This window comes from Homo sapiens, chromosome 6 (assembly GCF_000001405.40).
Source record: "Homo sapiens chromosome 6, GRCh38.p14 Primary Assembly".
Lineage (NCBI taxonomy): Eukaryota > Metazoa > Chordata > Mammalia > Primates > Hominidae > Homo > Homo sapiens.
The window spans coordinates 145,112,782-146,027,453 of NC_000006.12; the positions used below are offsets into that span (position 1 = coordinate 145,112,782).

Consider the following 914,672-nt stretch of genomic DNA (forward strand, 5'->3'; position numbering starts at 1 on the left):
TGGGAGGACTCTGAATATTTTCAGCATAATGCATGTATGCGTGGGTGAGCAAATCCCTGACCTCACTCCAGGGAGAAATCAAGTTAAATGTACCTGGCTATGAAAGCAAGCAGGTGCAAACAGACATTCATCAGTTATTGCATATAGTACCTCAGATAAGCATTGGGAAACCCAGCCATCTGTGAACTGCGTAAGCGTTGCTGGTCTCAGAAAACAATTTCTCAGTCTCTCCTATGAAGACAGTGGGCAGGACATCAGCCAGCCAACCCAAGTGGCGCTAATAACAGTGAATCATAAGTTCACATCCTTCTGTGAGCACTTACTCTACAGCCAGACACTCTTCTAAGTGCTTTGCGTTTGTTATCTGATTTAATGACCACAGCAGCCCCATGAGAAAGGTTCTGCTAGAGATGGAATGTTTGTATCCCTTCAAAATCTTTATGTTGAAACATAATCTCCAATGTGGTGGTATTAGGAGATGGGGCTTTGGGGAGGTGATTAGATCAAGAGGGTGGAGACCTCATGAATAGAATTTGTGCCCTTATAAAGGAGGCCTCAGAGACCTCTCTAATCCATTCTGCCATGTGAGGTTACAGCAAAAAGACAGCCACCTTATGAACCAGGAAGCAGGCTGCCCTCAGACTTTGAATCTGCTGGTGCCTTGATCTTGGACTTCCCAGCTTCCAGAACTGTGAGAAATAAGTTTCTGTTGTTTATAAACCACCCAGTCTATGGTATTTTGTTATAGCATCCCAAATGAAGTAAGAAAGGCTCTGAATTAAGATTAGGAAATTTAGTCACAAATGGGCTTTAAATAACCTTTCCCAAAGTCACAAAACTTAGTTGCATACCTGAGTTTTAATATTACATGCTGGCTCTTATTGAGGGCATTCTAAGATAGCCCACCTCTGTCCATGGCCTCACTTTATCCCTTCAAGTAAGAACACAGACCAGTAAAGAAGCTACCAACTTGCTGCCTGACACTCTGTGTATTTGGGGGAATTTCTGCTCTTTGGACTGGTTAAGAATGCAAAGGATGGGCAGCAGTAGGCACTAGCTTTCCTTTTTGATGCTACAAACAGTCTAGGACAGGAAAAGAAATGGGCGTTTGCATTGAGAAGACATGACAATCAGCAAATGAGGCTTCACAGCTGAAACCAACTCCACTGAGATTGGTAAGGACTTTTCCTGTTTTTGAAACCCTTTCACAGTTTACTTGTTGTCTACAATAGTCCCTGAAAACAAATAAGGCAGGAAACTAGCTGCCACCCACCTCCTCTCCCCTTACCAGTCCTAAATGTTTGAAGTGAAGGAAAAGATTCCGAGAGAATAAGTTATTAATCAAAGTCAGAAAGACATAAGATGTGAGAGCTTCAGGCTTGAGTTCCTCAATCTTCTTACCTGGATGCAGTGCTCTTCCAAATTGCATACAAAAACATATTTGATTATCTGTATATTCTGTAAAGTAAAATGTTGATAATTCAGTTATTTTTCTTAAGCAGCTTACCAGAATGTGGGATTGCTTTCTTTGACAAAAAAAACAAAACAAAACACCAGGCAAAGAAAAAGATACCAGACAACTCTCAGGCTGAGAAATGCAAATTGCTGCAAAAAAATATTGTAGGAACTATTTTAAGATACCTTGGACAAAAACATCAGCACCATAATTAATAATAAGGTTACAAAAAGAAAAAAACGCTCTGTAAAAAACCAAACCAACCAACCAAACAACCAAACAACAACAATAACAACAGCAACACCCCAAACAAAAAATTCTGTAGCAAATGGAAAGGACAGACATTCATTCTCTGATCTGAGCAGCCCTCTCTACAGAGCATGATGCCCACAGCATTGCCTTTGGATGTCAAGGGCAGTGATCTGACCTGGTGAGACAGGTTAGTCATACAAACCCAATTTTTCATGAATGTTTGTGAAAATTCTCATTCAATTTTGCTCAAGGCAATTTCTGAACTGACAGCAATGATAGACACAGCTTCCGGAGCTTTGTTTTTCTGAAGTCTAGACAAAACATATGTATTTTAAAAAATACCATGCACAATTAATCTTCCTGTTGCAAATGGCTGTACAGTTCACAGATTGAGAATCTGATTCTTTATGAGTAAAGCTCTGAAATTTGTTAATGTGAGCAATTCTCCTCAAGCCTTCATATTTCCTATCAGCTTGGTATTTGTTTCTTAATTCATTCACACTTTCACTCCTCTCTCACTTTAATTCACTAAACCATTTCATGAGTGCTTACTATGTACAGGGCTTAGGCTAGATTGGACAGGATTTCTGCCGTTGGGAAGTTTATAGCCTCATGGAGTATGAATGTTGTGGGTGGGTGAATTCTGCGGCCAATGTTGTTCATGTGGCAAGCCACTAAAATAAAACCTTCACTATCAGCTTGGGTTGTAAACAACATACAGAATATTTTGTTAAGTAAGTCAGTGTCAGCCCATCCTTAAAATCCAGCCTTCTCCTTTTTGCAGTTTTCTTTTTTTCAGTAATTCTCATTTCCTCTCCAATTATGAGAACAATTAGCTTGAAGTAGACATTTATCTATTGTAAGCAATTCCAAATAGATTTTGGTCTGATCTTTCATCTGCTGCTGACAAACCCTGCATTCAGGTGTAGATGGTTTTGATGTAGATTTTACAGTTTCATATTTCATATTTATTTATTTGAGTGAGGTAATAATTGTTCCAAAATATTCATTTTAGAAAAATAAGGGCTTCATTTACATCTTGCCTCTTTTGCTTTCTCAAGACTTTCAGACTAATTTTCTAACCTCATTGCTTGTTCTTAAAACCCATAAAGCAATATTCACTATTTGGAAGCTCTTTTTCAAAAAGAGGCAGGGTAGAGGTAATGGGAAATTTTTTTTTTTATCTTACTTATTATGACTGGAAAAGTAAGCAAGAAAACTTAGGTGATGATATTCTATGATTCTCTCCTAATTAGTGTCCATCTGACTTAGAGTTTTTTCTTTTGAATTTTAAAAGAGCAGTCAGTATTCAACTATTGTGACATCTATGTGGACTTTGGAAAAGCCACATAATTTTTTGGCTTATTTGAATTAACTCTGAGCCCAAAACCAACACTGTTTTATTCTTCCTGCAGTGTAACTGGTGCATGAGATAAAATTTTGAAGTTTACATGGCCTCTTTTATAATTTTATAATCCTGACTGGTTACCTACATCCATATCATCAGCATTTAGATCTTACCTACATAATTTAGGAGGTATAAAAAATATTCACAAACTTCATATTTAAGATCAAGGATTAATCCTTTTGTCTTAAAAATAAATAAATTGCCTGGAATCATTGTCATTATTTTGACCCAGAAAGGATACCCATTGCTGACCACTTCATCAAAATGGTATTTATCATTAGGATTATTGCTCATTTCATATTTGGGACATGAATGATAACTGAGAAGTATCATGTCTTTGAGGTTATATATTGTTGTGGTAGTTTGATGTTATGACTCTGTGGCCCCATTTACCCATGTTGCAGTCATAACACAGGACAGGACAGAGTTTGTCTTTCTGATATACTGGCTCACTTGACATGTTCAAGCAACCTCTCAATTTCAGCCTTATTAGATAAGCACAGAATTTTTGTTACACATTCAATTCCACTTTAAACCCCTTCTGCCATTGTTCCTTTCCCCTCCCCAGTAACAATTTGTCTTCACCTCCTCTATAAATGCTGCTGTGCGACCCTGCTCCAACTGTGAACTCTAAGGAAAAGTGGTGTCTACTGAAAAGCCCTGGGGTTAAAAAAAAAAAAAAAGAAACTTAGAACTAGTACATACAGGGATCCACTCTGTAAGTCAATCAAGTAAAATACCTTCACACAAGATAAATGAATTCAAATTTAGAACCTAGATAGAGGGGCCTGGCTTTTCATACCAGATGTGGATGTGGGAACCAGAGGCCCTGTATTATTTTACCTGGTAACAAGATAAGTGGGGTGTGAGTCACCTGGGCACTGGCCTTGTCCTCTCACAGACGAATGGCATCCACAAAGGTGCTGAAACACATTCGTCATATGTTGGTAGACACATCAACATTTAGGAATTGCTTTGAAGAACTTAGGGAAAAGTCCTCTTCTTTTTCTCAGAGCTGCAGGCTCTCAAATACACTTCAAGATTCATATCTAAATGCCACACGGAATATCTGTCAACAGTTACCAACAACATATATTATGATGCCAAGCAGAGCTGCAGGTCCCTTGGTAATTCTCTACTGTCATCTGTGACTACGTCAATCTCGCAAGGTTACATGGCGCCATATTTCCGAGAAGCAATGACGGATATGTGTTTGAGATCCTCTGAACCTGGTTTATCTTCTATTTTGTAGCATAAAGGTGACAAATTCTGCAAAATATTTTGAAACTGAGGTTTGTTTTTTGGGAGGAAATGTTTATTTGAAGCGTATGGTTATAACACACATTTTAGGTATACTCATGTGTAATATGTATAATGTTTTCCTAGGGAAAATATTCAACACAATTTTTTCTTATGTGCAGAAAATCAAATGAAGAGTTTTAGGGATGCAGAGAGGTCTGAGATAAAACCTCATAAAGAGAGAAGGAAATATAATTGTGTAGGAATATCTAGATAAATTAGCTGCTGATGAGTTTAGCTTCTCAGTAAAAAAAAAAAAAAAAAGTTTTCTTTGTTTTATCTCTTCCATCTTTTCCCCAAAAATCTTTCAATATGTATTTTTTAAAATGTTCCTCTGACAGTCTAGTTTGAAAAAAAATGTCAAACCTACAGAAAATTTGCAAAAATAGTACAATCAACACCCATATGTTATTTACTTAGATTTACCAATTGTTAACATTTTGCCACATTTGCTTTCTCTCTGTCTCTCTGACTACTTGATTATACCTTTTAATGTTAGTTGCAGATAATCATGAAACTTTAGCCCTTGATATTTCAATAAATATCCTCTAAGAACAATAACTTTCTCTTACAAAACTATAATACAATGATCGAGTTGATATATTTAACATGATCAATATTATTTAATTTATAGCCCACATTAACATTTACACATCAATCTCAATACTATTCTGTACAGTTTCTTTTTAATCCAAGATCCTATTAAAAATCATACATTGCATTTAGTTTTCCTGTTCAATATGCTAGCTAAGGCATTAGAGGAAATACCCTTAGGAAATACTTCTGATTGACAGTGCCTTTTAAAAAAACCTGCAAAGGAACCTCAATCCTTTCTAATAAAAAATGACCACCAGGTTTGCTTGCTCTCCACATGAACAGTGCCCTTTTGCTGCCTGTTCTGTCTAGACCTTTCTGGTAGCTCTCTATCGCATCGTCAACCTAATTAATCTTGCCATTAAGAAAAGGTACTTATCCTGTGTTTTATTTGTATAGGACTGTTATTTCCTCTGAGATGAGAAAGATCATATATAAATCTAGGCCAAATGTTGGCAAACATTTTCTATAAAGAACTAGATAGTAACTATTTTAGATTTTGTGGTCCGAAAATTTTCTCTGCCACAACTACTCAACTGTGCTCTTGTAGCATGAAAATAACCAGGAGCAATATGTAAGTGAATGGGAATGGTTGTTTGCCAATAAAACTTTATATACAAAAGTAGTCATTGGGCCAAGGCACGGTGACTCACCCCTGTAATCACAGCACTTTGGAAGGCCAAGGAGGGCAGATTATTTGAGGCCTGGAGTTCGAGAGCAGCCTGATGAACATGGCGAAACCCTGTCTCTACAAAAAATACAAAAATTAACTGGGCACAGTGATGCACATCTGTAATCCCAGTTACTCAGGAGGCTGAGGTGGAGAATTGCTTGAACGGAGTTTGCAGTGAACTGAGATGGCCCCACTGCACTCCATCCTGGGCGACAGAGCAAGACTCTGTCTCAAAAGAAAAAAAAAGCAGGCGTTGGCTAGGATTTGGTCCCTGGACAATAATTCGCTCACCCCTCCTCTTGGCTCACCTAAGCTAATAATAAGTGGTAATAATTAAGGAATTATCCTTCTTGGACAACTTAATTTTTTGTTTTTATGTTAGCTGCAGCATTCTGGAGATAGTCTTTATAGATAAAAAGTTTTGCCTGAAACTTGGAAACTATGTAGCTTGACTTCAATATATTCACAAACACAAGTTTAAGAAATTATTAAGAAAGTCTCTGCAAAAGAGAAACAGTCTTTATAATGACAGACTATTCAAAGATTTTTATCCACATACAAGAAACAACAAAGTTAGAAAATTCTACTGGAAACCTCAAACTCACATTTTAAAACTGCTATTTTGACCTACCGATATGTATTTCAGGGATTGTAGCAGGTTATTGGGAAGTAGGCTTTAACCAGGGTGGGCAGGGGGTTTTCAGGAAACTGTAATGGTGCCAAAATATGGCCACATACTCTGTCTACACTGGAGACTGGTCTAGCTGCCCTGCCTGGCTGCTGTCTCTCTACTTGCTCAAATACAAAATGTCGTAAAATGTGCAGACGGGGCTGGCAGGTAACCCAGGGTTATCTTCTGATAAAGAAGAGCTATTTCAGTGCTTTCAGTAGCTGAATGCCATTCTGCTTCTCTCATTCTTCTGTCCCAAACTTCTGCATTTGGTTGTGTGTACTCCTAAATAGAAAAATAGTATCACGTTATTTTTAAGTATAATTCTTTAAACTTGAAATTTAGCATCCATATAGAAAATGAGCATAAATCATAAGTTGCACTTACCTCAGTTAATTCTTCCTAAGTAAATATACCTGTGTAAGCACTACTCAGATCAATAGATAAAGAATTACAAACACCCAGTAGCTTAACTCATCATCCATCCCAGTCATCCCCTCCACCAAAGGAGACCACTATTGTGACTTCTTTTTTATAGATTACTTCTGCCTATTTTTGAACTTCCATAGTTGGATTTATGTAGTGTGTATTTTTTGGTGTCTGGCCTCTTTTCCTTGTGAGATTAAAACATTGTGTAGCAATAATTTATTCATGATTTCCATAGAATATTCTATTATATGCATATTTCACATTTCATTTATTCTCTGTTGATGGAAATGGAGTTGTTTCTAGATGTTGGCTTACACAGTTAATGCTGCTGTGAAGTGTTCATTCATGTCTGTTGGTCTTTCGGAGCACATAGTACACAGATGTGGAATTGCTGAGTTGTAGGTTCTACGTATACTCAGCTTTGACAGGTACTACCAGTTTTCCAAAGTAATTACACCAATTTATACCCCCAACAGGTGTATGAGAGTTCCGGTAGTCCTTTTGAAATTAGACTGTTTTTCTTATTGACCTCTAGAAAACTTGCATATTTTAGACACAAAAGATTTTTAGGGTGTATATATTGCAAATACTTTCTCCCATTCTATGACTTGCCATTTCATTCTCCTAATTGCATCTTTTGATGAGTAGATGACCTTGATTTCAATAGCATTTAATTTATCAGTCTTTTTCTTTGTAGTTAGTGTTTCTTGTGCTTTGTTAAGACAACTTTGCTTATTTCAAAATAAAGAAGATATTCTTCTGTGTTTGCTTTGGAATTTTTATCATTTTACCTTTCATATTTCATTCTTCAGTCTACTTGGAAATAATATTTTTGTGTGGAAATAATATTTTTGTGAAGTAGAGGTCAAGATTCTGATATTACAATATGGATATCCAATGGAATCCTTACTTTTTATTGAAAAGACCATTCTATCCCTATTACACTTCTCTGTCAACTTTCTTATAAATAAAAGATCATATATGGTTCTCTATTCTGTTAAACTTGTTTATTTGTCTATATTTTAGCAATTACCACAGTTTTAACTAATGAAGCTTTGTTATAAAAGTCTTGATGTCTGTTATGTAATTCTTCTAACTTTTCAACTTCAAAATTGTCTTGCCTTTTCTTGGCAATATACAAGACTATTTAGCTCGTTAACAATTTTTTTCAATCATGTTTTATAATTTTTTTGTGTAAAGTATTTGGATATCTTCCATTAGGTTTATGCATAATTATTTTATTTAAAAAAGTCATCTTATCAATGATATCATTTAAAAATTTTTAGTTTTGTTTTTTGCTAGAATGTAGAAATTGTAACCATGTATCTAATGTCCTTTCTTATTAAGTCTAGTAGCTTTACTTATTACTTCTAATAGCTTATTCCCACAAAGTATAACTACTATTCTGAATTCTATCACCATAGGTTGGTTTTGCCTAATACATTAACTTACTACTTTAATTTTTTTTGTTGTTTTCATAGGTTATTGGGGAACAGGTGGTGTTTGGTTACATGAGTAACTTATTATTTTTATCAGTAGATTTCCTTGAATTTTTTTACATATAGAATCATGTGTTCTACAAATGATGACCACTTAGTTTCTTTCTTTTCAGTCCTTATATATAAAATATTTTAAATATTGCCTTAATACTTTGGTTAGGATTTCTAGTACAATGTTTAAAGGAAATGGAGATGGGGCATCTTTGTCTCATTTCTGATCACTCAGGTAGAAAGATTTTAGTATTTCATCATTAACCATGATGTTTGGTGAGAATTTTTGTAAATGACCTTTATTGGGATAAAACAAAATTTCTTTTATTTCTAGTCTACTGAGAGTTATTTTATTTTAAAAATATGATCAATGTTAAATTTAAAAAGTTTATTTTAATAGTTTTTTTTGCTTATGTGGATAAATTATATAGTGAATTCTTAGATTTTAGGGCACTGGTCACCTGAATAGTGTACTTTGTACCTAAACTATGGTTTTTTCAATCCCTAGGCCCCTGTCATACCCCGCTTCTGAGTCTCTAAAATCCGTTATAGCATTTTGTATGCCTTTGCATACTTATAGCTTAGCTCTCACTTATAAGTGAGAACATACAGTTTTGGTTTTCCACTCCTGTGTTACTTCACTTAGAATAACTTATTAAATGTTTTTCCTGAAAGTACTGAGATGATCATATGGCCTTTCTGTTTTATTCAAATAAGTTAAGGAGTTAATTGATTTTTAAATGTTGAAGCAACGTTGTATTCTTGTAAAAACATGAATTTGATCATAATGTATTACGTATTTCATGTACCACTGGATCCAATTTGCTAATACTACATTTAGAAATTTTGCATCTATATTAATGAGAGAGACTGGCTTTACATTTTTATTTCTTGAAATGTCTTTACCAGCTTTTTGTATCAAGGTTACGCTGTCCTCATAAAATTAGCTTTGAAGTATTTTCTCTTTTGTTCTACTCTGCAAAGATTTCTTCCGTAAGATGGTGTGACTTCTCTCTTAAATGCATAAATAATTTACTTCTGATGTCATCTGAGTCTTGAATATTTTGTTGCAAGGTTTTTGTATTTGTTTGTTTGTTTTAGATGGAGTCTCGCTCTCTCGCCCAGGCTGAACTGCAGTGTCGCTATCTGGGTTCACTGCAAGCTCCGCCTCCCGGGTTCACCACTCTCCTGCCTCAGCCTCCTGAGTAGCTGGGACTACAGGGCAAGGTTTTAAATTAAGAATTTTATATGCATATCACACATATATGTATGTAAGTATATATTTCTTGTGTCAGTTTTAATATTTGTAGTTTTTAAGAAATTTTGTCTACATTTTCAAATGTATTGCCATAATATTTACAGTACAATCTCCTTATGTTTTTAATGTCCATAAGCTTTGTAGTTATGTACCACTTCTATTACTAGCGTTTATAATTTTTTCCTACTCTCTTATTTTTTTCTTTATCTATCCTATTAGGATTTACTAATTTTATTATTCTTTTCAGGGACTAACTTTAGGTTTTGTTAATTGTTTTCTATTATACATTTGTTTCTATTTCAGTTATTTCTACTCTTATCATCATTATTCTCTTCTACATTCTTCAGATTTAATTTACCATTCTTTTTTAATTGCTTGAGATAGATATTGATATAACTTTCAGATTTTTTGCTTTTATAACATATGCACTTAAGGTTATACATTTGCCTCTAAATATGGCCTTAGCTGCATCACAGGAACTATGTTGTGTCATGTTTTTCTTTATTATTTCGGTAAAATATCTAATTTCCATAGTTATCACCCGCAGCTCAAAAATAAGCTAATGTCTTGAGGGAAAATGTGGTGCAGAATGTGGGCTCACTTCTTTGAGGTTACATATTCTCTCTCTCTGTTCTTTTTTTTTTTCTTTGAGATGAAGTCTCACTGTGTCACCCAGGCTGGAGTGCAGTGGCATGATCTTGGCTCCCTGCAACCTCCACCTCCAGAGTTCAAGTGATTTTCCTGCCTCAGCCTCCCAAGTAGCTGGGATTACAGGCACACACCACCATGCCCAGCTAATTTCTGTATTTTTAGTAGAGATGGGGTTTCACCATGTTGGCCAGGCCAGTCTCGAACTCCTGACCTCAGGTGTTTCTTCCACCTCCAACTCCCAAAGGGAGTTGGGATTACAGGTGTGGGCCACCGTGCCTGGCCTGACATTATATTTTCTTAAGGATCTTGGCTGCTCAAGTACTGAATGCTTTTGTATACTTAAACTTTTGACTTCCAAAAGCTGAAACCACAAGTTTCTGCTCAGCTTCTGACTATTACACTACATATGAATCAACAAATACCCAGAAAGAAAAAATGGTGGGGCAAATGAAGCAACTCAGTGTGCCTCCCTTCTTTCCAGGATCTGTCACTCTCAAATGTTGGCTACCTTAGTTGCTCTCCCATTTTTTTAAAACTGCTATTTTTAAAACATTTTATTTAGTTTTTACATGTGTTCTCATTGGGAAGGCTGATCTGACTCAGATATTCTATCACACTAGAAGCACAAGTCACCACCTCAAATAACTTCTGAGCTGGGGAAAATAATTAGAGATTAAGTAGAAATCTCATAATTGGTCAAATGCTACAAATACTTAGTGACAGAGAGCTAGAATCTGTAATTCTTGATTCCTTATAAAGTAAAACATGTGTGGGAACGTGGTTCCAGGGTCATAGACATGGCAGCTGGGACTACTCATTCTTCTCCATAGTCTTGGCTTCGGGGCAATCATTTTCTAATCCTGTAACATCCCCCAAATGCTCCCACTATGTGAATCTAAATTACACTACTAGAAAAAATACATCCTCCAGCTGTACTCCTAAACTGTCAACCTACAGATATTTTATGAAGCATATGGCACATATTAGGAATTGTGCTAGTACTGCAGCGACAAAGATGAAAAGCACAGATTTTTTTTTCTCACACAGCTAACAGTAAAGAATGGGAAAGAGATAAGCCAACAAACAATAAGAAAATGACTTCTATGGGGATATAGAAAACATGCAATGAGTGCACTGCTGAAGGAGCAATGGAATGCCTGGGGAGTTGAGGAAGACTTTCCTAAAAGGCAGGAATGAAATAAGATTCCATCGTAAACAAATAGGAGAATGGAATTCCATGAAAAGGTAGCAGTATGTGCAAAGGAATAAAAATATGAAAGAGTGTGATATGTTTTGGGAAATCTATAAGGCTTTTTTCTTCTCCTTGTGCTGAACTTTGAAGTGCAAGGTTAGATAAAGAGGCTAGCAGGTAGACAGAGACAAGGTCATGATCAAATTGGTCAAATGATAGGAGACGAGTTGGAGAATGGGCCTCAGACCTGGCAGGGGGAGAGTTTGGTTCACTGTGTCAAATTCTCCTTTGGGGTCCAATGAGATAACTATAATGAGTTCTACTTGAAAGTTATTAATATCTTTAGCAAGGGAAATTGAGAAGAATTGGTTGATGCAAAAATCAAGTCTAAAGTCAGATTGCAATGGATTGAGACATAGATAGAAGGAGAAGACATAGAGATATTCAACGTAGTACTTTTTTTACTTGGCTGTTAAAAAAGGAGTAGCTTTTAAATAAAAATACAACTAAGAAGGTCAATGTGAAACTAATTTAAATTCCATAAATAATATGCATTCACATTCTACTCTGGATTTTCAAAACTTAATATTATGTGGAAATTGAAATAGGGCTAATGATCCCTAAAATAGCAAAAGTAACTTGCTAGAAATTGTTTGTATGCAAGGCAGGCTGTCTTAATGCTCTCTCCCTTAATTGCTCTCTCACCTCCTCATGTACTCCACATATACATTCATGAACAAGGAGGCTCTCTCTTCATTTCTTCAACATGATACAAGCATATGTTGAAGGTCAGGCCTCATGCCTGGTGCTGGGGATACAATGGGGGAAAAATAGACTCAGATCATGTCCTCCTCCTATTTCTTTCACAGAATCACAACAATAGAATTCTAAGGGCTGTGAGGAAAAGGTGCAGAATGCTATGGAGATAACAGGGAGAAGTAAATTTATCTGAGGGTTGAGGAAAGTGTGTAGGAAAGACATTCCCAAGGATATATAGAGTGTGATGATGATATGGTTTGGCTCTGTGTCTCCACCCAAATCTCATCTTGTAGCTCCCATGATTTTCACCTGTTGTGGGAGGGATCCGGAAGGAGATGATTGAATTATAGGGGCAGGTCTTTCCTGTGCTGTTCTCATGATAGTGAATGGGTCTCATGAGATCTGATGGTTTTAAAAATGGGAGTTGCCCTGCATAAGCTCTTTTTGCCTGCCATCATCCACATAAGATGTGATTTACTCCTCTTTGCCTTCCACCATGATTGTGAGGCCTTCCCAGCCATGTGGAATTGTAAGTCCAATAAACCTCTTTCTTTTGTAAATTGCTCAGTCTTGGGTATGTCTTTATCAGCAGCATGAAAACAGACTAATATAGTAAATTGATATCAGGAGTGGAGTGTTGCTGAAAAAATACCCGAAAATGTGGAAGCAACTTTGGAACTGGGTAACAGGCAGAGATTGGAACAGTTTGGAGGGCTCAGAAGAAGACAGGAAAATATGGGAAAATTTGAAACTTCCTAGAGACTTGTTGAATGGCTTTGACAAAAAAATGCTGATAATGATATCACCAATAAGGTCCAGGCTGAGGTGGTCTCAGATGGAGATGAGGAATTTGTTGGGAATTGGAGAAAAGGTGACTCTTGTTATGTTTTAGCAAAGAGACTGGCAGCATTTTGCCCCTGTCCCAGAGATTTGTGGAACTTTGAACTTGAGAGAGATGATTTAGGGTATCTGGTGGAAGAAATTTCTAAGCAGCAAAGCATTCAAGAAGTGACTTGGGTGTGGTTAAAGGCATTCAGTTTTAAAAGGGAAGCAGAGCATAAAAGTTCTAAAAATTTGCAGCCTGACTACGCAATCGAAAAGAAAATCCCATTTTCTGAGGAGAAACTCATGCTGGCTGCAGAAATTTGCATGAGTAATGAGGAGCTGAATGTTAATCCCCAAGACAATGGGGAAAATGTGTCCAGAGTATGTCAGAGGTCATTACAGCAGCCCCTCCCATTACAGGCCCAGAGGCCTAGGAGGAAAAGATGGTTTCATGGGCCAGGCTCAGGGCACCCCTGCTCTGTGTAGCCTAGGGACTTGGTACCCTGCATTCCAGCCACTCCAGCCATGGCTGAAAGCGGCCAAGGTACAGCTTGGGCTGTTGCTTCAGAGGATGGAAGCCACAAACCTTGGCAGCTTCCACGTGGTGTTGAGCCTGCAAGTGCATGGAAGTCAAAAATTGAGGTTTGGGAACCTCTGCCTAGATTTCAGAAGATGTATGGAAGTGCCTGGATGCCCAGGTCGAAGTTTACTACAGGGGCAGGGCCCTCATGGAGAACCTCTGCAATGGCAGTGCAGAAGGGAAATGTGGGGTTGGAGCCTCTACAAAGAGTCCCTACTGGGACACCGCCTAGTGGAGCTGTGAGAAGAGGGCCACCATCATCCAGACCCCAGAATGGTAGATCCACCAACAGCTTGCACCATGCACCTGGAAATCTGCAGACACTCAATGCCAGCCTATGAAAGCAACCAGGAGGGAGGCTATACCCTGCAAAGTCACAGAGGAAGAGCTACTCAAGACCATGGGAACCCACCTCTTGCATCAGTGTGACCTGGATGTGAGACATGGAGTCGAAGGAAACAATTTTGGAGCTTTAAGATTTGACTGCCCCCCTGGATTTTAGACTTGCATGGGGCCTGTAGCCCCTTTGTTTTGGTAAATTTCTCCCATTTGGAATGGTTGTATTTACTCAATGCCTGTATCCCCATTGTATCTAGGAAGTAACTAACTTGCTTTTGATTTTACAGACTCATAGGCAGAAGGGACTTGCCTTGTCTTAGATGAGACTTTGGACTGTGGACTTTTAAGTTAATGCAGAAATGAGTTGAGACATTGGAGGACTGTTGGGAAAGGATGATTGGTTTTGAAATGTGACGATATGAAATTTGAGAGAGGCCAGGGGCAGAATGATCTGGTTCGTCTCTGTCTCCCCACCCAAATCTCATCTTATAACTCCCATAATTCCCATGTTATGGAGGGATCTGGTGGGAGATGATTTAATTAGGGGGTGGGTCTTCCCTCTGCTGTTCTCATGATAGTGAATGGATCTTATGAGATCTGACAAAAAGACAAGCTCTTTTTGTCTTCTGCCATCCATGTAAGATGTGATTTGCTACTCCTTGCCCCTTGCTTTCCTCCATTATTGTGAGGCCTCCCCAGTGATTTGGAGCTATAAGTCCAGTAAATCTCTTTCTTTTGTAAATTGCCCAGTCTCGGGTATATCTTTATCGGCAGTGTGAACACAGACTAATACAGACATGAAATCCAAGAAATCCAAAGGAAGAGTAGGAGTTAAGAAGGCAAAAGGGGAAAGTGTATTTGGGGTTGGAGGGGAAAGCATTTTAGCATAGGGGGTGATCTGTGGTAGGAGTGTTGAAATTGACGAGTGAGTGACCCAGGCAGTAGTGAGATCAAGAGTCTTGTGGCTTGTTTTCATGGTTTTGAAAAACCATAGAAAGGGTTTCAGCAGAGGAATGATATAATCAGATTTTAACTTTAAAATATTCTTGCTGAAAGAAGAAGAGATTGGAGGTGTGTGGTGGTGATAGTGGAAGAAGAAAACAGTAAAGAAAATCTTAAAAATTGAGTGAAATCAACAGGATTTTGGTAGATTGGTGAAAAAAAGGTGTTAAGGATTGTGGTATATAATAAGCACAGAAGTCAGAAATGTTAGAAACATTCATGAGAAACAATAAAATGAACCACCAAAGATATATTTACTAAATTTGTAGAATTCTGTTTCCATCTATTCATATGTCATAGGATGATGATGTTAAATCTAGCATAGCTACCTGATTGTGTATTTGGCTCAAAGGCAACCCCACAAAGGTACTTGTGTAGGATTTGGGTAGAAAAGGGTGAGGTCACCTCTAGAAAACAACACTCTAGGCTCTCTGTCCTCAGCAGAATGGCTGGCCAGAATCAACAGGAGATGCTTCTTTTATGCCTTTCCCGCAAGTGAGCTGGGTGCTGCTTGCAGCTGAATTAGAGTAATATATTTAATCAGCCCGAGAATTTTAGGGCAGACAGATTTTTCCCCCCTCCTTGATTGTAAGTACTCATTCGCTAAGATTTTATTTGTAGACCAAGTTGGGAGCTTGTCTCCCTTATCATTTTAGATACGTATTTCAAACAAATGATCTGTTTCACTTGGTTGAATTGGGTACTATAGAGAAATCTATACCTGCAATGGCAAGATGTGTTAATTCTTATAGGCTAGTGTAGCACCAATTATCACATGTGAGTAGTTATTGGTCAATTCAGCTCCATTCAATCAACATTGATTGAGCATCTAATGTACCAGGCACTGGGTCATGCCCTAGAGATATATAAAGGTCCATAAGAAATAGTCATTGTCTTTGAGGAATTCATAGTATAGTGAGGAAAGAAATATAAATAGATAATTTTGTTCAAGTCACTTCTGTTTATAGAGGACCTGCTATATCTGCTGCTCTCATTACTATGATGGTACTCAATAAGCCACTGAATTATGAGCTTAGTCACACTAGAATGTGCATCTTCCTCTAGGATGCATAAACAAAATACAGATAAGATAACTGAGTTGATACTATGCAACTTTCTAATCAGGCCTGTGATGACAAAAGTTCCAAATAAAGTTATCTTGGCTGCCACTGAAAACATAGCCTTTTATTATTAGGCCTCGCCTCCAGTTTTTCCCCTATCTTTAACTTTTTTTATTTTTATAATATTTTATAAAAATATATAAAATATACAGTAGGTGTATATTTTATGAAATACATGAGATATTTTGGTACAGGCATGCAACAATCACATCATGGAAAATGGAGTATTCATCCCCTAAGATATTTATTCTGTGTGTTACAATCTAATTATATTCTTAATTATTTAAAATTGTACGGATTTCTCTTCACTAGACTGATTTCCTTTCTTTTGGGTATATACCCAGCAGCGAAATTGCTAGATGGTATGATAGTTGTAGTTTTAGTTTTTTGAGGAACCTCCAAGCTTTTCTCCATAGTGGTTGTACTAATTTACATCCACACCAACAGTATACAAGGCATCCCTTCTCTCCACATTCTTGCTAGCATTTGTTATTGCCTGTCTTTTGGATATAAGCCATTTTAACTGGGATGAGATGATGTCTCACTGTAGTTTTGATTTGCATTTCTCTAATGATCAATGATGCTGAGTACCTTTTCATATGTTTCTTTGCCATTTTTATGTCTTCTTTTGAGAAATGTCCATTCAAATCCTTTGCCCATTGTTAAGTCAGATTATCAGATTTTTTTCCTATAGAGTTGTCTGAGCTCCTTATATATTCTGGTCTTTAATCCCTTGTTATATGAATAGATTGCAGATATTTCCTCCCATTCTTTTGGTTGTCTCTTCACTTTATTGATTGTTTCCTTTTTGCTGTTCAGAAACTTTTTAACTTGATGTTATCCCATTTGTCTATTTTTACTTTGGTTGCCTATGCTTGTGGGGTATTACTCAAGAAATCTTTCCCCAAACCTATGTCCTGGAGAGTTTCCCCCGTGCTTTCTTGTAGTAGTTTCATAGTTTGCTGTCTCAGATTTAATTCTTCAATCCATTTTGATTTGATTTTTTATATGGTGAGAGATATGTGTCTCATTTCGTTCTTCTGCATATGGATATCCAGTTTTCCAATCACAATTTATTGAAGAGACTGTCTATTCCCAATTGTTTGTTCTTGGCAACTTCATTGAGAATAAGTTCGCTGCAGATGTATGGATTTGCTCCTAGGTTCTCTGTTCTGCTCCATTGGTCTATGTGTCTGTTTTTATGCCAGCACCATGCTGTTTTGGTTACTATAGCTCTGCAGTATAACTTGAAGTCAGGTAACATGATTCCTCCAGCCTTTTTTTTTCTTTAGTTAGAATAGCTTTGGCTATTCTGGATCTTTGGTGGTTTCATACAAATTTTGGAATAGTTTTTTTCTATTTCTATGAAAAATGTCATTGGTATTTTGATAGGGGTTATATTGAATGTGTAGATTGCTTTGGGTAGTATAGACATTTTAACAATATTGATACTTCCAATCCATAAACATGGAATATCTCTCCCTGTTTTTGGTGTCCTCAATTTCTTTCATCAGTGTTTTATAGTTTTCATTATAGAAATCTTTCATTTATTTGGTTAATTCCTAGGTATTTAATTTTATTTATGCTATTGTAAATGGGTTTAATTTTTTTATTTCTTTTTCAGATTGTTCACTCTTGGCATACAGAAATGCTACTGATTTTTGTATGATCATTTTGTATCCTACAACTTTACTGAACTGGTTTATCAGTTGTAATAGTTATTTTTGTGAAATGTTTAGGCTTTTCCAAATGTAAGATCATATTATCTGCAAACAAGGATAATTTGAGTTCTTCCTTTCCAATTTGGATGCCATATATTTCTTTCTCTTGACCAGTTGCTCTAGCTAAAACTTCCAGTTCTATTGAATAACAGTGGTGAAAGTGAGCATCCTTGTCATGTTCCAGATTTTAGGGGAAAGGATTTCAGATTTTCCCTGTTCAGTATGATACTCGCTGTGGGTCTGTCACATATATCTTTAATTGTGTTGAAGTATATTCCTTTTATAACCAGTTTTTTGAGGGTTTTTATCATGAAGGGATGTTGAATTTTATCAAATGCTTTTTCAGCATCAATTGAAATGGTCGTATGAATTTTGTCCTTCATTCTCTTGATATGATGTATCCTACCAATTTTTTTTGTGTATGTTAAACAGTCCTTGCATCCCAGGGATAAATCCCACTTGATTATGATGAATGATCTTTTTAATGTATTGTTGAATTCTGTTTGCTAATATTTTGTTGAGGATTTTTGCATCAATATTCATCAGGGGTATTGGCCTGTAGTTTTTTTTTGGGTGTGTCTTTGTGTGGTTTTGGTATCAGAGTGATACTGGCCTCGTAGAATGAGTTTGGAAGTATTTCCTTTTTCTCTATTTCTTGAAATTGTTTGAGTAGGATTGGTACTAATTCTTCTTCAAATATTTGGTAGAATTCAGCAGTGAAGCCGTCAGGTCCCAGGCTTTACTTTACTGGAAGGCTTTTTTTTATAGCTTCAATTTTGTTATTTGTTATTGATATGTTCAGGTTTTGGGTTTCTTCCTGGTTCAGTCTTGGTAGGTTTTATGTGTCTATGAATTTGTACATTTCTTCTAGATTTTCAAATTTGTTGGCCTCTAACTGCTCATAGTAGCCACTAATGATCCTTTGAATTTTTGTATTATCAGTTGTAATAGCTCCTTTTTCATCTCTGATTTTATATATTTGAATCTTTTGTGTATTTTTTCTTAGTCTGACTAAAGGTTTGCTCTCTTTGTTTAACTTTTAAAACAACCAGCTTTTTATTTCATTGGTGTTTTTATTATTTTATTTTATTTTCATTTATTTCTGCTCTTATCTTTATGTTTTTTTCTTCTACTAATTTTGAGTTTGGTTGGCTCTTACTTTTCTTATTCCTTTAGATGTGTTGTTAGGTTGTGTATTTGAAGGTTTTTTTTTTTTTTCCTTTTTTTTTTTGATGTAGGCACTTCCCTCTGTCCCATAGGCTTTTGGTATGTGTTTTTCTTGTCATTTGTTTCAAAAAAATTTTAAATTTTCTTCTTAATTTCTTCATTGGCTGACTAGTCATTCAGTAGCATATTGTTTAATTTCCATATATTTGTATAGTTTCAAAAATTACTCATTATTGATTTCTAGTTTTATTCCATTGGGTCAGAGAAGATGCATCATATTATTTAAATTTTTTGAGTGGTTTAAGAGTTGTTTTGTGACCTAACATATGGTCTATCCTTGAGAATAATCCATGTGCTTAGAAAAAGAATGAGTATTCTGCAGCCATTGGATGAAGTTTTCTGCAAATATTTATTAGATTCATTTGTTCTATAATGCAGATTGAGTCTGATGTTTCTTTGTTGATTTTCTGTCTAGAAGACCTGCCCAATGCTGAAAGTGGGATGTTGAAATCTCCAGCTATTATTGTATTGAAGTCTATCTCTCTCTTTAGCTCTAATAATATTTGCTTTATATATCTGGGTCCTCCAGTATTGTGTGCATATATATTTAAAATTGTTATATCCTCTTGCTGAATTGACTCCTTTATCATTATATAGTGACCTTCTTTGTCTCTTCTTATGGTTCTTGTCTTGAAATCTATTTTGTCTGATATAAGCATAGCTACTCCTGCTTTTTTTTGGTTTCCATTGGTGCGGAATATCTTTTTCCATCCTTTTATTTTCAGTCTATGTGTGTCTTTATAGGTGAAGAGTGTTTCTTGAAGGCAATAAATCAGTACTTTTTTTTTTTTTTTTTTTTGAGATGGAGTCTCACTCTGTTGCCCAGGCTGGAGTGCAGTGACAGGATCTCAACTCACTGCAACCTCCACCTCCCAGGTTCAAGTGATTCTCCTGCCTCAGCCTTCTGAGTAACTGGGATTACAGGTGCTTGCCACCATGCCCAGCTAATTTTTGTATTTTCAGTAGAGACAGGGTTTCCCCATGTTGGCCAGGCTGGTCTTGAACTCCTGACCTCAAGTGATCTGCCCACCTTGGCCTCCCAAAATGTTGGAATTACAGGTGTGAGCCACTGTGCCAGGCCCACTCTACATCTGTTGATTGGAGAGTTTAGTCCTTTGAAATTCAATGTTATTATTGACAAGTAAGGACTTACTCCTGCCATTATGTTTATTTATTTATTTATTTATTTATTTATTTTTCTGGTTGTTTTATGGTTTTGTCTTCCTTCTTTCTTTCATTCCTGTCTTCCTTTCAGTGAAGGTGATTTTCTCCGGAGATACGATTGTTTTTTGTATATGTATCTATTGCATGCTTTTTGTTTTGAGGTTACCATGAGGCTTGTAAATACTATCTTGTAACCCTTTATTTTAAGCTGATAACTGTAGGGAGACCCCCTGAAACTATTGTTATGGGGTAAAAGATGAAATGTTCCTAATTATTGTAAATACAAAGTTGCATGCAGGATTGTGTAAAGACAATGCCAGGTTGGACTGCCAGAATGAGCCAACAGTGAGCGACGTGCCTCCCCCTGCAGAGAGCCTATGAACAGACGTGTAGTCAGGGAGGTTTCACATCACCAAGATTCCTATCCCAGAAAAACAGATGTTCATAGCTCTGGGAATGGAATGTGACCCTTGTGGAGAGCTTATAAATGGACGAATGAGGGGGCACCTGTTCATATGGATAAGATAGGGCTATAAATGCCCTTATCTTGCCACGTCTCTTCTAGGCCTCTTTAGGGTTAAGGCATACTCCCTTCTGAGAATTTCTGGTCTAACTAGTTGTCTAGCTTCGCGTCCTGTTTCTATGGATTGTTTGTAACTAGCTTTTGCTGCAACTGTTACTGCTGATTAATATTTTGCTAATCATAGGTTATGGAAAGACTGCGTTTCTGTTTTAAGGCTCTGTTAGAAATTACTGATGCACACACTATATTGTAAATTCTTATCTCTGTATACTGTACTTCTACATATAGATGTTATGCGTTATGTTAAAGAATTACTTCAACCCCATGTGACCATCTCACCTCATAATCAAATGACCCTAAATCCCTCACTAACCTACCCCTTCCCTCACTAAACTTAATAATAAATGCTAGTATATCCAGTGCATTGGCGGCATCGTGGGACTAGAAGGCAGTGACCCCCCTGGACCCAGCTTTCACTATCTTGTGTGTGTCTATTATTTCTCGACCTGCCGATCCGCCTCGGAAGGAAGAGAAAGCCCTGTTGCATTGCGGGCTGCTGGCCAGATCCCGCAATAGATAACAATTTAAAACTCTTGGCACAAGCAAACAAACAAACAAGCAAAAAGAAAACTAATAAAGATTATACACCTTCACTTTATCCCCCTGCTTTTTAACTCTTTGTTTTTACTATTTATATCTTATTGTACTATGTTTTGAAAAGATGTTGTAGTTATTATTTTTGATTGGTTCATTGTTTAGTCTTTCCACTTAAGAGTAGTTTATACACCGCCATTACAGCATTATTATATTCTGTGTTTTTCTGTATACTTACTATTACCAGTGAGTTTTGTACCTTCAGGTGATTATTTATTGCTCATTAACATCCTTTTCTTTCTGATTGCAGTACTTCCTTTAGCATTTCTTATAGGACAGGTCTGGTATTGATGAAAATCCCTCAGCTTTTGATTGTCTGGGATAATCTTTATTTCTCCTTGATGTTTGAATGATAGTTTCACCAGATATACTATTTTAGGGTAAAAGTTTTTTTTTCCTTCAGAGCTTTAAATAGCCACTTCTTTCCTTGCCTGTAAGGTTTCCACTGAAAAGTCTGCTGCCAAACATATTGGAGATCCATTGTATGTTATTAGTTCCTTTTCTCTTGCTGCTTTTAGAATCCTTTCTTTATCCTTCACCTTTGGAAGTTTGATTATTAAATGCCTTGAGGTAGTTTTTTGGGGGTTAAGTTGGCTTGGTGTTCTATAACCTTCTTGTACTTAGATGTTAATATCTTCCTCAGGTTTGAAAAGTTGTTATTTTGTTATTTTTCCTTTGAATAATCAAATTTTCCTTTGAATAAACTTTGAATAAACTTTCTACCCCAATCTGTTTCTCTACCTCCTCTTAAAGTTCAATAACTCTTAGATTTTCCCTTTTGAGGCTATGTTCTAGATCCTTTAAGTGTGCTCCATTGTTTCTGATCCTTTTTTCTTTTATCTTCTCTGACTGTGTATTTTTAAATAGTCTTTTTTTAAGCTCACTAATTCTTTCTTCTCATTAATTAATTCTGCTATTAAAGAGTCTAATGCATTCTTCAGCATGCCAATTGCATTTTTCATCTCTAGAATTTCTATTTGATTCTTTTTAATTATTTCAATCTCTTTGTTAAATTTATCTAATAGAATTCTGATTTCCTTCTCTGTGTTATCTTGAATTTCTTTGTGTTTCCTCAAAACATCTATTTTGAATTCTCTATCTGAAAGTTCACATATCTGTTTCTCCAGGATTGGTCCATTGTGCCTTATGTAGTTCATTTGGCGAGGTAGTGTTTTCTTGGAACATCTTGATACTTGTAGTCATTCATCTATGTATGGGTATTGAAGAGTTAGGTATTTATTGTAGTCTTCACAGTCTGGGCTTGTTTGTACCCATCCTTCTTCAGAAGGGTTTACTGATATTTGAAAGGACTTGGGTCTTGTGATCTAAGCTGTATCTGCTTTAGTGGGGACCCCAAGCCTATTAACACTGTGGTTCTTACAGACTCATACAGGTACCACCTTGATGACCTGGGTAAGATTCAGAAGAATCTCTGGATTACCAGGCAGAGGTGCTTGTTCTTTTCCCTTCCTTTTTCCCAAATAAATGGAGTCTCTCTCTCTCTCTCTTCTGAACCACCTGGAACTGTGAGTGGAGTAACACAAGCAGCCCTGTGGCCACCACCCTAGGGGTCAGACGTGAGGCTAGCTCAGCATTGAGGTTTATTTGGGGCCCCAGAGCATTTAGCCTATGGTGATGAGACTTGTGGGAAATCAAGTTCTCGCTGCTGGGATTGGAAATTCTCTTCTGGTTAGGGCTTGTTTAAATGCTCACTCTATGGGCGGGCATCAGTTGAATTTGGTTTGGTTTTTCTTTCTGCTATAATGGGTCAGCATTGAGCTCAGTGCCTCATAATTGCTGTGCTCTCCCTCTCCCCACACGGAGAATTGCTCTCTGCACCATGACACTCGCTGCCGGATGTTGGGGGAGGGGTGACATTACTGATTCAAGTCTGTTTTTCCTACCTCTTCAGTGCCTTTCTCAGTGATATGAAGTTAAAACCAAGTACTATGAGTGCTCACCTGATTTTTGGTTCTTACGAAGTTGTTTTTTTGTGTAGATAGTTGTTAAGTCTGTGTCCTTGTAGTGGGGGACGGTCAGTAAAGCTTTCTATTCCGCCATCTTGCTCCACCCCTCTCCTGAGTCTATCTTTTACATGAAAAGTTTGGTCTACTCTATTTAAGTCTGGCAACAGGAAAAATACCTACAACCTCGTACTTTCTCATGGGATAGGAAAGAAAAGACTGTAGACTCCCAGAAGAATATCATAAACAAGGATATACGGGAAAGATAGCACTTAAGTTTCTGCCATTCCAATGACAAATGAAGGGAGGATCTTGCTTATGTTCATTGATACTTGCATGCTTTGATACCCATGTGCTCAAGACATCATTTGGGAATGAGTATTGGGTAAGTATAAGAGATTCCAGCACTCTGAATCTATCATGACACTTGCTGCTGCTCTCACACCCAAATACTTCTTCTGTTAGATTTTTCTGTAGCTTTCAGATACTCTTAGAAATGTGTGTTAGCTGAGATGTGCCACAATATAGTCATTTCTCATTAACATGGGACGTTTCTTTAAAAAATGGCAGCTGGTCATGTGTCTTGTATGGTTTTAAACTGCTGCTGGTTCACGATGATAAATTCCAAAATAATTTAGTCATTAATTATCTAGCTCTTGTTAACCTCACCAGCCTTACCTTCTGCCTTCAAGTTCCTGAAATTTTCTGAACTTTGAATCTCTGAACACATCAGGCCATGTCATATCTTTGTGCCTTTACACAGGTTTCTTTGTCTGCCAAAAGTACTTTTCCCCCAATTATTATTTGTCTATTTAAAATATGATCTCCTTTAGAAAGTGATTATGCTTCTTACCAATAGTTTTGATTCTTTTGCCTTTCCAGGCATATAAAAGACTGTACTTCTCTACTCCCTTAAACTTAGGTATGGCCATGTGACTTGGCCAATACGGTGTGAGAAGTTCACTGTTCCCTTCTGCTTGGAAACACATAAGAGCCCATGCATGACTCTATATATGTTCTTTTCCCTTGCAGTATCAATTGAAGAGGCCATGTGTTCAAGATGATGGAGCTACCGAGTGGCAAATCTTCCCTCAGCCGTGGACCAGTGTGTCACCATATAGAGAACAGTTACCCAGGTGGGTGACCAGACCACACTATAGTAGAATTTGTATAAGTGAGAGATAAATCTCTGCTCTGTTAAGGCCATAAGAGTTTGGACTGGTTTGTTGCCATAGCACAATCTACCCCATCTTGACTGATAACACATGCCTAACTCCTCCAGGAAGATTTACCTGCTAACTCAGTATTCACACAGCATTTTACTAAATAAACATAAGCATAAACATCTGTTTTGTGAATACCACATTATTATTAAATTTTTTATACATCAGTTTTCATCAGTAGACTGTGACTTCTTCAACAATGAGGGCCATGTTTTATTGAATTCCATGTCCCCCAAATTAAGCACAGTTTCTGGAATATAAATGCTCCATACATATTCATTGGGACTGAAGTTCTAACCATGGCGCTATTGAGAAATTCATTTGATATTTATGTGCTTTTAGCTCTCTCTTGTGAAAGTGTAGATGAGAATGACCAGACTGCCCCCTCAAGGTCAAATAAGTTAATAAGAGTGAGAACACTTTGAAAAGTAAAAGGGTAGAAAACAATACATTATCATTATGAGCTAGGACCAAATTGCTTGGGAAGGCAGCAGAACTGGAAGTTGTCTGCAGGACATATTGGGAGAATGCTTTTGCATTTCTCTTATTTACATGCAATTGTCAATAATTTTCTTTCTTTTTTGGGACACACTTTTTATAATAACTGTAGAAGACAGAGGACAAGAGGGTTGCAATTTTGCAGTCCCGTTGATCCTTTGATGGAATTCTTACTCTTCCTTTCCTGTGCTATCCAATCAGTGGCCTGCAGAAAATGATTCCCCAACCAGGAGTTGGACCCAGCCTATTGTGGAGATGCTACTGATGCCCAGCCCATCTCTCCCTAGTATTCACGTCTCTATGCACACACACAGCTTCTTACTGTGGCACCTCTAACTTTCTGCTTTCTGCTACAGGAGTGTACTCATCCTGTATGAAATTCGGGTCCAAATTTCCTTGGTACTAATATCCCTGGAAGCATCCCTCTGCCAATAATAACATAGATGTCGGTGGGTAAGTACCCCAACTTCCTTGACTTTTAGATAGAAGAACTCTAAGCCATGTTTTCCGAAGAGTCTTAGAGGAGTCAGAGCCCTGGCTGCCCATAGTGGTACCTGCTCATTAACCCATTCATATTGGTTTCTTCCCTATCCTAGTTTTCTTTTCTGACTCCTTTGCCAGTGATTCCTAGAATCACCCTGCAAATAAACTATTTCCACTCAAATCCTTGTCTCTGGCTCTGCCTATGGAGAACCCAATGTAAAATAATCCACTTTCCCCATTGCATTTCTTATATTTTAATATAAAAATATATTAACACATTTTGGGAGGCCAAGACAGGAGGATTTCTTAAGGCCAGGAGTTCAAGACCAGCCTGGCCAATACAGCAATACTTTTTCTCTATTAAAAAAAATAAATACATATATATTTGTTAATAACCATACAATAAATATAATAAACATATAATTCAAAACATTAAGCATAAAACAAATAAAATTAAATAATATAAAATTAAAATTTACTACTGATTGCTGCACAAATGGACATTCCTTGGGTTTATAAAGATTATTTAGTGCAATGTTTTATCAAAAGTACAAATGCTGTTCCAAGTACTATTCACCATAGGAAAATTTTTTCAAAAGCATTCTTCCCCTGCTTCCAATGAGGCCCTGCAGTCATTAGGGAAATCCTTGAGAGGGTGTGGGATGGTGGAGGTTCTGGCTCTGATCTGCAAGAGGGTGCCAATTCTTCACACTTAAGCATGAGATTTATCACAAATGACACAGGCCTTCATCCTGAGCACTGAAGCCTCAGTCTGACTCTTTGTTAGAGTTTCCTTTCAGTCACTGGGAAAGCAAAGTAGAGGACTAGGCCTTTGTCTTCTTCCTTCTTCTGACTTTAAAAGGGCTGATTATCAAGAGAGTCTGCCTTTTATCAGCATTCTGACAGCCGTGGCAGAATTGTTCTTCAAACCTTATTACCTTTTGATTTCTAGCTTCTTCCCCAATATTGTTTTCTACATTTCAGAGAATAAATTAGATACAATTTTCACTGTGGCTTGAATATACACTGTGGATGTCTGAGTTAAAGCTTGCCTGCTTATGAGTAAAGGAGGCCCAAGAGAAATAAGACATCACAGAAATAATTTAGCCCCAGAACCATGGCAAGGAGAGGAAAAAAATGCCACGGAGAGTATATTAGAAATTCAAAATATTGCACTTATTTTAGCAAGTGGAATAAATTTTTTCACATGAAATCTCTCAGATTGTAATAAAGACTAATTATTAATAACAAAGAAGCTTTGAGAGGCACGTTGAGAGGGAAAATATATGCAAATTTGGGCTGAGCATATGTGTGCGTGAGTCCCGGCCATTTCAGCCACTTTCGCAATCAGCACTGATGGCAGAGAGTAATTCACATTGATTGCTAAACAGCTGAAGTGATTGAGTCTCCTGCTGTGCAGCAGTCCAGGCATTTGGGGTGAGAGTGCACTTGCTGTGTACAATGAGCGTTGGCAGCCTTTCAGAAACTCTAGCTAAATTTGAAAATGGGTTTGGGAACAATATCAATTTATGCCAAGCCAATTCAATAATTGGTGGAAAAACTAGAAGGGAGCCTGTTTTGGAAATAGAACATTTCCAAATTAGAGGGTTCACTTTCTCATATCATCCTCATTCTGGGGTTCTTCACCATTTGTGAATTGTTTGTCTTAATGGATGATGCTGCACAATTAGTATAGTCATGGTAAATTGTTACCCAGGCATTTCACATTTCATGTGTCCATTCATTTATTCTGTAACTATTTAGTAAGGACTTACTGTGTTTAAAGGTACTATCTAAAATTTACCTAAATAACATTATTGAGGACATGGACTATCTCATACATAAGATTATGATCAGCAGTGGGCTGAATTGAATAAGCCTGGCAGGATCCATGAAGCTGGGTGTATACCACATGTGCTTGTGTGCTCTCTCTCTCCTTCATATACAAATATACATAAACATACATACACACACAGTTTCAGGATCCTGAGTGTTCAAGATCAACTTGAAAGTAGCAAAACTATAACAGTAGAAAAATACCTTTATGATTTCTGTAAGTTAAGAGACGTAGAGGGGCTAAGCTGATTCTGCCAGTGACATCAATCTGACTTTCAGCAAATAAATTCACCTATCTCCACCTCAATTTCCTAGGAAGGCAAGGGCTTTCTCTGTTAGTTTTACTACTTTATCCTCAGCTCCTAGAATACAGCCCAGCACTGGTAGAGCTCAATAAATATCTCTTGAAAGAAGAAATAAAATAGTTTGATCTCAAATGTCTAGGGTCTGGGCTAGGCCATAAACGAATGGCAAAGATGCGCTGATGGCCTTGGCCTCTGGCATACACTAAAAATAGCTTAGCGACATCCTTGGCCCTTCATCTTAGGCCCTAAAGTTAATCAGAGAGTTAAGCCTCTAGTCACTCCATGATGAGGACTGGTGAGCCCAAGGAAAAGAAGAGGTGGGAGGAGAATCTACCCTGATACTCAGCACAGAATTGGTCTGCATGTAGGGTACAGCAAAATGATTTTGGTGGTGGCAAGGATTATACAGATATGAGTCCGAGCTGTTTGTCAGGGTTTCAGAGAAAAAAAAGAAGTACTGAATCAAAAATCCAATAATATCTTTTCTAATTACTTTGGACAACCTGAAGCGTTAATTTCTCTGTGATTCCATTGCCTCTCGTACGTACCTCTTTTATTGCCAATGGTGTAGTTCATTGTCAGTATGTGCTCGCATATTCCTCACAAGGTTATATGTTCATGGGGACTAAGATGTTCAGCACACAGCAGATGCTCAATAAATGTTTGTTTGAAGGATACACTGCCTTTCCTGGGCATGAACATTCACAAATGCTAAGTTCCTGCTTCACTTCATGAACATTTGAGAAGTTTAGTTTTATATTTCATAACGTTTCTTGCCTATCAGGAAATATTTTAATGCAACTTACTCTACAAAGTGGTGGGAGGGAAGATACTTTCTCATAGCCCTCCTCTGAGGCATGTCTCAATTTCACACCTTCCACAGAAGTAATTAATCACTTCTCCTCTACCTTCTAACAATTGATTCTTTAGGTTATCCACAAAATGCACACCATGACCTTTTGAAAACCTTGATGTAAACTTGCCACAAGGACTCTTTTTCTTTCTTCCTAAAGGGAAATTGGATAGTGTTCTTTCCATTGTGACAATATGTCATTTGCAATAAATAAAATCAGGAGAAGGAAAGAAAACATTGTCTTCGTTACAGAGACCAATTCTGACATAGTCAGGAAGTAGTTATGATAATGGTTCATCAGAAAGTGTCATTGAACAAAATTTTTATGGGCAAGGAAACAAATTTGTAAAGCATTGTTACAACTGTCCATCTGCCAGTCATCACAGAAATAGCCTTTTTGTACAGTACTTAAATTCATTCTAGAATGAGCTTTATTTAAATACATTTAAATATGCTATTTGGCATTGTAAGTAGGGAATGGATCCCCAAGAACAGCCTGTTTGGTAATTTATTTTGCAGTGCACACTGTTGCTAGGTGATAATCAGCTCTAGTGTTACTGGAATATTTGATGCATTAGGTCAAAATTTGATTTTTTATACAGGGATTCTATTTGGTGTGGAAGCTTGGACCTAGGTGAAAAGGCAGAGGCTCTTTGCTTCCTTGCCAAAGGGATAGATCTCCTAACTCTGCCTGGTTTATTTCAGCTCACTGAGGATTCTCTAAATTAATTTTTTACCTAAGTTCTCTGAACTAGTTCAGTTGGGAAGCGCTGACTCCCCCAGTTTCACTGTTGGCATCACTAAAGGCAGCTCAGTAGGAATGCTGGCTTTAGTGGGCAATTACCTCTGCTGACAGAATACAGAGAGTCTTGAATCCTAGGGCTTTGAACTTGACTAAAATAACAATAAATGAATTTTCTTTCAGGCTGGACATGGCCAGGTGACCACTCCTTTACATTGATTAAGTGGAGTATTTTAGACCAAGCATGAATATCTTGTTTTACCTCTTTGTATGAATGGGATTCATCAATTTAGTGTAAACAGCCAAATGTAGAATTAGTCAGCTTAGCTATTTAGAAATCTGATGAGAGGCAGAAGTGAGTTTTCTTCCTCTTGTTTTTGGTTGTTTTTTTTTTTTTTTTTTTTTTTTTGTAAAATTAGTAAAGGGATAGTAATTAAAATATTGGTAAAACATTTGATTTTTTTCAACAAATTTGTATTGAAAGCCTAATATGAGCTAGATTCTGTTCTGGGCTCTTTAAATGCAAAGACCCTGCCCTGGGAGAACTCACGATCTATTGGAGGAAATATCAGCCGAAAAGAAAATATAGTACAGAGTAAGAATTCATTTAGTAGAGTAGGATGGGAGCATGAGACGGGACCAACTCACTGTCACCTGAGTTTCTAATCTGTGTCATGCTTTCTTGGATAGTTTGCATATATCATCTCATTGCTGAAAGACCCTAACATAACCAAGAAATCATTGAGGATAACAATAACTATTTTTAAAATAATTAACACCTAATAAAGACATTTTCTTGCACTTACAAGAAATATGCATAAATAATTTAGTAATGGGTGACTCAAATAAGAACGCAGACTTGTTTTTTTATCTAAATGGGTAAAGAATAACCAAACAAGATGGTGAGTAGAGTGATACAGAAAGCTAGAGGCAAAGAACTCGAGAAAGGGGATACTAAAAACTCAGATCAATGTAAGAGTAACAGCATTTCTATTTATTCATTTGTTCACAGGCCATGCATGTGTGGAACCCCCATATAATATCATTCATTTAAAAAGGAAGAGACTAAGCCAAGAGGAGACTGGTGAAGAATTGTTTATTTTAGATAACCATTTGGGAAGTTAGAATGAAGGAACTAGGTAAACTTGGTAGAACAACCTGTTTCGATGTTTACTGCCACAGTCTACCATTTATTGGGCACCATGTCTGTGAGAGACACTACAGCTAGATGTGGCAGTACACTAACTTGATTCCACAACACCCCTCCCAGCTAGGCACTGTTAATTGTTCTTACAAATAAGGGTGCTGGGCCTCCCAACATCAAATGATTTGTTTAGATTGACCTTTGGTGGCAGAGTTGGAATATAAACCCAGGTCTGTCTGATTCCTCTAGCTGTATGTTCCCCCTAATTTAGCACTTGACAGTGGGTATACAAGAATTTTCTAAAGCCAGGATTATATGGGGCTAACACTTAAAGATGCCCTGGAACAAATTAGTACAAAAACATACTCAACTGCCTAAGGGATGAGCTGGACAGTCATGCCCAAGTTGCTCATTTCTGCCAGTTTGCCTTTGCCTGCTTATTTCTGGGTACAGTCAATGGTGGGTTCTGCATCTGCAGATTCGACAAAATTTAGATGGGAAATATTCGAAAAAATTGCGTTGGCACTGAACATATACAGATTTTTTTTCTTATTTTTATTCCCTAAACAATACTGTGTAACAACTACTTCATAGGCTTTATATCATATTAGTTATTATTAGTAATGTAAAGATGATTTAAAGTATATGGGAGAGTGTGTGCAGGTTATATGCAAAAACTATTCATGTATACATATATATATTTACATCAGAGAATTGAGCATCTGTGGATTGTGGTATCCACAGGAGGTCTCAAAGTCCCCCAGAGGTACTGAAGGATGATTATATATATCCGATAATATAAAAACTGCTCATACTATAATACAGAGTTAATGAGAATGAAATTGCAAAGTCTATAAACAATTAGATAGGTTTTGTTTTAACAATAGCATGTGAAAACACATAACAAATAAAACAAACTGGCAGATTTTTTTGTTTGTTTGTTTTTGAGATGGAGTCTCACTCTGTCACCCAGGCTGGACTGCACTGGCGCGATCTCGGCTCACTGCAACCTCCACCTCCTGGGTTCATGCAAAGTGGCAGATGTTTTAAACTAAGTTTTTTACAATAAGCAAAAGAAATGTATTTAATGTTCTACTGAAAATAGCCAATGTGTCCTTTATGAATAATTGTGTATATTTTTACAAACACCATTTTTTCCTTCCCTTTCTCATCTTACATTGATTTTATAATCTCTTGAATTGTTAGTTTGTGTAATTGGCTGGTGAAATAATTAGTAAACTTAGGCACACAGTGAAACTCTTTAAAATTAGGAACTCTTGTCTCTTAGCAATGATGCTATGCAGTTCAGTCTTACAAATTTTTCAAAATTGTTGGAATAGTAATAGTGTTTGTTTTGTAATTTTTGTCAATAAAAGAGTCATTGGCTAAATTTTTTTTGAAATATTTGATGTCCTTCAAGCCTTCTCTAAGACCAATTATTTTCTCAGTGGGTTATTTGTGAGATCCCTTCATGATGTATGATTTTTGCTTTCTGTTGTATATTCTTCCATTTTTCCATTTGAAATGTAATTTTCTTACAATCAAAAGTCTTGATCTTCAAGGTTGTAATATAACTTAAAGGATGGTCTGACTAACTGTGATGATGCCATTTCTGAAGAGAAAAACATAAGAATAGAGATTTAGCTTCCTGTTTCAGGACTTTTCAAACCTCAAGAAAATCATTTTACTAGTTTGCTGGAATAGAGAACCGGGCTTATTTTTCAGTTATCCTTGCCTTCAGATAATATGAATTACAAAAAGACTTCTAGGATGGGGTCTTGCTGCCTAAATCAAACTACTTTCTCCCTTTCTGGTTGGATTTATTTCAAAATGTCTTTCTCTCAGGATTCACTTTGCTAGATGCGTACCATGGAGAGAATGCCTGGCATTCAGCTTAAATTGGGATAGGCTTTGTGCTATGACTACTCTCTGGAAGGCTTAGAAAATAATGTCAATGGCCATTTAATAAATAATATGGGGAGACTGAGGGAAAGCAAGACTTTCTTTCAACCTCTGAACAAAGTGGGTAGAGAGGTTGGGGAATGGAATGCCCAACATCACCCCACTCCTGGGGAAAAGGACACGGGCTGTGAAGTGGCAGTTGAGATACAGTGAATGACTGACCTCACCTATAGCCAGAAGAGCATTGCAGCCCCTACAAGGCCTTGTGATGTGGGCAAACAGTTGGCATACCTTGAGGTGAACTGCAAGGCCACAGAGGTGGTTGAATAGTGAATATTTGGGGAATCTTTCTGACATGAGCATTTCTTGAGCCATTAACTTATTGCAAGAGCATCAGATGCCACCCTTATGTTCAGGTAGATATTTTGTCTCCGAAAAGCACTCTGTGAGAATAGCTCATAGGACCGTACTGCTGTGTAAACTTCCAGGGACTCCAGTGGAGATGGTCATGGCATCCATGGCCACAGCTGTGAAGGAAACACCCAGGATGCATAGATCCTGCATTCAAGGATGGAAAGATAATTCATTAAGGAATTTGGAATTCTGTGGAAATTCAGAATTTTTATATGTATTAGGGATGAATTGAGACAGAAATTCACTCTTGAGATATTGGAACCTTTAAAAAAATTTCGAACCACTTGCTTTTATAATATAAAACATAGGAGCTCAGTAAAAAATAGTAGAGGATATGTCCCCAAAGCACCCAGCCTAAGATCAGTATCAAGAAGAGTAGTATATGCTAATGGAGGCCACACTTAGCTCTGATTCCCCTGAGAATCAGGGTACAGAGAAACTGTGGATGTCATAACTCTATGTCAACCACAAGAGTAGAGACAATATGAAAGGATGCATAACAGTTTATTAAACATGAGTATTTTTCCAATGCTTTAAAACACTTAATTCTGCAGTTGCATAGTAACATAAGCAGCTTTAATTTTCATGAATGGCCTTACAAGACATGAGAAAAATAATTTTTGAAATGCTCAAATTGGTGGAAACAGAGGGATTAAGAGTCATCTTATTGAAAGCTGGGGACAGGTGATATCCTTTATCTAATTTCTAGCCACTTGATTTTGCAATACTGATGATAAAAAACAATATATGTTTAATGGCATAGTGATAAAATGAATTGTGTTAATTAATCAAATAGTATGTCAATTATAGATTTTATATTTAACAAATCAGGGCTCATGATTTCTATATGAATATTTATCAATGAATCATATGGACTACACCAACACAAACTTTATTTCATATATTTGGAAAATAGACATGTGTGTGTGTGTGTGTGTGTGTATTTCTATGTATGTGTCTTTATTGATATGAATCTGGGCAGATGAATAAATGAGTTTTTCAAAAAGCAGGTAGGAATAGATAAAAAAAAAAAAAAGAAGTGATTGAATGGTATAGCACTGAGAACCACCCTACTTTAACTTCTGATGCTAGTAAATAAAATATATTTGAAATATCTGGGAAACCTGCCAGATGAGAAATATTGAATATATTTTCAAGTTTTTTTAAAGGTTAGATTGAGGCATATAACAAAACATCCTCAAAGAATGGGAAAAATCAGTCAATCATATGTATGTGGATACAGGATGCAAAGCATCTAGCTATGATTGAATGACTAATTTTCACACTTCCTCTCATCCTAGGCATTTTACCCAATATTTAGAATCATGCAGATAGAGTTGAACTAATAAGCTTTGTAGGATTTAAACATAAATAGGTGAAAGAAGAGATAATGTCTGTGAAAACATTTTGAGAATTGAAAATGACCACATAAAATATTGTTTTTAATTAATGACTCTGTTAACACCATTAACTATTAAGTCATAGGATAGAAGACAAATGGCAGTTTTCTTGGGAACTTTCTAATAGATTAGATTCCTTTGTTCTGTTCTTACGTGCTGGGACCATGCAAGTAGGGATGAGAAAGGATGCTGAAAACAAGATTCTGAAGCCATTTCTTTCTTTGTGGATCTCCGCATTTCAATTGTATTTTTGGCTAAAATATTTCCTTTGTGATAAGTTTATTGAATAGATTTGAACATAATGATTAAGAGCGTAAATCAAGAGAACAAAATTTGTTTTTTATCAGAAGTGAGATCTTGGGCAAGCTGTGTAATCCCTCTAAGCCTTATTTCCTCACCTGTAAAATGTGGGATAACAGTAATTGTTATTATTTATTTTCTGTAGGGTATATGCTAGTGCTTTCTTACATTAATGCTTACTCTTCAGGATTTATTTTAAGCAGTGTTCTATAACAGCCTTAGCATCTTGTCAGCACATAGAATCCCTTTATCCACATAATATTGATTGCATTAAAAATTAGAATCAATAATTCTATTCAGTATATTTGCTGTTCCTTAAAATATAGCAAGTCATGCAATATGTAATCAATATATTCTTGTTCTACTTTCACACTCATCTCTCCAATCTGTCAGATTGAACCACAGTATAGTAGAAGAAGGATGAAGTAAAGTGAGCAAAATCCTTATGTCTAGTCCCTGAAGAGTGCCCACATGCAAGACAGCAAGACCTCAGTGTCTGGGAACTGTCTATATCTGTCATTCTGACCACATGTCACCTCTGCTGGCTGTCCTTTCATTCTCCAGTGCTCAGCCTCTTCACTTACACTGTTTCCATCTGCTTTCTCACCTCCTGCAGACTAGCTGCAGCTTGAAAATCCCATCTCCCTCAACTATGCTTATTCTCTCTCTAAGGGGCCTTACATGACATCAGAAATACTTAATGATACAGTCTGAGTCATACACATTTGGATTACTGTACCCTCATTTTAGCTTGCCCAACAGTACTAAGTGAATATTCTTTTTGTAATTATAAGACTATGAGTGATTCTGGGCCCCTTCTAAAAAAAGAAGTCACACTCTAAGATAACTTGCCATCGTGAATCTGCATCTAAGCTTTGCCATCACTTTTAATGCAAGTGTTTCAAGAAGGATGACAGGTAGATAAGTAGGCAGACAGAGAGACAGCCATAGACCCAGATCTGGACCTGTGCAGGTGTAGATATATGGTATAGATCCTAAATATAGTCATGGTTAAAGACAGAGCTCTAGAGTATCTCCTGCCTCATCTGTCCCTGGCTAACTGGGGTGATGAAGGCTGCTGTATGAACCCAGGAAGGGTGGTGGGGGTGTTCCCTTTAACATAGCCCAGCAGTGGTAGTCTTCTGAACATAGGCACAGAAACATTTCCATCAGCTTACACAGTTCTTTAGACTCACAAGAAACTGAGTTTATTGTTAAGAATGCCAATTTATTACTCTAATTGTAGCTAAAGCTAGGAATGAGGATGGATCAGCCACATGCAGAGGGCATATGAGTGATCATATACAAGTTCATGGTAAGGAAAACACCCAGAGAATGTTTGCCATAAAAATACTTGCACCATATCGATATAGCCTGGGGTAATTTCCCTTTGTACTTTAAGGATATTTATATCTCAAGGGCATTTTGGTTCAACATGGGGCAACTCTGATGAGTCATTGTAGCTGCAGGGCACCCAGTGCGGTCAGACAAGGCTGTCATTGCACTTGCATCACAGCTCAAGATTTTCTTCTGCTCCACCTGGCTCTCATGTGAACAAGAGCTGGCCCTTGTGTATTACATTTGCATTTCCTGTATACCTATCTTGGCTGCTCTATTCACTACCTTTTTATACCTATCCATTCTTTTTCTCTTTTTTTCTAAAGTTTTGTTCCCTTTGAAGACTCTTGCTCTTAAAACAAGGAGTATCCAAATTCATCACTTAAAAGTCAATCTTCCTACAGGTTTCATCATGGAATTTTTGAATCTATTCTGATTGCACTAGTTATCCTTTAGTGAAACTATTTTTATTTCACAGACTTAGAGTCTCTCGAACTTGGTATGCAACTCTGGGCAAAAGCATTTGAATGTGTGTTTTTCATTTTGATTAAGAAATGAGAGCACTTTGAAGATACATCCATGATGCTGGCTACCCGTAAAGAAAATAAACTGAGTGTCAATGGAACAGACAGAGAATCAGAGAACAAAAGAAAGTCAAGAGATTTACCCAAGGTCAGTGAGCACATTTGTTATAGAGCTGAGAATAGATGTCACCTACCTCCTTGGCCAGTGTCCTGTACAACAGATCCTCTGGTCAATATTTCTTTTTGTGCCATGAAGGGCAGTAGACAAACCTCTTTAGTATAACAAATGTGAGTCCTGGTGCCTTGGCTTTTTACTTGAATTTACTTCTATCCTTAAAATCTTCTCTTCAGTGCATTCTCAGGAGTACTGTAGTTTTAAGTTTTTTTTTCTATTTAAACATATATATTTAAGTACTACATGTGTAAATATATAGTTTAAGAAAATTGAGACATATCATTTTACAGATTAGTTACATGTATTAATATGAAAATTCATGCAATTTCTATCCTATCTTCAAGGTACAGTTCAAATACTGAATAATTTTTGTTATTCTTACTCCAACATACCAAAATTAATTATTCTGTCTCCTATAATCCTATATTTATTATTATACTTATTTTAATTACCTGTGCCTTTATCTGGTTTCTTTAGATGCAGATAATTTTTCTTATCCCTATTGGGATCCCTCATCCTTAGTAGTTTCTGGCATGTAGTATGAATTTAATAAATGCTAAGAGAAAATATGTTTATATACACCTTCAATGATTTTTCCCCCTAGATTCCATTGTACTTTCAAGAAGCATCATAGTAGATATGATGCAGACCCAACAATGTAACCCATAATAAATACCACACTTAGGGCTTTCCAGTGCTTACTTTATACGGCATTTTGCTCTTGCAACTGTGCAGCAAGGAAAGAAAAATCTCCTGCCTCTGCCAGTGGTAGGGTAGGGAGAGGGGGGAGCTGGCAGAGTGGAAGGGAGAAGCCTCTATGTTTTGACTATTTCTTTAAACACATGGGTAGAATCATTGATTCATTTGCACTCCATTGTTTCTGCTAGGAATGCAAGAAATCTGGTAGGGCTCAGAGAACAATATGGGAATGAACAGAGTAGAAAGGGTTCAGGTGATTATTTAAACTTCAGGATTGACATTTTCTAGAAGGAACAGAATGTGTTTAGGTTACTTCCAAGATTTGCAAGGTAAATTCGAGCCGTGAGAACACCACCGAGGGGTTCCTGGTGCTTCTGTAGATCTGAGAGTGCTGCTATCTGAAGACAAATTGTGGCTCGTGTCTGACGAGGGAGCTGATCAATGGTCAGTGACTAGAATCCGATGTGAGGGCTGAGTGCAGGACTGAGAAAGGAAACAAATCAAGAAGTCAAAACCAGGTTGACAGCCCTGCTCATATAGAGGAGAATAATTTAGAACACAAGAGTATCAATGTGAACACAGTTGGCTACATAATGTGTGTTGATATGTGCATCTGTGTGGGTGGGGGGGCACTTCATCAGGCTTAACATACATTATGAGTGGATACGTTAGGAAGTTAACTACCGCAGGATTAGAAATTTGCACTCTGAAGGATGGCATTTTATGCATTTTGTGTTTTCTTTGTACATTTAATTTATCTGGGGCTCCTTTACTTTTTAAAATAAAATTCCTCTGGAAAAATTATTCTCTCAATTATGCTAAGGGGAACAAGGAAAATTTTGATTTGGTGATTTTCGAGCCAGTGTTATTGATTGACTGATCACTTGACATGTTGCTGGGCCCCACAACTTTAAAAAGGGAAACAGCAAAGTCTCATTAAAAATAAAAGGTTAGTCACTGTTGAGCTACTGAGAGGTGAGGTTGCAGAGGATTACATGTCTTCCCAAAGTGAGGAGATTTTATTCCAGTTTGACCAGCCTTCAGATTCCCCACCTTTTACTGAAAACACAGGCCGGTCCCCTTGTAGGGATGATACGTCAGTTTCATTGGTCTACTCTGCTCTGAATTCTTAAAAAGTTTTTGGAAAACTTCCAGGGTCATGGATTACAGCACATCTTCAGAGTGCTTGAACCCATCAGCCAACTATTGTCTAGTCTGTGTGTCCTGATAACTGGCTGAGTAAGTCAAGTAGTCCTGAATCACTAGTGTAGCACAGAGAGTCCGTGCTCTGAGGCCTCCTCTTTTCTCCCACTCTCACTCACAGTCCCCCACCTCAGGACACCCTATCAGAGTTTCATCCTTTAGGGGACATCAGTCTCAGTTGATGAGATACCCTTTCCTGCTCAGGGCTTCTTTCATATCTTTGGAATCTTCCCATTTGAAAAGAGGGTAGGTCAGCTAGGAGCAGGGTTTTAAAGGAGGGTGGTGTACTCTCCTAGGTCCTGGCTTGAGGGTGGAAGAGGAAATATCAAAGACACCCCTAGGGTGACTCGCTAGGAGCTTGCCCCTCTGCCGGAGATGTTCCTCCTATAGATCTTCTTCACTCGAACTTTAAAAGGTATTCTGTTTGTTTATTCGCTTGCTTTAACATGGAATGCTTTCCTCTCATAGAAGTCTATTTTATAGAAATTAAAAGGTACCTTAGATTAAAAACAATTACCTTTGACTTTACACTTTCATTAAAATTCACCGAATATTTAGCCATGTCTGGCTTGAAAATGATGATGAAGTTGGAATTTTCCCCTTCTTTTCTTGGAAATCACACAAATATTATAAGGAGGATATGAAACAAAAGCACAAATTCCAAATGAAACCTGACTACCAAGTAAGTAAAGGGACTGCCAAAACAAACAGAAATTGAGTAGGGAATGTGTGGGGAGGGAAACAGAGAGAGGACTCCTATATTCGAAAGTGCTGGCTCTTTACATCTCTCTGAGGGAAAGAATACAGAGCAAATCCCAGGTCTGCAACAGCAGGAACAGATAGCCTGTGGTGGGAGTTCCCGTAAGGAGAAGAGGTATTTGCATGAAGCAGAAGCCCAGTACCTGTGCAGAAGAGAGATGGAAACACAGTCCCACAGCGGGGTATCTTCATTAATTTCTGAACAAGTTTACCTACAAACCTTGGTCTTGAAGGGGTCTCCACAGATGTTACTAGACTTCATCCAGGCCACTCTCTTCTGTGCATCTCCTATTGATCCTTCCCTCCCAAATTTATCATACAGTTTATTTTTATTTCTTTTGGAGGCTCTTCTTCCTTTTACTGTCTTTAAATTTTTAAGCAGTGTTAGATAGGACGGTGTCTAGCCTCCCCTTTTGTTTACTTTTCTTTCCCTGTAGTCTCTTCTTTCAAAATTGTTCAATTGCTTCCAGGCTACCCATTGGTTTTGCTGTTACCTGTTGCCACTTACCTTAATCTAATATGGCTTTAATTTTTGCTCAACCATAGTAGTTTCTGGCTTTAAAAATCAGTCTTGCCAGGTGCAGCAGCTTAGGCCTGTAATCCCAGCACTTTGTTTGGCTGAAGTGGGCAGATTGCTTGAGTCTAGGAGTTTGAGACCAGCCTGAGCAACATGGGAAAACTCCGTCTCTACAAAAAATACAAAAATTAGCTGGTGTGGTGCCGCACACCTGTAGTCCCAGCTACTTAGGAGGCTGAGGTGGGAGGATTGATTGAGCCTAAAAGGGTCAAGGCTGCAGTGAGTTATGAAGGTGCCACTGCACTCCAGCCTGGGTGACAGAGTGAGACCCTGTCTCAAAAAAAAAAAAAAAAATCAGTCTTACCTCTAAACCAAAAACAGATCAATTCCTTAAAAAGCAATTCTCCAAAAAACAATTTGCTGAAGCATCCACTGGTTGAATGACAATTGTTTGAATATACAAAAATAACCTCATAAAACATTTTAAAAGAGAATAATTTTCTTAAATGTATGCAACGGATAGGAATATATCCTTATGAATGTGTTAATGAATGCATTTTTCTTGAATATATTCAATGAAAATATTATAGGAATACATTATAGTTAGCAAAATTTTAAGAGATTTTTAATTTGTTAAAATCTAAGGGTACTTTAGTCTTATTATGTATATATTCTTCCTTTAAATATATCCGTGAAACTATTTTTGAATACATTAAACATATTATTCTTAAGGAAACATCCCAAGTTTCAGCTTGGGATGTCAAACATTTCCAAGTCAAACATTTCAAATTTTGTTTTGAAGTTTTCAGTCTCAATCTCTTCTTTTTCACAATTCTTTTGAAATCACGTTTTGTCTTGTATTTTGACATTTTTAGGGTTCAGGTTTTGCTGTGTGTGTAATGACCAAATTTATCAAATTAATAAAAATAATCCTTTTAACTATTTAGAAAGTTTATAACAATTAGTATGACATGCAATATTTGTAACATTTTTCATGGATTTTGGTATTTTTATTGCATATTGAGGTATAACATGAACACAGCAAAATGCATAAATGCTAAGGGTATATTCAATGGATTTTAACATACATATATATATATATGCCTGTTGAACCAGATCAAGATCTAGAATATTTTCAGCATCTGAAGACCCTCTCCCTTTCCTTAACCATCTCAGACCTCTCTCTGACCTCTATCTCTCTAGATTAGTTTGGTCTGCTTCTAACAACTTTTAAAAGAATGTTCAATTTGCATCTGTTCGGACTCCCTGCTGCCTCAGTTATTGGAAGCTGGGCAAAGCGAAGGAACTTCCCGCTGGTGAAAAGATGAAGGCTGCCAGTCGCAGGAAAGGAGGAGCCCTAGGGTAGAGTAGGACTGAGACAGAGAGACAGTGTAAAGACTCCAAAACCCTGCAGCCATGGCTTCCCACAATTCTCCTAGACCCTGCCAGTCTAGTTGATATTAAATATTATAAGCAGTATAAAGAATTAAAATGGCCGGGCACAGTGGTTCATGCCTGGAATCCCAGAACTTTCAGAGGCCGAGGCAACTGGATCACCTAAGGTCAGGAGTTCCAGACCAGCCTGGCCAACATGACGAAACCCCATCTCTACTAAAACTGCAAAAAATTAGCTAGGCATGGTGGCGGATGCCTGTAATCCCAACTACTCAGGAGGCTGAGCCAGGAGAATCGCTTGAACACGGGAGGCGGAGGTTGCAGTGAGCCAAGATTGCACCACTGCACACTAGCCTGAGCAACAAAAGCAAAACTCAGTCTCAAAAAAAAAAAAAATATATATATATATATATATGTATATACACACACACACATATATATGTAAATATGGAAAATTGATTTTTTGAAGAATTGGTCTTTGAGTGCATTGCCGCTCAGTGAATTATTTATTAGATGCAGATTCGGGGTGAGACACTGTAGCCTCTCTTTCTTAAAACAACCAAACTATTATACTGACTGAAGCCCAGTTTCAGAACTGGGAAGGAAGGAATGAGTTAAACGCACAGGCTTGGAGGACTACAAGTCAGTAGAGTTCTCAGTTGAATTTCTTCATCCCTCCAGAGAGAATGGTAGCAGAAACAGACTCGGGGGCTTTATGGAGAGAGGAACATATTAACTCCTGACCTACAAGAAAGTTGGGCAGGACTTCCCTGACAGACTTCGTACTAAACAGCTGTCCCAAGACACTGAAGTGAGGATGGCCTCACATAACTCCAGGTAAAAAGTTACAGTTTGGCATCAGAACCCAGTTGTCACAACGATCCTAATTGTTGTCTTAGATCCTGTGTAGAATTGACCAGACCTAATCATAGGTTGCTTCTGTGTGAGTGAGGGTGGGAGGGTGGGAACCAAGGTGAGAGGGATTGAGGACAACACAGAGTTTTCAGGCTCCATTGACTGGGTGCAAGATAGTGTCATTTGCTAAGTAAAGATTTGTGGGCAAAATGGAGACCTCAGTTTTTATGAGGTCACATTTGATTTTCTTACAATGTGGCAAACTGGCAGTTGGATTTACACGCCTGTAGCTGAGAGGAGAGATAAATTTAGGAATCCTCAGCCTATAGACGTTGTTTAAAGTCACGAGAAAAACAGTGTTTTTAGAACTGTGAGTCACAATCCATTAGTGATATTACATCATTTTTGTGAGTTAAGACTAAAATTTTTTAAAAAGTGAGTAGAAGTGAATATAGTGTAGGGGAACAGAAAATATCAAAAATTATATAGACTCATAAACGATTATTGTGGGAAGCTGCTAATTTCAGTATATGTGTATACTGAAATTCACATATTCAGTGTGAAATTCACATATTCAGTATAAACACACATACTGAAATTAACAGCTTCACACAATAATAGTTTATGAGTCTGTGTAATTCTTTTTGATATTTTCTATTCCACTATATGTATGTATATATAATTTTGGTATATGTGTATGTGAAATATACACATATATTTTATATATTTCATGTATACATATACCAAAATTATATCTATATCTATAATCATACATATATATGTAAAATTTATATAGTGAAATTTCATTATATAGATAATGTAAGCTATGTGTGTCCAGGTATGCATATGTGTTTGTATTTATTCACATGTATACATATACATATACATCTGTCATATACATGTTGTCAGGGAGAGAGTGAATAAGAGAAGAGGGCCCAGGATGATGAAAGGAAAATAAAAACTTGGGATGCCAATTCACTATGCCAAAAGAAAAAAATTAAGCTGGAAGCTGAGTCATGCAAGAAGCTGCCTTCCTTTTGTTCGTAAGCAGATAGCTACAGATAAAAGGTGAAATATCTCCACAGATAGCTGCTCTATGTTCACCTTATCATATGTAAGTGCTGATTTACTGAGCATGAGAGGAATACATAATTGTCTATTCCCCTACCTGCCCCTTTTCTCTTTGAACATGTGGATTACCATTCCTTCCTTGTTTCCCCTCCAGCCTGCTTTTCTCTATTAAACACTGAAGCCCTCATAATCGTCTTTGGAGAAAGGCACATACTACAGACTGTTTCTGTGACTCTGCATTTATTATTTTTAGGTAGGTCCTTAACTTTGGCAAAATTAAATTTTAAAGTGATGGAGGCCTGTCTCAGATACTTTTTGGTTTACAGGACTAAGCCCTGAGTGACACTAACACCCATAAATGAGGAACTGGTAACTGAGATGGAGTAGCTGGAGTGATGTGATGACTAAATCTATGTGTCAACTTAACTGGGCCACAGGGTACCAAGATAGTTGGTTCAACATTATTTTGGGTGTGTCTGTGTGGGTGTTTCTGGATGAGATTAAATTTAAACCGGTATACTTAATAACACAGATTGCCATTCTCCAGTGTAGGTGGGCCTCATCCAATTTGTTGGAGCCCTGAATAGAACAAAAGGCTGAGCAAGAGACAAGTCATTCTCTCTCCTTGGCTGTCTTCAAGCTAACACATTTGTCTTCTCCTGCCTTTGAACTCAGACTGGAATTTACACCACTGTTTCCCCTGATTCTCAGGCTTTCAGAAGCAGACTAGAATTATACCATGGGCTCTCCTGGGTTTCCTGCTTGCAGATTTTGAGACTTCTCAGCCTCCACAATCATGTGAACCAATTTCTAATAATGAATCCCTGTGACTCTCAATTTATGTATATAAATCCTACTTGTTCTCTTTCTCTGTAGAACTCTGACTAATACACCTGGTGTAAGGGAAACTGGAAACAGATGTGTCATAGAAATCAAAAGAAACTGTTTCAAGTAGTAGAGAATGGTCAACTGTGTCTAGTAATGCAGGGAGGTCGGGGAGATGAGGCCAGAACTCTGTCTATTGGATTTGGTTCCCTGGAGATTATTGGTGGACCTTGCCAAAAATCCACTGAGTGGTTTAGTGGAGAAGAAGCTAGATTGGTGTGGGTTGATGAGAGAATGGGAGGGGACAAAGTGGAGACAGGGTGTATGTACGTAATTCTTACAGGAAGTTTGACTCTGGAGGGACTAAAACTGAAGGGGGCAAGATAGTGCAAGTTGGTTATAGTTTAAGTAGAATAATAATTTAAATAAAATTATTTTTATGAATGAGAGAATGTGGAATATATTTGTGCCTTTACTGCATTACTTGTAGCTCTGATGTTGGTTTCATGGCTTGGATCAAGGAGGGCAGCCTAGGTTGACTGAGATTGACTGCCTGGCTAGCTGTGCTGAGAAGGATCATGAGGCTGTTTGGCAGCAACACTGCTATCCTTACCTTAGATGGAGGCATTGGAAAACAGGTAAATGAAACAGTGATTTTAAAATGATATAATAGTGTTTAGTGGTTAGATTTCACCCAATTGACTTTTTAAAAGGAAAGTCTCATTTACTGAACAAAAATATGTTGAATAACTATATGTCTGGGAAAATAGTAGGCACTGTAAGAAGCAAAATAAAAGATGACATTATGTTGGGCTGGGTGCAGTGGCTCACACCTGTAATGCCAGCACTTTGGGAGGCTGAGGCAGGTGGACCACAAGGTCAGGAGATCGGGACCATCCTAGCTAACATGGTGAAACCCTGTCTCTACTAAAAATACAAAAAATTAGCCAGGCGTGGTGGTACTTGCCTGTGGTCCCAGCTACTCGGGAGGCTGAGACAGAAGAATTGCTTGAACCCGGAGGTGGAGGTTGCAGTGAGCCGAGATCATGCCACTGTACTCAAGCCTGGGCGACAGAGTGAGACTCCATCTCAAAATAAAAAAGAAAATAGAAAAAAAAAGATGATATTATGTTATCAAGAACTTATAATGAAGTTAGGGAGTTAAGGCATATACACACAACCAAATTATAATTTAATGCCTAAATAACTGGCATAGGATTGCTACACACTGAATATTTATGTCCCCTTCCAAATTCATTTGCCCAATGTGATGGTGTTCAGAGGTGAGGTCTTTGGGAAGTGATTAGGTCAGGAGGGTGGAGCTCTCATGAATGGAATTAGTGACTTTATAAAAGAAGCCCAAGGGAGCTTACTCACTCCTTCCACCTTGTGAGGATACAGTGAGAAGATGGCCATCTATGAACCATGAAGGGGGCCAACCCCACACCCAAAATCTACTATCACCTTGATCTTGGACTTCCCAGCCTCCAGAAAAATAAGAAATAAGTTTCTGTTGTTTTTAAGCTACCCAGTCTACAGTGTTCCATTACAGAAGTCCAAGTGGACTAAGATAAAGCAAATATGGAACATCGGTCATCACAGAAAGTATATTGGACAGATCTAAATAATGCTTCCTTGTGGAGAACTTTCTTTTGAGATACCAGCTAAGCATGCATGCCTTTCATACTCAGAGGTATTTTTAACTTTAAGTTTCATAAAAATTATTTTATGTTCACTAGAAAAGCCCATCTAATCTCAAATCATTCTCTCATTAGCCTATTACATTCTTACAATTAGTTTTCATTGCTTGGGCTTAAGCCCCTTATATAGCTAAATAAATTCCAAATACTCTAAAAGAGGAATGAGGAAACCATCCTATAGGTATTTTAAAAGTTATTTTTTTAAACATGTAAAAAATAAAGAAAGAGTATGGCTGTTTTTAGAGAAGTCTCTAATATGATTTGGCTGTGTCCCCATCCAAATCTCATCTTGAATTGTAGTTCCCATAATCCCCATGTGTCATCGGAGGGACCTGGAGGGAGGTAATTGAATCATCGGGGTGGTTACCTCTATGCTATTCTTGTGATAGTGAGTGAGTTTTCATGAGATCTGATGTTTTCATAAGGGGCTTTTCCCCCTTTTGCTCGTTGTTCTCCTTGCTGCTGCCATGTGAAGAAGGACATGTCTGTTTTCCCTCTCACCATGATTGTAAGTTTCCTAAGGCCTCCCCAGCCATGCTGAACTGTGAAACAATTAAACATCTCTCTTTTATAAATTACCAGTCTCAGCATGTCTTTATTAGCAGCATGAGAACAAACTAATATAGTAAATTGGTACCAGGAGTGGGGTGCTGCTGTAAAGATACCCAAAAATGTGGAGGTGAATTTGGAACTGGGTAATAGGCAGAGGTTAAAACAGTTTAGAAGGATCAGAAGAAGATAGGAAAATGTAGGACAGTTTGGAAATCCCTAGAGACTTGTTGAATGGCTTTGACAAAAATGCTCATAGTGATATGGACAATAAAGTCCAGGCTGAGGTGTTCTCAGATGGAGATGAGGAACCTGTTGGGAACTGGAGTAAAGGTCACTCTTGCTATGCAAAGAGACTGGCACCATTTTGGCCCTGCCCTAGAGATCTGTGGAACTTTGAACTTGAAAGAAATGATTTAGGGTATCTGGCGGAAAAAATTTCTAAGCGGCAAAGCATTTAAGAGGTGACAGAGCATAAAAGTTTGGAAAATTTGCAGCTTGACAATGCAGTAGAAAAGAAAACCCATTTTCTGAGAAAAAATTCAAGCTGGCTGCAGAAATTTTCATACGTAATGAGCAGCCAAGTGTTAATCTCCAAGGCAATGGGAAAAATGTCTCCAGGGCATATTAGAGACCTTCACAGCAGTTCCTCCCATGACAGGCCCAGAGGCCTAGGATGGATAAATGGTTTCATGGTCCAGTTCCAGGGTACCCCCTGCTGTGTGCAGCCTCAGGACCTGGTGCCCTGCATGTGAACCACTACAGCCATGGCTAAAAGGATCCGAGGTATAGCTAGGGACGTGGCTTCAAAGTGTGCAAGCTTCAAGCCTTGGCAGCTTCCATGTGGTGTTGGTTTTGCAGGTGCACAGAAGACAAGAATTAAGGTTTGGGAACCTCTGCCTAGATTTCAGAGGATGTATGAAAATGACTGGATGTCCAGGCATAGGTGTGCTGCAGGGACAGAGCCCTCATGGAGAACTTCTGCTAGGGAAGTGTTGAAGGGAAATGTGAAGTCAGAGTCCCCACACAGAGTCCCCACTGGGGAACTGCCTAGTGGAGCTGTGAGAAGAGGGCATTGTCCTCCAGACCCCAGAATGATAGCTCCACTGACAGCTTGCACCATGCTCCTGGAAAAGCCACATACATGCAATGCCAGCCAATGAAGGCAGCCAGGAGCAGGGCTGCACCCTGCAAAGCCACAGTGGCAGAGCTGTCTAAGGCCATATGAGCTCATCTATTGCATCAGCATGACCTGGATGGGAGACATGAAGTCAAAGTAGATCATTTTGGAGCTTTAAGGTTTGACTGCCCTGTTGGATTTCAGACATGCATGGGGCCTGTAGCCCCTTTGTTTTGGACAATTTATCCCATTTGGAACTAGTGTATTTACCCAGTGCTTATAACTCCATTGTATCTAGGAAGTAACCTAATGATCACCTAATGATTTTACAACCTCTTAGGCAGAAGGGACTTGCCTTGTCTCAGATGAGACTTTGGACTTGGACTTTTCTGTTAATGCTGGAATGAGTTAAGACTTTAGGGGACTGTTGGGAAGGCATGATTGTGTTTTGAAATGTGAGAACATGAAATTTGGGAGGAGCTGGGAGCTGAATGATATGATTTGGCTGTTTCCCCACCTAAATCTCATCTTGAATTATAGTTCCCATAATCCTCACAAGTCGTGGAAGGGACCTGGTGGGAGGTAATTGAATCATGGGGCCAGTTACCTCCATGCTGTTCTCATGACAGTGAGTGAGTTTTCATGAGATCTGATGGTTTTATAAGGGGCTTTTCCCCCTTTTGTTCATTCTTCTTGCTGCCACCATGTGAAGAAGGATGTGTTTGCTTCCCCTTCCACCATGACTGTAAGTTTCCCGAGGCCTCCCAGCCATTCTGAATTATGAGTCAATATAACCTCTTTCCCTTATAAATTATCCACTCTTGAGTATGTCTTTATTAGCAGTGTGAGAACAGACTAATACAGCCTTCTAAGAACTAACTTTTAAGCATCTATCAGAAGTAGGTAGAGTTAATAAAATATGAAATGTTAATTAGCAATTCTGTAGAAAGAAAATGGGATGACAAAAGAGTCAACATCTTGGAAGGAAAATGAGTGGTCCCAAAGCCTAAATTTCTGGTCAACAACTGGTTTAGAATAGAGGAACGTGGTTATATACATTCACTCATTTCATCCTGTGAGGTATTTTTTTCATTTTACAGCAGCAGAAAGGATGTATGAAGAGGTTCACTATAACTTGCTCAACATAATGTAGCTACATCTTTTGACTAATTGCAGTATGCTTCTCACGTGCTTTACCCAACTCTCTATGGAAACACAAGCATCTCAGGAATTTACTGGTTGAGTGATGGACTGGATCAATTAATTGAATTTTGATTCATAAGCTATTATGGTTTAAGGGTATTCTCTTTTTACCATGGTTTGAAGGTGGGTGGCACTCAAATTTTGGTGTATGATCAACATTTGAGCAAACTGGTAAAATTCAAGCATTTTACCCTATATTACCAAATTAGTCCTGTCTAAAATCTACTCTGGAACAGCAATCAGGTTGATTTTGTTATTATCATCTAATGAGATATATATTTAGGAATTTCCCCCATATTTGCAGCCTGACCTCTTCCTACCCTACGAAATACCTTCAATCTTAAACCACCAAACATACTTCAAAATATATAAAAACCACATCCTTGGGGCACCAGAAGCTTGGGCCTGTTGGTGGCGTATTAAAACACCCTCACACTGCATAGCGCCACAGGGAATATGAGCAAATCTGAGAACTAATGAAGCTGACCTGTATGCTAGCTTTTGGAAAAACTTTTTTTTAAGTTTTCAGGCAATGTGATTTAGGATTCTTAATGAGTTAGGTTGCTGCCAGCAAAATATTTGGCTTCATTTTATAAGGGAATACACTTCAGTTCATATGTAGATGATGTCATCTCACATGAGAGTTCTCTAATTATTAATACATATGTTCTCCCTATTTGTAAGCACTAATGGTGTGATAGTAAAAATCCTGCCAAAATTTTATTATGGCCATGAGTAACTTGCCTTCCCAGATGTATTATACATGGAAATATGTTGGGAATTAATATTTCTGGTAGGTTTCAGCAATAAGAAGCCTGGATTTCATTCCTGGGAGGTTGGGTAAAGAACATTGTATAACTGGAATGTGTTAGGTGTAATGCTGCCTGTCTATAAAAGAAACTGGATGAAGGAAGAAGGAGAAATTTTTTTTTCCTTTAAAAAAATATTTCCACAACCCTATGTCTCTAGTACCTATACCCAGGAGCTACCTAAAGTCAAAATCTTCCACTAATTGGAAAAGAAGACATTGAATTTTTTATATGGTTAGACTAAGAATTAGGGAGCATAATGGGTATTAGTTGTACATTTCACAGTAGAGTATAATGTGAAATGGTGTTTTCTCAGTGCAGGGTATTATATTCTCATCAAGATATTTTTAAACCATCAACCATTCCTCTTCTGGCAGATTTTGTAGTTTGTGTCTCTGCTTACCTGAGATAAAAACTCCATTAAGGGGATTTCTGTGTCAATGATATGGCTTTTCTTGTCATTTCAAATGAAACTAGCTTCTTCTCAATTTTTATACCCATGCTTCAGTGTCAGGGAAGCTGCTCATTTATTGCTTCCAGGCAGAGAAAAAAATGAAAATTGTTTTTGATGACTTAGAAGAATTCTTCCCTGGAACCTCCAGTCTTAGGAGATGCTTTTGATTCCTATTGTCTGAGAGATTTGAGATTCTCTAACTTGAGCTTTTTTTTTCCCCATTCTAGTCACCTTGAAATGCCCAGTTTTAACAGTGACAACCATTCTTTCTTTTCTCCTTCTCAAGTTAGGCTTGTTTCCTTTTCTCTAAGGGTCCATAATACACCTTCTTCCTGACTGGGTCTCTCTCACTCCTTAATTTCTCTAGGTCATTTTCTTCTAACAGACATTAATGCAGTATTCTCCTGCAGCTTTTTCTTTGACTCTCTTCTCTCTTTTCTCGCCCTCTTTAAGGATCTCTTATCTCTTGGTTTATCTCTTTACCTCACTCATGTGAAGGTGGCTTCCATAGGTATTGCTTTCATTCAAGATATTCTTCTACATTTCCTTAAATAAAACCTGCTTATAAGAAAATTTCATATGTATATAAAGAATAATACCATGAATCTCCACATTCCTGTCATCTAGCTTGTCAATATTTTGCCAGTTTGGTTTTACATATAGCAGATCCAAGTTCAATTATATTAGGAAGGAATATATCATACACAGATAGTGCTGTGTATTTTCTCATGAGTCACATAATTAGGCACATAATAACTTGTCTTATGTTATTAATGCTAATATTGATCGTTGGGTTCTGTTTACACCAATCTGATCTATTCATTGTCAAGTTCACCATCAACCTAGTGATTTTGGCACTCTTTGATAATCCTTATTTAAATCCACTATTTCATTAGGGGTTAAAAATCCTTATTATATTATTTTGTCTTCATTTACTTGGAATTTTATAAGAATTTTCCTTGATCAACTGTTTAGTTACCCTGAAATACAGTTCATACAAGAAAGACAGTATACATATTTGATTTGTTTGCTTTATTTATGAATTTTCAAAATAATTAGTTGATGCCTTGGCAAACTTCAATACTGATGAGCGAAATTTTTAATTTTGTTTTATTTTCTGAAGGGGTCCATGTCATTACATTCTCATAATTCTTAAAAAATATGTGATATCATTCATTTCTTTGTGGTCATTCTTTTTTTATTATTTTATTTTTTTATTTTTTTATTTTTTATTTTGACAGGGTCTTACTGTTGCCCAGGCTGGAGTATGGTGGCATGATCACCGCTCACTGCAGCAGCCTCTATCTCCTGAGTTCAAGTGATCTTCCCACATCAGTCTCCTGAGTAGCTGGGACTACAGGCATGCACCACTATGCCTGGGTAATTTTTGTATTTTTTGCAGAGAAGGGGTTTTTCCATGTTGCCCAGGCTGGTCTCGAACTCTTGATATCAAGGGATCCACTCACCTTGCCTCCCAAACTATTGAGATTACAGGTGTGAGCCACTGCAACCAGCCTTGCAGTCATTAATCTTTATGCTGCTCATATTATTGCAGATTAGGCTGTGGGATCCTCTCTTAAAATGGGCTTTTGTGCCCCTTTGACATGATCCCATATGTTTGTGCTAGCTTTCTAGCATGATGGTATATGCTGAACAAATCCAGTATATTTCCTGATCAGACCCGGAAGCAATTTTTATCAAGGAGTCCTGGTTTCCTTGAGAGAGAACTGGTATTTAGAGACCATAATGTGAGCTGTAGGAGTGTTTCTTTCTACTGCGTCATTACTTCTGCGTTTTCGATGGAAAGAACTAGAAAATACCCTCCTTCTTTTAGAGAGAATAAAATATGGGTTATACTGATATTTCCAATTTAAATATAAGATTACATGATTGCTACTCAAATTCTTGGATTTGATACTTGAATCTCTTCTCTTATTCTAAAAATCTTGAATTCTAATAAAATCAATATAATTAATTATTTTCTTTATCATGGAAAGCATCTATAATGATTTGAAAATAATTTCAAAATTTTGTTAACAAGTCTACAGAATCTTTCAAATTTTGTTGCAGTTATTTTGGATCTTGGAATATATTCCATTAGAGATTTGCTGTTAAGGTACTATGTTTTAAAAGCTCATGAAGTAATTTATTTCCCTGTTTGATTGTGCTGTTAAGGTCATATGCAGTAGGTTCATTTTCTGTGGTCTGGTTTTGATTTTTAAAAATCACTTTTAAATTATTATTTAAATTACGTAAATTAAAAATGTATATGGCTCCAGTCAAAATTATGTGCATAAATTCAGAAAAGTTTGCTTTCATTCCTGTCTTATCCTCCTTTCATTGGTAAACATATCTTAGCCTTATTCTTCCATTAAATCATTGTGAAAATATTAAAAACTACGTATGAAAATTTGATTCTCTCTTTTCTTATACAAAAGTTAGAAAACTATTAATATTGTTCTCCACTTGTATTTTTCACTTAACAATATATCCTAGAAATTACCAGCATATAGATGTCTTCCTTGTCCCATTTTACCATTGCATAGTACTCCCTTGAGTGAACATGAATAACATAGTTAATTTAACAAGATTGTTGTAAGACTGCTATTGCTGGACATTTGGCTCTTTCTTTTCTATGATGAACAACACTTTCATGCATAGCTTATATATATAAAATTTTCCCCCACTTAATCTTTGAGATAGAGTCCTAGAAGTGGGATTACTGGGTCAATGGAAAATAAATACACATGTAATTTGGTTATATTTTATCAAATTTTCCTTCATGTGTGTTATGTAATTTTGCATTTCTACCAACAATACATGGCAGTACTTGTTTATCCACAGTTTTATCAATGAGAAGTATGGATTTTTTGCTAATTTGATCAGTGGAAAGTAGTTTCTTAGTGAGTCAACATTTATATCTGTCTTATCATGAGTGAGGCTAAATATTGTTTTCTGTGTTTAAAGGCCAGTTGAATTAATTTTTCTGTAAACTGTCCATTTATATTTTTAATCATACTTCTTGTGTGAATTCTTTTTAAAAAGAAGTTCTCAATTTTTAAAAGTTCTGCATGTATTAAATGATATTAGTCTTATCTATAAGTTGCCAAAATATTATATTCAATCTTCTATTTGTCGTGAGACTTTGTTTATGGTGTCTCTTGTTATTCAAAACTCTTCATGATTAGATTTTCAGATTTCTTAATATTTTAAGTTGTTCCTGGATTTTTAATTAACTGTATGACTTACCAGTATTGGTTTCATTTTGTTTTACATGGAGATCTCTGATTCCTTTCATTTCTGCATTTCTAATTCAAAATCAATATGCCAAAAAAAAATTTCTCCTCTTCCCCTTCTCTCTAGACTCACTTTCTTCTGTTTACTTCCTTATTTCTATTAATAGTTCCACCTGGGCCAGGGGCAGTGGCTCACGCCTGTAGTCTCAGGACTCTGGGAGGCTGAGGCGGGCGGATCACGCAGTCAGGAGATCTAGACCATCCTGGCTAACATGGTGAAACCCTGTCTCTACTAAAAAATACAAAAAATTAGCTGGGCGCGGTGGCAGGCGCCTGTAGTCCCAGCTACTCGGGAGGCTGAGGCAGGAGAATGGCGTGAACCCGGGAGGCGGAGCTTGCAGTGAGTGGAAATCGTGCCACTGCACTCCAGCCTGTGCGACAGAGCCAGACTCCGCCTCAAAAAAAAAAAAAAAAAAAATAGTTTCACCTGATCTTGTCACTTGGGTCTAAAATCTCCAAGTCATTCTAGGTTTCTTACATGCCTTTTACATTCTCAAATAGATTTCTTAAAAATCTGTTTGTGATCTTCTCATCCAGTAGAGGAGAATTCCATTCAATATTGTTAAGATTATAGAAAAAAAGTTATAAAACGCAGACTGAATTGACATTAGATATTGAGCCTATTTTGGCTTAAAAGTACAATAAATCAAATATAGTACTTATTAGTCATTGAAACCAGTAATATATCCTGGAAGAATATTTTGATTTTTCTTAAGTTTTATAAATTAATTGAGCCAATAATTATTTTACTTCATTCTCTGAGTGAGTCTTAGAAAAAGATAAATCAATGAGAAATAACCCTCTTTTTAAAGAACCAGCTTTAGGTAAGATGGACAACTCATGACTGTGCCTGCTTCCAATAAGCAGTTAACTCAGAACAGGGCAACTGAGTAATTATATCTTCTTTGTGCTAAGGCCGAACATCCCTTAGAAAAATGGCTCAACAGTCACCAAATTATAGTTCAGAGAAGTCATCAGCATCAAACTGCTTAATAGATACATTGTTTTGCAGAAGAACACCAAAGGAACAAGATATCTTACACCAAGAATAAGTGAACAGAGGCTTGCTGATTGGTGCTGCTTCTGTATTTTTCTCTTTTTCTTATAGTGTCACTCAATAAATAGGCTTACTTAAAAAAAAGTGTTTGATATTTTGAAGTTAAGTGTGGGATGCCTGTGGCCAATTCATATATGCTATTGCTTAATTTCTAAAATAAATCCAGGTGTTCAATGTCATTTGGTAACTTTAATTTTCAAGGCAAAATAAAGCTTGCAGAGAGCAGATATTAGAATGTTGTTAGTGGTTCATGTAGATGATAAAATTTGTTGTCAACAAGACCAGAATTTCACTTTCATGAGTTTTCGAGGTAGTTCACACAGTTCTAGGGTTACTGATGCGCTAAAAATTATGAGCAGACTTACCAGTGGGTTATCAAGGAAGTGTGAATTTTTTTTTTCATTTTAAAAGAGCAACTGAAACAGAGTTTTAAATTTTAGTTTAGCATCTTTACATTTAAAAGAAAACTTTTAACTGTTGTCAGCAGTTGCTGAGAGTAAAGATGGGTTTAAAGAATGGAAAAAAAGAGAATAGTACTGATAAGACTAGATAGCAAACTGCTTAATCACTGATGTCTAGGCATAAAGTTAAAAAATCTTATACTAAAAAATTTGTAATTTAAAGTGGCCATTGTTCAGAAAACTTATAAAATAAAAAGTTTATTTGTGTAATTTCATAAATAATGTTAAAAAATAAATACCCAAAAGTACAAGGACATAATGTTAATAAAATTATATAGGCACACTATTGATAGCATTGCTAACTATAGCACTGCCTAGCATTGCCTGACTCTCAATTTCTGTCCATTATTCTACTCCAGATAATTTTGTGCCAGGCAGTGCTGTAGTAATTTGCACATAATTTGGGGCTGACAACAAGTTATGTGCATAGAATCAATGTTAGTCCTGGCACTACACTGTGATTGATGAGGAATCAGTGACGCAGTCTTCCCAATCGGCTAGACCAGATACAGGGCTTCTTTTCACTTTGTTTGTGTGTTATTATATATCAGACATCAGTTTATACACATTATGTAATACAAATAAAACCAGAGTAGGACATTCATGAGTTATATTATTCAAACTTGCATAACAGACCTTGTGTATGAAGGAAAACAGAGTCTAAAAATAGAACTAAAGCACTTTTGTTCCCAGAATTGTTTTTCCATCAATATAGCAAATTAGATACCTTGATGACTCTCCTGACTAAAACAGGTACAATTCTGGATAAAATATGTTTTGAAAAGCTTTTTAAGTACACTGATGAAAAGGAAGAAAGACGGAGAGGCAAAAACGAAGTTAAACAGAAATTTTGGGGGCCAAGCAAATGTTAATGCTGGCATTTGCTCTGGGGTTATCTACACTGAGACCTTGAACTTTCCTTTTGAAGGCTGTACAAGCAAAGGGGATGGATATGAAGCCTCAAGAGTATATACGATGGAGAATCTGACAGGAGACTCATTTGAAGCTGCGACTCCAGAGAATTACAGTCTTTACCTTAGTAGAGGAAAGCAAGAAGACTTAACTATTTTTACTCTGATGTGAGCTGGAGGAAAAAATAATCTCACCTGAGAATTTATAACTAAATTTATCCTTAAAAAAGATACATCATCTTGATTCATTCTATCTATGTGGTCTAAAAAACTTCAAGCAGCAAATTTAGTTTGGTCCATGTTTGAAAGTGACCCCAAGTTAGTGACACAAGCAAATATAAAACCCCTCTGGAGAAACTTAACTTCAACCCAGGCCTCAAAGTATTCTCACAGAAATAATTCTAAGGAAAATGAACAGGCTCGAGGTAGAAAATCCCAAAGCACACGAGGTCCTGTGAGAACAAGTGAGATGAAACATGAAAACAGACCTGCAAGTACTTCTGGTATTATCAGAAACTGAATTGTAAATGAAGTATGAAATATGGAACTATGGAATATGCCTAAATAAACTGAAAATCTACTTGCCCTTTGGGCAAACAAGAGATAACAAAAAGTAACCTAACACCTTGGAAACATAATCAAATAGAACTTCTAGAAATCAAAAATGTACAAACAAAATTTAAAATTTTATGGATGAATTAAATAGCAGATTGGATACACTGAAGAGGAACTCAGTGAACTGGAATATAGGTCTGAAAAAATTTGGTATACTGATCCAAAAAGGCAAGATGAAAGAAATGAAGGCAGATTAACTCCTACGCTTATGAAGGATAAGAGTGACTCATATATTCTATATATAAATCTATGTAAAAATCTATAAATCTATAATATCTCTATCTATCATCTATCTATCTATCTATCTATCTATCTATCTATCTATCTATCTATCTATCATCTATCTTCCAGAGGTAATTAAAAGAAATAAAATGGAGGAGGCCATGTGTAAGAAATAATGGAGGATAATTTACCAAAATTGTTGAAAAGTACAAAGGCACAATTCTTCAGATGTAGAGAACCCAATGAATTACTTACAGAAACAAAAAATCAACACACAGACACACCATCATGAAATAGCTGAATATCAACAAAAAATATATATATTTAAAGCAGACAGAGAAAACTACAGACCTCCTACAGAGGAACAAAAATCACACTGATTTCTGACTTCTCAAAGGCAACAATGGAAGCCGGAAGAAAGCAGAATAACATCTTCCACATTGCAAGAGAAAATCACTGCCAATTTAGTATTATATCCCCAGGAAAGCTTTCTTCATTAATGAGGATGAAATAAAGACTTTTCAGAGCTGAACAAAAGCTGGTGAATTTATCATCAGAGGATGCTAGAGGAATTCTAAAGGACGACTTCAACAAGAAGGAAGATATATCTAGGTTGAGTGTTTAAAATAAATGTATGAAAGATGAATAAATATATTAATGCATACATGGGTAAGTATAAACAAACATGAAATGTATAATAGTAATGATAATAGTGATATTTAATATGTAAAATACTGGACCCTAATAACATAAGTTCTTTATGTATCTAAAATTATTTCAAATAAAAAGCTTATTAAAAAACATAACTAAGAGAGATCTAGCAAGATGGCCAAATAGAACGCTTTGGGGATCATCCCCCACCCACAGGAACACCAAATTTAACAACTATCCACACAAGAAAGCATCTTCATAAGAACCAAAAATCAGGTGAGCAATCACAGTACCTGGTTTTAACCTGGTATCAGGAAAGAGGCACTGAAGAAGGTAGGAAACACAGTCTTGAATTGCTGACACCACCCCTCCCCCACCCCCTGGCAATGCTATGTGGCATAGAGAGAGAATCTGTGTGCTTGGGGAAGGGAAAGCAAAGTTGCTATGGGACTTTGCAGTGGAACTCAGTGCTGCTCTGTCACAGTGCAAAGCAACACAGGGCAGAATTTGGCTGGTGCCCATGGAGGGAGCATTTAGACCAGCCCTAGCCAGAGGAGAATCATCCCTCCCAGTGGTTGGAACTTAAGTTCTGGCTAGCCTCATCAATATGGACTAAAGCACTCTGAGGTCCTAAATAAATGCAGTGGCAGTCTACGCCACAAGGACTGCAATTCCCAAACAAGTCCTGGTGCTGTAATGTATTCAGAGCCAGTGGACTTGGGGTACATGCAACCCAGTGAGACACTAGCTGGGGTGGCCAAGGGAGTAGTACTTGCATCACCCCTCCCCACTCCAGAAAGCACAGCTCTAGGGGGAGAAGGAAGGGTAAAAACGGACTTTGTCTTGCAACTTAGATACCTGCTCAGCCATCATAAAATAAAGGACCAGGCAGAGTCTTGAAGCCCCCATTCCAGGCCAGAGCTCCCAGATGACATTTCTAGACCCACCATGGGCCAGACGGGAACCCACTGCACTGAAGGGAAGGACTTAGTCCTCACAGAATTCTCCAACTGCTGACTAAAGAGCACTTGGACCTTGAATAAACATCAGCAGAACCCAGGCAGCAGTTGCCACGGGCAACTGTGTAAGACCCAGTAGCATGCTGGCTTCAGCATGCTGACCTCAGCACATTCCCAGCTGCGATGGCCATGGGGAGACATGCCTTCTGCTTGAAGAAAGGAGAGGAAAAAGAAAAGAGGACTTTGTCTTGCAACCTGGATATCATCTTAGCCCCAGTAACATAAAGCACCAGGTAGATTCCTAAAGCACCCTGTGCCGGGCCCTAGCTCCTGGATGTCATTTCTAGACACACCCTGGACCAGAAGGCAACCTGCTTCACTGAAGGGAAAGACCCAGTCCTGGCAGGATTCATCACCTGCTGACTAAGGAGCCTTTGGGCCTTGAATTAACATCAGCAATAGCCAGGAAATAGTTGCCACAGGCCTTGGATGAGAACCAATACTGTGCTGGCTTCAGATGTAACCCAATACATTCCAGCAGTGGTGGCCATGGGAGTGCTTCTGTAACTCTCCACCAACTCCGGGCAGCTCAGCACAGAAAGAGAGATTCCAGCTGGGCACGGTGGCTCACGCCTGTAATCCCAGCACTTTGGGAGGCTGAGATGGGCGGATCACCAGAGCTTGGGAATTCGAGACCAGCCTGACCAACATGAAGAAGCACTGTGTCTACTAAAAATACAAAAGTTAGCCGGGCATGATGGCAGGCACCTGTAATCCCAGCTACTCAGAAGGCTGAGGCAGGAGAATCACTTGAACCTGGGAGGCGGAGGTTGTGGTGAGCCGAGATCACGCCATTGCACTCCAGCCTGGGCAGCAAGAGTGAAACTCCATCTCAAAAAAAAAAAGAAAAGAAAGAGAGATTCCATTTGACTGGGGGAATGTTAAGAAACAGAACAGAGACTCTGCCTGATAATCCAGGGAATTCCCCTAGATCTTACCCAAGACCACCAAGGCAGTACCTCTATGAATATGCAAGAGCCACAGTGTTATTAGGCTTGGGGTGACCCCTAATACAGATAAGGCTGCAGTGACCAAAAACTTAGATCACAACACCCGATTCCTTTTGAATACTTGGAAAGTCTTCTCAAGACGGGTGGGTACAAACAAACCCAGACTGCAAAGATTAGAATAAATAACTCTTTAATGCCCAGACATAGATGAGCATCCACATGCATCAGAATCATCCAAGAAAAAATGACTTCAAAGCACAAACTGAATAAGGCATCATGACCATCTCTGGAGTGACAGAGCTATGTGACCTTTCAGACAAAGAATTCAAAATAGCTATTTTGGGGAAATGCAACAAAATCCAAGATAACACAGAGAAGGACTTCAGAATCCTATGAGATAAATTTAACAAAGAGACTGAAATAATTTTTAAAAATCAAGCAGAAATTTGGGAGCTGAAAAATTTGATTGGCAAACTGAAGAATGAATGCAAAAGAATCTCTCAACAGCAGAACTGATCAAGCAGAAGAAGAACTAATGAGCTTCAAGACAGGTTGTTTAAAAATATACAGTCTGAAGAGTCAAAAGAAAAAAGAATAAAACAATAAAGAATACAAAATAATGAATCATGCCTACAGGATCCAGAAAATAGCCTCAAAGGGGCAAATCTAAGAGTTATTGGTCTCAAAGAGGAGGTAGAGAAAGACAGGGGAGTAGAAAGTTTATTCAAAGGGATAATAACAGAGAACTTTCCAAACCTAGAGGAAAATATCAATATTTAAGCACAAAAAAGTTATAGAACACCAAGCAGATTTAACCCAATAAAGGCTACCTCCAGACATGTAGTACCCAAACTCCTAAAGGTGGAGGATAAAGAAAGGATCCTAAAAGCAGCAAGAGAAAGCAAACACATAACATACAATGAAGCTCCAACAAAACTGGCAGCAAACTTCTCAGTGGAAACCTTACATGCCAGGGGAGAGTGACTTGACATACTTAAAGTGCTGAAGGGAAAAAAACTTTTACCCTAAAATAGCCATATCTGGTGAAAATACCTTTCAAACATGAAGGAGAAATAAAGACTTCCCAGACAAACAAAAGCTAAGGGTTGTCACCAACACCAGACTTCACCTTGTGAGATATACTAAAGGGAATCCATCAGTCTAAAATAAAAGATCCCAATGAGCAATAAGAAATTATCTGAAGGTACAAAATTCACTGGTATCAGTAAGTACACAGACAAAGACAGATGTAATAACACTGTAATTGTGGTGTGTAAACTACTCATATCTTGACTAGGAAGACTACAAGACAAACCTATCAAAAATAACAACTGCAACAACTTTTTAAGACATGGACCATATAATAAGATATAAATAGAAACAACAAAAAGATTAAAAGCAGGAGTGGAGATGATGTACATTGTGGAGTTTTTATTAGCTTTGTCTTTCCGTGTTTGTTTTGCAAACAGAATTAAGTAAGTTGTCATCAGTTTAAAAAATGAGTTATAAGACGTTATTTGCAAGCCTCATGATATCCTCTAATTAAAAAAACTATAACAGATACACAAAAAATATAAAACAAGAAATTAAAACATACCATCAGAGAAAATCCCTTTCAGAAAAAGGAAGACAGGAAGGCAGAAAAAAGAAAGGGAAGACCACAAACAACCAGAGAAAATAGATAACAAAATGGCAGGAGTTAAGTCCTTACTTATCAATAACAACATTGAATGCAAGTGAATTAAACTTTCTAATCAAAAGACAGTGGCTGCATGAATTTAAGAAACTGGACTCAATTATCTGATGCCTACAAAAAACACATTTCACTTATAAAAACACACATAGAATGAAAAATAAAGGGATGGAAAAAGACATTTTATGCAAATGGAAATAAAAAAGTGAGCAGCAGCAGCATATATATATATCAGATAGAACAGACTTTAAGACAAAAATAATAAAAAGAGACAAAGAATTTCATTACATAATGATAAAGTGATCAATTTAGCAGGAGGTTGTAACAATTTTAAATATATATGCACCAAACACTGGAACCCCCAGGCATATAAAGCAAATATTATTAGCACTAAAGAAAGAGATAAGACCCCAATACAATTATAAATGGAGATGTCAGCACCCCATTTTCAGTGCTGGACAGATTACCCAGAAAGAAAACCAACAAGAAATATTGGACCTAATATGTATTGTAGACGAAATGGACCTAATAAATATTTATAGAACATTTCATCCAATGGCTAGGAATACACATTCTTCTCTTCAACAGGAGAATAATGGATCATTCTCAAGGACAGACTATACATTAGGCCTTAAAAGAGATACTAAAAAGTTCAAAACAATTGAAATAATATATGGTATCTTCTCTGACCACAATGGAATAAAACTAGAAATCAATAAAAAGAAGAATTTTGAAAACTATACAAACACATGGAAATTAAACAATATGCTCCCGAATGAACAGTGGGCCAATGAATAAATTAAAAAGGAAATTTAAAAATTTACTGAAATAAATGAAAATAAATGAAAATACAACATGCCCAAACCTATGGGATTCAGCAAAAGCAGTTATAAGAGGAAAGTTTATACCAATAAGTGCCTACCTCAAAAACATAGAAAATGTCACCTAATGATACATTTTGAAGAACTAGAAAAACACCAGTGGGTCAATGAAGAAATTAAGAAGGAAACTGAAAAATTTCTTGAAACAAATGGTAATGCAAACACAACATACCAAAACCTACAGGATACAGCAAAAGCAGTGCTAAAAATTTCATAGCTATAAGTACCTACATCAAAAAAGAGAAAAAACTTTAAATAAACAATCTAAAGATGGTTTTTTCTTTTTTTAATTTTTCCTGAGAGACAGAGTTTTGCTCTTGTTGCCCAGGGTGGAGTGAAATGGTGCAATCTTGGCTCACTGCAACCTCCGCCTCCTGGGTTCAAGTGATTCTCCTGCCTCAGCCTTCCCAGTAGCTGGGATTACAGGCATGTACCACCACGCCCAGCTGATTTTGTATTTTTAGTAGAGATGGAATTTCTCCATGTAGGTCAGGCTGGTCTTAAATTCCTGACCTCAGGTGATCTGCCCACCTCAGCCTCCCAAAGTGCTGGGATTACAGGCGTGAACCACCATGCCCAGCCAGATGCTTCTTAAAAAACTAGAAAAGAGCAAACCAAATCCAACATTAGTAGAAGAAAATAAATAATAAAAATCACAGCAGAAATAAATGAATTTGAGATAAATAAAAACAATACAAAAGATAAATGAAACAAAACATTGGTTTTTTAAAAGGCTAAACAAATTTGACAAACCTTCAGCTAGACTAAGAAAAACAGAGAAAAGACCCAAATGGATACAATCAGAAATGAAAAATGAAACATTACAATTGATATTGCAGAAATTCAAAAGTTCATTAGTGGCTACTATGAGCAGCTACATACCAATAAATTGGCCTGGAATAAATTGACAATTTCTAAGACACATACAACCTACCAAGATTGAATCAGGAAGAAATCCAAACCCTGAACAGACCTGTAACAAATAATAAGATCAAAACTGTCAAAAAGGCTCCCAGTAAAGAAAAGCCCAAGACCCGATGTCTTTACTGCTGAATTCTACCAAACATTTAAAGAATTAATACCAATCCTACTCAAACTATTATGAAACACAGAGAAGGAAAGAATGCGTTGAAACTCATTTTATAAGGCCAATATTACCCTGATACCAAAACCAGACAAAGACACTTCAAAAAAAGAAAATTACAGGACAGTATCTCTGATGAATATGGATGCAAATATCCTGAACAAAACACTAGCAAAACAAATTTAGCAATACATTAAAGAGATCATTAATCATGACCAAGTGGGATTTATCCCTGGGATGCAAGGATGCTTCAACATATGCAAATCAATCAATGTGATACACTATATCAAGAGAAGGAAGGGCAAAAGCCATATGATCATTTCAATTGATGCTGAAAAATCATTTGATAAAATTCAAAATCCCTTCATAATAAAAACCAAAAAAAAAACTGAGTATAGAACGAATATGCCTCAACACAATAAAAGCTATATATGACAGACCCACAGCTAGTATCATACCGAACAGGGACAAACTGAAAGTCTTTCCCCTGAGATCTGGAACACGACAAGAATGCTGGCTTTCAACACTGTTACTCAACACAGTACTGAACGTCCTAGCTAGAATAACCAGACAAGAGAAAAAAATAAAGGGCATTCGAAGTGGAAAGTAAGAAACCAAATTATTCTTGTTTTCGGATGATATAATCTTCTATTTGGAAAAACCTAAAAACTCTACAAAAAAGCTATTATAACTGATAAACAAATTTAGTAAAGGTGCAGGATACAAAATGAACATACAAAAATCAGTAGCATTTCTATATGCCAACAGTGAGCAATCTGAGAAAGACATTTAAAGAGTAATCCCATTTGCAATAATCACACATAAAATAAAATACCTAGGAATTAACCAAAGAAGTGAAAGTTTCTATAATAAACATGATAAAACACCGATGAAAAACATTGAAGAGACACAAAAAAAAAATGAAAAAAAAATACTCCGTGTTCACAGATTGGAACAATCAATATTGTTATAATGTCTGTTCTACCTAGAGCAATCTACAGATTCAGTGCAAGGCCCTATAAAAATACCAATGACATTCTTCACAGAAATAGAAAAAAAATCCTAAAATTTATATGGAACCACAAAAGACAAAGAATATCCAGAGCTATCCTGAGGAAAAAGAACTAAACTGTAGAAATCACATTATCTGACCTCAAATTATACTACAGAGCTATAGTAAACAAAACAGTGTGGTACTAGCACAAAAACAGACACATAGACCAATGGAACAGAATAAAGAACCCAGAAACAAATCCACACACTTACAGTGAACTCATTTTCGATGAAAGTGCCAAGGACATACACTGAGGAAAAAATGGTCTCTTCAATAAACGATGCTGGGGAAATTGGATATCCACATACAGATGAATGAAAATAGACCCCTATCTCTCACCATATACAAAAATCAAATTAAAATTGATTAAAGACTTAAATCTAAGACCCTAAAGTATAAAACTACTACAAGAAAACATTGGGGAAATTCTCTAGGACATTGCCCTGGGCAAAAAATTTTTGAGTGATACCCCACAAGCACAGACAATCAAAGCCAAAACAGACAAATGGGATTACATCAAGTTAAAAAGCTTCTGAACAGCAAAGGAAACAGTTAACAAAGTGAAGAGACAACCCATGGAATGGGAGAAAATATTTGCAAACTACCCCTCTGACAAGGGATTAATAATCAGAATATGTAAGAAGCTCAAACAACTCTAAAGGAAGAAAATTAATAATCCAATCTAAAACTGGGCAAAAAATTTGAACAGGCATTTCTCAAAAGAAGACAGACAAATGATAAACAGTCATGTGAAAAGTGCTTGACATCTTCGATAATCAAAGAAATGCAAATCAAAGCTACAATGAAATATCATCTCACCCCAGTTAAAATGGCTCATATCCAAAGACAGGCAATAACAAATGCTGACAAGCATATGGAGAAAAGGGAACCCTCGTACACTGTTGGTGGGAATGTAAGTTAGTACAACCTCTGTAGAGAACAGTTTGGAGTTTCCTCAAAAAACTAAAATTAGAGCTACCATAAGATCCAGCATTTCACTGATGGGCATATATCCCAAAGAGTGAAAATCAGTATATCAAAAAGATATCTGCACTCCTATGTTTGTTGCATCACTGCTCGCAATAGTTAAGATTTGGAAGCACCCTAAGTGACCATCAACAGATGAATGGATAAAGAAAATGTGGTACATATATACAATGTACTACTATTCGGCCATGAAAAAGAATGAAATTCTGTCATTTGCAAAAACATAAATAGAACTAGAGATCATTATGTTAAGTGAAATAAGACAGGCACAGAAAAACAGACCACATATTCTCACTTATTTATGGGATCTAAAAATCAAAACAAGTGAACTTATGGATATAGAGAGCAGAAGGATGGAAACCAGAAGCTAAGTAGGGTAGTGGGGGTAGAGGGAGGTGGGGATAGTTAATGGGTGTGAAAAGGTACTTAGAGAGGGGTGGCTAGCAAGATGGCCAAATAGGAACAGCTCTGGTCTGCAGCTCCCAGCAAGATCAAAGCACAAGGCAGGTGATTTCTGCATTTCCAACTGAGATACCCAGCTCATCTCTTTTGGGTCTGGTTAGACAGTGGGTGCCGCCCACAGAGGGTGAGCTGAAACAGGGTGGTGCGTTGCCTCACCTGGGAAGCACAAGGGGTCAGGGTACTCCCTCCCTTAGGCAAGGGAAGCCATGAGGGACTGTGCCGTGAGGAACAGTGCATTCTGGCCCAGATACTATGCTTTTCCCATGGTCTTCACAACCCACAGACCAACAGATTCCCTTGGGTGCCTACACCACCAGGGCCCTGGGTTTCAAGTACAAAACTGGGCGGCTATTTGGGCAGACACTGAGCTAGCTGCAGGAGATTTTTTTTCATACCCCAATGGCAGCTGGAATGCCAGTGAGACAGAACCCTTCACTCCCCTGGAAAAGGGGCTGAAGCCAGGAATTCAAGTGGTCTAGCTCAGTGGATCCTATCCCCATGGAGCCCAGCAAGCTAAGATTGACAGGCTTGAAATTCTCGCTGCCAGCACAGCAGTCTGAAGTCGACCTGAGACACATGAGCTTGGTGGGAGGGGCACCTGCCATTACTGAGGCTTTTATAGGTGGTTTTCCCCTCGCAGCATAAAGAAAGCTGCCAGAAAGTTCGAACTGGGCGCAGCCCACCACAGCTCCACAAAGCTGCTGTAGCCAGACTGCCTCTCTAGATTTCTCCTCTCCAGGCAGGGTATCTCTGAAAGAAAGGCAATAGCCCCAGTCAGGGGCCTATAGATAAAACTCCCGTCTCCCTGGGACAGAGGACCTGAGGGAAGGGGCAGCTGTGGGCGCAGCTTCAGCAGACTTAAACATTCCTGCCTGCCAGCTCTGAAGAGAGCACTCCCAGCTCCCAGCGCAGCGCTTGAGCTCTGCTAAGGGACAGACTACCTCCTCAAGTGGGTCCCTGACCCCCCTGCCTCCTGAATGGGAGACACCTCCCAGCAGGGGTCGAGAGACACCTCATACAGAAGAGCACTGGCTGGCATCTGGTGGGTGCCCCTCTGGGGATGAAGCTTCCAGAGGAAGGAACAGGTAGCAATCTTTGCTGTTCTGCAGCTTCCACTGGTGATTCCCAGGCAAACAGCGTCTGGAGTGGACCTCCAATAAACTCCAGCAGACCTGCAGCAGAGGGGCCTGACTGTTAGAAGAAAAACTAACAAACAGAAAGAATAGCATCCACATCAACAAAAAGGATGTCCACACAGAAACCCCATCCAAAGTTGACCAACATCAAAGACCAAAGGTAGTTAAATCCACAGAGATGAGGAAAAACCAGTGCAAAAAGGCTGAAAATTCTAAAAACCAGAATGCCTCTTCTTCTCCAAAGGACCGCAACTCCTCGCCAGCAAGGGAACAAAACTGGACAGAGAATGAGTTTGACGAATTGACAGAAGTAGGCTTCAGAAGGTGGTAACAAACTCCTCTGAGCCAAAGGAGCATGTTCTAACCAAATGCAAGGAAGCTAAGAACCTTGAAAAAAGGTTAGAGGGATTGCTAACTAGAATAACCAGTTTAGAGTAGAATATAAATGACCTAATGGAGCTGAAAAGCACAGCATGAGAACTTTGTGAAGCACACACAAGTATCAATAGCCGAATCAAGCAACCAGAAGAAAGGATATCAGAGATTGAAGATCAACTTAATGAAATAAAGCATGTAGACAAGATTAGAGAAAAAAGAATGAAAAGAAATGAACAAAGCCTCCAAGAAATATGGGACTATGTGAAAAGACCAAACCTACGTCTGATTGGTGTACCTGAAAGTGATGGGGAGAATGGAACCAAGTTGGAAAACACTCCTCAGGATATTATCCAGGAGAACTTCCCTAAACTAGCAAGACAGGCCAACATTCAAATTCAGGAAATACAGAGAACACCACAAAGATACTCCTCGTGAAGAGCAACCCCAAGACACGTAATTGTCAGATTCACCAAGGTTAAAAATGAAGGAAAAAATGTTAAGGGCAGCCAGAGAGAAAGGTCAGGTTTCCCACAAAGGCAAGCCCATCAGACTAAAAGCAGATCTCTCTGCAGAAACCCTACAAGCCAGAAGAAAGTGGGGGCCAATATTCAACATTCTTAAATAAAAGAATTTTAAGCCTAGAATTTTATATCCAGCCAAACTAAGCTTCATAAGTGAAAGAAAAATAAAATCCTTTACAAACAAGCAAATGTTGAGATACTGTGTCACCACCAGGCCTGCCTTACAAGAACTTGTGAAGGAAGCACTAAATATGGAAAGGAAAAACCGGTATTAACCACTGGAAAAACATGTAGAGACCAGAGACACTATGAAGAAACTGCATTAAATAAAATTTCAGGCCAATATCCCTGATGAACACCAATGTGAAAATCCTCAATAAAATACTGGCAAACCGAATCCAGCAGCACTTATCCACCATGATGAAGTCAGCTTCATCCCTGGGATGCAAGGCTGGTTCAACATACACAAATCAATAAACGTAATCCATCACATAAACAGAACCAATAACAAAAACCACATGATTATCTCAATAGACACAGAAAAGGCCTTCAATAAATTCAACAACCCTTCATTCTAAAATCTCTCAATAAACTAGGTATTGATGGAATGTATCTCAAAATAATAAGAGCAATTAATGATGAACCCACAGCTAATATACTAAATGGGCAAAAGCTGGAAGCATTCCCTTTGAAAACCAGCACAAGACAAGGATGCCCTCTCTCACCACTCCTATTCAACATAGTATTGGAAGTTCTGGCCAGGGCAATCAGGCAAGAGAAAGAAATAAGGAGTATTCAAATAGGAAGAGGAGAAGTCACATTGTCTTTGTTTGCAGATGACATGATTATATATTTAGAAAACCCCATCGTCTCAGCCCAAAATCTCCTTAAGCTGGTAAGCAACTTCAGCAAAGTCTCAAGATACAAAACCAATGTGCAAAAATCACAAGCATTCCTACACACCAACAATAGACAGAGAGCCAAATCATGAGTGAACTTCCATTCACAACTGCTACAAAGAGAATAAAATATCTAGAAATAAAACTTACAAGGGTTGTGCAGGACCTCTTCAAGAAGAACTACAAACCACTGCTCGAGGAAATAAGTGAGGACATAAACAAATGGAAAAACATTCCATGCTAATGATAGGAAGAATCAATATCGCAAAAGTGGCCATACTGCCCAAAGTAATTTATAGATTCAATGCTATCCCCATCAAGCTACCATTGACTTTCTTCACAGAATTAGAAAAAAGTACTTTAAATTTCATATGGAACCAAAAAAGAGCTCATGTAGCCAAGACAATCCTAAGCAAAAAGAACAAAGCTGGAGGCATCACATTACCTGACTTCAAACTATACTATAAGGCTACATTAACCAAAACAGCACAGTACTGGTACCAAAATAGATATATAGACCAATGGAACAGAACAGAAGTCTCAGAAATAATGCCACATATCTATGTGATCTTTGACAAACCTGACAAAAACAAGCAATGGGAAAAGGATTCCCTATTTAATAAATGGTATTGAGAAAATTCGCCATATGGAAAAAACTGAAACTGGACCCCTTTCTTACACCTTATACAAAAATTAACTCGAGATGGATTAAAGACTTAAACATAAGACTTAAAACCATAAAAATCCTAGAAGAAAACCTAGGCAATACCATTCAGGATGTAAGCATGGGCAAAGACTTCATGACTAAAACACAAAAAGCAATGACAACAAAAGCCAAAATTGACAAATAAGATCTAATTAAACTAAGGAGCTTCTGCACAGCAAAAGAAACTATCATCAGAGTGAACAGGCAATCTACAGAATGGGAGAAAATTTTTGCAATCTATCCTTTTGACAAAGGGCTAATATCCAGAATCTATAAGGAACTTAAATAAATGTACAAAAAAAAAAACCAACGCCATTAAAAAGTGGGCAAAGGATATGAACAGACACTTCTCAAAAGAAGATATTTATGCAGCCAATAAACATATGAAAAAAAGCTCATCATCACTGGTCATTAGAGAAATGCAAATCAAAACCACAATGAGACACTATCTCATGCCAGTTAGAATGGTGATTGCTAAAAAGTCAGGGAACAGCAGATTCTGGAGAGGATGTGGAGAAATAGGAGCGCTTTTACACTCTTGGTGGGAGTGTAAATTAGTTCAACCATTGTGGAAGACAGTGTGGTGATTCCTCAGTGATCTAGAACCAGAAATACCTTTTGACCCAGCAATCCCATTACTGGGTATATGCCCTAGAGATTACAAATCATTCTACTATAAAGACACATGCACACGTATGTTTATTGCAGTACTATTCACAATAGCAAAGACTTGAAACCAACCCAAATGCCCATCAATGATAGACTGGATAAAGAAAATGTGGCATATATACACCATGGAATACTGTGCAGCCATAAAAAGGATAAGTTCATGTCCTTTGCTGGGACATGGATGAAGCAGGAAACCATCATTCTCAGCAAACTAACACAGGAATAGAAAACCAAACACCGCATATTCTCACTCATAAGTGGGAGTTGAACAATGAGACACATTGATACAGGGAGGGGAACATCACACACTGGGGTCGAGGTGGGTAGATCACAAGGTCAAGAAATTGAGACCATCCTGGCGAACATAGTGGAACCCTGTTGTGGGGCTAGGGGAGGGATAGCATTAGGAGAAGTACCTAATGTAGATGATGGTTTGATGGGTGCAGCAAACCACCATGGCACGGGTATACCTATGTAACAAACCTGCACATTCTGTACATGTATTCCAAAACTTAAAGTATAATAATAAAGAAAAAGAAAAAATAGTTGGAAAGAATGAACAAGACCTACTATTTGATAGCACAACTAGTCAATAATAACTTGATTGTATATTATAAAATAACTAAAAGAGTGTAATTGGATTGTTTGTAACATGAAGGATAAATGCTTAAGAGGATGGATACCTCATTCTCCATGATGTGATTATTTCACATAGCATGCCTGTATTAAAACATTTTGGATTGGTCCCATGGTGTAATGGTTAGCACTCTGGGCTTTGAATCCAGCAATCCGAGTTCGAATCTTGGTGGGACCTTTCAAAGGAGTACATTTTGGCCAGGCGCAGTGGCTCACGCCTGTAATCCCAGCACTTTGAGAGGCCGAAGCAGGTGGATCACCTGAGTTCAGGAGTTCGAGACCAGCCTGACCAACATGGAGAAACTTTGTCTCTACTAAAAATACAAAATTAGCCAGCTGTGACAGTGCATGCCTGTAATCCCAGCTAGTTGGGAGGCTGAGTCAGGAGAATCTCTTGAACCCAGGAGGTGGAGGTTGCAGTGAGCCAAGATCGTGCCATTGCACTCCAGCCTGGGCAACAAGAGTGAAACCCCATTAAAAAAAAAAATTTCGGGCCGGGTGCGGTGGCTCACACCTGTAATCCCAGCCCTTTTGGAGGCCAAGGCGGGTGGATCACGAGGTCAAAAGATCAAGACCATCCTGGCCAACATGGTGAAACCCTGTCTCTACTAAAAATAAAAAAATTAGCCTGGCATGGTGGTGGGCGCCTGTAGTCTCAGTTACTTGGGAGGCTGAGGCAGGAGAATCACTTGAACCCAGGAATCGGAGATTGCAGTGAGCCGAGATTGCACCACTGCACTCCAGCCTGGTGACAGAGTGAGACTCCATCTCAAAAAAATAATTAAAAAAAAGTTTCATGTACTCCATAAATGCATACACCTACTATATGCCCATAAAAATAAAAATAATAAAAAACTGGGAAAGTAAAACTGAACACAAATTTAGTAGAAGAAAAGAAATAATAAAGATAAGAGCATAAATACATGAAATTGAAATGAAAAAATACATAAAATATCAACAAAACAGAAGTTGGCTTTTTGAAAAGATAAACAAAATCCACAAACCTTCAGCCAGCCAGATTAAGAAAAAAGAAAGACATCCCAAGTAATAAAAATCACAGATGAAAAAGGAAACAACAACTGATATCACAGAAATTCAAGGAATCATTAGAGACTAACATGAGCAATATGCCAACAAATCGAAACACTTAGAAGAAATGGATATATCCTAGACACATACAACCTACAAAGATTGAACTACGGGAAAATCCAAAATCTGCATAGACCAATGACCGGTACTGAAATTGAAGCTGTAATAAAAATGCTTCCAGCAAACAAAAGCCTAAGACTCGATGGCTTTACTGTTGAATTCTATCAAACATTTAAAGAAGAACTAATACCAATCCAAATCAAACTATTCCAAAAAATAAAGGAGGGAATACTTCCAAACTCATTCTACAAGGCCAGAATTACCCTTATATTAAAACCAGACAAAAACACATAAACAAACAAACAAACAAACAAACTACAGGCCAAACATTGACGCAAAAACATTCAACAAAATACTAGCAAACTGAATTTAACTACACACTCAAAAAATCGTTCATCATGACCAAGTGGGATTCATCCCAGATATGCAAAGATAGTTCAACAAACACTAATCAATCCATGTGATACATCATATCAAGATAATTTAGGAGAAAAATCATATGATCATTTCAATTGATGCTGAAAATGCGTTTGGTAAAATTTGACATCCCTTCATGAAAAAACCTTAAAAAATGGGTATAGATGGAACATATCTCAACTCAATAAAAGCCATATGTGACAGACAGACAGTATCATACTGAACAGGGAAAAACTGAAAGCCTTTGTTTTAAGATGTAGAACAGGACAAGGATGCCCACTTTTACCACTGTTATTCAACATAGTACTGGAAATCCTAGCTAGAGCAACCAGACAAGTGAAAGATATAAAAGGCATCTAAATTGGAAAGGAGTAAGTCCAATTATTCTGTTTGCAGATGATATAATCTTATATTTAGAGAAACTTAAAGACTCCACCAAAAAACTATTTGAACTGATAAAACAATTCAGTAAAGTTGCAGGATATAAAATAAACATACAAAATAAGTAGCATTTCTGTATGCCAACAACAAACAATCTGAAAAAGAAACTAAAAAGTAATTCCATTTACAATAGCTACAAATAAAATTAAGTACCTAGGCAATAACTCAATAAAAGAAGTGAAAGATCTCTACAATTAAATTTATGAATCATTGATGAAAGATATTGCAGAGGACACAAAAAATGAAAAGATATTCCACATTCATGGACTGGAAATCAATATTGTTAAAATCTCTATTCTATCCAAAGCAATCTAAAGATTTAATGTAATTCCTATCAAAATACCAATGACATTATTCACATAAATAGAAAAAATTAATCTAAAATTTATGTGGAACCACAAAAGAATAAGAATATCCAAAACCACCCTGAGCAAAAACTGGAGTAATCACATTACTGGATTTCAAATTATACTACAGAGTTATAGTAACCAAAACAATATGGTCTTAGCATTAAAAACAGACACATAGAACAATGGAACAAAACACAGAATCCAGACATAAATTTATGCATCTACTGTGAACTAATTTTTGACAAAAGTATCAAGAACATGCATTGGGGGAAACGTTTCTTCAATGAATGGTGCTAGGAAAACTGGATATCCACATGCAGAAGAATGACACTAGACCTCCATCTCTCGTTATGTATAAAAATAAAATGAAAAGAGATGAAAGACTTAAATCTAATATCCCACACTATGAAACTACTAAAAGAAAACATTGGGAAAACTCTACAGGGCATTGGCCTGGTTGAATATTTCTGGAGTAATACCCTGACAGCACAATCAAAGCAAAAATGGACAAATGGGATCACCTCAAATTAAAAAGCTTCCAAGTAGCAGAGGAAACAATCAATAAAGTGAAGACAGCCCACAGAATAGGAGAAAATATTTGCAACCTATTCATCTCAGAAAAGATTAATAACCATAATACATAAGGAGCTCAAACAAGTCTATATGAAAAAAATCCAATAACCCGATTAAAAAATGGACAAAAGATTTGAATAGACATTTCTAAAAGAAGATATACAAATGGAAAATGGGCATATGAAAAGGTGCTTAACCTCATTGATCATGAGAGATATGCAAATCAAAACTGCAATAAGATATCATCTTACCCCAGTTACGATGTCTTTTATCCAAAAGCCGGGTAATAGAGAATGCTGGCAAAGATGTGGAGAAAGGGGAACACTCAAATGATGTTGGTAAAAATGTAAATTAGCACAGCCACTATGGACAACAGTATGGAGGTTCCTGAAAAAAAAATTAAAAATAGAACTGCCATATGATCCAGCAATCTCCTTACTGGGCATATACCCAAAAGAAAGGAAATCAGTATATCAAAGAAATATCTGCACTCTCATATTTATTGCAGCACTATTCACAATAGCCAAGATTTGGAAGCAACCTGAGTGTCCATCAGCAGATGAATGAATAGAAAAACAGTATTCCATTGTGCTACCTACACACAATAGAATACTGTTCAGCTCTTAAAGAATAAGATCCTGTCATTTGCAACAACATAGATGGAACTGGAGGACATTAGGTTAAGTTAAATAAGTCAGGCACAGAAAGACAAACTTTGCATGTTCTCACTTATTTGTGGAGCTAAAAATTAAAACAATTGAACTCATGGAAATTGAAAGTAGAATGATGGTTACCAGAGCGTTGGAGGGGTAGTTGCAGGGGAGGATATGGAAATGGAGATGGTTAATGCGTACAAAAATATAGTTAGATACAAAGAATAAGGTCTAATATTTGATAGTACAACAGGTTGACTACAGTTAGCAGTAATTTGTTGTACATTTTGGAATAACTGAAGTAGTAAAATTGGAATGTTTATAACACAAAGAAATAATAAATGCTTGAGGTGACTGAAACCCCGTTTACCCTGATATGATTATTATACAATGTATATCTATATAAAAATGTCATGTATCCTATAAATATATACACATACTGTGTGCTCATAAAATTAAAAATTATTTTTTAACTAAAAAATTTAAAAAACTAATGTATAACAAACAGCACAGCACATTCAAACAAATAGGAAAAAAGTAGAACGAGAAACACAAAAATAATCCATTGATCCAGAAGAAGGCACAAAACACACACACACATGCATGCATACATGCATGCACATACACACAGGAGAAAAAAACTTACTAATACTACAAAATTAAGATCTAGAAATAAATCCAAATATACTATAATCGCAATAAGTATAAATGGCCTTAATTATCTAGTTAAAGTGACAATATCAACTGGACATAAAAAATATACTCAACAGTATGAATTTAAAATATATTCATCTAATGCATTAGAAGACAGGAGGCTTGAGAATAAATGTTTATAGCAAGATATATTAAGCAGATATTAATCAAAGCAAGGTAGTACATCTATATTAATATCAGACAAAATAGACTTCAAGGCAAAAGTATTATAAAAGATAATCTAAAAATCTCAAAAGATTCAATATAGTACATAAAAATAATTTTTTATGGAAGAATGTAAGAATTCTATATTTTTTGTGGCTATCCTAGAAACTGAGAAAGGTAGGAAAATGGATTTTCCCAGAGAGCCTTCAAAAGGAATACCGGCCATGCTGACATCTTTATTCAAGCCTGTATTAATAGGAAAAAGCAGAAAGGCAAACTTTTTTCTCCAACTATACTCTCAACACAGAATACTGGTCATCAAAATCTGTGGGGTTTTCCATACCAAGCAATTCTTCAGCACCAACTGGGTGTTCTGTAATTTAATTCAATCCTGTCACTAACTGAAGTTAGTGCAGACCCTACAGGTTAAGGGCTGAGTCCCTGAAGATTGCCTCCTTCCCAACTTCAAATGCCAACCAATATGCTAGGTTGTTTTAACCTGTGCTTCTGATTGACTGACTATAAATCAGAGGTACCATGACCCCGTCTCAGGTTCAATTATTTGCCAGACTTGCTCAGAGAAGTCTGGGAAATACTTTACTTACATTTACCCTTGTATTATAGAAGCATACAAATAAACAGCTAGATGAAAGATGCAAGAGCAAGATAGGGAGGAAGGAGCCTGGGGCTTCCATGATGCCTCAGGGTGCTCCACCTTCCCAGCACCTTCAGGAGTTCAGCAACCTGGAAACTCCCTGAACCCTGTCCTTTATGGTTTTGTACAGAGGTTTTATTATGTAAACATGATTGACTACATCAGTGGCTATTGGTGATTAATTCAGCCTCCAGCTCCTCTTCTTTCCCCAGAGGTTGAAAAGTGAGGCTGAAAATTGCAAACCTTTCTTCACTAGGTTGGTTCCCCTGACAAGTCCTCATCAGGAGGCTATCCAGGATCACCCAGCTAGTGCCCCGGGATCTAATCAGCATACAAAAAGACACAAATCACTTTAGAGATTTCCAGGGTTTTAGGGGCTATGTGTAAAAAAAAAGGAGGGGTGTGTAGAGATCAAATATATTTTTCTTATTATATTGTATATCACATTTCTTTATTATATATTATAATATCACAAAGTTCCATAAGAATCATTTCAAACTTTTAGCCTCAAGAATTATAACAAATGTATGTTTTAAGCTATTATATTTGTGATAATTAGAGCACCAATAGGAAACTAAAACAAGCAGGTATTTTATTTAAGAAGAAATATTTATAGCTGATTAACATAACATGATGCTCAAGCTTATTAAGAGAAATTAAACTAAAATTATAATATGATAATATTTCATTACCATCAGATTAGGCAAAAATGAAAATTTAATAATGTCAGATTTATGGAGAAGAAATTGATTAATTAGAATTCTCACCCACTTTAGGTGGTATAAATTTTAGGAAAATAGGGGCCATGGGCAGTGGCTCATGTCTGTAATCCCAGCACTTTGGGAGGCTGAGGCGGGTGGATCACCTGAGGTCAGGAGTTCTAGACTAGCCTGACCAACATGGTGAAACCCCATATCTACTAAACACAAAAAATTAGCTGGGCATGGTGGTACATGCCTGTAATCCCAGCTGCTTGGGAGGCTGAGGCAAGAGAATCACTTGAACCTGGGAGGCGGAGGTTGCAGTGAGCTGAGATTTTGCCATTGCACTCCAGCCTGGGCAACAAGAGCGAAACTCCATCTCAATAAATAAATAAATAAATTTTAGGAAAATAGGCATTACCTAATATGTGAGTACACACATAACCTATGACCCAACTATTCCTAGGGATATAGCTGAAAAAAACACTATTTCTCTACACATACAACACTTCCGATAGCAAATGTGCTTTTTTTTTCCACATGAAGCAGTTTTATATCTCTCTGGATATCAGCTGCGTGTCTCACAATTTAATCCAATTCTGACACTATTTACCTAGAGTTAGCATCAGGTCACACAAGTTAAATGCTTCAGTCCCACAAGACTAACACCATTTTTGATGCTAACTGCAAATCTGGGTCTCATGTACTTTTGACTGACTGGCTATAAATCAGAGGCTTCTACCACCCTCTCCTTGAGTTTGATAATTTGCTAGAACAGCTCACAGAACTTGGGAAAACACTTTATTTACATTCCATAGTTTGTTGTAAAAGACACAACTCAGGAACAGCAATATGGGTATATGTTTCATAATAAAAAAGTTTTAAAAATGATTTTATTTCAATGAAGAATACATTTGAAAAAAGTTGTTTTCTGGTCAGACCATAAATTAAAATATTAATGTTTTAGTACTTTTAGTCAAAATATATTTTGTGGTTCTTAAATTTGCAATTTGGAAAATTATTAATCTTTAAAAAAATCAAAACTTTCTCATTCATTTATTCTTTAAATGGATATTTATTGATGCCTGTCCATCAAGTACTATAATTTTTCTATTTAGATTATTTGACTAAAAGATAGTCTTTGCTTTAGCTATACAAGATGCAATATTTTTAAAAGATTATATGAATATGCATCTCCACAGATGCCTACCTTTCTGCCACAGATGATCAGAGAAAGACCAATTTGTTTGCAAAACAGGTCTAGTCTCATTAAACTTGGCCTGATTATTTACATAAGTGTAGCAAGAACAGTGATCAACCATATAGGCCCTTTTAAGTCTGCTTTTAAAAAGGAATCTCTGATTAGACTTTTAAAAGTGTTCTCCCTGCTAGTAAGCCAAAGACTTGCCATCAGAATTTGCCTGTAATACCTATAAATTTAGGGAAATTCTTCTGTTTTTAAGAACCTCGAAATATTTTTGAGGTTCTTGGGCCTTCTTTCATGAGGGTTGGGAACCTTTAAAGCCAGATGTCAGGCCAATTATTTACAAGGGCCTTTATTGGCTCCACAGAGTCAACCTTAGTTTTTTAAAACTGTCTGATCATATCTGAGTCTATGTACATTCTCAACTGTAATGTTCCATTCAAAGCCCTGATAATACTGTATAACCAGAGTTTCCAGTTGTCTCCTGTTACAAGGCAAGCAGATTCCTATTGAACTTATGCAAATAATGATATTGCCATAAAGTAAGAATACTCACAGATAGCTTTTGAATTCTAGAGGGATCAGGTAAAAAGAAAAAGTAATTGTTTCATCTTTTTTCACAGAGGTATACTTTATCAAATTGCTGTAAGTTATAGATAGCTTAAGGGAAAAGCAAACTGTTTCCTTAAATCTGAAAAAGTAAAGCATTAAAGAGCCAGCAATGTTTCAAACAAAAAGGCCATAAAATTAATAATCTATTTGTTCAGTCCCGTGTAATTAATTCTTGTTCTGCTTGATGTTGGGTTAGCAGTTTTATGAACCAATCAGTTTCTTCATTAGAGTCCTGGAAATTATTTACCTAGTTCAATGGTGTGACCTTAAAGTTGGAAACCTGTATTTGTCAGTCTTTTTCCTGAATCTTCTTGAAGATGAAACATTTTAGGACTACAGATGCTTGCAAAAGCTTTCAGAGTAAAACAAGTAACCATCTATGGACAACAATGCTTACAATTGACATGGTTAAAGATCTGATGACAGAGTTCATTATAATAATGATGAAATTGACAAGGAAATTTGGATATTTCTATGGCATACAATATTTTAACACAATACCAAAATTATGCCTGATAAAGTGTCAGGACACACCAAATTTTTAGAAATTTTATGTAATTTCTGTGACATTCATAACATATCCATGTAAATATAATTCAAAGAAGGTTAAACAACATTTTTTATTTGACAATGCTTCCCATGCAAATTTAACATATCAAATAAGTCTAATTAGTGTGATACCTTTCCTTTTAAAAAGAGCGAGAAAAAATAATTTTTATATATTCCAGAAATCCCTAGAAATTCTCAAAGTTAGTTCAAGCTCAAAAATACTTAATTTAGAACTTAATTTTGTAAAGTTTATAAAAAATATCAAAGGTTTAAAACATTTGATTAAAAGACAATCACACGTCACTTTGAAACAATAGTCATTCATTTAACCAGAGTGATAATTAAAAGACTTCAAAGGCAATTGCAGAAAGTTACATAGTTTAAGGAAAAATATCCCTTTGCTGTTTGAATAAAGAGGACTCAGTTTTCTTAAGTATTTGAAGACCTAACAACATGAAGCACAGGAAATTATTTTAATAAAACACAGAATTTTCCTCCCAAGCGAGTTACTTAAAGGCAAAGAAAAAACTTTCACAATCAGTTTAAAAGAGAAGATCAAATTCTGGTTGTAGTTCAGTGGACTTTTGATATTAAGGTGATTTTTTTAAATAACTTATAAACAAATCCATTCAAATCTTAGCCACCTTGACCACAGATAAAATTCCTTTCCTAAGATTATTTAATTATTTTTCCACAAACCTACAACTTTCTTTTTTATTTTTATTTATTTATTTATTTTGAGACAGTCTCGCTCTGTCACCAGGCTGGAGCACAGTGGTGTGATCTCAGCTCACTGCAACTTCCGCCTCCCAGGTTCAAGCGATTGTCCTGCCTCAGCCTCCCGAGTAGCTGGGACTACAGGCACGCACCACCACACTCAGGTAATTTTTGTATTTTTAGTAGAGACGGGGTTTCACCATGTTGGCCAGGATGGTCTCGACCTCTTGACCTCATGATCCACCCGTCTTGGCCTCCCAAAGTGCTGGGATTACAGGCATGAGCCACCACCAGCCCAACTTTCTTATATCTATTCAGTTTTGCCTGTTCTCTTTCAGTGTGGCACAGTTCATGTTTACTTACAGACCCAGATATCTTTTTTTCTTCTGTAATAAGAAGCCAAGTGTAGAAAAACTTATGTTCCACAATTAATGTTTCAGTATCCGATTTGAAAAGTGATTTAGATATTCAATTTAATATTCATTATTTAATTTAACTGAGTAAAACTCCAAGGGAATAAGTTAACAAAGAGATTTCAAAAACTCTTTTCAAATAGACATAACATCAAACAAAGCTAGCCATCAGCAAGTTATTTCCCTATAGGTATTTTCACTGTATGCACATGTTAGGCAGCCATCATGAAAGCAAGAGTCCTAAAAAGTTAACTACACTGTTTTTTTTTTTGTTTGTGCTTGAAATATATTAGTAATGTACACTGCATGTCACTTGCACATTTTCTTTATAATATTAAATATCTAGTAGAGATAAATGTATCTGACTAGTAAACCCAGGTAAAATAAAAATATCAAGCTCATATTATACCTAAAACTGATAACTCAGAAGATGCAACTTTTTTTTTTTTTTTTTTTTTTGAGCCAGAGTCTCACTCTGTTGCCCAGGCTGGAGTGCAGTGGCGCAATCTTGCTCACTGCAATCTCCGCCTCCCTCCTGGGTTCAAGCGATTCTCCTGCCTCAGCCTCCCAAGTAGCTGGGATTACATGAGCCCACCACTACGCCGGGCTAATTTTTGTATTTTTCGTAGAGACAGGGTTTCACCATGTTGACCAGGCTGGTCTCAAACTCCTGACATCAGGCGATCAGCCTGCCTTGGCCTCCCAAAGTGTTGTGATTACAGGCGTGAGCCACTGCGCCTGACCACAGCTATTTTAATAAATGAACAATATTAAACTAACCTTATTTACCAAAGATGTACCAGTCATGAGAACTTGAAACACATTTTGGGTTACTTTCTATAATTCCAAGAGTTTAAGAAAAGTATTGATGTGCTGCAAAATGACATTTCAGTAAATGAGGGACTGTGTATAAAAAGTGGTCTCATAAGATTATAATGAGGTTGAAAAAGTACTGTTGCTTAATGGCTTTGTAGCATAGTTTTTAGTGCAATGCATTATTCACATGCTTATATGATACTCACATGTTTATGTGTTTTTTTAAACCAACTGAACTACCAGTCATGTAAATTATAGCACAAACAATTATGTGCAGTACATAATGCATGATACTGATCATAAATGGAAACTGACCCAATAGTTCCATAGTTTTTTTTTAAATAAAAATAGAAATCCACCCTTCTGGTCTTAAAGTTTAAAACTTATATTTGTTGTATCTGAGTTCCTTCCTCAGGAAACAACCTTCAGGCCTCTCACAAAGAGTATCAAATACCTGAAACTCACCAGATCACCACATTCAATGAGTTGGATTTCTTCCTTACCCCTCCCTAGTTCCTGCCTTCTTACACATTGTTACATTACTTCCCTGCTATACTGAACTGTACTTTTTATCATTATTTTAGACTATACTTCTTGTACTTATTTTTAAAAATTGCTGTAAAACAGCCTCAGGTATGTCTTGCAAGAGGTATTCCAGAAGAAGCCTTATCATCATAGGAGACAGCAGCTTCATGCATGTTATTAACCATGAAAAACTTCCAGTGGGACAAGATGTGGAGGTGGAAGACAGTGATCTTGATGATCCTTGCCCCGTGTAGGCCTAGGCTAACATATGTACTTTGTATTAGTTTTTAACAAAAGTTTAAAAAGTTAAAAAACATTTAAAAATAGAAAAAAGCTTACAGAATAAGATTTTAAAGATATATATTTTTGTACCATTGTGCAACATGTTTGTGTTTTAAGCTGTTACTATGAAAGTCTAAAAGTTAAAAAAAATTTTAAAGTTTATAAAGTAAAAAGAGTAAGCTAAGGTTAATTTATTATTGAAGAAAGTTTTTGTATAAATTTAGGGTAATCTAAGTGTACAGTGTTATAAGATCTACAGCAGTGCACAATGATGTCCTGGTTTTCACCTTCACTTACCACTCACTCATTGACTCAGTGCAATTTCCAATCCTGCAAGGTCCATTTATGATAAGTACTGTATGCAAAAGCTCCATTTAAAAAATCTTTTATAGCATATTTTTTCTATACACTTTGGTGTTACAATTGCTTACAGCATCCAGTACAATAACCTCCTATGTAGGCTTGTGGCTAGGAGCAATTGGCTACACAAGATAGCCTAGGTATATAACAGGCCATGCTGTCTAGATTTGTGTAAATACACTCTATGATGTTTGTGTAACCAAACTCACGTTTGGCTGCTTGCTGCTCGGAAAGCCAGACACTGGAAGTGAGGTTTGGTGGAAGGAAAGCAGGTTTATTCAAGTGGTAGCTGCTTGGGAGACAGCCATATTCTAGTCTCAAAAAGCCATCGCAAACTTTCAGGCTAACTAAAGGGGTTTTAAGGGGAAAGGTGGCATGGAAACTATGTGTATGAGTGGCGTAGGGTATAGATCTGCTTCTCATCCAATGGCTATCTTGAGTAATGGACTATCCAGGGGCCTGGTTGGTATCAAGTTATGGATCAACTGTGCAACTGCCATCTCTGCTTCCTGCCTGGATTGTTTTAAGATTAGCCTTTGGAGTTCTCCAGTGAACAGGTAGTTAGATATATGTGTAGCAAGAAACAAAGGGAGGGAAGGGTTACTTTTAGAGGAAGCTAGCAAACTGACTATACTGGTTACATGAAGGGAGGGAAGGGTTACTTTTAGAGAAAGCTAGCAAACTGACTATACTGGTTACATTTGCACAGTGACAAAATCATCTAATGGCTCGTTTCTCAGAACGTATTGTATCCTCGTTGGTAAGCAACACATGACTGTACTTAGTTTATATAACCTCTTTGTTTTCCTTAAGCCAATTAAATAATGAATTGGCTTATATTAAATAAAGCTCTTTTAAAAGTTAATTTTGTCAATACCATCTGGAGGTAGAAGAATATCACATATAGATTACATACATACATAGATGTGCATAAGCACATAGACAGAAGTAAATACATATCATATAAATTCTGTATTAGTCTGTTCTCACATTGGTATAAAGAACTACCTAAAACTAAGTAATTTATAAAGAAAAGAGGTTTGGCCAGATGTGGTGGCTCATGTCTGTAATCCCAGCACTTTGGGAGGCCAAGGCGGGTGGATCACTTGAGGTTAGGAGTTCGAGACCAGCCTGGCCAACAAGGTGAAACCCCATCTCTACTAAAAATACAAAAATTAGCCTGGCATGGTGGTGGATGCCTGTAATCCCAGCTGCTGGGGAGACTGAGGCAGAAGAATCACTTGAACCCAGGAGGCAGAGGTTGCAGTGAGCTGATGGATTGCACCACTGCAATCCAGGCTGGGCAACAGAGTGAGACTCCATCTGAAAAAAAAAAAGAGGTTTAATTGACTCACAGTTCTGCAGGCTGTCCAGGAAGCATGGCTGCAGAGGCCTCAGGAAACCTATAATCATCGTGGAAGACAAAGGAGAAACAGGTATATTCCACATGCCTGGAGCAGGAGGAAGAGAACAAAGGGGGAGGTGCCACACACTTTTAAACAACCAGATCCCATGAGAACTCACTCACTATCATAAGAACGTCAAGTGGGAAATCTGCCCCCATGATCCAATTACCTCCCTCAGGCCCTTCCTCCAACACTGGGGATTATTAGACATGAGATTTGGGTGGGGAAACAAATTCAAACCATATCAGCTTCTGTTTTAAAATTTATGTCATGTACCATGTACAATAATAAAAAACTCACTGGTAGTTTATAAAATAATACATGAATCAGAATTTTATTCTGGCCAATGAAATAAGACTTCCTTCATTGATAGCTAACACTTTCTACTACTATTTGTGAAGAGGTTTTAAGATTTTTTATTTGGCAGTTTCTAAATACAGTTGACCCTTGAACAACACAGGTTTGAATGGTGGAGGTCCACATATACACCAATATTTTTTCAACCAAATGCAGATAAAAAATACAGTATTCCTGGGATGCAAAACCCATACCTATGGAGGGCTGACTTTTTGTACATGTGGGTTCCAGGAATGGCTCTTAGGTAAGACAAGGCAAAAAAAATTACATCTCAAATGCAGAGTTTAAACCTGTGCTTTAATACCATCATTTTCAGAAACAAAGAATGGTGTAGGTAAAGGCCCAGTTAAAATAAGATGGCCAAAAAAAGCAACTTAAACAAAGGTAAGGTTTGTTCTATAGATTTAAGCTGAGACCTCTCCAGTCTAAGAGTTTCTAGTGATTTAGCCCTTTTTTCCTTTCTTGTGCAGAGAGAGATCCACACTTACAAATGGAGATTTTCTTTATAGATTGATTTTTTTTTCCTAACAAAAGGGTCTACAGTAACTGGCTGAAATAGTCCTTATGCCAGAAAGGCATATTTTGGAGACTAATTCAGCTACACAGGCTGCTTCTTCACCCAATCTGTGTTTCTTTAACTAGATTACTGAGTTCAGGGTGGAGCTCATTAATAAGTAGGGCAAACAGAGCATTTTCTATTCCTGGACTCAGCATGGATAGACCAGAATCTTTTATAAACAATACTTCTAACCTTTACTTACAGTCAGAAACACGTTAATCCTTTTTCTTTTTTTTTTTTTTGAGAGACTCAGTCTCGCTCTGTCGCCCAGCCCAGGCTGAAGTGCAGTGGTGCAGTCTCAGCTCACTGCAAGCTCCGCCTCCCGGGTTCACGCCATTCTTCTGACTCAGCCTCCCAAGTAGCTGGGGCTACAGGCGCCCGCCAACAAGCCCGGCTAATTTTTGTATTTTTAGTAGAGATGAGGTTTCTCCGTGTTAGCCAGGGTAGTCTCGATCTCCTGACCTTGTGATCCGCCCTCCTCAGCCTCCCAAAGTGCTGGGATTACAGGCGTGAGCCACCAAACCCGGCCCATCCTTTTTCTTTTCACAAGATTGAATGACCAGTTAGGGTTTGTTTAGTTTTTTAGGAAGTACTTTGGGTTTTAAGAGGTTGTTATTTTCTTAACCCTTTTCTTTGTCTATCTTGGAAGATTAAGTAATTGAATCTTTGATATATTTCTCAGTACCTTCCATTTGGCTTTAGCCATCTATTTTCAGGGTTTACCAGGTCCCAGTATCATGTAAATGTAAGTTGCCAAAGGTCATAGTCTTGGATCATATACTCCAGTGAGAATTCTAAACTTCTTGGCAATTTTATGGAGGTTTCCTTTGGGACAGGAAAACATTTCACTTTTTCTCTGTTCTCAAGATTTTGATCAACACGAGCAGGTGGTTAGAAAAGCACACCTGATTGTTCTGAAGGCCTAACTTTGTAAGGCACTTGTTTAATTTTCTTTTTATTTTTAGGGTGAGAAGGTAAGTAAGCTAAAAAGGTTGTAGATTCAGAGTAGGCAGAGAAGAATAGAGAGAAAGTGTAGTTGGAGATAAGTCAGTCGATATACTGTTACTTCTAATCAATTAATTGCTTACACTTTTCTTTTGCCTTTTGTAAGGATTTTAGAGAATATATATATTCTCATTTAGTCTTTTAGAGGCTCTGCATGCCAAACATACATTCTCCATTGTTTCTGAGGCATTTGTAATCCCTTTCTTTATTCTAGCGCACCTTGCAAGTGAACAGTTTTATCTAATTTAAGACTTTCATTCTCTGGTGGATGTGACTCTGAGTTACCTTTGGTAAGTTTCATCAATTTCTCTAGAAAAGCACATATTCTTGGTCTATAGTTCTTATAGATGAAATTGGCTAGAGTTCCACATGGAGGAGTTCTAGACTTCTTGGATCCAGATGAATCCATGACCCCTGTCTTCTTGTAATCTTACCTGCTGGAGACCTCCCTACTGCACCCAGTCCAGTTTCTGTCTGACACAGTATAACATCTCAAAAAAATAAATAAACTTCGAAACATAGGTTTTAACTGACATTTTTCCCTGAGTGTCCTAATCAGTAAGTGAGGAAGAAAGATACTGAGTTAAAACTCAGTATCTTTTTATTAGCAATTCTCCATTACATGGAAATATAATTTGTTCATCTATTGTCTGGATAGAAAAAGCAGAATGGAAACTAGAAGCAAACCGAAGCTCATACAAGGGAAGAAGTAAATAAATGCATAACAAAACAAGATCAGAGTATTTTGATGTCAGATTTTCTACTTCTGCCATTTGTAGAAACCAGGGTATTGCAGAAATTAATAAGGCAGTATTTTATGGATTGACTTGTTCTGGTAAGAAGAGACCCCCAACTCTTTCATTACAGAGAAGCAATGTAAACTAAGCACTGAACTCCGTATCACTACAAATAGCTATTCTAATCTGCATGTCGGAATAAAATTGACGCATTCATAGTATGTGGATATTTAAAAGAACATTTAAAAGATATGTTTGTAGGCACTTTCTCTGAATAAGGAACTCCTGTGTTTCAGCTGCCTTCTCTATACAGCTGAACTCATCTGTTAACAGGATTAATTTTAATAAGCCATTTCTAAGATCTAACAAAAATTAAAGTAGTCACTGTTTTTCACACTAAACCCAGTAGGAAAAGAATGTTCCCCCAATTTTATAGACAGAAAACTGTACAGAGAGAAATAACGTGTCCATCAATATTATCATAGATGAAGTTGCTAAGGCAAGATGCATAATCAGTTTGTCAGCTCTTGGTATCTTTATAGCAGTTTAGATCTGTTCTTGGTGTTTCCTCTGCCCATGTGGAATTCACCTAAATTTTAGAGGGTTACAGGCCATGGAGGGGAGGATTCAACAGAGAAGCTGTTGAAGAAAACAGGACTATCCACAGGCAGGTGTTCCCTGAGGAAATGAATTGGCTTCTAGGATCCACCCCTCTTTCCCAACTAGTAGAAACCATCCTTGAATATGGTGAACAGGTAAGGGACTTCTTCTAGGAAGTTACTTGCACTTGATGTTTCTTTTTTCTAGCCAAAGGGTCTCATAATAGCTGGCTAAAAATAGTCTTTATTCCAGAAAGGCATATTTTGGAGACTAATTCAGCTACACAAGCTGCTTCTCAACCCAGTCTGTGTTGAGAAGACTAGGTTTGTGTGTGTGTAAGCATCTACACACACAAACCATTTAACTTAAGGGCACTATGTTTTGTGTCCTCAGGATAAATGGTTTGTATGTGTCAATGATTAGCTTAAATCAGAAGTAGTCCTTGGATACAGAGAAACTTAAGGTATATAGAGGACAGATTCACACTTGTTTCCACAGCAACAGGATTTCCCCCCTGAGCTTAATCCCTAAATGTCAATTTGTTGTTTTCACTCTAAATTTTAAAATCATACCTTAGCTAAATCTAATACCATTTATAATATTTTGGAATTCTAACAGATATAGATAACCTCAGACCTCACTGTAGTGAAAAAATAAATAATTAGCACTTCCTAGTCCATTTTGGAAGATGTAATAAATGATAAAAATAGAGTTAAAAGACATTTTATTGTTGTTTTTCCTTTTAAATCTTCTTTATTTTTTCTCAGAGGTATAACAGGGCATTTAAATAAAAGTATGATAGGGTGCATCATGCCTGAAACAGTACAATAATGAAGACATTTCTCATGTGTTAGTAACTTACTAGTTCTTGATGACTTTGGATCCAGTCACATGCTTTCTTCGATGTGTGGTTTCTAGTAAAATCCCAACTCTAATTCTGTACTGTGTCAAAAACTCCCTAAAAATACAAGTGTTAAAATAATCCCCCTTATTTAAAATTCAAACTTTATACATTTTAAAATATTGAATTTTGGCCACACACTGTGCAGATAACAGTTTTTTATCATTTTCAGGGAATTTTACTGTCATCTATACTTGATATTCACACTTTTAAAATTTTCTTTTAAATTCTACAAGGTAATGGTAGTAAGGTGATACTATCCTTTACACTAATCTCCTCTTGAGTCTCCAGAGAAGAGCTGAAGAATCTTCAAAAGCAAAACAAAAAAGATATGCCCTCCTTAATTGTACAAATATAGTCATTAACAGCATAATGACATTTTGGCCAGTGATGGAATGCATATATGTCAGTGGCTTCCTAAGTCATAAGGTTGTATTTTTACTGTACCTGTTTTAGGTTTAAATAGGTTTTGACGGACAAATCTTTACCATTGTGTTTCAATTGCCTACACTATTCAGTACACAACATATTGCACAGATTTGCAGCTGAGCAGCAATAGGCTATGCCATATAGCCTAGTTGTGTAGAAGGCTATACCATCTAGGTTTGTGTAAGTTCACTCTATGAAGTACACTCTTCAAGTACACTTTATAATGTTTACACAATGATGAAATCACCCAATGATGCATTTCTCAGTATGCAACCCTGTCATTAAGCAACACATGACTGTACCAAACTGTCAAGGATGGGGCCATATACAGTCTATACCCCTCCATAGGAATTTCTGTAAACACTGGAAATGCTTGACTATTGAGGCCTGGAGCTGTGGAAACACGATGTAGCTAATGGCTCCATTCAAAAAAATTGTCACTTCTCTATTGTCCTTTTCATTAGTCACTGCCACTTTTCTGTTTTGCCAGTTTCATTTTTCCTCCAGACAAACATCCTGTAAGGCATTAAAAAGAAGGGCAGGAGACTAATTAGTGTGTCAAGGGGAACTAGAGGTATGGTGAGAAATTCAGAATCTCATTTTCCTTTCCCCCCTTAGAATTGATTTTGCTGTCAGCATTTAAAAAATAACAAATGGATGTGCTTCTATTATTTGATGGAGATAAAGTACTTTTTCCTCTCCAAGTATAATTTGCTGCAAATTCTATTAACCAAAAATATATTCCAGAATCAAAATTATTAAACATTTTGAATGTCTCAGTCTAATTATTTGTGACTATAAAATGGATTGATTTGTATTTGTTTATAAATGTAATTAGGATAAATCCAAATAGAAGTGAAATAAAAGATATATAATCAGATTAGAGTACTTGCCAGAAAAGCAATGATTTTTTTAAAAAGCTATGCAGCATGGGGAAAATTTTGCTATCTGTTATTATAAATATTATATTTATATAGTTTGTTTAGTTGCAGACTGAATGAGAGGTAAGATTTTGTTGTTACATTTTTCTTTTAAACCATCTCTAGACCTCTTTGCTTCTAGGTAGAAAGTCTTGTTTTGTAGTATGGTTCGTAAATGTTGTCCGGAAGGTGTCACAGGTTAACTCTTATTAATGCTTTTTTTTTTTTTTTGAGGAAAGGAGTGGACAGGCACCAATTCTGTCTATAAACTCCTTTTATTTCATACTGAGAATAGGCGAGATTTGATTGTTTCACATTGTTATCTTGTTTTGATTGATAGTCACATCCTTCCCATTTGGGCATTAGTGATATGGAAAAGTTAGACTCTTTTGCCAGGGGTGTCATTAATCTGAGTTGTTAGGTATCGATGACCTGAATGTTAACCCTACACGGCAGTTCCACTAATTTGTAAGCTTTTCTGGTTTCTGCTCTTTCCTCTTGTCCTGTTTCCCAAGTGATCAATTTCTGTTAGGCTTTCTGTTTGTTTCCAACTGGCTTGCTTTTTTATACAGTTTGATTCAAAGATATTGATTTATTCCCCCTGTCCTTCCTCTGGAATGGTACCCGGATCTTATTTTATTTTATTATTTTATATTTATTTATTTACTACAGTAATTTGGTGGCAAATAATTCATTTCTTCTGTGTTCCCCCCACCCCCCACTTTCCTGTTTTTAGTGATAAATTGTTCGTGCAAGTTATTTTAGTGATAATACACTGTGGTTGGTTAACAACAAACTTTCAGGGTACATGAAGCAGGTGTTCTAGTTTTCTTTGCATGGGGAAGGTAGCCCCTCCTTCCTTTCTTTTCCTTCCTTCCTTCTTTCCCTCTTTCTCCTTCCTTCTTCTTTCTTCTTTCCCAGCTTTGCTACAGGAAAGCATATTTCAGTTCTTATAATCGGGCCACAGAAGATACCAGAAGGTGGGAGAGCATTGAGGTTAGGACTCAGAGTGAATCCCCACACCCATAAACCTCAAAATAATCAGATAGGCATAAAGAAAATCAAGAAATTGTCCTTTAAGGAATGGATATAATTTTCTCTGACTCCTTTCAAGGTCTTGTTTTCATCATCATCTGTGGAAAGCTGGACAAACGAGTCATGTTCTTTTCACTGGGCTTTCAACAACTTGGTTAGAAACTAATGAACTTTTATCAATTAAAAAATAATCGCTTTCTCCTAGTGGAGAAGTTAAGGGCAGTTGTTAGTAGTTAGAAAATAGAAGAAAGATTGGGGAAGTAACAAGTGAGGAATGAGGGCAGGCTGAAAAGGAGAATCCATGTGGCTGAGTCCCGGTGGAGAAGCTCAGGGCTTTGCCCCTTGGTCAGCTTCATCTGTTGCCTCATCCTTGCTGTACTACTTGGAGCACATTTCCCAAACTTTCTGACCCCCCGTTTCTTTATTTGTGAATGAAAAAATTATATCTTTTTCCCAGAGTTATGGTGAGGATTGAAGAAGATAACATAACCTCTGAACTGTGTCTTCTTGAGGGCTAGGATTTTGTCATTTGCACCTTTCTATGCCTCAGAGTCTAATACAGTGCCTGGTACACGGTAGGTGCTCAGTAAACATCTGGTTGAAGGAAAGAGAGGGCAAGGAATTTAACAGAGTGGGATATTAAAGAAGTAGCTCAGAAAAATAAGCAGGAAAACAGGAAGAAAATGGAAAGAGGAAGCATGGAGAGCTATTTGGACCTCCAGGTTAAAACTGATGCAGCCTGGAGCCCTGGCCTCCCTTCTTATGTTTCCCAGGGAGAGCTCTGTTACTGTCTTTTTCTAAAGCCATCAAAGGGTAAATTGGAAACATAGGATAAAAGTAGGCAGTGACAGCACACTGAGGGGAATATTTCTTTTTAAATGGGTTTATAAGCCAGACCCCACTTCCTCACCTTGTCTAATGCTGATGGTAATTTGTTCAAGTATTCCCATTTCAACCCATAGATTCCTGAGAACTGCAAGGTCACTACCACTACTCACACTGATCCACTTGTGGCAACCTCTAAAATTGTCCAATATATCATTGTTTTATTTAGGCTAGCAAACACGGAGGAGTAGTGGTAAGTCTTGTTCCCTATTTTCTCAGTGATTTTTCTTAATCTTCATTTGACACTCTGAGAAATGCATGTGGGTTGTAGACGGCCAGTTCAGAAAGGTCATCTAATGTCAGCTCAGCCCATGGTGCATTGCAAATGAATCCTGACTACAGTGCAGTGGCATTTTGGTGCTTTATTTATCATAAGTCTTGAATAGTTATCTCACACTTCACCCCGACAAATTATATCATGTCATTGTGGATTTTGGAGACCACTCTTCTCTATTTACATCAAGATCAGAACTTGATGTTACCATGAAATTTTCTCTGAAAAATCTATTTTTGATGTTCATTAGCACCTCGAAACTCAAAATAATAAACCATGTTTACTGATAAGAAAAAGAAGGCATGGAGATGGCCATTTCATTAAATCATTAATACAAGAGATGGCACCAATTAAAACACAACTAAACAACGAAACAGCAAAATTCCCAAAACAAAATCCGGGTACAGGCTGGGCATGGTGGCTCATGCCTGTTCTCCCAGGACTTTAGGAGGCCAAGGAAGGAGGATCACTTGAGCCCAAGAGTTTGAGACCAGCCTAGGCAACATAGCGAGACCTCATCTCTACAAATTAAAAAATAAAATTAGCAGGGCATGGTGGTGCACATCTGTGGTCCCAGTTACTTCGAAGCTGAGGTGGGAGAATCGCTTGAGCCCCTGCAGTCAAAAGCTGCAGTGAGCCATGATCATGCCACTCCACTCCAGCCTGGGCAACAGAGTGAGCCCATGTCTGAAAATAAAAATAATAATCAAAGTGTACATATTTTTAAAGCCAATGTTTTGAACTAACTGAAAGACCTGTGCATTTGTGGAGAAGAGCATAGTTAACCAAGAAAAAGAAGCTTTACATCTCGCCCAGAGGCACTTGCTACTTCTATTTTGGGGTCATGACCACAGCAGGTTCCCAGTCCTCACAGAGTGCTGGATGGTCAAGAACTGTGACCTCAGAGCTTTGAGAAGTGAGGGAAGCTGCACTGTTTTCCCGGTTGTTCTTTCAGATCCATACAGTAGTTCTTCCATATAAGGTGGAAGCATCAGAGTGATGAAGTGCTCCAGTTTGCAGCTCTTCTTTCCATAACACAGTTCATTTCTAGGCTCAAATCTGTTAACTTCATGCCCTTTGTACTTATTATGTTCTCAGCTTTCTAGCATGTAATTTTTTTTTTTGAATGAGAAGCAAAATTTGATCCTTCAAAGTGGTTATTCAACACAAAAAAGTAGGCTAATAAGAGTGGAAGAAGACAGGTTTAGTATCAGTGAGTTTTAATTGAACACCTACTATGTTCCAGCACTGTCCTGGGCATTTAAAAACAGAACAGGGAAATGGTAGCTACAGAGGGTTGACATATAGCTCTGTATCCTGGTTATTGTCAAGGGGAGGGTGAATTATTAGTCTTACAGTAAATTATGTTGACATGGCATCTCAGACGTGGGGCCTTTCTTACTTGTTTTCTGTCTTGCACATTGTAGCCTCCTGGAAATGTCAGTGTGATGTTCTGTCTTGCAGAATAATTCACTTAGTCTATTAGAGTGATAAGTGATAGGCCTCTGCTAAAGCAGAGAGAGCACATGGTGCCATTGAAAATAAAACGTCCTTGGCTTCTGTCATTACTCATATACTTGTGACACTGTGTTTCTTTTTTCCTTATAAAATGGCCTTTCCTCATGCTGTTGTAAGGGCTGAAAGGTCACATAGCCTTTGGCTTATTGTTTAGAGCTCTCAGAGAAGAACTTATTGTTTTTTAATTGCATTTCCTCCCCACTACATTAGAAGCATATCAAATCGGAAAAATCAGGCTAGGACGGACTAAGGGCTTCCTTTACCTGTGATGGACACCACATTTTTTATACTAAAAATCTTGCAAAACTTGGTTTTTTACACTTCAGAGTAAATTTTTTACTCTGAATGTAAAACTCAATGTTTTACATTCAGAGTAAAAGACATTTACTCTGAAGGACATTGTGTTCTCAAATATCCTCCTATTTGTCTTCACAACAGCCCTGTGAGGTAGAAGAATGGAATAAATATTACTGTCATCATCATATAAATGTGGCAACTGAAGCTCAAAAAGAGTACATGTCTTGTTTAAGGTAATTTAAGGATATACTTGATAAGTCTGTAAATATTTGTTAGTCATAGGGTAATTGACAGAGGCAAAAATACAGCTTGAGTTTTTAGCTCTATGTCTTCCCACTACGTTAGTTTTCCACTAACATAAACAACCAGATTCAACATGTTTATTTATTACAATCATGACTGTGTGAGATCTCAAACACAAAAATGTATAAAGTGGAAGAGAACTGTCTCTGATTCAGAAGTTATCTTTCTAGACATTGCAAGCCTAAGCCAAGTAAGAGGTGGTCCCTTGCTTTGGAAATCCACTTCAAAAAATGTTTGCAATGAAAGCTATTACTTCTCACATATGGAAATTGACAATAAAATGATAATATATAACTGGATTATTTACAAACAACCTCTGTCTTACAACAAACCTTTGTTTTTTTTCCATTATTCTAGGTCTTTATCTCATAAATCTTAGAGAGATTTTCCTCTCAAGCTTTGTAGATGTCAGCTCATTACTTGTGACAGTGAGGGACTGGCTAGCTAATCTCAACCTTGGTTCAACAGCAAAGTGAACTTTCTCACCAAGGATGGCCATTCTTGAAAAGACATATCTGGGTCAGTGAGTGCAGGTAGGTGTGCTGTGTTCAATTAACGCAATGGCAGCGTACCAAACTGAGATCCTTCTCCTCCTCTCGTCTCTGATGCAAGCACCTGTTCATTAAATCTGCTCATTTCCCCTTACTTTTGGAAGTCAGCACAAGTGACTAGGAGCAGAATGACTGTATATGCATTTCAAAAACACTTCTGTTAGTGACCGTGTTTTCTTTAAGATTTCAACCATCTTGCTCTAGACCAGACATTATTTTGGTAACTATGATCCTTTTGGCACCCTAATAGATGCTTCTATCCTATGTGGACTGAGGAAGAGTGAGTAAAGGGAAAGGGAATTGGCCAGGAGAGAGGGAAGTAAAAGCAATTCAAGCACAGGAGACTTCAAGCCCTCTGTAAACATTTCTGTCGTCTTTTCAAATAAGTAGAAACTCATATTTGCATAGTTTATGAAAGAAATTCTCATTTAAGAAGGATATTATTATTCTAATATGATTCCCTTTTTATTGATGGGATAACTGAGACTTGTCAATAAGTAAATTGTCCTAATTCACTAAGCAGGAAAGTAGTGGATACAGCTTCCACCTAGTTCTCTTTTCACAGCCACACTTTCCTCCACTCTCCTTGCCCTTTCAATTACCATTGGAGGTCCTTCAGGGCAAGGGCTGCATCTTCAATATTGCGACTTTCCCTCCCGGCATATTTGACAGTCTTTGCACACAGTGGTAAATCAGTAAGTGCTGTCATCTGTCTGGTGGGTAATAGTCTTTTGTGAATTAGTGAAATGGTGTTTTTCCTTCTCAGTGTAGCATAGCTGAGTGACCTCATCTGCTATCTGCAAGGCTTGCTGTCATCACAGCACTAGCCCCTGGCTACAGGGCCAGTTTGTGTTCAGAGAGCCATCTTTCAGTCTCCCAGGTATGTGTGGTGGCTCTCAACAGAATTACTGACTTTCAAGCATTTTAGAGGAAGACAAGATTTCATGTCTACAAAAACAAGACAGCAAGAGCTCTGGCAAGCGGACGTCGTAATCTTGCTAAGTTTAGTCTTTATGATGAATCATCTAGAGGCTGTTACTTGCTCTGGGTCTTTGGCTGTTTTATTTTTAGAAAAATCTGAATTTCATTGAAATCCATTTGCTGGTACATAATCGGAGTGGATCTAGTCCAAATGAGGTAATTATGGGTCAGCTGGAGGTGATTATCTCCATCCACGAGATAGCCCCAAGCTAGGAAGCTCTATGCAGGACTTTTAAAGCAACATTTTCTTCCTTGTGACCAATTTTGTAGTTATGAAGCTTTTTAGGGGCTTTCCTTGCGTCATCTTAACTTGGTTTGTTGTCTTTCTGCCTTTTCTTGGAAAAAATAAATCTTATCACCAAAATTCTGTCTCAAACAGTGAGAAAAAAAGTATGTGGTTGTGCTGAACTGATACTCATAGGCATGTCTGCTGCAGTCAGTCCACCTTCATTTTGGGTGTCCTTTTCTGAGATTATTTTACAAAGTTTTCCAGGGCAGCTTCAACCCAACCTCCATGATCAGAGAAGAGATTTAACAGGGATACTCTTTCTCTTTAAATTTGGTAGCTCTTAAAGTTCCAAAGAAAGATTGGCAATGCACTTTGGTTTATAGCTATTAACAGGAGAAAGCAAATGCAACCATTTTAAATGGGTTACGTCTGCTGGGCTCGTTTTGTCTCTAATGGGTGGGAGGATGCTTGGTGTGGCAGTTAGAATTTCTTAGCTCCTAGCATGTGCTTTTCCCTATGTGTCAGTTGTTTTTCTATTGTTGAACAATCGGCACCTCCCTAATTTTGTCTCTTAATTGAGTTTCTGCTTCCCCTTCATCCTGCTTCACTGCCTTTTGATGGACTCCAAACAGGTACTAATAAGTGTGTCACTAACATCACATGCTTAGATCTTCTAGTTTTCACCACTCACTTGGGGTCTTAGCAGGAAAAAGCAGAAATGTCTATTATCTAGACTGTGTTGGAAATAAGTCCAACTTTTACCAGTAGGGATTGTATGGTATTTCAGAAAAAATTTTTTTGAAAACTCTTTTGATGACCAGTTTAAGTTCATCACTTTCCTCCCCGATCACTGGCTGCAAACAATTTCTGGCTTCATGTAACCTGGAAATACAACTTCCATGTCCCCTTCTTCTAGCTTTCACTCTTGCATCCAAATTTCAATAAATGTCATATGTTTGTTCCACTGAAAAGCATCATGCTGTTGTGAAAGAAGATGAATTTGTTAGGTTAGAAGAATATGGCTCAACAGGCTGGGCGCGGTGGCTCACGCCTGTAATCCCAGCACTTTGGGAGGCTGAGGCAGGTGGATCACAAGGTCAAGGGATCAAGACCAACCTGGCCCACATGGTGAAACCCCGTCTCTACTAAAAATACAAAAATTAGCTGGGCGTGGGGGCGCACGCCTGTAGTCCCAGCTACTTGGCAGGCTGAGGCAGGAGAATCGCTTGAACCCGGGAGGCAGAGGTTGCAGTGAGCCAAGATCATGCCGCTGCACTCTAGCCTGGTGATGGAGCGAGACTCCGTCTCAGAAAAACAAAACAACAACAATGAAAAAGAAGAATATGGCTCAACAAATAGAAGAGTTCTCCATTGATTAAGTAATCTGGGCATTTTAATTTAATCTCTCTCTGTCTCAGTTTCTTCATTTAGGTAATGGGATAATAATGTGTACTCCACAGGATCATGGAAATCATAAGATATGGCTTATAAACCAAGAAATATTCTCAAGTTAATAACTGTTAATCTACTATCAATTTATGCATTCGTATGGTCTATATATATGTGGCAAAATTTGGCATTTTATATTGGCATATGTCTTAGAGTTCCTAGGGTCTGTGAGCACAACATGTGTGACCATTTCCAATATTAGCAGAGTAAAAGCAGATAGCAATTTGATATATACCATCCAAGCATGGAGTGGATGAACTAATAACTGAGAAAAAGAAAACTAAATTAAAGAAAAGCAAACCCATGTATTTCTAGAGTCATATATCTGGAAAGAACCTTAAAGATGATGTAATGTTTATTGATTTGTGAAAAAGTAAGATCCAAGAACAAAATAGATATGGATAGGTAGAAAACATTTTGTTATCTGCTCAGTCTCCCAGGCTATTTAGTTACAGACCCGGGCCTGGTCCCAAGTCTCTTGACCTGATCCCTCAGCCCTCATCCTGTCCTGCACATTGCCATTATAACATGCTATTCTTAAGCTCTACGTGCAAGCACATGGAACAAATATGAAAAGGTTCCAATTGGAAGAGAGGAATAACCTAGAATCCAAGGTATTTTTGTCATATCAACAATATATAACAATGGAATTTATAGTGCCTGTCATTTCTGTCCTGCCCCTACCTCCCGCAGTGAGAGAGGCTGGTTTCGCTCATGTTGCTTCTGTAATCTCTGCCTCTGTCTTTCTGAGATTTCAGATATATTCTTGATTCTGTGAAATGGAAATAAATATTGTTTGTTTTTCCCATTCTGGTGGGAAATGTATAACATCCAGATTTATATTTCTGATATTTATTCTAAAGATCTTGAACTCTGGTTTTTAAAATATACCCACACTTGACTTAATAAGCTAGAGTGAACAGTCAGTAAACAGAGGGCCAAATCACCTTCAAGACTGAAGTCAAATGGTTGACTTATTTAGTAATAAGGATGAAGTCCATTCTGCTGTAACCAAATCTACTCTCCTTTAGAGAGACAGAACATTTCCCAAGGTCTAAACCAATCCCCAAAACTTATTTTGGAGAGAAAAACAGCTGCTGGCAAGTAAACAAATAGCAGTCCTTTGAGGCCTCAATTTCCTCAGAAAAACAGGGACAATAATCTATGAGCAGTGCTAAAGGGAGGAGAGCCGATGAGGTCATGCATTTAATATACATAGCACAGTGCCTGACACATGGGAAATACTTTATAAAAAAAACTGTTATTTTTGTTTTTAAAACTGGCAGAATTTGAAGACGGGAAAAAAATCTCACTTTGTAGTAAGACAAAGAGGGGCAATATTTGAAGGTTATATTTGATAGGGTGCAGGCATGAATGTATTAACTATTTTGATCAGAGGACACAGAGAATGGGCAGGGTTCAGCTCACCCGTCCATCTCAAACTTTATGGGGTATTAACTCTAGATGTCTGAGCTGTTCCACACAGGAAGCAAGCTGCTCATGTAGATCGTGTTTCATAGGTGGTGAATATTATTAAAAACCTTTTTGATTCATTCGTAATTCCTAAACTGATATTTAAATTCAGTTAATAGAGTCTGAATCCAAATGCCTCTACCTCCTGTTCCTTGAGTAGCTAAGGTTCTTGTTTCTGAATTAGTAGTACCTGATTTCTGGGATGGTCTAGCTCAGTGTGGTATTGGCATTGGACAATGGCAAAAAGAACAAATATAGAAAGTCTAGACAAATACTCCATTCCATTTATTAGCGTGTGTCCTAATCTTGTTCCAATTTTGACAGATAAGATACAGTGCTTCCATAAACACAACTGATTATATAGAATGGACATTTGAAAAGAACAAGTTGGAAATGATACACATTTTCATTATTTGTCAAATTTTTATAAACTGACTTTTCCAAATTCATTATTTTATTCACATCCATTTTATTTGACTTATTTTAAATTGGTAGGCTTATTATTTAAAAATAAAAACAAAAACCCAGACTCAAGGAATCTGAATTCACAGTCCTCTGAAAATAGTATGGAAATGAAAATATAATTTTAGTGTAAAAAGAGTTACAGACTTAACGTACCTCAAAAGATGTCCGTTCTTTTAAGGTTATTTTAATTTGACTAGAGAGGGAAGAGAGGTCATAACTTTGAACTTTTTAAATAGCCTGAAAAAATTAAGAAACTGATATCTCTCTCCTCTCTTCTTCCATACTTTGGCTCCTCTTTCTCTCGTGCAAGATCTCATTTTGCTGAAAATGCTCATTTCATGTTTTAAAATATTTCCCTTCAGTTTCAGTTCTATTAATAAACAGCTGAATTTTTCTCTTGGCTAATCATCTTTTCCAAGTATTTTATTCCTCATTTAAATTATAAATAATAGATAATCATCCATCTATTTACTCAAAAAAAGTATCAGGCTCTTGCTGTTTCCCTGTATTTTGAAGATATAAACTGGAGTGAGACTTATCTCTGCATTTAAGGAGCTCATTTACCTCTAATCATTTGTTCTCTTCCAAGTCATTGGACACATCCCCAGCACATTCAGAGTGTCCCAATAATCACAGTTTATAGCTTTGATAACTGTTGATATTCTTTTGTCTTCATCACTAGGATCCTTGACTCTTACTGGTGACATTTTGGTGCCTTCTTTCTATTTGCTTGGCTAAACATTAAATACTAAATAAGCCAGAGTTTTTAAAAACAAAGATTAGATCCACTCACTAAGCATATAACAGGCATTATTTATCCAGAGATAAGGCTCTGGACACCTAGCATTTTCTCTTTGTTCTGCTATTAATTCTTTGTATAACCCCATCAATTTATCCCACTGCAGTATTCTAAGTCTGTTGAGAGCTGTTTGTCAAAATTAAGATCAGCCATAAAATTTTCAGTTTTTGAACAAAGTAGCACAACTAGGTTTATTACAGTGGAGTGACTTCATTACCTTCAAATCACTGATAAAAAAACCCCAATTTGCGAAAATCGAATCAATCACTCATTCATTAGCAAATAAAATGCAAAAACATCTACTTTTTACATTATGGACTATCCTGATTTTTATGTATATATCTCCAGTTGCAAATCATTTATTTTCATTGTTATACACAGAGAATATGCTCCTAGAAGGATAGACACAATATGACAATGTTCCACCAACACATGAAATATGACGTGTTAATAAGCATTTAATTTTATTTGCTTTAAAAATAGACAATTTAAATGTTTTACCTTTTTTCAAGTACAAATGGTGTTCATGTAATTCTCCTATGATATCTTTTCAGTCAGGTAGTCAAATGGCTAAACGATTGAAATGAAATTTGCAGACTCATTTAGCATGGGGCATATGTTTAAATGGGATGCAGAATTCCCTCATCCTGGGGAGCCCTCGCTGACTCTCTCTGAATATTTAAGCAGTCAATCTGGTTATGCCATTGCTTCATTGACTAGACAACACTAATTCTATTAAAGCCACTGGAGATGTGATTTAATCAGTTCGCCCATAGCAAATGTTCTATAAAGAATGTGCAACTTCTTTAAAAATGATGAAACTTCTAGAATTAGATTATTTAGCTCAATCTTCTACAAGAATCCTTTTCAAGTTAACTTCGAAATATGGTCATCCAGCTACCGCTTGAGTATGTCAAGGAGTGGGTGACCACTACTAGTTTGTGGAACATTCCATTCCAATGTTGGATAGTGAAAAGTCTCTTACGAGACTGCTTCCTCTTTCTCAAGGCTGCCATTTAATATTGTGGCCTTAGATAAACTTTTTCAACTTTTCTAAACTTTAACTTCTTCATATACATAATGATCATTTTGATAATACTTTCCTCACAGTGTTTTTCTGAGGATACAATTTTTTTTTTTTTTTGAGATGGAGTTTCACTCTTGTTGCCCAGGTTGGATTGCAATGGCGCGATCTTGGCTCACTGCAACCTCCACCTCCTGGGTTCAAGCAATTCTCCTGCCTCAGCCTCCCGAGTAGCTGGGACTATAGGTGCGCGCCACCATGCCCAGCTAATTTTTGTAGAGATTTAGTAGAGATTTGAATTTTAGTAGAGATGGGGTTCCACCATGTTGGGCAGGCTGGTCTCAAACTTCTGATCTCAGGTGATCCACCTGTCTCGGCCTCCCAAAGTGCTGGGATTACAGGCGTGAGCCCCTGTGCCTGGCTGAGGATACAATTTTTAATGCCAAGGCTGGCAGATCACAAAGTCAGGCGTTTGAGACTAGCCTTACCAACATGGTGAAACCCCATCTCTACTAAAAAATACAAAAATTGGCTGGGTGTGGTGGCATGCGCTTGTAGTCCCAGCTACTCAGGAGGCTGAGGCAGGAAAATTGCTTGAACCCAGGAGGTGGAGGTTGCAGTGAGCCGAGATCGCACCCCTGTACTGCAGCCTGGGCGACAGAATGAGACTCAGTCTCAAAAAAAAAAAAAAAAAAAAACTATGTAAAGTGCTGTTGGTACATTTGGTACATACTAAGCTCTCACTCAATACCTGAGAGCTGTTGTTGTTAGTGTTTTTACAACTATGGCATAATTAATTAGATGAAGCAGAAGATAATAAGTTACTTACCATAACTTCAAAGTGCCTTTAGTTAAAAGCAAGGTAGGCCTGAAAGCCAGGTTCCTCCTTTTACAAAGGGTAACATGTGCAGCTTAAAATAGGATACAGTAAAAATGTTCCAGACCATTGACTCCTGGCTTTGTTTCCTTTACTTTAGAAGTTAGGCTTTGACTCTGGCAGTGTTACAGGTTTAACACAATTTGAAAAACTTCTGTATATTATGGGATGTGTGATGTGACAAAAACTAGAAAGTGTAGTTATGAATGTGTTTCAAGGATCCCATCTAAAGACTCTCTTTGCCAGATTCTAATTAGAGTTTTAAGACTGCTCAAGTTATTGTTCACTTGATTTCTTTCTACGGTACAAATGGTTACAAGCTTACCAACTCACCTGTTGCATGGTACAAATGGCAGTAAATACCATTGCTGGGAAATATCAGCTGAGAGAAAAGTCAGTCTTTCATTGGGAAGTCTGGGTAGCTGGGGCTCTGGAGGAGTTTTCTTCCACCAGAGCAGAGACAAACTTCTCTCTGAATTGATGGGCAGAGTTCTCTCTAGCCACATTTTAACTGAGGGTGTAGCTTTTCCAAGGGTCTGCTTTATGCAAGGAATCCTGTTCAAACTCCCTGGCTCTTTGGAGCCCAAGATCTTAAATTTCATGACCACCTCAATGTTAAAGCCATTGGCTGTCAGGGCCAATTTCTGGGTCTAACACTTCTATTCTCCAGCTTATCTCAACTTCACCTGAGGTTGCATTCTTTTCTTTTTCATTTGTGTCCCACGGAGATTTTTCTTTCTTCTTACAGGCCTATTTATATTTACTTTCTTTTTCAGTTATGTTTTATGTCAAGTTTCTGTTGTTTATAGTAGGAGGAGTGACTTGCTATCTCAATTCTTAATGTAAGAACTGACAGTGAAAGAACATCTGCTTTGTATTGAACTAACGTGGGCCTCTCAGTATAATTTCTCCTTGCTGGTCTTTCTGCTATATTCTGACATCACCGAAAATGTCCAGTAGAGATGGAGTGTGGTTGCCATTCTTTAGATGCTCTTCAGTTTTTCAATTACCTTAAAGTGATAGGCCCAAAGCCTAACATCCCAGGGTGTTTTAACCAATGTAAACTAAAGAACTGAACGATCCCCTCTTTTGCTCTGAATCCTATTATTCCAATGATGCAATGTGTGATTGTACAGGCACATTTTGACAGCTTTAGAAGCTATTGACCCAGAATAAGTTTAGTGAAATAAATTTGTATGTGCTGCTGTAATACAGGGTAGAATTGAAGTTTAATTTTGTCAACTGGTTTCAGTCAGTTCAAGTAGATTGAAGATGCGCATTAATTTTAATGGTTTTTGTTATCTATTTGAAGTGTTCTCGTTGGACTACGGAAAAGCGAAAATATCCACAAGTGAAATCTTTGAAACTAATTCAAAGACAACCTAATACTAAGTAAAGAAGGGCAAAACTTTACTAAAACATATTCAACATGTGGCTGACTTGGCCTTTTCACTTTTATTGGCTCAATTTATAGATTTTTTACAAAGGTCAGTGTTTTGTATTCTCTATTTCAGTTCTTCTTTTGATTTTTTTCTTCATAATTAGTCTTATGACTATACCCTTAATTTAACACACAAAATATCCAACCCACATTTTTTTTTCTCCAAATTTTTTCTTTTACCAGTGAAAATTTAACCCTACAAAATACTTAGTGATAAATTTGATATAATTCAGCAGGTTGTTGCCATTTTTTAAGAAATAGGTGGTGCATTTACTGCCACCTGGTGGAATATTTGAGACGAGAGAGAAATAGAAACTAGATTAGTAAAAAAAAAAAAAAAAACACATTAAAAATACCTAACGAGGTAAAATTTCTTCACTGAGTCAGTATACTGGTTTACCTGGAGCCATGTAAAATTAATCTGGGCCCATATGTAACTTAAATTAATCTGAACCAAAGAAAAACATGGGCTTCAATTGTATTTTCTTTGGCTAGTTATTAATTTATTGTCCCAATGTAGGAGGCAATGCTAATCTGATTATAATTCATATTTGATTGTTTAGACATGAAGGCAAATGTCAGAAAAACCTAAAAAACTAGAAAATTTTTTTCTTACGTGTTCTTTATCTTTGATTCTCTGTATTAATGTTTGTTTGTATCCCTTAGTGAATCAGCCTGATTTTGGCTTGATTCTTTCTCTCATCTGTGTTCTACAGTTTGGTCTATCTAACATCTCAACAAACCAAGACAAACCAGGTAAAATTTCCTTGCCGTTCCTCACTTCAGCTTCCGTTTCTCCCAAAGTATTCTACATTAGTTTCCTTTTTTTTTTTTTTTTATGAACAAATTGTGAAGAATCTGGTCGCAGTTTTGTGATCTTCCTGCTAAACATCTTGGGATAGCAACTTTACTTTTCATTCTCATATTACACATCTGTATAATTTCAGGGATTGACTTGTTTATGTTCAATGTTCTCTTACAATTCTGAGACTCTATGAAGTCGTGAATAAATTAATTTAAATTTAAATGAATTTGACCAGTTAAAACCCTCTACAACTGTTAATACTGTATTCAGGGCACTAAAAGCTGATAGAATTTCCCAGACTTGATATTAGATTGAACAATTAGCCTTTCCTTAAATGATGCCACAACTGTCTGGTTTATTACTTATAATTTATACCACACTTGTTTCTTTTATTTGTCTACATTTATTGAGTCTTTGTTAGCTCCTGGGGTTATAGTCATAAACAATAGGTCAGCAAACAACATTAGGAAGATAGAAATAAACAAATGATTACAGCATACCTTAGTGGTTCCTCAACTTGAATGTTTATAGAAATCACTGGCAATATTTGATAAATTTGTAGATTCCAGGGCTCTAATAGAGCCTGATTACTTGAAACAATTAAATTACTTCTGATTCAATAGGTCTAAAAGTAAAGCCATAAACCTGTATTTTTCAGAAGTATTTTAAGTAATCCTGATGCAAGTGGTAGGACATACAACACACAAGAAAACTTGATATGAAAAATGGATGTTATAAAAGTAGGTAAGCACAAGGTATAAGGGAACATAAAGAAAGTGTATTTAATTCAATTAGGAGTCAGAGAAGCTGATAAGGAGTAAACCAGGAGAAGGAATGCATTCAAAAAAGAGTCTATGATTTCAAGCAAAAGAATAAGAATTCCATGTGGGAGAGCTTGGCACTTTCAGGGGATGGCAACTAGGTCAGTATTTCTGAAAGGTACAATTTGAGGATGAAATTGACCATATATTCAGGTAAAAAGCAAGTGTCAATAAATTTAAAAGAACTAGTGTAATTGGACAAAACGTCCTGATCATAATGCAATTAATTTAGAAATCGCTAATTTATTTTACTGCTTTATATGAATGAAAATGTGAAACTCACCAGATATTTAAATAATTTTTAGGTCAAAGAAGAAATCATAAGAAAAGTATAAAAGTGACAAAACTTAACTCTAATGAAAATGCTACACATTGGGAGAAATAGGGCAAAGTTTTGAATAGTATTTAGAGGAAATATTAGAGCCTTAAAACATATATTGAAAAAGTAGGAACCTTAGAAATTAAAGAAAGTGGAACAAAATTAAAATATAAGCTACTGAAAGTAAAACCCAAATACAGCAGAACAAAACAGGATTATTGTATCAATTTACAATATTTTTAGGAATTAAAACACATGCACACACGTGTGTGTATGTATGTTGACTAACGTATTATTTAGTTGAGCGTTTTTAATAATTTGAGCTTTGAGTTGAACTTACGAACTGTTTAAACTTGCAAGTTTTAAACTTCCATACATATGAAGTTTAAAAATAAGGTTTGCGTTGTTGTTATTGATTTCTAAGTCAATACCTAGGTTGGTACGTCACTGTATTCCACCAGAATGTGATTCCAGCTGTATCCAAGAATATGTATATTCTTTTTCTAAATGAATTTTCATGGGATAAATTATCATACAAATTAGCACATCATTAGTTAAGTTACAGATCTCAGTGTGCTGCGTAAGATGACTCCTTACAATTTTCCCATCTTTAATCAGTAAGAGAGAGATATGTATTACTATCAGGGCTATGGACAAAGATCTAATCCTATAATGAATATATGTATTATATAAGTATCTTTCTTCATTGTATGTCAATAAGGTAAAGAAAAAACTTATTTCTGAAGTAGTGGTATTAACAAGTAAATAAATGAAGGTGTTATTTTGCCTAAATATTCAACCTCAGGTGATTAGCATAATACCATTTTTATTTCTTTTAATTGTTTATTTCCATAGGTTTTTGGGGAACAGGTGTTATTTGATTACATGAGTAAGTTCTTCAGTGGTGATTTGTTAGATTTTGGTGCACTCATCATCTGAGCAGTAAACATTTTTATTTCCAGTATCAATTATAAAAATAAACATGTTCTGATAGTTAATACAATTGAGATAGAAAGAGGCTGTCTAGCCAAAATATTATTCTTGAATACCAGTTATGATCTTATTTCAGTAGGCCTTATCTTGAAACCTTGCTCCTAACACAGTAATGCATTATACAATATATCTGCAGCAATTTATGGTTCATAAACACATTGTATTCATCTGGAATTATAATGAAAAAATAGTGACAATAATCCCAGACACTATACCTTTTCTCCCCTTTCATTGCCTTCTATTAGAAAGCCTGTTGGCATTGAAACCATTGGAAGTTTTGGAGACTTTTAAGCTAGGCAGGAAGCCTTGAAAAGTTGATTTAAAAGCTTGAAGAGGGAGACTATGTGAGAAAAGAATTAACATGGTAGACCTGACACTCCTTTTCTTGGAAAGTCCTGCCTGAAAGATTGAGCCTTGTCTGGTATCAGGGAACTTGACTGGCAAACAGCTTTCTACACTAATAAAACTTCCTTAAATGAAACAAGTGGCTCACTGTGCTTACTCCCTAAGTTATTTATACGAACAATACAATTTATTCTGAACACCTGCTTTCTTTAAGGAAATCTGGAATTCTGGTACATGCTAGGCAGAGAATGCCTTTATTACCAGATTACAATAAAAGCCTTGGACACTGAATCTTCAATGGGCTGCCTAGTACATACGTGTTGTCCCATTTCAAAAATGGGGAAATTAATGTGTCCTGTGTGACTCCAGTCTTGGAAGCTTGTGCTTGGTTTCATCTGGATTTTTCCAAGTGCCTTTTTGCTTTGCTGATTTTGCTTTGTATCATTTCACTGTAATAAGTCATAGCCATGAGCAGGATTATACGCTGTGTCCTGTTAGCCGCTCTAGCAAATCATCAAGTTAGATTGTGGTCTTGGGGACCACACTCAACATAGTGATATACAGGAAACATTGACCTGCCATGTAATGTTCCCTATCCATGCTGTTTGAAAGTGGAATAATACAAAGGAAAAAGAGTCATATATTTGACCAATTTGGAGTTATCTGGACTAATAAACACCCTCTAAAACTATAAAAGTGTCTTTTGAAAGTGCCAAGAGGTTCATCAGTTATATACTGAGCAATAATACTAACACCTAATATCATTACAGCATTTCTTACACTAGTCACAGTCCTAAATTCTTTAACTGGATGATGTTATTTAATCTATACAGTGTCTTATAACAGTACCTGTAATTAGTCCTACTTTACAAATAGAGAGACTGAGGTCAGAGTAACTAAGTGACTTGCCCTGGTCACACACCTTGTGAGAAGCAGAGGCGGGTTGTGAACGTAGGGAATCTGATTCCAGAGCCTACCCTCTTAACTACTGCCCTCCTGTATTTGGTCCAGACTTTTTCTAATCTATTATAGAAGGAAGAGGGATTTTGGTTGGAGGGAGAGGGATAGATAATTTTGGAATACAGAAACTTGATTCCTGGAAGGCTTAGATTGTTACTTCCCTTTACTCCATCATACTGTGATTACGGCTACATATTTTTTAAAATCATACACTGAGGACATAAGGGGAAAATACTGGAACTGTGTTGGCCTGAAGGCCTGAAAAGAAGAGGCTGGAAATGTAAGGGAAATTAGAAAATAAATTAGGAAAGTGACAACTATAAAATTAACATATTTAAACAAATATGGCTAGAGCCCAGTGATCTTATTGAAGGAAGAAGAAAGATTTTGGTGTTTGGAAATCCAAGGAAGCTAGCATTGCGAGGCAGAACAACACAACAGAGAGACAGACACTTCATATATCTCTATCTCTATTATCTCTTTCTCTCTCTATCTCTATCTCTATATTTAGATATATGATATCTATATTGATCTAGATCTATCTATCTATCTATCTATCATCTATCTATCCCTCTGTCATCTGTCTACCTATCTATTTGACATCGAGGTAGGTATCTTCAGAGGATACAAAGTGATCCTCTAAACTCTTTGGTGAAATAGTGATGTAGGCTTGCAGGTAAGAAAACTACCTGACTCAAGGGAAAGCATCACAGAATCACGGAAAGGAGCAGGCGGAACAATCCTAAATGCTCATTAATGGATCAGAAATAGTTATTATTTCCAGTGGTCAAAGTGGAGAAATATTTTTATATACAGGGCATTGGGTAGAGTTCTTAGGAAGCTATTGTCTCAGTATTGCAGCTAAGTTACTCCCAAATTACCCAAAGCAGAAAAAAAAAATGAAAAAACCACCACAAGGCACATCGTTGTAATATTGCTGATATCAGTGATGAAGAGAAAATGTTAAAATCACCCAGAGGATAGAAGACAAGTCAAGTACAGAGGAATGGCAGCAGATGTGACATCAGGAACCACCCAAGCAAGAAGAAATGATAAATATCTTTAAAGTGGTGAAAAGAAAAAGAAAACTAAATCTATATCCAGACAATATATTTTTCAAAAATAAAATCAAAATAAAGACTTTTTCAGATAAATAAAAGCTAAGAGAATGTATTACCATCAGATCTTTACTACAAAAAAGGTTAAAGTAAATATTTCATGAAAAAAGAAAATACCACCGGAAGTTTGAATTTACTACACAAAGAAATAAAAAGCATCAGAAAGAGTAAACTTATGGGCAAATTTAAAAGCTTATGAAAATATTTTTGAGAAATTTAATAGATAATAGACTTTTATAAGCAAAGAATATGTTTTGGCATTTCTAACATATGTAAAAGTAAAACTGTGACAAAATAGCACCAAGGCCAGAAGCAGAGAAATGGAACTACAACAAGCATACTGTTGTAAAGTTCTCATACTATAAATAAAGTTATGCAATATTACTTGAATGTACAAGTTAACAATATAGATTGTAAACCTTAAAGCTACCATCAAAAAAACCTACAAAGAGGCTAGGCTAATAAACCAACAATGGATGTAAAATGAAATATTAAAAAACACTCAATTAGTACCAAAATGTCAGGAAAAGGGGGAACAAACCCTCAAAATTAGATGGGACAATAAAAAATAACCAGATGTTAATTTAAGCCCTCCTTTATGAATAATTCTATTAAGATAAGGGATTAACAGTGTAACTAAAAGGCAGAGGTTGTCAGACTGATATAAAAGCAAGATCCAATTATATGGTGATATGGTTTGGCTCTGTGTCCCCACCCCAAATCTCATGTTGAATTGTAATCCTCAGTGTTGGGGGAGGGACATAGTGGGAGGCAACTGGATTGTAAGGGAGTGGATTTATCTCTTGTTATTCTTATGATAGAGAGTTCTTACAAGATCTAGTTATTTGAAGGTGTGTAGCACTTCACCTGTCCCTCTCTCTGTCTCCTGCCAACATGTGAAGATGTGCTTGCTTCCCCTTCACCCTTCCACCATGACTGTAAGTTTCCTGAGGCCTCCCCATCCATGCCTCCTGTACAGCCTGTGGAACTGTCAGTCAATTAAACCTCTTTTCTTTATAAATTACTCAGTCTCAGGTAGTTCTTTTTTTTTTTTTTTTTCTTCAGATGGAGTTTCACTTTTGTTGCCCAGGCTGGAGTGCAATGGTGTGATGTCGGCTCACTGCAACCTCAGCCTTCCGGGTTCAAGTGATTCTCCTGCCTCAGCTTCCCAAGTAGCTGGGATTACAGGTGCCTGCCACCATGCCTGGTTAATTTTTGTATTTTTAGTAGAGACAGTGTTTCACCATGTTGGCCAGGATGGTCTTGAACTCCTGACCTCAGGTGATCCACCTACCTTGGCCTCCCAAAGTGCTGGGATTATAGGTGTGAACCACCACACCTGGCCAGGTAGTTAGTTATAGCAGTGTGAGGGTGAACTAATACATATGGCCTTAAAAATTATTTTTTAAACCCCACCAAAAAGTGGACAAAGGACATGAACAGGCATTTTTCAAAAGAAGATATACATGTGGCCAAAAAGCATATTAACTAAATGCTCAACATTACTAATCAATAGAGAAAAGCAAATGAAAACCACAATGAGGTATCATCTCACACCAGTCAGAACGGCCATTATTAAGAAGTCAAAAATTAACTCATGCTGATAAGATTGCAGAGAAAAGGGAACACTTATACACTGCTGGTAGACATGTAAATTAGTTTAGCCGTTGTGGAAAGCAGGATAATGATTTCTCAAAGACCTTAAAACAGAATTACCATTCAACCCAGGAATCTCATTATTGGGTATATATCCAAAGGAATATAGTTTATTCTACCATAAAAACACATGCACATGTTTCTTTATTGAAACACTATTTGCAATAGCAAAGATGTGGAATCACCCTAAATGCCCTTCAACAGTAGACTGGAAAAAGAAAATATGGTACATATACATCATATAATACTATACAGCCATAAAAAAGAAGGAGATCATGTCTTTTGCAGCAACATGGATGGAGCTGAAGACCATTATCCTAAGCAAACTAATGCAGGAACAGAAAACCAAATAGCACATGTTCTCACTTACAGGTGGAAGCTAAACAACAAGAACACATGGACACAGAGAGGGGAACACCGGACACCAGGGCTTACTTGAGGGTGGAGGTGGGGAGGAGGGAGAGGATTTAAAAAATACTGTTGGGTACTATGCTTGTTACCTGGGTGACTAAATAATCTGTGCACCAAACCCCCATGACATACAGTTTACCTATGTAACAATGTTGCACATGTACACTTAAATGTAAAAATAAAAGTTAAAAAAATGCAGTTTAAATATAAGAAGCAGGTAGTTTAATAGAAAAAAAGATGAAAAATTATGTACCATAAAATATTAATCAATAGAAGACTATATAAAATTAAATACATTTCAAAGCAAGGAATATTACCAGGGATAACAAGGGGCATTTCTTATTAAAAAGGTGTTAAATTATCAAGATATAACAATCTCAAATGTGTATTCACTTAAAAGGAGAGCTTCAAAGTACTTGAAGCAAAAACAGACAGAACAAAAAAAAAGAGACAAATATACAATTATGTTTGGAAATTTTAATATGCCATTTCAATAACTAATAGAAGAGGAAGACACATACAAAAAAACCCAGTAAGAATGCATTAGACTTGGACTACACAATCAACCTATTTAATCTAATGGACATTTATGGAACACTTCACCCAAACAACAATGCACATTTTTGGGGGGCCCAAAACAAGATGGAAGAAGTTTGAAAGGATTGAAATCTCAAGAAGTATGTTCTCTCATCACAACAGAATTAAATGGAAAATAGACATCAGAAACATGCTTGGAAAATCTCCAGATATTTGCTAATTAAATAAAACATTTTTTAATAAAGCATGGGTCAAAGAAAAAATTTATATAGTAAAATGAAAAATGTTTTGAAGTAAATGAAAACACTACATAACAAAATTTGTGAGATGCAGCTGAAGCCATGGTTAGAGGAAAATTTATAGCAATAAATACTTTATTAATAAAGGCTTAATTCAATAGTAAAAGTGTCTACCTTAAGAAAAGAAGAACAAATTAATCCCCAAAACCAAAAGAAGGAATTAATAAATCTGAGGAATAATCAATGATGTAGAAAACAAAAAGAATATAGAATATCAATAAACCCAAAATTAGTTATTTGTAAGTTCAAAAACATTTATAAAGCTATAGGAAGACTGATGAAGATAAAAGAGATTTAGGCTACCAATAACAGGACTGATTAAAAGGACATCACAACAGATTGTGCAAACATTAGAAGGATGATAAGAAAATAAAATGAACAACTTTGTGGAAATATATTTGTTACTTATCTGAAATAGACAAGTTTCTTGTAAAATACAAATTACAAAAGCTTGCTCCAGGCCGGGAAAATGTCACTAGTTATTTCTAACAAACATTTAAGGGAGAAATAATATTAATTCTGCACTAACCCCTCCTGAAAATAGAAGACTCCAAATCACTCCATGAGGCCAGTATTACCCTGCTACCAAAACTGAAGACAATACAAAAAGAGAGAGAAATACTTATCAATATTTCTCATAAAGATAGATACAAAATTTTTTAAAAACTTTCACAAATCAAATACAACTATATACTAAAAGAAGGATGAATCAGAACCATGTGAAATTTACCAGCAATACAGGGTTGATTTAACACTGGAAAAATCAATCAATGCTATTTGCCATGTTAACAGTCTAAAATATAAAGCATTTCGATAGATGCAGTAAAACAGATGCTGACTTAATCAGTTCTGTTGCTGGATCTGATGTAAGTAAACAATTCTTATTTTAATCTGGGTTGTGGACATTTCCAGGGTAGCCATGATCAATATAGGAATCTCTGTGCTGCCAATAAATTAAGATTTCTATTCCTGTCATAAAATGACTTCACCATGAAGAAGCCATGTTATTTTTCAATATTCTTCTCCACAGGATAAATAAAGTTCCCATTCAAGAGAAAAATAGTTAAGTCCAAGGCATAAAACAGAAAATGCAATTTATTGTGATGTATCCAGCTAGAGCCTGTAAAGTTGTTTTTGTTTTTGTTCATCTTCTAGAATAACAAATGCATGAGATAGAAAGTTGAGAACTGGTGAAGTGGCCCCTTGATGTCCCAGAGCGCCTGGCTTTTTCTACCTTTCCACTCAGCTTGTGATTAGATTGTTCATAATCATATCTCCTCAAGGTTGAAAAATGGCTGCTCCATCTCTAGCATCACATCAGTGTTCCATGCAAGAGTAATGGAAAGAACAAAGGGCCAAAGGCATTTGTCATTCTGCTTTCAATTAACTTTCTGAGAAGTCACACTTCATGACTTCCACTTACATATCTTTAGCTACAAGGTTGTCACTGTCTATGCCCACCTGCAAGGTGGGCTGAGATTTTGGTTTTTAATCTGGAAACATTGATATTACAGCAACAATCGGGGTTCTGATTGTAAGCAATAAAGGAAAATGGGTATTTAGTAGGCAAGAGAGTGTCTGCCACATGCTCTCCTCCCTGCAATCAATGGAGGGCTTTTGCTGAGCAATCAATGGAGGGCTTTTGCTGATGGGCTGACTCCTATTGAAGACATCAGATCTGCATACAAAGTTTTAACCTAGTTAGGTTTTGGATCTTCACAGACCTTGAGAATAATCCTATAATTTCTACAGCAATCTCTGCTTTTTGTTGGTGTAAACTTCGAAGAAAGAGTGCAGCAGTGGTTGTCTGTGATAGAATGGCTGAGGCCTCTCTAGTGTGCAGACTGTATTTGCCCAGACTCACCTAATCTTGACCTAAGAAATATTAAAGAAGAGGGTTTCCTTGTTTTTGAGAAACATGTGGATTACCCCTACGAAGGCTTTAAAATACGAGTCTGAATTATGTCTAGTTAAAATGCTAATTCATCAAAAACTGCACAAACACCAATGATCTAATATTACTTTCTTTTTTTTTTACAAGCATGTGGGTACTGGTAAATGGCATCCTGGAATGTTCATCAATGAGGAAATTGTAATCTAACATAATTGGCCATTTTGTCTGAAAAAAAGAATAAATTTAATTTGTTAATTGTGAAGCAGTCTATTGACTTTAAAGATGATAAACATTTTCCAAAGATTTTTGAGAAAAAACTATAGATATACTTAGAAACAATTAGGAATACAGAAGCATTGCTGCTGAATTAATGAAGTGATGAAAAAAGAGGCCCAGCAGTTCTGGATCTTTTTCATTATTCATCTACTTTGATTTTCTAAGACTTGCAGAATTTTACTTTGATCGACTCTACATGATGTCAAAAACATCCAGATGCAAGTTTAAAAGGTTTTGATATGTTTTAGACATAGCTTTTATCCTTGTACTTCAGTTTTCTCTACACTAAAGGAAGGAATGCCTGTTTCTTACCCACTAGGAAGAGATTTCCTTTGAGATCAGCCTGACCAATATGGAGAAACCCCATCTCTACTAAAACTACAAAAATTAGCCAGGTGTGGTGGTGTGCACCTGTAGTCCCAGCTACACACGGGAGGCTGAGACAGAATTGCTTGAACCCAGGAGGTGGAGGTTGCAGTGAGCTGAGCCAAGCCGAGATGACACCACTGCACTCCAGCCTGGGCAACAGAGCTAGACTCCGTCTAAAAAAAATAACAATTTGCAATCATTAGCCAACTTGGTTCCATTGCATGAACAGCACATAACTTCAGCATGGGAAAAAGCACTTTATCACCGTCATTTTAGATCTCCCCCAAAAAACTTGCCAAATGAAATAAGTTTGGAGGCGTTGTAATTAGTAGAGGTTTAGCTTGGAATAGGTGAAAAGAAAAAAAAAATACTTACAATGGATGCTAGTGATATGCTGGGCCCTTTCATGTGTCTCATGTGGGTTATGCTGTGTTAGGGGTTAGAAGACCTGTTTTCTAGATCTAGTTCTGTTATTAAACAGGTTTGAGATGTTGGACAAAATACACACATTAATGCTTTCACTTCACATTTTTCAGTTACAAAATGAGTCGTTTTCAATTACAATTGATACTTAAATTATAAGACATAGGATCAGTTCATCTTTTACTAAGTTCTGTTCTCTCAAAAGGAAATGTGGATATGGCACTGAGTTAAAGCAATTCCCTTCGTGGTTTATTATATGCATGAAAGGAATTCATATTCCTCTGGAAGAATCTGACTGGGCTTCTCAATGCAAGGTACCATTTTGGGTTGGATACGCAGGCATAACTGAACTGAATTCCCTGACTGAAACATGGCATCTAAATCTTAGGAAAATTCAATGGACTTCTTGAGCAGTTTAACAGGCTTAAGTAAGGACTAGGCTTGAATAATTCACCCACCAGAGTCAATACTTTTGCCAGTTGACTAAACAATGATAAAATTTGCCATTTACTTAGCTTACACTTTTTACTAGGCACTGAAATTCATTTATATTATTTAGAATCTGCAGAACAAAACCTCGAAAGTGGGTATTAATGATCCTATTAGAGCAGATTAATTCTCATAGACATTCACTAATTGTCCATGGCCAAATAATTATTAAATACTAGAGATAAGATTCAAACCCAGGTCTGCTGAACCTTGAAGCCTACGCTCTTTCTTTCACACCTCCAAGCCTAAGTCCTAAGGTTGGAAGGGTGTTAGATTCCTAATAGATCATCCTCCCAGCATCATTTTCACAGGTGGCATATGAATTTTCTAGCATTTCCAAAGTGGTATGGAATGTTTGGATTGTTCTGGGACTGTAGTAAAATATACAAGAATATAAAGTTATTCTAAACACACACACACACACACACACACACACACACACGCAGAGCTCCCTCAAATAGGAATTTACAGGCAAAGATTTATAAACAAGTTTACATTTGACCTGCGCTTGGAGGAAAAGCAGGGTTTTGACTGATAGGATGATAGGATGAGAAATAGAGGGAACTGGGAAATGCTAGTTGTGTTCAGGAAACACTGAAATGTCCTTACACAGAGGAGTGTAGAGGGAGTTATTGCTGAGTTGGGCAATAATATTCAAGGAAAAGAAGGCAAAATGAGACTTAATGAGTACCAATTATGGACTCTATAGTTAATGTCTCAAGTAGGGGTAGGGTGGGGGTGTCAAGACAAAGAGTATGTGTTTAAATTATTTGACAATGATGATTCATTGATGTCTTTTAAACGGTGTGCAACCAGATTAGTGCTCAGTTTTAGAGAGATTACTCTGTCAGTTGCCTGCTAAATATATTATTCATATAGAGAAAAAGTTGAAGACAGACCTCTTAAAGCTAAATGGCACCCTAATCCATGAACTCATGTAAATATCTTGGATACACAAATGGTTTTCTCTACTCTACCTTACAAGGAGTAATTCACATTTTCTCACTTTTTATGTAATGAATGAATGAATAATTTTAATAAATATAGTATTTTCTGGACACTTAATTATGTATAGGAGGGTATTCTAAGTGCCTTTATATACATTTTCTTAATCATCACAGGGTTGAATAAGTCTGAGGTTTAGAATGAATTAAGGAATTAGGTGTAGACAGATCAAGGAACTAGGTTTAGACAGATTAAGGAATTTGCCCAAGACCACACAGTTGGTAAATGCTGGTGCTGGCATTTTCACTCATTTGTAAATCCAGAGATCGCAACCACTGGGACACTGAAGAACAGGCTGAGTAAAGAAACCCTTTGCCATTTTGGAAAAAATATCTCTTCTTTTTAGTGGAATTGACATACTGGCTTGGGATGCTAAATCAGCTAAAGCATAATGTCAGGAGCCAGGCTGCCAAAGGCCATTCTCAGGGTAGAAAACCAATAAAATGGGCCCACCAAAAAGGAAGAACATTTCAAAATTTTCTTTAATGAGCACCCAGCAATAATCACTTTGAAAATAGGAAACTGGGCATAAAATACCCACTGGGCTCCCAAAAATCAAGATCCAGCCAAAAAAATATGAGGAGAGTTATGGCGGTATCTCAGTGCTAACAGCTGGGTAGCGCTGCAATAAGGCAGGTTAAGATGAGAATGTGTTGGGAGGACTGACTCATTCAACTCATCCCGGTGCAGCTGTTCTGAGCTTAAAGATAAGGTTTGATCGTTAAACTCTATTTGCTGTTAAGGTGACTTGTCAAGAGCTGAGGATAATTGCAACTGGATCTCAAGTCTCAATGCTAAACAGTCTTATATGTGGCATCACCCCCAGTATCTGCGGTGACACCTGTGAAGGCCCAGCTGTTTCCTCGGTAGTTCCCATACTTGGGAAAGACCACAGGGTTGTTTCAGGTAGCCTTATGGAGAGGGCTGGCATTTTGGTGAATTCACCATTGGTCTAGTTTCTGGATCTGTAATACTGAGGACCAGCTTCTTATGAGGATAAATCTCAGTGGAATTTATTTATGTTATCCAAATGCACAGGAGGATTACTTATAATTTAGAATTCAGTTATTAATTTTTAAAGCCTCAAATTCTTTGTGGAATAGTTCAGAATATAAATAATGGAAGGCTGGGTGGCAATGTGGAGAGAACATATGGTCTAGATTTAGACAAAAGAGTTTCTGAGAACTTCATTTGGGTAGATAACCTTGAGCAACTTCTTAACAGCTCTAACCTGGAATTTTCCATGAGAAATGAAGATAATATTATGTCATCAGGTTAGTTTGACTCTAGAATACTCAGCTCAAGGGCAAGGGATACTGGCTGGGGAAAACATCACAGGCTGCTAAGGCTGACTCCAGCAATTATAGCTGCGTGCCCCAGGAAGCAGGGCCCCAGAGAAGTAGCTGTCTAGGTACTCATCAGGCTAGGGCATTACCAGGTGTCTCAATTTGGTGGTTGGATCATTGCAGTATCAGAAGGACTTTCATTGTAGAAAATCCTAGAATGTAGTTTCCTTTAACTCACAAAATGGAACTCTCAAGACATTAAACCATGGCTGTGATAAAATGGCGTTGGGTTCAGAGTCTGGTTCCAGTGACAGAGGAGGAGTGGCAACATGGAACGGAGGAGCCAGGGTACTTTCAGAAGGAGCTCTGTGCACTGAGCCATCCCTTATTAGGGAAGGGTAGTCCCTGGTGCTTCTGTTCCAAGTTCTGACATTGAATTCCAATTCCCGCTGTGTGATGGAAACAAAGTTGTTACCCTTCCTCCTCATCAATGTGGCTAACTTTGGGCAACTGTCAAAGATGAAGGCAGGGAGGCAAGGCAGGGTCTGTCAGCATCACGGCAAGAGACGGTAAAATAATAATAATGAGATTCTAGAAAAGTTTAGGAAAGTAACTGAACCTCACAAAGAGCATCTCTTCCTAAGGCCAGTGAGGTATCTGCTGGGGCCACCTGTATTTTGAGATCTAAATAACATTAGCCCAGGACCCTGTCACAGTTTCTCAGCCTATGGAAGTCACACCCCAAGATTTCTCTGAATTCCTTTCTCTCCTTTCCTCTTTCTCCTTTCCTCTCCTTTATTTTCCTTCTCCTTTTTTTATTTCCCTTTCCCTTTTCCCTTTTCCTTCTCCTCTCCCCTCCTCCCCTCCCCTCTCCCACCCTTCCCCTTTGCCTTCTTCTCCCTTCCTTTTACCTCCTCTCTCCTCTCAATTGCACTCCCAAATAACTTGACTAAATAAATTCCTCTTGTAAGCAACATTCAGATCACAGGGTATGAGTACTGTTATGTAAAGGCTGCCCTTGGTATCAAAGCGGAAGGTTAAAGAGCCATTTTCAGAAATTGAATCTAACAACAGCCAGATAAAATGAATGCTGGTCTCCTGTGGAGTTCTTTCTAGAAATAATCTTAATCTAATAGATACTTTATTTTAAATGTATTTCTTTCCTTTCCTTTCCTGTTTCCCTCCCTCCCTCCCTCTCTCCCTCCTTCCTTCTTTCTTTTCTTCCTCCCTCTTTCTTTCTTGTTCACATTGGCAACCTGGATTATGAACCACAATGACCAAGGTATGGAATTCATCCTCTTCTTCAAGTTTAGCACCCACCTACCCATACAAACACACACTCTCAAACAAAATGTTAATGCCCTGGTAGACTTTATTAATGATTTTTGGAAATGAGTGAGAGAAGAGGGTCACATAATAGCACTGGGAAAAACATGTGTAATGGAGATCTAGACCATTCCATCCCTGGAGATTTCGTTACTCCTCTCTTCATCCTCCCTTTCTCACTCTTCTTTACTTATCTTTCCCATTTGCTTTTGGGCACAAATACCACATATTACACTTCTTTTCTCAAGCAAATCAATTATAATGTCCTTTGCTGATATTCATGCCCTCTGCTGATATTCATGCCCTCTGCTAATGTCTCATTTCTCTGAAGGGAACATAAGGTGGTTGTTTTGAGGACCATTTCTTCCTAAGAGATATTCTTACGTTGTCAGAAAAGATAGTAAAAAAAGATGCTAGTGATCAGAATACTGGTGCTTCAACAATTCAGAATTTTCTTTTTTTTTTTTTTTTGGCTGATGTTCAGTAAATACTTACTAGTATTCACTTAACCAACTTAGTTCTTTTCAACATTCTAGCAAAAGAACCTATTACTCCAACTTTATCTAATGGCAGTCACGTATCAAATAGTTAAGCTTAGCTTTCTTTGTATTTATTGTATAAAAGTCTTAGCATATGGATTTTGGAAGACACCCTATTCTCATCAGCAATACTTTTAAAAGAAAATATCTATTAGAACAGGATCCTTTCTAGAAAGAATTCCACAGGAAACCAGCATCCATTTTATCATGCTGTTTGTTAGGTTCAGTTTCTGAGGATGACTCCTTAACCTTCTACTTTGATACTAAGGTCAGCCTTTACATAACAGTAGTCATACCCTGTGCTCTGAACATTGCTTACAAGAAGTATGGGGTCAAGTTCTTGGAAGTGCAATTGAGAGGGATTCAGAAATATCACTTCTGATTTTGTTGTGCAGAAAATAGTGATTAATTTAACCAGAACTTCTGCCAGAAATATTCTGTCATTGTGTAACAGGAAAGTTTACCCTATTATGATGATGGCCAGGTGTATTTTTTTAAAGAAAAAGTTATCTTATTTGACCACATTAGCAACAAAAATATTTTATACCTGAAATAGTATCCAGATATTGAAGCCTAGGAAAAAGAAGGTGAAGAATAAGTAAAATAGCCAGTAGTCTAGAATAAAAGTAAAATATAATGCATTGGATAGGCAGCTGAAATTTTATAGAAGCTTTGTAGAAGAATCTCATAGAAGAGTTTTGAATTGTAGTAGAGATATTTTTGGAGGTTTCAGATGTCTCAAATAATCTCCATGTAGTTTTACATTACTATACCTTGGAATTGGGAGACTTGTGTAGAGCAAGTTGATGTAACATCACAATAGGAAAGATTAATATTTTTATATTCTAAAAACTACTCAAGCATATGAGTGGCACATGAAATATCAAATATCATCCCTCAGTATGGCAATAATATTTCCAGGGCAAAAGCAATTCTTGTTGTCACTTTAGTTTGAATGAGTAATTTTCTGGCCAAAAACATTGCAGATTTTTTTTTTAAGATCTCAGCGCATTAAATAAAAGAAACTGTTAGCTCTTTGGAGGTACAAGATTTCATTGGTGGCTTTGCATGCTTAATCATGAACACTTTTCTTCAACTCCTAAAACAATAGAGAAATATCAGCATTAATAAAATACCTTCAAAACACATAGTTTAATTTAAACAATAATTTCCACATATAGAATAGATCCCTGTCATTTTTACTAATGGTGGACCCCCTGCTGTGCTATATTATGGGAGAACCTCTAGGGAAGAAACAAGCGAAACAGGACCAGACTGTGGGCTGAGGCAGAATGTTGGGTGGCAGGGTATGGATCTGATTAAGACAGCAAAGCTGCTTGCTTCCTTCCTCACTCATGGGAAGGGACCAGGAGTCCAAGTCTATGAATGTGTGGCAACCTGGAATTCCTACTCAGGTGTCACAGCCCTGGGAGTGAGGCTGTTGCATAGCTTCCACTCCCTTTGTGAAGAGTTCTTTTCAGGGTTAGTAGAGCCTGCCTTGTTCTTAACAATGAAAGATGGCGCAAGCCGATGCAGGGAACTGTGAGAAGTGTTCTCATAGAGATAAGCAGGAAGAAGAAAGGCCCAAGTGCCTCAGCCCCACAAGCCTGCTAACTGAGCCCTCGGGGCTGGTCTCCAATCCTGCGGAGAACTAGAATGTTGCAGAAAACCAAGGACCTTAATGGAAGACCACAGAGGCTGGTTCTGACTTTGAAGGTGGGGTAGATGGGGAGGTCTAGTTTGATGCCCATAGGATAACATTCCTTTTTGAATTCCCAGGAGTATCTCCAGAGTCATGTTGCTCACTTGGAAGGCCTCCTAATGTCCCAAGTACCTGCATTCTAGGGGCCCAGTCCTGAGTGACAGATGGTGATGCAGGCATCTAGGTCAGGATTGTAGCTACCAGAGAACAACTGTTTTGATACAGCTATTATGGAATGATTTGAATATATTAATTATATACTTCCTCATAAATATTACATGTAGAGAAAGTGAAATATGACTGTTAGCCTAAGTTAAAACAGCATCTTTATATTGGCTTTTTGTTCTTACTCCTTTTTTCCCTCAACTTTTATTTTAGGTTCGGGGGTAAATGGGCAGGTTCGTTCCGTAGGCAAATAGCATTTTGTCAGTGTTTGTTGTACAGATTATTTCATTACCTAGGTAACAAGCATCGTACTCGATGGGTAGTTTTTCCATCCTCTCCCTCCTCCCACCCTCTGCCCTCAAGTAGTTCTCCATGTCTGTTCTTCACTTCTTTGTGTCCATGTGTATTCAATGTTTAGCTCCTCATAAGAGAGAACATGCAGTATTTGGTTTTCTACTCCTGTGTTAATTCACTTAGGATAATGGCCTCTAGCTCTGTTCCTACTCCTTTTGATCCTAAAGAAAAGTAAAGTCCACATCCTCTCCCCATGTCCCTGGGGTGGGCTTAACACCCAGGCTTGCAGCGCATTAGTTAGGAGAGAATTTGTTCCTGCAGCCAATACTTCTTGCTTTACTAGGCTGGGATACCAAATAACTTCATATTCTCTTTTTTTGTTTACATCAGATGATGTTAAACTCCCATTCTACCTGTTGCTAGAGTATTTCTTTTCTCTGTCTGAGATCTTTTTCTTGTGATAATCACAGCAATTCCAGGGATGCTTTTTTAGCCCAAGATAGTCCAAGGATAAGGCCTGTTTACTGTTACGTTTGTCACTATATTGCTACCATATGGGATCACTAAAACTCAGCTAGTCCTGCCAACCTAACATCTATGTTGTCTATTGCAAAGTAGTCTGCCTTAAATGGAGCATGTACCTCAACACTGACCTGGTACTCCAGTAAAATGGTGCAATCCCTGGGTCCCTTTTAAGATGTATTCTCTGCTGACGCACTTCCAAAAATGGGAATGAAGTGTAACATGTACTTGGGTGTATTTGTTTCCCAAGGCTCCTGTAATTATCACAAATCAGATGGCTTAGAGCAATAGGAATTTATTGTCTCACAGTTCTGGGGGCTAGAAGCCTCAAGTCATGGTGTTGGCAGGGCTATGTTCTCCATGAAGGCTCTAGGCAAGGATCCTTCCTTGCCTCTTGATATTGTTTGGCTGTGTCCCCACCAAAATCTCATCTTGAATTGTAGCTCCCATAATTCCCACCTGTCGTGGGAGTGACCCAGTGGGAGATAATTGAATCATTGGGTTGGTTTCCCCCATACTGTTCTCATGGTAGTGAATAAGTCTCGCAAGATCTGATGGTTTTATAGGGGGAAACAACTTTCACTTTTTTTCTCATTCTCTCTCTTGCCTGCCTCCATGTAAGATGTGCCTTTCAGCTTCCACCATGATTGTGAGACCTCCCCAGATACGTGGAACTGTGAGTCCATTAAGCCTCTTTTTCTTTATAAATTATGCAGTCTCAGGTATGTCTTTATCAGCAGTGTAAAAATGAACTAATACACTTCTTCCTAGCTTCTTATGGTTGCTCACAATACTTGGTGCTTCTTAGCTTGTAAATGCACCACTCCAATCTCTGCCTTCATCATCCTACATGTTGTAAGAGTATTTCTTTTCTATGTCTGAGATCTTTCTCTTGTGATAACAACGGCAACCCTAGGGATGCTTTATTAGCTCAAGTTAGTCCAAGGGTCATGTCTGCTTATTCTCTTCTTTTTGGGGTCCTTTTGTGTGTGTGTGTGTCTATATCAAAATTTCTCTCCTTTTATAAGCATACCAGTCATTGGATTGGCACCCACTCAATTGACTTAGTCCATTCATGCTGCAAAACCAAAACACCAGAGGCTGGGTAGTTTATAAACAATAGAAATTTATTTCTCCCAGTTCTTGAGAACTGGGGAGTCCAAGAGCAAGGTGCCAGCAGATTAAGTGTCTGGTGAGGGCTCATTGCTGATTCATAGATGTGACTTCTTGCTGTGTTCTCACATGCTGGGAAGGGTGAATGAGTTATCTTAGGTCTATACTATAAGAGCACTAATCCTATTCATAAGGGCTCTGCCCTCATGACTTAAATCAGCTCTACGAAAACCCACCTCCTAATACCATTACTTAGAGATTAAGATTTCAACATACGAATTTTGAAGAGACACATAATTCAGACCAAAGCACTAATCCAGTATGACCTTATCTTCATTTGGTTATATCTTTAAAGACTCTGTTTCCAAATAAGGCCACACTCACAAGTACTGGGCTTAATTTTAGGAAACATCACAATTCAACACATAAACTCAACCAATAACAGTCTATCCTGTGACCTATGAGGTCACAAAAAGAAAAGGAAGGCTAAATAGGAAAGATGGAAATAGTTTCAAAATTACTCCTGGAAATAAAAATGCAAAACAATTGGATTAGCTTAGCAAATAATTGATTCCTGCCATCAAATTTGAGGAGAGTGGCGAAGAACTGCAGAGGAAAATACTGATAAAAATGTAGAAGTTGTCCAGAAAAATCAGAATAAAGCAAGATCTTTGGAGTCTACACAAAAATAGCTTTGGTGTGGGGGCATTACTGAGTGGATCACTCCAGGCCTCTTATGCTTAGAATGGTCCTACCTGAATTTGACCATTTCCTTTTCTTTTAAATCTTGGATGCTTCTCTTCTGTTTCATCGAGTATTCATAGAAACATATAGTAAAATGTCTGGCTATTTAAAAAAGCTTTTTAAAAAAGTTGTGAGTAGTTGAGAAGATTGAAATCTCTATTTGGAATTTGGGGAATTCAAGTTGATCTATATTTCTGAAAAACTCACAAGGACAAAAATTATTATTCTCTTAAAGAGTAAATACTTTTTTTTAAAATAGATGCCTCATCAACAAACCAATGGGAACTGTTAAAAAGAATTAATTGGGAGGTCATTAGGCTGAAATGGCTCCACTGCTTTGAATTCCTACATAAGCAAACGAAAGCCCAGCTCAATGTAAACAGTAAAACAGCACTTAAGCTCAGAAACCACCAAACTAACATCTAAGTAGCAACTTTCCACTTTAACCAATCCAATATATTTTCTTTGTTAATTAGCAACTTTCCACTTTAACAAACTCAATATATATTTCTGTTTCTTCTGGGAATACAGTATAAAAGTTTTTCCTCACAACCCCCTGAAGGAGCCCAACCACCTGCTGTCTGGAGCTGCCCAATTCATGAATCACTGCTCAAACAAACTTTAAAATTTTAATGTGGCTAAGTTTATTTTTTAACAAAGCCATAGAAACAGTCAATGAGATGACCTCTACTTTTATTTAACTCAGCATCCAAGGGCAAAATGCAACATCGCTGAGAAAAGAGCAATAGCACAATAGCCCTGAACCAATGCCATATATATATATATATATATATATATATATATATATATATATATGTATCTGTGTGTGTGTGTGTATGTATATGTATGTGTCTGCTGTATGGTCTCATTACAATAAACAATTGAGAGAGCTAGGGTTTTTTTCAGGTAAAAATTAGCATATTGAACACGGCAACTAGTGATTAGAAGAGTCTGTGAGGACAGGGTGGGAACAAACTAGAAGAGAGTTCAAATGCAAAGGTCCAGAAGGGCCATCTTTTCACAGATATTAGATTTTTTTTTTTTAATTGTACTTAGTTCAGTCTATTCTCAGCTTGGCATGACCATGACCCTTTGATCCAAGGAGTAGTTGACCTAGAAATTCTAGTGTCTATTTCAAAGGAAGATGGGGTCTGCTGACATGGTCTGGACTGTACAACTTGCCCTCATTTGTCAGTAATCACTACTCTCTGACAGTGAGCTCTAACTGTTATCTGTGAATCCTTCTGTGCTCCTTTGCCAGCATCTGCATTTTGCCTTTAACTTCCATTGTGATCTACATCCAACACTAACGATCTGTCCTCTGACTTGTTCCATGGTTTCAGCTTCAGAAAAAGACCACTGATCACCTGATTTCCTGCATCTTCCAGATCAACAGCCTGATTCAACTGGTCCTTCTTTGAACGACATCTTTCTATGTCTGCTCATGTAGCCTGATAAACTCCTTAATGGACACTGAATTAAACTCTGAAGTTGGACACTAGTCTAGCTATATGGTTGCAAGAGCATGCCTTTATTCTAAAGGAAGTGAAAAGTTAAAAAATACATTGAGGCCAAGTATGGCAGCTCACATCTGTAATCCCAGCACTTTGGGAGGCAGACAGGTGATTTGTTTGAGCTCAAGAGTTTGAGACCAGCTGGGCAACATGGTGAAACCATGCCTCTAAAAACAATACAAAAATTAGCTGAGCATGGTAGTGCATGCCTGTAGTCCCAGCTACTTGGGAGGCAGAGATGGGAGGATCAGTTGAGCCCTGGAGGCAGAGATTGTAGTGAGCCAAGGTAGCACCACTGTACTCCAGCCTGGCCATCAGAGTGAGACCCTGCCTCAAAAAACAAAAACAAAAAATCCAACAACTATGGAAAAGAATCTTAGCCCAGTTAAGACACTAATTAATTTCCTAATTTCTTTAATCATTTAGTGCAGCACTGTCCAATGTAACTTTTTTCAAAGATGGGGATGCTCTATTTCTGTACTGGCCAATTCAAAAGCCACTAGTCACATATGGTTATTGAGCACTTGAAATGTAGCTAGTGTGGCTGAGGAGCTGAATTTTTAACTTAATTTAATTTTATTTCACATACATTCAAATTTAAATAGCAACATGTGTCTGTGGCTACTGGTTCAGAAGCATGGATTTACTCTATTCCTTTATATTCTGTGACAGAACAATAACTAATTTATTAGAGGCAAATATCGAACTTAATTCATTTGTTATGATAAGATCTTTGTAGAATCTTAAGAAGAAAAGAAAAAAAAAGGCAATGAACTTTGAAATGGGGGTCTAACCATACAGCTCCAGGGCAATGAGTTAAGCTTACCATCATTTACGTGTCGTTGTAAAATGACATATCTATCTTTGTAGCTGCAAGCACACCTCAAGAACTATGGGAACTCTGACAAAGGTGAGAATGTTTGAAACATATTCAGTCACGTTTCCCAGAAGCTGGCTGAGATCCTGGACAGGGTTGAGGACCTAGCCTTTTCTGATGAAAACCTTGTCCCTTGATAAAATTGTTTGGCTCTCATTTTAAACTATTGCAGCAGTTAAGAGATAAAGGAATTATCTTGGCATTTTGAAATTGTTTCTTTTAATTTCTCGGAGTTCAATTTAGTGTTTTCTTAAAAAAAAAAAGCTTCATTAGCATTCATGTGCAAAATGTTATTCAAACTTTAAAAATAGAAGATGTTAAAGTTGAGGTAATGTATCTGATTGGGAAATTGAGGACTAAGCTCTGATTTTTTATCTTACCCAAATTCCTACCTAAGGGGTCTAGGGAGTCATGCCCTACAAACTATAAATTCTCATCAGATGGGTTTTATTTCGCCCTGTATATTGTGGCTTACTTTTCAGTCTGACTCTGGCATAACATTATGAGACAAGGAAAAAAAAAATTTAACTCCAAAATATATTTCCTTGCCATACTTTAAAATTGCCCTGCAACATCTCTTAGAAAAATCCACATTCTATAGAGAATCCCCTTCCCCCTTTGTTCTCCTTCCTCCCTTCCCAGATCCAGGAGATAATCAGCTAAAAGCCAGGCACCCTTTTAAGTCCGATGAAAAACAATTTACAACTTGCTCTCTCTAAAGCCTGTTACCTAAGAGCTTCCTCTGCACAATAAAACTTGGTGTCCACAAGCCTTTATCTTTAACCTGAATATTCCTTTCTATAGATCCCAGGTCTTCAGACAACCTCAACCAATTGTCAACCACAAAATGTTTAAATTGACCAATAGCCTGGAAGCCCCTGCTTTGAGTTGTCCTGCCTTTCTAAACCAAACTAATGTAATTCTTAAATGTATTTGACTGATGTCTCATGCCTTCCTAAAATACATAAAACCACGCTGTACCGCAACTACCGTGGGCACATGTTCTCACGACCCCCTGAGGGCTGTGTCACTAGCCGTGAGCACTCATATTTTGTTCAGAATAAATCTCTTCAAATGTTTTACAGAATTTGACTCTTTGTCAACAGGTTATTTTATTCCTGAACTGGAAATCCAAAGAAACAAAGAAAAAGGCCAGTTAAACAGAGAGACATATTACTGACTGCAGAGAGCACTTCCATTGTAAGGCCTGAGAGAAAATATTTTATTATAGTACCAAGATGAGAAACTTCATACAGAATCAGTTTGATCAACTTTAAGATATAGCGCTCTGGGTTCCACATGCTTCTGTGGCCATTAAGAGGCCCTTTTGCAGAAAAGTTTTAATTAAAGGTAGCTAAATCTGGAATTAGTGTCCTTTATCTTCCTTTTTAATGAGATGACTCTAGAGAAGATGTAGCTGTACAGAGAAGACAGGGGAAAGGAAAGAGGTGAGTTGAGAAATAATTAAAAACATGAAAACTTCTAATATTCAAATGTGATTAAAAATAAGGTGATATAGGCACCAAACCCCCAGTCTTCCTCCTTTCCAGATTCTCCTTCAAGGGCCCCAAAAATCTACAGCTTGTGTGGTTTTGAGTGTCCATAGAATGACTTTCCAGTTATTCCCCAGTTTTTTCAGGATATCCTTGTAATATCCTCATTTTTGTTAGACAGAAATCAGCTCCACTGCAACATGAATTTTGGGCAACTTGCTTTGTTCAACAGAATACTGAGTCTGTGTGTCTGTGCAGCAAAGGTGACAGGGTTCCTTCCTTCCTTCCTTCCTTCCTCCCTCCCTTCCTTCCTTCTTTCCTTCCCCCTCCCTCCCTTCTTTCCTTCCTTCCCTCCCTCCCTTCCTCCCTCCCTCTCTCCCTTTTTTGTTCCTTCCCTCCCTTCCTCCTTCCTTCCCTCCTTCCTTCCCTACCTCCCTCCTTCTTTTCTGTCATATTGCTTGCCTGATGTGGGTGGGAATTATAAGATTGACTCAGCAAAAATAATATTTTAATAATTTGGCTTTCAAAATATTTGTGAAACCCACTGTCTCTAAGCCAGGCTTGAATAGGAGCATTGCTGGATTTCCATAGTAAGCTGGGAATCACACAGTTATGAAACCCTCCTCCTCTGTTACCCATCCTCACCTGCATCTCTAAGAGACATAAAAGAATATTTGTCTTTTTATTTTCAATACTTCTTTTATTTATCTTATTAAGTCTGTATTTTTGCATAGAAATGAGGAGATGTTTTACTGTTTATATCACTGTCACTTGTCAGGCAATTGATTTATTCTGTGTGACACTAGAAAAAATAAAACACTAATTTATATTCATGAATTCTCATTTATGCTTTCTAAACAGATATAATACAATCTGTCTAACCTCTCCAAGAAGTTCTAGAGCCCTGTCATCTTGTGACATTTTCTCTCCAATATAAGTAAAAGGAAAACAGTATATGAAAGGTAAAAATATTATAAATAAAATTGAATAAACTATTTTTCAGATAAACAAAAATTAGAAGGAATTACTAAGTCTTATTTTACTTTCTAAACTTAATTTTATAATACTTCAGACGATGAACAGAAAACTTTGGACTGAAACTTGAGTATTACCACAATATGTCTTGCATGTATATATAAATATCTATATTGGCAAACAAGCAAATAAAAATCCAAAAGCAGTCATCGGTAATAACTGGACACATTTAGCTTTAGTAACCCATATAATCAGCCTCACCTGTCAATTTACAACATGGCAAATTTCTCTTTTTTCTCAGAGAGTCTGCAAATTTTTTATCATATCACATATCTTGACCAAACCAAACCAAACCAAAACAGCTAATGTTTACCTTTTAAAGGTTTTGTTCTTTTAGTTAATGTCATTAATATTCAACAGCTCCTTGTGGAGACAAATAGGGTGAAATAATTTTAAGTCTCAGTTAAAGATCACTTTCGTAGAACAAGATTCCCCAGCTTCCCAGTTTTGTCTAGGTTCCCCTGTTACGTGCTCTTTTTTTTTTTTTTTAATTTTACTTTAAGTTCTGGGATACATGTGCAGAATGTGCAGGTTTGTTACATGGGTATACATGTGCCATGATGGTTGGCTGCACCTGTCAATCCGTCATCTAGGTTTTAAGCCCCACATGCATTAGGTATTTGTCCTGATGCTCTCCCTCCCCTTGCCCCCAACCCCCCAACCCCGGTTTTTGATGTTCCCCTCCCTGTGTCCATGTGTTCTCATTGTTCAATTCCCACTTATGAGTGAGAACATGGGGCGTTTGGTTTTCTGTTCCTGTGTTTGTTTGCTGAGAATGGTGGTTTCCAGCTTCATCCACATCCCTGCAAAGGACATGAACTCATTCTTTTTTATGGCTGCGTCATATTCCATGGTGTATATGTGCCATATTTCTTTATCCTTTCTATCACTGATGGGCGTTTAGGTTGGTTCCAAGTCTTTGCTATTGTGAATAGTGCTGCAGTAAATATACGTGTGCATGTGTCTTTACAGTTGAATGATTTATGATCCTTTGGGTATATACCCAGTAATGGGATTGCTGGGTCAAAAGGTATTTCTGGTTCTAGATCCTTGAGGAATCACCACACTGTCTTCCACAATGTTCCCTGTGACATACTCTTGCAGTCCTCTGTATTTCCCCTCCACAGAACTTTGCACAATTGCAATGCAAGCAATTGTTTTTACAATGCTTGCTTCATGGCTGCTTATCATTAGACTGAGCTCCATGGTGAAGACACTATGTTGAGCTTGTTCCTCACTATTCCCCAAGGCTGAACCCAAGCCCTCTCTGGGATCTATATTGTACTTTTTCAAAAACACTTTGGACTAATGAGGTACAATTTTTACAAGAAACTTTAAAATAAAATATTTAAAGCATTTAACATTTGCATAAGAACTGCTGTGGGTTGGATTTCTCCCTTCAGAGGGATTTGGCTTTGGATAAACCTGCTAAGCTGGACTTGTGCATCACAACACTGGATTCTGCTAAGGGTCCAGAGATGAGCGTTCCTTTGTATTTGTGATTTACATTCTGGAAATGAAAACAGTGAGTAATGTGTGGCTGAAGTATCTGTGGGATGAGGCCAAAATTAGGTTTACTCTGTGACTAAGCAACTTTTTTCAGTAGAAGTTAAAGCTGAGGAAAATAAAAATGCTATCTAAAATGGAAATGAGAGCCATCATGGACCAGAAACGTGGGCAGGCGTAGGAAGCTTCAGAGTTGGAATCCAATTCGAAACAACTTCCCATCACGGCAGGAAAGAACCAAACGAATGGAAATAGAGGAAGAAACTTTGGTGAAATCGAGCTTGGAAAACAGCTTGTTGGTAAAAATATTAACTAAGTCGTTGATGGGTCTGGTGTGTTGGAGTTTTAATGCTGGTTCCTTGAACAATACCATTAAAATACCTGATGATAAGGCAAACCCAAGCTTATTGCTCGTAAAATCAAGGAGAAGAGAAGAAAAAGTCGGAGTATTTATGAGATTTGGGGGTATGGTATAAGGGTTAATATTGGGTGAAAATCATACTAATTAAAAATGGGTGGGTAGGATTTCCAAGAGTCTCGGAGAGTTAACAGTCATTTGATGCTATTTATTGAAAAGTTGGGCAGTCTGATAATAAATTAAGTGGGATTTTGGAGAAGTCTCTGAAATAAACAGTGAAGTTATCTGCAGCTTTTATCTTTGTGGGCCAGAGTTTCCTGGAATAGTAAAGCCCTGTTGATGAAGTCAAGGGAATAGTAAAGTCTTGCTAAAAGTCGACAGTAACTTGTTTGGGTGTGGGTGGTTTCCAATCTCTATACTCTTCTTCCTCTGCAACGTTTTTCTATTTTAGCATAAGACCACTTGGAGGAGCATTGGGGGAAATAATGGCTACCTTATAAAAATCAGCATTGAAAAAAAGTATGCTATCTTTCTTTCTTTCTTTCTTTCTTTTTTTTTTTTTTTTTTTTTTTTTTTGAGACGTAGTCTTGCTCTGTCTCCCAGGCTGGAGTGCGGTGGCGCAATCTCGGCTCACTGCAAGCTCCGCCTCCCGAGTTCACGCCATTCTCTTGCCTCAGCCTCCTGAGTAGCTGGGACTACAGGCGCCCACCACCACGCCCGGCTATTTTTTTCTATTTTTTAGTAGAGATTGGGTTTTTCACTGTGTTAGCCAGGATGGTCTCGATCTGCTGACCTCGTGATCCACCTGCCTTGGCCTCCCAAAGTGCTGAGATTACAGGCTTGAGCCACTGCTCCCGGCCGGAAAAAAGTATGATGTCTTTCAATCCACCTATTCTATCATGAGCAAGACATTTTTTAACCTCTACTTTGTGTGGCCACTGGAGCTCATGAATTTAAATCTTTTCACTCCCAGATTGCTAATGAAGTAACAATACAGCAATAAGCAAAGTCCTGGACCCAGAGAAGAAGGGAAAATAGCAGATGCTACATTTACCTGTTTAATTCATTTGCTTAGAGATTTCCAGAAATATTTGTTGGGGGGAAATTATTTGTAGTAAGAACAGATAGTGTAAATGTGTAAGGTTAGTTATTCATGCATTATACATAGTACAATAACAGTATAAGGCGTATAATATTTCTGATAGGTATGTGAGGACATGCTTTTAAGTGAACCAGCTATAATTTGTTTTGCCTGATTATATGCTTGGTTAAAAATGACCGTTCTCATAATCGAATGAATACCGAATCGAGTAAATGTTGTGATGCAATTTTAAGACATGAAAATGTCTGTAATAAAAGAATTATTTAATTTTTTTGAAAAAATATCGCAATGTGACAAAATGCATTAAAATGTTTGTCAAGAACTCTCAATGGACTGGAAAGCTAGCAAATCCTCCTGACCTAGATGAGGAGACAAGAAAAACACATTAAAACTCGAATGGTTACCAAACTGCATGAACATACACCTGACCAACAGGGAGCAGGAGCAGCAACAGCAGCACCAGCAGCCTTTTCACTGTTTTTTGTTTTTTGTTTTTTTGAGACGGAGTCTTGCTCTGTCACCAGGCTGGAGTGCAGTGGCGCTATCTCGGCTCACTGCAAGCTCCACCTCCGGGTTCAAGAAATTCTCCTGCCTTAGCCTCCCTAGCAGCTGGGACTACAGGTGCCTGCCACAACGCCTGGCTAATTTTTTGTATTTTTAGTAGAGGCGGGGTTTCACCGTGTTAGCCAGGATGGTCTTGATCTCCTGACCTCATGATCCACCTGCCTCAGCCTCCCAAAGTGCTGGATTACAGGCGTGAGCCACCACGCAGGGCCTTTTTTGTTGTTTTAAGTGAGTTAGCCAGAACTGTGGAGTGACTGGGATACTGGTGCTGTAGTCCCTTCTCTTGTTCCTTAGGGAATTCCAGGTCTTCCCTAAATGCTTGCCTCTGAGGCTATGTGGTAGTGAATCCATGTAAAGCAGAAGTCACAAAATCAAATACCTATAGAGAACAGCAACTTATCATAAACTGAGGAGATTATGCGAAGCACTAGGGGATGATGGCAACTGTGGTGAATTAAAAAAAGCAGCAACTTGTCAGATCTAGTTAATTGTTACCATGTAGTAATAGATGACCAATGTGGCCAGAGGTTTCATTCTTTCAAGAGATTCTGGCAATTCAGATTTTTATATAGTATTTACAGTTTTTTGTTTATAATGTTTTAATGGTTAAAAAAAAATCCCACATATATGCAGGCTGAATTTTGCCTGTGGCCTTCAACTTTTTTAATAGCTGAATTCTAAAAACATAATAGCCAATATGTAATCCACTTTTCTCCTTTCCCCTTTCATTTTGCTGAATAGGAAACCATTGATGCTGTTTATTTTGAAGGGGAGACCCTCACCCGAGTCTAGAATCATCCTGTGCTGCCTGTAGCAGGACCTGAATTTCCATCATTAGTGATTATTTTGGTTTTAGGACAGAGGGTCTTTTAGTTATCTGTCAAATATTAAAACATCCCTGGTTGTCACTTTGTTAAGGTAATAAAATAAATCTAATCAATTATAAACTTTTGCTGAAACTAATCAACTAATAGATGATGGAAAGAAAGCAAAGCACCAGGAAAATGATTCTACTGTGTAAAAGAATCATTTGTTCAAAATGCAGATTCCCTGGCTGTAATCCTAGAGATACAAATTCTCAGAATCTAGGGGAGAGACCAAACTGTGTGTTCAGGGAGCACTCCTGGGTGGGTCTCATGTAGCTAGTTATTTGGAAACAGAAAAACAAAAAAGAAAACAAAAGTCCAAGCAGTTGTTCTCAAACTTTAATGTGCCTCAGAATCACATGGAGGGCTTATTATAATATAAATTACTGGTCCACCCTCAGAGTTTCTGATTCAGTAGATCTGGGGTGGGGCTGAGAATTTACATTTCTAGCAAGATCCAAGATGATGTCGCTACTGGTCATGGGACTATACTTTGGGAACCACTACAAATAATTTCCCCCAACAAATATTTCTGGAAGTCTCTAAGCAAATGAATTAAACAAGTAAATGTAGCATCTGCCATTTTCCCTTCTTCTCTGGGTATAAAACCTTGTTTATTACTCTAAAAGAATGAAATACATGTTAGTTGTATCCAGAGTGAACCATGCAGGCCCTGGTAAGTGTATGCAGGAGCTGAAAGTGAGGACGGGAGAGTCTGGAATAGTGCCATCCATTTCATAATATTGCCTTGGGTCTGGCCCTGGAACCCAATACTTAATTGCATTGTAGACTTTGCTCTTGGTTCATTCGCTCATCAACTATTTATTGACACTAACCATGTGTCAGGCATTGTGCAAGAGTTAGGCCCATAAATTAATTAGCTTATTAAATCACCACATAATTAATTTGACAAATATTTATTAAGCATCTACCATTTTCCAAGTCATGGACTTAGTTGATAGTAAAAGACAAATCTCAGCTGCCATGAATCAGAAGCCGTGACTCTTGGCTTCTCTGCTGTCATTCATATTCAGAAGCAGGCTTGAAGAAAATCTTGGTTCTTTCTGTGTAAGCTAAACAGAGCACAGTAGAGCTGGTTGGTTGTGTTATCCCAGGGGAATGATCCTCTGCACAGATCCCTGAAGCTCTAAAGGAAGAAGCATTTCTGTCTGAACTGTGCTGTCAGCTGTGGACCTGCGTGCCAATGGGAACAGTGAGCACTTTCCTGTTATGAGCGAGCAGGCTTCCCATGGTCACCACTGTGCTTGGGAGCAGACCCCAGACACACTTTTTCTAGAAATGGTGCATTTCCAGTAAAGAAAGGAAATGCATGTAAGGCAGGCTGTGAGAATCTGTGCCAATGCAGCCCTCCTGCAACGTTTCATAGAAAAGATCCTTTATGCTCCACAGGAGGCCTGCCCTTTCTCTGTGTCTGCAGACAGTGGGTAATAGAGGGCATGGGGTCAGAAGCACAGGTTTTTCCCCAGTTATACAGGCTGCTCCAGATGACACCTGATGGAAAATAATTCATTTTTTCAAATGCAAAAGCTAGGGCTGGAGGAAAACTGGGAGTCTCCTAGTATCTCCACATTGCTTTCTTGGATTCAGACCTCTTTTTACAAGTATGATACAACAATACCGAAGACAGAAATCAAACCTTCATCCAGTCTGGCTTTTGTTTCCTTGGTTCTCTGAGTCATTCAGTTTTTAGAAAGAAAGCCTAAAACATAAATTATCTAGGAAACAAATATCAACAATTTTGAACGTGTTTCAATGGGATGGTTAATTTGGCTTCAATGCAGAGATCACTTCCTTGAGATATCATTGTAGCTTTTAAAATATTATATTAATTTTTAAAATCAGAATTGCTTAGTTTGGGATTCTTAAACTGAAAACTCCTTTAGACCTGGATCTGGCTCTTTCAGCTCTGTATCTCTCTAAGACTTGCATATGGTGAACATTCAATGTATGTTTCTTGAATCCTTGTGAGGTAGGAGTGGGGACTTGGACACCCAGTGGTGGAGTTCACCCATTGGACCAAATTGAGGACTAGCTAAAACAGGGACAGGGTGGAAGCAGCTTTTTATAAAACAAGCCCACCAGTGTGCCATATCAATTTACCATTGCCATGGCAGCACCTGGAAGTTACCACCCCTTTCCATGACAACTGCCTGAATACCTGGAAGTGACCACCCCTTTTCTAGAAATGTCTGCAAAATCTGCCCCTTAATTTGCATATAATTAAAAGTGGGTATAAATATGACTGTAGAACTGCCTCTGAGCTGCTACTCTGGGCCCAAGGCCTATGGCGTAGCCCTGCTCCCAAGGAGCAGTACCTCTGCTCTTGCTATACACTGCTGCGTCAATAAAAGTTGCTGTCTAGGCTGAGCACAGTGGCTCATGCCTGTAATCCCAGCACTTTGGGAGGCCGAGGCGGGCGGATCACAAGGTCAGGAGATCGAGACCATCCTGGCTAACATGGTGAAACCCCGTCTCTACTAAAAATACAAAAAATTAGCAGGGCGTGGTAGCGGGCGCCTGTAGTCCTAGCTACTTGGGAGGCTGAGGCAGGAGAATGGCGTGACACCGGCAGGTGGAGTTTGCAGTGAGCCGAGATCGCACCACTGCACTCTAGCCTGGGTGACAGAGCGAGACTCCGTCTCAAAAAAAAAAAAAAGTTGCTGTCTAACACCACCAGCTCGCCCTTGAATTCTTTCCTGGCAAAGCCAAGAATCCTCCTGGACTAAGCCCCAGTTTTGGGGCTCGCGTGCCCTTTAGTACTTACGTGACTAAATGAGGAAATGAATGAACATTAGAGTGTCTCATTCACTGCCTTCATTTCTGGATGAGGAAATAGTCTCCAAGGATTGTAGTAACGTCTTCAGGGTATCCTTGCTTGGAGGACATATAATTCACTTCTTGCCTTCCAGGGCCGCATTCACCCCACTGCATCTGCCGGAACCCCGCTGACTCTTACACTGATGTGTATAGTTGAGATTGGGAGTCCAAGGAAAAGTGAGCCAAATCCAGAGGAGTAAATATTTTAGTATAAAAAATTGAAACTAAAAATAACATTATCAGAATGTAGTTTTTTTTTTCTTTTATGGGACAAATATCAGAGGGAAAGTTGGTGAAAATTTCCATTTATAATCCTAGACCCAGGTAAAGATCTCCATAAAACTCCAATGGCCATTAAAACGGTTTCAGGAAAACATATGCACACCTTTTATGGATTGATAAATTGCATTTACCAGTAGGTGGTAAAATCTCTGTTAGGCTGGAAGGAAGAATATTTAATTTCCATATCTTCCCCAGAAACGACTTAAACTTATATTTCCTGTCCTTGCTGCTGGATAGTAAGGATTGACACAAGTGAATATAAAAACTTGTTTAGTTCAATAATTCTGTTTATCTCCTCCATGCTGCCTCTCAGTGAATAGAACACTCATATGTCAACCCCTCATGGCCTCATCTAGTTCCACCATTTATGCCTCTGAAATACTTCCAAACTGGCCCTCTTTTCCATTTCCTTTGAACAAATGTAGGTGCTCACCCCCTCCTTTCTTTCACACTGCTATCAGTTATTGTTTTGAAACATAAGACAGATGATGTCATTTCCTAAAACCCTTACAACAGCTCTCCACTGCCTAGAGAATGAAGTCCTATTGAGTAAGTTATATCACTTCTCTGAGTCTCAATGTCCTCGTCTTGTTAACTCCCTCATGGGATTAACAAGAGTTGAACTGGATACGTCTATAATGTGCTTGGAGCAAAGAATCCCACGAAGTGCTGAGAGCAGGTTAGTCATCAGCACCATTCATGCTGTTGCTCATGATCCCTTCCCAACCCCCAGGGTGATCACACGTGGCAAGGAATTGCTTACTTCCCACTTTGGAAACCGATAAAGTATTTTTCTGGATTCATGCAGTACTTTGTCCTTATTTGGTTGTGCCTTGAGTTGTTATTAGGGGTTATACATCTTCATATCCCCCTCAAGTTGATGAAAGCCTTGAGACTGGGAACCTTGTCTGACTCTTCTATCTGCATTGCCAGTGCAGTGCTTACTTAGCACCTGGCAAGTGCTCAATAAACATTTGGTGAAACAGAAGAGATTTATCTGTGAGTCATTCAAAGCACTTTATGTTTAAATGCACACATCTTAGAAAATAAATGTAATTTGAGATTACTATCCATTTACCCCTATGTAAAAACTAATTCTACTCGTTCCACAAATATGTATTGAGTATATATTATTGCCAGTCACTGTTCTAGGCACTGAGGATCCAACAACAACAACAAAAAAACCCAGATACATTTCCTGCCCTCATGGAGCTTCTATTCCAGATAATGAAAACAATTAACAGAGAAGATTAAGAACATGATAAGTGTTATGGGTAAAAAGGAAGCAAGGAAAAAGATCTGATGAAAGAGTACTATTTTATATGTGGGTAGTCCAGGCAGACTTCTTTGAGAGGGTAACATTTGAGCAAAAACCCAAGGGAAACTTGCAGCTACCCACAGAGAGCTCCCCAAGCAGCAGGAATGACCAGTGCCAAGGCTATAAGGTAGAGTTCTCCAGGGAGTAAGAGGACTGCATTGTGTGGCTCTAGAACTGTGACTCCGAGAGAGTGGTAGGAGTGAGGTCAGAGGTAATAAAACCTGGATCTTATAGAACCTATGGGTTCATGTCATTTGACTGTACAACTTCTCCCTCATCCTTGCCCCATCAAACGCTAGCCCCAGGATCAACCCCTTACTCTCCAGCAAAGAAAACTTTGCATCCTGGTTCACAGACTGCCCTTTTCTACCTTTTGTCAGTAGTTCTAGATGTTTGCAACATTCATGAAAACAAAGTGTCCGGCTGGGCACGGTGGCTCACGCCGGTAATCCCAGCACTTTGGGAAGCTGAGGCGGGCAGATCATGAGGTCAGGAGATCGAGATCATCCTGCTCCACATGATGAAACCCCGTCTGTACTAAAAATACACACACACACACAAATTAGCTGGGCATGGTGGCACGCGCCTGTAGTCCCAACTACTTGGGGGGTTGAGGTAGGAGAATCGCTTGAACCTGGGAAGCGGAGGTTGCAGTGAGCCGAGATCGTGCCACTGCACTCCAGCCTGGCAACAGAACAAGACTAACAGATCAAGATGCCGTCTCAAAAACAAACAAAACAAAGTGTCCACTGATGCAGTGTTTTTATGAATTTTGCAAACATCTAGAACACAACTCCTGATCTCCTTGCTCAGGTGACCTTTATCTCTTCTGCAATCAGCCACTCTCAACCCGCACCAGGTCATCACTTGGAAACTGCTTTATCAGACACTTTGCACTGCCCAATATATACCCTACCACCCTCATCCTCCACTGTGGCTGCTTTTGGTATCTTAGAGACCTCCAAGCTGTTGATACTGCAGTTTTGTCACATTTTATCAGTTCCTCTAAGGTGTCTTTCTGGTTTGCTTAGTCCAGACCCCAAACTTGATTATCTGGGCTGATCTCATATCTTTATTCTCAACTTAAACAACATCAAAATTCTGAAGGTAAAAAGAGGTGTAATGAAAAGTGAGTCTCCCTCTGGATCTCTCCCTTCAATAGACAGTTTTCAGTTTAGAAGATAATCACTGTTTTAAACTTCTTATCTATCCACCTAGAAATATGCTATAAAATATGAGCACATAGATTTGTGTATATGTGTCTATAAACAGTTTTTAAGCATTTATATGTGTGTGTATACACCATTTGATAGTACATTAGAGATACTGCCTGGCATCCTACTTTGCACGCTGTAATTTGAAGATTGTTCTGCATTAGTGAATAGGGATATGTTTCATTATTTTTGATGGTTGTATAATATTTCCTTGTCTGCTTACATCAACCTTTAACTTATCACTCCCAGGCTGATGGACTCTTGGCTGTCACAGACAGTTCTTTCATGAGAAAGTTTTCATATGTGTCATTTCTCATGAATACTAGCTGCCCACAAGATATTCCTACAAATGGAATTGTTGATTTGAAGTGTATGAACATTTAAAATTTATTTGGATAAATGTCACCAAATAACTTTCCACAAGAGTGTGCCAATTTAAACTCCTCCTAGTATTGAGGTGCCTGTTTATCTGCTAAATGAAAAATGGCATCTCACTAGTGTTATTTGTATTTCTCTGATTATGAGTAAGGTTAACTATCTTTTCATATGTTTATGAGCTATTTGTATTTATTTTTCTAAGAGCAATCTGTTCACATTAAAGTCTATTTTCAACTCTGCTTAATTGTCAAATGTTTGGAGTCAAAACTGTTCTAGTTAATATTTCTTCCCCATTATGTTCTCTGAGTAAACAATGTTACACTTCTGTCATCCTACTGGTTATCTACCAAACAGCTCTGTCTAAATATTTTGCCTAAATTTTTCCCTAGTGAATATTGGTGCTTGGCAGATGTGAGCTGGGGAGAGTGGGGACGGATGGCAGTGTTGTCCCAGGGCAGGTGGTTAGATTGAGCTCAGATCCTCACTTCCATAGCATGTGAAAGTCCACAGTTTAGCCCTCTCCTTCCAGTTGTCACTGTACCTGGGAGTTGCGGGGAATCCTACACTCATCTCATTTTCTGCCTCCTGGATCTTTGTGTGACATATTTGGTTTCTACACATCCTCCGGGTACAGGCAACAAACTCACACTCCCTACATCTCTCTCAAGTACTTCCACAGAACTGGAATATTTTTGAATTTAGTTGAATTTACCAAAGCTGTGAAGGTTATGAGACATCACACCTTTAAACACTCTTGCTGTTTTTTTTTTTTCAGACTCTTTTGTATTCTACATCTCTCCCCCGAACTCCTTCCCCTACTTATTTCTCAAGCATAAGTTCCTCTTTTTATGTATATTGTCTTTTGGTGAGCACATTTTTTGAATTCTGTGTGACCTTTCCTATGTACGAAATGGTATATACAAGTATTTCTTCAAAACAATGCGGTGCCCTTACTAAGATGAATTCCAGTGAATAAAATTTCTTCCATACATGTATATCTGGAAATCTATCTAATTTTCATATATGTCTCATCTGCTAATACTTGACATAGGGATAGACTCAAGGGCTATGATGTTGACTTAAATGCCACATAATGCTGGTAGTTCATGAGAAAGAATTTACAAGGTTCCTGCAATGAAAAACATTTTGAGTCAACTGCAAAGGTCTCATTGATAAGATGTAGGAAGGTGTTCTTCTTTTTCTTATCTAAATTTATGTGTACTGGTCAGTTATAGGTATTCATGCCCAACTTCCATACTGAAGATTTCTGACATTGATATAAAATTCTGCATTGTAGATCAACCCTCAGCTTCTAATAATCTTTGTTCAAAGGTCAGTGCTTTTTAGAATAGGTGTCCTGGCACTAGCAACCACTCCGTTTTTTTTTGTTGTTGTTGTTGTTGTTTATTTTTTTAAGATTTCTCACTGGACTATTATTCCCTGATATGTTTATGAGCCTTTTATTATATGATTTTTCTGCCCCATTCACAATGTAGAAGTCATTGGGCATAATGTTTATTATTCAACTTTCTGTCTCCATTAACAAATTTATCTACACACACACAGTCTTCCCTTATTTCCAACAGTCTTGGTGGATGGGCACTTCTTTTCCTTCCCAAGGTCAACCTGTCCCTTTCTACCCTTGACTCCATAAACCTTCTCAGATCTAGCTGATATCTCTCTCACTTACTAAAAAATACAAATATCTCCCCTAAACTCTTAACTTTGAATTCTATCTAGTAATTCCATTATTTCTTCTTTACTTATCAAAATTTTAGAAAGTGCCTCCATCTATCTGTTTTGATTTCTTTCCTCTCCATTCACTCATCTATCAACTGCAACTTGCCTTCTGTCCCTACCAATTTACTGATTTCACCCAGTCACCAATGATCACCTAATTCCCAAATGAATTAAGTTTTCAATTTTACCTAATTGGGCCACGCGTCTGCCTCTGTTGCTGTTGATCTCTCCCCAGTTCTTGAAAAATCTCTTTCTTCTTCTTTTCCATAGCACCACTCTCTTTTGATTCTCTGTATGCTTTTACGATGGACCCTTACCCGTGTGTTTTTCATGTGCTCCTCGTCCTTGGTACATCCTTAAAATGCCTCTTTCCAAAAGGTCTGTCATTGCCCATTGCCCACTGAATTCTTCTCCTGCTTCTACCTCCAAAATTCCTGTATTTTGTGTGCAAGATTCTATCTTTTCCACTCTCCTTGAGCTATCTCACCAAATTCCTTGGTGAGGTATCTACTACTAATATACTAAAGATCATGAAAGAACTACGCCCAGCTCAAAGCTGTCTATAAACTCCAAATATTGAAGGACAGCCACACATTGACTATTTCATTCCATTGTTCCACAGTCTGAAATTGAGTTCCTCTCTCTCCTGCTTGGTTAGCTTCTATTCCTGCTTTCTCTATCTCTACAGGGAATCGAGGGTGCCAACATTTATTTCCCCAACGTATTAAGCTAACACTCATTTATTTTTTATTTCTTTCTGTACCTTGTTTTTGTTGCAAATCAAAATTGCAAGTTTAATTTCCTAAATATTTCTCAACTCCTCTCCTTTCAATGTGTCTCTGCCATACTACCCTGATTAAGGCCCTTTTTTTTCTGTTGACTATCAAATTTCAGCAGCTTCCCAACAAACCTTCTTGCCTCTTTTGTGTTGTCTATCTCAAATTATTCAGTATATGCTGAAGTCATATCTCTATAATGTAAACATGACATTTCATTCATCTTTAAATCCTTGCTATCTCTCCATCTCATTTCTTATTGCTCCCTTCCTCATGACACCATTCCTCTTATCTGTCATGATGTTTCCTGTCCCAGGCCTGTGTTCAGACCCTCCTATATTAAATGTTCTCACATTCATCATTTTCCAATTAAGCTATTTGGTAAAAGCCCATAACTTTAGATTTGTCTGTTTATACAACTGTCTCTCCCACTGATTTGAATACCTGAGGACAGAACAATGGCAAGAGCAGTGCCTGTCACATAATATATGCTTAATAGTGTCATCAAATAGATGTATCAGGGAATGATTTCGATAAAAATCATGGATTGGGTATCTCAAGGTCAAACTGAACACTGGGCCAATATAATCATTTCACTTCTCTTGGTTTTATTCTCCTTATTGCAAAATGAGTATAATGAGATTAATCACCTTACAGGATTTTTACAAAGATTTAACAAGACAGTACTATGCAAAGCACTTGGCATGGTGCCCGATGTAGTAATTGCTCACTAAATATGACAATATAATACCAACAATGAACTTTTCTGCTTCTACTAGTAATACTGTTGGTTGGCGTTATCAGGAGGGTAATTCGCAAGTCTATTCTTTTCACTCATCACTATTATTAGCTTTAACAGTGAGGAAATTGGCCTTATGGAGGCTCATTTTCTCAATAAGTGAGCCCAAGCATCATGCTGGCTTTATTACTGTTTTTTAACTACAAAGATATTTTACTTTATTTTCCCAATTGGAAAACAGTGAATGGAAGGAGCATCTAAAAACTGCTCATAGCCCCACCATCCAACTGCAACCACTGTTGCCATACAGATTTTTCTCCTGAGGGCTCTTTTTCTACACACACAGTGCACACATTGAGGGTGGTTGCAGCTGTTAGTGCTGGTGACCCTGATGTTAATTCTGCTATTTAGTGCAAGGATCATAGGCACCGGGAAAGCATAGATTTAAAGAATCTGTAGGGAAAGGAGATAGGTTTAATCTGAGTCCAGAGCTGAACAAGAACTCAAAATTGAAGATCAGTTAGACCCTCTGTTAGCGTCAGATCCTTCACAGGGCAGAGAAACAAACATTTCTTTGTTTCAGAACTCCAGCGTTAAGAGTTATTGATGTCTGTAAATATTAATAACAATGGTAACTTACTACTTGCTCAGCTAATTAGGATTTCAGCCACATTTAACTTTCAAAACACCGTTTTCTTATATTACAATTTCTTAATGTGTCACAGTTATTGTTTTTACCAACAGCCATATGTTCTCATCCTCTGGGAGTGAATACCTGCCATTCTTAAATAGATATGTCACAAATTCAACATTTATTTAGCAACAGATATTAAACAATAGGAATGAACATTCTTTTCAATTTACTAAATTGTGCTAAAACTAAAACTGAAAAAAGGAATCATTCATTTATTATCACTTTAATTAATTCAACAATTATTTATTGCCTAACTGCTGTGTGCGAGCCATAGCTCTGGGCTCTGGTTAAACTGTGATTAACTTACAAGTTTAATGTCTTCAAGGTACTCCCATTAGCCAGGAAACCCATCATAAACACAACAGTCAAATAAATGTAAAGTTTAGGATTGTGATCAGCACATTGAATGAAAGAACATGCATTGTTACAATAAAATGATAAAGTTGGAGGGTATGAGATGGGGGGACCTGCCTTTCCATAGTTAGGGAAGATGCCTTTGAGGAGGCAATATTTCAGCTGAGACCTAATGGAATATAAAGGTCAGCCAGGCATCAGCTTGATAGACGAGCATTTTGGCTTGGTGACCAGAAGGGGTTTGCTTCCTGGGGGGACTGAAAGAAGCCCAGCATGGCTGGAGTTTGGAGGTGAGCAAAGCAGTGAGCAGCTCTGATGAGGATAGACAAGCCAGGCCTGATCACATGGGGCCTTGTAGGCCATGTTAAAGAATTTGAGTGTCTCCACATGTACTGTTTGCAAACTCATGGCCTCCCCTTTGATGCTCTGTTCTAGGTGATCGCTGCAATCATTATCTGTCAAACACACCTGTGCCTATGCATAATGTTAGCTTGGTGCTTTAGTGCACGCTCATATTCCTTCTGGCTGGAATGGAAATAGTATTAACTTGAATTGGAATGTGTGCTCAGAGACCTGCAAGCAATATAGTCCTGGGCAAGTTTGGAGCCCTACTGGGCCTCATATCTTGTGAAATTATGAAGAGATGAAACAGGATATTTCCCTGACCTTTTTGCAGGCAGGAACGGGAGTGCATGGATGCCAGCAGGGGTGAATTCCATGAATTCCACCCCTCATGGGAGGAGAAGTGCAGGTGAAAAGGTGCAGGAGCTGGGGCAAGCACCTTTGGGCACCATCAAGAGCAAACTCCATACTGGCCCCACGGCAGCATCTAGGGAAGGGTGCCTGAGATCCCAGAAGCCCCAGAAGAAGTGTTACAGTGCCCTATTAGCTTTTCTGTCTGTGGATGGCTTAAGTGTTAACAGCTCATTGGAGGGTCAGTGTCACAGCCTTTTGCACCGACACTCATGGCACCCGAGTTCTTGTCCGGCATCCAGGAGGAATGAGGTTGCTTGGATGAATTGAAGATGGTAAATGCAGAAGATTTTATTGCTGGTGAAAGTGGCTCTCAGTGGGAAGCAGAGCTGAAAAGAGGACCGTGTGGGAAGGTAATCTTCCCCTGGAGTCCGGCCAGGGACAGACTCTTCTCTGAAGCTGTTCCACCAAGCTGTCCATCTGAAGTCAAGCAGCTTCCCTCGGACATCAAACTGTAGTCCCAGATGTCCAGTTCCTTCTCCTCGCTCTGCCAGCTGAGCCTTGGGTTTTTATGGGCATAGGATGGGGGCAGGGCAGGCCATGGGTGGTTTTGGAAAAGGCAACATTGGAGTGGGAAAACAGAGATGTAGGTTCTCACTTTGAGTTGTGGTCCCAGGCTTTGCGGCTTGAGGGTGGGGCCCTCACTGGGGACCTGCCCTCTTCTGCCCAGAATTTCCCTGCCTGCTGTAACTATCAGAGATACATCTCAACATGTTGAGGTGAGAAATAAATAAAATAATACATGTGAACTCTCTAGCATGGGGCCTGATAAAAACCAGTTGTTACTAAATACTAGTTTCCCTTTATCTCTCCACTTATGGAGTTTTTATCTATTCCATTCCATTGTCCTTTTCTAAGCCACAAAAAAATTTTTGGTCATGTACCACTTATTTGCTCTTATCCAATAATTTACTGAGTTTTATTAGTTATCTGTCTGTCTTACTTGTCCCAGTAGATTAGGATGGCGATCATGCCCAAACCTCACAGTGACGAATAATAGCACTAGGCACAGAGGTGATGTTAAGTAAATCTGTTGTGTTTCATTTTATAATACACTAAAGCAAAGACAATCTTGACTGGCAAACTGTGCAGGATGCAGGTAACAAAAAGGAAAATGAAAATGGATTCCACAATTCCAGGGAAGTTAAGGAGAACCTGCTTAGGGAGCTTGGGGTGGAGAAGAGAGAATGGTATTACAGTAGGGAGAAAGGGCCCTTGATTCATGATGCCCAGTTTAGAGATACCTGTGGTTATGCCTGTGATCCCAAACTACATGGTGAATTAAAACAACTGATTATTTGCCCTCCCCATTAGTTCATTAATTCAACATTTATTTAATATTTTCCATTGATAATGTTATATCTTTAGCTATATCTTGGTAAAATATCTGAGCTGAGTAATTTAATTTTGGACAGACTAAATATTATGTGAATAATTTTAAAGCAGTGAGTTTTGGCATAGATTTCTTACATTGTATTTTTCTATATGAAATATTATAGGGTTTACACTAATGTAGGTTATCAAATATATTTGTTTCTTGTACACTAAATCAAGCAATAAGATTTTTAATTGTAAAACATGATAAGCTACATAATTTTATAGATAGAAAAACAATATTTTCAAATTTTTTATTTGAATATTACTTTTGTAGGTATAATTGCTGAGAACCTTGGTGAATTTTGATAGGGCAATATAAATATATAATCTATCAAGTATAAATAATTTGTTCCCATGTGCCTATGTAGAACAGAGATCAGCAGAGTTTGTGGGCCACATTATAGTTATTATTTTATGCTCCTATTTTTAAGATAATTTTTAAAGCATGTCTATCTTAATTATTCAGAGATTTTTTTCTATCCTTATGTTTAACTTTTCTTTCAAGTTGCTTCAAGATAAGCACTTTAAAAGCAGAGTGGTTTATAAAATGAAATAATTCCTTGAATATTTTTATTTTCTTTGTCTCTTTAGTATCCCAGATTGCTATGTCCTTTTAATTTTCAATAAGCAAATTTCTCAGAAGCATAATCATTTGATTTAGAGATTTACATGAATACATTTATCCTTCTAAATAGAATAAAAACCTTTATTATATTAGTCTGAGTATTTCTCCCAGGTATTAAATTTATCTTCAACCCAGTGGTCCAGGTTCCAAGGGATGCCTGTAATTAGATGTAATTACATGTCATATTCATCAACCAGTAGTATTTCAGGTCATGATTCTGCTACTCTACTCCCTAGACCTTTCCCACATTCTCTTCCCACCTCCCTTTTTAGAGCCTCCCTTATGATCCCTACCAAGGAAATGTCTCTAAATTACATCCTACTTCTAAAACTGTCTGGGAGCTACCTCCCATGAGAGCCTATAATCAAGAGTGATAACAGGGGGCATGGCACTGTTTTAATGTCCATTTTTCCCTGAGGAACATATCTTTAATTTCCAACTTTAAATCTCTGTCTAAAACCCCCTCTATGAAGGTAGCTGCAGTGGGCCTGGCAGTCTTGCTCTAAAGTAGCTTCCTCTGCTTTTGGACTTGAGTTATGTCTCAGTATGCATGATGTGATTCTTCTGGTTTATTTTTTCTTGCAGTTCCTTGGAGTGTAGCAGCCAAAATAAGAGAATGAGTTTTCCACAGATGTCCGAGGCACACTTGCTGGCCTCTTTTGCTTTTTTCAGGATTTTCTAAAAAATAAAAAGTACATGCTTTGGGCCCAGGCAGACTCTGGATGGAGTGTGAGGTCCACACAGGAGTCTATTGGAGATTTGTTTCCATTCTGCACTCAATGTCCTAGAATTCTTCAGAGGTCTCCTGCCAAGAAAGTAGGTGGGGGCAAGGACACTAGACAGCCTAGTTGTCATTTTCCTCCTCCTTTTCTTCCACAGATTTTGCTTTTCATTTCTGTTTTCCAACATTGCAAGTCTTCCCTTGTGGATTGTTTTGAGCTCCTCAAAGGAACCAGTAAATAAATAGTATAGATAGTGGTTTGTTTGTTTGTTAACGCAGTTAGCATCAGATTTACAATCCTCTTGCATTCCTCCCCCAAGTTTTCCTTGGCATTACTAGGCAGACCCAAATTGGTGACTTCCCAGTATTGCAGTGAAGGATGGGCAGATAGGCTGTTGCCATGGAAACAAGGTAATTGCTCAGAGGATTCATCCTGCATGGGTAATATTGAACTAACTGCTGTACAGTTTCCCATTTATTACAAAACATTTACAAGGAAAATGGGATGTGTTTCATGATGCTAAACTGTTTGCCTCTTTTCAAGAAGCTAAGCAAATGGTGGGGCATGGTGGTTCACACCAGCAATTTAGGAAGCTGAGGGGGGTGGATCACCTGAGGTCAGGAGTTCAAGAGCAGCTTGGCCAACAACAGTGAAACCCCGTCTCTACTAAAAATATAAAAAAATTAGCCAGGCGTGGTGGTGTGCATCTGTAATCCCAGCTACTAGGGAGGCTGAGCCACGAGAATCGCTTGAACCCAGGAGGCAGAGGTTGGAGTGAGTCAAAATCATGCCACTGCACTCCAGCCTGGGTGACCAACTGAGATGCTGTCTCAATAAATAAATAAATAAATAAATAAGCCAAGTAAAAATTACCAAGAGGTAACTGATACCAAAAAATCCATTGGTAGGCCACAGGCCTTGGCTGGGTAGAAGATGTCAGTTCTTCTCTCCTTCTGTCTCAGGTGTTTATTTCCAGTGAGTATTGCAGCGATCATCATCTGGCTTGCCTTGCATGGCAGTACATTGGGGAATATGTGTTCTTTTTTGTGCTGTTTGAACATCATTTGGTATTCCTTCCTTTTTGACTTCCTCCATTGCACAGAATGACCTGATTATCTTTTGCCATCATAACTTCCTTTTCCTTTGTCTAATTGTTCATATACTCACCTATAATAACTTCCTTTAAAATGGAAGGCAAATTTTTCCTCTCACTGTCGTTGGATGGAATGGATTTAACTATGTGTTTTAATTCCAATCTGTAAAATGCCTTCATGCATATAGTAGGAGCTCAATAAAGGTTCAGTGAAAATGCCTTCTGAAAAGATGTTTATTATTCTTTGGCTCCAGTCTTCTTATTTGTAAAACCAAAGCCTAGATCAGTGTTTCTCAGCTTCTTGACCTCAGCTCACAAGTGGCTTCCTAGAGAGCATGTCTTCTGGTTAGGGATAATTTTCTTCCCTGGCTCTAGTGCAATGTCATCCCTTTCTGTAGGTTGAGAAAGCCCATAAAATACTTTCTAAAAGTATGTGTATCTCCTCACACAGTTCTCACTCACACCTCGTTTGACAGTGAGACTCATGATACTAGATCTAGATGACCTTCAAATTCCCATTTGGTTTTGATACTCTGCAATTCAGTGGTACTATTCTCCAGTCACCTCCTTGAGGAAATCAGGTCTGAGCAAATTGGCTTGGCATATCTTTTAGGAGCTCCCAAATAGCACATGCTTACTGTTATTGTTACCTTGCCACATTTTACTGATTTTATTCATCTGTCCTCCTTCAGTAGACTTGCACTCTTTGAGGATGGGTCTGTTTCTAATGTAGAGTTGTTTGCATGTGGCCTAGCATGGGATAACAGCAAATCTTCAATAAGTGTTTGGTGAACATAACAGTTGATTATGTTGATGTAATATGCCGTCCAGATTATAGCTTTATTAGTGCATTTAAAGCCGATGCATGTAGGGAGCCCTTACAAACTCTTTACAAATGCGCATGTTATATCTCCTAAAACATATTTAAGTTTCATGAGGACCAAGAAGGGTGAAGAGACCAACTGGGATGTTGAGAGTGGGTATGCTAGAATAGCCTGATTTGGGAATTTGTTTGTTTTCTTATTTGTGTAACATCCTCTCCATGCCAAATGTGATTGCCTTGCTTAAGATGGTGTAATATTAACATCATTGCTTTACAAATGCTAAATCAATTGTTTATCTATGGTACTGTTAATGGGATGGCTACTTTATCCCTTTCTTTTAAAGGCCACAGAACGGAGCCAAATTCTGACACCTCCATTTCCTCCTGTGATGTTACAGAGCCTGATTTCAGTTTCATAAAAATAAATAAAAATAAAATATGTGCGCTAATATGAAATGTCAGCTAAAATCAATAGTAATCTATTTCTCTTGCAGCGTGAGCGGGACCCAAACAATCAATTAGCAGTAAGCTTGTCAAAATGCATGGGGCAGAGGTTGCTAGATGCTTCATCACAATTTTATTTGCCCAGAGCATTTGAATAAATGAAGTGAAATGTTTCCGCAAGTCTCTGAATCTTTGATAGATAATTTTTGGACCTCCTGCTGAAATACTGTTGGCTAATTTCCTGCAGTAAATTTTTTCAGTGATTGTCACAACCTGTAGTAATAAATGACATTTTCTCCAATATGTTACTATGCCTCAGTGCAGAGAGATGACACACAGGCTATGTGCATGTCTGTAAGAATGCAGCTGTGTGTGCATTTTTTTATGAAGAAAAATAGCTTCCTCTGGAGATTTTGCTGAAAATCCCATTCCTCCTCTCAAATAGCAGGCACTTAATAAATATTCATTGAGTTGCATTCTATTTTATGCTATCTCTTGGTATTCCCTGCCTCTGCAGGATTGGGGGAACAGAGTGGACGGGATGATGAATATAGGAAGAAATGCATATGCATTGCACCAATGTAGTCACAGAGGTCTGAATTGGCAATCAGACTCACAAGATGCAAGTAAGCTTTAATGTTGTGTTTCCGCAGCTTTATAGAAGGATACAGGGCAGGAACCTCAGCAGGCACATCATCATCCCATGGGGCTCACCACATACTTAAGTACACAGCCCTTCACAGAAGATTTTAAAACAGAAGTTTGTTCTCACTTGCCATCTTATTTCTCTTGTTGTTTATTACCTTAAATAGAGACTAATATAAATACAGCTATTTTTATGAAAAAAATCACTATTGGAAAATGTGTGAATCAAGCATAGTTCATGAGAAATAAGAAAATGAATGTAATATCCATATACATCAAAGTTTTAGGCACAAAAAAGAATGGATAAAAATGTTTAAAACATATCTCAGCATTATGCCCAAATTTATATTGTTTAAAAACATATCTCAGCATTATGCCCAAATTTATATTTTTTACAGTTTTATATACATTATATACAGAAGTCCCCAGTGGACTTCTATAAATGATATGATTACCTTTCAGTGGAAAGCTTAATTTGAGTACATTACTGACATAGGTCAAATTATTTGAAGTTGTGTATTCAGGTAAAAATTGCTGAAATATTATGGATAGCTGAAACATAAAATAAGAAGCATCAATTTGTATGATATTACTAAGTTTTTCTTATAGTGCAAAACTTAGCATGATTTCCTAAAAGTCCATGGTTAAAAACACATATAAAGTTAGATTATCATAATTTATATATGTCTACTTTTGCTTTATATATGTATAATGCCATTTATAGTACCTCTGTATCTAATGTTTTAATTCCCTATCATTCTATTTTTAAAAGTTTAATAATAATATCCCTATCATTTCTTCAATTTTCTCCATCTAGAGACATTATATAATTCATATCTAACTAATATCAACACAGGATCTTTAATTCTCCATTAAAAAAAACACAACATTTTCTTTCAATTGAATTATTCACTAAATATAGTTTGGCATCATTTTGTGTGTTTGTTTTATAATGAATTGAATGTTTAGTTTGGAACATATGACCAAATAAACCAGTTGTTATGACATCATGGATAAGTTCTTAAATTCCCCAAACTTGCTGCGAGTGACAAAATTACAGTGCAGTTCTGGGGTTTCAGGACGATACAGGAAGATCATGTCTTCAAACAGGATTATCTAGTCAAATTCTTGCCAAATCACCCTGACAAATTACCTCAATGGAGTTCCTTTCTAATGGAGACAAATGGACTCTTCTTCCAAATAGTTTCTGACCAATGTGCTTCAATACATACTTGATAACCCAAGATGCACTTTCTGCTTTAATACCCTGTCATCACTAGCAGAAAATGAATCAAGAAGTTCCCAATTAGTTCCAATTTTGGTTGACTTATAAGAGAGAGGTACATGCCAGCTATTACATCCCCATTCTTGACAGGAGAGATAGGTGTAAATGAAAAATATATCTCTCAAAATCCACTGGTTTCAAGCATACATTGTACATTAATAAGTGTTCTTTCCTTAATCAGCAAATTACAATTTATTATTAGTTCATATCTCCTGACTGATCTTTATCAGTTGAGGGGCTCTGACTCAGCAAGCTTTGAAGAGGAGAGATACACTTTAAGGTGCCAAGTGCTGTTGCAGCTAATTTGTTAATATTTATGGCCTCAATCCACAAGATGAGTTATGTGAGCACATTGCAATTTTCAGTAGACATTTATGAGAGTGTGAGATTTGGAGTAGGAAAAGATAGCTTTGGAAAAAAAAAAGAGAAATCACAGATAACAAAATTTTAAGGTAACTTTAAATGACCTTAAAGTAATATGGTCTTTTTTGCATAACAAATAAAAATTGGAAACACGCAAACACATTCATTTAACTTAGACACTCATAAACATTTATTGCCCTTTTAGATTGCTTTACTGCAGCACACTAAATTTCTAGAAACCTAATAACCGTGGCTTGATTCTATTTTTGTAATTAGAACACTAAAAAGAAAATAAAATGGTTTATTTCTATCCAATGTGCTCTTTAACTTGGCTTGCATAGCATCCAGGAAAATTGCTGTTGTTGTTTGATATGGATAGTCTGTACATCTCTAGCCATGACAGCATTATGGGCTGCCCCTGAGAGGCTGAAATAATGACAAAGTGTGATAATACATGTATTAAATACAAGCAGTGTTTTTATATGCATTTATAGTAAAACCATTAGAAATCACTTTCTGGGACTACAGTTTTGGGAATGCTGTGAGTTAAATCATATTTTTGTTATGATGAATACTGTTATGTTGCTAAATAAAACATGAAAAATGTAGAAAATGTGTGTAATCCTTACTCTGTGGCATTATTTTATAATAGCATATATGTCTATGGATAATTTGCTACATAGTTTCACATTTGGTCAAGGTTTAATAAAGGTAAATTTGTTGATTTTAGAAACTCTTGTGTTGTCAAAAAACCCAGAAAACGAGATCTGTCATTGACTCTATGTCCTTTAAGTCAGAAGATACTAGTATGCATATCAAGGCTATGACATTATCCATTATAAAATAAGGAACAAACCAAATATCAGCATTGTGGTATGCAGACACAGTATCAAAGGCTGAGAAGAGCTTCTCCTAAAAATAAATTTCTAACAACAACTTCAGTATAAACAAAAATGATTAAAGAGAAAAAATCATATTTTTTCTTAGAACAACCATATAAAATATATTTCATCATTAAATGAACAGCAGAAATCCATCTCCAAGACAATTTTGCAAATAAATTATATGCATTAACATTTTTCTTTAAGTCAATATAAATTTAAGATTGCATAGAGAAAATGTCTACTGTTCCCCCCATTTCATTGTCCTTGGGAGAGGCGATACTGCAGTCATCAACATTGCAAATGTTATGATTTTATAATCCACATTTAATTTTTTGGCCCTCTGCAGACTATGTCACTGGGAATGGCAGATCCACACAGGATGCAGGAAAGATAAGTTTTCATCATATGCACATAATTATTATATGGATTCCCCTCTGTCTTAATCTGATTAATGAATGTGATCGTCATACATATCCAAACACAAATAGTTCTTTCCATCTAATTTTGTTGATAAATTTGGAAAGATGATCACCAGATACAGAAGAAAAGCCACAGCACATTCATAATGCTTTGATGGCACTGAGCCTGACCTTGCAGAGAGAGGAGGTTGATGTGCGGAGCAGATTGAGAGCTGATTTCCCATGCCCGTCGACGAGTCTGGCTAGCCTCCTAGACTGTTTGTAGCAGGGAATTTCAGTGCAACCTCTGGCCTCTCTATCCAGCAAATTTGCATGCATCTGCTGGCTGAATTTTCACATTTCACTGAATTTCCATGAAAAATGCGTTTAGAGCAGTATTTCATACCTGAAACACTTTTACATTTAGAATCACTGAATTTTAGATCAGAAAGCTAAGAGAACATTTACTCCTATCCATCATTTAACAGATGATAGCAATGAAATTCAAAAGGTTAAGTGGCTTTTCTGAAGCCGTGAGATTTTTTTTGTGTGTGTGACAAAGCCTAGACATTCTCAATGTTGGTTCAGAGCTCTTTCATTTCCACTCTAGGATGATTCTTTATTAAATAGCTTATAGTATTAAAATCTGTTAAAATGCTGGTGTATCTAGACTTTTTAAAAAGTTAAAGTTAAGAGTTTTATTTCATTTATGTAAATTATGCAGTCAAATGTACAGTATAGATAAGTCGAAAAGAGCTTCGAATAGATTAACGCATTTGACATTTCAAAGCTTGAGTATTAGTAATCGATTATGTGCAACAAAAGAAAACATCTGTTTATGTATCTGAGAGGTTGTAAGCTCAAAGAAAGCAGAAACCACGTCTAATGAATTTCCACGTTCCTGGTGCATAACAATTTATCTAGTGCACAGTGAACACTTGATATATTTATTGAATGCCTAAAGAAAACATTATGTGGTGAAGAATTAAAAAGAATTAAAAACATGCTCTTAATGTATGTTTAAAATAGTTCTGTGACAAAACTGCAGTGATAGATTCCTGGAAGTCCATGTACCTTAGGGACATGTCATCAAAGGAACATTCAGGAAGGTGACAAAGCTGACAACTGGATCAAGAAAAGGGTTTATCATTTGGGAAAACTAGGAAGCTGTAGGTGTCATTGCAACCCAAAGGACTTGGGAAAAGAAGCAGATAATCCAATGTAGGAAGAAAAAAGGGATTAAAGAAAAGAAAGAGTGAAGAGGACTGGATACTCCCTAAGTGGAGATATGATGTTGGAGATACTTGGCTGCATCTTAATGAACTCTGGAAGACAGTCTGTCATTTTATTTTGCTTCCAAAGCTGAGCATCTGTAAAGAACAGAAAACAGACTCTTAGGAGAAATTCAAAACCAGTAAGGGTGATCAATTCTTCTATATGAAGACTTCTGTTGTGCAAAATTTTTATTTTAACTTTATTTCTTATGAAACAAAGCAAAATAGTTCTTTTCAATCACTTATAAAAACACATATTCTGGAAAATGTAACTGGACCCAACATGAAATAAAGAGTAATAAAGTGAAAAAGAACAATCTTTTTTTGAAGAAGTTTCATGCTAGAAATGAGATTAACTGTCCATCTGAAATGTAAGCATGGTACTTTTTTTTAATTAAAAAATTAAAACTGTATTATGTAGGTATGTATATTACAGTAAGGTGAGGGTGGTATAACAAATGTAAATAGTTTGGTGTTCTTGCAGCATGAAGAATGAAAGAGGATGTGGTGTCAGGACCTCACTCTTGATGAACCCTGACACTACTTGGAGGATAAATGGATTTCCAATGCCCTTACCATTGCTAGACTTAGTGTTAACAGAAGAAATAAATAAAAGCAAGTGGGAGAAGTTGCATTAGAAACCCACGAGAGTATGATGAAAGATGTTGGAGGTTTTGAGTCGGGTGCCTTGGGAAGCTCATCTCTGGAGCTCTGACTGAAACATGCAGCACCTTCAAAGGCAGTGAGCCTCATTTGTATGGTCAATGATTTAAGAGAGATTAAGGATTTTCTCACTTAGTGCATGTACTAAGATGGCTTCTAGAAATTAGATATACCCTACATTTTGCCTCAAGATATTTTCCTTGTCCAGGTAAGTGCTAATGTGCAAAACTTTCTGAAGAAGCACAAAGTCCAAGGGAACTATGCTAACACTACCCGAAGTCTATGAAGCCAACACTTTTTATTATGTTTAGGTGTGGAGTGAAAAAACTAAACTAAGTGGTTGAGGTATTCATGAAATGTAACCTCAGAAAGCTGTGAAATGCTCCAGAAGTGTTTGAGACCAACCATGAGATAAAATGCTAACAATGTATTGGAACTAAATTAAAAGGAAGGTCAGGACACAGCCATGTCTGAATGGGAGATATAAAACACAGTGAATTCAAATTGATAATGCTGAGGCGAGAGATCATTTATTGCTCTTCCATTTTTCTTTTAGGGAACAAGCAATAAAATTGAAATGAATGAGCCAATTTTAAACCTAATTTTCATACAGCATCATTTCTCCTGAAGGTCCACCAAAGATAGAAACCAAAGAGAAAAATAAAGAGAAAAACAACTTACTTCACCTTCAACTCATCTCATCGAAGGGGGAGGGCTTGATATCTTGCCTGAGAAATACTCTTTAAAATAGAAACTCTGAACTACAAATAGGTTTTTATTCTTACGTGCATACATTCTGAACTTGCATAATAGTGCATAGCTCAGTCTCCACACATACACATGAATACACACACATACACATATACACTCACACTTCCAAATATGCACTTTACTCTCTCTCTGTCACTCTGTCATCTATCCACAAATCTGTCTATTTATCTTCATTTCTAAGTCATCTAAAATATGGTTTTTGTTCTGCGTGTGATAGTGTTTTTACCCCCTTGTGCTTGTATCTGTTTTTCTCATTGACAATATGTCTGTTTTAATTATCATCTAGCAGATAAAAAGTTGTTGCTTTGAAGAGTTTATCAAGAGATTCTACGTGATTCTTTTTTTGGAAGTTGTCAAGATTGTGTCAAGAACCGTGAAAGGTCTGAAATTTTACCCTGTGTGCAAGCTAAAAGTGTAGCCTACCACAGCTTCGTGGATGCCAGCTGAAGAAATGAAACTCTTGGATCAGAGACAAAAGACTTTGTTATTCACAGCACAACAGGCCTTTTAGGCTTCATGTTCCCATCGATTCCCCTTCCCTCTAGTCCCAAGCCGGGCAGCACAGAGCAGCCCAGACTGCTGCACACACAGCAGGTCTGTGGCCCTGATGAACCAGGGCTGAGGAAACCCATGCATTTACAAAGGCTGTTAGCAAACATGCTCACACTTTGCCCCAGAGAGACATTATCTTTGTTATCCTGGACAGCAGGGGAAAAAAAATCTGCCCTTTGCTCCAGAGAGAGACACTCTATCTTCCAAAAATCTGTTTGCTCTGTAAACATGCTTGAAAAGACAGTCCAGAACAAAATATTGTCAGTGCATTTCAGCAGAAACATGAGAGAACTATTGAGCCTTGTCTCCCACTATGGACTTGCTTCTGTAGTTCTGAGCATATAAGGTTCTAAATGTTCATTTTTAACAGCCCAAAGGGTAAATATTTAGTTTGCCTGTCAGTTTCCACAAAGTTCTCTTGTCAAACAATAAGTACTGTTTTCTTTTCTTTTTCCTTTCTTTCTTTCTTTATTTAAAGAATCAATCCTGGTACAGAGGCACCAATCTCTCACTTCTGTGTTTTGACCTTAACAACCTCAATATTTTTTCAGACATGTGCCGTATTTGGGCCATCTCTTTTCTTCCATCATTCGTTCTTTCTTAGGCTGCAGTCCCATGCTATCTGGGTGAACATTCTAGCTCTAGGGTTTTTGTGTTGCCAACATCTACTGCAACTAATGAATCGGGTTGTCTGTGTGTTTGATAAGATCTCAGTAGGTGAGGATTCCAGCACCATTTGATTGTTTCATTCTTGGATTTTTACAGATTATGTAATGCTCCCCTCTTCTCCTTCAAGATTCCTCTAAGTACACCTATTCCTTCATTTCATATCAGTTTCACACCGGCAAAGGATCATACCACAGGAAAGCAGTGTTCTAAGTACTTCTGTAGAAACACAGGTTCATGTCCAGCTTCCTAAATCTGGGAAAGAAGAAGATTTTTATCTTTCTTTAATTGTATGCTATAAATAGTAAATGCTATTCTTAATGTAATGAAAATGATCACAAACATATCCTCACTTTTGCATTCAGAGAAGTTTGGGCCCCTTCAAAATAAACTTCTTGGAAGTCGTTGACTTATTTCACCCTTTTTTGCTTTTACACAAAATGTGTTTGGCATTGTCTTCAGAATCTAACATAAATTTTTAAAATTTTCTTTCCAAAGTAGCCAATCTTTATCCTTTCATACTGAATTCTACTTTTGGAAATCATTAAAAGTTATTTAGAGCCCAATACAAGAAGTAGATAAACAAATGGGTTTAAAAATATGTGAATACATGTAATGAAACAGATACCCTTGTGTGGTTGATAAATCGGCCCCAAAGACAGTTCTGGCAGAAAAGTTCCAAATGTTTCAGGTTTTCACAGCTTTAGAGGAAATTAAAAGTAGCTTGTCTTCTTCAGAGGATGGGGGATTCCTTCACTGAAAGTATAACTGATGAAAACTTGTTTAAAGTGTACTCTTTTCTATGATTTTTATTCATAAAAACAGGAATCATTTTTAAGATAAAGAGATTATATCAAAATGGAGGAATTTTGTCCACGGACATCATCTGTGCATTGCCAGATCCTATGAAATCACTTGAAGAGTTGCCTACATTGCCAGCAAAATGACTCTGTTAATTTCTCCTTCTTTTATAAACTCCCGTGCTCCTTTGTTTTATCTCGTTTTTGGAAGATATTGTGTTTGGTCAGAAACAATGGATATTTGTGAATAAATCCTATCATTCACATGGCATTGAGTTAAATTTAGGGAAATAACCAGTCAGCTTAAGTTTTACTCATATATAAAAATTGGGAATTTTTTTTTTTTTTTTTTCGAGACAGAGTCTCCCTCTGTCGCCCAGGCTGGAGTGCAGTAGTGCAGTCTCAGCTCATTGCAACCTCCGTCTCCCAGGTTCAAGCGATTCTCCTGCCTCAGCCTCCCGAGTAGCTGGGACAACAGGCAGTGTCACCACACCCAACTAACTTTTTGTATGTTTTAGTAGAGACGGGGTTTCACCATGTTAGCCTGGTGGTCTCGATCTCCTGAACTCGTGATCCGCCCACCTCAGCCTCCCAAAGTTCTGGGATTACAGGCATGAGCCACCGCACCTGGAATATTAATACCTGGTCTACAAGATGATTTTTAGATTAACGAGATAATATATTTGAAGGTAATGGCAAAATTGAAAGAGAATTGATGCTCAACAATTCTCTTTTCACCCTCCCTTTATCTTCCTGCTTGCCTTGCTCAGGATTGTATTTTACATGTCAATTTAATATTTCCTTTGGAACAGAGGAAATGGATGAAAGCCTCTAAGTTTATGGTGGCTGAGCTGCCCACTTGAAATGTATTCTCAAAGTGCATGCCTACTCACAACAAAGAGGCAGAAGAGATAAGGGGCCTCTTCCTGCTAGCTCCTTCCCTGTGTGGGATGCAGATGAATCTGTGTAACAAGATGGGAATAGAAACAGAATCCACCCCAAACTACTGAGGTGGGCTTCAACCCTATGACGTTAGCCAAGAAACTGTTTAAATACTATTTCATCCAATATGCAACCCTTTCAGTGGGGGGAACCCACTGAAAACATAAGACCCCTGTTCAATGACGTGAGAGCAGGTCAGCGTAGCAGTGGAGTCATCTACAGAAGGATAAAAGAGCTAAGTTCTCCTTCTCCAAACGCTTACTCAAGCTTCTCTACTAGGTGGCAACTGGGACCCTGTATCTGAGGGGAAGAGGGTCCTCTGCTCAGGAGAGTGTTTGGAACTTGGAGGGTGTGGAATGTGGGAGGGAGTAGAGCCCTGGGGAAAAGAGAGTTTTGAAGTTTTGAAGATTTTACTTTTCTATTAATATTTTTTTTTCAGGCTCTGAAAATACCTGGAGATTTTGTGGAGTAGCATTAGCATTGCACAGAGTCCTTTTGCCTGAGGTTTTCCCTGAATCCTATCTCCTGGGAACCTAGGAGACACTGTGGGAAAGAAGAGTCCACAGAGGCAAGAGAAATGGCATCCTAACAATCTAAAATCCCACATATAGTCTTTCCTTGGTGATTCTCAGTTTCTACTATTGAACTTCCCTGAGTTATTTCCAGCTATAGGGTGAGGAGGGGGAATTTAAATTCCTCTTTCTATATTGTTTTCTATTGAATCTCGAAACTGTCAGGAAAAGAAAGATAAATTGGATGCTGTTATGGTTAGTCTCTGCCACTGTTTTTTTTTGTTCATGCATTGGTATTCTGAGATTGGTCAGCAGTGCAGTTCTAGCCCTGTGGGAGAAACTATAAAAGTCTAAAAGGAAAAGAAAAAAACTGCATGCTAAATTGGGATGGGGGAAAAGAAAAAGGGAATCTCTGTAGATCAAGGAGGGGCCAGTAACCTACAGCTAGTCCCCACTATCAAATTTACCTTTTTTTTTTTTTTTTTCAAAAAGCCTAGTATTCTTGGACATCACATTTTAAAAGAAAGCCAAAAATGAAAATCTCCGTTCATTGAAATAATAAATAACCCTTTCTACTGGCAGAAGTGAGTACAACAAATGGGTCCCAGTACAATTCTGCTGATAAGGTTCCTGGGAGCTGCTGAACTGTCAAAACAAGAACACGTAACTACTGAAGCTCAGTGAAAAAAAAAAAAAAAAAGGTCAAGTGGATGCTACAAGAGAGCCTTACTTTTTAAAAAGATTTAAGGCAACAATGACAACAAAAAATTAGCAGGAGAAGCTGGAGTAAAGTTGAACAATTAGTCTCTAATTATTGTTATCATAAATATTTACTATTGTAAATATAGGTACACCTTTCAAGAAAAGCTTTGTGTTGCCTTTGCCTGTGAAAATTGGACTGCATTGAACTAATCAATTTGATAGTACATGTGGCCTTCTATCTTCAACATAGCAGAAATGTCACTCTCAGATAGAAGTGCATGGGTAGCATACAATTTTTGAGCCCTAATATTTTCTGTCCAGGGTTTCCTGCTGCCCTTTTATACTGGCCTCATGGTTAGACCTACGGTGTTTTGCACTGTGATTGCATGGGGGCTGCTTTATACCCTCTGTGTGCTCCTGGTGTTTATAGTGAAGGATCGTCCTAGTGGGAGAGCTTTAAAGAGTTCTTTATGTGTTATTCCCTCAGCCACGAAGGGCTGTAAATCATCTTTTCAGGCGTTGGCTTTCCTTGGCTTTCTGGCCTGCCTGGCTGATGGTATGAGGGGACAAAGTACAGAGAGGATGCAACTGTTTTGTAGCAAGTTTCTGAAACTCAGCACATCCTGGAGGCTTTCTTCCACCTTTACCATCTTAAAAGTAGCATTTTAAGGTGACTAGGATGCCATGAATAGCTCTTGATGTGTATTACTAAATAATGTGAAAAATCAATATCCATTTCAAGGAACTGCTTTATTTCACAAGGCTTTCTTGTGGTGCTCACAGTTCTGGCACAGACTTTATTTTCCATAAGGCTCAGAAAGACCAATAATACTTTGTTGCCATTTTTATTTTTATCAATAAAATTCCTTTGGCTGTCAAATCTTCTCTTAAGCAATGTTTAAGAGTTTGAGCAGCAAAAATGTTTGAGGCTATTCTAGAATTAGAGATTCAATTTTATTCCACCCAATGCAAATACTATTCATTGACATGTACCATGTGTTAAGTACCCACCCACAGAGGTGCACAAGACAGAAACCTAGAGACATAGACACCCGCCTACATCAAATCCACCCCCAGCTCTGTAAGTCAGTTCTTCGTATTATCAGTCTGGATTTTCCAGAGAACATATATATCCTATTGGTTCTCTTTTTTGGAGGGAGAATGAGAGAGAGAGACTGAGATTTATTTTAAGGTATTGACTCACATGATTATGGAGGCTGGTCAGTCTAAAATCCATAGGGTAGATTAGGAGGCTAGAAATTTAGGCAGGATTTATATGTTACAATCTTGAGGCAAAATTCTTTTTTCTCTAGGAAACCTCCGATTTTTGCTCTTAAGACCTTCCACTGACCATGTGAGTCCCATCTACATTATGCAGGGTAATTTGCTTGACTTCAGGCTAACTGATTATAGATGTGTAAATTACACATCCACAAATACCTTCACAGCAATACCTGTGCAAGTATTTGACCAAACAAATGAGCATGATAGCCTAGCCAAGTTGACACATAAAATTAATCATCACAATATGCAAACTATCTCAGGTTTCTCTACTCATCATTATCTTTACTGCTGCTATTCTTGTTTAAACAACCAGTTTCTTTCACCTGGACAAATGCAACAGTATTCTACCTGCTCTGTTATCAGTCAGCATACTTTGGCTTATGCTATGGTAACAAGCAAACCCTACTTCTCAGTGCCTTATTTTGGTAAGCTTTTGTTGTTTGCACACTTTACATGTTGGCTCTGGCTGTATTCTATGTTATATCTTTACTGAAGGACTTGGCTGAAGGAGCAGCTCCTGTTTGAGTTGCACTGCTCTCATGGCCAAGGGAGAAAGAATAATGGCAAGACACCATGATGGCTCTTTGCACTGCCACTCCCGTGTGACATCAGTTATTCTGCTTATATTTTATTGGCCAAGGTAGGTCAGAGGGCCACGATTGATGCTAATAGGTAGGAGGTGTATCTTTTTACAACAAAGGCCAAGAAGTATTTAAAAACAGTAATATACTTACCACAACCTCTCTCTATCACCTATTCTCCACAATGTAATCAGAGATGTTCTTAAAATAAAATTGAATTATGTAATTTTCTCCTTTAAAAAAACCTTCAAATGTTCAATGCTGTATTTGTCAGAGTTCTCCAGAGAAACAGAATCAAGGGATTCTGTTTGTGTATAAAGATAGATAGATAGATAGATAGATAGATAGATAGATAGATGATAGATAGATAGATAGATAGATAGATAGATAGATAGATAGATAGATTTCTTATAAGTAGTCAGCTCCCACAATTATGGAGGCTGTCAAGTCCTAAGATCTGCAGAGTGAATGAGAGGACTGGAGACCCAAGAGAGCCAATAGATTAGTTCTGAAAGTCTGAGAATCAGGACAGCTGGTTGTGTAGTTCTGTTAATAGTTTGAAGCTGAGCAGGCTCCAGACCCATGAAGAGCCAAGGTTTCAGTTCAAGTCTGAAAGCAGGAAAAAGCCAGTGTCCCAACTTAAATGCCATTAGGAAGAAAGAATCCTCTTTTACTTGGGGAAGGGTCAGGCTTTTCGCTCTATTCAGGGCTTCAACTGATTGGATGAGGCCCACCCACATTAGGGAGAGCAATCTGCTTAATTAGTCTACCAATTAAATGTTAATCTCATTCAAAAACACCCTCATAGAAACACTCTGAATAATGTTTACCAGATAGCTGGGCATCCTGTGGCCCAGTCAATTGACACACAAAATTAACCATTATAAATCCATTTTCAAATTCCCAAAACACTTGATTATAAATTCAAACTCTTACCCATGATCCATAAGGTCATGTTCCTCCAAGCCTCACCTCAGGCCATATTCCCACATGCTTGTTCTATCGTAATCACAGCACCGGTCTGACTGCTCCTGAAACTCATCAAAATCTTGGCCGCTGCAGTATTTTTATATTCACTGACCTCCTAGGCTGGAATCACTCTTTCTCTGCCCCCTAATGCTTCGCATGTCATGACAGGATCTTTCCCACTTTTCTAGCCTCAATTTAAATGCCTCCTCCTTGGAGATACCTCCCTTGACAATCCTATCTAAAGTACCAATGCTCCTTTAATTTCTACTTTCTTTCATTAACCCATTATCTCTGGTAAAGTACCTTGGTTATGTTTCAATAGCCATTTTTAATGATCCAAAATTATTTATTGTCTCTCTCCTCTACTCAATGTAAGTGTCAAGACAGTTATACTTATGTCTGTTTTTCTCACCAATGCCTGTCTAGCCCCAGTATAGCTCATGATACATCATAAGCATTACATAAACACATAGTAAATAAATGAAAAATCGAATGGGCTGTGAGAACTCAGAAATGAGTAAGGCAAATCTATTGGGTCTAAGTATGATTGCAGCTCAATCTAAATGAAAAATCTTTCCAAATAGAAAATAATTAACTACCTTTATAGTTCTCCATAAAAACACTTTTAAAAATGTCTAGTTGATGCCAGGAGTTCTTGAGGTTTATGTGACTATTTATTCTTTAGTGATTATGCAAGGCCAGAGAGGTTGAATGACTATTCTGTAATAATCCAAAGGTTTCTTTAATTCTGACTAATAAGTTTGTACAACAAGTAAAAATACTGACTTCACTTTGATAGGGGGCCCTAAATTCTGGATTTCCTATTTGATGGTTTGTTTTGCCTAGTGTTGGATTGGGTTGGAAATATTGCAAGACTCTTGGAGTCCTCTGAGTTTTATTCATCCAAAAAGCCATTGTCACATACAAAGATTGATCTCCAAGCCTCAGCTTCCTCAGATATACAATAACAATGACAATATCTCCTTTCCAATGTGGCTAGCACAGGTCTTAGCCCACAGAAAATCTCAGTGGGCTGAAGCTGTTCTTAGGGCATAGGTGGTACGATGAGAAGCCTTGGTAGGTCAGCCCAGAAATGAAGAATTAGCTGGGACTTGACTGGGAAACCTGGGATGCTCTGGTCATAGGACAGACAGAATTCAAGGGAGGCTGACCACACATTTCCAGGACCAAAGTTTTAAAGCCCATGAGGACTGGAGAGAGCAAGATAGTACAAATATTCAGAAGAAACTATGTTAGTGTTTAAAATATGAGGACATGGACTCAAGAAAGAGAAGAAACATCCAGAACTCAGATAACTAAGGATCCAGGGCACAGGAAAATCTATAAGTCTCATGCAAAGTTCCTGAAACCTTGTTTGATAAGTATCAGCTGGCCCAGACCAAGGGTCCTCAGTGTCTAGTTCTGCAAGTTTTGACAAACACAGTTTTGTAACTACCATATAGTAGTTACCCCCTTAAAAATTACCGCCTTCCTATTTGTAGTCAACCTCTCTCCTCCACCCTTAGACCCTGCCAATCACTGATTTCTTTCTTTCTTTTTTCTTTTATAGAGACGGGGTCTCACTATGTTGCTTAGCCTGGCCTTGAACTCCTGGCCGCAAACAGTCTTCCTGCCTCAGCCTCCGGAGTAGCTGGGACTATAGGTGCACACCACTGTACCTTGACCTCTTTTCTATTCTTCTGGTTTTGCCTTTTCTGAATGTATCGTAAATAAAGTCATGCAGTTTTGTTGTCGTTTTAATAGTAATATTTTAATACAGCATAATTAATGTGTAGATTTTCTGCAATACATTCTGTAATGATTAGATATTCTTGCCTGAAAGAGAAACCTGTCATCCTTAACCAGTAAGAATTTATTTTGAGAGCTACCTGCACTGTAAACAAACATACAGACCTGGGGGAGGTGAACTGCCTGGGAAGGCAGAATTTACCAATTAAAACCAAGTTCAGTGATAGAAATATTCCACACCAGTCACATAATTAAGCCTAAGGAAATAAAACACAAGACAGAGAAAATATTTTTTTAACTAACAAAAAATAAATGCTTACTTTTCTTGCTAGGAAAGCAATATATAGTAAAAAAATGTAGAAGCAAAGGCAAGTAAGTAGAAGGAACTGTCCTCCCACCACCAATTAAAAATTATAGATTTTATCCACAATTTAAAAATATTTCACGCATAGTAATACACACACATTTATGTAAATATATAGAAATATATATATTTTACTTACAAAATGGATGTTTTGCATGCTGTTTCATAAAATATCTTTCTCTCAAAGCTTTTTACTGAATTATGAATTATGAATAGTTTCTGCCAACAGTACATGGTAGTGGTTGAAAGTACAGGAGTTAAGAACATGGACTTTGAATCAGACAGACCTGACTATTATCCCAGCTCCTCTGCTTACCAGATCTGTGACCTTGAGCAAAATACTGAAATTCTGCAAGCTTCATTTGTCTCACTTGCAAAGTAAAGACAATTATACCTAATTTGTAAGTGTGTTGTATTAAGATAAAATAATACACATAAATCATTTAGCACATTGCCTGGAAAATAATAATTATTCTACCAAGTTAGTGAACAGGAAAAGCTCAGGAAACACTTGAAATCAACATTTTTTTTTTTTTTTTTTTTGGAGAAGGAGTTCTCCCATTTTCATTGCATAAAACATATTCATTCCCAGCCCCCAGCTGGAATTTTCACAGACCCCTGACTTTTCTATTCATTGCTAGGTAATTGAGTACTACCTAAATCACTTTAAGTTGTAAACATATTCTCATTCAGAAATTAGGTGGCCTATTACCAGATAATAACCAATATTCTCAATGTGATATAATTTCAAGTCTTCTCAAAGCCTCTGCTTTGGGGTAGAAGACTTCAGTGGAAAATGTAGTTGTGATAACTTTTCTGCTGCATCGTACTCTTCTTCCATTCCCTGGCTGACTACCCAATTTCTAACACTTCACGTGTTGCAGTTGGAGAGGGAGGAGCGATAACTATGCAGGGAAGGTCTTGCTGGAACTAATGTTATACATAGGTCTGTGCTGTTGGGGCCAGTGGACAGGTGACTCTCTTGGGGGCACTTTATTTGGCTCTTTAGAGGACTCTGCTGGGCCCTCTGTCCTGCAGCTCTCTTGACTCAAGTGAAAGCATCTCTATTTCTGAGAGGCCCTTAGGACTCTTTTTGTCCCCTGGGTTCTGGCTGCTTTTGTTTCTCTGCTCATTATGCAGTCATTTGGAATAGGCTCATGATGAATTCCTCTAACATGGAAAAGACTTTCTCTCCCTCTGGTCCATGAGAACCCTGGAGAATCCCTTGCCCCAACACAGTGGAAATGCAGGTCACCTCAACATGGAAACATTCTTCTGACTCCATGACTAAAGCTGTTAGGAATGAAGAAATAAAATGTGTGTTATCCCAGTAGTGGGAAAATTAATCCCAGGTTATTACTTGTTCATGACCCAAACAAGTGAAGAGCCAAATAAAATTTATTGAGTTTTCAACAAAACTGTTCTGATTTCAAAAACCTTTCCATCATATTTTTCCTGTAAATGTATAGTCAGCGCCCAGTAGATAAACTCTGAATCTGCATCTATGACCAGGAATATAGGAGCCCTGAGAAAAATAGGCAGGATCTATAAAATTGAGTAGCAAATGATTTTTCTCAAATATTTGAGAGAACAACTTACTGTTCAGCCAAATTGTAATTGCAATGATGACTTTTGAAAATTAACTTAGATTAGCCATGATAATTTTTTCTCTTCTTTTTTTTTGTATCAAACACCGAGCACTCATTAGCTATTATGGAGTAAATATTCTCACTAAATGAAATACCAGTGTTACATCCCAGCGACCTGACTCCTGATAATAAAGCACCACTCCTATCTTGAGAATAGTCCAGTTAAGTAAAATACAGGCTGCACTGATGCCACAGTGTTGGCTCAGATTTAATTTTGAACCACTCAGTCAATGTACCATGTTAATCACTGCTTATTTGAGTGATAGCATTTTTATTCTATGTCAAGCATTTTATTCTTGACTTGCTATTTGACCAGAACAGTTGGTCAGTGGTGGAATGGTTTAGAGGTCTTACTTTTTTCCGTTTTCTCACTAAAGCACTCCCTCGGAAAGGCATCTGAGAGAAAGATGTGGAGGTGGGCAGGGCCTTTCATTTGTCTTCCAGTTTTATTACTCTGCCCCTCTTAGGCCTGGCTGACATCCAGTGTCTCAGAGCCTCTGTCTGTCAAGAAGCCAACCTCCTGGCTGGAAAGATATCCAGATCAGGAGACATTAGACTCAGGAGCTGGAAATAAAGAGATCAACAATAAACATGGTACATTCAGTATTCTATTTCATGACCCTAAGTAATAAACATGAAAAAAACTGTATGTCCTCAGGGGCACAAGGCTATAAAGGACTCAGCTCATTGATGGCCTGGTAAAATCAGACTATTATTTCTCATCTTTCCCTTTAGAGGGTTAATTGTCAGAGATTCATCTAGCTGGTAAAGTGTTTGACAAATGCTTCAGCAAAACTTTTTAAAAAGTGCTTTCCAAATCTACTTAACAAATATCATAAATATAGAAAACCTTTCTAAATATAATGGCATCTTTCTACAAACTAGCTGGGATTCTTTTGTTGCAAGTAATAGAAACACAATAGGAACCAGCTGAAGCAAAAAGAGAAAGGACATCAGAAAGATATCCCGAAATGTATATAAACACCAAAGCGTGTAATAGAATCCAGAGGGTATAAAGTCCACTGGGCTTCAGAAATGGGCCACAAAAATGGAGCCCTTGTGGACACTTGGGAAAACTTCCTTTTATATCTTTTGTTTGGGCTTTTCCCTGTGAATGTAAATGTACTTTTTTCTTACCTTGTGCTGCCCCCAAGTCCACATAGTGGAGTATAACTTTTAAAAAGAATCTACATATTATATGTCATCATTGAAGAACCCAGGGAGAGTCCCAGTCCTCAAATTCTCAAAGCAAGGATCACATGGCTCAGTGTAAATCATGCACCCATCCCAGGAATAATCTGTGGCCCTAGTGACTGAGTCATGCTACAAAAGTGCTGCTGTAGTTTAAGATCCATGGATTGAGATCATGAGGCAATTCCCAGAAAATTTGAGATATTTTCCTTGAAACACTTTGTGAGGTAGGGGAGTTTGGGGCAAAATGAAATATTGGCATCCCGTGCTTTCAACTTTTCAGATAGTGAATGCTAACATGTTAAAGTTTTAAACAGAGCTATGAAGATAAAAGAGTGTATGAATGGATTCATGAGAAAATTAAATATGTATAGCATTGCACTACATTAAAATGCTGGCTGGACTTATTTGGAAAAGAGGCAACACAACAAAAAAGTTAAATGTTGACTCTGGAAATTTTTTGCCTAAATTTGAAATTGGGCTCCACTCTTTCCACAATTGGAAATTGGGAAATTTGCCTAGGAAGTTTTGCCTAAATTTGAAATTGGGCTCCACAGTTTCAATTGCCCATTGAAATTGGGCAATGCGTCTGCTGGGTGCCCAAATTTCCTCATCCATATAAAGAGAATAATAGAATTGCCCATCTCTATGGGTTATTATGTGATTAAAATGAATTAATATACATGTAAAGTGCTTTGAACAATGCCCGGTGCATAGGAACACTTTAATGTTAATTGCTGTCACTTTTATTTGGATATTCAATATGAGAAATCAGTTCAACTTTTATCTCACCCCACTGAGTTACTGTGAGATAATATAACACCTGATTATTGCTGCATTAGCTTGGACTCAGATTCTCACATGGGCAATACTGCCTTTGGTGGCCTTTAGTGGGGACTTATCAGACCACTCGAAGTCATTAAACTCTTCAATAAGGCAAATAGTGCAGAACTGAGTAATGTCCAACAGTCAAATAAGGTCTTGCATTCACTTTTAACTTCATGATTCTAGATGTATCTGTATGACATTGGGGCCCTTCTCTTTCACCCATCAAATATTGCCTCTCAAAATTATAGTCATTTTATGCACACATAAAATGAAGAGGCCTTTAGGTTAGGAAATAATACTATAGCATTGTTTTGAGCTTCATAAATATGCATATCTGCACATGAGTCTTCAAGTTTCATAGGCTCATGAATAAATGCAGGGACATGGATTTAGCACATATTTCTTATTTAGTGTTTATGTGCTTGTCCATCTGTTGCTTGATCATTGCATTATAGAAGAGCATTTATACAGCTAAAAGAAAGACTTATTTTACTTCCAAATCTGTTTTCACAAAACAATAGATCCATTTTCAAAGGCTCGTATATTATCATGGAAGGTTGTTTTGGGACAGGTAACATACAAGAAGCAAATTCACTTTCTTGTTCTTCCTTCACTTTTTATTTCATTCACATACCCCCTACAGACACACACACACACACACACACACACTTCACACATGGGTAATAAGAAGGTCCATGCTATTCCAGCTATTACTTAAAATTTAAGCAAAAAGCCACCTGCAGGTTGAAATTGTTATTAGGTTTAGCTGTGTCAACAAAACTTACATAGTTATGAGTGTCCTGAATTCATTCCAACAATCTTGGAGCCATATTTTAAAAAAGAACATTAACAAGACAGACTTTGGCCAGAGAGGGACAGCTGTGCTGTTAAAGGCTCTGAAAATTACATATTTGAGAAATAATGAAAAGAACCAGAAACGCCTTAGGCTCTTGTCACTCAATGCTGCTCAATGGTAAAACCTCTTCATGCCTTTAAAAATTACAAGCCACTAGTCGAAGCTTGCACAAATATGCTTCAAAAATCAATTGTATTTAAATGGTATATAATTGTTTACATTCTATAAAAATATATATTCAATTAAATAGACATTTATTGCATTATTTCACAAAGGATTATATTAGGTGCTGGGTGTTGTGAGTGAAGAGGATGGGCTTAGCTTTGGATATGAAGCATTTGAAGGGTTGTCAGGATGGTCATGTATAGCAGGCAATTAGACTGGCAATGATGGACTGGGTAAAGAAAATGTGGCACATATACACCATGGAATACTATGCAGCCATACAAAAGGATGAGTCTATGTCCTTTGCAGGGACATGGATGAAGTTGGAAACCATCTTTCTTGGCAAACTATCACAAGATCAGAAAACCAAACACCGTATGTTCTCACTCATAAGTGAGAGTTGAACAATGAGAACACATGGACACAGGGAGGGGAACATCACACATTGGGGCCTGTCGGGAGTTGAGAGGGCTAGAGGAGGGATAGCATTAGGAGAAATACCTAATGTAGGTGACGGGTTGATGGGTGCAGCAAACCACCATGGCACGTGTATACCTATGTAACAAACCTGCACCTTCTGCACATGTAACCCAGAACTTAAAGTATAATTTTAAAAAATATGAGATACACATTTTGCAACAAGAGCCAAGCTATTTAGGAGTAAAGGAATTGTAATATGAATTAAGTACAATACATGACATTTGATGATTTTTAAAGATTAATGTCTGTTGCAATTTTTAGGCATTCCATTTTAGCCTAGGTCATTACTGTCGTTTTACTTGTCATGGCAGTACCTGAAACCACATCATTGTTTCTATTATTAATCAGATTCCCTAAATTTTCCTTTTTCAAATTTATAATAATTCATATGTGCCCCATCCCTTAATTTGAAATGTTCTTTTTTTTTTTTTTTTTTTTTTTTTTGAGATAGAGTCTCACTCTGTTGTCCACGCTGGAGTTCAGTGGCACCATCTCGGCTCACTGCAACCTCTGCCTGCCAGGTTCAAGTGATTCTCCTGCCTCAGCCTCCAGAGTAGCTGGGATTACGGGTGCCCACCACCATGCCCAGCTAATTTTTGTTTTTTGTTTTTTGTTTTTTTTGAGACGGAGTCTCGCTCTTTTGCCCAGGCCAGAGTGCTGTGGTACGATCTTGGCTCACTGTGAGCTCCGCCTCCCGGGTTCACACCATTCTCCTGCCTCAGCCTCCAGAGTAGCTGGAACTACAGGCGCCCGCCACCATGCCCGGCTAATTTTTTGTATTTTTAGTAGAGACGGGGTTTCACCGTGCTAACCAGGGTGGTCTCGATCTCCTGACCTCGTGATCCGCCCACCTTGGCCTCCCAAAGTGCTGGGATTACAGGCTTGAGCCACCGTGCCAGGTGAATTTTTGTATTTTTAATAGAGACGGGGTTTCACCATCTTGACCTGGCTGGTCTCCAACTCCTGACCTCAGGTGATCCGTCCACATCCACCTCCCAAAGTGCTGGGATTACAGGCGTGAGCCACCGCACCCGGCCATTTGAAATGTTCTTAATCGATCTCTTGGATGTCTGCAAGGAAGCACGTGAAAATGTAGGATAAAATATAATCTTCTCACTGCATGAAGGCAAGAAGCCCATTGATGTTGAAGGCATGCATCTTGCAGACATCACCATGCAGTATACAGTACCCATTTGCATTAAGTCAACAAATCCTTTGGAAGTGTGATGCATGTCTTCTGGACAAAAGAAAGAGGATTCCATTTCAATGAGACCTAAAAATATTATGGAATAATAGTTGAATATATGGAGCTTATAATAATAACTGGCTTTCCCAATAAAATATCATGAATCTACAATGGTCTCACACCCTGGTATTTTAATAATGGCATTTGAGAGAAAGGTTTCTATATGTCACTCTTCGTCAATAAACAAATGGTCTTGAAATGCACTATTCTATGAGTTACAGGAACAAAACCTAAAGGGTCTTGGTGGAATAAACTTGAACAATAAAATGTGAAACTTCTATAAATATAAACACAATCCTTGAAGGCAGGAATATTTTCTCCCTCATTCATTTTTGCTTTTCCAGATAACAATTCAGCTCCGATTTTGTATCACATCATATACTTCATTCCAGCTAACAATTAACTTATTTCTGGGTAACAAATAACTTATTTCTGTGAAATGACAGCATGGAGCTGCTAACAATACCTCAGGAAGACATGGTAATGATTTCTCTCGGTGTTTGTCTAAAGAAAAAAGAATGTGGCAAGGAGGAAGTAAATCTGATGAGCATTAAATGGCAGTGTTGCTTTTTGAAAGAAATCACATGAATAATGAATCAAATACATCCGCGAATATATTTAGCTGTGCGTTGTGCAGGTGAATGCAGGGACACGTGCTCCTCTTGCAACACCGGAGCTCACAGCCACCAGCATCTGATCACTAGCCTTTCCAGGAGCTATTTTAAAACAGGTGTGGCATTTTTTTTTTTCTACCACAGAAACTAAGAAATATTTAAAAAGTTTTGTTGCCTGAATTTTCTGAGGCTCTCTATTCAAGGGCGGGGTGGAGAATATTCTTCAATAAAGGCATATGCCTTTATTTGAAGGCATTTTGCATTCTTAAACACTATTTGTTCTATGATGGATTGAATTGTGTTGTGGAATAACCTCCTCTGTGCTCTGCCGTTCTCCAGTGTCCCCTTTCAATAACTTGTTTCTGGCCTCTCTAGAGGTTCATTTGTTCAAGAAAGGGCAATAATAGTAAGGACTGAAAAGTACACTCCAGAGGCAAGCATGCCATTGCTATAATATCTGGGATACTGTTTTTTCACTCTAAATATGTGCTTCTCAATACCACAGCTGTCCGTTATGGGTTAAAGTGTGTATCCCAAAAAGATATGCTGAAGTCCTAAACCCAGGTACCTGTGAATGTGACCTGCTTTGGAAGTAAACTTTGCAAATGCACTCAAGTTAAGATAAGGTCATTAGGGTGGGACCTAATTCAGTATGACTAATGTCCTTATCAGAAGAGGAGAAAAGGCCTGGGCGTGGTGGCTCATGCCTGTAATCCTAGCACTTTGGGAGGCTGAGGCGGGCGGATCACCTGAGGTCGTGAGTTTGAGGCTAGCCTGGCCAACATGGTGAAACCCCATGTCTACTAAAAATACAAAACTTAGCCAGGCATGGTGGTGGGCGCTTGTAATCCCAGCTACTTGGGAGGCTGAGGCAGAAGAATCAGTTGAACCTGGGAGGCAGAGGTTGCAGTGAGCCACCATTGCACTCCAGCCTGGGTGACAAGAGTGAAACTCAGTCTCAAAAATAAATAAATAAATAAACAAACAAACAAATACATAATAAATAAGAGGAGGAAAGAGGCAGAAAGGGTCACTCAAGGAGAATACCACATGACAATAGAGGCAGAGATTGGCATGATGCTTTCTTAGCCATGAATACCAAGGATTTCTAGCAATACCAGAAGCTAAGAGAAAGGCAAGGAACAAGTTCTCCCCTACAGCCTTCAGGGAGAGAATGGCTCTGCTAATAGCTTGATTTCAGACATCTGGCCTCCAGAACTGGGAAAGAATACATTACTGCTGTTTAAAGCCACCTAATTTGTACAATAGTATTTTGTTACAGCATCTCTAGGAAACTAATACACTATCTAAATTTAAATCTCTGGAGTGAGGGGCAAGAAGCCAGTGAGCGTATGGAGACAAACTAGTAATGCATGATGTGGGTATTTGACCAATGGTGTCGAACATCTCCACACATTGGTTAATGAAAGGATATATTGCAATCATCACTAAATATGTGGGAGGTATAGATTGACAAGGTTTGCCTCAGTTTGTCCAGGGAGTGCTGGTTTCCACTTATTTCTGGGCATAATAACTACTAGGACTCTTTCATTTTCACAGTATCCCAGTTTGGATAATAAGTTATGGCCATTCTCCTTCCTTGTGCACTATTAAGCACTTAGTGAAAGAATACATCTTCATCACTAATCTTCTGTATTTTCGATTTAAAAAATTTCTAGTATCACAGGCAAAATCCCTCTGACACTGCAGTGAATTGAAGATTTAAGATTCCCAGACCCTGGGTCACTTTCAGGCTTAATTCATTCTGGGACCCACAAAATTACACCTCTCGTACTTGGGTCCTCAGGAAATAATGTTTCACTTTGTTTAAACAAGTTGGAATAAACAAAATCAGTCATACCTGAGGTGGGGGAGAATGGGGGCAATAACAACTAAATTCAAGTGCAACACAAGTACTCTGAACTATACAATGCCTTTCAGTTACTCTCCAGTGATCGAGATTAGCAATGTGGATCCTGAAAAAGAGTCAGAGATATGGCCCGTTTCTTGCTTTGTCATAAATTCTTCCTGACCTTGAATAAATGTGTCTTTTCCTTTGGTTTTCCCACTTGAGAAGTGAAAGCTGTAATAATTAGCTTTTTATTTTCTTGATATATGTCGCTTAATTAGAGAATGCTGGTGAAACGCCTTCAACAATTTGAGAAAAACACTTTGTATGTTCCATGCCTTGGTGATGGACCTATACAGAATTTACTCATCAGAGTTAGAAAGACAGATGAGTTCTCATTTCTTGTCAGTTGCATGCTTGTAGTACTACCATGGTGTAGTCCTGGTGAAGTGTATATGAAAAATGACTTTATGCAGTGTCTACCAATCTTTGTTTACTCTTTGTTTTCCTCTCCTATATATTACGTTACATTTAAAATAAAACAATTGACATTGTTTTCTCCTGGTGACTGCTTTTAGCCTCAACTCTGGCTTCTGAAGCTAAAATGAGGCTCCCTGTTTCTTTCTACACTTATGACTGCCAATCTAACACCTTAGGAAGGCAGTAGGGGATGTTGCTGACAGCAAAAAGCTGACTTGGAAGGTGGTATTGGGGCAGTAGGATGTTTCCCAGGTATTTGTAAATGTAGGTGTGGGCAGAGCAGTCTGGTGTAATTGTTAACATCAATACCCTGCACTGCTCCTCCTCAGACAGTGTTCATACAATGCCCTTTGAATAGCGGTACCATTGCAATGACAGTATTATATTATACTTTTCTGTTTGTAGGTTTGTTAGTTCCAAGAGATGGTGCATTGCTAAAGATTCAAGCTATATTTACTCACATTTTAACTTTTATTTCTAGTACTTTCCTAAATGCTAGAAAATAAGTAGAATTGAATGCACATTTAATAAATGAGTAGTAACCTTTTAAAGAACAAAAATTGGCTGGTTATTTAATCAGTGAACTAGTATGGAGACTTTGTAATGTGCCAACTTGGCTACACTGACCTGTGTTTACAACATTCCCTTTTTTTCTGAAATTTTTCTTTTCGTGTGATCCATGAGAAATATTCTGTATAAGCTTCAGAGGGCAGAGAGGAACTAGAAGCCATATTGCTTTTAAGCGCTCAAAAGTTTGAGCCAAGGTCATCAGATGCTTTCGTAGTTCACCAACATTGTTGCTAATCTGCTGTCGCACCTCCTTGACATGAGATGGCAGCCAGGACAGAAACTGCTTCACCTGTCCCCAGATCCGCTTTGAATTTCTCCAGCTTGTATGTCACTCCATCATGAAGGGTGCTGGTGTGCCCTGTGGAATACTCACATGTGCAAGTTGGGAAGCATTGAGAACTGAGGCTGGTTCCAGTGTGTCCTTGTGGGTCCCATCATCTGCTTGTGGGCTCTAGCTTGTCCCAATTTTCCCTCATTCTATAGCTATCTTTCCTCTGACAGTCTGTGCAGTAGACTTCAAGCTCCAGCATCAGATGCAAAGACAATAGCCTTACCAACACTGCTTAACTTTCACAATTGCACAAGGTCAAATTCCTGTAAGAAATCTTTTACATGCACACACACCCCTTATGTATGCATGTGAATATGTATGTATATATACCTCCTACTGGTTCTTCTTCTCCAGTTGAATCCTGATTGTTACAGCTGGTCTAAGAGACCCTGGAGATAAATTGCTGAAGAGTCCTCTCTCTCTCTCTCTCTCTCTCTCTCTCTCTCTCTCTCTCTCTCTCTCTCTCTCTCTCTGTGTGTGTGTGTGTGTGTGTGTGTGACTGAGACAAAGGCACTATAAGAGTAATGCTAGCTGTTGGAACAAACATCATTAAAACAAACCTCAGTAATTTAACAGGTTAAATTTTTCTTGCTCTACAGAAGTCTAATGCATTTCTCTTTGTTGGGGGAGAGGACACATTTTTTTTCTGTACTTAATTTAGAAACCCAGCCTGAGGAGACCTCTCTATCTCCAAGAAGGGGCTACTGAGGTCTCCCTGGGCAACAGCATTCAGCCAGAAGATGGGATAAGACACACAGTAGAATATGCCTACCTATATCCTAGCCACTTCAGGTTAGAAGTGGCACCTGCCATTCTGCTTATATTGCATTGGTGAGAACTAGTTCCATGACATCACTTTAAACAACTGGTGGAGCTACGTAGTCCCTTCTCAGCTACAATGGCATCATGGAAGGGGAACACAAATGTTTGGGGGAACAGCTAGCTATCATTTCCATACAGAAACTTATGTAAAAAATGTTGATAAAAAAAAAACTTGATCATCTTTGTTTATTCTTGAATTTCAGCTTGGTTCCAGACTTGCTTAGGGAAAAGAAAATACAGTGAAATTCAGTCCATAGGGAGAGCCAAAAAACAGATCTGGCCAACTTCAAGATGGCATGTTCCATTGTACCCTGAAGTGAATGGCAGGCAGCACAGCTTGCAGCCTCTTTAGAAGAAGTTCTGGCCCTTGGAGATCAAACTGAAATAGAAATATTCATTTAAAAATTTTGTGCTAACTGCCAAAACCATTAACATCCAAGTTCTATATGAATGTGTCTTGAGGTAGCTGGCCAATTCCTGGAGGCAGCCGTTCCACCTAGCTTTATTCCTTTGTTGCTTGGAGTTGGCTAGCTGCAAGTACGGACATCAATGGCCTAGAGTAAGCAGTTATGTACCCAATTTTGGTACATCTTTTGAATAAGTTGGCTGGCTGAGTTTGTAAGTGTTTCTCCTTCTTTCCCTCTCGATTTTGCAGCTTTTGTGCAAAAGTTGAAGTCAACTTCTACTTAAATCCCATTCTGTTTTCTTTAAATATCCTTTATTAAGTATTTTCAGTTTTCTATTTAAATAAATGATCATAGATGTGCGACTTAGAAAAAAATCAGCATCTAATTAAAGCTCACATATGTTTATGCTTTTTCTCCATTTACTCATTTGTATGCAAAATTGTTTTTCATTTTATTTTTTTTTCTGATTTGATTTTCTATTTTGGCATTTTCCCATGTTTGTTTCATAAGCTGAAATTTTGTGATTTAATAAAAATCAAGCAACTATTAAAGAGGTAAGTTTTACTAAGGATTGTGTTTAATCCAACAAGCTATATATTTGCTGAAAATCTCTCTCTGCTCAAAGAAGTCTGTCTGATAAATTCTTGATTTACTTTATTGATAGTTTTCTTTCTTTTGAAAAGATAAAACAATCTGAGCTATTCTTTTATACTTAATTCTAATCAACAAAGATATTTGGTGCTATCCGGGTAAGGCCAGATTCAGAAAGAAGAACCATTTTCATCTTAGAGTTTTCATATCCAAATAAGGGAATGCTGAGCCTTGACAGACAGGTGAACTAAAGCTTAGATAGGCATATATCTATATTCTCAGGAAAAAATAATCCAATGACCAGGCTTGGAGAGGGAAGTAGCCCAAGTCTGTGAAAATCTTTCAAAAAGAAAACTTTGCAATCTAATAAAAAAAGATTCATGGAGGAAAAAAGGAGGCATCTAATAATTTATAGCCATTATAAAAAAATTGTACTTTTAAAGGACACTTAAATAATAGAAGAGAGTGATGTAACCAGCAATGATTATACAAGAAGGGCATAGAGCATAATAACAGTATTAAGAAAGGCTAAAAACCCAGAATCAACAGAACCTTCAAAAAATTCAGTACATCTACCACATAAAAGGCACTATCCATTAGGTGTAAGGAGAATTGAGACTTGTTAGTCATGCTCTTTCATCTGAATAAATTTTCAGTGAGTTGCTAAGGGAATTAAAATGTGGCTTTAGACTTTTTTAAAAAAACAATAAAAACAAAAATGGAAGATTTATGGTTTTCTCAAGAAATTTAATAAAAATATGAAATAATAGACATAACTTTTTAATTATTATTTTGGTTCATTTTTCTTCACCATAAATAAGAATTATTTAAATTAACAAGATCTAATTTCAATATACAATTCTATGTAAAGAAATATACTACACTAGTAAGAACACTGCTCAGTAGTTGCTCATTTAAAAAAAAATCTAGTTTTACATACTGCTGATTCAATGTAAGAAGGCAGAGTAGAAGCTTTCAAACTAACTAATATACATTTAGATTTTACTAATAGGATAGAATTCCAATCACTGTAAATGAAGCTCACATTTCAGTTTGAACTGGTAACATCTAAAGTCTTAGATTTATAAATGAGTACATTGAGTTGCCTGTTTTAGTTGGCATAGCTTATTACAGACTAATCCTTTCAAAGAGAATAATTTACAAATGAACAGAACCACACCACACACACACACACACACACACACACACACACACACACACCCCTGTTTGAAAACATTGGAACACTCTTTAAGTAGTCATGATTTGAGTTACCACCAAGATTCAAGAAATAAGATAAATGAATTGTTATAGACCGGGAGTTCTGTGAAATCCTTCCCCCTGAGCCATTTTAACAAAAGTCTATAAAGCTGAGAATCTGTGAAGATGGGGGCTGAGATCTTGAGCAAATCTTTCAAAAGTCTCACCTAAGACTCTAAAGCAGGGCTACTAAGGCAATCAAGGATTAAACGAAGATCTTAGAAAAAGGAAAAACATATTGAGGTGAGCCAATAATCTGAACTGCTTTTCCGCTTGAGGCATTTTCCAATTCTTAAACTGCAGAACCAAAGGCTACAGGGCAGAGCAGAAATGTTTGGCTAAGAAGCTGGGAAACAACTGAGTTTCTAACAGTCTCACAAAGGTGATGGTACTAACTTGGAACCAAAGCCTGTCAGGGGAGGAGGGCCACCCTTCCAGTTAGAACTCCTGAATATCTGTACTCTGGGATTAAGTTTTACAAAGAAATTAACTGGTATATACAAAAGATTAAAACCTATCTTTAATCTAGCTATAGCCCAATGTGGATTAAGGTGACATGCCCCTATTGTGAATGTCTGCAAGAAAACAAAATTAAATTCTCTCTGGAAAAACATAAAATTAGATTCTGCCTTCAGTTATCTCCACATCTTTTTACACATAATTATTGGCCTACCATGAAGACTAGAAAACAGAAACAAATGACTGAAAACCAAGGAGAAAAAAGATAATTAAAAATAGAACCACAGACCACTCAGATAGTGTTAATAGAAGTGGACTTTAATATAACCGTGACCAATAAGTTAAAGAAAAGAGATGATTAGATGGAGCACTTTACCAGAGAATTGGAATCTATAGAAACATTAAATAGAAAATGTATCAACAGGCTGGTGGTTCACGCCTGTAATCCCAGCACTTTGGGAGGCCGAGACAGGTGGGTCACTTGAGGTCAGGAGTTTGAGGCCAGCCTGGCCAACATGATGAAACGGTGTCTCTACTAAAAATACAAAAAATTAGCTGGGTGTGGTGGCATATGCCTGTAATCCCAGCTACTCAGGAGGCTGAGGCAGGAGAATTGCTTGATCTTGGGACGCAGAGGTTGCAGTGAGCCGAGATTGCACCATTGTACTTCAGCAATTCAATCTTTAAGATTCCATCTCAAAAACAAAAAAAAAATGTAGCAACAAAAAAAACCTTGAAATTAAGTACACAATAAATTGTTTTAATGAAGATTAGATACACAGAAGAGAAGATTAGTGAAATAGAAAACAACTCAACAGAACATATTAAGACCCAACAAAGAGAAGCAAAAAAGCAAAAATATATAAGGAAATGCAAGAAACATATGTGGCACAAATAAAGTTACAAGTAATTGATTCCAGAATAAAAATAGACAAACTATAGTCTATAAATTGGCTGCCTATTTTTGTAAATACAATTTATTGAAATATGGCCATTTCTACTCATTTACACATTATTTAGGAAGTTTTCTGGATTACAATAGTGGAGTTGGCTAGTTGTACTAGAAACTGAATGAACTGCAAGTGTAAAATGTTAATTATCTTCCTTTTTAAGAAAAAGTGTGTCAAATCCTCCCTTGAAGACACAACTGACCTCCTCCAGTCAATATAGTTTTTGAATAGCCATACTTTCCAATGATGTTTTTTAAATTTACTCCTGTAGAAGAAGTAGAAAACAAAGAGCAAGATGGTAGGCTTAAATTAAAAACTATTAGTAATCCAATTGAATGTAATACTCAGACTGAATAAGAATTAAACATGCTAAGTACGTGGTGTTTACAAGAGACATACCTAAATATAATGACACAGAAATATACCATACAAACCTAAGTAAAACACATACACATACACATGCACATGCCCACACATATGCCAAAATGAATGCTGCACAGTTACTATCAATTAAAGTAGAATTTAAGGCAAGAAATATAATTAGCGACAAGAAGTGATGTTTCATTATAATAAAATGGTCAATCTACCAGGAAGATGTATCAACTCTAAATTGAGTGCAAATAATAATATGGCCTCAAAATATGTAAAACAAAAATGGATGGAACTAGTAAGAAAAAATATTCAAATTTCACAATTATTTTAAGTCACTTTAATGCATTTTTCTGAGTAACTGAAGGAACAGACAAAATCACTAAATATTACAAATATTTGAAAATACAATTAAGAAACTTGACCTAATCAGCATATATAAATAAGGCACACAACTTCAAGAAACACTTCCTTTAAAATTGCTTATTTTACATTTACTAAAGTTGGCTTTTCATGCAGTCAGTTTCAACATATTTTAACTAGAATTATTTAGCGTAGTTCTCTAGCAACAGTGGAATTAAGCAAAACAGATGCACACAAAAAAGGGAGGGATTCCTAAGTGCTTAAGACTACGTTTGTCGAGGGTCTCCAGGGCAATTTCCAGGTTCAGTGATCTGCTGTGAGGATTCACAGGACTCATCACATTGTCATACTCATGGCTATGATTTGTTACAAATCAAAGGCAAAATCAGCAAAGGGAAAAACTGATGGGGTGAAGTCTAGGGGAAAAAACAGGTCCGACCTTCCAGAATCTTCTCCCAGAGAGGTTCACACATTGTATTAGGGTTCTCCAGAGAAACAGAACTGATAGAATACATATAGACATATATAAGAAGAAACTTATCAGAATTGGCTCACATGATTATGGCCCAGAAGTCTCACATTATGCCATCTGAAGGTAGAGAACCAGGAATGCGGATGGTGTAGTCCAGTATCAGTCCAAAGGCCTACAAATTAGGCGAGCCACTGGTGATGTAACTCCCAATTCAAGGCTGAAGAATCGTGAACTGGAGAGCAGGGGGACACTGGAGTAAGTCCAGGAGTTCAAAGGCTCAATAACCAGGAGCTCCGATGTCCAAGTACAGGAGAAGCTGGATGCCCCCGCCAAAGGAAAGAGAGAATTCAGTCTTCCTCCACCTTTTTATTCCATTCTAGCCCTCTACAGTTTGGAAGATGCCTGCCTATATTGGTGAGATGGGATCTTCTTTACTCAGTCTACTGATTCAAATGCTAACCTCTTCTGGAAACTCTCACAAACACACCCAGAAATAGTATTTTACCAGCGATCTGAACATTACTTAGCCCAGTCAAGTTGGCACATAAAATTACCCATCACACACAGGATGCACTTATTTCTTCCAATGAGTTGTGACAACACATGTGAAATGTTGCCAACCAGGAAAACTCATTAAAGACTCAGTGCCCAGGGTTTATATTGGAGGCTGGTCACGTAGGCAGGTTCTGCCTGGCATGTGCCAAAATTTCAGACTCCTAGAAGGAAAGCAAGTATTCAGCATGCATCATATTCTTTGTACAGTTTATGCATAGTGAGCCACTCTTATCAGTTGTGGGAATGGGGGAAACTTTCCCCAAATCCAAGTTCTAGTAAATCTTCCAAGGGCCTACCTTGTATTTAGGACTTTCAAAAGATAGCATTCAAGCTTGCTGTGTTAACTCTTTTCTGCACACACTGGGTCAAAGAAGAAATTACAATGAGAATTAGAAAATATGTTAAATTAAATGATAATGAAAATATGATGTATCAACATCTGTGATGCCACAACAACCATGCTTGGAAATTTCTATCTCTAAATGCATATGTTAGAAAAAAAAAAGACTAAAAATCAAATCTCGAAGCACTCATATAAATAGATCAGAAGAATAATAGCAAACTAAATCCAAAATAATAAAAGCAAAAACCATGCAATAGAGAAAACCTAACTAAGCCAAAAATTGCTTCTTTGAAAAGTTTAATGATAATGAAAAACTCCCGGGAAGACTGATCAAAGAAAAAAAAGGTACATGATATAAATTACAAATACCAGGAATAAAAAAGGAGTCATTATAGATATTTTATATATCAAAAGAATAAAAATATATATTATTACTGACTTTATGCTAGTCAATTAAATATGTAAATGAAATGAAAAATTTCCTTGAAGAAAATACAGCTTATTAACAATGACAAGAAGCATAAAATCTTAATAATAGACATTAATCAAAAGAAATATGTAACTAAAAAACATTCAACAAAGTTCTTAGGTGGCTTTAGCAATGAATTCTACGAACTGTTCAGTAAGAAATAATACCAAATACATATAAACTTTTCTAGAGAATAGAAGAAATTTTTTTAATTCTATTTTTGAGTGCAGCATAACTTGATACTTAGATACTAAACTTTCAGAGACATTACAAGAAAGGAAAATTACAAATGCAAAAATCCTAAACAAAATATTAGCAAATCAAATTCAGGAATATGTAAAAAGGGTAATATATCATAAAAAGTTGGGTTTATTCCCAGATACAAGTTTGGCATAACATTCAAAACTCAGTTGACATAATTTAGCACAGTTATGAAATAAAAGAGGGAAGCATATCATCAGCTCCTTACATGTGAAAAAGTATTCGATAAAATTTAAACACCTTTTCCTTATGCACTATTACATAATCAGTGCAATCATAGTTTGGAAGATATTAAGACTGGCTAAATAGAGTGGTGCTATTGTAGACAGGGGATGTTGTAAGACATATTCTCTTGTGAATTTATCCACAGCAAATATTAACAGCTTTAGTGACATGTCTATTCTATGTCACTGGAACAGACAATTAATTAATCAGGTGGTGCTTCCTCTTTTCAGCTGCTCATCAGACAAGAAGCCTGATGTTTGCCCCCTTAGCAGTGCTCTTTGTGAGGTGTCTTCTTTTTCCCCCAGAAAACTACAAATTTCACTGCATGTGTGCTACTTACTATAGGAATGAAGCAACAGGTTCTTTATTCCATTGGTGCATGTTAGTTTATCTAACTGAATAGATAAGTCTCTAGAAATAGAAAATGGATCTTAAAAGAATGAGCCACAGGACAGGTATACATTTGCTATGAACTGAATGTTCATGTCTTTTCAAAATGTATGCATTTAAGCCTTAATCCCGAATATGATGGTATTGGGAACCTGAGGGAGGTGGAGAGAGGGGGAGCCCTCATGAATGGATTCGTGTCCTTATAAGATGGGAGATGGGAGAGATCATCTCTCTGCCTCATGAGGACGCAATAAGAAGATGGCCATCTGCAAACCAGGAAATGGGCCCTCATCAGAACCGGACCACACTGGTGCTCTGATCCCAGACTACTTAGCTTCTGGAACTGTGAGAAATAAATTTCTGTAGTTTAAACCAACCAGTCGGCCAGGCACGGTGGCTCACGCCTGTAATCCTAGCACTTTGGGAAGCTGAGGTGGGCAGATCACTTGAGGTCAGGAGTTCAAAACCAGCCTGGCCAACATGGTGAAACCCCATCTTTACTAAAAATACAAAAGATTAGCCAGGCGTGGTGGCAGGTGCCTGTAATCCCAGCTACTCGGGAGGCTGAGGCAGGAGAATCCAGGAAGCGGAGGTTGCAGTGAGCTGAGATCGCCCCACTGCATTCCAGCCTAGGCGACAGAGAGAGCCCGTCTCAACAAAAAAAATAAAATAAGGCCGGGCGCAGTGGCTCACGCCTATAATCCCAGCACTTTGGGTGGCTGAGGCGGGAGGATCACCTGAGGTCAGGAGTTCGAGACCAGCCTGGCTAACATGGAGAAACCTCGTCTCTACTAAAAATAGAAAAAATTACCCAGGCTTGGTGGTGGGTGCCTGTAATCCCAGCTACTCAGGAGGCTGAGACAGGAGAATTGCTTGAACTCGGGAGGCAGAGGTTGTAGTGAGCCGAGACTGCGCCATTGCACTCCAGCCTGGGCAACAAGAACAAAACTCCATCTCAAAATAAATAAATAAAATAAAATAAAATAAACCACGGAGTCTATGGTATTCTGTTATAGCAGCCTGAACGAGCTAAGACAACATTGAAGCAGAGCAAGAAGAGGTTCAGGAAGATTCAGAGTCCAGAGACTGGGCCTTTGTTTGGAGACGTCAAACTCGTCAGGGGTACCAGTTGGGGTTCATGGTCAGAAGTAGAGGAAACTTATTTTGCTAGGGAGGGAAGAGGAATGCAAAAATAGTGAAAGCGAATCGAAAAGAGAAACAAAGTTCACTTGGAAGAGACCTTGGAGAACATATTCACCTAACATGGGAAAATCAAACACCTTAGGGTTGAGCTGGCTTCATGAAGGTCACAGTTGCAAAAGGAAAATAAAACTCCAGTGCTTTGATGTCTGGCAGCATGCTCTCCCCACATTAAAACAAAATTATTACAGCTTCCTATATTCATGTTTTTCACACTAATTTGACAACTGTTCCTCCAGCCTGCAGATACAGATAAGAATATAATTTCTAACTTAAAAAGAAAATGAAGCACTCAAAATCGTGTTTATGTGCTTTTGGTTACTTTTGTTAAGAAATGAAAAAAAAACCCAATAGTTTGGGGACAGATACAAGAAATGGTAAATGAGTAGACATTTTGCAACATGTCTTTATCTTCCCTCTTTGACATCTTGCTCCTTGAGGAAAACATTTTGGCTGATTTTTATTTCTATTTCATTGTATTGCAGTGGTGGATGCATACAGTAGTTCTGTAATACACCTTATTAAATGAATAAAGGAAAAATATTTGCTTTAGAAGCCCCTAAAACTCTTTGTATTAGTCAAGGCTTTCCAGAAAAACAAAACCAACAGGAGATGTGTGTGTGTGTATATATATATATATATAGAGAGAGAGAGAGAGAGAGAGAGAGAGAGAAATTTATTTTAAGGAATTGGTTTATGTGATTGTGGAGGCTTAGTAAATCCAAAATTTGCGACATAGACTAGCAAGCTGGAGACCAAGGGAAAAGTTGCAGTTCAAGCCCACAGGCAGTTTGCTGGCTGAGTTCATTTTTGCTTGGGAGAGGTCGGTCTTTGTTCTAGTCAGGCCTTCACTGATTGGATGAATTCTCCACACATTATGGAGGGTAATCTGCTGTCCTCAAAATCCAACAATTTAAATGCTAATCTCATTCAAAAACACCTTCACAGAAACATTTAGTAGAAGGTTTGACCACAAATCTGAGCACTGTGGCCTAGTTAAATTGGCATATAAAATTAACCATTATACCTCTGTTATCACCACTGTCAGAATTCTCTGTTTCTATTTTCACCCAATAATAGAAGAGTGGAAAAATCCAGGCCAAGCAATACATTTGACATCACATAGATATCCTGTCCTCTTCCTCCTCTCACAGAGACTGTTACAGTCACCAAATGCCCATGTGCCCCTGTGTTGTAAATGGGGAAGGAAGTCCTCCTGTTGGGGTCTTTACAGATCACTCCAACATAGTCATAGAAATCACACTGGGAGAGGCATATGATATTTAAAAATATCATGCGTTTGTTATACTCACAGGACCCAGAGACAGGAGGCACGGCAAGGCTTGCCACACATGGAGCCAGCCATATGGGAGGAACTCCTGGTGAGCAAGCTCAACCAAGCAGATGAGGAGGAGAGAGAGAGAGAAAGAGAGAGATTGAGGACCTGCCGGCAAGTGCCTTTACTGGAGATCATGGTGGAGGACACAAGCAAAAGGTTTGAGGGGATTTCACTTGTATGTTTTAATGTCATTAGGTCACAGTCAGGCGAAGGCAAGAACGGGACAGCCTTATCACACTGTGTCAGGGACCAGCCTTATCACACTACTGTACCTGGTCACCTGGTTGAGGTGCTCACTGACTATTGATGGGGAATGTTGGGGAATTGGGAAAATATGGAGTTTAATAATTTATAATACAGCTCCTCTTCTAGATTTCTGAGCCTCTTTATAGTTGGTTGGGCCTCATGATTGGGTTCTGACCAGTGGAAAATGAACAAAGTGATGGCAGTCCTCTAAAACATCTTCTAGTTCCTCCAGTCCAGTTGGTCATATCCTGGTGGCCTTGGAGGTCATGTGTCCTGGGTAGTATAGCCTCATAATGAACTGGGATATGAAGCCTGTATTAGGTTCTGACTGACTGAAAAAAAAGATTCCTTATTGTATTATGGCTTTGTAATTTCAATTTGCCTGTTACATCGGCTAGTTTTAATGACTTATACCTGCCTTTCCCCTCAAATACTACAATGTTCTCTTAAAACTTGTTTGTGTTGAGTGCCTTGAAAATTGTATTCAGTAAGTGGCTTATCCAAACCACATTTTCTTGGAATTTTCTTATAGAAGGGCACTAGAACCAGTGCTGTGTATTAAGAGGGTGCGTACTCATTCTTAACAGTTTTACCTGATGCAATTGAAAATTTCTCTTCCTTACCTGTATATATGCTACAATCTCATTCCTGGGCTTCTATAGCTACTCTAAATAGTGGACGATGACCCTCATTTATTCATTAATGTTCTGAAGTGGCATAGAAATTTTTGTTTATGTTCAATGTTTTGAATATTTACAACAGATACCAAGTGAACTCCTACCATGTATATGAGGAGCTGACTGGGCAGTGACAGAGAGTTAAAGAAAATTCAAGGCCTTGTTCTTGTTCTCAAGAAATCTACCAGTTTGCCAGACCAATGGGAAATGCCATTTTATTTATTTTATTTTATTTTTATGATTATACTTTAAGTTCTAGGGTACATGTGCACAACGTGCAGGTTTGTTACATATGTATACATGTGCCATGTTGGTGTGCTGCACCCATTAACTCATCATTTACATTAGGTATATCTCCTAATGCTATCCCTCCCCGCTTCCCCCACCCCACGACAAGCCCCGGTGTGTGATGTTCCCTTTCCTGTGTCCAAGTGTTCTCATTGTTCAATTCCCACTTATGAGTGAGAACATGTGGTGTTTGGTTTTTTGTCCTTGCAATAGTTTGCTGAGAATGATGGTTTCCAGCTTCATCCATGTCCCTGCAAAGGACATGAACTCATCATTTTTTATGGCTGCATAGTATTCCATGGTGTATATGTGCCACATTTTCTTAATCCAGTCTATCATTGTTGGACATTTGGGTTGGTTCCAAGTCTTTGCTATTGTGAATAGTGCCACAATAAACATATGTGTGCATGTGTCTTTATAGCAGCATGATGTATAGTCCTTTGGGTATATACCCAGTAATGGGATGGCTGGGTCAAATGGTATTTCTAGTTCTAGATCCTTGAGGAATCACCACACTGTCTTCCACAATGGTTGAACTAGTTTACAGTCCCACCAGCAGTGTAAAAGTGTAAAATTTCTCCACATCCTCTTCAGCACCTGTTGTTTCCTGACTTTTTAATGATCACCATTCTAACTGGTGTGAGATGGTATCTCATTGTGGTTTTGATTTGCATTTCTCTGATGGCCAGTGATGATGAGGATTTTTTCATGTGTCTGTTGGCTGCATAAATGTCTTCTTTTGAGAAGTGTCTGTTCATATCCTTTGCCCACTTGTTGATGGGGTTGTTTGCTTTTTTCTTGTCAATTTGTTTGAGCTCTTTGTAGATTCTGGATATTAGCCCTTTGTCAGATGAGTAGATTGCAAAAATTTTCTCCCATTCTGTAGGTTGCCTGTTCACTCTGATGGTAGTTTCTTTTGCTGTGCAGAAGCTCTTTAGTTTAATTAGATCCCATTTGTCTATTTTGGCTTTTGTTGCCATTGCTTTTGGTGTTTGAGACATGAAGTCCTTGCCGACGCCTTTGTCCTGAATGGTATTGCCTAGGTTTTCTTCTAGGGTTTTTATGGTTTTAGGTCTAATGTTTAAGTCTTTAATCCATCTTGAATTAATTTTTGTATAAGGGGTAAGGAAAGGATTCAGTTTCAACTTTCTACATATGGCTAGCCAGTTTTCCCAGCACCATTTATTAAATAGGGAATCCTTTCCCCATTTCTTGTTTTTGTCTGGTTTGTCAAAGATCAGATGGTTGTAGATGTGTGGTATTATTTCTGAGGGCTCTCTTGTTTTCCATTGGTCTATATCTCTGTTTTGGTACCAGTACCTTGCTGTTTTGGTTACTGTAGCCTTGTAGTATAATTTGAAGTCAGGTGGCGTGATGCCTCCACCTTTGTTCTTTTGGCTTAGGATTGACTTGGCAATGCGGGCTCTTTTTTTGTTCCATATGAATTTTAAAGTAGTTTTTTCCAATTCTGTGAAGAAAGTCATTGGTAGCTTGATGTGGATGGCATGTAATCTATAAATTACCTTGGGCAGTGTGGCCATTTTCACGATATGGATTCTTCCTATCCATGAGCATGGAATGTTCTTCCATTTATCTGTGTCCTCTTTTATTTCATTGAGCAGTGGTTTGTAGTTCTCCTTGAAGAGGTTCTTCACATCTCTTGTAAGTTGGATTCCTAGGTATTTTATTCTCTTTGAAGCAATTGTGAATGGGAGTTCACTCATGATTTGGCTCTCTGTTTGTCTGTTATTGGTGTATAAGAATGCTTGTGATTTTTGCACATTGATTTTGTATCCTGAGACTTTGCTGAAGTTGCCTATCAGCTTAAGGAGATTTTGGGCTGAGACAATGGGGTTTTCTAAATATACAATTATGTCATCTGCAAATAGGGACAATTTGACTTCCTCTTTTCCTAATTGAATACCCTTTATTTCTTTCTCCTGCCTGATTGCCCTGGCCAGAACTTCCAACACTATGTTGAATAGGAGTGGTGAGAGAGGGCATCCCTGTCTTGTGCCAGTTTTCAAAGGGAATGCTTCCAGTTTTTGCCCATTCAGTATGATATTGCCTGTGGGTTTGTTATAAATAGCTCTTATTATTTTGAGATATGTCCCATCAATACCTAATTTATTGAGAGTTTTTAGCATGAAGCGGTGTTGAATTTTGTCAAAGGCCTTTTGTGCATCTATTGAGAAAACCATGTGGTTTTTTGTCTTTGGTTCTGTTTATGTGCTGGATTACGTTTATTGATTTGCATATGTTGAACTAGCCTTGCATCCCAGGGATGAAGCCCACCTGATCATGGTGGATAAGCTTTTTGATGTGCTGCTGGATTCGGTTTGCCAGTATTTTATTGAGGATTTTTGCATCAATGTTCATCAGGGATATTGGTCTAAAATTCTCTTTTTTTGTTGTGTCTCTGCCAGGCTTTGGTATCAGGATGATGCTGGTCTCATAAAATGAGTTAGGGAGGATTCCCTCTTTTTCTATTGATTGGAATAGTTTCAGAAGGAATGGTATCAACTCCTCCTTGTACCTCTGGTAGAATTCGGCTGTGAATCCGTCTGGTCCTGGAGTTTTTTTGGTTGGTAGGCCATTAATTATTGCCTCAATTTCAGAGCCTATTATTGGTCTATTCAGGGATTCAACTTCTTCCTGGTTTAGTCTTGGGAGGGTGTATGTGTCCATGAATTTATCCATTTCTTCTATGTTTATTTGCGTAGAGGTGTTTATAGTATTCTCTGATGGTAGTTTGTATTTCTGTGGGATTGGTGGTGATACCCCCTTTATCATTTTTTATTGCGTTTATTTGATTCTTCTCTCTTTTCTTCTTTATTAGTCTTGCTAGCAGTCTATCAATTTTGTTGATGTTTTCAAAAAACCAGCTCCTGGATTCATTGATTTTTTGAAGGGTTTTTTGTGTCTATTTCCTTCAGTTCTGCTCTGATCTTAGTTATTTCTTCCCTTGTGCTAGCCTTTGAATGTGTTTGCTCTTGCTTCTCTGGTTCTTTTAATTGTGATGTTAGGGTGTCAATTTTAGATCTTTCCTGCTTTCTGCTGTGGGCATTTAGTGCTATAAATTTCCCTCTACACACTGCTTTGAATGTGTCCCAGAGATTCTGGTATGTTGTGTCTTTGTTCTCGTTGGTTTCAAAGAACATCTTTATTTCTGCCTTCATTTCGTTGTGTACCCAGTAGTCACTCAGGAGCAGGTTGTTCAGTTGCCATGTAGTTGAGCGGTGTTTAGTGAGTTTCTTAATCCTGAGTTCTAGTTTGATTGCACTGTCGTCTGAGAGACAGTTTGTTAGAATTTCTGTTCTTTTACATTTGCTAAGGAGTGCTTTACTTCCAACTATGTGGTCAATTTTGGAATAAGTGCGATGTGGTGCTGAGAAGAATGTATATTCTGCGCATTTGGGGTGGAGAGTTCTGCAGATGTCTATTAGGTCTGCTTGGTGCAGAGCTGAGTTCAATTCCTGGATATCCTTGTTAACTTTCTGTCTCGTTGATCTGTCTAATGTTGACAGTGGGGTGTTAAAGTCTCCCATTATTATTGTGTGGGAGTCTAAGTCTCTTTGTAGGTCTCTAAGGACTTGCTTTATGAATCTGGGTGCTCCTGTATTGGATGCATATATATTTAGGATAGTTAGTTATTCTTTTTGAATTGATCCCTTTACCATTATGTAATGGCCTTCTTTGTCTCTTTTGATCTTTGTTGGTTTAAAGTCTGTTTTATCAGAGACTAGGATTGCAACCCCTGCCTTTTTTCATTTTCCATTTGCTTGGTAGATCTTCCTCCATCCCTTTATTTTGAGCCTATGTGTGTCTCTGCACGTGAGATGGGTCTTCTGAATACAGCACTCTGATGCGTCTTGACTCTTTATCCAATTTGCCAGTCTGTGTCTTTTAATTGGAGCATTTAGCCCATTTACATTTAAGGTTAATATTGTTATGTGTGAATTTGATCCTGTCTTTATGATGTTAGCTGGTTATTTTGCTCGTTAGTTGATGCTTTTTCTTCCTAGCATCGATGGTCTTTACAATTTGCATGTTTTTGCAGTGGCTGGTACCGGTTGTTCCTTTCCATGTTTAGTGCTTCCTTCAGGAGCTCTTTTAGGGCAGGCCTGGTGGTGACAAAATCTCTCAGCATTTGCTTGTCTGTAAAGTATTTTATTTCTCCTTCACTTATGAAGCTTAGTTTGGCTGGATATGAAATTCTGGTTTGAAAATTCTTTTCTTTAAGAATGTTGAATATTGGCCCCCACTCTCTTCTGGCTTGTAGAGTTTCTGCCAAGAGATCTGCTGTTAGTCTGATGGGCTTCCCTTTGTGGGTAACCCGACCTTTCTCTCTGGCTGCCCTTAACATTTTTTCCTTCATTTCAACTTCGATGAATCTGACAATTATGTGTCTTGGAGTTGCTCTTCTCAAGGAGTATCTTTGTGGCATTCTCTGTATTTCCTGAATTTGAATGTTGGCCTGCCTTGCTAGGTTGGGGAAGTTCTCCTGGTTAATATCCTGCAGTGTTTTCCAACTTGGTTCCATTCTCCCCGTCACTTTCAGGAACACCAATCAGACGTAGATTTGGTCTTTTCACATAGTCCCATATTTCTTGAAGGCTTTGTTCGTTTCTTTTTACTCTTTTTTATCTAAACTTCTCTTCTTGCTTCACTTCATTTATTTGATCTTCCATCACTGATACTCTTTCTTCCAGTTGATCAAATCGGCCATTTTAAAGGAGTTGATTTGCAACACTTGTTCATTTTTTACGAGAAAGCACACATTTTACAAGTATCAAATTGCCTTTTCTGTGTGTTATTCCATCTTAAAGTGTTTAACATTCTAGTTTGCCATCCAGTTAACTGTTGTAGGTTCTCAGCATTGTTTCAGGGGTGATAAAATATTAACATAATGTATACTATGGTGAGATAAGGATGCATGCATTTATCTCTAGGGTAGCCAAAACCAGGAAAATACAAGAATGTATACCAAAAGAATTAAAAAAAATAAAATGGAATAGAAATGATAAAGAATACCAAAAGAAGACAGGAAGAGAGGAGCAAAGGAACATAAAACAGGGAAAACAAGTAGAAAATAAACTAACATAATTGGTCTAAATCCCAAATACATCAGTAATTGTATTACATGTAAATACATTAATAACCCAAGGTAGGGGCAATTCCAGTGGTTGGGGGAGCAATCAGAGGTTTCAGAGAAGCAGCTCTTTACAAGTTAAGAATGTATTAGCCCAGATCTACCAGTTTATGCCGGGTGAATATCAGCCCTGCTTGGATACCATGCAGATAAGAAAATAAAGGTCATTGCTGTTAAGTTTCAAGCTCCCTGTCTATCTTTCTCAAGTCTTATCCCATTCTTTCCTCCCTAATTAGTAATGACTAATCTGAATTTTGTGTTTACCATTTCCTTGCTTTACTTTATAGACTAATCAAATAAGTCTATGTTTAAATAATATATTGTTTAGTTGTTCCTGCTTTCAAACCTTACATAAATCGAATCATACTATATATGTATCATCTTCAGCTTTGCTTTTTTATTCAATATTATGTCGCTAACATTTATCTATGTTTTTACAGGCATCTGAAATGCATTCATTTCCCCGTTATAAAGTAATCCATCATATGATTATTCCACATTTTTCCATTCTACTGTGGATAGATATTGTTATGTGTGTAAGTGTGTCTCTAGGGTGTACATTCAGGACTGAAATGTTTGAGTTGCATTGAGTGCACAAAAATCAACTTTATCTGATAAATTGTTTTCTGAAGTGATTACACAGTACCAGACAGTTTTAAGTGTACTATTTGCTCCATAACCTTGACAACATCTAATTTTTGCACATAAGGTAGGAAGAAAATGGTTTGTAGTTAACTTCCATGCAGTTCTTTGCTTACTAATGAGATTGAACATCTTTTCTCATGTTTATTTCTATACTACAGAGGCTTCTTCAACGCAATGCTTCTATAAGACTTTTGCCAATATTTTCCTGTCACTTTTTAATTAATTTTTAAGAGTTCTTTTCTTGGAGTTATTTTTAAATACTTCATTTTTAAAATATGATATAAATTCTACCCTTTTAATTAAATTGTATTTTTGAACAGTCTTTGCTCATGTGTTGAGTTTGAGTAGATTTTTTAAAGAATTTTTTGCATCCAGTAAACTTGTTAAATTTTAATTACATTTAATATTTTATGTGTACAAGTTTTATTATATCATTTGTTGATAAAAATGTTTTCTGCATTATCCTTGCAACTTTCACTTATTATTATTATTCTTTCACATTTCATTGTGCTTACTAAGGCCTTCAGCATAATGAATAGTAATGAGAGACAACACACTTGTCTTGCTCCAGATCTTAAAGGGTTTTCCACATTTCAAAAAAAAATGTATCATTTTGCTGTAGGACTTTTTTAGACCTTTAACATGTTAAGAAAGTTTCCTTTTGCTCTTAGTTTGTTAAGAATTTTAATTGGAGCTAGAAAGTAAATTTTGTTGGAAAACATTCTCTATCTCTTTAGATGATCATTTTTTCCCCTTTTACACTTTCACTATCATTATTGTAATCAAATTATGCCACCCTTGACATTCTGTGGTTAAACAAACATTTTAAGGATTAATGGCTTGTCTTAGTCTGTTCAATCTACTGTAACCAAATACCGTATACTTGGTAGCTTATAAACAACAGAAATTTATTTCTCATAGTTCTGGAGCCTGGGAAGTCCAGGATCAAGGCACTAGCATATTCATTCTGGTGAGGGCCCACTTTCTGGTTCATAGATAGTGCCTTTTCACTGTGTCCTCATGTGATAGAAGGAACAATGGGTCTCTCAGTCTCTTTTAAGAATACTAATCCCATTCGTCAGGGCTCCACTCTCATGACTCAATCACCTCTCAAAGTCTCCACCTCCTAATATTTTCACCTTGGGATTAAGATTTCAACATATGAGTTTTGGTGGCAACACAAACATTTAGAAAAATTTAGACCACAGCATGGCTTGATTCATCCTGCCATGGATTTATGTTTTCATCTCTAACATCATTTGATGTGCACAATCAAGATTTCAAGGAATAGGAAGTAAAACCCAAAGATATTTGGAATCTTTTATAATCTGTAGAACAATCTGCCAACAATGAAGACTCTTAGTTAACCTCGGTTGCAATTTCAGTATGTCACCTCTACCCATGTTGTCACTGTACTGTCCATTTCTCTTGTTTCTATTAGCTAAGGCCCAGAACTTGACCTGCTTCTTTAACTAAGGCATATATACTTTTCTGCTATATACTTTTATCATACACTATATTTGTCCTTTATCATATTTATTATAAATTTAATTAACTAACTTTACGTAGTTATTTGTAGATCATCTGTCTGCCCTTACAGACTATAAGCTCCATGAAAGCAGAGACTTTTTAATGTCCAGTTTTTGCTACATTTCTAGTCTTTAGCATAGTATCTTGCATATAATATGCTCTCAACAAATCTTTGTTGAATGACCATTGGTAGATAATGGCCAGGATATATCCTTACTACTAACCAGAAAGCATTCATTCAAACAATTCTAATCACATTATCTATGTATCTATCTATTCTCTCCCTACACACACACACACACACACACAGAGAGAGAGAGAGAGAGAGAGAGAGAAAGAAAGGAAAGGAAAGGAAAGGATAACCTTTTTCCATACCTTTAGGAGTACACATTTGCATTAGTTAGAGTTCTCTTAGAGGGACAGAACTAATAGGAGATATATATATATATATATATATATATATATATATATGTCACTGTCATGTTGCAGAACCTTCACTTCTTTGGTCATGAGGGTTGTGGCATCTGATATATATATATATATATATATATATATATGAGTTTATTAAGAAGTATTAATTACACAATCACAAGGTCCCACAATAGGCTGTCTGCAAGCTGAGGAACAAGGAGAGCCAGTCCGAGTCCCAAAACTGAAGAACATGGAGTCCGATATTCTAGGGCAGGAAGCATCCAGCACAGGAGAGAGATGTAGGCTGGAAAGCTAGGCCTATCTCTCCTTTTCATGTTTCTCTGCATGCTTTATAATTGCTGGCAGCTGACTAGATTGTGCCCACCATATTAAGGGTGGATCTGCCTTCCCCAGCCTACTGACTCAAATGTTAATCTCTTTTGGCAACACCCTCTGTTTGGTAATATCTACACAAGCTGAATATACATGTACCTTATGACCTAGCAATTATAAAATAGAAATGAATACAGATATTCACAAAAAGAGAGATACTGAAATGTTAACAGCAGTCCTATTCATACAGCCCCAAAGTAGAAGTCATCTGATGTTCATCAAGAACAGTAGCTAAAAATAAGATACATTTATCCAATGTAATACTATATAATCGTGAGAATGAACAAACTGCAAATATATGGATAAATGTCATAAACATGATATAGGGTGAAAAGAGCCAGATGTAAAAGTATGCATAATGTATGATCCCATTGATATAATATATTAAATTAAGGAACACTAATCTATGCTCTTAGAAGTTAGGATAGTGTATGTACTTTGGGTGGAGATCGTATAGTACTGGAGGATAGACTTAAAGGGCCTTCAGGGGTGCTGGGAGTGTGATGATGTTGAGTCTGGTTGGTGATGACATGGATTTGTTCAATTTGTATAAATTCATCTAGGTATACAGTATGATATTTGCAGTTTCCTCTGTGTATATTATACTTCAACAATGTGTATTTTTCTTTAAATGAGAGAAGCATCATGGACTAGGAAGCAGAAGACATTTATTTTAGCCCAAATCTTTTTCCTTAAAAGTTATATAACCTGTTTAATTAATAAGGCCTTTCTAGGTCTTGTTTATCTATAAAATAAAAGAGTAATTATACCTACTACATGGGTCGACAATAAGTAGTTAAAGCTGGTTTGTCCCCAGAGATTTCCTCTAGAGCGTTAAATTATAAATCAATGTGTAATGGACCAGGGAGAAATATAAAGGCTATCTTTAGAAGCTAGGATGAGTTCAGAGCTGCTAAGATCAACAGGAATTTGACTGGAAAATAATGTGTTCAGGAGAACAAGAGTCTGGTCAGCAAAGCCAGCAGAAGCTGGAGAGTTGCAGGACTAAATGTGGAAATGGCAGGCGGTCATCTCGGACACAGGCAGATCAGATGCCACAACCCTCGTGACCAAAGAAGTGAAGGTTCTGCAACATGACAGTGACATTTCCAAATGTAAAACTATGAAACTGACAAGATGGTTTTAGGTTTCAGAATCTCGTGACATTTTTTAACAAGATGAAGCATCTCCGAAGTGAATGCATGCATTCATTCATTATTTATTAAACACTTATTGACACTGAGGAGGCTCAGAATACACCACCCTAAAGCATGCCACCCTTGCATATTGATTACTTCCAGCTAAAAGACATTGAGAACCAGCCAACACAGGAAAAGCTTTTCACCTCCCACTCAACTGCCTAAAATAAAGTATGAAACCCCTTTTGTACAGAGAAACATATACTTATAAAGGAAATTTTCATTAGTAAAGGTATCTGGACCAGGAAGAGAGCTACTGTGAGAGAACTTTTATCAACTGAAAGGCTTATTTTTGTTTTATTTTATTTTTTTTAAGACAGGGTCTCGCTCTGTCACCCAGGCTAGAGTATAGTGGCACCATCATAGCTCGCTGCAGCTTCAAACTCTTGGGCTCAAGTGAGTCTTCCACCTCAACATTTCCAGTAGTTGGGACTACAGGCGCTTGCCACTGCACTTGGTCTACCTGAGAGACTTTTATCTGCATAATAAGGTAGTCTTAACTTATCATATATTTCCTCTCCTCACACTCTCATAATGTGTCTCTACTACCCACCAGAAGCCCCAAACTCCTATTCCTTTCTGTAGCTCAGAATGGTGTATAGCCTTCAATCATCTGGCCATTTCTTTGAGTCTCATTTTTCTGTGTGTGAGATTCCCATCTGTAAGTATGTAACTAACATAATACTTGTTATGTGTGAGTTAACGTACTACAAGTTACATACTTATATGTACATACTGGTAAATTGTTATTCTCCTGTTAATCTGTTTTATGTCCATTTAATTTGTAGACTAGCCAAAGGATCTAGGAAGGTAAAGGGAAGCAATTTTTCCCTTCTATACATCACCCTACTTACAGGAAGAGATAATGGGACAGCACCAGCCCTGCCTTCCTGATATCAATAATCTGATAAGGAAGACAGTCATGGATATTAACAGTATAGAGTTAAGCGCTTAGGCAGAGGTAAACACAGACTCCTGTGGGACCATTTAGAATGGGTACCTAGTCCATGTTTCCGAATTCAGATAAAGCCCTCTTGAGAAGAGATATTAATATACGAATGACATGTTAGTAACTGAATTTCTGAACCCTCAAGAATAAGGACTAGGCCTTTGACTGTGGCAAAGTTACTATTATAAAAGTCACCTTACGAGACTTCTTGGCTGCCCACCATCAGCCTGTCACAGTTGTGACACAACCTTTGCCTGGTGGCAGTGTGGTATGAAAGGGATGAAGTCAGAGTAAGGGAAAAGAGGCAAAGCAAAAGCTATTAATCTCTCAGGTGAGTTTGAGGATGAGCTTCTGTTATGCCTTCAACTGTGTTCATGGAGTTATGTGTGGATTAAATAAAGTATGTATCAAGATCCTTATAAATCCCCAAGTGGTTCATTTATTATTTGCTATTTTTATTTTCTCAGGGATGTTATGACTTTGTTCATTAAGGCTTATTCATAATATGTTTATTTCAATTGACTAAAAAATTTAATAAGCATTTCCTGAGGTGCCTAACACTGCTAGCCAGTAGGATGCTGCAATGAAAAAGCCTCTGCCCAAAGAGACGCAAATCCAGATACAGATGGAAGACGTAAAGAAACATGTGCAGTTTGTGGTGTGCCAAGGTGAGACGGAAGAGAAACTTCTCCTAGGGGCCTGCGGGCCCCCTCAAGCATGGAAAAAAAGAAAACTTTTTGTTCCTTCAAGGAAGATTCCAGGCACCTAGTTAGCCCTGAGAAATAAATAAATGACTTGATAAGTTAAAACAATAGCCAAGGAAGTTAGAATCACAGGATGTTCCCCTACAGAAACTAAAGATGATATCTTAACATATGTCTTTAAGTTGCTTTTCAGAAACCTGGATGTCCGCCAAATGGATTTGCTGTCACGTAGACCTCCGAAAAGGGGAAACTGAGGATTGAACTCTGACCACTGTTCTTTGTTCTAAATCTCTTCCTGAGGGACCTGGAAAAGGTCACACCCATGAGCCAGAGCTAACGTTCTTTTCTGCTGACCCCAAATTTTTAGACAAAGCTTCCCCTTCTTAACCAATTGCAAATCAGAAAACATTTGAATCTACCTATGACCTGTAAGCCACCCACTTCAAGATATCCTGCCCTTTTAGGTCAAACCAATGTGTAATCCCTATATATTGATTTATGGTTTTGCTTATAACTTCTGCTTTCCTGAAATTTACTCCTGCTTTTAAAAACCCTTACATGCAAGCCGTCAGGGCATTTGGGATTTAAACTAGAGCTGCCCGATTCTCCTTGCTTGGCACCCTGCAAACAAATGCTCTCCTTTCTTCTGCTGCAAACCTCAGTGTGGCTGTTTTGGCCTTACTGTGCCTGGCGAGCATATCCCAGTTCAGTTTGATAACAAAGGGTGGCTTAGAGGGCTTTAATAAGCCCTAGTGCAAAATCTCCAGCAGCATCTCTAAACCACCCAAACGATCACCCAGTTTAGATAAGTTAGGTAAGTCCATGTATTTGCCAAGCAACTACAACCTAAATGTAATTATCCTAGTTTCAAATACCCACTTCAAGCAAACTGTCTGCCAGATGCCTCCTCTCCCTCCGTCACAGGGTGATAGGTGCAATGATAGATTTAAAAGAGGGAAAGGAGTCTGAGAAAGATCCCAGTTGGGAATCATGTCTGAATTGGATTTGAGGATCCAAGGATGGAAGCGAATACTAGGTAGAAAGAACAGTCTATGCCTCAGTATAAAACAGAGATAGCAAGAGCCTTTGGTAGCAATGAGACTAGGAGACAGTTGTCATCCAGAGAGACAGAAAAATAAAAGTAATAAGGGTATCAGGTAGAATGCTAAAAAGCTTGAACTTCATCTGTACAGAGGAGGAAAATATCTAGGCGTTTTCATTGACTCAAATCTAAGAAAGAACATTTTGGTTATTTGGAGACTGTACTGGCCGGGAAGGCATTAAAGGAAGGGGGATTAATCAAGTCAAGCAAGTAAGAGACATGTTTACTTTGCTCATATTGAGTTTCTTAGTTCTCTAATTCACACTACCTTAAAACCTTCAAGGCATATCAAAAGCTAAGGCACATGATACAGACCATTTCACCTTGCCAGGTTCTTCTTCTCATACTAGCTAGCTTAGTACTGTTTGTGTCTCAGCAAAAGTAGTCGTTGGTGGTGTTTCATCTTAAAGCTATTTTGCAGAAATCCTAAAAATTTTTAGTCATCATCAATTTGGCATAAACAAGTTTTGAGGCCATCTTGCTGGATTTGTTTTTAAATCAGTGTGGTTTTCATAACAGGAAGTAATTCTTGTGCTTTTTTTATGATGCATCATAAAAACAACTACTCATTTAATAAGATAATGCAACAAGAGCCTTGGATGCTTCATTGGGTAATGAATATCACAGGATTCTTTCCAAATCAGCAACTCTGAGCAAGAGAAAAACAGCAGTGTTTAAACAGTGAAGAACTTGAATAAGGAATTAATGGGGTGGAGAATTGCTGCTTTTAAGCTGAAGGGATCCCATAACCACTCCTGCAATCAAACAATTTCTATTCAGAATGATTTTTCTGATTGAAGGAAGTGAGACATTCTTGCATGTAACTAGCCTATCCACATTTAACTAAGTGTACCCCCCACCCCCCGTACACACACACATACACACACACACAGGAGTCTCACGGAAGCCAATTTCCAGAGAATGAAGATATAGTGTGCTTTCTGGAATTATTGACCACAGTGAAACACCTCAAGCAATTTCTTGCATTTAATATTCATTTCTCAAGCATTGGCCCTAGACACAAAGCAATATTTCCTCCTTATGCAGTTTATTTCTTTCAAAACCTTGAAGAATGTTGTAAACAAGCCCCCCAGCCCTGTGGTTTTTGCTAAGTCAGAACATTAAACATTTCATCAATGATTGTTCTTAATAAATGTGTGTACATTGGAGACTTTTGTTTCCTAATTGTCCATAATTATAGCTCTTTCACACACTCTGAGAACTCAAAAGACAAAGTGAAAAGACAGCAGTAGTTTAAACCTAGACTGTGTATAAATCAAATACAAGAAAATAAAATAAATGGCAAGGCTTCTTAAAAACAGGTGTATGAAAGCTTTAGTTATTTAAACAACTCATGCTCCCCTCCCCTGCAAGAGTATCTTTTACTTCCAAATCACTTAATGGCACATAGTTCTCAAAACATAAAGTTTCATGTCACCTGACTCAATATTCAATTTGTTCAATTCAGTAATGCTTCTGTTACTCCTAACACTCAGATTCTTTTCTTAACAACATTTGAACCAAATTATTTTAATAATTTAACTACCAGCTATCTGGTAATGGTCATATTTCAGAAAAGTATTTTCATATATCAAAGTTGGGTATTACTTCCCAAATTATCTGCATCTGTCTCTCATCTATACTCTTTGCCTATGAAGACAAGTTCATACATTAGAGAGTTAATATTACCACATGCAAGTGTCCATCAACACTTGCGGTCATGTGGTTCTACACTGTGCAACTCTGGATACTGTTCATATAGAAGACAATGTGGCCAGTGCTCCCTGAAGCTTTCAGTAATACAGAAAAATGAAAGAATGGTCCTCAGCTATGTGAATGCCACTTTGTTGAAACTCAGTATGTGTGTGTGAGGTGTCAATAATGGAAGTCCACTGACGCCATGAGCAGGAGGGAGGCAGAAATGAAGGTTAAGAACTGATGATGCGGAGTGGCCACATTTGAGCCTAATTAATTCCACAAATAATAGTGTATTTGTCTCACGTTTAGCTTGTTCCTATAAACATATTAGAAACCTTTGTTTTTTCCTTTTAACTGTCTTTCATGGTTCAGTTTGGAAAACATTTTGTGAACCCAGCATGCTCTCCAATGGCCAATGATCTGGTTAAATTAAACTGATGCTTATTAATTGCTGAGTGAATACAAATGGGATTTACTTGGCAATAAAGCACTCTGTTTTAAGTTTCAAATATATGGCTCATTATTCATGGTGGTGCAGAGGAGAAAGTACAGGGAAGGTTTACAGAAACTAAGCTAGGGCCCCACAAGGTGAAATCTATCTTGGAGGTGTTTATCACATTCCAGAGCTGGTCCTCAATTTTGCAAGACCAGAAACCTTGATTTTTGTGAGTTCTTCTCTCTCGGGGATGTATTTACATTAGCAAATATATACCAGAATGCTTATTTATAATGACAACTGTGACTGACTGTCAGGTAGACAGGAATACTCACATTGACAGAGCCATACATCCCTGCCCAGTAGGCTGACAACACCGAGCGGCTTTATGCGAAGCCTGCTTGGCCTGCATGGGCTCAGAACAAGGAGGGTTAATATATGAGTTTGATGAAAATAGCACATCTTTGCAATAAATGTACTTTTCAGATGGACTGACACCTGAGCTTCCCTATCTGGGTATGCTTGGGGCATGCTCTTTCCTGGGCAGAATGAATAGGCTACCACTGGTATTAGGGATTTCCTCTTTCACACTCTAGGAATCCCTGTATTCACACAGCACAATACAATTAACCAGGCTTCCACTTTCTCAGTTACAATTCTGCCCTGATTTCCTAATGTACTGGATCAGCCATGGAAGGAGGTCCTCTAGTTATCATTAGAGGGCCTGCTGCACCCTCCTGAGATGCTCCTTACACATAGTGAATCATTTTTATACCACACATTCCTGCTACATTGGCTACAGCTAATTAGAACAAGAATTAATGGGCCTGTAACCCCCAGAGATTTCTGTGCTGGCCAGCAGCCTGTGAGGTAGCTTGATACGCGACTCCTGTCCAAGATGATGCGGGGCACCAGTGACTTTGCCAACCTGTTTAGATCCTGTCACGTGGCACGTTTGAAGGAGACGCACAGAGAAGGAGTCTGGCAATTGGGTCAACGGCAGCAAAAAGGAGGCAGTAGAAGGAATGGTGAGGAGCAGAAGCCGTGAGGCAGCAAAGCCTTAAATAAGAAGAAACTACCAGATAAATGGGAGAGTAAACTGAGTCTGTAGTGTTGCGAGTAAAAGAAGCAGGAATGGAGAATTGTAGATTCATCTCAGTAGCAATGCTTGGAGGATGGAGCCAAGGGTTTCCAATTCTGGAGAAAGAGATTCTGTTGGGTCACATCTCAGACAAAAGCCCCTGTTGAATCCCCAGCAGCTTTCTGGGCTCTCTAATCCCTGGTTATGAGGCTCCTGAGAATGTTTCCTGACTTCCTTCCCTGTGATTTCTTATGATAACTATTCACTATTGGAGATAACCTGAGTAGGTCTTTGCTTCTTACCATCTTCAAAGAGTCTGACTAATAATTCTGAAATTAGCACCAGATCACATTTTATTGAAGTGTCACAGTCACCTATTTTGTAATCTCTTAGTGTTTGCTCTCACACTTAATCAATACCACAAGTGGATTTAGCTTGTCAAATGATTGGAGGCAAATTTATTTCCGTACTCTCAGGTAGGATCTAACTGCTGCTGTGGTGTACTGACTCATGTAGAGACAGAAATCATGCAGATTCTATTTAACTCTTCATTTTGCCTACAAGCTGGGTTGCCAAATCTCAGAGTATTTCTGCCATCACCCTAATGAGTAGGACTGCAATCTTACTCTTTAAAATACAGTGGGAAAGCAGTTTTCTATTACTAGAAGCCATAACTTTAAGAAGTGACCTGCACTTGGAGTAATAAAACTTTGCTGTAATCATTAATCATTTGCAGCCAAATTAAGCAGAGACTGATTATGACTTCAGTCTTCCACCCAAGAGCTAGGAGGTTGTTTAAGTGCAGGGCCTCATTGGCTGATTATTCATGCATACAATTTTATGACAACAAAATAACACATGAGGATTATTCAACTCTTAACCATGTGGTTGGTATGAGAAAGTACCTGCAACCTGTCCTTTTCACACAATGTAATGGTCAAATCCCAGAATGGAAAACAAAATTGGTAATGATGGAGAATACAAGAGAACCATCAAATACTCTGTAATCGGATGGATAAATTAAAAAGAAGAGTCATAATTTTAGTTGGTCTAATATTTCATCATAAACAAAATAGAACCAAGATGGATTATGACCATCCTCTCTTTACAGTAGCTACCATTAGCACACACTCCTTTTCTGAGTCACACTTGCAATCAATCCACATATTGCCTACACCATGGCAACAGTTAGATGCCACCTGATAATATGGAAATAAATTTGCCTCCAATAGTTTGACAAGTAAAACCCACTTGTGGTATTGATGAACTCCCATCAATGTTGGGCCTACCAAAGTTTCAAGTTGAAGCCATGACCTGAGATTCAAGGGCTGCAATGATGCTAGTCAATGGAAATGCTTAAAATTTCAGCAGAAAGGGAGCAATTGTCCCAAGGGAGAAGGACAGAAAGATTTGAAGGTTTTAGGTAGAATTTGGGCAGAAGAGTATTTGACTATAATAGCTTGGAGCTGTAGAATATCTTTCTCAGAACTGCCTTTCTGGCCACAAATCTGGAATGTTCTTCCTGTTGCTCTGGATTACTTGGCATATGGAGGAAGTGTGGTTTCTCTACTGGTGGCAATCTTGAGGATTCCCAGGCTACAGGGCTCTGTCCAGGTAAGGGCTCCTTCTTCTCCCTTGCATCAGAGGAGGTAGCTCGGATGTGTGTCATCGCATGCAAGGCATGGTGTTGTGGCTGCACTGAAGAAAAAGGAAGAGGCGACCATCATTCCTGCCCAGTCATTCACCCTAATTCACTAAAGTTTAGAGAACACAGGCTTATTAGTCTGTTTTCATGCTGCTGATAAAGACATACCCAAGACTGGGAAGAAATAGAGGTTTAATTGGACTTACAGTTCCACATGGCTGGGGAGGTCTCATAATCATGGTGGAGAGTGAAAGGAACTTACATGATGGCAGCAAGACAGAATGAGGAAGAAGCAAACGCGGAAACCCCTGATAAACCCATCAGATCTAGTGACACTTATTCACTATCACAAGAATAGCATGGGAAAGGCTGGCCCCCATGATTTAATTACCTCCCCCTGGGTCCCTCCCACAACCTGTGGGAATTCTAGGAGATACAATTCAAGTTGAGATTTCAGTGGGGACACAGCCAAACCATATCAACAGCGGATAGTTCCCTTGTGATATTTTATTAAACAAAACACAGTTCTGTGTAAGCAGATTAATATATTTATTAATTAATAAGTGATTCAATGAATTAATGATTCCATTAAGAAAGAAATATTTGGTGATTTAGAAATATAGGAAAATGAAATCAGTTTTTGAAAGCATATATATATATGTGTGTGTGTGTGTGTGATAAATTTGATGTTAACCTCCTAATGTAAGCAATATTCCCAAACAAAAATAGAATCTAGCTGGGATGATTTGACTTCCATGAGTGGGAGAATACAGCTGAAAACCTGATATAAGGAGAGCATTGAAAGACATCCAGAGCTTATCCTTTTTTTGCTTCCTTTGTTCTTCTTGCTGTCATATATAATAATAAAATGTCTAAGAAGGATTTTTTATTTATCATGTATTTCAGAACAGCCTCTTTCCTGTAGGGAATTCTGCTTCTGTTTAGGTGTCTGAATGACAGTTAACATTTACTGTTGCAAACAATTTTTTTTCTAGAATTTTAAATCAAGTTTCTAGGCTGCTTTCTCCTCATACTCCAAACCTCTCTGGCGAGGGGATCAGAGTTCTTGCCAGTGATTATTTCCCATCATTGCCATCATTGTAGAAACAAATGATAATGCCAGCAATTCAAGGACTCTGACAAACATCCCAACAAATCTCAGCAGAGGGGGTCTATGTTACTAAATCACACTGAAGCTCAAGTTTCCCTCTGGTGTGTGTGTGTGTGTGTGTGTGTGTTTAAATTATGAGGTTTGTGAGCCACAAACTGTGACAACCAAAAATATGTGAATAGGATTTCATACTGAGAGGGAAGAAAATTCGTAACAAAGACAATCTCACACTTTAATAATTTATGTATGAACTGTGTAGTATTTTATTTTATGTAAAAATAAGCCAGTCCTATCAATGATAATACATCTTTTATGAATAGGTAAACTAAGCAATTTTGAGATAAACAAAAAGAAAGAAAAGAAGTCAGGGGCAGGAGAGATGTGAGTTATAGAGTCAGCAGAATTGGGAAAGGGGTCTGGGTGAACCCTCCCCTCATCCCTGCCAGAGGGAATTGCCTTTGCTTCACTTCCTTCTCCTCTGCAGCGCCCCACAGCATGGAGGTGCTGGATAAACTAGCCCAGTGCCCACAGTTACTGCCCAGTGCATATATCTTATATTTAGCAATGAGCAAAACTGTTTATTAAGAGCTCCCAGAGCACAGGCTGTTGGTACCCCCATTATATTCTTCAGAAAGGCAAAACAAAAAAAAACAAACCAACAGATGCCAGTTTTACGACTCATCAGCAGCTTAGATAGCAGGTGATGCCTCTCTATAGTAAATGAATCAGTAGAAGAAAAGCCTGTCTGCGGGAGGATTTTAATCTCCTTAATTGTTTTATGTGTCTTCTGAATGGTGGTATTGGGAGCCATCTGAAGAAGTGAGGCACCATCATGGCTCAGGTTTCAGCACCAAGTCATAATACTTGTTAAGTCCATTAAAGCTGGGACCCAGATGGTCCTATCTCAGAGCCCAAGAACCATGATATTTATATAAGTTAACAGAACTTCTTCGTGGGAGGTAACTGAATCATGGGGGCAGGTCTCTTCTTTGCTGTTCTTGTGATAATAAATAAGTCTTACAAGATCTGATGGTTTTATAAAGGGAAGTTCCCCTGCACACGCTCTCTTGCCTGCCACCATGTAAGACGTGACTTTGCTTTTCATTTGCCTTTTGCCATGATTGTGAGGCCTCTCCAGCCATGTAGAACTGTGAGTCCATTAAATCTCTTTCCTTTGTAAATTACCCAGTCTCACATATGTCTTTATTAGCAGTGTGAGAACAGACTAATACAGTGTATAAGTACCACATTTTCTTTATCCAGTCTACCATTGATGGGCATTTAGGTTGATTCCATGTCTTTGCTATTGAGACTAGTGCTACAATAAACATATGTGTGCATGTATCTGTATAATAGAATGATTTATATTCCTTTGGGTATATACCCAGTAATGGGATTGCTGGGTCAAATGGTAGTTCTGTTTTTAGTTATTTGATGAATTGCCACACTGCTTTTCACAATGGTTGAACTAATTTACACTCTCACTAACAGAGTATAAGTATTCCTTTTCCTCCACAACCTTGCCAACAACTGTTATTTTTTGACTTTTTAATAATAGCCATTCTGACCAGTGTGAGATGGTATCTTATTGTGGTTTTGATTTGCATTTCTCTAAAGATCAGTGATGTTGAGCTTTTTTTTGTATGCTTGTGGCTGCACATTTCTCTTGTTTTGAAAAGAGTCTGTGCATGTCTTTTGCCCACTTTTTAATGGGATTGTTTGTTTTGGCTTGTAAATTTGTTTAAATTCCTTATAGATTATGGATATTTGACCTTGTTGAATACATAGTTTGCAAAATTTTTCTCTCATTCTGTAGGTTATGTGTTTACTCTGTTGCTATAGTTTCTTTTGCTTTGCAGAAACTCTTAAGTTTAATTAGATCCCATTTGTCAATTTTTGCCTTTGTTGCAATTGCTTTTTGTGTCTTCATTATGAAATCTTTGCCCATTCCTATGTCCAGAATGCTTCCAGGCTTTTTATAGTTTTGGATTTTACATTCAAGTCTTTAGTTCATCTTGAGTTGGTTTTTGTATATGATGTAAGTAAGGGGTCAAATTTTAATTTTCTGCATATGGCTAGCCTGCTATCCCAGCCTTGTTTATTGAATAATGAGTCCTTTCCTTATTGCTTATTTTTTGCCAGTTTTGTCAAAGATCAAATGGCTGTAGGTGTGTGGTCTTATTTCTGGTCTCTCTATTTTGTTCCATTGGTCTATGTGTCTGTTTTTGTACCAGTACCATGCTGTTTCGGTTACTGTAGCTCTGTAGCATAGTTTGAAGTCTCATAGCATGATGCCTCCAGCTTTGTTCTTTTTGCTAAGGATTGCGTTGGTTATTCGGGCTTTTTGTTGGTTCCGTATGAATTTTAAAATAGTTTTTTCTAGTTCTGTGAAGAATGTCGATGGTAGTTTAATAGGAATAGTATTACATCTGTAAATTGCTTTGGGAAGTGTGGCCATTTTAATATTGATTCTTCCTATCCATGAGCATGGAATGTTTTTTTCCATTTGTTTTTCTCCTCTGTGATTTCTCTGAGCAGTGTTTTGTAGTTCTCCTTGTAGAGACCTTTCACCTTCCTAGTTAGCTGTATTCTTAGGTATTATATTTTATTTGTGCTGCAATTGTGAATGAGAGTTCACTCCTAATTTGCTGTTGGCTTGACTGTTGTTGGTGTATAGGAATGTTCGTGATTTCTGCACATGGTTTTTGTATCCTGAGACTTTGCTGAAGTAGTTTGTTAGCTTGAGGAGCTTTTGGATTGAGACTATGGGGTTTTCTAGATACAGGATCATGTTGTCTGCAAACAGGAATAGTTTGACTTTCTCTCTCTCTCTCTTTTTTTTTTTTGGGATGTCTTTTATTTCTTTCTCTTGCTTGATTGCATTAGCCAGGACTTCTAATACTGTGTTGCATAGGAGTGCACCAGTTACATTCAAAAAAACCTGAACTCCTCTCTACAGCTTCTTCCCTGTTTAGCTTGCTACTATCCTCCTCCTTGTCTCCTGATGTTGCGTCAGGAAAGCCTAAATTTAAACCCTGGGGAAAGACACCTTCATGGAGGAGGAGGGCCAAGGAGAAACTGAGTAAGGAAGGTATTTGGTTGTCACAGGTAAGAAAGCCCAAGAGTCATCATATATTATTCGCTTTGCAATTATGTTGTTTTACTAACACCAGCACTAATGAAATATAATCTTCTGGGGGAGCAAGAAAGGGAAAGAATAGGTAATTTTAGAAACACGTACAATGTACTGCAAAGTAATGAACTCATATAATCATACATCCTCATGGATTCACAATTCAAAAGTACAAAAATGAATTCTACAAAAAATCTCCTCCTCTCTCTGTCCCAAGCCACTCTTTTCCCCTGTCTGAAGGCAACCAATATTATCAGCTTCCAGTATCTCCCTGTATAGACATGTTATGCAGATACATGTGAACATATACTCTCTCCTGTCTTTCCACCTAGTGGTAGCATTCTTCACATACTGTTCTGCACCTTGCTGTTTTCTCCCAATGATTAAACTTGGAGGTGATCTCCTATTTGTACCAGGAGAGATATTTCTTATTTTTGTGGGTAAATATGATTCAAATGTGCATATTGGTATAAGAGAGGCAAAGTAAATGGTGCTGATGCTTTTCCCACCTGTGTTTTGCATTAACTGGGAGATTAGATAAGTGCAAAGAAGATGAAAATAAAAATCTTTGTTTTACTGTTAAAGCCTATACTGGAGAATGCAGCCCAAGTGCACAATGCAATGATTTCCTAACACTGAGCCCTCAAATTGGGCATATTTACCAACCCAGACATAGGCAGCTCAAACAGCCACAGGCCTCCCAGCACTATGCCTTCCCTAAAGGGCTCATGACCTGGTGGAGCAGATCTAAATGCGCTGCAGGCAGATCCTAAGCGAAAGCTGGACAAGGGGGCTCAGCTGTACTGGACACAGTTTCTCACTAAACTCACAAATTAGGCAACTCAGGTTAGTAAACAGTGGGCAAGAATATAAGAATGTTTAGGAAAAACCCTTCCTGATGGAAGCAAAAGAGAGTGGCAATAACATCCCCCCATAACCTCAACATTATAAATGTATCATAATTTGATTAGCTCGTCACTTATTGATAGACATTTAAGGTGCTTCCAATCTTTTGCTATTGCAAAAATGTAACAAACATGAATATTCAAAAATGAATAACTGTATACATACAAAATTTCATGAATATGAAATGATAAAATCCTGAATAACTTTGTACATATAAAGTTTCATGGATATGAAATGATAAAATCCTGGGGGTGAAATTGCTGGGCGAAAGAGTATGAGCATTTAAAATCTTGCTAGATGTTGCCAAATTGCCCTATCTATCAATCTCCTAAGAAATTTGTGAAAAGGCCAATTTCTCCACACACTTTCCAACATGAGGTATTAATAAGGTATTAACAAGAGCTTTCATCATCGCCAGTCTAATATACAGAATCTGGTATCATTATGATCCCATAATTTGTTTTCTGTTATTATGAGTAAGGTTAAATACTTATCTTAAATTTAAGATAAGTATTTTCATTTTTTAAAAAATGTGAACTGCCTTTTCATACCCACTGTCCATTTTTCTATTGAATTGCTGTGGGGTATTTTTATATTAATTTCTAGATTTTTTTATATTTTAGAAACATTTTAATTATCATATAAATACCAAATCTTTTTTTCTGAGTGGTTGTATTCTTTTCATATTGCTTATGTTGGTTTTGCCATGTTGAATTTATTTTTAAAGTAACCTCATTTATAATACTTTTCTAATATGTCTTCTGAATTTTGTGTCATTTCTAGAAAGGCCTTCTTTACTCGCAATTATTCAATATTTTTCCCATATTTCTTTAAGTACTTTTATGGTTTCATTTTTTGTTTATATTAAAATCTTTGAACTATTTGATTCCAATAAGTAAGAATTTGACTGACTGTTTTCCCTCCTGAATGACTATCCCATATCATTTATTAACAAATACATAATAATTTTTTCATTATTTTGAAATTCTAACAGTTATTGATCCCAGGTTAATGGAGTCAGGTAAGTGAATGCAGTTGAAACTTGCAGATAAAACCTTTCAAACTGGACATCATCTACCTGAAAATATTGTCCATATAGATTTTTTCTTTACACTTTTAAACGTAAAGAAATTTACCTGGATTCAAATTCTTACTCATCTTCTTATAGGTTATGCAACTCTCGGCAAGTAAATTTTTCTGAGAATATGGCTTTGGGTTTGTTGTGAGGGTTATATGAGACAATATGTAAAGTTTGGGAGAATATAGCAGTCATTTGTATTAATTTATTGTTTAATATTATAAAGATCTATTTTAGCTCATCCTGTTACCCTCCCCCTGCAATGACCTCTGATCATGGTAACAGTGCTATCAATTGTATTGCACTTAGCAAACCTTAAAGAAGGACCAAAATCTTTCAGAAATCTTTTCCATGGGCATACTGAAACAGAGATAGGTCTGCTCCAAATTTTGGGGGGGAATGCTTACATGAGTTACATGGCTGAGCTTAGATATAGCTTAGTAGAAACTGTGTTTAATATTCTTATTTAAGACACAGACTCAGCAGCAGAGACTTAACTTTTGTAGAAGTAAATAGTTAGAAAGGTGTGTTTGGTTACCTATTAAATATACCAAGATAGTTTGAAGGTAGGAAGTAGTGAAGTGATACTGGAAAATACAAAACAGAACTTGTGAAAAATATTGGTGTGCCCCCCAACCCCCTACCTCTCATTTCTCAAATAAAACAAGAAAGAAACATTAGGCACCACAAATATATCTCCCATATTCTGAAATGCATCTAGAACAATAGGTTTGCCAATTTTTCTTAGTATCAGATTCTAGAGAGGAACGATGGTGAAAACTCCTTTGGTAATCACAACCTTGCTTCCTGTTTAGATTTGTTTTCTCTCCTTTGTGTAAATGCAAAATAGCTGATCATAATCTGTGGCTTCATATTCCAGAAAATAATTACTAAGTGTATCTCAGTCTTTCCTCATAAAAATAACAGGTTTTTTTTGATGTTCCCCTCAAATATTTGTTGGAGATTATTCTGCTAGGGAAGAACGAGGGAATTAGAACAAATTATCATAATGAGACACAAGGTGAGTTAATCACAGCAAAACAAAAATGAATCATCATTAGTGTTTGGTGAGTGTACTTTGTAATGAATTCAATATTCAGAATTTTTAATTACTCCTCGACAGTGACTCTTGACAAAATATAGCACTTGTGGATAATACCAGTAGATGTTGCATTAATTATGTGATATAATTTGGTGAACTAAAGATTCAAAAGCTTTGAGATATATATTAATGATGAAAGGCAAAATGAATATTTTGCTATTTTGATGCTTAATATGTTTTCTGTTCAAAGAAATTCAGTGTTAATGGAAAAGTGACTGACGTAGAATTACAAAATCATAGAATTTCAATACTGGAATAGGCTTTATATATCATCCTGTTCTACCTGCCTAGCTTTACCCATTAGGGAGTCAAAACTCAGATTCAAAGAGGAATTTGCTCAGGTCGTCCAGTGTGTTAATGGTCATGATTAAAGTAGTATCTAGTCCTGAGTCTTAGTCTAGTGCTTATTTCATATCATATTGTGTACTTTTTAAAGCAAATGCTTATTTGAATGACAGTGGCGTAGTATATATTTTGCACTAATTTTTTGTCTTAACTCCTTTACTTATGATAACAGGTTTCAATAGCATTTTCTGACACGCAGTGTGGATATGCAAAGACCATATCATGCAGGTTTTTTAATTTGTTTTTTTAATTTTTAATTATTTATTTATTTTTTATTATACTTTAAGTTCTGGGGTACATGTGCACAATGTGTGGGTTTGTCACATACGTATACATGTACCATGTTGGTTTGCTGCACCCATTAACTCATCATTTACATTAAGTATTTCTCCTAATGCTATCCCTCCCACCTCCCTCACCCCACAACAGGCCCGGGTGTGTGATGTTCCCCATCCTGTGTCCAAGTGTTCTCATTGTTCATTTCCCACCTATGAGTGAGAACATGCAGTGTTTGGTTTTCTGTCCTTCAATAGTTTGCTCAGAATGATGGTTTCCAGCTTCACCCATGCCCCTACAAAGGACATGAACTCATCCTTTTTTATGGCTGCATAGTATTCTATGGTGTATATGTGCCACATTTTCTTAATCCAGTCTATCATTGATGGACATTTGGGTTGGTTCCAAGTCTTTGCTATTGTGAATAGTGCCACAATAAACATACGTGTGCATGTGCCTTTATCTTAGAATGATTTATAATCCTTTGGGTGTATACCCAGTAATGGGATCGGTGGGTCAAATGGTATTTCTAGTTCTAGATCCTTGAGGAATCACCACACTGACTTCCACAATGGTTGAACTAGTTTACAGCCCGACTAACAGTGTAAAATTTTTCCTATTTCTCTACATCCTCTCCAGCACCTGTTGTTTCCTGACTTAGGCAATACCATTCAGGACCTAGGCATGGGCAAGGACTTCATGACTAAAACACCAAAAGCAATGGCAACAAAAGCCAAAATAGACAAACGGGATCTAATTAAACTAAAGAGCTACTGCACAGCAAAAGAAACTACCATCAGAGTGAACAGGCAACCTACAGAACGGGAAAAAATGTTTGAACTCTATCCATCTGACAAAGGGCTAATATCCAGAATCTATAAAGAACTTAAACAAATTTACAAGAAAAAATCAAACAACCCCATCAAAAAGTAGGTGAAAGATATGAACAGACATTTCTCAAAAGAAGACATTTATGCAGCCAACAGACACATGAAAAAAGGCTCATCATCACTGGCCATCAGAGAAATGCAAATCAAAACCACAATGAGATACCATCTCACACCAGTTAGAATGGCGATCATGCAGGTTTTTTAAGACAGTTCGATTTTCAAATCCTCTGTTTTACTCAAGAGTCTAAGTAAAGCTTGGATACAAATTCATTTTTGCACTATCTTACATAGAGTAGACAATGCATAAACATCTCTTGACTGATGCAACCAACTTTCCCCACAATATGCCAGTCACAGAAGTAACCCAGACACATATTCAGTCTGGCATTTCTATAAATAACCAGATGCCCCATTTGGGAAATGTGCTCTATAAATAGCAAGCCTTGTTCTAAAAGGGTACTGGGAATCTTGATTCCTGAAACAGGTCTTTTAAACTCATCCCTCATGCCAAGTGGGGATTAACTTCTGACACTGGTTCCAGATTATTGTTCCAGAAAGGAGCTTTTGCTAAGAGCAGGGATGAGGTGATCAGTGGGAAGCAATTTTGCACACTGAAGCAATAGAGACAAACAGGGTGCTTCTCCTCCCAGGATTTCAGCAGAGCCTCATTGTTTACTTGTCTGAAGACTTCATTAGGTCTTTGCAGGCTTGATATGTGAGTTGAAGATGTCAAAGAAAATAATATATATATATTTGGCAAATAGGGTAGGAATCATCTGGTAGATTGGAGTAGCAGGTGTTGGTACTAATTAAAGACCTGTTCAAAGCAGTTCACTTGTACATGCTCCTGTCACTTCTCTGAAAGATACCTAGACTTTCTTTAAAGCAATCTTAGTGGTCTCACCAGAAGGGATCATCAGAGGAGAGTTATTGCTGTCTCCCAGTCCACAAACCACTGTCCTCGATGCCTGATGACTTCAGTAGTTTGGTTATAAAGGGTGTATGCTGTGTGGTGCTCCAAACTGGAAATGACTTATCAGAAATGTGTTCATCTCTATCACCTGCCTCAAAGGCAGGCTTGTGAAAGAGGGACCCGAGAGTCAGGAAGGGGCTGGCTTCCCTTGCAACCCACCACCCTCATTCAAATTATGCTTGGTTTGAGAAACTTGCCTTCTGTTGAGTACCTATGTACTAGAAAAATGTCATAATGCAAGGCCACTGTAACACTGCAGCATAGAAAATAAATAGGTATAATTTATATTCCTTTACAGGGGATTTGATTTGAGTCTGTGATTACAAGGTACCTGGCTCTAGGACCTGTCTGCCCTTGTCATGATGGTCCTGTTACTGTAAAAAGGACACTGGGAGTCATGTTCTTGCATTTCATGGTCAGATTGCTATTGCTAAAGACACAGAAGGTATATTTCTATCCCCAGAATGCAAACAGGAGACTTAGCCTTTCACCCTTATTTTTATTTCCCTTGTATTTTTTTAGCATATACACACACAGATAAGAAAGGCAATATATAATTTTACTGTTCTTGCCTGATACATAAAACAATAGGTATAAGTTTTCTTACTTTAATATAATTAATTTGTATAACATGTTATGCCTATAGATTCAAATTATATTTTTACAAATATTGTACATACATCTTTTCCTGAAAACTTGAGCCTATGAAATGGAATAATCATTTATGAAGGCATATAATCTGGAATTTGTAAGGTATCCAAGTCAGTATCTTCAAGAATCCAGGCAGCTTCTCATATGTAGGAAGAAATTTCATTTCTATCTATGTCCTTCCCTTTATCTACCCTAATGGGAGGAACTCAAGGTGTTCAGGTAGGTAATATTTTTGTGGTTGAATCATAGCATTTTATGTAGCATATGAAAAAAGGATTAACCTCCATTAACTTCACCTGAGTGCCCCTTGAAGACTTGCTTTGAGACTGATCTATTTATAAAATGCAAGGAAAGGGAGAAAATAAAAGAGAATTTTCTTCTGAAAAGAGAGAAAAGACTCAAACTGCAGCTTTGATAATTATTGTCATATAAGTAAAAATATTTTTGTTTAAAAATCCCAACATCCAGGCTGGCATGGGTGTAGTGGCTAGAGGAACATTCCTTTCATCAGTGAGCAGGAAGATCAATCTACCTCCCCCAAGTCTGGGTGGCTTAGGTAGCTGATTAAAAGCTAGCATCAGAAAATGCCCTAAATGATTTTTCAAAGAAATGGGTAAAATCCATCTTTTTGAGTGCAAACATTTCTTATTATAGGATGCCTCTGAATGGCCAGAAATGTGCAAATGACCTTTTAAGAAAGTGGTTGTTGTGTGATAAGTAGAAAGGTGTTGCCAGAAGTTTAATTGAGTAAAGAATGGCTGGAACATCCAGCTTCAGATAGTCTACCTGACTGCAGGATGGAATTACGCACAGCCCAGTAGGAAAGATGACCTTCCTCTTCCACGATGCCATGCACCAGTGTTTAAAACCCAGTGGGCCATTGCAGGTATACATTGTGGAAGGTATTGCTGGTAAATGTGTTCTGGCCAATGTGCACAGCCCTGCAAATGCCTCATGATCATACGCAAACAGACACAGCCCGTGTTGCAGCTGTAGCAGAAATATATTTAGATATATCATCCAAACACTGTGGGTTTGAGTTTTAGAAACTAAATAATCATGCATCTTCCTATGTACCCTTTCTCAATCAAGAAGATGAAACACAAGTGGAAAAGGTCTCTCTCCTGAGGCTACTTTGCAAGTAAGGAGGCTAGACGTGAGGCAAGAAGCAACAGAATTTTCCTTCCTTCCTGAGTGCTAATTATGTATCTCCCAACAACCCTTGTCTTCCATCTTCCTTACTGACTCCTGGGTCACTGATAGATGCAGGTGACATCTAGTTTTAAATTTCTGCTTTCAATTTCATTGTCTTTATTGGCATGACAAGGTGTCCAAGTGTTGCAAAAATTAATACATCATGACTATGTCATAGTACAAGTAGTGTTGGTGTCTGTTTCATATGATTTATTATTTTTGTGACAGTGACAATACTGACTTCTTGTAGGCTGTCCTAGTCTTTATTCTTTTAGCCAAGAATTGTGCAGATCTACAGTTATCACTTACTAACCCAAGTCAATGTACTAGTTTTGATAGTTGGTGGGAAAAGTAATCTCAAACTTTTGTTGGTCAGGGCAGATGAGGAGACCTGATTCCAGAAGCCAACAGTGCTGTGGCCAAGAACAGGGTCCTCCAGTGTTCAAGTCCAGACTCCACCGCTTCCTAGGAGGCAAGTTGCTTAACCTCTTTGAATCTCTGTTTTCCTGTCTGTGTACCTTTCGTACCTTATTTTTATTTTTTTATTCTTTTTTAAGACAGAGTTTCACTCTATCACCCAGGCTGGAGTGCAGTGGCATGATCTTGGCTCACTGCAACCTCCGCTGCCCAGGTTCAAGCAATTATCCTGCCTCAGCCTCCCAAGTAGCTGGTATCACAGGCATGAACTACCACATCCGGTTAATTTATTTTGTATTTTTAGTGGAGATGGGGTTTCACCATGTTGACCAGGCTGGTCTTGAACTGCTGCCCTTGAGTGTTCTGTCCGCCTCAGCCTCCCAAAGTGCTGGGATTACAGGTGTGAGCCACTCCTCCCAGCCTCATACTTTTAAAATTGTGTAATGTGAGCATATTTTACTTATTCAGAAAGAAATAAAAGTATTTAAAAAACAAATAATCCAAGCAGGTGTGATATGCAGGATGCACCAGAAAAGGAAACCTGGAGGAATTGTTTGGATGTTATCATAGTAATCAGGTCTGAGATGAAGAGCTCCTGCCCTTGGAATTGAGAGTAGACGGGATGGATCAGCAAACACAGCCCTGGCTTTGAGGACTGAATGAGGGCAGGAATGCGATTGGGCCATGCTGTGGCAGCAGGCAGGGAACCCTTTCAGGAAGAGGGTCCTTCCATCAGGGCTTTTTCCTCCCAGACTCTTCGGCTGTCATTATTGTTTTCCTACCCCCATTTCCGCCTCCTTTCTTTCTTTCCACCGTCATAGCTGTCCCAATGAATTCCAAATCGGAACTCCTCCTCTATCTTCCTTATTTTTACAGTTTCCACTCATTAGAGACTTTCTAATTTCTGTGTAAGATTTCCAATATATTTTAAGGATTTGTCTACCATAATTCCTCTCTTCTGTTTTAGTGGAGCCCAACCCTCTGTCAGTTTTGGCTTCAGGAACGTGGCAGATTATTTACACAGAGTGTGGTAATAACACCTCTCATCCCTGCATGTATTCTCCTGTGACTTACTGCTTCTCCCATCGAGAGTTGGAACTTATTTCCCCACACTTTGAGTCTGGGCTGGTCTTGTGACTGGCTTTGGCCAACAGAATGTGGCAGAAGTGACAGTGTAAGAATTTGGAAGCTTCTGCTCTCACCCTCTTGGAATGCTGCTCTGAGACAACCATGTCAAGGTACACTGTATGGCAATGTGGTAGAGAAGCCAGCTTCCCTGACTGCATCCTATGCAAATCACCAGAGATGTGAGAGGGGCCATAGTTGAACTTCCAGATGCCTACAATGGCATGAATGACTTGGCAATTGTTAAACCACAGAAGTACAAGAAAATCAATTGCATTATGTTAAGCAACTAAGTTCTGGATGGTGTGTTTTGCAGCAATAGAGAACTGAACCAAGGATTCTGATTAAATGTGGTTTTAGATCATTCCTTCTTGTTTGTCATTAGAAGTAGCTGTGAATTCACAAACTGGCCAGGTGGCAGTCACAGTTAAGGCAGAAAACAGCAGCTGAGCAGGTAGAAACCCTGGACCTGTCGCTCCTAAAGCCGTTCCTTCCCATAAATAGCAGCATAATTGGCACCAGCAGTTTTCCTGTAGAAGACACCATTCTTTTCACTTACTGTGCAAATATATACAGCAGAGGTCACAATTTCATTTCTATCTTTTATTGGTAGTTACTATCAAGACCAGTGTACATGCTCCTTCCAATGCTAGATTATTTTCAGTGAAACTTCAGGAATATAGGCATTGACAAGATTTTCTTGTCTGCAAAGAAATGCCTTCTTGAATTAGAAGTGAAGGTGGTTGAGTTGCTGTTGTAACTTCTAGAAGCAAATGATGTACAGAAGAGAAAGGAGACAGAGCAGGAGTGGATCCACAATGAGCCTGTGTCACATCAAATGACCCCTAAGTCTAGAACCAAATACAGCTCCCAGGAATTTGATTTGGAATATGATAGTGCAGGGCACAGAAACTTAACCATCCACAGGGATAAGAGTAGTCACATTAAAAGAGGCAGTCATTTGGGTGAACAATAAGTGGTGGAGACTGCTGTGCAGAGAGCACATGGAGTGTCCAAAGGGGTCAATTGCTGCTCTGGTCTATTGATTTTTTGGAATAAAAGCCCAATGTAGTCAGGACCTCCAATTTTTCAAGAGAAGCTAAAAATGAGATGAATCCATGGAAGTTTTAAATGCTACCTGATAATTTTGGAAGAATGTAAAACCCTGAGAAGGCCTCACAAATCATGCCTGAAGGATATCTGTTGGTGATGTCTGATAAATATAGTTAGAAACGGTATTCACTATATTTAAGCGCTGGTAGATTCATGATGTTTAGCAGCTGGAATGCCAACTATAGCCATAGTGCTGGGCCCTGCTTGACCAGGGCTTAAACTTTAGTTGCTGGATAATGAGGAGCTATGGAAGATATGGGGACAGGGGCTGGGGAACTGGGGCCATGGAGTGGCACTCAGGTGAGTCTGAGAGACAATGATTATTTCCCAACCAGTGTGGAATCATTCAGTATCTTAACAAGTGGTAGGGTCTACTCGTATGTACCAGATCCTTATGAGCCCTGTAGCAAAGAGAGTGAGTTCACAGTATCCAATGGTTTTTTTTTAGTCTTTTATTTTCATTTCCACTGTTGAAAGCAAAAAGATTAATGTAAAATTCTGCTGTTGACTATTATAGCTGTTCTTGCTGTTGTTCCCAAATGGCTCCTCTATTGCCCAGCAATTGTCTCCACGGCAACTACTTATGTTTTTGTAAATCTCAGATTGCAATGAAATGGGGAGGAAGCAAGAGTAAAGGCAAAATCTTTATAAGCCAAGATTTTCTTTTAAACACGGAAAATGTTTCTAATTAAAGTGCAAATCCTTTGCTTCCCAATTTATAGCCATACCTTGAGTGTCTGAGTACTGATTATAACCTAGACAAACGAAATGTCAGCTCGCTCAATCAAATCTTTATTAAATATCCACTGTGTATCTAGCACTTTGCTTGGTGAATCAGGAATACAAAAGAAAAACCAAGCTCTAAAAGATGTCAAAATTTGTTGGGAAAACAAAACAGATAAGAAAGAAATACCTGAATCAGAGTACAAAAAGAGAGTGGATTGATCTGAGTGGAGGTTCATATTGAAGAATGATGGCAGGCGAGCTGAGGAAAGCAGAAAAAAATTGGATTGTAAGCTGACAAAGCTTACCTTCTGGACCTAAGTACTCTGAGGTTTAACTTAAACCAGTCTCCTCTCTTTCCATAAGACACTGCCACAGCTATTCTCATCATGCCCTATAGTGATTGTTGGAAGCCCAGATTTCCCAGATAATTCTCCATCATCCCAGTACAGGTTGAACATCCCAAATTCAAAAATCTGAAATCTGAAGCACTCACAAATTTGAAACCTTTTGAGCACTGACATGATGCTCAAAGGAAATGCTCATTGGAGCATTCCCAATTTCAGATTTTCAGATTAGAGATGCTGAACTGGTAAGCATAATGCAAATATTCTAAAATCGAAAAAAAAAAATCCCGAGTCCAAGCACTTCTGATCCCAAGCATTTCAGATAAGGGATATTCAACCTGTATATATATTGTTGAGCATATCACCTAATGTGACCTGATCTATCTCCCTCCCATGCCATTTTCCCACATGCTTGGATTGTGCTCTCTGTAGAACATAGTAAGTCAACAATAACTGCCTCTAACAAACCTCAATCTCTCTTCTGAACATTACCTTCACTCATCATCTAGCTATAACTGAATTTGGCTGCTCCCTGGAGACATTGCCTTTCTTGAAATACTGCCAAATAAAGCCTCTTCCACCTGCCTTCACCTCTGAACCCATGTACCAGGATCAGCAGCAGAGTTTATGACCCTTTTGCTCTCTGTTTACTTTTTAAAATCTTTTATCTTCCTTATTTATTAAAACAAAACAAAACAAAAAGAACAAAGAAAGAAACCAGGCCTTTTGAAAATCAGACTGCCATATTGCCCCTCCTCCGTGCTATCAGTGGAGACTTCCAGGATATAGCCATTATATATTAACACTGGACCACTGTTGTCTTCTCCATTGTTATTTTTGCTATAATTCTGGGCAATTTCAAATTCCAGGTAGATAATTTATCTAACACATTGACCCATTAGTTTTGTGGCCTCTTCAACAGCAATGATCTTTTACTCCATATGAAACTATGCACTCCATGGATACATTACTACTTTTGTTACTGCCCTAAGTTTTGCATTTCTGAAACTCAATTTCAGGTATCCAACGTCTAAATTCCATCTCTTGCTGGTACCCCTACTACTCACACGTGCACAAAGCCTGAGAGTGACCGATTCTAACCCCTAGCTTCATTATAATACTAAAAATCACATCCAGGGATGGAGATTTAACATGCCAATGAGGCATGCAACACATGAAGAAGCATGTTATCCAACTGCACAGGCGCTGATAGATCCTGCCTCTGCATGCTAAAACATCTCTCCTTTCCTGCTATAGCCCCTCTTATACTGTCCTTCCAGCTCCCTTTGGGAAGCCAGCCAGATAATTTTTCCTCTTATGCTGACTCCCTTGTGCTCAAGCATAAGCCCCAATAAAGCCTTGTCTGGGAAACTTTTTGGCCTCATGTAAATTCAGAATCTATTGCTTGAGAGCCTAACAGCCCATGGTCGATAACATTTTTAGCTTACTTTTTCTGCTATTGCTAGCCGAAGAAACTTTCAAACATTTTGGGACATACAGCCTCTCAACTCTATCAAATTTACTTCCCTTTACTCCTCTCTTTGTTACCTCTCCTCACTCATAAAAAATGTTTACAGTAACAATATTTCAAACATAAAAGATGAAAAAAGATTAATGTGCTGAAAATCCATTTTTTCATTATCTGAACTAAAATATGAAACTCCTTTTTGATCTAATTTCTACCTCCATTGCCTCCAAAGTAACCACAATACTGAATATCTTTTCATGTTTAAATTATCTTTTTAAAATCATTTTTAAGTATACAGTTCTACTTTTACTACATATGTATGTTTCCCTAAAGATATATAAAATTGTTTAGCACGTTTTTAGATTTTATAAGAATTGTTTTATACTGTATATATTCTACGAAGTGTCTTTGTTGATCTAAGTTAAGTTTATGAAATTTACTTGTGTTGGTATGTGGACCTATTTCCAACCATTTCACCATTCTCATTTGTTGTACGTTATTCCATAGAATAAATATACCACATTTGATTCATTCATTCTTCTATTAACGGACCTTAGGTTGTTGTTATTGTGGAGGTTTTTTTTCTATTACAAACAATTTTGATCTTATGGATTCTCTCCTTTAATTTATTATCATGTCACACTATTTAAACTAATGTTTGCCTATTGAGAAAATAAAAATAGCTCACAGCAGTCTGAGCTATGTGAGGTATGCAAAATGTATCAGGCCCAGAGAAACATCAGTCTGGGACTTCAATCATTCCCTCCCTGACACACCCATGCCTGGGGCGGGTAGTTGAAAGGCATTTTGTTCCTTACTAGCTGCCTCCTGCGTTGGCTTTATGTCCTGGAATTTGTAATACAAAGAACAATGTATAGCCAATCAATAGTTTATGTTATTTTAATGTAAATTCTTGGTAAAAAAAAATTTAGAAACTGCCTCTTCTTTTCCTTTATAAATCCACTTACAACTCATGCTAATCAGAGTGTATATTCAGGGCAATTTGGATCTGTGTTCTGGGTTCGCAATCCTCAAGCTTGGGCCAAATCAACTCTCTATTTATATTAAGTTTGCCTCAGGTGTTTTTTTGTAGATCAATACTACTGGACTCTCAGAATAAACCCAATTAGGCTATACTGAATTTATTTTTAAAAACACTGTGTATTTAGTTTGATAAAATGTTTTCATCTATACTCATAAATGTGATGATATGTGATTTCCTTTCCTGTGCGTGTGCTCTTTAGGGAAGCTTCTATTAGAAAATCAGACTCACCAACTTCATATGAGTTACAGATTGTTCCTTCTGTTTCTATTCCCTGGAAGGGTTTGAATAGATTAAAATTATATATAACTTGAATATTCAGTAGGTATCACCAATAAAAGGCTTAGTATTATGTGTTTTTATGGGTAGATTTAAAATTGCTTATTCAAATCTTTAATGATTGTAAGCCTTTTTCAATTTTTATTTGGAATTAGCTTTAGAAAGTTATAGTTTTCTAGAAAATAATTTACTTCCTCTTAGTTTTCACAGCTATTATCCTGAACTTCTTTCAGCATTCTTTATTATCTTTCCAATTTCTCCTTCATGTGTAGTTACAGACCTCCTCATTTCAGATATGTATTTTCTTGCTTTTCCTTTTTCAGCCATGTCAAAGATTTAGTACTTTTTCAACCTTTTCAAAAAAACTGCTTTTGCTTTTTTTGATCTATTCTATGTATACTTGTTTTCAAATTCATTTATTTTATTTTATTGCTTTATTCATTCTATTTTCTCAGTGTTTAGTCAGCTTTTCTTCCTTGTAATAGCTTATAAATTTTCAAACAGTCCACTAAGTATTGCTGTATCTATTATTCCAAAAATGTTGCTAGATTGCATTTTTGTTTCTGAAGAGTTCTAAGTATTTTTACATTTCTCTTATGATTATTTTTTTGACCTATGACTTATTTAGAAGAACGTATTTAATTTCCAGATAGATAATATGTTTCAGTAATTTTGTAGCAGATGTCTACCTTAGTTGTATTGTGATTAAAGTTAATGGATTCTGTGATATTAATTTTATAAAATTTGTTTTATGCTGTACTCCATAATCATTTTTTTCTAAAACATTTTTTCTACTTTGGAGTCAGAAGCACCACATTTTCTTGTTTTTCTTTCTATCCCACTAGATTTCCCTTTTCAGTCTTTTTTTGCAGGTGCTTCTTTTTCTGTCAAACTTCTAAATTTGGGGCTGCCATAGGGACTGGTTCTTAACCCTCCCTTCCATCCCATCTTAAGTGATTACACTTGTGCCATTTCTTTATCTACTGTCTATATACCACACCTGAATTCATGTATGTAGTTCCTATTCTCTTCTTTCAAGTTCAAATGCGCATATTCAGTTCAATAACTCCCCCTGGATATTGAGGTACAGTGGAAAATGCCTCCTCCTACACTCACCCCCGAGAAAAGGATATCCAAGAATCTGTGGAAAAGGTTTCCAAGAATTTGGAAAAAGAGTCTGCAAATATGACTAAATTAATGATCTTGATAAAAGAAAATTATCCTGGATTATTGATGTGGATCCTAAATACAATCATATATGTCCCTGTAAGAGAGAGGCTGACAAAATTTCACAAGGACAGAAGAAAAGACACAAAGAAGAGGAGAAGGAAATGTGACCATGGAGCCAAAGAGAACTAACAGCCTCTGGAAGACAGAATTGGCAAGAAATGAATTCTGCCAGAGCTTCCAGAGGAAGTCTGTCTCTGCTAACACCTTGCATTTGGCCCAGTGAAATCGATTTTGTATTTCTGGCCTCCAGGACCATGAGAGAATAAAGTTCTGTTGTTTTAAGCCGTCAGGTTTGTGGGAATTTGTTACTGCAGCCCTAGGAAACTAATGTATATGTCCAATGGGCATCTTTAAATACATCTAATGTATATGTCCAATGGGCATCTTAGTTTCCTGCTTTAAAGCAGAGCTCTCGAGTTCCTCCCCAATCCTGTTCTCTTCTTAGTTGCCATTTTCATTTCCAATAAATAAGCTAGAAGTGATCCTTACTATTTCTTTTTTCCTCTCTCTACTCAACCAATTCAATAGCATATCTAGTTGACATTACCTTCAAAATCTAATCTAAACATTTTCCTATCTTCTCTGCTACCTCCAGTCCAAGCCGCTATTATCTCTCACCTGGATTACTATGATAGTCTTCTGTAAGAATGCTGCACTTCTAACTTTGCCACCAAACAGTCCATTCTCCACATATGTACCAAAGTTATCTGTCAAAAATGTAAATCAGAAGAAAGTCTCCCTTACTTCAAACACCCCAGTGAATTTCTTTGGCATTAAACTAAAATCCAAACTACTTATAAGAACTTGTATGACCTGCCCTTGACTGTCTCCTCTAAGTCTTCCCTGTCCTGTACTCTGTTCTGTCCTTCACCTACACTATGCTTGTTCTAGGTCTCAGCCTTTGCACTTGTTCCTGCCTCTCCCTGGAACTGTCTATCACAGTATTTTTCATGAGAAGATACTAATCTCCTCATTATTCAGACCAAATATCACCTCCTCAGAGAATCAGTCACTCTGTATGTCTATTTCTATATCTTTATATTTTTCTAGCTCTATCTTTGTCTCTACTACTATCCTATTTCTCTTTCAACCTATTATCTATCTATCATCTATCTATCTTCTATATCTATCTATCATCTATCTCTATTTAGCTATCTATCATCTATCTATATCTATCTATCTATTATCTATCTATCTATCTATCTATCTATCTATCTATCTATCTATCTATCTGTCTATCTATCTATCCATCCCTCCATCCATCTGCAGGATTGAGGGTGGGAATAAACAGTGTAGGCTTCTATTTGGCCATCTTGTTCCACCTTCCTATTCATCAATCTATCTTTCTATCTATCATATATCTTTCTTTCTATCAGTCATATCTGGATCTATAGCTATGCTAGCCAATAAACTTTCTGGGATAATAAAAGTGTTTTCCTGTGCTATCTAATACGGTGGCAGGAACTATATGTGGTGACTGCCCTTGAAATATTTAGTATGACTAAAAAATTGAATTTTTAAAATTTAACTTTAATCCATTTAAGTTTAAATAGCTACATGTGGCTAGTGGCTACCTTACTGATCACTACAGAGCTAAAGCAAACCCCAATCCAGTCCTTTCCCAAAGCAGTAATTATATATCTTATTGTCTTGTTTCATTTTATCCATAGAATTCCTTAGTATCTGAAATGATCTCATTTTTTCATTTGTTTACATATTTATTTTCAATTGTCTTCTTGCTATGAAGTAAGAGCTATGAGAGCAGGGAGCTCATCTGTTCTAGTCTCCACAGTTTGTCCAGGGCTTAATTTTGTAGTCATAATTATAGCTAAAGCCATGTCAGGAGGTTCCAGCAACTTTGATGTAAATGCCTGACTTTGCCATTATTTAACATGTGATCAGAGATGTTAATACTAGCTAACATTTAATGAATACTTTTACATCAGATTTTGAGTTAAGCAATTAACAATTGCTACCTGACTATACAATAATCCTATTGAGATGTTATTGTAATCTTCACTTTATAGATGAAGAAATTAAAGCTTAAAGAGACTCAGTAATTTAGAATTCAAGCCTAGGTCTATTTGAAACTTAAATTCTTACTTATTGCCACTCGGCAATATTGCTTCTGTTTCTCCAGGAAAAATCTAAAAATTGAGAAAGTTTAGTTTAGATGATGTTTTACTTTTTTTTAGCATTAATATTTCTGTAACTCTATGACTTAGAAAATAATATTTTTTTTACAGGGTCAACAACTATAGCCATAGGCCAAGTCCGGCTTGCTTCTTGTTTTTGTAAATAAAGTTTTATTAGAACACACGTATGCTCATGTGTTTCTATATTGTCTGTGACTGTGTCTATGCTACACAGGCTGAATAGTTGTGATAGAGAATTTATGGGTTGCAAAGCTTGAAATAATTATCATCTGGCCCTTTACAGAAAAAGTTTGCTGACCATTGTTATACGTGTTTAAAATAGTTGTTGCTATACATTTAAAAAATCGTTGATTCTCTATGTCTAAGTCTTGGTTAGTAATCAAACCCAAATTATAAAATTGTACTGTGGCCGGGCGCTGTGGCTCACGCCTGTAATCCCAGCACTTTGGGAGGCTGAGGCAGGCGGATCACCTGAGGTCCGGAGTTTGAGACCAGCCTGACCAACATGGAGAAACCCCATCTCTACTGAAAATACAAAATTAGCTGGGCATGGTGGCACATGTCATCTTATGGCAAGTTTCCATATAGTAATTAATTTTTTGTTGTTATTAATTGTCCTATGTATCTTCTATAATTTTTTAAGTAATATATATTATTTTTCAAATAATTTGCAAAGCAACACATACTTACTTTTGATTTTTAAGCAACATTAGTATTGTTTTAAATTCATTACCACTCTACCATTTAGAGGCAATTATTATTTTGTGTTGATACACTTTCTTTCAGACCTTTTATTTTTACATTTAACATTATACTGCTTCTGTGTGTGTGTGTTTTCATGGAACAATTTCGAGGTCATTCTCTGGATGAAAGTGGTGACTTCTTGTATAGATCATTTAATCCCTATTTTTGAGGGGTTTAACAAACTGTGACACACTTCACCTAAAACACAGGCACTCAGTATGATCTCATCATTGTTTTATCTCCTTCTAGAGATTCACATCAAAAATATATGAGAGAACAATAGGTAATAGTATCTGGAGCACCTGCGAGTTCAAGTGAAAATAGACGCTTTGGTGTTTCTGTATTTTATTTGATCCTGAAATCACAATGACCATACTGTTGTACTTATTATTGATGGAATGAAAAGCATGCAAAATAAAATGCTGCATTTCATATTTGGCAGTAACTTTTGCGAGAGGAAGCTATCTACTAAGAAGTTGTATCATGTATGAGTTTTCTACCAGAGAAATGTTAGTCTGCCATTTATTTCAGAGATATTTGAACCTAGTGTTAAAAGTAAAGGATGTGGGACAGGTTCAAATTCTCCGTCTGCTAGTCACTAGCGGTGTGACCTCAGGCACTTTCTAACCAGTGTGTGCCTCAGTTTCTTCATCTATTAAATGGCATAATTATTAAACTAAGTTCCTAGGGTTATTGTGAAGACTCAGTGATTTAAAATATATAGAAGAGTACCTGAAGCAGCAAATAAGCTTAGCTTAGCTATTCATTACTAAAATGAGATCACAGTTTTGGAGGGAGATTAAAAAAATAATTTTACTTTTCTTCCTGGTTTCCATTGAAACAGAGGCTTTTTATTTTATTTTATTTTATTTTATTTTCTTGACGAAAGGACTCGTCTAATCTACGGTAGCACTGGTTCATATGATACATGTAATGCATCCAATTTGAAGTAAGCTTTCAAATTCCAACACTATGCAATTGGGAGAAGCCTTGGATGATATTCATACTGTTTTCCTAAGGATTTTAATTAAATTGGCTCTTCTTTTTCATCCTTGCAGAATCTTCAGAAAAATATCTCCTTTTAGCAATCTAAGCACCTCTCTCTCCTTTCTCCCTATGGCTAATTTTCATTTTAATTGTGTCCTATAGGACATAACTAGAGAGACAGCATGGCCCAGGGCCACATTTCTGCCTTACTGACAAAGTGAGCAATGAAGCTTGAACCAGCTACTGAATCTTTCTGAGTATCAGTTTGCTCAGCTCTGAAATGAATATGCTAATAATTATTCTTTCTAGCTCACAGAGGTATTGTGATGATCAAATGAAATATGATGAAAGGTATAAATACAGTATTGTACCAATATATATTTATAGCAATATTGTCACAATCCCATTTTTTTCCACCCACATACATTTACAATTCTAGAAGGGCTACTGGTTTGTCAATATAGTCCCATGGGGCTGCAGTGACCAGTGGACAGCAGGTTGTTGAGCATGGTACATTTGCCCATGAACAGCTCTTCCAATTGACCGATGCCAAACTGACATTCACTGAGGCAACATGGCTCAACAGAGCAATAAGAATGCAGCTCCCTAGTGCAAATAATGGAAAAACATATATGGAAAGAATGGGTGTTTTTCTAGGTATATGAGGAACAACATCTGGAAAAATTGAGGCAAATGGGCTTTTCCCACTTGGCTTAAATTAATATTGTGATAACCCAGAACTGAATTTCCTTAATTATTTAAACACCTCTTTGGTGAGAGACAGTGGCAGAAAGGGCACGGAACATAGTACTTTCCAGAAAATTGTCCTCCTTATTGTTATCCTCCATGCAATGGGCTTTGCCAGCAAAGTAAGCTGGCTTGATTCAATCAGTAAGGCTATTAGATGGCACAGGCTTAGGAGACTGAAATTTGGTTTCTCTTGCTCAGGGTATAATTTCTCCCTGTCAAATTATAGTTTCATGTGGGTTTTGCAAACTGCTATTAGAATCTGGGATCCCTCTAAAATAGTTAAATGTTTTATTTATTTTATTCATTTATTGGCTGTGTACATATTGCCCACACACTGGATCAGACCCTGAGACAGGTACTGAAAACACAAAGCAACTTTCATGGGTTTACACTATGGGGTCCATAGTATTTTTATCCTGCTTATTCCCAAAAGGATTTTGAGTAGTATGTATGATTAACGCCAAAGTAAAAAGAAAGAAAGAGAAACAAAGAGAGAAAGAAAAGAATTAAAAATAAAAATGACAAACCATACAATAAAAACACATCTAGAGTTGTTTACCTGCCCCTCCAATGAGCTAATACAATCACTATTCTTTGGAAAGTGATATGACTTGTTTTATCTTGCCTCACTAAATAAAAAGAGGTTTAGTTATGTTTACATAGCAAATATTCCAATAAACTCTTCCTCAACACTGCCTTACAAATGTTTCTGGAAAGGCAAGGGTTTCTCTGAAACTAAACGTAGGGGAGTCATTGTAATCCTTGTTTTATTACAGAAACATTGTTCAAATAGGCAAATGTGGTATTGAACTTTTTAAAAGGCAAGGAGTATATGTGACTCTAACCCAGTCAAGTGGTTTTTGTTTGTTTTTTTGTAGAAGCCTGAAATAATTATGGCTCAGCTGTTTTTAGGGTCACCTTCTTTCATACAAGGATAAACTTAGACAAACTCATAAATAGATGCTGTATCCTTTGGACAGATTATCTTAAGAAATAATATTCACTGAGCAAATATATATAGTATTCTTGTAACTTAATCAAACCCTTTAATGGTCTCAGCATGCAGTATGTTTAAAAATCCTTAATGAGTGCTTTTGGATTCATAGGCTGAGTATGAATTGATGAGTGCTCCAAAAAAGAATCAAATATGGGGAAAAAATTACTAGGCAGATTAGAATTTGAAGGCAATAAAACTCTCTCATTTAAAAGATAGCGTAAAATAAAATTTATACTCTGAGGATGTCACTGCTCTAGACATTAATCAAATAAATAGTTTGACAAGTCCTGGAAGTCACCAATTAGGATGAATACTAAATTATTCAGGTGGCAAGAAGTCTTTTCATGGGTACTTTCATACTTTCATGATGTCAGAAAATTGATCACATATTTTAAAGCAACTACACAAGCTACACTTACTGAATGTCGACTGATGAAATACCCAGAATCCATGATCTATAGACTGTATAATTAATAAGGGTCGATAATATTTAATGTAGATTCACTAAGTGACAGAGATATTGCTAAGTGATCTACACAGATAATCTACTCTCTGTTGTTGTAGAAAATGTTGTCTCTTCCCATTCCAGGATCTTGTGTTCCAGAGATACAATTTTTCACCACTGTGCTTATAGGATGAATAAATAATAAATAATATATGATTAATAATAAAAGAATGTAGTCTTTCATTCCCAAAATATTAATTGGTATTTACTATTATGTCAGGCACTGCACTAGATGCTAAGCATTAAAGAGCCTCTGCTGTCATGCAACATAAACTTAAACACTTTCATCTAGAATATTCAGCACACCCACCCTTAACATCAGCAGGGCCTGGGGCAGGAGTACAAATGGAAGTCTACAAGCTGTTGTCTGAATATTTAAATGTTACATGTCAAGCTCACAATCTGTTGAGTAAAATATGTTCTATTCTCCTAGTTTGACAAATATACTTTCATAATGCCCTAGGACAGAATCTTATTTAGAATTCTTGAAATCCTTTGCTGGAACATAGAGGTGAGGACCTCTAGGTTCTCTATGGTGTCCCAGCACCCAGCCCCTAACTGGGGTAGGCTTTTCTTCTCACCCTTGGCTTTCTGTCACATCAAGAGGTGCCTGACATGCTTGCAAGCCCTGACTCTGCCATCATGCCTGCACACAGCCCCCCTTTGTTTATCTCCTAGGCACAAAGGCGATCCCATGAGTGGGTTTCCCATACTCAGAGGAATAGACCCTGGAAGAGACTCACAGGGCCCTGGAAACAGGCTTAGGACACTGGGTGAGAATGTTCAATTCTTGGGTATCCAAGCACAGTTTTGAATGAGGAGGGTCTGGGCTTTTGGTGACCATGCGGTGTTAGTTCCACAAACTCCTACTCTAGGGGGGCAGGAGAGGGGCTCCCAGTAATGTGGGTGTCAGGTGGAGGCAAGGGTGGGATGTCTATTTCCTAATTCTAAGAATGATAAACGCTGTGTGTAAATAAAAGCTAACCATCTGTATTAGTTTACTTTCATACTGCTATGAAGAAATACCTGAGACTGGATAACTTATAAAAAAAAAAAAGGGGGAGTTTAATGGACTCACAGTTCCACATGGCTGGGGAGGCCTCACAATCATGGTGAAAGGCGAAGGAGGAGCAAAGTCGCGTCTTACATGTTGGCAGGCAAGAGAGCCTTTGCACGGGAACTGCCCTTTACAAAACCATCAGATCTCATGAGACTTATTCACTATCATGAGAATAGAATGGGAAAAACCCACTCCCGTGATTTAACTACCTCCCATGTCCCTCCCGTGACACATGGGGATTATGGGAGCTACAGTTCAAGATGAGATCTGGATGGGGACACAGCCAAACTATATCACCATCCCAGTAATTTCCTTAGCATACTGTGTGGGCTACCTACCTGTAGCTCACCCCTTAGCTTTACCCATAATGACCTCTTGCAAGAACACCAAAAAACACTGGAACTTTCTGGAGTGTGCAAAAGGACTCCATTCACCATCCATCTCTCACTCTATTAACTCCTGCTCAAATGCTAGGCTTCCATTCTGCACAATCCAGCCCCAAAAGCCTAATAAGAAAAGGACCACCATTCAAACACCAGGAGAGTTACACCTTTGTTTCCCTCCGTGCTAACATTTCCTCTCCATGTGCCACTGTCTCCTGCTTTTATTTATAAATGTCCTCAATATTAATTTATAAATATTCACTGATAAATATTCTCAATACTAAAAGTCACGTGTTCTTGGCCGGGCGCAGTGGCTCACACCTGTAATCCCAGCGGCCGAGGTCAGGAGGTCAGGAGATGGAGACCATCCTGGCTAACACGGTGAAACCCTGTCTCTACTAAAAATACAATAAAATTAGCCGGGCGTGGTGGCGGGCACCTGTGGTCCCAGCTACTCAGGAAGCTGAGGCAGGAGAATGGCATGAACCCGGGAGGCTGAGCTTGCAGTGAGCCGAGATCGCGCCGCTGCACTCCAGCCTGGGTGACAGAGCGAGACTCCATCTCAAAAAAATAAATAAATAAGATAAAAGACATGTGTTCTTATATTTTGTAAGATAACTTCCTAATATTCTAAAAGAAGGTATCTCTTAGCTAATGTTCAAGAGGCTGATATTTAAGACATTCTCTGTCAAATTTTAGTCCTTAAAGTATTTTGGAGAATAGAGTCTCCCAAAGCCAAATGTGGTTGTTTTGCCATTCCTATGCACACACTTTCATTTTTTTTGTATCATAACAAATTTTGCAAACTAAGTTGGAATGATAGCATTCCCTGAACATAGTTTGATCATCATTAATAATTTTTATTTGGTGACTTTCTGTGAGAATATAAAATGGAATAATATATATACTATATAATAGAAAAATATATATGGAAATTTGCATTATATCTGTTAAATAATCAGCACTATTAAAGGATTACTATCACTATTTTTAATATTATTTTAATTCTTCTGTAAGAAGTAACAGGAAGCTCTAGTCAGATAAAAAAATTCAGGTCAATAAACCACAGACTTTCCAGCTTTAGTAGTAAATATTCTCTTGAACTCATTTTATAATTGACGTCAATTCAGAAATAATTTTATTCTTATATTATTCTTAGGCTGCTTAATTCTATTCTATTCAGCATCTAACCTTTGTTCTCATGATGCTCCATAAATTAATCCTTTTGGGTCATGAATTAGCAAGCCTCCAAAATAAAGTGACAGGTTAATTAAATTATGCAAGGAAAATGGCTTTCCTTTTTTGTTGTTGTTGTTTTTGTTTGTTGGTTGGTTTTGTTTTGTTTTTGAGACAGAGTTTTGCTCTTGTTGTCCAGGATGCAGTATGATGGCGCGATCTCGGCTCACTGCAACCTCCGCCTCCCGGGTTCAAGCGATTCTCCTGCCTCAGCCTCCTGAGTAGCTGGGATTACAGGAACCCACCACTATGCCCAGCTAATGTTTTGTATTTTCAGTACAGACGGGGTTTCACCAAGTTGGCCAGGCTGGTCTTGAACTCCTAACCTCAGGTGATCCACCCACCTCGGCCTCCCAAATTGCTGGAATTACAGGCGTGAGCCACCGCACCCAGCTCAGAAAACGGTTTTCAATTCTACATCCCAACAGAGAGGAGAGGGACATTGAAAATTTATGATTACATCAAGTCTACTAAGTGTTCTTCTCTGCATTTTCTATCATTGCCTCATAACAGTTCTAGGTCTAACGACAGAGCAATCACTCTAAATTTTAATGATATGAATATCATCAAATTTGGCCTGGTAAAGCCATATAAACTCCATCAATAAGAATTTTACAAGCAAAACCTTCTCAATGAAAATGCTAAGGTCAGGGAATATTTTCATAGGAGTTTATCTCATTAGAGATGTCATTTTCTTAATTTGCACCACACATCTTATGGGCAATCTGGCCAGGTGAATAATTATATATTCACACACACTTGAGACACTTTCTTTGGGAATAAAGTATATTTTTAAATAGTGATTTCTTACCATTTTTCTCTATTGGTTTGATTGTTGTTAAGAATATTATTGCCTCTGTGAGAAGAACTAGAGTAGTTTGGTCATAACAGCAGATATAATGAATAAATCATGCATCCCTCGTAGATTTTAGCATGCATTTTAGATTTCTGAGAGGATTATTTGAAAACCAAAACAAAAATAAGGAAGCAAGAATGCAGTTGTTCAAATACAGTGATCATGAAAATAACCACTGGTTCATGAGTCTCAGCCCCTAAGGAAACCTCTTCATCCTTAATGAGAATCCATGTGCCTCAGGTAGATTTAATGCACTTTGCCTTTTTCTTTCTCTTTTCATTTTTCATCAGCAAAGGATTTATATTTATAGATAATTAGGTGATGTCAGCCATAGGCAACTTTGTGAAGTTTTCTTTTCTGAGATATTTCCAAAATGTTTCCTGTCTATGATACTTTCTCTTCCCTAAGAAATTCTCTCTCTTTGTTTCTCTTTGCCCCAAGCACCCACACGCTAGCCCATTGCTTTTTGTTATTGGGGAAAGCAGTTAATCTTCCAGGCGTATTTGCAGACTCTGAAAAGACCTTGGGCAGGAAATGTCTTACATGACGGAAAGCATTAATAAATGTAGAAAGGCAGCCCTCCTGGATAAGCAAGCAGGAGGACATTTCTGGGGAAATAATGGCTATCAGGATGCTGGCTGAAGAAGTTACAGGGGAGGCAGCAGCCAGGTCTTGATGATGAAATCTGAAGCACCAGCCTGGGTCTGCTTTTACCTTGACGGACTCATTGATTCACACAACTCCTGCATGCTGAAAGCAAGGCTTGTGGTATGGGGAAATTACAAACTGTTCCCTTGTATGCATATTATCATTTAAAACAAAATTATTTTAAAAAACATTTCTTATTACTTGAACACTGTGAAATGCTTAATCATTAGCTGAATTTAGGGATTTGATGATTTTTTCTCCCTCTACCCAGAGGCTGTTGGTCTTGATAGAATAAAAGGAATGATGATTAGAAATTTAATTATGGTTCCAGTTTAAAGTTAATGTTTTAGGAGGTTGTGGTCCTGAAGTGAAGAACACAATCTAAGCTCCTTGGGATGACATAAAACGCCCATTGTGACCTGATCCTTGTTCATTTCTAACCCTATTTCTTGCTGTACTCACGTATAAATCATTTTCCAGCCACACTAAATCCCTTGTAGTTTTATAATACATGATGCTTTCTTTTACCTTTGCACAGAGTTTCCACTGATTCCCATGGTGTTCTTCACTTGAAGAATCTGATCTTTGTAACAAAGCATAAGTATATGGACTTCGGAGTGATTTCCCTGATCTTACTCTTATGAGTGTTAAGTATGTATATGTATGAGTGTATACAGTTCACATATATATGAAAAATCTTTACAGATACTGTTAGTTTGTGTTTCTGTCAAGTCAAGAAGTCAAATAAATTCTGTTTATATGGGAAACTTTTACCTAATAGTTTTGTTTTTTTTTTACCTAAAAAATGTCAGAAATTTTTAAAATTTCTGAAATAAAGTTTTCATAACTATTCAAATAGTTCAAATTAGTCTACTAGGCTGCCAGACACAAGTTGACATTTGCATTCCTATGCACATGAAAAAAAATCAGTTAACAGATTAATTTTGAGTGATTCTAATCATCCTACTTTGGATAAGGTCCAAATAGTCACTCATGACCCATGGAATGCAACATGTACAGAACATTCACTTATTAGTCTAACTAGGGAGAAGAGTCATCTCAATTATGAAAGTCAAACTTATCTAATATTTCAAATAAAGTGTTTTTTTTACCTTAGGGCATATAAATTAATTTAAATTGTGCTCACTGGAAATTGAATGCCCAAGACCCCATTTTTTAAATGTGTGAGAGTAATTAACTGGTGCATCAAATATTTGTATGTATATTGATGGACATGTCTGAATCACTGACAGTATTTATAAAGTTTACTTTCAATCTTGTGACAAACCAGACTACCTTCCATTTTATGCACCTATCTAATGCTTAGCCAGCTACATGCAATGTTGCTCCTATTTTTCCCATCTGGAGTTTATTTTCCCCATCCCGTATAATTCCTTGCCATCCAGCTTGAAGTCTCCATAGCCCTATGTCAATATTTTAGTTGTGTAGCATTCAAACAACTTTTTTATTTGGAAAGAATCCCTCTTGATATAAATCTTGATGAGAAACAATGTCCTGCTTTCTATTAAGACATCAACAAAGTCAGTCAACGGTTTGATTCTGTATCCAGAAACAGCTGGCCCTAGCAAAATGAGAGAAAGAAGGATTGCCACTTTTATTATGATGCCAGCTTGGAGACAATGTCATGAGAGATGGTGGTGCAGAACTGCTGGATGTGTTAGATGCTCTGAACCAGCAAAGTATGGAGTAGTCAGTTTCATGTCAGAATAAATGTGTTCAGAAAACAATGATCCACTCAAAATATTTACTTCCTATTCTTGCAACTTTGGATTTCTGGATTTTTGGAGTGTTAATATTCAAGGAAGAATTGTTTATCCCAGTGGATACAACAATTATTCCTTAGATTTGGAATGAAATGGTTTTGCAGGTGGGTTTCCCCAGGAAGCAGAATACGAGATGGGGCTTAGCATACAGGTTTATCTGGGAGTGTTCTGGAAAGCCACACCTGTGTAAGGGAAGGAACAGGAAGCAGGACCTGGCAGAGGGGAAAGTCACACTGTGTTGTAGCTTCAAAAGAAGCCTCAGCTGGCCCTATAGGTAGCTAAGCTCGGTTGATCCTTTAACATTGCCCTAAATTGGGTAAGAAGAGGGTCAGTCGTTTACACCTGTGAGGCAATCAGTTATTGGATGTGGACCACCCTGAAAGGGGTGTGAAGTCCAGTGAGAAGGCTCTCTTTAGTGGAGGCAATCCCCAAAGCAGCTAGATTTTTGGGTCTTTCATTCCAGAAGAGAGATTGGGACAGTCCATCAAAATGTCCAACACAGATGGCTGACAGTCATTACGAAGCTCATGCTATGGAAAAAAAAAGTGAACGATAAAATTTTAATCTTAAATAAAACAAGAATTAAACTTAACTATTAGGTGGCCAAAGATGACTGTTTCACCAAGGGGAATGGAGGGAGGATTTACGGAACTGAGAAAGCCTCTGGGGTACTAGTCCTACCGTGTTCAGTGGAAAAAGCTAACAGAAGACTACTAGTTACACAAAAATGGAACAACAAAGACGAAGATCCTTCCAGAATAAAACTTGGAATCACCCAGCGGGCTTCTTAAAATTCAGATGGCTAAGCCCTATGTGCAAAGGTTGCAATGCATTAGGGATGGGTTGTGGTTGGAGAATTTCCATTTCTAACCAGTTCCCAGATGATGATGATGCTGTTGGCCTAGGGAGACCTGGTGGCACAGAGTGGCTCTGTATTAGAGACTGTTGAAGTGAAGTTGGGACAGGTCTAGAGATGGAAGGGATTCTAGTCCTGGAGTTGGGTGGCTGTAATTTTTGACAATACAAATAATAGTTACATTAGACAAGAGCTTCTTATTTTAAAGTATTAGTATGGGGATAAAGGTGAAAATGCAGCTAGGAAGCCAACCATAGTAACATATTTTGGAATATTTGACATTTTTCCTACCCAAACTTCAATCCTCTTTCTTGTTTCAAGGGAACTCCCTTGTGCAAGTCTTAGTAGAATAGGGAGTTTCATTTCTCACTGTGGAAACCAAACGAAACCAGCCAGGCTTGCCCTCTCCCTCCCCCTTGAGACCTGGAAAATGAACTGTCTTTTAGCTTGGCTGTTCGGATATACCTGCCTGAGACTTTGAAGCTTGTGGGAGTGATCCAAAGTGCACAGGACTGTCAGAATTGGTCTGATTGATGTGAGACAGTCTATGAGTGACTCTGCCAGGCTGAGGTTCATTCATTCATGGAGGCAGTGTCCCCAGAAGCAATTATGGCTTAGAGAAAAGATGATCTGGTGGCTTCTTGGTCAGATTTTTGCTGCTGCATGGTCTTAGGAACCATCTTGTTTCCTGTCTGTCTTCCCAGACTTGCCATCCATTTTTTCCACCACTTCTGACAGCCCCTTTATGTTCCCTCAATAATTCCCCATTTCAGTTAAGCAAGCTTGAGTTGGACTCTGAAGTTTGCAACCAAGAGACTTGACTGACACACTCTCCTTTGTCCAGAGAGATGTTAACATAGAGCTAGCCAGTCATGCTTCCAATTCTCATAGAGATTAATTCCAGCTGGATTAATGTTGAAGAGTTATTTCTGAATGAGTTTATAGAACTGTATTAAATGCCTTTCATTTTGTTGTATTTTGTTTCTCCTCTTAGTTTGTGAGCTCCTTGCACATTAGAACTGTCATTTCGTCTTTTATTCTCTACAATCAACTAGCAAAACATTTGAATATGCATGAATTTGGAAGAAGGAGGGGTATCTGCTTGCCTCTGCATAAATGTCACCTCCTTAGAGACTCATTTCCTCACCATCTCTAGCCAGCCCAATGCTAGTCAACTGTCTTTCATTATCCAGGTGTTTCTTTCTTTGAAACTTTTATCGCTCTATTAAATTGTATTGTTTATATATTTGTTAATGTATTTATCTCTATCCTGTCTTAAATGTGTGCTCAATGAGAGCAGCATCCTTCACTGTAGATCAATCTGTCTGGACAAAAGATTTAAACAGCTCCCTGGTTTCAATAAAATTCTATCCACACAAAGTATTTTGAGTTTGGCTACAGTGACCAAACAGGGAGAGTCGTAAGAAATAATCACATTTTTTCAAAGCACAGCCATTTACCATGTCAATGGCTAAGTCTCTCCCTCTTTTTTTCTCCCTTTCCTCTTTTTTTCTTCCCAAGGAGGGTAACAAAGTCTTCTCTTTGCCTAATGCACAATATTTAGAAATCATCCTTTAAAGCCTGAGCAGACTGCAGGATCCTATTCTTTACCTTTAATTGTCTATCAAAGTGTTTCTTTCAAAATCGCTTTTCCTAGAAAAAAAGGGAAAACAATTTCTCTGGCTTGATACATTACTGTCTAAATTCTGTCTTTTCCTGTATTACTTTTGTCACAAATTCAAAATTAGTGGAATCAAAGTGTGTATGTTTATACCAAAGCCTGTGAGTGAACACTGAGGGAAAGATATTAGGTTGGTGCAAAACGATTGTGGTTTTACCATTATTTTGAATGGCAAAAACGGCAATTACTTTTGCACCAACTTAAATATTTTTAAGTTCTTGGTGACTCCCCATATAGACATTTCGCTGAGTACTTGAGTCTGATTCTGGCTGCATCACTGACCAGTAAACAAATCACCAGGAGTTTTTGACTTGCATTTTCTTGCTTATGAAACTAAATAGAGTGTATCAATGGCTCTTGCATCAAAATTGGCAAATACATAGATGGAAGTTGACAGATGGCTTTTATCCTTAATAAGAGGTGACTCATAGTTTAAAACTTTATTAGGTTTAGCTGTATGCAAATGAAAGAACTCATCATTGGATGTAAGCTTAGCTACTTGTGTTCAGATATGCCTACTTTTGATGGAAAACTGATTATCATCAACAAACCTGACAGAGATGATAACAGGAGGATTAGCACAGAGCTTGAGAAAAACAGCACAAATCCTAAAAGACTGCATTTCAACTGGGCTGATAAACTGCCATCTCACAGAGCACACAAGTGCTGCCTTCCTTTAGGCAAAGATAATCTGGGCCTGTGAGCTTGTTGTTAATTTAGCAAGCAGAGAGAGAAAAAAAATGAAGAAAGAGCTGTAGTTGAGTGGACTTTTAAAGTCTTTCCAGAGTAGAGCAATGCCAATATCTGCAAAAATAGAGTTTTTAAAAAGAAATTTTAAAAAGACTCTCATGGAAAGCATGACATCTGGCATCACCCTGCCTGGATTGGTCTTCCAAACCCAGCCTGGTGTCCGAGATGTAATCTCCACTCCCTCTTTCACTGTTTGTTTCAGTCAATCATAAACTCTTCCCATTAAACTTTGTTTACTTGTACCATTTCTAATAAATTCTACCCTCTCACCCCTCTGGTCTTTTTTCTTTAATAAATCCCCTCCTCCACCTCCACCTCAACCACCACACCCACACATTCACCTGAAAAAGCACAGACAGAAAAAATAAAACCTGTTTTATAGGCTATTGATTGATGCCTGTCTGAAGAGAAGCAGGATGGCTGTGAAAAACATAGGCAGTTGCACATCTATGTTTCACAGAGCACGGCTGCGCTAAGCCTCATGGTGAGTCTCCCACTTTGCCTTCTTCTGCTGGAAGTTATCTCTTCCTAATTAATTGGATTAGCCACCTTCTCCTGACTTGTTTTAATTTGTCTGTTTTAAAACATCTCTGTGATAAGTGTGGCTGTTCTAATGATGCTACTATTCTAGTGGCTGGTCACTTTCTTACAGAGATGAAATGCTAGGGAGAGGAAGAAGAACGTGCTCATTTGACTGTGAATCCAGCATTGCCCCTGAGGGATGTCAGTGTGCTTCTGCGTGACAGAACAAATGCAAATCCAATCAAAATAGCTATGCTTTTTATGAACAGGAAAAGTTTGAGGCAGAAATAGACACATTCAAGAAAGAGAGAGCAGTTACATAAAACCTAAACCAGCTTCAGAATGTAACTGCTCAAGAGGTGTAGCTATTTTTGGTTCTTTAACAGGTTTAAGCATGCTAACAAGTTCCACCATAAACAGGCACTAAAAAGGAAACCCCCCAGTTATAATGACATAATGTGCAGAAATAATTCACCAAGGCTCAGAAGTAAGCATGACAGAGAAGTGACCTTGCACAGCACCATTCAGAGGTCACAGATAAGGAGCTGGCGCTGTCTGGCTGGAGCTGGAAGAGGGATGAAGATGTGCAGGGACCTGCAAGGTAGGACTATGGGAATCAGGCAGCTAACGTACTGCTACTAACTGGTAAAACCAAAAAATTAAATTAGAAAAAGCTTGAAGTTCCTATTTTGTGACCCAGTCCCTAGATGGTGAGCAGTAATAATTATGTCTCTAATGCACCACAACTATCTTAGGTCACATGCTGCTGTTTTGTGAAAACTTTCCTTCTATTTCCCTCTAGACTCTCTTTGATGTTTACGTTTCCTGTATTTCACCTGCACAGAAATGTGAGCAATGATAAGAAGGGTCTTTGACTCTATTTTCTCGAAGCACCTTTTCACAATCTATTTTGTTTGTTAACTCCAATAAACAAATACATCCCTCCCCCAACCTAGATACACAAGATTTTGGATAAACAAGAAAAAATTCTGCCAACAGGCTATACAAAGAACTGTGAAGAGTCTGAGATTGTACTCAGCTTATAACCTAAGAAATTAGTCTGCTACCGTTTCATGAATGCTGGCAGAAGTGAGACTCCTGGGTCAGAGACAAAGAACATTATTATTCATGTCAAGGGGAGCAGCAGAAGGATCAACATATTTGCGTCAGTTCCCCTTGCCTTCAGACCCCATGGGGGCAATGTGGACAGGCCCAGATGACACCAGCATACTCAATGGGTTGTAATATAGGAGAAGAACCCTGAGCTGAAGGAACTCAAATCTTATGATGTATAGTCTCCAGAGGGAGACATTACCTTTGTTACAGAGGATGGTAAGAATGCCCGCCCTTTGCTCTGCAGAGAGACATCTCTGTCTTCCAAGGCTATTTGCTGTACAGGCTTCCTTGAAAAGATTCTCCAGAGTAAAAGACACTCTGTGCCTCTGCTTGCAAGATGTGCAGGACAACATGTTACCCCACGGAGAATTAACTCCCAACAGATTACCTGGCTCTGTTTCTCATTCCCTTCCCATGCCGTGCCCCTGCTTCTTCACTCTTTCCACTGTAAGATCCCACTGTGCCCTGAGCCCACCCACTGCCACACTATACTGTACTTGCTTACTTATAAGCCTCTCCAATTTGACTATAAGCTTCTTATGAGATGAGACTCTATAATTCTTCTTGGCATCACCAGTTCAGCCCAGTGTTTGACCCTCAGGACTCAATAAATGTTTTCTGAAATAATGAATGAGTCAACATCTAGAGAGTTGCTTGAGGGCAGAGGGTGTATTTTATACAACTTTGTATCACAAACTGTAGCTCCAAAAATGTTAATTTCATATAACAGAATTACTATTGTAATAAAATTAAATGATAAACATTTTCCAAACAGGCTAATGAAGTCCAAACCTCTAGACAAGGTTCTCAAGATGAAAAACAAAATTGCCCTCACACATCATAATTGCGTTTCACAGCAACATCACTTTGAAAAACAAAATATTTTAAATATTGTTCATTTTTTATTGTTTTTAAATAAGCATGTCTTCAACATATTTTTACAGTTTTTACCATAAATTATTTTTCAGGGTATCTTAGGTTTTTTCTTTGATCAAATTCTTTATATAAAACTAGGAATAGTCTTCATCTTTGCAAAAAGATATGTTCACAACAATTTTTCTTGAAACACACAGTCTTTGATTTCCCCACTTTGGATAAAGAAATGATGCTATGAATTATTTTACTGGCCTTTTAACTCTGCTAGAAGAAAAACAATAGTGTGTCAAAGTTACCAGCAATGAGTTTTGGCCTCAGTGCTTGCAATTTCACAAGAAGAGATAGAGACACAGGAAGCTCATACCCCCTGCAAGAGACAGTTGTTTTTCACTCCAGCTTATGGCTGCTAGGCAGACACGGGGGTCCAGGGCTGTTTGATCTCTTGACATTGCAAGAAGTGTTTAAAATTTAGATTTTTATTTGAAAGCTCCTGATTTTTACCTGTTGAGCATTTATTCATGGAAAAAAAATACATTGTACAAATCTCTCAGACCAGTCTCACCCCTGGGCCCCAGTTTTCTGTCTCTGAAAGTTTGTGGAACAGAGAATAAGACAATGTGGCATGTGGGCAACCCCACGGCAGCATCTAGGGTTGAGTGTTAACAGCTCCCGAAGCCCCAGTGGGCATGTGTTATAGTGCAGCATGCTCTTTCAGCTTAGCTGTCCTCAGGCCTCTTGTGTTAATCAGCTCAATTAGACCCTCTGCCTTATTGCAAGGACAGAGGGCTTTCTGTATCCCAGGGTTCTTGCCTTAGTGTACCGGAAAAATCGAATCACTCAGGGGCTTGGAGGATAGGTGCGAGGTTTTTATTGAGTGGTAATAGCTCCCAGGGAGGTGGATGAGGAAGACAGAAGCTGGATGGAGTGGGAAAGTGGTCTTCCCCTGGAGTCAGGCCACCCAGTAGTGGCGCTCTCCTCTGGCTGAACTTCACATGGCACCACTGTATATGACCTGCTGGTGTCTGCTGGTGTGTGCCGGTGTGTTCTGCTAGTGTGTTCTGCCCGTGTGTTCTTCTCGATGTCCAGCTGCTTGTGTCTGTGCCTGCTAGGGTCTCGGGGCTTTTATAGGCACAGGATTGGGGGCGTGGTGGGCCAGAGTGATCTTGGAAAATGCAATATTTGGGCATGAAAACAGGAGTGCCTGTCCTCACCTAGGTCTGTGGGCACAGGCCTGAGGGTGGAACCCTTGCCTGGGACCCCACCTTTCTTTACCGAGCACTTCCTTGCCCCCCTCCTGTATCATTATGATGCATAGAATATATGAGGAACATTCAACAATTAGACCCAGATCTTGCCCCGAAGAATCTTCTAGTCTATTAGCAATGTATCATATAAAAGCCAGGGTTGCATTTATACGCAAGGGTGTTTAATTTATTGAGTTATTTGCAGTCCTGTAATCTTTTTAAGTGCCCTTCCTGGAAGAACCTTCCGCCTGAGACTTTCTAAGTCTTTCAGAGAAAGTTTAATGACAAGGCATTGGCCTAATTTTATCCTATAAAGAACAGTCAAACAGCAGTTAAACAGGTACAAGCACAACAGTAACCCACACACATTCACATGCACAAGAGACAAAATAACCCTGGGAGGAGAAAACATAGGCCCTATGGGGAAAGATTCCCTAGGAACTCAACCAGAGTCAGACGAAAGCCAGCCCTGCCTCAGGACAAGCAGGGCTTTGCGGAGAACTACAGGTGGGACATTGGATGATGTTTCCCAGAATAGCTTTCCAGCTTCATCCATAGACATCAGGCAAAGATGAGAATGTGTATGGCTGATAAGGTTTGGCTGTATCCCCACCAAATCTCATCTTAAATTGTAGCTCCTATAGTTCCCGTGTGTTGTGGAAGAGACCCGGTAGGAGATAATTGAATCATGGAGGTGGTTTCCCCCATACTGTTCTCATGGTAGTCAATAAGTCTCATGAGATCTGATTGTTTTATAAGGGGTTTCTTCTTTTGCTTGGCTCTCATTCTGTCTTGTCTGCTACCATGTAAGACGTGCCTTTCACCTTCCATCATGATTGTGAGGCCTTTTCAGCCACATGGAACTATGAGTCCATTAAACCTCTTTTTCTTTATAAATTACCCAGTCTCTGGTATGTCTTTATCCAGCAGCGTGAGAATAGACTAACACAATGGCCTAGGGGTAAAGAAGTGAGCCTTTGAACTCAAACAAATCTGTTCCAAACTCTGTCTCTTTTACTTACAAGCTGAGTGGCTTAGGCCAAGTGACTTTATTTCCCTGAGCTTCAATTTCCTTGTCTATAAAATGGAAACAACAATAATAATAATAATAATTAATAATAACAAGAAGAACCACATGAAACTTTGTGAGGGTAAAATAAGACAGTACTTAAACTCGTGGAGTAGATTCCAGGGCAGAGACGGAATAGGGGATGTGTGGATAAGTTGTGGTTTGCAGTGAAGCAAGTTCTGCAGTCTGCAGAAGAGGGGCAGAAGAAGGACCAAAGAGCAGTGTGGTGCCTGAGGTGAAGCCCAGCTGAAACAAGCAGACAAAAAGGACTTGGTGGAATGACGGCTCACTGCATTGTTTGCAACCATTGCTTAGACCCTTGTGGTAAAGAAGAAATTTGAGTATATTTTTTCTTTTCACTCACCCATTCTCTTGGTTATGAAACTGGCAAAAAATCCCTTAGAAACATCCAGAAAAAATGCAGCCTGAAATTATCAAAATGAGTTTATAAAACCAGGGCTGTGATAGGAACCTTTAATGTTTTGGATGACAGCCTTTAGAATGTTTAGGCTTCTCTGGGTTGGTTATATTTTAAGAGGTTTTAGAAAACAAACTCTTGGGTAAAATTAAAGACAGCCTTAGGTTCTTAACCTGGCTTAACAACTAATTGCTTTGAATAGGACAATTGATCACTCCCCGCTTCATGTTTGCCTTGTGGAAAATCGTAATCAATAATATTTATATTTGCCATCTTTATGAAAATAATGAGTAGGTAAATATGATACAACAAGAATTTAGCATCTGGAATAAAATGGGTAATAGAAATTCTAGATTGCATATATACATAATTGCATATATAAAAAATCAATACTTGATTGATTTTACAGAAGATAAACCTTTAACTAAAATAGGGTACACATCACTTTCAAAAAGAAAGCAATGATACACTATTTTTTTGATAATGTTTAAGAAGATTGGCAAAAAGAATTGGAGTGAATCTTTTCTAAAACTTCTTACTCCTGTGGATATGGGCCAGTCCAGAAATGAAGCTCTGATTACAGTAATGTTAATGGTGGCAAATGCACCATTTCACTTAGATTTTCTAAAGCTATCAATACACCAAGTTGGTTTTTTCCTTTTGTTTTTCTTTGACTCTCAAGACCATGTTTCACTGCATACCTATGATACATCATCTCTTGGTCCAAAACATTAAAGGAGGAAGCATCAAATTACTCATGAATGATGCTAAATAATTTACTATAAGATATATATATGTATATATATATATTATGAGTAGTGTATATATATACATATACACAATGAATATATATTACTATGAATATATATATTCATAGTATATAAGATATACATGTGTATGTATATATTATGAGTAGTATATATACATATATACTATGAATATATATTACTATCAAATATATATTCATAGTAAATTAGCATCATTATATATAATTATATATATTCATATATACATAATTCAGGAAAAGAGCATGAAATTTAGAATATATAACTCTTGAACAAGGTAAATGCTTCAGAATGTTTCCAGCATTGAGGAACAAAACAGGAAGAATCAGAATCTAACTCCAGGATAGTGATTAAAGGAAGACAACACTTTTAATGTCTACAAATTATGCATTTATTATGAGTGTAGTTACAGACTTTCCATTTTAAAAATATCAAGTGTTTTGATGATGTTTTAAATAATTAAGAACCCTACATTATTTTAACAAATATAGTTATTTCAGACATGGAATTTATGATAGACAGTCTGAGCTAAATATTTTCAATTGACAGCACTCTGAAGGCCTCTCAATAAAATATAACTAACTAGATGCTGGATATAATAAACTTTGTATTATGTTGTGGTTTCTCAAGAAAAAAAGATAAATTTATATTTCCTCCCTCTCCCTGAAAAAAATAGTGGGCTGAATCCAGAGTTTGAAACAGTGAACACACAAAAAAACTGAAAATGTGGTACATATATACCACAGAATACTATGCAGCCATAAAAAGAATGAGATCATGTCCTTTGGAGGGACACAGATGGAGCTGGAAACCATTATTCTTAGCAAACTAACACAGGAACAGAAAACCAAATACCACATGTTCTCACTTATAAGTGGAAGCTAAATGATGAGAATATATGGACACACAGAGGGGAACAACACACACTGCAGCCTATTGGTGATGGTGGAGAGTGGGAGGACAGAGAGGATCAGGAAAAGTAAGTAATGAGTACTAGGCTTAATACCTGCATGATGAAATAATCTGTACAACAAACTCCCATGACACAAGTTTACCTGTGTGACAAACCTGCACATGTACCCCTGAACTTAACATAATTTTTTTTTTAATTGCAAAGACCTAGTTGTTCCGAGGCAAATGTTGAGAGTGTTACTGTGATTGAGAAATTCTAATGTACCCTAAGCAGGATGAAACAAAAGAAATCTGTGCCAAGATACATGATGTTGAAACTGTAGAACAATAAATTTCGATAAAGAGAAGAACTTAAAAGGCAGACAAAGTGGAAAGTGAAATAACCTAAAAAGGATATGACAACAAATTTATTGATGGAAATAAAAGGAGCTTGAAGACAATGGAACGATATTTTCACTTTCTTTGATCAGCTTGCTATCCCACAGGAGAGTTTGCTGGCCCAATACATAGATGATATCACACTGACTAAAACTTACTGACTAGATGTCCTAGTAAGACATTTGCCAAACCTTCAGCAGGCAAATCAGATCATCAAGGGTAGTTTCTGGGCCTTCCTGAGAAACATGTGCTGTGAGAAATCAACTGAGATTACACCTTCTGTGTGTAGGCAACTGAGAAAATTGGTGTTCATTTCTCTTTGGGATTTCTCCTAAGAATCACCCACTTTGGTGTTGCAGACAGCTGGAATCATTGATTGTGATATCGGCGCTTCCAGATTTTCTTAAGATAGCATGCTGACAGTGTCTTTTTCAATGGTTCCAGTGGGTGTGTAAACCTTTAATTCTCTCTAATTAAAATGCATGGAATGATTTTAATTTTTCTGCTCAAATCATGATTGAAACAGTCACTTTAAAAAAAGGAGGGATCCCAAATTGTTTCAAAAAGAAAACTCTGCTGCTTTTTATAGCAGATACTCATAAGATAAAGCTTTAGAAAAAATAAATAAAAATTTAAAGAATGTTAATAGCAGAAAAGGTGGAGTTTAGGCCAAAAAGCATTAAACTGCACAAAAAAGGACACATGACGATGTTAACATTCTGTTCAAAATGAAGACCTAATGCTTTTGAATATGTTTGCACCAAGTAACATAGCATCAAGATTCATAAATCAAAATTTCAGGAAACATAAGGAGGAAGAATTAGAAACAGACTAGTTGCCCCAACTTTAATTTATTTATCTTGGTTAATGATTAAAAAAGTGGAAAAAAATAACAAGCACAAAAGGTTTAATAACATATTTAATCAGTCATATCTGATTGATAAAAACTTAATTTTAAACTCAGAAAATTGAAAATACATACATTTTATTAAGTGACCATAGAACACTCATAAAATATGAACCTGTATCAGGGCACAAAGAAAATCTTGATGAATCTAAAAAGTAGGAATACACAGATGCTATTCTCTGTTTTCCATTAACTAAAATTAGCATTTAATTACAAAACTAAGAAACAAAAATATGAGTCCGGGTGGAACTAGAAAAACAAACAAAACAACAACAACAAAAACCTTTTAAGCAACCCTCATGTCAAAGAGGGAGCACAATTTAAAATGAAAGAATTTTAGGATGTGAATGTAGTTGGAAGCAATTATCTTCAGCAAACTAACACAGGAACAGAAAACCAGACACGGTATGTTCTCACTTATAAGTGGGAGCTGAATGATGAGAACACATGGACACATGAGGTGGGGAACAACACACACTGGGGCCTGTCAGAGGAGGGGTGCACAGGAAGGGGGAGCATCAGGAAGAATAGCTAATGGATGCTGGGCTTATTACCTAGATGATGGGATGATCTGTGCAGCAAACCACCATGGTACATGTTTACCTATGTAACAAATCTGCGCATCCTGCACATGTACCACTAAACTTAAAAATTGAAGGAAAAAAAAAAAGAGTAAAACTCCATAATATAAAAACCAATTGTACAAGAGAGAAAATTACCACAGCCAAAAAGTATTTTCTGAAAAGATGAATATAACCAATAAACTAGCAAAACTGATAAAGAAATAAAGAGAATGTCTCACACGTCCCTGTGAAGAGACCACCAAACAGGCTTTGCGTGAGCAACAAGGCTGTTTATTTCACCTGGGTGCAGGGGGGCTGAGTCTGAAAAGAGAGTCAGCAAAGGGTGGTGGATTATCATTAGTTCTTATAGGTTTTGGGATAGGCGGTGGAGTTAGGAGCAATGTTTTGCGAGCAGGGGGTGGATCTCACAAAGTACATTCTCAAGGGTGGGGAGAATTACAAAGAATCTTCTTAAGGGTGGGGGAGATTACAAAGTACATTGATCAGTTAGGGTGGGGCAGAAACAAATCACAATGGTGGAATGTCAACAGTTAAGGCTATTTTCACTTCTTTTGTGGATCTTCAGTTGCTTCAGGCCATCTGGATATATACGTGCAGGTCATAAGGGATATGATGGCTTAGCTTGGGCTCAGAGGCCTGACAGAGAACAAAATTACCAATCACCAATATGAGGAATGAAAAAGAAGACATCATTACAGATCCAAAAGACATTAAAATGTGGTAAGGATATCAGGAATAATCTTTTTTTCTTTTTTTGAGACTGAGTCTCACTCTGACACCCAGGCTGGAGCACAGTGGCGTGATCTGGGCTCACTGTAGCGTGATCTGGGCTCACTGTAACCTCTGCCTCCTGGGTTCAAGCAATTATCTGGCCTCAGCCTCCTGAGTAGCTGAAATTACAGGTGCATGCCACCACTCCTGGCTAATTTTTGTATTTTTGTAGAGACAGGGTTTCACCATGTTGACCAGGCTTGTCCTGAACTCCTGACCTCAGGTGATCCACCCCCCTCGGCCTCCCAAAGTGCTGAGATGACAAGCATGAGCCACCATGCCCGGCCAGGAATAATCTTTTTAAAAAGCAATTTGGCAATATTTATTAAAACTGTAATTACATATACCATTCAACTCAGAAATCCTACTCCTTGAACTCTGATGCATAGAAATAAAAACACCAACTGATAAACAAATCTCTCATGTATATGGAATATATCCAAAGATGTTTATTGCCGCAATGCTCATACTTGCAAAAAAAAAAAAAAAAAACCCATGAAAATAAAAATGAATGTCAACTAATTGGAGAATGGAATATTAGGCAGATATAGAAAAGAATAAGGCAAGTCTATGATGTATAATGACAAAAGGAAATACATTAGAAAGATTCTGAAATTTGTTTTTTATTTTAATTAATTTATTTTTTAATTTACATGTAAAAATCATGTATTTTTTTAAAAAAGAATTTTGTTGTAAGTTGAACACTAAGATCTGTACCCTGTTTATTGCAGTTAAAGAGATGCTCAAAGACAAATTAATCATTTTAAGTGTCTGCATCAATAAAAAATGAAATAAAATAATTAAATAATTATAAAAGAAAACTGAAATAAAGCAAATTTTAAAAATAAATGCATAAGTTAATTAGGAAAGAAACAAAGAGTAAATAAATTTGTCAACGAAAAGAGTCAAACTGTAAAATATTTGAAGAAATTTATTCTGAGCCAGATATGAGTGACCATGGCCCATGACACAGCCCCCAGGTGGTCCTGAGAACATGTGCCCAAGGTGGTCGGGGTGCAGCTGGGTTTTATACATTTTAGGGAAGCATGAGACACCAGTCAAATACATTGAAGATATACATTGGTTGGAAATGTAGTTCAGAAAGGCAGGACAACTCAAAGCGGTGGGGCAGGGTGCTTCTAGGCTATAGGTAAATTTAAACATTTTCTGGTTGACAATTGGTTGAGTTTGTCTAAATATCTGGGATGGAGAGAAAAGAAATGTTCAGGTTAAGATAAAAGACTGTGGAGACCAAGGTTCTTTTGAATTCTTATAGTGGTTGCTCTTAGAGACAATAGATGATGAGTATTTCCTATTCAGATTTTTAAAAGATGCTAGATTTTTGGTTAATCTCTTTAGAATTGGGAGGGCATGGAATAAAAAGATCTAACTATGTTAATAGAGATTCTTTACAGACGAAAATTTTCCCCCACAAAGAATAGCTTTGCAGGGCCATTTCAAGATATGGCAAAGAAACATGCTTTGGAGTAAAATATGATGATTTTCTTCCTTGTGTCGTAACGTTATGGCAGAGTCAGTTTGGAAAGTAAGTCACGATATATAGGGTTAAATAAAACTCATCTGATGAGAATTTATGGTTTGTAGGGCATGACCCCAGACACCTTAGGAATCTGGGCAAGATAAAAAAAAAAAAAAATCAGAATTTAGTCCTCAAATAGAAAGTCAAGTCTTTGACAAAACTGATAAAATAAATGATCCACAAACTAATCTAATCAATAAAAAAGGAGTGGAAGTGAAGAAAGCGCATATATACAAGATAAGAAAGTACATGAAAATGATACAGGAGTTAAGAAGAAATTACTTAGGCAGATAGGGAGGGTATGGAAGTCCTTGTTAAGGTTTACCTTTTAATGAAAAGCAGCCCAAATCACTTTCCTTTCAAAGTACAAAGAACAGCCCGTAAAATCGAGCTGCAGACATAGATGTTGGCAGTTGTGCCAATCGTTCAAAACGGCGGCTCTATCTTCCCTTCTCTGTCAGCCACCTGTACAGTAAGGAGCAGACAAGATGGCACTGGCCAAGGGGAAAGTTCATTTGCATAGAATTAGGGTGGGGCTGCCAGCCTTATCTGCAAGCTATGTGAACGTCAAACCTGATAGAACCAATCTGTGAGCACTATGTAAATCAGACACTGTCTCCTCAAGCCTGACTGTAAAATTCGAAGCATCTGCCCCTGGCCAGTTTTTGGCTCTCAAAAGTCCCCTTTCACTAGAGAGAGAGCTGTTTTCCTTTTTCTTTCTTTTGCTATTAAACTCCACACCTAAACTCCTCGTGTGTGTCCCTGTCCTAAACTTTCCTGGTGTGAAACGACGAACCCCTGGTATTTACCCCAGACAAGGCAGCTGCTTCAAAAAGAAGAACTATACACCAGCCGTGGTGGCGCATGCCTGTAATCCTAGCACTTTGGGAGGCCGAGGCTGGCATATCATGAGGTCAAGAGATCAAGACCATCCTGACCAACATGGTGAAACCCAGTCTCTACTAAAAATCAAAAATTAGCAGAGCATGGTGGGGTGTGCCTGTAATCCCAGTTACTCAGGAGGCTGAGGCAGGAGAATCGCTTGAACACAGGAGAATCGCTTGAACCCAGGCGGTGGAGGTTGCAGTGAGCCAAGCAGTGGCGGGCTCCAGCCTGGGTGACAGAACGAGATTCCATCTCAAAAAGAAAAAAAAAAAAGAACAACTACAGAATCAACGAATATGAAAACTATTTAAATATTTCTTTTCTCAATTTAATGCAAATCATTTTGAAAACCAGTATGTATAGACTTTTAAAAAATATAATTTAATAATAATAATGGTGAAAAAGGTTTGCAAATTTAAGTGGAATTATTTCCAGAGCATCAATTTAAAAAAAGAGTAAAATAACTATTTCCAGAAAATGAACCTAATGTAAATGATTTTACAGAAACAATTTAATATGGCTGGGTGCAGTGGTTCCTGACTGTAACCCCAGGACTTTGGGAGGCGAAGATGGGTGGATCACCTGAGGTCAGGAGTTTAAGACCAGCCTGGGTAATATGATGACACCCCGTCTTTACTAAAAATACAAAAATTAGTCAGGCATGGTGGTGAGTGTCTGTAATCCCAGCTACTTAAGAGGCTGAGAGAATTGCTTGAACCGGGGAAGTAGAGGTTGCAGTGAGCCAAGATTGTACCATTGCACTCCAGCCTGGGCAACAGCGAGAGACTCTGTCTCAAAATAAATAAATAGATAGATATTTAATATGTCCTATGCTTTTGAATTCTTTCTAAACATGTGGTAGTGGAGAAAATTTTCAAATGCTTTTTATAATGTGATTATAATAGTAATTTAAAACCTGAAAGTTTTTTCAATTAAAAATAGAAGTATATTGATGTAAAAACTATAAATAAAATATTAGCAAATATCCAGCAGAAAATTAAGAGAATATACATTTCATGTTTATTTTATTAAGGGAAGGGTGATTCAATATCAGTAAATCTATTAATATAAATTCATACTATTAATTCATCTAAGAAAAAGAATCTTGTGATTTCTTTCATAGATGCTGAAATGTTGACAAATTTATTCAATTTTTGATAAAGATATTTAATTAAAGAATAGATGGAGATTTTTCTCCACATGATAAAATATATCTATCTGACCCCCAAATCATCATCATGCTTAATTTGGAAATACAAGACCCACTAAAGTTACAAACAAAAAAGTATGCCTATGTTCACTATAATTATTTAGCATTCTATTGGTGGTACTGGCCAATGCAATTAGATGGAAGAATTTAAATGTATAGAAATTGGAAAAGGGGAGGTAAACATTATTTTATAATGTGTAGATGATGTAGTTTTGGCTAAAAATCCCAGGAAAATCCACTAGAGAAACACCTGTAAATAAAAAGAAAATTTAGTGAGTGGCATGGTACAACATAATGTATATAAATTAAGTTTTCCTATCCCCAACCCCCCCAAGAACATTGAAAAATACAATGAGAAAAATAACCCATTTATGATAGCAGTAACAAATTGAAGTTCCCAGGAATAAACTTCACAAGAATTATGTAATGCTCAAGAGTAAACTGAACATTACTGAGAGACACCAATAATGTCTTGAACAAAAGAAAACACTGTGTTCTCAGCTAGCAAGGCTGAACATCATAAATGTGTCAATTCTTCCCAAGTTATGAATGTAATATAATCTTCTCATATACAAAGAGAAGTGTGAGGACAGACTCCGAGAATACATAGGCTGACCCTAAATTTTATGTAGAAAAAAATCATATATACGTAGCCAGTAGATTCTAAAATTATTGAAGGGGCAGCTAGACCTACTATATATTAATACATATTATAATGCCTCAATAATTAAACAATGTGGTAATGAAACAGAGACAGAGCCATGGCATAGAATATAATGGCCAGAAACGGACCTAAATACATAGGATAATTTAGTATATGGTAAAAGTGGCATTTTAAAATAATGTTCAAATTATGGACCTGTTAACAAATATGTTGAAACAGCTATATAGGCTTCTAAAATTAATATAATGACATTTGACCCATATTTCACACTGTTCATCAGAAAAAAATTTAAATAGACCAAAGATTTACATACCAAAAGTGAGATAATAAATGTACTAGAAGTACTATAGAAACTATATGTTTCTTTATAAACTTAGAGTGAACTATAATTCATAATTTATAAATTATAAAAGAAAAGTGATATATTTGACCACATAAAATAAAAGAAAATTATATGGCAAAATAAAACATGTAGGTGAAGGCAAAATAAATAAAAAACTGGGAAAATTGTTTGCAACTCATAGACAAAGAGCTAATCTAACACAAAAAGTGCTTTTAGTGGGTATGAAAAAGACCAACATTGCTATTAAAAAAGCAGGTAAAAGATATGATCAAACAGTTAACAGAAAAGGACCTACAGATGCCCCTAAAACTCACTGAAGTGTTCTTAATGTCTTAATCATATTAAGATAAGTGAGATTTAAAACTACATTTTCACCTTTCAGGTTGATAAATATCTAAAAGTTTGATAATGCCTTCTCAATGACTTTGAACATTCTCATGTATTACTCTTTGGAGTTTAAATGGGTCCAATCTTTTATAGGGCAACTTGGCAAGACATTTAGAAATTCCAATTACATAGACATTTTGTCTCAGAAATTGCACTTCTGGAAACTTATCCTAGGGATGGATATTTTTTCACATGAAATAATATCCAAGGTAGGTCTTGGATAGAAAAATATTGGTAATAAGAATGTACATCAGTAGGACATTGATTCAGTAGGGATATGGTGCAGATAGTAAATAACAGTAAGAAGACACTGCTATAGAAAACTCTCCAGTGTACAGTGTTAAATGAAAAAAAGCAAGAAAAGAACTGTGTGTATGGTTTGAAGGCTGTTTTGTGTGTAAAAATGGAAAAACTTAATAAACTATATTTAAAATTTTACCTAAAATAGTTCTAGTAGGATATATGAAAAACAATAACAATTATGTACCTAGTAGTACATTTCTAAGACACATTTAATAATTAAGAACAAAGAAAGTTTGGACTACAAAATTGCTTGAACCCGGGAGGTGGAGGTTGCAGTGAGTCCAGATTGTGCCACTGCACTCCAGCCTGGCAACAGAGCAAGATTTTGCATTTTTTTAAAAAAAAAGAAATAATACATATCAATCATTTTTTATGCATGTGTGTATGTGTGTGTGTGTGTGTAGACATAAGGTAAATACCAGAGAGAGCATGAATAGCAGACAAAATAGACTTTAAGACAGAAAAATACCATTAGGGGCAGAGAGAATCATTATTGTATAAAGATAAAAATTTCACCTCATCAAAATATAAATATTCTAAACTTGTACACAAATGAATTATCCTCAGCATATATAAAAAGAGATTTGAAAAAATTCAGCAACATGGTGGAAGATTTAAGGATTTAAATTTGGACAAAACCATTAATAAGCCTGATTTAATGTAGATGTATAGGTCAGTATCCAATGAGAATAAATTACTTTCCTAACAAAAAAAAATGGAATGCTTTTAAAATGAGTAGATCAGTTTGTAGCCTTGGATTTACATCACTATTAATGGATCCACTAGTAGTATATCTACTATTCCACTAAATAAGTCTCAATAATTTGAATTTTTGTATAGAATGTATTTACTGTCTATAATGCAACTAAATTAGAAGTCAAAAGCAAAAAGAAATAAACATCTCCACGTGTACACAAATGAAACATAATTTGAAATAACCTGTAGGACATAGAAAAACTCAAAATGGAAAATACATAGAATTGAATGGACTTGTGTTTTGATTTTTACATTTTTTTTTAAATTTTAGATTCAGAGGGTACATGTGCTTGTTTGTTACATGGATATTACATGCATGCTATGGTAAGGATTGGGTTTCTAGTGTACACATCATCCAAATATTGAACATGGTAGCCCATAAGTAACTTTTCAACTGTAACTACCCTCCCACCTTCCCCACTTTTGGAGTTCCTGGTATCTGTGATCTCCATCTTTATGTCCAAATGTACATATTGTTTAGCTTCCACTTATAAGTGAAAACGTGATATTTGATCTTTTAATTTTTTTAATTGTGGCTTTTTGTATGTTTGCTTTGGTATTTTTTTCTCTTAATTTTGAATGCAATCGCAAATTATTTCAAGTAAAAAAGAACAGCAGAATTTCTACTTAGTACCTATAAAATAAAAGTTGTGTTATAATTTTAAATATTATAACGGAAATGATTGAACAATGATCAGTGCAGTTTAGGAAATGAGAAACATCTAAATAACTTGATTTTAGTAACATTTAAATTTATTTTAGAAAGTAGGCAAAAAGTGAAAGTCAAGTACTTCATGGAATACTTTGCAAGGAGATTTTAAAGATGAAATCTAACTCTGTTTTACAGATAAGGAAAATTAAAGCTGAGAGGAGGTGTCTTATACAATCTTCCACAGCTATCTGATGTCAAAGCCAGCATTCTAATCAAGACCTCTTGATATCAGTAGTCATGGGCTCAGACAGACATGGGTTCAAGTATCGTTTCCATAACTTACCTAGCCGAGAGCCCCAGTTTTCATATCTGGAAAAGGGGGTGGGGAGGAAGTTAATCATACTTATCTCCAAGGTTTTACAATTTGTAAAATTTTATGAAATATTACAGATGTGTAAAGAATGCTCATTTCTTTAACCAGATAATAACCTTTCCATGAAACAACACTGCCTTTGAGAAACTTGTTTCCATAATTGAAAAATAAAATGACACCATGCTCATCTATTTTTTAAATGGATTTGCGTACAAGTTATATTTTTATACAAATGCTTCTTCACAGATATGCTATACAATTTGAAATATCTATTTGTGGTTGAAAATAAGACCGTAAACAAATATTCTAGGACAGAGATTTATAAAGCATTAGTCATAATTATCTCTGGTTATCACTTGACATTAGGAAGTTTTTTTCTTGGCTATCTCCATTTCTAGTATTTTGCTTGAATCAACACCTTTATGCATGAGGTCAACCAAGAGCATTGAGCACACATAGCAGGTAATGTTTTTAAGGGGGTTCAGTTTGCCAGCAGCTAGTTCCACAGTTTATTTTCCCAAACTCAAGGGTTTTAGTTAGGGGAGCTCTTCCAGAGACGTGCTTTCCCTGTAAGACTCCCTCAGAGTTGAAGCTGAAGGATAATTTTTCTCTCATTCTGGGAAATATCAATAGAAACCACAAATTGGCAGGCAAGATCTCATTGCATTCTTAGGTCAACCCCATGAAAATGTCTCTGCCACTAACGCTTTTCCTCTGAACTTTCAGTCCCCGTCTAGATCATGTAATTACTGAAAAATGTATAAGCCTTGGGTTTACCCTGACCAACTGACTCCATGTTCCAGGTGGAAGTTTTAGGCCTTCATCTTTTGAAAGCTCAATTTAGACTCTGGTAGGAATCAACAATTAGGAATTAAGCCATAGGTTTTCTTTTTTTCTGAATCACAGCACTGATAATGTCATTTCTCTGCTCAAAATCCTTCAATGGCTCCCTTTTGCCTCAGGAAATAAGTACTAACTGCTGAGGTTGTCATTCGCCTTCCACAGATCATCTGCAATCTCTGTTTCCCTGTTCCATATCCCACAGCCTTGTGACATAAACCCACAGCTACAGACTGAACATGTTCTCATCTTGTCAAATGCCTGTCTGTCGATCAGCGGCGTTGGCATCACCTGGGCGCTTGTTAAAATGGTAGATCATGCTGCCACTGTCACCTTTCCTCAATTCAGAGGTTTAGAAATCTGCCTTTTTAAGAAGCAACTGTGCTGAGCCTCAAGAAGTTCTCTTGTTCCTCTTTATGCTGCTGTTTCCTCATCTGGCATGTCCTGCCCCGCCTGTCAGACTCAGAACAGCCCTGAAGGCTCAGCTCAGAGTCATCTCTTTCCTTCAACTATTTAATGACCCCTCTACTAAATAAGCTTCTTTTACACAAGGCCCCCCATATTCAGCATCTGTTGTCTTATATTGTGTCTTTTGTGTTGTCTCTGCTAATACATCCCTGAAGACAGAATCTGTCTCTGCTGTGCCTCCGTTGTGCCTAATGCAGTGACTTCTTTGAGGTACAGAATGAGTGCCTATCTTTGGGATTGAAATGAACACAAAAATGGGGTGGAACCCAGGTCAGGTAGAGAGCGTGACAGGGCTGAAATAGGGGTGGGGTGGGATGGGGAAGGGGCACCAAAGGTGTCAGACTCTCAGGGGGTGAGGAGGGACTGGGAACTTGGCAGGGCTAGGACTTCTCCCAGAGCTTTAGATTGGTAATCCAGGAAACTGGGATACATACACAGAATATAACTGTAGAGGAAATAACTTTAACTATGTACAGAATCTGCATAAAAGGAGACTAAACCTCCATAATTGTTTACTGTGGGACTATGGGTGCTTTTATCTTTCTAGCTATCACTTCATATATACATATATATGTGTATATATATGCATGTGTGTGTGTGTATATATATATATAATATAAAATTTTCCCCCTAAGTTTTTTCAATAAACAATTTATTTTTTTACCATCATATAAACAGTTGTTTTTTGAAAATTAATTATTGTATATATTTGAATTTTGCCCCAACGTTATTCTTTAATTAGGAAAGGATTCCTATGTCTGCATTATGTTAGTTCATTTTAACATTCAGTCAGCGAACGCTTACTAAACCATTTCAGTTGCCAGGAACTTTGTGAGAGCCCGAGAATAGCAGGATAGAAAACACATGGTCCCTGTTCTCACGGAACTGACAGGCTGGTGGAAGAGCAGACACATGTGCAGAGCAGTTCAACACAGTGTGATAAAGACAGGCACATGGGATGAGGAATCACCTGGCTATGCCACCTACTTCTGACCCCACTGGTGGAGGTCTGTTGGATGCAGAGAGACCTCAGTGGTTGAAAGGGCAATGAGAAGTTAATCAGCTGTAGGGGAAAAAAAAATGTATTTTTCTCTACCCATGCTAGGTTCATGGCTGAGGCCTCTACTGCAAAAATCAAATTAATAAGACAAAAGCATACAAATTTATTTAATATATGTTTCACATGACACTAGAGTCTTCATTAAAAAAAAAAGATTCAAGGAAATGGGTAAACTTGGCTATTTTTGTGCTAGCTTTAACGAAGAGTAGACAGTCCCAGAGAAAGATGACAGGCGAGAAAGTGAGATCCAATGGCGAGAAACTTGGGGGAAACTCAGCAAGGCCCATTCAGAGTCCTCTGTGTTCTTTCTTTGGAGGTAAGGATGTTCCCTTCTTCTGGGAATAGGGAGGGTGTCTCTCACATGAAAGTCTTATGACCTGCTTCAGAGAAAGGTCTGAAAATCCCTCTGGATTCTATGAACTGCATCAGGGAGGAAGGGCAAGGGAAGGCAGAGGGACCTTCCTGCTTCTGCGGTTTTCTCAATTCTTTCAGATTCAAATATTATGTGGTAGCATGTCCTGAACCCCATCACAGCCCTGGAAATAAAGGGATAGGAATTCCTGATAAAGGAAACAGCAGAAGGGAAAAGTCAGAAAGCAGCATTTGAGCTCTGGGAATGCTTCTATTCAACAGGGTCTGGAGCAGCAGCAGTGAGCAATGAGGTGGAAGCAAACAGGTGTCAGCTATGGAGACCCTTGTCAGTCATGGCATGAGGGTTGAACACAATGTTCTCTATTTTTGTTGCAAAATATCATTTTGCTGTTTATGGTGGTCTGATAGTTAAAGCACAGAATATTTATACCACAAAGCTCCTGTATAAAGTTGTGCTTCTGTAGTGAGTAATTGAGAAGGAAACTCTAAGTTGCTTCTGAACCTGGTTCCTCATCAGAATCACCTGTGAGTCCTTGAAAAATTACGCATTCCCTACCCCATCCCAGATAGGGTTTTAAACTGTTACTCAGATAATACAAATAAGTCCTGTTGGAAACTACTATTTTAGAGTCTCTGTTCTTAGCCCTTTCTGCCATTAGAATTGGCGGGAGAACTTCTAAGCCTGCAGATGTCCAGGCAAGCCCCATTCTCAACGGTTCCAGTTCATTCATCTGAGATAGTGCCCAGATATCTGCCTTATAAAAATTTCCAGGTGATATCAGTGTGCAGTCATGCCTAAGGACTACTAATGAGTTCAGACTCTACTGTTGCACCAAATAAGATGCAGTCGAAGCTAATGATCCATTAGAGAAGGAGGAGCCAAATAGGAAGAACGGAGAGGAGGAGAGAAGGGTGTACAGGAAGCCGACAGGTGGGTGTGCAGGATGCATGCTGGTTAAGAACACCAGCTTGGGGATTAGACACAAAGGGTCTGAACTCTGCTGGTTTTGATGCATTGATCAAGCTACTTAACCTTCCCAAGCCTCAATTTCCTCATCTGTAAATGAGATTGATGATATGGCTGTGGCATTAAAATGTAATATTCTTAGCACCATGCAGGTTAAATGTTATTTATTAATATTAAGAAAGTGTTTAAGCAGGAGGGAGTACTAAGTGTTTCCAAAAGGTTAAATGAGATTAGATCTAAGGTTTCCAAATAAATGAACCACATGAAAATCACACTCATCTCAGCAAGAGCAGGAGAGGTACAGTGGTAGGGATGAAATCCAGAATTGATTCTAAGCCTCATTTCTATATAAATTTGGAGATTCAGAAAACTACAGACTTGTACTACATAATTTTACTGTCTGGTAAAAACCCCTCATATAACTTTAATATTAAGTCCTCATTTGTATTAAGAACTAATAAATAAAATGACTCTATGAAGATTATGTTGACATTGTGTCCTTCATTTTCAAAAAGAACTAGTATTTAAAAACAATTATATGTGTAAGACCTGTGCACTTTTTGTGAAGCTGCTATTGAGGGCATCGCTACTAGGTTGTATAATGCCACTTAATTCTATTTTTCCTTAGAGATCAGAGCCTGGTTTTTCTCCCCATGGAAGAGCATACCACACTCAGGGCAGCTGTGCAGGCCAATGGCGGTATTGGCATTCTACCTCAACTCTGTACCCAGACCACTAAGCCTGATTCTGGTCTGGCCTCTTCCTTGTAGCAGATCTTCAGTTTAGGTTCCATTCCCTTTCTGTATTCCTTTCCTCAGATTTGGCATTTGGATTTTCTTCTGGCTTTCCAGGGCACTGAGGTAAAGCACAGGCTTCAATTTCAATTTGCTCCCTGCCCAAGTCTGGGCAGCTGAGACCCCCAACACCCTCTGCTGCCTCCCAGACTGCAATTGCAATCATGCCAAGAAGTGTGCCTAGAGGGTGCCATTTCCCAAGACACAATACATGACAATAGTGCAAATGACTAATAAGGCATGATTTTAAAAAACAAATAAAAACAAAAAGCAAAAACACTAGTTTTGACACACTAAAAAGACATTTAAAATGGCAAATATTTTGACATCTACAAAATACAAATATGAAGCAGTATTACATGAAAAATGTCTCAATTTAACATACAGTGATTATTAATATGTAGAATGGAGTTTACATACATTGACGAAATAGGAAGATAATTTAGAAAGACATAAAAAATTACAGTTAAATATTTGTCAGACTTTCTTGCTCTGCAAAAATGGCTTAATTGAAAAGAGATCAAGCTGGAAACTACTTGACCTGTTTTTGTTAAATCAGCCTTCCTAAGACCACTTTACTAATGGAAGCAATTTGTCCATCAAATCTTTCACCAAAAGACCAATTACTTTGTAGGGTATGCAATGAATTAGCATTGGCTTCATCTCTTAAATCACTTTTGCACTTCTAAATAAATGGCATTTTTGACTTCTGCTATTTGTTAATCAGAACCATAAAAATCAAATCTCAGCAGATCAGAAGTAAATTTTTATTTGGGAACTCAAAGAGAGGTACTCTATCTCAATGAAATGCAGAGTTGGCTGCCTATAAAATTAAGCATTGGACTTGGAAAATAAATTTTAAAGAAATTATAAACCACTCCGCATTTGTGATGTATATTTATACTAAATAAATGGGTAAATGCATGGATCCTAATTGTCATTTTCCATTTAACTAAAAATAAATACACTACTTGCCTTGAAAATTCAATAAAAAATTCAACCCAATTGTATTTTCTATACTTTTATATGATCGAAGCTTAAGATTCGACCATAATACTTCATCTCACTGGTGCGCATGACTATGGGCGTGACTGCTTATACCCTGCAAAAGAGGTCTTACTCCAGGCTTAGCACCCTATTCCCATTCCGGCACATGTTCACTCTGTCTTCTGAGCCTACCATACGCCTTTACCCAGGGACCTAGTTTGTGCTCTCTGACAGTGCCCTTTGAACTGAATGTAGCTTTGGGGCTGCCTCCTCGGCTCCCTACCTCTGATGTCAGCTCCAGCATCAGAAGATGAAGCCCCGCTGCTTGCTGAGTTGGGAAATTTGATATTTACTCCCCAACTGGGTGAGCAAAGGGGCTTTACACTGTTAAACATGCACGCATGCACATATACACACACACGCACACACACACGCACACACACGATAAAGGTATTAGAAAAATTACCCTAGGCATAACAAACTCTTGAAATACAACTTCCTTCCCAATATTTACCTTCCTCCCCTCGTCCTTTACACTTGACTTCTCCCTCTTTTCTCCTTTAAGGTCCTACTCTATCAATTAGCAGTTCTCTCTTCTCTCTTCAGTATTTTCTTCTTTACCACCTTTTAATTTTCTTACCACTACCTTATCACTGTCAATAGCACCACCTACACCACCCAAATTGTAATGTCAGCTTTACTTTCTCCCCTAATGGCTTACTTGCCACGACAATGTTGCTTCAATAACACTATGGAACGAAAACCACCTCTTTCCATTGACAGCCTGGAAGTCCTGAAGGGACTTTAAATTCAATTTTCTCAAAGTAATTAATTTTACCTTCAAATTACAAGTTCTAGACTATCCTTTCAGTTTATAGTTTTGCCTTAATCATCTGTGATTTAAAAACAACTTAGGAATCAGATTTGACTTCTCCATTACACTATTAGATACCAGTTGCTCATAGAGTTGAAATCTAAAATGTCATTTATACTTTTGCTTTCTTTTCCATTCCCACCTTATAGTTGTTAAAAAAAAAAAACCTTTAGACAAATTAAACATAACAGATATTAGTTGAGCAAACAACAATACATGAATCAGGCAGTGCTCTGAATCAGAAGAGGTTGAGATAACTCCCTCCCACAACATGGCCAAGCTGCATTTATAAACAGAAAATGAAAGTGAGGTACAGAAACAGCTTGACTGGTTACAACTTCGCCTTTGCTTTACTTGAATATGGTCTGATCAGCTGGCAGCCTGTGATTGACTGAAGTCTGGCTGCTGTGATTGGCTGAGACTCAGCTATTTATACAAAAGTAGACTCCCGGCTTTCAGTTTAAGCACTATTATAAGTTAGGTTGCAGTTCTTCACATAGGGACTCAAAGTACAGAGGCATCCTCAGGCCAAATTTAGTTTAGCTTAGCACACTTGTCATCACTTCGCTAGCACCACACTTGATAACCCTGGTGAGATCACAGCTGGCCATAGACAGTGACTGCCACAGGGAGCAAACACCACACTTTCCCATTCTGCTTCACTCCCACGTTTAGAGCCAGACCTTTCCTTTGTTCCTTGCTGCACAGCTGGAATAAGGCAGTGGCTTTTAGTGAGGCTTCAATGAGGGATCAGAATAATGGAAACAGTGTCTTTTCATCCACTGGACACTGGGAATAGCACCTAAGCTGCTTTCAGGTCCACCAGACATCTTTGAGATGTGAAAAACACAGTAGTGTCTGGCTCTATGGCTATTGCAAGACAATTTCATGGTATTTCCCAAAGTTTGGACTATTTTGATAAACAACAGAACAACAACCTTATGAACTGAGTGGGGAAAAAAATCCCATAACTTTGCAATACTGTGTAAAACCATATAATTCTAATTTACTTAGGCAGAGAAACTGGCATCCCATCTTCACATTTACAGAGCAATATTCTAAAAGGCAGAATGCTATGTTAACTCTTTGAAAGTTGGAAGCTGACCTACCTTTAAAGAGGTTTTAGATTTCGCTCTTTTGGCACCATTGAAAAGGCTTTAGGCATTTTCAAAGAGGGAGAAAATGCACTGACATCGTTATCATATCAATTAAAAAATACTCTGTCAAAGGAAAGCCTTTAAGCAATTCTCCTCCACTGATGCTCTTAACTGATTAAAAGGTTACCTTAAACTTTACTAATTTTGTGCCCTTAGGCCTACGAGAAGCACCTAAAAATTCAGTTCTGTCAGTATTCCTTCTGAGGCTCTTGTGCCCAGTTTATTGGGGGATAAGAAAGACTCAAGATATTGTTAGCATTGGAACAATCCAGGAACTTGGACTAATCTCTCCTGGAGTTGCCAGAAGCTTCCACACATTACTTAATAAAAACTGCCTTAAAGTGTGACCAACATGAACACCCTGAGGCAGTTTTTTCTTTTTTGACAAGTGCCAGAAGCTTCTATCATAATGGAGATTTAGCACAAACACAAGAGGTCAGGTGTCTACTGTAGGGGTTTCTCAGCAGAGCAGGCCATTTGAGCCATTTCTAAAGAGGAAAATAACAAGATCAGGAAAGGCCTAAGGGCAAATACTACTTGTCAAGCCTTATTATCACCATGGGAAGGAGTTGCATTTTTAGAACTTTCCTCTATAGTTGAAACCGTTGTCTTTCAACTGAAGATGAGACATTTCAAGCTATGATAATTATGCCAGTGAAACAGCCTTTTACCCTAGAATGACTCCCAATTTTTATCAAGTGCATTTACTACATGGTTTGATTTGGATATGGGGGATTGGGAAATTAGTATTTTAATACAGCTACATACATGGCAGCCCACTACCGACATTTTTCTTTTCTCTCTTTAAAAACTTTCATTATTTCATTAGTGTTTTATACATTCATTATAAAACACAAGAGAGTATAGAATTAAGCAAAAAGAAAATATCACTGTGAAAACACTACCTTGCTATCCTGGCCTAATATTTTAGTATATAGTATTTTTCTGTGTAATATTTTAGCACAAAACTTTCTAATTTTTGTCTATGCAAATATGTGCACATAAATTTGAATTAAATATCTTAAAAAGTACCATATTATCTATGTATCTACATATCTATATCTAAATAAGCATTTTTTTCAGTAATATAACCATCTCTTCATGTCAAAAATGTAATCTGACATTAAAATTAATGACTATACACTATTTCAAGTTATGTTGCATCATAAATCACTTAGCCAATTCTCTATTGCTTAATATTTTGTTTAGTTATCAGTTCATATAGGCTAGCTTATACTGTGTTAACAAATAACCACTTAATTGCAGTAGTTTTACACAACAAACTTTATTTCTTGTCCTGCTACATGTCCATTGTGGGTTGGCCAGAGGCTGAGAGTGCTCCATGTCGACTGCACTCCATGATACAGGCTGACACAACAGCTACCAACGGGTTTCTGCTTGTCAAGAGAGAGGCAAAGAGAGCTTTGTAGGGTGCTGCATGGGCAATGGAGGTTCTGCTCCTCACAACTGATTGACCAGGAGTTGTCACATGGCCTTAACCAGGCACAAGAAGGCAAGCAAGTACAATCCTACCATGTTTTCAAAACTGAGATTGAATTTCATTAAATTGTTGAAAAATAAATTACAGATGACTAAGGAACTACAATAAGAGTTGCAGCTTTTACAACAGGTACACTAAAAATGAGAAAACTCAAGTTCAGGAATGCTTTGAGCCTGGTCCAAAGACAATCAGCTCATCAGTGTGCAAAAGAAAATAAAATCTCAGGACCCCCAAACTTGCTATGCCAAGGGGAAAAGTTAAGCCTGGGAACTGAGTCATTCAACCCTTCCATTCTTCTTTCTCTAAACATATAGCTGTAACTTCACAACTCTGTTTCATAGCAGTATACATAAGCCAGTTTCCCACAACATCAAAGGACCTTATACCTATCCATGTGGACACCCTCACAAATTGCTCGCAAGGAAATTCCTTGCTGGCCCCTGGATCCTTTCAGGATACATAGCCTCTTATAAAGCAAACACATGCCAGTTGTAACCTTAAGTCTGCAGCCTGAGTTAAACTTCTCAAACTGAGTTCTGTTAGACTCACACTGACAGTGTCCATTAAGAGCTTATGTTGCCAGGTAGCAAACAAGGACAAGATGAGATCAATCACTCTTCCACCTACCCTGAGACAGCTGTATAATTGACTCTTTCCTCTGCTCTCTCTTTTCAGTGTTTACCTTGTCTTATGTAAAACGTAGATTTGTTGATCAAGAATTAGAGCCTCACAAGATTGTAACCATTTGCCTCACTGCCTACCCCCATCGTCCCTTCCTCCCAGCACTGGCACGCTCTCTCCCCTTAAATACTGAGTTCACAAAACCCTCTTTGGAAAACACAGGTCACAGGTGCTTCTGTGGCTTGTGTTTTTCCTGGGCACAGTCTCACACTTTGACCCAACAAACTTCTACTGATTGAGACACTTGCCTCAGTCATTCATTTTTTGGTTAAACAAGTGGTTGTGTCAAAATTCACATATGTAATGTGTCTGGGGATGAGAGCCGTAAATTCAGTCATATGCTATCTGGAGAAGAAAAATGAGATAAAGCCTCATCTACGTTTCCTTTTAAAATTCTTTTTCTCATACTTAAATTTTCTCATTGCTCCAATTCTTCTAGAAACCATTATCACCAGAGAAAATTACTTAATTTATAAATTTATAAATCATAGCCTGAGCCTTGTTTCATGAGTATTAAATCAGCCTTCAACCTCTGGGTACATAATTTCCAACTTTTTGATTACATCTAATTACAGCAATAAAAATACTCTTTCTTTAGGGTTTTAAATTTAGCATATCTTTCTTCCTCTTAAATTTTTTTTCAGAGGCAGATTAATTTTAAAAATTAATAACATTTATAAAAATGCCCCAAGTTCAGCTGTCCTAGCCTGAAAAAGGTTTATTTAAATAAACTTCTAACTTCAGGTATTGACCTGTATTTATATACATGCATATGTATTACATACATATTATTTATATATTCTGAGCATGTCAAAATTGCATTATATTTGTTGCGTTAAGACTTTTAGTTCTATCCTCTGTCCTCAGTAAATTTATTGGGTTTCTTTTGTTGTTCTATGAAATTTTTTTTATGTTTACTTTTAACTTTTTTACTATAACATTTTTCCATGTGGAGTTTTAGGCTTTTTTTCTCATATTTTGCTTTATTATCAATTCTCTAGTGCAGTGTTGAATATTTTACTAAAGCAAAATTAATGTGATTAAGTTCAAATTTGGACCTTAAACATCGTTCAGATGTTTAAATACATATATACTATGTACACACAAACATAATATATATATTATATATGTGTAATTTCCTTTTATCATTGTAAGAGACAGTTTGAAGCACTAAAACACTGTAAACAAAAAATATTATTCATGATGATATTACCAGAAAAATATTTAACTTCTGGCACACATTCTCCAGTACTTAAAGAAATTTTTAACATACTGGAGGACATATCATAAATTAAAATGTTACATCATTTACATTTTACTTATAGGCATTTTGTTGTATTATACTTTTATAAATATAATTTGAATGGAGGTCAAATATTCCATTATATGACTATGCCAACTTAGTTTCCCTCACATTAAGTATTTAGGATATTTTTAGGTTAAATTATGCAACAATTATGTTTTTTAAAATTAACTCCTCTGTGTACATATCTTTGGATATCTTTCCAACTATTTCCTGATAAAAGAGTCCTAAATGTGTGAAACAAAAGGTATCATATTTTTAAGTCTCCTGGTGCTTATGTTGCAGCTTTTTCACGCCTATTGTTCAGTGAGTTGGTGGGGAGTGTTACAACTCTTTTACCCCCACCACCAGTGAGCTCTGGGTTCTTGTCTCATGACCAGGAAGAATAAGGGACGTGGACACCAGAGAGTGAGTAAGGCAGAGTCAGATTATTAAGCAACAGAAAAGTTCTCAGCAAGCAGAGGAGACCCAAAAGAGGGTTGTTGGCTGCAGGGCTAAGTTCAGGGTTTTTATGGACTTTGAAGTGGGAGGAGTGCGTTGACTCCAAGGGACATCTTGGAGAAAGCACCACTCAGAAAGGGACACAGTACTGAAAAGAACCAATTGGAGGTAGAGGTGAAGTCTTGGCCTGCAACTAATCAGGGGCTGAAGTGACATTACACATTATGCAACTAAAGATTCGGCCAGCACCAATCACAGAAGGATAGGTATATGTAAAATACGTGAAAAGTAAGGAAAAATTGGGAGGAAGCACATGAAACGGACAAAGCCATGCCAAGGAGAGAGAAATGTGTGCAACAAAGGGGTGGAATATGTTCATCTGGGTTCATAGAGTAGGCGTCTCCATTCAAGGAGACAGGCTTTTTCTTACCTGGGGCCTGCAGCTTGATTTTCAGGCTGTTCTTGATCTGAAGGAGTTTCACCCAGGACCAACCCTAACCACCTGCATGATTGTTTTTTTTCCTTCCTACTCTCACACGTATTTATATGTTGTTTTCTAAAGAGATTGTACTAATAGAGATGAGTACCTATTTCACTCTTCCTGGACAACATTGAATAGGGTCTTTTTTTAAAGTATGCAAATAAGATTAATAACTAATAAAATAAATAATTTTAATTTCCAGTTCTTTGATTACTAGTGAAATAAGTCTATTGTCATGTTTTTAAGCTATTCCTATTTAGTCTTTCATGGCTTGCCTATTAGCAATGGAGACTAACATCCTAGTATTTTCCTTTTTGTCTGTGTGAGTGCTTTACATCTGAATAATGCTAACCAGGTGCATAATGGTGGCAAATCCATTTTTCTGGATAGTTGGTTGTTTTTAAGTTTGTTTTAAAACTGCATTCAGGCAACCACTTCCTCACAGAGGGCAGATGGCGGCACCTCTGCCCTCACAGTTGGGCCATGCAGTAGTGTCACATCCGGGCGGCTCACCAGCTTCTTCCAGCATGAAGATGACCATGGCCTGAGCTGAGTCCTGTTGGAGGCCTCAAGGGGTCTCCTGACTCCCCCACTCTTCAGATTGTGAGCAAGAACTGGAGGTGGCAGTCAGCCCCGGGAGGGCTGGCGTCTGGTCAGGCTTTTGTCTGTGGCCTGTTCCCACCCTTCTGATGGCTGTGAGCACTGGGGAGAGAGTGGCCAGTGTGGGGGAGGCTGAGGTCCTGCCTTGACGTTCTGAACAGGTGAAGCTCGATCATCCTGGGGAAAGACATAGACCAGCTGTGTGTGAACTTGGAGCCAGCAGAGGAGCAAGATGGAAGCTGATGGCCCCTCCTCCAAGATGAATGTGGTCAAAAACACTGGGATCAGAGCCAGTGAGATGCAGCAGGAGGCTATCAAGGAGACAAGGTGCATTTCCATGCTGCCGACCCTGAAGGCAACGAATGGAATGAGGATAAAGTGAAGATTTTCTAAAAATTGATGGGGTAACACAGAAAGTTCTCAGGAACCTCGGAGACCACTGGTATCAGGTGGAAACCAGTCCATTCCCACAGCACAACCATCTGTTCCACTTCCAGTGGCTGCTCTGGGTCCCACTGTGCTGTCCACCCCCATGGGCTGCCGGGCACCTCCTAGAACTTTTACCCCCTCCTGCAGCCCCTGATATCACATCCCTCTGCATCAGTACCTGGCTATGGGTAGGTTCCAGATGTATTAAAGATTTGCTCTAATAGGAAAAAAGAAAAATAGAAGAGATGGAGAGAGAGAGAGAAAGGATGGGGGGCAAAAAAGGATTCGATTTAAATATTTCCTATTGACATTTTGAGTTTACTAAAACTGACTTCTGCTGTGATCAGTCTGCTCTTACGCCCATTCAGTGAACTTGTTTTAGACAGTATTTTTTTCATTCTAGAATGTTCATTTAATTCTTTTAATAGTTTCCAATTCTTTGTTGGAATTTTTCATATTTTCATTCATTTTGACCATCACTTTCTCTATATTACTTAGCATATTTATAGCATATTGAAATTCTTATCTCCTATGTAAGATTACTTTGAAGTCCTTGGTTCAATAATTAATTAGTAAAACACAAAGAATCAGGGACATGTTAGAAGCTGTGAACACTGCAATCAACCAACATAACCTAATTTGCATTAACAGAACACTGCTCCTAACAACTAGAGAATTTTTTTTTCAAGGGCACATGAAACATTCATCAAAGTAGACCATACGATGAACTATGAAAATTCTCAATAAATGTAAAAGATTAAAATTAAAATCACATAGAGTATGTACTCCTACCACAATGTTAAATTAGGAACCAAGAAAAATAAAATAATTAGAAGAACAAGTAAAGTAGAAAAAAAGACAAAATACAAAATAGCAACAAAGTTAAAATTGGTTCTTTGAAACATTTAAGGATATTTTGAATAATACCGATAAAATTATTCACAAAAAGAGAAAAAACGTGAATTACTAATGAAAGAGTATTATTGCTATAGATCTTATGTATATTAAAAGGACACAAGGGGATATTACATAACTTATGAAAATACATTCAACAAATTAGATGAATCAGGCAAATTCCTTGAAAAACACAAATTATCAAGACAGATACAACAAGAAAGGGAAAATTCAAATAGGCCCAGATTGCTTTGAATTCAATCAAAGATTTAAGATAGGAATAATACCAATAGTACATAAATTTCAGAAAACAGGAGGAGGCAATGTTTTTCAACTTAATTTATGAGGCCAATATACCAAGACTATGATACCAAAACCTAAGAAATAACAAGAGAAGACAACTCATAAACATGGACTTAACAAACACCAGCTGTTTAAATATAGCAATACTTAAGTAGGCTAGAACACCATGACCAAGTGGGATTTTTCTAGGATTGCAAGGATTGTTTCACATTAGGAAATCAATAAATGCTTATTAGAATAAAGAAGGAAAGAAAACCCCACATGATCATAGATGCAAAAAACATGCTTTGGGCAAAAGCCAACATCCATTTTAATTCCCATTTCACGTAAAAAATTCTCAGATAAAAGGAAGTGAAAGAAGCTTCCCTAATCTGATAAAGGGCATCTATCAAAAAGCTACAGCTAACACCACACTTTAAGTCTTCTCCCCTAAGATTATAAACAAGACAGAAATGTCCACGTTTACACTTTTTTTCAACATTTACCAGAGATCCTATAATTGTAAGGTAGGACCCACCCCCTAAACTAATCCTTTACAAAAAATAAAATAAAAAATTGACTACACCAAATGTTGACAAGGATATTAAACAACTGAGACTCTCACACATTGCTGGTAGTCATGTAAAATAATGCAACTTATTTGGAGAATTGTGTGGCAGTGTCTTTAAAATTCCAACATACAACCACTCCATGATCCAACATTTTCATTCCCAGGTGCTTACCCAAGAGAAGCAAAACATGGGTCCACATAAAGACTCGCATGTAAATGTTCACAGCAGATGTATTTGCAATAGCCAAAAACAATGTAAATGTCCTTCAAGAGAAGATAGGATAAGCAAATTGTGGTATTTTTATGTAACAATACAACTTAACATTAAAAAGGAATGAACTGATGATACACACAGCAACATGGATGATTTTCAAAAACAATTTTCAACAAGAAAGGCAGGCACAAAAGAATACATATTGCATCCTTCCATTTACATAATGTCTAAGAAAAGGCAAAACTTATCTATGGATATGGAGGCCAGAAAGTGGATGGCTCTGTTGAGGCGGAATTGACTGCAAAGTGGATGAGGTAAATTCCTGAAACGATCATATTGTTCTGCATCCTGTTTTCATTTGCTGGTTACACGGGTATGTACAATTACCAAAACTCACTGAAGTGAACACTTGCGTTGTGTATTTTATTACATGTAAATTATAACCCAATAAGAAAATTAAAAGAGATCTCAAATCCATTATTCAAAAAGAAATTTTTCCATAAATACTAAATCCATCTACAAATATCTATATTTATCAGGCTTCCCTCACTACTTTCTGTACTACTATATCATGTTCATTGGAATTGTGCCTAAAGAAATAACACCCATCCATGGATGAAGAGCATGGCAATGATGAGTACATGTAGTTGGATGCCAAAATATTAAAAGACATTTTTCTTCATTTGAAAAATAGTTTCTATATATGCTAGCCAATTATTTACTGGTTTTCATATCATCTGGTGAAATTTCATCTATGTACATTATATCTGTTTTCTTCAGTCATAAAATATTTTCTTCTGGATAAGAACTCTTTTGTCAAATTGGATGAAAATACCGTACAGATATTTGGTCAGAAAAAAAACTCCAATTCCTGTAAAATAGTTCACCAGTATAATCTTTGTCTTAAAATTGTTTTATAATATATAAAATATAGTGTGATGATATTAAACATAATGAAATAGCTGTTATACATTACAAAAGATAGTTAACAAAGTAACTCAGTGATATCTTGCTTTGTGTCTGCCCTGGTGGTTACATATTTTGGAATGAGTTGCTCAAGTTTGAACCCAAGAGAGGGTGGAAACTCCAAGAAATACAATTTTCTTATTAGATTTTTTTGATCCAATTTAGCATAAATATATGACTAGAGCTTAAATTTAGAGACCGTCTGCCAAGAGGATTCATTTTCTTTGGAGAGGAGAGCATGTTCGGACTCCTTTCAGAGCAAAAACCATTGGGAAATAGATGTGCATATGTGAGTTTTATAATCATAGTTAAAAACAAAGCTTTCTCTAGACATTCCCACTTACAAAATATTTGTATAAGCCATTCGTTGATAATAATAGGGGAAAAGTTGAATGGGAGGTTGAAGAAAGAATAGGATGAAAAAAATGCAAGTACTGTTGGAATTGTTATCTTGCAAGTGATAAAGGAAATTGAAGTAAAATGAACCTTGAAACTTCATTTCTGATTCTTTCGTGTGGTTTAAAGCAGGAACAAATGAAGCCAGGTACAGAATGTCTTGCTTTATTCTGATGTACTCTGGCATAAAATCATAAATGAAAATACAGCAATATAACATCGAGTTCTGCTTCAGAAATAGAGTTACATGCATTTATCTTTATAAATGATAAATGAGAAGCTATAACTGAGAAAATCTCTCTTGGCTATCTCAAACAAAGCATGGCAAGTAAATGATATTGAAAATAAGTTATTTCTCTTAAAATGTTTGAATTGCTTTTTAAATGAAAAGTAAGATTTAGTGTAATTAATGCAACAATGCAAACATATATAAGTAATAATTCGTACATTCCTTATCCCTGAAGGTAACCAAGGCTAGCCTGGTGGCTTAGGTTGAATTCTTCCAGAAGCAAACCCTGAAACAATGTTTCAGAAGCAAATGATTTATTAAAGATTTACTCCCAGGAGCAAGCAGAGGGAATGGAGGAGAAAGGACAGAAATGGGGAAGGAGTCAGGCAAGCATGTAATTTCAAGTCCCTCAGAAAGCTCTGTAGTATATGTAATGCTTTGGGAACGTCTCTGCTTAGACGCTAGGGCTTTGTACTCAGTCCACTACAAAAGCCACAGCTCCCAGGTATTTCCAACTATCTTAAGAATGAGTTAGCTCCAGTATCCAAAGTAATCTTCCAGTGTCACAGGTGGATCTCAGCACAAAGCATGCTGGAGCTGGGATGGGTGCACAGAGCTACCAAAGGATCCGGGGCATCTAGGTGAGGAGCAAAATTGTCTGATACACCTGGGATATATCCTTCCATGCATTTCCACCCTTCTCTTTCATGTGTTGTATTTGTTCATTCTTGCCCCCCTATAAAGAAATATCTGAGACTGGGTAATTTATAAAGGAAAAAGTTTTAATTGTTTCACAGTTCCACAGACTACAGGAAGCATGGCCGCAGCTACTCAGCTTCCAGGGGGGCCTCAGGAAACTTTTGATCATGGTGGAAGCAAAGGGGAAGCAGATACATCTTACATGACCAGAGACAGAGGATGGGGAGGTGCCACACACTTTTAAACAACCAGATCTTGTGAGAACTCTATCACGAGAACAGCACCAAAGGGATGGTGCTAAAATATTTATGAAGGATCCACCCCAATGATTCAATCACTTCCCAGCAGGCCCTACCTCCAACGCTGGGGATTCCAATTCAACATGAGATTTGAGCAGAGACACAGATCCAGACAATATCATATGTCTTGTGACTACTTACGTATTGAGTCTATCATTTAAATAAAAACATAAGACACAAGATTTCAACTTTTGTCTAGTCAAAATATCTATTCTAGAACATAGAAACATATGAATACATTTCCTCTACTTACAGATTTCTGAAAATGCTTTTCAGCTACTATTGATAGCATCCACATATCTTTTTCTCCTTTAACATATAGATCTGTTAAATCATGTTGATAGATTCTTAATGTTGTCATTAAATAATGACAAGGTTACATTTTATTAATGCTGTCCATTCCTTGTAGTCATGACAGAAATTGAGGTTGCTGTTCATAATATCCATAGCATTGGTCCTTTCTGTATGTTTGTCTTTGTCCATTTTCTTCCTCCTCTTAGTATCTGGCCTGAAAAAAAAAAGTGAGAGGGGAGAGTCTTGAGATTATTTTACTTTGTATTTGTATGAGATCTTAGGTAAGTAGTCAAAAATGACTCCTAGCTATCAAGTTAATAAGGGAAAATTGCAAGTCCCTAGTTTTTCTTCTTTCAGTTAAACGTAGCTTACAAAAACGTAAACGATAACAACAAGGGACTATTAACAATATCAACAAAGGGACTGACTTTGCTTTAACAAGATGGCTGTTGTAAGTTGGATTTCTGGGAAAGCAGCCTCTGAGACACAGGGTTATTTTTTAGTGATAATCATGGGATCAACACCTGTGGGGGCATGGAAGGAAGAAGGATTGGCAAAGGGAAAATGTGGTCTAAGATTCGGTGTCAATAAAGGCATAAGCTAACTTCACAGTAGGCTCTAAACTGGATCAGCCTGCAGAGTTGTGGTCAGTTGGGGCAAGGAGGTTGGACTTTATAACCCCTCATTGATCTGGCATTGGCTGCAGGCTACCTCAGGGCAGGTGGGGAAAGCAACTCTCTTTAGGGGAGAGTAGTTCCTGGGGAGTGCTGCCAGCTGACACTAGTGGCACTCCCAGCAGCTGGGAGTAAGTCCTTCAGTCCTGAAACATGCATCCTGAAATATGCATCTGGATCCTGAATATGCATGTGGATATGCATCCAAGTACAGATCATCACTAACAGAGGTCAAAAAAGCAGTTCTATTTACCACTTTCTCTGTATTTCATAGAAGAAAGAGCATCATATTGGAAAGTCTAGAGTAAACTTTTTGAGGAAAATGTTTAAGAGATAAGTGAAGAGATAAGACAACGACTAGGCATCTATGAGGTCTCCATAAGAACATAAATCTTATCTGGAGAAATTGAGAATACAAAGAAAAAAATACTAAACTACTGTCAATAATCTTCTAAATATCAAGGAAATGTAAATAGCATCGCATGAATAAAGGTTTTTCAGATGTTTAGAATAAATAAAAGTACATTCAGAATTATACAAAATGATAAGAATTTTTCTCTTAAAGAACTTTAGAATGGACTAAAAATCACTTATACCCATTTAAAAAATAACGTGGAGACCTATGGGAGCTGGTGTACATCTTTGAGAACAAATAATGCCCTTTTTAAGGGAATTACAAAGGATGAAGAGATCCTTGCCTTCAATAGTTTTCTGTCTAATAAGATGATCTGCTTTTTGACTGAATAAACTAAAGCCACATATTTGGTTTGGAATTTTGTAATTTAGTTCTTCCTTAAATATAAAGCTCATCTCAACAATGGCTGGGTTGTTGAAAAAAATAAAAAATAAAAAAAGGTCATTTGTAAATGACCAAAGCTTTAGAGTATTCTGATGATATAAATTAAACTCCCAGTTTTTTACTGAGTTTTTGTTTCATAGATTCAAACAAAGTTACCAAATCTGGTTGTGATTGATTTGTTTTTATGTTACATAGCAAATACTGCCAAAGTCACAGAGGAATGCTTTTTATTTATCTGGGCATTTTTATATTTTTAAACTTTTTTTCCAGGCAAAAATTGGACATAATTTAAAAATACCAAGGTGACGGTGTTTCTGTACACAGACTTTCCAGTCTTAAAAAACCTTCATCGTATTTAAGACAATGAGTAGCTTGAATTTTCCCATTTCACACTCTTTACAAATGACCATTTATTTAATTACCCATTGCTTTCTATCTATAAATCTGTCTCCTTCTTTTTTCTACTTTTTTTTTGTTCCATGTCATGCAATGTTTGTTATCTATCAATTTTTCTTATTCAGTACTTTTTTGTATTCTCCTTCCAGTCCCCTTTTAGCCTGAAATCAAGAATTTAAAATTCCTTGTGTAGTTCAGACTCATGTAAACAAAACTATACTCCAGGGAGATTTCATTCAGATCTCAAATGCATTCCAGTTTCTACTATCTTACCAGGTACTGAAGTAATGAACAAAATTGCTAAAGAGCTGTACTTTAGTACTAAATTCAATAGAATATTCTTTAAAATAATAAAAAAAAGATTTTAGGGAAAGGTGTAATCAATAGTAAACTATATTCAGATACTACTTAGCATAAAATCCAAGGTAGTTGTAATTATTTTAATAGAAGCATAGTGCCTAGCTCAGCGTTTTGCTCAGATTGGACACTGGAAAGATATGTTAAACAAATAAGTCACTTCATTACAGTGGTGCCTGCTATACTACGTATGGACACTATTGATTTTTAGTCTGTGCTATTTTGTGAGAAAAACTATATTTAAAACGAGGGAAAAAAAGCTTTTGTATATCACCCGAGAGTTATCGAAATCATGTGAATTATCAAAGCTTTCCTACATGTAGGAAACTTAGGAATCATTTTAAATAGTTCCAAGAGCTTTGAAATTAAGAGTTTCAATCATATAATAGAGCCGTCACTAGATATTCCATTGGGAGTTTGACCTGTTAAAGCTATCTTTATATAAAAAGAAAAATTCAAAACTTTTTTTTAAAGTTCTTCACACTTAATAACTGTGTTTACAACACTAAATAAGTCTTAAACACAGCCACTTGTTTGTGCTAAATATTTGTCCTGAACAAGGAGGAAAATAAAAGGCCATATTCTGATGTGTGATATCAGTTTTCAGGCAGGTAGTTGCAGTTTAAGTAGGTTTAGAGAGAGATGAAAAAATGAAAATTAGAAACCAGGGATATGAGCCAGACATGGTGCAGATAATCTTAAACCAAATTTTGTCATCTCTCATAATCAGTGGGATTTTTCGTTCCTTTTCTTAGACTCTTTTGGGTGCCAGTAACAGAAATCTACTTAAAGTAGTCTGTTTTGTTTAAAAAGACTTTTTCAGAGTATTGACATACTTTAGGGGATCTAGGGGCAGATAATGTCTTTGAGCCTCACAGAGGACTAGAAGTGGCAATGGAAAAGTCATCAGATACCCACTTGTTTTGGGGCAAAATTTCTTGGCCAAACCCAAGGGAAATATTTCTTCTTAAACTAGATCTCCAATGAAGTAACTGTTTCCTTTTATAAAGTAGAAAATTTGTGATTGGGAACTATGAGAAACAGACAATTGTCCCTAAAGTTTTTCAACAGAGATAGCTTTGTTCTGTTTGCAGGATTATATTATATAGTAAATGATATTCTCAAGAAAACGCCTACACACTGAGACAAAGACCTTCCCTCCAACACCTTCTACATCTCAAACATTAATGATGAGGGTTCTGCATGCTAGGAATCACATCAAGCTTCTTCAGACATCCTCAACAGGGATTAAAGAGGCAGCCCACACATAGGGACCTAAAGCCACTTTTCTTCAGACTGTCCTGCCTCCACCAACATAGATCAAGGGGGAGTTCCAGATGCCATCTCTTCTTGTCTCCTGACACTCACTGTGTGTCTGTCTTCCTTGACAATCCCATGATCTGTTTATTCTAGTTTTGTCAGGCACCAGAGGGAGAACCCGATGTCTTGGTTCTTTGTCCTTGTCTCCTTTCTATCTATTCCCACTGTCTGGGGGCTGTCATCCAGCCAGGGATTACCACACCTGGTTCAAATAGAGGAAGACCTAAGAAAGACATTTGCTTTCATAGTAACAGCAGGGAAAAAAAGAAAAAATCAAAATTACAATTTTTATTAAGCTTTGAAAAAAATATGGACCCAAAATAAGTTTAAGAAAATAAATTCCAGAGGAGGATGAAATCACCGTAGATGAGATAAGAGTCACAAAAGTTGTGTTCCTGGAACCAAGTGCCAAGTTATGGTACAAGCAGGCAGAGGAGCAGGGGAGACTGTGATAGATGCGGGAAGGGTGGTTTTCTGTCAGGTTGAAGAGGTTGGACTGGAAATAAACAGAAGGGAAGCTATCAGGGGTGACAGAAATGTTGTTTGTATTCATTTGGGTGTTAACCACACAGGCATATATGTTTGTCCCACCTTATCCAACCGTGATCATAAGATCTGTGCATTTCACAATTAAACATACATTTTTTAAAAATGAAGTAAATAATATAGAGGGGAATAGCCTGAAACAAAGATGGCAGGAGGTTCATGGTTATTGAAGCTTGGTGGTGAATGCTTACAGATTTGATATACTGTTCTCTTTATTTCTCTTCTCTGTCTAAACCCTTCAAAGATTCTCCACTTCACTACTAGTAAAAGCTAAGTTCTCAAAACAACCTGTGAAGATCCACAGAGTTCTTTTAGAACGGCCCTCTCCTGTGATCTTTCTTGACCTCATCCCTTATTAATCTCTGCCCTCTTCACTCTACTATAACCATATACTACAGCCACTGCTAGCTGTTTCTTGAAGTTACCAGGCATGTGCACTAGTTACATCTTTGCATTGGTTGTTCTATCTCCATGTTGCCCCCTAACCCCAGATAAAACCCAGACCAATTTCTTTTTTTTTATTGTGAGATTGATGCATTTTAAAAAATTATTATTATACTTTAAGTTCTGGGATACATGTGCAGAACGTGCATGTTTGTTACACAGGTATACATGTGCCATGGTGGTTTGCTCCACCCATCAACCCATCATCTACATTAGGTATTTCTCCTAATGCTGTCCCTCCCCTTGCCCCTCAGCCCCTGACAGGCCCCAGTGTATGATGTTCCCTCCCTCTGCCCATATGTTCTCATTGTTCAACTCCCACTTATGAGTGAGAACATGCAGTGTTTGGTTTTCTGTTCCTGCGTTAGTTTGCTGAGAATGATGGTTTCCAGCTTCATCCATGTCCCTGCAAAGGACATGAATTCATCCTTTTTTATGGTCGCATGGTATTCCATGGTGTAGATGTGCCACATTTTCTTTATCCAGTCTGTCATTGATGGGCTTTTGGGTTGGTTCCAAGTCTTTGCTATTGTAAACAGTGCTGCAATAAACATATGTGTGCATGTGTCTTTATAGTAGAATGATTTAAAATCCTTTATATACTCAGTAATGAGATTGCTGGGTCAAATGGTATTTCTAGTTCTAGATCCTTGAGGAATCGCCACACTAATTTCTTACAAAATATTAGTTTCTCAATTGGGCCTACCTTCACATCTACATTTAAAAATGCAACCCCCTCTTCTCCTCCCTTTGACTTTTTTTCAAAGCATTCATCATCTTTTTTTCTTTTTTTTTTTTTAAGATGGATTCTTACTCTGTCACGAGTGCAGTGGCACATCGGCTCACTGCAATCTCCGTCTCCTGGGTTCAAGCAATTCTCCTGCCTCAGCCACCTAAGTAGTTGGGATTACAGGCACCCACCACCATGCTTGGCTAATTTTTTTATATTTTTAGTAGAGACGGGGTTTCACCATGTTGGCCAGGCTGGTCTTGAATTCCTGACATCGGGTGATCTGCCTGCTTTGGCCTCCCAAAGTGCTGGAATTACAAATGTGAGTCACCTCGCCTGGCCCATTCATCACCTTTTAACATACAAACACTTTCCATATTAATGTTAACTCTCTTTTGCCTCGTGAATGTAAGCTCCAAGGGGACAGTCTGGGAGAAATGTTTTATTTATTTTCATACTGCAAGTGCCTAGAAACAATGCCTAGCACATAATTGGTGTTCCATAAATATTTGGTGAATAAAGGAACAAATTATTTCTCAACCTTATTCTGTGAAGTTTCCTTGCTTGATAAGCAGTGAAGGTCTCCTACCTCCATTTTTCAGAGTACACGAAGAGTAATTTCTCCATCCTTGAGGTGTAGTCACAACCTGGACCCTCCTCCCCAAGAAGCCATTATTGTCAATGATGACGGCCAATTTACAATTTTTCTTTATCAACTGGGCACTGAAAGAACTTGTAGGAATATTAGAAAATATCAAACATGCAAATATTCTCATGATGGAACAAAATATAATTAAAAATGGTTAATTCTTGTGTTTTCTTATTTTGTGTATAGTCAGGGATTTCCTGATAGACAGAACCAACAGGAGTGAAACAGAAACAGACAGAGAGAGACACAGAGAGCAAGAAGGAGAGATAGATTTATCTTAAGAAACTGGCTCACGCTATTGTGGAAGCTTGGTAAGTGCAAAATCTGTAGACAGAACAACTGATTGGACACCTAAGGAAGAACTGCAGTTGCAGTTCGCTGGCTGAATTCCTTCTTTCTTTGGGGAGGGCAGTCTTTGTTCTATTAAGACCTTCAACTGACTGGATGAGGCCCAGCCACACAATGGAGACTAATCTGCTTTACTCAAAATTCACCAATTTAAATTTTAATCTCATCTTAAATTTAAATTAAAAAAAAAAAACACCTTCACAGAAACATCCGGAATAATGTTCGAACAAGTATCTGGGCACCTGGCCCAGCCAAGTGATGTAAGGTACCCTTCATGGCATAAACTTTCCAATTCCTAGGCTGTTTATTTTCTGCCAAACTTGTCTGGTGATAGTTCTGCAGGAAAATTTCTTTTCTTGGGTAAACAAAAGGTTCATTCTCTTCCCATCATTATTTATCCATGTTGTGCATGCACATTCTCTCTCTCTCTCTCTCTCTCTTTCTTTCTCTCGCTCCCGCTCATACTTCTGCACAGACTCATTCTCTATTTGTGTTTTGCTCTCTTATTCTCTGGCTTTTACTCTATTGCTCTCTTGGCTTTGCTCATATTTTTACATCATAGTTGATGTAAAAGATGTACATATGCATTTTTACATCATATTTTTTCTCCCTGAGGCCAGTTTCTCTGCTTGCTTGTCAATATACAAGGTTTATTATGACTGACCAGCCTCAAACTTAAATGTTCTCACTAGTCCAACACCTGCAGCAAACTTTTCACCTTCTTTCCATCTCAATATGCAATTCCTAGGAAAGAGATTCGTTCAACCTGGTCAAGTTGCCCAATTGAACTTGGTCAAATTGTTTGTCTTTGCCCAGAGGAGTTGGTGATGTGTGGCTTATACTTGCTGGTTGGGGGTTTGGAAACAGCCTGAGATGGAAATGAGGCAGTTTGAGAAATCAAAGTAAAATCCTAAGTCCCCCAGTGGACTGAACAGATCCTCTTTCAGCAAAGGGGACCCCAGAGAAACCTTAAAAACTGAGTGCCCAGCCACGATGACACAGGAAGTTGGACATACCTGTTATACCACTTTCTTGCTAACCACCATTAAGCTTTCTTTCCTAAGGGTTAAACAGAAATTAGCTTTTTTTGAAAGACATGTTCCATTGCTGATTTCAACCATCAGCCTGACACTGCCCCTCCCTTTTTGCAGTTTCAATACAGCAGCTGACAGACATTCCTTCCTGATAAGAGACCACCGACCATGGAATAATTGGTGCCAGTTTACAGAGGCTGTGCACTGAGTGCCTTTGTGTCCTCTACTTCACCTTTTAATGTATAGGGCCTAATTGCAATACACTTCAATGTTAAATCTTCACCCCAAAGTGAACATGAGACATGTAATGTACATGCTAGCTTAGACACATGTGCCTGCCCCCCCTTTGTAAATAAATATTCATGCTCCTCCTGTAATCTGTTAAATATGGGTACTCAGCCAACCCATTCAGCATAAATTATTGTCTCATCTTTTCCTCCCTCGAAGTGCCTGCTTTTCAGTGTCAGCTGGAAGTTCCCATACCCCCGCTTGAGAAATAAAGTTCTCCTTTCCAAATTTACAGATTTTGTGACAGATCCCTAGATTCCCCGTGATTGAAGATAATGCATGCATGAGCCCATTGACAGCTCAGTTGTCTTGCCAGCTGCACTGGGGAAGAGTAAGTCCCAAGATCTCCCACTTTTAGGCTGAAGATCTTGGAGACTTTATTTCTTCCTACCTCTCCCTTCCATCTGGACCTTGGAAGAGATATTTCTCTTGGCCCTGGGTCTTAGGTGGGGGGCAGGTGGTGGGGGGCATTTCAGCTTAACTCAGTGGGGTCCTCAAAGGGACACCTTTGGTAAATGCTGTTATGGGGAACCTGGGTTCTAAGGGAATAGCCTCTGGTCAGCCACCATCAGAAACCCTGGTGGCTTACATGTTTAAGAACCAGGGAAACATTCTTTTGAATATTTGAGATCCTGACTAAAGCTAACCAGGAGGATTTAAAGCTTTGTTGGTCACAATGGGGGAACTTTTGACATGCTTAAATTAGTTTGTTTATTGGCACAATTAGAACGGAGAGGGTTTGGACCTCTCAATAGCAGTGTGAGACCTTTTGTAATTAATTGGTATTATGAGAACTCTAAACATGTTCTGGAGTCTCCGATGGCCTCCTCAAAGGAGACAAATTCAAGGCTGAAGGAGTCTAATTTGAAACTTGACCAGTATATTTAAAAACTTGAGAGCTACCTTGAGTTAGATTCCAACCTTGAGACAGAGGAAGATGCTGTGTCTCCCCATTCTCCTTCTACTGCTCCTTTAATGCCAGCAACAGTGTATCCTTCTCTGCCATCTTTCACCCTTTCTGAGCTTCCTTTCTTCCCTTCCCCTTCTTCCCTAGAGTCAACCCCTCCTTTCCACACCCCTCCAACCCTTCTCCTTGCCCCCTTACAAGTTGCTCAAATTACAGGGGGCCACCAGGCAGTAGAGTCATTCTCCTCCCTCTGGTCTAAAACTGATCTTGTGACTATTATCAAGGACTTCCCTAACCCTAAAACAGACTCAGTTGAATTTGAACACCATTTTGGCTTCATTATAAATATATATCAACCAGGCCTTCTCAGTGGTTGTCAATTGCTCCAGATGTTAGCGGGACTATTTTAGCCAGGGAATAGATCAACCATGAGGGTTTGGCACATCCTAAAACTGATCTTGTACTTATGTGGGAAGCAGCCTTTAGGAGGGCTCAGGAGGTAATCACAGAATTAATTAAGGCCATCCTAGTAATTTTTCCATGTCAAATAGATTGGAAGGCTATTCAATGATATATCCAAAAAAGGGATGAGCCAGTCTTTGATTTTTTTTCAATCAATTAAAAAAACTTTCAGACAGAATTCAGGCATCAAAGATTTAAATGATGATAATGCCAAGCTTTCCAACTCATTTTTTCTTTCAGGTCTCAATGAGACCTTTAGTACTCTGGTCAAGCAGATTAACCAGTACTCCCGTTAAGCCATGATTCTGGCTGGACTCTAAAAGGCCTCATGAATTGGCTTTCGTGTTCAACTACCTCTCAAAAACAACAGAAAAGGAAAGATACTCGAGTAGCTAAGACACTCATTACCAGGAATAAACTGCAAAACTCATGGCCCTACACATTAAGCAGAATCAGGGGCTTTCCACTAAACAACAAGCCCCATCTAAGGAGCAAAAGACACAGCAGAGCCTGACATAAAAAAATCACAGATTGTTATTTTTACAGGGAAGTCTGTCACTTTAAACAGAATTGTGAGAAATAGAAAATGTGGCTCAAAAAAAAAAATCCTGATCATCATAAAGAAAACTAATTCTTTTCCCAAAGTAGACTGACGCCAGAACAGTTTTTTTCCCCATTATAAGAATAGGGGTACTACGACGAAGGGAAGAGAATTTTTCTTTTCCTTGTGGTAAATTCAGCTGCGAGAATTTGATCTTCAAATTAATAATCAAACGGTCTGAACTCAAATAGATACTGGGGCCACTCTCTTAGTGCTTAACCCCAACTCTTTATATGTCCACCACCCCAAAGCTGCCAGGGTTTTTGGTGGGGGCTGACCAGTGACTGTTCCTTAGAATCTAGGTTCCCCATAAGAGCATTTTATGCTACGGTTGTAACCAAACCATAAAAATGGTCAGGGTCACTAATCAACCTATGACTATTTTTTTTTCTTTTTTTTTTTTGAGACAGAGTCTCATTCTGTTGTCCAGGCTGGAGTGCAGTGGCGTGGTCTTGGCTCACTGCAACCTCTGCCTCCCCAGTTCAAGTGATTCTCCTGCCTCAGCCTCCCAAGCAGCTGGGACTACAGGTGTGTGCCACCATACCTGGCTAATTTTTTGTATCTTTAGTAGAGTCAGGGTTTCATCCTGTTAGCCAGGATGCTCTCGATCTCCTGACCTTGTGAACTGCCTGCCTCACCCTCCCAAAGTGCTGGGATTACAGGCATGAGCCATCATGCCCGGCCCAACTTATGACTATTTTTAAGGCAAAGCCAGGGCATCCTCATTCTTGTTTCCTCTGCTCCTCTCCGTATGATGGAGAGAGAGAGTTCCTTGAAAGGCATCAAGTTCATATTTCTTTTTCTCATGAGGGAGGGACCATTCCAGAGGTCTATCCTTTGGACATCTTGACCACTGACCTTACTCATGTCTTTCCCATGTCAGTCATTAGCTTCTCAGTTGCCACTGAGCACCAGGCTTTTAAAAAACTGCCTGATACACTCTGGGCCAATCTAACACTGATATCTGTCTGATTCACTCAGCACTGCCAATTACCATACAGATAGAGCCCAACAAACCTCTACCCAATATAAGACAATATCCCCTCAATCCTGAAGCTTTGGCCAGAATAGAGTCCAACCTTAATGATTTCCTCTCCAAGGGCCTCATAATCCCCTGCATTATCCCTTGTAACACACCCGTATTACCTGTCTGGAAACCAAACTGAAAGTGATGGAAGTTTGTTCAGGACTTTAAAGATATTACTAATATTGTTATGCCTTGACACCCTGTTGTGCCAGACCCACACACATGACTGTCTGGCATACCTTCTAACACTCAGTGTCTCTCAGCTATGGGTCTCTGTCGTGCCTTTTTCAGCACCCTGTCAATCCAGAAAGTCAATTTTTCTTTGCCTTCATGTGAAAGGGCCAATCGTTCACTAATATAGTCATTCTCTGGGAATATACAGAAAACTCCACTTACTTTTCTCAAATCTTATGAGTCGACTTATAGGATATAAGCTTCCCCAACAATCCTACCCTATTATAATACATTTATGCTCTCCCTCACAAGATGCTTGACTTACTGACACTCTTCACTTGCTCCACCAGCTGGCCCTTGAGGGACACAAGGTCTCTAAAGACAAGCTACAGTTTTGTCAGAATTCTATTAAGTTTCACAGACATCTATTAACCCCTTCAGGGCTAAACAACAACCCTTCTCACCTTTAAGGCATTTTTTCCTCCCCTCTCTCCACTATCAAGCAGCAGCTTGGAGGGCTTCTGGGACTTACTACAGAGCTTGCGTTTCCAACCTGTCTTTAATGGCACAACCTCTATATGCTTTACTTAAAGTTTTCTCCTCTGACCCCCTATTTGAACCTCACAAGGTAGAGAGGTTTCAAGGACCTAAAAGGTCAGTTGGCCTCACCCCCTACTCTGGGACACCCAAATTATGATCTCCCCTTTTCCCTTTTTGTCCCAAAACAAGAAGAAAATGCCTTGGGAATCCTAATTCAGCCCTATGGGGGTAACAATCAGCCCATTAAGATTAGAGTCAACAATTCAATTCTGTAGCTCTACCCTATCTTAGGACAGTCATGGCCATTTTCACCCTCATTAAAGCTTTAAATCTACTGAAAAAACAACGAGAGCCCCTCTCACTATACATGTTCCTTATTCAGTTGAGGCCCTTCTCACCCTGCACCACACTCAGCATCTTTCAACTAGTCCACTGACCTGCTATAAGACACTTTTCTCCTCCTCTCCTAACCTAGCCATAGCTCACTGTAACCTCCTTAACCCCGGCACCTTCTTTCCTTTACCAGAAGAGGTATCCTCCATGACTATACTGCTTTTATAGACATCCTTCTCTCACCACACACAGACTAAAGGAAACTCCCTTACTCAATCTGAATTTTATCTGGTACGCTGATGAGTCTTTTATCAGAGATTCTGCTGTGTCCTACTGGGCAGGCTACATGGTGGTTTCTCTGATACAAACCATTAAATCAAGCCCTCGGCCAGGTGCCTAATCTGCCCAACAGGTAGAACTGCATGCCCTCACTCAAGCCTGTCCACTAGCCACATATAAAGGGGGTAATATTTATACACACAGCAGACATGCCTTCAGAGTTGCCTGTGATTTCAGCAAGATCTAGAGCCAAAAAGGATTTCACACCTTTTCTGAAGAGCCTGTTAAGAACGAAGACTTTGTTCTGGTCCTCTTGGATACCATTCAGGCTCCTCAAGCAATAGTCATTATCAAAGTCCAGAGACATTTCTCTGACAAGACATAGGACAGCAAAGACAATTACCTAAGAAGTGTGGCAGCTCCAGCTCCTGCAGGGTGACTCCTTCCCCAGTTATGGCTGCTCAACCCACTACCCCTCCTTCTTCCCGGGCTCCTTCCTCTCCCTCATTCCCTTTCCCATCTGAAGATCTCTTCTCCAGACTCTCACTATTTCTAAAAACAGTTTCAGAGGCTGAAAGGAGGAATTAGATAAAACAAAATTGTTCTTTAAACCCCCAGACAAAATTATAGGAAAGTCCAAGTAGACATCCAATTGTACCCAGCACTCTTTAGAGACCGACTTTAACCTTCATACAGAATCTGACCTATTGCAATCCAGACAAATGATTCAATGGAGCAGACAATACTGTTGGAGACTTTCTCAGGTACATAAACTTTGCAATGTCTGCCTTCAGGTACATAAACTTTGCAATGTCTGCCCTCAGATACCTGGAGTGCTTCTCAGGTCCATAAACTTTGCAATGTCTGCCCTCAGTAAACCCCTAAACTCTCCTCCAAGTTAACTTTCACTTCCCTTCACTGTAATGGCAAGTTGATTTCATTCTGTTATTGCCACCCCATGGATGTAAATATGTTCTTGTAGTGGTGACGTTTATTCTCATTGAGTTGAGGCTTTCCTTTACAAACAAGTCACAGCTATGGTGGTGGCCAAATACTACTTGAGAAAACCATTTCTACCTGGGATTCCCTTTGAACATCACAGATAGGGGAGCTCATTTTACCAGTCAAGTACTGAAACAGGTGTTTAAAACCTGGCCAATCCCACAGCACTTTCACTGTGCCTATCATTCCAGTCCTCTGGGCTAGTTGAGCAGACTGATGAAATCATTAAAAACCATCTGGCAAAAATCACAAAAACATTTCATGTGTCCTGCCTAAAGCTCTTCTGCTGGTATTACTGATTTTGCAGTTCACTCCCGTGAGAAAACATTGACTTTCTCCTTTTGAAATTGTTACTGGCTCGGTTTGGTAGCTCAGGCCTGTAATCTCAGCACTTTGGGAGGTCAAGACAGGAGGATAGCTTGAGGATAGGCGTTCACTACCAGCCTGGGATAAATAGCGAGAACACGTCTCTACTAAAAGTGAAAAAAATTTAAAAAGTTAGCCAGGCATGGTGGCACATGCCTGTAGTCTCGGTTACTTGGGAGGTAGAGGCAGGAGAACTGCTTGAGCCCAGGAGTTTGAGGCTGCAGTGAGGTATGATGACGCCATTGCACTCCAGCTTGGGCAACAGAGCAAGAGCCTTAAAAAATAAAAAAGGGGCAACAGAAAAGAAAGGAAATTGTTATTGGTTGGTCTACGCCTTTAGAACAAGAAATGTTATCTCCTACCCAATTACAGGGGGAACTCCCAGCTTATTGCCAGAAGCTCTTCAAAGCTGTAGGCATCAACCACCACAAGGTGGGAAAATCTTTTTACAGCTTCCAGTGAGGCCATAATCTCCAGTCTCACCAACTCCAACCTGGTGGTTACATATACTGGAAAATACATCAGTTAAAAGACTCCATTTAGCCCCATTGAAAAGGCTCTTATCAAGTATTATTGACCAACCTGTGTGCTGTTAAGTTACAAAGAATTTACTATTAGGTACACATATCTCATCTGAAAAAGGCAGCAATCACTGCTGAGTCATGGACATTAATGTCTGTATCTGACACCAAACCCAAGTTGATCAAACCCTAGTACTTAGGCCCAAGGAAAGACAACCACAGTGAACTTCATAACACTCTGAACCAGGCCTGTACTGAGATGAATTTTTATACTCTCCTTGTATTGGTTATCACATTTAGTGTTTTAGGAATTTTCACAGTTATCATTTTCTTACATAAAGTATTGAGATACCCACCCCCACCTTGCTAAATGCACATCTATTTTCTAATTGTTTTAATTGTTATATCTGTAGAAATTTTATGTATTTTAGACATTTTGCACCATGTTGAGATAGGCCTGTGCATGCCAACAACTAGACACCTATAGATAATTAAAATACTTATGAGCTCCCTCTTCTGCAACAGTCAGAATCTGACAGGATTTATGGACTTTCTTTTAAGGGCATGGTTATTTGTTTTCTTTATTAGTAAGGTGCTCTGTTATCTCAAAGACAATCCCAAAAGCTTGCCTGATAGCTCTCCAGAGTTTGTATGAAACTTGTGATTTCTTCTTTGGTTTGAATTTTTAAATAGAATGTTTGTCTCTTTTTTTTTCTTTTATGGACTTAACAGCCTTTTCTCATCTCTTTGTAATTGTCCCTTTATGTCAAGGTATAAAATGACATGATAATTATTTAGTTAAATTGTCTCAAAGTGTTGCCGCTGGAGACAATTTAACAAATTATTAGATTTGTCAAGAGCTTCCTAAATCCATTAACAATAAACATTTGCCATTAATAATACCTGTCATCTCCCAAAGTGCTGGGACTACAGGCGTGAGCCACTGAGGCGGGCAGATCACTTGAAGTCAGGAGTTCAAGACCCGCCTCACCAACATGGCGAAACCCCATCTCTACCAAAAACACAAACATTAGCTGGCTGAGGTGGTATGTGCTTGTAGTCCCAGCTACTTGGGAGGCTGAGGCGGGAGAATCACTTTAACCCAGAAGGGAGAGGTTGCAGTGAGCTGAGATTGTGCCACTGCATTCCAGCCTGGGTGACAGAGTGAGACTCTGTCTCAAAAAAAAAAAAAAAACCATCAGAGACTTTCTCCAATGTTCCTGACATCACCACTTATCTGGACTAATTTCTTTTCTTGTCAACTTTCTGAGTCCAATTGCTTGCACACCCAAATATTACCACCCCCTTTTTAATCTATCCCATGTTATTAATGTTAGAAAATCACTGTATACCACAAGACTTCCTTGATCAATGAACTACTGGGTAGACAGATAACACATTCTAGATCAAATAAAGAAAATTTAAAATTTGTCCCTATTATGCCAACAATACTTACGTTTACAATGTCATGTAAATGGATTTTAAAAAGTTTGCGAGAGAGGTGACTCATGGTTTAATTTAGTCTCATTGGCACTTCCCATTATTTAGTTCATCAATAAACATAACTTTGGGACTATCACTTGCTCTCCCCTAGGTTATGTGTTTATATGTGACATAAGAGCTGATCCACTCATACTGGGGTGGGCACACCACTGCCTCAACAGCCTACACAAGAAGATTCTTGTTTGATGGGACATGTTGTAATCAAATAAAGAAAGTTTATTTTTCCATCATCTCCAACTATAAAAGTTTTCCTGCTTTCAACAGACTAAAAAGAGAATTACTGGGAGTTTCTCAAGAGACTTAGTGGCAGAAACTCTGTGTGTAGTAGTTCCTGGTTATGGGATTTATGCGAACAGAAAAAAAATCTATCAGCCACTTCAGGTCAAATTGCTGAAAAGAGTGCAAAAAGTATTGTGGAATAACAAAAGTCTCTAAATTATTTGACAATTTAGAGACTTCTTCTGGCCCAAGTGGTTTTAGACAATTGGGCTACATTAGATTTTCTCTTAGCCAAACAAGAAGGATTCTGTACAATGGCTCATACCTCCCTTTGTATTTATGTCAACCCTTCAGGTGAGGTAGAAACTCATATAGAAAATATTTCCAAATAAACCAAATGGTTACAAAAATTACGAACTACAGACGCCCTCAATAATCTTTTTGGCTATCTCCTGACTAGATTAGGAATCTGGCTTCAATCCATTTTACAAATCCTGCTATTATTATCCTTGCTATTTTGTTCCTTTTTTTCTGATAATCAAAATGTTTATGTTCTGTATAACTATTACAAATTTGTAACTGAAACCAAGATTTTTGTGGTTTTGATTTTTATGCTGCTTAAAAGGTTTTAAGGGTTGATGAGTGCCTGCCCACTCCCATTCCCATCTGGCCTAAAACATTTAATTGGTTGTAATTCTTTTGGCTCTAAGTCCCTTGGCCACAGGGGTCCCACAGATGGATTGGGTAATCCCAGGGAAAGTAGCCAGATCACCCAGACAATGATATGAGATGAAATGAAAGTTTGGGCATTGATGCTGACTGAGAAATCTTGGCCAAAGGCATAAATGAGAAATAAAAACACAATCCTAAGACACCCAACCAACTGAATTAATCCCCTCTTGTCCAAGGGGAACTTAGATAAACCTTAAAAACTGATGACACAGAAGGTCAGACAGAAAGTCACGTCTCATTATACTCCCTCCCTCACTAAAGCCCATTACCTCTTTCTTAAGAGTTAAACAGAAACCAGCCCATTCAAAAGATTTGTTCTACTGATGATTTCCATCAATTGCCTAATATTGACCCCCGCCCTTTTTTGTGGTTTCGGCACAACAGCTGGCCTTCCTTCTTGATAAGAGACCACTGACTATGGAGTGGTTCTGATCAGTTAACAGAGGTTGCTTACTGAGTGCCTTTGTGTCCTCTGCTTCAACCTTTGACATATAGGGACTAACTGTATTAATTTCAATGTTAAGTCTCCACCCCAAAGTGAACATGGAACATAGGCAACATCCATTTTTGCTTACTATGCATGTACATGACTTTCTATGTAAATATTCATAGCTCCTCCTATAACCTGTTAAATATATGTACTTAGCCAAACTGTTCACCATAAATTCTTGTCTCTTCTTTCCCTCCTTCAAAGCGCTTAATTTTTGGTTTCATCCGGGGCTCTGCTTCCCGCCTACAGGTTGTTACACCCCCATCTTTAGAAAGAAAGCCCTCCTTTCTAAACTTACAGATTTTGTGACTTTTTGGTTGACAAGCTTATCCATAAAACAATGTTCCTGCAGAATGAAAAAAATATTAGATTAAGAAATGTTTAATAAAGTACCTTTGACTTTACTAAAGGGTTTAATAATTGAATAAAGTTCTTAATACAATATTGTAATAATACATCAGCAAATTAATAGAACAAATATATTTCCATTATCATTATGTTTTATTTGTCTTTTTCACTACAATCAAGCCTATGAAAACGGGTAGGGGGAAAAAAACACCTAAAGCCCAATATGACAAAAAAAATTAATGTAATCAATTAAGGAGAAAATAAAAATATTTGTCATTTATGCAGCATTTGTCATATGCATATTTGTACCCATCTTTTTATATATCATATACACAAGTACTCTATTTTCACCTTAGCAAGATCTGTGATCTCTCTGTTAAGGTCTGGTGCCTAGAATGGCAAAGAGTGTTCCTTGAGTATGAATGTACATTAAGGATGGATAGTAATTCTTATTTTATTTCCAATTACTCTTCTTGTTGATGCTCAGAATGTATTTGAATTTTGGTTCAACCATGTGTCAGACACAATGTTAATTAAGCATGATCCTATTGCATTCTACCCCAAAGTCCCCCAAAACTGTGAACTAATATGAGGCTTAATGAAATTTAAGATGGGACTGACATTACACAGTGAGGAATGAGGTAAAATTAACCCCAAACCTCTGGATTTCATGGGCTGAATCTCCATCATTAGACTTGATTGCATCCCAAGTATTTCATTAATGGACATTGCTTTATCATGCCTAAGGGCTATCAATTTACATCTGAACATCTTTTTGTGACAGAAGGTAAGGCAGGGCTTAAAGAATGATCATGGCAAGTCAAAAGGATATGGGAGCCGCCTCAAGTGGCTAAATCTGGGATATTTTGAGCTCCAAATTAAATAATAAGCCATTGAGTAAAATAATAATTAGTGAGTCAATGCTAATATAAATAAATGAATAATAAAAGAGAGAGAAGGAAACACTCTTCCTAGATTAGAAAGCCATCTCGTACATAATTAGAAAAGCATGATTTGACAATCATCAGAAAAATAATGGGTTTAAGAAAGAATTATTAAATAGATATTAAAACTAGTGGGTGAGTGTGGGGAATAACGGCATATTTGCAAAATCTGAAATTACCTCTCCCAAAATACTTCTTAATTGCAAAGAGCTAGGTAGTAACTTGTAAATGGAAGAAAGCTGGCCAACATAATCTTATCCAAGTCATCAAAGTGAATGATGCTCTAGTGAGACAAATGGACATCATATGCCTGATAGATGAGCTGAGGACATAGCATGACTTCTGTGGAATTTCTGCCAGAAACATGTAAGTTGAATCTAATTATGAAGACACTTCAGCAGAACTCAAATGAAGGGAATTTCCACAAAATAACTGACTAGTACCCTTCAAAGGTGTGAAATGTCCTGAAAAAGAGAGAAATCTTCCAGATTAAAGGAGATAAAGACGCATGACATTACTGTGCAGTGTCTGAGATGGCACCTACTTATACTACACAGATTAAGATTGGACAATTGACAAAATTTGCATAGGTTAGTAGCTTAGATAGTGATGTAGTACCAATATTAATTTCCTGATTTTGGTAATTATAGTCTGATTAAGTGAGAAGATATTCTTGTTTTTAGGAAACTCCCTAATGTATCTAAAGGGTGAAGGAAAATCATGTTTTCAGTTTATTTTTAATTGGTTCAGAAAAATAATTTGGTGTAGACAGAGAAAGAGCAAAAGAGCACAGGCAAACGGATTAACATTTGGTCTACCTGGGTGAATTCTTTGTATTATTCTTGAAACTCCTCTGTAAGTTTGAACTTAGGTCAAAATATTAAAATGAAATGAAAAAGTTACATTTCTTAAAGAGTTAAATCTACTTTATATCTCTACATATGTCTGAGTTACTTTCTATGTAATAGCCTAGAAGTGAGACGTCTATTCTAAGGATATGTGCATTTGCAATTTTAATGCTAAATTACTCTCTTGAGCTGTCACTTCAAGTTACATTTCCAGTAGTGTAGAGAATTCTCAAACTTCTGTAACTTTCCTCAAACCTGATACTATTACACTTCAATGTTTGCCACCCTGGTAATTAAGAAATTGTATTTTGTTATTTTTAAAATATTTTAAAACTTTGTGGGTACATAGTAGGTATATATATTCACGGGGTACAGGAGATGTTTTGATATAGACGTGTAATGTGAAATGATCAAATAATCACATCATGGAGAATGGGGTATCCATCACCTCAAACATTTATCCTTTGAGTTACAAACAATCCAATTACTCTTTAAGTTATTTTTAAATGTACAATTAACTTAGTATTGACTATAGTCAACCTATTGTGCTATCAAATAGTAGGTCTTATTCATTCTTTCTAACTATTTTTTGTACCCACTATCCATCCTCCCACACCCCCTCCCCCCAACCACCACCCCCTGATGCCCCTGCTCTACACTACCCTTCCAAGCCTCTGGTAACCACCCTCTTACTCTCTATGTCCATGAGTTCAATTGTTTTGATTTTTAGATCCCACAAATAAATGAATCATGTGATGTCTTTCTGTCCTGGCTTATTTCACTTAACATAATGATCTTTAGTTCCGTCCATGTTGTTGTAAATGATTAGATCTCATTCTTTTTATGACTGAATGGTACTTCACTGTGTATGAGTACCACATTTTCTTTATCTGTTCATCTGTTGATGGGCATTTAGTGTGCTTCCAAATCTTAGCTATTATAAACAGTGTTGCAACAAACAGGAGTGCAGCTAGCTCTTTAATATAATGATTTCCTTTCTTTTGTATATATACCCAGCAGTGGGATTGCTGGATCATGTGGTAGCTCAATTTTTAGTTTTTTGAGGAACCTCCAAACTATATTCCCTAGTGGTTGTACTAATTTACATTCTCACCAACAGTGTACGAGGGTTCCCTTTTCTCCACATCCTTGTCAGCATTCATTATTGCCTGTCTTTTGGATATAAAACATCTTAACTGGGGTGAGACGATAGTGCATTCTAGTTTTGATTTGCATTTCTCTGATGACCAGTGATGCTGAGCACCTTTTCATATGCCTGTTTGCCATTTGTATGTCTTCTTGTGAGAAGTGCCTATTCAAATCTTTTGCCCATTTTTTTTATCAGATTATTAAACCTTTTCCTATAGAACTGCTTGAGCTCCTTATATATCCTGGTTATGAATCCCTTGTCAGATGGGTAGTTTGCAAATATTTTCTCCCATTCTGTGGATTGTCTCTTTGTTATTTTCATTTACACTTCTCTGATGACTTTTACATTTGAACATATTTTCATATGTTTTTAAACACCCAAGTTTTTTATCCCATGGATTGTCTGTTCATACCCTTTGTCCATTTTAAATGTTTTTATTTTTATATTTTTCTTATTGATATACAGGTCTTTATATACTCGTATTTATTTTGTATGTAAATTGTTTTTTTAAATGTGTATATGCGTTTGTCTAAAGCTTTTTTTACCTTTTGAGGGTCAGAATAAGGGCATATACCCTGAAAAATTCAAATTGAAGCTCGCCCTTCATTCAATCATGTGCTGAACTGATGCTTGCAGGAATCCTGAAGTATTGTCCTGATTACTTTGCACTTCGTTTCAATGGTAGCCCTCTTCAGTAAATTTCTTTTAAATTAACACCAAAGCTTCCTATTTTCTGATTCTTCATTATATGGTAAAATAGGCTCAACAACATTGTCAATCCTGAAAATCCAAAAGAGTAATTGAAGTCTAATTATATCCTTTGCCTTCTGGAAGACATGCAGTCACAATTTGCTTTGGGATTTTGTTTTAAAGTATAGGTCCTTTCTCCTCACACCTTCTTGAAAGATTGCTGCAGGAAGCTGGTTTAAATATAGTGGCTTGAATATTGCAGATTTAAAGGAATATAAATAACCTGGAAGTGTGATTTTGAAATATAAGCAAATTGATCTTTTTCTTTCCTAAAAGATGTAAATACAATTTATAAAACTTTGTGTCCACAAACTGCATGATGATTTTCACAGGAAAGTAATGAACATCTTGAACACTGTACTTCCAAATTAAATATGACATTAATGGGCACCATTTAATGCAGCTCAGCTCTGCACTGATGGCCATTTTAATTGGATTGCTGCTGTTGTGAATAGAAAAGTTGCTGACAATGTTAGAAAAACTAAGCTTACACAAAAGTACCACCTAAGAAGATGTTGGACTTGAATTTGCACGTTTAATCAATCAAGTTAGCTCATCTTATACCTCTTCCAGAAATGCAATTTTTATATACAAGTTGTTAGACAAACACACAGTGGCTCATTGTGAATTCTACGGCCTATGTTCTGATGACAACTAGTCTTCTTCCTGAACTGAATGTCTGCGTGTCTGCTGTGGCTGCCGGTTACGTCATATAATTACCAGACAGTCCTTTCATCCTAAGGCAAGACTTTCTCTTGGGGACTATAAGTACATGAATGACACCCTAGAGTTAAATATAAAATTTAAAAAGGATGAAATTCATGCCAGAAGCAGAAATGGCAGAGGTAATGTTCCCTGATAAAGCACTGTACCATGTAGACTGTTCTTTCTAAATAAGTTTTAAACTCTCCTTTTCTAAATTTTAAAAAATAAAGCAGCAGAAATATGCAAAATCATTTTTTAATTCCAAAAAGCAAGAATCAGGATTATTACTTTATTTAGGTTGCCTCTGAAATAAGTTGTTGAATTTGATGTCAACTTATAAACTTGGGCTATAACCACATTGGAGAACAACTAGAGTAAAGAAACTTCAGGTAAGAAATAGTCATTCTGGAAACTGTTGAATAGCTGTTTTCCAGGACATCACCATTGTTGGTAAATATCTTATTTTATTATAAGCTGTGCAAGTGTTTATACCCACTTTACAACTTTCTCTCAATCTTATTATTCCATCAAAATTGTTTGAACTTGACCATTCCTGAACATTAATTGCTTATGAAAATCTCTTAGAAGAACTATTTAATCATGGAGATACCTACACACACACACACACACACACACACACACACAACAGACAGACACACACACACACAGTATATTATTTAAACTCTGTCTTTATCTTTTTTACACCATGCAAATATACAAATAATTTGTTTAGGTTATTACCGCAGGCTCTGAAATAATATTCAATACTCAATAGTTAAAGGCTGCTGCCACCAAAGTCTGCTGCTTTTTGTATAACCAAAGTATTTCTTTTTAATCTGATTAGTTTTGAAATGAACTAAAATCACTCATTTTCATCTTCCACAACAGGAAGGTGGCCATGGCAAAGTGATCATGTAAGTTCCTAAAGTATCTAACAATATACAAGAAGCTTCAAATAACATTTTTCTTTTTACATACAAAAAATTAACATAATGCTAGATCTATAGTTCAGATGGCAGTGCTTCAGAATAATGGCACTGTTATTGAAACTGCATCATCCATTGTAATTTAATTTCCACTCTTAAGGCGGTAACAATTACGTGTGAAAGTGGTAGTAAGAATGATGTCTGATAAGGCACTCTGGTGGATGTATATACATACATTATAGTTGCTTTTCATCTGACTACAATTTCTTCCTCTAATGGTAGCTACCAAGTTGTCAGATAAACTGCAATAGCCCAGGCAGGTGGTGTGAACACAGTGTAAACAAAGACACTTGGTCAGAGACTGGATTTTCAGGAAAACCAAATGTCTTAAAAGTATGAATATAGCAATTATTTTTGACTGGTGTTACCTTCAGGCTAGAAAACTTCCCAGAGATAGGCGAAAGCAATGGTTCTCAAAGTATTGACCCCACCAACAACATCAACATCACCTGGGAAGTCATTAGAAATGCAAATCCTTAGGTCACATTTCAGACTTAGTGAATTAGAAACTCTGGGAGTAGACATGTTTTAATAAGCCCTTCAGGCTATTCTGCTGCTGCTCAAATTTGAGAACCACTTATCTAGAAGAAGCAAACATTTGCCAAAGGAAATAGTGGAGATTAGGCTGTAAGTTCTGTGGGGAAGGAGTTAGGGAAGTGGTGGGAAATGCAGGATCGTGCCTCGTGGTAATGCAAAGTGCACAGATGCTGACCGTGCGATCCCCAGCTAACCCAGGGTCTTATTTCACTAATCCCTGTCTTTGGCAGTAAAGTTTTCCAAATTTGAAAAAGAAAAGCCACTGTGATTGGTACAGATGATAAGGAACATTTGAGATCTCTTTCTGATGAAACCATGTCCATATATATGGCCATGATATATGTTGGGACAAAAGACATACACTAAGTATTTAAAACACTGGCTGTAATTTGAGCAATCTTAGGCATTTACACTAAATTTGGCATAGTACCTGTATTTGTCATAATATGAGCTCTGGACCTACAACTAAGAGACTCCTGTCAGGGCCTACTTAATTCTAGAAGAGCCTCTAAAATTAGCCATACAATTTAATAATATTTCAAAGGGTTATCTTGTCTCATTGACATAATGAGAGCAAATCAAAAAAAGGCTACAGCATAAATGTATATTTAGTGCAAGTTCTGCACACCTATGCAAAATGTAAGAAAATTACCAGCTTTCCTATAATTGTGAGGAGTTTTCACAATTTAAAATTCTAGATGTACTTCATGAACTAAACTAAAATGCCATTTAGCAGCTTTTTCAAAGTTATGAGTCTAAAAGTTATTTCCCTTTATAGCTTTAAATAAATTTTATGGTTCAAATAGAAAAGATGTTTTACAGTTTTGTTGGTTACTAGAATATGAACCTTTTATTCATATCAGACATAGGGAAAGGCTACTAAAATTATTCTTAAAAAATTGTCGTCAAGTCAGGAAGTTATAAATAGATACACAAATGATACTGTCAGTTTGACTGAAGCTTGTTTCTAAGATGATTTTTCAATATCCTCTGGGTAAGGTCACATGTTTATATAGCTAAATAGCTAAGTTTTATATAACCAGTTTAAAGGTCATTGACATAAGATAGTTATGCATTTAATATTCCCTTTGGAACTTAAAGCAATTTTTCATAATTAAAAACATGAAACTTACTTCCTCATCTTCATGCCATTTGAGGACATAATTCCTTATTTCTCCTTTTTGCCTTAAATTTGAAACTCTGCCTGTTATGAGCCTCAGTGTCTTGCTGTCCTTTGGAATATATCTCTTATTTCTGTGCCTACTGCACACCATTGGGGTTATTTGCTATTATACAAATAACACTGCATTTTGAGTGAGGCATTTTCTATTGTCCACCCTCAGTTAATTATCTGCTCTTCTTCATCCTGCTCTGTGTCCCAGGAGGATGACCAGTAACAGCTGTACTACCCAGCACCCTTTCTCTTTGGCTTTGATTTGCATTCAGCCATTATGGGCCATGTGTGGGAGAGAAAGATGTACAAGAAGGATGAAGTTCATGAATTGATTTTCTCTGGCCCCTCTACGCTAGGTTGAGACCAGTTGGTTGTGTTTTCCACCAAAAACCACATTGTCAGGGCTTCCACTACAATTACGTTACTCTCTCTGGGTTTCATAAATGGTTCTCTCCTCTTTCTGCACTTACTTTGCTTAGCCATGTTAAATTCTCCTCAATGACCCACTTAAGTGGGCCTTCTCATCCTACCTCATCCCAGTTAAGTCTGAGAACTTGATTTATACAGTTTTAAACAGATACCTGCTGGGCACACAACAGCAAATGGGACAATGTGGTACTGTCTTAGTCAGTTCAGGCTACTATATGAAAATGCCTTGGGTAATTTATAAACAGCAGCAATTTATTTCTCACAATTCTGGAGGCTGGGAAGTCCAAGATCAAGGCACCAGCATATTCAGCATCTGGTGAGGGCTCTCTGCTTCCTAGATGGCACTTTTTAGTTGAGTCCTCTTTTACAGGAGCACTAATGACATTCTTGAGAGCTCCACCCTCATGACCCAATCATCTCCCAAAGGTCTTCCCTTTTAATACCATTTCTTTGGGGTCTAGGTTTCAACAAAATAATCTTGGGGAACACAAGCTTTCAGACCACAGCAAGTACTAATACCAAAAAAATTATTTATTTTGCCCTTTAATGGATTTTCAGGAAATTAGAAGTGTTTATATCACAGTGCCATATCTAATTCTAGTCTTAAAATTTCTAAGCAAAAGAAAGATCAGAGCAGAAGTATTAATTATCCTTTAAAGAACTTGATAGGAAAATAAATTGATGCAAGCTGTAATGTCACATGTCTGTAGAGCAACTTATGGTTTATTAAGTCCTTTCACACACATCATCTCACTTAAAAAAACAAGTCTGGGAAGTGATCACAAAAAAAGAAAAAAATTGACTTCATTACTTTGCAGTTTGGGTACAATATTTTATTCTTTAGAGACTATCTATTTCTCCATATAGGTAGCCATTTTTATGTATATGAGGTTCATGTATATATAAAGCATCTTAGTAGAAGTCAATAAATATTGCTTCCTTTTTCTAATTCCACACTCAGTATCTAATTATGCTATGATGTTTAATAATATATAAATTATTGCCTGGATTTTAAAATTTCAAAGAAGTGTTCTATGCTTGAGGAGCTTGCAATGTAGATGGGGAGCAAATTATACACCACTATTTTTTCTATTAATTATTTAAAGCATCACCCTAAAGCTTAGTGGCTTAAAACAGTAATACTCACTTATTATTATCTTTCCCAGTTTCTGTGAATCAGGAGTGGGGAAGTGGATTGGCTGGGCTTTCATCTACTATATGAGCTAGGGGGACTCTGATGATTATTTACAGGGGATCTCATGTGGTTACTCCTCTTGGCTTGAACAGCACTAGAGAATCCACTTCACTGAGGTTTACTCATGTGGCTGGCAAATTAATGCTGGCTAATTGGTTCCTATCCATATTGACCTCTCCATAGGGCTGCCTGAATGTCCTGATGACATGTCTTCCAAGTGAGTGACCAAGGTGAGCATGTCTTCCAAGTGAGAGACCAAGGTGACAGTTACTATGCCTTTTATGAATGACCTGGTTTGAAACACATCATCATTTCTGCCACACTCTATTGGCCCCAAAGGTCAGCCTTGATTCAATATGGGAGAAGGGTATAGATGTCGGGAGCCTTCTTGGATGCTGGCTACCACATACACCTAGGAAATAAAACAATAACACAATCGGGTATCCAAATGAGGATTAATGAGAGACGGTGTTGCAAGAGCTAAATCAATGTTGCTCGAAATTGTAGAAAAGACCTAGAGGCTGAAGTGGCACTAGATTTGAAGAATGGTAAGATTTGCAAATGTGGGGATAGAAGAAGACATGGGGGAACATGAGTTTTCCTGGAAAATGTAACAAAGAAAGAATGACCAAGTAGAGTGTGTCTGAGAATTACTGAGAAGAATAATCCTAAAGAAGACTAATGAGAGGTTTGAGGGCAAATTGGAGCCCTATTGGGAATTAGAGTTTAATCCTTCGAGGCAATAGAAAAGCCTGTGACTGACATGATGAAATTAATACTGTAAGACAATTAAAATAAGGACATCTTTGGAGTTATTTAAATTTGAAGGGATAAAGACCTAAGTAAAGTTACTGCTGGAAGTTGTCAATGATAAAGAAATAGGTATGTATGTTGGAGACATTTTGAATGAAGAATTAACAAGGGCTAGTTATGGACAATGCCCGAGTAGAGCCAATATTGACTTTGTGTCTTCAAACTCAAGTAACCTGGAGAATGAGGGTGCTAATGGTGAGAAACAGAGAAGCTAGCTTTGGGGGATGAAAGCAGGTGGTAAGACAATATGCTTGCTGAGACAAGTTGAGTCTGAGGTGGGACAGCCAAGTTTATAAAGACATGTTAAAACAGTATCTTCATTTGCAGCCCCTGCTATTACTTAGGACTCTCCCCAGCCACATTTACAATTCTTAGAAAGCTGTGGGCCCATTAAAAATAATTCTTGTTATTGTTATGAATAGTATATTTCACACAGCTTTAGCAGATGACCTGACCAGTTTTCTCTAATAACATCACAGTTTCATCAGGCAACATGGGAACCCAGAAAACAAGAGATATGAGATAAAAGAAGCTAATGAGGGAGGATATGTGAATCTTTCATCTACTATATGAACTAGGGGGAGTCTGATGATTATTTATATTTCCTCTGTGAGAATGCCTGCCACAGAATAATAGAAGCAGATACTATCTATGCATTGTCAATTTTGAAACAGAGGTCAAAAGGACTACTTGACCAGAGTCACTTATGATCAGTAATCAAGTCTCATGATTATAAAAGATACCAGCTCTTTCTATGATGACAATATACATTCCCTAATAAGTTTATTTTTGAACTGATACATAAAAGGTGCAAATATGACATTTTCCTTGATACTGCTCCTGGCATAATGACTTGATTGATTTAAGAATGGAAACAATCATCATCAAGATATATTTGCTACATATCTAATTATACATTGAGCTGAGCCATAATCACTTGAAACAGTTCAAATGCACTCAGACAAAATGTGATCAATTTTACAATATTGGCACAGGTGGTCAGTGTGACAGCTCATGAAATCAATTAAGTTCAGAAGGGAAAAAATGAGGTTTGAGAATGGTAAAAAAAAAAATTAGAATGTAAAATTCTGCACATTCCAAGCATTTTAAAATTATTTTATTAGAACATTAGAAAATTTTCAAACATAAACAAAAGTACAATGATACCCATGGACCATTAACCAGCTACAAAAATCATCAACCCACACATGCCAAGCATTTTATATATGTTACTTTATACTAATACTCAAAGAGCGTAAGAACATCGCCTAAAACTATTCAGTTAGTATGGAGTAAAGTTGAGGTTTGAATTCATGTCTATGTGAAATCAGCCTCTCGGCCCTTTTTACAATAGTAGGTATAGAGCAAGGGGAAGGTGTGTCTTCCAAAAACACCTTTGCAGGTACAGACTTGACTTGATAAAGAATTTCATCTGACTGGGTGTGGTGGCTCAAGCCTGTAATCCCAGCAATTTGGGAGGCCGAGGGAGACGGATCACCAGGTCAGGAGTTCGAGGCCAGCCTGGCAAACATAGTGAAACCGTCTCTACTAAAAGTACAAAAAATTGGCCGGGTGCGGTGGCAGACACCTGTAATCCCAGCTACTCAGGAGGCTGAGGCAGGAGAATCTCTTGAACCTGGGAGGCAGGGGTTGCAGTGAGCCAAGATTGCGCCATTGCACTCTAGCCTGGGCGACACTGAGACTCTGTCTCAAAAAAAAAAAAAAAAAAATTCATCTTCATCTTGACAATGCTGGCATACATACACATTTAGATTACACATAGAATAAACATAATTTTAAATAACTACATAGTTGAATATCAAAGTACACATAATATACACACATTCCTCACAAATATCTTTAAATATCACAAGTATCTTTAATCTTTAATAGATGGGTCTGAAATGTCAATAGGCACCTTACAAAAGCTTACTGAATTAAGTGTAAGTACTCCATGGGGGACAAATAAGAGAGAAAATAAATTACATATCTGGTCATATCAACTGATTTTGTAGAATTAATTTTCCCTTTTACTGAATTCCTTTAGCTCTCAACATTGTTCTGGCCAAAAATCAATTATATACTCATGCTTAGATTATAATCTGCTAAAGTATGGGGATCTTTTCAGATTCACATTTTTCAAAATTTAGAATATATTTACTGAGGGATTGAACAAGTGGATTGAGGCTTTGGATGCTGTTCATTTCTCATCTATTCTATTGCCTAGCAGTAGAGAGAAAAGTATAACTTCTGTCAGAATTGTGCTAAATAAATGAACATCCTGTTGTGCTTGTCATAGTTGTATGGAACCAGAAAATGTGATTTTGCAAGAGGCCCTGAGATGGTAGGCTTTGTCCATGACAGTGGCTAAGGCAACAGAATGAGGGGAAGGCATCTGGGGTTCTCTGCTGGTTGGTTTCCCTGGTGTAATTTTTTGAGCCCTACCTCCAGTCCACCCCTTACTACCAGCTCAGAAGATGTGAAGGAGTCTATGGTAATTTAGATATGGTGACAAAAGGCAGGATTTGCTCTTTATGACATCAATTTTCTCTTTTACTAAGGGGGATGAAATCAATAGTGACTGTGAAAAAAGAATAGTATCAGCATAATGCACAGAATCAGGGAAAAACAATTTTCATTTTGAAGGTGACTACATTGAATCAGTTTAAGTAAAATGATGTTGTTAAATACAGAGAATGTCTACAGGGAGGTCTTGAAAGTCGTGGAGAAACTTCGTAAAAATGTAGTTGCCTGGTTATATTTCAGAGCATGATTCCCAATTAAGAGCAAAGAGCAAGCCAGATTATTTTCAAAAGCATTCACAAGGGCCATTAAAGGTTTATGACAACTTTATATGATGAAGACTTGAAGTTTTGTTGTGTAGTTTGAAATTATCACCATACCCTGTAAAGTGAAATCCAGCACTTGAAAGAAGGCAGGAATAGAGTTTTATGAATTGTGCTAATAGAATCTTAATAGTAGACAAATTAGAAAGACTTCAAAGATGTGGTCCATTTTCCAGCCCGTGGTTGAATCATCTCTACCATATCTCCACCAAGAGCCCCTTCAGCACTCAGGGTGACCGTGCAATCATTCTGGAAATGTTATGTTCTTACTGTGATGCTAAGAAACTCTTCATGAGATAAAATTCAGTGAGTTTTGATGTATATTTTGATATTCCTTTGAGAATGTCTTTTCTTATATTGAGTGAAAATATTAACCCTGTAACTTCTATCTCTTGGCCATAGTTACAAGGCTTTGGGGTCCTGACAAATAGCTTATTTTCACGTAAAAACTCCTCGCAAGTAGACGGAAGCATTTACACACTTTTTTCCTCCGTGGCTTGGAAGCCTACAGTGGATAAAGGGAGAGGAGTGGTAGGTTGCTTAGGCAGTCTCTTCCAATTTTCCCCTCCTTGTACTTGGCCTCTTCCCCCTCTCCTTCTCTAGATTGTCTTTCCCTTCTTTTTAGAGATGGATTGAGTGGGAGAGAGGGATGGTAAAGGCAGGGAAGTTTACTTGACTGGTACTGCCACAATATGGTGTGGGTGCTAGCTAAGCTTGACGCTGCTGGATTCCAGTACCCTGCACCTGAGGTGATCTTCCTCTTGGGCAGGATGGAAGTACTCCAGATCAACTCCTTCCACACTCAGTTCTGCCTTCAGCACAAGTACAGCCATTCCCAGTGCAGCCCTTTCTTTTTTGCTGTCCTGGATAGCTGGCCAGCCACCATCTTTTGCCTTTTGGCTTTGTTAGTGTGGATTTGATACCAGTCTCTCTACTTCATGAACTCTGAATTTCTAAATTAGCCTTCCCAAGTGGCTTTCTTGATGCCGGTTGGTCTCTGCTTGAAGTGGGGAATATGCACAGGCACACATCTCCCCTGCCCTGTGTTGGGGATGGGGTGGCAAAGATTATCATAGCAGTTGATTCGCTTCACTAAAGAAATTATCTTCAAAACTAATCTAGGCTCTTTGCAAATTCAACATCCTAAATATCTCTAGATTTTTCCCCGTCTTTATTTTCCTTTTAATTTCTCATAGAGGATCTATTATACTTTGAAATATTAAGAGGAATGCTTATCACCTCTCTTTTGTCCTCCTCCTTTGAGTCTTCAGGCAAAACTAAGGCAGAGAGTCCTGTGTTAACATCCTATTACTCTAACATCACCATTTACTCTCTGTCTCTTGTCTACCCTCTGACCTGCAAGTCCAATGTGGATAGCAAATTCTCCTGGACAGCACTTTCCTCCTCAACCCTGAATCCATTCTGTAATTTCTCCTCACTGGACTTCCTGCCTTTGATAATATGCTATCCTTCCCTCTGTCTACCCACTAGCTGCTGTCATAGCTCATTTCAGTTTATTATTTAGTGTCTTATTCTAGAAAGTTCTATTGTGGCTTCTACTTTCTAAAAAAGGTTATTTTTAAACCATTTTTCTTCAAAGACCTCTTTGGCTCACTTTTCCCCCCGTATCCTACTTTGTCTCCTGTTTCTTGTTCACTCTACCTGTGCACTCCACCTAGATTGCTTCCTTTGTCAAAACTGGATCATGCTCTGACCACGCTGTCACTTTAGTCATAATCACCAAGTACTCACTGAATAGCTACAGAGTATTGAGCACTATTCTGGGAAGCATGCAAGTTCAGGGAAAGTTAGGGTTTGCCTTCAGAGAATTGTGCTTTCATTGGCTAGAACAGAACACATCAAAAGAAATGGAGAACATTCAATATGTTAAAATGTGTGGCCTGACAATGTACGGTTTTCACCTGAGCCATACTGTTGGCTTTCATAAAATTTAAAGACATTCTGAAATCTCTCCTGATCTGTGAAGTCGTTCCACATTTCTCAGAAAAGGATTACCTGTTTTACTCTGATAATTTTCAACCTGATAGGTCCACAGATACTCTAGCCTTCCACTACTAACATAATTTTTCCCTGAACGTGCACATAGGATAGCCTTTGAATTTAGATTTTGCACATATTAGTTAAGTCGTTTTACTTCCAGTTATTTCTGTGCCTGACATTTTGCTTCTAAATTGTTGAGTGAAGAATCAGGTTCTTATCATTTCTTTTCATTCTTTTCCATCATATAGACTTATGAGGTGTTCAGGGCTATGTGATGATGATAATAATGTTAATAACAATAATGACACCTCCCATTTGTGTTACACTTTACAAAGTACTGTAATGTACATTATCTTATCTTATTCTAAAAATGTGCCTGTGATGATTACTTTGTTCCTCACTCTTCAGAAACTGTAATAGCTCCTCTGCCTCCCACCAGCTTTGTTGCTGACACTCCAGAGAGAACTGCATCCCCCGAGTTCTGTTGCTCAGGTAACTCCCCAGGCTCCTAAGCCCATTTGCTTATGCTTCTCTGACCCCAATTGCAAAGCCATTGATTTGGTTTCCATTCTTGCTCTCCATCCTCTTCTTTAGACTGGACACAGTCATATGCTTCTTGAGCCTGACTTACGCCAGAAGACTGGCTTTGGTTGTACTGTGCTCTGGGCCCTGCAGCTGAATGGCATCACCACCGACTCCCAGCTGCAGATCATGAAACCACTGTCTTGATCCTGCCCACTTAGGGATGGAGGTCATGGGTACACTTGTCAGCAAAAAGAGAAATATAAAACTCCCAGCTTAGAGCTCCTAAATGAGTTGTTACTTTCTTTCTAAATAGAAGCATGAGTTTAGGATACAATATTCCCAGTGAAGGCTATGCATCTTTTTCAAAACAGGCAGGCTTTTTTTTTTTTAATGCAGATTGTCATTAACACAACAATTTTCTAACGTTTGTGATTATCTTAAACACAGAACTATGTTAGTTGATGCCCAATCTCACAACTTGGAATTTTCTCAATGCTTTTCTTATGAAAATTTGACCACTATAATTATGGCTTTTGGTTTGTATAGGATTTTATATGGATATACATAGCTCCAGTTTTCATGAATTCTTCCTATTACCCAGAAGTAGGATATATTGAGCAACAAGGGTGTCAATGACTTGCAAGAATTAAAAACCAAGCAGATAAACAGAGGAATGGCAGAAAGCCTGAGGAATAAGGATAACGTAGGGAGATGGAGCACAGAGAGTTGAGTGTTGCCTCTATAGGAACAGTTTGCACATGGCAGCTTTTAGCCTAGATAAGGGTATTTATATTCCAGAATAAGTTGTCCCATATTTCCTGAGAGAAAACTGTTTTGACTGCTTTTACTTATAAGTTTAGAGCATTACACAATATACTTTTATTTTTATGTTATTAAAATATTGATGATTTGTTACACAATAGACAAACTGACAACATTTTGAGGGTGATTTATGTTTAGGGGGTCGTAGGAAATGTACACTGATTTCTTAATTTTTTTTTTTTACTGTCATTATATTCCCAGAGTAAATATATCTTGTGAAAAGAAAGTTAAAATAATTTTAAAAACTGTAAGAAGGGTTTCTACAGGATGTTTAGGGGAGAGAAAATTTTCCTCTGTTGAGGAATTGAATCTCTTCCCCTAATGGCTGAAATCTCCCTCATAGCTAAGCAGACCCAGCCTTGGCCAAGGTGATATTGAGACCTTGTTGGCGTTCCAGGGAAGCTTAGGAAGCTCGTTATGCTGGGTGTGCAGCTCAGCGATTAGATAAGATTCCTCAGAGGTTTTAGTTGCTCTTCGCTTATTTCAATTTGGTTTTCTCCTTAGCTGGCTCCTACTTAGCTTTCCTAGCCTGTGTGACTCTTTGGGTTTTCAGTAGTACCAAATCCTACAGAAGTCTGTAAAACTGTATTGCTGTTCTTCACGTAGGAAAAACACTTTTGCATTTTGTGCCGCAGAATACAGCTCTCAAAACTGCCCGTCTCATAGATGCCTTGACCCATTAGCATCTCAGGCAGTTGGTTTGTCACTTTTCTTCCATTTTATAGCTTTTAAAAATTAATGGATTGAGTTCGTCAGGCTCAGGGGCTAAAATTCTATTCAGTAAGTGTGTTTTCATGGCATAGTGCATTAATATATGCAGGCAGGAAAAATAACCCTCCCAGAAAAGAACTTTAAGATGAAATTTCTAGCTGAAGCTCCAATATAATTTGACTCTAGGTATAACTCAAGGCAATAACTTACCAATTTCATCACTCCATTTTACATTCATCTTTTTCTGGTATTTTCTTAAAATTGAGGGGGTGACTTTTTTCTGAATATAGACTTTTCTAGTATGCTACCAACTTTCAATCCACCTAACCTCAGCCACACAGTTGAGGCGGCTGCCCCCAGACTCCACAGCTGAATCGTGAATGCAGAAAGTCCTCCCCATGGTCACAACCTTCTAGGCTGTGTATGGCTATATTTCCACACACCTCGAGAGCAGCTCTTTGATATAACAGCTTCCAGCAGCTGAGCCACACTCCTTCAGCTCCTTCAGGTGCTCCCTTCCACCTGGACCCCATCACCAAGATGGAAACTACAATCTCACCACACCGCCCACTCCCTCCCTCACACCCCTGATAATTCACTGCTCCCACTTGATCCTTCACCACCAATTCCAGTCTCTGGTGACTTCATTCAGATTCATGAGAAGAAGAGCAGAGCCAGGGGAAAAGTCTGTAGTCACCTGGGCCAGCCATTGCACATTTCTGTTCTCCATCTGTATGTGATATGCTTCTCAGAGGCCTTTGCATCACCACTAATCTACTGCACACAAGCAACCACTTGTCTATACCTGCTCCTCAGGAAATGCTCTGAGAGATCGGAGACAAATGGATGCAAATTCCCACAAATTCTTCCGCTCAGTGCTAAGTGTGTCCTGCTCAGTTCTTGTTCACTCTTACTTTTTCTTTTCTGCAAAGCTTCTTTCCAGGAATATCTCCTCCATTGTGTGCTTCATCCCAACTGCTGGGTGCAGGTGAGGGGAAAGGATGCCTCAAGTGGGAGAGTGACAGGTGCTGGAAAAGAGAATCTCTGCTGTGACCACTGCCCAGCCATCCAGAAATGATGCCAGGACTGTTTGTCACAGAGGAAGCTTTGAAGACTCTATTGGAATGAGACTTCTCTCAGGAAGGGGGCTTTAGCAGACATGTGTTGCTGGGGCCACCCGCTACCAGTTCTTCCTTCCTTGGGTAACAACACCCTAATCATTCTTTGGGAAACTAATTCTTCCTCAGTCTTGATGGGACTTCTGATCAGGGTACTCCATTCCACTCCGGCCAAAGGATGGGCTCATGACCCCGCTTGACTGAATCTGATTTTTAAGCAGAATGACATATAGACTGTTGCTCTGATTCAGACTGCCAGTGAATGAATGTCTCTTCATTCCTGAAGGTGAGTGCCCAGAGCTGCTCTGAAACCTGGCTCTTCCACTTTTCTCCTCAATTCCATGAAGTATGCTATGTAGTTAAAAAATGTCTTTTTAAATTACGTTTACCAAAGTCTGTTTATATTCCTTGGAAAATCAAAGAAGTCTAACTGTTATGGAACTTGAATATGGTGTTGAGAAAAGGCATTTGACTGGCGAGTCAGAGGCCTTTGGTTCTATTTCCAGTTCCACTAAAGACAGCTACAATTATTTTGTTCCCACGTGACTTTACCTGCAGAATGAGGATTCTCAACAGGAAGAGGCACATCCAAATCTCTTGGGTGGCTTTTTAAAACTATAAACACCCATTGCCCAAGCAAATTCTGTTAAATGTCCCCCCCCCCCGCTCCTTTCCCCAGCAGCGCATGGCCTCACCATTGAACAGTACAGTACAGTGAGCCACAGTTTCTAACAGAAGCGTGTTATAGCCCTCAGATGTGTTGGATGGAAAAATATTCTACTGGGCTACAATATTTCCAAAAGTCCTTCCAGGTCTAATATCCTTTGAGTTGATGAGAACTTTTTCAAAAATACAACTATATCAGACAGGTTATGAAAAAATATTTAAAGCACAGGCAGATGGAAACCTAAGAATAGAAACAGAAATCAAATCTCAAAAATTGGAAGAATGGTTGCAAAAGATTTTGATGTGAATTGCCTTAAATATAATGATCAAACTTGTAGCAAATGTATTGGTTAGAAATCGTGAGACTCCTCATATTTTTATTCTCTAGCACAAGGGCCTTCAATTTTGTGAAAGACTACTACATTTGGAAAAGAAAAAACTTGTCTATCTTTGACACATTATGTGTTTAGAAATTTTCATTGCACTAAAGACTAAAATTATCAATGTGATCATGTAATAACTAACATTCAGTGTCTAACAGAAAAAATTTTGAGGAGTTTGACAGAAAACTACTAATCTAAAAGAACTTGGTAAAAAAACCATTCTGAATAATTTACTAATAATTAATGAAATAACTATTACAAATATGAATGATACAAATAATAGTTTAAATAAATCAAATATACGTTAGTGAGCTAAAATGAAACAAACATTGAATAGTTAATATTTTAAAGAAATATTGAAATCAAAATTTAAAATATATTTTATTAAGGGCTGTCATTTAGTTTTTTGCATTGCTGGCTTCTTTTGCTGGAAAATGTTAAGAATATTTAAATCAAAACCATGGTCTCAGCCAGTCAGCTTTGACAGGATCATCTTCTGAGAGCCAAATTAAATATTTATAATGAATATGCTTGATTTTAATTAAATCATCTCATTTTTTTGTGTTCTCTTTCTCTTATACACATTCATACACATGTAAATCACCACCACCACCACAGTATTCAAGCCAATAATATTTAATATTTACCTATTTTGCCACTTAAAAGAGCATATTCTTTGATATGATACTCTTTGCCCCTAAAGTTTCTTCAGATCATATGGAATATACCCATATGCTTATGATATTCTACAATTTCTGCAAATTGTTCACCATATGGTACTACTAGAACTTTTAAAATTATGTCTTATGCTGGCTGCATCAATAATTTCAGTGGTTTATGCATGCATATAATTATGGATGTAACTTCATCCTCTTCATTGCTTTTTGTATACCTTTTATAAGTTCTTTTTATAACAGATAAAAAACATTTGTTCAAATAAATGAGGTCATTGAAATTTAAAAGCTAATCATGAATCTAACTAGTTCCTTGCCCTGACCGTGAACATCCACTTAGAAAACTTCTAATTATTTCAACAATAATTACACTGGCAGGAGGACAATGGAGTATATAATTTATGGTACTAATTATACTATTTAAGTGTCTACATCTTACTGCCTTAGTTCATTTTGTGCTGCCATAACAGAATACCTGAGACTAGTTACTTTATAAAGCACAGAGATTTATTTCTTACAGTTCTAGAGAGAGCCCTCTTACTGTGTCATCCCATGGCAGAAGGTGAAAGGGTAAGACAGCATGAATGCAAGAGAAGAGAGATAGAAAGAGAGAGAGAGAGAGAGATCCTTTTATTAGAAACGCACTCCCAAGATAACTAACTCATTTCTACAATAATGGCACTAAATGGCATTAATCCATTTATGAGAGCAGAGCCTTTGGGACCTAATTACCTCTTAAAGATCCCACCTCTCAGCACTGTTGCACTGGAAATTAAGTTTCCAACACATGAACTTTTGGGGATACATTCAAGCCATAGAATTGACCTAAGCAAATTCTTTGAGAACCGAAGCTGGGGTAACACTGGATGACTGCACAGTGGTAACACTAACTGTTTTTGCAAGCTCTCTTTTTTTAAATTTTATTTTACTATTTCACCAACAGGTGATAAAATACAGTATATGATATGCTGTAAATAGACAGTGAAGGACTAAACAAGAAGAATGATACTTTGTGAGAAGATTATATTCCATAGTTTCATGTGAGGGGTACTTGAATTTTCAACCTTGCTTTCTGGCTACCTTTGAATAACAGACTTTTTTTCATGGTGTTGCATAGTATTTTGGAAGTAATGAAGGGAGTTTCCTACCATTATGTTTATGCATTTGTGTATCTTTGTAAAGGAACATTATGTTTATGTATTTGTATACCTTTGTAAAGGTGAAAATAGTATTACAGAATAATTTTAATTTCTGTGGATGTTTAATTTCTGTACAAAGATGTTTATAAAAATTTTAAGGACTACCACTAAAGAGAAGTTGTTTAAAAAAAATTTCACAGTTCAATAAGAGGTTAAAAAAAAGCAGGAGAAAAAAAGAGTAAACCGAAAACTTAAATAAGATGGTAGAAATAAGTTCAAATATGCCAGTTATAACAATAAATATAAACAGACTAGCTTTTAAAGAAAGATAATATGTGATTTGGATTTAAAATAAAACATATGTGTTATCTATAAGAGATATATTTTAAGTTAAAAAAACAGGCTTTCAACAAGATGATTGGTCAAACTACAGCTGAAAAATAGTAAACCAAATAACATTAAAATCAGCTAAAATAGAATTTAAGGAAAAAATTATAAAAAGAGACAAGTGAAGATACTAAACTATGATTTTTAAAAAGCCACATAACCATACCTTCAAAGTATATAAAGTGAAAACTGATGGATTTGTAAAGATTTTTTAAATCCACAGAAGTATAGATTTTAAATCACCTGTTAAAAATATTAGGTTAAATAGAATATATATGAGTGTATATATATATATATATATAGAGAGAGAGAGAGAGATAATATATATATACATATATAAATATATAATATAGTTATACACATCTCTATATATTAATATAAAATATATTTATATTATAAAATTTTTACATAAATATATAATTATAGAAGTATATAGATCTCATACAAATCTATATATTTGTATACATGATATATAAATATAACTATATATAATTATAGATTTGTATAATTATATTGTGTATATAAATATATATATTTTTGTGTGTATATACATATATAATTAGATAATTAGATATAATATGAAAGTCCCAGTTTTGTACTTTTCATAATTGGGATACACTATTTTTTCTTTATTTTCTTATTCTTTTCTTTATCAAAGAATTTCTCCTTACAGATATGTCATATACTTCCTGTAATCTTTTGTAAAAAAAAAATCTGAAATATCAGTTATCTTTGTGTCACTGGAAACCAGAAATGTTATTCAAACTGCACTCTAATCCACATAAATTAATCTCAAGTCAGTTCACCTTTCTCAAAAAAACTGACCTCACTGACCATCAGAAAAATTAATGACACTTAGGCAGGGCTCTAAAGGTTTTCAGCTACTACCCCAACTCTATTACCACCATTTTTATATGTGAAATTGATTTTTTTCTCAGTTTTATTGGCAGTACAATAAAACAGAATTTTGTTATTTTTATCCTACTATTCCCCTATTCCTTAGGTTGTTTTCCCTAAATTCCTCCTAAACTGAAATTATGAAGCCACAATTAATCAACAAGGTAGTATCAATCAATAAGGGTCCTGTTGTTTTTAATATTTAATCACTAAAAATTTTTTTTCTAAGCCATGACTCACTCACTTTTACCCTAAAATATTTAGCCTTGCTTATGTTTTATATGAATATATATTTGTCATATATTGTCAATATAATAAATGATCATTAATTTAATTAGGGCTCATTTTACTAAGCTTAAAGATGGATTTAGACAAGTAAAATATATACAAAATATATGGTCTTTTCTCATACTCTCTGCCTGCAGACCCTCAACACCTTTCCTTTTTCTTATTTGTTCTCTTTAAAATTTCTTCTCTACTTCTCCATATTAATAATATTCAATAGAGCATCATTTTTCAACCTTGATATAAACTTCCCCAATTTCTTCCAAAGATTGTATTGCTTCATCCCTCTGAAAGGGAGCATGTTTTACAGAGGAGGCAGTAATTTCTCAGCTTTGATTATCAAATTTTATGTTTTGTTTATATTGTCTTTTCCCCTAACATGGCTGTAGTTGTTTTACGCAGATTTTGACAAGAGGGAAAGGGCTTTCCACCCAGATGTGGTGGCCTTGACTGTCAAGTTTACTAAAATCAACCATGGAAAAACTATGAGATGGTACCTAAGATATGTCCTGTCATATGGAAGGGGGAAGCCTGTTCCCCCTGGCCACAGTGCTTGTGGAAGAGAAAAGAGAGTCAGAAATAGAGGAAGCAAGTATTCACACATTTGGTTGCAAACTTTCCCATATGCACAAAACTTCCAGGGAGTAAAGAAGGATAAGCTGAAGGGTTTTTACCCACTTCCTGTTTTGAACTTCAGGTGGAGATGCCCACTCCCGGTGACCTTGCCAATGTGGGATGGCAATAGACAGCATAGCTAGTGGTCAGATCTGAGTTGGGGGGTAATCTCAACACAGCTTCTACCACTGTTTGGCAAGGAAGAGCTCCGTAGTTCCTACATGTTCCCCCAGTCTCCCAAGTGGAGATTAAGAGGGCAACTGAATAAACAGCTAGGGAAATTTCCAGGAAGATTCAGGCATTAGTATTACTTAGGATAATTCCACAGCTAAGAACTGTAGAATATGTTATTGGGCTGGGGACAAAGTAGGAATCTCTGCCAGAAACCAGAGTGTCTCTGATATGAGATGAAGCCAATGGGGCCCATCAACAAGGTGAAATAGCTATGTTCCCCAGAGTACTGCCTAAACTAAGTGAACATAGCATGGGTTACACCACCCATGCTCTACAGTGGCAGACACCAGCAAGAAGCCCACAGATAGGACCAGCTCGACCAGTCCGACCACACTTGGTGAATACCAACCAGCTATCAGCTGTTCTACAAAAATCCTGGCACCCTTCAACAACCCTGCAGGACAATAAACTTTCTCTTCATTGGAAATACTGTCTCAGGCAGGAGGAGGAAAAATAGAGAAACAGCTGGATGAGGGATGTGACGTTAAGTTGACTAAATGTTTGAGAAAGCTTGTTTTAAACTGAAGGAGATTAAGCTGGAAGAGAAAGTAATAGCATTAATTGGAAATTTTAAAATTTATTTTGCCCTAATATCTAGCAAAATGTGGTATTCATAAAGATAAGTTATAGAGAAATAAGTAACGAAGCTTATAGAGGTGTAGAAGTGTAAATGATGAGTGTATTCTACTGTGTGAAGAAATAATTCACAGTGTATATCTGTGTAAAAGTGTCAATAATTATGTCTGATCTATTAGATATAGATCTAAATATAGATTGCTATGGTCTCAATGTTTATGTCCTCTCAACATTCATATTTGGAAATCTAATCCCCATTGGGATGGTATTAGGAGGTGGGGCCTTTGGGAGATGATTAGATCGTGGCAGAGGGGCCATCACGTGTGGAATTAGTTCACTTTTTTATAAAAGAGACCCCAGAAAGCTGCCTTGCTCCTTCCACCACGTGAGGATGCAGAGAAAAGGCATCATCTGTGCAACAGGAAATGGGCCTTCACCAGACACTGAATCTGCTGAAACCTTGATCATAGATTTCCTAGTAACCCCCTAGAACTATGAGAAATAAATTTCTGTTGCTTAAAAGCTACTCAGTGTGGTATTTTGTTATAGCAGCCCCAATGGACTAAGACTATATTAGATATATAGACATAGATCCATATCTATCTATTTATCTAATCTACGTACTGTATATAAAAGGCCACATATCTATATACAGTACAGTACCATATGCGATTGAGATTGTGTGTGTTTTCTCATACATAAAATTTCAATTAGTAGCTTTGGATGTAAGTCTCCCTTCCTTCCTTCCTTCCTTCCTTCCTTCCTTCCTTCCTTCCTTTCCTTCCGTCTCTCACTCTCTCTTTCTTTCTTTGACGTAGTCTTGCTCTGCCGCCCAGGCTGGAGTGCAGTGGCGTGATCTCGGCTCACTGCAACCTCTGCCTCCCAGGTTCAAGCGATTCTCCCACCTCGGCCTCCTGAGTAGCTGGGATTACAGGCATCCACCACCACAACCAGCTAATTTTTGTATTTTTTAGTAGATACAGGGTTTCGCCATGTTGGCCAGGCTGCTCTTGAACCCCTGACCTCAAGGGACCCACCTGCCTTTGCCTTCCAAAGTGCTGGGATTACAGGCCTGAGTCACCATGCCTGGCTATAAGTCATTTTCTGAATTTCATGTTATTTTCTGGAAATAAAATTACTAGGCCAGTGGAAATGAGTATTTTAAAGACTATTGGAATAGTTTGCCAAAGATAGCTTCTGTACCTAAATCAATCCATTCCTTTAAAATTGTCAGATATTTGAGAATGGCAAAAAAAAAAAAAAAAAGAAAAACTATATAAATCAAATATTGCATTTGTCATTTACACTTTCGTTATTGTGAAGGCCAGATTTCAGGCTGTGGTTTGATTCTTCTGAGGTACTTGCTCTTTATTGAAGACACGTAGCCACTGGCTGTAAGGTAGCACTGTGTGATTGCTTCATGTTGTCTTATTTCTGTCCAGCTGAAAGATATTCCTTTCCACTCACAAAGACTGCAGTGAACTTAGGTATTACTATTAGATACTTTCTCCACCAAGTCTCAATGTGATCAATCGCATGAGTTTCATGAAGATTATTGCTTGCTACTCAATCAAAATCCATTGTTAGATATTTTAAATTATCTATTTAAAAAGCCTCTGTAGGAATTAAAATCTTTATACAATTTTTAAAATTATGAATAAACTTTGTAAAAATATAGCAATATTTAAGTGCTATAAGTTATTTCCAAGCAGTTTCCATTGAACTCTTCTCTGGTTGATATTCTAGGCATCAAGCAGCAATCTTCACTCTCAGAAAAGAACCAATTCACTATTGGCTGATGTTCACAGCAGGCCAGGATAGGGACCCATCACTTTTTCCTCCTTATTACACGCTGTCCTTTCCATTAGAATCATGGCAGTCTTCACACTGCTCCCTTTGCATGTATAACTCATCCTATGAGTCAGGCCTTGAATTTATTTATTCCAGTAGGCTCCTAAAAACTTTCTCCTTTGGCAGTACAATCTCTCAAAACCAGATTCGCATCAAAATAATTTCCACCATCGATATTGTAGCACATATTATTCCACAATGATTTTTTAAATTAACAGTGTAGCATATGTTATTCCAAACATCTGAATGGATTAATTTTACTTCCAGAGATGGGATACTAAAGGGTTGAAAATATAGAAGAAAAATAATGTCAAAACATATAAAACTATGCATCCTTATAATCATGAGGAAGAGAAATATACATACCTGTATACAGAGATTTTTCTTGTTTTCTTTGCAATTACACTGTGTAAAAGTTTGAACATCAAGTTCTTTTACACTGGAGTTTCTTAAGCATAAAACTGTAAAACTCAGAGAGGCAAAGAACTGAAATGAAATTTAATTTTTAAAAATTATTAAAATATTTTACATGTGGCTTTTCCATTTTTAAGGTACACTTGTATTTCTTTGCTTTCATCTACATTCTTAATTGACTTCAAAGAGACTGTATTTTATTCAATATCTGTTTATATCTTCAAAAAATTCCTGAATCATCTTCAAAATGCAACTCAAATGATGACCTTACTGATGAAAGAGAATTATTTCTCTTCTTTTTAGTTTAGGTGCATAGATACATAGTTCATTCTGAATAATAAAAAGCTTTGAAAGGGGAAAGAACATTTTTCTTTATATTTGGTGGCAATTTTGACTTTGTATAGTCATTCATGGAGTTCAAAGAAATTTAAATGGACAGAGCACAGAAGTATTCCTGACACAGCATCATTCAACAAATTCCATCCTGTGCTCATTCTGGCAACCTTAGACAGCCAATATCAAGTCCACACCCCTTGTTTGCTCTCCTATAGCTAACATAATATTGTTTTTACAAAACCAATGACTGAGAGATATGGTAGGTGGAATTGGGCATGTGGAGTCTGTGGGGAGGGAAGATAGCCATTTTAAATAGGGTGGTAAATTCTGAAAGATGTAAAGGAGTAAGTCTTGTGGATTTCGGGGCAGAGTGTAACAGAGTAAAACGGCTGATGCAAGAGACACAGGTGAAAGGGTGAGAGTGGCATGTCTGAGAAACTGCAAGGAGGTCACTGGGCTAGAGCAGAGTGAGCCTGAGGGATGTGGTAAGAGATAAGATTATCAGAGAGGTAATAGGGGTGGAGGTGTCACAGTGCGTCTCCTAGAAACTTGAAAGTTCGCACTGAATGAATCTGAGAGCCAATAGAAGAGTAAATAAAGGAGTAGTGTTTTAAAATCTGATTTTGCTTTTCAAAATAGGATATACAGGGTCAAGAGTGAAAGAAGACAGTCTAGTTAGGAGACTATTCAATTAGCACAAGAAAAAAATGATGATGGCCCTTACTACTGTCTTCTCATCAGACTATACTTTTTCAATATGTAACATGTCTCTTTGTTCTCTTCTATTCAAAGCTTTTCATTTGAATATTGATTTTATTAAATATTCATGCCTACTTTCTTATTGTTAGTATTTGCCTGAAATTTCTTTTTCAATATTTTATTCTCAACTTTAAATCACATTTTACTTTAAGTGTGTCTCCTTAAGCCAGGAAGTACATCAGTATTTAGTTTACCCAATCTGAGTGTCTTCAAACAGGAAAATGTATCCCATTATCATTATTTAATAGTGGATATTTATAATTATTTGTGACATTTTATTTTATATTTTCTGTTTACTGTGTTTTCTTTTTTCCTATCTTTTTGTGTTGATAGTTTTTTTTTTTTTTTTTTGGCTGTTGTTGCTGCTGTTCAATTTTATTTACTTTAGAGTTTCAAAAATTATGCATCCTAATCTTATTATTTGAGTGGACAGCCCTCAAAATCATAAGACACATAATTTTGTATTTTCCTTACTATCTTAAATAAATTATTTGTATTTAATTATTATCTGTATCTTTTATAAGTTCTATATCACTGTTCCTTTAGTTTTCCAGTTATATTTTTGTGATTTTTGAATCTGTCTTTCTCTGCCTTCATATGCTCTGACATTTAACTTTTATTTGCTTCTGTCACTGCACTGAGCACTTTTTATCTACACCCACCTTCTTTGCATAGCTGAACCACTCCTTCCCAACGAGCGGTTAATCTATTGTTTTGAACAGCATTGAACATCCAGATGGAGCTCTCTCTCATTCAATAAGCACTAGCTACTCCTCATTGTAGGAGAATCATCATCATAATTTTTAGAAAAGGATACAATTATCCATATCACATTAAATTACATCATTTTCCTTCATCTAGAAACGGAGTTTATAATGCATACATACTCACACACACAGCTTATGTTTATGTGGGCTTTATTTGAGGAAAAGTGTTTTACTTTCTTTGCTGTGGCAGATGGTTACATGTCGTTTTGTAAACATGGTGAGGTAGAAAAGATACTGCAGAAGACCTTAACATCGACAGGCAACATACACCTTATCTTCTTCATCGCACAGTAAGAGCCTCAAGGACCATTTGGAAGCCTGCAGAGGCAGACACTGTATTTTCTTTGCTTTGGCACTTATCATTAACCCAGAGAGCTACCCAGCTGCTAGTGCTGAAAAGCTATCCTTAGGGAAGAATTTCTTTCAAACAGAGCACCGTTTCTTTAAAACCACGTTGCCATTTGTATTCAGTACAAGAGAGCTCATAACCAAAAGCGCCAACTGAGCTTTCCAAAGGCAAATGAGTCAGTCAATGAAGTATTTTTAGATAATCACTAGATTCTTAAATTATTCTCAAATATTGTAGACATGAATATTAATTTACTCTATTTTGATGATCAAATTTACAAAGAAAAAAAATACTCTCTTTATCCCCAGCTTTCTTATGGCAATACTGACCTCTCTCTGTTTCCATTTCCTAGAATACTGTTCACCTTAACCATCCAATCTAACCAAGTAATGTTTTCATATTATACTTATTTTAATTCTTAAACAAAAATCAACTATATTTTAATATATCTATCAATTAATTCATTTATTTGCTTATCTAATTCCTGTTTTCTTCTTAAAAGCAAGGTTCTTTTCTATATTATTTGCTTCCATATCTCCTGCATCTAGAACAAGACCTGGTGTATATAGCAGGTGATTAATCTATATTTCTCAAGTGATAAAGAATATTACAATGTTCTGAAATAATTAAAAAACTTTAATTTCATCATGATAAACCTTAGAAAAAAATAAAATTGTCAATCATGTCAAAATTCTGAATATTATAACATTTTATTTTAAAAACTTCCAGAACCTAGAGTTATTCATTCTTTGTAATCATCTTTAGGATTGCCAAAATAATGCAAATTTAATTTTTTAAAATGTAACAAGAAATACATGTACATTATTGTGAAAACATAAGGATCTCTTATAGAAATTGTTGATGACTTTTTTTAAAATTAGGAGAATTTTTTAACATTTTCTTACAAAATAGTTAATTGTGAGATTTGTTTTTGTAAGTAGAAAGCATATAGGATTGTGATATTTTAATGGCTCAGATGAAAATCAAATTCCCTTAAAAAGTTATCTTTGTGACTAGTAGAATTCTTCTATGCAGGTTAAAAAGATGTTTGAAGGAGGCCAGGCACAGTGGCACACACCTGTAATCCCAGCACTCTGAGAGGCTGAGGCGGGCAGATCACCTGAAGTCAGGAGTTCGAGACCAGCCTGGGCAACCTGGTGAAACCTCTACTACAGATACAAAAATTAGCCCAGCATGGTGGTGGGCGCCTGTAATCCCAGCTACTCGGAAGGCTGAGGCAGGAGAATCGCTTGAATTCAGGAGGCAGAGGTTGTGATGAGCCGAGATGGCACCATTGCACTCCAGCCTGGGCAACAAGAGTGAAACTCCGTCTCAAATAAATAAATAAAAATAAACGATGTTCAAAGGAAAACAAAAGAAATAAATAATCCCCAAAATGAGAAATGGCATTTGTTATCAACATATTTCATGTGGAAACAGGAGTTAAAAATGGATCATTGGCCCAGAGCGGTGGCTCACGGTTGTAACCCCAGCACTTTGGGAGGCCAAGGCGGCCGGATCACCTGAGGTCAGGAATTCGAGACCAGCCTGGCCAACATGGTGAAACCCCGTCTCTACTAAAAATACAAAAACTTAGCTGGGCGTGGTGGTGGGCGCCTGTATTTCCAGCTACTCGGGAGGCTGAAGCAGGAGAATCGCTTGAACCTGGAGGGCGGAGGTTGCAGTGAGCCGAGATGGCACCACTGCACTCCAGCCTGGGTGACAGAGCAAGACTCCATCTCAAGAAAAAAAAAAAAGAACCATTAATAGCATACGAGGCAAAAACCTAGCAATAAAATACAACAGAAGAGTAGTGGAATAAAATTTCTTGTTTATTTAATTCCATCTGTCTGATATCTGAGATTAGGTTTCTAAAAAGCAGTGAATTTGCTCCTCTTCAACTGAAGATGAATATGAGAAATGGAAAGACCAAAATTACTTTCAGATTAATTGATACTGAAGAACTAAATCTAGGTGCAAAAGAATGCTGAAAAAATATTCATAGTTTCAGCCTCAGAAAGATGTTTTTCAGCAAAATATAAAATTATAATATAAAACATGAATGCTAAACTATTAATTATAAAATCTGAAGATTTTTCCAGATATATCTCTTCTCCAATCTTCTTAACTTCAAACATCAGAGCTTAAAAAAATAGAGCTTCTGGTTTCCCTTGGGCTGATTGTGGCCACTTAATTTCAAATACTCCCCCAGAAAACATGTATGTCAACAAGAAGAACAAATAAAATCACCAATAGCCTATGACAACAGCAGAGAGATAGAAAATAATTGAAATGTTTAATTCACATGTAAGTAAACATTGCTGTTTTACAGACCAGGGTCAAGGGTCAAAGATTTTGCAAAAGAGAACAGAATACACTAGAGTCCTAATAGCAGAGAAATACAGTTATTATAATATTAAGAGTTACCATCAAGAAAGGAGGATTGCATCCTGAATGGATGAATACCAACAAAAGATCCAAAGCCTGGTACATCAGAAAACTGAATATAGGAAATAAAAAGAAAGCAGCTTACACAGTAAAAGAATATCTCAGAGATACTGTGAGTTAGGTTCCAAACTGCCATGGAAAGGCAAATATTGCAATAAAGTGAGCCACATAATTTTTTTGTTTTTCCCAGTATATATAAAAGTTATGTTTACACTATACTGTGGTCTATTAAGTATGCAATAGCATTATGTCTAAATAATGCACATACCTTATTTTAAAAGTACTTTATTGCTAAAGAATACTTATGATCATCTCAGGCTTCAGCGAGTAGTAATCTTTTTGCAGGAGGAAGGTTTTGCCTCAAGGTTGATGGCTGCTGACTGATCGAGTGCTGATTACTGAAGATGAGTGTGACTGCAGTAATTTCTTAAAATAAGACAACAATGAAGTTAGCCACACCGATGGACTCTTCCTTTCATAAATAATTTCTCTGGAGCACGCCCTGTTTTTTGACTTAATAGCATTTTACCCACAATAGAACTTCTTTTGAAACTGAAGTCAATCCTTTCCAACGCTGTCTTTGCCTAATCAACTAAGATTATGTAATATTCTAAATTCTTTGTTGTCATATAAATGATGCTCAGAGCATCTTCACCAGGAAGAGATACCATCTCAGAAAATCACATTTTTTATTCATCCATGAGAAGCAATCCCTTTTCTATTCAAGTTTTATCATGAGATTGCAGCAATTCAGTCACATCTTCAGGAGCCACTACTGACTCTAGTTCACTTGCTATTTCTACCACACCTACAGTTGCTTTCTCTTCTGAAGTCAAGTCTTGAACCTCCCAAAGTCATCCATCAGGGCTGGAATCAACTTCTTCCAAACTCCTGTTAGTGTTGATATTTTGACCTCCAATGAATCAGAAATGTTCTTAATGGCATCTAGAATGAACTCTTTCCAGAAGGTTTACAACTTACTTTGTCCAGATCTACTCACTATCTATGGCAGCTATCACCTTATAAATGTATTTCTTAAAGAATATAACTTGAAAGTCAAAGTTACTCCTTGATCTATGGGCTGCAGAATGGAGGTTGTATTAGCAGGCATGAAAACCACATTAATTTCCTTTTACATTTTCATCAGAGCTCTTGAGTGACCAGCTACATTGTAAATGATCAGTTTTTTGAGTCTTTTTTTTTTTTCTGAACAGTAGTCTCAGCAGTGGGCTTCAAATATTAAATAAACCATGCTGTAAAGAGATGTTCTGTCTTACAAGCTTTCTTGTTCCATTTATAGAGCACAGTTCAAGTAGGTTTAGTGTAACTCTTAAGAGCCCTAAAAGTTTTAGAATGGTAAATGAGTATTGTCTTCAACTTAAAGCCACCAGCCATGTTAGCTCCTCACAAGAGTCAACCTGTCCTTTGAAGCTTTAAAGCCAGGCATTTTTCCTCCAACATAAGGTGATTTCATCTACATTGAAAATATGTTTTCATATTTGTTTAGTATAGCCATGTTCATCAAACATCTTACCTTGATCTTCTGGAAACTTGCTGCAGCTTATAATCAGCAATTGCTTTTTTACCTTGTACTTTCATGTTACAGTGATGGCTTCTTTCTTTAAACCTGGTGAACCAACTTTTTCTAACTTCCAACTTTTCCTCTGCAGCTTCCTCACCTCTCTCAGACTTCATATAATAGAAGAAACTTAGGGCCTTGATCTGGATTAGGTGTCAGCTTAAGGGAATCTTGTGGCTAGTTTGACCTTCTATCCAGACCATTCAAACTTTGTCCATATCAGAAATAAGGTTGTCTCATTTTCTTATCATTTATGTGTTCACAGATGTAGCATTTTAATTTCCTTCAAGAACTTTTCCTTTGTATTTTTGCATTCTTGTCTTACATAACTTGGCTAACAGCTTGGTACAAGAGACCTAGCTTTTGGCCCATCTCAGATTTAGACATGCCTTCCTCACTAAACTTAATAATTTCTAGCTTTTTATTTAAAGTGAGAAAAGCTTTCACCGGGCTTAGTCTATTTATATATAATGTAATTGTGATGTTTGGGGATTTAAATCTGTCATTTAAAAAATTTGTCCCACATTTTATTTTCTTAGCTTTTCTTTTTATTCTGTATACTCCTTTCATACCTTCTTTTGGATTTATTTTTCTAATCATTCCATCTTCTTCCCACCTTCTTATTAGCTTTTTAGTTATAAATGTTTGTTATTTTAATGATTATCCTCATGTCTAGCTATATTTAAATGGACCTTTATACATTCTTTTTATAGTTTAAACCTCATAATACATTACAGTAAGCCTTCACTTAACATTGTCAACACGTTCTTGGAAACTGAGACTTCCAGTGAAACATTGTATAACAGATCCAATTTTTTCCCTCATTAACACTGTAAGAATACATTGAATAAAACAATATTATTTGAAAACCTGCTAAATTCAAAATTTTCAAAAACCTATTAATAACATTAAATGAGGACTTACTGTGGTTTTGTTGCTTTAAACAGTGAATGTATATGTACATTTAACAAAATATGTACCAGTGTTCTTTATTCTTTCTGTTTGTATGTAGTTCCAGCTGGGATCATGTCCCTTCTACTGGAAGGGCAGAAATTTGTTATTATTATTACTATTAGGATGATGATTATTAGTATTTGTTATTGCATCTCTTCTAGCAAAATATTATTTTTCTTTTTTTAAAAAAAATCTTTATTTTACCCTCTTTTTTTGTGACAGATATTTTCCTTGGGTATTGAATTCTAGATTGACAGTTTTTTTCCTTTGGACACTTCAAAGATGTCATTTCACCGGCTTCTGACTTCCATTATTTTTTGTTGAAAACTTGGTGTTAACTGTTGATCTTTTGAATAATGTATCCTTTTTCTCTGAATGATTTTCAATTTCTCTTTGTTTTCTTCTCTTTTTTTTATCTCTCTCTCTCTTTTTTTTTTTTTAGACAGGGTCTCCTTCTGTCACTCTGGGTAGAGTACACTGGCACAATCACAGCTGACTGCTGCAGCTTCAACCTCCTGGGCTCAGGTGATCCCCCTACCTTAGCCTCTACTCTGTCTAATCTGTTGATTAAACCCTATATCAAATTCTTAGACAATGAGTTCTTGTGAGATCTGGTTGTTTAAAAGTGTGTGGCACTTCCTCCTCTCTGCTTTTAAGTAATCATTTTTATTTCTGGGATTTCTATTTGATTTGTTAAAATAGAATCCAATTCTCTAGTCAAATCTCCATCTTTTCACCTATTGGCTTGAAAATATTAAGCATAGTTATTTTTTAGTTGAGATATAATTTACGTAACATAAAATTCACCATTTTAAAGATGACAAATCAGTGGTTGTTAGTATATTCACTATGTTGCCCAAACACCACCACTATCTAATGCCAGGGCGTTTCTATTACTCCCAAAGAAACTCCACAGTTACTAGCAGCCAATTCTCCCCTTTTCCTGTCCCCTGGCAACCACTGATACAGTTTGGGATTTTTCCCCTCTAAATCTCATGTTGAAATGTAATCCCTAATGTTGGAGGTGGGGCCTGGTGGGAGGTGATTAGCTTATGGGGCAGATCCCTCATGGCTTGGTGCTGTCCTCAAGATAATAAGTTCTTATGAGATCTGGTTGTTTAAAAGTGTGTGGCACCTCCTCCTCATTCCTTCTGCTCTTGCCATGTGATGTGCCTACTCTGGTCCCACCTTCCACCATAAGTAAAAGCTCCCTGAGGCCTCCTCAGAAGCCAGGCCGATACTGGCCCCATGCTTGTACAGCCTGCAGAAGCATGAGCCAATTAAACTTCTTTTTATTTACTTATTCATTTTTTAAAAAGATGTAACTAAAAATTTAGACATAGTCAATCATATATGGAAGAAGTGAGGGAAGCAATATGAAGTATAAGGTATAAATGAGTAAAAATCCTAACATACCCTATAGAAAGTAAATTGATTTATCAAGAGGAATATTATTTTCACATGAGAAGATAAATACCAGAACAAACAGTTAAAAACAAAGTGATTCTTCTAGCAAATGGCACAAATCAATGAAATGGGACAAATCAATGAGAGAAAAGAGTGAAGAATTTATATATATATATATATATATATGTTTTATAGAAGTATTTAACAATTATTTTCATGTAATACTTTCACCATAATTTTTTAAATTTTAATAATCAAGAAATAATGAAAAATAAAAATAGGTTATAAATTATAGGCAACTGCAGAGAATGTGGGAATTATTCTGATTTTTTTTAATTTATTTTTTTTAATTATACTTTAAGTTGTAGGGTACCTGTGCTTTTTAAATAAATTACCCAGTCTCAGGTATTTCTGTATAGCAATGCAAAAACAGACTGATACAACTACTAATATACTTCTATTTTAGATACTTAATATATGTGAATCACACAATTTTTTTTTGTATCTGGCTTCTTTCATATAGCATGATTTTTGTTGTTGTTGTTGTTAATTCATAAACTTTATTTTTAGAGCAGTTTTAGGTTCACAAAAAAGTTGTGCTAAAAATATAGAGAGTTTTTTATACCCCTGTGCACACACATACATAGCATCCCCCAAAAAGTGGTGTCTTTTTACGACTGATTACCAACATTGACACATCATTATCACCCAAAGTCCATAGTTTATGTTAGGGTTCCCTCTTGGTGTTGTACATTCAATGGGTTTTTACAAATGTAAAATGACAGGTATCCACCACTGAAATATGGTATAGAATAGTTTCTCAGCCCTAAAAATCCTCTATGTTCTGCCTATTCATCTCTCCTTCCCGCCAACCACTGGCAGCCACTGATCACCTTACCGGCTCATCCATGTTGCAGCATGTATCAGCCCTTCATTTATTTTTAAGGCCAAATATGTTGCATTGTACAGATATATCACATATTGTTTATTCAGTAATCAGTTAATGGATATTTGGGTTGCTACTGCTTCTTCACTATTATAATGTTGCCATAAAAGTTCATAGACAAGATTTTGTGTGAACGTATCTTTTCAATTCCCTTAGATATATATCTAGGAATGGAATTGCTGGGTTTTATCATAGTTTTATGCTAAACTTTTTGAGGAATAGCCAAGTTATTTTCAACAGTGTCTCTACCATTTACATTTCCACCAGCAATGCATTAGGGTTTCAATTTCTCCACCTCCTCACCCACATTTGCTATTGACTATCTTTTTTACTGTTAACATCCTAGGGGGTGTCGAGTGCCATCTCTTTGTAGTTTTTATTTGTTTTTACCTAATTATTAATGATGTTGAGCTTTTTTTTGTGTTTATTGGCTGTTGGTATATTTTCTATGGAGAACTGTCTTTTCAAATGAATTATCCATTTTTAAATTTGGTTATCTTCACTTGTTCAATTTTATTTCTTTTTTTCTATTCCTCAGACTGGGTAACTAATCTAAATTGACCTATTTTCAAGTTCACTGATGCTTTCTTCTGACCAAATCTCTTGTTGAGCCTCTCTAGTGAATTTTTTATTTTATTTGTTTTTTTTCCTACTATAAAGTTTCTATTTGTTTTTTCTTTAGAATTTCCATCTTTTTATTGATATTCTCTATTTGGTAAAACATGTCTCCCACATTTCTTTAATTCTTTAGGATTACTTTAATTATTCAGTTCCTTGGGTGTTTTCAGCTTTTCAGACATATTTAAAATAGCTTTTTTGCTGAAAAGACATTTATTTGATATGTGATATGGTTTGGCTTTATGTCCCCACCCAAATTTCATGTGGAATTGTCATCTCCACGTGTTGAAGGTAGGGCCTGGTGGGAGGTAACTGGATCATGGGGGCATATTTCCCCCATGCTATTCTCATGATAGTGAGTGAGTTCTCATGAGATCTGATGGTTTAAAAGTGTGTGGTACTTCCCCCACCGCCCCCCTCCTGCCTCCATGTGAAGAAGGTGCTTACTTCCCCTTCGCCTTCTCCCATGATTGTAAGTTTCCTAAGGCCTCCCATTCATGCTACCTGTTAAGCCTGCAGAACCATGAGTTGGTTAAACCTCTGTTCTTCATAAATTACCCAGTCTCATGGTCTCAGGTAGTTGTTTATAGCGGTGTAAGAACAGTCGAATACAGCATGTATTTTCCCCAAATAGTAAAATAAACTGACCAGTGGATCAAAATAATTTAACCTAACAAATGAAAAAAAGCTATTTGATTTCTCAATAAGAAAATACGCTGATCAAAATTTTCACCAAGAATCAGTTGAAAATGTTGCCACCTCATTGGCATTATTTTGGCTGCTCACCTAGGTGATTCCACTGACCTAAAAATAAAACATAAAAACAAATAAACAAACAGTCTCTTTCTCCATAAAACATTAAACCACCACCATCAAAAGCTGATTCTATTTATGTCTACATATGAGGGAGCCTAGACTCTTGAAATAGTATAATACCAAGAGAGACCACAGCAATTGCATGGTTGCTGAATCTAATTTGTCAAGTATCAGTTCAGTTCAATTCAGTCCAGATCTTGAAGGTGACATGCTTTGTACATCAGGCTCAGCTCTTACCTGTTTAGGTTACTTAATGGAATTTTAAGTAATTTTAAACCTACACTGAAAATGAAAAAAATTAATATGCTAGAAATCAGAATGCAAATTATACATTCATTTTAGGATAAAACACAAAACTGGTAAGACATTTCATGTTTGTGGCAGGTTTGCTTCATGAGGCAATCCATGGTATCCTGAGAGATACATTGTTAACTCTTACCTCTTTTCAGGTGGTGTATGTGTGTGTGCACACGTGTGTGTGTGGGTGGACAGGCAAGGTGCTCTGGCTTGGGTTTTCTGAAGTCAAATCTAAAGAACAATCAAGACCAAGACAAATGGTGTCATGGGACAAGGTCCCCAGTGGGAAGTGAGGCTTATGGACAAGAGAACGGAAATAGAATAACAAAAGAAGCTGATTTGGAGAAGCAGGGTGCAGGGCTGACAGTACAGGGAGGTATTCTCCCTGTCCTGCTAACTGTAATTGTGTGCTTATCTCTCCCCTGAGTTTTGGCTATTATATTCTGAGTCTGGGTCCATAGGTAAGGCTGCACACAAAGGTAGGTCTTGAGTTTCACACAAAGAGTTTAGGTATTCCCAGTGTAGATTCTCCTGAGAAGGGAATAATTTTTTTTTTTTTTTTTTTTTTTAGATGGAGTCTTGCTCTGTCACCCAGGCTGGAGTGCAGTGTCATCATCTTGGCTCCCTGCAACCTCTGCCTCTGGAGCTCAAGTGATTCTCCTGCCTCAGCCTCCTGAGTAGCCGGGATTACAGGCACACGCCACCACACCCAGCTAATTTTTGTATTTTTAGTAGAGACGGGGTTTCACCATGTTGGTCAGGCTGGTCTCAAACTCCTGACCTCGTGATCCACCCGCCTCAGCCTCCCAAAGTGCTGGGATTACAGGCGTGAGCCATTGCACTCGGCCAAGGATAATCTTTTTAAAACTATTTTAACTTTTATTTTAGGTTCAGGGGCACATTTGCAGATTTGTTATAGAGGTAAACTTGTGACTCAGGGATCGGGTGTACAGATTATTTTATCAAGCAGGTACTCAGCATAGTACCCAATAGTTTTTTTCTTCTTTTCTTCTTTTTCTTCTAAACCTCTCCCTTCTCCCATCCTCTGCTCTCATGTAGGCCCCTGTATCTGTTGTTCCCCTCTTTCTCTCCATGTGTTCTCATCATTTAGCTCCCACTTACAAGTGAGAATATGTAGCATTTGGTTTGCTGTTCCTGCATTAGTTTGCTAAGGATAATGGCTTCCAGTTCCATCCATGTTTCTGCAGAGAACACGATCTCTTTCTTTTTATGGCTGCATAGTATTCCATGGTGTATATATACTAAATTTTCCTTATCCAGTCTACTGTTGATGGGCTTTTAGGTTTATTCCATGTCTTTGATATTTTGAATAATGCTGCAATAACATACGTGTGCATGTGTCTTTATGGAAGAAGAATTTATATCCCTTTGGATATATACCCAGTAGTGAGATTGCTGGGTTGAATGGTAATTCTGCTTTTAGTTCTTTGAGGAATCACCACTCTGCTTTCCATAATGGTTGAACAAATTTACACTCCCACCAGCAATGTGTAAATGTTTCCTTTTCTCTGCAATCTCACCAGCATGTTATTATTATTTTTTTACTTTTTAGTAAAAGCCATTCTGACTGACGTGAGATGGTATCTCATCATGGTTTTGATTTGCATTTCTTTAACGATCAGTGATATTGGGCTTTTTTTCATATGCTTGTTGGCCGCATGTGGGTCTTACTTTGAAAAGTGTCTGTTCATGTCCTTTGCCCTCTTTTTAATGAGGTTGTTTGTTTTTTGCTTGTATGTTTGTTTAAGTTCCTTGAAGATTTTGGATATTAGATATATTGTCAGATGCATAGTTTGCAAATATATTTCCTCATTCTGTAGGTTGCCTGTTTACTCTGTTGATAGTTTCATATGCTGTGCAGAATCTCTTTAACTTATATAGGTCCCATTTGTCAATTTTTGCTTTTGTTGCAATTGCTTCTGGCATTTTTATCATGAAATCTTTGCCAGTTCCAATGTCCAAAATTGTATGTCCTACGTTATCTTTCAGAGTTTTTATAGATTTGTTTTACATTTAGGTCTTTAATCCACATTGAGTTGTTTTTGTATATGGTTTAAAGAATGGGTCCAGTTTCAGTCTTCTGCATATAGTTAGCAAGTTAGCCCAGAACCATTTATTGAATAGGGAGTTATATTAGCCCGTTTTCATGCTGCTAATGAAGACATACCTGAGACTGAAAAGAAAAATAGGTTTAATGTACTCAGCTCCACATGGCTGGGAAGCCTCACAATCATGGCAGAAGGTGTAAGGCACATCTCATATGGTGGCAGACAGGAGAAGAGAGAGAGCCAAGTGAAAGAGGTTTCCCCTTATAAAACCATCAGATCTTGTGAGACTTGTTCACTACCATGAGAACAGTATGGGGGAAACTGCCACCATGATTCAATTATCTTCCACTGAGTCCCTCTCACAACAAAACGGAATTATGGAAGCTGCAATTCAAGTTGAGATTTAGGTGGTGACACTGCCAAACCATATAATTGCACCCTGGCCCCTCCCAAATCTCATGTTCTCACATTTCAAAACCAGTCATGCCTTCCCAATAGTCCCCAAAGTCTTAACTCATTTCAGCATTAACTCAAAAGTCCACAGTCCAAAGTCTCATCTGAGACAAGGCAAGTCCCTTCTGCCTATGAGCCTGTAAAATCAAAAGCCAGTTAGTTACTTCCTAGATACAATGGGGTACAGGCATTGGTTAAATACAACCATTCCAAATGGGAGAAACTGGTCAAAACAAAGGGGCTAAAGACCCCATGCAAGTCCAAAATCCAGTGGGGCAGTCAAATCTTAAAGCTCCAAAATGATCTCCTTTGACTCCATGTCTCATATCCAGGTCATTTGATGTAACAGGTGGGCTCCCACAGAGTTGGGCAGCTCTGCCCTATGGCCTTGCAGGGGACAGCCCTTCTGGTTGCTTTCACGGGCTGGCATTGAATGTATGCAGCTTTTCCAGGTGCATGGTGCAAGCTGTCGGTGGATCTACCATTCTGGGGCCTGGAGGATTGTGCCCCTCTTCTCACAGCTCCACTAGGTGGTGCCCCAGTAGGGACTCTGTATGGTGACTCCAAACCCACATTTTCCCTCTGCACTGCCCTAGCAGAGGTTCTCCATGAGGGCCCAGCCCCTGCAGCAAATCTCTGCCTGGGCATCCAGGCATTTCCATACATCCCCTGAAATCTAGACGGAAGTTCCCAAATCACAATTCTTGACTTTCATGCACCCACAGGCTCAACACCACATGGAAGCTGCCAAGGCTTGGCGCTTGCACCCTCTGAAGCCATGGCCCAACTTGTACTTTGGCCCCTTTTTAGTCATGGCTACAGCAGCTGGGACACAGGGCACCAAGTCCCTAAACTGCACACAGAAGAAGGACCCTGGGCCCTAGCCCACTAAACCATTTTTTCCTCCTAGGCCTCAGGTCTGTGATGGCAGGGACTGCTGAGAAGACCTCTAACATGCTCTGGAGACATTTTCCCCATTGTCTTGGTGATTAACATTTGACTCCTCATTACTTATGCAAATTCCTGCAGCCTGCTTGAATTTCTCCTCAGAAAATGAGTTTTTCTTTCCTATTGCATTGTCAGGCTGCAAATTTTCTGAACTTTTATGCTCTGTTTCCCTTTTAAAACTGAATGCTGCCTGGGTGTGGTGGCTCATGCCTGTAATCCTAGCACCCTGGGAGGCTGAGGCAGGTGGATCACCTGAAGTCAGGAGTTCAAGACCAGCCTGGTCAACAGTAAAACCCTGTCTCTACTAAAAATGCAAAAATTAGCTGGGCATGGTGGTGCATGCCTGTAGTCCCAGCTACTTGGGAGGCTGAGGCAGGAGAATCACTTGAACATGGGAGGCAAAGATTGCAGTGAGCCGAGATTGCACCACTGCATTCCAGCCTGGGAGACAGAATGAGACTCCATCTCAAAAACAACAACAAAACAAAAACAAAAACAAAAACTGAATGCCTTTAACATCACCTAAGTCACCCCTCGAATGCTTTGCTGCTTATAAATTTCTTCTGTCAGATACCCTAAATCATCTTCCTCAAGTTTAAAGTTCCACAAATCTCTAGGGCAGGGGCAAAATGCCACCAGTCTCTGCTAAAACATAACAAGAGTCATCTTTGCTCTCGTTCCCAACAAGTTCCTCATCTCCATCTGAGACCACCTCAGCCTGGATTTCATTGTCCGTATCATTATCAGCATTTTGGTCAAAGCCATCAACAAGTCTCTAGGAAGTTCCAAACTTTCCCACATGTTCCTGTCTTCTTCTGAGCTCTCTAAACTGTTCCAACCTCTGTCTGTTACCCAGTTGCAAAGTTGCTTCTATATCTTCATATATCTTTTCAGCAGAACCCCACTCCCGGTACCAATTTATTGTATTAGTCCATTTTCACACCACTGATAAAGACATACCCAAGATTGGGAAGAAAAATAGGTTTAATGGATTCAGAGTTCCATGTGGCTGAGGAAGCCTCACAATCATGGTGGAAGGTGCAAAGCAGGTCTCACATGGTGCCAGACAAGACAAGAGAGAGAGCCAAGCAAAAGGGGTTTCTGCTTTAAAGAACCACCAGATCTTGTGAGACTTAATCACCACCATGAGAACAGTATGGGGGAAACTGTCCCCATGATTCAATTATCTCCCATTGGGTCCTTCCACAGCTCAAGGGAATTATGGGAGCTACAATTCAAGATGGGATTTGGTTGGGGACACAGACAAACCATATCAGTAGTCCTTTCCCCATTGCTTGTTTCTGTCAGCTTTGTCAAAGATCAGATGGTAGTAGGTGTGTGGCTTTATTTCTGGGCTCTCTATTCTGTTCCATTGGTCTATGTATCTGTTTTTGTATCATGCTGTTTGGGTTACTGTAGCCTTGTAGTACAGTTTGAAGTTTCACAAGGTTATTCTTTGTTCTTTCTTACTATTTTTTTTTTTTTGAGATGGTGTCTCGCTCTGTTGCGCAGGCTGGAGTGCAGTGGCACCATCTCTGCTCACTGCAAGCTGCGCCTCCTGGGTTTATGCCATTCTCCTGCCTCAGCCTTCTGAGTAGCTGGGACTACAGGCACCTGCCACCACGCCCGGCTAATTTTTGTGTGTGTGTGTGTGTTTTTAGTAGAGATGGGGTTTCACCATGTTAGACATGATGGTCTCGATCTCCTGACCTTGTGATCCACCTGCCTCGGCCTCCCAAAGTGCTGTAATTACAGGTGTGAGCCACCACACCCGGCCCCAGCTTTGTTATTTCTGTTTAGGATTTCTTTGGCTATTCAGTCTCTTTTCTGGTTCCATATGAACCTTAGAATACATTTTTCTAGTTCCGTGAAGAATGACATTGGTAGTTTGATAGGAATAGCATTGAATCCAGAAATTGCTTTGGGCAGTATAGCCATTTTAACAATATTGATTCTTCTTATCCAAGAGCAGGGAAGTTTCTTCCATTTGCTTCTGTCATCTCTGATTTCTTTGAGCAGTGTTTTTTAGTTCTCTTTATAGAGATCTTTCATCTCTCTCATTAACTGTATTCCTAGACATTTTATTCTTTTTGTGGCAATTGTGAATAGGATTGTGTTCTTGATTTGGCTCTCAGCTTGGGTGCTGTTACTGTATAGGAATGCTACTGACTTTCATACTTTGATTTTATATCCCAAAACTTTGCTGAAGTTGCTTATCATTTCAAGGACCTTTGGGGCCGAGACTATGGGGTTTTTTTAGATATAGAATCATGTCATCTGCAAACAGGGTGATATGGTTTGGCTCTGTGTCCCTACCCAAATCTCACCTTGTAGCTCCCATAACTCCCATGTGTTGTGGAAGGGACCTAGTGGGAGATGATTGAATCATGGGGGTGGGTATTTCCCATGGTGTCTCGTGATAGCAAATGGGTTTCATGAGATCTGATGGTTTTAAAAACAGGGGTTTCTCTGCACAAGCCTTACCTTTTTGCCTGCCTCCATTCATGTAAGAAGTGACTTTTCCTCCTTGCCTTATGCCATGATTGTGAGGCCTCCCCAGCCATGTGGAACTGTAAGGCCAATTAAACCTCTTTATTTTCTTTTGTAAATTGCCCAGTTTTGGATATGCCTTTATCAGCAGCGTAAAAATGGACTAATGCACAGGAATCGTTTGACTCCCTCTCTTCCTATTTAGATGTCTTTTATTATATTTCTTTAGCTTGCCTGACTGCTCTGGCCAGGACTTCCAATATTATGCATGAGTGGACATCTTTGACTTGTTCTGATTTTCAAGAGGAATGCTTCCAGCTTTTGCCCATTCAGTACGATGTTGGCTGTGGGTTTGGCATAAATGGCTGTCATTATTTTGAGGTATGTTCCTTTAATACCTAGTTTATTGAGGATTTTCAATGTAAAGGAACGTTGAATTTTATTGAAATCCTTTTCTGCATTGAGATAATCAGGTGGTTTTTGTCTTTAGTTCTGTCTATGTGATGAATCACATTTATCTATTTGCATAGGTCGAACCAACCTTGCATACTGGGGATAAAGCCTACTTGACCATGGTTGATGTGCTGCTGTACTCAGTTTGCTAATATTTTGTTGATGTTTGCATCAGTGTTCATCAAGGATATTGTCCTGAAGTTTTCTTGTTTTTGTTGTGTCTCTGTCAGTTTTTGGTATCAGGATGATCCTGGACCCATAGAATGAGTTGGGGATGAGTCCCTCTTCCTCAATTAAATAGCTTATTTATAGATTTTTTTCCAAAAAGTCCAATGTCTGAGCTTCCTCAATAACAGTTTCTGTTTATTGCTTTTGTTTCTTATGCATTAGCACGCTATCTTATTTCTTTGCATGTCTCATAACTTTTTGTTTAGAATTGGACATTTTGAATTATAAATACGGTAACTCTGGAAATAAGATACTCTCTTCTAACCTAGGTTTGTTGCCACTGCTGCTTATTAAAGCAGTTGTTGTTTGTTTGTTAAGTGACTTTTCTGAACTAATTCTCCAAAATATTTTTAGAAAATTTAGATTTTTTTTTTCATTCATGGCTACTAAAGTGTGTGTTCCATTAGTTTAGTGGTCAGGTAATGATTGGACTGAAATTTCCTTAAACACCTGGAACAAAAGAGTTTCCCAGTGTTTACTAAGGTGCTGTGTGTGTATATTAGGTCACACCTCAACACTCACTCAGGCAATTTATAAGTCTGCCTTAGCCTTCATTTTCTGTTTCTGTAGTGTGTCAAGAGTAGCCAGAGGTGAGAGCTTAGAACTTTCTCTAGTTTTTTTTTCTAAGTATGTACACAGCCCTAGGCATGTGTGGCCTTCTAGATTCCCAGAAATGATTAATCTTTATCACCTCAGACAGCAGCAACAAAACATTTGCCTATAAATTTTTCTTTGACAAATGACCCTTAGATAACAGCTTTAGCATTAGCACTGGTCCAGTTCCATCCAGGTGAAATAAAGACAGACATTTGAGCTTGTCTTCCAGGTAGTCATCATATACATCAAAACAAGTAAATATAATTGTTTATGAATAAGGTCTATTCTGTTTTATCCAGTATAGAGAATCTAGGCTATAATTTTCAGAAGAATAGATTACGACTGAGATGGGAAGGGGAAGTGTAGGACTGGGGTATTCTAAAATTCTACAGAGCTTACTGTGCTTACTAAGACTAAGCCATTTTTCTTGAATAAGCACTCCTCAGGGCTGCTAGCCTTTGGTTAATTTACAGAGTTCTAAAAAAGTTGATTATGACAGTTCTGACCTTTTGTTTGTTTGTTTTTTTGGAGAAGTGAGCTTTCAAAATTCCTTACTTCACCATTTTCACTGACATCATTATAATCATAGTTATAAAAAGTCTACTTTTGATATCTCCATGTAGCAGTTAAAAATGGCTATAAATTCTTTGGTGCTCCTCTCATTGAGAGGCGGGGTCTATGTCTTCTTCCCTTCAATCTGGTTTATGCTTAGTATAGCAAAAAAGCACATGTAAATGATGCTGTATACTTTTTTAGGTTATGTTATTGGTGGTCTTACACCTTCTGCCTGACTCTTTGGGGATGACTATAATGGGGCAAACCAGTTACCACATAAGTTTAACTATACTGAGAGAACAATGGTAGAGAGGCCATACAAAGTTGCTCTTGTTAACAGCCCAAGCTGAGCCACAAGCCAACAGTCAGCATCGGTTACCCAGCCATGTAAATAAGCCACCTTGGATGTACAGCCCAGTAAAGTCTGTGGGTGATGCAGCCCTAGCCAACATGTAACTGCAACCATATAAAAGACCCTAAGTGAAACACCAAAGTTGACCTCTTCCCAAATTCCTGACCCTTAAAATCATGAATATGTTCTATGCCACCAAGTTCTGGTATAATATGCTATGTAGCAAAAGTAACTGAAACACTATGATATCAAGTTCTGGTATAATATGCTATGTAGCAAAAGTAACTGAAACACTATGATAACTAGATCATCAGTGGGCCTGTTTCTATCATTTGTTTTTTCTCTTGGTTTTCAGTTTGGTCATGTTTGCAATATGCCATGTAATTTTTGTTGAAGGGCAGATATCATACATGAAAAGTTGTGGGAGCACTGTGTGATGCTATCTTCTTCCAAAAAGTATTTAATGTTGGTGGATTTCCTTGATCCAGCTGATGGCCATCAATTTCTTCTTTGCTCTTATTCATATGACCTAGCCCTGTGTTTTTCACCAGGGTCTCACCTCCTTGGCAGGATTACTTTTTTCTCTCTCTCTCTGGAAACCTTGATCCTGCCAAAAGCTCCTCTTGCCTTTTGAGCCTCTTATCACTTCTTCTGCTTGGTTGCTTGGAAAATCGTCCCACACATGCATAACTTTGGAGTCAACAAAATACTCAAAAGGATGCCTCAAGGTAGAAATTGTACACAGTATGTCAGGTTCACATCTGTATATGCTTTTCCTCTGAAATCTTTGTCCTGAAATTCTGATTATCTTGGATCTTCTTTGATGCTTTCATATAGTTGTCCTTTTTTGTTTTGTTGTATTTTAATCCAGCTTTAACAGGTGTTGTTGGTAGGAGAATTAATTAGATACAAGTTACTGTGTCATATTTTACATTATGCTGCAGTAGTTTTCTCTAGAGTATGTTAAGTACTCTGTATTTACTTTTCATTTATTATATGTCTCTTCAGTATGGTACTGAGAGCAAGAACTTAGTTTTGTTTACTCTCTAGTCCCAAAGCCTAGAAATTGGCTAGTGTAAAAAAGATACTCAATAAATATTTCTGAAGGAAGAAATAAAAGAAGGAAGGAAACCAATAGGCTTATTGCTTTTCTAATAATTCTTTCACCCAGGTACACACTTGGGAAACTTTGTTTAAAGACTTTTATTTATCCTCTTCAATCAATATATTTTAAGTTTATTCTACTTCCCTACTTTGCAATTCTTATGAGCCAATAAGTTCTAGTTATTCCATATTTTAAATATCTTTCCAATATTCCCTTCCCTATTTATCCTTGCTACCCTAGATTTGGAGTTTCATTATCTCTCACTTTTTTACTATATACATCTGCTAATTGGTGCCTTACCTCTAGTTTTCTTTACTTTCTTTCTATCTCTGTCTTATTTACAGTTTTCAGTATTTTTCCCAAACACAGATTTTATTTTTTTCAGGGGTTTAAAAATGCTTAAAAATGTTAATGGCTCAACATTGTCTACAAGAATATACACTGAACAATAGAAACACTGGATTTTGTTTGCATGGAATACAAGAAACTTCAAACATACCTTACTGTGAAAGACAAGAACTCTTTAATAAACTTTAAAATCATCATAAACTTCATTTTAAAGCACCTAAAACTCCAAGAACATAAGTATGCCACTGTGATTTTATGCATAACTCTTGATTGACAAAAAATACTCAGAGGAATAATTATTCAATGAATATAAGAATTCAGCTGAAGAAGAAAGTGGGATATAAACATAACAAATAAATGTATTATTTTGTTGGTTAATAAGTAAGGCTTGAATTCATATATTGTTTTTAAAAATTCTCAAAAGACATCAAACTGGTAGGACTTCTTATACTTGATAAACTATTGGAATCAAAAAGATAAAATTATATTATATTCTTGAATACTTACTATGTTTTCCGTGTCAATTACTGCCTAATTCTTCAGGACATAAGTATGTATAAGATACAATTTCTCTTTTTCTCTCAAAGGGCACAAGAGTAGTGATTTCACATAAGTGATTAATTGAAGTAAATACACTATTGTGATTATTTTCCATTCCATTTTTTAATTTAAAAAGTGCTTATTAAAAATGTGTAAAATGGTTAAGCCATCCAAATGAAGTATTCCTTCATTTGTCATTGGTTTTCATGCTCAATACTCGTGTCTTTAGCATTTTCTATCTCATTACCCAAACTTATAGGAAACCACAATGTAAATCAAATTTTCCATGGAGACTACACTGGGAAAAAGGCAAGAGAATTTAGGGAACCATTGCTTTAAAGGGCAGGGCAAAAGAAAGAGACCAGCAAAAGAGACATCAAAGGAGTCAGATTATTAAAGAAGAGAAAGGAAGGGATTTTTAAGCTTCCTTACCTACAAAATACAAACAATAACATCTAACTTGAGGAACAAAGAGTTAATGCAAGGGGAGAACTTTTAAAATAATGCTTGATGTTTAGTAAACATTTATAAATATTGCTGGCTTTGTTTGATTGAAAATAACAATAATTTGGTGCTCAATCAGCTACATCTACAGCTAGACCATAAGCCAACTTCTCTATCACTAACAGCAAGTACCTTACATACCTGGTCTTTGAACCATTGCTTATCTTATTTACTTAAATAGGAAAATGAAAGCACAGAGATGATACATAGACTAAACATTTGAAACTTAAAAGATAATTTGTACACTTATTTTTAAATAAAAAATAATCTAAACAAAGTCTCTTCCTCTTTTTCAAAACATTCTCTTAGTTGTTTAACTTATGAGTTACACCGATGCTGTCTACAAATAAGCAATATGAGATTGCAGTGTAAAACCATGGGCCTCAGCTAAATAAATAGTACAAAATGTAAGTAGCAAAGCTTTGAGGGCTAGGGATGTGCTTCATATCTATTTTCTTTGTGATATTTTGTTTTATGTGAGAAGCTTTGCGGGCTTCATGTTTCACCTAAGGAGTGATGCAGAATGTCTAATGATACCTGTTAACAATTTTGTCAGGGCTACTGTGATTTATAGACTATTTACGTTAACTGGTATTATGCTGTTGACATATTTAGACACCCATTAACATTTTTTTAAAACATTTAAATCAAGTGATTGGAGAAATGCCAAGTGCAAGGTTTCAGGTGGTGAAGGTATTTCAGGAATGACAGCACCAAAGAAAAAATAATTAGCAAACCCTTCCTCATGAGAGCTAATTTTTACTGGGCCATGTGCAGTCTATTTTTATACAACCAGATGCCCCCTTCAATGTAGTCTTATTTTTATTTACACAGAAAAGTTATTTATAAAGTTGACAGAGATCCGTCAACTTGTTCTAATTTTGTTGAGAAAAAATTTGCCAGAATCATGTGGTAGCATCTTTTACCCCGTTTATCTAAGTGTCTCACTTTGTGAGGTGAGTTGGTCTAACATAAAAGTTGGAAATAGCAAGCCCCCGCACAAGCCCATGGGGAAAGAGCTTTGCTACCCAGTTCCAGATGTTCACATCACCCACTGGCTAATTAGCACTTGAGCAGGTTTTTTCAGTTTGGTACAGAATTTCCAGCTAGTGCAATCAATGAACCTTTTCTATAGCTACTTATTTAATAGTATTTTTCTAAATTTCAGATTTTCAATGGACTCTTCCTAACATAGTCAAACAACTCTGACAAAGAATTTCCTTTAAGCTTTGATGTTTGCATATATTATTTCTAAGAGAGAAAAAGCCCTGTTAATTCACTATAATAGGAAATGGTTTTTATTACAAAGTTATTTTAATGATTAGTTATGCCATAATGGCTATATGAACAAAGACAATGGATATATAAAAAGGAACTCAATTCCATAGTAATAAAGAAAATGCAAATTAAAACCAAATGAAAGAATATTATATAGCTATTATAATAATTAAAATAAAAATAATAGACAACACAAGTCTTAAAGAGGATGTAGAAAAACTGAAACCAGGCCTGGTGTGGTGGCTCACACCTGTAATCCCAGCACTTTGGGAGGCCGAGGTGGGCAGATCATGAGGTCAGGAGATCAAGACCACCCTGGCTAACACAGTGAAACCCCGTCTCTACTAAAAATACAAAAAATTAGCTGGGCGTGGTGGCGGGTGCCTGTAGTTTCAGCTACTCGGGAGGCTGAGGCAGGAGAATGACATGAACCTGGGAGGCTGAGCTTGCAGTGAGCCGAGATCGCGCCACTGCACTCCAGCCTGGGAGACAGTGAGACTCCGTCTCAAAAAAAAAAAAAAAAAAAAAAGAAACTGAAACCATTGGTGGGGGTATAAATTGGCACAACCACTAACATAATGCAGACTCTATTAATCCAGAACTCCCCTCCTAAGCATTTACCCAGCAGAACTGTATATGTATTCTCACCAAAAGGCACATACAAGAATGATCACAGCACTATTACCTTTCATCCTTTTGGGTGATTCTTTCCCTGACTTTGGAAGTTTTCTCACATGCATACTCTGATCAGTAAGCAGTTAAATGTTCTTGGGGAAATTCTCTGCAAATCTCATTTTCCCTTTACAGTCCTCTTCTCTCCTGTGCTCTGTACTGGTAACTGCAGATGCTTTATTCTGCGTGAACTCTCAGCATCATCTCCCTACCCTGGGTAGTCCAGCAGCTCTGTCTTGTTTCCTCCTCTCTATACCATGACTCAGAAATTCTCTAGGGTAGTAAGCTGGAATAACTATAGATGAACATTATTTGTCTTCCATCTCTCAAGGACCATTTTCCAACACCTTGTAAACTGCTGTTTTATATACTTTGTCTTTTTTTTTTCTTTTTTTAGGCAGTTGGGTAAATCCATTCCTTGCAAGCTTAGGAACATCAATTTTACCTGAAAGAAAAACTGAAGGCCAATCTATGGTTCCTCTGGATTAGGTGTTTGCTTGGCAGACATTTTCTCTAAAATCAATAAAGTCAGCCTCTCACTTCAAGAAAAGCAACTGGTAGTACTTGTTGTCAATGATACGGTTTAAGCTTTTAAGTGAAATTTAGAATTTTAGAAAACATTTATGTGCCACCATTAACTTCACAGTTGTCCAATACATAAATACTTACCTGATGAAATCAGTGCTGATCTTACTGCACATGATTTTTGAACATTGCATAATGAAATGTGTCAACATGGGAAGGAAAGGTCTGTATTACTTGCTGCATCACTATTTTTCAAATGACCAAAGCATGATGTTACAAAATCATGCATTTGTTACCAAAAAATGCATTGGTAAAAAAATCCATTGTAGGTACAAGATAAAACAATGGATTTTACTGCAACATCTCACTGAAATTAAGTTTTAAAGAACTAACACTTCTTGAGTTTTGATGTAGCATCAAAGATGGGAATACATAGCTATTTGAAATAGCCATTATAATATTCTTCTCTTTTCCAAATACAGGTATATGTGTAGTCAGATTTTCTTTATATTCTTCAATTAAAACAATATGCTGCAAGAGACCGAATTTAGAAACTGATATGAGAATCTAGGTATAGTCTATAAAGCCGGACATTAAATAGAATTGTAAAATGTAAATCAATATCAATATTGTTGCTAAATATTTTTGGGTTTAGAAAGCATAGCATTTGTTAAGAAAAATAAGTTATTTGTGTTAACTAGTATTGGGTTTATTTTTTAATGAATTAAGAATTCTAAATTATTTTTTAATTTTAATTTGTATTACAGTAAATATGAATGTATATCAGCACATATGAAACATATAAAACACATATCAGCACAGTAAAAGCCTTTTGATCGCCATTGATTTTTAAGGAGTGTAAAAGGTTTCTGAGACCAAAAGCGTTGGGAGCTTCTGCTCTAGAAAACCACGGATAGAATGCTTCCTTTCAACTCCTCTTCATCATTGTTTTTTCTTTTGAAATTTTCTTGCTAGCATTCTCCTTCCCGTGTCAGTACAGCCCTTCGTTCTTCTTTGGTCTACCCCTCTCTTTTACACCCTGGCTCTCTTAACAGTTGCCTGCCAGGCGGTTCCTCAGGATTGAGAATTTACCTCCATATCCCATTCTCCAAATCCAGACATCAGCCTCTGATGCTAAAACTATATTCCTGCAATTGTGGGACTACCCAGATCTCTGTCCTTGCCCTTAACAAATACGTTTCCATCTCCACAAAATCACGCTCTTTTTCTTTACCTGCTGTGTGACCTGTGTTAACCTGAGCATCTCCAAGGGCCTTTTCAGTTCTGTATTTTTACCATCTGCAGCTAATATGTCTGCTTCTGTCTAAATTTCAGATGTTGTTTCTCTATCAGTAGAGAAACTGGGAGGCCGAGGCGGGCAGAGCACGAGGTCAGGAGATGGAGACCATCCTGGCTAACATGGTGAAACCCAGTCTCTACTAAAAATACAAAAAAAAAAAAAAAAAAAAAAAAAAAAAAAAAATAGCCGGGCGTTGTGGCGGGCGCCTGTAGTCCCAGCTACTCTGGAGGCTGAGGCAGGAGAATGGCGTGAACCCAGGAGACGGAGCTTGCAGGGAGGCGGAGCTTGCAGTGAGCCGAGATCACGCCACTGCACTCCCGCCTGGGCAACAGAGCAAGACTCTGTCTCAAAAAAAAAAAAAAAATCCAGATTTTGACAAATTAAAAATAAATGTATATTTTCAAGTAATGTTTGAACTTAAATATTTCTGCAGAAGTATTGCCTATTTTTGGTGAATCTCTAGGAGTAAAATACACTTACCAATAGGGCTGAATGTGTGCACACTGGGTATAGGAAGCTGCTTTGGGATATGGGGAATCTCCTGGTGCTTTGCAAATCAAACTTTGCAAATCAAACTACTTATGTGAAACTCCATTCTTTCTCTCTTAATTGCAATGACATAAGGCTTTTGTTGAACTTGTTGGTTTTAGGTAATGGGTGATCAGGACTTCCAAGCTTTTTGTATATTGTAACATGTAACTAAAGGACTGTAATCCTATATTTATTGTTAAAGTTGTTTTCCAAAGTCTCATACCTTTGAAGTATTGTTTCTAAAACTTCTGATGCTGTTTACTTGTCCAACAGGCCCACAATCTCTTCCTGTAATTTATCCCAGTGCTCACACATTATGCCCAGAACAGCGTAATGTCATCTTTAAGTATGATTATCTCTATGAAATTATTTTTAATCAAATTACTTTATTAAAAAATAGTACATGAGATTAATCCCTGAAGTTGGTTAAGAGAATGGAGGTGGGGGGAAAAAAGATTCTCATCATTTAAAGCTTTCCACTCAGATGATTCCCCATTCCCTGTTGTTTTGAAATTAAATTTTTAAAAAATTCTCAGAGGTTTTTGAGAGAGCCAGTGTCTGTTGTTGTTGTGTTTTTTTCTAATAGATACACTGTCATGTGGGTTTTTTTAAACCAAAAGAAAAAAAAACCAAACAAACAAAAAGATAACAAATAAAACCCTCTTGCTGTAACTTGACCCTGGTGTTCCTTAATTGTATTGCAGCTGTGCAAAGATTAGATTAAGGAGAGTAGAATTTCCTGAGGAAACTATTTCCTTTTTAATTCCCTCACTGTGTCTGCCTCCTCATTTCAGAGTCTGGCAACTTCAGGATAGCAGACCAAAAAGTACTTAATTCATGAGTGCTTTTTATTAGCATATGGCTTCATAATTATTACCTAAAGACCCAGATTAAAATACTGATAAACCAAGTTCACCCTCATGTGTCACTGTTGCTTATGCTCTTTTCCTATAAAAAGCTCTGAGAATTATTGCTTTGAGGGAGTATTGTGTTCTCTTAACTTAAAAGTATTTTAAAGTTATTTCATGGTGTTGTTTTCTTTAACAAATGTATTCTCATTTGAGTGTGTCTAACGCATATATTTAAAATAAGAAGAAAGGAGAAACTAAGCACATCCTATGAGTTTTTCATCTATTATTCCAGTTGAAGAGAATTACTCCCATCTGTTCTTGACACTTTTGTTGATTCCATTAGTATCTAATAATATGTCTGTAGTATTAAATCAAATTGGTCTTCTATGAAAGATTTCAAAATTCAGCATGTCACTTCCTTCTTAAGAAGATATTCAGGTGCTCCTGTTTTCAATAATATGGTAGATTAGTCACACAGAATAATCTTCCCAAGTGCCGGAAGTGGTGGAAGTAACTAAATTGCTGGAAAAAATATTTTAAAATGTGTATAACATCATTCCAAATGCATTCCTGAACTTTCATGAAATCAATAAATTTTAAAAGCCCCGCAATATTCTAATGATACCAGGAAACCAGATCAGCAAGCCCCAAAGCTGGTTTTTATCTTGTGGATGACTACCCATCTCTAGTTATCTCGAGCTTCCATGGTGGTATGAGGGGTATGGGAGAGGGGAGATAAAAGATAGCATATTCTCAAGATAGTGAACATAATAAAAGATGACCCCATAGACACTGGACTCACAGTAAAAGTGAGGATTAGAACTAAACACTCCCAATAAAAGTAAGAATTAGAACTAAACCTTGCTATGCAAAGGGGATACTGAAAAAATTTTCGTATTTCACATCAAGTGCCAAGTGGAGAGAAAAATTCTTCTTTGATTTTCTATAATCCCAAACTAGCCCTTGCAGTGGGCTTGAGATCTGAATTCACACTACCTGGGTGATTCACACAGACATATATGAAACTTTACACCCATCAATGGCAGAATCCTCTGTTTTTTCAGAACACATGGAACATTCATGAAAATTGATCCCATGCCATATCCATAAATTTAACTTCAACACATTGCAACGGATTGGTATATAACTCATCTCCTTTGACCTCGGTGAAATTAAATTGAATATTAATAACAAAGAATTACTAGAAAAACTAAATATGTTTGGAAATTGTACAATTGTGTGCAAAAATTGTATATATGTGTATGTGCATACATATATATGTGTGTGTACACATATATAAACATAGATATATGTGTGTGAATATATACACACATATACACTTATTTATATCAGTGGTTGAAGAGAATGTGGTAATAGAGATATTGACTCTAAATATGTGGGCATATGGAATTACTTAAAATTGTGTTGTGGTAACAAATGGAATTTGGAAAATATAGAGGTATAATTTAAGTGTATTCCCCTCAAAATCAATATATATTAAATTTTGATAGTAAATATATGTATATGAATTTATATATTCATAAGTGAATAAATAGTGCTTTCAAATGTAAAAATGAAAGAAAAAAACAACTACTTATATGATTTAGAATTTTCATTTTACAATATACAACTAAAAAAATTTTTTTCTTTTTTGAGACCGAGTCTCACTCTGTTGCCCAGGCTAGAGTACAGTGGCGGGATCTTGCCTCACTGCAATCTCCGCCTCCTGGGTTCAAGTGATTCTCTTGCCTCAGCCTCCTGAGCAGCTGGAATTACAGGTGCCCACCACCACACCCAGCTAATTTTTGTATGTTTAGTAGAGACAGGGTTTCACCATGTTGGCCAGGCTGGTCTCGAACTCCTGACCTCAGGTGATCCACCCGCCTCGGCATCCAAAGTGCTGGGATTACAGGTGTGAGCCACCGCATCCGGCAATAACTAAAAAATTTTCAGTATATAAAATCACTTTATTTTACAGTACTTGTTTCTCCAAATATTTTAATGTTAGTGAATAATTCGTTGATAACAAGATAGTCATTTGTTTCATATTCTGAAGGTTTACTGGTAAATTATTCATAAGAAATATAGGCTTTTACAAGTTTTCTGAAAAATTTTTACATTGAAACATTCAGACATGAGACTATAAATTTATAAATTCTATGAATGATTCCTTGGGACTGTTTGAATATTCAGTTTTAGAAAGCAAAATTCATGTCTCTACTAATCAGTGTAGAATGAATTTAAAATTTCCCAAGATACCCCTTGGAGAATAAGTCATAATGATTTTGATATTTTTTAGCAAATTACTGCGATTTTTTAATTAAAACCCTCTGTTGTGTTGTTCTTATTGTATGTAAATGTGCACACTGAAGTGAAGAAGAAGGGGGATGCATGGTGAGTTACCAGTTACCTGCATGGCTGTCAGAAAGTGATTTATGAGGTAGAAGACCTTGAGGTGAATTTACTGCTATGATAGTAATGACCTACTTATTGCAAATAAATGTAGAAAATAAAACAAAGTATAATAGAAATTACCAATTGCCAGCCCATGGTAGTTACCCTAACCTTAAAATATTATACTTGGTACCCCAGTACTTAGTAGGTGCCAAATAAAATTTTTTGGATGAATGAAAAGACGTTTGCATGCTTGCAAAAAGACTAATCTACAGTTGAAGCATTTGCACTCCTTAGAATCTTTAAGAAGGAAAGAGATGAACAGAGAGATTGAGAGAAAGAGAGACAGAGAGAAAGAAGGATAAAGAAGAACTTTCCAAATGAATAGAGTTTTCCATCTAATGAAAAATCCAGAGTGTGCTCCTCCTGCCACAAATCCTGGATTATTTCATTTGACCATTTCCATTCCATTTTTTTCTCTTAATGAATATGGACAATTTCTACAAACTTATTGGGGCTTACTATGTACTAAACAGAGGAAAAAATTAAGAGGAATTGGAGGTAGAGAATATGGGTGTAAAAATTGCAGGAATTTGGTTTTATTTACAAAAATGTGATACATACTTACATGAACAACAGAATGAAAAGAAAACAAGAGCAAATAAATATTTTTATTTTTCCACTAATTTTCATTCTACTGTCGGGTAGCATTATATGTTTGTTCATACATCTCTCCCAATATAGATCACCTTGAAATTTTCAATGTATATATTTTAGATATTTCTATCTTGAGCCACCTTACAGATGTTATAAAGGAAAAGTAAGACAACGGTATAAAATGGAAATATTAAAAATTCAAATAGACTATGAGAACACAAAAGTTTCAAAGTTTAAATGCTCATATTTGATTGTTTATTATGTGCTAAGTGAGGTTTATGAGTTTAACATATATTAGCTCGCTTCATGCTCACAACAACCTGATAGGTTAGATATAATAATTTTTCTTACTTTATAGATAAGAGAAGCACAAAATTAATTTGCCCAAAGTTTTTCTGCTAATAAGTCATCAGAGTTGAAACAAGATAATTCTGCCTTTGGCTGGGTGTGGCGGCTCACACCTATAATTTCGACACTTTGGGAGGCTGAGGTGGATGGATCACTTGAGGTTGGGAGCCAGGCCAACATGGTGAAACCCCTTCTGTACTGAAAAAACAAACATTAGCAGGGCATGGTGGTGGGTGCCTGTAGTCCCAGCTACTCGGGAGGCTGAGGCAGGAGAACTGCTTGAACCTGGGAGGCAGAGGTTGCAGTGAGCTGAGATCATGCCACTGCACCTCAGCCTGGGCACTAGAGTGACTCTGTCTCAAAAAAAAAAAAAAAAAGAAAAAGAAAAAAATATATAATTCTGCCTTTAATGTATCTTCTGAAAAACTGCTACCAGTGCATCTCTTTTGCATTCCCAACACCTAATTCACTCACTTAATTTTTATTGAATGTATAGAACAGTGATGATCATTCTAAGACATTCTAAGAGGCCAATCAGAACCCAGAGGCCAGAGAAATGAGATGACATACAGAGGCAGTCAGATGGGTAAATGGCAGGGACTGGAATTCCTTCTCCTGACTGCCAGATATGGGCTCATTTTTCTTCTGAGCAGCCAGTCTGATAAATGTTATGAAAATATGTGATTCACATGATAAAACCTTTGTATTTGTAATATGTGTCAAGATACAGTTGTCTGAATGTAGAGAATTATTAAGATCTATTCAAATACAAATGTAATACTGAGTAACATAAATAAAACAAGAAACTTATTAGACAATACTTATGAAATCTATGTAACTTGTATCAGCAATGCCTTTCATATAAAATGAAATATTCAAAATATTCCAGGCTTCTGAATCCAATTAGTATTATTAATATTAATACCCAAATACAGAGAGTTTCAGTGCTACACTCACCTATGTGGAAAGTCCAGACCTTTTAGGAGTTCTCATTCTTAGAGTATTTCAAGGAATTCCCAATGTTTTACTTAAGTATATGTCCCTGTGTTCGTCTATCATTAGTCACATGTTACTTGTGATCTGCCACCATTCCTCAGTGCCAATCCTTGCCAGTTCTCCCCATGCAATGATAAATGTTCCAGAAAAGTGAGGATAATGGCCATTCCCTCTGTGTTGAGCTCGGTTGGGAAGGCCGAACGCTATTTTGTCTCTCAGTATTTCTGTGCTTGAAGAAAAGCTCTATCTATTCTTATACACGGCCATTCTTCTCCCCAGGGGCTCACAGGCAGAGAACAACCATTTTGGTTCTATTCCTACGCTGGATTTAACAAGCAAGATGGCTTTTCCTCTTGTGATGAATTTATCTCTCGAGGCATTAGGATATCATGTATTAGATTTAGTCTTGCCTCCTATAAATCACGATGGCAGTTACAAAAGTCTCCCTGTAGCTGAACCCCTAGTTTATCAGAGCAGGGGATAGATACATTGTGAGAAAGTGGAGTTTGGGGGAGATAGGAAATGGGAGTCATCTAATTTCACAGGACAAATTTATCCATTGACCTGTCCAACCTAGTCAGAGCACCTGTTTACATGTATATGGAACCAAAAAATCCTGATGAAATAGATATCTCCCCGCCCCCCGCCCAGTTCTGTTGCTGTTGCCAGGCAATTTCTTCACTGATAGTTCTTTAAACACTAGCATAAATTTCCCTGCTTTAAACACATTAGCAAAAATGTGCCAAATATACATTTTTTTGGAGAGAACTCAAGGAACTACTAAGTTTTCTTGCAAAAACCATCAAAGTTCAATTTCTCCAGACAGACATTCTTCATAGTCTTGGAAGCAGTCACCTATGTACATTGTAGGTAAACAGGTAGGCCCTTTGGAAGTGGAAAGGACTTTGTTTTGAGTCTTCCACCTAAATTCATGTCACAGAAAAATTGCTCACCACTTATTAAAATGGTAAAGAAGGCTTTATTCAAGACTATTGCAATAGAGGAGACAGATGGAACACAACTCTGAATACAGTATGGACAAGTGGGGATATGTAGCCAATGGGCAAAGAGAGGGGGTCAGTGGATGGGAAATTACTAAGAGGTGATATCAAGTATAGGGAGATTCTTGTTAAAGGCAAGCCAAGGCTGAGGCCTAGTTGAGAAGAGGGCTCAGAAGAGTCAGACAAAAATCTGGATAAGGTGGGAATCTTTATCAATCCCTGAGAACAATGCTCAGAATGGATGCCACTAACCAGAGTTACATTCAGGCTTTGAGAATCATGCTCGAAAAGTTCAGAAATGTAGAGAGAGGTTGTTTGTTTATTACACTTCCATATTTATTCATCCAAATTGTTCAAGTGGTAACTTTCCAATCAACTCAATATCAAAATGTCTTAATTTATGACTGTTTAAAAAGGTCATAAAAGATTCTGAAATAGGAAATTATTTAAATAATATTCAAATAATTTGATAATAATGTCCCTGGATCCTCCCCAAATATTTATGCTCTTACCTATTTATTTTTTCAGTGATGGCTACCATCTTACTGCTATCTCCTCTTTTACTATACACTTCTTTTAGCATACTATACTATACTATACTATATGATAAGATACAATACGATACCTCTATACCCTATCTGCACATATAACTTTGCCAACTTATCACAGATTTATTAATTTAGAAAAATAATCTGGAAGAAAACCTTTTTCATCCTTTATAATCTACTTTAGGAAGTGGTTTCCATAATTCATAAAATCATGCAACAGCTGAAAAAGGCTTTAATGATCATCTTTTCCAACCCTCTCATTTAGCAATTTAGGAAACAGAGGTCCAGACCAGTTAGTATTTTAATTAAGTTTGGTAGTTAATACTGAGCTAAAAATAAACATAGAATTCCATAACTTAAGTTTAACATTTATTCTAGTAACAAAAATAGACTTAAGAATTTTTTTAAAGGCTTGGACTAAGCATAATAGAAAATACTAGTTCCTCCTGCTCCTCTCAGAGGAGATAGGTAAGGACTCGTTATCACCATCTTTAGCTATAAAGGAGTTGATATGGTGTCTGAATTAAGGAGTTTCTTGCACTTTGTACATCCTGAGATTTACACTGAATATGTTATTTACCAAGAGTTCTATTCAAATATCAATGGAAATTATAAGAAAAGCCTTAAACCAGAAGTAGAGAGATTTGTAGCTTTTCCCTGAGATTGTCACCAACAAACTGTATGATACTCCAAGTTTCTTAACCTTCCTGATCACAGTCTTCCCAACTATAAACTAAGAAGAAGATATAATTATTTAGGTTTCCTACAGTTTGAAAATGCTGGCTTTTAATCTTGCACTAAACTGGATGGAGGTGGGTAAGATAAGTATATATAAAGAAAACACCTCACACTGGGTTAGTGCACAGTATGTCCTCAATACAAAGTTTGGGAATTAAGGGAATTATTACCCTTTGTTTCCTGCCCTCCCTTCCTCCCTTACTTCCTTCCTTCCTGTACGAGAGGGAAGATGCAGAATGGGGAATGATGGGGAGCCTGGGTGGGCAGGTGAGCATCAGTGTTAGTGAGCAGACTGCGTTAGACTCTAGACCACTTACTTGATTAGAATGTTAGGATACACTACTTGGGTTCTAAGGGAAAACAGTATAAAATCAGCTAAAAATTTTAACTAAGAGAAGGAATATTCTCCTTAACAAATCCCCAATGTAATCAGTTTTATAGCTTTAATTTTCAAGATTCAAATCTAGACATATTCTCTTAAAAAAAATCCTAAACTTCATGTAGATCTGATATATCAAATATCTAACAGGAGCATATCGACATGAAGTATTAATGGAGAACTGGTAATTAGTGGTTTTTATTCCTCATTCAGTGGCCTTACTAATTAGCAATCAAATACTTTGACTGAATTATGGCCTGTTTTCTCACCAGTTCCCTCATTCATCAGCCTAAGTATTTAAATCCTTTTTGTATTCTCAACCTTTATCAACTATGATCTTTCTTTTACAGTGGGACCTAAGTATACTTAGAAGACTAAACAATATTTCTAGCCCAAAGCAATGTCCCTGTCTAATTTGAGCAGTTGAGCAAAAATCACAGGCAATAAGTCAGTTCTTGTGTAGAAGCCTTAGTCACTTGAACTTGATTGAAGTGTGTGATGGACTTTTCTTTGCTTGGAGTGCACCATAGTCAATACAGTCAGGATTGGAGAATGTATGTGCATAACAGGCAGTTGGGAGATTTTCACATTTGGGGAGCAGTTTTAAAATGCAATGCCACAGTTTGTGAAAGCCACAGAAAAGTTTTGAGTGAAACACAGATGATGAGATTGAAGGAGAGACACAACCTGTTCTTTTTCCACTCTGGAATGGGCTGCATTCATACATAATATCTCTGTAAGGTTTAATGACTAAGCAACAACCAGAAAACCCAATACCATATGTTGTGTACGGTCTCACAGGAAAAAGAGACTGTTAACTGTCTAAAGAGAAAAGGCCTCTTGAGGCATCTGAAAGTGACTTTCTGGAGGAGAGAAAGGAAAAATAAATAAAGTCTCTGAAAAGACCAACAGAAGAGATGGTGAGTGCAAGCAAAAATGAACTGGTTTCCCTAACTTCCAGCAAAGTATTTGGGTTGAGGCAATAGTGAGCCCCAGCTATGAGAAGGCACAGCAGGTTCTTGAGGTGCTGGGACAATAATTTCAGAGGGACTTTAAAAAGGGGAAAAATCTTCAAGGACAACCAGGAAGTTTAACCATGACAAAAAGAACTTTTGCCACCTTAAAGCCAGGATATGGGCGTGTAAAGGAATTGGGACATGGTACTTCCACATATCACAGTATGCAAAAGCGTAAGCTCAGGAGCCAGGCTGCTGGATTCGAATCCCAGTTCTGCTCCTTACCAGCTGTGGGACCATGGGCAAATTCCTAAACATCTCTTTTCTTCAGTTTCCTCTCAGAATAGTGCTTGGCACTGTGAGTACATATTCACTACCATTAAAATACCAACAAATCTGTATTGTTTTATATAAATTTATGTTTACTAACAAAATATAACTATGCTGCAAAAGTTCCTGTCTTGTACTTCAGATATTTCCAGGAGTGTCAGATAGAAGAAAGGAGACTATATTAAGCAGGGTATGGTACTTAAAAAGATCCAAGGAGATGCGTGTGTTTGCATGTTGCAGGGGAGTGGGGTGGGTAGGATCAACCCCGTGCAACAAATATATCATTCCCTTTTTGCATGAAGTCAAATGGGAAATTTACATAAAATACATTGTATACAAATTTATTACATAAGTATATTTTTCCACAGGGAATATCCTTTCATCAATTCTCAAAAGATTAGGTATTTCTAGCTTACTTATCCGTAAGCATTTTTATAAAGAATATTTTGTCACATACCTACCTTGAGCAACTAATTAAAAGCAATGAATCTTGCTCATAAATTAAAATATAGTTTGGTATTCAACTCAGCTATGACTCCCACAGATGTCAGTTGGAATTCTTATTGAGGTGGGAATGACAGTCAATCCAGCCAGAACCCAGTAAGTCTGTGTGTCCAAAAGGCAGTCTTCCTCTTACTTGCCACAAGCATGTACACTATGTCAACACATCTCTGAATCCCAGTGCAAGAGTTTTCTGGACCCATCAATCTATCACTACCAACAACTTGTTGAAGACTCTTATTTAAAGCCTCAATAAAGATGACTCCTTCCTGCTTTTGCTCCAAATGCAAATCAAGTAGATAAATGTACGTAGTATGGCAAATTGAGTTACACTATAGTTGATTTAATACCAAGATTTCTTTCCGAATATTAAAATGTCATATTCATTTGCTCACGCTTCTAGTTATTCTTTCTTTACATCTGTATTGGTTTAATTTTAGTTATATAAAAAACATTTTATTTAAAAAATTCAAGCACAGAAACATTACATTGTAAGAATAAATAGTCCAATTTCACTTTAGGTGAATCTCACTCCCCTCTTCACAGGTAATGAGGGTTAACAGTAAGTAGGCTGCAATTCATTTCAGGTAACTTTTCTTTTTTCTTTTATTTGCTTTTGTTTTATCTTCTTTTCTTTTTTTTTTGTTTTTACTTTTTAATTTCTTTTTGAGGGAGAGTGCAAACGAAATTCCTCACTACCACAAATTATGCCTTGGGTTTTCCACATTAGGGGAAGTCACAGGGGTCAGAACATCCAGAGTGCAATGGATAAGCCCACTCTGGGTAAACCACCTTTGTAATCACAATATCTCACCTGCCTAGTAAGTATCCCCAGATCACCTCCCATGCAATATGTAAGATATATACACATGCATATATTTATATATGTGTGTGTAAATTTATGCACATACATACATATAATTTTGTTTTTAAACACATTTTTTTACCAAATGTCATAATTCTATACCTAATATCACAATTTACTTTTTCCACTTTTCAATATGTGCTGGAGATCTTTCCATGCTGGCATATACATGACTGGTATATATATAAATCTATGTAATTATTCTACAGTACAAATATACTGCAGTTCAACTAACAATGGATGTGTAGGTTGAGTGTAGTTTTGTTAACTATCAAATCTTTGTATTTGCATCTTTAGGCAAGTGGGGCTTATTTCTCTAGAAAAGACATCTAGAGGTAGAATCACTGGCACTAGAAAGACTGCACGTTAAATTTTTGTTAGATTCTGAAATTTTTCTCTGCAAAAGGCTGAATCAACTTAATATGGTTTGGCTATGTCCCCACCCAAATCTCATCTCGAAGTGTAATACAAATTATAATCCCCACCTGGCAGGGGAAGGACCTGGTGGGAGGTGATTGGATCATGGGGGCTGTTTCCCCCATGCTGTTCTCATGATAGTGAGTTCTCATGAGGTCTGATGGTTTTATAAGTGGCAGTTTACCCTCTTTCTCTTTCTTTCTCTCTCTCACCTGCTGCCATGTAAGACATGCCTGCTTCACCTGTAATCCCAACATATCAAGGGAGGGAGGTAATTGAATTATGGGAGCAGATTCCCCCATGCTGTTCTCGTGATATTGAGTTCTCATGAGATCTGATGGTTTTATAAGGCAGTTTTCCCTGCTCTTGCTCACTGTCTCTCACTTGCCACCATGTAAGACATGCCTGCTTCCCCTTCTGCCATGATTGTAAGTTTTCTGAGGCCTCCCCAGCCATGCAGAGCTGTAAGTCAATTAAACCTCTTTCCTTTATAAATTACCCAGTCTCAGGGAAATTCTTTATAGCAGTGTGTAAATGGACTAATACACAACTTGTACACACACCTACAGAGTTATTCAGCACTTGTTTTACATCATCATTACCCACTGTGGAGATTATTAAGCTTTGTAATTTTTTCCTACCATGATGGGAAAAAAATGTATCATTTTCTTTTCATTTACATTTTCCTGCTTGCTAATGAAGTTAAGCATCTTTTAAAATGTTTTTCAGCTATTTTTAGTTATTTAGTTCATTGTATAATTTTTTATTTCATAATTTATGGTCCCTATGAATTGTGGTAAATAATCTTTTGACAGTTACATGTGTAACATATTTTCTCCCAGTCTGTCACTTTTCCTTTATTTATCATAATTTTATCATTTGAAAGTTTTAAATTGTTATATAGGTAGATATGACAACTCTCTCCTTTAAGAATTCTGAATTTAGGGTTTTCTTAGAAAACCCTTCAAAGCCCTAAATTATAAATAAATCTGCTGTAAGTCTGATGGGCTTCCCTTTGAGGGTAACCCAACCTTTCTCTCTGGCTGCCCTTAACATTTTTTCCTTCATTTCAACTTTGGTGAATCTGACAATTATGTGTCTTGGTGTTGCTCTTCCCGAGGAGTATCTTTGTGGCGTTCTCTGTATTTCCTGAATCTGAATGTTGGCCTGCCTTGCTAGATTGGGGAATTTCTCCTGGATAATATCCTGCAGAGTGTTTTCCAACTTGGTTCCATTCTCCCCGTCACTTTCAGGTACACCAATCAGACGTAGATTTGGTCTTTTCACATAGTCCCATATTTCTTGGAGGCTTTGCTCATTTCTTTTTATTCTTTTTTCTCTAAACTTCCCTTCTCGCTTCATTTCATTCATCTTCCATCGCTGATACCCTTTCTTCCAGTTGATCGCATCGGCTCCTGAGGCTTCTGCATTCTTCACGTAGTTCTCGAGCCTTGGTTTTCAGCTCCATCAGCTCCTTTAAGCACTTCTCTGTATTGGTTATTCTAGTTATACATTCTTCTAAATTTTTTTCAAAGTTTTCAACTTCTTTGCCTTTGGTTTGAATGTCCTCCTGTAGCTCGGTGTAATTTGATTGTCTGAAGCCTTCTTCTCTCAGCTCGTCAAAGTCATTCTCCATCCAGCTTTGTTCCGTTGCTGGTGAGGAACTGCGTTCCTTTGGAGAGGAGAGGCGCTCTGCTTTTTAGAGTTTCCAGTTTTTCTGCTCTGTTTTTTCCCCATCTTTGTGGTTTTATCTACTTTTGGTCTTTGATGATGGTGATGTACAGATGGGTTTTTGGTGTGGATGTCCTTTCTGTTTGTTAGTTTTCCTTCTAACAGACAGGACCCTCAGCTGCAGGTCTGTTGGAGTACCCGGCCGTGTGAGGTGTCAGTCAAGGCTACAGTAACCAAAACAGCATGGTACTGGTACCAAAACAGAGATATAGATCAATGGAACAGAACAGAGGCCTCAGAAATAACGCCGCATATCTACAACTATCTGATCTTTGACAAACCTGAGAAAAACAAGCAATGGGGAAAGGATTCCCTATTTAATAAATGGTGCTAGGAAAACTGGCTAGCCATATGTAGAAAGCTGAAACTGGATCCCTTCCTTACCCCTTATACAAAAATCAATTCAAAATGGATTAAAGACTTAAAGGTTAGACCTAAAACCATAAAAACCCTAGAAGAAAACCTAGGCATTACCATTCAGGACATAGACATGGGCAAGGACTTCATGTCTAAAACACCAAAAGCAATGGCAACAAAAGCCAAAATTGACAAATGGGATCTAATTAAACTCAAGAGCTTCTGCATAGCAAAAAAAAAAAACTACCATCAGAGTGAACAGGCAACCTACAAAATGGGAGAAAATTTTCGCAACCTACTCATCTGACAAAGGGCTAATATCCAGAATCTACAATGAACTCAAACAAATTTACAAGAAAAAAACAAACAACCCCATCAAAAAGTGGGCAAAGGACATGAACAGACACTTCTCAAAGGAAGACATTTATGCAGGCAAAAAACACATGAAAAAATGCTCATCATCACTGGCCATCAGAGAAATGCAAATCAAAACCAAAATGAGATACCATTTCACACCAGTTAGAATGGCAATCATTAAAAAGTCAGGAAACAACAGGTGCTGGAGAGGATGTGGAGAAATAGGAACACTTTTACACTGTTGGTGGGACTGTAAACTAGTTCAACCCTTGTGGAAGTCAGTGTGGCGATTCCTCACGGATCTAGAACTAGAAATACCATTTGACCCAGCCATCCCATTACTGGGTATATACCCAAAGGACTATAAATCATGCTGCTATAAAGACACATGCACAGGTATGTTTATTGCGGCATTATTCACAATAGCAAAGACTTGGAACCAACCCAAATGTCCAACAATGATAAACTGGATTAAGAAAATGTGGCATATATACACCATGGAATACTATGCAGCCATAAAAAATGATGAGTTCATGTCCTTTGTAGGGACATGGATGAAATTGGAAATCATCATTCTCAGTAAACTATCGCAAGAACAAAAAACCAAACACCACACATTCTCACTCATAGGTGGGAACTGAACAATGAGAACACATGGACACAGGAAGGGGAACATCACACTCTGGGGACTCTTGTGGGGCGGTGGGAGTGGAGAGGGATAGCACTGGGAGATATACCTAATGCTAGATGACGAGTTAGTGGGTGCAGCGCACCAGCATGGCACATGTATGCATATGTAACTAACCTGCACATTGTGCACATGTACCCTAAAACTTAAAGTATAATAATAATAAATAAATAAATAAAAATTATAAATAAATATTCTCTTTATTTTCTAAACATAATTTTATATTTCTGTACTTTATGTATAATTGTTTGGTCTATTTCAAAATAATTTTGTGAGGGTGCGAGGTAGGGCAAAACTTAATTTTATTTCCAAACTGTCAAAAAGTTGTCCCACTACTATTTATTAAATAGCCTATTTGTTCCCATTAATTTCACCACAGGGTAACATATCACATTGCCTTTGTCACATATTAAATTTTCCTATGTAGCTGGATCTGATCTTATACTCTTTTTCTGTGCAGTCAAGCTGCCTCTTCCTGAACACCTGTTTAAGTAGGGTAGGTTTAGCTGCTATACAGCTTTACACTATGTATTTTTTAATGAAATTGAGCAAATGCCACTTTTTGATATTTTCAAAATAGTCTTGGCTATTATTACATTTTTCTCTTTAATTGAACTTTAAATTAAACATGTCAAGGTTCACAAAGAGTTCTTTTAAGATTTTATATGGGATTGCATTAAATTTATAGATTAATTTGGGGAGAAATAACATCTTTACAATGTTAAATATTATCTTTCAGGAACATGCTATGCCTCTGCATTTATTTAGGCTGATTTATATATCCTTCAAAGAGTGTTACACTGTTTTTCGTAACAGTCTTTCAGATCTTTTGTTAGGTTTAATTCTCCCTGTTTTTTATTTCTGCTGCTATTCTGATTGGGATATTATTCCATGACATGTTCTAATTGATTATTACCCTATATGGAAATATTATTGTGCATTAAATTTTCCTTAGTTTTAATAGTTTTTTTCAGTTTATTTTCTTGGGTTTTCTAAGTAGGTAATCACATTTTATACAAAATATATGGTAGTTTAATCCATATATTTTGGATATATGCTAGTTTAATCCTTGCGTAACCAATGAATACATGTGTCTGTCCTGTTTATATTTGTCTTTATGAAATTTTGAATAGGAATATTGAGAGTAGATACTATCATATTCTTCCTGACTATATGATAGCCTTTCACAGATAAATAAGACATAATGTCCCAGGGTTTCGAATTTCCTGTTACCTGTTTTATTCAGAGGACAGTCATATTTCTATAGCTGAAAAATACTTACAAAAATATGATACTGTGCATGAATAGCAATACTTCAAATCACTTTAATCGCCGTACATTGTAAGTTCCTCATAAAAGCCACCAAAGCTAAAATACAGTGTGTTCAACAAACTTTTATTAGACTGCCAACTGAAATTATTATAATAATGTAATTCTGGCATAAACTTTGACTATATTTTATTCCATATTATATTTTATCTCATATAAATAGATACAAATGGATATATAACAAATATCTAAAATATAATCCCAATAGCAAAATAACCACCATGTAACCACATTCAAATTCAGAATGTCTGTGTTTTGATCCATATGCAGAAGAATAAAACTAGACCTCTATCTCTCATCATATACAAAAATCAAATCAAAAAGATTGAAGACTTAAATCTAAGGCCTCAAACTATGAAGCCACTAAAATAAAACATTGGGGAACCTCCCCCAGGACTTTGGACTGGGCAAAGATTTCTTGAGTAATACCCCATCACAAGCACAGGAAACTAATGCAAAAACTGGACATATTGGATCACATCAAGTTAAAAAAGCTTCTGCACTGAAAAAGAAACAATCAACAAAGTGAAGGAACAACCCACAGAATGGTAGAAAATATTTGCTAACTATCCATCTGACAAGAGATTAATAACCAGAATACATAAGGAGCTCAAACAACTATATAGAAAAATAAACTAATAATCTGATTTTAAAATGGGCAAAAGATCTTAATAGACATTTGTGTTAGTCCATTTTCATACAGCTATAAAGAACTGCCTGAGACTGAGTAATTTATAAAAGAAAGAGGTTTAATTGACTGACAGTTTCACATGGCTGGAGAAGCCTCAGGAAACTTACAATTATGGCAGAAGGCAAAGGGGAAGAAAGGCACCCTCTTTACAAGGCAGCAGGAAGGAGAAGTGAACACAGGAGGAACTATCAAACACTTATAAAACCATCAGATCTCATGAGAACTCACTCACTATCACAAAAATAGCATGAGGGAAACCACCCTCATGATTCAATTACCACCACCTGGTCTCTCCCTTGACATGTGAGCATTATGGGGATTACAATTTAAGATGAGATTTTGGGTGCAGACACAGCTAAACCATATCAACATTTCTCAAAAGAAGACATACAAATGGAAAACAATCATATAAAAATATGCTCAACATCATTGATAATCAGAAAAATGCAAACAAAATCTACAATGAGATATCATCTCACTCCAGTTAAAATGGCTTATATCCAAAAGACAGGGAATAACAAATGCTGGCAAAGATGTGAAAAAAAGGGAACTCTCACATACTTTTAGTGGGAATGTAATTAGTACAACTACTATAAAGAACAGTTTGGAGGTTCTTCAAAAAATTAAAAGTAGGGTCGTACAATCCAGGAATCCCACTCCTATGTATATACCCAAAAGAAAGCAAATCAGTATATTGAAGAGATGTGTTCATTCCTATGTTTACTGCAGCACTATTCACAATAACCAAGATTTTGAAGCAACCTAAGTGTCCATCAACAGATCAATGGATAAAGAAAATATTGTGTTTATACACAATGCAGTACTATTCAGCCATAAAGAAGAATGAGATTCTGTTATTTACAACATCATGGATGGAACTTGAGATCATTATGTTAAGTGATAAAGCCAGGCACAGAAAGAGAAACTTTGCATGTTCTCATGTATTTGTGGGAACTAAACATTAAAACAATTGAACTCGTGAAGACAGAGATTAGAACTATGATTCCCAGAGGCTGGGAAGGGTAGTGGTAGGGGTAGGGGGAATGGGGATGGTTAATGGGTACAAAAATATAGCTAAATAGAATGAATAAGATCTAATATTTGATAGAACAACAAAGTGACCATGGTCAACAATAATTTATTGTATATTTTAAAATAAAAGAGCATATTGGAATGTTTGTAACATCATAAAATAGTATATGTTTGAGGTGATGGATATCCCATTTTCCCTGATCTGATTATTATACATTGTATTTCTGTATCAAAATATTTTAATGTACCTCATAAATATATACACCAACTATGTACTCAATAAAAATTAAAAATTAAAATTTCTTTAAAAGAATATCTATGTTATGAGATTTATACAAATGAATTCATGCTGTATGTAGTCCAAAATATTTTGCCATTCTAGTATTATGTAGGTAAGAGTCATCTTTGTTGTTGCAAATCATTATAGTTCATTTATATGCACTGCTTTTTAATATTCCATTTAAAATTGACTAGTCAATAATTTATTTTTATATTTGCCATTTTAAAAACACTTTTGACTGTGTCTAGTTTTCTGCAATATTAAGAATAATGCTATTGAAGTAATTATACATGTTTTCTTGCATGTGTGTATGATTTGCTCTAGGACATTCCTTAGAAGTGAAATTTCTAGTGCAAAAAGATTTTGAATACACAAGTTTTATAATGCTTACTATAGATTTATTGGAAGATACACTTTATGCACAAAAGGAAGTTCTCTTTTAGTCCTAATTTACTAATAGTCTAGCATAGGTAGTTGTTGAATTTCATTAAATGCTTTAGCTACAGTGAATATCAGCTATTCATAAAATAATACTATATAATAAACCACCCCAAACTCAATGTCTTAAAGCAATAATTATTTCTACTCATTCATATATCTGTGGGTAGGCTGCAGTTAGCTCTTCTAGGCTGGGACCATATGTATTGACTCCAAGTTTTGGGTAGGATGTGGTCTGCTCCACACCGCTCTCTTCCTCCCTGAAGTAGCAGGCTAGCTGATAAAAGTTCATTTTGTGGCAATGGCAGAAACACAAGAGTCTTGTTTGGTATCAAAGTCATTGACCTCATAGACAGAACACATAATCATAACATTAAGTGGTAAGATAACTCAGCTGCAAAACTGTCAAGGCCTATTGTTTTCTTTGTTGAAAATGTTTGAATCTATTGATTGATCAATATATTTAATGATCGTAGGAGGATTTAGGCACTTTTTCTTGAGTCAGTTCTGGTAAATTATATTATTTATGGAATTTATTCATTTTATACATTTTCAAAATCATTGGCCTCAGTTGAGAGGTGGAGTAAGATGGTGGAATAGAAAGCTCCACCTATCATCCCCATCCCTGCATCCCTCACAAGGACACCAAGTTAACAACTATCTACACAGGAAAAACACAATCATGAGAATGAAAAATCAGGTGAGCATGCATAGAACCTGGCTTTCACTTCATATCTCTGAGAGAGGCACTGACGAGATAAAAAAGACAGTAAGACAGTTCTGAATTGCCAACACCACTCCTTCCCCACTCCCCACTCCAGGCAGCTGCAGCATGGTGTGAAGAGCCTCTATGGGCATTGGCGGAGAACACAGCAATTCTGAGGCACTGAACTGGACAAGAAAACCAGACAAAGTGAGCTGATGACCACCCATACAGGGAGAATTTAAATCAGCCCTAGTCAGCAGAGAATCATTTATTTCAGCATTCCAAACTTGAGTGCCCACAAACCTCACCACCTAGGGCCAAAATGTTCTGTTTCTAAGAAAACTTGAAAGTCAGTCTAAGCCAAAAGGACTGCAACTCATTGGTAAGTCCTAAGGCTGAACTAGGCCCAAAGACAGTAGACTAGGGAGGCATGTTACCTACTGAGACACCAGCTGGGGTGGCTCCAGGAGTGCTGGCAATGCTGGCATCATGCCTCCCCTAACTGCAGGCACAGCTCAGTTGGGTACTTTAAGAGATGCCTTCCTTCTGCTTGAGGAGAGGAGAGGGAAGGAGTGGGGAGGACTTTGTCTTGCATCTTAGATACCAGCTCAACTACAGCAGGGAAGGGCATCAGTCAGAGTCATGAGGCCCCCATTTCAGGTGCTACCTCACAGATGACATTTCTAGACATACCTTGGGCCAGAAGGGAACTTGCTTCCTTGAAGGAAAAGACCCAGTCCTGCCAGCATTCATCACTTACTAACTGAAGGACCCCTGGGCCCTGAGTAACCAGCAGTGATACCTGGGTCCTACATGGAGGGCCCTGGTGAGCCCCTGAGACTTGCTGGCTTCAGGTGAGACTCAGCAAATAATCAGCTGTGGTGGCTATGGGGCAAAACTCCTTCTCTCTGAGACAAGCAGAGGGAAAAGCAAAGCGGACTTTGTTTTGCACCTTAGGTACCATCATAGCCACGGGGGGTAGAGTACCAAGCAGGGTCATGGGGTCCCTAATTCCAGGACTTGACCTGTGGACAGCATTTCTGGAGCTGCCCTAAGCCAGAGGGGAGACCACTGCCCTGAAGAGTGAGTTCTGGGCCAAGCAGTATTCATGACAAGCTAACTTAAGAGACCATGGGCCTCAAGGGAACATCAGAGGAAGTCTGGCAGTACTCCTCATGGCCTAGGGTGGTGACGGCTATGGGGTGAGGCTCCCCTGCCTTTGAAAAGGGGAAGGAAGAATGACAAGAACTGTATCTTGTGTTTTGAATGCTAGCTCAGCCACAATACAATAGAATGCGAGATAGACTTCTATCTAATCTTGTCCAAGACAACAAAGGCGATACCTCTACAAGTCTGCAAGAACCACAGTGTTACTGGGTTTGGGATACTCCTTAAAGCAGAAACTGCTTAGATCACAACACTCAAGTTCTTTCAAATAATTTGTGAAAAGCCTTCCCAAAAGGACAGCTACAAATAAGCCCAGATGGTGAAAACTACAATAAATGCCTAACTCTTCAATTCCCAGACACTGAAGAACATCTAGTAGCATCAACACTATCCAGGAAAACATGACCCTACCAAATGAATGAACCAAATAAGCACAAGGGAACAATCCTGGAGAAACAGAGATATGTCACCTTTTAAACAGAGAATTCAAAGTAACTGTGTCGAGGAAACTCAAAGATGTTCAAGATAATGCAGCGAAGGAATTCAGAATTCTATCAGATAAATTTAACAAAGAGATTGAAGTAATGAAAAAAAATCACGTAGAAATTCTGGACCTGAAAAATGCCATTGGCATACTGAAGAATACATCAGAGTACTTTAGTAGCAGAATCAATCAAGCAGAAGAAAAAAAAAATAGTGAGCTTGAAGACAGACTATTTGAAAATATACAGAGAAGACAAAAGAAAAAAAGAATAAAAACAATGAAGCATGCCTACATGATCTAGAAAATAGCCTCAGAAGGCCAAATCTAAGAGTTATTGACCATATATAGAGGGGACAGAGAAAAAGATAGAGGTAGAAAGTTTACTCAAAGGGATAATAACAGAGAACTTCCCAAACTGAGAGAAAAATATCAATACCCAAGTACAAGAAGGTTATAGAACATGATGCAGATTTAATCCAAAGATGACTACCTCAAGGCATTTAATAGTCAAAACTCCTGAAAGTTAAGGTTAAAGAATTCTAAAAGCAAAAAGAGAAAAGAAACAAATAATATATAATGGAGCTCCAGTACATCAGGCAGTAGACTTTTCAGTGGAAACCTTACAGGCCAGAAGAGAGTAGCATGGCATATTGAAAATGCTGAAGGAAAAGAACTTTTACCCTAGAATAATATAACTGGTGAAAATATTCTTCAAACATGAAGGAGAAATAAAGACTTTCCCAGACAAACAAAAGCTGAAGGATTTTATCAATACCAGAGCTGTCCTCCAAGAAATGTTAAAGGGAGTACTTCAATTAGAAAGAAAAGGACATTAATGGGCAATAAATAATCATCTGAAGGTACAAAACTTAATGGTAGTAGTAAGTACACAGAAAAACAGAGAATATTATAACACTGTACCTGCAATGTGTAAATTACTCTTATCCGAAGTAGAAAGACTAAAGTGTGAATCAATAAAAAATCATAAGTACAACAATTTTTCAAGATATAGTTAGTACAATAAGATATAAATAGAAACAATAAAAAGTTAAAAAGTAGTGGGTATGGGACCAGCGTGGTGGCTCATGCCTGTAATCCCAGCACTTTGGGAAGCCAAGGTGGGTGGATCACCTGAGGTCAGGAGTTTGAGACGAGTCTAACCAAACTGGTGAAACCCCATCTCTACTAAAAATACAAAAATTAGCCAGGCATGGTGGTGGGTGCCTGTAATCCCAGCTACTCAGGAGGCTGAGGCAGGAGAATCACTTGAACCTGGGAGGCAGAAGTGGCAGTGAGCCAAGATTGAGCCATTGCACTCCAACCTGGGTGACAGAGAGAGACTCCATCTCAAAAAAACTAAAACTAAAATAAAAGACTTAAAAATGAGACCTAAAACCATAAAAACCCTAGAAGAAAATCTAGGCAATACCATTCAGGACATAGGCATGGGCAAAGACTTCATGACTAAAACACCAAAAGCAATGGCAACAAAAGCCATTGACAAATGGGATCTAATTAAACTAAAGAGCTTCTGCACAGCAAAAGAAACTATTATCAGATTGAACAGGCAACCTACAGAATGGGAGAAAAATTGTGCAATCTATCCATCTGACAAAGAGCTAATATCCAGAATCTACAAAGAACTTAAATAAATTTACAAAAGAAAAACAAACAACCTCATCAAAAAGTGGGCAAAGGATATGAACAGACACTTCTCAAAAGAAGACATTTATGCAGCCAACAAAATATGAAAAAAAGCTCATAATCCCTGGTCATTAGAGAAATGCAAATCAAAACCACAATGAGATACCATCTCACATCAGTTAGAATGGCAATCATTAAAAAGTCAGGAAACAACAGATGCTGGAGAGGATGTGCAGAAATGGGAATGCTTTTACACAGTTCATGGGAGTGTAAATTAGTTCAATCATTGTGGAAGACAGTGTGGCAATTCCTCAAGGATCTAGAACTAGAAATACAATTTGACCCAGCAATCCCATTACTGGGTATATACCCAAAGGATTATAAATCATTCTACTATAAAGACACATGCACACATATGTTTTTTGCAGCACTGTTCAAAATAGAGACTTGGAACCAATCCAAATGCCCATCAATGATAGACTAGATAAAGAAAATGTGGCACATATACACCATGGAATACTATGCAGTCATAAAAAAGGATGAGTTCATGTCCTTTGCAGGGACATGGGTGAAGCTGGAAACCATCATACTCAGCAAACAACAGGAACAGAAAACCGAACACTGCATGTTCTCACTCATAAGTTGGAGTTGAACAATGAGAACACATGGACACATGGAGGACAACATCACACACTGGGGCCTGTTGATGGGTGGGAGGCTAGGGGAGGGATAGCATTAGGAGAAATATCTAATGTAGATGATGGGTTGATCGGTGCAGCACACCACCATGGCACATGTATACCTATGTAACAAACCTGCACGTTCTGCACAAGTATCCCAGAACTTAAAGTATCATTAAAAAAAAAAATTTAAAAAGAAAGTAGTGGGGATGAAGTTATGGTGACTATTTATTAGTTTTCTTTCTGTTTGTTCATTTGTTTATGCAAATAGTGTTAAGTAGTTATCAGGTTAAAATAATAAGTTATAAGAGAGTATTTGAAAGCCTCATGGTAACCTCAAACCAAAAAACATACAATGGATACACACACACACAAAAAGGAAGAAACTAAATAATATCACCAGAGAAAATCATCTTTACTAGAAGAAGACAGAAATGAAAGAAAGAAGACCAGAAAACAAATAACAAAGTGGCAGCAATAAGTTCTTATTTATCAATAATAATATTAAATGTAAATGGACTAAACCCTTCAATCAAAAGACAGAGACTGGTGAAATGGATGAAAAAACAAGAGCCATTGATACAAGAAACATACTTCACATATAAAGACACACATAGACTGAAAATAAAGGGATGGAAAAACATATCCCATGCCAATTGAAACCAAAACAGAGCAGGATTTGCTATACTCATATAAGACAAAATAGATTTCAAGACAAAAACTACAAAGAAGTTGACTTGTAGACAAAGCAGTTGACTACATAGGATAAAAGGGTCGAGTCAGCAAGAAGATAAAACAATTTTAAATATATATGCACCCAACATGGGAGCACCCAGGTATATAAAGGAAATATCATTAGAGCTAAAGAGAGATATAGGCCCCAATACAATACAATATTAACTGGAGACTTCAATACCCCACTTTCAGCACTAGACAGACCTTCTAGGCAGAAAATCAAGAACAACAACAACAAAAAAAGAAAAACAGTCTTAATCTGTACTATAGACTAAATGGATCTAAATATATTTACAGAACATTTCATCTGAGAGCTTAAGAATACACATTCTTTTTCTTAGCACACATGGATCATTCTCAAGAACAGACCATATGTTAGATCACAAAACAAGTCTTAAAACATTTCAAAAAATTAAAATAGCATAAAGCATCTTCTCTCACCACAATGGAATAAAACTAGAAATTAATAGGAGGAATTTAGGGAACTATACAAATACATAAAAATTAAATATTATGCTCCTGAATGACCAGTGGGTCACTGAAGAAATTAAGAAGGAAACGGAAAAATGTCATGAAACAAATGGTAAGGAAGACACAACATATCAAAACCTGTGGGATACAGCCAAAGCAGTACTAACAGGGAAGTTTACAGCTATAAGTGCCTACATCAAAAAGAAGAAAAACTTCAAATAAACAATCTAATGATGTATATTAAAGAATTAGAAAAGCAAGAGCAAACCAAACCCAACATTAGAAGAAAAGAAATAGCATAGATCAGAGTAAAAATAAATAAAATTGAAATGGAAAAAAATACAAAACATCAATGCAACAAAAAATTGGTTTCTTGAAAACTTAAAGAAAATGGACAAACTTTCAGCCAGACTAAGAAAAAAAGAGACAAGGTCCAAGTAAATACAATCAGAAATGAAAAAGGAGACATTACAACTGATACTGCAGAAACTCAAAGGATCATTAGAGGCTACTATGAGCAACTATATGCTGATAATTGGAAAATGGACAAAGTCTCAGATATATGCAACCTACCAAGATTGAACCCAGAAGAAATCTAAAACCTGAACCCATCAATAACAAGAAACGAGATCAAAGATATAATAAAAAGTCTTCCAGTAAAGAAAAGCCCAGGACCTGATGGCTTCACTGTTGAATTCTACCAAACATTTAAAGAACTAATACCAATCCTACTCAAAATATTCCAAAAAATTGAGGAGTAAGGAATATTTTCAAAGTCATTCTATGAGTCCAGTATTACCCAGATAGCAAAACCAGAAAAAGATACATAAAAAAAGAAAGAAAGAAAACTACAGGCCATTATCTCTGATATTGATGCAAAAGTCCTCAACGAAATACTAGCAATCCAAATTCAGTAATACATTAGAGAAATCATTCATCATGACCAAGAGGGACTTACCTCTGGGATGCAAGCATAGTTTAACATATGCAAATCAATCAATGTGATATATAATATTAATCAAATGAGGGATAAAAACCATATGATCATTTCAATTGATGCTGGAAAAGCATTTGATAAAATTTACTATTGCTTCATGATGAAAACCATCAACAAACTGGGTATAGAAGGAACATACCTCAATATAATAAAATTCATATATGACAGGCCCACAGCTAATATTATACTGAATGGGGAGAAACTAAAAGCCTTTCCTTTAAGATCTGGAACACAACAAGGATGCCCACTGTCACCACTGTTATTTAACATAGTACTCTAAGTCCTATCTAGAGCAATCAAAAAAGAGAAAGATATAAAGGGCATCCAAATTGAAAGGAAGAAGTCAAATTATCCTTGTTTGCTGATGATGTAAACTTACATTTGGAAAAACCTAAAGATTCCACAAGAAAACTACTAGAACAGATAAACAAATAAGTAAAGTTGCAGGATACAAAATCAACATACAAAAATCAGTAGCATTTCTATATGCCAACAATGAAAAATGTGAGAAAGAAATCCAAAACAGTAATCCCATTTACAATAGCCACACATAAAATTAAATACCTTGGAATTAACCAAAGAAGTGAATGATCTCTATAATAAAAACTATAAAACCCTGATGAAGGAAGTTGAAGAGGACACCAAAAAAAATGGAAAAATATTCTATGTTCATAGATGGGAAGAATCAATATTGTTAAAATGTCCATGCTATCCAACACAATCTACAGATTCAATGCAATCTCTATCAAAATACCAATGACATTCTTCAAATAAATAGAAAAGAAAATTATAAAATGTATATGGAACCACGAAAGACCCAGAATAATCAAAGCTATCCTAAGCAAAAAGAACAACATTGGAGGAATCACATTATGTGACTTCAAATTATGTTACAGAACTATAGTAAACAAAACAACATGGTACTGGCATAAAAACAGACACATAGGCCAATGTAACAGAATTCTAACTTCTTAAGATGGATTCTGTTTCTCTTCTAACATAAGCATCTGTAGCTATACATTTCCCTTTAAGAAGCCTTTTCATTTCATCCCATATGTTTTATATGTAATATTTTTAGTTGTTATAGTTGTTATAAGTACTTATGATTTTCATTATGATTTCTATTTTCACCATAAATTATTTGAAACCGTGTATGTTTTCTTAATTTTATTTTTTACTTTTAACTTCATTGCATAAATACCAGATAATGTAGTCTGTATGATAATAATTTTACACAAGTTATTAAGATCTGCTTTTGGCTTGATTTGTGGTCAGTTTCTTTGTATGTTATACTATGTGCTTGTTTCACTATGTACTTTTCGCTTGATTTGTGGTTAGTTTCTATATATGTTCTACTCTGTTCTCTAATTTGTGAGGTGCTGTGTTTTAAAATATTTTTTAAAAGCTTGTTATCTGTGTCACTTAAGTTTTTGTCTTTACTGATTTTTGACCACTGGTTCTACCCATAATGAGAAACTATGTTTATCAATAGTGGAGAGAAGTAGATTGACGTCTTCCAGTAGTAAAGATCTGTCCTCTTCTTTCTGTATTATTATCCATTTTTGCCAAATTTTTTTATTTTAGTAAAATATATATATATAAAATAAAATTAGCCAATTAGCCATTTTAACTATATATATATATATGATTTAACTATATATATATACATATATATGTGTATATATATATATATGATTCAAGGGTATTAATTGCATTCACAATGTTGTGCAACTATCACCACTATCTTTTTACAAAACTTTTTTATCACCCCAAACAGAAACTCTATGACCATTAGCAACAACTATGTATTCCCATAACCTCTTATCTACTTTATGTCTGTACAAATTTGCCTATTCTAGTATTTCATACAAGTGGAATCATACAACATAGGTCCTTTTGTGATAGACTTATTTCACTTAGTACAATGTTTTCAAGTTTCATCCATGTTGTAGCATGTTTCAGAACTTTATTACTTTTTATGGCTCTATATGCCACATTTTGTTTACCTTTTCATAAGTTGATATACACCTGGTTTGTTTTCATCTTTTGGCTATTGTAAATAATGTTGCAATGAATATTGGCATACAAATATCTGTTTGAGTCCCTGTTTTCAATTCTTCTGGGTACCTACCTAGCAGTTGAGTTGATGAGTCATATGACAATCCCATGTTTAGCGTTTTGAAGGACCACCAACTATTTTCCATGGAGGCAGCACCATTTTACATTCTCACCAGCAACATACAAGGATTTCAATTCCTCCACATCCTTGCCAACACTTTTTATTTTCTTTTTTAAAGAAAATTATAGCCATGCCAGTAGTTGCAAAGTGGTATCTCATTGTAGTTTTGATTTTCAATTTCGTAATGATTAGTATTGCTCAGCATCTTTTCATGTGACTATAAGCCATTCATATATCTTCTTTCAAGAAATATACCATTAAATTGTTTGCCAGTTTTTAATTGGGTTGTCTGTCTCTTTGTTTTTCAGTAGTGTATTTGTTCACACTGCTATAAATAACTACCTAAGACTGGGTAATTTATTTAAAAAAAAAAGAGGTTTGACTCACAGTTCTACAAGCTGTACAGGAAACATGGCTGAGGAGGCCTTAGAAAACTTTCAGTCATGGTGGAAGAGGAAGCAGGCACATCTTACATGGCCAGAGCAGGAGGAAGAGAGGGAAGGGGGAAGTGCTACACACTTTTAAACAAGCAGATCTTGTGAGAATTAACTATCACAAGAACGATCCAATCATCTCCCACCAGGGCCCCCTTCCAACATTGAGGATTACAATTAGACATGAGATTTGGGTAGGAACACAAACCCAAATCTTAACAAGCTGTAAGAGATCTTTTTATATCTTGAATATTAATTCCCTATTAGAAATATGATTTGCAAATATTTTCTCCCATTCTGTAGGTTATCTTTTCGATTTCTTCACAATGTCCTGTGATGTACAAAAGTGTTTGACTTGTACAATCAAGTCCAATTTACCTTTTTCCTTACTATATCTTGAGGCTACTTAGAGACATACACATATCAAAATGATAGACCTTTTAATTAAATGAATCTTTTCAATTGTATCTGACAATATTTGATAGCTTATTGTCATTTGCTTATTTTTATGATTTCCTCCTATTTCTTTAAATATCTCTTTTACAACTATGGGTAATTCTAATCTTAAGTCTTTTGGGGTTTAAATGTATTAGCAATTATTTCTGGTAACTCTTCTTCATGGCAGCTTATTTCCTTGTTTATTTGGTGATCTTTAATAATGAGCTCATAATTGGATATTTTTATGTGGAAAACCTATGAGTCTAAACTGGAGTTGCATGGGCCAAAGAAAATTTGCATTTGCATCTTTTGAAAGTTAAGAGCATTTGTGAGCTGGGAACAATCTAGCCCCTTAAAGTTGTGTGGACTAATGAAGAATTTCCACTATCAGCATTTCCACCTTCAACTGTCACAGGATTTAATCTCCCAATGGATGGTAGCACCAGAAAAAAAACAACTGCCCTCAGGGCAACCTTGGGGCTTTCTGTGATTGCTTTTTGTTCACTAATCTTTTATATCCTTTGGATAGTGGAGAAGGATGCCCTCAAAGATTTCCTTTATTTTTTACTTTTAAACCAAAAATAAATTAAAAGGCATATTTGTTCCAAAATAAAAGTTTATTTTTCATTTGTTTGTTTTTTAAACTGGAGAATTTTCAGAAAATTTATTCTGCCATACTGCCAGAAGGGAAGGTCCAAAATGATCGGTTTCTAAATATCACACTATTTCAAGGATAAAATAGATTGTTGCTTCAGGGAAAGCATTACCGGTAGCTGCCCTTGATGAGCTTATTAAATGCTAGGTTTTGCTCATCAGGGATGCTAATTTAGTAGCCTAATTGTTATAGTTAACTATAAGGGGCCACCTTGATAATGGATCATCTGGCCCCAGTCAGGTCTTCAGATAACTGCAGCCCAGGCCAAGACCTGACTACAATCTCAGGAGAGACCCTGACCCAGAACCACTCAGCCAAGCCGCTCTCAAATTCATGACATGCTGAAACTGTAGGATATAAGTACTTGTTGTTATTTTAAGCCACTAAGTTTTGTGATAATTTATTATATAGAAATGATAACTAATACATACTGTCATTATTAAAATATTAAGATCCATTATTTTTCTAACAGAAAATGTGTACATATAGTCTCTAGGTTGAAATCAGTCTGATGCTGTAGTTTCTTTAAGGATAATTTAGTGAAACCATAAACAACATATTTGGATGAATACATAAATAAGGACCAAACCATGGTCATTCACTAAGTCAATCATACAAATGCTTAGAAGCAAATCTTATGCCTGACTCAACAGAAAAATCTACACTACCTGTAAAAAAAGGCATCATAAGAAACTGACAAACATGTTTCTTATTCTCTTTCTCTCAGGGGAACTACAAACATCCAACTAACAGAGTTCTTCTGTGTTTTGTGTGCACATTTACATTTTCTCCTGAAAAATAAAAGCAGTGCAGAATTTGCAAATGATAATTTCAGATTCACTGTGATTTCAGTAGCACTATTAGTTGTGGCAATGATAATAAATTATATCGTTAGTTAACAGAATGCCACTCAGCAATTTTTTCCAGCTTTAACACTAAGGCTTAAAAGAAATTATGCTGGAAAAATGCAATAGTTTGCAATGAAGTAAAAAATGTCTTCTACATAGTGAATATAATGGTCATTGTTAGTGCCTGGAATATATGATGATTTTTTAAATGGAGCTCTTTTTGCTTGATCTACTTTTTATTACAGCATGTAGGTGACAATAAAAGCTGTTAAAAGGTGGTATGTTTGATCACAGTCCATGGATACCAATAAAGAGCCTCTATTTATTTAAATAAAAGTAATTGCTGCTAGTGTAAAATGAAAAAGATACTCTATGTAATCTTTATTTGGACAAAATGAGGACTGGGCCATTAGTAAGCATAATGCATGAAAACCTCACATGCGCTTGGAGAGAAGCCTTTGTTCAGAAAAAAATGGCAACATTCAGCTACTTGAAGCAGAAATTTACTGAAGCCAGATGATAGAAAATACAACGAGAACCCATTTTGCTTTACGAATCTCTGTTTTAGATCAGCATTAACAACTACAGTCAACTTTTGGCTCTCTATTTGTCACTCAGCCATACTCTTTGTTTCATTGCATTGATTATTTATGTCTTAAATTATAGCTATTCTTTTTTTTTTTTCTGTGGCTTAAAGAACAGCTTCAAGGGCAAGCATGAAAGGAAATTCCTGAATTGAGTGAGTACTTGGCTGTGCATGCAGCTCCAAAAGAAATAAAACTGTTTGTTGTCTTGACACACACCTTAGGATCAATTATTCTCTCAGTTAACGTAGGCCTCATCAATTTATTTTCTGTACACTGGCACAGTATTGACACGATGTTAATGAGAAAAGCAAATGGGCGAATGTAAGCTCATCAAAGTTTCTTTCTTTTTTTTTATTTTTTAAAAATCAAAACAGTGTCTTTTAGCATGAAATAGCCCTTATTATTTAAACCTACCTCCTAAAGTTAAAAGTAGCTTTGACAAGCATTCAATTAAATCTTCTGTAGCACATAAGCCAAGTGTCTAGCTAGTCCATGTTTGAATTCCTCCAGCATTACTCAGCTTTCAACAAACACAGGTAGCTCACTTAATGTTTAGTCATCATAAATGGAAGAGTTTCTATACCTCTCTGAAACAAAGACAGCTAGCTTGGTTTTCTCCCTGCTTAAAACAAAGCTGGAAACTTACTCAGTTTTTTAGCCTCTTATATTTGAGGTTAGAATTTAAGGAGGTAAATCATCAATCTGCCATGTCCCTGAAGACTAAAATGTAACTGATGATATTATTTCATTTATTCTCTTACCTAAATGTAATGACTAGAACAACCTCATACTGTTGAGGAAGTGAATCATCCAGAGATAAAATGTGTTGCTATGCTTTAGGGTGACTTTGAATCAGAACTCAAGAGAAGAGAAAGCAATTTCATATTAGTCAAGAACAAGCTGTGGTGTTAAACAAGGATGCCCAAGCACATAATTCCACACAACAGTCTTGAAAACACTAGCTTCTCAATCACTTCTTTGTTTTGTACCCAATTTATCTGTCATGCTGTTTCAGCTAACACCATGATCAAGCCTTTCATCTCTAGTTTGTTGCCAAGGTATCTCACACATTCAGTAATGACTTCTGCTCACTGGAGGCTTGCCTCACGAACCCTAGCCCTACTTGGGTTTCTAAAAGTCTGTCTGAGATGGAGAAGAAGCATTAAGAAGTTAATACATCTAACAAATATATCTTTCTAATGAGCAGGCTATACCTTACAACACCATGCAAAAATTTAAAAAGATATGTCTATCTTGCTACATGACAGAATTCAGCTTTTAGATGAATAGGCTGGTTCTTTCAGAAACCACCAGAGTATCATGTCCCTGATCAGAAACAGCTGAAAATTCTATTTTAGTAATTCTGAATAGTAAGTAGATTTTCTGCTGTTCTTCTGTAATGATTTAGGATGCAGACAACTGTGTTTAGGTAGCAAGTTTTCAGTCCTGTAATACATTTAGTTATGCTTTGGTTTCAGGCCCCCTAAATATACTGACCCCTGTCAAACAAAGCCTTAGAAGGTATACTCATGATTTTCTGTTTTTTTTTCTAAAAGAGCACCCCAAATATTTTATGAGCTTTAGTCCCCATGAAACCTAGATCTGCCTGTGCACTTATTTGATGGACTAGGTATTCTGGAGAATTTTTTGAAGATCCATGTTCACCACCCCCAAAAAGATAACAATCCTGTTGAAGAAATAACATATATACATACCAAAGAATCATCTGTTAGTATGTGAAAGGTATAGTGTTTGGAGTCAAAGACATAATCTCCAAATCCCAGCTCTGCCATCTACATTCTGTATGTAATTATAGGACAAATATATTAACTGCTGGATCCCTTTAAATCATGCAAAAGACAGACATAAATCACTGGATTGTTCAGAGGATTAATAAAAACAAATATGCGAAAACAAAATGTCTTGCATTTACCATGTCCACATAAATGTTATTTGAATCATCGTATCTCAGGTTTTATGAGACTTTAAAGAAGATCTATTCAACATTCAATATTTGGACCCTCTCTATAATATCCCCAAGTCATGGCTGCCTATCTTCTGCTTGGCTATATCCAGTGATAAAGACTAAGGCAGTCCACTTCATATAATTAATTACTTAAATATATGGCATAAGAGTTTCTGGTTTTTATTTTTATTGTTTTTGTTTTATTTTGGTATTCAGGTATAGATGTCTGATTAATGACATTAAAATATATATATATATATTATATATATATACTAACATTGAGGAGTGAGGTATTGGCTAGAAATTCCCTTTCAGCTCTCTCCCACATGCTAAGGTACTATCACAAAACCAATGAAACAGTGGGTTCCCCAGCACACATTATAGCCTGAGAATGGAAAGTTGCCTGAGATCCAATTTTGGGCCAGTATATAAAATTGCAATAGAAAAATGTATAAAGCCTGAGAAGGAATGGTGAGAGTGAAGAGGGGCAACAAGGTGAGAGTAGTGTCATGGAAAATCAAGGAGAAGTTTCAAAAGAGGACATAGTAACATCAAATGCCACTGAGATATTATTCTACAACATGTTCTGATAACTATAAACCAGATTCGGGCTCCATGAGATCACTAGTGAAGTGGTGGGTAATTGAGTGGGAGTGAGTTTTGAAGCCAGAGCATGAAGACAAAAAGCAGAAACTCTTGGCCTTTACTGGCAGGGGGTGGGAGAGGATAGCATTCAGGCAGCACTTCAGAGAGAGAAGTGAATGAACTACAAACCGCAGGGAAGGAAGCAAACAGGGTTGAAAATACCTACAGAAGATTAAATGTCACATGGAGTGAGGTGTTGGTCCTGGGACAGAGGATAAGTGATGAAATTCAGAGCATGGAAGCCTGGGTTAACCTTAAAGCAAAAAAGGGATGTTCTGCCCTTGCAATGAGAGAAATAAAATATGTATTAGTCTGTTTTCATGATGCTGATAAAGACATACCCAAGACTGGGTAATTTATAGAGAAAAAGAGGTTTAATGGATTCACAGTTCCATGTGGCTGGGGAAGCCTCGCAATCATGATGCAAGGCAAAAGGCACGTCTCACGTGGCGGCAGACAAGACAGAATGAGAACCAAGTAAAGGGGGATTCCCCTTATAAAACCATCAGATCTTGTGAGACTTATTCATTACCATGAGAACAGTATGGGGGAAACTGCCCTCATGATTCGGTTATCTCCCACCAGGTCCCTCCCACCACATGTGGGAATTATGGAAGCTACAATTCAAGATGAGATTTGGGTGAGGATACAGCCAAACCAAAGCCAAGAAATTTCATGCTGTGAGCTGTGGGTTGGCTGAGAGTTTCTAGGCATCTACTAGTATGTAGACCAGGGCAGCAACTGCTGCCAATACTTAAGAGTTCCAAATAGAACCTTCCAGAGGGGTTGCCCCAAAAGGTAAAGCTAAAGCTGCCAGCTGTAGCAGGCTGCAGATGAAGGTCACCCCAGAAGGACTCTTCTCAGGTACTTGAGGTGGGAGGTGCTAAGGATACTCACCTCTAAACATTATCTTTTTATTTTTAAGTCAATGTTATTATGCATATTTAAGGGCTACAACATGATGTTATAACATACATTTATATAGTAAAATCATTACTAGAGTAGATCACATTAACATGTTCTTCTTTTCATATAGTTAGCTATTTTTCCTCTGCTATGACAAGAGCAGCTATAATCTACTCATTTGGCAAATATCCCTAATACAATACACTGTTTTTAACTAGAGTCATCATATTTTACATTAATCTCGGGACTTGTTCATCCTACATAGTTTCTACTTTGTATCCTTTGACCTACTTCTCCCTTTTTTCTCCCCCAAACCCGCTAACCACGGTTTTATTGTGGTTCAGTGTGCTATCTTTATATATTTGACCCTATTTTTTAAGATTGTACATATAAGTAAAATCATGCAGTATTTTTCTCTGTGTGTCTGATTTATTCTTCTAGATTCATCCATGTTCTGGCAAATGAAAGAATCCTCTCCTTTTTAAAGCTGAATAATATTCTATTATACTATTACACATTACATATGTATAAGAGTTTATTTTTTAACTTTTATTTTAAATTCAGGGGTACGTGTACAGGATGCGCAGGTTTGTTATATAGGTAAACATGTGTCATGGGATTTGTTTTACAGATTATTTCATCACCCTCTTATTAAGCCTAGTATCCATTAGTTGCTTTTTATCCTCTCCCTCCTCTCACCCTCCACCCTCCAATAGCCCCAGTGTGTGTTGTTCCCCTCTATGTGTCCATGTGTTCTCATCATTTAGCTCCCACTCAAAAGTGAGAACGTTGTACTTGATTTTCTGTTTCTGCATTAGTTTGCTAAGGATAATGGCCTCTAGCTGCATCCATGCCCTTGCAAAGGATATGATCTCATGCTTTTTTATGGCTGCATGGTATTCCATGGGTTATATGTACCACATTTTCTTTATCTAGTCTAACCTTGATGGGCATTTAGGTTGATTCCCTATCTTTGTTGTTGTGAATATTGCTACAATGAACATATGTGTGCATGTGTCTTTACAACATATGGATCATATGTTCCTTTGTATACATACCCAGTAATGGGATTGCTGAGTAGAATGGTATTTCTGTCTTTAGGTCTTTGAGGAATCGCCACACTGTCATCCACAATGGTTGAACTAACTTACACTCTCACCAACAGTGTATAAGCATTCCCTTTTCTCTGCAACATCGCCAGCATCTGTTATTTTTTCACTTTTTAATAATTGTCATTCTGACTGGTGTGAGATGGTATCACATGGTAGTTTTGATTTGCATTTCTCTGATGATCAATGATGTTGAGCTTCTTTTAATATGCTTCTTGGTCGCATGTATGTCTTCTTTTGAAAAGTGTCTGTTCATGTTCTTTTTGTTTCTTGTAAATTTATTTAAGTTCCTTATAGATGCTAGATATTAGACTTTTTTCAGATGCATAGTTTGCAAAAATTTTCTCCCATTCTGTAGGTTGTCTGTTGACTGTGTTGATAGTTTCTTTGGCTGTGCAGAAGCTCTCTAGTTTAGGTAGATTCCATTTGTCAATTTTTGCTTTCATTGCAATTGCTTTTGGTGTCTTCATCATAAAATCTTTGGACATGTGTATGTCCTAAATGGCATTGTCTAGGTTGTCTTCCAGGGTTTTTATAGTTTTGGGTTTTATATGTAAGTCTTTAATCCATCTTGAGTTAATTTTTGTATACAGTTTAAGGAAGGGGTCCAGTTTTACTTTTCTGCTTATGGCTAGCCAGTTATTGCAGCACCATTTATTGAATAGGGAATTCTTTCCCCATTGCTTGTTCTTGAAAGGTCTGTTAAATATCAGATAGTTGTAGGTCTGTGGTCTTATTTCTGGGTTCTCTATTCTGTTCCATTGGTCTAGGTGATCGTTCTTGTACCAGTACCATGCTGTTTGGTTACTGTAGCAGCATGGTATAGTTTGAAGCCTGGTAGTGTGATGCCTCCAGCTTTGTTCTTTTTAGTTAGGATTGCTTTGGATATTCAAGCTCTTTTTAGGTTCCACATGAATTTTAAAATATTTTTTCTACTTCTGTGAAGAATGTCAATGGTAGTTCGATAGGAATAACATTGAAGCTATGAATTGCTTTGGGCTGTATGGCTGTTTTAACAATTAAGATTCTTCCTACCCATGAGTATGGAATGTTTTCCCATTTGTTTGTGTCATCTCTAATTTGTGTGGTTGTGTGTGTGTGTGTGTGTGTGTGTGTGAGAGAGAGAGAGAGAGAGAGAGAGAGATACTTTATTTTCCAAGTAATACTGATTAAAAATATTTAGACATTTATTTTTAACCCCACAGTTTAGCACTCTTATTTATATGGCTTTAAAAGTTATAGCACAAGATCTTTACATTAAGGATTGGGGGAAAAGATTCCATTAAAAAAAAGCCTGATAATTATATACATGTTTTTCCCTGTACTTTATTTTAAATACATTAATTTTTAAATGATGCTCATCTTTTTTTCATCTGGTAGTAAAATACTAGTGCAACTTTCAATCAAAATAAAGTTTACCACAGAGGTAAATAAATTTTCCCAGTTGAAATTGGCACTTCGGCTGCCATTAAATAAAATTTCTTAACCGAACTTAAGCGAAAAATAACTCGTGGTTGTTATTATAGGCAAAAATATAAAGTACTATAGCATTGGCTGCATTGCTCCTTATGACACAGACTTTGAAAGAACCAGATGCTTTACAGAAGTTTAGCTGGTTTTGAAACGGCACATGGGTATGGATTTTCTTTTCTTAACATTCTCGAAATTTTGCCACCACCCCTCTCTCTGTTGCAGAGATGGCATCTGTGACTACTGGGGTAGACAACAACATTTGTTCCAACGAAAGAAAGCCAAAATTTAACTGCACAGTAACAATGCAATGTTCGTCATGCAGCCTTGTGTTTCCTATATAGTCAATTTTCTAACATGTATTAGAATACATAAACTTGTATTCTAATGATTTAAGTTTGATTTTATAATATGAAAGAAATTTGAGGAAGAACATGACCTGGGAAAGAGAAGAGGGAGAATTTTTACCACAATGAAAATAGATACAGTCATATGCAACCTTGTATTAAGAATATAATCCACTTAAGTTTCCAGAAATGTACTTCTCAAAACTCCCCTTAATTTATGGAACAGATCCCTCCTCTGGCATTGAGCTGGGGAAGAGGAATCAATTTGTTTCAACAAAAACAATTCAGCACAACAACAAATAGCTTAACTTTGGTCCACTTGTCTGTTAGCTTAAGGACAGTCATACTGCCCATAATCCGTTCAAAAACCCAACAAGTAAATTTAAAAATATATTCATGTGTAATTTCATTCTAAAACCAGCATAGCTGTTCTGTCCTCATTCTCTGCCTTTTCAGCTTCAGAATCCACTGTTGGCTTGCTCTCTAATCCTCAGCATCTTCGTGATCTTCCCTGGCAGCCTCAGCAGCATCTGCTTGGCTAGGTTCTCTCTTCTCTCGGTTCATAGATTTCTGGGGTCACGTGGTCCAAGTCTGCTTCTAGAAGTTCAGTTTGTACTTCCACTGGCACCTGATTTATCCATTCAAAGTGAAGCTTCTCTACGTGTACTTCAGTACCTTCTTCAGTCTGAATTCGACCCACTTCTAGATAACTTATTTGGACCTGCTCTGGAAGCACACTCGTGTGAACAAAGTACCTGGCTGTCCTGGAGCAGATCTGGATGGACGTGTTCCACAGTCACTTGTGCTGAATCCACAGTCACTTGTGCTGAATCCACCTGGACCTGAAGCAATGGTAGCACACGCACCTTCCCAATTTGTTATATAATAGTCATTGATATGTCACAGGTTCAGTTTGCACACGTTTCTACTGAAAGAACTTCTTCCATTACTAGACGCTCTGAAATAGTGTCACTGAGATGCCTCATTAATTTACTTCCTTGCATAAACCACAAGTCACATAAAGAACAATAGTTGGGTTTACACCCAGTGTGTATTACCAAGTGATCTTTGAACTGGTCCCAGCTGTTAAACACACTGTTGCAGACATGGCATTTATAGAGCTTCTTTCTTCCTTTTTTGCCTCTATTCCAGTTTGGCATGCAGTGAGGTGACATTTGAGGGTGCTATTTCTAGCAAATCTTTCATGACAATTTGGACATTCAAAAGGTTTTTCACCTGTATGTTTTCTAAGATGTTCTTTAAAATGTCCAGAACAGTCAAACTGCTTCTCACAGTACTGACATACATAAACTTTCTTCCCAGTTCTTTGCTTCTTAGTGACTCCACCTTCTTCAAGATGGTAACAATTTAGGTGCTGTTTCCATGTGCTCTCCCAAAGATACCTTTCATTGCATATTTCACACTTGAAACTCTCAGTAGAGTGTGATTTCATGCGTTCCTTCAAATGATAAAACAATTTAAATGAACCATTACATTTCTCACAATGGAACAAGTCCTTCACATGTGAAGGTTGTCACATGTGACAACTGACGTTCCACAGTTTCGATACTTTCTACCTGTATGCTTGTAGGGTCAGATGCATGGCCATCTTCTTCTTTAATCTGCCCTTTTCTGTCACTTTGATGATACTTGCTGGTAATATCTGCCAACAGTGCTAGAGCAGAATCATTAGAGGAACTTGTGTTCTGTGTGTACTTTATGGATGCTTGGCAGAATCCACTTCCTCTAATGTTTTGATGCCTTCATCTTCACTTCAATTGTGCCTTCAGCAATCTCTACCTCAATTTCAACAGGTTCTGATTCTGCAGATGGCAATGATTCTGTGATAACATTTGAAGTTGCTGCAATCTTCCTTTTATTTGGCCACCTTTTTTCTTGTGGTATTTTCCTCTAATGGAGCTGAGTTTTCTTTGTTCCTGACTTCAAGGGCTTTCATAATGAAGCAGGAAATTTTCCCCGACCCCTTCATGGGTAGGAACTGGTGTGCAGGGGCTGGGGCTAGCCGGCCACTTCGGCACCAGCTGAGGCAAACTCTACTCATTGGAACCGGTTGCACTCAACCTGCCACAGGAGGGAGCATGCAGGTGAGCGGGCGCAGGAGTCAGGGCAAGTGCTTTTGGGTGCTGGCAGGAGCAAAACTCTATGCGGGCCCTGTGGACTCCATATCTGGCAGGACCCTCCATCCCCAGCTGGACTCCTTTCTAAAGCAACACCATCAAGCCGTCCCTTTGAAGTCAAGCTACTTCTCTCTGATGTCAAACCAGTCTCTGATGTCCAGCTGCTTCTTTTCTTCTCCGGTCTCTGCCAATGGAGCCTGGGGTTTTTATAGGCACAGGATAGGGGGCAGGGCAGGGCATGCTTGGCTTTGGAAATGACATTCGAGTGGGAAAACAGGAAGGCATGCTCTCACTTTGGGTTGCTGTCCCAGACTTGAGTGTGGGACCCTTGCCGGGGACCTGTCCTCCTTTGCCCAGAATTTCCCTGCCTCCTGTCCCTGTCAGTAACTTCTAGCATTTGTACAACTCTGCTGCTTTCCATACATCATTGGCTTCTTCTTCTCCTGTATCAATTATTTTGCTGTATATGTGAACTGAATTAAATTACAAAAGGTCATTTTACCAACAACTTCTATCTCCACCAAAGGTTCCTGGGTAAATTGAAAGAATTTATAGAAGAACTTACTGCAAGCAGCCAAAAGAGCCTTGTGAGCCTTAAAATGGTGTCTGTTGACAATCAGGATGATGTCAGTAAACCAGTCCCGATCTTGCTGTTTATTCAGTCAGTCGAGGATCATCTGATGATGTTCAGGAAACTTTTGAAAACATTTCATCCTCTCTTCAACCTCCATGGCCATCAGGTTGCCCTAGTTCATGGTCTGTCCTCCTTCTGAAGCAGGAAATTTTCCCTGGCCTTTTTGCAGGCAGGAACTGGAGTGTGGGTCTTGGGGCTAGCTGGCTGCTTTGGCACCAGCTAGGTCAAACTTCACTCACTCGAACCCACTGCGCTCAACCATTCAGAGGAGGAAGCATGCAGGTGAGCAGGTGCAGGAGCTGGGGTGAGTGCTTTTGGGTGCCGGCAGGAGCAAAATTCTGTGCGGCCCCCACAGTACCATCTAGGGTGGCGTACCTGCCACCCCCAAGGCCCCTGAGGGCATGTGTTATAGTGCTCTTTTAGCTTTGCCATCCACAGATAGCTTAACAGCTCAGTGGGGCCTCTGCCTTTTCACATGAGGTGGTTGTTCTCCACCAGCAAGGGCAGAGGGTCATTGTGACCGCCTTCATCCACACCTGTGGCACCCGAGCTCTTGTCTGGCATCCAGGAAAAATCAGGTCAGATGAGCAAATTGAAGGAAGGCGAATGCAGAGGATTTTATTGCTGATGAAAGTGGCTCTCAGAGGGAAGGTGAAGTGAAAAGGGAATGGAGTGAGAAGGTGATTTTCCAGGGAGGACCGGATTTTTCTCTGAAGCAGTCTGATAGCTGTCAAGCCATCCCTCTGAAGTCAAGCCGCTTCTCTCTGATGTCAAACCACAGTCTCTGATATCCAGCTGCTTCTCCTCTTCTCCACTCTCTCTGCTGATGGAGCTGGGGGATTTTATGGGCACAGGATTGGGGGCAGGGCAGGCCATGGGTGGTTTTGGAAAAGGCAACATTTGTTCAGGAAAACAGGAATGCATGTTCTCACTTTGGGCTGCTGTTCCAGGCTTGAGGGTGGGACCCTCGCCAGGGACCCATCCTTTCTACCCAGAATTTCTCTGCCTCCTGTCCCTATCACTTCCTCTCCTCAAAGCCTCTCATTCCATGCTTTCCCTTCTCATGGCATAATGTACCCCATACCCTTCCCTACCCCTCCATTTCCCCACAAGAGCCAGGGTTCTCCCTCTTCTCAGGACTTGCTGGTGCAGGTGTGCTCAGTTGGACACCTGGGTGGCCACAGTACCACTAATTTCTTTGAGCAGTGGTTTGTAGCTCTTCTTGTAGAGATCTTTCACTTCCCTTGTTAGCTGTAATTGTGATGGGATTTGTTTGTGATTTGGCTCTCAGCTTAACTGTTGTTGGTGTATTGAAAGGTAGCAATTTTTACACATTGATTCTGTATCCTGAGACTTTGCTGTAGTTGCTTATCAACTTAAGAAGCTTTTGGGCTGATATGTTGGAATTTTCTAGATATAGGATCATGTCATCCGCAAACAGAGATAGTTTGACTTCCTCTCCTCCTATTTGAATGCCCTTTATTTCTTTCTCTTGATTGATTGCTCTGGCTAGAACTTCCAATACAATGTTGAATAGGAGTGGTGAGAGAGGGCATCCTTGCCTTGTGCCTGTTTTCCAGGTGAGTGCTTATAGCTTTTGCCCATTCAGTGTGACGTTGGCTGTCGGTTTGTCATATATGGCTCTTGTTATTTTGAGGTATGTTCTTTCAATACCTAGTTTATTGAGAGCTTTTAACATGAAGGAATGGTAAAATTTTATCAAAAGCCATCTCTTTATCTATTGAGATAATCACGTGCTTTTTGTCTTTAGTTTTATGTGATGAATCACATTAATTGATTTGTGTATATTGAACCAACCTTGCATCCCAAGGATGAAGCCTAGCTCATCATGGTGGATAAACTTTTGATGGGCTGCTGGATTTGGCTTGCCAGTATTTTGTTGAAAATTTTTGCATCAATGTTCATCAAGAATATTGTCCTGAGGTTTTCTTTTTTGTTGTATTTCTGCCATGTTTTGGTATCAAGATGATGCTGGCCTCATAGAATAAGTTAGGGAGCAGTCCCTCTTTTTCCATTGTTTAAAATAGCATCAGTAGGGATGGTTCCAGCTATTCTGTGTACATCTGGTAGAATTCAGCTGACAATCTGTCTGGTCGTGGGCTTTTTTAGGTTAGAAGGCTATTTATTACTGCCTCAATTTCTGAACTCATTATTGGTCTGTACAGGGATTCAATTTCTTCCTGACTCAATCTTGGGAGAGTGTATGTGTCCAGGAATTTATCCATTTCTTCTACAGTTTCCAGTTTATGTGTATAGAGGTGTTTATAGTAGTCTCTGGTGTTTGTTGGTATTTCTGTGGGTTCAGTGGTAATATCCCCTTTATCATTTCTGATTGTGTTTATTTGGATCTTCTCTCTTTTCTTCTTTATTTGTCTAGGTAGTAGTCTACCTATTTAATTATTTTTTCTCAAAGAATAAGCTCCTGGCCTTGTTGATCTTTTGAATGTTTTCTTGTGTCTCTATCTCCTTCAGTCAAGATCTGATATTGGTTATTTCTTGTATTCTGTTAGCTTTGGAATTTGTTTATTCTTGGTTCTCTATTTCTTTTAGTTGGGACGTTAGGTTGTTAACTTGAGATCTTTCTATCTTTTTGATATGGGCATTTAGTCCTATAAATTTCCCTCCTAACACTGCCTTAGTGTGTCCCAGAGATTCTGGTATGTTGTATCTTTGTTCCCATTAGTTTCAAAGAATTTATTGATTTCTGCCTTAATTTCATTATTTATCCACAGTCATCCAGGGGCAGATTATTCAATTTCCATGTAATATATGGATTTTAGTGAATTGCTTAATCATGGTTTCTAATTGCATTCATTGTGCTCTGCTCAGAGAGACTGTTTGTTTTGATTTCAGTGTTTTTTTCTGCATTTGCTGAGAAGTGTTTTACTTGTGATTATGTGATTGATTTTAGAGTAAGATATTTGGCAATGAGAAGAATGTATATTCTGTTGCTTTTGGATGGAGAGTTCTGTAGATACCTATCGGGTCCCTTTGATCCAGACCTGAGTTCAGGTCCTGAATATCTTTCTTAATATTCTGTCTTGATAATCTAACATTGTTAGTGGGATGGTAAAATTTCCTCCTATCATTGTGTAGGAGTCTAAGTCTCTTTGGAGGCCTCTAAAAACTTGCTTTATAAATCTGGATGCTCCTGTGTTGGGTACATATATGTTTAGGATAGTTAGCTCTTCTTGCTGAATTGAACCCTTTACCATTATGTAATGCCCTTCTTTTTTATAATCTTTGTTGATTTAGAGTCTGTTTTGTCAAAAACTGGAATTGCAACCACTGGGATTTTTTTTTTTTCTGTTTTCCATTTGCTTGGTAAATTTTCCTTCATCCTTTTATTTTAAGCCTGTGGATGTTATTGCATGTGAGATGGGTCTCTTGAAGACAACATACTGATGGGTCTTGGTTCTTTATCCAGCTTGCCACTGTGTTTCTTAATTGGGGTATTTATCCAATTTATATTTAAGGTTAGTATTGTTATGTGTGGATTTGATCCTGTCATCATGATGCTACCTGATTGTTTTGCAGACTTGTTTATGCGGATGCTTTATTTATTTATTTATTGATTTTTAGATGGAATCTTGATCTGTCATCCAGGCTGGAGTGCAATGACACAATCTCAGCTCACTGCAACCTCCACCTCCTGGGTTCAAGCAATTCTCATGCCTCAGCCTCCCAAGTAGCTGGGATACAGGCATGTGCCACCACACCTGGCTAATTTTTGTATTTTTAGTAGAGATGGGGTTTCACCATATTGGCCGGGTTGGACAGGAACTCCTGACCTCGTGATCTGCCCACCTCAGCCTCCCAAAGTGTTGGGATTACAGGCGTGAGCCACTGCGCCTGGCCTATGTGGCTGCTTTATAGTGTCACTGGTCTGTGTACTCCAGTGTGTTCTTGTAATGGCTGGTAAAAGTTTTTCCTTTCCATATTTAGTGCTTCCTTTAGAAGCTCTTCTAAGGCATGTCTGGTGCTTATCAACTCTCTCAGCATTTGCTTGTCTCTAAAGGATCTTATTTCTTCTTTACTTTTGAAGCTTAATTTGGGCAAATATGAAATTCTCAGTTGGTACTTCTTTTCTTTAAGAATGTTGAATATTAGCCTCCAATTACTTCTGGCTTGTAGGGTTTCCACTGAGAGGTCTGCTGTTAGTCTGATGGGCTTCCCTTTGTAGGTAATCTGGCCTTTCTCTTAGTATGCCCTTACTATTGTTTCTTTCATTTTGACCTTGATTAATCTGATAACTATGTGTCATGGGGATGATCTTCTCCTGGAGTATCTTACTGGGAATTTCCTGAATTTCCTGCATTTCCTTACTCTGCATTTTCGGAATTTGAATCTTGGCCTGTCTAGCTAGGTTGGGGGAGTTCTTATGGATGACATCTTGAAGTAAGTTTTCCAAATTGGTTCCATTCGCTCCATCTCTTTCAGGTACACCAATCAGTTGTAGATTAAGTCTCTATATAATCCCACATTTCTCAGAGGTTTTGTTCATTCCTTTTCATTCTTTCTTCTCTGTTCTTGTCTGCCAGCCTGATTTCAGAAAGACAGTCTTCAGGCTTTGAGATTCTTTTCTCTGCTTGGTCTATTCTGCTATTAATACTTGTGATTGCATTATAAAATTCCTGTACTGTGTTTTTCAGCTCTATCAGATGGGTTACGTTCTTCACTATACTAGCTATTTTTACTGTCAGTTCCTGCAATTTTTTTTTTTTTTTTTTTTGAGACGGAGTCTCGCTCTGTCGCCCAGGCCGGACTGTGGACTGCAGTGGCACAATCTCGGCTCACTGCAAGCTCCGCTTCCTGGGTTCACGCCATTCTCCTGCCTCAGCCTCCCGAGTAGCTGGGACTACAGGCGCCCGCCACCGCGCCCGGCTAATTTTTTGTATTTTTAGTAAAGACGGGGTTTCACCTTGTTAGCCCAGTTCCTGCAATGTTTTATCATGATTTTTAGCTTCCCTGCATTGAGTTAGAATGTGCTCCTTTAGCTCAGTGAAGTTCATTCCTATCCATATCCTGATTTCTCCTCCTGTCATTTCAGCCATCTTAGCCTCAGCCTGGTTCTGAACCCTTGCTGAAGAGGTAATGTGGTCATTTGAAGGAAAGAGCACTCTGGCTTTTTGAGTTTTTGCATTCTTGATCTAAAGGAGCACATTCTTTTGCATATTTGTGGGCTTATCTACCATCAATCTTTGGGATTGCTAACATTTGGATGCGGTTTTGGGTTTGTTCTTTGTTTTCTTTTAACTGTCTGGCCACTTTTCCGTAGGGCTGCTGAGGTTTGCTGGGCATCTGCTCCAGTCCCTAGTTGCCTCAGATTTTCTGGTACCTGAAGATATCACCAGTGAAGCCTGCAAAACAGCAAAGTGGCAGCCTGCCCCTTTCTCTGGGAGCTCCATTCCAGTGGGGTACAGACATGTTGCCAGCCCAAATGCACCTGCAGGAGGTCGCTGGAGACCCTGGTTAGGAGGTCTCGCACAGTCAGGAGGAATGGGATCAGGGATCCACTTAAGGAAGTGATCTAGCCATGCTTTCCTAGAGTAGCTGTGCTGTGCTGTTGTATTGCTTCCGTCTGTGGTAAGCCTGGGCTCTCCAAAGCCTGGAGACCGGAACAGCTAAGTTGCTGAAACAGCAAAGATGGCAGTCACTCTTTCTTCTAGGAGTCTGTCCCAGGAAATTTTCAAACCTCAGTTGGCCAGAGAACATCGACCCAACTGGCTGGAGGCCCTAGTTAGGAAGTCCTGCCCAGTGAGGGGGAATAGATCAGAGACCTGCTTAAGGAACCACTCTGTCCACACTTTTGTAGAGCAGCTTTGCCTTACTGGGGTATTGCTTCTGCCCCAGTAGGCTTGGGCTCGCCAAAGCCGGCAGGCTGGAACAGCAAAGATAGTGGCCCTCCTCTCCTCCCAGGTACTTCATCCCAAAGAGAAATCGAAACTCTGTCTACAGGAGAACACAGGCAGAGGTGGCTGTAGGCCCCAGTTTGGAGGTCCTGCCCAGAGATGATGAATGGATTGGGATCCTGTTTAAAGAAATGGTCTGGCCAAATTTTTGTGGAGCAGCTGTGCTGTGCTGGGGGATCCCTTCTCTCCCCAGTCAGTCTGGACTCTCTGAAGCCTGCAGGCTGGAAAAGCTGGGTCATTCAAACAGCAAAGATAGTGGCCCACCCCTCCCGTCAGGAACACCAACCTGTCCTGGGAAGGCACAACACTATTGCCAGGGACTGGCTGGAATTCCAAGCCAGTGAGTCTTATTCTGTGAGGCACCATGGAAGTGGGGCCCTCAGACCAATGCTGCTTGGACCCCTGGATTCCACCCCCTTCCTAGGGGTACCTGTGGACCACCTGCCTTCCCTGAGTTGCAGTCACTTTTACCAGGGATCCTGGAGCCAGAGTATGTAAAGCTCCTGAGACTCTGTGCACACCTGAGTAGCTGCTCTGCTGAGACTTCACACAGCTCTGTGTGTCAGACTGAAGGCCCCAGTGGAGTGGGTTCATGAGGGGATCTCCTGACACGAGAGTTTCAAAGGTCTGTGGGAGAATCATGGTTTCCCAGGATTGCACATTCATTAACCACTTCCCTCGGTAGGGGAGGTTCCCTTGGCTCTGTGTCACGCCTGCATGGGCTGTCACTCTGCCCTGCTTTTCTCCATTCTCCCTGGGTTGAGCTGTTTCCTTGATCAGCCCCAGTGCAAGTACCTGTATGTTTCAGTTGAAGGTGCTGTATTTTCTGCCCCTTTTGTTCCTCTCCGTGAGTGCCATGCACCATAGCTGCTTCCAGTCAGTCAACTTGGCCCCACTCCATCAGAGTTTCTTTATCCACTCATTCACTAATGGATACAAAGGCTGTTTTCATATCTCGGCTATTTTGAAGAGTGTGAACTTTATCTTTTAAATATCTTTTAAAAATCTGTCAATTTCTCTCTATTCCCTCCACCAAGACCTAGTTTCAAACTCCAATCTTTTCTTAGACAGACAACTGGCTGCAGAATGCCTCCCAATGGGTCTCTCTCATCCGTTTTTGGCCCTTCCTGATGATTCTTCACACTATAGCCAGACTAAACTTTTAAAAATACAAATCTGATTATGGGTAATTTCTGAATAAATTATGGGTAATTTCTGAATAAAATGTATAATGCTCTCACTCAAGATGAAGAAAAAAATTAACATGGCATACATGGCTTTTCACAACCTGACATCTTACATCTACCTTATTTCTCATCTGACTCCTTGCCTCCTCTTTCCCTGAGTTCCAATTAAGTTGATATTTTTTAGAATCAAACAGCATAACATGTTTTTTCCTAATTCATTCTGTTCCTTTTACCTATTCTGCCCTACCTGTTATTTAGATTCAGTTCAAAATTCATTTCCTGAAGGAATCCTCCTTGTACTTCTACATACTCTCATACTTCTTATACTTTCAAATCATAAGTTTATCATGGCTTATAATTATCAACTTTTGCAATTAATTAATTAATGTCTACCTCCTCAACTAGACTATATGTTTCTTAAGGGCAGCATTCAAGTCCATTTCTATTCGTTGCTCTGTATGAGCAGAAACACAGTGTCTGGCACATAGTAAATACTCAGAAATATTGTTTCATTCATGCATGAGTGAGTGAATTAATGAATGTTAGCACAGTGGCTTTTAGATAGGAGTCTTGCCTAATGGAAGACCATCACTCATACTCTACCAATTTTATTACTGTTTTATAAAGATCAAATAATACTCCACAGAGAAAACATTTTTATATATTGTCTTTATAATGGTTGTAAGGGAGTCATTGATACAAGTGTATATTTTGGAAAAATGAATTAATTTAACCAAGATAAAGAGTTACATTAGGGATGCCTGTAGTGTGATCTCTCTTCTGCGTCTTTTCTCTGTTCCTGGAGCACGAAGGTGAAGGAGCCTGGTTGATGATTGCTTTTCCACTCATATCCTGACAACATAAAAATGTTTCTTCGTAACATCAAAAGATGTGCTTTTTTTTTTAGCCCAATAGCATTTGAACTCAGAAAAATTATAGTTCCCAAGTGAAATAGACTTTGGTATAACAGACATCTGCTTATATAACAATTTATGTAATTAGAGCTGGGTAAAAAGAATTTGTGAGCCAGTACGACAGAATTTTCTTGAAAGCTATAGAACAATCATTTATATGGATGTTCCAACTATTTAGAGAGAGAGTCGTCAAAACATCCTTCATCAAATCTATTTGAGTGAGGTAAATAAAATAGGAGTGACAGAGTCTTGATTCCAGAACATGTAAATTCTTCTTTGTTTGATTTTCTACAGCTTGCATTTTGATGTTGTAGTCCCAGTAGAGGTGAGAAAACTGCAAAAAGGAAACTACTTGGAAGTAGTACCTTCAGCCTCACAATCTAAGCAGTTAGTGGCTAATTATTTACCTCAGTATCTGATTTTAACTGCACTCAGCCACTCAGATATGTGGAACAGAGCTGTCCACCAGCAAGGACACAGAGGGCTCCTGACAATCCCCCTCCTGATCTATCCCCATCAGTAGACAAAGGGAAAGGAGGAGAATCAGGTCATTTTCTTGAGAGTTCCTGTTTCTGCTACACCAAATTTGCTCATATGAACAAACACATGGCTCCTGAGACCCACAGACCTTATATTAAATATATTTATGAAGCTCCCCCACTGTGTTCCCAGAGACTCAGATTCTTACCTTCTATGAATGAGCAGAGCTAACAAATTTCTCTCTGGCCTGGGAGAAAATGACCTTCAACTATAGCTGAGTCAAGTGTAGATCTGGAAATTGTCTTCAAAAATTACTTGCTCCCACAGTTTGTCTTGACCAGCTCTCTCCCTTCTAGCAAATGTCCTCAGGTTTGGTTTGTGGGAAATGTCAGGTAGGTTTGATGTGTAGATTCTATTTATTGGTAAGAGTATAAAGTGAAGATGCTAGAATAATTTGACAGTCAGATTCATCAAGCATTTAAAGGAGCTTTATTCCATGTGTGTCAGTATTCAATAACACATATAATATTTGTAATAATGCCAACTAACATTTTCTGAACACTCACAATGTACCAGACACTGTGGAGAGGAGAGGAGAGGAGAGGACTTTTACATTTTCACTCTCAACTTTTACAAGCAAACGTTGAAGAGTTTAGTGCTATGAAGATGAAAACCTCTGCTACTACTGAGTCATAACAATAATCACAAAAATCCTAATAGTAAAATGAATTTGGAAGAAACCTGGACAGTAAAAACTTTGGAATTTTTCTTTGTGCCCAAATTGTGGGTCCAGCAATATTCCTGGTGGCATCACAGAATGTTGTATAAAATACAAACTGAGTGGCCTTGAATTTCTTCAAGGTGGAATAGCCTTGAATGGTCATATGTTTTCTTACTCTTGTCCTTTTGGTTGTCCCAATTAATTATTCTATTTTCCGAATGTTTCCTATTTGTAGTATTTTGTGGCCACCTGGTTGGTCTCAGTGCCATTGCTTCTACTGCCCTGGTATATAATTGACATAACTGGTAGACTTGTGTGTCCCAAAGCACAAAGCTGAGCTTCACTCAGAAACTTTGGAGGAGTAATTTCTTATTTGAGTACAATTATTCAGAGCATGCCTATTATTACATATTGGGCAGAAGTGGGGGAAGAAGGAGTTACGAAGATTGTCCCACTAATTAGTAACACAACTATTCAATGCTTATGAAATTTTTCTTTCCTGTGTGAGCTTGCACCAGTCGTCACCCATCTGCCATCTTCTACGAGATATAATAAGGTTAGGGAGATATTTGTGTCTTACTTTTGTTTTAAGTAATCCAGAATCCCAAGGCCAAAATCTAAAAGAAGACAGGGATAGATACAGGTAGAGGTGACAATTGTCATTGTTATTGTTCTCATTTTACAGATGTGAAGGCTTAGACTGGAAGACTTTAAATACTTGTCCAAAGTCTTAGTGCTGGAGTAAAAGGAAGAGTCTCGAATTGAACCCTAAACAGCTAACCTCTAAACTCTTGCCCTTAAACAAAAGAGTGAAAAGGAGCTTTTATTATCTAATTGGACATTGGGAGAAACACTCTTAAGCAAAGAAACAAAGGCATGAGCACAGGTAAAGGTAAGAGTTTGAAATTGGTATAAAGCACATAGCTAAACCTTTGGAAGTCAATTAAAGGAAAGGCAACTGTGAAGGAGATTATTTAGAAAAAAGAAATGGGAATTCTCTGACATCTGGGCATCTTCTTGCTGTCTTGTCCTGGGTTTCCAGCTAAACTGAGCCCAGCCAAGCTTTTTGACTCCCTCCCATGGCTTCCATCTGCCACACAGCTCTGGCCAAGGCCAAACTCAGCCTGCCTTATTTCCAGAATTCCTTGCTTCTGCAAAGTCATCTCGAAGTGAGCCATAGAGCAGTGTCCTCTGAATGACTGCACAGCCCCCAAATATATGACTTTCCTGAAGAAGAGATGACAGCCAGCTGAGGAAGCTGCTCACTGGGAGGAGGTGCATACTCACTCACCTGCAGTCTCTTCCCACATCCCCGAGCAGCACATGTCAGCTGTCCTCTTCTCATCTGGAAAAAGGAGGAGAGGAGTGGCAGCTTATTAAAACCTGGCACAGTGCCAGCCTTGCTCAAGATGTTGTTATTCAGTCTTAGGAAACACCTTGAAAATAAACAGTGACTATTTCCTATCATGTAATATACATAGTATTTAGCAAATTAGAAGTGCTTAATAAAAGTCAATGAATCCCAAATAAATCATGACTATTAATATATTTATTTGTTTGATACAAACTGGATGTACAAATCAATAAGAAAATTAATATTTTGGAATCTTAAGGCTTTCACTGAATAATTATTACATTGAATTGAACAATGATTTTAATGCAGATTCATAATATTCATGATGAATACATATTAAGATTATTTTGAATACATAATTAGTTTGCAGAGCACAGATTCCAAATGAAAGGACAATTAATTTTTAGCTTTAGCTTTGCCATAACCCATTTAAATGTTTTTAGTGATGCTTCCATAACCAGCATAGCACATAATTTATAAATGAAAATGCTAATCTACAGACTATCATCTGTCCTTTCTATTAAAATTATTAAATAAATGCTAGCATTGATATGATACAAGATGTGTATAGAGGAAAGCTTTAATGTAAGAGGGCTCTTTTCAGGTCTATTTATTATTGACTTTAAAAATTTTTTATTGTGTTGGAAGTTCTGGCCAGGGCAATCAGGCAGGAGAAGGAAATAAAGGGTATTCAATTAGGAAAAGAGGAAGTCAAATTGTCCCTGTTTGCAGACGACATGATTGTTTATCTAGAAAACCCCATCGTCTCAGCCCAAAATCTCCTTAAGCTGATAAGCAACTTCAGCAAAGTCTCAGGATACAAAATCAATGTACAAAAATCACAAGCATTCTTATACACCAACAACAGACAAACAGAGAGACAAATCATGAGTGAACTCCCATTCACAATTGCTTCAAAGAGAATAAAATACCTAGGAATCCAACTTACAAGGGATGTGAAGGACCTCTTCAAGGAGAACTACAAACCACTGCTCAAGGAAATAAAAGAGGACACAAACAAATGGAAGAACATTCCATGCTCATGGGTAGGAAGAATCAATATCGTGAAAATGGTCATACTGCCCAAGGTAATTTACAGGTTCAATGCCATCCCCATCAAGCTACCAATGACTTTCTTCACAGAATTGGAAAAAACTACTTTAAAGTTCATATGGAACCAAAAAAGAGCCCGCATCGCCAAGTCAATCCTAAGCCAAAAGAACAAAGCTGGAGGCATCACACTACCTGACTTCAAACTATACTACAAGGCTACAGTAACCAAAACAGCATGGTACTGGTACCAAAACAGAGATATAGATCAATGGAACAGAACAGAGCCCTCAGAAATAACGCCGCATATCTACAACTATCTGATCTTTGACAAACCTGAGAAAAACAAGCAATGGGGAAAGGATTCCCTATTTAATAAATGGTGCTGGGAAAACTGGCTAGCCATATGTAGAAAGCTGAAACTGGATCCCTTCCTTACCCCTTATACAAAAATCAATTCAAGATGGATTAAAGACTTAAACGTTAGACCTAAAACCATAAAAACCCTAGAAGAAAACCTAGGCATTACCATTCAGGACATAGGCGTGGGCAAGGACTTCATGTCCAAAACACCAAAAGCAATGGCAACAAAAGCCAAAATTGACAAATGGGATCTAATTAAACTAAAGAGCTTCTGCATAGCAAAAGAAACTACCATCAGAGTGAACAGGCAACCTACAACATGGGAGAAAATTTTCACAACCTACTCATCTGACAAAGGGCTAATATCCAGAATCTACAATGAACTCAAACAAATTTACAAGAAAAAAACAAGCAACCCCATCAAAAAGTGGGCAAAGGACATGAACAGACACTTCTCAAAAGAAGACATTTATGCAGCCAAAAAACACATGAAAAAATGCTCATCATCACTGGCCATCAGAGAAATGCAAATCAAAACCACTATGAGATATCATCTCACACCAGTTAGAATGGCAATCATTAAAAAGTCAGGAAACAACAGGTGCTGGAGAGGATGTGGAGAAATAGGAACACTTTTACACTGTTGGTGGGACTGTAAACTAGTTCAACCCTTGTGGAAGTCAGTGTGGCGATTCCTCAGGGATCTAGAACTAGAAATACCATTTGACCCAGCCATCCCATTACTGGGTATATACCCAAATGACTATAAATCATGCTGCTATAAAGACACATGCACACGTATGTTTATTGCGGCATTATTCACAATAGCAAAGACTTGGAACCAACCCAAATGTCCAACAATGATAGACTGGATTAAGAAAATGTGGCACATATACACCATGGAATACTATGCAGCCATAAAAAATGATGAGTTCATGTCCTTTGTAGGGACATGGATGAAATTGGAAACCATCATTCTCAGTAAACTATCGCAAGAACAAAAAACCAAACACCGCATATTCTCACTGATAGGTGGGAATTGAACAATGAGATCACATGGACACAGGAAGGGGAATATCACACTCTGGGGACTGTGGTGGGGTGGGGGGAGGGGGGAGGGATAGCACTGGGAGATATACCTAATGCTAGATGACGCGTTAGTGGGTGCAGTGCACCAGCATGGCACATGTATACATATGTAACTAACCTGCACAATGTGCACATGTACCCTAAAACTTAAAGTATAATTAAAAAAAAAAATTTATTTTGAAATAATTTCAGACTTATAGAAAAGGTGCATGAATAGTACATAGAATTTCTGTATATCTATCTAGATCTCCTAACAGTTAACATTTTCATATATGTGCTTTATTTTTCTCTCTTACACACACACACACAAACACACACACAAATATGTATGTATATATACGTACAATTTTTTTCCTGAACTATGTAAAAGTAAGCTGCAGCCATGAATCTAGGATGTTCCATTACCACCTACATAGTCAGTATATTTTAAAATTAAGATGTTAACAATATTATTCAGTAATATTATCAAATCTGCAGACCTAGTCATATTTCACTGGTTGTCCCAGTAACTTCCTGTAAAACAAAACAAAACAAAAAACCCTACACTTATTTTTTTAAGAGCAAAGTCTTAGTTGTATATCTGTATCAAGCTAAAACTAGTGTATGGATTAATATGAAATGAGATTCAGTCAATACCACTGTAGGACCATATATGTCCCTGAAAGATTAAGGAATGTGATTATTTTCTTAATAAAAATTATAATGCATCACCAAGATTAAATGTTTCTGCTATTAATATGTGTAGTAAGAAATAAATGAATGAAAAAGTTAAAATTTAATAGTGCCACTTTGCTTTTAAACATTTTAAACTATTTATCACTAATGACAAATCATTTTCAAAATTCTAGTAGAAGTTCCTAGTTGATTGAACATGAATGAGATGGAATTACTTGGACAGAAAGCCAGCCAAAAAGGGCATCACACTAGGAGCTGTCTAGCTTTGAGCTCTACTCTGAAATGCAGCCCCTCTAGGTGGTTTTATTACTTACAATTGGTAATCTACTGTCAAGAAATGATGGAAAAAAAGAGACAGCCCCTGTGTCAAAGGACTTCACACTACAGTTTCCTTTGGTTTAGGGAGCATAGTTGATTTGTGTTATAGCAGAATATGGTGTATAATGTTTATTTTTGTTTTTAAATGAACTCCACGTAGTATGAAGAAGGAAATCTAATCAGTGATGTTGACATATAAATTATTACATAACCTTTGCAAAGAATTTGCAATAATTATTCAACAACCTTATCTTTTCATCCAGGAATTCCACTCCTGGCATTTTTGCTCAAAGAAATAATCCTAAGGACAACAGACGCCTTAGACATGACAGTGTTCATTATTTCATGATTCATAAAAGTAAAAACAAAAATAAAACACCTAAAAGTCTAAAAGCACAGGAAAGGCAAGGTAAATTATTGTATATACACAAGATAGAATGGTGTACAGTTATATATAAAATCTATTAATTAAAAATTAAATATATATTAATTTTAAAAGTACTTATGTTGAGAAACTTAGTAAAAAAGAGTTTCCAAATTGAATATATAATATGAACTCAAGCATATGGAAAAGAAAATACAAAGAAAATAAGTCACCCTGTAAGCAGAGGTTGTATCTGGGTCATACAAATACTGTGCTGGCAGTGAGCAGGCCTAGAGGGCGTGGCCCAGTCTCCAGCTGCAGTCCTTGGATCTGATTAGGATAGCTGAAGCCAAGGAGGCCACACTGACCAGCCTATTTCTGATCTTGTTTCAGACTGGCCCACTCTTCAGTTCCTGATTTTGTTAAACAAGGTAAGAGAGAATAGATGAGAAACAAGCAAATAGGGTCCAGGATGCTTGCTGTGAACACCATGGAGAGCATCTAGGCCATCCTTAAGCAGTCAACAGGTGCCTGGTATATGAAATTGTTGAGCTTGTTAAATATACAGACATTTTCCACCTCCAAAGTGCTGAGATTATAAGCATGGGCCACCACACCCAGCCAAGACTGTGGTTTTAAAGAAAGAGATGAGATTTTAAATCACAAGTAAAAAAATCAAATACTTCATATCTTCTTTGCTACAAGGTATGCATTTTTATTTCACCTTGGTTATCTCAATTCAATTTTTTTAAAAGAAAGAAAACCTTTTCTTTTCCCAAGATGGTGACAAAAAGACTTTTAGGATGCCTCGGCCACTTGGAAACAGCAAAATAGTGTGTAAAAATCAACTCTGAGTTTTAATTCAAAAGGAAAGGTGACAATTTGCAGGAATAGCAAAGGACACCTCATATTCTGGGAAGGAGAAAGTGGGCAAGCAGCCCTTGCGACAGCATTCAGCTGAAAAGGTGTGTGGGAGGGGCAGTCAGTCTCCCTTGGTGATTCACCTTTCCACTAGGGATATGTGCCAAGGGAGGGCACCCTGTTTCTCTCAAGCCCTAGAGATAACAGTTAGGGAGAGGCTGAGAGATAGAGAGATGGAGACACTGGGAAAAAACTGCATTGTCCCAGACCCAGGACCAAGAGGAGGATGCCATTTTCCATCCAGGCTTATACAAAGGCAGTCATTGTTTTGCAACCTGGAAGCAGTAGCCACAGCAGGCATTTAATTTTGGGCCAGAGACTGGGGTTCTAGCACTGGAGTAGGAGAAGGGTTCCCACTGCCAGAATTGAGTGGTGAGTATGGAGAGTGTCCCAGCAGTAGATGCTAGAATTAGGCTCTCTCTCACCACAAGACCAGTATGGGAGGAGAGTTGTTGAAGCTGAGGATTCTCCTGGAGGGCAAGACTTACAGCCAGGGACAGCTTTGTATTCTGGGACCAGTCTGTGTGTGTCCTTGGTGGGTGCCCCAGCCTGCTCCCTTGGTCAGTGGGGAGACAGTGCCCCACTAGCTCCAAGGAACAGGAGGGAGGTGGACACCACTTCCTTGGAGATCTAACCCCCAGTACTAAGTGGCCCTAAGGGAGAGAGGTGCATAGCCTGCCAAAGCCCCCTTGAGTCAAAGAAAACTTGAGCATGGTGCCAGCCACATAAGGCAGCACCAACAAAGCCTGGAAATGAACTTAAGAGTTCATCTCTCACCCCCAGCTTTCTTCTTCAGTGCACTGCTGTCGACATGACAAAAGGTCTTCCAGGTGGGGCCTGGGGAGTGTGGACTGACAGAGGCCACTTCCTGGGCTTCTCCATTGGCTCTACCCCCACCAAAGGTGAGCATGAGCTGAGGGAGGGTGCTTTTCATGCTTCTCCATTGTTTCTGCCCATGCTAAGGGTAAACACATGCAAAGAGCCTCTTGCTGGCTCTTACTTCTCAGCATCATCTACTGGCTGGAAGCCTGAATTACACCTCCAAATAAAAGTAAATCACTACAACAATAAACTTGAGGAAGACACTGCATATCTGCAACCAAGGAGCCCTTACAGAGCCTTGGTCCTCTGAAAGCACCCAGAAACAAGGCAAATCAATGATACACAATAAACAACACAGTCATACCCTCAAGGGAAAAAAATAACAATAAAAAAATCAACACTCCCCATCAAAACAATAGCAAATTAAAAAGAAATAAGGAGAAATGTCAGCTCCCTCAGATGAGAAGGAACCAGTATAAGAACTCTGGCAATACAAAAATCCAGAGTGTTTTTTCACCTCCAAAGGATTGTACTAGCTTTCTAGCAATGATCCTTACCAGAATGAAATGTCTGAAATGACAGATATAGAATTCAAAATGTGGATGGCAAAGAAACTCAACAAGATACAAGAGATAAGTTAAAATCCAACACAAACAAGCCAGCAAAATGATCAAAGACTTGAAAGACCACATAGTTATATTAAGAAATAACCAAACAGAACTTCTGGAATTGGAAAATTTACTAAAAGAATTTCAAACTACAGTTGGAAGCATTAACAACAGACTTGACAAAGCAGAAGAAAAAAAAATCACAGACTAGTCCTTCAAATCAACCAAGTCAGACAAAAATGAAGAAAAAATTATTTTTAAAAAATTAACAAAGCTTTTGAGAAATATAGGATTATGTAAAGCAATGAAACCTATGACTTGTTGGCATTCCTGAGAGAGAGAAGAAAAGTAAGCAACTTGGAAAACATATTTGAGAATATAATTCAGGAAAATGTCTCTAATCTGGCTAGAGAGGTCAATATGCAGATACAAGAAATCCAGAGAAGTCCTGAGAGTTGCTATATAAGATGAACATCACCAAGGTACATAGTCATCAGACTATCCAAGGTCAATGCAAAAAAAGAAAATCTTAAAGACAGATAAAGAAAATGGCCATATTATCCTTAAAGGGGAACCCAACAGACTAACACAGACTTTCAGCAGAAATCTTACAAGCCAGAAAAGATTGGGGGCCCATTTTTAGCATTTTTAAAGAAAAGAAATCCCAGTCAAGAATTTCATATTCCACCAAACTAAGCTTCATAAACAAAGTACAAATAAAGTCTTTCCCAGACAAGCAATCACTAAGGGAATTTGTTAGCACTAGACTGGCCCTATAAGAGATGCTTAAGGGAGTGCTAAACATGGAAATGAAAGATGTTTGCTACCACGAAAGCACACAGAAGCACATAGCCTATGGACCCATAAAGCAACTACATAATCAAGACTACAAATCAATTAGCTAAAAGCACTACGAAAGGAACAAAACCACTATATCAATATTAACCTTGAATATAAATGGCCTAAATATTCCACATAAAAGACACACACTGGCAAATTGGATTTAAGAAAACAGTATTCATTCTTCTGCTGTTTTTAAGAGATCTATCTCACATGTAATGAAACCCATAGGCTCAAAGTAAAGGGATGGAGAAAGGTCTATCATTCAAATGGAAAACAAAAAGGAGTAAATGTCACTATTCTTGCATCATATAAAATATACTTTAAACCAAAAACAGTGAAAAAGGACAAAAAAGGGCATTACATAACAATAAAGGGTTCCGTTCAACAAGAAGATTTCACTGTCGTAAATATATGTTTACCCAACATTGGAGCACCCAGATTCACAAAACAATTACTTCTGGACCTAAAAAAAAAAAGACTTAACGCAGCCACACAATAATAGTGGTGGAATTCAACACCCCACTTACAGCATTTGACAGCTCATTGAGACAGAAAACTAACAAAGAAATTCTGGAGGTAAATTCAACACTTGACCAACTAGACCTAATAGACTTCTAACAGAATACTGCACCCAACAACCACAGAATATACATTCTTCTCATCTGCATATGGAACATACTGTAAGATTGACCACATGCTTAACCATAAAGCAAGTCCTCATGAATTAAAAAACATCACAATGATACCAGCCATACTCTCCAACCACAATGGAATACAAATAGAAATCAATACCAGTAAGGACTCTCAAAACTACATAAATACATGGAAAATAAACCACTTGCTCCTGAATGACTTTTCAGTAAGCAATAAAATTAAGGCAGAAATGACAAATTATTTGAAACAAATAAAAATGGAGACACAACATACCAAAACCTCTGGGACACGACAAAAACAGTGTTTAAGGGGAATATTTATAGTGCTAAATGCCTACATTAAGAAGATGGAAGGATTTCAAATGAACAAACTAACCTTGCATCTAACAGAATTACAAAAACAAAAACAAACAAAAAAATAAAACCAAAAAGACTAAACACAAAGCTAGCAGAACAGAAACAACTAAAATTAGAGCAGAACTAAATGAAATTCAGACCAAAATGATCAACAAAATGAAAAGTTGTCCTTTGAAAGGATAAACAAGATTGACAGACCACTAGCTAGATTAACAGAAAAAAAGAACATTCAAATAAGCACAACCAGAAACAACAAAGGTGACATTACAACTTCTCCAATAGAAATACAAAATATATTCAGAGACTACTATGAACATGTCTATGTGCACAGACTAGAAAATCTAGAGAAAATGAATAAATTCCTGGAAACACACAACTTCCCATGATTGAACCAGGAAGAAATAGAAATCCAGAACACACCAATAACGAGTAATGAAATTGAATCAGTAATAAAACACCTACCAATCAGAAAAGGCCCTGGACCAAAATCAGAAAAGGCCCTGGACCAAATGGTTTCACAGCTAAATTCCACCAGATGTACAAAGATCTGGTACCAATTTATATTCCAAAAAATTGAGGAAGGGGGATTCCTCCCTGACTCATTCTACAAAACTAGTATCATCCTGACGTCAAAATCTTGCAAAAAGATAGCAAAAACAGAAAACAACAGGCAAATATCCCTAATGAACATAGGCACAAAAATCCTCAGCAATATACTAGCAAACTGAATTGAGCAGCACATCAAAAAATAATTCGCCATCATCAAGTGGGCTTTATTCCTGGGGTGCAAGGATGATTCAACATACACAAATTAATAAACATAATCCATCACATAAACAGGATGAATTACGAAACGATATGATCATCTAAATAGACACAGAACAGCATTTGATAAAATCCAACATCCTTTCATGATAAAAACCCTTAACAAACTAGGCATAGACGGAATGTATCTCAAAATAAAAGCCATGTGTAACAAACCCACAGTTAACATAATACTGAATGGGGAAAAGTTGAAAGCAAGCTCCAGTTCTTGTCCCCTAAGAAGTGAGATGAGACAAAGATGTCCATTCCCACCGCTCCTATTCAATATAGTAGTGGAAGCCCTAGCCAGAGCTATCAGGCAAGAGAAAGAAATAAAAGGCATTCAGATTGGGAAAGAGGAAGTCAAATTATTATTGTTCACTGACAACATGATCACATACCTACAAAATCCTAAAGACTTCTCTGGAAGATTCCCAGATCTGATTAGAAACTTCAGTAAAGTCTCAAGATACAAAATAAATGTGTAAAATCAGTAGCATTTCTATCTGCCACTAACATTCAAGGCAAGAGCCAAATCAAGAACATAATGCCATTTACAACAGCCAGAATAAAGCGTTAAGTACAAAGGAATACATCTAATCAAGGAAGTGAAAGATCTCCACCAAGAGAACTACAAAACGCTGATGAAAGAAATTGTGGATGACACAAATAAATGGGAAAACATCCCAACGCTCATGGATTGTAAGACTCAATATCACTCAAATGACCATATTGCCCAAAGTAATCAGTCCCTGTCAAATTACCAATCTCATTTTCCACAGAATTAGAAAAAAAATCCTAAAGTATATATAAAACCAAAAAATAGCCTGAATTGCCAAAGTACGCCTAAGCATAAAGAACAAATCTGAAGACATCACCTTGACTGACTTCAAATTATACTACAAGGCTACAGCAACTAAAATACCATGGTACTGGTACTAAAATAGACACACAGATCAATGGAACAGAATACAGACCCCAGGCCGGGCGTGGTGGCTCACGTCTGTAATCCCAGCACTTTGGGAGCCAAGGCAGGTGGACCATGAGGTCAGGAGTTCAAGACCAGTCTGGCCAAAATGGTGAAACCCTGTCTCTACTAAAAATACAAAAATTAGCCGGCTGTGGTGGTGGGCGCCTGTAATCCTAGCTACTTAGGAGACTGAGGCAGAGAATTGCTTGAACCCAGGAGGCAGAGGTTGCAGTGAGCCGAGATCGCACCACTGTACTCCAGCCCGGGCAACAGAGCGAGACTCCATCTCAAAAAAAAAAAAAAAAAAAAAAAAAAAAGATAGACCCCAGAAAGAAAGCCACATACTTAAAACCAACTGATCTTCAATAAAACCAACAAAAATAAACAATGGGGAAAGAACTCTCTATTCAATAAATGGTGCTGGGAATACTGGCTAGCCACATGCAGAAGAATAAAACTGGACCACTATCTCTCACCATATACAAAAATTAACTCAAGATGTATTAAAGAACTAAACATAAGACCTGAAACTATAAAAATTCTGGAATCTGGGAAAAACTCTTCTGGACATCGGCCCAAGCAAAGAATTTATGATGAAGACCCCAAAAGCAGACACAACAAAACAAAAATAGACAAATGAGATTTAATCAAACTAAAAAGTGCCTGCACAGCAAAGAAATAACAGCATAAACAGACAACCTTCAGAATTGGAGAAAATATTGACAAATTATGCCTCCAACAAAGGATTAATATCCTGAGTCTATAAGAAACTCAAACAACTCAACAAGAAAAAAACAAACAACTTCATTAAAAACTTGGCAAAGGACATGAACAGACATGTCTCAAAAGAAATATAAGTGGCCAACCACCCATGAAAAAAATGTTCAACATAACTATTCATCAGAGAAATGCAAATTAAAACTACACCAAGATACCATGTTACATCAATCAGAATGGCTATTATTAAAAAGCCAAAAAAAATATTGGCATGAATGCAGAGAAAAGGGAATGCTCATACACTGTTGGTGGGAATGTAAATTAGTTCAACCTCTATGGAAAATATTATGGCGATATCTCAAAGAACTGAAAATAGAACTATTAGATCCAGCAACCTTACTACTAAGTATCTTCCCAGTGGAAAAGAAATTATTATAGAAAAGTGATTTCAGGAGCAAACTCTCAAGTTTCGATGCCTGGGATTATTTATCTAACCTAGTTAAAGTTGATTGCAGTAATGACTTCCTTGATAGCAAAAATATGAATATTGATTATTCATGACATGCAAGTGATGAAGTACTTACTTAAATTATAAACTGTAGTTTTAGAATCAAGTGCCTACTAACTCTCTTTTGACAGAAGAAGCCAGCCATCTCTCTTATCTAATTAAGCCACCATCCCTATAATAGAAAACTCTCTAATGACCTTACTGGATTAATTAGAATAGGATGGTCTGTGCTGCAATAACAAACCTAACAAAAGTTTATTTCTGTCTCCTGCTACTTGTCCAATGCAAATAGGCAAGGAGCTCTGTTTCTATCTATTGACTGAAGCTCAGTCACCTCACAGCTGAACTGGTGGTGCACCTGGTAGCTTTCACAGTGGGAGAGAGAGGGAGAGGTTCCCAAACCAGCTCTTACATGCCTCAGCCAAAAAGTGTCACATATGATTTCTCTTCAAAGCACATCTTCCAGGATTAGTCACATGGTCCACCGTAATTGCAAGGAGTCTAAAAAATGTAGTGGAGTATGCGGATATTTGATGAGAATGGAATATCTCTTCCACTTCACTAGAGGCAGTTATCTTGCAAGGGAGTGTTGGTATTTCTTGAGAACTGCCCCACGACTCCATATTGCCTCTGGGTTCTATAACTGAGTCAGATACCAGCAAACCTCAGGGACGTGAGCTCAGAGTCAAAGCCAAGGAGAGACAGATTATAAGTTAAATAACTGAAGGATTCTCTCAACTGCATTGGGAAAAATATGGGGAGTATGCTGGGAATGAATTCTGAGGGTACTAGATCAGGAAAAAACAAACAAAATGCATCAAGTCAAATTTATTGATATATGTACATTTACTAAAAACTGTGGATTCAGTGTGTTAGCTGAAGCAGATAGATGTGTTTTTAGATAGATAAATACTATAACAGTTATATTTGCCTGGAAACTAGACTCAACCACATTTCCTTCAATAATATAGAGCAGTGTTTCTCAACTGGGGGAAATTTTACCCTCCCTCCCCAAGTGATATTTGCCAATTTCTTGAGACATTTTTCATTCTCATAACTAAGAAGAACTGCTGGGTAAAGACCAGAGATGCTGTTAAACATTCCATACTGCACTCGACAGTCTCTCTCCACAAAGAATAATTTGCTCCAAAATTATCAATAGTGCCAAGGTCCAGAAATCCTAATATAAAGAAATTTGAAGGCTCCACTGACAAAAACATTTGAGTGGATTTATCACAGCAAGCCACTCATCTACTCCTACCTATGTCACCTAGGTTGGCCTAAAGGACATTCCTTCTCCAATCAAGATATTTAGAAGTACATTGCTGGGGAGCACTTGCATATTTGGAAAGCTCTGCACTAGCTGCCTTCTGCAGACAGGTAATTACAGTGGGAAAAACTTCCACTGAAATGAATTGATTCCCTGAAATAATTGTGAATGATGGATCTTGCAGTATAGAGGCCACTCAGTAGCCAAAGACAAGAAGGGTATGGGTATTGTTGGTAGAAGGGCTGGAGCAATAATCAGAGAAAAACAAACATCCTTGGTAATGACTACAACTTATCATGACGTCTCTAGAACTGAAATATGGTTTTCTAGAGAGAAAGCAATGGTGATGCCTAAGATCAATTTTCTAGAACTGAAATAAATGGGTGGCCTACTGAAATCTTACTTGGTCTGTGTAAACCAAAATTTCTAGGTATTGTGAACACAGATCAGATTGGGGCCTCTCTTAGCCTGTTTGGTCTTCTGTAGTAGAATACTACAGACTGAGTGGCTTATAAACAACAGAAATTTATTTCACGTAGTTCCAGAAACTGAGAAGTCCAAGATCAAGATGCTGAAAGACCCTGTGTCTGGTGACAGGCACACTTCCTCATACACAGAGATCTTCTCACTCTAACCTCACATGGTAGAAGGAGTGAAGTGTCTCACTGGGGACTCAGGTTTTATAAGGGCACTAATCTTATTCTTGAGGGCCCTGTCCCCATGATCTAATCACCTCTTGAAGTCCTCACATCCTAATAGTATCACCTTGGGGGTGAGAATTTCAACATATAAATCTGGGGGGACATAAACATTCAAACCACAGTAAGGCACCACAATTTATAGGTCTTAACTAAATTAGACTAGAGCCAGTCCACAGGTTCAAGCCCTTTGTGTGAAGGGAATACAGGTCACCTTGCGAAAGGATCCAAAGACAAACCATGCATTTGTACAGTGTATTCTCTTCTTAGCTTTCTCCAAAGAAACCTGCCTCCATTTACCATGGTGACTATGCACTGGGCAAAGGGGAAATATCAATACATTTTAAGGATTGCTAGACATTGGCTGTGAGCTGATACTCAGACATCAAAGGATCTAATGCTACTAGAAGCCAGTCAGAATGGAGACTTACAGAGGCCAGTTGGTAACTGTCCTTCTCAAACAGGATAATTAACCAAAAGTTACCATATCCTTGGGAGAGCTACAATAATTATTGCCACCATGAAAGACTTGCAAGATGCAGGGGTAGTGGTTATTACCATATTCTCATTAACTCAACATATGGATAGAACTTTGAGAGAGATAGTGAAGATGGACAGTAAAGCATCATAAATCAGGTGATGACTGCAATTGTAGCTACTGTTCTCAAGGCACAGTCCTGGGAAGGTGAAATAATTTCTAGGAAAGAAATTGAATTTGTAACCAAGTGGAACATTTCAGGAGCTCAACTAGAAATCAACCTTGCCTCTCTGAGGACCTAGATGTCAAGATGAACTAGGAGTTCAGTCAATGCCTAGTGATTAAATTAGAGGTGAAAGGCTGGCCAGAAAACAATACTGGTGGCTAAGATCAAGATAGGGATGGGAGAACAGAGAGTATCAAAGAGACTGATAGCATTTAAATTTGGGCCACCACAGCAGAGCCGTGAGACTATGAGATAGTTTTAAGTGCATCTCATGTGTGTCCAGAAATTATCTCACCTGAACATAGAAAAATATGAATGGAGAGCTTCTGTGGGACTCGAATAGAGAAGTATATGGCCAGAGAAATGAAAGCAAGTGATAGACCTTGGATCTCAAGAGGATGAACCTCAAATAGCTTTGATCTGCCAGGAGTGGGTATAAAAGGATTGTCTCAATGGAAAACCATATGGCATTTTCTTAAAAGGTTAAAAATAGAACTACCATATAATCCAGCAATCCCGCTTCTGTATATTTATCCAAAAGAATTGAAATCAGGATCTTGAAGAAATATCTGCACTTTCATGTTCATTACAACATTATTCACAATAGCCAAGATGTGAAAACAACTCAAACGTCCATCAGTAGATGAATGGATAAGGCAGATGTGATATACACATACAATGAAATGTTTGTTATTCAGCCATAAGAAAGAAGGAAATCCTGCCATATGTGACATGAATGCACCTTGAAGATATTATGTTAAGTGAAATAAGCCAGTCACAGAAGTACAACTACTATACAATACCACTCATACAAGGTAGCTAAAATAGTCAAACTCATAGAAACTAAAAGTAGAATGGTGGTTGCCTAGGGGAGGGAGAAATGGGGAGTTGTTTTTCAACATGTATGAAGTTTTATTTTTGCAAGATGATTAAGTTCTAGAGATCTGTTATACAACATTGTGCTTATAATTCACAGTACTGCTCACATAAAAAATGTTAAGAGGGTAGATCTCATTATGTGTTCTTACCAAAATAAAAATAAACAAATAAATAACACAGGAACAAAAATCACAAACAAACAAAAAGGGTCACCTCAGGCAAGTGGCAATGAATACCTAAGGTAGCCCCATGCTTGGGGGCTTCCCAAAGAGCATCACACGTTATTATAAACAGAGTTGCTCAGATGTGACTTTTCCCAAGATGTTATTACTTTCATATGACCCATTATCACAGGCAGAAGAGCTTCGAAAGGCATAATGTAAGAACTATTTAAATAGCAATAGACATACATTACTTCTGTCATTATAAAAGACTACCTAATTTATATGATTGGTAGGCAATATCTTTAATATGCTCAGTTCAGCAGTGTCTGCGAAGGGAACAATGAAGCACTAAGTGCATAGCATATTATCCCCAGGAGCCAGGCAGGCACTTAAAGATGCACATTAACATTTTTCAGGCCCTATTTGAACAGAAATATGGGTCTTCTGGAATTATGGTGAATTATCATGAACTCAATTAAGTGGTAGCTCCAATAATATCACGTGCTACATTACCGTGATTAGACTTCTATTACTGGATCTAAAAAACACAAAAATAAAAATCTGAACACTTTATTTCCAGAAAAAAAAATTTTATCCTTCAGTGAAGAGATTCCTAAGGCCACGCCAATTGATAACCACTTAAAAGTTTTGCCTCCTGTTATCACCATGTAGCCATAAAGCCTATAAACTCTAACACTAATGCAATGTTTCTCCAAAGGGCTGAAGAACTTGTTAAATTGCCTTAAAAGCACAGCTTATTTCTGGAAAGTGGCCTAAGCATGAAGGCGAATGTGTTTACTTGCCTACATATAATGAACCATACATCATTTTCTCAATACCCCAGTTACTTACACTAGAAGTTTTTGGTTAGGATAAAGATTGCTGTTTTATGTTCTCAGCGAGAAAAGTTTGATTTCAGAGAAGTAGAGAAATGCACTTTGCTTTTGGGGTGATTTATTTTGGGCACCTTAATTTGAGTCTTCATTCCAGAATGCACTCATCTCATCCTTTAATAGCATGCCTACTGTTCAAGCCACTCAGCCAATTCTGAGAAAGGATTAATCCATTTCAACATCAGCAGCAAGATGGACACTCCAGTACAGCAGATGTGCACTCTTCTCTGTAATTACTTTCAGCTCTTGCTTTGCCCTTTCCTGTCTCTTTGAAATTTAACATTAATGGAATCAGAATGGCATTTACCCAGGGATCAGTTCCAGATTGTGTGAAATGCACCAAAAAAAAAAAAAAAAAAAAAAAAAAAACAAAGAGGTTTTGACATAGTAAGTCTACTAATCGCTTTTTGTGACTGGAATTAGCCAACAGTTAGCTTTGAGTAGAAAAGATTAAGAATGTCACATATTTAATCTGAGGAAAGAGAAATTAATAATCCCGCTTCTATTCCTGCCCCTTACTATCAAACACCATATTAGCTAAAGCCAGAACCCCAGAGTAATAATCCAGAACTCTGACATAGCCTAGAGGATGGCCATTCTATGGAAACATATATGGTGCAACTGTGAGATGCCAACCAGACATACAGAAGTTGAGACTGAGTTGGGAGCCAGAAAGGTGGAGAAGCAGTGAGAGAGAAAGAGTAAAGTTTGAGTCCAAAACCATAGCAAAAATGGATTTGAGGAATGTTCCAAATCTCCCACACTCTGCTGCCAGAGCCCAGCATTGCATGAGAACTGAATGCTAATTTTCCTTTTAAGGATAATAGCTATATTTCCTTACTCAAGTACTTTATAAATGTCATAAGGTGAAGAAAATTTTATTATTTAAGCAGTTGTCTCCTAAATTCCTCTTAGAAGAATCATCTTCCTTTGGAGAAATATCTTGATAGTTGATTAGGAAAAAAAGCTCTACTAGGACTCTGTATTTTTAGTGTCTTCCAGATTTCAGAGAAGGGAGAAACCTTCTCTATTTGATGCACCATGGATATTTAACTCCAGAAAGTGAATGGTAGAGAAAAGGCATGAGAGAGTGAGGAGTAGCAACATGGAGGGCAACCCAGACCTGGAGATGATTAAATGCCCCTGAGATATGGTTCAAGAATAGAGCCGCTAATGTTTTCCCTTCAGGGTTGGTTTTGCTAATGGAATCCCCCCTCCAACTTCACTCTTCTCCCTACCAATTTTCAGTAAAAATCACTGAATCACGAGCCTTTAAATTGCATTTTTAAATTAGAAATGTTTTGAAGACTGTATAGGAAAAAAGAGAAGTTTTCACTGAGGATGTTAGAATGCAGGGAAGAGGCAGCCAAGGAGCGCACCACAGAGGGGAGCCACAGTGACCCCAGAATGTAAGTTTCCAGGAGGTGGACAGAGGTTTCGAGAAACCCTTCAGACTTTTGAAGATTGTAAAACTCGCAAAGGAATAAGCCAATTTGCCAGTCTCAGATCTTAAAGAGCAGGTAGGTTCCAAGTTGACATCTAGAAAAGAAAGCCATCTCATTCAATCCTCATAGAATCCTATCATTAGCCGCATTCTGAAGATGAAGAAATGTAGGCCCAGGGTCATTCCCAACGTCACTAATTTAGTAAATTGCAGAGGAGGATCACAAAACTATCCCAAAGGACATGACCTCAACCAGTATAATACAAAATTTTTTTGCCTCATATTTTGACACTGAATCCTCCCTTAGTCAAATACTGTCCATCCTTTAAGATTAGTTTTCCTTCCCCAAACTACACTGACTTCTTAGACTCTGAAATTCCACATCCCCCATTGACTCTTTAAAGTTCTTTCCTGAGTATAAATATAATCATGGCTCATCCATCTTTTGTGAAAACAAAAGAACTTCTCCAATTATGTTTTCCTACTTCTTTTTCTCATAATTAAAATCTTAAAATATCACTGTACTTTTTCTCTTTTCCATTCACTTTTCTGCCTGTTGCATCTGCCTGCTGTCCCCACCAAGGTAAGGGGTAGTCTCCTAATTCCAGTACTCAACAGACAATTTCAGCCTTCACCTCATTTGCTTTCTTTGAGCATCTGACACTCTTCACAAAGCCTTATCTCCATCACTGTGGGACCTCTTAGATTCATCTCTCTCCTTCCTGTACTCTTCTTCCAGCTACTGCTAAAATTCCGTCATAGTCACTGGTGCCTGCTACTCTTAATCTCTCCCTGGAATACTTATCACAGATTCTGTAGATAAGGCTTATATGCTTGTAAGGGAGCCTCCTGAAATAGAGACACGTTATTTTGTACACGTGCATTTTTTCCTAGCCAAAGTATTCTCTCACTCAATAGTGTTCATTTTCACAAATATTTATGAAGGAAATAAGTCATTAAAAATAAGCCACAAAGATCTTTGTGAAATAATATTAGGCAATAAGCTATGAACACAATAAATAAGCAAATGATAAAATCTTTAAAGGACTCCAGGAAAAATAGAACAAATTAAAGGGGACCACAAGGGCCATGGGGAGGATTGGGATGGCTAAGGGACGGGTAGTTAGGGAAGACTTCATCAAGAATGTAATGGTTAATCAAAGACTTAAAAGACATGAAGAGTTGCCATGTTTTTAATAAGTCAATTAGAGGGAACAGCAAGTTCCCTAAGAGGGGCAAAAGTGATGGTAAAAGAGAAAGTAATTTTAAATATAGAGAATTATTCCAGCTTGTGTGTTGATGGAAATGATTGATCAGAGAATAAAAAATTGATGAGACAGGCAAAAGGAGAGATTGCAGCAGCAATGTCCTTGAGTAGGCAAGAGGTTGGGAGATCTGGCATATATCTGGAATGCTTTCAACAGGAGTGTGGAGACTTTACTCATAATAATACACAAGAAAGAAAGGTATGTGTGCTGGATTCTGATGGGAGTTAGGTATAATGAAGGGATTCTATAGAAGTTTTCACGTAAATTCTCCAATTTTCTCAGTGAAATAAAAGGCAAGTTCATCTCCTGAGAATGGGGAAGAAATGGAAGGTAGGCATTGAGATTTTGAAAGCATAAAAGAAGACATATTAATAAAATAGCCATCTAGTATAATAAAAGATAAAGAAATCTTGCCTGATTACCAGGCGATACTTGAAAGTCCAAATTGAAATCCAATGTCAAAAATATAAAAATGTGACCAGTTGCCATGGTAGTGTATTCTTTTCTAGCCACAATCATTTGAACAGGTGCAGGCACAGATAATAGGTGAAGGATTGAACTTAACTAGGGCTATTGCTTTATCAAGTAAGTATAATGAAGCAAGAGGCAACAAATGATTAGATTATTTGACCATGGATTTAAGGTGCACAAGCAGAGATTGTGAGCCCTGAAGGGGCAAAGGATAGTAAAAAGACAGTAGATGAAAAAGGTAAAAACTCTAGATTGTTGGTCCCAGTAGGGGTAGAGGAATTGTCAGAGTTAATATACTAGAGGGAATGAGCTGGAAATATAGGAAGTAGTGGTTGGAGATTAGGATGAATAAAAATAAGATCTTGCAGGGATTGGATGTATTGATAATGAAAATGTCTACAGCATGACTGTGTGACTAATGAGGTTTGTCAAAGAACTTAATACCTACAAAATGGTAAAGATCCATGTCTTTATATCCTTTCCACATTAGCTATTTTGGCCCTAAGTATAAGTATTGCATGTTTGTTTTGTTTGAGACGGAGTCTCCCTCTGTCGCCCAGGCTGGAGTGCAGTGGCACGATCTCAGCTCACTGCAAGCTCCACCTCCCGGGTTCACGCCATTCTCCTGCCTCAGTCTCCCAAGTAGCTGGGACTACAGGCACCCATCACCACGCCCAGCCATTTTTTTGTATTTTTAGAAGAGACGGGGTTTCACCATGTTAGCCAGGATGGTCTCGATCTCCTGACTTCGTGATCCGCCTGCCTCAGCCTCCCAAAGTGCTGGGATTACAGGCATGAGCCACCGCGCCTGGCCAAGTATTGCATGTTTTTATAACTTTCTGTCTACACATCCAGCTTAGGTACTCTCTAACTTTTGGCCATCTCTACTTGAATGTGGAATAAGTACTTCAAATATAACATGTCCTGGGGTTAACTCACCATTTTCCCCTAACCATTCCCCCTCCATCAACTGACCCAGATAATGGCATCATTCATCCAATCCACTTAAGGCAGAAACCTGGACTTACTAGACTCTTCTTTCCTTCCCTTACCAACAACATTAAAACAATTAACAGTCTCCATTGATTTAATCTCTTAAATCTATATTTTAAACAGTACTCTTTCTCCAGTTTCACTCCTGCAGGCTAAAATTTATATCCTCACAATCTTGAAATTTGATTATTACGGCAATTTCTCAGTCTCTTTGCTATGGTTTTGTTCATTCTTAAACCTGTTTTCCATATTCCCTTAGAACATTGCTTCAGGATAAAATGCACACTCCTTAGTGAAACAGAATAGCTGCTTATTATCTTGTGCTTGCACTATTCCTCCCTCACCTTTTGCTAATTACCAGCACACCACAATCACCCATGTTGAACTACAATAAACTCCTCAAAGACACTCTCTTTTTTTATAACTCTTTATCTTTGCAAAGGTAGAGTCTCTACTTTTCTTTCTTCCAAGAATGCTCATCCTATCCCACCTCCTTCATCTGGCTAACAATTGCTCATACTTCAAAGACAACTCAAGCACGCTCTGTTCCAAAAAGCCTTCTCAGGGGTTGTTTGTAGGTTTAAGATATGCACCAATATGTCACCAAAGCATCCTATTCTTATCTATATTCAGACATTTTCATACTGTAAATTTTACTTTGAATTTGCGTGTTTTCTCTCTGGACTGTGAGTTCTTGTGGGCAGAACTTTGTTTTTTCAGTTGAACTTTCTATAGTTCTTAATACTCTGGGCACAAAATAGGCAATCAATGTGCATTTTCAAAATAAATGATTGACGCAATTCTACAATTTATAGTGTTTTAGTGATATGGGTTCACATACTGGGATCTCAATTACATGAAAATTCAAGGGGAGGACAATTCTTTCATATTTTGCTTTATTGTGTTTTGCAGATACTGAATTTTTGCAAATTGAAGGTTTGTTTCAACCCTGCATTTAGAAAGTTTATCAGCACCATTTTCCAACAGCATGTGCTCACTCCATGTCTCTGTCATATCTTGACCATTCTCACAATATCCCAAACTTGTTCACTATTATTATATCTGTTATGATGACCTGAGATCAGTGATCTTTGATGTTAATATTTTAATTGTTTTGAGGTACCATGAACCATACCCATATAAATAAGATGGTGAACATAAGACATACATACATGTGTTCTGACTACTTCACAGACTGACTGTTCTCTCAACTCCCTCCCTCTTCTCCTGCCTTCCTATTCCCTGAAACACAATAATATTGAAATTAGGCCAAGTAATATCCTACAATGACCTCTAAGTGTTCAAGTGAAAGAAAGAGTCCCATGTCCCTCACCTTTTTTTTCATAATTTCAACATTCACTTTAGATTCAGTTCAGGTGGCACATGTGCAGGTTTGTCACATGGGTATATTGTGTAGTGGTCAGGTTTGGGATACGAATGATCTTATGACCCAGGTAGTGAGCATAACACCCAATAGGTAGTTTTTCAGCCCTTGTCCCCATCTCTGTCTCCCACCTCTAGTGGAAGGGAGTCCTCAGTATCTACTGTTCCCAACTTTATTCCATGTGAACCCAATGCTTAGCTCCCATTTACAAATGAGAACATGTGCTATTTGGTTTTCTGATCCTGAATTAATTCACTTAGGATAATGGCCTCCAGCTACACCCATGTTGCTGCAAATGATATTATTTTTTCATTTTTGTGGCTGCATAGTATTCCACTGCATGTATGTACTATATTTTCTTTATTCAATCCACCATTGATGGGCATCTAGGTTAATATCTTTGCTATAGTGGATAGTGCTGCAATGAACATATGAGTGTATGTGTCTTTTGGTAGAATGATAACTTTTCCTTTGGGTATATACCCAGTAATGGGATTGCTGGGTCCAATGGTAGTTCTGGTTTAAGTTCTTTGAGAAATCTCCAAACTGCTCTCCACAATGGCTGAACGAATTTACATTCCCACCAAAAGTGCATAAGCATTTCCTTATCTCTGCAGCCCCACCAACATTTTTCACCTTTTTATGACAGCCATTCTGATTGGTTTGAGATGGCATCTCATTATAGTTTTGATTTGCATTTCTCTTATTATTAGTGATGTGGAGCATTTTTTCATATGTTTGTTGGCCACTTGTATGTCTTCTTTTGAGAAGTGTCTGTTCACATCCTTTGCCCATTTTTAAATGAGATTACTTGTTTTTTGCTTGTTAAGTTCCTTATAGATTCTCGAAATGAGATCTTTTTCAGATGCACAGTTTGTGAATATTTTCTTTCATTCTGTAGGTTGTCTGTTTACTCTATTGATAGTTACTTTTGCTGAGCAGAAGTACTTTAGTTTAATTAGGCACTACTTGCTGACTTTAGTTTTTGTTGCAGTTGTTTTTTATAATTTAGTCATAAATTCTTTCTGAAGGCAGGTGTCCAGAATGGTATTTTCTAGCTTTTCTTCTAAGATTCTTACAATTTGAGGTCTTACATTTAAATATTTAATTCATGTTGAGTTAATTTTTGTATATGGTGAAAGTTAAGGGTCTAGTTCCATTCTTCTGCATATGACTAGCCAGTTATCTCAGCACAGTTTATTGAATAGGGAATCTTTTCCCCATTGCTTATTTTTGTTGACTTTGTTGAAGATCAGATGACTGTACGTATGCAGCTTTATTTCTGGGTTCTGTATTCTGTTGCATTGATCTATGTGCCTGTTTTTGTACCAATACCATGCTGTATTGTTTACTGCAGCCTTACAGTACAGTTTGAAGCTGGGTTAATGTGATGCCTTCAATTTTATTTATTTATTTATTTATTTATTTATTTATTTATTTATTTTTTGCTTAGTATTGCTTTGGCGATTCAGGGTCTTTTTCGGTTCCAAATGAGTTTTAGAACAGTATTTTCTAATGTTTTGAAGAATGACACTGGTAGTTTGATAGGAATAGCATTGACTGTGTAGATTGCTTTGGCAGTATGTCCATTTTAATGATATTGGTTCTTCCAATCCATGAGCATGGAATGTTTTTCCATTTGCTTGTGCCATCTTTGATTTCTTTCAGCAGTGTTTTGTAGTTATTCTTGTAAAGATATTTTAACTCTTTCATTAGATGTACTCCTAGATATTTTTGTGGCTGTGGTAAATGGAATTGCATTGTTGATTTGGCTCTCATCTTAAACACTATTGGCGTATAGAAATGCTACTGATTTGTGTACATTGATTTTGTTTCTTAAAACTTTACTATAGCTGTTTATGAGTTCTAGGAGACTTTTGGTGGAATTTTTAGGATTTTCTAGGTATGGAATAATATTTTCCGTGAGGAGAAATAATTTGACTTATTTCCTATTTGGATACCTTTCATTTCTTTCTCTTGCCTGATTGCTCTGGCTATGACTTCTAATACTATGATGAGTAGGAGTAGTAAGAGAGATCATCCTTGTCTTGATCGTGTTCTCAATGGTAATGTATCCACATTTTGCCCATTAAGTATGATATTGGCTGTGAGTTTGTCAGAGATGACTCTTATTACTTTGAGTTATGTTCCTTTGATGTTTAGTTTGTTGAAGGTTCTTTATCATGAAGGGATGTTGCATTTTATTGAAAGTTTTTTCATTGTCTATTGAGATGATCATATGGGTTTTGTTTTCAATTCTGTTTATGTGGTGAATCACACTTATTGATTTGTGTATACTGAACCATCCTTGCATCCCAGGAAGAAAGCCTACTTGATCATATTGAATTAGCTTTTTGATGTGCTGCTGGATTCAGTCTGCTAGTATTTTGTTGAGGATTTTGGCATCTATGTTCACCAGGGATATTGGCTGTTTTCTTTTCCCTGGGTCCTTCCCAGGTTTGAGTATCAGAGTGATTATGGCTCCATACAGTAAGTTGCAGAAAAGTCTTTTCTCCTCAGTTTTTTGGAAGTTTCAGCAGAATTGATACCAGCTCTTCTTTATACGTCTAGTAGAATTCAGTTGTGAATCCATCTAGTCCAGGGCTTTTTTTGGTTGGTAGATTTTTTTTATTATTATTACTGATTCATTTTCAGAGCTTAATATTAATCTGTTCAAGATTTCAATTTCTCCCCCATTCAGTCTGGGGTGGGTGTCTGTTTCTGGGAATTTGCCATTTCTTCTAGATTTTCTAATTTGTCTGCACAGAGGAGTTTGTAATAGGTTCTGAGGAACTTCTGTATTTCTATGGGATCGGTTGTAATGTCATCTGTCATTTCTGATTATGCTTATTTGAAAGTTCTCTCTTTTTTCTTTGTTAATCTAGCTGGCACTCTGTCAACCTTGTATATCCTTTCAAAGAACCAACTTTTGGTTTAATTGTATGCATTTTTGGTTCTCAATTTCATTCAGTTTTGCCTGATTTTAGTTCTTTCTTTTCATCTGCTAGCTTTGGAGTTCGTTCGTTCTTATTTTTCTAGCTCCTCTAGTTGTGATATTAGATTAGTAACTTGAGATATTTCTATTGCTTTTTGATGCAGGTGTTTCGTGCTGTCAACTTTTTTTCTTAATACTGCTTTTGCTGCATCCCAGGGATTTTGATGTGTTGTATCTCTGTTTTCATTTACTTCAAATGATTTTTTGATTTCTGCCTTAAATTCATAGTTTACCCAAAAGTCATTCAAGAGCAAGTTGTTTAATTTCCATGTATTTATGTGGTTTTGAGAGATCTTCCGAATATTGATTTCTATTTTATTCCACTGTGTTCTGAGAATATATTTGGTATCATTTTGATTTTTAAAAAAAAATTATTAAGACTTACTTTATAACCAAGGATGTGGTCAATCTTAGAGTACGTTCCATGTGCAGATGAGAAGAATGTATATTCTGCGGTTGATGGGTGGAGTGTTCTGTAAATGTCTATTAAGTTTAATTGGTCAAATGGTGAATTTAAGTATACAATTTCTTTATTGGTTTTCTGCCTCAATGATCTGTCAAATGCTGTCAGTGGGGTGTTGAAGCCCCCCTCTATTATTGTGTGGCTTTCTACATATTTTCATAAGTATAGAAGTACTTGTTTTATGAATCTGCCCGCTCCAACATTGGGTGCATATACATGTAGAATAATTAAGTCTTGTTGAATTGAATCCTTTATCATTATATAATGCCCTTCCTTTTTCACTGTTGTTGGTTTAAAGTCTTTTGGTTGCTATTTAAGAATAGCATCCTCTGCTCATGTGTGTGTGTGTGATAAATTTTTCTCCATCCCTCTACTTTGAGCCTATGGGTGTCATTACTTATAACATGGGTCTCTTAAAGACAGAAGAAGGATGGGTTTTGTTTTGTTTGTTTTGTTTTATCCAACTTGCCACTCAATGTGTTTAAGTGGGATGTTTAGGCATGTCTCTCAGTTTAAATTAAAAGCCACAAATGATTACGCCTAGTAAGAAAGGCATGTCATAAGCTGAGAAATGCTGAAAGTTAGGCCTCTTGTGCTAGTTAGCCAAGTTGTGAATGCAAAAAAAAAGTTATTAAAGAAAACTAAAAATGCTACTCCAGGGAACACGCAAATAACAAAAAAAAAAGTGAAACAGTCTTTATGGCTTATATGGAAAAAGTTTTACAAGTCTGAATAGAATTTCAAACTAGCCACAACATTCCCTTAAACTAAAGCCTAATCCAGAGCAAGACTGTCTATTTAATTCTATGAAGGCTGCAAGCGGTGAGAAAGCTGCAGGAAAAAATGTTTGAAGCTAGCAGAGGTTGCTTCATGTGGTTTGAGGAAAGAAACCATCCCCATAACACAAAAGTGCAAGGTGAAGCAGCAACTGCTAATGAAGAAGCTAAAGCAAGTTATCCAGAAGAACTAATTAAGATAACTGATGAAGGTGGCTACATTAAACAACAGATTTTCAATGTAGAGGAAGAGCCTCATATTGGGAAAAGAAGCCATGTAGAACTTTCATAGCTGGAGAGGACAGGTCAATGCTTGGCTTCAAAATCTCAAAGAATAGCCTATCTCTCTTGCTACAGGATAATGAAGTTGGTGATTTTGAATTGAAAACAATGCTCATTTATCATTTCAAAAATGTTAGAGCCCTTCAGAATTATGTTAATTCTCTGCCTGTGTTCTATATATGGAACAACAAAGCTTGACTGACAGCACATCTATTTACAGCATGATTTACTGAATATTTTATGCTTGCTGTGGAGACCTACTGCTCAAGAAAAAAATATATATTTCTTTTCAAATATTATTGACAATGTACCTGGTCACCCAAGAGCTCTGGAGCTATACAAGAAGATTATTAATGTGGTTTTCATGTCTGCACACACATCTATTCTGGAGCCCATGGATCAAGGAGTAACTTTAACTTTCAAGTTATATTCTTTAAGAAATACATCTCATAGAGCTATAGTTGCCTTAAATGGTGATTCCTCTGATGGGTCTGGGGAAAGTAAATTGAAAACCTTCTAGAAAGGATTCACCATTCTAGATGCCATGAAGAACATTCATGATACATGGAGAGGAGGTGAAAATATCAACATAACAGGAATTTGGAAGAAGTTAATTCCAACCATCATGGATAACTTTGATGGATTCAAATCGTCAGTGGAGGAAGTCACTGAAGATGTGGTGAAAACAAGAAAATAACTAGAGTCAGTCGTGGAGCCTAAAGATGTGACTGAATTGCTGCAATCTCATGATCAAACTTCAGCAAATGAGGAGTTGCTTTTTATGGATAAGCAAAAAAAGTAGTTTCTTGAGATAGAGACTACTCCTGGTGGAAATGCTATGAACATTGTTGAAATGACAAGAAAAGATATAGAATATTTTATAAATTTAGTTGATAAATCAGTGGCAGGAGTGGAAAAGATTAGCTCCAATTTTGAAAGAAGTTCTGCTTTGGGTAAAATGCTGTCAACCAACATCACATGATACAGATAAATCTTTTATGAAAGGAAGAGTTAACTGATATGTCACACTTCACTATTGTCTTATTTTAAGAAATTTCCATAGCCCCTCCCACCTTCAGCAATCACTACCCTGCTTATTCAGCAACCATCAACACTGAGGCAAGATCCTCCATAGCAAAAAAGGTTATGACTCTCTGAAGGTTCAGGTGATAATTTATATTTTTCAGAAATAAAGAATTTTAATAAAGATATGTACATTTTAGACATAATGCTATTACACATTAATAGAATATAGTATAGTGTAACCCTAACATTTTACACACTGGTAAACCAAAAACTGTGTGTGACTCTCTTGTGATATTTGCTTTTTTGAGATGGCCTGGATCCAAACCCACATTATCTCTGAAGTATGCCTGTGCATGCAAAAGGTTGGCAACACAGAGCAGGCACTTGGTAAACACTGCACAGCATTGATACTGCTCAGGCCATTCAAGCTTAGGCTCCAGGCTCAGTAACTTCCTTTCCCGGTAACCAGAGAAAATTGCTTTTCTACATTAAATTTACATGAAACAAAGCAGCAAGTGTATATGACGCCTGAAATAAGTAAGTACTGAAGCTCCTAAATGCCATCTTCTATTTTTTTTGCAATCAAATTGCATGGGGTTATTATCATTATGTGATAAATTTGGTAAGAGACTCCTGAGAAGGAAACCACCAAAGAAAATGATCATCACTTTGAGGTTCAAAAAATAAACAAAGCGAATTCTCTGACTTCACTTACTTAGCCAAAGGTTCTCAACTTCCATCTGCTCCTTCCTCTGCCCAGTCAGTTCTGAAGCAGAGCTACAGTAGCTGAGGATATCAGCACAACCACCTCCAACAGAGGCCACCCTGTTTATGCCTTTCCCCTAATTAGGAAGTACAGTGGGATGCCTGTGGAGGGACCAGTGTGGCTGGAACAATCTGGGCTATTCCCTCTAGATCAACAAATGGAATTTATAGTCAAAAACAGAGGGATGAGAGGGTAATTGAATTTAAGGGTTTTAAAGTTTATTAACGAATTTACATTCGTTTTACTTCATTCACCATTATTGAATTCCAAATTAGTACACACCTAATACTGAACTGTGCTAACTAGGCACTGGGGGTGCATAGCAGAAGCCATTGATACAGAAATGTAGCAAGGGAAAGCTTGTTGTTAAGAGACAGGCAGACCTGAGCTTGAATTTCTACTCTGCTTTCAACTTACTACCCACATTATTGTGCCAGTTACTCAGTTTCTTTGAGCCTGAATTTCCTCATCTATAAAACAAAGAGGATTATGTCTCCCATAAAGAGCCATTGTGAAGAGTAACTGAGATCACACCTGTAATGTGCCCATAGCTGACAATCAGTAAAGAATACCTGCTCTCCCAAGGAGTTTACAATCCACCTGGGAGGCAGAAATTTACATAATTAACCATAATAAAATGTGATAAATATTATTAAGCAAACCTTATGGAAATAGAGACAAGGGAGTAATTAATTCTTCTAGAAGGGGTTGGCAAGGAAGGCTTTACAAACAAGCCTCTGGATTTTGCTGTCTGATGCTAGTATTGACCCACCACTCACCTCCATAACCATCAACTTACAAGCTTGCTCTTGTAGCTCCTCTGTAAAAAGTATATAACTAAATCTTTCCTTGATCCCACACCTCTCTATAGCTAATTGCTCATTTCTTTCTCTCCTTTGCAGCAAAACATAGAAAGATATGGTGTCTCCACTATGGGAGTTCCGTCAGGATGGTGGGAAAAATTTTAAGATGAAGTTATAGGATATAAACACAAATCTTCTTGGAAGGCTGGAAGGTTTTTGCAGAAGTCTCAGGATAGGATTCTGGCTGAAAGCAGCCTAATTCTTTGATCATTTGTGGGCAGGATGGCTCCCTGCAGGGAAGGTAACCAGGTTGATTACCCTCTAATGGTGTTGACTCAAAGCCTTTGTCATTTAATGTGTGCAGAATAAATGTTGGCATCCAATATAAACCCCAAGGAAAAGCCATAATAGAATGTGCCCATTCCATTCTTAAAAATATGCTCAAAACACAGAAAGGGGGATTATGGGTAAAGACCCTGCAACACTATTGGCACAAGCTTCATTTACCCTTAATTTTTAAAATTCAGATGACAAATTTCAATCAGCTGTAGAAAAGCACTTTGCTAAAACCTCTTAAGACATAAAACCTGCAGTTTTATGGAAAGATGTAAACAATAATGTATGGTGCGGTTCAAATGAATTGTTAACTTGGGCAAGAGGATATGCTTGTGTCCACACGCCCTCAGATCCTCTTTAGAGTCCAGCACAATGCATCACACCATACTATGGCATAGCTAAGACCCAACCCGGTACCATAAATGAAGGAACTGACCCTGCAGGACCTACAGCCCTGGATGATGCAGCTTCCTCAGGTGACACAGGCCCCGGACATTATGCTGAAGAAGACAAGTCAGAAGACTCAGCAAATTCTACTCCAGACACAGACACCATTCACTCCAGATAATTTATCCCTTTTTTATTCTCTCACTGTGCCTGCTACCTATACCTGTTACACTCTATTAAGCTCATCTTCTAAATCTGCCTTTTTTCAGCTCTGTTATCTGGGCAGACACTCCCTTCCCAGCTTCTAACAATGCGACTGCTTGGCTGGAAGGGGTTAACATACCCCCAGTGGGGTTCCTTAGTAACAGCACACATCAAACTGAAGTGCCAAGTAACACTACAGGTCACTCTTTGACTGGAAAAGAATGTTGCTAATTATACTCATGATTGTCTTATGTTATTTGCTAATTCTAGGATGCAAACCCGGAATAAGAACAATGACTGCCTCGCCTAACAGACCTGTTGCTGCCACATCTGTACATGTTAGTCAACAGAACCCACTGCAGAAAAAACAGAAAAGGGGGAGATGTGGGAGTTTAGTCAGGCTGGTGGGAAAAATTTTAAGATGAAGTTATAGGATATAAACACAAATCTTCTTGAAAGGCTGGAAGGTTTTTGCAAAAGTCTCAGGATAGGGTTATGGTTGAAAGCAGCCTAATCCTTACCTTGAGTAAATAACTTAGAGCAGATACATAGGAATGTAAAGGAGTTTATCTAAATAACTTATTTACTCATGTGGTCCTAAAACTAACCTTTGATCATTCACGGGCATGATGGCTCTCTGGGGGTGGGGGGAGGCAACCAGGTTGATTACCTTGTAATGGTGTTGACTCAAAGTCTTTGTCATTTAATGTGTGCTGAATAAATGCTAGCAGGGCCAGTGAGTCAGGGCCGTGGCTGCAACTCTTTACAGCACTCTCCTTGGAGTCTGTAAGTGGCCCGGACCCTCAGCTGGACTGACAAGCATAATATCTGTGTCAGTGTACATGATTCATCTGTTGTTGGGTCAGGGTCTGTGGGACAGACCCCCGTACTCCACCTCCCTGTATTCTTCAACCCATTCCCATCTGTCTGATGTCCCTTCCACTGAAATATTTTGCCCTACCTTGGCCACTCTTTTCAGGTTTCCTGGCTGCACTTCCTCGCGAACACCTAGTCCAGCTCTCTTCCTTTCTCTCTACATTCTCTCCTTTAGACTACCTATCTAGTTAGTCGCTTACTTCAAGTACAATTTGTCCCTTGATGACCCCTAGATGTATATTTTCAGCCTTAATCTCCCTCTTAAGCATCAAACTTATATATTCATTTGCTTATCTGACATGATCATATTGATGTCTAACAGGCTTCCCAAACTTAACAGGTCTAACACAATTAACGATTTTTGCAAACCTCCCCCAACAAAACAAAACACAACAAAAAAATACCTGTTTCTTTCTTACTCTTTCTTGTCTTGGAAAAGACTATCAGGAGTCATTGTTGATTCTCTTGTTTCTTCTCCCTCTATTTCTGATCCATCATCAAATCCTGTTGACTCTATTTCCTTGTTCATTTCCTTCCTCTCCTCTGTAACTACCACAGCCCAAGCTATTGCCATCTTTCACCTAGACTCCTGCAATAGCCTCATAACTCATCTTACAGTGTCCAGTTTTGCCCCACTCTTCTCTAATCTCCACCCAGTAGTCAAAGTAAGTCTCATAAAATGCAGATCATATGCTACTCCCCTTTTTAAAGCCCTCCAATGCCTTTTCATTTCTTTTGGAAAAATACTTCAGCTCTTTGCCAAGAACTAAAAATCCCTATGCTATCTGGCCCCACCTACTTCTCTGCCTCCATCCCCTACCCCATGCTCCAGACACAAAGTGTGTCTTTAATATCTCAAATGCATGAGCTCATTCTTGTTTGGGGAAAATTTGAATTTGTCCCTTGCAGTACTCCACCCTCAACCTCTTGCATGACTGGGTCTACTTCATATATCAGGTGTTAGTTCAAATGTCTCCTCCTCAGAAAAGTAACTCCAATCATCCTTCCCAGTAGATCCCTCCACCTCTCCCCCACCAATCACTTTCTGTCAAGCCCACCATTTGTCTTCTGCACATCACTTATTTCTTTCTGAATTTATGATATTTGCATGCTTGTTTATTGTTTCTCTCTCTATCTCTAAAACATAAGATTCAGGATAGATTGCATCTTGAGCTACCTGGTATATTGGTGTATCTCTAGCAACTAGATCACAGTATGAGATTTGAGAAACACATAATGGTTGCTGAATGAATAAAGATAGTTCTGAAAGCCTTTGTCAAGAGGAGTTGTTGGATTTATTAATTAAAATTAAACTATAAAATTTGTTATGGTTTCACTTACTTATTCTCTTTATTCCAATAATAAATATAATTGAGAATCTGCTGTTCGGTGAAAGGAGTGGTAATGTTGAAGTGAATTTACTCACAGATAATCTTTGTGCTCTTGCAAGAGTAGTCATCTGTTAATGGTAAGCAATAAGGGCACAATTTAGGCTGTCAGGGTACTTCAGCGTACTTCACCTGGCTCTGAATGGGGTCATGCATGAAACAATATATTTGAGGCATTTATTTACCTTGAGTGAAAATGAGAGTATACATTATTTTGAAACTTTCTCCTAGATCAAAAAGAAGTTCAAGACAATTCAGAAAGTTTTATATCTCTGCAAATGCTAAAGAAAACCATACCCATTTTACAGAAGTTAGCCTAGCAACTTAAAGGAGGGGGAGGAATTAAGAGATAATTGAAAGCAGTCATTTTTACAAAAACATATTCAAAGTAAATCAGGAACACAAAGCCTTTTCTAAGTTATGCACCTCTTAGGAGTCCACATGTATCTATGCAATGAAAGGTTCAGTCAATGCAAGCACGGGGGCCAGGTCCTCTGCAGCTGCAGGAAATTGGCTCACTTTTGGTGACGGAGCAGATGCACTAGCTCTCCTCCCTTAACTGCCCAGTGAGTGAAGCTTTTTAAAAGTCTAGTAATGCAGTTCTGATTTGCTCTATTTTGAAATAAATTGTACCTCATTTGTGATCTTGTGAAATCTAGGAAACTACATCCCTCATAAAGCGTCATTTGGTGATATATCTGCATCTGACTCTGAGACTAAAAGGCACAATAAGTTCAGTTTCCATGTCATCAAGTCAGGTTACCTAAAGCTTGTTTAGGTACCACCTCACCTCTAGGTCCAGTGTACTTTAGATGATCACCGGCAATGTTGAAAGAATGCTTCACTAACAGAGCAGGCACATGATATTGTGTCATTATCAGCCACTTCACACAACCAATTTGACATATGATCGCTCTTCATCTTTTTATCTCCTTCCCAGGTAATTTATTACTTTCATATTGAAAATTCAAACAACAGAAAAAGAATAGATGAATCTTTCTTCCATTGCCCCATTACTCCAAGCCAGTCAACAGCCGCACCCTTGGATCATGAGACACGCAGCATTAAACAAGCCAGGCAAGGCTCCAGAGAGTCCATTTGTAACATCTGTGTAACCATCGCTTTAAAATGGACAAACTAAAAGTTGCTTTATTAAATTCTGACAACCCTCAAACAAAGTGAATACAATTCAAGGTGACACTTACTGTCAAGGAAATCTTGCTTCTTCCAGGACAGTGTTTTTCAACACTCTGCACATTGCAATCACCTGGGGAGTTATTTTTTAAAATACATTGAAAGGTTATAATTTAATTGGTTTGAGGTGGGATCTGATTGTAGGTATTTTTTTAAAGCTCTCCCAGAGGTTCTGATGAGCTGCCACGGTTGAGAACCACCACAGTAGGTGGGTGAGCAGGCACCTCCAGCTTCCAGAAGACCCAGCGAGGAGCTTGACTGGGAAGTGCAGACCCCAGCTTTGCAGCACTGACTGTCAGAGCCAATAATAAGCAAATAAGGAACAATAAAGTAAGAAAAATAGCTCAATTAGCACTAAAAATCAGTGAGGTAAAGTAGATCCATTCTACAGTTAGAAGTTCTTAATCACAATTGTGTCATGTCTATAGTAATTTTGGGTAAATTAAATTAAGTAAAAATGCTCTGTTGTTTATAGTTTCAATTGGTGTTTGCTTCTTCTGATAATGCTCTTGGTAAGTTCACTTTCACTTTGTGAATTTACCTTTTCCAAATTGACTTTCACAGGAGTGGAACTCCCTGAGTCATTCCTCTGCCTGAAGCCCTGCTTTGATGTGTTTAAGGTAGGGGAAAAAATCCTTTTAAATGAACTTCAACACTATGTCAAAAGCAGTTTAAAAGTTAGAAAAATATTATCATAAAATTGCTAAAGTCAGTAATGTTTTGATGTTTCACAGCAGCACAATGAACAGTTGAAAGTATCGCTCAGTATGTATTTTGTGGTTCTTTGTAGCCTATTGGCTTTCCAACTTTATTCCTAAGAGTCCTTTTGGAGGGGCTTACTCTGTTTTGTTTTTGCCATTTCTTTACCCAGACTCTCTCAGTTCATTTCTAGGATAAGAAGTTTGATAGTTTGATTGTCTCCCTTCCCCAGGTTGGTTTTTTGTTTTTGTTTTTGTTTTTGTTTTTGTTTTGGTTTTTGGTTTTGTTTGTTTGTTTGTTTTTTGAGATGGAGTCTCACTCTGTCACCCAGGCTGGAGTATAGGTGTGCAATCTTGGCTAACTGCAACCTCCAGCTCCCAGGTTGAAGCAAGTCTCCTGCCTCAGCCTCCTGAGTAGCTGGCATTACAGGCCTGTGCCACCACACCCGGCTAATTTTTGTATTTTTTAGTAGAGACGGGGTCTCACCATGCTGGTCAGGTTGGTCTCGAACTCTTGACCTCAAGTGATCCACCCGCCTCGGCCTCCAAAAGTGCTGGGATTACAGGTGTGAGCCACTGCACCTGGCCCCTTCCCCAGGTTTTTATGTTCACTCACTCATTCACACAAACCTGGGCTGTCCACTTATGAAGCAGACACATTGGCCAACCTTGGTGGTCACTGAGCTCTCCCCTGAGAGTGGGCAAGGATTTGTGCAGTCATCCACACTCAGCCCCTTTGTCCTTCTTGGAACTGTGGAAATAAATGAAAACTAACCAAATGAGAAAAGTAAAGGCTATTTATTCAGAGCTTGCTATAGCAAGGGGCTCAGCCACCATCACTTGAATTTTGGCAGTGACTAAAAGGCAGACAGAGGAGTGGGAAAGCTTTATCGTGGAAAAAAGAGGAGGCTTCAGGTGTGCCCTGATTGTAGGTTGTTGGCATGGGAAAGCTGTAGGTGGGCTCATGAGAAGTGGGGCATCCTATGTGATTGGCTAGGGGTACATTTTTGGCTTTGTCTGGTTGGTCCTAAGTTAGATATGAGAACAAAAATTAGGGAAGCCATCAGCTATTAATCAAATTCTGGCCATTTGGGGCCAACTGTTACAGGAATTATTGTTTGGCATCCTGGATTGTTACTAGAGATAGCAGTTTAACTCTCTACAAGTCTGATTTATAGGAGGCTAGTTTCCTGGGTTGTATATGGTAGATAAGGAGTTGGTTTCCTGGATAGGTTGCTACAAGTTGTGGGTCAAAGTTTCCTTTTTATATATGGTCTCTCCATTGTCAATTTGTATATTCAATCTCTCGAAACCAATAGAACATGGGTTAGGGTGGCTATTTAACCCTGTGCTTTCCAGCCTGTCTCACATCCTGACTACGGTGATTAGACACAAATACTCTGATAATTATACTCATTAGACATAACTTATTTTTATAATGCAGAAACACTAGGAAATGGCCTAGAAGTATTCCTTTAGCTACTTCTTTTATTGTTATATACTTCTTGGTTATCCTAAGCTTTGGGTTAAAATATAAAGATGGACCTGAAGGCAGATGTTGTCCTACAAGAGGTTTTTTTTTTTTTTTTTTTTAACTTTAAGTTCCAGGATACATGTGTAGAATGTGCATGTACGTTACATAGGTATACATGTGTCCTGGTGTTTTGCTGCACCTATCAACCTGTAATCTAGGTTTTAAGCCCAGCATGCATTAGGTATTTGTTCTAATGCTCTCGCTCCCCTCACTCCCCACCCCCCGACAGGCCCCAGTGTGTGTTGTTGCCCTCTTTCTGTCCATATGTTCTCATTGTTCAACTCCCACTTATGAGTGAGAACATGCAGTGTTTGGTTTTCTGTTCCTGTGTTAGTTTGCTGAGACTGATGGCTTCCAGCTTCATCCATGTCCCTGCAAAGGATATGATCTCATTGTTTTTTATGGCTGCATAGTATTCCATGGTATATATGTGCCACATTTTCTTTATCCAGTCTATCATTGATGGGCATTTGGGTTGGTTCCAAGTCTTTGCTATTGTAAATAGTGCTGCAATAAATATATGTCTGCATGTGTCTTTATAGAAGAATGATTTATAATCCTTTGGGTATATTTACCCAGTAATGGGATTGCTGGGTCAAATGGTATTTCTGGTTCTAGATCCTTGAGGAATCACCACACTGTCTTCCACAATGGTTGAACTAATTTATGCTCCCACCAACAGTGTAAAAGCATTACTATTTCTCCACAGAAGAGGCCTTTTTTTTTTTACATGCTTTGAGTTCATGCACTGTGGGAACTTAATACATGTTTAGTAATAACTTGGAAATAAGAAGAACTTGGAAATAAGAGCTATGGAAATCAACATGCCTGAGCAAATAGATTTTGGATTTGTTTGAATGTAAATAAGAGAATACTCAGGCAGCTCTTCATCAAGAGCTCCTTACTGTCACACTCTCCATCCAATCTCTCCCTCTTGCTTCTTAGAGCATCACTTATCAATGACAAAGCTTGAACAGCAATCAGCAATTCTGGTTTCATGAAGTGGAGTAGGCTTGATCGCCTTTCCAGCTGAGCTCAGAGTTAATAGCTGACAAAGGCACAGGCCAACATATACTAAACAAGTAAATTGTATAATTTCTTTTGTTTTCAGAATGTGTAAGTATTGTAACAAGTATTGAACCAGATAATTCATCTGGGATAAATAAAATTGTTTTTATGCTAAGATTTAGTTTACAATTGACCCTAGGTTTAGCCAGTGAATGGTAGCCATATACAGTACTAAACTCTAGCTAAACACTTTTAAATACATTCTTTGGAGTAATTCACACAATCATATGGCACATACATTATTTCCATTTCACAGATGAAGTGTCTGAGACTCATAAAAGCTCAAGGGAACACAGTAAATACATTGCACAGCTTTTGTTCCATGTACCAGAAATCCTTGCTTAAGAGCACATGTAGTATGGAGTTACAGAGACAGCTCAACCCTCAGAGGCCAGGCACAGTTTTGTACATACGAGAGCCCTTTCCATATTAGCTAGCAAACTTTCCTTCATACCATCACCAAATGATAACATACACTGCATTATGATAATACAAGCATATATAATAAATTCCTTCTACACAAACACAGATCACATCATGCCTCAGGGAGCAAAATCATGGCATGTTTATCAATGCTGCTGCCAAAACTGTCACTAAGGATACAACAGTGCCATATTCCCCACTGTCACTTCAACTTTGTGGTTAATTTAAAATCACTTTTTTCTTTTGTTATCTTTAGTTCTCCTCCAGGCATCTTATCAGTACCTGTTTATATGTAATAAGGTAGGGGATTTTTATTTTTTAGAAGTTGACAGTAGCATTCATTGTACAGAGAAGAGATCCACCAATGCTCAAAAAATTACTTGAAACTCCTAGCTGTAGTAGAAGCTATGACCTTGGAGGGCCTAAATGTAAGGATTTGCCCTGCCAGCGATAAGGAGGAGAATTTGTTGGTTGCACTGGAGAGGGAGAACAGAGCTAGAGAAAGACAGAAAAGGAGAGAATGTCCATCATTGTTTATAATTCCTTATGTCTTTCCAAAACACTTCAAGCCTAAACTACCAAAACTCTCACTGTGATTGGAACTTATATGAAAATTGATGAAGGGACTATAGTTTTGGTCCCAGTCCAAAGAAGAAACAAGATAAAAAGTCAAACTTAATTGTATTAACCATGACTTTTTGTTTTCCGTATTTTGATGCTTTGATGTATGGGGTCTTGCTGATCCTGAAGGGCTACCTCTCCCAGGGTTAGCCAATTCCTAGGGATAGTAAACAATTCACCCCTAAGTACACCTTTCAAAGGACCAAACAATCCATGGTCCACACCTCCAAACTACCTTTCTTGTCAGGCTCTGGGCCACTATCCACCCACCTTAAACATCCCAGGGCCAGGGATTAGGCAACTCGAAACAGCTACTATGACTCAGAGCCTGGAATTATTCAAACTAGACAATCCTTCACCATTTTATCCTGCCTTGGCTGTTTCTTCCAGCAGAAACCACAATAAAGGCTCTTGCCTAAAGTGACCCCCGCCGTGTCTGCCTCCAGCCTGACCCTGGTGCTTCTCCTGTGGCCCCCATGGCACCATGCCCCCTCCTCTTGAGAACAGTGAGCAACAAACTATCTTTTCAATGACAATTGTCTCCTGATCTGTTGCCCTTGCTGTATCTCAAACTTTCTATTAATAAACTGAACTTTAAAACACTGGTGGAAAAAAACTGAAAGGAAACTACAAGGAAAGAATACATTGGAAGTTACTGATGCTGTGAAAGAGTTCTGAATTCTCAGATCTCAGCTTGGGTTGAGCCAAAATTACTTTAACCCCTGAGAGGGAAGAAGACCCCATACTTGGTTCTGAAGAAGTTATCTTTGCTTCCCCTCAGCACTACTCACCTCCCTTCCCCTGTTACTTGGTGTGAATCGCTAACCCAATAACAACCTCAACAAATTTTTTTCATGACACCAGGGATTCTCATATGTATGTTAGAATCCTAGAGCAGGAAAGGATCTTACCGTTGCACATTTTCAGCTCTGAACCAAAGCATGAATCTCCAATCCTAGACTTCTGGTCAAGTTTGAACTGAACTCAGTGATAAGTAAAGAATAAAATACTTTGCTTTTTAGGGAAATTTGTCTTTTACTAGTAAAGACGCATTTCAGAAAACAAATTTCAAACATTTTACAAAAATGAAAAAGATCAAAAACTAGGGGCGTGGTAAATTCAGAGTCCTAAAATCACTTCAAAATTTAAATTACTTAGAGGACAGGTGTATATGATAGAAATTACCTTCCATTTCCATTTAAAAGGATGTATTAAAATATTGAGTAACTATAATTATGCTAAATCTGTTCTCATCTCTGATTCATCACAAAATGAATGAGTAATTCAAAGCCAAATATAAATTTTGGCCTATAACTGGCAGAACTGGCAGCCTTTTCAATTGTATGTGAGGATGCAATACTCTTTAACATACACACATGCACACACATACATGCACGCATTCCATTTTCCCCCTAATTTTAAAGATGTGAGCAGATGTCTTGTGACCCAGAAAAAAGCATGTATGAAAACAGTTTAATCAAGAACTAAAAATAACTTTTTAACTATTTGGGAATATATATATCTGTGTGTGTGTGTGTGTGTGTGTGTGTGTGTGTACCAAGTATATGTGTAAATATATAATTATATAACATACATACATATATAATTATATATGTGTGTGTATATATATAAAAAACACCAATTTGTGTGTGTGTGTATATACATATATATGTGTATATATATGTGTGTGTGTATATATATATATATGATCGGTGTTCTATATTGGAATAAATCATTAATGGTAAGCCATTTAAATAAATGAAAATACTTTGGGTTATTTTTACCCAGCAAGCTGAAATTTTCTCAAAGCAAATTTGTATGTAAACAATCTATGTTGTTCAACTTTAAAAAAATTAATGATTTTGTAAGTACATTACCTCATTTTCAACAAATGCTTCCAAAGTTGCCAATTGAAGGTGTCAAAACGAGTCAAGAATTCCTGAATTTTCATCTTTGTATTCTCAGCATTGGCACGGTTATCTGTCATATTGTGGATACTAAAGAGATGTTTTTAATGACTGAATGAAGCAGAATGAAGAATATACTTGCAATGATGGCCATAAAATGATGAGGATCCTCCAGAGGCAGATATGAGACAAATTAACATGAGTATCTTTAATTTTGATATATTATGAAAAATTCTTGTGCACAGGAATCCGCCCAAATGACATAGAACTCTGATTGATTTCTGTACCTTGAAAGGCACAGAAAATTATATAGCAGAACATTATACATTTCCAAGTAATATGTCGATTTTTGGATAATTTTTCTTACCTTTTTTTTAAAACCTCACTTTTACATATGAGGAGATGATGCTTAAAAAAAAAAGAGGCAAGGCTTCTCAAATAAAGCATAGAATTGTTTGAAAGGAATTGGAGACCAATGTGCAATTAGTAGAAAACATTATCAGACTACAATATAAAACATAACTGAAAGGAAAACATTGAGTTAGAAAGTCAAAAGTCTATGTCTTCACGAGCATATAGGCACTAAAGCTTCTGAATATTTCTTCACCATGAAAAGCACTGTTAAAGATCAGAAGGCCATCTTTTTTCTCTGCTTCCCAAATTTCATGTGGGATGCTTGCATCCACCTTTCTAAATTCCCTTTGCCATAACAACTGGACAGATTCATCTCTTCTTCCTCTTCAAAAAGAAAGTTATGGCATGCTGACACAGCTTGCCTTTTCCTGGTGGACAAGTGGATTTCAGCGATGAGTGAACAGTCATGCATCCTGGATTGGGGGCTATACAAAGTCATCTTCAATTCTGACTGAAGTGTCCTTCAAGATGTCCAGGAAAGGGGCAGCTTAAAAAACATATGCAGGTGAAAATAGTATGAGAAGATGTTGGAATATAACAAAGTCAACTGCTGAGGCAAAGACATTTTACTGAAAGCCAAAAATAGTCAGGGAATGAAATACTTTTCATAAAGCCAATTAGAGCATATTCACCTGATGTCATTTGGTAGGTAATTGAAGCCAGGGACCCTTGTTAGTCCCCTCTGGACAGTCAAATGTTGTTTTGGATTCTTTAGTCTATGATACTTGGCTTTATTTTTTGTTAGTTTGTTTGCTTCCTTCTGTTTTTTTCTGTTTTTGGTTTTGTTTTGTTTTGTTTTTGAGAAGGAGTCTCACTCTTGTTGCCCAGGCTGGAGTACAATGGTGCAATCTCGGCTCACCGCAACCTCTGCCTCCTGGGTTCAAGTGATTCTCTTGTCTCAGCCTCCCGCGTAGCTGGGATTACAGGCACTTGCCACTACTCCCAGCTAATTGTTGTATTTTTAGTAGAGACGGGGTTTCTCCATGTTGGTCAGGTGGGTCTCGAAATCTTGACCTCAGGTGATCCACCAACCTCAGCCTCCCAAAGTGCTGGGATTACAGATTACAGGTGTGAGCCACTGCACACAGCCAGCTTCCTTTCGTTTTTGTATTTTGTTTTGTTCATTATGTTTGCATTTCTCACCAATTCTCATTGCTATATTAGATTTATGAGATTAAAAAGATGAGCAATATGGCCTTAAAAAAGATATAAACAGAATAGAAGCAAAGGATGCTCTTTTTTTTTCTTAATCACGAAGAATGAATGGCACTTACAGTAATCAATACAGTCAAAATAAATTACCATCAGTTCAAAGAATGATTAGTGAATCCAGAAAGGTGTCTACACAAGCAAAAATAGCATTATAAAAATAATAAATCTAGGCCAGTGTCAACGCCAAACCATAGAATGGAGAACATAGCCTCTTGTCAAAAAAGGTCTTGATGGAAGTCACCCAAAAAACCTTCTCATTTTCCAGATGAGAATTCTGCAGCTCAGAAACATTAAACGACTTGCCCAAGGCCATACAATTAATTTTGGTAGAACTAGAAAAAAAAATAAAGTTTACTGGTTCCAAATCACCTGCTTTTTCTATCAAAACAGGGTCTTTAATAATTTAAAGAAAAAAAAGTATTTGTTTTATATTTAGTTTTTCATCAAAGAAGGGGTTTCTTCAGGATATGGGAGAAATGTGGATATTAAGAATATATTCCAGGCAACTCCTGAATACTAAGACATTGACTGTATTGATTACATGGATTGTAGATTTTCCAGACCACTCATTACATTGGTCTTTGTCATGTCCTTTCTCTCCACTGGGCCATTTTCCCCCTAGATTTCCAAGAACTGTGAAAGGAAAAAGATGGATGTACACTCCAGTACAGTTTGGGACTTGTTAGTGGCTCACTTGGAAATCTTAAAGGAACATTGAACGTGGGGAGCCAAAATGGGATGTTGTATTTCTCAACTTTACCAACTTCTGAAGACATTTATTTAACAATTAGCTATAATTAATCTTCCTAATTTTGGTGACAAAAATTGATGAGAAAAAGTAAAGCTTCTGGTCAGTCTCATGGTGACTGAGCTCTGCTGAAAGAAAATGGACAAATTATTAAGCTAGAGTTAAGTCTGGCAGAGGAAAATTCAGCAGGCAGAACCCAGAAAATCAAACTGAACAGGCTGAATTGTCTGATGAATGAGTCAGAAGTGGGTCTGATTCCCTAACCTCCATCAGAAAGGCCACAGCAAGCTTGCTGCTCACAGATTGCTAAGCCGCATTGGCTGCTGGCAGAGGACAAAGTCAGTGAAAGAGTGAGTCAGACTCCACCTGGGTTTGTGAATTTTTTGCAGTTTGCAACCCCATTTTCTCAATAACTGGGCTGCTGACATTTATTTGTTCACTCTATTAATAAAAACCATGCTGCTCTCAGCTCAGTAACATTGGACAGAACATAGTTCACTGCTTCCTTGGAAAAAGCAAAATAGCCAGCAATCAGAATTACCCAGAACTAATTGGTAAATTGTGTGGGGAGAGTACAGGTTATCAAGTTCAGGATCCAAGTTCAGTCACAAAGTGTGCGTTAGGCAGAAAGCCTGACAAACATCCTGTACTAAAATATTATAAATTGGTTTTTTTTTCTTCCTAATAAAAGTGATAGGTTTAGTGCTTTTTAACAGCAGAAACTGGTATATCTGTGGCAACCTTGAAGCCATAGCAGGATGTAGGATGATGAATCACTTCAAAAGGAGTGGCTTTTGCTCAGATCAGCCCACCGGCAACAGGTCTTCTGAAGCCTGGACTAGTATTGCTTTTTTTGGAGAGAAATAGTAGATGCTCAGCAGCTTGGCTCTTTTCCTGTGTGGGTTCCCAGGGTAGGACCCCTGACTAACTTTTTTCACCAAAATAACAATCTTCATAATCACAGACAAAATGACATGTATCACTTGAAAGCTTTAAGCATATTCAGTTGTGTTTAGAATCATAAGGTTGAACAACATTGCTAGGATCTTTGGTTAAAATACCATCTTGGCATTGCCTTTTCCCTTACCTCCACATTCAATAAATCTTCTACATTATCACTTGTGAAGCCTAAGTATCTCTGAAGTCTATGCAGTTCTTTCTATCACCTCTACCATTATCATAATCCAGTCCACCATTATCTTCTTCCTAGACCACTAATTTTCCTCCTTACATTCACTCTTATTACTTAGAAAGAGCTGCAGTGAAATCTCAGTGGCTTACAACAACCACCATTTGTTTTTGTCACTTGAGGTCAGTGGGCTGGCTTAGTTCAGGTCTGCTGTATGTTTCATCCTTAGACCAGTGGCTGTGTGGGCATACTCTTCTAATGACTTGTGCAGAGTCAAGAAGCCAAGTCAAATCATACAAGCACAGCTAAAGCCTCCGCTCATGTCACATCCACTAACATTCCGTTGGCCAAGCAAGTCACATGGCCAAACCTACCATCAAGTACATGAGGAAACATATTCCTCGTAAAATAGTGGGAGAGGATGCAAAGTCACAAAAGTAAGGATCTATCATTCTATAACTGTGAAAGAAGTTCAGAATTAGAAGTGATAATACAGTTCACCACACTACTTATTCTTTCTTCCCCAAGTCATACCAGAGAGTTCTTTTAAGTAAATAAATCTAAATAAACATGTCACTCCTCTCCCCATCCACCTTAATGGCTTCACTACCATTACAATAAATGTGCCCTATAGAGCCCTGCAGGACCCGAGCTGAGCTGCTCATTGCATCTACCTCACCTCTTAGGATCTTTCTCCTCTACTTCCCAGCTCCAGCCATACTAACTTCAGTTATAACAAACTCTTTCCCAACTAAGCTATTTGCTTATGACATTCATTCTGTCTGTAACAACTTTCCTTCCCTTTTTCTTCGCGTACACTTAGATCTGAAGGGTGTCACTTTCTCAATTTTCCTTGACCAAGGATGTTGAGTCTGCTTGCTAAATACTCTCTGAATGCCTTCTAATTCTCCCTTATTGCTCTTATCACATGTGCTAGTCAGGGTTCTTTAGAGCAACAGAATCAATAGGATATGTAGATGTATATGAGAGGATATTTATTAGGGGAATTGGCTCATGCAATATGGAGGCTGGAAGTCTCACTATCTGTCATCTGCAAGCTGCAGAACTAGGGATGCCAGTGGCATAGCCCAGTTCAAGTCTGAAGGCCTGAGAAACAGGGATGCCTACACTGTAACTCAATCTGAGACTGAGGCCTAAGCACCTGGGAAGCTGCTGGTGCAAGTTCCAGAGTACAAAGTCTGGAGAATCTGGATCTCTGATATTTGAAGGTGGAAGAAGATAGGTAACCCAGCTTTGGGGGAGAGAGAGAGAAAGAAAAAAAAGTTCTTCCTTTTCTCTGCCTTTGTGTTCTATCTGGGTGCTCAGTTTATTGGATGGTGCCTGCTCACATCAGTGAGGGCAGATCTTCCTTACTCAATCCACTGATTCAAAGTTCAATCTCTTCCAGAAATAGCCTCACAGACATACCCAGAAATAATCCTTTACCAGCTCTCTGGGTATCCCTTCACCAGTCAAGTTGACACCTAAAATTAACCATCACATCACAATTGTAATTAATTTATATTTAGTAGTCTAATCATTGTCATGATTGCTAAAATGTAAGCTCCATGATTGTAGAAACAGTGTTTAGTTGAGGGAGTGTGTTATTTTCTTATCTCCAGTGTTTTGTCATAATAAACACTGAAACATATATTTATGGAATGAATTAAGGCAGTAAAATAATATAGATATAGACATATAGACACAGATTCCTATATTCCCATATATAAGATTGTATACATTTTTCCTTCAATGATCTTCCCTCCTCATTTTACCCCTTCAATACTTCTTTGTATACTAAAACAGAAGAGTTTAGAATTTGGAGCCCTGTGTTTACATCTTAGCTCTGCCATTTAGTAGCTGTGTAGGTCAATAGTTTAATCTTGTTGAGCCTTTCTTACTCTATAAAATAATAATTTCTACTTTGCAAGGCTAAATCAGGTATGCATAAACAAATACTCAACCAGTTGTTCCCTTCTCCATTCTTGCCCTGTAGCCTGGTTACCATGCTGGAATACTGCAGTTTCTGCTGACATTTTCACCTGGACTTGCTGACAGCTATAAATAAACCAAACCTATCAACTTTCTATCAAAATTCACAACCCATCCTAACCTCTATTCTGGTTAACTTTTCAACAGTTTCAAATTCAAAATCTGGAAAGCATTGTCCACTAAGCCTTCCTCTGCCCTCTCCCCTCAGATGTACTGTACCCACTCCATCTCCTTGGTCTTTTCTAGTCCCTCTACACTAAACTAACTCTGGCTCTCCTTCTTCTGAGACTTCTCCTGGGTTTTCCAGTAACTCCAGGCTCTGGTCACTACAGTTCAGTGGCCACATTTATGTTGAGCAGATATTCAATCAAAAATCCCCAATGATAAGCAAAGTGCATCAGCTGACCACACAATATGTGCATCATAATGAAACTTTTATGGGTTTAAGCCTTTGGGTGTACATGGAAGCACATTCTACAAGAAAAACAACAAAATATAGATTCTATCTAAATGAACAGGATCTGAAGCTCTGTGTACTGGATTGAATAATATATACCTTGTAAAATTATGTTACACATTTTTACTGTATAGGCTACCTTGATGAATAGAGACAACTATATCTGTTTGACATCTGCCTAACTGTTACTTTTAGTTCTCTCTTGCTATTGAACAGAAAATAACCTTGAAAGATAACATAAGAATCTTCAGGGCAAATTACACAACAAGAGGACTCAGACCCAAGGAATGATGAAAATGTGTGTGTGGTGATCCACAGACACTACCTTGGGTCATCAAGATATTTACTTTCCTTTTAAATATTTTTCCTACATTATTTGATTGTATATGATAATAATGCATGATTTTTAGAAGTAATGAAAACACTTATTTTATAAATCCTAGTAACGACCCCAAAACTAATATTCTATGACTTTCCTTTTTCTAATAAATGAGACCCAAATACTCAATTGTGTCCCCTCAGGCCTTTCCTGCTTCGGCTCCAGATGATTTTTCCAGCCTTTGCTCTTACCATGTTCCTTGGCACTCCCGCATGCTGCAGTGAAATCATGCTCTTTATTTCTGTCTCCATGTGGAGCTGGAATGGTCATTCATCCCCATGACTTTGGCAAGACTCCTCAATTTCCACAAAGGCGCACTGACCTTCTTCTCTTTCTGACAACATCTATAATATTTTAATGAGCTTCCAATCAAGAATTCAGTTTAACTGCACTTTAGAGACTCATGAGAAAATGTAGCCTCAAACATTTGCTCTCTAACTTCTATTAAGAGCCCAAATAAGAAAAGTATTACTCTTCACTATTCCTGGAGGACATTTACTTATTCCTGCCTAGATGACTTTGCACAAAGAATCTTCTCATTTTAGTCCATCACGGTCCTACCTATGGCAAACTCGGGCATGACAAGGTCCTTGGGAGCAGCCTTTGTAGTTAACTCATAACAACCTTGAAGCGGGACATTGGTAGGTCTAATTCCAGAATACATGAATAATAAATGGATATTCTACCAAAGACATCATGGGAAGATGGGAAACAAGGTACACATGGTAGCAACACCCACTTCAAACCCAAATTGATTGCCATTGATCCCTCTCCTTTTTCTCCTAAAAGCCTCTACCCTGAAGACACCTCATCTATCTTCCCTTCTCTGTTGCCTTCTGCTGCCTTTAAAAGTCCTCTTTGTTTTCCTAAGAGCTAAACTCGGCTCTCACTCACTTTGCTTGCTCTACTCAATAAATCAACAGCCTAATACATACGTCTGCACTTTGGTGGTCTCAGTTCCCACTCCAAAGAGAATTATCAGAGTATACATCAAACAAAACAAGGCTCTTCTTAAAGGAAAATTCTACTGCTAAGGAGGTACTACTTCCCTGATACTTCAGATCTCATCTGAAGCCGTGTGTAGCTAGTTGAATTATGTACCCTGTAAATTTACATTGAGAATTGTTACAAGGAATAGAGATACCTTTATCTGTTTTGGCATCTGCCTAAATGTGACTTTTTGGTCTCTCTTGCTAGTGCACAGGAAAATTCTTCAAAGATAACATAAAAACCCTCAGGGCAAAATTACTCAGCAAGAGGCCAAAGCCCCAAAAAGTGATAAAATATATGTGTTGTGAGCCACAGACACTAACATTCTTGCCCCCTGCTCAATTCTTTAAATGTTAATCTATCTGTTAAAGACAAAAGGCAATTTTACTCCAAATGCCATCCTTATTTTTGGTTTGAAATTTATAAGCCTACTTATCATTGTTAAAAAGTATAAAGCAATATAATTCTGTTTTGAAGAATTAGAAACCAAAAATTGTTTTCATGATTTATACAAGGCATTTTACTTGCAATGATGTAATCCTTTGTCAGAATTTTATTTACATACACTTGCCTCTAGACGCAAGTAATTGGAACAGAGTATTCATGAGGCAGAACTGAGGAGTGAGGAATATTTTACTCTTCAACTTCACTGACAATAAATTGTCACACTTCTTAGTCCCTTGCCAAAAATAAATAAATTCTAACACTATAAACGCTGATATTATAAAACATTCCTAAGGAACATATGATAGAAACCTATCCATTATGGTAGCAGAGCTGAGCATAGGAAAATTGCTAAGGGAAATTGCTTCTAGGTCAGCTGTACCAGAGGGTGCCTTGTGATGAGCCGACTACCTTCCCTAGCACAGACTTATGGTCACAGTGTCCTCTGTCCCAAAACAAGAGAGTGTGTATGTGGCAGTAGTGTGCAGAAGCTTTACAAAAGCCATGTGGCCATGAAAGCCATGTGGCTCTGCTTCTCTGCTGCTTCCTCATGTACCACACACCTCAATATTCTCCATCGCCTGCCCTGACATAATCTATAATACCTGAGCAAGAGCAGATGGGGTAGGAATGACTCAAGGAGTCTTCTAACTTGAATTAATGTGAATCCCCTGTATGTTGCAGAGTCCAGTAGAACCGAAAGTTCATAAAGTGGTGTATACTTGTATAGCTTTTGAAGGAACTCAAGAAACGTCACCCAGAAATATCCCACATTGGTCTGCTGATTACTTCAAACTGAGGGAACTTTGGGAACAGCAAATGCAGGGAGAGACTTTCTCTGAACTTACATCATTTGCCTAAAGATGGATCCTACAAAAGGAATGAAATGGTAATGAATCCCCTTCCCAGGAATTTTATTAACCAGGGTCAGGGGATTAACTTGGACCACAAGAGAGGAGACGAGAGGGCAACACAACATCCCAAAACCATTTACTCTCCTTTAAGTAGCCTATATCCTTCCTCCCCTCTCTCCTATGAAAAGGGGATATAAGCTTTTATACCTCACCGGGTTTGGGGGTATTCACTTTTATTTCATGTGATATCCCTGTGCACATAATGAATTTGTACACCTCTTAGTCTGCCTGCTATCAATTTATTTCATAGACTCAATTATCAAATCCTCAGAAAGAAGAGGGAAAGTCTTTCTTCCCAAACACTTTCAACCTCCAAATCAAGAAACTCCCTAAATCCAGTTGACTATTAAATGACACCAGTTCATACTGTGCATGATTACTTATACGAAGATTTTCTTCTGCTATGCTGCTCCTGAATCACCAAGACCAACTCCTCCTCTTCAGCCTACTCAGTATGAAGACAACAAGGATGAAGACTTTTAATGATGATCTACTTCCACTTTATGAATAGGAAATATATGTCCTTTCATATGGTTTTCTTAATAACATTTTTTATCTATTTTATTGTAAGAATAAACTATATAATACATACAACATACAAAATATGTGTCCTTCCTTCCAGTAAGGAAGCCTTACTGATACTATAAACAGAAATATAAGTCAACAGTAGGGTATTAGTAGTTTCGTTTGGGGAAAATCAAAACTTACATGTGAATTTTTGACTGTGCAGTGCTCCTAACCCCCACATTAATGAAGGTCAACTGTACAGCGAATAAGGTCTCCTGCACAGAATTCCAGAATTCCATGTGTGAGAGACTTCATACCTTCAAGTCAAATGTCTCCCACAGAAGTCTGAGTAAAATATGGTATAATAAAATTTGATTTTGATTTCTGTTTTCAATGATATGACAGGTTATATACCTTGAATGGCTTTTCTGTTTAAGACACAGAAAATGTTTTCCTAGGAATCATTTTAAATGCACTGTTAACACACAAAAAAAGTTAAAAACAACAACAACAAATAAGCAATCCAAACATCTTAAAAATTAGGTGAAACAGTAAGTCTGAGTGGTTGCCAAGGCTGACTTTGCCCTGAGGATTTCTGCTGAAATATGGAGAGGAGAACTCAAGTTTCTGATGTAATAGTGGCTTAGTACACAGGAAGCAGTAGAAAAATTCCAATGAAAGCCTAGTAAAAGGTTCCTTTAAAAAGCAGATACCTAAATGACATTAAAGGGAAAAGTAAATTTTCCTGGCTTGATTTTGACACTGGATGAAAGAAAAAATACATATACTCTGAGGATCTGAGACCTCAACTTGGCCTTCAAATGGGTTTTGCCCCAAATTTGCACTTTCTGGTCCAGAAATCTTGGTTAAGAATTACATTTAAAATGTTTTTGAGTTGGTTGTGTCACTCAGAAGAGACTGGCAGAAATAAATGTAAATCTTCTCTGGTAATGTCAATTTCAATACTGACCAAATATCTCACACAGATGTAATCAAGGAAAATAAATCATTAACAGCACAAAATCCAAAGGATTCACACGAATAAGCCACCATGAGGGATATACCATAGAATCAAAATAAAGGACATGAAACATTACGTTTTATGTACTTAAACTTTTTTTTTTTTGTAAAAGAAACTTGGAAGCATGAACAAAGAGCAAGGCATAGTAAAGAATTTCTAGATTCGATATAGAACCAAATAAAATTATATTTAGGTAAAACCAAATAATGAAAATTTAAAAATTAAACTAAAAACTTGAGACTAAATAACTGAATAGATTCCTATGAATACAGAATCAGATAACTAGAGCACACCTATGAAAAAATTTGATGCAAAATATGAAAAATAGATTGAAAGAGAGAAGATAGCGACAAGGGCTATAATAATGCCTAATTAGATATTCAGAAAAAGATGCTTAAAAATTGGAAATATACAATATTTAAAGATTTTTAAAGGCTGAGAACTTTTAAGAACTATTGCAGGATCTTCAGATCCCAGAAGCCAATACATCTCAAGTAGAATAAATGAAAATAAATTATATTTTAGACACATAATAGTGAGATTGCAAAATGACAAAGAAGAAACACTTTTAAAAGCTTCCAAGAAAATACAGATAACCTACAAGGGAATGACAATCAGAGTGATTTCTGACTTAACATCAGAAAGAATGAAAACCAGAAGATTGCAAAAAAGTAGACTTACAGAAAATCACCGTCAGCCTAGATTTCCTTAAGCAAATCTGTCTTTCAAAAACAAATAGCAAAGACAGATTTAGACAAAAATGAATGTTAATTTGCCACTAAAAGATTACCCACTAAATGTAATAAATATATGTATTTTGAGCAGAAAATGATTCCAGATAGAAGATTTGACATGTAAAAAGGAATCATGTGCAAATATATTGATAAATATGTGAGCAAAAGTAAGAACCACTGACTGTAAAACTATTAAATTAATGGCTAGTTTATGGGGAAATACAGGCTAAAGCTAAAATACTTCCTACTAATAGTATATGTTTCTACCCAGGTGTGGGCTTTGGACGTGGGCTCTGACAACTGATTTTTCTAGTCCAGCAAACATTTCCTCAAAAAGATTTGTTAATTTGATTTTATCTGATTGGTTATTAAAGAAAGACAATCATTGGTGGAATATAGCATGTGCCAATTATATGTTAATTAATTAAGAAATTAACCTTTATCTAACCACTTAAAATACTTTACATCTGATATGGTTTGGCTCTGTGTCCCCACCCAAATCTCACCTTGAATTGTAATCCCCATAATCCCCACGTGTCAAGGATGAGACCAGATGGAGGTAATTGAATCATGAGGGCAGTTTCGCCATGCTGTTATCATGATAATGAGTGAGACTCATGAGATTTGATGGTTTTACAAGTGTCTGGAATTTCCCCTGCTTGCACTCATTCTCTCTCCTGCTGCCCTGTGAAGAGATGCCTTCCACCATGATTGTAAGTTTCCTGAGCTCTCACCAGCCGTGCATAATCATCAGTCAATTAAACCTCTTTTCTTTACAACTTACCCTTCTTGGGTATTTCTTCACAGCAATGTGAGAATGGACTAATACAACATCTGTTTCAAGAAATTCATTCTGGATATCCTTTCAAATTGAACCTTTATTCCCATGCTCCTCCTCAGTAGCGTGGCTAACGAACTCACCAAAAACACTAAGGCAACTAGTCTTGTATTGCTTAATTAGGGCAGGGGATGGAAGGACATTTGTGCTGTCTACCTTCCAATCCTTTGCCCAGGGTAGACACTGCTCATTAATCATGGCACTGTTTGCTGCAGGGCCCAACTGGCATCTCAGAATCTTTCTTAAATGCTCCACACAAGCCACTGCTCATCAATCAGAGCTAGCATTTCACATCAAACCTAGTTACCTTTCCCAGCTTAAAGGCTGCTGACTTTATCCCATATGGAAAATGGTTTGTGATTACTACTTCTTTTTTCAGCTGTTAAGAAGAGAAATACCATTTTATTATTTGTCCTGGAGACAGTCTTTTACCCTTTGTTGCTGACAAATAGTTACATATATATATTATTATATTTAGTATATATATTATATATATAGTAATATATATGTATATAAATACATATATATTACTTGATATATATATATCAAGTAATAATAACATTGGCTTAGAAATTCACATTGGCATGGGCAAAGTAATCTGACTTTTAAGTATATGCACTCTATATTTGCTTATAAACAGTTGTACAAAAATTATGTTTTACTATATAGACCTCATATTTGTATAATGCTTTACAGTTGTCAAAGCACCTTACCATAAATTTTTGTTCCAAATTCTAAAGCAAATATATGTTCAGCAATGCTATGTGACAAGAACTGTGCTGGCTGCTGGGGATACAAAAGTTCTTGCCCTCTTGAGTTTACAGCTGAGTAGGGGAAATAAAAACATCCCCTAACGATGGAAGTACAGAATGACACTTTCTATGGTGAATACTAAGGGGGGTAGTATGATGTAGTAATTTAAAGTATGGACCTCAGACCCAGAAAAACCCGAGTTTTTCTGTACTTGTTCCTCAATGTACCAGATACCTGACCTGAAGCTCTGTATTAGTGAGGATCTTCCTGAAAAACAGAACCAATCAGATGGATGGATAAATAGATAGATAATAGAGAGATAGATAGATGATAGATAGATAGATAGATAGATAGATAGATAGATAGATAGATAGATACATAGACAGAGAGACAGATTGATTTACTTTAAGGAATTGGTGTCCTAGTTCATGTTCTGTTGCTACAACAGAATACCACAGACTGGATAATTAATAAACAGAAATTTATTTAGCTCATGGTTCTGGAGGCTAGGAGGTCCAATACAAAGCAGCCAGTTCTGGCAAGGGCTTCCTTGCTTTCTCCTGATATAGCAGAAGGCATCACAAGGTGAGAGAGGAAGAATGTGCTCCTCATATAGCCACCAGTCTCATCATGCGGGCCTATCTGATCTTATCTAATCCTAATTACCTTCCTAAGGCATCACCTATAATCAGCATATGTATTGGGGAACACATTAAAACCATAGCTCATATGATTATAGGAGCTGGCAAGTCAGTCTGAAATTTAAATTCTGTTGGAAACTGATTGTGCAGTTTGGGTTCCAAAGGCAGTCTCAAGGCAGAATTTCTTCTTCATCTGGGGACTTCAGGCTTTACTCTTAAGGCCTTCAACTGATTTGATGAAGACCACTCACCTATGGAAGGTAATCTGCTTTACTCAAAATCTAATCATTTACATGTAAATTACATCAACTTATCACCATAGCCTAGCTAAGTTGACACATAAAATTAATGATCACAGGCTCAGTTCTTCATCAGTAAATGGGAATAATAATATCTGCTTCACAGGATCCTTGAATGGTTTAAATGGGATCGTTCTATTAGTGTTTGGCACAGTGTCTACAAGAAAGACCATGCTAGCAATCATCATGTTAGCATCATTGGTGTTAGTTCATCCTCTGCTCCTCTCCCTGGTAACCCTGGACCAGCTCCAGGGCAGAGGTCTCAGCCATGCACAGACTTCCCCTCCTCCCAGCCTTTGTGCATATGGCTTCCTGTGCCCAGAACATTTAAGCCAGTCTTTATACATGAACTAGGTAATCTAACTCTAACATGGCCCATAAATTAGGTTGAGCCAGGAAACACTGGCAATCTTTGACCATCTTTGACAAGAAAATCAGCAAGTTTATATGGTTCAGTTTAATAAAATTAAGCTACTTGCAAAGCTATCAGTGTGGATTAAAATGAAACTCTAGGCCAAAATCCAAAAATAATTGAAAGTAAATAGGGAAATTAAATGTTAATCTGCAAACAAAATCTCTAAAATTCCTTTTCTTTCTCTTTGTCTCTCAACATACACACACACGCATATGCACATACTTACAAATAGTTGTGTGTGCTTGCATTTTTCTATTTAGACAATATATATTAATAGATATGTATATGTATTTATGTATCACATGAAACAAGGCCAGTAGCCCAATCTGTTCCTCTAACCTAACTTGGCTTTGCTCTCTCATCTATTCCACACACTCCCCCCACCTTCTGATTTTAGGACTCCTTTGTTTTTCCATAAGTAGTTCCCTGACCTTTCTGATGTAAACAACTCAAACTTATGCCTACCTAACAAAGACACAGCCTAGCAAAGAGGACAGCTCTGTAATGGAGGAAATTAATTAAGACACACATTAACCTTTTCTTTTTGCTGTTATAGCATTTTATGCATACATAATCTATCTCCAGATTCCATTATTTTTTTCTCTGCTTATATTTGTGTTCTACAATTACAGCCACTCTATTAAATGAAAATAAAAAACAACACATTTTTACACATTAGGTTTTTGTCCCATGACTGTATTTTTAAGAAATAATACTTTTGTGAATAGAACACATGATAAAAGCATGCCAAGATTCCCCAGGCCTCAAACTGTGCCTGTGCAGATCCCTTCAGCTGACAAGTTAGAGAACACTCTTCAATTCATCTAGTGGGAAGGAGGGTTAACCACTACTGAAGTATTTTAGTTTTTCTCATTTCCTTGTGCAAAGCCAGCAGGTACAAATTTATTTCTGATGAGCAGAGAACTTGCAAAGGTTACTTGACCTTGATGTGATAGAATTTTCTGAGCTTAGAAGATAAACAGCTTGTCTAAATTCCCCTGCTGGCCTCACCATCACTTTAAGGTTAATAAGGGAGTATTTAGAAGGCAGAAAGTATTTAGAGCTCTGGGAAGTGAAGTAACAAGAGAAGGGAGAGAAACACTTATAAACATAAAGTAATACTGTACAGGGAAAGAGAGCAATTTCATTAATGACTTGAGAGCAGCCTTTGGCATTAAGCTCTATGAAGGATTCCTGGAAAACTTTGAGAAGCAGACCACCTTAAAGTGCTCAGCTCATCTTTTTCTATTCCCAAGGTAGTATTCTCTTTGGAGTGACCATCACCTGTTTGCTGAGAAAAGCTGACCTTCCTCTCATTAAAAATATATGCAACCATATCACATAACAGCTTATGTCTCTGATTTCCATTCTGTCTTTGAACATATTTTAAGTATTTACAATAATAGTGTGTTTGTAGTTTTATTTATTTGTAGCAATTATTTAAGAAAATTTGGTGGTGTATATATGGAAATATCATACACGATCATGTAAAAAAAGCAAGTCAGAAGACTTTCAGCTCATAACAATTCATGTTAGACATGGGTTCCATTCTATCTGCAGTGAAATGATGCATTCATGGCAAAACAGAAAATAAAAGTAGAGCAATTTTAGCAGATTATCTGTGCATATTTCACTATATACACACAAAAGATCTCTAAATATTCAAGCATCATATCTTCGCAAGAGTGTTTTATTCAGTATTTCAATTCATAAATTATATATTTTGAGAGTAACTTCTCAATTCACTTTCTGACAGAAGTTCCACAGAACCATTGGCTGAAATATAAGCTCAACTGCAAGGAAATAGCAAGAAGCAGAGAGTGAGGGATGAGAAATTACCCATTGGGTACGATGTACACTATTTGCATGATAGTTACACTAAAAGACCAGACCACCACTATGCAATATATCCATGTAATAAAACTCTTCTTGTACCCCCTAAATCCATAAAAATAAAAATGGAGAAAAATAAAAAATGGAAAATTTTTTAAGAGGAAGGAATAAAGAAAAGATAATAGGAAACAGATAAAATCTCAAGACTAAAGGGTCATGTTACCTTCTGTTTTACCAAAATTGTGATTCTACATGTTGTTGAAGAGAAATAACTTACTAGCCTACAAAATTAACAAATGTGAATTTTTATTTATCATTTTATTTTTAAATTGACACATAGAAATTGTGTATATTTACTGTGTGCCCACATGTTGTTTTGAAATATGTATACATTGCATCATAGCTAATTCAAGAAAATTAGCATATGTATAACCTCATATACTTATTTTATTGTGAGAACACTTAAAACTACTCTACTGTCTCAACAGTTTTCAAGAACACAATATTTTGTTATTAACTATAATCATCATGTTGTACAATAGATCTCTTGAACTTGTTCCTCCTAACTAAAATTTTGTATCCTTTGACCAACATCTCCCCAAACCGTCCTTGCCTCTCCAGCCCCCGGTAACCAGCAGAGGTTTTATTCCTTTGTTTTTCCATAAGTGGTTCCCTGACCTGCTCTCTATTTTTATGAGTTCAATGTTTTCAGATTCCACATATAAGTGAGATCATGCAGTATTTGTTTTCTGTGCCTGGCTTATTTCAATTAACATAATGTCCTCCAGGTTCATCCGTGTTGTCACAAATGACAGGATTTCCTTCTTTATTAAGGCTGAATAGTATTCTATTATTTATATATACTACATTTTCTTTATTCATTTATGGATAGAAGCTTAGATTGAGTTCATATGTTGGGTATAGATCTCGTGAGACTTATTCAGTACCATGAGAACAGTTTGGGGGCATGATCGTGAGGCCTCTCTAGCTTCATGGAACTGTGAGTCCATTAAACTTCTTTTTCATTATAAATTACCCAATCTCGGGTATGTGTTTATCAGCAGTGTGAAAACTGACTAATACAGGTATTGAGAATAATGCTGCAATGAACATGGGAATGCAGATATCTGTTTGACATACTGATTTCTTTTGGATATATACCCAGAAGTGAAATTGTTAGATTATATGGTAGTTCTATTTTTAATTTTTTGAGGAAGCTCCATACTGTTTTACATAATGTCTGTACTAATTTACACTCCAACCAACAGTGTACAAGGGTTTTCTTTTCCCTGCACCCTCATGAGGTATATAGTAATATCTTATTGTGGTTTTGATTTGCATTTCTCTGATGATTAGTGATTTTGAGCATATTTTCATGTATATGTTGGCCATTTGTACGTGCTTTTCGAGAAATGTTTATTCAGATCCTTTGCCAATTTTTGATCAGAATTTAGACTTTAATAAGAGATAAGATGACTAAAGCCCAAGTTACTAATGTTGTAGATACGGTAACTGCTTAAAATGGATCATTTTCTAATATAATCAGCCTTATGCAGAAGCAAAGCCTGTTGCTACAGTTCCTAGCCCTCCCTGGACCATCCCTTTTCCCCACCTCCACCCCTCTATTATGCTTTTATAAGGCTGGTGGGCTGGTGCATCAAGTTCCATCATTACAACTCTGTGACTGGTAAAATGGATTTACCAGAGAGGAGAGATGGTCATTATTTCTCCAGTTTATATGTCTGTGAGCCAGGAGCTGTCTGAAGGCAGAGATGTTGTCTTCATTTTCACAATTCCAGAGGTAGGCAAAATAGTTTAGTAAAAAGAGATCATCAGTAACTTTGTATAAAATATAGAAGTGAATCAATCCCAGTCATTCCTAGGGTGATTTAGTTTATCTCATCCTTGACAATCAGGAATCTATCTGGAGGGTGGTTATGATGGGAAATAGAGAGAAGGTGAACAGGCAATGCCTAGAGCCTAGGGCATTATCCAAACAGACCAGAACTGAGTGGACTATAGGTCCTGGAAAGCCAATAATCAATAGAGCAGAGGATTTGCAAAAATAAACAAATCCTGGTTCATCCTAGTTTTCACTTCTTGACTATGTGATTTTGGCCAATTTCCTTTCTTAGACTTGGTTTCTATTATCAAAATAGCAGACTGTGTGAAAATTAAAGATAGCATAAGCCTGTATGAAGCTAACAAATAAAGGATAGAGACTAAATTATTTATAATTATTACAGTTATCTTTAATATCATTAATGTCAGTAAACAATTACCCCCAGAAAAGATAAATTTTTTTTAAATGACAGTAAAGTGGAGACAAAGAGAAAATTTCTTCTTCACAATTTTGCCTATGGATGGCTCCTTTCCAATAATACTTTCTCCTTTTTTTTTTTTTTTTTTTTAAAATGGTGCTATTAACACGTAAACACCAAATCACTACGGTAAACTAATTGATACCAACTTTGTAAGATGCTAATTCCTACCCTCCCCACCCTCCTAAATTATCTAAGACTGATTTCCCCAACAATTATAGTAAGCACACTCTGCTTTCTGTGGTCACATAACCCAAACTCTTCAGATGCACAATTCATAAAGCCAGGATTTGTTTTGTAATCTAAGTAGTTATGAAATGATTAAACAAAAAAAGTTTGGCTTGGTTCAATTGTTTCAGTGAGAGGTTCACAGGTACCATAAGCCGTTGAAGTTGAACATGCAATAATAACAGGAAGGCAAGTTCTCAAATGTTAAAGTACATTCAGCCAGGTTCTTCTTCACATCAAGTACTTGGACAAGCAGTGGCAAGGTGCTGTGGGTAGACCTGGGCCTCAGAAATCACCAAGAAGGGCAATAGTGAGGTCAGCAGCAAAATCCACATAGAATGAACAATTTGCCTCAATGATAATTCTCCTCTCAGTAAATCATTTCTGCTTAGGCTATATTCCACCAATTTTGAATCTTTTCGATGCAATCCACACTTTTCTAGGAAATCCAATCATCAGAAATGTCTCATAGCATATGAGTCATAGAGCATTTATCATATAATAAACTGGAACTTATTTTTCCAGTTAATTAGGGAATATTCAAATAAATTTGTAAATCAGGGGTGAACAAATTTCTTCTGTAAAGGGCCAGATAGAAAATATTTTAGGCTCTGCAAGCGAGGTAAACTCAATTCTGTTTTCACAGCACAAAAGCAGTATGTAAATAAATAGGCATGGCTACTTATTTACCAAAATAGGTGAAGGGCAGGATTTGGACCACAAGCCAGAGTTTGCTAACCCTGGCAAAATCCATATCGACATCTAAATCATGCTATACAAATTAATTTCCAGTTAATTAATATCTGGTTGGAAACTTTATGAAACAATTGTGTGATTTTTCACCATCTCCAAGTAACTTTAGTAATTTAGTAATTTGAGTACTATGAGTATATGAGGTGCTTATCTGCTTAATGAATAAAGGGATGTCAGGTATCAAAAAGCAATGCTTCAAACATGCCATATAGCTCCCTATCCTGTAAAGTTTGTAAACTCTGTGAAGCACATCTGCCACTGTATTCTGCTGACACTTTATTATTTAATTATTTTAATAACCAATTATTATTATTTTTATCATTGTGTGTTGATTTTAAAAATGTTTCTATTGTTACCATAAAACTAGTTCATTTAAGAAAATGTACAGGGTGCATCAATCTTAAGGACAGATTTATTCTGTAATTTGGAATTTTTTACATTTTACAAAATTTATATAGTACATATACTGTAGTATATGTTTCCACACCCTAAATTGTGTGGGGCAGTCCTGCAAGCTCCATTTATGGTAAGTGTCCTATACAGCTATAACCATTTTTTATCTTTTATACCTTTTTTTTTTTTTTTACTGTAACTTCTCTATGTTTAGATGCACAAATACCAATTGTGTTTAAATTGCCTGTGGTTACATGTTGCACAGGTTTGTAACCGAGGAGCAATACACTACACCATAGAGCCTAGGTATGTAGTGGGCTATACCATCTGCTATTGTGTAAGTATACTCTATGATGTTTACACAATGACAAAATAGCCTAACAACACATTCTCAGAAGGCATCCCCATTTCTAGGTAGCTCGGGACTGTACAATAATATTCTATATTCAGTTTTGTCTCCTGCCTTATTAATGAAGACTTTTGTATATTTGAATTTGAAATGGCATTTCTCATTTTGCCAACATACAGCACTGGAACAAAACAAGGGAAGACTGCAGCAGAGCCCTACCCTATTAAGGACACACAAATGGTAACTATTCTTATAAATGATAGCCATGAGTCAGGCAACCCCTAACAATAGGCCCACTGTTTTTCTCCCATTCTGTGACACGTATCTTCTCTTGTCTGTGTAACTGTTGCATGATTGAATGCATGAACTACTTCCCAGTAAATAAATCAATTGTGAGGGCAGTGATAATCATGAGATGAATTAAAGTCTTTATATCAGACAGCGTTTCTCGTTTTTCTGCATGCAGAAACCTGGTTGTTGTTTACATGTTGCAAATTCTAAGATCTGAAATTACACAGTTCTAATGAGAACACATGGACACAGGAAGGGCAACAAACACACCAGGGCCAGTCGGTGGGTGGAGGGCAAGAGGAGGGAGAGCATTAGGACAAATACCTAATGCATGTGGGGCTTAAAACCTAGATGACGGGTTGATAGGTGCAAACCACCACAACACATGTATACCTATGTAACAAACCTGCACATTCTGCACATATATCCCAGAACTTAAATTTTTCCAAAAAATATACATTTTTGAAGAAAAAAATGCAAAAAAAACTAGCTTTCTTTTGATTACAAAAAGGAAAAAAAAAAAAAAAGACAAAATATGTATACATTGTTGAATGGCTCAGTTCAAGTAATTAACATATGCATTACCTCATAGCCATTTCAGTTTTTTGTAATGAGAACACTTAAAATCTACTTTTTAACAATTTTGAAGTATGCAATGCATTGTTGTTTCCTTTTTTTGTTTTAAAATGTCCTTCTGGAAACATTTTATTTACCTATAAAAGATGCAGACATGTTACACCAAAAAAGAAAAAAAAAGATTACAGTTCTTCAGGAGCCTTTGGTATAGCTGGGGTGAGACAAAACAAATACCAAAGGATGAATAACAGCATTGAGTATCATGCCAATTTAATAAATTAAATAAATCACTAGAGTAGCAGGTATTAAATAATAGTCCACAAACTCAAGTCTGCAAGAAATAGCACATATATTTCTTTTCTAGAGCAAGTTAATTCTGGACCAGACTGAAAGGAAATTCAACTTGAGTCATGAAGAGGGCCTGAGTTGATGTAGAATTCAGGTCTGGGGAGGCCACCAGTCCCCTGCCCACATTAGTTATTCTGTGACACCATTTTCCTGTCTGCATGATCTCTTTAGACCCAAGGACTCTGCTGCTTCGAAGTCTTTCTTAGAGTTTTACACTCCATGGAAAGGCTGAGTGCTGGCACATTGAAGTGTTAAAAGACTTTTTTGAAGACTATGATGTGGAAAATGGTGATGAGACTGGAAAATGGTGATGAGACAGGAAAATGTGAGCAAAGTTCTAGGCTGATTGGTAGAGAAGGCCTGTCTGAGGGGGTGTGTCTTCTGCTTGCACCATAGAAGGTGAGATCAAACGTCCTACTCAAAACTGGTTTCAATGTGGATGAAGCCACACAGGCATTGAGAGGGTTGAAAAGGTTTATTTACTCACATAAAGAGGCTTTCAGTGGAGAGCAAGGCAGACACTCGAGCTGATCTGAAACGGCTTGAGAAAAGGAAGAAGGATGTGGCTTGATTTTGTGTTGCAGTTAGAGGGTGGGGCCCAGGCAAGGGTCCCCAGGTGTGGTTGGGGCTGTATGGTTCGACATTTCCCCTGTACCTGTGTGGAGTGAATGTGCCGGTTTTCTTATTGGCTTGCCCAGAGGAGTGGGACTTGAAGCTGTCCTTGGTTAAACATAAAAAAAAATGCAGTTCGACTCCTTGTTCCAATGAGGCATGTTAGTTGAGACCGAAGGATGAAAGAACTAGAGGAAGAGCATCCCAGACAAAAGGAATGCACGCAAAAGCCCACGGTGGTGAAAGTCCTTGAATGTTTGAGGAACAGAAAGAGGCCAGAGTGGTGGGAATCTGGCAAGCAGAGGAAGATGCGGTTAGAGAGGCCAGAGCATGCAGGGCTCACTGAGTCATGGCTGTGAGTTTGGATTTCATGGTAAGTGCAATAGAAAGCCATTAAAATCTGGTAGCTTGACATGAAATCAGGATTTTATTGCAAGCTTGATAAAACCTGATATCTACATACAGTCAAATAGGAAGAAGAGACAAATCAATGGAATGAATGTCTCTAACATTATTTTATTTATTTTGAGATTGTGTACCCAGATAAACCTAACTCTCTTGCACCAAAGAGTTTAGCCTAAAGTTTAGGACAGGTTTTGGAATTCTGCAAAACTTTTCCCACCTCACCCCCACCCTCACCATAGTGACCACAACACTCTATGGCTACTGAATAAATAATTAAACATAAATATAGGGAAAACATATATACATTTGAGTAGTAAACTAAGTACACTTTATATATGCAGTTCTCCCTTGGTATCCCTGAGGAATCGGTTCCAGGATGCCCAAGGATACCAAGATCTGTGGATTCTCAAGTCTCTGATACACAATGGTGTAGTATTTGCATATAATCTATGCATATCCTATCATCTACTGTAAATCATCTCTAGATTACTTATAATACCTAATACAATGTAAATGCTAGGTAAATAGTTGTTATGCTCCATTGTCAAGAAAAGAATGACAAGAAAAATGTCTGTACCTGTTTAGTGCAGACGCAATTTAAAAAAAAATATTTTTAATCTGCAGTTGATTGAATCCATGAATGTGTAACCCACAAATACAGAAAGCTAACTGTATATATTCAAATATCATATATAAATACATACATGTGTTCATATATATACACATGCATCTATATGCCTGTGTATATCTACATACGTATGTACATTAAAAGAAAAATTGCAGACAAAATAAAATTAACAGAGTTTATTTGAGCAAAAGGATTTATGAATTAGGCAGCATTCAAAATCAGGAGAGGTCCAGAGAACTCCACCCAACAGCATGAGCAGTGAGGCTTTAGGGGCCAAACACAGAAGCAAAGTTGAGAAATCACCTGACTGGCTATAGCTAGGCATTTGCTTTATTTGGCCACTGTATGATCAGTTAGCTGCCTAAAATTGGCTGAAGCTCAGCAGTTTGTGAAAGGCAGAAAACTGTCTATTTGTTACACAAAATCTGCTCCTAAATTTTGGTTTATGTATAAATTAGGTGGCAGATTTTTATGTAGGAACTCAAAGTATGGAGATGGCCTCAGGCTATTGGCCTTCTGCTTATTTAATTTAACTCACATGCAGATATGTATGAGTACACACATACACAGATCTTGTGGGTATATGGTGGGGGGGGGCAGGGGGTGTGGAGGGAGCTGGGAAGTGTTGTAGTAGACACTGACATAAACTAACATCAGAGCCAGATCTTACATTCAGCTGGAAGGGGATCTAGCTACCCTGCAGCAACTTAAATTTCCCTGATGCTTATTTCTGTTTGTACCACTGCTCCTGTACTATAGGGCTTGGGCAGTTCTCAGCCTCATCCTCTGTCAGTGGGCATCTCTGAAGAGGCCTCCCTGATAAAGACAGCATTAGAGCACCAAACCTGTACAGCTCATGGGTGACTCTGTCCCTCTTCTTCCTTCTCTGTCTCATCTAAATTTTGACTTCTCTGTTTGTCTGCAGCCTTCCATCTGCTTTGTGGAGTGTCTCTTCCCTCTCTCAGCTTGGCATATTCAGACTGACCATCCTTTCTATTAGCATGCCCATTCCATGATCCCACAAGGTAGCACCCTTGGTTTTTGACCTTACCTGCTGTTTGACTCTGCCCAGAAAATGACACAGTCCCCTCACATGGCACTAACAACTGGTGTTCATGGCAACATGACCCCATGTGATGTATCAGGCGCAAATGAGAGGTTACAGCAGGGTACCCGTGCAGCTGTATCTTCACCTATGAACTCAAATAAGGCAGCTCTTTGTGAAGCAGTGGGGAGGGAATCTTTAGGTAGTAAAAAAAAATATGAACTAAACTTTAGATTCAAACTGAAACCCTGGAAACCCTGTGATCTTAAAACATGTACTTGCTTCTCTGCCTCACAGCACCAGACCATCTGCCAACCTCCTTCCTGAGCAGAGCAGTTGCCAGGGCCATGACCAAGAAACTTCACAGTAATTTATTTGCTCTCTGAGCCAGACAGAATCCAGGGACCCAGAAAGGAAAGTCCTGAGTGAGGATGAGAGCACTGCTTTTTTTGGAAAGAGCTTGGCCCTCTAAGATCCACATAATCCTGGAAGAAAGGTGGGTATCAACCTGCCCAAATGGTCCTGGGATGACTATCCAACTTCCTTATCCCTGAGGGGCTCTGGAAGGTCAGAGCAGGTGAGCTGAATCCTCTATGCGATGAGGTAAAGAAACAGAAATCAAGAATGTGGGCACACCGTGGACCACTGCTGCATAAGATATGAGCCCCGTAAAGCACTGGTGTGCTTATTCAGGAAAAAATATGGAAATCTCTCCTCTAAGGCAATGTTTGGATCAGTGAGCACTATTTCCATATAAGAATGGATGTTCCTTGAGGTTAGGAACAAAAATGAATGAATGAATGAATGTAGTAGTAACTCCGTAACCCAAGTCAGCCTCTTCTTAGGTGAATGATTTACCAAAATCATCTGCATGGTACATCTCCAAGGAACACCTGAGTAGTATAACACAAAAGGCAGTGACAGAAAATTGGGAGGCTCAAGTGTTAGTCTCGGATCTGTCATTAATTCTGTGACATTAAGAGAACCCCTTCACATATTTGCTAATTTTCAAACTTCTGAAACTTGAGGGATTTGGACCAAAAGAGCTCTAAGCCTCTTCTATCATTAATATTATATTCCATTCCTTTCTCAAAAATTGTTTTGGTTTATACTGGAAATATTAACTTCCCCTCTGGACAGTTCCTGGTTTGTGGACAGTTTTCTTATTCAGATATGCTATGTTTGCACACCACCTGTATCTTGAATTTTCTCCACCACAGTGTTCGGGTCTGAGTCTGTTCTCTCACCTGTATAATGCCCCTAACACCTTGTTCAAGGTGAGAACAGTAGTCTCAATTGTCTGCTGACTGGTGATCACCTTGACTACCATGTCAATTCCTTTTCTAAGCATTAACCAGTGAAGGTTATTGAAGGTGAGTTGCTTTTATGTGGCATAAGCTTAAGAGAGCAAAAAGACATTACCAACACTCTAAACAGCAAAGAACATTCTGAAAGGATCTAGGGCCACCTTGCAAAATGCCAGTAAATCTTTGGTTCTTAATAGGGGTCAAAAGAAGCTACTAAAGTTTCACTTTTTTAAAAGATGGGATACTCTGTGGTGTTTTAGATTAAGAGTTTTAGGCTGCTGCCTAAAGACAAGAGTAGAATAGGACTTAAAGAAATGTAGTAAATTAGGAAAGAAAATTGCCTGATGCCTGTGTCAAATTCATTCTCGTTTAGTAGTTCTATAAAAGGACAGCAAGTATTTTCTTTCTTAGAAATCACAGAAAGAGTAAGTTGACTTTGGTAAAGGAGAAACATGCTTGGTGCACTTGCCATAAACCCGTCATTTATGAGTTAACACTCTTTTACATTCATGTACTAGGCCCCATCCTATTGAGTCTCCCCAAAATCTAGGGAAATAGGTGCAGCAGGAAGACCCTCAGCAGTTGTTACACAGTATCCCATTCATGCAAACTTTTCTTAAACACTGCAGTGACCCAGAGCTCACTACCCATTGGATGGATCAATACTTTTTTTTGACTAACCTATTGTATTTTTGAAAAGTTCTTTTGGAAAGTTCTTCCTTAAGAACTGTATTTTTCTCTAGGTCACTTTCAAATGCTGCTCCTCAATCTTCCATATTTTTTATACTGTCTTAGCTGGGATAATGAACACTAGCTACTGCCACACACAAGCCTCAAATTCTGAGTGGCCTAAAACAACAAAAGTTTCTTTCTTGCTCAAGTCAAGTGCAATGTAGGTTGGAAAGCCAGATCTATTGTGTAGCTTCATCACCTGGAACATGCTGCCACAGCAGGCTAAAAGCAATTTGGCAGAGGTGGATTGGTTCTTATTGACACAGTCCACAAGTGTACCAACACATGTGCTCCTAGCCGGTTGGCCAGAACTAGCCACAAGGCCCCAGCCTAACTGTAGGGATCCTGGGACATGTAAGAAAACACATGGAATTTAGTGGATGCTAATTGTATCTGTGAAACTCTTTCCCCAACCAAGCACACTGATTGGAAGGATGAGGCAGGTACTAAGATTTGATGCATCAAATTTATATTGAATCCTGGAGCAAGATCATGCCAAAGAAAAGCTAGTGCTTCACATTCTGATCATGCAGAGAGAGCCCAGCCATCACTCTCTCAGAGTCTGACATCCGGCTCTGCTGTCTTTGTGCAGTGCCTAGAATAAGATGGTCAGCAGAGGATTTATGTATTTCCTACTTCCCCTCTTTTCTGTGACTTTCCTCCAGTACAGGCTGAGTGTTTAGAGGGCCTTGTTGCATACTGTCCAGCCATTTACAATTCCTGTTTCCTGGGAGCAGTTCATCCTCATATCTCCAGACATCAAGAATTTGACAGCATGAAGGAAGGATGCCACATAATTAATGTCATTTATGTTAACTAAAATCATGTTATCTAAATGTATTATGATAGGTCTATAATAAGTGTACTGTTTTGCATTTCTGGTATTCCCAAATGACTGGGCATGAGATTATATCTAGGGAATAGATGTAAGACTTCTTCACTAGGCCAATGAAACTCTCTGTTTCAAGTGAGAAACTGAGCCTCAGAGAGATTGAATGATTTATTCATGTCCTGTAAATGGTAAAAGCAGAACAGTAACCCAGGACATCTGACTTTTTTTTTTTTTTTTTGACGGAGTCTTGCACTGTCACCCAGGCTGGAGTGCAGTGGCATGATCTCTGCTCACTGCAGCCTCTGCCTCCTGGGTTCCAGCGATTCTCCTCCCTCAGCCTCCCTGGTAGCTGGGATTACAGGCACGTGCCACCACCACGCCCAGCTAATTTTTGTATTTTAAGTAGAAACGCGGTTTCTCCAGGTTGACCAGGCTGGTCTCGAACTCCCGACCTCAGATGATCCACCTGCCTTAGCCTCCCAAAGTGCTAGGATTACAGGCATGAGCCACTGCGCCCGGCCTGGAATATGTGACTTCTAATCCAGTGCAAAGTGCTTTGTTAAGAGCATGCCAAGAACTGGCTTCCAATCTCCTCTGTGCTATCCCTTTTCAAACATCAGAATGCCAACCTGACTCTTCAGAGAAGAAAAAGAGAGACAGCCAGGCCCACTCATAATAGTACCTGTGGTGTCAGCAGCAAGCCAATAATAGGCAGTGGCAAATGCACATTTACATTATGCAGAAATTAGGAGCACGATGAGGACAATAAGACGCCTTGGATGGAATAATTGCTTCCCTGTAGGGTGTTCAAGCCACTCTAGTTTGCTGGTGCCCAGACTATAAATGAATTTGCACTGGAGGTGTGAATGCAGCCAACACAATGGAATTGAAAGGGGAGGAGGCAGCCATAGGCATGGAGTTTTCAAAACCAAATAATATGTGAATTGTTGAAATGCTGTTCAGGAAAATTCACACCACTTTAAACGCTTCAGAGTCAGAGAAAGGAAAAGCAAAATAGCACTATGGCATGGACTCTGTCCTGATTCCTGCAAATTGTGAGTAGTCAACATCCACTTTTGTAATAATAGCCTGGATTGGTATATCAAAAGCCCTTGTTAAGCAGCCGTGAATTTTGTAAACATGTTTTACTCTTTCACTGGTACTACCATCATTACATGATAGTAACTGGGCAGTCCATTATGTTGTGGGGTACAATTACTCACGAGAGAGTACATTCATAACAGTACATTCAGATGACCTCATATGCCCCCAGCATGCTATCCCATGGCAGAATCAGGCATCGGATTACAAAAAGCTTTGTACAAAACCAGAAAATTCATGAGACCTCAGTGGCAATGGCAAATGCATCATAGGCAAGAAATGAATTGATTTTCACCTATGGCATTTGCATGTTAATCTTGTAATCTCCTCTAGTTCTTGATCATTCTGGAAGGCAAAGCGATCTCATTTGTCCCCATCTAAATGCATTGTTTAAAAGCCCCCTTTGATTTATATAGTCCCTGCCTTTTTATGCATAGCAATAATTGTTTATATTTGAGTTTTTGCATTTATATGGCCAGATTTTAACAATATATTATTTGAGACTTTATGGTGTTTGTAAAGTAGATTAGACAGATATTATTATCCTCATATTTTAAAATAAGGAAATGAAATGTGAGAGTCAGTAAAGTTAGGTACTTTGCCTAGTGTATTAGTCAGGGTTATCTAGAGGGAAAGAACTAATGGAATATACATATATATATATAAAGGGGAATTTATTAAATATCAACTCACATGATCACAAGGTCCCACAATAGGCTGTCTGCAGGCTGAGGAGCAAGGAGAGCCAGTCTGAATTCCAAAACTGAAGAACTTGGAGCCCGATGTTCGAGGGCAGGAAGCATCCAACACCGGAGAAAGATGTAGGCTGGGATGCTAGGCCAGTCTCTGTTTTCATATTTTTCTGCCTGCTTATATTCTAGCTGTGCTGGCAGCTGAATAGATTATGGCCACCAGATTAAGGGTGGGTCTGCCTTTCCCCGCCCCTGACTCAAATGTTAATCTCCTTTAGGGACACCCTCACAGACACACCCAGGATCAATACTTTGTACCCTTCAATCCAATCAAGTCGATACTCAGTATTAACCATCACAAGTCCAACCCTTGTCAACTTGAACCCATATACATCTCCTGAGATCATACATAATCTTCAAATAAAGACAATAATAAGGTTATAATTATGCCTAACATAATACAACTATCCTTCACACAACTGAAACTCACCAATCCCCAACCCAAAGCTATTACATAAAGTTAACAATATTTAAATGCTGATGTGAAGTCAATAAATCTTATGTCACATGATAAAGGAGAAAGGAAATGAAGATATTTTCTTAGTATACGTGTACACATGCACAAACATGTTTTTAACAAAAGAAGCAGGAAATACTCATGACAGTTACAGTCCTCATTTCTGCAGCTGGTCATGTGGTTGTAGCTGGTATTGATGACTGCCTTCTTCTACTACCCATTCTGTGTTCCCTTTGCCTTCAGCAAGCACCTCAGCAGGTCATAGTTTCTTTCCTGGTGGAGTGACCCAAACCTTCATTCTTGAAGCATCTGGGTCATTTGTAGTCCTGCCTGGATTGGGCTCTTGTAGTTTCCCATTGACCTTAATCACAGGGCATGGTAATACTAAGAGATGCCCTAATGGATCTCCTGTATTCCATGCATACTCTTCCTTACCTCCGTTGTGGAGTAGTAGACTGATTTCATCTTGATATTCTGGGTCAATCACCCCAGCCAACACTGTAACTCCCTTCTTACCCTGTTGACTTAAAGGTAGGAGGAGACCAAAGTGTCCAGGTGGCAATCATAACTTCCAGTTTAATAGAATTGTTGTTGTGTCTCCTGGTGGCAGCATTCCTCCCTCTGGAACTAAGACCTCTAGGCCAGCAGAGCATAATGTCACGGGAAAAAGAAGCAAACATTTTGTTAGTATATCACTAGTGGTGATGGTGAGTGGTGCCACTTCCACTTCCACCCCTTGATTCCTGGCCCCGTGAATCCTGGCTATGGGAGAAACTGTTCCATATATTGGATGCTGATTCAGAGCATACACGGCCTCCTGGAGAACTTAGCCCCAGTCCTGCAAAATATAGTCACGTAGTTGATGTTTTAATTATGACTTCAAAAGGCCATTCCACTTTTCTATCAATCCAGCTGCTTCAGTATGATGGGCAACATGGTAAGACCAGTGAATTCCATGAGCATAAGCCCACTGCTGCACTTCTTTAGCCGTAAAGTTAGTGCCTTGGTCAGAGGCAATGCTGTGTGGAATACCATGATGGTGGATAAGGCATTCTGTGAGTCCATGGATGGTAGTCTTGGCAGAAGCAATGTGTGCCAGATAGACAAACCCATATCTAGAGTAAGTGTCCATTTCAGTGAGGACAAACCTCTACCCTTTCCATTATGGAAGAGGTCCAGTATAATCAACCTGCCACGAAGTAGCTGGCTGATTACCTAAGCAATGGTGCCATATCGAGGGCTCAGTGTTGGTCTCTGCTGCTGGCAAATCGGGCACTCAGCAGTGGCCGTAGCCAGGTCAGCCTTGGTGAGTGGAAGTCCACGTTGCTGAGACTATGCATTACCTCCATCCATGCCACCATGGCCACTTTGTTCATGGGCCCACTGGGCAATGACAGGGGTGGCTGGAGAAAGAGGCTGAGCGGTGTCCACAGAATGGGTCATCCTATCCACTTGATTATTAACATCCTCCTCTGCTGAGGTCACCTATTGGTGAGCATTTACATGGGATAAAAATATCTTCACAGTTTTGTACCACTCAGAGATGTCCATCCACCTACCTATTCCCCAAATTTCTTTGTCACCAACTTTTCAATCATGCTTCTTCCAAGTCGCTGACCATCCAGCCAAACCATTGGCTACAGTGCATGAATTAGTATATAATCACACATCTGGGGATTTCTCCTTCCATGCAAATGCACAACCAGGCGCACTGCTCAAAGTTCTGCCCACTGGGAAGATTTCCCTTTATCACTGTCCTTCAGGGATGTTCTAGAAAGGGGCTATAGTGCTGCAGCTGTCTACTTTCAGTTGGTGCCTGCATATTGTGCAGAACCATCTGTGAACCAGACCCTAGTCTTCTCTTCTTCTGTCAAATGATCATAAGGAACTCCCCATAAGGCCATTGGTGCAGGCTGGGAGAGAAGGCAGGATGGCAGGAGTGGAGACCATGGGCATTTGAGCCACTGCCTCATGTAACTTACTTGTGCCTTCAGGACCTGCTCAAGCCTGATCACATATATACCACTTCCATTTGATGATGGATGCTGCTGTGCACGACCCACTTTATGGCTAGATGGGTCAGAAAGCACTCAGTTCATGATAGGCTGGTCAGGTCGCATGGTGACGTGATGACCCATATGCAAATGTTCAGTTTCCACCAAAGCCCAGTAACAGACCAAGAGCTGTCTCTCAAAAGGAGAGTAGTTATCTGCAGAAAACGGCAGGGCTTTGTACCAAAATCCTAGAGGCCCCTGCTGCGATTCACCTATGGGGCCTGCCAAAGGCTCTGAACAGCATCCCTATCTGCCACTGACACCTCAAGCACCATTGGATCTGCTAGGTCATATGACCCAAGTGGCAGAGCAGCTTGCACAGCAGCCTGGACCTGCTGCAGAACTTTCTCCTGTTCTGGAACCCACTCAAAACTGGAAACCTTTCAGGTCACTCAATAAATGGGCTGGAGTAGCACACTCAAATGAGGAAGGTGTTGCCTCCAAAATCCAAGTAGGCACGCTAGGCGTTATGCCTCTTTCTGAGTTGTAGGAGGGGCCAAATACAGCAACTTATCCTTCACCTTAGAAGGAATATCTCAACAGGCCCCACACCACTGGACTTCTAGAAATTTTACTGAGGTAGAAAGTTCCCGAGTTTCAGTTAGATTTCACATCCTCTGGCATGCAAATGTCTCACCAGTAAGTCCAGTGTGTTTGCTACTTCTTGCTCACTGGATCCACTCAGCAGAATGTCATCAATGTTATGGACCAGTGTGATATCTTGCAGAAGTGAGAAGCAATCAAACTCTCTCTGAATAAGATTATAACACAAAGTCAGAGAGTTGATATACCCCTGAGGTAGGACAGTAAAGGTATATTACTGGCCTTACCAGCTGAAGGCAAATTGCTTCTGGTGGGCTTTATGGACAGGAATAGAGAAAAAGGCATTTGCCAAGTCAATGGCTGCATACCAGGTACCAGGAGATGTGTTAATTTGCTCAAGCAATGAAACCACATCTGCTACAGCAGCTGCAATTGGAGTCACCACTTGGTTAAGCATACAATAATCCACTGTCGTTCTTCAAGATCCATCTGTTTTCTGCACAGGCCAAATGGGAGAGTTGAACAGGGATGTGGTGGGAATCACCACCCCTGTGTCTTTCAAGTCCTTGATGATGGCACTAATCTCCGCAATCCCTCCAGGGATGCAATATTGTTTTCGATTTACTATTTTTTCTAGGCAGAGGCAGGTGTAATGGTTTCCATTTGGCCTTTCCCACCGTAATAGCCTTCACCCTACCAGTCAGGGAGCCAATGTGGGGGTTCTGCCAGCTGCTAAGTATGTCTACACAAATTATTCATTCTGCTGGCACTGGAGAAATGACCACAGGATGAGTCCGGAGACCCGCTGGACTTACTGTAAGTCAGACTTGAGCTAAAACTCTACTAATTACCTGAGCTCCATAAGCCCCCTACTTTAACTGGAGGACCATAATGATGTTTTGGATCCCCTGGAATCAATGTCAGCTCAGAGCCAGTGTCCAGTAGTCCCCTAAATGTCTGATCATTTCCTTTTCCCCAATGCACAGTTACCCTGGTAAAAGGCTGGAAGTCTCCTTGGGGAAGTACGGGAGAAAGACTCACTGCATAAATTGTTGGTAATGTAGTGGGATCCTTCCTCAAGGGGATCCAGCCTCCCCTTCATTCAAGGGGTTCTGAGTCTGTAAACTGGCTCAACTCTTGAAATTGATTGAGGGGCCATGATTCTCTGATTTTATAATTCAAATTACTCTCTTGTCCACTCGACCTATAAGTTTTCTGCTTGTATAAATTAAGTAGGAATGCAGTAGGTTTCCCATCAATTTTACTTCTAAGAACACCATGATTAATTAGCCAATGCCAGAGCTCTACATGAGTCAGACTATTCTGATTGCTGCTTTGCCTCTGCTGTCCATTATGGTAGCTACACCCACCTTGCCTTTGACAGTTGAGTGCTGCCACTTGGCCCCTGCCACCTTGCGATCCAATTATTCCCATTGTATTTCAATTTTGTAGTTGAGTGACTGTGGTTCCCACTGTTAGATCTGACATACAGAGAAGAGCAATTACAGGGTTCTTCAAAGATGCAGGTGCTGCCCTCACAAATCTATTTCACAAGGCATTGGTCAAGGGTATATCTTCTGGACCCTCCCAGCTGGGATGAGTAGGTCTAAAGTGGCTAATACACTTCCCCATCCCAAACTCCCTAAGCCTTTGGATCCCTTCCTCTATATTAAACCAAGGAAGATCAGGCATTTCCATCTCACTCACAGTGGGCATCTTTTAGTCCACATTTCCGCTAACCAAGCAAATAAACTATTAGAACCTTTTTTAACTCCTTGAGCTGCAACATTAAATGAAGAGTTCCTATTTAGTGGGCCCAAATCAATAAATTTAGTCTGATCCAACTCTATGTTCCTTCCACCATTATTCCACACCCTTAATATCTATTCCCATGCCGTTCTCCATATTTCTGCTTATATAAATTAGAAAACTCAAACAGTTCTTTTCAAGTGTAGTGCACCTCCTCATGGGTCATGCTCTCAACATCACCTCTAGGGGCCTGCTGGGACTTTAGTCTAGTTATAGGTCTAGAAGCAGACAGAGCTGTTGGGGGTGGCTCCTGAAGAGAATCAACATTATCTTGCCTGTCAACTGCCTCAGGGGAGGCCACCACTGTGTCCTCAGGCAGCACAGGGTTTATTTTCTCAGACAAAGGTGGAAAGGCTGATGGCAGCATGGGTTGGGGAGGGGATGTTGCCACTACTGGGGATGGGGAAGCTGTTTACTCTGGCAAAAAAGGTAAATCAGAGTTTACAAACTCAGTGTTCCCAGTTTCATCAGGGTCTTCCCACACATCCCCATTCCTGGCGGCAGAGTCCCATTCATTTCCAATCAATGCCCTCATTTTAACAGTAGACACCTGGCGAGGCAGTGCACACACCTTTTGTTGCAGGTCAGCCACTTGCATGATAAGAGGTTGTATCTGTTTTTCCGCAATTTCAGCTCTTTCTCTACAGGAGATAAGACTCTCACTCAGGGCAATCTTAGCAGATTTGAGGCTCAGTATCTGCTTCTGAAGCCGGGAGATAGAATCCCCAAGTTCAACATTTTCTTTCATCACTTTTTTCACTGAACTTAGGAGAAACCAACCAGCTTCATGATGTTCCTTGTTTCTCCACAAGTTGTCAAAGGTATTATGTATAGAGTCACTAAACTCCTTGCTTCTCATGAGCAATGAAACAGGAGTGTCAAATGCATTTATTTCACATAACTCTCTAAACAGTCACAATAAAGACTATCAGTGTTCTCCATACTATCAGAAGTAGATCCTTAGCATTTTTGGGTCTAATCATATTAAGCAGCCAACTCTAGAAACCCCAAAACCAATGAAAGAACTCCATTCTTAATATTCTGTTCCTCAAGAACCATTCTTGGTACCAACATCTATAGTAGTCAGTGTCCTCTAGAGGGACAGACCCATTGATTCAAGTGATTATCCTGCCTCAGCCTCCCGAGTAGCTGGGACCACAGGCATGTGCCACCACGCCTGGCTAATTTTTGTACTTTCAGTAAAGATGGAGTTTCACCATGTTGGCCAGGCTGGTCTCAAACTCCTGACCTCAGGTGATCCACCCACCTTGGCTTCCCAAAGTGTTGAGATTACAGGTGTGAGCCACTGCGACCAGCCTCCACCACCTTCTTATCTTTACCACCCCACAATTCCTGCCCAGGAAGATGGTCTCCTCTGGCTGGCTAAAATTACAATTCTAGAATTCTCAGAACCAATGCTACATGGGGAATGGAAAGAATTAACTCCTGGTAATCAAAAATTTCTGAAAAATGCTGCTCTCCGCTGTTGCACACTTTATTTCCTTTTGTTGTCCAATTAATGAAAGATTAGTAGAAAATAGTCTGGAAATGAGGCCTTAGGGGCAAGAAATTTTCTTATCAAGACATCACAGTAACTGTAATCAGTTAACAGTAATTTATGCATATCACAAAGTACAGATTGGGCAGTTTAAAACTAATAAACAGGAGTAAGTAGCAACCTTGCTGGAAACAGAATTCTAGAAACTCTCAACTTAGAATACTGTATCAAGCAAAGTTTTATTTCAAACATGAAGGAGAAATAAAGACTTTCCCAGAAAAACAAAACCTGAGAGAATTTAACATCAGACATGTCTTACAAGAAATGCTAAAAAGAGGCCTTCAATATGAAAGGATACTAGTGTGCAACAATAAATCATCTGAAAGTATAAAACTCACTGGTAAAAGTAAGTACACAAAGATAGAATATGTTAATACTTAAAACTTGTTGTGTAAAACATTCATATATTTAGTGTAAAGAATAAAAGACAAACCTACAACAATTTGTTCAGAGATAGACAATATAAAAAGGTATAGAGACAAAAAAAGTCAAAAAATGTAAAAATTGAGTTAAAGTGTAGAGTTTTTTTAGGTTTCTCTTTGCTTTGTTTTTCTTGTGATTAGAGTTAAGTTGTTATCAGTTTAAATTGGTTTTAAGATGTTTTTTACAAGCTTCATGGTAACCACATTGTCAAAACCTATACTAGATACACACACACAAAAGAAAAAATAAAAAGCAAGAAATTACAACATTCTGCCAGAACAAAATCACTTACGCACAAATAAAGATAGCAAGAAAGGAAGAGAGGACTAACAAAGCACTCAGAAAACAAATAACAAAATGGCAGTACTAAGTTCTTACCTATCAATAATAACATTTCATGTAAATGGACTAAATTCTCCAATTAAAAGACATAGAATGTCTGAGTGGATAAAGAAGTAAGATTCAATTATATGCTGCCTAGAAGAAACTCACTTCACCTATAAAGACTATAAAGACACATAGACTGAAAATGAAGGAATGGAAAAAAAAAACTTTTCCATGAAAATGGAAACAAAAAAAAAAGAGCAGGAGGGGCTAGCATGACATCAGATAAAATAGATTTCAAGACAAAAACTATGAAAAGAGACAAAAAAGTAATTATACAATGATAAATGGGCCAACTCAACAAAAGGATATAACAATAGTAAATATATATGCATTCAATGCTGGATCACCCACATATATAAAGCAAACATTATTAATGCTAAAGAGAAATGTAGACCCCCCCCCAATACAATAATAGTTAAGAACTCTAAAATTTCACTTTTGGCTTTGGACAGATTATATAGACAGAAATTCAACAAAGAAACCTCAGGCTTCATCTGTACTTAGGCCAAGTGGACCTAAAAGACATTTACAGAGCATTTTATCTAACAGCTACAGAATACACATTCTTCTCATTAGCACATGAAACATACTCCAGGATAGACCATCTGTTAAAGCATAAAACAAGTCTCAAAAATTTCAAAAAAAATTGAAATTATATCAACTATCTTTTATGAACACAATGAAATAAAGCTAGAAATCAATAACAAGAGGAACTTTGGAAACTATAAAAATGTGTGAAAATTAAACAACATGCTACTGAGTGACCATTGGGACAATGAAGAAATGAAGAAGAAAATTTAAAAATTTCTTGAATCAAATGACAATGGAAACACAAGATACCAAAATCTATGGGTTATAGCAAAAGAAGTACTAAAAGGGAAGTTTTTAGCAATAAATGTCAACATCAAAAAAGTAGAAAGACAAAAAAACAACCTAATGATGCATCTTAAAGAACTAGAAAATCAAGAACAAGCCAAATCCAATTAGTAGAAGAAGAGAAATAATAAAGGTCAGTGCAGAAATAGAAGAAATTGAGACTAAATAAATATAAAAGTTTAATGGAATTACAAGTTTTTTTGAAAAGATAAACAAAATTAGCAAACCTTATGCCAGACTAACTTGAAATACAAAGAGAAGAGCCAAATAAATAAAACTAGAGATGAAAAAGGAGACATTACAACGGATACCACAGAAGTTAGAAGGAAGATTAGAGACTATTATGAACAACTATATGCCAATACATTGAGAAACCTAGAAGAAATGGATAAACTCTCAGACAATAGAACCTTCCAAGATTGAACCATGAAGAAATAGAAAACCTGAACAGACCAATAACAAGTAATGAGATCGAATTAATAACAAACAGTTTCCCATCAACGAAAAGTCCAAGACCTTATGGGTTCACCTGTTGAATTCAACCATTTAAAGGACTAATACCAATCCTACCCAAACTATTCCAAAAAATTTAGCAGGAGGAGAAGTAAATAGCTATCCTTTTGGAAAAACAAATACTTTATCAAGGTATAATTGACATAATAAACTGTATATATTGAAAGTATGTAATTTGGTAACTTTTAGTTTATGTAAACTCCATGAAGTCATCCCTACAAGATACCTTATTCCCCTTTATATTCTCTCCCTCCAAATCTTTACCCTCATCTTCAGGCAAAAGCAGGAGAAGAAGGGCGTCTCAGCTCCAGAAGAAAAAATAATTTGCTCATATCCTTCGCCCACATGTTCTCACTCATAGGTGGGAATTGAACAATGAGAACATATGGACACAGGAAGGGGAACATCACACACCGGGGCCTGTGGTGGGGTGGGGGGAATGGGGAGGGATAGCATTAGGAGATATACCTAATGTTAAATGACGAGTTAATAGGTGCAGCACACCAACATGGCACATGTATACATATGTAACAAACATGCACGTTGTGCACATGTACCCTAAAACTTAAAAGTATAATAATAATAATAATAAAAGAAAAAATAATTTGCCTTTTCTCTACCTTATTCTCTCTGTACTCTTGGCTGATTAGATAGTGCCCACCCACATGGGTTGAGGACAAATCTTTCTTACTCAGTCCACTGATTTAAATTCCAATCTCTTCTGGAAACGCCCTCACAGACATAGTCAGCTATTTGGGTATCACTTAATCCAGTGAAGCTGACACATAAAATTAACCATCACAAAGTACATACACATTAAAGATTGGCATGTCCTGGAGAATTGCCCCTGATATCATTATGTAATGCATACCTTTATGCCTGAAAACTTTCTATGCTTTGAAGCCTATGGTATCTGAAATTAACATAGCTACTACCACTTACTTTTACAGGTTTCTTTGAACAATGATAGCATGGTGTAAATTTATCCGTATTTTAACTTTTAAACTATTAGTGTCTTTCTCTTAAAAGTGCCTTTTTTATAGGCAACAAAATTGGGTTTGACAATATATGCCTTTAAATGAAATATTAAGCTCACTTACATTTATTGTGATCATTGATATGGTTAAGTATAGCATGTTGCTATTCACTTTTGGGTTTTGTTCGGTTGTATGTCTTAGTGTCTTTTTTCCTCTTATACCTCTTCTTTTCTGTCTTTTGGATTAATTTAATTTTATTTGCATTCTGTCTTCTCTTTGTTGGCTTTTCAGCTAATTCTGTACTGTTATTTTATTGGTTGCTATAGGTTTATATTAGTTATCTCTAACATATAACAGTCTATATTCAAGTGATATTATAATAATTCACACATAATATACTAACATTATAATAGCATACTTTCATTTCTCTTGTGTTTACCTTAAAGCTTTGTACATTAACATAGATTATAAGCTGCAGACTACATTCTTAAAATTTTTTTAAAGATTCAATTAAGTTTCAAAATATTTACATAATAAGAAAAGGTTATTATAGATTTACCCATGGAGTTATCATTTTAAGCATTTCTTGTTTCTCTGATTAGATCCATACTTCCATCTGGTATCATTGACCTTCTGCCTGAAGGACTTCCTCCAAAATTTCATGTACTATAAGGCTGCCAGAGATGAATTCTTTCAGATTTTCTTTTTTCTTTTACACAAAACAAGCATAATTTATCATTTATGATTTATTAAATGATTAGCATTTGAAATACAGCTTAAAATATTTAAAACCATAAAGAAATCTAACTGTAACCTTGAATAACACTATTATTGGAATATCTCAGTCTGATACTCTTGTATTCACATTTAATTGACTGCTACATTTAAGAATGGCATTTTATTTTTACTATATCTGAATTCATATAAAAGCAAGTTATATTGTTTTTTGATTACATTTTATTTATTTACTTTTTTAACTTTTATATTTCAAGGGTACAGGCACAGGTTTGCTATATAGGTAAATTTCAAATCAAGAGGGTTTGGTGTACAGATTATTTCATCATCCAGGTAATAGGCATAATACCTGATAGGTGGTTTTTCAGTCCTCACCCTCCTCCCACCCTCTACTCTAAAGTGGGCCCCAGTTTCTATTTTTCCCTTCTTTGTGTCTATGTATACTCAGTGTTTAGCTGCCACTTATAAATGAGAACATGTCGTATTTGGTTTCTGCTCCTGTGTCAATTCACTTAGGATAATGGCCTCCATCTCTAGTTATGTTGCTGCAAAGGACATGATCTCATTCTTTTCTATGGCTGCATAATAGTCCATCATGTATCTGTACCATATTTTCTTTATCCAGACTACCATTGATGGTACTTAGTTTGATTCCATGTCTTTGCTTTTTTGAATAGTGCTTTGATGAACATAGGCATGCATATGTCTTTATGGCAGAATGATTTATATTCCTTTGGGTATATATCCAATAATTGGAATGCTGGGTAAAATGTTAATTCTATTTAAATTATTTAAGTAACCACCAAGCTGCTGAACTAATTTACATTCCCACTTGCAGTGTATAGGTGTTGCCTTTCATTGCAACCTCACTAACTTCTGTTATTTTTTGACTTTTTAGTAATAGCCATTCCGACTGGTGCAAGATGGTATGTCAGTGTGGTTTTAATTTGCATTTCTCAAATGATTAGTGATGTGGAGGGTTTTTCATGTTTGTTGGCTGCGTGTATGTGTTCTTTGAAAAAGTGCCTTTTATGTCTTTTGTCTGTTTTTAATGGGGTTGTCTTTTGCTTATTACTTTTTTTAAGTTCCTTATAGATTCTGAATATAAGACCTTTGACAGATACATAGCTTGCAAATATTTTCTTCCATTCTGTGGGTTGTGTATTTACTCGGTTGATAGTTTATTTTGCTGTGCAGAAGCTCTTTAGTTTAATTAGGTCTAATTTGTCAATTTTTGTTTATTTTGCAATTGTTTTTGGCATCTTTGTCATGAAGTCTTTGACAGGTCCTATGTCCAAAATGGTATTTCCAGATTTTCTTCTAGTGTTTATTCAGTTTTAGGTTTTACATTTAAATCTTTAATCCATCTTGAGTTGAGTTTTTATGATGTAAGAAAGGGGTCCAGTTTCATTCTGCCTACAACTGGCCAGTTATCCCAACACCATTTATTGAATAGGGAGCCCTTTCCTCATTACTTGTTTTTGTAAACTTTGTCAAAAATCAGATGGTCATAGATGTGCAGGCTTTTTCCTGGGTTCTGTGTTCTATTTCATTGTTCTACAGTGGAATAGATAACCGTAGGTTGTAGCATAGTTTGAAGTCAAGTAATGTGATACCTCCAGCTTTATTCTTTTGGCTTAGGATTGCCTTGGCTATTTGGGCATAGATATGTTCATAATAGTCTCTTAAGATTTTTTTTGTATTTCTCTGGGGTCAGTGGTAAGGTTCCTCTATGTGTGATGTTAGGTTGTGAATTTGAGATCTTTCTAACTTTCTTATGTGGGTGTTTGGTGCTATAAACTTTCCTCTTCACATTGCTTTTGCTGTGTCCCAGAGGTTCTGGTTTGTTGTATCCTTGTTTTCATTAGATTCAAATTTTTTTTTATTTCTGCCTTAATTTCATTGTTTACCCAGAAATCATTCAGGAGCAGTTGTTTAATTTCCATGTTATTGTATGATTTTTTAGCAATCTTGTTAGTATTCATTTCTATTTATATTTTGCCATGGTACAAGAGTGTGGTTGGTCTGATTTTGTTTTTTTAAATTTGCTGAGAATTGTCTAATGGCTAATTATGTGGCCAATTTTAGAGTATGTGCCATGCACAGAGAAGAAGAAGGCACATTCTGTTGTTTTGGCATGAGGAGTTCTGTAGATGTCTGTCAGGTCCATTTGGTCCAGTGTCTAGTTCAGGTCCCAATTATCTTCTGACTTGTAGGATTTCTGCTAAATGGTCCACTTTAGCCTAATGGGGTTCCCTTTGTAAGTCACCTGCCCCTTCTCTCTCAGCTGCCTTTAATATATTTTCTTTCATATTGACCTTAGATAATCTGAAGACTATGTCCCTTGAGGGTGATTGTCTTGTATAGTATCTCTCAGAGGGTCTCTGGGTTTCCCGAATTCAAATGTAGGCTTCTGTAGTGATACTGGGGAAATTTTGTGGATGACATCTTTTAATATATTTTCCAAGTTGCTTGTTTTCTCTCCCTCTTCTTCAGAGACACCAATGATTCATAGATTTGGTCTGTTTACATAATCTCACAGGTCTCAGAAGTTTTGCTACTTCTTTTTTATTATTTTTCTTTATTTGTGTCTGACTGAGTTAACTTGAAGAACCAGTATTCGAGCTCTTAGATTCCTTCCTCAGCTTGGTCTATTCTGTTGTTAATTCTTGCAGTTTCATTACAACATTCTTACAGTGTGTTTTTTCAACTTTATTGGATCAGTTTGATGGTTTCTCCACATAGCCACTTTGTCTTTCATTTCCCGTCTTGTTTTATTGTATTTTTTAGATCTTTGGATTGGATTTCAACTTTCACCTAAATCTCGATGATCTTTGTTCCTATTCATCTTCTGAATTCTATGTCCATCATTTCAGCCATTTGAGCCTGGTTAAGAACCATTGCTGTGGAACTAGTGTGGTCATTTGGAGGTAAGAAGACACTCTGGCTTTTTGAGTTGCCAGATTTCTTGCATTAGTTCTTTCTTATTTGTGTGGGCTGATGTTCCCTCAGTCTTCAAAGTTGATGTCCTTTGGATGGGTTTTTTTCTTTTATCTTCTTTGATGCCCTTGGGGTTTTGATTGTGGTATAAGATGGGTTCAGTCAACTGGCTTCAATTCTGGAAGATTTCAGGAGTTCATGGCTCGGCTCAGCACTCCTGTGCTGTGTTTTCTAACTCTGGAGGGCTGGTAGTAGGTGCCTGGCTTTGTTCTCTGCCCCCTCGAGGTTAGAAACCTGTTGCACTGAAGGAGCTAAATTGTTCCCAGTCCACTAGCCCCAACATTCCAATGGCGGGCGGGGTGGGGTGTGCCAGCCAAAGCACTTTGTAGGAGGAGTGGCATGGGATCCATGCTTGCTCACATGTGACAGCAGCCATGGTGGCAAAGTGGGTTGCATACAAGGCAGCTGGCCCAGTGCACTGTCAGGAATGGGACAGACGCATCCATGCATGCATTCACAGTGGTGATGGAATGGCAGAGTGCCCACATGTCAGCAGAGCTGCAAGAGGGATGCCTGTATCCGTGCACACATTTGCACCAGTGGCAGTGGCAGCACAGCAGGGGTGGGACATTAGTGCAGGCAGGAGCACTGGCATCCATGCACATACTTGCCCTGGTGGTGGCAGTGCTGGTGCAGAGCAGGCAGGGTGGTGGGGGGGTGAGGTTCAGTGTCTGTGCATGCACTTGTGCCAGCAGAGGCAGCAACTGTGTGGTTTGCTAGCAGGAGTGGGTGGGGCAGCATAGTGTGTGTGTGTTCCTTTCAGCAGTGGTACCATGGGCTATCTGCACACATGTCCTATCAGTGAAGAAGTGGGGAGGTTCACCCATGTGCGTGCATCGGCAAAGCAATGGGGGATGGCTGTAGGACAGTGCATTAAGCAAAGTGTCAGGGGGAGGTTGAAGTGGAGTGGGGAAGGCTGCAGGTGAGCTTGTTGTGTCAGTAGGGTCCAGTGTGCTGGTGCTCTCTGATGGTTAGGTGTGGTCTGCCAGCAAAGGAGGTATGATGAAGGCCCCTGCAAAGCACCCTGATTGGGCATCCAAGGCTGTAATGCAACTGGATGTGGCCAGGCTGGGGCCCTGGAAGAGGTTGGCAGACAGAGGTGAGCTCAGATGGAACTGGCCCCATCCCACAGTCAAGATTGCCCTGCTCTGTACAGTCTTCCAAAGGCTAACGCCACATAGGGGAGTTTGGCCAGCCCTGGGGATGGGCATCGCTGGCCATGCTCCACTGTAGCCATTCTTATGCCAAAACCTCTGGGCTCCACACAGGCTGGAATTCTGCTCCTACCACCTTTCTAAGAGGTTGTCTCTGCCAGCTCAAGTGTCCCTGGGGGTCATGGGTTCTCCTGCAGCTAGGATTCCATAGGTCTGTGGCAAGAGTGAACCACTCTTCATCTGATCAACTTAACTCTCCCCCATGACTCACTGAGGGTCAGGAGCAGGTCCTGGTGTTCAGTAGCCCCACACAGGGTTCCCAGCTTCCTTCCCCTTCAGTCCAATGTCTGCATCCTCCCTGCATCCATTCTCAATGCCTTCCCTCTGAAGATCTGCTAGGAGTGTGCCAGTCTTCCCAATGTCCTGGTCCCTCCATGGGAGATGTCCCTCCGGGCTGCATTTAATTGGCCATCTTGGCTCTCTCTCTTTCAGATTTTCTATATCAAAAATATCTTTATTTTGCCTTTAAGGATACTTTACAGGATAAATATTTTCTTGGTTGATTATTTCCTTTCAGTACACTAAATATATTGCTCTACTGTCTTCTTAATTATATAGCTGATGATATATATTCCAACATTCTTTTCATTCTCTAACTATAATGTACTGTTCTTCTCTGAGTGCTTTTAAGATTTTTTTCTTTATCACTGATTTCTTATTATCACTGATTTCTTTAAGACTTTCTCTTCATCATGAGTATGATGTATCTTGGTATTGTTTTGTTTATGTTCATTTTGTTTAGAGTTGATTGAGTTTCTTGGATCTGTAGACTTATAGTTTTCATCACCTTTGGAAAAAGTTTGGTCATTATTTCCTCAAATAATTTTTTTTACTCTCCTAAGGGACAGAAATTACCAGCATATTATGCTTCTTGAAGTTTTCTCACAGCTCAGTAATGTTCATTTCTTTCCAGTTTCTTTTTTCTGTCTGAGTTTCATTTTAGAAAGTTTCTATTGTTGTATGATCAAGTTCACTAGTCTTTTCTTCTGCAATGTCGAATACCATTCATTGTATTTTTCATTTCACTTTATAATTTTCATTTCTAGATGTCTATCTAGGTTCTTATGTCTTCCTTCTCTCAACTTTTCTAATATCCTTGTCTACTGAATCTAACATTATGAAGTCTTATTTATGGGTTATATTTTCCTGTTTCTTTGTATATCTGATAGATTTTAATTATATATCAGATACTGTAAATTTTATCTCTTTGGGTGCCAGATATTTTTGTGCATTTATAAATATTTTTGAGTTTTGTTTTGGTATACAATTAAGTTACTTGGAAACAGTTTGATCTTTTGGGCTATTGTGTTTAAAATATATTAACCAAAATTGCAGCAGTCTTTAGTTTATGGCTAATTTTGCCTTGTTCCCGACGCAAAACCCTTCTACGTATTTATCCAATTTTTCATGAATTATTAGGTTTTCCAGTTTGGCTCCTAGAAACAGGAACTACTCCAGTCTTGTGACTGGGAATTTTCACATCTAGTTTTATCTCTCACTGTAGTCTTACCTTTCTAGTCCACTGTCCCATAAACTCTAGCTCTTTTGGTCAACCTGGGCCCTCAGCTTCAGCTTCATCTCTTCAACTCAAGGAGTCTCCTAGGCTTCACCTGGGTTCTACCTTCCCGGGTTACAGCCTAGAAACTCTCTTAAATTGGTAAACTGCAGTAGTCAATGGGCTCAAGTCATTTGCTTCTCATCCCTTAGGGGATTATTGCTTGATGTTGTATCTTGAAAATCACTTTTCCATATATTTTGTCTAGTGTTTTGCTTGCTTAATGTGAGATGGTATTTTTCCTGTTATACCATCTTCACAGCTCTTCTGTAAAAAAGAATTTAACGTCTTTTTTTTATCATTATGACCTTAGAAATCATATTCTTTCAAATATTTGAGATAAACTTTGGTGCTTAGAATAGGGGCTTGCCATATGGAATAAGTAAGCAACATACAGGTTTAATAGCAGGATACTGTCAATATCAAAATATCTTTTTAGAACTGTTTATCCTTTTAATTTATATTAATTTTCTGTATCATTGAATCTATAGCCAAGGTATCTATTTTTTTGAGCATCATTAAAATGAAAGAAAAGAGCAGTGAATACCACTATATTTGAAGGTAAAGTGATATGGGTAAGTTATACACAAACTCAAAGACGCATGCCTTCATTTAGATCTTTATGGTGTTCCCCAAAACGATCCTTCCTATTTAGTTAATAGTAGTTTCCAAGCATCCTCCACAACCCTAACCTAACTTGCAAACAGATAATTTTAGAAATTAAAAAAGGGATAATTGTAGATATGTCTTCAACCCAAAAAAATGCATTCTGCTTACTCTACTTAAAACGAAACCTCACATGATTTCTGATGGTCCTTACCGGCAATCTCCTTAAAAAAGTAACTGATGATCAATTCTTATTCCTCATATTATAGCTCCCAACCTGATGGCAATGTTACCCAAATCTACTAATTGCCAAATTCAATGACTGTTGTTAGATTTTTTCATTTCCTTTTATATATGACCTCATTGAAATGTTTGAAACCCTTGAAAACTCTTATCCTCTTGAAATATTTTTATTCCATTCATTCCATTCACTGTTCCTCAGAGTTCACTCATTATATGTCACCTAGACTGTTACAATAGCCATGTAATTATAGAAGGCATTCAGTAATTGGTAATAACATAATATAACAGAACATAAAAACAGGCAAATTGGAGATGCCTCATTTGAAAGAAGCATTGTCATCCTAACATGTTGTGTTTTTTTATTAATTAGAAAAGTAAACCAAAAACATGTTTCTATTTTGTACTCATTTTATTCAATAAAGAACTCTGTTGCAAATGGTTCAGAATATATGAATTACTAATATGCCTTGAAGTGTTATTCCTCATGCAGGAAGAGGAAGAGTGATTGCCTGATGTTTACTCTCACAAACACACTTTATAATCCACAACAGAGGACAAAATATTGAGAAACAAGTTGCAGAAGAGTGAAAAATATTCTCTGCCCAGACTGCTGTGTTTATTCTCCTGCTGTGATCCATTAGTAAACAGCTGTTCCTTGACTTCTGGAGATAAGATTTCTGTCAGTACAGCAAATTGAGGACAGAAGGGACTCATTTTCTCAAACAGGTGAAGGAAGGGCCAGAACATGATTTATAATTCCTTGCAATGTATCACACAAATTACATAACCAATTCATATATTCCAATTTTCATTACTGAGCAGAATTTTCACTTAACCTAATTTGTCTATCTTTTCCAAAAGGGAAAATAACAAGAATTTGGGTTAAAGAAACTTTTAGTGCTTTATGAAACATAACAAAATATCTAAAACCTTGAAAGGCATGCCATTTTTCTAAATAAATTTATCTTATTCTCAATAACTCAACTGATGAGATTTGGAAATGAAGATTTTATGTTGGTGAAACCTTATAAACAAAACTTCTGAATTAATATTATGCATGTACGAATCAGACAGTAGAGTGGGAAAGTACTTACAGATTCAATTATCTTTCATTCTTTTGCAAAATTTATAAAGGACACACTTATCAATTGCTGACAATGAACACCAAAAACCTCAGAGTATATGTCTCTGATGAACCAGAATGAATTACACAGATGCCTGGAATGTCCCAATAATGTGCCTTTATTTCCAAATACAGGATTTTGTAAACCTCATTGAATATGGTATTGATATGTTTATCATCTGGGAAAAATATAATATTGTGGTTTAACATTCTTTAATATTGGAAAGAACCTAATGAAAACCATGAATACTGTAGGGAAATAAGTTAGATTTACTTTAGAGGCCTGTTTATTCTTCATTTAACAAGAATGGACAAATCATACAATTCATGGATTAATTCATTAGAGAAGAGAATTGAAATTCTTCATTTGGAACATGTTTAACTTGGGAGAATTAAGTCATTTTTGAGAAATGTCCTTCAGAAAACCTGACTCCAATTTTCATTACTAATTCAAAAATTAATTCAAAGGTAATTGAAATTTGGGAAAAGTGTTAAGAAAAATGTTAAAGTATGAAAGTTTAGAAAAAATCACATTAATCAGCACTCATTGTTCTATGTTGTTTTTTCCTTTGAGCCATACATGCATTGTATAAAAACACTCCCATTTTGTCAATATAAAATCATCAGCATTATTCATTCAAACTATTTTTGAGCACTTACTACATGCCAAGAACAGTGCAAGACGTTGAAGAGTTTAAAATGATTAAAGTATAGTTTGTGACTTATGTTTTATAGTCTATAAACTTAAAATTTCACTATAAAAGGGAAACAGGTGAAGATTCAAGAACAATATGTTGTGCCAAACAAATCAAGCCCATAGGAATGGAGAGAACACATGGTTATTTGAGCAGGGGAACTTTACTATAAGGAGTTTTTAACTAGTAGAAGGTAGAACTACTAAAAGTTATGGAAGAGGATTCTAAGAGGTCCAGGCATGGCACAAGCAAGAGAAGCTACTACCCCCAGGCTGAGGAAAAGTGGAAAATAAAGGAACTGATAACTAGGAAAAGGCCCTGCCCCAACCCTGGCTGTGATCTAGATCTCTTCCAAAATATTCGTCTATGACAGGAACAAAGCTTGCTGGTGACAAATAATCTTGCCAGAAAGAAAGGGACAGTGCTGTTCTCTAGAAGCAGCCCAAGTTGCTGGAATGTCTGAGCCATCTGGAGCTGATTTACAGAAGCAGTTCACCATTGCCAAAGGGTGTGAATGGATTAGAGCTACTTGGAAGAGGCTGTTCATTAGGAAAGTATGGCCTGGTTACTTTACTTATAAAGTATTTTATTTTTAATAAAAATAAAAATGTTTCCATTTTTATTGAAATGGGCTGAGTATCATTGCTGGGGAATGTGCACAAGGTATATTGGGGATGATAAAGAAGTAGATTATCTGAGGTAGCAATCAGACAGAGGGATTTTGTGAAAGACGTGTTTAATGAGAATTTGTCTGAAGACATGGTGTGCAGTGTGTCACTGTCATCTTTCCAATGCCTCTGTAAATCTTAAGTAGAGACTACAAAACTAAGAAAAAGAAAATAATAATAAAATGGTGAGTTGAATTAGATTTCATTTAAAAACTAGTGAAGGGTCTGAGTTTTACCAATTGTTTAATGTTAAGCCAAAAGAGGATCAAGTGTATGAATGAAAAGATTAATAATATCTGGAAGATGGCGAGGACCTCAATCTTGGTGATGCCCTGTATAGCAGCCACTGCATGCAAACCATCCAAAAGACCACCAGCAGCCGGAGAGTGGATAGCAAAGTGGTATCTGAGACCAATGACACCAAAGTTCTGAAGCATTAAGCCAGCAGAAGCAGGGTACCCTTTGGGGAGCAGGAGGCCAATGAAAAGTTCAGAGGTTAAAAAAAAAAAAAGAAAAAAAAGAAAGAATACTCCCATCCTTAAGATAAGAATTTTTAAAACTAAACAATCTGAAAATCAACAATCTCTTCAGAGAATCGAGGTCATAGGGTAAACCACCACACAAATTCTAGAAAGACAACAGAATACAGAGAAATATTGCCAAGCTCTATTTACCCACAGCAGGAGTTTCTGGAGCTACAAATTATAGAAATACTTAAACACTAATTTTGACAACTTGCTGTAGACTAAGTATAGACTACCATGAGAATGAGAAACTCCTACAGGCCACAGTCTTGGGAAAATCTTCACACTTTTGTGGGTTTTACCTCTAGGAATCTCAACAGGTTCTCATGGTCAAGAGCCAAGAGAAACTCCCCTCACAATTCTGTCAGGGGAAGAGGGGAGTAGCCATTTTTAAATATACCAACTATTCTACATAACAAGAAAAAGATTTTACCAGAGCCTAATACACCTGGGGAAAGGGCACTTATTCTCCTCCAGCACCCTCTAGCCTTCGTATCTCACTTAAATGGAGGGCAAAAACTGAAAAATAAAAAAAAAGAAAATTGTGCCATTCACAAGCCAATAATACAGGCCCACAGGCCCAATAAAAGACTGAAATTTAACCATAAGATTATAGATTACTTCCCCTTCCCCATACCTAACTGCCACATCTACAGGGTCCCTATATAATAATAATAGATTGCACATTAAAGAGCTGCAAGCCACTGACTTAAGGTAAACTTCTTAGGGAATTCTGAAGATAACAGGAGAGACCAGAACAAGGACATTAGAGGAATCTGAAGTCTCTGGCACGTACAGCAAACATGAAATACATCCTACCTCCTGGTCAGATTAATATAAAACCTCACACTAAAGGCCCATTTACCACAGTTCCTTTTACCCAATACATCATGCTCAGCTTCAAAAAATCATAATAATAACAGGCATACTAAAAGACAAATAAGAAAAAAACAGTATAAAAAGTTTAACCTAGCATCGAAGCCAGACTAAGATATGGCACAGATTTTGAAATATCAAACAGAAAATTTTAAATATTTATGATTAAAATGTTAAGAAATCTAATGGAAAAAGTTAATAACTTGCTAGAATAGGTGAATAACATAAGCAGAGAGATAAGAACTCTATGAAAAGATCAAAAAGAAATGCTGGAAGTAAAAAACACTAATAGAAATGAAGAATGTTTTTGGTGGGTCCATCAGTAGATTGGGCACAGCCAAGGAAAGAATCAGTGAGCTGAACTGAAATGCAAAGATTAAAAGAATAAAAAAAGAATAAGATGTCAAGAACTATAGCAAATTTCAAAAGGTATAACATAGACATATTTGGAATACAGGAAGGAGAAGAAAGGCAAAATAAATAAAAAAAACTATTGGAAGTTACAATGGTTGAGAAAATTTCTGGAATTAATGACAGACATCAAATCATACATCAAGGACGGTCAGAAATCATAAAACAGGGCTAAATAGCAAAATGCCTACATGTAGACAGATCATCTTCAACTCTAGAAACCCAAAGACAAAGAGAAATTACTAAAATAAGCCAAGGGGAGGAAATAACTTTACCTATAGAAAAACAAAAACAAGAATTACAGGAAACTCTCATCACAAACCAACAAAAAGAGTGCAGTAAAGTATTTAAAGTGTTGAAAGAACAAATCACCAACTTAGAACTCTACATTCAACAAAATTATCTTTAAAAAGTGAAGGAGAAACACTTTATCAGGCAAAAAGCAGGTAATTCAGCAGCAGCAGACCTGCACCGTAAGAAACGTTAAAAGAAGCTCTTCAGAAAGAAAGAAAATGACCTAAGTCAGAAATTCAGATCTATATAAAGAAAGGAAGAGATACATTTGTTAAGGTAAAATAAAATATTTTGTTACAAATTTTTAGTTGTTTTAAAAGATAACTATTTTTATTTTATTAATAATAGTAACAATATACTAGATGAGTAAAGCAAATGAAAAAGGTAAAATTAATATTATAAGGATGGAAAAAAGAAACTGGGAATATTCTGTTATAAAATACCTATACTACACCTGAGACTGTATAATGTTATTTGAAGGTAAGTTTATATTCATTAGAAATGCACATTTTATTGTATTTTTTTAAAATTATACTTTAAGTTGTAGGGTACATGTGCACAAAGTGCAGGTTTGTTACATATGTATACATGTGCCATGTTGGTGTGCTGCACCCGTTAACTCGTCATTTACATTAGGTATATCTCCTAATGCTATCCCTCCCCCCTCCCCCCACCCCATGACAGGCCCAGGTGTGTGATGTTCCCCACCCTGTGTCCAAGTGTTCTCATTGTTCAATTCCCACCTATGAGTGAGAACATGCGGTGTTTGGTTTTCTGTCCTTGCCATAGTCTGCTCAGAATGATGGCTTCCGGCTTCATCCATGTCCCTACAAAGGACATGAACTCATCCTTTTTTATGGCTGCAAAGTATTCCATGGTTTATATGTGCCACATTTTCTTAATCCAGTCTATCACTGTTGGACATTTGGGTTGGTTCCAAGTCTTTGCTATTGTGAATAGTGCCACAATAAACATACTTGTGCATGTGTCTTTATAGCAGCATGATTTATAATCCTTTGGGTATATACCCAGTAATGGGATGGCTGCGTCAAATGGTATTTCTAGTTCTACAATGGTTGAACTAGTTTACAGTCCCACCAACAAGTGTAAAAGTGTTCCTATTTCTCCATATCCTCTCCAGTACCTGTTGTTTCCTGACTTTTTAATGATCACCATTCTAACTGGTGTGGGATGGTATCTCATTGTGGTTTTGATTTGCATTTCTCTGATGGCCAGTGATGATGGGCAAGAAATGCATATTTTAAACCCTAGGACAACCACCAAAAAAGCTTTTTTAAAGAAGCATAATGATACATTAAGAGAGGAGATAACAATGGAATAATAATAATAAAGCCTCAAATAAAAAGAAGGAAAGCACAAAAAGAAGGTAAAAGATATAAATAACAAGCTGTAATAAATAGAAAACAATAACAAATATAGCAGATATTAATTCAACCATATCAATAATCACTTTAAATATAAATAATCTAAACACACCAATTAAAAGACAGAGATTGTCAATATAGATAAAAACAAGACCCAACTATACACTGTATTCAAGAAACTCACTTTAAATATAAAAAGTCAGTTAGGTCAAAGCAAGGGGATGAAAAAGATTTACCATACCAACAATAAATAAAAGAAAGCTAAAGAGTATATATTAATTTCAAACAAAGCAAACTTCAGAACAAGAAAAATTTTCAAGGATAAAGGAGGACATTACATAATGATAAAGGCCTATTCTCCAAGAAGACATGACAATTTAATTTGTATGTACATAACAACACAGCATCAAAATAATGAGACTAAAACTGGTAAACTGCAAGAAGAAATAGGCACATCTACTTCAACACACCTTTTCAGTAATTGATAAATCAAGCAGGCAGAACATCAGTAAGGATTTTTTTGATCTGAACAACACTGTGAATCAACTCGCTCTAGTTGATATTTACAGAATTCTTCATTCAACAGCCACATTATACAAATTCTTCTCATATTACATAAAACATTCACCATGACAGATCATGTTCCAGGCCATAAAACACACCTTAACAAATTTTTTGAACATAAAAATTATATAAAGTATGTTTTCAGAACAAAATGGATGTAACTAGAATTTAGCAACAGAAACAGAGCTTGGAATTCCCAAATATTGAAAGACTAAACAACTCACTGCTAAATAACATATGGGCCAAAGAAAAAATTCTCCAGAGAAATTAAGTTACTTTACTCTAAAACTTATCAAAATCTACAGGAAGTATCAAAAGCAGTGCTTAGATGAAAATTTTTAGCATCATTAAATGCATATTATTAGAAAAAAGAAAGACCTAAAATACGTAATCTAAACTTTCACCTTAGGAAAGCAGAGAAAGAAGAATGATTTAAGCCTAAAGTCATCAGAAGAATGGAAATAATACAAACTAAAGCGAAAATCAAAGAAATTAAAATATAAAACAATAGAAAAAAACAACAAAAGCTGATTCTTTGAAAATATAAATAAAATAATAAAACTCTAGCCAGGATAGCTTAGAGAGAGAGTGAAAAAGAGAACACAAATTACCAATATAAGTTTTTTAAATATGTTGTTATTACTGATCCATGGCTACTAAAAGCATAAGAAAGGAATTCTGAAAAAACAACTCTAGGCCCACAGATTTGATAACTTAGATGAAATGGGCCAGTACCTTAAAAGACATAAAATACCAAAGCTCACACAAGGAGAAATGGATATTCTGAATATCCTTAATATGTAGCTATTAAAAATCTATTTAAAAAATTAAATCAATAATAAACCCTCAAGAAAAAAAATATAAGGTTCATTTCTTATTGAAAGAATTGGTAGAATTTAAACTTGTTCATTGGTAAATTATCCTGAGTATTACAGTAAGAAATGATACTAATTTCCCATAACGTCTTCCAGAAGATACAAGCAGGGAGAATACTTCCTAACTCATTCTAAGATGCCACATTAGCTTAATGCTGGAACTCGATAGATATTACAAGAAAGAAAAATCACAGGCCAATATCTCTCATGCACAGACATTAAAAAAATATATACAGTAAAATATTAGCAAATTTAATGCAATAATATACAAAAAATTCTACACCATAACAAAGTTGAATCAATATCTTTGTATATACATTTTAAAAATACTTTTACTCAATTATTTTTAAAGAAATATTCCTAGAATTAGAATTGCCAGATAAAAAGGTATGTACACTTTGAAGAATTTCAATGAATATTTTAAAAATTATTTACAGAACAGCCAATTTAATTTTTATTTCCATCACAAGAATTTAGGACAGCTATTTAAGCCATTATACATGTTCCCTAGTGAATTACCATGTTTAATTTCCCATTAGGTTTTTTTAATGGTTTACATAGTGAGGATTTATAAAGATTTTATTATTTTATAACTGAACTTTCTTCTGTAACATTTGTCTTTTCACCCTTTTTTGATGTTTTTGTCCCAATTTTTTTTTCTTAACTTTTAGTAGTTAAAAATCTAAATATTTAATTCATGGTATCAGACCTTAGGCCATACTTTTTAAAATGTTTTTCTTCTAGTCCTTTGTAATCTGGAATTCATTCTAAGATTAGCAGAGATCTGTCTCTTTTTTTAATCATTTGTTATCTTGGAACTATAATTTGTCTATCTCCCCACTGGCTTTAGTTTTCAAGTGTATTGTTAATTAAAAATTCTGGGGTCTATTTTGTATTCTCTATTTTATTCTTTTGATATGACCTTCTGCTCTGAAATCAGAACCATCTTGCTTTAAATATAAAAAGCCATGCAAACTTCAGAACAATGAAAATGATCATGGCTAAAGAGGGGCATTACATAATGATAGAGGCCTATTCTCCAAGAAGACATACTATAGGAATAGATATTTCTACTATGTGCTATCTTTTACTTAAAAAAAAAAAACTTATAGCAACTCAGATTGCTTTATCCTTTTAATTTAATCAAATTCTCAGAAAAAATTTATATTGATTTTAAATTTAATTGCAGTTTAGACAGAATTAACATCTTTACACACTCTTTTCATAGACTTTGTCTATTCATTTCAAATAGACAAGGATATATCTATTTTATATTTTTTATTTCATGGTTTCATTGCTCTTTTAAATTATATATATGGGAGGGTTTAGCCAATTATGATTCTCAAAAGAGAGCAAAGCTACTGTTTTTGCATATTGATTTTGAAATGTCACCTTTCAGCTCATTATTTTCCAGAGAATTTTTTTTGAAATAGATAGTGATATTATAGCAAATAATAATAACATGCCTTCTTTTACAAAGGATTTTATACTTTATTTTTTTCTCATTTTCTTATCTTTAATGTCTTGGCTAGCATTTTCAGAACAATGTGCAATAATGACAACAATAGTGTGCATCCTTGTCAGCATTCTGATGTCAATGGAAACACCCCAGTGATGAATAATGTTGGCTGCTGATTTCTGGCCTCCAGAACACAGAGCAATAAAAATAGATGTTAGTAACAAAATGTTAACCCAAAACAGTAAAATCATTGGAAATTTAAAAGTCCTAAACAACTAACAATATTCCTTAAAAGTCAAGGAAGTATGTTTGTATCTTTATGTTCCAAGACTACGTATTATCATATCAGTAATACTTGTGATTAATCAAATGTTTATTAGTGTTTATTGTGATTGACAACTAATTTTTACACTTTGCTAAACTACACTATTAGATTTCCTGATGAAATATGTTTGTATGATAGGTAATTGTGCAATTTGTAATTTTGTACTGCTTTTATATGTTGCTGAATAAAATTTGCTAACTTCCCAGAAGCAACCACCTTCTACTTCTTCCACTATTGTTTTGGAGAGTTCCCTCCAGATCTCTAAACAATATGCATCTAATACATATTGTCAATAATATTACAGTTTCTGCTGATTATTCTGTTAGATGAAAATCTCTTATGGTTCCTTTACCCATTTTCCCAGTATTAGTATAATGTAAGTTTTATAACATATATGTAAACAGAATATTTTTGTCATTATAACTCTGTACTCTTGAGTATATTATAATTTAATTCCCCTTCTTTTGGTTCTTCCTGGAGTCATATATTTCTTTTTTAGTTCATTTACTTTATTTTCCTTAATGGCCTCCTACACCTTTATTTTCTATTAATGGCTTCCTACACCTCCCACATTTTGTAAAAACATCTCTCCATATAATTTTCTACTCTGTCACACTGATAGTTCATTAGTTCTTGATATATCCACACCCTTCGTGGGACTCTCTCACATTCTGCTATCATTTGGACTAGATTCTCTCTAAGCCTTCAACACACTCATCCTAGGCCTTCCTACTCTTTACTTTCTTCTACGTTGTATATGCTCTCTCCGAGATCTTTTTTTTTTTTTTTTTTTTTTTTTTTTGAGACGGAGTCTCGCTCTGTCGCCCAGGCCGGACTGCGGACTGCAGTGGCGCAATCTCGGCTCACTGCAAGCTCCGCTTCCCGGGTTCACGCCATTCTCCTGCCTCAGCCTCCCGAGTAGCTGGGACTACAGGCGCCCGCCACCGCGCCTGGCTAATTTTTTGTATTTTTAGTAGAGACGGGGTTTCACCTTGTTAGCCAGGATGGTCTCGATCTCCTGACCTCATGATCCACCCGCCTCGGCCTCCCAAAGTGCTGGGATTACAGGCGTGAGCCACCGCGCCCGGCCTCTCCGAGATCTTATACCTTCTTCATTCTGGTTTATTCACTTGTTTTGATGGAAGTACATTCTTTATCATGTTCCCAAGAGATGCTGCAAAGGAGATAAATTCTTAGAGACTTTATGATTCTGAAAATATCTTCTTCTACACTTACATTGCTGGTCAATTTGGCTAAGCCTATAATTATTTTCCCAATAGAAGATTGCTTCATTGATTTCTAGTTTCAAATTATGATTTTGAGATGCTATTATTATTTCAGATCCTTTGTATGTGACCTGTTTATTTTTTTTTCTTTTTTTTGGTAAGTTTTACACTATCTGAAATCATGATTAAAGGTTGTGATATGGCTCTTTTCTAATTTTTTTGTGTTGCATAATCAGTGGGCTTCTTGTTTTTTTAACTTTTCTTTTAGGTTTGGGGGTACATGTGAAGGTTTGTTACATAGATAAACACATGTCATGGGGATGTGTTGTACAGATTATTTCATCATTCAGGTACTAAGCCTAGTACCCAACAGTTACTTTTTCCACTCCTCTCTTTCCTTTCACCCTCAAGAAGGCCCCAGTGTCTGTTGTTCCCTTCTTTGTGTTCCTGAGTTCTCATCATTTAGCTCCCACTTATAAATGAGAACATGCAGTATTTAGTTTTCTTTTCCTGCATTAGTTTGTTAAGGATAATTGCCTCCAACTCCAGGCATGTTTCTGCAAACGACATAATCTCATTCTTTTTTATGACTGCATAGTATTCCGTGGTATGTATGTACCACATTTTCTTCATCCAGTCTGTCACTGATGGGCAGTTAGGTTGATTCCATGTCTTTGCTATTGCAAATAGTGCTGCAATGAACATTCACATGCATGTGTCTTTATGGTAGAATGATTTGTATTCCTCTGTGTATATACAAGTAATGGGATTGCTGGGTCTCATGGTAGTTTTGTTTTTAGCTCTTTGAGAAATAATCATACTGCTTTCCATAATGGCTGAACTAATCTATACTCCCACTAACAATGTATAAGTGTTCCCTTTTCTCTACAACCTCACCAGCATCTGTTATTTTTTGACTTTTTTTTAATAGCCATTCTGACTGGTGTGAGATGGTATCTCACTGTGGTTTTGATATACATTTCCCTAATGATCAGTGACGTTGAGCTTTATTTCATATGTTTGTTGGCCCTATGTATGTCTTCTTTTGAAAAGTGTCTGTTCATGTCATTTGCCTACTTTTTAATGGGGTAGGTTGTTTTTCTCTTGTAAATTTGTTTAAGTTCTTCATAGATAATATCTATAAGATAGTAAAAGATAATATCTGATGGATATTAGACCTTTGTTAGATGCATAGTTTGCAAATATTTTCTCTCATTCTCTAGGTTGTCTGTTTACTCTGTTGATAGTTTCTTTTGCTGTACAGAAACTCTTAAGTTTAATTAGATCCCAGTTGTCAATTTTTTGCCTTTCTTGCAATAGCTTTTGGTGGCTTTGTCATAAAATCTTTGCCTGTTCCTATGTCCAGGATGGTATTGCCTAGGTTGTTGTACAGGATTTTATAATTTTGGCTTTTACAATTAAGTCTTTACTCCATCTTGAGTCGATTTTTGAATATGGTGTAGGGAAGGGGTCTAGTTTCAAACTTCTGCATATGGCTAACAAGTTACCCCAGAATAATTTATTGAATAGTAAATCCTTTCCCCATTGCTTGTTTTTATCAGCTTTGCTGAAGATCAGAAAGTTGTAGGTGTGCAGCCTTACTTCTGGGATCTCTATTCTGTTTCACTGGTCTACATTCCTGTTTTAATAGTATTACAATGCTGTTTTGGTTACTGTAGCCCTGTAGTACAGTCTGAAGTCAGGTAACATGATGTCTCTAGCTTTGTTCTTTTTGCTTAGGATTGCCTTGGCTATTCGGGCTATTTTTCCAGTTTTACATGAATTTTAAGATAGTTTTGTTCTAGTTCTGTGAAGTACGTCATTGGTAGTTTGGTAGGAATAGCATTGAATCTATAAATTGCTTTAGGCAGTATAATCATGTTAATGATATTGATTCAGTGGGCTTTTATAATCTGAAAATGTATGTCTCTCAGTTTTGAATAATTTTCTTTTACTATGTCTTTCATAATTTCTTCCTCAATGTTTATTCTGTGCTCCCTTTAGGTAATTTCTACTAATTAGTTACTGTACTTCTTTTATTAATACTCTAAAGTTTTTTTTCTTTTCTTTATTATTGTCCTTCTTTATTCTCTTTGTTCTGCTTAGTGGAAGACTTCTTTAACTTTTATCTTGCAAGCCCATCATTGAATTTTTAATTTCATCTGTCATATCTTTAAAAGATCATTCTATTTTTTCTGATTAATTCTTCTTTATAGCATTCTCTTCTTTTTGGGTGGATACAATAATTTGATCTTTTAAAAATATTGGTTATAATTCTGCTTCTGTATGTTTTGGTCTTTTTCTTATATATTGGAATCTTCTATATATGAACATCCTTAGTTATTTGCATATATTTAAGAATAAAAAACTAAAAATCTCATTAGATTCTGCTTTACATATATAATTAGAGTCCTTTGAGCATGGATTTTATCTAGGACAATTGAGTGGGTAAATTTCTTTTTAATGGATCACTTAAGTATTAAAAATAAACTATCATCTGTAAACATTGTATGTTTCTCCATTTACACAAATTTCCCTCTATATTCTTTAATCAAAAATTGAACACTGTTACATTTTTCTTCATAAATTACAAGTATATTTCTTTGGCAGATTAATTTCTGGGCAAATAATAGTTTATGTTATAAAGTTTTGTCTCCTTTTAAATTGTATTTTCTAACATGTCATTTCTGGATATAAAAATGATATTGAATTTTACCTGTTGATCTAATAATTGGCAACATCATTGAACTCTCAATTTTTCTAGGTTTCTTTATATTCTGTCTTATTTTTCATGTGGACAGCCATATCATCTGAAAATAGTAACAATATTATTTTCTTATTTCTAATTTTTCCACTTGTTATTTCCATTTTTATCTTTTTACATTCACTGTGATATCATCTTCTCTGTATTTATTGTTTCAGGTGGGTTTGGCTAGATCTCAGTCCCCTGCAAGGTTTCTAACAGAGTTCTTGGTACCATCCCTACCTAGTTCTCTCTTATTTCCAACATTAGAAAACTAGGATTCCCTACATACAATGATAGCAGAGTTTTTCACTGGTCATCTCCCAGTCTGTCCTTCCACCCCCTCACACCACTGTTAATCCGCCTAAAGTGCTGTCCTTTCAAAGAACACTAAGCCATTGTTTTCCTATCTTTTCAGTTATTTTCTCCTGAGTTTTGCAATATCTGCCTGATTTGTAGGTTACTGGCAATGGTAGTTGCTTAGGAGTGTGTACCAGTTATCAACTTATTGCTTCTCAGTTCCAATCAACCCTTCGTCTGTTTGTGACACTAGGATATTTTTCCCTCACCAGTTGCCTTGATATTAAGCTTTAACAGTAAAAGGTGCTGGAGAGACACTGAAGGAGGTGCTTTCCTCCTGGAGTTTGGTGATGCCTTCTCAGTTGGCTCCCCAGCAACCTGAAGCACAGGACTTCCTTTAGGCAGTTTATCCTGACAACCTAGAGGGCCATTACCCAGGACAATATCCAAGCAGGTGGCTTCTCAATGATTTCTTCAGCAGAGTGTCTTTCATGGATGGCTTCACCTGTCCCTCAGAGGGCACAGAGTTCTGACAGCACTTTAACAAAGTCTCCACTGTCCAGAGGGTCATGGCTGTACCCTTTCCAATGAGATCTGAATCTCTCCCCAGGTTGGGGGGAGGCAGATGATGGGATCTTCCAGACTTGCTCCTTACTTGGAGGCTCTGCCTTAGCCCTAGAGGCAGGGCTGCTACCATATCTGTTATCCCTTTATTTATTAGAGTTTTGTTGACTTTTTAGTAGCAATTCTCTGTTATTATTAACACTTATTTATATTAGATTTTTCCTGTTGATATGGCTATGTGGGATTTCTGTCTTTTGATTAAACCCTGAATAATATAAGGTATAACCTTTTTATTATCACTTTATCTACAGACCTATGGTGACCATACCTCTCAGAATCCACTTCACCTGTTGTTTTTCCCCTTTTTATTTATTTGTTTGTGTGTGTTGTTTTTGTTTTTGATGTTGTTTTGGCCAGGTATTCATTGGGACTTTTCTACAAATATAAAAATAAGAACGTGACAGTGGTGGTAGTAGTACAGCAGGGTTTTAGAATTTAGGGATTGGAGTGAATTTAATCAGATTTCTATTGGGAATCTACTCTTAGGGAAGAACTTACAGGTCTTAAAGGATTACCAGATATCTAAATAGGAATATTCATTCCTTTGTTCTGTGTGTGTATGTGCATTTCCCAACTAAGTGTTTTGTAATGCTTCTTGCTCCCCAGACCTTATTAACTTACGATGTTCAAAGCATAATATCAGCATGATGGCAAGGCCTATTTAGAGTGTTGTACATCATGGAATATTAAAGGAAACATTTATCCTTCTGTGTGGCTAATATGCACCTCTTCAAAGTAGAAACTGAAACTTTCTTTCCCAGCTTCCGTGCAAGTAGAAACTAGTCATGTGACCTCTTTTTGCCAATCAGGTATACTCTCATGAGGGATGAATCCAGGTATTGTGTGAACTAAAGCTTATACAATTATAGGCGCCTCTTTTAAGAAAAAGAATACATTACAAATACAAAGTAATGCACAAAATATATTTATTTAAAATGAGAAAAGGAATTACAATTAATTATAAATTTGAAAAAGTTGACAAATTACTAACATACATTTTTAATTAAATGACTTCTTGTCATACCTGTATAAATGCTCTCTTTCCCGTGTTACATGAATTCTCTTTGCTTCTTCATGGGAATATATTATTTTCTTATTTTCTATTTAAAAATTAAAATGTATTTTAGTCTTCCCATTGATAAGTTAGATCAATATTTGTTTTTTATTTATTTGGGATGTATACAACATTCACACACAAATGTGCTTACTGTTTGTAGTACTGCCATAGGTCAACTTTATTAATATTTATTAATCTTAATACATTCTAGTTCATGGATTCCCATCAATACAAGAAAAATATATTTGTTGCATTGATAATTATACATGTCACATTATGAAGTGTATATCTAATAAGAGAAAACTTTCCTTTTGACTTGACATTGATGATAACCAGATCATCTGCTTACAATATTATAGATCTAATGACTGGAAGAATTTGCCCCAGACTAGCTTCCTATTCAATCCTTGTTCTCCTCCATTACCCACACACCTATGGTGGTGCCCCTACAAGACATATTCATATTGTATGGCCTCTGGCCCTGCAGCTTTGTGTCATAATGCCAGATGAGTCAGTACTCAGTACCATGGGCAACAGGAATTTTTCTGGAAGCCATTCCTATACCAGGATGGTTGTCAATAGTTTAGTTTAATTCCTCCCAGAGTGCCTCAAAACTACACAAACATATCCCATTAAATGCTAAGTAAGTATCCTAATTTCATTTTCTGTTAGATTCCAAAAATTCTTGGGGCCACTTCAAAACCATCTGACATAGGAAAAAGTGTTACGGAGGGGAAACTGAAATAGAAGAAAACAGCAGTCTTAACTTATTGAGATTGGAATACCTTACTTTTCCACATTTTACAAAAATGTGTGACCCAAAGGAATACATTACTTGAACCACCCCCGAGGTTTTGGAAGGAATCCACGCAAGTCAGCATAAGCCTCAGTAGCTTCATGGAAATCCTGCCTCTGTTCATGAGATCAATTTTGGAAGACAGCTCTGTGAAGAAGTAAGGCTCCTCCTAGAATTCATTTCAATGAAGTGGCCAGAGAGATCCCAAGTCCAGAGACAGAATAACAGGAGTCTTCATGCTGGCATCTCTGCCCCAGTTGGCAGGGCACTCTGAAATGTCTATGCTTGGCAGTGGAAATGACAGCATCTGCTGAGGTCGCCCAGTGGTGCAACTTGGGCATCATTTCTGGCTGTGACATCCCCAAACCTATGAAATTCTTTTTTCTGCACAAACTAAACTACTTAGAAGAGAATCTGTTATCTCTAAATTAAAAAAAAAAAAAACTGTTAAAGTAAATGAGCCTGACCCCTTCAACCTGCAAATTGTCAAAGTAATTGGATGAGAAGTTATTCTTGCCTGAACCCTGAGCCCATCAGGTTCTTTTGTATGTGCTCTGGAACTGCATTCTTTCTTTCAAAGCACTCATTTCAGTTTTATTGCACATTTTTATGTGATTAATTGACATCTGTTTTCCAAAACATTAAGAATCCTGAGATCAGGGACTATGTCTATTTTAGTTACTGGTACTTATCTCCTGGCATGTAGCAGGTGTTCAATAAATGTTAACTGAAAGAAAATGAAAGTGCTTATTAAATGAATCTACTTTCCTCTTTTATATTTGTACCCTGCACTTACCATTATTACCACATTTAACACATTCTATTGAAATTATCTGTTTATGCATCTGCACACTCTATTAGATTATAAGCTCTTAGAAGGCCAATATTATTTCTGAACTATCTAAAAATCTCCTGTTAAGTACTCAACACATGTTTATTGAACTGATCTATGCCATTAACTGGAAATTAGTATCTCTGCCATGAATCCCAAATGGCTTACTTAACTTCTTTGAGAGTCCACGTTTTTTTATTTGTAAAGAAGCTATTCTAGAGATGATCTCTTAGAATACTTACCAGTAACATGTAAAAGTTATACGATTCTAAATACAAAATATATTCTCATATCTCAAAATGCTAACAATATCTTAAACAATTTAAATGAAAACAAAAGGCCTTTGGGGTACATTTGAAGATGTGGGAAGAAATTTCATTAAAATACATAGGATGAAAATGTGTTTATTATTTGATTTTTGCTCAACAGATTTATAGACAATAAAATGTTTGTTCAGTGAAGCCAACTTGAATAGCCATTAAAAAGTTTATGCTCTTTTGGGACCATGTGGAAAAATTCCAAAAATGTAAGTGTATTATTTTAGAAAATAAAGTAGTTTGTCCTTCTTGGGAATTTTAGAAATATTATTATGCCTGCTGGATAATATTACCATATACAAAGATCTGAAGGTTTCTTTCAGGAATTTAATATCATACTCGAAAAATAACATATTAGATGTTTGGATACCTTGACTATTTAGTATGTCTCACTTTTAACAAATTTGATTTCTACTAAAGAATAAAACATATGTATATTTGAATGACTCAGTTGTAGCTTTCACTGGCTCTTATAAATGCACATTTTATATTGAGTCTGCAAAAAACCACCACTGGAAAATCCAACCCAGACACAGAAAAGTATCTTGAAATAGTCTATTAACATGAAATAATGTTTTCCCCATAAATGAAAGCTTTCTCCCATTTAGTTTTATTGCAATCTCCAAATTAAATAATTAATGAGCAATACTTTACTGAAAACTGTACAGTAGTTAGTGGCACTTACTCCAGAGCCTGAGAATAAGTTTCATAAATCAAATAGTTAATCGGAATCTTTCAAAGAAATAGAAGAGAAAACGAAGGCAATCTGAGGGGAGAATGGGTAAATGAGAGTAGCTGCTGTATTTTCTTCTCACACTGACATGCAGAAAATGTCCCTTAGTCAACAATATAAAAATAGAATAAAGCATATTACCTCTAGCTATTTCCAATTTCCCTTTTCAAACAATTGTGAGAGTGAAAAATATAAGGTATGTGGATGGTTTGCTAAAAAGATCTAACATTGAAAAACACTAACAGGGACCATGAAGCTTTAAAGATCACCCTGCCTAGACTGCCAACATATCTAATGGAGAGGGGTAATCATTGTTTAATGGAAAAGCAAGAGAAAAGCAATTTTAAATTAAAATTTTGCTAGGGAAAGGTTGTATATCCTTTGGCCTACTTATTTAAGAAAACTTATACCTAAAAGTCAGAAAGTGCCTTTAAATGCCAACTTGTATTTTATTTTCCTTTGAGAGTCAGCTTAGAGTTTCCAACAGCAACAACAATTATTCAGCAATTCAAATTCCAACAACAATTTCCATAAGAGTTATAACATGCCATACTTGGTAACTAAAGCATCCTTTGGCTTAGCATGTTCTTACCTGAGTATTTAAAGGATTTTTTTCTGTTCCTGTCTTTTATAGAAACAGTAAAAAATATACTCGTGGGCACTGCCCTTTCAATGCCACTCTTGTACCTGATGCTATAACACAACAGTGTACTTCCAAGCTTAGGCTGTTCCATTATCCTTCTCTCTTGTCTGAAACAGAGCTACACTGGAATTCTTGATTCTGACATTCAATCGCAGGAAAATGTAGGAGTATGATTGTGCTGACTGTAAATCTCAAAAAGGAATGCAAATGGCTCAGAGGTAGACCAACCTCACTGTAATTTAGGAAATCTAACAATCAAAAGAGAATATTCTTAAGCAGAGAAAGACACATTTTACAGCACTGCTTTCCAGATACAAAAAAGGAATGGGGTTCCTTGGTATCAAATTTTATATCATATTTTAACATTTATGCCAATTAAACTTTAAAAGATTAAAAATCAAAAATAAAAATAATTCATGGTTAAGATGAAATTAAAAGTCTGCTTTCAGACTCAGTAGAAATAATTCAAAAAATGATACATCAAATCATGGCACATTTAACAAGGTTAGGAAGAAACTGTAGGGGAACAAAAAACTACAGGAAATGTTCATTGCATCTTGGGTTCATTGTTAAAGAAATAATATATAATTCTAGCTATTAAACTCCTAGCCTTTAATCCTATAGCATATTTCTCCAATCAGGTGGCTGGCTATGGAAATTTATTTACACCAATTGGTAATTCCCTTAGCAAAAGTTAAATTATTATGCAATTTCACATTTCACCAAAGAGAAAAACAATGAAAACGAAATTTATAAACAAAACCAGAAAAGTTTTACTCCACATGAAGGAAAAAAAACACAATTGCTATGGTTCTTGTATTCCCTATTCAGCTACTTCAGCGCTGTGCATAAACTTTTGTAGTCAGCACACACATAGAATTTAATATGGCATTTCTTAACTGTTTATTTTTCTAGACATCTTCATTCTTTTTCCCAACTAGTATTTCTTAACATATAGGAAAATTAATACTCAGTCCCCTGGTATAAATAAAAAATTTATGCTTTTAAAAGCATGTATTTACATTTTATATTAAATTTTTATATTTAAACATTAAATATTTGTTTTTGTTTATAATATTTATTTTTACATTTAAATATTAAATACTGTATTAAACTTTTAAATGGGAAATATTTCTAAGTTGCTAACTAGAATCCATTTGAGCTATGCTAAAACATGAATATTTGCTTCATAGTTTTTTATTGAATATTTTAAATGTTCTTTTTCTATTTAAAAAGCTATGCATGTAGTTTGAGTTGTCGTCAATATATATAATTATGGGAGTCACCAGGAATCCTGTACTCTGTAAGGGAAAATGCAGGTCCCCTCTGGTTAGTCTAGAAATGTTTCATGGAAGAGCAGAAATTTGGTGTCAGCTTAACAACAGGAGAGACATACTTTGGCAGATTTGTTTTGTTAAATTAAATTAAAATGGACACTGGGCCTAGAGAATCTCTGAGCAGACAAAGCCACTTAGACCTCATAAGTAACCTTAGTCTTGCTTGATTTGCAAACATAAGTGAAACTTAACTTGAGCTATTTCTTGTAAATGCCTATATTAAAGAAAAATTAAACTTAAGGATAACCAATCAGAAGCTGACAAGTAATTTATATAATTTAGGAGCTTTTCAGCAGAATAGACAAATAAGGCAACTGTATAACTATAACCAATCAAGTATTTTCTTGACTTTACTTCCATGTTCACCCTATAAAAGCCTCTCCTTGTGTTACCTGAGCTGAGCCTCCAAACCACTCCTGGTTTAAAGCTGCCTAATTCATGAATCACTGCTTACTCAAATAACCTCGTTAAAGTTTTATACCTCAGTTTACCTTTTTACAGTTTGAAAGAGAAAAAATATCTAATTAAGGCTTATGAGGCTGTTTTCCTAAAGGTTTGCCATTTGGACTCAAATGACTGTATCATGGGAGCTTGGGACAGATTTGTCTAATATGATCAAAGACTCATGAATCAAAGAATAGAAACCAAGAAAATTTAGTTCCAGGCTTGCTCCATGAGGCTCTGCTGTACAGTATGTGACTCTTTGCATTCTGGAGAACATAATCAGCAACAAGTCACTGCAAAGCTTTGACGGCAGATGGGAAAAAGCATTTTAGGAAGAATTTTTGCCCCTTTTAAGGGGTAAAACGATAGGTGAAGAAAACAATGCCGACCACACAATGACAGTGGAAACTGGAAGGCAGGTGAAGTCAAGGAGTCTGGGAAAAGTGGGAGAGGTATGAGGGGAAAAGATGAAACAAAAATGAAATTTGGTCTTGCAATAAAGTACATGTACAGAATAAAGAATGCAGAAGAGGTAAAAATAACACTAGCCTGTGGCTTGAAACAGGAGACTGATGATGATACCACTGCTCTGATCAACAGTGGGGCAGAGCAGAGGACATGGAAAAGAGATACGTTACTGTTCTTTGCATCTCCCATTGCCATGGAATTGCCATCCCCATCTGTCCTGTATTCAGGGTACTAAAAATCCAGAGAGTGAGCAGGTAAAAGGAAAATTACATTTATACTTCAAAGCTCTTGCTATCATGTGAGGCCAACGCTTACCATGTTACTGCCTTGCTGTTTCTCTCCTGTCCTTAACACTCTGTCACTGACAATTGCCCCTCAGGCTGTTGTTTCTGAGTACAGCAGCAGTTCTTTAGCTGTGATGTCTCCTTCTATTGTTTTAATCATCTATGGTCCCAAAATACTACATACAATTTTCCACACAAAAAGATATTTCGAGAGAGAGAGACCACATTCACATAACTTTTATTACAGTATACTGTTATCATTGTTCGATTTTCTTATTAGCTATTGTTAATTTCTCCTTGTGGTTATCATTGTTAATCTCTTGTTGTGCCTAACTTATAAATTAAACTTTATCATAGGTATGTATAGGATGTATAGGAAAAAAGTATAGTGTTTATAGGGATCATTACAATCTGCAGTTTCAGGCACAAGCATGCATGCACAGACATATACACCTTCCAAAGCCAGAAAACAGTATCAGAATTAAATGTTAAAAACTATTTCATTAATTCCCCCTTAATGTTATTTTGTGGAATGACTTTTGCTTTCTGTACTTCATCATATGAAAAATTTCTTTGTAATCCCTTTCATTTGTTTCACCCATACCACGTCATAAACAGTTCAAGATCCCGGTAAATGAGAAGAAATGTTCCTATTTCATCCTTAGTCAATCTACTCTCTACTGTGGTACTAAAGAAAAAAAAAATCACAGTCAGTTCAACCCATTTTTAAACAACAGACATGCAAAAGAAGAGCTGTTTGGGGGTCCTGGATTAAGTTTGCTGTATTTTCAAAGAGCCATACACTGTGCTGAAGGAACAGCAATGCAAGCATGCCATGGAGAAAAAGGCAAAATAAAAAGAGCTACTCTCAGACTGAGCATCTAAGAGCCAGCTCCCATTATAAGCTAAGTACCTCTACTTTGGGACAGACAACAGATAATCTAAGTAACCCAAATATTGAACTGACTTAACCAAATAGGCAACAAATTATATCAAAGAGAAGAAATGAAATAGCAGGGAAAATAGAAAACTACTCAGGAAATTGTTTATTTGAGAAATGTGATCATAGTCACAAGAATGCTTGTCTTTAATGTATTTGGCTAAGACATCATCTTAGCAAGCAGCTGTTGTCCTTTGAAACAGTAAAAAGAAGGAAGTTCTTCCAGTGGGAGAGGAGGTGATGGTATTTTAGTCAGAAGAGTAAGGAAATAGTAAAATCCTGGCATGTCTAATACACTTGCCTTACATAATGCTCTAAGCCAATTAATTTGATCGGACTCTATGCTGAGCTCAAAGTTAAAATAAATAGGAGAGCAGAACTTGACCAGTGAATATACCTAATCTAACATGGCCAATAGAATTAAGTCAGCCGCCAATAATCTTGGAACTGGGTCCAGGAATGAACAAAACTTAAAAATTTAACAAAATTTAAATTTGTTTTACTACCATCAGATAAGATTTTTGTCAGGTTTGTTTTAAACTTTAACGTGTTCACAAAGAATTGTGAGTAAAAATTTCACATGGAAGGTACATGGGAAGATCATAATTTATACCTAATCAAGACAGTTACATAAACTCTAAATTATTTTAGGAGCTGATTCTTGTGGGAAAGATGGCTTATTCTCTCCTGCAAGCTATGGCTGCCTTTCTCTTTTGAAGTTCTTATTAGAGAAGCTATCCATGGCTCATTCCATTTGACTTCAGACAAGTTATTCCAGTGTTTTCTACACACGTAATGTGAATCCCTGAATAGCTACAGAAGGGTTACAGCTTGTTCAGCTGTACATTTTTTAACTCTGTCTTCTCTTAGGAAAGTGCAAGAGCCAATTGAACATTCAATTTTCTCTTTGAGTGTGGTAGGACTTTTGGACTCTCCTCTTGTTCTTTGGTGTCCTTTAAGGAAAAACAGCAAATTGGGAATTGACATAAATCAACAATTGGAAACAGACAGTTACTTTGGAAGGGACCTTGGAATTTATATGATGAAATCTTTCATCCATTTATCAATCCTTTTAAAAACATTTTTGGGCCAGGCGCAGTGGCTCATGCCTGTAATCCCAGCACTTTGGGAGGCCGAGGCAGTTGGATCACGAGGTCAGGAGTTCAAGACCAGCCTGGCCAAGATGGTGAAACCCTGTCTCTACTAAAAATACAAAAATTAGCGGGGCCTGGTGGCACGCGCCTGTAATCCCAGCTACTTAGGAGGCTGAGGCAGAGAACTGCTTAAACCCGGGAGGAGGAGGTTGCAGTGAGCCAAGATCGTGCCACTGCACTCCAGCCTGGGCGACAGAGCAAGACTCCGTCTCAAAAAAAAAAAAAAAAATTTGGAGAGAGTTTTCAATTTCGGCTTTGAAATCCTTTAGTGGTAGGAAGCTCCTTATCTCACAAGGGAATCTATTTAACAATTTTCCAACTCTGTTTAGAAAGTTGCTTCTTAAAAGAAGTCAAAAGCTACCGCTCTAAAACTCCTAACCATGAATCTTACTTCTGCCCTCTAAAGCAAAAAGCACAAAGTAATTGCCTTATTTATACAGCAATCCTTCAAATATTGAAAGACTCTTATTTCCTTGTATAGTCTTCTCTTCTCCATGCTAGTCATCCTAAGCTACTTTCTATGTATTTCCACAATTACATCCACTTAACAAAGTCGTTGTGAGTACTCAGTGAGTGAAAGTTCTGCACAAAAGCTGGAAGGTAGTAAGCATGTTTACAGTTGTTCAAAATGTGAAATTACTAGTACAAAAAGATTTCTAGGTCTTGTTTTCTCTGTCTACATTTCTGAAGAAATCAGAAATCCTTTTGGGAACACTGTCTAATTTGTAAATATTGATATCCTTCTTCAGACTTGTTGAGTAGAACTTAATGTAATCTTTCAATTGAATAGTGGTCAGAGCAAAAGTCTTGCACTTTACTTTTGATGATCAGGACCTGAGCACTCACTGTATCCTTTTGTGTGTAAGGAATCAACCCATCATTTTGTTAGCCTTTCTGGAAGCAACAGAAAATGGCTAGCTCATTTAAATGCCCTAAATTATTTTCATTTGAACTACTACTAAACCAGTTTGCTTCCTTTTTTAATTTTGCAACATTTGATAACAGTTCTATAATGAGCTACAGGAAAATTAACTCATGACTAAGATTTAGATTTAATTTATTTATCCTCTATTTCTGTCATTAAAAACAATAATTAAAGCATATATGAAAAAATAGACCACGAACAGATAAAATATATTCTGTACTGACAAGTATCTTTATGAAAGTAATTCCTAGAAAAAAAATTGGCAAATGTTTCAAATTAAACTAAGATGTTTGCTTATGGACACCTTAAAATCACCTTGCAAAGAGATTTATTTTGTTTTATATCACTTATTATTTTGCATGAATATTCAGAACTATTTAAATATCTAGATAAGAAAACAAATTTTATTTAGACAACTTCGACTTCTGCTTGCCAGTAATTATATACAAGACTCCTTTGCCTAGTTGGTTTCATATATAATGATCAAATACCTTCCAAAGACAGCCATCTCCACTTTCCACTCATCAGCTTAATAGATTAATAATATTCAAAAATTTCCTGTGTTTATAGGAATAGAAATATTTTAAGTAATGGGCCAACAAATTTTATTACCTTTAGAGAAAGTGATATACTATAAATAGAAAAAAATTAACAGTTGTTAACTTCCAAAGGAAATATTGTCAATGTAATAACAATACATTGTCTGCAATTTTCTCTGGAAGAGAGAAACCCACTATTTAGACAAATGTAACAGGTCACTAAGTTTGCTTAATATTTTAGTTGTAAGTTTTATTTATTACTTTCTGAGAACTGCAGCTGTTTATATGTTCAACAGAATATAGGAAGAAGAACTGGTGGTCACATCTGGTTATTTACTCCATTGATACTAAATTATAAAGACAATATAATTAGCCAAGTTGTTGAATTATCTAGAAGAAGAAAAAAAAACACTTCTCCATCTGTGAAGTTTTAGATGCAGGGAAACCATGTTGATGGCTTGAACTCTATTCTTGCTTAATGATGAAAAGAATCTACCAATCAAGTCAACATATAGGCATGGGGACATTTTACAGATGTGAGACAATCCTCCAATATTTGTGCATATTTGGTGAAGAATAAAAGGCAATTCTATTTTTAGAGTATCTTAATTTCCAAATGATAGAATTTTACCCTGAAACATGTATATTTCATGACATTTCACCATTTTTTGACATTTATATTACTAGTATTCATGAATGTCAGCTTCTATATTATGCAAGTGCTATAACATGACAACAATTTTATTTGCGTATTTATTTATATCTCTGTTTTTAAAGAAATTAGATTTTGCATTTTATAATGGATCAAACAATATTTCAGGATGAAAATTTAAAATAAGACAGATAAATGGGTAAAATGGGTAGAAATACAAAGCAGAGAAAAGAGTAAAGTTTGTTCAAAAAACATGCACTCATAATCTTAGTTGCTGGTGGGAAGAAGAAAATAATTACTTGTAAGCCTCATGGTAACACAAATTATCTTTTTTATTTGCTCAAGAATAACAATTATGCTTTATTCTTTGGCCAGAAAACAATTTCTTTCATGAGGTCATTCACTGGGAGAATACTGTGAAATGTAATACAATCAACAACACAGGCAAACCTCAGAGATACTGCAGATTTGGTGCCAGACCACTGCAATAAAGTCAGTATCACAATAAAGCAAGTCACACAATTTTTTTTCATTTCTCAATGCTTATAAAAGCTATGTTTATATTCATTGTTATCTATTAAGAGTACAATATTATTTATATATATTATATATATTATATTATATATAGGTATATATGTATTTTATATATATATATATACCTTAAGTAAAAATACTTTATTGCTAAAATGCTGATAATCATCTGACCTTCAGCAAGTCATAATCTTTTGCTGGAGGAGGATCTTGCCTCAATGTTGATGGCACTGACTGATCAGGGTGGCAGCTGCTGACTGATCAGGATGGTAGCTGCTGAATGTTGGGCTGGCTGTGGCAATTTCATAAAATAAGACAATAATGAAGTTTGCCATATCCATTGACTCTTCCTTTCATGAAATATTTCTTTGTAGCATGTGATGCTGTTTGATCACATTTTACCCAAAGCAGAACTTAACTCAAAATTGGAGTTAATCCTCTCAAACCCTGCCATTATTTATTAATTAAAGTTATTCAGTATTCTAAATCATTTGTTGTCGTTTCCACAATGTTCACGGCATCTCCACTAGTTGTTAACATCGCAGGAAACCACTTTATTTGTTCATTCATAAAAAGCAACTTCTCATCTGTTCAAGTTTTATCATGATATTTCAGCTATTCAGTCACATCTTCGGACTCCACTACTGTTTCCAGTTCTCTTGCCATTATCTAGCATATCTGCAGTTACTTCCTTTACTGAAGTCTTGAATCCCTCAAAGTCATTCAGGATGGTTGAAATCAACTTCTACCAAACTCCTTTTGCTGACATTTTTACCTCCACCTATGAATCATAAATGTTCTTAATGGCATCTAGGATGATGAATCTTTTCAAGAAGATTTTCAATTTTCTTTGCCTAGATCCATCAAGAGGAATCACTATGGAAGTTACAGCTTTTTGAAATATTCCTTAAATAATAAGACTTAAGGGTCAAAATTACTCATTAATCCATGGATTACAGAATGAATGTCGTGTTGGCAGGCATAAAAACAACATAAATCTCCCTAGACATATTTATCAAAACCTTTGGGTGAGCAGGTATCTTGTCAATAAGCATTTGTATTTGGAAAGAGATTTTTTTTCTGAGCAGTAGGTCTCAACACTGGTGTTAATATACTCAGTAAACCATATTGTAAAGAGATGTACTGTCCTCCAAGATTTGTTGTTTTATTTATAGAGCACAGGCAGATAAGATTTAGCATAATTCTTAAGGACCTTAGGGTCTTCATAATGATTAATGAGCATCTGGCTTCAACTTAAAGTCACCAGCTACAGTAGCACCTGACAAGAGAGGCAAACTGTCCTTTAAAGATTTGAAGCCAGGCATTGACATCTCCTCTTTAGCTATGAAAGTCTTAAATGGCATCTTCTTCTAATAGAAGGCTGTTTTGTTTACATTGAAAATCTGTTGTTTAGTGTACCTGCCTTCACCAATGATCTTAGCTAGGTCTTCCGGATAACTTGCCGCAGCTGCTATATCAGCACTTGCTGTTTCACCTTGTACTTTTATTTTATGGAGACAACTTATTTCTTTAAACCTCATCAACCAACCTCTGCTAGCTTCAAACTTCTTCTCCAACCTCCTCGCCTTTCTCAGCCATCATAAAATTGAAGAGAGTTAGGGCTTTGCTCTGGATTAGGCTTTGACTTAAGAGAAAGTGTTGTGGCTGGTTTGATCCATCTAGACCACTAAAACTTTCTCCATATCAGTAATAAGACTGTTTTGCCTTCTTACTATATCTGTGTATTTGCTGGAGTAACACTTCTAATTTCCTTCAAGAACCTTTTATTTGCACTTAACAACTTGGCTGTTTGGCACAAAAGGCCTAGCTTTCAGCTGACCTCGGCTTTCAAAATGTCTTCCTCACTAAGCTCAATCATTTCTAGCTTTTAATTTAAAGTAAGAGACATGCAACTCTTCATCTCACTTGAGCACTTAGAGGGTATTGCAGAGTTATTAACTGGCTTAATTTCAGGATTGTTGTGTCTTAAGGAATAGGGAGGCCTAAGGAGAGGGAGATGAGGAAATGGCAAGTCAGTGGGGCAGTCACAACTGCACAACATCTATCAATTAAGTTTGCTGTCTTATACAGGCACAGTTCATGGCACCCCAAAGCAATTACAATACCAACATCAAACATCACAGATCACAAATCACCATAGTAGATAGAATAATAATGAAATTTGAAATATTGTGAGAATTGCAAAAGTGTAGACACAAAGTGAGTACATGCTGTTAGAAAAATGTCTCCAGTGGATTTTATTGATGCATGGTTGCCACAAACCTTTAATTTATAGAAAACACAGTATCTGTGAAGCACAATAAAGGGAAGCACAGTCAAACAAGGCATCCCTGTGTACTTAGTACACACAGCAAGCAATGTCTTTCATAGGGTTATTATTTTTTATGGCCATCGGTATTAGCCCATGATGGCAAGCCAAAACAGGGTTGAATACATGCAATTTTCAGCAAGCATGATATGGTTTAGCTGTGTCCCCACCCAAATCTCATCTTGAATTCCCACATGTTGTGGGAGGAACCCAGTGGGAGGTAACTGAATCATGGGGGCAGATCTTTCCTGTGCTGTTCTCATGATAATAGTGAATAAGTCTCACAAGATCTGATGGTTTTACAAAAGGGGATTTTCTCTCCATAAACCCTCTTCTCTTGTCTGCTGTCATGTGAGACATGCCCTTCACCTTCTGCCATGATTGTGAGGCCCTCCCAGCCACATGGAACTGTAAGTCCATTAAAACCCTTTTTCCTGTATAAATTACTCAGTCTCGGGTATGTCTTTATTAACAGCACGAAAACAGACTAATACAGTAAATTGGGGTACCAATTTACAGTATTAGTACGGTAGAGTGGGGTGCTGCTGTAAATACCTGAAAATGAGGAAGCAACTTTGGATCTGGGTAACAGGCAGGGGCTGGAACAGTTTGGAGGGCTCAGAAGAAGACAGGAAAATGTGGGAAGTTTGGAACTTCCTAGAGACTTGTTGAATGGCTTTGACCAAAATGCTGATAGTGATATGGACAATGAAATCCAAGCTGAGGTGGTCTCACATGGAGATGAGGAACTTGTTGGGATCTGGAGTAAAGGTGACTCTTGCTATGTTTTAGCAAAGAGATTGGTGGCATTTTGCCCCTCCCCGAGAGATTTATGGAACTTTGAACTTGACAGAGATGATTTAGGGTATCTGGCAGAAGAAATTTCTAAGAAGCAAAGCATTCAAGATGTGACTCGGGTGCTGTTAAAGGCATTCAGTTTTAAAAGGGAAACAAAGCATAAAAGTTTGGAAAATTTGCAGCCTGACAAAGCAATAGAAAAGAAAATCCCATTTTCTAAGGAGAAATTTAGGCAAGCTGCAGAAATTTGCATAAGTAATGAGGAACCAAATGTGAATACCCAAGACAATGGGGAAAATGTCTTCAGGGCATGTCAGGTCTTCACTGCAGCCCCTCCCATCACAGGCCCAGAGGCCTAGGATGAAAAAGTGGTTTCATGGGCCAGGCCCAGGATCCCCATGCTATGTGCAGCCTAGAAATGTGATGCCCTGCATCCCAGCTGTTCCAGCCATGGCTGAAAGGGGCCAACATAGAGCTCAGGCCATGGCTTCAGAGCGAGCAAGCCTCAAGCCTTGGCAGCTTCCACGTGGTGTTGAGCCTGCCAGTGCACAGAAGTCAAGAATAGGGGTTTGGGAACCTCTGCCTAGATTTAAGAAGATGCATGGAAATGCTTGGATGCCCAGGTAGAGGTGTGCTGCAGGGGCAGGGCTCTCATGGAGAACCTCTGCTAGGGCAGCGAGGAAGGGAAATGTGGGGTCAGAGCACCTACTCAGAGTCCCTACTGGGGCACTGCCTAGTGGAGCTGTGAGAAGAGGGCCACAGTCCTCCAGACCCCAGAATGGTAGATCCACTGACAGCTTGCACTGTGTGCCTGGAAAAGCTACAGATACTCAATGCCAGCCCATGAAAGCAGCCAGCAGGGGGGCTATACCCTGCAAAGCCACAGGGGTGGAGCTGCCCAAGGCCATGGGAACCCACCTCTTGCATCAGCGTGACCTGGACATGAGACATGGAGTCAAAGGAGATCATTTTGGAATTTTAAGATTTGACTGTCCCACTGGGTATCGAACTTGCATGGGGCCTGTAGCCCCTTTGATTTGGCCAATGTCTCCTATTTGGAATGATTGTATTTACCCAATGCCTGCACCCCCATTGTATCTAGGAAGTAACTTGCTTTTGATTTTACAGGCTCATAGGTGGAAGGAACTTGCCTGGTGTCAGATGAGACTTTGGACTGTGGACTTTTGAGTTAATGCTGAAATGAGTTGAGACTTTGGGTGACTGCTGGGAGGGCATCATTGGTTTTGAAATATAAGGATGTGAGATTTGGGAGGGGTCAGGGGTGGAATGATATGGATTGGCTGTGTCCCTACCCAAATTTCATCTTGAATTGCCACATGTTGTGGAAGGAACCCAATAGGAGGTAACTGAATCATGGGGGCAGGTCTTTTCTGTGCTGTCTTCATGATAGTGAATAAGTCTCACAAGATCTGATGATTTTAAAAAGGGGAGTTTCCCTGCACAAGTTTTCTTCTTCTCTTGTCTGCTACCATATGAGATGTGCCGTTCACCTTCCAGCATGATTATGAGGCCTTCCCAGCCACATGGAACTGTAAGTCCATTAAATCCCTTCCTCCTGTGTAAATAACCGAGTCTCAATTATGTCTTTATCAGCAGCATGAACACAGACTAATACAAAGAGGATAGGCTAAAAACACAATATTTTATAGGATGTTACTCTGCTTTAATATAACTAAATACTAGTATTATATAGAAAGAGAAATCGTTATTAAAATGCTTAAAACAAAATAAGGCACAAAATGAAGATACTGATAGTACTTTCATTGAATAAATTACCCCATTCATTGACTTACAGGAAACTAAAGTTCTCATTTAATATTTTCTTCACATTTCTCTTAGATTGAAATATACATTAGATCTGGCCTGGTGCTGTGGCTCATGCCTGTAATGCCAACACTTTGGGAGACCAAGGCAGGAGTGTCACTTAATCCCAGGAGTTTGAGACCAGCCTGGGTGACATAGTGAGACCCCCATCTTTAGAACAAACTTTTAAAAATTAGCCTAGTATGATGGCAAACACCGGTAGTCCCAGATACTCAAGAAGCTGAGGTGGGAGGCTCACTTGAGCCCAGGAAGGTAGAGGCTGCAATGAGCTGTTATCGCACCACTGTACTCCAACCTGGATGACAAAGCAAGATCCTGTCTCAAAAAAAATTTTTTTAATTAAAAAACATAATAAAATACACATTAGATCTGAACACAGAATCCAAAGAGTACCTGGCTTAACTGTCATAGAATGGGCCAAAGCCTGTTTGCCAAGCACTGTTTACAGTTTCTACCTAATGATGTTATAGCTCATGTTATAGTACAGCACATTAAGAGGGGTTCTATGAAAATGCCTGGAAGAAGCACCCTTGAGGACTCATGAAGATGCCTCAGAGAGGGTGTCTTCAAAGACCCAAAGGATGAGTTGATGCTCACCAGATATAGATAGGAGGGAAGAGGATTCCAGGCAGAGGAAAAAATATGTGCAAAACCCCAAGGATACAAAAGATTGTTGAACCTTTAAGCAATTCACTGTGGCTAACAAGCACTTTTGGGAGATGGTTATAAGAATGACAACAGAGATTGGAGAGAAGGACACAGTACAAATCGTAAAGACCCTCATATGTCTGATATGGTTTGGTTGTGTCCCCACCCAAATCTCATCTTGAATTGTAGTTCCCATAATCCCCATGTGTCATGGGAGAAACCCAGTGGGAGGTAATTTAATCATGGCAGTGGTCATCCTCATGTTGTTCTCATGATAGTGAGTTCTCATGAGATCTGATGGTTTGATACAAGGCTTTTCCCCCTTTTGCTCAGCACTTCTCCTTCCTGCTGCTATGTGAAGAAGGTGGTGTTTGCTTCTCCTTCTGCGATGATCATAAGTTTCCTTAGGCCTCCCAGGCCATGCTAAACTGTGAGTCAATTAAACCTCTTTCCTTTATAAATTACCCAGTCTCAGGTATGTCTTTATTAGCAGTGTGAGAACAGACTAATACAATGTCACGTTAAGGATTTTTTACTTTTTTCTGAGAAAAACGAGGAGCCATTGAGGAATATTGAGCAAGAAAGAGACAGTAGTATATTTGAAGTAGAAAGGTCTCTCAGGCAGCAGTGTCAAGAATGATCTTGAAAGGGGTAAGGATTACAAGAGGAAGATAAGCCAGGAAGCTTTAACAATCCAGGTCAGCGTGGACAGAGGGGAGTAGTTATATTTAAGAGATATTTAGGAAGCATAATGAAAGTAATTTGTCAAATGGTTAGGAGGGTGGTAAATGGAGGAGAGATGGCAAAGATGGCATTCAAGTTTCTAACTTGGGAAATTAGGGGAAGATGTTGCCAGTGTCTGCTCAACAGAGAAAGTATGGGAGGTCTGGCAAAAAAAAAAAATTGGGGAATATTGAGTTTGGGAGATATTCTGAAAGATGTTTTGAAACAAATTGATATATAAGCCTTGTACTCAGAAGAAAGCAGTGGAATGGGGATTGAGATTTGGATATCATTACTATAGACGATGATTGAGAAAATTCTGGTTTAAACTGGCAAACACACTACTCCTCCTGACATCTGAATGGAAATTACAATATAAAATCTGAAGACAGAAATTCACCTGCAACAATGAAGAGGCAGTTAAGAAGGATTACTAGCAGATAAGATAGCTCAGGATGATAGAATGATTTTGGAAGTGAGCTGATGGAAAGCAAAGGAAGATGTGACTCAGAATACCTTATGAGGGGATGCAGTACTGCAGGAGAGCTGGGCACTCATAAGCTCACTGGAACCTTGAGAGTAACTGGGCTTAAATTCTCAGTAGTAATGGAATCTAGGATAGTTAAGAAAGCTAGAAATGGGGTGGAGTGGTAATCATAGGTCTGTCCGGCAATGAAGATTATGTCCCCACCAACATTTCTTTTTTGCCTTCCTCACAATTAAAAAAAAAATTTAAGAACACAAAAAGAAAAAGAGGAAGTATATCTAAAACAACTCATAATTATAGTTGTAATCATGTCAACATGAAGGAAGTATAAATACCAGTGAGCATAAGTCAGTGTTAAAGTTCTCCGTTGTAAGGAGGAAGACATAATTATAAAAAATAAAAAGCAAGAAGAGACACATAGAAAAGGTCAAAACATTTTTGAAATAAAAAAATGAACAAATGCAAACAGGTCTAAATATTATCAGAAATCCTAACATATAAACATGGCTTAAGCCCCTGAAACATATGAGGTGCTGAGCAGTAATTAGCATCGTTTAAACACCAGTCTATAAAGAATGAGGGATACTCACTTTGTTTATCCACTATGGGTGTAAAATCTCTGAAATTGTTTAGACCAGTGGTCCCCAACCTTTTTGGAACCAGGGACCAGTTTTGTGAAAGACATTTTTTCCATGGACAGGGAGGCGAGGGGAGTATGGTTTTGGGATGACACTGTTCCACCTCAGATCATCGTGCATTAGATAGATTCTCATAAGGAGCGTGCAACCTAGATCCCTCGCATGTGCAGTTCACAATACAGTTCACAATCCGCTGACAATCTGATGCCGCTGCTGATCTGACAGGAGGCAGAGCTCAGGCAGTAAAGCTCACTGACCTGCCACTCACTTCCTGCTGTGTGGCCCGGTTCCTAACAGGCCATGGACCACTACTGTGGCCTGTTAGGAACTGAGCCACAGGGGTTGGAGACCACTGGTTTAGGCCTTATTTCCATCTTTAGATTAGTCATTTAATATTAAGAAGGCAGCAATAAGGATTTCTATCAAATAAAAATATATAATTCCACTTTTAACCATTTTATATACAGCGAACAGTAAATTCTATTCAGTGAATTCTGAGTTTTCTCTCACTAGAAATTGATAAAGTCTTGATAAGTATGGTAATGACAATGACCTGTTCTGTTCAAGGTCCAGCTCTCCATTCTTTCACTGTCTAGTTTCTGCTAATTTTCTCCTTTATAATCCACACCATTCTGGTGCCATACTAGTTCATTTAATAGTAATTGCATATTGTTCAGTTTTTAAATAACAGCAATTTTTTCAGCCTTATTGAGGTATAACTGTCAAATATTGTATTATTTAGGGTGTACAATTATACATACATTGGGAAATGATTACCACAATCAAGCTAATTAACATATCCATTATCTCATATACCTCCCTTTTTTATGGTGAGGACACTTGTGATCTACTGTGTTCTTAGCAAATTTCAAGTATACAATACATTATTATTGTCATCATCATGTTGTAATTAATTAGGTCTCCAGGACTTATTCATCTTAAAACTAAAGGTTTGTACCATTTGACCAACATCTCCTCTTTCCTCCAACTTCTCAGCCCCTGGTAACTACCATTTTATTCACTGTTACATGAATTTGGCTTTTTAAAGATTCCACATATAAATGAGATTATGAAGTATTTGTCTTTCTGTGCCTGGCTTATTTTACTTAGCACAAGGTCCTCAAGTTTTAACGCTGTTGTTGCAAATGATGAGATTTCCTTCTGTTTAAGGCTGAATAATATTCCACTGTTTATATATCCACCACATTGTCTTTATTCATTCATCTGTCATTGGATACTTAGTTACCATACTTGACTATCACAAATAATGCTGCAATGAACATGGAAGTGCAGAAATTTCTTCAAGATACTGATTTTATTTACTTTGGATATATACCCAGAAGTGAGACTGCTGAATTAAATGGAAGTTATAGGTTTAATTTTTTTAGAAAACTCCATATTGTTTTCCATAACGGCTGTACTGATTTACATTCTCACCAAGACTGTGCAAGGATTCCCTTTTCTCCACACACCCTTGCCAACATTTACTATCTCTTGCTTTTTTTTTTTTTTACATCCTAACAGGTGTGAGGTTGATATCTCATTGTGGTTTTAAACAGTATTTCCCTAATGATTAATGATGCTGAGCACCTTTTCATATACCTCTTAGCCATTTGTATGTCTTCTTTGGAGAAATGTCTTTTCAGGTCCTGTGCCCATTTTTAGATTGAGTTATTTGTTCTTTTGCTTGTGACGTGTTTGGGTTCCTTATGCATTTGGATATTAACTCCTTATCAGACATATTATGGTTTGCAAATATTCCATTGTGTAGGTTGCCTTTTCATTTGTTTTCTTGTTTCTGTTACTGTGCAGAAACCTTTTAGTTTGATGCACTTCCACTTGCTTATTTTTGCTTTTGTTGCCTGTGCTTTCAGTTTCACATCTAAAAAAATCATAGCTGAGACCAATGTCAAGAAGTTCTTCCACTATATTTTCTTCTAGGAGTTCTACTGTTTCAGGACTCATGCTTAAGTCTTAACCTATTTTGGAGTGATTTTTGAGGACAGCAATCATTTTCATTTTTATATTATTAAAATATGTCCTTTAGTAATGTTGGTATAATGCCTGATATAACAACAGTACAGGAATTCATCCTGTCTTTTATTTGAATGGCCCCAGTTTTCTGTCTGTCTCTGACTACTCTTTCAATAGTTCTCTTTTACAAGCTAAACCTGTAAATGGGAAACTCAACCCAATCTGGTCCCTTTTTTCACATTTCCACTCCCCTCCAATCTGCCTGGTTTCTTTCACTCTCTCTAGCCTTCAGGTAGTTGTTTTCTGTAGTGTTGTCCATTGATTTGTGTTTCCCTCAAATTCAAATGTTGAAGTCATAACCTCCATTACTTCAGAATGTGACCTTATTCAGAAATCAGGTGATCACAGATATAATTAGTTAAGAAGAGGCCATATTAGAGTCGAGTGGGCCCAATTCAATGTGGCTGCCATCCTTGTAGAAATGGGAAATTTAGACACAGACTCCCATACTGGGAGAATACCATGTGAAGATGAAGGCAGAGAACAAGGTGATGCTTCTACAAACCAAGAAACGTCAAAGGTTGCTGGCAAACCACCAGAAGCTAGAATAGCGGCATGGAACACATTCTCCCTCGCAGCCCTCAGGAGGAACTGGCGCTGCTCACCCTTTCATCTCCAACTTCTACACTCCAGATCCATGCCAGGAAAAAATTTCTGTTGCTTAAGCCTCCTAGTCTGTGGTACATTATTATGGCTGCCCCAGCAAACAGATGTACTGTGAACAGAGATTATAATGGGTGGTTCATTAAGAGCTTATTCCACCAAATCAGAAGTAAAACTATCTTTACTTGCCTCAGAATAAGTTCACCTTCTCTCTATCCTTTAGTTTCCTTATTTGTAAAACAGGGATAATATCCCCTAGCAATTTTGGAATGATAAGGTAGACTGATACATGTGAAGCACTTAGACAATACCTATAACATTGTATGCTCTCAATGGTTATTAGCTACTCTTGTCCTTCACTCATTTAACTATGTCAGGCTCTGTTATAGGCACTCCAGGTACATCACCGAACAAAACAAAACAGATATAAATTTCTGCCTTTATAATGCAGTGAAGCTTACATTGCAGTGACAGCATATAGAAAATAAAATAAGTAACTTATGTAATATGTAGGCCATTAATAAGTTCTATGAAGAAAAATAAAGCAGAGACTGTGGATTGGGAAGGCTGAGATTGGATCAGGCCATCTTTTATAGGGTAGTCCAGGGAGGCATCACTGAAGGAGGGAGAAGAGTGAGCCATGTGCATACCTGGAGTAGCAGCATTCCAGGTAAAGAGAACAGCAGGAGCAAGTGCCCTGAGGCCAGAGCCTGCCTGGAATAGTCAAAGAACAGCAAGAGGGCCAGTATGGCTAGAGCAGAGTGAGAGAGGTGGAAGGCAGTAAGTAGGAGATGTGGTCAGGAGGTAACAGGTGACCAGATTGTACAGGACCTCAAAGGGCTTTGACTTTTACCTTGAGTGACGTGAGAGTCATTGGAGCTTTTAAACACAGGAGTGACAAGGCCTGAGTTACATTTTTATCAAAGCATCCTGACCACTATGTGAGAGTAGTTTTGATAGAGGAAGGGGCTGGGAGGGAAGGCCAGAAACAGGGAGACCAAGTAGAAGACCATTTCTGAAATGTAGTCTTGGGATCACATTGGCTCTGACCAGGGTTGTTCAGTAAAGGAGGAAAAACACAGATGCTATAGATGCTTTAACAGAATTTCTGGATGATTTGAATGTGACATTTGAAATAAAGAGAGGAGTCAAGGATGACACTGAGGTTTGGGTCCTGAGCAGCTGCAAGTGTATTTCCATTAATGGAATCAGGGAAGACTTTCAGAGCAACGACTTAGAGAAGCAAAGAACAGAGTTGTTGTTATGGTTGTTCTTCCTCTTTCTTATTATTGTCATTATTGCTATAATGAGGGTAGTGTCATCAATCCTTTCCCCTTTATTCTCAGTCTCATCTTCTATCAGTTTTCTTCTTTTTCTAGCAGGTACTCAGTGACGGCACACCTATGCCATGATTTGATCAGCACGTTACATCTAGCTGCTCCCTTTTCCTACTGCGATCTAGTCCCACAGACAAATAAGTGGACACAGCACATCTCTTTCCCAGGCACATAACCTTGAATCTCCCCCTCTGCTTCTACAGTCACACCTTCTCGCTCTCACCACCACAGAAAACACCTGCCTTTTCTTCTTTTGGAAAAGACACTGGTCTTTGCTTTTTCTCATTTTAGCCATTTTTCTTCCTCTTACTACAATTTTTATTAATCCTTGCACCACTTCTTACCCACTAACAATACTGTCTGCTCTCATTCCCATTAATTCTCCTATGACATCTCAATATCACAATAAATCTCCGAACCTTTCTTCCTGACTTATCCTTTACCTTTGGTCCCAGTTACAACTCTTTGCAATAGGAAAAAGTCATTTGATGTCTGTGGGTCTGTTTGCTCCTCTGTAAAATAAAGGCATTAAATGAGATTATTTCTAAAGACACTTTCAGCTTTAACTTCTGATCCAACTGATTCTGCGTTTAGCTCTTCAGTGATTTTTCATGTGTGGCAAGTTCCATTTCATTTCCTATTTCCTAACTCACTTTCAAATCTCTCCTTTCATTACTTTCTTATCATTTCCAAAGTCTTAACCACATTTTTCATCATTATTTCTTACACCAAGCCAAGTGATTTTTACCACACCTTAATGATGGTCAAAAGAGAGTGTTTTGTGTTGTGTTTTACATTTTTCCTAATGCTGGCAAGCAGAATGATAGAAAGATAATGTTTCAAGTCTGAAAGAAAACCACCTCATTCAGACTTTCCTTCACCATGAATGAGATCTTCTCATGATTGCCTTTGAGAAATCCGTGATTGAAAAGTTTTGTTAAACACCAGTGACAAGCAGCTAATGGCATAATATCTGCTTTGATTTTCTCAGACACACTCTAAGTTTTCATCCTCACTTCTCTGTGGTCCTTCACCTTTGACTTCCTTTATCATGTAACTGCCAATTTTGATCGTTTAATTGAAAGAGGAAGAGTGACAAGAAAAATAAACAATTTAGCTCAGTGGATTGCCCCCTTTACAAATAAGGAAACAAAATTTGTCCTTCTAGATTTCAGACTAAGCTGATAACATTTTAAAAATCCTGTACAGAAAGGTCTTTTTAAATGCTTTTATTTGCCAAAAGTTTTGGGTGATTTTGAAATACATTAGACATCCCATTCATTGAGGAAAAAGACAGTTTATTCCAAAACATTCTTTAATAGTCCTAAACTGATTTTGTCTATCAGAGCAAAAGGAACAAAGGTAAAAATCCACCTGAAAAAAGATCTTTGTATCATGGAAATTATGAAGCTGGATTTCTTAGACATTAAAGAAATTCACAGACCCACATAGTTTAAAAATTTAATTTTTAAGATTAAATTTTCACAACACATTATGACTGTAAATGAGTTACCTGAATACCAATTATTACCTCTAGTTATTTTTAGCAAGGGAGCTGGACTTCACTTTACTTAATGCTAGCTTATAAATTTAACTTTGTAAAATTATAGTGGAAATGTGTCCTGGCTAGCTGCCTCTGCCCAAAGCAAATGTCATCTCCCCTAAGTGCCACAGTTCTATCTCCCCGTCCTCTGAGCTCCACTGAAACTTACCTTGTATCCTTCTTGTCCCCCACGCCTTCTAAATAAGAGTCTCTTGCATCTATCAATATGTGTTTGTGGAAGAAAGGAAGGTGCAGAAAAATAAATACGCATCATAGTTTAATTAGGAAAGTAAGGGCTTTGAATCAAACCCAGCTTTGTATCTCACTTCATCTATTTATTCATCATGTGACAATAGACAGTTGAGTTAACCCTTCTGACCTTAGTTTCCCCATCTTTATCATGGAGATAATGAGACCTTCTTCATTGGATATTGTGAAGATTAAACTGGATATGATTATATATCACCTTGCACATAGAGGCTCTCAATTAAAAAAACACTTCTCTTTCTTCTATTCTAGCATATCATTCATGGTCCAATCCTGCATTACAGTTGGTTGAATGCAGGTCTGTTTCTAGGCAGCACATTTTTGAAGGCAAAGTTGTTCATCTCTGTATTTCCTGTAGAACCTAGGGTGATGAGCTGCATAGTCTGGAGGCACAGGAACTGCATATTATACTAAATTGAGAGCTGAGCCAGGATGGCCAAGGCTGTGAAGCAATTATCCATGGATTTGGTCATTTGGGCTCTTTTGGTAGTATAGTTCCTCTCATGAATTTCCACTCTGGTCTTAAAACAGCCCATCATGTTTTTAAATTAGCTTGCACAAAATACAACTAATTTCCTAGATTCTTTGGCAACTGATCAGAATACTATTCTATGTCTCGCTATAGAAACTCCTGCAGGCATATTGACTATACCCTGAGAAAGACAAAACTAAATGCACTACATGATGCTGGGAAAACAAGTTGTGATGAAAACAGTGCTGAGTCAAATAAATATAGATTATTAACTCCAGCTTGCCCTTGACTGGTCATGAGACCTTGGACAAGCTACCTATGCTCATTAAGCCTCAATTTAACTTCTTGACATCTCAACTATAAAAAACAAGGGTATTTTTTGCTTTGTTTGGTAATTTTGAGGAAAAACAACAACAAATGAGAGATAATTCTACTTTAGTTGTTACACAGGGTTGTTGGGTAGAGAAGGAAGGTGATGCCTTGGAACAGACTTTAACAACTGTGAGGCAGGATAAAAAACAAGTCCTGAAAGCCATCACTTTTTGACCATAGTGAGCTCTTCTTTTGTAACGGTTCAGGCTTCTAACCTTATTTCCTCCTTTGGCAACTGACCAGCTCACGCACACATACTAGTGATGAAATCCACATAACTCCATATCTTTTCCTCTACATGGCCAAGAGTTTCAGTGCAACAGGAAAGTGCTGTCACGGATCCATCGTGCAACACATACAGTGCTGTAAAGCAAAGGCCTCGTCTGCCTGCAGGCAGCAGGAACTGCACGCATTACCCTTCTGTCTGATGTACAGCCTAACTGCTTCGTGCTTCTTCTCATGTGTTGAGCCACAGCTTTCTTGTAGAGTATTTCAAAAATACAGCCCCAAAACAAAGCATAATCGAAAGTCATCCCAGGTGAAAGTGGTTGGCTTGGGGGAGGTCACACAGTCCTTTCAGTTCAGGTAGAATCCTTGTTTCTAGGTCATTTGACCAACATCATCCCAGGCTCCTTAGGGAAATCAGGAGGGGGCAGAAGCAGGCTGACCAGCTACAGGCTACACACAGAAGAACGAACCTTCCCAAATTTCTGGAAAAAATCTTCTTGTGCCCGGGCCAAGGCCTCTTCGTCAATGTAGACAGCCGGCCTCTTGGCCATGAGGAAATACTGCACCTTCCTCAGATTCCAGCCCATCACATACTGGAGCCAGCCGCAGACAGCCGCGGTGGAGCGGCCCACCCCAGCGTTGCAGTGCACGTACACGATGTGTCCCTTCTCCAGCAGCGCATGCAGCAGGCACACCGCCTGGGGCAGCATCTGTACTCGGCCTGCGGTGGGGAAAGCACAGCACACATGTGAATAACTAAACCACCAGATACCGCCGCTGAGGTCTCCTCCAGCACAGCCTGAAATCACAGGGCTGCACAGGGCCAGGCAGGGATACGAGAGTTTGCTTTCTTTCTGCATTGTGAAGGAAAAAGTGAGACCATTTTACAATCTGCTAATAGCAAAGTGGAAAGAGCATTCCAGAGGCCAGAGGCTCTCTCTAATCCTTCCCTGGGTATTGCTGCTCCTTTGGGTGACTTCGCCATCCATGCAAATATCCCTCCAAAGAAAAGTGACCTATCGCCTGTCATCAGAATGCACTTTCACATGAAGTTTTTGCAGAGATTGGTCAGAATTTTAGAGGATTCAAAAAAAAAAATAGTTGTCAGGTCTGGCCACCTGAATTTCAGTAAATCCAAAAGTATCTTCCAGCTAAATGTAAAACACAGAAGCGGCCCATAATAGTTAAAGGAATCAATCTGTTCATTCAACATACACTCATTTTCATTTGTTCAATGGAATGGCTAACATCATTCGATACAGATGGATAACCAATTGTTCATTTATTCCCTCGAGTTACAATGAATACTAAAACTGATTTAATTTCTATATTTTCAGGAAATTTTATAATTTGGGGTTTACTTCAAGGTTACCATTTTGATTATTAGATTATTCAAATATCTTCTCAACACGCCAGGAGAGGACACGTTATGCCCTGCTGAGGCCTGGTAGACTCTGCTCCGCTCTCTCATCCCGTGGGACAGAGAAGCGCCCCACAGTCACTTCCTTGAGCTCCTGGATGCCTGAAGTTTCTCCTGCTCACAGGTTCTCAGTACAGAGATATTTTGTAAGTTGGGTTTTTTGTTTGTTTTCAGCGGGTGATCAATGTAAATTATTTCAAAGGGAAAGGAAGAGGGAAATGAGAAAGCCCTCTTTTGAGGGCTCATGACTTGGCATTCTCTAGCTACAGGAACACAGTGGCCCGAAAGGATCCTCCGACGGTCACACACAAGAGTTCTTTGTGGCTTTCACGTTGCCATCCTTATTGGATGACCAAAGAGATGGGAACACCCCTCCCTCGAAAGATTTCACCTGGGGATCTGCCGTGAGGCCCAGAATTCTCCCATGACAGCCACTCCCATGTTTAGACTTCCCTCTTTAGATGTCCTTTGGTGAAATACAAGTGCCCCTGAAGGAGCCAACACAACACACTGAGATGAGGCATCAGCACCTGAGAAGGACAGAGTTTACCAAGGACCACAGTGTGGCTTGAAAGGCCTCTCACTGGCCATTCCACCCAGCCAGGCATCATCCTCAGCTTCAGGCTCATCAAGCTCTGAGAAGGAGCAGAGTCCACATGGAAGCCAGGATAATATTCTAATTTTGTTGCTGGAGCTCTGTTAACCCCCTAGTGAAGAGATCTAAGACTGCATGCTCCACACAGCAGTTTAGAACGTTTGTACCTGGAATGCCTTCCGGCAGGGAGGACACGGTTTCAGTTCCTTGAGCTCCATCCTTCTCTGGCCTGTTGCCATACACTGTTGTTCCCTGCCTGGTCCCCAAGGGCATTTGTATTAGAGTTACCAGCTTCTATGTATATCTGATTCCTCATAGTCCAAACTGAACCATGAACTTTAACCCATCTAAACCACCACACCTGATTCCACGGCACCGTGAGATTACAGCGAGGTGGGTCTGCCACTCAGTTACTCATGGTGCCCTCCTAGAGGCACTAAAATATCACTGGAGATGCAACAGGATGGTGAGAGCATCATGTGTGACAGCAAGATGTCTCAGCATGTCTCAGGGAGAGCACTGCATGGCAGATCCACTATTTGCGCTGGGGGATCAGAGGACCAAAACCTCCAATGTATGATGGATCAGCCCTGCTGAGAATGGAGAGGCCTGCTCCACTGTGGGGCTTCTGTTCTGCTGAGGGTATGAGGGGTTCACTCCAGGGAAAGCTGGGTGGGAGGAGAACTCTGCTGCTCGAGCTGGAAGCGTAGGTTCTTCCTGCTCCTGCCACAGCTAGCATCACATGGCAAGCTCCCTGCTGTGCCTGTCTCTCCAGATACTATGTGCCTTGGCAGGAAACAAAAAAGAATCATTTAACGTAGGTTCAGGCTTGCCTCAGATGCCCAGTATGTGAATAGCCCACAGTGGTCATTTGCAGTAGGAGCTGCTGGACTCAGAATCCCAGCCCCTGGCACTCGGTGCATACAACATCAGTGTAACCAGCCTGCAAACAAGATCTTCCCTGGTCCCAGTCAAGATCCCTTCCCCAGACCTGTTCTCTGGCCAGAGGTTCCCCTAGGATGGGTCTGCACCAAATAGCACAAATGATGCAATACATTCCCCTTTTCATTTTATGTGTAAAACATTCTTCAAGAGGTATGTACACAGTTTAGAAGTTAAAAAGGGGCATGTGTTAGTTTGAGGTTCTGTGATCTCAGGCACACACTCCTGAAAGGTACATGTCAGCTAACATGCAGAAGCTCCCAAGGCTCCCAGCCTCACACAGATTTCAGCATTGGGCACAGCCATCAGTGATCTTCTCCCGGAATCACTCAACCATTGCACTGAAGAATGAGCAAATGTTTAATCAACATAAAGAATAAATACTTAAGAAGGGTATCAGAGGCCAAGCGCGGTGGCTCATGCCTGTAATCCCAGCACTTTGGGAGGCCGAGGCAGGTGGATTGCCTGAGGTCAGGAGTTCGAGACCAGTCTGGCCAACATGGTAAAACCTCATTTCTACTAAAATTAAAAAAAAAAAAGCCAGGCATGGTGGTATACACCTGTAATCCCAGCTACTCAGGAGGCTGAGGCAGGGGAATTGCTTGAACCAGGGAGGTGGAAGTTGCTGTGAGCCGAGATTGTGCCACTGCACACCAGCCTCTGGGAGAGAGCAAGACTCCATCTAAAAAAGAAGGGTACCAGAGAAGTAGCTGGTCCAGGGTGCCCACTCATCTCAGCCTGGCCACAGCTGGAGGCCTGGTTTATTTTGATCTCCTGTGACTACAAATCACCCGCTTTGGTTGATGGTAGATAACATTTATTGAGCCCTTTCTACCTTCCCAGCACTCTCGTAAGCATTTTACATGCACTAGCCCATTTACAACCACCTCTTAACAACTATGAGGTCAGCACTGTTGTGATCTTCAATTTATATATGAACAAATTGAGCACAGACATTTGCCCAAGGTTATTCCTTAAGTGGCCACTCAAACTCAGCCAGTGTGACTCTGAAGCCGCAGGTCTTAACCACTGTACTGTGGTCCTTCCCTAATCCACCTGGTTAATGGTATTTGTTGGCCCCCATCTTGTCAATCTGGATTCTCAGTCAGTCCCTCTGCACTCACTTACCAGCCCATGCTGCTGCTCTTACCCTGGGTGAGAATAATGTCCTCCTTGAGGATTAACACCTCTGCCCCACCCTAGAGGAGCCCTCTCAAGAGGACCATGTCTCTCTGCTTGAAACCCATTCTAGGAAGTCTAACCTAATATGTGACCCACTAAGGAATAAAAAGAGGGTCCCCAGGAAGGTTCATCTTGATGTACCCAGCTCAACAAAGCCAGTGTCAACCAGAGCAGCTATAGATAGGCTCCACATAGAATTTAATTTGATAAGACATTTCCATTCTTAAAAACAATAAAACCTCAAGAAAAGACAGAAATCCAGATCTTTTAACATAAAGTATTCCAAACTTTAAATGCTGACAACTAAGTTGAAAAACTGTAAATCCTTTGCAGGTCAAACAAGACATTCTACCCTCTGAGTTTCTGACTCTGTAATTTAATACAGGCCCTAGTTCTCAGTAGATGCTCCATACACACTCATTAAGTCCATGAATAAACACAAGACTAGAAAAACAGCAATAAAAGCCTATTTGATCTGAGACACTACTAAGCACTTCTAGCCTAACCTGTGGTTCACACCAGCTCCAGGCTAATCTGACTCTGGACCAACCAAAAGCTTCCTGAAAGCACTATTGAGCCAGCCAAGGTTGTGAGGAGAGGGAGAGGTAGAGCATTTGGGCAGGTAAGTCAAGTAGCCTGAGGTATTAGGGCCTGAGATAAAAGAGAGGGGTCAAAAGGCCCTAAAGATATGCTTTATCCAAGGTTGATCCTGAAAGAAATCTGCAGCTTTCAGCCTTTCTCTCTCTCTCTCTCTCTCTCTCACACACACACACACACACACACACACACACTTTCCTTTCTTACTCCAGGAGCAGATATATGATGAATATATTATGTGGGGGGCATATTTTTTTCCATCTTTGAAGTGTAATATAGATAGGATCTACATTATCTATAACATCCTTTGGTAGAAACTTAAAGACTTGGAACTAATCCTACAATTCCAACTTTGTGATTTTCAAAGCCCTTTCATATCAATTATCTTATTCTACTGTTATAGTCCTGTAAGGTGGAAATTACTATCCTCATTTTCTTAATGCAGGAACTAGCCTGCCGATATCCTCCCAGCTACCCAGTGGTGACAAGGCTTTAGCCCAGTTGTCTTGGCTCCAAGGTCAGCATTTCCGTGCAATGGGAGAGCCGAAATCAGTGTGTTGAGCAAGGGAAAGGAAGTCAGACTTTGACAACAGAGGGGTAGCTGAGGACTTCATGAAGCCTGTGAACTCATTTGGGAGGCAAGGGTAGACATTTGTTATAAATAGTGCTGCAGTGACAGAGGTCAAAACACAACCTGAATACCTTCTATGCAAAGAAAATTTTAACGAGCAGATTTGTTTCATTTTGTTTTGTTCAGGTGAGTGTTAGATTTGGCAGATTTTCATTCCCTAGGTGAAAGACACAAACCAAAATGTTTATAAAAGATTTTTTAAAAAAAGAAATCTACACCACCATTCCACATATGACAAAAGCATGCAAGAGTAAGGATCGATCACACGATTGATTATAACAGGTCTGTGACAACTAGCGGTGACAGTCAAGCCTAACAAACTGTCTTCTTTCTCAGACTTCAACTGAGAGCATTATGCTGCAGCTCAAAACACTTCCAACTGGGTTTTTCTCTAGAGTTCTAAAAATATTCAGCTGATTAATCTATGTGTTCATTGGGCTAATACTGTGAGCCACAGACATTGGTCTATTGGTAAAAAGTTCCCCTGCCACTCAGAAGTGGTTATTAACCCTTAGATTACACCCCCAGGTTAGGCCAAGCCAAAGAAATCCATTAGTCGGTCTTACAGCTGGGCCTTTATCACGTGGAAGCTTGCATTTTGCAGCTCAAATGCCACTGCACTGTCTCAGCCTGAAAGAAGCTATGCTACTGCACTAACAGTTACGACTGTGACCTGGTAACCCACTGACCGCAAAAAAGGTTCGTGAACACAACTACAATGGGTCCTTGGGGATACAGTTTTCCCTCAGGCTTCTGCAGAGTCCCAAACTATCAAGCAAATTACTATCTGTCAGCAGAGCCTTCAGGTAATCAGTGTGTGGGTTGGGATGGGATGGCGGGGGATGCGTGGCACAGTTGGCAGCCTAACTTCTCCCAGCCTCGTCTCACATCATTCTCCAACAGGATAACAATGCTGTCAAATCAGATTCAGAGATGCTAACATCAAAATGCTCTCTGGAAGCTACAGTCCTTCAAATCCTAACTATCTTCTCTGTTTTGAAACCAGGAAAACCAGCTGGACAAGGTAAATATCACCTGGATTCAACCAATGTGCATCTTCGCAAATGAAGTTTTTCTTTTTTTCTTCCTTGAAGAAGGGCAGAGCTCTTACAGCTAAATCATGCTTCCTTAGGTCAGGTTACCAAGAGGAATAACCAGACTGTCAGCAGCTCTCTCCACCTTCAGGAACAAACATTATACCCCATCCCCAATGGCAATTCAGCTCAGACACAGATCAACAAAGGGGCCCAGCCTGGCCAGGAGGACCACCTGAGATCCATAAAGGGCTGAGGTGGGCAAGGTCCAGAAACGTAGATTTCCTGTGGTCCTCATGGTTTTTTATCTTGCAGACCATTCACTCTTGGGGAGACAAGCTACTTCCCTTGCAATTTGTAGGCTCTGCCTAACTCCAGATGATCATGAACATAAGGGGTTGAAATTGCATGGGTCTGAAGAACCTGCCTGAAGCGTCTGTGTAAGAATGCAGGGAGAAGCTTCATAGCTGGTAAAGTTGCTGTCTGGAGCAATGTTCTGGGTCCGACTGCCAGCCTTGAAATTCAGAATGGGCCTCTTTTTAGTTCTATGACATGGGCAATAACTTTTTCATGCCTCAGCCTCTTCGTCTGCAAAATAGAGACAGCTACAATATCTGCCTGGAGTCTTATTATGAGAATTAAATAAGCTAATTCTTGTAAATTGCTTAGGAGAGTGTTTTGTACATAATATACATTTGGGGGAAGAGGGCTAAAGATAGAAACGTCTCTGAGCTGGATATCACTGTCCTTTCCCCAGCAGAGGAGGTCATCAAACTCCTTAGCCTCTCCCATTTCTGAAGCTCTCTGCTGCCCCCTGCTGACAGCTGCTTGATACTATCGGTGTAACTTGGTTCTCTCCTCTGCCGACTGTAGTTATCTCTACTCCTCTTCGACAAGTACCCTATTCTACAACCAGGCTAAAATCCCTATCATTCCTCTAAAATTCCATGCTTCTGTGCCATAGCCTGTGCTGCTGCTTCCCCCTAGCATGCCCTTTCTCCCTCCACATCTACCTATCAAAGCCATGCCCACCTCAAGTGCCATGGCATTCACGCAGCCTCCCTTTGTCGCTCCCCAGAATGTGCTCTTCCCATGCATAACCCTCCTCCAGCACGGTCCTCACTCCTCTCTTACCCATTCCCCTCTGTGCTGTAATTAGTGTCGAACTCGTCTTACTGTACAACTGCTTCTTCCTGCTATAGGATAGCGTCTAAAGTCCTTTTTGTCGCTCAAATCCTGCAGGATCATCTTTCCTCGTTCTCTGATCCAAGCCACATTGGTCTTTCAGTTTTTGCAACACTCTGTGCTCTCTCCTGCCACAAGGATTCTTCTAAGCTGCTGCTTCTGCCTGGGTCACTCCCTCCACTCACTCTTCCTCCAGCCCACCCTCAGATCTTAGCCCAAACACTACTTTCCAAGAAAACCCTCTTTGACCCCACTTCTTGGCCTGATTACCTGTACATAATCTCATAGCAATATCTATATATTTTCTAACAAAAAATTCATCATAGTTTTAAACTTCTATTTTTAGTCATTTGATTAACATTTGCCATCCCTATAGGACAATGCGCTCCGTGGGGGCAGAAGTTGTGCCTGTCTTTCTTTACTGCTGTGTTCCTAGCTACTAGCATAATGCCGCATACCCAGTACATACACAATAAATATGTGTTGAATGAATAAACAAAGAAGCCACATTAAACAGAATCTTAGCCACAGTGTCAAAACATATGTATTATATATATTAAATCTAAAATCTTATATTTATTCCATTTCTACCATTCATTTTTAAGATATTAAATTATAGATAGACAGACAGACAGCAAGGGTTTCTCTGAAATACAGCAAGGAGGCAGAACAGTTCTGATCCTTACCTTCGGTGCTCATATCTGGTGTTGGCATCCAGATGTAGGCCAAGCCTTCTTCCCTATATAGTTTAATCATAGTGTCTGGAGTCATGGGCTCTGGGTAGCGGTTACAGCCTGAGGAATTCTGTACAATATCCCATTCAGTCTGGAAATTCATTACAGCTGTAATCCCCAATTCATGCTTCAGTTTGATGGTTACATGTTCCACCTGACGAGGGCAGCTACCCAGCCAGATATTTGGTAGAATTCTAATGAGAACATATGGAGACAACTATCACTAGTGTTGTTCTGATTTGAGGTTTAAGGAGCTGCATAAAACATGTAGTATTAAAATATAACTAACCTTTAAGTCTGGCACAGGAAAAGCTAGATATTTTAGAATATGAACACCAATGTTATTATTGAAAGAAAAAGTACTGGTGTTGCTGCTTTGGGGAAAGCAAGTATTTCAATTAACTAGAACGCCAGGAAATGGACATTTGCAAACCAAATCAAGCAATATATTAAAATAAGTCTACCAAGTTGTACTTATTCCATGAATGCATATATGGTTCCACATGATAAAAATCCATCAATAGACTTCAAATGCTAACAAATTAGAGGTGAAAATTCCTGTAATTATATAAATAAATTCTGAAAAACAAATTTCAGCAGGCATTCCGGTTTAAAAGTCTATGCAAATATTTCAAATAGTATGAGACTTTTAACATATGCTAAAGAACAGAAGCTAAAAAACAACAGACTTCTTTTAATAAGATCAGAATCAACATTAATTCCATTAGTACCTAGCAGTGTTCTATAGGTTTCATCTAATGCTGCAAGGTAAGAAGGAGAAATAGCAATATAGTTTCCTTTTGGAAATTATCATTGAGGTTTATTATAGAAAAAAATAATGAAATGAAAAAGTTAAAAACTCAGAAAAATTTTAATAACCCTTTAGACAAGAACCCAAGGAGAAAAAACATAAAACACGCTTATCTGGCCGGATGCAGTGGTTCACACCTGTAATCCCAGGACTTTGGGAGGCCAAGGCAGGCGGGTCACCTGAAGTCAGGAGTTCTAGACAAGCCTGGCCAATTCTACTAAAAATACAAAAATTAGCCAGGCGTGGTGGTGGACACCTGTAATCCCAGCTACCGGGGAGGCTGAGGCAGAAGAATTGCTTGAACCCGGGAGGCGGAGGTTGCAGTGAGCCGAGACTGCACCACTGCACTTCAGCCTGAGTGACAGAGTGAGACTCCATCTCTTAAAAAAAAAAAAAGTTTATTCTCTCCTGTAGGGTAAGCAGAACTGAAGTTTTAGAAAGACAGTGGTGGATCTTCATTAGGGAACTGGGCAATTGGCTTCTCATGTTAACAATGTTGACAACAACAGCCAAAAGGAAAAATGTAAAAACCAAAAAAGAAGCTGGCGCAGTGGCTCACGCCTGTAGTCTGGCACTTTGGATGGCTGAGGCGGGGATTGCTTGAGGCCAGAAGTTCCAGACCAGCCCAGCCAACATGGCAGAAACCTCGTCTCTAGTAAAATTACAAAAATTAGCTGGGCGTGGTGGCACACACCTGTAATCCCAGCTACCTTGAAAGGCTGAGGCCTAAGAATTGCTTGAACCCAGGAGACAGAGGTTGCAATGAGCCAAGATCACACCACTGCACTCCAGCCTGGGCGATGGGGCAAGAACCTGTCTGAAAAAAAAAAAAAAATTAAAAAAAAAAAAGATTTCGTATAACATTTAGTAACAATTGTATGATGTTAGGCCAAGTTATTTATCAACTCTAACCTGTTGGTGTACTCATCTTTAGAATGGGTCTAAAAATAACTCATAAAAATCTTGTAAGGAATAAATACAATTAATGTACCTGAATTGGACTGAAACCGTGGATGCACAGTAAGTGCAAGCGGATTTCATGTGTAGCTATAGTGATTTACTTATTTTTGTAATTTACTTTGCATTGCATTGTAAAGATTATTCAGTTAATTCTTCATTGTTTCCTATATTCTTCATTTGAATGCTACAGAGTAGAAGATACCCTATTTTTTTGTATGAAAGCTAGCTTTTTTTGTTTTTTGCTTTTTTCCTTTTGGTGGTGGTTGTCATTGTTGATGTTAACAGGAGAAGCCAATTAACTAATCCTCTAATGTGGTCATGACCCATAATCAGTGAAAATTATCTCATAAGATCTGGCACTATCTGTCTAAAGCCTGAGCCCTGCTTCCCCTGCAGGAGAAGAACAACTTTTTTTTTTTTTCTACTTGTGTTCTTGTCTAAAGGGTTATTAGGAATTTCCTTGCAGAAATCCTTATTGAGGATTATTATGGGAAAAAAATGATAAAAGAAAAGTTAGAAATGGCAAAAGACTTAATGGTGATGGAAAGAGAGGCATGAAATCCAAGGCCTTCATCTTATCCCTGGATCCAGATAATTCTTAGATATTCCACTGGACCCAGTGTACTGAGAGAAAGACCTTGAGCAAGGACACTTGCAGGGTGCCCAAGAGCCGAGCTTCATCAGGACCTGGATAGCTGAGTATTCGGGGGAAATGTCACACCCACTTGCTGATTGCCCCTTCCCTCTGGCTGTTGAGTGAGACCTGCCTCTAACTAGATGTCCCATCCCTCTTTCCAGATCTTTCAAAGATCCCTTACCCAGGGACCTGCTGGATGCCTAGTGAGGTGATAGTGCTGGGCTCACGTATGTATACTTTGGGGTTCAACTGAGCACACTAAAGCTCCTAAGCTGGAAAAGAGGGAAGTGGACACTTCCGTTACATAACCAAGAAATAGAAACTATTATAAGACAGTAATTTTTATTTGTTTGTTTGTTTTTTTCAACTGGCAAAATTTTAAAGAGGACTGGTAAAATATTAAAGAGAATTTCATGACAGGCAAGCTAAAATCCAAATACCACTCAGCATTTTCTTGAATATTGCACTCTTTGAGTGGGTACTAGTTAGTATTTCGCTAGTCGGTAAATGCCAAAATAAAATGGCTGGCTGATTTTTCACACAGGATTGCATAAAAGCTCAAGAATAGTTCATAGAGATACACAAAGGGTAAATTAGGACATTTGAGCCTGCAATATAAGAAATCAGAGTCAGCATATCCCAAATCAGAGTCAGTCTATAGAGTCACATGTTGTTGCTAAAAGAGGTGTTATTCTATCATATCCTTCAGCCCTGGCCTTCAAATGTTTTTAAGGTGATAGGGAAACTCAGAACAAGTCAAAGATAAACAGGCCCAAAGCCAGTAGCTTAACACATATATCTCACACATAACATTTCTGATGGAAATAAGCCCTTAAAATATACATCCAGACATGGTGGAAGTCAGAGTCCATATTTAAGAAATGAGTATGAACTAATTTCTGCTACTTTAAAACAAGATGTTCTAAACCTAGAGACAGATAACTAAAGATAAACTCTGAAAACAAACACTATATTGAAAGATAGAAAAGTAAGGTTATAAAGTGATTTGTACTGAATCATTGTATGGGATGCAGAGACAAAGACTGGGCCTGTTGGAAACAAACACATCAATGGATTCTGCTTAATCAGACAGCTAAAGTGCCCTTCATGTGCATCCTATTTCAGTTTGTTTTCCAAAAGTAGGTGATATATTTCTAGTTATAGGATTCACTGGGGGTAACAAGATACATGATATGCTTTCTAAAAAGTAATTAAACTTTTACTCATCCATTCAAAAGAGGATAATTTGATACCATTAAAAATTCATTTTTACTCATCTCATCTCAGTTTTAGTCTTCTTTTGGTATCAATGTTATTTTAAACAATTTTTAACATCAGGATTTTTAGGGTGAAAAGAAGCCTGTTGACATATGAGATTAGAGAATAAAAATTCTCTGTAAGAGTAGTTTTAATGCAAGGCATACCAAAATTCAAAGATATAATGGAATAGAAGTTATAGCTTACAATTATAAGTTATATCATAAAACTTCCAGAGACTTGTTTCATAAATAATCCACTATCAATCATGAACTCAAGAGATTTCTGGCAGCTCCACTATAGACTATTTGGAGGTAAAGAGACGCCAACTAAACCAACAGGGTATTGACACTCAGTCAGCTCAGGACAGAAGTTTTCAAACCTGGCTATGCATTCAAGTCACATGAGGTACTTTTATAAAAACATCTATTACCAGGATCCATCTCAGAGATACTTATAGAGAGGCTTGGGAGTTAGGCCTATAATTCTGTAGGTTCTTTGATTTTTGGTCTGTTTAGAAATTAACTAGATTGTGTAAGCAGCAGATTCCAGAACCACCACCTTGGACCACCAGTCCAAGGTCTCCATATGCATGTAAGAGAAGCTTAATATATAGAGCCCAATATCTTTTTTAAATATCAGTAAAAAATATGGAGATGAGAAAAAATGGGCTTCCTCAGTCTGACATATCTACAAATTAAGGTGAGTTCTTATCTTTGTCCAAAAAATAGTGTCAAGACTACAAATAATTCCTAGAGTGAGAAATTATTTGTTATGAGAGACAATGTATATCCATGTGTTTAATGCACAGTACCTTCTAACTGGTCAAAACTAAATCTACTTCTGAGCCACGACAAATATTTAATATAGTCCTATGCATAAGAATGTACTTTTGTAGAAAAAAAATTATTAACTAGGGTTTTGACTATTTCTGCTGTGCTATAATCAGATTATACATAAATAAAATCTACCCTAGTAGTATTACAACTTAGCTAAAGACCAGGGGAAAGAATAGATGGCTGACATTCTGGAACCTTATTTTCTTAGACTGCAAATCAAAATCAATTTAACTCATTTGAGTGAATCTGGATTTGTGGTTCCAGGTAACCATATCATAATACTACAGTATTTGTTTCACCCATCAGGCTTGGGCCTGTGGTCCAACAGCTACTGAAGCGTATGAATCAGACGCTCAACTGTCAGTCAAAGGAAGCCTCACTGGCACATCAGACAGAATGACCATCCAAGCACTTTGTAAAAATCACCACAGGGTATCGACAGGAGAAGTGGGTGTCTAAAAGACAAAAGGTATTGGGAGACAAGTCCATTCAATGGACTTCACATTACAGCTTCCATCACTAATGGCCATGAGAAATGGCAGAATAACCTTTTCCTAAAGGTGAAAATCAGCATTATTTTGTGTCCATCGAAAGAAAAAAAGATGAGGAAAACCACAGGAATAATGGAACCAGCTTTTGTTTATTTATCACACCTAAAGACTCCAACTGTTGAACTGCAGTGCCCTCTTCCTAGCCATACAAACGGAGCACCATTTCAAAAAATAGAGAAAATCGATTTTGCTGAAGCTCTTAACAAAACCCAGCTAAGAATTTAAAAGGAAAGAAAAAAAAGCACATTTCCTAAGTTGGATAATTGTGTTGCATTTATCTTATTTAATATTTTACGGGCAATTCAATGAGAAATTAAAATATGAACTGGCTCTTAAATAATGAGTAAAGGGAAAAAAAGTCTATCCGTCCTATAATTTAGATCTCATTAGTGGGAAAGCAAGAGAAACATTAAAATCAACCTCTAGTAAGCTCCAGGCTTCAGTAGCACATACAGCTCCTTCTGCTGAAAATTTGTCCTCTAGCATCCAGTGTTAAGTTATTAATGCCAAACTTCTACCCCAAAAGGGTGCTTATAACAGGCTCCAGTTAAGGCTGAATAACTACTCAAAGACAAATTCCAATTTAGAAAGTGATACTAATTAGCTTCTTTATTAAACCATAGTTTTATTATAGTTTTTTATGAGTCATACACTATGTATATAGAGCACAAGTTAATTTCTGTAAGTCCAGTTCATTTCTTACATTTTGGGGATGTACTGTGTAGTTTAGAGCCATATGAAAGCAAATAATTTTTGACAAAATGCTCTTTTATTTTCCATATTATGAAATGCCATATCATTAATTATAAAGGCCTATTATGTTGACTTGTGTCCCCCTCCCCAAACTCCTATGTTAAAGTCCTAACGCTTAGGAACTCAGAATGTGACTGTATTTGGAGACAGGGTCTCTACAGAGGTGATCAAGTTAAACTGAGGTCATCAGAGTAAGCACTGACCCAAAATGACTAGTGTCCTTATAAGAGGGGGGTTTCAACACAGACACAGAGGGAAGACAATGTGAAGATACAGGGAGAAGATGGCTTCAAACAGATGCTGCCACTCAGCCCTCAGAAGGAGTCAACCCTGTGGACACCTTGATCTCAGACTTTCAGCCTCCAGAACTGTGAAATAATAAGCTTCTATTGTTTAAGCCACACTGTCTGTGGCACTTTGTTAAAGCAGCCTTAGCAACCCAATAAAAGTCTAAACATTCAGGCTTAAAATAGAGTCATTCAATCATCCAGACTCTTTTCAAATATCCATACACCAGACGTCCTTAAAGCATTGTAATAGATCTTTTTTCACCATTCATCCTGATGTTTGGAATTCTTGCAAATACAACTAGCATTTGATGGTAGTTCCCAAATGCTCTCTTTACACAATACTACCCTTCTTCCTTCCTTCACTGATGTCCTTCCATCTATCACCTGCGCACCTCTCACATGAGGGAAAAGATCACCAGACTCCGACTAAAATGACTGAAATACGTGGGCCCCTTCTTGATCTAATGATTTGGTACTGAAGTTCTGGGGTGTCTAGGTTTAATAAATGTGGTATAGTCCTGGGTCCTCTTACATGACTCTCAGAGAATGAACCTCAATGAAGAATCCCATGATGTAAGAGCACAGTCTCTCAGACTCACAACTTCTTAAGACTGAGTCCAAGAGAGTTTGGCCTTCTTGTTTTTGAGCATATATAGCCCTGAAATTTGATCTATATGCCGTGTCAATAGATTATAATTGTAAATAAGGCAACTAGCAAACTTTGCTTCCTTAAAGTCAATCATGAGGCAGCACAAAGATTGAGGCAAATAACCAGGCTACGACTTGGTTACCTTGATACAGATTTAAACAAAATGTGCCTTGAAAATAGACTATTGGTTTGTTAATGTTGTTTCCAATGCTGAGCATTCTTTGAAAAGTTAAAATGCCATATTTAATTTTTTTTTTACTTAGTGAACTTGAAAAGACTTGTTTAAAATCAATCCCTTGCATACTGAATTAGGAAGCACAAAAGACCAAGGAATAAAAAATTAAATACGTGACTTTTCTTGTATTTGTTTTAAAGAATCTGTGGATTCAACAAATATGAAATGATGCCTGCTTTTTGCCAGTAATTCAACAACCAATAGTGAGCAACAGTAAGCAAGACAAAGTATGCCTTCATTTGAGCCTGCATTCTTTGATGAAGACAGGCAACAAACAAATACATTTACCAAATGTATACATTAGATAGAATTAATTTGTAATGTGCTTTTAAGGACATAAACATGGAATTAAAATAGAGAACTACAGGGGAACGAGATTTTAGATAAGACAGGAAGGTGCTCTCTGAAAAGGTGACATTAAAACAGATCTGACATCAGAAGAGGCAGATACCCAAAGTCCTTTTTAAAGCGAGAGTCAGGTATACTTTAGGAACTGTGAGAAACCTAGGGACATGGAGTGTGGTGAACAAGGAAGAATATGGAATGAGATAAATATAAAATGACCAGGCAATGCCTTATTGATATGCTAGGGAATTTATATACTAATATAAAAGCAATGAAAAACCAATGAAAGGTTTTTAGGTAGAAGAGTGACATGGACTTAGAGCTTTTAAATGGTGACTCTGGCAGTGATATGCAAATTTGATTGGGTAGCAGGTGTAGCAGAGACTAGAGAGGAAGAGGGAAGACCTTTCGGATGGTGATGGCTCAGAATACAGTTAGTGGTACAGATAGAGAGAAGTGGATAAGTTCAAGATGTACTTTAGCAGTAGAACCAACAGAACTTGCACATTAATTGGATGCAATAGTTGAGGAAAAGAGAAGATTTAAACATGACCCCAAGGTTACTAAAGCAGTATGATAATCTAAATTTTCTTAATCAGGTCTACTCTCAATAAAACTAATATCTACAAGTTTCTTTACTATATATTTTTACAAGACTCAGAGTTCATCAACATTTTATTTATTAGGCATCATGTTAATGGCCTGCATATGGCCCAAAACTTGATAATATCAAGCTATTCAATTCCTTTTGTTTTCCCTCAAATCTTTATTTTTATTATGGAAATGTTAATAAAGTAGGGTTTGACTGAAGTAAAAACTTTATACACTGGATATGTAGCCCATCAAATTTAAGGGTTAAATTTAACTGATAATTTATGAGTTACATTTAATTCATGTTATAATTTATGGTTTAAATTTAACTCATATAGAAATATCCACTGTAGACAAAGTAGTACACAATGAAACAGATTTATTTATGTAATCAAGTCACTAAATAGATTTTTTAAGTTATTCTTTGGACTTGTGGGTCTTTATTTCAGCTCCAAAACAAAAATGAATTTAGAAAACAAGACAGTTGGAAAATGAAAATATCATGATTTTCTTCCTTTTTTAATGTTAATGTCTTCTTCACTGCCAACTATTTAATTTGTTGAAATACAAGGAATTCCTGGGATAAAAAGGGATTCCATTAAATACTTTGAGCAACAACATTATAATTTTCTGAAAAAAAAAAATAGTTTTGGATAGGTGTATGATTATTATTCATCTAGACCACTGCATCTCCCATATTAATGTGGAGATGAGTCATCTGGAGATCATGCTAAGATGTAGATAGTGACGTAGGACATGTGAGCTGGAGCCTGAGAGTCTGCATGTTCACGAGCTCCCATGTAACACCCATGCTGCTGGCCCTTGGACCACAGTTCGAGTATCAACAAATACTCTAATAATTTAATCTAAATACTATTATCATATTATTATACATTGCAATGGTGCAGTACAGTTCATAATGTTCAGCTATACTGGGATGTTAACTAAGTAAGATCCTCCTGCTAAAGCAAACAGAAAGACAAGCATTGTATCTCTGTTGTTAATGCTAATATTAACCAGGCTCATTATTGTAAAAAATTCTACTAACTATAGATGATTTTAAAATCTCTTTTGCCTTTTTTTCGTGAATTCCCAGTGAGCAAGCTGCAGGAAACCAAATGGTTGTGTTTACAGAATCACCTTCCTTGGTTCTAAATCATTCCCCTTTTCTACTATTTACAGTGCTCATTGACCTCCTGATAGAAGCCTAAAATTGTGCTATATTTTGAAAAGCTGCATAAGTTTTTTTTATATATGGATGCTGAAAATTTAGGAAAATACACATAAGACTTAAAATTTATGGGGCATCAAATAATTTAAATGGTTTAAAACTGACACAATTAGCAGTGCTGCAGTCAGGGATATCAAAAATTAGATAAGGTTCTAGAAAGACAAAGAAACACTTCCTCTTCCCTATGAGATGTGAGTAATTAGGATGGCAGGAACAGAGGATAAATATTATATTTTTAATTAAAAATATTATAATATTGATGCTTCCCAAATCCCTGGGAAGTTTTGCTTCTTTCATTCATCCTGAAGTCAGAGTACAAAGAGTATACTTCATGACATGAGAGAGAAGTCATGATAGCTACTACCTACCAAGGATGTGAAAATCAGAAAGGCCTCTGTCCTCCTTAAATTACCCAAGGATCCTGAGGATCCATACATATGGGAAAACAGATACTTGTCAGTAATACTTGATCTATTTACTTTATTACTAAGTAGGAAAGATTGTAAATTAGCAATTAGACATGTAGCATAATACATTTAACAAGGAGAATTAAGTACCAATCCCACCCAAACTGAAACTGTCATATTTAAGTTGGTATATCTCAAACAACTCTAATCGTCATGAGTGCATTTGGTTACACATGTTCCTGTTTGCAGTTAATTCATCCTGGCAAGACCTTCAGAATACAGTTTTATTTAAGATCATCTCTTCTAATGAGCATACCTAGCTTCTATTGAGTGAAGTGCTTAATTGGTAAAAATTGATCTTAAATTTTTATCAACTAAAATTGTCTCTTCCACATTTCATAGCCCAGGACATTCACATTTCCATCTTATGTTATGCAAATGTTTCAATATTTTCAAAAGTGTTGTTGTTGTTGTTATGAGACAGGGGTCCCTTTATTGCTCAGGCTGGAGTACAGTGGCACAATCATGGCTCACTGTAGCCTCGAATTCCTGGGCTCAAGTGATCCTCCCACCTCATCCTCCTGAGTAGGACTACAGGCATGTGTCACAATGCCCAGGTAATTTCTTTTCTACTTTTTTGGAAACGAGGTCTTGCTACGCTGCCCATGCTAATGTCGAACTCCCCACCTCAAGTAACCCTTCTGCTTCAGCCTCGAAGGTCACTGGGATTACAGGGATAAGCCACCATCCTGGCAAACTTTTTTTTTTTTGAGACAAGGTCTGGTTCTATCACCCAGGCTGGAATGCAGTGGTGTGATCTCAGCTCAGTGCAACCTCTGTCTCCCAGGCTCAAGCACTCCTCCTGCCTCAGCCTCCCAAGTAGCTGGGACTACAAGCATGCACCACCACTAATTTTTGTATATTTTGCAGAGACAGGGTTTCGCCATGTTGCCCAGGCTGGTCTTGAACTCATGAGCTCAAGCGATCCACCCGCCTCGGCCTCTCAAAGTGCTAGGATTATAATAGGCGTGAGCCACTGTGCCCGGCCCTGGCAAAACTTTTAAGGACATTTATTCTGCATTCATGACTGTGCTTAATTGTGTGGAAACCTCATCTAAGCTTGGCGTTCTCATCTAACGAGAAGAGTCTGGATCTCAAATTTTCTGATATCTAATTAATTTTTCCCTTAAACAATGTAAATTATCCATAGACTCTTATTAAGAGCATTCACTCCAGCAGCCAGAGACCCAGCACCTAATGAGTCCCACCTGGCACAACTGTTGTTTCACTGACAATTTAACACACAGTTTCTTTTTTCTTTTTTTGAGATGGAGTGTTGCTCTGTCACCCAGGGGTGCAGTGCAGTGGCGCGATCTTGGCTCACTGCAACCTCCACCTCCTGAATTTAAACAATTCTCCTGCCTCAGCCTCCGGAGTAGCTGGGATTACAGGCACGTGCCACCACGCTTGGCTAATTTTTTTTTTTAATTTTTTATTTTTTGTATTTTTAGTAGAGATGGGTTTTCACCATGTTGGCCAGGCTGGTCTCGAATTCCTGACCTTGTGTTCTGCCCACCTCGGCCTCCCAAAGTGCTGGGATTACAGGCGTGAACCACTGCACTTGGCCACATACACTTTCTTTCATTCTCTATTGAAAATTCCATCACTAGGTGATTGCATGTATCCTACTGATCACCCTATTACCCTACACACATTTATTCTTACCATGCTTCCGTCCCCTTCATAAACTGTGTCCCTCACATGCCTTTTAAGTGTGAGTGTTCCTTAGAGTTCCAAACTCTGGTCTCCCTTCAATTTATACACTCCTAGATATCTCACTGACATACATCGCTTTTACTGTCATCTATATGCTGGTAAACTCCAAATCCATTATCTCTAGCTCAGACTTCAACCCTCTATTGGAATTCTCTCCTGCCTATCCCATTAGAGTCAAATGAACTCATCTTCATTCTCTCCTCCTCTTTGCTCCCCACCTACAAACGTGCACGATTCTTCTCTGTGGTTCCCAGTCTCCAGGAATTGTGCCACAGCCACCCAGTCATGTAAGCCAGGAAACATCGCTTGTCTTCTCCCTATCCCTTCCCCCAGAGTCATTAGCCCACCATAAAAGTCAATTCCCTAAAGACTTGTAGAATGTTATTTCTTTCCTTCAGATCCACAACACTTAAGAAGTGAATTATATCAACAGCCTCCAAAATGACCTCCCAGTCTGTCTCCCTTACACACTGTCACTAGAGTGATCGTTTTAAAGCATAAAGCATGTGAAACCCACTCCGTATCCTGAAATACTGAGCTGAATATCCATCGCTTTTATATAAAGTTCAATCTTTTGGCCTGACTCTTTGGAATCTGACCCCTACGTGTGTCACTAATCCCATGTCCCCATATGAACCTCAATTTAGGGCAGATATTTGTAATTTTCCTAAAGAGCCATGCACTCTCCTTTCCCTTCCCCTTATTCTGCTATCATTCCTCTTGGAACACATCTTCCATTGCATTCCCCTGCTCATCTATTCAACCAAGCCTACATGATCTTCCTTGATCTCCAATAGGCTCACTTTGCTCTTTGCTTCTTTGTGTTCCCATGGCATCTTATACATACCTTTGTAAAGATATGTGCAAACAATAACACATCTTTATTTCAGGCTCTGGCCTCTCTTGCTCTGAATTATGAGTTTTCTTAAGCATTTCATCGTCTGTATTGTGACTTCCTAGAGAACAAGGATGCTATCTTATTCCTTACAGTACCCACGGCACTTAACATTGCATCCAGCATATAGTTATAAGCAAATACAAAGGAAGGAAGGCAGGAAGGAAGGAAGGGAAAGGGAAAGGGGAAGGGGAAGGGGAAGGGGAAGTGAAAGGGGAAGAGGAAGGGAAGAAGGAAGGACTTTACTAACTCAAGATATTCTAGAGGGTTCATTCAGCTATCATCAATTGAAAAGCACTTCTTTGACTTTCACAAAACTGTGTTGAAGACATTGTCAACTGTCTTATCCCAAGGATGTATGTGTTAAATTATTTGTTGAATTTAGCTCAAAATAACAATTTTCTCTGCAGACAAATGTGAAAGCTGTTTTTAGTCAGAATATAAAACTATGTAACTCAACATGTTTCCTTTCTTGCTTTAACTGCCAGAAAAAAGACAAATTTAGTGTTCAATAGTAGTAATTAGACCGCCTCAAATCCCTGGTAATTTCTATTCTATGTGTTCTCATAGATGGTCTATTTCTATGCTAAATTCTTTTACTACACATTATTTCTTCTTTAAAGTCTTCTGTTAAAAATGATTATATACTTGTAAATAGGTGGTGGATGGTGGCAAAACCTAATTCTCCAAAACACTTTTTCTTCGACCTTAAGTCTCTTGCATTATGACAGCCACATAAAAGGTAGAGACCAGCCTCTATTTGAACCAGAGAGATTCATAGCAACCTAACAGAATCCCGAGTCCTTGGTCAGTCTAGTTCTGCAGCTGTGTTTGTCAATCCAAAGGTCTCACTTAAAATGTACTGAATATTACAGCCACCCATACAATTCATCTGCAATAAAGTTTCATTCATGCTTGGAGTATACTCACATTTTTATTAATTATAACCCATGGACCATAACCATAAGTTCCATTTCATGCCACGTAGTATTTTAAATGTTAGCTGTTAACGCAGGTGGACAAGTTGAGTAGTAATGACAAATGTGATTCTAGAGCAGTGTTTCACAGCCCTGGCTACATGCTAGAATCTCTTGGAGGTCTCCTTCAAAATATCTCTGCTGAATCCTCAATTAAGTTCAGAATATCTGAGGCAGTGGGGTGGCACCCAGAATCATTTTGTCTAGGCACTCCCAAATGATTCTAATGTACATTAAGGTTTAGGAATCACTGATTCAGAGCCTGGGAGAGAGATCACAGTTGCAGAGAAAGATGTGTCATCTTCCCCTTGTTGGGGGATTGCCTATCAGAATTTTAAAAGTGAAAAAAAATTCTACCTTTAAATATCAAGCTTTGTATTTATTTACCTCATTGAAATGAAACTGGTCATAAAAATCTGAATGAAAAAGGGAAGTTAGAGGTGATTATTCATTTTCAGAGGATTTTCTTTCTTGATAAAGGATTCATTTAAGCATTTCTTCAAGTACCAAGTAGTGATTTAATTGATTTGTAGACTTATCTCAGTTATTAATTATGCTTGTGACCTTTGCAAAGTCATCTGAACCTCTCGTGGCCTCTCTTTTCTAATGTGTACACTGAGAGAACTGGATTCAATAAGCAGTTTCCCAGCTTTCACAGTAATTCTCATAGATTTCGAGATGTGACATGGAGGTAGGAAGGTGGCTCAGAGCTGGAGCCCTGGAGCCAGGCTGCCTACATTTGAATCCTGGCTCCACTAAGTATGTCACCTTGGACAGGTATTTTACCTCTCAGTGTTTCAGCTTCATCAACTATAAAATGGGATTAATGCATATCTCACAGCATTGTGAGAATAAATGAAATCATATAGGTAAAAGCATTTAGAATGGTTCTGAGCGCTTAGCAAGCAGTATTAAAGCATTAGTTACTAACCTATTATGAATATTATACCCTAAAAAAGTCAGGGACTTAAGAATACTAATGTGTTGGTAAGCCTATATGATGGGGGCAAATTGTGTAACACGTCAAAAATATGTTTGACCAGTTAGCTTTTGGTTGTGTGAAGACAGCTCTCTATGGGAACATTCTTTGGGGAAACCTGGACCACATGACTGGTATGCCCCTTTAAACTCTAGCATCATTTAATTCATTTCTGTGTCTTCGAGAGACCAGAAAACTATAGCTCATGGGCCAAATTCAGTCTTCCACCTATTTTTGTAAATAAAGTTTTATTGGCACACAGCCACACTCATTTGTTTACATATTGTCACAGCTACTTTCCCACTGCAAAGAGTTGAGTAGTTGCAACAGAAATCATTTAGCCTAGAAAGCCTAAAATATATACTGCCCAACTCTTTATAGAAAATGTTTGCTGATCCCTGCCTTAGATGTATAATGTGTCGGGAAACCCATAGCTCTACCCCATAGTAAGTTAATCATCATGGCAAATTTTAAGTTATGAATGGGCATTTCTATTCCATCTATCCAGTTGCCTGTAGGGAGAAAAGAAACGTTCATCAAATACAGGGTACAAAGAGCAAGTATCTATGGGGGTGGAGGCTCTCGATGATAAGGATAAACATCTGCTGGAAAGGATAAAAGATGAGGATCACAGATAGAAGAGCTGCTGATGGGAAGGAACGGAAAGCAATTAGGAAAACAGAAGGCAACTTGAAGGCTTTGGCCCTGGTTAAAGATGCTTTTGTATGATGAGCACTTTCTCCTCTCATTTCCCCAATAGTCTATATACCTTCTCAAAAATATTGATGTCCTTGACCGGGTGCGGTGGCTCACACCTATAATCCCAGCACTTTGGGAGGCCGAGGTAGGCAGATCACCTGAGGTCAGGAGTTCAAGACCAGCCTGGCCAACATGGTGAAAGCCCTGTCTGTACTAAAATTACAAAAATTAGCTGGGTGTGGTGGCACATGCGGGTAATCCCAGCTACTCGAGAGGCTGAGGCACAAGGATCACTTGAACCCAGGAGGTAGAGGTTGCAGTGAGCAGAGATCATGCCACTGCACTCCAGCCTGGGTGACAGAGTGAGACTCTGTCTCAAAAAAAAAAAAAATTAGATGTCCTTTATAATTACTACTATTAATCAAGTACAATCCTAGGAAATTGTTTTTGTTATGCTATTTGATTCTTAAAGGATAGGTATTATTATCCTAATTTTATAAATAAGCCAAATTCTGTAGAGCTTAAGCAACTTCTCCATATCTAATCAGTGGTTAACCTTGTAGTCAAACCTACTTTTATCACTCTCAGATTTTCTACTGTGCCTCAACTAAAGTTATTCAGTTCTAAAACATCACTTAAAGGCAGATAAATGTTACCTAAAATTCTGATAACCAGAATTTCTTAGGCACTGTGCTAGATAATTGTTTATCGTTGAGCAAAGCTTTACAATTTCTACTTATGCTAATTATCTCTTGCTCTCCACAAATTTAGCTCTTGGGTAGGGCTGTGGGAAATGGAAAATGGAAAGACAAGGTGCAGTAAAGAATCTGCCGCATCCTGCATGGATAGCAACCCTGATGAAATTTATCTTAACATGAAAGAAAGGGATTTTATTCAATATGAATAGAAACACAGGAAGCAATTGAAGAATAGACAAAAATGAACTGTTTGAAAATGGCAGCTGCAAACCTTATCTCTTATATTCCATTGCTACAAAGACTAGTCAGCTTTTCTTAGCCAAATGTGAATTAGAGGAAATATAATTTAGTGTTTAGAAAATATGCCTAATTTACCACCAAAGCCATACAATTTGTCTTGAAGTAAGGAATTCTACATCAGCTTTTTAAAATGATGGTGATTAAGTAGACTACAATATACTTCAAGTGTTCTTTTCCTTTCATTATTTGTGGCACCCTGATGAAAAGTAATTATGCTTTGGCGAATTTTCCTCTTAGATGTAATTTGGACCACTTATCTGAGATTCTCAGAAGGGAGCTGACTTGACAACTAAAAGAGAACACCTGTTTCTATCAATGTAAAGGAAGCTGGTCCTGAGAGTCTTTTCCTCTACTTAGCAACGCACAGTGTTTCTGCAACCAGAATTATTGAGTGAGGTACTAACGAAATGCCTTCTGTATCCAGCATTTTCATTCAAAGAAATCAGGAATTAAACGGTGTACTTTTTAGATTTACACGAGGAAAGAAAGAAGAATGCTCATGAATATAAAATAACTGAAAGAGAAAAAGGAGTGGAAAGTGTAGCAGTGATTAACAGTACTAAGATATACAGATATCCAGCCCTAGAGACCAACACACCCTCAATAAGGATGCCCCTCAGCTACTCAGGTGGTTAGGAAAAATATTTCATAGTTTGGGATTCTGTTATTTTATTAAACGGGTCAAAGGGAGGTCTGCAGAAGATGTTGTATGTTTTATTTCCAAGAATGTCTGTGTGTGAAAATTCTATCCGCCCTCTTCTCATTGGTATTTAAGGTAGGCAACTGGCATGATATTTGTTGTTCATAAAAGAAGGATGGCTCCATCACATTACTGAAACACTAAATAATTCAATTTTCTGACTAGGAGCTGTGGAGCTTCAAACTTACTTATAAGATATTTTATTTTTTCCTTTTATGACCTATAAAAAAGCCTGTACAGCTATTACCTAGTTTTTCCATCGTGTTTTAACAAATATCGAAAAGCACTTTCACAAATACAAGCATTTGGTTTCACTGCATTCTTAAGTTAAACATTAACAAGTAAAATAAAGATAGTGCCAAAGACCTAACACATTAAATTTAGGTGGATCTACTGAAAATCAATTAATGGACTTCAAAAAATTTTTGCTTTTCTTTGCCTCTGTTTTGCCACCTCTTTTTGTTTGTTGTTAATGGGATTCTAATTTTCTGATGGAAACTGTTGAAAGGAAATGCTGCAACAAGTAATTTGGGTTATCCTTGTGACACATTAGAATTTTTGTATCCTGTCAATTTTCTGAAGGTGTTTACAAGACAGAACATATGAACTTTTAAAGACTTTGTACTAAAATGTAATATACATTAAAAATACATGAGTACCACTCAATTATTTTAGAAACTAATATATCCATATAGCCAGCACCTAGATCCAGAAGCAGAACTTTTGCCAGCCCCTAGAACACTCCCCTCATATTCTTTGTAATTATCACAAGGATAACCACTATTCTGACTTAAAATAGCACAGATGAGTTTGGCCTATTTTCATGGGTACATGAACTTCTATTACCTTACTTAATCTACAAGCAGAAACACAGGCGTGGAGACATGAAGCAATTTCTACAGTGTCTTGCAACTCTTGAAGAGTGAAATCTAGGCTTTTCATGTAGTGTGCTTCTACAGAACTGCCTGCAGCCTCTAAAAGTCCTCCTAATAACCAATGAAGGGAGGAATCTAGATGACCAGCCTACCTCTTTGCATGTTAATTTCTGACTGCTTTAAATATAAGGATTAAAAGATATTCCCTTTCCAAGTCTTTATCTATATCAGAACTTGATACTGTGCCACTGAACTCTAGGAGCTCACCATCTAGGAAAGAAGATTAAACATGGAAAGAGAAAGTAAGACAAGAGATGTACAATAATCATCAAGCCTTTGGCTGATTTTTTTCTGCTCAAGCCACATCACTTGATATGGTTAGGCTTTGTGTCCCCACTCAAATCTCATCTTGAATTATAATCCCCACCTGTTGAAGGAGGGACCTGTAATCCCCACGTATTGATGGAGGAAGGTGATTGGATAATGGGGGCGGGTTTCCCCCATGCTGTTCTTGTGATAGGGGGTGATTTCTCACAATATCTGATGGTTTTATAAGGCAGTTTTCCCTGCTCTTGCTCACTCTCTCTCACCTGCTGCCATGTAAGACATGCCTGCTTTGCCTTCCACCATGATTGTAGGTTTCCTTCCACCATGATTGTAGGTTTCCTCAGCCAGGTGGAACTGTGAGTCAATTAAACCTTTTTTCTTTATAAATTAGCCAGTCTCAGGGAAGTTCTTTATAGCAGTGTGAGAATGGACTAATACAGCACTCAACTGTTATTTTTTTATCTATCAGTGTTCTCTAGAGAAAGAGAACAAATAGGACATGTGCATATGTATATTAGGAAAAGAAATTTATTTTCAGGAATTGACTCCCATGATTACAGAGTCTGACAAGTCCAAAACCTGCAGGGTAGGCTGGCAGCTGGAGATCCAGGGAAGAGCTGCAGTTCAAGTCCAAAGGCAGTCTGCTGGCAGAATTCCCTCTTCTGGGGAAGTCAGTCTTTTCTTAAGAACTTCAACCGATTGAGTGAAGCCCACTCACATTATGGAGTGTACTCTGATTGAATCAAAGTCTACTTATTTATATATTATTCTCATCTAAAAAACACCTTCACTAGAATAATGTTTGACTGGCTATCTGGGTATCATGGCTTAGCCCAGTTGACACATAAAATTAACTCTCACAGATGCATATTACATGCGGCCTCCTAGGTGCTCTTCTGATCTTGTCTAGATTTATTTAATTTATATATTGCTGCTGAAATAGCCAGGCCTTAATGCCTTATCATTTTAAGTAAACAGTAAGCTCCAGTAGGGCAGTGAGCTTTTCTTGAACTTCTTTTATCTTCCACTGTCCTGATCTCAGAACTCACTGTATATCTATTGATCAAGTGATATATATTATTAAGTGTAAATTTTAACATTTTCTACATAGACTATGCAATTTTTTTTTTTTTGAGACAGAGTTTCACTCTTGTTGCCCAGACTAGAGCACAATCTTGGCTCACCGCAACCTCTGCCTTCGGGTTCAAGCAATTCTCCTGCCTCAGCCTCCCAAGTAGCTGGGACTACAGGCATGTGCCACCATGCCTGGCTAATTTTGTATTTTTAGTAGAGACAGGGTTTCTCCATGTTGGTCAGGCTGGTGTAATCATAATACTGTATTAAAGCACAGACAAGCAGAAAATCATTTCAGGACTAGGCAGCAGAAATAAAAACATACTAATTTCACTTTCTGTGTTATGGAAAATTTTCTCAATTGTAGGAAATACAAAAAAGTTTTGATCTGCCATACTCAAAGTCCAACCGAAATTCCCAGTTGCCTACAGAACTTTACAAAGTCTGTCAAGTTCATTATACCTGATCTAGATTCTAACTCCTTTATTTCCGCAGAAACGGTAGGTATAAGTAATCTGTTCATTGATATCACTTCCTCATTATGTAAAAGGAAGTTTAAGAAGAAAATAAAATGGAGAGTTTAGCTTATGGCTTGATAACTGTCTACTGAGTTGCTAATATTAACACAAAATCTATTTCCGTTTAGTTTGAGTCCTGTATTTCAATAAAATTGTTTTTCAAGGCTCCTGAAGTTTTAGTTAATATTTCTGTGTTTCTAGATTCTCTTACTTCACTTGTATAAAGTTGAACTTGTACAAATTTGGACTTTTTTTTTACCGATGATAGTATTTGTTCATAAGTCTATTTCCTGCCCTAGACTGTCAGCTTCTTGAGTGTACATTATTTACGATTGTGAGTGGCTTTTTCACACCCCAAAAATGCACGCATCGTTTTGTTTGATTTGGTTTTGTTGAATTTGTGTGTGTGACCATGTGGAAGCACAAGAAAACACATATCATGCTTTGTTGACACTGTAACAAATCTAGACTTTTCTAAGTTCCAGGATCCTGGTATTTCAAACAGTGTGATTTTGCTGTGAAAAAAAAAAAAAAACAGGATTGGCTTTTCCAGTGGTTTCTGACCACTATATGCTATAATATCTATTTAAGTGCCCAAATGTCTATTGTGGTACATGTTGGATTCTGTCCAAATGACCTAGAGAAGTGCAGGGTAGCTATTAAGTATGTAAAAGTTACTTGCGTGTACCTTCTATGACCAAGAAAAAAATCCAAAGAACTGTTTAGTAATTTTGGAGGATCTACTCTGTACCCAGGCACTGAAATAGGTTGCAAGGATACAAAGGTAAATAAGATATAATTCTTAATGTCAAAAAGTTCACAAAAAAGTGAACTTTAAAATAATATTAAAATAATATTTGAAAGGCAGAAGCTGTAATATGTTTTTATATTTACAAAACAAAATTACTTTTAAAAATAATAATTTAATATGAAAAGGGCCAAAATTCATGAGAAATATGGTACCTGAAGAGGATGTTGCTTGTCAGGTTTTAGACATTCCTAAAGCTTTAAATAAGAGTTTCTTCAGGGATTGCCATAGATAAAAATATTTTGTGTGTTTTTTTCTATTGAAATGGTCCCAAAAAAGCTAAAGGATATACTAGGCGGAAAAAAAAGGGAACATAACAGAGCACTGGCATTTACTAATTCGAACACTGTTTTTAAGGTAAGTTATAAATACATGAATGTGTGACCCTGGAATCAGCTATATCATAAGGCAAGAAATAAGCTTAGTTCTTAGTGTTTGGAAAGTATTTTGAGGCTGTATTACTTCTATTACTGGATATCTTCAGGGGTTTGATCCAAAAATGCAATCCAAAGATTCATCTAAGACCTATTTTTTCTGCAAGATTTGAAACGGAAATGTTCAGAGCAAGTCAAAAAATCCACTAATATGCAAGAGTACAGAAGTTATATCTTTAGTTTTCAAAAATCTATAATGATGATAAAAATGAAGCCACAGGAAGAGAAGCCTCAAGGGGGCTGACTAGAGACATACAGCACTCACTTCCTCCACAAAGAAAAACTAAACTAGCAAGTAGCTAATCACATTTTGAATAAAGCATCTAAGAGAGAACACTTGAGTTCAACAGAGAAGTCACAGGAAATACTGGAGACATGGAAGGAGAGGGATGCCAGGAAGCCAGCTCAGGCCAGATGGGAGCCCAGAGAGCCTCCACAGTGTGGAGAAAGGGTAAGTGAGAGACCTCCAGCAGTCCACATCCCCACCACCAACTCCTGCAAACCTCACCACAGGAGAGCACCTAGACCCTAGTGGGCCCTGAAACTAACATATAGTCTTTCTATGGGAAAATTAACATGCATCATTAAGTAACTTTAATATCGAGTAAGCAAAGTGTGGACACTGAGATTTGGCATATAACAGTGAATGAAACAAACAATATCTCTACCCTCATTACCAGGGAAGGATTCACAGAAGAGGTGGCATTAGAGAGAGGGCTTGATCAATATCAGGTTTTGGCAACATGATGACATGATGTCAACATCATAGAAAACGGTTGACATGATTATAGTGCTATTGCCAAAGGAGTTGTATGAAGCTGAATGGGATCATTTTCTCACCCAGCATATCTATTTATGTTCTTATTCTCAGGATACCAACTACAGTACTGGAAGTGCTGGAAAAATTCTTGATTTACAAGACTCTTTTAAATTCCTTTAATGGTCTGGCAACATGGAATTTGTCCAGTCTTATAAATGAAAATGTACTACTAAAGATAAAATATTCTCTTTGCTTTTATGTTTATTTATTTTTAAAGAAAAGCTAGAAATTTTTTCAGTGTTCACTAACAAAATCAGGCAGAATTCGTGTTAGAGAATTTCAATAACAGATTTAGAATCAACAATGAAATTTGAAGAGCAAGAAATTATAATAAGGAAAAAAATAAGCCCGTCATTTTTCCTTTTTTTTTTTTTTTTTTGAGATGGAGTCCTGCTCTGTCACCCAGGCTGGAGTGCAGTGGCAGGACCTCGGCTCACTGCAACCTCCGCCTCCTGGGTTCAAGTGATTCTTCTGCCTCAGCCTCCCGAGTAGCTGGGACTACAGGCGAGCACCACCACGCCTGGCTAATTTTTGTATTTTTGGTAGAGACGGAGTTTCACCATATTGGCCAGGCCAGTCTGGAACTCCTGACCTTGTGATCCACCCACTTCAGCCTACCAAATGTGCTGGGATTACAGGCACGAGCCACTGCACCCAGCCTTTTCCTATTTTTTATTTGAAAAATTTAATCCTTCTGATTATTTTTCCAGGCATGCATTTAAAAATTTTTTTACAAAGGTTCTTCTTCCTATTTAACTGACAGGATTTATTCTCACTATTAGATTCTATTTAATTTTTCTTTCTGACCTTAGTCTTCTTTCATTTATAATCTTCTCTGTTTCCTTTATTCAGTTTCCTCCTTCTTCTATGCTAGTCACTCTTAATTATTTGTTCTGTAATAATAGATGTGCCTTTCAATACAAGTGGAATTTTTCTAACAACCTCTTTGGTCAGTGGTGGTCAGAGGCTGCCACAGGGCAGATTTTTATTAGAACTTTAGGAACACACAGCAGCCTACTGTTAAGATTTTCAAGTTCATTTTAAGGAACAATTTCAAGTTCTAATCAAAAAATTATCATTTCACTTTTAAGACAGTAGAAGATTTACAATCTCTGTCCCCAGAGTCTGCTGAACTCAGACTTATGGGCACTCAGGTGATGCGTTTCTTTGGACTGCCCTTCAACTTTGTCCTAAAGTGATAGTACCAACCTCCCGTCAGCTTAGTATATCATAAGACTGTTTGCTTGCTCAAGTGTCTGGAATAAAACTTCATTACCTTCTTTTTTCTCAGTACACTAGCTATGTGTACCTTTATGTGCACTCTATATTTACTATTTTAATGTTCCCCCTAAAAAGCTATCTGCATTAGCAAGAAAGCAGCCCAAGACAATATCTTTAAATAAGTTGAAGAAATTAGTCAGGCCAACAAGATAAAATACTTTAAGCCAAGTTAGATAGTAAATACTGCCTGCATCTGTCCACGCATGCAGTCATTCTTTAGCCTCTATTTATTTTGCATTGTATTTATAGATATTTTCCATTCAATGACTGACCTGTTCTACACTCTATAGCATTTGTTAAATTTATGGCCTTCTTATTTTTAATGAGGATCTGTAGCTTGAATTTACCATTTACAGCACAATAGATGTGACTTTTGCTCCTAAACTCATTATTTCTGTCTCTCATTACTATTACTAGAACTCTGAGACATTTTCTATCAGAGATTTAGTTGTTTTTGTTAAAAAGCAGAAATCCCAGTGGATGCTTTTCCTATTCTTTTCATTTAAAATACAACCAAAAGATCTTACTTCAGTCTTATTCTGTAATAGCATAGTTCACTGAATACCAGATGAAAGTTATGTTATTTTCATTAAAATACAAATTAATAAGCAAGACAAAAATATCTACTCTGGAATGACAAATGCCTTTTAAGGCTATTTCACAAATCAAAATAAGTTAAAAAAAATCTATCTTGCTTTTATAAGTTAAAGTAGTGAAAAGACACAGTAGTTTTCTAAATTTAAAATTCAAATCTCAAAAATGGTTTTGATTTTTAAATAAATTAATATTAACTCTTAGTCTTGTCAGTGGATTAGCTGCCTTTCTATACTTTTTTTTCCTATTGTGAAATCTCCATTTTCCTATTGTGTTTGTAAATATTTGTTCCTTAGGCTTAGATACTTTTTCATATACCAATTCCAGAAAGATTTTTCAGGCTATAAAGTTGGATATGCATGAGAATTAAATGATATAAGAGGCGTTAGTTAACTCATTCAAATAGTTTCAAAGGAGATGTGAAGGAATACCAGCCACTTGACTTACAAACTAAAAATGATTAATATAGGTCACTTCCTAGAAGCTATTACTATGTCTTTGGTCAAAAAATTTACCATAAAATTTTCAAGTAAATGTTAATCCAAATATTACAATCCCCACTAACTTTCTGTGTGATATCTAAAATTATTAACCAACCAATTTTCCCACAAGATAGGGTGGGATGGGGTGGGAGGATTCACGTAAACTACTGCATGAATCATACACTCTGGAATTGTGCAAAGCAACAGTCCTATACCCAATACTCTATGAAACTTTATTCTTTAATAATGATAAAAATATAAAGCACAATTTTGAGGCAGCATTGTACTTTACCCAGAAGGCTTTTTCTGTACTTCAACAGTATAATTATTGAAAAGATTTTATTAGGATAAGAAAATCAGAATATGAGGTAAATACAATTTTTGTTCATTTCCTTACTTCATAAAATTTTAAGTACCATCGACTCTCCCTTTATTAAAAAATAATTGTTCCTTAAAATTAAATATTAACTAAATTTGTGAAAGCAAATCACATACTAAATATAGCAAGATTTAAACTAGAGATCAATTAAAGAAAATAAGTTGAAAAATCACAGAGAAGTAAAAAGTCACTTAATTTTGTTAAATTAAGTTTGGCCTAAAGCTGCCTCATTACATATTTTAAGTTTGTCCTAAAGGTTTATCCATGCATAGTGAACTGTAACCTAACTGGATGTGTAAACAGACTGTAACCTACTCTTGTACCAACCACAGAGTTCCAGCCAATCGCAGGCACCCAGCTGTTCAAACTGTGTTCAGATAGGCTAAATGCTAAGCTGTAATCAATCCAGATGTTTCCGTACCTTACTTCCATTTTCTATACTTCATTTTGCTTTTTTTTAAAATCCATAAATATCATCCAACCATGTAGCAGAGTCGCTTTGAACCTACCTATTCTGGTTGCAGGCTAGGGCAGGTGGGAGGTGGGGAGCTGATTTGTGAATCATGCTTTGCTCAATTAAACTCTATTAAATTTAATTTTTCTGAAAAATTATCTTTTAACAACGATATTAAGATCTTCATAGTAATACATATTTTATTTGTCTCTAGCATGAGACTATTAGCTTCTGAAGAAGAGACTAGGCCTTGCTTAACTTTGTACCCCAATATCTAACCCAAAATCATTCCTCAGGTATTATTAATTCAGGCTGAAAAGAGATCCCCATAGCTCTATCCTGAGAATGTGGACTTGTCTAAATGTAAGGGAAAGCAAAGTGAAGAATACCTCTGTGATAAAAGCAAATACCATTTTATTTTATTATTATTTAAGTTGAAAAACTTTAAGAATACCTAATACAATACTGGGAACAATAATACATATTTTATTTGTCTCTACCATGAGACTATTAGCTTCTGAAGGAGACACTAAGCCTTGTTTAACTTTTTACTCCAATATCTAACTCCTAGCAAAATGTAGGCACTCAAAAAACATTTGCTGGCTGAGTGCGGTAGCTCACGCCTGTAGTCCCAGCACTTTGACAGGCAGAGGCAGGCGGATCACCTGAGGTCAGGAATTCGAGACCAGCCTGGCCAACATGATGAAACCCTGTTTCCACTAAAAATATAAAAATTAGCTGGGCATGGTGGCGCATGCCTGTAGTCCCAGCTACTCGAGAGGCTGAAGCAGGAGAATCGCTTGAACCCAGGAGGCGGAGGTTGCTGTGAGCCAAGATCACGCCACTCCACTCCAGCCTGGGAGACAGCAAGACTCTGCCATAAAATAACATAAAATAATAAATTTTTTAAAAAATTGCTGAATGAAAAGAATGAAAGCAGATCAAAGTCACCTAATCAGCATATTTAGAACAGACAGTACAAAACGTTTTAAATATGTGTTTAGACTTGGACTTCAATCTCATATCGTGGCCAGTTAATAAAGTATCAAGAAGACAATAAAGAAAAGGGGAAAGGGCACTAAAATAGGAAGAGAGGACAAGAAAAGACAGAGAAGGTTAGAGAGGGAGACAGGGCACAGCAACAGAGGCCCTGAAAAACAAAGTCGGGTGCGGGTCCGAGAAAGAAGTAGACTGGAAATCAAAACAGTGGTAGAGAAGAAAATAAGAAAGGGGAACAGAAGGGGCAAAACCTGATAGATGAGGCACATTCCTATGTAAAGTTTTATAAACGCCCTTTCACAATCTGCAGTTCACCAGGCCACAAATTTCAGCTTTTAAACTTCTCATTACTCATCTTTGAAGTGTGAATTAACTGGTGCATTACTGTATAGAATCTTGAGTGTATATTTTTTCTACTTTTGAATTTTTCTAGTCATAGTGACCAGAACAAAATCATGCCTCAGCTATTATTAATTCAGGCTGAAGAGGAATCCCAACCCCACTGCTCTATCCTGAGAATGTGAACTTGTTTAAATGCAAGGGAATCCTTTCTGAAAGTGAAGAACACCTTTGTGATTAAAAACAAACACCATCTAATTTCACTTTATTTAAGCTGAAAAGCTTTCACAGTACTTAATACAATACTGGGAAAATGGTATGTAATCAGAATGATACTTCTAAACTCAGCTTTTTACGTGTTCTTTTTTCAGTAGGAAATAGTGTTAAACAATCTCATGAAAAAGATTTTGAAACTAGGCATATGAATGTTCAAATCTATTTTCCAACTTTTACTCTACTTGATTTATCCCTTTTATTCCTTCTTAATTCACAGTATCGGATTTGATTATCCTAAGTTAAAGAATGGCTCTTGAAACCCCCTCAACTGTAAATAACCATTACTCCGGCTGAGCATCTTTGATCAATACGTGTGATCACTGATCTCTATCATAATGGTTCTTTCACATTCACTGCATCTCTGGGCTTTGCTTTCTTTGGAAAGATCTGAAGTAAAAAAAACTCATCATTATGGCTATAAGCAATAAGACACACAAAAAGCCCTATTTCCAAACGTCTGGTAACATCAGAAACAACAGATTATTCAGAGTAAAATTTCAAGGGACAGAGCATGCTTGGAAAGGAAATGGGTTTTTGAAAAAACCATTTCCCCACCTACTGTCACAGAATAGCTGAATGAAAACTGGTCAAGTCCAGATGAGAAGTCTGTGTTCCTCCCTTCTTCCCACTTCCTTCTCTTCTCTCTCTTTCTAATTTGTGTAAGAAATGACTAGGAACAAACTGTAAACATACAAGTAGCTATATAAATGTAAATATACTACACTTGGCACCAAAAAAAATCATTCCTGATCATTTGTATAAACCTATTATTTTTATAACAAATGATCATTTTTCTAATTAATTTATCATTTTTGATATGCTGAATTTTCTTTCCTGATTGATCATTAATTTTAGCTTTAGGTTTCTCATTCTGCCTAAAACTAGACCAAGAAAAATTAGCCTGAAAATTGTTCAAAAAAATCATTTAATGATACTTGTTAAAGCAAGGTAAGGTAAACTTAGGATTGATTATGACTGATCATGATAGGTACAGAGGCTAAAACAATGGGATTTTGTGGTGGAGGAGAGAGACTGGGTCACCTCCGAATACAGCATGAGCAAGTAGGAATTTACAGTCAAGGAGCAAGGTGGGGATCAGTGGATAGAAAATTACTAAGAGGATATATCAGGGGTAAATGGGATTCTGGCTAAACCTATCCACAGGATTCTCACTAAAGTCATGTCAGGGGGATCAGATATCAGTTGAGGATAATGGAAAATGAGGAACCCGATCAGATATCAAGGATGGGGTTCTTGCTAAATTGACTTAGCTGGGTTCTTTGCTAAAAATGGATTTTACAAGGAAAGTGCTTATATAGGCCCTTTTACAGGTGGTCTAGGAGGAGGTTCAGGGACCTGACTAAAGTTTGGCCAAGCAAAAAATTGCTGTCAAAATACAATCTTAAGACCTTGGAGAGGTCAACATTTAAATAAATTTCGTTGGTGACTTCCTATTTAATGCAACTATGGGTCTGAGCTTCGAGATTTTACACATTTAAGTTTCCATAAAACTTAGCATGAGGAGTCATACCTAATATAATTAGGTTGGAATAGCAGTAAAAAAAATGTGACATACTCTGCACTGTAAAATCCTCTCATAAAATGCCTTTCTCTAACATCAAGTGCCTATTCCTAATGGGGTATGCAGTAAACATGTCCAACTGGGGGGTATAGCAATGGAAATGATAGCAAATACATTAAGATTAATAATAATTGGGGGGAACTAAGATGGCCGAATAGGAACAGCTCCAGTCTACAGCTCCCAGCGTGAGCGACGCAGAAGACGGGTGATTTCTGCATTTCCATCTGAGGTACCGGGTTCATCTCACTAGGGAGTGCCAGACAGTGGGCACAGGCCAGTGGGTGCACGCACCGTGCGTGAGCCGAAGCAGGGCGAGGCATTGCCTCACCTGGGAAGCGCAAGGGGTCAGGGAGTTCCCTTTCCGAGTCAAAGAAAGGGGTGAAAAGAAATGGGACTATGTGAAAAGACCAAATCTACGTCTGATTGGTGTACCTGAAAGTGATGCGGAGAATAGAACCAAGTTGGAAAACACTCTGCAGGATATTATCCAGGAGAACTTCCCCAATCTAGCAAGGTAGGCCAACGTTCAGATTCAGGAAATACAGAGAACGCCACAAAGATACTCCTCGAGAAGAGCAACTCCAAGACACATAATTGTCAGATTCACCAAAGTTGAAATGAAGGAAAAAATGTTAAGGGCAGCCAGAGAGAAAGGTCGGGTTACCCTCAAAGGGAAGCCCATCAGACTAACAGCGGATCTCTCGGCAGAAACCCTACAAGCCAGAAGAGAGTGGGGGCCAACATTCAACATTCTTAAAGAAAAGAATTTTCAACCCAGAATTTCATATCCAGCCAAACTAAGCTTCATAAGTGAAGGAGAAATAAAATACTTTACAGACAAGCAAATGCTGACAGATTTTGTCACCACCAAGCCTGCCCTAAAAGAGCTCCTGAAGGAAGCGCTAAACATCGAAAGGAAAAACCGGTACCAGCCGCTGCAAAATCATGCCAAAATGTAAAGACCATCGAGACTAGGAAGAAACTGCATCAACTAACGAGCAAAATCACCAGCTAACATCATAATGACAGGATCAAATTCACACACAACAATATTAACTTTAAATGTAAATGGACTAAATTCTCCAATTAAAAGACACAGACTGGCAAGTTGGATAGAGTCAAGACCCATCAGTGTGCTGTATTCAGGAAACCCATCTCACGTGCAGAGACACACATAGGCTCAAAATAAAAGGATGGAGGAAGATCTACCAAGCAAATGGAAAACTAAAAAAGGCAGGGGTTGCAATCCTAGTCTCTGATAAAACAGACTTTAAACCAACAAAGATCAAAAGAGACAAAGAAGGCCATTACATAATGGTAAAGGGATCAATTCAACAAGAGGAGCTAACTATCCTAAATATATATGCACCCAATACAGGAGCACCCAGATTCATAAAGCAAGTCCTGAGTGACCTACAAAGAGACTTAGACTCCCACACATTAATAATGGGAGACTTTAACACCCCACTGTCAATATTAGACAGATCAACGAGACAGAAAGTCAACAAGGATACCCAGGAATTGAACTCAGCTCTGCACCAAGCGGACCTAATCGACATCTACAGAACTCTCCACCCCAAATCGACAGAATATACATTTTTTTCAGCACCACACCATACCTATTCCAAAATTGACCACATACTTGGAAGTAAAGCTCTCCTCAGCAAATGTAAAAGAACAGAAATTATAACAAACTGTCTCTCAGACCACAGTGCAATCAAACTAGAACTCAGGATTAAGACTCTCACTCAAAGCCACTCAACTACATGGAAACTGAACAACCTGCTCCTGAATGACTACTGGGTACATAACGAAATGAAGGCAGAAATAAAGATGTTCTTTGAAACCAACGAGAACAAAGACACAACATACCAGAATCTCTGGGACGCATTCAAAGCAGTGTGTAGAGGGAAATTTATAGCACTAAATGCCCACAAGAGAAAGCAGGAAAGATCCAAAATTGACACCCTAACATCACAATTAAAAGAACTAGAAAAGCAAGAGCAAACACATTCAAAAGCTAGCAGAAGGCAAGAAATAACTAAAATCAGAGCAGAACTGAAGGAAATAGAGACACAAAAAACCCTTCAAAAAATCAATGAATCCAGGAGCTGGTTTTTTGAAAGGATCAACAAAATTGATAGACCGCTAGCAAGACTAATAAAGAAAAAAAGAGAGAAGAATCAAATAGACACAATAAAAAATGATAAAGGGGATATCACCACTGATCCCACAGAAATACAAACTACCATCAGAGAATACTACAAACACCTCTACGCAAATAAACTAGAAAATCTAGAAGAAATGGATACATTCCTCGACACATACACTCTCCCAAGACTAAACCAGGAAGAAGTCGAATCTCTGAATAGACCAATAACAGGAGCTGAAATTGAGGCAATAATCAATAGTTTACCAACCAAAAAGAGTCCAGGACCAGATGGATTCACAGCCGAATTCTACCAGAGGTACAATGAGGAGCTGGTACCATTCCTTCTGAAACTATTCCAATCAATAGAAAAAGAGGGAATCCTCCCTAACTCATTTTATGAGGCCAGCATCATTCTGATACCAAAGCCAGGCAGAGACACAACCAAAAAAGAGAATTTTAGACCAATATCCTTGATGAACATTGATGCAAAAATCCTCAATAAAATACTGGCAAACCGAATCCAGCAGCACATCAAAAAGCTTATCCACCATGATCAAGTGGGCTTCATCCCTGGGATGCAAGGCTGGTTCAATATACGCAAATCAATAAATGTAATCCAGCATATAAACAAAGCCAAAGACAAAAACCACATTATTATCTCAATAGATGCAGAAAAAGCCTTTGACAAAATTCAACAACCCTTCATGCTAAAAACTCTCAATAAATTAGGTATTGATGGGACGTATTTCAAAATAATAAGAGCTAGCTATGACAAACCCACAGCCAATATCATACTGAATGGGCAAAAACTGGAAGCATTCCCTTTGAAAACTGGCACAAGACAGGGATGCCCTCTCTCACCGCTCCTATTCCATAGTGTTGGAAGTTCTGGCCAGGGCAATCAGGCAGAAGAAGGAAATAAAGGGTATTCAATTAGGAAAAGAGGAAGTCAAATTGTCCCTGTTTGCAGACGACATGATTGTTTATCTAGAAAACCCCATTGTCTCAGCCCAAAATCTCCTTAAGCTGATAAGCAACTTCAGCAAAGTCTCAGGATACAAAATCAATGTACAAAAATCACAAGCATTCTTATACACCAAGAACAGACAAACAGAGAGCCAAATCATGAGTGAACTCCCATTCACAATTGCTTCAAAGAGAATAAAATACCTAGGAATCCAACTTACAAGGGATGTGAAGGACCTCTTCAAGGAGAACTACAAACCACTGCTCAAGGAAATAAAAGAGGACACAAACAAATGGAAGAACATTCCATGCTCATGGGTAGGAAGAATCAATATCGTGAAAATGGCCATACTGCCCAAGGTAATTTACAGATTCAATGCCATCCCCATCAAGCTACCAATGACTTTCTTCACAGAATTGGAAAAAACTACTTTAAAGTTCATATGGAACCAAAAAAGAGCCCGCATCGCCAAGTCAATCCTAAGCCAAAAGAACAAAGTTGGAGGCATCACACTACCTGACTTCAAACTATACTACAAGGCTACAGTAACCAAAACAGCATGGTACTGGTACCAAAACAGAGTTATAGATCAATGGAACAGAAAAGAGCCCTCAGAAATAACACCGCATACCTACAACTATCTGATCTTTGACAAACCTGAGAAAAACAAGCAATGGGGAAAGGATTCCCTATTTAATAAATGGTGCTGGGAAAACTGGCTAGCCATATGTAGAAAGCTGAAACTGGATCCCTTCCTTACACCTTATACAAAAATCAATTCAAGATGGATTAAAGATTTAAATGTTAGACCTAAAACCATAAAAACCCTAGAAGAAAACCTAGGCATTACCATTCAGGACATAGGCATGGGCAAGGACTTCATGTCCAAAACACCAAAAGCAATGGCAACAAAAGCCAAAATTGACAAATGGGATCTAATTAAACTAAAGAGCTTCTGCACAGCAAAAGAAACTACCATCAGAGTGAACAGGCAACCTACAACATGGGAGAAAATTTTCACAACCTACTCATCTGACAAAGGGCTAATATCCAGAATCTACAATGAACTCAAACAAATTTACAAGAAAAAAACAAACAACCCCATCAAAAAGTGGGTGAAGGACATGAACAGACACTTCTCAAAAGAAGATATTTATGCAGCCAAAAAACACATGAAAAAATGCTCATCATCACTGGCCATCAGAGAAATGCAAATCAAAACCACAATGAGATATTATCTCACACCAGTTAGAATGGCAATCATTAAAAAGTCAGGAAACAACAGGTGCTGGAGAGGATGTGGAGAAATAGGAACACTTTACACTGTTGGTGGGACTGTAAACTAGTTCAACCCTTGTGGAAGTCAGTGTGGCGATTCCTCAGGGATCTAGAACTAGAAATACCATTTGACCCAGCCATCCCATTACTGGGTATATAACCAAAGGACTATAAATCATGCTGCTATAAAGACACATGCACACGTATGTTTATTGCAGCATTATTCACAATAGCAAAGACTTGGAACCAACCCAAATGTCCAACAATGATAGACTGGATTAAGAAAATGTGGCACATATACACCATGGAATACTATGCAGCCATAAAAAATGATGAGTTCATGTCCTTTGTAGGGACGTGGATGAAATTGGAAATCATCATTCTCAGTAAACTATCGCAAGAACAAAAAACCAAACACCGTATATTCTCACTCATAGGTGGGAATTAAACAATGAGATCACATGGACACATGAAGGGGAATACCACACTCTGGGGACTGTGGTGGGGTGGGGGGAGGGGGGAGGGATAGCATTGGGAGATATACCTAAGGCTAGATGACGAGTTAGTGGGTGCAGCGCACCAGCATGGCACATGTATACATATGTAACTAACCTGCACAATGTGCACATGTACCCTAAAACTTAAAGTATAATAAAAAAAAAAGGTTAATAATAATTGCCTCAGTAAAGCTAAACAGGCCAAAGAAGTCTTATAGAAGAAAGGGGTGTTGGGACAGGATCTGCAATCTAAGAAAAAAAGGATAATGAGACAAGCAATTAACATAATGGTCAAGATAATAAGATGGAGAAGGACAATGAGGTGAGTTAAACTACAAGGCAAATGACTGAATAAATAGATCTTTTTAAAAAATGGCATGAAGGTCCTTGGAGAGAAAAAAAGGTTTCAGGTCCTTTTTATAATTAATTCAACTTATCTAGACTTATATGGAATATATAAGCTTTAAAATTTGATTAATGAAAATAGGCACGATTTTTTTGGCATTCATTTGTATCCTTTTTTATGTTTTGGTCAGAAATTGATGATAGACTACTCTGGGGCAAGAAAGTAGAGACCCTGTCTTGTGAAGATACAATAATTAAGAGGTGGATGGAGGAGAATCTGGGAATGGCAGTTCTGCTACTTATTGGCTGCTATGATCTCAGAGCAGTACCTCCATGGCTTTCGTTCCCACTTTGTTCATCTATAGCATGAGGGGACACTGTGTGAGATGACTTTTCCCTCATAGTCAGAAGTAGCTAAGGGTTATAAAGCATTATATGGTTTTACTTGCCCAGTATATTATTTGTAAAACATCTAAAATCTACTTCCTATTTTCATCAGTGTGGATCCCAGAGTCCTGCTACAGGACCATCAAACACACCATATGGTCTTTGGATAGAAAATAATTCTTTCATTATACAAGGGAGAGCCTGTACAAGTAGATGTTATCAGTGTATACGTGTGTGTACATGCATGTGTGTATATATGAGTGAGTGTGTGAGTAGGTCTGTGTGTTGATACACTCAGTATTTTTTTCAGTGTAATGTTTATACCTGCTAATGAATCAAGCTGATATTTTCATCACTATTGACTCATTTATCAGGAACAATAAGTCTTCATGACATCCAAAGAGAAAAATTAAAAGGACTTAGAAAAAGGAAGACAGGAAAGGCATTTTACAACTTATCAAAACAAGATAACAAAGAGTTCATGTTTCATAAAAAAGTCTGTGAACAGAAAAGTTATAATAGGGCCTTTATGATATAGAAATAGGTAACAGCAGAATTAATTCTAATACATAGTAAGTAATATATGCATTTTGACTACTGGTTTTTAACTGAACCTTCTTCCAAGGGTTTGATAATCCTTCCCATCTGTTCCACAAAAGAGTGGACTATGATCTAAGAAACAAGTCATTTGAAGCCAATTTAAATAATCATAATCAATGAATGGCAAAGTGACCATAATACACCTTCTGAAAACAAGATATAAATATTCCCTGATGTGTTCACTGACCCTAATATAATCAGCTGGGCTTCCTGAAGCAGACCTTCCATAATGGTTCACATAATAGATTTAATTCTAGCACTGAAAAACATCATATAAAATTTCCAGTCTGCCAAGCTTCCACTTCAGCATGTTACTTAGATTTCTTTCTGATCTGGCTAGCGTCACATAGAAAACCCTGGAAAAAGGCTAGCCAAGCTTGTCAAAAATATTCTGTCTTCTGTATTTGTTATAAGAAAGAATAACTCTTCTTTGGTTGTCATGGCCACTGTCATATTGGAATTGGGAGAGTTTTATTTTAAAATTCATGAGTCAGTACATTTATATTCCATTAGTCACCCAGTCCATGTATCTCATTCAAACCTAAATCTTCTTTCTCTTCTCATTATCGTCTGATGACCTTGCTTCCTATTTCACTGAGAAAAGAGCCATCAAAAACCAAACTTCCACATGCTCTCACTGCTGATTCAACCTACTGGATCCATGTCCAAGTTCTCTGCCTTCCTCCTAGGACCAGAGATGAATCGTTTATTCTCCTGGTTCGGTTCACTCTTGCTTACACACAGATTTTGCTCCTGCAGTTCTCTCCTTTCTCTTCTTAATCATTAATTTTTCTCTACTCTCTGGGATAATGTTTATTAACATGAAAATATTCTGCTATGGCTCCCACCTTATAAATTTCCTTCACCTTTCTAACCTTCCCTCATTGCTCTGATCTCTTTTGTAGTAAAATTCTATATTTTACAGTAAAACCACCATATCTTACCCACATCATTCATGACTTATAATAAATCCAGTTTGCTTAATTTATATGATAAAATCATTATCTTTCTTACCACCATTCCTATGATACAACCTGAGATCTAGCAGTCAAGCTCTCTCCTTTCCAGTCTTCCTTTCATTCACCACTGGTCAAGACATTTCCATCACCATTTAAACAACAATGCTGCTGATAATACACGAGGGAGCACAAAAATACAGCTGCTTCCTTTACAATTGTACTGATTCCAGAACAGCATGGTCTGCCAAAACTGATTTATTTCTTCATACACTTTAGCTGATAGGTTCTAAATGACTCTTAAGAAACAAGAATTAAGGGACTATGCTTGCACTAGGCCCTATTACCTTTAAGATGCTACTAACACTAATATTCTTTGATATGGTGTTGAAAATAAATCATCCTAATATAATGATATATATGAGATAAAATATGTATTTTGCTTAATATATTTAAATATATTTCTCTTATATAAAAATATATTTCGAAAACATAAGAAAAAGAGGATATCTAGCAATTAATTTGACCGTATGAACAGCATTATTCAGATAGAAAAAAGGTACTCTTAGAGAACTCTCACACGCCCAGTTAATACTCAATAAAAATCATTCCCCAGTCAGAAGAATTCAACAAAAAGGAGAAGCATGTTGTTTTCCTTTCCTACTGATATGAACAATTGTAATCTTGGTCTTAAGATTTAAAAGAATCTCAAATCATTGAATCAGATGGAAATGCTAATTGAAATTAGTGTCTATCTTTGCCCAGTAATGTCTTGACTGTGAACTATAGAAGCAGGACTATGTAATTAGGTCCCATTGCCCACCAAATTCTGTGGCTATTCTCTGTTTACTCCAAAAAAGATTCTTGTCGAAGTTTGATTTATAAATGCGAGCAAAGTAAAAAAAAAAAAATCTTATCATTATACAAGAAGTGTATACATACTTATTAAAAATCATTTATATACTGGCCATAAAATATGTGTATTTCCAAATATAGCTGCTGTAGAGCTGGACTCTTGAGTTGAATGTACGTCTTGAGCTACAAAAATGAGGGAAAGCACCATCTTGAGGCACAACTGGAATTCAGGCCTTTGGTCCCTGGATCTGAAAGCAGAGAAGCTGATATGAACTATAGTCATTGTGAGTCAATATTACATGTTGGCAAAATGTGATATAAGCCTTAGCTTTTGAAATTAACATTGACATTAATCAGGTGTTAACCTTGATTATTTCCAGAACTATACTTTTAATAGTCATCTAGTTCAACCAGCTCACTTTGCAAATTAGGAAATTAAAATTTCTAGAACTGTTACAGGATTGTTCCAAGGTTACCCATGAGTAAATGAGAGAGCTGAGGCTAGAACCCTAGCTCCTTAGTCTGTCTCCAAAGTAATTAACTTCATTCATTTAAAAGAATGCCAGATAAAATAGTATTTTTAAATGTGCAAAATTATTGTTCTATAGTGTGTAAAATAATTTTGAGTTTCAAAATTTACTGTATAGAATTTCTTTCTGAGCCAAAGAAGGTAAAAGTATAAACATGCTTTTACAATACATTTTCTAAACTGTAACATTTTTGAAAGAGTGTGAAGTGTGATGTTCATAAAATCTAATTTATGCCTCTTGAAGTGTATTTAATTGGCAATAAGCCTTTTCAAGGAACAGAAATTACAGTCCTTAACCACTAACATCTCATTAAGTTAGTTATATGTGTCCTTTAATGCAAATATCCATTCTTTTGCATGAAAAATAATTCTATTGAAGAGGGTGGTGTAGTTTGGTCCTAACTGTAGCCTGAATATAAAAATGCACATTGATTTTTAAAATCTCATTCTAGCATGAAAGAATCTTACCTGGGCCAAAGAAACATAGTACAAGCTAAATGTGGATTTAATATTTATTGAGCTATTTACCAAGTTTTATATTTTATTTCAGTTTATTTTATTGCACACAAATTGATTCCACACATCTAGAATCTTTCACCAAATTCTTGACTCCTTCCCCAAATCCCTTTAAAACACACGCCCCTAAGGTCACAGAAATGAAAAGACGGTAACAATAAAATTATAGAAGTTGGAAAGCAATTGGTTAATTGTTGAAAAATTTAACAGAGCTACAACAAACAACAAAGTCCTAATGCCAGCAGTAGGGAATGGTGAGAACTAACTACAATGATACTACGGAATCTCCAACAGGCTCAGAAATGGGTACCACCAGATACTTTTAGATACGAGAAAAAGAAATAAGAACTAGTTGAAAGCCTGTTTAAGAAGCAGCCAGATGCCAGATTCACTTTTACACTCTCCTCAGCTGGGAAACTTTCCCTCCCCAGTCCTAGCAAAAGACGAGGTTTATTCTCTTGAAAAGGTTAAAGAAGTCTCTGGACTGGGGGAACCCCGGCACAAGGAAGAAACATCACAATAAAAACAGAGGAATTAAGTGTATTATGTACATTGGAAGCAGAGATCCCCTCAGCCAGCCTCCTACACTCAGGTCCCAGTACAGACCTTCACCCTCCAGGCAGGAGTTTGGCAAAGCCTTGTCTAGGAAAAAAAAGTAGTATAGAAGGAAAGACCTAAAGATCTCACATCAGAGGTTTCCCATCTAAATAGGGCAGTCAGATCATGTAGTCACACACCCATCTATATACTCAGAGCCTCTAATCTGTGCTTTTGTCTCCCACACTTAAAGAGAAGCAAAAAACTAAGAATTTCCAGGTACCAGAGGAAATCCTCTAATGTGAGCTATTGAGACAAACCGAAGAGAAAAAAATACATTAAAACAATTTGGAACACACAAAAACAATGTCAGGGAAAGAAATTTGTTTTTAAAATTAAAAAAAAAAACAATTGTTTGCTGTCTCCCTAGAAATAATCTAACCATGATAAAAACAGAATAATATTTTTAAAAAACTCAAACTTATTTTCCTCAAAAATAAATAATAGCAGAAATACAAAACTAAATAGGAGTGTGGGATGATAAACTTAAGAAAAATATCTTTAGGAATCCATTCCAAGATGGCCGAATAGGAAGCACTCTGATCTGCAGCTCCCAGTGTGATCGACGCAGAAGATAGGTGATTTCTGCATTTCCAACTGAGGTACCTGGTTCATCTCACTGGGACTGGTTGGACAGTGGGTGCAGCCCACGGAGGGTGAGCCAAAGCAGGGCGGCGCATTGCCTCACTCAGGAAGTGCAAGGGGTAGGGGGATTTCCCTTTCCTAGCCAAGGGAAGCTATGACAGACTGTACCTGGAAAAACAGGACACTTTCACTCAAATACTGCACTTTTCCCATGGTCTTAGCAACCAGCAAACCATGAGATTCTCTCCCGTGCCTAGCTCGGCGGGTCCCATGCCCACGGAGCCTTGTTGACTGCTAGTGTAGCAGTCTGAGATCAACCTGAGAGGCTGCAGCCTGGTGGGGGGAGGGGAGGGCGTCTGCTATTGCTGAGGCTTCAGTAGGTAAACAAAGTGGCCAGGAAGCTCAAACTGGACAGAGCCCACTGCAGCTCAGCTTGGCCTACTGCCTCTATAGACTCCACCTCTGTGGGCAGGACATAGCTGAAAAAAAGGCAGCAGAAACTTTGCAGACTTAAACATCCCTGTCTGACAGCTCTGAAGAGAGCAGTGGTTCTCCCAGCAGTGGTTCTCCCAGCATTTGAGCACTGAGAACAAAGAGACTGCCTCCTCAAGTGGGTCCCCAACCCCTGTGTAGTCTAACAGGGAGACACCTACCAGTAGGGGCCAACAGACACCTCATACAGGCGGGTGCCCCTCTGGGATGAAGCTTCCAGAGGAAGGATCAGGCAGCAATATTTGCTATTCTGCAGCCTCCACTGGTGATAACCAGGCAAACAGGGTCTGGAGTGGACCTGAAGCAAACTCCAACAGACCTGAAGCTGAGGGACCTAACTGTTAGAAGAAAAATGAACAAACAGAAAGAAATAGCATCAACATCAACAAAAAGGACATCTACACCAAACCCCACCTGTAGGTCTGTAGGACCAAAGGTAGATAAAACCACAAAGATAGAGAGAAACCAGAGGAGAAGTTAAAAATTCTAAAAACCAGAGCACCTCTGCTCCTCCAAAGGACTGCAGTTCCTTGGGGGCAATGGAACAAAGCTGGACAGAGAATGACTTTGACAAGCTGACAGAGAAGAAGGCTTTAGAAGGTCAGTAATAACAAATTTGTCCGAGCCAAACGAACATGTCCTAACCCATCAGAAGGAAGCTAAAAACCTTGAAAAAAGGTTAGACAAATGGCTAACTAATAAACAGTGTAGAAAAGACCTAAAATGACCTGACGGAGCTGAAAACCATGGCACGAGAACCTTGTGACACATGCACAAGCTTCTGTAGCCAATTTGATCAAGTGGAAGAAAGGATATTAGTGATTGAAGATCAAATTAATGAAATAAAGTAAGAAGACAAGATTAGAGAAAAAAGAGTAAAAACAAAAAAAGCCTCCGAGAAATATGGCACTATGTGAAAAGACCAAATCTACATTTGATTGGTGTACCTGAAAGTGACAGGGAGAATGGAACCAAGTTGGAAAACACTCTTCAGGATATTATCCAGGAGAATTTCTCCAACCTGGTAAGGCAGGCCAACATTCAAATTCAGGAAATACAGAGAACACCACGAAGATACTCCTCAAGAAGAGCAACCACAAGACACATAATTGTCAGATTCACCAAGGTTAAAATGAAGAAAAAAATGTTAAGGGCAGCCAGAGAGAAAGGTCGGGTTACCCACAAAAGGAAACCCATCAGACTAACAGCAGATCTCTCTGCAGAAACCCTACAAGCCAGAAGAGAGTGGGGGCCAATATTCAACATTCTTAAAGAAAATAATTTTCAACCCAGAATTTCATTTCCACCCAAACTAAGCTTCATAAGTGAAGGAGAAATAAAATACTTTACAGACAAGCAAATGCTGACAGATTTTGTCATCACAAGGCCTGCCTTACAAGATCTCCTGAAGGAAGCACTAAACATGGAAAGGAACAACTGTTACCACCCACTGCAAAAACATGCCAAATAGTAAAGACCATCGATGCTATGAAGAAACTGCATCAATTAATGGGCAAAATAACCAGCTAACATCATAATGACAGGATCAAATTCATACATAGCAATATTAACCTTAAATGTAAATGGGCTAAATGCCTCAATTAAAAGACACAGACTGGCAAATTAGATAAAGAGTCAAGACTCATCAGTGTGCTGTATTCAGGAGACCCATCTCACGTGCAGAGATACACATAGGCTCAAAATAAAGGGATGGAGGAAGATCTACCAAGTAAATGGAAAGCAAGAAAAAGCAGGGGTTGCAATCCTAGTCACCAATAAAACAGACTTTAAACTAACAAAGATTAAAAGAGATAAGGCCATTACATAATGGTAAAGGGATCAATTCAACAAGAAGAATTAACTATCTTAAATATATATGCACCCAATACAGGAGCACCCAGATTCATAAAGCAAGTCCTTAGAGACCTATAAAGAGACTTAGACTCCCAAACAATAATAATGGGAGACTTTAACACCCCACTGTCAATATTAGACAGATCAACAAAACAGAAGGTGAACAAGGATATCCAGGACTTGAACTCACCTCTGCACCAAGCAGACCTAATAGACATCTACAGAACTTTTCACCCAAAATCAACAGAATATACATTCTTCTCAGCACCATATCGCACTTAAATTGACCACATAATTGGAAGTAAAGCATTCCTCAGCAAATGTAAAAGAACAGAAATCACAACAAACTGTCTCTCAGACCACAGTGAAATCAAATTAGAACTCAGGATTAAGAAACTCACTCAAAACCACACAACTACATGGAAACTGAACAACCTGCTCCTGAATGACTACTGGATAAATAATGAAATGAAGGCAGAAATAAAGATGTTCTTTGAAACCAATGAAAACAAAGACACAACATACCAGAATCTCTGGGACACATTTAAAGCAGTGTGTAGAGGGAAATTTATAGCACTAAATGCCCACAAGAGAAAGCAGAAAGATATAAAATTGACACCCTAACATCACAATTAAAAGAACTGTAGAAGCAAGAGCAAACAAATTCAAAAGGTAGCAGAAGGCAAGAAGTAACTAAGATCAGAGCAGAACTGAAGGAGATAGAGACACAAAAAAACCCTTCAAAAAAATCAATGAATCCAGGAGCTGGTTTTTTGAAAAGATCAACAAAATTGATAGGCTGCTAGCAAGACAAATAAAGAAGAAAAGAGAGAAGAAACAAATAGACACAACAAAAAAATGATAAAGAAGATATCACCACCGATCCCAAAAAAATACAAACTACCATCAGAGAATACTATAAACACCTCTATCCAAATAAACTAGAAAATCAAGAAGAAATGGATAAATTTCTGGACACATACACCCTCCCAAGATTAAACCAGGAAGAAGTTGAATCTCTGAATAGACCAATAACAGGTTCTGAAATTGAGGCAATAATTGATAGCATACCAACCAAAAAATATCCAGGACCAGATGGATTCACAGCCAAATTCTATGAGAGGTACAAAGAGGAGCTGGTATCATTCCTTCTGAAACTATTCCAATCAATATAAAAAAAGGGACTCCTCCATAACTCATTTTATGAGGCTAGCATCATCCTGATACCAAAGCCTGGCAGAGACACACACACAAACAAAAGAGCATTTTAGACCAATATCCCTGATGAACATCGATGCAAAAATCCTCAGTAAAATACTGGCAAACCAAATCCAGCAGCACATCAAAAAGCTTATCCTCCACAATCAAGCTGGCTTCATCCGTGGGATGCAAGCCTCATTCAACATATGCAAATCAATAAATGTAATCTATCACATAAACAGAACCAATGAAAAAAACCACATGATTATCTCAATAGAAGCAGAAAATGCCTTCAACAAATTCAACAGCCCTTCATGCTAAAAACTCTCAATAAACTAGGTATTGATGGAACATATCTCAAAATAGTAAGAGCTATTTATGACAAACCCACAGCCAATATTATACTGAATGGGCAAAAATTGGAAGCATTCCTTTTGAAAACCGGCACAAGACAAGGATGCCCTCTCTCACCACTCCTATTCAACATAGTGTTGGAAGTTCTGGCCAGGACAATCAGGCAAGAGAAAGAAATAAAGGGTATTCAATTAGGAAAAGAGGAAGTCAAATTGTCCCTGTTTGCAGATGTCATGATTGTATATTTAGAAAACCCCATCATCTCAGCCCAAATCTCCTTAAGCTGATACACAACTTCAGCAAAGTCTCAGAATACAAAATCAAAGTGCAAAAATCACAAGAATTCCTATACACGAATAATAGACAAACAGCCAAATCATGAGTGAACTCCCATTCACAATTGCTTCAAAGAGAATAAAATACCTAGGAATCCAACTTACAAGGGATGTGAAGGACCTCTTTAAGGAGAACTACAAACCACTGCTCAACAAAATAAAAGGGGACACAAACAAATGGAAGACCATTCCATGCTCATGGATAGGAAGAATCAATATCGTGAAAATGGCCATATGGCCTCAGGTAATTTATAGATTAAATGCCATCCCCATCAAGCTACCAATGACTTTCTTCACAGAATTGTAAAAAACTACTTTGAAGTTCATATGGAACCAAAAAAGAGCCTGCATTGCCATGACAATCATAAGCAAAAAGACCAAAGCTGGAGGCATCATGCTACCTGACTTCAAACTATACTACAAGGCTACAGTAACCAAAACAGCATGGTACTGGTACCAAAACAGATTTATAGACTAACGGAACACAACAGAGGCCTCAGAAATAACACCGCACTTCTACAACCATCTGATCATTGACAAACCTGACAAAAGCAAGAAATGGGGGAAGGATTCCCTATTTAATAAATGGTGCTGGGAAAACTGGCTAGCAGTATGTAGAAAGCTGAAACTGGATCCCGTCCTTACACATTGACTTAAATGTTAGACCTAAAACCATAAAAACCCTGGAAGAAAACCTAGGCAATACCATTCAGGACACAGGCATGGGCAAGGACTTAATGATGAAAACACCAAAAGCAATGGCAACAAAAGCCAAAATTGACAAATGGGATCTAATTAAACTAAAGAGCTTCTGCACAGCAAAAGAACCTCCATCAGAGTGAACAGGAAACCTACAGAATGGGAGAAAATTTTTGCAATCTACCCATGTGACAAAGGTGTAATATCCAGAATCTACAAAGAACTTAAACAAATATACAAGAAAAAAACGAACAACCCCATCAAAAAGTGGGCAAAGGATATGAACAGACACTTCTCAAAAGGAGACATTTATGCAGCCAACAGACACATGAAAAAATGTTCATCATCCCTGGTCATCAGAGAAATACAAATCAAAACCACAATGAGATACCATCTCACGCCAGTTAGAATAGTGATCATTAAAAAGTCAGGAAACAACAGATGCTGGAGGGGATGTGGGGAAATAGGAATGCTTTTACACTGTTGGTGGGAGTGTACATTAGTTCAACCATTGTGGAAGACAGTGTGGCAATCCCTCAAGGATCTAGAACTAGAAATACCATTTGACCCAGTGATCCTATTACTGGGTATATACTCAAAGGATTATACGTCATGCTACTATAAAGACACATGCACACGTATATTTATTGCGGCATTATTCACAGTAGCAAAGACTTGGAACCAACCCAAATGTCCATCAATGATAGACTGGATTAAGAAAATGTGGCACATATACATCATGGAATACCATGCAGCCATAAAAAAGGATGAGTTCATGTCCTTTGCAGGGACATGGATGAATCTGGAAACCATCATTCTCAGCAAACTATCACAAGGACAGAAAACCATGTTTTCTGTGAACTGCACGTTCACATTCATAGGTGGGAATTGCACAATGAGAACACTTGGACACAGGGTGGGGAACATCACACACTGGGGCCTGTCAGGGGGTGGGGTACTGGGGGCGGGATATCATTAGAAGAAATACCTAATGTAAATGACGAGTTGATGGGTGCAGCAAACCAACATGGCACATGTATACCTATGTAACAAACCTGCATGTTGTGAACATGTACCCTAGAACTTAAAGTATAATAATAAAAAACAAAAAAGGAGAAGAAAAATATATTTAAAAAGAAAAAAAAGAAATGCAAAATATAAAAGACAAGAAAATTGAAAACTCAGGCCAGAGACCCAATAATTCAGTAATAGGAATTCCAGAAATAAAGGGGAGGAAATTATCAAAGAAATAATTGAAGAAATTTACTTCCAAAGAAGTAAGTTTTACTTCTTTGCAGAATTAAAGTCTTCTGCACTGAGAGCTTAGCAAAATGGATAAAATGGACCCATACCAAGACATTCATCATGGAATTTCACACTATTGGAAATGCAAAGATTCTGCAGGCTTCTTCGTTTACGGAAGTAAAAACAAAAACAAAAACACTTGAACATAAAAGATTGGAAAGCATAATGGCTTTGACTTCTCAATAGCAACCTTGAGAGCTGTAAGTTCTTCAGAGGAGCTTTAAACATCTGCGAACTGTTTGGTTGTTAAATAGCATTTACATAGGCATACGAATATACACGTGGAATACTGATCTCATGAAAAATAACGCATTACTATATTGGGAAGAATGAACAATAGGATGGATGTGGGAGAAGGAGAAGAAAAGAGAGCTAGATATTCATATTTCAAGTTGTAAAGTCAATAGATAATACCTAGATCTAAAACCAAACAGTAGTAATATAATCATATTATTTATCATTTACCTGAAGTTAAGTAGCAAATTATGAACTTAAAGAGATGAAAGTGGCTGCCTGTGGAAAGACAAAATTGGGGGAGGTTGGGTGGGGGAAAGAAGAGGGAGAAAGATTTCTTTTTCTCATAATAAAACTTGTAGATCTGATAAATTCTTTAAACACATGTTTAAAGAATTGGCATGTATGCCTTGGCTAAAAATCAAAAACTAAAATGTAACACATAAACCTCTCTAGATAAATCATAACATGGAATGGGTGCTAATTTCTTTTTTTTTTCTGCGTAAGTTTCATTTATTTATTTATTTATTTATTTTATTTTATTTTATTATCATTATACTTTAAGTTTTAGGGTACATGTGCACAATGTGCAGGTTAGTTACATATGTATACATGTGCCATGCTGGTGTGCTGCACCCATTAACTCGTCATTTAGCATTAGGTGTATCTCCTAAAGCTATCCCTCCCCACTCCCCCCACCCCACAACAGTCCCCAGAGTGTGATGTTCCCCTTCCTGTGTCCATGTGTTCTCATTGTTCAATTCCCACCTATGAGTGAGAACATGTGGTGTTTGGTTTTTTGTCCTTGTGATACTTTGCTGAGAATGATGGTGTCAAGCTTCATCCATGTCCCTACAAAGGACATGAACTCATCATTTTTTATGGCTGCATAGTATTCCATGGTGCATATGTGCCACATTTTCTTAATCCAGTCTATCATTGTTGGACATTTGGGTTGGTTCCAAGTCTTTGCTATTGTGAATAGTGCCGCTATAAACATACGTGTGCATGTGTCTTTATAGCAGCATGATTTATAGTCCTTTGGGTATATACCCAGTAATGGGATGGCTGGGTCAAATGGTATTTCTAGTTCTAGATCCCTGAGGAATCGCCACACTGACTTCCACAAGGGTTGAACTAGTTTACAGTCCCACCAACAGTGTAAAAGTGTTCCTATTTCTCCACATCCTCTCCAGCACCTGTTGTTTCCTGACTCTTGAATGATTGCAATTCTAACTGGTGTGAGATGGTATCTAATTGTGGTTTTGATTTGCATTTCTCTGATGGCCAGTGATGATGAGCATTTTTTCATGTGTTTTTTGGCTGCATAAATGTCTTCTTTTGAGAAGTGTCTGTTCATGTCCTTCACCCACTTTTTGATGGGGTTGTTTGTTTTTTTCTTGTAAATTTGTTTGAGTTCATTGTAGATTCTGGATATTAGCCCTTTGTCAGATGAGTAGGTTGCAAAAATTTTCTCCCATTCTGTAGGTTGCCTGTTCACTCTGATGGTAGTTTCTTTTGCTGTGCAGAAGCTCTTCAGTTTAATTAGATCCCATTTGTCAATTTTGGCTTTTGTTGCCATTGCTTTTGGTGTTTTAGACATGAAGTCCTTGCCCATGCCTATGTCCTGAATGGTAATGCCTAGGTTTTCTTCTAGGGTTTTTATGGTTTTAGGTCTAATGTTTAAGTCTTTAATCCATCTTGAATTGATTTTTGTATAAGGTGTAAGGAAGGGATCCAGTTTCAGCTTTCTACATATGGCTAGCCAGTTTTCCCAGCACCATTTATTAAATAGGGAATCCTTTCCCCATTGCTTGTTTTTCTCAGGTTTGTTAAAGATCAGATAGTTGTAGATATGCGGCGTTATTTCTGAGGGCTCTGTTCTGTTCCATTGATCTATCAAAGGATAACTGTAGTCTCTCTATGGAGACAGGTGCTTGTCAGCTTATATATGCATCTGAATATTGAGAAGTACCAGAATGTTCTCTTTTACATGACATGTTCTCTAGGTTGCCATATGTCCTAGCATTCCCAGTAAAGTCCTATTTTCATACCCCATGTTCAGGCTAATTATGTAAAGTACCTCTTTTTACTCTCAAAGCATCCTGGTTGGAGAAAATTAGGTGGCTACCCTAATATTGCTCTCTCACACCTCTCTATATGTACACTTGCTATTTGCATTAGTCCGTTTTCACTCTGCTAATAAAGACATACCCAAGACTGGGTAACGTTTACAGGAAGGAGGTTTAATGGACTCACAGTTCCACGTGGCTCGGGAGGCCTCACAATCACGGTTGAAGGCAAGGAAGAGCAAGTCACGTCTTACATGGATGGCAGCAGACAAAGAGAGAGCATGTGCAGGGAAACTCCTCCTTATAAAACCATCAGATCTCATGAGACTTATTCACTATCACGAGAACAGTATGGGAAAGACTCGCCCCCATGATTCAATTACCTCCCACTAGTCTCTCCTACAACACATGAGAATTGTGGAAGCTACAATGCAAGACGAGATTTGGGTCGGGACACAGCCAAACCATATCGCTATTCTTCTTACCTTGAATTCCCTTTCCCAAATGTCCTGAGAAAAAGATGGCTTCACATTTCTGTTCAAGTTCTACGTCCTCATAAAGATTTCCTTGAATTAAAGATTTTTCCTGTCCCTTTTTACACTACATATATAACTTCATTACAGCAAATATTTAACTGTATTGCAGCTGTTTACATGTTGTCTTCCACTACAGCATAAGTTCCATGAGAGCAAGGATCATGTCTCTCCATTATTGATGGTCCAGCACTCAAGATGGGCTGCACAGAGTAATCCACACAATTCTTACTGAATAAATGAAGTTACCATTTATCTTATTATATAACATTTAATTTTTAGATATATATGTTCTAAAAAGCCTCATCCTTATAAAGGATATTGGCAATTCCATTCTGATATGATTTATCCCAACCATAAAAAAATTCTAGGCATAATTCCATTCCTATATTCAAACTAAAGAGTGAGAGTCTGTAATTACAAATTCTTAGTTGAGTTTGAATACCTCCATTGTATAAATGCTCAAACATATAATCTACCTGTCTGTATCTATTTCAGCAGCTAAGATAAATTCACAAATAATCTTAGCATTATACATTGTCAGATGAACATAGCAAACAGATAGAATTCGATGTTTTCAATTTAATAATGAAATATAAAATGCCTTTCTGACTCTTTTCTTTTAAACTGAATTCAGATTTTCATCTTACCCAGTTTCATGTGAAGGTGAATTATGCTGGAATTTTTAAGGGGAGTTGGACTGAAACAACTGAAGGTGCATTAAAATATTCCTTTTCTATTCTAAACTACTGTCCTTTCACACATGTAAAAATCACATGGAGATGTTGAAAAATAAAGATTCCCAGGATTTGGTGTGTGTGTGTGTGTGTGTGTGTGTGTGTGTGTGTGTGAGTGTGTATATATTAGATTATATATTATACTCCAGGTATACATACACATATATTATTTATTATTTTAATATATAAAGTATTATATAGTATACATACATTTTAATATATTACTATTTATAAGCATAGATATATTTACACCTTGCAGTGGATAACAGGTTGAATTACCTGAGAATTCAGTAGGATAGAGACTTGGATGTAAAACTATGTTGCTTTAAAGAAAATAAAGAAACGTACGCTTTCTTGCACAGTTGAGTATATGAACTAAGGTTCACTCTCACCTGCACATACAGCTTTGATACTGTAAGTGAAGCTGAAGAAATACTCTATTTAAAAATTAAAACATCAACTCAGAGAGCAAATTTTCTCAGAGTGAGAGGTGTACCCCACAACAGACCCTGCCTGTCTTTTCATTCAGGGTGGGGCGGAGGAAGTATGCAGGTGGGTTGTCTGATCAGAGTCTGCTGAGAAAGATAGGATCTGCCCACCTGAGCACAGCTTGCCCCCAACACCTCTCACAGGTACAGAGGCCAGTAATAGCAGAGGAAAATTATGACAGCCATATACAACAATCAACCTAATCTTTCACATAGTAAATATGAACAACTAATAATCATGTTACCTAAAACAATAATAACACAAAAAAGAAAGATCAAAATGAATGAAAAACAATTGATTCAGGAGGAAAAAGTATAGTTCCAGTAAGAGAAGAGAACTTAAAAATAACTCTCATTAGTATTCTAAGAAAGATTCATGAATATACTCATTCATAAACAAGAACAAACTAATATGCAAAAAGTGAATAACAGAATAAGTAAAAGTCCATGAAAATTAAGAATACAATTACCAAAATTAAGAAAAAAATAATCGATAGTTGAATTGGAAAAAAAGAAGCCTCTCAAAATGTAAAGCAATAAAAAAGATGACAAATATAAAATGTAAATCCAAGAGGTCCAACATCCATCTAAGGAGTGTCTCTAATGACAAAGAGCAAAGGCAATCAAGGAGAAGAAATAATCATTCAGTGGAAAAAAATCTCCAGAGCCCAAGATATGACTCTTCAGAAAAAAGGGTTCATTCAGGAAATGTGGTTCAGGATCATTTAAAAGAACCCATAAACATATCCTCATTAAATGTCAGACCATCTCAAGAAGTGTTGCTTCTCATTCCTTTCTCTGGATCTTCTGCTTCTCCTTGACTTCTAAATTGTGTGAACCAGGGCTCAATATTTTTGCTTCTTCTCTTTGTCTCTTCTATACTTCACTCATTTACTATTGTCTCATCTAGACTCAACATTTTGAATGCTATCTATGTCTTGATAACTGCCAATTTTATATCTTTATTTCCAAGCTCTCCATAAAATTTCTGACATCAAATCAATTTCCTTCCTGTAATCTAACAGACATTTCAAAAAATGACTAAAGTAGAACTTGTACCTCAATCCCTACTTCAAATTGCTCATCTCCTAGTCTTCCCCATCTCAGTAAGTGGCAACACCATTACAGTAGCTCAGGCCATAAAACCACGAGACATGCTTAACTCTTGTCTTCCTCATTCTGTGCATACAACCCATCAGCAAAGCCAACATCTACCAGAAGTTTGAAAGAAAAATGTGTTCAAGAGGACTATTAATTCCCTAAAACTATTGTGAAATTGCATTTTCTCTCTCTTTTACCTCTCACAACTCGGTTTATATTAATTGTATCTCTCATTCAAAATAACACATTCTTTAAGAATATGAGAATGCATCTCCTTGTGTATGGTACAAACACTGTAAGTTCTACAATAAATAACACTTACATAATATTTTAAATGTTGGCAATTGCTTTCAAATTTTAAATAATCGAAGTGTGAAAGACATTTATATTTACTAAGTTTAATGTAAATTCTATAAGCCTTGAAATTATAAAAGTAATTTAAAAGCAGGAGTTAGTAGGTGGAAATAGATGTGGAAAAAAATACAGGAACAAAAAAAATCTCTACTCTTACAATGTAGGAAACTAGGAGACACTGTGAAAAATTGATGGGTCAAGACATAGAATTTGTATGATGGTAAGTAACAATGGAACTTCTCAAAAAATGCCTGGTAGGGACTGGAGTGGGGAGAGAGGACAAGTATGAGAGATGTCAATTTCTTATGTGTAATAGAGGGGAATCAATAGCTATTTTTAAACTGGTACATTAACAAGCAACACATATGCATATTGTTTAAGGTTTAGATTTAATCTCAAGAAAAACTAACCATAAAGTGATTAAAAATAATCACTTCTGATGAGTGGGAAAGGAGAAAAGGATAATAAGCCTTATGTTTTATTTAGCAACCTCCTGGTTTAGGAATTAAATGAACAAATAAATCAAAATATTAACAAATAATAAAGCAGATAATCACATTCAATCTAGTTCTGTGCCTGTATTTTCACACATATTTATTTGGATAAGATTGTATAAGGAAATACCAATTTTTGTTTCACTGGTAGTCAGTAGCATAAAGGACACAAATATTAATTTAGTCTATTTTAGTGTAGTTCTTATTTTTAATCCACTACATAAGTACACAGATTGGTTAGCTACTATCTGGTCAAAACATATTGATGCTAGGGTATGCATTTATTAAAGAATTCTATTTTTAAAATCCTCCACATCTAGACCCAGAAAATCTCACACACTGATTCACTGTAATTTTCTCCTCAAAGTACTACAGGCCTATAGACCCCTCCCAAGTGAGGCACTGCAGTTTCGAACACAGTAAATATTTCCATTGTGCTAATGCTATCTCTTGTCCTACTTCTATGCCTATAAATATAGCACTATTTTTACCTTGAATAATGCATGGCTTGGTGGCCTGCAATATTAAAATAGAAGTCTGTTGTGTGCTTCATTTCATTGGTGTGCCCAGTGGCCTCAATCCAGTGTCCTATTGGGAGACAATACACACCATCCACCAAGTTGTTTTCATTGTAAGTACAGCAACGGTCATGATGAGGTCCATTGCCTAGAACAAGAAAAAATGATAAACAGAGCAATTAAATCAGTGTTTTGTTTAAATATCCTCAAAGCAGCTGATACAAAATTAATAGCAAGAAAAAAATAAACATAAAGCTACTTAATCTACACATTTCAGTATAAACAAAAAAGACTAGAGTGAAAAACAGAACGGTAGGAATTTGTAAAGAGCTACTTAGGAAAATCAGAGTTTTTTACTCCCTTTGAGTACATGGGTTATAAAAAGCATGTTAACTCTTTCAGAGCTTCATGGTACCTCTCAGTGCTCTAAGAGGCCATTATGAATCACTTTGCAGCCTGAGAAGCTCCTAAAAAAAGTTTTTAAAGCTATTAATGCCCCTGTATTATACACTTCTATCTTTCTGGTATGCAAATTTACGAATAAAATCAGGAATAAAGTGTTGTAGTATCAGCTCAACAAAAAAATGCATAATTATAAATAAATGCATTAATAAGTAATAAATGACCACATCAAATCTACTTTACAGGTAAAACAGTTATTATTATTGTTTTCAAATGAGGAAAACAAGTCTCACAGAGATTAACTAGCTTGCCCAAGGTCACAAAACTAGTAGTGCGGAGCTAGTAGCACCTGCCTCTCCTAGTCCCCCACCTTTCTGGCGTCTGATGCCTTTGTGATGCTCCCTGCTGATGTCACATGCACAAAGACACACCATCTTCCTTCCAGGGCCATGGATCAAAGGAAGCAGACACACATCTCTAAAAATATTATTTGCCTATTTCACGATTGCCCAGTATCAACTACACTAGTTGCTATGGTATGAATGTTTTTGTCCCCCCAAAATTTATATGTTGAAATCCTAACACCCAAGGTGTTGGTATTAGAAGCTGGGGCCTTTAGGAGATGATTAGGTCATGAAGAAGAACCCTCACAAATGTGATTAGCTCCCTTATAAAAGAGGGGTGAAAGAAACCCCTTGCTCTGTTCCACCATGTGAGAACACAGCAAGTCGTCGCCATCTATGAACCAGTAAGTGAGCCCTCACCAATCACTGAATCTGGTATGCCTCAATCTTAGACCCCCCAGCCTCCAGAATTGTAAGCAATAAATTTCTATTGTTCATAAGCTAACCAATATATGGTGTTTTGTTTATAGCAGCTCAAATGGTCTTACATACTAGTAAACCTTGATTTCTACAAAAATTATAATTCATACATTATTTTTACTACCTTTTTATCATCCCATTTCAAATCATGCCTCTCTTTATACTACCTAAGTATAATGTACTGTAAGAAAGACATGTAAGCAAACTAAATGCATGAGTGGTTTACAGAAATAAATCACATTTGTTATGAATACAAAAATGTGATTCATTTGTTCTTTTCTCTTTGTTCTGTCTTACAAAATATTTAACCTAAATTTGCTTGGCGTAAGCTCTCAAAAAATCCTTAAATTATTTGATGTTTCTTTGAGATATAACTCCTTCCATCAGACAGAAGGTACAGGATGACTCTCTTAATAAACCATTACTGATCTTCCTAGATCAGTCTCCTCTTTTTTCTCTTAATGGATTTTTTTTCTCGACGACTACAAGGTGCTGCACCACATCTCTATTAACCTTCATTTTTAATAGATAAAAACCAAACTACACTAGCAACCTCACTTCTAGAAACATATCCAACAGAAATATTACTAAGAAAAAAGAATTTCTGATGCACACAGAGATACATGCGTACAGTAATACTATTTTAATAGAAAATACTGTAAACCATATAAGTTTTTTTTCATTCTTCTACAGATATTTATTGAGACAGGTACTGTGCTAGGTCATGTTAAGAACTCAGATATTTATCATAAGAGCAACTAAAAATTTGAAATATTCTAAGCAGGCATGTAACATAACCAGATTTTATTTTAAGGATACCTCTCTGGCTACAGAGTAAAAAAATAATTCAAGAACAATCAGATAGAAGCAGAGAGTCCATTTAAGAAACTACTATATTGGCCTAGGTAGTTTATGATGAAGCTTGGTCACAGACTTTGAAAGGATTATGCAGATTCAAGAGGGAAAGGCCACAGGACTTGGTGATTAATTGGAAAAGGAAGGTGAAGATGAAAGGGGATTAACAATGCCTCTTAAGCTTCTAGTGAAAATAATTCAATATACAGTGGCACTATTCACTGAGATGCAAAATCTGAAAGAGGCTGTAAGGAAAGATCATCTATCTAGTTCTGGCAATGTTGGGTTTGGAGTGCTCTTTAGATATCCAAAAGGAGTCCTCAAAAGAGAGCTGGAGTTACTCATTTGACATTAAGACCAGAAATCTGAACTAAAAAAATAAATATATGAGTAATTTGAGTGTAAATGGTAATTGAAATAGGAACATAGATGAGTCACAAAGAAAAACAATATTAATAAGGAAAAAAGTTCTAGAACAAAGTCTGAAAGTTTTTCAATGTTTAACAGCCAGCGAGAGAAGGATAAACTTACAAAAGATGAATAGAGGAGCTGAAAAGGAAAAGTAGGAGTGACTAAGTGAAGCAGCAGAGCATGACTGAAAGTGTAAACATAGACTACAAACTGGATATGGTTACTTCTAGGAAATGGAATTGGATGGAGGGGAACTGTCATAGTCAACTGTTTTGAATTGATTGGATTAGTTACAAGGAGCGGGTGTTACTTTTTTAGTTAAATAAAACAATATCTGTGGCTCCCATTGGTCAGTATAATTGACTTACAACAATTGAATTATTACCTATTAAAAATATAATTGTTGAAGAGATCAAATATTCATAAATTACAATGGTCAAGAAGAATTATTTATGTGTCATCATCTTCATAAGAATTCTTCATTCCTAGAGTGATTTCTTTAATTACTCATTTTTACACATTTATGTTTTAGGCAACATTTTTAAAAGTCTTTCATGGATAGTAAACTGAGTTATTCAAAATATGTTCTAATAATTAAAATGTCTTTTAGAGGATGGGTTATTGTCTTTTTAATTTCACCTAATGAAATGGCAAAAATGAATAGTAAAATAATTTTGGTTTTGGAGATTTCTGCATGGAGAACTATGGAATAAATGTACTTTTCCCTAGTCCTCCCACTAAGTATAATTTAAAACCCTGAAAATTATAAATAAACAAACATAAGATAACTTTGAAAGACAAAGAGAAGAAGACAGACTATCCAGGGACACTGAGACCTAAGAAAAGACCTAAGTATTGAGTTCCCTGCATTTTCTTTTTGCCTTATATATCCCAGACTTAGATCTGAAGAAGCCAGCAACCTGGTAACACAAGGACAGAAAAAGAAAACATGACAAAAGTCCATTCTCTCTAGCCAAATGAAAAGACAAGCCTAGCCAGACAGAAATCTGTTTGATAATAACTACACTACTCCAGTCAAACCCACTGAAAAAATGTGGCCCCACACCCACTCAGGCCAGCAAAGGCCAAGCATGGGTACACTTCCACTTTTGTTTGCCAAGCTGTATTGCAGTGCCTCAACCCACTCACTATCATGGTGTCAGAGAAGGATGAGTAGGGGTCTGAAACTTTCAGCATCATCGTTGGCAATATAGTGGAGTCCAAGTGGAAAGGTGGACTTCCACCTCCATTTGGCAGTAACGAGGTGCCCCTTCTTTCCACTGAGATCGTGACAAAGGTGACCTAGTGGAAAGTCAAGATTTCCACCTCCTTCCCACCCGACCATCAGTGGATGCCATGTAGGAAGCAGTAACAAGGCATTCCTCCCTGTCTCAGCCAGGGAGCTATCAATGGAGGCCTAATGGAGAGTTAGAACTACCACCCCACTCAGGGAGGAGTCTGTTTGGTTTGGTTATGAATGGAAACAGTGTGAGGAACCTGGGTAATAAGGTGGGACCTCCATTCTTCTGCTGGAGTGGTGTCAGAAGAATTCAGTTAAAATCAAAGGTTTGCATAAGAGCTAACCTCAGGCCGGGCACGGTGGCTCACGCCTGTAATCCCAGCACTTTGGGAGGCCGAGGCGGGTGGATCATGAGGTCAGGAGATCGAGACCATCCTGGCTAACAAGGTGAAACCCCGTCTCTACTAAAAATACAAAAAATTAGCCGGGTGCGGTGGCGGGCGCCTGTAGTCCCAGCTACTCGGGAGGCTGAGGCAGGAGAATGGCGTGAACCCGGGAAGCGGAGCTTGCAGTGAGCCGAGATTGCGCCACTGCAGTCCGCAGTCCGGCCTGGGCGACAGAGCGAGACTCCGTCTCAAAAGAAAAAAAAAAAAAAAAAAAAAAGAGCTAACCTCATTACATAATACCCAAAATGTCTAGGTTTCAATAGAATGTTACCCATTATACCAATAACCACTAAGATCTCAAACTAAATGGAAAAAAAAAAAGATGCCGGATAAAGGCCAACACCAAGAGAACAATGATGTTAGAATTATGTGATAATTATGTGATAAAGATTTTAAGGCCTCAGTAACCCATTAGAACACATTTCAAACAAATGAAGAATCGGAATGTCTCAGCAATGGAATGGAAGATGAAAAGAGGAACTAAATATTAATTTTAGAACTGAAAAACACAATATTTGAAATTTTCAAAACTCAATAGATGGGTTTAAGAGCAATATGGAAGGGACAGAGGAAAGAATTCACAGACTTCAAGATAGAATCATGGAAATTACCCAATCTAAACAGCAAACAACAGAAAAGTAGGCTGAATTAAAAAAAAAAAAAACAGACACTTAGGGACTTGTGGTACTATTAACAGAAGATCTAAATTTATGTCATTGGAGTCTTGGAAGAAGAGGGAAAAGATAGTAGGGCTTAAAAGTACTTAAGAAAATAATGCCGGAAAACTTTTCAAATTTGGCAAGAGGCAAAACCTACAAATTCAAGCAGGTGAGCAAAGTCCAAACAACATAAACCCAAAGAAATCAATACCGAGACATGACATATTTAAACTTCTGAAAACTAACAACAGAGAAAATCATAAAAGTAGCCAGAGAAAAACAGCAATGTAAAGGAAAAAATATTCTAATATGAGCAGATTTCTCATCAGAAGTCACCAAAGGAAGTGTCATTTTTCAAGTGCTGTAAAAAAGAACAACTGTCAACCAAGAATCTTACTTTGTGACTATTTCCTTCAGGAAAAAAAGGGAAAATCAAAACATGCTTATGAAGGAAAACTAAGAAAATTTTGCCGCTGAATTATCTTAAAAATGACTAACAGAAGATGTCTAAACAAAAAGAAACTCTTTGAAAACAGGAAGAATGAGCACAGTAAACAAAATTATAAGTAAATAAGCAAACATTCTAACATTGTCTGATGCTATTCTACATGTATGTAAAGGAAATATTTAAGGCAATTATATTGCAAATGAGGAAGGACAAACGAATGAAAAAGGAGGTAAGTTTTCTAAAATTCACTCAAACTCGTAAAAGGTTGATACCAGTCAACTATGATGTTAGGTATATAATATACATAATGTATATAGAAATTCTATGTGTAAATCAAAACAGAATTCTAAAAAAATGTTCAATTATGAACCAGACATGCCACACAATCAGAGAAAAAGGAGGAAGAGAAAACAACCAGAAACAAAAAATAAAATGGCAAACTTAGGCTCTAACATACCAATAATTATGTTAAATAGTCTAAATACACCAATGAAAATACAAAAGTTGGCAGAATAATTTTTAAGTGAATCAATTATATGCTGTCTAGAAGCAATTCACTTCAAATTATATACACAGGTGGGAAGTAAAAGCATAGAAAAAGATATACTATGCAAACATTAATCAAAAAGCAGGAGTAGTTATATTACTATTATATAAAGTATACTTCAGAGAAAAGAAAATTACTAGAGAGGGGAAATTATACAATGTTTAAAGTATCAATCTAACAAGAAGACACAGCAACTTTAACTGTGTATATATCAAACAGTAAGGTGGTTAAATACGTAAAGCAAAAAACTGAGAGAACTGAAAGAATTTTAAAACTCCAGAATTATAGTTTAAGACCTCAACACCTCACCCAAAACAATTGTTAGAACAATTAGACAGAAAATCAGCAAGGATATTAGAAACCTCAAGAACACCATCAACCAACATTATCTAGTTGACATTTATACAGCACCCAATATAGCAGAATGCACATGTTCAACAGTACATAAACCAAGATAGAACATATCCTGTACCATAAAACAACTTCAAATTTTTAGAAAATTTAAATCATACAAATTGTGTTTTCTGACATTAACAGAATTGAACTAGAAATCAATAATAAATAGTTTTAGGTTTTATATTTAGGTTTTTAATCTGTTTTGTGTTAATTTTTGTATATGGTATATGGAAGGGGTCCAGTTTCAATCTTCTGCATATGGCTAGCCAGTTATCCCAGCACTATTTATTGAATAGGGTCCTTTCCCCATTGCTTATTTTTGTTAACTTTGTCAAATCAGATGGTTTTAGGTGTCTGGCATTATTTCTGGGCTCTCTATTCTGTTCCATTGGTCTATGTGTCCATTTTGGTACAAGTACCATACTGTTTTGGTTACAATAGCCTTGTAGTATAGTTTGAAGTCAAGTAATGTGATGTCTCCAGCTTTGTTCTTTTTGCTTAGGATTGCTTTGGCTATTCGAGCTCTTTTTTGATTCCATATGAATTTTTAAAGTTTTTTCTAATTCTGTGAAGAATTTTATTGGTAGGCTGATAGGAATAGGGTTGAATCTATAAATTTCTTTGGGTAGTATGGCCACTTGAGCAATATTAATTCCTCTTATCAAGGAGCATAGAATATTTTTCTATGTGTTTGTGTCATCCCTGACTCCTTTGATCAGTATTTTACAATTCTTGTTGCAGAATTCTTTCATGTCTCTGGTTAGCTGTATTCCTAGGTATTTTATTCTATTTGTGGCTATTGTAAATGGGATTTCATTCTTGATTTGGCTCTCAGCTTGGATGCTGTTGGTATATAGAAATGCTATGATTTTCATATGTTGATTTTGTATCCTAAAACTTTGCTCAAGTTGTTTATCAGAACAAGGAGCTTTTGGGTAGAGACTGTGAGGTTTTCTAGGTATAAAATCATATCATCTGCAAACAGGGATAGTTTGACTTCGTGTCTTCCTATTTGGATGTGGAGGCAATCATTCTAAGAGAAATAACTTAGAAAGTCTAATACCACATACTCTCACTTATAAATGGAAGCTAAGCATTGGATATACATGAACATACAGAGTGAAATAATAGACATTAGAGACTTCAAAATGTGGGGAGGTAGGAAGAGGTGAGGGATGAAAAATTACCTACTGGGTACAATGTACACTATTCAGGTGACAGACACACTAAAAGCCTAGACTTCACCACTGTGCAATATGTCCATGTAACAAAACTGTGCTTGTACCCCTAAATCTGTAAAAGTTAAAATTAAAAAATAAATTTATCAAAGTTAAAATTTAAAAAGTAAACATATAAATCGCTCACTATGTTGGGATAAACTAATCTGTATTTTTGGTAGAAAAGTAGAAAATTATTGGTTTAATTAACAAAAACATCTATTTCTTCAGAACAGTTTTAGCTACTTTGTTATTTGTTCATCAAGGCAAGTTAGGTGATTTCAAACGAAGTGAGTAAATGTGTAGGAGTAAGGGAACTGCTGTCTGGCACTCCAATTAAAGCCACAGAAATAAGAAACCCTAGAATTTAAAAACTCACAACTAACTCATTATTTTACATAGTTCTATAAGTTTGAGAGTTTCGGTTAAAATATGTGTATTTCTTAATAAATCCAGAAGTTTTGAAATTATATTGGTTAAATATCTATTGGATAGGTGTAGTCTCCTTAAGCAAAATAAATTTTACAATTATTATTCATATTATTTTATTTGAACTATCCTCTTTGGATTTTAATTATTTTAAATGTTTCATTTCTAGCATATGAACATAAGCTTTGATTCTAACACATTAATCTCTAATTTTAACTATTAACTCACCCACATCTGATCTCTCTCATGCCCCATCTGTTACTACCTCGGAAGCTATTATTGCATAAAGTTGTACAAACATGATATAGTCATTACAAACTCTTCGGCACTTTGATGTTCTCTTCTAATGGCAAAAACAAAGAAATAAAACGCACAAAAAATCTTTTTGTTCAACCAACTGCCTCTTTGAGATGATGAATCCTGTTCCAGTTGAGCACTTTGATGAATGGCAAAATGCAAACGTAGAAAATAGCTGAGTTCAGGGGTAGTCTTAGATACAGCTAAACTGTCCTTGCTAATGAAATGGAAACCTGAGATACAATCAGTGAAGGAGAGGATGAAGTAAGAGGTGTTAAGATTGACAAGAAGAAGGAAAGGTGAGATGCAGAAAGAGAAGAAAGAAGATCCAGCTAGAAAAACTATGTAAGAATAAAAGATAGTCAAAATACCCTGATCATGAGACCACCAAAGAGCAGTAAATGGCAAGCATCTTTTAATATTTAATGTGAAGTTTTATGCACTTCTGTAATATTTCTCTCTTCTCCTCCTCCCCAACTGTCAGTACAACCTACCACATTCACAAACAGATTTCTAGAGTGGAAGGAGAGAATACAGTTCCTGAGATAAAGAATAAGGGAATTCATCACCACTAGTCCTGTCTTATGGGAATTATTAAAGTGAGTTCTTTAAGCTGAGAAAACATACCACTAATTAATAACATAAAATACATGAAGGGAAAAAATTCAGTGGTATCAGTCAGATTCAAAATAGTCTTTTGCTTGAAAGGTGATGTGTAAAGCAATTTTATCTCTAACATGAGAGTTAAAAGACAAAACTATTAAAAACAACTGTGGCTTTGATAAATTGTTAAGGGATACAAATTACAAAAAGTTGCCAACTTTGACATCAAAATCATAAAATGTGGTAGGGAGGAGTAAACATGGAGAGCTTTTGTATTTGATTAAAGTTAAGTTGGTAACAGCTTAGAATAGCCTGTTACAGGTAATGTTTTATGTAAACCTCATGGTAATTGCAAAGCAAAACCCTATTATACTTCCACAAAATATAAAAATAAGGGATTCAAGACATATCACTACAGAAGACAATCAAACCACAAAGAAAGACAACAAGAGGAAGAATAAAAGATACACAGAACAACCAGAAAACAAATTATGAAAAGGCAGTAAGATAAGTCCTTACATACTATAATTACCTTGAGTGGAAATGGATTGAATTCTCCAATCAAAAGATATAAAGTGACTGAATAGATTGAAAAAGCAAAACATAACTAGATGCTGCCTACAAAATACTCACTTTACTTGTAAGAACACACGTAGATGGAAAATAAAGGGATGGAAAAATATATTCCATGCAAATGGAAGCCAAAAGAGAGCAGAGGTAGCTATATTTCTATCAGACGAAAAAGACTTTAAGTCAAACATCAGTAAAGAAAGACAAAGAAGGTAATTATATAATGATAAAGGTGTCAATTCTTCAACATTTATAAATATATATACATCTAACATAGTAGCTCCTAAATATTTAAGGCAGTTATTAAGCAATCTGAACGGAGAGATAGACTGAAATACTGTAATAGTAGGGGACTTTAATACTCCACTTTCAGCATTGGACAGAACATCATTTTTTAGACAGAAAATCAATAAGGAAACATTGGACTTTAATTACACTTTAGACCAAATGGACCTAACAGAAATATATGGCAAAGAATACACATTCTTCCCAAATATACACAGAACATCCTCCAGAACAGATCATATGTTAAGCCACAAAACAAGTCTTTAATAATTCCAGAAGACTGAAATCATATCCAGTATTGTTTCCTACCATAATGATATGAAACTAGAACTCAATCATAGGAGAAAACTGGGAAAATTTACAAATACGTGGAAATTAAACATGCTCCTGAACAACTAATAAGTCAAAGAAGGAATCAAAAGGGAAATTAAAGAACATCTTCAGACAAATGATAATGGGTATACAACATATCAAAACCTATGAGACACAGCAAAGGCAATTCTAAGAAGGAAGTTCATAACAATAAATGCCTATATCAAAAAAAGGAGAAATTTCAATTAGACAGAAGGAATAAGTTTTTGAGATCCATTGCACAGTAGGGTGACTAAAGTCAATAATATATTGGAAGTAGCTAAGAGTATAAATTTCAAAGGTTTCTCTCCACATAAAATAAGTGAAGTGATATGTGTTAATTAGCTTGATTTACTTATTCCACATATATACTCATATCAAAACATTACAATGTACCCCATACACATATACAATTATGATTTTTCCCTTAAAAATATCAATAATAGAAATAGGAATTATAAAGACAAATAAGTAACCCATACAGCAATGATTAAAACAGGTACTAGAATTAGAGATAACAGGGTTTTCTAAAATAAATGAAAATATATTTGATAAGGAAGTTAGAATTTGGAGGATCAGGAAAGAAAATATCAAATATGATAGTATGATCCTAGTAATGAATCAAACATCTGGCACAGGTAGGGGTATGTGTGTGTGTGTGTGTGTGTGTGTGTGTGTGTGTGTGTGTGTGTGTGTGTGGTGTGTTTCAAGGTAGAAAACTGATTACTATGATTATTGTTATTTTGATGACAAATAATATTGTGAAATTTTGGATACATGAGCACCAGCCTTTCTGTACATCTGTATATGTAAACTTGGCTAGCTCTTTTAGTCAAAAAATGAGCCACACAGCCTAAGACAATTACTGCACAGAATTATGGTAGAATTACAACTCAGTGGGCTCATAACTTGGTGCATAATAGGTTGGCCTCATTTGTTATTGGGGGAAATTCAGCCAGATATTGGGCAAAATTCACCCCCGATATTTCACGTAGGTTCTTTTCTATTTTCCCTAAGTGTCAGCCGATCTGAGAAATAAGGGACAGAGTACAAAAGAGAGAAATTTTAAAGCTGGGTGTATGGGGGAGACATCACATGTCGGCAGGTTCCGTGATGCCCCCGGAGCCGTAAAACCAGCAAGTTTTTATTAGTGATTTTCAAAAGGGGAGGGAGTGTACCAATAGGGTGTGGGTCACAGAGATCACATGCTTCACATGGTAATAAGATATCACAAGGCAAATGGAGGCAGGGCAAGATCACAGGACCACAGGACCGGGGCAAAATTAAAATTGCTAATGAAGTTTCGGGCACACATTGTCAATGATAACATCTTATTAGGAGACAGGGTTTGAGAGCAGACAACTGGTCTGACCAAAAATTTATTAGGCGGGAATTTCCTCGTCCTAATAAGCCTGGGAGCACTATGGGAGACTGGGGTTTATTTCATCCCTACGGCTCGACCATAAAAGATGGCCGCCCCCCGAAGCGGCCATTTTAGAGGCCTACCCTCAGGGACGCATTCTCTTTCTCAGGGGTGTTCCTTGCTGAGAAAAAGAATTCAGCAATATTTCTCCCATTTGCTTTTGAAAGAAGAGAAATATGGCTCTGTTCCGCCCAGCTCACTGGCGGTCAGAGTTTAAGGTTATCTCTCTTGTTCCCTGAACATTGCTGCTATCCTGTTCTTTTTTCAAGGTGCCCAGATTTTATATTGTTTAAACACACATGCTGTACAAACAATTTGTGCAGTTAACGCAATCATCACAGGGTCCTGAGGCGACATACATCCTCCTCAGCTTACGAAGATGATGGGATTAAGAAAGTAAAGACAGGCATAGGAAATCACAAGGGTATTAATTGGGGAAGTGATAAGTGTCCATGAAATCTTCGCAATTTATGTTCAGAGATTGCAGTAAAGACAGGCATAAGAAATTATAAAAGTATTAATTTGGGGAACTAATAAATGTCCATGAAATCTTCACAATCCACGTTCTTCTGCCATGGCTTCAGCCAGTCCCTCCGTTCAGGGTCCCTGACCTCCCGCAACAATTTGTTCTCAACAATTAGAGTTAAGGTCATTCAAATGCTTATGAGAACATAGACAAAGGTCCTTGAGACATTTGTTATGCTTCAAATTCTATGAGAAAATAGACAAATGTCCTTGAGACAGTTGTTTAGCAGTCCAGTATGACGCGTTAGCCCTCTCAAAGGTAAGCTCAAGGCATGCAGAAAAAGGAAACAGAAGGAGTGATTGACAAAGCTTAGCCTTGGATTCACTATCTGCCAAGCCTCCAGTGGGGATCTTTGAGGGAAAACTCCCAGAAGGACCTTGATCAGTTCCAGCTAAGAATTTTAAGGGAAGACTTAATTAACAACTGTCAAACCATACAGAGCAGAAAATAGTACAACAAAAAACTTCTATGATTATAAAAAGACATGGATGAAATGGAGGCTTATACCAAGTTAATTTGAAGAAACATAATAGAAAAAAAAAAAACAAGGTAAAAGCAAAAGTAAAATTTAATCGTGCATTTTTTAAAATACTAATAATTGAATATCCCATTGTTATGGACTGTATTGTGTCTCCCCCACCCCAAAATTTATATAATGAAGCCCTGACCTCCCAATGTGATTATATTTAAACATAGGACCTTAATTAAGGTAAAACAAGATCACAGAGTGAAGTCCTAATGCCATTACACCCCATAAGAGGAAAAAACACCAGAGATCTCTCTCTCCTCAAGCACACTGAGGAAACACCGTAAGGATACAGGCAGATGGTGGCTATCTGCAAGCCAGGAAGAGAAGCATTACCAGTAACGGAATCTGCCAGCACCCTGATCTATGACTTCTAGTCATCAAAATTGTGAGAAAATAAACTTCTGTTGTTTAAGCCATCCAGTCTGTGGTATTTTGTTATGGCAGTCCTAGCAGACTAATACACTCATATATGCAAAATATTCCAATTTAATCCAGTTAATAATCAAGTATGATTGAGAGCTTGTTATGTATCCAGTCCTATGCTAGGAAGGGGTAATAAATGAAGTTTAAAACATGATTCCCACAATAAATGAACTTCTGTTGATTAGATAAAAGTTATAGGAAGCCATTAGTGAGTGAAACGAAACTAAATTATGAAAATAATTTTAAAACTGTATGTTAACTGAAACATGAACAGAGTACCAAAGGATTGCAAATAGGCCTCATCTCAAATGCCACTTTCCATGTATGATGACTGAAAGGCTATGCTGAGTTGTATTCTAAGGATCAACTGGCTCACTGGGAGAGAAAAATTATGATAGGTTTGTGGTGTGCATATGAATGTAGAAAACTAAAAATGGACTATGTTGGAGAAGGTAATATCAGTATGGGCTAGAATTACTGAGAAAGGATTTATAATAGAGGGAATGGGTGCTATGCTGTGATGAACAACAGGATATGCTTTAGACACATGACAAAGAGTACAAGAATGTATGAATAAGTATGATTCAAGTTAGGAAATGGATAAGAACAAATCTGTTTATTTCAGTGGGTAGAGTGACAACACTGGCCCATAGGATGTCCATATTACTGACTGAATTCCAAAGCCAGCACTGTAAAACAACTGGATTTCATGACTTGGAAAGTGAAGAACAGAATTACACATCTCTAACCATTACTGTATTTAAGAAGGCATTTTTTAATGCAAAGCATTTACATTAGTTAATGATTCATGATGATAAACATATTTCAAAATAGGAAGCATTTCAAAGGTTGTAGATTATGCTGAAAAAATTCCACAATGGCATTACCAGACAATTATGCTTTCATTTAAAATTAAACACAATAACAGAGCTTTCTTGAAATATAATTTTAAAATCAAATCTGAAACTCAGATTACTCTTAATAGGCTTCACTCAAACCATCAAGATTGAATTATTAATAATTCATTCAATGTGATAATAATCTAAAGAGATGCCAAAAGATTTGACCACCTAATTTGATGTGATCAAAACTTTTGGCAGTTTATTATACTATGACTAAAGATCAACCTATTAAAATGTGCCATCTCTGTATTATTGGAAACATTTGCTGGATACTGAAATTTACTTTCTATGTCACATGCAGAGATGTTTATTTTTGTGTTTAATAAATTTTGATTTAATTATTCTAATAATCTTTAATGTTGATTTTCCTACTGTCATTAAAACAATTTTCATGGCAGTGTCTAGACTTTTGTTGTTGTTGTTAAGACTGGTAGTTCATTTTTTTTCCTTCATGGCACTCTCAGAATTAACTAGAAATTTCCCTATTCATAGCCTGAACACAAATCCAAGTCATATGTTAAAAATAGATAAAGCATCTATATCAGTATTAGTCTCATTGTATAAGCAAATTTTTCTAACCACATTTTGCTACTTCATTTCGTATACCTTAAAGCCCACACACACAAAAAAAAACCTATCTTTGTGCACTTAAATATACAAATAATGCTGAGGCAGAAGGAGATAACTTCCCTAGTAGCTATATCTCAACAGTGTCCAACATTTAGTTGCAGAGAACACAGAATATAACTATTCATCCTGGAACTCTTCAGAACATTGAGAAATATTTTACATTTAATTCCATCCTAACCCAGCTAGCTAGGTAAACATGCATTTTGGCAGTTTCATAGTAAGAACATATTTGGCATAAAATATGTCTTCAATTAAGATTTTCCAGAATGTGGACTAAATAATTTAGTAAAACACTCCCTTGAGCTGATCTAGTTCTGCTGCAAAAACCATCCCTGATAGCTTCACACATTGCTTTCTTCCATGGCAAAAATATTTTACGAATATTAAGGGCATACAGTTGACATGAATATCACATATGCATTGGAAAGAAACTAGAAATATACAGCTAGTTGAAATGGAGGATAAAGTGACCAAATACAATCTTTAAAGATGAAATTGAGAAACTAGGTTGTTTTAAATCCTTTTAATAAGACATTATAAACTGAAAATAAAAGAGGGCGTAATCCTGGCAATTAGATTATCCTAAAATTTGCCGTAATCATAAACTACACATGTATAAGAAACAACTGAAGAAGAATTTTCTTTCTTTCAGAACTATGTCTGATTGCAAGCAACAGAAAATCTGGTTAACAGTGACCTAAACAAATATTAATATAAGACTCTGTCTTACATAACTAGAGGTGAGAAGCCAGGTAGCCCAGAGCTGGTCAACACCAAGATCTTCCTAAATGTCTGCTTTGCCGTCCTTCACATGCTGACTTTTGTCAAGCTTCTAACCTGATGTTCATAGGGTCACCTCTAGGCATCATGTCTGGAGTCCTAACCATGAAGAAGGGTGAAGGACCATGCCAGCTAAGCCTTTGTTCCTTTTCATGAGAAAAGCAAAAGCATTCCTGAGAGCCTTGCCTTCCCATATCTCATGAGCCAGAACTAGGTGACATTAACATCCCTAGGCCAATTGCTACCCAAGAGGAATAAGATTACCATAACTGGTTATAGCAATGATTCATTCCATTGCTACCTAAAGAAATCAGGATTCTGTTGGCTGCGGAGAGTGGAGAGAAACAAATAATGGTGATAGTGATGCACTGGAACACATTATCTTTCTCCAGCAAGTAATTTTGGAGGATAAATCATATTTCCTTAGGCATCACATCTCCACCTGATTTAATTCAAAACTATTCCATGTATTACATTTTTAATTGCAACTGATTTTTATTTAAACAAGTCAGCAGTAAAAGTAGAAGCATTTTAATGTACTCTTAAAACTTGCCAATTGCCACACACACACACAAAAAAAGCGAGCAAGAAAGAGAGTACCAGTTATTTGTCTAGTTCTTGATTGTGTCTGGCTTATACCTCTTCGCTATAACACAGAATCTTCTCATTCTATTCCTGGCTTTAAATCTCCCCAAATCCCTCCTCTTCCAGGTTTCCAATCATCTCTGCCCAACAGCATCTCTTATTGCCTTCTCTTGCCTCTAGCTAGCCCTGTGCTCACCCAGCACTCTTACTTCCCTATTCATTCTTCAGCGTCCTGCAATATGGCATCTGCACTCAATGCTCTATGGAAAAAAAACTTTAAACAAAGTCATCTGCTAGTTTCCATAATAATTTTTCACATTTCTTTACCTGTGTGCAATACTTAATGAGAGTGACCACCCTCTGTCGAAACTCTCCTTTGTAGGTTCCGTAAAACTTCTTTCTTGAAAGACAGTATTTTATAGCAGTTAAGTGCATGGGCTCAAGATTCAGACTCAGACTTCATTCCAAGTTGTATGATTTACTCTTTGTAAACAGTAATGAGAAAATCATTTAAGCAAACTGTGTCTGTTTTCTTATTTGCAAAAAGAAGAAAAAAAGAAAAAGAAAAATGCCTATCTGCCTCATAGGGCTGTTGTGAGAGAATTCAATGAGATAATCCATTTAAAAGATTTAACATAGAAACTATCACAGTTGATGTTCAACAACCAGTAACAGCTCTTAACTATTACCTTACACCTCTTCCAGTCCTCCTAGTCTTTGCAAAACTGTACACTAATGCAAAAGAGGTATACTACTAAAACAAACTCAAATTATTTTAACAATAACCTTGTTCAGACCTATATGTATCAAGACAAGACCATAATAACAGTAACTCCACTTGGGCTTATGTGTTTCCAAGGTACAAGATTTTTCAGTAACTCACATAGTTTACAATTTCTGCCCAACCCCTGCCCAACCATGCTAGCTTTACCCTAAAACTGAAACTACAAACTCTTTTCTCTTTGACTTGTGATCAATGCAATTTCTCTTGTTCTCTATTTTTATAAAATAACTTAATGCAAATGTAAGAGTTAACTTTTATTAATCTCTTCTTATTGGTTTATTCCTATCTGTGGGACAAAATATTTTGAATAGTGCTCATCTTAAACAAAATACCAGCTATCTCTCCCAACTTTCTCTTATCAGCAAATTTGATAAACATGTTTCTTTTTTTTTTTTTTTTCGAGACGGAGTCTCGCTCTGTTGCCCATGCTAGAGTGCAGTGGCACCATCTCACTCACTGCAAGCTCTGCCTCCTGGGTTCACACCACTCTCCTGCCTCAGCCTCCCAAGTAGCTGGAACTACAGGCGTCCGCCACCACGCCCAGCTAATTTTCTGTATTTTCAGGAGAGACGGGGTTTTGCCGTGTTAGCCAGGGTGGTCTCGATCTCCTGACCTTGTGATCTGCCCGCCTCGACCTCCCAAAGTGCTGGGATTACAGGTGTGAGCCACCACATGTGACCTTAGATATTCTTTAAAAAAAAACTTCCTTTTTTTCTTCCTGAAAACAGCAAAGATTTGGCACAAAACAATTAAAATGTTACATAGCATTTTAGCCATTTAAAAATATTTATTCTATCTACATCAAGTTTTATAAACAACTTTAAACAGCCTAATTTTTCAAGGCAATTACTCTCTTATACAGAATACAGTGATTATGTCAGTTTAAAAATTGCACTGATAGTCTCTTTACAAGTGAAAACTAGCAATCCATTACGCTGCTGAATGACTCTGATCTTCATGCTGTAGGATACAACTACTCTAACACATTTATGCCATTACTTACCTCAAAACCTTAATATCAACAAAAGTCAGCAAGGAATTATTCACCAAGCTTTACAAGTATACTTTTCTTATTTAACTCATCTTGTGGGACTAATTTTCTAGGAAATTCTGACACAAAGTTAACTGATATGAAACCATGATAAAGTGTTTCTCGAACATGTCATAAACATCAAGGATTTCACATAACAACTGTGTGATGATCTTCTGATGATAGGATAAAATAGGCATCACTGGTATTATCAGTTAAAAAGGACATCCATCAGCTTAATTTTAAAAACATTATTTTAAAATTGTCATAAAGAACCAATAGCAAGATTTTTGTAGGTTATTTTTAACTACTTTTAATTACCTACATCAAAGTAATCTGCTTATATCTGAGCAAAATTAAGCTATCTAATACATATTCCCAAATGAAGCAGAAGTTCTTAATAAATTGCTAAGCTTAAAGAGACTGCAGTCACATTTACTTCATTAAAGATTTTTTAAATGAATGGTAGTGGTTTATCTGAATTCTTTGAGAGAAAGGGAGTGCATGGGATGAGAAAGGAGAAAGATAAGGTTGGGAAACAATGAGGTACTTATTTAAAATAGTTATCAAATTTTTTTCTATAAGATTATATACAAACTATAAAAATTACAGTAGAGTGCAAGTGAAATACTGCCACCCAGTGGAAACAGAATATAAATAAAGTATTCAAATTTGAAAAGATTTTAAGAATTTCCTATCGCTTTTCATTTGGAATAATAGAGTTTAATAATTTTCAAAGTATTCTAAAATGTATTGTTTCTCAAAAAATCCAGTGGGACAGATAGCGGAAGTGTTAGTACATCTTTTCCTGAGTCTAAATTTCAAGATTAAATGACCTGACAGTCCTATACTTATACAGCAAAGCAAGGACTGAAGCCCAAGGCTGCTGGCTCTCAGTTCACTGCTGTTCACACCATATAACCCCTCCTAAAAAGCCTTTGACACCTCCATCTTTGTCCAAATATTGTACTTCATAGAGGATAAAACTGAGACTCAAAGATTATCACGTCCAAGGGTTCTTGGAAAAATAACCTGAGGCAGTACCCAAATGGTATTAATATTCTTAGAAGACTTCTAGTTTTCCTTTAAAATTCCTTTGAGATTTGTGTACTATTCCATAAGATAGATGTGTCTGTTTTAATTTCTAAATAATGCTTTTTTCCTCAAATGTCTTTTAGAAAAACTTATGCTTTAAGACAGCGTTGCATCTTTATCTCATGTTACAAATTTCCAGGCACATAATCACATTGAAGAAGGAAGATGGAGTGTATTCCAGTTTGAAATTTCTGGAAAGTGCCTTGCTCAAGTTCATATATTTATCAAGCATTTAATGAACATCTGCTACATGACAGGCATTGTTTTTGGTCCTAGGGCTTGCTGTAATAACAACCCCAAAGTATCAGTGGTATAAAAGAGCAAAGGTTTGGGCTGGGCACAGTGGCTCACGCCTGTAATCCCAGCACTTTGGGAGGTCAAGGTGGGTGGATGGCTTGAGCCCAGGAGTTCAAGACCAGCCTGGGCAACATGGTGAAACCCTGTCTCTACCAAAAACAAACAAACAAACAACAAAATATAGATATATAGATATAGATACAGATACAGATATATAGATATATATAGAGATAGATAGATATACACATGCACACACATACACACACACAAGTTAGCTGGGCATGGTGGCGCACACACCTGTAGTCTCAGCTACTTGGGAGGCTGAGGTGGGAAGGTCACCTGAGCCAGAGAGGTCTAGGCTGCAGTGAGGCAAGATTACGCCACTGCACTCCAGCCTGGGCGACAGACTGAGACCCTGTCTCAAAACAAACAAACAAAGAAAAAGTGCAGGGGTTTGATTATCTCCCATGTTAGAGTTCATTATAGATTGGCTAGGGGCTCTTGTTCACATTGTCATCATCTTCATGCTGACCATCAAGGCAATCCCTATTTGAAATAGCAACAATTTCTTGGCAAAGAGAAAGGAGAATGAGGCAACGCAACAGGAAATGACACACAGCACTTCCTCTCATATTTTACTGGCCAAAGCAAGCCACATAACAAAGATATACTTCTTCAACAGAGCAAAGAAGAACAATCTTCCCCTGGGGAGAGGACATGGATACTGGTAAACAGTAATCGCCTGCCATGCTCCAACATTTCCAAGATATACCAAGGAAAGATGGTGCTGGGTAACATGGAAGAAAGAGATCAGATCTCTCTGTATATGTGATGGGAATTCAAGCAATTTATTTAAATATGAAAAGAAGGGGTTTGCATAGAAGGCTGGAAGACTTGGAATGTTTAGGTTTCAGATATTCAAGATGCAAATGACTACATATTAGACAAGTAGAGAAAAGGTATTTAGAATGTTTGTGAGTATAAATTAAGACTCAAAGTCCCAGTTCTGGACATAGTACTTTATCAGTGTAAATCCATAAGAGCTGCCTGTATCCCATGAAGGATCCCACATCTTAACAGGAATTACACTGTAGGGTTGCTTATTGGGCATATACACAAAACTATAGCCAGGTAGGTGGTGTGTCAGAGCCTGATGTACAAAAATTATACCTAGAATCAACACATTAGGTTACCTAATTTATATATATGTAAACCTGCAAACAGTTGAGTGAGGACAACAAAGCCAGAAAGTGCACTAACCACATATATAACCGAAATATGTAACTTCACTAAACTGCATGCTATTTTTATAGCTCAATAACATTTGCTCCAGCTGGAAGGGTGCATGTTTTTCTTTCCCTCTGCTAATGCTGGAAGGTTAAGTCTCAGACAAGAAGCTCTAACGAAAGCCTTTATACTAAATCCAATCAACACTGATGGCCTAGGTAGCCACTGGAGAAAAACAGAGCAACTATACCTACAATGCACTAAAAGACCATGGCAGACAACACATAGAGATTAAAATAATATGCCGCTGTACTCCCAATCCAAAGGAATGTGTATACGCATGTGTTAGTGTTGTGTATTAATAAGATGGTTTTGTTCAAATACATTCAATAATTTTATATTGTATAATTGCTTGCTATGTTTAAGAATTATATAATAAATATAAATTATTTGAAGAGGCCACTTGCTATAGTTTAAGTGTTTGTGTTGCTCCAAAATTTATGTTTAAACTTAATCCCCAATCCAATGATATTGAGGTAGGGACTTTTGGAAAATGATTAAGTCATGAGGGCTCCACCCTCATTAGTGGGATTAGTGTCTTTATAAAAGGGCTTGAGGGAATGAGTTCATCCCTTTTCCCCTCTGCCATGTGAGGCTGCAGCAAGAAGGTATTATTTTGGAAACAAAGAGAAAGCCAAATCTATTAATACTGGTGCCTTAATCTTTGACTTCCCAGCCTCCAGAACTGTGAGAAATAAATTTCTTTTGTTTATAAATTACCCAATCTAAGGTATTTTTGTTATAGCAGCCTGAAAAGGCTAAGACACTACTTCTGATTGGTTTCCATATTATTACACCAAAGTCAATGTAGTGAATGTATCATGGTTTATTGTAGAACTAAAACTGCCATGATTTTGTCAGAAATCCAAGAAAATGGTACAGTACTAAGATAGGAAGTGGCAGGGGAAGAGCAGGCAAAAGTAAATAATTGCCAGATTGTGAGAAACCAGAAAGACCATACTAAGAAGTTTAGACTTATTTTATAGGAACTAGGAAATCATCTGATATGGTTTGGCTGTGTCCTCACCCAAACCACATCTTGAATTGTAGCTCCCATAATTTCCATGTGTCATGAGAGGAACCTGGTGGGAGGTAATTGAATCATGGGGGTGGGTTTTTCCCTGTGCTATTTTCGTGATAGTGAATGAGTCTCATGAGATCTGATGGTTTTATAAAAGGGTATACCCTTGTACATGTTCTCTTGTCTGCTGTCATGTAAGACGTGATTTTGCCCTTCTTTTGCCTTCCGCCATGATTGTGAGGCGTCCTCAGCCATGCGGAACTGTGAGTCAGTTAAACTTCCTTCCTTTTGTTATAAATTACTGAGTCTCAGGTATATCTTTATTAGCAGCATGGGAACAGACTAATATAGTAAATTGGTATCAGTAGAGTGGGGTGCTGCTATAAAGATACTTTAAAATGTGAAAGTGACTTTGGAACAGGATAATAGGCAGAGGCTGGAACAGTTTGGAGGGCTCAGAAGACAGGAAGATGTGGGAAAGTTTGGAACTTCCCAGAGACTTGTTGAATGGCTTTGACCAAAATGCTCATAGTGATATGGACAGTGAAGTCCAGACTGAGGTGGTCTCAGATGGAGATGAGGAACTTCTTGTGAACTGGAGTAAAGGTCACTCTTGCTATGCAAAGAGACTCGCACCATTTGGGCCCTGCCCTAGAGATCTGTGGAACTTTGAACTTGAGAGATGATTTAGGGTATCTGGTGGAAGAAATTTCTAACCAGCAAATCATTCAAGAGGAAGAAGAGCATAAAAGGTTGGAAAATTTGCAGCCTGATGATGCAATAGAAAAGAAAAACGCATTTTCTGGGGAAAAAATCCAGCTGGCTACAGAAATTTTCATAAGTAATGATGAGCCAAAGGTTAATCACCAAGACAATGGGGAAAATGTCTCCAGGGAATGTCAGAGACCTTTGCAGCAGCCCCTCCCATCACAGGCCTGGAGAAGCAGGAGGAAAAAATGGCTTCCTGGGCTGGGCCCAGGGCCCACTGCTGTATGCAGCCTAGAAACTTGGTGCCCTGTGTCCCAGTCACTCTAGCCATGGCTAAAAAAGGCCAAGGTACAGCTCAAGCCATGGCTTCAGAGGGTATAAGCCCAAAGCACTGGCAGCTCCGGTATGGTGTTGAGCCTGTGGATGCATGGAAGTCAAGAATTGAGGTTTGGGAACCTCCACCTAGATTTCAGAGGATGTATGAAAAGCCTGGATGCCCAGGAAGAAGTTTGCTGCAGGGGCGGGGTCCTCATGCAGAACCTCTGCTAGGGCAGTGCAGAAGAAAAATGTGGGATTGGAGCACCCACACAGAGTCCCCACTGGGGCACTGCCTAATGGAGCTGTTAGAAGAGGGCCACAAACCTCTAGACCTCAGAATGCTGGATTCACCAACAGCTTGCACTGTGTGCCTAGAAAAGACACAGACACTCAACAGCAGCCCATGAAAGCAGCCAGGAGTGGGGCTGGACACTGCAAAGTCTTGCATTAGTGTGACCTGGATGTGAGATATAAAATCAAAGGAGATCATTTTGGAACTTTAAGGTTTAATGACTGTCCTATTGGTTTTCAGACTTCATGGGGCCTGTAGCCCCTTAATTTTGGCCTATTTCTCCCATTTTGGACTGGTGTATTTACCCACTGTCTGCATCCCCATTGTATCTGAGAAGTAACTAACTTGCTTTTGATTTGATAGGCTCATAGGCAGAAGGGGCTTGCCTTGTCTCAGATGAGACTTTGGACTGTGGACTTTTGAGTTAATATTAAAATGAGTTAAGACTTTGGGGGACTGTTGGGAAGGCATGATTGGTTTTGAAATGTGAGGACATAAGATTTTAGAGGGGCCAGGGCAGAAGGATATGGTTTGGCTGTGTCCCCACCCAAATCTTATCTTGAATTGTAGCTCCCATAATTCCCATATCTCATGGGAGGGACCCAGTGGGAGGTAATTGAATCATGGGGGAGGGCTTCTCTCATCCTGTTCTCGTGCTAGTGAATAAGTCTCACGATATCTGATGGTTTTATAAAGGGGAGTTCTCCTGCACACACTCTCTGGCCCGCCGCCATGTAAGATATGACTTTGCTCCTCTTTTGCCTTCCAACATGATTATGAGGCCTCCCCAGCCATGTGGAACTGTGAGTCAATAAAAGCTCTTTTCTTTATAAATTACCCAGTCTCGAGTATGTCTTTATTAGCAGTGTAAGAACAGACTAATACATCATCTAAATATTTTGAATACACATGTGACATTATCCCATCTGTATTTTAGAAATATAATTCTAGTAGCTTGTAGAGGAAGGATTGAATAGAGAAGAAACACAAAGTAGTTCCTGTAGAAGTTCTTTAGATCATGTAGAAGACATAAGGAAATAATCCAGGGCAGAGGCAGCAAGATAAAACTCAAAAAGATTGTGGGATTGACAAAAACAAGAAATGGGGAAAAGATTCCCTATTTAATAAATGGTGCTGGGAAAAATGGCTAGCCATTTGCAGAAAGCTGAAACTGGATCCCTTCCTTACACCTTATACAAAAATTAATTCAAGATGGATTAAAAACTTAACTGTTAGACCTAAAACCATAAAAACCCTAGAAGAAAACCTAGGCAATACCATTCAGGACATAGGCATGGGCAAGGACTTCATGTCTAAAACACCAAAAGCAATGGCAACAAAAGCCAAAATTGACAAATGGGATCTAATTAAACTAAAGAGCTTCTGCACAGCAAAAGAAACTACCATCAGAGTGAACAGGCAACCTACAGAATGGGAGAAAATTTCTGCAATCTACTCATCTGACAAAGGGCTAATATCCAGAATCTACAAAGAACTCAAATAAATTTACAAGAAAAAAAACAAACAACCCCATCAAAACAAGTAGGCGAAGGATATCGACAGACACTTCTCAAACGAAGACATTTATGCAGCCAAAAAACACATGAAAAAATGCTCACCATCACTGGCCATCAGAGAAATGCAAATCAAAACCACAATTAGATACCATCTCACACCAGTTACAATGGCGATCATTAAAAAGTCAGGAAACAACAGGTGCTGGAGAGGATGTAGAGAAATAGGAACACTTTTACACTGTTGGTGGGACTGTAAACTAGTTCAACCCTTGTGGAAGTCAGTGTGGCGATTCCTCAGGGATCTAGAACTAGAAATACCATTTGACCCAGCCCTCCCATTACTGGGTATATACCCAAAGGATTATAAATCATGCTGCTATAAAGACACATGCACATGTATGTTTATTGCGGCATTATTCACAATAGCAAAGACTTGGAACCAACACAAATGTCCAACAATGGTAGACTGGATTAAGAAAATGTGGCACATATACACCATGGAATACTATGCAGCCACAAAAAATAATGAGTTCATGTCCTTTGTAGTGACATAGATGAAGCTGGAAATCATCATTCTGAGCAAAGTATTGCAAGGACAAAAAACCAAACACCACATGTTCTCACTCATAGGTGGGAATTGAACAATGAGAACACATGGACACAGGAAGAGGAACATCACACACCAGGGCCTGTTGTGGGGTGGGGGGAGGGGGGAGGGATAGCATTAGGAGATATACCTAATGTTAAATGACGAGTTAATGGGTGCAGCACACCAACATGGCACAAGTATACATATGTAACAAACCTGCACGTTGTGCACATGTGCCCTAAAACTTAAAGTATAATAAAAGAAAAAAAGGATTGGGGGATTGAAATATTTCAACTGCAGAGTCTCTAACAGTGGTCTTCCAAACCAGTTGATTATCAAAAGCACCTGGGGAAATTATAAAGTTTGTATTCCCTGGCCAATCCCAGAACTATTAAATTAAAATTTAAAGGATGTGGCTGAAGAAATACTCATTATACCGCAGGAGCTTGTAATACAGACAGCCCAGCCTACAAAAGTTCTACGTTTCCACACACTTGAATGACTGAGCTGCAGTGTCTTTAAATCAGGAACACAGAAAAAGGATCTTACAGAGATTGATAATGAGTTGAGGTTTGAATATATTGAATTTAAACTACTTATAGGACTCCCAGATGTAAAAGTCTTGTAGACAAGAGGATATACAGGTCTGGAGCCCAGAAGAGAGATTAGAGCTAGAGATACAACATCCTAGGATTAGATAAGGTCCTCCAGAGAAAGAATTTAGCTTGAGATAAGAAATGATGTCATGAAAGAGCTCAAAGAGCACCTAAATCTAAGAGTAGTGTGCAGATAAATGATAGTATTAGAGTTGGCAAAGGAAGGATAAATATACCTAACAGATAATTCCATTAAATCAAATGTTTTTTAGAAAAGTTGATATCATTTTTCATTGGACTAATAGAGCCTAATAATTTTCAGGGACTTTAAAATGCATTTTTCCTCAAAAAAAAATTTCCAGTGGGAAACATCAGCGGGTCCTCAAAAAGTTCACAGAAAATGCATACGTGGAAAAACTATGCACAGGTTTCAAAATTTTTTGGAACTAAAATTAACTTATACTAACTTGCTATAACATATCTGAACAAGGTCTAGTTTGAGGCACTAAGAAGAATAAGGCATCAGTTTGAAAAGAGCCCCTTTAGAGCAACATGAATTCTGCTTAAAACTGAAGCAAGAACACACATCAAATTTATGGTGAAGTTCAGGTGGAAGAATGGTGAAATCATTGATGCTTTACAAAAAGCATCAAAAGTTTATGAAGACAAAGCCCCAATGAAATCAGCATTTTATGATAGATAATTCATTTTAAGAAGGGGTGAGATGATGGTGAAGATGAAGCCTGCAGCAACAGACCATCCACATCAATTTACAAATAAAAATTCTTCTTGATAGGAAGAGGACCAATAATTAACAGCAGAAACAATAGCTGGGTCAGCTTACACAATTTCTAGCTGAAAAATTAAAGTTGAACAGACTTTCCATTCAATGGGTGCCAAAACCATTGCACCCAGATCAGCTGCAGACAACAGCAGGGCTTTCAATGAAAATTTTAAACAAATGAGATCAAGCTCCTGACGCACTGCTTTGAAGAATTATAACAGGAGCTGAAACATGACTTTACCAGTATGATCCTGAAGACAAAGCACAAGCAAAGCAATGGCTACTGAGAAGTGAAAGTGGCCCAATCAAACCACAAGTTGATGGTCAAGAGAAGGTATCATGACAACAGTTTTGGAGATTCTCAAGGCATTTTTCCTATTAACTTTCTGGAAAGCAAAAAAAATGATAGCATCTGCTTATTATGAGTGTTTTGAGACACTAGCCAAAGCTTTAGCAGAAAAATGCCTGGAAAAGCTTCACCAGAGAGTTTTTCTCCACCATGACTATGCTCCTACTCATTCATCTCATCAAACAAGGGCAATTTTATGAAAGTTTCTATGGGGAATCATTAGGCATCCACCTTACTGTCCTGATTTGGCTTGGCTCTTTCTGACTTCTTTTTGTTTCCTCATCTTAACAAATCTGTAAAGGGCACCAATTTTTCTTCAGTTAATAATGTAAAAACAAGACTGCATTGACATGGTTTAATTTCTAAAACTGTCAGTTCTTTAGGGATAGACTAATAGCTGCTATCATCGTTTAAAAAGTGTCTTGACTGTGATGGAAGTTACATTGAGAAATAAAGTTTGTGTTTTTTATTTTTATCTTTTAATTCCATTTTCCACAAATTTTTTAAGCTCCCACTTGTAACAGATGTGTTAGTACATCTTTTCCTGAATCTGAGATTTCTTTACCTGTTACAATGAAGTAAAGCACTGTACGAAACTAATGCGTGCATTTCACACTAAAAGCTTCAGTGTCCTGTCCAAGTTAGGTGCATTGACTGCTTATTTTGTGGTTTCCTATAGCCCATCTGAGGATTATCTGGAACAATGTCATCTGAGGTGATTATTTTAAAAACCTGGACCCTTTCAACACAGCAATGAAAAGGCAAATAAGCCCACTGAAAATGGGCAGAGGATTTGAATAGACATTTCTCCAAAGAAGATACATACACATATGTGTGTACAGAAGATACATATGTGTGTATCTTCCATATTGACATAAAGCCAATAAGTACCTGAAAAGATACTCAACATCATTAGTCATTAGGGAAATCAAAACCACAATAAGACCCCATTTCACACCCTCTACAATGGCTAAAATTAAAAATACACAAAATAACAAGAATGTGGAAAAACTGAAACTCATACACTGCTGGTGAGTGGAAAATAGTGCAGTCACCTTGGAAAACAGTCTGGAATTTCCTCAAAAAGTTAAACATAGAGTTACCATATTCCACTTCTGGGTACACACCAGTTCCACTTCTGGGTACATACCCAATACAAGTAAAAACATATGTTCACACAAAAACTTGTATGCAAATGTTCACAGCACCATTATTTTAAAAGTGAAAACAGCTTTTACCTCCATCAACTGGTGAGTGAATAAAGAAAATGTGACACACCCATACAATGGAATATTACTCAGCAATAAGGGTTAATGAAGAACTGAGACATGCTACAACACGTACAAACCCCAAAAACATTAACATTAGTGAAAGCAGCCAGTTACAAAGGGCCACATATTGTATGACTCCATTTCTATGAAATATCCAGAACAGGCAAAGCCCTAGAGACAGAAAGTGCATTCGTGTTTGCCTGAGGATAGGGAAGGGAGGAATAAAGATTGACTGGTAATGAGCACAGAGTTTCATTTTGGAATGGCAAAAATGTCATAAGTGTTGATAGTTACATAACATTTTGTGAATGTAGAGTTGTCTCTCAGTTCCCATGAGTAATTGGTCCCAGAACCACCAGCAGATACCAAAATCTGCAGATGCTCAAGTCCCAGATATAAAATGGCATAGTATTTGCATATAACATACACACATCCTCCTGTATGCAGTAAGCCCTCAATTAACATGGTAGATAGGTTCTTGGAAACTGTGACTTTAAGTGAAATGATGTATAACAAATCAATTTTACTACTATAGCGAAGTGATATAAATAAGGGTGGAGTTTCTATGGCGTATTTCTGGTCATAAAAACATCACCAAACTTCTCAATAAATACCACAAACACTTCTCATATTAAACACTGAAATAAATGTGAGCTATACACATATTTAAGAAAGATGAATAAAGACAAGTGTATTAGTCCATTTTCACAATGCTGATAGAGACATACCTGAGAAAGGCAATTTACAAAAGAAAGAGGTTTAATTGGACTTACAGTTCCATGTGGTTGGGGAAGCCTCACAATCATGGCAGAAGGCAAAGAGAGGCAAGTCACATCTTACATGGATGACAGCAGGCAAAGAGAGAGAGATCTTGTGCAGGGAAACTCCACCTTCTAAAGCCATCAGATCTCATGAGACTTATTCACTATCACGAGAACAACACAAGAAAGACCTGCCCTCATGATTCAATTACCTCTCACTGGGTCCCTCCCATAACATGTGGGAATTCAAGATGAGATTTGGGTGGGGACACAGCCAAACCACATCAACAAGTAAGAAAATTATTTAACCAATTAGTGGTGAGTCAGTGAGTGACTGTGGTAATAGTCGTGGTGATGGGTTATATCAAGGAACAAATGTTTGCAAAGTGAAAAAGGAGCACCTCCTGCCACTGCTCAGTTCTAAAATGATCACAAACAGGGAGGCTCACTGAGCACTTTGGTAGCATATTATTTGTTGTCAAGCATTTGTATGATTATCATATACTTTACAGATTTCTGTTTGACAATAATTTATATTCATTTCTTCATTCATTTACCAACCCAATTATTCCAGTTCAGGATCAAGGGTGGCCAGATTTCATTCCTGCAAGTGCTAGACAGGCACCCACCAGACAGGACACCCTTCTATGGCAAGGCACTCATACACAGGTACACTCACTCTGACTGGGACCATATAGACATGCCAAAGAACCGCACAGGGACAGCTTTGAGATGTGGGAGGAAAACAAAGGACCTGGAGAGAACCCACACAAACACAGGAAGAACATGCAGACTCTGCAGACAGGGGCCCTGGTAGGAAGTGATCTTTTTCTCATTAACATTGTAATGAAACAACATCGAATGAAAGATGTTATTTGAGGATATGTTGTACTTTAAATCAGGGGTCCCAACCTCTGGCCAACTTCCTCCCTTAGGAATCAGGTCACACAGCAGGAGGTAAGCAGGCGAGTGAGTGAGCAAAGCTTCATCTGTATTTACAGCTGCTCCCCATCACTCACATTACGGGGTGAACTCTGCGTCCTGTCAGATCAGCAGCACAGTAGATTCTCATAGGAGTGCAAACCCTATTGTGAACTGCACTTGGGAGACAGGGAGACATCTAGGTTGTGGGCTCCTTATGAGAAGCTAATGCCTGATGATCTGTCACTGTCTTCTCCAACCCACAGATGGGACCATCTAATTGCAGGAAAACAAGCTCAGGACTCCCACTGATTCTACATTATGGTGAGTTGTATAATTATTTCATTACATATTACAATGGAATAATAATAGAAACAAAGTACACAATAAATGTAATGTGCTTGAATCATCCCACAACCATCCCCACCTCCCCAGTCCATGGAAAAATTATCTACCACAAAACTGGTCTCTGGTGCCAGAAAGGTTAGGGACCACTGCTTTAAGTCATCTCTAGGTTACTTATACTATCAAATACCTAATGCAATGCCAGCACATCACTCCACTCATGTGGAATCAACATAATACTTGGCAGACAGCAAATTCAAGTTTTGCTTTTTAGAATTTTGCGGAATTTTTTTCTGAATATTAGATTGGTTGAATCCACAGATGCAGAATCCATAGGGACAGAAGGCTAAGTGTCCTAAAAACCACTGAACTGTGCACTTTAAATGGATGAATTCTATGGTATGTGAATTACATCTCAGCAAGCTGTTATAAAAAATATGAATTCCCAGGATCCACCCATGAAGATTCTGCAGGTCTGTGATTTAAAAAGCTCCCAAGGTGATCCTAATGCATTCCAGGACAGGGCATCACTGGTGTGGCCTAGAAAATTTACTAGAAAGTTGTCTGATGTTTTATGTTTGACAGAAAAGAAAAAATATCAGTAGAGACTGCTCGAGGTAAGCCATGCAGCAAGAGAGGTGATCCCTGCCCACGTCCTCCAGGTCTCAAGAAAGAAGACCCTACCCCTATCCTGGAGTGGCCGCCCCACAGCCTCCTGCAGCTGCCATTCCCACGCTCCTCACAACTGTGGCAGTCTTCTCACTCAGGATTCCTTCACCCCAAAATGCATTCATGCAGCTCTCCCCTCATCACCACCACACACCCAGGGAGCCCCACCACAAAAAGCTTAAACATCTCTGAAACCCTCCAACTTTGGCTCTTTCCTTGCCATTTTAATAAAATCAGCCTTTCTCCTGTCTCCCTCACATGGAGGATAGAGCCTGAGCACCCATTTCTTCTTGGATTCAGATCAGATTTTTAAAAACAGCTTTGTTGTTGTATTTATTCCCATAATTGCAACACAAAAATAAATGAGAAAAGATCCTATTTTTCATTAAATACCAAGTTCAAAATACTAACCCTACTATAAAGTCTTCCCAACCCCTTTCTTCCTCCTGAATTCCCACCCAGAAGAACTTCTTCCACAACATTGCATATGGGTACCATTCCTTCTGAAACTATTCCAATCAATACAAAAAGAGGGAATCCTCCCTAACTCATTTTATGAGGCCAGCATCATCCTGATACCAAAGCCGGGCAGAGACACAACCAAAAAAGAGAATTTTAGACCAATATCCTTGATGAACATTGATGCAAAAATCTTCAATAAAATACTGGCAAACCGAATTCAGCAGCACATCAAAAAGCTTATCCACCATGATCAAGTGGCCTTCATCCCTGGGATGCAAGTCTGGTTCAATATACGCAAATCAGTAAATGTAATCCAGCACATAAACAGAACCAAAGACAAAAACCACATGATTATCTCAATAGATGCAGAAAAGGCCTTTGACAAAATTCAACAACCCTTCATGCTAAAAACTCTCAATAAATTAGGTATTGATGGGACGTATCTCAAAATAATAAGAGCTATCTATGACATACCCACAGCTAATATCATACTGAATGGGCAAAAACTGGAAGCATTCCCTTTGAAAACTGGCACAAGACAGGGATGCCCTCTCTCACCGCTCCTATTCAACATAGTGTTGGAAGTTCTGGCCACGGCAATTAGGCAGGAGAAAGAAATAAAGGGTATTCAATTAGGAAAAGAGGAAGTCAAATTGTCCCTGTTTGCAGACGACATGATTGTATATCTAGAAAACACCATTGTCTCAGCCCAAAATCTCCTTAAGCTGATAAGCAACTTCAGCAAAGTCTCAGGATACAAAATCAATGTACAAAAATCACAAGCATTCTTATACACCAATAACAGACAAACAGAGAGACAAATCATGAGTGAACTCCCATTCACAATTCCTTCAAAGAGAATAAAATACCTAGGAATCCAACTTACAAGGGATGTGAAGGACCTCTTCAAGGAGAACTACAAACCACTGCTCAAGGAAATAAAAGAAGATACAAACAAATGGAAGAACATTCCATGCTCATGGGTAGGAAGAATCAATATCGTGAAAATGGCCATACTGCCCAAGGTAATTTACAGATTCAATGCCATCCCCATCAGGCTACCAATGACTTTCTTCACAGAATTGGAAAAAACTACTTTAAAGTTCATATGGAACCAAAAAAGAGCCTGCATTGCCAAGTCAATCCTAAGCCAAAAGAACAAAGTTGGAGGCATCACACTACCTGACTTCAAACTATACTACAAGGCTACAGTAACCAAAACAGCATGGTACTGGTACCAAAACAGAGATATAGATCAATGGAACAGAACAGAGGCCTCAGAAATAACGCCACATATCTACAACTATCTGATCTTTGACAAACCTGAGAAAAACAAGCAATGGGGAAAGGATTCCCTATTTAATAAATGGTGCTGGGAAAACTGGCTAGCCATATGTAGAAAGCTGAAACTGGATCCCTTCCTTACACTTTATACAAAAATCAATTCAAGACAGATTAAAGACTTAAACATTAGACCTAAAACCATAAAAACCCTAGAAGAAAACCTAGGCATTACCATTCAGGACATAGGCATGGGCAAGGACTTCATCTCTAAAACACCAAAAGCAATGGCAACAAAAGCCAAAATTGACAAATGGGATCTAAATAAACTAAAGAGCTTCTGCACAGCAAAAGAAACTACCATCAGAGTGAAACAGGCAACCTACAAAATGGGAGAAAATTTTCGCAACCTACTCATCTGACAAAGGGCTAATATCCAGAATCTACAATGAACTCAAACAAATTTACACACAAAAAACGAACAACCCCATCAAAACAAGTGGGCGAAGGACATGAACAGACACTTCTCAAAAGAAGACATTTATGCAGCCAAAAAACACATGAAAAAATGCTCATCATCACTGGCCATCAGAGAAATGCAAATCAAAACCACAATGAGATACCATCTCACACCAGCTACAATGGCAATCATTAAAAAGTCAGGAAACAACAGATGCTGGAGAGGATGTGGAGAAATAGGAACACTTTTACACTGTTGGTGGACTGTAAACTAGTTCAACCCTTGTGGAAGTCAGTGTGGCGATTCCTCACGGATCTAGAACTAGAAATACCATTTGACCCAGCCATCCCATTACTGGGTATATACCCAAAGGATTATAAATCATGCTGCTATAAAGACACATGCACACGTATGTTTATTGCGGCATTATTCACAATAGCAAAGACTTGGAACCAACCCAAATGTCCAACAATGATAGACTGGATTAAGAAAATGTGGCACATATACACCATGGAATACTATGCAGCCATAAAAAATGATGAGTTCATGTCCTTTGTAGGGACATGGATGAAATTGGAAATCATCATTCTCAGTAAACTATCGCAAGAACAAAAAACCAAACACCACATATTCTCACTCATAGGTGGAAATTGAACAATGAGAACACATGGACACAGGAAGGGGAACATCACACTCTGGGGACTGTTGTGGGGTTGGGGGAGGGGGGAGGGATAGCATTGGAAGATATACCTAATGCTAGATGACAAGTTAGTGGGTGCAGCACACCAGCATGGCACATGTATACATATGTAACTAACCTGCACATTGTGTACATGTACCCTAAAACTTAAAGTATAATAATAATAAATAAATAAATAAAAACATTGCATATAGGTTTCAGACTTCTGCTTTAGTCCTTACTTGACAATAAACATTTTTTCCCCTCAACTAAAAATATCTCTTAACCTCAAGGGCTGTAAATTTTTCATCTTGGTATCCCAGTACCTATCACAATTCCAGGTGTATAACTGAGCTTCCAAGTTCTTCCATGAGTTGAATAAGTGAATCAAATACTGACTCTGATTTGTTAGGGTTTTAGTTTTCCTAACTGAAGGTGCAAAAGTAATAGAGATCTCTTCTCAGTGGTTAATACCAAAATAACGATTTAAACAATACTAAAATTTGAGGTTAATAAAGTTAACACATTTTTGTATTACCAGAATACCTAGAAGAGTTTTTAGTGTTTTTTTATGTTTCATTTGGATCATATCTCTCAACATTTCTCATCTCTAGTTAGATTGATTCACTAATGGATTCTAAGTACATCCCTCTAAGAGATAATAAAACTTCTTCAACCACAATAAAAAGACAACATTATCAAGCTAAAATTTCAGATTCAAACTTCTAACCACATTAAGTAAAGACTGAAGTCTGTGCAAAAAAGCATACATAGCTCTGGAGTAAAGAACTTTTTAAATAAGTATTTCTTTTATGGGATACTTCTTCATTGTAGAGAAAACATGAGACATTGTCAAAACTAAGAAACACAAACCAATGACAAAATATTGTCAATATTTTTACATAAAATAGTTTTACTTCCATTTACAAGCAATACTCATATATATTAAGTAAATTCTTCCTCATAATTATTCTGAACTAGTAAGTGTTAAAGCAACACTTTAAACTAATGTCTTTTTGTACAACATTCAGAATTATTTTTACCTCAGAAGTCCATGGGTGAAATTAAGGATAGCTCTAAATCGAAGATGATGGAAATAACAGTGTGACCCCCAAATATTGTTTTCCATGTGTGGGGTTCCAGATTGTTCCAGTTCTGGAATTGTACCAAATACTGATTGTCATATTCATCAAACAGATAGACTTTTGCTGACTCCAAACAACAGAGATGGTAATATTTTGGTATTTTATGGCAAAAGGCATGAATGTAAATGTTATGCTAACTTCTTCCTAACATACAGAGTTCATAAAATCTACAAATATAATGTTGAAAAATGTTGGTAATAGATCAAACCATGATGAAATTTCTCTTTGCTCATAGAAACAGTATTGAGCCTTTTGACTAAGGTTTAAAAGACAATAATTTTATAATAACCTGACCGGGTGCAGTGGCTCATACCTGTAATCCCATTACTTTGGGTCACCTAGGCAGGTGGATCACTTGTGCTTCAGGAGTTCGAGACAGGCCTGGGCAACATGGCGAAACCCCATTTCTACTAAAAAATACAAAAATTAGCTGGCCATGGTGAAACATGCCTGTGGTTTCAGCTACTCAGAAGGTTGACATGGGAGGATGGCTTGAGCCTGGGAGGCAGAGGCTGCAGTGAGCCAAGATCATGCCACTGTACTCCAGCCTGGGTGACAGAGCCAGACCCTGTCAAATAAAAAAGAGAAAAAAATCATTCCCTTAATTCTCTGAAGTTTTACTTAGCTAAAATTCAGGATAAAACGCTACATTCATGTGGCATTACAATTTACCATTTAAAACCATAAAGATCACGGAATTGAAACTGTTGGGCTTCTCACTCCTGTATGTACTGGCGGCACTACAGGCCTGAGCTATCTGGACTTTGCCCAGGATGCCAGCATCAGAGCAAAAAACTTAGAAGATATTCCAGATAATGAAACTCAAATTGGTGATGGTGTTGGAAAAATAAAACATTTTAATGAGCTTACTGGAAGAGAAGTCCTGGGACCAACAATGGTACTAAGACTTCTCACACCTGGTGAAGGCCCAGCCAGTCAGTCAATCTTGACCTGTCAGCCTTACCACAGCTCTTTCAGAAAAAGGTACAATCTCCTAAGACAGCTCTTATCTCATTGAACTATCTGTTTACTGGCTTTCTGCAAGCACAATTCATTCTCACATCTCAAACACATGAGCATTCACTCTCATTCATTCACAATTCATTCTCATATCTCAAACACATTCACTCTCACATCTCAAACACATGAGCATTATTTTTACACAAATAAAAAATCTCTATCAGATGCCTATTATTTCTCTAGAAATCATAAAATATGTTATACTAGTTTAAGCTTATACTTTATTCAAACTATTATTTTGTTTCTGGTAGGTCACCAAAGAACACTTCATAACATTGTAGCTGCTTTACTACCTTTTGGGGGGAAAAATTCATAACTTTTGTCTCTTCTCACCTGTGAGCATGCAACACTACTTTCTTTAATTTGCCCTAATATTAGAACCTCCATTCTGCTTCTATGGAACATGAATAAATCATCTAAAAGTAACAAGTAATATCATTTCAGTTATCATTAACCCTGGTAAATGATGGAAGATCAGATACGGGGGGAGATAGAATGAGAAACTGTAGCAATTTATACACCTGGATTATTTTAGTCTGGCATAATTTTATTTTGGATTTGTAGAAGACTTTGGTTTAATCCAAGAGTAAAGGAAAAGCCTTTTCATTTGGATTTGAATGTACTTCTTGATAATGTTCTCAAAAACTCTGAATCATTTTGGCTGAAACAACACATTAAATGAATATTTATTTTGGAAAAGAAGGATGGGGAAATTAAGAGAAAAGTCAAGGAAAAGGACCAGTTGGAATAAACAGAGTCTCTACTCACCTCCCAGTTTTGTTGGCATTTTCTCTCAATTCTCTTCTTACTGATAATACAAAGATACCGCACAGCCAACACAAACACAAAGAACTTCTCCCTAATAAGTTCTAGAGCTCAGAGTTTCTATATGGGATATTAAAATTTACTTGCCAAATTTCCATGTCCTGCCTAGTAGAGGTAATGTGGTATGGAAGGGAATACTAAATCATAACCCGAAATGTTAGAATAATTTGGTGAATGAAGTATTAGAAAAGATTTACTCTGTTATGGGTTGAGCTGTGTCCCCCAAAATTCATATAAAAGTCCTAACTCCTAGATCCTCAGAATGTGATCTTATTTGAAGATAGGATGTTTACAGTGGTAATAAAGTTAAAATGAGGTAATTAGGGGTGGCCCCAATCCAATATGATTAGTGCCTTTATAAGAAGAAATTTGGGCACAGAGACAAAAAGAGAAGATGGTGTTAAGAGGCAGGGAGAAGATAGCCATCTATAAACCAAAGAAAGAGGCCTGGAACAGATAATTACCTCACAGCTTTCATAAGAAACCAACTCTGACGGCACCTTCATTTTGGGCCTTTAGGCTTCAGATCTGTGGAACCATAAATTTCTGTTATTTAAACCACCCAGTGTGCGGTACTTGATTATGGCTGCCTTCGCAAACAAATGTGTTATTTTAAAGACATAAAATTTCATGTTGATTTGTTTAATCTTCTTAAATTATAATAGATTATTTAAGGATTCAAAATTTTTATATCAAATATGCTCTAACATAAATGCTGTAGCACAAAAGGTAATATGAAATGAAGGTAAATTACAGTTTGTGCAGGACAAATGAAAGAGTGGAGTAAAAAAATAGTGATAATTAGAAGGCTGAATTTATGGCCATTAAAATCTAAGAATATAAAACCTCACCCAGAGTATCACTGAGTGGGGACATGTCAATCTAATGGCACATTATAATTAGAGTTAAGGATTTTCAGCATGAAGGAAGAGAGTTCCAAAACAAATAATCTAATTTCACAAGAAAGATATAATTTAGACTATATACATATGCATACACACAGAACACAAAAACACACAAGTATACCAAAAGAATTAGAAATAAGTTAAATAACAAAATCAAGACTTATTATTTTGCAAAAAATTTAAGAATATGCTGGACAAATACCTGCCTGCAAAATTTTTTAAAATCAGTAGAGATTTCTGTTCCTGCCAACAAAAAGAACAACTAGAAAAATGGCAAAATTCATAAAATAATTGTTTTTGAATGTTGAATAAAGGGCAGTACAGGACTATAATCCCTAAGAGAAGAAAACAAACAAGATGAATGATATAAATGCCATGGATTTCTGACTTCAGGGCATTTCCAAACCATGACATAGGGATGTGGGACTTTACTCTCACATTTGGGGAGAACAAAGTGAGAGTTAAATACCAGAGATGAGAAAGCTATGCAGACAAAGAAGTCCATAAATCTGCATAAAAGTTTCCTAGATTCTTTGGCTGCATGTCAATCTGTGGATGCATAACGTAAACTTTGACAGAGTCATACAAAGAACAAACAGAAAGAAAAGAAAAATTTCTGAAAATTGTAAGCCAGACAACTTGCAGAGCTTACACAGAACTGGGAAACATTTTAGTCTCCACCAGACAAAGTGAGGAAATCTTGGGGCACTGAATACATGAGGCATTCAGTAAAGAACCCAGAGTTCATTGCTTAATAGTGGGGCTGCACTAACCTTCCTAGAGACCTGCCTTTGTAAACCTTCAAGAGGAACCTTACATAGAACAAGCTAATCCACAAGTAACTTAACTGTCAGAAACTAATCCAAATTCTATGAAACAATGGAAATTACAATGGCCAGCATGCAAACAAAAATCAATAGATACAAAAGTTAATTTATTTCCTAGATATCAGCAAAGAACAACTGAAATTTAATTGTTTAAGAAAAACTAAATATACTATTTAAAATAGCATACCAAAAACCCTTATGTATAAATCTAACAAAACTGGAGAAATATTCTATGTTCATAAGTTTGAAAACTCAATATTGTTAAGATGTCAGTTCTTCTGAACTCGATCTATAGCTTCAACACAAAATCACAGCAAGCTATTCTGTACAAGTCAACAACTGAATCTAAAAAGTATTTTGAAAAGCATATGACCAACAAGAGCCAACACAATTTTGAAGAACAAGAACAAAGTTGGAAGATTCACACTACACTATTTCAAGATTAGTATAAACCTACAGTAATGAACAGAGTGTGATACTGGTTTCAAAAAAACCAGACATATAGAACTGAATAGAGAGCACAGAAATGGACATATGCAAATAAAGTCAGGTGGTTTCTAATAAAGACAATTTAAAAAATAATGGACAGTATTTTCAAAAAATGGTGCTGGAACAAGTGGATGTCCATATGGGGAGCAAAAAGAACCTAGCCACAGACCTTATATAAAACATAAAAATTAACAGAAAATGGCTTATAAATATATACATATGTAAAAACTTCCAAAAATAACATAGGAGAAAAACTAGACGCCCTTGGATTTGGAGAAGAGTTTTTTTGTTCAATACCAAAAGCATAATCCATGAAAGAAAAAAAAAGTTGTTGGATTTTATTAATAGTTTTGTTTTGCAATGGACACTGCTACAATAAAAAATAAGTCACACACTGAGAGAAAATATTCGCAAATCACCCATCTCTCAAAGACTTGTATCCAAAATATACACAGAACTCTTAAAAATCATGAATTTAAAAATGAAAAGATCTGAACAGACACCCAAAGAATATATACAGATGGCAAATAAGTATATGAAACAATGCTCAATATCATTTATTACAGAATTGCACATCTAAACAATGAGATACCACTATGCACCTATTACAGTAGTTAAAATCCAAAACACTAACAACATCGACACTGATGAAAATGTGCAACAGGAACTCTCATTCTATGCCAGTGGAAATGAAAAATACTAGGCCACTCTAAAAGATGGTTTGGCAGTTTCTTACAATGCTGAGTAGTCTTATCACATGATTCAGCAAACCCACTCCTAGATATCTACCCACTGATATAAAAATTCATACCTACACAAAAATCTGCACACCAATGTTTATTCATAATCACCCAAACCTGGAAGCAATCAAGATGTCTTTCAATAGGCAAATAAACAAAATGTGGAACATACATATAATGGGACATCATCCAGCAATAAAAAGAAATTACAGCTACAGAAAAAAACATAGATAGATATTAAATATATTGTTAAGTGACACAAGCCAGTCTGAAAAGGCTACACACTGTACGATTCTAATTATTTGACATTGTGGAAAGGCAAAACTATGGAGATGGTAAACAGATCAGTGGTTGCCAAGGGTTTGAGGAGTGGGAAGGGTTGAATAGACAAAAGACAGAGGAGTTTCTAGGGAGGTGAAACTAGTCGAAATGAGACTATCATAATGAATACATGACACTGTGCATCATCAAAATCCACAGAACTTTATATTACAAAGAATATATTTCCCATATATATACATAATTAATATAAATGTATATTTCTTTGTTTTGCCAGCTAAGAAGGCCTACAAGCAACAATATCCCAGAAGGAAGAGGCACACTCACTGCCCAGATCTTGATTTCTAATATCATTCTACAATAAAATCAAACAGAGCTCCTTGGAGAAATGTCCAATTTTAGCGTGGAGGAAGGAGACATAAAAGATGATCTCAGAGCACCTTGTAGTGCCAGAAAGTAAGGAAGTGCTCAAAAACAAACTAAAAATCACACACACAAAGATGGGGGGATGTCAAAGAGACACAAAAGAGAAGTCACTGAAAGAGTACTCAATGGCCAAACCTGAAATAAACTGAACAAGAAAATAAAGTAGTAAGATATTTAAACCAAAGTATAAAATAATATCCGTGAATTCCTATATATATAAATAATTGAATAGGTAAATAAATGAGGGAGAAGAGACAAATCCTCCATATAAATACATTCCAGAAAATTAATGTAGATATTCTGCCCTCAAGCAGGCAGAACATAACTTCTCACTTTTTAAACGTGAGCACTGCACAGTGACTTCTTCTGAAAGACTACAGTATGGAAATATGGGGAAAACACAACTTTTACAGCAGAGAAAACTAACAAATATGACTTCAACTACATGATCAAAGTCATCACAAACGGTAGTAAGTCATGTTAATAGTATAGATCCTTGATATGATGTAATAAGGAAGGCACTTTACTTTGATGGTCTTCCCAAAAACCCATAATCCAAGTCTAATGATGAGAAAGAAACACCAGAAAAATCCCAATTGAGCAACTTTCTGCAAAATACCTGATGAATACTATTCAAAACTTTTAAGGTCATTGCAGAAATACATAAAGTCTGAGAAACTATCACAGTCATAATAAATGTAATGTGGTCATATAGATAAGGTATTGGAAGAGAAAAAGTATGTTAAGTAAAAATAATGAAATATGAATGAAATCTGGATCCTAGTTAATAATCATGTATCAATATTGGTTCCTTAATTATCACAAGTGTCATACTAATATAAAATATTAACAACAGAGGAAACTGGGTAAGGAGTATATAAGAACACTCTGTACCGTCTTTGCAACTTTTCTGTAAATCTAAAATTATTCTGAACAGTTTATTCTTAAAAATACATGTAATATAATTTATCATACCTTAAAATAATCCACAAATAAAGCTCAGCTATGGTTACTCAAAAAGGCATGGAAAGAAGTAGTCAAATACTATCAATAACTGTTAGAAAAATTAGTCAATAGAAACCACACCCAAATATGACATATATAAGGAAACGAGAAGATAAGGACACTGGCTATATCTTCAACATGGTCACGAATTTAAAGAAAAACATAAGCTAAATGAGAACAAAAGAAAAAGATGCACAAGAATACTGAATGGAACTTCTACAGATGAGAAATACAGTATCTGAAAATAAAATTTCACTGGATGGGATTCATAGCAGATTAGACCTAGAAGAAAGCCTCAATCTTCTTATTTATATAACAGAGAAATGAATATCTGCCTTGCAGTGTTGTTGTGAGGACAAAGGGTAATTTAATTGAAAGCACCTAAGAAGTAATTAGCCCATGATAAAAAAAAAAAACCTCCGTTTCTGTTCTGTGCTCTATTCATTCAACCAATATTTACTGAGCAGCTACTATGTATCAACTACAATTGCAGGATATAAAAGAATGAATAAAATACACATAGTCCCTACACTCATAGAGTTTACAATCTGGTAGGAGACAAAAACCAATAAATACACAAATAAATGTTGTACATGATATTTTTGTTTTAAACTGTAGCATGCATTGTTAGCTGCCTACCTAAAATCTACTCTACTCATTCTTCTTGGTAATCACTACCCTAATTTTTTTCAGGGAAGGAATGTGCTGGCCTAAATAAAGCACTTTCCCAGTGATATGGTTTGGATTTTTGTCCCCACCCAAATCTCATCTCCGAACAGTAATCCCCAATGTTGAAGGAGGGGCCTGGTGAGAGACGATTGAATCACGGGGGCAGACTTCCTCCTTGCTGTTCTTGTGAAAGTGCATTCTCATGAGATCTGGTTGTTTAAAAGTGTGTAGCACTTCCCCCTTCTCTCTATTCCTCCTGCTCCAGCCATGTAGGACGTGCCTGCTTCCCCTCTGCCTTCTGCCATGTTTGTAAGTTTCCTGGACCTCCCAAGCCATGCTTCCTGTACAGCCTGGAGAATCATAAGTCAATTAAGCTTCTTTTCTATATAAATCACTCAGTCTTAGGTCATTCTTTATAGTAATGCAAGAACTGACTAATACAGAAAACTGGTTCTGGGAAGAGGTGCATTACTATAAAGATACCTGAAAATGTGGAAGCAGCTTTAGAACTGGGTGTTGGGCAGAGGTTGGGACAGTTTGGAGGACTCAGAGGAAGCAGGAGGATGAAGGAAAGTTTGGAACTTCCTGGAGACTCGTTGAATGGTTGTGACCAAGATGCTGATACTGATATGGACAGTGAAGTCCAGGCTGAGGTGGTCTCAGCTAGAGATAAGGAACTTACTGGGAACTACAGTAGTCACTCATGTTGTGCTTTAGCAAAGAGACTGGCAGCATTGTGCTCCTGCTCTAGAGATTTGTGGAAATCTGAACTTGAGAAAGATGATTTAGGGTATCTGGTGGAAGAAATTTCTAAGCAGCAAAGCATTCAAGGTGTGGTCTGGCTGCTTCTAACAGCATATGCTCATATTTATGAGCAAAGAGATTATCTGAAACTGGAACTTATACTTAAAAGGGAAGCAGAGCATAAAAGCTTGGAAAATTTGCAGCCTTGCCATGTGGTAGAAAAGAAAAACCCATTTTTAGGGAGGAATTCAAGCCAGCTGTAGAAACTTGCATAAGTAAAGAGGAGTTGTATATTAATAGCTAACACAATGTAGAAAAGGCCTGGAAGGCATTTCAGAGACCTCCATAGCAGCCCCTCTCACCACAAGCCTGGAGGCCTAGGAGGGAAAAATAGTTTCACAGGCCCAGGGCCTCACTACCCTGTACAACCTCAGGACACTGCTCCCTGAATCCTAGCTTCTCCACCTCCAGCCTTGGTTAAAAGGGTCCCAAATATGTCTCAGTCCACTGCTCCAGAGGGTGCAAGCCATAATCCTTGGAAGTTTCCATGTGATGTTAAGCCAGCTAGTGCACAGAGGGCAAGAGTTTAGGCTTGGGAGCCTCCACCTAGATTTCAGAGGATATTTGGAAACACCTAGATATCCAGGCAGAAGTCTGCTGCAGCAGCAGAGCCCTCAGTGAGAACCTCTACTAAGGCAGTGCACAGGGGAAATGTTGAGTTGGAGCCCCCAAACAGAGTTCCCACTGGGGCACTGCCTACTGGAGCTATGAAAAGAAGGCCACTGTCCTCTAGACACCACAATGGTAGATTCATCAACAGCTTGCACCGTGGGCCTGGAAAAGCCACAGACACTCAATACCAGCTCATGAAAGCAGCCATGGGGGCTGTACCCTGCAAAGCCACAGGGGCAGAGATGCCCATGGCCTTGAAAGCCCACCCCTCACATCAATGTTACCTGGGTGTGAGACATGGAGTCAAAAGAGATTATTTTGCAACTTTAAGATTTTATGGCTGCTCTGCTAGGTTTTGGACTTGTGTGGGGCCTATAACCCCTTTGTTTTGACTAACGTCTCCCTTTTGGAATGGGAGTACTTAGCCAATGTCTGTACCCCCATTGTATCTTGGAAGTAATTAAGTGGTTTTGATTTTACAGGCTCCTAGCCAAAAGGGACTTGCCTTGTCTCAGATGAGACTTTGGACTGTGAACTTCTGAGTTAATGCTGAAATAAGCTGAGACTTTGGGGGACCGTTGAGAAGGAAAGATTGTATTTTACAGTGTGAGAAGGACAGGAGATTTGGGAGGGGCTGGAAGTGGAATGATATGGTTTAGATTTGTGTCCCTGCCCAAATCTCATGTCTGAATTATAATTCCTAATGTTGGAGGAAGGGCCTGGTGGAAGGTGATTAAATCATGGGGGTGGACTTCCCCCTTGCTATTCTCATGATGATAGTGAGTAGGTTCTCATGGGATCTAGTTGTTTAAAAGTGTGTAGCACTTCCCCATCTTTCTCTCTTCCTCCTGCTCCAGCCATGCAGATCGTCCCTGCTTCCCCTTCATCTTCTGCCATATTTGTTCGTTTCCTGAGGTCTCCCCAGCCATGTTTCCTGTACAGCTTGTGAAACCATGAGCCAATTAAACCTCTTCTCATTATAAATTACCCAATCTCAGCTACTTCTTTATAGCAATGCAAGAACTGACTAATACACCCAGTCTCTTCTGCAGCAGAGGTAGTCAAACACAATAGTTCTGGCCAATTCTAAACATAAAACAAAGTGGGAGTGTGGAGGTATTCTGGTGAACATTTGCTTCCTAGATTATGGGGAATACCTAAGGATGATTCTTCCACTCTTCCTTCTTCTCCCTTATTCCACTAAATGCACATGTGATGAACAGAGCTGCAGCAGCCATCTTGTTGCCTTAAGGGAAAAGCCAAGAGAATACAGTGTGACACTGCACGTGACATCCAATTTAGGCATATAGTCCTGAGCTTCTTGTGGGAAAGCCTAGCTTGACAGAGTCAATTATCTTGAGAAAATAAAGCCAAGACCTGAGAAAAGCAAATCTGAGAACAAGAGAGTGAGAGCTAGAAAGCAAGTGAGGAGAGAGAGGCTGTACTCCATGCTTCTTTCAGTTTGGTTACATGAATTGATTTTTTTAAAATTATTTTTAGACTGGTTCACATTCAGTTTCTGTTACTTGCAATTAAAGAGTCCAATCCAGCATAGTTAATGTGATTTTTAGCCTGTAATAAGTGATATAAGAAAAAGGAACAGATGTTACGAGAAAGAATCAGTAGGTAGTTAGGGAGGTCTTCTAGAAAAGCAACATGAAAGAGGAAACCTAACAAATAAACGCATGTCAGCCTGGAGAGGAGTTGAAAGAAAGGTTTCCCACCTGCCTCCTTCAACCCCTTCCCATCACCAACATGGAATAAGCATGCTCTAAACACAGCAGGGAAAGGGTTTCCTGGAAAGGACCCTAGTGTGGGTATAGGAGCTGGAGATTGGGTGAAACAAATCCTGTGATGTCTACAGACCCACACGACAGACCTAGAGGTAAAAAAAAAAAGGAAACTCCATTCAACAATAAAATATACTAAATTATCCCACCTCATGATCAAGTTCTTTTTACTTTGCCAATGATAACGATCTTAAGCCTGCTGGCTCCCCAGCCACACACCCTGAGCGGAATTTTATCCTTAACAAAATCTGCCAAATTACACAGTATTCCATGGAGTGTTCTCCCATTTAGAGGAGGTTTTCAATAAACCTAACAACTTCAACAGAAAACCACCACAGCTACCCCTACTGATCAGCATATCCTTCATTCATAAAAATGAATGGATATCCAAGGACTACCAGATACTGGAGAAAAATCAATAGAATAAAAAAGCCATCCTGAAAAAACAATTGACTACAGAGCACATGTATGTTTATAGCAGCAAAATTGACAATTGCAAAGATATGGAACCAACCTAAGTGCCCAATGACTAATGAGAACACAGGAAAACAAAACCAAACACCACATGTTCTCACTCATAAGTGGGAGTTGAACATAGAGAACACATGGACACAGAGAGGGGAACATCACACACCAAGGCCTGTTGGTGGGTGGGGGTTGAGGGGAGGGAACTTAGAGGATGAGTCAATACGTGCAGCAAACCACCATGGCACATGTATAATACTTATGTAACAAAACTGCACATTCTGCACATATATGTCATTTTTTAGAAGAAATTTTTTTAATGAACAACAAAAAAAAGAGAAAGAAATCATAGAAAATTTCCCTGAGTTGAAGGAAACAATTCCTGGAATTTAAAGAGCCAACCAAGTGCCAAGTGATAAAACAGACTGCTAACAGGAATGGGCTTAGTTTCACATTAGAATTATCAGCCACAGCTGATAATTATCAGCTAGAAATTACTGAGGCAAAGTCTTCAAAGGAAAAATTATTTTAAGACCAGAATACTGTACCAAATGATCAATCAAGTGGGAAAGCCAAATAAAGACATTTTAGGAATTTGAGGGCTCAGATATTTTCTCTCTGATTTTACCATTTCTTGAAAATTTTCCAAAGAAATGATTAAGGTTTTTAAGAAAGAGGAAGATATACCATTTAAAACAGTGCAACTAACATAGGAGTTCGATTGTTTTCTTTAAAGTCTCAGGTTTACAGCTAAGACTTGTGTGTGTGTGTGTGTGTGTGTGTGTGTGTGTGTGCGCGCCAAAGTAAGGAAGGGAGAGGAATGTGTAAGTAAGCTATTTTTCTTATCCTCTCATATAGGGGTAACTTCCTGCATAATAGGATTATGAGAATGAACTTTCTATGTAACAGAAAGTCAACGGTCAATATTTTATATAAAACTGATACATATATCAGAAACACACACACACATATATATATATATATATATATCAGAAAGCCATATATTAGTGAAAAGTGAAAATTAGAACAGGAATCCTAATTCTTCAAGGAAAAAATTCTATTTCCAAGAAATAAGCAATATGCATTCATCAAGTAGTGCAATTAAGCTAGGACATTGTGAGAACTGGTTTAACTCTTCTGTTAAAAAAATTAATAACAAATTTTTAAATAAGTTGTAGAAGAACATTACAGTCCAAATATGAAGTAAAACAAATTCTAGTACCATTTTAAGTAAAATCTGAACATGATTTATAGTGAAGAAAAGAGAATTTTTCCTTGCAGTGGTACAGTTTTCATGTCACAAAATTTTATTTCCTTGTTTACGAGTCTAATTGCACAACGTGGTTTCCCAATAATCATAGTAAAAAATAATAACTAGCCCTTATTTAACATTTACCATATGTCCTCTTGTAAGTTCTTAATATATATCCTATTCTACAAAATACAGTTCATTTATTAGGCAGCTTGGTCCTTTCATTGTGAGCTGAGGTGACACGCCTCAAATCCCACACTGGTTGGTGAGCCCAGGCAATCTGGCTCCAGAATCCTTGCTCTTAAACACTTGGCTACCCTGCTTCTCATAAAGCTCTCTGTTAATTTACGATGTTTAGAATCAGTCTATTTACCTTAAACAAGAAGGCACTGTAACAATTAGAAAATAGAATATAAATTATATAAAACTTGATAATGTAAAAGTCATAATAAACCAAAGTGAGACAGGAAGAAATTGTAATATTTTTCTTATCCTCTCTTATAGGAGTAACTTCCTAGAAAGTCAACAGTCAATTTTTAATACAAAACTGAAAATAATTCCTGCTTGGATAGTAAAGAAAAATATTTATCAAAAAAACTGAAAATAATAGTAAAAAAAAATCAGCAGGGAAGACAGAGAGTGAACTTGAGCTAAATTCCTCATATTTCATAACAAGTGTGATGGTTAATTTTATGAGCATCCAGTAGGTGTCAATATCTATTGCCTAATTTTAACTTTTAAAATTATATATAACTTATATGGTAACTATTAGAAAAATTAAAAACAAAAGTTTGTGGTACCTTAAGAAATAGCAACATAAGCAAACTATTAACGGCATAGGGAGGACTATCAGAAAAGCTAAATAACTAGGGAAAGGGAAGATCTTTGTTTCACACCATTTCCATTTTTATTACAATTATCAGATATTATTTTAAAAAATAATTCTACAATACTATGAAAAATAGTAATACTCTGTAAAGAAAGGATAAACTGAAGAGGGTATCTTTCAATTCTGTCATGGTAAAATAACAGACCAATAAATGCTACCAGACCATAAGCCCAGTGAGGTAGAGAAGGAGAACAAGGATAATATATAAACACATTCCACTCTAATCTTCTTTACTGATTCTTTGTTTCTACATCATTACAGGCTAAATGGCCCATTTTTTTTTTCATATAAACTTCTAAAGAGACATTCATTTCATTGACTTCAACTATTGAGTCACACCCACTCCAGTCTACAACCTTGCACATTTCCTTTAAAGAAAGGAGCTGTCTCAATTCAGACACTGTTGGCGGGAGCCGACATTAGATAATCACCCTTTTAGGGCATAATTTAGCAGTCTTTAATGAAGTGTTAAAAAAAATGACTGCATTTTGACCTAATAATTTCACTTCTTTGAATCCACTCTGCAGAAACACTCCCGAATGTTCAAAGATATCTGTAAAAGGAATTTCAATTAAGCCACTACTGTTTACGACAGAGGAAAACTGAAAAGAACCTAAATGCACATTGGTAGATGCAGAATAATTTGTTGCCATTTAAAATATACATCTACATGTAAAATACATATCTACGTGTAGTGACAGTGAAAGATGTCCCTAACATATTGTTAGGCAAGAAAAGCAAAAATTCAGAATTACTATACAATTTTTGTAAAAAAAAAAAGTATATGCATATATCACATACATAAATGTGTACAAGCAGTGTGCTTAAGATGTGTGGAGGAAACACTGTAAGTTTTCACTATGTACATTTCTTTATTATTATTTTACAACCAGCATGTATTGTTTTAGTATTTTAAGAAATCAGGTCATGTCTCAATTGTCATATATCTGGGATTAAAAAAGAAAAAAAAATCCAAAAAGGGAAATATTCAACGTTTTTCCATTAGTTCATTCTCAATATCTATGAAAAAAATCTAAGTAGCACATTGCTGTCTAGGATTAGCGAAAACGCTAGTTTCGTTGGTTGGATCGTTTTGGGTTTTTTTTAGTGAATTAGAGCAGGAAAATGAGGACACAAAACCCAACCAAGGCGGAGTTGGGCTGTTGAAGCCATCAGCGGCGCGCGGCCGGGCAGCCAAGGGACCCGCGAAGGGGGGGACTCGGAGGTCGAGGGGCACTCGGAGGGCGAAGGGAGCCCCGGGCGGGAGACGAAGGGCACTGGCCCGTGACGCAGGCGCGGTTGGAAAGAAGCTGAGGACTGGATGTGCGGAAACCAGGTCAGAGGGGCAGGCAACAGAGTGGGCGGGAAGGCGGCCGGGAGCGCTATACGGGTCTAGGGAATCAGTAGGAAGCCGGAGGCGCGGCTGGCGGCGACAGCGTGGCCGGCAGAGCAGGGTCAGCCCAGGTCGCCCGGGGAGTGCGCAGGGACGCGGGCAAAAAGCCCGGGACGCGCGCCGCCGGGGCCTGCGGGGCCTGCCCGAGGCCGAGGCCCCGGTTGGGGGTGCGGGCCGGAGCTCCCGCTCTGCGCCGGGGGCAGGCGTCTGCTGGCAATACCTTCCCAGGAGAGCTCTCCTCCCGGCTCCCGCTTCAGGAACTTGTACCAGAACGTGTCCACGCGGCCCGGCTCCGCCCCGTCCTGCGCCGCCTCCTCGGCCGCCAGCTCCACCTCCCCGAGCCACAGGCCCGGCTCCTGCAGGGCCAGGGCCCCGTCGCCCGCCGCGGTGCCGGCCGGCCTCAGGCGGACGGCACCGCGCGGCTCCCAACGCCCCAGCTCGGGCCGCGACCCCACCACCAGCAGCTCCGGCCGGGCGCCGGCCACGGCGGGTGGCACCACCACCCCAAAGCGGAAGCGCATGGCGGGCGGCGGCGGCGCGAATACCCGGGCCCGGAGTCCCCGCGGCCGGCAGGCGCGGCCCGAGCACTAGGCGGCCGCAGCGATTGGGCGGTGGTGTGGGAGCCCCGGGCACCGGGGAGAACACGTGCTGTTCTGCGCCTTCTTTGGGATGCATCACGCGGCTCCCGAGCCCAGACTTCGTCCAGGCCGGCGGGAAGGGGTCAGCGGAGCCGCTAGCTGCCTCTTTGTGCCCCGCAACCCCGCGGGCGGTTGATTTCCACCTGTGGGCGCTGGGGACACGCGACCGGAAGAAATGGAAGAGAAAACGGGGTTCGGGGAGGGAGGAAAACTTCTAAGCCAGGCGATCGTCCAGTTCTCTCTCCAAGAGACTGGAAATTAACTTTATGAGGATCATAAGGAAGGGAATGACCTCTAGACAGCCGCCTTCTAATTGTGAAACGGGGGAAGATCTTGGACCTGGTCTCTGGAGCGCTCCCTATCTTAACCAAGTCACTTACTCTAGCAGGTCTCAGGTTCTTTGTCTGTAAAATGAGGGTGTAAAATAATGATCTTTCTAGACCCTACGAGCTCTGAAGGATCTCTGATTGGTGGAGATCACCCAAGACCCGGAGCTGATGCAAAACATTACCTACCATTCCCTTGTCTGAAAAGCCACATCAACTTTCTTTTTTCAAAAACTATATTTTTAGTATGTGTAAAGTAAGTTTGGAGTAAATACTTTCAAGTCCTTTTCAAGGTCAAAACAAAAACTAATTCTGTGACTACAAATGTATGCTTTTTTTTTTTTTTTTGAGACAGAGTCTCGCTCTGTCCAAATGTATGCATTTTTAATGGAGTAAATTAAAAAAAAAAACCTTTGTTTAAAATTTACTTTCAGCAAAAGTCAGCATTATTTTTTCAACTTAAAACCTTTTTGGGTTTTAAGTTGAAACAGGTTTTTTAGCTGTCTGGCCCAAATCCAAAATACGTATATCTTGGTGGGGAACTTCAATTTGTCTCTGCCATAAGACAAACGAATGTCCTGATACTTTTTGATTCTTTAACAAAATTATCCTTGTATTCTTAGGTTTATATATTCACTAACATTTAACATAACACAAATCTGTTACGTGAATTAAAGACACACAAAGGCATTTTTACCAGTGTTTGGAAGTTTGTGAATAGTAAAGGGGAACAGGCCAAAATTTCATGCGTTGAGGATATAAGTAAAACAGAAAGTGCAAAAATGTAAACTACACAAACTCAATCTCTTGTGGAACAATTAGAAAACTAATAATACATTTTACTCTTGAATGTTGATATTCCACTCGAAGTTTGGTTGGTTGCTAAGCTTAAGGATAAACACTATGAAAAATGTGAAGACAGAAGGGCTGGCCAAACACAGCTGATTCGGCAGCAAATCACACATTAAATCACAGTGGCATGTGAGTCGGTTTATTCAAATTGCTGTTAAAAGATATTCTTAGAGTAAGTTTAGGAAAATAAGAGTCATTTGGCGATGCAGAGAGGATTTTGTCTACAGTGGAATCCAGACTCCGGTGAAAGTTCTCATTCCTTCAGGACCTGGGAGCTAACAGCTCCGGACTTTCTTGTGCTCCACTGTGCTGCCTATGTTGTGTGCTTCCCAAATGGCATTATTCCCACCAGCTCTTCCAGAGTGAGTTCTGCCCATTCTGTAGAAGAAACAGTAGCGGAAAAATTAAACAATATCTTTGCTCAACGGACATTGTTTCCTTTACTCTTCTTTCATCATAAAGAGGTTGAAATAATTTTAACCATTGGAAGAAGTAACCCTCTTAAGCCCCTAAACAAAATTTGTAATAGCTTATTTTATGGCAAGGATTTAAATAAGGTATAAATTGGATAGCTGCACTGTGTAGTAAGTAAAATGCAACTGGAAAGGAGAACAAGACCAAAATAGGGCTTAAGGGACATATATCAAGGCCTTGATCATATTTTGACGGTCAGTCATTTGGATGTATAAGTATTAACCATGATAATATCCATTGAGCCTATATTATGGGCCAGGCACATGGTTTTCGTACTCATATTATCTTATTTAAGTCTCTCACCAATCCTATAAGGTAACTACAATTGTTACCCCCATTTTTAGATGTGAGGATACTTCAGCACAAAAGGGTCCAATGAACAGCCCACAGCAAGGAAGGGGCAGAGCCAGGGGCTAAAAGGGGTGCATTCAGCTTATAGATATAGATACAGATATAAATTCTGATAAGGAAAATCTGTTTCAGAATGCATATAAATTCTAGCATATTTAAATGTTATTCTCTGTCAGCTCTTAATTTAAAAAAAATAAATTCCTATCATTATTTCTTGTAACTAACTTCATCCTTAGGAATTAAAGAACAGATGAATCATGAGTGGCAGTCTAAACGGATCAATGACTCTGTAAAGACACATATATCTTAGCATTTGGAGAGGATTTGGCTGCAGGTTCTTGGAAATTATAATTTGTATGCCTTTTTATACCTATGTGTTGGCAATAGAAACAGATTTAAGAAGCCAAGGTGAAGAATTTTACCAGTTTTTAAATTGTGTTAGTTTTAGATCTTTTTCCTTGTTGGGTCCTCCATATGAGATTTCTTTTTACATTTCGAAGAATCATGGTATTTATTAAAAGGGATTATTTATGAAATCCATTTGAGGTCAGATTCTTGATGCTATGGGGACAAGCTAAATTTAGAGCAAGAATCAGTCCAGTAGAGTAACATAATTATGATAATAATTTTTAAAAGACCAAAACAATTTGTTGTCATTGAATTTCATTTTTATAATGCTATCTTATATATAACTATAAACTTTCCTGAGGAATGGGTGATAAATTCAAACATAGAGTTTCAAGATCCAATTCAAATGTAAATTCTTTTGAAGCCCCCTCAGGGAAAGCTATTAGTTTGATCTTGGGAGATTTATGCTTTCTGAAGCAATCTTTCACTAGTCAGTGAGTTATCATAAATCTTTCCTTGTAGTATTTTATATGTGTATACACATTCACTGATGTAAACCATATTTTATCCACATAGTTCAGGGACTGTTATAAGTATTAGTTTATTACTCAACAAAACATATCTAAAAGTTAAATGTGTCACATATACTATGCAATTTTGTAGCAATAAAAAAAAATCCCTTTCAGACAGAGTTTGAATACAGCTTAAAAACTTTTGCATGTTACAGCTAACTTTTTTCTGGATTGAAAAAGTATGGCTTAGGCTACCTCATAAGTTGGGGTTCCCATGGGTTAGAAACCCCTTTGGAAATCTAGAACAATAGAAGGATATAAACTAAACTAAGGCTTTGCCCCAAAATCCCACTACATTCCTCAACTGTTGTAAAAATTCATGTCTTTTTTTGATACATATAAAAATCTCGTCTCCAGTCGATTCCAATAATTCCAGTTCCCATCCATACCACCGTAGAGAAGTTTTGCATCTTCAGTGCATCACCACCGGCCTGTTTTGTCATTCTTCTTTCTTTACAATTTACATTATTAAAATATTAATTTTTAGGAATGCTCCAAGCATGAAATTACAATGAAACGTATGCCCTTTCAGAAGACATTGACCTGCCCTTTCCGTCACACACCTCCATCATTGTAAAATCTACACCTCCTCCCCTTCACTTCTCCTTTGAAAACCTCTACTCAACAGGGTCATTCAAGCCTGGGTTTTCCTAGGCAATGACCTAAAATGACTTTGCCTGGGGAAAGTAGAGTGCCAAGCCAGGTGGCTGGACCTCAAGATTAGAGACACTGGTTTAGAGCTTCCTTCAGCTGTAAAAAGATCCTCCTAGGTCTGAGTAACTTGAATGGCAGGCTGGTTAATACCCTTCCCAAACAGAGTGGAGAGCATGATAACTCAACCCTTAGGAATAAAAGAATGGTGGCTGGAAGGGAAGATTTGAAACTCCCAAAGGAACTTTCAAAGACTTTGAGAAAAAGGAAAGAGGCTAGCTGAAAGCAGAGCTTACTCATTTACACTTAAATAGAGAATGGAGACTGTTGGCAGGGCAAACCTGATAAGTACTTTTTAAAAAAAATTATTCTACTTTAAGTTCTGGGATACATGTGCAGAACTTGCAGGTTTGTTACATAGGTATACACCTGCCATAGTGGTTTGCTGCACCCATCAACCCATCATCTACATTACATATTTCTCCTAATGCTATCCCTCCTCTAGCCCCCACCCCCCGATAGGCCCTGGTGTGTGATGTTCCTCCTTGTGTCCATGTGTTCTCATTGTTCAGCTCCCACTTATGAGTGAGAACATGTAGTGTTTGGTTTTCTGTTCCTGTGTTAGTTTGCTGAGAATGATGGTTTCCAGCTTCATCCATATCTCTGCAAAGGACATGAGCTCATCCTTTTTTACGGCTGCATAGTATTCCATGGTGTATACGTGTCACATTTTCTTTATCCATTCTATCACTGATGGGCATTTGGGTTGGTTCCAAGTCTTTGCTGCCGTGAATGGTGCTGCAATAAACATACGTGTGTATGTGTCTTTATAGTAGAATGATGTAAAATCCTGTGGGTATATACCCAGTAATGGGATTGCTGGGTCAGAGGGTGTTTCTGGTTCTAGATCCTTAAGGAATCACCACACTGTCTTCCATAATAGTTGAACTAATTTACATTCCCACCAACAGTGTAAAAACATTCCTATTTCTTCACATCATCTCCAGCATCTGTTGTTTCCTGACTTTTTCATGATCGCCATTCTAACTGGCATGAGATGGCATCTCATTGTGGTTTTGATTTGCATTTCTCTAATGACCAGTGATGACAAGCTTTCTTCATATGTTTGTTGGCAGCATAAATGTCTTCTTTTGAGAAGTGTCTGTTCATATCCTTCACCCACTTTTTGATGGGGTTGTTTGGTTTTTTCTTGTAAATTTGTTTAAGTTCCTCATAGATTCTGGATATTAGCCCTTTGTCAGATGGATAGATTGCAAAAACTTTCTCTCATTCTATAGGTTGCCTGTTTACTATGACGATAGTTTCTTTTGCTGTGCAGAAGCTGTTTAGTTTAAATACATCCCATTTCTCAATTTTGGCTTTCATTGCCATTGCTTTTGGTGTTTTAGTCGTGAAGTCTTTGCCCATGCCAATGTCCTGAATAGTATTGCCAAGGTTTTCTTCTAGGGTTTTTATGGTTTTAGGTCTTACATTTAAGTCTTTAATCCATCTTGAGTTAATTTTCATATAAGGTGTAAGGAAGGGGTCCAGTTTCAGTTTTCTGCATATGGCTAGCCAGTTTTCCCAGCACCATTTATTAAATAGGGAATCCTTTCCCCATTTCTTGTTTTTTGGCAGGTTTGTCAAAAATCAGGTGGTTATAGATGTGTGGCATTATTTCTGAGGCCTCTGTTCTGTTCCATTGGTCTATATATCTGTTTTGGTACTAGTACCATGCTGTTTTGGTTACTGTAGACTTGTAGTATAGTTTGAAGTTAGGTAGTGTGATGCCTCCAGCTTTGTTCTTTTTGCTTAGAATTTTCTTGGATATACAGGCTCTTTTTTGGTTCCATGTGTAATTTAAAGTAGTTTTTTCTAATTCTGTGAAGGAAGTCAATGGTAGCTTGATGGGGATAGCATTGAATCTATAAATTACTTTGGACAGTATGGCCATTTTCACAATATTGATTCTTCCTATCCATGAGCATGGAATGTTTCCCCATTTGTTTGTGTCCTCTCTGATTTCCTTGAGCAGTGGTTTGTAGTTCTCCTTGAAAGGTCCTTCACATCCCTTGTAAGTTGTATTCCTGGGTATTTTATTCTCTTTGTAGCAATTGTGAAAAGGAGTTCACTCATGATTTGGCTCTCTGTTTGTCTATTATTGGTGTATAGGAATGCTTGTGATTTTTGCACTTTGATTTTGTATCCTGAGACTTTGCTGAAGTTGCCTATCACCTTAAGGAGATTATGGGCTGAGACAATGGGGTTTCCTAATTATACCATCATATCATCTGCTAGCAGAGACAATTTGATTTCCTCTCTTCCTAATTGAATACCCTTTATTTCTTTCTGTTATCTGATTGGCCTGCCAGAACTTCCAGTACTATGTTGAATAGGAGTGGTGAGAGAGGGCATCCTTGTCTTGTGCTGGTTTTCAAAGGGAATGCTTCCAGCTTTCGCCCATTCAGTATTATATTGGCTGTGTGTGTGTCATAAGTAGCCCTTCTTATTTTGATATACATTCCATCAATAAATGGTTTATTGAGAGTTTTTAGCATGAAGCGGTGTTGAATTTTGTTGAAGGCCTTTTCTGCATCTATTGAGATAATTGTGTGGTTTTAGTCATTGGTTCTGTTTATGTGATGAATTACATTTATTGATTTGCATATGTTGAACCAGCCTTGCATCCCAGGGATGAAGCTGACTTGATCATGATCATGGTAGATAAGCTTTTTAATGTGCTGCTGGATTCTGTTTGCCAGTATTTTACTGAGGATTTTCACATCGATATTCATTCAGGGATATTGGCAGACACCGAGCTAGCTATAGGAATTTTTTTTTTCTTATCCCAGTGGTGCCTGGAATGCCAGCGAGACACAACTGTTCACTCCCCTGGAAAGGGGGTTGAAGCCAGGGAGCCAAGTGTTCTAGCTTAGTGGATGCCACCCCTACGGAGCCCAGCAAGTTAAGATTCACTGGCTTGAAATTCTCGCTGCCAGCACGGCAGCGAAGTCAGCACAGCCTGAAGTCAACCTGGGATGCTTGAACTTGGTGGGGAGAGGGGCGTCTGCCATTACTGAGGCTTCAGTAGGCAGTTTTCCCCTCATAGTGTAAAAAACTGCCACTGGGAGGTTCAAACTGGGCAGAGCCCACCACAGCTCAGCAAAGCCACTGTAGCCAGACTGCCTCTCTAGATCCCTCCTCTCTGGGCAAGGCACCTCTGAAAGAAAAGCAGCAGCCCCAGTCAGAGACTGATAGATAAAACTCCCATCTCACTGAGACAGAGCACCTGGGGGAAGGAGCACCTGTGGGCACAGCTTCAGCAGACTTAAACGTTCCTGCTTGAGGTCTCTGAAGAGAGCAGCGGATCTCCCAGCACAGCACTCAAGCTCTGCTGAGGGACAGACTGCCTCCTCAAGTCGGTCCCTGACCCCCATGCCTCCTGACTGGGAGACACCTCCCAGCAGGGGTCGACAGACACCTCATACAGGAGAGCTCCGGCTGGCATCTGGCGGGTGCCCCTCTGGGACAAAGCTTCCAGAGGAAGGAACAGGGAGCAATCTTTGCTCTTGTGCAGCCTCCATGGTGATACCCAGGCAAACAGGGTCTGGAGTGGACCTTCAGCAAACTCCAGCAGACCTGCAGCAGAGGGGCCTGACTGTTAGAAGGAAGACTAACAGAAGGGAATAGCATCAACATCAACAAAAAGGTTGTTCACACAGAAACCCCATCTGAAGGTCACCAACATGAAAGACCAAAGGTAGATAAATCCACAGAGATGAGGAAAAACCAGTGTAAAAATTCTGAAAATTCCAAAAACCAGAATGCCTCTCTTCCTCCAAAGGATCACAGCTCCTCACCAGCAAGGAAACAAAACTGGATGGAGAATGAGTTTGATGAATTGACAGAAGTAGGCTTCAGAAGGCGGGTAATAACAAACTTTTCTGAGCTAAAGGAGCATGTTCTAACCCAATGCAAGGAAGCTAAGAACCTTGAAAAAAGGTTATGAGAATTGCTAACTAGAATAACCAGTTTAGAGAAGAATATAAATTACCTGATGGTGCTGAAAAAGACTAGTACTTTTTAAGAACTTGAACCCTCTGTAATTCACTCTGTGCTTATTTTTCCTAACCACTGTATGTGTGTTATATTAAAAGTATTTTAAACATAAAACTGGGCTGCAGGCAGAAGGTAAGTTTGAAACATTCTTTTACTTCACCATCAGCTGGAAGAAGAAGAGAGCCCAGAGAGGAAGATAAGAGTTGGTAGTAACTGGAAATGAGAAGTCTTCGGTGAAACCCTATTGACCTTCAGTGTGAGAGAAAGGATACACCAGAAGTTGAGTAATGACCCTGGCCTTCCCCTAAACTCTAGTTCTTACTAGAAATTTGTGGATTCCCTGGAAATGCAAAAATAGTGTAGAGGGAGGTAGCGTACCCATATTTAACTAGTGGACACAGCTATTTACTCAGATATATACACTTGTCCAAGCATGCACTAGAACCTAAGTAAAATATAATTTTCTAAAATGACTCTCATGTATGTAAATTAATGAGAGAACCAGCAGGATGGTAAAGCTGATTCAAAGAGAATTTTAAATACAATGTATGTAGGCACTGAAAGAATGCTAGACAATTACTAGGTTAGATACAAAATTGATTAACTTCCTACTGGGCAATTAAACTGTAACATTTGGATATATCTTTTTTACCAGATAGGAATCCCTTGCACCTTTAACAGATAAACACCTACAAGATTTCATACATAACTTTGGGGGTTGGCCTCAATCAATAGTAAATAATAAAATACACCAAGGCACAAATAATCTTATAAAGAATAACATAACTCTGCGGTGACCCCAATGGAGTACTCCAGCATGCAGGACATGCAGTCAACCTGGCACTTTAAGGCTAAGCTCAGATACTTTTTAAACAATATGTAATAATACTAGTAACTTTCCATTTATTGAGCTTTTATCTATTAAGTGCTAGGCACTGGGCTATCTTACCTACTTTATCTCATTTAATCCTCTCAACATTTCTCTATGTGAGAAGGTTGGGTCTGATCTCACATAACAAAGGGCTTGCAACCAGAATTTGGGACAGGCAAAAAACAAGAAAGGAATGAAGGTAGAAGGAAGCTGTATTCCAAGTCAGGTACCTGCATCAACAAAAGCAGAGGCAGGAAATTTTAAAGTATGTAATTTTAGAGTAAAAACAAAAGAATACAGAACTCTAAAATTGTTACTCCAATTTAATTATATGCAAACATACATTTTGGCTTACCCAAATACATTTTAGACTAATTAGGTACTTTACATGTTTCACATAACACTATTTGTTACAAAGACAATAGGTAAAAAGACAAAGATGTTATAGTAGTTCTATGAAGAAGAACTGGAAAAGAAAAGAAGTAAATAATGTCTTGGATGTTTAATGTCCAAAGAGATAATATCAAACTTATTAAAATCAAGAGATGAACCATTTCATACACCTCACTTTAATATGAAAACATGAGTTCCATTATACTATTTCACAACCACAGAAATCAGCACATTGTAAATTGTTATAATCTGTTTGCTGTTACCTTCAGGAGTGAGTATGTGAGTACATGCACCCACATGCTTGCCAGGCAAACAATTTCAATCATTGCAAGACTAATACGTATTTAGTAATCTCATTCAGTCATCAAATCTTTTCAGTATTAGGTTAGACACATGAGACTGTTTTTTATAAGTAAATATCTTTGGGAAACAGCAACATTCTTTTTAGAAATTGTGATTTATTATTACTCTGAGGAAAGGATTGATTTCGCAGAATCTTTTATTTCTGGCAAGTGTCCAGCTCTAACTGCACTGTAGTGACTACATTGCAGGGGCACTAAATTCACCTGAAAAAAAAGTTCTGTGGTTTAATTAAGTTTGCATGTCCAAGTTGGAGTAGCAATCGATTCTATGATTTAATTTTGAAATTCTTCCATAAAATAAATGGAAGCATAATTGATTTCACCAGATTAATGGTTATTAATATTTAGTCAATATAATTAGGTGTACCTGGGCTAGAAAATTCAAAGAAAAATCTATTGTATTAAGAACTGCAGATTCTAAAGAGCACAAAGAACCTCTGTGCTCGAGCCTCTTTGATGTACAAGAAAACTGAGGCTGTTTTATAAGTTGATCAGTTTGTTTTCATCTATAAATTTGAATTCCTAAAATATGAAGGATTGTTGGAGAGAGATGTTTACCCAGTCTCTTCATCCTTACTCCTTTCTTTGAAAGACTATGAGTTACCCTCAAGTGTCCATGATACATGCACCAGAAATACACAATCCATGACTGAGAAGAATAATTCGATTCAAGAAAAGATGTCAGTGATATTTTGGTTTTGCGAACAATATAATCATAGAGCTTTTTCAGAATATTCTCTACCACTCTAAAAGCAATGGTTGCATGCACAATCAGTATTTTTAAACCCATTCTCCTCCTTGGCGTATTCCAAGGAGTAACATCGTCCTGGGATACTGTTGAAGAGCAGTCTTAAAACTTTTAGAAGCAGGAGAATTTATTATGCTACCTTCTTTCCAAGTCACCCCGTCCGAAAATGGAAGAGCATCTTTGGCATTTTTCACCAAGGTAAAAATCATGGTCCATGTGCTCAGTAGGTAGGTCATCCTCAGTACATGTTTTTTTACCTTCTAGGTGGACAACCGCCACTCTAGGGATCCAGTGGTAGGTAGGGATTGATCTTGAAGCTGCCCTTTACCTATTTGCCCTTTACCTACTCACCCTTTACCTATCATTTATCCTTCACCTGTTTACCAGGGGAGAGCCAGCACATACCCACTCACTTGAAAGGAATCTCTCCTCCCAACTTCCAAAGAGCAAATCATTCCCCACCCCATATTTTCTTTCTCTGTATGCCAAGCAGCTTTTTTGAAAAAGGCTGAAACACTAGGTGTATCAGTCAGGATTAAGTTATATTTTGGCAACAAATGTCCCCAAAAAATCCATGAGTTAACAATCACAAGAGTTTTATGTCTCAATCATATCACATGCCCATCTTGGGCTGGCTGTATCTCTGCCTTATATCATATTCACTCCAGGGCCGTGGTGGATAAAATAGAAGCCTCTAGCTAGAATTTTGTGGGTCATTGAGACAGAGGAAAAAGAAAAAAAAAGATGGCTCTTAAAGATTTTGCTTTGAAGTGATGCAAGGCAATTACACTCATATTTCATCGTTAGAGCAAGTCACATGGCCAAGTTGTTATTCAATTATTCAGGAAAATATAAAGCTATTCCTGAAAAGGGCAGCAAATATTTGTGAATTGTAATACCATCATCTACATCAGGGAGCAAAAACAGTAGGAGGCAGTTTCAGATTCATAAGAAGTATTACAAAAGGGATCTACCTTTCTTAAGGAGAAAGTGGGGGAAGGGGCTGAACATACATGTTGGTGACCAGAAAAATGCTAAATGTAGAGTGGTGAGATGTACCTTTTTAAAAGCATACAATTTACTAACCAGCCTTAGACTTATAGTAGATGAATAAATAGAAAAATAGATGGATAAATAGCTAGGTGGATAAATAGCTAGGTAGATAATGGAGGAATAAATGGATAGATAGATGATAGAGAGTAGAGATAGATGATAGGTAGGTAGGTAGATAGAGATAAACACTCAAACACTCATACAAATTTAAACATAAAATATAAAACTCTACATGTTATTTTAGATTAAAGTTGTTCATTTAATTTTTTAACTAAATTCACAGGCATTATGCTCTTAAGTTCATACTTTTAAAACAGAAGTTTTGATATAAATGTTATTTTATTATCTACTTGAGTTGAACATGTAAATATAGAGTTTTCTATCATTTTGGAATAACGTTTTGCATTTCTCTGGAATCTACTTAGCTGCAAATTTACAATAAGATTTTTATAATGCTACTTTTTTTTACAGTTTGTATTTCCACTTTGAATCATTGTTTTCTTTTCATCTTGAGTGATGCCATTCAGTTACTTGATTCGACGTGGGTATTGACTCTCCTAAATTTCAGAAATGTAAGTTAATTTATCTAAACTTTTGTCCAATTTTATCCTTTGAAAACTCTGGCTAAATTCTCATCTTCTAGAGAACATAGAATTTTAACATTTTTATGTTTGTGAAATATACACAAAAATGAAAGTAGGAATCTTAATAATTCAGTTTCTCTTCTCTGTGGCCACTGGATTACTTGTAAGACCCTGGAGACAATGAGAGGTGAGATAATAGTAATTCATTTAGCTCTAGTATAAAGATAGTGATAGAAGGGAAAAGTTTGTTTCCTCTATTCCTTCGGAAAACGCACAGAACTATTTCATTGTGATTAATTGTGGTGAGGCACAAATGTGAAAGCCAAACAATCTGGTCCTAATTTTTCTTTAAAGCAATACATCTGTCTACACACATAGAAAAACAAATAATAAATGAATTCAGCAAATTTGTAGGATACAAACTAAATCCTATTTCAAACATACTAAAAATAGTCTAACCAAAGTGTAGGACTTGTACACTAAAAACAACAAAACAGTAGTTGAAATATTACTGAAAAAAAATGAAGAAATCTAAATAAATGAAAAGATATCCCATGTTCATGGAACAGAAAATTTAATAAGATTTGAGCAGTACACCTGAAATTATTTGACAGATTTAACACAAAATTCCAACTGCCTATTTTGCAGAAATGAGCAACCAGATCTTAAAATGCATCTGGAAATTCAAGGGTCCCGGAGTAGCCAAAATCATCTTGAAAAAGAAGAACAAAGTTGCAGGGCATATATCTCCCAATTTCAAAACTTAATACAAAGTTACAGCAATCAAGATAGTGTGATACTGGCATAAAGATAGACAAATGGACCAATAGAATAGAATTGAGAGTCCAAAAATCAACCCATACAGTTATGGTTAATTGAGTTTTGACAAAGGTGCAAAGATCATTCTGTGGGGAAATAGTGCTTTAACTGCTTCAACTGGATGAGTCAATGCATGGTGCGGGGACAACTGGATATCCATGTGCAAACTAATAAATTTGGATCCCTACTTCATATCATACACAAAATTTAACTCAAAATAGTTCAGAGACCTAACTGTAAGAATTAAAACTATAAAACTCTTAGTAGGAAAATAGCTATAAATCTGCATGATCTTGGATTAGGCAATGGGTTATTTTAGATATGATACCAAAAGCATAAGCAACAAAATTAAAAACAAATAAGTTGAACTTCATCAACATATAAAAAGGACACCATCAAGAAAGTAAGAAGACAACCCACAGAATGGGAGAAAATGTTTGCCAATCACACGTATTTGATAAGAGTCCACTATCTAGAATATATAAAGGACTCTTGCAACTCAACAATATAAAGAGCACCTGATTAAAATGAAGACAAATGATCTGAATAGATATTTCTCCAAAAAAAAATACAAGTGGCCATTTAACACATGGAAAGATGCTCAACATCATTAATCATTAGGAAAATGCATACCAAAACCACAATGAGATACCATTTAACACCCAGTAGAATGGCTATAATTTTCTTAAAAGAATAATAAGAAGTATTGGTGAGAATGTGGATAAATTGAAACTCCTACGTTGCTGGTAGGAGCATAAATGATGCCACTGCATGGCAAGAGTCTGGAAGTTTCTTACAAAGTTAAACATAAAATTACCACATGACCAAGCAATTCCACTCACTGGTAAATACCCAAGAGAATTGAAAAGAAATGTTTCCACAAAATCTTGTACATGAAAGTTCGTAACAGCATTATTTATAGTAGCCCAAAGTTGAAACAACTCACATGTCTATCAATGATGAATGGATAAACAAAATGTGATATATACATTTAATAAAAGAAACTATTCAGCCATAAAAACAAATGAGGTATGTTACATGGTGCAACATGAATGAAACTTGAAAACATTACGGTAAGTGAAAGAAACCAGACACAAAAAGCCACATAATGTATTATTCCATTTATGTGAAGTTTCCAGAATACGCAAATACATGTAGAAAGTTGATTTGAGGGTTGCCAGAAGATGAGGGAAGAGAGAAATTGTGACTAATTATGCATATATATATATGGAATTTCTTTTTGGAGTAATGGAAATGTTCTGAAATTAAATTGTGGAGATTATTGTACAACACAGTGAATGCACCAAAAATACTGAATTGTACACTTTAAAAATATAAATTTTCTGTTATGTGAATTATACTTCAACAAAAAATAAAGTAATACATCTTTATAAGTGTTTGATTATTTTCCTCTATCATTGACAATGCTATTTGATATTATAAGATCCCACAAGTCATAGCCCTCATCTATTTAAATCATTTTGATTCTCAATGTAGAGGGAAGAGAGACACAATTAGATTATCTCAGCTACTACAGCTTTATGTGAAACAGAGACAAGAAGGCCTCACAAAGACACAGAACCAAAATATTGTTTAAAATACAACAATTGTTGTATTAGATCTGAAAGTGGTTCTGGTGTCTCCACAACTCTAATTATTGTCTTCTGAGAAACTGGCCACCTTTGATCTCTCCTCTGGTGTTCTGCCTTTGAGTATGACTCAGCTATTTTCTCTTTTGCCTTCTATTACTCTTGCTATGCATAACTTTGTCTTGAATGTCTCTCAGTCAGATTCCTGCAGAATAAGCATGCAATTGGCTCATCCGACATATCCAGTGAGATTATCCTTGATTGGCAGAATGCTAGTTCCACACTTCCTACAAGAACACTGGCTACTCTACAGATACTCTCTATATTCTGGGAAAAGATTTCAGGATCATATAATATAAAGTAAGGAGAACTCTATGTATTTCTTCCCAACATGGATATTCTGATGTTTTCATGAGAAAGCATCAGTCAAACCCAAATTGAGAGATATAATGAATAAATCTATGCTTTTTAGAAATGGCAATACCACAAGAGACAAACCAAGGCTGAGGGACTCATCTTGATGAAGACAAAAAAAGACATGACAACTAAATAAGATTTATGATTCCAAATTGGATCCTGAGCCAGAAAAAAAAAATGCCATATTGGGCCTACCAGTAAAAATGTAAAAGAACTACAGGTTAGATAATAGTATTGTATTGATGTTAAGTTTCCTAATTTTGAAGATTGTACAAAAGTCATGTAAGAGTATGCCCTTTTCTATTAGGAAATGCACTGTGATGGTTAATATTGAATGTCAACTTCATTGGATTGAAGGATGCAAAGTATTGTTCCTGGGTGTGTCTGTGAAGGTGTTGCCAAAAGACATTAACATTTGAGTCAGTGGACTGGGAGAGGCAGACCTACCCTCAATCTGGGTGGGCACCATCTAATGAGCTGCCAGGGCGGCTAGGATAAAAGCAGGCAGAGGAACATGGAAGGACTAAACTGGCTGAGTCTTCCGGCCTTCATCTTTCTCCCATTCTGGATGCTTTCTGCCCTCAAACATCGGACTCTAACTTCTTTAGCTTCTGGACTGTTAGACTTACACCAGTCATTTGCCAGGGGCTCGCAGGCCTTTGGCCACAGACTGAAGGCTACACTGTCGACTTCGCTACTTTTGAGGTTCTGGGGCTCAGACTGGCTTCTTTGCTCCTCAGCTTGCTGACAGCCTATTGTGGGACTTTACCTTGTGATTGTGTGAGTCAATACTCCTTAATAAACTCCCTTTCATATATATATATATATCCTATTATTACTGTCCCTCTAGAAAACCCTAATACATATGCATTAAAAATGTTTGGTGAACTATTTTCAAATAGTTTCCTAAAATTCATAAAATTTATGTATATATGATATGCATATATGATATGTATTTGTCATATTAGGATATATTATATATAGCATATATTTATAAGGTATATTCATAATATGTATGTAGTATTATATTATGGGCACATATATATTTAATATAAATTTATCCAATACATACACATAATCACATAAAGAGAAAAATATTAAAAGAGAGAAAATTGTATAGCAAATGCACAAAACATTGCTGGTTAGAGGATCTGGGAAAAGAGCATTCAGAAGTTTTTTGAACTTCCAACTTTTTTCCAAGTTTAAAATTATTTTAAAAGAAAAAGGAAAAATTTACAAATGGATAATGAGCTATGTACAAGGAAGCACTAAAAAAGGGGGTCATGGTCATGGCTAAATTATGATCCAGATTAAGTGTACCAGTATACCTTGGAGATATTGTGGATTTGGTTCCAAAGCAGCACAATAAAGTGACTATCACAACAAAGCAGGTCATGCAAATTTTTTCGTTCCCCGGTGCATATAAAAGTCATATTTATAACACATTTTAGTCTCTTTAGCAGGCAATAGCTTTGTGTCTAAAAAAAGTACATGCCTTCATTTAAAAATGGTTTATTGCTAAAAATTGGTAACAATCATCTGAGCCCTTAGCCAGTTATAGTCTTTTTCCCAGTGGAGTTTCTTGCCTTGATGTTGATCTGCTAACAAATAAGGCTGATAGTTATCAAAGGCTCGGATGGCTGTGGCAATTTCTTAAAACAAGGCGGCAATGAAATTTGCCACATTGCTGGACTTTTCATGAAAGATTTCTCTGTACATGCAATGCTGTTTGATAGCATTTTCCCCACAATACCACTCCCTTCAAACTTGTAGTCAATCTTCTCAAATTCTGCGACTGTTTTATTAAAGATGTTTATATGATATTTTAAATCATTTGTTGTCATTTCAACAATGTTTATAGCATCCTCACCAGGAGTAGACTCCATCTCAAAAAACCACTTTCTTTGCTCATCCAGAGAACCAACTCTACATTTGTTCAAGTTTTATCATGAGATTACAACAGTTCAGTCATGTTTTCAGGCTCCACTTCTGAATCCAGTTCTCTTGTTATTTTCACCACATCTTCAGTAATTTCCTCCACTGAAGTCTTGAGCTCTTTAAATCACCTGTGAGGGTTGTCACCACGTTGTTCCAAAATTCTGTTAATGTTGATATTTTGACCTCCTCCCATGTATCACAAATATTCCTAATGGCATCTAAAACAATGAATATTTTGAAGAAGTTTTTCAATTTACTATGCCCAGGTTTATAAGAGTAATCACTCTCAATGGTAATTATAACCTTATGAAATGTATTTCAAATATCTTAGTCACAAAACAATTCTGCTTCATCTACTTGTGGCAGTCTTTCTCAGGTCCAATAAATCACTTGGATACTGCTTGTAAGAAAATGTGGAACGATAGTCTTTTCACCAATGATAAATATTTGCTCCAATAATATAAATTTTACACTTTGCTGATTCATTGCTTCTAAAAACACAAAAAGTTTTCAGATTGAAGGCTGAATCACATTGTACTCTTTTTAAAGACATTTTGGAGGGCAAAATGTCAACCCATGTATCAACAACCATGCACTTGACTCAAATGAAGTGGGAACAATATGAAGACCTGTGACCAAGTTGCCATAGTTGTTGACCTGAGATAGGGGTCAGCAAACTTTTTCTGTAAAGAGCCAGATAGTAAGTATTTTAGGTGTTGCAGACTATATGACTGCTGTTGCAACTACCCAACTCAGCCTTTTCAGTACGAATGCAACCATATACAAAATGTAAGGGATTGAGCATGGTTGTGTTGCAATAAAGCTTTATTGCAAAAATAGGTGCAAGCTTTAGTTTTTTGACCCCTGATTAATGGAATGGGCACATGACCTAAGCTGGCACGGTAAGATTCCTCCCTCAACTGGAGAAGAAAAGTGTTTAAAATATCAGACTACAACCAAAACTGAGTGCTACTTGCAGCCAACTTTCCAGCCTCATGGGGACAACTTGGCTGAAAAAATGGAGCTAACATATTGAAAGAAGCAAATACAAGAGACAGAATCATCTCAGTATTCAAGGATGTGAATCATTTTTTTTTCCTGAGGTCAACGCTTCCCCTGACCTTTCTGTGCTTTGGTTACATTAATCTATATCGTCCCTTTCTTGGGATAAGCTGATTCAACCTCTTTCTATTGTTTATTATCCCTGGCTAAGTAATCTTGGTAGAGTTACTTTAACTCTCCAGATCTCAGTCTCTTCACTTAAAATATGTGAACAAAAATGAACCTACTTTACCAGATTTATATGGACATTAAATGATATATGGGAAAGTGCATAGAGCAGTGTCTGGCAAATAAAAACACTAGGCAAGTATTGATTATCATCATCATTATCATCAAACATTATTAATAGTTTGGTTGGTTTCAAGAATATAACATGTATCTAGAATATTATATTTGCATTAAGAGAGAGGAGAGTTCATTCACACAGGTAAACCTTGGCAAATACAGCTCATTAATTTTTCTCTTCATAGTAAAGATTATAGTGGCAATGGAGGGAAAGACCTGTCAATAATATGCATTATAAGACTGATATCTTCAGAATTCAGGAATAAATGTGCTAAATTAAACAGAAGCATGGCCATAAAAATAAGCATGAAGCCTACGTTTATAACACAAGGGCTTAAGTCAGATTGATTTATTTCTTAACTAAGTTGTTCTTCAGTAAATTGGAATTTGGCAATATATCTTATTAATCATTAAAATACAACCAGTGCTTCAATAGTTTGAGATGCCAGATAGAAACTACTTGTGAAAATCCAAACCATAATTAGAGCAAGTTAAATAATTCATATCTATTTTAAAACATTTAAAACGTCCATTTTGTGATAATCATTTCTTTATTCTCTTTATAGTTTTATTTCTCACGTATACATTTATAATACGATTTTGTTTGGCTGAGGCTGTCAGCATCCCACCCATAGCCCTTGCTTTTAGCACTTCAATGCACACAGCTCTCAATGCCTAAGGTCTTTGCCCAGGAGCTTTCACTTGCTGTTAAAGCACATTTTGTTGTGCAACTGGACCAGAAGTGCTGAAAAATACCCATAGAGCACCCTTCAACAATGACGGATGGGAATTGGTATAAATGTACTCTGGCTCCATCGTCTCCTCTGCTGGGACAACTGAGGAGTGCTTCACACTGGCTCTCTGAGTTTATCTAGTGGGGTTAAGCTCCAGTTGTCCACAGTGGTAGTTGGTTATCTTCCTCGCCTTCCTACTAGGGTTGCCTTCATCCCACAAATAAACCATATGCATTTAAATCCTGATTTCAAAATCTGCTTCTGGGATAATTCAAACTAAAATAATTGATATCATACATTGCTCTATGGAGCAAATCTTCAGGATGGGATTCAGAAATTGAATAACTCCCTGGGCATAGAGCAACAAGAATCCCATTCCTAGTAGTATAGTATCAAATCTATAGACTCTCATTTGTGGAAGATTGGGTTCCCATACTTACGTAGTAGCTGTAGCATGAAAGAGACCCTACCCTCTTTGCCATAGCCAGAGGGAAGGCTGCTGAAAATCAGATGCAAGGTCTAATTGTGGAATTATTTAAATTTCAAATAATGCTAAATTCACAGCCCCAGCAATTCTCCTATGCCAAATACAGAGTCGTCATAAAGAAGAAATGGGACCCAGAGACCTGAAACAGAAACATCTGGTCTTCTGTGCTTGAAAATCTTGACCCCTCTGTGCTATGTAAGACCTCCACTCCCCCATGCTAGATAGCCTCTCCTTGCTTGGAGATCATGCAGAAGTCTCACTTAAGGAAGATCCAATATATAGATAACAAAGACAGAATAATAACCGAGGAACTCTTTCTCACAGATATCTGTGGTGATATCTAATAGCCATGGTGTTTTTAGAGGCAAGATGGGTAGGCATCCAACAAAGATGTTGCATGACATGTACAACCTATAAGAACAAGAGCAGAGCAGAAGACAGTCATTAGTCACCATAATAGAAAATTGTTTTCTTACTCAATTTCCAAACCAGAATCTATTCTGAAAACTAGAGCCCTTCAATTGAAGAGAATGCTAGATCCCCTTCCCCTTAAGGAAGAATTTTGTAATGCTACAGCCAAGTACTTAAATAGTGATTTCCCCATTCCTTCCCACTTAAGGGATATATGGCCATTTACCCCAGTCATTCTACACAGAAGAAAGGAGCACATCCATGACTTTTAAAATCTGTCCTTACTTCCACTCACGGCTTGTACAGCAGTTACTAGGGTTATGCCTCAACACAGCCTTACTGGCGATGAACTGCTCTTCCATGAGAGGAAACGAACTATGTACCAAACATTCTGCATGGCCTGGCTAATATGCATAAGCAGCAACTGAGAGGATATACCTGAAATTGAGGGAGTAGAATATAAACTGGATAAGGGTGAACTCATTGTGAAGGGCACTCTCCTGTAACTCAAGATATAGCATCTCAGCAAGGACTTATGGAGCCAGTCCTAATGCACTATTGGAATGGATCCTTGGGATTTGGGGAAAAAACACAGCATATAGTGAATGAGGCAAGATGTTGAAATTGCCTAATAGGAGTATTTAGAAAGGGATAAAAAGACAAAGGAATGAACATGCTGTAATGTATTCAGAATATAGGACCAGAGAAGCTACCAGCTGACCCTGTCTCTGGAGAGGGCCCCAAGAATACTCAACTTAGATTGGCTCCTTGACTCATGGAGTAAAATCATCATAACATAAAAGGTAGTAGAAAACAGTAGAAATCCTTGAAACTGCCTTCACTTCAGGCAAGACAGTAAATTAGAAACAACCAATCCTGGATGGAATGGCAGAGATTAATATCTCTCTCAAAAGTGTAAAGGATACAGGAACATCATATCTCCCTCTAATTCACCAATCTGGCCCTTGCAAAAACCATATGGATCATGATGGATGAGAGTAGACTACATCACAGTCTTTCTGGGACTCTGGTAGCTCTCCTGATCTCAAGCACAATATAGTCCAAAGGAACCTCAATCCTCTAGACATTTCTCAGAACATCGCCTCCAGCCGCAGTATTTGATGCAATCATTGGAACTGAGGATCATGAAGTTGCAATACTCCAAATGCCCTTGTAAGGCAAATGCACCTCAGAGGACTGGATATAATCCCTTCAAAGATTCAAGGGCCTGCAACACTAATGGAGGATTCAGAGATTTAGTGGTCTGTGGAATGCAGTAAAGGAAGTAAAGGACAAGTTACTGCATGTTGCAATTCTTACAATTAAGAAAGAGGAATTTCATAGTTATTTAGTAGATCTCTTTGGGTTGTGGAGAACATATACCACATTTGAGAATATTACCTCAGGCATTTATTGCATCATTTGGCAGATTGCCACTTGGGGTTGGGCCCAGAACAAGAAAGGCTCCATAGCAGTTTCAGTCTGTGGTATAAATAACAATGCCTTTGGGAACATACACTCCAGCCAATCCTATTACACCAGAGATGTTCAAGATAGACAGGGATGCTGTGCAGAGTCTGAAAACCCTGAAGCAGGGCTCTAACGAAAATTGACAATAAATAGTGTATAAATATCTCAACTTCATTACCCCTAAAATAAGTTAATCCTGGTGCATGTTTTTCACTGGCTCTCTAGTGTTACCATAATGGGATTAAGTTGCAGACATTCACAGTGGTTAAGTGGTTTGAAAATGCACTGCTTCCCTTCCTTGTCTATTTCCTCGCCCTTAAGCTTTTTTTTTCTTTCTTTTTTTTTTTTTTTTAAAAAAAAAGACAGAGTCTTGCTCTGTCACCAGGCTGGAATACAGTGGTGTGATCTCGGCTCACTGCAACCTCCGCCTCCCAGGTTCAAGCGATTCTCCTGCCTCAGTCTCCCGAGTAACTGGGACTACTGGCATGTGCCACCAAGCCCAGCTAATTTTTGCATTTTTAGTAGAGATGGGGTTTCACCATGTTGGCCAGGATGGTCTCAATCTCTTGACCTCATGATCTGCCCGCCTCAGCCTCCCAAAGTGCTGGGATTACAGGCGTGAGCCACCGTGCCTGGCCACTCTTAAGCTATGTTTTGTCCCTCCCAAATAAGCTACTTAATTAAACCAAATTTGCCCATTTTTGTAAGTTAAAAATGGTTGAAGATCTGAAGTTTCATATGTTTCAACTTAATGCTTGAACTTGAATCCTTTATTTATGGTTTTGTCTGGAGCTACCAATGCTAAATAATTAGTTTCGCCTATTTTTTGAGTTTTGTATAAATGGAAATCATACTTCATGTATTCTTTTGTAACTTATGTCTTTTGCTTAATATGATGTTTTTCAAATATCTACATATTGTAGCATGTAGCTATGCTTCAATTATTTTTGCTTATGTATAGCATATTCCACTATCTGAAGACCTCATACTTTTTAAATTTTATTGTTAGCAGATAGATGAGTTATTTTCAGTATGGGATTATTACAAACAGTGAAGCTAATAAAATCCTGGTTGGTACATCCTTATGTATATTTGCACAAGTTTCTCTAGGGTTTATACCTAGGAGTAGAATTGGTAAGCCATAGAGTATGTCCATATACTATCTGTTTCTTAAAGAATATTCAAAACAGGAAAAAATAACCTTTACTGGGAGTGCAATTTAGTGTGTACAGTGGCTTCCTAACCTCTAATTTCTACACAGCATACCTCCAGTGTGTGAATTGTAATGCTGTTCAGCCCCGGGAAGGAAAGAGGCAGAAGCTTTTGATTCTTCTTAGAGCGTACCCTTCCATATTTGCTTCTTGAAGAGCATAATCTCCCTAAGTTTTCTCTTTTTTTCAACAAATAAAGCCAATTCCTTTTGTCATTTCTTCATAGGGGCTATTCCCAATGCCTCTAACCATATTTCAATTGCTTTCTTTCAGAGTGCCTCCAAATTTTCAAATCTAGGGTCACCATGCAATTTGTTATCCACAACAGGTCAGTTTGGGGAATAGAAAGAAGTGCTAAAATAATGAACAGTTTTAACTGATTTACCACAGAGGTAAACTAGATCATCCCAGGCAAACCAAAATGCACTGTCTCCTTATTCATATAACACTAACTGTGTGTGTTCTCAAATCAAGTAAGGAATGCCTATGGAGGACTGACTTATATTAAATATTAAAGAAGAGTTGTCGGCTGCATTACACATTCCTATTTGTAATCCCAGTCTCAGGGACTTTCTTATGACTATATTATGCGTAAGTAACAGCACATAAACAGGAAGGGCCAAATATTGGTCTCTTCGTGGCAATGAGGTAATTTTACCTAGGTTTCAATTGTGTCCTTTAGGGAAATGGTGACTGCGTATTTAATCCTCAACTTAGTAATAAACACAAATCTCAATAGTATTTAGTATTCAAAGGAGATTTTTCAAAGGTACTAGCTGGTTGCTAAGTAACTATGAGAAAGAAAGTGAAATAGGGAAGATTTTCCCAACTTCTCTTGTATTTACTGATTCAGAAAACAGTTCTCTTTTACATAGGACTTGTCTGACAATTTGTACTTGGAAAATTGAAAGTGTGACATTTCTACAAGCAGAAATATGCAAAAACTATCTTAGGCACAAAGAAATACCACAGGATTAGTATTTGTTTTTACAGAACAGTCTATCAGGCATCTCACTGTTTAAAAAAGTGAAATGTCTGGATTAAAATGCAAAATGTTTGGGGAAAAGTCTAATTGCCTCAGAAATATTTGGATTTTCTCAAGTAGTTTGTTAATAATAATACTATTGCTAAAAGCCACTAATTACTAAAAAGCTACCTTGTGGTTGTCACTGAATTTCAAACTTTGGTTACATTATCTAATAAAATCCCCTTAACAATTTTGTAAATTAGAAATTTGCTATTTAAGATAATGAAGCTCGAATGGTTAAATAAATTACTTCTCAGTTCCAAGTTAATAAATGGCTGAGCTGATACTGGAACTCAAGATCATTTAACTACAAAGGTCTTCTATTTTTTTATAAAATATTCTGAGGCTCCAATTTTGTTTGCTGCATCATAAAAGATGCTACAGTTCAAATAACATTAAATTAATCTAGATAGAAAATATACTGCCAAGTCTGGAGGATACTAGGTTACCAAAACAACAATTCAAAATGATGTCAATAGAGATGTGGGGGCCAGCTTTTTAACAAATAAATTTTATTTTGTATATTTGAGGTTTACAACATTATGTTATGGGAACTAAAGGAATAATAAAATAGTTACTATAGTGAAGTAGATTAACATATCGATCACCTCATGTAGTTATTTTTATATCCTTTTTTGTTAAATTTACTTATTTAACAAAATCTCTAATATAATACAATTTTATTAGCTATAATTCTCATGTTGCGCATCTCTAGATGTCTAGACGTGCTCACTCTACATATCTGCTACTTTGTATCCTTTGACCTATTTCTCCCTATTTCTTCCTTCTCCCGCACCCCACTGTTCTCTATCTCTGTATACAGTCGAGCATCAGTAATGATGTTTTAGTCGACAACGGACTGCTTATACAACAGTGGTCCCATAAGATAATAATGGAGCTGGAAAATTTCCATAGTCTAGTGATGTTGTAGCAGTCACAATACATTACTTAAGTGTTTGTGGTGATGCTGGTGTAAACAAACTTACTGTGCTGCCAGTCATGTGAAAGCATAGTACATTCAATGATGTACCACACATAATACTTAATAATGATAACAAATGAGTGTTACTGGTTATGTGTTTACTGCATTATATATTTTTATTGCTAGTTTAAAATATATTCCTATGTATTCAAAAAAAGTTAACTGTAAAACAGCCTCAGCCAGGTCTTTCAGGAGGTGTTCCAGAAGAAGGCATTGGCATCACAGGAGACGACAGCTCCACAAGTATTATTGTCCCTAAAGGCCTTCCAGTGGGACAAGATGTGGAGGTGGAAGACCGTGATATTCATGATCCTGACCCTGTGTAGGCCTAGGCTAATGGGTGGGTCTGTGTCTTCATTTTTAACAAAAAAGTTTAAATAGAAAAAAAAGCAACATTTAAAAAATAGAAAAGCTTACAGAGTAAGAATACAAGGAAAAATTTGTTTGTGGAGCTGTATAATGTGTTTGTGTTTTAAGATGTCATTACAAAAGAGTCAAAAAGTTTTTTTTAATTAAAAATGTATATAGTTAACAAGATACCGTAAACTTAGCTTATTATTTTAGAAAGAAAAATTAATAAATTTGGTGTAGCCTAGGTGTACAGTTTTTTAAAGTCTACAATAGTGTACAATAATGTGTTAGTCTTTCACATTCACTCACCACTCACTCACAGACTCACCCAGAGCAACCCCGAGTCCTGCAAGCCCCATTCATGGGAAGTGCCCTATAGAGGTATGCCATTTAAAAAAATCTATTATGCCATATTTTTACTGTACCTTTTCTATGTTTAGATACACAAATACTTATCATTATATTACAGCATGCTGTACAGGTTGGTAGCCTAGGAGCAATAGGTTATGCCGTGTAGGTGTGTAGTCTGTAGTAGGCTTTACCATCTCGGTTTATGTAGGTATATTCTGTGCTGTTCACACAACAATGAAATCACCTAACAATGCATTTCTTAGAATATATCCCCATTGTTAAGTGATGCGTGGCTGTATTTGACTGTTTTATTTTGGATTCCACTATAAGTGAGATCATGCACTATTTTATTTCTGTATCTGGCTTGTTTCACTTAGCATAATGTCCGCAAGGTCCATCCACTTTGTAGCAAATGGCAAATTTTTAAGGCTGAATAATATTTAACAGCATATGTATCACATTTTCTTTATACAGTTGCCTGTTGATGGATACTAGGTTGTTTCCATATCTTGGCATTGGGAATAATGCTGCACTGAACTTGGGAGTGCAGATATCTTTATGAAGTGCTAATTTCAGCTCCTTTGGATATATACCTAGAAGAGGGATTGCTGGATTGTATGGGAGTCCCATTTTTCATTTCTTTAGGAATCTCCATACTGTTTTCCATAATGGCTATACCAATCTGCATCCCCACCAACTGTGTACTAGAGTTCCCTTTTCTCCACACCCTTGCCAATGCTTATCATCTTTTGGATAATAGCAGTCCTAAGCATATGACTAAGAAGAGTGGCTATTAGACCCTCTCAGGGGGTGGCGGGGCAGGGAAATGAGAGAAGAAAATTTAATTTTGAAATTAAAAACTAGTGACTTACTGACTTATTTAAGTCTAGATTTTAAAGTATTCACTAAGCACCAAATAGGGGCACAGCCAACATATCAAAGCATTGATATTCACCAAGAATGAAGAAGTTTTAATGATGGCTACCATCTATGATTAGTCCAAACTCTGCCTCTATTTCTTAGATGGTTGCAGAAAAAGCAAAAGAGTCCTCTAGATCAGAGGTTATCAAACTCTGCCCATGGGCCACCTGCCTGTTTTTATAAATAAAGCTTATTGGGATACAGCCAGGACCACTAGTATTTTGTCTATGGCAGCTTTCACACTGCAATAGCAGGGTTAAGTAGATACAATAGAAACCAAATGGCTTCCAATCCTAAAGTGTTTTCTACCTTCCTTTCTAAAAAAATGTTTGCCCACCACTGCTCTAGATCAGAGTTTCTCAGCCTCAACACAACTGACATTTTGGGTCACACAGTTTTCTGTTTTGTGGGGCTTGCCTGTGCAGGTGCTTGGCAGCATTTGTGGCCTCTACCCACTAGATGCCAGTAGTCCTCCAGCAGGTGGGCCAACCAAAATATCTCCAGACATATTAGATGTCCCCTGGGGATAATGTCACCCCTATTGAGAATCACTGCTCTAGATAAGCAGCATTTTTTTTCTAAGCTTACTGCAAATTTCTGACACAAATTGATCTTCCATATCTATCTGCATAGAAACATATGAAGGAGCCAACTTGACAAAATCTTTATTGAAAACACAGAAATAATTTAAAAACAAACAATCTACAAACTCTCACCTCCACCCAGTCTGCCCAACAAAACATACTTGTACTCATACACCCTGTCTTCTCTCTCTTACAGTAACTGTTGGTCCTCCTTTCTAAGGCTAATTCCTCCATCCCAACACAATCTCATTCTCTCTTAGCTAATCAAGGACTTCACTACAGTAACTCTTTCCCCACTGCATCACCAATTTTTCTTTACTAGGTCAGATCCATTAATAACATGTAGCTATTATTTCTCGAATCTTAAACAAAATAAACCTTCCTCTTCCTCACATCCCCTTCTAGTTACTGTTCACATTTCTTGGATACCATTTATAGAAAACCTCGTTGAGAGCAATGAGAACACATGGACACAGGGAGAGGAACGACACACACCGGGACCTGTCACGGGCGAAGGCGGAGGGAGAGCATCAGGATAAATAGCTAATGCATGCAGGGCTTAATACCTAGGTGATGGGTTGATAGTTGCAGTAAACCACCATGGCATGCATTTGCCTGTGTAACAAACTAGCACATCCTGCGCATGTATCCGAGAACTTAAAATAAAATAAAGTTTTTTTAAATGAGAAAACCTTGTTGAGAGATATAACCCTTCAGATTCTAGAATTATGATGAATTCAAATGCAGTGCATAAGAAATCGATACCAAGATCTATCTAATGAAACTGAAGGCCGGATGCTATGGTACAGGCCTGTAATCCTGGCACTTTGGGAGGCCAAGGTGGGCAGATCACTTGAGGTTAGGAGTTCGAGATGAGCCTGGCCACAATGGTGAAACCCAGTCACTACTAAAAACACAAAAATTAGCCAGGCATGGTGGTGAGCACCTGTAAGCCCAGCTACTTGGGAGGCTGAGATAGGAGAATCACTTGAACCCAAGAGGCGAAGGTTGCAGTGAGCCGAGATCATGCCACTGCATTCCAGCCTGGGTGACAGAATGAGACTCTGTCTCAAAAAAAAAGAAAAGAAAAGAAAATGAAGAGCACCAGTGACAAAAAGGTTAACCTAAAAGCAGTCAGAGGGGGGGAAAAAAAGCAGTTAACCTACAAAGGAAACTATTGATTTCTTATAGCAACAGTGAAAGCCAGAGGAAAGCTGAATAATATCTTGGCAGTGCCTGGGCAAGGAAAGGGTGCTGCCTACTCTTGAAGGCTCCACTGAAGGGTGAAGCCTCCACTGAAAGGGTCGCATCCTTCTGCGGTGCTAACTTAGTTGTATCATCTTTAAAAGACAAATAATGACAGTTAACACAGTACTTGCATTGCTTACCTTATAGTGCAATCACTTCATGTTGCAACAACGGAGGTAGTCTGGTCTCAGCATCTAGGCAGGTAACAATTCATCTATATCCTGCTTTTTGTGGTATTAGAAGCAAGGGTACCTGCTTAGAATGAAAGGGTGGAGATGCTTCAGGCAGGGAATAGAGAGTGGCTCAGTAGCTCTGCATCCCCTTTACTGTTTTGTCTAGAAAATACTCTTTTGGCAGCCTGTGTTATCAGCACTTTGACAGTACTCAGTGGAAACAATGAGCTAAAAGTTTCTGCATACTCTTTAATCCCCAGAGTACCTACAGCACACAGTATACTTCCCAAAAGTGGTGTCTGTAACTCCAAGGAAACGCAAATTAAAAAAGTAGCAGAGCTGCATAATGGTAGAGAGTGATGATGTCAATACAATAATGCAATATGAAACACTATTTTTAGGAGGATATTTTAGGAAGTAAATATTTCAGTAACCTGAGGCTGCACTGTCTTCAAGATCTCAGCTCCAGTGTTTCTTATAATTAATTTGCTAATAGTGTCAAAGATTCAAAGTTTGACATCAATCCACTATTTCAAGTTCATCCCTTTACAAACATCATTTCCACTCATTTGGCTTTCCAGAAATGTTTAGTGGAGTGGGAGATAAAGGAATGGATGCTAAAGTCAACAAGAATAGATTAATAAATAACCAGAAGTCTATTTTCTGTGCCACACTCATTAATGGTGGACTATCACTGCTGCTCCTTTTACTGTTGCAGGATTGTGAATGACTGAGAGTGCTTATGAGTTGTAATGTTGTAATCAATTTTGTTTCATTTTTAAATTTTAAAGATGAATAAATGTTTAATTCAGAAGAAAGCAAATATAAATGAATAAATTATCAGTGGTGGATCTTCTCTGAAGTACACAAATGAGATTAATGCTCTAAGCACTTCTGTTCATAACACACAGTATTGATCAAATTAAGAGCAGGCAAAACAAAGCACAGGTGAAAATTCCAAAACCCTGTTTAGGTTAATGACATTAAAATCTGTAAACTTTACATACTGGATATTTTAAATTGTTAAGTTATACTATAACATTCATCTTTTAAAACGTATACAATTCACCAGTTTTTATACACTCACACAGTATTTTACCACCCCAAGAAGAAACCCCATACCCATAAGCAATCACTCCACATACCCTTATACTTCAGCCCTTATCAATTACTAATCAATTTTCTCTACAGATTTGCCTATTCTGGACATTTTACATAAGTGGAATAACACAATATATGGCCTTTTTTGTGTCTGGCTTCTTTCACATAGCCCGATGTTTTTAAGGTTTATCCAAGTTGAGACATGTATCAGTACTTCATTCATTTTTTATTGTCAAGTAGCATTTCATATATGAATTGATATAGTTTGGCTGTGTCCCCACCAAAATCTCATCTTGAACTGTAGCTCCTATAATTCCCACATATTGTGGGAGGGACCCAGTGGGAGGTAATTGAATCACAGGGGCAGAACTTTCCTGTGCTGCTCTCTTGATAGTGAATAAGTCTCACAAGATCTGATGGTTTTATAAAGGGTAGTTCCCCCACATATGCTGTCTTGCCTGCCACCATGTAAGGTGTGCCTTTCTCCTCCTTTGCCTTCCCCCATTATTGTGAGGCCTTCCCAGCCATGTGGAACAGTGATTCCATTAAACCTCTTTTTCTTTATAAATTACCCAGTCTCAGATATGTCTTTATTAACAGCATGAGAACTAATATAGTAAATTGGTACTGGTAGAATGGGGTGCTGCTGTAAAGATACTTAAAAATGTGGAAGTGACTTTGGAACTGGGTAACAGGCGAGGTTGGAACAGTTTGGAGGGCTCAGAAGAAGATAGGAAATGTGGGAAAGTTTGCAACTTCCTAGAGACTTGGAGGGTTCAGAAGACAGGAAGATGTGGGAAAGTTTGGAACTTCCTAGAGATTTGTTGAATGGATTTGACCAAAATTCTGATAGGGATGTGAAAAATGAAATCCAGGCTCAGGTGGTCTCAGATGGAGATGAGGAACTTCTTGGTAACTGGAACAAAGGTCACTCTTGCTGTGCAAAGAGACTGGCAGCATCTTGCCCATGCCCTAGAGATCTGTGGAACTTTGAACTTGAGAGAGATTATTTAGGGTATCTGGCAGAAGAAATTTCTAAGCACCAAAGCCATCAAGAGGAAGCAGAGCAGAAAAGTTTGAAAAATGTGCAGCCTGGTGATGCAGTAAAAAAGAAACAAACATTTCCTGGGGAGAAATTTAAGTCTGCTGAAGTTTGCATAAGTAACAAGGAGTCAAATGTAAATCACCAAGACAATGGGAAAAAATATCTCCAGGCCATGTCAGAGACTTTCATGGCAGCCCCTCCCATAACAGGCCTGGAGACTTAGGAGAAAAAATTGGTTTCATGGGCCTGGCCCAAGGCCCCAGTGCTCTATGAAGCCTTGGAACATGGTGCCCTGTGTCCCAGCTGCTTCAGCTCCCACTGGGATTAAAAGAGGCCAATGTACAACTCAGGCCATTGCTTCAGAGGGTGCAAGCCCCAAGCATTCGCAGCTTACATGTGGTGTTGGGCCTGCAGGTGTACAAAATCAGGAATTGAGGTTGGAGAACCTCCGCCTAGATTTCAGAGGATATATGGAAACACCTGGATGCCCAGGCAGGAGTTTGCTGCAGGAGCAGGTCTCTCATGGAGAACCTCTGCTAGGGCAGTGTAAAAGAGAAATGTGGGGTCAGATTCCCAACAGAGTGCTCACTGGGGCACCACCTAATGGAGCTGTGAGAAGAAGGCCACCATCCTCCAGACCCCAGAATGGTAGATCCACTGATAACTTGCACCATGCACCTGGAAAAGCTGCACACACTCAATGCCAGCCTGTGAAAGCAACCAAGAGAAGGGCTGTACCCTGCAAGGCCACAGGGGCAGAGCTGCCCAAGGCTGTGGGAGCCCACCTCTTGCATCAGCATGACCTAGATATGAGACATGGAGTCAAAGGAGATCATTTTGGAACTTTAATGTTTAATGACTGCCCTATTGGATTTTGGGCTTGTATGGGGCCTATAGCCCTTCATTTTGGCCAGTTTCTCTCATTTGGAATGGGTATATTTACCCAATGCCTGTACCCCCATTGTTTTTGGGAAGTAACTAACTTGCTTGTGATTTTACAGGCTCATAGGGGGAAGGGACTTGCCTTTTCTCAGATGAGACTTTGGACTGTGGACTTTTGACTTCATGCTGAAATGAGTTAAGACTTTGGGGGACTGTTGGGAAGGCATGATTGGTTTTGAAATGTGAGGACATGAGATATGAGAGGGGCTGGGGCTGAATGACATGGTTTGCTGTGTCCCCACCCAAATCTCATCTTGAATTGTACCTCCCATAATTCCCACATGTTGTGGGAGGGACCCAGTGGGAGGTAATTGAATCATGGGGGTGGGTCTTTCCCATGCTGTTCTCAGTATAGTGAATATGTCTCACAAGATCTAATGGTTTTATAAAGGGTAGTTTCCCTGCACATGCTCTCTTGCCTACTGCCACATAAGACGTGACTTTGTCCTCCTTTGCCTTCCACATGATTGTGAGTCTAGGGCTAGGGGAGGGAGTTCCCCAACCCCTTGTGATTCCCGGGTGAGGAGACACCCCACCCTGCTTCGGCCTGCCCTCTATGGGCTACACCCACTATTTAACCAGTCCCAGTGAAATGAGCTGTGTACCTCAGTTGGAAATGCAGAAATCACCCACCTTCTGCACTGATCTCACTGGGAGCTGCAGACTGGAGCTGTTCCTATTTGGCCATCTTGCCAGCCACCTCAAGTTAATTTTTTTATACTGTGAAAGGTAGGGGCCCAGTTTCATTCTTCTGCATAAGGGTAGCCAGCTATCCCAGCACAAATATAAATTTAATAAAGTTAACATCTTTGATAAAATTGATGGATTTATTGAAATACATGAAATACTGGACCTGATTCAAAACATAGAATTCTAAACATCTTTTTATATCTACAAAATAAATTGATTCCCAATTTTACAAACTCTTCACATAAAACTCTAAGCCCAATTAGTCTCTCTGGTAAATTCTATCAAACAGATTAGAAATAAATAATACCAACCTACAAAAACTCTTTTTGAAAATATAGAAGGAAGAAACACTGCTTTTCAATTCTTTTTATGAGGGCAGCATAATCTCAGTACTAAAACCTGAAAAAAATTTAATAAGAAAATTATGGACCAATATATTTCATAAACTTTGAAAAAGTCCTTCATAAATTATTAGCAAATTAAATCATGCAGTACATAACAATGGCAATACAAAATAATGAGGTGGACTTTATCTCAGAAATTCAGGGTTACATTTGGAGATCAATCAATGTAATTGGCTGCAACAAAAGAAAAGTAGAAATATTATGTAATCATAATATTTTTTGATTGCAGAAAAGTCATTTGATAAGATTCAGCATCCGTTTGTGATAAAAACAAAATCTCTCAGCAATTAGGAATAGAAGTTAAATTCCTCAATTTGCTATACAGGGAGTGTGTAAAACCTACTGCTAACATCAAATTTGATGATTAAGTGATAAAGACTTTTACTTTAAGATGAGGAGAAAGGTAAGGATGTTTGTCTTGCCATTTTTATTCCATATTGAACTGGAGGACTTATTAAATAGATAAAGGCAAGAAAAAGACAGAGATAAGGATTGGAAAGAAGGAGATGAACTGTGAAGCTGAGCACTGTGTTTACCCTCTGCCAAAGGCTCCATATAGTATCCCTATCTACTACTAACACTTTAAGCAACTTCAGATCTGCTGGATCATATGGCCCAACTGGCACAGTAGCTTGTACAGCAGCCTGTACTGCTGCAGAGCCTTCTCTTCTTCTGGGCTCCAATCAAAATTGATAGTTTTTGAGATCTTACAATAACTAGGTTGGAATAACATACTCAAAAGAGATATATATTGCCTCCAAAATCCAAAGAGGCCTGTTAGGTGTTGTGAATTTTCCTTAGCGTTAAGAGAGGGTAGATATAGCAACTTCTTTGCCTTGAATGGGGTATCTTGACATGTCCCAGACAACTAGATTCCTAGAAATTTCACTAGGATAACTGCTAATTTTTGTGGACTTTTATTTCTTACTCATGTACAAGCAAGTGTCTTACTAATGTGTCTAGATTAGTTGCTAATTCTTGGTCACGAGTTCCAATTACATATTATGGGTTAATGTGTGTCCCCCCAGAAGTCAAATATTGAAGTTCTAACCCCCAGTACCAGAATGTGACCTTATTTGGAAAGAGATCTAATTTTAAGATCAAGTCATGCTGGAGTAGGTGGACTCCTAATCCAATATAACTGGTATCCCCATAAAAAGGGAAATTTTGGAAATTTGGACACAGAGATGCACATAGGAAGAATACCATGTGAATATGAAAGCAAAGGTAAGGATGATACAGCCACAGCCAAGGAAAACCAAAGACTGGCAGAAAATCACCAGAAGCTGAGAGAGAGGCTTCATAGTCATCCCACATCTACTCACTCCTGGCCCCAGAAAAAAATAGTGATCTTCTATCACCACAAGTTTCTTCTTGTTCTAGAGTTTCATATAAATGAAATAAGGAGTGTGTACTCTTTCCATCTGGATTCTTTTTCTCAGCTTAATATTTGGAGATATTGTTTGTGTATAGTAGTCCATTATATTGTATTGCTGAGTAGTATTTTATTGTATGGTTATAGCATAATTTGTTTATTCATTTACTTACTGGTATACATTTGAGTTGTTTTTGGTTTGGAGCTATCAAGAACAAAGCTGCTATACATTTGTATAGTCTTGCTGTGGACACATTTTTATTTCTGTTGAGGAAATACCAAGGAGAAGAGTTGTTGGGTTATGTAGTAAGTATACAGTTACTTTTAAGGAAAAGATTATTAAGATGTTGGCTGTTCATTGCAGTCTGAAATAATAACATTTATGTGTAAATATCCAATAGGTATTTTGATATATATATACACATAGAACTATAGATTGAGATGTATTCCTATTAAACAGCATCAATACTGGAAAAGAGTACAAAATAATAAGTTTAGACATGGATAGCCATAAGTGGGAAAAGAAGGGTCAGGAAAAGGAAATCAGCAAAAGAACCAGAAATTAAAATAGGAAAATTAGAAAAATATGAAGTCATGAAGTCAAGAAAGTTAAGACAGGAGCATAAATAGGACCAAAATTTCTAGAGGTGGCTGGGCGCAGTGGCTTACGCCTGCTAATCCCAGCACTTTGGGGGATCAAGGCAGGCGGATCACTTGAAGTCAGGAGTTCAGGATCAGCCTGGCCAACGTGGAAAAACCCCGTCTCCACTAAAAATATAAAAATTAGCTGGGCATGGTGGCATGCACCTGTAGTCCCAGCTATTCGGGAGGCCGAGGCAAGGGAATCACTTGAACCCAGAAGGCAGAGATTGTGGTGAGCTGAAATTGCACCACTGCACTCCAGCCTGGGTGACAGAGTGAGACTCTTTCTCAAAAACAAAAACGACAATAAAAAATTTCTAGAGAATGATGGTTTCCAATTTCATCCATGTCCCTACAAAGGACATGAACTCATCATTTTTTATGGCTGCATAGTATTCCATGGTGTATATGTGCCACATTTTCTTAATCCAGTCTATCATTGTTGGACATTTGGGTTGGTTCCAAGTCTTTGCTATTGTGAATAATGCCGCAATAAACATACGTGTGCATGTGTCTTTATAGCAGCATGATTTATAGTCATTTGGGTATATACCCAGTAATGGGATGGCTGGGTCAAATGGTATTTCTAGTTCTAGATCCCTGAGGAATCGCCACACTGACTTCCACAAGGGTTGAACTAGTTTACAGTCCCACCAACAGTGTAAAAGTGTTCCTATTTCTCCACATCCTCTCCAGCACCTGTTGTTTCCTGACTTTTTAATGATTGCCATTCTAACTGGTGTGAGATGATATCTCATAGTGGTTTTGATTTGCATTTCTCTGATGGCCAGTGATGATGAGCATTTTTTCATGTGTTTTTTGGCTGCATAAATGTCTTCTTTTGAGAAGTGTCTGTTCATGTCCTTCGCCCACTTTTTGATGAGGTTGTTTGTTTTTTTCTTGTAAATTTGTTTGAGTTCATTGTAGATTCTGGATATTAGCCCTTTGTCAGATGAGTAGGTTGCGAAAATTTTCTCCCATGTTGTAGGTTGCCTGTTCACTCTGATGGTAGTTTCTTTTGCTGTGCAGAAGCTCTTTAGTTTAATTAGATCCCATTTGTCAATTTTGGCTTTTCCATCATTCTCAGTAAACTATCGCAAGAACAAAAAACCAAACACCGCATATTCTCACTCATAGGTGGGAATTGAACAATGAGATCACATGGACACAGGAAGGGGAATATCACACTCTGGGGACTGTGGTGGGGTCGGGGGATGGGGGAGGGATAGCATTGGGAGATATACCTAATGCTAGATGACACGTTAGTAGGTGCAGCGCACCAGCATGGCACATGTATACATATGTAACTAACCTGCACAATGTGCACATGTACCCTAAAACTTAAAGTATAATAATAATAAAAAAAAGAAAAAAAAAAAGTCATCAAAACTTAAAAAAAAAAAAAAGTTTTACTATTTTCATCACAGATATATCATGAAAAATTAAAACTTTCATTTATTCATCTAAGGAAAGATTTCTCAAAGAAGTAAATCCATAAACAATATTGTACATGTTTTTATGTAAAAGATAATTTATTAATTTGTTTTCAGCTGTCAAGAACCGAATGCATTTGTTACTAAAATTATAAAATGTCCCTTAATTAGGTTATAGTAATGATTGTGTATATTAGCAAACACCTAAATGTTTTGCTGATTGGGTAATGTGGGGTAAATAAAAAAACATTCATTTCAAAAAAAAAAAAAAATTTCTAGAGGACAAGGAAAATGGCACTTCATTGGTACTAATATTTATATTTTCACCATTCTTATAAATTATTTTCTCTCATCCTGATGAAATTGTCATATGGTTTTTGTCTTTTGCCTGTTAATATGGTGAATTACATGCATTGATTTTCAAAAATTAAACTAAGCTTGCATTCCTGGGATAAAGCCCCCAGAGCCATAGTGTAATCTACTTTTAATATATTGTAAGATTTGATTTGCCAAAATTTTGCTGAGAATTTTTGCATCTGTATTCATGAAGGGTACCGATCTGTAGTTTTCTGTTCTTGTGGTGCTCTTTCTTGATTTTAATGTTGCTTCATAAAATGAGTTGGGAATTGTTTTCTACTTTTTCATTTTTCTGGAAGAGTTTGGACAGAACTGGCATCATTTCTTCCTTAAAGGTTTGGTAGAATTCCCCAATGAAGCCACCTGGGCCTGAAATTTTCTATGTGGGGAATTGCTTTTCTTGTTTGTTTGTTTGTTAACTATAAATTTAATTTCTGTAAAATACATAGGGCTATTCAGGATAGCTATTTCTTCTAAGTAAGCTTTGGTAGTTTATGTTTCAAATACTTTTTCCATTTTATCTAAATTGTCAATTTTGTTGGCATGAAGTTGTTCATATCATCCCCTAATTTTCCCTTTAATGTTTAGCATCTGCTGGGAGATTCCCTTCTCTCATTCTTGATATTGGTAATTTGTGTTATCTCTTTTTTCCACATCAGTCTGGCTAGAGGTTTGTCCATTTTATTTATTTTTTTTCCAAAGAGCCAGCTTTTAATTTCATTAATTTTCACTATTTTTCTTTTTTTATTTTATTGTTTTCTAATCTTATCATTATCATTCCATTCTTCTGCTTACTTTGTATTTATTTTTTCTTTCACACATTTCTGAAATTCAAAGCTGAGGTATTTATGGCCAGGTGCAGTGGCTCATGCCAATAATCCCAGCATTTTGGGAGGTCGAGGCAGGCAGATCATTTGAGCCCAGGAGTTTGAGACCAGCCTGGGCAACACAGCAAGACCCTGTCTCTAAAAAAATAAAACGACAAACACTTAGGTCATTAATTTCCGACATTTCTTTTATTTTCTCATATAGGAATTTAGTGCTATAATTTTTTAAAGCACAGCCTTATCTTTACATTTTCACATGTTGTGTTTTCAATTTTATTGATTTTAATGTATTCTCTTTTTTTTTTTTTTTTGAGACGGATTCTCGCTCTGTTGCCCAGGCTGGAGTGCAGTGGTGCGAACTCGGCTCACTGCAAGCTCTGCCTCCCAGGATCACGCCATTCTCCTGCCTCAGCCTCCCGAGTAGCTGGGACTACCAGCACCCGCCACCACGCCCGGCTAATTTTTTGTATTTTAGTAGAGATGGGGTTTCACCGTGTTAGCCAGGATGGTCTCGATCTCCTGACCTTGTGATCCACCCGCCTTGGCCTCCCAAAGTGCTGGGATTACAGGTGTGAGCCACCGCGCCCGACCTTAATATACTTTCTGATTTTTATTTTGATTTCTTCTTTGACAACAGGTTATGTATAAGTATGATATTTAGCTTACCATATTTTTTGTATTTTCCAGACTTCTTTCTGTTATTGATTCCTAATTCTGGCCAGAAAACATACTCTGATTTGAATACTTTTAAGCTCATTAAGACTTGTTTTTAAGGCACAGAATAGTGTCTGTTTTGGTCAATGTTCTGTGTGTACATAAAAAAAAATGTCTATTCTTCTGTTGTGTATAAGTGACATTTGGGTCAAGTTGGTTGAAGGTGTTGCTCAAGTCTTCTACACACTTATTGATTTTCTGTCTCATTGTCCTGTCAATTATTAAGAGTGGTGTTGAAATCTCTCACTGTAATTCCGGATTTTTGCATTTCTCTTTCAAATTCTGTTTTGCTTCATGTGTTTTGAAACTGTCATTAGCTTCACAAATTTTGATGACTTGACCCTGTTATCACTCATTATCACTGGTAATATTTTTTGCTTTGAAATCTATTTTATATTTATATAACTACTTCAGCTTTGTTTTTATTAGTTGTAACATAATATATGTTTTACACACTTTTACTTTTGACCTACTTATATCTTCATATTTAAAGTGGGCTTCTTTCAGGCAGTATGTAGTTTGTTTTCGCTTTTTTATCTAATCTGAATACCTTGCTTTTTTACTGGCATGTTTTGGCCACTGCATTTTACTGTAATTATTAGAATGGTTGAACTTATATCCAAATCTACCATCATGCTATTTATTATTTGCCCTATCTATTCTTTCTTATGTTTATGCCTCCTTTTGAATTTAGTATAATTTATGATTCCATTTTATATGTTGTTGGCTATACCTATTTGTTCTTTTCTTTTTTTGTGGGGGGGGGTTGCTAAAGTTTTAAAATTGCATTCGTTTTCTATTATTGCATAACAAATGACCACAACCTTGGTGACTTAGAACAATCAAGTCTATTATCTCATATTTTTAGGAATATAAAAGTCCAGGCATAATGTGGCTGAATTCTTGGCCCAGGATTTCACCAGGCTGACATGAAGATGCCAGTTGGGGCTCTAGTACTAATCTAGAGCTGTGGGCCCTCTTCTAAGGTCACTGGCAGGATTCACTTTCTTATCGTAGGGTGGAGGTCCCAGTTCTCCTGTTAGCTGTTAGCCAGGGACCTCTCTCAACATTTGGAGGCCATCAGTTCATAACATGGATGTTTGCTTTCTTTCTGGCCTACCACAATACGTCTCCATAATTTCCTCCTTGGTAACCAGCCAGAGAAATCTGTGCATTTAAAAGTCTTGTGTGGTTAGTTCAGGTGCACCTGGATAATCACCCTATCTTAAGGTCAGTTGATTTTGGTTTGGGATCCTAATTACATTTATACTTCACAAGAGTATCTAGATCAGTGTTTATCTGAGTAACTGACAAAAGGTTTGTGTATTCCCCAGGCCAAGAATTTTACCAAGGCCACCTTAGAATTCTGTCTGGCATTGAATTTAACACAATCTACATTCAAGTAATATTATATCACTAACAATACTGTAAGGATCTTATAAAAAGTATGCTTAGATTCTCTATACAAGCTTTGTGTTTTTGTCATACATTTTACTTTTACATATATAAATTTCTTTGTATACATACCTTACAAGACATTATTTTATTTTAAGCAGCATGTTATCTTTAAATACCTTTTTAAAATAAAAAAATTAATATTTACTCACACATTTACCATTTCTGCTGCTCTTCAGCTCTTCATTCTTTAGTGCAGGTCCAAATTTTCGTTTTATATTATTTTCCTTCTGCTTCAAGTATTTTCTTTATCATTTTCAAAATGTAGTGATAAGTTACATTAGTGATAAGTTATTTAGGTTTTCTTTAATTTTTCTGCTATGTTGTATAGTTTTCCACTTGGAAGACTTACACATCTTTCATTAAATGTATTCCTTCACATTTTTTATTTGTGCTATTGTAAATGGAATCTTAACTTCCCAATTTTTATATATAAAAATACAATTGACTGTTGTATATTAATCTGGAGTTCTGTACCTTTCTTTTTTAAAATTTTTTAAATTTTACTTTAAGTTCTAGGATACAAGTGCAGAACCTGTAGGTTTGTTACCTAGGTATACATGTGTCATGGTGGTTTGCTGCAGCTATCAACCCTCCATCTAGGTTTTAAGCACCGCATCCATTAGCTGTTTGTCCTAATGCTCTCCCTCCCCTTGCTCCCTATCCCCCAACCGGCCCCGGTGTGTTGTTCCCCTCCCTGTGTCCATGTGTTCTCATTGTTCAACTCCCACTTATGAGTGGGAACATGCAATGTCTGGTTTTCTATTCCTCTGTTAGTTTGCTGAGGATGATGGCATCCAGCTTCATTCATGTCCCTGCAAAGGACATGATCTCATTCCTTTTTATGGCTGCGTAGTGTTCCATGGTGTATATGTACTACATTTTCTTTATCCAGTCTATCATTGATGGGGATTTGGATTGATTCCATGTCTTTGCTATTGTAAATAGTGCTGCAATAAACATACGTGTGCCTGTGTCTTTATAGTAGAATGATTTATATTCCTTTGGGTATATACCCAGTAATGGGATTGCTGGGTCAAATGGTATTTCTGGTTCTAGATCCTTGAGGAATCACCACACTGTCTTCCACAATGGTTGAACTAGTTTACATTCCCACCAACAGTGTAAAAGCGTTCCTATCTCTCCACAGCCTCACCAGCATCTATTGTTTCTTGACTTTTTAATAATTGCCATTCTGACTGGTGTGAGATGGTATCTTATTGTGGCTTCGATTGCCATTGCTGTAATGATCTGTGATGAGCTTTTTTTTTTCATATGATTGTTGGCCTCATAAATGTTTTTATTTTTGAGACGTATCTGTTGATATCCTTTGCCCACTTTTTGATGGGGTTGTTCATTTTTTTCTTGTAAATTTGTTTAAGTTCCTCGTAGATTCTGGATATTAGACCTTAGTCAGATGGGTAGATTGCAAAAATTTCCTCCCATTCTGTGGGTTGCCTGTTCACTCTGATGTTGTTTCTTTTGCTGTGCAGAAGCTCTTTAGTTTAATTAGATCCAATTTGTCAATTTTGGCTTTTGTTGCAATTTCTTTTGGTGTTTTCATCATGAAGTCTTTGCCCATGCCTATGTCCTGAATGGTATTGCCTAGGTTTTCTCCTAGGGTTTTTATGGTTTGGGGTTTTACATTTAATTATTTAATTCATCTTGGGTTAATTTTTGTATAAGGTATAAGGAAGGGGTCCAGTTTCAGTTTTCTGCATATGGCTAGCCAGTTTTCCCACACCATTTATTAAATAGGGAAGCCTTTCTCCATTGCTTGTTTTTGTCAGATTTGTTGAGGATTAGATGGTTGTACATGTGTGGTATGGTGTTATTTCTGAGGTGTCTATTCTGTTCCGTTGGTCTGTATGTCTGTTTTGGTACCAGTACCATGTTGCTTTCGTTACTATAGCCTTGTAGTATAGTTTGAAGTCCAGTAGCGTGATGCCTCCAGCTTTGTTATTTTTGTTTAGGATTGTCTTGGCTATATGGGCTCTTTTTTGGTTCCACATGAAATTTAAAGTAGCTTTTTCTACTTCTGTGAAGAATGTCAATGTTAGTTTGATGGGAATAGCATTGAATCTATAAATTACTTTGGGCAGTATGTCCATTTTCATGATACTGATTCTTGCTATTCATGAGGCTGGAATGTTTTCCCATTTGTTTGTGTCCTCTCTTATTTTCTTGAGCAGTGGTTTGTAGTTCTCCTTGAAGAGGTCCTTCACATCCCATGTTAACTGTATTCCTAGCTATTTTATTCTCTTTGTAGAAATTATGAATGGGAATTCATTCATGATTTGGCTCTCTGCTTGTGTATTGTTGGTGTATAGGAATGCTTGTGATTTTTGCACCTTGATTTTGTATCCTGACACTGCTGTAGTTGCTTATCAGCTTAAGGAGTTTTGGAGAGATGCTAGGGTTTTCTAAATATATCATCATGTCATCTGCAAACAGAGGCAATTTGACTTTCTGTCTTCCTATTTGAAAATGCTTTATTTCTTTCTATTGCGATTGCCCTGGCCAGTACCTCCGATACTATGTTGAATAGGAGTGGTGAGACAGGGCATCCTTGTCTTGTACCAGTGTTCAAAGGGAATGCTTCCAGCTTTTGCCCATTCCGTCTGATATTGGCTGCGGGTTTGTCATAAATAGGTCTTACTATTTTGAGACATGTTCTATGAATACCTAGCTTATTGAGAGTTTTTAACATGAATGGATGTTGGATTTATCAAAGGCCTTTCCTGCATCTATTGGGATAATCGTGGTTTTTGTCATTGGTTCTGTACTTGTGATGGATTACATTTAATTAATTTGCATATGTTGAACCAGCCTGCATCCCAGGGATGAAGCTGACTTGATCGTGGTGGATAAGCTTTTTGGTGTGCTGCCTGATTCAGTTTGCCGGTATTTTATTGAGGATTTTCACATTGATGTCCATTAGAGATATTGCCCTGAAGTTGTCTTTTTTGTGTGTGTATCTGCCAGGTTTTGGTATATGATGATGCTGGCCTCATAAACTGAGTTAGGGTGGAGTCCCTCCTTTTCAACTGTTTGGAATAGTTTCAGAAGGGATGGTACCAGCTCTTCTTTGTACCTCTAGTAGAATTTGGCTGTGAATCTGTCTGGTCCTGGGTTTTTCATAGTTGGTAAGCTATTAATTACTGCCTTAATTTCAGAATTTGTTATTGATCTATTCAGGGATTTGACTTGTTCCTGGTTTAGTCTTGGGAGGGTGTATATGTCCAGGAATTTATCCATTTCTTCTAGGTTTTCTAGTTTATTTGCATTAAGGTGTTTATAGTATTCTCTGATCGTAGTTTGTATTTCTGAGGGGTCAGTGGTGACATCCCCTTTATCTTTTTTATTGTGTCTATTTGATTATTCTGTCTTTTCTTCTTTATTAGTCTAGCTAGTGGTGTATCTATTTTGTTAATTTTTTCAAAAAACCAGCTCCTGGATTAATTGTTTTTTTAAAGGGATTTTCGGTCTCTATTTCCTTCTGTTCTGCTCTGATCTTAGTTATTTCTTTTCTTCTGCTAGCTTTTGGATTTGTTTGCTCTTGCTTCTCTAGCTCTTTTAATTGTGATGTTAAGGTGTTGATTTGAGATCTTTCTAGCTTTCCGATGTGGGCATTTAGTGATATAAATTTCCCTCTTAACACTCCTTTAGCTGCATCCCAGAGATTCTGGTATGTTGTCTCTTTGTTCTCATTGGTTTCAAAGAACTTCTTGATTTCTGCCTTAATTTTATTACTTACCCACGAGTCATTCAGGAGCAGGTTGTTCAGTTTTCATGTACTTGTGTAGTTTTAAGTAAGTTTCTTAATCCTGAGTTCTAATTTGATTGCACGGTGGATTGAGAGACCGTTTGTTATGATTTCAGTTCTTTTGCATTTCCTGAGGAGTGTTTACTTCCAATCATGTGGTCGATTTTAGAATAAGTGCCATGTGGCACTGAGAAGAATGTATATTCTATTTATTTGGGATAGAGAGTTCCGTAGATGTCTATTAGGTCCACTTGATCCAGGGCTAAGTTCAAGTCCTGAATATCCTTGTTAATTTTCTGTCTCGTTGATCTAATATTGACAGTGGGGTGTTAAAGCCTCCTATATTATTGTGTAGGAGTCTAAGTCTCTTTGTAGGTCTCTACAAATTTGTTCTATATTAACTTCTTTTTCCTAGCTGTTTTGAGGATCCCTTAGAATTTTCAATGTAAATAATTATATCTGCAAGTGAAGGTAATTATATATCTGTGTTGCATTTTTTAAATGGTCGCATTTTCAACTTATCACAATCTTTTTTTTTTTTTTTAATGGAGTCTTGCTCTTGTCACCCAGGCTCAAGTGCAATGGTATGATTTCGACTTACTGCAACCTCCGCCTCCTGGGTGCAAGTCATTCTCCTGCCTCAGACTCCTGAGTAGCTGGGATTACAGGTGCCCACTACCATGCCCAGCTAATTTTTGTATTTTTAGTAGAGATGGGGTTTCACCATGTTGGCAAGGCTGGACTCGAACTCCTGACCTCAGGTTATCCACCCACCTCAGCCTCCCAAAGTGTTGGGATTACAGTCATGAGTTACCGTGCCTGGCCTATCACAATCTTTTATTGTTCTATTTGACAGCATTGGAACATCACTGCTCCAGTTATCAACTTACCCCTATTATTTGTTTAATTGTTGTCATAAATATTACATTTAAATACATTATAAACCCTATGGTACTGCATAAAAGGTTTGCTTTACATATTATGTCATTAAAGTAATTAAGAGAAGAATAAATTATATCGTCACATTTGCCAACATACTTATCATTTTAGGTGATCTTCATTCATTTCTATAGTTCTAAATTAACATTTTGCATCACTTATTTTCATTCTGAGGAACTAACTTCAGCATTTCTTATTGTATATGTATATTAACAATAATTTTAGTCAGTGCTTTCTCCATGTCTTTATTTTACCTTCATTTTGAAGAATAGTTTGCTAGACACAATTATAGATTAACAATAGTTTTTGTTCAAATCTTTAAAAATAACATTTTAGTGTCCTATCAAATGATTTATTTTTATTTAAATTTTCTCATGAAAAATAACCCATCATTAACATCTTTTTGCTTATGTATATAATATGTTGTTTCAGATGCTTTCAAAATTTTGTCTTATCTTTAGATTGAGCAGTTTAACTATGAAGTGCTTAGTTTCAATTTTTATTAAATTGATCCTGCTTGGGACTCATTTAAACACCTTGAATGTTAAAACTGATGTCTTTAAAATTCAGAGGGAAGTTCTCAGGTCCTAATTTTCCATATCCTTTTTTTTCTGCTCCATTCTCTCACTCTTCCCCTTTTGGAATTAACATTGTATGTATATAAGACTCCTTGATATTATTCCATATATCTCTGAAGCTCTGTTTAATTTTCTTCAATCTTTTTTTCTCTCTGTTCTTCATACAGGGATAATATAAATAATCTTTCTTAAAGTTTATCGACTTCTTCTTCTACCATCTTTAGTTGGTTATTATTCCCACTAGTATTTATTATTGTGAAACAAATTACCCTAAAAATTTGCAGCTTAAAGCAATGTACATTTATTATCTCACAGTTTCTGTGGGTCATGAATTCAGACAGAGTTTATCTGGGTCCTCTGCTTGATGTTCTCTCACACGGCTGAAATCAAGAAGTCCACCCAAAGTCTATGATCTCAACTGAAGACTCAGCTGGGAAAGCATTGACTTCTAAGCTCACTTCACAGTTTTTGGCAAGATCCAGTTCCTCACTGGCAAGCAAGAAAGAGATTCTAATAGCAAGATGGAAGCCACGATGTTTTGGAACCCAATCATCAAATGACATACAATCACTAGTCATCTTCCATTGGTGAGAAGCAAGTCACTTGATCCAGTCTACACTCAAGGGAAGGGGATTACATAAAAGCGTGAATACTACGAAAAAGGAATCATTGGAGATCATCTCAAGAGCATTCATACAACATCATACCATAATATTAATACTATTCAGTGATTTTTCATTGTAGTTATGGTACTTTCATATACTCACATACAGATACATACAAATGGAAAATCTATGTGAATGTATGTTTATGTTAAGCTGTTGCAAAGTCCTTGTCTGCTATTTATAACATCTGAATTACCTTGGGGTTATACCTATTAACTACTCTTATTCATGAACATGGGTCACTTTTTCCTGTTTATTCACAAATCTGGTGGATTTTATAGGATACTAGATATTATGAATTATGAACTGTAAAGATGACTCTGGATTCCATTTTGTTCCTTTGAAAAGTGAGTTTTGTTCTAGTGGGCAATTTACTTCACTGAGTCAAACTCCAATGTCCATTTTTTCTTCTGTGGAATGTAGCTAAAATCTCTACTCATTTTTTTCTGCTTCTAGCTGCTGTTTGTTTTTGCTTGGCTCAATGGGCTGTCACCTGCACATGCATAGTTTGGTAGTCAAATATTTAGGCAAATTTTATACATAGATTTTGATGCTTACATTCTTCCTAGTCCCTTCTCTTACAACATTTCCTCCTTAACTTTCTGGCCCCTTCTAGACTCGACTCTATCTTTTTACAACTTAAGCCAGTAAGGCTATGGCTTTCTGTGATTCATGCAAATTTCACTTGCAGTACATTTTTAAAGGGTAGACCTCTCTCCACTTGATGGCTGGTTTAAGACCCTCTGTAGTATCTTCAAACAGTTTTCTTTAAATGTTTGGCACTAATTTTATAGTTGCTATCTGTCAGACAGTTGGTCCCACAAAGCTACTCAGCCATTGCCCTAGTAATTGAATATTTAAACATCTAAGTAACAGATGGCTATTAAGGTTTCAAAATAATTACCTAGATTATAGGGGAGTTATGTCAGCAGGAGGGCAAAATAGAAGATCCCCCAGCGTCACTTCCCCCACCCCAACACACACAAATACAATTAGAAATTATTCAAACACCAGAATACTACCCTGAATTTGCAGAACTTAGGAGAGAAATAGAGAAACTCCCTGGGCCCACAGAATCAAGAAAAAACAAACCAGTAAGAGGAACAATTATTTCAGACTGCTCCACCATCTCCTTTTAAGCTGTCATAATGCCACTCACAGAGAATTTTTACAGATCCACTTTATTGGAAGTTGGAGGAGAGAACTGGAGGTTGGCATTTGATTTCCCCATTAGTCTGAGAATCTCCATGGGAAGCCCACTCTGATCCTGTCCCATGGGAACCACTGGTAGTGCCAATTGGGCTGAACCATCTGGAGTGGATTGAGGACAAAAAGCAAGGGTACTGATTACAGCAACTAGCGTGTGGATCTTGGTGGCTGCTATGTGCTCTGGTCAGTGGCGATGCCACACTGAGGAGACTGATTGGCACCATAGTGTGGCGGGGGTGCAATCCTCAACAAGGCCCAAATCCCTGGATGGATTTCCCACAATGTCCAGGTGTTTGCATGAAACCTTCTGATGAGCTGAAACAACTAAAAGGTCAGTGAATAGGTCTAATGCTTCCTTAAGTCTTCCCCAAACTGGGAAACAATGGTAGGGCAGTGCTTAAATTTCAGTGCAGAGTTTAAGTTCCAGTGCTCACTATATGTCTTCTCCAGGTCAGAAAGCAATAGTAGGCCAGTGATTACATTCTAATATTAAGTAGCAAATGTATAATACCACCAAAGAACACCTACAAAAAGTGGAAGAGTTGGCTACCCCATCAAATGTGCAAGCATCAACATAAAGAAACAAGGATTGTAAAAACTCATGGAAATCTGAAATCACCAAAAGAAACCAGCAATGTTCCAGTAATGAACTCCCAAAAACAAAATATCTAGAAGATGTCTGATAAAAAATTCAGAATAATCTTTTAAATGTTCAGGGAATCACAAAAAGATACAGATAGAAACTGAATGAAATTTGGAAAACAATCCAGAGACAAAATTAGAAATTTGATAAAGAAATAGAAACAATTTTTGAAAACCAAGTAGAAGTAAAGAATACAATAACTGAAATTTAAAAAACTCATTGGAAAGTTTCAACTGCAGAGTTGATAAAACAGGAAAAATTCAGTGAGTTCAAAGACATAACATGAAATTACCCAATCAGATGAGAAAAAAGTAAAAGTAATTTTAAAAGAGTGAAGGAGGCCTATGAGAATTATGGGACAATGTCAAGTGAATTAACCTCTGCATACTGTGAGTTCCTAAAAGGGATGAGAGAGAAAAAGGCCTAGAAAGTATACTTAAGGAAACAATGGCTAAGAACTTTCCAAATCTGAAAAAAGATGGTAGCATCCAGGTACAGGAAACTCAGAGATCACCAATAAAATTTAACCCAAAGAGATATTTCCCAAAGTACATCATAATCAAATTATCAAAAATCAAAGACCAAGAAAGGATACTCAAAGCAGCAAAAGGAAAACAAAAAATCACATTCAATGGAGCCCTAGTGCAGCTTTCAGTGGATTTCTCAGCAGAAACCCTGAAGGCCAGGAGAGAGTAAAATTGACATATTAAAAAAAAAAATCTCTCAGCCAAGAATACTGTACTTAGCAAAGCCAAACTTCAAACATGAAGGAGAGATGAAGACTTTTCCCCAACATCCCACAAGAGCCCTGGGCCTCTCTTTCAAAACCATTATGACCTCAAGACTTTGGCGCTCTGGACCTATGATGGATGTGGCAGCCTAGATCTCTGAAATGGCTTCAGAGTCATTCTACCGTTGTTTTGATGAATACCTCCTGGCTTCCCTCTATCCACATGAATCTTACCAATGGTTTCTTGGACACACCCATTGTTTTCTCTCCTAAACTTGATTTTTGTATTCTTTGCATGGGCAGCCTAAAAGTTTCTAAATCTTTACATTTTGTTTTGTTTTTGGATTATATTTATATATTTCCATCTTCAAATTGTTTCTGTCTCCTTGCACTTTACTAAAGCAGTTAAGAGAAGCCATGCAGTACCCTCAACACTTTTCTGCTTAGCAATTTTTTTCCATCAAATATTCTAGTTTATCACTCTTAAGTTCTAACTTCCACAGAGTCCTAAGATACAGACACAACTCAACCAAGTTCTTTGCCACTTTATTACAAGGATGGCCTTTCCTCCTGTTTCCAATACCTTGTTCTTCATCTGCATCTGAAATGGCAGAGTAGTCTTCACTGTATTTCTACCAACATTCTGTTCACAGCCACTTAAGTAATCTATAAGAAGTATAAGGTCCTCTCTGCAGCTCTCCTTTTCTTTTAACCCTTTACCAGAATCACCCTTTCGCCCCACTCATGGCAATATAGGCTTTTTCTAGCCTGCCCCTACCAACTGTATCAGCCTCTGCCTATTACCTAATTTCAAAGTCACTTCTACATTTTCAGGTATTTGTTATAGGAACACCCCCATTTATCAGTACCAATTTCTGTCTTAGCCCATTTTGTGCTGCTAAAACAAAATACCACAGACTAGGTAATTTTTACAAAAAATAAATTTATTTTCTCACAGTGCTCGAGGCTAGGAAGTCCAAGATCAAGGTTAAATAGGCAGATTTGGTTGTCTGGTGAGGGGTGTATCCTTCAGAAAGGAGAAATGCTGTGTCTTTACATGGTGGAGTTAAGTGAGTCAAATGCTAGACAAAGCTTTTTTTTTTTTTAAAAAAAGGTCTTAATCCCATTTATGAGGAAGCAGCCCTCATGGCTTAAATCACCTCTTAAAGGCCCCGCCTCTTAACCCTTTTCCTGTTTGCTGAGAATACTCACCGGTGGTGCTTGCAGCTGTAGCAATTACCCTGAGATAACTTTGCTATGAAATATTTCACTCTTATTATTATTTTCGCATTGCTCTAGCATATCGACTTTGGAAACAAAAGACATCATTCTATTTATAGCATTCTACATTTAGTAGTGGTATTTTCATTTACAAAATACAGTTATTTGCATTCACTGAAAATGTCAAATCCTAGAAAATGCAGCATTTCTACATGTGATGTTAACATCGTTCTGACAGTTGTTGGCCAAGGATTCATTTGATGAATCTGATTTTTCTGAAATAGACGATTCTGATGATCTAATCAATTCTGATATTAGTTCTGTTTAGAAATAACGCCAGCCAAGAACAGTTTTTATATTTTATTTTCACATTGGAAAATCAAGTCAGATTTGCTGCAGCCTCAAAGAGCATGTTTAAGTAAAATTAAATGAGTGCTGGCCATGAGCTGCATTTTTAAAATTCTAAACAGGAAAAGGGTTAATACTATCTAATTGGCAAGACCTGAATTTTAGAGGGGAGACATTCAAACCACAGGGGTGAAATTCCATTTGGTAAATTCTAGCTCATTTACCAAAAAACTCAAAAAGCTGCTAGTTTTGAGTAGGGTCTAAAGCAGGAGAAGGCTCCACAACAGGTCTAGGCTGCTGTGCAAGCTGCTCTGCCACTTGGGCCATATGACCTAGCAGCTCCAAGCGTACTTGAGGTGTCAGTGGCAGATAGGGATAATGTTTGCAGCCTTTGGCAGGCCTCCATAGGTGAATTGCAACAAAGGCCTTTAGGATTTTGGAGCACTGCCCTGCTGTCATCCACAAATAACTACTCTCTTTTTGAGAGACAGCTCTTGGCCTGCTACTGAGCCTTAGTAGAAACTGAAAGCTTGACCACAGGCCACCAAGTTACCATGTGACCCAAGATCCCTATTATGAACTGGATGTTCTCTGATCCACCAAGCCATAAAGTTAGGCATGCACAGCAGCACTTCATCATCAATGTAAGTGGTATATACATGATCAAACCCAGGCAGGTCCTGAAGGCACAAGTAAGGTCCATGAAGAAGTGGCACAAATGTCCATGGTTTCTGCTTTGCTACAATGGCTCCTCTTCTCAGCCTGTAGCTGTAACCTCATGGGAAGTTCGCTATGATCAGCTGATGGGAAGAGAAGACTCAGGCCTGGTTAATAGATAGTTCTGAACAATATGTGGGTACTACTGACAGTAGACAGCTAGCTGCAGCTCTACAGCCCCTTTCTAAGACATCTCTGAAAGTCCAAAGGTGAAGGAATATCTTTTTAGTGGGGTAAACTTTGGGCAGTGCCCCTGGTCGTGTGCTTTGTGTGGAAGGAGAAAGGGCCAGATGTGTGATTATATACCAATTCATGGGCTGTAGTCAATAGCTTGGCTGGATGGTCAAGGGCTTGGAAGAAACATGGTGAAAAACCGGTGACAAAAGAAATATGATGAAGAGGTATGTGGATACACCTTTTTAAATGGGCAAAGGACATAAAGACATTTGTGTTCCATGTGAATACTCACCAAAGGATGACCTCAGTAGAGGAGAATTGTAAAAAACAAGTAGATAGGATGACCCAGTCTGTAGATACCAGTAAGTCTCTTTCCTCAGCCATTTCTGTAATTGTGCAACAGATTCATGAACAAAGTGGTCATGGTGGCAGGAATGGAAGTTAGCATAGGATCAGCAACACAGACTTCCACTCACAAAGGCCAACCTGGCCATGGCTACTGCTGGTGCCCAATCTGCCAGCCCCAGAGGCCAACACTAAGCCACTGATATGATTAGCCAAGCATATGGTGGCATGGCAGGTTGATTACATTAGACCTAATAGACACTTACTCAAGGTATGTATTTGTCTTCTCTGCATGCAATATTCTGTTAAAAGTATCATCTGTGGACTTACAGAATGCTTATATATATATATATATCCTATTATATTTATTTGTATTACTTTATATATGTATGTATACACACACACACACACACACACACACACACACACACACTAAGGGGAGTTTATTATTAACTTACACGATCACAATGTCCCACAATAGGCTGTCTGCAAGCTTGAGAAGCAAGGAGAGCCAGTCTGAGTCTCACAACTGAAGAACTTGGAGTCCGATGTTTGAGGGCAGGAAGCATCCAGTATGGGAGAAAGATATAGGCTGGGAGGCTAGGCCAGTCTCACTCTTTTCATGTTATTCTGCCTGCTTTATATTTGCTGGCAGCTGATTAGATTGTGCCCACTAGATTAAGAGTAGATTTTCCTTCCCCAGCCCACTGACTCAAATCTCTTTTGGCAACACCCTCACAGACACACCCAGGATTAATACTTCGAATCCTTCAATCCAATCAAGTTGACACTTAGTATTAACCATCACAAGTCCACCCCTTGTCAACTTGAACCCATACACATCTCCTGAGATCATACATAATTTTCAAATAAAGACAATAATAAGGTCATAATTACACCTAACATAATACAACTATCCTTCGTACAACCAGAAATGTACCAATCCCCAACCCAAATAATATCACATAAAGTTAACAGCACTTAAATGCTGATATGAAATCAAGAAATCTTATGTCATATGATAAAGGAAAAGGAAATAAAACAAGATATTTTCTTAGTACAAGTATATACAGGCACAAATATGTTTTTAACAAAAGAAGGAGGAAATCCTCATGGTAGTTACAGTCCTCGTTTCTGAAGTTGGTCATGTGGTCATAGCTGGTACTGATGACTACCTTTCTCTACTACCCATTCTGTATTCCCTTTGCCTTCAGTAAGCACCTCAGCAGATCATGTTTTTTTTTCCTGGTGGGGTGACCCAAAACCTTCATTCCTGAGGGTTCTGGGCCACTTGTAGTCCTGCCTTAATTGGGCTACTGAGTTTCCCATTGACCTTAATCACAGGGCATGGTAATACTAAGAGATGCCCTAATGGATCTCCTGTATTCCATGCATACTCTTCCTTACCTCTGTTGTGGAGTGGTAGACTGATTTCATCTTGATAGTCTGGGTCAATCACCCCAGCCAACACTGTAACTCCCTTCTTAGCCTGTTGACTTAAAGGTAGGAGGAACCCAAAGTGTCCAGGTGGCAATCTTAATTTCCAGTTTAATGGAATAATTGTTGTGTCTCCTGGTGGCAGCGTCTCCCCTTTGAAACTAAGATCTCTAGGCCAGCAGAATGTAATGTCACAGGAACAGGAAGCAAAAATTTTGCTAGTGGATCACTAAGGGTGATGGTTTGTGGTGCCACTTCCACTCTTATCCATGGTCATAGTATCTCATACAGCATTGCTTCTGACCAAGAAACTCATGTCATAGTGAAAGAAGTGCAGCAATGGGCTCATGCTCATCGAATTATCTTATCGTGTTCTCCATCACCTTGAAGCAACTGTCTTGATAAAATGGTGAAATGGCCTTTTACAGTGCCAGCTAGATGATAACACTTTGCAAGACTGGAGCAGTGTTCTCCAGCAGACCACAGTTGCTCCAAATCAACACCCGGAATATGGTACTCTTTCTTCCATAGCCAGGATTCATGGATCCAGGAATCAAGGGGTGAAAATGGGTGTGGCACTACCCGCCATTACCCCTAGTTACACACTAGCAAAATTTTTGCTTCTTATTCCCACAACCTTATGCTCCGCTGGCATGGGTGTTTTAGTTCCAGAGGGATAAATGTTTCTACCAGGAGACATAACAATTCCATTGAGCTAGAAGTTGACTGCTATCTGGCCACTGTGGGCTCTTCATGCCTCTGAGTCAGCAGGCTAAGAGAGGAGTAACAGTGTTGGCTGGGGTGACTGATATGGACTATCAAGGAGAAATCGGACTGCTATTCTACAATAGAGGTAAGGACGAGTATGTCTGGAATACAAGATATCCCTAGGGGGGGCTCTTATTACTACCATACCCTGTGATTAAGGTCAGTGGGAATTTATAATTACCCAATCCAGGCAGGGCTGCAAATTGCTGAGATCCTACAGGAATAGACATTTGGGTTACTCCATCAGGTAAAGAACAATAACCAGCTAAGGTGCTTACTGCAGGCAAAGGGAATACACAACGGGTAATAGAACAAGGTAGTTATAAATACCAGCTACAACCATGTGGCCGGTTACAGAAACAAGGGCTGTACAATCTCTATTTTGTTAAGAATAGGTTTTTGTATATATACACATATATGAAGCAAATATCTTTGTTTTCATTGCTTTCTTATCCTTTGTCATGTAACATAATATGTATTGAGCTTGTATTAGTATAAGTACTGTTAATTTTACATCACAGAATTTTAGTTATCGGATATCAGAAAAGGAGTAAATATCATTCAAGAACTTTACCTCCTCTTCTGGGGAAAGGATTCGTGAGTTTTTGATTTTGCACAAGATAGCTGTATTGTTATTTAGAGATTAAGTATGATAAAGAGATGTGTATGGGTGCTAAGTTGACAAGGGATGAACTTGTGATGGTTGATTTTGGGTGTCAACTTGACTGGATTAAGAGATATCCAGATAGGTGGTATAGCATTACATATCTTCAGTGCTTCAGTAGGCACTAAGCCCATCCCTCTTCTGCTGAAAGGAAAACAAACCCAGGTGTTTTAGCATTCAATTAGAATGACTGGACTGCCCTACGTATGTCCATGAGGGTGTTTCCAGTGGAGATAGGCATTTTAGTCATTGAACTGAGTGGGGATGATCTGCCATCAATGTGGGTATGCACCATCTGATCAGCTGCGGTCTTGGATAAAACAAAAACATGGAGGAAGGGTGAATTCTTGCTGTCTGTCTTCTGGAGCTTGGGCACCCTTTATCTTCTGCCCTTGGATATCAGATCTCCAGGTTCTCTGGCTTTGGGACTCCTGCACTCACACTGGCAGCCCCCTAGGCTCTCAGGCCTTAGACCTCATACTGAGAGTTACACCATCATCTTCCATTCTTTGGTTGTGAAGTCTTCAAATATGATCCAGGCTACTGGATATCCTGGTCCTCCAGGCTGCTGGATCTCCTGGCTCTCCAGCTTGCAGATGGCCCATCATGGGACTTCTCAACTTCCACAATTGAGTGAGTCAATTTCTCTAGTTAGATAGATAGATAGATAGATATCTCCTATCAGTTCTGTCGTTCTGGATAACCCTGACTAAAACAGTAGCTTTACAGTTTGAAAAAAAGAGGCAAAAGATAGTTCTGATTTTGAATTGGCTCTAGTTTTTAATATTCAGGTAGATTAAGTGAAAATTTCCTCAACGTTTATGGTACACTTAAATAGGTGTGATTCTTCTTATTCCTATACACATACTCATTTGCACTGTGACTTTGCTGCTCCTTCCATCAAAGGGTATAGAGCCTATTTCTCCACCCCATGAATCTGGGTTTGGCCATGTGACTGCTTTGGAAAATGGGACATTAATAAATGTGATGAGCAGTGGCTTGGAAAGGGGTTGAACGTAGGGGCTTACACTCTTGCTATTCTTGTTACTGCCCTGTAAATAAGCCTGGGCTAGCCTGATGGATGATGAGAGACACATGGTGTAATCATCCCCATAACCCTGGCCAACAGCCTGCCAACTGCCAGATGTGTAAGGTGATCTTAGATCATCTAACCTCCAGCCGACCCATCAGCTGACCATGGACGTGAGCCAATTAGGAAGACAACAGCCAAGTCAGGCCAACCAGAAATGCTGAGCCAACCAATCATGAGCTAATTATATTGTTGCTTAAACAACAAACTTTTAGGATTTCATGTTATGCAGCAAAAGCTAACTGACACGACACTATTCAATCATTTTTCATTATTAGATTAACAAACCTCTACTGAATGCCTTCTGTATTAGTCTGTTTTCATGCTGCCGATAAAGACATACCCGAGACTGGGAAGAAAAATAGGTTTAATGGAATTACAGTTCCACGTGGCTGGGGAAACCTCACAATCATGACAGAAGGCAAGCAGGACAAGTCATATCTTACATGGATGGCAACAGGAAAAGAGAGAGAACTTGTGAGAGGAAACTCCCATTTTTAAAAGCACCAGATCTCATGAGACATATTCACTATCATGAGAATAGCATGGGAAAGACCCACCCTCATGATTCGTTTACCTCCCACTGGGTCCCTCCCACAACATGTGGGAATTGTGGGAGTTACAATTAAAGATGAGATTTGAGTGAGGACAAAGCCAATCCATATCATTCCACTCCTGGTCCCTCCCAAATCTCATGTCCTCATATTTCAAAACCAATCATGCCTTCCCAACCATCCCACAAAGTCTTAGCTCATTTCAGCCTTAACTCAAAAGGCCAAAGTCCAAAGCCTCATCTGAGATAAGGCAAGTCCCTTCCACCTATGAACCAGTAAAATCAAAAGCAAGTTAATTACTTTCTAGATGAAATGGGGGCACAGACATTGGATAAACACACTCATTGCAAATGGGAGAAACTGACCAAAACAAAGGGCTAAAGGCCCATGCAAGTCCAAAATCATTGGGGCAGTCAAGTCTTAAAGTTCCAAAATGATCTCCTTTGACTCCATGACTCACATCCAGGTCATGCCAATGCAAGAAGTGGGTTCCCATGGTCTTGGGCAGCTCCACCCATGTGGCTTTGCAGGGAATAGCCCCTCTCCTGGCTGCTTTCATGGGCTGGCATTGTCTACGGCTTTTCCAGGTGCACAGTGCAAGCTGTCAGTGGATTCACCATTCTGGGGTCTGGAGGACGGTGACCCTCTTCTCACAGCTCCACTAGGCAGTGCTTCGGTAGGGACTCTGTGTGGGGGCTCTGACCCCACATTTCCCTTCTGCACTGCCCTGGCAGAGGTTCTCCATGAGGCCTTTGTCCCTGCAGCAAACTTCTTCTGCCTGGGCATATCCAGGCATTTCCGTACATCCTCTGAAATCTAGGCAGAGGTTCCAAACCTCAATTCTCAACTTCTGTGCACCTGCAGGCTCAGCACCACATGGAAGCTGCCAAGCCTTGGGGCTTGCACTCTCTGAAGCAATGGCTCAAACTGTACCTTGGCCCCTTTTAGCCATGGCTGGAGTGGCTGGGACGCAAGGCACCAAGTCCTTAGGCTGCACAGAGCAAGGGGGCCTTGGGCCCAGACCATGAAACCATTTTTTCCTTCTAGGCCTCCAGGTCTGTGACAGGAGGAGCTGCTGTGAAGACCTCTGACATGCCCTGCAGACATTTTCCCCATTGTCTTGGGGATTAATATTCAGCTCCTCATTACTTATCCAAATTTTTGCAGCCAGCTTAAATTTCTCCTCAGAAAATAGGATTTTCTTTTCTATCACATTATCAGGCTGCAAATTTTCCAACCTTTTATGCTCTGCTTCCCTTATAAAACTGAATGCCTTTAACAGCACCCAAGTCACCTCTTGAATGCTTTGCTGCTTAGAAACTTCTTCCACCAGATACCCTAAATCATCTCTCTCAAGTTCAAAGTTCCACAAATCTTTAGGGCAGGGGCAAAATGCCACCAGTCTCTTTGCTAAAACATAACGAGTCACTTTAGCTCCAATTCCCAACAAGTTCCTCATCTCCATCTGAGACCAGCTCAGCCTGGATTTCATTGTCCATATCATTATCAGCATTTTGGTCAAAGCCATTCTTCAAGTTTCTAGGAAGTTCCAAACTTTCCCACATTTTCCTGTCTTCTTCTGAGCCCTCCAAACTTTTCCAACTTCTGCCTGCTACCCAGTTCCAAAGTCGCTTACACATTTTTGGGTATCTTTTCAGCAGCATCTCACTCTACTGGTACCAATTTACTGTATTAGTCCATTTTCTTGCTACTGATAAAGATATATGAGACTGGGAAGAAAAATAGGTTTGATGGAGTTACAGTTCCATGTTGCTGGGGAAGCCTCACAATCATGGTGGAAAGCAAGGAGAAGCAAGTCACATCTCACATGGATGGCAGCAGGCAAAGAGAGGATCCCATGCAGGGAAACCCGTTTTTAAAACCATCAGATCTCATGAGACTTATTCACTATCATGAGAATAGCATGGGAAAGACCTGCCCCCATGATTCAATTACTTCCCAGCAGGTCCCTCTCACACGTAGGAACTGTAGAATTAAAATTCAAGATGAGATTTGGTGGGAACACAGCCAAACCATATCACCTTCTGTTTGTAAGGCCCTCAGCTAGGAATAGAGATGCAAAGCCACATAAGATATGGTTTCTACCTAGATGACCTCATAATTATAGTATATAGATACCAGCAAATAGATAATGGCAGTGCAGTGTGATTATACTGTAAAATGATATGACTTTAAAATAAATGAAATCCAAACTGGGAATATAGATAAAAGATGATTATCTGTTGGAGATGGTCTAGGTAAAAAGCAGATGAGATCAGAATTGGATCTTCACCAATGAACAAAGAAGTTAGGGGAGAACATTCTAGGCAAAAGAAATAGCATATGTAAAGGCTCACAGACATTGAAGGATATGAAGTGTTTGGGAAATAGTGAGTAATACAATGCAGCAGAAATGTAGAGTGCAAAGTGATGGAATAAGAGAAGGTGGATGATTAAGGAAATTCAGGTCAAATAACCTATTTGGTGAGAAGTCCTAACTGTTGTAGAAGTATCAAAATATTAAGAAGAAATGAATACGGTAAAAAATCATAACAAATGTGTTAGTGTGTGAATTATCACAACTATTACCTTCTCATTTTCTTTGATTTTGGACTCTTGCAATGTGTCAGTAAAGCTACTGTACTGCTACTTGTCTATGTTTATTACCTTATCAACCTCATTCTGTTAAGTTCATTTAATTATACTTACTGTTGTTCAACTTGAAGCATACAAACCCTTTAATTCACATATATACCCCCAACTATATGAGAGGCACTGTTATCTGCAAAGCAATTTAACTTTTTTTAAAGATTGATTTGAACCAACGGTATGAAGCTGGCTCCTTAGAACAATGGAAAATAATTGGTTTAAGGTGATTCAAAAATACTCCCTTCCCAAAGTCATGGAAGTAGTGACACATTCCTTGAGTAGCAGACTACTTATGATCATGTGTGCTTTACTGTGCTGAAGAACATCTCTTTAAGATGTTTGGAGAAGAATTATGAGAAGAACCACTTAAAAGTGATTCTATGCCTAAAGCCTCCCCTCCTCTGAAACTTATCCATTTGTCCATGTGTCTGGCATAGTTACTAGATGATGAAAGAAAAAAGAAAAAAAAGAAATTACCTGTGAAACTTTCAAGCATGAAATAACCTTCCAGAATCAAGCCTACACATTACCTGGCATGAGTATTCAGTAAATGCTTGTTGAATGAATGACACATTGATAACGTCAGCTTCAATTTCTCCAAATATAAAATGAGAAGCTAAATGATCATTAGAGTTCCTACCGATCTTAAGATTCAGATAGTTTTTTCCCCACAAGACAATACAAAAGCATAAAAATGTACACATCAGTACAATTTATTTAGTCTTACTCTAATACAACAAGTTGCATTTGTTCTTTAAAAGAAACAAAGTATAAAACTATAAAAAAAAACCTTGAAAATTATACAAATTTTTTTCAAAGCATGGTTTTAAAAACACATCTTTAAAAAGCGTGATTGGGATGTGCCACAAGGAATCATAATAAATTTCAAAAGATAAAAAATAAACATTGACACAGAAGTCAATCACTCAGTCACAGAAGTTTTAAATATAAGGAAATTTTGATGAATTACAGCTTTATTTCTGCTGCTGTCAGGAGTACTTCTATGATGGGATTCACAAATTTTACTAGAACTTTAAGCTGAATAGATTTGTCATGTTACTAATGCTATAAATTAATTCTAAACCACGGTTTGGGCATTTCACAAACGTTGAGAACACTAGTTTTTGGCTTTGGTAATGATTGCAAATATCAAATTCTTTTCTTTTTAATTGTAATAAAATACACATCAAATACACCATTTTAAAGTATACAATTCACTGGCATTTTGGCACATTCACAATGTGCAACTATCCCCACTATCTTGTTCTACAATATTTTCATCAATCCAAAAGAAAACCCCATACCCATGAAGCAGTCACTCCCATTCCCCCAGCAACCATGAATCTGATTTATCTCTATGAATTTACCTATTCTGCATATTTCATATAAATGAAATCATATAATATGTAGCCTTTTGTGTCTAGCTTCATTCACTTAGGTTTTTTATCCTCCAAAGAATATCACATCTTTCTGCATTTAAGGTAACAACATTTATGTAAATCATGAGAAAAGGAAGCTAAATGACATCTTAGGTAAGCCAATCGGCGCAATGACCTTTCAGAATGCAGTTAAAGTTTTCAATACTGAGTAGTATTCAAACATTGATCAAATGAACAATACTACTTTAACATTTTAAGTGCAAATAAAAATCTTTAGAATTCATCTCCACTGAATTATTAGCCATTCAGAGTAAGTTATTTCATATGACATGGCTGTCATGACAAAGCTATTGGAATGTTGTAGGGACCAATACTGTTCTCTCCATATTTTATTTAAAATACAGATTTTTTAAAAAGTCATCAATTGATATAAAAGACATCCAGTTGACATAATCATTCATTGGGTAATTTTACTCTTGAGCAGACACAGTGCCCATTATTTCCATGGTTTGATTTATTTCAATCAAATAACACGGTTAAACCTGAATGCTGATACTTGTTAGATTCAGCAATACTTGCTGATTTTTGAAGAAAAAAATGAAAAAAAATTTGTTTCTTCACGGGTGAGCTGAGAGAGACTTTAAAACAAGCATGATAAGTTACTTAAATCTAAAATTACTGACGAAAATGACTAAATTCAGGGTCACCTCACCAGAAAATTAATGTCATGGGATAAAGAAGCAATAATGACAATATGGAAAAGAAGATTTCAACACAAAAAAAAATTCTAGGACAGCAGAATGCAGGACCCCTTTTTTTCAATTTCAATCTTTTGAATATTAACAAATTGTTACTGTTCTTATGTCATCAGACTTTAAAACTACTAAATACTAATATAACAATGTTACTTTTTGACTGGAAGGGGTATTAAAAAGCTGTCTAACTCTAGTCAGTCTCTCTGTCAAAGAATAAACAAATAGATCAACCTATTTGCCTCACATCTGAGAAACAAAATTTCTAAAAATTTATATTAGAAAAGGGTAGAAATTAAATCTGATGAATTTGCCTTTGTTAGGAGCAACTGACCTAATTTATTGGTCTTAAGAGCAATTTGACCTGATTAATTGGTCTTAAGAGTTCAACACAAATGCAGTTTTGTTACTTTCAAATACACGAAGAACTATTAACCACCACAAGAACTAGCTACATATTGAAGAACCATTCCCTAGTATTTGCATGCAAATGGGTTAATAAAATGATTTTGGAGATGCTTAAATTTTTACCCAGTATTTGCCTTATGTTGTCAGTTCACTTCAAAAATGTTTTCTTCATAGTAAAAGACAGATGCTTCCGTCCAGCTTATCAAAAAGATTGAAAATTATTTTTAAAAAAGGACTTTGCATCAATGAATTTTTATTATATTTCTATAGAGCATGTTCATGAATATTCCTTATAACCCATTTCTTTGTAGTTTATTAATGAAAAGTCACTCTCCACATAATACATTGAAATATAAAACAATCTGAATACAAAATGCCAGTTTTGAAATGTGCTAAGGTAACAAAGCACCTCAAGATGTATCGCCATTAATACATCTCAAGGTGTACTGGCCAATTATGAAGATTATATATGTCAAATAAACATGTATAAGCAATTTATTTAAAAAAGTTTAATCATAGATGCAATAACCTACTTGTAAAATTCAGCAAGAGGCCCTCATTTCGCAAAGATTTTCAGAGCAACATATCACACTTGGTTAGTTAGTTTCCTTTTGGTATTGCTCCAAAATGCTTTCCAAAGCAGTAGGAATCAAATATCCTAGGCAACATTTTCCAAATTTCCTTACATCTAAACATCTCTTTTCTTCCTGCATTCGTAAAGTGAAAAAGTGATCTATGTAAGGACATAATTCTCTCTCAAATATCCCAGTACACTAATCACTGCCTAAATTTTGAGTACCTATTTTCTCATCCATAAAATTCAAATTTGAAAGGTTTTATCTCTTGATCTCACTTTAATCTTTTAAATAAAGGGAAATAATTATGTAAAAGATGACTTCAAAAGCAAACCATCTTTCCTTTTCCCTTATTTAGAAAGGACTTCATTAGAGTTGATCTTTTCTGAATTCGAACTTTGCTTTTTTGGAAATCAGACAAATCCTGTCAAACCCCATTATTAAATTATCTTAAACACCATCAAACAAGTCACTGATGAGTTGATAAAGGTATAACTAATATTCTCTGCTTCCTAGACCTTATGAGCATCTTAAGTAAGACTACTTAACAGCAACGTTTAGATAACCAGTCAAACACCTATCAGAGAAATTCTTTCCATCAAAAGTCTGTCCAGAGAATGAGGGCCAATTGCTTTCTCTCTACTGCACTTCTAAACAACCAACTCTGCAAGCTCCAATCACATCACCAATGTGGCATGTCATGCATGAAACAAACACATTTTAAAATATTTGAATAACTTTTCCTTAGGAAATTTTAAAATTAATAAACCCCATGTCTTTTCAGGTTGGGATGCAAAACATGAAGAAATCTGTTTTGCTTCCAAACACCTAAAACTAGTCAAATCTCCACAGGCAAAACTGTTATCGATATAGTAATATAAACTACCATATCTTCAAGGGATATGGAAGTTTTGCTGAAAATCCTATTATCAGCAACATTACTAAGATCCCAACATCCAGTGTTAAAGGACAGATATTAATAGCAACAACATTGATGAGATAGGCAGCACAGAGTCAAAGATCAAAAAAGATTCTATACTACTTGTAAACAAGAGATCCAATCTTTCATAACATCTTATTGATAGGGTTGAAAAGATCCCTAAAAATATTTTTTGTAGGATTTAATCCAATATTTGTCTACTTCTACTCTTTGATTACCCTACAATTTGAATATGTTCACGACTCTACAACCACTAAACAAGAGAATGAGATGACTAGGCTAAATGTTACTGCTAATGAACTAAAATTTGCACTGCAATTTACCTTGAACAGAAGAAACACTAGTAAAATTTTAGTAAAATTTTAAATACTAGTAAATACTAATTTAAAGAATACAAGTCCAACAACTACAGTACCCAGTGTATTTTGTCATATGGCTGTAAAATTGAGACAACATATATAGTTTAACCATTAATAAATTACCATTACTGACTTTTGGATTACACATATATTTATACAAACACACACAGGTACACACATATATCCACTCCAGTAATGCACCAGAGGGTAGCTGGCATGACCCAGTCTTCCCTCTAAGTTCTAATACTTTACTGTGCGTTAGAATCACCTAGAGATCTTGTTAAAACAGATTGTTGGGTCCCACCCCAGAGTTCCTGATTCACTAAGTCTGGAGAGAAGCCTAATAATCTGCATTTCTAACAAATTCCTAGGTGTTGATGTTCCTGCTGGTCCAAGGACCACACTTTAGGAACCACTGCTGTAAGATCTGTGAGTCTCAAAATCTAGAAAAAAGAGTGAGAGAGGGAGAAGGGAAAGGGAGAGGGAGAAAGATTAAGCTAACAGGCAGTATTGAGGAAGGAGGCAGAGGACAAAAGTGAATTCAAATACTTCCCTCCATCCCGATGCTTGCCTTTTACCTTGCTATTTAGCAAAGACTAAGGAATCAATGATGACTTCTCAAAGTACAATCTATTAGGCCAACATAAAAACCTTTTCATACTTAAGAGGAGAGAGAGATGGTTTCCATGACAACTTTTAGAGCTATAACCATGCTAGAAACTCTTCCGCCTTTCAGTGCACCTAGGTGGTATTACTTTCGAGACACTGAAGGATCAGAGAAAGCTAACTAATGCGTGTCTCAAATTTTAAAAAAATTAAGGTTCACTAGTAAAACATGGGTGAGTAATGATGATAATCAACAACTACCATAACATGCAGAAAATCCACATTACAGAAACAATATGATTGTGTTGGAATTTGTCAAACAAGTATTAAAATTTTATTTAAATGAACGTTTTTAAGTTATTGAGCCATGTTAAGGGAAAACATTAATTTTATTAGAACTTGAACAAATGTTTCACAAAGAAAACATTTTAACAAAATGGTATGGTGGCATAACAATAACAAAAAAGAGAACAGCAAAATGTGTAAAAGAAATATAAGGTGGAAAAATTGTTAAGTATCTCATAATCCAGTGTGGAAATAAGAAGTCTAAATTTAAAAACAATGAATTTTAAAAAGCATAACTATAAAACAAAAGTTAATGCTTGTGCTATCCTAACCACAGACACATTCTTCAGCAAAACTTTAAAAGGCAGAGTTACATTTTATGGTATTTAATATCTCTTTTCTGTTGTTTTTTCCACAGAAATAGAGACTGTTTATTCAATCTCACAGTTGAAAAAGAAATTTTAAGCACTGAGAAATAAGTATTCTACTATTTAAAATGACTGGTGAGGCAAAACAATTGATTAGTCTTTAATGCTCTGTTTTTCAACTGTACTAAGGACTTCATCCAACCAAAACAAATCTTAAGCTTCAGAACTCTCTAATGCTTAAGGAACGCCTCTGCCTGATTGCCATATAAGGGAATCAAGAACCTAGTAATCGTGGAGTACTCTCAGGGACAAATGTAGGAAGAGAGGACACAACAGAGTTTTCACAATTTTAACAAGTAATCTGTCACCATTTCAGACTACCAAATGCTAATTTACTTAAGACAAATTATTTAAGTATATATTCCCACCTTTGCAATTTATTTCTAAATACTGATATATTCATTTTTTAAGCAGACCACATCAGGTTAATAATGGTATAAATCAATTTGAAAACTATAATAAACTACTTCAAGAATAGGTATATTTTTCCATTATACCTTGATCATTATGTAAAGATGCAATTCTTACTTTCTTGGTGGTGAAGCCTATGGGAAATTAACTCGGAAATGTTTCAAAGAGATTGTCAACCAAGACAGGTTTCTACATGATTGTCATTTTACAAAGATAACAAATTTCACGTTTTTAAATGTCTTAAAACAACATAGTTGTAATGTTTATAAACATCAAAGGCAAACATTTAATAGTCAAGCCCTTTGCATTCTGAATATTTGAAATTTACACAATACGCCCAATTCAAACCTAAATGAGGTATATTTTCTTTTAAAACATTAGATAACTAGCAAATATATAATACCAGGAGCAGTTTCAAATTAAATTATATTCACAGGCTTGCTTTTTGTTTGTTTTTGCTTTGTCCTGTCATATAACACACTGCGATGAGTCTTCGGATGTGGCATCTAACAAAAAAGAAAGCTGCACATGGTCACTCTGTGTGTTGAGTTGTAAGTATGTGAGATAAAAACATCTTTGTGGATTATTTTTAAAACGATAAACTGCATTACCAAACTTTATGATTTTACGTATGTAAGTATATATTAGAGATCATTTGTGCATTAACAATTGTATAGGGAAGCACTAAAAGACAAAAACATTATAATGATATTATGGCAGTGCTTAACAAATTCAGAATATTTTTATATGAAAAACCTATGCTGTAAAAAATCTCAATCAAAATTTTGCTTTTTGATTGCATGGGTCGCAACCCACAGAAAACAACAAATAAATTGGTCAGGATTTTTTTAGTTTAAGAAGCAAAAATTTAAGAACCAAAATATGCACACCACTGAAAATACTAATTCTTAAAATTATGTAGCTAAAAATTAAATCACCCTGTCCAGCAAGTTCCAAAAATTTCACACATTTCAAACATTAAGGCAACTTTTTCCAACTAAACAGTACTTTATAAAAATAGATGTCACTTCAAAACATTATATACACAGTGACAATAAATTTAGCTAGTTGTAATATTTAATACATTAATAAAGTTTCACATATTACAAAGAAATTATACTAGGTGCTTGCATATATGTGCTAGTAATATTACAACTTTTAAAGTACAGGTTTTAAAACTGAGCGTAGTGAACGTCCTTCTTTAGTGAGTTCTCGTGTCACACACATACATGGCAAAGGGATTGCTTCCTCCCGTTTCTCGACAACATTGTAACTGCATTTCTTCAAGTGGTCTGCCATGCTTAGGATGTCAGCAAATTTCCATTCATTAACAGAACAAAATGCAGTACTAAATCGCCATACCTACAAGAAAATTCTACTTTAGATTTAAACAAGTCAATGTGTAGAGAATCAAAACACACTTTTTGCTCCTACTGCATACATTTCTGCTATTATAGAAGCATCCAATATAAAGTTTCAAATAGCTATAAAATTAAAAATTGGTAAATCCTTTTGGACATAAATGTATGTCAAATATTTACAAGGTAAATCACTTCTATGACATTATGACTTCAATAAATCTAAAAACAATAAAAGACAAAACTCAGTATTAAAAATCACACCCAATCTGGCTTACTAAATGATTTTTAAAAAATCAAAACTGCACAAATTCAGAGCCATTTCCTAAAATATTATATACTACACACTATTCTTTCATACTCTCCAATTGGCTATCTAGAACTAATTACACTCTGGAGATACTGACAATGCAAGTGTTATTTTTTTTCTCCAAGTTTTTCTCTCCCATTCCTATTTATAATATCAGTACTAAAAAATACCCTAGAATATTGTGTGCCAAGGTAAGTTTCTTTTTCCGCTGTTCACAAGTACTAAAGGTACTTAGTGATATTCAAGTACTTCAATTTGTTCAAAATGGCTCTGAAATTTTATATAAAAATAATATTTGTAAAGTGGATCCTATTTTAGTCCATATCATTGTAAAACATGTTTCTAGGCAAAATACTTACCTGCCATCCCTATTCATGTCTGTAGGTAAAAATATTAGCTACTTCCCTTTTTGTCCACCCAACTGCTCTAAGCCCTGAAGCACTGTCAAATTATTAGTCCAGCAAAAGACTGTGCCCCAAGCCCCTCATCTTTACAAATGAAACATAAAGCTACCTGAACATAAGTAACAAGCATGAATGCAGAGCAGGACAGACCTAGATAACAAGCATGAATGGGGTAGGACAGGCCTAGCCATGCCTGCTAAGTTTATCAACAGGCAAATGTCTAATTAGGGAACAATTTACACACGTTGAACTGCAGATGCTTTAGAACAAGCTTGTCTAACCTGGGGCCCGTAGGCAGCATGTGGCCCAGGACGGCTCTGAATGCAGTCCAACACAAATTCGTCAACTTTCTTAAAACGTTATGAGATTTTGTGTGTGTGTGTGTGTATGTGTGCGTGTGTGTGTGTGTTTTTTAGCTCATCAGTTATCGTTAGTGTATTTTATGTGTGGCCCAAGACAATTCTTTTTCTACCAATGTGGCCCAGGGAAGCCAAGAGATTGGACACCCCTGCTTTAGAAAGTGGCAGATTTAAGAAAAACCCTCAGCATTTATTGCTTCTCAGGAAAGCATGGTAATGTCTTCTCAGGGTGGCTAGATGTGGGAAAACAATTATTTGTCAACTAGCAATAGAAAGTCCCCATTGTTCAGCACAACGGTACCCCCTATACTCCTTAGGATTATGATCAATTACCCTTTATGGAGTGATTTTCCAGGAGTCAGTGAAGGCCTAGTGATAGTATAGATGTCACTAGCCTCCCTTACCATTCCCCATGCTCACAAAGCTACAAAAGGAATTAGGAGTTTTCTTTAAGCTTGGGCAGGTGAATTAGCTGAAAGATTCAATGGAGACAGGCAGTCTCTCTACTTCCATACAACTGAGAGTCTGGTGAAACAAACTCAGGAAAAGCAGGCAAAAGAAAATGTATGACTCCCACCTGCTGATGACAAGGTTTCTTAGTAATGGATCCATCTTTCACTCAAGTATGCATCAAATATTTACTCAGTGCCTACTACATAGTAGGTACTATGCAAGGCAGTATTTTGGTTCCCTGAGAGTCCCACTTCTCAAGGAATTTACAGTCTAGTGACTGAAACTGACAATTGATCAATCAATTTCAAAACAGTTCAGTGAGTGCTTTAGTAGAGGTTTATCACCACAGGAACACAAAGCAGTGCAACAACTTGTCAGGTTATGGGTCCCAAGAAGCTATCTTCAGGAGGTAAAACCTGAAGAGTAAGCGGGACATAGCAAGAAAGATGAAGATCACAAGATCGAGAAACCGGCTTCCTAAGTCAATTAGTTGGCCAGCTTAATTAACCTCTGTTTCTTTGTCTGTAAAATGGGTACAGTGGATTATATAAGTTCATACAAGCAAAGTGCTAATGCACACTGAGTAGCATATTGCAGGTGCTCAAGTGTGAGAATTAGGGATGGCATATTTTAAAGACTTAACGCAAGAAAAAACATCAGGGAACTGTAAGTAAATCAATGCGGTTACAGTATAAAATGATAGGAGGAAAGTGAAAAGATAAAGATGAGATTATGAAAAGTCTCAAATGTTTTATTAAGGAGCTGGGCTCTATCCAGGGGTGATGAACAAATATTAAGGAAGTTTTTAAGCACTGTGGTGACAGTGTAAGAATTGTATTTAAGAAAATATGTATCACATTAGCTCTTGTGTAGAGAATATATTGGAGAAGGGCCCAAATGGAAGTAGGAACCCAGTTAGAAGGAAGCTGTTGTTGTAGTCCAGGAGACAACTACAGTTGGGACTGAACTTGGGAAATGGCAGTGGAAACAGAAAAGCAAACCTGAGAGGTTTCAGGACTTCATGATTATCTGAATAAAAATAAAGGGGGGAGAAAAAGCAGCCAACATAACTCCTAAATTCCTGGTTTAGGAAACTTGGTGATGATGGTGCCACTTTCTCAGACTAAGAGGGGGAGGACTGGAGTAGGTTGGATATGTTGAGTTTGAGAAAGCTATAGGATAATCAAGTGGAAATGTCCAGTAGATGCTTGTATATAGTGGTTGGGAGTTCAGTGGAGCAAATGGCTAGGATACAGATGTGTGAGTAATCTATATAAATGATGGCGAGTTAAATTTGAAGAGTAGGTGAGATTTTCTGCAGGAATGATTATAGAATCCCCCCAAAAATTTCACTCCATATGTCAATACTAGTAGGCAAAGATAAAAAGAGGCCATACTAAGACTGTCCCATCCCAAAGGGAAGAAAAGATACAAAATCATATGGAAAACAAAAATACACACAAACACAAGCAGTAGAAACTTTCTGCCATCAGAAATTCCCTTTTGGAAAAAAAAATCGTGAAACAATTTGTGTGATCATTTATCGGTCAAGGCCTCAGGGAAACCAAGTGGATGTAGTATTCTGAAAAATCAGTGCAATGAATGCAAGAAAACCTAAAGGTGCTACGAATAAAGTAACCAGAGTTTGAATGCTGTGCAACTAAATGTAAAGTTTATCACAATTGTTTCCACTTTAGAAAATGTAAAAGTTTCATATTATAAGTGTTCAAAAATAAAAAAACCTTCAATCAAAGATATCTGTAATGCCTTCCAGTTCCTACTGAGTAGTGCCAAATAGAAGCTGAGCAAAAGTAGGGTATCACAGAAGGAAAATGGTGTAGCTTGGATTTGCTTAGGTCTGCCTAAATCTCCAGCTCAAGTTTCCAACACAATATGCATCACTCCTTTGGACTCTACTAAACCCAGAGTCCCCACCCAAAATATCAAATCCTACTGCCCTACTCTGTTCTCACAGCGGCCTAAAGCATCTCCTCATTCATCCATTTATGTTCCTTATTCCCCATATCATATACTCCTCTGGTCACTTTAATATATGACCACAGTAGTAGTTGTAACTTATTCTCATCTCTTGCTATTTAGGTTGTACCTGAAACAACCAAATCGTAGGAACAAAATTGCCATAGAATGGAGAGACAATTACAAGCAGGAAAAAAACCCTCTTCTTGCTTCCTCCATTATCTTATGGTGCACATTTTTCAGATGGAGTCCAAATTAGAAGATGGTAACATGGACCCAAACAAAGAGAGTTGTTATAGAAAAATTGAGAAACGTAAGTGGTCTCTGCCATATTAGATTATAATCTAGTTCTAGGAAATCAGTAGTAAACCTACAATTATGGCAAACAATTCTAACTATCCTAGTTCATTATTAATTACCATTAAGAAAAAGTCTGTCATCACACTGATTTAGTAAGTTTTAGGGAATGGTCAATTTCTCAACAAGATATTAATTGTATTAATTCAGCAGTATTATTAAAGTCCTCTTTATGTCAAATAAGAGGTTGTAAAGATTACACTAACCTTTTCTTTTATCTGCCATGATGAATTTCCTTCTGGATACTTCCTTTTCCCCCACTGCAGTATGACCATGCCACGAGACTGAAGCAGGCTGCCACACACATCCCTCATTAACTTGGATACACATGAGAGCTGACATAAGCTGAAGCCATCGAGAAAGCCTGCAATATGCTGCAGGACCTCAAAAGGAAGACTACTTAGATGGTCATTATGTAATCCCAACACACAGTTTCTAGCAGGCTCCACTAATACTGTAGATACACATGGCTGAACTCCAAATGACCTCAAATGGCGGTCATGTATAATCTTTGCTCCTTGTATTGATGGACAAAATCTACGCTGAGAATAGGTACAACCATAGTAAGCTAAAGGGCACCTCTGTTCCATCCAGCCATTGAGTCCAGCATGAATGTCACCATGCACATTCTTAAAGTGGGAAGAAAATTCTTTCCTTCTAAATAACTGTCCACACACAAAGGTAAACATTGAACGCTGCTTGGGTTGGTACCTAGCGACACATTCCAATACTAAATCCAGCCCAAGTGTCTGAAACGGACTTGGATTTGAAAGCTGTGGATTGGCATGATCACAAGCTGAAGCTGAAGCTATCTCCCCAACCATTGTACTTGTAGCTAATATTGCAGATGGAAGTGAAAAAGTCTGAGTCCCAACGTCAATGTGATAAATATCAGCCATGCGGCTATCAGATATACCCCTCCCTCCTGGAGAATCTCCTAGACAAAAAAGCAATGCTGCTGTGATCAGATCTATTCCTTGGAGGCCCATAGGATCTTCTGCAACTTCCAAATCTGATGTATCTACTGCTTTATCTTCCTTTGGTTTAGACCAACATGAATTAGAAAGAAAATTGAATGAAGGAGCATGACTGAAAGATAAGACATCCACATTCTTCACGTCCCCTAAGTCTACTTTTTTCCAACACAATTCACCTTCACCTTCATCATCTGGCATGAGGATATGCTGAACTGTGCCATTAGGCAAAGCACTGGATGGTATTATTTCCCTAAGTTGTGCTGCCACCGCAAGTGAGCTGGAAGGTTTTGAAGTGCCATCTGATGATGCCACACAGTCTCCATTTGTTAAGTTACTTTGTTTTGAATCACCATGTAAATTCTGATTCTGGTCTATGACCTGGGTACATATATTTTCCAAAGGAAAGCCATTACAAAGAGCAGAAGTGTCATAAGAACTTGTATTCAAGTCACATAATAAATCACTTGAACCATTTTGTTCAGACTGGGCATTCTGATTTGTGTCATTGTAGTCAATTCCACCTACTGCTCCTATTTCCTCCTCATAAAGATGATCTTGGTCTTTCAAGTTTTGATCCTCTAAGCTTTCTCTCGCATTTTGCTGTTCATCCATGTCATTTGGGACACTTGTATTTAACATGCCAATGTCTCTTGTAGCAGTATTCAGGATATCCAAAGCAGCAGCCAAACTTCTGGTTGTTTCTACAGTAGCTTGATAAAGTGCACCATAAGATTCTTCATCAACAGACACTAAACCATTAGCATGTGGTATTTCTGGGACACTTGATTTAACTGAGATTTGTTCTCTAGGTTTGGATACTTTATCAGTTGCTTTTGACATCATGGTGGCTACTTTGAGGGATTCTAAGAGCATCCTTTGGTCTTGAAGAGCCAAGGCCATATCCAATTGTGCCACTTCATCGACATCTCTGCTTAGATTTTCATATGATTTCCGGTCTGCATAACTAACTGGCCATCGATTCCATTCCATAGTACAGCACACCACACTTGCAGGACACATTTCTAGATGTTCAGCAACTTTATTTCGGGCCATGGTAAATGGACATCCAAAGTCACTATTTAAGCAAGGCACTCGTTCAAATGGACATAAAAGTCGATGCTCATCAGCTTTACAAGAATGGAAAACTGCACCACAAACCAATGGACAACCAATCAAATCACAGGAAATCCCTGGCTCTGGCCTGGTCATGCACCGTCTACTGACACAATTCACACAATGGGAATGCTGCAGCTCCTCCTCCATAATGGCCAGTCCAGCTCTGGTTGATGAAATGGAAAAAGATAAGAAATTAGCCAAAAAATGGTTGATTTTTCAAAATTGTTTAATAATTAAATCACTAATTTATCTAATATCTTGGTTTATTTTAGGATGACATATATAAAATAAACATACTTAACCAGTTAATTTTACATATAATCAATGTCTTGAAAGGATGTAAGCACTTACATTCTAGTAACAATTCAATACTGTAGAATGTCATAACGGTTCATTTTTATATACTATATAACAATATGCCTAAAAGGGCAAAAGTTTCAAAATATACTATTTAAATTCTAATACTGTGTATTATTTAATGTTAAAAACAAGTTAATGTGTATTTTAGATTTCAGAGTGTTTTTCACTTTTACCTTTCTAATTTCAACTAAACTGATTTTGATTGTACCCCACATTTCAGAGATCTTGTATTACTAAAAGAACAATATGAATTTCATGAATATATTTAAAACTTTCTTAGAAGTCTTTTTTTATTCCTTCTAAATGAATTCATTTAAGATTTCATCTATTGATCTCTCCTTCTATATATGCCTTAATAAATTCTGCCACAAATTAAGTAAGTCTTAATTAGAACATACAAGGAATTTATCCAGAAAATAAAAGTTCAAGCTCAAGCTCTGTGGCTGTGGGCAAATAACTTACTTTTGAGGGCCACATTCATTCATTAAATGCCTATTTATTGTTTAACTATCATGGACCATGCACTGTGTTTGGTGTGGCAATATAAAGATTAGCAAGTCACAGTGCCTCCTCTCAAAAAGCTACAGCAGGATGTCAAAGACAGTAAAAAGTGTATCTCGTTTTTATGTGGTCAATTTGACAGAAGTAAAATGGTACCAATAGAGAAGATAATAATCAATATGAGTAGGGATTAGAGAATAAATCACAGTAGTCTTGAAAGAGAAGTCTTAAGTATGGGACGGTAAACTGGTAAGAAAGAGAGGCATTCAATGCAGAAGTAATAGCATATGCAAATACAGAAAAGCATGAATTAGCAAAACCTCAAGTTCCCTAGTATTGTTGGATCACAGGGGAAAATGCCAGGTATCTGTAAGAGATGAGGTCAGAAAGGAATAAGGCAAATCATGATGAGTGCTTTATGCTGCTCCAAAGAGTTCACACTTTTACAACTGGAAGTCACTGAGAATTTTAAGCAGAGAAATAGTTCTATAAAATAACATGAATGGATTATAGATGTCTAATGGTCTTCCCTGCTTTAAAATTTCCATCATAACCTTTATAAAGAAAAGTTTTATATGAAAAATAAAAGTCTAACCATAATATATTGACTTAATTATAATTATTGAGCCTATTCAATGTATTTTTAGTATAATCAACTTCTTTACTGGTGTGTTTCCTATTAGCAATAAAAACTTTAAAAGATTATTTAACCTTTAAAAACTAAAATAATAGTCACGGTGGCTCAAACCTGTAATCCCAGCACTTTGGGAGGCCAACATAGGAGGGTCATTTGAGGCCTGGAGTTCAAGACCAGCCTGGACAACATAGCAAGACCCTGTCTCTACAAAATAAAAACAAAAAAATTAGCCAGGCATAGTGACATGCACCTGTAGTCCCAACTACTTGGGAGGCCAAGGCAGGAGGCTCAAATGAGCCCAGGAGATTGAGGCTGCAGTAAGCCATGACTGTGCACCCCTGCATTCCAGCCTGGGTGACAGAGTGAGGCTCTGTCTCAAAAAATAATAATAATAATTGAAATAATAACATAATATCCCCCCTTTACCACCATTTTTTTTTTCTTATCCAGTCAAACTTTCAAAAGAAAAACTGAAAACCACCAAAAAAAAACGTCTAATTTCCTATATATTCTTTAACTCTCTATTCTGGCCCCATTTTTACTACCCCTATTAAAACTGCTCTGCTGAGAACCTCAATACTAAATCTGGAGGCATATTTTTCTAGACCCCATCTTCCTTGGCCATTGTATCCTGATGATGACTAATCCCTTATTTTAGGACTATTACATCCTCTTACTTTTCATGATGTCACTCCAGTCTTTCTCCTACCCTTAGTCTTCTTAACTATTACTCAATAATAATTATTTAAATATTGCATTTCTTCAGGGCTTGTGTCATTTTTTGCTTATTCTGTACATTCTCCCTGGGTGCTCTCATTTTCTCCAAAAGTTTCAATTACCATACATAAGCTGAAAATCCGTCTATACATGCTGCCCAGATTCCTCTTTCAAACTCCTCTTCACTCTCTACAATGGATTACTTATGATATATTTCTACTTGTATATGGCACAGGCAACTCAGTTCAACATTTCCAAAATTAAATTACATTGTAGTAGACAAGAATTTTCTGGATAGGAAGGTGATTCTTATCCTGTTTTCTTCACCTCAGTGCGTAAGAGATTATTAACTCTCTGACATATTTTTCCATAAAATCTATCTTGGCTCCAGGTAACTAATTAATCACTCCTCAATTGCTATTATCTTTTTCTCCAGTTGAGGTATGAGTTTTCTCAAACTAAAATAACAAAAGTGTACCTGAATCATCATCAACAGAGCTTTTCTTGATTCAGTAGAAAAGTTCCGAGTTGATATTATGGTGTTCAATGATGTCAAAGAAAAGACAAGGTATATATTCAACGCCAAACCTATATTTTTTAATTGTGTTAAAAACTACAAATTATGAGTTGAATACTTTTAAATGTTTATCTTCATGAATTTTAGACATAAGTATAGAAATATATAAATAGACATACTAAAATAGTCATATAGAAATAAAAGACTAATAACAAACATTTGTAAATTAACCAGACATTTAAAGAAAAACTTTATTAAGAATTATGACAAATCTTACTGAGTGATTAGACTGTGAAAACAGCTGTAGCTTTCTTATTTTGCAGGAACTAGACTGAGTTGATCTCACATGCTGAAGGTTACAAGCTTGACTGTTACTAAGGGAGAAACCTAAAAATACAAGCAGTTTCACCAGAAGTAACCAGTGCTCTCAGAAGTTTTAGGGACACTTTATGTTACTGTACACACCATCACATGACATCACCAGGCAAAACATATCTTAAAAACATCACTTAATTCAAAAGTGCTTAAAATAGCAACTGCTTGCAACAGGGTCTGAGTTAAAAGCAAAAACAGCAATAATTTTCAAAGGTAGAAGGAAAGTAGTCAAGCTTCAAACAAATAGTCTCTTTTACACTACCCATCCCCCTTTGAATAAGGTTTCAAAAAAGCATCCATAGCAACAAGTTCATAACATTTATTATTTTCTGAAGTAGACTTAGAAGGAAGAGAGAACAGTAATTATGTACCTATTTTATCCTTCTTTACACATCTTTATAACAACCTGGAGGAAACTGAGGTTCAGAAAGAGCAAGTGATCTGCCCAAGGTCATCTACCTAGTAAGTGGCAGAGCTAGGACTGTATGTTCTAGCTCCACGTCTGATCAACATCCATGGACAATAACAGGTATGTTTACTTATAAAAGTTTAAAAAACTTAGGCAGCACTTCTGTAACTGGTGATCCAATGTTAAGATGTTATGTGAAGAATGGAGATTACACAACTTTGCTTGTAGTTTATCCCAACACTTAATCACTCCTGTGGTCAAGAAAGTCTTTTGGTCCCTTCCAATTATAATAGCATTTTACTCTGCTTTGAATATATATGTTTTAAATTATTTGAAGAATAATTTACATAGATAATGCTCAGTATAAGTGTATGGAACATTATATTACTAAATTTAACAATTATTAAAATAGCCATACAAATGAGGAGTGAATTTCAATTCCATTTTCCTATTAACTATATTAAGAAAAAAGTTAAGAAAATATAGTAGTCAATACTCAAGAGTATTCTGGGAATAGAATCCTCAGCTTCAGAATTTAAAACTCTCCTAGATTCATCCTCTTCCTAATCAAGACCACTACTATCAAATTAAACATGCCTTTATAAAGTATTTTGCAATTGCTTGTAAATCCTGTAAAACAGGTTTAAAAACATCAATCTCTTATTTATCAGTTAACAGTGACACAGTAGGCACAGTAGAAAACAACTAACATCTCTAATAATTTATATTTGAATTTAAATTGTTGGAAAAGTTTCGCTGGACCAGAAAATATTAGTAAATCATCAAATGTTTTCAATTCTTTCAATTTTCTCTGAGAGAAGTTCTTTGCCAACTCATACTCTGTGGCTGACAAGCAATTCATTAAAATAGTTCTAAGACATGGCATTTTCCCATATAATGAAATGAGATCTTGTCATTAAAGGCATAAATATATTGCCCTCAAAAAAGCATTTTTAAAAAATTCATTAAAATACATAAGGAGGTAAGTAAATATAAAGAAGTGCAAATTAGCATGATTTTAAAATATAAGAGTCATCTAATGTATTCAAAATAACCTGCTGCCTCCAGGCTGTTCCTAATGTCTGCCTCTACCTCTAACACACAGACACAGACACACATCCCTTTTCCTCCCCACACGCCCCTGCTGCCTCAACCCTAAGTCTTGGCTTACCTGTTACTTTTCCACATACTCCAAAGACAAGGTAATGGATCCCATATTGTGTGTACTCATTACATACTGTCTTTTTCCTTGGTAATACTAGTGACAACTCTAAGTAAGTCATCATTCTGTATAATATCTATTTCCACAGGAAAGCTATAAGCTCCATGAAAGTCAGAATCATCTCAGTCTCATTCATTCTTATGTTCCCTACATTCAAAATTCTGCCTCAATTAGAGACTCATTTGTATTAAATATACGAAGAATTATAATATAAGAAAATAATGAAATGGACAAATGAGATTCTTCATTTCACAGAAAACTACATATTCCACATAAAAATACCTTACAGATCTGGCATCAATCAAACTGAATCAAAATTACTTCATTGTATTGGCCATAAAAAGTCAATGGTGCTCAAACACATGTTAAGCACATAAGTAATATGTTCCAGGCATTATATATGGAGTAGGACGAATCATCTATCAAAAAAAGCAAATCAAAGAAAGTCAGTTTCAACCTTCCACTGTTTTAAAATCTTAAATAGTAATATGAGAAACATAGGAGGAAGCATTTACCTTATATTTTTCCACTATTTTAATTCCCTCATCAACCCTGCAGATCAATTACTGGAAAAATAATGAATATAGAAGCACTGGGTTCAAAAAGAAAGGAAGGGATTAAGGTCTGCATATGCAAAGGTGCCCGATTAGGGTAGAGAGTGAGAAAAGTAAGTTTAAAATAGGAAGTGCTATCAGCCTACAGCTTAGTATTACAATTAACATGGTATTAGATAAAATATACTTAAAACAGTAATATACTGTTCCAATGTAAGGCTGATATAAAACTATAGACAGATTTGTTCAATTAATTAACCATTTCTACAAGTTAAGTCCACAAATGAAATTTCAAATTTGGCAATCAGTTATAAGCTCTTCCAGTGCAAATCTCATCCCTTGTAAAGTCCAGAGGTATTAGTGCATAGTACCTCTGGTGACTGATCTGTTTATCAGGTGCACTCAGCTTTAAAAATCATAATAAATCTATACCCTAGTTAGGCATCTTATCTTACTGTTTAAAAAGAGGTGGGGTTGGGGGGCGGTGGTTAGACAAAATCAAAAAGGCATTATCCTTAAATTCCCAACTCAAAGCACTAGCTTCCAGTCCCAAATGGCTAAATGGATTACAATGTGTACATTCTTTTATTAAACTTTCGTTCTTTTTATTTATAAAATGGATGACCTAATTATATGGACTTTTTTCATGTTTTATTGTTCCAGATAAAATATATCAAAACATATATCTTTCATTTCTAAATAGAGTCATGGTCATGAGTAGCTTATTCCAAAGCGAAATCTAACTACTTGCAACGTTCTCCACTAAATAAGTAAATGAAATCACAGACTTACATGGGAAATTGAAATAGTATTAATAAATATTTAATACTCGGACTAGAACCTATTTGAGTTGATACTCAGATAAAAATAATCCACCCAAACGGTAGAACTCAGTTTATTAAAACAGGTAACATGACATGAGGGAATGGGCTTCCAAAGAGTCTCAGCTTAGTGACCTTGAGGCAATTACTTTACTCTGGAAACAATCTAGAACTTTACAAAGATTGTTTACAATTATGTGTGTGTCCAATAGGATATAAACATGTAGTTCTCAGAAACCAGATGTACTTCGATTTGCACAACAGCCACACTTATATACACAAAAATTTTACGTGTAATTATTTTTATGAGATCATTAATTAAATGCAATCATATGAAGAACTACCTAGTAATAACATTACTCATTCTTTAAAAAAAAGATTTTCACAGACTGGGTTTTAACTGATCCGCTTGTCTGTATCTAACATCTAGCTACCTAAAATATAGAAGCAACTTGTCTAAGGCCAATCTCCTCTATTTCATCACACTGAATTTGAATTTATATTTTATACAGCCTTTGACTCAATTGTTTTATGTCAAAAAATTCTACAAATACAATGACATTCCATAATATGTACTAACTCCTTCTATCAAATAAGCAGTCTTAGGAACTGAATTAAAATATTTATCCAAAATCATACAGAATAGCATAGCGCTTATCCATTAAAATATTCACATCTTAGAAACATGTTATATCAAACAGTAAGCATTAACCAATGCCTATTTTGGTGACCTTAAAGTACCTCTCTATACACGTTAGCATTACTTATATAATATTGCTTTTTAATGATATATTAGGACACTTTTTAGAAGAAGTCTCCCAATGCTAGACCGGGAGAAATACTGGATTGAAATTAAATACCTAGTACACTTGGTATACATTAAAGTTTGCCTATATTCGAAACTTCAGTTCTCTTACAGCATTCACGAAACTCCACCATTTCCAGAATTAAAAAAAAAAAAAAAAGTTACGTCACGGCATTAAAGTGCTAGGTAAAAACAAATTGGCAATTTAAAAAGTCAGCAAAACACCATGTTATCCCCAATTAAACTTTTGTGATGAGAAACAGTGACTAAGCATGAAGAAGAGTGATTCAGCGGAAACCGCATATTGAAATCTAACCCTCTGAAAAATCCTAAAGGTTTATTTTATGCTACTCTTTTCCTTTTGCCATGTCAACAATTGGACTGCTTTGGAAAACCTTAGTATGAGCAAATGCAAAACCTGTTAATATAATTTCCATAGGTCTCTAAAGAACAAACAGTATTGAAATTTAGCAAATGGAAATTAAAATTTAAAAAGTTTGGGATTTTGTATTAAAAGATTTTAAATTAATCTACACCGATATCAGAATGCCCATAAATAACTTCATCTTGGATCAGAGTCAACGAAGTAATCATGGAATAAAAGGTCAATTCGTTCCCAAGCATCTTTTATCTGGGACTTACAACAGGGCTCAATAAGAAAAACAAGAGAAAGGGAGAGGGAAATGGAGTACTAGGACATTGGTAAACACATACTGTTTTGCCTCTTTGCCTCTATACTCCCAAATATACCCGTTAAAAACATACTGGCAGATTACTTTGAATTCAGCACGCGCTCTATAAACCCCTTCCAAGCAAAGGAGTTCCAAGGCGCAGGTCTTGGAACAACACAAATAACCTCAGGTCTGCAAAATAAGGAAGTTCCCCTTTAATAAGGACCGAGGCTAAGGCTAAGATCCTCTCACTTCCATGAATGGCAAAGTTACCAACTTTGCTCATCCCGTGCAGACAGTGGATGATGCCTCCCCAGTCTTACTTTAAGCCATTTGTCCCCAAATAACCCAAGTTTCTAAAAACCAGACGGAACGAGAAGCTTAGGGTTCCCTAAGTTTAACTCCTCCTTCGTCCCTTCCCAATACAAAGACACACAAACTGGGGGGGACACGGAGGTCGGTGCCCTCGAGGCTTAAGTCGCCATTTGCTGACCTCAACGGCTGGCCCGGCATGCGGCCCGGCGAGGACACGAGCGCGGCGGACGCCCTCTCAGGGCGCCCGGACGGCCGACCCGGGACGCGCATGGACCGGGGTCAGCCGCCTTTCCTCTGCTCCAGGCCGGGCCCGTCAACCCCACGGCCGCCAGCGCCAGCGCCTCGGTCCCGGCCGCGGCCTCAAACTGCCCGGCCGCTGCCTTCGTCCCCGCCGCAGCGCGGACGGCGCCGGCCTCCCCTGCGGGCCTCCCGTCACTCACCGGCCGGCGCGGCCGAACCGCGGCCCAGGCCCTAGCTGCCCTGGACGCCGTGCCCAGCTGCTCCGCTCTGTCCCGGCGACGCTCCGTACCCCACACAGCCGTCCGAACCGCCTCCTCCGCCCCTCTTCCCCAGCCGGGCCGCCGCCTTTTCTCTTCTCCCGGCCTGCTCCAGAGGCAGCCACCCTCCTCGCGCGCCCCGCCCCGCTGCGCCCCGCCCACCCGGCCCGGCTTCTGCCGACAGCTGGGCGGGGACGCGCACGCAGTCCCGGCGGGGACGCGCACGCCGCCCTCTGACCCCGCAGCGTCGTGGCTAGAGTAGGGTCTGGAGAGAGCTCCCACTGTGGCGAGTCCTGTCGTTGGATTCCCGCGGCGCCCCGTAAGGCTCCGCCCCGGCGGTGCTACCAAACCCTGTTCGATTTTAGAATCGTACATTCCCAGAGGGAATCCTAGACCCCTCATTTTACAGTTGAGGAAACAGGCCCAAGTAGCATGACTTGTTCGCGCCGCTAGTCGAAGGAGCAGCAGCCCCGATCCCTTGACTCTGGGGCACTGCTTTCCCTTTAGCTCATTTTTGGAGGAAATGGGTGCGCCCTTGCTCGACCTTTGGTGATTGCCGCCACAGGCCTTCCCGCCGGCTAACTCAGCGTGCCCAAGTCCCGTGACTTAGTGCCAGGACGGTGCTGTGACCCGTTATCCCCTGTCGGGTTTTACCTCCCCCCGGGAGAGCTCAGCCCTGGATCCCGGCGGGCGGCGGAGCCTCTCTGGAGCCCGGACGGGACAGCCCACCAGGGTCTGCTTCTGTGAGGGGCCGAGGCGTCATTCCGCGAAGGTAATTAGCTGGGGAGGGGACTTGAAGCCGCTTTTGCAGTGTACCTTACATATGACTGGGGAGTAAAGAAATCCCACAGGGCTGTATCAAAGAATGGATGGATGTCCACGCCCCCGCTACCACCACCAAGCCTTGGTCTACGGCCGAGGGACAGTGATTCCGAGCTCTGGGTGTTGGGAGCCGCTCACCCGCCCCCACCCCTCTGTCGGGGACTCCTGCCCACCCCGTCGCAAGAGAATTACAACAAAGGAAAGATGGTTGTAATCCTGGCAGTGGGGATGGGGGCAGAGCCAGGAAAACACTGTTGTCATCCTTTTTGTGGCTGCATCTTTACCCCTTGCTGTTGTGCTTTGGGAAAGAGAGCTCACACATAATTTGCTATCCTACAGAGAAAGCCTGTGGGTTTTTCAGATCCGTAAATTAAACAAAACAAAACAAAAACTGAGTTAGGAACTTAGATTACAGAGTAAAGGTTGATTCCTTAAATGATTAACTTTTTGAAAAATTATCTGTTCCCCTTATTTTGCCTGATTTGGCTGTAGACAGGCTCTGGTCCTCGGTTCAGACCTTGAGAGCCACTGTCCAGAGAGCTACATGGTCAGGATGGGGAAACAGGCAGGATGGCCCAGTGGGAGAGGATGTAGGTGCTGCTACACTATAGCCCCGCTCAATGCTCACTGTCCTGGATTGAGTCACAGACCTTTGTTTTGCTTTAGCTGTCCTCTTATAAAGGATCTAAAATAGATTATCTCTAGAGCCCTTTCCAGCTTTAAAATTCTGTGAATCTCTAATTATACTTATTGAGATCTGGGGCTTTACCTTTTACTAAGTCACCTAGCTGACACTAGGTCACCCTCACTCGCCTGAAGTTGAGTCATTCAGGTTGGAAACCTCATTGTCTTCTTTGTCCCTTCATCTCAATAATTTTCCATGTCCAGACAATTATTTAAAATCCTTTTTTTCTTTCACCTTCATCCCTAGTTACTGTTAAATCAAGTTTAGCCTAAAGCAGCCTCCTTACATATTTTACGTTCAGCCTAAAGGTTTCTGTGTACACCGTGAACTATAATAAGTGGAGGAGTAAACAGACCATAGCCCACACTTCTGTCAATCATTGAGTTTGGCCAATCAAATGTAGCCAGTTGTTCGAACCTTGTTCAAATAAGGCAAACCCCAACCTGTAACCAATCCAGCTGTTTCTGTACCTCAGTTCCGTTTTCTGTATGTCGCTTTCCTTCTTCTGTCCTAAATCATCTTCCACCATGTGGCTGCGCTGGAGTCTCAAAGCCTACTCTGGCTCAGGAGGCTGCCTGATGCGTGAATTGTTCGTTGCTCAAACTCCTTTAAATTTAATTTGGCTGAAGTTTTTTTTTTTTTTTTTAACATTACTGTCTTAAACAAATTTGGATGTCTGCTGTTGCCTAACCAGTCCTTTCTCCTGCAGTATCTCCTATCTCAAATCCCCTATCAACACAATTCTTCCTAAGACACCCATTTTATCTTGTTATTTTTATATTCACCTGGCTGGGATGATGTTTTAGTATGTGTATTAGGGTTCTCTAGAGGGACAGAACTAATAGGATAGATACACATAAAAGGGAGTTTATTAAGTATTAACTCACACGATCACAAGGTCCCACAATAGGCCATCTGCAAGCTGAGGAACAAGGAGAGCCAGTTTGAGTTCCAAAACTGAAGAACTTGGAGTCTGATGTTCAAGGGCAGAAAGCATCCAGCATAGGAGAAAGATGTAGGCTGGGAGGCTAGGCCAGTCTAGCCTTTTCATGTTTTTCTGCCTGCTTTATATCCTAACTGTACTGGCAGCTGATTAGATGGTGCCCACCTAGATTAAGGGTGGGTCTGCCTTTCCCAGCCCACTGACTCAAATGTTAATCTCCTTTGGCAGCACCCTCACAGACACACCTATGATCAATACTTTACATCCTTCAAGCCAATCAAGTTGACACTCAGTATTAACTGTCACAGTCTGTTTATGCTGCTATAACAAAATATTACAGACTGGGTAATTATAAATTACAAGAAACTATAATTATAAAGAAGAAAAATTTATTTTCTCACAATTCTGGAGGCTGGGAAGTTCAAGATCAAGGCATGGGCAGATTTGGTTGTCTGGTAAACATCCCATCTGTGCTTCTAAGATAGCACCTTGAACACCTCTTCCTCTGGAGAGGAGGAAAGCTCTGTCCTTATAGCAGAAGTTGAAGGGACAAAAGTCAAATTCCCTTTGCCCAGCCCTCTTATAAGGGCATCTAATCCCATTCATTAGGGCAGAGCTCTTAAAACTCAGTCACCTCCCAAAGGCCATACTTTCCAACACTGTTGCATTGGGGTTAAGTTTCAACATGAATTTTTGAGAAGGGGACAAAACCATTCAGACCATAGCAGATGGCTATCTAGAGCCCATGAGATACAGTCTCAACTCCTGTCTGCAGTTGCTCAAAGTAAATCTTTCATTGTAGCCTGATTTGTTTCCTTCTTTTCTCTACCAAACACTATGCACAGTCCAATTCCAAGCCACCTGTGATTATACAGTATAATAATAAATCTGAGATTCCTCCTTCTTAACTATACAGCTCTAATACCATGTCCTCTCTGAGAGGACTCTGTAGCAAATACTATCTGTTTTGAGCACTTTTACATGTACCAAATGGCACTGTTACCTTTTTCACAAATCTATATGTGAAACATATAGATTCACATGTAGATATTGGCTCACAGATTATCTCCCAAATTCATGGGAGCAGATTTTGCATCACTTTAATATGTTCCCCAACTATCTAGTATACTACCATGTACATTGTAGATGCTTAATGAATATTTGTCATTTGAAAAATAAAATGTTTACTTTTCCTGTCATTTCACCCCATCCTCATTTTCTGTGTATCTTCTATTTACCTTCTATTGGTGCCTTTCCAAGAGAATGTATCAAAGTGTAAGGTGAGCAGAAAGAATGCCAGAAATCACAAGTTTCTTTAAATATGCCCTCCTCTCTAATATACATGTATTTTGACATAGACTTTTAGAGGAAAGCTCTCATCTGTGTGACTTAGCCACTCAAGAGAAGTGACGGGGACCCTGGAAATTTAAGGTTTTTTAAAAAAAGGAGGAAAGGGCAATATTAGGTTTGACCTACCTGCTACCTTAGAGGAAAGCCTTGCTTGTTCCTCACATCACACCCCACATGCTGTCACATACAGGCTTGGACAAGACCTAGTGGCTTTTTCTAGAGGCTATACCCAAGTTGAGGAAGGAATAAGAACTACAAAAATGACACCACAAATACAAAGCCTAGACACAAGACTAGACTGTAAGAGAGAGAAGTTGTCAAAGAAAATAAATTCAGTTGCTAAATAAAGTAAATTCAGCCAGACAAATGGCTCTTCCCTTTGTTCAATGTTAGGTCAAACAGACCTATGTTCAAGTAGGTTTTCTTTTCCAACTAAACCAGCCTGTACTCAGGTAGCCCAGGGCCAAGGCAACAGATAAGTTAGGACTAAAGTCTAAGTCATGTTCTAATTAAGGAAAGGATCATTGCCAGAGACAAGTGTGATTGGGTGGGGGCTGATTTGCAGCTGTGAAATCATGGGACAATCAGAATTACCAGCTGGGACTGTGGTGGGAAATACCATTCCTCTTTTATGATATGCTCCTACGGGATTGCAAGAGAGAAAGAGCCGGTTTGAATCACCTAATTCCCAGAGTCTAGAATCTAGTAGCTATAATTATATTTCCTATATAAATTCATTTGAAGTATGAGGAATATGATAATTAACATACAATTATATGATAATTTGGAAGCAGCCTGCCAAGGCTAATATTCATAACCCAAAGTCAACCTTGCAATTTTATATAAATTATCAAGAGAATTTGAACCAAGGCAGCCTGGAATATTAGAAAAGCAGAAGACCAAGGTTTTGTTCCTGTACACCACAGACTTGCTATAAGACATTGTTGAAATTATCATGTGCATTTCAGTGTTTCACAGTTTGAGTTATTACAATTAGATTTCTTAATATAGTGTCTAGCATACAGAATATATGCTCATTAAACAAATAAAGAAACAAATGAAAAATCCCATTCCCTGAAAGGTTGTACCTCAAAGGTGTGGTATTTGCATTTCGGGAAGCTAGCACTTATGGGTACTAGTCTGTGCTTAAGCAGATGTTTAGGTAGCCTTCTCTCATCTCTTAGATGAGAGGACATCTAAGAGAGGACATCTCTTAGATGTCCTTTCAGATCAGTTGTCTACAAATACATATGTGACTTTGCTAAGCAAACAGCACTTTCTGATAGTACATTTTTAGATAATGTTTAATATCTATGTATACATTTCTCATTATTCGAAGAAATTTGGTATAGATTAAATATCTGGGAGAAACCACTTCTAATTTACCCCATAAATGGGCTCACTATTTAGTTCTCAGTTCTACTATATTCTCTATTCAATTGCATTTGTAGCAAAGTCAAATGCCTTCATATAAATGCCATGCTGGTAACAAGAAGAGGGCTCAAAAGAGGTTGTTGGGATCAGGCAAGCACATTGTTACTGAGTTGTTACTTAGCTCTAGTCTAATAGCTGGTGCCACATGTGAATGGAAGAAATGGTGGCAACATATTTTCTGATTATTTTTAAAGCTCCTGGAAATTCATATAACTATGTGAAACCACATAATGCGGTTTTCAAATTTTTTAAAAACCCTGCATGGGGAAAAAAATCTACCACAAAAAAGCCTACAGCTTTATCACCCTTGTTTTAGTGACTCATCCAAAAGGTGATAAAACAGAAATTTGTATTTATTTCTGTGCCTAGCCTGGTTTCCAAACCATTTGAGTCTCATTTTCCTCTGGAGGTAGATTTCCTATGCTTAAATGCTGACTCCTAATTCTTGGTAAATTATTTAACCTTTCTGTCTGGGAGAAAGACTCTCAGATGGCCCCCAAACATCCATGTCTCCTACTGTTCACACATAATCTCTCGAATGAGGACAAGAGCTATAACTTGCTTTTTAACCAATTAAATATGTCAAAGGTGTTAGGATATCACTTTCATGTCTACGAAAGATTCTGACTTTTGTCATGCTAGCAGACTCTCCCTCTTGCTGGCTTTTATGAAACAAGTTGTCATGTTGGGGAGGCCCACATGGCATGGAACTGAGGATATTCACTGTCAACCATCAGTTAGGAATCCAGGCCATCAATTCAATATCCCAAAGGAACTGAATCCTGCCAACAACCACCTACATGAATATGGAAGCAGATCCTTTCTCTATCAAGCCTTCAAATGAGACCCTCGCCCTAGCCAACACCTTGAATTGCAGCTTTGTGAGAAACCTTAAAACAGAGGCCCCCACTAAGCCATGCCCTGATTCACAGAAAATGTGAAGTTGTTTAAGCCATTAAGTGTTTGATGATTTGTTGTATGGTGATAGATAACTAGTACATCAGATCCTTCTTTTCTCATCTCTAAAATAGGAAAGAATAGTGTTCTCCCCTGCCCCAGCGTGTGCTGTTTTGAGAATTGAATGAATTAATATCTTTAAAGTACTTAGAACAGTGCCTGGCACATGTGGGCACTCAATAATGTTAGGTGTCTTTTCCTCAGCCAGATCCTAGAGGTAGTCAAGTATCTTAGCAAAAAAGGGTAGTAGGCAGAAGCAAAAGGGGCTGTCTTTGTGCAGCTTCAAGCTCAAGTGACGAATTGTGACATTATTTTAGGCAGAGGAAAGTTCTTTCCCACTTGTGTTCCACCATGGGGCAACTTTGCTGCAGAGACTGGTAGAGCTGTAGGGGCACTACAGAAGCCAGGGGAGCTGTGCCCTTATCAGGGTAGCTGGTTGGCCTTGCCCTCGATGGACTGGGCAGTGAAAAGGAGACCCAAGCACAAGATCATAAGTGGATCTAGTCTTGAGCACTTCTAACAAAATCTCTGGGAAAACTCAGAAACAACTGAGTCATCCTGTGCAATGGACTTCTGAGAGAGATTGAGTCTACTCACTAAGATTTGTAGCCGAAGCCAGGTGTGGCGGCTCACACCTGAATCCAGCACTTTGGGAGGCCGAGGTGGGTGGACTACTTGAGGTTAGGAGTTCAAGACCAGCCTGGCCAACATGGTGAAAACCTATCTCTACTAAAAATACAAAATTAGCCGGGGTAAGTGGCACACACCTGTAATCCCAGCTACACAGAAGGCTAAGGCAGGAGAATCTCTTGAACCCAGGAGACAGAGGTTTCAGTGAGCCGAGATTGTGCCGCTGCACTCCAGCCTGGGTGACAAAGCAGGACTCCATCTCAAAAAAAAAAAAAAAAAATTGCAGCTGAAACCTCTGTTAAGCCTTGCAGTTAAGCAAGGCTGATAATCCCAGCAGGCAAAGGGACAGGGTCTGTTGTCTACCTAGTTTATTCCTGTATTCTCAGAGCCTAGGGGATATGATATACTCAAATAAATGTTGGTTAAATGACATTTGTGTTACACACAAATAATTGTAAATTGTTGCTTCATATTTTGGGATGGCAGCACACTTTTCATAGACCTTTCTCTGACCTTACATTTTGACAATAAAGGAAAGAAAATGTATTATTACATTGGGATAGAAACTTACCTGCACACAGCTACTTTGGGACATTTCAGGGTACAGAAGCAACGTGGTCTTCAAGGTCAATGGATTATTTTCCACTCCACTGAAATATCTAAGGTGACAAGCAAGCTAAACTAATTTGTCTTTCTAAGACACAATATTTCCTGAATAAATAAAGTAACTAGCATTACTTTTATTTATCCTTAGTTATACAAAGTGATTCAGGATATATTTAGAGTATTAAAGATGGGACTGGGACAAGAGAAAGAAATGTGTATATGCAAATCAATAATTAGGGGTTTATATTAATATCACTCAATGTAGATCAAGTTGTTGCAGTAAGAAAGACTCTATCGCATAAACCTTGAAAGTAAAAAATGTAGATTTGGGGGAGTTTTTCCACCAAAAGAAGAATTGGATGTCTTCCAGAGCATCGATGAAGGAATGGTAAGACATAAAAGGAAACTCACTTTCTAATTTGCTTTTCCAATATGCAAAGGGTTAAAGGTAAGCGTGCTCTCCATTCATATCAGCTTACAAAGCTGAAGCTAGTACCTGGCAAATGGCCCCCTGATTCATCTCTAGACTGACTTCTTTTGAGGGTAAACAAAACTCTAGGAAAGGTATGTTTTCTTTTCCTCTTCCTCAAAGTTGGGAAATCTGAGGTCTCTCCAGTGGTGGGTATTGAAAGACAAGTCATCTGGGTGGAGCACAATGTTATCAATTTGTTCCTCTGGTAATTTATGAGGTCTTGTGGAATCACCTATTAAAAGCAACCCTGGAATGAGCAGTATTTCATTTAGAATAATGGACAGTTGGTAGCAGAAGAGGATCTGAGGCATGGGAATAGGAGATTTCAAGGGCCTCAAGATGGTGAAAGAATTAAAAGGGAAGGTGGAGGCCTCCAAAGTCTAGCCCTGTATGTGTACTTCATATTTGTTGCAAAGTCTTGAGAAGCAAAGTCTTCCACTCAATAGCCCTGTCTGTTTCTCTGTTTTTCTCTGCTTCTGCATCTGTGTCTCTGGTTCTTTTTTTAAATATGAATTACATAGTAATATGTGACATATCAAAACTACACAGGTTGCAACTCTGACATCATCCTCAATTTGCCTTGACACCCTGGAGCAAATTTTTATTCATGTAGAAGTTTCATTGGGTTTCTGGATGCAAAGGAAGAACCAAAGTATTTACCCTTAATATCCTTTTTATAGATGTCCTGGAGCCAGCTTAATTGGCATTTAATGCCCCTTAGGCATTATGACTTTTCATATCACTCATATTTCATAAATAGAAAGGGCAATAAAATCAATTTCTGAGCCAGAACCAGAGTCTAGGACCACTGACTCCTACATAATGTGATTTAATTAACAAGATATTGAGAACAAACACACTCAAACAAAAACTAGATTAACTCTACATTGACTTGCAGTTCACTTATAAGATGCTTAGTTTCATTTCCAACCTGAAATGGAAAGATCTAAAGCAAGCCCACACGAGTCATACATTAAAGCCTATGTCACCACAACCCAAATGGCTTGTCATCTTCTCTGGGTGTTTAATTTGTCCCCAAGTCTCTCTCAGACACTCCAGAGCTGAATTAGCTTGCCACACCCTGATTCTGCTCACCCACTTCTCAGTTTATCTTATGCAGAGAAATATTATAAACAACATATGCTTCTATTTATTTCCCTCCTTAGGTCACACAATAACATTCTTCAGAGAAATAGAACAGTCTAATGCCTCAGTACTAAGATAACTTCAGTTGCTTCCCACATTTGGTTAAATGCTCTTAATGTTTGTAAAAGAACATAAACCTTTGTGAAGTAGGGGGGAAAAGACTTCAGAAAGAAACAGAAGGCAAATTATACTTTACAGAGCTAGATGATGCAAAGTACATCAGAGTAAATGCACATGATCTAATTGTGTTGTCAAAGCTCATGGTTTAGAAGACTCTGACTTGGTATAATAAGAACAGCAACATGAAAGCTTCCTTGAGTTTACCTAAGAAGTCTGAAAATATATGGATCTTCAGATCTGGGACAGAGTGGGGACAGCAGGGAAGTGGATGATAAATAATCTACTGAGAAGAGGGATCTGTCACCCAGGCTGGAGTGCAGTGGCGTGATCTCGGCTCTCTGCAACCTCCTCTGCCTTTCAGGTTCAAGCAATTATCTTGTCTCAGCCTTCTTAATAGCTGAATTACAGGTGTGCGCCATCATACCTGGCTAATTTTTGTATTTTTAATAAAGACGGATTTCGCCATGTTGGCCAGGCTGGTCTCAAACTCCTGACCTCAAGTGATCTGCGCGCCTAGGCCTCCCGAAGTGCTGGGTTACAGGCATGAGCCACTGCGCCCAGCCAAGAAAGTCCTTTTTATTGCTTATAGGGTCCTATGGCATAAGGAAAGCTGTGAATATCTACAATAACTTCCAGCCTCAGCCAGATTTTTTTTCAGTAAGAGCAGGTGCCTGGAAACAGAAGGGCTGAAACTAGATCATGCAACAGGTGATCACACAACAGGTTGGGAAAAATATTTCTACTTTCTACCTTCTGCTCTTGCCTTAGGCCTTGAAGTCCTGGCTTCGATACAATTCTTTTGCTTTGCTATTTTCACTAGCAGAGGCAAGTTCTTCCCCCCAAAAGTTGTGAGTCCATTTTGATAAGTAAAACTGAACTAAGCTAATTTTAGGTGAAGTGCCCCCCCTATATTTGTATAATGCATTTAAAACCATTTTTTATAACCACTTGTTGTAAGTTCACTATCAAACTTGTGAATTACTCAAGTTATCTCGAGAAATAGGGACAACAAGCATTTAAGCAAGATACCCAAAGTGTCACAACACAGAATTGGATGTACAGCTGTGTGTGGTCTCCTGATTGCATATTTGCCCTCTTTCAGGAACATCTGAATTCACAACAACAACAACAACAACAACAAAAAACTAGCAAATAAGTTAGATCTTACAGATTATTAATTCTTTGATTTTATTTGATAAATGCAGACAGCAAATGCCTGTCTGAAGCCAGGGTGTTATTCATTGGCAGTGTCAGAATAGCTGGGACTTAGCAGACTTACTGTTTGGCACCCATACCACTGTGATGTAGCACCTTGCATTAAAAACAGCAAAATGCCCTACAGTCCCGATGCTTCCATTTTCAGAACATTTAGATGGCTATCCTTCTGGAGTTGTGCAGTCCACAACTTGCAAATCCAAATAAAGTGGCCATGTATGGCTTATTTCTGTATTGTTGCTACACATCACATATAGGCTGATTAAAGATCAAATTTCCTTGCTTGTAAGTAAAATTATGGCATCTCAAGGTGGAAAAAAAATTGTTTAAACTAATGAGACTGTGCGTGCATGAAGAGAAGAAGAACGGGGATAGGTAATTAAAGGAGACTTTGGTGGTGACGAGATTAGGAACTAGGTCCTGAACTTACCCTACAGACATCTGGGGTTTGTGAGCCAAGGACAAGAGTTTAGTGAAATGGGAGAGACATCTATGGTAACTATGGGGACAAGTAGAGCCTAGAAGGGGAAACAAAGCAAAATACTTTCTTCACATGTTTATAGTGGTGTTCATATTGAGGTGGATTAGAAAGATAGTTTCTAATCTTAGATTGAAAGGCACCTCAAGAAGCCATCTCTGTTTTGTTTTTTTAATGTATTTTTAATTTAGGGAACAATGGCTTTGTCTCATTTTATACATAAATCCATTTAAGTAATCAACCACGCTATAATAGGGTTCTACTATAAATCATATGAGAACCAAACATTACTTACTATTTTTTAACACAGGAAAAAAGTCTTTAAGATCATGTTTGGAAATATGACATTTAAGGTTTTAAAAAAATTTTATAAAAATTCCAAGAAAAATATTCCATTTACAAGAGCTGCAAGAAAAGTAAGATACTTAGTGACATGGTTTGGATCTGTGTCCCCACCCAAATCTACGTTCAGTTGTAATCCCCAATGTTGGATATGGGGCCTGGATGTTCCCCTGGATGCTGTGTTACAATAGTGAGTGCGTGCTCAAGAGATTTGGTTGTTTAAAAATGTGTAGCACCTCCTCCCTCTCTCTCGGTCCTGCTCCTGCTGTGTAAGAGCCCTGCTCCCTCTTTGTCTTCCACCATTCTTGGAAGCTCTCTGAGGCCTCCACAGAAGCAGAAGCCACTATGCTTCCCGTACAGTCTGCAGAGCCATGAGACAATGAATCTTCTTTTCTTTATAAATTACCCAGTCTCAGGTATTTCTTTATAGCAATGGAAGAACAGACTAATACACTTAGGAATAAACTTAACTAAGAAAGTGAAAGATCTCTACCCCGAAAAACTACAAAACATTGATGAAAGAAATTGAGAAGGACACAAATAAATGGGAAGATAACCTATGTTTGTGGATTGGAAGAATTAATATTCTGAAAATGGCCATAAAACCCAAAGTGATCTACAGGTTTAAGGCAATGCCTGTTAAATATCAATGATATTTTTTACAGAATTAGAAAAACAATCCTGAAATTTATATGAACCACAAAGACCCTAAATAGCTAAAGCAATTCTGATAAAAAAGAAGGAAGGCTTAGACATCACATTATGTGACTTCAAAATATGCTACAAAGCTAATGTAACCAAAACAGCATAAAAACAGAAACATTGACCAATGGAACAGAATAGAAAGCTCAGAAATAAATTAACAAACCTACAGCCAACAGCCAATTGATTTTCAACAAAGGTGCCAAGAATCCACACTGGAGAAAGGACAATCTCTTCAATAAATGGTGTGGAGGAAAATTGAGAAAAAGAAAAGTTAAAAAAAATTAAAAAGTCACATCTCCCGCATGCAGAAAAATGAGACTAAATCCCTACCTCTCACCATATACAAAACTCAGTTAAAATGAATTAAAGACTTAAATTAAAGGCTTGAAACTATGAAACTACTAGAAGAAAACATAGGGGAAACATTTCATGACGTGGGGTTGGGCAATGATTTTTGAAATAAAACTTCAAAAGCACAAGTGACAAAAAAACAAATGAGATTATATAAAACTAAAAAGCTTTTGTACAGCAAAGGGATCTATAAGCAGAGTGAAGGGACAACCTACATAATGGGAGAAAATATCTGCAAACTATCCATCTGGCAAGGGTTAATATTCAGAATATATAAGGAGCTTGAAAAACTCAACAGCAAAGAAACAAATAACATAACTTAAAAATGAGAAAAACACCTGAGCAGACATTTCTCAAAAAAAGACACACAAATGCCCAACAGGTATATGAAAAGATACCCTAATCATCAGAGAAATGCAAATGAAAACCACAGTGAGATACCACCTCACTCCAGTTAGAATAGCTATTATCAAAAAGATGAAAGGAAACAAGTGTAGGCAGGTATGTGGAGAAAAAGAGACATTTACACACTGTTAGTGAGATTGTAAATTAGTACAGCCATTATGGAAAACAAAGGTGCCAAGAGTATACATTGGAGAAAGGACAGTATGAAGATTCCTCCAAAAATTAAAAATAGAATTACCATATGGTCCAACAATCCCACTACTAGGTATATATCCATAGGAAATTAAACCAGTGTGTCAAAGAGATGTCTCCACTCTCATGTTTATTGCAGCACTTTTTACAATAGCCAAGATATGGAATCAATCTAAGTGTTAAACAATGAATGAATAGATAAAGAAAATGTGGGCCAGGCAGGGTGGCTCATGCCTGTAATCCCAGCACTTTAGGAGGCCGAGGCGGGTGGATCACCTGAGGTCGGGAGTTGGAGACCAACCTGACCAACATGAAGAAACACCATCTCTACTAAGAATACAAAATTAGCTGGGGATGGTGGCTCATGCCTGTAATCCTGGCTACTCAGGAGGCTGAGGCAGGAGAATTGCTTGAACCCGGGAGGCGGAGGTCGTGGTTAGCCGAGATTGCGCTATTGCACTCTAGCCTGGGCAACAGAAGTGAAACTCCATCTCAAAAAAAAAAAAAAAAAAAGAAAAAGAAAAGGAAAATGGGGATACCATTCTACGATTAAAAAAAAAGAAATCTTGTCATCTGTGACCATATGGATGAACCTGGAGGACATTATGTTAAGTTAAATAAGCCAGACACAGAAAGACAAATACCACATTGACATGATTTGGCTGTGCCCCCACCCAAATCTCATCTTGAATTGTAATTCCCATAATCCCCAGGTGTCATGGGAGGGACCTGGTGAGAGGTAATTGAATCATAGGGGTGGTTACCCCCATGCTGCTGTTCTCATGACAGTGAGTGAGTTCTCACGAGATTTGATGATTTTATAAGAGGCTTTTCCCTCTTTTGCTCAGCCTTCTCCTTGCTGTTGCCATGTGAAGAAGGATGTGTTTGCTTCCCCTTCTGCCATGATTGTAAGTTTTCTGAAGCCTCTCCAGCCATGCCAAACTGTGAGTTAATTAAACCTCTTTCCTTTATAAATTACCCAATCTCAGGTATGCCTTTATTAGGAGCATGAGAATGGACTAATACACACATGATCTTACTCATATGTGGAATTTTTTTAAAAGTCAGTATCATAGAAGTAGAGAGTAGAACAGTGTTTACCAGAGAACGGGGAAGGAAGAGGGGATGAGGAAGATGGAGAGAGCTTAGTCAAGGACTCAAAGTTGCAATTAGATAGGAGGAATACGTTCTGGTGTTCTCTTGCATAGTAAGGTGACTATGGTTAACAGTAAGGTATTATATAATCACAAAATTGCTAGAAGAGAGGACTTTGAATGTTCTCACCTCAAGGAAATGATAAATGCATGAGGTGATGGATAAACTAACTATCCTGATTTGATTATTAAACAGCATAGATATGTATCAAAACATGAAATTGCATCCATACATATGTACAATTACAACGTGTCAATTAAAAAATTTAAAAAATCGATATCTCTCATGGAAGTCCAAGTCGTTTACTGATACTGGTTCTGAATTTGTCCAGATGCATTAAATACTTGATTGATATTAATATCAATATTAGACTCAGAATGGGCTGCTAACGAGCCAAGAACTAAGGAATTTAGTTCTTGTCATTCAGGTGCACTGGGGGAGAAAAAAAGCAATGCAATTGGAGTCAGTCCCTGAAATACAACCACTTGAAGAATGCACTGTCACAGGGGACAGCAGGGCCAATACTTGTGTCCTGTGAACTTGAGAGGCCATGCTCTGCTTTGACCTCTCCCAACCTGTTTGCCTCTGGCTGCACCACTGTGCTCTCTTCCCAGCTCTCTCTGGCGTTGCCACTGTTGGCTGCCTCCTGCTGTGGCCCGAGCCATGCTGGCCTTGGTCCACTGGTTTAGTTGTGACCCTGTGCCTCATGGCCCTGGCTCACTTGCTCAGCCTCTTATCCTCCTGGACTCTCTTGGGAATAAGAACAGAGGAATACTAAAATACTGAGGACAAGATACATTTGGAGGATTTTTTTTAATTAATGAAAGTTACCATTGCAGTAGCACCATGTAGCATATAATTATTAAATACTCTGTAATAAGATCTTACATATGTGTCTACTATCTTCCCCTCTGAATACATTTATATTTTCAAGAGTTTGAAGCAAGATTACATGAAATAAAATTCATGCAATAGTGATACTAAATAGAAGAGTAAAATCTAAAACCAAAAGGCAATAAACATTTTTAATAATAGGCAGCAACAAATGACAGAAACTTACAGAGGTCTACTGTTTGTACCAAAGTTTGTACCAAACTTAAATATTTCAGGTTAGTTTAAGATTTTGTGACCAATATGTGTTAATAATGGCTCAGGAAATAAGGACTTGATACCTTAATTATCAAGGTAGAAGTAGCTTAGTGGTAGAGCAAGTGTCTGGAAGTATGAACTGATGCCAGACATGATGAATTTTCAATTAAGATATCAGCAGTTATGCTCAAACCCTCCTGGGAACTGAAAAAGCAACTTTTATGCTGTGAGTTTCCATATTTGCCTTGGCTCCTCTAACATAAATTCTTTCTTTCTGTATTTTTTTTTATAGAATCGAGTTCTGTTTTTACAAAATCATTGCACATTAGAAAATGTTACATTAGGTAAAATTTCAAACATTTAAAAGTAGAGAGAGTAGCATGCTAAGCATTCCTGTACCATTACCCAGCTTCAATAATTATAACCTCGTGGATAATCTTGCTTCATCAGCACTCCTTGCTCTGCCCATCTAGATTACATAGAAGCCAATTCCAGGCATCATATCATTTCCTTATGTATCTCTAGAAGGTATAAACTATTTATGTAAATATACCAGTAATACTATCACAACACCTTGAAAATAATAATTCATTATTATAAAACAGGTCAGTGTTCAAAAACTTCCAATTGTCTTGTAAAATTTTTTTAACATTTTAAAATCAGAAACAAAATTAAATCAATGTACAACCAATTGTAATTGGTTGATTTGTCTTCTAAAATTTTTTTGAAATGGAGCTATTATTTATATATGGCACTATTCGCCCTTTTAAGTATACGATTTTACAAGTGTCGACAAACATAGTCTTGTAATCACCATCTCAACCAAGATATACAATATTTCTATCACTCCCAAAACTTTTCTTGTGTCCCTTAGTTGTCAGTTCTCCCTACCCTCAGGCCCTGGCAGGGACTAAGCATTTTTTTTTTTTTTCTGTCTCTATAGGCTTGCCTTTTCCCAAATGTCATACAAATGGAATCACACCATATAGCCTTTTGAGTCTGGCTTCTTTCACTTAGTATATTGTGTTAATGATTAACCTATGTCACTGTATGTATTAGTAATTTCTCCCTTTTTATTGCTGAGCAGTATTCTGTTATGTGGATATAACACAGTTTGCCTCATCATCTACCTGTTGAAAGACTTTTGGGTGGTTTTCAGTTTTTTGCAATTATGACTAAAAGCTCTCTAAACATTAATGTATAGGCTTTTGTATGAATATAATTTTTAATTCATTTAGGGAAATATCTAAGAATATGATTGCTGGGTCCCATGGTAAGTACATTTTTAGCTTTATAGGAAACCGCTAATGTTCCATCTTCATTCTCACCAGCAGTGTGAGAGTTCTATTTGCTCTGCATCCTCACCGGTATTATTAAACTCTAACCATTGTAACAGATATAAAATAGAAACCTGTTGTGGTTGTAATTCACATTTTCTAATAAGTGATGATGTTGAGCATCTTTTTATGTGCTTATTTGCCATTTATATCTGCACTTTGGTCAAGTGTCTGTTTGGTTTACTTGCCCCTCTCCTGCTTTCTTTGTAAAGAGATGGGGTCCTGCCCTGTTGCCCAGCCTGGAGTGCAGTGGCATGATCATAGCTCACTGCAAACTTGAACTCCTGAGCTCAAGTGATTTTCCAACCTCAGCCCCCTGAGTAGCTAGATGTGCTCCACCACTCTTAGCTAATACTTTTAGTTTATGTAGAGATGGGGTCTCACTATGTTGCCCAGGCTGGTCTCAAACTCCTGGCCTCAAAGAATTTTCCTGCTTTGGCCTTTCAAAGTGCTGGAATTACAGGCATGATCCACTATGCCTAGCTTATTGCTCATTTTTTAAATGGAGCAGTTTTTCTTAATATTCTTTTGAAAATTCTTCATATAGCCTAGATAAAAGCCCACTAGTAGGTGTGTTTTATAAATATTTACTTTGTCTGTGGCTTGTATTTTCATTCCCTTAACAATGTCTTTTAAGAGTAAACGTTTTCATTTCGATGAAATCCATGTTAATCTGTAGGTTCTCCCTTTCTCTTTTATAATTCCTAAAAATGTATTTGTTGATGCAACCAAGCCGTGGGCCACACACTGCAATTAGTTGATGTATCTCTTAAGTCTCCTTAACCCTTCTTCTTCCATCTTTCTCACTCTCTCTCTTTTTTAATCCCTTGAAATTTATTCATTGAAGAAACCAGGTCATTTGTCTAATAGAATTTCTCTTAGTCTGAAGTTTACTGATTCCCACCACTCCCGTATTTCCTGCAAACTGATAGTTAGATCCAGAGGCTTGATGAGAATGAAGATCAATTTTGTAGTAAGAATACTGCATAGGTATACTTCAGCCAGGAAGCACATATGTCTGATGACTTTTGGGAACATTAGCAGCCATTAAAGATTATGGCTATTTATATATTTTTGTCAAGCAACAACAGCTGTAATCAAATTCTGTTTCTTCTTGAGAATTTTATTCATCTCTTACTATAATTTGACAAAAAAGTGCTATAACATCTTATAGTGTAAGAAATACTCTTCATATAGTATTTTGATTGGCCCTACCAACAACTTATTTAATAGACTTTACTCTTATCTCAGTTTTTCCCATGAAGTTACTGCAGTTCTGAGACAATAAATAACTTTTCTGAAATCACATGCAGCCAGAAGAAAGGGAATTTTATGAACCTGGATCCCATGTTCTTTACATCAGAAAATATTATCTCCTTATCAATTATATGTCATTGAATCATTTGAAAATTTTCATTGAGCACCTGTTATCTATTAAAACACTAAAAGTCAAAGTGGTTAGTAAAACTGACATTGTCCCTACCTGCATAGTGTTTACAGTGTAGTTAGAGAGATGGGCATTAAATAAATAATAACATACATAAATACCCAATTATCACCTCCTGTGATAAATGCTCTCATATGTTTGTTTTATAGATATTTTAGAACAGCTATTTTATGAGATATTTTTAAATTGTTATTTAGCCTGATTCTTCATCTCCCTATCACCATTTCAGAAGGCTTACACTATTACTGAAATGAATGTTTTCCTGCCCTTTGAACTGGAAGGAAAATACCTTCCCCAACACACATATGACCTCTATTCAACACTGAGAAAGTAGTAGAATCTCATGAAATATATATTTATTGGTTAACCAGTTATTTAACTAGTCTTATATATATGTTAGTACTTCATTTCTACAGAACTTAATTGTCTTTAAAATTTGCCTAATCAGGAAAGCAGCCAATACCCCAGAAGCCAAAAAGGACTAAAATAGATATACAAAGAACAATCAAAATATGTAAAAATACTCTGAAACAAAATGCATACTTTTTTTTCATAGAGGGATTCCATTTAACCATTTAAAACCTAAATTCTCTTAAAAATATGAGAATTTTTTGCACACAGTAGTTTTGAGTGTGGCTTTTTAATATCTTAACCTACCACAGAGTAGAGGCCACAAATTGAAATGTGATAATAGGATTGAAATAAGCACATATATACTAAAAGCAAGAAGAAAGAATTGCCTGAGAGTCTGGGGGAAGAGGAGAAGGTAGAAAAATTTAAACAGAAAATCTTCTAAAAAAGCCACACATCTGTCTTGTGACTACACATTTCTATCAATCCTGAGGGCAGTGCTGTAACTGATGTTTATAATAACATTCTGTAGCACATCAGAAAAAGTTGACATGTCCAATGAATTCTGTTTAAAAAGATAGAAGCATGTGTATTTATTAAAATTACTATTTAAAATGGTTAAAACAGAAAACACAGCCAAACCATTTTAAAGCTAAAAGAGTAACCCTTAGTTACCTACATTCCTTGGCTTTTTAGATTTAATTTTCAGAGGTTTGTGAATAGTCAGGTTTTCATTGGAAACTTAGAATCATTTCTAAATGAAACCAATAATTCTTAGCGCTCTGGTTAATCAACTTGTATTGACACAGATCCTCGAGGACACTCTCAATTCAAAGTCAAAAATCACGTTTTTTGTTTTTGTTTTGTTTTGTTTTGTTTTGTTTTGTTTTGAGATGGAGTCTCCCGCTGTAGCCCAGGCTGGAGTGCAGTGGCATGACCTCAGCTCACTGCAACCTCCACCGCCTGGCTTCAAGTGATTCTCCTGCCTCAGCCTCTAGAGTAGCTGGGACTACAGGCGTGTGCCATCATACCCGGCTAATTTTTGTATTTTTCAGCAGAGACGGGGTTTCTCCATGTTGGCCAGTCTGGTCTCGAACTCCTGGCCTCAAGTGATCTCCCCACCTTGGCCTCCCAAAGTGCTGGGATTACAGGTGTGAGTCACCGCACCTGGCCAAAATCATCTTTATTAACTCACCTCTATTTCTTCAGCATTGGCTCAAAATGGAGTTTATCCATTTACAAGACTAAAATCCTTTGACTTCCTATTTAAGAGTGATCTGCTCAGTGTAGTTCATTCAACACACATTTACTGAGTGATTACTATTTGCCAGGCTATGACTATTCCTTTACGAGGAATAAGAAAGTACGAGGTAAAACTGGTTTACTGTTTCACTGCTATATTCTCTTTCACATAAATGACAAAAAAAGATGTTAGAAACAAGTTCTGAATTTTTGCATCATTTCTGATCTATTGTAATCTATTGATTTAATAAGGATGCATGGGCCAAGTTTATGATTTCAATATAAATAGCAGGCTTTCAATGTGGATTCAGAGACTTTATCACAAAGCTACTTGCAAACATAGAGTGGGTAGGAGCTGATAGATTAATTTCCACTCCTAATTGCAATTAGTAAATTGTCACAATGATTGTATTGATAAAATGCATGTTTTCTTGTCATAGCAAACAGTAAAGGACACATTCTTATGGGAATGACAGGTGGCTAATAGCTTAATCTACTAACTAGTGACAGTAAAATAATAATATATAGTACTATTTAATAGTAATTATAATTATTACTTAATAATATTATATAATGAAATATAATGTATAATAATATTCCCTGATGATTACCAATGATACCCCAACCCAAACTGTCATTTGGTGTCCAGTCGATGCTTTATAACCCCACTGTGATGAGTAAATTATTTAACATTAGCAACGTGGTAAGTTCTCTGGGATAATTCTTTCATGGCTACCTTATCCAGGCAGGCCCATCCAGATACAGGCTGCTCAAAAAAGAACTATTCTACAGGCACCATACATTTCTCATAAGTACTTTTATATGCATGCATGATACAATCACAGTGTAGGACGTTTAACAGAAAATTGGTTACATTATTTCTTGTCTCTCCCCAAATGAAATCTGGGACATTATGACAATTTATTTTTCTAAGGATGATCTTGGTTCTGCCTATTGAAATGTCCTCACTCACCTCCAAGAGGAAGGGGGATGGCTTCAGAAAATGTCTTTAAGTGTTTTTATTTTTCACGAGTTATTTATTGCAACACTAGCTCTTCCCTGCAGGAAGCTATATAATTGTGTGCTTAATTGGTAACATAGAAGAATTCCTAGCTACTTCCTAGAGAATATACTGTTGAATTCCTTGTCACTCAAGTATCTGTTAAAAACTCAACCGTGGGAAACAATGTCTATGGATGCCTTTGGGAAAATACACATTTTACCTATTATTTCATCTTTTTTCTACTTTGTCAAGTAGTAGGTACCCCACAAAAATTGTTGATTGAATACATGAATAAAATCTTTCATTGAATTAAATCTCTTAAAAGCTGAAACATGTAACTCCAGAAGATATTTTTTGGCCCCCTAGTGAATTGTTGTTCCTGAATTCTATTTGGTGTGATGCTCTGGACTTGCACTGATAATTTCTCTTTGCAGCCTCCTATGGAACTCATGTTATTACATATCTCACTCTCTATAAACTACCTCAACATTTCTTTTCTGGTGCTAATGTGAGGAAGATAAGGCAGGCTTATCTTGAGAAATGGATTTGTTTTTATTTTACGGATATTATGAATTGGGTCACCAATCAGATTTCCCTTTTCTGATTCACTGTCACAGAGAAAAATTTATGGCTCAAAACGACAGTATGATTGCATCTTTCATTTAACTCATTTCCACTTCTAGTTTTTGCCCCCATGTTTGTTTTTCCTTATTTATTCTCATAGAATTTGTAGTTTATGATTTATTGGCATATTTTATTTGTAGCTTATTGCTATATTTTATGTTGCCCAAGATCTTAAATCTCTTTTGAAATAAGATAAAGTATTGATAAATAAAGTTTAATCCATCAATTAAACAAAACATATTCTATTGTATAGAAGAATCTGACAGTTGTTAGTCTGCACTTTTAAAAGCCACTGAGACAAGACAATCTTGGGAAGAATATTTATTATTTGTCTACTAACCACCCCTGCCTCCTTCTGAAAAAAAAGCAACTCATTCTTCTGGAAACTACTCCTCCTTCCACTGCAACTCTGCCTCCTAGAAATGTTGAGGACTCTAAGGATGGGTAACCAAACCAAGCCATTCAAATCACGGGCATTCCTTGGGTTGTTTTTGTTGTTTGTTGGGGAGTTGGTGTGGTGTGTGTTAGGCAATCTTGTCCTGTGATGGAATTGAGATGTAAAACTTAGGAACTGTCAGTGATCATATTTCCTGCCATGAAGAGAAAGACTGACTCAGTGTGAGACAAAGTTGGCACAGAGGGGAGGCGGGGAAGAGAGAGAGAAAGAATGTAAGTGAGAGAGAGAAAGTAAATGAAAGAGAAACCTGGCATCATTCAAGTTCCTGACACATTCAGTTCCTGAGACCCAACTCAGTGCTTTCTTTCACATGGTTTGGATATTCACTGCTTCTTTAGATTTTGGGAGATAACAAATTCCTCTTTCTCAATATGGGTTCAAATTGAGTTTCTATCACTTTCAAGCAGGAGTCCTTAATGATAGATGCTGCTTTCAAGCTTTATTGTGAAAAATTTTGGCCCTAATCCTCATCAGCCCCAGTCTACTTTTGTGCAAGGATATAATTTACTCGTCAACTTGGGAAGTCTGTATCTGGCTCTAATTTTCATTTGAAAGAAAACCAGTTTTTCCTCTTAATGATATGGTATATAAAACATCTGAAGTTTGTTTTGGAAAATACTAATATTGCAAGCATTTTTCAGTTAACTCAAACTCAAGTGTTTTGCTCTCTTGATTGTGTCAAAAGTTGGACTTGGACAGTGGTTTCTGGAGATACGGGAACATGATAACTAGCATTTTCCACATTGTTTTACTCTATCTCCATACCAAATCAATAGAAATCTACATGTCTGGATGAGTAGAATGGAAAGAATGTGACTTTAGACCATGAAGATCCAGATTCATGTCTTAGCTTTACATGACCAAGATCCTCAATCTCTCACAGTTCCCCTAGGAAACTTCTAGAAGAACAGTAATATGTACCTCCCAACATTGTTAGGGAAAAAATATGTAAAGCCCTAATACGGCATCAACATATAATAGTGGGAGTTATTGTCACTTTATTGGCTCACTATAGAAAGACCTTTCAAAAACTTTAACAATTTGCCTTCAGCTTTTATTCAGAATTCATACCCTCCCCAACACCCACAAGCTGTATTTATGTATCTTCATCCTTTGTACTATTATTAATTACCTAATCCTCTTTACAGAAATATCCTTACACTATACTCCCTCTTAGAATTTTGTCCTAGAAGAATAAAGACGTTTCTAAATTGCTCGTTTTCTTTTTATGTTGATAAAAGCATGTGAACTCATCCTGTTCTCCCTCATCTTCTTTCTTTTTCCCTTTGACTATCAGTAAAAATAGAGCTAAATTTAATGCTCAGTTGCATAAAACTAGATTAAACTACCTACTTATTACCTCCTTAATTATTTAAAAACATTATTGTATTCTTTCATTGGTTATGTTGTATGTGTGACTTCAAGTAAGCTTACATTATTCTTGGGAGTAGGCATCAGTGTATAAATAATAAATGCAATAAAGGCCTACACTATTTTAGCAACCCTCAGATGAAGAATGACTGAGCCAAGAGTGTGAGGGTGGTAGGTCTTGTATTTGATAGTTGTTGGACAAAGTGCTCCGGCTCCCTACAGATCACCCTTCAGGCACCAGTTCTACATTGGCTGCCTCCTATTCTCCCTTCTGGTCAGGCTTTGTGAGAGGCACCCTGTCTTTCAGACTCCATAGTCCATGTAGCCCATTGCCTGCCAGCTATGAAGGAAAACCACAAGGTAAAAACTTCTTCAACTTGAGTCAAAGTGTTCACAGCTAAGGGCAACATCAGACTCAGGGAAGGCTATATCTACTGCTAGACATGCAGTAGACACTGGGAGAATTTATATCTTTCTTAATGATTTGGACTGTCATTAACCTACTCTCTGAGGAAGACTTGACCCCCCTTTGTGTCTTGGTTTTTATGACACCTACACTTGTTTACCCACCATCTTTGTCCATTTGCGTTCTTGTAGCAAAATACCACAGACTGGGTAATTGGAAAGAACAGATACTTTTTTAAAAAAATAGTTATGGAGGCTAAGAAGTCCAAGATCATGGCTCTGGCAGGATTGCTGTCTAGTGAGGGCTGCTGTTTGCCTCCAAGATGGCACTTCACTGTCATGTACTCCAAAGGGGAGGAGTGCTGTGTTCTCATATCAGGGAAGGGACTAAAGGAGGGAAAAGGGCAAATTTCCTCTGTCAAGCCCTTTTAAAAGAGAACCAAATTCCATGAAGGAGGGCAGAGCCCTCATGACTCAGGGACCTCCTAAAGGTCTCAACTCTTAATACTGTTGCATTGAAGATCAAGTTACAACATGAATTTTGGATGGGGAAAAACACTTAACCCACAACACCACCTGCATCTCCAACTAGAACAAGACCTGCTTAAGGTTAGAAGCTGTGTCTTACTCTTCTCAGAATCTTCAGCGTACCCTACAAACCTAGTACATGGTTTACACAGTATGTTAAAGGAATAAACATATCCTCAGCATAGCAAGTTGAAATGCTTAATCATTTGCCACCAATAATAAAGTGTAAATAGAAATTATTCATTACAATGGTATTTTGTTCTCATTTCCAGAAATCAGATTCATGCCTTTTGTAAAGAATGTGTAGTCTCAGGATAATAGAGTCCTGCACTTAAAGGGAGATAATGCCTAGAAGAATCAAGTTAACTTTGCAGATGTTTTGATATATCTGGAAATATCTCTAATAGGAAAATGAAAGCCAGGAAGCTTTTCTGGAACAGTAGGTTTTATGTTGCTACTTAAAATATTCTGTGCCATTGTTCAACTATATGCCATCCCAGCAATCTTTGAGTTTTAAATATTTGGCCCCTAGAGAACCACTTGGGTCAGTTGCTGTCTGGTCACCATCCCATTCTAAGACTGCCCTTCGGGTTACATACACTGATGCTGCCAAGCACTGATGAACTATTCTTATATAAAAATAGAAAGTACATTCTAGAGGTGAAACATATATACATATCTTTTTAAAGTAATGTTTAAGAAAACTATCTTATATTTCCAAATTCCAGAGGCTGTTTCTTGACAATTTCTGAGATAAATAAACCACACATTCTTTTAAGTCAGAAGCAGCAAGTTTGAATTAGTCAATGGAATCTTCACCTACATTATTTATCTACATCTTATCATTATATATGTCAGTTAAAGGAAGGAATTGGTATGACTATTTTACTAGAAAAGTGATGTCTTCCAAAACTGATGAGGAAACCTGAGTGAAAGCTCAATGGAATTAATTTCTTTATTGGTGTTTTCCTGTTTTAGGAAAGGTTCTTAACATGTTAGTAATTTCAAATAACTCTCCATAGCTGTTTCATTTTTCTAAATTATAAAATACATTCTCTCAGCTCCAAATACTTCCTGGCCTCTGACTATTGATAATTGGAGTTTGAAGGTTCAAACAAGATCAGAATAGCTTACATTGGAGAAAGTGACTATCACAGTTAATTTTATGTGTCAGCTTAGCTAGGCCACACCACCTAGATATTTAGTCAAACATTATTTTAGATGTTTCTGTGAAGGTTTTTTTTAGATGAGATCAACATTTATATCAGCAGATTTTGAGTAAAGCAGATTACTCTCCATAATGTGGGTGGGCCTCATCCAATCAGTTGAAGGCCTTAAGAGAAAAAGATGAACTTGTGGAAGAGGGATTTCTGCCAGCAGACTGTCTTCAGACTTGAACTGCAATACCAGCTCTTCATTGGCTCTTCAGCCCACCAGCCCACCCTGCAGATTTTGAACTTGTCAAGACTCCACAATCATGTAAGCCAATTTATTACAATAAATCTCTCTCTGTCTCTCTGTATCTCTCTCATTTCTTATATATTATATATAATTTATATAATATACAATGTTATATAGTATATATAATAGAATTAATATATAATTAATATATAAGATTAATTATATCTAATTTATACATTTATACATTGTATATGTAATTATATAAAAAGAATTTTATATATATTTTTAAAAATATAAATATTACACCAAATCTTTTTCATTATATACATAATATATGCATTAATTATATAATTATATTACATATATTTATATACATTATATATTAATTGTATATATTAATTATATCTAAATCACGTATTTATATATAAATTTTTTATTCATATATAAATTAATATTTTATTTATATATAAATTAATATTTATTTATATATAAATTAATATTTTATTTATATGTTTATATAAATATAAATATCTATGGATAGTATATTAAATATAACAATATTGTTATAATTATTTAAAATATAATAATTAGACAAATATATAAGTATATAAATATATAATTTTATATATTAATTATCTTCAAAATTATATGATATAGTGTGTATAAAATGAAAGACATTTATTGTAATGTTAATTTATTATTATTTATTTATATATTGAAATATATAATATATTTTGTAAATGTAATATGTAAACCTTCCATATATTTATTTATATGTATTTTAAAATATATATCATATATTACATATTTTATATATGAGACATATTATGTTCATATGTTATATTTTTATATATGACATGTATCATATAAATATATAATATAAAAATATGTAATGTACATACACACATACATATACTATATATAAATATGTAATATACATGTACACACACATACACACACATGTATATATTCTATTGATTCTGTTTATTTGGAGAAACTTGACTAATACAGTGACCTTTTATCCTATTTGGTCAGTGGAATCTGAATGGCCTCAAAAAGTGATGTCAGGTAGACTCTTCATTTTATTAGTCTGCTTTAGTAATCTGTTACAATATATTACAATCTTCCAATTATAATTATATTATGTAACTACAATATATTAAACATTAAGAGAAGAAGCTTGTTAAAACTAGTGTTGGTTTGTTGCTAAAACAAAATACCACAGGCTGGGAAATTTATAAACAACAGACATTTATTTCTCACAGTCTGGAGGCTGAGAAGTCCAAGATCAAGGTGCTGACACATTTGGTGCCTAGTGATAGCTGCTCCCTGCTTTAAGTAGGCACTACTTGCTAAATCCTCACACGGAGGAAGGAGTGAAAAGGGAACAGAGAATGCTGTCTTCACATGACAGAAGAGAGGGAAAGGCAAAAAGGTGCTAGAGCACTCCCAACTTCTTTTATAAGAGCATTAATTCGTTCAAGAGGATAGAGCCCTTGTGGCCTAATCAACACCCAAATTCCCCTTTTCTTAATCACTTTGGGCTTTAAGTTCCAACATAAGAATTTTGGAGGGACACCTACGTTTGAACCACAACACTAGGAATAATTTTTAATTTATATATTTCAAAAATTTGGCATCTTTGTTATGGAGCAGGCAATTGCCTGTATACTGGCCAATATACTTTTTTTTTAGTTTAACAAGTGTGTATTAACTGCATGCTTTTCTGCGCACTGCAATTCAAGCTATGATTTTGGGTTGAAAAGCTCTTGTGGTTTGGGTTGTGACTATTAGCACCTCACTGTAATACAGACACAGAAGTGATCCCCTGATCTAGCCATTGTTCTACCAGGAACTTGTTTCCCAGGATTTTTGCTGACAAACTTGCATTTCAGTTGCCTGTTTACTCCTGGAAGTGCAGATATGGACAACTGGAAGTGCTGGAAATGCTGGTCCTGGACAATTGGCTTGATGTCAGGTAGCTTCAGTTCTAGGCTTGACTGAGACAACACAGGTGCTTTTAACTTCCCCACCCCTCGCTGCAGGATATAGCAAAATCAGCAGAAGCAGAGCCAGGCAAAGACAACTTTTTATTTTTTCTCCCCTCTTTCTTACCCGTCCCCATCATGTTTTAAATGAATTCTCTGTTCCAAAGCACATGAGCTCCTTCCCAGAGGCTGATAGTCTCTCAGTTCCTCTGGTCAGTGCAGGCCTTTCCCATGGGTCTCAGCCAGGTGTTTCTTCCTCATGCACCATGTACCCATTGTCCACTGAAGTGGGTCTAGGGGAATGGACAGGCAGGGTATGTGGAAGGTCTAGACAATGGAACAAACCAATGGAGCTGCATTGCAGCTCTGTGCGTTTGCAGCTCTGTGAATAGGTTATTATGGGTTCTTTTTATATCTAAGCAGCTGACTGCCTGTTGTCAGAATCAAAGATAAATGTAATTATCAAAACCCATATATGCCAAACACCCTCCATAGGAAGCAGTGGTGTGCACTGATCATATTTTTGATCCAGAAACCAGTCTTTAATTAGAGAAGCTCAGGTAGAGGGAAATAACACTTCAATATGATCAGGTCTATCCAGTGAAGAAGGAGTGGGTGAGAAAGCCCACCCTGAAGGAATCAAATCCTCTCTCTGGGCAGCTCTCCAACCTCTAGCTCTACGGACCTCACTTTTTGAGTGGGAAAAGCCCATAGTATGGCCCAATTAAGTCAAAAGATGGTATCAAATTGTGTTAAAAAATAAAACTCCTTTTAATTTCATAAGGAAGTGATTCCAAATCACACTTCTAGAATGAATAGGAATTAGAGGGAATGTTATGGAATCAACTCATATGAGAAAGATTCAGCCTCAAAGATTCTGAGAATATCTGCCTTAACCAGTTGAGAAAGAAGGTAGACTGTTTCCTTTTTTAGTCTTTGCTCTTTCACAACCATGGCAGTAGGGGAATTGTTTAACTTGTGAAATGCCTTTTATACAATCTGCTTGGGAAGGCATTTTGTTTATAATGTGATAACTGTGCCAGCTTTCAGAATTCCTTTCTTTTGTTTTTAAGGTCTAACATGAAACACTGAATGTTCCCTGTCTTCACAGCCTGTTCTCCCTCCTCCCGCTGCCCCTGCCTGCTTTTTCCCTGCCTCCAATCCCATAGTCAGCTATCAGAACAACAGATTACAAGTAAACATCTATTTATTGAGCACTCATGGAATAAAGGGTTTTTTTTCTAAGTTGTGTACAGAGATGAATTTGTCAACATTTTATTAAAAGTATCTGAGGGAAAGAAAGTTTCGAACGATACTAGGGATTTTTAGCAATAAGCTTGAGAGCTTGGGGTCATATAGCACAATGACAGGTTCCAGAAACAGAGACCTGCTTTTTAATTTAGTTAGCTGCCTAAATATCATTCTGTTTCTTAATTTGTTTTCTTTGCCAGCTGTGTCAGCTAATTAACTTCCATTAAGATACATTATGAGCAAAGTTTTGTTTTTGTTTTCACTGCAGAGACTATGTTAACTCACAGTTACTTGAATTTAAAGTAACTAAGTCCATTAAGATGTATGTTAATAGTTTGGTTACTGGGAAAACATTTTGTGATTTTAAGCAATTTGTGTTGGTAGAAGGGCAAGATGATCTTTTCCCTTCTAATAGCATAATAACATATTCTTCAAATATGTAGAAAATATTGTGAAAAAGTGTTTTCTAAAGATGCTTATCTATTTTGGCTACCAAAAGAGAAATGTTTTCTGTATTTGATTTGCCTGTGTAGAAGACATCTGCAAGATATTTATTTATTTATTTTTACTTGCTCTGCACTTTTTTCTTCTGGAGAAGCAACCCATTTCCTACTTCAAGGTCAACTAAATTCAGGGTCAGTCAACAAGGTCAGTCAAGTGCTCATTATTCCTCTCCAAACTGTGATCAAGGATGGGCAGGTAGCTCAAATCAGGTTGTAATTCTAATTGCCAGGATGAGCGGTGTTTGCTTTCACTGTAATCTGCAGCTGTAAGAATAATGGAGCTCAGAGGCACTGTTTTGCCAAGACTTGGAAAATCTATGTATTAGTCCGTTTTCACACTGCCATAGCAAACTGCCCGAGACTGGGTAATTTATAAAGGAAAGAGGTTTAACTGACTCCAGTTCAGCATGGCTTGGGAGGCCTCAGGAAACTTACAATAATGGTGGAAGTCAAAGGGGAAGCAAGGCACCTTCTTCACAAGGCAGCAGGAAGGAGAAATGCTGAGCGAAGGGGGACGAGCACCTTATAAAACCATCAGATGTCATGAGAACTCACTATTACAAGAACAGCATGGGGGAACCTACACCAGTGGTTCAACTACCTCCACCTGGTCTCTCTCTTGACACATGGGGATTATGGGGATTATGGGGATTAAAATTCAAGATGAGATTTGGATGGGGACCCAAAACCTAACAATATCAACTTATGAATGAAGAGCACATCAAGGCAAGCAGATCCAGAGGTGAAGAAGAGAGCCTGATGACATTGCATGGTCTCCTCAATGTATTTGTACCTGACCCATGACAGACTGCCCACTTACTTAAGATGATAAATTTCCTCCTTTCTGTCTGTTTGCTTAGGGTAATTTGAGATATATTTCTAGCCTAACTTTGAGAAACTTCTAATATGCCCATTAATCTTTAATTAAAATGTAGTATCATATAGTCATATTTTGCCTAATACATAATATGATTTCCAAAACCTTGTCTAGATGGGAAGCTTACCAGACTTCCAATAGCAAAACTGTGATATATTTAAACTATGCCGTGGAGTACAGATCACTGTAAGAAATCTCAACAAAACTGAATATCTGTATTTGTGTCCTAGATTTTTTTTAACTCATTATTTTCAATACTGTTTATGCTTCCCAACTCAAGAGTGCCTAGGAAGAATTGAGAAGACATGAAAACATGGATTTTACTTGATCAAAAATTAATAATCCTGTTTTCAACACATACTGACTTTCAGTGTCTTGGGCATTGTTTCATCTGACTGAAAAAATGAATTTTGGACAAATGAGAAATAAATGCTAAGACCCAGTCAGAGTTCAATTATCAATTTTATATTACTTAAAAGCCTCTTCTGTCTAGATTTAGCTTAGTATATGTCACAGCCAGTGACAAGTCACTCATATGGAGAGGACTGCCAAGTCACCACGCTACTCAACTGTTGTACAAGTTTTGCTCCTAACACCTTGCCAAGTTGTTGGTGACTGTGCAATTTATACTCCAGAGAAAATTTCGTTTGTCATTCTTACTTGGTTAACTTGCCCATGAAGTTTGTCATTAATAACTTGAATTCTCTGGATCTAATACCATTAAAAATAGAAGCAAGAATCCCAGGATGCTAATTCTGTCCAATGAGTCACTTTTTATTTCTGCCAACGACCCCCTAGGGAATCAGTCTAAGGCTTAAATCCTATAAAAGCCATGGATGAATTTTCTAATGGGTGATGCAGATGGGTGTGGAAGCGTGTGGCTTAGGAGGAACTTGTGAGTTGCAGAATGAATGGCAAGAGAACACTTGCTATCAACATTCCTCCCAGCCACCTTTTAACATTTTAATATACAGGAGACAGTATTATGAATAGAATATAGAGGACATTTGTTAAAGAAATGTTAGCAAATCACTTTACTTTTACTTTTTACTTTTATTAAAAATTACTTTTACATTTTACTTTTATAAAAATGTCAGTATAACCTGGTCAACATAGCAAGACCCTGTCTCTACAAAAAAATAAATAAATAAATGAAAATAGCTGGGTGTGATGACTCACGCCGGTAGTCCTAGCTACTTGGGAGGCTGAAGTGAGAGGATCTATCACTTGAACCAAGAGGTGTGAAATTACAGTGAGCTACGATCATGTCACTGCACTCCAGCATGGGTGACAGAATGAGGCCCTGTCTTAAAAAAAAAAAAAAAAAGAAAAAGAAAATGACAATCTGCTTCCTAAGCATGTTTGTTGTGGAGATAAAATGAAGATTCAGAATATAGGTGAAAAGTGTTTGGAAATGGAGTTTCAAGGAACATGTCCTTCCATCATGATCTGGTCCCACTTGCCTCTCCAATCTTTCTATTCATCATTATCTGCTCCCATTCTCCCAAACTCTATACTTAGTCCTAAATACTTTCTGATCTCTTGTGCTTTGGGAACCTTTACAAATACTGTTCTGACCCAGTGTTCTCCCCTTTCCCCCAAACCCCGCCAAAATCTAGCTGCTACTCTCATTGTTCAGGTTCCCATTCCTATCTTGCTTTCTTCATCTCCTCAAACTGGATTTTAGGTATTTCTTCTTATGGCACTTCATTTATTATGTTTTGATTGCCAGTCTTCTTATTTCTTCCCTTCAATAGTATGGCTTTGCACATATCATCAGACCTAGATTAATGAGAAGGACACTCCCAGCTGTGTTCAAGTTGGATTATTAAAGGCCCATAATTTGACTGAAATGAATATGACATACAAAGTTTAATCTAGGTTTCTTCAGAGATAATATTCCACATCTTCAGTATTCCCTATCTTCAATTCCTTTCTTGTGTAATGATCGCAACATGGGTTTGACTTTTGAAAATCAGGCGTGTAACTGAGTAGATGCTGTATCAACGATGATAGTGATAGGTCTTCCAGATTAAAAGAGAACACTATTTTATGTGGTCTTAGAAATGCAAAAGTTCTATTCTGTGTGTTTAAAATAGTAGCTCAGAAGATAAACATTCTAGGCCAGGCCCGGTGGCTCATGTCTGTGATCCCAGCACTTTGGGAGGCCTAGGTGGGTGGATCGCCTGAGGTCAGGAGTTCGAGACCAGCCTGACCAATATGGTGAAACCCCGTCTCTACTAAAAATACAAAAATTAGCTGGGCGTGATGTCATGCACCTGTAGTCCCAGCTGCTTGGGAGGCTGACACAAAAGAATCACTTGAACCCGGGAGGCAGAGGTTGCAGTGAGCTGACATCATGCCACTGCATCCCAGCCTGGGCGACAGAGCAAGACTCTGTCTCAAAAAAAAAAAAAAAAAAAAAAGGTACAAGAAATATTCTGTTTAGACAAATGGGCTGAATTTATTTGACCAGCATGTGCAGCAAGCATATTGTAGGGAAAAACTAAGAGCCTTCTTACTAAAAACCTTCTGTTGTAATCCCTAGGTCTTTAATGACCCCTCTGGTGGAGGCCCTGAATCTGGTGTGTAAAGGGCAGATTAAAGATTGAGAAGGGTGCAAAGCATCCCAATTTGTGTTCAACTGCTTGCTTCCATTTAATCACACTTGCAGGTTTTATGACTAGTTAAACATCTTTTCATTTGTACTTGAAGATTAATTTTTTCTAAATCAATCTTCTGTGAGAAGATGGAGGGAAAGACTGCTTAGGTTTTTCTTTATGCTCCAACTGTACACCTTGGAGAAATATTTATGGTTCACCCCTGGTTCTTCTTATCTAAGGGAAGTAGCCTTGCTAACTCAGGAATGAACTTTAGACATCCTCAAAACCTGTCCTCTCACAGTCTGAGTGAGAAAATGGCCCGGAAAGTTCAAGAACTTCTCCAAGATGGCAGAGACAGGTTTAGCACCCAGATGTCCTGGGATCTCTCCCGAGCCCCTCACTTTGGCTTTTGATCTTTCACCACTTGATCTGGTCATGTTGTGGAACTTTATGTCCTCCAGGTCTGTCTTGGAGTTACTGGTGTGTAATTCCTCATTAACAAGTCTTTATAATCTGCCAGTATTTATTTACAGCCTCTCAGGGGTGATAAAGACATATATGATGGATATTTGTTATTTGAGGAGGGATTTTACCTTTAAAAATAAACTAAATAATTTAGAGGTAATTTGTAAGCAATACAGGTAACTCTGTTTTCCATTTTTTCCATTAAATGCTGATAAATAGCTTTAAAACAATAAAGCCAGTGTTGGTGGTGGCTTAAAAACAACCTCTAAAGGTCCTTTCAGAAAAGGAGTTCAAATAAGTTTAAATTGATTTCTTACTTATTTTAATATGTGAAAAAAATCGTATAGTTTTATAAGCTTTGTAATGTCTTCGCAGAATTATGATTTACTACCAAGTATAATCTAAATTTCCACAGGATGGTTAGATTTAATTGAGGTATCATCATTCTACAAAGCCAAACTTCTGAATATCAGGATGTTCTAGTTGTGTCTACAATAAGCCAAAGAATTTAGAGAATTCTGCATTTGAATTTAGGGTTTTTCTTATGATTGGCCTAAGCATAAATATTTCATATGTTTTTCAAAAAAGAGACAATTCCAGAATATTTTTTCTTTTCAAATTTGTGTTTGGTCTAGTGGGAAGCATATATTCTAAGAAACAGAATTATAGATCTTTTCTAGGCAATAGAAAAATTATACACATTTATATGGGTTTATATTGATGTATGTTCCTATTGGAAAAAAATTGTCTTAATTCGTTCTTACTGGCATAGCAAAACTAGATAATCTCACTTTGCCAGTTACAGTGACCTTCTTTTACTTTATGGATCAAATAGGGGAAAAAGTTCTTGGCAGTAGCTGAACCTATTTCTGTTTCTGGAACACAGTTCCACAAAAGACCAACTTTTAAAGAAAAAATGAATAAAAACTAATAAACAATATATGTTCCTCTTCCTGATTCAACCTAGAAGCAGATGGAGAGGCCATGGAGGCAAGTCCTGTGCTTCTATAGGCCTGATTCCTGTTTCTAAAATTGGATCTAATTCTATCAGTTTATGTCTCCTGGGAAACAGACACCAAAATGTAATTAGAAGAGCAAGAAATTAATCAAGAGTAATTCCAGTGAAAGATAAAGGGGAAAAGGGAGTAGGAATAGACAGGGAAAGACTCAGACTGTGATGTAAGTCTGACCCCTGTGGAAAGGAGAATAGGAAGGAAGGAGGATTGGATATGACTAGCCTCAAAGGGCAATAAGTATAGTACTGACAAAACCTCGGCGAAGCAAGAGAGCTCTGGTGCAAACATTGACAGAGGAGGAGCTCTGCATAAGGGACAGATGGCTAGGCCCTGGTACATCATACCCAGGCATTGGCTGGGAGCTATCCAGTCTTCTGAGGGCATTAGAGCAGGAGGCTCTCAACTGACTGCACTACTCCAGGTGAATAGCAAGTTCTTTTTATCTGAGGGGTGCATCTTGACTTCCCATTAGTAGTGAGAGATATTCAAATTTAATATTTACACTTTTCTTGGAAGGCACCTTTAAAGATTTCTTTTGTAGTCTGCCTTATTCTTGCAAACTATGGGGATACCTTGGGCATATTAAATAGCATCAGAGTAAAGTTGGGCTCCTGAAGTCAACTCATTCACAAGAGTCATATCAGTATCCTGCATGCCATTGTTTTCTACTAAAAAGCCCCAAACTGGAAATTCTATGTTTTACGCAAGATAATGAGGTGCATTTGTAACACAAATTCTCATTGCTAAACTGAAGGAAATATAGCAAAACTGTCAAAAGTAATGTGTACTAATCATCTTTTGAATAATTGGAGCAAAGCCAAGATTGTTACAAAACATGATTGGTTGACGTGCTACCAGGGACATTTCATGCCCTGTGCAGTTCTGTGAAATCAGTTTGGATTGTGATCTTCTAGTCCCCATTCTCTTTTTTTTTTTTTACTAATCCAGCAATCCATCCTCAGTTGATAAAAAATTAATTTTAAATCACAGAGGTCATTTATAGCTAGTGTATTAGTCAGAGTTCTCCAGAGAGAGAGAGAGAAATTATGAGGAATTGGATCCCACAATTATGGAGGCTGAAAAGTCTCATAATCTGCAAGCTGGAGACCCAGTAAAGCCAGTGGTATAATTCCAGTCCAATTCTGAAGGCCCGAGAACCAGGGGAGCGGAAGGTGTAAATTTCAGTTCAAGTGCAGGAGAAGACTGATATCTCAGCTCAGGCAATCAGGCAGGAAGCAAAGGGGAAAAATTCCTCCTTCCTCCATTTTTTTTTTTTTTTTTGTTATTGTTCTATTTGGGCCTTCAACAGGTTGGATGGTGCCAACCTATACCAGTGACAACCATCTACTTTATTTATTGAGTCCACTGATTGAAATGCTAATCTCATGTGGAAATACCCCAATGGACGCAGCCAGAAATAATGTTTACTCTGAGCACACCATGGCACAGGTGAGTTGACGCATACAGTTAACCATCACACCTAGGAACACAGGAACAATCAATTCTGTTAAGGGGACTCAGGGGACCAAGAAAGGAACTATGAGATTTTGAGAAGGAAGGAGACATTTGCAAGGCTAGTGGGGAGGGGCATTTCAGGCAGAGAAAACAACAGTAGCAAGTCCTGGTCAACACGGAAGTCCAGGACATACTACTCAGGAAATAACTATTTTTCTGATGTGATAGAGAGACAGACAGAGAGAGAGAGAGAGAGAGAGAGAGAGAGAGAGAGAGACAGAGAGAGACACACAGAGAGAGAGACACAGAGAGAGAGAGAGACAGACAGAGAGTCTGTGTCTATGTGTGTTATGCGTGTGTTTATCTTGTGTGTGTTTTGTCTGGCAGGGAAGAGGGAAGAGGAAGAGTGGGTGGAATGAAATCATAGAGAGTGGCTGGAAGAGCTTTATTTTGGTTCTCATAGGTTTTAATTAGTATCTTACAAAAGCTTTTTTGTGCTGTCTTTTGTGATGACAAGTGGAAACTTCTCCATCACAGATCTACTCTGCTCAATACAGTAACTTTTAGCCACCTGTGACTGTTTTATTTAAATTTAACTAAACTAAATTAAAAATTTCATTTCTCAGTTACACTATTCACATTTCAAGGGTTCAATGCCCATGAATGTCTACTGGCTATTGGATGCTACAGATAGAAACATTTAGATCATCACAGAACATTTTATCAGACAGCACTAGATGGACAATCCACAACTCAGCATTTTGCAATCATTTCTGTCCTAAAACAGACTAAAGAACTTTGGCAAGAGAACTTAATGACAGAATATTGGGCTATACCCAGTATTCTCCCTGCACGCATATATGAGTACTGCTGCAAAAATAGTTCAGAGATTTTCTTTGCATCTTCTGAGAAAAATTGAACTCCTACATGCACAGAGCTGTGATAATCGCTGATTTTCATTTTTAAACAAATTTAAAGGCTAATTGAGAGAGATTATTATAAGAGGAGGACTCTGGAATAATACTGCTGGGCTCATATTTGGTTCTGTCATTTACTAGGTGAGAGACCTTGGAGAAATAACTTAACTTCTTGATGCCTTGGTTACCCCACCTATAAAATGAATATAGAAACACAACATTCCCATAGAGTAATTATAGAGATCATATTAGTAAATATATGTCAAGAATTACAATAATGTCTGGTGGATAATATATGTTTTTAGCATTAACTAATATTATTACTAATCAGCCCTTTTTGTCAAGTAGGCACTAAATAGCCTAGTCTCTGAGCTGGATTTATGAGTCTGATTATATCTCATTATGGCAAGCATTCAATATCCATTTATTATTGTTGTTGTTATTATTATCTTTCAAATGGCAGTGTTGCCAGAAGGCAATTAGTAGTATTCTCACAAGGCCCTCCTCCTGATACCATCACTGTGAGAAAGGATTCTAACATATAGATTTGAGGAGTATACAAACATTCACACTGAAGCAATATGTTGAATAGAAAATATTTCTAAAAATCTAGAAAGGGATAAATAAGATTTCTACAAACAAGGTTTTGTTTTGTTTTGTTTTTTTGGCTGCAAAATTTTGTGACAGTGACTTCTGCTTTCTGGCAAAAGTGGAAAAACAAGAATGGATTTATCATGCTGTTTGAAACAAATTTAAAAATCCAGCAAAATATATGAAACAATGGTTTTCTGGACAGTGGCTATCAGGCAGTGCAGGAGAGTGATACCACAGAGAGAGAAAACAAACAAGATGAACATTATGTTTGCCCCAGATTACTTCCTTAAGAGCATTTTCAGGTCATGACACAGGGGTGGGGATCACTGGTAGATTCCAGCAGATTCCCTAGGTTGAGAACAGGGAACTAAGGGTCCAAGGATGCCCAAGTAGCTGGAGTTCAGAAGACAGAGTGTTTGCAAAAAGAGAGTTGCACCAAAAAGGAATCCAGGAAATAGGCAACGAACAAACCCTGACTTATAGCAGAGTACCAGTCAGTGCTCACATGTGAGAAAACTACCTGAGGCCAGGAAAAACATTACCTGAACGAATCAGAAAGAACAGTGCCTGACATTCACAACGGCTGAGAATTGTTCTTTTTTTCACCAGCCAAAGTGGAAATTTTCATAATTCATGGGGCACTGTGTAGAGTACTCAAGAAGGTCTTGCCTCAGTAAGTGGGAAATAATTAGACCTTTACCTAGCACTGCTTCTGACATGTCTATCAAATCATAAAAGTAAGATTCCCCAAAATCAAACTGTTTTCATGTAATTTAACTGCATCTCAGAACAATGCTCAATTGTATTTATAGGAATATTAGAATGCCCAGCACCCATAAAGGTAAAACAATGTCTTCCTCCAGTGAAAGATATTCCGGCATGCACTCATGATTTGGCTCTCTGTTTGTCTGTTGCTGGTGTATAAGAATGCTTGTGATTTTTGTACATTGATTTTGTATCCTGAGACTTTGCTGAAGTTGCTTATCAGCTTAAGGAGATTTTGGGCTGAGACAATGGGGTTTTCTAGATATACAATCATGTCGTCTGCAAACAGGGACAATTTGACTTCCTCTTTTCCTAATTGAATACCCTTTATTTCCTTCTCCTGCCTAATTGCCCTGGCCAGAACTTCCAACACTCTGTTGAATAGGAGTGGTGAGAGAGGGCATCCCTGTCTTGTGCCAGTTTTCAAAGGGAATGCTTCCAGTTTTTGCCCATTCAGTATGATATTGGCTGTGGGTTTGTCATAGATAGCTCTTATTATTTTGAAATACGTCCCATCAATACCTAATTTATTGAGAGTTTTTAGCATGAAGGGTTGTTGAATTTTGTCAAAGGCTTTTTCTGCATCTATTGAGATAATCATGTGGTTTTTGTCTTTGGCTCTGTTTATATGCTGGATTACATTTATTGATTTGCGTATATTGAACCAGCCTTGCATCCCAGGGGTGAAGCCCACTTGATCATGGTGGATAAGCTTTTTGATGTGCTGCTGGATTCGTTTTGCCAGTATTTTATTGAGGATTTTTGCATCAATGTTCATCAAGGATATTGGTCTAAAATTCTCTTTTTTTGTTGTGTCTCTGCCTGGCTTTGGTATCAGAATGATGCTGGCCTCATAAAATGAGTTAGGGAGGATTCCCTCTTTTTCTATTGATTGGAATAGTTTCAGAAGGAATGGTACCAGCTCCTCCTTGTACCTCTGGTAGAATTCAGCTGTGAATCCATCTGGTCCTGGACTCTTTTTGGTTGGTAAGCTATTGATTATTGCCACAATTTCAGATCCTGTTATTGGTCTATTCAGAGATTCTTCCTGGTTTAGTCTTGGGAGAGTGTATGTGTCTAGGAATTTATCCATTTCTTCTAGATTTTCTAGTTTATTTGCGTAGAGGTGTTTGTAGTATTCTCTGATGGTAGTTTGTATTTCTGTGGGATCGGTGGTGATATCCCCTTTATCACTTTTTATTGTGTCTATTACATTCTTCTCTCTTTTTTTCTTTATTAGTCTTGCTAGCGGTCTATCAATTTTGTTGATCCTTTCAAAAAACCAGCTCCTGGATTCATTAATTTTTTGAAGGGTTTTTTCTGTCTCTATTTCCTTCAGTTCTGCTCTGATTTTAGTTATTTCTTGCCTTCTGCTAGCTTTTGAATGTATTTGCTCTTGCTTTTCTAGTTCTTTTAATTGTGATGTTAGGGTGTCAATTTTGGATCTTTCCTGCTTTCTCTTGTGAGCATTTAGTGCTATAAATTTCCCTCTACACACTGCTTTGAATGTGTCCCAGAGATTCTGGTATGTTGTGTCTTTGTTCTCGTTGGTTTCAAAGAACATCTTTATTTCTGCCTTCATTTCGTTATGTACCCAGTAGTCATTCAGGAGCAGGTTGTTCAGTTTCCATGTAGTTGAGAGGTTTTGAGTGAGATTCTTAATCCTGAGTTCTAGTTTGATTGCACTGTGGTCTGAGAGATAGTTTGTTATAATTTCTGTTCTTTTACATTTGCTGAGGAGAGCTTTACTTCCAAGTATGTGGTCAATTTTGGAATAGGTGTGGTGTGGTGCTGAAAAAAATGTATATTCTGTTGATTTGGGGTGGAGAGTTCTGTAGATGTCTATTAGGTCTGCTTGGTTCAGAGCTGAGTTCAATTCCTGGGTATCCTTGTTGACTTTCTGTCTCATTGATCTGTCTAATGTTGACAGTGGGGTGTTAAAGTCTCCCATTATTAATGTGTGGGAGTCTAAGTCTCTTTGTAGGTCACTTAGGACTTGCTTTATGAATCTTGGCTTCAAAGAGAATAAAATACCTAGGAATCCAACTTACAAGGGATGTGAAGGACCTCTTCAAGGAGAACTACAAACCACTGCTCAAGGAAATAAAAGAGGATACAAACAAATGGAAGAACATTCCATGCTCATGGGTAGGAAGAATCAATATCGTGAAAATGGCCATACTGCCCAAGGTAATTTACAGATTCAATGCCATCCCCATCAAGCTACCAATGCCTTTCTTCACAGAATTGGAAAAAACTACTTTAAAGTTCATATGGAACCAAAAAAGAGCCCGCATCGCCAAGTCAATCCTAAGCCAAAGGAACAAAGCTGGAGGCATCACACTACGTGACCTCAAACTACACTACAAGGCTACAGTAACCAAAACAGCATGGTACTGGTACCAAAACAGAGATATAGATCAATGGAACAGAACAGAGCCCTCAGAAATAATGCCGCATATCTACAACTATCTGATCTTTGACAAACCTGAGAAAAACAAGCAATGGGGAAAGGATTCCCTATTTAATAAATGGTGCTGGGAAAACTGGCTAGCCATATGTAGAAAGCTGAAACTGGATCCCTTCCTTACACCTTATACAAAAATCAATTCAAGATGGATTAAAGACTTAAACGTTAGACCTAAAACCATAAAAACCCTAGAAGAAAACCTAGGCATTACCATTCAGGACATAGGCATGAGCAAGGACTTCATGTCTAAAACACCAAAAGCAATGGCAACAAAAGCCAAAATTGACAAATGGGATCTAATTAAACTAAAGAGCTTCTGCACAGCAAAAGAAACTACCATCAGAGTGAACAGGCAACCTACAAAATGGGAGAAAATTTTCACAACCTACTCATCTGACAAAGGGCTAATATCCAGAATCTACAATGAACTCAAACAAATTGACAAGAAAAAAACAAACAACCCCATCAAAAAGTGGGCAAAGGACATGAACAGACACTTCTCAAAAGAAGACATTTATGCAGCCAAAAAACACATGAAAAAATGCTCACCATCACTGGCCATCAGAGAAATGCAAATCGAAACCACAATGAGATACCATCTCACACCAGTTAGAATGGCAATCATTAAAAAGTCGGGAAACAACAGGTGCTGGAGAGGATGTGGAGAAATAGGAACACTTTTACACTGTTGGTGGGACTGTAAACTAGTTCAACCCTTGTGGAAGTCAGTGTGGCGATTCCTCACGGATCTAGAACTGGAAATACCATTTGACCCAGCCATCCCATTACTGGGTATATACCCAAAGGACTATAAATCATGCTGCTATAAAGACACATGCACACGTATGTTTATTGCGGCATTATTCACAATAGCAAAGACTTGGAACCAACCCAAATGTCCAACAATGATAGACTGGATTAAGAAAATGTGGCACATATACACCATGGAATACTATGCAGCCACAGAAAATGATGAGTTCATGTCCTTTGTAGGGACGTGGATGAAATTGGAAACCATCATTCTCAGTAAACTATCGCAAGAACAAAAAACCAAACACCGCATATTCTCACTCATAGGTGGGAATTGAACAATGAGATCACATGGACACAGGAAGAGGAATATCACACTCTGGGGACTGTTGTGTGGTGAGGGGAGCAGGGAGAGATAGCATTGGGAGATATACCTAATGCTAGATGACGAGTTAGTGGGTGCAGTGCACCAGCATGGCACATGTATACATATGTAATTAACCTGCACAATGTGCACATGTACCCTAAAACTTAAAGTATAATAAAAAAAAAAAGATATTCTGGCATGCAAAGAAGCAAGAAAACATGACCCTTAATAAGTAGAATAATCAATCAATTAAAACTGACACAGAACTCACACGTTAGAAATAACAGACAAAGATATTTAAAAGGTGTTATACTCCATGTCCTTCAAAATTAAGTAGAGACATAGTACTTATCAAAATATTCAAATTAAAATTTTAGGAATAAAAACTACAATTAGTGAAATTAAAAAACACACTAGATAGGATTAATGATATGGTAGACATTGCAGAAGAAAAGATTAGTGAGTTTATTTATTTATTTTGAGACGGAGTCTTGCTCTGTCACCCAGGCTGGAGTGCAGTGGCGTGATCTCGGCTCACTGCAAGCTCTGCCTCCCGGGTTCACGCCATTCTCATGCCTCAGCCTCTGGAGTAGCTGGGACTACAGGCGCACGCCACCGCGCCCAGCTAACTTTTTTTTTTGTATTTTTAGTAGAGATGGGGTTTCATCGTGTTAGCCAGGATGGTCTCGATCTCCTGACCTCGTGATCCACCCGCCTCGGCCTCCCAAAGTGCTGGGATTACAGGCATGAGCCACCGCGCCCGGCCATAGATTAGTGAATTTAAAGACACAGCAATAGAAACTATCAGAAATGAATCATAGAGACTAAAACAAATTTTAAAAATCTTAACAGAGCATCTGAGAGCTGTGAAAGAACTTCAAGTGGCCCAGTATAGATGTAGTTGGAGTCCCTGAGTGCCAAGTGATAGGGGGAATGGATAGAAAAATAATGGCCAAAATATTTCCAAATTTGAGACAACTAAAATCTATGAATACAAAAAAAATGAAGAAACAACACCAAGACACAATAAACAAATTGTTCAAGACCAGTGATAAAGAGAAAATCTTAAGAGCAGCTCAAGGAAAAAGAAACACTATCCATACAGGAATAAAGATATGTATAACAGATTTCTCAATAGGAATAATGTAAGTGAGCAGACAAGAGAGAAACATCCTTAAAGTGCTGAAAGGAAAAACACCTTTAAACTGCTAGACCTAGTAAAATAGCTCATTTTTTAAAAAGTGAAATTGGAAGAACTTAGAGCTAGCAGATCATCACTACAAGAAATGTTAAAATATGTCCTTCAATCAGACAAATGGTATCACATGGTATTATGGATCTACACAAAGGAATGGTAAGCACCACAAACGATAACCCTAAGAGTAAATACCTAACATTTTTTCCTTTATAGTTATATCTTCTAAAAAGATAAATGACTATTAAAACAAATTACAATGCATTCTGAAATTTATAAAAAGTAAATAAAATGTATATCAACAATAACATGAAGACTAGGAGGAGAAAAATGAAATGTACTAGTGTAAGTCTCTTGTACTGTACATGAAGTGGTATAATATTGCTTGAAGATAGACAATGGTAAGCTAGTAATATGCTGTAAACAACCACTAAAACAGGAGCAATAATAACAATGACACAAACCACATCAAAATAACTACATCTAATAAACAAAGAATTTTAAAAATATAATTAATACAAAAGAAGACTGGAAAAGAGAAAAGGGGGAACAAACGACTCATGGGACAGAGCAAAAACAAACAGCAAGGTGATAGACCTAGGCCTTACAATATCAACTATCACATTAAATGTAAATATTGTAACTGCCCCAAATAAAAGGCAGAGATTGTCAGAGTAGAAATAAAAAAATAAGACTATATTTTGCTTGCAAGAAGTGCACTTTTACTCAACCATAAGAAATCAATCAACACAATTAAAACGTGTTTACAATATTTGCACAGACCTTCCACCAAAGATACATGGATGGCAAAGAAGCATATGATATGACATACAATATCATTAGTTATAGGGAAATGCAAATCAAAACCACAATGTGATACCACTATAGCCCTAGTAGAATGTCTAAAATTAAGGAATGACTATACTAAGAGTTGGTGAGGATGTGAAGAAATGGGAACATTCATACTTTTTTGTGTGTGGAAATTTAAAACGGTATGGAGTTTGGAAAACAGTTTAGCAATTTCTTAAAAAGGTCACCACACCTACCATATAATCCAGTCATTCTACTCCTATGAATTTACCTAAGGGGGCAAAAGCTTATGTTTACACAAAGACTTATTCATGTATGCTCATAGCCATTTTATTTGTAATAGTCAGAAACTGAAAAGAACATAAACATCAACAGATGAATGAATAAATATATTGTGGTGTGGCCATAAATGGAAAGTTACTTAGCAATATAATTTTTAAAAAAGATTTATATATGAAACAATTTGGATGAATCTTAAAATAAATATACTTACTGAAAAAAGCCATACCAAAAAAAGTGCATGTTGTTTGATTCCATTTATATAGACTTCTAGAAAATGTAAAATAATCTCCAGTGATAAAAAGCAGATCTGGTTGGGAAGAGGGGAATGAGTAGAGGAAAACAAGGGAGAGAGGGATTACAAAGAAGCATGAGGAAACTTTTTGGGGTAATGAATATGTTCACTATCTTGACTGTGGTGATGGTTTCATGGATGTCAAAACTTATCAAATTTAACATTTTAAATATGTGCTGTTGATGAAATGTGAATCATACCTCAGTAAAACTTAAAACAACGATGGTTTTCTGCTGAGCCTTTCTTCCTCTTCAATATTCAATAAATGTGTCACAGAACTACAGAAACCTTAAAGGCTCAAAATGCTAATGCCGGATGAAAGAATAATCTGGCATACTTTCAACAGGCATAGAGAACTGGAGTGATATGGTACTTTAGATTTCACGGCTCTTCATGACTGGGCGGATAGAAATGGACTTACTTGTGGTTGATCTTGACTTTGCTTTTCTCATTAGTCTGTATTTTTATGTAATTCATACCATATTAAAATGATAGTTTGATATTAACAAATATACTTTTAATTATTATGGACTAAGTATTCTAGATAGTATAAAAAATACAATGCATGCAAAACAACCCAAAACTTTTCCTTGGGAGATCTTTGTATGTACATGTACTTATAGATGATCAGATAAAAACAAAATGTATGTCTAACCAATTTTGAAGAAATGAATCCCAATTTTAAATTGAGTAGAATGCTAACAATGCAATCTCACCCAATTAACCTGTGATATTAATTGTAATTTTCTCTGGAAGTTTAGTTGTTACATGTCTCTAATTGATCTGTATTTATTTTAGAAAGTGTTAAACTGTTCAAATGTTCAAATGATTGATAAATCATTGATTTTTATTTAGTATGGCACTAGGCATCAATTAAAGATTTTATAGTTCAATTGCACATTGAACTATACATCATTATTATGTTCAGAATAACTTATCCATGTAGACAAATCGATGAGTGGAGATATTGACAGCAAATCAGAAATAAAATTGTCTGCTTTACAAAAGGTAATGTTAGAATGCATCAATTTCAAATAATGAAATAAATTTGTAATGCCAAAACAAAGAAATAAAACAGCAACCATTGTAAAAGTCACAGATCAAGCAGCAGCAAGACTTCAGTTAGAATGAGTAAATGATAGTGAAAATTTACTGAATTTGCTTCTAAATTATGTTGTTTCTGATTCCAAACCAATGTAAAAAGTTGTGAAGCTGTTGTAACAATACCCAAGCAGCTTTGTGGGCTGTAGATACCATAATGAAAAAGAGTAGCAGAATGTGTTGGAATGGCAAGAAGAGGAGAAAGTGCTTTGGGACTTAAATTGAATTCTCTCTCTGTTCTTTCTGAGTGGCAAATGTGAGTATGTTTTACAGATACATTAATGGTGTCTAAGGTGGGTTTTTGTTTAACCTATATTAGTCTCTAGACAACAATTAGCTTTTTATAATCTAAATTTGAATTTTATATGAATATAATTGCCTATACTGCTAACATCATTTTGAAACAGGCATTTATAGTTAATGAATTAAAAGTGTATTTCTTACAACTATCATACTCAATGGTGAAAACCTGAAAGTTTTTTCTCTAAGACCTGGAAAAAGGCAAGGATGTCCTCTCTCACCACATCTATTCAATATAGTATTGAAAGTCCTAGCAAAAGCAATCCAGAAAGGAAAAGTAAAACTATCTTATATCATGCACATAACATGACCTTACATGTAGAAAATCCTAAAGGTGCCACAAAAAAACTGTTAGAACTAATAAGTGAACTCAGTAAAGTTACATTACAGAACACAAAATTAATATGCAAAAATTTGTTGTGTTTCTACACACTAAACAACCTATCCATAAAGAAAATTTAAAAAATATTTATAATAGCATCTAAAAGAATAAAGTACTTAGAAATAAACTCAACCAAGTAAGTGAAAGACTTGTACATTGAAAACTACAAAACATTGATGAAATAAAATTTAAAAGATACAAATAAATAGAAGGACATTCTGTGTTCATGGATTTGAAGAACTGATATTGTTAAAATGTCCATACTTCCCCAAACAATCTACAGATTCAATGCAATCTTTATCAAAATCCCACTGGCAGTTTTCCAGAAATAGAAAAAAGAATCCTAAAATTTACTTGAAACTACAAAAGACTCCAAATAGCCAAAGAAATTTTGAGCACTAAGAACAAAACCAGAGGTATCACATTCTATTACATCAAAACATATTATAAAGCTACAGTAATCAAAACAGTATGGTACTGGAATAAAAACAGATATATGGGACAATGAAACAGAATAGAGAGCCCAGAAATAAACCCACACATATATTGCCAACTGATCTTTGACAAGGATGCCAAGAATATACAATGAGGAAAAGATAATCTATTCAGTAAATGGTGTCGGGAAAATTGAATATCCACATGTAAAGCATGAAAGTGGGCCCTATATACAAAAATTAACTCGAAATGGATTAAATACTTACATGTAGAACTGGAAACAATAAAAGTCTTTAAATAGAGGAAAAAGTTTGCAGACATTGGACTGGGCAATGATTTCTGGGATATCACACCAAAAACACAGGTAAAAAACAAAAAATAAACAAGTAGGATTACATAAAATGTAAAGCCTTTGCACAGTAAAGAAAACAATTAACAAAATGAAAAGGCAACCTAGGGAATGGGGGAAAATGTTTGTAGACTTTAATACCTACAACTCAATAGAAAACAACAACAAATAATTTGATTTAAAAATGGGCAAAGGACCTGAACCAACATTTATCTAAAGAAGACATACAAAATGACCAATAGGTATATGAAAATGTGTACAACATTACTAGTCATTAGTGAAATGTAAACGAAAACTACAGTGAGATATCACCTCATACATGCTAGACTGGCTATTATCAAAAAAAAAAAAGGAGAACAAGTGTTGGTGAGAATGTAGAGAAAAGGAATTCTGTACACTGTTGGTGGGAATGTAAATTGGTACAGCCACTATGGAAAACAATATGGAGATTTATCAAAAAATTAAAAATAGAATTGCCATTTGATCCAGCAATCCCACTTCTGGGTATATATCCAAAGTAAATTAAATCAGTATCTTGAAGAGATATCCATCCTCCCATATTCGTTGCAGCATTATTCACAGTAGCCAAGATATGGAAACAACCTGTGTTCATTGACAAATGAATCGACAAAGAAAACATTATATACATGTATGTATACATATACACACCCACATACATGGATATAGATGTAAATGTAGACACACACACATACACACAGTGGGATATTATTCAGCCCATAAAAAGGAGGAAATTCTCCTATCTGTGATAATATGGATGAACCTGGAAGACAGTATATTAAGTGAAATAAGCCAGACGCAGAAAGACAAACACAGCATGATCTCACTGATATGTAAAATCTAAAATAGTCATACAAATAGCAGCAGAGAGTAGAATGGCAGTTGTCAGGGACCAGGGGTGGGAGAATGGGGTGATGTTGGTCAAAGGTTGCAAAGTTTCATTTATGTAGGATGAGTAGATTTTGGAGATCTACTGTACAAAAATGGGGCCTATGAATAACAATACTGTATTGTATATTTTAAAATTTGCTAAGATGGTAGAGCTTGTGTTAAATGCTCTTACCAAAAAGAAGGCCGGGCACGGTGGCTCACGCCTGTAATCTCAGCACTTTGGGAGGCCGAGGCAGGCGGATCACGAGGTCAGGAGATTGAGACCATGGTGAAACCCCGTTTCTACTAAAAATACAAAAAAAAAAATTAGCCGGGCGCGGTGGCGGGTGCCTGTAGTCCCAGCTACTCGGGAGGCTGAGGCAGGAGAATGGCGTGAACCCGGGAGGCGGAGCTTGCAGTGAGCCGAGACTCCGTCTCAACAAAACAAAACAAAACAAAACAAAAAAACAAAAACAACAACAACAAAAAACAAAAAGAAAAAACAAAACAACAAAAATGGAGGAGGAAGAAACTTTTGGAGGTGTTGGTTAAGTTTATAGCATTGATTTTGGTAACAGTTTCATGGGAGTATACTTTTCCCCAAACATAGCAAGTTTACATAATGGCAAATATTGTGTCTTGTTTTTACGTTCACAGCATTTTGCACAGAGCTTGGCAGTTACATAGTAGATGTTGAACAATTTCTTCTGTGTTTCAGCTGTCAAACTGTTCTGAATGTGTGAGGTACTGTATTTATCTTTGAAACAGTATTTTCATGTCTGTGAAGTGCAGTTTCCTGTGTAATACTAATAAAGGGGTATAATCCTTATTTTCCTATTTTTTAAATCAAATTCTCATAAGTGTCTTAGAAAACCCTCTCACATGCAAGGTATAAGGTTACTTCTTTTTTCTGGATTTTAGAACTAGGTAGGCACGATGTATTATTAGTCTTTGTATTCCCAATGTCTGACACATAGTATATGCTCAGTTTATTTTAGTTGAAAGATTAAATGAATGATTAAGAGCAAATTGTGTAGTGTCCAATGTCACTGGACAGGAGTTTGAATCTAAGGATATCATGTATTGAACAACAATTATGTATGAGACCCTGTGCTAGAGCTGAGGATACAAAGGTGAATACAGGAATCTATCCAGCCTGAAAGAGGCAGCTATGCAAAAAGATCAATTATATATCTCATTGGAAGTGCTGTACCCCAAGTATGAATGAAGATCTATGGAATTACTAGTAAAGGAGACTAGATGATACTTGTGGTGAGACTTGAAAATGAGAGACGTGATTGCCAATGATTTGATTTAAGCTAATCAAGGACAAAAAATCTTTAGAATAACATGTTGAACTTAACCAAGCCTGCTTGCAAAAGGGTAGACATAAATAAGATCAGGTTTCCAAAGGAATGGATGGATAAATGCAGATATATTGCAATGTATTTCCTGAGTTTAAGTTGCATAGCTCCTTCAACAAACAACTATTTTAAGTGATCTGGATAAGATTGACAGTGGTAATTTGTCATTTTGCAATAGCCCATGTTATTAAGACAAAGAGGAAGGAGAGCATTCTGAGTAAAAAGAACAGCTTATGCAAAGGTGCACAGAAGTTGAGAGGACAGTGAGCTTAATGTGACCAGAGTTTTTAGGGGAGAGTGTCTGAGATGGACTGGGCTAGTTAATAAAGGACAAATTTTTGCCTCTTTAGGAGTTCAGGACGTGGTCAATGTCAAAGAGGGGCCAGTAAAGGTTTGTAATTAGGGAAGAGACATGATCAAAGTGTTTTCGAGAGGGTAAATTTCACAAGCAGCATCTTCTGGCGGCTGCTTCCTACTGTCCTTAGTAATTCATTAAGGAGCTGGCTGTCAGAAAGCAGGACTGAGACTCGGTAGGATATAAGTCAATGAAGAATTATGATTATTCATAGTGTATTACTAGCAAATTGTTGCTAAATAGATTTTGTTAAAATATCTTGTGATATGTGCATATCTATTATTTATCCACATAAGTAATTTGCATCATGTGAGTGTCTGGCTTGTGCTGTGGTCCCAGGAAACCTGCAAAGCAAACCATCATATATAAACTTACATTTCTTTATGTGAGTGCTTTATTATTTCATCTTGTTGACAAATTAGATCACTTCCCCTCTCCTTGTCGTATGACCATAACTTAAGACAAATCTCTTAGGTCTATCATCTATATTCTCACTTCCTCATTTCTTTATTCTTCATGTTTCACAATTCCTTAATTTAGACCCTAATTTGGGTTTCTTAATGTTTATTCCTTACAGACATGTATTACTGAATAAGCCCCATAATTTTTACTTGTGCAAAACATCTCTAAATTGAAAAAGATGATAAAAAACAAATCAAAAAATTTTTAAAGTAAATAAAAAACAACTCACAAATCACCAAATCTCTCAACTGTAGAATGGCAGTTGTCAGGGACCAGGGGTGGGAGAATGGGGTGATGTCATGAAAACAAAATAACGCCTGTTCCTCAAAAAACCTGTGGAAATAAAAAATTAAAAATTAAAAAATAAAAAATAAAAACAGCAACAACAAAACAATAAAGCCTCTTGGAAAGAGGCTGTATTTAGCAATCTGGTACAAAGAAAGAAATTTTTTTTTTTTTTTTTTTGGGTAAGCCACTTAGCTTATGAACAAAATAATAGCCCATGAATTAAATTTTAAAATGTTTGGAGAATAAAGCTAAGGTTAAAAAAAAAGAGAAACTGCATTCTTTCCAAGTAAAAAGCCCAAAGGGATCAAAGTTTGATGATGCCCTAGATTCTGTGACAGTCTACACTGAAATAATTATTTGTTCCTTTTGAATTGCCACGTTTTAGGTCATTAGTAGTGAGCAAATGTATTAATGCCACTATCATTTTTTGCTAATGTTCTTCTTTCTTCAGCCTAGTAATTTGAAACTATCAAATAAAATTTATAAACACACACACTCACACACACACACACACACACACACACACACACACTTTGAGACCGTGGTGCCTTTCTATTTATTTCTAGTATGGAACATTCAGAAACATAAATTGTAACATTTTTGTAAACTGCTATAATTTCATTATTTGGATTGAACATCTTCTTGCCCATAATTGTGACCATCTCAGGTACCTGGCTTAAGCCTGTTAGTTAGTTCACATATTGGCATTGCTATAGATGGAATTATTTCCCCATGCAAATTCAACTATTGAAGTCCTAACCCCTAATGTTATGACGTTTAGAGATGGGGCCTTTGGGAGATATTAGATTTAGATGAGATTATGAAGGTGGAGCCCTCATGGTGAGATTAGTGCCATTATAAAGAGATACCAGAGAGCTTTCACTTTCTCTTTCCCATGTGAGGACATAGAAGTAGATGAAAAGATGGTTGCTAAAAAGAGTTCTCACCAGAACCCAACCATGTGACATCCTGATCTTGGACTGCCAGCCTCCAGAACTGTGTGAAAATGGATGAATAAATGAATGAACGAATAAAATCTATTGTTTCCACTGAGTCTATGGTATTTTGTTATGGCAGCCTGAGCTGACTAAGACAGGTGGCCTTTGACCCTGTTTAGGAGATTCCTGTCAGGATTTAGAAGCAGACGTTTAATTTCCATCACAGTTCAAGCTACTAGTCCAGCTGCAATAAGAAGCAACATGCATTTGAGTAAGTTCTGAAGCGGGCTTCATTTCAGGAGCTGTGCCTCAGTATGGGCAGAGGCCCGGGCAATCTCTCCAAGAGTTGGGTTCAGCTGCATCTTGGCTTACTGGCTGCCTCAGTGAGAATTTCTAAACAAAGCAGAATAGCAGGAAACCTCTGACCAGTTTACCTTTTATGCTTTCATTTCCTATTTTTTTTCTTTTTTGGTAACTTTCTTTGACTTAAGGTGACAAAAGAGCACCTTTTGCAGAAGCTAGGACAATGTGGTAGAGTGAAACAAACCTGAATTTGGTGTCAGAAAGTCTGAGATTCACATCCAGGCCCTATTTGGAAATCTATGCATTTATGCATCCTTCCTCTGGTGATCTGATTCCATGGAGCTATTTTACAACTCTTTGTTAAACTTACCTGGTAGTCACACAAATTCTGTCCTGTGCACCACAAGCTCTATTGACTTCCCTCTTCCTCACCTTTATCCCCAAGGGGGAAAAACAGTTGCTTTCATTTGCCATTAATTTCAATATTCTTTTATGCCATATAAATTTGTGCTTCTTGACTTCTTTTTTGAAATGGTTGTAACATCTGTCTGCTTCCCTCATTGAATGTGTTAAACAAAATCTTTAACGTCTATTCATTTTTATATCTGTATGAAAGTCACACTTTAACCTTTTTCTGAAAATTATTTTTTAACACCCAGCTTCCTCATTTGGAAAATGGGGATAATAATAACTCTCTTATCCTCCTTTCTACATTTCTGGGATTAAACGAGTTATAATTAACTGGATTGAAATGATCATTAAGGGTTGAAAATGTGTCTTATCTACTTTTGTTTTCCTAACACCTTGGAAAGAGAATCTGCACATCAAAGTGCTCTTTATGATAAAATACAAGACAAACAGGACGTGGTTTTATCATTATCAGACATTATTAGCAGCATGAGTGGCAGCAACCTCTGACCTCCTTTTGCAAGTGGCCAGAGGGTTCATGTCAGGTGGCATTCAAAGAGCCAAAGGTGTAGAAGTCTCACGCTGGGCCAACAGGGACGTAGATACTTGACAGTGGTTTCCAATTCCAGGGAGGAGGCCACTTATGGAAGAGAAGGCTTAAAGGAGACTGGAAGATTTGCTTCTTGAGTTCTGGGTCCTTTGCCACCAGAGATTCAGGGAACAAAAGTGTTTTCTCCACACAAACATTAGCTTGTCTAGTACACAATCACTTGTCACTTCTGGCCTTTGCCTGTGCTGATTGATGGGGGAAGGTAGACAGAGAGGGGACAGGGGCAACATTTCTGGTATGCAAAAATCTTACAGTGAATATAAAGATTTGTCAACACACTTCAAGGTTGCCAACAGATTGGCCAGATCTGTATTCTATTATTTATATTAAAAACACTTCAGTTCCAGCATATAAAATCTAAAACTTTTAAATGGGAAGTTAAAGCTCAAATTTGAGGTCACTATAGGGGAAATATTCTCTGCTATTTTTTAACTGTTTCAGTATTTTTAGTTTCACTTTTCTACTCTTCGTCACTCTCTGATCTCAGAAAGAACAGGTGCACTAAACATCTTGTTCATGAACATTACCAACTCAAGGTTCACAGGAAGGCAACTTGCATTCATTAGATGAGTATCCAAATTCATCCCTCTATCACACTGTAGTAGACTGATTAATGACCCCCAAAATACCAGGTCTTAATCCCTCCCTGTACATGTTATCTTATATGGAAAAATGACTCTTATAAAAGGAATTAAGCAAAGAATTTGAGATGGGGGAGATTATCCTGGATTAACCTGGTGGACCCTCCATGCAGTCACAGGTGTCACTACAAGAGAGAGGCAAAATGAAACAGGAGGATCACTTGAGTCCGGGAGGCTGAAGCTGCAGTGGGCTGTGATTGCACTGCTGAACGTGAACCTGGGCAACAGAGTCACACGCTGTCTTCAAAAAAGAATATATATATATATATATATATATATATATATAGAGAGAGAGAGAGAGAGAGAGAGAGAGAGAGAGAGAGAGAGGTGAAGGAAGATTTGACACAGACAGAAGAGAAAAGGCACTATAACCACAGAGGTAGTTTGGAGTATGTCACCATTAGCACCAGAAGCTGCCCTGGCAACACTTTGATTTTATCCCAGAAAAACTGATTTCAGTTTCTGCTCTCCAGAACTGAGAGAATTAATTCCTGCGGTTCTAAGCCACTCAGTTCATGGAAATTTGTTACAACACTCACAGGAATTAAATACAGATACCTCCACAAAAACTCTCTTCTAGACTAAAAACAAAACAAAACAACTTTGCCAAGTGCATTAGTTTGCTAGGGCTGCCATAACAAAGTACCACAAACTGGGTGGCTTAAACAACAGAAATTGTTTTTCTCACAATTCTAGAGGCTAGAAGTTTGAGGTCAAGTTGATTTATTTTGGGTTGATTTCTTCTGAGGCCTCTTTCCTTAGCTTATAGATGGTGCCTTCTTCCTGTGTTCTGACATAGTTTTCCCTCTGTACCTGTCTGTGTCCAAAGCTCCTCTTCTTGTAAGAGTGGCAGTCCAATTGGATTAGGGTCCACCAATATGACCTCATTATACCTAAATTACCTCTTTAAAGGCATTGTCTCAAAACACAGTCATATTCTAAGGCCCTGGGGGTTAGGACCTCAACGTACAACTTTTTTGAAGTGGAGATACAATTCATCCCATAATGCCAAGTAACATCATCTCTGTTTCTACACATGAGGAATGACCAAAGCCCACAACTCTGCTTAATATCACACAGCTGATAAGTTGTGAAGCTTGGATTTAAACCCAAGTTGCTCTGAGTTCTAAAAAAATGTATTTGGGGGTAGAATTAACTTTTGTTGAATGTTATTTTTTATTAGGAAGTTTTAATAGGTCACTTGTTTTCAGTCCGGCTAAGATGAGGTTATCAGTGTTAAGGTACGACACAGGAAGACAGTCAATGAAAATTAAAGAATCAAGAGAAGATAATCTAGCTTTCTTAGAAGAGTACTGTTTTTTATACTTCATCCCTCTAGTCTTTTGCTTAGTATATTCAATCTGAAGCTGAAGAAGGATGTACAGCCTCAGCCGTCAATTGTTGCAATATAACAAAGAAGTCTACTGTGAAACAATCATTCTGATAGCTGATTTCTTGAAATGTCATTTTTGGGACAAATGTAAACATCTACAATGAACTATTTGTTATTTTTAGGAAAAAGTTAAAAATATTGAATTATAATTGTTTGCTTTATTATTCTTAAATAATAATGCCTCTCATATTTATTTCATGAGATATGAGTATGTTTAGTTTCATAAGAAACTGCTAGACTGTCTTCCAAAGTGGCTGTACCATTTTGCATTCCCACTAACAATGAATGCTTTACATCCTCACCAGCGTTTATTATTGTCAGTGTTTTAGATTTTGGCCATTCCAGTAGGTGTGTATCAATATCTTGTTTCAATCTGCATTTCCCCGATGCATTCACCATCTATTTCCTTTTTTGAGATACCTGTTAAGGTCTTTGGCTCATTTTAAATCAAGTTGTTTATTTTCTTATTGTTGAGCTTTAAGTATTTTTATGTATTTGGATAACAGTTCCTTATCAGATATGCGTTTTGAAAATATTTTCTCCCATTCTGTAGCTTGTCTTTTCATTCACTTGACAGTGGCATTTGCAGAGCAGAAATTAGTTTGAATGAAGTATAGCTTATCAATTCTGTTTTGGATTGTGCCTCGGGTAGTGTAGTCAAAAAGTCATTGCCAAACCCAAGGCGATCTAGATTTTCTTCTATGTTATTTTCAAGGAGTGTTATAATTCTGCATTTTAAATTTAAGCCTGTGATTCATTTTGAGTTAATTTTTGTGAAGGGTATAGATCCAGTGATTTGTGTGTGGATGTCCATTTGTTCCAGAACCATTCTTTGAGAAGACAATCTTTGCTTCATTTTATTGCCTTTGCTGTTTTATCAAAGATTAGTTGGCTATATTTATGTGGGTCTATTTATGGGTTTTCTATTCCTTCCATTGATCTAGTTGTCCTTTCCTTTACAAATACCACACTGTCTTGATTACTATAGCTTTATAGTAAGTCTTGAAGTTAGATACTATCAGTCTTCTGACTTTGTTCTTCTCCTTCAATATTGTTTTGGCTACCTTGGTTTTTCTTTTCTTTTTTTTTTTTTTGCCTCTCCATATAAACTTTAAAATTAGTTTGTTCATAGTCACAAAATAATGTGTTGGGATTTTACTAGGGATTACGCTGAGCCTATAGATCAGGTTGGGAAGAACTAAGGTCTTGAGAATATTGAGCCTTGCTATCCACAAACATGGACTATCTCTTCATTTATTTAGTTATTCTTTGATTTTTTTTCTTCAGTGTTTTGTAGTTTTTCTCATGTAGATATTGTATGTATTTTGCTAGATTTATACCTAAGTATTTCATTTTTGGGGGGTGCTAAAGTAAATGGTATTACATTTTTAATTTTAAATTCTACTTGTTCATTGCTGGTATATAGAAAAGCAATAGAATTGTATATATTAGTCTTCTCTTACAACCTTTCTATAATCTCTTATTAGTTCCAGAAGGGTTTTTTTGTCAATCGTTTCAGATTTTTTTTTTTTTTTTTTTTGAGATGGAGTCTCACTCTGTCGCCCAGGCTGGAGTGCAGTGGTGCAATCTTGGCTCACTGCAAGCTCTGCCTCCCGGGTTCACACCATTCTCCTGCCTCAGCCTCCTGAGTAGCTGGGACTACAGGCACCCACCACCACACCCAGCTAATTTTTTTGTATTTTTAGTAGAGATGAGGTTTCACCATGTTAGCCAGGATAGTCTTGATCTCCTGACCTTGTGATCCACCCGCCTCAGCCTCCCAAAGTGCTGGGATTACAGGCTTGAGCCACTGCGCCTGGCCTCAGATTTTCTACATACATGATCATGTCATCTGTGAACAAAGACAGTTTCATTTCTTTTTTCCCAGTCTGTATACCTTTTATTTCCTTTTGTTGTGTAGCATTAGCTAGGACTTCAAGAACAATGTTGAAAAGGACTGGTAAGAGGGAGTATCCTTGCTTTGTTCCTGATCTGAGAGGGAAACTTTCAAGTTTCTCACCATTAAATATGATGTTAGCTGTAGGGTTTTTGTAGATATCCTTTATCAGGTTGAGGAAGTTCCTCTTTATTTGTAATTTACTAAGAGTGTTTATTAAGAATGGGTGTTGGATTTTGTAAAATGCTTTCTTTTTGCACCTACTGATATGTTCATGTGATTTTTCTTCTTAGGCTCTTCATTCGATGTACAAAAACCACAAGATTATCTAAATAGATGCAGAAAAGGCCTTCGATAAAAATCCTCATTCCTTCATGTTAAAAACTCTCAATAAACTAGGTATTGAAGGAACATACCTCAAAATAATAAGAGCCATTTATGACAAACTCACAGCCAGTGTCCTTACTGAATGGGCAAAAGCTGAAAGCATTCCCCTTGAAAACCAGCACAAGACAAGTTTGCCCTCTCTCCCAACCCCTATTCAATATAGTATTGGAAGTTATGGCCACGGCAATCGGGCAAGAGAAAAAAATGAAGAGTATTTAAATGGGAAAAGAGGAAGTCAAACTATCTTTTTTTGCAGGTGACATAATCCTATATCTAGAAAACCCATTGTCTCAACCCAAAAGCTTCTTAAGCTGATAAGCAACTTCAGCAAAGTCTCAGGATAAAAAATCAAAGTGCAAAAATTGCTATACACCAACAACAGGCAAGCCAAGAGCCAAATCATGAATGAGCTTTGATTCACAATTGCTACAAAAAGAACAAAATACCTAGGAATACAGCTAACAAGGGAAGTGAAGGACCTCTTCAAGGAGAACTACAAAGCACTGCTCAAAGAAATCAGAGATGATGCAAACAAATGGAAAAACGTTCCATGCTCATGGATAGGAAGAATCAATATTATGTAAATGGTCATACTGCCCAAAGCAACTTATAAATTCAATGTTATTCCCATTAAATTACCACTGACATTCTTCACATAATTAGAAAAAACTATTTTGAAATTTATATGGAACCAAAAAAGAGCCTGAATACTGAAAGCAATCCTTAGCAAAAAGAACAAAGGTGGAGGCATCAGGCTAGCTGACTTCAAACTATACGATAGGGCTACAGTAACCAAAATAGCACGGTACTGGTACAAAAACAGAGACATAGACCAATGGAAAAGAATAGAGAATACAGAAATAAGACTGCACACCTACAACTGTCTCATCTTTGACAAACCTGACAAAAACAAGCAATGGAGAAAGGATTCCCTATTTAATAAATGGTGCTGGGAGAACTAGCTAGCCATATGCAGGATATTGAAACTGGCACCTTCCTTACGCCTTACACAAAAATCAACTCAAGATGGATTAAAGACTTACATGTAAAACCCCAAACTATAAAAACACTAGAAGAAAACCTGGGCAATACCATTTAGGATATAGGCATTGGCAAAGATTTCATGATGAAAACACTAAAAGCAATTGCAACAAAAGCAAAAATTAGCAAATGGGTCTAATTAAACTAAAGAGCTTCTGCACAGCAAAAGGAACTATTAACAGAGTAAACAGACAACCTACAGAACGGGCGAAAATTGTTGCAATCTATGTATCTGACAAAGCCCTAATATCCAGAATCTATAAGGAACTTAAACAAATTTACAAAAAAAAGCAACCCCATTAAAAAGTGGGCAAAGGACATGAACAGACACTTCTCAAAAGAAGACATACATGTGGCTAACAAACATGAAAAAAGCCTTCACATCACTAATTATTAGATAAATGCAAATCAAAACCAAATGAGATACCATCTTACATCATTCAGGATGGTGATTATTAAAAAGTCAAAAAATGACAGATGCTGATGAGGATGTGAAGAAAAAGGAACACTTTAATACTGTTGGTGGGAGTGTAAATTAGTTCAACCATTGTGGAAAACAGTCTGGTGATTCTTCAAAGACAAAGAGGCAGAAATACCATTCTACCCAGCAATCTCATTACTGGTTATATACTCAAAGGAATATAAATCATTTTCTTATAAAGACACATGCACATATATGTTTATTGCAGCACTATTCACAATAGCAGACATAGAATCAACCTAAATGCCTATCAGTGATAGATTGGATAAAGAAAATGTACATATACAACATGGAATACTATGCAGGCATAAAAAGGAATCAGGTCATGTGCTTCGCAGGGACATGGATGGAGCTGGAGGCCATCATCCTTAGCAAACTTACACAGGAACAGAAAACCAAATACTGCATGTTCTCACTTACAAGTGGGAGCAAAATGATGAGAATACATGGACACATGGCGGGGAACAACACACACTAGGGTGTGTTGGAGAGTAGGGAGAGGATCAGGAAGAATAACTATTGGATAATGGGCTTAATACCTGGGTGATAGGATGATCTGTGTAGCAAACCACCATGGCACACATTTACCTATGTAACAAACCTGCATATCCTGCACATGTATCCCTGAACTTAAAATAAAAGTTGGAAATAAAAAAAAAAGAGTGATTATGTCAGGGACTAGGTGGTAGCTGTGGAGATGATGAAAAGTGGTCAGAGTCTAGATGCATTTTGAGGGTGGGCTTGATTGGCTGGTGGATTAGATGTGAAGGATGAGAGAAGAAAAAGGTACTAGGATGACTCTAGAGTTTTTGCCTTGAACAAGAAAAAAGGATGAATGCCATTTACCAAGATTATAGAAAATAGCCAGTCTGTTTATTCTTACACTATCAATTGACACAACTTCCAGTTAATAAGTTCACTTTATTTTCTGAAAGTTACAGGAGAAGACTTTACTGGTTATGACCTTATACTGCTTTAATGGTCATCTGTAGCCAAAATCATGGACATAAATTCTGAGGAGGGTTCCTGGTAAGCCTCCCATTCCTGCTATGAGAAGAAACCAGCATGCCCATGCTTCCCAGCAGCATACTGTAATTGCTAAGTGTCAATGATGATGTCAGTTTTAGTGTCTCAGTAACAGTTGCTAGAGGAAGGAAGGAAGGAAGGAAGGGAGGGAGGGAGGGAGGGAGGGAGGGAGAGGATGAAGAAAAAGAACGAAAAGTTAGAAACTATGTAGTCCCAGCCTCTAGAAGCCAGAGGCATGAGGTCTACTTAGGGTCCTCTTGAGACAGGTGAAGACTTTTCAGTGTCACAAAATTAATATCACAAAGTGATATTATGTTAGTATTATGACATCAAAATGTGTGGGCAGGCTGGGCACAGTGGCTCACGCCTGTAATCCCAGCACTTTGGGAGTCTGAGGCAGGTGGATCACCTGAGGTCAGGAGTTCAAGACCAGCCTGGCCAACATGGGGAAACCCCGTCTCTATTAAAAATACAAAATTAGCGGCGCATGGTGGAGCAAGCCTGTAATCCCAGCTACTTGGGAGGCTGAGGCAGGAGAATCACTTGAATTCAGGAAGAGGAGGTTGCAGTGAGCCGAGATCGTGCCATTGCACTCCAGTCTGGGCAACAAGAGTGAAACTCCATCTCAAAAATAATAAAATAATAATAATAATAATAATAATAATAATGTGTGGGCAGATGTCATCTACACCATAGTTTCAGAATGCAATAAATTCACATTTAAAAACCTTGAAGTACACCGTATCAAAACTTTACTTCATCTTTCATTCTTATGTGATTCAGTTGATAGGCTGGAAGAACAATGAAAGTGAGTTCCATCATGCTGCCTGGTGTCCGTGTCCTTAATGATAAAGACTTTGAGTGTATTTGCAAACTCTCTGTTAATGACAGCATTTTTTTTTATTCTGAGCTTTATTAAGGTATAATTGACATACAAAAATTGTACATATTTAAGGTGTATAATGTAATGTTTTGATATACATATACATTCTGAAATGATTACCAAAATCAAGATAATTAACACATCCATCACCTCATAGTTATCCATTTAGCAAATCCTTTACTAGGTGGCAAAATTGATTTTAAAATCACATTTTTATCCCCTTGAAGTTTTTTCATCTGTAAATTTTCAAGGGCAGTCTTTTAATAGAATACAAACAGCTCATTCCTTATGTGGCTCCAAGCTGGCATTTCAGCATTGGGTTTAAACTTTAGAGCAACATATGAAAATCTCCTGAATAAACTTGTCAATGATTATGGTCATCAAAACTTAGTATGATCAAGGAAACTGGTTTTTGCATAATATTCTGAATATTTAAACTCCACAGAGCTTGAATAAATGAAGTACAAATTAAACATATCGATTTTTTTCTTTTGGTACATGGTCTATGTTATTGCAGATTAGCATCCCAAATCCCAAAATCCCAAATTTGAAATGCTTCAAAACTGAAACCTTTTGAGCACTGATATAAGTCTCAAGGGAAATGCATTTTGGATTTCAGATGCTCAACCAGTAAGCACATAATGCAAATATTAAAAAATCTGAAATCCAAAACACTTCTGGTCCCAAGATATGGGATACTCATCCTGTACCATGGTAAATGGTTAGTTCTTCCTTGGCTTATGCCAGTGGTTCTTGATTTAAGCCCCAGGAGATATTGGAAATTTCTGGAAACATTTTTGGTTGTCAAAGCTTGGGGGTGGAGTATGTTTCTGGCATCTAATGGGTAGAGGCCAGGGATGCTGCTCAATCTTATAATGCATAGGACAGGCCCCAGAAGAAAGAATTGCCTGGCCCAAAATGTCAATCACTAGTGCTGAGGTTGAGAATTCTTGACTTAGGCCATAGCCGTTCCACAGCTCAAGTCACAGTTGCATTCCTTTAGTTGAACCTTACAGTTCAGTTGTTCTACTCAATATTTGAATGCTGAAGGAAGACTGGCCCTCTAGGGTTGTATTTCTAGAACAGGGAGAATGTAGTACTTTGAGGTTGCATGCTTTAGAATTAGTCATTATGTGAGTTGGAAGACCATTTGATTCTTTATTAGAAGTTAGCAAGTGTGCCAGATTAGACCTTCACCCAAGAACGTCATGAGGGTTAATGAGAGGTTTTTAAAAGATAATAGTTATCTTTGTTTCATGTTTAACAACTTTATGCATTGGCTGGTCATTCCAGCTCCACAGAAAGCTCTTCAGTTGAGTTTCAATTACAGCCCGCAATTCCAGATGCTACAACATTTTAACTGTGGCTGCCAGATATCAGTGAGATTCACAGGCCTGGAGTACAACATTCTTTACAATGTGTGCTTCATATTTTGAAGGCCATCTGTCTCATTTTCATCTACAATTGGCTCTGCCGAAGTTTTGCATGCCAAATGATATTTTTTAAAATAAGCTTTTGTGCTACTTTAAAAATGTTTCAAAAATATCTTCGAGATACAATTCACACACCATGAAATTCAGCCATTTAAAGTGTACAAGTCAGTGGTTTTTAGTAGATTCACAAAGTTGTGCAACTATCACTACAGTCTAAATTTAGAACACTTTCATTACTCCATAAAGAAACCCCATGCCCATTAGCAGTCACTCCAGTTCCTCTCCTAGTCCTGGGCAACCACTAATGTAATTTCTGTCTCTAAAGATTTGCCTGTTCTTATGAGGAGTGGCGGTGTACACCTGTAGTCCCAGCTACTTGAGGAGGCCAAGGCAGGAGGATCATTTAAGCCCAGGAGTTTCAGGCTGCAGTGAATTATGATACTGCTACTGCACTCCCATCTGGGTGACAGAGTGAGAACCCATCCTCTAAAAAAAATAAAGATTTGCCTATTCTAGACATTTCTTATAAACAGAAATATACAGTATTTTGGGACTGCTTTTTTTCACTTAGCATAATGTTTTTAAGGTTCATCCATGTTGTAGCATGTATAAGTATTTCATTTCTTTTTTGTCCAAATCATATTCCATTAGAAGTATAACCATATTTGATTTATCCATTTATCGTTTGATAGGCATTTGGGTTGTTTCCACATTTGCCTACTATAAATAATGCTGCTATAAATATTCACATACAAGTTTTTCTGTGAACACATGTTTTCATTTCTCTCCATTATTATTATAGGCTGAACTGTGGCTCCACCAAATTCATAATTTGAAGTCCCAACCCCTAGTATCTCAGGATGTAACTGTATTTAAAGATAAGGTGTGTATAGAGGTGGTTATGCTAAAGTAAAGCTGCTAGGATGGGGGCTCTAATCCCGTATGAATAGTGTCCTTATAAAAAGCCATCAGGGGCCTGTCCGCACAGGGAAACACCATGTGAGGATACAGAAAACAACCATCTGCAAGAAAGGAGAGAGATCTTAGAAGAAAACAGACCTGCCAGCACTGTAATCTTCAACTGCCAGGCTCCAAAACTGTAATAAATAAATTTCTGTTGTTTAATTTACTCAGTCTGTGGTATTTTGTTATGGCAGCTCTAGCAGACTATTACAGGTAAATACCTAGGAGTAGAAATGTTGGGTCATGTGGTAACTCCATTTAACACTCCAGGTACCTGCCAGACTGTTCATATGAGTTTTTGTATGAATATATGTTTTATTTTCTCTTAAGTACATAGGAGTGGCATAGCTGCTAGGTGTACATTTAACTATTTAAGACACGGATAAATGGTTTTCCAAAGCAGCTGTACCATTTTACATTCCTACCAGCAATGTTTGAGGGTTCCAATTTTCTGTATCCTTAACAAAACTTGTTATTGTCTATCTTTTGACTATAGTTCAGGGACTAAGCTCTGATTTTTATCTTGCCCAAATTCCTACCTAAGAGGTCTGGGGAGTCATGTCCTACAAACCATGGATCCTCATCAGATGGCTTTTATTTGACCATGTATATTGTGACTTGCTTTTCAATCTGACTCTGGCGTGACATTATGAGACAAGGAAATAATATTTAGCCCCATAATATATTTCCTTGCCATGCCTCGAAATTGCCCTGCAAAGTCTCTTGTGGGAAAAATCCACATTCCATAGAAAATCTCCTTCCCCTTTTATTTTCTTTCCTTTCTTTGCAGATCCAGTGGATAATCAACTAAGAGCTAGGCATCCTTTTAGATTTGATAAGAAACATTTTACAACCTACCCTCTCTCTGAAGTCTGCCATCTGAGAGATTCTTCTGAACAATAAAACTGGTTCTCCACAATCCTTTATCTTAACCTGAACATTCCTTTCTATTGATCCCAAGTCTTTAGACAAATTCAACCAACTGTCCACCCGAAAATGTTTAAATTTACCTATAGCCTGGAAGGCCCCACTTTGAGTTGTCTCACCTTTCTGAACCAAACCAATGTATTTCTTAAATGTATTTGATTGATGTTTTATGCCTCTCTAAAATATATAAAACCAAGCTGCACCCCGACCACCTTGGGCACATGTTCTCAGGACCACCTGAGGGCTGTGTCACGGGCCAAGGTTGTTCATATTTGACTCAGAATAAATCTCTTCAAATATTTTACAGAGTTTGACTCTTTTCATCTACAAGTCATGTGGTGTAAAGTGATAGCTCATTGTTTTCTAATAGACTATTTTCTACGAAAGTTTTAGGTTCACAGCAAAATTGAGCAGAAAGTACACAGAGTTCTCATATACCCCTGCCTCCCCCCAACCCCATGCACAACCTTTCCTACTATCAATATCCCACATCACAGTTGTACATTTGTTTCAAATTATGACACATCATTATCCAAAGTCCACAGTTTATATTAGGGTCCATTTTTGGTGTTGTACATTCTATGGGTCCAGCAAATGTGTAATGACATATATCCACCCGTGTAGTAGCATACAGAAGGCTCACTGTCCTAAAAATCCCGTTTTGTTTATTCATTCCTTCCTCCTCTCCAAACCTTCATATTTCGGTTTTGATATCTACTTTCCCAGCTGCTAAAGCTGTTGATCATCTTTTCATGTGCTTATTGGTCACTTACATATTATCTTCTTTGGAGAAATGTCTATTCAAATCCTTTGCCCAGTTTTAAATTGGGTTATTTGTCTTTCTGTTGTTGACTATCACTTTTTAAGGTTGAGTTTGCTCCCTGCCAAGGAGGAAAACCCATGACTTTTGTCTACTATGAGAAAAACGCTAATACTTTATTATTCTGGAGAATGGCTTCCTCAGGAATTTCACTGTTCCTTTCTACTTGAGATTCACTAAATGTTAATACAGCCACTTTGTGGTTTCGGAGCAGAGCCATCATTTTTCTTGGCAGCCAGATTTATAGGACTCCAAAAGAAACAACCAGCATTAGGCAGTATTAAATAAAATTTGGAGATAAAAGCTAATCAGTGTGTATAACAATTACTGATATCAAAATCAAGGAATAAGAATCAAATAGCACTTCTTACTGTTCATGGACTTCAAAAGATTTATATGAATTTGGTACTATTAAAACTTCCTCTAAATTTAAATATGAAACAGATGGGAATAATACAGTTACATGAGAAATATTAGTCATTTCTCAGTGCTTATGAGCTGGGTCCCTTTGGTGGACAGTATTTGTGCAAATGTTTTAGTAACTACATGACTCTGCTCTGTTGTGAGCCATAGTTATCATATTTTTATTTATTCTAACCAGTTAAATTACTATTTACTGAACACCCACTGCCTCTTGTACTGAAGTCATTAAATTCTTTGATACATTTTAAAAAAGAAATAGTTGCTTTTTCTCTGTTTACTAACTTTAAAAAAAAAGAAAATAACACCCCCCATTCCTCCTTGTATTTCTTAGTTGGCTGAAGATATTCTGGAACTTAACACCATATATTTTGGGAGAAAGAAAAACAAACCTAAAACAGAAAATACCATAGTTATTTAAATATAGGACTTAAACTCTTGAAGTTTATCTGCACTTAAAAAAATTCTTTCCTTTTCTTAAAATTTTTCAGAAAGGATTTCACTATCTCCTTTGATAGTTTATTCTGCATTCTAAAACTCTCTTTTCTCATGGATAATCAAAACCGATCCTATAGGCGCCTCTTCTGTATTCAGTAGAAAAGGTGACTAGCAGCCGGGTGTGGTGGCTCATGCCTGTAATCCCAGCACTTTGGGAGGCCAAGGCAGGTGGATCTCCTGAGGTCAGGAGTTCGAGACCAGCCTGGCCAACATGGTGAAACCCCGTGTTTACTAAAAATACAAACATTATCTGGGCATGGTGGTGGGTGCCTTGTAATGCCAGCTACTCGGGAGGCTGAGGCAGGAGAATTGCTGGAACCCGGGAGTAGGAGGTTGTGGTGAGCCAAGATCGCACCATTGCACTCCAGCCTGGGTAACGAGTGAAACTCAATCTCAAAAAAAAAAAAAAAAAAAAAAGGAAAAAAGAAAAAAAGAAATGGTGACTAGCTTCCCCCCACCATCTTGATATAATGATGAAATTCTTCACGCCTTCTCTACCCAATGAGGGAGAAAACAAACATGAAAATATTGCAAGACACAAGACTAAGTACTAACATTTGTTGACAATATTAATTTTCTCAATGTTTAGGTTTCTGAAAACAGAACATTTACTGTTGACTTTTTCCCTCATGTTACCAGGTGTATCTCCAAACATTCTAGAAACTTCATGAGATAATAAATTATTATTAAGCCTAAATTAGGTGCTTTATCTACTTTTTGACTGAAAAAATTGAAACATGGAATAAATTCATTATTTAATATTAACATAGGTCTACATTTCCTCTGCAAAATTCTTGACCCATAACTGCCAATTTTAAGATTAAAAATACAGGCTGAGTGCAGTGGCTCATGCCTGTAATCTTAGCACTTTGGGAGGCTGAGGCAGGAGGATCACTTGAGCCCAGGAGTTTGAGACCAGCTTGGGCAACATGGAGAAACCCTGTCTCTACAAAAACTACAAAAATCATCCTAGTGTGGTGGCATGTGCCTGCAGTTCCAGATACCTGGGAGATTGAGGTGGGAAGATCACCAGACCCTGGGAGGTTGAGGCTGCAGTGAGTCATGATCATGCCAATGCACTCCAACGTGGGTAACACAGTGAGATCTTGTCTCAAAGAAAAAAAAAAAAAGTTGAAAAGGAAAGAAAAAAACTTTTCAGGAAGGGTACACATGCAAAGCAAGCCTGGCACGTAATGAGTATAAATTAGAAACTATATAAAATATATACATTACAAAATATAATAAGTTAATGTATATAAAATAGAAAATATACTTTTTTGGTTAATAAAACAAAATGATGTGAGGTTATGAAGAAATTGTATAATTTCTTAATTGGCTTTGAAAGCAATTTCAAGCATCCTAAAAGAGTTTCGAGTGATAAAAACTTAACTAGAATAAAAGCTTCTCACATTCGTAAGAGCAACAATTACTTCTCTTCCAGTGATCTCCAAACTTATTTAATTACATATCTCACCAGTAAAAGGTTTGTGCAACTATATATCCAGTGCACATTTATTTAAAATGTAAATAGGTTATTAGCTATTTCTATTTTAAAGCACGCATAAATTATAGTTGGAGTAAAACAATGTAAAAGATTGTGTTTTTACTTACTAATGGGACAGAATCTTTTTGCTGTTATTAAAACATAGATTTTTAGTTTTTAAATAAAAACAGGCTATGGAATATATTTCATTATTTAAATTCTTTGTTGTTGTTTGTATTAGTCCATTTTCATACTCTTATGAAGAAATCCCCAAGACTGGGTAATTTATAATGAAAAAGAGGTTGAATTAACTTACAGTTCCTCATGGCTGGGGAGGCCTCACAATTAGGGTTGAAGGTGAAGGAGGAGCAAAGGCATGTCTTACATGGTGGCAGGCAAGAGACTTGTGTTGAGCATGTTGTTTTTGTTGACACATATGAAGAAAATCCTAGGGCCCTTCAGACTCCTTGGTCTTGGAGATCCCTAAGGACCACACTTGGAAACTGATGGTCTATGGCAATGGGTCCTTTTAGGCCTTGAATCCCTTTAAGAATCTGACAATATGAAACTCTGTCTCTAGGAAGCTGCTGGAAGGTACACATCTTGGGAGTTTGCCCTTTGAAGCTCACCTGTGGACCTTTTTTCCTTTCGTAAGTCCACTGACTCCAGTTAGGAATGCTTGGTCTGATAAGCGTCCTTTTTATGTAATGATGGTGGATAAACTGCTTTTTCCAATACCTACACATACAGTTTCAAAACCAAGGAGGAAATAAGATTGAAAAAAAGGAAGTAAGGAATAATGGAAGAAAGGAAGGGAAAAAAAGAGAGAATTAAAAGGTGGTTTACTGTAATCCCAGCACGTTGGGAGGCCGAGGCAGGTGGATCGCTTGAACCCAGGAGTTCGAGACCAGCCTGGGCAACATAGCGAAACGCTGTCTCTACAAAAAATTAACCAGGTGTGGTGGTGCATGTCTGTAGTACCAGCTACCTGGGAGGTTGAGGTGAGGAGATCACCTCAGCCTGAGAAGTTGAGGCTGCAGTGAGCGGTCATGGCACCACTACACTTCACCCTGGGTAACAGAGACTGTGTCTCAAAAAAAAAAAAAAGGTGGTTTACTCAGTAGAGATCTTTATCTTGCTTGAAAGGCCAAAGCCATTTTAAGAAGGAAACTTGCTAAATCTTCTCCTGTATGCGTAAATAGTAATCCCTTAAAAATAAATCACTGCATAAACGAGATGACTGCTTGAGTCATCATTAACAACTTATGAAAAAGACAGAAGTGCCTCTTACAGAGGTGTAAAGTATTTATTTGCACCCTATCATGCTGGCAGAAAATCTGGGAAGGCAAATCTGAGTGCAGGGTAGAAAATGGTCAGTTGCAGAATATAAACATTAACATGATTATAATTACGGACTTGAGAAGTGAAAAGCACTGGGGAAGTTTTAGGTAAATACAACATTCCACACTGATGCTTTCACAGTTTAATAGCGGATTCACTTATAAACATTCTGATAAAGATCAGAAACTAAAATGCATTCCTGTTTAAAACACAGATTTGCATTTACCAAAGAAGACATAATTCTGTGACAAAGGAAAATACACTCAACATTATCAACAGGCAATGATGCTCTCAGTCAATGGAAATTTTTACAAAGGCTCTGGAAAAATAACTGGAGATAGCAGTTGTTTGATTATGGGAAGCCAAGAGATCAGAAGAGGCATGAGGTGCCTTACGGTTCTGGGTAAAGAATTAGGGACATGATGCAGTAAATGTTAATTAAATAGTCTTGGCAGAAAATGACCACAGGTAATTTCAGTAAGTATATCCTAAATAAATAATAAAATATGCAGAAACGATTTCTAAGGAAATTTGAGCACAAATGTTTGCTCATTAGAACACTGGAAGGGTCAGTAATCAGAACTGTGTGCATATACAAATCACAGGTCTGGGAAGATCCCATAGGTCGAAAATGTGTCCTTGGACAAATGGCTCCTCTAATAGGCTATCTACGGGGGTGTGGAGCATTAAGAGCAGGTTTACTGGAGAGACAAAGATAACAATAGGGTTTGGAAAGGCAGACCATTTAAAAAAGGCTGATTTTTTGATAAGCAGGGAAAAAGTTATTAATTTTAGTAATAGTAGTGACCTATATAAAGATCATTATACAGATAATGGAGGCTGTTTTTTAATTTCTATTTTGCAGGAAAAGAAGCATAAGCTGCAATAAAAATTTGGTTTCAAGATAACAAAGTCAGTCCCCAAAAATCAGTATTGAGAGTCACTGACATTAAATGATGAAGATACGAGGATGGTGTGGGGACCTTTACTCTTCGAAGATGAGCTATACATGCCCCTGAAAAGGCTGTCTGAAGACAGGGGAAGGCTGGAGATGGCAACTTTGGCCTCTGCCAAGTACTCGTGCTATTTTCTGTATGTGATACTATCTGTTTTGTAACTCAGAGGCAACACCACATACCTAGCATAAGGCTTGAACTCCCTTTGGGGTTATCAATTACTTACATAGCCTTCCTCTAAGGGAAGGCTTGCAAGTGGTTCATATTCGACCCTTCCATGTGATAAGCATTCATGTGGGCTTCACAATGTAACAGAGGTACACAGAGATTCTTGTAAACAGAAAATTTTATAAAACTGTTAACTGATCTCACTTTGAAGAAGTCTTACTGACTAGATGTCATTTATCAGAGTAGACAGGCTTAAAATGCATTGCTTGTACTAGACTGTTGTAATGCATTTTTTTGTTTTTGCATTGGTTTTTAATTCATTTAATTGGTTTACACTCATTTTTTTTTTTACATTCCATTTTTGCATTTGTATGCCAGTTAAAAATTATGAAATGGCACATTGTGGGATTTTGTTTAGCTAAATTCTAGAAAAATTGAAAGATACCTTTTATTCGACTTAAGCCTGAGGTTATTCAGCACGGTGATCTCTGCATTTTTGAAAGGTTGTCTCGTCGTTTAATAAACGTAAATAACTTAAGCACATTGGAAGAGCTATTAAATGAGAGCAGGAGATTAAAAAGACATGATTTCTTACTTTATCCACCTGACAGGATAGCTTGCATTGGTGATTAACCTTGCATTGTTAAATTCATTTCCTAAATATTTAGGTAAGTAGTTGGTTTGATCATTATTTGTAAAGTATTAGTAGTTGCATGTTGAATTATCATGTTAAGATTTTTAGTTTGTTGTTCATGTGATATGAAAGATAACAATTCCTAAAACTGAATGCATGCATGGCTTATTCAGCTCAGGTCACATACAAAGAGAAATGTGACGCTGCAATAAACATAGCAGAGCTATCTGGGTTTGAAGCAAAAAGGCTATGACGTTAGGTATATGCACTTTACATTGTATGTATCTTTTTAGTTCTAGTGAACTCATCTGGAATCATGTTACAGAAAATGATTCTCCAGGTCCAAACACATTTAAGTTTAATGACTGGGACTACTCTAACAATTGCGGCTATCTCATTTTGTCTCATTGGTTCATTAGCATAGCACCCATTTAAGAACAACTACTTCTAAACACAGTAATATTTCAGAGGCTATAAAATAATAGAGAAAGAAAACTTAAAAAATCCTTTGTTTGCAGCCAAGAAAATGTGAGGATCAGATTTGTACTTGTTTTGAACAATTGGAAACTGTCACAATTGTTTTTAAGATGTAATAAATGTATATAAAATATGGGATTCTATAGTATTAGCCATTTTGATATCTTTTGTTGAAAGAAAAAACCAAAAAACCCCATATGTTCTAAGTCTCAGAAATCAAAGAATTCCACAATTTTCATTTCCACTAAAATATTTATTTAATGGATATCTTACAGAAATAAATAAAAACAGTTTTTGTCTAATACAGATAGGTTTTTTTATATATATGTAATTTGATTTTACAAAATTGAAGCATATCAAATTGTTTTCTCTAAAACATAGCTCAGAAAGGAATAGTAGAAAACAAACACAAAGAAATACTGAAATAGTCTCATTTTTAAATTATAAGCATGGGCCTTCTGAATCTCAGCATGACATGTTATTAGTAAAAGAATGTAAGATATGGAGTCAGGGGACCTGGGCTCCACTGTTTACTTGCTACATGTCCTAAGAAAGTTTCAATATATCTGAACTTCAGTTCTCTACCTTTAAAACAGTAAAGATATTAATTATATCAACTTCACAAGATTGTTGGGTAAATTAAACACGTAAATGTACATGAAAGCTCTTTTTAATATGTGAAGAGCTATAAAAATAACAGTTTGATTTAATTTCATATAAAAGAATCAATGGATACCTCCTTTTAACTGAAGAATAAGCACCAAAAGCATGTGTGTGTTTTCTTCAGTTGAATTACATCACTCTATAAACCTAGAGTAAGAAAATGCACCTTAACTAAGCACCAAAGCCTCTCGGACAAATGGGATCTAGGGAATGGTTCTATGAGTTTTCCAGGCAGCTAACTGGGAGCTAATAAGTCCTGAGGGTCAAAGAGGGTCCTTTAAAACTCTGAAGGCTCAAAGAAAAGGAAGCCAAATAAGAACATTTGTATTACATCAAATGGCTAGGATGTAACAAGCTACTCCTTATTCAGCAATTTCAAAGTCCATTAATTCCTCACAGAAGAAGAAACACTTCGTTATTATCACTTGCAACGATTTGCTTATGTGAACATGGCATTCTCTTGTTCAAAAGGTCAAAGACTCGTGCTTAAGGGAGGAACAACTGGAGTGAAATAACAACTCTACCATGAATTCAGATATCACTGGCTAAAAAGTCTAGTTACACAAGAACATGGGAAAGAAAAAGAATCCAAGACATCAGTATAATAATGATTAAAAAAAAAACCCTGCCATATTTCCATGTTATAATAAAACAAAATCATAAAAACTGCAATATTTACAGATACATCAATCTTACAACATATAAAAACTTTAACAATAAGAAAAATTAAGAGTAGGGAAAGCAGATAATTTTAAGGTAATCATTAATACATTAAAAAATCTATTTGGAGTTAACTGTTTACACTAACACCACTTTACACATAATAGAAATATGAATATTTTCATTGTTTTTGTTTTCAGTAGCAAGATGCAGAAGAAACAAATAACTGTCTAACATTAACTTATTGTAAGGAGTTGTATTACTGCAAAATTACTAGGTGTAAAGTTATGGTATAAGCCTACTCAAAAAATGGGTTAATATAATTCACCATCTACTTAAAATATTACTAACAAGATATTGGTGAATCATGTGCTAAAGATACTGAAGGCCCTTCCAAAACTGAGATCTATGTTTGTTCAATATACCAGGTCATATAAAACTAGACTAGTTTACTTTCTTATTCCAACTGTTTTATGAGTGATCTTATCATAAGAAAAGTACACATTACCTCTCTTAATTCCCTTGCATCATCAGATATAGATACTATTTGGGACAAAAAATAAATGTTTTATTAGGAGTGTAAAATTAAGAATCTTTATAGATCTTTTGGAAACAGTATATTGAAAAGGACTCAATAAGTACTAAGCCACTGTATAACCAGAACAATAAACAAATTCATTCAACTAGGAACAGTGTTACTGTTATCTACTGGGTTTTTAAAACTTGTAACTTTGCTCTACAGCTATGAAAGTTTATTAATACACTAAAGTCCATGGAATGAATCAAGTGTAGTTCATTCAAGCTCTTCAGTTTCTTTGGTAAATAGGTCTGCCAGGTCAGCCACAGTCAAGACAGAGGCCTCTGAATGCTTTGCTGATGAGTTCGTGTGACTGCAAGGTTTCCCAAATGAGCACAGTCAGAAAGAAACCCCAAGCCATCAGCGATTATATTTGTAGTAATACGAACTAGACACATATTTTTTCTTAAGTTTTTGTAATTGGGATATAAGAAACTCCCAGAGGAAAGCAAGTGATAAAATCTTTGTTATACCTTGTCAAAGTGAAGATTTCTATATATTACTTTTAGTGTTTGTCAAAGTGTTTTTTCTCTGTGCAATTAATAGAACAAAGAATAAAACTCTTGACTACTGCTACTAAGGCTCTCACCTTACAAATTACCTTCTTACCACCTGAAGTTAATTTGTTTCAAGAGAATTTCAAACAACTCATAACTGCTATTTTATTAAAACAACCTAAATAAAAATCACTGAAGTCTGATACACAAGGAAAACAAGAACTTTAAAAAGCCTTCATGTTTTAGGTAAAAAGGCCCTTGTGGAAGCCTCTTTCCTTCCCAGAAACCATCAATGGAAGAAAATTTCTAGTTTCAAATTGCTTCTTTGCTATGTGACAATCCCTTCTAAGGCAATAATCTCTTCCTTGGGTACCATCCAATCCTACCTACCTCCTAAAGATGTAGAAAGATTTATGTTTTCAAAAAGATTTAAATAAATTATACCATAAATATTAGAAAGTTCTATGATTCCAGAGTCAAGCTTTTAAAATTAAGACTGGTTTAGTCTCTCTGCTTTTGTTTTGTCTTTGGATTGACACCACAATTAACCTTAACAAGTTTGTTTTTTTTTTTTTTTTTTTTGAGACACAGACTCGTTCTGTTGCCCAGGCTGGAGTGCAGTGGCACGATCTTGGCTCACTGCAACCTCCACCTCCGGGGTTCAAGCGATTCTCCTGCTTCAGCCTCCCGACTAGCTAAGACTATGGTGCGTGTCACCATGCCTGGCTAATTTTTGTGTTTTTAGTAGAGATGGGGTTTCACCATGTTGGCCAGGCTGGTTTCGAACTCCCAGCCTCAGAAAGTGATCCAATGTGGCAAAGGAATGTAGTATAGTTTATATTTACATGTTACAATTAATAAATTAATTCAAATATACAAAGTCTGGAGCACTGACTGGGAAACAGTGAAAAGGCAAAACGTCAGACTTTGCTTTTAAAAACGTATTTGTGCTATATTTTTCGTTGTCATCTAAGTGAAGAAGTTCTAAAGATACAAACTTTTAACAGGAAAACCTTCCCCCTTCTACTTGTGGTAAATTATTACCTACCTTCTCTCAGCAGTTTTCAGCATTGCCTGCATTCTTTCTTCTATTGTTGCTTTAATTAAGAATCTGTGTACAATAGTAGGTCTAAAAGGTACAGAAGAATTTTAAGCTTAAAAACATAGTAAAACAAATCAGTACAAACCGACTTCACATTTTATATGCTATATTCATCAGTCAGTTGGTGCCCACTTGTGGCAGGTGCTGGGAGGGGTTCAGCAGCGAATAAAATGAACTATTTAATCTCCATGAGCTGACATTCTAATGAGAGACAGACAATAAACACATAAAAGAGTAAGACGGTTTCAGGTAAATATAATGCTGGGAGAACAGGCTGACATGCAAACTGAAAAAAGAGTGATGGGAATGAGGCCAGTAGGCAAAGGAGGAGTAGGAAGAATATCCAAACAGAAGAAACAGCACATACATACACAGTCCCCGGGAAGGGAATATGCCTGGAACAAGCCTAACATGTTCAAGAGGCCAAAAGAAGGCTGGCATGGCAGAAGCATCCTGTAAGCGAGGGAGAGAGGTGAAAATAAGGGTGGAGAGATGTGCAGGGGCCAGGTCACACAGGGCCTTCCAGGATGTGACCAAGCATTTGAATTTTATCGTGGTTATAATGGGAAGCCCTTGGTGGGTTTGTATGCATGATTTGATGTATACCTGACTGTACTTTAGAAATCCCTTTGGCAACCGTGTGGAGGATGTACTTCTTGCTCAGCAAGAAGAGCACCAGAGAAGCCAGTTAAGAAGTCCTGTAGTCATCTGGGTAAGTAAGGGTGGATGCACTATGGTTGTGTCAGTGGAGATAGCAGTCAAGTAGATTTGGAATATCTTTTGGAGGTAGAGCTGACAAAACTTAAAAGATGACTGGCATGTGAGATGTGAAAAGAAAAATATAGAAGAGTCCGAGATTTCTGATCTGGGCAGGAACAGATGACAGTGCCACATTATAAGATGGGGAAAGCTCAGGGTGGGAGTGAGAGTGCAGAAGCAACACAGTTTTGTTTTGTCCATGTGAAACCTATCAGATACCTATTAGACAGGTATCCAAGGTGAGTCCAGAGATATGTGTGCAGAGCTAGAACTGGATATATGCACCTGGGACAGGAGCTATATGGGCATGTCTGGGCTGGGGGATATACACCTGAGAGTCATCAACCTGTAAAAGCTACCTAAAGCCCTAAGACTGGAAAAATTCATCGAAGGGGTGTAGACAAAGAACCCTCAGACCACTGGCAAGAAGTAGGTCACTAGAAATGTTATAAGTCTCACTTCAGTGATATGGTGGGGAGAAAATCAACCAGACAGGTTGACAGAGAATGGGGGATAAAAAAGTAGAGATGGAGGTAGGATGTATCAGAGTGTTTTTTTCTTTCTAAAGATGGATAATATTAAGACATATTTATGGGGTAATATATGACAGGTTGAGTATCCCTAACCAAAAACCCAAAATCCAAAACTTTTTGAGTGCCAACGTGACAAGTGGAGGATTCAACACCTGACTTCACGTGATGAGTCACAGTCAAAACACATTAAAAACGTTGTTTTGTGCACAAAATTATTTAAAATATTATATAAAATCACCTTCAGGCTATGAGTAGAATTTGTATATGAAACATAAATAAATTTCATGTTTAGACTGGGGTTTCATTCCTAAGATATCTCACTATGTATATGCAAATATTCTAAAATCTGAAAAAATCCTACAGGCAAAACACTTGAAGCATTTCAGTTAAGGGATGCTCAACCTGTACAAGGGAAATGTACACCTGTCCTTGAAAAATGAGAAAGAATGGAGTCCAGGACAAATGAATGGATGGCTTTTGAAAGAAAAGGGACACTTCTGCTGTAATAAAAGGGAAGGCATATGAGGTACTTTCCTGCTTATTACTGGATGACATATCCATGCTTCTGCCTACTACCAACCCCTTCCTCCACTTCAGTGTTTGATCCCATATCCTCTTGCCTACTCAAGGACATTGTCAAGCATTCTCCCTGTTCTCCTTCACTAGTTTTTGTTGTCTCTAATGAATCATTTTCTTACTAATTCTCCCATTTGAAAGGAAAACAAAAACCTCTCTTGATCTCATTCTCTTCCTTTTCTCTGCAGCAAAACTCCTCAAAATACTGGCCTTACCAGCCACACAGAAGCAGCAGTGCACTGTGGTTAAAGCTTGTACTGTGAAGGCAGAATGGCTGTGCCTGAAATCTGCCACTGCTTCTACTAGCTGCCTGACTATGGGCAAGTTACCTAACCTCTCTTTGTTATACAAATATTTGTTAAATAAGAAATACACAAAATCCCATTTTCTCCAAAACTAAAGTCAGGCTGTCACCTCTACCACTTAACCTGGTTTTGATCTCCATGTTGCTAAATCTAATGATCAATTCTCAATCCTTATCTTCCTTGACATTTTTCATAGCACTTGAAACAGGTGACCATAACCTCTTCTTTGAGGTACATTTTTCACTTGGTTCCTAGGACACTCCTGTCTTCTGGTTTTCTTCCTAACTCACTGTTTGATCTTTATTTGTTACCTTTGCTGCTTCCTTCTCCTCTCCTAGAACAGCTGAACTTTGGTGCCCTGGAGTTCAGTCCATGGTCCTCTATCTAAACTCTGTCTCTATCTAAACTCACTCCTAGGTAATCTCATTCAGTCTCGTGACTTAATGGACTTGTACATCTAGTTACAGAATAGAAATCTCCATTTGGATGTCTGTTCTTCCCTTACCAAATCTGCTCTACCCTGTAGACTTCTCCAGCTCAGTTGAAGGTTACTTCATCCTTCTAGTTGTCCAAGCCAAAACCCATGGTGTTATCCTTGACCCTCTCATACCCCATGTCTAGTCTGTCCAAAAGTACTATCAGTTCTATCTTCAAAATATATCCAGAACCTGACCACTCCTCATCATGTGCACTGCTACTGCCATGGTCAGGTCACCTTCAGCTCTCACCAGGATGACTGCAATAGCCTCCAAGACTCTCCCTGCTTCTACTCTTCCTTGCTCCCCTTCACTCCCACCCTATCACAGCACTCAGAATGATTCTTTTAAAACTTAAGTGAGATATGCCAAGCCTCTGTTCAAAGCCTTCCAATGGCTCCCGATTTCACACAGGGCAAAAGCACCATCCTCACAGTGGCTTCCTGGGCCCAATGTAATCCCTCTCCCCACTGAGCCCATTCACTTCAACTCCTGCTTCTCTCCCTTTTAGCAACTGTAGCTCCTTGCTATTCTTCTAACATACCACACTCCTGATTTAGGGCCTTTGCACCGAAAGCACTGTTTACTTGAACATTCTTTCACAAGATAGCTGCATGACTAACTTTCCCATTTTCCCATTTCTTTCAAGTCCTTGCTCAGACTTTCTCAATAAGGCCTTGCATGCCTTCCTGCCCAAACATTGCACTTTTACTTCCTCACCCTGCTCTACTTTTCCAGCTCCTAACATAGTCCAGATTGTACTTAGTTTATTGTTTACCACCTTTCTGTCTACCAACCCCATTACAGCTAGAATCGCACTCCATGAGGACATCTCATGTTCCTAAAACAGTGCCTGGCACACAGAAGATACTCAATAAAAATCTACCAAAAAGTATGTGAGTACTGATGCAGGCAGACTGTTCAAGTTGATGATGGAAAGATGAGGTACTTCTAATCTGATTGTATATGTTTCCCCTGTATGAGGCAAGATCGCCATGGGGAGGAAGAAGACACACTTAAGACAGACTCCTCAGAAAGTAGAAAAAAACATATTGACTTGCGAGGCATAGTAAGATTGTTGGGTAATGCTGAATGGCCTTTTGGACTCGTGGTTTTAAATATGAGACTAGTCCAGCCTATGCTTTAAAAGAACATTGGTAGGACAAAAAATCAATATTTAAAAACACAGAAGAAAACCAACAAAAAACAAGTAAGACATGACTGCATTTTAAATGCCACTTGGTGGTATGTTAGAACAAGCCCGCATTTATTACAGTTACTTTGCCCTATTTGTTAAGAGGTTTAATAAACATGTCTCTTTCCTGTTTTCAAGTAAGCCCTTTATTTTCTCTCCCCGCTACTTCTTACGGGGCAGTCTACATTTCTGAGTATGACACAGAAGACTTCATCTCCTGCCGATGATCTCTTTCTCATACTTTATACTGCAACAATTCCAAACTCCTTACAGTCCCTAGAAATGTCATGTCATTTCCCACCATTGTATTTTTGCATATATAACTCTCTTTGGCTGTGTGAATACCCTTTTCCAGCCAACTTTGAAATAATTATTCCTTCAAGACTTAACACCATAAAGTCTTTCCTGACTCTGTAGGGCCCGAGTGATCATTATCTTCTTTTGTTAACACAGTCCTTTTATTATTATACTTTTGCACATTCTACCCCAACACTTTAAGTCATGCTTCCTGTACTACACAGTGACCTCCTTGGGGAAATAAATTATGTATCATTCAATTTGAATCTTCAGTATTTAGAATAATGCCTGACATACAGTAGGTGCTCAATAAATACTGATTTAGTAAGTGCTTATTATGGATGTGTTTTTTTTTCCTTTTTTAAACATCAAAGACTTCTAACATCCAGAAGGTAATACATTTAGCAGGCCTTATCAAAGATAACTGTCTATTCTGATATATGAATAAAGGTAATACATGCCATATAATAATATTCATTATTAGGTTTGCTTTGGGCCTTAAACTGAATCTAATGATCTCTTGGAGCTGACCTAGGGGGTGTCTTTTCCTAATGTTAAGAATTTTAAAAGGAGCCATTTATTTTCAGTCATGTACAAGGTATGTCTTCTTTTAAACACGGGACTACTTTAGACAATCAAAACTCCATTCTCCTCAAAGGCATGATGGATGCCTTCAACTTTGTAGCTGTCTTAAGTATTTCTAACAAGCTTTTTTTTGGATAAAGTGATAAGGTTTTTGTGGGAGGGAAGAAAAAAATTGGGACAATTTGGGGGTTTGCTTCTTGGAGAGAAGGGAGGGTTGGAAATCTCATGCCTTTCAATTAAATAATTAAAAAGTTATAAATAAATAAGTTATAAAATAAATAATTAAAAAATGTAGTATCTAAGGAAGTAATTAAAAACAAGTACGCTATGATGAACATAAATGAAGAGTTTAAATACTGATTTGGTTTCTCAGAAAACTGAAGCAAATGTGACTGATTCTAATTTTAGTCCTTACTTTGTCTGTCCAATTCGGTGCACCCTCCCTATGGCCTGAAGCTCATGGGCAGGGTTCAATATGGGCTCCACCAAGAGAACATGAGTTGCTTCAATGATAGTTAATCCATTAGAACCTGTGTGCAGGGGCAGCAGCAAAATATTGATTTGGGGATCACGTTTAAATGCTGAAAGGTTCTCCTAAAAAAGAAAGGTACATTTTAATTTTAGCTCGATCAGTTAAAATAAGAGCAGTATGTAATAGCTCACTTTAAAGATGTCTAATGCTATCTATTACTATTGTGAAAGGTAACAGCTAAGAAACTTAAATGCAAAATTACCAACTTTAGAAAATGTAAACTTGTCGCTTGATTTTAATTATGAAGAAAAGTATCATATAAGCTCTCTTGTTCTTCGTAATATCTAGAGGAATCACAAGACAGATGCATGTAATGCATGCAAATTAAACTACATGAGGTTAGAGGAAAAAGAGAAAAAGAATGTGCTAGAGTGAATGTGAGATAAGAGACATGAATCTGCTAAATTTTCATTTGGTCTCTGTGTGTGCCTGAGGTCATACGCCTGTCACTGTGCTGAGCATGATGTAAGGATAACTGTGACCACATGCAGTTCTGCCTGACAGTGACTTTAGAAACTAATCCTTGGGGTGTGAGGCCCCTGTCCATTCAAAAGGTATATCATAGGCAATCTTTTCCTGTACTAAAAAAAAAAAAGAACCTCAAGTTGGGAGATCTTTAAAAAACCAATGGTCTTGTTATATACTGAAAATACCTGCAGTCTCTGCTTTTAAATGTTCACTTTATAATTAATCAAGAACTCAGACCCTGTTTATGTGGCTTATATGGCATGAGACAATAAATGTAAGTAAGCTAGTTAACAGCAGTTTAAATTTGCAACTGTATCCACTACAAAAACCGGAGTAAAATCTTAACATACCTGAAATGTCTTAACACGACTGATTTGTGCAAATTCCATGTTGTTGTCAGTAAGAGCTTTTGAAATAATATCTAATACATCTTGCCACTAGAACACATAAAACAATAAGAAAACCAATATTTACACGTAGCCTTTATCTAAGGGTATCTGAAAAGGAAATAAATCAAAATGACTTTTATACTGGAGTTAAGAAAATAAAACCAAAACCAAAACCCTCAAATGTAGTACCATCCATATTATTTAGCTCTATCTGAAATAGTAATTTTGTTTGTTTTTTTTTTTTTGCATCAAATGCTGGTTTTGAAAATGTAATTAAGATAAACAAACAGTAGAAAATACATAATGGAGTGCATACTGGAATATAGTTACTTAGTTTTCGAAAATGAAAACTAAGGGTTTTACTCAACACTTTATAAAGTAGATTGTCTTTTTCAACCCAAATTTTTGTGAAATGAGACTTTCAAAGTCAGAAATTCCAATTTTAAAAATATTAAACTAAGAAAATCCTTAAATGAAACTAATAAAAAGTCATGAAATATAGCTATACAAATTGCCTTGTGAAACATCATCACATTTCTCTAAAAATAATTCTATCTTCTCTAAAAATAATTCTATCTTATGGATTTGGGAAAAAAAATCTAAGAGTAAACATCAAAAATTAGTTCTCAGCTGTAAACTGATTAGAGAGGGAAAATCAGTTCGAATTAATATTGAGGATGAAAATGTTGATTATACCGTTGAGAAAACGAGTGCTTTGGCCCCTGGATCTCTAAGCTGTATTTTCATCAGAGTTCTGACCACAGCTTCCACTTTTGTAGAATGGCTGCCCTTTGAACACACACACAAAATACACATTACTACTAAAAAATCTAGTTAAGAACAGAATAGAAAAGCAATACAAAGTACTTTTTATTATCAAAACTATAAATGCATCAAAACAAATTATCAGGTGCATATGTGTTTACTCTTTTTCATTTTGTGTTTGCTGGAAATTTTCTTTAGCCTCGAAATGTAGAAGTCATTAAATTTACACCCAGACATTTGAATGTAAAAGCATGCCAGAAAGTCATTAAGTGCTATGACCCTGAACATAGGATCTTTTAGTTAAGTAGTCAGGTTTTATAGTTACAAAATTTTGTTACATTAGATTAGCAGAAATGATATTTTAAAACACTCTTCATTTATTCTCCCTTTCTTCAGATATTATGTCATTAGAAATGTTAAGAATACAATGAATCAAAACTCCCAATGTAAGCAAACAGTGAAGGATCCAACCAATGGAGAATGTTTTCTTGCAAGGGTATTACCAAAAACAATGACAGAGGTACAAATGATGCTCACTTAGAATGAGGCAGATTCATACAAAGCTAGACACTTAAAACTGTGTGTTTTTTTTTTTTTGCATCTTCCATAACCATTTCTATCAGATGAGGATGAAAGTGAAAAAATGATTTTTAAAATGGAGAAATAAGAAAATGAGGAAAATAGTGCAAGTATTTCTGTAGCCCTCAATGAGAAAGTTTTCCTTCTGGAGTGCTCTTGGAGATGGTATGACAGAGAAATTAAGGTTATGGGATTTTGAATGAGACAAATTTAAGTTCAACTCATAGTTCTACAACTCACTAGTTATAGTTTCTAATCCTGTGTTTCCTCATCTATCCAATAGGGCTGAATGATAATTATATCTCTTTCCAAAGGTGGCTGTGATGATTGAATGAGAAAATGTATACGAAGCATTTAGCCTAACATCTGGTAAGGAGTAAACACTCAAGAACTTATTATCTTTCTGAGATATTAAATATGAGCACTATAATGACCTAGATTATACCACAAGGGGGAGCAGATTTAACCAAAAAGAAGGAAAAATATTTCCACAGCAGCATAAACCCTCTCCCTCAATCCTCTCAACACACTTTTACATGAAGAAACATTCAAAGGTAAAAATATAAACAAAACAAGAAAGAAAGCTGTACTAATTTTAAGCCAGCAAGATAGAATAATGGAAAAAGTTTTAAAATCCTCATGCTAAAATCATGATTCTACACTTATTTTCTCTGGGTATGTAGACTTTCAAGTGTACTTGCAAGATTAGAAATGTACTACAAAGAACCTATTTCAGTCTAATAATTATCTCAAACAAGAGCGAAGAGAAAATAGGAAATTAGTGTAAAGGTGATCATTTCAGAATTTAGACAAAAACATCCATGTTCCTTGCAAGGTCTTACTTTTAAAACTATTTCAAGTGAAATACCAGGAAAACTATGAATCCTTCCACTGATTAATACGTTTCTTACTAAAAGTTCAAAAAAAATGTAGAATAAATTTTTTATAATCAACATTTCTAGTACCGTAGTGCTAACTCTACGTAGGAAAAGAACAGAGCATTTGCTTTTATCAAAGACTGGCCAGTTCAGTGGTAGTGCTCAATGATCCCTTCCAACCACTACAGTTCTGAACCATTTTGTCCCAATCTAGTTACTTCCTACTTTCCTAGCAGAATATGTTAGGATACAAAACAAGTCCGAAATCAAGACTGAAATTACATCAAGTATCTTCTCTGACAATGGAATGAAACTAGAAACCCATAATAGGAGGAATTTTGGAATTAACAAAAATATAGAAATTAAATAACATGCTCTTGAACATTCATTGGGTCAATGAAGCAATTAAAAGGAAAAATTAAAAATATCTTGAGACAAATGAAAATGGAAATACAACATAACAAAAGGTATGGGAATTCAGCAAAAGCAGTTCTAATAATGAAGCTTATAGAAATAAACAACTACATAAAAAAAGAGAAATGTTCTAAATAAACAACTAATGTTGCACCACAAGGAACTGGAAAAAGAAGAGCAAAGTAAGCCGAAAGTCAGCAGAAGGAAAGATATAATAAAAATCAGAGCAGAAATAAATAAAATAGAGATCAGAAAAAAAATTACAGAAAAGACTAATGAAATTCTTAGTTGGTTATTTGAAAACATAAACACAATGGACAACCCTTTAGGTAGACTAAGAAAAAATAAGAGTAAAATTTAAAAAATTATAAATGAAAGTAGAGACATTAAAACTGATACCACAGAAATACAGAGAATCATGAGACTTATGAACAACTATACGCCAAGAAATCAGAAAATCTAGAAGAAATGGATAAATTCCCAGAAACATACAATCTACCAAGACTGAATCACAAAGAAACAGAAAATCTGAAAAGACCAGTATGTAGTAACAAGATTGAGTCAGTAATAAAAAGTCTCCCCTCAAAGAAAAGCATAGGAACTAGTGGTTTCACTGGTAAAGTTAAACAATCATTTAAAGAAGAACTAATACCAATCTTTCTTGAACTTTTATAAAAAACTGAAGAGAAAATATTCTTAATTCATTTTACAAGACCAGAAGTACTCTGATATCAAAATCAGACAAGAACACTATAAGAAAACAATTACAGGCCAGTGTCTCTGATGAAAACATGCAAAAATCCTCAACAAAATACTAGGAAGCCAAATTCCACAACACATTAAAAGGGATCACTCACCATGATCAACAGGGATTTACCTCTGGCATGCAAGGATGGTTTAACGTATGCAAACCAATAAATGTGATACACCACAGAATAAAGGAAAAAAATGATCATCTCAATATATGCAGAAAAAATATCTGATAAAATTCAACATACTTCAATAAACTCTCAACAACTTAGGTATAGAAGGAATGTACCTCAACACAGTAAAGGCCATAAATGACAAGCCTACCAGATAGCATCATATTCAATGGTGAAAAGCTCAAAGCTTTTCCTTTAAGATCAGCAAAACACAAATGCCCACTCTTGCCACTGTTATTCAACATAGTATTGGAAGTCTTAGCTAGAGCAATTAGGCAAGAAAAAGAAATAAAAGGCATTCAAATTGCAAAGGAGGAAGTTAAACTGTTTGCAGATGACATGATCTTATATATACAAAATCCTAAAGATTCCACCAAAAATCTGTTAAAAGCAATGAATTTAGTGAAGTTTCAGGATACAATAGAAACACAAAAATCAGTAGCATTTCTATACCTAACAATCAATTATCCAAAAAGGACGTCAAGAAAAAATATTTTATAATGTCATAAAAAAATGCTTAGGAGTAAATTTAATCAAGGTGAGAGACCTGTACACTGAAAACTATGAAACATTAATAAAAAAATTAAAGAGAACACAAATGGAAAGACATATGTTCATGAACTGAACTAATATTGTTACATAAATATTATATAACATAATCTATAGACTCAATGCAATCCCTATTAAAATTCTGATGACATTTTTCACAGAAATAGTGCTATGATTTGAGTTTGTCCTCAGCAATACTCATGCTGAAATTTGATACCCAGCGTGGAGGTTTTGGGAAGTGGGGCCTAGTGGCAGGTGTTCTGAGTCATGGGGGTGGATCCTTTATGAATGACTTGGTGCCATTCTCTTGGTAGTGAGTAAATTCTCTCTTGTGCAAGATGAATTGGCTCCTATGAGGGCAGGCTGTTATAAGTTTCCTCCTCCTTTTTGTTGCTCTCTCTTTGTACCTGTCTGCTACCCCTATGACCTCCGCCATGTTATCATGCAACAAGGAAGCCCTCACCAGAAGGGCCATCTCCTTGAACTTCCCTGCCTACAGAAAAAGGAGTTAAATAATCCTCTTTTTTCTTTTTGAGACAGGGTCTTGTGCTGTCGCCCTAGTTGGAGTGCAGTGGTGTAATTACAGCTCACTGCAACCCTGAACTCCTGGGCGCAAGTGATCCTCCCACCTCAGTCTCCCGAGTAGCTGGGACTACAGGTGTGCACCACCACACCTGGCTACTTTTAAATTTTTTTTGGTAAAGACAGAGTCTTATTATGTTGCCCAGGCTGGTCTTGAACTCCTGGCCTCGAGTGATCCTCCTGCCTTGGCCTCCCAAGGCACTGAGATTATAGGCATGAGTCACTGCATCTGGCCGTAACTCCTTTTATTTATAAATTACCCAGCCTCAAATATTCTGTTACGGCAACATAAAACAGACAAAGAAAAATAGGAAAAACAATTCTAAAACTCATATGGAACCACAAAAGACCTTGGATAACCAAAGCAATCTTGAGCAAAAAGCTAGAGATACCACACTCCCTGATTCTAAAACACATTTTAAAACTACAGTAATAAAAATAGTACGCTACTGAAATAAAAACAGACATACAGACCAATGGAACAGGAGAGAGCCCAGAAATAAACCCACACATACACAGTCAACCAATCTTTAACAAAGATAAGAAGATCACACAATGGGGAAAAAACAGTCTCTTCAATAAACTGTGCTGAAAAAACTAGTTATCCACATGCAAAAGAATAAAACTGGACCCTTATCTCACCGCATATACAAAAATCATCTCAAAATGGATTAAAGACTTAAATATAAGACCCAAAACTACAAACTACTTGACAATGATCTTGGTAAAGACTTTTTGGATATGACCCAAAAAACTCAGGCAAGAAAAGCAAAAAGATAAATAGGATCGCATTAAAGTTAACAAGCTTCTGCACAGCAAAGGAAATAATCAACAAAGACAATCTACAGCAAAGGAGAAAATATCTGCAAACCACACATGTGATAAGGAGTTATTATCCAAAATATACCAGAAACTCAAACAACTCAACAGCAAGAAAACAACCTGAGTAAAAAATGGGCAAAGGACCTGAAAAGATATTACTCAAAAGAAGACATACAAATAGGTAACAGGTCTAGGAAAAGGTGCTCAACGACCCTAATCATCAGGGAAATACAAATTAAAACCACACTGAGATACACCACCTCATTCCTGTTAGAATGACTATTATAAAAAAGACAAGAGATAAGTATTGGTGAGAAGGTGGAGAAAAAGGAAACCCTTGTACACCATTGGTGGCAATACAAATTAGTAGAGCCATTTTGGAAAATAGTAAAGAGGTTTCTCAATATATTAAAAATAGAACTACCACACAATCCAGCAGTTCTATTTCTGGGTATATATCCAGGGGAAATTAAATCAGCATGTGGAAGAGATATCTGCAATCTCAAGTTAATTTCAGCATTATTCATGGTAGCCAAGACATGGAATCAATGTAAGTGTCCATCCATTGATGAATAAATTTTAAAACAGGTTATATATACACCACGGAATATGTTTTTACCTGACAGTAAATCAATCCTGTCAGGTGAGATAACATCTATGTACCTGAAAGACACCATGCTAACTGAAATAAACCAGGCACAGAAAAGACAGATACTGCATGATCTCACTTATATGGGATATCTAAAAACATTTAACTCACAGAAGCAGAGAGCAGAATGGCGGTTACCAGAGGCTGGAGTTTGTGGGGGAAGGGAGTGGGTTAAATGGTGCAAAGTTTTAGTTAGACAGAAGGAACAGATCTAAAGATCTATTATACAGCATGGTGACTACAGTACATAATAATGTATTGTATACCATTGTCCCTTGGTATTCATGGGGAGTTCTAGGATCCCCATTGGATATCAAGATCTGCAGATGCTAAGTGCCTTACATAAAATGATAGTATTTACATATAGCCTACACACATCCTTCTGTATACTTTAAAATCATCTCTGTATTACTTACAATACTGAATACAATGTAAATCTTACGTAAATTATTATAGTGTCTTTTAAAAATTTGTGTTTTTTAAATATGCTGTATTGTGATTTTTTATTGTTGCTGGGTTTTTCTTGAGTATTTTTTATCCGTGGTTAACTGAATCTGCTGATGCAGAATCTGCAAATGTGGGGGGCCAACTATACTTGAAAACTGCTAAGAGGGCAGATTTTAAATTTTCTTATCACAAAAATTGGTTAAGTATGTGAAGTGATGGGTATGTTAATTAGCTTGATTCAATCCTTCCATAATATCTACATATATTAAAACATCATGTTGTATACTACCATAAATATATACAATATTTCATTTGACAGTTAACAAAGAACCATATGAGGAACTGGATATACAAAGATGAAAAAATACACTCCCTTGTCTCCAAATACATAACACTCTAACGCGTGTTGCAGAATATGGAGAAAAACATAAAAGGATGGTTTATCTGCTGGTTTGGCAATTGAAATGAATGTTTTATACCGCCTTAATGAGCACTACACACATTCTACTGCTCTTTTTCATGTTTCTTCTATCTTAAATATGTAAATAAACTTGGGTTCAAATCTGCCAGCTTCTGAGAAGACTATTCAATGTAGTTACTGCTATAGAAAGCAAATATTCACATTGTTAAAAAAAGATAAGATTAAAACAGGAAAAAGGGAATGGGTTACATATAGGCAAGGCTGCTTGCAAAAAAGCAAAAAAGTAACAAAAGGAAATGTGGATACCAATCTATTCCTGTGCAAGCTGTTAACACAGTATGAACATTCTCAAGACAGGTAAACTGGTAGCCTCTGGCAAACTCATTATTTAGCTACAGCAGTAAACAGATGCAAAGTTAAGCTGGAATGTTATGCATTAGGGAAGACTGTACATGGGAACAGAAATCCCATACAACTGCTAGATAATCTCTTAATATATTAGGTTGATAAAGTTGTACTTAACTATAAGCACCTCTGTCCTCTTCTGACATTACTGTCCCTTTCCTTACTCCCATCCTTTCTCCTTAGTCTCTTCAGCACACACACACACCCTAATCCTAACTTTGTGCTTATTGCTTGGTTTTCCTTCATGTTTCTGAAACATTAATGACCAAGGTCCAGCTTTGGAATAACGACACAGCTTCTGTCCTTTACCCTCACTGACTGTATCTTTGCCATTCTTCTCTCTAAGGCACTAATTCTCTCTAAGGTCAACTAGAGAACTCGGATGGGAGACATACAAAGTGTTACCAGTCAGCGCAAGGCTGTTATCTCTCCTGGTTTTCTGCTCAAGTCAGCAGCCAGGAGAATTAAAATGTTTAAAAATAAAGAAGTGAAGTAAAGTGAAGTCTTCCACTTTCTGGAAAATAAAGTACAAAGTTAAAAGCTCCAGAATTTGGGGCAGGAAGTCAACACACTGAAAAAAGAGTAGAGACCCACTAGCACCAAAGGCCAATAAAGAATATTTCTAATGAAGTTTGGCCTGGAAGTCACTTAGTAACACAACTCAAGATCAGAAATGTCATGTGGCTTATCTGCTCTAACAGGTGCCACTAACTTATTTTTATCACAGAGTTAAATCTGATTGGAATAAGGTGTTCTATAGTTGCAGCCTCCTGTTGTAAAATGTGGAGAACCTAAACTTTGAATTACAAGTTGTTAAATGTGTTAAAATGACAGAAAATTCAGTTTTGTTTCTTTGCCATAAATTCAGTAGACTGAAAAAAATTCTTCTAATAAACCAACCAAGTAGCATCTGATCTAGATTTTAATCCTCTCCCCTCCAGAATGAGATGACCTATTTTACCGATGTAATTTCAGAGGGAGGAAGTGCTTTTCATGCACTGAAGACTTATTATTGGGGAAAAAAGAGGGCGCAATATTAATGGTAAAAATCTGAGTATTGGTGTAGAAAGATACACTGTAGCTTGGCTTTACTCTAGACTATTCAATTGTTTACACAGACTATTCAATTGTTATCCATCCATGCATTCAAATACTTACTGAGTGCCTATTATATGCCAGGTATTGTTCCAAATGCCTCATACAAAATAGTGAATAAAACAACATCCCTACCTCATGAACAAGTCCTCTACCTTTTAATGGAGTTTACACTCAACAAATGATTTTTTCATAAAGATAAGTTTTAGTTTATATCTTAGAAGTCTCTACTGTGTGTTCAATTTACTGCAAGCTATGGCTAACTTTAACATGAGGCTAACAGTTCAGAATTACAAGTATTAACTTGGCCGGTGAACAGAAATAGAAATGGTATTTTTTTTGCAATTATATTTAGTCATGACATATTTTAACAAAAAATATACAACTGCATTCCAAATTTACCAGTTAATGTTCATGTTATATAAAACTTATATAAGAATATTTAGATAAATATATTTAAATATAATCACTTCTGGATTATATTTACCAAATTATTTTATTCCTATTTTAAACTCAGAATTTCATAATCAGTTTTTTTCACTCAGATGTTTATTTTAATTATATTTTAAAAGTGTGAGACAGATGTCACAAATGATCTTTAAATTAAATGAACAAAAATTCAAATAAAAAAAAAACAGAATAGAATTCCACATGTAGAATTCTACACATAGTATGGCTAGGCTTCTCTGTGAGTTGGAATGTAGAGATACAGAGTTTTTTTCTCTACAAAAAGGCTGTATAAGATATCTCTATTATCAAGAGATATGCTTGCTAAAAATGCAGATTTCTGGACCACATCCCAGGTCTAATGAGTCAAAGTTTATGGAGACAGAGCCTGAACAAAAATATTTATTTTAAAAAGCAGGCCAGTTGATGGTCACATACTTAAAAGTTTGACAAAAAAAGCAATTGTGTAGCATGTGGTGGGTGGGAAGGGTACTGTATTGCTGTCACTATATCTATGTAGTGGCTGTATCTATTTTCTCCCGGACAGAAATTTCTTATTATCTAAGACTCTTGACCAGTATATAGGGTCAGGGTTTCCACTGGCAAAATGCTTTGTATAAAACCTAGCCAAATGTAAGACACAGGGAACAAGACATGTGGGCCATATGTTCTGCCAGGAGGCCTACTTCACCATCCAAAATGCCTGGCAGTTGTCAGAACTTGCAAGGGGAATTTTGTTTACTTTGTGAGATGCCCAGTAGGTTCCAAAGGTCATTTAGGAATACCATCACACTGTTGCTAGGGAAGAAATGGTCTTCAACTTAAGTGCATCCACCGAACAGGACATTTGTGATCCCAGTATTCATTTTATATCTATGGTCAATCAACAGCATTCCTTACATTGTAAAATCTCTTATTTCCAAGAAATACTACTTAAAAATGTCTACTACTAATAAATAATAGTTTTATGCTTTCCAAATATCTTTTATCCACAAAAAAGCTATATGATTAAGCATTCTGTACGATATATGGTTTGCTATGTCTGAGAATCTTGACATAAATACAGTGAAATAATCATTTCAGAAATAAATTTTATATTTCAGATAATATAAACATTTCAATTAAATAAAAAATTACTTGTCAGTATTGCTTGTTAAAGAACAACGATTTGATAATCAACAGTAATATAAAGAAAAAAACTAGGTTTAGAAATAATTGGAACTAGTAGTTTCTAAAATTTGAAAATAATGCCTTAATTATTTACACAAAGCCATCTTTATTTACATACTAATCCAAAATAGGCAATATGATCATTTATGTGGAAGTTTCAAAGAGTCACAAGAGAGGGGTGAAGTCTCAGAATACAATAAGCTGATGTTTCAAGGAGGAAGTGACAGACAGCAGGCCAGAAATGTGACAGAAGTCAGAAGAAGAGACAGGAAGCACAAGGCAAATGTGGCAGACACAAATGGTAACAGAAAAAGCAGTGAAGAGCCAACCTAAACATGGCGTGAAGCAGTGTGACAACGTCGAGGAGGGATAAAATTTGCCCGCACAATGGTACAATAGTCTTATGTTTAAGAAAAGGAAATGTAATTACATGTGCATCTATGATAAAAAGGGAAATTATCTTTAGTAAATTCTATAAACTTAATTTTTTTTAAAAGATGCTTCAGTTAATTCACGTGTTAATCAATACTCATGAAAGACAGCGAGAAGTGAGAGCACAATAAACAGTATTTATATACCGATATCCCTGCTCCAACAGCACAGCACATGTAACTGTGCCAATCTCTATCCTGGGTGTCTAGGAAAGCTGCCATAAAATGAACAGGTGTTTGGATTTGATGGGCTCAATGACTCAGTTTCGTAGAGGCTGTGCTGTTTACCAGTAGCTAGAGCAATCACTTCCTTAACCTCTCTGCGCAAAACCTGACACAGCAGTTCTTTCTTATGCCAGTTCCTTGTACTGTGATGCATGCTGTCACCTAAGGGTGAGCCACCTCTTCTTAGCCACAAAGGCCATCTGTGGCCCTTGAGATGCTGTGGCCAGAGGAAGAGAAAGAAGAGAAAAAAGGAAGGGCTAAGAAAGACTATCTTTATGGAAAGGAAAGGAGAAACTATAGGAGTGGGAAGAAAGGGAGAGAGGGACTGGGAAGCAGCATAGCTCCTAAGTGCAGGCAGGATAAAGAATAACTGTCAAATGCCTCAGGGCTGCACCATAAGTCACCTACTTCTTCCTTCAATAACTCTTTGGTATTTGCTTTAAAAATATAGTCCTCCCTCAGTATCTGTGAGGGACTGACTGCTTCCAAAACCCCTGTGGATACCAAAATCCCAGGATGCTCAAGGCCCTTATATAAAATGATGTCATATTTGCATATAACATACACACATCCTCCTGTATACTTTAAATCATCTCTAGATTACCTCATATAATCCCTACACATCATTGCATTTGCGTGGATTCAATGTAAACTCAGCATGCTGCAAATTCAAGTTCTGCTCTTTAGAACTTCATGGAATTTTTCTTTTTCCAAGTATTTTTGATCTATGGTTGGCTATATCCACAGATACACAGGGCTGACTGTAAAATGTATTCAGGGGATTCACAGAGAGGGAACAGGACTAGATGATCCTTAGGTCATGATGCTCTCATCACGTATCCTTGCCTGTTCTGTTATTCCCATACTGTCCTGCACTTCCTTCCTGCTTGTTTACCCTCTAATTTTTCTCCTTTCACTCCTGGACCTTTCACTGGCGCCCCCTGGAACCCGTATTTTATGAAACAAATTGTTTCATATTTTCTACCTCTTGTAGAAATACTGCTCTTCACTTCCCTGCTTTAATTAGAACCTGGCTATCTTCTAAGCATACTGGTCTCTCAGCAGCCCTTTTGAGTGAAGGATTTGACTGTTGCATTTGAGTGCTGGTCCACAAATGCAGGTTTCAGAGCATTAGTTCTCATTTGTGTAACAACTTCCATTTTTTGAGCCCCCTGAAGCCCAGTTATCCCAACTCTACCCTTTGCTATAATTTATTGAACCCTACCCTACATTCACTAAAGAACTTTGGTGCCTAATTTACTCTATACCTCAACTCTAGATATTACATACTGTCTGCTTGGACAGCTCATCCAAAATTCAGGTCTCACTGTTTCATCTTCTAGCATCTTTTCTTCTCCACCTCACTTGAGTCACCTACTTCTACAGTCACATCTGGCAGGCCTGTCCTCTCTGGAATGACTATGATCTCCCATTCTCAGATAAGAACACCTATGCTTATATCTTTTGTGCTCAATAGCCCAATTTATACCTGTTATTTGACTTCAATGAAACTCTACTTTCTATACATCAACATTCTCCTTCTTTTCAAGAAACTTGTATTACAAATTATCCTTTCTCCTATATCTTCAGTCTATCCTTTTTTCACTGGAGACTAAACATGCTCAAGAATCTTTTGTCTTAAACAGAACAACAACAAAAAAGTGATGTCTTTCTGTTTTCATAGGTTCTGGTTACAATTCTGATTCTATCTCACAGTTAAGTTTATGAAACAGTTGGGCATTTTTTCTACTTGTTGACTTCCTGCTCATCCCGCAATCCCTCCCAATCTGCTTTCTGCCTCTACATTTGTATTAAAAGAGCTCCTTCTAAAGTCATCAGTGACCTCATTAGACAAATTAGTCCACATTGTAGTTGATCCACCTTCAGCACTACTGTCTCCTCACCGAAGCAGAGCTTCCCTGTGGTCTTTGTTGCCAGCGTACCTGCCTGGATTGCCTGTCCCTAGTTGCTCCTTCTCATTTTCCAGCCCTCCCAACTTGATTCAATCTTTTAAAGTTATGGACTTCATAGGACTCAATCTGAAGCAAACTTTTCTATTAGTGACTCCGAATTTTGTATCTCCAGCTCCACATATCAACACTTTTCTGGATAGTTCTACTTGGATGTCTTAGGCACCTTAAATATGATATGTCTAAATGTATTCCTCTTCCAAATATCTTGTATCATTAGCTATACCATTACCCACCTGCTTATTCACATCAGAAACCAGGGGTGATCTATGAAATTTCCTTCACTAATGCTGCCAACATTCTCTAACTTTATTCTAAACATGTCTAGAATATACCCACTTCTCTCCATTTCTACCGCCATCAGCCAAATCAAAGCCACCATTACTCCTGCTGTAGCCTCCTAAGCTGCTCTCTCCAAATTTCTTCTGCTCTATTCTGTTCCTCATCATCTGTTTTCCACACAAGAGAGATCTTTTTGAAATCCAAATTTGATCATGATACATCCCTGCTTATAATATTTAATGGCTTTCTCCTTAAATAAAAATAAAATTCTCAAATGTTCAGGTGGCCCTTCAACATCTGGTCCCCTAGTTAGGTCTCCAGGCTTATTCAACTGCTTTCTCCTTGCTTTCTACACTTCAGCCACTCAGATCCATTTGAGTCCTTGTCTTAGGCTTTTCCATGCACTGGCTCTCTTCTGGTTTTCTTTTTCTCTGTCTGGGAGCCAACCTATTCTCTCCTCAGGCTGACTAATTCATCATTCATCCTTTAGATACCTGCTTAACTGTCATTCCCTCAGAGACTTTTTTTCCTTTTTCTCCTTAAAAAACAAAACAAAACAAAACAAAACAAAAAAACAGGATACATGTACAGAATATGCAGGCTTGTTACACAGGTATCCATGTGCCATGGTAGTTTGCTGCACCTATTTATCTGCCCTCTTAGTTCCCTCTCCTTACTCCCCTGCCCCAACAAGCCCTGGTGTGTGTGTTGTTCCCTTCTTTGTGTCCATGTGTTCTCAGTGTTCAACTCCCACTTACGAGTGAGAACATGTGGTGGTTTTTTGTTCCTGTGTTAGTTTGCTGAGGATGATGGCTTCCAGCTTCATCCATGTCCCTGCAAAGGACATGATCTCATTCCTTTTTATGGATGCATAGTATTACATGGTGCATATGTACTATATTTTCTTTATCTAGTCTATCATTGATGGGCATTTGGATTGGTTCCATATATTTGTTATTGTAAATAGTGCTGCAGTAAACATTTGTGTGTATATGTCTTTATAGCAGAATGATTTATATTCCTTTGGGTATATATGCAGTAATGGGATTGCTGGGTCCTATGGGATTTCTGTTTCTAGATCCTTGAGGAATCGCCATACTGTCTTCCACAATGGTTGCACTAATTTATATTCCTACCAACAGTGTAAAAACGTTCCTATTTCTTCACAGCCTTGCCAGCATCTATTGTTTGTTGACTTTTTAATAATCGCCATTCTGACTGGTGTGAGATGGTATCTCATTGTGGTTCTGATTTGCATTTCTCCGATGATCAGTGATGAACTTTTTTTCATGTTTGTTGGCCACGTAAATATCTTCTTTTGAGAAGTGTCTGTTCATGTCCTTTGTCCAATTTTTGATGGGGTTGTTTTTTTCTTATAAATATGTTCACATTCCTTGTAAATTCTGGATATTAGACCTCTGTCAGATGGGTTGATTGCAAAAATTTTCTCCCGTTCTGTAGGATGCCTGTTTACCGACGATAATTTCTTTTGCTCTGCAGAAGCTCTTTAATTAGATTCCCTTTGTCAATTTTGGCTTTTGTTGCAATTGCTTTTGGCATTTTTGTCATGAAGTCTTTGTCCATGCCTACGTCCTGAATGGTACTGCCTAGGTTTTCTTCTCGGATTTTTAGGGTTTTGGGTTTTACATTTAAGTCTTTAATCTATCTTGAGTTAATTTTTGTGTAAGGTGTAAGGAAGGGGTCCGGTTTCAGTTTTCTGCATATGGCTAGCCAGTTTTTCCAGCCCCATTTACCCAATAGGATCCTTTCCCCATTGTTTGTTTTTGTCGGGTCTGTCAAAGATCAGTTGTAGATGTGTGGTATTATTTCTGAGGTCTCTGTTCTGCTCCATTCGCCTATATGTCTGTTTTGGTACCATTCTGTTTTGGTTACTGTAGCCTTGTAGTATAGTTTGAAATCAGGTAGCATGATGCCTCCAGCTTTGTTCTTTTGTAGTGCTTATCACAATTATAACACATTATTTATTAACATCTGTGCTTCCTGCCCCAACTCAAACTCCTTCACCAATCTCCACAAAAGTAGTAACCATATCTGTTTTATTTATGTGTATGCTGTGTCTATGAGGCCTAGCACACTGCCTGTGTGCTAGTACGTGTCCAATATATATGTGTGGAATGAATGGATGAATGCTTATTCTAACTGTGGAATTCTGTTTATCCCAACAGACTAAAGAGCAATATAACTGATATTTTCAGGTTTTACTCAAATAACAGTGAAAAAAGAGCAATTAAAAGTTCTTTAATGCAGCTACAGTTTTCTTGGGAGAAGGGTACCCTAATAACTGCTTAACTACTGGTAGTGAATTTCAACTTGTAGCTGATTCTACTTAAAAAACACATTACTTAAAAGTGAGGAGTATCAAAAACTCAGAAGGAATTAATAAAGAATACTTCATCTTGCTTAAGAGTCAACCCCATCATTCTCTAATTCTCATTCTCTATTCCTTAAAGCCCACATTTGCTACTAAATTTAGATACCGATGTGTCCTTTGTTCAAGTTTGGTTAGAAAAAAAATATTAAAAAAGCATATTTAAGGAAAAGAAAGAGCAAAATAGTCTTGGCTTTTTATTAAATACCCCTTAAAAGCAGTAAATCCAATTACAGATCCAGTCTGGATATCACATTATAGTAATTTTCTTAAAATTCTGAATGAAGCATGGAAAAAAATTAGGAAAATAAAGCCAAAATTTGGCTTTATCCTGGAATATCAATCTATGCTGTTTAAAAAGCACATTACCCTCTTTCTTGTAGCTGTCTTCATTAGCCAATTTATTTTATCCTTCTGTTTAGTTAGACACATCCTTTTTTCCTTACATTCAGGGATGTGTAAAAGAATGAGGAAAACTCTTTCTTTAAATAAATCTCTAATGTAACCAGACCTCTGTCTACTTGTGGTGGATAGAAATATTATAGAGGATAGGAAACTGTAATTTTAAGATGTTACATTTTAGTCACAGTGTACATGACTATCGCTAACCATGTTTGAATAAGTGTTCTGTGTTCCTCCTACAATTAAAAATTACATGGTTAAGCTGAGGCTTTCAGGCAGTGTATCTACAGACAACAGTGGCGTCTACCTATTCACTGTCAAGCTTGTTCTGATGTTCATGCTTTCTTAATCAGATACTGCTTCCTATATTATATTGCCTTACCTATGCTTCTATGTGTTCCTGACCTACTTTACCTTCACAGGGATGTCCTCCTCCTGGTTTGCTTTCTCTGAGGTAAAGACATACGAGATTTCTTTGTGAGATGTGGTCTGGCGGCAGATTGCACACTTAATGGAGCTTCTGTGAGATCCCACGCTGTATTGTTCAATAATTATAGAAATGCATTCATTACAGAAACAGTGACCACAGGTCAGTACCGCCCACTAAAAAGAAAACAGAACAAGCCTTAGTGCTATCAAAGATGCCTTACAATTTATAAGCATATTAAAAAGAGATTCGCAATTTTTCCTCCTAAAGATTTCATAACATTAATATTCTTTGTCATAAAGCCAAGTTGTGCCTTCAAATTAATTTTTTATTCCAAAGTAAGTTTTCATAATCTTTAGTTCTGTTTATCCTAAAAGTGAGTATGATAGTCAGTCACCACTACTTTGTAGAAAGGTGGTGTTCTCATTTCTGTATTTGGGAAGAATGTAAATTAGTCCTTCAGCACTCTAACAACAGATATAACAGAGGGACTTAGAATATTAATTTGGAGATAATATCATACTCGATATGTTCCATTTAATTTAAAAAACAGATTTATATTTTCACACATTAAAGCACTTATATAGAAAATAATATGGGATAGTATCTCAAATTTATTTTGAAAATGGTTCTGGTTATTTAAAAAATTACAAACAAAAAGAAATTATTATTATTACTATTATTTTTTAGACATTCTTGCTCTGTCGCCCAGACTGGAGTGCAAATGATGCGGTCTTGGCTCACTGCAACCTTGCAACCTCCACCTCCAGGATTCAAGCAATTTTCCTGCCTCAGCCTCTTGAGTAGCTGGGATTACAAGCACCTGCTGCCACGACCAGCTAATTTTTGTATTTTTAGTAGAGAGGGGTTTCACCACACTGACCAGACTGGTCTCGAACTCCTGACCTCATGATCCATCCACTTCGGCCTGGGATTACAGGTGTGAGCCACCGCGCCCAGCCAAAAAGAAATGTTTAAGAAACCCCTTGTCCTATTCGGGAAAAATAAAATAATCCTCTCTGAATCTCTGCAACATACCATGGAGACTTTTGCCCTCTTTGGCAACGAGAGACGTAAGAACAATAGATTTAGTCTAGGTGTAAGTTCTAAAAGCTATGGCATCTTACAAATGTAGTTTTAACCGTTTTCATCTGGTAAAAACAATAAGAAAAACTGAGTGTCTTTTGAGTGACAAAGCTTCTAAATCCTTAAGCTATGTTTTTTTTAAGATTTGGACATGTATGGAAAGAAAGTGCGTACCTGGCCCACTTGAGATTCTTTGCTGGATCATCTAAGATGCTCTTTGGAAAAGAACTCACATTGAAAGAAGAGAAAACTGAGGTATATAAGCTTGGTTTTCAAACCACTATTTTGCCTATTAACAGCTAATACTATTCCTACTGTTCTCTAGCTGCACCTCTGCCAGAGTCCACAGGAGTTGAGACTAATGAAATTGAAGAGCTGTTTTACTAGCATTTTTGTATGACACAGAGCAGCACTATATTGTACTTTATGTACCTCTAGTGCCACTGGGGTACTCTACTGGAAAGGAGTTTTGTGACTCACTAGAGCTCAAAATGGACCAACTAAACATCAAGACAGGTCCACCTACATGTGCAATGGAGAAGAAGCAACGAGATACCTGGCACCTGACCATTAGGAGTGACAGGAAGCTGACTGACCCAAACAGAAGAGACAAATGGCAATGCCTCCAGGTGCATCAGCTGGTACATATGGGTTAACTCTGATAGATTCTAATTTAATAGCCCTAAATTAGAAGGGGGGAGAACTGGGGATCCAAAAAGGAAAAAAAAATACGGCTACTATATATTGTAAGTATGAACAGAGCTTGAAAAGTATTTTTATTACTATTATTGAAATCCAATATGGTCTTCCAAGTGCAGGAAACCTAGGTTATGCTAGAATTAAATGAACTAATGTATATGAAAGAACTTTAAAAACTGAAAATGTTTAAGACAAAATGAAATATCTGAGACAGTCCAGTTGTATAAATCTTATCAAAACTAAAAGCAAAAAATACTACTTTATGTCATGATTTCTTCCATTTTTATCACAACTTTTATCAGTTTCATCACTGACTTTTGTCAGAAGTAACCAGCATTTGTACAGTACTATTTTGCTCAGTTTCCAATGTAGTATCTCTCCCTTTAAGATGTATTAGCAAATAAAGTATTCTTGTGATCTCACCTTCTCCACCAATCTTAGAAACCAAAAGGTACTTTCTTCTTGATTATTACTGGTCAGAATATGGAATGCATATATTTACCTTTCAACTCTCAGTTCCATAGAAAAAAACAGCCAAGACTATTTCTACTTCTTCAACAGTAATAGGCTTATCTTTCAAATTTTCAAGAGCAATGAATAGTCTGATATATATATATATAGATTTATCATAGAAAGCAGAAACTTGTATTTTCATAAATTGCAGTTCTCCTAGAGGAGAATATGGTTCTACCATGTTTATAGACATTATGTATACTAATATCCACAAAGGAATATATTTAATATAGTGGTCTACCAAAATCACATCTAAATTTCCCTAGGAGAGATTAATTTGTACTCTGAAGAACAAGTATTATGAGACATTAATACTGGCAAGTAAGAACTACGATTCTATACTAATGTAATACCTTAAGTAAATCTATGTGTGTTATATTACATTTCTGTATAATTATTGAATAACTATGTTAACCTGACGAAGTCAAATTACTGGACACAACCTTGTGACTGGAAACAATGTTCAAAACTGTGCATCTTTAATGAAAAAGATGGCGTCATTCTAGAAATATTTTTTCACTTCCCATTTAAGAAAAGCATTGCTCAAACATCTAATCCTAAGCACGTCACCTAACCTCTAGTGCTATCTTTAAGATAATGGTAATACTTGCCTTTCATAGAAACTAGTGGTGAGAAAAACGAGAGAAAGATTTTATGTAGAAACCTTTGAAAACTGTAAGGTATTTTATAAATGCATGTGATGTTTATCATAATTTTACCTGTTTTCCTAGCTGTCGAGCACAGATTGGGCAAGGTTCTGGATTAACACCTCCCGATGTTTTATCTTGAGACTATCCAAAAAAGAATTAAAAAATATATTAGTTACGTTTTTACATATAAAACCTGATATATGTTTTGCAACTCATTTATGGAAGTGAATACTGGCAATTACAATTTACATAATCTAACAATTTAGATGACCCATCGATCTCTATATTACCTAACAAGATTATTCCTGAGACTTCCTTACAAATATCATTTATTCAAGGAGTGAACAAAAAAATGAAAACAATTTTAATCACACAGGTTGAATATCCCTAATCCAAAATCTGAAATCTGAAATGCTCCAAAATCCAAACTTTTTGAGTGCTGACATGACAATCAAGGTAAATGTTCACTGGAGCATTTCAGGTAACAGATTTTCAGATTAGGCATTTAAACAAATTGAACCAATGAATTATTCTTTTCCTCTGTTAATTATTGATTTTTATAAGTAAATCAATAATGTATGTATATATTTGCAGTTCTATAATGTCCATTTGATCTTACCATATAGATTCCAATTCATTTTACTATGTTGTCCACTTTTCCTTTTTACATATAATAAATCACCTACAAATTTAGTGGCTTAAAACAAACATATGATTCCCAAGATTCTACAGGTGATTTGGGGATGGGCTGAGTTGGCTGGGGTTGGATGGTCTATGATGGCCTCATGCTCATGTTTGGCAGTTGGTAGGCTATCTGGTCTGCAGGGAGGGCTGGGCTGAGCTGAGGGCTCTGCTGCTCAAGAAAGTAAACTAGGCTTTTTGAGATAGTCTCATGGAGTTCCAAAGAGCAACAAGAATGGGAGGGTCATTGCTGTAGCACTTTGTAAACAATCTATCATAATTCACAACAGCTCTTCTTTTCCAATATGTCAATAAAGAGTTGACATTTATATAAATGGTGAGATTATAAATATTTTAGGCCTTGTGGGCCATATGATCTGTGTTGTAACAACTCAATTCCACTAATGTGGCATGAATGCAGCCACAGACAATACGTAAATGAATGAGTGTGACCATATTCCAATAAAACTTTACTTACGAAAAAAGGCAGCGGGCTGAATTTTTCCCATGCATGGTAATTTGCAGATCCTTAAGTTAAAGAAGTTATAAATTTTCCTCTAAGCACTGTCACATATTTTTACTTTCACTCAGTTCAGAGTATTTTCTAATTTCCATTTTGACTTCTTCTTTGACCCATGGGTTATTCAGAAGTATCCTGTCAATTTCTATTAAACTTTTAGGGATTTATCCAGTTATCTTTCCATTACTGATTTCTGGTTTAAATTCCTCTTCAGTCAGAAAACATACTCTCACATACTTTTAAGAGCGGCTTTTTGAATTAGCATAAGGTCTATTTTGATAAATGTTCCACGTACACCTAAAAAATATGTATTCTGAAGCTGTTGGGTGTAATGGTCTGTGTCAGTTGGGTCATATTTGTTCATTAGTGTTCAAATGTTCAATATCCTTACGGACTTTCTTGTCCATTCCTCTGAAGGAATCTTAAAATAGATTAAATTATCTTAAAATAATTACATTATTTTAATAAATTTTATAAATTTTAATAAACTTATAAATAAATTTATAATAAAATATAATTATAAATATATTTTGGCAGAATTATAAATATATAATTATAAATATAAATATTATAATACAATTATAATAAAATAAATTTTAATAAATTTAAATAAATTAAATTAAATCTTAATAATCCTCTGCTTACCTCTTTCCTTTGTGCTACTGACATATATTTTAGTTCTATATAAGTTGTATAACCCATAAGACAGCATTGTTGCTTTTAAATAGTCAATATCCTTGCATATTTATCTACATATTTAAGCTTTTGTTCTTCATTCCTTACTGTAGTTGCATCCTTCAATCTGAAATAATTTTCCTTCCATCCAAAGAAGTTCCTTTAATATTTATTGTGATGTGTGTTTACTGGAGATGAATTCTTCCAGTTTATGTTTGTCTGAAAATATCCTTATTTCACTTTTTTTAAAAAAAGGAAATTTTCTTTAAGTATAGAACTCTAGGTTGGCTGTTTTTTTCTTTTAGCATTTTGAAGATGTTCCAATGTCAACTGGTTACATAGAGAAACTATGGAAAATACCGAAACATCTTTAAAGGTGAAAAGAAAAACATCTCTATGTAGCCACCAGTTTTATTAGTGTTCCTTTGTAAGTATTAAATGTTTTATCTCTCAACTTTTTTTATTTCTATTTTTCATTATTTTTGGTTTCCAGCAGTTTGACTATGATGTATCTAGGCAGTATTTTGTTTTTTTCTTTACTTATTCTGCTTAGTGTTTCTGAACTTCTTGAATCTTTAAGATATTTGTCATAATTTTATGAGTTTTAGAAAATTCTCAGCTATTATCTCTTCAAGCTTCTGTCCTATTCTCTTTTCTTCTTGAACTTCAATTACAAGTATGCTAGATCTATGAAATTACAAGTATGCTAGATCAAACAACTGTGTCTCAAATCTCTTTTGCCCTATTTTGTTCTTTTTCTATCTATGCCACTTCAAATTGGGTATTTTCATTTGTACTGTACTTGAGTTCATGAATCCCATCTTTTTCTGTGTCTGGTCTCCAATGAGTTTTTGATTTCAGATACTGTATTTCTGCAGTTCTATAATGTTCATTTAATCCTACTGTATAGATTCCAGTTCATCTTATGTTGTCCAGTTTTCCTTTTCCTTTCTTTCACATACAGGTTGAGCATTCCAAATCCAAAAATCTGTAATCTAAAACGCTCTAAAATCATAAACTTTTTGAGTGCTGATGCAATGCTCACAGGAAATGCTCACTGGAGCATTTCCAGTTTTGGATTTGAGATGTTCAACCTACATAAAATTGTTGACAGATATTGTTAAAGTGCTTTTAAGAAAAGCTTATATAAATTTATATTTCCATTGGTAATGCATAAAATGTATCCATTCCCTGTCCTTTTTCACCACTGGGGTGTGTAATCATTTAAAAAATCTGTGCCTAATTGTTGGCAGAAAATAGCACCTGTGTAATTTGATTTTCCATCATTATAGATTAAATGCTTTTTCTTTTATTAACAGCCAAATTGGATTTTCTTAGGTAGAATATTTATATCCTTAAAATTTTAGGTTTTAAAAAATATTTTAACATATAAACAATGACGTACAAGATAACTGTCTTTTTATTTTGACTATCATATTTAAAGTATAGAAATCTTACATTTAAAAAACTTATGTTCAGGAATGTTGAGACATTTTTCCTGTTATCTTTTTTTTTTGAGATGGAATCTCGCTCTGTCGCCTAGGCTGGAGTGCAATGGCGCAATCTCAGCTCACTGCAACCTCTGTCTCCCAGGTTCAAGCGATTCTCCTGCCTCAGCCTCCTGGGAACTGGATTACAGGCGTGTGCTACCATTCCAGCTAATTTTTTGTATCTTTAGTAGAGACAGGGTTTCACCATGTTGGCCAGGCTGGTCTCAAACTCCTCGGCCTCTCAAAGTGCTGGGATTACAGGCGTGAGCCACCATGCCCAGCCTGTGTTATCTTCTTAATGTTAGCAATTTGCATGAAACTTTTTAATTTTTTTCTTCTTTTTATCTTTCAGAATAAGTGTTGGTAATCATAACAGTAATAATGATCTTAATAATATTAATAGCAGCAAAAACCTAGAAAGTGCTTAATAGATCAGAAACTACTCTAGCATTTTACATGTATTAATTCACACAATCCTCAAGACAGCCCTATACTATAAAGTAGTGTTGACATCATTCTCATTTTACTGATGATGCGAGGAAAGGTGAATAACTTAAATAAAGTCACATATCTAGAAAACAGTTGAGTCACGATTCAAAATTGGGCTGTCCAGTTCCAAAGTCTACCTTCTTAGTCGCCATGCTATATCTATAATGAATGTCTAACTTTTCATTTTGTCTGAGATTTACTGATTCACTTAAGTATATGTTATACCAGTTTCCAGAAGAATTCAAATCTATATCTTGTCCTCACTTGCCCTATCCAAATATTTACTACTATATCTTGCCCCTAGAAGGTTCTCTGCCAACTAGCAAAATATGATTCCTGCAATAAAATGAAATTATATTTAATCAATGACCCACCAATTCATCAGTGTCCAGTATAATACTCAGATCATAACTCAGAACATGTGTTTTGAATTACTTAATATTTGAAGTCTACCTTTATTACCATGTACTCTGATTTAGTAGCTTTCGAAACACACTTCAGTTTCAAATAACAAATTACAACATATTTTTGTATTGATGAATGAATGCATGTGTATAAATTGCATTATGCCAGTTTCACCGAGATATGTTTTAATACTTTTACTATTCAAGGCTTTGAACTACAGTCCATTTACATTGTTCTCTACTATCGAGTGCATGCCTTCTATATCATCTGCATAATAAATTTCTATAGATACAATATTCTTTTGTGATCTCTGAAGCTATTGTAGAGACATAGGTAGTGTTCTGACTCATATAACACCAAATACTAATTACAACAATTTGCACCATTAATTATGAAAGGAGTCACTAAAGTGGTTTATGATAATGCAGCATAGGAAAAAGTAGCATGTCTTAGAAACAATACCTTCTCCAAATTAGTTAGGTAAAGAAGCTGCCCAAGTTTTTTCTGAAGCTGTGATGTAGCAACAGCTTTATCATTTAGTAGTTTTATTCGGTTTTGTTCTACCTAAAGAAAATAAAAATAAAAACTTCTTTATTCTTTCAGAAAGACAGTTAAATTATATTAAATATGGACAATTCTCCAGTAATACAAATGTATTGTTTTTAAAAAAAACCTATTTACATTCTAAAACACAAGTTTTCAAAATGGATACTAGATAATATATTTCAAATGATTTTTTTTTTTTTTTGCTTTATGAAAGGCACAATTCAATGCAGAGTTCTTTTAAACAGGAAGTGTCCCTATGTACCTGAAGTCAGATAAAAATAAACTCAAATTCTATTATGTACCATTTTTTTCAGTAATACATACACGGGATAAAGAAAAGTTAAATGATCTGTTGCTCTGGCCTCAGTGATTTCATGAAATCCAGGAAAGAATTTCTCTGCCCTTCTTTCCTCTGTCCCCCTGGTAGAATACAGCAGACAGAGAAGGAACACTCAAACAAGACGAATTTATTTTCTCAGAAAAACTTCTTCAGAATTCACATTTAAGTGAGATAGTATATAATGAATATATCTACATTTTTCCAAGTTACAGTCTCCAAGCTGTACAGAAACAGACTTAAGGCACTAAACAAATAAGGAATAAAAATGAATTATAAAGGAAATAATATCTTTTAATGGAGAATAAAAGAGATTGGTGGAGTAATGCTTTTAAACCTGAGTTACAAAGACAAAGTTATTAGAAGGTAAGTTGTTAATATTAGTTCATCATTAGCAAAAGAAACACTGCAAAAGAAAAGGTTTCAGTTGTTTTTAAGGAAGATTTTTCTAGTTCTGATAAAACTGAGGTGACAAAAATGTCTAAAAAGTGACTGAGAATATCTATTGGTCTTAAGCACATACAAGGTTTTAAACTCAAAAACAGATGAATGCGCAACCTGGAGAGAAACAAGATGCCCCAAAATAGTGAACACTAAGCATGTAATAGATATGAAATTGCTCATCTTTGACCATTTTTGGTCTATAAAGACAATTTTCTATGGGTCAAATTAAAAATGGAGATTAAATACACACTTACAGTAGAGCTCAGTGCCCTGATTCTGCCTTTTCTATGGGTCTTAGATATCTGTGACATCTGCTTGCTGTTCCCTTTTCTGTGATTTACTTGCCAATTACCTCATGTGGTTCAATGATATGAAGAACAGGCGGATTAGGCTTTGGCTCCCTAGGATCACGCACTCTTAGTCGTTCTGTAGCCATTGCAAGTTCATCAACAGCAGACACACGATTCCTCAGAGCCATCCAATATTCATGAAGCAACTGAAGGAATAGAAAAGACAAACACAGTGGTAAAGCATGTAATTAAAACTGGTTAAAACCACCAAGATGTGCCTTAAGCAAAAGTCTTCAATGAGATCTTACACTTTTTCGCTATGTGTCTAACGTACAAGTAGTTCCTGGGGTCATTTTTAGGATGAAATGTGAATGAAAAAAATCTCTATAGGACACTGCCTCTTTAGATTCTCAGTAACAGAATATAAAGATTTCTTGCTAAGACCAAAAATCTTTATAAAGTCCAGTTTTAGGCTGACAGAATCTCTTGTTTTATTTTTTAAAAATAGTTTTATTATAACATATTTCACATATTCAACTATGTATAAATGGCAACAAGAATACTAAAATATACAATCAAGTACTCATCATTTAATTGAAGAAAGAATAATATGAATTCCTTGGAAAGGCTCTGTGTGTTCTTTCTCAACTGTATCACTCTTTCCTCACATATTCCTCCTTCAGTACCCAACCATGGGGCAACCACTATTCTGAATTGTACTTATCCTGCTACACTTTTCATTGAACTTATACTATGTGAAACATATTCTTAATAATTCAGTTATATATGTTTCTGAAATTCACAGAAATGGTATCAATCAGTATACATTTTTTGACAGGCTCTCTTCACTGACTTTACATTTTGAGGTAGATCTGGTAGATATGTACAGCAGGAGCTCATTCAATTGCTCTTCTGTGAAAAGGTCTGCAAAGTTATGCAGAAAATATGTACCAAGACCTGGGAGAACTGCACAGTAAGCTCTCTTCTGGACAAAGGGTATGTGGCCAAACTGAGTCGAAAGGAAGAATACAGGGGCAACTGAACATCATAAGTAACACTTCTTCCAAGGCTTACTGTAATTAACTGTGTTAACGTGCTTTGTATTCACATGAGTAATGTGTGAGAAAAACATTATTATAAACCAATGATTTTGATGTTATAAATGTATTCCCCAATTTATGACATATGAACTGATAGTACAAATAACTATCTCTCTGCATAAAAATTTTTATCCTACTTTAAAAAGCAAGACTTTTTAAAAAAGAAATTGAATAAAAATGTCATTATAAAAAAACACTTCTTTCCTTCCTCTACCTATGTCACCTGTAAAGCAGTACAATGGATAACTAATCCAAATAAAACAATAATTGAAAATTAATGAATTGTGAAATCTCAAGTACAGAGGTATAATATGATGGAATCATTAAAGTACAAATATGAAAGGGCATATCGGGCTTTATTTATTGGAATGGTTTCCAAACTTATAGGATAAGAAGTATTTACTATGTTCCCCAATCTTTAAGGTAGCTGATGCTTGCTTGTTATTCACAGAACAAAAACAAAACTCTAATTTCATATAATAGCAGTGGAAGATCAAGCTAATAATAGAATGAACACACTTTCACGGCTAAACAAAAAGTTTCATATAAGTTCCAGTTTAATAATGATTTTCTTTTAGTAATTTAATAAATAGAATGTCTTTGAGTATTATGGTATTTGCTATCCTTTATTACAACAGTTACATTTCAGGCAAAGAGAAATTATGCCACCTCAATCTCAAAAGAAGATTTTAAAAAACTGGAGAGAGAAAAAAGTAGCAGTTAAAATTGATGTAAAAAAGAAGAATTTTTAATTTTGGAAGGAAGTTTTAAAATACTATACCTTATATTCCTTCTTCCATGCTTCAAAGAGATCCATTGAAGTGCTTCCTTCATCAACAAATTCAACATCAAACCTATGTGATTTTGCAAATGATAGTATTGCTTTCATAGATCGCTCTGTCTCACTTATTGCCCAGAGACCCCGGGTGGTGGTAGGTGCTCGATCATCCACCAGTCCTTCTTCATCTTCTATCATCTCCTCAAATATTGCAGTCTGGCCTTTGACTCTGAAAACATACCAGAACAAAACAACAGTAACTGGTATCAGTGAGTGAAAAGCAACCTTCAATGTGAGTTCTAAAAGAACATGTTTGCAAGTCTTTGGAAAAACCAAAGCAACCTTGAAAAAGCTGAAAACATCATAAATTTGGCCAGTTTTTTTTTTTTTAAATTCTATTATATCCACTGTAATAAACAGAAAGCTACTGATTCATTTGCCATAACAACACAAAAATCTTGTTTTCTTCCTTGACATGCAGAAGTGAACGTTTGGCAAGGAAATATGTGAGGAAAATTTCTATTTTAGAGAAGTTATATCTGTTGGAGATAAATAAACAGAATTTGGACAGAAACATGAAGAAATGTATTATTTACTTCAGTAATAACAGAAAAAGATTTGACCTAAAATAGAATAGTAATACACCTGGATGAAAGTGGACACATTTATTGTTCTAACAAGCTTCCCTCTGAGAATCCAGGTGTTTGTGACAATGTTTACTTATGGTTTCATTAAAGTAATAACATATTTGATTGTGTCATTCTTTATTCTTGAAGAAGTTATGCCGGACATTATGAGTTCTACCTTGAATAGCAGTAAAATGCTAGCAAAATCTGTATAATTCAAATCCACTGGATTCTAGAGTCTGGGATTTTACCACTCCACAAAACTGCATCTCAATTAATTATATATTACTACACTATGAACATTTAGGGGATAACTTCTGGATAGGTAAAACTGGGCATATTAAACAATCAAATACCAAAGGTGTACTAATCAATTTAATTAAAGAAACAATATAATAAAGGTTACTGTGGGGGAAAACATAGTCTTATATCACATAACTGAGTCTTGCAAAATGTTTCATTTTCTTGATGGGTAATAATCAAATAGAGAACTTACGTGTTGGAAAATAGCTTTGATTCATACTCTGTGAACAATTCATCAGCTTTACAAAAGACACAGCTGAAAAAAAAGAGATTAACAGAAATATTCACAAACATAACCAGCAATCTGGTAATTTTAAGGAGAAGCTTAATATTTTGACTTCATTTTTCTTTCCACTAGATATGCCATTTTAGAAAAAACAAATCACATGGTTTTTCATACCTTGTCCTTGAGACTTTATTTTTCTTTAAATTAGATTAATACATCTCTTTCTACTTCTGTCTCAATTAAAATGAAAAAACCTTTACTATATGAGTCAATTGTTTCTTCTCTAAGAAATCTAGCTTAAAGAAATGGTACCATTTCATTGTATGATTTCTTCTATTACCTACCAGTTGAGAGGAAGTCTGGCTGGTCGGAGGTGACAGACTGTTGCAGACTCAATAACATTACGAGATGGAGGTCCCTCCAGGTTTTTTACAGCCTCTCTTACTAGCTTCTGGCATTTATTTAGCTCTTCCATTTGTGTTGTAAGTAAGAACTGAAGACCTCTGCAATCACGGAACCTGATTCCCACACCAGCACCACACACAATACAAAGAAAAGAATAATAGGTCAATTTCCTCAAATTCAGAGAATGGTTGCCAAACAAAGTGTTAAAGAAACTGTTTGCTGTTTTTTTTTTTTTTAACAGCAACATTTGAGTGAGTTTTCCTTCAGAATGTATTCAAAGTATAATATTGGGCTGTCTACCGTAAAAGATACCAAAAAAATTTGATAGTCCTGTGCTCAGGAACTGAAAAAGAGCATGAAAAATGTATGTCTGTCTCAGATATCTTTGAAAGTGTACGACTGCCACATTCTTCCGTTTTAAGCCTGACTACAGATAGCCTTCCTGACATCCTTGCTCTATATGAGGAGGTGCCTGCAGGATGAAACATAAAAGCAGAATATTGGGAAGAAAGAAGAAAAATGGCTAAGAGTTATATTCCTTGGTTGAATATATATATATATGTATATATACTTAATTAAATCTGTAATTATGCACTATATACGAGGCACTTTGCCAAGCACTTTTCCTGTATAATTTCAATAGTTACTAATGTGCTCACATTATGAAGTGTAAAATATTAAAGTAACTAAAGTAACAAAGGTAGGTCGCAGTTAGGAGTTAAACCCAATTATAGTACCTATAACCATTTTGATAAACTGTGAATAAAAAAGGCTGCAAAAAAGAAGTATGAATGTGTCTGTATAGGTTTATGAATGGAGAAAAAAAGCCGGTAATAATGAGAAATTAGAAACTAGAAAATACAAGGATTTCTTTGCTTTTAAAATTATGAGTAGATACTTTTTCTTCCTGTTTTCTTACTTCTCTGACATAGAAAGCTTGCCAGTTTGTTGCTTGTAGTTGCTGGTTATTTCATTTCGCACTCGCTGAACTAGCTCCTCATCAATAGTAAATTCTATTGCTCTGTGGATCACATTTAGCCACCAAGGAGAATTAGAATGAATCTGTAAAAAAGGTAGCAGTTAATCAATTAATACATTTTTTTTAGTACTCACTAAGCTTCCATCACTGGGCAGGGTGATGCCAAAATTCAAAGAAAGTAATAAATGCTATTCTCAAAGGGACTATCACAGAGGGGAGACGAGTATACATATTCCATGTACAATGCTCGCTTCCTCTTTTGAAAATATAATTAAAGAGAAACCCCTATTTCCTAACTACTCTGGATAAATGGGAATTTATTGAATGCATTTATATAACAAAGCTGTAACTAAAAAAACTGTTTACGCCAAATGAAAATTCAATACTCAATCTATATGTGTGAAAAGGTCACAGGTCTCTTTATCAGCATAAGAAAGAAAGCCTTCATTCTAATCTTTAACTAACTGAACCAGATTCTACTTAATGAATAATCCACAATAACTCACAAAATTATATCCCAGAATACTAAATAATGAATGAATTAGAAAGACAAAAATTTGCAACACCTGATTTAAAAACTGAAAATAAAAGTGTATTTGTGTAACCTCTTTAGATTTTGCTGCTGATTTCATAAAACTGAAATTTTAGAAATGACAAGTGGTATATATTCTGCAGGAAAAATACCTGTGGTTCTAATGTATTAACATTTTAAAACATCTCAGAAACAAGATAAAAAGGAGGTTATAGAAGTCTTTACTTTCTTCAAAAGACAACTGTTATATACTCATGGTAAGAGAAAACCCATGAGTTCAAAAGAAAGAGAACTCAAAATAGTTGACTTATTTATGCATCTGTTCACTCAACCAATAAATCATTGCTAACAGTAAAATAAACTTGTATTGTGGGTCAGGCAATGTGCTAGGTGCTAAGGATTTCAAAATGTATAAGAAATTCAAGTTTCTCCCCACCAAAAAACCAAAACTCAAAATGATATCTGGAGGCAAATACAAGTAAGAAACACTGCATTTTGGCATACCTTTCTTTGAAGCTCATGGATGGTCTGCTGCACAGGATATAAAGCTTGCTGGGCTTCAGCAACTTCTGTATTACACTTGCTCATGTAGTGCTCTCGCAGCTGTTTGGCCTGTGTTGAAACAGAGAATATAAACTTTCACTCCCAATCTAGAATATAATTCAGTATGATGTTTCAAGAAGAATGGGTCATTTTATACATTTAAAGCTACTTAACTGCATTTAAACATAAAAGTCCAAGTATACTGTAGAGAACATAAAAGTCACGCTAAAAATTCCTTATATATGGAAGTTAACAAAATTTACTTGTCCAAGTAACAAAATTTCAGAAACACCGAATATTTGTTTGCCAATTTCTTATTTAATTTTTTTTTTTAGTTAGAATAAGCAAAGAGGGGAAAAAAAGAACAGTAATATTTCAAATGATAGGCAAAGCAAAGACACCTTTCTAAAATTTGGCTAATTTAGTTATTAAAATTCCTTAGTTACTGCAGTTTAAAAATAATCCTTGAGAATACACAGTAACACAGGTGTTAGGAACTGAATTTTGTTTCCCCAAAATTCATATGCTGAAGCCCTAAGAAAGTAGATTTTAAATGTTCTCACTACACACACACACACACACACACACACACATGCATGCAATAAAAATAAAGAGGTAATTGATTTAGTTTGATTTAGCTATTCTAGTGTCTACATACATCAAAACATCAGTCTCTACTCATGAATAGATAAAATTTTTGTTAATTAAAATAGTTTACCAGGGCACCTCCGCCCCCAAAACAACCAGTGCAAAAAGGCTGTGCTTATTTATATAATCTCATTTTTTATCCTGTTGACTCAAATAAAGCCTCCACTTACAGGTTCAATACATTTCAAACATACCTACTCTTTTGATTTTAGCTCTTTAATGTTTAACAACAGCAAAAATCCCTGGAAGAATCTGCATAATAAGCTATTAACAATTTATAGTAAAATAATTTATAATATCACTCTTTTCGATGTCATTCTTTTCAAAAAGAGGCGACACTTTTTGTAGAGGAAACTTCTTTGGGAGAACTACCACCAAAAATTTGACTTTATTTACCCCCTTAAAAAATACACAGAAATGTGGAGAAAGTGCAAAAGTTTGTATATTTACTAAGCTACCTCTTTTGTAGATCTGCCATGAGATCAAAGTTTCTTTTTTAAAACTCATTTATTTACATCCCATTCTGTTGGCTACCAACAGCCATATCTACAACAAGCATTTATCACATAACTGCAGGTAGATCAGCAGAGAAGCCAAATAATACGTACTGCTGCCATTCTCTGCTACCCAAAATCACAACAAAATTCGAAACATCAAAGTAACAGGAAAACATGATTACATTTATTTGTATGTTGTATGTCCTAGGATATATCAACTATATGGAGCATAAAGTTTGAAGAAAATATACTTTTATAGACAGAATGAAAAAAATAATTACCTCTTCCTCAAGTCGGCCATCACGCAAGGTAGGTGGTATCCCTGGGTGCCTGGCTATCAACAATTCCATCAAGTTATGGGTAGCATGAAGTCTCTACAAACATATCAAAGGCAGTAATTATGACAGTCAATGCAGAAGACTCTGAAGAGAACCTAATATTAATATGGCACACAGAACACTAACACCACATTAAGATCATATCACCAAATACTTTTCCTATAAAAAAATCTGAGTACTACTACTTTGTTTTCTTTACTCAAGGGCAGGGTGTTAAGGTCTAGGACCTGCCTTTTGTAACCCTTATCCATGCAGAATATCAGATTTATATTTAATTTTTCCTCTCCCTCCACTTTTCCATATGTTCCTCTAAATATCCACTCTGGTACTTGTGAACATGTTAGTCAGTCCCAAGGTCAATATTGTGAATGGTAATGACATCTTACCTGGGACTCAAACCTAAACTTGCCAAAATTAATAAACCCATTTCTACTTCTTATTTAGCTAGAGAGCCTTGTCTATATGAGTCAATGACAGATCCAAGAAGGGAAAGAGAAATAAGTGTTATAATTAAAATATCCAAATCTCCCTAAAGACCTCTAAAAATTATCATTAGATAGATTTTATTGCTTAGTTCCTTTTCTTTTTAATGAAAACCATGTGAATAAATATGTTGATATTCATATGTCAAAGTGATAAAACTGACCTACTCTTGGAAGTACAAGTACTTTGAGCTATTTTTAACTGTAGCTTATATAGACTTACCTTGTCAGGCTTGTGCCCAAAACTTCCCTGAATGGAATAGTAGTGATTCTCAAATGTTAGTGTACATACAAATCATCTAAAATGCTTATTGAGAAGACTGAATCCCAAGTTTCACCCAGTGATTATGACTGTTTGTTACCATTTATCCTCTTAAACATTCAGAAAAATTATTTTGTTAAAAAAACAAACAGAATACCTATGAAACTGTTTAGTCTTTACTTACTTGAAGTGAATCAGTTTTGAGTTTTCCTTTGTGTTCCTCCGAGGAGCGCAACACTTCTCTGTACAATTCTGCTGCCAAGGCATACTCACCTAAAGAATTAAAATGTATTTAAAGCATACGAGAGTCACATATTTAGTTCCCAATGTCATCTAGTTGTCCATTATTTAAGAATACTGTAAAAATAAAATGTAATGATTATAACTTTTTTTAAGTAAAGAAATTTGACTTGGTATTAATATGATTGCCCAAGTTTTAAAAAAGGCTGAGTACAGTTCCTTTTTTAATTCCATGGAATATAATGTTCTTATATTACATTTATAATATTTTAAAATTATACTGAAATATGTTTATAATCAAACGTTTGTAATGTTTTGAGATTATGCTATTGGATAAACTTTTAATTTAGACAAAAAAATTTCCTCTTGCTGAAGTTAAAAGGTGGCAATCAGTAGTCATTATGATGTTTGAAATTAAGGATAAACTTAAGGTAATTATAGATTATTTATTAAAAAAAAAATTTAAGACACTCCAACCAACCCACACATAGCGATCAGAAAAATATAGTATTCTTGGTAGCTATTATTGTTCTTGGTATTAGGCCAAATAATTTGCAATTAAAAACTTCATGTCAGAAACTCAGGGATCTCCCTCTTCTTCTGGTCACACAAATCATGGTCTGAGATGTATGCTGTTTTCTACTGTTCATAATCAGCACCTCATTCAAATAAAGCAATTCAAAAAGTATCGATTAAAGCACAGTCTGGCAAAGTATGGCCCATGGGTCATTTCTACCCTCTGCCTATCTGTTGGGCACATCAGCTTAGAATGAATTTTACATTCTTAAATAGTTGAAAAAAATTCAAAAAAAATATTTCGTGACATGTGAAAATTAAATTTCAGGGTCCATAGTTTTATTAGAACCTAGCTCTGCTCATTTGTTTTTATACTGCCTGTGGCTGCTGTTGTACTACAACAGCCAAGCTGATAGTTGCGCAGAGATCTTATGGCTTGCAATGCCTATGTATTATCTGCTTCTTTACACAGAAAGTTTGATGATATCTCAATAAAGTAAGAGATGAACATTTTTAATGGCTTGAATAATAGAATCTATCTTAACTGCTGCTTGTAAAATTCAAGACAGGTAAATTATAAATACTATTAAAGTAAAAACCTAACACTGGCAAAACCATGCAATCCATACCAAAAAAAGGTACAAGATGTTCTAGCTTTTATTTGCTGAGAAAGTTTTTTTCCTAAGTATCACACATACTTTCTTTTAAAAAAAAACTTCAAGCTGGTTTTATGAATATCATGTAATTAGGACCATGTTCATAGTTACAATGAGATATATATATATATGCAAACCTTTGTAAATTTTGAAGTTGGTTCTGTTTTTAGCTCATATATAAGTTTACATACATATCTTGATTTTGGTAAAATATACATAAAATTTACCATCTCAGCCCTTTTTAAGTGTGTAGTTCAGTGGCATTATGTATATTCAGTGTTGTGCAAAACACCTAATTTAAAATAAATTTTGCAACAATAGCTCTTATACCATTGCTTTATATCTAGTTCTATTAGTTAGCTAATACAAAGCTTTCTAAAACACACATTATCAAAGAACTGTAGTCAGCCAATTTCTATTCCCTTTAAATAAGGGAGAAGATTATTTTCACAATAATAAAGTTACTTTATAACGTAGGCATTAACATTCAATTATCTTCACAGTGAGTTCTCTTTTTTTAGTTAAGAGTCTTGATTAAAGCTTTTCAAAGGACATTATGAATTCTATCAGTATTTATACTACCATTTGTAGAGAATAATTCAATTAACAATTTTCTCTTCATAATTACCATACCTTTTAAAGAAGGTATAGTGATTAAACTATAATGTAAAGCAGCTGAATTTTATCTATTCGTTATAATACCTGGTTTTGCATGTTTATTTTTAAAAAGACATGCTTTCTGAGGAAGATTAAAAAAAAACCCATATTCAATGTTATAAAGGTTTAAGTCAAATTTGGAAATACCCATTCTCAGCCACTTGATGGCGCTAACATTTCTAAGAAAACTGGTGGATTTGATATTGTCAAGCTAATTTTCTCCGAAAATCATCTGCAGAAAACACAATGTTCAAAATTGGAATAATAAAATGTGTTTAATACCAGTCAAGGAGAATCTCAGAATATGTATTAATGTATCATACGTATTTATTTACATATAATATAAGCAAATCTTTTTAGAGTTTGAAATTAATTTTAGATTTCTTTTAAAAGTCAGACCTTCACTGTCTGATCTTCACATTAGAAGAATCTAATTTATGTAAGTTATATATGTAATGTTACTTTAAAAAATGAATATTGTTTAACACATTACTATGAAGTTAATAAAAACTAAAAGCAGCAAATCTATTACAATTAAGTTGAAAATTACAATTCAGAAGGAACATATCCTCTATTAATGGACTTTCTGGTGGCGGATTTCTCTTAATAATCAACAATACACTGCTAGCTAAATTGAGGACTTTCTAGGGAATGCCCTAGAGGGAAGATTTGCACACAAAGTTACGTGTACTATATGTGAACAATTTAACACGAATATATAATAATAGGCCCTTTTCTATTAGATATTGATAACAGAATTTACATTGTGAGCAGGTTGAAAGTGGTAAGAATCTGAGGTAACCTTCATATTACCATAACCAATAACATCATTCTTCATCTCTGTTTTTATAACGTTTTCAATGTGCTTCTACATTTTGTATTAAGAACAATAGTTGAGGTAAGTAAAGCACCTGTAATATTTTATTGACAAAGACACTGAAGTTCGGAAATCTTGAACAATATATACCATTTCACAGGGTTCCAACTGCAGCATGTAAGTAGGCCCACCCTATTCAGTTCTTGTCTAGAGCTATTTCTGCTCAGCTTCTGAGAATCCTTATAACTCTACCCAAGTATCTAGCACAATAAGAGACACTTTCCATTTCTGGTTCTATTATGCTAAAGAGCTAACAACTACAGACGGGCTACTCAAAGAGGCTTAATGTAAGAAGATTTATATTCTACAAAAAGCACACATTTCTTTGGGCAACTGATTTCTTTGTACTTCATTTGCTCTTTTTTTTTAAATTTCTTAAGGTAGCAGCTGAAGTCTCCGATATGAAACTTTTTTCTTTTCTAGTACATGTTTAATGCTATGAATTTCTTTTTAATAACTGATTTGCTGCATCCCACAAATTTTGATATTTCATTTTTATTCACTTCAAAGTATCTCCTACTTTCCCTTTTATTTTTTAACCCAAAGGTTTAGAAGTGTGTTATTTAATTCACAGCATTTGCGGACTTTCCAGTTTTCCTTCTGTTATTGGTATCTACCACTGTGGGCATAGAACACACTCTGTAAGCATGAATCCTTTGAAATTTACTGCCTTGTTTTACAGCCCAGAATATGCCCTATCTTCATATACATTTAATGTGTACTTGAAAACAATGTATATTCCTCTTTGGTTGGGTAGTCAATAAACACTGATTAGGTCAACTGGTTGACAGCGGTGTTTGAACTATGTATGCCCTCACTTATTTTTTACTTATTCTATACATAACTGAGAGAGGGATGTAGAAATCTCTGACAATAATTACGCACTTGTTTATTTCTCGTTATAATTCTATCAGTTTTTAGTATTTATTTTGAAACTCTTGTTTTAGGTACGTTAATATTTAGAATTTTTTTCTCTAGTGATAAAGTAACACCCTTTATCCTTGGTAATATTCTTTGCTCTGAAATCTACTTTATAAGTTCCAGTGGTACAATCAGTTAGCAGGCAGTATTAATAAGAAATCTGTTTTACTTGATAGAAATATAGTGGCTTTATCGTTCTTTTGATTAGTGTTAACATATCTTTTTTCATCCTCTTACATTTGCATCTTTAAATATAAAGTAGGTTTCTTATAGAGAACATATTGATGGTTATTGTTTGTTTTTAATCCAGTCTGACAATCCAGGCCTCTTAATTGGGATATTTAGACCATTTCAGTTTACGTGATCACTGATAAGCTTGTTTTTAAATCTACCATCTTGCTGTTTGTTTTCTAATCATCTCATTTGTTTTTTGCACCCTTTTTTCTTTTTTTTGAAGATTTTTAATTTATTATTTATTTATTTACTTATTATTATTTTTGAGATGGAGTCCTGCTCTGTAGCCCAGTCTGGGGTGCAGTGGTGCAATCTCAGCTCACTGCAACCTCCGCCTCCGGGGTTCAAGTGATTCTCCTGTCTCAGCCTCCCAAGTAGCTGGGACTACAGGCGCATGCCACCACACCCAGCTAGTAGAGACGGGGTTTCACCATGTTGGCCAGGATGGTCTCCATCTCCTAACCTTGTGATCTGCCTGCCTCGGCTTCCCAAAGTACTGGGATTACAGGCACAAGCCACCGTGCCTGGCCTGATTTTTTATTTTTTCTTTTTATCTATTCTTTTGGATTATTACCTCTAACTCCTTGTTGTATGTTGAAGTGGTGGCTGTAGGGTGCACATTCTTTGCCTTGTCACACACAGTCTACCTTCATATAATATTATACCTCTTCATATATAGGATAATAATCTTACAATATTATACATCCACGTCTCCCCACACAGACTTTGTATCATTGCTTTTACACATTGTACATTTACATGATATAAAACCCACAATATATTTCTTTTTTTTTTTTTTCCTTTGGGGACTCCAATACATTTATATTAGGCCATGTGAAGTTGTCCACAACCTCACTGAGGCTCTTTTCAAAATTTTCAGTCTTCTTCGTTTTTCATGTTGGAGAGTTTCTATTGCTATTCTATACTTTGACTTTATTGATTTTTTTCTTAGGCGGTGTCTAATCTTCTATTTATTAAGTGAATTTTCTATATTAGACATTGAAATTTTGATTTCCAGAAGTTTGATTGCATGTTTTCAAGGTTTCTACTTAACATGTTTCATCTTCACTCTTGAATCTATGGAATACAGTTTTAATGTTTCTCATATTTATATGGAAAGGTGTGTCTATATGGTGCTTATTAAAAGTGCCAGTTATATAACTTTGCTTCCAGCCAAGATAGAGTAACAGACAATGGATTTACTCTTCCCTGCAAAAACTACAATAACAGGCAAAATATACAAAATGACAGTTTGTAAGATATTAGACCTAATGCAAAAAAAGTGATCCGTGAGAGATGGAGAAGCCACTAATACTCTTCCATGTAAATATAAGATGCTCTTTCTAACCTGCTTTAATTTTGTGCATAATATATAACACTATAACTTTACACATATACGTTCTGTGTGTGTGTGTGGGAGGGTGTGTGTGTACTTGTCACCCTCTGTAAGAATTTAAGGTCTGCAAGATCAGAGTTACTTTATTTACCATATCATCGTTACCTAGATCAGATGTGGCACACAAATATTTGCTGAAAAAATGATCCCACAAACTATTATTTTTAAACCAATGAACAATAATTCCTTTAATGTGTCAAAATTTAACCATTTTTCTATTTCTAATCATTTTGACTGTTTACAGTTGTTTACTATTAAACTATTAAAGTCTAAGATTAACAACTTCAAGGGAAATCTGTGTATCCTCATTTCCTTAAAAAAGAACTAAAAATGGAAATGTTTGGTTAAATCATATGTAAACTTTGAAGGTTTTCAAAACGTTCTATGAAACTGCTCTATATTAAGTTGAACCTATTTAAACTATATTCAGTAGTGTGTGAGAGTATCTTTTTGGGGGAAAAATCCCCCCCCCAAAAATCAAAATCTATTTTTTCTATAATTAACCTTCCTCAGGAAGTGTTTGAAAGAATCAGAGATAAAGCAATCACCTTCTACCTTTAATAATATGAATGCCTGCTAAGCCATTGAGAGCACAAACTAGCTGTCGATGTGCTTCTTCACATTCAGTTCCACATTTCTTCTGCAAAGATGTCAGCAGCTCTTCCATTGTCATGGTGCTAAAAGAAAAGGTAGACTGTTCAAAACTAGAAAGAAAATCCCAAGTGTGACTTCAGTGGGAGTGTTATATCTCACATGATCAAGAGTGTATGAGACTCGCAGTTTTTGTGGTATCTCTAGCATTTTTTTTCGCCTCAATTTTTACCATTATTTTTTCCCACATAAGTACCTTTATTTGATCACATCCTTCTTTAAGTTTTTCCCATTTCAGTAAAGGGAGAATGAAACTAGAAAAATCTTCCTCAAGTACAAAGTACAGCATGACATATTTGAAACATTACAGGTATTAACATGTAAGACTGACTCTGAATCCCAGCACTGCAACTTAATTAGAAAACCTCTTTGAGCCTGAATATTTTTTTAATCAGTAAAAAATGAAGATCCTCTAAGGTTAAATGCCATTCCTTCAAAAGGCTGTCTAACCTTAACCATTCATATATAAATTGTTTTCGGACTCTAACTGTACACAGCAATTTGTTCATATATCTTTTGAAATTTACTATGTTCACTTCATATTTTAGAAATCTATAATTTTCATCATTTCCCTTATTTGTCTATAACCTGCTTAAAAGCAAAGACAAAACTGAATCCTCTTTCTATCTCTTATAGCCAAAGGCCAGTTCCTGAGTTGCAGTCTGATTCACAAAAACTTTCTGGGACAATAGAGTATTATGAACACAAATTTCTTAATGTTCTCAGAATGAATAATCAGAGAGATAGAAAATATTTAACGGTAATCTAACTCCCTGATGTGGGAACTATGAAATAAAATAAGAGCAAAAGCCTTTCATATCTGGAGTACAGCCAAAACCCTAAATAACAAAATAATTTTAAAAAAAACCTCAACAATAATCCTAATTTTAAAAGAAGTGTTCAAGGCCAGGTGTGGTGGTTCATGCCTGTCATCCCAACAGTTTGAGAGGGTGAGACAGGAGGACTGCTTGGGGCCAGGTGTTCAGGATCAGCTCAGGCAACATAGCGAGGCCCTGTCTCTACAAAAACATAAAACAGGCCGGGCGTGGTGGCTCACGCCTGTAATCCCAGCACGAGGCTGAGAGGGGTGGATTACCTGAGGTCTGGAGTTCAAGACCAGCCTGACCAACATGATGAAACCCCGTCTCTACTAAAAATACAAAATTAGCCAGGCTTGGTGGCACATGTCTGTAATCCCAGGTACTTGGAGGGGTGGGGCAGGAGAATTGCTGGAACCCAGGAGGCAGAGATTGCAGTGAGCTGAGATTGTGCCACTGCACTCCAGCCTGGGCAACAAGAGCGAAACTCCATCTCAAAAAATAAATAAAATAAAATAAAATAAAATAAAATAAAATAAAAAGTAGCTGGCTGTAGCAGTGTGCACTTGTAGTCTTAGCTACTTGAGAGGCTGAGGCAGGAGGATCACTTGAGCCCAGGAATTTGAGGCTGCCACTGTGAGCTATGATCACACCACTGCACTCCAGCCTGGGAAAGAGTGAGACCCCGTCTCAAAACAAAAAAAAACAAACAACAACAAAAAAACACCATACCCACTGCAAAAGAGAAATGCTTAAAACCATGAAAATAATTCTGGTAATTCTCCGTTGCAAATGAGCTTCCATACCAAAGAAAACCCTCTACACCATTAAAGATAACTGACAACTCAGTTACATGTCTCTGAATGAAACCGTGGGCCTGAAATATTGTCTATTATGATATACCAACTGCAATTAAAAAAAAGTTGATAATAAAACCTTTTTTGGAGTGGCAAGAACTCTCCACGAACAGCCTGTGGGTGACAGCAGGCCTGTCTGAGCCTCAGCAATGGATACAGGATAGAGGTGACAGTCCTTCTGTCTAGGCTGCTGAGCTTCAGAGCCCAGTCAGAAATCTTCCTGAGTTTTACCACCACATCCTGGCAGCACACCTCATGCTGACGGTGATAGAAATGCCTTTCCACTGGAGAAAAGTGGAGCCAGTGTATTTCTTCGGTTTGTGGTGGTATTTGGATCTGTGAAAAGGAGCAGAAAAAAAAAAAAAGATATCATCTAAAAATTTATCTTTCCATCCCAATTGTTTCTTTTCTCTTATAGTACCTTTATCAATAAAAACTTATTGTACTGACTTGGTCAATCACATCTTTCTTTGCAGACCTCCACAGTATCTTGGCAATAAAGCTGTAGAGATGCTGAGGATTCTTCTTGCAGTAAGGCCGATAGAGAAGTCGAACCCACCAGTGTTTGACACAGTAAGGTTCAATACCAAGAAAGACCACTAACCCAAAAAGATCTGAAAAGAAAAAATAAAATACATTGAGGATAACTCTATTACTTCATTACTAGTTTGCAGAAGCTTTTCTACAGACATTACACAGCACATAGAACTTTCCATGAATTAAAATACAGGCTGTATAGGCTCTTAAATCTGAAATTCAATTCCAATTCCATTTATACTTATTGAGCATCTATTCTGCCCTAGGTTTTGGGCTAGGTGCTAAAATAATGTTAGATTTATGCAACCATTCATTACATACAGCTTATACTTAATTCAAAAATCTGAAACTGTTATCAGAAGTTAAACCAAAAAACCACTCAACTGAATGTACTTGGTAAGACATATATAAGAAATACCATGCTCTGAAACCAATAGATGCAAGATTTGCTGGATTGGAAAAAAGAATTTCTAAGCACACAGATGACATGAAGAATATTCTCTGATGCAATATTTCTCATACCCTTTATCTAATAATTCTCCTAGAAAAGAAGCCTAAGAGAGTAATAAAAATATAGATAAGATTTACTTACACAGTGATATTCATAGCAACAATATGTAGAAAAATGACTCAAATAAATAAATTATAGTAATCCCACAAAATAGAACTATTTTTCTTTTCTGATTCAGCATGCCTTGTATTTGTTAGCTTTAGAGCATGGGACTTCTTGTTTATCTCTTTACTGGGCACAGTCAATTTTATATTCTATTCCCCTCCACCTGCCCACTTAACATACCCTAAACAGTTTTCCATATATTTATTTGTGAGGACTTAATGAAAAACTGCTTTGGATATGAAGTGGAAAAAAAAAAAGGAATATAAAATTGTGCATGCAGAATAAGCTCAAATATATAAACATCTATATAGAAAAGATCTTCAAATGAAGACTATGAGTGTAATTTTGTAATTTTCTTTTTGTTTTTTTGAGACAAGGTCTTGCTGTTGCCCAGGCTCGAGTGCAGTGGCACCATCTTAGCTCACTGCAGCCTCAACTTCCTGGGCTCAAGTGATCCTACCTCAGCCTCCCAAGTAGCTGAGATCATAGGTGTGTGCCACCATGCCTGGCTAATTTTTTTATTTTCTGTAGAGACAGGGCTTCCCTATGTTGCCCAGGCTGATCTTGAACTCCTGGGCTCAAGTGATCCTCCCACCTCAGCCTCCCAAAGTGCTGGGATTACAGGTGTGAGCCACCATGTCCGGGTTGTAATTTTCTTTATACTTTTATGTACAGTTCAAATTTTTTCACAATGGGCATATATTCTCTTCAGAAGCCATAAAATAATAATAAAAATATCCTTCCCACACCTACAACACTTATTCTGAAGATGATCAACAAATATTTAGATTGAATTAAGTTACCTTGATGGTTGCTGGGAGTTAGCAACATCTGAAAGAACCAATGCATCACTGCTATGCAAAGGTCCACAGATTTATATTTTTAGCTCAAATCAATTCAATTGCTATATGTTACCTCTTTTTTGAGGTCCCAAAGCCGTCTCAAACTCAACTTGCCGAAATCTCAAATTCATAATCTTTTTGCACACATGCTTCATCTTTTTTTTTTTTTTTTTTTTTTTGAGACAGAGTCTTGCTCTGTCGCCCAGGCTGGAGGGCAACGGTGCAATCTCAGCTCACTGCAACTTCTGCCTCCCAGGTTCAAGCGATTCTCCTGCCTCAGCCTCCCGACTAGCTGGGATTACAGGCGTCTGCCACCATGTCCAGCTAATTTTTGTATTTTTAGTAGAGACGAGGCTTCATCATGTTGGCCAGGCTGGTCTCAAACTCCTGACCTCAGATGATCCACCCGCCTCAGCCTCCCAAAGTGCTGGGATTAGAAGTGTGAGCCACTGGCCCATGCTTCTTTTCTGGTAGTATTCACTGGGGAAACCAGTCACCATTCATGGATTTATGCAAGTCAGAAATCTTGGTATCTCCTGATCTGTCACTGAGGCTTGTTAATTTTGCCTTATCCACTTTTTTCTGTTATCTTTAGGACAAACCTAGTCCAAATCAAAAGTGCCAGCACCACTTGCCTAGATTACTTCTTATAGACAATCAATTAATATCCTAACATCCACTCTTACCCTCTTCTAAGCCACTCTCCACACTGCAACTAGAGTGATCTTTTGAAATACAAATCTAACCACAAAATGACCCCCAACCACTGTGTTTAAATCGTTTCAATAGCTCCTACTACTCTTAAGAAAAAAAATAAAATTCTTTAACAAGGCAAATAACATCCTCCATGGTCCCATCTCTACCTACCTAGTCTCTCTATCCACCATCATCTCCCTAGCTCTTTACATTCTAGCCACGCTATTTCTGCCACATGATCTATTTACATTAATATTTTCTGTTTCCTCTACAATAGAGGATTTTTCCTTTTCCTCTTTACCTAGCTCATGTTAATGTTTCAGATCACAGCTCAGTTGTCAGCATCCCAATTGTATGATGTTATAGAACAAACTATTTTTTTAATGAAACCTGTTATAGTTAGAATTTTCCTTTTTTTCATTTGTGAAAGTTATCTCAATTGCAATTTAATATTTATCTAAGTATTTAAGAAACATTTTAAGAAATGTATGTTCTCCTCTAAGCTGTAAGCTCAATAGATAAGGGATCGTATGTACTTTTGCTCATCATCTGCTATGGTTTGAATGTATCCCCCAAAAGTTCACGTGTTAGAAGCTTAAACTCCAGTGAATAATATTAGGAGGTGGGGCCTAATTATATGTGACTCAGTCATGAGGGTGGAACCCTCATGAGTGGATTAATTGTCATTATTGCAGGAGCGGGTTAGTTATCTCAAGGGTTGGTTGTTACAAAGCGAGTCCAGCCCCTGGTGCTTCTCTCTATCTCATGTACTCCCTTCCACCTTCCACCATGAGATGATCCTCGCCAGTTGCCAGTGTCATGCTCTTAGATGCGCCAGCCTCTAGAATTGCGAGTTAAACAGACTTCCCTTCTTTGTAGTTATCCAGTCTGTGGTATCCTAACAGCAAAAATCTGACTGAGATTCTATCCTACCTCACAAAGAAATAAATCAAATACATAAATAATAACAAATGAAATAATAAATGCATCACAAAGTACTTGTTAAAGTCAATACTTTCGAAGACATTAAAATAAATAAATGACTACATAAATGGAAAATAAAAACAACAAAAGGAGAAGTAGAGGCAGCTATCATTCATTGAATATTTAATATTTGTTAGGTACTGTGCTAAATCCTTTGTATACTTCATCATAATTCATCTTTAAAACACCTTATTTTATAGATAAGAAAAATAAGGACTTAAATGTTTAAGGAATTTGTTTATGGACATACAACTAATAAGTCCGGATGTAAACCCCAGTTTTTATATTCCCCAAAGCCAATGCTTTCTATATTATACAAATGAATACATTATGTAGACATAGGGTGTGGCGGGTGGAAGGAGTTAGGAAGCATTCTTCCATATTTGACATCCCAAGTAGATGACATTATTTCAGTCTGGCAATTTCTGAAGACATTTCTGGGTGTCAGAATTGTAGGAGTGCTACCAGCATCTAGTGGGTAGAAGCTAAACATCCTAAAGCATACAGGACAATTCCCAAAGAAGAATTATCTGGCCCCAAATGTCAATATGGCCAATGTTGAGAAACCCTAGTTTAGCACAAAAAGAAAACAAATGAGACTTCCATGTCCAAATACAACAGAGTAAGTCATGAGCAGGCTAACATTCCTAGTGTGACAACTAGAAAAAAAACATTTAATTGCAAGAATCAGAAAGATACCAGAGAGATATGGAAGTGAGGAAGAAAGACAAAATTCTAGAAAGTCTGGAAAAGCTCTTTTGGAGCTGACTTGGAACACGACGAAACTTGCCTTATTGTGCACATATATTCATGGCTACAAATACATGTCAAAACTTTTCAAATGTGGTATTTTAAACATTTAGTTATATGTCATTTATATCTCAATGAAGTCCAAATAGCTCATTAAAGTTGGTTTTTAAAAAATTAGGAATTTGTTGAATGGTGACAGGTGCTCAAAACACTTGCCAACATCTTGTATCTCCAAAAAAACCGACCCAGGAACTAAGAAATTATTGCTCATACTCTCTCAACATTAAAATGAGAAAAAGTAACTCTGATAGTCATGTACTCTTTTCTGTACCCTCTCAGCTAACTTTTGAGCTGGGTAAGATCTCAGACCTTATTAACGCCTAAACATTTACAATTTCGACAGTTTCCAAACATGAAAGGAGACCACTAAATGTGGTCCTTTACTGAACGTAATATTATTCTATAAATATGTATCTAAATGTAACATTTAAGTGATGCAAATATTTAAATATATACTAGAAAATATTACTAGAAAACCTTTTCCTCCTAAAAATAATCATTGGAAAACACTGCTTTTAAAGGTCAAAGTAATGGATACTGAGATTTTTGTTTTAGCAGAGTGAGTTATGCTGCTGAAAACATACGAAAACTTGGATTTTCAGAAAGATAAGTTTTGAAGATGAGTATTTACTACAGAACTCCAAGTATGTTTAAATTTTGTAATTTAACTACACTTTAATAACAACTTTTAGGGAAATACATAAAACAAGATTTAAACTTTTCATTTTAGATATTCACAACTTGAATAAAGGTTTTAGAAATGCAGTGTCCGTTCTACTGTGATATTGAATAAGATTAAGGTAGAAGGATCATTTCAATGCACGTGTGGAGAGGAGGAAAAAACTAGACACAATCTAAATGCTCAAGTAAAGGAATGGTAGAAACAATAACGGTATATACATATAGTGTGACATTATAAGACTACTAATAACTTATATAATTACTAAAATTATGGCCCTAGTATTCCTGGGTTCACACAATAAAAATTATAGTCTCCATTTTCATAGACACAGTTAATTGAAATTAATTCCCTTTCTCTCTTTTTCTGCCTCTCCCCACCCCCCCCACCCTTTGTTTCTTTTTGGGTTAGATTCTTTGTTTTCTACCTATGACTTTGGAACTCTAATTTTAATTCAGACCTATATCTATGCTGTTTAGGCAGGTACAATAATTGTTCAACTTAAGGCAATGAGACCTCTTAATATATATCGGTCCTCATATACATAAACAGAAAAATCACCTGAGTCCCATTTAAAAAGATAAATGCTTGAAACTATTAGGAGTCAACTATAAAGACATGAATCATCACTTCAATAGGGACTGCAGCAAAGGTTAAGCATAACAATACTTTTCTCTCTAAAAAATGAAGCTTTTCAAATGCATGCAATATGTGAGGAAACCATACATTACCCTCTAATCCTCTCTGTACTGGAGTGCCACTGATACACCATCGATTAATCCCACTCAAACGCTGGGCCATTTCTGCAGCCTGATGAGAGGGAAAAATGAAATAAAAATGAAATCCAGAAAACCACAGAAAGAACACAGAAGTCAGGCATACTCATGAAAAACAGCCCATTAAAAGCTACACTTCTGGTGAGATGTACCTACTTTTATTTAACAGTTATCACACTCAATGTTGAATGTCATATTCAATGGACCATCTTCCAGTACAGTGGTTCTCATTAGTGGGAGGCTGCCACGCAGTCCCCTAAAACAGAGGGGTAGTTCAAATACGTACAAAATGAAAAAGCCCCCTGAATAACTGATCCATGCCCTGCATCACTCTATCCTCCAGATATACTAACAGACATGATTCATACATTCAGTTCAGGTTACAGACTGGCCAAAGACAACAGAATAAAGACATATGACATTCAAAGGCTGAATCAAAATTCTGTCCTCTAAAGTAGTATTTTCTGTTACCATTTGGCCTCTGATTTAAAAGACTGTCAAAGTCAACTTTGGTTCAAAGCTATCAGAGGCTACACGATGAGCTCCCAGTTAGCAGAAATGCTTACAGAAGTTCCTAAACACAGTTTACTTTGATCTGCATCATATATAAACAGACATCTTACTGAAAAATATATATTTCATATAGAGCAATGAGTCACAGAGTACAGAACTAATTTCAAAGGGTTATGTAGTTCAAAGCACAAGAGAAAAGCACAAGTAGTGTTTAATAACAAACTTTTGACCAATATCAGTACTACAGGTTAACTATGCTTAAACTATTAAACTACTCAAGGTCCCCTAATTCCTTTTCACCCTTCTTCCCCAGCCCTCAAAAGATTTTGCAGAAACTCTCACTTTTACTGTGGGACACTCAACCATCTGAGCTTCATCAAGGCAGATCCTCCACCACTCCACAGCTACCAGGGGGCTCGGGATAGCCATATAGCGCTTCTGGTTCCGTAGGCGACGCCCATCCTCACTATTGCTATGTGGGATATCGACATAATTTAATTCTGAACGCAGTACATCATAGGTAATGATAACTATATCCTGTTCTGCCAAAAAATGAGGTTGTAAAAAGCCATCTTTCTTCACTCCTTGATATACCTAGGAAATAATCAATACAGGCAGTTATTGCAAAAAGGCTCACTAAAGGCAATGAAATATTCACTCATTTATACCCTTACTAAGTCCTCTCTATTTTCTTAGGAGCATTCATGCTATGAGACAGATCCCATACCTGTTTGGAGAAAGACATGTTTTAGTGTGGAAGATGAATTACATAACTGATGTGCAACAAACTGTAATAAATGTGAACATGACAGCATCACAGTGGAAAGACCAATTCTGTAGCGGAGAAGGTAAAATCACAGAGGAGTTAAAACCTGAGGTATATCTTAAAGGTTCTCATAGGTGGCAAAAAGAGAAAAGGGCTATATGTAGGTAGGAGGATGGAATCAATAGCATATGTGAAAGCACAATGGTATGAAAAAGTAGAACAATAAGAGCTATTATTTATGAAATGCCTTTTATGTTTCAGATACTGTGCTAAGCATTATCTCCAAACTTCAACAATAATTCTGTTGGTGGTTGTTAATATTCCTATCCCACACATAAGAAAAATAAAGTGACTTGCTCAAAACTGATGGAACTAAGACTCAAAGCTTTGCCTACCCACACAGAATAGAGCTTCTTAACAGCAAAAATTGTTTTGCTTATTACAGTATTCTCCATGCCTATGTAAAGTGGATGAAATACAAAAACCTTCAGTAACACTTGCATGGAAAGAAGGAAGAATGAAATTAGTGAAGGGTATTAATATTAGGAAACAATAACATTACTATGTGCCCAGTACTTGACAAAATCATATCTTCACAAATGACTGGATACTATTTTTAAAACTCAGCAGTTCCTGGCACATAATAAGTGGTCAATAAAGATTTGCTGTATAAGTAAATTCTTATTTTACAGCTGAGGTAACTGAAGCTTTAGAGGATGATTTTGGAGCTAAGAGATGGCAGATCAGATAAGTAGCTCCTATTACACAGTGCTGCCTTTGGATTGCATTTCTCTCTGAAGACTATAAATGCTTATACCAAGAATTTCTCATTTACATACTCAAGAATTTTTAAAAAGCTTCCACATCTTTATACTCAAAATGCTTTAATTGGTGAAATTCTGATGTTAGAAAAGAATAACATTGTACTGTTCTAGTTCTTAGTCTCAATTTTTTTCTTTAAGCTTTGATTTAACATTACTATTAAATCATTCAGTTAGTTTTGAGGATAAACCACAAAGAAACAAAGATTAGGAAACTATCATGAAGAAGCAAAACTTTACATTTTCCTCTCCCTCTTTAGTCCAAGTGGCCTTACCAAGACTCGAAGAGATGACGACCTCACATGCCTGTTGATCTCATCCACCCACTGGTGACAGATGGAACTTGGAGAGATGATCAGAGTTGCTCTTGTTGACACTGGTTCCATTGCAACAAGGCAGTGGGGGCAGTAAAAAGGCTTGATCTTCAGATTTTTCTCATCATAATTCACACACTTTGCATGTTGCCACAGGTGACACTTCAGGCATTGAACACGAGGCTTACGATCTATCTGATCAAGTTCACCACATATACACTCAAAGCGGTAATCAGAGGTGTTAAAGGGACTCATGGTATTAGAAGGTGGTACATCACTATCAGCATGATTTAGAGATTCAGCACAGTCCTCTGTTTCATGTTCTTGGTTGAATTCAGAGATACATGTACTTTTAGACATAGCAACATCAGTTATTCCAGAGTCGCTAGTAGCTGGACAGTGACCTTGTGAATCGGGATTGATAAATGGTTGACTTTTTCCTTTTTTTGTGGATGGAACAAGCTTTTTCCTCAATTTACTGCGATTTCTCCTGGACTTATAATAATAATAGTAAGGATCATCATCATCATCAGAGGTGTCTGATGGCAAGTATTCAGAATCTGTGTCCTTGTTCCCTGATTTTCTAGTTTCTTTCTGAATTTTCCTTGGACTCCCTACTGCCTATGAAAAAAATATTTAATTAATTGATTGCAACTAGTTGCATTTCTGAAATTAAACTCCTGACTTTATGTAAGTACTTCATATAATTATGTAGCAGCCAGTCTTTGCTACCCTTTTCCCTGAGGAGAATCACTCCTGATAAGTGGCTTCCAATCTGCCCTCTGTAAGGACCCTCACTTCATCTCAAAACAAAAGGAAGGCTCTACAAGTGTCAGATTTGGAGAGATGAAAAATTAGAAAGATAAAGGAAGCTACTGATATTTTGTTATTTACCTACTATGATTTAGTCTACCTAAATCAATACAAGACTAGTACTTTTCGAGTACATAAATATACAAATCAGGGCAACTACAAAAACACCAAGTACTAAAATATAGCATCCAAAGAAAGTAAAAGATAATCCACTGGTTACTGCAATTAGCAAATTGATTCCTTCTTTCCTTCCCTTTTCTACATATGTCCTCTCTTACAATTACTTATTAAATGCCAATTCTGTGCCAGTAGTTGTGTTAGATGCTAGGGACACAAATATGAACAATATTTGGCCCCCGGTTTCAAAGGGGTCTACTGGAAAAGTGAGAACAGTAAAAAGTAAAATGATGCTATGGGAATACCTAAGAGGGTTGTACAACATAGTGGGAGTATGATAGGCAGGTAGTTAATAGGGACAGCTTCCTCCAAGGCATATCAGGGCTGAGGTCGAACAGGGGAGTTAAGACACAACATGTAATCAATGGCATTAACTGAGGGAAATCTTCTAGTTTTGGTGGTAGCAGGATTACCAAAAGCACAGTTCACTGCTGTCTTCAGTGCTACCCAAGGATAATATAGACTCCCTACTCCAGAAAATAAATTTTTTGTCTTTTTCTTGGTGGCCGAGCTGGTAGCTCCACATTTTGACTTGTTGTCATTAATCTTTATTTATGATTGCAAATATTATAACTATTTTCCTAAAAGCAAATTGAAATTACTGGCCCAACAGAAGCAGTTTTCTAACAAAATGCAGAAATTGTATAAGATAATAATATAAAGAAAATGAGAATTTAGAAGTTCCAGACCTGCCTGGGCAACATAGTGAGAACCCCGTCTCTACAAAAAAACAAGAAAAATTAACCAGGCATGGTGACATGAGCCTGTACTCACAACTACTTGGGAAGCTAAGGCAAGATGACAGCTTGGCACAGGAGTTCAAGGCTGCAGCTAGCTATGACCACTGCATTCTAGCCAGGGCAATAGATGCCCTGTGTCTTAAAAAAATAATAAAAATAAATAATACAGAAGATGCTTTATACTCTATAATACGCTTAGCCAACTAGTTTTTTAATTCACTCAATAAATATCTGAGTATTTGTTACGTGCCAAGCATTATTCTCTAGGTTTAATGATAGCCAAAGTAAAGTTACTCTCACGGAGTTTATATCCACAAAGTAGAAAGTAGAAGTTACAGATATAAGTACTTTTCCTATTTTTTTATCTTCAGATCGTAAGAGTTTCAGTTTCAAGGTGGGATCTGTCAATGTACTCAGTAAGGTATCACATACGTGTACTTAATATAGAGCTGAACTTAAGCTCTGTTACCTGCTTTTTTGTTTTATCACATATATCCTCTTCCTTGTAATTCTTTCCCAATGTAAAAGTCCCAGAAAAACCATGGCCTTTGATCTGTTTCACGAGACCTTCAAAAATTAAACATTTCAGCATCCGTTTCAAAAGACTCCTGTTCCGTTGAACATCGTATCTATATATAGAACTGACATACTTATAGATGGAAAGGATGGACACTCCTTTTTTTCCATTCATTTCTTTCACAGCTGTCAGTATCATCACACGTGTAGCTAAATGTAAAAGGATATGCTAAATCAGTCAAAATAATTAAAATGAAAAGAAAGTAAAACTTGGTTAATCTTAATCTGCATGAGGACTGAGTTAAGAAAGAAATAAATCAAAGATTTATTACAGCAGAGTGCCATTTTGAAAAAATATGTAATAAAAATGTATCTCAGCATATTAAGAAACAAATTACTGTAATAAAAATAATCAAAGGAAGAATTACTCATATTGAATTGTTAATACTATAAAACAATCATTCAAAATTATAAAAGAAAACTCTCACAATTATTTAAGTATACGCTACCATTAGTATGCGAAACATTCATTTCCTAAAAGATAAATAAAGCCTGGTTTAAACTGTAAGCTAAAGAGATTTAAATATAACAGACTGAGCAAGAACTACCTGGGCCAAGTCAAACAAAATAATACATCTTTACTTTTGTTAAGATATTATGACTTGTAATTGAATTCATTTATCAAAAGCATATATAACTGTAAAAACAATTGTTTATAACAATTACAAGATATCTCTAAGGATTGCAAGAACTCTAGCAAAGATCACTATAAGAAGGTATTTCCTTTAAGAGATGTCTTACTTACGAGGGCATTGAACTTTTTCTTTTGGTTCAAATTCGATATTCTGGATTTCTGTCTTTTTCAGTTTTCCTCCAAAATAATGTGACGGAATAAAATAATTCACCACTTTTCCCTGATACAAACAACAGTCAGTAGTTACACAGTGTTTTGCTTTCAGTATTCTGAATTGCTTATTGAAATTAACTTTCCTTCTTTATGGAAATGCAAAACAGTTCTAAAAAAATTGCAAGAGAAAGGGCCAAATAGCTGTAGATACATACACAGTTTTATTTCTGAGTTTACAGCTAGCTATCACTTAAAAAATTGTGCATATTATCTTAAATTACCTAAATGTTATGTGTGGAACCTCTGAAATTAACTTTTAAAGGTATATTTAAATATAAAATTAACCCATTGAATTTATAATAATATGAAAATAACTTGGAATTAAAATAGTAATGAGTAGGAAATCTCAGAAAGAAGTTACTGATAGTTAAGTCAATATATTCCAAGTCATTTGTCTACAAAAAAAACATTTTTTTTTTAAATTTTCTACTCAAATCTGAAAGGCTAATTCTGCAAACTTGACCCTACTGAAAGATAACATAATGCTAAAGCTGTGAGACTGGTGGGTCCTAGAGGTAATTAATTATAATTATACCTTTAACTACTGACTTCATTTCAGCAAGATTTAATGTAAGGGCTGATTTCAGATTTCATTACTAGAAAATATGAGCTATATACTATATTTGCCTTAGTGGACTTTGTTTCTGTAACTCTAAAATTTATATTTTTAAACACAATTATGTATTTTGGGACAAGGACTTGAAGTTTGTTTCATTTAGCAATCTATTTACTAAGCTACTTGTTCTTTAACAAAGTTCTAATTATTTGGTTCTAAGATTTATATATATGAGATTTGTATAACATTTTTAAATAGCTCTTAAAAATATTTAGTAGTAATATGGAGACTTTATTAGTGACAAAACATTTGAGGAGTCAACAGTACTTTTGTAAAGGAGTTTCTCTGCCAACTAGAAGAAAGTTCAGTAAGTGATCACAAATTCTCTTCCTAGTTGGCCAACATTACTTCAAAAATAAACCTTCTGGGTCACAAACACCCCATTCTCTCTGCCCACTTGAAGTTAACTAACCACTAATATAAATCATTACCCACAGAGTGAACAGAAAGTGTTGACTTAAGTGCCAAGCAAATGTTCAACATACGATGCTTTTCGAGAACATATGTCCCCTGCTTTTGCAAGCCCTACTATACCCTCCTACCTCGGGAAGAGTGAGAGCATCTTGCTTGACATCTTGTCGAGTATGTGTCAGAATCAGAGCCAAAACCTCCACTGTCTTTCCAAGACCCATCTCATCTGCTAAAATTCCACCAAGCAACTGCGGCCCAGAATTTGGGTACTCACGAATGATGCTGAGGAAAAAAACAAGATAAATCACATCATAGGAATGTGAATACAAATTACAATGTTCCTAATTACTTTTCCTAAAGAGAACTGGAAGCAATGCATAAAGTCTAAGTTTATTGAAACTATATTTTAGGGCAAAACAATTCAAACCTTAGATTACAAACATTAGAACTGTGATAACCAAAAAAACTGCCTGAGCTGACAAGTAACTCTGCAGAAATGAGTGGTAGTTAAAAGAGAACACGTCTGCCTTCTTTCTATGACCTTTATGAATCTATGAATAAAAAAAAATACAAAGGGCAATAACTACTATTCATTCATGATGTTTAATGATTACTAAGAAAAAATAAAACTGACCCCATAATAAACAAGATAACATTTTTACTTTAAATAATAATCTCTTTTAGTCTTGATAACTAAGCACCTTATGTCTATTATTCCAAATTCATTTACTGAAAAATGACAAGTGCTATTAATTCTAAATCTATCCTATCCATAGATATGTCTAATCAAGACTTCACCTTTGATTCCTTCATGAGGTAGAGTCAAAGTTACAGATATGCTAACAATCTCAGACAGTTTTTCATTATATTTATTTTTTAAATCAAGCATATAAGTAAAATTTTGCCTTACCAGCCTGTATATGGATTATAGTAGAGTTTCAGACCCTCAGATGTAACAATCTCTCGCCATAAGAAGTGCAGGGCACTTTCTAAAGAAAAATATAATCATAATAACAAATTTTTGTTTTCCCTTCAGTCAGATAATCACATTAAAAAAAGAATAGGTTAACAGTGAGGATACTCTGGCATAGTGATACCCATATTCTTGTGAAATCTCATTCTGGAAAAGCCACATACTTAACACATGAGTAAAAAGCTAAAAGTCCCTCTATTTCCTTTCTTCTGATATTACTCTTTAGCTCCCTTTGTTTTGGGCACAAATCCACATCAGCAAATAATAGGACAGATAAGCAAAGTGTGGCAGATTACAGAGAATTAACAGGAAAACTAATACATATAACCAGCTCCTACCTGATGAATGAGTCTATTTTTAATAAATCTTGCAATAAATTATATGAAGTCTTTGAATAACTCAATAGACATATGCTAGGTGGCTAAATACATTTACCCGAATCAGACCTGACCTCTTCTACGGGTCTGAGAGTGGGAAGAAAGGCTTACTTAACTGGGAAAAAAATATCTAAAACCATAACTCAGAAGTGCTGAGTTTGTTTCTACCAGAATCTTCCACTAGCCTTCTCCTTAATATTTTAACTTATTTAAACCAACTGCCAAATAAGTAGCATGTCTCTACCCACCAATGAAACAGCAAGTAATTTTTAATTGGCTTCTTTAGAGATTAATAGATATTTTATATTTTTATATTCTAGAATAAAATGGCCATTAAAAATTCAAAAAACTATGGATGTTGGCACGAAGCCAGTAAAAAGGGAATGCTTTTACACGGCTGATGGGAATGCAAATTAGTACAATCTCTATGGAAAACAGTATGGAGATTTCTCAAAGAACTAAAAGTAGATCTATCATTCACTCCAGAACACTACTGGGTATCTACCCAAAGTGAAACAAGTCATTATATCAAAAAGTCACCCATGCTTACATGTTTATTGAAGTACAAATTCACAATTGCAAAGATATGAAATCAACTTAAGTGCCCATCAACCAATGAGTGGATAAAGAAAATGTGTGTGGAGGGGGGCAGGTGTGTATACACACCATGGAAACCATGGAATACTATACAGCCACAAAAAAGAATGAAATAATGTCTTTTGCAGCAACTTGCATGAAAATGGAGGCCATTATCCCAAGTGAAGTAACTCTGGAACAGAAAAACAAATACCACATGTTCTTACTTACAAGTGTGAGCTAAGCTATAAGTACATGGGGGCATACAGAATAGTATAACGGATACTGGAAACTCAGAAGGGAAGTGAGGGATGAAAAATTACATAGTGGGTACGATATACACTATTCAGGTGATGGGTATACTAAAAGCCCAGACTTCACCACTATGCAATTCATCCATGTAACCAAAAACCACTTTTACCCCCACAAAGTTATTGAAAAAAGACAGCAATAAAGAAGTGGCATAAATGCCTCCCGTAAAACTACTACTTTCATAAAAATACTCAACAGATGACATTTTATTACTGTAAAGAAAAAAATGCAAAGTCTAGGAAAATTCATCACACATAAGTCTCCTACTTTTGTAAATTTGCTTTCTGTCACCAACATTCACCATTACATTGTGAGTTTCTTGCAGATGGTCAGTAAGATTCCCACTGGACCAGATTCTAAAGAGCAATTCTTTGTTTGAAAGGAATGTAAAAAAAATTTCTTGGTTTTTAAAAATTCCAATTGAGGCAGGATTGATTTCCTTTTGGCAAGAAAAACCAGTACAAACTTTTATGAATGAAGAAACTCACAAATTCATTTTTCTAGATTTCAATTTTAAAGAATTTCTTAGAAAATAATTTTATGGCACCCATTCTATCTTATATTTTCAGGATGTTTATTTTAATGATCAATTTCACCCTGCCCTAATTGTCTCTGATGTAATCTCTCTAATCAATTGGACTTTCTTTAAACATCTTATTCTTACCAGTAGCAGGACTGCTTCTGAAACACTCTTGTTGTAGCATCCAATTGACAGCCTCTCTTTGGTAGGGTCTCAACACAGGGATCAATGCAGGATGCTGGACATCCACTTGGATGGACTGCGTTTCTTGCTGATGTGTTTGTTTCACAAAGTGATACAGCTCGTCAATGTCTTGTCCCTCTGGCTCACTCTCCGGATCATCTTCATCCTCTTCCAACACATCTGTACATCACACAGCAAATGTACTCAAAAACTGATAGGTTTTTTCTAACTATAAGCAATTCTTATTCTAAGAGCATACAATGAACTTGCCCAACTCTGGGGCCTTGCTCAGTGTGTTTTGTCACTGAAAGGCCCTATCTTTAATTCTTCATTAATCAAAAATCTACTCATCCATTCTTCAAGAAAGTTTAACTGATACTTTTTCCATGGCATTTTCTTTTGTTTTCCCTGGCTGGAATTATGTTCTCCTCTGTGGATACAGTATTATTACATTGTAATCTATCTGGTACTGCAAACATTTATGTCCACTGGTCCTTTCCCCAGGGTAACAAAGGCAAAGTTTTTCATTTTTGTAGCCCCTCAGAGAAGCTGACACGTAGCTGACACGTGTATTGTCTATTGTGGATGTTTTATAAACATTTGAGGAACTCAATGTGAATACTGTTTGAAGTTTATATAGGAACAACTTACTTTACTTTTGTAATTTTAACATACAAAATCCATATGGAGACATAACTGTTCTATGCCCAATAAGAAATGGGTTCTCATTTTATTTCTTATGCTAGAAAAGGATAGGCATTTGGTAGCAGTAGCAGCCAACTGGAAGACAAGTGATTATGTTATTAATGCAAATTTGTAAAAACACTAAGTTCACTTGGTGGGCACAATTGTTCTGTGGAAGAAGATTTATACTTACTATAACATGAAAAAAGTAATAAAAACCTTGAACATATTTACAAACTCCTTTCAGCTAATGGTTCTTTATTAAAAACATAATTCTTTCAAGGTGAAAAAGTATATCATTTATTTCTGAATTGCTTTGAAAGAGGCCTATATACTTTTATAGGACATACCTCATAACTTCTAAAACTAAAAGATGACACCAAAAAATTCACAACTTATTTTTTTCCAATAAATATGCCATGTAAAATTTCCAAAACTTCACAATTAATGTACAGCTTTATGCTCAGTTGTTTTAGACTTTTACTATAATTATATAATCTAAGATTAATAGCTAAATTTGAAGTTTTCCTTAGATACCAGGCTTTAAAATGAACAAATTGTAATATTTTTAAAAGGCCATAAGTTTAAAAACTCTAGATGTACTTAAATTCATTCCTTCTAATCCCGAAACCAGAGATTTCCTAATTTAAAGTATCTAACTTGCAAAACGATTTACTATTACTGATATTATAAAGCATTGCAAAGAATGTACTAGAGAAATAACAATCGAAGTTAGAAACTGATTTTCAAATACTCCAGTATGACAATGTTCTATAATTTGCACCTGAAATAATGCTGACCCACCATGAGCAGAACTTGGAGAATTTGGGCTGTTTTTCCAGTAGTGTTGATGAGCTGCACCAAGCCATCCACACTCTCCCAAGGTGACCAATGGCAGACAACTCTGAATCTGCAGTCCTGACCAAAGATGCAACGTCTTGCCAAGAAACAGAGCAAAGTTATCTGGTCTTTATGGGAACCAGGCTTTTGAAATTATTTGTCAGACTGCAAAGGAGAGGTGGAATAAACGCCAGCCAAGAATTTCTGGCCCATGACAAAATAAAAGCACAGGAATAATGCAAAAATCCCAACCAGCTCAGATCCCTTTAGACTCTGCCTTTTGACTTGCATATTGACTCCGCAAATATTTCTTTAATATTTAATATAAGGTAAGCACAGAGTTAACCAAAGAAACAAATTATATTAGTGGGTGCATTTCAAATAAGTATAATTTGCCATATAATCATTTAATTTTTATTATGGCTTTATTAGCTGTTTTTCTGATTGTTATGTCCAGGGGTTAGAGGAAAAAACTCACAACTCCTAAGTAATAGCAATTTTTAAGTTTACTGTAAATATTACCTGGAATAATAGAATTGTGTAACTTTTCCATTACTTTCTTCATGAGCTGATTGAACTTTTTCATTCTTGAATTTGCATCACTCAAGAAGTCTAGTTTTGCTAGGCCAGCTTCCAAAAGATAAATTCCAACCTAAAAACAATTAATCAAAATAAAAGTAGTTTCATTTGAAATATACCATTCTTTATGAGGACATAAGCAAGAAAAAATTAGCATCACTACTTTTAAAGGTATTCATAGCATGTGTGACACAAACAATAAATACATGCCTACCAAATTTCCCCCACGTGTTTCATTTTCACTAACAAATTATAAATGTAAGTGCCTACAATGTACAATTCGAGTTGCTGGAAAAAAATATTCCCCTAACTGAAATCGAACCTGGGAGAATGTGATAAGAACACCTAGTTCTATCTACCAATGCAATGATTCCCAAAACTGATGAATTAATCAGTCAAGTTTGTTAAAAATGCCGATTTCCCCAGAAGATTATGACATACATGCTAGGAATCTTCTGCACAGTTAGGTTTGGGCATCCTCATTACTGAATCAAACACTAAAACGTGTAAAAAAACAGACCTTGATTAATGTTAATATTTTGACCCTAGTGAAGCAATGTGGTATGAAGTTTTACAGTTGAAAGACTTGATTTTGAATACTGGCATTGATATTTGGAAGCTAAATGAATTTGAGAAAAATAACCTATTGATTTTGACCTAAGTGTTCTCATTTACAAAATGGAGAGAAGTCCATCTTAAATAATATAACTATAAAAGTTTCTAATGGTAGACACTCAATAAATGTTAATTCCCTTTACTTCATGTTGACTATGTTGTACCTGACTCCCTAATCACTGAGAATCTCATATTCTTTCACTACAGAACAGGAATCCACCAGCCTTACACAGAAATGAATGACAAAGAGTGTATTTCATTACTGCTAGTATTCTGTCTTGGCTCGCTTGGTGATGTCTTACTACAGCAGCAATAAATGTTTAAATATTTGTAAAATTCAGGATCAGGAAAAACAGAATAGATTAACACTTGGTCTGTAGGGAACGTAGATAGAACACAGATATGTGAGTCATAAATTGTTACATACTTGTTATCACTGAGCCACAATTTTGGCAAAATCAGTAAAGAGAGGGAATGTTTGATTACATAGTTTCACTGTACAGGGAAAAATTAATTGGAGTCTAATAATTCTAAATGTTCTCCTTTCCTTCTGACAATTCTAAAACTATAACTAAGGTTATCGATGCAAGAAATATATGAGACAGTTTTCAGTTAAACAACATGAAATTAACATTTTAAATTTTCAGGTTTAGCATAAAAGCATATTAACTTGCTTCACAGTTTACAAAGTATACTTTCTTACATTATCTGGCCTGATTTTCAACACAATTCTATGCTGTAAGAAGAATGGGTATTATTTACATTTCATAAAGAAACTGAAATTAGAGCATTTAAATGATTCACATAAAGTTATTTGGCCAGTGAATGACAGAGACTGAAATAAATTACAAATTTATTCATTCATCTACTGAAAATTTAGGTACCAGGTACTTTACTAGGCTGTAAAGATGAAAGGCTTCATAGTTTAGCAGAGGGGAATGATCTAAAATGTTAAGTATGTGACAAGCCGCCAAGGCCAAAAAAAAAAATCTACCAGAGATTCTGAGGAGAGGGCACATAATACTACCAATAGATTTAAGAAACGATCTCCCTGGGTGAATTAAATGCTATACTAAATATTAAAGAATAACCAGGAATTACCAGGGAAGGGGAAGGGAACAACTCAAGCAGAAGGAACTATAAGAACAAAAGCAAAGACGCAGAAAGTCAGTGTGGTATATGGAGAAAATAAATCAATTTGGAGTTTCTGGGACAAAATAAAAAGCAGAGTAATAAAGGGTAAGGCTCAAGGGCTTGTCAAGGGAGGAACTTGTGTGCCAGATTAGAAAGATTATACTTAATTCTGTAGGCAGTAATGGGTAGAATTTCATTTGCATTCAATCATACAATTCCAGAGACAAAATCGAAGCATTTGAAAAGGCAAAATAGCAAACAGATAAATGGTTAAATGACTGCTGCAGTAAGAGGAACTGATGATGAGGACCAAAACAAGTCACTGAAAGTAGAGATGGAAGATCTTGAAAAAGTGTAGCCTGAAAATGATTAGTTGTAACATACTTTGAATAGTTATTAAAAGCTTAAAGTGTACTTTGAAACTTAACAATGAAAGGCTTATTGCTGGCTTTTCAGACTTCTCTCACAAGTTAATTTAAAATTGGACTGCCAATGTAGAAGAGCCTCAAAAAAGACACCACAAAAAACTGAGTACCTTGATAATGTGATTTCCTTCTGGTTTCTGATAGAGTTTTATTCTTCTCTTCTTTTGTAGCCACCCCAAATCTTCTAACATTTCACCACTGAAGGATGACTCCACCAGAATACCCTTGTCACAAATACTCATCGGTTCTTTTTTTTGTTTCTCTACATCTTCACCTTTTGAATGAACATAAATCAGGAACTGATTGCTTGACTCTGAACTCATCAATGTAATACTCCTTTCGGAAAAATTTTCAATTAAACTCTGTGCAGGAAGAAGCTGAAGAGTTAATTCTCCTAGAAATGCTTTCCAGGAATTATCAAAATGATAGGGAGAAATCACAATATTTAACTTTACAGACAAAGGGGAAAAAATACCAACAGTCTCTTCTTTTTCAATTGGTTTTGAGAAGCTCACCACTTTTGAACACCTCTTCTTATCTCTGTGAGCCACTTCTTCCTTTAGACTATCACTTAGAATGATATAATGAGCAGAAGAGGTATCTGAACCTGGGCAGGGCTGCTCGTCATCATCACTTATGATGATAGGTTCATTCCTTCTGTCCTCATGCATATTCCAATGAAGCTGCTGCCTCTTTTCCTCATCTACCCTCACTGGAGGAGCACGTTTCCGTCGGCTGCTCATTTTCAAGTTTTCTTGGCTGGTAACTGTGAACTCTAGAGGACAAATGAAACAACAGGAGGTATAACAAGAGATGATTTAGTATTTAAGGGTTACCAGATGAGAAATTCAGCATAAATTCATAGCCCATAAACATAATATGAAATCTTCTGTGAGATATAAGGCAATGAGTAATTTTTTTACCAGGTCATTATGACTAAGGAATGAACATATTAACCATAATCTCATTTATCAAATAAATTCTAATGGTTTTGCTAGTCTTTAATAGTAAAGGCAATTTGTTGTATAAAATAAAATAAATTGTAGAAATACATTTAATAAGCAATATAATAGGAAGGTAAATCTCTCAATCCCAAGTAATTTAACTGCCCCTCAGAACAAAGCCCAACAATACTTAAAAGAGCGAAACAAAATCCAACACAAATGTCTGGCATCAAATCTAAAATTATCAGGCACGCAAAAAAAATGAAAATAAAACAGAAAAATAAGACCCATTACAAGAAAAAAATCAAAAAGCCCCAGAAAAGACACAGATGATATAATTAGCAGAAACAAACATTCAAACAGCTACTGTAAATATTCTCAATATGTTAAAGGTAGAGGAAAACATGAATATGACAAAGAAAAATGATAGATATACAAGTGACTCCTATAGAATTTATGCAGATGGAAATGCAACATCTAAAACGAAAAACACATTGTATGAGATTACCAGCAGATTAGAAATGGCAAAGAAAAAAAGAAGCAGAATAAGCTTAAACAATGGAAACAACAGTAACAACAGAAACTGTCAAAAATGAAGTAGAGATAAACAAAGACTGAAAAAACAATAAATAGAACATCAGAAACCTACTAGACAATGTTAAGGAGTCAAACATGCATAAAACTGGAATCTCAGCAGCAAAGAATGGAAAGGATACAAAAAACTTTTTGAAAAAATCATGCATGAAAATTTTCCAACTTCTATAAAAACCATCAACTCAGAAAACCAAGAAGCTCAATGAAACCCAATCAGGGCAAACATAAAGAACAATCACAATAAGGTATGCCATAATTAAATTACTGAAAAGTGAGGACTTCTCTCCAGATTGGCCCTATTTCTCTGGTTTAGACACTGCTCCCACCCCACAGCTCTAAACCCAGCAAAATATCTTTCAAAAATGAAGGTGAAAAAAAGATCAACAAAAGCCAAAAGGACTTATCACCTGTATACCTACAATCTAAGTAATGTAAGAAGCGCTTGGGTAGAAGAAATATGACATCAGATGGAAATCTGGATCCACACACAAGGAAATAAAAAGCAAAAACAAAAAATATGTGTATAAATATAGTAAACTTTTTTCTTGATTTTTAAATTTCTGTAAAAGATAACTTACTATACTTTCATTCTGAAAATTTTCAAGCATACATAAAAATTTAGAAAATAGTATAACAGTATAATCAGAGATCTATACAGTGTACTATGTTCATGGACTAGAAGACTCAAAATGTTCAGATGTCAATTTCTTAGTACTGACCTATAGAAAAGCAATCCCATTCAAAATTCCAACAGGTTTGTTCTGTAGAAACTGACAACCTGATGTTAAAATTTATACTAAAATGCCTACAATACAGGAAAGTCAATATAATTTTAGAAAAGAAAAATAAAGTTGAATGACTTACACTGATTCCAAGACATATGTCAAAAGAAATAAAAATGGTGCAGTAGTGGTGTAAAGACCAACATATAGATCAAGGGAAATGTCCTGTAGTGGACCCACACATGGATGGTCAATTGATTTTTGAAAGAAGTTCAGAGGCAGTCAATGGGAAAGGTATCCTTTTAGTAAATGGATACCAATATGCAATGAAATGAAGCTTTACCTCCTAAAATGTAAGAATTAACTAAAAATAGATAATAAACTATAAAAGCTAAAACTAAAACTTCTCAAAGAAAACAGAGGAGAAAACCTAAATGACATTGGATTAGCCCAAAAAAAAGGCACAAAAATTTTTAAGCAGGAAACAAAAACCATAGACTATGTAAGAATATGATAAACTAAGTTTCATCAAAATTAAATATTTTGGTTCTTCAAAAGATACTGTCATCAAAATATGACAGCAAGTCACAGATGGGAGAAAATATTAGCAAATCAAGTATCTGATGAAGGATATGTTTGCAGAATATATAAAGAACTCTCACAAATTAATAGTAAGACAAACATTTAAAAAAGTCAAAAATTTTGAATAGACATTTCACCAAAGATGACCTATAAGTGTAAAATAAGCATATGAAAATATTTTCACCAGCATCAGTCATTAAAGCAATACAAATTCAACCCACAAATCACAATGAGATGCCACTATTCATATACTAAAATAGTCAAAAATTTAAAACACTGAGAGTATGGCTCAAACAGAACTGAACTCTCCAACATTTGAACACAGCACAGTCACTTTGGAAAAGTATCAGTTTCTAATAAAATTGAATATAACTTACTATGCAGCCTAGTAATCCCTCTCTTAGGTATTTATCCAAGAGAAATCAAAACATAAATCCACAAAAATTTAAACTTGAATGTTAACAGCTTTACTATTAAAAGCCCCAAACTGGAAGAAAACCCAAATGTCCATCAACTGGTGAATGGACAAATTGTGGCATAGTCACACAATGGAATACTATTCTGTGATAAAAAGAGACTTCTGTAAAATAACCTGAATGAACTGTTAAAGCATTATGCTAAACTGAAGAAAGCTAGATGTGAAAGACTATATACTATATGATTCCATTTACATGAAATTCTAGAAATGGCAAAAACCTGATTGCAGAAAGTAGATGAGTGGTTACCAGGGGCAAGGAAGTATAAAGAGGTGACTGACAGTAAAGGAGCAGGAAGGCAGGCTTTGGGGTGACATAAATGTTCAACACATGATTGCAGAGTATACATCTGTCAAAACTCATCAAATTATATACTTTAAATTGAATTTTCTTATACATAAATTATATCATAAAGTTGATTTAAAGAGCAAAAACAAAAAGATGCACGAGATTTAGAAATTTTAATATTAAGTATAACTTTATTCAATAAATCTGAAAAATCTAGATAAAATGATAAATTATAAAGTGATAAAATTTTGCTAACAAAATACAAATGAACAAAACTGGCCCAAGAAGGAAAATATGAATAGACCAATAACCATAAAAGAAACTAAAGTGACATTATTTACCTGCCTAAGGTCTATCCTCCTTCCCTGATGACTGAACCTTTATTTAGGAACAAGGTGGCCCTATGATTCAAAGGAAGTGATTTCCTTGGCACCTCCAAGGAAGTAGTTTCTAGCTACTATTGGCCAAAGCAAATCCAATAAGGTAGTTATTGGCTGCATGTGACTACTTAACTTTCAATACAGTTATGCATTGTATAATGACATTTTGGTCAATGAGGGACCAAATATTACAGTGGTTCCATAAGGGAGCTGAAAAATTCCTATGGACTAGTGACATCATAGCCATTGTAACATCATAATGCATTTATTTATTTATTTATTTATTGAGATAGAGACTCACTCTGTTGCCCAGCTGGAGTGCAGTGGCGTGATCTCTGCTCACTGCAAGCTCCACCTCCTGGGTTCATGCCATTCTCCTGCCTCAGCCTCCTGAGTAGCTGGGACTACAGGCGCCTGCCACTATGCCCAGCTAACTTTTTTTTTGTATTTTTAGTAGAGACGGGGTTTCATGTGTTAGCCAGGATGGTTTTGAACTCCTGAACTCAAGATCTGCATGCCTCAGCCTCCCAAAGTGCTGGGACTACAGGCGTGAGCCACCGCGCCTAGCCGCATTACTTTATTTTTTAATAAACTTTGTGTAGCATAAGTGTACAGTGTTTACAAAGTCTACAGAAGTGTACAGTAATGTCCCAGGCCTTCACATTCACTCCCTGACTAACCCAGAGCAACCTTCAGTGTTATAAGCTGCATTCATGCTAAGTACCCCACAAAGGTGTACTATTTTTTATCTTTTATACCATATCTTTATTGTACATTTTCTATATTTAAATATGTTTAAATATACAAATACTACGGTGTGACAACTGCCTACAGTATCCAGTACCGAATATACTGTACAGGTTTGTAGCCTAGGAGCAGCAGGCTGTACCATAGAGCCTAGGTGTGTAGTAGGCTGGCGGTACCACCTAGGTTTGTGTAAGTATACTCTTAAGATGTTCACACAACAAACTTGCCTATGATGCATTCCTCAAAACACAGCCCCATCATTAAGTGATGCATGACTATAAATAAAATTAAATGTTATAAACTCAGCTCTTCAGTCTCACTAGCCCCATGTGCTCAGTAGCGCTATGTGACTAGTGGCTACTGTACTGGACAGCACAAATATAGAGCATTCACATAATTGCAAAAAGTCTATGTATCAGACAGTGCTTGTTTAAGTCAATCATGAGAATTCTATTCCCTTAGCCCGTGCTTCACTTATGAATGTGCAGGTGATGGATTAAAATCAATCCTTGGCTATGGTCAACTACTTTTAAAGCATCTTATCCTCTCTTATCTTAGTGGAATAATATAGAAAGCTCTTAATTTCCTAAGTGTTTATGTTTGTCCAGTTTTCCTCAAAGCATAAGCTGGAATACTGAAAGTGGGTCACTCTGCAGGAACTTTAAAAAGTTATGCTATAGTAGCTTATCAGTTAACTACTGCCACAAACATGCTGTGTAACACACTACCTCAAAGCTCAATACCTTGATATAGCAATCATTTATTCTCATAGATCTGCACATTAGCTGAAGGAGGCTAATCTAGGCTAGGTTTCTGGAAAAGCAGTTTGGCTCTGCTTAATGTAGTTCCTATCCCCTCTCCTTGGATCAGCAAAGTAACTCAGGAATGTTCTTTATGGCAATGGTTGAGGTGTATTACTGCAAATCCAATCACACAAGTAGTTTTCAAAGTGCTTAAAAACCACTAAGGTGCCACAGACCAAAGCAAGACATATCCATGGACCCAATGTCAAGTGGTGAAGAAATATACTACACCTCTTTACTAGGTGAAACTGCACATGGCAAAGAGCATGGATATGGGGGGTGGAAGGGTAGAGGGAGTGTTGGAAGGGAATTGGGCCAGTTACACAATGTATCACACTAACCATAATAATATTAATAACATGGTTATTGTGGAATCATTAACTCTGAAAACCCAAAAAGCAACTGTCTAGCAGAGTCTCACATTAGCAAAGCGATGTGGCTTAAAGGTGAGAATGCAATGCTTTGAAGTCTTATATTCATTCTAATTCCAGCTTTGGCATTTACTGACTGTGTGGCATTGGAATAGTTATCCAGTCTTCTGTGCCAATTTTCTCATCTCTAAAATGGGGATGATAGCAGGATTGTGGTTAGAAATAATTTAAGTACAACAGCAGTACTAGAAATTTGGCCTGTATTCCATAAATGGTAGTTGCTACTTATCATCATCCTGAGAACACTCTAAACCAGCAGTTCCCAACCTTTTTGGTACCATAAATGGGTTTCATGGAAGACAAGTTTTCCATGGACCGGAGGAGAGGGGTGGAGTGGAGAGGGGGTTGTTTAGGGATGAAACTATTCCACCTTAGATCATCAGGCATTAGGTTTTAATAAGAAGTGCACAACCTAGATCCTGCGCATATGCAGTTCACGATAGCATTCATGCTCTTATGGTAATCTACTGACTGTTGATCTGACAGGAGGCACAGCTCAGGTGGTAATGCTCGCTTGCCCGCAACTCACCTCCTGCAATGCAGCCCGGTTCTAACAGGCCACGGACTGGCACCGGTCCATGGCCTGAGGGGTGGGGACCCCTGCTCTAAACCACATTTCACAATAACCAAACTGTAATGTCGCAGGATGGGGGACCACAGATTAGTGCTTCTCAAACTTGACTGCACATTAGAATCACCAGGGGAACTTAAAAAAATCCTGATGTCGAGCCAACTAAGTCAGAATGTCTTGGAGAAGGGCCCAGGCACTACTCCCTTTATTTTTTAGAATCCCTAAAAAATTCCAGGGTGCAGCCAAGTTCAAAAAACCTTGTTATGGATAACCAGCTGCCAACTAAAATCCACTTATTTCCACTCAAAGTATAGAGTAGTTGAGAAATGACTGCCCAGCTTGGTTTGGTCCTGTGACCAGTCCTAGCCAATGGAATGTGAGAAGTAATATGTGCCATGTTTCCCACAATAATTTTGTAACAGACATATTACCAAACCAGAAAACATTACTTCAACTATTTATTCTGTTCTCTGGTAAAACCTATCCAGTATCTTTTAAATTATGTACACCATTATAATTTGCACATTCCTTCAGATGTATTCTTTCAGCCTGATTCTTCCAATATTAGTGCCTCAAGGTACTTATCAGTGATAATGATAAACTGCAGAAAAGTCAACACCAGAATTTCTAGCAATGCTCTCCCTTTGTCCAGTTCTTAACTGAGTAAACATTCATGATCAAAAATCAACCAACCAAACAAAAAGCTCCTGGTTTTGACTGAGTCTTTACTTAAGGAAATCTCTATTCAGGGTTAACTTCTTGAACCAAAGAAAATAGTATTTGGTCAAATATACTTATGACTAAAATGCAATTTGGCAACTAGTAAGTCAAGTACTGGTGAAATTCTGTATCTAACCACATCCCATATTCTTCTGGTTTTATTCATACCTTATCAGTCACAACTACTTCTTCCTCCTCCTTAATTAGCAGTGTTTGGGTAAAACGTAATTATGTGAAGTTTTCTATATGGACCGCACTTTTACTGTCTTGTATTTAAATATAAAAGCCTTTTGCTTGAATTGCTTTTATGCCTGTCTCCATCCCAATCTTCCCTGGAAAGGCTTCCATGACTAGAGAAGCTGAGTTAAGGGCCTCTCTCTCCTCGATCCCAACTGCTAGAGTGTTCACTTTGAAAGATGGGCAGGAGTAGTATCCTATTCAGTGTTGTACTCCCAATGCCAGGTCAGTGCTAGGAAGTAAAGACATACAAAAAGGGTGAAACAAAGATCTCTAATTCCGTGGATGTATTCCCTCCTTTTGAGGACCTAACGATACTTTACTCTTATTTCTTTTTGGAGAAGTCTCTCTTATCCACATTCTAGAAGACTATAGGTAATATGAAACTAGTATTTCTGAGAAAAATGAAATACTAGAACGAGGCAGGGAAAACTGCCTGAACTGTATCTTTAACAGAAAACAAGGATGGAATGCTAGAAAAATAAACATAAAATGTTACATTACTAAGACAATCCAACAAATGAATAACACAACTTAAATTCACATTTTTTCCCTCCAAAATATTATTTCCTCTTTAAAAGATACACACAAATCTTGAATTACAACAAATCCATGGTAGATCTGGGTTTAGGCTATTAAGGGCAAAAAGGATTACATACTTGCCATATTCCTGTCCAAAATGTTGTGTTATGGAAATGAAGCCCACTCATTACTAAGTACTAGGAAGCTCTTAATGACCCAGGGTTAACATAATCTTTTCCTTTTCTGTAGAAATAATTCCAGCAAGGTGAGAGTATTTTCTTCTACTGAATGCTAAAATATGCTAGTTACATAAACTTTAAAAATGCCCTCATAAGAAGCTTTTTCACCAGCAAATTGTTTCCCCTAAATCTTACTGGCCTAAACTCTTAATAATAAAAGTTTTGTTTTAATAATTCTGTAAGTCCAGCTCCTTTCGGGTGGACAAAGAGGATATACAAGAGCATCTCTCAAAAGTAAACTATTTTATTCTCAATTGCCAGCTTACTGGTTAACTGGTCCTTTAAAGCTCTAGAAAGTGCAGGTTATCGAGCACAGACATAATCATTACAATACTGCTCAGGACTGCTCTGTCTCCAGCATGTTTACTAATCATAAACTAAATAGTCTTTTTTGTGACAGTAGAGATATCATGGATCGTTTCTATTCAAGAGTTTCATCATTCCTACTAATGCCCACTGGAATAATTTAAAGTAACAGTAATAACTTTATCTTATTTTGTTCAGAAAAAGCCCCAAGTTCCTTAAGTTCCTTAAGTACAAGTTGGAAGGCATCAAACATCTCGGATTTCTACCTCGTGCTAATGTCAAACTACTTGGAAAAAGGGCACAAGCTTCCTGGTCATTATTTAACTGATCATTATACAGTGACTATTAATCATCAAATAACACCCTATCTTCGTTCATAAACATAGCAACTACCAGTCAAACTGTACAATGTCAAAGAGTGGTTCTGAATTCGAATGTAATTAATCTGGCTCCAAAGGTAACGGAGAACTTTGAGTGGGACTGAGAAACCTCTGCCTCCCCTTTTACTAATACAATGCCGCGCACAAAGAAGGGAGGCGGCGACCCAGTTCCAGCCTCCGGGGGTAGATCTGCGGCGCACGGTACCCACTCAGTTATCTTCCGAAAGACCCACAAGCGGCTCCCGGAGTCTGAGCGGGGCTGTCAGCGCCGGATCGCTCCCAGCAGGCCGAGCAAACAAGCGACCGCGAGGCCAAGGAGCGTGACGACGGACTCCCGGATCCTAGTGTGTTGGACGCTCGAGACAAACACCGCAGGCCCCAGTGCATGAGGAGAAGCACAGCCTCCTTTCCCACGACCCCACTTTATCCCCGGAGGGACGTGGTGGTCCGAAGTTCGCTAGTCCGGGATCGGGAAGAGGTGGGGAAGACTCGCGCAGCGGCTCCCTCTCAGCCCTTGAGCTTCCCGGGCTCCAGGACAACCAGCGTCCTCCCTCCCTGGTCCCGGAGGCCAAAGACCACCTCCCTCCCTCCCTCCCGACCTCTGACCCCTGACCTTCCATCACCCAAGCGCCTACCCAAGCTGGTTCTCCGAGCCTCTTGAGTCTGTTTGCACCAGGCCTGCGCTCCTCTACAGACCCAGCAGATCACGGGCACGCATTCGCCACCCACCGAACATGGGCTTGAGGTGGGCACGAGCGCTTTTTGCCGGAACGTGTAGGGGTCCCCCGGGAGACCCAGAAACCACAGCGCCTAGCTGCCGGGCGCGCGCTGTAGCGTGGGGTCAAGGCGAACGCGCTCGTCAGAGCACCCCGCCCCCTTTCTCCTGCGCTGGCTTCATGAGTCTCTTCTGCGCAAGTTCACACTGTTAAAAACTTGCTGAGGATACAGTGGAGTCTCGCGATAGCTCTGCCCCACGCCATTAGAGAACACAGGATGGCCGAATGCCCGAAGTAGGGGGCGGGGCTCCCCTTGAAGCGAAGGGCGTGTGTGATTTGTATCTCTAATAAAAAGGCAGGGGCCAGGAGCGGTGGCTCACGCCTGTAATCCCACCACTTTGGGAGGCCGAGGCGGGCGGATTTCCTGAGGTCAGGAGTTGGAGAACAGCCTGGCCAAGATAGCGAAACCCCGTCTCTACTAAAAATACAAAAATTAGCCGGGCGTTGTGGTGCGCGCCTGTAGTACCCGCCTGTAGTCCCAGCTGCTCGGGAGGCTGAAGCAGGAGAATGCTTGAACCTGCGAGGCAGAGATTGAGTAAGCCGACATCTCCCCACTGGGTGATAGAATGAGACTCCGTCTCACAAAAGAAAAGCAGAAAAGAATTCTGCAAAAGCATCTATTTTACTGCTATAAAGCAGCCACTAAGTAGGTACGAATAAAGCTTCTCCCCCTCAAAAACAGACTTTAAAGGGAAATGTGAATAAATATTCAAAGATGAGAGAAACTATTAAATACATGTGTTGCGCTGAAGCTGGCCTTCCACTATTGGTCTTTTTTCCTCTCACCTCTTCCTCATAGAAGTGACCTTAATGTTGGAATAACTCTGAGAGGCTTCAGGGTCAGGAGCCTGTGAAATAACCCTCAGGAAACACTGGGGACTCAGTACTTAGTTAGTGAGTACCTAATAGCAGCTTTTCTGCTGTGGAGGCCTTTTGGGTTGTGTGACCACAGAAGCACTTGAACTAAGTTCTTGTCCAAGTGAATATCGGTTGTAGTTGTGTTAGACAGTCCAGGGTAGTCCATATTTTACTTAGTATATTCCTTTATCACAGATACGAAGCTGTTTCCATAAGCAAATCCCCGCCTCCTTTTATTTTGCTTCCCTTTATTGTACTTTGCAGATAATATGTTTTCCTATAAATTGAAGTTTTTTGGCAACCTTACTCAAGCAAGTCTGTCAGCATCATTTTTCAAGCAGCATGTGTTCACTTGCTGTTCATCTGTTATGGTGATCTATGATTAGTTATCTTTGATGTTACTATTGTAGTTTTTTGGGAGCATTACAAACTCTGCTCATAGAAGATGCTAAACTTAATAAATGTTGTGTGTGTTCTGAAAGCTTCACTATTGGCGCCTGTCTCTCTTCCTCTCTTCAGGCCTCCCTATTCTTTGAGACACAACAATATTGAAATTAGGCCAATTAATAACCCTACAATGGACTATTAAGTGTTCAAGTAAAAGGAAGGGTGGCACATCTCTCACTTTAAATCGAAAACCGAAGGAATTTAGTGAGGAAGCCATGTCAAAAGCTGAGATAAGCCAAAAGCTAGGCCTCTTGTACCAAAGTTAGCTAAGTTGTGAATGCAAAGGAAAAGTTCTAGAAGGGAATTAAAAGTGCTACTCCAATGAAAACACAAATGATAAGAAAACGAAACAGCCTCATGCTGATATGGAAAAAGTTTTAGTGGCCTGAATAAAAGATAAAACCAGCCTCAGCATTCCCTTAAGCCAAAGCCTAATCCAGAGCAAGGCCCTAACTTTTTTCAGTTCTGTGAAGGCTGAGAGAGGTGATGAAGCTGTAGCAGAAAAATGTGAAGCAAGCAGAGGTTGGTTCATGAGATTTAAGAAAAGAAGCCATCTCCATAACATCAAAGTACAAGGTGAAGGAGCAAGTGCTGATGTAGAAGCTGTGGCAAGTTTTTCAGAAGATCTAGCTAAAATAATTGAAGCAGGTGGCCACACAAAACAACAGATTTTCCATGTAGATAAGACAGCTTTCTATAGAAAGAAAAGGCCATCTAGGACTTTCATAGCTTCTAAGCTTCACAGGACAGGTTGACTCTCTTGTTAGGGGCTAATGCAGCTAATGACTTGAATTTGAGGCCAATACTCATTTATCATTCTGAAACTCCTAGGGCCCTAAAGAGTTATGCTAAATCTATTCTGTCTGTACTCTATAAATGGAACAATGAAGTGTGGATGACAGCACATCTACTTAACAGCATAGATGTACAGGATATTTTAAGCCCACTGTTCAGACCTACTGCTCAGAAAAAAAAAAGATTCCTTTCAAAATATTACTGCTCATTTATAATGCACCTGGTCACCCAAGAGCTCTGATGGAGATGTACAAGGAGATTAATGTTGTTTTCATGCCTGTTAACACAAAACCCATTCTGCAGCCCATGGATCAAGAGTAATTTTAACTTTGACATCTTATTATTTAAGAAGTAATAAGGCTATGGATGACATAGATAGGAATTCTTCTGATAGATCTAGACAAAGTAAATTAAAAACTTCTGGAAAACATCCACCATTCTGTATGTCATTAACAACATTTGAGATTGGTGGGAGAGGTCAAAATATCATTAATAGTAGTTTAGAAGAAGTTGATTCCATCTCTCAGGAACTCAAAGTCTCAGCTTTGAAGGGATTGAGACTTCAATGGAGGAAGTAACTGCAGATGTGGTGGAAACAGCAAGAGAGCTAGAATTAGAAGTGGGGTCTGAAGATATGACAGAACTGCTGCAATCTCATAGTAAAACTTTAATGGATGAAGAGTTACTTCTTATAGATAAGCCAAGAAACTGGTTTCCTGAGATGGAATATACTCCTGGGAAGATACTGTGAACGTTGTTGAAATGACAGCAAAGATTTTAAAATATTTCATAAATTTAGTGGACAAAGCAGTCCAGAGTTTAAGGGGATTGACTTGAGTTTTGAAAGAAGTTCTACTGTTGGTAAAATGCTATCAAAGAGCAGTTCATATCATGGAGGAATATTTTGTGAAATAAAGAGTCAATTGCTGCAGCCAACTTTTTTAAGCAATATTTTTTAAGCAAGATTTTTTTTAGCAATACAATATTTTTTAAGTTAAGGTAGATACTTTTTTTAGACATAATGCTATTGCACACTTAACACACTACATTGTAGTGTCAGTGTCACTTTTATATGCACTGGGAAACAAAAAAAATATCCTGTGACTTACTTTATTGCAATATTTGCCTTATTGTGGTAGCCTGGAACAAAACTTGTGATATCTCCAAGGTATGCCTATAGATGGAAATCAGTTACCTTATTCCAGGATTTATGAGGCAAGCTGGAAAAAGTAGTGCTAATGCTGGAACAGTGGGCAAGTAGGATCCTCCTTCCTTGGCAAACCAATCATTTTATCAAATACAAGGTGATGTAACCTTGCTTCTGAAAGTGTAATTTGCAACTTGCTATTTAAACATATGATGTGCTGAGTAAGGTTATCTTTGATAGTTTTATGTCACTTCTCATCATTGGAGCAGATAATTAGGCCCAAAGTTTGGCTGAGTCTATCCAACTAGTGCTAGGCAGAAATATTTAAAAATAAGCACAGCATCATTTCACCTTTGTTCACCTTGATTGGGGTAATTTATATATGTAATCATGGTAATGTCCATGCAAGATATTAAACTTCAGATCCAGTTGTCTGTCGTATGGAGATGCAATTTCAACTGTAGAGATGGAATTCTGTATACTACCATTCAGTGATTAGAATGAAACAAAATTCTTTTAAATTTTCCAGTGTTCAATCCTATATTTACCAAATGCTCTGCCTATTCTTTGAAAAATTTCTCTCTGGAATAATATTTTTCATCAGAGCTAATTTCAGAAAACATGGTTCATGATTGCACCTTGGCTCTCTGGCAGCTCCCAGCTGTGAGACACCTGTTCACCCCTGAGTACACTGAGTTCATCCACCTATTAGATGCTAGTGATCTAATGACATTCCGCAAATCAGAATGAACTGATTGGACATCGTGCATCTTGACAGTGAATAACTCAGTGTTCACGGAGTTCATCTGCTCCTTCTTGAAACTATAACATGAGATCAGTCAGACCACTTTCTTCCTTGTATGGTCTCACTAGCTTTAGCTGTAGGTTCATTTTCTTTTAGGGACAGTGGCTTTATTCTAGCCATACCCCTAACTGGGGCATCTATTTTACAAATGAATATTCTAAGTTGTTCTCAAGGAGGAGGACTAGTTGAGAGGGAGTAGAGGAGTTAAGACAAATTTAACTCCCTTTAGGGACAGAAACAAGATAAATGATGATTTATCAGTGAAGAACTTTATATTTTGCAAAGCCCTTTTATGTTTATTTTTTTATTTGATCCCTAGACTAGTAATAGGCTTTTAAAATTTCCATTTTACAGGAGAGCAATCTGAGACTCAGAAATTTGGTAATTTGCCACAATTTAGCTGTAAGAGAACAAGAGGACCTAAAACTCTTTATTCCTCTGTCTAGGCTATTGTCTCTTATTACTAAATCATGTTGTCTATCAAATAAAAATATACAACTTAGTCCTCAAACTTACTAAGTAATCATGGGCAAACTGAAGGCAAGAGGTGTGTCATTACTTAATGACATAGGGCTTGTATATCAACAATAAGGATCATTCAGTACAAACACTGTGTTCTCCTGAATAGATCATTAACAAAATGACTAGAGAAATTTATTCTGTATTCTACCTACCTTTGCCAGCTCTCTGGAAACAAAGTAGGTGGCCCACCCAGTATGATTGGGGATTCCCAAAGATGACTCCTTGTTGCCAATTCCTACTACCAACCTGTCTTGGGACTGCTTTCCCTTCTGACAAATTGAAAATATTAGGATCAAAGTCTCCGCTATTCTGGAATGAATTACAACGTCCAAAACCACTGGTAGAATGCATGTAGTACCAAAAAAAGAGTGGGAAGAAGAAACATGGTCTTGGAAAATTGGTGCTAGCAGGGGTCATCAGCTATGCTGAAAGGAGTGGTATCAGATCAACCAAACATAAAATGGTACCAAGGGTCGGACATGCTTTGCAGGAGCATGAGCAGGATATATCAGGGACAGGAGGTGTGCGAATTGAACCCAAATCCTCATATTTAGAACTTTACAGCTTTTCCCTAGACTAGACCTGGGTAGATTTAATTGTTAATTTTGTTTCATTTTTCCTTGATGATTTACAAGTTGGATTGGTTTCAAGCCCAAAGTTTGTTCGGTCTCCCCTGCTGCAAGCTCAGCCTGAAAACTAAAACCTCAAGCTGTGTTCCTTCTGCCTCTCATAACTTCTAAAGCAAAACTTGTAGTCTGTACACAAAATGCTGCAATGGACATGAACCTATGACAGTGTTTGTTTTAGGTGTGAATAAAGCAACGATTTAAATTAGGTAAAAGCAAGAAGGTTGAAGGTGAATCTGCTGGTAAGGAAAGATAGGAGATTATATTCAGTGTTTAACAATGAAGATAGTATAATCTGTATCATAGGCTCTCCTTCCCACCATCCCAGAGCCTCCCCACCCTCCATACCCAACTGTTACATTTTCCCCTAAGGCATATTTTTTCAATTAATCTTGTCAGTATGGTGTTAGGCATTAAAGAATAGGAATATTGTCGACGACTCTGTCGATACTTATGACTCTGAGTAATATTTATTATGCAGTTTTGAGATCTACAAGTAAAATATTCTCTGAGTATTTCAAGGGTCACAATCGTGTCATTTTGAAGTACAAAAATAGTGGATAGCACTTTCAGAATGCATCTAAGACCTCAAGAAATCTTTTTTTTTTGATGTATATATATAAATTTATTATACTTTAAGTTTTAGGGTACATGTGCACAACGTGCAGTTTTGTTACATATGTATACATGTGCCATGTTGGTCTCCTGCACCCATTAACTCTTCATTTAACATTAGGTATATCTCCTAATGCTATGCCTCCCCCCTCCCCCCTCCCCCCACCCCACAACAGGCCCCAGTGTGGGATGTTCCCCTTCCTGTGTCCATGTGTTCTCATTGTTCACTTCCCACCTATGAGTGAGAACATGCGGTGTTTGGTTTTTTGTCCTTGTGATAGTTTGCTGAGAATGATGGTTTCCAGCTTCATCCATGTCCCTACAAAGGACATGAGCTCATCATTTTTTATGGCTGCATAGTATTCCATGGTATATATGTGCCACATTTTCTTAATCCAGTCTACCATTGTTGGACATTTAGGTTGGGTCCAAGTCTTTGCTATTGTGAATAGTGCTGCAATAAACATACATGTGCATGTGTCTTTATAGCAGCATGTTTTATAATCCTTTGGGTATACATCCAGTAATGGGATGGCTGGGTCAAATGGTATTTCTAGTTCTAGATCCCTGAGGAATCGCCACACTGACTTCCACAAGGGTTGAACTAGTTTACAGTCCCACCAACAGTGTAAAAGTGTTCCTATTTCTCCACATGCTCTCCAGCACCTGTTATTTCCTGACTTTTTAATGATTGCCATTCTAACTGGTGTGAGATGGCATCTCATTGTGGTTTTCATCTGCATTTCTCTGATGGCCAGTGATGATGAGCATTTTTTCATGTGTCTTTTGGCTGCATAAATGTCTACTTTTGAGAAGTGTCTGTTCATATCCTTTGACCACTTTTTGATGGGGTTGTTTTTTTTTTTCTTGTAAATTTGTTTGAGTTCATTGTACATTCTGGATATTAGCCCTTTGTCAGATGAGTAGGTTGCAAAAATTTTCTCCCATTCTGTAGGTTGCCTGTTCACTCTGATGGTAGTTTCTTTTGCTGTGCAGAAGCTCTTTAGTTTAATTAGATCCCATTTGTCAATTTTGGCTTTTGTTGCCATCGCTTTTGGTGTTTTAGACATGAAGTCCTCGCCCATGCCTATGTCCTGAATAGTATTGCATAGGTTTTCTTCTAGGGTTTTTATGGTTTTAGGTCTAACATTTAAGTCTTTAATCCATCTTGAATTAATTTTTGTGTAAGGTGTAAGGAAGGGATCCAGTTTCAGCTTTCTACATAGGGCTAGCCAGTTTTCCCAGCACCATTTATTAAATAGGGAATCCTTTCCCCATTGCTTGTTTTTGTCAGGTTTGTCAAAGATCAGATAGTTATAGATATGCAGCATTATTTCTGAGGCCTCTGTTCTGTTCCATTGGTCTATATCTCTGTTTTTGTACCAGTACCATGCTGTTTTGGTTGCTGTAGCCTTGTAGTGTAGTTTGAAGTCAGGTAGCGTGATGCCTCCAGCTTTGTTCTTTTGGCTTAGGATTGATTTGGCGATGTGGACTCTTTTTTGGTTCCATATGAACTTTAAAGTAGTTTTTTCCAATTCTGTGAAGAAAGTCATTGGTAGCTTGATGGGGATGGCATTGAATCTATAAATTACCTTGGGCAGTATGGCCATTTTCACGATACTGATTCTTCCTACCTATGAACATGGAATGTTCTTCCATTTGTTTGTATCCTCTTTTATTTCACTGAGCAGTGGTTTGTAGTTCTCCTTGAAGAGGTCCTTCACGTCCCTTGTAAGTTGGATTCCTAGGTATTTTATTCTCTTTGAAGCAATCGTGAATTGGAGTTCACTCATGATTTGGCTCTCTGTTTGTATGTTATTGGTGTATAAGAATGCTTGTGATTTTTGCACATTGATTTTGTATCCTGAGACTTTGCTGAATTTGCCTGTCAGCTTAAGGAGATTTTGGGCTGAGACGATGGGGTTTTCTAGATATAGAATCATGTCGTCAGCAAACAGGGACAATTTGACTTCCTCTTTTCCTAATTGAATACCCTTTATTTCCTTCTCCTGCCTGATTGCCCTGGCCAGAACTTCCAACTCTACGTTGAATAGGAGTGGTGAGAGAGGGCACCCCTGTCTTGTGCCAGTTTTCAAAGGGAATGCTTCCAGTTTTTGCCCATTCAGTATGATACTGGCTGTGGGCTGGTCATAGATAACTCTTATTATTTTGAGATACGTCCCATCAATACCTAATTTATTGAGAGTTTTTAGCATGAAGAGTTGTTGAATTTTGTTAAAGGCCTTTTCTGCATCTATTGAGATAATCATGTGATTTTTGTCGTTGGTTCTGTTTATATGCTCGATTACATTTATTGATTTGCATATGTTGAACCAGCCTTGCATCCCAGGGATGAAGCCCATGTGATCATGGTGGATAAGCTTTTTGATGTGCTGCCCGATTCAGTTTGCCAGTATTTTATTGAGGATATTTGCATCGATGTTCAACAGGGATATTGGTCTAAAATTCTCTTTTTTTGTTGTGTCTCTGCCAGAAATCTTACTCATAATAATCTTAACATAAAATGATGCTTGCCAGAAAATGAAGAACCTTTCCAAAGCTTCCGTCCACTAGCAGGGCAGCGCCATGCTCTGACTTCCACATTTGTGTGTTGTTTAGGTCACCTTGGGACAATGACAAAATTAGATCTGAATTCCATTTCCTTTAAGCCCTGTTAAATTTCTGAACTCCTCATTAGGCCTTTAAATAAATTTAAATTCTTAAATATTTTTAAATACCACACAATAATAGTATATAATTACTAATTATGTTATTTTGTCTGTTTGTTCATTTGTTTTTTAGGATGGGGTCTCACTCTGTCTCCCAGGCTGGAGTGCAGTGGCGCAATCTCAGGTCACAGCAACCTCCGCCCCCTGGTTTCAAGCGATTCTCTTGCCTCAGCCTCCTGAATAGCTGGGCTTGCAGGTGCGTACCACCACACCTGGCTAATTTTTATATCTTTTAGCAGAGACAGGGTTTTGCTATGTTGGCCAGGCTGGTCTCGAACTCCCAACCTCAAGTGATCTGCCTGCCTGGGCCTCCCAAAGTGCTGGGATTATAGGCGTGAGCCACTGCACCCGGCCTAATTATGTTCTTATGCCATAACACCCCCATGTTGACTATGAGCTCCTGGGAGTTCATTTTTAAAAAATTAACCAAACCATCCAACCATCTCAGGTAACTCCAGTGAAACCAATACAGAGACAGATGTTTGGGAACCACTTGAGCAGATAATCTCCAGCTTATGAACTAATTGATTCCTGGTTGGCTAAAAAACTGAGCTTATGTAAATCAAACCCTTATTTCTTGTAGCCACAGTGTTATAAACTGGGACTTCATTCCTGGAAATCTGTTTCATACCTTTAACATACCAAAAGTGTCATGAAAATAAATAGAAAAAAACCTCCACAAATACAGGTGTTAACAACCGTATCTTAAGTACATGAAACAAAACTCCTAATTGGAAAATATATCCTAAATAATGTTTTGAGAAAATTTTCAGCATTGATTAAAATGCCTGAAGTGTCTTAAAACATGATTTCAAAGAAGTTGGGACTGAAGATGCCTTTTTTGAAAAATAAATATTTCAGAAATGAGTATTTTTAGATATTCTTCATGTTCCCAAATACTATTGAATTACCTTAAAATTTGGAGACCTCTGAATTACTCAGCCTTTTGAGTAATTGTTATTTTAATGAAGTCTTCTCTAGCTATATAATATGGTTCTCTATTTTTTGACAGTACTGATTTTTTGAAATGATATTTCTCTTGTCCAGAAGGAGAAGAATGTAGCTAAGAAGACAAATTAAAATGTAATTGTCCAATGGGTTCAAACAGAATGAATTGACAAGGAAAACAATTCACCAGTTGTGTTGTGCTGATGGGAATCACTTTTCTGGATGGGTCAGACAACGTAAAGCTTTCTAATTTTCCCAAATGATAATAAAGAGATTTGGGTGCCTCAATTATTTCCCTCCTTTCCTGTGGGGTACTGTAAATATAATAGTTGTGAGTTCATGAAGTAAAGGTGAGTTGCAGAAGTACAGACCAAAGGAGTTTCCTTTGGATTCACATCATTTAGGGCTCTTTTTTTTCGCTTACAAATAGAAAAAGCATACAGAGGCCGGGTGCAGTGGCTCACGCTTGTAATCCCAGCACTTTGGGAGGCTGAGGAAGGCAGATCATGAGCTCAGGAGTTTGAGACCAGCCTAGCCAATATGGTGAAACCCTGTCTCTACTAAAAATACAAAAAAACCTAGCTGGGCATGGTGGTGCGCACCTGTAGTCCCAGCTACTCGGGAGGCTGAGGCAGGAGAATCACTTGAACCCAGGAGGTGGAGGTTGCAGTGAGCCGAGATTGGGCCACTGCACTCCAGCCTGGACAATAGAGGGAGACTCCGTCTCAAAAAAAAAAAAAAAAAAAAAAAGAAAGAAAGAAAGAAAAAGAAAAAGGATACAGAATCAGACCCTTGTCCAAGACACTGAAATTTAATGGGGAAAATCATAAAGACAAATTTTATCACAGTGGTTATATATTCTGCAATACATGGGGTGAGTATTGAGTATTTCCTAGCCAAGGGCATAGTTCTCAAATTTCTAGTAGAATGAATCAGACTCTGCAGACAGGTTAAAAATCTTTGTCCCAACACTTACTAGCTGCATTTCTTTGGACAACTCATTTCTCTTTTTGAGTCACAATTTAAAAAGTATAATTGGAATAGAAACACCTTCTTTAAGCTTATTGTGTACTGTATGCACATTTGCTCATATACAAGGTGGAAATTTTTTTGCAATTTTCAGAGCTGAAGCTCAGGAAAGCAAGAAAGAAAACGTCTCATGGTCAGGGGTTTTCAACCTCAGTGTTACTGACATTTCGCATGAGATAATTTGTTATGATGGGCTCCCCTGTGCATTGCAGGATGTTTAGGATCATCCCTAGTCTCTACCCACTAAATGCCAGTAGCAACCCCCGACCACAGTCATGACCATCAAAAATGTCCCCAAACACTGCCAAACATCCTCTGGGGGATAAAATCGCCTCTGGTTGAGAATCACTGAGCTAGATACTTGTATCTTTGAATCCTCAGTACCTACCAGATTACCTTGCAGACAGTAGGTGTTTAATAAATGTTTGTGTTAATGTAAGTGTTCACAACTGGGTTTTATTGGTAGGTAAATATCACTGATATAGACTTTGAAACTTTCATCTTTGGATGGAATATTCAGATGCTTTAGCATCATGTCCACTCTTTAAATAAAATTTGTCTAAATTATACTTATCTTTTCTAAACACATCTTGATAAGTGAAATGAGCTTATTTACTCTTTTCGTATGCTTTTCTTGTATATTTCTTAATGTTTCATATTTACTCATTAAGTTATATGATAGATACTGTGATGATTTATTTTCTGTACCTCAGCCAATGCCAATAATAATCCATACAGTGCAACCAACTTTGATGTAATTTCACATGTATGACATGACTTCATTTAAAGATTTTCTTTTCATAAGTTACTATAATTATGTCAATTTAAAGTTTTTATAAAGCTGGCATCTTTTTAAAAAATCTTAGATTATTAAATTGATGGGTGGTTTTGATTAAATGAATTTTCATGTGGACAGAGAAAAAGGTATGATGATTTACTTAGGATTGAAAAATCCTTGGTACAATATAGAGAATTTGCATTTACTGTATTGGGAACCTTAAATATACTGTGTTATCCTGGATTCTGAAGGGACACATTGAAAAATTGTGTTTTAAATTACTAAAGCTAGAATGTGAAAATGTCAATAGACATTTAATATTGGTAACAATTAATATTATCTATTAACAATAGATAATTAACATTAATTAGTATTATCAATAGATAATATTAACCTAACTTCTTCTGTGGCAGTAAATTTTGTGGGATATGGAAAACTGTCTAAAGCTATTCTCTTTACAAGTAACTCTTTTAAGATTTTTATTTTTGCTTGATTCTATCTTGGAAGGTTACTAATAGTTTATTTTGGGGGGTTTATCTAAGGGAGGAGTAGAGTTCTTAGCACATAGGAGGCATGGAGTAAGTTTCATTGTTCTACTCTCTATTCTTTACTCTTCTCAGCCCCAATGTCTGCTTGATGACCAAGTTCTGACCATGAACTTTCATTATCCTAGTTCATATTGCCTTAGTCCATATTCCCACTGGAGTACTGCAACAGATTAAAGGTCACCCTGCCTCAAGTCATGTGCCCCTCTACTCAATTCCTTTTCACATGTCAGTATTTTTTTTAAACATATCTGATTAAATTATTTCTTCTGCTTACTATTCAATAACTCCACATTTCCTTCAAGATAAAGTCTGAATTCGCTTGATCAGTAATGAGTTTTCTGACCTGGCTTCTACCTATCTGCCTTTCTTTATCCTTCATTATGTTCTTGAATTCTGTACTGAAACCATACTGGGTTACTTGAAGCTCCTCTAGCACTATTATCTCCTCTCCAGGTATGTATACATGCTTCTACTTCTGTCTATAATAATCCCATCCATGGCGGGGTGTGGTGGCTCACACCTGTAATGTCAGCACTTTGGGAGGCCGAGGTGGGCGGATCAGGAGGTCAGGAGATGGGGACCATCCTGGCTAACACAGTGAAACCCCGTCTCTACTAAAAATACAAAAAATTAGCTAGGCATAGTGGTGCATGCCTGTAGTCCCAGCTACTCGGGAGGCTGAGGCAGGAGAATTGCTTGAACCCGAGAGATGGAGGTTGCAGTGAGTGGAGATCATGCCACTGCACTCCAGCCTGGGAGACAGAGTGAGACTCTGTCTCAAAATAAAATAATCCCATCCAATTCAGGCCAGCTCACAACTTTTCACTCCTTTCAAACTCACTGGGCCTTGTTTCAGACTACCTTGCCTTGACTTTCCTAGTGTGAGTTACTGTGCTCCTTTTTTTGTTTTCTCAGTATATTATGGAGGTGCCTCTCATGACATTTTTGGCACTGTACCATAATTGGCTATTTACTTGTTCGTCTCGTTTTTAGTAGACTGTAGGCTCCTTGAGGGCAAGGGATATGTCCTATTCATCACTGAATCCTCATTAACAGGGAGCCAACTCAGTCAGTAAATTTAAGTTCTTCTCTTCCTTCTGTTCCAGGTTAGGATCAGAGGACATATTTACTCTGAACATGATATGTTCAGCTTCATTTTCTGGATTCTGGAGGTTGATGTCAAGAATGGTAAAAATGATTCTGATTGCATTGAGTGACCTTATCCTGAGGGTGAGAGAACTGCCTGTTGGAGGGGCTAACCTGTTTGCATCTGTCAAAATTATACTGTCAGCCTAGCTGACTGCCCTGTGGAAAAGTATTTATCTTAATATAAAAAAAGTAGGCATCTCTTAGATAGTACTGTCCAATAGAAATATAATGTGAGCTACATATGTATTTTAAATTTTCTAGTAGCCAGATTTAAAAAGTAAAAAGGAATAGGTGAAATTAATTTTATTAATAATTAATTTAATTAAGAAATTTTATTTAGCCCATTATACTCAAAATATTATCATAATGTAATTGTTATAACTGTATTTTTATTGTAACATATAATCAATATAAAAGTTCTTAATGAGATATTTTATATTCTTGGTTTTTGTACTTGATCTTTGTAATATGGTTTCTATTTTATTCCTATAACACATCTCAGTTTAGACTAGCCACTTTCAAGCACTTAAGAGCCACATATGGCCAGTAGCTACCATATTGGACAGTGTAGCTTTAAAAGCTTAAGTAGAACATGTTAACATAGAATAGGACTGCAAACATTTCCAGGGTTTTCCTTCAGAATCCTTGATGCTGAACTGAGATGTCTGCCCCTTAATGAAGGAGAAAACTAATGAACAACAGGTCACAGGATTGAATAGTAAGAAGAGTGAGGAAATATACATGAATGGCATCACGGATCTGGTAGGTCTCAAGAAGCAAAATCCAATTAAGAGAAAGTCCTCTTAATCATGTTTGACTAAGGGCCAGATGGCCTGATGTAGCACTTTCTAGACTGTGTGAGATGCCAACAAAGATTCCAGGGAAAAGGGTTCAGTGGCCAAATGTGTCTGACTAATAATAGGTTAAGTAGGTGGAGGTGTAGCAGGTTTTTTCCCTGAATGATTTGCAATAGTTTAAAAAATATATGTATAGTTAAAATTATACAAGTAGTCCATGAATGTATTCACTTAAAAAATTAAAATACTATGAAGTCTCTCCTAGATGCTTAATCCTACTTCCTACTCAAAGTGTGTATCATCCCAAATTTTATTGCTGTATTGGAAAAGATCTTTCTAGATCTTTTTCTATATATTTATGAACACACATGTGCACTTAGAAATACTTATAGTGTTTTTTGTTGGATCATACCATAATAGTGCTCCTCTTTATTTTTTTCATTTAACAATATATCTTGGATTTCCATATTAGACACACACACACACACATGCACACACACACATAGCAAGTCAGGGTTTCAGCATAAAATAGAATGCGATTGAAATGGTTCAAGAGACTTTAGTGAGGAGTCTACCATAGAAGAATTGGCAGGATCGAGGGAGCTAACATGAGAGAGTGAGCCACCCAGAGACTAGCAACAAGGGAAGCAGTTATTAGCCCTAACCTGAAGAGGGAAGAAGAAATAATATTACTTACAGAGAGAGCTGGCTGTCCAAAGGGAGCTGGAGTCTTAGAGGGTTGCAGCTGTGATCAGAAATGAAGTACCAAGCAGGGAGAGAACAGGTGAGAAATTGTCTGACCTGTCTTCCTATCTTCTACTGGTATCTCCTGTTGGCTGAATATCATGGAAAGCCAGCTGTGATGCAGCTCAGGTGATGAGTTTATAGAAATCAATCTCTCAGGGAACAGTTTAGAGCAGAGAAAGGCAGAAAATGTCTCTTGGGATCGATTAGAAACAGAGACCAACCAACTGTCACTATTGCCTTTTTTTTTTTTTTTTTAGATGGAGTGTTGTTCTGTCACCAAGGCTGGAGTACAGTGGTGTGATGTCTGCTCACTGCAACCTCTGCCTCCTGGGTTCAAGCGATTCTTCTGCCTCAGCCTCCCGAGTAGCTGGGATTACCGGTGCAAGCCACCATGCCTGGCTAATTTTTGTATTTTAGTAGAGATGGGGTTTCACCATGTTGACTAGGCTGGTCTTGAACTCCTGACCTCAAGTGATCCACCCTCCTCGGCCTCTCAAATTCTGGGATTACAGGCATGAGTCATGGCGTGCAGCCTAGACAACTCTCATTACTGCCTTTCAAAGTTGCTATGCCGATTATTCTCCAGCCACCAGTATGTGAGAATACCTGTGTCCCCATAGAGCTGTGAATACTTGAGATCAAAGATTCCAGAGCTTTTCTTAGCTATTTGACCTTGGAACTCTTTTTTTTGTTCCTAAAATGCTAGTAACATCTTATTGACAAAACATATATTGGGAAACATCCATCTACTAGATAGAATAGTCTTTGGAACCATCCACTTAACAGCTGTGTGACTTTGGTCAAGTTCCTTAGCTGCTCTGAACTTCAGTTTCTTGGAATTAATAATGTCTACTTTGCAGGGTTCTTGACAAGACTAAATGTACTTAGGACAGTATCTGACCCATAGTAGAAAGAGAAAGTGGTAGCTAAAAATAGGGATTGTGGGAACAGAATGTATTTTACCAGGTTTTTAAGGATAAATTTCTTTTTCAATTCTTAAACTTTTCTACCAAATTTCCCTGTGGTCAGAGAAAGGTCTGCTATGTCATAGGAGCCTCAAGATGTGGCCTTTGAAGCCATCTAGCACACTTGTGAAATGGGTTTTATCTTTTAAAAATCACATAAGTAGGCCGGGCACAGTGGCTCATGCCTGTAATCCTAGCACTTTGGGAGGCCAAGGCTGGCAGATTGCTTGATCCCCACAGTTTGAGACCAGCCTGGCAACATGGCGAAATCCCATCTCTATTAAAAAAAAGATAAGTGAAAAGCATATAAGTATTATGTTCAAATCAATAATTCATTTTCTAAACTATAAAATATATTTTAATTGTCCAAATATTAATTATATTTTAATTTGGCCCAAGACTTCATGTAAAAAAATTACCATTTTACATGAAGCCTTTGGGCAAAATTTGTGAACAAGAAGATATGCCTTCTTTATGTCACAGTTTCAAAGTAAGTTGCCAATTATGCTACATTGAGGAACTCAGCTAGAAGCAGTACTGCCTTATTTATTTAAAGATTACTTCTGAGCAGAGGCGGAAGTTTCAGTGAGCCGAGATCGCACCACTGCTCTCCAGCCTAGGCGACAGAGGGAGACACCATCTCAAAAGAAAAAAAAAATACTTCTGAGCATATATTGAATGTGAGTCACCATGCTAGGAACTGGGAATAAAATGGCAAAATAGACAAAATTTTTCCCCTTGAGGAACTTAGAGTTGAATTGGTATAGGCAGATAACAACAAGCAAATCAACACAGAAGGAAGTTGATTATGGAAGTGATATTTACTCTGGAGAATTTTATGAAGAACCCATGCTGAAGTTTTTTTTATTATTATTATACTTGAAGTTTTAGGGTACATGTGCACAACGTGCAGGTTAGTTACGTATGTATACATGTGCCATGTTGGTGTCCTGCACCCATTAACTCGTCATTTACATTAGGTATATCTCCTAATGCTATCCCTCCCCCATCCCCCCACCACACAACAGTCCACGGTGTGTGATGTTCCCCTTCCTGTGTCCATGTGTTCTCATTGTTCAATTCCCACCTATGAGTGAGAACATGCGGTGTTTGGTTTTTTGTCCTTGCAATACTTTGCTGAGAATGATGGTTTCCAGTTTCATCCATGTCCCTACAAAGGACATGAACTCATCATTTTTTATGGCTGCATAGTATTCCATTGTGTATACGTGCCACATTTTCTTAATCCAGTCTATCATTGCTGGACATTTGGGTTGGTTCCAAGTCTTTGCTATTGTGAATAGGGCCGCAATAAACATACATGTGCATGTGTCTTTATAGCAGCGTGATTTATAATCCTTTGGGTATATATCCAGTAATGGGATGGCTGGGTCAAATGGTATTTCTAGTTCTAGATCCCTGAGGAATCGCCACACTGACTTCCACAAGGGTTGAACTAGTTTACAGTCCCACCAACAGTGTAAAAGTGTTGCTATTTCTCCACATCCTCTCCAGCACCTGTTGTTTCCTGACTTTTTAATGATCGCCATTCTAACTGGTGAGAGATGGTATCTAATTGTGGTTTTGATTTGCATTTCTCTGATGGCCAGTGATGATGAACATTTTTTCATGTGTCTTTTGGCTGCATAAATGTCTACTTTTGAGAAGTGTCTGTTCATATCCTTTGCCCACTTTTTGATGGGGTTGTTTGTTTTTTTCTTGTAAATTTGTTTGAGTTCATTGTACATTCTGGATATTAGCCCTTTGTCAGATGAGTAGGTTGCAAAAATTTTCTCCCATTCTGTAGGTTGCCTGTTCACTCTGATGGTAGTTTCTTTTGCTGTGCAGAAGCTCTTTAGTTTAATTAGATCCCATTTGTCAATTTTGGCTTTTGTTGCCATTGCTTTTGGTGTTTTAGACATGAAGTCCTTGCCCATGCCTATGTCCTGAATAGTATTGCATAGGTTTTCTTCTAGGGTTTTTATGGTTTTAGGTCTAACATTTAAGTCTTTAATCCATCTTGAATTAATTTTTGTGTAAGGTGTAAGGAAGGGATCCAGTTTCAGCTTTCTACATATGACTAGCCAGTTTTCCCAGCACCATTTATTAAATAGGGAATCTTTTCCCCATTGCTTGTTTTTGTCAGATTTGTCAAAGATCAGGTAGTTATAGATATGCAGCATTATTTCTGAGGCCTCTGTTCTGTTCCATTGGTCTATATCTCTGTTTTTGTACCAGTACCATGCTGTTTTGGTTGCTGTAGCCTTGTAGTGTAGTTTGAAGTCAGGTAGCGTGATGCCTCCAGCTTTGTTCTTTTGGCTTAGGTTTGACCTGGTGATGCAGGCTCTTTTTTGGTTCCATATGAACTTTAAAGTAGTTTATAAACCATTTCAGAGTGATTAAGGTTTCTCTACCCTAAAGGACCAGTTTTAGTTATTAAATTTCTCATTATCCTCATCCCTTTGATGGTGCACATTTCAAGGACATGTAATAGAATATTTCTAAAGTGACTGCTGGCTATAAAAAGTTATTAGAAAATTTAAGATATTAAAATGAATAATGGGAAAAACCCTATATTTGCAGATGTAAATAAACCTTGCTTTTAGGTTCTTGAACCATATGCTTTATTTTCTAATTAGAGATAAGTATAACTACATAAAATCAACAAAAAAGTTTCATTGCTATTATCTCTATTTTATGAGTTATTTTGCTATTTCAGTTTTCTTTTGTAACCTGGTATATTAAAGTCATTTGTAGCAAGTATCAAAATACCAATCTAGACCAGTTTCCTAACTTAGTCTGAGCTTGTCCTTATAATTTGATATCCTTCAATTTCTTGAGAAATTTGGATGCTTTGCATTTATGGGATCAAGTCTCACAGGAAAGTGTTGATCATCCACGTTTTGAAGAAAAATGCTGTGGCTTGGTAGAGACCCTGCCTGAAAGTTATAGGAGGCTTTGTTAGTTTAAAATAATGCACAGAAGAAGTCAAAATATACATGGCCAAATTCTCTACAGAGTTGAGTTCTCTGCTACTTTATTGCTAATGCAATGCCAAGGAAAATATATGAAGTCTATTTGGCAGAAGCACCGTAAACAGGCGCTGTAAGAATACCAGCAATATGAGAATAATTTAGAGAATACAGGAAATCCACACCCCTTCCTCTATCTCTAAATTATTCCCTTTTAGCCATCTTCTTGGTGTTTGAAACTATATTAGTATACAAATATTTATTTCTTTGAATTAAGATATCATATATGGGCCGGGCGCGGTGGCTCACGCCTGTAATTCCAGCACTTTGGGAGGCCGAGGCGGGCGAATCACGAGGTCAGGAGATCGAGACCATCCCGGCTAAAACGGTGAAACCCCGTCTCTACTAAAAATACAAAAAATTAGCCGGGCGTAGTGGCGGGCGCCTGTAGTCCCAGCTACTTGGGAGGCTGAGGCAGGAGAATGACGTGAACCCGGGAGGCGGAGCTTGCAGTGAGCCGAGATCCCGCCACTGCACTCCAGCCTGGGCGACAGAGCGAGACTCCGTCTCAAAAAAAAAAAAAAAAAAAAAAAAAAAGATATCATATATGCAGAAATCTTTGACACATGATAAATACTGTTCAGTAAATGTTTTACAGAATTGTCTGTCAAACACTACAAATTCTTGGGAACGTAAAGTGGAATGAGGTAGCATTTTTGTCAAATGTTGTCACTGTCTAGTAAGGAAAGGCAAACCTGTTAAAAACTGTGTAATGAACTTTTGTATGTGATATGATAGAAGTGCAGAATATTGTGAGGGCACAAATGAGGGTATGATAAACTCTATTTGTTGGGATGTTTAGAAATTCCTTCATAGAGGAAATGATAATTGTGTGTTGAAGGATTAATAGGTATGTTCCAGGTAAACAGGGATCTAGGGTATCCTAGACAAGAAGAGCCTCTTAAATCTGGAAGGCCTGGAAATGGAAAGCAGACTGCCTTATTTAAAGAGATTGCAAGCTGCTGGACACACGGGGAATGAAGAGTGAAAGTGAAGAGGTGGTGAGGCATGGACAAAAGATGAAGTAAGATACAAGAGTAGCTAAGGGTTTGAGTGTGGAAACGTTTTATACCATGACAAGGCATTTGGAATTTATCCCATTATCCATATGGAGACATGGAATTATTTTAATCAGGGAAATGATATGATCAGTTTTGTGTCTTACATAATTCTAGTCATGTTATGGAAGGTGGAACAGATGGGAAGACTGGAGACAGAGAGACCCTCAGGGCACCATTGCAGCTGGGGAGCTCATGTATGAGAAGGAGTTGAACTAAGGCAGCAATGGAGAGGAGAGGAGCTATCGAGAGTTGGGCAGTGCTTTTCACAGAAATAAGGAGTACATCAGCAGGTCCGATTTGGAGAGAAAGATGATTTCATCTTTGGCTGTGTTGAGGCTCAGGTATTGGTGAACACCCATTCACATAGGGGCACTTGATTTAGATGAGTTGAATGACTAAATGAATGACTACATGAGCATGGGGCTAGCAGAAAACCTGGGCTGGAGATAGAGATGTCATAAGCACATAGTTGGTAGTCGAAGTCAAGGGAAAGGCAAAGTAAATCAGTGACAACTTGTAAATCAGGAAGTGATGAGGACTAAGAATAGAACCCTGGGGAACACCACTAAATAAAGAGCAAATATAGGAGTAAGAGCTTAAATGGAGATTGAGAAGATATGAGCTGAGTGATAGAATGGGAAACCCAGAAAGCATAAAGTCACAGAAACCAAGTGGGGAGAGAGTTTTAATGATGAAGGAACAGTCAGCAGTTAAATGCTGGGGAAAGGTCAAGTATACAGGAACTAAAAAGATCCTATGGATCTTTTAGGAAGCCATCGATGACTTTTTTCTTGGAGAATTTAAGTAGTGGTAAAAGGGGAACTTGCTTGCAGTAGGGCTGAAGATTGTATAAGAGGTGAAGACAAGGGGTTGTCCAGTGTAGAGTCTTCTTTCTTGGAGGTGGTTTTGAGAGATACAGCAAGAGATGAAGAAGAATCTAGGATCAATGGAAGAATTTTTGTTTATGTCTTAAATTGTTTATTTTAATTGGGGAGAGTCTGGAGAATGATTATAGGAAGAGGCTCGAGGGAAAGATGCATCAAAGAGAAAAGTTGAAAATAAAGAGAGACGTCCTAGAGCTGGTACGATGCAAAAGCACAAAAGGGAACAGCCTAAAATAGGATTTCTGTATTATTCTTGCCAGAGTTTGAAGTCCATTTCTGCCTTCAGCACCACGGTCTTCCCAAATAGGGATCCATCCTGTGCTATTCATTCCATTCCCAGGCAAATCTACCTAAAACAAGCACTGAACTAGGAATGAGGAGACCTGGATTCTAGTCTCACATCTTGTCCCAGTGAGTTTTATAATCCTGGGTAAGCCACTTAACTTCCATGGCTCTCAGGTTTCTTATTTTTTGAAACTGTACGAGTTGAGTAGACTTTTTCCAGGTCTCTCTTTCTGTTTCTTTGACTGTTCTTGCATACTAAAATGTAGACATATCTGTTAACTGAAAACAGCTTAAAAGCCATCTGTCTTCAGGGTCATTTGTATTGTAATAGTATTCAAAACCTTTCAGAAAAGTTCTAACAATGTGGATTCCTGATACAAATAAGAAGTGGGAGATTTTGGAGGGCATTATAACTTCCTGGTACCCTGGAAATCATACCATGTAGACACTTTTTCTCATGTACGTAGAATTGGCCCTGCTTGCTTGTGTTTAAGATGAGAAGCAAGCTAAAGAACAGTCATTACAGTTTATCCCAGACCTTGGGAATAAGGTACTTTTCAAGCCTACTGGTAGTAACAGCTAATGATAACTACATCTTTCCAAAAATTCCTTGTCAAGCCAAAAGTGTTGGAGTCATCCCTGATTCTTAATTTCTTAAATTTCATCCCATGTTCAGAAAATGCTTTTGGCTCTACCCATAACATACATCCAGAGACTGCTCATTTCTCACTATCTCTACTGCTACCAGCCTGGTCTAATTAAGGCACCATTATCTTTTGTCTGGATTATTGTAGTAGTCTCCTAACTAGTCTCACTGCTTCCACTCATGCTTTTGATAAGTGTATTCTTATCAAAGCAGCCAGAATTGTCTGATTAAATCATAAGTCGGATCTTTCCTCTGTTCACAATCTTTCAATGGCTCCCCATTTGGAAAAAAAAAAAAAAAACAACAACAACCAAAGAACCAAACAAATCCTAATGGCCTACAAGGCTCTACGTGAACTGGTTTCCCATTTGCTTTCTGACCTCATTCCCTACTGCTCTTTCCCCCACTCTCTGTTCCAGACAAAATGACTTCCTGACATGTCTTCAGTCACATCGGGTACCCTCAAGCCCTAAGGCCTGTCACTGGATGTTTCTTCTGCTTGGAATACTTTCACCGATGTATTCTCAAGGGTAACTCCCTCAACCCCTTAAAATCTTTGTTCAGATGTCACCCTCTCAATGAAACCTGAATACCCTTTAAAGTTACATCCCACTCTATGGTGTCTACCTTACATTTCTGTTCCCTAACCTACAGTTCTTACTTTCTCAAGGGTACTTGTAGCATATTATGTAATTTATTTATTATGTTTAGTGTTTATCTTCTGTTTCTCTTTGGTAGAAAGAAGTCAGAGGTTTTTGTGTGGTTTGTTCATTGATGTATCCCAGTCACTTAGAAAAATACCTGTCATATAATAGGTACTCAATAGATATTGATCATTGGTAAATTCATAATAATAAAAATAACAATGGTCACTTACATTTACATAACAATTCAGAGTTTTTAAAACACATTTACTTTATTTTTAGAATGTTTTAGTAAATATAAAAATATCTTGGGAGAGGGTAACCCAATAAAACCAGGTAGAATGAGATTCACCAGGGAAAGCAGAGCCCCAAGGGACTGGGAGAAAGGGTATATACATTTGACAAGCAATGACCCTGCAAAGTCCAATATACCCAGATACTTGTGTGAAAAGTATCCAGTTGAATTAATGATTTGTTGGTTAGGGCTATAGAAAACAGGAAGATCATTCCAGAGGTGAGGTTAAGAAGGCATGAAAAATTACCATTGCCTAAATCACAATTTCATCTACATCTGCACCATTTTTGGACATTATAATCAGAGAATATTGGTGTTGATTGGTAAAGACAACACTTAAGAAACAGGAAAATTGGTTTACTTTTAAGTCATGCCCAGATTCTTATATATGCCTTATGCATTGAGCATACAAGAGGGAAAATACTATTTTGTAAGCAATTTGAGAATAACAACATAGGGGAATAGATACACTGGAAGACTGGGGCCTTTCTTTTTGAATGAGTACATTTTGTTTCTGATATATAGCCTAATGATTCTTTAGTGGCAACAGAAAAAACATCCCAAACCAATTTTGTTTTTGAAATATTAGCAAATTTAACTTGAGAATAGCAGCATTGGAAATATCTGTCTTATATACCTGTGGGAAGCAAAAATGGCTTCAACCTCCTTCAACAAACAAATATTTTATTTCTCCCTACAAAGATAAAATCTCCAACCAGAGAATAACCATTTTCCTTTAGCTGCAATAACTAGACTAGGCTATGAAGCAACTAGACAACTGGGATAGCTCCCTTGGTTAGAAAGACCTAATGCTGTATTTTATAAATTCTACCTGTGGTTATCTATCACACTTAATCAGTTTAATAAAATGAAAAAAACTGATTTTATAACTAGAACATGTGCTATGAATAAATTAAAAGTAAAAGATAATTCAATGTATGATTATATGCCACTTTTTCTCCAAAGTAAATCTGAATGTGTGTGTAGTTTATAGAAAGATATTATTTAAACTTAGATATTCAGTTAGAATATAGAAAGTAACATCTAAAAATATGTCATAAACATATTGAATTAACCGTTGTTCTTTTCGTATATATGATAGACTAAATTTAATTTTTAAAAAGCTTTTCCTTGAAAAAATGTACATGACATAAAACTGTTCTTGTAAGCTATTCTAAAATATTTTGTTGCCTTTACCTGCAAAGAAAATTTTTTAAAGTAAGAATTAGAACCATGTAGTGATTTCTCCCAAGTTTAGTACTCTATACCTCTGAAAAGTCAGACGTTCAAATTATTGAATTCTTTTTATATGATAACCTTAACTCCAAAGGTTAGTCTAACTCTAACTTTTCCAGTTGTAACACACCCTTTAGAACTTTATTTTATTTTTTCCTTGAATCTGTATTCCCAATTCTAGGAACTAAATGTTAAATAACTTGAAAATAAAATGTTTAGTTGTTTTTTTTTTAAAAAAAGTTGTTTATTCCCAATCCCTTGAAGTCACAACTATTAAAGACAATAAGACCAATCAATAATTATTACAGAAAACAATATTTAGCCTCTCACAATGGTAGAGAGATTATCGTCAATACAGAGTGTATTTGCATGTCCTGATATCTCGAAGGAAGTTATTCAGAGGTAAATATAATTTTTAAATAAAAAATGCATGGCTATTAATACTTTAACTGAATTTTTTAAAGCATGAGTTATCTTGGTTAGGAAGGATTTTACATGCAATTAACAGAATTTCTGATGAATTTTGGCTTAAATAATAAAGGCAAGAAGTCTGGAAGAAAGTGGCTGCAGGTTTGCTGTAGCAGCTGGTTCGTACATTTCACTTTGTTTGCACCTGCACATTTTCGTTGACTTTCCCTTCGTGGCCTCAGGACAGCTACAGCAGCTCTAGGCAGCAAAACTACACACTAGTATCTCAAGTAGAAAGAAAGGGGCAGGGGCACAAAACTTTCTTCTTGCAAGATATTTGTATCTTGAAACAAAATTTTTTCCAAAAGTTTCCAAACAGACTTTCCTTTAGGTCTCATTGAATGTAGCTGTTGTCACATGGCTATCTCTAGCTCCAAGGAATATGGGAAGGAGAGTTTGTAATGAAGGAGAATAGGAACATGGGATTTCTGTGACTGGTTTATATTATTCATGGGTCATTTTCTAGGGCTAGCAAAAAGTTCTACCTTCCCTCTCATCAAGGAATCTTAGCTACCTGAAAACAGCTGAGATTCTTTTAGCTAATACGTGACAAGATATAAAGTAACATTCTTCCCTGTTGCCCCCAGTTAATGGCTATGACCAAAAGTTTAAAATAAAACTAAAATGTATTCCTTCTATTACATTCCAAGACCCACCAGCAGTTGGGGCCAGCCGTCGTTCTTTAGGGCTCACTGAGATGTGCCAGTTCCAAGATGAGGCTCTGACACCACACCCCTGCCCACTTATTCATAGTCATTACAAGGGAGAGGGAGCGGGATTTGGAGAAATGCTGTGATTGTGAACAAAGTGTGTTCTCTCCTCTCTCTCTCCTCAAGCCCACAGCAAGAAGAAGATTGGCATTTCATTTCCTGAATGGTATCCACTCACATCTACCTCTTAGATTTCTTGAATCCTTTGGTAGCATAGACACAAGTGATCAAGTGAGCTCATAGAAACTACTAGTCACATTATCTAATTTTTCTCTTCTCTCTTGGAATATATGCTTATTATTTGGGATTATTTCATTGACTTGTGTGCCCAACAGTTCTGAATAGTTTTGTGGGGCACAGTTGTTAGAGGTTAATGGTGATACATTTGGGTGCTATTTGGAAGTGTTTCAGATTGGGACTTAGGAGTATCCAGATGATCTCTTCTGTCCTTCTCCCCTCCTTAAGGGTTTCTACACAAATCACATATCTAAGAAACAATAGCAGAATGGGGATCCAAGAACCGCATAAACAGTTACTGTGCATACTTCCAATAACCCTTTGGTAAAATAGAATTGGGGTATGCAACTTAGACTCAAGCCCTAAGCAGTGATCATATTATATTTTCTTCCATTCCTCATATGGTTCAGGTATGCTCAATAATGACAGAATCAGCACAGGGAAGAGGCAAAGAGAAGAAAAAGGTGTGTGAAAAATAAATATTTCTGCCAATAGAGCCACAGCCCTAGCTTGGGTTAGGATAAGGTTGTAAGAAGGTCTTTGATTCAAATGCAGAATTAAATTTTAAAATGAACACAACCAAGTTTAAAAAATCGAAATCAGACTGTTTTAATAACTCAAGGCAGCTAAAAAGATATATAATCTAGATAGGATAGTGAGAGGATAGTTCCTCAGAAGGAAAAGGAAGTTCAACAAAAGAGATTTGGTATAGCTTTATTAAAAAAAATTTCATCTTTGTAACTCAATGAATTCTGCAATAACCCAGTCATATAGGTCTGTTTATTGTGTTGTTTTTATGTCAAGTACATGGTTGTCATATCTGTGTTGGAGTGTATGCTTTTATATAAGCATATATTGTAGGTACTTATGAATTAATTTATTATTAGTTAGAAACTCAATATCTAAAATAGAAAACATATTAAAGGGCAGCACATTATTTAAATGGACACGCGGCACAGGAACCCTGGTCCTGGCCCACGAAACCATTTTTTCCTCCTAGGCCTTTGGGTCTGTGATGGGAGGGGCTGTTGTGAAGACCTCTGACATACCCTGGAGATATTTTCCCCACAGTCTTGGGGATTAACATTCAGCTCCTTGTTACTTATGCAAATTTCTGCAGCTGGCTTGAATTTCTCCTCAGAAAATGGGATTTTCTTTTCTATTGCACTTTCAGGCTACAAATTTTCCAAATTTTTATGCTCTGCTTCCCTTTTAAAACTGAATGCCTTTAACAGCACCCAAGTCACCTCTTGAATGCTTCACTGCTTAGAGATTTCTTCCACCAGATACCCTAAATCATCTCTCTCAAGTTCAAAGTTCCACAAATCTCTAGAGCAGGGGCAAAATGCTGCCAGTCTCTTTGCTAAAACATAACAAGAGTCACTTTTGCTCTGGTTCCCAACAAGTTTCTCATCTCCATCTGAGACCACCTCAGCCTGAACCTTATTATACATAACACTATAAGCATTTTTGTCAAAGCCATTCAACAAGTCTCTAGGAAGTTCCAAACTTTCCCACATTTTCGTATCTTCTTCTGAGCCTTCTAAACTGTTCCAACCTCTGCCTGTTATCCAGTTCCAAAGTCGCTTCCACATTTTCAGGTATCTTTTCTGCAATGCCCCACTCTATTGTTACCAATTTTCTGTATTAGTCTGTTTTCATGCTGCTGATAAAGACATACCTAAGACTGGGCAATTTAGAAAGGAAAGAGGTTTAATTGGACTTACAGTTCCACGTGGCTGGGGAAGCCTCACAATCATGGCAGAAGGCAAGAAGGAGCAAGTCACATCTTACATAGATGGCATCAGGCAAAGAGAGAGAGCTTGTGCAGGGGAACGCCTCTTTTCAAAACCTTCAGATCTCATGGGACTTATTCACTACCATGAGAACAGCATGGGAAAGACCTGCCCCCATTATTCAATTACCTCCCACCGGGTCCCTCCCACAACATATGGAAATTCAAGATGACATTTGGGTGGGAACACAGCCAAACCATATTAATAGTCATTGATTATTGCAAAATGTTTGGAATATATATAAAAGTCAGTGTTTAAAAAATATTTCTTTAATGAATGAATGAATGAGGGGCATTTTGCTTTGAGTCATTCAATGGACTGACTCCTGGACTTCCTAGTATTATGTCTTATTATGTCTCAGACAAAATTTGAGCTCTTCCTGTTGAAACAGAGACACTTAGCAAATAAGTTTTCAAAGCTATTTGAATGCTTTAAAAATAACACATTAAAAAAATAACATGTATGCAGGACAGATATATGAGCACACAGCCACCCTTTTATTTTTAAGCTTCAAAGTGAAATATATAATTACAATAAGGACCTGACCCCAAATTAAGAACTGAAAATACTTAGCAACCAGTCAGAAGAACAACATATATCCAGAAGCTATTTTCCTTAGCAGACTGTTTCTATGTTGAAATCTGTAATTGGCAAAAACAAAATAGAACAAAACTACATACAGAGAGGAAAATAGCCAGTTGCAATTCCTCTTTATCTTATAGACTTGTACTCCCTTGTTTTATGCACCCTGGAGCAGACTATCAGAACTTGGTAAAATTTCTGACTTGGAAATCCTAAAAACAAATTAACTACAAGCAAAACAAGATCATGCTAATTTAGATATAAACTTTGTTGGAGACAGTAGATAGTACAGATTACCTTTCCCAGTCACATCAACACTTGACTTTATCCCGAAATATAAGTCCTCCTTTTCTTCCAAGCTAATCTTGTTTCCCATTCCTATAATGACTTTTAGCTCTCAAATATAATATGTCCTATCTGGAAAGCCGTTCTCCCTGAAAAAACGTGTATCTTTTGACTAACTCATGTTTCTTTCTCCCCTTTTAAAACAAACTCAAAAATTGCCTCCTCTCTCAAGTAATCTCTGACTGATGCCCTTTGACCAGGATCCACTGCTAAGTGTCGCTTTAGTTCCTATGTGTCTAAGAAAATATTTGTCATTTATGGTGATGTTGCTTTATGTTGTTCTTACACTTTTCTGGCATTTTTATATTTGGAATTTTCATGTGATTTTTAATAGAATACCTCAAAAGTAATATCTGAGAAGAAAAAGTGATGTAGGTAATTTGGTTTTCTAGGATTATCTTATCACTTGGTTAGCATTAAAATGATTTGATTTTGCCAGGCATGCTTCTTAGAGTATATTAGAGTAGTGGTTCCTGATCAGGGATGCTGGGAGCATTAGAGTCTTCTTAAATATCATTTCATGGTCTATCAGAAAAATTTGTATTTTAAAAGAAGTCTGGCTGGGCGTGGTGGCTCATGCCTGTAATCCCAGCACTTTGGGAGGCCGAGGCGGGTGGATCACCTGAGGTCAGGAATTTGAGACCAGCCTGGCCAACATGGTAGAACCTCGTCTCTACTAAAAATACCAAAGATTAGCTGGACGTGGTGGCAGGTGCCTGTAATCCCAGCTACTCGGAGGCTGAGGCAGGAGGATCGCTTGAACCTGGGAGGTGAAGGTTGCAGTGAGCCGAGATTGCACCATTTCACTCCAGCCTGGGTGACAAGAGTGAAATTCTGTCTCAAAAAAAAAGAAAAGAAATCTAATGGAAGTTTTGTTTCCCGAAGGAAAGGCCACCACTTAGGCTAACTAAACCATTAGGGTTCTTTGCTTTTGTCTAGATGATGTTAATTTAACAGGATATTTTTGCATTGTTTTAAATGAAGTGGTGCAATTCTTTGCATCCATGAAGGTACTATAAAAGACATCTTGGTGGTGAAAGGATTGGTTACCATTCAAATAGATGCTTTTCAGGACTATGTTATTGGTAGCACATATTCTGCAATTTAGATATCTTATATATGATAATTTATATTTAAAAAGATGCTTCAACCCAATTTTTTTCTGTAAATACAACAATGAGAATAACAATGCGACTTTAGACTGCTTTCTCAAATAACAATGGTTACATATGTGGTGTCTTATGTGTGATAGGCAGTCTTTGGCACTGTTCATTCACAATCTCATGAATCTTGAAAAGTATTCCATGAAGGCATTGTTTGTATCTTAATATTAAAGAGATGAAGGTTGAGAAGACATGAGTAACGTTTTCAAGGTTAACAAGTAGGTAAGCAGAAGGGCTAAGATTTGAAAGCAGATCTGTCAGAACCCACAGTGCTTACTCATTCAACTATTATATACGTATATACTTTCTTTCTTGGAAAAGTAAATAGACAAACTTTGATAGGATTTAGAAGAGATATAACATGCAGACAAGAGGGTTGTCCTGTTAGCTCTAAATTTTGTGTGTGTGTGTGTGTTTTTTTTTTTCCATGGGTGGTTGGTTTCTTTTCTACCAAGAAACTTGATTTGAATTCTATTTTTTGCATTCTCTGCTTCTCTAAAAGCATTTCTTTATCTCTGCCTTTCCCTGGCTTTTGAGCTGTTTAGTTTATGAGTGATGATTTTAGCCTCATATTCTTTCTAACTAGTGATTCATTATATCTGAACCCTGTATATAGCATCCTATTTCTCAGTGACATTTACGAACTGTTTTGTTCTCCTCTCAATGAAAACTGAAAGAATAGAAAGTTAAAAAAAAGTATATTTGGTCTCACGCAGTATTGGAGCAAGCTTTTGCTACTGTAATTATGTCCTCTAATAAGGTCAGGGTTATTGGATGACTAACATACCCATGGAAGTATTTATTTACTACCCAAAACATTTGTTATACTATCTTTTCTGATCTTTTCCTCACCAAGTCATTATTTCTAGGAAATGTGGCTCTATTTTAAAAATGAACATTTTCAGCGCATTTGGAGCTCAACTGTTCTTAATGTTGAACAATCTGCTTTCTTCTGCCTTCTTTCAGGTTAATTGAGTATTTTTTATGATTCCATTTTATGCTCACTTTTGGCGTGTTAGTTATTCCACTTTTAAAATTTTTAAATGATTGTTCTAAAGTTTATAATAGACATCTTTAACAGCCTGTCTTCAAATAATATTGTAACACTTCACAGAGTACGAGAACCTTATAAGAATATACGTCAGCGTATTTCCATTTTCTCCCTTCCATCTTTTGTACTGCTGCCGTACATTTTCCTTCTACATTTGTTTTAAACCACCCAATACATCATTCTTATTTTTATTTTAGACAATTATCTTTTAAAGATGTTAAAATAAGGATAAAATTCCTTTTACATTTGTACTTATTTTTGCCATTGCTGGCATCTTTCCTTCCTTCATGTAGATCCAAATTTCTATCTAGTCTCATTTCTTCTACCTGAAGAATTTTCAACATTACTTGTAGTGCAGGTTTGCTGAGGTGAATTCTCTCAGCTTTTGCTTGTGTGAAAAAAGCCTTTATTTTGCTGTTATTTTAAAGGATATTTTCCCTTGGTGTAGAATTTTAAGTTGACAGTGTTTTATTGTTTCATTTTGTGCTTCAAAGGTGATCTTCATTGCGTTTTGGCTCCCTATTTTTATTTTATTTTATTATTATTATAGTGTAAGTTTTAGGGTACATGTGCACAATGTGCAGGTTTGTTACATATGTATACATGTGCCATGTTGGTGTGCTGCACCCATTAACTTGTCACTTAGCATTAGGTATATCGCCTAATGCTATCCCTCCCCCCTCCCCCCACCCCACAACAGGTCCCAGTGTGTGATGTTCCCCTTCCTGTGTCCATGTGTTCTCATTGTTCAATTCCCACCTATGAGTGAGAACATGCGGTATTTGGTTTTTTGTCCTTGTGATACTTTGCTGAGAATGATGGTTTCCAGCTTCATCCATGTCCCTACAAAGGACATGAACTCATCATTTTTTATGGCTGCATAGTATTCCATGATGTATATGTGCCACATTTTCTTAATCCAGTCTATCACTGTTGGACATTTGGGTTGGTTCCAAGTCTTTGCTATTGTGAATAGTCCCTCTATAAACATACATGTGCATGTGTCTTTATAGCAGCATGATTTATAATCCTTTGGGTATATATCCAGTAATGGGATGGCTGGGTCAAATGGTATTTCTAGTTCTAGATCCCTGAGGAATCACCACACTGACTTCCACAAGGGTTGAACTAGTTTACAGTACCACCAACAGTGTAAAAGTGTTCCTATTTCTCCACATCCTCTCCAGCACCTGTTGTTTCCTGACTTCTTAATGATTGCCATTCTAACTGGTGTGAGATGGTATCTCACTGTGGTTTTGATTTGCACTTCTCTGATGGCCAGTGATGACGAGCATTTTTCCATGTGTTTTTTGGCTGCATAAATGTCTTCTTTTGAGAAGTGTCTGTTCATATCCTTTGCCCACTTTTTGATGGGGTTGTTTGTTTTTTTCTTGTAAATTTGTTTGAGTTCATTGTAGATTCTGGATATTAGCCCTTTGTCAGATGAGTAGGTTGCAAAAATTTTCTCCCATTCTGTAGATTGCCTGTTCACTCTGATGGTAGTTTCTTTTGCTGTGCTGAAGCTCTTTAGTTTAATTAGATCCCATTTTTCAATTTTGGCTTTTGTTGCCATTGCTTTTGGTATTTTTAGACATGAAGTCCTTGCCCATGCCTATGTCCTGAATGGTATTGCCTAGGTTTTCTTCTAGGGTTTTTATGGTTTTAGGTCTAACATTTAAGTCTTTAATCCATCTTGAATTAATTTTTGTATAAGATGTAAGGAAGGGATCCAGTTTCAGCTTTCTACATATGGCTAGCCAGTTTTCCCAGCACCATTTATTAAATAGGGAATCTTTTCCCCATTGCTTGTTTTTGTCAGGTTTGTCAAAGATCAGATAGTTTTAGATATGCCGGATTATTTCTGAGAGCTCTGTTCTGTTCCATTGGTTTATATCTCTGTTTTTGTACCAGTACCATGCTGTTTTGTTTACTGTAGCCTTGTAGTGTAGTTTGAAGTCAGGTAGCGTGATGCCTCCAGCTTTGTTCTTTTGGCTTAGGATTGAGTTGGCGATGTGGGCTCTTTTTTGGTTCCATATGAACTTTAAAGTAGTTTTTTCCAATTCTGTGAAGAAAGTTATTGGTAGCTTGATGGGGATGGCGTTGAATCTATAAATTACCTTGGGCAGTATAGCCATTTTCATGATATTGATTCTTCCTACCCACGAGCATGGAATGTTCTTCCATTTGTTTGTATCCTCTTTTATTTCACTGAGCAGTGGTTTGTAGTTCTCCTTGAAGAGGTCCTTCACATCCCTTGTAAGTTGGATTCCTAGGTATTTTATTCTCTTTGAAGCAATTGTGAATGGGAGTTCACTCATGATTTGGCTCTCTGTTTGTTATTGGTGTATAAGAATGCTTGTGATGTTTGTACATTGATTTTGTATCCTGAGATTTTGCTGAAGTTGCTTATCAGCTTGAGGAGATTTTGGGCTGAGACAATGGGGTTTTCTAGGTATACAATCATGTCATCTGCAAACAGGGACAATTTGACTTCCTCTTTTCGTAATTGAATACCCTTTATTTCCTTCTCCTGCCTGATTGCCCTGGCCAGAACTTCCAACACTATGTTGAATAGGAGTGGTGAGAGAGGGCATCCCTATCTTGTGCCAGTTTTCAAAGGGAATGCTTCCAGTTTTTGCCCATTCAGTATGATATTGGCTGTGGGTTTGTCACAGATAGCTCTTATTATTTTGAGATACCTCCCATCGATACCTAATTTATTGAGAGTTTTTAGCATGAAGCGTTGTTGAATTTTGTCAAAGGCCTTTTCTGTATCTATTGAGATAATCATGTGTTTTTTGTCTTTGGTTCTGTTTATATGTTGGATTACATTTATTGATTTGCGTATGTTGAACCAGCCTTGCATCCCAGGGATGAATTCTCCCTTTCAAGTGCCTGTTTATCTCAGTGGTATTTCCGCCTTCCCCAACTCTTCCCAGACATTCTTTTAGGAATTAAGGATGTGATCAAACACAATCATTGACCTCATAGAATTTTCAAACTAGTGCTGGATATTAATTGATCAGATTGAGCAATAGCACCTTATATTTGCCATCCCTGACTTCAGAGTAGTATCTCCTGCTTTTCTTGTACCCAGCTGTTGTGGTGTACTAAGTGTTGCTTTAATTCAGAAATTTTCTTTAGCTCTTCATTAAATAAGAGTGGGTGGAGTTTATTCTGGATTGTGTGTGTGTGTATGTGTGTGTGTCTAACAACAGAGAGAGAAGTAGAGAGGAAGGGAGGGAGGGATGGGGAAGAGAGTGAAAGTGGGAGAGAGAGAGAGAAAGAGAAAGAGACAGAGAAAGAGTAAGAGAGAAAGAGAGCAAGTGATAGAGAGAGAGAATGTGTTATAGATAAGAGGGACTTGAATCTGTTAATATGCTGAAGAGGGACGAGTAGAGAAGGTATAATTCGTGCACTTGGGACTTTTGGGAGAAAAGAGGGAATGGAACCTAAGATATAGAGGAATAATTCACCTTAGGAGAAGAGTGGGGCACTATACCTCCGAGAAAAATTAAAATGGAAAATAAGGATGGATTTGTAGATGGGTGAGAAATATTGAATAGGATCCTCTCCGATAGTCTTTATATGGTGGGCGGAAAAGTCAACTGAGATTGAAATAATGTTATGGAATAAGGATTCCAGAGACACTGATGAATTTTATTTATTAGTATTATAGGAGACTAACTGGGGCCAAACAAAAAGATTGTTGATCAGTGATGAGGGACCACTGAAGTTGGAGACCATGACTTTAGAGAGCACTGATTCATTTCATATATGTTAACCAAATCCCTATGTCCGTATGTCCAGCTATGACCTCACCTCTAAGCTGCAGACCCACATTTGCCACACACATGCACCCATCCCCTAACGCACCCCCTCAAACCCACACACCTGGACTTTTCACAGGCTTAACATTTCCCAAATAATTCATTATTTCACTCTTCAAAAACTTCACGTTACTTTCTAAATTCCTAATGGTGATAAAGGGTAATTAAGACCTATCCAGTCTCCCAATTAAAAAAAATACTAATTCATCTGAACAAATATTTATTGAGCAGTTGATTGCTCCAAGAATAATGAATTTATAGTAAAAAGAGAGGTTTGAATCCTGTCTTCAAAGAGCTTATGAAATTTATAACCACATCATAGACAATTACAATGTCATTCTTGTTTGTTATATTGTAGTGTCCTCTTAAAACAGTAATCAGCAAACTGCAGCTCATGGGCCAAATCCAACCTACTGACGGTTATTGCATGGATTGTGACCTAAAGCTTTTTTCTTCACTTTTTTTATAAGAGTGAAATTCAAATTACATAAAATTAACAGTTTTATACTGTACATTTCAATTTCATTTAATACATTCACAGCTACTACCTATAGCAACTTCTAAAACATTTTTGTCATCTCAAAAGAAAGTACCACATTCATTAAGCATTCATTCCCCATTGTTTCCCGCCACCCCCTCTTCCCTGGTGTATTAGTCTGTTCTCACACTGCAAAAGGACATACCCGAGACTGGGTAATTTATAAAGGAAAGAGGTTTAATTGACTCACAGTTCCGCATGGCTGGGGAGGCCTCAGGAAACTTACAATCATGGCAGAAGGGGAAGCAATCATATCTTTCTTCACATGGCAGCAGGGGAGAGAAATGCAGAGCAAAGGAGGGAAAAGCCCTTTATAGAACCATCAGATCTCATGAAGACTCACTCACTGTCATGAGAACAGCATGAGGGAACCACCCCCATGATTTAATCACCTTCTGCAAGGTCCCTCCCCCCAACATGTGGCAATTACAATTCAGATTACAATTCAAGATGAGACTTGGGTGGGGACGCAGAGCCAGACCATGTTATTCTGCCTCTGGCTTTGGCCAAATCTCATCTTTCTCACATTCTAAAACACGATTATGCCTTCCCAACAGTTGCCCAAAGTCTTAATTCCTTTCAGCATTAACCCAAAAGTAAAACTCCATAGTCTTATCTGAGACAAGGCAAGTCCCTTCTACCTATGAGCCTGTAAAATAAAAAGCAAGGTAGTTATTTCCTAGATAAAATGAATGATATACAGGCATTGGGTAAATACACCTATTCCAAATGGGATAAATTGGCCAAAACAAAGGGACTACAGGCCCCATGCAATTCCAAAATCATACAAGGCAGTAATTAAATCTTAAAGCTCCAAAATAATTTCTTTTGTCTGCATGCCTCACATCCAGGTCACGCTGATGCAAGAGGTGGGCTCCCAGGGACTTGGGCAGCTCTGCCCCTATGACTTTCCAGGGTACAGGCCCCCTCCTGGCTGCTTTCACAGGCTAGTGTTGAGTGTCTGCAGCTTTTCCAGGCACACAGTGCAAGCTGTTGGTGGATCTACCATTCTGGGGTCTAGAGGACAGTGGCCCTCTTCTCACAGCTCCACTAGGTAGTGCCCCAGTGGGGACCCTGTGTGGGGGCTCTAACCCCACATTTTCCTTCTGCACTGCCCTCGCAGAGGTTCTCCAAGATGGCTCCACCCCTGCAGCAAACTTCTGCCTTGACATCCAAGTCTTTCCACATTTTCAGATATGTTTATAGCAGCACCCCACTCTCTGCGGTACCAATTTACTGTATTAGTCCATTCTCATGCAGCTATGAAGAAATACCCAAGACTGGGTAGTTTATAAAGAAAAGAGGTTTAATTGACTCACAGTTCTGTATGGCTGGGGAGGTATCAGGAAACTTACAATCATGGCAGAAAGCACTTCTTCACAGGGCGGCAAGAGAGAGAATGAGTGCCAAGCAAAGGGGGAAAAGCCCCTTATAAAACCAACAGATCTATTGAGAACTCACTCAGTATCATGAGAACAACATAGGGGAACTGCCTCCATGATCTAATCACCTCCCACAAGGTCCCTCCTCCAACACGTGGGGATTACAATTCAGATTACAATTCAAGATGATATTTAAGTGAGGACACAGAGCCAGACCATATCACCTGGCAACCAGCATTATGTTTTCTGTCTGCATAGAATTACCTCTTCTGGATATTTCATATAAATAAATCTTGCAACAGATGACCTTTTGCATCTGACTTTTTTCATATAGCCTAATGTTTTTGAGGTTCCTCCACATTACAGCATGTATCTGTACTTCATTCCTTTTTATGACTAAATATTATTTCATTATATGTCTAAATCACATATTATTTACCAATATATCCATTGATGAACATTTGAGTTGTTTTCAGTGTCTGGATGGAGTGTGTGTGGAGGGGATGGGGCAGGCAGGAAGGAAGAAATTGACTGTTATGAATGGTACTGCTATGAATATGCATCTACCTGTATTTGTTTAAGTCTCTGTTTTTAATAATTTGGGGTATATACCTAGTGGGGGAATTGCTGGGTAATTTGGTAATACTATGTTTCATTTTTTGAGAAACTGCCAGACAGTCTTCTACAGTGGCTGCAACATTTTACTTTCCTGCCACCAGTGCGGGAATGTTTCAATTTCTTCACATTCTCACCAATACTTGTTATTTTCCATTTTTAAAACACCATCCTCCTGGGTGTGAAGTGGTATCTTATGGTTTATATTTTGCATTTCACTAATGGCTAATTGTGTTGAGCATCTTTTCATGTACTTGTTGGCCATTTGTATATCTTCTTTGAAGAAACATATATTTAGGTCCTTTGTTTGCTTTTTAATTGTTTTTTTTTGTTATTGAGTTATGAGTTATTTAGCTATAAGAGTTCTGAATAGTAGATGCTCATCAGGTATGTAATTTGTGAATATTTCCTATTATTCTATAGGTTGTTCACATTCTTGATAATGTATATTGATGCACAAAAGTTTATTTACAATTTTAATAAAGTTCAACTTACCCATTTTTTCTTTTGTTGTTTATGCCACTGGTGTCATATCTAAGAACCCATTGCCAAATTCAAGGTTATGAAGATTTATCCCTATGTTTTCTTCTGTTTCATAGTTTTAGGCATTACACTTACGTCATTGATCCATTTTGAGTGAATTGTTGTATACACTATGAGGTAAAGATCCAACTTCATCTTTTGCGTATGAATATTCAGTTGTCTAAGCACCATTTATAAAAAGACTATTGTTTCTTCATTGAATGGTATTTTAGTCCATTTGCATTGCTATAATGGACTACCTGAGGCTGGGTGATTTATAAAGAATAGAAGTTTATTTGGGTCACAGTTTTGCAGGCTGTACAAGAAGCATGTTACTAGCATTTGCTTCTGGTGAGGGCTTTAGGGAATTTCCACTCATGCTGGGAAGCAACTAAGGGAAGAAGGTAAAAAACAGGAGGGAGAGGTGGAGCAAGATGGCAGAATAGAGGGCTCCACCGATCCCTGCTTCCCTTGCACAAGGAAATTCTGCAGCTGAAAAATGCAACTGGTACACTGAAGAATGTATCATAGCCTTTTAATTGTTGAATTGATCAAGTGGAAGAAAGAATTAGTAAGCTTGAAGACGAGCTATTTGAAAATACACAGTCAGAGGAGACAAAAGAAAAAATAATAAAAAACAATAAAGCATGCTTACAGAATGTAGAAAATAGCTTCAATGGGGAAAATCTAAGATTTATTGGCCTTAAAGAGTATATACAGAAAGAGATATGGGTAGAAAGTTTATTCAAAGGGATAGTATCAGAGAACTTCTCAAACCAAGTGAAAGATATCAACATTCAAGTACAAGAAGGCTATAGAATACCAAGCAGATTTAACCCAAAGAAGACTACCTCAAGACATTTATTAATCACATTCTCAAAGGTCAAGAGTAAGGAAAGGATCCTAAAAGCAGCAAGAGAAAATAAAACAAATAGCATACAATGGAGCCCCAAAACACCTGGCAGCAGACTTTTCAGTGGAAACCTTACAGTAGAGGAGAGATTGACATGACATATATAAAATGTGGAAGGGGAAAAAAAAACTTTTACCCTAGAGTAGTATATTCTATTAAAATACCCTTCAAACATGAAGGAGAAATAAAGACTTTCCCAGACAAACAAAAGCTAAGGGACTTCATCAATACTAGCCCTGTCCTACAAGAGATGTGAAAGGAAGTACATCAATCAGAAATAAAATTATGTTAATGAGTAATAAATAATCACCTGAAGGTACAAAACTTGCTGGTAGTAGTAAATACATAGAAAAACAAGGAATATTATAACATTGTAACTGTGATGTGTAAACTACTCTTATTCTAAGTAGAAAGATTAATGAACCAATCAAAAATGATAACTACAACTATTCAAGACATAGTCAGTACCTTAAGATATAAATAGAAACAACAAAAAGTTTAAAAGCTGTGGGACGAAGTTAAGGCTTAGAGTTTTTATTAGTTTTCTTTTCATTTGTTTGTTTATGTGAAAAATTTTAAGTTGTTACTAGGCTAAATAATTTTTTAATTTTAATTTAATTTTATTTTATTTTGAGACAGAGTCTCACTGTGTCACCCAGGCTGCAGTGGCGCAATCTCGGCTCACTGCAACCTCTGCCTCCTGACTTCAGGGGATTCTCCTGCCTCAACCTCCCTAGTAGCTAGGATTACAGGCATGCACAACCATGCCCAGCTATTTTTTTAAACTTATTTTTAATAGAGATGGGGTTTTGCCATTTTGGCCAGGCTGGTCTCGAACTCCTGACCTCAAGTGATCTACCTGTTTGTAAGCCTCATGGTAACCTCAGATCAAAAAACATACAATAAAGACACAAAAAATAAAAATCAAGAAACTAAATCATATCACCAGAGAAAATCATTTTCACTAAAAGAAGACAGGAAGGAAAGATAAAAGAAGGAGAAGAACACCACACAACCAGAAAACAAATAACAAAATGGCAGGATTAAGTCCTCACTTATCAATAATAATGTTGAATGTAATGGAGAAAACACTCCAACCAAAAGACATTGAGTAGCTGAAAGAACTTAAAAAATAAGACTCTATGATCTATTGCTTCAAGAAATGCACTTCATCTATAAAGACATACGCAAACTAAAAAGAAAGAAATGTAAAAAGATATTCCATGCAAATGGAAAGCAAAAAAGAACAGAAGTAGCTATACTTAAATCAGACAAAATAGATTTCAAGAAAAAAACTATAAGAAAACAAAGAAAACAAAGAAGGTCACTGTATGATGATAAAGGCGTCAATTCAGCAAGACGATTTTAAATATATATGCACCCAACATTGAGGCACCCAGATATATAAAGCAAATATTATTAGAGCTAATGAAAATGATAGGCCCAACACAATAATAGCTGGAGACTTCAACACCCCACTTTCAGCATTGGACAGATCTTCCAGACAGAAAATCAGCAAAGAAACATTGGATTTAATCTGCAATATAGACCAAATGGATCTAATCAATATTTAGAGAACATTTCATCCAATGGCTACAGAATACACATTCTTTTCCTCAGCACATGGATCATTCTCAAGGATAGACCATATATTAGGTCACAAAACAAGTCTTAAAAAATTCAAAAAAATTGAAGTAATATCAAGCATCTTTCCTGACTACAATAGAATAAAACTAGAAATCAATAACAAGAGAAATTTTGGAAACTGTACGAATACATGGAAATTAAACAATATGCTCCTGAAAGACCTGTACCTGGAAGACAATGAAGAAATTAAGAAGGAAATTGAAAAATTTCTTGAAACAAATGATAATGGAAACACAACATACCAAAACCTATGGGAACAACAAAAGCACTGTAAAGAGGAAAGTTTATAGCTATAAGCACCTATATCAAAAAAATAGAAACACTTCAAATAACCTAAAGATGCACCTTAAACAACTAAAACAGCAAGAGCAAACCAAACCAAAAATTAGTAGAAGAAAAGAAATAATAAAGATGAGAGCAGAAATAAATGAATTGGAAATATAGAAAACAATATGAAAGATAAATGAAAGAAAAAGTTGGTTTTTAAAAAGTTAAACAAAATTGACAAACTTTTAGCCAGACTAGGAAAAAAAGAGAGAAGACCCAAATAAATAAAATAAGAGATGAAAAAGGAGATATTACAACTAATACTGCAGAAATTCAAAGGATCATTAGTGGTTACAATGAGCAACTATATGCCAATAAATTGGAAAATCCAAATGAAATGGACAAATTTTAGACACGTGCAACCTACCAAGATTGAATCAGGAAGAAATTCAAAACCCAAACAGACCAGTAACAAATAACAAGATCAAAGCCATAATAACGTCTCCAAATAAAGAAAAGCCTGGGACCTGATGGCTTTACTGCTGAATTCTACCAAACATTTAAAGAAGTTCTAATACCAATCCTACTCAAACTATTTTGAAAAATAGGGAGGAAGGAATGCATTTAAACTCATTCTTTGAGGCCAGTTTTACCCTGATACCAAAAACCAAAGACACATCAAAAAAAGAAATCTACAGGCCAATACCTCTGATAAATATGGATGCAATAATCTCCAACAAAAATTTAAACATTCTCAAAAAAATGCTTGCAAACCCAATGCAACAATACATTAAAAAGATCACTCATCATGACCAAGTGGGATTTATCCCTGGGATTCAGATGGTTTAGCATGTGCAAATCAATCAATGTGATACACTGCTCAACAGAATGAAGGACAAAAACCATATGATCATTTCAATTTATGCTGAAAAAACATTTGATAAAATTCAACATCCCTTCATGATAAAAACCCTCAAGAAACTGGGTATAGAAGGAACATACTTTAACTTAATAAAAGTAATATACTGCAGACTCAGAGCTAGTATCATACTGAATGGGGTAAAACTGAAAATCTTTCTTTTAAGATCTGGAATACAACAAGGATGCCCACTTTCACCACGGTAATTCAACATAGTGCTGAAAATTCTAGTAAAGCAATCAGAAGAGAAACAAGTAAAGGGCATCCAAATTGGAAAGAAAGAAGTCAAATTATCCTTTTTGACAGATGATATGATCTTATATTTGGAAAAACCTAAGGATTCCACAGGAAAACTATTAGAACTGATAAACAAATTTAGTAAAGTTGCAAGATGCAAAATTAACATACAAAAATCAGTAGCATTTCTATACGCCAACAATGAACCATCTGAAAAAGAAATCAATAAAATAATCCCATTTACAATAGCCACAAATAAAATTAAATACTTAGTAATTAACTTAACCAAAGCAGTGAAGGATCTCTATAATAAAAATTATAAAACACTAGTGAAAGAAATTGAAGAGGACATATGTTCATGGATTGGAAAAATCTGTATTGCTAAAATGTCCATACTACCCAAATCAATCTACAGATTCAACACAATCCTTATAAAAATACCTATAGCGTTCTTCATGGAAATAGAAAAGACAAACCTAAAATTTATATGGAACCACAAAAGACCTAGAATAACCAAAACTATTCTAAGCAAAAAGAGCAAAACTAGAGGAATCACATTAACTGACTTCAAATTATACTACAGAGCTATAGTAACCAAATAAGCATGATGCTGGCATAAATACAGACACATAGACCAATGGAACAGAATAAAGAACCCAGAAACAAATCTACACACCTACAGTGAATTCATTTTTGACAAAGGTGCCAAGAACATGCACTGGGGAAAAGACAGTCTTCAATACATGCTGCTGGGAAAACTGGATATTCACATGCAGAAGAATGAAACTAGACCCTATCTCTTGCCATTTACAAAAATTCAATCAAAATAGATTAAAGATTTAAATCTAAGACCTCAGGCTACGAAATGACTACAAGAAAACATTGGAGGAACTCTCTATGCAAGACATTGGCCTGGGCAAAAAATTTATTGAGTAATACCCCACAAGCATAAGCAACTAAAGCAAAAAAGGACAAATGGGCTCGCATCAAGAAAAAGCTTCTGCACAGCAAAGGATACAGTCAACAAAGGAAGGAGACAACCCACATAATCGTAGAAAATATTTGCAAACTACTTATCTGACAAGATATTAATAACTAGAATGTATAAGGAGCTCAAACAACTCTATAGGAAAAATATAATTATCCAGCCAAAAACTGGGCACAAGATCTGAGTAGACATTTCTCAGACAAACAAATGGCAAACAGGCATTTGAAAAGGGGCTCAACATCATTGATCATCAGATAAATGCAAGTCAAAACTACAATGAGATATTATCTTACCCCAGTTAAAATGGCTTATACCCAAAAGACAGACAATAACAAATTCTGAAGAAAAGGGAACCCTGATACACTGTTAGTGGGAATGTGAATTAGTATAACCACTATGGAAAATAGTTTGAAGATTCCTCAAAAACACTAAAAATATCACTACCACATGATCCAGCAATCTTCCTATTGCTGGGTATATACTCTAAAGAAAGGAAATCAGTATATTCAAAGAGATATCTGCACTCCTATGTTTGTTGCTGCACTGTCCACAATATCCAAGATTTGGAAGCAATCCAAGTGTTCATCAACAGATGAATAGATAAATAAAATGTGGTACATATACACAATGGAGTACTATTCAGCCATAAAAAGAATGTGATCCTGTCATTTGCAACAACATAGATGGAACTGGAGGTCATTATGTTAAATGAAATAAGAAAGGCAGGAAGAAACATCACGTATTCTCACTTATTTGTAGGATCTAAAAGTTAAAACAATTGAACTCATGGACACAGACAGTAGAAGAATGATTATCAGAAACTGGGAAGGGTATTGGGGGTGGATAGGAGGTGGAAATTGTTAATGCGTACCAAAAAATAGCTAGTAAGAATGGGTAAGACCTACTATTTGATAGCACAACAGGGTGACTATAGTAAATAATAACTACACTTTAAAATAACTAAATGAGTACGATTGGGTTGTTTATTACAAAAAGGATAAATGGTTGAGGAGATGGATACCCCATTCTCCATGATGTGATTATTATGCATTGCATGCCTGTATTAAAACATTTCATGTACCCCATAAATATATGTACCTACTATATACCTACACTTGAAAATAAAACATTTTTAAAAATGCAACTAATTTTTGTGTGTTGATCTTGTATCCTTCGACTTTGCTAAATTTGTTTATTACCTCTCGTAATTTTTTGTGTGGATTCTTTAGAATTTTTTTATGTATGTATTTTGTAAATATCCATTTTTTCTATGCAAAGGAATAGTTTTACTTCTTTTTTCCCAATTTGAATGATTTTATTTCTTTTTTCTTGTCTAGTAGTCTTTGGCTAAAATGTTCAGTGCATTATTGAATAGCATTGGTAAAAGTGAGCATCCATGTCTTGTTCCTGATTTCAGGGAAAAGGCTTTATGTTTTTCACTATTGAGTATAATATTAGCTTTTTTTTTCTTTTTTAAATAAATGTGCTTTATCAGGTTGAGGAAGTTCTATTTTATCTCTGATTTTTAAATTAAATTATTTTAATTATTAAAGGGTGTTCAATTTTGCCAAATGCTTTTCCTGTATAAATTAAGGTGGTAAATTTTTAAAAATTTCATTAATGTGTTATATTACATTGAGTGATTCTTGTATATTGAATAACTTGCATTTCTGGGATGAATCATGCTTATGGCATATAATCCTTTTACTGGGCTGCTGTATTCAGTTTGCCAATATTTTTGAAAATTTTTGTATCTATATTCACATGGAATATTAATCTCTTAAACTAATAAAAATATATTATGAATTAACACCACCTTATCTTCAATAGTATACAAAAACTTTGCTCCCTAGAGCTCTACCACCCCCTTTGTGTTGTTTTCACAAAATACATTATGCAGTGTGTGTGCATTGACATGGATTTGTAATTATTGTTTTATACCTGTGGCATTAAATTATATAGGAAAAGAAAGAAGAGTTCCAAACCAAAAATACAATAATACTAATCTTTGAGTTTACCTATGTGGTTATCTTGACCAGTAACATTAATTCTTTGTATGGCTTCAAGTTACTGTCTAGAGTCATTTCATTTCCATCTGAAGAATAGAACTCCTTTGTAGCATTTATTATAGGGCAGTGCTACTGGTGACAAACTCCCATAGCTTATGTTCATCAAATAATATCTTAATTTTGTCTTCATTTCTGAAAAACGGTTTTGCTGAATATACAATACTTAAATGACAGTATTTTCTTTCAGCATTTTAACTCTGTCATTCCTGTTTTCTGGCCTTTATTGTTTCTGCTGAGAAACTGACTGCTAATGTTGTTGAGGATTCCTTGTAACTGTAAATTTGCTTTTCTCATGCTGCTTTCAAGATTTTGTCTCTGTCTTTTACTTCTGACAGTTTAATTGCAATGTGTTTTGGTATGGAACTCTTTGTGTTATCCTTGTTTTGAGTTTGTTCAGATTCTTGGATATCTGCATTTGTGTCTTTATCAACATTGGGAAGTTTGTGACCATTATTTCTTTAAATATTCTTTCTGTCTCTTTCTTTTCTCCTTCTGGAACTCCTATTATTTGTATTATTGTACACTTGATGTTGTCCCATAGTTGTTTGAGGCTCTATTTATTTCTTTTTTGTGCACCTTGGACTAAATCATTTCAATCGACCTATCCTCAAGTATGCTGATTCTTTCTTCTGCCTGTTCAAATCTGCTATGCAAACACTTGTGGATTTTTCATTTCAGTTATAATACTTTTGAGCTCCATTTTTTATACTTTTGCTACCTTTCTTTTATAATTTTTATCTCTTTGTTAATATTCTCTACTTGCTGAGACATCGTTATTTTTGTTTCGTTACACTCTTTTTCAATGGTTTTCTTTAGCTCTTTAAATATATTTAAGAGAGCTGATTTAAAGTTTTTTTCTAGTAAGTCCAATGTTTTTGCTTCACAGGGTCAGTTTCTGTTAATTATTTCTGTGATTAGGGCATATTTCTTTTTTTTTCATACTTTGTATTTTTTGTTGCAAACTGGACATTTTAAATATATAATGTGGTACCTCTGGAAATCAGATTCTCCCCTTTGTCAGGGTTTGGTTTTGCAGTTTTTTGTGGGTTTTAGTTGGTTGCTTGTTTAGTCACTTTTCTAAGTTATTTTGCGACTTCTGTATTCTTTGTTGTGTGTAGTCTCCAATCTGTTTCTTTAGCTTCTATTCAGCTGGTGTTTTGACAGAGTTTTCCTTAAATGCCTGGCTCCAAAAACAAAATGGAACAACAATAACAAAAAAGACAACAAAAGAAGGAAAGAAGGAAGAAAATGTAAAAAAGAAAATAAAGAAATCCTCCTATGCTTTGCAGCTTTTGCTCCTTTGGGACGCTCCCAACTCAGCCAGGGTGTTTACAACTCTGCCTTAGCCTTCACTTCCTGCTTATGCTAAATCTAGACCTGAGTCAGTGGTGAAAGCCTAGAGTGTTCTCAGATCTTTTCTAAGTGTGTGTTCTGCCCTGGTCATGTGCATGGTTTTCTAAATTTTCTTGTTTACATGGGTGCTTTTCAATGCCCTTATTTCTGAAGAATACTCTCCTTTTCTTCTCATGCTTTTGGCATGTCTATTGTTTATCTCAATTGGAATCTCTTGCCTCAGGTGGTAGTAGGTTGCTCATTTGTCTTACAATATTTTCAGAGAATTCCCTCAGCATGGCTCCTTTTCCACCTGAGAGCATTCCAAGTTAGCTTAAACAAAGGCAAGCACCTTGTATCAGTCCCTTGATAGCCCCTGGAAAGTCCAAAACTGATAAACACAATTTTTTGAGAACAGGGTCTTCTCTGCTTTCTTACAAACCAGAGGCCAGAGTCCCACACTGGAAATGCGGGCTTCCTACCCTCTTCAATATCATCACCAAGCTTAAGAGGGAGTTGGGCAAGAGCAAGTATAAGTGCCCTACCATTTTCCTACCATTTTAATGATCCTTTTTTTTCTTGATTAAGTATTTGCTTGATTGATATAAATTGTTATCTGTTTTTCAGAGTTCTGACAAAGTTGATTTTGACAGTTTTACTTGATTTTTTGGTTTTTCTATGCTGAAATGGGCCCTTGAAGCTAGCTATTCCACCATTTTGGCTAACATTATCTCTATAAATGGTTTTATGTTTTAAGACTTAAAAAAACCTTTATTTTAGGTTTAGGGGTACATGTGAAGGTTTGTTACATAGGTAAACACATGTCATGGGGGCTTGTTGTACATATTACTTCATCACCCAGGTATTAGGCCCAGTACCCAATAGTTACCTTTTCTGCTCCTCTCCCTTGTGTCTCTCTCCCTGCAGTGTCTGTTGTTTCCTTCTTTGTGTTCATAAATTCTTATCATTTAGCTCCCACTTATAAGTCACAACATGCAGTGTTTGGTTTTCTGTTCCTGTGTTAGTTTGCTGAGGATGATGGCTTCCAGCTTCATCCGTGTTCCTGCAAAAGACATGATCTCATTCTTTTTTATGGCTGCACAATATTCCATGGTGTATATGTCCCACATTTTCTTAATCCAATCTGTCATTGATGGGCATTTATGTTGATTCCATGTTTTTGCTATTGTGAATAATGCTGCAGTGAACATTGGCATGCATGTGTCTTTATGGTAGAATGATTTATATTCCTCTGGGTATAAACCCAGTAATAGGATTGTTGGTTCAAATGTTAGTTCTGCTTTTAGCTCTTTTGAGGAATTGCCGTACTGCTTTCCATAATGGTTGAACTAATTTACACTTCCACCAACAGCGTACAAGTGTTCCTTTTTCTCCACAACGTCACCAGCATCTGTTATTTTTTTACTTTTTTTTTTTTTTTTGAGATGTAGTCTCGCTCTGTCGCTGAGGCTGGAGTGCAGTGGCGTGATCTCGGCTCACTGCAAGCTCTGTCTCCCGGATTCATGCCATACTCCTGCCTCAGCCTCCCCAGCAGCTGGGACTACAGGTGCACGCCGCCACGCCTGTCTAATTTTTTTGTGTGTTTTTAGTAGAGACGGGGTTTCACCATGTTAGCCAAGATGGTCTCCATCTCCTTACCTCATGTTCCGCCTGCCTCGGCCTCCCAAAGTGCTGGGATTACAGGTGTGAGCCACCATGCCTGGCCTTTTTCGACTTTTTTAGTAATAGCCATTCTGACTGGTGTGAGATCGTATCTCATTGTGGTTTTGGCTTGCATTTCTCTGATGATTGGTGTTACTGGGCTTTTTTTTCATATGCTTGCTGGTGGCAAGTATATCTTCTTTTGAGAAGTGTCTGTTCATGTCCTTTGCCCACTTTTTAATGGGGTTGTTTGTTTTTCTCTTGTAAATTTGTTTAAGCTTTATATAGATGCTGGATATTAGACCACTGTCAGATACATAGTTTGCAGATATTTTCTCCCATTCTGTAGCTTGTCTGTTTACTCTGTTGATAGTTTCTTCTGCTGTGCAGAAGCTCTTAAGTTTAATTAGATCCCACTTGTCAATTTTTGCTTTTGATGCAATTGCTTTTGGTGTCTTTGTCATGAAATCTTTGCCTATTCCTACGCCATGATGGTATTGTCTGGGTTGTCTTCAGGAGTTTTTATAGTTTTGGGTTTTACAATTAAGTCTTATCTTGAGTTGATTTTTGCATAAGGTGCAAGAAAGGGGTCCAGCTTCAATCTTCTGTATATGGCTAGCCAGTTAACCCAACACCATTTATTGAATAGGGAGCCTTTACCCCATTGCTTCTTTTGTCAGCTTTGTCAAAGATCAGATGGTTGTAGATATGTGACCTTTTTTTCCAAGTTCTCTATTCTGTTCCATTGGTCTATGTGCCTGTTTTTGTATCAGTACCATAGGTAACCAGGGAGGTGAAAGATTTCTACAGTGAGAATTACAAAACATTGCTCAAAGAAATCAAAGAAGATACAAAGAAATGGAAAAACATTCAATGCTCATAGATAGGAATAATCAATATCATTAAAATGGCTATGCTGCCCAAACGAATTTACAGATTCATTGCTATCCTATCAAACTACCAATGACACATTCTTCACAGAACTAGAAAAAAAACCATTTTAAAATTCATATGGAACCAAAAAAGAGCCCAAATAGGCAAGGCAACACTAAGCAGAAAGAACAAAGCTGGACATATCAAGTTACCTGACTTAAAACTATATTGCAATGCTACAGTAAGACATTTTTAAAAATCAAAAGAATACTATTTTATGGCCTGTGAAAATTATATGAAATTCCAAGTTAGGTGTTCATAAATATTTATCGGGACATGTCTACATTCATTCATTTACATATTATCTATGTCTGCTTCAGTGCTACAATAGCATAGTTGAGTAGTTTTGACAGAAATAATGTGGTCTGCAAGCCTGAAATATTTAGAATCTGACCCCTTACAGAAAAAAATTGCCAGCCTGTTTTCAAACCTCTCAGCTTCCAGTGTCCTCTCTACCTCTTCTAGCCTCCAAATTGTTGTTGTTGACATCTTCATTCAAAATAATTTTAATTTGTCTCAAATCTTTTTAATTTGATCTACAATGTGCTTCTCAATTTGACCCAACCTGCTGCTTAAGCCTTATCTCCCATCCCTTCTCTAGGTTCACTCTAATTACATTACACTTCTTACTCTTTCCCTTAAATGGCATGTTTTTTTTTCATGAATGTTTATGCATTGGCATATGCTTTATATCTTGGGATACCCTTTTAGACTTTTTTAACCTATGAAATCCTGATTGTTTCTCGAGTAGGTTGAATAGTGGCCCCACCACCCATCCCCCAGCCCCAAGAGAGAAGCCCACCTGGAACCAGTGAATGTGATCTTATTTGGAAAAAAGGTCTTAGTAGATGTAATTAAGGTAAAGACCTTGATGTGAGATCATCCTGGCTAGACCCCATATCCAATGACAAGTTTCCTTATGAGAGAAGATAAGAGGAAAGGACATACAGAGGAAGAGGTGATACAAAGACAGAGGCAGAGATTGGAGTGATGTGCCTACAAGCCAACAGCCATCCTGTGTTAGGAATGACACATGAAATGTGTTCTTCCTCAGAACCTTCAGAAGCAACCAAGTAAGCTAACATCTTAATTTCAGATATCTGTCCTCCAGAGCTATGAGAAAATAAATTTCTGTTGTTTTCAGCCACCGTTTGTAGTGATTTGTTATAACAGCCCTGGAAAAATAATACATCCTCTAAAAAACCCAGCTCAAATGTCATTTTATGAAGGATTATCTGATTATGTGCTGATTCCTCTTTTGTATTATAGCATTTACCAAATTTTATTTCAATCTATTTCTTCAACTCTTTATCTTCTCTAAACACTCTGAACTTGTCCAGGCTAAGAATAAGCACTTAGTTTTATTTTATCCTTCACACTTACCATGGTATCTAGCTTACAGTGACTGCCCCATATTTATTGAATGAATGAATGAATAAATAAATTATAATAGAATATCAGATGACATAGTAAGCCTTGCTTAGAGTCAGTTTATCGGTATTCTATATTTGGTTCTGCTACTTAAAAGTTTGACCACATGACACTTTGATCCTCAACTTGCCCATCTGTGTACTATGAGAGTGGAACTAAGACTTTTCTCAGCTGTGAAATTTTAAGATATCTCATTTCTTTTGAGTGATTTCTTTCATGTCAGTTTCTGTTTTTGTGATTGAATGTGAAGAAAAATATCTTTTAGATTCTTCAGGGAAAACTATCACACTTCTAACATGTTTATGAGATACATGCATATCTATAAATATAGTATGTTTAAAAAGATTTTAATGATTCCTCTCCCTTTCTTTTGTTTCTGGAGCAAACCCAGAAATAACATGATAAAAATATATGAAAGAATTTCTGTTGTTACATCCACAGCAAACAAATTTTGTGGCTTTAAATGGTGAACTTGTCTGTTTTGATAGTGAGTCTAGTGTTGAAACTAAAATTTTTTCAGGATACACTTTGTAATAATTATTAATCATTTGAGGTGTACATATTACACAATAACACAAAAATAGATGCATATAAAATACATATAATTTATTAAAAATACAAATTCAACGTAATGTGCCAAACTAATTTATTGTTTGTAATCAGCTCTGAAATTAGTTTTCTTTTTGTATATAACTCAAACTATTTATTTTTTAATGGTCTGTTTTCAATATTTCTGGTGTGGTAAAATGCTAATGCATCAGTCAATTGATGATATAAGCACTTGGGTATCCACATGTGAGGAAAGCAAGTTAAAAGCCAACAAAACATATTGTTTGGACATTATTTGCATCAGTGAAGATGCACCTTTATATAGGCCCTTCTTCAAAGTGCTATTAAAACTATGACTCAGCAAATCACTTGCAAGATAGTTACTCCCACAAAGAGATAAGAAAACAGAAATGTCAGTATAGTCATAGAATGAAGACTAAAAGTAAAATTACTAGATGAATTGGAGTCAGAAGTTGAGAACCCAGCTTTACAGTGTAGCCAAGTCTTGTTCTGAAAGAAATTAGGAATCCTCATAAAAGCTAATTAGTTTGGAGACCACTTAAAAACCACCCTAGAACTTAAAAAAAGCACTACTTGCCTAAAATGGAAGAAAACCTAGAAAGTCCCTTGCATTTCAAGCTTGAATCTTTCCTCGCGTGCTGGTCACAGAATTCTCTTTCACCTTTTTAAATACAACTCATTTTTATTGAGACCCTATTGTGTGCATGGATCTGTACCATTGATTACAAGTATGCAATTTGATCTGATTCTTAAAACCAACAGTTCTGTAGTCTTCTTGATTATGTGAGGCATGTACAATGCAGATATTTTCTTGGTGCTAATTAAAGTGGCACTGTTCAGAAGGGATCGGAAGAAGCAGCAATCAGTAAAAATAGATGTTTTCTGAAGGCCTCCAAGCAGAAGAGGGGGCTAGAGCTGGGCTTTCCAGGAGGGAGAGACCAACCAGCATGGCAGGGAGAAGACAAGCCTGAGATAAAGAGGTAGGAATAAGAGTAACGTTCATGGAGGGAGTGGAGGAATGCGTAGGTAAGTAAAGTGGAGTACAAGTTAGGTTGGAGAGATCCACATTTAAATCATCCTAGAAATATCGTGTTGTGTTCTATAAAGTCTTATGAAAGAATAAACTATTAATTGAAAGGAACTCATGGTTCTTTGAAGTAGAAAATCCCTTTATTAAATCTAACCCCCAATTTATAAAATATTGGGAACAAATTATTTGGTCTATTTGGATTTGTACACGTACTGCATATATCACAAGTCTCCCTATACAGGTATTAATATATCTCAGCAGCATTAGTACTGATAACTTCATTTTCGAAGTTGGAATGTACCTTAGTTCATGTAATTTCACTCTTGTACAATGTTTAAATTACTTAATTAATTTTGGCATTTATTTTTTATTTATCCTGCAGCTATACCAGCATTTATATTTTCTTATCTCTTTATGGGAATATCAATTGATAGGTTAATCTACTGATGGACTGATTGATTTTCTGCAGTCTTTCCCAACACATTCTCCAATGGTAGTTGAAGACATTATTGGGAGTTACAGGACTTGAATTAGGAATCATGACCTATAAAACTTGTGTATTCCATTAATGTCTCCATTACATTTGCTTTTTTTGCTTCCTGCAATAAGAGAACAATTTTCATCTAAAGCTTGAATTGCCTCAGGAATGCGATAAGAGTTAATCTCATTCACACTAATAGGGAAGAATAAGGGGAAACAGTTACAGATTTTTTTTAAGGTCATTTTTAAATATAATATAATCTCAATCAAAATTTAAAATGGGGATGTCCTATGTAACCAATGCTTGCTAGAGTTGAATCAGTAGAAATAAAAATCTCTCAGAGAGCATTGGCCCTATTTCCTTAAGATGGTCACTCCCCCATAAAGATGTTATAGTTGCTCACTTTTACTGTTGCAGATACACGTACTGAATTTGACATCTACTAATCAGAAGACAAAAGAAGTCTGAATTTACCTTGTAATCCCTGGGCCACAGAAGAATACTGTCAGGACTATTTTAAAGTCTTTCTCCAAGCTGTGTTGTGGACTAAATTTACCTTCCCTTCTATCCTTGGGGACATTGGTCGTTCAAATCAGGGCACTTTTGAGAGTGAAAGGGAGTGCTACAAAATAAAGCCATGAATGAATCTATAAGAGGTATACACTGAATCTGTTCTGGGCAAACCAGAACATAATTCTGTCCAAAGTAGAAGCCTCTTCTGTTATTAATTATCTCCCATATTATCTTCTGAGAGCTATGAATATGAGCTACACTGGCTCAAATTCCACCCTGATCCTCTCAAACTCTTCTAAAACACATTTTAGATTATAAATCCATGATCAACAAGCTTTCTTCACTCTGTTGTAGTGGTCTCGTCCACTAAAAAGCTGATCAGACACTTCAATGATCATTTGACATTCATCTGTGATACTTACTGCAGGGTACTTTGGCTTGGCTTTTCCCTTAAGGACCCTCAGTATAAGTATAGTTTATCTTTCCTTTGGACCCATCAGATTATCCAGAGAAGCATCTTCTAACTGCCTTCACAGAAGGTATTAATGTAGTTGCTAATTCTCACTAAGATGAATAGGGGAAGAGGGCAGAGAAGTGGATGTAATCATTAGTATTTGAGCATTCATTTAATCTCCTTGTTTTCAGTATGACACCACCACACTCAGCTGTGCCTGATGTCTCCTGTGCAGGCACTCTTTGTTTTACCCTATCCAGAGAAGAGATTTCTACTCCTGGGAGTAGGAGAGTTACTTGGCTATATGGAGTCAGTGAGGCAATCTGAGGATCTATTTGTTTTTCAAACTTCCAACCAATTCTCTTATTTTTGCCTTCATCCTGACCTCTACTTTTAGAGGTAGCTGATGCTACCAATTTCTTTTATCTTTTTGAGATGAAGTCTCATTCTGTCACCCAGGCTGGAGTGCAGTGGCGCGATCTCGGCTCACTGTAACCTCTACCTCCCGGGTTCTAGTGATTCCCCTGCCTCAGCCTCCAGAGTAGCTGGGACTGCAGGTGCTTGCCACCATGTCCGGCTAATTTTTGTATTTTTAGTAGAGACAGGGTTTCACCACATTGGCCAGACTGGTCTCGAATTCCTCACTTGTGATCCGCCTGCCTCGGCCTCCCAAAGTGCTGGGATTACAGGCGTGAGCCACCGTGTCTGGCGCTACAAATTTCTTAATGTGGTTTCTATGATATAACTGAAATTGCTTATGAATTTTCTCACTGCCAACCTAGAATTCACCTTGCTTGAATCTTCTCAAGCAGTCACCTTTTTATCATATGTGTTTTTGGCTTACTTTTCCCCTGTTTTCTGATTTCCTTTTCTCTTTACCTTATAGATTCAAGCCTTAAAAACCTCTTCATTATCATTTTAATGACAATACAATAAATTTATTAAGGGAACAAAAGTAAATGAATATGTTTGATTTTTCTTCTTTTTCCAGATTCAAACAGCATTTTAAAATTAGATTATGTTTTACTACTTATTAGTATTTAGGAATGCAGTCAGTTTGGTATATTGGATTTATATGTAGAACCTCTGCTGAACTCTCTTGTTAATTCTAAAAATTAGTCTGTAAAGTCTCTTGGGTTATTCTGTATCCAATTCAGTATTCAACCCACCCCAGTCAGTCTTCCACTCCCAACACTTGACCAAAATTGCTCTTGCTAGGGCTACCAATTTTCCCTATTTTGCTAAATCCAGGGCATTCTTTTCTGTTGTAATTTTAATTGGTGCATTTCAGCAACATTCCATACAACTTACTCATTCCTTCTTCTTGAGGTTCCTTTTCTTCTTGACTTCTTTAGCATCTTATTCTTCCAGTTTCTTTTCTGTTTCTTTGGATGCTTGGTCCCCTTTGATGGATTCTCTTCCTTTAGCCACTTGGAGTTCCTTATTTTGTTCCTTGGCTCTGTTCTGCTATCATTGTTGTCATCACTATCACTCACAGCAACTGTCATTGACATCATTACTAATATATAATTAGCTGTCACAACTGCCACTACCCTTTCAGATTTCTAATCCTTTGAGCTTGAAAAACCAACTCTACAAATTTCCCAATTGTTCAAGCAATTGACAAATCTACAGGCATATCATGACTTGTAGGGTAGGAAAAACAAGGTTTAAGCCCAAATATGTTAATTACAATAAATGCAAAACCTCTGATAAATTCTTATATTTTAATCATCAAGAGTTATTCTAGTAATAAGCTTACTTCAAAGTTTCAGTCTGGGTTATAGGTGGCTAACTAAACTAGACAGTATGGTTTGGTTAGGTCAGACAGAATCAAAATGGATAATTCACAACTATATTAATTATACAGCATCATGTATTGATTATTAAATACTTATATGGTGAACTGGGTTGGCTGGTTTGATTATTCTAAGGCAATCTAGTAGAAATCCAACATATCTGGGTGGTTGAAAGGGTCTTATTCAAGTATAAAAAATAGCTTTATTATTAAGCCTGCAAAGCAATTATTTCATTAAAATTTGAACCTTAGTGAACTTTAGACCTTTTTCAACAAGATACTACCTTCTCTATCACCAAAGAGCATCATTGTCCTTATATAATAATAATAATAATTATATCTGCCATTTATATTGAAAATGATCAGTCTACTAAGCACTTCCATTTAATTCTCAAAATAACTCTATCAGGATAAGCATGATTATTTCCATTTTATTGAGGAAAGTGGGATTTAGAGATGCTGTCACTTTCTCATTTGTTTTCAGTATGACACCACCACACTCAGCTAAGCCTGATGTCCCCTAATAAGTTATGTTCATAATAAGTTATGGAGCTGGGATTCAAACATAGGTCTGATCTGACTGCAATCATAGATCTGGTCTGACTGCAAAGTTACTTGAAACTTTGAAGTAAGCTTATCACTGTATACATATATATATATAGTGCATATATGTGTTTGTGTGTATATGTGTGTGTGTATGTGTGTGTGTGAGCGAGAGAGAGAGAATATTTTCCACTTAATCTTTTATAGCTAAATTTTCTATTAGGGTCCCCACTTGCTTGTATTTTCCTTCTGAATTAATATCTATCATTTGATCGTAATTTTGTTTCTTGAAAATAACCTAAATTTCTTGGTAATCTTATGGGCACATGTCATAAATGATACTGACACAATTTTCTTCTTGGAATAAAATTTTTAATTTTGGGCATTTATAGAAGTATGATTCTAAATCTCAAACAATAATTACCATTTGTGTGAAGAATCATGTGCATCCATGCAACTGTGTATGTGTGTACATATGTACGTGGTTGCAGTAATTCTTGTTATAGTACACATAGTGGTAAATAAATATAAAGGCATTCAGATGTTTAAAAAGCATTGTAAGATGCATTTGCTCTGTTTCCTAATTCTCATGCCCTGCAATCTTGTTTCCAATGCTATTCCTCCTTATAAAAGTGATTTGATAATATCAGACAGGCTACATTTTGATAAATTTAATGAACTATTTTTAGTCCTTTGTGTTCCCACCTCTTCCCTCAACTCTTACACCTTAGCCACTCCCTCCTTCTTGAAGTACTCTTTCTCACTGGTTTATTGACCTAACATTTGTTAGTTTTTATCTATTTCTGTTGCTTCTCAATGAACTTTGTGGGCTCCATTTTCTCTGCTTTTACCATATCTAGGGTTTTTTTCTTACCCTGGATATTCCATGGGTCATCTTATCAATTTCTGTGATTTATTTTTTTCCAAGATTCCCCACAGATATTTCATTGATACATATCTCATTTCTGACCCCTAAATGTGTACAAAATTACTTATGGGAGCATTTCCTTTGCCATGTCTCAAAGGCAGTTTACTGAGTCTCAAATGAAATTCATCATTTCCCATTACCTTGCAACTCTTCCTCTCCTATATTTTCTATGTCAGTAAATGGTACCACTATCTGGTAACTTGTGCCAAATTCCAAACTGGGGAGCCATTTCTTATTGCTTTTTCATGCTCAATCTCTATAACATCTCATTTTTTATTGCTATCCTTCTAATTTTTACATGTTTATACATTGTCACTGCCAATGCCTTAGTTCAGTTCATCATGATCTCCCACTTTGATTACTTGTAACTTATTTTAAAATTAATTTTATTGATGTGAAGTATACTTTAAGTAAAACAGATAAATTTTAGTTTATAATTCCCATAGTTTTGACAAATGTATATACCTGTGTAATAACACTCCCATCAAAATCAGGAGCATTTATATCACTCCAGAAGATTTTCTCTAACTCCTTTCCAGTTGATCTTCCTAATCTCATGCAAAGGCAATCACTCTTCTGATTTCTATTTGTGTAGATGACTGTGACTGTCCTTGAACTTTATATAAATTGGATCAAAGAGTATGTTCTCTGGTGTCTTTTGGTCAAAATAATGCTTGTGAGATTAATCTGTTTTGTTGCATGAATCTGTAATTTGTTTTTTTTTATTGTGGAGTAGTGATCCATTGTGTGATGATATGACATTTTGTTTATCTATTCTCTGGTTGATAAAAAGGATAAAGGATGTGTTTCAGGTAGGGCAATATTTTGGTGGTGTGCTGATTGTATAACAACTATGTTGTAGATTTTCTGTTGCAGTGAAGTAGGAATACAATATATTTCTGTTTAAACAGGAATAATAATTTAATTGGTTGTGTAGGTGAAACTGCAGTAGGAAAGTCTTTTTTACTGAAGGCTTTTATGGAATTTGAAAATTTAGATACTTTGCTTGCTTAATTGTTCAAAAGTTGGCTGTGAGACTGTGCAAGTAGGTTACTGCCTTTATTAGAACTGTTATAAAAGACGGCTATTTTAAGCAAATAGAACAATCACCTGTAATGTTTATGCCCTCAACAGATGAAATGCCCAAGGGAAAGGAATTCAAATTCATTTTCTTTATTACTTAAGCATTTTCTGAGAAGAGCATCAGTTCAAAGCTTAAGGAAAAATGAATATAAGTAATACTTAGCTCAGTTTATATGTTTTGTTTTTATTACACTCAATTTATGAATTTGGAATAAAGATAGTGTGATGTGGCACTGCCACTAATTTATTATCTAAGCTCAGGTATGAAAACATTCTTGGTGTCTCAATTTTTTCATCTATAGGATTCCATAACATGCCTATTTTGCTTATCTCATATGACGATTCTGAGAACATTTTCAAATAGTTACTTTCAAATCATATAGCCACAACATTAGGTAAAGGTTAGCTTACATTTAATTATCTTCTTTTTACTTTTATAAAACTTCATTTTCTATACACTAACATATGCAGCACAGTGGTGAAAATAGTTTTATCACATTGGGAACACATTTTAATACTTCAAATATAATGAAGTTTGTAGTGTAAATATGGTTCTAAAAGGTTTAATATTAATTAGGCTAGTTACTTGCACTTGAGAAATAGTTGCAAAATAATTACTCTTTCTACGCTATATTAAAAATAAATGAGAAAAGTCTGTAAACTGCTTGACTTTGATATTCTTAGAGAAAGGCATTGACATGAGATGATAATTTTAATGTTCAGAAAGAATGTATCCATTCATTTATTCAATGAATATTTGAGCACCTATAATGAACCTGACAGTAGGCACTGGGGATACTGCAGGGAATAAAACAGACAATAGCTGCAGCCTTCACAGTACTTCCAGAAAAATGTGTTTGTCTTATTCTCCTTAATTGTAATTTTAGATCAATTTTTAAATTTATTTTTTCTTTCTTTTTTGAAGTAAAAAGTTTTTAAAATTGATACATAATAGATGCACGTATTTTGAGGTACATGTGATATTTTGATACACTCCTATAAATGTAAAAATTAAATCAGTATAATTGGGATAGCCATTACCTTAAGTATTTGTCTTTACTTTATGCTAGGAACATTCAATTTCTTATCTTCTAGGTATTTTGAAAAGTACAACATATTATTGTTAACTATAGGCACACTTCTGGTCTATCAAATGCTGAATTATATTTAATACTATAAACATAGATGTTTGGACAGTTGTGGCAGAACAGTATGTGGCCAAATGTATGTGTCCCAGTCAATCTGCATGAGTCCACAGAGTCATTAATGATTTTTATTCACTTAGGGAAGTTGATGCTTTTGGTCCTATCTCTAAATATAGTCCTATGTATAGTAATAGCCTAATTAATCAGTCCAATACAACAACTGAACACATAGTAAATTTGGCTTTAGTCCTTATCTTTTAAAGCATTTTCTTTACTTTGTTAATCATCCAAGTTTTATAAAAATGTTTCCCGTTTCTTAAAGGAAGAGATTTTATTTTCCAATTGATTTTGGCTCAGAGAACAAAGTCCAATAAAGATATGGCTCTTTCTCCCTGGATTCAAGCAATATAGATAACCAAATTGGATAGATAAACTGAAAATTCTCAGTGGGGCTTGAATTATCTTGCTGACACTATGAATTAAATATAAGAATGTAAGAAATGTTATACTCAATTAAATTAATTGTCCATGGAGCATGATAGTTTATGGAAAAGCATAATATTTACTCTCCACAACATTGATCTATCTTGAACATCCATTATATTCCCTTAGTAATACACTACATATCAATGCTCTACAAATCAATTTTCTGCAAAGACTTTTTGATCTCATTTCTATTTTCAGTCACTACTACCTTTTTAGCAATGAGTTTATTACCACTTGTGTATACTTCATTTGCATATGTAAGTAACTCCATAAATTTTACTTTCCAAAATACCCATTAGAGTATACTATAATTTGAAATACAGGCTTGATATGGTTTGGCTTTTTGTCCCCATCCAAATCTCATCTCAAATTGTAATCCCCAGGTGTTGAGGGAGGGACCTGGTGGGAGGTGATTGGATCATGGCGGCTGTTTCCCCCAAATTGTTTTCATGATAGAGAGTTCTCACAAGATCTTTTGGTATTATAAGTGGTATTTAATACACTAAATTGTGTATTAAATAAGTGGCAGTTTCCCCTGCTCTCTCTATCTCCTGCTGCAAAGAGAAGACATCCCTTGTTTCCCCTTTGCCTTCTGCCATGATTATATTTCTTAATAGCAGTGTGAGAAGGGACTAAAACGGGAAATTGGTATCAAGAGGCAGAGAGGGGGCACTGCTATAAAGATAACCTGAAAATGTGGAAGCAACTTTTGAACTGGGTAAGAAGCAGAGTTTGGAACAGTTTGGAGGGCTTAGAAGAAGACATGGGAGGCAGGAAGATGTGGGAAAGTTTGAAACTTCCTAGAGTCTTGTTGAATGGTTTTGACCCAAATGCTGATAGTGGTATGGACAATGAAGTCCAGGCTGAGGTGGTTTCAGACGGAGATGAGAACTTACTGGGAAATGGAGCAAAGGTCACTCTTGATATGCTTTAGCAAAGAGACTGGCAGCATTTTGCCCCTGCCCTAGAGATCTGTGGAACTTTGAACTTGAGAGGGATGATTTAGGGTCTCTGGCAGAAGAAATTTCTAAGCAACAAAGCATTCAAGAGGTGACCTGCTTTTTTCTGAAAGTGTGGTTATATGTGTTCCCAAATAAATGGTTTGAAACTGGAACTTATGTTTAAAACAGAAGCAGAGCATAAAAGTTTTGAAAATTTGTGCCCTGACCATTTGGTAGAAAAGAAAACCCCATTTTCTGGGGAGAAGTTTAAGCCAGTTGCAGAAATTTGCATAAGTAATGAGGAGCTGAATGTTAATCACCAAGGCAATGGGGAAATGTCTCTAGAGCATGTCAGAGATCTTCAAGGCAGATCCTCCTATCACAGGCCCAGAGACCTAGGAGAGGTAAATGGTTTAATGGGCCAGGTCCAGGGCCCCACTGCTCTGTGAAGCCCTGGGACTTGGTGCTCTGTGTCTCATTTGCTCCAGCTCCAGCTGTGGCTAAAAAGGGCCAAGGTGCAGCTTGGGTCATTGCTTCAGAGGCTGCAAGCCCCAAGCCTTGGAAGCTTCCATGTGGTGTTGAGCCTATAGGTGCACAGAAGTCAAAAATTGAGGCTTGGGAACCTCCACCTAGATTTCAGAGGATGTATGGAAGTGCCTGGATGTCCAGGCAGAAGTTGGTTGCTGGGGCAGGGCCCTCATAGAGAATCTCTGGAAGGGCAATTCAGAAGGGAGATGTGGGGTTGGAGCCCCCACACAGAATCCCCACTGGGGCACTGCCTAGTGGAGCTGTGAGAAAAGGGCCACCATGCTCCTGACTCCATAATGGTAGATCCACCAACAGCTTGTACTGTGTGTCTGGAAAAGCCATGGGCACTCAATGAGAGTCCACAAAGGAGCTGCCCAAGGCTATAGGAGTCCACCCCTTGCATCAGCATTCCCTCAATGTGAGACATGTGAGACATGGAGTTAAATGAGATTATTTTGGAGCTTTAAGATTTAATGACTGCCCTGTTGGCTTTCTGACTTGCATGAGGCCTATGGCCTCTTTGTTCTGGGCAACTTCTTCCATTTGGAATGGGAACATTTACTTCATGCCTGTACCTCCATTTTGTCTTGGATGTAACTAACTTGCTTTTGATTTTACTGGCTCATAGGTGGAACGGATTTGCCTTGTCTCAGATGAGACTTTGGACTTGGACTTTTGGGTTAATGCTGGAATGAGTTAAGACTGTGGGGGATTGTTGAGAAGGCATGATTGGTTTTGAAATGTGAATGGGGCATGAAATTTGGGAGGGGCCGGGGTGAAATGACATGGTTTGGCTTTGTGTCCCCATCCAAATCTCATCTCAAATTTTAATCCCTAGGTGTTGAGGAAGGGACCTGGTGGGAGGTGATTAGATCATGGGAGCAGTTTACCCCATGCTGTTCTCATGATAAGTGAGTGAGTTCTCATGAGATATGATGATTTCATAGTGGCAGTTTCTCCTGCTTTTCTGCCACTGTGGGAAGCTGTCCCTTGTTTCCCCTTCACCTTTTGCCATGATTATATTTTTTTATAGCAGTGTAAGAATGACCTAATACAAGACTTAATTCATCCCTTTGTTTCTTTTGTCTGATTCTTGCTTGCTTCTTATCTCTCCCATTTGAAGAGTTTAAATTTCTAGCTGATTTTATGTGGAAAACTTTATATCCTTTTGCTCTTTTATAGCCTAGACTCATTATTCTATGAAATACTTTATGATGGAAAGCAATGATAATTATGCATACATTCATAAGGAGGGTGACTACAGTTTTGTTGATGGATAATATTTACCTTATTACCATATCAGGATGGTGAACATTCTGTTCTTATTGTTACAGCAGCACATTAAATCATTGTTTTGAGATAATAGTGCAGATATTGTTTTGATTTTGATCTTGATCTCCACTAAATAGTGTATTAAATAGATTTCCCAAACCTAAATACTGATAACACTTTTTTATCCTGCTAAAAATCACATACTAGATTAGACATTCTTTTGATTTTGATCTTGATCTCCACCACATTGTGTATAGATTTCCCAAACCTAAATACCGATAACAGTTTTTTACCCTGCTACAGATCACATACTGATTGTAATGTGATTTCATACTAGTACTGAATATTCATACTAACAATATTTCTGGATTCATGAACCTTTAGCATTCTTTGAACTCTTATAGATTAGTGTATTTACTTGTATTTGCTAGTTTGTATGTAGCTCATTGTTGCAGTAATCCCCTTCAATCCTACTGGAAGAACCATCCCTTAGATGTCTGCACATGTATTATACCCTGCCTCCTATGTGAAGTCTTCATTTATAGAAAGAGAAAGTATATTTGGGTGATCTTGTCTTCTTTTGTCTCAATGCCTTCTTCTTTGATTGTTTTTGTCCTGGTACCTTCTATAGTTAGCTCTTAAATAATTATCAATAAATTTAATTGATCATTTCAAATTAATACATTTGAAATTTTTTTTCTTTAACACTTTTTGTATATGCATGCATCTGGCATGTTATAATCCTCAAATTCATCGTCTTTAAAATGATTAGTTTCAGCCAGCCTGAATGTGTAGTTTTTACTTGGACTGTAAAATGAATTTGAGAACCAATAAATCTGAACATTTAATTATTCCTTCAGTACAGCAATGTGATATATTAAAGATGTTCAGCTTTAGGAGCACATATTGACACTAAATGTGGACTTCAGAGACATTACTTTCTTTAATGCTGAAAATCATAATTAAGGGGTATATATGCACAGAAATCTTTGCACATTCACTATATCTCTGGAATATTCTAGGAAAGTAACATTTAGAGCTTATCACACTCTAATGGGCTTATCTAAAATTGAACTTAAGTGGCTACTAGAGGAAGTCAGATACTATGGGACTCTGTGCATACCTGTGGCTTGCTGTTCTTCGAACAGACATATTCCTAGGGTAGAAGCAGAGAGCCATTTAGTCCCATATGTGATGATCAGAACTTACCTCTTCCCATTTTCCTTATGTAAACATGTGGCTACTTCCCGAATTGAGATCATTTAGTCTAAAAAATGTGAACGTTGTTTAGTGCATTATTTGTGGAAAAAGAAAAAAATATATTCTCTTTGGGCTGTCTAAAAAAAAAAAATCCAGAAAACTCTGACACTTAGGGAAAAAAAGATCAGAACCAGAATGAGAAAGACCTTTTGTTATTGACTAGAGGTATTGTTTTCCTTCCTAAGTTTCATGGAACACACTGAAGAGTATTTGAAACTGCCTCATGTGGTTTGTCCCCTCCAGTCTGACATGGCACCATTCCATAATATAATAATGACCTGAGCAAGGCGATTATAAGCTGACCCATAAGGGACCAACGTAAGCTGATCTCTCTGCTCTGCAGATGACACAAATAGAAAGCTTTGAACAAGAGTAGAAAGACACACTGTCACTTGTCTTTTCCCCTGAAAAAGCCGGGCCACATTCTGCTCAGCCAACATGTTCCCAGAGGAATGTGATTTAACTTCCGCTTTTCACACAGTCAGAAGCAACACCATAGACCTGTAGGGAAGGTGATGGCCGCCTGGGAGGAATTTGGATAAGTATTTGTCACTCCAGTATTTTCATGTGACCTGACTCTCATTCTCAATTTAGTTACATCTTGACCTGAAAATGCAGCCACAATATGTCTCTCTTCATTTGGCATACCTTAATTCATAATGGGCATGCCTGTCCTTTCCCTTCTCCCACCCTATGCAGCCTCTTCCTGATTTCCCTTGCAATCTACTAATAGAGCCTTTCTTTAGATGTCTGTACATGTGTTTACACTCTGTTTCCCTCTGTAGGGACTTTACTCGCAGAAAGAGAAAATATATTTGAGTCCCTGAGATATATATACAAAGATATCTACCCCAAAGCAGCCTAGGCAGTTCTCCACTTCTTTGGCCAGATTGTCTGAC

At 37.2% G+C, this 914,672-nt stretch overlaps 3 protein-coding genes, 4 long non-coding RNA genes, 1 other non-coding gene and 2 pseudogenes across 45 annotated transcripts, besides 25 other annotated features; 3 read left to right on the top strand and 7 right to left on the bottom strand.

Moving 5' to 3' along the window:
• Positions 22,897-24,096: an enhancer, noted in NCBI's record as "BRD4-independent group 4 enhancer chr6:145456814-145458013 (GRCh37/hg19 assembly coordinates)". NCBI's record gives its function as "activates an origin of replication core promoter dependent on BRD2, P300/CBP, MED14 and CDK7 cofactors, and independent of BRD4, by STARR-seq in HCT116 cells {active_cell/tissue: HCT116}" and the evidence as "EXISTENCE:reporter gene assay evidence [ECO:0000049][PMID:35650434]".
• TRQ-TTG4-1 (tRNA-Gln (anticodon TTG) 4-1) lies at positions 69,942-70,013 on the top strand. The gene has a single exon. It is a non-coding gene; the product is annotated as a tRNA-Gln (tRNA).
• Positions 259,858-259,957: an enhancer, noted in NCBI's record as "active region_25223". NCBI's record gives its function as "activates an Ori minimal core promoter by ATAC-STARR-seq in GM12878 lymphoblastoid cells {active_cell/tissue: GM12878}" and the evidence as "EXISTENCE:reporter gene assay evidence [ECO:0000049][PMID:35858748]".
• On the bottom strand, positions 270,572-623,242 carry EPM2A (EPM2A glucan phosphatase, laforin). Of its 17 annotated transcripts, none has more exons than XM_024446550.2 (5): positions 622,417-622,739; positions 573,341-573,515; positions 522,464-522,705; positions 389,741-389,794; positions 270,572-271,316 (listed from the first exon to the last, which is right to left on the bottom strand). In XM_024446550.2, the coding sequence occupies exons 1-5, from the start codon at positions 622,715-622,717 to the stop codon at positions 271,243-271,245; spliced, it is 846 nt and encodes a 281-aa protein (XP_024302318.1). In that variant the 5' UTR covers positions 622,718-622,739; the 3' UTR covers positions 270,572-271,242. The 17 variants fall into 17 exon arrangements, 16 of the variants coding, with proteins under 16 accessions (XP_024302318.1, XP_011534415.1, NP_001018051.1 ...); XM_011536113.3 differs by lacking the exon at positions 270,572-271,316 and adding an exon at positions 387,962-388,140; NM_001018041.2 differs by lacking the exons at positions 270,572-271,316; positions 389,741-389,794 and adding exons at positions 512,524-512,943; positions 514,707-514,912.
• On the bottom strand, positions 350,457-350,618 carry RNU1-33P (RNA, U1 small nuclear 33, pseudogene; annotated as a pseudogene).
• Positions 376,153-379,325, bottom strand: LOC645749 (zinc finger protein 131 pseudogene; annotated as a pseudogene).
• Positions 417,622-418,286: an enhancer, noted in NCBI's record as "OCT4-NANOG hESC enhancer chr6:145851539-145852203 (GRCh37/hg19 assembly coordinates)". NCBI's record gives its function as "activates a minimal SCP1, AML or CMV promoter by ChIP-STARR-seq in naive H9 embryonic stem cells {active_cell/tissue: H9 hESC(naive)}" and the evidence as "EXISTENCE:reporter gene assay evidence [ECO:0000049][PMID:30033119]".
• Positions 418,287-418,950: an enhancer, noted in NCBI's record as "OCT4-NANOG hESC enhancer chr6:145852204-145852867 (GRCh37/hg19 assembly coordinates)". NCBI's record gives its function as "activates a minimal SCP1, AML or CMV promoter by ChIP-STARR-seq in naive and primed H9 embryonic stem cells {active_cell/tissue: H9 hESC(naive and primed)}" and the evidence as "EXISTENCE:reporter gene assay evidence [ECO:0000049][PMID:30033119]".
• Positions 418,964-419,539: an enhancer, noted in NCBI's record as "OCT4-NANOG hESC enhancer chr6:145852881-145853456 (GRCh37/hg19 assembly coordinates)". NCBI's record gives its function as "activates a minimal SCP1, AML or CMV promoter by ChIP-STARR-seq in naive H9 embryonic stem cells {active_cell/tissue: H9 hESC(naive)}" and the evidence as "EXISTENCE:reporter gene assay evidence [ECO:0000049][PMID:30033119]".
• Positions 419,540-420,115: an enhancer, noted in NCBI's record as "OCT4-NANOG hESC enhancer chr6:145853457-145854032 (GRCh37/hg19 assembly coordinates)". NCBI's record gives its function as "activates a minimal SCP1, AML or CMV promoter by ChIP-STARR-seq in naive H9 embryonic stem cells {active_cell/tissue: H9 hESC(naive)}" and the evidence as "EXISTENCE:reporter gene assay evidence [ECO:0000049][PMID:30033119]".
• Positions 440,085-440,586: an enhancer, noted in NCBI's record as "NANOG hESC enhancer chr6:145874002-145874503 (GRCh37/hg19 assembly coordinates)". NCBI's record gives its function as "activates a minimal SCP1, AML or CMV promoter by ChIP-STARR-seq in primed H9 embryonic stem cells {active_cell/tissue: H9 hESC(primed)}" and the evidence as "EXISTENCE:reporter gene assay evidence [ECO:0000049][PMID:30033119]".
• Positions 487,532-487,826: a silencer, noted in NCBI's record as "tiled region #3301; HepG2 Repressive DNase matched - State 9:DNaseU". NCBI's record gives its function as "represses a minimal TATA promoter and a strong SV40 promoter by Sharpr-MPRA in HepG2 cells {active_cell/tissue: HepG2}" and the evidence as "EXISTENCE:reporter gene assay evidence [ECO:0000049][PMID:27701403]".
• Positions 510,532-510,826: a silencer, noted in NCBI's record as "tiled region #9117; K562 Repressive non-DNase unmatched - State 24:Quies". NCBI's record gives its function as "represses a minimal TATA promoter and a strong SV40 promoter by Sharpr-MPRA in K562 cells {active_cell/tissue: K562}" and the evidence as "EXISTENCE:reporter gene assay evidence [ECO:0000049][PMID:27701403]".
• Positions 560,316-560,987: an enhancer, noted in NCBI's record as "H3K27ac-H3K4me1 hESC enhancer chr6:145994233-145994904 (GRCh37/hg19 assembly coordinates)". NCBI's record gives its function as "activates a minimal SCP1, AML or CMV promoter by ChIP-STARR-seq in primed H9 embryonic stem cells {active_cell/tissue: H9 hESC(primed)}" and the evidence as "EXISTENCE:reporter gene assay evidence [ECO:0000049][PMID:30033119]".
• Positions 560,988-561,659: an enhancer, noted in NCBI's record as "H3K27ac-H3K4me1 hESC enhancer chr6:145994905-145995576 (GRCh37/hg19 assembly coordinates)". NCBI's record gives its function as "activates a minimal SCP1, AML or CMV promoter by ChIP-STARR-seq in primed H9 embryonic stem cells {active_cell/tissue: H9 hESC(primed)}" and the evidence as "EXISTENCE:reporter gene assay evidence [ECO:0000049][PMID:30033119]".
• On the top strand, positions 622,088-773,804 carry EPM2A-DT (EPM2A divergent transcript). Of its 3 annotated transcripts, NR_038244.1 has the most exons (4): positions 702,095-702,650; positions 715,580-715,675; positions 768,798-768,867; positions 770,424-773,804. It is a non-coding gene; the product is annotated as an EPM2A divergent transcript (long non-coding RNA). The 3 variants fall into 3 exon arrangements; NR_038246.1 differs by lacking the exons at positions 702,095-702,650; positions 768,798-768,867 and adding an exon at positions 622,088-622,139; NR_038245.1 differs by lacking the exon at positions 768,798-768,867 and having other exon boundaries at positions 715,580-715,639.
• Positions 622,214-622,803: a silencer, noted in NCBI's record as "silent region_17642". NCBI's record gives its function as "represses an Ori minimal core promoter by ATAC-STARR-seq in GM12878 lymphoblastoid cells {active_cell/tissue: GM12878}" and the evidence as "EXISTENCE:reporter gene assay evidence [ECO:0000049][PMID:35858748]".
• Positions 622,964-623,023: an enhancer, noted in NCBI's record as "active region_25224". NCBI's record gives its function as "activates an Ori minimal core promoter by ATAC-STARR-seq in GM12878 lymphoblastoid cells {active_cell/tissue: GM12878}" and the evidence as "EXISTENCE:reporter gene assay evidence [ECO:0000049][PMID:35858748]".
• Positions 623,034-623,083: an enhancer, noted in NCBI's record as "active region_25225". NCBI's record gives its function as "activates an Ori minimal core promoter by ATAC-STARR-seq in GM12878 lymphoblastoid cells {active_cell/tissue: GM12878}" and the evidence as "EXISTENCE:reporter gene assay evidence [ECO:0000049][PMID:35858748]".
• Positions 623,104-623,153: an enhancer, noted in NCBI's record as "active region_25226". NCBI's record gives its function as "activates an Ori minimal core promoter by ATAC-STARR-seq in GM12878 lymphoblastoid cells {active_cell/tissue: GM12878}" and the evidence as "EXISTENCE:reporter gene assay evidence [ECO:0000049][PMID:35858748]".
• Positions 639,290-650,838, bottom strand: LOC105378039 (uncharacterized). The gene is made up of 3 exons (XR_007059799.1): positions 650,506-650,838; positions 641,949-642,220; positions 639,290-639,459 (listed from the first exon to the last, which is right to left on the bottom strand). It is a non-coding gene; the product is annotated as an uncharacterized LOC105378039 (long non-coding RNA).
• On the bottom strand, positions 670,980-673,245 carry LOC124901419 (uncharacterized). Its single transcript, XR_007059800.1, has 2 exons — positions 672,809-673,245; positions 670,980-672,422 (listed from the first exon to the last, which is right to left on the bottom strand). It is a non-coding gene; the product is annotated as an uncharacterized LOC124901419 (long non-coding RNA).
• On the bottom strand, positions 680,721-702,014 carry FBXO30 (F-box protein 30). Of its 3 annotated transcripts, none has more exons than NM_001348092.2 (3): positions 701,911-702,014; positions 691,591-693,640; positions 680,721-687,528 (listed from the first exon to the last, which is right to left on the bottom strand). In NM_001348092.2, the coding sequence occupies exons 2-3, from the start codon at positions 693,622-693,624 to the stop codon at positions 687,325-687,327; spliced, it is 2,238 nt and encodes a 745-aa protein (NP_001335021.1). In that variant the 5' UTR covers positions 693,625-693,640; positions 701,911-702,014; the 3' UTR covers positions 680,721-687,324. The 3 variants fall into 3 exon arrangements, with proteins under 3 accessions (NP_001335021.1, NP_115521.3, XP_047275354.1); NM_032145.5 differs by having other exon boundaries at positions 701,822-702,014; XM_047419398.1 differs by having other exon boundaries at positions 701,560-702,014.
• Positions 701,423-701,977: an enhancer, noted in NCBI's record as "H3K27ac hESC enhancer chr6:146135340-146135894 (GRCh37/hg19 assembly coordinates)". NCBI's record gives its function as "activates a minimal SCP1, AML or CMV promoter by ChIP-STARR-seq in primed H9 embryonic stem cells {active_cell/tissue: H9 hESC(primed)}" and the evidence as "EXISTENCE:reporter gene assay evidence [ECO:0000049][PMID:30033119]".
• Positions 701,423-702,194: a biological region, named in NCBI's record as "H3K27ac hESC enhancer GRCh37_chr6:146135340-146135894".
• Positions 701,655-702,194: a silencer, noted in NCBI's record as "silent region_17643". NCBI's record gives its function as "represses an Ori minimal core promoter by ATAC-STARR-seq in GM12878 lymphoblastoid cells {active_cell/tissue: GM12878}" and the evidence as "EXISTENCE:reporter gene assay evidence [ECO:0000049][PMID:35858748]".
• Positions 703,035-703,104: an enhancer, noted in NCBI's record as "active region_25227". NCBI's record gives its function as "activates an Ori minimal core promoter by ATAC-STARR-seq in GM12878 lymphoblastoid cells {active_cell/tissue: GM12878}" and the evidence as "EXISTENCE:reporter gene assay evidence [ECO:0000049][PMID:35858748]".
• Positions 745,057-851,577, bottom strand: SHPRH (SNF2 histone linker PHD RING helicase). Of its 18 annotated transcripts, NM_001370328.1 has the most exons (32): positions 851,376-851,577; positions 842,406-842,573; positions 841,909-842,072; positions 839,568-839,697; positions 837,483-837,701; positions 835,491-835,569; positions 834,712-834,862; positions 833,452-833,560; positions 832,781-832,856; positions 832,600-832,697; positions 830,362-831,021; positions 828,842-829,093; positions 827,942-828,020; positions 822,497-822,660; positions 822,126-822,382; positions 820,276-820,397; positions 814,408-814,496; positions 813,423-813,515; positions 811,958-812,065; positions 810,862-811,004; positions 809,882-810,055; positions 809,505-809,567; positions 808,386-808,611; positions 806,567-806,710; positions 805,350-805,451; positions 800,697-800,768; positions 797,667-797,855; positions 782,104-782,196; positions 781,369-781,455; positions 780,434-780,612; positions 775,239-775,319; positions 772,026-774,006 (listed from the first exon to the last, which is right to left on the bottom strand). In NM_001370328.1, the coding sequence occupies exons 9-32, from the start codon at positions 832,815-832,817 to the stop codon at positions 773,910-773,912; spliced, it is 3,609 nt and encodes a 1,202-aa protein (NP_001357257.1). In that variant the 5' UTR covers positions 832,818-832,856; positions 833,452-833,560; positions 834,712-834,862; positions 835,491-835,569; positions 837,483-837,701; positions 839,568-839,697; positions 841,909-842,072; positions 842,406-842,573; positions 851,376-851,577; the 3' UTR covers positions 772,026-773,909. The 18 variants fall into 18 exon arrangements, 16 of the variants coding, with proteins under 16 accessions (XP_047274556.1, XP_006715502.1, XP_047274557.1 ...); XM_047418600.1 differs by lacking the exon at positions 772,026-774,006 and adding exons at positions 745,057-748,911; positions 751,607-751,710 and having other exon boundaries at positions 832,600-832,856; positions 841,909-842,573; XM_006715439.5 differs by lacking the exon at positions 772,026-774,006 and adding exons at positions 745,057-751,259; positions 751,607-751,710 and having other exon boundaries at positions 832,600-832,856; positions 841,909-842,573.
• Positions 752,442-752,611: an enhancer, noted in NCBI's record as "active region_25228". NCBI's record gives its function as "activates an Ori minimal core promoter by ATAC-STARR-seq in GM12878 lymphoblastoid cells {active_cell/tissue: GM12878}" and the evidence as "EXISTENCE:reporter gene assay evidence [ECO:0000049][PMID:35858748]".
• Positions 802,706-805,181, top strand: LOC124901420 (uncharacterized). Its single transcript, XR_007059801.1, has 2 exons — positions 802,706-802,930; positions 804,023-805,181. It is a non-coding gene; the product is annotated as an uncharacterized LOC124901420 (long non-coding RNA).
• Positions 851,094-851,223: an enhancer, noted in NCBI's record as "active region_25229". NCBI's record gives its function as "activates an Ori minimal core promoter by ATAC-STARR-seq in GM12878 lymphoblastoid cells {active_cell/tissue: GM12878}" and the evidence as "EXISTENCE:reporter gene assay evidence [ECO:0000049][PMID:35858748]".
• Positions 851,334-851,553: an enhancer, noted in NCBI's record as "active region_25230". NCBI's record gives its function as "activates an Ori minimal core promoter by ATAC-STARR-seq in GM12878 lymphoblastoid cells {active_cell/tissue: GM12878}" and the evidence as "EXISTENCE:reporter gene assay evidence [ECO:0000049][PMID:35858748]".
• Positions 851,334-852,452: a biological region, named in NCBI's record as "H3K27ac hESC enhancer GRCh37_chr6:146285382-146286369".
• Positions 851,465-852,452: an enhancer, noted in NCBI's record as "H3K27ac hESC enhancer chr6:146285382-146286369 (GRCh37/hg19 assembly coordinates)". NCBI's record gives its function as "activates a minimal SCP1, AML or CMV promoter by ChIP-STARR-seq in primed H9 embryonic stem cells {active_cell/tissue: H9 hESC(primed)}" and the evidence as "EXISTENCE:reporter gene assay evidence [ECO:0000049][PMID:30033119]".
• Positions 852,004-852,053: an enhancer, noted in NCBI's record as "active region_25231". NCBI's record gives its function as "activates an Ori minimal core promoter by ATAC-STARR-seq in GM12878 lymphoblastoid cells {active_cell/tissue: GM12878}" and the evidence as "EXISTENCE:reporter gene assay evidence [ECO:0000049][PMID:35858748]".

What these genes read in the sequence shown, in the direction of transcription:
- FBXO30 (XM_047419398.1), bottom strand. Translation starts at nt 701,651, where the DNA reads ATGCGCGTCCCGGGTCGGCCGTCCGGGCGCCCTGAGAGGGCGTCCGCC. An exon ending in ATGCCGGGCCAGCCGTTGAG is followed by an intron (nt 693,641 to 701,559) that starts GTCAGCAAATGG and finishes TTCATCAACCAG; the next exon opens with AGCTGGACTGGCCATTATGG. An exon ending in CATGGCAGATAAAAGAAAAG is followed by an intron (nt 687,529 to 691,590) that starts GTTAGTGTAATC and finishes ATTTTCTTGTAG; the next exon opens with GTATGGCGATTTAGTACTGC.
- EPM2A (NM_005670.4), bottom strand. Translation starts at nt 622,717, where the DNA reads ATGCGCTTCCGCTTTGGGGTGGTGGTGCCACCCGCCGTGGCCGGCGCC. An exon ending in AGGAGAGCTCTCCTGGGAAG is followed by an intron (nt 573,516 to 622,416) that starts GTATTGCCAGCA and finishes TTCTTGTTCTAG; the next exon opens with GCAATGGACCTCATCATGAC. An exon ending in ACCAGATATGAGCACCGAAG is followed by an intron (nt 514,913 to 522,463) that starts GTAAGGATCAGA and finishes TCCCCACCGCAG; the next exon opens with GCCGAGTACAGATGCTGCCC.
- SHPRH (XM_047418600.1), bottom strand. Translation starts at nt 842,541, where the DNA reads ATGAGCAGCCGACGGAAACGTGCTCCTCCAGTGAGGGTAGATGAGGAA. An exon ending in CATGGAAGAAGGAATATAAG is followed by an intron (nt 806,711 to 808,385) that starts GTATAGTATTTT and finishes CTATTCCTTCAG; the next exon opens with TTGCTTCATGAATATTGGAT. An exon ending in AAGCACTCGTTTTCTCAACG is followed by an intron (nt 781,456 to 782,103) that starts GTATAATCAACA and finishes TATGTGTTCTAG; the next exon opens with TGGCAAGATGTATTAGATAT.